Consider the following 1,089,454-nt stretch of genomic DNA (forward strand, 5'->3'; position numbering starts at 1 on the left):
TAATCACACCCATTTTATTTAATGTTGAGGGTTAGTTTATAAGAGCTTGGAGGAGGTACCTCAGTGTTGCCTTCCTGTGTCATAAACACAGATATAGGCCTATTGAAGCATTTTTTATTTAATGATGAAATTTTCTTATCTAATTTAGTAGATAACTATTTGGAGGCCTGAGATACTTGAAAAATGAAAAGGAAGAGGAAGTTATGAATGAATAAAAGAACAAAGAGAATTTCTGTTAAAGGCCTAGTGTCAAAGTTCTCAACGTGTCCTTGCCCCCAAACAGTCACTAAATCCTTTGATTTCTCCTTTGAAATATTTGTTGAAGCTATTCTTTTTTTTCTCTCTTTTTCATTTCCACTGCTATCACCTTACGCTAGGACTTTATTATTTCCTGTCTGGACTACTGCAGTAGTTCTTAGGAACTCAGTACTGAACATCATTTTTTGTTCCAAGGCAATTCCAGGAAAAAATTAAAATGGTTAACTCCACTTCTTTTTTCAAATAAAAATAAAATCTCGGGACTTCCCTGGTGGTCCAGTGGTTAAGACTCTGCACTTCCACTGCAGGGGGCGCGGGCTGGAACCCTGGTTGGGGAGTGAAGATCCCACATGCTGTGCAGTGCAGCCAAAAAATAATAAAAATTTTTTAAAAATCTGTGTAAAACATGTACATCTTACCACTTAGACTGATTACTTGGTTAAATAAGAGGAACTCAATGGAAAAAAAAAAGGCACTGATTTTTAGCCATAAAGTTATTATCTGGGCATATTTGAGAAACAACGGTACAGAAGCAGTTTTCTAAACTTTCATGCCTTACATTTGTTTAGTTCTTTAGAGTCCCCAGAGTCTGTTCAAATCATTTTTATCCTAGGAAAAAATTCTTATCTTCACTCTACTTCTAGGAAAACAGATCTGCCCTCTTTGTGGTAGACAGGGCTGGGTAGGGCTAGGCTGGGCTGGGTTGGTCTGGTCTGGTCAGATAATGAATCAATTTGGAGACGCTGCCTGCCAAAAACTGACTTTCCATTTGGAAAGTGGTGCTGGAATATTTTCCGCCTAATACCACTGCTTTGTTTTAGTAGAAAGGCTACATTTTACATAAAGTTGTATGCTGTATATGCTCTATACCTCCCTATTTTCCCCACATCCAATTTCTCTGCATCCTTTTTAATACACCAATTTAACCATATCATTCCATTACTCACATATCTTCCATTGTCTTTGGTCTGTTTATTCACTCATAAAAATGAGTTAATATTTGAAAGTTCTTAGAATAGTGCATGGCACATATTAGGTGCTATATAACTTAATAAAATATAATTTTTATTAAGAAATAAAAATTCAATTCAAATTGAGCATCTTACTATATACCAAGCAATCTGCTAGAGGTGGTGTATATGGTAGTAAATAAAACAGACGTGGCCCCTGCCCTGAGAGTTTACAGGGCTTTCCTAAGTGACTGTGTATGTCTCAGTCATGAAAATTTAGCGCTGACAGGATCTTGGGTCATCTAATCCCATGTTTTCATTTATGGATGAGGAAACTGAAATTTAAGAAGGCAAATGACTTCCAAAATCATACAGCTGGTAGGAGCACAGTCAGTGGTGTGCAGGAGCCAGGACACTACAGGATTTAACCAAATTGAAACCAGTGTTGCTAAAACCCCCTGTCCACTGTTCTTCAATCCAACCCACACCTCCCTTGATCAGGTTCTGTATCTCATAGACACAGAATTTTTTGTGGGTGTTTCTCATTGCCTATAAATCAAGTTCAAGGGGTATGTGTTTAAAAAGCTTTTCTAGGGCTTCCCTCGTGGCGCAGTGGTTGAGAGTCTGCCTGCCAATGCAGGGGACACGGGTTCGAGCCCTGGTCTGGGAAGATCCCACATGCCGCGGAGCGGCTGGGCCCGTGAGCCACAACTACTGAGCCTACGCGTCTGGAGCCTGTGCTCTGCAACGAGAGGCCGCGACGGTGAGAGGCCCGTGCACCGCGATGAAGGGTGGCCTCCGCTCGCCGCAACTGGAGAAAGCCCACGCACAGAAACGAAGACCCAACACAGCCAAAAATAAATAAATTAATTTAAAAAAAAAAAAAAAAAAAAGCTTTTCTAAGAATGCCTTCCCCGCCCCTTCACATTTACTACCACCTCCAGGTAGAATGCTAGCTTACTTGGTTACGAGTACAAGAAGACATTATCAACTCCCCAAAGGCAAAACATTCTTACAATTAGTTTATTAATTCCTAGTTCTCAACAGAAAGCGTAGCATGTATATGTACACAATATATGCTTGATGAATAAACAGAGATAAAGAATGGATATTTCTAATGGGTTCTATTTATTGAATGAATGAAAAAGCAAGAACACTAGAAAAATCTTGGGCCAAAATGACCAGGGTTATTTTCTTCTGACCTTACCTTTCATGAAATATACTCAGTAAATCACCACTCCCACCCCCACTTCATTTTTTACCTACTTTTAAGACTCAACACTGTGAACTGAAATTTGTGATAGTTTAGCCAGGACAGGGCGGGTTTATCTTTGCACTATGATAAAGTAAACAGCATAAGGCTATTGACAATGTTTTTAACTTCTGATTTTCCTCAGGGAATTTAAGAAAAGTTTCTTTAGAATGTATTTCTTACTAAACTAAATGTGCTCCAAAATCTAAAATAAGCAATTTTGGTCTTGGCAGAGGAAAGGGTTAAATGTGAAGGTTTGAGAGAGAGGTAGCTCTTAGGAAGGAGATGGATGGAGTGGGTGGGGAAAGAGAGGGAGAAGAGTAGAGAATGTGAGAGAAGGGACATCATCTGGAGATGAGGGAGGCTCCAGGGGGACCAAGAGCAGGAGTTGACCAGGGAAAGGAAGTGCCACACTCTCTGAACTCAGTGAGGACAGGCTGCAGGAGAGGGTCTTTCTGAGAACTTGCGTAAGGTAATGCGCTGGACTCATTCTGTTAAGAGTCAGTGATTTGTATCAGTGGATACTGGGAATGAGACTTTAGTTTACTTAGGAGCCTAAAGGGAGAGGGGAGAGAAGGGAGGGAAATGGCCCTGTCTCACTCATTGCTTTACAGGGGGTAACTTTAAGCTTGAGGCTAGCTTTTACCTGTAGAAAACAAAGGCCAGAGTCTTTCATTCTGCAGTATAGATAATAGGCTTAAAATGCAAATGACCAATTGTCACAAATTGGTTGTATCTCTTTTAGACTGAATTTTTATGAGTTCAAATATTTTACTTCACAGTACCATAACAATAATAACAACTGCTATTTATATTAGCTCTTTGTAGATTTATAGAGGACTTTAACTGATAAGTTAGATTTTGTAGATTAGATGGCAAAATCTAATCTATGAAAGCCACATTAATATCATAAGCCAGTCATTCAATGAGTGAAGGTTTGGGGAAGGATTATTTGAAATGATGACATTAAGAAACAATAACTTCAAGGATTATATGCAACTCAAATCCCAAGTAGCGAGGGGAAAGCGGATTAACTGTCGTTGTTTTCTGTACCGTGGTTTGACAGTCCTCTAACTCAGTTTTTGTAAATCTCCCTTGGTGTTCACATTTGCAGGAATTCAATCAACATTTACCACCTTGTACCATTTTTCAGGATCATAGTCCGGAAAAAATTCTGGACCATGCCAGAAGCCAACGAAGTACTCCAGTGACCAGAAATCTGTGGTGGAAGCGAGTCTCTTGCACTTTTCCACTCCCGCGTTTATTCAACCCAATCCTATGCTTTTCTTTCCAGCTCCTGCACACCCTCAGGACTGTACCAAAGGCACATCCCAAAAGAGTAGGCATCTTAATTGCCTTACACAGGCCAAAGAAGAAATACATTGGTTCTGTGGCTCTTCTCCAAGGCACTGTCACCTCACACTTCTAGAGCTTCAGGATTTACCTGGAGGGTTCATGGCAAAAGTGGAATTCCACTTCCACTCCCAAGGAAGAGGTGGCACAAGCCTTTCCTCTTAAAATTTTTATCTTGAAATGTCCATCGTGGCAGTGAAAGGCGGACCCTAGCAAACAAGAAATCTTCTTCTTATTATTATTACAAAAAAATCTTAGCCCCTCTCCGCACCCTGCACCCCGCTTTCATCACCCCAGGCCTCGGGACTCTCAGACCTCGAGGTGTGACCAAGGCCACGGACTACAAAACAGAGAATTCTGGGGGAAGGAAGTGACGACACGGCGCAAAGCATGCTGGACTCCGGCGGGCTCGGCTCAAGAGACTCCTTCCTTCCAGCGCGGTTGCTGAGGACCTGGCGGTGCTAGGAGTTTTAACTGGTATTTTTCTCATTTGTCAGGATTACACGTTAAGTATCACCTGGCTTGAGTACAGCTCTAACTATCATGCGGCTTCGGGTTACGCCAGGGCATCAGCTCTAGAGCCTTAGCTGCTGCCCCTTCGTTTACGCATCCTCCAAACAAATTTTAAGGTGAAAGTGTCACGGATCCGGGGGCCCCTCCCTGGCGGGATCCAGCGGAGACACAGAGCCAGAGAGGAAATGGGTGGATATCAGAGGAGTTTTCTTTTTCATTTTTGGCTGAGAGTCATGTGGCGTGAGCTCCTTTGATCGAAGGAGAGCAGAGTTCAAGGATTTGAGCATCTGCAGACTGGAGATCAAAGCCAGCGTGAAGGCGATCTGGAACGGGATTGGGAGGTGAAATAGAAGTGTGCCAGATAAGTTACCCCAGACTGGGCCCCGCGGCAACTCGATGTCCCCGTGGCTTTCAGACTGAATAGTAAAATTTAATTGTCTTTCTGATATGGAACTTGAGATTGGGGTAAGACGTTTGCCTGGGTGGAACATATATATTAATCCCAACTGGTGGTTGTTTTAGATCTAGCCAGCTGGCAACCATGAATGAATGGATGAAGAAAGGCCCCTTAGAATGGCAAGATTACACTTACAAAGAAGTCAGAGTGACAGCCAGTGAGAAGGAGTATAAAGGATGGGTTTTAACCATAGACCCAGTCTCTACCAAGTGAGTATGGGTCCTGCTTCCCAGAAATCACCCCTTTGCACTGCTACATCCATACTAAGAAAGCAGATAAATGAAAAGCTAACTATTCCCACATAAGAATTTAATTTCCTTTGAATCTAAGTACTGTTCTAATTATAGATTTCTGTCAGACCAACCAAGTTTGTAGAAATGGGACACTCCTTTTTTATTACATTTTATTGGAAAATTTCAAATATACACAAATGTGAAGAGAGTAGTATAATGAACACTAATCTTATTCCCCCTTTCAAATATTTTAAAGCCAATTACAGACATAATTTTGTTCATAAATCCTTCAATATATCTCTTAGCAGATTCGGACTCTACCATTATAACACCTAGCAAAAGTAATAATAACTTTAATATTAGCTAATTCCTAGTTTGAGTTCAGATTTTCCTGATTTGTCTCCAAAGTATCTTTTTTAAGCATATCAATTTGTTGATATGTCTCTGAAGAATCTTAATCTATAACTGTACTTTCTCTCTCTTTCGTTTTCCATGTCATTTATTTGTTGAAGAAATGGAATCATTTGTCTATAGAATTGAACACACTCTGGATTTAGCTCATTGCATTTATCATGGCGTAGTTTAACATATTCTTTTATCCTTCGTATTTCCTATAAACTGGTATTCATAACTAGAGGTTTGATTAGGATCAGATTTATTTTTTGCAAGACAACTTTAAAGGTGGTGATCCACACACTTTATTTTGGAATGATTTTAGATTTACAGAAAAATTGCAAAGAAAGTACAGAGTACCTGTATACCCAGCTTCCCCTAATGTTAACAGTTTACAAAACTCTCAAACATTTGTTGGAATTAAAAATTTACACTCACTAAACTACAATCATTTGGATTTTATCAGTTTTTCCACTAATGGCCTTTTTCTGTTCTGGAATCCAGTCCAAGGTCCTACATTACATTTAGTCATCCTGTCTCCTTAGTCTTCTCTGATATGTGACAGTTTTTCAGTCTTTACTTGTTTTTCATGACCCTGACACTTTTGAAGTGTTCTGGTGAGGTATTTTATAGAATGTCTCTCAATTTGGGTTTGTGTGATGATTTCTTTTTTTTTTTGGCTGCGTCGTATGGCTTGCGGGATCTTAGTTCCCTAACGAGGGAATGAATGCGGGCCCTCGACAGTGAAAGTGCAGAGTCCTAACCACTGGCCTGCCAGGAAATTCCCTGTGATGTTTTCTCATAGACTGGGGTTATAGGTTTTTGGGAAAAGTACCACAGAAATGAAATTCAGATCACGTCACATTGCATCACATCATGTCATATACCATATCATATCATATTTTAATTAGGATTTTTCCATTTGTATTCATGAGTGAGATTAGCTTATAGTTTTATTTTTTAATCCTGTTCTTCTCTGCTTTTGGTATCAAGGTTATATTAGCCTCATTAAATGAGTTAAGGCATAGTCTCCCTTTTATAGTCCATAGGAGAATTCGGTTGGATTAGAAATGTTTGGTCCTTGAAAATTTTATAGAACTTCCTGGTAAAATTGTCCGGGCCTTTTTTTCCCCCTCCATGGGAAGATTTTAAACTGGTTATTTCAGGTTTTTTAAAAAAGATTATAGGACTATTTACATTCTCTCTCTCTCTTTTTTTTTTTGAGTCAGTAGTAGAAATTTATATTTTCTACGAAGTTTTCTGTTTTCAGTTTCAAAATTATTGCCCTAAATTTGTTCTTAATATTTTATACTATTAATTTTTGCTACCTTATTCCTAATATTATTTATATGTGCCTTCTTTCTCTTTTTATTAATCTTGCCTGAGTTTTGTGAAATTTATGTATCCTTTTCAAAGAACCAGCTTTTGGCTTTGATGATCCTCTTATTGACTCTTTTTTTAATTGAAGTGTAGTTGATTTACAATATTGTGTCAATCTCTGCTGTACAACAGGTGACTCAGTTATACACATATATACATTTGTTTTTATATTCTTTTTCGTTATGGTTTATCACAGGATATTGAATATAGTTCCCTGTGCTATACCTTAGGACCTTGTTGTTTATCCATTCTAAATGTAATAGTTTGCATCTACCAACCCCAAACTCCCAGTCCATCCCTGTCCCTCTCCCCCTCCGCCTTGGCAACCACAAGTCTGTTCTCTATGGCTATGAGTCTGTTTCTGTGTTTGTTTGTTTTCCTGTTTTTTTTTTTTTTTTGGCCACGCCAGGTGGCTTACGGATCTTAGTTCCCCAACCAGGGATTGAACCCGTGCACTCGGCAGTGAAAGCACAGAGTCCTAACCACTGGACCACCAGGGAATTCCCTGTTTCTGTGTTGTAGATAGGATCATTTGTGCCATATTTTAGATTCCACATAAAAGTGATATCATATGGTATTTGTCTTTCTCTTTCTGACTTACTTTACTTAGTATGACAGTCTCTAGTTGCATACTCTTTTGTTTTCTCTCTCATTAATTTTGTGCTGTGTTATTTTCTTTGGTCTGCTCTGAAGGAGAGTTATTCAGTTGCTTTTTAACTCTAAAATTTAAATCTGTACCCTATCTTCTCTCCTAATACACATTTAAAGCATTCATAACTCTTTAAGTAATGCTTTAATGACATCCCACAATGATCAGCTTTAGGCTGGACAAAAGGCTTAGATGTTTAGGACCGTCAGAGAATTCGTATTGAACGAGTGAAAACATTTGGTGGTGAGAGGATTAATTTAAAACGGGGAAGAGCATTCCCTATTGTTCTAGTGACCTGTTGGGGGTTGATGCTGACTCTCATTTCACTGCTTCTTCCTTAGTTTTATGGGCCTTTTGGTTTTTCTTTTGCAACTGTGCTCTGAACTTACTTTTCCTCCAAAGTATTGTCCTTGTGAACTTCCTTGAAGATGGCAGCATGTCTGTGACCGGAATTATGGGACATGCTGTGCAGACTGTTGAAATTGTGAATGAAGGGGACCATAGCGTGAGAGAGAAGCTGATGCATTTGTTCATGTCTGGAGACTGTAAGGCGTACAGCCCTGAGGATCTGGAAAAGAGAAAGAACAGCCTGAAGAAATGGCTGGAGAAGAACCACATCCCCATCACTGAAGAGGGAGATTCACGAAGGACTCTCTGTGTGGCTGGGGTCTTGACTATAGACCCACCATATGGTCCAGAAAATTGCAACAGTTCTAATGAAATTATTTTGTCCCGTGTTCAGGATCTTATTCAAGGACACCTGGCAGCTTCCCAATGAGAGGCCAAGAACTATGGATGCACTGATTGAAATAAGACTTCATTTTTTGAAAATTCTTTGTTGTTTTTGGTAAAATCAAAGATGGGGATTATCAGTGTTAATAAGTGAACTGGGCAAGGATGACATCACAAACAAAATTAACATAGGGACATCAGAATTATAAGAGCCTTTCCTTTTGATGGGGATACACCTCCATTTCTGTCAGGCAAGAAATGTATGTGAAAAAGATGCAACATGTTAGATTCAATATAAAATGCTAAGGTAAAATCACAGTCTTGTTACATCCCTTGCACTAACTAGATGTGTCTGTTTTAAACTGTTTATTTAAAAAATTTTTTTGGTGTAATGATGTAATAGCTTTTGAATCAGAATATATGCTTTTTTTGGTTGAAACTTGAACGTTTTGGTAAAATCTTAACACATAAACCTTATAAACTCTCAAAGCCTTAAAAAGTGAGCACTGGCTGGTGTCTCTGAGGGAAAAGGTAAGTGTGACAGGTATTCTGCTGCTGAGCTCAACCCAGTTCTTTTGCCTGATGGGTTCAGCCCAGGCTTCTGGGTCACAGTGCTTTCTTCCTACAGTCTCTACTCCCCTTGTCAGGCTTCACTGAGGGGAGAGAATGCAGGAAGGACACTTCACTACATCTGATTCTACCCCTTGGAAGCCAGTCAGGGAGGTTTCTGGCCTACAGAAGCACCTCAGATTGCTAGTTTGGGGGTTGTATGGTCAGGCCACTCAAGATGGCTGTTCTCTTGCTCTTGGCGTGACCAGTCCCTGCTGCGCCTACCCCTTACTCACGTGAATGTGCTCGCCCCCTGCCCCCGCCAGAGATTGTTCTAATCCTTAGGCCAGAACAGCTCCACCTGCTAGTTTATTAAAGGGAAACATCTGCCCCCATGATGGTAGTTAACCTGAGGGGCTGTAAGGGTTGGGTCTCAGCTGCTGGTTTCCCTGGTAACTGATGAGCCAACCTGACGTCAGTTCCCCCTGTAAACGGTAGCTTCCTGCTCCCCCCGGTAGCGAAGGCTGCTGCTGCGTCTCGCTTGCCGTCTGCCCCGCACGGTGGAGGTGTTTCTCCAGAACCTTGCTTCCGACGTGTAAGATGCCCTGTCCGATAAGCTGGCGCTGTCACTGGGCTCTTTCTTCGGTCTCGAGGCTGGTCATCCACAAGGCTTGCAGACCTGCGAGGTGCAGCCCAACAATGGACAAGCCAGCCAGGAGGCCTAGGGAACTCCCGTGACTGCCAGGATGTAGGGAAGGAAGGACCGGGACGGAAAGTTGCGGGAGGCAGTGGGGAGTCGGGCGGGGGGGGGGATCCCAAGGTGGCCGCCCACTAACATGTGGAGCCCTGTGGCAGCTGACTACCATGAAAGGTGTTTTTTCTCTTCCATTGTATTGATGACATCCTGTTAAACTCAGTCTCTTTTGAGTTTAAAAGCAGCCCTGTGCTCGTGGCTCATCTGACTGCATGGGGATGGCTGGTGAATACAGACAAAACGTAAGGACCTGAATTATCCACAAAGGGCAAGTACACCCCCAGCCCACCACCCTTAAACAACTACAGACAGGCTTTAGGGGTATTAGCTTAGGGACAGGTTTGTGAATTGGACATGGCCAGTTACCTGGAAGGGTTTGGTTCAGGCCTATGGCAACGGCAAAATGTACCCTTGGGCTTCTGTTCCCAGCTATGGAAGGGGGCAAAGCAGTGATGCAGTGTGATGGAACAGCTGCTATAAGCAGTCTACAAAGAGTTACAACGGGTGGAAGACATTATAAAAGGCCTACTCGAGTGGTGGAGCAATGCCAAAACCACTATTCAGGGTCTAGAACAGCTGTTTGTGACATATAGGACCCCTGTGGACATGGATAGCAACCAAGGAATCCACTTTACTGGCCATGAAATTCAGAAATGGGCCAATGAAAATGACACACTGTCATTTCTACCTACCCTACGCCCCCACTGCTACCAGGCTAGTTGAAAGGATGAGTGGACTGCAGCTGAGACGGGAAACCCACTCTCTACGTGTGGACCAGGAGGCTAACTCAGGCCCTACGAACTATAACTGAAGATCCCAGGAGCAGTCGTCGCAGTGCTTACTCCATGTTCACCCAGAAGCAGCTAGTCAGCACCATCCGAGTTCACCTGTTAACCACCGCAGGGACCATTGCCAACTACTGGTCAGGGTGATAATTCACGTTTGCCCTCGCCACAGGATCTACCTCCAGGGGAACACATTATAAAATAAATGGCCCTGGGACTGGCAGGTAAGTCCCCCATGGTTTGGGTTTGCTGCCCTGTGGGGAATAGGATTAGAAAGGGACTTACAGACTTCACCTGTCTTCTGCCTGCCCCACCTACCACTCCTAAGGTAATTAATCCAGGCCCCTACTGGAGGAAGGCCCCATTATATTAAGCTTGAGGTCTGTTGTTCTACCACCTTGCCTGTATTTGGCACTGGCTCTGGATACTGAGGGTGCACAGGTGAGATGGTACTGCAGGCCAGGACAAAAGCCACAGGCAGGGGTGGTATTACCTGAGAATGCCGTTACTGCTTGTATTTTGGTTAATGGTCATGATCTCTTGTGCCTGTTAAACATCTTACTACATTTTGTCCCTAGTCCGAGCAGAGGTAATCTGTTCGCGGACTGGGTGATAACAGTGGCCTCACGGTGAAATGAGTTTGGTTGCTGGATCTACAGCAGGGTGTCCTCCTCGGGATGTCCATGAAAAATTGACCGTATAAAGTGCCTGGCCTCGAAGTTTGCCCACGTCTTGCACTCTTGATACTCTTCGGCTGCTGTTGTGTGTACTGCATGTGCGGTATTTGGGTTGCAGTGCCCCTCTACATACCTGACCCCAGGAATATCGCATAAGAGGGGCGGACCCAGATGGTAAGGGCCGTGCAGGGTGTGCAGGGGTGGAGTGTGTGGTCAGATGGCTCAAGATGGCTGTTCTCTTGCTCTCTGTGCATCCCCTGCGTGACCAATCCCTGCTGCGTCTACACCCTGCTCACCTGGACGTGCTCGCCCCCTGCCCCAGCCAGTGATTGTTCCAAGCCTTAGGCCAGAATGGCTCCACCTGCTAGTTTATTAAAGGGAAATATCTGCCCTCCTGTTGGTCGTTAACCTGAGGGGCTGTGAGGGATGGGTCTCAGCTGCTGGTTTCCCTGGTAACTGATGAGCCACCCTGACGTCAGTTCCCCCTATAAATGGTAGCCTCCTCCCCTGGGTAGCGAAGGCTGCCACCGTGTCCTGCTCGCCGTCTGCCATGCACAGTGAGGGTGTTGCTCCAGGACTTTGCTTCAGATGTGTAAGATCCCCATCTATTAAACCATTGATGCCTCTGTCGCCGTTTCCGGGCTCTCTCTTTGGACTCAAAGCTGGGCAACTACAAGGCTTGCATGCCTGTGGGGTCTTTTCAGGGGAACGTCTACAGTGACCCCAGGGTTCATTAGATTAGAACCCCAAGCGGCTTACTCCCTAGGACAGGGGTAGCAAACTTCAGGCCATGGGGACAAACCCAGGCTACTGCCTCCATTTATTAAAATTTTATTGGAACACAGTCATACCCACTGGTTTGTGTATTGTCTGTGGCTGCTTTTGAGCCATAGTGGCAGAGTTGAATATTGACAGAAACGATATGGCTTGTATTTACAGAAAGATATGGCTCTTTACAGAAAGGTTTTCCCTAGGAGATCCTTGAATTAGCCTGGTCTGCCAGGGGTCAAGGTGGACTTACGTCCCCTGTCATCCATACAAAAAGAATCTTGTGGTATTTTTGGAAGAAATACTTTAAAATATTCAGGTTTTAGGGGGTCTTTGAAAGCAGTTTGATAACATAGCTGTTACCTTCCTGCATAGTTGTCTAATAACAGGATGTAACCCAGTGATTCTTGCACTTTTGCAAGCATTGGAATCAGCTGGAGGGCTTGTTTAAAACATATTGGGAGTAGGGCTCAGCAATTGATTCTGATTCAGTAAGGGGCCAGGAACTTGCATTTATAACAAACGCCCAGATAATGGTAGTGCTACCGGTCCCAGATCACACTTGCAAAAGCAGTTTAGAAGCTTTGGGGAACAGAAAGGCCTTCCCTCACAACTTTGTAAAGTTCCATAATCTTAAAAGTGAAATTTAGCGCATAGCCTTTCCCCTCAAACCCTGGAATGCCCTTGGACAGCGGATAGGGGAAGGGGAATAAAAACAAATTTAAATTAAATGGAAAGGATTCCGACAAAATGAGGGAGGCCTTGAAAGAAGACCTGTAGGAAATTATCCAGTGTTTGGTCAGGAGTGAACCTTGACCTAGGGACAGGTGCACTGGTGTTGGTAGATTTATTTGCTGTCAGACTAGTGAGCTGGGGACAGAGACTTTCTTGGCAACTGAGTCATCTGATTTGTTTAAAAATTTGCCTTGCGAACAAAACCTGAGTGCTAAAGAGGGTACGTGATCTGGCTCTGCTGTGGAAACCTGCCTGCTTAGGGAGCTGGGGCCAGCCAGTCCCTCGGCTCAGATTCTCCCCAGGAATTAACTCACCTGTTTCTGATCCCTCCTCCTCTGATCCTGGTTCCAGATTCCTGGAGGGAGATCCTTCCCCAAAGCTGGCTCTGCCAGCTGGAGGCGGGAGCCAGGGCAGTCCTTGAACACAGCTGGTGTGAAGGATACTTCTCAGAACAAAAGGTGGTTAGGACTTTCGCTGAGTATCTTTTGATCTTGGAGCAAACTTTCCAGCCTCTGTGGTGTATCTTACTATCCCAGTGTTCACCTGATTTCCTAAAACTCTCCACCTTCTTCCAAATGTTATGGCTGAAATTGATTTCTTCCATGAATTGTTTTCAATAAAATTAATGAAATTTAAAGCATTCGCAGTTTTACTTGAGAACTGGTGGAGTTTTCATGATGCCTCTTAAAGTAGACTCTAGAATACTAGGGTCAAGGCTACGGATTACTATAAATTTTGGGAGAAATTGGAGCAGTGAAGGACTATAATTAAACATACTTAATTGCTTCCACTACCAAATACAATCTTTTTTTTTGTTTTAAACCACTGAGGTAAGAATAACTTACAAAAGCTACCTATTTAGTGTATATAACTTGATGAATTGGAGATAAGCATACACCCATGAAACCATCCCCACAATCTATGCCCTAAACATATCCATTACCTCCAACAGCTTTTCCTGCCTTTATTATTATACAACTGGTTTTGATTTTTCAGACATTAAAGGATTTCTATTAAAAAAAATTATACCATTACCCAAACATGCTTTTTACTTTTGCGTGTTACTGTAGAATCCTTTAAAAGTCTACATAACTGTAATCAATGTATACAGTTTAGTTTTCTGTTTCTGTAGTTTTCATAATTTTAATATTTAAGACAATATTGTGTTGATGGACTACAACTTACTAAAACATTTCCTTAAATTTTTGACATTTGTTCTTTTTTTTAAAAAAATATTTATTTGGTTGTACCAGGTCTTAGTTGCGGCAGGTGGGCTCCTTAGCTGTGGCATGCAAACTCTTAGTTGCAGCATGCATGCGGGATATAGTTCCCTGACCAGGGATTGAACCCGGGCTCCCTGTATTGGGAGTGCGGAGTTTTAACCACTGCGCCACCAGGGAAGTCCCAACATTTGTTCTTTTTGCTATCGTAGATTATGGTGCTAAAGAATATCTTCATGAATATGTCTTTATTGCTATTATCAAAACCTAGTGCTTAGAAATGAAAGTACTGTGTGAAAGACTATGAACACACGTAGGTTTTTCTTCTTTAAATATTTTGTGCTGCTTTACATCAACAAGAGCAATAATGTGTATACAAATTTCATTACACCCTTAGAGTATTCATATTTTGTTTAATTTTTACAACTGAACATAAAATGATGTTTTAAAGTTGCTTTAATTTGTATATATTAGCATTTTTCCATGTGTTTCCAGTATGGGAACTGTTTGATTCACATCTTTTTTTTTTTTTTTTTTAAATCTTCATTTTCAAAAAGTTATTTCCCCATACTCATCTTGTCATATCTATTTGTGTTTCTAATTTTTACTACATGGCTATATATGTTAATAAGCAACTGTAATTATACATGCATTGCTTCTAACTTATCTTGACCTAATTTCAGATTTATAGAAAATTTGCGAGAACAGGACAAAGAATTGTCATATATCCCTAGCCAGCAAATGGTAACATCTTACCACATTTGCATTTTTTGTGCATGTGTATGAGTGTGTTCATTTTTCTCCCTGAACTGTTTGAGAATAAATTGTGGACACAATGGAAATATGAGGACATTTTCTTAAATAACCACGGTACAGTTATCAGAATCAGGAAACTAACATTGATACAGTAGGATGATGTAATACAGACATCCAGATTTTGCCTATTGTTCAATGTCCACTGTATCAATAAAAGGCTTATTTGGATCATGTATTACATTCAATTATCACGTCCCTTTAGTTTCCTTTACTCTGGAGTAGCTCCTCAATCTTACTTTGACTTTCATGACATTGACATTTTTGAATACAGGCTGGTTATTTTGTGGAATATCCCATAATTCGGGTTTGTCTGTTTCCTAATGATCCAATACGGTATGCTTTTTTTTGGGTAGGAATACCCTGGAAATGATAGTGTGTTCTTCTCAGTGCATCATTATCAGGAGGCATATGATGTTGATTTGTCCCATATTTGGTGATGTTAACTGTGATTACTTGGTTTAGGTGGTGTTCGTCAGATTTCTCCACTGTAAAGTTAATTATTTTTCTCTTCCTAATCAAAGGCATCTTCATATTTCTGAAAGCTTTATTGAGGTATTAACATATAAAATTCATCCACGTTAAGTGTATAATTCAGTGACTTTTTTTAAGTAAATTTACAGAGTTGTGCAGCCATCATCACAATCTAACTTTTTAAACATTTCCACCATCCCCACAAGATGCCCTGTCCCATTTGCACTCAATTCCCATTCCCACCCTCAGCCCCAGGCAATCACTAATCTACTTTCTGTACCTGTGGATTTGATTTTTTTGTACGTTTCTATAAATGGAATCATACAACGTATAGTGTGTGTCTGGCTCCTTCTACTTAAATTTATTCACTTATAGAATATTTAGGACAATATCCTATTGTGTTGATGAACCACAACTTACTAAAATATTCCCCTAAATCTTTAATTTGATGTCCATGTTGTAGCATGTATCAGTGGCTTCTTTTTATTACTGAATACTATTCCATTATTAATATACTACATTTTGTTTATTCATTCTCCAGTTGATGGATTATTTGGATTGTTTCCAGTTTTTGGCTATTATGAATAATGCTGCTGTGAACATTCATGACAAGTCTTTGTGTGGGCATATATTTTCATATTTCTTGGGTGAAAAACCTAGGAGTGGAGTTGCTGGGTTATATGGTAACTTTATGTTTAACGGTTCAGGGAAGTGTCGCATTATTTTCCAGCGTGGCCGCGCCATTTTACGCTCCATCAGCAATACACAAGGGCTCCAATTTCTCCGCTTCCTTACCATCCTTACTTGTTAGCATGGTTATAGTGGTTATGAAATGGTATCTCATTGTGGTTTTAATTTGCATTTCTCTAATGACTGATGATGTTCAGTGGTGTTCATGTGCTTATTAAGCCATTTGTGTACCTTCTCTGAAAAGTTTACTCAAATTTTTGCCCATTTGAAAAATTGAGTTTGAGTTGTAAGAATTCTTATATATATTCTACATAATGTTTGCAAATTAAATATCTGATAAAGCACTTTTTTCTCCCAGTCTGTGGCTTGTCTTGAATTCTTTTTATTATTTAAAAAATTTTATTTTATATTGGAGGATAGTTGATTTACAATGTTGTGTTAGTTTCAAGTGCACAGCAAAGAGATTGTTATACATATATCCATTCTTTTTCAGATTCTTTTCCCATATAGGTTATTAAAGAATATTGAGTAGAGTTCCCTGTGCTATACAGTAGGTTGAGTTTTCTTAATTCAAAAAATTTTTGCACTTCAGAAATAGCATTAAGTGCAGTTTATCAATTTTTTTCATTTATGGATCATGTTTTTGGTCTCATAGCTAAGAATTTTATGTCTAACCCAATGTCACAAAGATTTTCTATTTCTTCTTTTAAATGTTTTAATTCACTCTTAAACTTAGGTTTATGTTCCATTTCTTTTTTTCTTTTTTTAAATTTATTTTATTTTTGGCTGCATTGGGTCTTCGTTGCTGCATGTGGGCTTTCTCTAGCTGCGGCGAGCGGGGCTACTCCTTGTTGCGGTGCACGGGCTTCTCATTGCGGTGGCTTCTCTTGTTGCAGAGCATGGGCTGTAGGCACGCAGGCTTCAGTAGTTGTGGCGCACGAGCTTCAGTAGTTGTGGCACGCAGGCTCAGTAGTTGTGACTCGCGGGCTCTAGAGCGCAGGCTCAGTAGTTGTGGCACACAGGCTTAGTTGCTCCGCGGCATGTGGGATCTTCCCGAACCAGGGCTTGAACCTGTGTGCCCTGCATTGGCAAGTGGATTCTTAACCACTGCACCACCAGGGAAGTCCTATGCTCCATTTCGAGTTAATTTTTGTGTATGGTCTGATGTAAAGGTCTAAATTTTTTTTTACATGGGGAGATTCAATTATTCCAGTACGATTTGTTGAAAAGATTGCTTTCTCTATTGAAATGCCTTCGCACTTTTGTTGAAAATCAGTTGATCATAAACTATAAAAGTTTATTTCTGGGCTTACAATTGTGTTCATTGATCCATTTGTGTGTCCTTATGTTAGTAATGCATTGTATTAATTACTATAGCTTTAAAATAAGATTTGATATAAGTCCTCCAACTTTGTTCTTTTTAAAGGTTGTTTGACTATTCTGGCTCCTTTGCATTGCCATATAAACTTTGGATGAAGCTGTCAATTTCTGAAAAAAATGCCTATGGGTTTTAAAAAAAATAAATTTATTTATTTATTTTATTTATTTGGCTGCTTCGTTGCTGCTCACGGGCTTTCTCTAGTTGCGGCGAGCGGGGGCTACTCTTCGTTGCGGTGCACGGGCTTCTCACTGCGGTGGCCTCTTTTGTTGAGGAGCACGGGCTCTAGGTGCACGGGCTCAGCATTTGTGACACATGGGCTCAGTAGCTGTGGCTCGCAGGCTCTAGAGCACAGACTCAGTAGTTGTGGCACATGGGCTTAGTTGCTCTGCGGCATGCGGGATCTTCCCAGACCAGGGCTCAAACCCGTGTCCCCTGCATTGGCAGGTGGATTCTTAACCACTATGCCACCAGGGAAGTCCCGCCTATGGGGTTTTGATAGGGATTGTGTTGAATCTATAGATCAGCTTAAGGAGAATTGTCATCTTATATAATAATACTGAGTTTTCCATTCCATGAACTTGGAATGTCTCTATTATTTAGATCTTTAATTTTCTTACAACAGTGTTTTATAGTTTTCAGTGAACAAGTCTCACGCTACTTTTGCTAAACTTATTTCTGGTATTGCTTTAATGCCATTGTGAAAGGAATTGTTTTCTTAATTTCATTTTTGAATTATTGATTGCTTGTATATAGAAGTAATTTTTTGTATATTGATCTTGTATCCCATGGCCTTGCTCATTTATACACACACACTTTTGCATTCCTCTTTATTTACTTAACATTATCCAAATACATTTTGAAGAGCGAGTAGGCCATAAATTTATTCCCTACAGATTCCTTGATATGCAGAAGTTGTTCACAAAGTTTAAAGAAGCACACCTAATTGCTGAACGAGATGAGAGTCTCGAAAAACAGAATTAAGGGGCTTGGTTGAAGCATTCAGTACCATTTCTTTTAATTTCAACATTCAGGCATCCCGTCTCCTTACAACCTTCAGAGGTTCTTGCAGAGGGGTAAATTAGTTCCTGATTGAATTTATTCAAGTAAACTTTATTTCTCTCTTGTCCTGTTTCTCCTGTGTGCCTATTTATCTTTGTATCCAGAGTTCCTAAGGTGACTGGCACATAGTACCTGATTAAAATAAATTGGTTATATTGAAATTATGAGTGTAAATAAATGTGGGAGGAATTTCTGCAACCCCAGTATGGGTCTCAAACTAACCATGTAGCACACATTAGTTATAAAGTGGACAATCGGCCTTCTTGTTAACTAATCAGATTGCATGCTTCAATTAATCCAGGCTTAGCCATGCTTAAGAAAAGGAAAAGGATGGTATAAAGATTTATGGGCTAGAAATAATGGGGACAGCTTGAGTTGAAATGGGAAAGTGCGCAGGTGAATTTCAGAGACAGAAGGGTGGCATTAACAGAAATGTCTTTAATTACAGATTGTTTTGTGCTGGGTCTATAAGTAGTGGATTAGTTTCCTCACATGGGATAGTCCCTTGGTGCCCGTGGTATAGCGTGGCCTCTGATTTGTAAAGACATCTGTCTTCTAAAGCACATAACACATTTTCGACGTTCAGTCTGGTAATCTTACTAATAAATCGTAAGAGAAGCTGATTTTTTTTCCAGCTCAATTTATGGGAGATGGGTTACTGAGCATAGAAATTATAGTTCCTAATTAGTCTTCATGTTAGATTTAAACACTTTACAGTCATACACCTGTAGTGCTGCATACTCCCATCCCCCCTTTTATTAACACTATTTGTGTTTTAGCTTATTGGCCAAAGTCTACTAGGTTGGACTGTGTTCAAATAACACAAAGATAAGGTAAGGGTGTGTGTGTGTGATTTAAACATCTTAATGCGGGCCTAAGTATGAGAACTTTTGCAGTGGAAAGTGCTAGCAGTATTAGTGTCACATACAAGTCACATTTTCAAAAAAGCATGTTTTGACTTATTTTCACATTTTCAAAAAAAGTGACTTAAACAAAATTTCGGGACTTCCCTGGCGGTCCAGTGGTTAAGACTCCGTGCTCCCAATACAGGGGGCATGGGTTTGATCCCTGGTCAGGGTACTAAGATCCCGCATGCTGCAAGGCGCGGCCAAAAAAAAACCAAACCCAGAAACAAAATTTGATGGTAGAACATGTTTTTAAAGGAAATACATCCCTACCCATCTGTGCATGACTTTTGCCATTCATACATACATGTACCTCAAATTCTCAAGTACTCTATTTTCTTTTATTTATTTATTTTTTAAATTTATTTTTATTTTTTGGCTGTGTTGGGTCTTCGTTTCTGTGCGAGGGCTTCCTCTAGTTGCGGCGAGCGGGGGCCGCTCTTCATCGTGGTGCGCGGGCCTCTCACTGTCGTGGCCTCTCTTGTTGCAGAGCACAGGCTCCAGACGCGCAAGCTCAGTAGTTGTGGCTCACGGGCCCAGTTGCTCCGCAGCATGTGGGATCCTCCCAGACCAGGGCTCGAACCCGTGTCCCCTGCATTGGCAGGCGGACTCTCAACCACTGCGCCACCAAGGAAGCCCCTATTTTCTTATAAAATCATGTCCTCTCTAGCTCCTCTTCACATAGTACATGTTTGTTAGAATTGATTTGGCAGAGGTTTTGCTTTTGTTAGTCCAAGTATATCTACATCTTCAAAGACAACTATGGGCATAATTTATATCTGACTAATAACAGTTAAACTTTATAAGCAGTTACCTGTCTCATTTTATTTAGACTTTTTTTCTACCTTGGCACTACTGACATTTTAGACTGGATGATTTTTTGTTGGGGTGTCTTGTGCATTGTAGGATGTTTAGCAGCATCCCTGGCTTCTAACCACTAGTTGCCAAAAATACCCTCTCCCCCCTCAGTTGTGACAAATCTACAAATATTGCCAAATGTCCCCTGGTGGGCAAAATTGCCCCCAGTTGAGAACCACTGATTTTAAAACAAAAACTACGTTTTCTCCCATGAGGACACTTCTTTAGTTTTTGTATATAAGGTCCTGTATTTGTTACAGTTAATCAACCTCTCTGGACAAGTAAAGTCTTATAACAAAAGTGTCTGTTAACCTTTCAAATAACACATTTGAAACCCAAGGATGGAATGAGACAAAACTTATTAAAAGGAGACTCTCATGAAGTACACGAGTCTTCTTGGCTAAGTTATCCTGTCTTTAATTGTTGTAGAAAAAAACAGCTATGGATAGTCTCTTTTTTTTTTTTTTAAAGATTGATTGATTGATTGATTGCTACGTTGGGTCTTCGTTTCTGTGCTAGGGCTTTCTCTAGTTGCGGCAAGCGGGGGCCACTCTTCATCGCGGTGCGCGGGCCTCTCACTATCGCGGCCTCTCTTGTTGCAAAGCACAGGCTCCAGACGCGCAGGCTCAGTAGTTGTGGCTCACGGGCCTAGTTGCTCCGCGGCATGTGGGATCTTCCCAGACCAGGGCTCAAACCCGTGTCGCCTGCATTGGCAGGCAGATTCTCAACCACTGCGCCACAAGGGAAGCCCTAGTCTCTTGATTAAAGTAAAATCATTCAACGTAAAAGGAAAATTAACTCCTTCAGGCCATTTTCAGTAAAAGCTAGGTTGGAAGAGGTAGCAGTAACTGCATTTTCTACATAAGGCATAATTTTTTAAAACTTCGCTGTTTGAATTGCTGCTGTTGAAATGTTAAATCACTTTACTTTTTACTTTATTATACCATTTTTAGCAATATTGTATTTGTAACATGTCAGGGTCATCATCCTAAACACTGATTCTCACTGTTGGTAGTTATGGGATTGGGCTGAATTTCCAAGGCCATCCCTGGGTAGTTGCTTTTCCAAACAAACCCCTCTCATGCTGGCTTTTGTTGCCATTTGTTTCTTTCCGAAAAGGTTAAAATAGAGGTGAAAAAACCTAGTTTATTGATTCTAAGCCATCCTCCTCCTAGCTATCTCGCTGGGGCACTGTGTTCTGGCTTGTTTACCCAAACAGCTGGGTTAGAACTGACTCCGGAGCAGACCTGGAGCTGGCCCAGTTCGGGCACAGATGGAGCACAGAGGCCAAACTGTCTGTGGGAAAAAGTTCATGTTTGGGCTGCTGTCCTGTATATTTATGATACATTGATGCTGTGCTTTCCTGATGGTTCACATACAGGGCTCGAGTTATTCTTCAAAAGAACTCTTTTTCTGCTCTTTGATAAAACAAATTATGAAAAAGATTTTAAACCACCTTAAGGATTAGTGATCGACTGCAAATCCTATTTAAGACCAGTCTCTTTGATATACCATTTTGGGGTGATAACTTGGAAATGGCAAGAAAAGTCTCTCCGTGTTAATGACTCATTGTGGTTTACTGTTCACACAGTCATTGCAGTTTTAGACGTGGAAGAAGCCCGTCACTCTAGAATGGTCTGAAACTACTGCTGTGATAATAAATTGTACTCGTTGTTTCTACCCGCGGCATTCTACTGTGGCACTCGAATACTGACTGACACAGATTCACGATCAAGCTCTAATTTCTGAAAACAACAGCTCACCTTGTATGTATTATTTCAAGCAAACTTTCTCCCTGCATTTTGGGGAAAATAAACCCTAGGAATTATGCTTAATTCTAGCATGATTTAGGAAGAAAGAGCCAGCCTCTGCCTAGGCTTGTTCAAGCAAAATAATGGCACCGTGAGCATACTCTGCTGTCCCCAGGAATCCATTATTTATGTGGCAACTGGGTGACACCCACAAGACACCCTCAGAGAGTGAAGCCCAAGCTCACCAGCTCTCAGCCCAGCAATTGAAAACACAACAGAGTGCCTCCCCACAGACACAGCCTGGGCTGCATTTGAAAACCACACCCTCAGTCCTGATTTGCTTACATTAGCTATATTTTAATTTTACTTTTGTAAAAAGTACTTTTGTTACCGACCAGGGTTCTTGGCTTCCTTAAGCAATAGAAATTGACAAGAGGCCAGACAAATTCAGGCAAGGGGGGGGGAGGTGAGCTGGTTCCTTTCATGGAGGGAGGGTAGGGGTGGGTCCAGGAGTCCGGCCAGAGCGGGAGTTTAGGTGGTCTGCCCACACCCTTGGTGGTGCTGTGTGGAGTTTTGGTCTTTTTGTATCTTGTTGTTCATAATTTGCCCCAACTGCCCATGCACAGTTATTTTAAGTCCCTTATAGGTTTGGTTTTTTTTTTTTTGTATTCTGTTGCTCAAAGAGACGTTTGTCCAGGTGCAAGCCCTGCAGCAAAGAGTCCAAGGTCCCAGCCTGTCTCATTTCCCCCTGAGGGATTCTACACCCCTTATTCTTAAGGGTTAATGGGACGAAGGTTAAGGCCCCTGCTGGACAGGGGCCGCAGACCCTAGCCTACCCTAGAAGTATAGAAGTCCCTCACTGACTGTTCCAAGGACCTGTAGGGACCTGGGCCACCCTCTGCTGGAATGGGTTGAAATCCTTGAGCCATCATGAATCTTACTTGAAACTGTTGGAGCCTAGAAAACACAAACTTAACCAAAAGGTTAAACAGACAAGAGCCAAAAAGGAGAAGCACAACAATAGCCACTAAAGGGCCTAGAAAGGGAAGGAACCAGCTTAACTTTGGGCGGGCTTCCTAACTGCTGACCAGACAGTGGAGGTAATATCTCCCCCGCCAAAATTGTGAAGCCACTCTGCCTGGGTGTATATTTCCTTAATATTAATTTCTACTTGTCCTGTCACATTGATCCGGGTGCAGAAGGAAGTATTATCAAGAAGTTCCACCTTGTTCTGCCAGAAGGTAATCAAGAGCTAGATGATTGTCAAGAACTACATTAGCCAAAGAAACGAGAGGACTTAAAGTCTCATTAAGGCTTGTCCCGTCTGTTCCATCACATAACCAAGCTGTCTGGTGGGATTTCCCGTTGTTGCTTCATGATAGATAAAGCCTCCCCATGGAGCTGCCAGCCCTGTGGCCAGCCCCGCCCCTGCCTAGATCATTCATGGTGCTCTCTGGGTTTGGTGGTGACCCGGAGTGGTCCTGTTAGAGATGAAAATCCCTCCTATAGTCCCTAGAGTGCATGCTCCTATGAAGTGGACATTATCAGGGCATTTATAGGCTAGAGGTTAGTTGGAAAAGGACAGGGCCTGGCCATAATTCCATAACATATGATGGTTTGGGTGTCTGCAGAGGAAAGCAAACCCTTCAGGGGTGCAGACCTGAATGTCTGTCTCACAGTTGTTAAGCGTGGACAGTCCTTGAAGGACATAGATGTTGTTAGTGCTTAAACAATTAGGGGACAGCAGACTGGTATGTTGATAATTAAGCGTATAAAGCTCTACAGTATTTTTAACAAGATGCTCGTGTATGATCCCGCTGAGTACAATAGCAAGAATGGCAATAGGAGTCCAACCCACTACATCATTTTACTTATCTGTCGATGGTGCCTGTCTTTTGTTTGTTTGTTTGTTTTTAGAGTTTTTGAATTTGTTGTAATATTGCTTCTGTTTTATGTTTTGGTTTTTTGGCCACGAGGCATGTGGGATCTTAGCTCCCTGACCAGGGATCGAACCCGTACCCCCTGCATTGGAAAGCAAAGTCCCAACCACTGGACCACCAGGGAAGTCCCGGTGCCTGTCTTTTGAATAGGTATCTGAGATTTTCCACTGGCTTATAGGTGTATTGTTCTTCTGTTGTGACCTGCAGGGTTTCTGGAGGTAAATGCTTTAGTCTGGACAGATGTACCCAACTAGATATCCCTTGCAGTTTGATAGCAGTGAGGGTGCCTAAAATTACTTTATAGGGGCCCTTCCATTTTGGCAGTATTTGGTCTTTGGGGGATTTGTCTTTCCAGGTTTTAAGAAGAACTTGATCCTCGGGGTTTATTTGTGAAGGAAATGCTCCTTCATCTGTATTTTTATTGGGAGCTGGCAGTGCCTTGTGGGCCTAGTCCTGGATTGCCTTCTGAACTTGTCCTAAATTAGTAATATATCTCAGCACCTGGTTCACTTCCTCACCCAGTAGAATGTCAGTAGTAAGAAAAGGCCTTGCATAGGTCATTTCAAATGGGCTGAGTCTCAGACTACTCCTGGGGGCTACACGGACCTGAGGAGTGCAATAGGAAGCAAGTTGGTCCAGGAGTCATGAGTTTCTTGGCAGAGCTTTGCGATGGTTTTCTTTAAAGTATGGTTCATTTTCTCTACCTTCCCTGAAGACTGGGCGTGCCAAGAAGTGTGGTCTATCCCTAGAGCCGTTGTGAGCCCCTGTGTAATTTCAGCTATAAAAGAGGGCCCGTTATTGCTCTGGAGGAACTTTGGAAGTCCAAACCAAAGAATTGTTTCTTTAAATAAAGAAAAAGGGACTTACAGACTTCCATAGCCTTTTCAGATCAGGTGGGGAAAGCTTCAACCCATTCGATGAAAGTATCAACAAACACCAGAAGATATTTATGTCCTGATCGTGGGGGCATTTGGCTGAAATCTAGCTGCCAGTCTTCCCCCGGATATGTCCCTCTGGCCTGAGTAATGAAGGGGGTGTTGGATGGGCCTGTGTTATTATGGGCACATAAATCACAGGCAAGCATTACTTGTTTTACTGTTCTTTTAAGCCCCTTCCCTGAAAAAGCCTTTTGTATCAAGCCTTATCCCTCCCATAGTGGGTGGCATCATGTAAGCTCTTAGTAAGTTTCCATTGTTGGGCCTCAGGGATTAGAACCTTATCCTCCTTTTTATACCAGCCTGTGCTTCCTTTCTCATAGCCCCATTTCTCAGCATTTTCTTGTTCCTCTCGGGAGTACTGGGGGAGACTAGGGACTGCAGGGGGGCCAATCACTAGGGCCATAACTTGCTCAGGCTCCTGCAATCGAGCTTCCTGTTTTGCAGTTTGATCAGCTTTGCTGTTCCCTCGGCTCACAAAGGCTCCATCCAATCCCCAGTGGATTACTGCTATCTGGGTCGGGAGCTGCGCTGCTTCTTTTTTTTTTAACTTTTAAATTTTATTTATCTATATTTATTTATTTATTTTTAGCTGTGTTGGGTCTTCGTTGCGGTGCGCGGGCTTCTCATTGCGGTGGCTTCTCTTGTTGTGGAGCACAGGCTCTAGGTGCACGGGCTTCAGTGGTTGTGGCGCGTGGGCTTCAGTAGTTGTGGCTTGCGGGCTCTGGAGCGCAGGCTCAGTAGTTGTGGCACACGGGCTTAGTTGCTCCGCGGCATGTGGGATCTTCCCGGAGCAGGTCTCGAATCCGTGTCCCCTGCATTGGCAGGTGGATTCTTAACCACTGCGCCACCAGGGAAGCCCCTGTACTGCTTCTAAAAGAGCCAAAAACGACTCTTTGTTTTATGGGGGAATTTCAGGCGGTTAACATTCCTCTTTCTTTCTAAATGGCATCATGAGCATGTAGCACGTGGAACCCATATTTAGAGTCAGTAAAAATATTTAATTGCTTATCCTTCCCTAATTGCAAAGCTCTCATTAATGCAATAAGTTCAGCCTTCTGGGCCAATGTCTGGGGTGGCAGGGTCTTGGCTTCTATGACTTCATCTAAACTAACTATGACACACCCCGCCTTTTGGGTTCCTCTCTCTATAAAACTGCTCCCACCAGTAAACCATTCAACCTCAGGGCTGTTAAGAGGTTCATCTAGAAGATCAGACCTGCTGGAGTAAGTTTGTTCTCTAGTCTCTATACACTGATGCAGTAGGGCTTCACTATCGACTGATGGAAGCAGAGTTGCCGGGTTCAGGGTTTGGCACACCTTTAAGGTAATGTCAGGGGTGTCCATTACGAGGGCCCGATATCTTGTTAACCATCCTCCAGTCAACCAATGTTGTCCTTTGACTTCCAGCACAGATGGTACCTGATGAGGGCTTAATACATCTAAGTGTTGTCCCAGAGTGAGCTTGGAAGCCTCATTAACCAACAGGGTTGTGGCTGCTACCGCCTGCAGACAGCTTGACCATCCCAGGGCTACTGAGTCCATTGTTTTGAAAAGCAAGCCACTGGTCTCTGATCCGGTCCCAGCTTTTGGGTCAGGACTCCTAGTGCTGTCCCTGACCTCTCATGAACGTATAGGGTAAAGGGCTTGTCCAAATTTGGAAGCCCCAGTGCTGGTGCTCTACTCAACTCAGTCTTTAGAGTTTCAAAGTCCCGCTGATGGCCTTATTCAACTGAAAGGGTTCCCTTTCTTTTCCCTTTAGAGCCTCACATAGGGGTTTGGCTATAGGGCCATAATTTGGAATCCAGAAACTACGACAGAACCCAGCCATCCCAAGAAAGCCTCAGAATTGCCTCTTTGTGGTTGGAGATGGTAATGCACTAATTGCTGTTTTTCCATCTATGGCCGGGGTTCGTGCCCCTGGGGTCAAAACAAAACCTAAATATTGAACCTGTTGCTGTGAGATCTGAGCCTTGCTTGGGGAGAATTTATATCCCCATTTTGCCAGAAAATTTAGGACGCTAACAGTATTTTGATCTGAATCTTGTTTGGTCTCACTACTTATCAATAAATCATCAACATATTAAAGCAGAGTTCCCTTCTCAAGGCCCGGTTCCCTCAGTTCCCTTACTAACACGTTCCCCAAAAGATGGGGGCTGTCTGGAAATCCCTGTGGAAGCACTGTCCAGGTATATCGGGTACCCTCCAGGGTGTCAGGGTTCCTCCATTCAAAGGCAAAACGGTATTGAGAGTCTGGATGTAGGGGAATACAGAAAAATGCACCTGTGAGGTCCAAAACAGAAATACTGAGCGCTTCCCGGGACTTGGACAAGAAGGGTGTATGGGTTTGGCACCCGTCGGTGTATAGGGATAACGGCCTCATTCACTGCTCGTAAGTCTTGCACAAACTGATATTCCTTGTGAGGCTTCTGAATGGGGAGGGTCGGGGTGTGGTAAGGGGATTGGCAGGGCCTAATGAGTCTGTGTTTTAGGAATTTGCTGAGCAGCGGTTGGATTCCCCTCAGGGCCTCAGGCTTTTTAAAGGACATTGTCTCTTCCAGGGATATTTTTCCCCAGGCTTTAACCTTATTTCTATTGGGGGAACACGTTTTGCCCTTCCTGGCCCTGAGGTATCCCAAACTGCAGGATCTACTTGTTTTCTAATTTCTTGAGGGATGTCTTGGAATATTTTGATGGCCAGCAGGTGCGTCATCTGGGGCTACTAATAGATGCATTCTCTGTTTGAATTCTCCTTGGACTTATATTTTGGAATATAAGTAATTTGGAATACCTCCTTGGACTTCGCCATGTCCTAAGAATATTCTACCTCCTAACTTATTTAGCAAATTTTTCCTGAGGAGAGGGGCAGGGCATTCTGGCATACACAAAAAGGAGTGAGAATAATAATGGACTGGATTCCACAGGTGTGGGGAGATGTAAATCGTCCTACCTTTGTCCATCAACTCCCGTCACAGTACAGTCACAGTTGGAGAGGGGGCCAGCCGGCCAAGTCAGAACAGAGCAGGTGGCTCCAGTGTCTACAAGAAATTCAGTTCTCCTACCTGCCACATTGAGGGTGACCTGAGGCCCCGCTGGAGTGATGAGGATGGATCGAGTGGGATCTGGAGCCGGGCAGGCACTCAGGTTCCATCAGTCGGTGTGCGGGAATCTCTCATGTGAGAGATTCACAAGGAACTGGGGCCAGTTGGGGTTGCCCAATCCCACAGGAGGGCGCTCAGGACATTCCCTCCTTCCAACAAAAGGCACACCGGTTTGGGCCCAGGCAGCTTCTTGGTGGTCTGTCCAGTCTTCTCAGCCCTCCAGGGTCCCCTCGGGGTGGTGGGTAAATCAGAGCAGCCAAAAGCTGTGTTTTCTTTATTAGCCTCTTATCCTTATTGGCCTCCTCCATTAAGTCTCGGTTGTTATAGACCTTGAAGGCCTCCTCTACCACGGTTGACAGCGGTGTTTGGGACCCAGCCTCAAGCTTTTGTAATTTTCTCCTGATATCAGGAGTAACCTGGATGATAAAATGCATGGCCAGTAGTGTCCTCCCTTCTGTGGACTGAGGTTATGTATTCGTGTACTTCCTGAATGCCTCTGTCACCTGGCTCAGGAAGACTGCCGGTTTTTTGTTTTGTTTTTTTTCTTGTGTAACCTCTTGGACCTTATCATAATTTACAGGCTTCACCATACACCTTTTCATTCCCTCTGATAGACAAGTACTAGCCTGGCCTGCACGATCTTCAGAGTCCCAGTGTGGGTCATGTTCTGGGATTGCATTCCCATCCACCTGATAAATTTGGTGGTGTGGATTGGTGGCCAGTAGGCCATCTGTGTGTTCCCTGGCCTTTCTCAATATACGCTCCTTTTCATCCGAGGTGCAACAGTGGGCCAGAATAACCATGATGTCCTGCCAGGTAAGAGAGAATGTCAACCCCAGCCTGATAAAGTCGTCCCTAAACTTGTCACAGGAACTCACGCCTTCTGTTAATCAAAAGCAGCATTCCAGGAAAAACTTTGTTCTCTTACGAGAGAGAGAAACCAAATCCAGTCTTGCATCAGCCTACTCTTAATAAAATCCATTTACCTAATTAAATTTAATCCAAACTTAGAAAGTCCTGACCACATAAAAGTTATTTTCCCAATGTTCCTTTTCCACAAACCTTCTGCAACTTTCTCTAGCCATATTTTCTCCCTTATTCTTTTCCCATTCAGAAATAACGAGCTCTAGGGCAAAATCACCCTTTTTCTTTTAACAAAATATTCCTCATACCTTCTTTTCTTGAAAACATACATCCTACTTTCCTTAAGCAACCATGAACTGTCTTTTACACTAGCATTCCCTGACTGCAATATCCCGTGACCTCTAGAAACATGCATCATCCCAAAGCACAACTTCCTCAATGTGGTATGTGGTACAAGACACGTGTCTAATAAACCCAAACATCTTTATTTATTGATCGGCCATACAGCATGCGGGATCTTAGTTCCCCAACCAGGGATTGAACCCGCACCCCCTGCCATGGAAGCGTGGAGTCTTAACCACTGGACCACCAGGGAAGTCCCACAAACATCTTTAGTTTCCCTCTCAACAGGAAGACAAAAGTAGGTAAATTTAGACCTGTTCAACAATTAATGTTCCAATATTTCATCTTATTTGAAATGGCCTGGATATCTATTCAATGAATTTCTATCATTTAACTTAATTTAGTTTCAAGTTACCAAAATCTGGAGAGACGATTTTAGATGGACATTTCCAAAATATAATTACTCCTATAGAATTTACCAAAAAATTCTTATCCCAGTTATACTTACTTAAAAGTGTAACCATATCAGGTTAGTCTCCTTGTTGACAGATTTGATAACATAAACGATATGCACTTATTGACTTCCAGTAACCCTAGGTACATTAAAAGTATTATACTTAATGTTGATGACTCTAAAGACAGGTCTGTATTAATTAAACCCATAAGCTCAAGCTAGCTTTAATACCAGATATTAATTTAATATTGACTATTTCCCAGATCACATGAACCTGAAATGTTTTCTGGTGAGTTTCTTTTATATTTCTGAGAATGTATATAAGCACTCAATTTCCTTTAAGCCAATTAAATACAGCTCATTTACAAGTTACTTTTTACATAAAGACAGAACCAGAGATCTCCTAGTTTTCCTGCTTGAATTTAAAAAGCCTCTTTTTTTTCCCCCCACAGTCTGGGAGGCTACAGATGGATCAGGTAGCTCCTGAGAGCCCAGGCAGAATAGTTACACTGCAAATGCAGAGGAGAGAGATGCAAGGTCCTCTTATTTATTTACTTATTTAGTTTTTCCTCTTTAAAATCCCACCAAGTAACCCAAGGCTAGAGTTTGGGCAATGTGGGCTGTGTTTGTATTTCAAGGATTAAATGATCCACTGTGCCCACAATTTCGGCAGAGACTTGCAGGAGCATTTGGAAAGACAAAACTACATAAAACAAAGATACCAGTGACAGAAACTTAAAGACAGAGACAAGAAGTCTTTAGGATAAAGGGGGTGGGATTTTAGGGGTGAGGACCAAGGGAGAGGTAAAGGGAAGAGGGACAGAAAAGACTGAAAAAGAGAAAGATTGCCCTTTCAACCCGCCCCCTGTGGATGTCTATTCAGGTACCAAACCAGCCAGTTGTACGTAGTCTGTGGGACTCTGATCCACAGTTGGGACTCATCCATGCATACACAAGTATATAGAAATCTGCCTTTTCAGCCCATTCCCAGTGGGACTTCTCTTGGTGGCAGGAAAATAAAGATGAGAATATTGGGACAATCGGACTTCCAGCCACTACACAATATGAGGTTTGAAAATCTATTACTCTCAGAAATCTCCCATCAGGGAGAGACTGCTGGACCAAGATCTGCAAAGTGCGAGGCGAGCCTCTCCCAGTTTTGCTTGTCACCTGCCAGCATGAGCTGTTACCTGCCAGAGGGAGCAGGTCTCACAAGCTGAGAGGAGTGATGCTGTAGCTGCCTGATGTCCACTCTCTCGCAAGGATAGAAGTAAGAGGGGACAGAGAGAGAAGTAGATTTCAGGAGAGAGAAAAGGAGACAAAGGGGAGGGGGAAAGTGGTGAGGGAAAAAGGACAAAGGAGGGAGAAAGCGTTGCCTGAATGAGGGCACTGAGGCCCTCAGGGGCCAGGAAGGCAGACCTACCAAATGTGGTGATGCTGAAACAAGAGGTTCAGGCAGCCACTTGTCACCCACTGGGAAGCTGCATTTGGTCGTCCCGGAGGTGCCCAGATCCTCTCCTGGGAAGGGGACAATTGTCCCTGCAAGCTGTCATCACAAAGTATGTTACCGACCAGGGTTCTTGGCCTCCTTAATCAATGGAAATTGACAAGAGGCCAGAAAAGAAATTCAGGCACGGCTGTATTGGGGCTCCTGCTGCAGCAGGAGAGAGTGAGAACAAGTAACACATTCCGTTGCTCGCTCCCTGAGGTGGTGCGAGCTGGTTCCTTATATGGGGTGAGGGTAGGGGCGGGTCCAGGGGTCGGGCCGGAGGGGTGGCTGAGGTGGTCTGCCCACCCCTTTGGTGGTGGGTGTGCAGGGGGCAGGCATAGTACTCTGCTTTTGTTCCAGGCTCTTCAGAAATGGCATTTGGGTTCTTTTGGTCTTTTTGTATCTTGTTGTTCATAATTTGCCCCAATTGCACATACACTCAGTTATTTTTAGTCCCTTATAATTTCTTTGTATTTTATTGCTTGAGGAGACGTTTGTCCAGGTGCAAGCACTGCAGCAAAGGGACCCAGGTCCCAGCCTGTCTCAGCTGCACCAATTTATTGGGTTGGCCAAAAAGTTCATTCCGGTTTTTCTGTAAGATGTTATGGAAAAACCCGAATGAACTTTTTGGCCAGCCAAATACATTCCTACCAACAGTGTAACAGGGTTCCCTTTTCTCCGCACCCTCTCCAGCATTTGTTATTTGTAGACTTTTTAATGATGGCCATTCTGACCGGTGTGAGGTGGTACCTCATTGTAGTTTCGATTTGCATTTCTCTAATAACTGGCGATGTTGAGCATCTTTTCATGTGCCTCTTGGCCATCTGTATGTCTTTTTTGGAGAAGTCTATTTAGGTCTTCTGCCCATGTTTTGATTGGGTTGTTTGTTTTTTTGTTATTGAGTTGTGAGAGCTGTTTGTATATTTTAGAAATTAATCCCTTGTCGGTTGCATCATTTGCAGATATTTTCTCCCAGTCTGTAGGTTGTCTTTTTGTATATGGTTTCATTTGCTATGCAAAAGCTAAGTTTGATTGTCCCATTTGTTTATTTTTGCTTTTATTTCTGTTGCCTTGGGAGACTGACCTAAAAAAACATTGCTACGATTTATGTCAGAGAAACTTTTGACTATGTTCTCTTCTAGGAGTTTTATGGTGTCTTGTCTTATATTTAGGTCTTTAAGCCATTTTGAGTTTATTTTTGTGTATGGTATGAGGGTGTGTTCTAACTTCACTGATTTATGTGCAACTGTCCATCTTTCCCAACACCACTTCCTGAAGAGACTGTCTTTTCCCCATTGTATATTCCTGCCTCCTTTGTTGAAGATTAATTGTCCATAGGTGTGTGGGTTTGTTTCTGGGCTGTCTATTCTGTTCCATTGATCTGTATGTCTGTTTTTGTGCCAATACCATGCTGTTTTTTTGTTTTGTTTTTTTTTAATCAGCCATCAATTTTATACACATCAGTGTATACATGTCAATCCCAATCGCCCAATTCAGCACACCACCATCCCCACCCCACCGCGGTTTTCCCCCCTTGGGTGTCCATACGTTTGTTCTCTACATCTGTGTCTCAACTTCTGCCTTGCAAACCGGTTCATCTGTACCATTTTTCTAGGTTCCACATACATGCGTTAATATACGATATTTGTTTTTCTCTTTCTGACTTACTTCACTCTGTATGACAGTCTCTAGATCCATCCACGTCTCAACAAATGACTCAATTTCGTTCCTTTTTATGGCTGAGTAATATTCCATTGTATGTATGTACCACAACTTCTTTATCTATTCGTCTGTTGATGGACATTTAGGTTGCTTCCATGACCTGGCTATTGTAAATAGTGCTGCAATGAACATTGGGGTGCATGTGTCTTTTTGAATTACGGTTTTCTCTGGGTATATGCCCAGTAGTGGGATTGTTGGATCATATGATAATTCTATTTTTAGTTTTGTAAGGAACCTCCATATTGTTCTCCATAGTGGCTGTATCAATTTATATTCCCACCAACAGTGCAAGAGGGTTCCCTTTTCTCCACACCCTCTCCAGCATTTGTTGTTTGTAGATTTTCTGATGATGCCCATTCTAACTGGTGTGAGGTGATACCTCATTGTAGTTTTGATTTGCATTTCTCTAATAATTAGTGATGTTGAGCATCTTTTCATGTGCTTCTTGGCCATCTGTATGTCTTCTTTGGAGAAATGTCTATTTAGGTCTTCTGCCCATTTTTGGATTGGGTTGTTTGTTTCTTTAATGTTGAGCTGCATGAGCTGTTTATATATTTTGGAGATTAATCCTTTGTCCGTTGATTCATTTGCAAATATTTTCTCCCATTCTGAGGGTTGTCTTTTCGTCTTGTTTATGGTTTCCTTTGCTGTGCAAAAGCTTTGAAGTTTCATTAGGTCCCATTTGTTTATTTTTGTTTTTATTTCCATTACTCTAGGAGGTGGATCAAAAAAGATCTTGCTGTGATTTATGTCAAAGAGTGTTCTTCCTACGTTTTCCTCTAAGAGTTTTATAGTGTCCCGTCTTACATTTAGGTCTCTAATCCATTTTGAGTTTATTTTTGTGTATGGTGTTAGGGAGTATTCTAATTTCATTCTTTTACATGTAGCTGTCCAGTTTTCCCAGCACCACTTATTGAAGACACTGTCTTTTCTCCATTGTATATCCTTGCCTCCTTTGTCATAGATTAGTTGACCACAGGTGCATGGGTTTATATCTGGGCTTTCTATCTTGTTCCATTGATCTATGTTTCTGTTTTTGTGCCAGTACCATATTGTGTTGATTACTGTAGCTTTGTAGTATAGTCTGAAGTCAGGGAGTCTGATTCCTCCAGCTCCGTTTTCCCTCAAGACTGCTTTGGCTATTCGGGGTCTTTTGTGTCTCCATACAAAGTTTAAGATGATTTGTTCTAGTTCCGTAAAAAATGCCATTGGTAATTTGATAGGGATTGCATTGAATCTGTAGATTGCTTTGGGTAGTATAGTCATTTTCACAGTGTTGATTCTTCCAATCCAAGAACATGGTCTATCTCTCCATCTGTTGGTATCATCTTTAATTTCTTTCATCAGTGTCTTATAGTTTTCTGCATACAGGTCTTTTGTCTCCCTAGGTAGGTTTATTCCTAGGTATTTTATTCTTTTTGTTGCAATGGTAAATGGGAGTGTTTCTATAATTTCTCTTTCAGATTTTTCATCATTAGTGTATAGGAATTTAAGAGATTTCTGTGCATTAATTTTGTATCCTGCAACTTTACCAAATTCATTGGTTAGCTCTAGTAGTTTTCTGGTGGCATCTTTAGGATTCTCTATGTATAGTATCATGTCATCTGCAAACAGTGACAGTTTTACTTCTTCTTTTCCAATTTGTATTCCTTTTATTTCTTTTTCTTCTCTGATTGCCGTGGCTAGGACTTCCAAAACTATGTTGAATAATAGTGGGAGAGTGGACATCCTTGTCTCGTTCCTGATCTTAGAGGAAATGCTTTCAGTTTTTCACCATTGAGAATGATGTTTGCTGTGGGTTTGTCGTATATGGCCTTTATTATGTTGAGGTAGGTTCCCTCTATGCCCATTTTCTGGAGAGTTTTTATCATAAATGGGTGTTGAATTTTGTCAAAAGCTTTTTCTGCATCTATTGAGATGATCATATGGTTTTTATTCTTCAATTTGTTAATATGGTGTATCACATTGATTGATTTGCATATATTGAAGAATCCTTGCATCCCTGGGATAAATCCCACTTGATCGTGGTGTATGATCCTTTTAATGTGTTGCTGGATTCTGTTTGCTAGTATTTTGTTGAGGATTTTTGCATCTATATTCATCAGTGATATTGGTCTGTAATTTTCTTTTTTTGTAGTATCTTTGTCTGGTTTTGGTATCAGGGTGATGGTGGCCTCATAGAATGAGTTTGGGAGTGTTCCTTCCTCTGCAATTTTTTGGAAGAGTTTGAGAAGGATGGGTGTTAGCTCTTCTCTAAATGTTTGATAGAATTCACCTGTGAAGCCATCTGGTCCTGGACTTTTGTTTGTTGGAAGATTTTTAATCACAGTTTCAATTTCATTACTTGTGATTGGTCTGTTCATATTTTCTGCTTCTTCCTGGTTCAGTCTTGGAAGGTTATACCTTTCTAAGAATTTATCCATTTCTTCCAGGTTGTCCATTTTATTGGCATAGAGTTGCTTGTAGTAGTCTTTAGGATGCTTTGTATTTCTGTGGTGTCTGTTGTAACTTCTCCTTTTTCATTTCTAATTTTATTGATTTGAGTCCTCTCCCTCTTTTTCTTGATGAGTCTGACAAATGGCTTATCAATTTTGTTTATCTTCTCAAAGAACCAGCCTTTAGTTTTATTGATCTTTGCTATTGTTTTCTTTGTTTCTATTTCATTTATTTCCGCTCTGATCTTTATGATTTCTTTCCTTCTGCTAACTTTGGGTTTTGTTTGTTCTTCTTTCTCTAGTTCCTTTAGGTGTAAGTTTAGATTGTTTACTTGAGATTTTTCTTGTTTCTTGAGGTAGGCTTGTATAGCTATAAACTTCCCTCTTAGAACTGCTTTTGCTGCATCCCATAGGTTTTGGATCGTCGTGTTTTCATTGTCATTTGTCTCTAGGTATTTTTGTTTCCTCTTTGATTTCTTCAGTGATCTCTTGGTTATTTAGTAACGTATTGTTTAGCCTCCATGTGTTTCTGCTTTTTACGTTTTTTTCCCTGTAATTCATTTCTAATCTCATAGCGTTGTGGTCAGAAAAGATGCTTGATATGATTTCAATTTTCTTAAATTTACTGAGGCTTGATTTGTGACCCAAGATGTGATCTATCCTGGAGAATGTTCCGTGCGCACTTGAGAAGAAAGTGTAATCTGCTGTTTTTGGATGGAATGTCCTATAAATATCAATCAAATCTATCTGGTCTATTGTGCCATTTAAAACTTGTGTTTCCTTATTTATTTTCAATTTGAATGATCTGTCCATTGGTGTAAGTGAGGTGTTAAAGTCCCCCACTATTATTGTGTTACTGTCTATTTCCTCTTTTATAGCTGTTAGCAGTTGCCTTATGTATTGAGGTGCTCCTATGTTGGGTGCATATATATTTATAATTGTTATATCTTCTTCTTGGATTGGTCCCTTGATCATTACATAGTGTCCTTCCTTGTCTCTTGTAACAGTCTTTAAAGTCTATTTTATCTGATATGAGTATAGCTACTCCAGCTTTCTTTTGATTTCCATTTGCATGGAATATCTTTTTCCATCCCCTCACTTTCAGTCTGTATGTGTCCCTAGGTCTGAAGTGGGTCTCTTGTAGACAGCATATATATGGGTCTTGTTTTTATATCCATTCAGCAAGCCTGTGTCTTTTGGTTGGAGCATTTAATCCATTCACGTTTAAGGTAATTATCGATATGTATGTTCCTATGACCATTTTCTTAATTGTTTTGGGTTTGTTTTTGTAGGTCCTTTTCTTCTCTTGTGTTTCTCACTTAGAGAAGTTCCTTTAGCATTTGTTGTTGAGCTGGTTTGGCGGTGCTGAATTCTCTTAGCTTTTGCTTGTCTGTAAAGCTTTTGATTTCTCCATCAAATCTAAATGAGATCTTTGCTGGGTAGAGTAATCTTGGTTGTAGGTTCTTCCCTTTCATCACTTTAAGTATATCATGCCACTCCCTTCTGGCTTGTAGAGTTTCTGCTGAGAAATCAGCTGTTAACCTTATGGGAGTTCCCTTGTATGTTATTTGTCGTTTTTCCCTTGCTGCTTTCAATAATTTTTCTTTGTCTTTAACTTCTGCCAATTTGATTACTATGTGTCTTGGCGTGTTTCTCCTTGGGTTTATCCTTTATGGCACTCTCTGCACTTCCTGGACTTGGGTGGCTATTTCCTTTCCCATGTTAGGGAAGTTTTCGACTATAATCTCTTCAAATATTTTCTCAGGTCCTTTCTCTCTCTCTTCTCCTTCTGGGACCCCTATAATGCGAATGTTGTTGTGTTTAATGTTGTCCCAGAGGTCTCTTAGGCTGTCTTCATTTCTTTTCATTCTTTTTTCTTTATTCTGTTCCGTGGCAGTGAATTCCACCATTCTGTCTTCCAGGTCACTTATCCGTTCTTCTGCCTCAGTTATTCTGCTATTGATTCCTTCTTGTGTAGTTTTCATTTCAGTTATTGTATTGTTCTTCTCTGTTTGTTTGTTCTTTAATTCTTCTAGGTCTTTGTTAAACATTTCTTGCATCTTCTCGATCTTTGCCTCCATTCTTATTCCGAGGTCCTGGATCATCTTCACTGTCATTATTCTGAATTCTTTTCTGGAAGGTTGCCTATCTCCACTTCATTTAGTTGTTTTTCTGGGGTTTTATCTTGTTCCTTCATCTGGTATGTAGCCCTCTGCCTTTTCATCTTGTCTATCTTTCTGTGAATGTGGTTTTTGTTCCACAGGCTGCAGGATTGTAGTTTTTCTTGCTTCTGCTGTCTGCCCTCTGGTGGTTGAGGCTATCTAAGAGGCTTGATGGGAGGCTCTGGTGGTGGGTAGAGCTCACCATGCTGTTTTGATTACTGTAGCCTTGTTGTATTATCTGAAGTCTGGGAGGGTTATGCCTCCTGCTCTGTTCTTTTTCCTCAGGATTGCTTTGGCAATTCTGGGTCTTTTATAGTTCCATATAGATTTTAGTATTATTTGTTCTATTTCTGTGAAAAATGTCATGGGTAATTTAATAAGGATCACATTAAATCTGTAGATTGCTTTGGGTAGTATGGCCATTTTAACAGTATTAATTCTTCCAATCCAAGAGCATGGGATATCTTTCTATTTCTTTGAATCATCTTTAATTTCCTTTATTAATGTTTTGTAGTTCTCAGCATGTAAGTCTTTCACCTCCTTGGTGAGGTTTATTCCTAAGTATTTTTTTTTTTTGGTTGTGATTTTAAAAGGCATTGTTTGTTTACATTCTCTTTCTGATATTTCACTGTTAATGTAAAGTGCACTAAATGCAACCAATTTCTGTATGTTAATCTTGTATCCCGCTACCTTGCTAAATTCGTTTATCAGTTCTAATAGTTTTTGTGTGGAGTCTTTAGGGTTTTCTATATATTATCATTGTCGTCTGCATATAATGACAATTTTACCTCTTCCCTAACAATCTGAATACCTTTTCTTTTTCTTGTCTGATTGCTGTGGCTAGGACTTCCAATACTATGTTGAAGAGAAGTGGTGAGAGTGGGTATCCTTGTCTTGTTCCAGATTTTAGTGGGAAGGCTTTCAGCTTTTCACTGTTGAGTATTATATTGGCTGTAAGTTTGTCATAAATATCTTTTATTGTGTTGAGATATGTTCCCTCTCTACCCACTTTCTTAAGAGTTTTGGTCAATTTTATCCAATGCTTTTTCTGCGTGTATTGAGGTGATCATGTGGTTTTTGTCCTTTTGTTGATGTGGTGTATCACATTGATTGATCTGCATATGTTGAACTGTCCTTGTGACCCTGGGATGAATCCAACTTGGTTGTGGTGTATAACCTTTTTTATGTGTTGTTGGTATCAGGATGATGGTGGCTTCATAGAATGTCTTTGGGAGTGTTCCTTCCTCTTCAGTCTTTTGGAAGAGTTTGAGAAGGATCGGTAGAAGTTCTTCTTTGTATGTTTGGTAGAATACCCCAGTGAAGCCATCTGGCTCTGGACTTTTGTTTATAAGTTTATTTTATTACAGATTCTATTTCATTTCTAGTGATTGATCTGTTCAGGTTATCTATTTCTTCTTGATTCAGTTTTGGTTGGTTGTATGTTTCTAGAAAGTTGTCCATTTCTTCGAGGTTGTCAAATTTGTTGGCATATAATTGTTCATAGTACTCTCTTTATGGTTTTTATATTTTTGTGGTATCTGTTGTGATTTCTCCTCTTTCATTTCTTATTTTGTTTATTTGGGTCTTCTCTCTTTTCTTCTTGGTGAGCCTGGCCACAGGTTTGTCAATTTTGTTTACCCTTTCAAAGAACCAGCTCTTGGTTTTATAGATTTTTTTTTTCTATTTTTTTTAAAAACTCTATTTCCTCTCTGATCTTTATTATCTCCTTCCTTCTGCTGACTTCAGGTTTTGTTTGTTCTTTTTCTAATTCTTTTAGGTGGTGGGTTATGTTGTTTGAGATTTGTTTCTTAAAGAAGGCCTGTATCGCTATGAACTTCACTGTAAGAACTGCTTTTGCTGCATCCCATAGATGTTGTATGGTTGTATTTCCTTGTCATTTGCCTCAAGTTATTTTTTAATTTCTTCTTTGATTTCATCGTTGACCCATTGGTTTTTTGTAGCATGTTGTTTAGTCTCCATGAAACTTTTTTTCTCCTTTCTTTTTCTGTTGTTGATTTCTAGTTTTATGCTGTTGTGATCAGAAAAGATGCTTGAAATAACTTCTATACTCTTAAATTTGTTGAGGTTTGTTTTGTGTCCTAGTATGTGGTCAGTCCTAGCTAATGTTCCATGTGGACTTGAAGAGAATGTGTATTCTGCTTTTTTTTGGCTGTAATGTCCTGAAGATATCAATTAAGTCTAACTGTTCTATTGTATCATGTAGAATCTATGTTGCCTTATTGATTTTCTGTCTCAAAGATCTGTCCATTGATGTGAGTGGGATGTTAAAGTCTCCTACTATTATTGTATTCCTGTCAGTTTCTTCCTTTATGTATGTTAGTATTTGTTTTATGTATTTCGGTGCTCCTATATTGGGTGCATATATGTTGACAAGTGTAATATCCTCTCCTTGTATTGATCCTTTATCAATATATAGTGTCCTTTTTAATCTTTGTTTATAGCCTTTGTTTTAAAGTCTATTTTGTCTAATATGAGTATTGTGACCGCTGCTTTCTTGTCATTTTCGTTTGCATGAAATATCTTTTTCCATACCCTCACTTTTAATCTATGTGTGTCCTTTGCCCTAAAGTGGATCTCTGGTAGGCAGCATATTGTAAGCTCTTGCCTTTATATCCAATCTGTCACTCTGTGTCTTTTGATTGGAGCATTTAGTCCACTGACAGATAATTATTGATAGATATGTATTTATTGCCATTTTAAACCTTGTTTTCCCATTGATTTTATATTTCTTCTTTGTCCTTTTTTTTTTCTTTTTGTTTTTCCTTTTGTGGTTTGATGATTTTATTTTGTATTATGCTTATGTTCTGTTCTTTTTGGTTTTTGTGAATCTATTGTGTGTTTTTGATTGGTGGTTGCCCTGTTTTTCAAGTATGTTAACCCTTTCCTATATCTACTTGCTTTACACTGGTAGTCATATAGACTTAAACACATTCTAGAAAAAAAAAAATCTACATTTTCTTACTCTCCTCCCCCACATTTTATGATTTTGACGTCCTGTTTTGCATATTCATGTTCATCCTTTTGCTGTTCATTGTGGTTATCATTGCTTTCACAGAAATTTTTTGATTTTTAAAAAAATCTGTGTACTGGCTTATTTAAGTGATTTACTTTCTAATTGTGATTTTCTCTTTCCTATAGACTCTTACTTTTCTATTTAGAGAAGACCTTTCAATATTTCCTTTAGGATAGGTTTAGTATTGCTGTATTCTTTTAGTTTTTGCTTGTCTGAGAAATTCTTTATCTCTCCTTCTATTCTAAATGATAACCTTGCTGGGTAGAGTATCCTAGGTTGCAGATTTTTCCCTTTCAGGACTTTGAATATGTCTTGCCACTCCTTTCCAGCATGCAACATTTCTGTAGAGAAATCAGCTGATAGCCTTAAGGGGGTTCCCTTGTAATTAATTCTTTGTTTTTTCTCGTGCTGCGTTTAGAATCCTCTATTCATCTTTAACTTTTGCCATTTTTATTATAATATATCTTGGTGTAGGTCTGTTTGGGTTTATCTTGTTTGGGACCCTCTGTGCTTCCTGTATCTGGATATCTATTTCCTTCTTTAGGTTTGGGAAGTTTTCAGCCATAATTTCTTCAAATACATTTTAAACCCCTTTTTCTCTTTCTTGTCTTTCTGGGATCCCTATTATTTGTAGATTGACATGCTTTATATTATCCCATAGGTCTCTTATATTGCTTTCATTTTTTAAAATTTTGGTTTCTGTCTGCTGTTCTAATTGGATGATTTCCATTATTCATCTTCTAGATCACATATTCATTCTTCTGCATTATTCATTCTGCTATTTATAGCCTTTAGTTCATCTTTCTTCTCTTTAAATGAATTTTCTGATTTTTCTTGGCTCCTCCTTATAGTTTTTAGTTCCCTTTTACAGTAATCTGCATTTCTGTTGATTGCCTTTCTTAATTCCGTCAGTATTTTCATTATCTCCTTTTTGAACTCGGCGTCTATTAGACTGAAGAGGTCTGTTTTATTGTTCTTTCAGGGGAAATCTCTCGATCTTTTAATTGGGAATGGTTCCTCTTCCTTCTTCATTTTACTTATATTTCTCTTGCTCTATGAGTTTAGGGGAAACAATTATCTACTGTGGTCTTGGAGGGCTATTTTTATGTGGGAACATTCCTGTATAGCCTGTGTGGGTTTAATATTTATTGGTGCGAGGGCTGTTTTTAGTATGGACGGCTGTCACTTCTTTCTTCATTGTATACTGGCTGTTATCCCCTTGATAGGAGGTGTGAATGATGTCGTGGTGACCAGAGCCTGCACTGGATATTGAGCAGGCCTTCCTCCTTGCTCTGTGGTTGTCACTGCCCTGTCAGGAGCAGGGTCTGCTCCCTAGTTGATGGAGTAGAAGCCGCCAGATCCATTCTGAGTTGAGTTTCTAATCTGTGGTGCAAGGTAGGTGGGATTGGAGCACTCCCTTTGGGAGAGGAGCCACTGAGTATTCCTCCGCTGGAGCTGTTCACCTGTGGCTGTGCTCTGTTGTGTCACCTTTCACAACCCGTTGTGTGGGCTCACAAAGTACACTGTTGTTGGCATTGCCCTTGGCCCCACATCCACTGTATGCTGGCAGTTGGCCCTGGTGCCTCTCAGGCTTTGTTTTCACAAGGCTACCAGCACAAATCCACTGAAGCTGGTCCTAGAACTGCAGTAGTCACGCACCTGGGCCTGCTATGGGAGCTATGGAGGCAGCTCAGACCCTGACCCAGCCCAGCCCCTGCATGTACATGACCACAAAGCCCATAGCTGCTAAGGCCAGACCTGTCCCAGCTGCGAGAGCACCCATTGTCCATTTGGATGTTCCGCAGGTGCTGAATTTACAAAGCTGCCTGAACCTCTTGTTTCAGTGTCACCACATTTGGTAGGTCTGCCTTCCTGGCCCCTGAGGGCCTCAGTGCCCTCATTCAGGAAATGCTTTCCCCTGCCCTTAGTCCTTTTTCCCTCACCACTTTCCCCTCCCCTTTGTCCCTTTCCCTCTCCTGAAATCTCTCTACTTCTCCTCTCTCTGTCCTCTCTTCTCTCCTATCCTGAGAGAGTGGACATCAGGCAGCTACAGCATCACTCCTCTCAGCTTGTGAGACCTGCTCCCTCTGGCAGGTAACAGCTCACATTGGCAGGTGACAAGCAGAGCAGGGAGAGGCTCCTTTCACACTTTGCAGATCTTGGTCCAGCAGTCTCTCCCTGATGGGAGATTTCTGAGAGTAATAGATTTCAAACCTCATATCGTGTAGGGTCTGGAAGTCCGATTGTCCCAATATTCTCATCTTTATTTTCCTGCCACCAAGAGAAGTCCCATTGGGAACAGGCTGAAAAGGCAGATTTCTATATACTGGTGTATGCGTGGGTGAGAGTCCCACCTGTGGGTCAAAGACCCACAGACAACGTACAACTGGCTGGTTTCCAGGCTTGATCACCCTGGTGGGCAGTGGACAGGGTGCTACCGCCTTCACTGGCCCTTTCTGGAAGTTTGCAGGTTGGTGCCTGAATAGATACCCGCAGGGAGTGGGTTGAAATGGCAATCTCTCTCTTTCTCTTTTTCAGTCTTTTCTGTCCCTGTTACTGACCAGGGTTCTTGGCCTCCTTAATCAATAGAAATTGACAAGAGGCCAGACAAGAAATTCAAGCAAGGCTTTATTGGGGCTCCCCTTGCTTGCTCCCTGAGGGGGGCAAGCTGGTTCCTTATATGGGAGTGAAGGTAGGGGCGGGTCCAGGGATTGGGCCAGAGGGGTGGCTGAGGTGGTCTGCCCACCCCCTTGGTGGTGCTGTGTGCAGAGGGCATGTGCACTACCCTGCTTTTGCTCCTGACACCCTGCTTTTGTTGGGTTTTTTGTCTTCTTGTATGATCTTGTTGATCATAATTTGCCCCAACTGCTCATGCACACAGTTATTTTTAGTCCTTCATAGTTGTTGTTGGTTGTTTTTGTATTTTGTTGCTTGAGGAGATGTTTGTCCAGGTGCAAGCACTGCAGCAAAGGGTCCCAGGTCCCAGCCTATCTCACTTTCACAAGATCTTATTTTATGATAACCTCTAAGGGACATATTCAAACCATTGCCTAGAAAGAAAAAACAATGACCATGCCTATAGATCCACAGGCTGCATGCTTTGATATACTTTTATCCTCCCCATTCTATTATCTGAGCAGTTTAAAGGCCAAAGTTCATTACTTGTCAGGGAGTTTGAATGGTAACATTCAGATATGGAACTTGAGGAAGAAGACAAAGCTAATGTTTTATCAATCTGACCCCCTCTGTAAGTGCTGAGATAGTCTCATTTCCTGAGAACTTCCCAATTACATGTACTACACAACAGCAGTGCAGACTAATTTTGTAGCGAGTATTTCATTAATATTGTTCCCTAACTAGATTCCAGTAAAACAAATATTTAAGAACACATTTACAGAGTTCTCCATAAAATTAACATTAAATTCTGACCATCTTGTTGGGGCTTAGAAATCCAGTTTCACCTTGAAATACTACTGTATTCTGACTTTAATCAAAAAGAGATAATCCTATTTCATTTCTTATTTCATAGTTTTAATGATGAGCTTAAAGAAATTTAGTTTGGGGGTGAGGATTTTATGAATGCCTTCAGTCAAGGGTTTCCAACCTTTTTCACATTCTGGCACATCTACAGAATGATAGGGTTTGTGCATTTGTTTTTATTTTTTTGGTTGAATTGTAGTTAGTTTACAATGTTGTGTTAGTTTCAAGTGTACAGCAAAGTGATTCAGTTACACATACACTTTTTTAGATTCTTTTCCATTATAGGTTATTACAGGATATTTAATATAGTTCCCTGTGCTGTACAGTAGGTCCTTGTTAACCTATTTTATATATAGTAGTGTGTATATGTTAATCCCAAACTCCTAATTTATCTCTCCTCCCCACGCCCACCCCACCCAACCCGGCTATCCTCTTGATAACTATAAGTTTGTTTTCTATGTCTGTGAGTTTATTTGTTTTGTAAATAAGTTCATTTGAATCACTCTTTTAGATTACACATATAAGTAATAGCCTATGATATTTGTCTTTCTCTGTCTGGCTTACTTCACTTGGTATGATAATCTCTAGGTCCATCCATGTTGTTCCAAATGGCATTATTTCATTCTTTTTTATGGCTGAGCAATATTCCATTGTGTCTATATACATCACATCTCCTTTATCCATTCAATCTGTTGATGGATAGTTAGGTTGTTTCTGTGCCTTGGCTATTGTAAATGGTGCTGCTATGGATTTGTGCATTTGTATGTGGCTGAAAGTAACCAGCCCAGCACGGCCTCCCTGAGAGAGCAACTTCTCAGCACTCTGAATGGAAAGTTTTGTTATTAACTACCTTGCAGCTGCGTGCTCTGCTGCAAACTTGCATGCAAAGCTGCAAGTTCACTTGGGCAGATGGCTCTAGTTAGGGCAGCATGAGCTCTGCTATAGCACCAACAGTCAAAACTGATTTGAAAAACACTTGTTTAGAGGGTTAGTGCAGTTTTTTCCTTCATTTCTCCTAAATGTCCCAGCCTAATCGGTTCTGTAATGTGAGCCTTGTTTCAATAGCAAGTCAGAACTTGGATACTGTGGGTGCTATGCATATGTATGTATTTATTTAAAGTGATGATATGAATTAATGCCTTTTAAAAACACTGCTTAGAGCCTAAAATCTTTAAGTGCACTGAAGCTTAAACACACTTCATAATGACTGTTTTGGACAGTTTCGGTGGTTTCCTGAAAACTTAAAGTAATACCTTGAAAAGTGAACATCCTTCACTGAGGTGGTTTTGTCGAGTTAGTGTGAATTCCACGTATAGTGGGAAACCTGTAGTGACTCTCTACCTGAGGACTACCCAAATACAGGAATACTTTTTCCACCCAGCTTTTTGGGATTCTTCTTGGTCACACTTGAAAAATGTCCAGGGAAAGTGTAAATATATATATATATATATATATTTTTTTTTTTTTTTCAGAATGCTAGTGCCCCATTACCCTAAGTGGTGGTTGAAAATAACAGTCCCATGGAAGGTATTTTTATGGCTGTAAATCTGACACTAGTATGGCAACCTTTTCTACCTTAACCATGCCAACTCTGTTCTGAGAATACCATTAAAATTCTCCTTCGGGTAATGTGAAATGTGGCCATTAGATCCAGGTGAGTTCATAAGACAGGGTTCATAAGATTCCTAAATAGAAAACCTACAAGAGAATGAAAACACCCAGATTGTTCAGCTTTTAAGAATAAGTGTGGGGCTTCCCTGCTGGCACAGTGGATTAAGAATCCGCCTGCCAATGTAGGGGACACGGGTTCAAGCCCTGGTCCGGGAGGATCCCACATGCTGTGGAGCAACTAAGCCCGTGTGCCACAACGACTGAGCCTGCGCTCTAGAGCCCGCGAGCCACAACTACTGAGCCTGCATGCCACAACTACTGAAGCCCACGCGCCTAGAGCCCGTGCTCTGCAACAAGAGAAGCCACTGCAATGAGAAGCCTGTGCACCACAACGAAGAGTAGCCCCTGCTCACTGCAACTAGAGAAAGCCTGTGCACAGCAACGAAGACCCAACTCAGCCAAAAACAAATAAATAAAATAAATTTATTAAAAAAAAAAAGAATAAGTGTGTTATGGATAAAACCAGCTCACATTTTGATAACAAATAAGTGCTCATTAAGTCTGGTTTTTTTAAGCTGAACTTTAATGAGTAAAAATCCCTCACAAATGAAGTTTATGTAATGGCCTATAGCCGAAATGAAATTTTAATTTTTCTTGCTCACATGATTTTTTTCCTTCCTTCTCTGTTCTGACTTCTTTCAGTTGAGCCTTTATGACAGAAAAGAACAACTGATATTTCTCCTCATGCCCTTTATCTCACCCCAGTAAAAAGCAGGAGAAAAATAATACATAGATTAAACAGAATTGTATTAAACATTCACTTTCCTGTTAATCAGATGAATTTCATTCATTCCAGGGCAGTCAGAGAGAAAAATACAGGCAAGTTGGTTTTTGAACTCACATCGACACTCCAGATTGTGCTGGGAGTGCCCACTGCTTGGTTAGAAATACTTAGTGTGGAAAATTTCCCTAAAGGTGTGCGTCGCCTCAGCTGACTTGGCAGTGCCTGCCCTGGGCTCCTTCACCAGGGCAGCCCCATTGCGGAGCTGCAGCTCGAGGCAGAGGTGCTGCCGTCATTTCCCAGCTGAGCAAGCAGGTGAGTAGCAAGCACTCTCCCAAGCCTGGTCTTTATTGTGTGGTGACAAGTTTCACAATCATGCTGATGATCCGTGACCCTCGAGGACAGGTACACAGATCTATGCTTGGGTTTTTTATCTTATCCTGGAGAAGCTGGTCAAGTTCGCAGCGAAGTTCCTTTACTAATTCAGCCACCTAAAATGAAAGTTGCAATGTAAGCAGCGCTTGGACCAACAGGGGAGGAAAGGTTATTAAAGGAAGTTCTCCAGTTATGATTATCATTATTCTAGATTTCTGCTATTAATTTTAATTCCACGGTGGGGGAACTAAACATCTTTTTTTTCTAAAAGTGCTTCTAAAATTTCTTGATGCAATTATAGGAACATACACTCAATGTCAGCTCTGTAATACACTAAGTGGGGTCCATTTTAAAAAGCCTCCTCTATCACATCTCATTTAAAGAAAAAATTAAATCCCGAAATATGGCTTTCATATAGTGTTCTCCATATTAAAGCTTGGTCAACTTTTACAATTTGCTCCGAGAGGAGAAGCAGGAAAATGGAGAATTAAAAATGGCAGATATTAAACCAAAAAAAGCTCTTTAACTTTGGAATTTTTACGCTTTTGTTAGTGGGGATGGGGTTGGGAGATAGCCCACATTTTTTCTGGCGTTTTGCTTGTGCTGATGCAGTGCCACTGTGGATGTCTTGCCGACATGTTTGGCTCCTCCTCCACTGTCTGGCAACCCTGCAGTGTGGACTCTGTCTGCATCACGCAGGCTCACGCCATGTGCCCTGCCAGAGTGAATGGTTCAGGTGGTCCAGGCCTTAGAGTCCATGACATTCTTCAGCCACAGGAGTTGGTTTAGGAGAGGAGGTTTGCTGGAACTTTTAGGAAAGAAGCGTTCTGTCTTCCCTTTTGGACAGTATATGCTGCATGGACGTGACCCAGGAGCTACTACAGCCATCCTGCTACCACAGGGCCAGACAGGCTTTTGTTGTTAAGCAGCTGAATCAAACCAACCCTGCCTGGCCCTCTTGACCTGTACTGTCCCACATGGCTACTCTCCTGACCACATGAAATGTGCCTGATCCAAATCGAGATGCACTGTGGGTATAAAATACACACCAGATTTTGAAGACTTAGTATGAAAAAAGAGTATAAAAAATCTCAATTTTTTATATTGATTACATGTTGAAATTAAAACTTTTTAGATGTTTTCTGCTATATAAAATATATTAAAATTAATTTCACCTATTTACTCTTTTTAATGTGGCTACTAGGAAAATTATTAAGTATGTGGCACATATTTCTCCTGGACTGTGCTGCTTCAGACCGTGAAGGGAATTTAACTGTAAGTTTGAGTTGGTGTTTCTGCCTCCTGCAAGAGAAGGTTTCTAAGAGATGCAAATATTAACAATTTTTATTTCTTAAATATACTCCCCCTTAAACGTTTTCTAGAGACTCCATATAGTGAATAATTGAGACATTATTTTCTTAGTGGTGGTTGTGGAATCAGGGTGATTTTTACTTAGTTCTGCTCATCTATATTTTGATTTTCTTTGAACTTGTATTTGTATAACAATTAGGAAGCTCCAACACCTCACTCATAGCTTCTGTCCGAAGCCTTTCACACCAACTGTCCTGGGCTTCCCCTCCTAGTGTGCTTCCTGAACTCTTACTAAGGCTACCCCCCCGGCCTCACTTCAGCCTCAGTCTTGCTTAGTGTCCCCTGCAGACCCATCATTCACTCTTACTCAGCTCTGTGGTCCCTGTTCCCTGAAGAAATGCCCTATACTTCCTATTATCAGAGCCCCCTCATGGCCTGAGTCTCATGGGACAGACTCGTTATCCCTTACCTGATGTGAAGCTGCTGCAAAACGGATCCACCCATCGTCCAAGGAGACAATGAACTCTCCCCTTTGGAGCTGCACATTCACTTGGCCTCCTCCGAACAAGACCAGCGGGTACACAGACACCATGCTGCAGTCTCGGATGAACACCCGACTAGTTTTGATCTTCTCATGGTACACCAGGTAGGGGCTGTCAAAGTGTCTGACCTGAAACATAAGACAGTTACGTCACTGGCAACATAAGGGGAACTCCACCAGTCCCAGGGATTTAATCATCACCTGTCCAATGACTCCCAAAATTATCTTCAGCCTGTAGGTTCCCCTGAGCTCCAGCCTTGTATGTGCAACTGCCTACTTGATGTCTGTACTCGGACATCTAACAAGCATCTCAGACGTCTTGTGTTCAAAAGGAATTCTCAATTTTCCCCTCCTTGTGGTGTTCACTATCTCATTAAATGATACTCCCATTCACCCAGTTGCTCAAGCTCCCAATTTAGGAGCCATCCTTGATTGCTCTCTCTCCCTCACTGCATCTACATCATCACTAAGTCCTGTCAGCTCTGTTTTCAAAATACATGATGAACTGACATATTCTCACCACTTCTACAGCTACCAACTCATGCAAACTGTCATCTCATACAGACCACTGCAATGGCTTCCTATGTACCTGCCCTTTTGCATCTTCACAGTTTCTTTTCCATACAGAGGCCACAGTGATCTTTTAAATACCAGTTAGGGCTCAGAACCCTCTGGAGATTTCCCAAGGATAAAATCTCAGATCCTTCTGTGGATTACAGGGTCCTACACGACCTGATCCCTGCCCGCTTGTCCCAACTCGTCTACCACTTCCACCCCTAACCATCCCCTCCATTTGCACTGGCTGCCTTCTTGCATTTCCTGGAACACACCAAATATGCTCCCATCTCATGGTCTTTGCACTTATTTCCTCAGCTTGGAATGTCCTCTCTTTAGGTATCTGCATGACTTGCCCTTTACTTCATTTAGGATCTGCTCAATTGTTTTCTCCTCAGAGTTCTTCCCTGGCCACTCTATGTAAAGTAGCCCCTCTTGGGAGGTGGAGGGATAAATTAGGAGTACGGGATTAATATTGATAGATATTCACCACTGTATATAAAAGATAAATAACAAGGATTACTGTATAGCACAGGGAACTATATGCAGTATCTTGTAATAACCTATAGTGGAAACGAATCTGAAGCTATATACCTGAAACTAACACAATATTGTAAATCAACTATAGTTAAAAAAAAAAAAAGCCCCTCTCCTGTCACTCTCAATCTCTTATGGTTTTATTTTCCTTCATAATATTTGTCATTAACCTGAGAATATTTGTTTACTTATTTCTTGCCTGTCTTCCCCATTAGAATGTAAGTTCCCTGAGGGCAGAGACCTTGTCTCCCTAGCTCATCCGCTGTCCTCCATGGCCTGCAACAATGCCTGGCACAGAGGAGGTGCTAGCAGATACTGAGTGGATGCATGAACGACTTGGATTCACTGCAGAAATGTCACGGTAAACGCAGGAGAGGACGAGTGGAGGTAACTTGGGCCCCTGGTTCCCAAGTACACATGCAGCCAAGAGGGCAGATGACTTCCTGGTCCTCAGACGCTTCTGAGCTTAACACTTTTTTTCATGCTTTGCTGAAAGACACTTTACTCAGTTGTTTTGCGGGCTGACCAGCCCTAACACTTCAAACTCTCTTCTTCCATTCTCCTTTTCTCTTTTCCTCCTTCATCTCTTTATCAAGATGAAGCTTTATTGAGCATCTGCTTTCAGCTATGCTGGCTAGGCACCGTGCTAGACATCAAGAACGCAGAGATGAATAAAATTCAATTCCTGTCTTCAGGAATTTTACAAGTCCATGAATGAGACATACCATAAACTATAAAATAATGTGATAAGTACAACAGTGGAAAAATGCAAACTATACAGTGACGGAGCAGAAGTAAGGAGCAACTTGGAGAGGGATACTGGGAAAGGGATATATAATGGAAACTTGGAGGATGAGTAGGAGCCTGCTGGGGAATTAGAATGCCACTCCAGGCATAGAGGACAGTGTGTCCTGTGTCATGGCACTGGGGGACACTGTTGGTAGTCTGGTATCGCTGGAGCATAAAGAATGACAGGAGGGAGTTGAGGCAGGGGACATGGGCTAAGAAGGGGCTGGATGTGAAGGGTCATAGGAGAGTTTACAGTAGACTCCATCTATGAAGAGTTTTAAGCAAGGGTATGACATGATCAAATGTGTGTTTTGTAAAGATGATTCTGGCAGCAGTAGTATAAAAGGTTGGAGAGAGAAAGCACCAGAAGTAAGATTAGTACTTCAGGCAAGAGACAGATGTTTGTTTGTGGTTTGAACTGAGGAAATGGCAGCAGGGACAAGAGAAGTAGGCAAATCTGAGACATGTCAAAAAGGTGGAATTGTTGGGACCTGGTGACCAATTAGATTGGCATCAGGAGAAAAGAAGCAGGGTCCATGCGACTCCAGGGTTCTGATTTGGATGGTCCCATTTCACCAAGACAGGGAACACAGAGGAGTGAATTCAGAGATAGTGAGTTTGATTTTTCAGCTTTTGAGTTTGAGGTGACTAGAAGGCATCCAGGTGGTGATTTCTAGCAAGACAGCTCAGAAAAAAAAGCCCAGGACGAGAGAGAGAGATTTGGGGTCTGTGTCAGCATGTAGGTGGCAGTTAGAACCACGATGTTGTGCTCTGGTGGTGCAGGAAGATTATATGCACTGTAATAAGAGAACAAGGACAGAACCACGATTTCAGAGTAAGGGAAGAGAATCTAGTAAAGGAGCTAGAGGGAGATGATCAGAGAGAGAGAGAAGAAAGTGATATTTCAGAAGCAAAAAACATCAAAGATAGTGTCAAGAGGTAGGGAAGTCAGCAATGTCAAATACTTCATGAGTCAAGAATGATGAGAGCCAGGGAATCTGTTCCCTATATTAGACAACTAGGAGGTTATTCATGACTTCTGATGAATTTAGTGGCGTGGTGGGAGCAGACGCCTCCCAGCAATTGGCTGAGGGAAGGAGAGCTGAGGAAGTTGGAGCAGCAAGCATAGGTCACGGCCTCTTAAGGCACAGATGGAGTGAGAGAATTACATCATGACCTCTATATCACCGCCACAAAGAAACAATTTTATATCTGAAAGCAGGCTTAACAGTTCAATTTCCAGTACGTTTGTGCTTATTCAACTTTCCCCAAGTCAGTGGTGCTGCTAAAGACAGTGAGTGATAGAACAAGGTTTGGCTGAAGTGAAGGGACTGTTTCTCACCCCAGGACCTGCCACGTGTAAATACATTTGACCCTTGAACAACAAGGCTTTGAACTGCAGGGTCCACTTACACTCAGATTTTTTCAGTACTAAATACTACAGTACTACACAATTCGCATTGGTTGAATCCGTGGATGTGGAACCTGACCGTAAGTATACCCAGCCATCCTGACCTGATAGTTCACTGACGAAGGGTGAATGTGTACATATCCATCGTTCTTGGTGACAAACTTCAATTCCTCTGATTTCGGTTGCATTCTGACAGCTCCGGTACTGGTCTTCTGAAATTTCCCTTCTGGGCTTTTCACCTAAACAACAGGTATTAAAAAAAAAAAAAAAAAAAAAAAAGATCTATAATATGTATTTCCATTGTAGGATGTATCCCTTGACACAAAACCAGTCTTGTTTGAATGCCTTTGTTGCTGCTTCCCTCTCTCTTAGTTTCCTTTTGGAAGCAGTATAAGCATGCTTGCTTTTCCGTTCTTTTAACCATGAGGAGGTGTGGATGTAAATGCAGTAGTTCTGGGTGACTATACCACACACCAGCCACAGGGGGGAGAAACCACGTTGATGTTTCAGGTCTGCCCTGATTATCAGGGAAAGAGATTCAGCTGGCAACACTGGACCAGGAATCTGCTGGCAATTCCAATACCAACCCAATATTTCCAAATGAATTTTTCAAAATAGTGAAAAACAGATTGTTTCACTCAAAAAAATGAAAAGCTTATGTGCACACACACACCTCCATATTTACTGTAGAAAATAACATTACTACTATATAACACAGGGAACAATATTCAATATCTTGTAATAACCTATAATAAAAACTCCTGTAATCCCATGATTAAGAAATAACTAACATTAATGTTTGACAAATATCATTTTAGTTTTCTGTTAGATTTATATTTATATATAGAAATGGAGATAAACACATAAATAAAATATATATGTATTAAAACTAATATAGGATCATTTTCTATAAATATTTTCCTAAAACATAATTCTCAGTGGCTATATAGCACCTCATTGTCACATCATCATCACCCAAAGTCCATAGTTTATATTAGGGTTTACTTTTGTTGTACATTCCATGGGTTTGGGCAAGTATGACATGTTATCTATCATTATGGTATCATGCAGAGTATTTTTACTGCCCTTAAAATCTTCTGTGCTCTGCTTATTCATCCCCCTTACCCCTGATTTTTTAACTGTCTCCGTAGCTTTTCTCCAAATGATTTTTTTTAAAGTAAATTTCAAATGATTTGAAAAGCATGCAAGCACTAAGCAAAAATAAGCCATAAATGAATCAGCAGACATCAACTGAACATTTATCAAAAAGTTAAATGAGAAATGCTTCAGTACTCTGACAAATTCACATTCTAAGTTTGACAAGGACTGGATAATCAAATCTCAGGTAAAAGTCTGACAGTACATTCAGGTAGGGTTTCCAGAAGAGGGCGATCATAGGTGGTCCCATGACAAGGCACTGACTTGTTTGTTCTTATCTAATTTTAGTCCAGAGTAGAGGGCATAAGGGAAATTGTAGTCGAATCAAATTTCTACCTAACATAGGTTAGTTATGCACAGACTGGCTGACAGTGACATTTATGTCCATTTTAATTTCTGGAATGTCATAATGTCAGAAGGATTAAAAAGGCACCTTATTTTATACAATAAATGTGTTCTTGAATGATGTATCTAAACACATTTGGGGAATTGAAGAATTGGAAATATATACTACGTTTAAAAGGCTGTGTGTGTGTGTGTCTTTAAGATGATTAATGTGCATGTCTTAACTTACATCCCTTGGCTAAAATCAAACAGGAAGTGGGAGGACCCAGGAAAAATGTTTCCTTACCTGCACTACATTTGGATACAGAGCAGCACACAGCATTGCTGATATCAACTTGGGGTTCTCAGCATTTGAGTTAGCCTATGAGAGAAACACAGCATTAATCTTATAAGTAATGTGGCTATTTCTGTCTATTCCCTGGAAGTTATTATTATATTTCTCTTGATTTATATCTTAAAAGCATCTAATTTCTATCAATCACTTTGCTAGAAAAATTATTTCTAAGGAAAAAATAAATCTACTGGACCACATTCACACAGTACCCATTCCAAGAAGCCCACAATTACTTTCTAGATCTCTGCAAAGCAGTTACAAAGCCAGTGTTCCTAAGGATCAGTCGAGAGAAAGATTCTGGTTCATGAGATGTTCACAATTTCCAGAAAGTACTAACTGTACTTAGAACAGAGTGGCATCAGGTTTCATCTTGAATTGTTCTTCTGATACTTATTATATACAAAACTATCCTGGGTTTGAAAAAGGCTGGTCTGATTAAGAAGACATCATTGTAAAGTCCATTCTACCTCTGATGGACCTACCAAGAACCAATGTGAAATTAAAAAAAAAAACAGAAGCAACAATCAACAGAAAAACTCTTGTTTTTATGAGTGTTAGCTGACATTTGTGGAAAGAAAATCAAGAATGCCACTAACCCACTGCTCATAGGGCTTAAGTGAACAAGGCCTACAAGTGTTCCTGAGGTAATAGACTATGAGTGTGATCATCAAAGAGAAGTAAGAACTAACTACACATTCTTTACCTCTTCTCCTGTGGCATCCAAGATACCATCTCCTCCTCCTTGGGTCCTTTTCTCAATTTCCCTTGCTCTGAGTCCCTCTTTTACGAAGCCTATATCCGATAACAGTTCAGTGAACTGTCGTTTGAGGCTGGCCATTTCCTGAAAGAAATGGAAAAAATCTTTAAGCAGGGGCATCAACATATCAAAGGTAAGAATGACTACAAAAACGAATCAGTTCAGCGTATAGTAATGAGACTCATATGTGTTTACCAAACAAACAGGTATGAAGATTATCTTGTCTGTTCATTCCCAAAAGGGCAGTTTTCACTTACACAAACCAGCAGTGTAAAACCGTTACACAGAAATTCACAAATTTCAGAAAACCCAAAGATCATTTAATTCTAGATTACGGTAAAAAAAAACCATTAATTGGATTTTGGGTAGGTCTGATTTTCCTCGCAATTCTTAGGACGGCCAAAAACATAGTTTACTTTGTTTGGAACTCCAGCTCAAGGTGTTGTGACACTGTCTAGTTTTTCCTACTTCCTTTCTGCTCAGGTCCTCTTAGTGCCTTACCCGAGCCTAGAGTGGTAGTGTTCTCTCTTAAAAGATGCACAACACCCACCTCAGAACCTTCCCTCTTTCTCTTACCTTGTGGACTTGGCTGGCTCACGTTCTCCCTACGAATAGGAATACTATTAAGTGGTTTAGATTTAGAAACCCCTTTCTGCAGCTGAGCACAAGTGTGAGAACGAAAAGCACAAACCTCTGTCTGGCATCTGTTCAAATATTAGCTGTATATCAGACAATAGAGAAGCAGATAATGACAATCAAAGGAATGGAAAGCTAAGCAATGCTACCCTGTATCTGACGACAATTTAAGTATTTTCTTGGACTGTCTCAAGTACAGATGGATAACATGGCAAAATATAACTAGGAGTTGAATATACCAGAGTTATATTTCATGACAAGGTTTTAATATCTTAATAAAACTAATTCTAGTACTTCCCTGGTGACGCAGTGGTTAAGAATACGCCTGCCAATGCAGGGGACACGGGTTCGAGCCCTGGTCTGGGAAGATCCACATGCTGTGGAGCAATTAAGCCCGTGTGCCACGACTACTGAGCCTGTGCTCTAGAGCCCACGCGCCACAACTACTGAAGCCCGCGTGCATAGAGCCCGTGCTCCGCAACAAGAGAAGCCACCGCAATGAGAAGCCTGCGCACCGCAACGAAGAGTAGCCCCCGCTCACCACAACTAGAGAAAAGCCCGCATGCAGCAACAAAGACCCAATGCAGCCAAAAATAAATTAAAAAAAAAAAGTCGATTAAAAAAAAAAACAAAAAAAAAATTCTACAATACAATCTAAGCTGGACTTCAGTGAAAAGAGGTAGCTGTTTGATGGCCCTCATAGATCACAGCAAAATCTACATATATCCTAAAGAAAAAGAATAAATTTAGTAAAAAATGTAATTTAAAAGAAATATTATTTTACACTTAAAACTCTTAATGACTCAAGAAAATATTTATTACTGCACCTTACATATAAAATACCCTTTAGACCAGTGGTTCTCAACCCTGGCAGCATATTAGAATCACTTGGTGAACTCAACAACAAGGAAAATAAACAGATGCTCAGGCTCCACCCCTGGAGATCCAGATGTAATTGGCCTGGGGTGGAATTTGGGTATTTTTACTTTTTTTTTTTTAAGCTCCCTCAGGTGAATCTAATGTGTAGCCAGGATTGAAAATCATTGCTTTTGTTGTACTTAGAATAAAGCTAGAGGCTTTATGTCTTCTCAAAACGTCTCACTGCAGTACACCTAAAGGCAGAGAAGAATAAAGGCAAATACTGGGATGGTTTTCAGGTCTCTTACTTCATTTTAAATAACCATTCATTCATGCATTCAATGAATTTTACTGAGCATCAACTATGTGCTAAGTACTATTCTAGGCACTGGGGATACAGTATTGAACAAAACAGATAAAATCTCGGCTCTGATGGAGCTTATGGGGTAGAGAGATAACTAGCTGTCAGGTAGTGGTAAGTACTATGAACATTAATTTTGTGTTCTATTCCAAGACATCTTCTAATATAGAAATAAAGTCCTTCCCCCTCCCCAGCCTCAAAATCTTTGAGTGAAATAGATGCTTTGTAAAGATATGCACCGTTATTATTCTGGCTTTTCATGCCACTTTGGAAGGGGGCCTAAAATACTGTTACAACAGAAGACAGAGCCCTGCCTATTATTACACAGAAGATAATAAACCTTTCTTTCTTGTGTACTTGTTATTGACATAGTAGCCTCTGATGGACAGAAGAAGAATTAACAAAGAAAATCTGGTTCAGTATTCAGTCTTTGGTTTTAGGGAGAGGGTAAGGGGTTTGGCAATGGTCATAGACCGCTTTGAGAATCTGATGAAGCTATGATCCCTTTCTCCAGAATAATGCACATATGTATAAGGGTATGACTTTGCATACAGTTTCAGGGGCTTATGGATCCGGGTTAAGAATGTTTGGTATAATTATGGAAAAAACTGACTTCCAGCAAGCAGTAATCTTCAGAGTGCCTATATTCCCCTAGCCTCCACATAAGTTAAACACAGATTCACTGAAAAGAGGAAGAACAGGTCAGTTGAAAGGTTCAGCACAAAAGGCCTGATGTCATAGTTCAGGAGTCTGTTTTACACGGGTGGTAAAGCCAAGCATATTCCAAAAATAACATTTTCAATGTCAAGGCAGGACAAGCAAGATAAAGTTGCAACACCCTCTGGTGCGCTACTACAATAGAAAATGAATGAAAACAAATTTCCACAGAAACAACTCACCTGAAGAACTCTTCTTGACAAGAAGTTTTGTCTGCAGTAATTATAACTTGCACGCATACCTTCTTTCGTACTTAGCTGCCATCCCTAAATTTTGGAGAAAATCAAAATGTTACTCTGTCTTTAGTGCCAACTCTGGTAATAAATCTCAGCTATTAGGTTCTATACTTACTTTATATGCTCGTAGAAGGGCCAGATAATCACTGTTTGCAAATGCAAATTCTAGCTTTTTCTGGTTAGCTTCCTCTTTTTTATCCCAGGGAGATACCTAAATGAGGAAAAGCAGGTTTGAAGGACACATTTTACCCAAAGTTTCAAATGGCACTTTCCTACTGCTGAAGCCAGGTGCCTCGGGAAGTATTTTGCGTGGAACAGAGTACACGGTGGGTGGCTGGTTAGAAGTAATTATGGTGGTTAAGTGTCCAGCTAACAGTCCTGCTTGTCCTTGTGAGTCCATCTGCCTGCCCAAAATAACCTCTACTGGGTCTTTTACTTCCTAGTGGCAAGATGTCATCAAAGAGCCACTCATTCTAAAAGCTACATCTAAAATCTAAGATTCTGTTAATTCTGTGGTATCTTTATTTTACAGATTCTTATTCATCGTCTATACTTAAGTCTCCCCTATTTTTATACCCATAACTCATGTTTTTTTCCTTTTAAAAATAATGTTTACAGGTCCTCCTTTTCCCTACAAATTAGTAAAATCAGCTGAGAACTTAATTTTCACTGCCTTCTCTTGCTGCAACATACACATGTACTAAAGACACCAGCAAGAGCAAGTTACACTGAGGCCCAAGCTGTATCACACTGAAAATCATTCTAAACCAACTACGGTGCTTCTCTCTAATTTTCATACATTTGGACACCTTTATAGCTAACACAACAATAATAAAATTTTATTTTCTATTTGAAAATAAATTTTCTTCCTTTTTAGGAAGACTAGTGGGAAAAGGATTATATTTGGGAATTAACTATGTTTACAGAACCCAGCAAAGGACAGGTGTTCAGTTTTGGCTAAGGATGACATCAACATTTCTAATGAACAATTTCTGCATTCCAATAAAAGAAAACAGCCAGTGAGAGGTTATTTAGATGATCTGAGAAATAGGCAATGGAGGTCTTGTTCACAATAACACTGACTGTATGTCTCTGAGCAAGCTACATCACCTAGCCTGGCCCTTGGTTTTGTCATCTGTTGTTAAATGAGGGGGCTGAACTAAGATCTTTTTGCAGATCTGTGAGTTTACAATTCCATGAAGTATAACATTAAAACTGAAGAAAATTATTACATCTATTCCCCTATCTATCTGAGATAAGCCATGGTGAAAATAAAGGCAGAGTGACACTCTACCCAACAACAGCCGAATATTCATTTTCAAGTCTACATGGAATACTTTCCAGGACAGAGCATATATTTAGCCATAAAACAAAGCTTAGTAAGTTTTAAAGGACTAAAATAATACAAAGTATGTTCTTTGACCACAACAGAATGCAATTAGAAGTCAATAAAAGGAAAAAACTGGGAAACTCATACATATGTGGACATTAAACAACACGTGCCTAAATAACCAATGAGTCATAGAAGAACTAGAGAGGGAAATCAGAAAATACTTGAAATGCGCCACAACTACTGAAGCCCACATGCCTAGAGCCCGTGCTCCACAGCAAGAGAGGCCACTGCAGAGAGAAGCCCGCGCACCGCAATGAAGAGTAGCCCCTGCTCGCCGCAGCTAGAAAAAGCCCACGCGTAGTAACGAAAACCCAATCGCCAAAAAAAAAAACTTGAAATGAATGAAAATGAAGACACAACATACCAAAACTTACAGGATGCAGCTAAAGCAGTCCATAGAAGAAAATTTATAGCTGTATATGTCTATACTAAAAAAGAAGAAAGATCTCAAATCAATAAACTTCCACCTTAAGACACTGGAAAATGAAGACCAAACTAAAACTGAAACAAACAGAAGGAAAGAAACAAAGAGCAGAAATTAATAAAATAGAGGACAGAAAAACAGTAGGGAAAACCAATGAAACCAAAAGCTGGTTCTCTGAAAAGATCAACAAAACTGACAAACCTTTAGCTAAACTGATCAAGAAAAAAAGAGAGAAGGCTCAAATTATTAGAATCAGAAATGAAAGGGGATATTACTAACAAGCTCTCAGAAATAAAAAGGACTATAAAATACTATGTTTATATATTAATAAATTAGGTAATTTAGATGAAATGGACAAATTCCTAGAAAAAGCAAATGATCAAAACTGACTCAAAAAGAAACAGATAATCTGAATAGACCTATTAAGAAGTGAAGAGGTTGAATTAATTATAAGAAAAAAAACTACCCACAAAGAAAAGACCAAGTGGCTTCACTGCTGATTTCTACCAAGCATTTAAATAAGACTTAACATTAATTCTCACAAAATCTTCAAAAAAATAAAGGAGGAGGGAACACTTCCCAAATCATTATGTGGCCAGTATTACTCTGATACCAAAGCCAGATAAAGACATGACAAGAAAAGAATACTACAGACCAATAACTCTTATGAATGTAAAAATCCTCAAGACACTAATAAAAAGAACAAAGTTGGAGGACTCACACTTCCCGATTTCAAAACTTACTACAAAACTGGAGTTTTGTATTTTGAATCAAGACAGCGTGGAACTGGCATAAGGATAGACATATAACTCAATGGAATAGAATTGAGAATCCAGGAATAAACCCATGTATTTATGTATGGTCAGTTGATTACTGACAAGAATGCTAACACCATTCAGTGGGGAAAGAATAGTCTTTTCAACAAATGGTGATGGGACAACAGGATAGTCACATGCAAAAGAATGAAGTTGGATTCTTACTTCACATTATATTCAAAAACTAACTCAAAATGGACCAAAGACCATAATGTAAGAGCTAAAACTATAAAACTTTTAGGAAAAAACATAGGGATAAATTTTCATGACTTTGGATTTGGCAATGGATTCTTAACCATGACAACAACAAAAGCTCGATCAACAAAAAACTAGATAAATTGGAATTCATAAAAATAAAAACTTTTGTATTTCAAAGAACAGATCAAGAAAGTGAAAAAGGCAACCCATAGTATAGGAGAAAATATTTGCAAATCATGTATCTGTTAAGGAACTTATATCCAGAATATATAAAGAACTCTTATAACTCAATAATAAAAGGACAAATAACACAATTAAAAAATGGGCAAACTATCTGAATAGACATTTCTTGACAGATATACAAATGGACAATAAGAAAATGAAAAGATGTTTAATATCATTAGCCATTAGAGAAATACAGATCAAAAACCACAAATTCACACCACCTAGGACAGTTATAATAAAAAAGTCAGATAATAACAAGTGTTAGTAAGGATGTGGAAAAATTATAATCCTGATTAAATGCTGGTGGAATGTAAAATGCCGCTACTCTGGAAGAGTCTGGAAGTTCCTCAAAAAGTTAAATAGTATTTGACCTAATAATTTCACTCCTAGGTATACACCCAAGACAAATGAAAACATATGTTCACATAAAAACTTGTACATGAATGTTTATAGCCAAAGGTGGAAACAATCCCAAATGTCCTTCAAGTGCTGAACGGATAAACGAAATGTGGTATACCCATACAAAGGAATATTATTTGGCCATAAAAGGAATGAAGCACTGATACATGCTATAACATAGATGAGTCTTAAAAGCATTATGCTAAGTGAAGAAGCCGATCACAAAACACTATATATTATATTGTTTCATTAATATGAAATGTCCAGAAGAGGCAAATCTATGAACACAGAAAGGAGATTGGTGGTTATCTATGAATGGAGTGGATAGGGGGGTTGGAGGGAAATAGGAAAGTGACAGCTAAGAGGTTGTTTTTTGTTTTTTGTTTTTTAACATCTTTATTGGAGTATAATTGCTTTACAGTGGTATGTTAGTTTCTGCTTTATAAGAAAGTGAATCAGCTATACGTATACATATATCCCCATATCTCCTCCCTCTTGTGTCTCCCTCCCACCCTCCCTATCCCACCCCTCTAGGTGGTCACAAAGCACCGAGCTGATCTCCCTGTGCTATGTGGCTGCTTCCCACTAGCTATCTATTTTACATTTGGTAGTGTGTATATGTCCATGCCACTCTTTCACTTCGTCCCAGTTTACCTTTCCCCCTCCCCGTGTCCTCAAGTCCATTCTCTACGTCTGCGTCTTTATTCCTGTCCTGCCCTTAAGAGGTTTTTTTTTATGAAGTGATAAAAACGTTCTAAAACTGACTAGAGTGATGACTGCACAATACTAAAAACTAATGTACACTTTACATGGGTGGATTATATTTCAATAAAGCTGTTGAAAAAAGTAGTCCAATATATTTATTGTTTTTTAAAATCAGGCAGGGGCACTTTTTGCTTGCTTGCTTTTCTGGTTTTCCTATAATGAGCAAGTAAAGCAGATACATAAAAAGCACATTTAGATGATTTAAATAAGCTGGCTCTCTAGTTCTTAACCTTTATTTGGGGCATGGATTTCTTTGAGGATCCAATAAAAGTTAAGAGACATTGTGCCCTGAAAGAGTCACATATAATATACTCACAAGAAAAGTATTAGGGGGCTCACATAACCCTGAAGCCCCCATGGTCCCCTTAGAGACTTACGGACTCCAGTTCAGATGAATGCTGTTTACTTACAAAAGGAGACTTAAAAGCTAAACTCGCAGCAATGGTGAGAGCAGGATCCAAACAGCGGAAGATAGACCCAAACAGCATTAGTTTTCCGATTCTCACATCTACGGGCAGAGAGGCCAAGTGATACCCTAGAGGGGTCAGTTTTTCATCTGGAGTTAATGCTCCCAAGTCTCGTAATCGTATTTTTGAGGCACAGAGAGAATCGATGTGCGGGGGTTCAATGAGCCGAGAGAACACAGATTGGAGATTATGAGTGCTAAACATCTCTAAAATTTTAATTCTGAAAAAAGAAAACAAAACAATTTGTCATTTTTATTTCTGGTGGGATGACACAAAGAAGTAAGCTTCTTCTGTGAATGAAAATAATTTATAATTTCCCAAATATATGCTTTCATAAACCAAACAATGCCAGTTTAAATAAATTTTTAAAAAATCTCTTTTACTTCTCCTAGCAATAAATTACAGAAACACTTTCAGATTCTGAAATTTACTGAGATTCAGAATAAATTTCTCTCTGTAAACTTCCAAAATGCTTTTTTCTATAACAGTGGGTTCAAATCATGAAATAAAATTCAAATGATCCACCTACTCTCTTTCCCACATCTGAAATTGAATAATAATTGTTTATAAAATTAATCTGCATTGTGTCCTGCCTTGTGACAGCTCTTGAAAAGCTGTTTTAAATTATGAATTTAGGCAATTTTAGAAAGAGAAAAATCTAACATATATAAAGTTTATTTATTTCACTTATAATTCCTTTACATTTTTACTAATGTAATGGAAGGCTCTCAAAATACACCTACTGGATAAAAGAAGAGCTGTAACATCTTTGTACAAGTAACTTTTTTCCCTTTGGGTAAACATTTTATGGGCATACTCCCTCAAAATAATGACTCGGTCAAAGAGCATGGATAGTTTTAGACCTCTTATATACACTATGCAAAGTTTCAGAAAGGTTGAACCAAAGGTTCTCCAGCTTCAACAACACTGAGTTTAATCATTCATTCATTAAATCCTATTTTATGGTATTTGTTCTTGTTTGTTCATCAGGTAAATAATGGTGTTTTCAAATTGCTTTTGTTCACTTTGTTCTGATAATGAGGGTGCAGATTTCCCCCTGCGATGATTTAATGTTGGTGTTGCCCTAGCAGAAATTTCTTGATACGTTAGATTACTTTCCTGACTTATAAATGTATTCTTAAGCTCTATTTTAGGGCCATCCTCTGCAATGCAAGAGATCTTTATGTGTAGAAAGTTAAAAGGAATGGTAAAGGCAATACTGAAGCGTGGACATCCAAGTCCACGCTTAGCAAAACATCTTCTACTAAGAAAAAGAAAACATGGAACTTAGGGTGAGAAACGTTGGGACCTTTTGGAAGCAGAACACAAGGATCAAGATGTACCTTAGACAGAGTTGTTCCAATGGCACTCTTTGTATTTCTGGTAGCTGCTGCTTTAGAAGCTGGTGACTGAAGTGATGGCTGGTGAATAAATGGAAGCAGACCCCAGATGCAACACGACCTGCTCGACCTCTTCTTTGCAGGGCATTGGCTTGAGAGACAAAAGTATCCTCTAAACTTTCCATCCCTTTGCTAGCATCATATCTATAAAGTAAAAGAAAAGGTAGAAAGCAGTTACTTTATAAAAATGTGGCCAAAATTTTACTTAGCATGGACAGAATAGATGAACCATCCTACTTCTGTAGAAGGACAGTGTCCCGCATGTTCTGGGGTAGTTGAGTCCCTGGTGGGAGCACTTTGTGCTAATTTAAATGGTTTCTGTACTATATACTACATACAGTTTCTTTATTCAATTTAAAAAAAAATTTTTTTTCATTTAATTTATTTTCGACAAATAAAAATTATATATATTTAAGGTGTACAATGTGATGTTTTGATATATGTATACATTGTGAAATGATTACCAACCTTTTGGTAATTAACATATCCATCACCTCCCATACCAATTCTTTTTCATTCAAGCACATGTAAAGCATATAAGAAAAAGAGGAAAAATAATTATTTCTAAGGTAAAAACTTAAAATTTCTACCTCTGTTTGAATATAAGATTCATGATCCTAGCTACAGAATCATTCATATATCTACAGAGAGTTTTCATAAAGTATTTTTTCAAACAGTAATCCATGTAGCTTAATAGCATTAGCCTTTAACAGCTGTGGTGCTCCAAATGAGGCATCGTTAGCCCCTCTCTTACATCACCAAAAGATACCTCTTTTCTTTCATTTTCCCAGAATCGATGACATAGACCACATCATCGATGGTTATGGATGTCTCAGCAATGTTGGTGGAAATTATAATCTTAGTTACACCCACAGGCGGTTTTACAAACACAGCCTGCTGCTCTTCACTGGATAAAGATGAATGAAGTGGGTGGACAACACATCTAAAAAAAAAAAAAGGATTTAGTGTTCTAGTACAAAACACTGAAATTGTGTTATAATGGGTGAATTTCTATTAAAACTAACAATGTGACTCCAAAAATCAGCAGCTTCTCCACAACCTGTCCTCAAGGCCCAGGTCTTCTAAATGCGAAAGTTCTTTCTGACCCTTAAAAAATATTTACTCAGTTCTATGAACTAAAAACCTTGCATCAGCTTGGGAAAAACTGGAGTATAATTCACTAGTAAATAATCAAGAGGACTAAATAGTTGACAAGAGGACTAAAGAGTTGACATTCTACAAGTAACAAGCCTGGAGCACACTAACCAACAAAGAATCATTTTTTTCCCTACCTTTAAATTCAGAGAAAGAGAGACAGAGACAGTCATGTATGCTAAGAAACTTCAGTCTTATATTTCTAGGGGGTATTCATCTGTCAAGTAGTGTCCCCTTAGATATGAAGACACACCCAGTCTGTCTTACTACTGGAATAGGAACCACTGAAAATTATTTTTTCTCAAAATGGTAGCATTTCTTTGTTGTTATTAACACTGGCTTCTCCAATCCCCAGTATCTGGCAACTGAAATTACAGTTGACCCTTGAAAAATACGTGGATTAGGGAAGGCCAATCCTCTGTGCAGTCAAAAATCCATGTATAATTTATAGTTGGCCCTTTGTATATGTGGTTCCTCTGTATCTGTGGTTCTGCATCCATGGATTTAACTAACCATGTATCATGTAGTACTATAGTATTTACCATTGAAAAAAATCCATGTATAAGTGGACCCATGCAGTTCAAACCCGTGTTGTTCTAGGGTTAACTGCACATGCAATTTTGCTGAGTCACTACGCTAAGTGAAGAGAAACATTTTTATATAATGGAATGGAAATGACTGACTCCCTGGAACAAACTGCTTTGTCTATTCCCAGCTGGCATAACATATTCTTGAGCAGTGACACCAGGGTCGAAAGAGGGTGATGACAGTCAAAGAGATCTTTCTGGTTATTCATTTTCACACATAACTGCAATAGATGATTAAGAATATAGAAAGCAATTAACTTACCGATTACTACGTCTGTTGTTGAATAGAGAATTAGACTGTAGCTGTTCATAAAGCATTTTGATTTCTGCTAGTCCCGGTAAAAATACAAGTATAGCACCTGGGTATATAAAAAGAATCAATCTGATAGATGTGAAAAAGAAAAAACTAATACAGATTATAATTTTAAATGAAAAATGTAATCTGAGATTTTTCACAATTTTCTTTTCTTTGTAAAGTCCCCAGGGAACTAAATGGAAAACAAACTTTTACAATATATTTTCTGACTTAATAACTACAGAATGAATGAGGTACTATATCTTTTGAAAACAAAAAGAAATGATGTGTAGAAAAATATAATGCCTTACGTTATACAAGAATCATTAGCAAAGCTCTTTAAACATACTTCTTCAGTGCACTGGCCACTGACATTCTGTTTCTATAGAAAGAGTTATCCTTCTAATCTTATATGACAGGAAGACTCTTCTCCCCATTAGTAAATAAAATCCATAAACATTTTATTGGAAATGAGAAAAAGAAACTATAATTGGCCAGCCAATCTGGTAATCTAAATTCAGATATGTGTTGAAAAGGCAGTATATTAACTTACCATGCCATAATAATGGTTTATGGGCTTTAAAATTTTACATTAAAGAAAATAAGCAATGATAACTGATTACAGTGTATTTCTGTGCCAAGAGCAGTCACTCAGCAACAGTCACCTCCTTTTGTGCTTTATTCACAGAGGAAATTGACACTGTCTTCACTAACCCCGCCTTTAATCCCACAAATATTTATTGGGTGTCTTTGTCAGCTCTGTGCTAGGTACAATGGAATATAAAACAAAGATCTGCCCACAAGGAACTCATGACCAATAATTTATCACGGTTATTCTCCCCACTAAATAAATAAGGAAACTAAATTATTACAAAAATTGAACTCTGAAGTAAGAAGGACAAAAGATTATCTTTCAGGGTTGGTTTTAATACTGTACTTCATAGTTTACAAAGAATGTTCACATATATTATCTCATTTGATCCTCATAACCACCCGTTAAGAAGATTAATAGTACCCTTAAGGTGACTCAGTGACATGGTCAGGTCACAGAACTTAATAAGAGGGGAGTATGAAAACAAATATAGGGTTTCTGGTACCAGATCCATGCTTTTTCCATTACATACCCCATGCTTCTCTCTACTAAAGTAGCACAAAATTTAAGAGTGGTAAAATAATCTATATGGATGGAAAAGAAAATTTGTCTGTATTTTTATGTGCCTTCTGATCTGCTCTGCCCTCATGGCTTGGCCATCTGTATCAAGGATATCTTTAATATTCACAAATGTATCACCAACTGCCTAATCACTACATCAACTTTGCTTTGAATCCAGATAATTTTCTAACATTTCTTTTTGGCTGCTATACTTGATGTTTTTCAATAATAGTCTTTTCCTTTGGGATGAAATAAGATATTCAATCCAGTGATAATGCATTAGCAAACAATGGCTACTTGCCAAGGAATGAGAAACAAGGCACTTCAATAATTTTATGTGGCTCACATGTTTCCTTAGAAAATACCACATAATGATTAAGATCTAATCAGAAGAGGGCAGTCATTAAGCACTGTGTAATGAGCATATAATGTAGTTTTCTGATCTATGATTCCACTTAATTATCACTCAACAATGGCTGCATCTATTCATGCAACAAATATTTACTCCATACCTAAAGATTCCAGATTCTGTTCTAGGGTCTGAGGAATACAGTGGTGCACAAGAAATTCTTATTCTTAAAGAGCTTACATTCTACTGAAGGAGACCATCAGTAAGCGGAACTATAATTTTGGATAGTGTTAAGTGCTATAATGAAAATGAAAATGAAAACCATTTTTGGATATTGTGATAGAGTGAGGGGAGAGACAACAGATAGGGTGGTCAGAGAAGACTCCTCTGAAGAGAAGACATTTGTTGGAAACCTGAATGATGTGAAGGATTCAGTTATGAGAAGATCTGGGACATTCATTCTGGAGATAACAGACTACAAATGAGGTAAAAAGGCCACTGGGAAGACAGTGAGCAAGGGGAAAGCAGGGATTGCTCTGTGTTTTAATAGTAGGACTAGTAGTAGTAACAGTGATAATAATAACAATGATGAATATACTAGCATAACTGTAATATTGTTAGGGGTAGTAGCTACTGGGCATTAAATATATGTCAGGCACTGTGCTAAGTGCTTTGTATATGGTTTCTTTTAATCCTCAACATAGAGGATTTATTATTGTCTTCATTTTACAAACAAGGAGCCTGAGGCATAGAAAAGATAAGGACTTTATTATCCAAGGTTACAGAGCTCGGAGTAGCAGGGAATTTTATCAGACTTTCCAAAGCCTGTTCTCTTAACCCCATTGCCCTGTGGCCTCCAGGTGTAGAGTCTTCACATGATTCAAACACTCATTATTAGACTCCCATTTAGCCAGGGACTGAGTGTTGACATGTGGACACCCAGGCCTTCTTTTCAGCCTTCTTCATTTTGGACTTTGTATTGTTAACATCTTTTTGCTCAGTGGGTAAAAGGTAAAACTTCCTCAAAAGGTAAACGGTAAAATTTCCTCCTGAAAAACCTAATAAGCAACTTTACACACAACTGGGGGTGAAAAGGTGAGGAACTGGGGCGAGGGCTCCAGGAAGAGAGGCTGTCCCCACAATCCCCACCATCTCAGGAGGTAGACTCCCTGCCCTTTGCCATCTCACACTTAAGACAGGCAGCAGTTACCTGGAGGGTAGGAGTGCTTTCCATCCACAATCCACTCTAACAAGGCCTCGATTAATTCAAGATTAACCTTTTCAAAATCCATAATGGACATTGTTCTGATGACTGATTTGCTAACCCCTGAAAGAAAGGTAAAAATCAGGATAGTTACACCTTATTGAAGAAAATATGCCTGGGAACTAGGTGGGTGTCTTGATTTCATTTAATAACATAGATGTTCACATTTAATGTACTGAAATGAACTTTTTTCCTTCAGTCTCTCAGAAAATACAGGCTCATTAGAAGCACTTTTTGCTTGAACAATGACCCAAAGAGCAGGCTCCTGCCCCTGCTGGAAAGACCGAGAGAGGCAACTTTTAACTTTTCTCTTTCCTTCCCCTTTTATCTATCATATAAAATATATTTTATATATATTTCAGATATACATGTATTATATATATTTATATATTATATAAATATATTATATATATATATATCTCAAATACATTTGATATATAAATATATCAAATATATTTCAGAAAACCCTTCCAGATTCAATCAACTTGTGAGTCAGATCAGCCAAAAGTCCAGGCAACAGTAACTGTGAAAATCAGTGCACAGAGGCCACAGCTTTACTTTACAACAGTGACTTTACAGCAGCAACTTTACAACAGTGACTTTTAACTTTTAGGTTCCTTGAGAAAATCATAAAAGTTATGAATCTTCCCTGAAAAATACATGTGATTTTAACGGCTTCACCAGTACCCCTGAAGTCTACCCATTGACCCTCAGGTTAAGGGTCTACAATCTCCTTCTAATTCATCGGAAGCCTAGTAAAAGATATACTTCCTTGTGTTGTACTATAAGCCTCAGCTCTTTTAAAAACAAACAGCATATGCCTGGGGAGACTAATTCTCTGAAGACGGCTGCCCTTTCTTTTTAGTTCTTTCTAATGACCCATCACCTGAAATAGAGTCTAACTGGAGCAAAATAACTGTAGTTGGTATGAATGAAGGGAAGCTTTCTACGCTTTGCTGAAAAGCTTGAAGAGAGGCAAAAGCAGTTGCTAAACAATGTTGTTCTGAAGAGTGAACCCTATGTTGGTAAAAAATGAAAGAAAGGAAGAAATAAGCTACACAAGCAAAAGTGTGGTTGGGTGTGGAAGGCAGAGCAGGAATCATTTTTATTTGCCAAGATTCCAAATAGCCAGACTTTTCAAAAAGGAGAAAGAATCAGCTAACTGAAAAAAAGGGAAATGAAAATCATTAAAAAAAATGTTTTTAATAGTTTGGCAGGTTTTACTAATCATTTATATATTTTAAAAGACTGATTATTATTATTTTTTAACTAGAAAAAGTTTTAAAAATCGAGCTAGGGAACACTGTTTAATTTTCTGAAAGAGAGCACTGAGATCAACTAGATAAAGTCTTTGTTTCACAGGGAAGAGGAGACTCGGAGAAGCTAAGTGATCAATCAGCCCAGCATCATACAGAAGCTAGTGGTAGAGCCAGGTTTCCCAACCTCAAATCCTTAGAAAAGAGTTCTCAGAGGTGCTTTCTGAACTTTGATATCTCTGTGCTTGACATTAGAAAGACCGTGGCTTAGATCCAGTCATAATTCTTAAAGAAAACTCTGGAATTTCAAAAGAGAAACCAAAGAGATTTTCCTGTTAACTATTTAATAGAATAAGGAAATGGGAATTGTCAGCTGGTATGATGTACAGAAAGAACACAAACATTTGAGTCAGACATTTTCATTAGAATCACAAATCTGCACTTACTAGCTCTGGGCACTATGCTGTGGATTTGTATTATCTTATTTAATCTCCTAAATAACAGGCATTTTATAGATAAGGAAACTGAGGAATAGAGAGGATGAGGAACTTGCATATAACTGGTTTTATGAGAGCCTGGGGAGTCGAATCCAGGTCTGTAAGATACAAGTCTATGCTCTTAACCTTACTTCTCAGGATGTTGGGAAGATTAAGTGAAATGTTTGGGAGCCATGTATATCTTCCTAAACAGCAGAACAAATGGCTAATGCCCTAATTCCTTTATGATTACCATTTCCCATGCAGGACTGCATCTTTGGTGGAAGGAGAAAAAGGAAAACTCACTTGCCTTTTCTGCTATAGAAGCAGTAACAGGGGTTGAGGGCTCTTACTCCTTGAAAGGTAAACACCTTTTTTTTTTTTTTGGAAGGACCAAGAGGAGTTGGGGTGGCAGTCCACGGAAAAGAGAGCAGGAAAGGCAACTGAGACCTGTCTAGGCTTTAGGAAGAAAGCAAAAGTAGTAACCTTAGGGTTTCTATGGGTTCAGCCCAGCTGAACGTATGGAAGACTATCTAGGAACAAAGCTGGGTGGAGTCTGGCATGGGAGGAGGGAGCACCTAACAACATATATAAAAATGCTCAGGGCTTCCCTGGTGGCACAGTGGTTGAGAGTCTGCCTGCCAATGCAGGGGACACAGGTTCGAGCCCTGGTCTGGGAAGATCCCACATGCCGCGGAGCAACTGGGCCCGTGAGCCATAACTACTGAGCCTGCGCGTCTGGAGCCTGTGCTCCGCAACAAGAGGGGCCGCGATAGTGAGAGGCCCGTGCACCGCGATGAAGAGTGGCCCCCGCTCGCCGCAACTAGAGAAAGCCCTCGCACAGAAACGAAGACCCAACACAGCCAAAAATAAAAATAAATAAATAAATAAATAAGAAATACAGTAAGCCCATTACATGTTTAAAAAAAAAAAAAAAAAAAAAAATGCTCAGCACAGGGTGGGCCCTAAAAAAAGATGTCATTTTTGAGGCCTATTGAATAATGCTAAAACTAGTGGGTGAAATTTTGAGGATATTATAGGATAAATAGTTTCAAATCTCTCTCCACAACTGACTTATTAACTAAACAGGGAATAAATAGTAACTACACAGAGGAGAAACGTAGGCATCACCTTAACCAGGTGATCAAAGTTAATACTGCTACTAATGGGACAAACCAACATCATGTGCCTCCTGATATGATGCACTGAGAAGGACTCAACATTGTTTCTGTGGTTTTCTAACCAGAAATGCATAACCTAAAATTAATCATGGGGCAACGTTAGATAAACCCAAACAGAGGGACATTCTACAAAATAATTGGCCCAAACTCCTTAAAAATGTAAATCATAGAAGAAAAATAAAGGCTGGAAAATTTCTCCAGGTAGAAGGAAACTAAAGATACATGATGACTGAATGCAATATATAATCTTGGGTTGGATCCTGTACCACTTAAAAAATAAAGGACATTATTGAAATAATTGACAAAATTAGAATATGGACTGTGGATTAAACAGTAGTACTGTATTAGTGTTAAATGTTTTCATTTTGATCATGTCCTATTGTTTGTTTTTGTTTTTGGCCATGCCGTGCAGCTTGTGGGGTCTTAGTTCCCCGACCAGATATTGAACCCGGGCCCCGGCAGTGAAAGCGCCAGAGTCCTAACCCCTGGACCGCCAGGTAATTCCCATATCCTATTGTTATGTAAGAGGATGTCCTTGTTCTTAGGAAATACATACTGAAATATTGGGGGTTAAGGAGCATCATATCTGCAATTTACCCTCAAAACATTCAGGAAAAATATATATATATGCACCCAGAGCAAATAATAAAGCAAATGAAGCAAAATGTTAATAATTGGTGAATCAGGGTAAAGGATATATGAGAGTTCACTGTAGTCTTGCAAATTTTTAATTCTGAATTTGAAATCATATCAAAATGCAAAGTTACAAAACACTCAAGAATATAATTTATATTTTACTACCTCCCAATTTTTCTATAATGAACACGTTTATAATCAGGAAAAAACCCACTGGTAAATACAATAACAATTTTAATCTAATATGTATTAGAACTGTTATTTTTCTAAGTTTAAGGTTGTTCTGATGAACTAAAGACAAGGTAACTATGAAACAAGAGCCACATTTTTCTTCCTCTGGATCATGGCGTGAGAAAAACTAGTTATCTTTGGCAAAACTGTAATATTCCCCCCAGGAAGCACATTACCTTTATAGCGGGCCAGGAGCTGCTTAAAATCTAACTGTTGATCTGGCACGGCATCTTTGGTGGAATCCTGATCGTGGAGGTGCAGGGAGAAGCGCAGGTCCTCCTCCACCTCCTCAAATGCGGTTCTGCTGCGCCTTGCCTTGAGCTTCTCCTTTGACATCTGTTTCATGGAGCGCGCATACGGGCTCCCATCCTGTAACACATACCTGAGGAAAGAAGACAAAGAAATGTGTGGGTGTGGATGCGGGTCTGCTGGGGAGGAATGACACTATTCACCTGTCTTCCGCGCCCATTCAGCAGAATGTTGCTCTGCTTCTGCCCAGTTCATGTGCTACTCTTCCACCAGTCCAGGATTCTGTCTGCCGTGCCCTATTGCTGGTGGGGAACACACTGGAATGCTTTTGGCTCTGTTTTAAGATAATTCTGGAGGCAGTGAATTTGGAAAAGTGAGAGAAAAAAGACAGGGAAACTAGCTGAAAGATCATTTCCCCAGAGATTCACATTCAATGGAAGTGGGATTGGGCCCACAAAACAACAATTTTAATAAGCTCCCCAAGTATGCTTACTGCACACTAAAGTTTGAGAGCCACTGTTTTGGGGTTTTTAGCTTGAGAATACTGTATCACTGAATAACGTAGAATTAGGAGGGGGCTTATTAGGAATGGAAGGAGCAGAGAGAAAGAAAAAATTCTGGGTTGAGTTTAAGGTGTCAGACATCAAAGGTGTTTCCATTCTGGAGCTCAGAGGTCAGGAATGAAGATACCCATCTGGGAGTTCTCAGCACAGGGGTGACAGCTGAAATCACATGAGTCTTAGAGAACCAAGCAAGAATTTAACAGTGAGAAGAAACAGTGCAAGGATAAAACCCTGGGGAATCTTCAAGGTCAAAGAGTAGGAAGAGGAAGCAGAGCTTTCAGAGGGGAGAAATCTGTTGGTATCCAATAGACATTACCACCTTCTATCCGGTATAGAACTTATACACTCATATGTACTGCAAAATCCTTGAAGGCAGAATAATAATGATAATAATAGCTAACATATATAAAGCATTTGATAGATGCCAGGCACAGTTCTAAGCACTTTGCAAGTATTAACTCCAAGTATTAACTAATCCTCATAACTCTTGAAGAGGCTACTATTAATATGCTCACTTTACATATGATGAAACTAAGTCACAGAGAGATTAAGCTACTCACCAATGTTACATTGGTAGGTACAGGGATTTAAATACTAGCAGTCTGTCTGCAGAATTAGTACTTTTTTTTTCCATGTTAAATTCTCCATAGATTTGGTCCATCATTTTTAATTTTTTATTTATTTTCATTTTATTTGATTTTTTTGGCCATGCCACATGGCTTGTGGGATCTTAGTTCCCCGACCAGGGATTGAACCCAAGATACCGCAATAAAATCGCCGAGTCCTAACCACTGGACCGCCAGGGAATTCCCCATCATTTTTTAAACAGACTTTACTTTTTAAAGCAGTTTTAGGTTCACAGCAATACTGAGCAGAAGGTACAGAGATTCCCCATATACCCCCTGCTCCCTCCCCTATGCATAGCCTCCCCCATTAGCAATATCCCCAACCCGAGTGGTACATTTGTTAAAACTGATGAACTGAGATCCATACATCATTATCACCCAAGGTCCTTAGTCTACATTAGGGATTCCTGAGTCAGTACTCTTAATATATAATATTGCCTTTGAATTCAAATAATTTGTATAATAAATATTCACTGAAAGGGGAAAACAAAATGCTCAAATTGAAAAATTAGAAGAAAAATTAACCCATTTATTAGTATCCAGGCACACTGAGGTAAAATAGTAATTCTGTTTTCAAGGACTTTCACCAAACTTTAATTAATATCTTCCTTACCTTGTCACAGCAATTGCATCTTCCAGAAAAAATTGATCAACAGGAAATGTACGACCTAGGAAAACACGAAAATAAAACAGGAAAGTCTCAGAATACCCGTTCAACTATCTTGAAACTGTTTGTATATGCAAAATTGTCTTAAAACGAAGCTTGGCACAATAAGGTACTATATTTACTCTGTGGTCTTACAAGTATTCAAAACAAGCTTTTCATGATAAAAATGGAAGGAGTAGATTCCAGTTAGTAAATAAAACAGAAGTGCATAGTTGGAGAGATGATCATTTGCTAATAAGACTTTTTTTAACCTTTAAAAAAAAAAAATCTGTTAAACCTTTTAATCCCCCTCTTCTTCCCTGCAGGGGACCTTTAAACAGTCAACAACTGTATTCTAGATCAAGCATAGAATTTCATCTTTAAATCTACTGTTGATATCCTCTATAACTAGAACGAATTATTCACCACTCAGTGTTTCCAAATTGTTCTTTAGCAATCAAATGCAGAATGATAAACCAAAGCCCAAGGTGATAAATTAATCCCACAATGAGACTGTGAAAGCACCAAAAGAAGACACAGACTATCCAATTTCACTTACTCCCAGAGTGGACCAATATCCAGAAGTTTAGTAGAACCAGCAATGAACAAATATGCTATACACAGATACAACTTTTCCCTTTATGATAGATTACCATTATAAACACACATTTTGATGTTAAACACAACAGAATGCTAGAAATCCTAATAACCTAGACTTTTTTTTTTAAAGCACATATAAATTAAAATCTCCCAGCAAATGAATATAACATTACCTCTTTATTAATTTCATTATATGGTTATGATTTTATTTGTTATAAACTAATCAATTCTTCTCTAGAAAGAGGTATAAATACTCATTCATTTATATCTCAAGTGAACTTTAAAATAATTATATTTGCTTATTAGGACAATACATATTTACTGATGGATTTTAATCACCTGGTATAGTGATAACTGGGCAGGAATTAAAATATTCTGAAAAGAGCTCAGCGTTTAAAGTTGCACTCATCAGAATAACTTGAAGAGTTGGTCTCTGCAATACAATGTCTTTCAAAACTAGCAGTAAGAAGTCACTAGAGGAAATAAAAGAAACACCTGAGGATCAAACAAATTTAATACATGAAAATTAATAACCTTTGACATATTTCAAGTAAGTGTAAGACTTATGTGAAAAAAATTTATAACACTCATAGAAAGATGTGTCATGTTCCTAGATGTGAAGACTTAATGTTATAAAGATATCAATTTCCCACCAAAGAAACTAAATTCAGTGTAGTGCCAATCAAAATACCAACAGCATTCATCATTGCATTTGATAATTCCACTTCTTGATATCTACATGTACATAAAGAGGTATATACAACGATATTCATTATAGCATTGTTTGTAAATCAGTGGAAACGACCGAAATGTCTATCAACCAAGAAATGGTTAATTACAGTTATCATCCATTCTAAGGAATAATATGAGGCAGATAAAAGGAATAAAGTAGAGCTCTAGATACAGACATGAAAACATCTCTAAGAGATATTGTTAGTGAAAAAAACCCAAGTTGTAGAACAATATGTACCGCAGAACAGCAATGTCCTAACTGGTCTCCCTGTTTCAGCCCTTGCCCCCCTAAAATCTATTCTCAGTATGGTAGACCAATAATTCTGCACAAATGTAAATCTGATTGTGCCACTCTTCTGCTCAAAATCCTTCAACGACTTTTTATCAAAGTCCTCACTAACGAGGCCCTATGTGACATGATCTGTACCCTCACTACTCATTTCCTGTTGCTCTCCCCCTTTATCACTTGGCTCCAGCCACACTGTCCTCCTTGCTGTCTTTGAGACATGGACCCCAGGTCCCTTGCACATGTTATTAATGTGCCTAGAAAGGACTTCTCCCAGACATTCAAGAGGTAGCTCACTCACTCACTTTCTTGGAGTCTTTACTCAAAATGTACCTTTTCAGCTAGGCCTTCCCTGGCCACCATGTTTAAAATTTCAAATGTTCCCCTCCCTTGCATTTCATATTACCCTTTCTCTTCTTAGCACTTAACAAACATACTTTATATTTTACTTCTTTATCTTGCTTATTGTTGGGCTCTCTCACTAGAATATAAGCTCCATGAGGATGGGGATTTTGGTTATTTTGTTCTACAAGATACTACTCAGTATCTAGAACACTGCCTGGGATATAGTAGGTGCTCAATAAATGTTTGTTAATTTACTAAATGAATATATAATTTGTATAAGAAAAAAAAGGTCTGGAAATAAAAGTACCTATTTCTGACAAAGCAAGCATATATGTCAATGTATAGTAGGACATATCACCAATCTGATCACCGTAGTTATCTCTGGGGCAGGGACTAGGAATGGTTTGGGAGTGTTACAGGGGACTTTCACTTTATCTGTATTGTTTGAATTTTTAATGAGTATATTCTTGAACTACTTAGTTTTCTTTAATGAGCTAATTTAATTACATTTATGACTATTCTGTTTCTTTTTTAGGGAAAAGGAAAATAATATAACAATAGGTAAATGGTTAAGTAATTTATGGTACATCCACACGTTAGAATTTCCTCATGCAATTATTAGCAATAATTTCAAAGACAGTTCATGCTCTCATATTAAATATTAGATCAAATGCAGCACACAACACTATATAATCCCAATAGTGTTTGTGGATATACATCTCTCTGCTAACTCCCAATATACTCCCAGAAGAAAACAGAACAAATTGTTAACATGTAATTAGCAATTCTATAAGGGACAGAAATTCTTCTTCTTGACATTTAATATTGCCTAAATGTGTCAGAATAATGTCATTATCTCTATGATCAGAAAATGTATTAAAAATTTTAAACAAATATAATTATAATTTTTCTATATTCAACCTTTTATCTTATTTATTTTTTAATTGATCTTGGTTCCTAGATTTTACTTTTTTTTTTTAAATTTTTAAATTTTATTTATTTTTTTATACAGCAGGTTCTTATTAGTTATCCATTTAATACATATTAGTGTATATATGTCAATCCCAATCTCCCAATTCATCACACCACCACCCCCGATTTTCTGCCTTTTTCAGTCAGAGCTAGCAAATATTCCCCTACTTTTTCTTATAATTTGTATACTCCATTTCCAAAGACTGGTATTTGTAAATGCTCAAATCTCCCTTCTCCAGTGTGTAATTTATCTTTATTTGGATGTGAAAATACTTTGTTTTTAACTGTTGATATTCTGTAGGTCATTAGGTTTTATAAAAATCTCTTTTTGAGAACATCATTGCAGCCAGGAACCAGATCCAGTGCTATCTTCCAGTTTCACTGAGTTTGTGGAAGTATAAATGTTATGAAACCCAAAGCTATTTTTTATGTTCAAAATTACATTGGATATAATTTCCCCTAAAATTAAAAATTTATTTTTACAATACAATCATTTAAATATTATTAGTTTGGTTGAATGTTTTATTTGATTCCCTCTTCCAGGTTGTTCAGTGATTCTGTTAAAATAAATTCTTTCAAATGTTCATTTTAACATTTAGGTGCAAAATGACATTATTTACCATTTATTTTTTTCCCTACTGTTTTCTGGAGTCTCTATGTAAAGATTATTTGCCCCTCAAAGATTTTCAGTGTTTTCTATATAGCTATTTAAAATTTACTATTGTCTTGTTCTAGGAAATATTTTTTATTTTGATCTATTCTTTTAAAAATTTTTTGGCCACGCCGCGCTGCTTGCAGGATCTAAGTTCCCCGACCAGGGATCAAGTCCGGGGCCCCGGCAGTGAAAGCACAGAGCCCTAACCACTGTACCACCAGGGAATTCCCTGATATATTCTTTTTATATAAAAATATTTTTCTTTAGTTTCAAATTTCTTTATATTTCTTAATTACTACTATATTAGTGTATTTATTTCTTCTAACAAATAGTCTTCTGTTTACATGTCTTCCCTGTTCATTTTTTAAAAACTTTTTATCAGCAATAGCTGGGACCTCTTTTCACATTTGTTTCTTTTTTTTTAGTTTTGCTATGATCTATTTTCTGCTTCTCTGTCAGCCCATCAACTTTACTCAGACTTTCTTCTTCTCAAGATATTTATAATAATATAGTCCTTTTTGGGAAAGCCTCATGATTTGCACAGGATCATCTCTCTTTTTCCCACTACTTTTTTACTACTTTAGAGCATGATCTACACGACAAACTATGATCAATGCCATCTATTTACCTGGCCCTTCATTTAAAAATATTGAGAATTTTGATTTTATACCTTGACCCTTTAATGACTTCCAATTCCATTAAAGTAAAATCCAAATGTTTTATTATTAATGGTGCATAGTCTCCTGCTTTTTTTAGTTGTCACCTTTCCCCTCATTCACTACATACCAGCTGCACTGGCCTTCCTCCAGTTTTTGGACTCATGAAGCCCTTTACCACTGCAGAGTCCTTGCAAATGATGACCTTGCCCTCATATGTCTCATGAGACTCCTTTTCATACTTCTGTTTTTAATTTAAATGTAATCTCTTCAGAGATATAATCTCTGACTATCTCATGGCTCTCTCCCCCCAAACACAGCATCCTGTTTATTCCTTTATGGTACTTATTCCAATTTGTAGTTATTTACTTATTTATTTACCTGTTCATTATTTGTTTTTCCTACCAGACCATAAGAGATAAAGGGGAAACATATATGTTTGTTCACTACAGTATCCCCAGCAATTAATAGGCCACTTGGCACTTAATGCAGGCTCAATAAATATATGAATGAATGTCAGGACTGAATGACTGACCAAATGCACAAAGAAGGAAGCACGTATTGACCAATCCATCAGCTATAGCATGCATTACATCTGATATTCCTGCTAAGTACAGCACCCAGCTCAGCATGCTGCCTCTTATTAGATGATGTCCATCTAAAAGGATGACTCTTCCAGTGATGAACATGTGCTCTCCTAGCATTTTTCATGTCACAGACCCTGGAGACCAGGAGGGCAGTTCCTCTTCTCTAACTTAAGCCTTCTCTATGGCAATTACCATTACTAGCTCTTAGGAACTTAACTGGAAGCAGAATAAAATTCTTTCAGCCATGTCTTCATTTGATGTGTGTGGGTATTCACTTGGAAAACCTTTGCCTTACCTTTCTTCTGTCCTCTCATGGACTTCATCAACAATGATATGGGTGATTCCTTGTAGGGCTGTGTCCCCCTCTAGCCTTCTTAGCAGCACTCCTGTGGTGCAGTATAACAGTCTGGTGGCTGAGGACTTACACGTAAAAGGGCATAGAAAGCTTTAATGAACTTTCTGAAAAAAGGAAACACTTTCCTGGCAAAGCCATTTTTAATGGATAGGGATAAAGAATACTGAAAACACCAGCAGTTCTATTTAATATAAACCAAGAAACTAAATGCATAGTTTCTTGCTGGCAACCACAAAGCTTTTCTACTTTACATCAAAATTTTAAGACTCATAGAAAGCATTCAAAAATTATTATAAAACATAAAAATAACAGTGAGTGATGAAATCAATTCTGCCTTTGTTCATTCCATATTTGGTTAAATGGATTAAATCCCAGTTTAGGAACAAAGCAGCACCTACTAGATCACTTCTGCCAATAAAGAATAGAAGGTCTTTACAGAGGAAATTAAGTACACCCCAATAAGAGTTTAAACCAAAATATTTCTAAAAGGACTTCAGCCCTATTGAAGTATATATTCCAACTTGCCCAGAATCTCCAGACCCCAAGGGCGCTTTATACTTGAAAATTGTAAATTTCTGTCATCAGGAAATAAGAAAAGCATACAAACCTTGACACTTTCTAACCGGATCTGGTATCCCACAGTCAGACCCACTCTCTCTGCTCTTTCTTTAGCAACGCGTTCGGCGACAGAGATCGCAGAGATTCGTCGGGGTTGGGTACAGATGATGTTAGCCACCTTCTCAGGTGGTCCGTTCAGAGAATCATCCAGAATAAACTGTGGAATCTGTGTGGTTTTCCCACATCTGTATGTCAAAACAAATAAGTCCTAAAATAAGAGTTTTCAAGTGCTCTAGTTAACTAAAGAAGCAATCACATCCAATGAGGAAAGTAAGAAGCTAACTAGAATAAAAGTTGTTCAGCTTCATCTATCTTCTAAACCTACCTACTGACTTATAACCTACAGCTGATAACTCCTAGGAATTTGCACTTAGGTTAACAGGGCAATCAACAATAGTTTACTATTATTTGTAAAACTGGGACTACTGAATAAACATTAGGTTAAGGTCTATAAATGCCTCCAGGAATGTGAACTCTACATATGAATCCTAAAGAAACAGGAGTATTATGATTATTAAAATACTTTATATTTTTCCCACTGGTGTGGTATTGCTTTGGCTATACCAAAGTACTGACTGAGGTTAAAAAGATAAGAAACTGGAAGATACAAAGTTACTACTATATCTGTGAATCTGGGCACAAATGTAATTATTAAATTGAAGACCCTTGAATACAGAACTAGATTAAGCCTGCAACTTGTCCCTGCTAAATAGGTTTAGATAACATATGGAGAGTGTGGAACAGGAAAAATAATGTACCCTAAGTTGTTCTTAAACAAAAGCTTTAAGGAAATCAGAATAAATTTAGAAAATTTATTTCTGAAGTGTCAAGCTAAATGTTCTGGAACTGTCCTTTACATTTTAAAATGGGCCTTGTTAAAAGCCTTCAGCTAGGCCTTTTGCCTTAAAATCATGTTAAGGCAGAGGTATACAATATCTATAAATTCCTAAATTTCTGAGTTTTGTTTTTTTGTAATTTGGCTCTATTGGCTACAGTTACCACATTATTTGCCTCTGTGAAATATTATTTAATATTTGACAGGAAAAAGCACAAATAACACCAGCAACTGTTTTTTTTTAAAAGTAGAACTGGTGGTGGTAACCAGGGCACACACCGTATTTATAGATGAAAGCTGCATTACAAATAAATCACATTCTTACCCAGTCATACCACTTATAACAAGCACTTGGTGCCTGCTCAACAATTTAAGAATGTTTTCTCTTTCTTCCCAAGCAGGGAGTAATTGTCTTTCTTGCAGAATTGACTGGAACTGTCTGGAGGCCTAATAAAATAAAAGATAAGACATCAGTTTGGTTACTTTCAATCACCTTTCACAAAGCTCTGAATGTGGAATCCCATAGTTAGACCTACCCTTTCTGCTCTTTCTTCACCAATTTGTTTAGAGACAGAAAGTGCAGATTTGTTGGGGGTTGGATGCTGGTGACTTTAGTCAGAAGGCTGTTCAGAGAATCAGCCAGAATAAGCTGTGGGATCTGTGTGGCTTTCCTACATCTGAATGAACTCAAGGATCTTATAAGAGAAATAACCCCTCTTGCTTAGCACCTATCCAGCTCTTTTTGTAAGTCTCTGTACTAGCACTGTTCAACAGAACTTTCCGTGCTGACGGAAATGTTCTGTCTGCGCTGTCCAACATAGCAACCTCTGGCTACATGTGGCTGTTGAGCACTTGAGCTGTGATCAGTGCTACCGAGGACCTGAATTTTTTATTTTATTTAATTTTAATAAATTTAACTTTAAATAGCTACACGTGGCTAAGGGCTACCATACAAGACAGCGTAGTTCTACACAGTGTCAGATTTTTACCAAAATCACTAACAGTAACAGCACTCACTAAATGGTTCTTTTTTTTTTTTTTTTAACATCTTAAATATATACAATTTTTATCTGTCGAGAATAAATACATAAAAATAAACTGGTATGGATTTATAGATTTCTTTTTTTTCAATTCCTGGGTTATAATCCAATACTGTACATCCAATACCTAAGATATAATCCAATTTATTTTGTTGCTCTCATTATTTCATTTTGGCCATTGGGAGCTTTTCCAGGTTGATTCCTGAGTCCTTCTGACACGCCCTCATCTTTTTTTTTGTTTTGTTTTGTTTTTGAGTACTCCCTCATTTAAAGGTTTCTTTTTGGCCAATCACCACATCTATGTAACTCAGTTTGACATCTAATGGCCAATGCTATAAACATTGTACTGTAGGTTAAAACTGTGGATGTATTTTTGACTAATGTAAGAAATTTATACTAACATTTATATTAACATACACATTTTCTGCATGTAATTTTATCACCTCTAAACACACTGTTCAAACTGAATGTGTAATTTTTTATTTCCACCATCTTATTATTTATGGCGCGATTTTCTAGTCAATTTGACATTCTATGGGTGTTGCAGTATATATGTACTAGTGTTATATATATACTCTGTCAAAAATCAGAATCACAGAACTTTAGAATCAGAAGGACCTTAGATAGCATCTAATCTAATCCCCGAACTGGTTAAGCAACTCGTCTTTATCCTACATCCAACTCTGCCCTAATACTTCACTTATGAGTTCTTTTAAAATAATCTTATTTTTACCCCTGAATGGGGTAAAAACAACATGGACTTTGAAAACAGAGAGAATTAGCTTGAAACCCTGTGTTGCCACTTACCAGCTATGTGACCGTGGGCAAATTATTTATCCTGTGAGCCTTTGAAATGGGGTAAGAGTCCCTCCTTATCCTTCTCCTTTACTATACTGTTATTTCTAATGTAAATCACAGTACTACTTTTCCTTTCACTTATCAGATTTCTATCATAGTAACAAAGCCACATGATTCTCAGAATATTTGGTATATATGTGTTTCATTTTCATCAGCCATTGGATTTTCCAAAACTATCTAGAACATGCATCCAAGTTTGCTGTGGCATGAAGAAACTTTGACAAATCAGAGTAAAAGAGAACTGAAAGTATACCATAGAGAGTAGCCAAAGCTTCCTAATTCCTAATCCCTTCATCCATACATTAGGGAGGCAATGCTAGCCATTCTCTCAGAATACCCTACCTGTTTTATTCGGAACTGCTTGCAGATTTTGACATTTTCAGCACGTACTGATTTTGCCTGCCAGTCATATCTTTTGGAAATCTTTTTCTTAAGGTTGACATAGCTTTCATTCTCCACCATAACTGGTGCAGGACCTTCATCCTCATCTGTCTCCTCCTCAGGCTCTGATTCTTTTTCAACTTGAAGGGGATAAAAGGAAACGTTTTCGATATAGAGCCCTTTCTTTAGCAAGGAAAAGTCACTATCTAACAAAGTAACAACAACAAAAAAATCATAAATGGAGAAAAAGTTAAAGCTTGAATAAAACAAGTTCATTCATTTCCACACTACTACTTCTACTGCTAAAGAACTTAAAATGCATCTCCAAATAAACTTTAATCAAGTGTAAGTGGCTTTGGTTAAACCAAATTAAAAACAAAGAAAAGAAAATCATGCCCTGCCTTGTTAATCCAGTAGACTCTGTACATTCAGGAATTAACTGAAAGTTTCAAATATTTGCAAGTGTACCTACAATTCCATGACACAAAATAACCCAAATGTCTATCATATGATGAATCAATAAATGAAATGTGGTATGTCCATATAATGGAATAGTATTCAGTAATAAAAAGGAATGAAGTACTGATACATGCTACAACATGGATGAACCTTGAAAACATTATGCTAAGTGAAAGAAGCCAATCACAAAAAGCCACATATTTACTATATGATTCCATTTCCATGAAATGTCCAGAATAGGCAAATCCATAGAGACAGAATATAGACTCATGGTTGTTAGGGGTTGGGGGAAGGGAGAAATGAGGAGTGACTTGCTAACAGGTACAGAGTTTCTTTCTGGGGTGATGAAAATGTTCCAGAGTTAGACAGTGGTCATGGTTGCACAACTCTGTTAATATACTAAAAACCACTGAATAGTACACTTCAAAAGGGTAAATTTTATGGTGTGCAAATTATATCTTAATAAAGCTGTTATCTTAAAAAAAAAGTTCACGACACACAGTTTGTCATTTCTTGAGGAACACATCTGAGTGCTAGAACTCGCTGCAGGTTGGGAGCGAGTCAAGGGGCCAGTGAGGGAACCTAGCTGGCTGTCCGGCATCCGCATCTCGGTGCAGGTTCACTGTTCTCTACCTGTTGACATTTACCTAGGAACTCCTGGGAAATAATAAAACTTGCTGCTCTAAAAGAAAGATGGCAAAAAATAAGAGATATCCTACGGTGAACTTTGAAAGGGGGGTTACTTGTGATGTAAGAATCTGTACAGCACTCTTGGATCTGGAGGAAGCCAGAGGCTTGTACAAACATTTCTCTATTTGAGGATTTAGGGACCTATAAAGAGAGACATCCCCTAATGACTTTTGGGGGTCTAGCGTACTAAAAGCAGGAGGGTATGGATGGTGGTATAGAAAGAGAAGTATCTCTAAAAACTCATTTTAAAGTAATCCTATATACAATAACAGAAGTAATCACATGAAACCAAATGGATTATACGAAACAGACTTTTCTGGAAGGATGCTTTAAGGTTCTTCCAGCCCTCGACTGCTAGAATAAACTTATACATCACTACAAACTTTCAATTCAGGGAGCCAGAACACAGTGACAGAATTAGGCCTTACAAGTAAAGTCAGGTCACAGCTCAGGGGAGACCCTATACCGGCCCTCAGAGCCTCTGATTGCTGTAATCCATCATTCCAAACCCCGCCTCCACAACACCGCATCAGTGCCTGACATACCTTCTGGAATTTGATTTGAAAGAAACGAATTACTTGGAATCACTGGTTTATGACAGACAGGATTATTTATTCTGGTCTCAGAGGATACTGGCAGAAAGTTCTCAGGAGGGACACTGTACTTGTGATGGGTATTTGTTAGTAACTTGGCTATTTCTGATTCTTCCTCTAAAAGGGTTATCAAAGAATATACAACAGGTTCTGAAGTTTCTGCAAATGTCAAGGCCTTGCCATAAAGGAACTCAGAAATATGTAAACGACAAGCCAGAGGTAGGTTCTCATTGGTGGAATAAAATGCCACAAGGGGAGCTTGGTAGGGGTATTTGTGGTCTTTAGAAAATCGAATTTCAAGTTCATATAAAAAAGATGCATCTTCGTCAGCATTTAGATGGGAATCATCTACACTTCTTTCTGCTTTTCCAACAATTTGATTTGGGGGCACTTCATGTTTGAATTTGCACTTTGATCCAAATTTGCAATTTCCTCTGAGGTAAAATTTACAGATTTCAAGTGACGTCTCCTGTATATTTTTGGTACGTTCCTTTTGCTTGGATTTGCAGAATTTACTCGCCAAATACCCCAGTTCTAATCCAATGGTCCAGACTCTGTTCTGAATTCTTTCTATAAATTTTTCTCCACAGATTGACTTGAGAGCAAAGGCCTCTTCCTGTCGCTGTTCCACACACTCATCCAAGCTTATACGCGCAACGGCCTCAGAGATCTTCATCCTCTCTCCAAATGTCTCTGAAAAACACTGGGTGAGCAGATGTTCCAGTGATGCCCCCAGGTCTCCATCGCAAATTCTCAGGGCTGCCTGACAGCGCTCGGTGTTGAAACCATACCTGCCAAGTGAGAAGATGACAAAAAAGACTGAGTAATATCAAACCTCAAAAGAGAAATTCATTTAAATACATATATGGGAAGGCATAACTATACATAGGCAGGGTTTGTGTCTTGAAAAAGTGTACCTGATAGGGGCTTCCCTGGTGGCGCAGTGGTTGGGAGTCTGCCTGCCAATGCAGGGGACATGGGTTCGAGCCCTGGTCTGGGAAGATCCCACATGCCGCGGAGCAACTGGGCCCGTGAGCCACAATTACTGAGCCTGCCGGTCTGGAGCCTGTGCTCCGCAACAAGAGAGGCCGCGACAGTGAGAGGCCCGCGCACCGCGATGAAGAGTGGCCCCCGCTCGCCGCAACTAGAGAAAGCCCTCGCACAGAAACGAAGACCCAACACAGCCATAAATAAATAAATAAATAAATAAATTTATATATATTAAAAAAAAAAGTGTACTAACTCCTCCTTCATCTCCCTATCCTAAAAGAGAGGATACTGGGCGTATCAGGTACCACTGGAACGCACACAACACGAAAGTATTGGAGGAGAGGTAGGTGCGTTTATAATACACTTCCAGTTTCCTTCAATTTTCCCATAAATGATGAAAGCAAACCTGGAAAGTTTTTGCACTGCAAATGTTGAGACTGTAAATTCTGGATAATGCGGCTCCACCAGGCCTGAGCCAGCACATTCCAAAGGATCTGAGTCGGGAACGAGGGAAGCTTCTCGTCCAGCTGACCAGTACTGCTCGTCATCATCATCAGGCTCATCATCTTCGTCCTCCCCAGAAACACCTCTTCTGGCAAAAGTAACATTCTCATATATTAATTTCTACTTACCTCAAAGAAAAATCTAGTAAGAGTCTAAGAATTTAATTCAAGGAACCAAAGGACAGAGAATCCTGACCACTATTCAGTCACTGATTTAATTTTTTATTGACCTATTAATTTATATCTCAGCAAGTAACAGAACTTATTACCTGCCTGGTACTATGTTAAATGTTTTATGTACTATCTCTTTGAAAATCTTCCCAATAACCCAGCCAGACTGGAATCTCTATTTTTTTTTTTTTCAGATGATCAACTAAAATTTAAGAGAAGATTAGTAACTGCCAAAGGTTATAAAGTAAAGAGCAACTAGAGATTTTAACCAAGGTAGTCCTCTCTCTCTTCTCATTCGTAAAAACCATCGCTATTTTTTTTTGCTTTGCTGCATAACCACCTTTCCTAAATTTAAGACAGATAAGCGATTTGTAGATAGGATGGAAACTGAGCTGTTCGTGGCTGACCGTTCATTAATTCTGGCAAATGGAAAGGATTAACCTCTCCAACTGAAATCACAAAGCAAAATAGCCAAAAGTCTAAAACAATCTTTCTCTTAGGCAGATGGTCATGAGCAGTGCAATCATAAGACTTCATCTGATCAACTCAATATTTGCTCCTAGAACAATGCTTCTACTTGCTCACTACAAGGTTTTATTTGAAAGGTTATCAATAAAGCAACCACTGAATCCATATTAGCACTGTCCTAGAAAAAGTAAAGATGAAAAGGCGATCTGTACCACTGCTCACAGATACTGCAAAACAACTCACTCTAAAACTGTTGCTGAATAATTATTCTTGTATTTCTCTTGACTCACTTTCAACTAGTTATACAGCCACTACAGGATCAGTACTGATACAGTATTCCAAAGACACACAGGACCCTCACACTGCCAATGCATCTTCCTCAATATAGTAATTTACTGAAATAAAATAATTTACTCAGATCCAACATCCGCATCTTGTTCTTGCAGGTCTCGGAGAAGAGCTTTCACTTTTTCTTGATTCTCAGAAGTCATATGTAGAGTCTGAAGGGGCACTTTGGCTTCAGGCTTCCATTTGGGGTGCGCGTCCCCTTTTCTCACGCTACTGTTACTAGGTCTGCAAAGGACACAAGAACAAAATTACACATTTATCCGTGAGCAGAACTTTTACATTCTCCTCGGGGTCCCCAAATATATACAACATGACTGGACTGTCAAATACCCTACAAAAGATGACAATGAATGTGAAGAGATTCTCTATTTTCTACAGTATTTACCAGACTTCATTATATTGAAACTGCTAGAGAAAAACCTGATTCGATGCTTCATCATTAAATCTGGCTTCACTAACTCAAAAGTCCTCTGGAGAAAGTAATGCTATGATGACTCCTTCTGCACTAGTGGATGTTCAAAAGAAATGTGCTACATACAAAGAGTACATATTTCATTCTATTTGAGGTACTTGATCTGAAAACAACTGAGAGTCCTATCTTGTGAATATTAGGCCCTATTTTTGAAATATTTACCTAAATTATTATTTCCTGATTACAAAAATCATAATAATACATGTTCACTGTAGAAAAGTAGAGAACCAAGAAGAAAACAGAAGTCATCTTAAATCACATCATTCTTTTTCACATACATTTTTTACAAAATTGTACAGCACATATAATCTTTTATAATTTGCTTTATTTCCTTATCAAAATAAAACTGTCATTTCCACCAAATTAAATATTTTCCTACAACTTAACTTTTAAATGGTTACACATACATATAGAGGTACTAGAATTTATTTCACCAATCTTTCATTTTTGGAATTTAATTTTTTTTTTAGGGATACTTTTTAATATTTAAAACAATAATCAGCTCTAAAGTTTAACTTTACTCACTAAATTTCTTTTTTTCACTTGGCATGTTTCATTATAAATTTTCACAAATCTAGGGAAATGGTAGAAACTTTCTCTGCATTGAAAATCCAACATATTATTGAGACTTTGAAAAGAACCACACACTTACACTCGCAAAACTGGGTAGCAAAGGAGAAAATAGAATAGACTGTGGTTTTTAACCACTTAGTTGCAACCTCTGAAAAGAAACGTTAGCCCAAATTCATCATTTCCCCTTTTGGTTTCAAAAAATTTTAAATCTACAGAAATTAACACCATTTACCAAGATTCACCAATTGTCAACAGTTGCCATACTTAAATGCACACACACATTTATGCCCTTCTCTTCTTATTTCTCTCTCTACACACACATATATGCATAGATATATGCTCCCCCATATATGTACATGCATGTTCTGCTGAACCATCTGAATGTAAGTTACAGGCATCACATTCACTCTTAAATACTTCAGCATGTTATTTCCTAAGAACAGAGACATACTTTTATATAACCACAATACTCTTATCACTCACAAGATATTTTATATTGATATCATCTAATATATAATCCATATTCAAAGTTCCTAACTGCCTCAATCATGTCTTCTACAGATTTTCTGATTGAGTATCTAGCTTAAAATGACATTTAGTTATCTGTTTTTCAAACTCTTTTAATTTAGAATAGTTCCCTCACCTATTTCCTGGCATTGACTTTTTTGAAGCACTTAGGCTAGCTGTCTTGTAGAATTCTCACTATTTGGACTTGTCTGATTGTTTCCTCATGATTATTAAAAAAAAAAAAAAAAAAAAAAAGGGGTGGGTGGGTGGGTAGGGGGAGAACTTCCATATGCTCCTATCTCATCTACCTCTTATTTGTAAACCCCTATACTTTGCCTTCCTTCCAGTTCCTAAGGATGAACCATCCTCGATCCTAAAGTCAGTCCCTCTGTATACTGTATATACAATCTCTTTAACCTCCTCAAGGAAATCATTCCAGCACTTATCCCCCGCCCCCCACATCATCAGATCATCAGTTCTTCATTCTCCTTTGGATCATTTCCATCAGCGTACAGACATGCTATATAACATCTACCATCTTAAAAAAAAAAATCTTCCCTTTGACTGCATACCCCTCTCAAGCTATTGTCCTATCTCTCCTCCTTCCCCTGCCCTTTAGAGCAAAACTCCCTCAAAGGGTTATCTAAATCATTGTCTTTGTCACCACTTTCTTTCATCTTCTCTCTGAAACACACTCCAATAGGGTTTTCTCCACACTAAGTATACTAAACCAAACAGCTCTCGTCAAGGTTACCCATGCTATCCACATTGCCAAATCCAGTGGACAATTGTCAGAACACATTTTTCTTTTTTCTTTATACTGGCTGTGCCACGCAGCTTGTGGGATCTTAGTTCCCGACCAGGGATTGAACCTGGGGCCACAGCAGTGAAAGTCCTAACCACTGGGCCACCAGAGAACTCCCGGAACACATTTTTCTTGACCTATTAGAAGCATGTTTTATACAACTTGCGTATTCCCTTAAAGTATCCAATCCAATCTGACTGGATACTTCCCTTGAAAACACCTTCATTCCTTGACTTCCAGAAATAAGCTTAGTTTTCCTCCTACTTCACTGGCAACTCCTCAATCTACTTTGTCTCATTTTCCTAATCTCTCTCAGTTCTAAAGCCTAGAGTGCCCCAGGGCTCAAATTTCAGACCTCTTCTCTATATCCTATCTCATCCAGTCCCATAGCCTTAAAGCACATTTATTCCTAGAGGACTCATACATTTACTTCTCTAGCCTAGATCTTGTTCTTGAACTCCAGACTTATATATTAAATTGCCTATGAAATTGCCTCTTGGAGTGTACCTTCTAACTGGTCTTCCTGCTTCCAACCCATGTCCCCCTGTAGTCTATTCTCCACAGAGCACACTGAGGCAGGGCCACTGAATATGGGTGCACAGACTATACACTATGCAAAGGGTCCTAAAGTAGGGAAGGAGGGGACAGCAAGAGCTAAAATCCAGTCTATGCTCTGCTTGCCAAGACATCCATCCTGGAGCTATAACTGCCCAAAGAAAGGGGCACCATTTTCTAATTCACATGAAGGGATATACTGAATAGCAGTAACTCTGGCTAGAGTGATTGATGTCACACACTCTTGCCTCAAACCCTTCAATGGCTTCCCATTTTACTCAAAGCAAAGCCAAAGTCCTTATAATGGCCTTTTTGGCCATGGCACGTGACTTGGCTCAGTCCAGTTCAAGATGCTGACAAACCTCACGGTTGGTGCTTGAAAGACAGAATTGTGGCGCTTGAAAGAAGCATTTCAGGTAGATAAGGTGTATTTGAACATGTGATGACTGATATATACAGAACAGATGTTTTTGCTTTCCTTGACATTTCCTGGTGGTAGCAGGGGTGAACTTTTGAGAAGGTGCCAAATACCTGTGAGAATGTATGTCTGCCCCATTGAGAATGTCTGTAGAATTCAATTCCATTATTTAAAATAGTTTTTCTACTGACCAGCCCCAGCCTGAAGCTTGACACAATAACTAGACAAGCTATTCTACAACTGTCCTAAGACAACTTTCTCAACTGTGCTGTAATTTTCAAAGGTTATTTTAAAATCCCATTCTTTCGACTATTCTAAAGATTATATATTCCAAAGTATCCTTTTAAAAACTTGGTTTTATATGCTTATGATTTTTTTCTGTAATAAATCATTTTAATGATTATATCTGACCCCTTTGACAGAAAACAGATCAATGGATTCCTAAGGGTCAGGGAAGAGTGTGCTGCAAAGGGCATGGGGGAGTTTTGAAGAACTGTTTATGGCGATGATTGCATTTGTCAAATTTTAGGTTGAGTTTTACTGAATGTAAATTACACTTCCATGAACATGACTTTTAAAACTTAAAAAAAAAACAAAAACAAACAAAATCCTTAGAATGGCCTAAAACATCCTGTACAGTAGAGTCTCTCGAATCTAACTGCCTATCACTTCTTACCCAACCATGCTAGCCACATGGCTTCCTTGCCATCTCCTAAGTCTTCCAAGCACACTCCTGCCTTAGGAACTGTGCACCTGCCGTTCCCTCTGCCTTGAACGTTCTTCCCTTAGATAGCTTCACAGCTTATCCTTCACTTCTTTCTTGTCCTGGCTCAAATGACACATCATTAGAGAAGTTTTCTCTAATGATCACTCCATAGAAAACAGCAACCAGCAATCTATTTCAGTATTTTCTATCCCTTTATCCTTTATTTTTCTCCATAGCACTTACCATCTGACCTATTATTATACCTTTGTTTATGGTCTTTATACCTCAAACCTCCTTCTATGAAGACAAGGACAATATTCTATTCATCGCTGTAATCCTGGTTCCTAAAACAGTGCCTGGTGCATGGTAGGCACTGAGTAAATATTTCCTGCATGAATGAATGTCTGAGACTCTTAAGAACCTAAAAAGTCAGTGTTTTCAGAAAGAATGGAGCTGCATCTAACTCAGCATTTAGGTTCTTAAGTCAGCAGCTAAGGTGAAAGTATAGTTTTAGATTATTCTGGAAGATTCTTAAAAAAGTGTCAAGTTTGAGACTGATACATTATCTCTCAGTATGTCCAAAATGACCATTTTTCATTTAGAATGGAAAAAAAATGTAGATTCTCTGGTTGCATACCAGGTGAAATATTTGATTATGGTAGAGACCATGTATAAGAAATATATACTTAAACATTAGTATCACATACTGAGTACATCAAGAGGCTTAAACTACAAAAAGCACTTGGAAACTGAGACTGACTGAGGGATGAGCACATTCCTCTCCCGTATCCTGTTCACTGCGGAGCCCAGATTCCTTTTGCGGCAAGTTTAACTACTTATATACTATTGGTTCGTCTTTTTCTTTTTTTCCTGAATACATACAGTTGAATTCATTTAAGTTAAAAGCATTTATGATGCAGCTGAACTTCAGCACTCACCTATATTCCTTTCTAAGTAATATTTAGTTGGGAATTATTCCCACAAAAGAGTGTGTGTATGTATGTGTGTATATACACAGCTCTAAAGAAGTCTCTCCATCTCTAAAAATTCAAGTAAACAGCTTGAAGTGCAATTTGAGAAACAACGAGAATTTTATATTTATACTGCATAACATGCAGTAGTAAAATCTTTACTTTCATTAAACATGCATTAGAATTATCAGAATTTATTCACTAATTAAAAGCTGAACATGAGAAAAGTCTGGGTATGATATCTACCACTGGTCATCACATGAAGTTCCAGTAAATATTTGGTTGATCTGGTTGGAAAATAGATAATTCATCAACTAGACAGATGGAGTATAGCCAGATCTCATTTGGGGACCTTCAAACTACAATGCCTAAGAAATACTTAAAATAATTTTCATCACCTTCACCATTTCCAATATTTACTTTCCTAGTAATACTGATTACAATAACAATATTATGCTCAATTCACAGTGTCATGTGGAAGTTAAAGTTAACTTCAGATTTCAAAGCACCACCCCCATCCCCGGCCCAACAAAAGGTGTTATTTGCCATCATGCCTTTAGAAAAGGTTACAAAGAGAGGGCTTTAAAACAAGAGGAAGATAAGTTGGCCAGAACTACTTGGCATTTTCCCCCTTTGTCTTAGTCATCTGTTGTCCATAGATCAGGAATTGATACTGTTTTCATATTTGAACATTTAAAGAGTATAATGACCTGGATGAACGCCTTGATTCATTGAAGATAGAAAAGTCATCGCCATCATCCCAAATTCTACTTGAGGCCTTTCTATTGCCACCAATGCCACCGCCACCGCTGCCACCCCCATGAGATTTACTAGCATGACTTCTGCCTCCTCTTCCTCCTCTGGAAGACCCCTTTCCACCTCCTTTCCCTGGCTTGCCTTTTCTTCTTACTGAAGAACTCATTTTCACCTGCAAGAGAAAAAAGTAATGCAGATATTATAAAAATCAGACAAGTATAATACTCCTTTGTTTGTCAAAGTTATGGATATAGCCTATTTTAAAGAAAAAAAGGAAAATGCATACTTTAAAAGGGCCAGTTTAGGAGAAGCATGGATAAACTGCTTCACAAAAGATTTACAAGCATATCCCCCTCAGGATTAATATTTAATGAGCTTCTCTGACACAGATTTCTTAACCAGGATGTGCATCAGAAATACATGGAGAGGGCTTCCCTGGTGGCGCAGTGGTTGAGAATCTGCCTGCCGATGCAGGGGACACGGGTTCGAGCCCTGGTATGGGAGGATCCCGCATGCCGTGGAGCAACTGGGCCCGTGGGCCACAATTACTGAGCCTGTGCGTCTGGAGCCTGTGCTCCACAATAAGAGAGGCCGCGATAGTGGGAGGCCCATGCACTGCAATGAAGAGTGGCCCCCGCTTGCTGCAACTAGAGAAAGCCCTCGCACAGAAACGAAGACCCAACACAACCATAAATAAATTTTAAAAAAAAATTCCCCATTAATGGATATTTGCATAGTTGCAAACTTCAAAAAAAAAAAAAAAAAAGAAACACATGGAGAAGTTTCAAATCATACATAGGGTGTGTAGGGTCCAATGCTACATTTTGATCTGGTTAGGTCTCACATAGGGTTTAAAAAACTCTAGTTGAGAAGAGATGTTTTCATGTATTAAATACATAATTTGATAAGTAAAATTTATATTTACATATACACTTGCAGAAACACAGCCTTGGCTCAGAGACTTTGCCTCGGGGAAGTAAAACTGTAGAGTTTTGTATGCAATCAAAGTTAAGATGTTATCAGCTTAAAATAGAATGTTACAACTAAAAGATGTTTTATGTCAGTCTCATGGTAAAAAGCAAAAATACAAAACAAAACAAAACAAATTACACAGCAAAAATCTATAGTAGATACATAAAAGATAATAAGGAAGGAATCAAAGCATACCACTACAGAAAATCATCAAATCACAAAGGAAGACAGCAGGAGAGAAAGAAAGAAACAAAGGATCTATAAAACACCCAGGAAACAACAATCAAAATGGCAATAGTGGGCTTCCCTGGTGGCGCAGTGGTTGAGAATCTGCCTGCCAATGCAGGGGACACGGGTTCGAGCCCTGGTCTGGGAAGATCCCACATGCCGCGGAGCAACTAGGCCCGTGAGCCACAACTACTGAGCCTGCGCGTCTGGAGCCTGTGCTCCGCAACAAGAGAGGCCACGATAGTGAGAGGCCCGCGTAGGCCCGCGCACCACGATGAAGAGTGGCCCCCGCTTGCTGCAACTAGAGAAAGCCCTAGCACAGAAACGAAGACCCAACATAGCAATCAATCAATCAATAAATCTTTAAAAAAAAAAATGGCAATAGTAAGCCCTTACCTATCAATAATCACTTTAAATGTAAATGGACTAAATTCGCCCATCAAAATACACAGAGTACCTGAATGGATAAAAAAACAACACTCAGGACTTCCCTGGCGGCGCAGTGGTTAAGAATCCACCTGCCAATGCAGGGGACACAGGTTTGAGCCCTGGTCTGGGAAGATTCCACATGCTGCAGAACAACTAAGCCCATGCGTCACAACTACTGAGCCTGTGCTCTAGAGCCTGCAAGCCACAACTACTGAGCCCGTATGCTACAACTACTGAAGCCCTCGTGCCTAGAGCCTGTGCTCCGCAACAAGAGAAGCCACCGCTATGAGAAGCCCACGCACCACAACGAAGAGTAGACCCTGCTTGCCGCAACTAGAGAAAGCCTGCATGCAGCAACAAAGACCCAATGCAGTCAAAAATAAATAAATAAAAATAAATTTTAAAAAGTTAAAAAAAAAAAAACAAGACTCAACTACATGCTGCCTGCAACAGAATCACTTCAGCTTTAAAGACACACATAGACTGAAACTGAAGTATGTAAAAGACAGTAACTGCACATGGAAACCAAAAGACAGCAGGGGTAGCTATACTTAGACAAAATAGCCTTTAAGTCAAATGCTGTAACAAGAGACAAAGAAGCTCATCATATAACGATAAAGGGGTCAATTCATCAAGGGAATCTAACAATTGTAAGTATTTATGCTCCCAACATCAGAGCACCTAAATATATACAGCAAATATTAACATAATTGAAGAGAGAAATAGACATCAACACAATAATAATAAGGGACTTTAATACCACACTTTCAACAATGGTCATATCATCCAGAAAGAAAAATCAGTAAAGAAATATTGGACTTGAGCTATAATTTAAGCCAAATGGACCAGCAGACATACACAGAACATTCCATTCAAAGCAGGAGACTACATTTTCTTCTCAAACGCACATGGAATATTCTCCAGGATAGATCATATCTTAGGCTATAAAACAAGTTTTGACAAACTTAAGAAGACTGAAATCAGATCAAGCATCTTTTCTAACCACAATGGTATGAAACTAGAAATCAATAACAGAAGGAAAACTGGAAAACTCATAAATATGTGGACATTAAAAAACATGCTCCTGAACAACCAATGGGTCAAAGACAAAATCAAGAGGGAAATTTTAAAATATCTTCAAACAATTGAAAGTGGAAACACAACATACCAAAACTTACGGGATGCAGCAAAAGGAGTTCTAAGAGGACAGTTTAAAGCAATAAATGCCTACATTACGAAAAAGAAAAGATCTCAAATAATCCATCTAAATTTACACCTCAGGGAACCAGAAAAAGAAGAACAAACTAAGCCCAAACTAAGCCAAACTAACTACACCCAAACTAAGTCCAAAGTTAGTAGTATGCATAATAGGAGCACCAGAAGGATGGGGGGGGGGAGGAGAGAGAAAAGAGCAGAAAAAATATTAAAAGAAATAAGAGCAGAAGACTTCTCAAATTTATTGAAAGACAATAACCTACACAGCCAGGAAGCTCTAAGGAGTCCAAGTAGGATACACCCATAGATCCCTAAACAGACACAGTATGTAAAAATGCTGAAAGTTAAAGACAAGGAGAAATCTTGAAAGCATTTAGAGAAAAACAACTTGACACTTACAGATATAAACCCAGTAAGATTAACAGTTGACTTTCTGGCAGAAACGATGGAGGCCAGAAGGCAGTGACATAATACATTCAAAGGACTTAAAGAAAAGAACTGTCAACCAATAATCCTATATCCAGAAAAGCTATCTTTCAAGAATGGAGGTGAAATTAAAAGTTTCTCAGATAAAAGCAGAGAATTTGTTGACAGCAGACCTGCTTTACAAAAAAATACTAAAGGAAGCTCTTCAAGCTGAAGCAAGTGACCCTAGATGATAATTGGAATCCACACAAAAAACAAGAAGCACCAATAAAGGTAATTGTGTAATTACAAAAAAACCCAAAAAACAAAAACAACCCCCTCCCCTCAAAGCCAACAAAACAGTGTAAATGTATATTTTTCTCCTTTCTTCACATAACCGATTTAAAAAGCAACTGTATAAAATAATATGTACATAATGTAATATTGGACCTGTGATGTATAGAAATGTAATGTATTTGCTAATAACAGAACAAAGCAGATCAGTGGGAGCATAGTTGTACTGGGTTAAGAAAATGACTACAGATGGTAAAGCAATAACTATAACAATGTACAGTTGGGGAAGCAACCTAAGTACCCATTGACAGATGAATGGATAAAGAAGATGTGGTATAGATACACAATGGAATATTACTCAGCCATAAAAAAGAATGAAATAATGCCATTAGCAACAACATGGATGGACCCAGAGATTATCATACTAAGTGAAGTAAGTCAGACAGAGAAAGACAAATATCACACGATATTGCTTTATAAGGAATCTAAAAAAAAAAAATGATACAAATGAACTTATTTACAAAACAGAAATGGACTCACAGACATAAAAAATAAACTTATGGTTACCAAAGGGGGATGGGGGGGAGGGGTAAATTAGGAGTTTTGGATTAAAATATACACACTACTATATATAAAATAGATAAGTAATAAGGACCTATTGTATAGCACAGGGAACTATACTCAGTATCTTATAATAACCTATAATGGAAAAGAATCTAAAAAAGAATATAAATACACACACACGTATAACTAAATCACTTTGCTGTACACCTGAAACTAACACATTTTAAATCAACTACATTTCAATATAAAAAATAGAAAAGAATGTACACTTGGGTTTGTAATATTAATAGATATAATATGTATAACAATAATACTGCAAAAAGGAGGGGAAAGGAATACAGCTGTATGAGAGTAACATTTCAATACACTACTAAAATTGAGCTAGTATAAATGTGAAGCTGATTCTGATATGTCAAGATGTACAAGATAAACCCTTGGGCAGTCACTAAAAAACAAAACAAAAACTCAAAAAAATATCGTGAAAAAAATCATTCAAGAAATTAAAATACTGAATTAGAAAATGTTCATTTAATGATAATGCAAAAGAAAGCAGTAAAGTAGGAACAGAGAAACAAAATAGACAAGAGACATATAGACAACAAAAAGTAGAAGGGTAAATGTAAATTCCACTATACCAATAACAACATTAAATGTGAATGGATTGAACAATTCAATCAAAAGACAAATTATCAGACTGTATAAAAACAAGAACCAACTATATGCTATCACTTTAAATTCAAAGATACAAATAAATGAAAAGTAAAAGGATGGAAAAAGAAAAATCATGCAAACAGCAACCACAAGAAAGCTGGAGTGACTATGCTAATATCAGACGAAATAGACTTTAAAGCAAAAAATGTTGTTAGAGATAAAGAAGGACATTTCATAATGATAAGAGAGTCAATCCATGAGGAAGATATTAACAATTACAAATATATTGCACCTAATAACAGAGCACCAGAATACATAAAGCAACAACTGACAGAAATGAACAGAGAGGACTTCTGTGGTGGTGCAGTGGGTAAGAATCCACCTGCCAGTGCAGGGGACACGGGTTCGAGCCCTGGTCCAGGAAGATCCCACATGCCACGGAGCAACTAAGCCCGTGCACCACAACTACTGAGCCTGCATGCCACAACTACTGAAGTCCGTGTGCCCTAGAGCCCACGCGGCGCAACTACTGAGCCCATGCACTGCAACTACGGAAGCCCACAAGCTCTAGGGCCTGCGTGCTGCAACTACTGAAGCCCATGCACCTAGAGCCCGTGCTCCGCAACAAGAGAAGCCACCGCAATGAGAAGCCCGCGCACCGCAACGAAGAGTAACCCCTGCTCGCTGCAACTAGGGAAAGCCTGCGCACAGCAACGAAGACCCAGTGCAGCCAAAAAAAAAAAAAGAAGACGAAATGAACAGAGAAACAGACAATGCATAACAGTAGGAAACTTCAATACCCACTTTCAACAATGGTAGAGAACAACTACTGTAAGTCCCCTACATACGGACAAGTTCTGTTCTGAGAGCTCATTCATAAGTCCAATTTGTTCGTAAGTCCAACAAGATTAGCCTAGGTACCCAACTAACACAATCGGCTATATACTGCTGCTTTTACACTTGCTTCCGGACATCCTGGGCTTGAAATAAAGATTCTGTACTACTGTACTCTATACAGTACTGTACAGTAAAGTACACAAAAGCACAACCACTTGTAGAGGATGCACACATGTGACGATGTTCGCCAGACACATGAGCTAACTTACGTGACTGGACATGCAAACACATGTTCACATCTTTGAAACTTCACAACTTGAAGGTTCGTATGTAGGGGACTTGCTGTAGACAGAAGATCAATAAAGAAATAGAAGACTTGAAACACAGCATAAACCAACTAGACCTAAGAGACATCTATAGAACACTCTACCCAATAAAAATATACATTTTCCTTATGTGTATAAGGAAAATTTTCCAGGATAGACCATATGCTAGGCTATAAAAAAAACCTCAATAAATTTTAAAAGACAGAAACGATACAAAGTATGTTTTGCAACCACAGCGGAATGAAATTTGAAATCAAAAGCAGGGAAATATCTGCGAAACTCACAAACATGTAGAAATTGAACTAGGTCTCTTGATATTCCTTTCTTCAAAATCCTTCATAATTATTCATATTTATTGTTTCTTTTATGTTTATCTTCCCGCCTCCCCAGAAGCTCTCTGAAGGCAAGGATTATGTCTATTTTGATTACCAATGTACCTCTAACACAGTGTCTGGCATATAGAAGAAATTCAATATGTATTTGAAGAATGGCTGAAGGTTGAATAAATGACTGATATGAGAATGGAGATTCATTCATTTATTTATTCATTCCACAAATATTTATTAAGCACTTATTATGTGCCAAGTCCTAGGGACATAACAGCAAAGATGACAAAAATTCCTGCCTCATGAAGCTTATCCTCTAGAGAGTAAGACAGACAATAAATAAATACACAATATCAGTTAAGTGCTATGAAGAAAATGAAAAACTCTGAGAGTGTTATTTTAGATAGAGCGGTCGAGTTAGAGTGGTCATCTTTCTGAGATCATATTGAGAAGACACCTGAACATTCAGAAAATGAGTCATGAAATATTTGTGAAAAGTACATTGTAAGCAGAAGCAATAGTAGGTGAAAAGGGGCCAAGTCCAGAACATCTTCAATGCACTGGGCTGGATGAACAGTAAGGAGTCTGGTGGGTCTGCAATATAGTGAGCAAAGGAGATGAGGTCAGAAAGTAGACGGCCATGTAGGTCCTGGGAAGAACTTTGAATTTTATTCTAAATATAATAGAAAGTCACTAGAGAGCAGAGGCAAAAGCTTGGTATGACTGACTTAGGTTTTAAAACAATTACTCTAAAAAGGGAACCCTCCTACACTGTTGGTGGGAATGTAGATTGGTAGAGCCACTATGGAGAACAGCATGGAAGTTCCTTAAAAAACTAAAAATAGAGCTACCATATGATCCCGCAATCCCACCACTGGGCATATATCCATAGAAAAACATGGTGAGAAAGGATACAGGCACCCCAATGTTCACTGCAGCACTGTTTACAATAGCCAAGACATGAAAGCAACTTAAATGTCTATCGACAGATGAATGGATAAAGAAGATGTGGTACACATATATATTGGAATATTACTCAGCCATTAAAAAGAATGAAATAACGTAGGGGACTCCCCTGGTGGTCCAGTGGTTAAGACTCCGTGCTCCCAATGCAGGCGGCCCGAGTTCGATCCCTGGTCAGGGAACTAGATCCTGCATGCTGCAACTAAGAGCCTGCATGCTGCAACTAAAAGAGCCCACATGTCACAGCTAAAGATCTCACATGCCGCAACTAAAGATCCCACATGCTGCAATGAAGATCCCACGTGCTACAACTAAGACCCGGCGCAGCCAGATAAATAAATAAATAAATATTAAAAAAAAAAAAAAGAATGAAATAATGCCATTTGCAGCAACATGGATGGACCTGGAGATTATCATAGTAAGTGAAGTAAGTCAGACAGAGAAAGACAAATAAATGATATGGCTTATATGTGGAATCTTAAAAAAAAAAAGATACAAATGAACTTATTTACAAAACAGAAACAGACTCACAGACTTAGAGAACATCACAGACTTAGAGAACAAACTTACAGTTACCAGGAGGGAAGGGTTGGGGGGAGGGATAGACTGGGAGCTTGGGATTGACAAATACACACTGCTGTATTTAAAATAGATAACCAGGGACTTCCCGGCCGTCCAGTGGTTGAGACTTCACCTTCCAATGCAGGGGGTGTGGGTTCGATCCCTGGTTGGGGAGCTAAGATCTCACATGCCTCGCAGCCAAAAAACCAAAACATGAAACGGAAGCAATAATATTGTAACAAATTCAATAAAGACTTTAAAAATGGTCCACATCAATAAAATCTTTAAAAAATAAAATAAGATAAAATAGGTAACCAACAAGGACTTACTGTATAGCACAGGGAACTCTGCTCAATATTCTGTAATAACCTAAATGGGAAAAGAATTTGAAAAAGAATAGATACGTGTATATATATATATATATATAACTGAATCACTTTGCTGTACACCGGAAACTAACACAACATTGTTAATCAAATATACTCCAATAGAAAATAAAATTTTTTTAAAACTTCAGATTTACATTAAAATTATCTAGAAAAAAGTAAAAAAAAAAAAAAAAAAATTACTCTAGCTGTTTTGTGAAGAATAAAAAGTCTTTAGGGAGGTGAGGAGAACCAGGAGGCCAGTTAGAAACTACTGCAGTTGTTCAGTCTGGAGATAAAAAACAAAACAAAACAAAACAAACAAACAAAAAAAACACAGTGAGATGGACTAGGGTGGGAGCAAGTGGAGCTGAAAAGTGGCCATAGATTCTCAATGTATTTTAACAGTAGATGAATTGGATGCAAGGTATGAGAAAGAAGTGTCTAGAATTACTGTAAGATTTTAGGGCCTAGATTAACTAGGTGAATAGGGGTCCTGTGCTCAGCCATGTGATCAAAATGGGAATAGTGGGGAGGAAAAGATACGGGGAGTGTCACAAGTTCAGAATGAATGTTACATTTGAGATGTCTTCTAGACATTCAAATGGAGATATGTCGAAGGTATTAATAGTTGGAAATACAAGTCTGCATTGAGGGGAAAGGTAAGATTTTTCATTTACTTCTCTAAAACTCCTGTAAGTTAAATATTATTTTCTATATTTTATAGCAGAGGAAACTAGAGTAACAGATAAATTACATGACTTGTCTAATGTCACCAACTATAGAAGCAAAGTCTGGAGCCAGGGTTTGAAACAATCCATTAGCCTCCAAAGCTGAAATTCTTTCCCCCATATTTCCCTCTTACCCCCCAAACATGTACTTTGTATCTTCAATTCAAAACTTAGTGTTGGGACTTCCCTGGTGGTCCAGTGATTAAGAATCCACCTTCCAATGCAGGGCACACGGGTTCAATCCCTGGTCAGGGAACTAAGATCCCACATGCCACGGGGCAACTAAGCCCATGTGCCGCAACTACTGACCCCGCACGCCGCAACGAAAGATCCCATGTGCCACAACCAAGACCTGATGCAGCTAAATAAATAAATAAAACAAGAAAACAAAACAACAAAACTTACTGTTAAGCCATCCCCCCCTGTGATTTGTGCCTGGGTCTTAATTTGTAAAGGTGACTGAGTGCTGACACAGAGAGATCAATACCACTGAAAGAAAAGTTTAATGTTACTTACAACTCCCCTAGAAAGGAGAGGCATGCCATGCCACGGTGGGCCACAGGGGGAAGCACCAGTGCCAGGAGGAGGCAGAAAGGAACAAGAGTAAGGCATAGGCTGTAGCCTTTCTTGGGTTTTCCACGGGAAAGGCGAGGCCGGGCAGGGTAATCAGTTTAGGATTGGCTAGTTTGAGTAATTCCCACAGACTCTGAGGCATAGGGTACCTGGCCCCAGTCTGATTTAGGGCAGGGGAACTACTAGCTTGGTGGTTAGACAAAGGAGGTGGTTGGAAGTAAGGATGCAGGATTGGTTGTTTTGCATATGAAAGGCGTGGTCACAGGTTAATTGTTAATTAGCTAGCCCTGGGAATGGCAGTTTCTTCCCGGCCAGGTAGGCCCACAAGATGCCAAAACATCATAAATCCATTTAGTCTGGGAAGATTCCAACTATCTTTGTTCACCGTGGACACAGGAACCTAAGTTTGGTTGGAAGAGTATCCTTTGTTTCACATCCAAGTTTGGCTCCCAGGAACAGAATCACCAAGCTGGGCGCTGAAAACTGACCACAAACCATTGCCCTCCCAGGCAAATCTCTGACTCACCCCATATATCCAGCTCCTTGCAGATACCCAGACCTGGTACCTATCTTCCAGCATACATCGCAGCAAATCCTCTCCCCAAATAGCCACCCATTGGAGATGGAGACAGAGACAGGAAACGAAACCTGAGCCCCTCCAATTCCACCCTTTATCCCGCTCCGAGCCTGAATTCAGCTTCCCCGCCTCCAGCCTGAGCGTGGACAGCCTCAGCTGCCGACCCCCGCCGGGCCCGGTCCCAGGGCCTGGGATCCTAATGCTCCAGACTCACCGGCCCCAGCCAGACAGGCTGTATCCCACCGGGCCGGGAGGCTCCTCAGACCCTGACCACTCCGGGAGAGGGAGTCGGTAGAAGGGTCCGCACACTGACTACTGGGGCGACGCGCAGACCAGGCACACGGAAATACATCCCTCATACGCGGCAGGGGAGGCCGCCCCGGGCTCGCAGCGCTGCTTCCCGGGGCGTCTGTTAGGACGCGGCTCCCAGCGGCCAGGGTCCCCGCCGGACGCCGCCACCCACCGGGACCTCACCTGGAGCGGCTCCGCAGTGGCCCAGCTGCAGCGGCCCAGCCCTGACGCCTTCTGATTGGCTCAACCTCGGGCCCTTGCCTATTCGCTTCCGGGTGAGAGGTGCCTGGTCGCCCTAGCAACCAAGTCGCCGTTTGCGCTGAGCTACTGCTTCCTTCCCTCCAGGCCACAGAGCTGGCGGCCCAGGGGGAATCGCAGAGTCCAGAAAATCTCTCCAGCGCCCCTGTGTCGAGTGAGTGTCCCATCCTCCCAACGCCCCTTTAAGTAGAACTCGCATTGAGCCGGAGCTCGGCCCCTGGCAACTCCGGTACGGGTGTGACATATTTCCTGAGCGTCTACACAGTTGGTGGGATGGGGGCGCGGAGAACCCGTGCTGTGGGAATCTGGAGACCTGGATTCTAGCTCTCATTCGGCCGTCGATTCGCTGTTGTGACACCTTAGGGAAGTGGCAGCGTCTCTGATTTCAGTTTCCTCTCTGTTGCCAGTCTCGATCTCTTAGGTTCCCTCCCTCTAGCTCTAACAGTCCAAAGTTTCGGATGTGGAACCATTTAAGGGCAATTGAAACAGTTCGGTTTCTTGTATGATCACGTTTAGTGCTCTGCTTAGTAAGCCTTTAACGATTGCTTCCCAAGTGCCACTCATTCACTAAACTTTCAGTTCCTACCAGTAAGTACTAAGCACTGAGCTGGACACTAGGGTGGGAAAAGAGATTTAACTAATCCGTGATCCTGACCCAGAGGAGTGGAGTGTGAGAAGGGACTCCAGCACAAAAGCGTTATTTTAATAGGGCCCTAAGTACTACACTAGGGATAGACCTCCTGGGGGCTCCTGGAGGAGTCTGGGGGTGAGGGGAGATATGAAAGGCCTTGTCAGGTGATATCTCTATTTTCCTTTATGCCTCTTTCTGGGAAAAATTTTCAACCTTGTGTTCCAGTTCACTAATTTACTTTTCAACGGTATTCATTCTGCTATTCAGCCCTTCTAAAGAGGTTTATTTCAACAATTATATTATTCATTTCCTAGATTGCTAATTATTTTTTCATAAGCATCCGCTCCTGTCTCAAGGCTGCTATACCCTCCCTTTCTCTCTGATGATGTTTAAGTCTTCTGCCTATTGTGTTATTAGCTCTGTTTCCTCAGAGGGGATGAGCTTCCAGCCTTTCTCAACTGGCACTCATTAATTTTTCAATTAAAAATATCAGTTCTCTTGTCCCACCCACAGAGATTCTGATTCAGCAGTGTGGAAGGGCGTAGGAACTTGTAAAGCATCCCAGATGATTCTAATGGATGGCCACACTTTGAGTAACATTCTAGTAGACTATTGTCCTAGAAGTTATAGTTTACTTATCTTCACATACGTTTTCTTCAGTATTGGCAAAAATTAGTTTCTAATGTTTTAGTCCACTAAATGTCCCAGGGCTCTGAGGCATAGATTCCACCCCCCAGACCTGTGGTTGTCTGTCCCTTTTTCACCTGCTCTTCATTCCAATCTCATTCTGTTTGGACCCCACTCCCTCCCCCACCCCTTCTCATTTACTATCTTTCTTTATTTTCTATTTCCTTCCACTGCCAAATCAGAGATTGCTCACTCTACCTTACCTCTGTGGGACAATCAATAGATCATATACCCAAGAGAAATAAAAACATATGTCCACACAAAAAATTATACATGAATGTTCATAGCATTATTCATAACAGCCAAAACTGGAAACAACCCAACTGGCCATCAACTGATGAATAGATAAACAAAATGCGTTATTTTTGTAGCATGGACTACTCGGCAATAAAAAGTGGTGAAATACTGATACATGCTACAACATGGATGAAACTTGAAGCTAAGTAAAAGAAGCTAATCACAAAGGACCACATATTGTATGATTCCATTTCTATGAACTATCTAGAATACACCAGTACATAGAGACAGAGAGTAGATTAGTGGTTGCCAGGGGTTGGGTGAGTTTTAGGGTAATGGAGAGTAACTGCTAATATGTACAGGATTTCTTTTGGGGGTGATTAATATATTGAAAAATTAGATTGTGGTGACAGTTACACAACTCTGAGTATGCTAAAAAAAATGAATTTTGTATACTTTTAAAGGGTAACTTTGGTGGTATGTGAATTATATGTTAATAAAGCTGTTATAATAAACAAGTAAAAATTGATCATCTAGACAAAATCATTTATTTCCCCAGGACCCTACACTAGACTATGGAAATGCCAAGTAATCATGATATGCTTGTGATCATATGAAGTGAGTCTATTTGGTTAGCTCTTAAAGCAAATATGTTATAGGTCTTACGATGTAAAAATATTTAAGCTTATGCGACTTTTCTGAAATCTTTTAAAACAGCTCCAGAAGTATTTAAGATAAACTTTATATTTCCAAATGGAGACAAGTATGGTAAGCATACATTTCAATTACTTTTTTCTATATAGACTAAAATTAAATAGCTAAAGGGTACAAAACTGAGACTGTTACACTTTATAAAACTACTACTGAGATGTTAACTCCATTAAATAAAATAACATAGAAATACTAATGGAGGAACAGATTTTAAATCTAAACTCTAATGTTAAGTATAGACAGTGTGCCTTGGAAAGCTATGGGAGGGCCATAGCCATATGTCAATCTTCTGGGCCATATGTCAATGATTACAAGACCTAGGTCCATGGAACTCCTCATCTCTGGTCTCATCAATTTCAGTGCTAGGAAGCCAAAGAGACCCATAGGGGATGCAGTTCTGATTAAGCCTGAACATAAATATTTTATTACTTAGTCAAACAGGGTTCCCTTTTATAATCTTCAGTATTTCTCTCTTGTTTAGATGGGGATTGTACAAGAACATCTTCTGGAATCTTTGAGAGAAATGGAATAGGTATTCATACCACTCCTAATGGGATTGTCTACACAGGAAGCTGGAAAGATGACAAGGTATTATTGTTGTTTTGAACACTGACAGTGGATAAGTAACTCTATTGGTTAAATGATTCCAGGCATTTCACCATTAATCAAAAAACACATATGAGTAGACCATGCAATAAAAATAACAAATGATTATATTTAACATATATGAACATAAGAATAGTATTAAACTCATGCAGAGAGCTAATTATCATCATTATCATCTTTCTTATTTCCTATTCATTGAGCAAAGTGAACTCATTACATAATTTTCTCATTGAATCCTCATAGCAGCCTCATGAGTCAGATACCATTAATGTTCCTATTTTACAATTGAGGGAAATCAGGCTCAGATTTCTTGCCCAGCTAGTAAGTGATGAAATAAAAATGTGTTCTCAGGTCTGCCTGAATACAAATTTTTGTTCTTAACAACTTCTTTGTGCCATTTCTGGGCTAACTAAACTGGTTGTCCTTTAAGCTTTTTGATATAGTCAAGGTATCTTGAGGACCCCTGTTATCATCATCATGGACCCCCAAGATGTTCAAGTGCCTCAGATCAGAAACATTGACTTGGTGAGCTTCACAGAGAGATACATACAAAGGACAATGATAAAATGTTATCTTATTTTTGTGAAAATATAGGATGATACAATGATAGATTAAATAATAATAAAGTAGATGATAGACATATGTGTACATTTTTGAAATGTTCTAGGGAACTGAAGATTAGTTACTGAGGTAATTTCCTTTGTTACAAACAGATGAATGGTTTTGGAAGACTTGAGCATTTTTCAGGAGCAGTATATGAAGGACACTTTAAGGACAACATGTTTCATGGACTGGGGACTTATACATTCCCAACTGGGGCAAAGTACACTGGAAATTTCAATGAAAATAGGTAAGTTTAAAATAAAATGTCATTGTAGTTCTAAAAGAGCCTTTTCAGGCACATTTGCTTAAAATTTTAGTTAATGCTAAATTTCTTTTGTAATGTATTTAGTTAAAATATATTTATAATATATTTTGGAAAATTTGGGTTATATGTTGGGGAAAAAAATGTTATGAGAGGCTAAGGCCATCATGAGGCTCCAAAAGAAAATATCATTCTTGGTGATAATCTATTAGACTTTTCATTTATTTCCTCTTGGCTTCTGTTTCTATAGAACTTTTTGCAGTCATATTGGAAATGGAAAGCTTGTTGCAATTATTGAGAAAGTTTAGGCCAAAAATTATTTTCACTTGAAATATCTTGATAAACTTTTTTTTTAGTTTTAGATTTTATTTTTTCTTCCAGTTTGAGATATAATAGACATACAGCGCTGTATAAATTCAAGGTGTACAGCATAATGATTCGACTTAGGTACATGATGAAGTGATGACCACAGTAAGTGTAGTGAACATTCATCACCTCACATTGACACAAAATAAAAAGAAAAAAATATTTTTCCTTGTGATGAGAACTAAGGATTTTCTCTCTTAACAACTTTTACATATAACATACAGCAGTGTTAATTATATTTATCATGTTGTACATCACATTCCTAGTACCTTATTTATCTTGTAACTGGAAGTTTGTACCTTTTGACCACCTTCATCCAAATCCCTACCCCTACCCTCTACCATGTATCTTTACAAGCTTAATCCTCACACCAAATACCATGCCGTGTCATCCAGAGGTTCATGGTTCATTTATAACTACCCCTTTATTATTTCCAGAATTGAAAATGCAACCTAATTGTTATGCAGTGGTTGATACATATTGAGGAGGGTAGAAAGTGTTCACCTATTCTGATGCCAAGTCTGTGATGACAGCATATAAACTTTTCCCACTGATGTTAATAAAGGGAGAAAACTCTAACCCATGGGATAAAGGTCTGTTTGGTTATGTGAAGTGCATTTTCACCACTCTGAAGAGTCCAGAAAACACCAGCATAGAGCATAGCACCTCAAACATAGTTGAAGGTCAATAAACATTTGTTGAATAAATGAATGAACTAATTAAGCCAGATAACCAATATAAACTTTTCACTTTTTGACTGTTTTGGTCTAAACTAAGCATATGTAATCCTAAAATCTTAGACACCAAAATTTGTATAATGACAATATTTATTTGGAATAGTAATTTTTTTTTTGTAGGATATGAAAGCAGGATGTCAGGTTTTAAGCCAAAATTTGATAGTGGAAAGATATAATTCTTCAGACATAGTATCTAATATACTGGACAATCATATCTGGACCATAAATTTTTGGTCTTGGTTAATGAACACACTTATTTTTTACTATTGCAGGGTGGAAGGTGAAGGACAATATACTGATATCCAAGGACTAGAATGGTGTGGTAACTTTCATTTCACAGCTGCTCCAGGCCTGAGGCTAAAGCTCCACATGTAGATATTCTGCATTGAAGTTTTAATGTGGTAATTGCACCTTTTAGTTGTAAGGAAAACAACTAACTGTCATCTGCAGTAACTTCATACACTACCTATATATTGTAATTTTGCCAATAAAACCATCACTCATTTATGCTTTTTTGAACTTTCTTTTGATCATCTTATAATTAGTTTAAAATAAATTATGTAGGGACTGCCTTGGCGGTCCAGTGGTTAAGACTCCATGCTTCCACTGCAGTGGGCGCAGGTTCGATACCTGATCTGGGAACTAAGATCCTGCATGCCACACGGTGTGGCCAAAAAACGGGGGGGGAGGGGTGGGAAAGAAAGAAAAGAAAGAAAATAAATTACGTGATTCAATTGAGAGTTTGCTCATTTTAAGAAAAACTATGCAGATCTTGACAAAGTCAATTTCCAATCCTGTGCCTGAGTTTTGTCATCTTTAAAAAGTATATCTGGGCTTCCCTAGTGGTGCAGTGGTTAAGAATCCGCCTGCCAACGCAGGGGACAAGGGTTTGAGCCCTGTTCTGGGAAAATCCCACATGCCGCGGAGCAGCTAAGCCCGTGCACCCCAACTACTGAGCCTGCGCTCTACAGCCCGTGAGCCACAACTATTGAAGCCCGCGCACCTAGAGCCTGTGCTCTGCAGCAAGAGGAGCCACTGCGATGAGAAGCCCGTGCACCACAATGAAGAGTAGCCCCCGCTCCCGCAACTAGAGAAAGCCCACGCGCAGCAATGAAGACCCAACGCAGCCAAAAATAAAATAAATTTATATATATAAAAAAAGTATATCTTATGTGTTAAAGGAAACTATAAAGAAAATGAAAGAACAATCCACAGAATGGGAGAAAATATTTGCAAATCATATATCTGCTAAAGGTTTAGTTTTCAGTATACAGAACTCATATATAAATATATATAAATAAAAAGACAACCCAGTTTAAATATGGACAAAGGATTTGCATAGACATTTCTTCAAAGAAGATATACAAATGTCTGATAAGCAAACAAAAGATGTTCAACATCATTACTCTTTAGGGAAATGCAAATTAAACCCACAATAAGATACCACTTCCCGGGACTTCCCTGGTGGCATAGTGGTTAAGACTCCGTGCTCCCAATGCAGGGGGCCTGGGTTTGATCCCTGGTCAGAGAACTAGATCCCATGTGCATGCTGCAACTAAGAGTTCACATGCCACAACTAAGGATCCTGCCTACCACAACTAAGGAGCCCACGTGCCACAACTAAGGAGCCTGCCTGCCACAACTAAGACCTGGCACAACCAAATAAATATTAAAAAAAAAAAAAGACACCACTTCCCAATCTCTAGGATGGCTATATTTAAAAAGATATAATAAAGATTGGCAAGGATGTGGAGAAATTGGAAACCTCAAATATTTCTGGTGGGAATGAAAAATGGTACAGCCACTGAGGAAAACAGTTTCTCGAGGATTAACCAAGATGGCGGAGTAGAAGGACGTGCTCTCACTCCCTCTTGTGAGAACACCAGAATCACAACTAGCTGCTGGACAATCATTGACAGGAAGACACTGGAACTCACCAAAAAAGATACCCCACATCCAAAGACAAAGGAGAAGCCACAATGAGACGGTAGGAGGGGCGCAATCAGAGTAAAATCAAATCCCATAACTGCTGGATGGGTGACTCACAGACTGCTGAACACTTATACCACAGAAGTCTACCCACTGGAGTGAAGGTTCTGAGCCCCACGTCAGGCTTCCCAACCTGGGGGTCTGGCAACGGGAGGAGGAATTCCTAGAGAATCAGACTTTGAAGGCTAGCGGGAATTGATTGCAGGACTCCGACAGGACTGGGGGAAACAGAGACCCCACTCTTGGAGGGTGCACACAAAATAGTGTGCGCATTGGGACCCAGGGGAAGGAACAGTGACCCCAGGGGAGACTGAACCAGACCTACCTGCTAGTGTTGGAAGGTCTCCTGCAGAGGCGAGGGGTGGCTCTGTTTCACCATGGGGACAAGGACACTGGCAGCAGAAGTTCTGGGAAGTACTCCTTGGCGTGAGCCCTCCCAGAGTCTGTCATTAGCCCCATGAAAGAGCCCAGGTAGGCTCCATTGTTGGGTTGCCTCAGGCAAAACAACCAACAGGGAGGGAACCCAGCCCCACCCATCAACATTCAAGTGGATTAAAGTTTTACTGAGCTCTGACCACCACAGCAACAGTCAGCTCTACCCACCACCAGAGCCTCCCATCAAGCCTCTTAGATAGCCTCAAACACCAGAGGGCAGCCAGCAGAAGCAAGAAAAACTACAATCCTGCAGCCTGTGGAACAAAAACCACATTCACAGAAAGATAGACAAGATGAAAAGGCAGAGGGCTATATACCAGATGAAGGAACAACATAAAACCCCAGAAAAACAACTAACTGAAGTGGAGATAGGCAACCTTCCAGAAAAAGAATTCAGAATAATGATAGTGAAGATGATCCAAGACCTCGGAATAAGAATGGAGGCAAAGATCAAGAAGATGCAAGAAATGTTTAACAAAGACCTAGAAGAATTAAAGAACAAACAAACAGAGATGAACAATACAATAACTGAAATGAAAACTACACTAGAAGGAATCAATAGCAGAATAACTGAGGCAGAAGAACGGATAAGTGACCTGGAAGACAGAATGGTGGAATTCACTGCCGTGGAACAGAATAAAGAAAAAAGAATGAAAAGAAATGAAGACAGCCTAAGAGACCTCTGGGACAACATTAAACACAACAACATTCGCATTATAGGGGTCCCAGAAGGAGAAGAGAGAGAGAAAGGACCAGAGAAAATATTTGAAGAGATTATAGTCGAAAACTTCCCTAACATGGGAAAGGAAATAGCCACCCAAGTCCAGGAAATGCAGAGAGTCCCATACAGGATAAACCTAAGGAGAAACACGCCGAGACACATAGTAATCAAATTGGCAAAAATTAAAGACAAAGAAAAATTATTGAAAGCAGCAAGGGAAAAACGACAAATAACATACAAGGGAACTCCCATAAGGTTAACAGCTGATTTCTCAGCAGAAACTCTACAAGCCAGAAGGGAGTGGCATGATATATTTAATGTGATGAAAGGGAAGAATCTACAACCAAGATTACTCTACCCGGCAAGGATCTCATTTAGATTTGATGGAGAAATCAAAAGCTTTACAGACAAGCAAAAGCTAAGAGAATTCAGCACCACCAAACCAGCTCAACAACAAATGCTAAAGGAACTTCTCTAAGTGGGAAACACAAGAGAAGAAAAGGACCTACAAAAACAAACCCAAAACAATTAAGAAAATGGTCATAGGAACATACATATCGATAATTACCTTAAACGTGAATGGATTAAATGCTCCTACCAAAAGACACAGGCTTGCTGAATGGATACAAAAACAAGACCCATATATATGCTGTCTACAAGAGACCCACTTCAGACCTAGGGACACATACAGACTGAAAGTGAGGGGATGGAAAAAGATATTCCATGCAAATGGAAATCAAAAGAAAGCTGGAGTAGCTATACTCATATCAGATAAAATAGACTTTAAAATAAAGACTGTTACAAGAGACAAGGAAGGACACTACATAATGATCAAGGGATCAATCCAAGAAGAAGATATAACAATTATAAATATATATGGACCCAACATAGGAGCACCTCAATACATAAGGCAACTGCTAACAGCTATAAAAGAGGAAATCGACAGTAACACAATAATAGTGAGGGACTTTAACACCTCACTTACACCAATGGACAGATCATCCAAAATGAAAATTAATAAGGAAACAGAAGCTTTAAATGACACAATAGACCAGATAGATTTAATTGATATTTATAGGACATTCCATCCAAAAACAGCAGATTACACTTTCTTCTCAAGTGCACATGGAACATTCTCCAGGATAGATCACATCTTGGGTCACAAATCAAGCCTCAGTAAATTTAAGAAAATTGAAATCATATCAAGCATCTTTTCTGACCACAATGCTATGAGATTAGAAATGAATTACAGGGAAAAAAACGTGAAAAGCACAAACACATGGAGGCTAAACAATACGTTACTAAATAACCAAGAGATCACTGAAGAAATCAAAGAGGAAATCAAAAAATACCTAGAGACAAATGACAGTGAAAACACGACGATCCAAAACCTATGGGATGCAGCAAAAGCAGTTCTAAGAGGGAAGTTTATAGTTATACAAGCCTACCTCAAGAAACAAGAAAAATCTCTAGTAAACAATCTAACCTTACACCTAAAGGAACTAGAGAAAGAAGAACAAACAAAACCCAAAGTTAGCAGAAGGAAAGAAATCATAAAGATCAGAGCGGAAATAAATGAAATAGAAACAAAGAAAACAATAGCAAAGATCAATAAAACTAAAAGTTGGTTCTTTGAGAAGATAAACAAAATTGATAAGCCATTAGCCAGACTCATCAAGAAAAAGAGGGAGAGGACTCAAATCAATAAAATTAGAAATGAAAAAGGAGAAGTTACAACAGACACCACAGAAATACAAAGCATCCTAAGAGACTACTATAATCAACTCTATGCCAATAAAATGTACAACCTGGAAGAAATGGATAAATTCTTAGAAAGGTATAACCTTCCAAGACTGAACCAGGAAGAAACAGAAAATATGAACAGACCAATCACAAGTAATGAAATTGAAACTGTGATTAAAAATCTTCCAACAAACAAAAGTCCAGGACCAGATGGCTTCACAGGTGAATTCTATCAAACATTTAGAGAAGAGCTAACACCCATCCTTCTCAAACTCTTCCAAAAAATTGCAGAGGAAGGAACACTCCCAAACTCATTCTATGAGGCCACCATCACCCTGATACCAAAACCAGACAAAGATACTACAAAAAAAGAAAATTACAGATCAATATCACTGATGAATATAGATGCAAAAATCCTCAACAAAATACTAGCAAACAGAATCCAACAACACATTAAAAGGATCATACACCACGATCAAGTGGGATTCATCCCAGGGATGCAAGGATTCTTCAATATACGCAAATCAATCAATGTGATACACCATATTAACAAATTGAAGAATAAAAACCATATGATCATCTCAATAGATGCAGAAAAAGCTTTTGACAAAATTCAACACCCATTTATGATAAAAACTCTCCAGAAAGTGGGCATAGAGGGAACCTACCTCAACATAATAAAGGCTATATACGACAAACCCACAGCAAACATCATTGTCAACGGTGAAAAACTGAAAGCATTTCCTCTAAGATCAGGAACGAGACAAGGATGTCCACTCTCACCACTATTATTCAACATAGTTTTGGAAGTCCTAGCCACGGCAATCAGAGAAGAAAAAGAAATAAAAGGAATACAAATTGGAAAAGAAGAAGTAAAACTGTCACTGTTTGCAGATGACATGATACTATACATAGAGAATCCTAAAAATGCCACCAGAAAACTACTAGAGCTGATCAATGAATTTGGTAAAGTTGCAGGATACAAAATTAATGCACAGAAACCTCTTGCATTCCTATACACTAACGATGAAAAATCTGAAAGAGAAATTTTGGAAACACTCCCATTTACCATTGAAACAAAAAGAATAAAATACCTAGGAATAAACCTACCTAGGGAGACAAAAGACCTGTATGCAGAAAACTGTAAGACACTGATGAAAGAAATTAAAGATGATACCAACAGATGGAGAGATATACCATGTTCTTGGATTGGAAGAATCAATATTGTGAAAATGACTATACTACCCAAAGCAATCTACAGATTCAATGCAATCCCTATCAAATTACCAATGGCATTTTTTACGGAGCTAGAACAAATCATCTTAAAATTTGTATGGAGACACAAAAGACCCCGAATAGCCAAAGCAGTCTTGAGGGAAAAAAACAGAGCTGGAGGAATCAGACTCCCTGACTTCAGACTATACTACAAAGCTACAGTAATCAACACAATATGGTACTGGCACAAAAACAGAAACATAGATCAATGGAACAAGATAGAAAGCCCAGAGATAAACCCACACACCTATGGTCAACTAATCTATGACAAAGGAGGCAAAGATATACAATGGAGAAAAGACAGTCTCTTCAATAAGTGGTGCTGGGAAAACTGGACAGCTACATGTAAAAGAATGAAATTAGAATACTCCCTAACACCATACACAAAAATAAACTCAAAATGGATTCGAGACCTAAATGTAAGACCGGACACTATAAAACTCTTACAGGAAAACATAGGAAGAACACTCTTTGACATAAATCACAGCAAGATCTTTTTTGACCCACCTCCTAGAGTAATGGAAATAAAAACAAAAATAAACAAATGGGACCTAATAAAACTTCAAAGCTTTTGCACAGCAAAGGAAACCATAAACAAGATGAAAAGACAACCCTCAGAATGGGAGAAATTATTTGCCAATGAATCAACGGACAAAGGATTAATCTCCAAAATATATAAACAGCTCATGCAGCTCAATATTAAAGAAACAAACAACCCAATCCAAAAATGGGCAGAAGACCTAAATAGACATTTCTCCAAAGAAGACATACAGATGGCCAAGAAGCACATGAAAAGATGCTCAACATCACTAATTATTAGAGAAATGCAAATCAAAACTACAATGAGGTATCACCTCACACCAGTTAGAATGGGCATCATCAGAAAATCTACAAACAACAAATGCTGGAGAGGGTGTGGAGAAAAGGGAACCCTCTTGCACTGTTGGTGGGAATGTAAATTGATACAGCCACTATGGAGAACAATATGGAGGTTCCTTAAAAAACTAAAAATAGAATTACCATATGATCCAGCAATCCCACTACTGGGCATATACCCAGAGAAAACCGTAATTCAAAAAGACACATGCACCCCAATGTTCATTGCAGCACTATTTACAATAGCCAGGTCATGGAAGCAACCTAAATGCCCATCGACAGACGAATGGATAAAGAAGTTGTGGTACATATATACAATGGAATATTACTCAGCCATAAAAAGGAACGAAATTGGGTCATTTGTTGAGACGTGGATGGATCTAGAGACTGTCATAGAGAGTGAAGTAAGTCAGAAAGAGAAAAACAAATATCGTATATTAACGCATGTATGTGGAACCTAGAAAAATGGTACAGATGAACCAGTTTGCAGGGCAGAAGTTGAGACACAGATGTAGAGAACAAACGTATGGACACCAAGGGGGGAAAACCGCGGTGGGGTGGGGATGGTGGTGTGCTGAATTGGGAGATTGGGATTGACATGTATACAATGATGTGTATAAAATTGATGACTGATTAAAAAAAAAAAAACAGTTTCTCAAAAAGTTGACATAAGACTTACCTGGTGGTGCAGTGGTTAAGAATCCACCTGCCAATGCAGGGGACACGGGTTCAATCCCTGGTCCGGGAAGATCCCACATGCCACAGAGCAACTAAGCCCGTGCACCACAACTACTGAGCCTGCGCTCTAGAGCCCGCGAGCCACAACTACTGAAGCCTGCGTGCCACAACTACTGAAGCCCGTGCTCCTAGAGCCCATGCTCTGCAACAAGAGAAGCCACCGCGATGTGAAGCCCACACACTGCAACGAAGAGTAGCCCCCGCTCGCCGCAACCAGAGAAAGCCCATGTGCAGCAACAAAGACCCAAGGCAGCAATAATAAAATATAAAATGAATAAATAAATCTTTAAAAAAAAAAGTTGACATATAATTACCATATGTCCCAGCAATTCCTAAGTATGCACCCAAGAAAATTGACTTGTATACAAATGTTTATAACAGTACTATTCATACCAGGCCAATACTGAAAACCCAGATGTCCAACGACTGACGAATGGATAAATAAAATGTGATATATCTGTACAAAGGAATGTTATTCAGCCATAAAAAGGAATGAAGTATTGACACATGCTCTAACATAAATCAACCTTGAAAACATTGTACTAAGTGAAAGAAGCCAGTCGCAAAAGGTCACATATTATACGGCCTTTTATGTGAAATGTCCAGAATAGGCAAATCCATAGAGACAGGAAGTAGATTAGTGGTTGCCAGGGAGGAGGAATTCGGAGGCATGCGGTTTCTCTTTGGGGTGATGCAAACGTTCTAGAATTAGTGGTTGCACAACTTGTGAACATGAAAAACCACTGCATTGTTCATATTAAAAGGGCAAATTTTATGTATATTATGTGTAGGGGAGCAAAATTTGCCACCCCAAAATGTGTCTCTCTGGCATGAGGATTAATTTAGGGAGATTATTTTTAAGAAACAGAAGACTCCTGAAGTCTTTCTTTTTACCTCCCCCCCTGAGCTGCCTAAAGAGTTTAGATAAAGGACCTCTTCCCAGAATAGAGGTATCACCAGAGGTATCTGCAAAGAATTTAGGCTAGGTGTGGCCGGGGAAGCTGAGCAGGGCCTAGAGATCAGAGTGCACTCGGTAGCATTGTCTCTGCAGGGCCCAACAAACGGTTGTTTACCAAGCGTTTATATTTGCGTTTCCATCTCCACTTGAACTGCCCTCCTTTGAAGTCCCAAACCACTACCCTCAACAACCTCTTTTGTCTTCAGCTGATACGGTTTTTAAGGGAGAGCTTTGGCCATTTTAGTGAGCTGTTCAGTTTTCCTGATTCTCTCCCACATTATTAAACTTTTGTTTGATTTTCTGCTGTTAATCTGTCTCATGTCAAATTCATTGTAATTCTTAGACCAGCCAGAAGAATCTAGAAGGGTAGAGGAAAATTTCTCTCTGACATAGGTGAATTATATCTCAATTTTTAAAAAGTAGATCAGTGTGTGCTCATATAGTCTATGCCTAGAAAGCTTCTTTACCTTTTAGATAACATAATTTTGAAATTACCAAAGCAGTACCTGACAGCTACATATTAAAAATTACAATAAAGACCCTAACCCTAGTGTTTTTACTGAAACTATTTCTCCAAAACTGACCCCCCGCAAGATGGTGCGTGCAATAGATAACTTCCATATTATATAATATTTCTTCCCTCAAAATCTTGTGAAAATTTGTATTTCTCAATATATCATTGCCAAATCCTTTTTTATTTTTATTTTTTGTTGTACTACTATAAATTTGGGTTGAGATGTCTTTTAAAACGTTGAAATTAAAATGGTATTTTTTATAGCTTCTCATGATAATAACTTTGTATTTAATTTCAAAAGACCCTATTCATATGTGTTCAAAGATACATTTTAAAAATTAGACATTTTGGATATGTTGCTTAGCATTAACTGGTATGGCTTTAGAATTAAATACTTTTATTGTACTGGAATTTCTAAGGAGATAAATACTGGACAAGTTAAGGTAAGGTGAGAGGATGTTTTCAGAGACCAGGACATAGAATGCAAATTCAAAACTTCTGGAAAATATAGAAATATCTGCTTTACTGCAAACTAAATTTTCCCCAATATTTTTCTTCAAATTATTTAAGGTAGCAAGATATATACTTTGTTTTTAAACTATTTAACTTTTTTTGATCTATAAGTAACTTTTCAATGCTCAAGTCTCCAGTTTTCTAAGACACTAAAGTCATTCCTCTTAAACAGTTTTCTTTCTTTTACTCCTTGAAACTAAATGCAGTTCAGTTATTTGATTAGTTGATGCTAGAATTTGACCTGGAGCTTATATAATTGGAAGAGACACTAGTTTTCCTCATTTAAAAGCCTAGTTAGCATATGACAGTCTCGTTTCCGGGGAAGTCAAACCTCTACTGCTTCTTTTTATAACATTTAAGTTAATTCAGAATCCAGATAAGCCTTGATCTGAGGATGATATAACCACGGCAAGCAACATGGGGTAAGTATGTGCTCTTATGTACTTTGAGAGGCATTGAGAGGGCAAATATTTTCATAAGAGAAGAGATCCCATAAATCCTTACTAATTTAGATTCAAAATATGCTAACTTTTATTTAAGGAAGTCATTTAAAGAAATTACTTTTTATTCAAAGTTAAAACCATTTGTAAAATATTCATTCATTTTCTTGCTTAATTTTTGTATGACGCAATAATCTGTCTTTGCAGGTTGTCAACTAATGAAACATTTAGACTGAAGAGTTTTGCATATTTACGTATTTAGTTGAAGCTGAATTAAAATTTGAGAGTAATCTTAAAGAAAGGATGACTGAATGCTTGTTTTACATGGCAGATAAATCCAATATGTGTATGCCTCTTTGGGATTAAGAATAAAGAATGGAAAAGATTAGGAATGTAGGGAGGTTAATTTATGACTTTTGTAACACAGAAAAGGGATAGAGGATTCTATCAGAGTTTACTCCTCTATGTACAGAAAAATATGTGTTAATTAATTACATAGGAACATTAGTGAGAATTCTAAATCCTTTGCAGGGGTTTTGGGAGCATGATGAGAAGAATTAGGTTTCACTTGAAAGCTTTCTATTCTTAAGTGAGAATAGGAATCCACTATAAGTAGTATTTTATATGCTGAAACAATAGTATTCTGAAAAATATAGAAATTTGCCTTTGTATAACCCTTTTGTCCTTTTTATAGCTCCTTTTAATATGAAATTATATTTGTTGCAAATGGTATAGCCATTTAACTAAAGGCACTTCTGAAGGATTTAGCATAAACAATCAGAAGTTCATACTAAAGAAATAACTTTTTTGACACACGTTTCTTCTAGTTTCCATGAATTTAATTAATATCTATGTTTTTGCTAATATCATGGGCTCTGAAATGCAATCTAAACCAGCTTGAAATCTCAGAGGCTTTTGAAAGGAAGATGATCATACTGTTGTTAATTTTGTTGTTGTTGTTAATTTTTAATACAAATATAAAGGTTAATAGATAAGTGCCTTGTACAAATTTCACATATATTTGATTGATTTGATTTGGGACAGAATTGATGAGACTCCTGGATTCTCTTTATTCCCCTCTTTCCTCTCTTTCTCTCTCTCCCTCTTCCTCCCTCCTCTTTTCTTTAATGACTGGAGTTCACCTTTTTGAAGGTCAAGGATCACTCTAAGAATTTTTAGAAACCAGCCCACCCTCTCTGCAAAAAAATGTAAAATCACACCAAATTTTGCATATCATTTCAGGAGATTTACAGATGGCCTGAAACACAATCTGTGGACCCCAGGTTAAGGAATTTGATTTTGAATTTTAGGACTGGAGTATAAGTTGCTCAATATTTTTCTTAGCTTTTGGGTTTTTATTAAATGTAAGAATCTTTTAAATTAATAATTCCTGCTAATCTTCTCTCAGAGACAATGTCGAAGATGCTGATTCTCCCACTGACCAGCTCCCAACACACACACACACACACACACACAACTTACATGAGTGAAACACAGTTTAACCAATATCCATAGTTTTGACAATCACATTTCTGCTGTTTGTCCCCAGTGATTTGATTAATCACTTCTGCTTTCAAGAATGCCAGGAATCACCTTGGGAATCACGGAAGAAAAAAATCCTCATTATTTTATTTCACTTATTGCTCTCAGTGCCCCACATAACATGAACTAAACCATAAATTGCAAAATATTACACAGGACACTATTCTGATTCGTAGGTTCATGATTATTTTGTTGTCAGCTCCTGCCCTTATTGAGAAAAGAGAGATTATTAGGTATTAACACCTATTTAAATCTTCCTCAATAATCAGAAAAATAAAAAGATAAAGTGGCAGCTGATTAGATGCTCAAATTTGTCCATTGGAGGAAATCTCTAGAATGTATTCCCTGAGAATGAGGAAGTAGTTATTTAGGATTTGGGGGAGGGGGGTGTTATTTATCTGAAAGCTATTTGAGAACACAATGCCCTTATATGGGTCTATGCCAGCCCTTTCCATTTCTGGGGGGGCTATGCTGGCATGGTTTTAGTGAGCGATGAAGAGGCAAATATTAGAAAATTCTTATGCTCTTTAGAAAGCCACCTCCTTCTCTTAAATTTTCACTGGATTCCTTATGGAGTGTGTGTGTGGGGGGAGGGTGAGTAGAGAGGGTGCATAAGGGTGGGTAAAGGGGTAACTAAGGAGAAGTGAAAGAACCTTACCTTGTAAAATACCCTGCCACCTGCTATTTACCATAACACCTGAGCAAAGGATGAACAACGGGATAGAAGTGATGGTTCCATTTCTTTCCTGAGATGCTTTTCAATATTCTTTCCCCATCTCCTAGCAGGGTCAGTCAGTCTACCCCCAATTGACGTCTCGGGAAGATAAATGTTAAGGCTCTGCTAAAATTGTAGAACCAATAAATTCATTATTACAGCATATTCAGCCTCCTTTAAGTTTTCCAGTTTATGTAACTGTAGAGTAATTTTAGAAATTCTTTTATGGATAGATTTTCCACTTCTGGATCAGGGAATTACAGTCCGACTCTTTTTCCTCGGCAAAGCATACATTTAGCTCATGTAGTAACCTTTGAAATATTGCTTCTATCTGTGCCCTCATTTCCTTTCTAATAGTCGCTTCCCTAATTCAGGCCATCATTACATTTTACATGGATTATTAAAAGTGCCCACTCCCGGCCTCTCTGCAGCTGGTCTTTCCTCTACAGTCACAAGAGTCATCTTCTGACTGAAGACATGTGGTCTGGTTATTCCCTTGCTTAAAATCTTTCAGTGACTCCTTATTCTCTCCACTGCAGAGCAGGCTCCCAAGAAGATATTCACCACCCTTTATCTGTCTCTAATCCACCTGTCTAGCCTTACCTTCTACTCTATCCTCGATGCTGCCTGGGATCCCTAAATCCACTGATGCATTGTAACTGTCTACCTCTGGTCCTTTGCTGAGCTCCCCCCCCACTTTTTTTTTTTTTTTAACATTTCTACATATTGTTCAAAGCCCAGCTCAAATCCTATCTTCTTCATGACATTTTCTCTAATCCCCACAACTGGAACTCATCTTTTCTCCTCTGAAAGTTTTAGGCACTTTATACTTTTCCTATTGCATTTTTTCCCAATCCATCATATGCTGTAGTTATTTGTGTGTCTCATCTTTCCTACTAGACTGTAAGCTCCTTGAAGCCAGAACAACATCATCTTTTTATTTCCTCCCGGCACAATGCCTTTTACATGGTATGTGCTTAATAAATGTTTGCTGAGTTGAAATGAACTCTGTTTTTCCTATAATCCACAAAAAAACTAAAAACTTAATTTTAGCCAAAATTCCCTCTTTCTTCTCCAGTAGAGTGGCCCCATTTTCCAAGTTCCTATCTGAGGAGCTCAAATGAGTGTATAATATCCAAAATATGGGTGATGCAAGAGAGAAAGGGTAAAAACAAGGACTGGAGGGCTACACTAGAGGCTTTTGAAGAGTAGAAAATCTACTGTGATATGTAGAAAGCACACATAGGATCAAAGGAAGTGTAAGAACACTTCTAAGAATTAAAAATGGTTCTTGGTTCGAGACAACTTCCTAGAGGACCAGCATATCATTAAGGTTGGGCTCATCTGTATATGTTGGAAAAACCAAAATAATAGTGGCTTACATAAGCTAGAAGGTTATTTCTCTCTTACATTAAAAAAAAAAAAGTCCATAGGCAATCTAGAGCTATTCAAGCAGTTCCCTGGTGTGAGAGACCAAGGTTCCTTCTATCTTGCTCTTCTGCCATCCTTGGTGTCTCACCTCTTGGTCCAAGAAGGTTGCTAGGACTCCACCTATCTCACTGGTGTTCAGCCAGCAGGAAGGAGGAAAGGGAAGAAAAAGATGTGTTTCCTCTTTTAAGGAAACTTCCCAAAAGTCACTCACACTATTTCTACTTGTAACTCATGGGTAGAATCTATCTCCATGGTTACACCTACCTGTGAAGGAGAAGGGGGAATATAGTTTTTTAACTGGGTTACTACAGGAAACAGGGAAAATGGATGTTGGGTGGCAACTGGCAGTGACTGACAGAGCCAGTAAGGCCATCCATTGATTCTCATACTCCTTTAGGACAAAGAACAGCATTTGCACAAAAAAGAATCTTTCAAGGAAAATTTTCTGTAAAGTTAAGGGGAAAAAAAGAACAAGCCAAGCTGGGAATAAACACAGATTCACTTAGGATAAAGGACAGGGACGTGACAAAATGACAAAGGTGACTGAGTAAGCCTTTGGTCCCCCCACTGCCCACTCCTGCATCCTGGCCCCTGACCCTCAGCTTTCACCTCCCTTAATCCTCACTTCTGTACTGTGAGGTGCCTATTATTACTACTGTGCCTATTATACAGATCAAGAAACTGAAAGCCCAGAGATTCAGAGACTTGGCCAAACTGCCCAAGAGGCTTCAGATAATGAAAAAATAAATAAAACACACAGCTGGCTTGGAAACTGCTGTACTGCTCACAAAACCATATAATTCATAGAGCGTTCTCCAAAAGGATTTGTACTTACTTTTCACTGTAGATCACCTCAATTAGCCCCTACAGAAAAACCTCTTATAAACCTACTTCACTTGTCACTTGATGTAGGTGATTTCATTTAATGTGGGATACTTAGGAAAACCTCTAGATTTTTGGCTTTCATTATTTTCAGGTCAGATGAACTGCTTTGAATTCTTCTGATTCAGCAAAGCCCCCTAAGCCATGTTAGTGTATTCCAGCTATGCTTCTAAATACATAAGAATTTATTTTTATTAGTCACCCCAAAGATACAAATCATTGTGCCTACTCAGCACCAAGTGACTTAAAAATTAAAAGACTAAGAGAAACAAGAACTTTTACATTTTACATTATGTATTTTAACTATTAGAAATTTTAAACAATCAATTGCATATATAATAAAAACTTTTAGTTATGAAATTATAGGAAAAAAGGATGGTATACACTACAAGGTACCTGTCATTATCAATGGCATTTTATTTTTTATAGAACCTCTAAAGAAATCAGGGAAGCTTCACAAAACATGGTGTGATGTCTACAGGTGGAAACAGGCCATGAGGTGAGTGAAAATTGCAAAGAACTTATTACTAGTAAGAACACATAAACTGAGAGCCTAGTTTAAAACAATGTACTTGTACTTTACTTAGTTTAAATCAGTACTTGTACTTCATTCTTGAAGTACAAATATTACAAATTGTTTTGAAGAATTTTGTAACCCTTCTTTGTTTAAAAACAAAAACAAATGGACATATTGTGGGATTCCTTTATTAGTTAGTAGTCAGAGCTAATAGCCACCTAATAAACCAGCCATGTTACATCAAACTTTTACTGCATTTATGTTTACTCACAGTACTGAGACAATAATGACCATGTTTTGAGTTCTATTTTAGATGTCTTTGGGGATTGCAAAAAAACCTTAAGAATGACAACATTTACTTTACATTCAACTAATATTTACTGAGTTCCTACTTATGCTAGGCTTTGCGACATAATAACTATGTGGGATTGGTAAGTCTTACCCTCATTTTACAGTTGAAGTAGGTTTATGAAGATTAAGTAAGGTTCCAGGCTCACAAAACTAAATAAGTAATAGAGCTAGAATTTGAAGCTAGATGTTTAATGTACTTAAGAGAAAAGTCCCATAGTTCAAAGCAATATTTTAAAATTTCAGATCTAAAAAGTGCACATTATAAAACAAACACTTGTTCAAGACAGAAGAGTGTAAGTAAAATGTTTAAGCCCATCCCACCCCTACCCCATCCCTCTTTTCAAGCATAACCACTGTTAGTAGTTTGGTATAAACCCTTCCATATCTTTCCTTTTGTCCAATGTGCTTTTCATTGCATCACACTTCCTCTACTTAAAAACATCAATGAATAGAGGAGGTTGAATTTACCATATTCTGTACTAGTATAAATATCTATCTTTAAATAATAACTGAAAAGCTTATTCAGCTAACATTAGGCATCTAACTATCGAGACTCAAAGAATAGAATTCACTCTTTCTTTCCTAGGGACTCATAATCTAGTGCAGTGGTTCTTAATTTGGTTTTGAGAGAGTAAATATGGACTCTTTTGAGACTCCGATGTGAGCTCTGAACCTTCTCCCCAGAAGAAAATAAATCTGTATAAAATTCTGCCTATAATTCAGGGGATTCATGGATACTCTGAGAGTATACGGACCCCTGATCTTGTAGAAGTAAGATTTTTAAATTAGTAATTTAACATAAATACTATAATAGAAGTATGGGCAAGATGCTATGGCAGCACAGAAAAGCAAGGACTTTACTGAGACATGTCAAGAAAGGGAAGAGTGATACTTGCACAGAAATCTTGAAGAACACAAGGAGTTTGACAGCTAGCCCAGGGTAGGGGAAGGATGTCCACTGAGGAAACAACATTTATAAATCCTAGAGGCTAGAAAGGACAGGGAGCCACAAGACTGCCTTTGTGTTAGGAGCCCAGTATGTATATGAAAGTGACTAAAGAGTTTGCAGAGGTAGGTAGAGGCCAGATCATGAAGGGTTTTGTCCATTGTGTTAGGATGTTTGAACTTTAGGAGTCACTGAAGGATTGTGATCAAGATTTTCATTGGTAGGTAAGAAGTCTACAATTAATGCATGACTAAATAAATGATCATGGGAATACTAATGTGGATGATAGAATAAGATATTAAAAGGAGATAAGACCATTTGATTCAGATTTCTTGGGGGATCATTGATGAAATAATATGCTATTAAAAAGATATGTTGCTAAAAACAAATGGAATTGAGTGGAAGGTCACTGCTTTCACAAAGGAGATTGGGAGACTGAAGCTCTGAGACTGTATTTGTAAGATAAAACTCAAAATTTGGGCAGTACATCTGCCCCCTCACTGCAGTGAGTCCCATGCACAGTCAAGCTAGTGTCAGTCGCTCGGGGTGTCTGTATCACTCCTGGTCTGCCACACCATCTTGCCTTCCACTGTCCTACAGTAACTCTGGATGGACCATTTGGTTTCCTATTGACTTTGCAAAGAGTAGGAAAAGAGAAAGAGGGTAAAATGGGTAAGGTTATCAACTTTTTTACACTGAGCATGTATTGCTTTTATAGTTATTTTTCTAATTTTGTTTTAAAGTAATGTGGTATAAAGCCAGGCTTACAGATAATGTCATAGCTAGTTCATTTCTATTTGGCTGTACTTCACCTGATATACCTACCTAAAAATGCAGTATTAGTCTCACCTCCTACTTCTTGGCAGTGACTTCATAAATGAGGTAAGACTATAAAGTCTCAAAGATATTTCCCTTGATAAATATTTATTGTTCATTAAAAATTTTACTTATCAGATGCTATAAAGGCTTTGAAGACTAAACTTGTACATATATTATATATGCTATTTTGTGTGTATGATATATCATAAGAACTTTTTAAAATACAAGAAGCATTTGGTCTTTGCCAAAGGGTAGTGCTCTGAAAGATTTCTCAGTCTACATGTATAGATAGTGAACTTTTGTTAACAAAAAATGTACAGTTTAGGTGATATAGCATTGATTTTTCCAGCTTGCCTTTCTAGCTCATTATTTTTAAAAAATTCATCTCCTTGCTATTAATAAAAATAAATAAGATTCCATGTTGTTTTCTTTTTTCCCCAGATTTACTGAGGTATAATTGACAAATAAAATTATAAGATATTTAAAGTGTGCAATGTGATGATTTGATATATGTATTCATTGTGAAAGGATTTCCCCCCGCTTCTTTGGTGGGGACATTTAAGTTCTACTCTTTTAGCAAATTTCAATTATATTTACAATTCAATCTTAACAACTATAGTCACCATGTTTTACATTAGATCCTCAGACCTTATTCTTCTTATAATTGAGAGTTTGTACCCTTTTACCAGCCTCTCCCTATTGTTTTCTTTAGGGAAAGAAATCATTAACTATAAACATCCTCTGGAATTTAAGTAAATTCAACTCAAATTTGTGTTGAGTGCCCACCACAAAAAGTTCTCAAACTTTTCATATCAGAGGAATGTGAACAAATGATATAAATGTATTTACCTTTAAAACTCAAGCTAATTTTGCATGCCTCTCTATGAACTATCTGAACATGTAAAATACATAATACTTTTTAAAATTGCTTACCATTGAGTAAAATTGTTATTATAAAGAGATAATCTATGTTAATCCTGAGGCTTAAAGTCTAGCAGTCTAGTTTGATAAGAACCAGATACTCACCAGGTGCAATGGATATGAATATGAAATTGTCCCTGTCCTGGTGCAGCTTATAGTGTCGTGTGGGACACAGACAGGGCCTGTTGCCTATAAATCCCAACAGAGAGAGACACTAATAATATGGTATGAGAATGTAGTAGAAGAGGGATCAACTAATGATGACTTGGAGGACCAGGGCAGGCTTCATAGGGAAGGAGGGGCTTAAATTGAGCCTTGACGGATGAGAAATATTTCATTAGGTAAGGAAAGATATTTGAGGCATAGAGGATGGAAGGAACAAAGGTACACAGGCAAGGATTTGACGAAATGCATGAACTGCGATCATCTACACATCTGTATCATATACACTAACTGCTATGAAGTTTTATTTGAAATACTATGAAACAGAGAAACAAATCAAGTAAGTTCAGCTAGTCCAGTCATTAGCTGTTACAAGTAGCAAAATCATATCAACTAATGTCTAACTGGCTACAGGGATATATCGGGAGCCACACTCAGGCATAAAATTAAGGTCCCATAGGCAGAGCTTGATCAAGAGACATGAGGCAGGCTTAAAATCTGACACTCATTCAAACAGATTTTCTTTCATTATTCAACATTTGAATAGAAAAGAGGCTGATTCCTCCACGGAGGTAGAGTGGAAAAGGAGGACTCCCAAGGGCAGTACTCAGTCTCCTGTTCAGGATCAAGAGCGGTTCAACTCTGGCCTCACACTGGCTACACCACTCAGCAAAACAAAAATCCTACAAGAAAACCAGACTCACCCTTCCAAGAAGGCTTTCTGGCAACCATTTGTTGCTATTCAAGCCTGCATCTAGGATATCCCATCACCCACCCCAAACACACACACATACATACACACCCTCAAGATGCTTATCGAAGCATTCCTTTCGATCACACAAGATACTTTCCTTGAGAGAATTCCTGGTAAGTATGGTTTTCTCCCTCTCACATTTCCAGGCCCTTTCAGCACCTCTGAAAGATAGGTGCATGCACAGCTCCTTAATCCATCTCTAGCCCCATTTTCAGGCCTGAGATTGCCAAGCAGTTGATTGCTGGGGGGGCTCCCTCCCTCTCCACAGCTGGGCTGAGACTGCTGCCTTGGATGCAAGCTCTCGATTCTGGCTCCTAAAGTGGTAACCAGTGCCTGCACAGCGCTTACCTGTGAGCTAGGTGCTCGAGACCACAGACGAAGCTTAACATATGGTTCCTACCTTTAAAGACCGTTGAATCTAGACTCCTCGGGAGGATCCAAAGTTTGCTTTTCCTTTCACCTCTATCGATCTTAGGCTAGAGCTTCCAGCTTTGTGCTAGGCAAAACTGCAAAGGATAGTAATAATCACTACCAGAGACATATAATCATACCACAGACTGAGCTAATCAGACTCTCAGAGAGATTAAGTAATTTTCCCAGAGTCCATCAACTATTTAAATCATGCAGCTAGGACTGGAGTCCAGACGCTCCATACTTCAAAGTTCTGACTCCCCGTCCCCATCCCCTACCTAGCTTGGCTCTCAGTGTTGCTCTCAACTAGTTAAAGTGTTAGCTGACAACAGAGTAAGTAAAGTATGTTTTAAAAAAATCTCTCAAGATCCAAAGGAATAAAGTCATAGTGTTGGTGACAGTGAGGTTGGTATATTTGGGCAAAGGGCCTGACCTGACAGCCTTTTTATTCCACTTATTTATGAGGCCCACCTCACTGAGATTAAAATGGTATTATCAAATTCCATAATTACCATATTTGTACAAGAAATTGGAACTCTGTAGTGAACCATTTTATTATTTCTGTCAAAACAAGAGTTTATGACTTAAGTCACTTAAACATGGACCTCATTTTCTTTATTTGTGAAGTGACAGGGTCTGGCTGGCTGATCTCTGTGTCATCTTTCAGCTCTGATCCTTTTTACCACGTATGCTGAATCCTTAGTTTATATTGCAAGTTGTTCTGGTTGGGTGTCGTTTGGTTTGGTCTTTCTAAACCCTGATACTGTTTCATTCATTTACTCCATACCTATGTATTTGGGGTCTATTCTGTGTGAGACCCTCTTTCAGACCTCGGGGAATGCAGAGTGAATAAAAACATCCAAGCCCTCATGAAGTGGAGATGATGGGCCAAGATGATCAATAAACAAATAAACAGAGCATTGTCATTTGGTAGAAAATGCTGTAGGGAAAACTGAAGCAATGGAAAGGAGACAGGCAGTGAAAGCTGAGTCCTGCTCTTACGTGTGTGGTCAGGGAAGGCCCTTTTAATGAGGTGACATTTAAAGAGACCAGGAGCCTTAGAACTTTTTTTATCCTTAATGTATGATTGTGGGATATTGTAAATTTGACAAGATTTTGAAGTTGTCAAGAGATAGGAGCAAAATGGGCCCTGGTGAAGGTGCGTAAGAGTTTGAGTTTCAACCTCGCTTTTTCCCCTCACATCCTGTGGGTCCCAGGATTTTCACAAATGAGCTTTTCTTGCTTCCGTGATTCTAAATATTCTATATTAACATTTTAATGACTTTTCAAATGTACTGAATCTACTTATTTATATAATTTTTGCCAATGGGGATTATGGCTATTAACAGTAAATTCAAAAGGCTATGAAAACTGAATTTACAGGATTTTAAGAAGCAGGGTTTTGATTTGCATGTAAACTTTGCATCCAGATTTACAGTATTTCTCTCCTCAGCTTCACAAGCCACAGGCTAGAGGAAGGACCTAAGCTTAGGAATGTGTGGGAAGGAGTTAAGGATTCAGGAGCAGGCTGAAAATACTGCTTTCAAAGGGGTGGGTGTGGTTCCGTTTTTGTTTTTGTTTTTCCTGGATTCCTAGATCTTGCGTCTATAGGCTCATTTACTGCCTATCTCATATTTGTTTTGGAGACTAGGAGCATGGATCCCCAAGAAGATGAGTGGTAGATATTACAGGCCAAAGGCAGGTCCCTGAGTGTTAAGAGAAAAGAAGTGGGCAAACCCCAGGCAGTGAGGTTTCTAAGGTGCGTTCCAAAATGGGTGGAGAAGAAAAGGATTGACTTTGTCTCTAAATCCAAAACATTAGAATCTAATATATATAACAAAGGCTAAGCCATCTCAGATCATCTTATTTTAGACCCTGTCACTCTGAAAATGCCCTTTAGGACTGAGATACAGCATTAAACCTGTTGTTCTACTCTCCCGGCCTGGATTTCCTGCAGCCAAATTCTTTCTCCCTTTGTCTCTATGTCCACGACTATTGATTGCCAGATTGTTAGGTAAGAAAACACTTAACAAGTAATTATTAGTAAGTAATTAACACCTAATTAATTAGGGGAGGATTATGTGCTAAATAGTTACTATTGACAATGTTTAGCAGGTTTATCATCTCAGTCAACAAATTTTTATTGAGCTTCTATTCTATGGAAGAATATAAAACAGGCACCAAGAATACGAGGAGTTGGAAAAAATAGCCTCTTTTCTCAAGAAGTCTGTATAGAAAATGAGACTATAACATAAGATACATACAACAGAAAATCATGGTTTTGGTTCCAATTGAGTTCTACAGATATTCCATGACAGGGATAATTTCCTATTGGACTGAAGGTGAAAGTCCCAGAGAGGGAAGGAACCTGAGTTAGACTTTGGGGAATGAGTAAGGATTTGACAATTGGAGTAGGATGAGGAGGGCAGACTAGGCTGCAGGGAAGGGGAGAGATAAGGTAGGAATGCAAGTGGTGAATAAGAGTTAGGGGGCTGGAATACCTCCTAAATATCAGAAACAAGGTTGGAGAGGAAGGTCAGGGACATTGTGGATGACCTTGTGGATGACCTTGAGGTTTGTTGTATATTTTAATAAGGAGAGAGCTATTTAAGAGCATGAACAAGGGCAAAAGATGATAAAAGTGATATTTAAAGGAAAATAATCTAGTACTGTAGCAGCATAGAGTGTTGATAAATTAGGATGTTCCTATAGATGTTTAGGAACAAAGCCGTCAGGTTGAACCAAAGAAGTGACAATGAAAAGGAAGGAGAGGGACTTCCCTGGTGGCACAGTGGTTAAGAATCTGCCTGCCAATGCAGGGGACACGGGTTCGAGCCCTGGTCTGGGAAGATCCCACATCCCGCGGAGCAACTAAGCCCGTGCACCACACCTACTGAGCCTGCGCTCTAGAGCCTGTGCTCCGCAACAAGAGAAGCCACCGCAATGAGAAGCCCGCACACCACAACGAAGAGTAGCCCCCGCTCGATGCAACTACAGAAAGCCTGTGCACAGCAATGAAGACCCAATGCAGCCAAAAAATAAATAAATAAAATAAATAAATTTAAAAAAAAAAAGGAAGGAGAAAATGTAAGAAACCATATAAAGGAAGACTCAGAAGGATTTCACTAATGGTGGCTCATAGGATGAGAGGAAAATCATTCCAAGGTCTTAAGTCTGGGTCAATAGTGGTGTTAGTGACAGAGCCTGGGAAATGAAATCTGAAGGGGGTAACTGGATAGGCTGAAGGTGACCAATGTGATTTAAACAGGTTGAATTTGAGGTGACCATGGAACAGCCAAGTGAAAATCTTCATTGGAGTGAGAGAGTGGCATGGACATATATACACTACCAAATGTAAAATAAATAGCTAGTGGGAAGCAGCCTCATAGCATAGGGAGATCAGCTCGGTGCTTTGTGACCACCTAGAGCGGTGGGATAGGGAGGGTGGGAGGGAGACGCAAGAGGGAGGAGATATGGGGATATATGTATATGTATAGCTGATTCACTTTGTTATAAAGCAGAAACTAACATACCACTGTAAAGCAATTATACTCCAGTAAAGATGTTAAAAAAAAAAAAGAAAATCTTCATTGGAAAGAAATATAAGTCCAACAAGGGATATTCATTTAGCAGAAGAAAAAGATCAGAAGAACAGACAGTTTTTTTTCCTTCTCTCAAAATAAAGACCTAAATACTAAAAAGATAGCTAAAATGACATAGCAGAAGAAATAGGGATTAGGAAATTGTGAACTGTTTAGCATCATTTTGGTTTGGGGTAGAGTGGGTCTTTCTTTTTTTTTTTAACATTTATTTATTTATTTTGGCTGTGCCAGGTCTTAGTTGTGACACGTGGTATCTTTAGTTGCAGCATGAGAACTCTTAGTTGAGGCATGTGGGATCTGGTTCCCTGACCAGGGATCGAACCCAGGCCCCCTGCATTGGGAGCGCAGAGCCTTAGCCACTGGACCACCAGGGAAGTCCCTGGTTTTTGTTTTTTAAATTGAACAAAGGGACAGTTATGGAAGGCTCTGGACTGAGGGCTGGGAAGGAAGGCCATTGGTTGCCATATCACCATATTGCTGAGTAATATTTGGAGACGCCCTGCTAGGGTTTTAGCCTCAGCATTTCAGAGCTGCAAGGACTTTGAGAGACTCCGCATACTAGATATGAGGAAATGGAAGCCTGGAGAGGGTGCCTGGCTTTCCCACAGCCCCACAGTGAGTGAGAAGTCAGGGTTGGATCTCAGTCCAGTATTCCTTCCTTTCCCCAATACTGCTGGTCATGAGGTACACTACCTTCCTGACTCTTTAGGGAACATTTTTACATAGTTCTATGGTAGGAAGCCTGAGGAAAATGTTCACAGATTGCATCATCAGAAAGCAAAATGGATGGCCTAACAAGAGCACTAAGTACATAGCAACGAAGGCAAGAAATGATGTGGGGCAGCATGTGTGTGCCCTGTTAGATCAACTTGCCTTCAGTTAAGGGAGCCATTTTCAAATGACATCAGAACAAGATGAAATGGGCATGATCTACACAGGGAATGATTTGCTATAGTACGTTTAAGTAGCCCTAGATAGATTTCAAGTTAGGTTGTTCAGTGTCTTTCCATACATATTTTTAAAGGTTCTGAAGAATAGGATTGCTATCCAACTATCTGGGATGGAAGAAGTATGTAATTCAGTTTGGAGGCAGGAGGATGGAGTACTTCTATTCTGTATTTTATTTCCTTATTCCTGTCCCAACTTTTTCCAAAAAGGAAATTGATATAGTACAATATGAGATTTAGGAATCAGAATATAGCTTCTTAGCAAAACCAGACCCAGTGGGCCCAATGTGTTCTGGTCTCTTTATGGAATGTTTTTAGGCCTTTTCTTTTCTTTTTTGGCCGTGCTGCTGAGCGGCTTGCAGAACCTTAGTTCCCTGACCAGGGATTGAACCCGCACCCTCAGCAGTGAAAGCACAGAGTCCTAACCACTGGCCCGCCAGGGAATTCCCTAGGCCTTTTATCCTTGTGCCAAACTTAGCAGATGTAGTAAGAAATTACCCATTGATTGGGTTCAGTATACCTTAGCTCTAAGGAGGACTTGTATGAAATAGGATAAATTAAAAAAGAAATTATCAAACTAATGATGAATTTACATTTGTTATCTATCAGTAAAAATGTTGAATATTTCTTATATCTAGGTTACTACGCTGTTTGACTCTAATAATAATGGGTTATTAGATGATCCTTGCCCTAGTGAAGACAGAAGACAGTTGAGGAGAATGGCCAAGTCAAGGCTTATGAAGGGTATGAGTCATGATGTGCCCTTTGAAGGGTGAGCAGGACTTGGGTTGGCAGAGGGCAGAGGGTTTTAGGCAGGGGAACCGTGGGGACTGAGATCCTCAGGTAGGAATACGTAAGGCCTGTGGGGGGACTAGTTCTGCAGGGAGAATGCTGTAGTTTCAAGAGAACATTGCTGACCCCTGTAAACGGTGCACGGGCTGTGGGCTATTCTGAGGTCATAGATTTGCAGGATTTGTCTATGATTTCCAAGTCCTGGAGTTCACTGGGAGGTGGTGAGAAATTAGCCATTATGAAGATTGTATTTTACTCTAGTTTCCTTTTTAGCAGTTCTAAAAGTGCTAAAGGCAGATCCAAACTGGATGTCATTTCATCTGAACTATGAAAAATATGCTCCCAGGAGTGTCAGCAGTAACCTTGTTTCCCCTCTCACCTAAAATAGGCTGTTAGTGGTAACTGATGCTCTATTTCACAAAGTACTACTAACTCAGCTACGTGATTCAGATCTTGTGAGCCCGGCCACTGCCTGTGCTTCAGCCGGAAGAATACTTCCTGAGGACTAGTTAAGGGTTTACCCTCTGCAAATTAGGGTCACCCCTAGGGCTGGAGGGAGCTTTCTCTGGGGCTCAGGGCTCCTGCCCTGCAAAATTCTCCCAGGAGCCTCTCCTGCCCTTCACCATCTTCCCTCTCTTCCAAGCAGGACTGACCTAGTGAAAATATAGCAACAGTCAATTTTCTTTTGAAGTAGGTATTTACCTTGTATTCAGGTAACACTGTGCCCTCTGCCTCTTGCACAGAGTGTCGGGAGGCTCTTAACTTCTACTCAGAAAATCCAGGGAGAGAACCTGTTTAAAAGGTTGAAATTAAAGTGAGTCAAACCAGGATAAGAAAAGAGATAGTGCACATCTTCCTCACCAGACCCGTAGCCCCTGAAGTGTCCAGGCTTGCAAAATCAGGTTCTAACACCTTTATGTATGCCAATTAATGAGTCAGAAGAGCTTCTGGAAGTAATATGGTCTGAAACTTTTGAGAAGTTTTGATGTCTTAAATGAGGCATTCTTAAACTTAAAATAATTATCTCTGGCCATTGGATATTTTTGTATGTGTAATAGCATGCTGGCATTCCTTTTTCTTTTTTTTTTTTCTGATTGAGTTGACACATAGCAACTCAAGCAAATATCTTGACTGATATTTGGTAGACAAAACAAAAAAATTAACGTGCCTGTGGAGTGGCGGTGAGAGGACCTCTGCTATTCCATATTCAGATGTAAAGAACCTCTATGTGCTTTATGAGCTATGGAACTGCCCACTCTCTGTGCTTTGCCCCTCTTCTCATTGGCTCTGGGCACTTTGAGGTTGCTGGCAACCATGGAGTATCAGTTATAGTTTTGGTGCTGGACCATTTGTTAGGAAATCCTGTTTATTCTCTCTTGGTTTGTCAAGCCAATGGTGGGTGCGGGGGATATATTTCTGCTAGTGAAACTTTGCTTGATAAAATAAAACAAATTTTTTTTTCTAACAAAAATCACCTCTAGGCTAAACTCTTTCTGTATTTACCACTGATTATTTTTTGCTTATGTGAAGCATGCATGGTAAAAATCACGTTTCTCTGTAGGCTATTAGATGAGAATTCAACTCACTTCCATAAACATTTGTTGAGCACAAGCTCAGAATGGGGCAAGGAGCAGGGGATACAAAGATGAATAAAACACACCCTCTGGTGAGGGAACTAGCATTCAGGCAGTTAACCAAGGATGTGACAATGGCCTTGTGATCTGATTCAGTGGCAGGGGCCATCCTGTTTCTAGCAACACTTATATTTGAGAAAAGGTCAAGTAAGAGGCTGACTTGAGGACCAAGAACTATTTTCAAAATAAGACTATTTATAGTTTGAGTCATCTGGTGAGGTCCCTATTTTAATTCTTTAATTCTTTAATTTATTGCCTTTGCCATCATAAATTGCTATGTATTCAAGGATGATCTTATTATATATATTTGGGGGAAGTGGGTATAAGATGTTACATTATCACTGAGGCATCCTCATTTTAAACACCTGCATATATACTTATGTATTGTGAAATTTGTCTTATCTCATTATTTTGCTTCTCAGGGTCACACTGTGCTCTTTGCTTTTGTTTTTGTTTTTGTTTTGCATTATACTGATTAATGAATTATATTAATAGATTTCTAAGCATCAAGACCTTTTTATAACCTAGAACAAACCACTGATCATAGTGTTGTATTTTTGTTTCCTGATATTTTATTTAGAATATTTGTATATTTATTTAGGCTATCCTAGAGTAGATTTGGTATCAGAACCTCATAGAATGGATTTAGTGGCATATATATCTTATTTTGGGGTATGGATTAAATAACACAGTCATTGTTATTTATAGAAATTTCCTGTTATATTATCCTGGGTTATTTCTTATTTGGTGGTAGATATTTGACCTCCCCCTTTCAATATCTTCTATAGAGAGTTGTAATTGACTTTATAGTTTTTAAAACAAAGTTCAACAACCTATGTTTTCCTAAAAAATTGTCCATTTCATTTCACTTTAAAAGTTATTGGCAATAAAATGCACATAGAATTTTAATAACAATATTTCATAGCCTCTGAATCGGTGGTTACATCCTATTTTTTTGTTCTACTTTGTATTCTTTCTCTTTCTCTCAATCTCCATATATGTCATTAGACTTGTCAAAACTTTCCTCATTTTACAATTTATTCAATCTGTTTTTTCAAATAGCTATCAGACCCCACATAGGGACTGATACGTTTTTAATGACAGTAAAAGTGGCTTTTGATACTACAGTGCTTTGGAATCCTGTGACATGAAGAGGTTTATTTAAAGATAGAAACTAATAGAAAGAATAATGGTTCTACTTGGAGCTACTTCCTTAATTGTTCAGAGCTACCGTTTCCCTTTGTATAAAATGGATGGTAAAGCGTGCTGCCCACTGCACAGCATTGCTACAATCATCAGGTGAGATCATGTATGGGAGAGTGGTTTGGAAACTATGACGCAGGTACAAGCAAGGTCATGAAATACATCATTTCATGAAACATACGTTGCTTTTAGGCTGTATGGAAAAAACAAACAACCCCTTTCATAATTTTTTTCAAAGTACTTTTCTATATCACAAAGATCATGTAGACTTCCCTCTTTGAAACCATTTGCAAGATTTGTCCTGATGAATTATTTTAGTTTCAGGGGAAAATATTTCCTCATCACCCTCCCCCTAACATAAAAAGTTCTCATTCTACTAAATTAGAAACGTGCGCTAAAGACCCATTCAATAAAGGACACTGGAATGGAAATTAACTCAAGTCTGTTTTCAATTAATTTCAATTCCCCAAAGTGCCAAACTTTCCTTTTCTGTCACAGCAGTAATTGGAAAGTAATAGACAATCCTAAATTTTTGTGGTCTTATGCCTGCATTTGTGTGGGGGGTATACATTCTAGGTCAGTCTGGGGGAGGGTCAGGAGATTTTTTGGTATTCTTTAGGCTTCTATCAACTTTATTAATATTACTAATTTTATTACTTGAATTAATTTCATAAAAATCTGGCTATAACTTTTTAGGTTAATGTTTCAACATTCTTATTTCTCTATTGTGATCATTTTAGAACCTTTTTAAAACAGCAGAAACCCATTTTAAAAGAAAATTCTTCCCCAAAGCTATAGTATGTGAATTAGATGAGAACAGAGAGACTCTGGTTGAAGGGGATGGGAACGGGGGCCCAACACTCCACCAGCTTGGTGGCTTTCTCTCTCCTCCCAAGGCAACCTCAAAAAAACCTGAGGGCTTCAAAGAACAGACTAAAAACCATTGCTCTATATAATGATCAGACATGGTTTAGAGACAAACAGCCTTTTTCTAAAAACTTACCAGTAATTTTTCAAGAGTCTGCCAAGGCCCAGATGGATGTTATTAGAGGCTAGAATTGCTATTGTAGAGATGGAAAGAAAGGAGGAAGGCTGGGGAGGAGTAGAAGCATGCTAACTTGGTGAGAAGAACGTGGCAGTATCTGATTTATTCAAAGGTAGGCAGTGATTCAAGGACTATGAAGGGCAGAGTAAAGAATTACTGGGCCCAGAGAGTGAGGGATGCCCATAGGCAATGAAGCAGACGACAAGTAAGATCTCAAAGGGAATTTCATAATGTAGTATAGCTCTTTCCAGAAAAAGTCATAGTACTTGTCCATGCAATCCTGTTATTTTCCCTTTTAGGATGTACTTTTCAAAATATATTACTCAATAATATGATCATCCTCTTCAAACTAGTAATTCTCTTCTGTAAACTTAGCCTAAAAAAGGTCTTAAATAAAGGGAAAAAAAGCTATATTCTTTTTTATATTCATTAATTATAATGAAAAATAGAGAATGAGCCTAATATTCAATCATGGGGAGAGGGAAAGAAAACAATGATATAATTCCTCAAACGACTATTTTTCAGTAATTAAATATAATGATTGTGAAACTATTTGGAGAAATTTAGGAGTTGAATCCACCAGTTCTGAAATCACAGAGATCTGAGTTCCAATTCTGGCTCCCTCCGCCACTTCTTATCTGTGATCCTGGGTACATCATTACCTCATTTTCCCAAGCCTCAATATGCTCATCTGAAAAATGAAGATAATGATCCAAACTAAACAGGACCAATATGAGGATTCAGTTAGAGGTGACAATATAAATAAAACATGAAGCATAGTGCTTGGCACATAGCAGCTGTTCAATAAAAGTTAGATGTTTATTCTCTATCAACAGATTTGTTGACAAACTTAAGGAAATTATTTCCTAGGAAAACATAAATTATAAAATTAAGTTAAAAAGTCGAAAAGACCAATTACTTTTGAAGAAATTGAATAGGGTTTAAGGATCTACTTTTTTTGAATTTTATTTTACTTATTTTTTATACAGCAGGTTCTTATTAGTCATCCATTTTATACACATCAGTGTATACTTGTCAATCCCAATCTCCCAATTCATCACACCACCACCACCACCCCCCGCCACTTTACCCCCTTGGTGTCCATACGTTTGTTCTCTACATCTGTGTCTCAACTTCTGCCCTGCAAACTGGTTCATCTGTACTATTTTTCTAGGTTCCACATATATGAGTTAATATACAATATTTGTTTTTCTCTTTCTGACTTACTTCACTCTGTATGACAGTCTCTAGAGGATCTACTTTTTTAAAAAGGCACTAAGACCAAATGTTTTCATAGCTACGCTCTACTCTCCTTCAATGAACAGATAATTGCAACTTAATTTAAAAATTTCTAGATTATAGAAAAAGATTAAAAAACTCTTTAATTCACTTTAAGAAGCTAGGATAACGTTAATTCCCCGCCCCATAGAATAAAAAACAAAAAAGCAATTAATCCTCCACAGATCAAAATCACTCATGAATATAGATGCAAAAATGTCTAAATATTAACAAATAGAATCCAGCAGAGTATCAACAAAACTATATCCTATGACCAAGCAAATATCCCAGGAATGTAAGGATGATTCAACATCAGGGAATCGGTATAATTCATTATAATAATAAATTAAAGGAGAAAAAGGCAATTCTATCAATAGCTGCTAAAAGGACTGGTAAATTCCTAATAAGGAATTTTAGTAAAATAAGACTAAAGAGAAATTACTTAAATATGATATAGATTATTTACCAAAGGTAGAAAATAAATATGATTCTAAGTGACTTTAAAGCCATTTACATTAAAATAAGAAGATGGATAATGATATCCACTGTCACTATTATTAGTAAACATTATTCTAGAAGCTCTAGCAAATATAATAAAATACAACAATGAAATAACCAGTATAAAATTTGAAAATAAGGATAAAAGTCACCTAGAAATACTTATTTTAAAAGTCTTCCATAATCAATAAAACAATTTAGTAATGTGGCTGCGTATAAAATAAATATTAAAAAAAAAAAGAGAGAGAAAATATGAAAACCAGCTACAGAGAATTGGAAATGGAAAAAATGCCATTCACAGTAGCAATAAAAAGTATAAATTATTTAAGAATAAATTTAACAATAAAAGTACAGGAACTTTAAGAGAAAACTAAAAAATCTGATTGAAAAAGCTAAAACAAGATTCAGACAAATGGGAAGAACTATATTGCTCCTGGATGACAAGATTTGATGTAAGAAAAATGCCAATTCTCCCACATTAATATATAAATCTATGCAATTCCAATGAAAATTTCAACATTTTTTTGTAATGGGTAAAATCATCATGTAGTACATTTATTCATATGGAAAAATAAATGTCAGGAAAAGCAAATTATAAAAAGAATAATAGTTGACTCGCCTCATCAAATATTTTTAAAACACTGAAGAGCCATATAATTTGTGATTTTGGAATAGGAATAGTTAGATAGATCAGGATGGAATAGAGAGTTGATAGAAAAATAATAGATCTCAGTGTATATGAGAAATGGTATTTCAGTTCCATGGAGGAAAATGATGATTTATGTAACAACTGGTGTAGCTACAAGTGGCTAGCTATCTGGAAAATAAGGAAATTGAACACTCCCTCACCCCATATATAAAAACAAATTCCAGATGAATTAAATACTTAACAATAATAAAAACCTTAGAAGAAAATTTAGGAAAAAAATATATATAAAACTTTGGGGCTGAGGAGAGCTTTTAAAACCAACTCAAGAAACCAAGAAGCAATTAAAGAAAAAATTTGACTTCATAAATTAAAAAAATGTGTCAATAGCAAAAGTGTCCACAAAGTCAAAAGACAAAAAGATAGATGGGATAAATATTCATAAATCATGTGACAAATAAATATTTAATCTATATTATATAAAAGCCCTCATTAATTGATGAGGAAAAGGCAGATGACCCTATAGAAAAATATGCAAAGCAGAGGAATAGATAATCACAAAAGAGTAAATCTAAATGTCCAGTAAGTATATGTAGATATGCTTAATAGTACTAGAAATTAGTAAAGTAAGATGAAATATCACTTGACACCCATCTGACTAGCAAGAACTAAAAAGCGTTAACATCCATTATAGGCTGGGTTGCAGGAGAAAAGGTACTCATGCAGTATTCTTGGAGGAAATGAGAATATAGTCTTTTTGGAAAGCAACCTAGTCATATCTATTAAACCCCTACATACATAAAAGCACCAATATATATGGCTCTATGTACCAAGATGTTTGTTGTAGCATTGTTTCAGTGACAAAATAACGGAAATAAGGGGAATGCCCATCAATACAGGAATGATTAACACAGGTCATTCCTACCATGGATATTATGCAGCCATTAAAAGTGATTTTTAGATCTATACCAATTAACTTGGAAAGATTGCTACGACATATTGAGAGAGATGATGCAGAGAGGTACAGTATGAACTACAATGACAGCTCCACCCCATATATGTATATTCTGTATATATGTTTGAATGTGGTTCTATGAGGATGGAGAAAGGAATGGAAGAATTCCAGCATTGTTAACACTGACTGGGACTAAGGAGGAACACTCGTACCCTCTACCCAAATAAAAACAACATGAATAATAATGGTCCAATTTGTAAAAGAAAGTAACATGCTTATGTTATAATGTAGGTGGAAAAGTAGATAAAAAATTATAGGTAGGCTCCATTAACAATCAGGTAAAACATTCAAGAGAAAAATGATTGACTGGCAATACAATCAAATGACTGTGATCATTAAGTAGAGGCATTATAGTTCGTTTTTTCCCTCTATAGTTTTAAATATTTTTACAATGTGGTTTGGTTGCTTTTGCAATTAAATAAATAAAATAAAATTTCTAATTTATTTTCTAGTAACCACATACCTTTTATTACTTCTTGAAATCAGCAACTATTTGTACATTTGTGAGCTTGATGATGTCTTACCTCTGAAAATGCATAAATTTACATTTTATCTCAGATGGATGGAGGTTTTGGGGTTTGTTTTTAATTAGTTGTAGATTAGGTCAATAAATCTGCTGGAATTAATTATCCATAAAATCCCATTAAAATATGGCTTCACATATTTCAAGATTTTTTCCCCCAAATAGTAACAGAAATCACTTCTAACAATTATTTTCAAAGCTGTGTGGCTTTGAGCAGGTCACTTCTCTTCTCCTCTCCAGGCCTCAGTTGCTTCTCCTATAAATGAAGAAGATGGATCAAATAATTTTCTCAGTGCCTTTTTGGCTCTAACATTCTGTGATTTAATTATATTCGTCATGGACTTCATTAAATATCAAATCAATTGCTAAGGAGCAGAAACATTTTGTCTTAGTAATGCTTATATCAGCTATGAAAGAGATTCAGATAGCTAGGGAAGATGCCTTACCTTGACATAACTTCCATGCTCACATGAAAAATGTACAAGATTCCAAATGGCATATGGCCTTCACTTTGGGCCTTCCTTTAGATTCCTCATTTATAACTGTGTAGCTATTGACCAGGTTTTCATCCATGTGAACCTTCCAGACTGTCAATTTATCATTTTGCTTCACAGACCTCAATATATGAATGAAACACCAATTCTATTTTGAGGTATAAATTATACAGGATAAAATGCACCCAGTCAAAATACACATTTTGATGAGTTTTGACAAATTTATGCATCTGTATAACCACTACCACAATTAAGCAACAGAATATTTTTATCACTTTAAAAAGTTCACTGTGCCTTTTCCCAGTTAAACTCCCACCTCCTGCCCTAGGCAACTACTGATCTGCATTTTATCACTATGGATTAGATATGTCTTTCTAGAGCAATGAACAAAGTCTTAACTTGTGTCTTCTCAATCTTGGATAGTGTTAATATATTTTTATTGTTTCAATTAGGTTTCTTAGTTGCAAAGCAGTAAAAAAATAGCTCTGGCTAATTTATGCAGCAAAGGAATTTGTTGAAAGGATATGGGCAGCTCATAGAATTGCTAGGAGACTGGAGAACCAAGTTTGGGATATGTGGCCAACAGCAATGCCCCAAATCATGTAGTACAGCTGTTCTGGTGAGGAAAGGACCAAGAACAGCAGCAGCTTGAGTTACCTAAACTGTCTGTACCAGATCATGGTCACCACCACCTCCCTTGTTGCTGCTGCTGCTGCTGTCTTAAGAATTCTATTTCTAAGAAAGTAGAAAGTATATCAAGTATATCTGCCTTAGGAAATTCTTCTGCAACTGCCAGTTGGGGTGGGTGTATCAAAGTGGTACTATGTGCCCATCATACCTTAGCTGCAAGGGAGGCTAGGAGAACCTGGCACTTTCAGCCTCTATATAATGGGAGGCCTCTGATCAAGCCTCATAAGGTTGGGGAATTCCCCAATCATTGGAAATTCTAGATGGCTAAAAAGAGGGCCAATGTCCACAATACTATTTTTACTTGTTAGATTTCATTCTGAACTGGCAGTTTCATGTCTAATGGTCACAGCAGCCAGGCTACATTTGACAAGCATCTCCTGGTGTAAAAAAGTCTACCAGATGCAGAAAGTGGGGATAAGGCCATCAAGGAACTTACTATTTAATTAAATAGAAACAGATATATTAGCCTTTATGCCTGCTCAAGTTAATTTCCTTAAACTATACCCTGCTAATAAAATCAATGGGTTTAAGTTAATTTATTTGATCCCCAAAATAGTATCTTAAAAACTACCATAATTTTAAGTAATGAATTTAATACTTGTTGACAAAATATTTACCTTTGAGGTTTTTTTAATATAAATTTATTTATTTGTTTATTTATTTTTGGCTGCGTTGGGTCTTCGTTGCTGCGCTTGGGCTTCTCATTGTGGTGGCTTCTCTTGTTGCGGAGCATAGGCTCTAGTAGTTGTGGCACGTGAGCTCAGCAGTTGTGGCTCACGGGCTCTAGAGCACAGGCTTAGTAGTTGTGGCGCACGGGCTTAGTTGCTCTGAGGCATGTGGGATCTTCCCAGACCAGGGCTCGAACCCATGTCCCCTGCATTGGCAGGTGGATTCTTAACCACTGTACCACCAGGGAAGCCCTACTTTTGAGTTTTAAGCTAAATATTTACTCAATGATATTTTCACTCTTCTGAAATTGCACATAACGCCTGTTGCTTCTAATAGCTGTGTTCATTTCAGTTTTTTAAAGTTAACACATAAAGTAAATCCAGTCACTTCACCTGTTCCCTTACTCTTGATTTCAACTGACAGGTCCGGGGAAGAGGGGATGGCCTGATCCAGGGACAATGAAGATGCAATGTTGAAGAATAAACTGGAGGAGAGAAGCAACAGGCACCATGGAAAAAACCAAAACAAAGCAAGGTTAGATTTTTCCTATGTCTTGCTTTAAGGTTCAGGATTTAAGAAACGTAGGTTGTGGGCTTGTCTTGCCCTTGTCTCAAAACATGATAATACGTTAACTTGACTATTCTCATTTCCTTATCATAGTAGAATGACCACGAAGAGCACAGACTTGGTGCTGGGGAAACAGGAAATGCGACATGTATACATACAATTTGAGTAGTTATGTTACTTTTCTTAGCAATAACTTTAGGACTGCCTCAGAACGACCTGCTGAATAACGCCAAGATACATATTCAACTAACAGACATCCAACACCTCCTAGGCTGGCCTAGAAACATAGGGCTTTCTCTTTTAATCTTTACCATATAGAATCAACCATATAAAAGTAGGTTCTATTATCATCTCCAATAGACAGGTGAAGAAACAGTCATAGAGAAGTCAGGCTACAAACCACAACGTATCAACGTTTGGTCCGGGAGCGTGGTCTCTGTCTCCAAGTTCTCTGGTTCTTGACATTATACCAGGCTGTTGGGACATAGCATAAAATGGGCTAAGTAACCTTTACTCAAGCTTGTGTGGGGAATTTTGGTAATCTCAAACCACCTGGATTTTATAGGGACAGCCCTCAGTGTGTATAAATTCTGGGCTGAGGTTACGTATTATTTATGAACTTAACATACCGAGGCTGGTTCCTCTAAGGAAGGGTTCCCTATACCCGCATGTCTTAGGAGAACAATATGCACATTCATACAACCAAATATTTGCAACCAGGGGTTTCATCTATAAACTGCTTGATTCATACAATGTGAAACAGAGGAGATGTAGCTAAGTGGATGAGTAAAGGGCTTCATGTGGGCTGCATGTTTTACATGGATTGCCTCATCTTCAGGGCCAACCAATGTGATTCCAAAAGGTACATTCTAGGCCAACCTTTTTTCCTCCCTAGGTATAAATGGTTTTTATAACCTACTACTTCCTTTGTGTTTGACCTGTGTTTCACAGTCTCTGGTGTTGACAGTATTGTTTTCTTTCTGCCTGCATCATTCCCAGACCCTTTGCACTGACAATTCCCTTCTCTTAACCCTCTTGTCCAGGAAGATGGCAAGGTTCCCTTAGCTGATCTGGGCAGTGACAGAAGGGCAAAGTTCAGAAGTTTAGCAAGGATCAGAGGCAGGAGAAGTAAGGGATATTTTACAGAGGCCTCCTGAGAACAATAAAGTGACAACTGAATAGATGCCTTCCTGACTGTGGAACTATCCCCTCAAGTAAACCTCAGTCAGCCCCCAAAATAAGAGAGAGACCCTTCCTGGGCACTCCCTTCTGACTATTTAATGATTACTCATCATTCAGTTTGATTGAGAAACTTCCCCACCATGGTAGAGCATGGTTTTCTACTGTAAGAGTTACATCAGGTAGATATGGTTTGGTCATTAGGATGTAATATAAAATCACCTACACCAATTTATCTTCTGTTCTTGTTGAATCATTGGCTTCCTGTCATGCAGGCACAGATTTAGGATCCTGTAAGTCCCCGTATTCCCTGCATGTGTCTGAAGAGAATAGGGACAGAATGAATTGTGTTGATTAAACAAAGCTCTTTCTCCCTACAGGAGAGAATGAACATAAACCGATGAATAATCCTTCCACACAGATTTACCAGGTAAAGACACAGATTGTTTTGAGCTCTCCTATGTGTCACAGTGACAGCTGTCCTTTACGTATAAATTTTTTTAGCACTCACAAAAGCTTCTACATACATCATTGTATTTGTTCACTTAAGGCTGTGGGATAGGCAGGGACGAGAGTACCATTCACATTGTACTTTTGAGAAAACTGATGACTGAAGGACAACTTATCCAGTTTATAAATTACAGCACCACCACTCCCACATCAACGCTGCTTTTCTTCCTGTTGCCTCCATCAACCTGGCCATTACACTGTGCGATAACATTTCAGTCAGAAGGAGTGAGAGGTCTATTTTTCTTAGTTTCTTATTTTAGCAGGGAGAACTGAGAATAAAAGGGGGTTAATATTGCAAGTGTTCAAATACGATAATAGAAAAAAATTTAATCTCTTTTTAAACAATGGGAATAATTTGCTTTACAAGGGAGATAAATGTTCTGCAAAATTTTATGTAATATGTTTGCAATGAGAGTCACATTGGGCTGCTTCGGCTCTCTACATAGCATTTCTTTGGCTTCTATCTTCCGCATGTGACTTAAAGTAAATTTCTGTCCTTAAAAAGCATAGAGATTATTCTGACATAATTTGTAATGTAAAAGTAGCTTGGGTTAGGGAAACCCATGCTCCTCTCTAGACTTAAGACATTGTTATCTGGAATACATGAGAAGGAAGAAAGAATTGACAGGGTTTGATGGGGGTTGGGAGAAAAGGTGATTTCAAAGTTGGCTCTAAGGTTTTAAGCCCTGGTAACTAGGAAAAAGAGTGGTCTCCCAAATAGAGATATAGGAATCCAGAGAAGCAGGTAGTTTGGGGGAAACGTAATTTAGATTTGTTGAGTTTAAGTAACAGTAAAGTGAAAATAACAACTAGTTCCCAAAAATATCATGCAAGAGATCATTGCTGTGGACCCAACTAGGGCAAGCCAGCACAAGATTATGAAAACATTTTAATCATGTTGCTCCTAGAACCAGACCAGCAATGAGAAGGGGTGAAGGCAACAGCCTCATTTCAACTTAATGCATATTTATTGAGCAGTTACTATGTGCAAAGTCTTCTGCTTGGCCTAACGGGAGATGAAACAGATGAAACAGACATTCTCATTGATTTTTAAGTGTCCATGCAATAAATAGCTCATACAAGGTAGGCTGCTGGAAGAATTACAACAGAGGCATTGATAAAATTCTATGGAATATGGACAAGGGATGAATTAATATTGACTGAAGGATTTGGAGCAGGCATTTAAGGATGAATTGATCATTGGTAAGTGGATATGTGGGAGGGTATTTCAGGCAGAGGGACTAGCCTGAACAAAGGTCTGGAAACCAGAGTGAGTCTTCACTCAGTGCTGATTTGATGCTTTACTTGTCCAAGACCTCCAAAAGCCTTCCCCGCCCACCTCCCCTCTGCTAACATCTGACCTTTTTATGGCATTTGAATGAGTGTGACTATCTCTTTAAACTCAGGTATGATTTAAAGTCTATTATAGACTTTATGTAGGTCACTCCCTGAATGTTGGCTAAATATAGCTGCAGTGGGGGTGGCCTCATTCTCTTATTGTGTCACAAATCCAAGTACATCTGTTCACAGAGGAACAAATGAAGCAGTAGAAGTGAAGTTGGCCTATATGACCTCTGTGATGCTGTGATTATAACCCCATCCTTGTTTTAAAAGAATGTCTCCTAAGCCCCAGTCTGTTTACTCCAAGCAACATTTAACCAAAAGAAGATGAAGGAGGAGAAGTAAAGAAAGAAGAAGAGGAAGAGGAAGGAGGGATGCAGGGAGAAATTAACTATAATAGTTACAATCTATACTAAAAAGGGAGAGCAAAATATGAAAGTTGAAGTGTCGGGACTTCCTGGTGGTCCAATGGGTAAGACTGCGCTCCCAATGCAGGAGGCCTGGGTTCGATCCCTGGTCAGGGAACTAGATCCCACATGCATGCTGCAACGAAGAAGTCAGCATGCCTCAACTAAGACCCGGCGCAGCCAAAATAAATAAATAAATAAATAAATATTAAAAAACAAAAAAACCCTGTGACATCGAAAGTTGAAGCAACATATAACATTTCAGCCATTTTCTATCTCCTTATTTTATTTTCTCAATAGACTCCCCCATCCCTACCTGACATTATAGTAAATATTAACTTGCTTATTTATTTTTTAACTGTCTGTCTCCTTCTCTAGAATGTAAGCTCCAAGGGCAGGGATTAGTACATTTTGCTCTCTGTGGAACTCTCAGAATAAAGTATAGTGCCTGGAATACAACACATATTCAATAAATATTAGTTGAATGAATGAATGAATATCGTGAGATGTATATATTGCTTTGAGCCAAGAGGTCTGATGCAGTCAATTAGGCTGGTGCCAAATGGTATTTGGAAAATTGTCTGGTTCTTTGCAAAAGAAAGAGGTGATTCTCAATTCATACTCTAATCAAAATAAACTCAAAAGTGGATGAAAGGATTAAATATTTTTAAAAACCATAAAAGTTTAGAATTAGTGAATATTTATTTTGTCTCTGGATGTGAAATGTCTTTTTAAGTAAAAAAGCACTGGAAGAAATCACAAGGGAAAGGTTAGAGAGTTCAACACATCACAATTAAAAATTTTCCCAATGTAAAAATATTTTCAACAAATTCAGAGACAAATAACAAAATTGGAAAAATTCCCACAAAAATATTACAGAGGTTTAATGATGTATAAATAGTTCACAGAATTAATAAAAAGAAAACTTCTGAAACCCGGTAGAATATGGGCAAAGAACGTAATTTCCCAAAGTAAGATTACAGACGGCTAATAAATGGAAGAAAAGGTTGAAGCTCAAAGAAACAATGATTAAAACAAGGAGTATTAGTTTTTGACTACCTAATTAGCAAATAATACAATAATTAATAGTATTTAGATCTGATGAGTGTGTGTGTAAATTGGTGGAACCTTTTATGAAAATTAATAGTTAAAATGCAGTAAAAGTGTTAAAATGTTTGTACTCCAAATTGGTTCCCTGTTCTTTCGATGGACGTGAGCTCCTTGGTAACAGTAAGGTACCATGACCTAAATCAGGTCACAGAAGCCAACAGGAGAATGAGCACTACCATGTCCCAGTTCATCCCAGGTAGAATTACTGTGGACCAGGTGAATCAGTGTGGACACGCTGACTGCTCCTTAGCTTAGTATACTTCCTTTTATTTGAATCCAAGTCTGTCCCCTTTCCTTCTTGTCCTTGGTCCACTGCACATAGCCCTCTCAAAGTCCACCCCAATCTCTCTTCCAGAGTCACACTGTGTTGTTTCAGCCTTGATTACTTCATTTTGAATATGTATTTTAAAATTATGATTCCATTAACATGAGAAGTGGGGGTCGGGGGTCCCCAATTAAGGCAACAGATGTGGCAACTGCGCAATTTATTTCTAGCTCAACCCTCACACTAATGATTTGAACTCCAGCTGTGTTTTTGCCTCACTTGTAGCCTTAGCAATGCAGACTCCTCAGCTTCCACCAATTATACTACCTATGTTTCATACATCTTGTCCGAGACATGTTTCTCCAAATACACTAATTTAGGACATTGCACATCATACAGCATGTTTCTAAGAATATACAACCATATTGTTATAACTTTTCAAACCCTCTGGTCAAATATATTTTGTATAATTATTAATTAATTAAATACACTGTCTCCTTCTAATACGGTAGATTGCCCTTTGGGTCAATACAACCTAACATCCTTTGACTCACAGTAATTTCATATTTAGGAAAATTACAAACAACAAAAATTTCCAACAAGGGTGAATGGGTAGGTAAACTCTGGCACATCTGTAGGATGGAATATTATATAGCCATTAAAAATACCTACTTAGAAAAAAATTTGAAGGCTAAGGGAAAGGGCTTATAAGAATGTTAGCCAAAAGGAAAAAAAAGGGAGGGCAGAATCTAAATATATCTTTAGTGTGATTTCAACAATATAAATATCTGCATTTATATTCATAGCACAAATTACAAGGAAATATGCCAAAATGTTAATGGTTATATTAATGAGATTTGGGGTGACTCTCTTTTTTCTTCTTTATTTTTCTCTGTAATGAAAATAATTTAAGAAAATGAGTTATGTACCCAAAGAAACTCTAACTGAAAAACTATGGGAACCAGTCCTGCAGTAATAGGTTTCATCATCAAAACTGCCATTGAACATTTTCTAGGATTTGTAAGCCCTGTTTGAGCCTCAGTCTCTTTTTACCATTGAGGAATCTTCTTCTAACTCCAGAGAGGTTAACTCTGCTAGACCTGTGGTGCATCCAAGGATGGATAAGATAAATTTCCAGCCCACTGGGCTTCATAGCAGCCTCAATAGTGCCCTGTAAGAATGACTTTAAGGATCAACTTCTGCAGGGAGTGTAGAGGAGTAGATTTGGGAAATTTACTCTTGACTGTTCAGATGACTCACCTACTTTGTGTTTTAAATCACTGCGTTAAATTAATTGCAATGGATTAATCTGTTGCATTGGATTAATAGAGGCCTACAATTAGGAAGTGGCAGCTGGCAGAAAGAACCTGTTCCTTCTGTAGCCGCCCCAATTTAGGGGGAAGCCAAAGCAGTTACCTTGCCATCCTTGCCGTCATGTGCTACTTCAAAATACCTGGGCTTTTGCTCCTGTAGAGCCTTTAGTCAGGTGTTGCAGGAATTTGGCATACCTTGTGGAGATTTCTCAAATCTTGACATTTATGACTTTGCAGAGTTCTCAAGGCACAGGCCCAGTCCCTGAATTTGCTTCATAGCAGCCTTCTGACCTTAATAATGGGACAGAAAGGAAGGCGAGAGAAGTCTGTGTAAAAAACAAGTTGGAACAACTTACATAATTTATGAAAATTTAGTTTGAGGGATCTTTGGTGGAAAAAAAAAAGGGAAGACATTTACTACAATTCATCTTGAGAAGAGTTAAGAAGCCAAGAAAGTAAAAGAAATTGAGAAACAGAAATTAAGAGCATGAAATAGGAAGAATTCGGACTCCCCTCCCCTATTTCTTTGAGCCTAAGATGCCCTCTGTGGACCGTAGGCTTCGAAGTACAAGTCTTCCCTGCACCTGCCTCCAGTGGGAGCCCGCCTCCAGCGGCAGGATGGAGGGATCATAACCTCTCTAGAGCAGCTTCATGAAAAAATCAACGAGATGAGGAACGTGTTCAACTCGCTGGAGAACAAGGTAGACACCCATTTCTAATCCTGGGGGTGGGCTGCGGGCTGTCAAATAAGAAAGCTGCAGAGAGAGCAGAAAAAAGATAAGTCCATGTCTTCAGAGTATTTTTTTATTCACAAATGAATGGCCAGTTGGTACCAGAAAACCAGTCTGTAGCAGCTAAAGATTTTAAGAGCCCCAAGCACCTTAAAAATGACCTGTTGTCTCAGGTGTGTGACTGTATTCACTATGGCATCCGCTCCCTGGCTGATCAGTGGTTGTGAAGCTGTTTATAAAGCAGTAGTGTTACTTCAGTGGCAGGTATCTAGGGAGCTCAAAGTAATACATGGAAAGGAAATGGGCTCATAGCTCTAAATGGTTTCGGAATTCCCAAAGTCCCTATACAACCTGGCTGTTAGTGAAATGTATTGATAGTTCTTAATTTTTTGAGAACTGGGGTTCTACAGGTGAGGAAAATCCTTTCCCCAGGATCCTGCTGCTTCCTTTTGCCTCCTGGGGAAAACTCCACACATCCACCTAAGGGAGCAGTGAAAATGAAACCTATTTCTGTTGGAAAGTGGTTCCCTTTTTTTTTTTTCAAGCAGGAAATGTGAGTGAATGTCAGGCTTCCTTCCTTCAATTTTAAGACTTGCCTAGGTTTTGCTTTGATTTTATATGGCCATCGATTTCATTTTGCTCACAGAAGATGAATTTATATAATGAAAATTACCAGATCAAATGTAGTTGATCTGGTGTTTTAATCCATCATGACAACTGAATTAGGACATGTGCCGAAATCCATCACAGAGATTAATTAAAATTAAAAATGACTGGAATGAAAAACAGATTGCTCATGTTGTTTCCCAATCTTTCAGCTCCAAACACTTGACAGGGCGTGCTTTTTCCCTCAGAATGATCTCTTTGGTTCCTCTTATTTCCCCCTCCTCCTAGCCCTCGAAAGAAAACTTTGTGAAGCACAGTGAACCACAAAACCCTATATTGTGAAAGTACGGTGTAGGAGAGTAAGTCATTTTATAATTGGAGATGCCACTGCAAGTTGGAACCATTTGGATAATCAGATTCTAAAAATGTTTAGAAATACACATTTGAAGAAATTTTGTTAAGGTACCTGGACTTTAATTTCCATCCTTTAAAATAAGCATACTTGGTGGATACTTTTAATTGTAGAATAAACCTTCTAAAAACTTCTGTTGTAAAAAGCAATCTGGAGCTAAGCATTCCTCTGCTTAGCAGAGTGTAAGATCATAAATATCATGAAAGTAATGTTATTATTATCTTATTGTTATTATTATCTTAACTTTCTGTCTGTTGAAAATGCTTTTTTCATTTATTCAATAAATAAAACTGAACTTTAGAAGTGCTCCATTTTCTCCACATTTCTGTTTGTGCTTAACTTTCTGATTTGCTACTTAAAGGGGGAAAGAATTAAAATTTCTTGAACACATTTTATGTACCAAGCATATGCTGTGGCAGGCACCTTACCTACATTTACTCATTTAATTCTCAAGACAGCCTAGTGAAATGTTATCACAGCTATTTTATGAATGAGGAAACTGCTACAAAGAGGTTAACCAACTTGCCTGCGGTTTTAGTACTTGTAGGAGAGTGCTAGGATTTATACCCTATCTGACTCCAAAATTGACACCCTCTTCATGGTTGGAAGTTGACAATAAAAATCCAGTGTGCATTCCTACACAACTGGGCTTGATGGCTGAAGATGATTCACATCACTATCAATGTGCTGAACTTCTACTGTTGTAGCTATTTCCTGCCACTGGAAATACCATTATCTCTTTTTCCATGATATCATCCAAGAACATTAAAAAAAAAAAAAAAAACTTATTCCCTTTCAAAGACACATTCAGATATGCTTAATTATTACTCTTTTTATCATTTCATTTTTTAAGGAAAAAATATCTGAATTTCTTCAACATCCCTTCTTTCATGGAATTTGAAGAGTTACAGATCAACACTGTCTTTCACATGCATATGTTGCTTTTCAAGTAAATCTCTTTTTAATCAAAAGTGTGAGAATAAATAGTAGCTTGCAGAAGCACTTGCCAACTTAATTAAAATTGCTTGCTTTCTTGTCACTATCAAACTTCAGCATGTGTGATATAAAGAAGATCCTCTTTTTCCTAGATGAATGGGGCCAAGGTTTCCTTAAGTTGTCCAAACTTCAGTCTTCTAGTAAATGAGTTCTGCATATGTTCAAGAGCCTGGTTTCTCAAACAAGAGAAACGTCCGAGGTGTCAGTGATACCATTTATAATAATTTATAGCAAACTGAATTCACTCTTTGTGTATTATTTAGTTGCAGGCTCTAGCCTCTGAACTCAAAACTGGCTTCACAGAAGCAATGCAAGAACTGTCAAGAATTCAACATGGAGAATATGCTTTGGAAGAGAAGGTTAAGAGCTGCAGATGTTCCATGGAAGAAAAAGTTACTGAGATGAAGAATTCATTGAACTATTTTAAGGTGGGCCCCTCTTCTATTTCCCTGCTGAAGAGAGATTCCTGGTCTTAGTAACAGAAGTAGAAAACTTGCCTTTTTGCCTAGCAACCAAATACAAGAGTATTCCTCTGGCCCATTCACTAATTTTCATGGAAAAATATCTATATCATGTTTTACTTTCTTGGATCTCTGTGTTAAAATTAGAAGCTACAATAGAAGTAAAATTGTTATCTCTCATTCATTGATTCAACAAGTATGTATTAAAAGCTTACTGTGTACTAGATATCATGTTATATACTTTTACTTCATATACCAGGTTAAATACATATCAATTCTTATTTTTTAGGAAGAGCTGAGCAATGCCATGTCAATGATCCAGGCCATCACTTCCAAACAAGAAGAAATGCAACAGAAAATTGAACAGCTTCAACAGGAGAAGCGAAGAGAATCTCGAAAAGTTAAAGCCAAGTGAGTGTCTGACCAAAAAATCGACCAAAGGCAAACCCATAAGCAATGGCTTGTACAAAGGCACCAGGAACACCTTCCCCACTCTTGGCGTACAGCTGGCCACTGGGCTCCATGGGCCAGCATGTGATGGAGGTTATGCAGCATAAAAGTTGGTTAATACTAAAAATGAATGGTAATAGAAAACGCACTTAATACAATAGGAAGTTAAATGAAAAGGATGTAAAGTGCCATGTAGAATTTGATTTCAACTGTAAAAACATGTAAAATAACAACTAGAAAGATATATTTAAATTACGACTGTGTTAAGATAGTGGGGTCACCAGTGATTTTCTTTCTTTATTAGTTTTCTGAAATTTCTCTAATACTATTATTTGACTTTGACCATTGAAAATAAATTTGTTAAACTATATCTCAACCAGGTTGAATCAAGTAAAGCTTCACCACTAAACAGACATAATCTTCATTGTTACATGTTTTAATATTAACAGATTTAAAATAGAAATAATATTTGTGTGACCCTGGAGAATGGTTCATTGTTTTCAGTTGAGGACCTGCTCCTTCCTGCTACCTTTGTGTTGGTTTGTGAAGAGAATGTAAATCATCCCAAGCAAACTGACACCGCTGTAAACTCTGTGAAGATCTTGACCACAGGGAAGCCAGTAACAGAAAAATAAGAATATAGATATTACAATTAGAAGGTGATTTGTAGTTGTTTGATTTTTTTTCTCCAGCTTTGGTAATGAATCATGCGAATTGCTAGTATTTAACTGTTTTAAATTCATAAAAACAGCAACTTTGTAGGGTTCAGAAATTTTCTTGACCTATTCTGAACTTACTCTCTTCTTACCCCATCATGTATTAAGATCCTTTGTTTTCCTTCCTCAGGAAAACTCAAAAAGAAGAACATGGCTCACAGGCCGGACCTGCTCAAGCACAAGGAAGTCCTTTTCGTTCCATCAACATCCCTGAACCTGTTCTTCCAAGTGAAGACTTTACAAACCTTTTGCCTTCTCAGGCCTATGAAAAAGGTACAGTTCACGCATCATACTGAATTAGCCAAGTAGTTCTTCCTTGGTTCCTAAGGCTTAAGTAACGTTGGGAATAGGCTTACATCATCCATCCTTATTAGAGGAAAATGGTGTATTGCTCAGAATTTTTCCTTTTGTAACTGGAATGTAGAAGAATCCAGGGGATCTAAGAGATGGGGAGAGTCTGCCCAATTTTAAAAGATTTTCTTTTGGGGGAAAATACTAATCTGGGTATTCTAAGTTTCAAATGGATTGGAAATAACTTACTGCACAATAATACTATACCAGCCATAGGAGAAAAAATTTTTAAAATTATTCACTCTAATAAATTGTTTTCTTTTCTACATTATTCTCAATCCTTGTCTCTCTGCATAGACATAAAATTGTGTGTTCTCCTTTTTTTTTTCAGCCAAGTTTTCACGGATATGAGAAATTCATATCTGCTCTAACTGGCAGGCAGTGATGTCAGCGACAATCTAACTCTGTACTCCCCTTTGTCTGGAAAACTGATCTGGTGTTGTTTGTGGGCTGAAACAGCCACAGGCACATCCCTGATCTGGGATGATGGAACAGATGTTAGAAAATAATTGCATGTGGCAGTACTGAAGAGACTGGCTTTCCAAGTGATGTTGTTAACCATGTTCGATTACATGTTTGCTACATCTTTGTATCCTCAGCAATGTCTAGCAAGCACCTTCTACAAAGGAGCATGAATGTAGATATTAACATTGGATGAATTTTCCTCTTATTCTGGTCTCATGTCAAAAGTCTCCAAAAGAGGCTCAATGACTTCTAGATCAATTGTAAGCTCCTCAAGGGCAGGACTGGTGGTTTTTTACCCTTATGGCTTAAGAAACAATGTGGCTCATATATTCAAAGACAATAAATGTGCTTTGGATAACTGAATTTAAAACTCCTAATCAAGTGGCTTTTATTAGGTATTAACTTCAAAGTACAGATTTGCTTTTTTATTTTTAGTTCTTACCCATTTGAGTAGTTATTTTAGAGACTCAATAGGTACAGCCTGGGAAAACTCATTTGATCCATCTGGGGAGTGGGTCCATCACGGGTCGTCCTACTTTCTTTGCTCCGTGTCATAGAGAGCACGACATAAAAGGATGATCTTGTTAGGGAAGAATATAGAATGGACTTGGAAGGTAGAGGTCAGATCAATGTCAAGTCTGGGGCAGCCAACCATGTTCACAAGATAAAAGATTAAAAGTTATATTTGCAAAGTGCCCAGGTGGATTTAAACTCGCTGTTTGGTGGCAAATTCTCCTTTCTTCCTTGTTATATGGGTATGGCTTATATAACATAGTTTGTTCTACTGAGTTGCTACAGAAATTTGGGGATAATGTGCCATAGTAAGACATTCTGGATACGATTGGTGGTAGGTCATGTTAAAACTCAGGGTCAAAGGACCAAACTTTTAGAAAGGGTTGGCTTACCCACTGTTAATTATAAAATGGTGTCATTGTTATCTACTGACCCCAAATTCAGTATCTTAAAATAGCAAACATTCATTATGTCAGTTTTTCTGAGTTAGGAATCTGTGCACAGCTTAGCTGGGTGCCTCTGGCTCAAGGTCTCTCATGAGGTTGCAGTCAAGGTGTAGCCATCCCAGTACCCATCCTTCTATCCATCCATCCACCCCAGGCACTGATTTAGGTGGTGGGATGTCGTAATGAACAAAACAACAAAAATTCCTTCCCTCTTGGAGTTCTTGTTCTGAAGGAAGCAGACAATGAACAAGACAAATAAAATATGTAGTATGTTAGATGTGATAAGATGACAAATAAGGAAACACAGGTGTAATTTTAGAGAGGGTGCCAGGTAAAGACCTGAAGGAAGTGAGAAAGTTAGTTTATGGATCTCGGGTGGAGGGAAGGGAACAGCCCCAAGGTCCTGGTAGGAACATAACTGATGTGCCCAAGCAATAGCAAGAAGACCAGTGGGGCTAAAGCAGAATGAACAGGGAGACAATAGGAGGTGTGGGTTTGTTTTTTTTTTAAAGAAAGAAAAATATCAGGCAGGGGAGGGGGGCAGATATTTCAGGGCCTTAAGATCAATCTAAGATCTTTGGCCTTTGCACTGAAATGGGAAGCTGTTGGAGGGCTAAGCAGAGGCTTGACAGGGTCTGCCTTACATTTTAAAAGCATCGTTCTGGCTCTGCTCAGCATTACCATCCTCACCATCATAGTTACACGATAATTAACTCTTGCTGTGTGCAGTTTAGAAATGTTACCTGATTTAATTCTTAGGGTTATCTATGAGTTAAGTACCACTTATTATATCTTTTTAGAAATGGGAAAATAGTACTTGTCATACTATATCGTAATTCTCTTTTTTCTTTTTTAACTGCTCTGGCTCCCCCAGTCAAAGGTAAGCTCTGTGAGTCTATCCCAGTTCCTAGCTCATAGAAGGTGCCAGTCTACGTGAGTGAAATGAATACTGACTGAAAGCTTTCCTTCTTCTGCAGCTCAAGAGGCCAGATCCATGCATGTAGGAGATAGCAATGTGAAGGGAATGATGGGTCCTGGTGAGTGGCTCTTCTCTGAGTTCTCTTTTCTTCTAGCAATTCCCCCCTTTCCCGTCTTCTACCTTCCCTGCTTCTACTCCCTAAGTCCCAAACCAGGCATGAAAGAACCCAAGCGAGGTAAAGCACTATGGTTACTAAGATTCCAAGACGTGTGCTGGACTAGGTTGGTGACTCAGTTAAACCCAAAGAGAGAGAAGGGGCAGAGAAGTTTAAGACAAAACCAGTATTCTTGGTTCCTTCGGGCTCATTTTAGTTACCAATGAATTTACACTTGCTGAGAACTCACAGGTGTAGGTAGCATGACATAAGTGTTCTGTGGACCACACACCTTATAGTTTATGTAATTTAAAAGTTGTTTATTTAAGAGATAATTCACCAGAATTTTATAAATTATTTCATCTTCCCTCCCTCCCTTCCTCCTGCCTTTGGGAAACTTACCATCATTACGGCCAAGAAGGACAAATTCCAAAATAAGATATTGTGTTTGGCACCCTTCTTCTTCCTCTTTCTGTATTTTCTTCCCTGGTGTGCTCACCTGAAAGGCAGCAGGTATGAGGAGTCAATACATACTACTCTAACTTAGTTACATTATTTTATAAATTTATTTTTTTAAAGTCCTTATTCAGTAGAGACTGTGTACAAAGAGTGAGAACATAGACCACAGAGAAAGGTGATGCTTTGCAATTGTGGAGGCTTTTAATCCTTAATTGATATATTTAATCCTCAAGGGATAGCTGTACCCAAGCAGAGGCATAATATTTAAGAGTTCATAACAAAAATAATCTTTAAACAATCAGAACTTGATGGCAGACGTTATTTTTCAGGAATGAACCCAACAACTCCAGAAGCAGAAGAAAACCTTAAGTCTTGCCTCTCGGCTGATATCCAACACAAGGGCCATCTTCCACCTGGTGTGTGGAGGCAGCCAAAGGATAGTAAAGAATGGGGTGAAGAATATGTCACGAAAGACCACCCAGATAAACTCAAGGAAGCTGGCCAGGGCAGACACAGCTCCTTGGAAAACATTTTATGTGAAACCTCTTTAGCTGGTAAGTCCCAAGGGGCTATGCAGGCTGATAATTAAAAGAAAAGGAAACCTAAGGGCTGGAATCCTTGCAATTTAGATGCAGTGGACCTATGAGACCACCCAGCCTCTGGTTTACTTTTGAGATGAACAAACTAAAGTCTTTAGAGGTGAAGGGACTCACCTGAGGTCACATGGTCAACTGGGACCACCACCTTGATTCTGGGTACCCATGACATTTAGTAATGTAGTGCTTTGTAAAAAAGCAATAAGGTTAGTGGAGAAGAGGGCAGAATTTTGTGATCTATTTATTCAGTGATAGGGGATGTTCAATATACGAATCTTGTATCAGGAGTCCACCACCAAAACACCAAACACTGCAATAAGGTCTGTTCTCCCTTCCTCCTTTTTTCCCTCTTTCCTTTCCTTCAAATCATAAATCATCACTGAGCACTTACTATTGATATATGTCAGACAATGGCATATCCCTCTGTTTTGTGGGAGGTAATTAAAAAATTTTTTTTATTATAAAATACATGAAAAATTAAATAATACTAAAAGGTTTATTATGAAGACCAATGACAACCACTTTAAATTCTTTTGACAGTTTGTTCTGGTGCTCGCTTCCATGTTTTAAAAAGAGTTCATGCTTCTATTTTTCTATCAGTACTTTATCGATGGTTAATTTACACAGAGTAAAATTCACAAAGCTTAAGCTCACTGTCCCCCTCGTGATCACTACCAGGTCATGATATACAGACCTGTATAATATAATAAGTATATTAATATTTCTAATAATAGAAATAGTACCACCAGAAAGTGGTCGCATGCACCTTTCCAGGCAATATCCACCCACAGAACCACTACTCTGACTTCTGTCACCATAAATTAGTTGTGTCTGTTCTTGACTCCATATAAATGGAATATTACAATAGTCTTTTGTGTCTGGCCTCTTTCTCTCAACATAATGTGTTGTGTGTAATTCATTCAGGAGTTTATTCCTTTTTATTAATCAGATTGAATAAATTTACCATAATTTTTCCATTCTCCTGATACTGGACACATGGATTGTTTCCAGTTTAGGGCTATTATAAAGAAAGCTGCCATGAATATTCCTGTACAGGTTTTTTTTTTTTTTTTTTTTTTTAGTGTATGCCCTCATTTCTCTTGGGTGTATACATAGTAGTGGAATCTCTAGATTATAGAATAGGATTATGTTTAATTTTAAAAGGAATTGTCAAACAGTTTACCAAAGTGGTTGGAACATCTTATACTCTTACCAGCAATGAATGAAAGTTCCAGTTGCTTCACATCCTTCTCAATATTTAGTATGACCAGCCTTTAAATTTGAACCATTCTTGTGGGTGTGTCTTGGTATCATATTGTAATTTTTTTTTTTTTTGGCTGCACTGAGTCTTAATTGCTGCACACGGGCTTTCTCTGGTTGCGGCGAGCGGGGGCTACTCTTCGTTGCAGTGCGCGGGCTTCTCATTGCGGTGGCTTCTCTTGTTGCCAAGCACGGGCTCTAGGTGCGCAGGCTTCAGTAGTTGAAGCATGCGGGCTCAGTAGTTGTGGCTCGTGGGCTCTAGAGCACAGGCTCAGTAGTTGTGGCACACGGGCTTAGTTGCTCCGCGGCATGTGGGATCTTCCCAGACCAGGGCTCGAACCCGTGTCCCCTGCATTGGCAGGTGGATTCTTAACCACTGCGCCACCAGGGAAGTCCCCATATTGTAGTTTTAACTTGCACTTACCTGAGGACTAATGATGTTGAGCATCTTTTCATATGCTTATTGGCTATTTGTATAATTTCTTTTATGAAGTACTTATTTAAGTCCTTTATCCAACTTTTAAATTGGGTTATCTTTTTATTCTCTATTAGTAGGCTTTCTTAATATATTTTGAATATGAGTTCTCTGTCAGATAGACATGTTGAGACCATTCTCTGGCTTACCTTTTCACTTTCTCAATAGTCTTTCGATAACAGATGTTTTTAATTTTAATGACGTTCAATTTATCAATATTAAACTTCTAAAATAGCTTGTGACTTATGCCTCCTTCCAAGAAATGTTTTGCCTATTCTAAGGTTATAAAGATATTCTAGTATGTTTTCTTATAAACTCTTTATAGTTTTAGCTTTCACATTTAGGTCTATGACTTATCTTGAATAAATTTTGATGTGTGGTGCGAGTGTAGGTTCATTTTTTTCCCATATGGCTATTCAGCTGCTTCAGCTCCATCTATTGAAAATATCTTCCTTTCCACATGGAACTGAATAGGGAAAGTCAAGTGATCATATACGGGTGGGTCTAATTCTAGACTCTATATTCTTTTTATTCCGATTAGTAGAGAATTGACATCTTGACAGTATGGATGTTCCAGTTGAGGAACATGGTATGTATCTCCTTTTATATAGGTCTTCTTTAATTTTTCTCAGCAATGTAACAGAAAATCTATCATTTACATTTTTTTAAAAAAGCATTTGCCCTAGAGACCTCTGTCATCCTACTCCATGCCGGCTCACTGCATTGCTGCCCTCCTGGGACTTCTCAGTCTTCCTGGGAATTTCCTTCAAATTTCTCCTATGTTAGATCCCTATTTGGGGTTTTGTGGAGTTTTTTGCATATCCTTCTTGGTTTCTTGGTTTACTCCTTGTTTTGATGGAACACAAAATCTGGTGGCGTCCACGTAATTCGTTGATAGTTTATTTAGCTGAATATAAAATCATTTTCTGGGACTTCCCTGGTGGCGCAGTGGTTGAGAATCTGCCTGCCAATACAGGGGACACGGGTTCGAGCCCTGGTCTGGGAAGATCCCACATGCCACGGAGCAACTGGGCCCGTGAGCCACAATTACTGAGCCTGCGCGTCTGGAGCCTGTGCTCCGCAACACGAGAGGCCGCGATAGTGAGAGGCCCGCGCACCGCGATGAAGAGTGGCCCCCACTTGCCGCTACTAGAGAAAGCCCTCGCACAGAAACGAAGACCCAACACAGCCATAAATAAATAAATAAATAAATAAATAAAAAATAAAATCATTTTCCATCACCATTTTGAAGCAATTGTTCCATTGTCTTCTAACTTCTAATGTTGCTAATGAAAAGTCGAATACCATTCTGATCCCCAGTCCTTTGCACATTACCTGATTTTTCTCTCTGGTAACTTTTAGGATCTTCTCTTTATCTTTGGTGTGCTAAAGTTTCACAGTGATGTGGTACACCTTACAATGATATGAGTCTTTTTCATTAATTATACTGAGTGCAATGGGCCCTTTCTTCTGGAAATACATGCCCTGGTATTTTTTTTTTCTATTCTTAATTTGATAATATCTTCTCATTCATTTTCTTTCTTTCTTCTGAAACTTCTACTAATTTGATGTTGGATCTCCTGGATTGATTTTCTCTGTTACCATCTTTTTCAGTATGTCTCTTTCTTGGGGTGGGAGGAGAGCGGAGGTGGGTGGACAGATTTCCTTGACTTTATCTTCTACTCTTTTATCTTTTTAAAAAAATGCCAAAAAGTTTCTTCTTTTTTTGGATTGTTCTTTTTTAAAAAATAGGGTCCTGTCATTATTAAATGGCTAGAACTTTTTTGGTAACTCTTTGAGGATATTAACCATAAGATTTTTTTAAAAAGGTTTCTTTTGTTTCCTGCATTGTCTCTGTTTATTCACGGCTCCTCCTTTTTTGTTTTTAAAGCACACATTTATTTATTTATTTATTATTTATTCTTAGTTGCATTGGGTCTTCATTGCTGCACATGGGCTTTCTCTAGTTGTGGTGAGCGGGGGCTACTCTTCTTTGCGGTGCGCAGGCTTCTCATTGCGGTGGCTTCTCTTGTTGTGGAGCACCAGCTCTAGCTGCAAGGGCTGCAGTAGTTGTGGCACGTGGGCTCAGTAGTTGTGGCTCAAGGGCTCTAGAGCGCAGGCTCAGTAGTTGCAGTACAAGGGCTTAGTTGCTCCATGGCATGTGGGATCTTCCCGGACTAGGGATTGGACACGTGTCCTCTACACTGGCAGGCGGATTCTTAACCACTGCACTACCAGGGAAGTCCCTTTAAAAAAAATTTTTTTTGTTGTTTATTTATTTGGCTCTTCCAGCTCTTAGTTGCAGCACACGGGATCTTTCTTGTGGCTGGCGAGATCTTTTAGTTGTGGCATGCGTGATCTTTAGTTGCAGCACGTGGGCTCTTAGTTGTGGCATGCAGGATCTAGTTCCCTGACCAGGGATCGAACCCGGGCCCCTGGAATTGGGAGCACGGAGTCTTAACCGTTGGACCACCAGGGAAGTCCCCCTCCTCCTTTTAAAAATATGTGTATATACTTTTTCCTTCTCTTTCTTTTATGATGTAAGATTGATTAAATGTCTGAGGATTCTTAGCTAATTATTTATATCCAAGAAAAAGGCCCTAAATTAAAAAAAAACCTGAAAATTCTGTGTTGGTTAAGCTTATCAATAAGTGGGCTTCATTACCTGCTAAACAGGTGGTAAATTACCTTTTTGATAGGTGACCTCTTTATGTCAGTGTTTGTAGATCTTTTTCACTTGGGCAGTTCAGTTTCTCCGGTGGAAGGTCCTCCCCTCTCCTGCCTGGACAGTGTAAGTCTGGCTGCTGGCATTCTGGGACCTGCAGCGGAAGAGGCTGAGAGGAGTCTGACTGTTCCGTATGCAAGCCTTCTCTGAGTCCCTTTGTTTTCATTTAAGCATCTCAACTCTGCCCTCTACTATGTCTGATGTTAGCTCAGATACCAGAGACTCAGGCTTCTCTAGTTTAATTTTTCTCATTTCCCATCGGGTGGAAATGAGGAAGCCATCTGGCATGGGGATGGGGAGCTGGAGGTTCAATTGCACTTTATGTAGACTATTTCTCCTGTTTCCAGCATTGCCCCTTATTTGTACGTTCTGTGGTGCCTTGGTGCCTCCAATCCTTGAGCCTTTCTGCTTCTCAGCCGATTTCCCATCCGCAGATGAAAACACCAAAGTAAAGGGTTTTGCGCCCTTTACTCTGCTGAATTAATAAACATGCATCCATTCTGTTTTACATCTTCTAAAAACTTGTTGGTTTCTCTTTATATTGCTTTCAATATCTCTTTATTGCTTTCTAACATTTAATGGGGTTTCAGGGAAGAGTGGTTAACTAAAATTCCCTCCTTGGTTTGTTTTTAAAGCTAAAAGACAGACTGTGGCTTTGGAACTGCTTGAATCAGAAAGAAAATATGTCATTAACATCTCTCTGATCCTGAAGATCAAGGCAACATTCCAGGGGTCAGATGGAAAGAGGAATTCCAAAGAGAGAAGGTATCCATGTATTCATTGCCTTTGCTTTTCAGATTGATTAAAATTTAAGGTAAGTTGTTTATTGTTTCCACTTTGGGAATTCTGGGACCTGTAAAGAGTTCCAGAAATAGTCTTTGAAAAGAGAATATCAGTGACAGCAGGTAACCCTTGGCAAGTCTCAAATTTAGATTCTGAGCAGATAAGAAAATGAGTGTAGTCTCTGGGGCTTTCAGTGTCCCTGGCCTGTCTGTTAAGAACCTAAAAGAGGAATAAATGCTACAGTGAGGGAGGCATTCCTGTCTGTTGCCATCTGCATGTTCCACTGGGATCCTGGAAGACCCCCTGGAATCACTTCTCATGAAAGTACAGGGAATGGATGCAATGGAGGTCTGAAGTGGCCATTAGATAAATGATACAGGGCTGATATAGCTATGAACTTGGACCTTTTTCATTATTTGCTCACGTGATCCTGGATGATGTGTGAGTCGTGTGTGTGTGTGCACCTGTGTTGTGGCGCAGTGCTTCCAGAGGGCCTGTGATGTGTTACAACAGCTTGCTAGCCCCAAGGGTACAATACTCCTCCATCTATATGTTTCCAAACTTCAGATTTGCTCTGCTTGCCTCTCTGTTGAGAGAAAGCAGGAAAGAGAAACTATGATTTGGTGGGAAAAGACTAATGTAATAAAGATGTAATAATCCAGATCAACTGAGGAAAAGGCCAATCCAAATAAATGAAAAGTCTGGATGATAGACTACTGGAGACAAATACAGCATCGCGACTTTAAGCATTCTGTCGGGTAATATACACTGGTGGCTCATAAACCATGGGAAGCCCTAACTATGTTTTCCTGATTCTTATCACCCCCTCACCCCCAATCTTACTTGGCTTTGCAGCTGCCAGCAGTACACCCAGTCACCAAAATGCAATGCTCCCCCTATCTGGGTGATTGAGGTAAGAAAATATTCCCTGATAAATCCACCAGTGGCTTAACTATTTTCAAGAATTGTTTCACTGGGACTTCCCTGGCGGTCCAGTGGTTAAGACTCCGTGCTTCCAATGCAGGGGGCGCGGATTCGATCCCTAGTTGGGGAACTAAGATCCCACATGCCGCATGGTGTGGCCAAAATATAAAAAATAAATAAATAAAAAGGAATAAATTTCTTAAAAAAAAAGGAATATTCATTGTTAAAAAAAAAGAATTATTTCACTGCAAAACTGAAGTAAACAAAATAGAAAGCAGCAAGGAGCAGAAAGGGTAATGTGACACATAAAGCTGTGAACAAGAGAGGCTCTGGATTGGGTTTTACTTTCTCTCGGCGGCCACCTAGATTCTTGCTGGTCCTTCCTTTCCCTTCTGGCCACTTGATTCCCCCTCCTTCACCCCAATTGAGCTTGTCGTACCCTCCCAGATTGCCCCTTCAGCCCTCCGAGAAGTCTCTCCGGCCTCTAGCTACCTTGCTGCTGCCAAAGACTTGCTCAGTTTACATTAAAACAAATCTAAAACCCAGTATACCTTTTGATGGGCTTTGCCTCCATATCTAAGATTCTAAGCCAGCAGCATCTCTTTCTAGTCTCTGAAAATGTGGGGATGGAGCAAGGAGAGAGAAAGAGAGGATTGTTTGCTCCGGAATACAGTAACCAGGCCCCATGCTTGGCACTTCATTTATATTAACTTCATGAAATCTTCACAAGAACCCTGTGAATCCTACCTTATAGATGAAGAAACTCAGGTCCAGAGAGGTTTAAAGACACAAAACCAATAGGTGCCAGAACTCAAGCCCAGGCCTGTCTGACCCTGTGTCTTCTGCTCTTTCAACATCACACTGCTTCCCTAAGGACCATGTGATTGCAAAGATACCACCTTGACTAACAGCAATATGCCAAGTGCCTCAGCCAGAAGCCGACTTTGTCTCTTCCTATTTCACAACTTATGCTTCTCTCTTAACCACCCATAAGTTCTTACTTCAGATCTCAGCTGACTTGTCAGGTAGGCATATGTTCTTAGCTCATGGAAGCTCTTTTCTACTTGCCCTCACTTCTACTTCTCATGACCCATTACTGAGAAAGAAGTGGGCCTTTCCCCCAAATCCTGAGATTAAAAAAAATTAAAACTATCATGCCATCCTCAATGAAAGTAAGACAATGGCTATTTCTCATATCCATGATAATGCTATTCATGTTAGTTATCTGCTAAGCTAACCCTCTTTTTTGTTTTCATAGCCCAAGAAGAGAAAAGCTTCAACTCAGTATTCTTAGTGCTAATCTCTGGTTTTGAGGTTTGCAATGTTGCCCTTCTCCTACCTGGGGTTAGACCTTCATCCTCCTCCTTTACTCACTATGTTTCTTTTTTTTTAAAGCTTTCTGAAGCCTCCAGGTGTACTTTATTTAAATAGACCAGCTGAATGAAATACAAAACAGAATGAGATTATTCCTCCTCCCTACTGGCATTTTTCCTCCCATGCAAAGATGAAAATTAATTTATTAACATTTACTATTTTTCCCATCACAAACTGCAAGCCTTCTGCATCTTCTACCCTCACTGAAAAGTCACCTGGGGGTGAAAACAACACCTGCTACAACTACATACCTGACACTCAAACCTGAGGTTGCCACGTCTTCTCAAGCCTATAAAATAAAACTTCAGGTTTTCTGCAGAAAAACATGAAGCACTCAGGAGTCTCCTCAGGCTGTTTCAAGCCAGCCCTGCCCCTGGCTGAAAGGGCCTGACGCTGCAGGGGCAAAGGCTGCCAGCTGAAGCCTGAGGGGAACGTGCAGGCTGTTGTCCATTTGTAGGAGGATCACAGAAGTTGGAGTTCTTGACTTTTTCCGGTATGATTCACGCACACAGAGCCACAACCTCAGGCTCAAACAGTCCTGTCTGAACCCCTATCAGGAGGGACAAAGTCAGCTCCATAGGATTGCCAGTTAGCCTTAAAAACTAAACTCCAGGGCCACATCTACCAAGAACTCAGCGAGCTGTATGCTTCAGATCACCACCAGGTGGCCCATATTTTAATTATCGATGCCTCACCTTGCCGCTGAAGCTCAGGAGCTGTTTTGACTTAAGAGCTAAGTTATTAATTTGAAACTATAACTGGATTTTCATTGATTGCTTTTAGTTTATTTTTCTCGTTGCTTGAGTACTGTATTGTGGGAGTTGAAATTACTTTGAAGGCTTTAGAAAGAATAAACTACTCATGTTGCCATAATCTCACCCCTGGTAAGGAATAGGAAATAAGTTGAGCACGTAATACTTCTGTCTTAATGAAAAACTTGCTTTTGGGAGTCAGGTCTGGCTCCAGGCAAAATAGTGAAATAGATTAAGTGTGTCTATGCTTCTTGCTTCTTTCTCCCTCTGCTCTCCACTTCCTGGCTTACCTCGTCCACACTCTTCCCTGATTTCAAATATTAACCTTATTAAATTAAAAAAAATTTTTTAAAGCCTGTTTTCCATATTTGGTATAGAACCCACTGTAAACCATTGCTCTTCATGTAACTTACATGCGTCCATGATGCTTGATGGGCGCCTTAGCCTTTTCTGACCCTCATCCTGAAACCTTACTCTGTTAGCCCAGTGGACAGTCCAGGAGACATCTGGACTCCAACCAAGCTACCAGCTGTCAACTCTGCAAGTACACTGGTCACAGTGTAGCAGAAGGCAGCTTTCTAGAAAGGAAAGAAACAGAAAGGACAGGACAGGACAGGAAAGGTAGGAAGGAGAGAAAAAGAAAAGAGATAACCCAAGACATATTATATAACCTACAGTGACAACCCATCACAAAGTCATATCTCACGACGGTGCCCTAGCATCTCTCAGTGTCACACCAGGAATATTACCCAAAGTCACTGTCAGCCTCTGGGTGGGGAGAAATCTTTCACATCTAGATCTTTTGCTGGTGCAGTGTTTCACTCTTTCAGTTTGATCAGTTGTGCTTTCCTCCATCAGCTTTATGGTCTTCTCCCAGTCAAGACTGTCTCCCAGCCACTCCTCCAAATTCCCTTTGGTCTGGGCAGGGATTACTTAGATCTTCTGAGCCCACTGCTCATGGGTCAGCTGGCTCTGCATGTGTGGAGGCTCATGGCACAGGGGGTGGTCAGATGGGGGTGGAAGGAATCCTTGTATCTTTTCACAGGAGGCTGGGTATCCCATTCCGGCATTTGTGTGTCCTCTCTGAGCTACGACCACGGGGGAGTCTTCTTTGCCTGGAGATGGGTTGAAAACACCTCCTTTCAAACTGGCGTCCTTCCTTCTGTTCTCAACAAAGGTCTGCTTGTTTGCGGTTGGCAAAGCACCCCAACCGTCCACTAATTTACTCTCAGTAGACCCTGGGGAAATATCCAAATAAGTTTGGTTCTCAGCAACAAGCAGGCCATCACTTTCATCTTTGTTAAACTTGTGGTCTTGGCTGCTGTCCCCTTTTGAGACAGACTGCATTCTGCCTATGGAATGTGCATCTCTGCTTTCACGTTACTATGGGTAGCCCTTGAATTCTTTGCTGCGCGAAGCCAAGGACCCTTACTTGGCAGCCTGTCCCGGGGACCCGCCCGAGACCTGGGACATGACCATTCTCTTGCACCCCATTTTCCTGCAACCTCTTTACAAAGGATGTTAATAAATCTACTTCTTACCTAAAAGAAAAAACAAACAAAAAACCCAACCAACCAAGCAACAAACAAACCCCCCCAAAAACCTTGTGGTCTTAAAAGCACAGGGTAACCTATTTTCAATTTCCCTAAGTTACCAAGCTGGAGCTGAAATCCCTGCTGTAGCCCAGTAAGACTTCAATCTTTCTGTTTCTTCCTTCCTCACTCCTACAGGCCTCTGCTCACCTCCCTTCTCCATCCAATCCCCCTTCTTCTTCCTCCTGTGATTCTCTTTCTGTCTCTCCTCTCCACCCCATCCTCCTCTGACTTCTCTCTTCTTTCCTTCATTTCCTCTGAAAAAAATGAGGCACACTGAGATGGCTGGGGGGATGTGAGAGCAGGAAGGGGGCTCAGCAAAACTCCTGGGAATAGCAGGCCAGGCCTAGTTTGTAGCCTCCCCCGGCAAGACTCCATCCTTGCCCAGATTCTTCTTAGAAACTGAAGGAAAGGGGAAAAGGAACACTTTTATGCCCTCATCCCGAGCTTTCAGTTGCCAGCTTTAAACAAAATTTCTCCTTACCTAAGTACAGTCTCCTACCCAGTAGCTAAGAATGACCCAGTGCCACCTTAATGTCCTCATGTGCAACATTAATTAGAATAGACAATTTGCACATCAAGTGGGAATAACTTTAAAACATTGAAAAAGATTTGCCTTAAAATTTCCACTGTCACATAAATAAGAGTGTACCAGTTAAGCTTTAAAAAGGCCATTCGAGTGATGTGCCCTTTACTAGTTCAATACATTCGTATAGGAGCCATCAGTAAAGGGGTCTTTCTATAGTCTGAGGATATCTGCTGTGAGGTTGACGATGACAGACTTTTTTTTGAATACTAAAGGCAGACCTGTGACTCAACATATTTTGAATGGCTGGGAAAATGGGACAAGCTCCATTTATTCTTGTAGAGCCTTTTCTTCTCTACACCTGGTTTGTGTGTCTATTCTGTTCCAAGCCTCTTCCCTGGCTCTTTACGGTACCTTGTCCAGCAGCACCTGGATTTGCTTCATGCTCTGCAGGAAAGGGTCTTGAAGTGGCCACGCCAAGGGGTCCTTGGAGATTTATTCCTTAAGTTAACAAATGATGAGGTAAGTTTTTTTCTTAATCCTTTATAAACTTGAATTATATGCGTCTGTGTCTCCCTTGTCTGTTTCTCTTAATAGAGAATCTAGAATCAGTGAATTTCAGAGTTAGAGGAACTCCTGAGATCTAGTCTAACTTCCTCATTCTACAGATTATGAAATAAAGTTCAGAGAAATTAAAAGCCTTGGCTGAAATCACCCAGCTATCTAGATATTTGTAGATCTGTGGCTAGAACCCAAGTCTTTTAACTTCCAGATCATCACTTTCCACTGTACTATAACTGCCCCCATTGAATATGCACGTGTATGTGTGTGTATGTATGTGTGTGTATAAGTATATATACATGCACATATATATCCATCCATACATATAACATAAATGAGAGTTTGTATATATGTATATACTTTCACGCACAATTTCATTTCCTAGAGATTTTTTAAAATGTGATGGGCAGCTATTTGTCTGGAATGTTTTTTGTTTTCACTTCCCTGGAGAAAGGATGCTAAGGTTTGAAATCTCTATAATGTTCTTCAAAGAAAGTATGATTTAGGCCACAAGTTGCAAACTCAAATGCCTATAGGGCCAGACAATGACATTAGTGAGTAGAAGTGAGCTGAATGTAAAACAATGTGGACTGCTGGGAAGTGAGCTTAAGTGGAGCACATATGCATTCTACAAAGAATAGCTACTCAGCTTTATCCAATTGTTATGCAGGAAAAAAGGACTAGGGTTACCAGAACTTCTGATATTTTAAGAGAAGCTGGAAATCCAGAATTTTGTATGAAATTTTCTTATTTTAAAAATATTGTGTGGGCTAATTAAAACTGGTCTGCAAGCCAGATTTTGCCTGCAGTTAACCTCTGTATATCGATGATTCTCAGCTGTGATTAATAATACAAAATTTACAAATTATTTACTTGTATAGAGTGGATGTAATACTATCCCTCTAATATCACTTTTACTCATTTGTATTCAGTATGCTTTCTTGAGCTGAAAATTGTTGTATCTATGGGAGTATAACTTTGAAAGGTGAGAACTGTTTTCCTGAGGGGATATTCCATAGGTGAATATGCAATTAGTGGAAAAAGTCGAGCATCCCTGGTCTAGAAACTATGAGGTGAGTTGGACAAAGTTCCTCATTTAGATGTAGATGATTGAAGCATTTCATCATTAATGAAAGTAATTAAAACACAAAATATGCATTTTTATCATTGAACAGCTTTTAAAAATTTTTTTCAACTTACATGGCCCCTTCCCTCTGCTTTGGTTTATCATTTCACTTTCTCTCGTTAAAGCAGGGATACTGAGTTTTGTTTTCCAAATCCACAGGAATATTTTCCTTAAAACCAAAAAGATTTTTTAAGGTGAATAAAAAAAAAATTTACTAAACACATTAAATGAATGATCAAAATAATCTCTGCAAAGTACTCCATTTAATATGCATGACTCTGTAAACATATTAGTTATCATTCCTGTCTCCAGGTTCTTACCATGCCTTTTTCTGCTTGTTTTCAAGAATAATTTTTTGGATTATTATGTTGCTTACCTGAGGGACCTGCCAGAATGCATCTCTTTGGTTCACGTGGTTGTTCTGAAGGAGGTATGCGTGCACTGTCCTTTGGTTACACGTGTAACTATATGATGTTGCTCATCTGCCCAGAAACTACAGCACATGCGCTCTGAGCTTGCTCTCCAGGCTGGGGAATGGCTTGAACAGAGCCACTGACACTCCTCCCTGGGGTTAAAGGAGCCCACTCAAGGATCAGTGCCATTGCTTTGGTCTTTGCTGTTCCTCACTGACCTTCTGTTCCATTCCATTGGAAATACAGACGAAGTAAACAGCTATTCTAAGCAGAGGTCTTCAGACTGCAGCTTGCAGCCTTGAGGGGTTTTGGGTTTTACAGGCTCAGACAATAAGAAGTGAATATTAAATTCATGTTATCCTGTATCTGTCAGTTTATAAGATTATAAAATGGCTTTAGTCATGTTACTTTAAGTACTGCTTCTGCAATGATATATTAGGTGCTCAATAAGCACATATAAATATAAGACAATTCTAGTTATTTTAGGTCAATAGAAAAGAACCATATCAGGAGCTCTAAAGCTAAGAGTTAATCGAGTTTCACAAGAGGTGAGAGGCTCTATTAACTTTCTACTTCAACCCCCTACTGCTCCCAACCCAGTACACAATACCAACCACGTGTTAGCACTCAGCAAATATTTGAGAAAGGGAAAGGAGGGGAAGGGACATGGAAAAAGTCCAGCATGTTTCCTGCTGCCAGGCCAGCTGACCAGTTTCTAATCATACTCCCTTCCCCATTCTCATGAGGCTCCCATCCACCCTAGTGCCTATTCGTAAGCCACTGTAAAGATGACTGGCCGAAGAACCTTAATGAATTTAGTCAACTCATATATAATTTACTGAATGCCCACTGTGCTAAGATGGTGTTGGAGGGTGGGGAAGAGGAGGGAGTAGTTGGGAAACTTGGGTGGATTCTAAAGAAGTATATGACATGCTCCCTGCTAGAGAAGAGTTGCCTCCTTGAGCATGTCCCCGAACAGATCAATGCTGCATGACACTCTAGATGAAGACAATTCTCTTCAGAGAGGAGAGTAAACCCTTCTTACTCTGGGGGATCTGACTCTGGGGTTTGAAAGCCAGAGCTGGAGGGACGCTGAAGACTGACTCCAACTTTCTTTCATTCAGGGTGACGAAGAGATTAAGTCTGACATCTATACACTGTTTTTTCACATAGTTCAGCGCATCCCTGAATATCTGATACATCTGCAGGTAGGTATGGCTGGCTAAGCCACTAAACTGATTTTCATGCTGAACAGTTGTTTTTAGCTTCCAATGAAAGACACTGTGAAGGGTCAAGGAATCATTAATATTTCTAAGAAGTGTTTAAATGATTTAGATTGTTATGATTACCCCATCTCCACCTTGTGGTATGAGCTAAAATCTGATTCTCTAAAAATTTTTGGCTCGTGATGCCAAAAATGAAGTTCTATCTTCATTGACCAGCAATTCACACCTATGCTGATCCAGGATCTTTCTATGGCAGCTCCTGCCAGACCCTGGATACCTATTCAGTCCCTTCCACCTTGGTTCTACAGCCATCTAAATGCACCCCTGACTACTACTTTCTTTTGGCTTGCATCCAAGGGTCTACAATACATTGTGCTTATGTCTTGTGTCACAGGAGAAGCATGGAGAAGCTGATGAGCTGACTTCTTCACACCATTTTCCTGCAGGGTTTGTAGCACCTTGGAGGCAGTAGAGTTCAGAAAGAGAGACTCATCAACACCCCTACCAGCCCCTCTTCTTCCCACCACCCACCTGTTCTGGTTTAATTGCTGACTGATCTTCTTAAGTAATTCAGTGAAAGCATCTCAGAAATGCTTGGGATTTGTCTCAGGGAGAAGTAGCCCAGTATTAATATTAAAAAGACTTTCAATTGTATGTGGCTTTAGATCTTAAAATCATTCTCTCACAGTAATTATCTAATTTAATCTTTTCAACAATCCCATGAAATAGGTATCATTATTAACATTTTTTTAGATAAGGAAATGGAGACCCAAAAAAGTAACTTGCCCAAGTTAAGACACCTGGTCAGTGAAAAAATATAGGCCTGAAACCCAGGTCTTGCAAGCAGGTTGTAAGTAAGGAAATAAGAACCCAGATTCCGCTGTCTGACTTGAGTTCAAATCCTAACTCTGCTACTCATTAGATGTGTGGCCCAGTGAAGATTATTTAACTTCACTGTGCCTTGATTTCCTTATTTGTTAATTGGAGTAACAACGGCACATATCTAACTGGGTTGTGGTAAAAATTAAATGAGAAAATAATGTAAAGGACTTAGTGCTTGGCAATAGGAAGCACTCAATAACTGTTAGCTTTCCCAAATCCAACCAGCATGCACATTCCACTATAGCACAGCAGGCAATGTAACAGGAGGGGTCACTAGGCCAGGCTTGATCATAAACATCCCCCTCACTTCCAGCCTTGATGCCTGACCTTCTCACCATTGGTCTGACTCCTTTGGGTTATAAGGCATTGCCTATAGAGAGTAATTGTTAGAATGGCTCCATTACTTCAGAGATCTAATTAGTAGATCCTTCTAATTTTTCAGATGGAATTATGTTCAAATTCAACTCGAACAGGAGCAATAGTGACTATTATTTTCCCTTGGTGTGATGGACAAAGAGAACAGCAAGTTTGACTTTTCAGTTTGTAATTAAATTGGCCATTTGCATCATTTTGATTAAATGGCTACCAAACTCTCACAACAGATCAAGGCAAGGTATAGAAGAGACGAGACAACTTTTCATTCTAACTATGCAATGCTGCTTCCTTTTTTCCTCCATCCAGAACGTCCTGAAGTTCACAGAGCAGGAACACCCTGACTATTACCTACTTCTTGTGTGTGTTCAACGCCTGCGAGTATTTATCTCACACTACACCCTGCTGTTTCAGTGCAATGAGGATTTGCTTATTCAGAAACGGAAAAAACTCAAGAAGTAAGGTTCTGATGGTGCAGTCTAGAGGGTTGATCAAAGGTTTCTGAGAACAGGGATACAGACGGTCAATGTGAGTGTCTGTCACAAGTAACCACATTGAATGCAAAGCGGCTGAAATGCAGTGATGGAGGCGGAAGAGAAGAGAGAGCAGGGGAGGGAAGAGAGGCGGCCAGGTTGGCTACAGGAGGGAGGTATTTACTACCTGGTGGAAATTAATTTAGAAAAATAAGCACTTTTCCTCTAACGCTTATGCAGACCTTCTATTATCTCATGTTGCTAACCACCTCAAAAACAGTTGTTTCACTAAACTTGCCAGGTTTAAAGTTGCAGATTAAAGGCCAGAATGTGATTTCTTTCATTAATTCAAGAAATATTTACTGAGCACTTATTGTATATCAGGCACTGTTCAGCAAACTGAATATACTGCAAAGAACAAAACAGACAAAAATCTTTGCCACATGGAGCTTACTTTCTAGACCTGGGTAGCCAGTTAATAAATAAGTTAGATGGTTTAAGTGCTATGGATAAAAATAAAACAAATAAGGGAGGGGGTGGTGGTTGAAAGGATTTCACACTAAGAGGAAACAGGAAGGACTGATTAAGGAAAATCTGGGCTTATGAGGGAACAGAAGCAACTCATAACAAAGCTTCCTAATAACCTGGAATTCTTTCAACCTCATCCCAATCCAATGAGGAAAACAGAATCAGTTCTGTGCACGCTTTACACCAGTAAAAGATGCTATGTCCCGAGCCAGGGCTCCTCTAATGGATGACTTCTCCTCATACTCCCCTGACCCCCAAACTCAATTCAGCCAATTAATCAGCATCCCTACTCCTAACCCAGCATCCAGCTTGCACTCTATTATGTAAGCAACCTGGTTTGTAGAGAGCCCTGGAGAGACCGAGAACTTCACAGCTGAGCTTCATCTGAGAAATAGTCTGCCTTTCTTGGTATAATGTGTGTACTCAGAGAGCTGATTTCCCATTGTAGACCCTGAGAATTATTACCTCCATTCCATTAGGTCATCCATGGCGAAGCTGTACAAAGGGCTGGCTTCCCAGTGTGCAAATGCCGGGCAAGATGCTTCTCCCACTGCAGGCCCCGAGGCTGTCCGTGACAGTGGGATCCACTCAGAAGAGATGCTGCAACCCTACTCTTCCGCTCCCAGTTCTGGCCCTGCTGTCACGTAAGCACCTGTTGCTGTGGAAAGGTTAACGACAATGCCCTCGCCTCCCAGGTGGTCTGTGTTGGGTAGCAGGCCAGCCTGTATTAGGAGTATGGCCTACAGGACTCCTTCCTCCCTCTTGCCCCATCAGCCCCATATGTGGCAGGCAAGCAGCTGACCCAAAGTTTGGATCCCAGAGGACGGCACTTATGTTAAAGAGCAGGCCTAGAGGCTGGAGGTTACTCCCAACAATTTCATCGCACATAACCACCCTCCACCTACAGCATGAGTCTCTCTGGGTTTGGACAATGACGGAGTGGAAGGGAGTGCTGTAAGATGACAGGAAGGCATTTTACAACCCCTCAGAAAGGTGGGAACCCACTTAATGTCTACAAAAGATGTAGTGGAGAAAAAGTTTTCCCAGTCAGGGGTCAGAGGAAGTCTGGGCTCTGAGGATGAGAAATACGTCCGAGGTGATACAGAAAGAAGGCTGTTTAGCCCTTCCCAATTCTCCTTGAAGCTTCTTCAGAATGGGACTTCATGACCTCTGTTCTTCACTTATGACAGCTTCTCTGAAAGCTGTTCTGGGCAGTGGATGGATTTGACAGTCTTTTAAAGTCGCTGCACACAACCCTCTCGCACACTAAGCTGGATTCTCATTCAGCCAACTTCTTGATGATCTTTAGGGTAAGGATTAGGCTATTTACATATCTGGAACTCATTTTACCTCTGAAGGATGTCAACTTGGCCACCTTTGAAACTAGGACTTCTGGAAGAATAAGGGAAACCAAAACTCAAAATTCCAAACCCCCAATTTACCAAATATAGACAATTCTCATGAAACTAATTCCTTAGACTATAATTTCTGCTTTGGGTTTTATTATCTTAAGGAAAATTTAGAACTCATGCAAGAAGCTACTTACCTGTTCTAAAACTACAATGAAGTGAGAGGCAGGCAGCTGAGATTACTTCAATGTTTAATCCCTACAGTTTTTAGAATGCTAATTACAGTCACAGGAAGGAGCAACTGATCAATAACACAAAATAAATCCTGTTTGCTTTCTGCCCTTATCTCTTAAAATTGAGAACATTTGTCAGTGAGAGATGGAAGTGCAAATGTGGAGGCAGAAGGGAGAAATTTTATAATCATTCTGAAAACCTATGAGACATTCACTTTTCTATAAATAGAGCCCAGGATGAGTTTCTTACTATAGAGAAAATCCTAGAAGTCCTATAAGGAGAGAACTCCTTACAGAAAAAAATACCTTTCCTGGGTTGGGAGTGGGAGACAGGAAGTGGAATTTTAGTTTGTGGATCACTTCAGCTCTTAAAACAGTGATAGAACTCTCTACTTTGAAGTGAGACAAATAGAGCCCAAAATAGAAATCCCTAGAGATTATATCCAGACTGAAGATGGCTGTCATTGCATTCTGTGCTAGAAACATAGCCAGAAAAAAACCCAACAAGAGTCTTCCAAGTTAAAAGAGAATTCAAGTCAATATTTCATTTTACTATTTTTTTCACCTCTGTAAATGTGAGACCTAATTTTCATCTTAAGACCACCAGAGAAAGACAGTCAGTGTTAGCATTTACATCTGCATTCTTTATGCATTTTTGTGGTAGAACTAAGTATGAATAAATAAACTAGCACAACCAGTTTGGGTCAGTGTATCGTAGTCCAGTCACATCTGTCTGGCAATTAATTTCAGCAGAACTGGCAAACCACATCCAATCTGATGCGTATTCTATCCAAGTACCCAATGTTAATTATTCTTTATCCATGATTAAACAAAAAAACCCTCCATGAAATTGGGCATATTCAGAGTGACAGCCTTTTCATTTCGGTAATGTTTTTTTGGGTGGAAGTTTGAGGCAACTTATATAGCATGTTTTATAGCCACAAGGAATTTTTAGTTTATTATGAAAATTTCAAACATAAAGTAAAATATACAGTAAACCCCACACACCAACATTCGGAGTCAACGGTTATCAAGATTGTACTCCACTTACTTCATCTGGGAATTAATTCTTAAGCATTAAGATCCACGAGTTGAACAAAAGTTGTTTTCATGATTTTACATGACTCTGCTAGGGCAAGAAAGGGAGAGAAGAGAGAAAAGAGGTGCCTTGGGGCCTTGACAAGTGGTGGGAAGGGTCGGAGATTCCACATGGGGAATGATGAGCATCCTTGGCCTACCAGCCATCTCTGCGCAGTGCCTCTGGGCTCAGACGGGTACTTCCGGCATCCCCTTCACGGATGGTCATTTTCACTCTCCCACTTGGGGGACCAGGGCTCGTGGGGACTCCTTAATCTGAGAAGCCTGTGGCGCTTGGGAGGTAACACACGTAGGCGGCTGGGAGGGACAGAGAGGAGGGAGTCGGCAGTTTGCACCTAAGCGGTATCCGGCAGGCAGTGTGTCGGTCCCGGCCTTGCGCTGCTCGGTGAGAGGCGTGCACTAACAAACCGTAAGCACACTTGTTTTGTATTCTCTTTCCCCTTTAAAGACATTTGATGCCCCCACTGAAGAAAAGCCAACAACAGCAAAGCTTGATGGAGAGCATGCAGCCCGGGAAGCCCAGTGACTGGGAGATAGAAAGCAGAAAGCACGAGAGGCCTGAGAGCCTCCTGGCGCCGGGGCAGTTCTGTGCCGCCGAGCAAGACGTGAAGGCGCTCGCTGGGCCCCTGCAGGCCATCCCGGAGATGGACTTCGAGCCCTCTCCGGCCGAGCAGCTGGGCAACGTGGAGCGCTCCCTGCGCGCCCCGGCCGAGCTCCTGACCGACGCCCGCGGCTACGTGCCCGCGGCCTACGACGAGTTCGAGTACGGCGGCGAGATCTTCGCGCTGCCCGCGCCCTACGACGAGGAGCCCTTCCAGGCGCCGGCCCTCTTCGAAAACTGCTCGCCTGCCTCTTCCGAGTCCAGCCTGGACATCTGCTTCCTGCGGCCCGTCAGCTTCGCCGTGGAGGCCGAGCGGCCCGAGCACCCGCTGCAACCCCTGCCCAAGAGCGCCACGTCTCCGGCGGGCAGCAGCAGCGCCTACAAGCTGGAGGCGGCAGCGCACGCGCACGCCAAGGCCAAGCCGCTGAGCCGCTCCCTCAAGGAGTTCCCGCGCGCGCCGCCCCCCGAGGGCGTGGCCCCGCGCCTCTACAGCACGCGCAGCAGCAGCGGCGGCCGCGCGCCGCTCAAAGCCGAGCGCGCTGCGCAGCCGCACGGCTCGGCCGCCTCTGCCCGCGGCGCGCCCAGAACCTACTTTCCCCAACAGAGGTCCCAAAGCGAAAAGCAGACCTATTTGGAAGTAAGGAGGGTAAAGTAAAACCGACCCCAAACCCACAGCGCTGGCAGCCCCGGGTCTAGATCTCCAGGGTGCAACCTGGGCTCACCTAGCGTGGAGGGGAAGCAGGCTGGCCAGGCGGGGGCGCAGAGGCCGGGCTGGGCGAGGATGTTGAGGGAGAGCCCGGATTAAAGGCTTGACTATCAGTGGCCCTCGGAGGAGAGCGTTAGCGCCTATTCTGCAGTGCCAGGACACAGGAGCATGCCTTACCTATATATGTAGGACGACCGAAAGACTAGGACTCCTGGTAGACGTGCTTAAAACGCCTCCCCCCACCCCAAGTGAAAGAGTTAGAGGTGTTCTCTGCCTTGCTGCTTAAGCTGTGGCACCTCCCAGCTGCACTTCACTTGAAGGGCACTGCACTCAAGTCCCAGGCCTGTTTCTTCCTTTGACTGTTAGGCGCACCCCTTGTTTACACGTTCAAAATATCGAGCCCTGTGTGCCAGCCTACTGTACTCCCTGACCTGCACCCTTGTTTGTAGCTAGGGAGGAGGCAAGTTGCCCTCTCGCACTGAGGACTCCATGCAAAATTGACTACAAAATTCATTTCCGCTTGCTTTCCTTTTGCCTGGAAAAGGGTGTCACCTTACTTGGCAGACTGCAGTGGGACGAGGACAACACAAAATAGTCAAGGAAGCATTGACTCACAAACACCTACTTTGGCCTCTATATCGATGTTTGGTATTTTGATGTCTAACCTTGGTGTCTGCAAGCCTTGGCAGATTTAAAGAGGTGTTTAAATACACATCCATGAAAGGACTAATAGTTCCTGAGCAAATAATTTCTCTGTACGTGATTGGAACAAAGGCAATTTCTGATTAAACGGAGTAACAGTGTGGCTTTGACCTGTGCCCCCATCCTTACTGTTAAACATTTTAGAAGTGGTGGTTAGGGTTTACAGGACAACTCTGTATTGATTGATACATCTTGAAAATGACAGTCCAGGACTGCCTTTACCTGGACGATGTATCCCTTGCATCCAGCACTAGGGATCCGTTGCCTAGGTGAGAAAGGGTTTTCTCCCAGGAATGAGGGCCCTGCATTCCACCTGTTTCTATCTCCAAGTGAGTGGGAAGAGATCGAAGATCATTGACTCCTTTCATTCATTCATTTTTCAGCAAACACTGAGCACCTGCCTTGCACCAGTCTCTGTGTCAAGTGCTCAGGGTTCAGAAATAAATGGCATCCAGTCTCTGCCCTCCAAGGCCACTGGCTTAGCCCAGGAAGGAGACGCATAAACACAGAATTATAATAAACGGTGGAAGCACATGGGAGGGCATTTAAACCCTCCTAAGGTGATGATGGTCAGAGAAGTCTCCTAGATAGTTTGAACGTCTGAATTCAATTTGAAAAGCTGCTTAAAAGTTGGCTAAGTGAAGAGAGGGGTAGGGAAATATGAAAAAAGGCTCATGGGCCTTTTACAAAAATGGCAGGGTGAGTTTTTCCTTGTAAATATTGTCCCAGGTGGGAGTGGTGGACCTTAGGCCAGAGGAACATGAAGAGCCTTGGAGCTTGCCGCCCACCTGGACTCCAGAAATCAAAGTCTGTGTCTGCTTCCTGAGAGGGCAGAAACGCCTTAGCGTGCCCAGCTAAGGTTGCTGAGTTTCCCCAGGATTCTCAGATTTCCTTCTGCCTCTGATTTTCAACTCTGAACGTTATAAAATTCTGTTAGGTAAAATTTCTCAGACAAATCAAAGTTAGGTGTGTGTCAAAGTTTAAAAGTTCATTAACAAGGGAAGTAGAAAGGAAATAATAGTGCCAATTCAAAGTGACTTGGGATGGGCAGAGATATACATACAGAACCTTATAACTAGTATAGTCTAAGCTGCAAAGAATGCTTTTATTTCATATGGTCATAAAAATGTCTTTTTTTCCCTAGTTGATGTGTGAAAAATTGGAAGCTCAACAATTGCTAGACAAAAACCATTAATCAGAGCGAGATGGGGTTTTAGTTGCAAAAGATTAACTCTTCAAATCCCCATCTTTAAAGATATCAGCTCTTTCCTGCTGAGACGTGCAAAGTTCCTAGGGTTCCAACTCCTCAAATATACTCTGTGTATCTTCCACCCCTGCCCTCAGAGCCAACCAAACCCTAGTCTTTAGTGTTCTGTTTCTAAGAGTCAAGAAAGAAGACACTGTGCTTTAGTGGAAAGAGCACCTGACTGGGTGTCAGGAGATCCCGGTTCTGGTCCTGACTCTGCTGCCAGATAGCTGTGTGCTTTTGGACAATTCATTTGGCTTCTCTGTGCCTCCAGTTTTCTCATCTGTGAAATAAGACAATCTATACCTACCTCACAGGGTTGTTGTGAGGATAAGGCCAAATAAGATAAAGTTTGTGAATATGCTTCCTAAAGTATGGAATGCTATACAAATGCAAGATATTATCAAGATCATGATTCCACAGATTTTCCTAAAACTATTAATAGATTTAGTCCTAAAAAGTCCCTAAAAGCCCACTTCTCAAAATATGGTCCTTGGGCTAGTAGTAAATGTATTACTTGGGAGCTTGTTATAAATGCAGGATTTGGGCTCCACCCGTGACCAACTGAATCAGAATCTGCATTTTAGCAAGATTCGCAGGTGATTCATATAAACATTAAGTGCAGGTGGGCTGGCACATACCTTAAACTGCTGGTTTTCAACATCTAAGTGTGCAAAAAGATTATCTAGGCCTAACTTCAGAGATTCTGGTTCAGATAGTCTGGCTTGGGGCTCAGGAGTCTACATTTAAATAAAGGCCCCAGTTGATCCTGTAGCCCCAGGACCACACTTTCAGAAATGCTACACTAAGCCATTAAGGTGTTGATCTCCGTGGTTTAGTTATGAATCTTCATAGAATCTCAGAGACTCTCTAGATCTGCTACTACAACCCTGAGTTAAGGTCTCAAAGTCAAACCCATATGTTTCCTGAAAAAAATTCGTCCCCACTCTTCGCTCTCTATCAGCAAGCATTCACCCATCCAATTCATGAACGTTTCAGGGTGGTTTTTGCTTTGACTTCTTGGCTTCTCTTTTTGGTTCAAAATTAAGTAGCTATTTTAGGTTGCTTTTTAAAAAGAAACTAGAGAGTTCACAAAAGATAGAGCCTTGTTTTTAAATTTATTTTAACTTTACACTGTAAATAGCATGGATTAAGAATTGTAAAAGGCATGCGTGCAGGTTGAAAATATGAGTTGACATTTATTTCTAAACAGATCTGACCTCTCAAAAACTCCTTCCATCATTAATGTCTAAAGTGGAGAATTAGGAACACGAGTTTAAATTAGTATTAAAATCAAGAAACTTTTTTATTTTGTAGAAAGAGAAACATAGCCAGGGATATGAGGGGACTACTCTTGGTTTTCCAGGAAGACAATATTGTTGCCAGAATAAGAAGTTAATCTTCCTTTATTTCCTGATCTTTAATTACTGTTATATCATAACCCTACTCTAGACTATTTGCCTTGATATGTAGAAAATACTTCTACACTCAGCAGAAAACTATCCTCTTTTCAACTGCTGGTTTCTTAATTAGCCTAGGTTTGCTTTGGTTGGAATAGGGTGCCCGCCATTAGCCTTTTGGAGTGGGAGAGGAAAGTGACAAGTTAAAAAAAATGTCCCATAGTCAGGATCAATATTAACTTTGGAAAAGAGTAAAAATACACCCCTCTTTTGTGTTTTCAGGAGATGCATTTAGAAGACGCCACGAGATTCTGTCCAAAGGAAGAAAGAGAAAGTGAACAAACATCTTTCAGCGATCAAAACCCCAGGCAAGACCAGAAAGGGGGCTTTCGCAGCTCCTTCCGCAAGCTCTTTAAAAAGAAGTGAGTAGCCCTTAGACAAGACAGCATTGTAACTCATTTCCCTGTGGGCTAAGTCTTGAGGTTTTAACAGTAATAAGTATCAAGTAGCCTGGTTTCACCCAACTGCTTCAAGCTCAGTGCCTGCACCCAGTAGCCACGATTCCTGCCAGGTGAAGATGTTTCTCATTGTGATCTCGTAGAGTAAAAGCAAACTCAGCTCTGTCCTCTGCTGCTTCTGTCTTTTAGCCCTACTTCCTTGTTCCCAAAGTCATGTGTTCTGAGAGGAGTGAGCAGAGGAGGTCCCCTAGGAAATCCCCTTTGGCTGGGAGGAGTGGGATCCACTATTGGAGTTGGGTGTAATGGGTGCGCCAGCAGGATCTCCCCACCTGTGGAAAGTTTTCTAAGGCATCACAGCGCTTCTGCCTGTAGGGGCCTATAGTCATCCTGGTTGCTAGTGCATATTTTGGGGGACTTCTGCCAGTGTTTGCCCTAGCAGAAATGATTGAATGGATTTGGCTTGGGTCCTAGTTAAAAAATCACTTTAATGGAGTTTCCATACTCCATAGGAGGCAAAAACAAGGCCTCTCCCTCCTGTGGTCCTTCTAAGATTCTCAGTCCTTGCTGTGTGGAATCACCCACCTGTCATTTCGGTCAGCACTTATTAGCACTGTCTCGCAGACTGGGAGACCATGGCCAAACCCCAGCATGAAATGTAAGAAGCAAGAGCTGAGCGTTAGCATTTGATGGTGGGGGGGGTCTCCAGTCCAGCCATCGCCTGCCTGGAAGACGGCTCTCTCTCTCTCTCCACTGGTCCTCAGGCCTGTTCCCTCTCCCTTAGAGAGATTTGCCTGCTACTTAGTTTCTCTTGGAAGAGGAGGTTCTTGAAGTGAGTTTTAAACAGGAAGTCTTCCCATTTTAGTGGATGGAAAAGTTAAAGACACTATCGCTGACTTTGCAGAGCTGCTGATAAGTGACGAAGCACAGGGAAATCGCTTTCTCCTGATTTAGATAATGGTCTTGATGTTAGAATTGGGGGCAGGCCTGGAGTGAGGACTTTTTTCGATGGTTTGTCTAATTCCTCTCTGATAGGGAGGGTAGTACTGAGATGAGTAGGTCTCCGATTGTTGGGCCCACCTGTTGTGACTGGAAGAAGAAGGAAAGGGGGAGAAAATACCGCAGTGAGACAGCCCCACTCCATGAGTCCCCTTTCAGTTTTGCTAAAGTAGCCCCGTGCGTGCATGACTATTGCTAGATCTGCTTTATTCAGGGGATAATGAGCTGAGAATTGTTCCCCTCTCTCTAGGATCATAGATTTAGATCTTTCCTGACCCAGTACCTATTGTCAAGTTTTGTTTTTTTTTTAATATTTATTTATTTTGGCTGCTCCGGGTCTTTAGTCGCGGTGTGCACGTGGGATCTGGTTCCCTGACCAGGGATCGAACCTGGGCCCCCTGCATTGGGAGGGAGATCCCCTTACTGACAGGTTTGACAGGGTGGAGAGAACTGGAGGCAGACAGCTCTCCAGCCTGACCCTGGGATTTAGGCTTCTGAAATCTTCGGAGGGCTGCAAACTCCTAAGGACACTGCTTGAGCCTATCTTTTTATTTTATTTTATTTTATCTATTTATTTATTTATTTTTGGCTGCATTGGGTCTTTGTTGCTGCCCACAGGCTTTCTCTAGTTGTGGTGAGTGGGGGCTCTTCTTGGTTGTGGTGCGCGGGCTTCTCATTGCGGTGGTTTCTCTTGTTGCGGAGCACGGGCTCTAGGTGCGTGGGCTTCAGTAGTTATGGCGCACGGGCTCAGTAGTCGTGGCTCGCGGGCTTAGTTGCTCCGCGGCATGTGGGATCTTCCCGGACCAGGGATCGAACCCGTGTCCCCTGCATTGGCAGGCGGATTCTTAACCACTGCGCCACCAGGGAAGCCCCGAGCCTATCTTTTTATTTTTACTTATTTTTATTTTTAAACCACAGTACTTCCCAGGAAAACAGCCACTTTTTGCCCAGTGCCATTTATAGTGACTGGGTGCTGTCTGTTAGAAAGCAGTGAGTAATGGATCCACCACGGCTCCTTTACAAATTCCCGTTTTTCAGAGATGTAAGAAAACACTCTGCCAGCTGCCTGAGGCAGAGGGAGTGGGCTTGTCCTCTCTGTATCCAGGGGGCAGAACTAGGAGCAATGGGTAAGAGGAAGAACTTTCTAAAAATGCAGCTGCCTGGAACTGGAGCTGGCTGCCTCATGAGGGAGTGGGTTCTCTTAAGGAGAAGCTAGATGACCCTGGTCAGGGATGCTGTGAAAGGGATTGCCACACTGGGTGGGAGATCACTGCCACTTGAGCGCTTTCTAGTCCTGAGGTTTGCTTTATCTGTAGTTTGACTTTGTTGTAGATCAGTCTGGGTGATCACATCTTTTTAACACCTGAAACAAGAAATTAATGTGGCCTGGGACCTCTAATTTTAAAGACTCACCATGTAGAAGACCAGATTTTGTCTTTCTATAGCTTCCCACAGCCCTTGGTTCAGTGCTGAGCACTTGCTGTGGACTCTCCAAATTTTCACGTTGGTTAATTGCTTTCAGCCCTCTTGCAGCTTTTTGGGATCCTTTTTAGAGGGCCAGATGGATCCCCTTAGTCCTCTTATCCTTTTTCATAGATGAGTCCCTCCTGCATCCATCCAATTGCTGCCACCAATCCTGGTACTGCCTTTGTATTTCAAATTTGAAGTGTTATACGCATGGAAGCAAAGGTGGCGCCACGCAGATGGCTGCTCCCTCTGGCAGGCTTTCCTGGCTTTTTACATCTTGTGTAGAACTGTGAGCACCATCATGTGATGCTTGCTTATCGCCTCGTGTCCAGGGTGCTGCGGTGGGCACTCTGGGGACTTGGCATGGGATAAAGCAGCAGCTCTAGTAGCTTTTCCTGAGTATTTTCATCCAAGAACCATGGAAAGTTTGTTCCACTGTGCTGAAGTAGAGACGAAGGGCAGGGAGGCCCCAGTGTAGCACAGAAAGGTGAGTGGCTCTTAACTCAGATGAGAACACTCGATTCTTCTCATTAATGGAACATCCTTTATTATATGCATGTGCTGTGCGAGATGCTTGTCTCGGAATTGTGAGTGGCTTGGTTGGTCCCAGCTGTTAGTAGGAACTTGCACCCTGAAGCCAGGCATGCGGACAGGTACAGGGAGGAACCAGAGAGAAGGAGAATCAGCCCATTCTCCTCCCATGTGTCGGGAGGTCAGGCTGGCAGCAAGCTCTGGGACTTCAAGATGTGGTTCATCCCGGGTACTGGAGTCATGTCAGAGGCTGGCCTCAGAGGTCCAAAATGGACCAGCGCCAGAAAAGCCACGTGTGTCACATCAGGGGCTCGCTGCCTGCCTCTCCCACGGCCCTCTGGAGGCTCACTCCCGTCTGCGCTGACACACGTTTTGTATCCATAGGGGCTTGTTTGGCTGGTGGCCCCACCCACCCAGAATGCTGCTTCGGGACGAAGCTAGGCATGGAGCCAGATGCAACAGAAAACCTGAGAAAGGGTTCTCTTCCCTCTGAGGCTGGGAGGGCCGAATGCTCCTACCCACAAGGATTCAAAAGGGAGAGTCAACCTGACATCATAAAACAAAAAAAATCCTGAAAAATGCCCAAGATATTTGGGGAAAAGGATGACGCTCTGATTGTTTCTATCTTGGGCACATTTGTCCTGGGTAGATGCCAGGTCACGTGTCCCTGAGAGCTGCCCAGAATTGGTCAGAATAAAGACTGCATATCTTAAAGTTGGAAAATGTTAAATGATTAAAAAAATTTTCAATGAGGATTCTTAGAAGCCAGGAACAGACCTAATGTGATAGACTGATGCTGGACTGAATCCTTGTCCCCCTGCCTTTGAGCAGGACGGTAGGCAGACTATCCCATTCTGCAAGGATCTATCTGGAGGGTTTCAAAAACTTAAATCTAGACTGTCCTGAAGTCTGAGACAGATGCTACTTCATCTTTATATATAAATCTTGCACTTAGGCTAATAAGTAGTCTTGGTTGGGGGTGTGCATGGGGGAAAAAGGGTTACGTAAAACAGCTTAGGGGCAGGGAATGTAGATGCTTTCTCTTTTTATCCTCAACTCTGGGGGGAGTGGAAGACAAAGAATATGGCTTCCAAATGATTAATTCTGTTTCCTCACCCATTTCTTCCTCTTTAGCACTTTGTAACTCACATGCCTCAGAGTGTCTCCTTCCCAGTCAGCACCCTCCCTCTACCAGTCGCGTCAGAACCTCTTATTTTCTTAACCACACACTGCAGAGAGAGCACTTCTGCAGGGCCCCATATGATTGAGTGTCAGTGAATCCACTTCTTTTGTGTCCTATCAGCTGTCTTTGCATCTACTCAGCCTTGGCTGTGGAACAGACCATGTAATAGAAAGAAGGACTACTAACGAATCAATTGATAACTTTACCCTCACCTTCTCTACCTCCTTAGAGCCTATCTCAAGTTCTTCCTCCATTCTTACCCACATTGGGGTTCTCTCTCATTTCCCATTTCACTTCCTTATATAACTTGAAAACTGAAGGAGATGGCTGAAGGGATAACATTTACTTAAACCTGATTACAGATGTTACTCAGTGGGTCATTTGAAATCAGTCACTAAGTTAAGGATCTTCAGTGTTCTAGGTACTGTCATTAGGAGCTTACGATCCAAATGTAAGAGTAACCTAGCTACAAGGTTTAGTACCTAGAACATAGTAACCTCTCTACAGATATGCATTAAATGAACGTTCATTTGTCACCCTGTTGATTACCTGGGCCAAATGATTTGGCCGACAGGATGGGTGTTCCCCTGCTCCCTTACTTCTCCATCTGCATGTTCCTAAAGCTTTCAAGGCAGAGTCTTTCCATCAGAAAGCCAACCCTTCTTAAGTCAGAGGGTCCTGCAGCACTAATTCCAGCCCTCCTCCCTTCCCCCACTCCAAACAAACAAACTTTAAGGCTTACCATAGGAAATTGCTACTTGTATGACCCACCCAACTTGTGATTTTTCTTCATCTCTGTCAGTTGAGTGGAAGGAAAGTTAGTGACAGGTCCGTTCTTTTCCCGTCAAATATTTGGATGGCTGTGTCGGAATGTACTAGTAGCCATCCTACCCTTACCCAGCAAGCGTTTGCCTGCCTGGCCCTTTATGTATTCCCAGGTCTGCCCTGCAGTCAGCCAAAATGGCCCCAGGAACTCAAAAGCCATTTCTGTTTTATCGAGGAAGGGGATAAAAACAAATACACTAGCTCTTTCTCCTAGATTCTGCAGCTTATGTCTCAGTAATTTAGGTATGCATTACTCGAGAGCCACACCTTTGGAGGAGTCCATGAGTTGAGGTGGCCATATTTCATTAGAAAGAAATCAGTTAAAAATATCTTTAAAAGGATAAAAATGAGCTTTTAGTCATAGCTACAGTAGAATGCTGGATTTTGAAAATGATTAACACGTTAGCCATTAGTTAATTAATATCAAGAACTGCGGAGCCATTCACACACCTGCAGACATAGAGAAGGTGGTTTGTGAGAAGAGCAGTTAAAAAAAAAACTAAGCTGAGTTTGTGGACTTTGAAAACTAGACAGGGCGATTTTGGCATTTGTTTCAGAAATGGGAACGCAACTGGTGAAGATTTCTGTGGTCCTTGGGGCTGGTGGTGACATCAAAGCTTTCCCATTTCCAGGTAAACATGAAACAGTTGCATGTTGGAACCATCAAAGTATGACATGTTGGGTTTTGGAGAGATCAGACGTAGCTAAGAGGGGAAATGGAAGGTAAAGATTTTAAGTTTTGACCAATGACTTTCTGATGAGAAACTGTCATGTGGGAAAACAATTGAGAAGAAACACCAGCCAGATTAAAATCTTGCTTCCTACTTCCTGCCCCCCAAACTTTAGGCGTTCTTAGTCTTCTGGATAACAGAAGATATGGGGAAAGAATGACATGGTCAAAAATCTATCTTCCTAACATTTTGGGTGCAGTGTGCTAACCAGGGAAGATCTGAACTGGAGGTAGCTGGGAGTTCTGAGAGAAGGCCTGGAGCTTCAGGGTGGGACCTGTGGAGGTGGTCTCAAGGGAGAGTTCCAAGGGGGCTTCTGCGCTGAAAAGGAAGAGGACTTTCACCCCACCCAGCTGTCATCTTACTGAATGAATACCCAGATGTACTCGGGTTGGATAGAGAATATGCACTGGGATATAGTGGAAAAGTGCTCCTTACTGACCAGACGTAGAAAGTGTGGTAGGCAGCTAGGGTTTCACCTGTGATACCAAATATCAGGGCAAAAAGTAAAAAAATCTAATCAGTCATCAGGCTTCCAGACATCAGGGTTTTAGCCTTTGTGTGGATCCAACTTCTTTCCTTGAATAATGTAAAGGAGTTTGAACTCTGCCCAATTAATTCAGTAAATGATAGTCGTAATTAACTTATCTAATAGCAACAATGAGGACACTCAAAGCGTATCAATGATAGTGAAAGAACTTATCTTTCTTTTGTGGATAGTGGAAGCATGCCTGACTCTGCCTTGGCATATGGAGAACTTGCTCAGTTGTGCAGGAGCTTTGGACAAAGAACTTCGTGTCTCTTGTCACTGTCATACACCTTGCATGAGGTCTTTTGATATTGGTTCTTAAGTCAGTGGGCTAGTTTTACTCATTTTAGCTGAGTTTAAGCTAGCCAAAGGGCCCCAACCTAGTTTATCAGAGGTTACTTCCAGAAAGCCTCCTCCCTCTAGGGACTTCTGACATGAACAAACTGGAGAAGGTGCAGAGCTGGAATGGATTACCCAACTGGCTTAACCAAGAGAAAGGAAGAATACACCCTCGACTGGGGACTCAATTGGACTGTTTTGAGTTGTTGCCTCTTGATTGGGCTTGGTCTCCTATGTGGTGGTTGACATAATAGAATCTCCCTAATCTGATTACTGTACTAATTTCTGCATTCTACCAAATGTAGCATATATGTGTGGTTGGCTTCAATAAATTTTTCATTTTAAAATGAAAACAAGCAAAAGCAAGAGTTTGTAATGTAATGCCCAAATTAAGTAAAGGCCCTTGATAACCTTGGTTGAGAACAATGAATTCCATCCCTTAAAATTTAAGGGCCTTGCTAATTTGTGGAGTAGTTACTTCATCGAATCAAAATAGGATTTATTGAATTTTCTAAGCCTTTATTCCCCTTTTACAATGTTATTACACAATTTCTTACACTGACATACACAATTGTCACAACTGTCCCCATAAAGCATTAGAAAGGTAAATTCTTTATGTTCACTGCAAATCTTAGTTACACATGTCCTGAGTCATGAAATTCAGGGGAAGTAAAAATTATTCCAGATCTAGGAGGCAACTGTTTTACAATTGCAAAACAATTTGGATAGATAAAATATTTGAAAACAATTAAAACCAAATCAACCTGTACTTTATCTGTGTGCTGAGATTTTAGGTCCAGTGGATCAGAATACAGGGAAAAAACTAATGAGAATCCCTCAATGGATCCTTCACCCACCAAACAAGATTTCTTCAGAAACCGACTTGCTCTTGCAAATGACCTTGACCAAGGAACAGCTGTGTAAAACATATTTAAAGTTGTATTGTCAAGTGGTAAGATGAGGATAAAAAGCTTGTATATATCTGTGTAGGAATATATATATATATATTGATGTATAAATCCCTGAGGAAAACTAATATAAATACTTACATATGAAACTAAATCAACATACAAGACATTGAAAAGATGAAGATTAGTCTGTGGTTGAGAGCTTGCTTTTTGAACAACACCTGGGAAAAGGGAAATGAAGACTTTTCACAGCATTACAGAAAAACACAATAAATTTGGAGGAAAATAAACGTTTGTAAGAACAGAAACTTCCACCTTGAGGTCATTCCCCAGTATAATATTGAGCATGTTCATATTTAACATGGATGTGAATTTTATGCTTCCTAGGCATTTAGCGTATTCATTCATCCCAGTGTTCTCAGACTAATATACACTATGTTAGGGGCCAGTTGTCTTGCCATATGTCTTTCAAAATCCCCAAGGCAAATACCTAACATCCCTTAAGGCAAAGGATCAGTTAATAGAATTGTATTTTATATGTTGCAAATACGAGTTGTGGAAAATTTGTGCTTAAACCATGACACAGAAGGTTCAAAGCTTAAAGACATATTGATCTCCAAATAGGAAGAGAACCTTAAGAGTAGTATTCCTTTTGTTCTATGGTTATGAAAATCAGTGCAGTGAACAGTGATTTCTCTAGAAACTGGGAGGCCAAAGAAACATTTTCCCTCATGTGGGTTGTGCTGCAGATGGGAATGAATCCAGAGTCTGTGTTTTATTGAGTACTGAGGATTCAAAGATCCACCAGTGATCCTGAGTGTCACACACACTCATGACCGCATGGACTGGGAAAAAGCACTGATTTTGTCACCAACGTCAGTACTTCAATGGCTTATACACAGTGGTTGCTACAAACACCAAGTCAGAATGAAAAGTTAGCGCTAGCGTTACCTTATTGTTTTCCAGAAGTAAGTTGTAAAGAAAGGTCTTTCTTACAGTGCAGGCGGAGAAATCATTGCAATGAGGCTTGCCTGGCTATGGGGTAATAAAATATACTCTCTTTCCACATGGGTATGCCCAAGATGGCCCACATCCTTGACACGCCCCAAGCATCAGAATCATAATAGAAAAAAATTAGGTTGAAACAATCTGTCTCTATTTCTCGGCAGTTCTGTATAATTAGGGGCATAGGTTACTATTCATTCAGAATCTTGGTACTCCAGCTGACTTCTCCAGGGGCTGTTCCTCTAGTGACTACTGTTTGATAAAATAGGGGAAGTTTCACTTGTGTTACAAGTTTTCTTCTCCTTGTCTGACGACTAATTAGGAACCCATCTATTAGCATTTGGAACAGTAGGAGTCTGGAACAGTTACAGGATCACTGCCAACTTTTTGGAGTTTCCAATAATATTTGAAGCCAAGCTTTTCATTTTTCTGAAATTAATGAACTCCTTTGAAATTAGATTTCTCTCTATTATCAGGCCAAAGATGTTTTGGGGGGCAGTGCTTAAAAGCATAGTGTGAAATTGACTGGACATGAAAAGTGAAACAGGAGACATAACCTCAAATAAAATGTAAAAAAAATTTCTTTCCCCTTCATATTGTTTATCATAAAAATGATCAATTACTGGGAAGGTTTCAAAAATATCACATACATCCCAAAGTTTCATTCTGGTAACACCCTTTGAAAAATCTTGATGCTACATCTGTAGCACAACTCAATTTAGTAATATTTTAGGAAAGTAGCCTATGAAACTAGTAGTAATTAATGCTGCTACTCTCTGGGTCTCTATCATCTGATATCTGGATTTTTTTTCTGGTAGCTTTCTAACTGCCCCCATCAATCCCACACATCTCTTAACATGTGAATATTCCCAAATATTGCTTTGTGTGAAACTCTTTGACTGTTCTTATTTGTCTGTAGTCAAATTCCAAACTCCTTGACTTGACAGTCAAGGCTCTGTCTCTCCAGTGCAGCTCCAGGTTTTCTCTCTGGCTACCAGCTCCCTCTCTGCAGTCCTACTGAACTACTGTACCTCAGCTAAGCGGGGCTGCTATTGTTTCCTGGCAAGCCATGCACCTCGCTCAGGCTCACTCTTGCTTCACGTCTTTACTCTGGCCTCCTTCCTCTCTGCTAATGTTCAAGACCCAGTTTAAGCCTCCTCATCTTTCTGTGGCCTCTAGTGGTGTAACTTGTCTACCTTTTGATCTATGTGTCTTGTCTTCCCAACAACAATGTAAGTCTCTGCAAGGGCAGGAGCTATACCGTATCTTTTGAAATTCTTTCCACCTCTAGAATTCTAGGTGCTTAGTAAGCAGTTGATGCCAACGTTAATTAATGTTGGTGCTCTAAAAGATAGAGGCCACAGAAATTAATTTCTACTCATAATTTGCCAAAGAGTTTCAGGGTTGTCACTTTACTTTCCTGCCTTTCATTTTTTTTTTTTTTAAAGAAAACTATCAATCGCAAAGGAAATAAAATACAGTTGTCTTCAAAAGCAGGTAAAGGCATCACTGCCACTGTCATAGCATCTAGCATTAGAAAACATCTCTCCATTAAAAAGAAAAAAGTTTGCTACTCTTTTCTGTGCTGTACTGACCCATTTCATAATCTTTCTAGGTAGTACTGTACATTGACAGAGGAGATAGGATATTTAATGATATTGATTAATGATATTTAATGTAATGTTGCACTAGGGATGAAGTCAGGGTGGGAAAGAGCTTGGCAATTGATAAAATCTGTTGCCTCCAGTCCTCCAGAGAAGGAGAGCACAGATAGCTCCTGGAAGTGTTTGAGTGAATAAGCAGAAAGAAGCACTCCACCAAAAGATTAAGTGGCTATTTCTGCACAGGCTGGCAGTGGCCACAGGTCCCTTCTGTGTTCTTGCGGGGTCTGTATGGAACCCCAAGCAAGGATTGTCCTGCTTTTCTCATGCCAGAACTGGGACCTTGGAGAGCTGGGGATTTACGGACCAACACTCCGGGGTTCCATGTGGTGGGGTATTTCATCATATGACAAATAGTTTGCTTGAAATTACAAAGCCTCTTTCTTGCTCAGGGAAAACCCTTTGAATGGTGTTTCTATAGCACCTCGTGTCTGTCATATTCTCTCACCTCCTTCAAGTCTGTACTAATATACTATCTTCCCTATGAGGGCACTTGTAAAAATGCAGATTTCTGGGTACTATTTCAGTCCCACTCTACTGGAATATTTCAGAGTGGGGCCCATGAATCTGCATTTTAAATGCACTCAGGTGATTCTTTGGCCCACTGAAATTTTAGAGCCACTACTTCTTAGACCAATAAATTGAATGATTTAGTATATAAACCACAGCACTCAGATTCTAAACACAGATTGAATTTTAGGACAGAATAAAGGATTATACTTACCTTGGGTTACAGAAAACTGATAGTTCATGAAAACCCAAATGATTCTTTTTGAATTATTTAATTTACCATCTGTGACCTTTGCTATTATATATAGTAAGATTTGGATTAAAAATATACATATATACATGATCAGTGTTTTTTATAATAAAGTGGTAAAATTGACTGTATATTCTACATAATTGCATGCACTTAGAAACATGATAATATGAATGTCTTACATTAAGTTGTATAATAAAATTAAGTCTAGTTTTCAGACTAGACTTTCTCTTGAAATATCACCATTAATAACTTTCTTCCTGAGCCTCTGGGGACACTTGGGATTTAACTTATCCTGAGAGCTGATTTAACTTAAAGATGTGCATGCCCCACTCAGCCTGTGAGCATCCGAATATCTATGCAGAGGCCAGTGGATCTCACATGGTAGGGAGAGGATGACAGAAAAACGGGTGAGAGATAGTTTTTCAAAAAGGGAAACAGATTAAAAAAAGGTTGAGAAAATTGATGGAGAGACACCTCTATATTTTAAGGGAAAAATTTAGAAATTGATGTGTGACACTAGACTAAGTTTTAAACACAAGAACATAAGGATGTGCTGTAAGCAGTGCAGAAAATATTGTTTTGGGAAATTGCCAGACATTCAAAATAGTCAATATTTTTGTACCTAAACCAAATAACTTATTTTCCAAAATTTATTGTTGCTTTCAAAGAGCTTAGTGTACAATCTTTAATGTTATCAAACTTATTAAATATCCATAGAGATATTTTTATTCCTTCTTCTTGCCTCATTGCCTCCAGAGATAGCAGCATTCAATGCTCTAATTCTTAGCAGGAAGACTGAATGTGTTGTGTTTCTTCCTCATTTACGTAAACCTGTTCATCTGAAGATTGTGGGATCTACGTGAAGGACTGCTGTGGATCCCATCTGTGTTTCCACTTAACACTAGATCGCATCCCCTCTTCTCATCATCACATTTTCCTTTTCAACTGGTGCAAACCCTTCAGCATACAAACAGGCTCTTATTTCTTTCATTTTAAGCAAAAGAAACCTTCTCTTGATGGTTCTAACTCTGTCTCAGTTCACGGCTTCCTTTTATGTAAAACCTGAAAGAGCAAACTGCTCCACTTCTCTCCTCCCATTCCTCATTAAACTCACTCCACCCACAGCACTCCCCTGACCACCCTTGTCAAGGGCATCGGTGATTTTCACCCTTGCTAAATGAACGGTCCATTCTTAGTCGTTTTACTCCCCCATCAAATAGCATTTGAGGCACCGATCACTTCCTTCTTCGGAAATATCAGTAATTTCTTTACTAGGCCTCAAGGATGCAACAGGCTCCTGGTTTTCTCCTTCATTCCTTCCTGGTCTATCTGTTCGGGAGTGAGGAGGCTCTCTCCTCCTTTTAAGGTTACAAAGCCCCAGGGCTCTTTGCTTAGATCTCTTCTTTTTCCAGTCTGTACTCATTTCGTTGGTGATCTTATCTGGACTGCTGGCTTTAAAATATGATCTTTATGAAAGTGACTCCCAATTTTATATCTTCAACCCCTAACTCTCTCCCGAACTCCAGACTCACATCTCCAGCTCCCTCCTTGGCACCTCTCAGGTGTCTTATATATTTATTGAACTTAACATGTCCAAGCCTGCTTCAACCAAATCTTCCCCACCTCCATTAATGGTAACTTTGTCCTTCCAATTGCTTAGGCCCCTAATCTGGAAGTTATCCTTGACAATTCTGTTAAACCCAACATCCAGTCTATCAGTGACCTCTTCTCACCACCTCCTCTCCTGTCACCCTGGCCAATCTGCCTTCTATTGGACCAGCTTCCCTAGTCCCACTCTTAACCCCGAATTATTCTGAACACTGCAGCCAGAGTGATCATGTTAAAATGTAAATCAGATCATGTCACTTCTCTGCTCAAACCCTCTAAGGGCTCTATTTCTCTCAAACAGAAGCTAAAGTCATTATAAGTGATCTGGACGCATTAAACCTCTGACGGCACCTCCTGCTCACTCATAGTCATTCCTCTCCAGACACAAGTAGCTTCGCTATTCCTCAGATATATTAAGTATGCTCCTGCCTCTGGGCTTTTGAATTGACTGTTCCCTGTGACTTCACATATTCTTTTCCTAGATACATGCATGTCTCATTCCTGCACCTCCTTCAAGTCTTTACTCGTATGTCCCCTTCTCCATGAGGCTGACTCTCACCATCCTGGTTAGGTTTCACTTCCCCTGCCCCTACATTCACAGTCACCTTGTCCTGCCTGCTTTTTTGTTCATAGCAGTTACAACATTCTAACATATATCTGTTTGTTCTTATTAATTATTGTCTACATTTCCTCACTAGATTATTAATCCCACGATACGGATTTTTGTCTGTTCATTGCTATATTCCTAACATCAAAACTGTACCTGAAACAATAAATATTTGTTGAATAGTCAAATGGGCCCTTAACAAATGCTTATAACTAAGGTCACTCAAAACCAATTTAAGTGTAAACATCAAAGGAAGCTGTATGGTAAAGAATCAAATTATGGGAACTTCAGGATGAACCGTCAACCTCTTAAAAGATATCTAAAAGCAGGCAAACTCTGAAAACATATCCCTCATAACTTTAGTTACTATTAAGCACTCACTCTGTGAAAGGCATTGGGTTTTATACATATTACCTTTAAACCTCACAACAGTCCCAAAGAGTAGATCTATTGACCTCAAATATTGATGAAGAAACAGACTCAGATTATTTAAATAACTTCTCCCAAGTCACACATCTAGTAAGTCATGGAACCAGAATGTGAACACAGAAATGTGATTCCAAAGCACCTGCTTGTTGTACTCCACCACAACAATTTTTCCTTTTCTAGATGAGTCATGAAGGTAGAGAAACCAGCTTCTAAAAATGGGCTGTAGTTTTCTTCTTGCCTCCAATAAGAATCAAGAGCCCTAAAATAGTCGAATGGCTATAAACTGCTTTTTTGGAATTGTACTCTATCAAAGCCCTCCTTGCTACATGCATCTATCTGCAAAAAGGTAGGCTCTGCTGGTGGCTGAACCCTAGAGTCTTAAGTGCCCTGAATCTGTGATGAGCTAGTGACTAAAATAAGTAAAAAAACACCACCTGGTTAAAAATTCAAAAGAAGTGATGTTTCAAGAGCAAATGTGGAATCAGGTCGGACTAATCAATATTAATGTTATTTTCCTATAGCTTTCAAATTGATTATCTAGAATACACTCAATAATACATACTTGGATTTCACAGTGGCCTACAAATGGAATTTGTACAAACTGATGATTTTGTGTCTTTAAACCAGGGATGGAAAAAAAAAAAAAATGAATTTTGACTATTCCTGAAAGCAGTCCTCCAAATACCAGGAATCAAAGTTGAGTCAGTGGTCTCAATCACTGACTGTCACATGATGTTGGCTAAGTCATCTCACTTACTTCAATTTTAAAATAAGGGTATTAGATCTCTTAAGGATTCATCAGTTTTCACGTTCTGTAGTTCACCATGAATGACCTCATATTTGCATAATTCTTTACAGTGTACAACTGTAAGCTGTATCTTTTTATGCCAAACCTAGAAAGAACTGCTGAATGTCAGGCTGCCATGTTCCAGCAGGTCTCAGCAAAACCTGCCTGTCGAGGAACTGTGGTATCTTAAAAAAACTTCTTTTATGGAATACAAATGCCTCAGCCCTCTGCAGCTTCATCCAGGTGACACCCAAGGTCACTAAAGTACTAATTTTCATCCCAAGGGCCTCCCACTCACTACAATCATACAGCTTGATACAGAAGGAAGTATTCAACTTCTTTTATAATACTGCGATACAGGAAGAAGCGCCTCCAAAGCAAGACCATGATTAAGAGCAAACTATTTCTATGGAAAGTATGAGCTAAAATGAGAATCACTAATGACATTAAAATGTTGCCTTCTAAAATAAATACATGCAAAAATAATACACTTGTGGGCTATGTAAGGCATTTTTTTTTTTTATTATTTTTCGGTTTGTCTTAGTAATGCCAGAAAAATAACAGCCGTTATTTTCACTTTGAATGCAAACCAAATACTGCTGCACACAGAGTACAAAGATTACCTACGAACATGGTTAGGTACAAAGGCCATATTAGATGTATAGACCAAACTTTGTTTTTACATCAAAGTAAGACTGACAGAGCAATTTTTTGGACAATTATTTTAGCAAATAACCGTGCTACTAAACAAAGGCAAATACACATATATATACATAAACACGTTTCAACTGAAATTATTCGTGTCACTTTGACAAACAAAGGCTTCTTCTCTGGTGGGTTTCACCAGATATTTGCACCCCAAAGTCCCCTGCCCTGATCCCGCCCCCAAATGCTGACTTGATCTGAAGAAAAAAATCAGAGATGTTCTTAATTAAAGGCACATTTGGCAGCTACGGAAAGTGGCATGCATCTGGCACAGGTGCACTCTCCCTATAAAGCCACACCACATGTGACTTCCATCCACTATGCATCTTGTTTCTTTGAGTGGTAGTCCAATGTGATCCACCTTTAGCTAACTTGCTTTATAATTTTGCAGCAATTGGCTACTTAATGCACTATTTTCATTAAAGGCAAAAGGGAAATTTGCTCACAGTTGACAGAAAATGCACTTTATGGTGTCAAAAATGGAAAATAAGGCATGAAATTTACAAAACAAGTTACAAGTGCTTTTGTTTAGATTTATCATAGACTTCATGCTTTTCTTAACTAGCGCTCAAAATATTTCATTGGCTCATGTATAAGGAATTTTGAAATGATTTTAAAAGTAATGAGATGTTTCAAAAGAAAAATACTGAATAAATAAACTAAGTCATCACTTCCCTTATAAATAATTTTACTGCATAATTCTTTCAGACAAACTGGTATTAACCCTATGACGCTTATTTTACTGGTAAAGATTTATGTGCAACACAATAGGACCTACACTTGTACGACAGTCATACAATATAGGTTAAAAGAATAAGTGAACCTACCTATAGCAGCAGAATACCGAGAAATAAATGGTTAAATTTTTCTTTCTGAATCTGGAGGGAAAAAAAAAGGTTTTCCTCAATATGTATAACACTAATAAATTGAGACACCGCCCCCCATTTCCATTATCTGTTTTGCTGAGCCACTTAAAACTCTGAATTTAAGCTGTCATGAAAGGACAAATGATGAGGTACATGACTAATGTGAGCTAAATTTGAGAATTAAGACAAGATTGTGATCATAGATACCAACTAATTTTTGGTTTGGGTAATTTTTGATGTACGAAAAAACACATTAAGGAATTCAGAACCATAATATAGCCTCCAACTGAAATAGTACTGGTTCACTACACTGTTCTGTTAATTGGAGTATAATTAGCATGGCATGCTCCTTGCTAAATTCAGATACATTAAAACATTCTTGAGTTGTTAGAGCACAGTAACCTACTAAACACATAATTTGATACCCAACAACCTTTAATTAAGCAAACTTTTGACATTTGTACATTTCCTGATAATTTGTAGTCTTAAAATACATTTGGATATCTGGGAAGAGTAAATAACCTGTCTTTCAATAAATTTAGAAACATATCTTTTCCTGTTTTTAAAAGTACTTAGATGTGAAAAGCCTCCCTTTCTATTATATTGGTTATCAGCCCATTTAGGTAAATTCAACCTTGAAATATTTTCATTTTGTGATCCAAAGATAATGAAACATCTACGAGCACTTCCATTTCTAAAAGAAATGTTCCATATTTTGGAACGTGATTTAGGAAAAGTCACGCTGCATTGACTGTCTTGTAATGTCCTGAATTCAAAAGCAGAATTTTGTGGTGATGCATTTGTCTTCTCAGCCACTTCCTGTCCCTGGAAATTTTAGTTACTACAAAGAATAAGTTTGCCAGCTAGTTAATGTTTCACATGTGAAGAAGGCAAGGATACAGTTTTCTCAACTCCATTTAAGGGCATCCAACTGGAACTTTTCTAATCAGTTACCACTGCAGAAAATATTTTTACCCAAATTTTACACTTCAGAATAAAAATATCCTCTATCCACAATGCATGTAAAGCTGATGCACAGTGAAGCGGTCGCCTAGAACCACGAGGGTAGAAGAATGCTTCCCTTTGGGAGAAGTATGATTAGAACTTCAAATCTGAGTTTTTTTTCTTTATACAATCAGGCAGGTTGAAAAGAGGTCATTACCTTGTTGAAGGCTAACACACTGGCCAGAGAGATACTGAATGGGCTCCAATGGGACTTTTCTCAGGTTCTCATTTGGAGTGGGGCTGGGGTAATTAAAAAGAGAAGTGCGCATAAGACATATAAAGGGAAATCCTAGGGACGATGCGGCTGGTCTAATAAAAAGTCATGGAAATTCTGGAATGTGTATTATGATTAATTGTAGCAGCACTAGTAAGTAGGCTTAGATAAATACTTGTTGAATGAATGGTCTTATGGACACTTTGCATACAAGAGGAGATCTGAAATTAATTTGGGGGGAGACTTTTAAAAGGAGACATTTTACAAAGAGAAAAGTGACTACCATAATAGGAATGGTACAAATATTAGAAAAAAATAATTCAACTCTAACAAATAAATAAAGTATATGACAGGATGGACTGCTTAATGATGATGCAACCAACACTCTGGTCTTAAAGGACTATATATTGTACTACTGTGATGTACATTTAATGCTAATAAATATCACAGAAAATTATTAAAGTACTAGGTTTCCACCATGATGCAGCACTTCTAAAAATGTCTCTAATGGCATGGTTAACAGAATTGCTGAAATGTTGCTTCATTATTCAGAGGACACATGCATATACTGATGAACTGAGGACTCTCTAAGGATGGAATACTGCACACTTCACAGATACTATAGTGGAGATTAATAACACTTTTTCTCTTCAACAAGTTGCATGCATTTCAATCACAGTATTTGTTAGACCCAGAAGATCAGTACATAGGCTTAATGAATAATCCATATTATGATATTAATGATGTAGGTAGATGTTCTATTACGAATAGTTCCGAAAGAGCAAAGACCTCAAGCAAGGTAGAATGTTTAATATAAACTTTAACAGACTGTATACATGTTACCTAGGAAATTAAAAACCTTACAAAGCTCTGCTTAAAAGATACCCATCCTATTCTAACCAAATATTTTCCTACATGCCAAACTGCAACTTTAGATCATTCTTTAAGATGAATACATACATCCAGAACTAGAAACCAAGGCGTACCACAATACGTGCTTTTATGCTTAGTGTTTGTGTGTGTTTCAACTGAAAGAAATAAGAATCAACCATTTTCTCATATAATAATTTAATATATGCCAGCCAAACAAAGTATTTGTATCTTTATTCAATTAAATTAAAACAGACCTGCCAGGTATATTATATAACATTCACTATATACACATGATTTAGGCAATGCAAGGTAATTCTAGATATGCTGATCACTCAACTATTAGTAAAACATGAACGGTGTCAGCGATGCCCAGCAAGGACTCCTTTCACACTGGGTGACTGCATTTCCATAGTATGGTTAGAGGGACAGCTACAAGCCATGACATGGATTACCAGTAAACTTTTGTGGGAAAAGGGGGGAAAATGACAATCTAGCATAGATTAACAGTCTCCTAAATGTAAATCATATACTTGACAGTTACATTGTTTTAAAAGTTCTTCTGTCATTGTTAATGACACAAAACTTCTCTTGTTTGAAGGCAACACCACCACATTTTGTTTGTGTAGGGAGGGTGGGTAGGGGAATGCTCTTAAAATCGGTATAATTATTCTTAAAAAAAAAAAAAAAGTACCTCTTTGGTGAAGCCTCGGTACCCATTCAATTCACTGTAATAATCTGTAAACAGGACTGTAGTACAGTGCTGGGCCTTGATTCCAACAAGGTCAGGTACCACAGCCTTTCCTCACAGTCCTCTGAATGATTTTTAAGAAAATATTCTAAAGTAGGACAAATAAAAGCAAAGGAAAACAAAGGAGGATTTGAAGATCCCTGTTTAAGATTTCTTTTTAAAAAGTGCATAATATTTTGAATTACAAAAACTGTCATCATGTGGGCCTGCTGGACACTAGACTGTGTTTTTCATCCCTTTAATGATAAAGATCACTTCACAAAAAGAGGACTCCTGCCTACTGGCTGGAAAAAGTTCCCTTTACTTGATTTTCAGGTGCAATCAGTTGTCCACTTCCTCTAGATCAGTCTTTCCATATTCTAAACGAACACCATTTTCACTTTATAATTACATCTAGGTTAAAATTCATTGTCTTATACTGCATCTTGAAGTAGAGTCGTTAGTGTTTGGAGTTCTCGTTTTAACTCCTCAGTGCTGGCACGTTCAGTGCATCCATTGCCAGCAATGGATTTGGGGCCAGGAAAATGTACAGCCTGGTATAGAGGAACTCAGGAAGAATGGGCATTCTCCAACAGTGGTGGTCCATCTCTGTGCATGGATGGGTGTGTATGCTCCCTTTTGTAGGTTTTTGGAGGGAGTTTAGGGATATGTTGAGAAGTGCTTTGTCGTGGAGGAACAGGCGGCCCAGCAATGGAATGAAGGTCCACTTCTTGTGTCAGTGGTGGTGATGGCAGATGCCTTCTTGTGCCGTGAGGAGAAGGTGTTTGAGGCGGAGGTGGTGTAAAGGGGGAAGGGCTGTTTGGGAAGAAGGCATTACTGTGGTCACTTTTTTTGCCCAAAGGGGGAGGTTGGAGATGTAGTGGTGAGCTTGAGAAAACATCAGGTGTCCTCACGGGTTCTCGTGGAGGTAATAAGGGAGGGCTTTCAGGAGGATCTGATATAGAGGTCCGGTCTGATACTGAATATCGTGGTGAATAGGCTTTTGATGTGGGTTGCCTAGGAGGAATTGCTGGGGGGCTGTCCAAATGCTTAGACATGATCTAACATAAATGGGAAAAAAAAAAGACATTTATTAATAATTTAATTTATGTAGCACCATGAATATATTAAGAATTAAGCTGGGGTTTTCAAATATGCTATTGGAAGAACCCTAGATGTGGATCAGGTCGTTTTGCCATGTTTTAAATTGGAGGTTACGGCAGTTCATTCATTAAAAAAATTATTTTTCCCTCAGTGTTAAGTTTTTATTTTTCTCAAAATTTTGTTATTTGCTACTGCTTACCTATTATTGAATCTAATATAAGATCATTTCCATTTAACATAAATTACCTGTCAACTTTACAATTTTAAACTTACTATATTAACATTTCATGATATTCTGCAAAGAGTGTCTTGACTTGCCCAGGTGCTCTGCTCTCTGGACACTTTGAGAACACTGAATCATGTTAACAACTGGCAAAGAAAGAAATTCAAAGAGGTAGAAAAAGTAGCTATTATGGGCCTTTAAAGTCTCTTCTGACCCAGAATTTTCATGAAAATCCCACTTAAAAGCATGTCACATTCATCTATTAAGGGCTCAGATAGGTAATATTTAGCACTAAGATACCATTTCATTTAAAATGTGCTTTCATATAAAGCTTCAGACCTCTTTCCTTCTCTCTTGTATCTTTCAAAGAACTGGTTGAGACTGCATTAGTCTTACATTATAGGTTAAACTTTTTTCTTGACAGTACCCATAATTTAGATTTACAAGGGTTTTGAAAACCTACCAAAAAACTGCTTTCAGAAGAAAGGAAATAAACATTACTGCATCGTAAATCCATACTTAATCCTTGTTTAAACTCTATTAAGCCCAAATACTCTGAGTATTAACCTAATTCAGTTAGAACTAAACCAGACACAAGCAATTGATTATAATGTAACTGTAATGATTCCAGTTTCCAGATAACAAGATTTTCTACTTTACCTTAGATGGCGAAGATTCCGCTGGGGCAGATTCTGGTCGTCTTCGTGGAGGAACAGGAGGGGGGACAGGCACTTCATCAGTGCTCTTGGTTAAACTTATAGATGATACTGAAGCAGATCCTGTAGGATGTTAAATTTTTTGAAAAGTTCACAGGAATTTTATTTCATCTATCAATCCTGAAAAGACTTGGAAACTGCTTATATTTATTAAAAGAAATGTACAGAAGTATCAAAAGCAGTTCAATAAATCAACAACCAATAGTATTTCCTTTATTAAAGCAAACTGCTATAAAAGCATGCAGAAATTTCTTAGCAGAATTTTCAGGAAAAAAGCTGCCTAAGATACTCTGTTATTATGTTTCTTGAACAAAATAACATTCCCACTGTTAACCTATTACTGGAATTTTTTATTTGGATCTGAGTCTCAGATTTCTGGGAGAGACAGCAAACTATTAAAAACCTTTGGAATGGTAATTTTTGTTAAGCTTTGTTGATGGGCTCATTTTTTCCTCTGACTTTATTAGTACAGAATTTTCTTGCCTTCACTGGATAGTCCTTGGGGATAGTTTCTGATCTTAACCACTCTCTCCAATGTCTCTCCCAGCAATCCCCTCAAAGGGTGCCAGGGAGAGAATCTAGTGTCTGGTGGAGGGGTCTCTCCTCAGTGTGCTTAGATATTATTCTCCTTGGCAGGGAAGCAAAGTCAGGTTTGTCATACTCTAATCCAAAAATTTTCATTGTGATGGAGGTATTTAAGATGACTGAGGCAGTGCTGATAATAAAAACAGAAATTACGCTAGAATCTGGTGAACCTGATTTAGGAATAAGTTGATAAACTGGCACCAAAAAGGTAAGTAAAGCCTCTAACTGTAACATATCTTACAGACATTTATAATGACAAGGACTTAATATAGGCATATAAATAATTACACTTTGAAAAACATTTATGTAAGTTGTTAACTAGTTTATCAGCACAATGAAAAAGATATGAAAAAACACTTAAATGGTCGTTCAAAATTATATTTGGCAGGTTCTTTTTCTCCTTTAAACATTGACAGTTTTTATTTTGCCAATTAAATGTTATAACAATATAGAACTTAAAAAGAGTACTTTGTGTATTGATATTATTTAAATGAACAACATTTTGATCACCTACCTTTTTTCTTAAGAGACTATGTAAGTTAATTTAGCTTATAAGAATATTTTCCATTGTACACATTCTGAAATCATTTGTATGAAGAACAACAAAAAACAGTCTATTAGCTTAAAATTTATAGAATAGTTTGGTGAATTGTTAGTTTACTTTAAAATTAAAAGCAAATACCTACATTGGAACTTTATTTTGCTTATCAGTGATAAATATTTAGATTATATAATACAGATAGGTACAATGATAAGATAGCTGTTCTGAAGTCAAATAATAGTCATTTGCCTACAATCTGTGCTGTTCCCAGGCTAAGTATATTTTGTGACTTAGACACTGCATGTAGCTGCCAACATTCTCATATGCGCATGCATGCTCTTGCTTTTTTTTAAAAGTTGAGCATTAAAATATGTTTAGAACTCCAGAGTTGGAAATGAGAAATGGTTAAATGTGGAAGCCACCCATATAATAATGTTCTTTCAAAAGAGAAAAAAGATTTTACAAAAAGCATGAAAAATATGTAAGTTTAAGCAAATCATTTATGATCAAAAGATAGCACAAGTGAAGGCCTCACTTCTAAGATGCTGCAAAGCAAGGTACCAATACTGCCAGACCCAAGAAGAGTTTTAGCAGGAAAGGTTACATTTGGTTTAATCTATAAAGCCAAAGCGAAAATTATGAGTCTTAAACCAAATATACTAACTTGGGCCATGGGGCAGTGTAACTTGGATAAAGACGGTATCGCTGCCTGTGAAAGGAAACAAGAAAAAGTATATATTTTTTCTTTCATTGATATATTCAAACTCATCTGTAAAAATTTATGATAGAAATGTTATTTTTGTCATTCTAGTTTTAAAGAATGGTAGAACAGTTTAGCAAAAGCTCATTACTTCTTACTTTGAGAAAGATAAAGAATTAAACTGCATTAATATCATTGGGAATTTTCAAGATTCCTTTTAGATTCACTACTTGATGTCATAATAATTAAATGAAAAGCATTCATGAGAAAACTATATACAATATCCTGTATATTAGAGGAAGACTTTCAAAAAATGTATAAACCCAATGTGAGCAAAGAATTCAGTTGGACCTACAGAAATATGTCATTTACTAAGGATTATTTTGAAAAACCAAACTTGTGAAAATAAGTAGGAAATAATAAATTTATGTTATAAAAATTGAAACATAAAAGGAAATTTCTTACTACTATAATTATTATATACTTTTGGAAATGTTCTTGGGGCGTATGTTCATCACAAAATAACTACAGCTTTGGATATTACAAACAAGCTTGAAAGTGATATAGCTTTTTTCCTTCTATATTTTTAAACACTTAAAAAAAAATCATTAAACAGTTTTGGTGCTTAGACACATTTTATATAGGAAACTCTCTGATAATTTTTGAATGTCTAATTTCAACAACACTACCCCCAAGAGCACTAAAGTAGAAAAACTGAGACAAAGGCTAGAAGATCTATACTGCTTCCAAATCAATATAGGTGTTTAGGTTACACTGCCTCATATTACCAACATACTGAACAGATAATATCCAAGAGACTAAAGCAATACCTATAGCACTAGACTGAGCTGATTTTTAAAAATTCAGGTTTCTCTCATTTTTGCACAATAGGCAATCACTCACATAATTAGGGCTGTTGTTTTTCTAGCTTCTTTGCTCAGAATGAGGATAATTTTACGTCCCAGGTTCAGTGGGCAGAATTATTAATTTGATTGCTTATACAGATACAGTGTTCTTATTTCCCAGACAGCTCCAATTTCAAATAATCTATCCTATTACCTCCTTTCCATATGTACTGATATTTATTTGGAGGCTATGGTTACTAAGGGTAGCAATCCAGCTAATTCTAATAAGTTAGCTCTCAAAAGATTAAAATTCATTTTTACACTTTGATATTAAATAATGCTGCTACTGTGTCAAAGATTCTGTTTACTAAAAATTAGATTCTCTTCACTAACATAATACGGGTTAAAGGGAGTATCTGCTCTAGTGTTTACTACTTATGTATTTTCCACTTTTCTTGGAAAGGAAATAAATATGCCTTCTGGAGATAAGCCTCAAGAACATGGTCGTATACTTAGTACAATACAGGAATAAAATCAAAAGACAAAGCTCATGACAGTTACCAACTGCAGGCTTTTAGAAAGAATGATTACACCTATGCATACACACTTGTGCACGCAGATGTAGACTTGGCTTTGATCATATTTATATATAGCATAGGCTTAGATTCATGTGTAAACTTGGGGCACTTTTCTGATTTGTCACTTCACACTAATTGCTTGGTCTTACTGCCTGGAAAATGCTATTTAAAAACTCTCAGAATTAAACATTATATATATCAAGAAATATATACTAGGAATTCTTGTCAGCTAGGTACTGAACAAATTTATTGATAATGACTTAGGAGTGAAACCCAATTAATCAAAAAGTAGTATCAATTTGTTAAATACAAATCCCAGACAACAGATCAGTGGTTCTCCATTGGGGCTGCACATTAGACCCTGCTAGGGAGCTTTTAAAAAATACTGATGCCCACGTGCCAATGCCAGTCTAACTCAAGCGTGGGCTGGACATATAGGTATTTTTTTAAAGCTCCCCAGGGGATTGTAATGTCCAACCAGGGTTGAAACCACTGTTGAAAATAAGCTCCAATTTATAACTGAGTCATTCTTGGAATAGGAATAAGCATTTTCCTATAGAAAAAAATTATATAAATCATGAATAACTTCTTAAACTCACAATAGCCTGTTAAATGCAAGTGTATGAAATCAGAAACTAATCACTTATAATAATCTTCTATGAAGAAAAGCCTTGCATTCCAGCTTCAAATGCTTGGAATACATTTTTTCTTGCTAAAGCTTTCCCTACTAAGGGATGGGGCTAAAGCTCATCTGCAGCACACAGACCAGGCCAGACCTATGGCTTCCTTTTATGACCAGGCAACCTTCAAACAGGAAGGTACCAAGAGCACTTCATCCTCCTCCCTCCATGCTATAGCCACAGGTGCAAAGCTGGGTGGTCTCTCCCCTTTTCCCGGCCACTGTCATCATCACCTCAGAGGTGGACCTGGTCAGGGTAAGGTGTGGAGCAGGGTTCTGAATGTGAGGATGTATGTAGCAGCAGTAGGTAGGTGGCCAGTTTCCTTCCCTCTCTGTCTTCACCACAAAGCTTTCCATGACCATTCTTGCCCACTCTGTGGTCATCTTTGTGTAAACTTCTACAGCATTAATGTCTTTGCCACTCATTTAGCATTTTGCTAATAAATTAGCACTTATACATCTTCTCTGGTGAAGCCTGCAATCTTACTGAGAGATGAAAAAAATCATAGTACAAACAGAATCAAGCACTTAACAATGGTTAAGCATTTAACTATGATTTTCTTTGTACTATGATTATTTTTTTAACATCTCAGTAAGATTGCAAGCCCTAACAGAGAAGGTGTGTCACTGCTTAGCAAGAAATGAGATATGCAACAGATACTGGCTGAAAAAATTAATCTTTGTTTTTAAAGTAAGTTATTTTTGGAAAAAAAAACTATAAGAAGCAAAAAAAGAACTACTATAACTGATCAAAAATTCTAGTCAAACTCTGCCTTTTGAAAAACGTAAGCAATGGAACTTTTTGCCTCTTTGTATGGAGTGGAATATGTTCAGATGACTTAAGAATGTAGGTACAGCAGCTCTTTCCTGCCCGGTCCTGAGGGAAGCAAGGAAGTAGGTATTCACTCTAGTGGCAACACAGTGAGTACCAGGTTGGACGTGCCGGTGACCCCCCGCCCCCCCTGCCCCATAACACTAGCAGATCTGTTAAGCAGAGTGGGGTCAAAAGCAGATGAGGACCTTTAATATACATAGACCACTAATGAACTTTAAGTAAGGGACTAACTGAGCATACAGATGGTTTTATATTATACTGGCTTACTTAATTTCAAAATCAGTTATTTTCAATTTTTACTAAGAACAAAGGGAGTAGTAATAGGGGTTTTCTTTTTCACAGAGGAAGAGAAATTGAAAAAATCTTCAGGGCTAAGATTACAAAGCCTAAGGTTTCTCCACTTGTCCAGCTATTTTTAGTTAATATTCTTCCGCTGTCACATATGACAAAGCACTGATCCAGAGCACTGCATTCCAAAATGATTCCCTTTTCCCTGTTTGACTAATAATTTAAAGATTTAGCACTAGTAGGGAATGTAGTAGGCTTATCTCCTGTTTTTCTACATCTTCCATTTTTAGCTACTTAAACTAAGAGAAATAGAATTTGCAATTGATGGCCTTCATGTGATTTCAATAATTCACTCATGGGCCTCTTTATACTATAGATCGCAGCCAACTGCTCTTGGAAAAACACCCTTCAAAAAGTTAAATGGGTCACAGTAAACAAGGATTTTAAGTCAGGTATACTGTGAAAAGTGCTTGTTTTATTTTATTACTTAATTTAGGAGGCTGACGAGTTGGGGAAAATAAATGGGAATTTTTTTAACCTGGTGTTTATTTGAACTTATAAAAAATATCTGATAGCCTACTACGTGCATAACATGACTTCATAATCCTCAGTAGCCAAACAAGGCCAAGGTGTGGTAATTCTTAAAACAAATACACTTTAGGTGGTAAAAAGATAAGACAAACTGCTGGGTAACTACAAATATATATACAACACGGGAATAAATAAACAGGATTCTGGACCAAATCTCAAAATAATATACCTCCAAAGAATAATTTTTTTTTAAGTTAGATCCTCTGAGTTGGAAGAAATCTTAAAAATCTAGTTTAATCCCCAGAAGGCACAGAAAAAGTATTTTATGGAAAATCCGAAAGCTCACTAGCAGACTGGGATGACAAACTAGGATTCCTAACTCCTACGTCAGTGCTTCTCAACCTCCTCCCGAATAATAATGTCATGCTGCCTCTCACTATTGGATTCTATAACATCAAATATTAGGGCAGAACTTGAACTGTACACTGAGCTAGGACAGCCAATGGGAAGAGCATGTGGAAATGGTTGTGAGAGGGTTAAAGCCGACTGGATTCAAACTCTGATGAAAAAAGGTTGTGGGTTCTTAGTAGAGATTTAAAGCTCCACATGAAATTGGTTAAAAAAATTAATGGAAGCATGGTGCTCTAGATATAAAAGGTAGCCTCTTCAAAGGGCTAGGGCTGGGCTGTACAGTTTGGCACCCATTAGCCACATGTGGTTGTTAAGCATTTGAATGTGGCTAGTCCAAATTGAGATGTGCTGTAAGTGTAAAACGCATACTGCATTTTGAAGATTTAGAACCAAAAAAAGAGATTGTAAAATGTCTCAGTAAAGTTTTATACTGATTTCATATTGAAATGACAACATTCTGCATATGCTGGGTTAAATAAAATGTATTACTAATTTCACCTAATTCTTTTTGCTTTTTTTAAATGTGGCTAAAGATCATTTAAAGTTACACATGTGGTTCACATTATATTTCTATTGGACAGCACTGATTTAGAACTAGGAAAGGGATTAGCAACAGTATGCAGTCTGTGAGATTTGTGTGGCTGGGCTTGAAAGCATAGGAGTGTATTAGCAGGCGCTAGATACTACCTGCTGGATGGTGTAGACTGAAAAAGGGGTAAGTAGGAGTTTGAATTCGATACATTGCAAAATTAGAAACTACAGAGTTTGGTTGGAAAGAAACCAGGTACTGAGCAGTATTCAAATATAATTTTGGAGGCAGCATTTAAAGTATCAGATTGACATTCCATGCAGATTTTAGGAGTTATCTTTGTTTCCTCCGGAAGTTAGAGATGCATTTTAAATTCACCAATTGAAAACAAATGCTCAAATGAGATTTCAATTACCAATTTCATCACCAGGCCTATCTGTAAAGTATAATACATTTAAAGAGGGCTGTTCTAACAGATAAACTGCTGGAGTTTAGAATTTATTTTATATTTCTATAATAATAGCTTTTGAAATGGTATTTGATTTATCTACAAATTTACAAAAAATATATATATACAGATTCCTTTTTGCCTCTAGCACATATAATACTAACAATTACTTAAAGCACTTAAAACTTGAGCACCTACTTGAGTGAAAAGGGCTTGAATGATCAGAATCAAATACGCTGCAAACATCTGTGGTACTAGAAGCACCAGAAGCAGGAGGAGGTGTTAACGGTGTTCTTGGAGAATTTGGTGCAGATGCTGTACTTTCCGTTTCGCTTTCAGGGATCCTACTATAACTAATTTTCCTTGGCTCTTGCTGCAGAGGTGTGGGATGTCTCATAGTACCTGGTCTTGGGTTTGATGGACGAACACCAGGAGATTTTAGGGGATAGCTATATTTTTTTGGCTGTAGATGTATCAAAAGAAACACAACACTTACAACACCATAATGGAAAAGAAGGTTCTTCTACAAATGCTTGGTAAAATTCGATTAGTATCTAGGAAAACCACAAAGCACTAATAAAGAAGTTACATAATGATTCAAATCAAAGTGTCCAAGTTGAAGAGTTAACACCCCATTTCCACAAAGCCTTGGCTATCTAAATTATCAGGGAATTAATTTCTTTAAATAACCGAGTCTTAGTCCTATAAATACCAGAGTATTTGTTATTTTAATATTTTTGATGGAAATCTTTCTAAGATATGGTATATATTTCTCTGGCTTTTTAGACTATGCTGAACTAATTCAACCTTGGTAGAAAAGCCAGGATCATTGTTATGAACTATGATAGCCTACTATGCTGTAATACAGTGATGCCATCAGGATCATTTGAGCTATTTACAAATGCATTAAACTGCTTGAGTTTTCATCTGTTTATGTTAGTTTTATGGCATTTTTTTTCTTACAGAGTGATCATTTCTCAATGATATCAGTGTGTCTCACTGGAGCGGACTATATAGCTATTTCCAATTTGCTGTTTTTAATCCATCTTTTAAAAAACTGTTTTAGGCCTTGAGAAATTTTCTTGTGAGGTAATTTCATAAGCTTTGGTGCACAGACATTATGAGATTTATCTTGGTTACTTAGAAGCCATTTATGTTTACTTCTTGATTCTTGACTTTCTTATGAATAAGAGAGATTATATTCAGAACAGTGAGATGATGATACTGTACATAAATTTGGCCAGGCACTTACTAGTAATAAGAAAGAATGGAAACTTTATTTCACCCCCAGAAAAGTATCTTTAGCCAAGCCTGTTATTTTTATGGCTAATGATTCATGGTTAAAAGTTCTCATAAGTCATTATTTTTTTAAAAAAGTCATAAGTACATATATTTATTATAAGTGAATTAGTGTAAATTATCAAATTTCCTGCTCTTAACATAAATACTGAATAACATTTTTTGTTAAGTTGGCCATATTTGCCCAACTTCTTCATCTATCATATTAGGATTTATTCACATTAATATTAGTGCCCATTTACCTGGAACTAAGTGGAATAATCCTGAGCATATTTATTAAGCACTTATTCACTATTTTTATCCATTACATGTGCACGGCATCTCTAAATGCCTTTATAGAAAACTATAAACCACCAGATATAGATGACAACTGTAAAAAATATATAAATGGAAAAGAAATATAAATGTATGAATGCTTACAAATCTTGGGAGAGGCTTAGGGTTTCGTGGTTCTATTTCTAGGGATTTGTTGAAAAGATAATCTGTAAATTCTTTTTCCATACTATTTCCCATTGGATTCAAGTTTTCAAAGAACCTCTAAAATAGATGCAAAGAAAAACAATTATTAATATTAAATAATTTAAATTCAGTTTAAAGTTCATGAAAATAATTTAAGAAAACATTTAACGTTAAGAAAATTGGAACGATTTAAGTTTTATTTTCCTTTTTCTCCGAAATAAACCTGCCTCTTATCAGGTGGTTATAAACTTAATCAGAAATATGTGTCCTCAAATAATTCAACTTACTTTGATATCTGATTCTACTCGTAAACAATAAGGCTGATTTTGGTACTGCTGGATCTCGCCCGTTATTTCTGCTACTTTCCTCCTTTTGCTAAAGTTTATAAGCTCTTTTCCATGCCTTTTTAGGACCTCAGGGTTGCCTTCTTCTGTTTTCAAGATATTAGTTAGATAAATTCCTAGAAGAGATAATAAATTATTTCAAGGATAAAAATGGAAAAGGCTAGTTTTTTTCTTTCTCAGTAATTATAGGTATATTACACTGTACCATCTCAACCATCATAACCAAAGAATTAAGGCACAAATTTCCATTCTATGAAAAACAACAAACTAAGTAAATATCAAGAGAAAGATTTTTATAAGTATCAAATTCTTCTGTGACTTAAGTTCTATAAATACCCAGGAAAAAGGGAGACCAAGTTTAACAAAATTAATAGATTTTCAGGAGCAATAACCAATTTTCCACCCCCCACACCCATATGTTATTTAACATAAGTCATGGTTTTGTTAAAGGAACTTTAAGAATAACCCATCACTATTAACACATATTTTTGGCAAAACAGGAAAACGTCAAATTTAGAGGATCATATTTTCTGCTTACTCAGCTCTTGAGGCCCCCAAGAGGTTGTTAGGCTTTGTGATTCAGAGGTAGTACTGTTTGGATAGGCTGACTCATGAAAATGTGGGCGGATGTGCAAGCCTGTCAAACACAGGACTGCATATGATTTATGTATATTCTGGTCTTCAGTACTTCTAGAATTATGTCAACCTGGTAAGGGAGCTCCTGTTTCCCCATCACTGCAGTTTGTGCACTGGATGAGGAGGAGAATGAACAAAATAGCAGGCATTTTAGTTCCTTTCTGTTCTAGCATAAAGGTTCTGGAGCCAGCTCTGCTGCTTTCTACTCTTGTGATCTTGTGCAAGTTGCTTAGCCTTGGTTTGCTCATCTCTAAAATGAGGACAGCAGGGTTGCTGTGAGAAATAAATGAGTAAATTTATGTACAGGCTTAGAATAGGGCCTGACAAAAGTAGATGCTTAATTAGCTATGGTTGGGATTGTTGATGCTGTTGTTGCTATTCTTGACCTATCCTATTTCTGCCTTTTCCTCTAAAGTACTGACTATGATGCTTTGGGGAAAAAAAAAGTGTGAATATCTGAGTTCATTCGCTCAGTACACATTTGCTGAGTCTCTGCTGTACGCCAAGCACTGCATTAGGTACTGCAGGTACAAAGATGAACAAGACACACAGTTCCTGACTTCAAGGAGTTCAGAGTTTTGAATGTGGGCTACTACAGTACCATTTGGTAAGTGCTATATTAATTAGTACTAATGCATAAGATGCTATGAGAGCACAAACAAGATATGCCTAACTCTGCCTTGAGCTGTTGGGAGTAGCAGAAGCATCACAGATTAAAATATGCTTAAAGTAAGTCTCAAAAAATGAACAGAAGTTTAATAAGCAGAATAAGATAGAGGGGCATTCTAAGCAAAGCAGCCACGTGTTTGAAGGCACTGGTTTTTGTGAAGCTTGGAGGCATATTCAGAAATGGCTAGACTTTAGGGGTTTGGTCTGTGGGGTGGAGGAAGAGTGGCAGGAAATGAGGATAGGCTGCAAGGAATCAGTAGTTCTAATCCCTTCCCCATCACTGCAGGTTAGCCACTGGATGAGAAGAGGGATGAACAAAGCAACAGGCACTTTAGTTCTAATCATAGATTAGTGGTTCTAAATGGTTTTGTGGTAGAGGCAAACGTTTTTTTTTTTTTTGGCTGCACTGCACTGCTTGTGGGATTTCAGTTCCCCGACCAGGGATCGAACCCAGGCCCTCGGCGGTGAGAGCGCCGAGTCCCAACCACTGGACCGCCAGGGAATTCCCGAGGCAAACTTTTAAATACGAGAATATGTGGCTACGTTCTTGGCAAGATTAAATAACTCAAAATCAATAGTGAACAGTTAGCAATAATGAAACATGATAGACATCAATGCCTGTTTGGTTCTAGAAAGCATCCAGTTATTCAGTGTGTTAGTTACTTGGCTATTTCTCAGCACCTAGGCTACTCTTGATTATATATTCATCAGACAAATTGACCATGTGTTCTAGTAAGCACAGGCTCTTTTATTTTCCACATCTGCCTGTCACTGGCTCTTTTACTTGCAGTTGGTTATATTCTCCTCTACACTAAGTTGCACGATCCCCTTAGCTCAATGTTCAGTCTGACAAACATCCGTGACAGTACACATATTTAATGGGAGCCAAAATTAACTTTCCATATTGGCCACAAATTGATGGCCCAACTGTGAAGAGTTTGTGGGTAGTAGCACCCATACAGGGTCACAAAGAGCCTTTTGAAAAGAGCTTAGCTTTAATCCAGTAGGTAATTAGGAGACTATTAGCATCTTTACATTCTAGAATGATTACTCTGGTTATACTGTGAAGCTAGATGGGTTAGAAGGAGTTAAGACTAGAAGCAGGAAGCTCAGTTAACAGAGTAAAAGTCATCTTGGTGAGATGATGAGGGCTACCTTAGGGCCCACAGGGATAGAGTGGAACGCATAAATATCTAAGAGGTAAATGCCACAAGAACTGATTAAGTGGTTTGGGCAGAGGGTAGGCACAGTGGTGAAGGAAGACTCTCACCTTTGTGCTTGAGGGACTGACTGGGTGGTGGTATAATGACTGACCTGGGGAACATGGGGATAGTAAATTGTGGGATATTGTAGGTGTTAAAAGTATACTTGAAAGAAGTTGTGAAAATGCTTACAAGTAGCATTTTGGGAGAGTTCAGGATAAAATTTGGAATTATTTTATGACAAATTAACAGCTAGTTAAAAGGAGAACAAATAATTAAAGAGGTGGTGTTCAAACTTTGTTGATCATAAACTACATCAGTAAAAAAATGTTTAAGCATGCACTCTCTCTCTCTCTCTGTGTATATGTATAATAAAAAATGTAGTGCAAATATGTACATAGATGTGAATATTATAAACTGTTAAAGCTTAATTTTTTTTAAAAAGATCATTTTACATACCCTGCTCTAGGGACAGCTGTTCTAGGGAGAGGAAAAGCAGAGCATTATGACAAATGATGAAGAGGGGTGAGGTTTCACCTCTTTGCTGACACCCTTCCCAAGCTTTTCAGGAAGAAGTGGCTGCTCAGGGCTCACAGAGCACTCTGTCCACACTCTGATTTACACGTTTCTGCAGTACAGTGTTATATTTACTACACAGCACTGTAATTTATTTTTCTGCTCTTTCAAGGGAGCTTATTGAGGATAAGACTATGTTCTCCTTGTCTCTCTATTCTCAACACCTAGCCCTGGGCCTGGCACATCTAGGCATTCAACAGATAGTTCTGAATGAATAAAAGCAGCACATTATTTCAGAATAGAAAAGAAAGCATTTGCAGCCTAGACCAGGATACAAGAGACATACAGTCAATTCTAAAATGGTGGGAAAGCAAGAGTGGAGATGAAACAAACTGACAAGAAACAGGAGGAGGACACAAGATTAGAGCAGTGTGAAAGGAAAGAGCAAAGCTGATGTTACAGGCTTGGAGTTTTGTGCAGAGAGGTGAGACTCGGTTGAGGTAGAAATCTACATCGGTTTACCTGAGAGGAAACGTTAGTTTGCCTATACATATTCATTCTACCTATGAGTAGAACCTTGTAGTGTATGGAGAAAAATTGGGAAATAGACCAGTACCCTGACATAGCCTTGGAAGGAGAAATTGCCTGACTTTTATTATCCTGTAAATAGTGCAGTGCCAGCAAAAAATCTGAGGAAGAATTCTGCTAAGATGATAGAGAAAGTAAAAGTGTCACATACTACCCCTGAGCCTCCTATAGAGGGGAAAAAAATCCAGTATCCAGAATTAAGGATAAGAATCTAGAAGAAGTTTCTACAATTGGCCATACAGATGAAATGGAACTAAGCAGCAGCAATAATATCTACCTATTGGGTCAGAACCATGAAAGGCTACCTGGCTAACCTTTAGCTTAGAAATAGCAAAAATCTCCTAGAGCAGGAGAACTGACCAGGGACTTAATAATCAGGAAGATAAGCAGAAATGGGTAGGAAGGCTGGCAGGCAGGCCTGTCTGTACCTATCAAACCACCTACACGTTTGCACTCACTCACTAAATCATATGGCTCACTTTCAAACACAATGGAATACTTACTACTCTAAATACAGGTCTGAAATTTCCTTTTTTCACTTAACAACATGTTAACGAAAATCAATTACGTTAGTTCATAAAGATCTGAAAGAGAATACAGTTCAGTTTGTATGAATAAATGCCCACCAATCAGGTGATATAATGGAGTAGCAGGGGCCAAACATGAGTCCAGTGAACAGGCCCTGTGGTTTCATTTCATCTATGTGTAACAGGGGCCATAGGATATCATGAGTAGCATGACTATAAGTTCAGTGAGTGTACTGAGTGACTATGATATTTTGCTTTTTTCTAAGCACCTGACATAGCCCCTGACACTTAGTGGTACTCAAGAAATATTTGTTGACAGGTTGAATGAAATGAACATCAGACTGGGGTCCTTCCCAGGCTCCCTTGTATGAACTGGCACCATAGTTACCACACTTAAAAGTAAATGCATAGACTTCAATGTTTTATCAGAAAGAGAAAATAAATGAACTCAACAGTTTTATCAAGAATTTAGGAGGAAAAATCCTCAGAAAATGGAATAAATTAACAATGATTAAAAGTAATACATGACATAAAAACTATAAAATCAGAGAGAATAACTGTTTCAACTTTTATTGTTTGGAAGAAAAATGCAGTAAAACAAACAAGTAAAAATAGAAACAGAAAAACATATTGCAAATAAGAGCAATTTTAAAAGTAGCATTTTTATAGACTGAATGCTAGTACTTTTAAAATACTGAAATGAGACAACTGTGTAGCAAACAAAACTGAAATAGAAAAAAAATTAAGGAAGAAATGAAAATGTTATTATAGAATTACATACTACAAAAGAGTCTAGGCCCAGATGGTTTTTCTGTTGGAATATTTCAAAGTTTAAAGGCTAGATCATTTCATGATATTCTGGAATACAATAAGATGGAAAGCTGCTTAACTCATGTTACAAAGTAAATATAACCATAATAACAAAAGCTGATAAATATAGGACAAGAAGAAAAACCACAAACCAATCTCATTTATAAAGATGGATGCAAAAATCCTGAATAAAATGATAATGAATAGAATTCATTTGTATATTTAAAAGATTAATCCACCATGAATAAAAAAGGCTTAATGTTGGTTAACAGAAACGTTCAGTATTAGCAAACCTATCATTTTAATTTGCTAAATAAGAAAAATCATTTTGCTCTAAGACAGCAAACTATAAAGGTAAATGTATACTGCCAACAAAAACACCGAAGATAACTATGAAAAGAAATTGTCTTAACATAATAAACAGCATCGAATCAAGCAAATAGCAAAATTATACCTATCCCTGCTGAAACAGAGATGAAAACAGAACTTCTTGTTTTTATTACTGTTTGACCTTTGTTTGGGAAGTTGTGACTAATGCTGTAAGGCCTAACACAGAAATAAAATCAAAAGAAGAGACACTATTGTTATCGGTAGACAAGATTAAATATCTAGAAAATCCCAGGAAATTAATAATTCTTGGAATTAAGGGAAATTGACTATTAAAAAATGAATACCATTCACGATCAAAAATACCTAGGAAAAAGCTAATTATCATAAATGTTCTTTCCAAATTAATCGATAGATCATTCCAACTGTATTTTGGGGAATCACTCCCCCTCCCCAGTTCATTTGGAAAAATAAAGAGACAAAATTGGCAAAGAAAATACTGAAGAAATACTTGTCGATACAAACCAATCTTATTATATATGAAAATATTATAAATATTAAGCAGGATTTCTTTCTTTCTTTCTTTCTTTTTTTGTGGCCGAGCTATGTGGCTTGTGAGATCTTAGCTCCCCGACCAGGGATCGAACCCCGGCCCACGGCAGTGAGAGCGCCGAGTCCTAACCACTAGACCGCCAGGGAAGTCCCTAAAGCAGGATTTCTTACCCTTGGCACTACTGACCTCTTAAACTGGATATTTCTTTGTTGTGCGGGCTGTCCTGTGCACTGCAGGCTGTTAGCAACATTCCTGTCCCCTACTGACTAGAGGCCTCTAGCACCCCCCAACTCGAACAACAAAAAATGCCTCTAGACATTGCTGAATGTTCCTTGGGGGACAAAAATCGCCCTGGTTGAGAATCACTGATTATAAAGTGCCAGTCATTAAGACTGGGGCACTAGCATAAGAAGTTAATGGGATGAACCTAGAGATTATCATACTAAGTGAAGTTAGACAGAGAAAGACAAATATATATCACTCACATGTGGAATCTAATTTTAAAAAAAGATACAAATGAACTTATTTACAAAACAGAAACAGACTTACAGAAATCGAAAACAAACTTATGGTTACCAAAGGGGAAATGTTGGGGGGAGGGATAAATCAGGAGCTTGAGATGAACACACACACACTACTATACATGACAGATAACCAACAAAGACCTACTGTATAGCACAGGGAACTCTACTCAATATTCTGTGATAATTATATGAGAAAAGAATCTAAAAAAGAATGAACATATGTATAGGTATAACTGAATCACTTTGCTGTACACCTGAAACTAATATAACATTGTAAATCAACTGTACTCCAATAAAATTAAAATATAATAAAATAAAATAAAAAGAAGTTAATGGGAAACTATTTTTTAAAGAAGGAGGTACCATATGTAAATGGGGATGAAGAAGACTTATTCAATAAACCTGGGTCAACAAATAAACAATTTCGTGGAGAAACAAATTTGAATATTTCATATGATATCTAAAAGAGACTTCAATTTGACTGAAGAGTTAAATATAATTTTAAAAGTCAAATAATAAAGCTAGGAGAAAATATGACTGAATGTTAAGTTACTAGACTGGAAGAACTTTCTACGGTTAGAAACAATAGAAATCATAATGGGAAAAATGGACAGATTACAAAATTTTAAAAATACTGTATTTCAAAGAATAACAACTAAAAGGCAGACTGGTAAAATATCTAGCTCAAGAACTATCCAGCTAGATATAAATTATCTAGTTAGATTGGCTAGCTAGCTCACGAAAATATTCTCAAATACATAAAAAAGGTATAAACATGAAGATATTCATTATAACATGATTTAGGAAAGCAAAAAAGCTGGAAACAACATATGCATCAGGTCATAGGGTAACAGTTAAATAAACTGTCATACCAACTTGAAAGAACATCATGTAGCCATTAGAAATGGTAATTATGAAGACTAATAAAACACAACAATATATCTGGGATATGGTAAGTGAAAAAAGTAAACAATGTGTACCTGTCACACAATTACAACTATATACAATATGTATATGTACAAAACTGGTTGGTTATAAAGCCTGAACAAAAATGTCAATTGAAAAAATATCAGGACATAACAATGTTACATGCAGTATAACTTACAGCTATATAGAAAATATATAAATAGAGATGAGGAAAAGGCTAGAAGAAAATATACCACATACTAAAAAGACTAAACACCAGATGTGTAATTGAGGTCATAATTTTTGTAAGTATTTAGAGGAAGAATCATCAGAGCATATATACCAGCAGAGAAAAGAAACCAGTGTGAAAGAGATATTGAAGATATAAAATAACAGGAAATAAGCTGGGACGAAGTGAGAGGGTGGCATGGACTTACATATACTACCAAATACTACCCAGATAGCTAGTGGGAAGCAGCCACATAGCACAGGGAGATCAGCTCAGTGCTCCGTGACCACCTAGAGGGGTGGGATAGGGAGGGTGGGAGGGAGACGCAAGAGGGAGGAGACATGGGGATATATGTATATGTATAGCTGATTCACTTTGTTATAAAGCAGAAACTAACACACCACTGTAAAGCAATTATACTCCAATAAAGACATTAAATAAATAAATAAATAAATAAAATACAGGAAATAAATGATGGAATAAGATAGAGGAACCTACAGAAAGGGAGAAGATTCAGATGGTAGGTTTCAGTCTTAAAAGAAAGAAAAGGCACTACCTTACTCTGGTGCAGGAGGGAAGGAAAAAAGAATAGGTAAAATTTTGATGTGTAGACGGTGTGGGCCCAAAGGCACATGCACTATGATTTTTAGCCATGTGAGACTGTTTATAAGCAGCATGATTATCAAGTATGGGTAAATATGGCCATGCCTCTTCTATAGAGTGTTTGGTTTACTAAAAGTCAATAAAAAAGATTTCTATGACTATTAAAACAGAAGTAAGCATTATACAATATTGAATGGCTGCACAGTATGGAAATAAAAAGTGGAATGTACATATTGGGCTTCATCTTAAAAAAGTCCTCATAGAGAAAAATTCTAAGGGGATTCAGGTGCTAAATATTTGTTAAATAAGTATTTTCTGCTGGTATATTAGACATGTGTTTACTCAGTCATTTAATGAAATAACTGTCTTGTTTTATCCAGAAACACGATAAAAATTTAAGAAGAAATGCTCACCAAAGAAAGGCACACATGGTGGATTAATAGACCTGAGTTTTGCCAAATATTTCTTATAGTGATCTTCACTTAGTTCATGAGCTTCTTCTAAAATTTTCTTTTGGCGACTTGGTATTTGCTACAATAAAAAAAAAATAATGTTTAGGGAATATAAGTTTACAAAAGGAATCACAGGTTTTGCCAAAAAATGCCAGGCTTAGAGTAAAGCCCAAACACAACAGTATCAGTTTGATTCTAAGAATGATAATACTGCTTCAAAGAGTCTATCTTCATAGACCTTAGTACAAACTTAAAGAACAAGTGTGTGTGTATGAGAGAAATCTATTTTATCTTGCCATTCCTCAAACAAGTATGTGAGCATTTAGTTGTACATTATATTACAAATTAGGTGCTGAAATCTTTTTATTCTTCTAACTTAGGCTAGGACCTTTGAATGCATTTTAATGAGACTGCCTAATTTACAAAGAACAACCAATTCAATACAAAATTTAGGTAATTCCATCATTTCAGCTGTTACTGAAAAGATAGATGAGGCATGTAAAAATTAAAGGTCATAACTGTTAACATCCTGATTCCTAGAACAGGGAATGGAAAAAACACCTTTAGATAAGCAAACCTACCTCAAACGTGTGGTCTAGTCTGTATACAGGTGATGAGTTCATAGCACTGACAACCTCAAGGACACCATTGAAGTTGTTCAGCTCTTGAAAGACTTGCAGAATCTCAATTATTCGACTCACCACAGCTACTCTTTCTTCTAAGTTTTCAGTTTCTACAATACATCTGGGAATCAAAGACAAAAAGTGAATTAAAAAATTTGGAGTTTTCCCAACGAAGATATGATTTAAAGAATTTAGCAAACAAAATGGAATGGAGGGCAGCTATATTGTAACAGTAGAGAATACGTATTCAGAATGGCAGGTAAATAGTAGGTGAATGGAAGAGAAGGCAATGCCTTCAGTCAGGCATGCTGCTTGTCACTGTTTTCCAGACTGATACAGTCAACCGGTCAGTCATTCTTCCTATTATATTTGGTGCATTCTCTCTCAGTATTGGAGTTCTATGATCAGTCTATCATCTTGTTGAATGTATGCTGGTCTTTAGGATGTGGGTGTGTTCTAGGGAAACTTATTCACAAATTTAAGAATTCTCTGCCTCTTTTTATTCTTCATCTAATTGTAAGATTTTAGTGATTAATGCTTAATTTCTTTCTTTGACATACAGAAATAATTACTACATTTCTAAGAACAGCTCTTTAGATAAGCACTATAATGTTAAAAAGTGAATGAAAGTATTTTACCACCGTTCAGAATAAAAAATTTTTAATTACTTAGAAAGAATAAAAAAGTCAATGAAAACAAAAGCTCTCTACATTTAAATGCCAAGAATCCTTGGAAAGTACATATATATCCAAGTAAATAGCTAAAAGGAAGCTATGCTCAAAAAAGAATTCCTCAGTGAGCATTTATTCTCTATTTCTAATATTTGAGAAAAATTTTTATTTACTAATCATTTATCAGTAAAGAAAATATTTTAAACTTGGTTTCCAATAATGTGATAGTAAACAACTCAATCTAAGAAAAAATAAAATACACATATGTTAAAAATAAATATAAATCAATATTAAACATTAACAAAAATGTAAAGTTGTGGATTACACTATTCTCTGGTGAGGCTGATCTAACACTGAAAAAAAAAAACACTGCAAAACTATCAAAATAAATTTGCTTTATTATCAAATTAAACATAACATGTTTATGCATTAAAGCATTAGATGTCTACAAATCATATACCAGCTAACTAGTTATCTAGACATTTTAAAAGTTATGATACAAGTATAATATGTTTACATCTTTTTTTAACTCAGTTGATATTAACTAGGTCTACACAATGAGACCACCCGTGGAGCTTTTATAAAAACCAGGTACGTCTGGGATGATTTATCCGGAAGTGACTTCAATTCTAATGCACATCTATGGCTAAAAACCACTGTGGCAAATGAACAAGAACCTCTTCCACTGAAAAGGCAGAAACTGGAACCCTTGTACAGTGTTAATGGTGAGAATGCAAAATGATGTAGCCACTATGGAAAACAGTATGGAGGTTCCTCAAAAAAAAATTAAAAATAGAACTATCATATGATCAGCAATCCCACTTCTAGGTATTTATCCAAAAGTACTGTAATCTCAAAGAGATATTAGCACTCCCATGTTCATTGCAGCACTATTCACAATAGCCAAATGTGGAAACAACCTAAATGTCCATCTACAAATGAAAGGATAAAGAAAATGAGAAATATATGTACCATGGAATATTATTCAGTCAAAAAGAAGGAAATCTTGCAATATGTGACAAGATGGATGAACACTGAGGACATTATGCTAAGTGAAATAAGCCAGTCATAGAAGGACAAATACTGCATGATTCTACATATATGAGGTATCTAAAATAGACTCATAGAAGCAAAGAACAAAGTGATGGTTGCCAGGGGCTGGGGAGGGGGAAATGGGGAGTTGCTAATCAACATGTATAAATTTTCATGTTGATTAGCACTTATTTACACAAGATAAATAAATTCTAGAGATCTGCTGCACATTATGCCTATAGATAATAATACTGTATTTGTACACTGAAAAAAATCTTACCACAATTAAAAAAAGCAAAAAGAGAAAGGAAAAAGATCAGGAAATGGCCGCCTTCTCAGTAATCTATTAAAAAATAGGACAGAAATGAAAATGGTCTGTATGTCTTATGAGTTATGTTTCCTCTTTATAGACATAACTTTTAATTATTATGATGGAAAAGCACTTCTGCAACTGAAGTGTAGTTATTTGACTTGATAAAGAAGAAATCAGGAAGCAACAGTTAGTGGGCAAATTCCAAAGTTTTACTTTTTAGAGGCTTAAGAAGTAATAACATAAATAGAAGGAAGTCCTAACTTTCAGATGACTTATTCCTCATTAGGAATTGCTTTCTGGTCTTTATCCACACTCTAGCTCACATTCCAGTCATTCCTTTATGTCACTGGTCTTGTGTACTGATAATGCCAATATGATCTGTGGAAACTTCGTATCACCCTTATAAAATATGCGTCAAGATCATAAAAAATATGGCCAATACATAAAACTCTAATATCTGGCTCCAATTGTAAAACTGTATTGAGATTCTGGACTTTTGACATGACAGTGTAAGAAGTTCTGCTTACTTACTCCTCAGGGAAACTGGTGAAAATTATATATATAATTATATATATAAAGTTCTAGCAGTCTCTGGAAATGGCCCTAAGAGCAAATGGCAAATAAAGAAACATCTACTGGGACTTCTCTGGTGGTGCAGCGGTTAAGAATCCGCCTGCCAATGCAGGGGACACGGGTTCGATCCCTGGTCTGGGAAGATCCCACATGCCGCAGAGCAACTAAGCCCGTGCGCCACAGCTACTGAGCCTGTGCTCTAGAGCCCGTGAGCCACAACTACTGAGCCCACGTGCCACAACTAATGAAGCTTGCGTGCCTAGAGCCCATGTTCCGCAACAAGAGAAGCCACCACAACGAAGAGTAGCCCCCACTCGCTTCAACTAGAGAAAGTCTGAGTGCAGCAATGAAGACCCAATGCAGCCAAAAATAAATACATAAATAAATAAATAAATAAATAAATAAATTTTTTAAAAGAGAGAGAAACATCTATTCAGGAAAATTTACAACAATTCAGTAAGAGGCAAGAGTTTGTGGTATCTGAACCAAGACTTCCTCTACCCTCATTCCTCAGAGAACCTTGCGGGGTTGGGTAGGGTGGGGGGCAGTTAGCCCAGACAGCCAAGAATACAGGGCCCCCTACCCCTCTGACCTCTAAAATGTCAGGCTTCACTGGGGGAGAACACAGGCAACAGTAAACTGCCTGCAAGACAGACCTGATATGTCAGATTTAACAAAAAAATATTTCAAAGTAGCCATTCTGAATTTGTTCACAGAACTAAAGGAAAGTATGATTTAAAAAGTAAAGGGGGGTATGATTACAATGTGCACCAATAGGGAGTATCCTAAAAGACACAGGAATCATAAAAGAAACCAAATAGAAACTCTGGATTTGAAAAGTACAATAGTTAAAATAAAAATTTTACTAGAGGGACTCAATAGTCAATTTGAACTGGCAGAAGAAAAAAACAGTTAAACTTGAATATAGAGGTATTGTTTAAAAAATGAAGGCAAAATAAAGACCTTCCCATATAAACAAAAACTAAGAGAATTTGTTGCTAGCAGACCCACCATACAAGAAATAGTAACACAAGTTCTTCAGGCTGAAAGCAAGTGACCCCAGATGGTAATATGAATCCACACAAAGAGCACTGGTAAAGGTAATTTATATGATTATAAAAAACACAATAAATGCCTATTTTTTTCCTTATTGCTTTTCTTAACTGATTTAAAAGGCAACTGTATAAAATAATGTGTATGTAATGTATTGTTGGGCCTATAACATAGAGAAATGTAATGTATGTGAAATACATTGCCAATAACTACACAAAGAGTGGGTGAGAGCAAAGCTGTAACAGGCTAAGAAAATAATGGCAAATGGTAGTAAAGCAATAATTATAACAATGTATTGTTAGATCTACATCGTTAATTATATGTCATATATATTACAATACCACAAAAGGGAGGGAGTGAATAGAGCCACAGAGGAGTAACATTTCTACATATCACTAGAATTCTGGTATAAATCTGAAGCTAATTCTGTTATGATGTATGTGGCAAACCTAAAAACAATCATTAATAAAATAACTTAAAATGCTGCATTAGAAAATTATTCACTCAGTGCAAAAAAAAGGAGGAACAGAGGAACAACAACAACAAAAAAGACATGAGACAAATAGAATTGCAGTGAAATTTATAACATAACTGCTATGAAATGTAAGAAGATCAGTAATACTTACTTCTCAAACCACAGAGTGAGATTAGTGGTATGCCGGATCATTTTCAGAAGATTAGGAGAATTAATTTCTTTGTCTTCCTTTGTCCACACACTTCCAACTAATTCTGATGGCTGTACAGCTCTAAAATCATCAAGACATAATTCTATGTGATACTTTTCCCTCTAGTATACTGTTTTATTAAGTAAATGAGATAAAAGGTTTATGAAAACAAGAACAAAAACATTATAATTCTGCATCTTTTTCTATAGATTTAAAAAAAATTTTGTATGCATGTACTGTGTACTTTTTTTTTTATTGCTTTATAGTAGCATTTTGCTTTGGGCAAGGTTGGGATTTCTTCATAGTATCTTTCCCAGCACTTATAAATATTATCTAACAAATTAGGGTGAGAAAGTAGTTTGGGATAATTCTTTTAAATAAATGATAATGTGATAATAATCAGTCCAATGAGGGTATAGTAATCGCTGCATTCATAAATCTTTTTTTTTCCCCCTCCTAAAGGAGGGGGAAAAATCCCTCCTGGGAAGGGTACTGGGAAAGAAATAAAATACATTCTAACACTGATTTGGGGAACAGTGATGATTTTTGGTGGGAGATCTATAAATTTAGTTCCTTTTTTCATTTAGTTTTTACAAAATTAAATAGTTTGAAATCTAAATAGTCCAAATTTAAAACTAGAAACAGACATTTTTTTGAGATAGTAGTTATATCAATGTAGGAAAACTATAAAAGGCTAAATGGCAATGACTTAAGTTCTCAATGACAATGGCAGTAGCTAACTCATTGAGCCCTTACTCTGTGCTGGGCAATGTGCTACGTGCTGTAAATATATGGACTATTTTTTTTTTTTTTTTTTTTATGCACTATTTTAAACCTTGCACAACAGCTCCAGGAGTAGGTACCATCATTAGCCCCATTTTACTCTTGAGCTAACTAAGCAGCAGAGGGATAAAAGTTACACAAGAAGGTTAAAGTTGCCCAAGGATACCAAGCCAACAATTGGTAAAGCCAGGATCTGAACGTAGCTTTACCAACTAGGGGTGACTGCAGAAAGAGAGAAGCTGTAAATCCAGATAGAGCAAAGAGGATGAGGGAGTGAAAGAGGAGCCTTCCATACATCAGGCCTTATTACAAGACACTTCATGTACTATCTCATTTATGTCTTATAACAATCCTACATGGCAGAAATCAGCATTTCATTTTAAAAGTTAACTCATTCGAAAGGATTTTGCAGCTTGAACATCAAATTACATACCGATATAGATCTGATTCAAGTAAAGTGAGTTGTCGAGCAATTTCTATTGGGTGTAAGGTGAGCAGGTCAAAAGTCTCTATGTGCCCAGGTCTGCTTATATGCCACTCAACTGTGGGAGGTGAACTCTGAAATGTAATATTATGACCTGGTCCATTGTCTCTTGCAATTTTTTTCCTTTGGATTATTTTAGTGATGGATTCAACCCACTTTTTCATTGCTTTACCTGAAATAACATTACATTAAAAATAACATTTAAACATTTTACTCAATATTTTATTTTTAAAAAATAGTTTAAAATCATATAAGTGATACCTGAATATATCTTTACTATAAAAAGTTCAAATGATCAAAATTAAAAAATGAAGTTCCCTTTTACCGTTTCCCTATTCCCTATCCCAATCTCAGCTTTCTTCAAGTGGATAACCACTGTTAATAGTTTGGTATATATTCTTTCACATCCTTTTTAAATAAGAGAAAGTAATTTATTTGTAGAAATTTTTCACCTCTATTGTTCTAAACTTCAGTTCAAAATATTATTTTATAATTCTCTCCAAAAAAGATACATCTTGCACAAATAAGATTTATAATGATAGATCATACAACGTTAGCTGTTAATCTAACAAACTTTGCATTTTATAAACCAAACAGTGCAGAGGACTCCTTCATCTTGTGTGAGCTTTTGATGTGGCTTCGTTTTGTACTATGCATGAAAGTACTATTATTTAACCCTTTACTTCTCGATTCTCATTTAAAGTGTATGATGGAAATAGAAACAAGTTTGTCTAGGACACCCTTAGACCTATACAATCAAAGTATCTTTAAAACTAGAAGGGGAACTGGAGATGATCAAGCCTAGCTCCTCATGTTACTGAAAAGGAAACTGAAGTCTAAAGAATCAAAATGATTTTGCCAGAGTCATTTATCTAATGAGTGGCAGTGTTTGGAAGAGAACTCTTGTTTCTTGGCTCTCAGTTCAGTGTGCTCTGATGCCTCTCTGATATGTTATGCACTATTCACCTAATTGTGTCCCAGTCAACCTCCATCGTGGTGTTATAATGGCACAACAGTTCCTAATTGTCCTTTGGTACACGTATTTTCAGATGTGTTAAGACAGCATAAATTGAGACTTTTTCTATCCAATTCCAAAATATCAGTAAGTTGATTTACTAAATGAAAATTCATTGGATCAACAGGATGATTATTAAACAATCTGTAGGTCAAAAATGGCGAAAAATTTTAACTTTTCCAGTTGGTTATGCTGGCATTATTACAAATAACTCTTAACTACACTGAGCAGTAGTGATGTCAGTTGATAGTCACCATATTGGTACTTTTATTACATATAAAACTAAGGCACTTTAAAAAAAAAAATACCTCTTACTGTTCCAATAAATTCCTCCATTCGCTGCAAAAGATCTGCATCTCTTTCAAAATCGTAGAAGTGGTGCTCTACCCAGTGCCGACATACATTTAATACTCTATGGCATTAACACAGAAGAAGAATTGAATTACATGGGAACTCGGACATAAACATTTATCACAATGAGTGGTATAAATGAAAACAGAGTAACTCTTACCAAATTAAATACAGCTGACCCTTGAATAACAGGGTTTGAACTGCACGGCTCCACTTATACTTGGATTTTTTTTTTTTTTTCTCCACTAAATCTATACCACAGTACTACACCCTAGGCAGGTGGTTCAATCTGTGGATGCAGAACCACGGATTCAGAGGGCTGACTGTGGATTTTCTACTGTGCCAAGGGTCAGTGTCCCTAACCCCCACGTTGTTCAAGGGTCAACTTTAATCTTATAAGTGGCTTACCACTTTCAAAATTCTATGTTAATTAAGACTTATACAGTAATTTCTGATAATTCCTCTTTACTTCACTCATTTTACATGTTACTTCCTCCTTGCTTGGGAAACATCCTTATTTAACTCTGAAACAAAAGTTCAACAAAAGCTTATTTACTTCAGTTATTTATTTAATGCTTACCGCAGTTGTACAGGCTGTATATATTCTTTTCTAAACCTTTTTAGTTCCGCACTCAAGGGCTGATCTCCATTCTCTATAGCTATGCGATCAGCTTCTGTTGGCTCAGGCTCTGGAATTTCAAACCTAACATAAAACAGAACAAACTAATGAAAAGATCAATGATATCAAATTATGCAAACAGAAAACTACAAATCTTTTCACTAGTCAGCACAATCAAGAGAGCACTGTAAAAAATACTAGGATATACACATCAGTGAAAACAAGTGAGGATTCTATAATGTAAAGACTAATGATTTAATTTTTTAAGAAGAAATTAATACTTGCCAATATAAATAAAACCAACTAGAAACATAATAAAGAGTACATGCAAAGTCTAAAAATAAGTGTGATTATAAAGTTAAGGGAATGATATTCATTTTTGGCTTGTGTAATTACTCTAAATCAGCCAACATAAAACTTTTTAAGGGTAAGTTCTGAAAAGCTGACTGCTCTTTGGGTACATGAAACACTTTTCTTGATTACGGTACTTGTTCACTCTATTTTCCTCAACATGTGGTATATTTGAAAAATTCTGTTTAGAACATTTAAATCATTAAAATTTGAATTTCCAGAGCCTAAATTCTACATTTTTACAGTCTTTAACTTATTTCTGTAAATTTGAAATTTCACATACTGAGTTTCCATGTAAAAAAGTCTGCCTATTTTTGTATTTAAATAATCAAAGCTAACATATTATTATAAAATAAATGGTCATCCAAGAGATTTTCTTCTTAAAGTATTCATGAACGACAACTTAAAGCTCATTCAATATATTTCCATATCTTAGCTCAATCTCATTAAAAAAAAGAACAAAGAATTTAAACATTTTAAATTGACAGACCTTTCTATTAAAAGACTCAGTAGTTCTTGAGGTTTACAAAAGGATCTATATGTTGTAAGAAATGTCCGAACAAAATTGGGATCTATGAAGAAAAAGGAAAAATATCTTATTAAAATCTTTTATTCAGAATGATTAAAACTATTATTTACATTTTCAAAAGAGATTAAATAGTCAATTTTAAAAGTCCCAAAATGTTTTGACCACACAGAATGCTTTTGACTTTGAAATCAACTGCTAACTTTAGTTTCTACCTAAATTAGTGGCAAAATCATTGATACTAAAATTTTACATCAACTTATTTCTTGACCTCTGCACACTCTGACTAGCTGATATGAAACTCATTATTGGCCACAGGAATACAAAGGGAAGAAAGGCAGAGCATAAAAGCAAGCTTCCACATGCTACATGGATCTCAGAACATCACCAGTTGGTTTATCTCCCTTGTAAACAGAAAGGCCACAGCAATAACCCATTACTTTTCCTGCTCTTCAGACTAGTTTATCTGGATTAGTTATCTGGATTTCTTCAAATCATGTTAATAGAGCATACAACTGGAAATTGGATCTTATAATGTTGTAGATAAAGTTAAATAGTTTCTAAATTGTTTTATGTGCTAAAAGTCTTAATTAAAACTGCTAAAAGATGCTTATAAATACCTGTAAGTTATTAAAACTATTAAATGTGTAAGAATATGTTGATTTGGCTCTATTCACAACTTTTAATTACTTTCATTGCAAGTAGACACAATGAGAGTTCAATCATAAGAGCAGGAGTCTTCAACCCCTTCCATGAAAGTATTTGCTTTTCATTCATACTTCATGAAGTTAAAGCAGGAAGCTGAGTGTGATCACCTCTCCAGGCCTGCCTACTTGAGTCTCTCCTTGACAGTATTCTCCCAGAGTTGTGGAGAAAGGCTGCTGTCATCAGCACAAGAGACCTGGGCTATCATCTGCATAAAGGGAGTTGGGGGTGGCGGGAGACATCTTCCCATAATGGGGAATAAAAAAAACACTCACCACTCACTGTAACTCAAATTTCATCAAGGTCCACATTTAGTTGTAAGAGTCTTTTAAAAAGGAGGAGGGGAGAATTCATTAACTTGAGTTTTTTATTGGGAGTATCCTTTTCCTACTTCACATCACTATGGAATGGTAAGCTCTAATTTAATGATAAATTTATTGAGAGTAACAACTACCTTTATTTTTGTTAGGCTACACACTATGGATTCTTTATAAGAAATACAATGTCTGTTATTAGCACAGGATTTAGCAAGCATCAAATTCATTTGCATGGAAAATCTCTATTTAGTCTGATTCTGTCTGATTAAGAATCACCCTAAATTGAGCCTTAAAATAAAGTAACTATATTAACTCCCCCCCACCACCAAAATCAAATACATGGATTTATCATAAAATAGAAATCTATTTCCAATCTACTGGTATATGTGGTCATCAAGATAATGAATTGATTTAAATATCAGACAACCTTGAATTTAAGATTATAATAATTTTTTAAGTTAAAGAAAAATTTACATAATAAAAATATATTGGTTTTAAATGGCCCTCTTCTCCTTTAGCTTCATACCTTCTGAGGCTAGAGTGGGTTACTGATAAAAGTGATTTAAATAGATACAATCCTTTAGTAATTTCCTCTCTGTTGGTATTTTATTGTTTGTCTTCAGTTACAGAGTTCCTCAAACGTTAAAGACTAATGTCTCAACCAGAAGAAAAGATTTTAAAACAGAAGGCTGTACAAGATTTTAAAACAGAGATTTATATCGGTTTCATCACAATCCTCCCTTTCAAGAATCTTCTTCCTGTTCTGCAAATCTATATGTAAAGGTGAGGCTACTCAAAACATCATGTCCTTAGGAAGCAAAAGCAGTGGCCACTGTAGAGATGCTGAGCTCTCACTGTTGGAGAGGCCAGACCCTCAGTACAGAGTGCTCCAAATAGCCCTGAGCTGTGTTCCAAAATGAAGGGTAACCTCTCCCTTTTTTAAAAGAAAAGTTTATTTTAGTCCAGAAGTCTAAAATCAATATCCAGATCCATTTCTTCTCAAATGCCACCTAAGTCAGGCTAAAAAGTTGTGGGATATCAAAGATACTTTTAAGTTGAAAAACAATAAAAGCAAGTTCTAAGTGAATTAAAGTATGTTTTAAGAAAACTGGCTATTTTTAAAGGCAGACTATTTTAAAACAGCCTTTTCATCTTATACCAAACCTTCTGGCCATTTCAGTGCTTTACTAACTGATGACAATGCTGGGAAAGTCATGATGTGCCGCAGTGCCACACCAGTCAAAGGGGCTCACATCAATTCCTGATGTCTGTTACGTAATGAATTCAAAGAGCATTCATATAATTCATTCCATATGGTATCTGTGAAGTGAGCAGGGCGGCTGCTGTTTTTCCCTTTCTACATATGACAGAAGTAACTAAGAGTTATCTAAAGTCACACAATAGAGTGACAGAGATGGAACCAGAATCTAGATTGTGTGATTTCTGATTTACTGCTTTTTTCTGCCATATCACCTAACCTCCCTGGATTAAAGGATTTGTTAAGGTTTCCAAAGCTGTGAGAGCTAAATATAAAGAATGAATCCATGAGTTACATAATCACTGTAGAAATTTACACAAATGATTAATTCAGAATGAAGCTGTAAACTGCTCATCTTGGTTAAAGGCACTAAAGTCATTGAGAAATTAGCAGTCTAATTGTGATTCTGTAATTCTTGTTAAGCCTTCTTCCAGATTTTAGGAAGTAGCAGCTGTACCTTCCTGTACACTATTCAGAAGAGGAGTTTCTGAAGCTGGCGGTGAAATAAACACTCCCACAATCATCACTGTTGTATTAACTTCTAAAGTGACTCAAGTTTAAGTTGTTTTTAGCTTGATTAGAAATTAGAGCAGTCTTGCCAACAGAAAAAACCAGCAGAAGCTAAAAATAAACCAAGAAAAATTGGCAAGAGTTTAAGTACTTTCAAAAAACATCTTAAAGGCTGAATATATTCCCAGGCTTGTATTAATTTAGGCTCTATTTCTAGTTTCTAAAGCAGTGGGAAATTGCTAATGAATGAAAAACTTATATTAAGAGAGGACATAACATCTATATTTGAAAATTTGCACAAAATTCCATATTCCAGAAGCTATTTTTATTTCTATTGATTTCCCCATTTCAGTGATAGTGACACATATAATGTCACACTAACCACTGGAAACCTTTATCTTATTGATGATACAAAGGACTAAGATAATTAGATATTTTAAAAGTACCCGTCAATAAGGACAGGTTATACAATTTTGTAGGAAAACAAAGTACCTACTTACATTTATCAGACAATGATAATAGCTAAGTTTTACACTGCTTCTGTTATCTACCTGTATTATAAAGTGATGTTTCAGAGACAGATGGAAGGCAAATGCGTTAAAAATATAAAAGCCAGGCTGATTTGGTTTTAAAACATAAGCACAAATATTTGTGGAGAAAATGAAAATCAACTATGTCGATATTCTCCTCTTTCTGTTTATCGCTAGTGGATGTAATTCCACAAACCTCTTTCTCAAACACAACCCCTAATGGATTTCAATATGAGCAATGGGAAAAACATCCTCTGTGGTTTTTCTTCTTCACCATTTTAGGTAACACTCTTTTCTACTCTCAAAGCCCTGTACTAAGATGTCCACCATGTTCACTAGCTGCTCTGCCTCCGTCTACCCAACCTCTCTGTGTGTACAAGCACCTGCCAACTCTACCATCAAGTCCCCGGTCTCGGCCCAGGCTATTTCAAATATGAGCCATGTTTTCTATTTTCTGCTGGCCTTCTAGCTGCCTGTCTCCCTCATTCTAAAGCTATTTTCTTTGATAATATTTTATTGTACAATTCTTCAAAATCTTAGGAAATCAGAGCATATTTACATTAATGTTCAGAATACAGCATACTAGATTTGAGGTGATAAATTTAATCCTTTTTTAACACATTTTTATTGGCAAGGTCAATAAAATTATGAAATATTTGTTACACAGAGAGTTATTTATGTAAATACCCCTCCCCCAACCACCATAGTGAAACACCGTTAATCAGGATGTCTGTTCATGTGATAATTCTCCCTTTAATACAGCCATTTAAAACGCTACAAGAAACAATAAGCTCCTCAACAAGGATTTATAAACAATCACTCTTGAATTCCTTAAAAAAGGAAACAGACGCTATGCTGACGCACAAACACTTAAAAAAAAAATCAGAGAGTTTAAAAATAGAACAGCACTGCCCTATAGATCAAAAATTGTTCAAAAGATTTTTTTAAAACTTAAAACACCCGAGCTGAGCTTATATAGGACACAAACTCCAAAGAAATCTAATGCAGTGTTTTGCAAATTTTCTATATGAGGGCATAAAATAGCAGTAAATACTTTAAAGAAAAATATCAACTGGCTTAAATTTTTTCAATACCATTTTCTTTAAAAGAGAAATTCACCATGCATGGGAAACACCTTTTCCCCACACTTCAGTATGAAAAGCTGTTATTTCCATATAATGTCAGTTCTGAAAGACCCCTACCGCAAAGTCATCTCATTTCTCTAAGAGAGACTATCAAAACCAGACACACCATCTCCAAATATCTCTTCACCCGTGTTGTTTTAAAGTCTCAGTAACTAATTTGTACTAAATTATTTCCTATAACTCTGTAACAGAAGTGAAATTCCTACTTTCATCTTCTGCTTTTTATGTATATTGCTTTGTGCTTTCTTACTGTAGGTAAAAGCCTCTTCACATCCTTACCAGATGCAGAATGATCCACCTAATAGACAATTTCCCCCCCACACCATTTCAGATGAATTCTGAAGTTCTGATGTAGTTAACTAATTACTGTATGTCCAGAAACACTGGACCTGAGGCACTATAAATTAGATCCCACATAAAACCCTGTCGCAATTCTTCTGAGCAACAGTTAAGCACCTTCTAATTCACCGAAATTTACAGAGCAAACACCACCAACAGACTGACTGGATTTTGTTAAAAACTAAAATTATAATGACCAACATCTAAATATAAACTAAAATCTATGCATTAAAATAGAAGTTATCTATAGTCAGAATTTATTACCTATTTCAACAAGAAAAAAAACAGTACTCTGACTATATCTTCATAGTGGACCTGTGTTTGCCCAGAAGTGAACAAGCTGTTTATATTACTGGCAATTCAAACCAAGCAAGTAATTCTCTTTATTTTTACTATTCAATATACATAATAAAAATTATATTCTAAAAATGAAAAAATTCATGAGTCAGTGTAACATGGTAGAAAGTATACTCTATTTCAAGAGTCAAGAAACCTAATTTCTAGTCCTCTTTCTGCAATTAACTGATATGATTTCTGGCAAATCACAAACTTCAGGGGCCTTGGGTTTTGGTCTATAAAGTGAAGGATTGATCATCTAAGATCTATAGCTCTGTTTCATAAATTACTGTTAAAACACGAGTGATCAAGCTGGTTGCAGCCACAATGAAGTCTGAATTAAGTAAGGTTAAACAAGTTTTCTGTTTTTTATGACAATGTCTCTGACCAACATATAATCTAAAAAATGTCTGGAAGTAGTGCTTATTAGTTATTGGATTTTTCTCATTTATTACAGCCAATGTCTTTTATTATAATTCTATACAATGTAATAAAAATATGCAAGTTAAATTTTAGTTTTTGTTTCAGTGTAAGCCACAATTTGCACTGTAGGTTCTCTGATAAAATACCTATCAACCAACTGAACCAAAATTAAATAGAGCAGACCAACAGTTCTTTAAACAAATAGCTGATCTATTATCATTGTAGTGAGGACTAAGAGTCCATCAGAGCTGGAAAAGACCTTAAAAAATAGCTGCTTTCATGTTTTACAAGTTCATACATGGTCTATTAAAAACACATTCTATATTGCCAGTAATACATTCAGTCACAGACCTTACAGAAGTCAAATAAGCTAATAATTAATACTTATTGGTGTGTACGGTAAATCACAATTCATGAAAGCTGCTTACGGGTTTTAGTTACACTAGTAATATATTTATGACATAAATTAAAATATTCAATTAAGCTTCAAAATAAGATAGAAAAGAAAAATGTCAAAAAACTTAGCTACAACACTTCTGAACCCAACAGTGGCTTTTTATTCCTCAAGAAATTAATGAAAGGAATTTTAAAAAAAACTTTAACATTTTAAAAAAGTAAAAAATCTTGTCAATTTAAATTTGAATACACCTAACTTTGCAAAGTTCTATAAATTAAGTGTTTTATATTAACTAGAAATAAAATCATTTAAGTTATTCTATTCAACAGCTAAAAATTAATGTAAATGAGAGCAACTATCAAAAGTAACTAATAAAACACCATAGCAAAAGTACTGTGTCTACAGACATGGCTAGCATTGTGTACGTTAAGGAGAAAAGACTGCCAAGACTAAAGAAAAACTATCAAGCTATGCTTGTTCTAGTTTTGCTTGTTTTAAAGTGTCCTCATTCAAAAAATAAATAAAAGGCACAGTCCACCCCCCAAAAAATATTTAATTGTAGTTCTATAACTGCTTATTAATAATCATAAGTCAGTTCTGTGAAATAAAGCAAGCAGTAAAGAAAATTTTTATCATTAACAATAGGAGTTTTAAAGAAACAATTATATTAAAAATTTTGAAATTTGAAAATATTTTCCAAATCAAATACCACTGACTTGTGATAGTAAACACTAGTAAGTCTTCTTTAGCACCTGCCACTTGTATTGCTCTACAGAAAGAAAAAAAAAAAAAGAGAACTTCTGCCTCACATAGATAAGAATCTAAGGATTAATTCTACTCTAAATAGTCTAAGAACCCAAAACAAAGGTACTTAAAATAAAACGATGAATAGTTTAGAATGCTTATGATAAAAAGTTCTGTGAATCTTCCAAGACACAAAAATCAGAATAATGTGGCAAGAAGAATAACCTGAACCTTTATAACCTTAAAAATTCCTTCAGAAGTAGCAAAGAAATAACTATTTTGCAACTACAAATTTCAGGTAATGAATAAAAACTTTTTTTTAAGCTGTATTCTAGATCTTAAAGAAGCTGATGGTCATCAACTAAATAGGTAGGTCATATTAATTACTGAAAATTGTACCTCTCAAAATAAGTTTCATATGTAAAAAAAGATGACAGAATAATCTATTTTTCATGCAGGATCCTCGGCAGCTTATTTAAATTTTCTGTACTTTGATTTATTTTTTATTTTGGGGTCAGTAAAATGAATACACTGACTACAGAAGTTTCTAGGTGAAAAATCAATAGTAAAATTGGAATCCCAGAGTCTTCTTTCATTATATTCAACATGTTTCAGTTACTGCCTGCTACTACCAAATGGTATACGCTTAAAGAGCCCAAACTGCTTTTAAAATTAGCCTATGGAAAACACTATTATTTCACTATGGAAAAGACTAGCAAAAGAACTACCAAATTCAACTGGTGCCAGAATAGTTTCCAGAGAAAACTGAGAACCCATTTGAAGGATTTTACAAACTGGAGAAATTTCCCCAGAAACACACATATCCTAGAGATAGAAATATATTTAAGCAAAAAGTTTGGGGATGGAAGTTAACTTACACATTCAACTATTTAAGAATAGCACTTATAAGAGTTGTGTTTGATTTAATGTCTTTGTAATAAAAGCATTCTTTGAAAATAAGTTTATAAAGAGCTTTCACATATATATTTCATTTATTCTTTCCAACAATATTCTAAGACAGCTGTTGTGATGTTGATTTTTGAGATGAAAACCTTAAGGAACTGTGATAGAGTGAAGGTGTGAATCTAAATTCAGTGAGTGCTCTTTCCACAGTATTTTACAGTCGTCAAACTTCCTACTATGTAGGGAAGTTGAAGAACACTGGATTATCATTTGTTACTTTATTAGAAGAAATAAAATTACTTTAAAAAAATCGATCATTATATTTGTTCCTTACTCTCAAACACTATATTTGATGCAGCCTATTTAAAGACAAACATGTCTCAACCCCCTAGGAATCCTCCAAACTCCTATGTTTGTCTCTAAAAATTGCCCTGCTAAGGTGAAATTGTTTTCTAAATAACGTCAGTTGTAAAAAGCAAAAAATACTGAAAACTTAAATGACTCCCAGGATTGCTAAATTTAATAAATTTTAGGAATGGAAATTAAGAAAAAGCAATGCTGTATATATAATGTACTACCGGCACAATTTTGGTCATGGATATCAATTAGAATTTTTACTGATTTTATAATCTCAGTAATGAAAAAGAAAGAAAAAAAAGAGGTAAAGGAGTAAAAAGATTTTTAGACCCTAATGATGACCGATTTATCACTACTTTTAGTCTTGTTTCTGCCACTGGCTAACTGGGTAAATTTAGCCCAGTAACTTTATTTATAACGCTGGTTGCAAAGTTAAAAGTAACATATGTAAATGTGGTAGAAAGATTATAAAACTTCAAAGAAATATAAAGTGATGGTATTTTTAGTCAGAGGAAAATGAACTCTGATAATGCGGAGGTCTTTTGCTGTCAGTTTGCTTTCTATTTTAGGCATAATGACCTGTGCAGCAAAGAAAAATCAGCTTGAAGCAGGAGAATAAAAGTGACAGGCAAGTTCATACTTCTTACCTGCGTACATATGGTATGTGAGCCTCTCTATAAGTTTAATAACAGTTCCTGCTTTGATAATTGGAATTCCAGCTTTGGGCTGCACGTTCTCTTCAAATATGATATTTTCTTCAGAGTCAGGCTCTGCAAATCTATACACATCAGCACTGGGGAGCCTCATCTGCTCCTCCTTTTCTTCCTGGAGCATTGTCACGTCAAGCATCCTTTCCAGTGTACTCCGGTACTGTAAAGATATCAATGCTGCCATCCAATTGTTTTTCTCTTCAGCTGACTTGGCAGAAAATATAACGCTATTTTCATCTTTCAAAATTATTTCAAAAGCATGCTTGTACTCATTGGTGTCATCTTTGTCATTAATCTGTACCTTTCTCATAAAAAACTTTTCTTTAAGACGATATTCTGCATTGCTAGCACCAGGAAGTCTTGGCTGCCCATGATTTGATTTACAGCAAATCATTAAGCCATCAAAGAGAAATATGTGTCTCTCATGTTTGGCTCCTACACGTGTAAGAGTTCCTTCCATTATAAACTCATTGCAACACTGTCCAATGTCTTTTCCCTCCCAACCATCAATATTCTTCTGAATCTCGTTCATTTTCTTGATTGCTAGTTGTTTCCCCTTCATTTGCTGACTATAAAACCGACATGCAGATTCACTAGGATAAAGGAAAAAACATGGTTAGTACAAAGATGACAGGGAATCTATAATTCATGTAAATAAATAACAGTGCAAAAGTATATTTTAAAAAGTTGCACTGAGAAGGTTTTCACTATTTCTCCAAATATATTAGTGTTACAAAATTGCACAGTTTTGGAAACTAAAGCAACACAGTGGAGACATTTTTTTAGTGCTCTAAAAAGAACAACTATTGACAAAATTCTACCCTATAAATTTAGCTACAGAATGATTATTTCTACCATGGCTATGAAATATTTAGAATGACAAGTATTAAAAAGTAGCCCAATATAGTGAAAAAAAAGAAAGATTAAAAAATTTATCTAGAAATGCTTAAGTAGACAATACCTAAAGCTAAAAACCATGTATATATTATAATTAGGAAACTGGAAGCATATTATTTGAATTAATGCCTTGAGTTACATAATCCCTAAAATAAAAGACACTACTAATTTTACTTTGACAGAACAATGATGTTGACATAAATCTACCCAATACATTTTGCTCTCTCTCTCCTTTAGCTTACCAGTTGACTCTCAGGAGGTCTTGTCTGGGAGTATGCAAGGAAAATGCACAAATATGAAAGGTTTTTCAAACAATAACAAATTCTCTTGGCTTTGATGTCACTTCCTCTGAAAGACCAAGCTTGTCACTAAAAGTATTTTCTTCATTGTTTACTTGAGGAGGGAACTGGGATCCCTGAATTTATACCACAATATTCAGGGTGAAAAGGAGGATTATAAAAAAAGTGAAAATATTCACCTCAGTCTTCGTTTTGCAAGGCTTTTAGAACATATTTTTTCCATACCACTCTGAACATTAAGCAAAGCTGTTATTGCTTGTTTCAAACATTCCTTGTCTTCTTGATCTTCACTCTTTTCTTCTAACTGCTGCAAAGTAACAAGTGACAAATCTGAATTAGCAGAACAGTTCTGGCCAAAAAAAATAATAATCTCATTTTATTTAAGGATAAAGATAACATTGACTAACTCTTTCTACCACAATAAAAATTTTAAACCTGTCATAAAATATATTTTATTTATTTATTTATTTATTTATTTGGCTGTGCCAGACGTGCATGCGGGATCTAGTCCCCCGACCCGGGCTCAAACCCGGGCCCCCCGCATTGGGAGCGTGGAGACTTAACCACTGGACCGCCACAGAAGTCCCTATTATTCTTTTTAGAAGTCTTCTTCTTCCTTTATATTACTATCCATATCAACATGCAACCAAGTTTTCTACATTAAAAAAAACAAAAAATGTAGAAACAGTGTTAACAGATGTCACACCTTCTGACAGGCAGTAATGTGCAGCTTCTCAGATAAATATTACTGAAAGGAAATGAGGGACATAAGTTATCTTTTTACTATCATAGGTCTTGGCACAGCAGTAGACACACAGATGAGATTTTTTCTGAAGTGTGTAATTTGGTCTTAGATTTCTGATTCCCACATTACGGTTGTAAGCAATGGAATGCCGAGGAAGATAAATATACAGAGAAGGATGCAATATAGTGGAGAGGAAGTTGAAGACACAAAACCTAAGATCAAAATTTGACTCTATTTTCTGTGTGACCTTGGGGCAAATTACTTGACTTATGAGCCCCGCTTTTCCTATCTGTCAAATGAGGCTTATAAAACGGCTGCTTTGCCTATTTTATGGGATTGTTATTAAAAATGAAAGCACTTTTTGCCTATTTTATGGGGTTGTTATTAAAAATGAAAGCACTTTGTAAATGGTAACATATAATATAGGTGTAAGTTGCTTTCCTTTGTAGTTCTACTACAGAATTAACATTGGTATCATGAAGAACTTTGTCAGTATTCACATGTTAAGATTTTGAGTAAAACTAGGAATATACACGTTAGTGAAACTCAAGCACATTTTCAATTAGTGGCTAAAGATACCACATGTGCCAGACAGAGAGTCTGTACTTAACAAGAATTGAGTCATCAATAACTACTAATCATCAATGCAACTAGGTGGTGGTAATTCAAGCAAGCAATTAACTGAGGTATGAGTGACAGTAAGTGACAATAATTCAGTAACCTTATAAATCTCTTTGTGGCCACCAAAAAGGAAAAGTTAAGAAATAACGTTTATTAATAGAGCTTTCATGCAACATTTAAGAACACTTACTCTCTGTCATAAAGGAAAAAGACTTGAGAAATAAAACCATAAAAAATAGTAATTTATAAAGGTTTACTTTTCAAAGAGCTTCATTATCCATTAGTACTTTAAGAACTTTGTTCTTGGAGAGGTATCTCTTAAAGATTAACGATAAATTCCTTTTTTGCTTCAACTGATACAGGTTATACACACACACACACAGACACACACACACACACACACAGACACACACACACACACACACGTGTGTACTGATGACCTATGAAAAGTAAACATATTCTTACTCAATGCTCCAGACAATTTTTATAAAAATAATTTGCTTAAAATATCTTAATGCTCAAATATTCCAGAAGTAATAAATATATTGTAATATCTATTTAACAATCAGGTTTTATTATTCAGATTTCTTATATCCATTATTTACAACTCACTGAGGCATAATCTGTACTCTTTAGAAAAATATCCAGTCTCATTTGTGTTAAGTAAAACAAAAATCTATTCACATAATTTCCAACAAAAAAGGGCTGGGGGAGGGAGACAGTTGCTGAAGGATAAGAGACTTAAAAATAGCTACCTTACAAAAAATATGCAAATACCTTTTACTCATAGTATTTCTCTTCACCATGGCCAGCTAGATTAAAGAAAGCCAATGGCCAAGTGTTCATAAAGAAAGATACTAGGTTTTTACTTAATGGATATTAATGGTAGGCTGAAGGCTGGACTCTGGGTAATCTCTAAAAGTATCTTCCATCTCTATGATTCCAAACTATTTACCTCTCATATGGCAGAATTTTTGGAGACAAATAAAATATTACCATAAACTTTATCAAGTTTAGGCTTCAAAGGCAGCAGACAATCTAACACTGAAAGCAATATTCAGTAAGAAAGGGCAAAATTCTAGATGGTTTAATGAAAGTACCACTAAAGAGTAAACTACTTCACTGAGTTGTTTCAGAATTTAATCACTCAATATTCAAGTCAATATGATACAAAGCAAAAAAAAAGAGTTGACACTAACAACAGAATATTATTGAGTCCTTTATATTCTATCCTTTGATATTTTTAATATTATTAATTCAGGCAAACATACCTAAAGTCATACAAAACACACAATTCTAACACATAAAAAGAACTCTGAAAGTAACAAATCCATTTAGAGATGCACTTGATTTTCTATTCTAAAGATGTTTCAAGTTTCTGGGTCATTTATCTATCATTAACTATAGCATTTCACATACAGAATATACTGGTATCTCAAAAATATTTTTAATATATTTTAAAAGCACAAACCCAAAGTCTATTTTAAAAACCATAAGACTTTACTGATGAAATAATTTTTAAATGTAATATTTACCTTCACAGCATTAGTCAAGCATCTAAAACAAATTTCAATGTAATTAATGACCTTCCTTATAAGCATTCTTTGCTTCTCTTACTTAACACAGCTGATTTAAACTGGGCATTGGTGCAGAATAATTCAAGCTAACCACCATCAAAGGGGTGGCTTATTGTTGCTACAGAAACAAAGCAATGGCAATTAGTATGTAAATGAGACTCCACAAAGCAGCATCCTCCTGTTAACAAAGTGATATTCAATACCATGCTTTTCATGGGTGCCTATTTAATAACATTATGTAACAGCAAAAATTTAATTTTACAAATGCAGTTTACTAAATAGTTTAAAAAATTATCAAGTCCTGATATTACATTGCCGTATATGAGAATGTATTTAAACTTACCCAGAGCATCATATTCTAAAGCACAATGGTAAATCATATGATCTATTGAGATGATAAAATTTACATTTTCAAAAGAAAGGAGCCACTTTTACCAGTAATTTTTTGTTTTTTTTGGGGGGGGGGTCCTTTCGAAATAAGTAGAAGGGGCAGTAGTCAATATGGTATATTGCATGCCCAAAGGAAACCCTGAGAGATAAACAGTATTAAATTTAAGAAGCTTTAAACTGGAAAAAGATAGGAGACAAATAAAACTCAAGATTGGTTTACACATAGAAAAATAAAGTGTTGTACCTGATGCAATTTATATGAGTTCAACTAATTCACAAACATATAATGGCTCCTCTCTTTAAAAACAAACTTGAATCCATATGTTTTTATTTCTAGAAATTAGTTTTCTCCAACAAGAAATACTATAGAATAAAGGAACTGCCATTTAGTTGATGATGGAGGCAGGCAGGACCAGAACCCAGGATTCCCAACTCTCAGTCCTTTTCAATATACTACCCAAAGAACTGAAATGACTTGAAATACTTGTTTAGAAAATATTCACCAAATAAAACCTATTCCATTCAAATACGTAAATTGCAATGCACAAGGATGACAAAATATATAATCAAGAAACATAGTATAACTAAATCGCTGTGCTGAACACCTGAAACTTACAGAATATTGTAAATCAACTGACTTCAATAAAAAAAAATTTAAAAAAAGAAATATACACTATAATTGTCTAAGATTTGGAACATAAAAATAAAGATTTATCTTTATCTTAAATATTGTGTACATATATGAGTTCATTCATCACAAAATGTGAGAACACAAGCAAAGATAGGAATCATAAAGTAAATTTCATAACTAGTTCCTTCCTTTCCCCCAAATGTTATTTTTTGAGTTAAAGTGATTTCATATATGCAGATAATTCTCCTACAATATATAAAATTTCAACCAGTATGTGATGTTAATGATATTAACAGAATTCAATCTTCTTTTACTTAACCCTTATTTTCCCCCAAGACAAGCAAGGAGATGACCATTACCAAGGTGGTATATAATACATGAAATAAATAGTATAACACTATAAATAATCCATAATTGTAATTTAAATGAAACAATATCTTTACTAAATTAGCCAATGGTTGAAAATATAAAAGTGAAATCTTAAAATATAAACTATAACCTGACTTACAGTTCACTATTAGGAAATAAAAGCAAAATTCTCTAAGTTTTTGAGGAAAGTCACAAGTTTTATTGAGATAATTAAATGGTCTTTTGTACACTTTTAGAAACTACTTAGAATATTAATAGTAGCTGAATGAAACTCAAAAGGGCAGATCTACAGGGGAAGCCAGTGAAGTTCTAATCAGAATTAATTTAACAAGTATTTAATTAACCATCCATTATTTATAAGTAATGAAAATATGACGGTGAGCAAGCCAAATCTGGTCACTGCTGTTAGAGCTTAGAGTGTAAAAGAGAAGACAGATGAATGACAAAGTGCTATAATGGGGAAAATATAGGGCACTCTGGAAATACACAGCAAGGGCCCCTGACTTAATAAAGGGAGAGATGATAAGGTTTGAAGGATAAGAATGGTTTAGCTATGGGGAAACAGAGGTACAAAAAATGTATTAGGAAGAAGAAACAGCATGTGTAATCAAAGAGTTATTCAGTACCAAGTCTGAGAGAAACTGGCTGAAGAGTAGAACCTGGTGGCTGGGAAGGATGGGGGTGGGGAGAGGTGAGGAGTCAAGATGTTGGAGAAGTCAACAGGGACCAAGTCAGGACTGCAAGCCTTATTAGGAACTTGAACATTAACCTGGGTCAATGTGGAGCCATTAAGGGTTTTAAGCTAGTGACTAATGTGATCAAATTTGCATTTTAGAAAGATGGCTTTGGTTTGGTTACCCAGGAAACAGCAAATGAAGGGTGGGGGGGGTGAGGATGGGAAAGGCAAGACTGAAGGGAGATGAGATGATCATGGCCCTCATAGAGTACTGAGGGGAAATGAACAGAAGATGAATCCAAAAGAAGATCCTTTTCAAGAATGAAAAGGACTTACTTGGTGACAAAGTGGATGGGATGTGGAGAATGACAGAGAAGAGAATGACAGAGAAGAGTTGAGGACTTCCAGGTTTCTATTCTGAGTAACCAGATGGATAGTAGGACCGCTTCACTGAGTGAATGAGTGCAGAAAGAGTAGTTTTGCTGGGAAAGATAAGGAGTTTTCAAGAAAGTGAACTTGATTTGTTTACCCAATAAAGAAGCAGAGTTGTTCAAAAGATAGTTGGATAATAAACAGTCTACATTTCCCCATTTCCTTTTTCATACCCCTCTCTTCGTTGAATCTCTTTAATCCTATTGAGACGAGCAAAATTCCTGATTTTCTTCATGCTGCTAAAAGTAACCTTCGGTGTGACAGGTTTCTTACCTGATAGCAAAGGGGTCACTGCTTTTCTAGATAAACTTCATGAGTAAATGACAGGACGGGAGTAGGGGAGGAGAAGGGTGTGATAGGGTTCAGGACACACTACTCCCCAATTTGGCACCTTAGCATACTGAATATTTTAAGTTGAAGGAGTTTGAGAAAACAGCAGGAGGGAGGGAGAAGGTCAGTGACCTCCCTGGTTCTGTTTTCTCAAGTTCCTTCAGTTTAAAATACTCAACATGCCAAGGTTCCTGTGTCATGTAAAACTTACATTAAATAAATCTGTATGCTTTTCTCCCGTTAATCTTTGTCAGTTTCCTTTTCAGACCCAGCCAGAGACTCTAAGAGGGTTGAGGAAAAAACTTTCTCCCCTACAGGTGCTTGGGAGCGGAAATAATTTGAAAACAAATAAACAAACAAAAAAAGCATATTTTAATAGAGAACACTGCGGCATGTAAATTATATCTCAATAAAGCTGCTTTTTTTTTTATAAAGTAATAATTTAATGTTTTTAGCTAAATATCTGCTCTTCAACTTTCTGTATACTGTACGTATCAGAGTAGAGTATCTTCTCTCTTAAAATGGGCTTTTAATGGTTTTAGCAATCAGACTGATGGTAAGTTCAATTTCTAGTCTGAAATGTATAATTACCAAAGAAATCATATGACAAGATTTTATGGTTTTAAAAAGTTAATGGCATCATTAAAATATTTACAGCAATACTTTATCTACTAAGATTTCAAATATTAATTTTAAAAATATTCGACCAAGAGAAGGGAAAACAAAAAACATTTATTGTTGATTCAGTGAGTTTAAAGTTTGTAATTAAAAAAAATGTTTTTTAATACTAGCTGAAGTTTATAGTTATTTTATATAGTTTTATTTGGGGTTTCTTAAATTAACTAAAATGGGTATTTATAATTTTTATTATAAAAATTGACAAAATACTTAAAAGTAGAGAGAATAAAATGATGAATACTCATATACTTCATCCATATTTGGCAGTTTAAGATTTTGCTAAATTGGCTTTATCCATTCTCTTTTGTCTTTCTTTGCTATCCAGACAGGTGGAAAATTGCAATTAATATAAACATTTAAACATATATAATAGGAATTAAAACTGTCTATGAAAAAGTTTTTCAGTATATATGATCAAAAGAATGATAGAGACAGGGGCTTCCCTGGTGGTGCACTGGTTAAGAATCCGCCTGCCAATGCAGGGGACATGGGTTCGAGCCCTGGTCTGGGAAGATCCCGCGAGCCACAACTACTGAAGCCCGTGCGCCTAGAGCCCGTGCTCCGCAACAAGAGAAGCCACCGCAGTGAGAAGCCCGCGCACTGCAATGAAGAGTAGCTCCCGCTCGCCGCAACTAGAGAAAGCCCACACACAGCAACGAAGACCCAATGCAGCCAAAAATAAAATAATAAATAAATTTATGAAAAAAAAAGAATGATAGAGACAGATAATGATAAAAGTATTATTTACTATTATCTATTAATTACCAGTTAGAGTATTAGAAATTCTGAAAACTTTTATTTTTTTTAAGATTTTTTTTTAATATGGACCATTTTTTAAAGTCTTTATTGAATTTGTTATAGTATTGCTTCTGTTTTGTTTTTTTGGCTGCGAGGCATGTGGGATCTTAGCTCCCTGACCAGGGATGGAACCCGCACCCCCTGCCATGGAAGGCAAAGTCTTAACCACTGGACCACCAGGGAAGTCCCTGAAAACTTTTTAAAATAGAGAAGCACTTAATGAAAGAAAAGATCTTACACCTTAAAAAAAGAAAGAAAAAAAAAAGAAGAAAGAAACTGCACTATAACTGAAAGGCCAAAATGCTGGTGAATAACGTTACCAAGCTCCTTTCACTGTGACTTAGAATCACTTTTTTACAGTAAGGCCAAATTTATTTTTATTTTTAGCTTTTTAAAGAAAAGGAGAGAGTTTGGTGAATTTCCAGCTAAAAAAGGGGGAAAAAAATTGAATACCACAATGTTTATTTGATGAAGAAGTCATAACACAACAGCAAAAAAAGTAAAACAGGGAAATATGTTTCTAAGTATCACTATTATGTTTTCAGATTCTAACAATCCTAGATAATTGTAAAAAGTTTTTAGAGTTCCTGCTAATTGGATTAAATTTGTGTACTGTTTCTGTATGGGAATATTTTAAGCTCGAGCATGTCATCTAGGTGAGGGAAAAGATAAAGGATGGTCTAAGAATAAGTAAAGCAATTAAAAAAATAAATGCAACCGATTTTTAAACATGCCCAATATTCAAACTGTATTTTAAACAGGATCCAGCTACTCATATCTTTAAATCTATTAGAATACATTTTCTAACATTAGAAGCTGTCTTGCCTACCTGTGGAATATGAGTTACAGCCCTTCACTGTATCCCCTTCCTACTGTTACAGACAGCAAAGCCATAACAAATACTGAAGAAGAGCTATAAAAATGCAAGAACTTCCAGTAATGGTGGTGAAGTGAAGAAGTTTTGAGAACCCTCTGTAGATAACAATTATTCAATCTAAACAAGAGATTAAAAATATTTATAGGCACTGGAAAACATCTGAAAGAAAGCATAAGCCAGAAATATGATTGCTCTTGAAAAGCTGCAACTAGAAAGTGTACACTTGTGGGATTGGGCTTTCTCCAACCTCCCATGATGACAGTGAGGAAGAAGGAGAGGAGAAGAGGAGCTTTACAGACTAGAGATGAAAGAGAGCAGAATTTAAGAGGAAACTGAAGGGGGAAATCTGGAAGTGAATGAATTGCAGAAGGGTTGAGACACAAAATCTGAGAATAAACTCTACCCAAATGCCTGGTTGACTCCTAAACTCTGCATGCATGAAAAGACCCCAGGGAGTCTAGCAAAAAAGTAGGCAGAGACCAAAGAGGAATCTACTCTTGAAAGACAGAGCTATAATGGATAAGTTCTGCTTTTCTTAAACTGAGTTTATTCCCCAATTGTACATAGCTCAGACAGCAGAAAGCTGAAGACTTACTGGTTTAAGGTGCCAGGGAATAGAGCCTGAGGCTGGCAGAGTGGCTGGAAATTAAGGGGGAATCTCCAGGTGTAAGGGAACCAGAGACTGTGCCCCCAAATTTGAACACTATCTCTGCCCAAACATTTAGTCTGTCAAATCATACATGTATAAGGAAGACGGGAAAGAGTCAAGCTAAAAAAGCAGCGTATGGAAATCCTAAAAAGTGATACAGAGATATTAGCTGCTGTACAACACAGAAGAGACAAATTTGCAGTTGAGTCCAGAAAACTTAACTGTCTACTACTAGAGTAAAAACCCAACAATCCAAAACAAAACAAAAACCAAAACCCACAAAGGGAACCCCAGCAATCCTCAACACAACAGAATCCAGAGTTGTTAACTAGCAAAAATACTGGGAAAATGTGACCTATATTTGAGGAAAAAAACCCAGTTAATAGAAACTGACTCCAAGCGGCCCAGATGGGGGGTTTAGGAAAGACTTCAAAGTAGCTTTTGTGATCATATTCAAAGAATCAAAGGAAAACATGGTCTTATTGAGTGGACAGATAGGGAGTCTCTGGAAACTATAAAACAAAAGTCCAAATGGAAATTCTAGAGTAAGTATAATAACTAACAATTCTATTGACAGATCAATAGAAATTACCACTCTGAAGAACAAAGATTTAAGAAAAATGAACAGTCTCAGAGATCTGTGGGACAACATAAAGTAGTTCTACATACATGTAATTGGAGTTCCAGAAAGAGGAAATGAGAGAAAAATGGCAGAAAATGCAGTAATGTAAAAGCAAGTTAAAATCTGAAAGGTGAAACGAGTTTGAAACTTTAAACAGGAAATGAACCCTAAAAAAATGTTAGTATAATCTCATTTATGGAATAAAATACCTTTCAAAACCATCTCTCTTTTCTTATCAGAGAAAAAAAATCACCAAAACTATGAATGTTCCTCACAGCAGTTTAGTTGATTTAAAATTTTAAAGCTGGAGTAATATATTAGTCAGCTATTTGTTTATAATGGCTCCTGAATTATACTATTCTATGTTTAACTTTAGGCATTCAACATCTGTGGTCAGATATGATACCACTTAGCTCACTGCTTTGAGCCCATGGTTTCTGGAAAAGAATTTCTAAATTTAGAAAGCTAGTTCAAAGGAATGGAAGCTAGACAGACCTCTTCTGGACTTATTTTTATGATACTCAGAGAGAAGCTATGTTTTCTAAATCTCTTATTGCTGGTATTAAGCATCAGCTCATGGGCAGTATAAAAAAATGGTCTGAAGCATACAGCAATTAAACCAGATGCAGAACATGAAAAAAGTAGATAAAAAATTATCTAGAGTAGAAGATGTTTGATACTTGTCCAGCTCCCAAACTGAAAAAGCAACAAACCAAAGCCATTAACAAATGCATACAAGATACCTGTAGTAGGGGTCTGCAGAGCATATTTCTTTAAAAAGAGTTTCTGGTGCACTATGTGAAGGCCACTAGTGGGTGTTTAAAGTGAATGATGTAGCACAATTTATATTTGCCTTTTCCAATTTGTTTTATATACTGAAAAAAAAAAACTGCTCTGGGAGGAAAAATGTCTCCTACTTTTAACATTTCTCAGTTCTTGAGCCTAAGTTTTCCACTCACTGCACCATTCAGTTCTAAGTTCTTATCTGTAACCCTTTCCCACAGTTCTGTACTTAAGCATTTGGGGCTACAATTTTGGCAATATTTATGATGCTAAGGGGAAATGTTAAGGACTATTCTTCAAGTCAGTCAGTACGCAAAAATCTAGGAATATTAGAAAATTTAATGTTAAATTTTCACATATAGCAAGTGTCTAACCATGTGAACATTCAGATTAAAGTCTTTAGTGTCTCTTATTTTCTAAAGTAAAGCTTGTGATCAAGTGTGCAGTGTGCTTGCACTGCACTGTTATAACAAATTAACATCCACTAAATTATTTACTATTCCATTGGTTCTTAATTTAATCTTACCTAAAAACAGAGGGTTGTTGTGATGTGTTAAAATTAAACCTGGACATGTTTCTCTCAATTATTTTCCTAATCTCGTATGTTTTATTATCAATGAAACCTAAGAAAGGTATGGAAGTTTTAAGTGTTAAATTTTCTATTATTTTTTCATTTAAGGGAAAGCATACATGATAACCCCAACCTCAGTTATGTACATTTAGTCTTATTCAGAAGATTGTTAGTAATTTTTAATTCCCATGAGTTTTTAGCTGCTTATAATCCATCTATTTGAAAAATACTGCAATTGTTGGCTTTTCACTAGATTTTTGCTGGACTGAAATTAAATGTTAAAATCTAAGATCAGGAGGAAATGATTAATTGGCCCATGCAAAAAATATATTTTTATGCATTTAAGAAAGCCAATATACACTGGAGGATCAGAAAAACAAAAATGAATTTAATTTTTATAGTATACCAAAAACTAACTGTAATGGGTTGAATTGTGTTCCCCAAAAAAGTTCTACACATGGTACCTGTGAATAAAATCTTATTTGAAAATTGGGTCTTGGGTTTCGCTGGTGGCGCAGTGGTTAAGAGTCCGCCTGCCAATGCAGGGGACACAGGTTCGAGCCCTGGTCCGGAGGATCCCACATGCCGCGGAGCAACTAAGCCCGTGCACCACAACTACTGAGCCTGTGCTCTAGAGCCCAGGAGCCACAACTACTGAGCACGTGTGCCACAACTACTGAAGCCCGTGCGCATAGAGCCCGTACTCCGCAACAAGAGAAGCCACCGCACGCAATGAGAAGCCCGTGCACCGCAACGAAGAGTAGCCCCCATTCGCCACAACTGGAGAAAGCCCGTGCGGAGCAACGAAGACCCAACGCAGCCAAAAATAAATAAATTAAATAAATTAAAAAAAAAAAAAAGAAAATTGGGTCTTTGCAGATATAATCAAGTTGAGATGAGGTCACACTGGATTAGGGTGGGTCCTACATCCACTGACTTGGCATTTTATGAGAAAGGAAAGAGATTTGGATGCAGAGGTAACAGAGGAGAATGTGAAGATACGAAGAAAGTGATGTGAAGATGGAGGCAAAGATTGAAGTGAAGGCATTTATAAGCCAAGGAATGCCAAGGATTGCTGGGATACACCAGAAGCCAAGAAAAGGCAGTAAGGATTCTTCCCTAGAGACTTTAGAAAGAGTATGGCCCTGCCAACACCCTAATTTTGGACTTTTTGTCTCCAGAACTGTGCAAGAATAAATTTCTGTTGTTTTTAAGCCACTCAGTCTGTGCTGCTTTGCTCTAGCAGCCCTCGGAAACTAACACACTAATGCACAAATAACAATATAGATTTGAATCTGATTTTTTAAATTGAGGGAGACTTACTTTCCCCTAGGTTATATGTATCCAGCATATTGGAAAGAGAATAGGTAATTTTCTAGGGAACTGATTGGCTCAAAATCACCCTGGATGATTTTTTTCTAACATTTGTCTGAGTATACCTTAAGAGGATAAAATAATATATCTAAAGAACAAAGAAAAAGTTAACATTTTTGCTGAACTGAACAACGTACTGATTTGGTAACCTTCAAAATACTGGTCAACATATTTACTTAGCCCCAAGAAACAACTCTAAATTGGTTTAATAAAGCAAATTAAACTTCACATAGGAAAATCACATTACTGGAACAATGAGGTCTTCAAAAGGACACAAAGGAAGTTTTTTTGTTTTTTTTTAACTTCATAAAAATTAACTTTAATGTGAAAAAAATTAATCAAAGGTTCCAAAGACTTGATTGCGAACTAACTTGCTGGGGGGGGTGAAGAAGGGGGGGGGGAAGTATTTCTTTTTTCCAGTTTCAGTGGCATTAAAGTCATACTATTAATAACTAAACTTTTATTTTCTGAATTTGTAAAGTTGAAGGCATTCTAAGTTTCCAAAGTAAATGTAATTATATACAATTTACAGTTAAACTATTCCTACAAATATAAAACATTTATAGGAATAGTAAGGAAAACTTACTTTATTTTTGCTATTCATTTTTTAACAAGCATTTATGGAATGTCTAAGTGCCAAACACTACTAGGCATGAGAATTCAAAGATACACAGGGCTCAGTCCCATTCTTTATGGAGTATACAGTCTAATGACAAGGTAGACAGTAAAAATGGGACATGTTCTATAAAGACATACGAAGAGAATAAAGGAGCTTAGTCAAAGGATCAGCCTAGGAAACCAAGGGAAATTTGACGGAGAACCAACATTTGAACAAACTCTTTGACAAGCAGGAATTTTTCAGATGAAAGGGGAAGGTAGAAATAGAAGAGAAATTCCAGGAAAATAGAAAAAAAGAAAGATATGGAATCCTGCATAGATTTGACATATCCAGCGCTGCTCAGAAATTTTTTATGGCTAAAGCATAAGGTAAGTAACATCAAGTATTGAGAGACGAGGCTGGAGAGAGGCTAAAGAATTTAGACTTTGTGTCCCACTTCACAGGGCACCAACTGCACTTTTCAAACTGGGAGTTCCATGAGACACAAAGACCATATAGGAAACTGCTACAGTAACCCAGGAAAGACATGCTGAGGGTCTGGACTAAGGCAGTGTCAGTGGAATGGGAGAATAGACTGGATTCCAGAATCATTTCTGGAATCAAATCATGATGCTCTGCTAATAAGGGACAGAGAAGAATCAAAGATGGTACTGAGGTTTCTGGTGAAGGGATCTGAGGTGATCAACAAAGACATGGAATACAAATTTGGGCAGGCAGGAGAAGTGGGGAAGTGGTAAAAGATGAAGGTAGTAAAATGTTAGTTTAAGATATATGCAAGACAAGAAGAAAATTTTCTAGTAATGACAATACTCAGTATTTATATTTTTTACTGCATATGAAGTACTTTTACATACATTTTCTTGGTTGACAGAACAACCCAGTGAGATAAGAGCATTTCACAGATAAGAAAACCAGAGCTCAAAAGGTGAGGTGACTTGTTACAGGCTACTCAGCTAGCAGGCTACCAGGCTAGAGTCAGAAAAAAAAAAATCAGAGTCCTATCTAGTCTTTCAAATGCCACTCCATGCCATAGATAAATTATGGTTAGTTTCCAATTGTCATTGGTGTCTTAGCATTTTGCTGCTTCCCATTGAGCTGATTTTATTTAATCATTGTTGAGTCCAGAATCACCTAGTCCACACTGGCACTTGAAGTTATGACAATACCCAGAGGAAAAAAATTTAGTTAGTGAGAATCACATTACTGGAAAAAATCTTAGACCATTAAGTGTTAGAAGGTCTTTCAGTTCTTCTGATGGAGGAATTCTATGATAAGTTCCCAAAGTAACCTCCAGAAATAATTACAGTTTCAAAGGGTTCCATGGTCTAATTAATTTGGGAATTAATTGCTTTAGATTGCTTTATTTCACAATTTCACAAAGCCTTTAATATTCTAATGTACACTGAAAATTTCTAGGAGTATAATTAAGGATACAGTGTTCCCCAAACGTATTTGACCACTGAACATTTCTCCCAAACCTTTTTTTCTTTTTGGCTGCACTGCATGGCTTGTGGGATCTTAGTTCCCGGGCCAGGGATTGAAGCCAGGCCCTCGGCAGTGAGGGCATGGAGTCCTAACCACTGGACCGCCAGGGAATTCCTTCCGCCAAGCTGTTAATTTAGAGTATCTTATGGGACTAGCATTCTATAGAATACACTTTGAAATACTGCTCAATAAAACTATTTAAGCAACATACCAACAAATACAAATTAAAGATAATAAATACAAACAGTACATTAGTGCTGAGGGAATGCAGAATAAAAAGGAGGGATGACAATTTGTGGAAGTAATTGAGCAAAGTTTCCTGCCCAATATACTATTAATTTTGCAATGAAATTTAGGCAGTAATATGAACTAGGAATACATGTGCTTACCAGTAGAAATCTTTTAAATTGCTGATTGATGCAATAATAAAATAAAAATTTGGGGGACCTTCCCTGGTGGTGCAGTAGTTAAGAATCCGCCTGCCAATGCGGGGGACATGGGTTCGAGCCCTGGTCCGGGAAGATCCCACATGCCGTGGAGCAACTAAGCTCGAGTGCCACAACTACTGAGCCTGCGCTCTAGAGCCCATGAGACACAACTACTGAGCCCGCGTGCTGCAACTACTGAAGCCCACGCGCCTAGAGCCCATGCTCTGCAACAAGAGGAGCCACGCAATGAGAAGCCTGCGCACGGCAACAAAGAGTAGCCCCCGCTCGCCACAACTAGAGAAAGCCTGAGCACAGCAATGAAGACCTAATGCAGCCAAAAATAAATAAATTAATTTAATTAAAAGAAGTTTTATTACCATAACTTATAATTTTAAAAAATTTAATTGCCTATACTTGGGGGAGTAAATAATTAATTTCTCTTATACTATTAAGATGGTTAGGTTTTATAGCCTTCTGAAACTTCATCAAAGCTTCTTGTTCTTACTTATTAATTAATGACTGCTTCAAGGTTTCATATGGCCTTTAATCCATCAGAATTTCATTGTAGTCTCAGGTAAAAATCTCATTATTACAGATTCCATTATGAGGAAGGGATCTATATAATAAACTTGTTTGCAAATGTCCCATTCTGAGGTTCTGATTTGTCATAATGAATTTTTATAAGGAATGATTTACACACCAAATGCTTCCTCTTGATTATCCTCTTAAAATAATCATCCTATATTACCGAAGACCATAAATGGTATTCTGTTTGCAGCCTAGAACAGAGAGCTAAGAGCTCCATAATTCTGCCTGGTGATCAAGTCCTTTAACTTCCTTGGTCCTTTCCTACTTCAAACATTCCTACTTAACAAATCTAACTGAACTCCAAATTACTACAATGTAGAGAGACCTGGGAAAATGGAAGGAAAATGTAAGAATCTGAGTTCCTCCAGTTTACTAAATTCAGGCTTTCTATTCATTCATTGATTCATTATAGAGAGCCTTCATGTACTCCTGCAAACTATAAATCTGATTTCTAATAATACATGCTTCATAACAAAATCATGATATTAAATAGAATTTTTCTTTAATAAAACATTCTTTTAAAAACTAAAGAAATAATAATAGTATTAATACATGTCTTATTTTGTATTTATGGGGTTAGTTCATTAAATAGAATATCTTTATTATCTCATTCATTATTTAAAATTTTTGAAAAAAATTTGATGTTTTTTTAGGACATATTATCCATAATCCAAAGCAGACATCATTAGATACATAAGATATTTAAAAGTAAACCACCTGGAGCTACACTATTGAATTATAATTTATACAGACTAAGTTTCCCTTTTCCCTAGTTAATTTCAGTGCATAATAGGAAAAGAGGGAAAAAAAGCAGAACCTTTTCTTTTTGGTGCTTTTTAAATTGAGTATTTTAATCAAATGGAAAATTTTTACTAGGATTACTATAGTTCACTGCTTCTAAAGTAACAGTAAGCAGTTCTATAGATATAGTTGCAAACTTAAGCTACGAAAATTAGGTGATTAATCTTCTCCATTACTTTGGCGTTATCCCCACACTGGTTCCTTATCTAAGTCCCTGAATCTGCTGAGGTCCCAAAATGGAGACTTGGATGCATAAATACAAGGTTGTTTCCAAACATTCGACCATGTAAACAAAAAGGGCACAAGAAAAAAATATCTGATGATTGCTTTAAAATTCACTATTGAAACTGGAGAAAATATGCCACTCTTCTGTAGATTCATTTACATTTGCTTCTTAACTAGAAAAAGAAAATAGATACAGACATGTTCATGAGCGCTCACATAATGATTCACAAATGAACTGGTAAAAAACTGTAACACACTTGAATATTTTATAAGTAGAAGAAAGTTTTCTTACCTTCAGAAGTTCAAAGTAATGTAGACAGTGGTAAACAGGGGCTAGAAGTAGCCTGGGTAAAACATACTGAACAGCTTCTTTGAAACCTTCGCCTATTGACTAGAAAACAAAGTGATTTAATTTTTAAGTTTACTTTTCAGACATCATATATCTTGATCTAAAAACTACTATACCTGCAAATAGAGTGCCGCTCCAGGCTTTGATAACTGACTAAGGAAACGATCATGAAAACCAGGTCGTAAAATATCTCGAGCATATGATTCATATGGATCAAACGCCAGTTCCTTAGAAAATAAAGAAGGCAAAACATAAATAATCTTTCTCCAAGGTAAAGTATAAATGACCTACCACCATAAACACAAAAAGATTAAATTACGGGCACATCTATGCCTGCACAATTATATATTTCTTTTAAAGCCTCTAAACAAAATTACATTGCTATTAATTTTAACAGAATAAACCTAATATTCTCAATTAAGAAAGTAAATCAATTCTTTCTGATGAGTAATGGGATTCTTATATGTTATGACACCTCTCACGAAAGGGTTCTAGTAGAGTATCATCAACAAACATAGTCAAAAGAATGGGGGGATTTTTAGATCTGGAAAACTAAGTGTAGCCTGAATAATAAAGAACATAGATATCCACAACCAGGTAAAGTATAAACATTTAGAATATTGGTGCCAGACATTTATTTTCTCATAGTTATTTCTTGTTCATAGACTTACTTACACATTCTGCAAGCCAGAGGTAATTGTTTATATCATCTAAAATTCATTGGCACATTTTTCACAAAACAATTAAATAACAATTTAATCCAAATTGCCAAAAAATTTTACCATCATCAATCATTAATAAACTAAACAATTCTAAAGGTTAGAATCTACTGGTTTTGATGATTCCTGAGGAAAAAAAGAGTAGGTATTGTGATTTTATCAGGAGGTAGGATTTCTACTCTCCACCATCCTGTGCTCTATTCCAGGTAAAAATAAAAAGCCAAAAACCCCAAACTATTACGAAGATGGTGCTACAGATTCTAGCAAGAGCTCATTTCTATGAAGGGTAATTCTAGAAAGAGGAAGAGGACATCTAGTGGAGGACTGCAGAAGAATGAAGTTAGGAGTGAATGACAGAACAAATGATGTTTATTTTTAAATTACCCTTCATGTTGTTTCTCAGACTGTTTTCTTTAAGGAAAGATTCAATAATAACAACACAAGATCAGAAATCAGAAGACCCCAGTTCTGTTCTCTGTGAAATGCAATATGGGATATAAAGTTCCAAGTCATCCTAAATTCCTTGAGCCATTTCAATTCCTTCAACTGTCTTCTCAACTGAAAATTTCTGCAATAATATAACAATGGAAATGGCAGTCCATTGCAGATCTTACAGGAATGGATAGTAGGTTTTCAACAATAACAGCAGGAGGGAGTCAGGTATGAATAGACTGGATGGGAGAGAGGACTAAAAATGTGATTGGATGCTTATATCTTGGGTCTCTTGAATTCATGAACTTATATAGAGCAGATAATGTTTGTCCTCCTCCCCTTTCAATAAACTCTAATTTACTATAGAATTTTTATGACAATTACACATATAAAGTAAAGACTATACAGACAGTGTAGTGGCTTAAAAGCATGACTCTAGCATCAGAGAGACCCAGGTTCCACTTCTGATCGTACTACTTACTAGCTGTGTGACCTCTGACAAACTATCAACACTTACTCTCTCTAAGCCAAGTTTCCTCATTGGAAAATGTAGATGATATCTCCTTCAAGGAGTTGTTTTAGGAATTAAATGAGATACATGCAAAGTGCTTGCAATAGCGTATGCATATAATAAGAGGTGAATAAATGGTATCTAGTATTATCATTCTAAAACAGCTAATTTCAAGAGAGAAAAAAGTTGACAACTAACTGGAAATCTAAGCTCTCATCACGTAGTTTTATTCTTGAGGATAAATTTGTAGAATGGCAAGCACTTCTAAGAATCCTCGTATAAATTAATAGATGATATTATGATCAGTTTACTGGTTAAATGCAATACTTATAAGATGCATTTAAAAATTTAATTATTGATACACACAACTGTGTATTAACAGTTAAAAATATAGACTATTCTAAACATACAGAAAAGTAAAGAAAACAGTTTAACAACCATATTCACCATCTAGCTCAAAAAAAGCTCAACATGTTATAATACTTCACCTTTTTTTTTTTTTTAAAGAAATAAAACAGTACAGATGTAATTGATCCTCCTGGGCTCCCTTTCAGAAGCTGATTTCCTCTCTTGATAATCCCCAGAGGAAATCACTATCCTGAATTTGAATTTTATTATTTCCAAGTATATTTTTATATCATAATTACATATGTATCAAGAAATAAGGCAATGTTTTCAAATTTTATATAAATATTGTAAAGTACATAGTAACAATAAATTCTTCTGCAATTTGGTTTTTATATTCAAAGTCGTTTTAATGATTTATCCAATTTGATTCATATAGTTCCTTACAGTTCATTTATTTTAAACTCTGTATAATATTCCACTGTATAAATATATCTTTTTTTAGGTAAATTTTTTACTCTGAGATAATTTAGATTCACATGTCGTTGTAAGAAATAATATGGAAAGATCCTGTCTGTCTGCACACTACCCAGTTTTCCCCAGTGGTAACCTCTTACAATAGTACAATATAGTGCAATATCACAACCTGGCCATTGATATTGATGTAGTAAAGTATAAAATATTTCCATCACCACAAGGATGGCTCTTGTTGCCGCCCTTTTATAGCCACACCTTCCTCCTTCCCATCATAGCCTCTTTAGCCCCCAGCAACCACTGACCTATTCTGCATCTCAATAGTTTTTTCATCTCGAGAAAGTCATATAAAAGGAATTACACAGTATGCAACCTTTTGGAATTGCTGGATCATATGGTAATTCTTTAACTTTTTGAAGAACTGTTTTCCATAGCAATTGTACCATTTTATTTACATTCCCACCAGCAAAGTTTGAAGGTTCTAATTTCTCCACATCCTCTCCAACACTTGGTATTTTCCTTTCTTTTTAAAAATTTAATTCTAGCCATCTTAGTGAGTGTGAAGTGGTATTTCATAATGGTTTTGATTTGCATTTTACTTTTGACTAATGATGCTAAACATCTTTTCATGTGCTTGTTGGCCATTTTTATATATTCTTTGGAGAAATTCCTATTCAAATCCTTTGACCATTTAAAAACTGAGTTGTTTGTCTTTTTGTAAGAGTTCTTTATATACACTGAATATATCAGATATTATCAGACATATGATTTGCAAATATTTTCTCCCATCCTGTGTGCTGTCCTTTCACTTTTGATGGTACTCTTTGAAGCACAAAAGTTTTACCTTTTAAGTCTAAATTATGTATTTTTTTCTTTTCTCACTCATGCTTTTGGTGTAATATTTAAGAATCCTTTGCAAAGTCAAGGTCATGAAGACTTAGCCATGCTTCCTCCTAAGAGTTTGATAATTTTAGTTCTTATATTAAGTCTCTGATCCATTTTGAACTTATGTATATATGGTGTGAGGTAAGGAGTTCAATTTCATTCTTTTGTGCTTCTCATAATTTTATGTTTTTTTGTGTGTGTGAACAAAAGTTTAAAAATTTTAATCTCTTCTTTTATGGTTTGTACTTTCTATGTATTCTTTAAGAAACCCTTCCTACTTCAAAGTGATAAATATGTTCTCCTGTATTTTCTTCTGAACTTCTAAAGTTTTGCTTTTCATTTTTAGATTTTATTTAAACTACTGAGAATTTTTCCTGTATGATGTGAGCTAAGGAAGGAATATTTTCTTTCCACATGGAAAACCAGTTTTGACCCAGCATCATTTATTAATTAGTTTGTTATTTCTCTACTGATTAAAAAGTAATCTCTGTCACATATTGTGTGTATGTGTATTTTTTTTCAGGGTGCTCTATTCTGTTCCACTAATTGTCTATATCTACAACTAATACTGTGGCTTTGTAATAAATCTTAAAATCTGATAGGACAAGTCCCCTCAACTTGTTTTTCCTCAAAATTGTTATTTTTGTCCCTTCATTCTTCCACATGAATTTTAGGATCAGCTTGCTCATTTATAGATTATTCGGGGACAACTGCATCAATACAATATTGAGTCTTTCCATGAACATGGTATTTCCATTTATTCAGATTTTCCTTATGAATATCATTATTTTATGATTTTCTTAACAAAAGTCTTGCATATATATGTTTATTGGGTTTATTTCTGAATACCTTATAGTTTTGTTTCTAGAGAGAATGGAGGCTTTTTCCTTTAATATTATACATTCACTTGGTTGGAACTGAGTATAGTAATGCTACAATTTTTATGTTGGTCTTTTATCTAGCAACTATACTGAACTTGCCTAATAGTTACAACACTATATACATTTTCTTGTATTTGCTGTGTAGACAATTATGTTGACTACAAATAGGACAATTCTGTCTTTTCTATTCTTTTTCTGTCTTTTGGCTAGTATCTCTATTAGAGTGCTGAAAAGAAGTAGTGAGTGGCATTCTCCTACAGCTTAGTCATTAACTATATCTTTTATAGGTTTTTGATAGATATCCTTTATTAGATTAAGAAAGGTCCCTTCTATTCCTACTTTGCTCAACATTTTAAAGAAATTCCTGAATGAATGTTTTTCTATGCTCTTTCTTATTTGTTGAGATTTTAATGTTAATGTGAAATATTACATTAACTTTTTAAAAATTTCAAACCACTTAAGAGTAAACTTCCTAAGATATATCATACTGGCCACAGTTTTTATTTAGATTATAAACTGATTAATTTTCTTTGCCAGTTGTGTCAGTATGTGAGAGTGGTTCATATTTTTTTCTTGTATTATTCTCATCCAGTTTTGATAATACATGTATTGATATATAATCCTAAAAATTGAGTTGCCCTTTGTGTCCCTATTTTTTATCTTCCTTATGAATCTATTTTGTGGTTTTCTTAACAAAAATCTTGCATATGTTTATTGGGTTTACTTCTGAATACCTTATGGTGCTATTTCTAAACTGAATGGAGCAGGGGACAATTTTCAAAAGAGTAAGATTAACTGTTTCTTGAAGACTGGTAAAACTCCTAACACTTAGTGTATGCCTCATGTCATTTGTTGAAACATAGATTTGATTACTCAATTTTTAATGGTTTTTAAGTTAATTAGGATATCTATTTCTTAAGTCAGTTTTCCTATTTTATATTTTTTAAAAAGTTAACCACTCCATCCCAGTTCTCAAAAACTTTCAAATGGATCTCAGCATTCCTGAATGATTTAAAAAGTTGCAATCTGTAGTTATAACTTTTTCTTCCTAATATTTATGCTTTTCCTTTTTTCTCCCTTGATCAACATTATTAGAGGTTTTGTTCTATCTGTTGTGTGCTTTCTAGTTCATTAATTCTGTTCTTCTATTACTTCCTTTATGTTGTTTCTATTATTATCATCTCTCAAATTTACCTTATCTTTCCTGTTTCTTGGATTGAAACCTTTACTCATTTATTTTTAGTTATATCTACTTTTTAAAATATATGTCTAAAACTGTAAGTTTTTCTTTATGCATTGCTTTAGTTGCATCTTACAGGGTTTTGTATATAGTACTTTCACTTTTGCTCAATTTCAAGTATTTTGTAATTTTCATTGTCACTGCCTCTTTAATCCATGAGATATTTAGAAATTCATTTTTAAGATTTCCTAGTATTTTTAAAACTTTTTATTGTGATTTCTAATTTAATTTCATATAGTCAGAAAAGATGGTTTGTATGCTATTATGTAATATTTGAGACTTCCTTTTTTATCTAATACTGTAAGCAATTTTTGTAAATATAACTGGCATCTTGAAATGAATCTAGAATCATCCATATATACATAATCAAACCTGTTTATTTTCTTATTTTAACTTCTATAGCCTTAATCTTTTTTCTGTTTGTGATAGAGATGTGCTACAATTTCCTATCATAATAGTAAATTTTTTTCCATTTCTCCTTGTAATTCTGTCAGTTTCTATATTTTGAGGCTTTATAATCAGGTACACATACATTCATGATATATCTTCATGACATTGTCCCTTTTCCTATTTAGGTAGTGTTCCTCTCTACTCTAATGTCCTCCCCACCAAGCTTACTTTTCCTAATTATATCAATTGATATTTATATACTAGCTTCCCTTTATTTGTTTTCATATGTTGACTTTTCAATCCCTTTATTTTAAATATTTCTGTGGTTCTGTTTTGGGTGTGTCTCTACAAGCTGCAGAAAATGGACTTTTAAAAATAAAAAGTAAGTACTTTCTTTAAATAGGCGAGTTTCATCAGTTTACATATACTGAGTTACTAACATAGTAGTATAATGTAGTCGGATTTATTTGTATCGTATTACAGTCAGCCCTCTGTATCTGTGGGTTTCACATCTGCTGATACAGAAGGCCAACTGTACTATGCCATTTTAAATGAGGTTACTTGAGCATCCACAGATTTTGATGTTGGAGAGGGGATTTCTGGAACCAATCCCCCATGGATACCAAGGGATGACTGTAGTTTGTTTTCATTATCACTGTTTTTCTTTACTTCATTATTCTTTCCTATTATCAGTGGAAAAGATTAAAAAGTGTTCCTACAGTTCTTGTACATTGTAAGATATAGGTAGTATTTCTATTCTTTCGGTGATTTTCCTAAATGTTTTAAAATCAAATATAGTTTGTTATTACCTATAAATTTTTCTAAATTTTAAAGAGAGTTTACAGTTGTTTAGTTTTTCTTGTCTTCTGAATACAAGCCCATTTTATGTGCTGAGAAGTTTAGTTTACCTTCCCTTTTAAATTAAAAAAAAAATAGGTTTGTTTTTAAAATATTCAGTAGCTCGGGCTTCCCTGGGAGCAAAGCAGTTAAGAATTTGCCTGCCAATGCAGGAGACACAGGTTCGAGCCCTGGTCCGGGAAGATCCCACATGCTGCGGAGCAACTAAGCCTATGCACCACAACTACTGAGCCTGAGCTCTAGAGCCCGCAAGCCACAACTACTGAGCCCGTGCACCACAACTACTGAAGCCCACACACCTAGAGCCCGTGCTCTGCAACAAGAGAAGCCACCACAATGAGAAGCATGTGCACCACAACGAAGAGTAGCTCCCGCTCTCCGCAACTAGAGGAAAGCCTGTGCGTGGCAACGAAGACCCAACACAGCCAAAAATAAATAAATAAGATAAATAAATTTATTTAAAAAATAATCAGTAGCTTATAAATTTACTACTACATTTCTCAGCATTAGTTCTTGTATTCCTCAACCTTCCTCTGAGTACAACTTTCCCTCTTGCTGAAAAACATCCTTGTTTTTGAGTCTAGTTAGGTATATTCCTTTTTTCTTTTTATACTTTATGACTTCTGTATGTTTGAAGCAACACTGAGGGGCTGTAGTGAAGCTTAAACTTAGCATATTATTTTGCCTGAAAGTCTTAAATTTTTTGTTTTACAAACTCGACCCTGAGTTACAATAAAAGATATAGTTGATTTTGGAATGAGAACAAAGCAAGAGCTAGAAATTTCAGAATGACTATCAATACTAACTTATAAGGGCTAACTCAATATTTTAGCAGTTGAAATATCAAGGAGAAGGTTACCATTTTTCTACCCCTATGATATCTGAATCATCTAGGTCCTGGACTTGATTTTCCTATTCACTTCATCCCTCCTATTCTAAATAATTATGCACAGTTATCATATATTGAGTAGCTGTATGAAGCTGGTTAGCTAAATATTTCAGGAAAGTTATTTTATTTAACTTTCAAAAAATCCTGAGTCCTATTATTATCTTTCTTTTACAAATATAGATAGAGAGGCTTAGAGATGTGAAGTAAATTGCCCACGGACACATACAACTACTAAGTAGCAGATTTTAGACTGGAACACAAGTAGTCTGACCTCAGGTCCAAGTTCTGTGGCCTCTTCATTGATAAGATAGCCAATTAAGTGTCACCTGTGGGATCTGTTTTTTATAATGATGAGAAACTACTTTTTCTAAGTTTCGTGAGATAATGGAAACAAATGTTGACGATGACCCTTTGAGGAAGAGGCAATACAGTTGAGTAGTCAGCAGTTAATGTCTATGTTAGCTGGAAACAATAATTCAGATTCCAATTTTAATTCAAATGTCGGGCCTTCTAGATGCAGACTTTTTTGGTGTATAATTACTTACCTCTGCTAAGTCTTCAAAGCAACTTCCTACTAATGGATGGGGACTGCCTTCATCTGTCATTTCTACAGTATCTTCTATATGGCCCAGTAACTTTACACTAAGTTCATGTATATCCACTATACGACTAAATATATTTTCTACATCCTGTTGGGATGAAAAACACATTAATTCAGTTAGGTTGTATAATAAAACAAATTTTGAGCCAATAAGTCATTTTATAATCATGAAATTTAACATGGCAGATACAGTGAGAAATTTTAACAACTTACAAATGTAAGTAAGAGACAAAGAATTCCTTTGGCAATGAAGTATAGTTTGCAAAATACATTTCTCTCGGTCACTGGTTCTCAAACTTTTTGTTCTCAGGACTCCTTCACACTCTTAAAAATTATTGAAAACTCCAAAGGGCTTTTGCTTACTGTATTAGAAATTATTTACTATCAACATTTACTATATTAGAAATTAAAACCAAGAAAATCATAAAACATTTAATTCATTTAAAAATAACAATAAAGAGTTCTTTTATGAAAAGTAACTATATTTTTCTAGAACAACCAAAAATCTTAGTGAGGAGAATGGCACTGTTTTACATTTTTGCAAATCTCTAACACCTAGTTTAATAGAAGATAGCTGGCTTTTCATGTATAGTTCTGCATTCAATCTGTTGTGATATGTTGCTTTGGTTAAAGCATATGAAGAAAATCTAGCTTTACAAAGACATGTAGTTGGAAAAGGCAGGAGTCTATTCAAATAACTGTGGATACCCTTTTCTTTTCCTGCATAGTTTCTTTACTGAGATATGTCACGTACCACAAAATCCACCCTTTTAAAGTGTACTTTCACATATTCACAGCCTGTTCAATCGTCACTACCATCAAATTCTAGAACATCTTCATCACCTCAAAAAGAAAGGCTGTATCCAGTAGTAGCCCTCTCCATTCTTCCCCTACACACCCATCCCCAGTCTCTGGCAACTACTAATCCACTTTCTATCTCTATGGATTTCCCTAGTCTGGAAATTTCATATATATGGAGCGAATATCTTTTTATGATATTATACAAGTCAATAAATGGTAGCTTCTTAAAGGTTAGTTGCAATGTAGAATCTGAAACTATACAAATTTTGTACATTAAAATCCACTGGTCTATTTTGAACTTTGAATGGATGTTTTACCCAGGTGTGATTTTGTAGTGGAATTGCTAGGTTGTATGGCTAGCTTATGGCTAATATTATATGAAATTATCAAATTCTTTTCCTAAATATTTATACCAGATTACATTCTCACAAGCAATGTGGGAATTTTACATTCCCAAAAGCAGTTGCTCTACATTCTTTTCAACATCCAGTATTGTCAGTCTTTTTAATTTTAGTTTTTCTAATGAGTGTGTAGTAGTGTCTCATTATGGTCTTAATTTGCATTTTCCTTATGACTATTAATGTTGAGCATCTTTTGATGTGCTTTTTGGTCATTGGTATACCTTCTTTTATAAAGTGTTTAAATTTTTTGCCCACCTAAAATATCAGGCTGTTTTTCTTATTATTGAGAACTGCAAAAGTTCTTTATATATTCTGAATACAAACCCTTTGTTAGATATATGTAATTCAAACAGGTTCTTACAATCTGTGGCTTACATTTTTATTTTTCTGACAATGTTTTTCAAAGAGCAAAAGTTTTTTTCATTTTAATGAAGTCTAATTCATTAATTTTTAATTTTATGGTTCTTGATTTTTGTGTCCCAAGAAATCTTTGCCTATTCTTTACCACTTTCTGTTTTTAAACAACTTTATTAAAATATAATTTACATACCATGCAATTCATCCTAAAGTGAACAATTCAATGGTTTTTTACTATATTTACAGATTTGTGTAACTCAAAATCTACTCCTTTATTTTTTAATGTCTGCTCATTGCCATAACATTGAGTGAATACCAGTCTCAGCCTCTGTTGTGAGCACCACTTCTCCATCAGTCACCTGTGACTATGTAGCTACAGTTCTAGAAATTACTAGAATGCAACTCCCTTAGACAATCTCAACTGTTCTCATTTAGCATTTCTCCAAGACTCAATCAGGTTGGTTTAATTACTACTGTAAGATCAGTAGTCCCTTCTCTAATTTTCAGTTATTGGCACCTTCCTCTGTGCTCCCCAAAATACTGCTGTCATACTTCTGGTTTATGGTAATTACCACATTGCATTGCAATTTAATTTAAAGTTTACATTTCTGTCTTGACTGAACTAAACTTGACAGAAGAAACGGTTTTTTATTCATCTTTGAATCCCCATTGCCAAGTATGGCATCAAAAATATAGGCAGCCCTGATGAAGTGTTGGTTCAATGATGCAAATGAGTCAAATTAAACACAGAAATCTTCCACCTAAACAAGAGGTTTTATTCTTTGGAGTACATGGAAGAGTCTGTGAATTCATTTGTACTTACACAATCAGTCTAGTTTAGATTTTGTCTTTTAATTTCTGATGTTTAATTTATCAAAACTGTTGTAGCAACTTTATTTTTGATCACAGTCATGATGAATTAAATCCCACTACTTTTAAAAAATGGACCAATTAGCAATCATGAACTATACAAATTCAAATTTGAGTGGTCATGTAAAATTAACAACACATGCAATGATATACATTTATTCAATGATACTTACATTAGCTGAAAACAATTTTGAATTGGAGACAAAGGGCTCTCTAAAAACTTTTATAATTAAATTAAGTTCCCTTATGTATTGTCGAATTTCTGCCATAAATGCTTTTACCAAATCATAATAAGTTTGCTCTCCTGAGGTGGAAGGCTCTTCATCAGTTAAAGATAATATATTTATATCTTCTACATCTTGATGAAACATATCCATCAATACCTACAATCAGAGATATAAGAAAGTATAATAAAATATGAATCTATAGTCCAACTTGAAGTTAAGCACCCTAAGCTATTATCTGAATACAGTTCTTAAATGATAATAAGTAGACACACAATTACCTCTTCTTGGATATAATGCCATTTCCCCCTCCACAGCTTCTCTAAGACAAAATTCTACATCAGGTATCACAAACTGCCTCTCCCAAGTTCTCTGTCAATACAAGTATCTGTCTGTCTGTCTGTCTCTCTTGTTAACTGTATATTACTTCTAATTTGTTTCCAAATCTTGTCTTGGATTTCTCTCTTAGTTTCCTCTGTTTCATAACCTTGGCATCACCACTTCATTCCAGGGCCTCACATAATTCATATTTGAATAATTCCTACGTTTGCTGGTGATTGATCAAAATAAGTCCTGTTTTTTTTCCAAGAAGTCTACTATTACTACTCCTGCTAAACCTTATCTTTTCCCTCCTGTGAACTTCGACATCATTATCCCTATAACACAATGAAATATTTTATCTTGTATTACTTTCTGCTTGTTTCACAAATATAAGTACCCTTTCATCAAATCTACAGTCTCGTTCTATATTTCTCTTGCATCTCTTCTCTGTGTGAGCACGTACTACATACTCAGAAATATTTTATCAATTCATTTAAAAGTGTCAAATATTTTATATTCATTGAAAAATAACTTTTAAAATCAAATACTCATTCATTAAAAAATAAAAACATTTGAAATCCTTCAGATGAGTTGATTTTCACATTCTGAAAGAACAAATATACTAAAATATATTTAAGTGGATTCAGCAATCAGAAAGAATATTCCGAATCAATAATACTTGGAAAAAAGGGAGTGAGACGCTTCATCAGAAAATACTTTCTTTTCTGAAAAGTCATTTTTATAAAATAAAATTACTGAGGCAGTACAGTGCAATGACTTAGACTCAGATCTGGAGTTCACGTCTAGGCTTTGAAACTTCTCAGAAAATTCTAGACCAATTTCTTTATCTCTCTGAACCTCAGTTTCCCTTTTATAAAATGTAGATAAGAGCATCTACCTTAGAGGGATATCATAAGGACCAAATGAGATAAGTCGCATATATGCTTAACTTTCAATAAATGTTTGCTCTTAACATAATCATAGTAAAACCATACAAGTAGTATCTAAAGAAAGCTAGGCAATGAAATTAAACTCTCAAGAGTTTAGTATTGGGTTGGCCAAAAAGTTCCTTCGTTTTTAAGTAAAAATAAAAGATACATTTTTCATTTTCGCCGAGAAATTTATTGAACAACGTATTCACCCATTTTGTTCCACTACCTTCTGCCATTTTTCAGGCAACTTCATAATTCCACCTTCCCAAAACTTTTTAGCTTTTTGAGCAGAGAACTGTTCCAGATGCCTTTTACAGTCATCCAGGGAATTGAAATTTTTTCCATTAAGAGAATTTTGTAGAGACCGAAATAAATGGAAATCTGAACGTGCAATGTCTGGTGAATACGGTGGATGAATCAGAACTTCCCAGCCAAGCTGTAACAGTTTTTGCCTGGTCATCAAAGAAACATGCGGTCTTGCGGTATTCTGATGGAAGATTATGCATTTTCTGTTGACTAATTCTGGACGCTTTTCGTCGAGTGCTGCTTTCAGTTGGTCTAGTTGGGAGCAGTACTTACTGGAATTAATCGTTTGGTATTCCGGAAGGAGCTCATAATAGAGGACTCCCTTCCAATCCCACCATATACACAACATCACCTTCTTTGGATGAAGACCGGCCTTTGGTGTGGTTGGTGGTGGTTCATTTCGCTTGCCCCACGATCTCTTCTGTTCCACATTATTGTACAGTATCCACTGTTCATCACCCATCACAATTTGTTTTAAAAATGGAATGTTTTAATTATGTTTCAGCAGAGAATTGCATATGGAAATATGGTCAAGAAGGATTTTTTTCACTTAACTTATGTGGAACCCAAACATCAAAGTGATTAACATAACTAAGCTGGTGCAAATGATTTTCAATGCTTGATTTGGATATTTTGAGTATGTTGGCTATCTCCCGCATGGTATAACGTTGATTGTTCTCATTTAATGTCTCCATACGATCGCTATCAACTTCAAATGGTCTACCCGACCGCGGAGCATCATCCAGAGAGAAATCTCTAGCACGAAATTTCCCAAACCACTTTTGACATGTTCAATCAGTCACAGAACCTTCTCCATATACTGCACAAATCTTTTTTTGTGTTTCAGTTGCATTTTTACCTTCCTTGAAATAATACAGCATAATATGCCGAAAATGTTGCTTTTTTTCTTACATCTTCAATATTAAAATGGCTACACAAAAATTCACCAATTTTGATATTTTTTTAAAATGCACACTGAAATGACAGCTGTCACAATACAGTCTAACAAAACTGTTTCGAATGAAGTTAAAGACAACTAAGCGCTACTAGAGCCATCTTATGAATGAACCTTTTGGCCAACCCAGTATTTTTACATTTTCGAGTATTCTTTTCAAGTAAATCCATAATCTTCTAAGTCTTCCAATCCAAATAAAAATTTAAGAAATTCACTAATAAGAGATTATTACTGTTATTAACCCTACATGCAGCAACACATAAAAGAAAAGCTACATGACATACTTAAACACATTTTAATACTATATATATAATACTTTATTTACATAAAGTGATATCTGGAGTTCTTGCCATTAGATTACTAAAAGTATGCCCTAACAAACAATATACAATTTTATTCTGTCTGAGTAGTATGTTAGCACCCAGTAAGTCATGAATAAAAATTTAAGAACAAAACATATAGATCAGTATCCTACCTTATCAGCACACATTGCCACTTTAATATCTTGTTTTGTAATTTCATAATGCCGTATATTTCGCACATAATTCCCCACCAGCTTTAAAATGTCTGCAGAAATGTATTCTAATACTGCTACTATGTAAACAGAAACCTGGTGGTCAATTTTATAACCTAGGACCTCCTGAAAAAATTAAAAGAAAAGCATGTTTAAAATTATTTACTATAAATTTGACACACTGATTTTTTAAAAAGTGTATACAGTTTAGCTTAACTTTTACTGAGGCCTGTGATTATCAACAGCATTTAATTTTAAGTAGTTCATCTATGAATAATATACATATTGCTATTTGAAAATGTAAACCAAGAAAAGGTAAGGCAAAATTACTTATGCTCACGTAAAATACTTAAGAAGTACAGATAAGTAAATAGATAATCCCTAAACTAGGAAGGGAAGCCCAAGTTTGGGGGAGGGGAAAAATGCTCATTGTTACCTAATTAAGAATACCTGGAATTAACAATGACAAATGAGGGTTTTTTTCTTTATGCAGAAAAAGAGTTAATATATTATTGGTATCTGGGAATATCCACTATCCTTATACCTCTATCCTTCTTTCCAGAGGAACCTGGGCTTCCTAAAAACCCTAGTGGTACATTCATTCCTGACATCTGGGCTGTTTCTATGGAAAAAAATTCATGCTATGTCTTGCTGAACAACAGTGGTTATTAAAGGCACATTAAACAGTCCTATTATCAGACTTCAAAGAGAGTATGGGCTTTTGTGGGGCTGACCAATTCCTATAGGAAAATAAATTCTGTTTTCTAAACAATCCAATTAAGAAAAAAAACTTCAAAATAATAAGTTTACTTATATATTTTATAACAACTTTAAATGGAGTATAATCTATAAAAATATTGAATCACTACGTTGTTCACCTAAAACTAATGTAACATTGTAGATCAACTATACTTAAAAAAAAAAAGTTTACTTATAATTTGGGAACAGGTTGCGTTTACCTTTAAGAATATGTAAAAACTATTAATTGTTTATAGTGATGTGGATATATTAATAAATTGAAATGCTACCCACAATTAGACCCTAAAATGCAACATTTAGAATCATTAACACAGCATGCACATACCTCAATTTGTTAATTCTCTTAGAATATAATTCAATGTATGGCTATAAAAATCATGAAAAGAGAATTATAAAGAAGTGCAATGACTAACAGCTTAGTAATTTTCTATAACTTGAACTTATTTCCTCAGACCAGTTAGTAAGTTATATGTAGATATTTCTATTCAAACAACAAAGGACAAAACGTAACCTTTTGATAGTCTTAATCACCCAAGTGTTCAGCCTTAAATCTTGTACAAGATCAAACAGACTTGGATTTCCTAATGCTATCACTTAAGAGTCCTGTGAACTTGGAATAGAAGTTGCTTAATCACTTTCTGCCTCAGTTATCTACAAAGTGGGGATGATAATAATTAACTCTGTTGAATAATAAAACTTAGAGATAATGTATGCAAGCATTAGCATTTTACTTGTATTATAGTACACAGAAAATTACTGATATCAGAAGTATTATTAAGGTTTTAATTATCATACCTATATTTTTGATGTGAGAGTTAATCAATAGTTTGTTCATTGTATTAAATAAAAAAGAAATCACATTATCAGAGTTTCTAGCAGTTATTTTTTCTATTAGTTCTGGAGAGACTCAACTGACCAACTGACTAATATAAATGACAAGTAGGACTAAATAGTGTAGGTGATCTTTATGGAATTTTTGTTCAGAGATTACACATAGCCCTATGGCAGTCTCACAGAGGTCCCTACACATCTAACTATGTGAAGCATTTATAGGGACACTTAGGTCTAGCCAACAAAAAAAGGATTTTTACAAGTTCTCTTTGAGGTTCTAGTAACATCTGAGATGAACAAAATCCACAATTATAACTTTTCTTAGTGTTTTCAATTTGCTTGATTATTACTGTTGGTATGAGATAACTTTAAGTCATGTTGTCCAACTTATAGTTTCCTATTATATCATCCCTCCCCGTGACATAAATTCCTGGAAAAATTAAAACGAGAGAATGTCACTCTTCAGTTGACTCTATTATCCATAAAACATATTCTTTGTGTTTGAAAATCATGGGTTTTATTTTGCTTTTAAAAGGCAAGAAGGCAGTATTTCAGCTTTACCTTTAACAAAGGATGAATTTTTTCTACTGGGAGAGATAAAGGGTTTCTTCGTTTCCTCTTTTCAATAGCCGACTGGGCATCAGCTATTGCCCACTTATCAATTGGATGAGGGAAACTTTTTTGAACACGTTCCTTGGAAAATAGGAAAATAACAACTAAGCAACAAATATATTAAATAGTGCTCTTCACTTACAATTTACTTTTAAAATCAAAGAATACCAAAAGCAGGCTTTTCACATGTAGTATAATTTATACTACAAACATACCTAAGCTAAGAGAAAACCATAACTGCCAATGTACTAGTTTCTTAATTAGGCAATTAAGAGACTAAATGTTCCTTCTATTAACTAGGGGAAAAATCACATTCTGAATTTCAACTTCACTGTGATAAAGCTAATGACAAGAATGAGTAGACGCTATTTAAAACATTACTTATATAAAATTTCAAGGAACAAGACCTAAGCTCAAAAAGCAAATATCTAAATCCAGTTCTCATTTGCCCTTTCTTTCAACACCAATTACAAGCTAAAATAGCAGTTTCTACTTGAAACTTCTAAGAATTTTTGCTTTATCCATCATGCAAAGGTACTTGACTTCAAAACTATTTATAAATCATGGAAAATCAAGGGTTTACATTAGTAACTGCAACTTTAATACACTGTAGCTTATCATTAGAGTTTGAATCTTCCACAGGTTATTAATTTTTATCAAGATATTTCATTTTAATCCAGCAGTTATCCGGTTAGAATTTCCATTGAAAGTGAAAGAACTCATGTTAATGTAAAAGCTGAATTTCCCGACTTTAATAAACTAATATAATTCACTTCAAACAAAAGGTACTTTCATGCTCTGAAGTTTTTAAAATCCACTTTCAGGATACCATAATTAAAACCAGTAGAGGTCGCTATTACACAATTTTAACATGTATTTTAAATTGCTCCATATTTAGTTAGTAATATATAGAAACTGTTTAACATCACTCCTGATTATAAGTGTAAATTAAAAGTTTTGTCAATTGCTATTAAGATGGAAAATGAAAAAGAGATTGCTATGTGATATTCTGTGGAGGGAAAGGAAACATTGATTCCAGGACATGTTAATAACAAATTTATAAATTCAAAATAGTTTAACCCATTCAAATTTAAGAAATTTTCTCTTCATCTATGTTCAAGGATAAGTCAGCTTCTAAATATAAGAAGTGATCATTTTAAATCTAATGACAGAAATTATTGTAGTTAAAAATGGAGTTCACAAACATTTTCAAATGTCTAGTTGAAAAGCTATTTTCTATGATGCTATACCCTCATATAATAAAGGCAATACAAAGGTCCAAAATACTGGGGGAGTTCGGCAGGTGAAAAAGGACTAATAAAGGAAGGAGGAAAGGGTGGAAAAGAATGTCCAAAACAAGAATTCTCTTCCTTTCTTCCAAGTCAATACTATAGACTTGAGAATACAAAAATGACAAGAGATTTAGGACTAACTTTACCATGATTCCCAATTAAAAATTTCATACTGATGGGTTTAACCCATGGTTAACTGAATAAATAGGTATAACCATGATTACAAACCTTATAATAGTATAGCCCTATGGCTGACTAACATTTTTTTGGTGGGGAGACCTCAATGCATAGTAAGAAATAGTAAGTTCTTAATACATTTTACATTACATCCTTATACATCACATACATAGTACACTGGAACAAAGTTTCATAAAACAAAACCTTCTATTACTATAGGCAATGCACTGATTTTTCCTATTCATTTATAAAAATGTTAGTTGGGCATAAGGGGTGATGACCTAGAATCTAAAAAGCACTGGTGTATAGTGGTGACAGAAAGCAGCAGAAGAGAACAGAAGCTGAACTCAATCTAATAATTCTAAATACATTTAACATACATCTTTGAAAAAAAATCATCAGTAGAATTACAAGGCAAACTGTAGGCAGGGGTTGAGGCAGAAGAGAAAGAAAACAGAACAGCAATCCTTGCCCATCTCAATTTTATCAACCTAACTCCAAGTTTATCTATTGTTTTGAGAAAGAAGGGGAAGGAAAGTCAGGAATGCTAAAAGAGAAGGCAAGAAAGGGAAAATAATAATGATGAAGAAAACATTTTAAACTTACTTATTAGTGTATTACTGGATTGTATATTTATGAGGTAATACCAAAGGTCATGGGAAAGATTAGTAGGGTCAAAAAAGATGCCTTGAATGTGGAAAGGCCAGACTGAAAGAAATACTTTGTCTCTTGTAGTGGCAAATTTAATTACAATTTTAGAGCAAAATAAAATTTATTTTTACACTTATCTTATATAATTTAAGGTAAAGAAGCCCAAGGAGAAATGATCAATGAAAGATTCATGAATTAAATAAAGTCTATTACTCTTTCAAGATACTCTTTCAAGGTGCCACTTTCAAGATTAATAGTTTTGTTTTAAATTGAGAAACTCCACCTTGATTGATATTTAGTGGCTTTGGGAAAAATAAAAGATAGAGAGCTAGGTTTGCAATTCAGCTCTGTCTCTTATTAGCAGAACCTTGTCTTTTCCTTTACATAATAAAGGTGTCTAAATAGATAATCTTGATGATTAATTCCAAAAGAAACATTCTAGGATCTATAAAAATTCCTACACATGCACTTCAGTGTAAATATTCAGACCTGGAGGTACTTTTGAAGTGCTATTAATAGTAATAAAGGCTTAGAATGTGTAGGAGAATTTTTTTTTCTGTCTAGAAAGGTAGAAAATATTGTGAAATCACTTGGGAAATCGAAATGTGAATGGCAAACTTATTAGAAATTACAAAGATTCTTTAGGATGTGAAGGAAAAGAAAGAAAGTTAAAGAAAAAATGAATGGGAAAGGAAAAGCAAACTTTTAAAATTTAAGGATTCCGCTCACAGGGGGAAAAAAGTCTAAGATAAAGGAAAGAGAAATAAATGGGATCCAAATTGGAATAAAAGAACTAAAACTGTCACTGTTTGCAGATGACATCACACTCTACACAGAAAATCCTAAAGAAACTAACAGAAAAAAACCAGAGCTCACCAATGAGTTCAGTAAAGTTGCAGGATGCAAAATTAATATGCAGAAATCTGTTGCATTTATATACATTTCTAACAATGAAAGATCAGAAAGAGAAATTAAGGAAACAATTCCATTTACCATCACATCAAAAAGAATAAAATACCTAGGAATAAACCTACCCAAGGAGGCAAAAGACCTGTACTTCAAAAATTATAAGACACTGATGAAAGAAATCAAAGAAGACACAAACAGATGGAAAGATATACTGTGTTCTTGGATTGGATGAATCAATACTGTCAAAATGACCATACTACCCAAGGCAATCTACAGGATTCAATGCAATCCCTATCAAATTACCAATGGCATTTTTCAAAGCACTATAACAAAAATTTTTTAATTTGTATGGAAACACAAAAGACCCTGAATAGCCAAAGCAATCTTAAGAAAAACAAATCTGGAGGAATCAGGCTCCCTGACTTCAGACTATACTACAAAGCTACAGTCATCACCACAGTATGATACAGGCACAAAAACAGAAATATAGATCAATGGAACAAGACAGCCCAGAAATAAACCCACTCACCTATAGTCAATTAATCTATGACAAATGAGGCAGAAATATACAATGGAGAAATGACAGTCTCTTCAATAAGTGGCGCTGGGAAAACTGGACAGCTACATGTAAAAGAATAAAACTAGAACGTTTTCTAACACCATACACAAAAATAAACTCAAAATGGATTAAAGACCTAAAATGTAAGACCGGATACTATAAAACTCCTAGAGGAAAACATAGACAAGACACTCTCTGACATAAATCGCAGCAATATCTCTTTGGATCCCCCTCCTAGAGTAATGGAAATAAAAACAAAAATAAACAAATGGGACCTAATAAAACTTAAAAAGCTTTTGTACAGCAAAGGAAACCATAAACAAAATGAAAAGACAACGTACAGAATGGGAGAGAAAACATTTGCAAATGATGAGACCGACAAGGGATTAATTTACAAAATATACAAACAGCTCATACAGCTCAATATCAAAAAAACAAACAACCCAATCAAAAAATGGGCAGAAGACCTAAATAGACATTATTCCAAAGAAGACATACAGATGGGCAAAAGGCACATGAAAAGATGCTCAATATCGCTAACTACTAGAGAAATGCAAAGCAAAACTACAATGAGGTACCACCTCACACCGGTTAGAATGGCCATCATCAAAAAGTCTACAAATAATAAATGCTGAATAAGGTGTGGAAAAAAGGAACCCTCCTATACTGTTGGTGGGAATGTAAATTGGTGCAGCCACTATGGAGAACAGTATGGAAGTTCCTCAAAAAACTAAAAATAGAGCTACCATATGATCCTGCAATCTCTCTCCTGGGCATATATCCAGAGAAAACCTTAATTCAAAAAGATACATGCACCCCAATGTTCACTGCAGCACTATTTACAATAGCCAAGACATGGAATCAACCTAATTGTCCATCAACAAATGAATGGATAAAGAGGATGTGGTATATATATACAATGGAATATTACTCAGCCATAAAAAAGAATGAAATGATTCCATTTGCAGCAACATGGATGGACCTAGAGATTAGCATACTAAGTGAGAAAGACAATTATATGATATCGCTTATATGTGGGATCTAAAAGAAAGAGGGGCTTCCTTGGTGGTGCAGTGGTTGAGAATCCGCCTGCCAATGCAGGGGACACGGGTTCGAGCCCTGGTCTGGGAAGATCCCACATGCCACGGAGCAACTGGGCCCGTGAGCCACAACTACTGAGCCTGCGCGTCTGGAGCCTGTGCTCCGCAATAAGAGAGGCCGCGATAGTGAGAGGCCCACGCACCGCGATGAAGAGTGGCCCCCGCTCGCCGCAACTAGAGAAAGCCCTCGCACAGAAACGAAGACCCAACACAACCAAAAATAAATTAAAAAAAAAAAAAAAATGCAAATAAAGGCAAAAATTTAAAAAAAAAAAAAAAAAGAAAGAAAAAAAAAAAGACATAAATGAACTTATTTCCAAAACAGAAAGAGACTCACAGACACAGAAAACAAATTTATGGTTACCAAAGGGGAAAGGGGGTGGGAGTGGGGATAAATTAATAGGCCGGGATTAACATACACACTACTGTGTATAAAACAGATAACCAAGATGCAAGTGGGAAGAGATATGGGGATATATGTATACATATAGCTGATTCACTTTGTTATAAAGCAGAAACTAACACACCATTGTAAAGCAATTATACTCTAATAAAGATGTTTAAAAAAAAAATAGATAACCAACAAGGATCTACTGTATAGCACAGGGAACTATACTCAGTATTATGCAATAACCTATAAGGGAAAAGAATCTGAAAGAGAATATATATATATATATATATATATATGAAAAAAAAATAGAGTCCAAGAAAGCCTGAGTTAAATGAGAGGAAAAATGTATCAGTGTCCTAAGAAATTAAAATTGGTTAAATACAAGACACACAGGCGAGAAAGAGAAACAGGAACAAAAGATATTACAAATGGAAATCAGTCTAGTCAACCAGAGAGAAATAAAGAACAAGTACAATTATGAAAGAACAAGACTTAAGAAATTTAAAAGAATATACTTACGGGGGACTTCCCTGGAGGCACAGTGGTTAGGAATCTGCCTGCCAGTGCAGGGGACGTGGGTTCGAGCCCTGGTCCGGGAAGATCCCACATGCCACAGAGCAACTAAGCCCATGCGCCACAACTACTAAGCCTGTGCTCTAAAGCCCGCGAGCCACAACTACTGAGCCTGCGCTCTGCAACAAGGGAAGCCACCGCAATGAGAAGCCCGTGCACCGCAATGAAGAGTAGCCCCCGCTTGCTGCAACTAGAGAAAGCCCACCCGCAGCACTGAAGACCCAATGCAGCCAAAAAAAAAAAAAAAAAAAAAGAATATACTTATGGATAAACAACAAGGTCCTACTGTATAGCACAGGGAACTATTATATTCAATATCCCATAATAAACCATAATGGAAAAGAATATGAAAAACAATATATGTATGATTGAATCACTGCTGTACAGCAGAAATTAACACAATATTGTAACTCAATTATACTTCAATAAAATAAAAATTTTTAAATAAATAAATTAAAATATACTTTATCAGGGATATATCAGAAAAAATACTACTGGTTTTACTTCTACTTTTAAAACGACTAAATATACAAAATGAGGAGAGGGAGAGCAAACCAGATTGGAGGAATTTTTATACACTATCTTTTAAAACATTATTTTAAAAAGACAGGACCAAATAATATATACCCCTTCTCTGCATTCCCAGGGAGTTTATATATGTTACCTTATTCATCTGGAACACTGCCTGACAAATAGTGGATACTCAAATATTGGTGCCATGGATTAGTGAACATTAGCTACATCAACACAACAAAATCCCATTCATTTGAACTACGATAGTTCATAGTCTGTGATAACCTGTAGTACAATTCATCAAAACTTTTAAATTAGCATAAGCAAGATTATAGATATGTATGTAACCCATTAGTTTTGTAGCACTTCTGAAGTATCTATTTTCCTAAAACTATAGGGCAACTAAAAATCACTTTTAGTTTTTCATTGAAACAAATCCCCTAGGGGCCGAATATTAAGCAAGAATTGCCACCCTATTTTGAATTATGCTTATACTTTAAAGTAATCAAAATGTATTCTTTAGAAGTAAAATTCACATATTCCACTAAATCAGATTGCTCTATTTCTTAAAGCACATTTTTTATACGGCCTTCAAATTAATTTTTTTTAATGAATTATCCCTTACCTCAAAATTTATTTGAAGGGCTTGCTAAAGTCATGGCCCTTATTATTTTAAAAGAAAGCTCCATAAATGCATTAAAGAAATTAAAGAAAATTATTTCCTGATAAAAGAATCTAAAGACACTATTATATTCATCTAAATATCTCCAATCTCCATATTCTTAAATAAATACCCTTCTAGGAATGGTACAGAAAGAAGGGCATTTGACTATTGATTGGAAAAGAACTAGATTTCCATCTTTTTAAAAAATCCGTTCTACCATTCTGAGGGTTAACTGTCTAATATATAAAACAAGGAGAACAATAACTACTCCACAGGGTTGTTGGAAGGGCATAGAAATGTCTATAACAGTACTTTGAAATTACAAAGCCTATTACACAACTGATTGCTATTTCTATTACTGTCATATATTCTCTTTCAAAAAGTCCATTCCCAACCACAACATCAGTTCACTGGAATATCCCATGGCTACATCTATTTTAAATGTCCAAGTTACTTGCTTAAAAATAACACAACAGGGCAGAGGGTAAATATCTTCAATATCTCAGAAGTTTTCTGAGTATTAAAAAGCCATGAAATAGCCCTTATTATCTAGAATCGTGAGTACCTACATAATGATTAAATCTGTGCAAGTGGAAGACTGAGAGACTCATTAGTAATTTTTGAGAATTCATGGAGGTCTCCTTCAATACTGGAAAATTATGTTAGTTTTTATATTAATGAAAAGGAGAAAATTAGATAAACACAGGTATAGTACAACATTATTTGGAAAGAGCTGAATTTGAGATTGTAGTGTTTTCAAACTAGCAAATACCTGGAATATACCAACATCAGAATGACGATGTGATCTGTAACCCCATTCTAATACACTAGGCATAGGATTGGATGCTACATTTTATGAACGCTGTGGGAGAACCTAATCAGGGTCCAAAAGATCAAACGGAGTTGTTAACAAGGAGAGTCAGGCAACCATTTCTATTCAAGATCTACTCTGAAAGCCCAATGTTAATAAGTGCCTAAAGGAAATTATGAATAAAAGGTATTTTACTTATAATTCAATGGAAAAATGGGATAAAAATGTATAAACCTACTTTGAATTACTTAAAAAATCAAAGTGAATTACTATTCCATAGTACACAATCTTTTCTACATCCACAACCTCTGTAACTTAGTGTTGCTTAATATTTCTTTGCCTCAATTGAAATCTGGATCTCCCCTAAAGACTTCTAGAGCAGGAACTGCCCTTGTCCCAAAACCCACATGAAGGTGGATTTAGCGTCTTTTCCACTCCCCAAGCTGCTTCTGGAATATCACTCTTCCACTCTCATGCAAAGTCCTGCCATCATCCTGGGTGACTTTATTGTTTAAATTAAGGACACATAAAATACTTTGACCTCTTAATTCCTTGAACACTTCATTATAGGGGCCTTTGTGTCTAGTCCAGCTACGACCACATGGCCGTATCCTGCTTTTGTAACTAAGTTACTTTAGAAATCCTAAATTCTAACAACTCTGTCTCTGATCCCAATCTATTCTTCTATTTCTATCACTCAGGTATTCTAGTGTTATCAGCTCTCTGATCTTATTGGGAAATCCAATACTGTTCCCTCCATGTTTTGCCAATCTACCTTCCCCTCTCCTACCTGGCAGAATAGTTTAGTAGAATTTAGGCCCAGAAAGCTTAGGCTTTCTGGGTTAGAGTCTTGGCTTCACTACTTACTAGCTGTAACCATGGGCAACTTACTTAACCTCTCTGTGCTTCAGTTTCCACATTAATTCATTCAACATATACTTTCTGAGTGCCTTCTCAGTGCCAGACAATGTTCTAGGTGCTGGGGATTTGGTAGTGAACAAGACCTTATATTCTGGACCTTATATCTTATTAAAGGAAAAGACAGCAACACCTTCATGGGGTTATTAAAAACTTTAAATGAAACATAAACATAGAAGTGTTTAAACCAGTGTATGATACTATAGCAAGCACTCAAATATCAGCTGTTTTTAAATTTCACTTTTTTCCTTATCCAATTTGATTCTCTGATGCTCTTTTCAGCTGAGCTTCCTATTGAATATAACTATATATCAATCCCTCACCCTTCAGGGGAACAGAGCAGGGCCTGGGGTAGACAGAGATACGCCTCCTCTCCAGTCACTGTGTACTGCAAAATCATTATTACATTCTAGTGTGTTGTGTCCTGAAAAGGGTTGTAAAGCACTGCTACTACCAATTTCCACAATTCTCTTGCCCTACTGTTCTGCCATTATATATCCGTGGTGAAATGCCATTCAACTCAACCATCTTTTTTGTGCCCACACGAGTACTGCAAAAGAAATGTCACAGAAATGCAAAGATTTGTATACTATACATTCAAGGTCTTTAAAGTCAAATGATCCTTCATCATTGCCAGAAAACTCCTTTTGTGTTTCCAGCTCTATCTCCCATTTTCTATAGTCGGTACTCAAGCCTCCTTTCTTCTCCTCTCAATCTTGACTCCTCAAGAACTCCATTTAGATGGCTCTTCTTCTGAGAAGCTAACCTTAAGCCCCAAAGCCTGTGTTATTAGTTTACCCATTTTTTGGTTTCCCACATACCCTTTTCTCATAGTACATCACATTATGTTACCGCCCATATACCTACCTGTATCTCCACTAATCTATAAGCCCTAAAAAGACAGGAGCCATGTCATCTTTGTAGGAGATTACAGAACTTCCTTCCTAGATTTTTAGATGTTTCCCTCCCTTCCAATAGGTGGAAAGTGGTTCACTTCTATCTAAAATACACCTAGCAACTGAAGATCAAAGGATTAATTGAAATGTTTTTGAAATGATAGCTGGCTTTAAAAAACAAACAAATAAAAACACTTGACATATTCCACTCTTAAAGGTATATTTGTCATTCTAGCATCAAGAAGCAGTGTTTAGAGGCCAATAAAAGTTCATTTTAGATTAAAAGCAAATAATGGAATAGTTTGACAGCAAAAACATACACTCAATACAAAGTTATCATACACTCAATACAAAGTTAAAATAAATCCAGTCATTATTTAAAATACCATATATATATTTTGTGGAACTGAAAAGCAAACTCTTTCCCCCTTCACTGACATGACAATAAACACACATATTAGACACAAGGCAAAATTTATCATACCTCTACATCTGAAGCACTTCGGGGCTGAGCTTGGCATAGCATATTTAGTAACTGCAGAATTAATTCTTCCACATACTGAAGAGCATCATCACTAGACTCAAGAGTAGGATGAACTTGGCCCTGAACCTATAAACAAAAAGCAAAGTAATTAAAACGTAGGCTTGCTTCATCTAATTAAACAAACGAAACAAATAATTTTGTTTTTTTAAGTGTGGGTTTGTATTCAAGAACATGGTCTGGCTTGCAAATACAGATTTGAATGTTATGACCCAAGTCTGGAATTCTTAACCTTTTTCCCAGCCACGTGCACCATACGTGCTTATTAACATGTTTCTAGAGATTCAGATACTTAATTGCATAATTTCCAATTTTTTTCTTAAACCATGGTTATCCTGGAGTGTGGGCATATAGAGAGGGAGGGAGAGGCTGAGCTGGGGATAAAAGATGCAGTTTATATGGTTTTTGCCAAGAACCAGTGGTGGTTAGAACACTTACTCAACATAGTGCTTGGGCAAAATTGACCTCCTATGGGTCCCTTGTTTAACTCTGTTTTTCCTACCCAGTGATAAAATCCAAGAGGGATATATCTTATTCACCAAAGTAACTCCAGCATCTAGCGCTGTACATGGCACATAATACAAGCTTGATAAATGTCTGTTGAACACAAAGTCACCCTATATCAAAGGACACAAAATGGGCACTTTTGACAATGTGAGACTGTCTATGCTTCAGGAAGATAATTTGATGGTCACTCATTCATAAATGCCCAATAATCTTTACCTTCATTCTCCTCGACCATTTCTTTGGAGGCATCTTAGGCCACCGGTTTTTGTAAAACTTACATTTTAATAACCAGCATGATAGTCTTTACTTGCATCCCTTTGTCACTCACTATGGGTCAAAACTGTTCCCTACTTTAAAAAATGGCAGAAAAATCAGTTTCAGGAGACAAACAATACATGTTTCAAAATATGCTCAACTCTCTAAAGGACGGTAGAGCTCTCAGAGCTCTCACTGGATGAAAGTACACAGTACTCACTAGCCAAGGGCATTTAGTATGGTCTATCCTACTACATACACCTCATTAGCTGAGGGTCTGACAGCCTCAGTGTATGGAGAAATTTGATTATAAAGTATACCATATAATGAATTTTAAAATATATATTAAAAGTATATAGACATGTATATAAACATATATATGCACTTATAATACTTTTTAAAGAAAAGTATTTTAGAGGCAAATAACATTATGACAATTCAGAACTGTGTGAGGGGTGCTACATTAATTATGAGGTTTAAAACAATTCACTATTATTTTACAGGTGAAGAAACTGAGCCCCCAAAGGCTTAAATCACCTGCCCAAGTACTTTTTGTCATTCTTGGTATCGCTATTACCAACCTGATTTTAACGGACCTGCTTACAAATCTCTCACCCTATTAGATGACTGAATGGTTGTGCAGTTAAAATAATGGATGCAGTAGGGACTAGAACCCGGAATTCACGCTTCTCAGCTTTCTATTCACCAGGCCGTCCCGTTCTGACTAATGTGTGCAGGTAACGAGACCTGTAAACAGACCCCTCTTCAACACTAAGCATGATTAAAAAAACCTTTTAAAAGCGAAACAAAAAACCCCCTGGAACATTTGACAATAGTTTTATTTTTATACATCGAATTGCATGCCCTCATTGGCTTAAACTGTTTTCTTAGATACCCTTTACCTTCATGGTTGACTTATCTTCCTTGAAAAGTGAATCCTAACACTTCATGGTGGGGTTTTTTTTTTTTTTTTGGTGGGGGGCTCTTGACTTTTTTAAACTCTCTTTTCTTATTATCAGTGACACAACCTATTCTGCTTCTCTTATTTCTTTGTTTCTTTTTCCATTTGTTCCTTATAGAGTTCCATATCTTCCTTCATCCCTCAATGTGGAGTCCATCCTTGTCTGTCTGCTCCCTTCTTCTGTTCTCTCTCCCAACTAATCTCATTTACTTCCACATTTTTATCACCTGCATGGATGACTCCAAATCTATCTGTAGTCCTGACTTTTCTCCTGACTTTTAGACCCACATACCAAATTACTTGCTAGATATCTCCACCTATCCTACCAAAATCTCAACTATTACATGGGGTGGGGGGGGAGCGGGGAGGAACTTATAAATGTTGAAAAAGAAAAACTATATCTCACAAATGAAAAACAGTACAGACAGCCCCTGGTTTCACTAAGATGTAGTCCCGGAAAATGTAGCTATAATTGGGGTTACATTCCTATTCAAGGCTCCAGCATCACATAAAATATAGCTACAAATTTATAAAACAACATAATTTTATAAGTAAAAGAGACTTTAGAAGTCATTTCACTCAGTCCCTTTATTTAGCAGATAATAAAAAGGAGACACCCACAATTCTGTAGCTAACCAGTAATGCTGAACCTGGGCCTCCTGGTATCTAGGCCAAAGCTCTTTCCACTAACCCCCTAACTATCAACTTGGAGGAGTCCTAGTAGCTCCATCAGCATAAGGAGTAGAATGTCCATGAACTGTATCTATTTATATAGTGGGCTTCTATATAAAACTTCGCTTTTTTTTCTTTTGGCTGCACCACGCAGCATACGGGATCTTAGTTCCCCAACCAGGGATTGAGCCCACACCTCCTGCAGTGGAAGTGTGGAGTCTTAACCACTGGATCGCCAGGGAAGTCCCTAAAGCTTGGCTTGAAGTATGCGGTCATACTTTAAGAAACATCAGCATGTCATAAATGTCAATGCAGCACTATAAATCTTATCATCTGAAAAGGTAAAATCATTCAAAATGGGTAAAATGATCATTGATTACACAAATGATCCCATGTATTACATAAAATTGTAAACATACTAAAAATCTGACATAAAGCTAAATTGCTAGAGATAATAAATATTAAGATGAAAATATTTAGGGACTTCCCTGGTGGTGCAGTGGTTAAGAATCTCCCTGCCAATGCAGGGGACACGGGTTGGAGCCCTGGTCCGGGAAGATCCCACATCCTGCGGAGCAACTAAGCCCATGCGTCACAACTACTGAGCCTACGCTCTAGAGCGCGCGAGCCACAACTACTGAGCCTGTGTGCCACAACTACTGAAGCCTGTGCGCCTAGAGCCCGTGCTCCGCAACAAGAGAAGCCACCACAATGAGAAGCCCGCACACCGCAGCGAAGAGTGGCCCCCGCTCGCGACAACTAGAGGAAGCCCACGCCCAGCAAAGCCAAAAAATAAAGATATTTATATAAAAAAAAGGATGAAAATATTTAATCAACAATAATTCTAATTAACTTTAAAAAATATCAAGCCTTTTGAGGAAGTGGTTTAGGTACCTCAAAACACATTTTAGAAAGTGTTCAAGAAAATGTAAATTGATCAGATTATATTTTTAAAATGTTCTTTGTTTTTCAAAGAAACCCACAGAAACTGTATAATTCTTCACTAATATAGTTCCATCTTTAACTGCTCTTCAATTTACACTTTATGCTGAAGCAATTCATACTATTTACAGTTTGTGAAAAATGGCATGCAGTTTTCACTCACACTGTTCTCCGTGGCTATCATTCATTCTCTTACCGTTTCGCCTACCTGACTTTCAAACCCCAGATCTCGTGTCATTTGGGTAGACTTTCTTGCTTCTTGTCTCTTTCTAAGGCAGAATTAATCTCATTCATTTAACTGATTTATTGAACCTATTAAATACTGGATATATAGAGATTAATAAAAAATAGCCCCTGCTCTATGGGTCTTATACTCTGCTCTGTGCTAATCCTTGTACTAGGTATCACATTTTTGTTATTGGGTTTGTCCTACTGAGTTATAATTACATGTTCCCTTGTCTATTTCCTCTATTGATGCTCCCATTACGCAAGGCCTTGTTTATCTACTTATAGAATCATTTTCTCTTTGCTTTTCACTCTAAACCCCTGACATTCAGGGAATACTCAAAGCCTCTGTGTTATAGGGGTGAAAGGAATAAAATATGTCTTTCTCAGAATTAAGAGTGAAAAGGGGTGGTGGTAATGCTAGAGAGTCTGGTTGATTTCAGGAGAATAAACCCTTACAGCAGAAACCATTCAACATATAAAGGCAGTCAGAACTAAAATCAATGTTTATTATGTAGAATCAAATGAACTGTATATAAATACAGTGGTGAAATGCTATGGTTTAAAAAAACAAACCAAAAACCGTGATACTGCTTATCACTTATAGTTAAAATGTTAAGCTTGACACCTTGTATGATACATGAAATTTCAGAAATTCAAATTCAAGCAGTTTTATTCGTTGATGGTTACTAATAGCCAATAAAACCTATTAGGTAAATAAATCAAACAAAGAATTAGGCTTAAATAGAAAATAATGCATGATGCCAACTGTTCACCTAAATTTCTGGAGATTAACCTTTATCACATCTTAAATCTGTCAAATTAGGATCATAAGGTTCATTCATACAAGAGACTAATAAATTATTTTAATTCTCTAAAAACAATACTTCAAAATCTCTGACTGAAAAACATGTGCAATGATAAATGCTTGAAGACAAGCAGAGCACCAATTCTTGAAATACAGACTTTGCTCTTCATTCTTTCAAGGAAGATGCTGTTAAGAGATTTCTTTAATGAGCAGAGAGAAGTAGCATTCCATTTTCTTATACAGATAGGATAAAAAAACACTTCTCTACTATGAGATAGTGTTACACCTAAAGTGTTCCATTCCATCTAAATGGTACTCAAAGATATTTAATAGATCAAATGATCCAAATTATTCAAGACTATACAGAATAGGTTACACTGCCAAATTTTATGACAGCCTTTAGAAGCTATCTACAACTAACATTCACTAAGGGTGTGTGTATGAGAGCAATTATAATATGCACTTAGACTTGGGTTTAAAGTTGATGGGGGTTTTCCTTTACATGCAGTTTTCAAAAACATTACATTTTATACTTAGGTTTACTGACATAGAAAACTTCATATGCTTCTTTAAATGCACTTATCTTAGGTAATTTAAGTAAAGTAAATGCAAAAACCTCACTAAAAAATGAATGATAGCCATGAATAAGAATTTTATATGATCATGACAGTAATTCTTTTGAGGTATAATCATCATATTCGATTGAGGTATAATCATCATATTCAGTTAAAGATGCCACCCACTGAATTTTAAACATTTCTTAAGGACTGCCGGCTTCTGTCTTGACAGTTCATTTTGTCTCTAGTAATTTCTAACAAATTCAGAAGCAACTTTGTGGCTATTACTATCAGATTTATGGAATCTGGAAAAGCAAAGGGAGTAGATCTATATCAATTCCTAGCTGTTTGATCCATGAGTCCTCTAACTGTATTCAGGAACCCCTTGGGTAAACTGCTAGAAAACATTAAGTTGAATTCTGATGAATCTTTAATAGCCTTTTCTAGCTAATGGCTCTCTGAAGAATTAGAAAAGCTTCTGGATTGTACTTTGTCACATCTTGAGCCCAGATGTGCTACTTTTATTTAAACATATAACAGAATTTGAAATAAAACTGGTACGCTCAAAACCTTTACAATAGCAAATAATAAAGATTTGGACTGTTAAATCAATTTCTCATTGTTATAATTAGTCAATGTATGATGTTTTAGGTTCTTATTTCTCATTTTGAGGTTTATTTAAAAATCAAAGCAAAAAGCCTTTGTTTAAAAAAAAAATTAAAAGCAACAATAAAATAAATCAGAGAACTTAAATTTTTTCCAAAAACAAAATTGACTGAAAATATTTTCGCATTTCTTAGGGCTTGTTAATTAGCCTTTAGGCCCATGTATGTAACATTTTTTTCCCCCCTGATTTCCTCTCATTGCTGGGGACACTAAGATGAATGAGAACATGACATCTGCCCTCAAAGAGTTCAGCTCACAGAGGAGCTAGACATGTCAACAAGTGACTTAACACAGTGTGATGAGGTTACAATGGAGTTATTTTTACGGTACAATGATAACCAAAAAAAGAGTGATCCTTGCTGATGGTGTGTGAGGAGTATCAGAAGTATTCACAAGTAAAACACACTTGAACTGGATCATAAAGGATGAATAAGGTGCAACAGGGAAGCAGATAAGGAAGTAGGGCTTTTACTAAAAGAGGTAACATATAAAGAGGCATAGAGGCCAAGACAAAATGATGTATTGGGGAAACTGTAAGAGTTGGATCAAAGACTACACCTGGAAAAAGCTAAGACTGGAAAGGGCAGGCTTGTGTGTCATGCTAGGAAGTTGAGAAGTGATCAGGGAAGGAGAAAATGATAGAAGGGTTTCAAACAGACATTGACATAATTAGATCTATTTGCTGAAGAATCTCTCTGGTGTCAGTATAAAGGATGGGTTAAAACAAAGATGAAAGTGAAGAAAGCAAAACTAGTTGGAAGGATGCTGCAGGCTGTGTAAAAAGATACAATGAAGGCCTGAAACAATGTAGAAGCAGTGGGAGATGTAAAAGAAATGAGGAGGTAAGTCTGGATAATTATTTTGGGGGTAGTGAGAACAGCAATGAGGGAGAACCACTAATTTCACTAAGATAGGAAATACTAGAAGAGGGTAATATTTTTCAGAAAGGTAAGAAATTCAAGTTTAACACCTTAGTTTAAGGTTCTTGTACTATATCTAAGGAAACAAAGTTGAAATTGTTTTTTATGAAGTGGTTTTTAGATTTTTATTATATTTTATTTTTGGGGTTGTGGAGAAGACACAGGGAGAAGATAGCTATCCATAAGCCAAGAAGAGAGGCCTCAGAAGAAATCCACCCTGCCAGCACCTGGATCTTGGACTTCTAGCCTCTAGAATTGTAATAAAATAAATTTCTGTTGTTTAAGCCACCCACTGTGTGGTACTTTGTTATGGCAGCCCTGGTCAACTAATACAACTTTGTAGTTGTTAAAAAGAATAAATCAGAGCTTTGCCATTTAACAGATTTCCATAAGGTATTCTTGAGTAAGACAGAAAACTTTAAAGTACAGGAACACTCAAAAAACCACAAACACACAATACAAACACATACACACTTGTATGTATGTATAATGTATTATATACATCTGTACATGAACATGACAACATGGAGAAAAATATGGAATAATATAACCTAGGTTATTGATATGGGTTAGAAGGACCTGGCAGGGCAGGAATGTGGATGAAAGGGAAGAAAAAAGGCGGAAGAATGAACAAACTACCCCCTCCCTCTCAAAAAAAAAAAAAACCTGTACTGAAAATAACTGTCATATTTATGCACTTTTGTAACACTTTATGTAAATATAAAATTTAGATTTAAAATTTTCATTTTATTTTTCATTTAAATAAAAAAATTTCATGATTGCTTTTCTGCTGTGTGTACATCAGCGATGGGAAAGACAATATTCAAAGTTCTTTCCCACAGAAAATAACTATGCACATCAAATTCCAAACACGTGTCAAGTGCCAAGTTTACATCATCTTTCATTTATTTTGCTTTAAAAACAATGAGTATGGCCTTCCTAGACAACTTTTTTTTATTACTTTCTGTGATAACAGAGTTCCCATCAATAAAACAAAGAACTGACTCAAGAAAAGAATCTCTGATGGAGTTTTAGTTCTTCTTCAAAGCATTTTCTTAATCTTCATACTCAAGAATCTTCCAAAAGTAAGAGAAATCCCTTATCAGTGATGTCCTGACACAGATGGGAGCTCTTTATAATATTCCCATCTTTTTTACCCTAGTGCTCCCACTCATTCTATTCTACTTTAAGTTTTGATCCCTAAGAGGCATCTTTAAAGCTGGAATAGCAAGTCATAACACGTGTGTCTATTGTCTATGCTTTGACAGTTTTCCCCAAAATACCAACAGATGGCAGTTTGTGACTAACATATCTAATAAAACTCACCAATTGACTGCCCATAACCTCTAAGCATTAGATTCTAAAATCTAGTGAATCAAAGGCAGGGGGAAACTTTTTTTTCAAATTCAATCTTCTCCAAATAGATCGGGTTCCTTGACGTATAATCACTAACAGTAAATTGATTTACGAGGTGAACTAAATATTTCTCCACATTTATACTTTCATTTCTAGAAGGTAAAATGGTCAATGTCATCTGTGAATTCCAGGTGACATTCTTGTAAATTTTATCCATTTTCAGACTTTGAGTAAATGAGGCTACATCTCAAATACGACAATGCACTTATGCATACGTTCAACTAGATACTAGGAATATAAGATAGACATAGTCTCTGCCTTCACAGAACTTAGAAGTACAAGAGGGGAACAACACAAGTAATCACAAAAGTAACTACACAGTAAGATGCAGAGTAGTGAAGAGGTTAAGTGTGGGGTAAATTGTCTAAATTCAAACTCAGTTCTTTAAATTATCAGGGTGTACCCCTAAACAAATTACTTAATCCTTCTGATAATATTATGTACCAGTACACAGTCAAGGTTTACTAAATGTTAGCTGCAGCTATTACTGTTATTCTTATTAAAGGATGCCATGAAGCTACAAAAGGGGCCTAAATTAACCGGGTAGTTCTAGAAATGAAGATTAAAGCTGAAACCTGAAGGGTGAGTAGAATTTAGGTAAAAAGTGGATTGGTGAAGTGAGAGGAATGATATTCTAGGCAAAGGGAAGAGCGTGTACAGACATGAAGGGGAGAGTGAAGGAAATGAAATTAGAGAGGGTTAGGTAGGGCCCAGATCACTGGCCAGATGCACCAGATGCAGATGCATTTACTAAGATGAGGAAAACTGTAAGAAGCAGATTTTTTAGTAAATGGGAGGACAAGGAGATTAAGAGTTTAGTTCACTATGCTTGATATCTTCTTTTTAAAAGTATAATTGACATACATTATATTAGTTTCAGGTGTGCAACATATTGATTCAACATTTGTATACATTGTGAAATTATCACAATAAGGCTAGTTACCATATGTCACATACAAAGTTATAAACCTTTTTTCTTGTAATAAGAACTTTTAAAATTTACTTTCTTAGCAACTTTCAAATTTGTAATACAACATTACTGACTATAGCCACCGTGCTGTACATCACATCCTTGTGACTTTATTTCATAACTGGAAGTTTGTATCTTTTGATCCCCTTCACCCATTTTGCCCAACCCTCAATCCCCCCTCCCCTCTGGCAACCACAGATTCATCCTCTGTATCTATGAGTTTGGTTTTATTTTGTTTGTCCATTTGTTTTGTTTTTATAATTCCACATATAAGTAAAATTATATGGTAATTGTCTTTCTCTGATTTATTTCACTTAGCATAAAACCCTCAACGTCCATCCATGTTGCTGCAAATGGCAAAATTTCATTCATTTTATGGCTGATTAGTATTCCATTTTGTGTGTGTATACACACACACGCCCCACATCTTATTTATCCGCTCATTCATTGATAGACACTTTGGTTGTTTCCATATCTTGGCTATTGTATTCCATTGTGTGTGTGGATACACACACACATCCTACATCTTATTTATCCACTCATTCACTGATAGACACTTCGGTTGTTTCCATATCTTGGTTGCAATGAACATAAGGGTGTATGTATCTTTTCAAATTAGTGTTCTCATTTTCTTCAGATAAATACCCAGAAGTGGAATTGCTGAATGATATGGTAGTTCTATCTTTAATTTTTTGAGGAACCTCCATACTGTTTTCCATAGTGGCTGCACCAATTTACATTTCCACCAACAGTGCACAAAGGTTCCCTATTCTCTATATCCCCGCCAACACTTGTTATTTCTTGTCCTTTTGATTATAGTCATTCTTACAGGTGTAAGGTGTGTCACACTGTGGTTCTAATTTGCATTTCGCTGATGATTAGTGATGTTGAGCATCTTTTAATATGCATGGTTGGTCATCTGTGTATCTTCTTTGGAAAAATGTCTATTCAGAACCTCTACCCACTTTTTAATAAGATTGGTTGTTTTTTTTGTTATTGAGTTGTACGAGTTCTTTACATATGTTGTATATTTAGTCCTTATCGAGTATATGATTTGCAAATATCTTCTACCATCCACTAGGTTGCCTTTTATTAATGGTTTCCTGTGCATAAGCTTTTCAGTGTGATGTAGCTCAGCGGTCCCCAAACTTTTTGGCACCAGGGGCCAGTTTCGTGGAAGACAATTTTTCCATGGACCGGGGGTGCTGGAGTGGTACATTCAAGCACGTTATATTCATTGTGCATTTTATTTCTATTATTATTATATTGTAATATGTAACGAAATAATTATACAACTCACCGTAATGCTGACAAGAGGCAGAGCTCAGGTGGTAATGCGAGCAATGGGGAATGGCTGTAAATACAGATGAAGCTTCACTCACTCGCCCGCTGCTCACCTCCTGCTGTGTGACCTGGTTCCTAACAGGCCATGGACCGGTACCGGTCCGTGGCCTGGGGGTTGGGTACCCTGATGTGGCTCATTTTTTTATTTTTGCTTTTGTTGCCATTGCCTTTGCGGTCAGATCCAAAAATATATCTCCAAGAGCAATGTCAAGGAACTTACTGCCTACGTTTTCTTCTAGGAGTTTTATGGTTTCTGGTCTTACATTCAAGTCTCTAATCCATTTTGAGTTAAATTTTGTGTATGCTAAGTTAGTAGTCCAGTTTTCCCATCACTATTTATTAAAGAGACTGTCCTTTGCCCACTGCATATTCTTGCCTCCTTTGTTGCAAATTAATATACTATCTATATGTGGGTTTATTTCTGAACTCTCTATTCTGTTCCATTGATCTACATGTCTTTTATGTTGATACCATACTGTCTTGATTATGATAGCTTTGTAATATAATTCTGAAACCAGGGAGCGTGATGTCTCCAGCTTTGTTCTTTCTCACGATTGCTTTGGCTATCTGGGATCTTTTGTGGTTCCTTCCATAAAAATTTTAGGATTGTTTGCTCTATTTCTGTGAAAAATGCCACTAGAACTAATAGGGATTGCAATGAATCTATAGATTGCTTTGGGTAATATAGATATTTTAACAATATGTTAAAAATTGTTCCAATCTATGAGCACAGGATGTTTTTCCATTTACATGTGTCTTCTTCAATTTCTTTTGTCAATGTCTTATAATTTTCAGTGTGCAGGTCCTTTCACCTCCTTGGTTAAATTTATTCCTAGGTATTTTATTCTTTCTGATGCAACGGTAAATGGGATTACTCTATTAATTTCTCTGATAGTTCACTATTAGTGTATAAAAATGCAATAAATTTTTGTATATTGATTTTGTACCTTTCAACTTTATTGATTTATTAGTTCTAACAGTTTTTATTTTTTTGGTAGAGTCTTTAGGGTTTTCTACATATAAAATCATGCCGTCCACAAACAGTGACAGTTTTACTTCTTCCTTTCCAAATTGGATGCCATTTATTTATTTTTCTTATCTCATTGCTTTGGACTTCCAGTACCAATACCAGTGGCAAAAGTGAACACCCTTGTCTTGTTCCTGATCTTAAGGAAAAAGCTTTTAGCTTTTCCCTGTTGAGTATGATGTAAGCTCTGGCCTTGTCATATATAGTCTTTATTATATTGAGATACACTCCCTCTATACCAATTTTGTTGAGAGTTTTTATCATAAATGGAGGGTGAATTTTGTCAAACACTTTTCCTCCATCTGTTGAGATGATTATATGATGATCTGGATGATCTGGACTTCATTATGCTTGAGATATCTTTGAGATATGAAACTAGCAAACAATCAGTTTAATATATGGGTAAACAAGCCTGGAATTTTATTTTTAATAAGTTTATCACATTGTGCTCCTATGAAAATAGCAAGAAGTAGATATTAGATCACTGTTAAAACAAAAATGTCACAAAAAAAAATAAAACTTTTTTTCCTCCTACAGATCCCATACTATCCAGCAGAAATTAGAGGCACTTTTTTAATGCTTTGAAAACTGTAGCCCACAGTTCCCTTACCACACCAATTCCATGATGGTAGCTAGGAAAGCTATGGGGGTATGAGTATTAAACTAGAATATCAGAAGTGGCTTTTCCCTACATCTTTCTACTATTCTAGAACATGGCTAAATGTCCCTGGCAAAGAAGGGAGCCTACTGACTCTTGGGTGCAAATGTGATGAATACATTCTTCACAGGGAAGCTCTAAAAGAATAATGAAAAGCATAGTATGCACAAATGGTTGGGTATAGAGATTATTTCAATGCAAGAGAAGAAAACAGTACCACAGAATGATAGATCTGCTTCTGATTTCCTGATAACTAGCATTAATTAGTATTTATTATAAAGTACCACATGTTTATGCTTCATAAAAATACTTCCTTATATAGAATCAGTGTATCTTGATTTTGTAAATACTAAGCAATATAGCAAGAACAATAGAGCTGTCAAATGATAGTCTGCAAAATAAAGTATTAAGTCTTATGATTCATTTAAAAACTTCATTTTTTCAGTTCACAAAACAATTAAATCTATGGGATCTTTCTACTAACTTATACAAGACCTCCTATTTTCTTGGAGATTGCCAATGGGGGAAATAATGAGAGTTGTTATCAGAAGATCTATCTTGGAGGTCTGACTTTACCTGTATGTATGTATGTATGTATGTATTTGTTGTCTAAGGTAAATCATATCTCCTACATTTCAAGTTTCTCACCTGAAAAAGGCAATATCATTACCCATCTCCAGAGGACACTTGATCAAATGAAGTCATATAACTGAAAGTACTTTAAATGGTAGAATGCTAAATAATTGTAAATAGTCATTATTCACATTACCACATGCAGTGAGGTACAAATTATAGCCGTTGAACATTAAAAACAGATGAAGATTGTATGTACTTGAACTCATCAATTTGACAAATTTCTCTTTAGATATAGTACCAACAAAATCCAGTTTATCCCACTTTGCATTATATAATCCCATATATCAGTGGCTCTAACCGAAACCATGCTTAACAATTACCTGAAGTTTTTTGCTTTTTTTAAATTGTGGTAAAATATACACAAAATTTACCATTTAACCATTCTTAAGTACACAATTTAATGGCATTATGCATATTCACTGTTTTGCAACCATTACCACTATCCATCTCCAGAATTTTTTCATCATCCCAGAATGGAATTCCATACCCATTAAACAATAATTCCCCATTCCCTCCTCTCCTCAGTCCCTGGTAACCGCTTTTTGTCTCTATGAATTTGACTATTGTAGGTACCTCATATGAGTGGAATTATACAACACTTATCCTTTTGCGCCTGGCTTCTTTTGCTTCACAAAATCTTTTCAAGGTTCATCCACATTGCAGCATATATCAGATTTCATTCTTTTTTAAACTGATAACTCCTAATAATCAAAAGACTATTTTTTAGAGCAATTTTAGTTTCACAACAAAACTGAGCAGAAAGTAGAGAGATTTCCCATATACCCTCTGCCCGCATACATGCATAGCTTCCTCTGTCATCAACATCCCCCTATCAGGGTGGTACATTTGTTACAATTGATGAATCTATATTGACACATCATTACCACCTAAAATCCTTAGAGTTCACTCTTGGTTTTATATGTTCTATGTAATTTAAATTACACTTGTTCATTGTTGATATATAGGAAAGTGATTGACTTTTGTAATTTAACCTTGTATCTTGCAACCTTGCTGGAATCACTTATTAGTTCCAGGAGTTTTTTTGTCCATTCTCAGGAGTTTGTTTTTTTTTTTTTTTTTTTGGTCCATTCTTTCAGATTTTCTACATAAACAATCATGTCATTTGCAAGCAATGATGGTTTTATTTCTTCTCTCCAAATCTTCATTCCATTTATTTCCTTTTCTTGTTTAATTGCATTAGCTAGGACTTCCAGTATGATGCTGAAAAGCAGTGTTAAGAGGGCACATCTTGGCATTGTTCCTGACCTTAGTAGAAATGCTTTGAGTTTCTCAACATTAAGTATGATGTTAGTTGTAGGTTTTTTTGTACCTATTCTTTATCTAGTTGAGGAAGTTCCCCTGTATCCCTAGTTTACTACGTTTTTATCATGAATGAGAGTTGGATTTTGTCAAATACTTTTTTTGCCTCTACTGATATCACCATGTGATTTTTTTCTTCTTTAGCCTAGCGATGTGAGAGGTTACATTAATTTTCATTCATTTCTTTTTAAGGCTGAATAATATTCTACTGTATGCACATAGCACATTATGTTTATCCATTTATTCATCCAGCAATGACTATTTGGGTTGTTTCTACCTTTGGCTATTGCAAATAGTGCTGCTATGAACACTGGTGTACAAATGTCTGTTTAAGTCCCTGCTTTCAACTCCTTGGGGTATATACAGGCATACCTCACTTTATCATGCTTAGCAGATACTGTGGGTTTTTTTGTTTTTTTTTTTTAACAGATTGAAGGTCTGTGGCAACCCTGTGTGGAGCAAGTCTATTAACACCATTTTCCCAACAGCATTATTTTTAAATTAATATATGTATATTTTTAAAGACATAATGCTATTGCATACTTAACAGACCACAGTGTAATAGAAACATAACTTTTATAAGCACTGGGAAACCAAAAAATTCATGTGACTAGCTTTACTGCAATATTTGCTTTATTACAGTGATCTAGAACCAAGGTATGCTTGCACCTATAAGTAGAATTGCTGGAATATAGGGTAATTCTATGTTTAGTTTTTTGAGGAACCACCATAATGTTTTCCGCAGCAGCTGTACCATTTTACATTTCCATCAGTAATGCAAGAGGGTTCCAATTTCTCCAAATCCTGCCAACACATTGTTTTCTGATTTTTTGATAATAGCTATCCTAATGGGTGTGAAGTGGTATCTCATTGTAGTACTCAATTTCATTTCCCTAATGATTAGTGATGTTAAATGTGGTTTTGTTTTTTTTAAACACCCTTGATGATTCTGATATAGGTGGCTAATCAGAAGACCCCACTTTTCATAAAACACTGATCCTATATTAGGCATCCCTCAAAACAGGGAAGAACTGAGGAAAAAGTTGAATCAGAAAGCAGTTTTCAACAGAAGCCAACCTGAAAGAGCTCCTAATGGCCAAAGCTGGAACAACTAAGCAATAAAATAAATAACAACAGTACTGTATTGGGGGGAGAAGCAAGATAGGGGTAGGAAATTAAGAGGTACAAACTACTATGTAAAAAATAAATAAGATACAAGGATACAATATGCAGCACAGGGAATATAGCCAATATTTTATAATAACTTTAAATGAAGTATAATTTATAAAAATATAGAATCACTATGTTATATGCCTAATATTGTAAATATAAACTAACATAATCAACTATACTTTAATTAAAAAATAGTATTGTATTATAACTCAAAGAATAAAATAAATATCCATGAGTTTCCTACTAGAGGGCAGTGACAGTCTCCCTTACCTTTATATCTTAGCACTTCCCATGTGCCTGGCGCTAGCGAATATTCAATAAACTGCAACCAACTTATATAATCTTGGCTTTCATTTTCCCCCTTTTCTCTGTGATCTGAGTTTCATTCTTTTTATTGAAACAATCTATTTACAAAAATTCTGTGCATAAACACTAAATGTAGACTACTAAATAGCAAATAACATATTCCAAAAAAGCAGTGTCTGGTGTCAGTTCAGTTCAACAAACTCCACTGAGCACCTTTTAATATGCCAATCCAGGAAAATGTCTGATTTAATTTTTCTTCTCCATGACCATTTTTCTTCTTCTGGAGAGATGAGGGTAGTAATTGAGTTGATACTGTATTTTATTTATAAGAATCTATAGTTCTTATTACATTATGTTTAGTTTGTGTACAACAGTGCTTCTCAGACTTTAACATAAATGTATGTCACCTAAATATCTTGTTTAAAATACAGATTATGATTTAGTAGTTCTAGGGTGGGCATTTGGTAGTTCTATCAATGCTGCTGGTCTAAGGACTGTACTTTGCACAAGGATACATACATCTATTTTGCTAAATTTTTAGCTCCTTGAGGGGAGAGACCATTTCTTACCTTTATATTGTAGTTTCTGGTACTTCAGCAGGAGCTCAAGTACAACACTTTGAATGAGTGAGTAAAATTATATATACAATGTATTCAACTCCCTCGATGTTTCATCTATAACACCAAATTAGGAATTCCAACTTTCCCATAGGTACAAATAATCCTCTATAACAGGGGTCCCCAACCCCTGAGCCACAGACCAGTACTAGCCTGTTAGGAACCAGGCTGCAGAGCAGGAGGTGAGCAGCAGGTGAGCAAGCAAAGCTTCATCCGTATTTACAGCCGCTCCCCTTCGCTCACATTACTGCCTGAGCTCTCCCTCCTGTCAGATCAGCGGCCGCATCAGATTCTCATAGGAGCACGAACCCAACTGTGAACTGCGCATGCGAGGGATCTAGGTTATGCACTCCTTATGAGAATCTAATGCCTGATGATCTAGGTAGATCTGAGGGGAGCGGCTGCAGATACAGATTATCATTAGCAGAGAGGTTTGACTGCACAGAGACCATAATAAATCAATTGCTTGCAGACTCTTATCAAAACCCCATCAGTGAGTGGCAAGTGAAAACAAGCTCAGGGCTCCCACTGATTCTGCATTATGGTGAGTTGTATAATTATTTCATTGTGTATTACAATGTAATAATAGAAATAAAGTGCACAATAAATGTAATGCACTTGAATCATCCTGAAACCGCCCCCTCCCCCTGGTCTGTGGAAAAACTGTCTTCCATGAAACCGGTTTCTGGTGCCAAAAAGGTTGGGGACCACTGCTCCTTAAGTCCGTTAGTTCCTCTCCAATTCTCTTCTACTTCACGAAATCCTAACTTCATTCATGAACAAAAAAACTGAACTTAATCACAACTAGATCATTCCCATTGGTATACAAAAATGCTCAAAACAACAAAAAAAGCTTTCCTTGCCCTCAGGTCCCCTAGCCTTCCACTCATTTTCTATTGCCTTTCAGAGATATACTCCTCAAGTCTCCATAGTAATTTTCTCTACCCACCCCCTAGGCTCTTCTCCACTTAGGTCTATCAGGGTCACCAGAGACTGCCATTCTGCAAAGTGGCCAGGGCTAAATCCCTGACCTCATCTCACTTGACCTCTTGGCAGCATGACATAGTTGACCACAGTTGAAACCCCTTGTTCATTTGACTTCCAAGGCACCATGCTCTCCTAATGGTCCATTTCAATGGACACTCTTAGTCTTCTCTCCATCTCTGAAATGCTGGAGTCCTCCAAAGCTCAATCCTTGGCACTCTTCTTCATCCAGTGTACTCTCTCTAAGTGACCCAGTTCATGGCTTTACCAACTATTCACTCATAATTCCCCCGTTTTTATCCCCAAACTTAACCTTTCCCCTGATCTGGGTGGGATATCTACACTCTATACATCTCCACTTGAATGTCTAATAATTCCCTCAAACTTACCACAACCCAAACTGAATTCTTAGGTCTGACTCCACCCTCAAACTACTCCTCCTCACATTTTTCTCATCTCAGTAAATGGCACCTCCATTCAGTCAGCATGGGCCAAAAATACAGCAGTCAACCTTGATTCCTCTTTTCATTCTTCCCTATACATTCAACAAATCCATTTGTTTTACCCAAAATATACCCCAATTCTGACACCTTCTTACCACCTAAACTACTAGTCCACATGACCATCACCTCTTGCCTCCAAACTGGCCACTTTGGTTCATTCTTGCCCATCAATAATCTTTTTTCCTTCAGAGTGACCAGAATCATCTTTTTTTTTTAAACCTAAATTTGACTTTGTCCTTTGCTCAAAATTTTCTAATGGTTTACCATCACTAAGCATGTAAGTTCCTAGATGAAGTAGTCCCTTTCTACTTCTCCCAGCTTATCTCTTATAATTCTTCCTCACAAATGTAACACTCTAGTCATACTGGTTGTCCTGATCTTCCTTACACATACCAAGTTTGTCCTGCTTCAAGGCCTTTAGCTAACCCCTCTTTTAGGATGCTCCTTCACCAGATTTTTGCATGGCTGGCTCCTTCTGAACATTCTTGTCTCTTCTCAAATGTCACCTCCTCCAGAGGCCTTCCTTGACTACTACATTTAAAAGAACACCTCCCTTCTTATCTCTCAGACCCTCTTTATCCCAACCTGCTTCATTTTGTTTATTACACTTACTCTTTTCTGAAACCACAATAGTTCTTTGTCCATTTATTTGTTTGCTTTCTCCTACCAGAATTTAAGGTTCATGTAAATAGCGACTTTGTCTCATCACTTTCTATCTCTGTGGTATCTAGAATACCTCTTGTCATTTTGTTGGTTGGTTGAATGATTAAGAAACAAAACCCACTAAATATATTTATAATTAAAGTCAATTCAAATTTTTAAGAAATTAAAAGAAATCCAAGTTTGATGTGAATTAGACTTACTACAAAACTATTGCCATTAGTCTCTAAAAACTCCTTGTAAGCAACAGAAAGTTCCCTTCAGACTCTGAATACAAAACATCTGCTTCTATATCCTTCAATGATTAAATCAATTTTCTGAAGCACTACCAAAGTTAAGCTGAAAAAAAGAAAACTATCCTTATTTAAACTTCTAATTTAATTACTAGTATTATTTTCTACCATTTTCCTATTCTGTAAATATTCAGATTTTCTTCTATATGAGAGTTAAATGTGCTTTTGCAGCACTAGCCTGGAAACTAACCACCAGGTCTAATGCTGAGCTTTGCCCAAAGACTGCAAATATCCCTTCTCTCTCAACAGACACTTCCTGCCATTTGGGCCCTTAACCTGAAATTTTGGAATCTCCTCACTCTCCACTAGCTGAAGGGTTAACACCTGACACAGTAGGGTGCCTATTCAGACCAGTCAGATTACTAATACCAGTCACTGGATATTTTGAATATGGCCACTGCAGCACCAGATTAAAGCCGCATATGAGAAAACAGAAGGGGAAAAAAACTTGAAGTGAATTTAAACAGCCAATTTAAATTTTTAAAAAAAAATAAATCAAAGACTAAGTATCCTTTTTTGCCTTTTCTAATTTAAGATGACTTTATCAGCTCTATTCCTTCATTTTGGATCCACCATCTGGATCTAAAGCAGGAGTTTTCAACCTCAGCACTCCTGACATCTTAAACCAACTAATTCTCTTTCGTGGGGGCTGTCCTGTGTACTAAGTTCAGCAGCATAACTTGAACACTAACCACTAGATGGCATTAGCAGCAACCCACCCACCCAAGTTGTGACATACAAAAATGTCTCTAGACGTTGCCAAATGTTACCTTGGGGGGCAAAATCACTACTGGTTGAGAACCACTGATCTAAAGTACACCTTTCCCCACCTCTTCACAGCCTACCACATACACCTGGATTCCCTGACCCACTACAAATTTTCTTGGATAAAAATAAAATCTCCAACACTTCGTAGCTCTCCAACCTAACCCAGCAGACCTTTTCCTCTCTACCGTTTATATATATTCTCTTACAATATTCCTTGTGTTTTCACAACATGCATTCACATTGTACTTAAATCTCAACTTTTAAGAATAGCAAATTCATATATTTACACCTTACATATCTACTGACAAAGAAATCACATCTTTTTAAGGCAAGAAAGGTACATGATATACTTAAAACTTGAAATAAATTTTTTAAATTGTAGTTGATTTACAATGTTGTGTTGGTTTCTGGTGTACAGCAAAGTGATTCAGTTATACATATATATATTTTCCATTATGGTTTATTACAGGATATTGAATATACATCCCCCTGCTATACAATAGGACCTTGCTGTTTATCTGTTCTATATATAATAGCTTGCATCTGCTAGTCCCAAACTCCCAATTCAATCCTCCCCTGCCCCCCACTCTCCCCGGCAACCACAAGTCTGTTCTCTATGTCTGTGAGTCTGTTTCTGTTTGGTAAATATGTTCATTTGTGTCATATTTTAGATTCCACATATAAGTGATAATATATGGTATCTGCCGTTTTCTTTCTGACTTACTTTCTTTAGTATGATAATCTCTAGGTCCATCCATGTAACTGCAAATGGTATTATTTCATTCTTCTTTTATGGCTGAGTAGTATTCCATTGTGTAATATATACCACATCTTCTTTAACCATTCATCTGTCAGTGGGACATTTAGGCTGTTTCCATGCCTTGGCTATTGTAAATAGTGCTGCTATGAACAAAGGGGTCCATGTGTCTTTTGGAATTATAGTTTTGTCTGGATATATGCCCAGGAGTGGGATTGCTGACCATATGGCAACTTTACTTTTAGTTTTTTGAGGAACTCCCATACTGTTCTTTATAGTGGCTGCACTAAATTTACATTCCCACCAACAGTGTAGGAGGATTCCCTTTTCTCCACACCCTCTCCAGCATTTGTTATTTGCAGACTTTTTAATGATGGCCATTCTGATTGGTATGAGGAGGTACCTCACAGTACTTTTGAGTTGCATTTCTCTAATAATTAGTGATGTTGAGCATTGTTTCATGTGCCTATTGGCCATCTGTATGTCTTCTTTGGAGAAATATCTATTTAGGTCTTCTGCCCATTTTTTAATTAGGTTATTTTGTTTTCTTTTGTTACTGAGTTGTTTGCATATTTTGGAAATTAATCCCTTGTTAGTTGCATCATTTGCAAATATCTTCTCCCAGTCCTTAGGTTGTCTTTTGTTTTGTTTTGTTTATGGTTTCCTTTGCTGTGCAAAAACGTATACATTTGATTAGATCCCATTTGTTTATTTTTGCTTTTATATCCATTGCCTTGAGAGACTGACCTAAGAAAATATTGCTACGATTTATGTCAGAGGATGTTTTGCCTATGTTCTCTTCTAGGAGTTTTATAGTGTCATGTCTTATATTTTAAGTCTTTAAGCCATTTTGAGTTTATTTTTGTGTATGGTGTGAGGGTGTGTTCTAACTTCATGACATGTGGCTGTCCAACTTTCCCAACGCCACTTGCTGAACAGACTGTCTTTTCCCCACTGTATATTCTTACCTCCTTTGCGGAAGATAAATTGACCGTAGGTGTGTGGGTTTATTTCTGGGCTCTCTATTCTGTTCCATTGATCCATATAACTGTTTTTGTGCCAATACTACACTGTTTTGATTACTATAGCTTTGTAGTATTATCTGAAGTCTTGGGAGGGTTATGCCTCATGCTTTGTTCTTTTTCCTCAGAATTGCTTTGGAATTCTGGGTCTTTTATGTTTCCATATAAATTTTAGTATCATTTGTTCTACTTCTGTGAAAGATGTCACGATTATTTGATAGAGATCGCATTAAATCTGTAGATTGCTTTGGGTAGTATGGCCATTTTAACAATATTAATTCTTCCAATCCAAGAGCATGGGATATTTTAAAACTTGAAATAAATTTTTAAAAAAGTAATCAAAGTATGCTTCAACAGAAAAGATTAGAAAATTTCAAATAGAATCTCTTCAAAAGCAAGACAAATTTAAATCCACTTGGAAGCTCTTAGTTGTAAAAAAGTCTCTTCAAACTAGGCATTCAAGAAAAACTTCATACATAACCACTCAGATTTCCCAATTAAAGTTTCAAATGAAAATGACAATTTACTTCTAAATCAAAGTGCTATGTTATAATTTCAGAATTCTTATGAGGCAATATTACTTCCTTTGTAAAATGTGACTCCAAAAAAGTGACTCTACAAATTAACCAAAGATCCCCAAAAATCAATTACTATAGAAATACTTTAAGTTTTTTAAAAATTCATTTTAAAAATGAACATTTAACTAAATGTTAAATATTTGTTAACTCTTACAATAACAGGAAACTTCCTGTACTTTACCTCTAATCTTCAACCATCTTGCAAGATAGGCATGATTTTCCCCATTGTACAATAATTAAGGGTTATCCAGGCCATTCTTAATATGTGAATAAGTAGGACCTGGATTAAAATCTTTTTTTTTTTGGATTAAAATCTTGACTCTAACTTAACAGCAGTATGACTCTGGACAAGACATATAACTTTTCAGTCTTCCTACTCCATAAATTGAGGCTAATACCTACAATATAATGTTACAACAAATATTAAATAATGAATGCAAATATGCTATATAACTTTAAGGGATTATTATGTGTGTGTGAATGTGCCCATAAAATTGTAAGTAACATCACTATCGGTGAAGTGCTAATGAAGTCCTTTCATTATAATTTGTATCACATACACAACACACACACACAACACACACGGATTTTCAAGAATATTGTATCAGTTAAGTGATGACTTAAGTATATTTATTTCAGAAATTACTAATGCAGGTGCTTTTGTACTACTAATCCAGGTGTTTTTGTACTTCTGTATGAAAAGTGTTATTAAACTGCAATCTATTTTTTTCTTTCAAATGAGGCTGCAATACAGTTTTAACTAACTCTTGTTCCTTCTGTGGATTTATAAAGATAGTTCTCCCTTCAACTAACTGTAGTGAATATCTGTCATTTCTGGGCATCTTCCTAACAGGACTCTGACTTTCTTTTGAGGAATTGGCCCTCCCTCTCTGTGCAATGTTGGTAAAACAGGACTTTCTGGTGACCACTTCCCAACATAGAAGCCAAAAGGGCTAAACACTACCTCTTCCAGTTCTAGCATAGCCAGGGGACGGGCACACTCTTCCCTAAAACATAAGCAGGTAACCCAAGGAAGGAAAGACTGACTAGGGGTCAGTCACAGCAGAAGCAGAGATCTAGCATGTCTTTTCCACTTCAAAGCCCGCTGCCATGAACCCTGAGGCCCTGAACAGAGCTCCCTTGGCTCCTGCCAGTTTCTCTATCAGGGCTACTCTCCCCTTCCATGACCCTCTAAGCAGCACCTTCCAACAAATTTCTTTTTAAAACCAAGTCCTTTTATTTGCAACTAAGAACTCCAACTGTACACTAATGGGAAACAGAAAGGGGAAAATCTGGAAATAAACTAGATAAGGAAGGTAGATGTGTTTCTTTTTCATGCTGACATCTGACTTTTGTAGGTTTTAAGTACAATATTAAATAAAATGTCTAACCGTTAAGGTATAGCAATAATTATTTCCTTAAAATTGAATTTTTAAAGTATTAAAAATATATCCAGAATAAAGTTATATAATTAAATATTTCAGTATCCACTGAACTGGTAACACATAACAGAAAAAAAATCCTCAAATATACATCTCTAACCTGTTAAATCAGAGACAGGACTTTTCCTAAAAAGTTAGTGAGAATTTGTCTTTGTTTACTTGGGGCTCCTAATCATGCTATATAACACCATAGCAATTCTGTAAGAGATGCATCTTTTTAACCCCTTTTGCCTTGGACTACCACTCAATAAATTGGTGAATTCAGTGAAGCATCAAATATCATATAGAAATGTAACTTCCTGAAAATGTGTAGCTTATAATACCTTTTAAGTGAAGAATATTAAGTATATCAAGCAATAAAAATGTACTTTTGAAGAAAAATGTTGAATGTTCCTGACCAGTAGTTTAATTGTTTCAATCACCTAGATTTAAATCAAATCTGCCCTAAACATATAGAATAGTGATTTTCTATTTCTGTTATATTTCCCTAAAATGACTGATTGCCTATGTGGTTAGGTCCTAGTAAACTATAATAGTAAAGACAGTCTTTAGTGTTTTGCAAAGGGGAGGCACATTTACGTACTCCATAGCAAAGTATTAGTAATCAAAATGACTTGTTGTCACTTTCATTTCCACCAACACAGGACCAAGTCAGAGTATGACATAAAGGTGGTGAGTAAATGTTTCTGATTGCAATGCCAATGCCAAGTCAAGTATAAGCAATTCAACTACAGAGATTCCTATTTTCACATTCAAAACCAGAAATATGTTTTGCCGGTAGGTTTTACCAAATTAAGATCATTTAACACAATATCTAATTTATTTGCTAAGAAGTCAGAGGGAACAGCAGCACAAAAGCCAACACAGGACACTGTTTAGAGAAACAAACAGCATGGAGTGCAGTGAGATTAAAGCAGAGTCAGCAGAGGGTTTGGAGATGAGATCAAAGAGATAGTAGGAGGCCAGATCACTTAAGGACTTTGAGGGTGATAGAGCAGCAATGATGAGCAGCCAATGAGGCCTTTAGAGCCTTTCTACAAGAGTACATTGCTACTCTAAGTTCAGGAAACAAAAAGTCCATTGCTATGGTTTCAGATTCCACATTGCAAATAAGAAACTACAACTTACGGGGTCTGATGTCAAAGACAAACATTCATAATATCTGAAAAACCTTTTCCCTTCCCAACTATTTATATGCATGAGGCTATATTTTCTTCATGTAGTTCAACTAAAACAGCATATCACAACAGACTGGATGCAGAGGGAGATAAGAGAATCTGTGTTTCTTCTTTTTTTTTTTAATTTATTTTTTTAAATTTATTTTTATTTTTGGCTGAGCTGTGTAGCATGCGGGATCTTAGCTCCCGGACCAGGGATCAAACCTGTGCCCCCTGCAGTGGAAGTGCAGAGTCTTAACCCCTGGACCACCAGGGAAGTCCCTCTGTGTTTCTTCTATTAAGCCAGATGTTAAAGAGATTTGCAAAAATGTAAAACAATGACACTAAATTTTTTTGTTTGGAAAATATAGTTATTTTAATAAAAATTTTATTGTTGTTAATATGTGATGAGTTTACTGTTTTTTAAAATTAATTAATTAATCTATTTATTTGGCTGCATTGGGTCTTCGTTGCTGTGCGCGGGCTTTTCCCTAGTTATGGCGAGCAGGGGCCACTCTTTGTTGCACTGTGCGGGCTTCTCATTGCAGTGGCCCCTCCCGTTGCAGAGCATGGGCTCTAGGCGCACAGGCTTCAGCAGTTGCGGCACGTGGGCTCAGTAGTTGTGGCTCGCGGGCCCCAGAGCGCAGGCTCAGTAGTTGCGGCGCACGGGCTTAGTTGCTCTGCGGCATGTGGAATCCTCCTGGACCAGGGCTCGAACCCGTGTCCCCTGCATTGGCAGGTGGATTCTTAACCACTACACCCCCAGGGAAGCCCGAGTTTACTATTTTAAAATAAATTTAAATATGCTTTATTTTTAAAAATATAAATTCATGGGTATAACTCATATACAAGTTGCTCTTTGAAAGCCTCAATAATTATTTAAGAGTGTAAAGGGGTCATGAGATCAAAAACTTGAGAACTATTGATCTATTAATCAAAGATGTCCTGGAGTAGCATTCCCCAATCACCATTAATAACTTTGGAGGACTTCTCATCAGGCTAACTACAGAAAATCTATTTACAAATAACTCAGTCAGCCACACACATCATCCTTGTTTCCCCTCCAAAACCCCAAATCATAAACCTGTTAGTCCAGTGATTTTCAAAACTTTTAGCAGGGAGAGGGGAGCTCCCAAGAGAAATCTCCACTGAACCACAATATATAACACAAATAAAAGTAAAGCTGCCCTGGTTAAAGAGAGGGTGGTGTCTCCTACCTCTAGTTCATCCATCCCCTCAGTTACCATGAAGGTCCCCCTAAGGTACTTCCTAGAATCACACAAAACACAGTTTCAAAAAATCTTTATTTTAAACCACTGCTCAAATGTGCTACTTAAAAAAGTTTCAGAAAGGTTCTGTCATTGTTTCAAAATGATCATTTTCAACTTCACCCACCAGTAGACACTAGATGTATGGTATTAGTATCTATACCTATAGAGAACCACAGAATTGTTTACATCTCATAAACAACTCTCAGACCCATGAGAGTGTCTAAGGATTCTTGAGAAACTACTTGAGGACTGGTGGATGAGCAGAGTTAATCTGAAAAGGCTTCCTGGAGAAAGAGACACTATGACTGGGCAAGCAGAAAAGTCTTAGCTCAGTTAGGAAGGGCTAGGATGAGGCATGTTTCCTAGATTATAAGGAGAACTAACCGCCAGGCAGTATGTGGCTCTCAAGTAGCAGAGTTCTGCAGGCTACATTCAAAAGTCTGTATCTGAAACAGTGAAATAATTCTCTATTCTTGAATCTGGGGCAGAAGTACATTTCCTACTTTAGTAAGTTCCCTACTCCAGGCAAAATTTAAAAGGTGAAAAACGCACCAAGCCTGAAGACTTAATTGGAATATTTGCTTCCAAGACAAAAATTATTCCAGTTCCACATAATCTGAGATTGACATAGGACAGGGCTGTGTCACTGTTCAAAGAAGACAGAAGTCATTAAGAGTTTTAACAGGGAAGCAGAAAAATTATTTTAGCAACATTACAGCATGGTTGGAATAGGCTACTGGCTGTGTAGAAGTCTATGCAGGAGCTGACCAAGGGCAATAAGTCAGTCACAGTGCTTTCACAATCTATTTTTACTGTTTAGTAGTGTTTTCTATGCATTTTACAGTTGGTGTCTAAAAAACTAGATGTTTATATGAAGCTACCTATTTGGCTACTCAAACTCCTATGAAAGAAACACTGCAGGGACGTGCCTGGTGGCGCAGTGGTTAAGAATCTGCCTGCCAATGCAGGAGACACGGGTTCGAGCCCTGGTCCGGGAAGATCTCACATGCCACAGAGCAACTAAGCCCATGTGCCACAGCTACTGAGCCTGTGCTCTAGAGCCCGTGAGCCACAACTATTGAGCCTGCGTGCCACAACTACTGAAGCCCACGTGCCTAGAGCCTGTGCTCCACAACAAGAGAAGCCGCTGCAATGAGAAGCCCGCGGACCGCAACGAAGAGTAGCCCCCACTCACTACAACTAGAGAAAGCCTGCACGCAGCAACGAAGACCAAACACAGCCAAAAATAAATAAATACATAAATTAATTAATTTTTTAAAAAATGCAAAAAAAGATACAATGCAGATTAACTAATTTGGGGGCACCCCCCCCAAACTTGACTATTAAGGTGAAGGGCTAAATGAAAAAAAGATTTTAGTTAGTAAAGTGAGTACTTACTAGCCTATAACCTAGACTGGTGAAAGCAAGACTGTCTTTTCCCTTAAGCAGACTTGGCCAGGGAGATTTTTGGGGCGGCGGGGCGCTGGGAGGAGAGGGGGGAGAGGGCATAGGGCAGGCAGCTTTATACTTTTTCTATTACATGTCCTTTTCTCATCACTCCTCTGAATTTTCTAATAGGTGTAACATGTCTCCAAGAAATAATTAACCTGCTCACTGTACTCTGTTTTACATGAGTTTATTCATGGAAATCTGTCCCACATTTCATTAGCACACTTTTTTTAACATCTATCTTCTTCCTCATATGCTTCCTTTGTTTAAAATCAGAAGAGAAAAGACACTTATAAGGGGAAATGTACCCCTTATATAAAGGGTACAAAATTTCAGTAATGAAGGATGAATAAGTTCTGGAGATTTAACATACAGCACAGTGACTATAGTCAGTAATACTATATTGTATTCTTGAAATTTGCTAAGAGAGTACATCTTAAATGTTCTCACGACCCAAAAAAGGACAATTATGTGAGTTGGTGGATATGTTAATTAGCTTGATTGTGGTAATCATTTACAATGTAAATGTGTATCAAAACATCACATTGTACACCTTAAATATATACAGTTTTTGTCAGTTATACTTCAATAAAGCCGAGAGAAAAAGAAAAAACAAAAACACCTATAAATCATACCTTTTAAAGCCTAATTATCTGTCAGGCTAAATTCATGGGTTTTTTTGGTATATAGTAAAGCGATAAAATACCATTTAGCACAGAATCAAGTTTTAAGTCATTTCAAAAATATTAAGCTTTTTATTATCAATATCTAAAGAAATGTTACCAAGGAGATCTGTATTTGAAAATCACTAAAAATATATGAGCTGATATAAATTTGTACTTTTCTTCAAACAAAAAAGAATTATTGGAAATAAATTCACTAAGAACTACCTATACACACCATTAATTAGCTATGTAATCTTGGATCAAGTGACTTAATTAATCTCTACCTGAGGCAAGGAGAGAAGGGATTAATTGGATGATTAAAATTCCTTTAAGTTCTAACATTCTTTGATTATTAGATATTTTCTTAAGTTCAAGGAAATTTGTGAGGATCTGTAGGGAGACAACCCTAGGCTAGGAAGAAAAGTATACTTTATGTATGCAGAAATTTTGAAAGAAACTAAATAATTCAGCCACTAACCATGGTTAAATATTTAACATAGTTAAATAGTATAAGAAACTATGTATATGCAAATATATACAAATTATATGTGCAAATACAGAGGGTAAATCTAAATTTTATCTAGTAGACAAGTAGAAATTGCTACTTACCAGCATTTCTCTAATATTTTATGATGGCTCATAGAGATCATTAAAGCAGAGGTTCAGGAACCAAGAGCATCAGCATCACTTGTTAGAAATGTAAAACCTTGGACCCTACACAAGACCTTCTTGAATCTAGGAAATTCTGGGAGTGGGTCCCAGCAAAGTACTAAAACAAACCCCTTAAGAGATTCTAATGCTTAATAATGTTTGAGAACAACTGACCTAAGGCACAAGCTTGAAGTAAACTCCTGAAACATTAATGATGAACCCATGATGAGAACAGCTCAAGTGCTAAACATTTTCACTTACTGAAAATTAAATGTTTATATAAGCTTTAAATTAATTTTTCTGTATTAATCACAATGATATAAGAATGCTCTGTTTCACATAATGGGAAGAATATTTTGCAATTCATATATCTGATAAGGAACTGGTATTCAGAATATACAAAGAACACTCACAAATCAACAAGAAAAAGACAAAGAACCCAATTAACAAATGGGAAAAGAATCTGAATAGACATTTCTCCAAAGAAGATATACAAATGACCAATATGCGCATGAAAGATGTCTAACATTATTATTTGATAGGAAAATGCATATAAAAACCACAATGACATATCACTTCATACCCACTAGGATTGCTAGAATCAAAAAGATAATTAAGTGTTAGTGAGACTGGGGAGGAATCGGACCCCTCACACACTGCTGGCGGGAGTACAAACTGCTACAGCCACTTAGGAAAACAGTCTAGCAGCTCCTCAAACAGGTAGACATGAAGTTTACCACATGCCCCAGCAATTCCACTCTGAGAGAACTGAAAATATTACATCCACACAAAAACTTTTACACAAATGTTTATAGCAACATTATTCTTAACAGCCAAAAGATGTAAATAAGTCAAATGTCCATCTATTGATGGATAAATAAAATGTAGTATATCCATACAATGGACTATTATTTGGCTATAAAAAGGAATGAAATACTGATACATACTACAACGTGGATGAACCTAAAATATTCTGCTAAGTGAGAGAAGCCAGTCACAGAACACATGTATTATATGATTCCATTTATATGAAATGTCCAGACTAGGCAAATTTATAGAGACAGAAAGTAGCTTAATGGTTGCCTGGGGCTGGGGGGGTGGTGACAGCTGAAGGATACAATGTTTCTTTTTGAGGTGATGAAAAGGATTAATAATTGAATGTAGTGATGGTTGTACAACTCTGTGAATATACTAAAAAACACTGAATTATATACTTTAAATGGTGGACTGTATAATATACAAATTATATCTCAGTAAAGCTCTTACCCAAAAGAAGAAAGAATGAAAAGAATCAAGAAAATTTAAAGAAAAACATATATTTTCATTGTAGGAGTAGTTTCAGCAGTATGCCTAAAACAACTGATTAGATAATATAGAAAATAACTTTATACGTAGCATTACATGAATTCTGACAGCATTCTGGACACCCATTCTAACTAAGCCTGCTTTGAATCATATTTTACATATTTAAAAATTAATTACCAAAGTTTGTTCCAAATATTGACACTTCTGACAAAGCAACATTTACATTAGAAATATAAGGCTATTTTTTATTGATTGATTGATTGATTTTTGGCTGTGTTGGGTCTTCGTTTCTGTGCGAGGGCTTTCTCTAGTTGCGGCAAGTGGGGGCCACTCTTCATCGCGGTGCGCGGGCCTTTCCCTATCGCGGCCTCTCTTGTTGCAGAGCACAGGCTCCAGACGCGCAGGCTCAGTAATTGTGGCCCACGGGCTTAGTTGCTCCGCGGCATGTGGGATCTTCCCAGACCAGGCCTTGAACCCGTGTCCCCTGCATTGGCAGGCAGATTCTGGACCACTGCGCCACCAGGGAAGCCCAAGGCTATTTTTTAAATACATGTTTTTAAAAACCAGAAGTATGTCTCCTTCATAAAATGTTCAACTAATTTCTTGCTTTTAATTACCAGAAGCACAAAGGGAGCAGGAGTTTTCAAATTATGAGCACAGAACTGAGTGCTTCCCCAGGGATTCTCCAAGTACCACCAGGTAAAGGTGAGGCATAATTCTACACATTGCCTCTGAAAAAACGAAAAACTTTCTTTGTGATCTGTAATATACTGAATTTTTCTTTAAGATTTTGTTTGTTTTTTGTTGTTGTTTGCTTCTATTTTTTAAAAGGGCGAAGAGTTCATTATTGAGAGGAAAGAACAAGGATTTTAAAGTATAAAAGATTAGGCTATGTAGATTCTGGGGAGTAAGCCAGGTGGGATAGAGGAAGGGAAAGAAGAGGAAGAGATTTTCACTTTTATTTCATATGCATCTGTATTACTCTAATCTGAATTTGAATACTGAACGATTATTACTATTTAAAAGGGAACAAGATCCCACAAAGTGAGTCACAGGAAGGTCTCAATCTTTTAAGTTCTTTTTTTATTTTTAAGAAGGTTATAAAACCAACATGAAGATGCCCATAGTTACCAACATATCGGCTATTAAATGTAAACCATTTAAAACTTTTATTTTTTAAAAATACTTGTATTTTAAAATACTTTTATTTTTAAACTTGTATTTTTGCTGTAACCAAAGTATCCAGACTAAAACAGCTTAGTACTATGAATTGCTAAAAAGCATCACATACTCAAACTCTAAAAAAGAAACCACAGAAGAAATGTTTTCATTTATGCATGATATTTTTGTTCCACAGTGGTGACTATGTGAAAAAATTAAGAGTTACCGAATGGTAGAACAAGAAAATAAATTCTGTAAAAAGTTGAGTCCTTTAACACTTTAATCATTCTAAAAGGTAGAATTCACTCCACATACAACTGTTAGTAAGGTATCAACTGTTAATAAGGTATCAATAAGAGCATTAAGTTATGTTTTTACCAACTTCATAATTGTTCAACCTAAATACTGAATAGAAGACAAAAATCCAAAAAAGCAAAAGCAAACTAGAATTGGTTTATTATATAGATCTGAAAATAAGAACCAGAAATGGTTACTTATACTTTTCCCACCAGGCAAAGTTTTAAACTACCTCAGGTAAAATGCTAATATAACACAGATAACTTAAAATATAGTCAAAAAGAGATTTCACTACTTTCAAGCCTTGGTAATTTTACAGTACATATACTAAAGACTGAAATATTTGATTCCAAATTTCAAATAGGGTCAGTGGAATGAAAAATTACCTTTGCTAATAGAATCTGAAAATATAAAGTACCCTGGCTTAGAAAGGGGTGGGGTGGGTAATAGATAAATGTAATTTTTTTTACTTCACTGGAGACCTTCTTTTTAAGAATTAGTTTATGTAGCTATAGCTGCTATGAAGAATTATGTAAAACTATCATTACCATCTAAAAAGTAGTACTTTCATTATGAAATAATTTTACTAAACTTTCTAAGTCATTTCTATTTTAGAGCAACGTAATACAACTTCAGCTGGGAAAAAAATATTTTTTCACACAAAATAATCATACACACATGCAAGAGTAGATTTCCTAAATAGACTGGCTTGAATGCAGCCGGAGAAAAACACCACCTTACCTACATTAGAAAAACAATTAAAATGACAGAAGATTTCTCATCTAAAACTAGGGAGGTCAGAAGGAAGTCAAATAATATTTTTTAGGTGCTAAATGAAAAGAGCTATCAACCCAGAATCCTATACCCAGTGAAAATACTGTTCTGGAATGAAGAGGAAATCAAAACATTCTCAAATGAAACAAAATTAAGAAAATTTGTTGCCAGCAGACCTACCCTAAAAGAATGGCTAAAAGAAGTTATCTAAACAGAAGGCAAACAACAAAAGGAAGGAATTTCAGAACACCAGGAAGGAAGAACAACATGATAAGAAAATATATAGGTAAATCCAATAGGCTTTCCTTCTCTTCTTCACTTTTCTAATTATGTTTGATTGTTGAAGCAAAATTATAACACTGTCTCATGTGGTTCTATACTAAGGCAATCATCCTATAAACAGAATCGCATAAAGGGAGGGAGATAAAGTTTCTCTATGCTTCAATCAAACTAATAAAATGATACCAATAAGCTGTGATGAGTTATGCACAGTTTACCCTTGAACAATGTGGATTTGATCTGCATGGTTCTCCATGGTTATAGGGGGATATCTTTCAATAGTAAATACTACAGTACTTCACGGTCCATGGTTGATTGAACCTGGAGACTTGGAGCAACAGCGGATACTGGGCGCCAACAATAAGTTATGCACAGATTAACCCCTGCCTTGTTCAGGGGTTGACTGTATACATCATGTAATACTCAGAGCAACCACACAAAAAGTGATACAAAGAAATAGTCAAAAACACAATAAAGGAATCAAAATGGAATTCTAACAAATGTTCAAGTAACCCACAGTAAGGCAGGAAAAAGAAAACAGAAATGAAAAGCTGAACAAACAGAAAATAGTATCTAAAATGGCAGGCTAAAAACACGGAAACAACCTAAATGTCCACCGACACGACTGGATAAAAAAGATGTGGTACATATATACAATGGAATATTACTCAGCCATAAAAAAGAAGGAAATAATGCCATTTGCAACATGGATGCAACTTAGAGATTATCATACTCAGTGAAGTTAAGTCAGAAAGAGAAAGGCAAATACCATATGATATCACTTATATGTGGAATCTAAAATATGGCACAAATGAACCTATCTACAAAACAGAAACAGACTCATAGACATAAGAGAACAGACTTGTGGTTGCCAAGGGTGGGGGGAAAGAAGAGGGATGAACTGGGAATTTGGGGTTGGTAGATGCAAACTATCATATTGAGAATGGATAAACAACAAGGTCCTAATGTATAGCACAGGGAACTATATTCAGTATCCTGTGATACACCATAACAGAAAAGAATATAAAAAAAGAATGTATATATGTGTATAACTGAGTCACTTTGCTGTACAGCAGAGATTGACACAACACTGTAAATCAACTATACTTCCATTAAAAAAAAATAGAAAAAAAAACTGCAGGCTAAGCCATAACACAGCAATAATTATACTGCATGAAAATGGTCATAGCAATTAAAAGCAGAGATTACAGTGTGGATTAAAAAACATGACCTAACCATGTACCATCTACATAATAGTCACTTCAAATATAGTGATATAAATAGGTTAAAAGTAAAGGAACAGAAAAAGATATATCATGCAAGCATTAATCAAAGGAAAGCAGAAGTGGCAATATTAATATCAGATAAAGTAGACTTCAAAGCAAGGAAATTTACTGGACAGAAAGGGACATTACACAATGATGAAAAGGTCAACCTATCAAGAAGACATAGCATTCCCATGGGCTTCCCTGGTGGCGCAGTGGTGAAGAATCTGCCTGCCAATACAGGGGACACGGATTCGAGCCCTGGTCCGAGAAGATCCCACATGCTGCGGAGCAACTAAACCCGTGCGCCACGGCTACTGAGCCTGCGCTCTAGAGCCCGTGAGCCACAACTACTGAGCTCGCGAGTAACAGCTACTGAGCCCGTGAGTCACAACTACTGAAGCCCACGCGCCTAGAGCCCATGCTCCGCAACGAGAAGCCACTGCAATGAGAAGCCCGCGCACCGCAACGAAGAGTAGCCCCTGCTCACCTCAACTATAGAAAGCCCGCGTGCAGCAACCAGGACCCAACGCAGCCAAAAATAAATAAATAAATAAAGTAAAAACAAACAAAAAAAAGAAGTAAGGCTTTACTTTATGGAAAAAAAAAAAAAAAAGAAGACATAGCATTCCCAAATGTGTATCCACCAAACAACACATCTCTAAAATGTTAAGCAAAAACTGATAGAACTGAAAGGAGAATATAGAGACAAATCAACAGTTACAGCTGAACAATTCAACACCCCTATCTGAACAATTAGTACAACTAGGTAGAAAATCACAAAGAATTTGAAAGAACTCAACAACACCATCAGCCAACAAGAATTATTCAACATTCATAATACACAACAGAGGAAAACACATTCTTATCAAGTGCCCAAGCAACACAAAATAAGATAGAATATATCTTGGACTACAAAACAAATCTGAACAAATTTAAAAGAACTGAAATCAGAAAGAACATGTTCTCTGACCACAATAGAAACAAACTAGAAATCAATAACAGAATGATAACAGGAAAATCTCGAAACACTTGGAAACTAAACAACCCATTTCATTTCATTTCACTATACTTGCTTTACAATGTTGTGTTAGCTTCTGCTGTACAACAAAGTTAATCAGCTATAGGTATACATATATCCCCAACCTCTTGGACCTCTCTCCCATGCACCTCCCCCATCCCACCCATCTAGGTCATCACAGAGCACCGAGCTCAAGTCCCTGTGGTATACAGCAGGTTCCCACTATTTTACACAAGATAGTGTATATATGTCAATCCTAATCTCCCAGTTCATCCCACCCTCCCCTTCCCCTGGTGTCCACATGTCCGTTCTCTACATCTGCCTCTCTATTCTTGCCCTGCAAATAGGTTCATCTGTACCATTATTCTAGATTCCACATATATGCGTTAATATATGATATTAGTTTTTCTCTTGTTGACTAACTTCACTCTGTATGACAGACTCTAGGTCCATCCACATCTCTACAAATGACCCAGCTTCATTCCTTTTTATGGCTGAGTAACATTCCATTGTATATGTGTACCACACCTTCTTTATCCATTCCTCTGTTGATGGACATTTAAGTTGCTTCCATGTCCTGGCTATTGTAAATGGTGCTGCAATAAACGCTGGGATGCATGTGTCTTTTTGCACTATGGTTTTCTTAGGGTATACACCCAGGAGTGGGATTGCTGGGTCATATGGTAGTTCTATTTTAGTTTTTTAAGGAACCTCCATACCATTCTCCATAGTGGCTGTATCAATTTACATTCCCACCAACAGTGCAAGAGGGTTCCTTTTCTCCAAACCCTCTCCCAACACTTATTCTTTGTAGATTTTTTGATGATGGCCATTCTGACCGGTATGAGGTGATACCTCATTGTAGTTTTGATTTGCATTTCTCTAATAATTAGTGACGTTGAGCATCTTTTCATGTGCCTCTTGACCATCTGTATGTCTTCTTTGGAGAAATGTTTATTTAGGTCTTCCGTGCATTTTTGGATTGGGTTTGTTGTTTTGATATTGAGTTGCATGAGCTGTTTTGTATATTTTGGAGATTAAGCCCTTGTCAATTGCTTCATTTGCAAATATTTTCTCCCATTCTGAGGGTTGTCTTTTCATCTTGTTTATGGTTTCCTTTGCCATGCAGAAGTTTTTAAGTTTAATTAGGTCCCATTTGTTTGTTTTTAGTTTAATTACTCCAGGAGGTGGTTCAAGAAAGATCTTGCTGTGATTTATAACAAAGAATGTTTTTCCTATGTTTTCCTCTAAAGGTTTTGTAGTGTCCGGTCTTACATTTAGGTCTTTAATCCATTTTGAGTTTACTTTTGTGTATGGTGTTAGGGAGTGTACTAATTTCATTCTTTTACATGTAGCTGTCCAGTTTTCCCAGCACCACTTATTGAAGAGACTGTCTTTTCTCCATTATATATTCTTGCCTCCTTTGTCATAGATTAGGTGACCATAAGCGCGTGCGTTTATCGTTGGGCTTTCTATCCTGTACCATTGATCTATATTCTGTTTTTGTGCCAGTACCATACTGTCTTGATTACTGTAGCTTTGTAGTATAGTCTGAAGTTGGGAAGCCTGACTCTTCCAGCTCCATTTTTCTTTCTCAAGATTGCTTTGGCTATTCAGGGTCTTTTGTGTTTCCATACAAATTGTAAAATTTTCTGTTCAAGTTCTGTGAAAAATACCATTGGTAGTTTGATAGGGATTGCAGTGAATCTGTAGATTGTTTTGGGAAGTACGGTCATTTTCACAATATTGATTCTTCCAAGCCAAGAACATGGTGTATCTCTCCATCTGTTTGTGTCATCTTTGATTTCTTTCATCAGTGTCTTATAGTTTTCTGCATACAGGTCTTCTGTCTCCTTAGCTAGGTTTATTCCTAGGTATTTTACTCTTGTTGTTGAAATAGTAAATGGGATTGTTTCCTTAATTTCTCTTTCCGAACTTTCGTTGTTAGTGTATAGGCAATTTTTATCTTTTATTTATTTAAAATATTGATTGATTGATTTGGCTGCACCGCGTCCTAGTTGTGGCATGCGGGATCTTTGTTGCAGCACGTGGGATCTTTAGTGGCAGCATGTGAACTCTTAGTTGCAGCATGTGGGATCTAGTTCCCTGACCAGGGATTGAACCAGCGCCCCCTGCCTTGAGAGCGTGGAGTCTTAGCCACTGGACCACCAGGGAAGTCCCTCATCATTAATGTATAGGAATACAAGAGATTTCTGTGCACTAATTTTGTATCCTGCAACTTCACCAAATTCATTGATTAGCTCTAGTAGTTTTCTGGTGGCATCTTTAGGAGTTTCTATGCATAGTATCATGTCATCTGCAAACAGTGAGAGTTTTACTTCTGCTTTTCCAATTTGGATTCCTTTTATTTCTTTTCCTTCTCTGATTGCCATGGCTAGGACTTCCAAAACTATGTTGAATAAGAGTGGAAAGAGTGGGCAACCTTGTCTTGTTCCTGATCTTAGTGGAAATGGTTTCAGTTTTTCACCATTGAGAATGATATTGGCTGTGGGTTTGTCATATATGGCCTTTATTACGTTGAGGTAGGTTCCCTCTATGCCCACTTTCTGGAGTTTTTATCATAAACAGGTGTTGAATTTTGTCAAAAGCTTTTTCTGCACCTATTGAGATGATCATATGGTTTTATTCTTTAATTTCTTAATATGGTGTATCACATTGATTTGTGTATATTGAAGAATCCTTGCATCCCTGGGATAAATCCCACTTGATCATGGTGTATGATCCTTTTAATGTGTTGTTGGATTCTGTTTGCTAGTATTTTGTTGAGGATTTTTACGTCTATGTTCATCAGTGATATTGGCCTGTAATTTTCTTTATTTGTGGTATCTTTGTCTGATTTTGGTACCAGGGTGATGGTGGTTTGTAGAATGAGTTTGGGAGTGTTCCTCCCTCTGCAATTTTTTGGAAGAGCTTGAGAAAGATAGGTGTTAGCTCTTCTCTAAATGTTTAATAATATTTGCCTGTGAAGCCATCTGGTCCTGGACTTTTGTTTGTTGGAAGATTTTTTGTTTTAATTTACTTATTTATTTTTGGCTGCGTTGGGTCTTCGTTGCTGCGTGCGGGCTTTCTCTAGTTGTGGCGAGCAGGGGCTACTCTTCGTTGTGGTGCGTGGGCTTCTCATTGCAGTAGCTTCTCTTGTTGCAGAGCACAGGCTCTAGGAAAGCAGGCTTCAGTAGTTGTTGCTCTTGGGCTCTAGAGTGCAGGCTCAGTAGTTGTGGTGCACAGGCTTAGTTGCTCTGCAGCATGTGGGATCTTCCCAGACCAGAGATGGAACCCGTGTCCCCTGCACTGACAGGTGGATTCTTATCCACTGTGCCATCAGGGAAGCCCCTGCTGGAAGATTTTTAATTACAGTTTCAATTTCATTACTTGTGATTGGTCTGTTTATATTTTCTATTTCTTCCTGGTTCAGTCTTGGAAGGTTGTACCTTTCTAAGAATGTGTCCATTTCTTCCAGGTTGTCCATTGTATTGGCATATAGTTGCTTATAGTAGTCTCTTATGACCCTTTGTATTTCTGCACTGTCAGTTGAAATTTCACCTTTTTCATTTCTAATTTTACTGATTTGAAACCTCTCCCTTTTTTCCTTGATGAGTCTGGCTAAAGGCTTATCAGTTTTGTTTATCTTCTCAGAGAACCAGCTTTTAGTTTTATTGATCTTTGTTACCATGTTCTTCATTTCTATTTCATTTATTTCTGCTCTAATCTTTATTTCTTTCCTTCTACTAATGTTGGGGTTTTTCTTCTTTTTCTTCCTCCTCCTCCTCCTCTTCTTCTTCTTTCTCTAGTTGCGCTAGGTGTAAGGTTAGATTGTTTGAGATTTTTCTTGTTTCTTGAGATGAGACTGAATTGCTATAAACTGCCCTCTTAGAGCTGCTTTCGCTGTGTCTCATAGGTGTTGGGTTGTCGTGTTTTTGTTGTAGTTTGTTTCTATGTATTTTCTGACTTCCTTTTTGATTTCTTCAGTGATCTCTTGGTTACTTAGTAGTGTATTGTTTAGCCTCCATGTGTTTGTGTTTTTTATAGTTTTGTTTCCTGTAACTGATTTCAAATCTCATAGCATTGTGGTCAGAAAGATGCTTAATATGATTTCAATTTTCTTAAATTTACCGAGGCTTGATTTGTGACCCAAGATGTGATCTATCCTGGAGAATGTTTGGTGTGCAGTTGAGAAGAAAGTGTATTCTGCCACTTTCGGGTGGAATGTTCTATAAGTATCAACTAAGTCTACCTGGTCTATTGTGTCATTTAAAGCTTGTGTTTCCTTATTTATTTTCTGTCTGGATGATCTGTCCATTGGTGTAAGTGGGGTGTTAAAACCCCCCACTATTATTGTGTTACTGTCGATTTCCCCTTTTAGGTTAACATTCGCCTTATGTATTGAGGTGCTCCTATGTTGGGTGCATAAATATTTACAATTGTTGTATCTTCTTCTTGGGTTGATCCCTTGATCATTATGTAGTATCCTTCCTTGTCTCTTGTAACAGTCTTTATTTTAAAGTCTATTTTATCTGATATGAGTATTGCTACTCCAGCTTTCTTTTGATTTCCATTTGCATGAAATATCTTTTTCCATCCCCTCACTTTCAGTCTGTACGTGTCCCTAGGTCTGAAGTGGGTCTCTTGTAGACAATGTATATACAGGTCTTGTTTTTGTATCCATTCAGCCAGCCTGTGTCTTTTGGTTGGAACATTTAATCCATTTACATTCAAGGTAATTATCGATATGTATGTTCCTATTACCATTTTCTTAATTGTTTTGGATTTTTGTGTGTGTGGGTCTTTTTCTTCTCTTGTGATTCCCTCCTAGAGAAGTTCTGTTAGCATTTGTTGTAAAGCTGGTTTGGAGGGGCTGAATTCTCTTAGCTTTTGCTTGTCTGTAAAGCTTTTGATTTCTCCATCGAATCTGAGTGAGATCCTTGCTGAGTAGACTAATCTTGGTTTTAAGTTTTTCCCTTTCATTACTTTTAATATATCCTTCCACTCCCTTCTGGTCTGCAGTGTTTCTGCTGAAAAATCAGCTGATAACCTTATGGGGATTCCCTTGTACGTTATTTGTTGCTTTTCACCTTGCTGCTTTTAATATTTTTTCTTTGAATTTAACTTTTGTTGGTTTGATTAATATGTGTCTCGGCACGTTTCTCCTTGGGTTTATCCTGTATGGAACTCTCTGTGCTTCCTGGACTTGGTTGACTATTTCCTTTCCCATGTTAGGGAAGTTTACCACTATAATCTCTTCAAATATTTTCTCAGACCCTTTCTCTTTCTCTTCTTCTGGGACTCCTATAATTCGAATGTTGGTGCATTTAATGTCCCAGAGGTCTCTGAGACTGTGCTCACTTCTCTCCATTCTTTTTTCTTTATTCTGCTCCTCAGCAGTTATTTCCACCATTCTATCTTCCAGCTCACTTATTTTTCTGCTTCAGTTGTTCTACTGAGTCCTTCCAGTGTATTTTTCATTTCAATTACTGTGCTGTTCATCACTGTTTGTTTGTTCTCAGTTCTTCTAGGTCCTTGTTAAACCATTTCTTGTATTTTCTTGATCCATGCATCCATTCTATTTCCTAGATTTAAGATCACCTTTACTATCATTACTCTGAATTCTTTTTCGGATAGGTTGCTTATTTTCTCTTCATTTATTTGGTCTTGTAAGTTTTTACCTTGCTGTTTTGTCTGTACCATATTTTTTTGTCATCTCATTTTTCTTGATGGGTGGGGCTGTGCTGTCTTGCTGGTTGTTTGGCCTGAGGCGTCTAGCACTGGAGATGGCAGGCAGTTGGGTGGAGACAGGTCTTGGTGCTGAGGTGAGGACCTCTGGGAGAGCTCACACCGATTAATATTCCCTGGAGTCTGAGGTTCTCTGTTAGTCCAGTGGTTTGGACTTGGCACTCCCACCACAGGAGCTCAGGCCCGACAACAGGCGTCTCAGAATTGGTTCCACTGTCCGGCCTCCTGGTTGTACTGAGACACCGTGCTGAGCCATTGTTTGTCATCCAGAAAATTGCCGCAGTCTGGCCAGCCCGCAGCTGCTGCCAGAGCCTGTGCACACCAAGTGGCCACGCACACGCACAGCAGGCACCCAGAGTATCCACGGCCGCCACTCAGCTCTCTAAACAGCACACTTTATATAAATAATCTATGGATCAAAGAGGAATTATCAGGGGAAATTTAAAAATACATATAACAGAACTAAAGGAAAATGAAAATACAGCATATCAAAATTTGTGAGACATAGGTAAACCAGTGCTGAGAAAGAAATTTAAAAAAAGGAAAAGCCTCAAATCAAAAGGAAAAGCCACAAGTCAATAACCTAAGTTCCCACCTCAAGAATCTCAAAAAAAGAAGAGCAAACCAGAAGCAAAGCAAGAGAAAGGAAGGAAATAATAAAGATACAGTAGAAATCAATAAAACTGAAAACAGAAAAACAGAAAAATCAGTGTAACAGTTGGTTCTTTTAAGAGGTCAAAAACTGACAACCAACCAAAAGGATGCATGCACCCCAATGTTCACTGCAGCACTATTTATAACAGCCAGGACATAGAAGCAACCTAAACGACCACTGATAGAGGAATGGATAAAGAAGATGTGGTACATATATACCATGGAATATTACTCAGCCATAGAAAGGAACAAAATAGTGCCATTTGCAGAGACGTGGATGGACCTAGAGACTGTCATACAAAGTGAAGTAAGTCAGAAAGAGAAAAACAAATATCATATAAAATTGCTTATATGTGGAATCTAGAAAAATGGTACAAATTAACTTATTTACAAAGCAGAAATAGTCACAGATGTAGAGAACAAACTTACGGTTACCATGGGGGAAAGGGGGAGGTGGGACGAATTGGGAGATTGGGACTGACATATATACACTACTATGTATAAAATAGATAACTAATGAGAACCTACCGTATAGCACAGGGAACTCCACTCAATGATCTGTGGTGACCTAAATGCGAAGGAAATCTAAAAAAGAGTGGATATATGTATACGTATAACTAATTCAGTTCGCTATACAGCAGAAGCTAACACAACATTGTAAAGCAACTCTACTCCAATAAAAATTAATTTTTAAAAAAATCAACAAACATCTAGCAAGACTGACAAAGGAAAAAAAGTGAAGACACAAATTACCAACATAAGGAATAAATCAGGAATGAAACATGAATATCTCTACACACCCTGCAACTACAAAAGGACAGTAAGGAAACACTATTCAAATATTTGATAAACATAATTTAGTGCTATGAATAATCTCTTTTAAAAGTTTGTTATTAGGCAACTGTTTGAAAATGTTAAATGCTTTGTATGATTTAATATTTTGGTTGAACATTTTCTTCAGAGAGCTATAATAGCTAGAAGATTATAATTTTCATCATAAAACCATGAAGAATGCTTCATCCTTATACTGTTGGGGTGTCTAGGGGAGCCTTTCTAATCCTAACAACTCGTCACAAACATATAGTGATGATTTAGAAGAAATGAACCAATTTCTCACAAAATGAAACAAAACAAAAAACTACCACAACTTACCCAATATGAAGTAAAAAATTTGGATAGTCCTACACCTATTAAATAAATAAATTGAATTGGTAATTTCAAAACATCCAAAAACCTCTCCAGGTCCAGATGGTTTCACCGAAAATTACAGCAAACTTTTAAAGAATTAACACCAATCTTCCACAATCTCTTCTAGAAAATAGAATTGAAGGGAATACTTTCAAATTCATTTTATTAAGCTAGTATTACCCTGATTTTAAAAAAACAGATAAACACAGAACAAAAAAGGAAAACTACAGACCAACATCCTTCATAACTACAGATCCTTAACAAAATATTAGCAAATCAAATTTGGCAATATACAAAAAGAATCATACACTATGACCAAGCAGAGTTTATTCCAGGGATGCAGGTCTAGACCAGTATTCTAAAACCAACCAATATAATCCACCACATTAAAAAGCTAAAGAAAAAAACCACATAATTCATCTCAATTGAGGTAAATAAAAAAAGAGTATTTGACAAAACTCAGTACCCATTCATGCGGGAAAAAAAACCTCTCAGAGAAAGAGGAATAGGAGGGAACATCTTCAACTTGATAAAGAGCACCTACAAAAACGTATACTTAACATACACGTAAGAGTGAAAGACTGAACACTTTCCCCTTAAAACTGGGGAAAAAGACATAATGTCCACTCTCAACATACTCATTGAACATAGTGCTGAAAAGTTCTTGCCAGTGCAATAAAACAAGAAAAGGATATAAAAAAACACACAAATTTGAAAGGAAAAAATAAAACCATCCCTATTTGTCAGCTACATGATTGGGTAGAAACTGCAAAGAATCTACAAAAGCAAAAAAAATAAAAACCTAGAACAAATAAGTGAATTCAGTAAGGTCATAAGATACAAGATAAACATGTAAAAAAATCAACTCTATTTGCAATGAACACATGGACATACAAAATAAAATAATAATAATAAAAAAACCCCACAAACCCAAAATATTAGGTGCAAATCTAACAAAACAAGCACAAGACTTGTATGCTAAAAATGGCAAAATATTGATGAAGGAAACCAATCTAAATATAAATGAAGAGACATTCTATGTTCATGGAATGGGAGACTCAACATAGTAAGGATGTCAATTCTCCCACTCCCTCATATTAATACATGGGTTTAACACAACTCCTACCAATATCCCAAGAAAGATTTTTTATAGATATTGACAAGATTATTCTAAAATTTATATGAAAAGGAAAAGTAACTAGAATTACTAAAATAATTTGGGAAAAGAATAAAATAGAAGGAACCATCCTACCCAATTTCAAGACCTATTTTACAGCTATAGTAATAAAAACTGTGTAGCATTGGCAGATAGAGAGAAACACATGGAACAGAAGAGAGAACCTAGAAATAGACCCATAATAATATGCCCAATTTTTGACAAAAGTACAAAAGCAATTCAATGAAGGAGGGACTGCCTTTCCAACAAATGGTGCTGGAGCAAATGGACATCCATAGGCAAAAAAATGCACTTCAACTTAAGTCTCATACCTCATGCAAAAATAACTCAAAATGTATCATGGACTTAAATGTAAAATGTAATACTATAAAGCTTTTAGGAAAAAATACACAAGAAAAATTTCAGGATCCATGGATATTCAAAGAGTACTTAAGACTTGACACCAACCCATAAAAGAAAAATACTAATAGGGACTTCCCTCGTGGTCTAGTGGGTAAGACTCCACACTCCCAATGCAGGGGGCCCGGGTTTGACCCCTGGTTGGAGAACTAGATCCCACATGCATGCTGCAACTAAGAGTCCGCATGCCACAACTAAGGAGCCCACGTGCTGCAACTAAAATGATCCCGCATGTGGCAACAAAGATCCCGTGTGCCACAACTAAGACCCAGCGCAGTCAAAATAAATAAATAAATAAATATTTTTTAAAAAGTAAAATACTGATAAATTGGACTTCACCAAAATTTAAAACTTTTGCTCTGAGAAAGCCCCTGGAAAGTGGATAAAAAGACAAGGTAAGTAGTGGGACAAAACATTTCCAAGCCACAGACCCAACAAAGGATTAGTATCCATAGAAAAGAATAAAGGTGATAATATTAATTGCTATGCTCTCCAAAATATACTGAAAAGGGGGGAAAAAACAAAGGTACTAAAAAAAGGTGTACCAAAAACACACACACACATACACCACACACATATATACACATACACAAGCTTATCATGGAAAAATCTCTACACAGGAAACTTGTAAATTGGTTGCCTCTGCGTAGAATGCAAGAACAGTGGAGCAGAGGAGTGAGATGGAAGATTTTCACTGTATAATCTTTTGAGCTTTGAATTTTGTGATTGTGTTCTATAAGTTAAAATAACTTTTATAAAGCGTTACGGTTTTTAATTTAAAAAATGAAATAGGATACTTTTTATATTTGTCATGTTCAATATTGAAAAGTATATTAACTATATAAAAAATGTAAATATGAAGAACATTTGAAAAAATTACCAAAGACTAAAATGAGTTTATAAATTAATTGTGTTTTCAAGAATTTGCTACTATGGATTATTAAATGTTGATGAGTTCAATAGCAAACATGTAAGTGTAAAAATGTAAAGTAGCAACACAATTAAGAACACTGTAGTGGGACTTCCCTGGTGGTGCAGTGGTTAAGAATCCACCTGCCAATGCAGGGGACATGGGTTCAAGCCCTGGTCTGGGAAGACCCCACATGCTGCGGAGCAACTAAGCCCGTGTGCCACAACTACTGAGCCCACATGCCACAACTACTGAAGCCTGCACGCCTAGAGCCCATGCTCTGCAACAAGAAAAGCCACTGCAGTGAGAAGCCCACTCACCACAATGAACAATAGCCCCTGCTCGCTACAACTAGAGAAAGCCCACGTGCAGCAACAAAGATCCAACGCAGCCAGAAATAAATTAATTAAAAAAAGAACACACACACACAAAAAAAGAACACTGTAGTATACAATATGAAACAAAAATGTTATGTAAATTTGATACTAATTGTTGAAATGCTTATTTTAAGGTAGAAACTTTCTAATGGAAGTTATCTTTTCAAAATTACTTCAAATTTATAAACTGATTGCTATTCCTAGAGATTTGTTTGATGGTGAGAACACATTTACCCATAGATATGGTATAAAATGGAGATTAAATCCTCAGAATCTCAGAAAAGTCTACTTAAGGAAGTTACAATCTACTTAATGAAATTATATAACATAACCAAAGTTCTAAAATAGAACTTTGAATTCTAGAAACTGAGAGCAGGAAATTCTGTGGTTTTTTAAGGAAGGAAGGAAGGAAGGAAGGAATGGAGGGAGGGAGGAGTAAGAGCCTATTTTTCCCTTCCCATATATAAGGTGACCTCAGTCAAAGTTTCCAACAATGTAAATGTCATCTTTGATATCAATGTCTCACCTTCCTCTCTCTATCCCTCTTGTCATGCTGTCCTAAATGCCCCAATGCAACACCCCCCCACAAAGCCTTGCCACCCTCCAAAATACACTGAATGTGCTTAAATAACCCACTGTCTCCCTTTCCACCCACTAAGACTCTCAATCTCTCATGAACAGGTGTGATTTCAGTTACAGATATTGAGAAAGGCACTCTAAATAAACTAATGTAAATAACATGTAGCTTAAATTTTCCTAAAGGTACAGTTGGCCATTCAACTCGGGGGTTAATCCACATGTAACTTAAGAGCTGGCCTTCCATATCCACGGTTCCACTGCATCTGCAGATTCAACTAACCACCAACAGTGTTGTACTGTAGTATTTACTACTGAAAAATATCCATGTGTAAGTGTACCCATACAGTTCAAACCTGTGTTATTCAAGGATCAACCGTATTTGTGATTTTATAAAAGAGTATATTTGTTAATTTAAATGAAAGTACAATTGATAGAATTTCATAGACTACTACTTTAAAAAACGAGGATGTTTAAGAAATACTGAAGTAGCCTATATCTATTCAGGAGTACTTCTTACCCTAGCCTTAGCTCCTCAAAGTTATGTTATGTATGTGTATATATCTAGAACATAGTTAATTCAACATTTATCCAATGATTAAAAAGATTTACACATTTGTGCTGCATTATTTTTTTGAAGATACTATATTAGTTCTTTAAATGATATCTATATATTTGGAACTGTCTTATTATTCACTATATTATAAATACTTCGATGCAAAATCTTGGTTATCCTTTTACTACCCTATGAAGCCAATCACAAGATTTTGCATACAGAAGCTCCTCAAATATTTCTTGAATTTAATTGGGTTCTCCAGTGGAACAGGGTAACAAGGGTTCTGAAAGTACCTTCTGCTTGTTAAGTCAAGAACTAAGAATTTTAAAAACCAAATACTAGGGCACAATTAATTTAAACCAAATACAAATTATTTTCTTGTGAAAAGCAGAAAACTTTATCTTACATAGCACAATGGACAAATCTCAGGATATAGATCCGAATTTTACTCTAATTATTAGTGCTATGTCCCACTGGCAATTCACAAGGTGTTACAAGAGTGCACCAGCACAGAGCCAATCTGTACAGACTGGGAGAGGTTTCTGTTGTTGTTTGGTTGGTTGATTTTTTAGCTCCTGGAGCTCAAAGAAATCTCTGTCAAAATACTATGGAAACACAGACTAAGTAACAGAGACTTCAGTGATTATACACACCAAGGAATACTGTGTTTGAAAAAAACAATCACTTATGAAAGTCATTAAACAAACATATTGATAGCCTTCAACAATCAAAAAAAAACCAAATAAAAACAAAAACAAACAATAAAACAGCAAGCCCTGGGGAAAGGGAAGAATCTGATTTCAATAGTTACCATATTACAGTATTCAAATGCCCAGTTTTAAAAAAAGAAAAAAAATCACATAGCATACAAAACAACAGGAAAGTATGGCATGTTCAAAGGAACAAAATAAACTGAGAGAAACTGGCTAAGGAAGCCCAGACATCAGACTAACTAGGCAAAAACTTTCAAACAACTGACTTAAATATGTTCCAAATGCTTTTTTTAAAAAAAGTGAACAAAACCTAAGGGACCTGTGGGATAACAAGTAGACCAGAACATGCATCATGGGAGTCCCAGAAGGAGAGAGAGAGAAAGGGACAGAAATAATATTTGAGGAAATAATGGCTGAAAACACCCCAAATCTGATGAAATACATTAATCTACAAATTCAAAAAGTTCAATAAAATCTAAGTAGGATAAATTCCAAGAAACACACACCAAGGCACATTATAATCCAACTGTCCAAAAACAAAGACAAAACCCTAAAAGCAGCAGGAGAAGCAACTCTTCATGTACAAGGGGTCCTCAATAAGATCAGCAGCTTATTTCTTATCAGAAACCATGGAGGCCCAAATACAGTAGGATGGCATATTTAAGTGTTGAAAGAAAAAAAATGTCAACCAAGAATTCTATATCTGGCAAAACTGTCCTTCAAAATGAGGTACAAATTAAGATGTTGCCAGATAAACAAAAGCTGAGGGCGTTCACTAGCATCAGACCTGCCCTACAAGAAGTGCTAAAGATAGTCCCTCAGCTGAAATGAAAGCACACTAAACAGCAACTCAAAGTCATATGATGAAATAAAGGTCTCTAGTAAAGGTAAATACACTGGCAAATATAAAAACGAGTATTAGTGTATATTTGGTTTCTAACTTCGCTGTATTTCCTATAGGATTTCAAAGACAAATGCATGAAAAATAACTATGAGTCCATGATACTGGATACACAATGTACAAAGATGTAATTTGTGACGACAGCAACATAAGGGGGTAAGACTGAGCTGTATGTTATTGAAGTTAAGTTCATATCAATGCAAACTAAACGGTTATAAATTTAGGACATTAAATGTAATTCACCACAAAGAAAATATCTAAAAAATACACACAAGTGATGTCCCTGGTGGTCCAGTAGTTAAGACTCTCCCAGGTTCTATCTCTGGTCAGGGAACTAGATCCCACATGCCACAACTAAGAACCCACATGCCGCAACTAAAGATCCCGCATGCTGTAACTATGACTCAGAGCAGCCAAATAACTATTTTTTTAAAATACACACAAAAGGAAATGAGAAGGAAATCAGAATGGTTCACTACAATAAACTAATTAAAAAAAAAAAAAGAAGAAAGCAGTATGTAAAGGAGGAAATGAGCCACAAAAAAGGTATAAAATTTCACAACAAAAAAGCAAAATGGGGCTTCCCTGGTGGCGCAGTGGTTGAGAATCTGCCTGCCAATGCAGGGGACACGGGTTCGAGCCCTGGTCTGGGAAGGTCCCACATGCCGCGGAGCAACTAGGCCCGTGAGCCACAACTACTGAGCCTGCGCATCTGGAGCCTGTGCTCTGCCACAAGAGAGGCCGCGACAGTGAGGTCCGCGCACAGCGATGAAGAGTGGCCCCCGCTTGCCGCAACTAGGGAAAGCCCTCGCACAGAAAACGAAGACCCAACACAGCCAAAAATAAATTAATTAATTAAAAAAAAATGGTTAAGGTGGTAGATTTAGAAAAAAAAAAAAAAAAAAAAAAAAAAGCAAAATGATGGCAGAGATCCTTCCTTATCAGCCATTACTTTAAATTTAATTGGGTTAAACTTTCCAATCAAAGCCAGAGATTGGCAGGATGGATTAAAAAACATGATCCAACTATATGCTGCCTATAGAGACTCACTTTATACACAAAAGTATAAATAGTTTCAAAGTGAAAGGATGGAAAAAGATATTCCATGAAAACAGAAAACAAAAGGGTATTAGTGTGGTTATTCTAATATCAGATGAAATAGGCATTAGATCAAAAACTGTTACAAGAGACAAAGAAGGACATTTTATTTTGAAAAAAGGGTCAATTCATCAAGAAGATAAAACAACTGTAAACATATATGTTAACATATACACACCACTATATATAAAATAGATAACCAACAAGTACCTACGGTATAGCACCCAGAACTACAGTCAATATCTTGTAACAACCTATAAGGGAAAAGAATCTGAAAAAGAATACATACACACACACACACACACACACGCACACATGCACACATAACTGAACCACTGTGCTGTACACCTGAAACTAACATGACATTATAAATCAACTATACTTCAATAAAATTTTTTTAAAAAACAAATAAATAAATATATACGCACAAACAACAGACCCCCAAAAGATATGAAGTAAACATTGACCAAATTGAAGGGAGAAATATTAGTTCAATACACCAATTTCAATAACAGAACATCTAGATAGAAGGTCAATAAGGAAGTAGAGGACTTGAACACTGTAATCCTAACAGACATATACAGAACACTTCACCCAATAACAGTAGAATACACACTCTTCTCAGGTACATATGGAACATTCTCCAGGATAAGCCATATGCTAGGCCACAAAACAAAGACTCAATAAACTTAAAAAGATTGAAATCAGACAGAATCTTTTCTAAGAATAAAGATAGAAATCAACAGCAGGAAAACTGGATAACTCACAAATATGTAGAAGTTAAACAACACATTCTTAAACATCCAAAGGTTCAAAGAAGAAATCCTAAGGGAAATTAGAAAATACTTAGGGAAAACACAACATACCAAAACTTACAGGATACAGCAAAAGCAGCACTTGGATGGATATTTATGGCTATAAATGTCTACGTTAAAAAAGAAAAAAGATATCAACAACCTAACTTTACATGTCGGGGTACTAGAAAAGAAATTAAACTCAAAGCTAGGAAATAATAAAAATTAGAGATAAATGAAACAGAGAACAGAAAAACAATAGAATCAATGAAACCAAAAGCTGCTTCTTTGAAAAAAATCAGCAAAATTGACAAACCTTTTATAGACCATCTAAGAAAAAGAAAAGACAAAAATAACTAAAATCAGAAATGAAAGTGGGGACATTATTACCACTGCCCTCACAGAAATAAAACAGATTGTAAGAAAATACTATGAACAATTACACACCAAAAAACTAGATAATATAGAATAAATGGACAAATTCCTAGAAACACACAAATTAACCTAAACTGACTCAAGAAGAAATTTTTACTTATTTATTTATGGCTGTGTTGGGTCTTCGTTTCTGTGCGAGGGCTTTCCCCAGTTGTGGCAAGTGGGGGTCACTCTTCATCGCGGTGTGCGGGCCTCTCACCATCGCGGTCTCTCCTGTTGTGGAGCACAGGCTCCAGACGCGCAGGCTCAGTAATTGTGGCTCACAGGCCCAGCCGCTCCGCGGCATGTGGGATCCTCCCAGACCAGGGCTCGGACCCGTGTCCCCTGCATTAGCAGGCAGATTCTCAACCACTGCGCCACCAGGGAAGCCCCAAGAAGAAATTTTAAATCTTGACATATAACAAGAAATCAGTAATCAAAACCTGACTCAGTAATCAAAACCTTCCAAAAAGGAAAGATGCAGGACCAGATAGCAGCACAGGTGAATTTTACCCAACATGTGAAGAATTAACACCAATCCTTTCAAACACTTCCAAAAAAACAGAAGAAGAAGGAACAGTTCCTAACTCATTCTGTGAAGCCAGCATTACCTTAATACCAAAGGCAGATAAAGACATCATGAGAAAATTACAGACTGATATGCTTTATGAGTATAGATGCAAAAATTCTTAACAGAATACTAGCAAACTGAATCCAACAGCATATTAAAACAGCACCTTAACCAACTGGGATTTATCCCAAGAATTCAGAAGCAATTCAACATTAAAAAAAAAATCAATATAATAGACATTAATAGGATGAAGGAAAACACACATGATCAATTAACTCAGAAAAGGCATTTGACAAAACCCAACATCCTTTCATGATAAAAACACTCCTAAAACTAGAAATAGATGGGAACTTCCTCAACATGACAAAGGGCATCTATGAAAAACCCACAGCTAAACTGAAAGCTTTCACCCCAAGATCAGGAATAAGACTAGGATGCCCACTTTACCACTGCTATTCAAAACTGTACTAGATGTTCTAGCCAGAGCAATCAAACAAGAAAAAGAAATAAAAGGCATCCAAATGGAAAGGAAGAAGTAAAACTATTTTTATTTGCAGATGACATCATCCTATATGTAGAAAAGTCCCAGAGAATCCATAAGAAAGTTACCAGAGCTAGTAAATTAATTCAGCAAAGTTGCAGAACAAAAGTCAACACACAAAAAGTTGTTGTGTTTCTATACACCTACAATGTACAATCCGAAAAGGAAATTAGGAGTGTAATTCCATTTAGCAACTAAAAGAATAATAGCATCTAAAAGAATAAAATATCTAGGAATGGATTTACCCAAGGAGGTGGAAGTATTTTACCCTGAAAACTACAATATATTGCTGAAGAAAATTAAAGAAGACCTAAATAAATGGAGAGACATCCTGTGTTCATGGGTAGGAAGACTTTATATTAAGATGCCAATACTAACCAAAATAATCGACAAATACAATGCAACTTCTATCAAACTCCAATAGCCCTTTTTGCAGAAATGGAAATGCCAATTCTCAAATTCATACGGAACTGCTGAATAGCCAAAACAATCATAAAAAAGAAAAACAAAGTTGTAGGACTCACACTTCCTAATTTCGAAACTTACTATGCTATGCTACAGTAATCAAAACAGTGTGGTACTGCCATAAATATAGACTCATAGACCAATGGAATAGAATAGAGAGTCCAGAAATAAATCTATACATCTACGGTCAACTGATTTTTGACAATGATGCCAAGTCTATTCAGTGGGGAAAGATCAATCTCTTCCACAAATGGTGCTGGGACAACCAGATTTCCATATGCAAAAGAATGAATTCATTTCCACATCTGTGGAAATGAATTTTCCACAGATTTCCACATGTATTCAGTGTGAGTTCCACCTAACTCACACCAAATACAGAATTTAACCCCAAAAGGATCAATGACCTAAATATAAGAGCTAAAACATAAACTTCTTAGAAGAAAACTTAGGGGTAAATCTTCATGATCTTGGATTTTGCAATGGATTCTCAGATATGACACCAAAAGCACAAACAATGAAAGAAAAAAATAGATAAGCTGAATTTCATTGAAATTTAAAACTTTTGTGCAAAGGACATTATCAAGAAACTGAAAAGACAGCTTTCTGGTTGTGTTTTAATGGGAGAAAATATTTACAAATCATAGAGCCGATAAGGGTCTAATATCAAGAATATACAATGATGTCCTAACATTTAACAACAAAAACACAAACAACCTAATTTTAAAAATGGGCAATGGACTTGAACAGACATTTCTCCAAAGAAGATATACAAACGGCCGTTAAGAACATGAAAAGACGTTCAACGTTATTAGTCATTAGGGAAATACAAACCAAAACACAATGAGGTATCATTTCACATCAACTAGGATGGCAATTAAAAAAACAAAAACAAAAACAGAAAATAACAAATGTAAGTGAAGACGTGGAGAAATTGGAACCTTTGTACATTGCTGGTAGGAATGTAAAATCGTGTGACTGCTGTGGAAAGCAGTATGACATTGCCTCAAAAAGTTAAACATAGCATTACCAAATGACCCAGCAATTCCACTTCCAGGTATATACCCAAAAGAATTGAAAACGGGAACTCAAACAAATACTTGTATACCAATGTTCACTGTAGCATTACTCACAATAGCCAAAAGGTAGAAACAACCCAAGTGTCCATGAACAGAGGAATGAATAAACAAAATGTGGTATACACACACAATGAAATATTATTCAGCCTTAAAAAGGAATTAAATTCTGATACAACATGGATGAGACATTATGCTAACTAAAATAAATCATACACAAAAGGACAAATATTGTATGATTCCACTTACATAAAATATCTGGAATAGGCAAATTCATAAAATCAGAAAGTAGATTAGAGGTTACCAGGGGCTGGGGGAGGGGGAAGTTAGGAGTTATTGCTTAATATGTACAGAGTTTCTGTTTGAGGTGATGAAAAGTTTTGGAAATAGATAGTGGTGATGGTTGCACAACCTTATGCATGCAGTTTTGGGCACTGAATTTACACTTAGAAATGGTTAAAATGGTTAATTTTATGTTATACATATATATATTTTACCACAATAAATAAGAGAAAAAGTTATTAAACACATGTACAGAAATCAGAATCCTATCAAAGTCCTTAAACAAAACAGCTGTGAATGCAATTATCAGTAAGTGCATTCCATTACAAACTACTGAGCCATACACAGAAATCAATTTACTTGCAAATGGTTTACATTGTAAGTAAAATAGAAAATGGGACTTGTCTATATAGAAAGGGAAAAGTTTGTTTCAGGAATTATAAAAGAATAACTGGAATTTAAGTTAGCTTATTACAAAAAGTCTCTGCTAATTTAAAACTCAACTTACTTTTAATTCCAAGACTTATTTATTTTTTATCTGTTTTTTAAATTTTTATTTTTAACCCTGAACCAAACTTTCTGTATACTAGGATTGGAGTGTTTTAACACATATGGGAAGATTACAGATTTTCTTTTTACCACCATATACAAGTTTCATAAAAGCAACAATTATGTTTTATTTTTTAATTGTCCATAATGTTTGCCATACAATAAATACTCAACAAATTTGGTGAATAAAACCAAACCAGTCAAAATCAGCAGGAAAGTAGCATTAAGGAAACTCTTTTCAAAATCATCTTCCCATTACAATTTTAAAATACCTACTTTAAAAATAATATCTGAGTAATTCAGGGTCCATAAAACCAAAACTTTAAATTACTTCTTTTCTCCAGTGTATGCCCCCTTCCCCAACTCCAATGGGAGATTTCCAGAATTTGACTTTATGAGTAATTTCTTTTACTGATTTGTGTTTGTCTGCCTGAGGTAGCCCAGTCTAGAAAGGAAAGTCAACAAGCATTCATCTTCATAACTGGATGGTTGGACTACTCAAGGTACTGCTGAAGTGCCTGAAGTGCTCCTGGTTCACTAGTTCATATAGTAATAATACAGGTATCATTTGCATTGTTTTCTTTCATCTTTACTGCTTTGTTTGTGGTTTGGTGCATTAAAGGTTTAATTATGAAATAAACTTGAATATGAGACGCAAACTTTATTTGATAACTACCAAAACAAACTGTGTGCTATTAATATCAATGACAATTAAGTTTTGACTTTTAGAACTCATCCTAAGGTATTTTTTTCTTAAAGCATAAGGGGTTTGGGGGGAACAAATTACCACTTTAACTGAGGGAATACTGTAATTAAATTCTCCCAAATCAGGCAATTTATAGCCACAGAGATGACCCTGGATGGCTATGAGAATGAGCCTCTCAGATCTCTGACTCCAGGGCAAATACTTGACTGTGGGCCCCAGCTGCTGCACGCTGAAATCCATCACTGTGCATGGAGGCCACACTTCTCACTGGCTGCTGCCAGTCAAAGAGCACCATAGGCATACTAAGGCAGCCCTAGTCCTGGGAGATGAGGAATTTTTGTGATAGGCACCTTTGACTCAAGGACTTCTGAGGTCTCGGTGAACTTCCTTAGAACTACGACACTTTCACCCAGACTTCCTTCCTTACCTCTCCTTCACTTGGAGTCAGACTTACATCAGTCTTACAACTCTCCTTGCCTCTGTCCTCATTTTCTCTCACAAGCACTTCTCCTAATAAATTTCTTGCATGCTTAATCCCATCTTGGCATCTGCTACTCCCTTGCAGCATTATACTTCTTTTTTCTATTTTGCCATTTCAAATGAATTATTTGTTTCCCTATTTGCTAAAATAGGATACACCAAACATGACAATTCCAATGCCTTTTGACTGGTAAAGATCTCAACTAACTCCTGAGTAAGTATATTCTTGAGGGGACAAGATCAGAACTACATACAATTCAACATATGTACTGAGCACCTGCTATACATAAGAAATATGCTAAGCATTACAGAGAATACAAAGGTGAGTAGGATCCTATCGTGCTCTCAAATAGCTCCCAATATAGTGGAGGAGAGAAGCCACAGATACAAACAAACTTTAAAGGGCAGATTATCATTAAGTACTAAAGTTGAAGTATAAAGTACTAAAGAAATTAAGAGATTCATTCTACTTAGGGGATGGAATTGTAGTAGAAAGCCTTTGTAGAGGAGACGGTATCGGAAATGTACATTGAAAGACATCATCAGGGCCTTCAGGTTGTACCTGCCTGTAATTAATAAGGACAATCCAACAAAGATGCCCTCCATGCTTGCACGCTTGACTACCCACAATGTGTAAATTCCTCCTATCACAATTCTCTCACACCTTCTCATTCCCAGAGTACTGATGGTTTTCTAGTTCCCCTCCAAAGGTGTTCCTCTCCCAGTATCCCCCCTTTCATCACCATTACCACTTAGACTCCTAAGCCAGAATCCTGGGAATCAGCTTTGACTCCTCTCACCACCCTGTCATTCAACTACCAATCTACCTCTAAATCTAAAATCTGTCCACTACTTCCCTGGTGGTGCAGTGGTTAAGAATCCGCCTGCCAGTGCAGGGGACATGGGTTCGAGTCCTGGTTGGGGAAGATCCCACAGTCCGCGGAGCAACTAAGCCCGTGAGCCACAACTACTGAGCCTGCGCTCTAGAGACCGCAAACCACAACTACTGAGCCCGCATGCCACAACTACTGAAGCCCGCCCGCCTAGAGTCCACGCTCCGCAACAAGAGAAGCCACCGCAATGAGAAGCCCGTGCGCTGCAACGAAGAGTAGCACCCGCTCGCCACAACTAGAGAAAGCCCACGCGCAGCAACGAAGACCTAACGCAGCCAAAAATAAATAAATAAAAATAAAATAAAATCTGTCCACTTTTCTTTATCCCCACAGCTACTGCCCTAGTCAAGACCACCATCATCCCTTCCATGAATTGCTGCAAAAGTCCCCTAACCTACCTTCCTGCCTACAGTTCTACTGCCATTTAATCCAGGCTCCACAGAGCAGACAGTGATCCTTCAAAATTCATATCTAATTATCAATATCCTGCTTAAAACCTTTCAGTGGTTCCTCACTGCTCACAAGATAAAATGCAACAATTTGGTTCACAAGACCTGGCCCCATGCTCCAGACTCCAGCTACTCAGAATTCCTAAGATGCTGAGCTCCTCTTGGACTCCAAAGACTCTTTGGACCACAAACCCTTGGAACACACTTCCTCCTCATCCTCACCTGGCTAACTCCCACTTCCACTAAAATGTAACTTCCTTCACTCCCAAATATAAACATACAAGGATAGTCTCCTAGCTTCCTATTGCCATCCCAAGACCATTACTTCTCAGCCCTTTCCTTTATGGTCTATGCTGTCTTTTCATTAACTACCACCTTTAAAATTATTACTTTTTTATACAGCAGAATCCTTTTGTCAAATGCAATTCTACACAGAGCCCCAATATGTAAAAGAGTTAAGCTTCTCAGCCTAACTCAAGGAGTTTCAAAACCCTCTTCATTCAGCCTCCTTCTCTCCTAAGACACTGCTTCCCTAAAACCTAAGGTGCAGGACAATTAGAACACCGTTGTCTGTATTATACTGCCTACTCAAAGGAAGAAACACAGTACAGTGGAAAGAGTTGTCTTTTAAGCTAAACAGACTTAAGTTCAAATCTTGATTCTACTCATCAGTCACAAGATCTTGAGCAATTTGCCTGAGGATCCATTTCCTCATCTGTAAAACTCAGCTGTAAAAATCACCACCTTGAAAAGTCAATGGGTAGAACAGAGATAAGTATGTAAAGTACCAAGCATAGTGCCTAGAATACTGACACAAAGCAGGAAATCAATAAAATACTATCTGCTATGGCTTATCCAGGAAATGTAGGTTAACATTCAAAATCAATTAATGTGATTTACCATAATACTGACAGAATAAAGGAGAAAAACCTTATGATTATTTTAAGAGACACAGAAAAATCATTTGACAAACTTCAATATCCATTTATGATTTTAGAAAACCCCAAAACTCTCAGAAAACTAAAAGTGGAAGGGGAAATCCTCAATCTGATAAAGAGCATCAATGAAAACTAATATCATCCTTAATGGTGAAATAAGACATGCTTTTCCCTTAAGAATGAGAACAAGGCAGGATGAGCACTCTCACTACTTTGATTCAACACTGTAATGGAAGTCCTCCTAGTCAGTAAAATAAGGAAAAGAAATAAAGAAATAAATACCAGACTCTATTTGCAGATGACATAATTATGTAGAAAATTCTATAAAGTCTACAAAACAACTACGAGCAAGGTCAAAGGATACAAGATCAATATACAAAAGTCAGCTACATGCTTTTGTTTTTTATTCAGATATATCATCTTCATTAAACAACTTTTTTGAGTTTCATAATGCCTTTCTTTTTCATGCATTTTCGGCACACTGAAGGACTCGATGCATATTTAAGGACTTCCAATTGATAACAATATAAAATTTCTGAAATTCCCTCTCTCTTTCCCCTTAGAAGTCTCCCTCCTTCATCTCCCATTTGGACTAAATTCTCTCTAGGCCTGGGCACATCTGTCACCCTGCAACTTCTCTTTATTGCTCTCCAAATTTTCACCTATTGTTTATATACTTGTAGCAAACAACTGGAAAATAAAATTTTAAAACAATTTACAATAGCATCAAAAAACAAAATATTTCAGATTAAACATAACCAAAGACACGTAAGACTTCTACACTTAAAGTGTTTCTCAGAGAAATTTAAAAGTCTAAATAAATGGAGACCTATACTACATTCATGAATCCAAAGATTTGCTATTGTTAAGATGTCAATTCTCCCTAGTTATCTACAGATTCAATGCAATTACAATTAAAATCTCACCAAGATTTTTTGGTAGAAATTGACAGAATGGTTCAAAATTTATATTGAAATGCAAAACCTAGAAACAATAAAATAATATTTTAAAAGAAGGAGGACTTACACTACTTAACTTTAAGACTTACTATAAATCTACAGTAATCAACGGTGTGGTATTGGGGTAAAGATAAACAAAACACCAATGGAATAGAATGGAGAGTCTAAAAATATATATATATTTATTTTAAATATATTACATATTTAAATATACATTTACATTAGTATATATTATATATATTCATTTAATTTTCACAAAAACAACAACAGAATCCAACAGGGAAAGGCAAGTCTCTTTGAAAAATAGTTCTGAAATAACTAGATACAAGCATAAAAAAATGAATCTCTATTCTTACCTCATATCATACACAATTAATTTGAAATGGACCACAGATTATGTAAAAGCTAAAACTATAAAGCTTTTAGAAAACAGCATTAGGACCATGTCTTCATGACTTGGTGGCAGGCAAGGGGTTCTGGGACAGGGCACAATAAGCTTAAAAGAAAAAAAACCTGATAAATTTGACTCCATCAATATTAAAAACTTGGGTTCATCAAAAAACACCATTAGGAGAATGAATAGACAAGCCACAGGCTAGAAGAAAATATTCATGAAACATATATCTGATAAAGGACAGTTAACCAGGATATATAAAGAACTCCCACAACTCAATACTGTAAAGAAAAACAGCTCAATTTTTTAAATGGGCAGCAGATTTACACAGACACTGCCCAAAAGAAGATATACAAATAACCTACAAGAACATGAAAGAGTGCTCAATATCATCAGTCATCAGGATATAGCAAATTAAAACCACAATGAGATACCACTACACACCCACCACAATGATTAAAATTAAAGACTAATAACACTGAATACCGGCAAGGATGCAGAGCAACTGGAACTCTCATACACTGTTGGTGGGAACATAAAATGGTACAACCACTTTGAGAAAAGGTCTGGGAGTTTCTTATAAAACTAGCAGACACTTACTCTATGAGCCATTTCTCCTGATATTTACCATAGAGAAATGAAAATATTTCTACAACACAACCTGTATAAGAACATTCATGGCAGCTTTATTCATAATGGCCCCAAACTGGAAACGTCCCTGGTATACATCCACTTGATAAACTTTTGACATGTTCATATGATAGAAAAAAAGGACTGAATTCTTCATAAACACAACCTCAAAAGTCTTTCCAAAAATATATACTGTACGATTCTATTTATATGATATCCTAGAACAGATAAGATTAACCTATGGTAGGATGACAGAAGATCAGAAGAGCAGTTGCTTCTGGAGGTTGGGGGCAGGAACTGACTGAGAAGGCACATGAGGGAAATTTCAGGAGTGATGGTAATGTTTGATATCTTGGTAGAGGCTTAGGTTGTATTCATTTGCCAAAATTCATTAAATGGTACAATTAACATTTGTGTATTCCATTATATGTAAATTTTACCTAAAAAAAAGGAACTGCAAACAAATACTGAACTCTAAGTTAATGACATACATGCTGAAGTGTTTAGGGGTAAAGTGTACCGATGTCCACAACTTACTTTGAAATCCATCAAAACGTAAGATGGATTGGTGGATGGATAGAGAGATGGATAAGCATGTGATAAAGCAAACAGTAAAATGTAAATTATAAAATCCAGGTGTAAATTGTAAAATAATTCCTTACCTGGTCCCATTACCCTCCTCTTCTAACTCATTGAGATTTCTAATCCATGGAGCTCTCATGTACACCTCCATTATCTCTCTTATAGCTTAACTTCCAATCATCTGAAATATCTCTATTCTCTTCGTCTCTACCGCAGCCACCTGCAACCAACTATCCTTCTCTACCCATTTACCTAAACTGATGAGTGCTGCCCGAGGAAAATCTCACAACCACTAGACCAATGAACGCTACTCCAAATTTGTAACTTCCACACTCAGCACTGCTGAGCAATTCCTTTCTAATTCACTGGTTGGCTCCTTCTCCAGACTCCACAGCAGCAATTCCAAAACTGGATTATGCTTCTTAAACTCCTTACTCATTTCTCTTTCCTCATTCTATGTAAAGTATCTTGCCTTTCATTCCATCATGAACATAGTGGCTACCGAGCATGAACTACCTGCTCCCCAATCTAGAAACCCATCTTATCTCACCTCCTCCCACCTCAGAGGAAAGGATGTCATCACTCCTGCCAGAGGTAGCGGATCATCATCAATACTGCTTAAAAATGCAGACTCTGTAACCAAGTTATCCTTTCCAAACTTCAGTTTTCTCTCTTATAAAATAGAAACAGGGGCTTCCCTGGTGGCGCAGTGGTTGAGAATCTGCCTGCTAATGCAGGGGACACGGGTTCGAGCCCTGGTCTGGGAAGATCCCACATGCAGTGGAGCAGCTGGGCCCGTGAGCCACAACTACTGAGCCTACGCGTCTGGAGCCTGTGCTCCGCAACAGGAGAGGCCACGATAGTGAGAGGTCCGCGCACCGCGATGAAGAGTGGCCCCTGCTCGTTTCAACCAGAGAAAGACCTCGCACAGAAACGAAGACCCAACACAGCCAAAAAAATAAATTAATTAAATAATTAACTAATTTTTTAAAAAATAGAAACAATAATAGTATACTGTGAGAATTAGAGAACACATGCAAGGCACTTAAAATAGTACCTGGCAAATAATTCAAGGCAAATCCCATTGCTGTGTTCCTGAGCTCATCTTGTTCAGTATCTTCACTAGCATTCTCTATCAGCTCCTTCCCCAAAGCCTCCTAACATAAACAAGTTTCCATCACCTTCAAATAAAAAACAAGTGTCTTCCCCAACTTGAATCCCCTTCTTGTCACAGAAGTATCTCTTTTCCCTTCATTTCCAAGCTTCTAGGGGAAAAAAAAAAATCTGACAAAACTCATCTGTTCTTGCTATTCTTTTTCCATGCTCTTCCATCTTCTATTCTCACACCGAAACTGCCTGGACATAAGTGACCCGTAAGCTGTCAAATCTAACACTTTTCAGGCCCCTTATTTGACTTTTCTATAGCCTGACACAGTTAATGACACTTTTCTTGAAACTCCTTCCATTCTCAGCTTCTCAGACACTAGGGTCCCATTCTCTCTACCTGACTCTTTCCTTCTTAATCTCCTTTACTCACGCCTTTCCCTCTGCTCTTCCCCTACACCCTATTGTCCATTCTATTTCCCCAGTTCTGATGCCAGCCTTATTTCATTCTTATCGCTAATCATTTTCAGTGGGTGGTCTCATCTACTTTTTTTTAACACCTTCTTTGAGGTACAATTAACATACAATAAATTGCACATATCTGAGCTGTATAATCCGTTAAATTTTAATATATGTATACTCTCCTGAAACTACTGGTACAATCAAGACAAATGAACATACAAGCCTCCCCCCAAAATAACTACTGACTTGCTTTTTGTCACTGTGGATGCATTTTCTAGAAATTTATAGTATATACTGTGGTGTTTTTTTGAGGGGGCAGGGGGTGGTTTCTTTGGCTTCTTTCATTCAGCTTAATTATTTTGAGATTCAGCAACGCTGCCTTGTATATCAACAGTTCATTCCTTTTTACTGCTGAGAAGTATTCCAATGTATGGGTATATCACAATTTGTTTATTAATTCACCTGCTGATGGACATTTGGGTTGTTTCCAATTTTTTGCTGAACAGGACTGCCATGAACATTCATGTGTAAGTCTTTCATAGGAATATAAGCTTCGTCTATTCTCATGGCTCTACTTACACACCTGGAAGTTCCAAATCTGTTTCACCAGATACCAATAACCAGTTGCCAGTTTGACAAGTCCACCTGGATAACCCAAAATGACTTTTAAATCAGCAAGTTCAAAACTCATCTTATAATGCCACTCTCTCCACCCCAGCAGGTTCTCCTCCTACATTCTCTATCCTGACTAAAGGCACTCAAACCAGAAACTTAAGAATCCTCCTACTCTTACCATTTCCCTCCATCACTCAGTGAGTTACTAGATCCTGTCAATTCTGCCTTTTAAACATCTCTCAAATAAAATCCATCTCCACACTTCCATCCTAATTCAAATGCATTATCATCTCTTGGCTGGACTATTAACCCTAGCCTTCTTCTAACTTTTCTCCTTACCTTGGGCCTCATTATTCTCCAATTCATTTTCTATTCTATGGCCAAAGTGGATTTTCTAAAATTGAAATTTTATGTTACTCCCCTATTTAAAATTCCTCAATGCCATCTATCCCCTCAAGATAAAATTCATACTCCTTAGCTTAACATACAAAAAATTCTCTATAAATCAGTTTCCTCTCCAAACTCATCTTCTGCCACTTCCCATCATGTTCGAACTTAGTCATTTCTGGATGATGTCAATTACCTTTTAATCCTTAGTGCTGAGAGCAATACTTGGTCTGCAGTAGGCACAATATGCTTATGCAATAGATAAGGTAGGACGCAGACTAACAGATATATTGAGACCTTCTGGGGATTTTCAGGAATAGTAGTAGTCCAGTCTGGCTGAAGCATAAAGTATATGAAAGACTATGGTAAGCAATCCATCCAGAAAAGCAGGATGAAGCCAGACCACAGATCACCATCAAGTCTATTCCAAAGAATATACACTTCATTCTATGCCCTCAAAAGACATCAACGGTTCTGAACAAGAGTGTGACACATTCAGAAGTGTCCTATAACTTCTGAAATTTGAAAAATAGATAAAGGAGAGGTGAGGGGCAGTGAACTCAGTAAAGAGGCTACAGCAGTAGTCTGGGAGTAGGGGGGAATAGATTAAAAGAACATGTCAAGGGGAATGAAGCTACAGGCTCTGACTGGGTGTGGGCAGTAATAAGTCATCAGAAATGACTCCAAAGTTTTGAATCAGTCAAATAAAATAATACAGCTAATAAATCAAGAAGAATTTTTTTTTTTAATAGGTGAAAGGGAGGGAGCTGATCGTTTTGTTTGGGTTTTCCCTACCCATTCATTCAAATTTAAGTGCCAACCAGGTGTCAGGCATTGTATACATGGAGGATAAAACGAGGGTAAAATATCATCCCTGTTCCCAAAGACCATCCAATCTAGTTGGGGTGGGGAATTTAAACAGGAAAAAAATAGGAACTTAAAATTAATTGTTAAGTGCTAGGCTAGGGTGCTAAAAGAATATTTAGACTGAAAGAAAGACTATCCAACTCAGGCCTGAGGATCTGAGAAAAGATCTGAGGTCTAGAGAGCCCAGAGGATGAGTGGTGTTAGGCCAGGCAAAAGGCCGTCCAGGTGAAGAAAACAGCATGTTCAAAGAGCCTCAGGTTAGATAACACAAGTTGATGCATCTGCAAACAGTACAATAAGTACAATAAGTCTAAAAGAAGATATGGAGATATCCACAGGAAATGTCTAACAAGCAGATGAAAATGCAGGTTTTGAGCTACCAAATATATTTTCAACCTGTCTTTGGTGGCTTAAAATCATCTTTAGTGGATATTTTAAATAAGAACTGGGAGAATCTCACACATCAGCGAGACTGTGTACACTTCCACCTTCTCCCATCACTTCTACTGTCAAGCAAGGGTATCTCTGCTTAAAGTCAAAGCGGGTTTATATAAATAAGCAAAGAGGACTGGTGGGGACTGTGGAAAATCTGAGATAGATAGATGCCTTGTCTAAAGAGGGCAGCCATTTACTCAGCTCCAGCAGCTTACTGCCTTGCTTGAATGCTGGCCCAATGTGGAGAGATCTTCTTATTCTCCAAGAAAAGCTCAAAATTCAGATTTTATGTAATATCTCTCATTTGAAAATACTGGCATCTGATTACATTAAAAATAAAACAACACTATGCCAGCCAAAAAAAATGTTTCTGTGGACAGATTTCAGCACAGGCCACCAGTGTGGCAGAGTTAGACCTGGTCTGCTAAATCCTTCAGTGCTCTTTTCACTATCTCATAGGACCCTCAACTGATAGGGTTTCATGGTGACTCCCATGGGATAGGAGCTGCTTGCTTCCAAGTGAAACAGCCCCAAACTGATAGTGCTTTATTAGTTCTTTTATATATTTTCAATAATTTTTGTCTCTTCCCCACCCCATCCCCCCCCTGGTCAGGATACCTGCTTCTAGCATCACTGAGACCTCCTACTCCCCTTCTATTACAACCTAAGATGGCAAGCTTGCAGGTAAAGCAAAAGTAAACAGAGTGAGAGCCTGACAGGATTTCTAATGAATAAAGCAGGTAAGGCATATGGCAAAGATTTGGTTTTCTTAGAAAACAATTATCACAGAGATATCTGTGACTAGTCAGACACCTGAGCAAAAAAGTCAGTAACTTATATTTGAAATATATGAGCAAATTCTGCTAACAAACCAAATAGGTTCCATTGTGAGCTACCAAGAGGGGGAGAGGGAGAACAGCGCAAAAGGGAAAGTAAAAGTTGCTGGCCTTTGAGAAATATCAGATACCTCTTAAAACACAGTTTTTTAAAGTATAAATGTTTAAAAGAAAAGGTACACTATAACCTCAACTCTCAGTGAGGAATAAAAATATTTTTTAATCATATAACATGAAACATTCTTCGAGCAACAAGAAATGGGGATTTATAAACACTATTAAAAGAGTAAAGCTATCCCTATATTTATAAGAAGAAGTAAAAGGAAAACAAAAAATAATCTGATAGTTTTTAATATTCATTCAGAGATCAGCTGCTGATGTTTTAGTGTATTAAGTCACAACGTTGCTTCAGAAGCTCTGAAAATGTAACAACATTTCCCAATTATATTAAAACGGGTAAAAGTACAGATCACGGGGTATATAACTTTAGATAACAATATGGCAAACTCGAAGAAACAAAGAAATGTTAAAATGTCTAATCAACAAACCGAATGACAGTACCAAGATTTTGAGAGAGAGAGAGAGAGAGACAGACAGACAGACACGGGGGGTGGGGGCGGCGGGGAGGGAGAGAAAAAGAGAAAGAGAGAAAGAGAGAAAGAGAGAAAGAGAGAAAGGGAAGGGAAGGAAGGAAAGCAAGCAAGGAAGGAAGGAAGGACAGTGGCATGTGCACCCGCCCCTGTGAATCGGAGGAGTCGGGGAATTCAGGGGAATGAAGAGTGATTACAGAGGGCGAGCAAAGCAGGCCCTGTTCCTGCTGGCAAGCGAGCTCTGCAATTACTTAGAGCAAGCATTATGGCCAGAGCATTCTGGAGCCCACTTAGACGAGCAGACTGGACACCTAAAACCGGAGGCTGACAGCAGCTCCGGGAGAGGACCGAAAAGGCGGAAAAGTGGCCTGCTTTGACCTCCACTGAAAACGGAGGCTCCTCCAACTCTCGTCTCTGAATCAGGGGCAGGGCGGTAAGCTCTCAGCGGTTGGATTCTTCGGACAAACTCTCCCAGGCTCCCTGCGGCCTTCCCACACACCACACCGGGTGAATGTCAACACGGAGAGCCAGCGAGTGTAAGGGAACCTCTCGGTGTGCGCCGTCCTTTCTGGGAGGCGGTGAGACCGGGAAGAAAGACGGTTCCGCGCGCGCCCCGCCTCCCAGCCCTTCCCCAGCCCCGGCCCGGCGCCCTCGCAGGGGCTGCAGCCGGGAAGCGGGGTCTCGCGCGCTCCTCACCTTTTTCAGCGCAGGCACCAGCAGCCCCCGCCACTTGGGCGCGTTCTCCTCGCTGAAAAACTCGTACGGCAGCTGCTGCGCCTGCATGGTGCTCCCGGGGCGCCTCCGGGTTGGGAGAGGGGCGGCGGCGGCCGGGCCGGGGAGCCGCGAGAGGGCGAGCTCTTAGCGCGGAACAGGGCCGCGGCCCCACCGGACGGCCCGGCCCCCTCGGGGCGCCGAGCGGCCGGGCTAGCCCCGGAGAGGGAGCTGGGGGGCGAAGCCCGCGCCCGGCCACCCACCCGACACGGGCACCAGCCGCGAAGAGCGAACGCAGCCCGGAGGCGGCGGCGGCGGCATCCCGCACCACCGCCCCGGGGCCGGGCCCCCACTCCTCCCCGGCCCGCTGGCGCCGCCCCGGGTTGCCCTCCGCCGCGGTCGCCGCCCGCCCGCCCGCCGGGGCTGCGCTCCCGGGCCCGGCCTGGCCCCGCGGCGGAGCCGGCGGCTGGGGGAGGGCGTGTGGACGGACGCTCCGGCCGCGGCGCCCGCGCGGCAGGGACCCCGAAACGCGGGCGACCCGGGGCGGGGCGGAGCTGGGCGCGGGGTGTAGCGGGGGAGGGGAAAGGCCCGAGGTCGTTGTTGGGGAATCCGGCTGCCTGAGGTGCCGCCGCGGCCGCCGCCGACGCCGGTGTAGCGCTAGAGCTTCCTACTAGCGAACTGAACCTGCCTGCTACTGAGCATGCGTCGCCGGGCAGGGCCGGTTCGCTCCGGGTTTTCCGGCTCCCCAGCCAAGAAGGAGGGAAGCGCGAGCGAGCGAGGGAGGGCGCCCCGCCGGGCTGTGGCTGCGCCCCCGAGGGCTGCAGGGGGAGGAGCGATAGGGCCCCGAGCCGTCGAACCCCCGGCCGAGTGGGGCCTGCGGGGTGGGGTGCGAGCTACGGTGAAGCGGCCCGCATTGTGTGGTTGGGCCGAGAAGGATCCCACCCCTCTCTCGGAGTCCCTGGGCCTTTCGTTTCGGAAAGGGGTGTGTATCTGTGTACTTTGTTCCCGAGCGTGAAGATAAGGACTGCCCAGAGCATGCAATGTATAGTAAACAGGCTGGACAAAAGATAGGTGCCTTTCTCACGAAACCTACGGCACAATAGAAGTGATCGCAATGTCTCCAATCGGTCTTTCCACATCACCAAGAATAAAACGTGTACGTGTAATGTTGCTTTTGTGTGTTTTTAAATGCAATATGTTCATCTTTGAAACCCGTTTCAAATATGAACTCCAATAATCACTTACCTCCAGTGGAAATTGACACCTCTCCTGCAGCTCCCAGATCCCAGGAACACTTTACTCAGTACCCTCTCCGGGCATTTAGCTTAACGTGTTTTGTATCTCTACAAGGCTCTTTCAACTAGATAACAAACTCCTGGAAGGCAGATCTTTTTCATCAGGGTTAGGGGCTCTACACAGAATAGGCACTTAGTGAATGTTTGTGGAATGCTAAAGGAGTATTATCTGTAAATTGTTCCTCCATCCCAGGGATGCAGGTGTTTGCTTTTAACAGTGGCACTGGGTGGCTGGCGCCTCATGGTTTACCATTACCACTTTTTGAGCATAATCTCATTTAATCCTCGGAGCAATCCTATTGTTTTTGCATCACAGTTTAAAGAACCAGCCTGAGTTGAAATTGATACTGTACCCTGCTATTTCAGAGAACAATAACCAGAATCACATAGATGAGAAATGTTTAAGCAGCGGTTCTTAATCTCTACGGGACCTCTTTGAGAATCTCATAAAAGTCTTGGTTCCTTTCCTTTAAAGATGTACACATATGATTTACATTTAAAAATTCTCCACACTTTCAAAGTGTTCAGAATGACATTTTGAAAATCATCCATAAATCCTCTGGGTAAAAAGAGGTAAAGTAACCATAGCTTAGAGAGGGGTTGGGGGCAGGAGAAGGGGTCTCAGAGGAAAACATGACAGCCATTTTCAAATCTCTAAAGTAATGATATGAAAAAAAATATATGATATGTGATAGGGTTTTGTGTGATTCTAAACGATTGAATTAAGATCAAGCCTCTGCCCCAAATTATTCCTGGGCTTCCTACTGCTCTTAGAATACTTTTCAAACTTCCTACCATGACCCACAAAACATGCATCTGGCTACTGTTTACATTCTCAACTTTTTCTCACCATTCTCAACGTTGGCTCACCACATTCCAGTCACACTGGCCTTCTGTCTATTCCTAGAAAACACCATCCTCTTTCCTGCCTCAAGGGCTTTGCTCTTCTCTCAGCCTGTAACTCATTCTGCTCCTGTTCACTTGGCTGGTTATAAACGTCACCGCCTCCAAGAGGCCTTCGGTGATCACGCTAAGTAGTTTCCACCTATACTTTTCTCCCATAAGCCTTGGCTTCTTTCTTCGCAAGCATAAATCACGGCCTTTATTTTTCGTTGTTGGTCTCCCCCCACCCCGCCGCCCCCACCGTCTGGAATGTAAACTCCAAGATCAACAATCTTATGTGTTCACTCTAGCTCATCATTGTATCCCCAGGAACTACAGCACTTGGCACATAGTAGGTTCTCAATAAATACTGTTGAAGGTATGAAAGTTGAATGGCGGAAACTTTCAGGAAGACTACGTAATCGGAGTTGTCCTAGGAAATGGGTGATCTTCTGGGGTGTGCAAGTAAAAACCGTACATTCGCTCACTCGGGACGATGGGGAGGGTTAAGAGGTGGGACTTGATGACCTCCAAGGTCCCCTTCAACTCCGAGTCTCTGATTTGACTGCAGAGGTAAACAAGCCCTAGAAGCATGGATTAAAGCCCGGCTGGGCATGCTTAGCGGCCGGGGCAGGTTTTCACTAGTATGGACGTTTTGGCTGCAGACTGACAGCAAGCAGCTGGAGGGAAACTGCAGAGAAGAGACTCGGCTCTCCGCAGCTGAGAGACCTAAGGGGAGTGGTGTTGGGTTCGGCGCCGCTAAGGTCAGGGAGCAATCGAGCCCCTCTACACCGTTTGCTTGTATCTCTTGGGCCAAATCAAAACCTATGGGCGTGCTGCGAGAGAAGACGACCGTACGAACTCAGAAACTTGCTAGTGGAGACGCGAAAACCCCGTGAGCCCCTCAGCGGCAACCTCTGACTGTGGCCCCGCGGCGCAGGCGCAGAGGTTCCGTTCGCGCCCCACCTTCGACTCTAAAGAGCCAGGAGCCTGAGCGGACGTGACGCACGGGGGCGCGTCCAGGCAGGCTAGCCGAGTTCTGAGCGCGTCGAGTCAGCACACGGGCAGCGGGAAAGGAGGCGGGGAGGACTTTTGGGCTGGCGGCGCGCCCCCTGCAGGTGGGAGTGCAGCACTACGCGCTTTGCCTCGCGCCACAACCGGACGCAGTCACAGGGTTCCCTGCCTGGGTGCAGCCGCAACGATCTTCCTGAAGCAAACTTCAGATGCAGTTACTCTCCCGTTCGTGTCTCCACTGTCATCCCAGAATAAAGTCCAAAGTCCTTAGCTTTGTATTCATGGCCTTGCACAACGGGGCCACTACTTATCTTTCCAGCTGTAGCTCTCACTCAAAATGAACTACTATTGCCTCCTATAAACCCATTATTTCTGTCTCTTGTTTCTTGCCTATTCTGTTCCATCTGCCTAGAATACCCTTCATCATCTTCCTCCAATCCCACCACAGCTTCACCCCACCTCCCATATACACGCTCACCGTGAAATTCTTATCCACGCTGTCGCCACCAGCACATATGCTGCCTTCTTTCTGAAGTCTTTTTCAGCCCCCATTTAGGATTCCTCCCCTTAAACTTTCGAGTCCAATAGGCATAAGAAACAGCAGTTTCAGCCATCAATAAAGTTAAGGTCTTCTCTTCCAGCAGCATATCCTCTCAATGCTTCCCCTCACCCTGTCTTTCTTCCCAATCCCCACTTTCAATTCCATTTCTCCAATTATGTCCCCAGAAAAATACACCAGAGAAAGCAGTGGCTGATAAAACCACTGGACAACCATCCTTTATCACCTTTAGTTAATACTTTGATCCTCCCTTCTCTCTCTCCCTCTCTCTCTCTCTCTCTGTCTCTCTCTCTCGGGCAAAGATGGTGGGGAGCAAGGTAGGTACAATTAGAAGACATGATCAAAAGCTCTCCAAGATATTTAGGACTATTCCTGGCACTTTTTTTTCAGGATCCCGGCAGAGTCCAGTTTTTGGCAAAAGTCTTTTTCCAGTTGATTCAAGTGGTAATGTCTCCTCAAACTGATTGCACCGCAATCCAATTCAACTTTCATTGAATTCCCAACAGTTTGTCATGGAACCTGATAAACTGGTTCTAAACTGTATACGGAATAGAAAAAAAAAAAGTTCTTCTGTTAAAGAGCAAGGTAGGGGAACTTGACTTACCAGATATGAAGACATTACACAGAGTAATTAAAACAACGTGGTATCAGAAAAGGAACAGACAAACATACCAATGGACCCATCTCATTGCGGTGGCTTCTCATTGCGGTGGCTTCTCTTGTTGTGGAAGACCAAATACATAGAAACAATTCATGACACAGCAAGCATTGCCGATGAGTGAGGAAAGGGTATAGTGCTCAATAAATGAAATATGCATAGTTGATAAATACATATAGAAAAGTGAAATTACATCCCTAACTCACACCCGACACAAAACAACCGCATGTGGATAAAAGAATTAAATGTAAAAAACAAAATTATAAAATTGTGAGAGGAAAATAAAGAATATCTTTATGAGCTCAAAGTAAGAAAAGATTTCTCAAATAATACACACAAAAAACACAAACCATAAAGGGAAAGATTGATAAATTTGATTTTATTAAAACTAAGAACCTCTGTAAATCAAAATAAGGCATACAAAAAGTGAAAGCACAAGCCATTAAATAGGAGAAAGTAGTTGCAACTCAACCGAAAAAGAATTAGTATCCAGGACAGGTGGTTTACTTTATTTTTTTTTAATAAATAAATTTATTTATTTGTTTGTTTGTTTATTTATTTATTTTTGGCTGCATTGGGTCTTCGTTGCTGCACACAGGCTTTCTCTAGTTGCGGCGAGCGGGGGCTACTCTTTGTTCCTGTGCACGGGCTTCTCATTGCGGTGGCTTCTCTTGTTGCGGAGCACAGGCTCTAGGCACACGGGCTTCAGTAGTCGTGTCTCACGGGCTCTAGAGCGCAGGCTCAGTCGTTGTGGCGCTCGGGCTTAGTTGCCCCACGGCATGTGGGGTGGGATCTTCCCGGACCAGGGCTACGAACCCATGTCCCCTGCATTGGCAGGCGGATTCTTAACCACTGGGCCACCAAGGAAGTCCCCAGGTGGTTTACTTTAAAGGAGATAATGATGGTTAAATGTTCACCTCACTAGTAATCAGGGAAAAGCAAGTTAAAACCACAATGAGATATTATTTCATGCCCATTGAATTAGCAAAAACTTAGAAGTTGAACAATGCTAAGCTTTGGCAAGGATGTAAAGCTATTAAAATTCTCATCCACTGCCATGGGAAAATAAATGATTAAAACCACTTTAGATAACTATTTCTTTTCTTGAAATATGAATATGGGTATGTCCTATACAAACTGGCATAGATATATTCCCATAGCATATATATCCCAAAGAAAATTCCTCACTGCATTGTTTGTTATAGCATAAACAGTAGAATGGGTAAATAAATTGTGGAATACTATAGAGCAGCAAAAATGAATGAACCACAGTTTATGTTTATGTTCCCCCCCAAATTCATATGTTGAATCCCAATCTCCAATGTGAAGGTATGTGGAGATTGGGTTTTGGGGAAGTGGTAAGGACATGCGGGTGGAGCCCTCATGAATGAGGTTAGTACCAATATAAAAGAGACTGCAGAGAGAGCCCTCTCCCCTTCCACCATGTAAGGACAAGAGAGAAGACTGTTATCTATGAACCAGGAAGTAGGCTTTCACCAGACACTGAATCTGAAGGTGTCTTGATCTTGGACTTCCCAGCCTCAAAAACTGTGAGAAATAAATTTCTATTGTTTATGAGCTACTCAGTCTATGGTATTTTGTTATAACAGCCCAAAAGACCTAAGACACACATCAACATAGGTAAATCCTTTAAAAATAACACTGATAATATATAAATGTGCCTGTGAACCTCCAAAGGAAAAAAGAGAAAACAAACCAAAAAACCACTAAGCAAGACACACAGGAAACTACACACTATATGATTCACTATATAAGGTGCAAAAAAAAAAAAAAAAAAAGTAGAACTGAGTTGTATGTTATTTATTGTGATACCCAACCTCTAAGATGGCCCTATGAGCCTTACTTCCTGGTATTCCTTCCCCAGTATAGATAACACTCCCATGTTGAATAGACAATCCTAGGCAATAGTCACCTGCAAAAATAGGATTTTGCAGAAATTATGTATGTGGCTTCTGAGGCTAAGTCTTAAAAGACATGGTCACTTTACTGTCTCTCTCTCTCATCTCTCATTCTGGGAGAAACCACTGCCATTTTCTGAGGACACCCAAGCAACCCTCTAGGGGAAGCCCTCACTGACAGTCTTGGAAATAGATCCCTCAGCCCCAGTAAAGGCTTCAGATAATTGAAATCTGGTTAATATTTTGACTGCAACTTTTTTAGGGATTCTGAGCCAGAAGCACTCAGATGATCCATTTCAAAATCTTTAACTCTCAGAAACTACGAGATAATAAATGTGCGTTGTTTTAAGCCACTAAGTTTTGGGGTAATGGGTTATGCAACATTAGAAAACTAATATTTTTATGGATACATACATAAGCAGTCAAATTATAACAAAACATTAAAATAATACTGAATTCATAATGGTGTTGTGAAGGTTGTATGCATATGGAGAGATCTTTAAGATATATTGTAAATTGTAGGAAAAAAATAGTGTAGAAAGTGTTCGCAACTGGGGAGGTTTTATACAAGGTTCTAATGAGATACTGGTAATGGTCTATTTCTAACCTGAGTAGTAGGTACACAACTGTTCATCTTATTATTTTAAAATTTAGACACATACACTCTTTGTTGTATGCATAATATGTTACAAACACACACTACACACAGAGAAGGGGGGTGATGGCTCCAATGGGCCAATAGAGAGAGAGCACAGTGGCTTCACAGCCAATTCTGAACTGACTGTGACAATCTCAGTAATGCAGTTAAGAAATAAAATCTACCTGCTCTTAATTATAGATCAGAGTTGGAAGAGGCTAGAAGTAGACACAAGTAGGCAGTAGTTTAAAGACAAATCACATGAAGCATCTGTACTGACTGCCAGTTTCTCTTTTCTCCTCCTCTCCGCAGCAGCAAAAGGCTAACATCTCCAAAGCTTCTCAGTCTCAGATACTAAGGGTTGGAAAGGCAACTGAAGAGTGAGAATAAGGGCTACATTTTGGTTTGAATTCAGGTCAACCAACTCAAGTCCTTTATTGCTCTTTGTTGCCTTAAGCAAGTTACTTAATATCTATTAAAACAACTTGTATAATGTGAGTCCAGAGGAAGTAACCTCATCAGGTAAGCACCCACTGTATAAGGAGTTCAATATCTGAATATGAGTAACCACGGTATGTAATTCAAAGATATTCAAAGGTTAATTTTAAAATATAACTTGGCATTTAAAAATTCAAATAAGTAATACATCCACGTGATTCATGAAGTGTCTTTTTCACCCTGCCCATCAGCTATAGTGCTTCCCTCCAATTCCCAGGCAGGTAACCATTTTTTGTTAGTTTCTTATATATATTCCTCCAGAGTTTGTTGCTGCAAACACAAGCAAACACAAATATAATATTTTAACAGAAAAGTTTCAAAAACGGGACAGAGGGACTTCCCTGGTGGCACAGTGGTTAGAAATCCACCTGCCAATGCAGGGGACATGGGTTCGAGCCCTGGTCCGGGAAGATCCCACATGACACGGAGCAACTAAACCCGTGCACCACAACTACTGAGCCCGCGCGCCACAACTACTGAAGCCCACACGCCTAGAGCCCGTGCTCCACAACAAGAGAAGCCACCACAAGGAGAAGCCCGCGCACCGCACCGAACAGTAGCCCCTGCTCACTGCAAGTAGAGAAAGCCTGCATGCAGAAACGAAGACCCAACACAGCCAAAAATAAATAAATAAATTTATTTAAAAAATAAAAAAGGACAAAGAGTCCCATATAACTTTCATGCAGACTTACCAATTTTTAACATTTTACCCCATTTGCTATATCATTTCCTCTCTGTCTCTTCATGCATACATACATACATACGCACATACATATATACACACATACATAAATGTGTGTGTCTAATATTTCTTCAGAATCATTTGAGACCAATTTGCACACATCATCCCCCTCTACCCCAAACATTTCAGTGAGTCAGTGTGCATTTCCTAAGAACAAGGACTTATATTTACTTAACTGTAATAAAATTATTAAATTCAGAAAGCTAACATGGATACAATACTATCATCCGATCTACAGACCTTATTGAAATTTCACCAATTGTCCCTACAATGTTCTTTACAGAGATTGTTTTTCCTGGTCTAGGATCCAGTGGAGGATCATATACTGCATTTAGTTTTTGTGTCTCTTCAGTTTCCTCTAATCTGGAACAGTTCCTCAGTCTTTCTTCATCTTTCATGGTATTGCCATTTCTTAAGATGACAGGCCATTTTGTCTTATAATGTCCCTCAATTTGGGTTTGTCTGAAATTCTCCAATGATAAGATTCAGGTTTTTGTATTTTGGATACGAATAGCAAATGTGTGGTATCCTGAGTGTATCACATCAGGGGGGACATGATGACAGTTTATCCCATCAGTAGTGATGCTAATTTTGATTACTTGGTTAAGGTGGAGTCAACCAAGTTTCTCCAATATAAAGTTATTTTCACTCTTCGTAATAGTACTAACTTGTACAAACATAAGTTATTTTTAACAACAGCTTTATTGAGATATAATTCACATACTATACAATTCACAATTGAAAGCATTCAAATCAATGCTTTTTTTAGTATATACACAAATTTATTCAGCCATTACCACAATCAATTCTGGAATATTTTTATCACCTCAAGAGAAACTTCATATCCACTAGCGGTCATTCCCCATTTCTCTCCAAACTCCCACAGCTCCAGGCAACCAATAATCTACTTTCAGCCTCCATAGATTTGCCCATTCCAGAGTTCAAATAAATGTAATCATACAAAATGTGGTCTTTTGTGATTGGCTTCTTTTACTTAGCATAATATCAAGGTTCCTTCATGTTACAGCATATATCAGTATTTCATTTCTTTTTATTATAGAATAACATTCCATGGTATGGCTATACCACATTTTATTTATCCATTCATCAGTTGATGAACATTTGGGTTATTTCCACTTTTTGGCTATACTTTTTGGTTATACTATACTTTTTGGTTGTAATGTTATTACAAACATTAGTGTACAAGTTTTTGTACAAACACATGTTTTCATTTCTCCTGGGTTTGTATCTAGGAGTAGAATTGCTGGGGCATATGGTAACCCTATGTTTAATCTTTTGAAGAACTGCCAGACTGTTTTTCAAAGTGGTTACATCATTTTACATTTCAACCAGTAATGTATGAAGATTACAATTTCTCCATATCCTCACCAGCACCTTGTTATTGTATATCTTTTTTACTATAAGCATCCTAGTAGATATGAAGTGGTATGTCATTTTTCTTTTGATTTCCATTTCCCTGATGGCTAATGATGTTGAGTATCTTTTCATGTACTTATTCACCTTTCGTATACCTTCTTTGGAGAGATGTCTATTCAGAACCTCTGCTTATTCTTTAATTGGGTTATTTGTCTTTTTTTTATGGAGTTGTGTTCTCTATATATTCTGGATACAAGTCTCTTATCAGATACATGATTTGCAAATATTTTCTCCCGTTCTATGGTTTGTCTTTTTACTTTATTGATGTGTCCTTTGAAGAACAAAAGTTTTTAATTTGATTAAGTCTAATTTATCTATTTTTGTTGTTGCTGCTTGTGATTTTTGGTGAAATATCTAAAAAGGCTTTGCCTAACCCAAGGTCGTGAAGATTTATCCCTATAATTTCTCCTGAGTCTTATAGCTTCAACTCTTAGATTTAGGTTTATGATCCATTTTGAGTTAATTTTTGTGTATGGTGTGAAGAAGGGGTCCAGTTTCATTCTTTTGCAGATGGATATCTGGTTTCCCCACCACCATTCACTGAAAAGAGTATTCTTTTCCCATTGAACTGTCTTGATGGCATTACTGAAAATTAATTGACATAAATGTCAGGGTTTATTTTTGGACTCTGAATTCTATTCCTTCAATCTATTTATCTAAGCTTATGTCAGTGCTACACTGTCTTGATTACTGTACTTTGTAGTAAGTTTTGAAATAAGGAAGTGTGAGTCCTTCAACTTTGTTCTTTTTCAAGATTGTTTTGGCTATTCTGGGTGCCTTGTAATTCTATATGAATTTTATGATCAGCTTGTCAATTTCTGCAAAAAAGAGAGCTTGGATATTGATAGAGATTGCATTGAATCTATAGATCAATTTGGCAAGTATTGCCATCTTACTATTGAGGGACTTCCCTGGTGGTCCAGTGGGTAAGACTCCATGCTCCCAATGCAGGGGCCCCGGATTCGATCCCTGGTCGGGGAACTAGATTCCACATGCATGCCACAACTAAGAGTCCTCATACCTCAACTAAGACCTGATGCTGCAACGAAGATCCAGTGTGCCGCAACTAAGACCCAGTGCAGCCTAAATAAATAAATAATTAATTTAAAAAATATATTGACTCTCCTGATTCATGAACATGGGCTGTCTTTCCATTTGTACAATTTTTAATTTCTTTTAGTAATGTTTTGCAGTTTTCCCAGTACAAGTTTTGTACTTCTTTTGTTAAATGTACTCCTAAATATTTTATTCTCTGATCCTATTGTAAATGGTCGTTTTCTTATATTATTGTCAGATTGTTTATTGGTAGTATATAGAAATACAACTGATTTTTTAAAATTTATCTTATATCTTGCAACATTGCTAAACTCATTTATTATGTCTAAAAATATATACTCGTACATTCCCATTTTATTAACAAATCATAGCAAACACTTTTTTGCACCTTTTTTCTACACTTAATGATTTATCTTAAAAATTTCTCCAAATCCATACATGAGAACACTCTCATGTTTTTATAGTATATAATTCTATTAAATGGATATACAATAATTTATTTTATTAATTTTCTTCTGAGGAACATCTGGGTTTTTTCCCTAACCTTTGATTATAAACAGTGGTGGAATAAGTAAAATTATTTTGCTTGTATTCAAGTATATCTGAGGATAAATTCCCTGAAGAAGGACTGCTGGGCCAATGGGAAAGTATTTTGCAATTTTGATAAATATTGACAAACTAGAGGGCTAATTATTTAATGTTCTTAATGTCTTTAGGGGTGCTCATTAGGAGTGGTATAGTAATAATAAGACAAAGGAGAAAATTTTAGTTAGTTACCTAATAGTGACTATTCCTATTATATCAGTATCTATAAGGACTATGAAACAATGTTTTGAGTTTCTCTGAAGTCACACCTCATGCCTTGAGGTGGTAGTGCCTTATGAACTATATAAGACAAGTGATTTTTTAAATACTATTGTCTTATTCCATGTTCATTTTGTAGGGCATGTAGCTTAATTACAACAGATAAATTTATTGCACAAATAAATCTGCTGTCAATTCTTTGTATATCAGGGTTGTTACCCCATTGAGAGCTTAATGATCTGCCATACTAGTGGAGTTACCCTGGATTTTATTAAACACACATGACCTACAAAAGCCCTGTTTTCTTCCAAGAATGTATATAAAGCAAATGTTAGAACAAATCAGGTCAATTGGTCAGTTGGCATTTCTTAAAAACTGATGTTGTGTATAGGTTTTACATCCATATCATTTTTTAAAAATAAAAAATTGTAAGGATGCAGCACATAATTTGTTTTGTATGTAACACTGATACTAACTTGTTGTGGCAGACATGGAGATGTTGTGTAGCTCAGATGTCCCTTCAAGAAAGGACTCCTTTGGACTTCCCTGGTGGTCCAGTGGTTAAAGCTCCATGCTTCCACTCCAGTGGGTGCAGGTTCAACCTCTGGTCAGGGAACTAAGATCTCACATGCCCCATGGTGTGGCCAAAAAAACAAAAAAAAAAAATGGAAAGGACTCCTTGCCTATCTTTAAGGACTGTGCAGTTAGCTGACAGCATCTAGCAGTTAACTCCTTCAAGTCTCCTTCAGCTTTCAGGCCAAGGTCTTACTCTGCTTGAGGTGGCCCCAATCAATGACTCAGCAAGATAGTGGAACAAAAGACTGGCAGTTTCCACCCAACGCAGAACTCCTCTAATGGGCAATCTTTGCTCTGGAGCTCCCCATTGCAATGGCTGAGTTGTTGGCAGATCTGTATTGTGGTCTGATGGCGCCTCTACCCAGTCCAGCTTCCTTCTTTTTCCTTTCACAGATGTTACTTCTCAATAAGCCTCTTGCACTCTTAACATCATCTCAGTTTCTGCTTCCCAGCAGACCCAACTGATACATTTGTATATGAAATTGTTTTGCAGGACATCAACTGATATTTTAAATCATGATGCATCCATATAAGCTGTTGAAATTCATTGATTTTAGAAATACATCGATAATCTTCAAAACTGATTTCTTTCTCATAATACGTGCAGAAATTAATATAGCTCTGAATCTCTAAGAGCTTGCAGTTTACCCTAATTTTGATTATGTTCCTTAAACAGAGTTTATGAAAAATATAGCTAAAGTTTCCAAACTTCCTCAGATCTATCCTTCTTCTTTGACTGCTTCTGACAGAGAAGAAATAACAAGAAAAATCTCTTCATTTTTTTGGCCAATAAACTACGAGCAACTCTGAAAAAAGAAAGAGAGAGGAAAAAAACACAAAAACAAAATAACATATCCCACCATCCTTTGTGCAATGGTTGATTTCCCTAAATCTTTGAAAATTACTTATACATGCATGACTTATGAAGAGAATGCCAGGATCACAGTTTCATAAGGATTATATTAAAACTTTCTCTCCCTGAGGCAGAAGCACTGCTGCTTCAGAATTCTTTTCCTTTTAACCTCCCTTGTCTAAACATGAAAAAGTTAGCCTTGATTTACGGTGTGTATAGTTTTTGTTTTCTTAACTCTAACGTAGAAGTTAAAACAAAGCAATAAAACATAGGGATAGGAAACAACAATAACAACTAAAGAAGAATTGAATTTTAATTTGCTCAGCTGATCATGGAAAAATAGGTTTTCTTATGACTGAGACTTCAGGGGAAACAGTCCTCATGAAGTATTTTGTTATAATATTCCTTTTAGTTGTTTATTAATTTCAGTTAGGAGAATGTGGAACATATTCTGAAGGTGAAACAGAGAAAAAACACCAAAATGGAACCCATGTACCAAATAGGTCTAGCGCATTTCTTGTACGTCTATTCCTTGTTCTTGTTAACTTTTATTGTCATTTGGAATGGGATTTTAAAATTACATTTCTACTTGATTACTGTTGAGTTAAAGAAAAAACTTTTTTTTTTTTTTAATATAGTTGACTTCAATCTGGCTACCTTATTTAACTCTTTCATTAGTTCCAATACTTTTCTTTTTAACTCAGTGTCTTTGATTCTGTTTACAATCATTTTATATGCAAACCATGATGATTTTGCCTCCAGGCTTTTCATAAAGGTGGGAGGAACAGGACCCAGGCAACTCCTGGACCCCATAACCACTCTGCTTTGACCAAAATTGGGAATGCTTCCACCACCAATGTTGAAAGCTGCTGAATCAAGAAGTCATCTGCCAAATTAATAAGCTGCTGCTATAGCAGCTGGCTCCAGAACCTTGCCACCTCTACTGCAGTCGACATCAACAAAGCAGATGCTCTGCACACCGCCTTTCTCCACAGAGGACTCAGTTCCAAATCAAAGCCTCACATGAGTGCTCCTGTTTGATGGGACCCAAATCACATCTTGAGCCCTCACCACAAGAGAGCCTGGGAAACAGAGTTGTTTATCTTCCATCTGTGCATTCATTCTAAAGCGTACCAGTATGCAATATCTGCCACAGTATTCTTTAGCATAGCCAGAAAGTCCCCATCTATTTCTTTTTTTTAAATTGTGATAAAATACACATACATAAAATTTACCGTTTTTAAGTGTACAGTTCAGTAGTGTTAAGTATCTTCACATTATTGTGAAATCAATCTCCACAACTCTTTTCATCTTGCAAAACAGAAACTCTGTACCCATTAAATAACTGCTCCCCATTTCCCCTTTCCCTCAGCCCCTGGCAACCATCATTCTACTTTCTGTTTCTATGAGGTTGACTTCTCTAGTTATGTTATATAAGTAGACTCATACAGTATTTGTCTTTTTGTGACTGGCTTATTTCACGTAGCATAATGAATTCAAGGTTCATCCGTATTGTAGCGTGTGTCAGAATTTCCTTCCTTTTTAAAGCTGAATAGTATTCCTTTGTATGTATATACCGCATTTTGTTTATTCATCTGTCAGTGGACACTTGGGTTCCTTCTAACTGTTGGCTATCATGAATAATGCTACTATGAACATGGGTATGGAAATATCTTTTTGAGATCCTTCTTTCAATTATTTTGGATATAGAACCATCCTTCTATTTCCTTTGCTAAGAGCTTTAAAAAGGCAAGGGATGCTGAATTTGAGAAAACAATTTTTTAATATCTGTAGCAGATTATGTTTTTTAAGATGTCACAACATTATCTCCCATCCCACATGCATGACACTTTTTCCATTGAGTTGTGGGGTTTATATCATCTCTCCTTGAACCTGGAAAGATCTTTGTGATTGCCTGGACAAAGAGAGTATGGCAGAAGTGATACTATGTTACTTTTGAAAGTGGATCATAAAAATTCCATGCTTCTATATTCTTCTCTTGGGATGCTCACTTTTGGAACCCATCAGCCATGCTATGAGAAAGCTCAGATTAACCCATGGAGAAAGTACCCAGAGAGGCATGTGTAAATTTTTCACCTGACAGCCCAGCTGAGGTCCCAGCCAATAGCCAGCATCAAGTGTCAAACAAGTGAGTAAGGACACCTCCAGATGATTCTGTCCCTCAGTCATCAAGTCATCTCAGGCTTTGAGCCTCCCCAGTCAGGCTCTGGACATTGTGGAGCAGAGATAAATGGTCCCTGCTGTGCTCTGTCCTGATTACTGACCCTCAGAATCCATGAGTGTAACAAAATGGTTTCATGCTACAAAGTTTGGGGTGGTTTGTTACACAGCAATAGATAACTGATACCATATCCAATGATGTGGTCATTTGGTTATTTTTCTTTCATTTGTTGATGTAATATTTAAGTACTCATATATTCCTAGAATAAACTGTTCTTGCTCATGTTGTATTATTCTGTTAATAAACTTCTGGATTTAGTTTGCTAATGTGAGGGAGATTAAAAAAATTATTATTTTAAAATAAAATTGGCCTTCTAAGGGTAAAGGCAACATAATTCATACCAGAAGTGGAATAAATATCCATACTGCTCCATTGCATTTTCAGGGAAGTCTCCTACTGTCTTTTCTTCTTTCCTTATTTAGCTTAAATTCCATGATTACCACTATGATTACTCCCTTGAAAATACTCTGCATTGCCTTGCCTCTCTCCTTTTACCATACTTGCCTTACAAAAAGTCTGGCTTCAGATAATCCCAAACATCCACTAGTTTGTGTCTGCACATGTGCACTTGAGCTGTGCTACAGAACCATACAATTGTATAGCAGGCGTCACCTTAATTTCAGGATCACAAGCCTCCAAAGGGCACTCACTGTCACTGGGAAGTCTACCAAATCTCTTGTAAACTCTATACATCAATCTTCAGAACACCTAACTTACACATTTCCCTCTTTTCTTATACCTTATTTCCCTCACCCATTTCCACTTCCCTTTTGCTCTTAATTTTGACTTTTATTAAGAAAATCAAAACCATCAACCTGGAGCTCCCTCATTCTGCCATATCCTTCTCCTTCATTCTGAACGCTCAGACCATGCTCTATCACCCTGAGCTTCCGCTCTCGAAGAACTGGTTTGGCTAAGGCAAAAGGAAACTAACACTTTTAGAGCATTTCCAACCTCCTAGCTTCCTTACTTATATTTTAGTTTATGAAGTGGGTGTTAGTATCCCCACTTTTCTGAGGAGAAAACTGAGGCTTAGCTAGTGTGAGTGCACTCCTCTCCATCACCCAGTGCAAAGTGGTCAGCTGACTCCAAGGTCAATACTTGTTTCACTCCGTCCCGGTTTCCTCATGCCAAGGACTGGGTGTACACTGCTGTTTCAGATTTATCTTTTTGAAAAATGAGACTGTTCAAGAGAGGAAAGTTCCAATAGCTTCATTCTTTAATCTTTCGAAGGACACCGGTGTGTCAGGCGGTTGTCAGGTCCAGCTGGGCTGCCGGCAGGCTCTGACTTGAAGAGGTCCCCTTGCTCAATCCCATTCTCGTTCTTCAGCATTTTGTTTGTAGGCGGTAAATAGGATCATTAGTCACAATTCAACTCCTACCTTTAAAACTCAGTACTAGAAAAATGGATCCTTGACCTAAGTTCATAAAACCAAAACCACATTTCCATGTTTGTGATCTATGCAGGTACCACTCTGTACTGGGGCACCTTATATGCTCTAAAAAATGAGACCAGCACTGAGTCTCACAAAAATGAGAGCCGTGCTAAGTCAATTTAGCATGGTATAACACCATCAGAAGGAGAAAAAAAATGTTATCTTCTACAATTTTACAAATCTTTTCGATTTTGAAATATTAGGACATTTTCTTAAAGTCAAAGAAATAAATGTGTATGTGTCAGTGAACTTTGGAATGTCTTTAATTATGTGTTTCTGTTGTAATATAATTATCATGGAATGCAGGTGAGCCAAAGACTAGACACACTTCTCCCCCTGGGCTCTCAATCTGGCACATCTGGTCTGAGCTTTTATTTCAAAGGCAGCAGCCCAACTAGACTTTGGGAATTCCAAGGCCCCTTGGAGATGAAAGCTAAGGATACTGCAGACCGAGAAGAGTGGGTCTACAGTTGAGGGTTTTGCTTTGCCCTCCTTTCCTAGCTTTATAACATATGGCTATGACAGAGGGTGACAAAAGGGTATCTTGCTGGGGTAGAAGAGTGTGAAGTAGCGGGAGGTGGAAGTAAAAATTCATGAAACTGTTTGTGGTAAAAATTCATGGAACATGTGGTAAAAATTCACAAAAGTGTTTCCCAGAACTGCATCATTTCGGCCTTATCAGCTTTTCTGAAAGTGATATTTATAATCCACTTGCAACATAAGGAAACATGAAAGCAAGCCCAGTTTCTCTGGGTCATCCTACAGACAGGCTCTGCCTTCAAGCTGCCCACAGCTTCACTCCACCCTGGCTTTCTCTATGATCTACCTCCCTATTTCTTACCCAGGTCCTACTTCCCAAGTGCCTTACGGCCTAACTCCAAACTCCTGTTTCCTCAGAGATTCTAATTTCACTGAACCATGCAATCTTACTTCAGCCTATCCAGTCTCTTTCCCAGCTTCTTCCCGTGAGAGTTTTCCTTTGGGAACCACCCTTCCCCCATTGCCTGTTCATCAAGATGAGCTGCCCTTTCCTGGCTGAAAGTATCTTTATTGATGAAATTCATGTAACAAGATAGGAGCTAGAGAGATGATGGTATTTTTTTCCCATATATTTACTTTTTATCGACTTTGTAAATGTTACAGAGTTCTTGCACTGCCAAACCATGCCTGAGAATTCAAAGAAAAAAATGGTACAATGGACAGCCTCATCCACCAATTATATAGTATATTAAAACTTGATTCATGTGCATTTTGATAATTTTACAGTCTTTTAAAAAGTTATAACAAGGGTTGGAATTTTTAAATCTCCTGCAGGTCTTCAGATTTCTAGGACAGTATGCCATGAAATAACATATTCATCTCAGTTCATCCCTCAATAACATAACCCCCAACAAAATTTTGCAGAAAAAAAAAATGCATACTTTTCAGGGGAAATATGTGGCTCAAGGTCCAAAAGATTATTTGTTAAGATTTTTGGTTCCCAAATGAAGTCTTCTGTTTAACCAAGAATCCCTTGTTTCTCAATCATCCGACCTCTCCTTGGCTGGCTCAGCTACTCACACAAACACATCAGGATATAGGCATCCTGCCTGCCACTTCAAATAATGCCAACGCTGTTGCCCAGATATGGTTGGCAGGTCCTGTCAGGTGATACTGTAACCCTCCCAAGGAGTGTGATTCGTGCACTGACACTTTTATCAAGACTGAACTCCTAGAAGAAAATGTTCCCACATCAGGATAGTTCGACTCACCCGTTTGCTTCACTCTTGCCAGGGGCAAGCCAGCAACTCCTGCATTTGGCAAAAGAATTTATTATAGAGAAACCCAGACTCTGCATGAAGTGGTCCCATGCCACTTTGAAATATTTTTGTTGAACCAAAGATACAAAACTAGGAAATTACCAGACTATCTCATTATAATGGAAAGACTTTTCAGTAATTCTGGGTAGCTTCCTCATGTGCCTTTTCAGGACTAAAAATTACTGGATAGTTTAAGGCGTAATTATTAAAAACAGAAGTGCTACATCTGTTTCTTTTGCCCCTGACTCTCCAAATGAACAACATAAAGACACACCAGAGGGTTGGTTAGAGAGCTACGCTAGTCAATCACTGCGTCTACAGAATGTCTAATACCGTAAACATTTGGGCACTAGTGTATCTGGAATTCTTGTCAAAGATCATGCAAGATCCATGAAACGTAAGTGGGTTTTAGTTGAGGCTCTGCTCACATTGCTTTGACTTTGTAAGAACAGGTCAGTGAATCCCTTGTCCTGAGCAGAAACCATACTCTTTCCACCGCAGTTTTCTATACAATTTAGACCTGATTTAGAGGAGGCTTTAGCAGCTCCTAAGTAGAGCCCCATGCATTCACTGCCCTTTACATTAAGGCTATTTGGTTCCACTCCAGGGATTGGCAAATTCATGAGACACTTTGCAATTCTAATGTCTATTTCAAGTTACTTAACCAAGCAATATGCTCTGAGAAGTTATTCCAAGTCAAAGCAAAAAAAAAAAAAAAGAAAAAAGAAAAAAAGCCTTAATATGGAACACAGAAAAAAACCACAACCCAAATAAAAAATTACTAAAAGAAACAAGATTATTCCCTCCTCCACCCCTTTTCCCACTTGGTGGACCCGAGTTTGGTTGAATTTAATTTGTGGTTACCTCAGAATACAACTGAAAGTTTAAATGATAAATCACAGCCCTACACAGATTATCTGAACACATCAGCTCTTTTGAGAGCAGCGTGTTCCAGGAAGTCTGATACAGCCACAGCCCAGTACGAGCATTCCTCATGGATGGGACACAGGACAGGTTTATTAAGGTCAACTAAATCTTCATCTTTTACAGCAGATTAGAACCCAGGTGGCTGACTTTCTGCAGGATTTCTGATAGGAAGCCAGCAGAGCTGCTTTCAAGTTTCACATCAACACTTAATAGCTATAACCTTCTTACACAGAAGTTGTGATCCACATGCAGTCCACAATGAGCACAGCAAATCTGAGGTAGTCAACCTTACAAAGTCTCAGTATTTCCAGCTTTCTACATGCTTGGCACTAGACTTCAGGGATGGGAAATGTGTGTCACTGTGTATTTCTGGCGGTCCTTGCGGTGTTTTCCTTGTTGTGGTCAAGAGAAGATGGTCTTTGAGGACCCTTCAAACGATGCCCATCGTAGCTCCAGCTCCATTTATTCCTCAGAATGGCCTCAAGACTGGAATGGAGAGTCTATAAAGGAGATAAACCTGGGACCTGTCTAAACCGCAATGATTATAAATGAGCTGCTTTTTACAGAGAGTTGGTAGCAAAGAAACATATTTTTTTCCTGATCAGGTCTCCCTTAAGCTACCTCACTACTGCACAAAACTTTACAAGAGTGGTTTATGGTTTTACATCTAGCAAGAAAGTGGCAATTTATTTATTTACTTATTTATTTCTGCAGAGTAAAGTGATCTCTAACCCCCTATATAATGCAGACTGGCTGCAGCAACATTGATTTTTAAAACCTGTCTAACACTATTTCTTGTTCACATTCCTTTAAAATCTATATTGCTAAGATGCTAAGATAAGCATCTTTCTTAGAAAAAGAAATCCCTGATACAATGTTATAAAAATAATTTTCACTAGAGATGGTGTCTCTGTATTTCTATTTTCTGATTTCAGAGCTGCAGGATGTAGTCATTTTTTCCAGCCTAATTTCTTCAGGCTTTGTAACACTCTGCCATTAAGCCCACGGAAAACACTTAGTTCAAGATCCTAATTTTGTAACTAAACTAGATAGAGCCTAAAGAAAAGCCAAGTTCTTGCCCAAGGTCAAACAAGTCTGCTAATAGTGGAAATAGAAATAGAATCCTCGGTCCTAAAAAACTCTTAAAGTCTAGATGTGATCTTGCCTGGCTTTTTAGGGAAGGCCTGCCCTCTTCAGATCTCGAGATTCCAGGATCAGATAACAACATGAACAGTATCTGAATTTAGTAAGAAAAACATGTTGGTAATTTCTCCCACTCTGATTCATTTCTTTCTTTTTCCTTTTAAGTGTTTTCTGTTTTAAATAATCCTTGTTTGTGTGAATAACCTGTTCCTCAACAACCCATCCCCCAATTGTTTACATCAGTAGTTCTCAAAGTATATTTCTGGAACCAGCATCACTTGAGAGATTGATAGAAAAGCCAGTTCTTGGGCCCCACCCGAGACCTTCTAAATTCTGGGGATGGCATCCAGTAATCTGTGTTTTAACAAGTGTCTAGGTGATTCTGTAGCACACTGACGTTTGAGAACTGATTTAGATAATCCCTGCTTGGATGAATTATAACACTGGGGTTGCAATATGGTAAATTTCCATCATCCATTGAACATTTATTAGCTGGCATTCTTCTTTTTTTATTGAGATATAATTGACAAATAACATTGTATCAATGTACGATATACAACATGTTGATCTGATACATTGCAATATGATTAGGTACACTTAATATTGCAATATAGTGTTAGCTAACATCTCCATCAGGTCACATAATTATTTCTTGTTTGTGGTAAGAACATTTAAGGTGTAGTCTCTTAGCAGCTTTGAAGTATATAACACAGTATTGTTGACTATAATCACAATGCTGTACATCAGATCTTCAGAACTATCTTCTAACTGCAAGTTTGTACCCTTTGACCAACATCTCCCCAATTCGCCCACTCCCAGCCCCTCCTAACCACCATTCTACTCTGTTTTTACGAGTTCAGCATTTTTAGATTCCAAATATAATGATATCATATAGTATTTGTCTTTCTCTGACTTATGTCACTTAGCCTAATTCCTTCAAGGTCTTTCCATGTTGTCACAAATGGCAGGATTTCCTTCCTTCTCATGGCTGAATAATATTTCATTGTGTGTATATACCACATCTTCTTTATCCATTCATCCATTGATAGACACTTAGGTTGTTTTCATACCTTGGCTATTGTGAACAATGATGCAATAAACATGGGAGCACAAATATCTTTTTGATATCCTGTTTTCATTTCTTTCGAATATATACCCAGATGTGGAATTGCCGGATCATATGGTAGTTCTGTTTTTAATTTTTTGAAGAACTTTCACACTGTTTGTCATAATGGCCGCACCAATTTACATTCCCATGAACAGTGCACAAAAGTTCCATTTTCTCCACATCCTCACCAGCACTTACCTCTTGTCTTTTTGATGATAGCCACTCTAACAGGTGTGAGGTGATAGCTCATTGCGGTTTTTGTTTTGCATTTCCCTGATGATTAGTGATGTTCAGCATCTCATCTTGTCCTTGTTGGATATTTGTTTGTCTTCTTTGGGAAAACGTCTATTCAGTTCCTCTGCCCGTGTAAATGGGATTTTTGTTGTTGTTGCTGTTATAATTAACTAAAGAGCTTGCTCTATGATTAACTTATTATTTAGTTTCATAATATTTTTAGGAAGACAACAGAAGCAGTGGGATACTGTGACAAGGGCCCAGGAATTTTGAATGTCAAGACCTGCATGTGGGTTCCAACTACAACTCAGGTATAACCTTGGGCAAAACTGTTCTGAGCTTCAGTTTCTTCATCTATAAAATAAGTCTAATAATAACATCTCTCCCTACTTCATAGGCATGAATATTAGATAATATGAAAATTATTAGGTATGAAAATGCTTTGAAAATTGGATTAGATATATAATCTTAACAATATAAAAAAACTTAACTTTTTAAAATTTAAAATGAGTTCACATCCCAGTTTTAAATATTCTAGATTCTTCAACTATTTCTCTTATAGTTTACTTATGACTGAATTTTTCAAACTGATAATTTTCTTCTCTTCTCCATAATTATTTCTATCCTGGACTTATTAAAATTTTTATATCATTATGCTAATAAAGTATCTTTTACATGCTTCTCCCAAGGGCAGGTTTTAAATTTTTGCCATGTTTCAATTTTATCTGCAATATACAGGCGACATAATCTGCTGCTCTGGTGGCTCAGGCATTTGTGTTTTGCATATTTCATACAGGAGAACTGGAGAAAAAAGAGAAGTCAGCCAGATGGGATTCTCTTTCTAAGCAGAGAAGAACTAGAAAAATTTGCATGACCACGATCTCTTCTGTAGACAAAAGATGCTTGTTTTCAGGACTGGCAGTTGGTCACAGGGTGACAATGCATCCCCAGATTCCCGAGGCAGCCCTGGGTTTACAATCTGACGTTCTTAAATAGTTCCCAAGATTCAATTATTTCCAAATTTAATCAACCTCCAGAAAATAGCTAATTAAAAATAATCATGTAAAACAGCAGGTCTTTTCTCCAAAATTAAACACACACTTTCTTTTATTGGCTGTTTAGACAAGTCTTGCAAAAGCTCAGCCACCTGTTTGGAGGGGTGAGGGTGGGGCATGGTGAGGAGGTGCTAGAGTTCCTAGGAGGTGACTCTTCTTGGCAGCCACCTCCACCCAGTCCTTCCTGGAATCTGTCATTGTTGGCTTCTGCTAAGATATGACTCTACTTGGTAGGTAAAGATAGCCAAGGAATTTTTTTTTTTTTTAACCTCTTTTTGAATCCCTTTTCCATACTCTTGTCTATATTCTTTAAATGACACAATTACAGTAAAGTTCCTAAAATACTGTATGTCCTGGAAAAGGGTTCAACAAATGCGATCCCCTTCCCCCTTCTCTTTTCCTACCCCCTGCAGTCCTGGCTGCCCCATTTCCCCAGGCTCTGCCCTGCTACCCAGGAAGTTGGGTGTGGTCCCCAGAAGGTTTGGTTGGGATTTACATTTTAGTTTGCATTGATGAGTTAATCTATCCTTTAGGCCTTTTTCAGGAGAAACCCAAGCAGAATATTTTTCTGACTAAATTTCTTTTTCTTGAAATTAAAACTCCACTAAACAGAATGCCACAGAGTAAAACTAGTGTGTAAGGGAGTATTTTTCTAAAATCAGGAAATTCTCAAGACTCCATGGACCATAAGGGAGACAACTTGGGAAAGCAATACGGTAGTCCCCCCTTAACTGCGGGGGATATGTTCCAAGACCCCCAATGGATGCCTGAAACTGCGGTAGTACCGAACCCTAAATAGACTATGTTTTTTCCTATACATACACACCTATGATAAAGTTTAATTTATAAATTAGGCACAGTAAGAGATGAACAACAATAAGTAATAATAAAAGAACAATTATAATAATATACTGTAATAAAAGTTAGGTGAATGTGGTCTCTCTCTCAAAATATCTTATTGTACAAATTTAATGCCTTTTCCATCTTAACTAAGCACTTACCATGCACTGTGGCCACAACTTTTGCAAGTCTGAGGTGCAACAGCAAAACTAGCACAAATTTCTTTTTCTTTTTCTTTTTTCACAATTTCACGGATAGAAGATTAGTTCTTACTGCAGATCTTAGAAACACCAGGATAAGTTTTTTTTTTCTTTCCTTATTATTTGGAGAACTTTCATCTTTTCACTTAAAGAAAGCACTCCACAGCTTCTCTATGGTATATCCAAATTGCCAGCATCACTACTCTTGTGCTTTGAGGCCATTATTAAGTAAAATAAGGGTGACCTGAACTCAAGCACTGTGATATCGCACAGCCAATCTGATAACCAAGATGGCTACTAACAGGCAGGGATAGACTGGACAAAGGGATGATTCATGTCCTGGGTGGGATGGAGCAGGTGGGCACGAGATTTCATCCCACTACTCAGAATAGCCGACAATTTAAAACCTATGAATTGTTTATTTCTGGAATTTTCCATTTCATATTTTCAGATCACTGTTGACCTCCGGGGACAAACCTCAGAAAGCAAAACCGTGGATGATGGGGGACTACTGTACTTTGGGGTTGAGATTAACATTCTCTACTAGTTCAGTTTTTTCCTGATGAATGTTAAGTCATCTCAATACCTAAAGCAAACAAACAAAAACAAAACACAATGGAAAATATTTTAAGTTCTTCTTGAGATTTGTGGATTTTTCATGTTGACATCCCCTGAGCACTGAGGAGATGAGCTCTAGCTACTTAAAAACACCTAAATTCTTGAAGCAGTGTTTTATTGTACTGAAACCATGCATCTCAGACTGGGGCTTGAACCCACAGGCCAGGACTTGAACCTGGCCAAAACCCAGAATGGAACATGAACCTATGGTCTTTTAACTGAGATCACACACATGGTCTCAGGACTTAATGAAGCTCAGGTTCTTGATGTCTCATCACAGAAAGAATTCAGTGAGAGACAAAGTGATAGGTAAGAAGTGGATTTATTTAGAGAGAAATACACTCCACGGACACAGTGTGGGCCATCTCAGAAGGAGAGAGCGGCTCCAGGATATTGGGATGTCAGTTTTTATAGAGGTGGGTAATTTCATAGGCTAATGAAGGAGTAGGAGGAGTATTCCAGCTATTTTGGGGAAGGGGTAGTGATTTCCAGGAATTGGGCCACTGCCCACTTTTTGACGTTTATGGTCGGCCCTGGAACTGTCATGGTGCCGGTGGGTGTGTCATTTATCATGCTGGTGTGTTACAATGAATGTATCCTGAGGCTTAAGGCCTAGTGGAAGTCGACTTGTCTGCCATCTTGGACCTATTTGGTTCTAATCAGTTTATGCCATGTCCTTGGGCAATGTCATTCTTTTAAAGGTTGTGCCCTGCCCCCTTCCCTCCTGTTTCAGTACCATTTTATTTTGTAATGTCTCACAACTCTAATTTTTAAATTTTATTTTCAGTTTAAAGCATTTTAATTTGGTTTTGTTTTATTTCATCGTATTGTTTCATAGAACTCAATGCACGAATACTAGATGCGCAGTTCCATGAGTTTTGACAATTGCATACACCTGTGTGGACAAGTAATGCTGTCTGTCATTTCAGTAAACAAAGACTGTTGCCTGCCATTCAGGTAAACAATCAATTATGCCCTCCATCAAGCCATCAGCCTCTGTAGCCCCTCCCCACCCCAAGCAGCATCCTGAGGGGATTTCAGGATGGAGATAAACTGAACACGGGCTCTAGATAGTTGAGATGCATATCAAAGGAATAATTGACAGCCCAGACGCTTGCATCTTTCTATACACAGAAAAACACTAAAATCATTAACTTGAGATGTCTGTTTTTTGTGATTAGCAGTAATCTTTTGATGTTTGACTACACATTCATTTTTTGTTTTTTTCAGCAAAAACTCCTATATAGCCCGGCTCCTCCCTTACCTCTTTGGAACAGTTCCTCAGAACTATCTGAGAGGCTGATTCTCGGGCTATATAGTCCTCAGTAATGTCCCCAAATAAAACATAATTCTCAACTTTTTGGTTGTGCGTTTTTTTTAAGTTGACACCTGTGTAAACCCAATCAAGGTATAGAGCATTTTCATCCCTCTGGAAAGTTCCTTTGTGCCTCTTTCCAATCAATCTTACTCACCCCAGCCTAACTCCAAGTAACCACTGTTAGGATTTCTATTACCATAGGTTAGATAGATAGACTTGTTTTGAACCTATGTAAATGGAATCGTGCAATATGTACTTTCCTTTCTGTGTCTGGATTCTTTTGCTCAACATAATGTATAATGTCATTGAGATGACAAGTCTCTTGTTTGTGTTGTTCGTGTATCAGTAGTTTGTTCCTTTTCTGTTTTTTATTGTGGTAAAATATAAAATTTACCATTTAACCATTTTTAAGTGTGCAATTCAGTGGCATTAAGGACATTCACAGTGTTGTGCAACCATCACCACTCTCTATTTCCAGAACTTTTTCAACATCCCAAGCTGAAACTCTGTACCCATTAAATAATAACTCCCTATTCCCCTCTCTCCCAGCCTCTGGTAACCGCTACTCTACCTTCTGTATTAATTTGTCTATTCTAGGTACCTCATTTAAGTGGGTCCCAGTCATTTTATGACTTTTTAAATACCTCAAACAATATAATTATACCTTTAAATAAAAACCTGCATATGTACACACATGAAAAACTTGGAAATATAATTTTCCAACATGTTTAAAAATCTTAAAAAGGAAGAGTTTCAATAGGTTTTTTAATTTACTTGTGAAAAATAAGAATTTGACAATATCCAATTAATTTCTAAGAATAACTGATTGACCTTAGGGAAAATGGAAAACTTTCCTAACCAAATTTCAATAAAACATTTATATAATTATTAGATAGGGTTGAAAAATAAGTATTATGATTTAGTAAACTTAGCCAATAATATATTCCTACATATTGTTTTGAAGTATTTTTTTAGCTTTGACAGAATTTAAAAGAACATATTAAAAAAACTGAACACAGAACCAGACCTTTGACTGTTTCATTGCAAAGTGCTAAACCAAAAATTATAATTGTGGCATATTCAATTATATTGCTCTTATTAATTATATTGTTATCACTAATAATGATATTTTTCATAAGAGCAAAATTTTTGTACCAATAATAACTAAAATAAATATTTTCTAATGCACATGATTTAGCTTGGTGTTTATATGTGTATTATTAAAAGTTGGTATATATGTATATTAGTAGTACATGCTAAAACTTTTTTTAACCCAATATATCCAAAATATTATTTTAACATGCAATTGATAAAAAATTATTCATGAGATATTTTACATTTTCTTTTTTCATACCGTATTTGAAATCCAGAGCATATTTTACACTTACGTACCTTTCAGTTAGAACCAGCCACATCTCAAGGGCTCACATTATGGCTACTTTATTGGACAGCACAGCTCTGGAGAGCTTTAATTATCATTTAACTTCCTTATTTTTAATGTCATTCCTAACTCTGGCTATTATATTCTGGACTAGGCTGTTGAAAACAGGCAAGTGTAATATATTTTTCCAGCAATCTTTCAAAAGAAACAACAAAAATCAGGAAGCAAAAAATCTATCGAGAATAGTATGTGCCTATGTATGTGTGGGTTTATTGGAAAAAGTCTAGAGTTTTTGGACCTTTGCATCTAGAATTTCATCTCTACTTCTTTACCAGGTAGAATCCACACTAGGAAAATCTCAATGTAGGTGCAGTAACTTCTATTTGCCTGTCTCCAAAGTAGGATTTTAGAGGGAACCCTCCTACACTGTTGGTGGGAATGTAAATTGGTGCAGCCACTATGGAAAACAGCATGGAGGTTCCTCAAAAAACTAGAGTTGCCATATGATCCAGCAATCCTACGCTTGGGCATATATCTGGACAAGACTATAATTCGGAAAGGTACATGCACACTTATGTTCATAGCAGCACTATTTACAATAGCCACATGGAAACAACCTAAACGTCCATTGACAGATGAATGAATAAAGAAGATGTGTGGCATATATATATATATATATATAATGGAATATTACTCAACTGTAAAAAAGAATGAAATAATGTCATTTGCAGCTACAGGAATGGACCTAGAGATTATCATAATAAGCGAAGTAAGTCAGGAAGAGAAAGACAAATATGATATTGCTTATATGTGGAATCTAAAATATGACACAAATGAACAATCTATGAAACAGAAACATAGAGAACAGACTTGTGGTTGCCAAGGAGGAGGTAGGCAGGGGAGAGATGAATTGGGAGTTTGGGACTGACTAGCAGATGCAAACTATTATATATAGGATGGATAAACAACAAGGTCCTACTGTACAGCACAGGGAACTATATTCAATATCTTGTAATAAACCACAGTGGAAAAGAAAAAAAAGTAGGATTTTAGGTAATTATGTTTTTAACCAGAATTGTGGTATTTTAGCCACCACTTATTTCTTTCTATTAATGTGTCTGGATTTAATCAGGTGAGTGGCAGGTACTTGTTTTATTTTAACAATTCATCACCTGAACCACGTTGTGCCTGTTAAGGTTGTATATAGTATTTAAACAACGTAGATACAATCTAATGTAGCCTTATTCTCACGCTTAAGGAAAATGTAGTAGATAATGTCTAAGAAAAGCAATTAAAAAAAAATAAATTTATTTATGTATTTAATTTTTGGCTGCTTTGGGTCTTTGTTGAGCATGGGCTTTCTCTAGTTGTGGCGAGCGGGGTCTCCTCTTTGTTGCATTGCGTGGGCTTATTGCGGTGGCTTCTCTTGTTGCGGAGCACGGGCTTCAGTAGTTGTGGCATGCAGGCTCAGTAGTTGTGGCTCGTGGGCTCTAGAGCGCAGGCTCAGTAGTTGTGGTGCACGGGCTTAGTTGCTCCGCGGCATGTGGGATCTTCCCAGACCAGGGATTGAACCCGTGTCCCCTGTATTGGCAGGTGGATTCCTAACCACTGCGCCACCAGGGAAGTCCTAAGAAAGGCAATTATTAAGCTAATTTCTATAAACATAACTCAAACAAATAAAGGCCTCAGGTAAAAACTCACCTTGAAATTAGCCAAAAGAGGTGTAGGCCTGAGTGGCTGATGCAAATTGGCTTGGTTGATGCAAATACAGGCTACAGGTGAATCAGCCCTATTTGTTTATTAAACCTGGAAAGGCAATAGAAGATTTTGGCTCGGTTTTACGTTTGTCTATGAGATTGATTATTGTTAAGCAAAAATTATAGAAACTGGTCATTGTGTGGTAAGTTGTGCATTTTAGAGCTCTTCAAGAACATCATGGTCACCTGGACCAGTCTTCCACATTTTATAGCTGAAGAAACCGAGGCCTGAGGTGTGTGGTTTGGGGCTGACTTCCTGGTGTTTTGGCTCCCTGCCCTGTACTCTTCCCACCCAGCTACCAAAGGACAGGAACGAGCAACATTCAAAGGAAAGCACACAAGTGGCAATAACATCTATGAAAAGCTCAGAATTAAAGGAAATACACATTAAAAACATGAGATATTGGGACTTCCCTGGTGGTCCAGCGGGTAAGACTCCACGCTCCCAATGCAGGGGGTCCGGGTTCGATCCCTGGACGGGGAACTAGATCCTGCATGCATGCCACAACTAAGAAGTCCGTATGCCGCAGTGAAGATCCTGAGTGCCGCAACTAAGACCCGGCACAGCCAAAATAAATAAATATTTTCAAAAAACCTAGGATATCATTTTTCATTTAACAAATTGGTAAAGATACAAACTTATAACAAGTTTTTTTGAGACTTTTGGGAAATGGACACATAAGCACTCAGCTGACGGATGCCTGAAATTTCACAAGTAGAGATCTGTTCCTTCGGCTTAAAGTTTTGCCTTGTTAAACATTAAAAAAGAAGTAAAATATATGCTTTACTAATCAGTGACATCCCAAGAAGAATGACTGGTTCGGCTCCTTTCCTGGGAACGGCGTTTCATTAGGGTAAAGGGGAAAGCAAAATGCCATGGGTCCCTTGTGCCTTATGAGTGCGAACCTGACTGTGTGCAAAAGGTCTAGAGACAGAGGCAAATGGCCTTTCTCACAGTTTACTGATGGTTGCCTCTGATAAGAATTTGAGTCCCTGAGGGGATAGGTTCAAGAGGTTAGATTCCCTTGAAGAAAAACTCCCCCCCAGAAAAATGTTTGATCTCTTTCTTTCACTCCTTATGGTTGGCATTTTGGTTTGGGGTTTATTTGGGAGCCTTCTTTCTTTTGCCTTTTTTATTGAGTATACAGAGAGGTTCTGTTTCTTAGAGATGACCACTAGAAGCTGGAGATGAACGGTGAAGTTATCACTTCTAAAGTTCCTTCCTTACCCAAGACCTGCGAAAGGAAGACTCTGGTAGGCTCAAGACAATGCTGCTAGATATTGGGTACCTTCTGGCCACGTATCCAAATGGCAAAAAATGGGAAGCAAAAACGCTTATGTCTCAGTTCCTTCAGATTTATGATGTCCTTGATTAATATTTTTATAGAAACCTTGCCTCATTCCAAAATGGGTCTGAGGCAGCATGAAAACTACTAACTACTAAATTCAACCCAGGATGCTCACTTGCAGAGTAGAGTTTGCCAAAGGTCTATGGGTTTTGAGGTTTTTGTTGCTTAGATTCTTGCATTATGTTATTTCATAGCAGGATAAACCAACTAAGCTTATTATTATTATAAGCCCTTTTATATTTGCGTGATATTTTATTGTTTACAAAGGACTTTAAAATCCTGTTTCATTTGACTCTCCCAACAATCTTGCAAGCTAAGGAGGAAGGGTCTTATCAGCTGGCAGATGAGGAAACTGAAAATGAGCAACTTCTAATCTCAAAGTTGCTAAGTGGCAGGTAGAACTAAAGTTTAAGCCCAGCCTCTGATCCCAAGCCCCTTGTTCCTTCCACTCTCTCACATTGCCTCTCAATAAAAGCAAAGGAAAAAAAAAATCATTTGTCATTCCAATGAGGATGATGAATCCCCACCAACTTCGTTGCATGAAATTAACCCCCTTTAAAGTGTTTCCCAGCTCTTACTGCCTCAGGCAAGTCCCTGAATAGCTTTCTCTTGTCCTCTTCTGCTCTAGTCAAGTCTTCAAGCAACCACCCTGCCCCTTTGGCATCACAGCCCCCTTGCTGAGCTCATTACCCCACAGGCATCATCTGGTCTCTGCTGTTTCCACAGTAGCAGAGCAAGCTGGTTGCCCATCAAGATCTAAGTACTCTCTTTTCCACAGAAAAGAGATGTAGCCTGGACATGCCTGCCCAGAGAGCACACTGCCCCGCCTCCCTTGCTCCTAGGTGTGCTGACGAAGCTCCAACCGATGGAACAAGAGTAAGGGTGATGTGGGGAAATTCCATCTCCCTTACTTAGGAGGAAATTCCTGGCACTGGACTTTCTCTCCTCACCATTCCTTTTGGCTTAATTGGTGATGACTAGACTGACCTTGAAAGCTACATGTAAAGGATGGCAGAGCCCCCATCAACACGGGTCCCTGAGTGTCTGTGTGGAGCAGAGATGTCCGCTAATCTGGAACTGCCACCTTGGACTGTTATGTGACAGAGAGGTCAACTTAAATGTAGTTTGAACCACTGGATTTTGGAGTCTCTCTTTACAGATGTTAGGTTTTTACTCCAATACAGTCACTTTGGCTATTATCCCTTGACTGTTCTTTCCTTAGCAGCTCCATCACATCTATATGAAAGTTCTCTAATTTTTCACTATACATCAATACCAGGCTACAATCTTTAATGAGACATTACAGACAATTTAGGGACAAAGGAAGGAAATTGCTCTGAGGCAGCAGCCTAGCAGATAAGTCTGCAGTGCCCATACCAGGCCCACCTTGCTTTGCTTTAATGCTGGCCTGCTTTACCCCTTCTACGGCTCCACCCTATAATGAAAGCACTTTGGGCCTTTCTTTACCTGATGTAAAGATGGTCAATAGTGGAATATCAATTTCCTCTATGGGAAATCTCCTTCCCCCCAAACAGAGAGCAAAAACCAATGGCAAATAAATGTGATGTCAGCATATTTCCCAATGTCTGAGTTATTTAGTCATAAATTACACTGAGGCACCAAAAGCCCTTGTTAGCCTAAACCAAGTTCCGTCTATTCTTTTCAGTCTCTCTCCCCTAAGAGTTCAAACCATTCTGAGGTTCAATCTCACATCAAGTTACCTTGTTACACTGTGTTTTGACATTTTGCTTTTTCTGAATTCGGAAAATATTTATTTCCATTTTGTGGATAATAAAATATACCCAGAACCACTTGGAGATAACTCTGCATAACTCTTGTGTTCTGTTTTTTGGAAGTTATCACACTTCTTTTGGCTCAAGCCCACCCCAAACCAAGAAATCCATCCATCATTCTAATACACTCCTTGTAAGCACTCTGCACTTAAGTTCCGAATGGATAAAAAATATTTAATAATATTTTAATACAGGTTTAATAAAATTGAAGGGTAATGCCATCAGAAATGGGTAATGATATCACTTTCTTTTCTAGATGGAGAAATCGCCTCAGGAGACAAACCCCAGGGCTGTTTCACTGCTCTCCGCTAACATTGGACTCATTGACATAATAGGCTAAAGAGAGAGAATTCAGGTCTGCTGAGGACAGGCTGACCCTAGAAAGACGAGAAGGGGTCCAGCCACACGTTGGACCCTTTTCTTGACCTCACCCATCAGACGATTACTCCTCTTTAGAAAGAGTGGGTGAGCTAAGGTGGAAGAAAAGGTGGAGGCTCATTCTCCACTCTCTCAAAAGATCATAGATGCGGGCTTCCCTGGTGGTGCAGTGGTTAGGAATCCGCCTGCCAATGCAGGGGACAAGGGTTCAAGCCCTGGTCCGGGAAGTTCCCACACGCTGCGGAGCAACGAAGCCCGTGCGCCACAACTACTGAGCCTGCGCTCTAGAGCCCGCGAGCCACAACTACGGACGCCCGCGTGCCTAGAGCCCGTGCTCCGCAACAAGAGAAGCCACCGCAGTGAGAAGCCCGCGCACCGCAAGCAATGAGAAGCCCACGCACTGCAACTAAGAGTAGCCCCCACTCGCCGCAACTGGAGAAAGCCCGCATGCAGCAAGGAAGAGCCAACGCAGCCAAAAATAAATAAAATTAAAAAAAAAAAAAAAAAAGATCGTAGATGCTATTTGAGGGATCAAGAAAGGAACACAGGGAGAGGAAGAAAAAGTTTTCTTGAATAGTGGATATTTCCCCCTTTTATCTTTTATATGACATTGTGCTTTCGAAGCAGAGAAATTGATAGACTTCAGGCTTTCTGCTTGAGTAGCTTCAAAGAAACCTGAAATAACAAAGAGAACTGGAGGGGAAGCCACAGCAGATGAGAGATTTCAACAGGTCTACAGAAGACGGCTAATGTATAAGGAGAGGCTAAATGATGAAATGTGCAAAGAGTTACAGCGTGGAGTATGGACAAAGGGATACAGCTCTGGAGAAAGCGGATATGCCTTGAAGAACCTAGGCAAGGTGGCTTGGAAATGCCAGGTACAAAGAGGCAGTAAGATGGGGAGCGGGAGAGACTGGTATTCATTCCCGTCTGCACGTGGGGCAGCCAGCCCCTCCCACCTGCCTCCCTGAAGCCTCGCAGAAACACCTGGTAACAAGCGTTTATCACTCCCACCCAACCCTGACACAAAGCACAGGGGGTCCCTCTAAGGGAATGGAACAAAGCCCCGCATGTCGGCATTTAGGAACTCCAGCCTGTTCCTCAGCTGCTCGCCTTCAAGGAAACCTGTCAATCAACAAGCTTTGCCCACATATGGAAAGACATGAAAGAACAAGGAAGGAAGGGAGGGAGGGAGGAAGGAAGGAGGGGAGGATATAAGCCTGCACCTAGATTCAGCATTGTAAAAATTCTGAAGACTAAAGGTAAAGAGAGGAGCGCTAAAAACTTTGAGAAAACAGACTCACAAGCAAAAGCAAAAACAGGTAATCTGTAAAGAAGTGAAAATCAAATTGATCAATTTGTCAGCATGATTGGATGCTAGAATACTATGAAACAATGCCTTTAAAATTATGGGGGAAGGTATTTCTAATACAGAATTCTATACATACTTAGCTATTAATCAAATGAAAGTAAAACTTTTTTTTGCATGCAACACTTAGGGAAAAAGGAAATGTAGTCATACCATTCTATTCAGATGTGCAGTGAGCAGTACGGTATGGTCCTCCACGGTACTCCTGGTCAGATCGCCCCACCTTGAACTCCCACCCTCTCCGCAGCAGGTGTGGTGGATTAAAATTGCCACAGATTTCCCCCCCCCCCACCCTTTCCTCCCCCTCCTTTCTTTCATTTAGAAAACATTGACTGCAGGTGGCCAGCAGAGTCAGGGCTGAGGACACAGCAGAAGAGGACTCGAAGGACTCCTCATCTCATTCAAAGTCCAAGTCCGAGTTCTGGCAGTGGTCCCCAAGACCTGCCCTGACTGCCTACTGTTTTTGAACTTTTAGAATCAGTCTACAGAGAGGCATGGAAAACAAGTCTGATTGCAGAACACGGTAAATGTTATCAACCTCAATGTTACAAATTACAGCAGACAAGTTAGGTAAAGAGAGGTGAGATGATGTTGCAATAAACATCTCTCACCTTATGAACTGAGTGTAGTTGATTGATTAAAAAAATCAATTAAAGGTATGAAGGTATCCAGCAGAGGAACTAAATCATGTTGTATCTATTTGGAAGGGAAGGATGGTGGAAATGAGGGATAAAAGGGATCAAAATCTTCAGTCAACAAACAAAAACAAAGTAATAATATTCAGCTTAATATCAATACTTTAATATTTAATAATGCCAGATTCTATTAACTTTTATTACTACTTTATAAGTACACTTAACAAAGGCATGAATCCTATTAACTGCTGTGTTCAGGCGTTGTGGTGTTCTTCTCCAAAGGTGGCCCCCAGCCATGCTTCTGTGCTTCCCCTGCCACCCTGAACCTGGGCTGGCCCTGGGACTCACTTTAACCAGCAGAAAGTGGCAGAAGTGACAGCCTACCTGTTCTGGGCCTAGGCTTTAGGCAGGCCTGGTAGCTTCTGCTTTTGCACATTTTGGAGGCCTGAGAAACGTGTAGAAGGCCTGCTGCCCTGCTGGAGGCGTTTCGTGGAGAGATCACCAGGAGAGAGAAAGGGCCTGGTGTTACAAGGGTAGAGAGGGAGGCCCACCTGGGCCCAGCCTCCCAGCCAGACATGTGAGTGGAGCCATTTGGAGGTTCCAGCCCCACAGCTATCTGACTGCAGCAGCATCAGAACCCCACATGAGACCAGCGGAAATCACCATCCTGCTGGGCTCCAGCTTACCCACAGAATTGGGAGAGATAATAAAAGGGCTGTTTTCAGCCGCTAAGTTTTGGGGTGGTTTGTTAGGCAGCAAAAGATAACTGAGACAGGCACATTTAATCTTCTTCTGTCAGGTCACCTGCTTCCTGCTCAAGTTCCAGAATATCAATCCCCAAATTCCAAGAACCGAAGAGAGGGAGGGGGTGAGGAGGAGAGATAGGAGGACAGAGGGGAGAGCAAGATGTACGGTTGCTGCATGGGGTGAGGTGGGAGAAAAAAGACCCCTGCGGGAGGGGAGTCAAAGGACTTTTATGCCCGTGAATGTCCAGATTCAAATTTGAACTTTTTTTTCGTGCCACTGCGATAAATACCCCACCTCTGCCTTCTCATTTTCTTCCAATGCTTAGTAAAGACTACTACACACAAATTGCTTTAGATGAGTCGAATTTTTGTAAAACTTAAGGAGCTGAACTTATGTCTGGACACTTCCTAGAAGAAAATTGAGAATTCCAAGGAGAAGGCTTATTCACCACCCCCTTTCCTGTGATTTGCTTGGCTCAGAGATCTGCCTTAAGCATCGCATGGTGAGCAGACGTGACCTGTACCACTTCTGAGCAGAAGATTCTAGAGGCACTGCAAGTTTCCCCCAGGCGTTTTGTTCCTGGGCCCTCAGCCAGGAGAAGGGCATAGCCCCTGTGGGAGCCACTCCTTTAGCCTCGATCCCTGAACGAGAAGACACACGAGCCCATTCTCAATCCACCACCTGGAGCAGAGCAGCCAAACTGCAGCCACGGACCAGTAACATGAGCAGGAAATAAATATTTGGTGTTGTCAGCTACTAAGATTTTGAGGTTGTCACGCAGCATAATCTAGTGAAAGCCAATTAATATGAAGCCCAAACTCTAAAAGCTTCCAGAGGGGAAGAAAGAAATCTGGTAACTTACAAAGGGTCCAAGTCAGACAGTGTCAGACTTAAGACCAGCAAGGTAATGGACCCCTGTCTTCACAGTTGTGAGAGGAAATTATTCTGACTCTAGAATCTATAATTGATAAAAACTATGAAGATGTACTCATATATGCAAGCACTTAAATCCTACCGTCCATGCACTCCTTATGAAGCAAAACAAACCATATAATTATACATATATATGTGTGTGTATATATATATAGTATAAAATATAATGGAATAAATAAATATACACATCTATATTATATTTTATCCTACCAAAGTAAAAAGAAATAGAACTTTTTCTTGTTAGTGAGGGTGTAGCGAAATAAAATGTGTAAGTTCATTCATTTCTGGAGAGTTTAGCAAAACATATCCAAAAGCCTAAAACTGTTCCTACCTTTGGATTCAGCAATTTCACTTACAGTAATTTATCTGAAGGAAATGAGAATACAGGCAAAGATTTAGCTACTAAGGTGTGTGGCATGAAGCGTTATATATAATAGTGATAATTGGAAATAACCTAATGTATGTACTAGGCAGGCACTAACTATAACGTTGTAATTTTAAAAAATTAGTCCTTTAAATAATTCATGAGTGTCTTACAAAATTTTTAAAAAAGATATAAAAGGCTATACAGTAAAAAAAAAACAAACCTTTTTCCACCCATGTCTTCTAGCCACTGAGTTTCCGTCTTGAAGGCAACTGATATCAGTTTCCCTTTCAATCCTTCCAGAGACAGTCTTCCATATATATATTACATATAATAATATATATGCATATACATTTTTTCTTTTATGGTAGCTTACTATCCACACTGCTCTGCCCTTGGCTTTTTATACTTAATTCTTCAATATGAAGAATATGATTGTTCAATATTAGCACATGGAGAACTACCTCATTCTTTCAAATACACAGAGTATTCCTTTGATGTGCACCTCTTAATTTATTTAGTCATTTTGAGAAGATCACATTTGTGGACGATTTGTAGAAGAACATTTAATAACATGAATAGATGTTCATGATTTATTAAGGGGAAAAAATAAGGCAGCAGTTTACAAAGTGGTTGAGAGCTGTAGTAATCTACAAGTCTACAAATAGTCTCTTCCGAATGCTCAGGACACATACACATATTCACATGAAAGCTTGGCATTTGCCATTACAAATTCCTGGAATAACACAACCATTGTGCCTTTTGTCCTAGTGAGTTGGCCTTTGTAACCAGGGAAACAGCCCTGGTTCATGATCTAAAGAAATATTGGAGAGATAGTCCAGCTAAAGATAACAAACAGGGTTATATTGTCCTCTGGGTACTTGGTGATCTCTCTCTCTCTTTCTTTTTTCCCAGTTTTATGATTTTGACAATCAGCAATTGGTTCTCATCCACGTTGTCTGTAGGTTTTTGAAAGTGGTGACAGGTACACAGGTAACCACCGTATAGAGCTTGTTTGGTGAATCTTCATCTTCATTACATTTTCTGGACAACCACACACAGATACCATATGGAACATTTCTTATTCCTTTGGTCCAGACAGCTTTGCTGAGCCTGGTGTCAACGTGCACACCTGGATTTCCCACCTCTTTCGAGGCAATTTTCCTAATCTCTTGGAGTGCCTGAGGGCACTCTTCTTGAAGCCCACCCCATGATGTACCTGTGAACATTGATGGTGTATGCTCTGGTCACCACCTTGTTGATGGCAGAACAACCCTTCTTCTTCTCTCCACCCTTCTTTGTGGGAGCAATTTTGCTGAGGCCAGGTTGGAACTGCTTGATAATCTTAACACAGTTTTCTTTTCCATGCTCATTTGTGATGTCAGCCAGCACTGTAGTAGGAGTACGCAACCCCTGCTGCTTGAAGTCAACCCAGGAGTGGACCTCACCACCACCTCCTTTGCTCACTAATAAGTGAGTTAGAAATATATCAGAGAAATGGACTAATCAATAAGAGTGACCAGAGGCCTTTCAGTTCTGCAGAAACGAAAAAAACCAACCCTGGGACTTCCCTGGTTGTCCAGTGGCTAAGACTCCGAGCTCCCAATGCAGGGCGCCCGGGTTTGATCCCTGGTCAGGGAACTAGATCCCGCATGCTGCAACTAAGAGTTCACATGCTGCAACTAAAGATCCCGCATGCCGCAACTAAAAGATCCCGTTCGCGGCAATGAAGATCCCACATGCCGCAACTAAGACCCAGCACAGCCAAATAAATAAATAAATTCTTAAATATTAAAAAAAAAAAAACCCTAACAGGAAAACTAGTTGTGTCCCTGGGATCAAGCCCTAGAGATCAGCCTGCCTTGCCTCATCTGAGTTTTTCCTTTTGGCTGCACTCTGGCTGGACACTGGATCCTTAACTGGGAAGCAAGAACAGAAAAAGAGGAGACTGGGACTTCTGCGGAGGTCCAGCGGTTAAGACTCCATGCTTCCACTGCAGGGGGCATGGGTTCGATACCTGGTAGGGAACTAAGATCCCACATGCTGCATGGTGCAGCCAAAATAGTAATAATAATAATAATTTTTTTAAAAAAAAGAGAGGAGACTGGTTCAGATCCTGATAGTTTGAACAGCCTGCCATAGCTGGAACCTTATTTCTGCTACCCACAAGTGGCATTTGTATTGAAACAAGCATCCTTTTCTTAAAAAAAAAAATAAATAAATTTTGCAATAATTCTAGATTTACAGAAGAGGTGCAAAGATATGGCTGATGTTTCCCCTAATATTAACACTTACATTACCATAATTACATTTGTGAAAACTCAGAAACCAACATTGGTACATTACTCTAAACTAAATTCCAGGATTTATTTGGATTTCACTAGTTTTTCCACAAATGTCCTTTTTCTGTTCCAGTATCCCGTCTGGGACCCCACATTGCATTTGGTTGTCATATCTCCTTGGCCTCCTCTGATCTGAGACAATTTCTTAGTCTTTGTCTCTCACGATCATGACAGTTCTGAGGAGTATAGGTCAGGTATTTTGTAGACCGTCCCTCAGTTTGGGTTTCTCTGATGTTTTTTTCTCATGACTCTACTGGGGTTGTGGGAAGAACACCAGTGGGGAAGGATCCTTCTCTTCACACCAGATCAGGGGGTCCATGTCATCACCATGACGACTGATCCCTGGTGATGTTAACATGGATCACACGGGTAGGTGGGCTCTGCCAGGTCCCTCTACTCTGAAGTCACTATATGTTCCCTTTTCACGCTCTATTCTTTGGAACAGAGTCACTAAGTGCAACCCACACTCAAGGGGAGGGGAACTGAGCTCCATCTCTTGGAGGGAACAGTATCTACGTATATTATCTGGAATCCTTCTGTACTGAAGATTCGTGCCTCCCTCCCTATTTGTTTTTTTGTTCATCCACTCATTGATACACAAGCATCTTTTAAATTCAAAATAATAAATACTCTTATTTCAGTAAAAGGGTTAGGTCAGTACTTATGCTTTTAGCAAAGTTGGCCATCCCCCATGACAGCGAATATGAAACCTTCTAGGGGTTCCTAATGGATATAAGAACAAGGAATCTTTAAAAAAACTAAAAGATAGTTTAATCTCAGCTCTGCTACATATTAACTATATAACCTAAGGCAAGTTTCTTAATCCCTCTACTCAGCTTTCCTTTTTAAAATATAGACATATTAACTTCTAAAAGTACTATTATATAAAGGCATAAGGAGTCAATGAGATAATTCACTTTAAACACATAGCATAGAGTCTAATAGTTAATGCTTAATAAGTATTAGCTGCCATTTATTACATGATTTACTCTTATTAAGAGGTAAATATGTACATATGCATATGTGCACACACACACACATATATAGACAGAGGAAGAATCAGTGGTTGATGATATCCTTATGATTTTTATTTTCTTTGCTTATTTGTACATTCTAAGTTTTCTGTAAAAAAACATTTATCATTTTCCTACTAAGAGGAAAAATAATAAAAGTCAGTTTCCAGATTACTAACATCTGGCAGTGCTGAAGGTGTGGAAAATGACCACTTTTTCATTCCACTGTTGGGAGGAAAACTTGCTAAATCTTTTCTGAAGAATGTCTTGGCAATAAGTATCAGAAGCGTTAAAATTTTGCAGACCATCTGACTCAGCAATTCCATTTCTAGCTATTTATCCAGGTGAAAATATTGTACAGTATACATGCACAAAGATCTATTCATACAAATGTTCACTACATCAATTATAAAAGCAAAAATGGTAATAACTGAATCCTATGTATAAATTATGGTCCTGTGTAGCCAAAAGAACATTTTGTAAAAGAGTGTTTAGTGAAATTTTTTAAACGTTCACACTACATTTAAGTGACAAAAGGACAAAGGTCAGTTACAAAAATTATGGCCAGCGTAATTTTATCTTTGTAAAATACACACACACACAAAGTTGTTTGGGGGGGTGGATTAATTGGGAGATTGGGACCGACATATATACACTACTTAATATGCAAAACAGATAGCTGGTGGGAACCTGCTGTATAGCGCAGGGAGCTCAGCTCGGTGCTCTGTGATGACCTAGATGGGTAAGATGGGGGGTGTGAGGGAGGTCCAAGAGGGAGGGGATATATGTATATATAGAGCTGATTCACTTTGTTGTATAGCATAAACTAACACAACATTGTAAAGCAATTATACCCAAATTTTAAAAAATGTATCTAAAAGACAACAATTATTATCTCAGGGTAGTTGGATTGTGAGTAGCTTCTTATTTTCTTATTTGGGTTTATCTGCATTTTCCAGATTGCCTACAAGAAACCGAAATTATTTTTGGAAACAGAAAAAGCCAGTGCTATTTTTATCATGCTCATCATAGATAATTTGGAAAATACAAAATATTAGATAGAAGAAAATAAAGTTGCTCACAATTCTACCACTTAGAACTAACCATAATTAACAATTTGTTGTATTTCTTTCAGTCTTTCTATGAATTTGTGTATAAGCTTTGCCACTCCCCCTCCTACCCAATTTAGGATCATACCATACTTAATATTTTCTAGTCTGCTTTTTTTTCCCCTTAACATTATATCATGAACATCTCCCTGAGTCTTGAATAATTTTTAACAATGTTAAAACAAAAACAAAAACAAAAACAAGCTAGTGAGGGAGATGTGCAGAAAGTGATGTGCAAAGATTCATTATGAAAGTGAACAAAGCAAGTTGTAAAGCAGTATTATAGGATGGTCATATAAAATATCCACCAAGCATTTAATTTTGTTTATGTCTTAAGAGAAGGAGTTGTGTGGAAATGTTTGGCCGTTTAAATTTTTAAAATAATATGTATATTGTTATTATCTCTGTAATCAGAAAAGTAATATAGATTTTAAAATAAATAAAAACCCCATTTTAAAGGACTGTACAATATTCCCCTATACCTTAAAATTCTCCTGTCGTTGGACATTTAGATTTGTTTTAGCTTTTTTGTTACTATAAATAATGATAATGCTAGGATGAATGTCTTTGTTTTCAAGTCTTTCTCTGAGCTCGTTATATTCTATGATAAATTTGAAGAAGGACAGGGAGACGCAAGAGGGAGGGGATATGGGGATATATGTATATGTATAGCTGATTCACTTTGTTATACAGCAGAAACTAACACACCATTGTAAAGCAATTATACTCCAATAAAGATGTTAAAAAAATATTCAAAAAAAAAATTTGAAGGAGGATTCCTAGATCAATTTGTGTGTACTAATCTTAAAAGATTTTGCTTGAAATGTATGCTTGTATACAAATGTATGCCTGTATAATAAGAGCAACAGATTTAACTTTCTATTTCTTAATAGAAATCAACAGGACCCCTTAGTTTATGGCTTTTAATTTACTCAGAGATTTCTCATGGGAAAAATGCATTCTCTTTGGAAATATATTCCAGAATCTTGTTCAAAAACAATTTCTCAACCCCAGTAGAAACTTTGAAACCTGGCCTAATACTCCACAATTGAGAATTAGTGGCAATAGATCAATGTTCTTGATTCATTAAGCTAATATGACTTGGGCCAATTCACTGGAGATATTCTAATATGGAATAGAGAAGAGAGACTGTAAATAATAAAAATAAATAAAAATTAAAAAGTCACCAATCCTTGGTTTTATCCTCTAACCTATTAAAAGAAATGAAGTCTTGCTCTTTTGAAAAAAGTTAGTTTTATTGATATGATTCATATACCATAAAATTTACTCCTTTAGGTACACAATTCGGTGTTATTCAGTATTTTTCATAGCCTGTGCAACCACCACCACTTTCTAATTTTAGAACATTTCATCATTCTTGCTTTAGGAAATTATTCTCTCATTTTATTTTATAATTATTATACATAGAAACTGCCTCAAATCCATTATCAAATAAGGCAATGAAGAGACACAAGTAGTTAAATAAAACAAAGTTTTGACCACCTATTTAATCTATGTTTGACATTTCTTTGGGTCCTCTACCTTTTTCAAGGTTCTGGCTTCCTCATCTGTAAAAATCAGAAGATTGGTGTAATCTCACAAAGGACTCTGTTTTAAATTATACCTTTTTATGTAGTGTTCAGACTGCTCACGTTTCATGATAATTTCAGTACCATCACTTTGGTTAGAGCTAGACCCTGCATATACAGAAGAAGAATATGCAGATGCCTTCGTTTACAAATGTGATGAGATCTACTGGCAAAGAGACCAAACACCCTGTTATAGTTTGGGACTAGCTATTTAGGTAAGGACACAGTGTTTTTACATAGTTATTTTAGTTAAGGTTGGCCTTAGGGAAATTACAAATATCAGGATATAAGAATTCAGCAAAGAATTGAAAATGCCCCAAAACAAGGGTCAGGGTTAGGGTTAGGGTTAGAGTTAGGGTTAGGGTTACGGTTAGGGTTAGCTTCAGACCTTTAAATGCTTACCACCTTTAAATGCAAAAATAAGTGAAAAGTTTGGTGGAAGTTTTCTGAAGTTTTTAGATCTGCTACCTTCTGGCTCTGCTACTTTCTGGCTACGTCTTTGAACCTGAGATTTCTTACTTGTAAAATGTGGCTAACAATACCTACTTCCTACAGTGTTTGGTAGAGTATATTAGAGAGTGTTTATATTGATATAAAGCATCAAGTACGATGCCTGACATCTGATAAGAGCTGACTGTAATTTAATTCCCTTGGACCAGTTAATCTACCAAGAACATAAAAGCCAACAGAAAAGAAGTAATAATACACATGTGTAAATGCATAAATTTGTGAAATTAAGGATGAATCGAAAAAGCCATAATTTGCCCCCATAACTCGTCAATGATTTGTATATCAACATATGATCGCTATGTTATATTCTGAATATTGATTTAAAATATTTCTTTCCTTTATACTACATAAGGTTTGAGATTTCTATCATTATTTAATGCTTCTTTCTAGCTTTGATCCTGTCAAATTTCCTAAAATATTCAACTGCATTGGTTATTATCGCTCCCTTATGGGTTTAAAAATTCTGAAAAATTTAAAAAAAAAACCAACAAAAAACACGTTGTAAATTTGTGCAAGATAAGGTAATGTGGTTAGCAAGTTGAGATAAAATAAAAGTACTGTAAATAACGTTCTGGGATTTTACATACTGAGAGTGCCGGAAAATCTCCTGGCAATGTTGCTAGATGGAGTCTTCTTGGAATCCTGGCCAAGGATTTACTTTAATCCTTAGTAATTGTGCAATTTGAAAATTGAAGTTTCAATTTCACTTGTGCTTAATAGCTATTCTCTCAGCCATGTGTAGTCTTCTTTGTCAATGTTATTGATCAAAGGGCATGTTGTGCACTTATGGGCAGGAATGGTGTTCTTCCAGTTCAGAGTGGCGTCCAGCTCATCTATTTACGGTGTGCCATCATCTATGGCAACAAGGAGTTTAAAGTGCTTTCCAAGGCGAAACAAAACAAAACAACAGCAGCAACAAAACAAAACCCAAGCTCAGTGCTGAATAACATAAACCATCTAATACCTCATGTATCTTTGGTTTGCTTACAAAATGAAAGCCGGCCTCTTGCAAAGCAAGTGCACCCCCAGGACTTTGCATTTGCCAATAAGGAGCTAGCTCTCTGCAGCAGACAGAAGGGAGAAAGGAGACCTCAGAGTAGATCAGGAAAGTGGAAGGACGCAGGATGAGTTCCTTCTTTGTGAAGCAGATAGAGAGTGATCCTTAGCTAGGCCATTACTCTGTCCACAGACCTGAGAAAAGGAGAGTGGAAGAGGACACAGGAAAAGGACAAGAGATAGATGACAGCCTTTTGTCCATGTCACTTCACAAAATATCTTAGCCGGAGGGATCCTTAAAAACACTGAGCTTGACTACTCCTTATCACAGCCAGAGAGATAAGGGAACACTTCAAAACAATGTAGTTAGTAGCAGATCTGGCTCTAGAACCCAAGGTATGTCCACCTCCCCATGCTGCTTTGATGCATGTTCTTTGTAAGAAATGATGGCCAGAGATGGCACTGATGAAGTTTCAAAGTGGACACGGTTTGTTGTAGGCATATTTCCACCTCCATTTCTCACCCCTTGTGTTGCCCTTCACTCCCAATCCCTAAAGAAAGACCCCTTGCCCTCATGTTGCCTTCCAGCCACCCAACAGTCCCACCTACCTTAGCCCACACCTCTATTTTCTCAACATTCTGATGACAAACAGTTCTTGGGAAAGCTATTCCTTTAAACAAATTCACACAAAAATTCTAACTGGTACTTTATCTCCCTAATAGTTTCTCAGTGGGGTTATTTTGGAACCCAGATGCATTTCTAAATGTTAACTATTTAAGGCAGAATGAGGAAGGGATTATTATCTCTTCTAGGCCAGTAAGCCTGTAAGGTGGAATTAGTCATGGTTTTGCCCTATTTCAAGTCATAAAGAGCTCAAGATGCAGGGAAAGGCAAGCTGGTGAGTAGCAGGGCAAAGGGAAAGAGGTCCTTTGCCCTAGATTAGAGGTACTGTGAGCTGTCCAGGTATTAACCCAGCAAAGCTCTCTGGAGTTTGGGGCAATAATAGCCCTGGGTTACACTTGCAATCTGGATTTGGGAATGGAGGAGGGGACTTCCAATGGATTCCTTGAAGCCAACTCATGGCTAAAAACCCATGATTTAGAGGGAACATTGATGGAGTCAATTTTGGTGAGGGTTTTTTTTTCCCCCCTAAAGGAGATTACATTGAAGAAATAACAGAGTGTATGACATCCAATGAGATGTCAATCTTTAAAACAAATATATCTTATAGATCTATTTGAATTCAATCTAAGATTACTTCCAAATTTAGTTTATATAAGATAGTGCTGGTGTTTTACAGGGGGTTCTTATATTAGAAAAAATTAAATTCAGGATGTTTTTCTCTGACCTGAAAATTACAGGTACTGGTAGTAGGAGATTAGCAAATCCAGGAGGAAGGAAATTGGATAGTGGAGCCTGTCTTTGCCAGAGTAGAGTGGAGTGATGGGTATTTGGTAAAGGAAGAAACTGAACACATAGGATAGGGATTCAAATCCAAGAAAAGTAGCTGTGTGGCTACAGAGGAGGATAACTAGGAAAGAGGAAGGGAGGAACGGTGGAAAGGAGATCTTCAGATGGGGACTGCTGCTGGACCAGTGACAAATACTGATTCTTCCTCTGCCTGGTGCCTCTGACAATTCTCCCTCCTGTCCTTTTTCCTCTCAGTGCAAGTATTTCTCAAAGATTAGGCCTGACTTTCCTTCTCATTCACGGCACTTCCTCACTGCCTCAGGAATAAAAATTGTTTATACAACTTCAGTTGCCAGAATACAGAGATTAAATTAAGACTCGCGTCTCTAGCCTGGATCTCTTGGTTTTTCTCTAGTTGAGTTTCCTATAACTAATCATCCTGGGCTGTTTAACAAAACACAATATTAAATTTGTTTTGTGTATTCCCATACCTAAAATGTTTTTTCTTCAAAATTTAGTTGTACCTCCCCAGCCAACTCTCCTATCTCTGATGATTCCTACACTTTAGGAAATCTCTTGGAGTCATGGTCAGACTATTTCATGATGCTGGTGTTGGTGTCTTTAGGTTTTCTGGTGAGATTTTAATTTGTGCCTTTCTGGTTAAATCCCATTAAGCTGATTCTTCTTGGTGGCTACATATTCCACTGAGGGCTTTACTTCTGTTTCTTCCTAGTACTTGGTAGTGTTTGCTAGGCAATAAGCAGACATTTTAAATAGTGCCAATAAACTAAATTGTATACAAAGAGAAACTTGACATTTTTGTTTGCTGGAAGGTAAGATCCTTTCATGTTGGAAATGCAAGAGCCACCAAATGGAAGACAGGAGCCATTGAGTAGGATGAGTTCTCACGCTTCTTTGGGAGGGAACATGGCAACTACCGTATTTTAAAAAACTCTATAGATTTATTTCAAGGGATCACATATTAACTATAGAAGTAAATGTATTCAAAAGTTCTAGAAGGTATTAAAAATAATAATCGGTATTTACATAGCTTTTTATGTTACAAAGTATATTAACATAATTGTTTCATTTAATACTTTTATCAACTTCAGGTGTTAAAATTCTCATTTTAGAGTTGAAGACACTGATTATCAAAGGTCATGACCTATAAGTGGCAAAGCCAAAATCACCTCTGGTTGGATGCCTTTGCAGTTAAAAGAGAAAGAGGGGAAATGTGGAAAGACAATGGCACCAGCTATCTTGAATAGTCAAAAGTGCTAGAGATCTTTGGTTATGAGGAGAAGCTCTTTCAGTGTGATTAGTCTTTCCCCTAAGAGCCAGCAGATGATCTAGGTGATGTCTAGTGAGTGGGAAGACGAGTGAAGTGCACTGCTTCAAAAACACCCATCAGGACCCAAACTGACTGAGTGGTTATTTTTTTGGGGGGTGGGTGGCAAAAGGTAGAAAATGAGTATTCTGGCATCCATCCAGCTATCTAACATGGATGTGAATATTTTTCATGCAAAAAGAAGGAAATTTCCTCTTAAATCACTGTGAAGAAATCAAGCAGATTTCTAGCAAGAATTTGGTAGACTACAATGTCTGGACCATTTCTTCATTATGGTGCTTTAGATTTCCCATATGGGGTGGTTATACGTGCTTTATGAGAAGATGATTTCCCCCTTGGAAGTATAGCAGCCTTGACTAAGATAAATGAGATTCAAAGGTAGAGTCCAACAGGTAACAGGGAAGAATGATTTTCAGAGTCCCTAGAGTATGTACTTAATTCTAGGTTAAATAACATCAGACCCCAAAACTATAATTTGAAAAGATACATGCACCCCTATGTTCATGGCAGCACTATTTACAATAGCCAAGACGTGGAAACAACCTAAATGTCCATTGACAGATGAACGGATAAAGAAGATGTGGTATAGGGGACTTCCCTGGTGGTCCAGTGGTTAAGAATCCGCCTTCCAATGCAGGGGACGCGGGTTCGATCCCTGCTTGGGAAACTAAGATCCCACTTGCCGTGGGGTAACTAAGCCTGTGTGCTCTAGAGCCCACGCCACAACTAGGGAGAAGCCTGCACGCCACAATGAAAGATCCCGCACGCTGCAATGAAAGATCCCATGCGCTGCAATGCAAGATCCCACAAGCTGCAATGAAGATCCCGTGTGCCACAACTAGGACCCGATGCAGCCAAATAATAAAATAAAATTAAAAAAAGAAAAAGAATATATATATGTATAAGTGAATCACTTTGCTGTACAACAGAAATTAACATAACATTGTAAATCAAATATACTTCATTAAAATTAAAAAAAAATAACATCAGACCTTATGCCTTACTTTAAGTTTGCATAAAATTTGAGAGCATGTTTCTCCACTGCAATGGTATACAATTTAAAAACATACTCTTTCAGGTATCTATTGCTGCATAACAAATCCAACCTGAAAAGTAGTGGTTCAAAACCACTGACTTATTATTTTTAATAGTTGTGTAGGTTGACTGGGCTCAGCTGGGCAGTTATCCTGTTCTACCTGATGCTGGCTAGGGACACTCATTTGGTGACATTCAGCTGGTGGCTACACTAGAGTTGGAAGGTCCAGGAAGGCTTTACTCACATGATTGGCCCCTTGGGGCTTCTCCAGCAGCCTCTTCTTCTCCACGTGGTATCTTATTACTTAGTAGCATCTAGCCCAAACTTTTTTACAGCATGGACGCTGGCTTCCCCAGAGAGAGAAGGCAGAAGCTGCCAGGGCTTTCAAGGGCTAGGCCCAGAAACGGCACAGGGCATCTAAGGAAGACACAGGTCACAAGATGAGGAGAGGGAGGGAGACTTCACCTCTTGATAAGAGGAGTGGCAAAATGTCATGGTAAAACTGATGTGGGTTGAAATTGTTGCAAAGTGTCATGGTAAAACTGATGTGGGTTGAATTGTTACTGCTGGAAATAACTGACTGCACTCTTTTTACATAAGTGCTGTTAAAAATAATGAAAGCAGAAAAGTTAGTTCAAAAGAAAATGAAAGAATTGAAGCATATTTAAATAGTGACCTCATTCATTATTTTACCAATTGTTTTTCTCTCATTTGATCATTAGTCTAAGTTTGGTCTTGAGCCTTTTTGTCTTTTTAAACCTACAACAGAAACTGTTGTGATAGCTTGGGCTTGAAGATACAGGAACATTTCATATCTTATAGTTTAAGTATTGTAAAGGGCCAGAGAAATATCTGAACTGAAAGAAAAAGAATCTTACAGCCTCAAAGTAAAGTTGTAAAGATGTTCTCAGAGATAAACATCTAGCCAGTCAGACTGGAAAAGATTTTGCTAGTTTTTCCATTTGTAAAATTTTGCTCGTTTTTCCATTTGTAAGATTTTGCTAGTTTTTCCATTTGTAAAATTCCCAGCCCCAGGCAAAAAAAGGAATAGTTTGCCACATCAGCTGTTCAGAAATTCCAACTGATAGGAAATTAAATAACAAATTCTGGAATTTATATATGAAGATGACAGTTTTTCTCACTTGAATACAAAATAATAGACAATGGACTAATAGCTGAGTTGAACAGAAATTAGGAGACAGAAATAGTTCTCACTTTTATTAAAATAAGCTAAAGAACATATTCAGGTTAAGTTATATATTCAAACATAAAGTCACCTAAGTATTTAATCCCATCCTTAGGTTTTCCAAGTATCTTAAGAAAAAATTTTAAAATATTATGTATATGTAACATAATACAGCTAAAACTGCTTTGTAGTGAATTGTTTCTAGGAGTATAAATTGCCATTATGCTAATTATCAGTGCTAATTGAAATATAGTTATAATTTCATGTGATTTGAAATGGACATGTTTTTATACAAATATGCTCTAAAATCTTAAGTAGACATACAACATCTTCAATATAACAATACTTAGAGATACAGTCAGTGACTAGTGTTCACAACAGAAAAGAAGAATTTTAACTTTATAAATAGAAGTCATTTACATTCCTGTTAAATAGGATAACCAATTCTTGGCTTGATTATAAGCTTTAAACAATAAGTTAAGTATAAGGTTGACTGAGCCTGTGTCCCTGTTGCTGAAATATAAAAAAGATATAATTCAGATCTATTTGTAGAATTCCATTAAGTTATCATTTACTGAAACTACTAAAAGTTTTACTGAAGTTAGAAATGTACAGAATGTTCTTTGCCTTAATGGTTATCTTAAATTAGTATTTCACAGCATATGTCATTTCCAAGCTAATTAGAGTTAGATTAAAACAGCAAAGAGTGATTACATATTAGTCTGCATTTTGAAAGCATACCTGTTTGATTTACATTAATTAAAATCCAGTGATAATTAGCTTTAAAATCCACTTTCATTTATAAAATTTAACCTCTGTTAGGTGGTTGTCCGTAAACTGCTATTGACTTGATAGAACTAGCAGGGGGTGTTGTGTGTGTGTTTGTGTGAGTATGAAAGAAAGCAGGCAAGAGAGAGAGAGAGAGAGAGAGAGAGGGAGAGAATCTCCTTGCTCCTGGCTAGATCATAAACAGCAAAATTTATCTTGATATTGTTAAACAATCTCTAGAAAGCCTCTTCTAGTGGGAGATATGTCCAGGATGCAAACACCATGTGCTATAGAGAATCATAGAAGTTTAGAGCTGAAGGGGAGCCTAAAAAATCACCTCATTTATCCACTCTCTTATTTTACAAATGAGAAAATGAAGGCAAAATAAAGTTACATGTTGTGACAAGGCTACACAGAGAGCTGCAAGCCAGGTCTAGAACCCAGTGGCCTAACTCGCAGACCAAATGATATTTCTATTATTCTCTAAACTACCACTCTTAAAGACTTTCAGTCTTCTGTTAAAACAAGAATGAAGTTGTTAACGATTCCAGTAGAAAACAAATACACACACATACCCAGAATATTACTTTAACTTGTGAGTGGCATTTTATCTTTGTCTTAACTATGTGCATTAGAAATTGGCATATTTGTGATTTAGCTAATACCTGATACTGACACCTCAATTTTTTCAAGATTTTACTGTTTGTAGAATTTTAGGATCATTCCTCTTCTGGTAGTATGTTTCAATTAAAAAAAAGATTTTTTTTCTTTCGGAGAACTCTGTGCTGTTCAGGTTGTTCCAAGACCAGGATTGGAAATCCTGGTGGTGACAAATGACTAAGAAAGTATCTTTTTGAAAAATTGCAATTCGGTGGCAAGTATGCTAAAGGACCATACAACATCTTCGGAATTGAAAATGTTTTCATCTTATTAAAAATAACATATTAATTTTCTTACGTCTTGTATTTTGGGCAACCTGCAAGAGCACTAAAGAACAGTGAGAGAGCTACCCGAGAAGAGGGACAATCTCCCTGATCACCTCTTCATTCCCTGCTTGGGAGCTTTGTTGTTACCCTTTACTCAATCATCTCCCTAATCCAAAGCATTCAACAGTTGCCTCTTGAACACCACTTTTTAATGATTCAGTCTAGTTAAAATAATCTTCAGAAAGTGACCCCTCAAGGGCTTCGTGATTGCAGCAAGTCAGAACAATCACATTCAGATATCACCGGGACTGAAACGGAGACCAAAGACAGAGTCCGAGCAAATAGGCCTATGGGGCTGACACAAGCTGAATCAAATGTCCTTTCTACGGCACACTTCCTTCTCCCCTGAAGAAGCAGGAGCACTAAGAATAAGGTCTGCACTTTTAATTCTCTGTAAAGTGCTCTGTGAAAGAAAGAAAGAAAGGAAAGAAGAAAGAAAGAAGGGAGGGAGGGAGGGAAGGAAGGAAGGAAGGAAGGAGGAAAGAAAGAAAGAAAGAAAGAAAGAAAGAAAGAAAGAAAGAAAGAAAGAAAAGGGATAAAGAAAGAAAGAAGGGAGGGAGGGAAGGAAGGAGGAAAGAAAGAAAGAAAGAAAGAAAGAAAGAAAGAAAGAAAGAAAGAAAGAAAGAAAGAAAGAAAGAAAGAAAGAAAGAAAGAAAAGGGAAAAAGAAAGAAAGAAGGGAAGGAAGGAAGGAAGGAAAGAAGAAAGAAAGAAAGAAAGAAAGAAAAAGAAAGAAAGAAAAAGAAAGAAAGAAAGAAAGAGAAAGCAAGCAAGCAAGCAAGCAGCTTAGAGATTCCCAGGTACATGTGTATGGAAAGTCTGAGGAAACCAGGGAGCCAAGAGGTCACACTGAGGTGGAGAAAAGGAGTATTTAGGTGGCATCACTCACCGTGACAGTGTAGTATTTGGACAGCACCGGGAAAGAGCTCTATAAATAAATTAAAAAGCCTGGAAGCTGGCACGGGTGAGACAAGTCCCAGGTAAGCCAGAAACTGTACAAGACTGTAAAAGGAAACGCATGGTTATAGAATCGTGTGAGCCTCTGCGCAGAGCCTGGGGCAAGCCTATTTGCTGAGGATAACTTTTACAAAAGTCATTACTTAATTTGGGCACAAGTGCAACTGTCTTCCATGTGGCTGAGAAATGCGAGGGAATTTGTGAAGTACGGAGGTGAGAAATACGCACTTCGAAAAGAGTCTCACTTTGAGACATGTGCCCCTGAGTGATACAGGCAGTTGTAGTGTTCCGGGGGCCTGGGCCACCCAGGGAGAGATAAGTATGCAAATGTCATCAGAAGATTCCTTTTCTTCAAGCTAATATGACTGCATCGGAACATTTTTCTAAGCATTAGATGCTTTCCCCTCTCCTCTCCTCAGTGATACCTAAACGATGGATTTGTCTAAGGAAAAAAATTGAGAGAGAAATGCTAGTTTGAATTGATTCTTAAATGTAAGCAAAAATGAAGGGAAGACAGTCACCCTACCAACCCCTGCCCAAAACTCCACTGTTGTTTGAAGCACAGTTATAAAATGCATCATGGAGTCTTGTGCTGTCTTCTTAATTTCTGCATATATGTTTGTGTATGTGTGTGTATATATATATATATTTTACTGGGTTGGCCAAAAAGTTCCTTCTGGTTTTTTCGTAAGATGTTATGGAAAAACCCGAACAAACTTTTGGCCAACCCTATATATATAGTGTCTATGTGTATATACATTTAGGAGAGCTGGAGCAGAATGCGTGGTTTGGCAATAAGAAGGCTTCAATGATAAAAGCACTATGAAAGCTAAAAAGAAATCTCTAATCAATGTTGCCTTTTATTTTTTATTTCTCAGTGTCCTTGCACCTTTGGTATCATCTTATTAAAAATGCAAGAAACATACAAATCTGAAGAGGCACATTCTGATAAAAAGATGAAAATAAAGAAGATCCTAGCAGCTTATATTCACACTGAGTACGTTAAATGGCTAAATAAGCCCACTTAAAATATCCTTCCAGTGAGCAAGGAACTACTGTTTAGATGCCATAATTCCTTAATAAAGAGATGCACCCAAGTGACTGAATGAGATTCTCTGGAAGTTTACGGAGCCATATTTATATGTGCAACAGACTTTTAGAGATGAACGGAAGGTGGAACTGTGTTTTCTTACTAACAATTTATGCTTGGTGCCTTGGTGCCAAATACAAGGAATTTCTGGAATTATGTGTATTCGCAAAATCTGACAATGTTCAGGTAAGCATGCCAGACCCAGGAGCAGAAAAAATTTAATGAAATAATCTTAATATTTATTGATAGAGACATCACTATTTTGTGCCTTTGTGCCAGACAGTGATGATAGACAGCCTCATGCTATTATTTTACATGAGTTCCTTGCTAGCAAACTAAAAGTACTTTCAAACAGTCTGTATCATTTTTAGATGTCCAGGATAAAAGGCATCTACTATGATGCTTCAAAATTTATAATTATAAACATATATTTACATATATGTATGTATGTATGTGTGTGTGTGTGTCAAGTTTACTTGGGAAAATATCCCAACATAAATTCAGCTCACTTATTGAGGTGTTCTGTTTGTCTGTGTCTTTTTTGGATAAGAGACACAAAATGAAGTTAACTGAATGATAATCTTCCTGCTCTCAAAAGTGTTTACAAACTTGACCTGACCATGATGCCCGAGTGTAGGGCTGCACAAGTTTATAGAGGCTATGGATGCAAATGTTTGGAAGAGAGTGTTGACGATGTAGAAAATACACCCAGGAGGACAGGTTTAGGTACTGAGATGATTTAGACAGGAGGAGAAAAGGATAAGGAACCGTGATGTACCAAAGGAGAGCAATAGAGTCAGCACTCAATTATCCTAGGGCATGATGTCACAAGGATGGTAATTCCTTGCAGTTCATCCACTATTTTCTATGTAAATGTATGGCATGTTCTCTAGCTAGCTTTAAAAATAGAATTGTCAATGTCTTATGAGACAGAGAAAGTAGAGTCTGCCCTGGAATTAAGGGATAAACCTAGATGACATTTCAAGGTTCCCTTCCTACACCAATAAAAAAACACAAAATAAAACACCAGCATTACTCAACAGACCTGGTTACAATAAGAGTGAATTAAAATGCAGAAACATAATGCCATTCCTTACACAAACAACAGCTAGGCAAGCTATTTGATATTGTTCTAAGACAGTATGTGGTCAGCTGAAGCAATATGATAAATGTAAATCCTTTTCATAAATCAAAGTATAAGCTCACAAATTCTCGATACACATTGCTTCAAGAGGGGCTGCTCTGATGAAATTGAAAATGTCTCCTCCATATGTGCAGGTTCAGACTTTGTAACATTTAAAGAAAATGTCCTAAAAGATAAAGTTGGCATGTAAAAAGCATGGGCAGAGGAATCAGTAATGATCAGAGCAAAACAATTCTAGAAAGCATCTTAATTTTCATATGGCTCATTTGCATTTGAAACACTGAGAATCCCTATTCCTCTGGTACAAATATGTGTACCTATTAAATTACTTTCCACTTGAAAGAACTAAATGTTTGGAAGATGATCGAATTTTAACTGGAGGACTTGTTTTCTTCCATCAGGTGTGGGGGAGATGTGGCTTCCTGGTATGAGAGGCAACAGTTGATTCTAATAGCAGAACAAGACAAAAATAGGAAAGTAAATTGAAAATAATTTCTATTGGTACAGTTTGATTTAAAGGTGGTACAACAAAAAGGATACATATGGTGCAAAGATGTCAAAAGACATCAATTTTAAAAATTAAACAGGGTTACTTTTTCCAAAAATTGTGATTCTCTGATACTTGAAAATTAGTTTCTATGATTTATTCTAGGATTCTCAGAGATGTACTATGATTTATTTCAATAAACTCATTTATGAGTATCTAGTCAGGGTTTAAAAGATAGATGTCCACCAGCTATTAAACAATAATTCCAAGAGTCTACATTCTACCCATCTCAAATTTTTAATTTTGGATATTAATTTTAGGATATTGGCAGAACAGCAAAGATTTAAAACCTCTTTACTATCAACTTTAAACAATATTCAGTCTTAGGGAAATTGCTGGTTATCCACTCAGAGATATAGAAACTAAGATCTAGGTAGAAATTTGAACTTACAAAGTGAAACCACCCTGTATGAAAAGATCTTTCTGAATTTTTAGTTTATTTTCTGATATGGTAAAATGTCTAGGAAAGAGGTGTGTGCTCAGAAAGAAAACCAGAACTTGAAAGACATCCCTGTGTTTCTCTTGGCCTTGCTCCCTATGGACTTCACCTGGTGGAGGGAGGCGGTTAGGCATGGTCTCGTGGTGAGGGCTCTGGTGGGGCTAGCACGTAGAGATGGGCAGGATGCAGATGGCTAAGCACGGAGAACATGACATCGTCTTTGTAAATGACATTCTCTAGGTGCATGCTGCTCTTGGTGTTTCTTTTCCTTCTGTTGTCTTGGGTCTTTGGGAAGGCCTTCTGTAAAGTCCCTGATCTGTATCAGCTGGGCCACAAAGTATTAAAGAAAGGGTAGCACAGCTGTGAACTGGAGACTTAAAGGGAGAGCAGCATCTCCACCCACCTGGAGGTGAGCGTGGTAGAAAGTGGATCAGGGACCGAGATGCAGGATGGAGCAGGGCCGCCATCCACCCTCCCAGGACAAAGCTGGGGAAGCTGGTGAGATGTTTTTGAGGGGACAGTGTTTTTACACAAAATTCACACTGTATTTCAAATCGCTGCCTCAGGCTTATTTGAACAAACCCTAATTTTTTGGTTATTTAAGTAAACTGTATGGGGCTTAACTTGCAAACATGTAACTTGAACAGTTAAAGGTAAAATGACCTATGTAATACAAATTTAGATTTTTATTTTGGATAAAGATTTTGGATACACAGATGTCATCTAAACATTTCATCTTATTGATTAGTTTGATCTTTCTCTCCCAACGAACTTCTATTTTAACTATTGAAAGAGACCACTTTCTTCCTTTATGGTAAAGATGCTAATGAGAAGATAAATGAACAAAAAAGTAGATCAGAGGTGGAGGATTAAGCAAACGCAAAATGTGACAATTGTCAGTTTCTGAAAAATGGGAAATTACCATCTTGGCTTATTAATAAGCAATGTTCACCTACTTATTTATTTGGATAATATTTATTAAGTACCTTTGATGTAACAGATATTGTTTTAGGTGCTGGGGATACAGGTGAGGGGAAAAAAATTCAAACTCAAAGAAACCTACTTTCATGGAGTTTATGTTTTAACTTCAAAGTTTTGCAAGTAAATGGTAGTTGCCTAATAAGCTACAGAATCAGTGTTCGTCTTTATATTCACTGTATTATTCTACAATATTGGCACATTTTAGGAAGGGATTTGGTTCTCAGATATCTGAGTTTCAGCTCTTTGTATCTGCCCAGAGCTTGTCCTTGGCTTCCAGGAAAAGCCCAGGAAAGGCAGACTAAGGTGCCTGCCACGGGTGAAAAGACAGAAGAGTCAAGTTTCCTTTACTGGGCATCTGGAGGCTACAGAAGGTACCGGGATTCTTCCATAATGCTGGTCAAACTCAGTTCTGCTGTAATCGGGGCTTACTTGTTTGAAACTGTTGTGTTTTGGGTACATGACCTGGCAGGGGGGTTATCGAATCAGTGTAAGAAAAGAATTGTGCAATAACTTAAGTGCAATAACTTAAGATTTTGCGACAATCTGTATATTTTCATAGTTTTATGGTTTCATGACATCAATCACCAATATTTATTAGACAAACAAATACAACTAAACCAGTGCAAAGAGAAGATCTTGGTGCCCGCCTAGTCTCACTTTGAAAGGTAGAGAAGGAAAATAAAGAATCATTTTTACAGCACTTTAACTTTTGAATGGAGGTACCTGCTGACATCTTCTGTTTCTTCCTTCATTACATGCTTTTCTTTTAATTTGGTCCTCTTGAAAAGGATCAAAGTAGGGGCTCTCCAGGAGTTGGGCACAGGTTAACCTGTCATCTGGATTCATCCTCAGACACTCCTATGGAAGACAGGAAGAGCAAAGAAGATATTAAAAGAGGAGCCTCTTTTGTTACTGTGCCCCAAAACTCTGAATAATAACTTGGTAGAGCAAATACGAGTTTAGAAAATCTTCAAGTCTGTATATTATCCAGTACTTGGAACTTGTTAATAACTGGAATTGCTCTTCTTTTGCCCTTTCAAAGTCTTTTGAGGGTAGATTTGATGAACATTCAATGTCTCGAGGGGGGTAAACGTAGGTCAGGTGCATTTCACCAGTGACATTGCTTTATCACTTGTCAAAGCAAATAGTTTGTAGGGCTCCACAAAATGTGGTCCCTAGGCCAGCTACATCAGCATCACCTGGGAACTTGCTAGAAATACAAATTCTTTGGTCCAACCCCAGGCCTACTGAATCAAAAGCACTGGGGGTGGGGCCCAGCAATCTGTGTTTAACAAGCCTTCAGGGTGAATCTAATACCTGTTCAAGTTTGAGAAGCCACCTGAGAATGGATTGGGCTTACAGGGCTTGACCTACCCTCCACCAACCCCTCGGGGGTTCTGCTAAATTGCAGGAGGGTCAGAACAACCTGTCCAGAACAAGGTTGGAGAATTAGACTTCCAGGACAGGGCCTGCAGAGTACTGGGTTAGGGCAAGTCAGAGCAGTGAGACAGGTAGAAGGCAGGTGAGGTCCAGTGGAGCAGTGGTAAGGGCAGTCTGAGAGCTCAGAGGTGTCGGCCTCCGAGTCTCAGGAGGACTCATACTGAAGGAATCCAGCACCCTGGATAGCACCTGGGTAGTGACCAGCACTAGCACAAAGGCTGGTCTACAAAGTTGACTCTAGGTCATCCAGATGGCTCTACTTTCTAGATCAGAAGAGTTTCAAACTGGGCTGCTTATCATAATCACCTAGGGGGAGGCTTAAAGATACAAATTCCAAGGTCCTATTCATAGAGATTCTGCTTCTGTAAATCTGAGGTTATTTATTGGAATGTATATTTTTAAAAAGCTCATTCTGATGAGTAGTCATTCTGATCAGTGGTATGGAAGTCATTGCTATAAATATAACTTAATTCGTTGTTAAAGATAGATACTCATACTAGTATCTCCATCCCTATACCACTAAAGGCTTTCAGCGTCCACACTGAATGGAAGAGGCACACTTTCTAGCATGGCCTCAGTTGGTCAAGCATGAATGGCATACTGGTCATAGATGAGTTTCTTCTGCTTTTTATTAGAATTTGTCCTTTGTTTGACTATCTCTTTTGGCCCTGGTACAGGGGCTATATTTGGTGTCTGCATGGTTCTGATTTTGCCTGATCTTCTACTGATTTTTTTAAAAAGCAATTTAAAATTTTAGTTAACCCAGTGTATCCAAAATGTTATCAGTTCAACATGTAATATTTTAAAAACTATTAATGAAATATTTTATATTCTTTTTTAAAGTAATTTTCATAGAAATATAGTACATTTCAATTCTAATCAGCCATATTTCAAGTGCTTAATAGTAACATGTAACTAGTGGCTACCATATTGGACAGCACAGTTCTTTTTATTTTTAAAATTTTTATTTTATTTATTTATCTATTTTTAACATCTTTATTGGAGTATAATTGCTTTACAATGGTGTGTTAGTTTCTGCTTTATAATGAAGTGAATACTTTGTTAGACAGGTATTGTAATAATCCTCTCTGACAGAAGCTATACATATACATATATCCCCATATCTCTTCCCTCTACAGCACAATTCTTGATCTTCAAACTTAAGGAGTACATTTATCCTCATAAATTTCCATAGTCTTTAATATACTGACTTAACAGTCAAATTTCCTAACGAATGCAGAAGAAGTATGGTCTTCATCACGGCAGACCTTAATTATACTCTTTCATCTTCTACTAATTTTAATGGATATGTTAGAAAGATTACTGTTTAAACCACTGATGTTCCTTTAACTGTAATTATTTTACAGTTCCTTAACTGTTTCAATGACTACATTTTTACCTTGGCATTATTTGCCCTACTGTCCACCCCTCCCAGAGTTACCAGCTTCAATCATTATGACTTGCAGTCAATAATGGTTATAATTGATGCTTAGGTACCTTCATGAAATTCAAAGCCACAGGATGAACATCTGAGAACTTTTCTTCAAGAGTTTCCTAAAAAACAAAGTAAAGCATTTAAATGTTACCTAACAACAAAGTAATGGATATTTTAAATATATTAGCATTAAGAATAGTTTGGAGAAAGATCCCCTAGTAGGTTAGATTTTGATTTTTTTAAATCATAATTTTACACTACTGTGTAGTGTAATGGGAAAAACTGAAGCTATTAACTTCACAGTGTTTTGCAATTAGTGTTTGGTAAGTGTTCGTACTAAATGTCCCCTTCTGAAATCCTACAACAGTAACCTAATATCTACTTATAGGGATGCCTGATCTACTTACAGGGATGCTTTGAGCATTAATGAAAATACACTGAGCTGCATAATTAAGAGCACTACAGAAAGCAACAGAATGATGAACACAAAATTCAGAATAGTAAGGGGGGAAGGGAATGGGATTGAGGAAGAGTACATGGGCAGGGGGAAGCTTCCAAGTTAATGGCAATATTCTCCTTCCTTAACTAGGCAGCAGGTACATGTGAATTTGTTGTATTTTAGTCTTTAAATCAAACATGTTATATAAGTAATCTTTTGTAATTCAACCTCTAGACTTGTAATTCAACTTTTAACCTTTTATTATATTTGTTAAAAGCCTTAACAAATATAATAAAAAAGAAATCCAGTACATAAATAAAGTATTATACGAAATAAATTTAAGATGAACAGGGTGCTTAGAGAAGTTGGGACCACCTGAATCTGATGGTTCACAGGTGCCATAAATCATGACCTGGCTTTGCAGACTCTCCCCACCTCCAACACAGCTGGAACGTGGCACACGCTTCCCCTGACCATCCTTTCATTCTATAGGCAGAATCTAGATCATACAGAGTTTTAAAGATCATAGCCCAAAGTTAGGTAACACAGACAGGAAATCAATGACTACAGAGAGTAAGAGGGTCAAGTAGTCATTGGTAGATTCCCAAAGAAAGGCAAAGACCACAGGAAGAGTATAGAGGTGATCACTGTGGTTTGCAGTTTTGATTTGGACACGAGGATCATTTTGTGGAATGACCTTCCATGTGGAAATATATGTTGTGAAGAAATAGTTTCTATTGATTTGAGCTTTGTTTCAGAAGCTGAAGAAAATAGAGAATGCATTTTTTTTTCAAAATAGAGACAACTATGGTAAGTACTGTTTATGAGAAAAGAAATATTTCATAATTATTTCAGGGCAAGGTACCTGAGTGTTTTGATTAAAAGGATCACGGTATTTATGAAGGAACTAAGTATACTTTCACTTCAAATTTAAAATTGAATTAATCTTTGAATAGATAGGGCAAGTAAACTTTTAAAGCATTCTCCTGGTTCATTTTATGTAGTTTTTACATAGTTTTTTTGACCTGTGTCAGTGTGTCATAAGGAAAACAGGAGCCCAAAGCACAAACACTAAAAAAGAAACTACCCCTATAAAGAAAGTAGCAACACAAATAAAACACCAGAATCGAGCAATTTACCATATCTTCTGGTTCAGGAATACTGATGCCATGGAAAAATCGGTTACTTTTAAAGATAGATTGATGTCTTGGGATTAGTTTTCCTGTAAAATACAAACCACATAACTCATGACAAATTTACTAAAAATAACATAATGCTTAAATGGTTAACTTCTGAGGTCCAGATGTGAAAGAAATACTGAGCCTGCCCATTCCCTCCAGATTTAGGAGGAATGGGTCACTGCAAAAACGTACCTTCTCAGGTAAGGTCAATGCTCCCAAGGAACTCTCTTTGCCACACATGGTTTGGTCTGCCATTCAGCCGCCACCAAAAGAGGAGGTAAGCAAGTGGTCTGGAGGGCTTTACGCATATGATCCCATTTAATCTCATAACCATCTCACAATCGTTGCTATTTTTCATTTATACTGTCCCAGTCAGAGAATGAGGCTCAGAGGTTTGATCAGCTGTCTAAAGTCACACGGTCATTAGGTGACAGACCCAGGATTCAGACTCAGGTCTGTCTAACATCTGCCTAATGTAAATTTCCACAATCCTTGTAGGAAATCAATTAAACAGCATAAGCTTAAGGTGTGGCCTGTAGTGATACTCTACCCATTTTTCATGCTGTGGAATTCTCTAGCAGAATGTGTTGGGACCACACAGGGAAACAGCAGCAGTTCCCTTGCCCAGCAGCCATGCTGCCAGGAGAGCCTATGGGAAGGGATTAATAAATACCCATCACTTTGTTTGCATCCACACTGCTGGCGTAAAGCTGCAGCTAATCTTTTGGGTTATGTTCTCTTCCAACCAGGTGGAAGTAGACAAGTGCTGAGGACGCTGCATCGTGATGAAAGCTCATGAAAGAGGGCATTTGAGTCCATTCTTATTCTGCACTTAACTAGTTGTAGGACTTTAGGCCACTCATGGAAGCTCCCAGAGCGTCAGTTTCCTCATTGGTAAAAACAGGCACAATGAAAAATGTTATAATGTCCTTAATGGGCCTTTCTTATGACTGAAAGAGATGGTGTGTGTGAAAGTAATTTGTAAATTCTTAAGTATAAAGAAGCAGATTTGAGGAGTTGCAACAGAGGCTGTATAGCCTGCAAAACCTAAAATATTTACCATTTGGCCCTTTATAGAAAAAGTTTGCTGACCCCTGTGCTAGAGGAAAGGGGAAAAATCCTCTTTTACAGAGGATAGAAAGTGCATTTGAGTAAATATCTTTAGAGTAAGCTCTATGCAGCTCATACCCTTAGCCCTATCTTAGGCTGATAAGGAAAGTAAATGTATAGTTTATTCCACGGCTAATTGACTTGACTTGGAAAGGCATCTGAAAACTCCTCACTGACAGAAGTTATGGCTCTACACATTGAGAAAAGGGTTGGGCTTTGGCTACAACCCAGAACAGCCATCCTGAGTAGCACTTTGGAGATGAAAGAAAGGTCTTATTGTTCATTACAGTGACATACCACTACTATAACACTTTAGCAACTCTGTAAGCCATAAAATGCAACTTATACCCAGTGTTCTGATTATCAGATACAGTTGGTCCACATCTGATTTTCCAGGCCAGAGTGGCTGGCCTGTCAGGAGCTCTGCAAAAACACAACCGGTAGCCCATACGTCGACTGAAGAACCATAGTGGGTATCTCCCACAAGAAGTTCAGGAGCTCGGTACCATCTTGTAGCGACATAATCAGTGTAGGCATCTCCTGGAACTGCAAATGCATCAGTCAAATCAGGTGGGTCACATTCTCCCAAGAGGGGAACTGCTCCCAAGAGCAGTCAGGCATTCAAATCAGCTTCAGTAATTCTCAGAAGCCACGATACTCCTAACAGTTCATGCAGTGAGGCACTAATCGAGCAAACAGTACTCAGATAGTAAATTCACCTTCCCCGTACTATGTATAAAATAGATAAGTAATATACTGTCCAGTACAGGGAATTACACCCGTTATCTTGTAATAACCTATAATGGAGTACAATCTGCAAAAATACTGAATCCCTACACTGTACACCTGAAACTAACATAATATTGTAAATCAACTATATACTTCAATTTAAAAAAATTCAACTTCCAAAGGTACCTTAGCTAGTTAACATCTATATAATCCCAAAAAGAGAGGACCGGGGCGAGGGGGTAGGGAGAATTTCTACAGTGTAACTTCAAATATAAACCAGCTTCCCAATGCATTGTCAAGTCACCTGTGTCTGGGTCCTATCAGGATACTGATTATGTGTATGCCCCCCGTGCAGTGTGTCTGTTGTTAATGCATGTTTTTGCCTGCTGCACAGCTCTAGATTCAAGGAGACATCATTATTTGTCCCCCTTTCCCTTGGTTCCTCCCTCTCTGGGATGACTTCTTTTTTCTCAGCACTGTCTGTGAATCCTCTCTGTCATTTTCTGTTTACTCTCCTAGTCTCATCAGCTCCATGAAGTTTTTCCCAACCACTCCAGACCACATTAATATCCCCCTCCAGGGAACCATCTGCCCTTTCGCTTTAGTACTTTATTGCCAGTCATCTTGTATTATTCTTTTGTTTCTTTTACTTCAGATTATAAGTGCATGAAGACCAGAAATGCATCTTGTAGTTCTTTTCCTTTCCTAGGGGGCAAAGTACAAAAATGTGACATCCAATAAATTGTAGTTGATTGGATGGAGGTGAAGTGTGAACTGATGTACTGACTAAAAGGTTACAGTGAAATTTCCCTTTTTGAATAATAACAATATAACAATCAGCATACATTCAGTATCTAAAGTAAGAATTTAAACTGTATCATTTCATAATCATCTGAATTGGATAAGTTAGTAAAAAATTGCTACTTACTCAGAATTCGTGCAAACCCAAAGTCACAGATCTTGATTATTCCTTGCTTAGTTATTAGAATATTTTCAGGTTTTACATCTCTGTGAATACACTGTAAGAAAATATTTAATTATTTCCCCGAGTCATCAAGACAACGAAGCATAATGAACATTTAACTATTAGTTTAAATGATAAACAAAGCCTGTGAGATAAACACAAATACGGTTTTCCTTCATTTTTCTAAAAACTCAAATTGCCATTTTTTTCATTTGTAAATCTTATCATACCAAAAGAAAAAAAAAGTTGCTGTATTAGGAAAGAAATTAAAATAATTATTGGATAGGAAAACTGAAAAAATTTTTTTGAGAAGGGAGTATCATATAATTATTTTTTCCACTTTTTACTGAGCCCTATTTAAACAGTAAGAGGTAAAACCCTGAATGAGACAACAAGGTCCTACGGTATAGCACAGAGAACTATATTTAATATCCTATGATAAACCATAATGGAAAAGGATATAAAAAAAGAATATATATATGTATAACGGAGTCACTCTGTTGTACAGCAGTAATTAACACAACCTTGTAAATCAATATGAGGTAACCCTGGGGCTTCCCTGGTGGCGCAGTGGTTAGGAATCCGCCTGCCAATGCAGGGGACACGGGTTCGTGCCCTGGTCCGGGAAGATCCCACATGCCGCGGAGCGGCTAGGCCCGTGAGCCACAACTACTGAGCCTGCGCGTCTGGAGCCTGTGCTTCGCAACAAGAGAGGCCGCGACAGTGAAAGGCCTGCGCACCGCGATGAAGAGTGGCCCCCCGCTCGCCACAACTAGAGAAAGCCCTCGCACAGAAACGAAGACCCAACACAGCCAAAAATAAATAAATAAATTAATTAATTAAAAAAAAAAAATGAGGTAACCCTGAACGAGGTAACATTCAGAGTGCTTCTAATAAGAACGTCTGCTCCCCGAGAATCACAATGCAGGTTGCACAAATATTGCAGATTTGGGAAACTGTAAAAACATTTGAATGACAGCAAAAACAAAATTCATTAGAGTGACCATCTTATTTATCATCCAGCTCTATTAAGGATGTGTGAAAGGGAGCTCTATTAATTACTACACGAGGACAACAGCCCACAACTGTCCTGGTCAAGCTGGGATGTAACAGTTACCTATTAACAAGAGATATCAAATATTCGGCCTCAGGGGATGAGTATCCCCAACTAATCTGCAACCATTAACAGCTTTCTTGAAACATGACCACATGATGCTGTTGGAGTTGCCCCTGGGAGAGCGGGTCACCACCGGGAGGCATTCTCCCCTCAGAGTCCTCTATGTGTGGAGACCTTACAGCTTGCTGCAACACCCCAGGACCCTGAGTGAAGCAGGTTCTCCTTCCTGGATGTGAGAGGGCTAAGCTGGGGGTGTGGATGAAGGTGGGCTGAGTGAGCCCCACTCACTATTAGTCCAGAAATGGCTATTCCATGCTGTGGATGCCCCAGGAGAAAACAAGTCAGGCCCTATTCTTCAGAACGTTAGCTTTCCAGGTTATCCTCCCTCCAAACAAGCACATATATAGAAACGATGTTGCTCTTCTTGTACAACTCAGCCCTCATGCGGAGCTCTGAACTTTTCAGAGCACTTCCACATGAATTAGTTCATCCTTGCAACAATCCTGTGATTGCAGGTGGCTACCCACGGTCTCCGGATTAAGTACCACAACAATCAGCTCTTTCTGCCTCACTTCTCTGTTGTGCTGTCAGTCTCTTGAAGTATTCTTGTCAAATTGACAATTTTGAAATAATTTTTTTTTTTGCTTCTATAATAGCTATCTAAAAGGAGAAAATGTTGAACCTTAAATTCATTTTGGGTCACAAAAATGGCACTGGTACTAGAAGCTTGTTTGTGTTGTCTCAATTACATTGAGACATAATGAGACAGTGTGTCAACTGTCTCATAATTTGTACAACCAGCAGTTAGAAGAAACATTTTAAGGCCTCTTAAAAGTCCTAAGGCCTTAGATATTAATTTTTAAAAATACATTGTTATAATATAAGCCAACATAGTTTTCATCCTACCTTTTAAAGCAACACATTTATGAAAACTGGATTAACACTTTGCATCATATTCACCTATAATAATTAGTGATTTAATAAGAATAGGTTATATCCCTCAGGTGAGTTTGCATCAGATTTTAAAATTTCTGTACTATATGTGTCATGACCAAGTAAATGGACTTACATTGATACCTGCCTATTGGCCTATTTAAATATGCAAATCCATGTGAAATTTACAGCTACTTATTTTCCAACCAAAACATACAAAGGCAAATGAAGTATTGATATGTCCCAAAGAATCTGAAAAAATTTTTAGTGTAATGCAGGTAAGAGAAGCTACAAATAAAGAAAGATAGATGGAGTATTATATAATAGAAGAAGGAAAAAGAGAGTAAAAATCACTGAACAGTAAGAAGCAGAGTATGGAGAACAGAAGATGCTTAGACATACAGCATTCATCTTCTCCACTGCAAAGCTGCACTCAGTGCAAACTCTGTAATGCCTCTCGCAATCAGCTTATTTTCCACCTAAGAGCAATAACTTGCAAGTCAGTGTAACCAAAACACTTTGATAAACTTGGGTATCATACACAGCTTTTAGCAAACATTGCTTAAACTGGGTTATTGCGGCGGATGTGCAATCTCATTTTTACAATCTCAAAAGCCAGCAAGAAGAGGTATCCACGGTATTTTAAACCTGACCCTTAATTTTAGGAATCATCTCCGGAAGCTTCCCTACTAGAAGTTGCTTCTTTATGTAGCCTGAATGGACATCTGAGAAGGTTGTTCTTTGAGTCTTATGGATGGATACTCATAATGAGAGAGGAAAGAAACCTCCTCCTTGACAACTAAGTCATTGATATCAACAAGATGATCAAGATGATGATGGATGTTACAGCCAGACATACTCGTATTTTGGAAGTCACTGTAATCTTGTCATTTTGACATGAAGTTCTTTTTTTTTTTTTGGCCGTGCCGTGTGGCTTGCAGGATCTTAGTTCCCCGACCAAGGATCAAACCCGGGCCCATGGCAGTGAAAGCGCAGAGTCCTAACCACTGGACCTCCAGGGAATTCCCAGACATGAAGTTGTTTTTCTCTAATCGATACGTCAAATATATAAAAATTCATGCGTTCACAATGATGCAAAATGGTCACTTTAGTTACCTCAATCTAGCCACATTATAGGGTAAAAAAAGAACAAAATGAGTAGGTATTTTCATAAGTCCAGTGCTTCTCAAAATTTAATGTGCACATGAATCACCTGGAGATCTTGTTAAAATGCAGATTCTGCGTCAGATCTGAATGGGCCTGAGATTCTGCATTTCTAATGAGTTCTCAGGTGATCTCTACAAACCACACTTTGAGTAGCAAGGCCTTAATCCCTTACTACCGTAACCTTCCTTTCTTGGTAGGATCACCACCCTGGAGATAAAAAGGTAGTCATGGTCACCACAGGTTGAAAGCTGGGAATCTTTAGCAACACCAACTGGGTCAGACTGCCTTTTCTATTCTTTGAGAGTATCATGAGGGTTCCTTTAAAATAAGGAGAGTATAAAGGTTTTAGATGTAGTATTGTAACAACTTATATATGATTTAGATTTTTTTCCTTTGTGTGCATTTTAGACAATAGGTTTGTTAAAAGAAAAAAAAGATACATAAAACCTTACCATAGCATAAGAAAATGGGATAACCAGAGTTCAGAAGTAATTTCCACATTGGAGGAAGAAATTTTGTATGAAAAATTATCCATTTTTAATAAAGGCCATAGACTATAAACTGGAGGTTTTCAGTATTTCAAAGTTTAAGGTACAGAACGTGTTGTTCCAAGCAGAGAAAGAAATGGTGGCAGTTGCATTGAGCTACAATAATGTTTGGGTCCACTGGAAATAGTAAGTCATAATCAGGTAGGTAAGTTGATTGATTGACCCACTCATTCATTCATTCATTCATTCCTTCATCCAGTTATTCAATAAATGTTTCCTGAGCACCTTTTATATAAAAAGATCCATGCTAGGCTAAAGCGATACAAAGGTAAATCAGCCACAGACATTGTATTCAAGCTTATAATCAGTACACAGGAAAATGTCTGATTATATAGGGATAATGTACAACACTTATGGTAAACAGAATTTTTAAAAAATCATTTTAATTACCCATAAAACTCTAGCAACAAACTTAGGTGAACTTGAATACCTCTCAGAGCATGGTGAAAAGCAACAGAGATGGGGATTCAATTCAGCATCATCTTTAGTAATTATTTGAAAGTACAATTTGCATCATGAAAAACAGGTTTATGTATCTTGTGGACAATATCCCTCTATACTCTATCAATAGAAAATAAAAGCTTCTGACTTATCCTAACAAAACAAACAAAAAAAACTTCACTGACTTTCTTAAAGCTAAAGGAAGCTTTCCCTAAGTATTGAAATTTCGTTCCATGATCTTGTACTCTTTTTCAGCAATCCTAGACTACTATGATAGATATTCTGCTGGCATCAAAATTGACCATATGGTAGTCTGCATCCTTGCCTCAACACTGCCTCCGTGTAGGCACCGACGCAAAAGGTCTAGAGTTATTTTTTAAAAACTATCATTATAGCAAAAGCACCCAAGAGCCTACTTAAAGAAGCTCCTACTGGTCTAAGATTTGAACATCAGAGAGAACAATTATTGCAAAGGATTGAAACACATCAAATACATAAAATCCATTAGTTTATAGTGATACCCTACACCTCCCCAAAACCCTTCACTGTTCACTCTTGGAGGCTGCTAACACCCCAGCTCATCACTCTTGAGTACTGACAAATAAAGGGAATAACCACATATTTATCTTACTGTACTTTACAGTAGCCAGAGTCCATGATAGTAAATTCTTCTCCATAGAATTCCAATTAACAAATGCAGAAGGAATAATAGAATTAGAAAATCACCATCTTTTAACCCTAATGAAATCCTGGAGAGAGGAAATAATTATCTATGAATGCTAAAACGAAATAAAAGATTGACAGGGAAAGTGATAATGGAGGGGATCAAATGAACACCTCCTGAACCCACTAATCTATTTTAAGACAATCAAAAGTGGGAAAGACAACCAGACGTTATATATGCCTCATGATGCTGATGCAATAAGTGTACAGCACTATATGTGAAGCATTCCTGTCTAAAAAACTGAACCTGAGTATGATCAAGCCTCTGGATATAAACACCAATTTATAGCAAATACAGGTGAAAGAACAAGTTAAGTAACACATAGGAAGCAATCGGCCAAAGTGATTTCTATAACACAGGAGTAGTCAAAGTGTGGCTCTAGGACCAGCAGCTTCAGTATCAACTGGGAAACTGTTAGAAATGCCAATTCTCAGGTCCTATCCCAGACCTACGGAATCAGAAACTCTGGGAATGGGCCCAGCAAAATGTGTCTTAACAAGACCTCCTGGCGATTTTGATGCATGCTCAAGTTTGATACCCATGGCTGTAAAAAATTAATGATGGGAAAAAAAAAGGTAGGGGAAGGGGGACTGTTACAGAATAAAAGACTTAAGAGACATTAAAAACAAAACAAAATCTAGTGCCATGGAGGGTTACACTACTGATATCCTGAAAACTTATTTTAATCCAATTTAAAAATAATTATAGGAATCAGTATTGTGGCAAAAAGAAACATTAAGTTTATACAAACTTTTAATTCATAAGGAATGAGTAATTCGATTCTTACAGAAATTGGAAAAGGGTCATGAATAATGCATTACTTTTCCTCATATTCTGTAACTTTCTTTTGTTTTGCTCTTTTGGTTCTTACTTTCCCTCTGTCATTAGCTCTTCAAATAGACCCCTGAGCTAAGTAGAAGAAAAGAGTCATCATGAAGAAATCAGCAAATACGTTAGAAAATGTTACTTACGTTATGTCTATGACAGAAGTTAAGAGCTTGAAGTGTTTGACGTAACACACTTTTGATCACTCCATCAGCAAGTCTGGGGGAAAAAACAAAAAAGGAAATGAAAACTCCTAAGATAGGGTTTCAGGAGCAGAACTGGGAATAGAAATGGAATGGGCAGGGCTTGTCATGGCCAAAGGATGCAGTGCAAAGGGAGTCTTGGAAATTTTTTTTTTTTAATGTTTTAACGAAAATTTCTTTACTACTTTTTCTTTATGGTTATATAATTTTTGCTTTGTAATTTGAAATTTTTACATCTGTAAAAATGATCCATGCTTATCATGAAAATTCCAACAATATAGAAAAGTAAAGAAATAGAAAGTGTTGACTCAACTCTTGCTAGCTCAAAATAATTGCTGTAACTTATAGTGACTGTCCCTTTAGGAATCTCTGTTTCTCTCCCTCTCTCTGCAGTTACCTTTTAATATTAAATAAATACATTCATATGGTTCAATATTTTTAAAGTTAAAAGAATATCCATGAAGAATTCTCTCTCATACCTGCCTTGACAACCATTTCATCCTCTGCAACTTCCCCTGCCTCTTTCAGAAACATCCTATGCATTGAGGTACAGATACTAATATGTATACATATATTTCAGTGGCCAAGGATTTCATTATATGGATGTATCATAATTTACTTAGTTAGTCCCCATTGATGAGCAATTAGGCTTGACACGATTTTCATTTCTAGAAGCAATGCTTCAGTGAATATCTACTCATCCATCTATGGAAGTTGTGCAGTTATCTTTTTAAGGTAAGTTCTAGAAGTGGGATTTCTCGGACCTATGGTAGGCACATGTTACATTTTGATCCTGCAAGTATGAACTTCAGGTTCATACTTGGTTTTGAACTTCAGGTTCATACCTGAGACTTGGTTTTGCAGGAAAAAAGGCATTTTTGAAGGTTGACCTTCAATTCATCCAATTCATGATGGTGGTAAACACTCAAGCATGGGCAAGCGTTGTTTTATAACAGTTACCTATGCCTGGTAAGCAGGCAGGTACACAGCCAGGGGAGGCCGGGGAGAATAAAGGGCCCTTGAGAATGGGAGGCTGGGAGCTTCTTGCCCCTGAAGATTCCTCACTCTGTGGAAAATATTGGGAAGTGTCTTCCATTGGGGAATTGGGGATCTGGGCAACTTGTATTCTGTCTGGGAGTACTTAGTGTATTTTGTGTAACCATGTCTATAAATTGCAGCAATTACATTCCCTTTAACTTTTCTGTTGATGTCTTTCCATTGCTCACATCCCTGTCCCAGGATGATGCCTTCACAGTTACATACGGCCAAACTACCCTCCCTAAGCAAGGTTGTACATATTTACACGCCCACCAAGCATCTGTGCATTCGAGTCCCTATCTCCTCATTGTCTTGCCAACGTTCAGTTTTGCCAGTGTTATGTTTGCCAATCTGTGGTTAAGATAAAAAGATATCTCACTTTGGTTTTCATTAATTTCACTTCATTAATTATTAATGATTTTAATTTTCACATTATTGAACATTAAACTTCTCTCCTTTTGTGTATTTTCTGTTCATGCCCTTTATTGCTTTTCGATTGGTCTAGTTACTCTTCTTTAAATTGACTTATGAAGACTCAATGTGTATCAGAGTCTACATAGATGCTGTAAATATTTTTCTCAGTGTGTTGTTTGCTTTTCAGCCCTCTTCGTGGAGGTGAGGTTGTTGTTGGCATATTTGCAAAAATCTGAAACACAAGATTTTTTTTTCACTAAATGTTCTACTGTAAGGATTTTTTGATTAAAAAATGTAAAATTACCTAATATTCCAAACACACCCATCACTCAGTTTTAATATTGTATCATATTTGGATATTTAAATCATGTGTTTAGATTACTTTTTAGAAACTGAACTCATTATCGTGCAGATGCAGCTGGTCTTGCAGAACAGTGGGCTGGGCTGGCCTGTGTGTGACGCAGGTGTGGCACCAGTGACAAGACATGTGAGGTCTGGGTAAACACCAAGAAATAGCAACCACTGAATGGAGGTATTTTGCTCAGAGCAGTTTCCCCATCTCAGATCACAGTGACGGTGTCAAGCCCTTGGCATCAGTGATCTGGTGGCAGCCTTTTGACTCTAGCTCTTCTCAGTATTGTGAAAGCACCTAATTCTCAGTATTGAGTCCCTTTCCACTTAAAATGTCTAGAGTGGTTTTTATTTCCTATACTGAATTCTGGTATAACTTTATCCTCTCCCTCCTTTACCTAAGAGCCAAGCCTGAGATTACATTATTTATATTTTTTTAATGAGGCAGAAGGAATAGTACAGCCATTTGTGCACAGAGTTCAAATCCCAGCCGTGCTGCTTCCTAGTTTTATAACCTTGGACAAGTTATTTGTGCTTTCACTTTTCCTGGAATAATACCTCACAAGTTTATTGAGAAGTCTATCCCTTAAGGGTCTGGGTATTAAAACCTAGGTTCAGGATATGAGGGTCTGGGGTCAGACGAGGTGAGTAGATGGGACTGACACCCAGTGCAAAGATACAAAGAGCCTGAAGAGGATGGGGAGAGGCCCTGAGGTGAGAAAGAGCTGGGAGTGTGGCGGCCAGTGTGGCTAAAGCGTGAGTGAAGTTGCTGAGGCTGGCGGGGGCCAGACCCCCGAAGGCCTTCTCAATCTGGGCCAGGAATTTGCACTTTACTAAGTTCAAAGGGAAGTCATTGAAAGGACTCAAGAAGGCAAGTGACATATATAGAGAATGGATTTCTGGGGCAGAGTGGATACAGGGAGGTTAATTAGGAGGCTAATTTAATAATCCAGGTGAGATCTAGTGATTTAGATGAGGCTGGTAGAGGTGGAGGGAAGGGAAGTGGATCTCAGTCCTGGGAGGAGGGCTTCCCTGGTGGCGCAGTGGTTAGGAATCCGCCTGCCAATTCCGGGGGCATGGGCTCGAGTCCTGGTCCGGGAAGATCCCACATGCTGCGGAGCAACTAAGCCTGAGCGCCACAGCTACTGAGCCTGCGCTCTAGAGCCCGTGAGCCACAACTACTGAGTCTGTGTGCCACAACTACTGACGCCCGCGCACCTAGAGCCCGTGCTCCGCAACAAAGGAAGCCACCGCAATGAGAAGCCTGCGTGCCGCAACTAGAGAAAGCCCACGCATGCAATGAAGGCCCATCGCAGCCAAAAAAAAAAAAAAAAAAAAAATCCTGAGAGGAACTGGCAAGAGTAACACATGGCCCTATTCATGTAGAAACAGAACGCTTGCGCGGGTCCATGGACTCTAGGCACCGGGATCCAGTACTGGAACTGGGAAACCAGGTAGGGGCAAGGGTTCAGAGACTGGCAGAACCCTGGTTACTAGCGTTAGTAACACGGAATTAGGCATGAAGCAATGTCCTAAGAAACTCCCCAGCTATTGTTGTGAAAGAGGGGTATTTAAGGGCACCTCACAGGAAGAGTCGTGGCTTCTGTTCAAAACAGAATCCTTCGTGAGCTCAGATTCCAAGAAGGCAGATTCCATTTTAGGCAAAACAACATTTATACAAAATAACAACTACAAACAAATATAGCTGATCTTAGGAAGAGGAGATAGTTATCAAAGAGAATACAGATTCACCCAGTGTTCATTCCAGAAAGGTAGAGCATTGCAACATTATTCAGCCAACTGATACTCTATGTTTAAATAGTATACTTTGGTGAGTGCACAAACAAATACTGGAATAGTGAAGGCATGAAAGCAAAAAGTAGACATTCTGGTTCAAGCCCGTAGGGGTTAATAAGGGTGACAGGGTCAGGGAATTCAGACTGGGTCACTCAGAGGCTGCTCTCTTAGCCATTCAGGGGAATCCTGGCACTGACATCAGAGCTCATTATCTTTGTTTTAGTTTGTTATATAACTTGACATGGAAAACTTGATTTCATTATCAGTACCCAAGATGAATTGAGTCCTTCTCTGTAAACCTTTGTTATCCTAGAATAAAATCCAACCTTTACTGTGGCCTACCAGCCTCTTAATGATTTCACTTCTATTAACTCCACCCGCCCCCCCCCCCCCGCCCCTTATCTCCTATCACATTCCCACCGACCTCCACTCTGGCCCAGTTAGCGTCCGCTATTCCCTGAACAGACCTCCAAAGCTTTGCGTTTATTGTTCCACCTACGCCCCTCATCGGGCATTCTCTAATCCCTCAGTGTGCTTTATTGTTCTCCAAAGGGTTGTAACTCTGCAAGGGCTTTACCTTGTCCATTATTGTAGCTCCGGGGCCTAGAACAGTAACTGGTACCTAATAGGTCCTCAACTAAGCTTCCTTCGCTGGCACTCTCAGAAACTGTATAAACTAACAACCTGTAATAAATCCCTTTTTGTGTAAACTAGCTAGAGTGAATTCTGTTGTTGAATCCTGATTAGTTCAGAATATGATACCAGAAGTGGGTATGGGAAACAAAGTCAAGGCCTTGGGAATGTAGGCTATCTGACTTAGTTGGGTCTGAAGGCAGGGGGATCTAATTACCATTAGTGGCTGGAACACTGGTAAATGGGCACCCAGTGATGAACCAATTATTTACATAATCACCTGTGGTCATCTGGAATGAAGCGCCTATTCAGGGCAGGGCTTTGCTGGACTGAATGTGATTGAACAATATGGGAACATATGGGAAAGTAATAAAAGAAAAGCGGGCTGGGCTGGCTGTTTCTCACTTCACTGGAAAAATTAAAGAAAAAACAGAAGGACAGCTTTAGGGCTTTGATAGTTTGGTTCAAGGCACAGTTAGGAAACCAGAAGTTTCAATGGTTGCCCTTATTTCTTGTATTTTTAAGACTCACTCCATTGACCATTGGAATTACCCTGAGATGACTGAAAAATGGGACGCTGAGAATAGTCCTGCAGGGTGCTAAATGACAACACAGGTTGAATTTATGTGAAGTTAATTAATTTCTCAGTTAATTAACTGAGAGATATACTTTGAGAATTGAAATGTGGCACTTTGGGAGTATTCATAGAACTAAGAGCATCCCAACTCGCTGCCAAAGGTCTCTTCTCATGTGAAGTAGCCCTCAAACTTGTGTTATGAGGCTGCTTCTGCCTTGTTGAGGACCCCCCCTAATGATCTCACTTGAGGCAGCTGTGTTGCATGGGGGGGCTGCCAATTCTCCTCAAGGCTCCTTTCCCTGCTACCCGTCAAGGTCTCCAAACCTTGACTAAAGTCAGATCACAGCATGTCCCAAGGGGACTATTACAAAGTCAAAGAGAGGGAAAGAAGATTTACACAGCAAAAAGAACTATAAAATTTTGCTAATTTATACTGGAGAATGTATGTGGAAATGGATTTCATAAGTGTAGGACCAGAGAGGAGGAAACAAGATTTTAGACTTGGGCGGATTATAACAGTATGGGCACACTTATTAGCGAGCCTGGTTTCAGTAAACTCCCTGGAGCAGCTAGGAGTGAGTCTAGTTGACTGCAGCACTGGTTGATTGCTGCACTGGTTGATTGCTGCACTGGTTTGATTGCTGCACTGGTTGATTGCTGCACTGGTTGATTGCTGCACTGGTTGATTGGAACCTGGACTAAATGGTTGCCTGTGCCAAATGAAGTTGCAATGCCAGAAATTCATTGGTAAAATGAGGAGGAAGAAATCCAAAGTTTTGAGGAGACAGGAGTGTTAGGATTTGTCACAGGCATCATGCTCATCTATGTCTCTCCAAAGTATTTAATGGTAGCACTAATCTATGTTCGTCCCCAAATCTGCAGTATTGTTTTCAGTTTTCTATTTTGGTAAAGAGACAGCATGCCAGACCCTTCTACTAGGCTCCTCCCACCACAGCAGCCTTCATTCCTCGGATCAGAGCCAAGTGGCTCTTATTCCATTTGCTAGTGTACCTATTTCCACTATCCAGTTAGGAAATGGGGAAATAACCCCAAGGATGGATTCCTGGACTTTCTAGGACTGCCAGAAGATGGATTCAAGTCAAAATTTCATTTGCCACCTGACTCTCACTAAGCTGCCCATTGCCACCCCCCCACAAACTGGTGAACCACAGTGGCTTTCAAAGTCACTGGTGATTGGCTTTACCGCAGAGCACTGACCAGGAATTCCTGAAAGATTGGGTAGCTCTCTTTTCCCAGTACACAGCTATCCTGGTAAATGGCCACAGACCATTCTGGGGTAGGCTAAGAGGAAGAATTAAGTACACACATATGATGTTATTGCAGGGCTATTCCCCAAGGAGAGCTGCTGGCTCCCCTTTATTCATGAGGCCCTGGGTCTGCAAACTGGCTATTACGGTGACTCAAGCCAGGCCTCTAGTTACTAGTTTATGTAGAACAAATAGAACCTTAGAGACCTGTCCATCTCCTTTGTGTGGGAGAACCCATGGTCAGACCAAACCATTCTGATCACCACTCTGGCTCTGTTGCCTATTACAGTAACTTCTGGAAGTGAAGCACTCCTTCTTGGCCTCTGCCATCCAGGGCGCCAATCATCCCCAGGAAATCAGGAAGCCATTTCAAAGGAAGACTCTCCCTGCTTCATATCTGGGAATATCTGGGAATATCTTCATATCTGGGAATATCTGCTTCATAACATTCGAAAGCAGACGAATGTTTTTAATTAATTATTGTTACCTGGAAGTACCCAGCATTTCAGAGAAAGAGTGGCGTATTCTGCATTGTTCATATTTGCATTCCTCTATGTAGATCCAAGTCTCAGGGCTGACCCAAAGCACTTTGGATACACTGGAACTGCTATATACACTAGTAAAACACACTAAATACACCAAATACACTTTCCACTAGAGTGGAAAGTAGAGTAGTTCAGAGGTCCTTGTGGTTGCTAAATACATACAGAACAAAAGAGTTGCTTGAATATGTCTTGTTCTTTCTCACATCTGGGCATTCCACCAAGATTGTCCACCTGGCCAACTCTTCTCTTTTTCAAAGTCTCAGCCCAAACGGTTCCTTCTCTGCAGAAACTTCCTGATTCCCCAGGACCAACAGATGTTGGAGCTGCTCCTCTCGTGTATCCTGAACACCAATGGTAACCCAGTCTACATTGTCATTTGTAGTGGCTACTTTGAATATCTGTCTCTTCATTAGATTTTAAGCTTCTTGAGGGCAGGATTGTGCCATTATATCTTTCTATTCTCTGCACCAGCAGAAGTGTTCAGTAAAATATTTCTGAAGTGAGTGAATAAAAGAATGCTGCACACTAAGGAAGCTATTAAGATGAATTAGATATGAATTCTGCACTCAAAAAACTTACAGTCTGGGAAGAGAGAGAGTATGCACATAAAAACATATAAGGTAGTAAGGGCCAAGTACCGTAACAGGGATGAAAATAAAATTCCATGGGTATTCAAAGGAGGGAAGCAATTCCACCCAGATAGAGGGATCTCAGAGATGGTAAGAATATCTAGGATTTCACATTTTAGAGATTATGAGAGAGATAGGGAAAGTGGAAAAGGTTAGAATATTCTAGGTTAAAGGAAGAGCATGAGCTAAGTCCTATAGGCAGGAAGGCTTAGGGTGCACAGAAGGAAAAGAAAGATGTTCAGTTCAATTAAACTGGTACATGGATTGTATGTATTGTAGGTTTTATTTTCAGGGCCTTGAACAATACATGACGTTAAGCATACATTTCTAATTTTATGAAAATGTATGTTAATTTATAAATTAATCTATATGGTGGCTGAACACATCTGTCCTCTAAAGCCAAAATACAAAACCCTATTTAGCTCATAATAAAGCTGAACTATGAATTAATTCATCATTTTTAACTGTTTTAAAAATTAATTTTTATTTTAAAAATAAAATACGTGCATTCACTAGAATATTGGGAAAGTGCAAAACAAATTTTCAATTACACTGAACATTCTACTTTGCAGCCTCATGTTTTCACATACCATTTCATGAGCATTTCCCCAGGACATTAACTATTCTACAGCTTGCTTTTTAATGCACTGAATGCGTAGTGTTCCACTGTATGGATATATCAAACTGCACTTAACCAAATCTTTACCATTGGAAGATTATATCAGTCCCCCCCTTTTTTTGGTACATAATGATGTGTTGACCATTCTTATGTATAACTTTTGTACCTATCTGATTATTTTCTTATCGGAAATTTCTCTAAATGGAATTTCTTAGTCAAAGGATGAAAACTGTTTAAAAGATTTTCACACATACTGCCAAATTGCACTCCTGATTATATACTCTCTCTAGCTGTGAACGAGAGTGCTGGATTTGACTTTAACAATGCTGGGTATATTGATTTTTGAAAAATATTTGCCAATTTGATAGATGAGAAATTTTCTCACCTTATTCTAAATGGTACCTTATTTTAAAATTTGAATTTCTTTCATTAATAGGGAGGATAAACATATTTTCATAGGTGTATTGGTCATTTTTCCTCTCTTTTTTATGATTTGCTTTTTCACATTAGGCAACTTTTTTTGTGTGTTCTGTTCACTACTTGTATCCTTAGCACCCAGCCTGGAACAACTCTAAGTTTTTCAAGTTAAGAAAAACCAGTTGGCATTCTGATTCAATTTTTGTGCAATAAATAAATAAACCAGGGAGGCCGAATTTATATAATAATGAACATTTCCATCCAGAAATATATGTTCATTTAAATAAAATCCCTTATGTATCTCAGTTTTGTAATTGTCTTTAGGTAGAGTCCGAATAATTCTTTTTTACCTTTATTCTTAAACTTTTTTGTTGTTGATATTTGAATGGGATCCTTCTCCACTAGATTTTCTAAAGCGCTGATTGATACAAAAGCTGTTAATTTTGTGTGTGGAATTTGGAGTGCTGTGGTCACTATACTGAATTCCATTAGTTTTAATAACTCTCGGTAATTCTGTCAGATTTTGTTGAATAATAATATCATGCAAATAATGGCAATTTTATCTCATTTCCCAAAATTATATATCTTATTTGTTTTTCTTAGTACATTACATTGGCTTGAGCTCTCATGTCTTGTTTCTCACTTTAGTGACAGTTTCTTCAGTATTTTATCATTGAATATAAAATTTGCTATTTATTTGAAGAAGTTTTGTGTGTGTGCATGCGTGTGTGTGTGTGTGTGTGTGTGTGTAAAGAAAGTATTTTAATCCTAGTTTGCTAAGGTTTTTTTACTTTTTGTTTTAGTAATCAGGAAAGGATGTTGAATTTATCAACTGCCTTTTAAAATTTTATCAAATACATTTCCTAATATTGAACTGTGCTTCGTTCCTTGAATTCAGATAATCTAACATATAATTTAGCCTTGAAATACATTGTGATTTATATTTGCAGTAGATTTGTCTATTAAATACTATATATTATACTTACTCTAGGTTAATATTCATTTGCCCTTTGAGTACATCCTAAATTGAGACTGGAGAGGGAGAGCCAGCAGATACACCTGGGTAGAAAGGAGCTCAGATTTGAAATTTGCCATAGTTAATCCCACACATAATGAAACTGGGAACCGACCACACAGAATTTCAGTTTCTAGATTACTTACCCGTTTGGGTTTCTTTCCAGCTCATTTAAAAGTGTATGATCACAGTATTCAAAAACTAAATGCATTTTCCTTTTTCTCCTGAACACCTCAATGAGGTTCACAAGATTTGGGTGTTTTAATTGCTGCAAAGGAATTGAAATACAAAGTTTGGTGATGTGTTTCCTGTAATCGTTTCTCCCAGACCCCTTACAATTTTAAGAGCAAAAGGCCTTGCTCATCATTCTCTCTGCATCTCTTGCAGAGAATTTTACTACAGTTACTCACAAGAGAAACTACTCTTAGTAAGTATATCATAGAATCTTAAAGTTGGAAGAAATTTAAGAATTTCCCTAATATACCCCATAATAAAGGATAACTAAGCTGCTTGGATCTCTCTGGAGACAGCAAATAAAGTACAACTTAAAATCTAAGCACTAAAATAAAAAATCCTTTATGCATTTAGTGGAAATTCTAAACACACAAGTCATAAAATGACCTTAATATAGAATGGTAATGGAATTATTGACTAAAAGACTATAAAAAGCATGAATACCCATTTAGCTTACATATTGGCATAGATTTAATGTAAATGTCAGCTGGATTTAAACCCAGCCTGGATTTTAGTGTTGGCTCTCAGAAATACTAGATTTCAACCCTCAAATCTCATTAAACTCCATATTCTAGGAGTCCCTACAGTTAGTTTGTGTTTTAAATTTATTTATCATATTTTCAGCTCTGTTCTTTGAGTCTCTTGTTCTCTCTTATGCTTAGATGTTTAATCTGTTAAATTCAATTCCCAAACTGAAGCATTTCACAAGGCAGCCTCTGTTTAATGTCGTAAACCAAAGGAAAAACCCTGATTAAGTAAAATAATCTATCACTAAAGTAACTACATAATTTATCATCCAACCAGGGTAACAAATGTAAACCAGGACTGTCCCAGGCAAATCGGCACATGTGGCCACCCTGCCTATAGGTCAGGTGACTGTATAATTTCACATACGAACCAGTATGCTTTTTAAAGAAGATGTTAGCCAGACAAAAAGGGGTGCCAACCAGAGTGAACACTGGGACAAAAGCGATAAACCAGGACATCTGATCACTCCTACTTATAACTCATCTTCCTCTTGTTTTCCCAGTATAGTAGACAAATCTACTTTCCAAACCCTTGGTACCATTTACTCAGAAAGCTATATAAAGAGAGAGAATGCAGTATTTTGTATACAGTAGAAGCTCAATAAATATTTTGCAGGCCCAGTAGAGAGTCTTAAGTATGCAGCCTCATACAGTATCCTCTCCCTTATCTGTAAGCACAACTTGACCAAAAAAACAGAACAAAAAAAAATCACCCTGTGATTATGTGCCTGATTATATGGAAAAGGAATCCATTATACATTAACGATATGCCCAGAGCACCAAATCAGTTTGTTTTCTATGTGTTCCACTGCCTAAAAGAGCAGAAAGGCAAACAGTGGAGGAAACAGGTCACACAGGTAAGCCAGCTGCTTTGTACTGAGGCAAAAACTTTAGAATGGGGGTGAAATAATCTCTTCCAGGAGAGCCAGGGATTCACAGATGCTACAGCCGGATGTGAAGGCAAGGTTTAACCTTGTCAAGTCTCCTGTCTTTGGGTAGATGGGCAATTTATATCTTCTTTGCAAATCAAATTAACTTAGCCCAGAAAAACAGTGACTTGTCTAAGGTAAAACAGGTAATAAGGAGGGGAAAATCAAAGCGAATTTAAATAACAGGAGTATGTGAGGAAAGTAAGGTAGATTTATCACAGAAGGGATCTCCTCAGGGCACGCATGGGTGAAACACACCAAAGGCAGGAAAGATGTACCTTCTGAGAGCCATCACCGGAGACCAAAGTGAGTGGGAATCTGGCTATTTTTTACCTTCAAGTGCACCCTCAAATTGGGCACTTGTAACCCGGGAAGTGCTACCTGAGCATTAACTTTACTGGAAGACTTGGTGGGAGGGGGTGGATAAAAAGCATCTTCTATTAGAAAACAGCCCATTGCCAGGTTCAGACACACCTTGTAGCTTAGCTCTATGATGAGCTGGCTGTCTGACCAGTGCTCTCTTCTGGCTACAAGGAACAGGGGACTGTTCTTAAAATCATGATGGATGTGCTCGTGAAAACTCCGTGCATATCAAATTATATTTTAAACAAAACACTAAAACTTTTTAGTTGAGGAAAGCTGCTACAAATAATACTTGAAAAGAGCAGATAATGTAATAATTATCTCCCTTTAAAAACTGGATTTCTGGGGGTTTCCTAAAAGCAGATGATGCACGTCAAAAGTAAAGGCCAGGAAAAAAAAAAAAAAGTAAAGGTCAGGGACTTCCCTGGTGCAGTGGTTAAAAATCCGCCTGCCAATGCAGGGGACACGGGTTCGAGCCCTGGTCCGGGAAGATCCCACATGCAGTGGAGCAACTAAGCCCGTGCACCACAACTACTGAGCCTGCTCTCTAGAGCTCGTGAGCCACGACTACTGAGCCCGCGTGCTACAACTACTGAAGCCAGTGCAGCTAGAGCCTGAGCTCTGCAACAAGAGAAGCCACCGCAATGAGAAGCCCACGCACCGCAGCGAGGAGTAGCCCCCGCTCTCCGCAACCAGAGAAAGCTGCGTGCAGCAACGAAGACCCAATGCAGCCAAATATAAATAATAAATAAAAAAATTAATTCGTAAAAAGAAAAAAAGTAAAGGTCAGCTGTGGCTGTGTGTTCTTGAGGAGATCACAGTTTTGTTGTGCAAAGTGGGGTCCACAGACGAGCAGCATTTCTGCCATCGGGGAGTTTGTTAGAAACGCAGAATCTCAGGGCAACCCCAGACCTCGACTCAGAATCTGCATTTCAACAAGGTCCCCAGGGGATTCCGATTCACGTTTATGTTTGAGAAGCACTGCCCTCTGCCTCAGTTTCCTTCCCGATGAAATAAGCGTGCTGAATGAGAAGCATCTCTAAGATTTCTTATTGCTCTAAAATTGTACGATTTTTAGGATAGGAAAAAATTTACATTGAGAACTTGTGAATCTTACATATCAAATCCTATCAGAGTAAAAACAACTTAAAACAAAACCTTTGTGTAAAATGTGTATACGTAGCTGGGGGTGATATTCAATATGTCTAGGAACCAGTGGCGCGCAGGCAGGGACCAATCCATACGGATGCCTACAGGGGCCCTGGCACGGCCCTATGGGCCCCTCTGCGCCACAGGATGCTCTTTTAGTTGCTGGTTTATGGGGAGAAGGACTTGGGCAGGGGTCGGGGCTGGGGTTGTGGTGGGGAGGGCCAGGGCTGAAGGGGAGGGTAAACACCGGGATGAGGGGACTTAGGACAGTGAATATTTACCAACCAGAACAGGACTTCAATTTTAACAGTCTATAGCTGTGCTCATAATATCACTTAAACATCAGAGCGGCCAAAGTCCAAAGTGATGATCAATTTATATATTGCTGATACAAAGAAACTGAAGTCCAATGGGGAAAAAAAAATCACTTTAAAATTCTTTGTAATTTTGGCATACCCATTTCACCCAGTACCGTGATATTACAGATGTACAGAGGAAGTTAACCTACCTTCAACATGCGTATTTCTCTTAGAGCTATTTTCTTAACCACAGGATCATCTTCGGATTCCACAAATTTTTTAATAGCTACCACTTGTCCAGAGGTTTTGTTTCTGCATTTGAATACAACCCCATAAGACCCCTCTCCAATCTTAGCTAATTTTTCATACTTTTCCATTTGAGTTGAGGTGACTTAAATTACTGTATTGATTGACTTGCAGTACAGTGTTGCACCTGGAAAATAAAATGACTCAGTTTAACCACGTTACCAAGGACAGCGCTCTCACAGTTTACTACGTAAAACTAATTTGCCCAGGATGCCAAAGGTTTACTTAATTTTAAATACACTTAAAAATATCTGGACATCTATACTTGTGCTTCTCTTCATAATCGAATGACACTTTTGTCTTTTTTTTTTTTTTTTTTTTTAATGGCAAAGTCTGACCCAAAGTTTTAGTTTGTAATTTCAGCATGTATCTCATGCAGTTTGGGGAGCATCAAACTAAAACTACAATTGCCAGAAACCTTTGTTACAGTTGAATGCACATTAACTAAAATGTGTACATTTTTAGTGTTCATGATAAATGCAGATATGACCTTATTACACTTTTGGCATTCTTTAAGAAAGCACATTAAGCTTTAATATAGAAATATTTAGGGGCTTCCCTGGCGGCTCAGTGGTTGAGAATCTGCCTGCCAATGCAGGGGACACGGGTTCGAGCCCTGGTCTGGGAAGATCCCACATGCCGCGGAGCGACTAGGCCCGTGAGCCACAGCTACTGAGCCTGCGCGTCTGGAGCCTGTGCTCCGCAACAAGAGAAATTTATAAAAAAAAAAAAAGGGGGTACATTTGGTGCGTATTCCTTAAGTTCTGGTACCCACTCCTCTTTCACATTTTGAAATGAGGCTGGATTTACCACAGAGAAGCAAGCCTATAAGGACGACATCAGTCATTGGATAAGATAAGGCCTCAGCCCATCATAGTCTTCCTGTCCGGCTGTGTCATGGAGTCCCAGGAGGTACTGCTTGCCCCCTACGGTGTCGCCGACTGCGCAGTGGTCGAAGACGGTGGGCACGCACTCCTCCAGGAAGGCGTCCTTGGCAGAGCTCATGAATAGGCACGTCTTGCCCACCGCCCCGTCGCCGACCACCACGCACTTGAGCGTCAGCGCGCCGGGCCCGTGAGCCGTGCTGCGGCCGGCCGGCCTCCGGGCATGGTCCCCCCGGAGCCCCCGCCCCGGCCCCGGGCTCAGCCCCAGCCCGCCTGGGGGGTCCGGCGCCGCAGCCGCTCAGCGCAGCAGGACCGACCCCCCGGCCCCATGCAGCGGCTCCCCCCGCCCGAGGGGAGGGGGCGGCGGGCCCGGGGCGCTGCCGCCGGCTCGGTCGCTGCCCGGATCCCCGCCCGGGCCCCGGTCGCCGCGCCCGCCCGCTGCCCCCGCCGCTCGGCGCCCGCGCCCTCTCCCCGGCCCGGCCTCCCCAGGAGGATCCGCTGGATCATAAGCGACTCTTTTGTCTTTTACTACAGATTCATAGGGGGAGGGAAAAGCACGACTGTTGCCTCCATTTTTTGAAGGCTTGTGGGGAAAAAAATATATATCTGGACATTATTTCGTTCATTTAGTTCAGTCCTACGCCGTCATTCCAGCTACTGCAAAGATTCCACATATGTTTCTTACAATGGGTCTGTGTGTACTTCGGCTGAACTAAAAGAATTTATGGACAGGAACCTTATCCAATCTATTGTTGCCATTATTTTCAAGAAAATGATTAAAAAATGATGCTGTAAAACCCAGCTGAAGGAACACTGCCTACTCTGGTGTACGGTGTTTATCTTTTCCCTTCTAACCCAGGTCAATACTGCAGAGACTAGGAAGAGTAGCGAACAGGACATGGTACCAAGTGCTCTCCTGCCACCTGGTGGAGAGAAGAAAGAGGGCTGTTGAACAAAGCAGCCATTAAAAACAAAAACAAAATCTTTTTGGAGCATCATTTATTGCCCTTAGCGTTTATATGTATGAAGGAACGGATCCTTAAATTCTTAGATCCTAAAGAAAATACTAATAAAGCACAAAACTGAGGGCAGCTTTCTCTAATTCATCATGGATGTTTTCATATATATCCATAGTGACTTCTATGGAAATAACTAGGTTTGAGTTTTCTGTCTTGCACCGTGCATTCATAAGTTTTGTGGTAACTGGTTTACATGCTAAATAACAAATAAGGCCAACATAATTAAATATATCCATCGAGCAATTAAAAATACACAAATTCTAAATAGTCTCAAAAAATCCCACCTCAGAATCTTGTTGATATAATCTAATACTAATAATAATAGGTAGCAATTAAATAACATTGTTCTATGCAAATTACAAATAATCTGCACAAATATTTTATGAAGTAGGTGTTATTTTTATTCGATTATACAGATGAGAAAACAGGCACAGTGAAGCTAGCGTGGAATGAGAACCCAGGCAGTCGGGTTCCAGAGATCACAATTTGAATCACTACACTATACTGCCTTTCAGTGAATTCAAAGGAATGCACAATTTGAAGACCACTTTATCCAGGTATTAGGAGTAATGAAATGTCAAGTGAAAGAGCTGACCACTTGAAAAAATGCTCATGTTTCAAATGAGTACACTTTTTTTTTTTTACTTCACTATTATTCAGTGTTTTCCACCTACAGATTATCTCAGTGGAGAAAGAAACCATCTACTCTCGCTTGCAACCATAAAAACAGACAACTGGGAAGATAAAGGACTACTTACTGCACTATTTTACAAATGCTATTTCTTTGTTGTTGTTGTACATTCTATTTTCTCTTATAAAAGGAAGAAAACTTAAGCATACACACTCAAGTAACACATGGAAAATCCATCACAGATTATATTCTGAAAACTATTAATTACACTGTAGTTTAAAATAGGTATTATTATCTTAAAGGTATTTAGATATAAGCATGCATACATTTGTCTTTCTGTAGCCTAGTAATAGGTGACTGGGAAGAGGACAGAAGAAACTAGGCATTTGCCTTAGAAAGTTATTGGTATAAACTTTGTAGATTTATGAATTTAACCTACTTGATAGGTACCATGGTTACTGAGGGAAATTTTGAATATGCCAAAAACTTAATTATGAAGTTTTAGTCTTCGTGTTATTTTCTTTCCTCAAGTAGGTGATCTGATCTACTGATCTATGATTTTCCTTTTCTTTCAACAGTTTCAGTAATGACTGATTGCTCAGGCTAATATTTAGATCTCTGTCACATCAACCATACTCTTGAATACAATAAAATAGAGCACCAGAAAATAGTACTTTATCTGGTAACATCTCAATATTATCTGTTTTCTAAAGCCCTTATATGTTCATGGAAGATGAAACTAAATACACAGGCAGGAGTTAGAACAAGGCAGGAATTCCACAAAGGAACTTATGGCTTTAATTCCAGTTTACTAGGATGCCACCAGCGTTTATAGAAGCGGTAATTCCTGATTTCTTAAAAGAGGTCCAGACCAAATATCTCACTGTTTGATGAACATCTCTACATGAATGGACAGAACCACCTCAAAATCAGTACATTCTAAACCAAATGCCTTCTTTCTTATCCTCTGCCTTTACCCAAAGTTCACAAACCTGCTCCGCATTACACCTAAATGGCCTGTCAAGATACGTAAGGTGAAAACTTTGAGGCAGCCAAGGGTAGCGACAGCTGCTTAAATCGAATCTCTCTTCATGTACCTTTCACAAAGCTACAGAAGTCAACCAGAACAATAAAACCACATAAACCCAATGCCTTCAACATTACAAGAAGACAGAGGAATCTAAAACTTAAATAGAAAAGTAAACCCCCAATTCTGGAAGAGATATCTCTTGAGCTGCCATTATAAGCCCTTGCAGAGAGCAAAGATAGGAGTGGGATGGGATCTGGAAAAACTATAAAGAAGAGAGAAGAGGACTTCCCTGGTGGCACAGTGGTTAAGAATCCGCCTGCCAATGCAGGAGACATGGGTTCAAGCCCTGGTCTGGGAAGATCCCACATGCCACAGAGCAACTAAGCCCGTGTGCCACAGCTACTGCGCCTGCGCTCGAGAGCCCGCAAGCCGTAACTACTGAGCCCACATGCCACAATTACTGAAGCCCGCGTGCCTAGAGCCCGTGCTCTGCAAAAAGAGAAGCCACCACAATGAGAAGCCCGCGCACCGCAACAAAGAGTAGCCCCCGCTCAGCGCAACCGGAGAGAGCCCGTGCGCAGCAACGAAGACCCAATGCAGCCAAAAATAAAAATAAAATAAATTTAAAAAAAAAAGAAGAGAGAAGAGAAAAAGAAGGGCCTATGATAGACTTAGAATCACTCCTCAGAAGAGAAAAATACATTACAAGTGCAAAAGTACTGAGAGTGTCCTGGTGGATCTGAGCATTCACTATAAGGACGTGACTTAAAAGTACAGGGTGGGCTTCCCTGGTGGCACAGTGGTTGAGAATCTGCCTGCCAATGCAGGGGACACGGGTTCGAGCCCTGGTCTGGGAAGATCCCACATGCCACGGAGCAACTGGGCCCGTGAGCCACAATTACTGAGCCTGCGCGTCTGGAGCCTGTGTTCTGCAACAAGAGGCCGCGACAGTGAGAGGTCCACGCACCGCGATGAAGAGTGGCCCCCGCTTGCCACAACTAGAGAAAGCCCTCGCACAGAAACGAAGACCCAACACACCCAAAAATAAATAAATAAATTAATTAATTAAAAAAAAAAAAAAGAAAAAAAAAAGTACAGGGTATCCAGGAGGCATCAGTCAGGGTGCACTACTCCTGGGGAAGAGAAGAGTAAGTGGGAAGGGTGAGGCATAAGGGAGAGGCTTATCCAGTCTCTGTTGGAGACTAGAGAAGTGAAGGGAAAAAGAAACAAGAGGATAAATTCACAATCCTGCAAGACAAAAGAGAATCCCCAAACTGAAGGAAATGCAAATCTTCTTCTCACCACTAAGAAAAAAAAAAGCACTATCCATTAAAGAAAGTGCACTTCGGTACAGTGACAGAGTAGTTTCCCTTGAACTAGGATGGCTGTCAATTACTGCAAGCCAAAACCTGCCCAAGAAATAAAATAGAGGAAAGCAATCTCCATACAAAGCTATTATTAGAAGAGAATAGAAATGAGAATTAAATATCTCTGCTGACAAAAATCATTCCAGGGAGTTCCCTGGAATAGTGATTGATAAGGGAGTAAAAAAATAGGTTGAGGGATTTCCTTGGCAGTCCAGTGGTTAGGATTGCAGAGCTTTCACTGCTGTAGCCCTGGTGCAATCCCTGGTCAGGGAACTGAGATCTCGCAAGCTGCACAGCATGGCCAAAAAAAATCATTCCAAAAAAACCTAACCATGAAGCGTAAGAAAACTAATACAATATCTCATTTAAATATCCTCCAACAATCATTTGGAGATAGGAAGAGCCACTTTAAATTGGAAACTCAGGTACTTCCCTGGTGGTCCAGTGGTTAAGATGCCGCGCTGCCAACGCACAGAGCATGGGTTCGACCCCTGGTTGGGGACCTAAGATCCCACATGCTGCGCGGCATGGCCAAAATACATAAAATAAAGTTAAATTTAAAAATGAACTGGAAACTCAAATAATAAGACCAAAGGTTGATGAAAAAATAAAATGATAGTTGATTGAACTCAGGAAAGAAATACAAGAGAAAGGAAAATAATCTCAGAAATAGAGACTAAATAACAAGATGCCAACAGGAGAATAGAAATAAAAATTTAAAGTACAGGTTTCTGGTAACTGAAAAAAAAAAAAAAGAAATAAAAATTTAATAAGAGGAATTAAAGAAAGGCAGAATAGCAGTTAAGAGAATAAAAATGAGGGGGAAAGAAGGAAGAGAGTTTAGAGAGAAAGTGGTTGAAATGGAAGACACGCAAAAAAAACACAACAAAGGTATAACTAGAGCTCCTTAAAAAAGAAAACAAAACAATGGAACAGAACCAATGTTTGAAACTATAAACCAAGAAAAATTTCTGGAAATAAGATCTGAATGAATACATTGAAAGGCCTATCAGGTAGTTGGCTAAACTGACCCAGAACAACCAACTCAGAGATATGTTTGAATAAAACTATTAAGATAAAGAAAATATTCTCATAGCCTCCAGACATAAAGACTAAATAACTTCAGTGTAAGAGAATTAGAGTGACATCAAACTTATCAAGAGCAACATACAATGCAAAGTGAAAATGCAGCAGCATCTTGAAGAAATTCAAGGGAATAAAGTGAAAACCAAGGATTTTAACTCAGCCAACCTGTCGTTCAAGTACCAAGGTTATAGATAAGGAGTTTAAAACATGCAAGAATTCCAGGAATATTATATTCATGAGCCCTTCTTAAAAAATCTATGAGGATAACTTTCACCCAACCAAGATGTGATTGGGAAAACTTCAGCAAAAGGATTTATAGTGAACATTTAATGTATTCAATTAAAGACTAAAACAAAGGTAGGTACATAAGTGGAAGAATAATACATAAGGAAAACAACTTATAGATGTTATAAGTTTTGATAATGTAGGAAATGCAACTAAAACTATGTTAAAAGAATGGAGAAACAGGAAAACAGAATAAGTTCACTGATAACTGAATAAGTGGGAATAAAAAAATACCATTAAAAAAAAAAGACAAACCAGAGAATAAAAGGTTAAATAAGAAAACAAGGACTAAGAGCATTTTAAAAAAAGTATTAGTCTAGGGAATTCCCTGGGGTCCGGTGGTTAGGACTTAGCGCTTTCACTGCTATGGCCTGGGTCTAATCCCTGGTTGGGGAACTAAGATCCTATAAGCCGCATGGCACAGCCAAAAAAAAAAAAAAAAAGTATTAGTCTAAAGGTAACTACTTAAACAAAAATACAAACTTTCCTAAATACTAAAAGAAATTTAAAAAATAATCCAACATAACACATAAAGAAACAGGAAATTTAACATTCTGTACATAATAGTTATAACATAAAACAATACAGCAGAATAGGGACCACAATAAGTTGTATCAATAAATATGAATGGGCTTCAGTCATTTATTAAATGAGAAAGATTTTCAATTTGGCTCACAAAGCAAGGTGTATGCAAGAGACACACCTAAAATAAAGTGATTCAGAAAGGTTAAAATAAAAAGACAGGCAAAGGTATACAGGACAAATGGAAACAATAAGAAAGGAGTTTGTGATCCTGGTGTCAAAGTAAAATTAAAGCTAAGAAAGTATTAAATATGACAAAAGGGGGCAGTTTTTAATGCTAAGAGCAAAAATTCACAATGTAGATATAATAGCCCCCAATAACACAGCAATTACTGTTATAAAGCAGAAACTGTAGGACATGCAAGGAAATGTATAGAAACAAATTAATAATGAGAGACTTAAACACATCACTCAGTAAAAGACAAGGCAAGTGAACAAAAATATTTAACTATGTAGAAGACCTAAACAATGTAACCAGTAAAGTAAATCTTTAGGAGAAATATACATTGAATTCTACACTCTGATAATCTGGAATATACCTTCTTCTCAAGCACACATGGAATAGCCACAAAAACTGATTATATATTAGGTCACAAAGGCAGCATCAGGAAGTTTCAAAAAGTAGAAATAACATTCTGATCATAAAATATCAAACTAGGAATTGGAACAAAATTTAAAAACATAAATAAAAAAAGATCTTCTACCTAGAAACTAAAAAGCCCTCTATTAAACACTTCTTGGGTAAAGAGGGAAACACAAACTAAACTAATAAAATTTTAAAAAATGATAAAGAAAATACAACATATAAAAATCAATGAGACACATTTAAAGTAGTGGTTCTCAACTAGTGGTTTTGGCCCCCAGGGGAATTTTTCAGCATCTGGAGACATTCTGATTGTTATGAATATGCAGAGGCTAGGAATGCTGCTAAACATTCCTCAAGGCACAGGACAGACCCCCATGATACAGAATTATCTGATCCAAAATGTCAATAATGACATGGCTGAGGTACCCTGACATAAAGCAGTAAGGAGAAGAAAAGCCAGAGATCAAAACGAACATATAGAATAAAAGATAAAAGACTAAAAATTAACAAATTAAGTTCAAAATTTAAAAATATAGAAAAGGAACTATACAAAATAAACCAAACTAAAGCACAAGAAAGGAAACAATAAATTGAAACAGAAATTAATAAAGCAGAGAATACAAAAAATAGTAGATCTAATTAATAAACCCAAATCCTGCTTCCTTGAAAAATTTTAAATAGACAAATCATTAACTAATTTAATGAAGGAAAAAAGGAGAAACAACAACAATATGCAAAATAAGAAATGACAAGAGGGAATAACCATCAAAACAGAAGAACTTTAAAAAAATCGTGAGACTATTTTGCAGGCATCTATGCAAATGAATTTGAAAACTTGGATGAAATGGATAATTTCCTAGAAAAATAGAGGTTACCAAAATTTGCCCAATTAGGGATTGAGAATTTAGACTGGTTTCAGTATAGGAAATAAAGTTACTTAAAAAAAAAAAAATCCCACAAAAAAGCACAAGGGGTCAGACTTTGACTATGGTGGGGTAAAGAGATTGGCAAATCTTCTTCCTAAAACACATGTATAAGACCAAGCAAAACTCTCCAAAAAACAAAAACAAAAATAAAAACAACAATTTTAAGGATCTGGAAATCGAGCAAAAGCAATAAGCAAATGGAGAAGTATTTATTTATGATAAGCTGCTACAACCCCACTTAAGAACAGTGGGAGTCAGTGGCTTCTTGCCTGAGGCTGCTGCCATCCATCATCGACCCCTGTACCTTGGCTCAGTGAGTGTAGTAGTATTACCAGTGTGGACTGGCCATGAGCCAGCAGCCTCCCTCCTGAGGGGATGTGTTTGATATGGCTCAGATGCTGAAAACCTGTGACAACAATGTCAGTGAAATGCTTAAAAATTCAGTATGAAACAAATGGGAAAGAAACCAGTTTTTCAAGCCTGAAAATGTGGTTCTAGTTGGGGTGAGGTGTAGAATAGCCAGAAATTTATGGGAAGATCCTAAAAATGAAAGAACCATAGAAGGGCTAGATTAACTTTCCACACATCTCTGGCTAACTGGGAAAATATGGGCATACATAGGGAAGACCTGAGAAAGCTTTGAGAAAAGTTAAAGCTGGGCAGGTTTGAGGATGACTGAATTCTGAGTGCACTCTCCAACCCCCAGGCTGATCCACTAGAAGAGATGAAAGACTTATGGCTGGAGGTGTTTGAGTACCACCACTGCCAAAATTATTGGTGACCACTAAGCTATGCAGACAGTGGTGACTTCTAGAAAGCCAGGCTAAAAAAATTAAAAACTGAACAGAAACATTAGCAGCCATACACTTGGGAGGAGATAGATTCTGGAATACAGGCAGTTTGCAAAAACAAAAATCAACCCATTTAAAAAAAAAAAATCCTCAGGGGAGAAAAATCAGAATCCAGAATTTCTGGATAATATTTATCCAAAATGTCTAGTTTTCAATAAAAAAAAATTATGAGACATGCTAAGAAAAAGGAAAGTGTGACCGATACTCAGAGAAAAGGTCAATAAAAATGAATTCTGAGGGGATCCAGGTGTTGGATTTTGCTGACAAAGACTTCAAAAGTAGCTATTATAAATATGATCAAATAATTTACCCAAATTATAATTTAAATAATTAAAGGAAAATATGACAACAATGACTCAATAAATAGGGAATCTCAACAGAAGAATGAAAAGTATAAAAAAGAACCAAATGGAAATTTTAGAGTCAAAAAATACAATGGAAATTAAAAAATTCAATAGATGGATTCAACAGCAGATTTGAGATGGCAGAAGACAGAATCAGTAAATCTGAAAATAGATTAACAGAAAATGACCAATATGAAAGAGAGATAAAAGACTGAAGATGAGCAGAGCCTCAGAGACCTGTGGGACAAAACTCATTAGTAATGAGGGACTTCCCTGGTGGCACAATGGTTAAGAATCCGCCTGCCAATGCAGGAGACATGGGTTCGAGCCCTGGTCCGGGAAGATCCTACATGCCGTGGAGCAGCTAAGCCTGTGCGCCTGAGCTGGGCTCTAGAGCCCGTGAGTCACAACTACTGAAGCCCGCACGCCTAGAGCCCGTGCTCCGCAACAAGAGAAGCCACCACAATGAGAAGCCCGCGCACCGCAATGAAGAGTAGCCCCCGCTCGCCGCAACTAGAGAAAGCCCGCACGTGGCAATGAAGACCCAATGCAGCCAAAAATAAAATAAATAAAATTAAAAAAAAAATCAATAGTAATGAGATTCTCAGAAAGAGAGGAGTGAGAGAAAGCGGCAGAAAAAAATATTTGAAGAAATAATGGCCAAAACCTTTTTAAATTTAATGGAAAACACTAATTACAGATTCAAAAGCTTAATAAATCCCCAAATAGGATAAACACAAAGAGATCCGTACCTAGATATATCATAGTCAAACTGCTGAAAACCAAAGACAAAGAGAATATCTCAGAAACAGTGAGAGAATCATTCACATACAAGGGAACAGCAATATGCTTACTGACTGACTCGTCATCAGAAAAACAATAGCAAAAAATCAATAAAACAAAAATTTAGTTCTTTAAAAAGATCAACAAAATTAATGGACCTTTATCTAGATGGACTAAGAAAAAAGAAAGAAAAATTACTAAAATCAGAACCACCCTACAGAAGTTAAAAAGATTAACAGAGAATATTATGAACAATTTTATGCAACCACATTACACAACTTGTTTGAACAAATGCCTAAAAAGATACAAAATACCAAAGTAACTCAAGGAAAAATAGAAAATCTGATTACACCCATAAAAAATAAAGAAACTGAACTGGTAATTAAAAATCTACCCACAAAGAAAAGCCCAGGCTCAGATGGCTTCATAGATAAATTCTACCAAACATTCAAATAAGAATTAATACCAATCCTTCACAAACTGTTCTAAAAAATAGAAGAGGGAACATTTCCCAACTGCTTCTATAAGGCCAATATTACCAATACAAAGTCAGAAAAAGAAATCACAAGAAAACTACAGATCATTATTCTCATAGACACAAGAATCCTCAACAAAATAATTAGTAGAAACATATAACATGGATATATGCCATGACTATGAGGGATTTATCTCAGGAATGTAAGAATGGTTAATATCTGAAAATCAATAATGTAAAACACCATATTAATAGAATAAAAGACAAAGGACACGATCATCTCAGTAGATATGACAAAAATCCAACAACCATTCACAATAAAAATCTCAACAAACTGTAAGAGAAGGGAACTTCCTACAGGGCATCTGTGAAAAACCTACAGTTAACATCATGCTTAATGGTGAAAAACTAAACGTTTTCCCCCTAAGATTGAGGAAAAAGATGTCTGCTTTCACCACTTCTATTTAACATTGTTTGGAAAGTTCTCACCAGTGCAGTAAGCCAAGTAAAAGAAATTAAAAGTATATAGATTGGAAATGGAAAGAAAAACTGCCATTATTTGGAAATGGCATGCTACTGTATATAAAAAATCCTACTGAATCTACCAAAAGCTACTATAACTAATGAACCAATTTGCAATGTAGTAGGATATAATATCAGTATACAATAAAAAATTACATTTTTATACTGGCAACAAACAATTTGAAAATAAAATTAAAAAAACAATTCCACTCACAATAACATCAAAAGAATAAAATATTTACAGATAAATTTAACAAGTGAAGTACAAGACCTGTCCATTGAAAATTAAAACCTCGCTGAGAGTAATTGCATTAGATCTAAATAAAAGGAGAGAAATGCCATGGTCATGGATTGGAAAACTCAATAAGGTGTCAGTTCTCCATAAATTCATCTATAGATTAAATTCAATCCCTATATAAAAAATAGGCTTCTTTTTGGGTAGAAATCGACAAGATGAATCTAAGATTTATATGAAAATACATGGGACCCAGAAGAGCCAAAACAACTTGGGATAAGAACAAACTTGGAAGACTTACATTACCTGACTTCAAATTTTATTATAGGGACTTCCTTGGTGGTGCAGTGGTTAAGAATCCACCTGCCAATGCAGGGGACATGGGTTCAACCCCTGGTCCGGGAAGATCCCACATGCCGCAGAGAAACTAAGCCCGTGTGCCACAACTACTGAGCCTGCGTGCCACAGCTACTGAAGCCTGCGCGCCTAGAGCACATGCTCCGCAACAAGACAAGCCACCGAAATGAATTTATTATAAAGTTATGGTAAATCAAGAGAGTATGGTATTGGCTTAAGGATAGACATACACATCAATGGAACAAAACAGAGAGTCAAGAAATAAACCCTTTGATCAATGATCAATTGATTTTGACAAAGATGCCAAGGCAGTTCAACGAGGAAAGAATATTTTTTTTCATCAAACAGTGTTAGGACAATTAGGATAATCAAATAAACAAAAATAAAAACCAAAAATCTTAGATAGCTACTTCACACAATATACCAAAATTAACTCAAAATGGATCACAGACCAAAATGTAAGAGCTAAAACTATACAACTTCTAGGAAAAAACATGGGAAAATATCTTTGTAATCTCATTAAGCAAAGATATCTAAGATATGACAACAAAAGCACGATCCATAAAGGAAAAAATTGATAAAGCAGAATTCATCAAAATTAAAATCTTTCGCTTTTCAAAAAAAAAAAATGTTCCATTAAGAGAATGAAGACAAGCCGCAGATGGAATAAAATATATTAGCAAATCATATATCTGATAAAAGATTTGCATCCAGAACACATAAAGCACTCATACAACTCAGTAGGAAGTCAAACAATCCAATTTAAAAATGGACAAAAGATTTGAATAAACATTTCAGCAAAGAAGATGTACAAATGTCTAATAAGCACATGAAAGGATGCTATTAGCCAAGGAAAATATAAATTAAAACTACAATAATGGGACTTCCCTGGCGGTCCAGTGGTTAAGACTCTGTGCTTCCACTGCATGGGGTGCAGGTTCGATCCCTGGTTGGGGAACTAAACTCCCACAGGCCATGTGGCGTAGCCAATAAATAAATAAATAAGTAAAGCCACAATAAGAAACCACTACATACCCACTAGAATGGCTAAAATCCACAAAACTGACAATATCAAGTATTGATAAGGATATGTAGAAATTGGAACTCTTACATTAATGGTGGGAATGTAAAATGGCCCAGTCCCATTGCAAAACAATTTGGCAATATCTTAAAAGTTAAATGTAAACAGCAATTCTACTGCTCAGTATCTATCTAGGAAAAATTAAAAAATACGTCTGCACAAAGACATGTTTGCAAATATATATCAATATATATATTTTTTGGTCCGGTGGCTTGAGGGATCTTAGTTCTCCGACCAAGGATTGAACCCGGGCCCCAACACTGAAAGTGCTGAGTCCTAAACACTGAACCACTAGGGAATTCCCAAAATATTTATAGTATCATTATTCATAAGAGCCCCAAACTGAAAGCAAACCAATGTCCATCAACTGATGAATGACTATCCATGCAATGAAATACTATTCAGCAATAGAAAGGAACAAAGAAACTAACACAACACTGTAAATCAATTATACTCCAAAAAAAATTAAAATAAAATAGAAAGGAACAAAGTACTGATACATGCTATAATGTGATAAACATTAAAAAAATATATATATAATGCTATCTGAGAAAAGCCACACACAAACAAAAAACACATATTATGTGATTCCATTTACATGCAATTTCTAGAAGAGTCAAATGAGCCACTGAGAAGGACACAGGATCTCCTCTGTGATATTTCTGCCAAAAATGCAAAACCTGAATATAATTATGAGGAAACAGTAGACAAAGCCAAATCGAGGACCACTCTACAAATAACTGGTCTGTGTTCTTAACAAATAAAAGACAAAGGTCAAAGTACTGTTCCAGACTGAACAGTACTGAAGAGATGTGGAAATGCAATGTAATGTGGATCTGGGGTTTGATCCTGGAATGGGGAAAAAAAGAACTATAAAGAATCATACTGGGATAACTGGCGAAACCTAAATATTGACTGTGGATCAGATATCAAATTTCCTGATTTTGGTAATCTTTACTGTGGTTATGTAAGTGTCCTAGTTCTTAGGAAATATACACTGAACTATTTAAGGATAAAGGGACATGATGTCTGCAACTTACCCTCAAACGGTACAGAAAAATTAATATGCATATATATGTATACATATATATATATATATATATATATATATATATATATATATACACACCCAGAGAGAGATAGAAAGGAAACGAGCAAAATGTAAACAATTAATGAATGTAAATGTATGGGAGTTAATTGTACTATGCTTGCAGTTTTGAAATTATTATATCAAAATAGAGCTATTTTAAAAACCTGTAGGGCTTCCCTGGTGGCTCATTGGTTGAGAATCTGCCTGCCAATGCAGGGGACACGGGTTCGAGCCCTGGTCTGGGAAGATCCCACATGTCGCGGAGCGACTAGGCCCGTGAGCCACAATTGCTAAGCCTGCGCGTCTGGAACCTGTGCTCCGCAACAAGAGAGGCCGTGATAGTGAGAGGCCCGCTCACCGCGATGAAGAGTGGCCCCCACTTGCCGCAACTAGAGAAAGCCCTCGCACAGAAACGAAGACCCAACACAGCCATAAATAAATAAATAAATAAAATTAAAAAAAAAAACAACAAAAACCTATAGATAGTGGGACTAAAGTGTCGAATCACTTTTTTTCCTGCATATTTCAATTAAAACAAAAACATCTTTCTCAGTCATCAGTATAATCAGATATCGTCCTTCCTCAAAAATGGCTATGGCCTCTACTGCCACAGAATAAAGTTCAAACTGTAGTATGATATTTACAGTCCTTTCCACCCTGGTCCCAAAGGACCTTTCCCTCAGTGCTTCTCAGATTCTTCCCCAAACACTTTCAAGTCTCTAAGTCTCTACGTATACCAACCGCTGCTTGGAAGGTTTGACCTCGAAATCCTCTTCATCTTTTGCAGTTCAACTCAAGTGTCTTTTCTGCTTAGCCCTTCCTAATCCCCAAAGGCAAGCTCTTTCTCTCCACACATACTGAGTTAAGTTCCCCCACTCCTTTTTTACACATTTATTACACCTGATGTGCCTTGTTTGCCCACTGTCTGGCACATAGTAGGTGCTCAACCTGTCTGTTGTAATCCTACCATAATTTTATTCTCTAACCTTTCCACTAAATATGTATCTTTCTTCTTTAAGCAAAGGCAGTAATACATTTTGATTGTTAGAACAGTACCTGGTCAGGAAATCACGATGAAACAGTGAGATAGCTACTTGCAGGGAATAGATGAAAATGAAAAAAAAAAAGAAAATATTTTTCCTAATCATTAGTCACCTTCAGTCTGAACCTATGTATCTCTCGGCTACAGGGCCTCCTGACTTCAGAATTTACCAAATATTTGAGTATTAAGTTAACGAACTTCTGTGTACAAAGGCAAAAGCAGGTATAGACTTGGGCCGATTGGTGAATATAGGAAGATAGACAGATAAAATAGATAATTGAGCGGATTATTAAATTCTTTGAAAATTTTCTAACTTCCTTAGTCTTGAGGATTTGCAAAAGGATGCACATAGAAACCGAGAAAACACTTGAAGGCAGATTATTTTCCACGATTGTATCACAAAAGCAGGTCATGAGGGCTCTAGCCAGCCTTTAAAGAATACACTGAGAGAAGAAAAACAAAATTAAGAAAGGGAGAGGAAATGGGGTGAAAAAACACATTAATTTCCTAATCTACAAGTTTAGAGGAAACTTGTGTAAATAGTGGCGTTAGGAATGAGGGGGGTAAGGAGACCTTTTCAAGACCAGGCCAGACCAGTTACAGATTCTACAGGCTAAAAGTCAGTCTGCTATGTTGTTATTATTGTTTCCAGCGCAACCAAACATGCAATTATATTTAATAAAATTGACCAGGAAGATGGGCTATAAAACCATTCTGCATCTGTTTTATAAACATAATACTGAATCGCAGAACTTCAAAGTACACACACGTGTTAATAAACTTGTCCTAGTGATAGTACAATCGGATTAACTAAAAGCATCCCCAGAAAACCAAAGCCCATATAATTTACATAATCCAAGAAACTAATTTTGTTTAAAAGCCTCACATTTCATGTGAACACATAACAGCTGGACGTCTGGCATAAGCCACTTGATTTCCAGGCCTCTAAACTAGTCTTGACCCTACATTTAATGACAGGGCAGCTTCTCGGCTACACAGGGGTCTCCAGCGCAGCCGCTCCGCTCCCCAGGGGCCCGCATCGGGTGGGTCGTGCGGCCAGCGGGAGTCACTGTCACCTCTAGCCCCTCCCCCCACCCCTGCCTGTCCCTGCAGAGGCCGCCGAACGGCAAGGCTGCCCCGCGCCCCTTCTCTCAGGGAACTTTCCCTTCTCTGAGAGCCTCCATCCAGACTCCACTTCTCTCTCCATCACCCCCGGCGCCGACCCTCCTCACAGCCGGACCCCGCCCGCCGGCCGCCACACTTACGGCGCGGACAGGGCGACGGCGACACAGTCTCGAGCAGCCCCTTCAGCCCGACTCCAGCGCGGGGCGCAGTGCGCAGGCAGCGCCCCCCGGCGCAGCGACTCCCGTGCGCCACCGCCGCGGCGTCTCCCTGGCAACCGGACGCTCAGGCCGGGCGGGGCAGGGCGGCTTCCGGAGCCGGTTCCCGCGGCGGCCGCCTCAGGGGAAGCCCGCGGCCCCGGTTCAGCATCTCGGCGGGTCACCTTTGGGCCAGCCCTTAACAGCAGAGTGTGAACGCAGCAGCAGTTTCTCCTCCGATAACCCTTTTAAGGTGCCCTGAAGGAGGCACTCGGGAAACGTTTTAACCACTTTTCCGCAACACTGTGATTATACCAAGTCCTGTTCCTATCCAAGGCCTCGGGAGCACTAAAATTAAGCAAATGTAAACGTTGAAGTTACAGAAGTTCGTTTCCCTGCCTGGGCAGAGACCTTCGGGTGGCCAGATCCTCTATTATTAATCATTACTCTTCAGTTCCGCCTTAGTGTCCAAATAGCTTTCCAGCAGTCTTCTGTAGGCTTTTTGCTAACAAGCAGTTTTATGTATTACCTGTGGTCCACTGCTGCCATTTTCATAATTCAGCAAGCATCGTACTAGTTAATGTGGGGCTGATTCAGAGTGAGAGACATGCTTGCCACCCAGTGGGGAATCAAGTCAAGCAAACAAGTAATGTGATGAATGCTATATGGAGGTATAGGTATTAACAATGGAATAGATAATTTTTGCCAAAGTCTACCCTTCTTGTTTCCAAGAGGAACTTGGAAACACTATCTCTGTTGTTAATGAGCACATACACACTTTGTTTAGCATCAGTAAAATGCTCTCCATCCTGCCCAGATTTAGGATGTCGATACTTCCCTTCTTCCCTCAGAGGTAACGCTTCTCCCTTTTTGTCATCTATCTTCAATTCTCCATTTCCTTCATTTGCTTAGAAATATGTTCTAATCTCTGCCCATCTTTAGAAACAAAAAAGCAGAGATAAAAACAAAAACAGAAACCTTTACCTCCTTCAAGACCAAACATACTCCCAGGTAAACTTAACATCAACTTATTTCTCTATCATTTTTGCCCTCATCATGCTATTTAGGTAACTTTCTCAGTAAGGATACAAGAGATCACATAACCTTAGGTACAAACCCAACGGCTATTTTTTTTTTTTTCTTTCTTTCTTTCTTTTTTTGACGGCACCACGCAGCATGTGGGATCCTAGTTCCTCCACCAGGGATCGAACCTGCATCCCCTGCATTGGAAGCGCAGTCTTAACCACTGGACTGCCGGGGAAGTCCCTCCCCCTTATTATTATTATTTTTTTGCCAACAGCTATTTTCATCTTCATGGTATTTGATCTCTGCAGTTTCCATAACTGTTGACTATTAGAGCTACTCTTCTCATTAGAAAGCTCTTCACAATCAGGCCCATCCCTATTTTCTAGCTTCATGCCTTGTTACTCTGCTCCACACACTCCAAGCTCAGCTGCATTGAACGTCACTATTCCTTGAACAAGCAGCATTTTTGCATATGCCTTAGTCTAGCCTACAGCTCCCTACCCTGATTTTTTTCTGCACTTGATACACTCCTCTTCATCTATCAACAACTTGGCTTATATACAATGTTCTGCACAAAGGCTTTCCTTTTCCCTAACCAGAATTAGGCACAGCCTTTTGCATTGTTCTTCTAATCTATCTTTATTCATCCAAGTGTGCTCCTGGAATACTGGGGATGATGATTTTCCATCTTTTCCCCAGTGCCAGTAAAGAGCTTGGAACCACTGTAAATGATCAATGTATGTTAGTTAAATAATTATCTCATAAGAGCAAACTAAAAGAAAGTCTTTGTAATGAGTTTTGACTAGACGTATTTCATAAGCTTTAATTGTAAAATTAATTATATGCAAATCCTTTTATTCTTATACAAAGCACTCTGAAAAAGGAAAATCCTTTTTGATAAAGTGAAAAATTAAGACAGAGAGTTAATTTCTCTTGCTGCAAAGAGACAGTGATAATCAGAATTTGAAATCCAACTCCTGGAGAAAATAAGTCTAATTTCAGGGGAGAAATGCTAGAGTATATTTTAGAGGGTAGTGAATATACTGCATATATTCTGTGTAGTACATAGTTTAGCACAGTAGTTAAGAGTATACACTTTGAACTGAGTGCCTAGGTTCAAGTCCTAGCTCTACTACTTCCCGGCTATATTCTTGGGCAAGTTTTTAAATCTTTCTGTGCCTTAGTTTCTTCATCTGTAAAATGGTGTTAACAATACCTACCTACCTCATCGGGCTGTTCTGGGACTTCAGTGGGAGAATCTATGTAAAGCATGTGGAACAGCACAAACACATGCATTGGGCACTTATTATTATATTTTGTATAGCACACTTTTATCCTTCTTCTAGTAATGGTGAAAAGGGATATCTATCCTTTATTTCCTGGTCTCTACTGAAACTGGGGACATACTAGCAAGATGAATGTTGCCAATAAGGCCCAGAAACAATTGATCTCATTCTTCTCAACACCAACTAGAAACTTGTTAGAAACTAGCTAACAAGACAGACAGCTTTAAACTTCAATGAAGATGAAACAGATCTTTTCCAACATTTCAGTCAGTGGCTCTCTTCCTTTTGAGTGAATAAAGATCCTCAATCAGAAGTTAGTGGGTGCATTCTTATTGCATTAAGTGTCATCAAAGATTATTCTGAGGCAAGTGATACTTGGACCACACTCAGAAACACTGATTTAAATTCAATGTCGGGCCAGTGGTTCTCATGAAGAGCTGCACATTAAAATCATTTGTACAACTTTATAGAAACATAGGTTACTGGGCCTCTCTCTCAAAGACTGATTCCAGGGGTCTGTATACATAACACACAACCAGTTGTATACGTTATCTTCTGGAAATATTTTGAAATGCTTGACAGTTAAAAGTGAAAGTTAAATTTTTTTGAGATGTGACCCTTTATATAATTTATAGGACTTGGAAACTAGAAAAAACAGTGGCCCAGAAAAAGGATCAACAACCTTGTCAATAAATGCCAAGGACAGAATATTGATTTCTTGAAAATCTTTTCCATGAGTCTGTTTTTCAAAAAACTGATGATAATGTTATACTGATAAAGATGTGTTTTTAAAACAGTCATTATTCAGTTATTAATGCTAAGATTAGTCAGAATGCATTTAGGCAGAGTGATAAATGTACACAACTGCTATGATTATTAACAACTGTATGATTTAGAAGTCACATTTTTAGATAAGGAAACTGTTCTGGAGTTAATTATCCAAGGTCATAACAACAGGCAGGAGCCTTAACAAGAGTAGAAATGTCACCTCGTGATCCCCAACCCAGTTCTTCCCACATATAATCTTCCCCTCCTTGCCTCCAGAACTGCATTCTCCCTTCCTTTCTCTAACCCAGGAGGCAGCAGACTCTTTCTATAAAGGGTCAGATGGTAAATATTTTAGGCTCTGTGGGTAATATAGTTTTTTTGGGAAAACTGTATTTTTTGCAAAAGCAGCTATAGACAACATGCAAACGAATTTGTTCCAATAAAATTCATTTATAAAAATAGGCATTAAGCAGGATTGGGCTGAGGAATGCAGTTTGCCGACCCCTGCTCTAACCAAAAGATTATGAATGTTTCACTAATTTTTCTGATCAGGAAACTGAAGATTCTACAAAAGATGCCCTTTTCACAAATGTGGGAATATTACCCCTTTATGAAATTGAGGAGACAGATCAAATAAAAAATCAAGATCTGAAGGATCAGAATGGTTACTTAAGGATTTTAGGATAATTAAAAAAACTTTTTCTCCTTAATATGTCTTAGTCTTACTATATACAGATTAAGCCAGATGACAAGCTACTATACAACAGCATGTTAAAAAACATGTTTATTTTACACTATGTACAATCAGGAACATATTTAAAAGCATTGTCAATTAAAATAAATGAAGAACATAAATCACAATTTAGTTTGTTCTTTGTGTATATATTCACATTAAAATATAAAGAACATATACCAAAAAAGAGCCAAAGTGTGCATTTTTCTAAAACTTGGTATATACATATTCCACTGGAAAAAAGCAATCAAAAATGACTTTAACCAAAACTAAGTTCCTGTGGTGTGTAGTAACCATTATATTGTTTATATGAGGTAGTAACTAAATTATTTTGGCCAAGTGTTAATACTCTAAATCAAAAGAAACATGAAAATGATCATAAAATAAGGCCAACAAAAGTAAAAATCCCACTAGAAATTTGAACCACTTCGCTCTTTGGAATGTTATAGTTCTTCAAAGTGATTATAAGAAATGTTTAGCGTGGACTCTTTGATAATGCTAACTTATACTTTGTGCATACTGTAATTCAGACAACTGCAGTGCTACGTCACGGTACCGCTATTCTGTGATTCAAAAATTTTTTCGAAGGTATTGTTTTTAAGCACAGACAAGCAATCTTACAGGATTCTGCTGAAATATAAAAAGACCAGTTACTACAACAGGGGGTTAATTGGTTTGTTTCACATAGAAAACAATCCAAATACATTTTAAAAAGATGCTGGGGAGCCAAATGCATATTGACAATGTCACAGCTTACTTTTGTGACTTAATACATCACATATCAATACTTTGTGCAAATATAAACACACCAGTGTACTTGCATTAAAATTAAAAACAAGATTATAAAATGATTACAGCCTCCATTACAATTTTAAAAGTTACAAGATTTATCTTCATATTACTAAATTACATATAATAAAAATACAATAGTGTTAAATGTACGGTTTCATTGCCAGCATCCCATTTTGTAATATAGCCGCACCCAAGAATATACTAAAGGATTCTTAAAATATTAATCCCAATTGCATTTTCATCAACATTTACATCTGTACAGATAAGACACTTAACTTGTACATCTCATAAAATACATTATCTACATAAATTCTTAGTGTATGTCTTCAGCAATATGAAGTTTCACAGAAAAATACTGCCTATATGTACAAAGATTACATAACAGTGAATTAAGCACTTGTGTGGTTCAATATGCTAAATATATCCATACCACTTAAAACAAAAAATTTCCCCATCTTGTCTCATGCCACAACAAATTACAAGTAACTGAAGCCAGGTAACTGCAGCTTTTGTACAGGTTCAAGCATCCGTTAATGTTGCAGTGGTAGTGTTCTTTCTCTCTAGAGTTAACTGTCAAAGCACAGCGTTTCTCAGTAACTGTTTTCATGACCCGCGAGGATGTATAAATTGCTATTTGCTGTGGGGTTGTCGGTTGGCCTACTTTCCAAAACCACGACCCTAAAATAACAAACAAACAAACAAAAAACATATAACAAAACAAAGTTATTCTTGAAAACTAATGTTAGCAGAAAATTCTTCCACTGCTTCTTCATTGTATGCCTCTAATAAATGCTCCTTATCTGATATATGGGCAGAAACCATGTGCAAATCACTACGATTGAAGAGTCAGCTCCAGCTCTGGGAAGTACACCTTTGTTGCCCACCACCTCCCACCTCTAAGCCAGTGCTGTCCTAAGAGTCAGAGGGGTAAAATCTGTACTAGGAATAAGTTGGGGGAACTTAATTCTTATCATGAATTCTAAAAACAATCTGTAGTTCAAGAATCAGAAAGTAAATCAGAATAGAAGTCCAAATCCTATTGGTACTAAAACTGAAAACTTTTCTGTTTGCTAGCATATGGTATCTCCTCTTTCTTGTCCTGTAAATCATACTTTAGATATTACATTTAATGAAAAAGTAGTACTGACAGATCTATATATTCTTGGTACCTGGAAGACCAGGCACATTCTCAAAGGTTTCATAACTTGCTGACCTGCGAATTCTTATATTATGAAAAATATAATGTTGAATATATTACTGTAGAAATTTCAATTCTCTTGAAAAAGAAACCAGTTTCATGTTGGATTTATAAAACACGTTTAGAACTATGTATTTAATACAACTCCTTTTCATACCTGTCAGATCCAAGCAGTCTGAAAATTCTCGTGCTATCTGAAATTTCTTGTGTTACCTGTTCAATTAAAATATCAATTTAATTTCTGAAATGAAAGGCACAAAATTTTATATGGGCATTTTATTTATAACTCTATAGAAAAGAAGCATAATTCCTAAGATGGAAATAGATCCTTGTATGACTGTTAACTTGTTAAATCAGCACATAAGTGCATCCATTTGTTAGTCTAGGAAAAATGTGGCTAATTTTGAATCAATCATAAAACATGAGAGTAGTAAACCATTTGCTGGCATATAGACTTCAACGGAAAAAGTTAAAAGCAAAGCACCTAGTCCGTTTTATTTATCAGAAACCTCCTGTCAGTTACCTTAATGCTAATAGCAAGACTCTTGCAGCAGTAAGCCATTTAGGTCTGGTCCTTTCACTTAAAAGGCTGCAGTGTGGTATGATGGGACAAACTCATGACTCCAGTTTAAATCCCAGTTCTCCCACTTACTAGCTGTGACAATTGCGCGAGGTATGTAATTTGTTGGAAATGGTTTTACCTTCTGCAAAATGGTATAGACAATGTCTACTTTGCAGTGGTATCTTGCAGTATTCTTGTAAGTATTAATGGGTATAATGCCTAGCTAAGGAAATGCTCAGCTGGTAACAATTCTCTTTCCCATTTCTTTCCAAGTCTCCTGAAATAATGTTTTCTAATGGCATATGTCCTTAAAGAAGTCCTCAGTGTGACCAATTACCAGTTGGGGAGTTAAGACTAAGTCTACAGGAGAAAGAGAAACCCATTGTTTATTGCTTACTGAAAGCAAAACATTCCCAATTTTAATGGCAGTAGCTTCTCCCCAAAATTCGGTAGGCTGAAAAAACAATTTGATTTTGAAACTGAAGTTATTCTGGAAACAGCAGTCAGTGATTCTTGATTTCTTTTGTAACTTAGCACACCTGAAGGATACAACATGCTCACTTCAGTAGTAATGGTTCATCATCATGATCTTCAAAGTGTTCAATATTTTGGGATTTGCCTACTTGAAGGACATAGCATTTTTGGAGAGGTTGTATTTAGTAAGGGCTGCTTATGTAGTGTGAAAAAGCCCCTCAGGTGATTGTTTGGGCAAACTATCTTTTTTAAACCATTCTCTTGTATCCTATGATGCCTTTCTTTCTCTGCCTGGTGTTTATTAGCTGTTGACTATTCTTATCTCCAGGCTCCATTCCCTCAGGTGATTTAAAAAAAAAATCTTCCTGAGAGGTGAGCCCTCTTGCGGGAATTACTCCTAGAAACATACTGGCAGGGGACTTCCCTGGCGGCCCAGTGGTTAAAGACTTCGCCTTCCAATGCAGGGGGTACGGGTTCGATCCCTGGTTGGGGAGCTAAGATCTCACATGCCTTGTGGCCAAAAAACCGAAACATAAAATGGAAGGAATATTGTGACAAATTCAGTAAAGACTTTAAAAGTGGTCCACATTAAAACAAAAAAAAAATCTTAAAAAAAAAGAAACATACTGGCAGCCACCTTTCTTGAATACTTACTATAGGCCAGGCATTGTGCCAAGCACATCACATACTTCCTTTTGTTTAATCTTAGCAACCCTATGAAATAAGTACTATGCTGTTATCCTCAATTCACAGATGAAAAAATACAGGCAAAGAGAAGTTAAGTGATATGTCAAGGTCACACAGTTACTGAACAGCAGAGTTGAGACTGAACCCGGGTGTCTCCTCAGGAACCCACGCTCATGATCATTCTGCTATACTGTTTACTGGTTAGAAGAAATGCTCTGATCTTAACGAACGACAGTTTAAAACACAAATGAGCTATTTTCTTGCTTGAGGCACCTAATGTTTTCCCTTCCCTCCAATGCTCAAGTAAAAGTTACTACTGAGACTGGCTTGGGGTTATTGAAAGAACTTAGGATGATTTTACTTGCCTGTAATATTCTAGGGGGCAAGTACTAAGTCTTGTTCGTGCTTATAACCGCAGCACTTTCTGGCATAAATGATGAACTGATTTAAATACGTCATATGACTTGGAGTTCAATTATTCCTGGAGTTAAATTAAGGTAGGAAGGACTAAGGAGATAAGGATACCAGAAATAGGCAAGGTGGCTGCAAGAGAAATGTGGAACCCTTTACTTATCGTCTACATTGGTCATTATTTCTGAAATACAAAGTAGAAAAGGTGCTTCAAGACAGAGAGAGCCTGCATCAGCACTCTTGTTCCAGGTGACGGCCTGGGAAAGTTGAAAGAAAATCAGAGTCGGCTCACTTTTAGCAGTATTTAGGAAGTTCTTGTTCTGAATATAAGGGTGATTATCTGGAAGCACATAAAACATGCACTGAAACTGTTTGACTGAATGGACAGAGAGAGGTTGCTATAAAGTATGCGCCATTAATTTTATCACTAGATTGAATACAGAAAATATCAATAAAATTAGCAAATCAAGTATTCCTTGCATCAATCAGGAATTTTCCGAAGTTAAAGAATATTGTGTGATGTAGTATTTGATAATGCTTCATGACCATTTAATGGACATAATTTTTTAAAAGATTACTTACCTCATTAGATCTAAAACTTCTACCTTGCATTCCATGTTTCCAGAAAGCTAGCACACTGTCCTGTAGGCAAACTAGCAGGCAAGAACAGCTCAGTTACTGTTAATAGTACAAGAGTTCAACTGATAAGCATTATTTCATCCCTCTTTCTACCTTGCACAACAATATTTCAATTAATAACTAGTGTTAGTCATTCCATATTTACAATGGCATCTTTACCATACTGCCCAGAACTACACAGTATATACTATACAGCATAAATACTATACACACCTGACTCATCTTTCTGGTAAGAAAAAGAAAATTCACTGAAAATATTTTTTGCTATAGAAATTTTTGTTTTGATAAAATATTTCAAACATATAGAAAAATACGAGAATAGCCTAAAAACACATGTATCCACCATTTAACTCTCAAATCCTAACATTTTGCCATATTTGCTTTTTGTTTTAAATAAAAATGAATACAGCCAGCATCCCTATAAACTCCTACTCTAGTTGTATTCTAACCTTTCCTTCCTCCCTGAGATAACCACTGTTACGTACTTGGTATTTGTTGTTCTTATGCATGTTTTTACTATGACAACACAGTAAGTTCACATTATCAGTGTAAACTTTATATTGGATGTTTCCAACTTTCATACGTTTGGTATGATGAACCAAATGATGTTTCTAATTGTTTTGTTACAAAAATGCTGCAATAAACATTGTTGTACCTCTTCTTAAATACATGTACAAAATTTTCTCTGGGGTAGACACCTAGCAATAGAATTACTGGGATACAGGCATATGTGCCTTCTAAAAATTCTAGTTTTGCTTTTTGTATTTACATATTTAATATACATTTTTGTGTGTATTCAGTGAGGAAAAAATCTGATTTTGTTTCCTGCAGATAACCAATTGTACCAGCATCATTTGTTGAACAGGACATCACTTCCCCACTGACATATGATGCAAATTTCCAATTACACGTAGGTCTATTTCTGAGCCTTCTCTTCTGTTCCACTCTTCTATTTCTCCCTGTGTTGATCCCACACTGTCTTAATCACTATGGATTTATGGTAAGTTTCAATATCAAGTAGGGCAAGTATTCGTCAAAATTTATTTTACTGTTCTTGGCCTTTAGCTTTTCCATATGAATTTTAAGATCAGCTTATCAAGTGGCAGAAAATACCTTACTGGGATTTTTATTGCAAATGCACTGAATGTGTGGATTAATTTGTGAAGAACTGACATCTTTCCCATATTCAGTGTTTCTATCCACGGACGTGGTGCAGTTCATTTGTTTAAATCTTCTTTTATGCTTTTAAACAATAATTTGGAATTTCCTAGATGATGGTCTTAAATATGTTTGATTACATGTCTTACTGGCACATCAGAAAGCTATCCATCTGTGTTACTCATATCTAGCAACTCTGAATTTTCTTATTGGTTCTAACAGGGTAGAGTTGTATATTCTAGTAGATATTCATACCATCAGCAAAAAAGGGACTTTTTACTTATTTCTTTCTAATCCTCATAGTTCCCTTTTCATAGTCCAATGAGACTATGTTGAAATGTGATGATAGCAAACATCCTTATCTCATTCTCCAACTTAGTGGGAATTAGTTTAACCATTAAACACAATACGTTTAATAGGCTTTGCTAGATGAAGGACGTTTCCTTCTACTCCTAATTTCTAAAAAGTTGTTTTTTTAAAAAAAAATCATGAATGACAGATTTTACTGAAGGCTTTTTGTGCATCTACTGAAGAGTTACATAACTTTTCGCTTTTAATCTTTAATGTGCTATATTACATAAATAAATTTTCTGATGTTGAACCATCTTTGCTCTTCTGAGGTAAAGTCTACTATTTGATGATATGGAATTCTATTTGCTAGTATTTTATATAGATTTTCCAAAATCTATTTTCATGAGATTGGGTAATTTTGTTTTCTATATAATTTAACTGATTTTAGTATCAATAGTGTTAAACACTGATTTATTCTGCATTCCTTCTTTGTCTACAATCTGAAGCAGTCTGTATAGGACAGGAACTATTCCTTCTTTTAACGGTGGATAAAAATCCCCTATAAAACCACGAGGCCTTATGTGGGGAGAGTCTTGATTAGTAGGCGCCTCAAACCACAAGCCTGGCTCTGGTTCCCCATCTCCTGTGGGACACTGCTAGTCTTCTTTAACACTCAGGAGTGCATACTAGTTTGAGTTTCTGTTCTTTGTCTTCTTTATTGAGCTGGCTATGTGTTTTTAAGTATGGAATCCATTTTAACATCTTGAGCAGATGTCCCTCAAAACTGACTTCTTATTATCATCAGTGTTTGCTTGTTGGGAGAGAGGCATTCTAACTGGGAGAAAGAATAAAAATAGGACCAAGAATAAGACAAATGAACTATCTGCCCTTGGCCCTACCGTCCGCCAATGCATATACATGCAAGTATCTTTACTGATAAAGGACACCAGAAAAACTGTGTATGATCATTTCACCTTATTTTTCCTGAATGTAATCACTTTAGAATACTGATTGTGTAAGAAATCCGTTTTCAGAAAAAACTCATCAAGCAAAATGTAAAAACGGCAAGAAGGAAATTCCATATACTTATGGATCTCTGATTAGGAGCTACAACAGCAAAAATACAATAGACTATACTGAGTACTAAGTTTTAAAGTACTTATAGGGGAACTCTTCAGGGGTCTGGAGAAAATAGAAATTCATAACCAGGTTATGAATAATGATATTTAATTATTTTTTTTGAAAATGCCAAATCTGTAGGGAAAATAACATTATTTACAGATTATATCACAGTTGTTAAACTATTTTAGAGAATGTGTAAAAGCAAAGACTGATGTTCACCTCATATTCATTACATCCTACAATTTAAAAGAATGAGCCCTTAGTAATATATTTTTATAATTTCAAATAATTATTAGACAAATTATTTTAAGCAGTTCATAATGCAATCAAACAAGAAACACAAAACTCTGGCTTACCTATTGATTCAATCTGGAAATCAAAGGTGAGTTCTGATGATAATTTTCTGCTAGATTTTAATCTTCCTTGGAGATTTACTATTTTTATACAACCTAGAAAGCAAAAAAGTCACTCAGAAACTAAGATAAAAAAAACTCATTAAGATAAGATATTCATAAATAAAAACTTACAGTCCAAGCATACAAGAATGGTATCTCTCTCCAGTTGGGTTACATGAGTAACACTTGTCTGTGGGGTATCTACAACACAAAAAACTCGATAAAACTTACAGAAAACAGTAATATTTAAAGCAGAGACATTAAAAAAAGAAGAATTCTGAACATCACTGAATTTGAAATGGATATATATTTTTAACTATACATATGTAGTGGTTAAGCCAGGCGGCTTGGATTCAAAATTTGATGCAAGAGCTAAACTAAGTGAGTGCTTAATGGAGGGTTGGCTATTGTCATTACTATTGGTGATGCCACTATTTTATTCATATGTGAAATTAGGAGTCTCATCTTCTATATTATGGCAATGATTAATTTCTGATTTTAAGCTTAGAAGGCCAGGGGCTGTGCTGTGTACGTCATTATATGTGGTGCCTAGCACATGCAATGAATATTTACTGAATGAATGAATCAGAGAGTCAAACAAATAACTTCAGGTCCAAATGAGTTAAGAAAAAAACTGAAGTATTTTGAGAAGTATGAGGCACCATAAAAATGCACAGAGGCCCTATTTTTATAATAATGATTTAAGAAAGTTTTCACAAACTGAAAATGTTTAAATGACATAGTTCTCCAGGAAGCAAAAAGTAGGATATCCCAAGCTTTGTATGAACATCAAACCTGAAACTGCTAAACTATAGGCCTTTGTTTCTGGAGAGTGGGTCTGATCCAAAGCCTAGCTTGCCTGTTTTCTACTTCCCACAGTATTTAGAATCTTAAAAAATCCATGGATGGCTGTATTTCAGACCTTCACAAGTATTTTAGACCTGGTACTTCTGTAACTAACCAGGGTTGGAAGGATATGGAATAGGCCTCCTGTACATCAGGCCAACCAGATCTTTGGTGAAAATTAGTCAAGAAGCCAGTCTAGCATTACTAGATAGAAAGCCAGGAAAATGAGATTTACAAATTGCTTATAACAATTAGTTCCCGAACATTGGAATCATTTGGAGATCTGCTGACACCCAGCTGCTGGCCCCAGATACTCTTATTTAATCGAGCGTGTGTGTGACTTGAGGTATCAAGAGTGCTAAAAGCTTCTCAGGTGGATTCTAATGTGCAGCAGAGTTTAGGAAACCACTAGCTTATAATTTCAGCTGATACAAAACCCTAAACATACTTTCTGTCTCTTACTCTGTCTCATCATCTCAAAACCAGAGATGAATTATATTTGTCATGTTTAACTTCTAATAAAGGGATTTCATTATGGTAAGAGAAATAATCAAAAGTTCCTGGGAAGGAAGGGACAAAATTCTTTTGTCAGGAAATGAGGCCCTTCATTCAACAATTAGTAGAAAAGGATTTAAAATTAAAATGCTTGGGAGAAGTAAGACAACTGAAATTCACTAAATAAAATATTAATCAACCAACAATCCCTTCTTGTTAAGTAGGGAGGAAGAGGTTAGAAAGCAGGAGTTCACCCTGTGTCTCAAAGGGAAGATGGGCGTCTAAAGGGAGAATTTAACAGAGAACTTAGGGGCACCAAAGAGAAGCCACAATAATGTTGTCAAGGGCTGGCCATGTTTTCCTTCAGTAATGTGTCCTCAAAGGAAAGCTGTTTCAAGTCCCCTGGGATTCAGCAAGCCATGAAATTGTCTTTAGACTTTTGTGAATGTCTGTGATCATTTTTTTTCAATGCCAAAAAAACTCAGTCTCAATTTTTTTCCTTTTGTGAACACTCTTTCAGGCTTCCAACAAACTCCTGACTAATCAATATTTATTGGCAAATTGGTTCTTTAACATTTCCCTAAGTTGCCAAAGACTCTGAACAAAGGGCCTTTGCAAGATCTTTAAAAATAACCTTCTAAAATGGCCACTGTCTATTTTACAGCAAAACATTGTACAATGTCATTTTTTAAAGAGAAAAATGCAAAAGAAGCTTCATAACAAATGCAGTGCTTTAAAAATAAAGATTAGGGGCTTCCCTGGTGGCGCAGTGGTTGAGAATCTGCCTGCCAATGCAGGGGACACGGGTTCGAGCCCTGGTCTGGGAAGATCCCACATGCCGCGGAGCAACTGGGCCCGTGAGCCACAATTACTGAGCCTGCGCGTCTGGAGCCTGTGCTCCGCAACAAGAGAGGCCGCGATAGTGAGAGGCCCGCGCACCGTGATGAAGAGTGGCCACCGCTTGCCGCAATTAGAGAAAGCCCTCGCACAGAAACGAAGACCCAACACAGCCAAAAATAAATAAATAAATTAAAAAACCAAAAACCCCCCAAAAAACCCAGTATTTCTAAAAATAACAATAATAATAATAATAAATAAAGATTAAAAGGCCTTTAAGGTCATGTTTTTTTATGTGTGAAAGTTTAATCAGATTTATTTACCATGAAACCCAAGTTTTGCCAATGTGTATGGACTGCAACAACACAACTGAAGGTTTCAAACTATGATCAAATTTCTGTAAAAAGCTCATTAATTGGAGATATTTCCTAAGATACAAACTATGAAGGAAGGATCTGCTATAACTGGGCAATGCAGATCAAAATTTAAGGAAATAAATTATATAAAAGTATTATTTTCAAGCACCCTCTAATACTTTGGAGGTATTTTACTGCTTACTTATAATTTGTATCCTAATTACAAATCATTAAAAATATTTATTGAAGTTACTGGGTAGCACCCTTGTATCAATTACAAAAATATACTGGAAAATAAAATATACTTAATGCAGCTTTCACTTTTATATAAATCAGCTTTTCTATTAGCCTAGGTTTGTATATATTTGGTGGTTCTCCAAGTGTGGTCCCTGTATTAACATCATCAGCATCACCTGGGAATTTACAGAATGAAAATTCTCAGGCCCTAATCCAGATCTACTGAATGAAAAACTCTGGGAGTGGGACCCAGCCACGTGATTCTGACACATACTCAAGTTTGGGAACCACTAGTATGTTTTAAATGTGTCAAACACATAGAGAATAAATGTATGGATACCAAAGGGGAAAGGGATGGGGTGGGAGGAACTGGGAGATTGGGATTGACACATATACACTGTTGATACTATGTATAGACAACTGATGGGAACATACTGTATAGCAGCAGTCCCCAACCTTTTCGGCACCAGGGACCGGTTTTGTGGAAGACAATTTTTCCACGGACAGACGGGTTGCGGGGGCGGGAGGGGGTGGCGGGGGTGGAGGACGGCTCAGGCGGTAATGTGAGCGACGCGGAGCAGCAGATGAACCTTCGCTCGCTCGCCCGCCGCTCACTTCCCGCTGTGCAGCCCGGTTCCTCACAGGCCACTGACCAGTACCCGTCCATGGCCCAGGGGTCAGGGATCCCTGCTGTACAGCACAGGGAACTCTACTTAATGCCCCGTAGTGTCCTAAATGGAGGGGATATATGCATATGCATGGCTGATTCATTTTGCTATGCAGTAGAAGCTAACACAATATTGTGAAGAAACTATACTCCAATAGAAATTAATTAAAAAATAAAATAAATGTGTCACACAAATTAGCTATTTCAAAGCAAGTCATCTTCTCTTTTTCCAGTTTAATAAGTTATTCAAGATTGGATTTCTATGCACCGCTTTTGCCTAATGAAAGATATAGTAAATTTATTACTTAATAATTCAATAAAAATCACAAACCTGATTCTGTAAACCATGAAGAGGTAGAATTTGGATTGACTGTTTCAAATCGAACCACCTGGTTGAAGTCTCTCCCTTTACTGACACCAACACAAACTAAAGGGTACTCCTGTTCAGGAACGACCAGCATTTCAAACATTCTAAGTGGACATGGTATAGGAAAATCTATGTGCTAGAAAAAAACAAAATATATTAAACAAAGGAAAACAAGAGCAAAAAAAATTTCATGAGAACACTAATAAGAATTTTTAGTCTTATGAGACTATATAAAATAGTACTCTCTGCTATAAAGATTGCTTCTTCACACAGAAACTCAGGGTATGCAGAAAATCTAAATTAGGAAGTATCTTTATAAAGAATTTAGGTTAAGCACTGCAAAAATTTTTTAAGTTAAAAACCACACATTTTTAGCATATTGGGGTGAAACAGACTTCCAAATCACCTGTCCAACCCTCTTTTTTCAGAGTTGGAAACTAAGATCCAGCAACTGGGTGGCTGGCCCAGGGTCCCCCCGACCCCCACCCTGTGTGGCAGAGTCTCCTGTCTCCTAATCCCAGGCTGCTTCAGTACTACTCCTCTGCCTTCTTACCCGGCTGAGCAAACATGGACGAGAAAACTGAAATGCTAATGAGCAAGAGACATTCCCCTTAGAAGTGTGGACAGAAAAGAAAAACAACCACAAATAAGAGAAATTTAGCCCTGTATTTCAAGTGATTCTATTTAATAAATTAACTTAGTTAAAATGCAACCGATTTTAATTTTACATAAGTTTAAAATTATTTTTATTTTGCTACAAAGAGACTAAATTCACACTCTGAAAGTTTGGAAAAATAGAGGAAAACATTAACTTCATTAGTAATCAGGGAATAAAACCAAGATAATCATACACACCCGCCAGAAGAACGACAATAATAAGGGTTATTAAGAGAAGAGCAAACAAATGCTCATAACACTGATGGTGGGAGTATAAATTGGTGTGACCACAATGGTTAATTACAATACCTATCAATGCCGAGATACACATCTCTTAGAACCCAGCAATAACACTCTTAGTTATACATTCTAGAGAACATGACTACATGCACGCACAGGAGACATGCAAAAATATTCACAAGCTGCATTGCTCAGAATAACAACAACTGGAAGTATGCCTATACTTCCAGGCATATACCAAATGCCTATCAATGGTAGAATGGATAAAATGATAAAATGATGACACATTCACACAATGGGAAATTAGACTGCAGTGAAAATGAACAAACTATGGCTATATCCAACAACTACACAAATATAATGTTGCACAGAAGTGAGACCCAAATGAATATATACTTTATGATTCTACTTGCATACAGTTGAAATATCAGGTAAAATGAATGCTAACGTTTAGAACTGCATGCTTACATGGTAAAAATGGAAAACAAGGCTTGTAGGGGGTGCCATGGGGAGGTCTGAGGCACTAGCAATGTTCTTCTTCATGATAAAAAGGTTTTTAAAAAATATATTGGTCTTAACACATATTTTATTAAGTCTACTCTTAATATATTTTATATTTTTGTTGCTCTTATAAATGGGCCGTGTTTCCATTATACTTCCCAAATGGCTATTGTTAGTATCTCTAAAAACTACTGAAACTGATTTACTTTTTACTCTGGTAACTCAATGTAAATTCTAAAGAAAATAAATGATAGAGAAAATAAACAGGTGAAATGGGGCTCCCGTAACTACTAGTCTTAAAGTGTCAGAAGATGCAGTGTGGTCCTCATGGCTGGAACGTGAAGCTCTGTGCACACCTGTTGTTCCCACATTCTTCCTTCCCCGTGACTGCCCGAGTGCCCCCATCCCAGAGGTCTAGACACTCCTTCACGAACACTCTCCAAACACCCTCTCTGGGAGCATTCCCACCTGGGGATATGCTATGGATAAAATCTGTCCTATTTTTAATAAGGTAAAACATTTTAAATAATTCTCTTTGAAATGTGGAAAGAGCAGTAAGACAGGAAGAAAACAAATGCTTCTGTATTTTTTCCCCAGTAAATATGAAAACCAACACATTGTGAATACTTCTACTTAGCTTCCAACAATAACTAAACAATATGTATAAGTCATTAACAGAAGAGGATTCCCATATAACTGTTTAAAATCCAGTCGCTATTGGTGATGGTCCTTGAGGGCAGTGACTGTATCTTACTCTTTATCTCTCTAGTTAAACAACACTGTGCCTGATTTGTAGCAAGTACATGAATGTCTGCTTCAATTTATAACTTTTATTTATATTGAAAATGTAGTCCAGAGAAGCAAAAACTTACTCAGAAATCTCAGGAGGAGGAAGTATATGGAAAGCATAAGAATGTTTTTGAACATATCTGGTAAGAGTTGTAGTATAGAAAACATCGAAAATACTAATTGAGATAATGCCAAATGTAGAAACAAAATATACATATAGAAATGTCGAAGAGGAGACACAGAGAAAGAACTGGGTTAAGATGAGGGGAAATAAATAGGGGCGTGTAGCTCAGGGAGTTTAAGGAAAGTGGGAAGAGCAAGAAGTCGTGAAGGAGGCCTGCAAGTAGAACTGTACTGTAAGTCTAACATCCTAGAATACTGGCAACAGGCCTCATCAGTCAGGGGCAGGCTCCCTGGTACCATCTACCCAGAAAAGAGAAAACATGGATGCATAATTTTTAAGCTTCCCATGTCTTCAAAGTATATTTTCTCTCTTGCATGCTCTTAATACATAAAATTCCTTTAACAGAGAAAAGGGTCTTTCAGTACGTCTTAGGATAAATAGTTTAACATATCAGGTAACACATAAAATTCATTCATATTAAGGTTTAATCAGACTATTAGTATCCATGAACAACTGATGTAATGAAACTGTTTTCATTCTGATAGAGGTTAGGAATGAAAGGAATAGGAAGGACATACTAAAACAGACTAAGGAGGAAGATAGGGAAGGAAAGGGCTGTAGAAAAATAACTACATACACTTTACCACTCCATCTAGGATACGCCATGCTTTTTGTCAAACAGGCAAGAACAAAGAGGAACTGAGAACAAAACCATGTGGCCAGAAATGGGCTGGGTTCAGAAGCTCTGCTTTGGATAATTTATAAGGCTATTTTCCCTTTCAGTTTTTGGTTTAAAGAATTTTTGTTTCAGTGAATTTATTTGTGGAAATATTACCTCAATGGGTTGTAAATTCTTGAAACTCTTTTTTTCATTTCTTTAGCCCTAGTTAATTTTGAGGTTAATAAATAATGATGTGAAAATTAAAACTAGATTCCCCAGTCACTCATAAAATTTTAAATAACAGGAAGCCAATACTTTAAACATCCTAACTCTATATTATATAACTGAAGAAGAATGCACTCCAATTATATTCCGATCCTAACTTCTATGGAGATACCAAATGCTCATGAAATAAGACTACTTAATCTCTATAAAATAGTGAAGAAAATAGCTTAAAAAATTCATTTGGTATTTCCTTGGGGGTGACTGAGCCAGCACTTCACACATTTTAAGTTAGTTTTTCCTCTAAATTTAAGTTATAGCTAAATAATATTAAATGTTTTAAAAAATATTCATTAAAGGGACCTCCTTAGTGGTCCAGTGGTAAGACTCTGCGCTTCCATTGCAGGGGGCACGGGTTAGATCCCTGGTCACGGAGCTAAAATCCCACATGCAGCACAGAGTGGCCAAAAAATTTTTTTTTCTTTAAAGATTCTAGAGAAACTAAGGCACAAAACACCATCCACGGGAAGGACTGGGCAAATTAATACATAGGCATATATCCAAAACAAATAATTTCCCCTTCATTATGGTTATCCCTTGACTTTTTAAGGCCAAATGCCAACCTGCAGGTTGTCCCTCTGCTGTGATGGAGCAGGTCAACCAGAGAACATATTCAAACAATATTTCACTGCTCTCTTAGTACCTCCTGTTCTTGACATCAGACTGTGTATGTGATCCAGTATTTCCAGCTCCCACTGCCATATCCCTGAACTATTTATCTAGTCTCTTTCAAAACTTCTATCAGGCCAACTGAGTTTTTTATAATTGGGCAGATTTTCACCACTCTGCCATATAATCCAAAATTATTACATTAAATCTTGAGAATTAACTGGAAAAAAAATGTTTCTGAAAGAACAGGAATACTGACAAGCTTTTATACTAAAAATGACTTAGGTCGACATTCATGCTTACCTTAATTAACATAAATTTCTGCATTGGTTCAACCCATTCTAATAGAACAATGCTAGTTTGAAGTGCCCCACATAGGTATTTGTGGCCTGTGTAAGGATTTCTCACTGTCAAGGCAAAAAAGTATATGTAAGTTTTCTTATAATACAAAAAAGTCCTTACAGTAACAGTTGCATACTTCAAAAACAAACAAACAAAAGTTGACTGCCAGTTCAATTTCTTAATTAGATTGCAGAGTGAAAAAGAAATACTGTTTCAGGTAGTAGCGAGAAACTCCCTTATCACTTGCAGGATTTTTATTTGTATTCCCAAGTGAAAATGCTGGTCATTATGGGGCCTGGGGGCGGGAAGAAGAACTTGAGGTCTTGTGGTAGCAGAGAGATTAGCAAGATCCTGAAGAAAGGGTCAAAGTAGGTTTGGGGAGAACTTCCCAAATTGATAGCTGCAGCACATGTAGGGGCAGGTGATTCAGGGTGCTTTTTGGTAGTAATGTTCAGAGGCAGTAATGCTTTGGGCCGCACTACATGAAGACATTAATCAAGTCTCAAAATACAGGTGTACAAATAATAAAACTGAATTGCCTCAGAGTGTTTTAAGGGAGGAAAGGAAACTGTTTTTGGTTTTTCCTAGATGCAAATCAACCAGCTAGTTGTTACGGGGGTTGGGGAGGACTTTCGGCTAGTGGTGTGTGATCAGGAAGACTATAACCTTCACATCACAAGCATAACGTTTCATCTATTAAAGGTATGAGAATAAATAATAAGTATGCCGAGTGAATAAAAGCAGTCTCATAAGCCATTACAAAGCAGAATGGTGAATGATCAGTAACAGGTTCCTTAGAGAACAGGGTGTGATCAAGTACTGTAATAAAGTTATTCTCCATTTATCTAGTCAATAAATTATCTGCAAAACAACTACATGTGCAAGGTACTATATGAACATAGAATGGCCAATACATTTATTTTATTTAAGAGGGAAAAATAAACTATTACTGGCAGAACGTCCTGGAGTAGTACTGTTTTACACTAGATTTAAAAATGTGCCTCACAGCATCTTCTTACCCACTCTGCAAAGCAGGAGAGCTACATGATTTTGGACAGTTTACTTACCAACACAACACTTCTGACACCACTTGGTTTCAGGGATTTTTGCTGATACAGCAAATTTCCTAAATGGAAATAGAAATGAATATATAATACATGTAGGCAAAGTTAGTATATGAAAATAGTACTGTTACAGTTCAGTGGAGAAAAGATGAACTGTTGTTTAAAAACTGGTCCTGACATAATAGATCATCTATTAAAAATAAGAATAAATTGGATACCTTTCTCAACTCCCCCCAATCAATTCCAAATGGATTAAGGATTTAAATATGAAAAACAAAACTAGAAAATATTTACATTTTAGAAGAATACGACCTTGGGATTTCTTTTTTTTTTTTTTAAGTCTTTTTACTGAATTTGTTACAATATTGCTTCTGTTTTATGTTTTGTTTTTTTGGCCGCAAGGCATGTGCTCCCCGACCAGGAATGGAACCCACACCCCTTGCATTGGAAGGCAAAGTCTTAACCACTGGACCGCCACAGAAGTCCCGGGATTTCTTTTAAAAATGCAAAAATAAATCATACAGGAAAATACTGATAAACTTAAGTTGATATTTTTTTCATTGCTGTATCCTTAGCACCTCAAACTATGAGTGGCATTCAATTGGTTGAATGAATCTGTTTAATACATTATTAACTTTGGTTTACCAAAAGACACCACTGAGAAAGTAAAAAGATGAGCCACAAACTGATATAAGAATAGGTCTCTATTCTGACAAAATGATATCAAAAAGTTAATGCATTAAAATTTATGTGCCTTACATTCTTTGGGGGCTCTTTACATTTAAAGCTTGGAGGTCAGTCTCCATGCCGACAGGAATTTAGGATTATCAAATTAGAAAGCTGAATGGAGTCATACTTTAAGTAGGCAGAAAAATAACAGCACAAAGTGGCAGCTGGGAGAAAAAGAGGGGCACATAAACTGTACAGGAGGAAAGAAACTTCCTGACTAGTTATAGGAGCAATATCCCTAAGTCTAACTACAGATATTATAATATAAATATAATAAATCAAGTTCATAATCATAACTAACTCTTCATGAAAAGATCCAATTAAACTCAGTGTAATCTATTTTAAAGACAGAAAAGCTTGTAGTGTATTTAAAAATGATTTTCATACAAAAGTTAATTTTTTAAAAGGTTTTGTGCACAAAGGGGCAAATGTTAGCTATACTGTAAACTCAGCAATTAACAACAACAGATTTTCAAGGTACTTAAAAGTTAAGGTTCTACATTAGTTGCTTTATAACTAATATTGTAAAGGAAGAATGGTTACATTATAAAGTTTTTGTAAAACACAATTTATACCAAACTCAGAAGATTTTTACTCAACAAATGAGGTCCAATATAATAATAACCAAAAAGAAGAAAGAACATAACTAAAAATCCCTGAAGGTAGAAAAGCAAAAATCTCAATTTCTAAGTAGTAACTATCTTCTAACAAAAATCTTCATTTAATAACTCACTTAAATTTTCTAAGTTTAGAAACTACTTGGAGAAAATTCATTTTATTCAGATTGACACAAATAAGTCAAAAACACTATATGTGACATAAAATTACCAGCAAATTACAGAAAAAAAATTAGTTTTAACCTTGTAGAAAAACAATTAAAAACTCAGAAAGAAAATGCTTGATATAAGTAGAAAGTATAAAGCAGAAAATTTTAGAAGAATGTGATAAACACTTGTGAAAATACATTACTTCTGGGCTTCCCTGGTGGCGCAGTGGTTGAGAATCTGCCTACCAATGCAGGGGACACGGGTTCGAGTCCTGGTCTGGGAAGATCCCACATGCCGCGGAGCAACTGGGCCCGTGAGCCACAATTACTGAGCCTGCGCGTCTGGAGCCTGTGCCCCGCAATAAGAGAGGCTGTGACAGTGAGAGGCCCGCGCACCGCGATGAAGAGTGGCCCCCGCCTGCCACAGCTAGAGAAAGCCCTCGCACAGAAATGAAGACCCAACACAGCCATAAATAAATAAATAAATAAATTTAAAAAACGCACCTCATTTAAAAAAAAAAACAAAACATTACTTCTTACAGTTTTTCATTACACGTGATTTCTACAAACCCATGCTTTTTCAATTTCTGTAGTATATCTATTTTTTAGAATGAATTAACATATCTCTAAGGATGAAAACATAATTAAATGTACAGTTACCTTGGCAGTATTCTGTCTGGGAGTTTGTGTGCTGGAATAGAAACGGGTAACTTTTGCATTTGTCTCGCATAATCAAAAAGCCCTGGTAAATTATGGGAATAAAGCTGAGAAGCTTTACCTGCAGAGAAAAATATATATGTCATAAAAGCTGATAACATAAATAGGAACAACTGTAAGGTATTTAAAAACTGAAAGACTTACCAGATATTGATAGTAAGCAATTGTTCATTACATACAACCATGTACACCTTCGGGGGAATAGCTGATTAAAAAAAAAAAAGCACAAAGTTTACAAAGGATAATAGATAATAGCAGTGTAAATATGTACATATTAACCATGTAGCTATCATATCATTAGGCCAGTTCTTAAAAAAGAAACTTATTTTTAATAGAAATTCATTTTATAAGGCATGTAAAACAAGATGCTACACATACATATTTATATGGAAGAAAAATAAATTAGCAGTGTAATTTCATTATCTAAGTTCCAACATGACATGATTAGCTCCACTCTCCTTATGGTTAGGACTACGTAATCCCAAACTACACAGGGAAAAGGACATTTTCAAACAATGTCTATTCCTTTATTTTGGTTCTGGGGTTTTAAATAATTAAGACTCTTCTGTGTACTTCCAAAAAACGTTCTTATCTAGGCATATGGACATGCATGGCTTTTGGAGCAAAAGAGGAAAAAGGATCATGGTGTAGTGAAACACAGGATATGGAAATAGTAGGTATGGAGGAAAAAAAGGCCAAGAGAGAATATGATGAAAACTTATAAATCATAAAGGACATATATATGGAATTCATTACTGAAATCTAGCACATAAGAACTGAGAGACACCTCTCTGTAAGCTTTAAGGTGATTAGTATTTAGGGTAAAGAAAGGGATTTCATGAAACGCAGTTCATATATTTTGAAGGAAGAAAAAACAACTGCTCTCATTAAGACATTTCATATGCGTATCAGTGGTTCTCAAAGTGGTCCTTGCACCAGCACCATCAGCATCACCGGACATTGTTAGAAATGAGAAATGCAAATTCTTGGACCTCATCTCAGAATTACTGAAGTAGAAGCTCTAAAGGTGGGTCCAGCGATATACGGTTTAATCAGCCCTCTAGGTGATTCTGTTGCATACTGAAGTTTGAGAACCACTGATGAATGTAATTAGGCATCGTGATTTAACCAGCTTGGTTGCTGGGTTTGCCCTGGCAATTCCTACTAGGTTACTCCAAAACAGACTGGGATGAGGGTAGGGAACGGAAAGAAGGAAGAGACTAATGATGAAACATATCAAGACCTCTAAGGACATTACTTTAAAAAAGCCTTTAAAAGTCACAATGATGGTCCTGAATAATTAAAATAGGAGAAGTAATAATAAAAGGGTGAGAAACAAAGTAAAATCTATTTTTAATAAAATGTGTTTCATTTATTTGCAAAATGTACCCACATAAAACACCTAATGTCTCCAAGCAAGTAAAATGTGGCACTGCTATTTTTTTTTTTTTTTTTTTGGCTGTGCTGCGTGGCTTGTGAAATCTTAGTTCCGCCACCAGGGATTGAACCCGTGCCCCCTGCAGTGGAAGCACAGAGCCCTAACCACTGCACTGCCAGGGAAGTTCTGCTGTGTGGGTTTAAAAAAAAAAAAAATTTATGTATGTATGTATGTATGTATGTATGTATTTATTTAGTTGTGCCGGGTCTTAGTTGCGGCAGGCAGGCTCCTTAGTTGTAGCATGTGGGCTCCTTAGTTGCAGCAGGTGAGCTCCTTACTTGCAGCTCACCAACTCCTTAGTTGTGGCATGTGAACTCTTAGTTGAGGCATGCATGCAGGATCTAATTCCCTGACTAGGGATCGAACCTGGGCCCCCTGCATTGGGAGCATGGAGTCTTATCCACTGCGCCACCAGGGAAGTCCCCCCACCATGTGGTTTTTAATTGTGGAAAACTTGCCTATAACCGTGCCTCAGACTGCAAGAACATAAACAACATTTCCTGCTTTATGCTCTCCTAAAAGTTTCACAGAAGAATTGAGAATTCATTGGCTATATTGAGAAAATTAGGCAGATTAAAAAAGGGGCAATGACTAATTCCAAGTCACATACCAGTACATGTTACCAAAGTAGCAAGAAACTGATTTTTATTTAATTCAGTGTTGAAGTGAGTTTATTTCCATAAAAATACATACTTACAAAGTACTATAAGTACCAAACCAAACAAATTTATCATGGGACTATATATTTGTTAATATAAGTGAGTTAGTTTATTTAATACAAGCATATATAAAGTACCAGGGTAAGGCACAAATTACTTTGGTATTGTCAACGTAGGGACAATGGAAGAGTATTTATGCAAAGTTTTATTAAGTGTTGGATTTTCACTTCGGATTTTCATTTTTAGCCACGTTTAATAAAACTCTAAAGCTTTTCTAGATTTCTAATGCCTACTTCTCTTAGCAAAATAGGCTCTGGGTGAAATAATCAGTTTAGTAAAGCTATATAGCGCTTAAGAAGAGTAGGTTCTGGGGACTTCCCTGGTGGCGCAGTGGTTAAGAATCCGCCTGCCAACGTAGAGGACAGGGGTTCGAGCCCTGGTCTGGGAAGATCCCACATGCTGCGGAGCAGCTAAACCTGTGAGCCACAACGACGGAGCCTGCGCTCTAAAGCCCGTGAGCCACAACTACTGAAGCCTGCGCACCTAGAGCCTGTGCTCCACAACAAGAGAAACCACTGCAACGAGAAGCCCGCGCAATGCAACAAAGAGTAGCCCCTGCTCGCTGCAACTACAGAAAGTCCACGCGCAGCAACAAAGACCCAACGCAGCCAAAAATAAATAAAATAAACAAATTTATTAAAAAAAAAAGAAGAGTAGGTTCTGCATTTTGCCTAGACTTAGACAGCTGCTTTCTCATTGACTCTGTGACCTTGGGTAACTGACTTATTTCTGTGTCTCAGTGTTATTTGTAAAATGGAGCTCCTATCCCAACACTGTTGTTGTGGTGAGTGAACACGATGTTCCTTGTAGGTGTAAGATGCTTAGAAGACTGGCGTACATTGAGCACTCCATAAATGCTAGCTATAAATAATAACAGCAGAAAAAGATTTGTAAATCAAGACCCTGTTCTGTGTCATTTTCTCACCTTTCAGCATCTTCCCCTATCTAGCAGACTCATGCCACCCAGTTTCTTTCCTTAGAGTACAGACAAAACCAGCCTAATAATCAATTTCACAGGAAGATGGAAAAACTCAAGATCTCACATATACGCGTTCTCTACTCTTATAGGCTTCCTCTGGGAAGGAAAACATTCACCTTGATGGGCGTGTTTAGCTCAGAAAATATTACCGTAATAATGTAATTTCAAATGCTAAAGCACCTAAGAAGAGGAGTTATTGTAGAGTGGGGATGGGTGGGGTTGAAGGTACCTTCACTTAACAGCCCCTTAAATTAGGTTGATAAATGCTTACCCCATGTAAGCATGACATTGGTCTCGTTCCTTACAATTAATATTGTTACCAGTACTATGATTTTTAGATATCTTATTATATCCAAAAAAATTTACCACTTTTGACTGTTATTTACTAATTATTATAAATAACAAGATCCTTTTCTTTTTTCCCTAGTTCATATGTGTTTTTCAGCCACTTCACTGTATACCTCCTTCCAGATTAAGACTTAGAGTAAGTATATCAGTTAAGGATCTTGTTAGAATATCTGATTTTAAAAATGCTGTGATGAGAAAAGATGGAAATGTTTGGTTTTGAAGAAATTATCATTACCTATGGATTTTTCTATTTTATTTGTAATCGATTTATATTAATAATGGAGAATTAGTTATACATCTCACAGGCACCCAAAACTCAACGTGACCAAACTGAATGCATCATTATCCCCTTCAAACTGACCTCTCCTTCTGTATACCACACCCTGCCAAGAGGTTCTGTCACTCATCCAGTCATTCAAGTTGGAAAACTGAAGTCAACCTAGACTTCTTAACCTCCTTGTTGAACTGGTCATTCAATTTGGCCAATTCTAGCTCTTTAATTCTCTAAGTCCAGTGTTTCTCTATAGAAGTGATACAAGTGGGAGAGGCAGTATGGTGAAGTATTTAAGGACACGGACTCTGGAGCCAGCTTGCCTGGGTCCATATCCCAGTTCAGCCACTTCACAGCTGTGGGATCTCTGAAAAGCTACTTTCTGAGCCTCAGATTTCTCATCTGAAATGAGAATAATAATGGTATCTACTTCTAAGAGTCACTGTGAAGATTAATAGCATTTAAAAACAGTACCTGGCAATTGGGATTGACATGTATACACTGATGTGTATAAAATTGATGACTGATTAAAAAAATAAAATAAAATAAAATAAATAAAATAAAATAGAATGAGAAAAAAAAAACAGTACCTGGCACATAATAAGATTTATACAGGTATTAGCTATTAATACCATCATCATTATCATCATTTTTGTAGGTAGGTTGTTTAGCAGTTCTGGTCTCTGGGTACTAAATGCCAAAAGCTTCCTCTAAGTCATTGTGACAATCAAAAATGTCCCCATACAATTCCAAACCCCATTTTTCCCCCTCTGTCCTCTCCACTTCTGCTCTGACTAAACACTTCTTTACCCTTTAACCATAATCTCTAGTCTCATCTCTCACCACAATGCAAACAGATATTTCTAAAACACAGATCTGATCATCAGCATGTTACACAAAGCTCTGGGGTTTGGCACCTGCGTACCCATCGACCTTCATTTACTGTTACTATTCTACACTCATTCTATACTCCAATCGAATTATCCATTCATAGCTCCCCATGCTTGCCATGCTCTTTCATGTTTATCCTCTAACCTTCTACTCATCATCATTTATGGTCCATCTTAAATGTCTCTCTCCTTCTTATCTCCCCACAGGAGGTGCCAGTGATACCCACCTCTGTGGCTTACACTTTGTACTCACTCCTAGTGTGACATCTAACTCGAAGTGTGTTGCAGTTATTGGTTTACATGTTTGTTTCATCTATTAGATCATGAGCTACTTAAAGGTGAGGACTCATCTTGTGAGTGTGTCTTTAGCACCTGGTAAATAGAACATGCTCTAGGAAGGTTTTATGAACAAAAGAGGCAACAAATCATAGCACTGAAACATTTCTTGTTTAGTGTCTGTGTATAATAACTTAAGAATTAAAAAAAAAAAGGAAAAATACAAAATAACATACCTGTTCCATTGATGTTTCATGAAGTTCATTGAGATTCAAGGTATAAATCCCTTCTTCAGCACCAAATATCAAGTACTGATCTGAAATGACAAAAGTAATCCACTGATTTTGATATATAAAATACTCTTTAGAAGAATTTATATAATCTAAAATTAAGTATATATGTATTAACATATGAAAAAAGAATTACTGTGGTCTGTAAGCAGTATTTTTTATTTTAATGCAAATAAGTAGTTAGAAACTCTAGCTCAAGGAATTGAGTTATATGAAAATATTAGCCTCAAAGCAGTGAAGAAAATTTTATGAAAAGAGGTTTTGAAGAATGGCATGCTAGGACTCCTCACTCATCAGAGGGTGCTAAGGACTGGCAGAGAATCCGCAGCAACTTTTCTGAATTCTCTCTTGGAGAGGATCATGTGCAACTGACATACAGAATGCAAATCAAGAACAGCTGATACAGACTCAAAGTATTTTTGCAGATGGGCTATTATTATAAACATAACATCAAAAAAACCAAGATCTGACTACAGCCTATTTAAAAAGTCAACTAAAACTTGGATGCTTGCTAGGGTACTCAATATCTTCTAGAAGATATTAGAAGTTTGGCCATGGTTCTGTTTGATCAGTTTTTATGATAATGTAAAACAGCAGGTGAAGAACTTCTCCAGGCTAAACTGAAGTATCCTGAGAACAACTTAGAATGCCAAGAACATTCTTATACTGCCCAGTATTTAGGATTAGTACTTAATTAGTACTTAGAGATTAAAGGCGTAAGCTTTGTGGTCAGACAGGACTGAATTGGGATCAAATTGCAGCTCTACTACCGATTGGCTGTGAAACAATGAACCTCTCTGAGTGTCATTTTCTTTACCTGTGAAATAAAAGTACCTACACCTTGGATTTTTGAAAGATTTAGTAAGAATACCTGTGTGTGTGTGTGTGAGTGAGACAGAGAGAGAGAAAGAGAGAGAGAGAAGGAGAGAGCATACGTTTGTACATATCTCTACGTGTATCTTTATACAGACAGATGGCACAGAGTATATGGTTTCAGTATATCGATATGGTGACTACACAGTGAAATTTTAATACCATGTGTCACCTCAAACACTGCTAATAACACAGAGAAACATATTTACCTTAAAAACATTTCTTTTTAAATTGTAACAAAATTTTTTTCAGAAAGGTATGCAGAAAGTGATTAAAACTGAGTGCTTTCCTGGTCTCATGAAAACACTAAACAATCAGAAAGATAACAGATAAAAATATATAGTACTACCTCTTGTGTCTGGATTTATCCATGATGTTGCACAGTGAATTTTCAAGGGACATCCATTAAAAACCTTTGAAAAACATGCACCCATCTGGAAAAAACAAAAAATAACCAAATAAATCTATCGAGTCCTAGTCATCTGCCTTACAGTGGTATCACAAAGGTTTCAGGCACAACTGTCAGATGACATAAGATTTTACTTAGAAGAGTCACTTTATTCTTCCTATCTTCTCAAATAAACAAAGCAGTAATAGTGACTAATTCTGCACAATCATTGCTTACAGAAGAATTACTTACATGTCCCACATTAAGAGTAATACAATATTCTCTGGTAAGAAGGAAATCATAATCTCTACAAAGGTGAAAATTTTCTTACTTGGTTTCATGAGCCTAAAAATAGCACTAAGCACTGAATTTAATATTACAAAGTGGAAAAGGTATGGTTGATTTGAAATTCATATACAGACTTTAATCTCAAAACACAGAGATGTACTTTTAAAAAAAGTTGAGCAATCTGATTATTTTCCCTGGAAGAATTCAACAAAAAGCTTTATTTTTTGATGTTAATATTTATTTATCAAGCTTATTTACAAACCTTTCAGATAATAAATACCTTATAGTGAAAAATAATATCACTCATTTGAACGTTTTTTGATCTTCAAAGAGTAAGATGTGAATTTTGAAATTACTGTTCTGGTTAGAATAAATAAATACAAGAAAGCTTATCCATTTAATTACTTTTACTAACAAAAACTTGGGGGAAAAAAGAATACAGAAATATGTGGTAAGGACAGCACTGTGCATCATTTTAGAGCAGGAATGTTTTCTTCACCAACAGGGAGATAATACTGTGAGCGATTACTGTTGACTACAGTGGATTAAAAATATTAACACAAAATAATCAAAATATTAAATCTTAAGATTTCCTTTTTACTCACAGAAACCTACCAACCAGTATTTTTACGATTTTAGTTCCCAAAAAAGAACAATAGCCTGGCAATACCAGCAGGTGGTAGGAGACCAATAAAAAATGTTTTTATGGTGTAGGGCAGAAATTATATCACTTAACTAACCCTGATAATTATCCTTTAAGATAGGTACCAAAATTCACATATTAAGGTATTGCTAAACCCCTAAAAATCCAAATGACAAAATGAGGTACAAAACAATCAAACCAGTCCCAACCTAAAGCTAATTTGTATAGTTGGTCCATAGTTATCAGCTCTTCCCTGTCAACTGTATACCTGACAAAGGAATTTCATCTTGTAGCCCAACAGGAAATCTCATCCTTATTGTATATATAAATCTCTAGACTCAGGAGCCCTTTACACTCAAAACTTCTTTTTGTAAAATGAGGTATGATTATTTAGATCTTTATACGAATTAAAAAGTAGAGTTAAAAAGTAAAAAGGCTAAATAGTAGAGTTGGGAGGTTAAAAACCAGAAAAATTATGGACATTGTCTAAACTAGTATTACATAAGGTTTTAGATTAGAGATTTGTATCAGCGAAAATGTAGTTCTATCCATACTAACCTAAAATTACATTGAGTTAATATCATCTTAATCCTAAAGAAGATAGCATGGTATATATAGATATAAAAAACCTACAAGGACTATAATATAGGACATTTACGTTCTAGTTCTAGGTCTGGTTAGAGTTGGGTGTTGTTTTGTGATCTTGGTGACTAAGATCTTTGGGTCTCAGTTTTATTCATGGGCAAAAAATAGAGTTTGGGCCAGATGCTCCTTCAATGTTCCCTCTATTTCTAAAATTCTATGTTTTTGATAACTGTGCATTTTTCACATTCCTTCAAAAATATGTGCAAAGAAAATATTAATAATTTTTGAATAAAGCAGCTTTAAAATGTATAATTTATCGTAATTTTCTTCTGAAAAGTTACTTTTCAGATATAATCGATTAATATTTAAATTAGCAATCTTTTAGATTTTTTTCAATAATAATGGATTCTTTCAAACAGGCAAAAAAATCCAACCAAAGGTACACATTCAAGCAATTATTTGTCATTGTATTTAGTTTGAAAACTTAACCTATTTGGTATTTATACTTACGTGCACTTTAGGTGTTGGGGGTAGGCCATTACTAATAGGCTTCTAGAAAAAGAACACATGCATGATTATACTTCTTGTTGTTTGGTATATCAGTACTGTATTTCAAACACATGTATCAGAATAAAATACATGAATACATTCTCTTTGTCAAACAAAACAGTATAGATATACTGAAGTCCCCTATAATCCTTTCACACTCCACTTATTCCTAGTACCTGCCCCCCCAAAATGGTTTATTGTGTATCCTTCCAAACTTTTCTCTAGGCAATTATATGTACTCATGTATCTGTGTATCCTTCCAGACCTTTTTGCACATATTTATATACATGTCCCCACAGAAATACTGTTTTTGTGTGTGTTTTAGAACATAAACAGTTATTCACTGTTTATCAACTTGTTCTTTGCCTTAACATTGGGTCTTGGACAGCATAAGTACATTGATTCATTTGCTTTAACTACAGCACAGTATGAATATAACATACTCTATTTAGCAATTCCCTGTTATTGGATATTTAAAATTATTTTCAAATTTTTACTATAACAACAATGCAGAAATGATCACCCTTGCACATACCTTACTACATGTGTGAATGGTTTTTTTTTTTTTTAAAGATTTATTGATTGATGATTGATTGATTGATTGCTATGTTGGGTCTTCGTTTCTGTGCTAGGGCTTTCTCTAGGTGCGGCAAGCGGGGGCCACTCTTCATCGCGGTGCGCGGGCCTCTCACTATTGTGGCCTCTCTTGTTGTGGAGCACAGGCTCCAGACGCGCAGGCTCAGTAGTTGTGGCTCACGGGCCTAGTTGCTCCGCGGCATGTGGGATTTTCCCAGACCAGGGCTCAAACCCGTGTCCCCTGCATTAGCAGGCAGATTCTCAACCACTGCGCCACCAGGGAAGCCTCGTCAATGGTTTTTTTTAAGGATATGTTGTGAGAAGTGAAACTTCTGGAATATGGGGTCTGTACCTTTACATTTTAGTGGATACTGACTGCCAAACTGCCTTTCCAAGTGCCCACTTCATATCGCTCCTACCAGCAATGTACGAGAGTCCTGGTTCCTTATGGTCTCACAGACACTTAATGTTCTCAAACTGATAACAGTTTTTACAGGAGTAAAAAATGTTTTCTCCTGTGTTTCTCATTAACTTGCATGCCTCTGATTGCTAGGAAGGTTGAGAATCTTTTTAAAAATAGTTTTTCCTCTTCTGTGAATTCTCCCCACCCCCACCCCCCTTTTTTTTTTTTTTAACTGAGTTACCTTTTTCTTATCTATTTGTTGGAGCTCCTTATATATCTAGACTTAAATACTTTATCTGTTATATATATATATTACAAATGTTTTCTCCTAGTCTGCAGATTATGTTAACCTTGTTTACAGAGTGTTTTGTCAAGTGAAGTTTTAAATTTTGATGGACTCAAATGCATGAATCATTGGTCATAGTATACCGATAATTTAAGGAGAGGAAAAATAGCACATCGCTCATCTATTACAATATTCTCAACGGTACCAGAAATTTCTCCAAGGGGCTACATTCCTGGGGTATATGATTTATCCCTGGAGAAGGAATCTCCTTGGGAGAGATTATAATTTAAACGTAAATTTAATGAAAGTCTAGGTTTCTTTTGAGGTTAATCTTAACAGCGTTTTAAGGAATGACATTATAATTTTTTCTCAATCTAATATAAATCAGAATTGTTTAAATGAGACCAAAGTTAAAAAGCTACTGTTAATTGATTTCATATACATGATACAAATAAAATATTCTGTGTAGTACTACTTACATGAGTAACTTTTAGACATTTCTAAAATTAAGACTATGAAATTTTACTTTGTAGATATGTTTATGAGGATGTACAGCCTAATACTGTCATCAATTTCTTATAATTTTTTCCATTTTGCAAATGATTTATGTACTTATTTTTTATCACATTATCATCTATTTTAGCAAAACATCATTTTTAATTAGGGAGCTCTGAATGTTGTAACTGTCAGATTTAACTTAAGTACTGACAGAATTGGCTGTAAATAATTTCAAGAAGCTGCACAAACTGTAATCATGTTTCAATATACCAGGGATACTATTTATCCTGATACAGTCATGACATATTTATTTCAGAATTATTGAGACTGTTAGTTAAATTACTAGTTCCTTATCCTGATAAAATAAGGTAATAGAAAAAGTGAAATTAAAAGTACATAAATTAAAAAATGTATTAATCTCTCAAAGGTTATTATGCTGTGTTGCAAAATCATTAGGCTGCATTTTTATACTACTACATTAGCAGGGTTGCTAAAATTTAAACTGATGAAAGCAAAAAGGCACTACTCAGTTGGACAGACTTCATAAATCCTATTATTCCTACAGGACATTTCACTTTTGTTAAAAATGTCCTAAGTTTCACAAATTACAATGCATAACCCCAGTCAAATGCTTTAACTGAATTATAAAAAATGGTATGTCATATCTATAGTGAAATCTTATGAAACAGTTGAACAGATACAGAACAAAAGCCTCTAGCAATGTGCTTAGTGCACAAAGTATAGCTGTATGCACATAACCATATGTCCTGTAAATTTCTAGAAAAATAACAAATGTTATTATACACAAAAACTTCCCCCAAAATACTGTCTTGTGATCTTGTTGGCAACCGCTAAACTGGGAATTTTAAGGATTTTTTTGTTGTTTTAAGTTCTATGATGATGGACAAATGCCACCTGATGATTAAGAGTAAATTCTTTACAAATGTTAAAAATTTTTAATCTCCCTGATAAATTCTATTTATGTTTTAGTAGCTATGTCATAGTGTTTTATCTAACATTTGTAACAGGAATAGCTGCTAAGGCTAACTTCACCTTTCCTAAAGTGATATCTTATATCTACTAGAAAATAATCTTAATTTTTCTTCCTTGTTAGCTATTTTCTTTGGGTAAGAGTAGTAATATCATAAATTATGTAACAGAAATTTGTCCTGAGGTAGAAGCTATGGCTTTCCTTATCTGTCCATGTCCTTCCTTCAGTAAGTTCATCAGACTGTAAAAGCAATGTATAAGAATCACTCTAATCAACGAGAATAATATTTTCTCAACAATCACAAGAATACTAAGTGTTTAGCTGTATGCAGAGGTCACATTTTATAATATGCAATATAACAAACTGGCCTAAATAATTTGAACAGTAAAAAGCTTTCATTCGTGTTTACCATAGTGAAGTCATTTTTTTCAAGATTTAAACAATCTATTATCATTATAATTAATATACTAAAATATAAACATACAAATTTAAAATATATAATTGCTATAGTTCCATCAATTATAACTGCAAAACTAACTTAATAGTGAAAAAGGAGACAAATATAAGTAGAGTTTATGAATATAAATACCTACTGGTACATCTTTCTTTTCTTTCCTTGAAAGGTTTGTGCCTCTATGGTCATTCTGTTGTTGATATAATGAACCATCTCGTTCACCATTTAACTGGAAGGAGCTCACTCCATTTCCTTCAGTAAGATATGTTTAAATATATTAGAAAAGGATTACTTTTTATGAAAATTTTCATTCAGAAAATTATCAAGTAGGAAACAAAAAATATTATCTCTGAGATAGTTTCAGCCTTCATTTGGGATTACCCTATCAGAATATTTACTATTGTAAGAAGTCTTTTATATATATGTTCTTCTACTTTTATCTCTATTTCTTTCACATAGGCAAATTAAAATTTAGGCTGTATCTAAGTACATATATTTGTGTTAAAAAGAAAAGAAATATTGAATACATAACTACTTTCAGGAAAGGGGCAATTTATAGTCTGTTATCCAAGAAACATTAGTTGCTCTTTTTTTAATTGCTTCTTTTGCATAACACACAAGACACTTTACAGTATTAAAACAGTACCTTCTAGTATTAATTTGGAGGCAAATACCTAGCAAATACTGACAATCATTTTTCTAAAAATGATTAAATGAAATAAAATAAAGGAGTCAGACAAGGTATCCTCTTCTTTTTCTAAAACAGAAGTAGCCTAGGACCAAACACATTTTCCTTGTTTGTTCAGAGTTTAATTTCTTTTGTTGCCACACTCTAGATAAATAACAAATTGGGTACAAACGATTCTCCAAAAGAGGGAAGGCTAGATACGAAATGAGAAAGAAGAGGCAAAATATCCCAGACTGGGTCATAGGTAATCCTGTCATAAAAACACTTCAAACTATGAGGCAAAAAGCAGAAAACATCTCTAGAGCCATTGCCTTCCTTCTCCCTTCCCCAAAGGAATTTCAAATAATCTCTTAAAAGGAGTCCCTCCATTTTTTTCACACATTATGAAAACCTGGCAACATTCTTATTTCACCTTCCCTTCCCCCATTACCTAAAGCAACAGGCTTCTGTGGAGGTAACCTGGGAGGTGGTGGCCTAGGTGGAACTTGGGAGGGCTTTGCTGGGCTCTCTGACGTGGGACATCTCTTGATTGTTCCTTGATTATCATCCTCAGTAGAATGAGTTTCCTGTGGTATGAATATGGACTTAGGCTGAAATAATACAGAAAAGGAGACCAATGATTAAACATGAAATTATTCGTGTTTCATTAAACATGAAAAATACTGAATATCTGCCCTGAAGTAAATATTATTATATATCAGAGGCTTTCAAACTGTGTTTACTAGTTGAGTTTCAACTCTTATTGGGTTATTCAACTATCTGATTCAGGTAATCTTAATATATATCCTAAAAATGTACACTAAAATATTTTCTCAGGAAAAAAAAAAAAAAGACCTGTTTCTATTAATTCCTCACAAGCCTACCCACTTAGACTTGCCAAATAAAAATATTCTGGTCTTTATGATCCCCAATTTAAATGAGTCTCCTTTTATTTTAAACATTCAGGCTAATCAAAGTTCAGCTCCTTACCAGGCTAATCTAAACTGTCTCTTTCAGGTGACTCTTTATCTTTTATGTTAATGCTTAATCTTTCAGACTGGGGGCAGAAGAAGATGCCAATTAAAATTTTATCAAATGAGAGAATACTAACTCAGCAATATGGGATACCTGGGAAACCTTCTGTGCAGACAATGGAAAAACCTCCAGTCAGCTGGAGGTTTGGAGAATTTATAAATTCTTATAATGTGTCCCTTATTAGGAAGACTGCTCAGCACTTATCTCTTTGAAATTCAGATCTCTGTATTTCTGCTAATGTAAAACTGAACAAGCAAGAACAGTCCTATTTACCTGGGTGAATCGTGATTTTCTTAAAAGAATTAAAAAAAAAACAAAATATAGTAATACATTGGATATCTAGACTGGTCGGACTCCAATTCTCATTTATAAATCAATTTATAATTGATTTCAAACCTTACAGCTCATTTTATAAACAGTTCATTTTATAATTAGAATTTGCTATGTATATGAACTTAATCAGTTACTAGTAGATTATAGATTTTGAGGAAAAAAATCTTATTAAAAGTATGAGTTTTCTAACCCAAGTGAAATACTAATTAAAAGTATGAGTTTTCTAACCCAAGTGAAATACTAATCCATTAATTTAATCATTTTCATGTACAAATTTCTGGAACTTATTATTTAGAATAAACACCAAATGACAAGTTGGATAATTAAAAAAAGACAAACAAAAACAATCACAATTGTCTACTTATATCATGGTTAGTAACTTCTTCGTGACTTTTCTTTGTGGATCCCAAGTGAAAATAAGCCACAGAGTAAGTATTAATACAGTATTAAAGTGGCAGACACACATTCACAATTCAAACCGAAAAACAAATCTGCTTACCTTTGGTGGCAAAGGAGGTGGAACTTTTGCTTTCATGGTTGAACTATAAAAACATAAACGCTTAGAATCAGAACTTGTCATTTTACAAACAAATCATTACTAAAATATGATTTTTTTTTAAAGATATGGAAGAAAATTTTGTATAAACAAGTTTCTTTTTCTAAGGTTATGAGCGTTTTTCAAAATACTTTGTGAAATGTTCAAGTTATGCTAAATGAAGTATTATTCAAAAGTAACTGAGTAGATATGCTTTCTTGTTTTCAAATATTATTTTAGTAATTAAAACTGGAAAAGATAGCCACCATTCCAATTTATATCAATTGAAAGGTAGTTAATATAAAAACACAAGCAACAGCTGGTTTAAGGAAAAATAGCAAAATGATATAAAAATATATTACAATGTAAGCTTCATTTTTACTACTGTTAGATATGGAATATCTCTGATGAAGCTCATCAAAAGCTATATACATACTCTATGAAATTACTGGCAGAATTTATTTGGTTGAAGCTAAGATTCATTACAACTCAGAACTGGAGTTTTAGAAGTACTAAAAATTAAAAGATTATGGAGCATATACTCTCAGATGAGGAGACTGAGGCCCAGAGAGGTTAAGTGACCTGATTCAAGGTCACAGAGTGGTGAGGTAGAAAGGAAAATCAATGCCCCAGCTGCTTCTCAGGTGTTTTTGTCACTCTACCACGAAACTGCATCTTTCTTTAAAAACAAACAAAAAACAGACAACAAAACCCCCAAAACTAAAAGGACTAAATATTAATAATTACGTAAGTGAAAATATTCCCCCCTTAAAAATACATTTATATCCAAGTTATTTATTTGAAACATATCAGATGAAATTTAATCAACCATATAGTAAGACTCTTTGTAGCTGTAGTAATAATTACAGCAATTACTGACTAATTTATAACATTAAACTACAGGATATGTTTACTGTCTTTGTAAATTTTTTTCAAAGTTCTTTTATCAACTTGTGCTATGGACTGAATTGTGTCCACTCAAAATTTGTAGGTTGAAACCCTAACCTCCAATGTGCTTGTATTTGGACACAGGGCTTCTAGGGGGTAACTGAGGTTAAATGAGATCATATGGGTGGGGAGCTAATTCAATAGGATTGGTGGCTTTATTAAGAAGAGGAAGAGACCTCGATCTCGATCTCTCTCTGTCTCTCTGTGCACAGATTGAGAAAAGGCCATGGGAAGACACAGCAAGAAGGCAGCTGTCTACAAGCCAGGACGAGGGCCCTCACCGGGAACTAAATCTGCGGGCACCTTATCTTGGACATCCCAGCCTCCAGAACTGTGACAAATCTCTGTTGTTCAAGCCACTCAGTCCATGGTATTTAGTTATGGCAGCCTGAGCTAAGACATATTTTGGTACTAAGAAGTGGGGTGCTACTGTAATAAATACATAAAAATGTGGAAGCAGTTATGGAACTGGGTAATAGGTAAAGGCTGGAAGAGTTTGGGGGTACATGCTAGAAGTATAGACGTTAAGAGCAAGAGGTCAATGAGAAAAGAGGAGAGCCAGTGAGAAAGCTTCCATCTTCTTAGAGAATACACACATAGTCACTAACAGAATGTCCTTTAATGGACATTAAAGGCCATTCTGGTGGGGTCTCAAGATGGAAATGATGAATGAGTTATTGGAAACTGGAGGAAAGGTAATCATTGTTATAAAGTGGCAGAGAACTCGGCTGAATTGCGTTCATGTTCTAGTGTTTTGTGGAAGGAAAATCTGCAAGGGATGAAATGGGATAGTTAGCTGAGGAGATTTCTAAGCAAAGTGCTGAAGGAGAGGCTTGGTTCTTTCTGACTGCTTACGGTGAAATGTGACTGTATTTGGAGACAGTGCTTTTGGGAGGTAATTAAGGTTAACTGAGGCCAGAAGAATGAGGTCCTAATCAGATAGGACTGGTGGCCTTACAAAAAGAGGGAGAGAGATTTCTCTCTCCGCATGCACACACTGAGGAAAGTCCATCTGAGGACATACTGAGAAGGCAGCCGCCTGCAAGCCTGGAAGAGAGCTCTCACCAGGAGCTAAACTGTCCAGCAGCCCAGCCTCCAGAACCATGAGAAATAAATACCAGTCTATGGTATTGTGTTAAGGATGCCCAAACCGACTAATACAATTAGAACAGAGAAAAGGAAAGAAACTGCGGTACAACCCATGATACTGTATTATTAATGATATTAAAATTACTTCAATATTAAGCTGCCAGATTTACTAAATCAGGTCAAATGACACTTTTTCTTTTACCAAAAATGGAAACAGAACTTACTGTTTAGATTCATCATCATCCCCTTCATCATCTTCTAAATGTGCCACATGCCCTCTAAGGATAAAGAAGGATAATTCCACTGTTACCAAATGGACTTTACCAAAACAGCTTAAGAAGAAATTTTAGAAAATGCAGGAAGGGCTACTGTAGGACAAAATTTTATTTCTATGTCTTTACAGGATTCAGGATATTAAAACAACAACAACAACAACACAATCTTAGGCTACATGATAGAGAAGGGGGCAAAGAGACTTTACTCATCTGTAAGAAAGTATTTTAAGCTTAATTAAAAATTAAAGTTACCGCTGATGTAATTCTTCTTCAACAGACTTCAGAAGACTCCTTAGGAGAAAAATAAAAATTAAAAATAATGTGAATAAAGCAAAGAAATACTAAGTACAATTTTTCATCACTTTAACCTTATCTATAAATTTAAAATACTTTTTTACTATTCACTAGAAACTTGCTGTAACGATCATCCCTACACCATAAAACATCAGGTTATATTTAATGAGGTATCTATTTTCTGTTGCTAATGTCTTTATACATGTATTTTAAATGAACAAAATAAATCCAAGTGTTTATTGAAAAATACCAATTCAGACAAAGGACAACCCACCATGAAATGTCACAATTGGGACTGACAAAACAATAATTGCAGGATCACAGTCAGGGATTTCCAGGATTTAAATTTTACCTGGAATATTTTACCTGACACCTAAAATTATATTTTCTTTTTCTTAATATAAGAAAGGTGACACACTTTAAAAAAACATCATGCTCTCAGGCAGTCCTACAAAATGAAACTCAACGTGTTGGATCTCTGCAAAAGCATGCATGCATGTGATGTGAATACATGAATGTAGTAGCACTTTGCTTTCACAGAAGACACTCACTTACCTGAAGTATCTGTTCTCCAGTGGTGTACTGGCAAACACATTTACACTTTTGGGAGACTAAGCCTGTTATCAGACCAGGTGCGAGGATTTTATCATTAGGAGCAGTTTATAAAACTTTGATATTCAGGAATGTAAGAGAGAACTCACGGCATTCCTGAAGTTCCCTTACTTCTTTTTACTGCAAGTTCACGCAACATACCTCCTATATTATACTCTTCGAGCATTAGAAACTCAATAGCCTTCTTAAAGCTAACGAGATGGAAATACGGTTACTGACAGATTACTATGGTAAAAGTGATTCAGCAGAAAATTTACTCTCCTCAAAAGTTGTAAGGTAGTACCTTCTAATCATTTCCCCTTCCTATATATAGTGGAAAAAACTGCCCTCAGAATTATCAAAGCATAAAACCAGAGAAACTGAAAGGTATGGTTAGCTGGTATAAACAATCAATAGAATAGATTTTAGCCATCAAATGTTTTAATTAGGATAGTTTAATAACAATTTAAATATTAAAAAGTGACAAAGTTTTAAGTCTGGAGTTGCAAATGACATAGGAAAACCATAAACTAATTGCAAATCCTATTTTGCAGATAAAAAAATTAAGGTACTTCAGTCAAATGTATTACCTATTCACAAAGCTCTTCAAGGGCTAGCTCTAAGAAGACAGGACTTCTACCTAGAGGCAGTATAGCAAAATGATGACAGGTTGTGAAGCAAAGACAGCCTGAATCTGAATCCTGCCTCTGCCACTGTAAGCTATGTGGCCTTCGATAAGTTACTCTGATTTTCCTAATTACAATAGTACCTATGTCAAAATGTTTATCTGTAGATACAATTAATTAATTCTTTGAATAGTATTTCAGAGCACAGTAAGTACTCAGTGTTTTCTTTATTATTATTAACTAAGCAACATTTCTCTAAACCAGCAATTCTCAAAGCACGGTCTGGGGATCCTGGGGGTCCTTTAGGCTCCTGTAAGAGGTCTGCAAGGTAGAAAACTATTTTCATAATCTAAAGCACTTTTTTTTTTTACTCTTATTCACTCTTTTTCTTTCTTTTTTCACTCCTATTCTTTCATTGAGAATGAAACTCTGGAGTTTTCTGGAGACTATGAGGTGTATGATATCATAATAGATTACTAACAGATATGAGAATCCAGCTGTCTTCTATTAAGCCAGACGTTAAGGAGATCTGCAAAAAATATAAAACAATGCCACCTTTCTTACTAATATTATTTTGTTTCAGGAAAAAAACAGCTATTCTTCATAAAAAATGTTATTTGTCGCCTTCAACAAAACGTTTGCTGTATTATACTGACATATATAAAGCTGCTTCTAAGTCTCATGAGAGGAACAAAGTGGTGTTGCAAGGAGGGTACCATTAAGAGGTGGCATTTGAATTGGTTCTTTTTTTTTTTTTAAAGATTTTTTTTGATATGGACCATTTTTAAAGTCTTTATTGAATTTGTTACAATACTGCTTCTGTTTTATGTCTTGGTTTTTTGGCCACGAGGTATGTGAGATCTTAGCTCCTGACCAGGGATTGAACCCACACCCCCTGCACTGGAAGGTGAAGTCTTAACCACTGGACCACCAGGCAAGTCCCTGAAATGGTTCTTAATGACGAGGAATTTTTTAATACACACAAAATTTTTGTTTTATGATAACATGGAATGAGTATATTACTATTTGAAATAAATACTATGATAAGTTTTCAGTTTAAATTTCCAGTACTATAAATATTGATATTTATAAGTGATATAAACAAAAGCTCATTGGAATCCTTAATAATTTTTAAGACCGTAAAGGGATCCTGAGACTAAAAATTTTGGAAGCACTGCTTTAAATTATTTTACCAAATTAAACGTAATATCTCTGAACTGTACAGTGGGCTTTCACATCATCTTAGAAGATGTGAAAACAAACTTTTTCTTAAGCATGTGACAATATTTTTTGAGCCATTTCTTTTTCCAGTAGAGAATATTAGCATTTGAAAATAATTAAGAAGGGAATTTAAATGTAGTTTATTTTCAGTTTACCGTATTTAATTGGACTTATATGGCATTCCACTTTTTAAAACATTATCTTCCTGGGAGTATAGGTTCTGTAAGAATAAGAGAACATGAAAAAACAGATATCCTAAGGCTAGGGATTCATATATATATTTTTTAATTCATTTACTTGTAAATTTCCTACTATGTGTTAAGATATTTTGTTAATAAAGTTACAGAATTCATGAAGTCTTAAAATGACCAGAAAATTTGGATGAAGAGGTTAAAAATGGAAAAACATGCAAACATAGATCATAGATTTAACTGATAAAGTGAAGAAACTGATAGGGAGAGAAGTCAAAAACCACCACCAAAGTATTTGGCATATTTGAATTAGCTGCGGGTTACTAGAATCATTCAAAATTGCCTAACTGACTCAAAACAATCTGTAAGTACTGCCCTGATTGTATTTGAGAACAAACCAAAAAACTTCCCTATTTCTTTAAAACCAAAAAGCAATTCTATTCACTCATATTCACTTGCTCTTACAATCAACATTTACTGAGTAAACACTACAAATAAGGGCAACTAATGTGTAATAAACCCTAAATGTGCTAAATGCTTTACAATGATTATTCCATTTCACCCTTAGCATACTATGAGGCAGGTACTATTATAATCCCCATTTATTAGAGAAAATTGAGGTAAATTTCTCCAAGTTACACAGTTTATAGCAAGAGACAGTTCTGACTCTGGATCTGGCATTTACTACTACTATACTTAATTATGCCAGGAATTTCTTTTCACTATTACTTAAGTCTTTAGAAGAGAATTTATTTTTAGAACTTTTGCTCTACATTAAAAACAAAATCAGAAATAATTGAGTTTTCTTTTAAAAATAGTATTTTGTTGGTTTAAATAGTCAGAAAAGTTGACCCCAATAATAACGATTCAAAAGAAAACAACCCAATAAGTCAAAACACATATGCATTCTGTTTAAAAAAAAAACAAACTTAGTTCCTGCGTGGTCTGGAATAGGCAGAAACCCATAAATGGAAATCTGTCTGCCTGATCACCTATGGAGAAAGCAGGAAATCCTGTGAGTTTTAAAACACTGCCTAGTCACAAGAATAAAGCAGACATAGCAGTACAGTAAGAGAAGTGCTACATCCATGCTCATGTCACATGTATGTATATACCTGTACACGAAACACAGCCAAAGGGCAAACTTTGGGGCAACCTACCTTGCCAGTGATTCGTTATATAGAATAAAGTTCCTTAAGCAGGGATCCAATTAATCAAAAAATGAAGGTTGGGGAAATTATTAACATTTTACCTAGCCAAAGTAACTATATAATATGAAAATGTCTAACAATCAAAAAATCAGACAATGGGAACTAAGGAATCTAGAAAAGCATTTAATGATAGGCCATTTTGGGGGTATTTTTGCAAGTACATAATGTAAAAATATATTTAAAATAAACCAAAGTAAATGAAATATTTTTCAAAATTATCCAATCTCTTAAAATACATCAAAATTTGCTAACAAGATCCTTAAAACTAGTGACCTGAAATTTAGACAAAATAACACAAAAACATGTCAGAATTTATTTGCTAACCCATTATGAGACAAACTTTCCTTTGTTGCCCATCAACAAATCAAGACAAACTATAAACAGCAAATGTTACTATTTTGATAAAATTTCATTTTTCAACCAGGGAAATTTTAGACTTATTTTCCATTTTAGGAAACATAAGGTTTAAAACAAAAACAAAAACAAAAACTTCATGTTATTTAACTGAAGTTCAGCAAAATCAAAACTAATGCATTTCTCTAGCTTGTCATTCAAAGCCTTTTCTGGGTTAAGAAAAGAGTATTTAAACATTTAGTTTATAAAAAAAGAGACATGATTTTGCGTTATTATCTCTAAATCTGAGTTGCTTGTCTTTTAGTCACCTGCTTAACTTAACATATTAACTTAACATATTTTAACTAAAATATGGGTATATAATATGTCTCAACCCTCTAATGTCACTGAAATTATATTTGGAAATTTTAAGTAGTTCTGATTATTGAAATAATATCTACATAGCTGGGAGATTTTGGCAATTTAAATATTTCCCTATAAATTAGCTTTTATAATGATAGTTTATCCATGAACTCAGGAAATGAGACTCTACGGGGAAGAGCAGAGTCCTGTCCCCATACCTTGCTAATTCAGGCCTAGAAACATCTAAAATTGTTACACCTTGTAAGCTGCCTTTTCACCACCGTGCTGCACCACCTAGACAGTGCCTGGTATACTGCAGACCTTAAACAACCGTTGGATTTATTTCTTGCATAAAATAAATAACTTTTAAAACTTCAGACATATTTTAACGGCTATCTACTTTTTAAAAGACTCTTAACAGCTAAAAAGTTAAGACAAAGATTTTTAAATAGTGTGAATATTTCCATCTGTTTTCATAGGCCAACACATCTGGGAGATGTACCAAAGCAAGTTTTGTAAGGAATAAACAGGTCAACTTTGCAAATAAAAGAAATAAATTGCTGAAACATATATTTATCTTTAGTTGGAATGTACTTATTTTCTCTAACAGGTAAGGTCTACAAAGTAGCTTGATATAAAAAATTTAAGGTGACTCTCCCCATTATGACAATTATTGAGTAGATGATTAGCAAGATAGTAATAAAGAAAAGTTAAAAGCATATTATAAAATATATCTACCAGACTAGTACAATTTACTACTGTAAATATTTAAAATACAATTAATGTATAACATATTTTAAGGCAATTTAATTATTCTTAAATTTAAATTTAATTTAAAAGAATTTTACTTACTTGTTTGCACCTAAAAAGTAACTACTTTGGTGTCCTTGTCCATATTCTAGTTGTAGATCCTAATAGTACAGAATGAAATATTCAGCAAAATAGTAGTGTATCACAAATCATGATACACTAACGCATATTGTTTTTAAAAGAGAAACCCCAGACTTCAAATAAATCTGTATTGCTATATGTTCTTAAAAAGAAAGCAAGGTAGGACTTCCAACAATAAAAGATTTCAGAAGTTTGTAGTCCTAATTTATATATTTTATTATTTAAGTTACCAAAATTTTCCTGGGAACTTGTTTGAACACTATATGCAAGTTTCATTTATGGTTGTTGCTACTGTAATTAACATTTGTAAAAATCAGTTTTTCGAATGAAAAAAGCTGAAGTAAGGTATTTATGCTCAAGCTATAATGAAGCAAAAATGACTACAGAAGAGAACAAGCAACAAAAATCTTGGTTTGACTTTGTATATAAGATCTGCAATAATTATGTGTATATACACATTCACATATTTCTACTACTGCTTCATGCAGGTAATAATTTTTTAAAGGTTAAAAAGAAGGTGGTCTTTTAAAGTAAATTATACATGTGAAATTGCACAAGATTATAAACTAAATTTAAGGACTTTTAATATTTTTTTAAAGAGTTAAGTAGCAAAACTTCAAACGAATATTATTAAGGCAGTTCTTCAACTATTTAAACATTTCCACTGAACGCTGCAGGCTGTAGAGTTAAGAACTGAAATTTAAAGGAACTAACAATCTATGTGCTCGACTCAAATGCCTTCTTGAGGAAAAAAAATGCTTTCCAACAACCACGGAAAGTACAGTTTCCTTTTCTCCCACTGTATTTCAAGCACTGTTTTAATGATTAAGGGGGAATATTTAACATTTTAAATGAATTTTATTTTCATTAGAATATAGTGTACTTAAAGCGCTATCTAATTTTACAAGATACTGCCAGATGCACAATGAGGACTTAATGCAAAAGTTACCTTCTTGGAGCAGCCTTCCAAGACTGTCCAGGAAGATAGGTGCAACCTTCTTCGCGAGTCTCCTCTAGCATTTACACTGACTTTTAATTAACTTATTTACAAGTTTATAAAAATAGTAACCAGGCTATAAGCTCCTCAAACAAAGGAAAATTGTTAAATCCATCTTTTTTCCCTACAGCCTAGGGTCTAGCATCGTACCTAGCACACACTAATTAGGCCCTAAATAAATGCGTGTTCAAATGCCATTTGTTTATTTTACTGTAAACAGATAACTAACACTTCAGCCTCCTTAAGATACACATAGATAATTATAGATCACACAAATACTAAGCCTAGAAATATGAGACTTCTAAGCAATACATCACATTTAAGTGAAAAGTTAAAAGCCAAAAGCCTGGTTTAGACAAGGCTCAAATTTTGTCTTCTTCAATAATTGTGTTCTTCCATGCATAATAATATATGTTCTTACCAGTGACAGAAGAGATAACACATCATAAACAAAAAAGATTAGTGAACTGTCACACTGGTATCACATAAAATTCTAATGAAAAAGGACACCTGTTCTCTTTAATTTGTAATGACATATCTTAATAGGATGAAATTGCTATTATCACAAGACTGCCACACAGTTATTATGCTGCACTATTTAAGTGGTCATGACTTTATATAGGAGACTTTAAGCTTTGGTATTTAGTAAAGAAAAGTACTAATCTCAATAAATACCTTCCTGAATTCAACTTCATTTTCTTCAGCTACGCGTAACTGGGCCCTTCTACCGGACCAGCAACCTCTTTAGCCAATATAATCTCTTAAGCCTTTAATCAAATGACAGCTTTCAAAAGCGTAATTTGTGCAGAGTGGCCATGGCTTGTGTTATATAAACATAGATATGTCCTAAGAATAGCTAGCTCATCTGCTACATGACAATTACCAGGTTGATGATAATAATTTTAAAAAAATCAACTGATACATTTAGGAAGGTAAGAGAAGAATCTGAAATAACTAATGAAATATTTTAATAGAAAATGGAGTGTAAGTTCACATACAGAATAACATTCAGGATGGGGAGAAGCTGCTGACAGATCCAGGTCTGATGATTAAATGTGGCATGTGTTAAGCCCTACCAGGAAAGCTAAAATTGAACGGGTTTCATTCTTTATTAATTCCTTCTCTGTAAATCAAGTTATGTTTTAGCATCCGTAGGAAAAAAAGAAAAAAACAAAACCAATGTGCTAGGCATGTCATCAAGGAAAAGGATTGCACTAAGTCCTTCTAATAAGTAGTCAATCTCATTTAATTCAACTATTATTTACCAAGCACTTATTATATGGCAGGAATTCAGACAGCAAATCAGATAAGAAAAATGAGAATAAATAAAAAGGAAAGGAAGAAAAGGGAAACTTGGGCAAAGTTAGTAGTCATTTATGTGTCTTTCGGGTAGTCTAAGAAAGATTGATCTAAAATGCTTTCCAAAGGGACTTGGAAGCTATTCTGTAATAGAAAAATGCTACCAAAGTTATGCTTGGAAAAACACTCAAAATAACCCTATAAAATGATGGTAAAACATGGCCATTCTTTATAAGCTAAATAAGAATACATTTGAACATGCCAGGATAGACATAAAAAATTTAGTAGCATAAATCAGGCATCAACTTATTAATGAATGACAGTGTTTAACTACACAAAGTCAAAGCAGTAACAACATGGATGAAAACATGCAATAGCCCAGTATAGATTCAAATTGAACACTCAGAAAAAAATTTAAGATGGTCAACCTAAGCCCAATAAAAATATCTTTTGGGGTCAGAAAGTCCTAACTTCAGTGTTTTAATGAATAGAGGAGTACTTCAGAACTCGGATAGAGCCTCTAAGAAGACACGGTCCCAGCAAGAGCTGAAAAAGAACAGAGGATGTGGCGTGGAACACTGGAAAAGGAAACTACATGGCCAAGAAAATCTTATTATTGTTTTTTTTTAAAACCCATCTGGAGATTACAAAGTCTATCTATACCTGATGAGAAAACAGCAGGAAGTCAAAAGAATTGTTACAGTTGGCTACAAAAACACAAAAGAAAAAATACTTTAACAATATTTTTTAACCAAGAAAAAAGAGAATAGTGGAATTTTTTTTTCTCATCAAAAAAATGAGAAACTATGGCACATGAGTGTTAGGTGTTAGGAGTGTTAAAAGGTGTTAGGAGACACCTTTTAACGTGGTAGATAATTTACAGAAGTAAAAGGGACTAAACCCTCGATAATTCTTATTTCTTAAAAAGAAAAGCAAGTAGGGTCAGAACACCAACTGAACAAGCAGTATTCTGACTAATAAAAGCAGAAGACTTAAGGGGACTCAAAGTGAATAAACATGACTTTTGTATAGCAAGGTTGGAAATGAATATCAGCAGGTTAGTTTCTTTTTCTTTTTTAATTTTACTGAAGTACAGTTGAAGCAGGTTAGTTTTGATACTCTAGAAAATGTCCTGTAATTGTGCAATTATGAAGTGAGTTTTCCCTAGAAACTGCATCATATATAATAGGTAAGAAAAGTGACCATACAACATAAATTTTATAGTAAGTAACAGTTTAACAGATTTAAAATTAACAAAGTTGATGTTTCTTTTCCAGAATAAATTTAACTTTATTTATAGACTTTATTCAATTCTGACCTAATTCAGGGGTAATCTTGTAGTACTTCTGTTATGGTTACTGATAATGATAAATTGGGTATATCTTTTCGACATGTTTTTAATTATAACCTAAATATTTTATTCTTACTTTTTCAGATATACTATAAGTTTCTTCAGAGCAATGATTATGTTACTACTTACGTTCCTCCATAGCAATTAACATAGTGTTTTACATATACAGTTGACCCTGGAACAACATGGGTTTAAACTGTATGAGTCCACTTATATGCTGATTTTTTTCAATAAATACATACTACAATATCAAGTGATCTGCTGTTGGTTGAATCCAAAGATGCAGAGTCACAGGAAGGCCAACTATAAAGTTATACTCGGATTTTCAACTGCTGGTGTCCCTAATCCCCTTGTTGTTTAAGGGTCAACTGTTCTTACCTTTCAATATATTCTTCATTGGTATATGGGCCAAAATGCCTAGTAGAACTAGGAAAATTAGAAAAAATTAGCAGCAGCTGAACAGATGTGTAATACCTTTTAACGTAAAGACAGCATCTTGTAGATCGGCTATATCCATTCTTATGGTTATGGGCAAAAACTCTTATTATTATGGAATTTTGCTGAGTTTTTTCTTTGCTTTTTTTAACTCAGGCATCTTTCAAAATTTAAAGACCTTTCTACTCACTAACAATGTTAAAAATCAAGCTCTGTTACTCTGGTTTCATATATTATGATTGCCTGATTAAGAAAAAAAACCTTTACTATAGTAATGATTCTAAATTCATTTACAAAAATCATAAGATGAATACACTTAGCACTTAAAACAACCAGAAATCATTGATGACATGGAAGTTTTAGGCAGCAAGGTCTTTAAGGGGGTAAATGTTTCTTTTGGGTCCCAAAAGATTTAGGGCTGTCATCTTGGTGCCAATTGTCTACTAACATGACAGCCAGACATTTTGGGTCCATCAGGCTTCTAGTGGCCAGCAGTAAGTATTTAAGAGTTGAAATCCTGTTCACAGTGCTAAGGTTTTAGAACTATGAAAGTAGGAGACCGAAATAATTATGGACACTTCACATCAAAAAACAAAAACACTAATTTGAAAAGACACATGCAATTCAATGTTCACAGAAGCACTATTTAAAATACCCAAGACATGGAAGCAACCCAGGTGCCCATCAACAGAAGATGTGGTATATACATACAGTGGAATATTACTCAGCCATAAAAAAGAATGTAACATTGCCATTTCCAGCAATGTGGATGGGCCTAGAGAATATTATGCTTAGTGAAATAAATCAGATGAAGACAAATATCATATGACATCACTTATATGTAGAATCTAAAAAATAATACAAATGAATCTACTTACAAAACAGAAACAGACTCACAAACACAGAAAATAAACTTATGCTTACCAAAAGGGAGAGGGAAGGGGGAGAGAAAAGTTAGGAGTATGGGATTAACAGATACAAACTACTGTACATAAAATAGATAAGCAAAAAGGATTTGTTATATAGCACAGGGAATTATACCCAATATCTTATAATAACCTATAATGGAACATAATCTTAAAAAAAAAACCCCTGAATCACTATGCTATACATCTGAAACTAATGGCATACTGTAAATCAACTATACTTCAATAATATACACATACACACACACCAGAAAATAACAAGCGTCAAAGAGGATGTGGAGAAATTGGAACCCTTGTGCACTGCTGGTGGGAACTGTAAAATGATGCAGCGGCTATGGAAAACAGTACGGTAATTCCCCCCAAAATCAAGCATAGAATTATCATATGATCCAGCAATTCCCCTTCTAGTTATATACCCAAAAGAACTAAAAGCAGAAACTTGACAGATACTTGTATATCTAGGTTCACAGATGCATTACTCACAATAGTGTCCGTTGATGGATGAATGGATAAACAACATGTGGTTATACATATAATGAAATATTATTCAGGCTTAAGAAATTTTGACACATGCTACAACATGGATGAATCTTGAAGATGTTATGACATTATGCCAAGTGAAGTGAGCCAGTCACTTACATTATTTGTCACACAACGACAAATAATGTATGATTCCACTTACATGAGGTACCTAGAGTACAGAAAAATTCAGAGACAGAGAATAGAATGGCAGAATGGGAGTTATTGTATAATGGGTAAGGAGTTGCAGCATGGGAAGATGAAAACGTTCTGGAGATCAACAGTGGTGATGGTTGCACAACAATATGAATGTACTTAATGCCACTGGACTGTACACTTAAAAATGGTTACAATGGTAAATTTTATGTTATGCATACTTTACTACAATAAAAAAAATAACTATGGAACATATATGTTGATTAAAAAGAGAGCATGAGCACAAGACCAGTATTAGTGGGGAAAAAATACTGACATTGTTGGGTAGAGGCGATAGTGGTTTAGGTTGGAATTGTTGAGCCAGGGTGCTTAGGTCAAATCCCAGCTCCACTATTATTCAGTTGGGTGGTTAAAGTCGATTTCAGCTTCTATGCACTTTAAATCCCCTTATTTGTAAAACAAGGATTATAATTTAACATATTTAAAGTGTTTAGAATATAAAGCCTGGTTTAAAAAAACTTCTAGGTAAGTGTTAGCTTTTATCATTAAAAGTGGGCTTTTTAAGGTTGATTTTATAAATAGTAGGACCTGACAAATATTTCATTCATCCCTCTTCTGCCAGAACTATCCACAAGTTAATTGTCCCTAAAGCCCTTCTCTGTCACAAGACTCCCTTGTCAGCTGCTCCCTCTATCATAAGAAACTACTGATTATGTAAGGGGTGTGGGAGGTAGTTCTAGGGAACAGAGCCAGGATAACTCACTCAAGTTACTAGGCTAGTTACACACAGGGTAGAGAAAAGAATATTTGTAACTCTAAAAGTAGTATATTTCTGGTTTTGGTGTTGTATTTTCCTGGAGAATATTAATACATAAAACAGTCAATTTAAACTTTTGATTCTGTGGTCTTTTATTTCCACAACAAATGTCACTATTGTCATTCTAGCCTATATATGCCTAATTCTGAAGAAATTTTAAGTCCAGAAATCACTGGCAGTGCTGTCTTCAGGCACTGCATCTCACTTGTCCCCTCACATGGTTAATTCTGGCCTCATGCTTTCTGGCCTCTCTGGGCCATTTACTGACTCTTCTAGTGTTCCAACTGCTTCTTCCCACCTCCAGAGTTGGTTCTACCTTTGACTGCAAAACAGGCATCACCCCTGTGGTGACCAATTTTCTGTACCTTCTTTCTTCAGACCTAACTGGGGAACACATGCAATCTCATGGTTTCATCTATCATTTCCTCTTTGATGACTTCAATCTTCCTTTTCTGAGCTAATCCCATAATTCTAGTAGTAGTGTAACCATTCCATAATTTCAGCTCTTTATCTGCCGTCTCTCAGAACTGTGCCAATGACTGTTCCCACGTTAATTCCCATGACACTTAGTAGTCAACTGTCCATTATTTTCCTGGAAAATATATAATGGTTCCTATACAATACTGCAATCAGTCTTTTAGTCCCTCCCAGAAGGCAGATGAACCATATTAACCCAAAAGCTTTCCTCCTTCTTTGATTTCCATAGTACCTATTATATGTTTGCCTTTCCTCATCAATAGTCACCACCAGAAAAAATTTTGGCAATGCACTGTACATTTTGTTGCATGGCCAAGAGTTTATATATATAAGTATTTTCCACTGATCCAAGACTGCAACTTTCCTAAAAGAGAAATTATGTCTAAAATCTCTTTTATGTTCTACAAATGTTACTGGGCATAGATATAGGAATTTATATAAAGAAACATTTCAACTAACCAGAATTGAAAGAGGTATGTTATTAAGGCAGAAAGGAAGGAAAGAGAAGGAAAATTCGATTGAAAAGGCAGAAAAGTGGAATCTAGGAGTAAATATGGAGGCAGCTTGGGGCCCTGGCCAGCTACAGAACTAGAAAAAACTATTTAATAGCAACTATTAAAAGTATTATTTAATATTTATTAGGGTTAATTGCCCATCTTTTCTTACCTAATGGTAAGATAGCCTTAATATTTATAACTTCAGGGAGTTTTTATAACCCAAATTTTGGCCTGAGAAAACTGGATACTTCATAATGCTACAAAGTTAAAATTTCATCTGAGACTGATTACACTGTTAATCAGGGGTAAATTATTTTTTAAAATTATATATATTTTATTTTTGTAATATATGGATATGTATATATATGGATGGTTTCTAGTTCACTAAAACAAGTCACATTATTCAAACTGGACATTTTTATAGGGAAATGTAATTTCTAAAGAAAAAAATCCATATCTGAGTGAGAAAACAAAATGTTCTTATAAAAAAGAAAAAACTTTAACTTTTTGTTGTAACATTATAATATATTCGAGTAAATATGTTTACTTAACGTGTAGAAAAAATTGCTATAATCCTTTATATATGGTAGGTTGCTAACTGGCAGGAACTTATAAAACAATGCTTAAATTGGTTCATTAAAACTGGACAAAATGTTTGATTAAAAAACCCTAAAAGCAATTAAGACTAAAACAATGCTGACAAAGAAAATCAGAAGATGAGAAATACCAGATTAGATCTTGCAGTGTAGTATATTTCTTCTGAACTGTCCAAAAAATCATCACTGTCGGGCTGTTTAGCAGAGACCAAGAAACCCAAGTTATTTACACTTAGACTAAAAGCCACAAATTCACAACGGGAAACTTTCACAAGTGAAGTAAGTCCTGCTAACATAACTTTATTAAGGTAAATGCAAAGTCAAATCAGATTAAGGAGCTTCTAATAAAGCAACAGTGCAACAACTTTGCTCTATAATACAGTTACTAAATTAGTACAGAATTTAAATACATGCAATGGTAAGTTAAAAAGAGAAGCAGAAAATAACAATTGGCATTTATAAACATCATGATTATGTTTTCTTCTAAACTTTCTCCATCTTCTACATAAAGGTCAGGCTTAAGTATTACAGCATGATCATTTTAAGAATTTTTCTTTAGCATTCCTTTCCTCCATGCTGGTATACTGAATTAGAGCAACTCCTTAAGTTAAAAGGCTAAAGACTGCCTTTGTATGCCTTTAGTCAAGTGGGTTAAAATAAGCATTAAATTTAAGAAGAAAGTTCCCACTTCAATCCTGAGCGCTCATTAACAGTTACTTTCTTCTCATTATTAAACAGAAAAGGGAAAAAAATGAAACATATAATCTGGAGCTTTGGTTAAGTAATTTCATTAGGATTACTTTTGTTTTTTAAGTCTCATTTTTTATTCTTCCATAGAATATTAACATCTTAAATGTTTGTACAGCATTTTGCTTCTGAGACTGCACCTAATATTTTATCATATATCTGGAAAGGAGTATATAAAAAATTAACAAAAGAGAATCATGAAAAGAATGTTTTAGCTATCTTTAAATAAATGATAAATTTAATCTGCTCTGTACACCTAGTCTCTCCTGAGTTTCAGTTACTCCAAAGAGATTGGATTCTGTCCTGATATTTAGAAAAGGTGGTTTACACTCTTAAAAAACTGCCCATAAATTTAATGAGAAGATATGCTATTACTGGTCCAACACTGTAGTTTAAAATTGTGGCATTTATCCTAATGAATATTTATGTAAAAAGCCCCTCAAAAACTGCAAAGCAAAAATGAAAAAAAAAAAAAAAAAAAAGGGCTAGCATTAAAAACATTTAATCAGCGAATGGTAAAACTAGTAAGTTTCTCCTAAAATAATTTTGAAAATATTCAATCTCAGCAACACAGATTTATTTATTCCAAATTTTAGAATTAGTTACCTTTTTATTTCCCCAAATGCTTTGAAAATATTAATAACTAGCTTTTGTAGTCAGTACCAACATATCACAAAGACTAATTAAAACATTTACTTTCAGCGTTAAGATTCCAAGACTACACTACTTACAAGTTCATGATGTGGTTCTGTCTCCTTCCTTAAGGGTGGATCAAACTTTACTTGGCCAACTAAAAGAGAAAAAAAGTAAAGCTTTCATCTGTTTCCATATTTTTAATGATATAATAATTTAAAAAGTTACTTCCATAGCAAAACCTATTTAATTTTACCATCTCCCATAGACTGATCACAATCCAAAGATTTAAATAAAGAATCTGTTAGCTGGAAAAAAACCAAGAAAGTCTAAGCTGTTAAAGCTTAATCTAATAATCCTAGGCCTTTTCCACAGTAAAAAAAAGATGATTAACAAAATTACATGTACGTTACAGTCAGGATCTAAGGTGCTACTTCATTGTGACCCAGCATAAAATAGAGACAATCTTAACTCAGTACTTTGGTATACAGACAGCAATTCAGGCAGAGTTATTTCTGGAAGCCAGCCTGCAAGATGGTCTCTAATGAGTCCTGCCTCCTGGTGTTCATAAACTTGTGTACTTCCTTCCCACTTCCCTGGGGTGGTCTATGTGACCAGACGAAAACGGCAGAATGATGGCATATAACTTCAGAGATAAGGCTTCTGTCTTGGGCTCTCTCTACTGGATCACTTGCTCTGGAGGAAGTCATGCTGTGAGCAGCCCTAAGGAGAGGCTACACTGCCAGGAACTGAAACTTTGGGCTAACAGCTCCGTGAGTAACCTTGGAAGCAAATCCTCCACCTCAGTTAAGCCCTGGGAAGACTGCAGCCCCAGCTGACACCCTGATTGTCATAACAGACCCTGAGGCAGAACCACCCAGCTAGGCTGTCCTGGACTCCTGACCCTTAGAATATGTGTGAGATAATAAATGTTTATTGTTTTAAGCTGCTAAATTTTGGGGTAATTTGTTATACAACAATAAATAACTACACTTCTGCAGCTGAAGTATAAACTAAATACTAGAGCCAACATAAATTGACTGTACTACATTCACCCTTCCCCCTGCTATTCTAATTTAATGAATGTTTCACTACCTTTACCTTTAATTTCTGTATCTCATTATCATTGTCATTATCTGATTTTATAACCTGGGTACAGCATTCAAGACCACTGAGATAAAAGCAGAGGCATAGGGCTTCCCTGGTGGCACAGTGGTTGGGAGTCCGCCTGCCAGTGCGGGGGACGCGGGTTCGGGCCCTGGTCCGGGAAGATCCCACATGCCGCGGAGCGGCTGGGCCCGTGCACCAGGACTGCTGAGCCTGCACTCTAGAGCCCACGAGCCACAACTACTGAGCCCACAAGCCACAGCTACTGAAGCCCGCGCGCCTAGGGCTCGTGCTCCGCAGCAAAGAGTGGCCCCCGCTCAACGCAGCTGGAGAGGGCCCGCGTGCAACGGCAGGGACCCAACGCAGCCAAAAATAAGTAGATAAATAAATTAAAAAAAAAAAGCAGAGGCACAAATATAAAACATTAAAAAGAAGAAAAACAGACAGTCACAAATAATATCACAGCTCAACTATTAAGAGCTCAGCCAAAACAGCCATTCTCAATCAAGGCAGGGAAATGAGTGAGATTTCAAAGTACAATCATTTTATAACTGTTTTGATTTTAGCTTAGTATATGTATGGTTTACTGTGAATGTTAATACCAAATAAAGGAGATCATGAGATTTGAATATTTAGCAACAGGAGGCACAAGTAAAAAAGGTTGAGAAACACAGCCCTACAAGATCTCCAGTTGTGTGTGAAGAAGTATGTATATGCTTTATAGCTGTTATGCACTAGATATCAAATTCTGGCCCTTAGAGATAAGTAGGCTGTTCAACAATGGGTTCCTCATACCTGTTCACATATGATCACATATCAAAGATTACAAAATAGATTTTAGTAAGGTATTAAAACATATTTATATATATATCACCTTGATAGAGGCCCTATTGAACAATTCTCATCTAAACTTGTCATCAAATGGCAAAATTAAATCTGTAATAAAATTACATGAGGACAGTTTCATGCATTATCTGCCTTGTGTTATCATCACATGTGAACATGCCTGTTTCCACGGGACTGCATAATCACTAAGTACAGGGGTGCAGGGATGCTGTCTTAGACTTTCATTTTTATTATTATTATTATTTTTTTTTGGCTGTGTTGAGTCTTCGTTGCTGCACACGGGCTTTCTCTAGTTGCGGCGAGCAGGGGCTACTCTTCATTGCGGTGCGCGGGCTTCTCATTGTGGTGGCTTCTCTTGTTGTGGAGCACGGGCTCTAGGCTTGTGGGCTTCAGTAGTTGGGGCACGCAGGCTCAGTAGTTGTGGCTCGTGGGCTCTAGAGCACAGGCTCAGTAGTTGTGGCGCACGGGTTTAGTTGCTCCGTGGCACGTGGGATCTTCCCGGACCAGGGCTTGAACCCCTGTCCCCTGCATCGGCAGGTGGATTCTTAACCACTGCGCCACCAGGGAAGTCCCTAGACTAACTTTCATAGCAAGGACAGAACCCCAACTGTAGCAGGTATTCAATACCCCTGTACTCTGTGGGAACACTTTTCCAGAGACAGGAGCCCGTACAGCAAAGTCCCTACGGAGATTCATTCTTCATGCCTTACACTGGTATCACTCTTCTGTTCTCTCCAAATTCCCTAAAGTTATGATAAATGTCTGCCACAAGACATTCCAACTACTGTTCAAATAACTGCTGGGCAATCATCCCAGGCTACAGTGCTATTTATGATGTTCTTAATAATGTCGAAAATTCCTACTTATCTGTAATTGTCTATTGGTCTTGATCTCTGTTTCTGCTACCATCTCCTTGAACGTATGTCAAGCGACATACCATAAATTTATATTTTACTATCCAGATGAAAACTCCTCCTTAGCTTCTTTGAAATAGCTCCGACATGATCACTTGCTGACCCATCACTTGCCATTAGGGGTCAAAACTGATCCCACTACGGCAGACAAGAAGAGCCCCAGAATTATTTCTTCTTAAAGCAAGTCTTTGCTTATCATATTTAACTGAAGGCAGAGGGGACTTCCTAAAAGGGAGAGAGCAACAAACTTCCTGCAAGTGAGCCAATTTTTACATATATGTTGCCCAAACACCATTTAGTTTAATAAAGAGAAAACCTTGGCTGCATGGAGAGATACCATGTAATTGTAAACACAAAACATTATCAAGAGCAACAAATATATACAAATACTAAAATAAATTATTTTTTCTAAAGCCTGCCTTTATCGTCAATAGCATGACTGATTATTCTATATATCACATCTTACATAAAATCATAAAACATCCTAAGAAAGCAGATGCTACAACACTGCATAAGATTTTAAAGCCTCAAACATCAAACCCACAAATTGTAAGAAGTGGTGGTTTTAATCCTGTTGCTACCTCAACATACTAGAGGGATATGACACCTTTCTTACTGGCAAACACGGGAGAAGGGAAGATGTCCATCAAAAGGAGGGCATATCAGAGTCTCAGAAAAACTAGGGTAAAGGCATCTATAGTTTCAAATAGCATGTACACACATATGCAGTTAGGAGCTGAGAATCACTGATACAAACTAGTAAAGGATGACTAAGAGGAAACTGCACTTTGCAGTAAAGGGCCTGACAATACAATTTAAAAACAGAATTGGATAACAAGATAGAAAGTACTTTAGATTTTCAGTAGTACTGAACACAGAAGGTTTTCTAACTGCAAAGGCATCTCTAATCACCTTTTGTATTATTAAAGAAATGACAAAGACGTATTGTAATTACTTTTTGTACATTAAAAAATAATGGGAAATGCTCACATGCTAAGGTTGTCATTTTCAGAAAAATACTTTTGGGGAAAAATTAGCAAATTTAAATCACATGGCTTCAGAGGGAGCTATAAAGGTTAAGTTTATATGGTCACACAACTAACTGTAGGCAAAGTACAAATCCCAGTCATGGGCTTTTGGTAAAGTAGATGGTGCTTTCTTTAAAGAATTTCCTTCTTTTAAGAGCATTTCCAGGTAGCACTAGCACCAAGCTCTGCCAAGAACTTAACACACAGTGTACGGTCCAGCCAAAATTCCAAAGGAAGGTTCACAAAGGACTTGCAGTGTGAAAGCCACACAGGCGTGCTGAGGTGGTTTCTGAAGTGGAGCCGTGTTTGCGAAAGATCGCTGGGCTGGAAGCCGAGAGATCTAGGGCTTGCTGTTAACCAGGTGTATGACTCCATCCCACAGGCAGATCTATTCATCTCTGCATTTCTTTTCTGTTTTCTATTAAATGGTGATAGTGCCTGTCCCTACTTCCCTTACTTAGCTTTTAAATGTGCAGACCTCTCCCCCTCCTGGCTCTCCTGGACCATCAGCTTCTATCTAACCTGGGAGCTTGTTAGAAGTAAAGAACCTCAGGTCTCACCCCAGATCTACTGAATCATAAACCGCATTTTAGCAAGCTCTCTAGGCAAGTTCTACCCACATGGAAGTTTAGGGAGCACTGCCTTGATTACTTCTATCCTGCCTATTCTAGGAATTTTATTCCTCTTCCCAAACAATAACAACATAAATACACGCCCCCAGACACCACCAGAAAGTCCTCAGGAGTAAGGAAAATGAAATTCTTACTGCCTTAATTAAACTCTACCTTTCAAAGCATCTAATAAGAAAAACTACTTGGAAGAAAATGAAGCAAAAATAACGGCAACTAAATTAAAACTTGAAATCTTATTTTTCATTGTTAAATTATAAACTGTGTACAGGATACACTTACAGTTTATCTCCGAGCGTGTTTTTTCTTCTCTCACATTTCTACTTGTTGAGTGAATTCTATGTGGGACAGCAACAAGAGGCTAGGAAAGAACAAAATCAATGACAAGCCACAGTCTGGTCCACAGAATTACCCAAATATGAAAGAAATACTTCTCTTCATATAAAAATGGGAACAAAATACAACTTTGTTAATATTTGTTTAAAAAATGGCAACCAGAAACTGAAAGCTTCTTACTCCTCAAACTGGGAGCTTAAGATTAGGGATATACTTTATCCACAGCAGGTTCCCAATTAATGTTCTATGAGTTGAATATAAATAAATATTCAAAATTGAATATTTCAAGAACACAATAGCTGTTCAAAAGCTGCAGCTAGCTTTCCCTGTTGCAGAGGAGAAAATTGTAATTGAAAAAAAAATCTGCCTCTACTTCTTATATCAAGAAAGATGAGATAAATGAAACGAAATAATGCTAAAGGCATTAATGATTTATGGTCTTCTTACCTAGTAAACACAACATTTCCCCCACTTTAATGCTTTTTCTTGTAGAAGCAGCACTCTATTTTCTTTCCTTTTATTTTATTAAAATCTCTCTATGCGTACTGTCACCTTCAGAGAGAAATATCCTGGGGGGTAGGTGAAGTGGGGATGAGTTCTTCTTACTATTAATTCATGGACATTCCTCCAACCTTATGGAGTAAAAAAGACCCTATTTGAAAAGCTTCTGCAACTCCATTCTATACACTCTAAGGCTTTACCTTAAGAGGTGATGCCAGCATCTATTTCATGTACCAAATAGGTTTTTTCTTCTGTGTGTGAAACACTATCTTTGAAGTTTTACTACCTTTGAAGGAGATACACTCTTACACATATCTTTTGGAAAATGTAATTCATAAACATTTGAGCTCAAATTCTTAAGACTCTATAAGGCAAATCAAGAACAGGACCCAAGTTAACTATTCTCAGTGTAGGCACCTCTCAGGAATAAAGATATATGAATCTAAGACCCAAATATTAAAACACCAATGTAGTAAAACAGTAGCAAAAATAATTTAAAAAATTAAGTATTTAAACTTTACATGTACACACTGATTTGTAGTTTACAAAGTGCTTTCATATACCTTAGCGCATTCTGTCCTCAAAATAAACTTGTGAAACAAGTATTAATCTTCATTTTATAGATGAGGACATTCAGCTAGTTAGCCGCAGAAGAAGAAAAACCCTGGACTTTTGATCACAATATTTGGAGCAAAAACGAACAAGCAAAAATAGGTATCATGTTAGATTAGTCACACATACTGCTGTTATCAGTGAACATGGATGAAATCTATGCTTTCTATGAGAACAGTTTTACTTTCCCAGCTTCAACAGTGCAATTATAAAATTATTAAATCTTATAATGCTGTACCTAGTACATGGGTTAACATACAGGAGAAGAAAATGCTATTAATCACAATTACTTCAATGTATAGTACTTCTAAAATAGAAACTACATGGGAACCCTACATGAAAAGTCAACTTTCTTCCACTGTGAATAATGTATACTAAACTAAAACAACTAAAGACTAAAGTAGAACTAGTACACGTGCTAAATATTTTCAAGAGAATTCAACTTCCACACAACATTATATAGTATCACAGCAAGTGCTGAAATGCTAGTTAGACACATTCAAATTCTGAGTGACAACACAGTACTTAGCAATTATAATTACAAATCATTTGCAAATAGTAAGACTTGGATACTACATATTATGTATAACATATATTATAGTATTATATATGTATAAATTACTATAGATTTCTCTGGGGAAAGTATGATCTTAAACTATGGTGAGAAGAAAAGTTACCCTCCTCCCTAACCAACAATTATAATACTAATAACATAGTCTTGATAAGGAAAAATTTCTTTCTCTGCTATATGAGAAAATTTCAGAAGAATCTTTATTCCACAGGTTACTTCTATATTTGGTTTATTATTTCTCCTCTTTAAACACATTTTAAAGGACTTTATAATTCAGCACAACAAGTAAACAGGATGAAGTAAGGGACAACAATGCAGCATCTAGTGCACTGAAAGAGTACAGGCAGTCCTCGTCCTGTAGTCTTGATATGCACAAATTTCAGTTACTATAATATAGTTAAATTACACTAGTCCTCTATAACATGGTTCAAATTTCAGTCACCAGTTTATTAATTGTATAATATTATATAACATTAATTGTATATTATTCAGTATATTAATCTTATCAACATTCAGTATATTAATTATAATTGCATAAAACACAAACTTCACTGCCTGCTTGTCAGTCCACAGATCACTATGTGAATAACAGATGCACATCACGATCCGTAACTAATCACATCACTACTTTCAAAGTCTGTCTGTGACTGGTCACTGAGCATCTGTTATTCAGTTCATGCACAGACAGCAAAGTGTGTAGTTGTGTTGCTTCCTTGTCTCCCAATGATAATATACTCATGTGACATTTTTACAAAAATTGGTAACTGAAAGAATAAATTAGCCAACAAAGATAAAACTGCTGCAAAGAAACAGCAAGTGATAACTCTGGATAATGTTGGAAACGAAGTTTGCATCAAACATAAATGAAGTTACAGGAGAAAATAGCTGACTGTGAGAATGCTGACACTACCACTGTTCAAGAGACTGTGGACACACAGCCAGGGTAACTTAGTGAAGGTGAAACTGACATAAGTGAAGAAAGAAGTCCTGATAAAAAGGATGAAGGTGCCCCAAAAGAAGGGGCGCTAGCAAAAAATTTCACATCACAGGAATACTGAGGTTATTTCATGCATTGAAAGTTCAAAGGATAAAATATTGGAAGCTGATCTGAACTTAGAAAGGAATCTGACATTCACCAAAGCATAAAGAAGATACTTGCTCTGTATCATAAAGTTATATGACAAGAAGAAGGCAAACAGTATGCAATCTACTCAATCAACAGACTACTTGATAATGAAACAATCCATGGAAGTGTTTTTTTTTTTTTAAACAAAGAAAAGAAACACAATTCTCACAGGTTCTAATACTTAACAATGTACTAAATAAAATATTAGTTTTACTATTTTTTTCATTCCCCTATACACTTAAAACTGACAGTAAGAGAGTTTTTAATCTTCTAACAAAAATTTTTTAAGGTCACAAAACAATTATAATTTTTCTCCTTGAGTATTAAGATCGCTTTGCAGGGGACTTCCCTGGTGGCGCAGTGGTTGAGAGTCCACCTGCCAATGCAGGGGACACGGGTTCGAGCCCTGGTCCGGGAAGATCCCAGATGCTGTGGAGCAACTAAGCCCGTGTGCCACAGCTACTGAGCCTGCGCTCTAGAGCCCGTGAGCCACAACTGTTGAGACCACATGCCACAACTACTGAAGCCCTCGCGCCTAGAGCCCGTGCTCCACCACAAGAGAAGCCACCGCAATGAGAAGCCCGCACACCGTAAAGAAGAGTAGCCCCTGCTCACCGCAACTAGAGAAAGCCCCGCTCAGCAACAAAGACCCAATGCAGCCATAAATAAATAAATAAATAAATAAATAAATAAATTTACATATAAAAAAATGCTGTTGGATCCTTTCAAAAAACAAAAAAGATTGCTTTGCAGGATTTCACCTTACTTGGTCATTTGTACAGTCCTTTACTACCATGCAAATGAAGGAACACCTGTATATTAAATTATAGAAGAATTTGTAAAGCAAAACAACAAAACCCAATTTCTCCCTAGTATAAAGTCAATAATACTTTACAATTCTTAAGTTTTTTGTTTTCAAATGCTTTTCCAGACCTTTAAACAAAGGGATAGTAGCTTATTTATAGTTGTATAAAGATGACAAGCTAGAACAATGATGAATTGATAGAAAGGTTCTCTCTTACCTAAGACAATCTGAGACCATCTTTCTGACCACTGAGAGCTATCGTTCCTTCAGTATCATCAATGGAATTTACACCATTTTAAGTACCTTCCAAAAGCCAGTCAATTTCAAGGCTATCCAGCTCAGTTACAGACCCAATAACAGAATTCTGACATGTCACATATACTGAGTTTATCTTAGGTGCCACAATTATTAGCTGAGTTAGGAATGTTACATATGCCAGCCGAAGTGAAGCTTCCATTCATACCAATGCTCCCATGATACTAGGGTTATTTAATTCTCTAACTACACTGGCTCATTTTTAAACACGTCTACAGCAGACAATTAGGGTAATAGTCACTAACAAAGTCAATCCTATACTTTCTACTAACCACTAATAACTCATGAAGTATTGTACAAGGATTCTTTTTGAGAAGAAAATAGAATAGAAATTTTATGTATATTCTAACATCTTGTGTAGGTGCTTCCCATTTGCATTCTCTTTTACAATGGATTATTTATTTGCAACTTCATCTAAAATGACTACTTTAAAAAAACTACAGTAATTTCAAGAAGTAGATTAGATGATTCTGCCTTTGCCATTTTCAGAAAACAGTCTCTGTAAGTAGTCAATAGGAAAAATCCAGCTCATGACTTCCAAAGTCAAGGAGTTAATTCTTCCCTCAAGAGTTGCTTTAAACTAGATCCAGAACTTAAAAGAACTGATTTTTCAGATGTACATACTATATACATATATGTTATATATACTACTTGGTAAAAACAATTCCTACCTCAGGATCATCATCATCAAAATCATGGTAAGTGGAATGATCTGGATTATTCACTTTATCCAACAGTTCGATTGCCAAAGACCGTGTCAAAGGCTGTGTGACAAACGGGTGCTATAAAAATAAAATAACATAGTACAGAACACTTATTAGAAGTCTGTTTGAGTGACATTTTATCTTTTGAAAAAAGACATATTTCAGGGCAAAAATAATACCTGTAGTAGCTTTTCAGCAGTAGGTCTTTTTTTTGGATTTTTGGTAAGTGCCATTTTCACAAAATGATGAAAACTATTTGACCTAAGAAATTTTGAAAATCAGATTTTAAAATTTCAATTATTTTTTTGCTCTTGACCATAAAAGTAAATAACACAAAAATACTTACCACTTCATTTTATCCTTTAGTTTAGGAGGCTGAAAATTGCTTTTTGTCATTAGAAATAATGCTCTGAAAAATCAACAACCATTACACAGCATTTTAAGATTGCATATTTTAATATATAATATTAATTCTATTACTATAATTCCCAAATAAGGTAAAGCAAGACTAAGAATATTACTTGTTCATGACATAATAAATAATACTGGGAGGGGGGTAGGGGACCTTAATTTAAGCACAGGATTCTTTAACTATGACACACTGACCTCATTGGGTGTAAGTCAAACATAGGAGGCTGCAGCTCAGCAAGTTCTATGGCAGTGATCCCCACTGCCCAGAGATCACAAAGCTGATTGTACCCCCCTTTCCTCTCAACGGCTGCGACTTCTGGAGCCATCCTGAAGGAAATAGTCCAAGAAAGAAAAATCTATTTATTGTATTTTCCTTCTTATTCCCATCAGAGGCACACCATCACTATGTAAGCTGAGGCCTATTTAGGCCTTGACATCTGAAAAATAAGTATGTAGTACTTAAAAGGCTCATATTTCCCAAGATCTCGACATCTCATAAGACTCTCCATCCCAAGCCCCTACTGATTTCTCCTTTGTTACTTTGTTAAGCTATTTACTATAAAGGTTTATAAAAATTTACAACTATAACAGAGCGACATGTAACAATTTGTCCACATCCCAATCTCTCTTCCTCTGTACATGCAAAATTCTATAGAGACATAACATGTAATAAATAACATCATTTTTAGCTCTTCCTTCTTACGTCAATAAACTGCAATCTGGCCTCCAACTGTTTTCACTTGACCAATACCATTTATTGGGGCACCAAGAATCTTCATTTAGTACTTAACTCACATTTACTATAAACTTAATTGGTTGGTGAAAAGTTATAAAACTGAGTGTCTGCTTTTAAAAAAATATATTTATTCAGATGAAAGTTACCTGAATTCAGTATTTTTTTTGTTTCTTTCAACTTTACTGTAGTCTTATTCTAATTATACCTCTATAAATTTGTATTTTATTAAATAATTATGTTGATTTTCAAATATAAAACATTTCAAATCCTAAGCAGTAGTTTTGAAAAGAACTACTTGAGATAAACATTTGAACTCTTACATATCAAAAGTGTGAGTTAAACAGGCAGCCTTACAAGTATGTTTGTTTTCCTGGTATGATTTCAGGAAAGTCAAATATGTCAGTAAGTTAACCAAAAAAAAAAAAAAAAAAAATCCCTCTAACTTTCTAAATGCTTGGTCTTAAAATGTTTTTAATCTTTATTGATGGCTAGATTCCAGCCAGCTGTGGAAATGCCCCAGTAGAGGATGAAAGTGCACACTGGTGACATATCCTTAACTAGTTGGCCACGGCAGCTGATGTTCTCCCTTCCTCTACAAAAATATGAGTGAAAGATCCCACCCAGTGCACTTGTACTCCTGCCAGTTAAGTTGCATGCTTACCGCAATCAACTGAGTCATCTCTGAACCTGTTTATTTGCTATATTTGTTATTATAAATACATAATCTAATTAAATATTATAAAAACTAATTCATTATGAAGGTAAAAAGAGTAAGCTGTTATGAAAATTAAAGTGTATGCTTTAGAAAAACTTATTAAAGACAAGTTTCTAAAGACAGAAAAAACAAAAAATCTGGCAAATGAGGTTAAGAAAAGGATAGCTGTAAAAGATTAGGAAGGCTACAGACTGCATAATTCCATCTGTATGACACTGGGGGAAAAGGCAAAACCGTAGAGACAGAAATCAGATCAGGTGTTGCCAGAGGCTAGAGACGGACCAAAAGAATTTACGAGAAGGGCACAAAAGGAAACTTTCCTGGGTGATGGGAACCTATGTTTTACACGGATTGTGGTGGCGTTTTTCACTACCACAGAGTGTCTCAAAGTTCATAGAACTGTACACCTAATAAGGCTAAATTTATATCTCAATAAACCTGACTGGAAAAGTCACATGCTTTGTATATGACTGCATTTTAGAGAAACACAAACCAGGAAATGTGGATGATTTACATCTAACTAGTTATCCACGCAAAGAAAAGGCTTTGGTCCTATATCAAATGATTGGCAAAAAAAAAAAAAAAAAAAGTACACTCACATGCCTTAAATTGAAATAAAATGTTTAAGGTACATGTGTAGTGTATTAATTTTGAGATGTGCCAATTCCACAGGCTTTTTTGATTAACTGAATAACTGCCAACCTTAGTCACAATGAATGAGAGATTCCATTCTATCCTACATCCCTAGAGTTTAGGTGGGAAAGACATGATACTAGAGAGAGTTGAAGAGTCGGAGTGTTCCAAAATATTATTTTGCCTAATTCACAATTTCACATGCTCCCAAGATATTACCTACTCTATCATTAGAAGAATGACATTAGTTTTTAATCTCTGAAGCTTCAGTTATCATCAACAAACATTTACTAAGCATGTGTAGAGAATCATGCTAGACCCTGGAGATTCAATGAGAGTTCCTCCAGATGTTTAAAATCAAACTGAGGAGACAGAGTACCTAAAAATAATAACAGATAGCTCTTTAAGCTCTTATTCCTCTCAGAAATCAATCCCGAACAATAAGAACAAAAAAGAGAAATATAAACATATCATCTTTGAAAAATCCAGAAGACATATTTGGACTGGAAATGAAATAATAATAACTGAAGTGGCAAATAGGAGGAAGGACAAACCTAAGTGTGTGTAGAGGACAAGACCAACTAGCAAGCCAAGAACCCCAGAAATATGTAAAATTTAATGTACATCAGTTACTACTTTACTGATGACTAGGTTCCAACTAGCTGGTTTTTAGCCCCTAAGAATCCCAGAAAGGCTGACAAATTAGGGTTACAAACTTACAAAAGCAGAGTTAAGACTGAGGTTGAAAACAGGTATATTTATTTGCAAATGTCAAGTCTAAATAATGAATAGTTAGTCCACCAGATTCCTCTTCTCATCTATTAAGGCCCAGCAATTACTCCTTCCCCATTCCTACTGGATAAAGACCAACAGAAACTGGATGAGGGGCTTCAGACTCAGACATATCAGGAACAAAGGACAGCAGGGGCTGGGAGCAGTAGAAGTCTGTGTATAACAATGAGTTACTCAGCTTCCTTCACTTACTCATTTCTGGGACACTAAAAACTGGGTTTACATGCTACATCCCATGCATACACGGCTACGAATCAGCTTTAAGTGCCTTGCTCTTCAATGTAAACCAGAAGAGAAGGGTTACTAGACATTTGAGGGAAGCCTCCATCATGAAAGCATGAGTCTCAAAAGCTTTGGAAATCTTACAGAAAGAAGAACAAAAATGATTTTTAAAGAGTGACAGAAAATTACTGGATTAATCCAAGTGGTCCAAGATATAACAAATGAGTTCCAGAAAGAGAGAGCAGGAAAAAGCATAGCAAAGAAATTATCAAAGAAGTAATGCAAGAATACTTCCCAGAACTGAAAGACATGAATCCTGACTGAAAAGCACAAATGCCAAGTACAATGAATAAAAGTAAAAATGACAAAAGAACAAACAAAAACATTCTGAAGTATACCACCATGGAATACCAAACCATCAAAAAGATTCTAGTAGGGAGGGGTTACATTCAAATATCATGTGTCGACAGTTTCAGCCATTTTTGGAGCCCATCGGCTGCCCAGCCCCCCGCCTCTCCACCAGTGTGTGACGCATTTCTTCCACATCTACCTACATGAAAGCGTCCCTCTGTGATGAGGATGGGGCGGTGGTCCACACATAGTCCAGTGCCAAGAGGGAAAAGTAAGGTGATGTGAGCGGAGCCCTCTTGGCTGTGTGGCTGACAGGGTCTTGTTGCTCCGGCTGGGTGTCAAGCCTAAGCATCTGAGGTGGCAGAGCCAAGTTCAGGACATTGGACCACCAGAGACCTCCCGGTCCCACGTAATATCAATCAGCGAGAGCTCTCAGAGATCTCTGTTTCAATGCTAAGACCCAGCTCCACTCAATGACCCGCAAGCTCCAGTGCTGGACACCCCATGCCAAACAACTAGCAAGACAGGAACACAACCCCACCCACTAGCAGGAAGGCGGCCTAAAATCATAATACGTTAACAGACACCCCAAAACACACCATCAGATGTGGTCCTGCCCACCAGAAAGACAAGATCCGGCCTCATCTGCCAGAACACAGGCACCAGTCCCCTCCACCAGGAAGCCTACACAACCCACTGAACCAACCTTACCCACTGGAAGTAGACACCAAAAACAACGGCAACTATGAACCTGCAGCCTGCGAAATGGAGACCCCAAACACAGTAAGTTAAGCAAAATGAGAAGACAGAGAAATACGCAGCAGATGAAGGAGCAAGGTAAGAACCCACCAGACCAAACAAATGAAGAGGAAATAGGCAGTCTACCTGAAAAAGAATTCAGAGTAATGATAGTAAAGATGATCCAAAATCTTGGAAATAGAATGGAGAAAATACAAGAAACGTTTAACAAGGACCTAGAAGAACTAAAGAGCAAACAAACAATGATGAACAACACAATAAATGAGATTAAAAATTCTCTAGAAGGAATCAATAGCAGAATAACTGAGGCAGAAGAATGGATAACTGACCTGGAAGATAAAATATGGAAATAACTACCACAGAGCAGAATAAAGAAAAAAGAATGAAAAGAATTGAAGACAGTCTCAGAGACCTCTGGGACAACATTGAATGCACCAACATTCGAATTATAGGGGTCCCAGAAGAAGAAGAGAAAAAGAAAGGGACTGAGAAAATATTTGAAGAGATTATAGTTGAAAACTCCCCTAATATGGGAAAGGAAATAGTCAATCAAGTCCAGGAAGCACAGAGAGTCCATTACAGGATAAATCCAAGGAGAAACACGCCAAGACACATATTAATCAAACTATCAAAAATTAAATACAAAGAAAAAATATTAAAAGCAGCAAGGGAAAAGCAACAAATAACATACAAGGGAATCCCCATAAGGTTAACAGCTGATCTTTCAGCAGAAACTCTGCAAGCCAGAAGGAAGTGGCAGGACATATTTAAAGTGATGAAAGGGAACACCTACAACCAAGATTACTCTACCAAGCAAGGATCTCTTTCAGATTCAATTGAGAAATTAAAAACTTTACAAACAAGCAAAAGTTAAGAGAATTTAGCACCACCAAACCAGCTTTACAACAAATGCTAAAGGAACTTCTCCAAGCAGGAAACACAAGAGAAGGAAAAGACCTACAAAAACAACCCAAAACAATTAAGAAAATGGTAACAGGAACATATGTATCGATAATTTCCTTAAACGTAAATGGATTAAATGCTCCAACCAAAAGACAGACTGGCTGAATGGATACAAAAACAAGACCCATATATACGCTGCCTACAAGAGACTCACCTCCGACCTAGGGACACATACAGACTGAAAGTGAGGGGATGGAAAAAAATATTCCATGCAAATGGAAATCAAAAGAAAGCTGGAGTAGCAGTTCTCATATCACACAAAATAGACTTTAAAATAAAGACTATTACAAGAGACAAAGAAGGACATTCCATAATGATCAAGGGATCAATCCAAGAAGAAGATATAACAATTGTAAATATTTATCCACCCAACAAAGGAGCACCTCAATACATGAGGCAAATGTTAACAGCCAGAAAAGGGGAAATCGACAGTAACACAATCATAGTAGGGGACTTTAACACCCCACTTTCACCATGGACAGATCACCCAAAATAAAAATAAATTAGGAAAACAAGCTTTAAACGACACATTAAACAAGATGGACTTAATTGATATTTATAGGACATTCCATCCAAAAACAACAGAATACACTTTCTTCTCAAGTGCTCATGGAACATTCTCCAGGATAGATCATATCTTGGGTAACAAATCAAGCCTTGGTAAATTTAAGAAAATTGAAATATCAAGTATCTTTTCCGACCACAACGCTATGAGACTAGATAGAAATAACAGGAAAAAAACTGTAAAAAATACAAACACATGGAGGCTAAACAATATGCTACTAAATAACCAAGAGATCACTGAAAAAAAAAAGAGGGAATCAAAAAATACCTAGAAACAAATGACAATGAAAACACGATGACCCAAAACTTATGGAATGCAGCAAAAGCAGTTCTAAGAGGGAAATTTATAGCAATACAATCCTACCTCAAGAAACAAGAAAAATCTCAAATAAACAACCTAACCTTACATCTAAAGCAACTAGAGAAAGAAGAACGAAAAAACCCCAAAGTTAGCAGAAGGAAAGAAATCATAAAGATCAGATGAGAAATAAATGAAAAAGAAATGAAGGAAACGATAGCAAAGAACAATAAAAACAAAAGCTGGTTTTTGAGAAGATAAACAAAATTGATAAACCATTAGCCAGACTCATCAAGAAAAAAAGGGAGAAGACTCAAATCAACAGAATTAGAAATGAAAAAGGAGAAGTAACAACAGGCCCCGCAGAAATACAAAGCATCATAAGGGACTACTACAAGCAACTCTATGCCAGTAAAATGGACAACCTGGAAACAATGGACAAATTCTTAGAAAAGCACAACCTTCCAACACAACCAGGAAGAAACAGAAAATATAAACAGACTAATCACAAGCACTGAAATTGAGACTGTGATTAAAAATCTTCCAACAAACAATAGTCTAGGACCAGGTGGCTTCACAGGCGAATTCTATCAAATATTTAGAGAAGAGCCAATACCTATTCTTCTCAAACTCTTCCAAAGTATAGCAGAGGGGGGAACACTCCCAAACTCATTCTACGAGGCCACCATCACCCTGATACCAAAACCAGACAAAGATATCACAAAAAGGAAAACTACAGGCCAATATCACTGATGAACATAGATGCAAAAATCCTCAACAAAATACTAGCAAACAGAATCCAACAACACATTAAAATGATCATATGCCATGATCAAGTGGGGTTTCTCCATGAATGCAAGGATTCTTCAATATACGCAAATCAATCAATGTGATACACCATATTAACAAACTGAAGGATAAAAACCATATGATCATCTCAATAGATGCAGAAAAAGCTTTTGACAAAATTCAACACCCATTTATGATAAAAACTCTCCAGAAAGTAGACACAGAGGGAACTTACCTCATCATAATAAAGGCCATATATGACAAACCCACAGCAAACATCATTCTCAATGGTGAAAAACTGAAACCATTTCCACTAAGATCAGGAACGAGACAAGGTTGCCCACTCTCACCACTATTATTAAACATAGTTTTGGAAGTTTTAGCCACAGCAATCAGAGAAGAAAAAGACATAAAAGGAATCCAAATCGGAAAAGAAGAAGTAAAACTGTCACTGTGTGCCAGTGACACACAGTCACATATAGAGGCATCTTTCAGATGACATGATACTATACATAGAGAATCCTAAAGATGCTACCAGAAAACTACCAGAGCTAATCCATGAATTTGGTAAAGTAGCAGGATACACAATTAATACACAGAAATCTCTTGCATTTCTATACACTAATGATGAAAAATCTGAAAGAGAAATTAAGGAAACACTCTCATTTACCACTGCAACAAAAAGCATCGAATACCTAGGAATAAACCTACCTAAGGAGACAAAAGACCTGTATGCAGAAAACTGTAAGACACTGATGATAGACATTAAAGATGATACAAACAGATGGAGAGATACACCATGTTCTTGGATTGGAAGAATCAACACTGTGAAAATGACTATACTATCCAAAGCAATCTACAGATTCAAATCAATCCCTATCAAACTACTAATGGCATTTTTCATAGAACTAGAGCAAAAAATTTCACAATTTGTATGGAAACACAAAAGACCCCGAAGAGCCAAAGCAATCTTGAGAAAGAAAAATGGAGCTGGAGGAATCAGGCTCCCTGACTTCAGACTATACTACAAAGCTACAGTAATCAAGACAGTATGGTACTGGCACAAAAACAGAAATACAGATCAATGGAACAGGATAGAAAGCCCAGAGATAAACCCATGCACCTATGGTCAACTAATCTATGACACAGGAGGCAAGGGTATACAGTGGAGAAAAGACAGCCACTTCAATAAGTGGTGCTGGGAAAACTGGACAGCTACATGTAAAAGAATGATATTAGAACACTCCCTAACACAAAAATAAACTCAAAATGGATTAAAGACCTAAATGTAAGACCTGACACTATAAAACTCTTAGAGGAAAACATAGGCAGAAAACTCTATGACATAAATTACAGCAAGATCCTTTCTGACCCACCTCCTAGAGAAATGGAAATAAAAACAAAAATAAACAAACAGAACCTAATGAAACTTAAAAGCTTTTGCACAGCAAAGGAAACCATAAACAAGACGAAAAGACAACCCTCAGAATGGGAGAAAATATTTGCAAACGAAGCAACTGACAAAGGATTAATCTCCAAAATATACAAGCAGCTCATGCAGCTCAATATCAAAAAAACAAACAACCCAATCCAAAAATGGGCAGAAGACCTAAATAGACATTTCTCCAAAGAAGACATACAGATTGCCAACAAACACATGAAAGGATGCTCAACATCACTAATCATTAGAGAAATGCAAATCAAAACTACATGAGGTATCACCTCACACTGGTCAGAATGGCCATCATCAAAAAATCTACAAACAATAAATGCTGGAGAGGGTGTGGAGAAAAGGGAACCCTCTTGCACTGTTGGTGGGAACGTAAATTGATACAGCCACTGATATGGAGAACAGTATGGAGGTTCCTTAAAAAACTAAAAATAGAACTACCACACGACCCAGCAATCCCACTACTGGGCATATACCCTGAGAAAACCATAATTCAAAAAGACACATGTACCACAATGTTCACTGCAGCACTATTTACAATAGCCAGGACATGGAAGCAACCTAAGTGTCCATCGACAGATGAATGGATAAAGAAGATGTGGCACATATATACAATGGAATATTACTCAGCCATAAAAAGAAACAAAATTGAACTATTTGTAGTGAGGTGGATGGACCTAGAGTCTGTCATATAGAGTGAAGTAAGTCAGAAAGAGAAAAACAAATACCATATGCTAACACATATATATGGAATCTAAAAAAAAAAAATGGTTCTGACGAACCTAGGGGCAGGATAGGAATAAAGACGCAGATGTAGAGAATGGACTTGAGGACAAGGGGAGGGGCAAGGGTAAGCTGGGACGAAGTGAGAGAGTACCACTGACATGTATACAGTACCAAATGTAAAATTGATAGCTAGTGGGAAGCAGCCGCATAGCACAGGGCGATCAGCTCAGTGCTTTGTGACCACCTAGAGAGGTGGGAGGGAGACGCAAGAGGGAGGAGATATGGGGATACATGTATACGTATAGCTGATTCACTTTGTTATATAGCAGAAACTAACACAACATTGTAAAGCAATACTCCAATAAAGATGTTAAAAAAAAAAATCATGTGTCATAATGGCATCACAGTTCCCATGAACATCAGAGAAAAGACACTAGAGCAATGCTTCAAAAATTCCAACCTAGAATGCCATATTCATCCAAATTATCAATCGTGTGTGTGTGAGGCTAGACATGCAGAGTCTCAAAAATTTTTACCCCTCAAATTTCTCAGGAAGTTATCAAAACATGAGAGAGGGAGAAATTTATGAAGGAGGAAGAAGACCTGGATTCCAGGAAATGAATTCCCAAGGCGAAGCTATGGAAAAAACCTAGAAAATAAACATCTCAGATTGGTATAGGAGGGAGGAGGACCCCAGGAAGACTTAACTTTAATAAAAACAAAACAAAACAAATTAAAACAAAGCAAAAAAAACCTCCCAAAATCAGGACTATTTATGGCTTGGAAAATTATATAGAGGCATCCTTCAGACTGCAGAATATGGGGAGGTATGGAAGTCTTGGCCAGGGATTAAAAATACAAACTAAGCAAATAAAAAATGAAGAAATTATTAGATATAAGAAAAAATTTTAAAGACAGTAAGTGTAATAGTAGTATAATAATTGACTCAGCAAGTACATTGAAAGGATAAGAAGACTGAATGATGAATGAAGAGAACTATTAATAAAATCTTCACCTATTGTAACACAAAGCCTATAAATAATAATTGATAAGGCTACAGATGGCAGAAGACACAACTAGAAGAATTTATCAGTCTTTTTAGCACTATTTGACTTTTAAAGTATGTACCTGTTTGATAAAAAGACAAATATCAAAAATGGTATATATCATATCTTAAATATGAAGAGAAGTCCTCCAGATTAGTGCTGTCCCACTGCTGAGGAGGCAGACCAGAAGGGCATCGGGGGAGGAATGGTAGCACTTAAGCTGAAGGAATGTTAAGATTTCCAGAGTGCCGTTACTTCAAGGGAATCATGTGAGCAAAAAAGCTCTATACCTATCCACCACTATATGCACAATCACTAACAGCATATCTGGCACATAGTAAGTGGTAAAAATATTTATTGAACAAATAAATGAATGAGTAAGATAGTTTGTATAGAATGATCAAAGAACACCCAGCAGACAAACATGGCTAGAGAGGAAGGTCTGTGGAGGCAACTAGTAGACCTTGAAGTTAATGAGGCAGGGACTTCCCTGGTGGTGCAGTGGTTAAGAATCCGCCTGCCAATGCAGGGGACACGGGTTCGATCCCTAGTCTGGGAGGATCCCACATGACGTGAAGCAACTAAGCCCGTGAGCCACAACTACTGAGCCTGTGGCGCTCAAAAGCCCGCAGGCCACAACTACTGAAGCCTGGGCCTAGAGCCTGTGCTCTGCAACAAGAGAAGCCACCGCAATGAGAAGCCCATAGACCACAACGAAGAGTAGCCCCCGCTCGCAGAAACTAGAGAAAGCCCGTGTGCAGCAACGAAGACTGAACACAGCCAAAAATAAATAAATAAAATAAATTAATTAAAAAAAAAAAAGTTAATGAGGCAGATAGAGGCCAGACACCGGAAGACTCCAAATGCCAAGAAATATGTACTTGATCTTGTGTGCAACCAAGATATGTCAAAAAGTTTTGAGCTAGGGAATGCTGTGAATAAGACAATGTTGAAAAATTCGTCAGAATACGGACTAATCTGTGAAAATACATGTAATATGTGTAGGACCAAGAGTTGGGGTTTTTTTGGGCAAAACTGGAACTATATCAAGGTTTCTAAAAGTATATCAACCTTTAAAGCCCTTTCCACATAATGAAAAATAGTATGGTAGAATATTCTATGGCTATGTATTGTAATTCATCCAAAAGTATATATGCCTAAATTACTTAGCCTGTTGCTGACCTCCTTAATCTGTTTTAGTCCTAATAATTTTGACCATTCAGTCTATTTTTTAATAAACACTGCATACAATAATGATAGAAAAACAAAAAGTTAAATTATCAATTAAAATACAATTACCAATATGGTGTACCAATGAAAGACTTCCGTTTGGCGATTGTAGCTGTTATCTGAGCAGACACTCCAAAATCAGCTATTAAAAAAAGAGACACGTTTAGAAAATAAAATAAAGTAAAATTATTTAAAAGTAGCATGAGAAATTTTTAATAATTATTTCCATTAAATTAATTTCACAGAAATGAGATATTCTCAAACATCACATTAAGATTTGTAACTCTAATGGACTAGCATTAAGATATCACAAAATAGTGTGTATGACAGCCAAATGGGTTCCCATACAGCCCCACACGTATCAAATGACAACGAAAGTCAAGATCAAATAATTTTGATGAGGAAGAGACAACTGAGAGAATCTAACCTGCCAGATTTAATGTTATCATTTCTAATTCCCAGGACCTGAAATTCAAGGAAAATCACTGGGAGGGACCTTAAGTAAGAATACATTCCATTCACTTCCTGCCATACACATAACAACTGACATTAAAAAAAACAAAATCTCTACTGGTAAATCTATCTACCGTGAAAAGACAAACAGAATATTCCCAAAAATCTTACCGTAGCAATATATTCTAATACCAATAACTATCACTATCAAGAAATTTATTTTTATGTCAGTTTATTTTTATGTTGCTATTTTTTAAGTATATTGAGTTCTAATATTTTCTAGTTTTTTAACGATGATTTCTAAATCTTTATAAACTAAGACATATTATATATAGGATGTCTTTGAGTAAAGCACATAATATTGACACAAATTTTAAACTGCAGATGGAAACTGTTCACTAAGCCATCAATAGTTAGATAACTGCTTTTCTCATATTTAGAGGTGGCTTAGGAAAATTTTATTACATGTAAATTATGATACTTTTAAATCTGATTAGTCCCTATTATAGGCTATAGGTCAAAATAGTTTAATCATATTTTTAGAAGATAAATATTTGCTTGAATTTTGATTTTATAGTGATATGTAGTTCAAAATAATTGTTTCATATTTGTTATTAAATACTTCATTTAATAGCTAACAGACATAATTTTGTTTATAAAGTTACTATATTGTACATGTTTCCTGTCTTAAACTTTCAAGTTAAGTTATTATTTAGGTATTGAACTGTTTTAATAACTTGACAATCAAAAGTTACAAAATAAAAGTTACAGTTTCAAATAAAGCACCATTCAGCATCTAAATTACATTCTTATATAACTAATACAATGTTTTATTTTAAAAGCTTGTGTAAGCAGGTAGGAGTTTTTGCATTATTGAGTTTTTGGCTTTTGTTTGCCTTATTTTTTGGTCACAAGGTAATCTCGTACAGATTTCTTACTAGAAGTCCCACTCCTAGGGTTAGAGGCGAAAGAATTTTTAAGGGATATTATTTCACTATATCTTTATAATGAATCTGTCCCATGTGAAGGATAGACTTTATCCTCACTTAAGAGAAGAAGAAACAGATACAGAGAGATTACATATGTCATGTCCTGCAATGAGATTTCCACCTAAAGATATATAGATGCTGCTGAGGGAGGGGAAACCTAGTCCTAGAGAGGAAAACATAAACTTACTATGTTTTGGAATAAATTTGTGCAAGTGACGAAATTCAAATTTACTTACCTAATTTCACATGACCATTATCCGTTAATAGAATGTTAGCTCCCTTCAAAGTGAGAACATTTTAGTTAAAGTAGGAAACATTTTATCAGAAAGCACATATAAAAGATTAAACATATATATTTAAAATAATCACAAGTGGCAGGCTTAAACCTAGAAATACTGACGATTTATAGTAGGCCCAATTAAAATGTTAAACCATTACATTCATAGGAAAACTTACTGTCTACTTTTTAGGCAATTTGACTATCCTTACAAAATGTTCTGCCTTGCAAAAAGCTGCTGTTAAAATAATATGAATGTTATTATGAACGTGACATATTAGTTTTAATCTGAATGCTATTTTCTTCCTGATCCAGCGCTGTCACTCTACTAAACTGTTACCTTACAATGGCATTATTCAGTTCCTTGAATTACATGTTAAACTTCATTGCCATTTCCTGTCCAAAACCACCAAAACACATCTCCCTTTCTAGGTACTCAACATCAGTTGAACCAATGCTAATGTGTAAGACTGAACCTTACTACTTAGACTGTGGGGCTGTCCATCCTAATGTGTCTCTGCCCAGAGTTTGGGGCCATTCAGTATATAAACAACTAGGCACAGTCCCACAGAATTAAAATGTCACCTGTTTGCATGACCTAGCAGCATTTTTATCCACTTTTGCTTCTTGATCTAAGCTCTAAGAAGAAGGTGATAATAACGACTTCATCTTCAAAAAACTGAGAGCTTCTGGAGGAGGTAAAAATACTGCCTCTCAAAGGTACTACAGGCTCCCCACCCCTGCCCCCGCTTTGGGCAACTTTTAAATGAGGAAGCAAAAGTAATCCTCTATGGTTCAGGATGCAATCAATTTTGTAAGTATAAGTTCGGGGTAAAAAATACTAGGAAACTCCTTCCAGCCCCCAAAAGAGGAAGAAATAACCAAAACCTACACCCCTTGATATTACTGCAACTCTAAGGAGTAATGGGAGAAATGAGAAAAAGGAAAAAGAAACTAGAGTAGGGATTTCAACCTGAATTAGGCCCTAGCTATCTAGACTTCTGCCAGAGTCTTCAGTTTGGTCTTTCCCCAGCTCCAGATTAATTTTTCTAAATTACAGTTTATATCATGTCACCTGCACTTATGATGCATTCTTCCATCCATCCATCTAGGTGTCCATTCATCCCTCTCTCCCTGAGAGACTACTAGCAACCAGATGCTACTTCAAGCTCTGGGGTTATAGTAATGAAAAAGTTCCAGCTCTCAAGGAGTTTACATCTAAGCAGGAGAGAAAGAAAATCTAAAAACGAATACACACACACACACACACGAATGAATGAACCAATAAATGATTCAAAGCCAGTTAGAGATAAGCACTCTGAAGATAAAGCAGGAAGGGAAGGCCTCCCTAAGGCAGGGATATTTAAGCAGAGATCTAATTGAAGAGAGGGTGCAGAGTCATGCCAAAATCTAGAAGAACATTCCAGAAAGAGGTAACAGCAAATACAAAGTCCTGGAACCAGAATGAACTCAACATATTCCAGGAACTCCAAGTTTAGTGTGCCTAGAACAGAATGAGTAAAACGAAGAAGAGTATGAGATGAGGTCGGAGAGGAAAGCAGGGGCCAGATCATGCATAACCTTAATGGCCACGGTAAAAACATCTGAATACTGTACTGAGTATGATGGGAAGCCAATGGTGGTTTATAAGCAGGAGAGTGACAAGATCTGATTTACAAAGGTCACTTTGGTGTGAGGCAGAGAACTGACTGTAGGATCACTCAAGAATGGGAGCAGGGAGACCAGTTAGAAAGCTATTCCAGAAGTCCAGGTGAGATATAATATAATGGTGGCTTAGACAGGGTAGAAATAGTGGTGATGGCTAGAATCTATCCAATTAGGCCCAAACTCTGAAGTCCAACACACGAGTTCTTGCATAATGGAGCACCAAACCTCCTGGCCAACACCATCTCTTATCACTCTCCTACATTCTCTTCTCTTCAATTATATGGTGCAGCCTTTATACCCCCTAAAATGACCCCACACTTTCTGACCTCCGTATCTTTGCTCACACTGTTCCTTCTGCTTAGAAGGCACTCCAACTTCCATTTCTGACAAAAATCTATCAATCCTTCCAGATCATTTAAGTGCCAATGACACAGAATCTTTCTTGATACACTGATCTTCTTAGGATCTCTCGTACCTTTGAATCCAAGGCTCTTTGCTTATGTCTTTGAAGTGGTTCATGAACAATACTTAAAGTAGAGGATCTCAGTAGATGATCTGAGAGTCCACTGAAATTTCATGCAAAATTTGAAGGCATGTGCATAAGAGCATTTTTGGAGGAGAGAGTCCATGGCTTTCATCAGAGACTCAAAGAGCACATGATTCCCACACCCCCCGCAAAAAAGGGTTAGAACCTTTATGTTAGAGAAAACAAAAGGGGGAAAGAAAAAGCAGGAGGTAAGATGAATGAGGAAGAAGAAAAGAAAAGAAAAAATAAATGAACAGAGAAAATATCCAGGCTGGGAAGACGGCAGTATCTTTGGAAATAACCTCAGAGTCCTACGATAGGGGTGGTTTACCACAACATGCCCGGTGTACCTGCTCTCCTCTGCCAGTTAAAGACCAGCAGAAAAGGTCAAGGCTTAGTTTATCCATTTTTATACATTATTAATGACAGTTCCTTAAGATTGCCAAAGTTTACTACAATATTCAAAGCATGAAACTTCCTAAAGACTGTAACTTAATGGAAGCTATGGACCTAATTTGCATTTTATAAATAAATAACTACAAATAAGCTAAAATGTGTTATTAAAACATGAATCCACAATTGTACACTTTAAAAGGGTGAATTTTATGGTATGTGAACTGTATCTCAATAGAGCTGCTATAAAAAAAATTAATAAACCCTTCAAAGTATCACTCAATTTTATTATAGTAACATATTAAGATAACAAATTCATCAAATAGAATAACAGATACAATTTTGCTCAACAGTTTGGTCAGCATATTTAAAAATGAAGAGAGGGCCATTAGGTAAAGATATGATATATACCTTTATATCCCTGTGCATTTTCCCTTTACTGTGAAGATAGTATAATCCCTGGAGTTTCAAAAAAAAAGAAAAATTAACAAGACTTTACTACAGAACACACTTTGGGATTTAAAGTCATCAATGAGTAGTATTCTATCTTATTTATTTACTCATTACAGAAAGCACTAGTGATAATCACTTTATTTTACCAGAGTATCCGAAAAGATAAAAGAATCAAGAAAATGAGAGGCGGAGCTCAGTATGAACCACTAATTTTCCTAAGAGAAATAATTTTCACTAAACTCTGCAAATAGTTTGAAATAACTTTTTAAAAGTAAATATCCAATTAGTATCAGAATGAGTTTCAATCCCATAAGAATGCTTAATTTTTAAGCCTTTCTTTGGTATTAAGAGGAATATAAAAATAAATAAAAAATCCATAGTGCTTAAATTTTAGGAGGTATATTATGATACTGAAGCTTTAACGTGTTTATTTGCAAATATAATTTGAGTTTACTACACAACTTTGAAATGTATTAAATTCAAGAGTTTACCAAACTAGAATATTTAAATCCTTACTCTGCTTAACAGGTAATGCACAATAATTAAACATTTACTTTAATAAAGAACATTACTTTTTAATTAACATTGAATTTACCTGTAGTGTTTCTCTGCTAACATATGCAATTTGCAGTTCTGACAGAGGTCCCGTTACTATAAGAGGAGAAAATTAATGTTAATAAAATTAGTCAAAGTATGTTTTTCAATAAGAGACAAAGTTTACAAGTTCCACTAAGCAATAGACTTAATATACCTAAATTCTACTAAAAAGTAAGCTCCATGAGGGCAGGAATTTTTAAAAATCTGATTTGCTCATTGTATCCCCAGTGTTTAGAACAGTGCCTGGCATGGAAAAGCTACTCAGTAAATGTTTGTGGAATGAATAAAACATTGAAATAGTCACTGAAATTAATTACATTTTCATTTTTACACCTGATCATATTACCTCTTAAATGTTAAAAGAAAGCAAGCATGGCCAAGACGTTTAGCTAGTTTTTATTAAAGTTTTTTAAAATAATTGACATGTAATATGTATTACTGACTAGGTTAAAAATCAATACTTTTTCCCTAAAATTATTAGCTTTATAGATATAAAATTAATACGTGTTCAATATAAAAAATTCCAATCAACAGAGACAGGTCTTTTCCTTATCCAAACCAGTATTACTCAATAATAAACAATACCAATAGTTTGGCCTATAGTCTACCAGATGACTTAATGCATAGATGTTTTATATAGTACAGGTATGTAGTGTACAAACACATAAACATAAATGGAATCATATTACACATACAATTCTGAAACTTGCCTTTTCATTTATCATGGACATCTTTGCATATCAATATACATAGCTTAATCATATAATATTTGAATATTTCCTCTGTGCACATCTTTCGACTATGAAAAACATTTAAATAGTTTTCTCTTTCTCGCTATTAAACCACTTCAGAATAAAGAAGTAAGTTAGGCGGGAAAAACTATTCTAGAAACTGAATCAAATTCCAACCATGAAATCACGTGCTAGACAGTGATCTCCCATTTACCTAAACTTAACAGCTTTGTAAAAATGTGTAGTTCAGAGTACTTGTATTTTACAATTGTGGAAGAGAGAAATCTATTTCACTTAGATTCTTTTGGGGACATGGCTAAGTTTAAATGAGGATAAACCACATAGTAACTAACTTCCGTGGCTTGTAAGCCTACTCTCATCCAGCAAGATAGGCCTTCTTGAGATGTGTGTTCCCACAATACAGCAAATAAGATAACCTGAAAACCCTGAAAGTAACACCAGGAAAAAACATTTTAAATAATCTTCTAAATGCCTAGCTAAGCTCATAAACAGTAAGAGACTTGTCCAGAAGCCAAACGCAAAAACGAAAATGAAAAACAGAATCGTAAAAATGACAAATAGTCTAGCTGTCTCTTAGGGGAAGGCCAATCTTAGCAAGCTAGGGCCTTAGTTTTATCCCCTACATGGGCACAGAAGAAAAGGTTATAGCTCTGCAGAGGAAGAGCTAAAACAAACACCCACATAAAACCAGAATCCTCAAAGGGCTACACCCTCATTAAAATAGTGGACAAGCACCAGGAGACGACTAGGGATTTGCGTGTCACGGCCTGGGATGTGGACAGGAGAAAAACTGTTTCCTCTTAGAATTTAAAAGGCCTCTTCTTCACTCAGGTTTAGGGTTCAAATATATATAGAAAACAATGAGGTCACTGGGGTCCCAGGGAAAAAAAAAATCCAACACTGTCGGAAGGACACACTCTCAAAAGCCATACGGAATTCCCCCTGAAGATGATCTCAAAATTATGAAATAAATGAGAAAAAAATTCACCATAAATGATATAACAGAATGCATAAAGTTGTTAAAGGACAATATTAAACAGAAGGAAAAATGTTCAGTGAAAAATAGAGACAAAAAATCTATTATGTTGGAACAATAAAAGGTTCTAATGTTAGTTCTCAAAGAAAAAGTAAACAAAAGGAGAGGAGAAGGAACTCATGAAAAAATGTAAAGTCAAAAGTTGCCCTGCTGCCCTCACCCTCATGGTCAAAATATGTCCATGAATTCTCTGATACATCCCCCTCAAGAGCTGGAACTTAATTCCCTTCCTGAGTGTGGGCTGGACAGAAATGACTTGCTTCTAAAGAACAAACTGTGGTGGTAGTAACAGAATGCAAATTCTGAGACTACATCATAAAAGGTTTTATGGCTTCCTCCTTGCTCTCTGGCATCATTTCCTCTGGGAGAAGCCAGCTGCCATCCTGTGAAGACACTCAAGCTGTCCTATAGAGAGATCCTTGTGGCAAGGAATTGAGACCTCCTGCCAATAGCCATGTAAGTGAATCATCTTGAAAGCAAATCTTCCAACCTTAGTCAAGCCTTCAGATGACTACAGTTCCAGCCAAGAGCTTGACTGCACCCTCATGAGTGACCATGAGCTAGAATCATCCAGTTTGCAGACATTTGGTCCTGCCCCAAACCTCCCTAAGACTTTTGGTCCACACCAAAAGGCTCTTGATATTTGTTCATATTTGGTCCTGCCCAAAATGTCCATAAGACATTGGGTCCATGCCAAAAGATCCTTGATATCTGGTCCTGTCCAAAACCATGTGGCATGAACCAAATACACTCATGGACATTCTGGACAGGACCAAATTTCAAGGATTTTTGGCATGGACCAAATGTCTTATGCATGTTTTGCCCTGTCCTGCAAGGGAAATCACCCAATTAAGCCATTCTTGAATTCTTGACCCTTAGTAACTGAGATAATAAATGTTTGTTTTAAGATGACAAATTTTAAGATCACTGTTATACAGCAATAGATAACTAATATAGTTCCCCTTCCAGGAGAGTTAACTTTAAAACAATCATTTGGAGTAAATGATGGAATTAAGGACATAAGACAAAATATAAAATTTGGCTTAATGGTACTTTATAAATAAGTGGAAATAATTTTAAAAAGGAGGCTTTAATCAAAAAAATTTTGCATGATGGATCAAATTTGGTTTGCATACACCAGCAAAGAAACAAACAAAAACCCACAAGCACTGTGGTTATTAGAAAAGTAGAACTTGTCTTTCACCAAATAAGGTAATCCAGGATATTTATTCTACTCCCCACAGAATGACAACATGATGAAAGAGAGAGAGGAGAGGAGGCAAGAGACACGCACAGAGAGAAATGGAGGTATATGTTTTATATGGCGATGCAAGTAGACAGCAGTGTAGACTACAGCCAAAGAGGAGTATACGTTGCCATGAGGAGGTTATCTGGTAGAAACCTGGGTGCAATCAAAGGTGTGCATACAGAGAAAGACAGGGTTTGGGGCTGCATATAAGCCTGCATATTCTCAGCATGCATGTTTGAGAGCATCCAAGTTAATACGAAATTATTTCTTCCACTGACCCAGTTGCTGTATAAACAAATCAGTACTAACAGATTCATATTACTATGTTACTTCCATCAGAGGGTTGAAATGGAATAACAATCATGACAACCTATCTCTGTAACTAAACTGGCTTTCTTGCTTCTTAATGAAGAAAGCAGAACCAGACACCTAAGACCAATCATGTATATCTGATGGAATTACCAAACAATCTAAGACTAAAAAATAAGTATGCTTAAATAAACTAAAGATATAAAAGAAGGGATGAAAAATTACAAGGAAAGAATAAGACAAAAAATGGAAAGAGATGTGAAATAGAACCAAATAATTTCTAGAAATGAAAAATATGGTTACCAAATTAGGTGTACAATCAGTGAACCGGAAGATGGTTATGAGTATCCTCAGTGCTCTGAGGGATTAAAAAGTGGAAAAATCGGGCTTCCCTGGTGGCGCAGTGGTTGAGAATCTGCCTGCCAATGCAGGGGACACGGGTTCGAGCCCTGGTCTGGGAGATCCCACATGCCGCAGAGCAACTAGGCCCGTGAGCCACAACTACTGAGCCTGCGCGTCTGGAGCCTGTGCTCCGCAACAAGAGAGGCTGCGATAGTGAAGAGGCCCGCGCACTGCGATGAAGAGTGGCCCCCGCTCGCCGCAACTAGAGAAAGCCCTCGCACAGAAACGAAGACCCAACACAGCCAAAAATAAATAAATAAATTAATTAATTATTTTAAAAAAAGAAAGTGCTCCTGGTTTAAAAAAAAAAAAAAAAGTGGAAAAATGAAGCTCACTTTAAGAGACATGGAGAGCTAATGTACATCGAACTGAAATTCTAGAAGGAGAGATCAGAGAACCTGAAGGAGAAAATATTTGAATGGATAATAATTGATCATTGTCAGACTTGATAAAAGAACTAAAATCTCGGACGTAAGCACTAAGTCCCAAGCAGGAAAAGTAAATCTACATTTAGATACTAGAAACACCAGAAATGAAGAGAAAAATCTTAAAAGCAATTACAAAGAAAGGAAGATTACCTGCAAAGGATCAATAGTTAGCAGAAGGTACCAACAACTACAGAAACTAGAAGACAATAGTCCAGCATCTTCGAAATGCTAACAAAAATACCTGTCAACTGAGAAAATGTGCCTATGTCCACTTAAACTATCATTTAAGAATGAGGATCAAAGACTGAGAGTTTACCACTAGAGGCCTAGCCGAAAAAAACTTCAGGAAGAAGGAAATTAAATCAATAAGTGTGGAAACAATAGTAGAGAAATTAGTCCAAATGAAAACAAAAAAAGGGGAAAATAGCTTTTTGAATTTAAAACAAGCTTTCAGAAATACCGTGTATGTTCTGCAATGCAAAATGATAACAAATATTTCTCAATTTTCACTAAACCTTTGAAATCAAAATGTCATTAATAAAAAGGAAAAATTTCTCAAATATGAAGAATAGCCACACACCTAAAAAAAAAAATTCTCAGAAAATAACTTTTTTTTTTTCTTGCCTCCTTTGTCATAGATTAGTTGACCATAGGTGTGGTCTCAGGTTCATCTCTGGGCTTTCTATCCTGTTCCACTGATCTATATTTCTGGTTTTGTGCCAGTACCATATTTCCTTGATTACTGTAGCTTTGTAGTATAGTCTGAAGTCAGGGAGTCTGATTCCTCCAGCTCCGTTTTTTTTTCTCTCAAGATTGCTTTGGCTATTTGGGGTCTTTTGTGTCTCCATACAAATTTTAAGATTTTTTGTTCTAGTTCCATAAAAAATGCCATTGGTAATTTGATAGGGATTGCACTGAATCTGTAGACTGCTATGGGTAGTATAGTCATTTTCACAATATTGATTCTTCCAATCCAAGAACATGGTATATCTCTCCATCTGTTTGTGTCATCTTTGATTTCTTTCATCAGTGCCTTATAGTTTTCTGAGTACAGGTCTTTTACCTCCTTAGGTAGGCTTATTCCTAGGTATTTTATTCTTTTTGCTGCAATGGTGAATGGGATTGTTTCCTTAATTTCTCTTTCTGATCTTTCGTTGTTAGTGTATAGGAATGCAAGAGATTTCTGTGCATTAATTTTGTATCCTGTAACTTTACCAAATTCATTGATTAGCTCTAGTAGTTTTCTGGTGTCATCTTTAGCATTTTCTATGTATAGTACCATGTCATCCGCAAACAGTGACAGTTTTACTTCTTCTTTTCCAAGTCGAATTCCTTTTATTTCTTTTTCTTCTCTGATTACCGTGGCTAGGACTTCCAAAACTATGTTGAATAACAGTGGTGAGAGTGGACATCCTTGTCTTGTTCCTGATTTTAGAGTAAATGCTTTCAGTTTTTCACCACTGAGAATGATGTTTGCCGTGGGTCTGTCATATACGGCCTTTATTATGTTGAGGTAGGTTCCCTCTATGCCCACTTTCTGGAGTTTTTTTTTTTTTAATAAATTTACTTATTTATTGGTTTTTGGCTGCATTGGGTCTTCGTTGCTGCACGCGGGCTTTCTCTAGTTGTGGCGAGCCGGGGCTACTCTTTGTTGCGGTGCGCGGGCTTCTCATTGTGGTGGCTTCTCTTGTTGTGGAGCACGGGCTCTAGGTGCGTGGGCTTCAGTAGTTGTGGTACGTGGGCTTCAGTACTTGTGGCTCGCGGGCTCTAGAGCGCAGGCTCAGTAGTTGTGGCACACAGACTTAGTTGCTCTGTGGCATGTGGGATCTTCCCAGACCAGGGCTCAAACCCGTGTCCCCTGCATTGGCAGGCAGATTCTTAACCACTGTGCCACCAGGGAAGCCCTCTGGAGAGTTTTAATCATAAATGGGTGTTAAGTTTTGTCAAAGGCTTTTTCTGCATCTATTGAGATGATCATATGGTTTTTATTCTTCAATTTGTTAATGTGGTGTATCATATTGATTGCTTTGTGTATACTGAAGAAACCTTGCATCCCTGGGATAAATCCCACTTGATCATGATGCATGATCCTTTTAACATGTTGTTGGGTTTTGTTTGCTAGTACTTTGTTGAGGATTTTTGCATCTATATTCATCAGTGATACTGGTCTGTAATTTTCTCTTTTTTGTAGTATCTTTGTCTGGTTTTGGTATCAGAGTGATGGTGGCCTCGTAGAATGAATTTGGGAGTGTTCCTTCCTCTGCAATATTTTGGAAGAGTTTGAGAAGGATGGGTGTTAGCTCTTCTCTAAATGTTTGAAAGAATTCACCTCTGAAGCCATCTGGTCCTGGACTTTTGTTTGTTGGAAGATTTTTAATTACAGTTTCAATTTCAGTGCTTGTGATTGGTCTGTTTATATTTTCTATTTCTTCCTGGTTCAGTCTTGGAAGGTTGTGCTTTTCTAAGAATTTGACCCTTTCTTCTAGATTGTCCATTTGATTGGCATAGAGTTGCTTGTAGTAGTCTCTTAGGATGCTTTGTATTTCTGCGGTGTCTGTTGTAACTTCTCCTTTTTCATTTCTAATTTTATTGATTTGAGTCCTCTCCCTATTTTTCTTGATGAGTCTGGCTAAAGGTTTATCAATTTTGATTATCTTCTCAAAGAACCAGGTTTTAGTTTTATTGATCTTTGCTACTGTTTTCTTTGTTTCTATTTCATTTATTTCTACTCTGATCTTTATGATTTCTTTCCTTCTACTAATTTTGGGTTTTGTTTGCTCTTCTTTCTCTAGTTCCTTTAGGTGTAAGGTTAGACTGTTTATTTGAGATTTTTCTTTTTTCTTGAGGTGGATTGTATTGCTATAAACTTCCCTCTTAGAACTGCTTCTGCTGCATCCCATAGGTTTTGGATAGTTGTGTTTTCATTGTCATTTGTCTCTAGGTATTTTTTGATTTCCTCTTTGATCTCTTCAGTGATCTCCTGGTTATTTAGTAGTGTACTGTTTAGCCTCCATGTGTTTGTGTTTTTTACGGGTTTTTTTCCCTGTAATTGATTTCTAATCTCATAGCGTTGTGGTCGGAAAAGATGCTTGATATGATTTCAATTTTCTTAAATTTACCAAGGCTGGATTTGTGACCTAAGATGTGATCCTGGAGAATGTTTCATGTGCACTTGAGAAGAAAGTGTAATCTGTTTTCGGATGGAATGTCCTATAAATATCAATTAAATCTATCTGGTCTACTGTGTCATTTAAAGCTTGTGTTTCCTTATTAATTTTCTGTCTGGATGATCTGTCCATTGGTGTAATTGAGGTGTTAAAGTCCTCCACTATTACTGTGCTACTGTCAATTTCCTCTTTTATGGCTGTTAGCATTTGCCTTATGTATTGAGGTGCTCCTATGTTGGGCGCACATATGTTTATAATTGTTGTATCTTCTTCTTGGATTGATCCCTTGATCATTATGTAGTGTCCTTCCTTGTCTCTTGTAACATTCTCTATTTTAAAGTCTATTTTGTCAGATGTGAGTATTGCTACTCTCGCTTTCTTTTGATTTCCACTTGCATGGAATATCTTTTTCCATCCCCTCACTTTCAGTCTGTATGTGTCCCTAAGTCTTTAGTGGGTCTCTTTTAGACAGCATATATACAGGTCTTGTTTTTATATCCATTCAGCGAGACTGTGTCTTTTGGTTGGAGCATTTAATCCATTCACATTTAAGGTAATTATCAATATGTATGTTCCTATTACCTTTTTCTTAATTGTTTTGGGTTTGTTTTTGTCGGTCCTTTTCTTCTCTTGTGTTTCCCACTTAGAGAAGTTCCTTTAGGTTCTGTTGTAGAGCTGGTTTGGTGGTGCTGAATTCTCTTAGCTTTTGCTTGTCTGTAAAGCTTTTGATTTCTCCATTGAATCTGAATGAGATCCTTGCTGGATAGAGTAATATTTGTTGTAGGTTCTTCCCTTTCCTCACTTTAAGTATATCATGCCACTCCCTTCTGGCTTGTAGAGTTTCTGCTGGGAGATCAGCTGTTAACCTTATGGGAGTTCCCTTGTATGTTGTCGTTTTCCCCTTGCTGCTTTCAATAATTCTTTTTTGTCTTTAATTTTTGCCAATTTGATTACTATGTGTCTCGGTGTGTTTCTCCTTGGGTTTATCCTGTATGGGACTTTCTGCGCTTCCTGGACTTGGGTGGCTATTTCCTTTCCCATGTTAGGGAAGTTTTCGACTATAATCTCTTCAAATATTTTCTCGGGTCCTTTCGTGTTTCTCCTTGGGTTTATCCTGTATGGGACTCTCTGCGCTTCCTGGACTTGGGTGGCTATTTCCTTTCCCATGTTAGGGAAGTTTTCGACTATAACCTCTTCAAATATTTTCTCGGGTCCTTTCTCTCTCTCTTCTCCTTCTGGGACCCCTATAATGCGAATGTTGTTGTGTTTAATGTTGTCCCAGAGGTCTCTTAGGCTGTCTTCATTTCTTTTCATTCTTTTTTCTTTATTCTGTTCCGCAGCAGTGAATTCCACTATTCTGTCTTCCAGGTCACTTATCCGTTCTTCTGCCTCAGTTATTCTGCTATTGATTACTTCTAGTGTATTTTTCATTTCAGTTATTTTATTGTTCATTTGTCTGTTTGTTCTTTAATTCTTTTAGGGTTTGTTAAACATTTCTTGCATCTTCTCGATCTTTGCCTTCATTCTTTTTCTGAGGTCCTGGATCATCTTCACTATCATTATTCTGAATTCTTTTTCTGGAAGGTTGCCTATCTCCACTTCATTTAATTGTTTTTCTGGGGTTTTATATTGTTCCTTCATCTGGGACATAGTCCTCTGCCTTTTAATTTTGTCTGTTTTCTGTGATTGTGGTTTTCATTCCGCAGGCTGCAGGACTGTAGTTCTTCTTGCTTCTGCTGTCTGTCCTTCACTTTTTTTTTTTTAACAATATATTTTAAAATTTTTTAAATTTTATTTATTTATTTATTTATTGCCTGTGTTGGGTCTTTGTTGCTGTGTGTGGGCTTTCTCTAGTTGTGGCGAGCCGGGCTTACTCTTTGTTGCGGTGCACGGGCTTCTCACTGCGGTGGCTTACCTTGTTGCGGAGCATGGGCTCTAGGCACGTGGGCTTCAATAGTTGTGGCACGTGGGCTCAGTAGCTGTAGCACCCGGGCTTAGGTGCTCCGCAGCGTGTGGGATCTTCCCAGACCAGGGCTCAAACCCATGTCCCCTGCAATGGCAGGTGGATTCTTAACCACTGTGCCACCAGGGAAGTCTCAGAAATAACTTTTCATGAAGCAGAAATGGTCTCATGTTTTTCCTTCTGGCTTTCTTTTGGCCATGCGGCCTGGCATGCAGTATCCTAGTTCCCCAACCAGGGATCCAACCTGTGTCCCTTGCAGTGGAAGTGTGGAGTCTTAACCACTGGACTGCCAGGGAAGTCCCTCCTTCTGGCTTTCAAGGCTCTCTAGATCTGACCATACTCTCCAAATACACCCCAGACAGACCAGTGAGAGTGATCTAACATGTCACACCTTCACATCACTGTGCTGCTGTTTCAACTCCTGGAGTGCACTTTTCTCTCTTCTTTGTATCCATGGTTTACCTATCTTTTAAAGACCAATTTAAAGCCCATTTTCTTCATTAAGCCTTCTAGAACAGTTCCAGAAAATCTATCCTTTCCTGTTTCCTATTCCAACTGAACTAACTATATATAATATGCCTTCTTCAGAATTAGCAAATAATTCAACTGCGTGTAATTTCTCAACTTATAAAGTGAATGCTCCTTTCGTCTGTATACATCTTAAATTTCCTTATGTATCCAAATAGCATAATGATAAAACACACTTTCCTCAAAACAACAGTAATGTTTAACATAGTAAATATTTAAACATTTAATAATGTTAAACAATTTTTAAGAAATTCTGCTTAATCTCTTTCACATATACTTCGGTCTTACCATGATAAATATCCTGTAAAGAACCACCTCCACAAAACTCCATGCAAATCCAAAGTTTATCTCGCCTATAAAAAGAAAATAAGCATTATCACATTTTCATGATTAAAGTTATTTGAAGTAACAAGTATTTTAAGGTTGTATGCCAATACCTTGAAAAACCACATAAATGCAATGTGCTAAGAGAAAAGCTAATCTCTATGAGTAAACGAATTACTTAACATAATGTGTTACTATAACTCAACCCAAGGTTTTAATCCTTAAAATACACGATTTATAGGATGTAAAGATGTCATTTGGCACATCCAAAGGAGAGAAAATGTCCCTTTAGTTAAAAAGTCCCCTCCCTCACAGTTTATCCATCTACCCTATGACTGCATTATAAAAGTTGAATGTTAATTAAAAGGTTCATACCAAAAATTATATAAAGATTCATCAGAGAATAGCCAATACATCTCAAAGTATATCACTTTGATAGCTCTTCTCATTGACAAAACAGACAAAATGTAAACTTTACCCTCATATCTAGACTCAACAAAGATCTTTCCAAAATAACCTTCGTTAAAAATTTATCACTCACTTGTCTTTAGTAGCATTTCTCTTTCACATTCACATTATAAGACAGCATAACCACATAGTCACAGGAGAAATAATTAGCAAAGCCATAATCGCTTATTCCTTTGTTGAATCATTCATTACTTCATCTCAAAATGTAAAAGGAAATGTACTATTCTTGGGGGGCAGAGATGGAATAGAAAGTCTCTGAACTCAGCAAGCTCAGTCTAACACAGAAGAAAGATTCTGCCTTAATAATATGTTGGTGTCTCTTACCACTGCATTCACAGTGCCTAGAAGGATACCAGCAAATGAATATTTATTTCATAAATGAATGAATGCATGAGTAATTGAAATAATAAACAAATCGATTAGATCCAGGGTTAGCAAATTACAGCCAGTGGGCCAAATCTAGCCTGCCGCCTGGTTTTGTATAGCCCAGGGACTGTGAATGGTTTTCATATTTTTAAACGGTTAGGGAGGGCTTTCAAAAGAAGAATATTATTTCTTGACATGTGACAATTTTGTGAACTTCAAATTTTAGTGTCCATGTAAAGTTATATTGGAACACAGTCACGCTCATTCATTTACATATCATCTATGGCTGTTTTTGTACTAAAACAGCAGAGGTGAGCAACTGTGACAGAGAGAAACATATAAAGTCCACAAAGCCTAAAATATTTACTATATGGTCATTTACAGAAAAGGTTTGCTGACCCTTGGACTGGATTATAGTTTGATTAATGCACAATCCAGGCATGTATAAAGTTCTGTGAGAACCCAGAGGTAAAAATAATTAGGAGAGTCAATGGAAATTTTAAGGGAGGAAATAACATTTGAGTTGGGTCTTGAAGTTAAAGTAGGAATTCACCACTAAGAGACAGGGGCCTGTGCAAAAGAATGAAAATTTGATGCCACATTTTGGAGACTGTGGGTGATTTAGTGTGAGTTGAACTCAGGCTACCTGAAGAGAGAATGGCAGGAAGTGAAGCTAGAATAGGCTGAGGTCGTACTGTAAAACAATGGTTGGTTTGTAGACTCCTCAGTTTCGTTACTTTCACCTGGATAGTCTCTAGTTTGTCAATGCCTCTTAAAATGCGGCACCCAGAATCAAGTACTAGTCTGAATACTGCATGAACAGTGCATTAACAAGTGGAGCTGTTACCAGGATTGGACCACACATGGCAGTGGTGGTGTGATTAAGCAGACCCGAGAGGTGAGCTGACTTGGTTGGGTGTGATGGACCAGGCACCATATATCAAGGGAACACAACCTGTCAGAGTGTGAAGGTCAGCAAACTTAAAAGAGTACAGAGTAAAATGTACCATGATTCTAGAGGCAAAGCTGAAGACAGTGAAGCCCAGAGAAAGAAATCAGGACCTCAAATTCACAGGTGGTCCACATACCAATGAAACTGAGGCATGACAGCTGATGGTAAAGTATGACCTAGTTGCCCAGTGGCCTGGTTTGAATAACTCTCAGAATGGATGCCTGGGGCTGGCAGACGCACAGTCTCATCCAGAACGATGAAGGCATGTATGGCCGGTGACTGTTACACAGGGAGAAATCTAAATCCCCCTGAGAATTGAACAACTATGTCCTTTATACGAACACTTCTATTTCTTATTAACTTCAGCTTCTAGGCAACTGCATTCAACTGCTGGTTTGCAGTCTGAAGTTAACTAAAACCTCTAGATCTTTTTTTACATAAAAGTAGTCAGATGAGTTTCCTTTCTAGCTCCCTATTTGTATATCTGGTTCACTGAAACTATGCACAGGACCTTGTCCTTATTTGTTAAATTTCATTCTTAAAAGAAAAAAAAAAAAAGAAGTTTTCACATGCATCTTATTAGCTCTCCAATTATTTTACTTAAAATAACTGGAGACACTATTGTGACACTATTTCTAATTGTAAATACACCCCTCCTACCCCACGCTCCAGAAGTCGTTGGTTAGAAAGCCCCTAATCAGGAGCAAGAGCTCTGCTTATAAACTATGTGGACCTGCACTACTGAGTTTACTAATGAGCTTAAGGAACGTTAGGAGTAATTTTTCCACTGGTGACATGAATGGCACTCTAACTATGTAGACTTCTCAGAATGACCATTTGGCACCTCCCTGTGCCTTTGCTTAAACTGAGGTATAAGACTCTGGCAAGTCTATCAAGCAATATTCTTTGAAATGATGCTCAGACTCCAACTTAATATGTGTAATGCAGGATTGCATAGCCTGATCTCTCTAGACTGAATCCTTCCTCTAGAACAATGGTTCTCAAAGTGTGGTCTGGGGGCCTCTGAGAGTCCTGGAGATCCTTTCAGGGGGTCAGCAAAGTCAAACTCATTTTCATAACAACACTAAAAATTATTTGCCCTTTGCACTCTGTCTTGAAAATACTGTGGAGTTTTCCAGAGGCTACAGGAGTAGGAAGTGTGATGATGATGTCATCCCTCTGACAGCTACTGGAATATGTGCTTATGTATTCTTGTTTCAAATGTTTCTCAATTTTAATATCTAATATAGTAAATATCAATAGATATAACCCACACAAACCAAAGGTCTTTGGGGGTACACAATCATTTTTAAGAGTGTAAAATAAAAGGGGTTCTAAGACCGAAGTGCTTGAGAACTACTGCTCTAAAATATTTTCACATCTGCCGCACATGAAACTTTCATATAAAATTCCTGCCTCAAGGGCTGAAGCAACAGGCAGCAGGGACTTCTCACATCTTACAGAAACTGGCTAAATTGTTTTGGGGTTTGCTCAGGATAAAATGAAAAAACATGTAAACTGCTTAGTAAAGGACCTGGACTATACGCCCAATAAACGTAAGCTGTTTTCTACTCCTTTTGTTATATTTTGTCTTGTTGTGTATTTATGTGAGGCACCTTAAACTGCTCCTGGAACTCAGTGAAGGTGTAATTAAGTAAAATTGCCTTTTTCTTTTTTTTTAAGAAAAAAAATAGAAGAGAGATGGGATTGATTTGACATAACTTCTTACTAAAGTTATGCCAATCACCACTTCCTTCCTATAAGCGCTCACTAATTATGTGATTAATAAATTATCTTAGATGTTTGCTGGGGACAGATGACTGACATCAAGTTTAACGGTCTGTATTTTCTAGAAATCACCTTTTCCTTTCCTTTGCAAATTGGTCAATGCTGATCACTAATCTTTTGACACCCCTCCTATTTGTCAAGACACTCACCGACAGTGGATGACAATCATGTCTGCTATATTTTCAGTATAGTAATGAGATATAATTTATATAAATCTAAAAGGCTTACATTCACTTAAAGTGTCTGGTGCTCTATAATTATCTACTCACCTATCTGTACTTCAATTCCTTCTTAATAATGCTTTTATTAAGCATTATTTTCCTACCCTTTCCAGTTTAAAAACAATTCTCCTTTGTAAAGAAAATGGATGCAGGAAATGAGTTCTCTGCTTTCTTACATATTTCAATATTATACCATCCTCTACTTGAAGCTGGTCTACCCCCTTTCCCACCTTGCTTAAAAACACAATTTTCTGTTCACTCTATGTAAAATGACTTTCCAACTTACAGACTGAGAAAAAAAAATCATAATTATATATTTAATACTTTACCTTTTAAGATGCCTAAAACACTTTACCTTTACAACATTCTATTTAGTTAAGTCTGCTATTATCAAAAACGCTTGACTATTCAGAGTCTATTAGAAAAATGACTTCCATCTGTTCCATGAATGTCTCTCTTGTGATGGTAAATCTGCATTTGCTTTTGGTCACTCACCAAGCCATCTGCCTAATGGGAAAGGACTTGAATCACATCAGTCCATTTGATGCAGGCCAATAAATTACAAAATCTTTGTCCCTGGGTATTTGAACTAAAATAAAATTAATCACTGAGGTAAATATACAATATATCACTATTAATTCTCTGGCTCAACAAATCCTTAGAATTCTTCTTTCTTATTCTGTAAAATTATCTTTCCATCTGACAAGGAATAGAAATATAAGTAGAGGGGGGAAAAGTTCACTATTTTCATCTTCTAGTTCAATGTTTACTAGAGCATATAGGAACTAACATTCTAATAACTATTTCATTAAAGAGCTTATCATTTCTAAAACACACCTTTTAATCTTCCCACACTGACTGAACAAACTAAGTGTAATTATTTATATATTTTGCCCAAATATAACATGATTTAAAAAGAAAAATAAAATACGAGCATGATCACCAAGGATAAACAGCTCTCAAATGTCTGCTAGAAACTAGCATACCAGTCATTCCCCCGGGACAGGATGCCTAGCCATGCCCCACACTGCAGTACCCTGTACTTTACTGTAGGTTATCTTGTTGACCAAAGCACTTGCCAATGGCTACTCCATCACATTCAGCAAAATAATTCAACTGTAACCTCAACTGTCAATGTGAAAAACGAAAAGTTTAATAACTGCTAGATGTTTTAATTTAGGATTGCTCATGTTAATGTGTGCTGAATTTAAAATGTTCTGATTCATTTTTAAACAAATAGGCAAAAACGACCGTATTCCAAAAAGTTATACGTAACCTATCCACCTTCTTCCCCTTTAACAATGAGGGGTAGCTACGTATTCAGGGGATACAAGGTGACCTATTTCTCTATAATTATACCTAACACCCCCAGTTTGGCATAATATTTGACAAAGAACGGGTCATTGGACAGTAGTCTTATGTGAAGTATGTTCCCCAAAAGAAACCACTGCACAGTTAAATCAGTTATAGAAATGTCATATACTATAGTCTTCTCTTCTCTTGGAAATTAACAACGCCACTGGTATTTTAAGGTCTCTGAGAAATCCTGTGGGGTGGGAGTGGGGCACAGAATAGAAGGAGAAAGGGAAGGAGGAGGTGTGGAGAGGGAAGAAAAGGTGGGAAAAGGAGGAGGAAGATTAGAAAGAGGGGAAGAAAGGGGATGGAAAGTTGGGAAGGGGAGAATGGAGAAGAGGAAGAAGGGGAAAAGACAACAGAGCAGAGGGGAGAGGGAAAATGAAGAAGAGAAAGAAGAAATACAACTTCTCTAATTTTGTTTAGTTCGCTACATCCCCAAATTATTTTTTCCATAGACCCATTTTTTCACATATCAGCATCCCTCTGAACAAATGTTTGGTAGAAATACCCCAGCAATACTGGTATAAAGAAGTATCTCATAAGGTAGTTCCACCAAATTTCTTACTTAAAGAGGACCATTAGTGAAAAACTGGTAAAATCCAAATGCAGTATCTTAGTTTAGCTAATATTATTGTACCAATGTTAATTTCTTAGTTTTGACAAATGTCCCAGGGTTACGTAAGATGTTAACACCAGGGAAAGCTGCGAGAACTCTTTGTACTATCTTTGCAACTTTTATGTAAATCTAACATATTCCAAAATTAAGTTTCCTTTTTTAAAAAAAGACAGTAGCTGGGTATAAATTAAAGTGACTTAACTGTAATTTTTATTTTCACAGTGTGAGCATTCAAAAACGCATTTTCAGTTAAGATTCTGTGGTTTCCCTGGCAAGTCCTGTCTCTGGCTCTAGAAAAAAAATTTCTTCCAGTTTCTATATAACTCAAGGGACTACCATCTCTTTCTTGGATTACTGTAATAAATGTACTGTATAAAATTAACTGACTCCTTGTCTCAATACCCTACACCCCAAGTCCATCCCCCCATAGAATATACTACCTCTGTGTTAAAACCTTCCAACAAGTATGCTCAATACATATAGGTCCTAATTAAGGCATAAAAGGTTTCTTTTTTGCCTAAATCTCCACAGCCTTAACCTGCTGAACTACACCCTTTCCCCTTAAACTCTAATATGAGATTATTAGCTATCTCCTGAACACTTCATGATTTTTTCATGCATCCATTTCCTTTGTCAGAAATTACAATTTTCTACATACATATACACACCACAGTAAATGCATACTAATCCTTTAACACCCAGTATTTGGGAATAACATCATTCAAAGAGCTCTCTCTGATTCCCTTTGACAAAATCAGATATTCTACCATCTTTATCACTTTATATCTTATGTCAAAATGATAACTGCACCTAGCATTGCAATTATTTGCTCATATCTATTTTTTCTATTCAATAGTAAGCTCCTTAAAGGCAAGGACTGTTTTATCTATCTTAATATCTCCAGAAATCAATACAGCACTCTAGACATCCTAAGAAATAATGTAAAAACACTTTGTAAGTGGTGATGATTTATAAATATATTATTACTATGAGCTAAATCATGTTCATCTAAACTAGTATTCTGGATTTCAAAGGTTTAAAATATCTGATCTAAATAAAAGTGTTTTCAGTGTATGGATCTGATCTTCTGACAGCTTACCTTTTGCGGATCATTTGCTGTTATTCAAAGCTGAGCATTATGAGTTCAAACTAGAAAGGAATGTTCCAATTTTCTTAATTTATTCTTAAAGGATATGCTGGGCTAAGGAATGCTTAGAAGAATCTGAAGTTAAAATCATTCTTTGCTTAAAAGAAGCAATAGTTTAGCTCTACTGAGAATGAAGAATAGGTCTATGGTGATTTAAATCTGTTGTTTTGTAAATATACACACAGAAATACACAGATAAAAATATATACCAAACCAGGACTATTTACTTTAAATTCTAAACTTTCAGAGAAAAGTTTTCTCTATCCAGTTCTTGTTGCACAGTATGTGTAATTAGGCACTTAATAAACACAGGCTTTTAATGATATTGAAGAGCAAGTAAGGAAGGCCCCATCAAGAGTATTAGGCTTCTGTTTTATAGGAGCTCAGTCTCAATATTTCTTTGGGAAGTGAGCATAGCTCACTATAACCCTGTTATAAAATACGCTTCTGAACTTAATTATTTGCTGGTCATCTATTCAGTAAATTCATAGGGTGAAGTCTGATTTCCTGGAGGGGAAATTTATTAATGGTCAAACCATGTTACTTCAGTTTGCTCAATTTTTTTGTCCAAATTTGTTATAATAGGCTATAATGGCAACAAGAGAGAAGAAGGTCAATAAGAACAGTATATATTTTAGGGAGTTTGTATCAAGTTCAAACAAACAAGCTCCTTGCCTTCTGAAAAATCATTCAGTAATGAGAAAGAAGCCAAGAAACCATGTTCCCTTTGAGACTAAATCTGCCATTTCCGGACTAAGTAATATGTACACCAAAAAGACTGCTGGCTAGGTACCTGCAGAGCCAGGTTTAAATCCCAGCACCAACAATGAGTAGCTGGATAACCTAAAGAAGTCATTTATCCAGCAGTCTCTCTTCTATCAGCAAAAAAAAAAAAAAAAAAAAAAAGTGGGCTAAGTGACAAGACCTCTTAGTCCCTTCTAGCTCTAACACCCCACAAGGCTAATCATTATCCCATAGTCCAAATCTGCCTGAGTCTAGACTTTAATTAGTGAAGCAGGGAAGAATTTCTATAGAAGAAAAGAGCTAAAGAAAGAGAGGATTAATCGCTGTTCCACATTATACTACCATTTGCTTTCGTACCACTTTCATCAACTACACATTACAGAATAAAATTATATATTTAAATCAGTTTTCCTATATCAGATCATACAACTCCAAATGAACACGCTTTACTAAAAAAATTAAAAAAATAAAAAGAATGACCCTAATTTTGTCTGTTTCACTATGGTTTCTGGGCAGTTTTGCTCTCTGTATTCTTATGCTTAGATTAAAATAAAAGTATCCTCTAAAACAAAATCCATCGAGTTACACACAAAACAGAAATTAGCACACTGTTCTGTATGTATACTATGCTTCAATTTAAAAGGTTTACTTTTAAAAAAAGGATATTCAAAATACAGTCAGAATACATGGTTCCTGATATCTAAAAGTAAGTACAATTTTTGTTAGGCATAACCTCAAATTGGCTCTCTTGTAGCATGTCTCATGGTTAAGGTTAAAGAGTGTGTTACTACAGAGTTGTGCTATTTTGCCCCAAGTCTCAACAAAAATGAATACAAACCCAAAAGGAATTCTGCATTCCGGTAACAAGATCAAACGTTTTGCTGCCTAACCTGTGTGGGAAGGCTCTTGCCTAAGTAACCCAGAAAGTCAAATGTCCAGTTTAGTTTAGTGTTACTTTTTGAGTTTTGGCGGGGGTGGGGTAGGGGGGGTGGGGGTGAAGTACTGGAAGTTTATTTGGTCAGCTTTTTTGGCAAGGAAGTAGAAAGGCCAAGTCAAAAGTCATGTGATCCATAAGCACACTACCACAGAAAGAACTAGGACCCTCCTCTGTCAATAACTTGAAATGAGACTGTGAACTAAATACTCAATGTGAAACTCTCAAACACCTGATTTGTAAAATGGAAATAATATTTACCATAGAGTAATATTCCTAAGAGTGTTGTTGAAAGGATCAAATAAGGCACTAACCTGACGGTATTTAAAAAACAGTTAACAGTAATAGTAATCATAGCAATAGCAGTAGTAATACAAGTTAACATTTATTGAGCATTTATTATGTTCTAACCATTGTTCTTAACACTTCACTTGCATTTACCAATTACCCTTGTAGTTATCACATCATGTATCTATTATTATTATCCTTATTTTATAGATGAGGAAATGGAGGCACAGAGTGGCTAAGTAATTTGCCATAAGCCACAAAGTTAGTAAGTGATGGAGTCAGGACTCAACCAACCCAACCAACCTGACTCCAGAACTCAAGCTCTAAACTACCAACTATACTACTGTCTCTGTGGCAAAAAGATCATGCTCATTTCACGACACCAAGGTTGCCATGTAAGTGGGTGGGGCTCTCCTGGAATAACAGGTTAGGCTTTGGATGGTCCCATACTTCTGGAAGACTCAGACCATGTTTGAGAAATTCTCAGTTCAATGTCCCTGGGGAAACACAAAAACTCTTAAAAAAAGATCTGTTTGCTCTTGGGGGAAGAAAACTTTGTAATGCTTCTCCCAAATGAGTCTAAGTAGGATCATTTTGTTAGGACCAATAACAGTGAAACAAATGGTTTTGAAGTTACAATTTTAATGTGTTGGCAGAAATCAGTTATTTGTATCATGAGCTTAAATGATTGTAAGAGACTTCTTTGAGCTGATGGAGTAACTGCCTGTGCTGGGTCTGTCCATAAGATAAAAACTGATGCAGAAACTGTTGTTAGGTTGTTGTCTGAACCACCCACCATTAAAGCAGTTTTAAACTGGCTGTTAAAGAACTCATTCAAAATGTTTAACAGTCACTGACCTCGGGGTAGCACCTGTCCCTATGTGAACTAAAGTCCCCATTAAACCCACCCTTTGACCTCGATGAAGGTGGGCAATCAAAGCTATCCAAGAGTGCTCAGAATCAAGAAGAGCCGGTCCGCCTGGCTTTTCACAAGCTGGAAGGAAGAGAGGGCAGAACTGCCCCGTCTTTTCCATATGCTGTGCCTGCATCAGAAAAGAAGTGTTTTGTACTTGGCTCACAGACAGAATGGGAGCTGTAATAGGATACATCCTTATTCTTACCCTACAGTATATGGGAACCAAACAGAAGAGTTTTTTAAATACCTAAGAAAACATTCTCTAATCCTTCCCCTTTGGAAGGAACCTTGGAAACAACTAGGTCACAGTGCTCAACTCAACTGCATACAGAAGTGAATGGAAACACAAGATCTGACCTTGAGGTCATCCCCTATGGAATATGACCTGGGGAACCTGGCTTGGTCCTGCCAAACCAAAACAAGGGGTGGCAAATTCAGTCTTTCTAAGTTCACTTTAGGACCTGGGAAAATAAGAAGTTAGTAAAATAATTATAATTCCTAGTCCTCTGGATAAAATGAAGGGAAGGGATGATGCAATACTTTGAGACTAGAAGCACAAAAGAAAAAAATGGTTCTAAAGGTTCTAATAAAAACAACAGATATACTTTGTAAATTCACCCAAGACTAGAAGAAAGGGGCAACAGAATGGCATATTTAGATCTCTGGTCTACCACAGGAAGACTAACCATAAAAGTCAGTTTTTACTTGCCAGCTTCCTCATTGAAACTACACCCAGAATTCCCAAGAGTATAACAGACAAATCACGGACTATGGTATTGGTTACAGAATTAACATAAAGAGGTCATAAATAAAAATTCCATTCATATGAAAATATTTTCAAAGCATGAAGAAAACTACAAAACATGGTATTAGAGCTAACTTTATTTTGTTAAATATTAGGTGATGGAAATCATTACTGCTTTTCATAACGGAAACAAACAATGTACCTGAGATAGCTTCCAAAATAAGCAACAATATTTGGGTGCTTACAGTCTTTCATCATAATAATCTCTTGCTGCACAACTGCAAAGTCTTCTCCTAGAATAAAAAATAAGCAAGTTGAATATTTAGTAAGTAAATTTCAAAATGTCGATTTGTTTCAAAACGTAATAAATAATGTTATTGATATTATTTTTAATGACAATTTCAGTCCTTTCTTGACAGAAAGTAAAGTACAATGATTAAAAGTATGAATTCTTGTCCCAGACTATGTTGGATTCAAATCCCAACTCTGTCCCTTACTAAGCTGTGTGGACTTGGGCAAGTTACTTGACCTCTCTGTGCCAACTTCTTCCTCTGTAAAATAGGGATAAAACTAATAATAATATATCTCATACGGCTATTGTAAGGGTTAAGTGGGCTAATGTATGTAAAATGCTTAGAACAGTATCTGACACAGAGTAAGCACTAGATAAGCATTTGCTATTATTACAATTATGCCTTGGATATAATCATCATATAATTCACTAGAAATACATTATGTTTTCCCTTTCTCAGCAAATAACATTTAATATAATTTTATTTATTTATTTATTTTTGGCTGTGTTGGGTCTTCGTTGCTGCGCGTGGGCTTTCTCTAGTTGTGGCAAGCAGGGGCAACTCTTCGTTGCGGTGTGCAGGCTTCTCCTTGCGGTGGCTTCTCTTGATGCGGAGCACGGGCTCTAGGCGCGTGGGCTTCAGTAGTTGTGGCACGCAGGCTCAGCAGTTGTGGCTCGTGGGCTCTAGAGTGCAGGCTCAGTAGTTGTGGTGCACGGGCTTAGTTGCTCCGTGAACCCGTGTCCCCTGCATTGGCAGGCGGATTCTTAACCACTGCGCCGCCAGGGAAGGCCCAACATTTAATATAATTTTGCACAAGGAAGCAATTCTTTTTTAAGTTAGGGCAGGAACCCTTATACACCGAGACTATCAAACGTACCTCCACAGCTCTCTTGGTAGAGCTGAGAGGCCTTACTCTAGCAGTACTGGTTTACCAGAAGGCCCCCCCCCCCACAGGCCTATCCTGTATTCGAGTGCCTTGCTCCAGCTGTGTTGGGATGTAGAATGGGACTGTATTTAAGCCTAGTCAGACTATAAGCAAGTATCTCTCTCCTTCTACTCCCTCCCTGCCCAAATTCTTCAAAATAAGATCTGGCAATTCTATAACAGTGTCACACACTATGGTTCCTGAATGAACATTTGTCATGGAGAGAGACAGAACTGCCATGAATGCAAATGTGGTAAACCAGAGACTAAGCAGAAAGAGAACACGTGGAAGTGTTTACATTGAAATCAAAGCAGCTTTGTATTACTAATTCAGTTTTTAAAGCATTATATACTATGAATAGCCTGATTAAATGTATATTAGTGGCAAAATCAAAAATAGGTTTCCCAAACTAAAGTTTAAATCGCAAATATGAGGTTGTTATGACAAGCCCTGACACTTCTGGCCTGGCATTTTCCTACTGTAAATGTAACCGAGGCTTGAAAGTAGCCTAACCATGAACCATCTGAAATCAATATCAAAACCAACCTTACTGCCCCAGTGACAAGAGAAGAAGTAGTAGAGAAGAGACAGTATGTCAGATTCGTAATTTCTGCAATGAAATGAGTACAAAATCAAAGTTCTCCAAAGGGAGAATAGAAAATTTTTATGCCTTCAAAATCTCAAAAGAAAATCACTGAACTAGGATCTTCTGGGTTTACTTCCCACCAGTAAGAATTTCTGATTCAGTATATTAAGAAAAATCTAAGATAAACATAATAAAGCCATAATGAGACTAACTCCAATTTTCAGGGATATATGAAATACTTTGAAAGTTCTAAATTTTGCTTTTCACCTGCCTTTCGATTATACTTTTCCCCAATTCAGTGACTGGGTTACATGAGATCAAAGTTGATACAGTCAGCACGAACTCTACGACTAGTTTAATAGTTAGAGGACAGCAGCTCTCTTTCTAGGAGCAGCCCTGAAGTTGTTAGTCATCACACAACCTCCAAGGCAGTCAGCTTTAGAATAACACTGATCTGCAGAAAACACTGAGAAGAAACATGAAAAGGGGGGAAGGAGGAAGGCACATGACCAGTGTAATTGAGCTACTACAGGAAGCCTCATCTGCCTGGTAATTTTCAGATATACCTGTTCATGACCAATAAACTCCTTGTACTGTTTAAGCCACCTTGAGTTGTGGTTTCTATTATACCTGTAAGCATCACTGCATCAATGTCTTCATGTCTATGTCCTCACTGGAATGTTACATCGTCTAGGACAGGATGATACCTTCATCATTTCTGTATCCTTAGCACCTAATATGCAATCAATGAAGCTGTTGCCTGAATGAATCATAGTAATAGCATAATCATAATCATAATCATAGCACGTAATTCTACTACATGATGACTCTAAATCAGGAGCATCTGCTTTTGGTTTAATTTCATCCAGTTATTAGCATGCTTTATACAATTGTTTGTTTGCTACTCCTGTGGTTTCACTAAAATCTATGAATGGTTTTTTAAGCCTTCAACTACGTCTTTCCCAGGAAATGTTGTTGATCCAAAGTGCATCCTTTTTGTCCTATTAAGTCACCTCCATGTGATTATGACAATGGCCAAATTAAATTCAGTATTTTTGTGGGGAAAAAATCCAAAGAAAAATTCCACAATTTGATTTTTAAAGGTAACTGAAACAGGTAGATTTGGGTAGGAAAAAAGAAAGCAGTTTAATACATTAATTAATCCAAAGGAGCCTAACAGAGTTAAAGGACTTTCTTCAAAGTTCAAGAGAAATACATTCTAAAGGATAAATTAACAGCCCCCCCCCCAATGGTATGGTTAGACAAGATAATCTTGAAAAATTCTTTCCAATTCTGAGAGTCTATGAGTTTTTGGTAAAATTTTTGACATTAAAGTGAAGAATACATTTTCCAAAGGATGGCAAAAATAAAAACAAAACCTAATTGAGAAAAATAAGCAACCCTACAAGTAGAGCAGATCATGAATAAATCAAGTAGACAGGCAGAAAAATACAAACTTACACATGCAAAGTTCTCAGAATAAACATGACACAATACTAAGTGTTCAATAAATGTTAACTATATGTAGTAGGCCGAATAATGGCCCCAAAGATGGCCAGGTCCTAACCTCTGAAACCTGTGAACGTTACCATACATGGCAAAAAGAGGCGTACAAGTATGCTTACGTTAAGGATCTTGTGATGGGGAGATTATCGTGAATTATCTGGGTGGGCCCTTAATGTAATCACAAGTGTCCTTATAAGAAGAGGCAGAGGGAGACTTGACTATAAGAAGGCAAGGAGCAAGATGCTATGTTGCTGGCTTTGAGGATGGAGGAAGAGGCCAAAAATGAACGAATGCAAGGAATCCAGCTCTAGAAGCTAGAAAAGGCAAGGAAATTGATTCTCCCTTAGAGTATTCAGAGGAAGGCAGCCCTGCTAAGACTTTGATCTTGACCCAGTGAAACACACTTTGGACTTCTAAATTCCAGAACTTTAAGAGAATAAATTTGTGCTGTTTCAAGTCACCAAGTTTGTAGAACTTGTTAACATGGCCATAGGAAACGAATACACGATTACTACCAACATTATCACGGTGGCAGAGCTGGCTAGCCATTCACAAATAATCTGTGCTCTCCCTTCCATAGTGTGGAAGTTACTGGTGCGTGGCAATTATCCCGTCAAAAGACAACATTTCCCAGTCAACGTGATGTGCCCAAGAGAACAGTTCTTGCCAATGGAATGTGAGCAAAAATAATGTGTCATTTTCCTACTCTTTCTTTTCCCATTAGCAGGCTACATGACACTGTGAAGTCCCAGAAAATGCAAGAAGTCTGGGTCCCTGAGTCACCCAAAGAAAGAAAGTCATCCAACAACTTGAACATCTGCTCTAAACTATTGCATAAACTTGAAATAAAATTATATTATGATCTAGCTTAGTGATTACAGTAGTTAGCATTATCCTAAACTGATATAATTATTACCATCCATTTATGAAAAAGGTTGTCCAAACCGTAGGAGGGGCTTCACAAATGTTTTAGTGGGTCAACAAACACAAGACTCTGTCCCTCTAATAGAGCACAGATATGATGAACAAGATTATAGGCATTTCTATTTGCTTTTATTTTTTATACAATTTATTTTTTAATACAATGCTTTCCTGTAAAAAGCTATATTTAGTCAAATATGTGAGAGCAAAAGGACACTTGAATGTTATGGGGGTGGGTCTCTCCCTGAAAACTACAATAAAACATAGACTCCCTAATACTTCCTTGCCTTGTTTGTTTGTTTATTTATTTATTTATTTTTAGTTTTGGCTGCATTGGGTCTTCATTGTTGCACGCAGGCTTTCTCTAGTTGCGGCGAGCAGGGGCTACTCTTCGTTGCGGTGCGCGGGCTTCTCTTGCTGTGGAGCACGGGCTCTAGGCGTGCGGGCTTCAGTAGTTGCGGCATGTGGGCTCAGTAGTTGTGGCTCGTGGGCTCTAGAGCACAGGCTCAGTAGTTGTGGCGCATGGGCTTAGTTGCTCTGTGGCATGTGGCATCTTCCTGGACCAGGGCTCAAACCCGTGTCCCTTGCATTGGCAGGTGGATTCTTAACCACTGCGCCACTGGGGAGGCCCTCTTGCCTTTTTAGATACAAACTGACAATCACGGTATTTCCAACATTTCATACAATTATTTACTTTTTCTTTGACAAAATAATACATAATCTTAGATCAAACTGATAACCAACTGCCTTTTTGGTATGCCTAATTATTTTCACTGGCGTCAACTGTATTCAGTTTATAAGACCTACTCTTCTTATCATTAACATAAGCACTTTGACTTAATAAACTATCCACTCACATTTAAAAAAAATAAGCAAAAAATTCAATAAAGCAGGCTTCCCTGGTGGCGCAGTGGTTGAGAATCTGCCTGCCAATGCAGGGGACACGGGTTCGAGCCCTGGTCTGGGAAGATCCCACATGCCGCGGAGCAACTGGGCCCGTAAGCCACAATTACTGAGTCTGCGCGTCTGGAGCCTGTGCTCCACAACAAGAGAGGCCGTGATAGTGAGAGGCCCGCGCACCGCGATGAAGGGTGGCCCCCGCTTGCCACAACTAGAGAAAGCCCTTGCACAGAAACGAAGACCCAACACAGCCATAAAAAAAAAAGAAAAAAAAATTCAATAAAGCAAATAATTACACAAACACTGTTGTTAGATAAATATGGTAAAGCTGTTGAAACAGAACTACTGGCTGGGAGGTAGTGTTACCATTTTGTGCTTTTTAACAGTTTATGCATCTAAGTCCAAGTAATTGTAATGAAGGCAACTGATGTGTACCTGCACACTGAGTGGAAGTAGAGGTTATATGAAAAACAAACAGGGGAAATGTAAGGATTATCTGTATTGGGAGGTAAAACAACAGACAAGTCTTTAGGAAACCAACTCTTGGTCTATTTGTAAACTGTGTATTTTCTGTTTCTGTAGTTCTTTCCCCTATGAAGGAAACGAGTTTACAGGTCACCGTCAATTACCTTTTGTTTGTTGTTTCTTACTTCAATTCTGTTATTTTTTTTTTTATATACTTCTTTTTTTTTTCCTATAATTCTTTTATTTTATTTATTTATTTATTGGCTGTGTTGGGTCTTCGTTTCTGTGTGAGGGCTTTCTCCAGTTGCGGCAAGCGGGGGCCACTCTTCATCGCGGTGCGCGGGCCTCTCACTATCGCGGCCTCTCTTGTTGCGGAGCACAGGCTCCAGACGCGCAGGCTCAGTAGTTGTGGCTCACGGGCCTAGTTGCTCCGCGGCATGTGGGATCTTCCCAGACCAGGGCTCGAACCCGTGTCCCCTGCATTGGCAGGCAGATTCTCAACCACTGCGCCACCAGGGAAGCCCCTCAATTCTGTTTTTTTATATCTTTATATCTCTCTTCTAAATGTTTAACATTTAGAATATCTAAATGTTATTTATATTTATTTATATCTAAATATAAATGTTATTTATATTTATTTATATCTAAATATCTCTCTTCTAAATGTTTAACATGTTCATGACTCTCAGAAGCTGCCATGGTTTTCCAGAAGTGTCTTGACAAATGTCATGATAATGAAATAATTCTTTGCAGTATCAAAAGTTAATTTACATGGTAACTAACAATAGAGCAGATTAGAATTTAAAATACTTTTAATTATAATTTTTAAAGATTGTAAAAGGAAGTTAACTTGTTATAGATCTGATTTACCTTTTAGCATATAACTATGTAAAGAAATATGTGTGTGTGTATTTGTGTATATATATTATTTGTGACAATATCTAATGCTTTCATTTGGGTAAAGATGAATAGTTATTCTTAGGACGTTCCCTGTTGAGAAGACATTCAACAACCACCATACACTGAACAGCTAATATGATATAAAAGAGAACGTACTAGAGACCATGAGTAGAGTTCCAGAAATGAACAAGACTTTCCTTGACTTTAAGAAACTTACAGGAGACATAAAATGTGCACAATCATAACTATAACAGCTTAAAGTCAAACCTTAAATAACTCCCTTTCTTTTTCTTTTTTAAAAATTTATTCAACAGATCGTTATTGAACAATTATGTGCCAGCAATGGGACTGCATCAGTAAAAAAATAATACAAACAAAAATCCCTGACTTTGTAGAGCTTATATTCTAATGTAAGTAGACAAGCAATAGACAAAATAAATCAGTAAAATTGTATAGTACATTAGAAGGTGTTGAGTACTAAGGTGATAAATGAAGCAAAGGAGGGAATAGGGATTTAGCAGGAATGGCTAAAGAGAGCAGGTGAGGAAGATGAGATTTGACTGAAGATACAAATGAGGGAAGGGAGCCACTGAAAAGGCTCAAGCTGCTCAGCTTTTTCTAGGAACAGTAAGCAGGTTGCTGTGACTGCAGCAGAGTGAGCTGGGAGAGAGTGCAGAAGATGAGGATGAAGAGGGGGCACATCATATATGAGGACTTTGGCTTTTACCCTGAGACAACAATCTGTTGAAATGTTTTCAGCAAAGACCTGACATGCTAATCTGATTTAAAAGTATCACTCTGACTGCTGGGTGGAGCAACGGTGGAAGCCGGGAAATCATTTAGAAGATTTTTTTGGCCCCGCTGCTCGGCTTGCGGGATCTTAGTTCCTCAACCAGGGATCGAACCCGTGCCCCCTGCAGTGAAGTGTGGAGTCCTAACCACTGGACCACCAAGGAAGTCCCTAGAAGATTATGTATTAATCCCTGGAGATGTGCAGTGGCTTGCACCAGGGTGGGAGCAATGATGATGATAAAATGTGATCAGCAACTGGATCTATTTTGAAGACAAAGCCAACCGGTTCAGTCTGGTTGGAGGTGGAGTATGAGAAAATGAGATGAGTTAAATATGGCTTTCAAATTTATGGTCTGAGCAACTGGAAAGATGGAGTTGTCATTCACTGAAATGGATAACTCCCTTATTTCTATAACATTAAATCTATACTTTGCTGCTGGACTCACCATGTCTAGCACAGTGTCATAATTAAGGACATATATTTTGGAATCACAATATTGAACTATGGGGAATTCCCTGGCGGTCCAGTGGTTAGGACTCCAAGCTTCCACTGCAGGGGGCCCTGGTTAGATCCTTGGTCGGTGAACTAAGATGCCTCATGCTGTGTGGTGCGGCCAAAAAATAAATATATTGAACTATGAAACCTGGTTTCACAACTTTCTGGTCGTATGATCTTGGGCAAATTCATTCATATTCATATTCTCTCTCTCTGAGTTCAGGTTCCTCATTATGAAATGGAGATAACAGTGTCTCCCTCTTAAGGTTATTGTAAGGATTAAATGAAAGAATACTTGTTAAGTACGTAGAACAAGGCCTCAAACATAATGTTTAATAACTATTACCTCTATTATTATCACCCAGTATGATTTGTTATTTGTAATCCTACATCATTTCTCCTACTCTTCTCCCTCTTACTCTGCTTCAGCCACACTGGCCTCCTTGCTCTTCCTTGAATATCATACACAGCTCCTGACTCAGAACCTTTGCACTTTCTATTCAGCTACCTGCAGTGCTCTTTTCCCCCCAGCTGCCTTGCTTTCTCACTTCCTCCAGGGCTCTACTCAACTGTTGCCTTTAAGATGAGACCTTCTCTGATATCCCTATATAAAATTGAAACCCACAACGACAACTCCACAACACCCTTACTCTGCTTTATTTTTCTCCACAGCACTTATCACATCTAATATACTATATGTTTATTTATTCACTCTGTCTCCCAACACATAATAGGGGCACTCACTCTGAAGGAGTTAATGAATTATTCCAGAAGTACGAAGCAATTGAAACCCACAAGTGAAAAAAATAAGGTGGTATGAATAGTAGAAATATAAAATTCTCACTATTTGCAATATATATGATTGTGTTCCTAGAAAGTAAGCAAACAAAAATCAACTGAAAAAAACGACCAGAAACAATTTAAAAAAAAAATCCTCAAGTTAACAAATGAGAACACATACATCAAATTAAATTATGTATCTAAGGAGAAGCTTTAAAATGTGTAGGCCACATTTTAATAAAATACTTTATTTATAAGTATTTTGGGAGTTAAAAGACCTGAAAAAAAAAAAGGAAAGACACTTCACTTATGAACAGAAGAATTTACTATGGTAAAGATGGCAATTGTCTCATGAATTAATCTCTGAATTAATGTAATTCCAATCAAAATACCAAGTGAATCTTTTTTTGAACATAAAAAAATTATAATTAAATTCATCTGGGAAAAATAAACATGAGGGAACAGTTTTGTAATAGGTATTATTTTAAAATAAGTAGCTCTTATTTAAGAATTGATATACCCAGAAGAATTCTCATCTTTTTGATTCTTTGTCTATCGTGGATCATGTTAAATGTCCTGTGGCCAGAGAGACAAGGAAAAGAAATAAAAATCATCCAAGTCGGAAAGGAAGAAGTAAAATTATCTCTTGCTTGCAGATGATATGATCTTACATGTAGAAAATCCTAAAAATTCCACAAGAAAACTGTTAGAATAAATGAATTCAGCAAAGTTGCAGGATACAAAATCAACATATAAAAATCAGTTGTGTTTATATACACAAGCAATGAATAATCAGAAAAGAAAATTAAGAAAACCTCAATTACAATCTCATAAAAGAAGAATAAAATACTTAGGAAAGACCTGTACACTTAAAATTACAAAATCCTGCTGAAATAAATTAGACATAAATAAATGGAAAGACACCCCATATTCATGGATTAGAAGACTTAATATTGTTAAAGTGTCCGTACTACCCAAAGTGATCTACAGATTCAATGTAATCCCTCTAAAAATCTCAATGGGATTTTTTACAGAAATAGGAAAACAACCCTAAAAGTCATATGGAACCACCACAAAGGTCCCTGAATATCCAAAACAATCTTGAGAAAGAAGAACAAAACTGGAGGCCTCACACTTCTTGATTTCAAAGCATATTACAAAGTTACAGTAATCAAAACTTTATGGTAATGGCATAAAGACAGACATATAGACCGATGGAACAGAATGGAGAGTCCAGAAATAAATCCACACACATATGGTCAACGGATTTTGAACAAAGGTGCCAAGACTACAGAATGGGAAAAGAATAGTCTCTTCCACAACTGGTGATGGGAACACTGGATATCCACATGCAGAAAAATGAAACTGGACCCACCTCTTACACCATACACAAAAATCAACTCAAAATGGATTAAAGACTTAAACCCAAGACCAGAAACAATAAAACTCCTAAAAGAAAACATAGGGGGGAAACATCTCTAACACTGGTCTTAGAAATAACTTCTTGTTGAGACACAGATGTAGAGAACAGACATATGGACACCAAGGGGGGAAAACTGCGGTGGGGTGGGGATGGTGGTATGCTGAATTGGACGATTGGGATTGACATGTATACACTGATGTGTATAAAATTGATGACTAATAAGAACATGCAGTATAAACAAACAAACAAACAAAACAACTAATACTAAACTTTCATTGGGTTATTTGTATGGAAATATGTTAATATAAATGTTTCAGACATTACATGAAATTTCTAAAAATCTTATATGTTCTGGTATAATGTTATAAGTCATAATTCTAGTTATTACTTTAAAATGTATATCTCAGAAATAACTAAATTTCCTTGTCAATTGCATTATTATGAACTTTCATCAAATCTTTAACCGTGGTCATTTTTAAGTCTTTTGCCATTTACAGACAGTTCTGGGTGTACTCTGATGCTTTTGCAAATATGTTCCTATAAAAGGGTTTCATCTTCAAGGAATTCATGGAAAAGACTCTGACAAGTACAGGTTTCTGGTAACTGACTGTACTGCTGAACTGAATGAATAAGCATTTTCAGAACTCTAATGGAAAACTGATGAACTCATAAAAGTGCTAACAAAAGATCAAGATGAAAAAAAAAACTAATTACATGGGACTGAGTGAACTGATGAGGATGATTATAATTTTTGTGACTTTCTGTTTGAATTAAAAAAGAAATATTCCACAAGGACTCAGAGGCAAAAAATATACAAATCAATTTTCACTGCAAAGTAAAGGAGCTGTTACAGTGGAGGATTACCGGACTGAATGTCAATATCATGACATAGTATGAGTGTTTCGTGTTTGGTAATTGCAATCATTGTTGCTTTTGTTGTGGTCATCCATTTACAATGCTTGGTGTCAGTCTGTTTATCTCTTGTAAAAATAAAATACAGTGTGTGTGTGTGTGTGTGTGTGTGTGTGTGTGTGTGAGAAAATAAAAAAAGAAATAACTTCTTGGATATGATAGGAAAAGAACAAGGAACAAAAGCAAAAATAGACAAGTGGGACTACATTAATCTAGAAAGATGCTGCAGAGCAAAAAGGCAACCTAAAAAATAAGAGAAAATATTTGCAAACTATATATCTGATAAGAGGTTAATATCCAAACTATGTAAGTAACTCCTACAACTCAATAGCAAAAAAAAAAAAACCCCAAAACAAACAAACAAACAAAACACCACCAAAAAACCAAACCCTGATTAAAAAATCAAAGGGCTTGAATAGACAATTCTCCAAAGAAGACATGACAAATGGCCCACAGGTATATGAAAAGTTGTTCAACAACACTAATCAGAAGGCAAATGCAAATCAAAGCCACAATGAGGTATCAACTCACACCTCTTAGGATGGCCACTATAAAAAAATATAGAAAATAACAAGGGTTGAGAAGGATGTGAAGAAATTGGACCACTTGTATACTCTTGGTGGAAATGTAAAATGATGCAGCTACAATGGAAAACAGAATGGAGGCTGCTAAAAAAATTAAAAATAGAACCATCATATAATCCAGCAATACCACTTCTGGGTATTTAACCAAAAGAATTAAAATCAGGATTTCAAAGATATATTTGCACTCCTATGTTCACTGCAGCATTATTCACAATGGTCAAGAGATCCACTGATGCATGAATGGACAAAGAAAATGTGGTGTTTGTACATATATATATATATAATGGAACATTATTCAACCATAAAAAAGAAGGAAATCTTGGCCTATGTAACAACATGGATGAACCTTGAGGATATTATGCTGACTGAAATAAGCCAGTCCCAGAAGGATAAGTATTACATGATTCCACTTATGAGGTATCTAAAGTAGTCAAACTCATGGAAACAGAAAGTAGAACGGTGGTTTCCAGGAGCTGGGCAGGAGGTGCGGGGGGGTAGTGGGTGCAGCGTGAATGAGGAGCTGCTATTCAGTAGGTCTAGAATTTCAATCATGTTGGAGATCTTCTGTACAACATTAAGCTTATAGTTAACAATACTGCACTATACACTTAAACATTTATTAAGAGGGTAGATCTAATGTTATGTTTTTCAACACACACACACACACACACACACACACACACACACACACACACACACACACACACTGTCCTATGGCCAGAGGAAAAAATTTAAATTTAAACTATGGGGAACAAATAAGGTTTCTCATGCCCATGTTATGGGTACTCACTCACAAATCTTCCTCTATTTTAAACACAGAGAAACGGGAATATCCATTTATGCTATATGTAAAAGTATTTTAACTATAAGATGAGTTTTAATTTACCTTTTAATATGATACGTGGTACCATTCAAAATACACAATTTATAAACTCCATTTCATACTACAGAAACAATAAATGGAAATAATATTTTTCAGTAAAACCACAGCTCACTACCCAGAGCTGTGATTCCCTTAAACAAGCTGCCAATTATTATATCAAACTACAAGAATACCAGGAAATCCAATTACTATCTTAAACTAGGTACCATGAAATCCAATGGCTGGTTTTAAAAAGATAAAATTGGGACTTCTGTGGTGGCGCAGTGGATAAGACTCCATGCTCCCCATGCAGGGGGCCCGGGTCGATCCCTGGTCAGGGAACTAGATCCCACAGGCATGCCGCAACTAAGAGTTCACATGCTACAACTAAGGAGCCGGTGAGCCGCAAACTAAGACCTGGCACAACCAAATAAATAAATAAATAATTTTAAAAAAATAAAAAATAAACAGATAAAATTAGCTTTAAGTAATTACAACATATAGTTATAAAATATTTTTTGTAAAACCACAGAACGAGTACCTAATTTTTAGTTTCTGGAGAAATAGTCAAACTATAATTAATACCACACAGAAATATAAAGGAAGTGTTTAATAATCCTACTGACTTCTTGATATTTCAACATATGGAAAAATTAATTATAATAGCAATATTTGTATTTTTAAGGATTGAGAATGAAGAAAATGACTCTTCAAATGTTTCATCTGATGAAAATAACTGATAAAGAGAAAAACCACATAATGCTGCAGGATACAAAATTAATGCACAGAAATCTCTTGCATTCCTACACACTAATGATGAAAAATCTGAAAGAGAAATTAAGGAAACACTCCCATTTACCACTGCAACAAAAAGAATAAAATACCTAGGAACAAACCTACCTAAAGAGGTAAAAGACCTGTACTCAGAAAATCTTAAGACACTGATTAAAGAAATCAATGATGACACAAACAGATGGAGAGATATACCATGTTCTTGGATTGGAAGAATTGATATTGTGAAAATGACTATACTACCCAAAGCAATCTACAGATTCAATGCAATCCCTATCAAATTACCAATGGCATTTTTTTACAGAACTAGAACAAAAAATCTTAAAATTTGTATGGAGACACAAAAGACCCCGAATAGCCAAAGCAGTCTTGAGGGAAAAAAATGGAGCGGGAGGAATCAGACTCCTTGACTCTAAACTATACTACAAAGCTACAGTCATCAAGACAATATGGTACTGGCACAAAAGCAGAAACATAGATCAGTGGAACAAGATAGAAAGCTCAGAGATAAACCCATGCACCTATGGTCAACTAATCTATGACAAAGGAGGCAAGGATATACAATGGAGAAAAGACAGCCTCTTCAATAAGTGGTGCTGGGAAAACTGGACAGCTACATGTAAAAGAATGAAATTAGAACACTCCCTAACACCATACACAAAAATAAACTCAAAATGGATTCGAGACCTAAATGTAAGACCGGACACTATAAAACTCTTACAGGAAAACATAGGAAGAACACTCTTTGACATAAATCACAGCAAGATCTTTTTTGACCCACCTCCTAGAGTAATGGAAATAAAAACAAAAATAAACAAATGGGACCTAATGAAACTTAAAAGCTTTTGCACAGCAAAGGAAACCATAAACAAGATGAAAAGACAACCCTCAGAATGGGAGAAAATATTTGCAAACGAATCCACGGACAAAGGATTAATCTCCAAAATACATAAACAGCTCATGCAGCTCAATATTAAAGAAACAAACAACCCAATCCAAAAATGGGCAGAAGACCTAAATAGACATTTCTCCAAAGAAGACATACAGATGGCCAAGAAGCACATGAAAAGCTGCTCAACATCACTACTTATTAGAGAAATGCAAATCAAAACTACAATGAGGTATCCCTTCACATCAGTTAGAATGGGCATCATCAGAAAATCTACAAACAACAAATGCTGGAGAGGGTGTGGAGAAAAGGAACCCTCTTGCACTGTTGGTGGGAACGTAAATTGATACAGCCACTATGGAGAACAGTATGGAGGTTCCTTAAAAAACTAAAAATAGAATTACCATATGATCCAGCAATCCCACTACTGGGCATATACCCAGAGAAAACCATAATTCAAAAAGACACATGCACCCCACTGTTCACTGCAGCACTATTTACAATAGCCAGGTCATGGAAGCAACCTAAATGCCCATCGACAGACAAATGGATAAAGAAGATGTGGTACATATATACAATGGAATATTACTCAGCCATAAAAAGGAACGAAATTGGATCATTCGTTGAGACGTGGATGGATCTAAAGACTGTCATACAGAGTGAAGTAAGTCAGAAAGAGAAAAACAAATATTGTATATTAACACATGTATGTGGAACCTAGAAAAATGGTACAGATGAACCAGTTTGCAGGGCAGAAGTTGAGACACAGATGTAGAGAACAAACATATGGACACCAAGTGGGGGAAGGCCGTGGAGGGGTGGGGATGGTGGTGTGATGAACTGGGTGATTGGGGTTGACATGTATACACTGATGTGTATAAAACTGATGACTAATAAGAACCTCCTGTATAAAAAAATAAATAAAATAAAATTCAAAAATTAAAGAAAAAAAAAAGAGGAAAACCACAGGCCCAAAATGGCATCACTTGTGCTAAAGCCCATGATACCAAACGTAGATTTAATATCTAACCTAAATGCAGTTTCAACCTTCACCAGAAATGTAATCTTAATCAACCAGTTTGGAATTTTCTGGTCAGCATCAATGAGGTAATCTGTCACATGGGCCCTCTCTATTCTCCCTGAGGAGGAAAAGGCAATCTGTATGATAAAACCCTTGCCACTCCCTCCTCCGCAAAAAGAAGATGTCCTGGTCTAAAACTAATCCTTCCTTTTCTTTTGCTAAATGTCCCCTGCCCCACCCTTCTTCCTATAAAAACCTTCCATTTTGTACAACTCCCAGGAGGGCCATGCCACTTGCTAGACAGGACGCTGCCCGACTCATGAATCACTGAATAAGGCCAGTTAGATGGGGGGACTTCTCTGGTGGTCCAGTGGTAGAGAATCCGCCTTCAAATGCAGGGGACGTGGGTTTGATCCCCGGTTGGGGAACTAAGATCTCACATGTCCCAGGGCAACTAAGACCGTAGGCACAACTACTGAGCTCGAGCGCCTCAAAGAAAGAGCCCACGTGCCACAAATGACAGAGCCCACATGCCCTGGAACCCGCGCCACAACTAGAGAGAGAAAACTCGCACACCACACCTAGAGAAGCCCATGTGCTGCAACAAAAGATCCTGCATGCTGCAACTAAGACCTGACACAGCCAAAAAAATAAATAAAATAAATAAATATTTTTAAAAGTGGCAATTTCTTTAAAAAAAAATCCAATTAATTAGATCTACAAATTTACTCAGTTGAATTTTGTTTTTTAACATAACTTACAGCCTATTTATTTGGCTGTCTTTTAGTTAGTATTCATGATTAACGATGCTTAAGGTAAGTATCATTTATACTTGCATAAGTTGTTATGAATCAACTTTGAACGTGGGTTCAACAGGATCAAAAAGAAATTCCCTTACCGAAAATAAGCAGTAAAATATCAATATATCCAGCTTGGTATACCCAAAGTAGTTTCTATCAGATGATTAGGTTTAGTTTTTGTTTTAAAGAAAACATGATCCCCACTCTCAAAAAAGTCCTACTCTAATGCAATGTTTATAAACCTTGTTTTCCTAATGACCTCTCCCCGTGAAATTTCATGCCACAGGTATTCTGTATATCTGTTTATGTACTGTATGTATATCTGTGATTCATACATTAAGATTTTTTTCATCCTCAGAAAACCAAATTTCACCACCTTCTCATGTTAAAGGTATATTTGAGAAAACATTCCCCAGCGGGAACAGGTGGTCTCCAGGTAGCGAGGGAAGAATGGCTTAATCGGAGATTCCTGACTAGCTTGTTAGGTCTCCATTTCTCTTACCTGGATCCAGCTCTTCTTTTGAGAGCCAGGTTTATCTATGTAGCTCTAATGGAAGATCCAAAATAAGGCAGGTACCCATAACTCAGAAGCGAATTCCCAGTACGAGTCGTCCTACTCTATTAAAAATTACAGCACCACAGCTAGAGTCTCTGTATGTAAAGTAGGTCTGTAGTAGGCTCAAAAATGTTTCTGGAGTAAGAACAGAAAAAAGGAAAAATAAAGCATGGCACAGATTTTAAACCAAGTGAACAAAATACATGGGTAAAACTTCTATCTTTACCAGGCTTACCAATGAGGCCAACAGTCTATTATTCAGGGATAGCTCTAATTTTGAGATGCTTCAAGCTCTCGGAAGTTCTGGTGGTTCTCTCTCACAAGGCTTGATTTTGTTTTATTTTTTAAATTTATTTAAAAAAATATTTATTTATTTATTTGGTTGCACCGGGTCTTAGTTGCGGCAGGCGGGCTCCTTAGTTTTGGCTGGTGGGCTCCTTAGTTGCAGCTCACAGGCTCCTTAGTTGTGGCATGCATGTGGGATCTAGTTCCCTGACCAGGGATCGAACGCGGGCCCCCTGCATTGGGAGCATGGAGTCTTATCCACTGCACCACCAGGGAAGTCCCCAAGACTTGATTTTAAAATAAAGTTTTATAGTCATTCTTGATCTGTTCTTGAGGTCATGTAGGCATAAAGCACAACCGAATAAAACTCATCCCTGTCCCTTGTCACCTATCAGTCACATTTTAAGTTCTATTCTTTCACCCTAAAATCCTGCCCATCCCTGCCTTCCATGTTACTCAAGTGCAGATGCTGTAACAGGAACAAGTCTTCTTACCACAAGGGTCTCTCTTTTCCAATCTGTCCTGTGTACACTGACCACGTTACTAACCTATTTTAAAAAATCCCATCATCCACAAGGTAGAATCTAAATCTTTAGGGTATAACATTTATGGTTCTCTATAAACTATAATCAATCTGCTTTTCACATCTTATTTCCTACTATGCCCAAACAGAGCATAACCACTGTAGTTAAATGAGACTACTATTTTCCAAACAGGCCTAGTAAGTCAATACCACCTTTGCTTTCACATTATCCTCATATGAAATACTTACTCTCCATTCTCTTATACTGCCAGCCAAATCCCAGCTAGCCTTAAAGACTCAGCTGAACTGTTCCTTTCTTAATTACCCCAAGTGAAATGTACCTCAGAACCTCTACGGGACCTACCAAGTGAATCAGGAGATATTAACTCCTCTGTCCTATTAGTGTTGTTTCACATGGCATCTTGCCTAGATAGTCCCTATCTAGAGCATTTCACAAGTAAATAGCCAAAGCCAGCTATTCAGAGACCTGTGAACTGATAAAGTTTTTCTAGTCGCAGCCACCACCATTCCTTATTGCCAGCACCACTAACTATATACACACACTCTGCTCAACGGGTAAATCCCTACAGTTAGGCTACTTAGACAAGCACTCTGGTTCGGTTTCACATTGGGTAACAAGCTCCCTGAAGGCAGGAACCATGTCTATGTATCTTCTATTCTCAGTAAATTGAGTACTAAATAAATATTCATAAAGCTGAATCACTGAAGTGACACAGGGTTAGGAAGGAGGAAGAAACTGCAGATATACTAAGTAAGGGCCTTTTTTATTTTTGAGCATTATTCCCTTGCAATGTGTAAATATCTGATCTGTCCAGTATAGTCAGCCTCAAGCTGACTATGACATAATATGGCTCTAGCACGTTAAAGCGTGGCTAAGCAATCCATGATCAACCTTTGAAAAGTAATTATCACAAATGATGTAACAATGACTGTCTTCATGATGGCAATAAACACATGGCAAGGGATAAACAACTGATGGCAAGGGATTTAGTAGTGCTCTCAGGGAGAGAGGAAAGGGAGCAGATAACTCATGTCTCTGATGCCTTGCCAGTCTATGACGCAAGATGAAAGGAGAGAAAGCACTCTCCTACCTCTCAGGACAGAAAAAACTAACGTCAAAGGCTGACAGGAAAGAAGGTTCATAACATTTAACTTTAGAGATCCATGAAAAAATTGTGGAATGGAGTCTTACTGGTACCTAGTCACACTTTAAAAATGTTGCTCTGCAATTTAATAAACATTGCTCTTGTGGAAACAAAACATAATAACATATTTTCTCACTACGAATTTCCCTGCTCATCAATCTCAGTATTTTTCATTGTGTTGGAAGAGGAATGAGCTTCCCCACTTAGAAGAAGTGCTCCCATGAGGTGCTACCTAATTAATCAGTGTTATCTGTCTGCATTTATATTCTACTTTAATAACCAGAGCTATAAACAATACCACAAATGAATAATTACAAGTAACTTTAATTAAATACTATATCTTTAGTGTGAAAAACTAAAGAACAACAGGTCAAGAGAGGAATCAGATCCACAAATAAGATGTGTGGCTTTGGGTAAATTACAAATGCTGTGCCTACTTTCCTGCAATATGAAACGTGAGCGTTAGGCTGAAGAGATGGTTCAAATAATACTTCCCTACCACCAGGTAGTTTCCTATGCCAAAATTTTTGAAAGCTATAAAAATCTGACAACCATCCATATAGATGACCTAAAAAGTACCTTATGGCTCTAAAATTCTGACTTTAAAACCCAAAAAGAAAAAAAAAAGACAACATAAGAACTTGAAAGTGAAGCCTGAAAGTACCTGTCTGTGAGTTCTATTCTACTACCAAGCTCTGCCACACGCTCTCATCTGGATCCATTTTAATCTTCTTTTGAAGTTAAGTCTCAAGAGTTGGCAGTAGGGTAGCCCCATCAGACTAAAAACCATAGGAACAAGCCTGCAGTCTGACAAGAGCAGGTTTACTGACCCACTGCGACAAGGAAGACTGTACACCAGGGGAATCTTGGGCCATCTCACAAAACACAGGAAAAGATAGTTATAACATTTGGGAAAGAGACTGGTTCAAGATGGTGGAGTAGAAGGATGTGCGCTCACTCCCTGTTGTGAGAGCACCGGAATCACAACTAACTGCTGAACAATCATCGACAGGAAGACACTGGAACTCACCGAAAAAGGTACCCCACTTCCAAAGACAAAGGAGAAGCCACAATGAGATGGTAGGAGGGGTGCAATCACAATAAAATCAAATCACACAACTGCTGGGTGGGTGACTCACAAACTGGCGAGGACTTATACCATAGAAGCCCACCCACTGAAGTGAACATTCTGAGTCCTACATCAGGCTTCCCAACCTGGGGGTCCAGCAACAGGATGAGGAATTCCCAAAGAATCAGACTTTGAAGGCTAGCGGGATTTGATTGCAGGACTTCAGCAGGACTGGAGGAAACAGAGACTCCACTCTTGGAGGGCACACACAAAGTAGTGTGCGCATCAGAACACAGGGGTAGGAACAGTGACCCCACAGGAGACTGAACCAGACCTACCTGCTAGTGTTGGAGGGTCTCCTGCAGAGGCGGGGGGTGGCTGTGGCTCACTGCGGGAACAAGGACACTGGCAGCAAAAGTTCTGGAAAGTACTCCTTGGCATGAACCCTCCCAGAGTCCGCCATTAGCCCCAACAAAGAGCCTGTAGCCTCCAGTGCTGGCTTGCCTCAGGCCAAACAAACAACAGGGAGGGAACTCAGCCCCAGCCAGCAGCAGACAAATGGATTAATGTTTTACTGAGCTCTGCCCACCAGAGCAACACCCAGCTCTACCCACAACCAGTCCCTCCCATTAGGAAGTTTGCACAAGCCTCTTACATAGCCCCATCCACCAGAGGGCAGACAGCAGAAGCAAGAAGAAGTACAATCCTGCAACAAGTGGAACGAAAATGACATTCACAGAAAGATAGACAAAATGAAAAGGCAGAGGACTATGTTCCAGATGAAGGAACAAGATAAAACCTCAGAAAAACAATTAAATGAAGTGGAGATAGGGAACCTTCCAGAAAAAGAATTCAGAGTAATGATGTGACGATGATCCAGGAACTCAAAAAAACAATGGAGGCAAAGATTGAGAAGATTCAAGAAATGTTTAACAAACACCTAGAAGAATTAAAGAACAAACAAACAGAGATGAACAATACGATAACAGAAATGAAAAATACACTAGAAGGAATCAATAGCAGAATAACTGAGGCAGAAGAACGGATAAGTGACATGGACAGAACGGTGGAATTCACTGCCACGGAACAGAATAAAACAAGAATGAAAAGAAACGAAGACAGCCTAACAGACCTCTGGGACATTAAACGCAACAACATTTGCATTACAGGGGTCCCAGATGGAGAAGAGAGAGAGAAAGAACCCGAGAAAATATTTGAACAGATTATAGTCGAAAACTTCCCTAACATGGGAAAGGAAATAGCCACCCAAGTCCAGGAAGCGCAGAGAGTCCCATACAGGATAAACCCAAGGAGAAACACGCCGAGACACATAGTAATCAAATTGCCAAAAATTAAAGACAAAGAAAAATTATTGAAAGGGAAAAATGACAAATAACATACAAGGGAACTCCCATAAGGCTAACAGCTGATCTCTCAGCAGAAACTCTACAAGCCAGAAGGGAGTGGCACGATATATTTAAAGTGATGAAACGGAAGAACCTACAACCAGGATTACTCTACTGGCAAGGATCTCATTCAGATTTGACAGAGAAATCAAAAGCTTAACAAACAAGCAAAAGCTAAGAGAATTCAGCACCACCAAACCAGCTCTACAACAAAACCTAAAGGAACTTCTCTAAGTGGTAAACATAAGAGAAGGACCTACAAAAACAAACCCAAAACAATTAAGAAAATGGTAATAGGAACATACATATTGATAATTACCTTAAATGTGAATGGATTAAATGCTCCAACCAAAAGACACAGTCTCGCTGAATGGATATAAAAACAAGACCCGTATATATGCCATCTAAAAGAGACCCACTAAAGACTTAGGGACACATACAGACTGAAAGTGAGGGGATGGAAAAGGATATTCCATGCAAGTAGAAATCAAAAGAAAGTTAGAGTAGAAATATTCATATCTGATAAAATAGACTTTAAAATAGAGAATGTTACAAGAGACAAGGAAGGACACTACATAATCATCAAGGGATGAATCCAAGAAGAAGATACAACAATTATAAATATATATGCACCCAACACAGGAGCACCTCAATACATAAGGCAAATACTAACAGCTATAAAAGAGGAAATCGACAGTAACACGCCAATGGACAGATCACCCAGACAGAAAATTAACAAGGAAACACAAGCTTTAAATGACACAATAGACCCGATAGATTTAATTGATATTTATAGGACATTCCATCCAAAAACAGCAGATTACACTTTCTTCTCAAGTGCACATGGAACACTCTCCAAGATAGATCACATCTTGGGTCACAAATCCAGCCTCGGTAAATTTAAGAAAATTGAAATCGTACCAAGCAACTTTTCTGACCACACACTATGAGATTAGAAATGAATTACAGGGAAAAAAACGTAAAAAACACAAACACATGGAGGCTAAACAATACGCTACTAAATAACCAAGAGATCACTGAAGAAATCAAAGAGGAAATTAAAAAAATACCTAGAGACAAATGACAATGAAAACACGATGACCCAAAACCTATGGGATGCAGCAAAAGCAGTTCTAAGAGGGAAGTTTATAGCAATACAACCCTACCTGAAGAAATAAGAAAAATCTCAAATAAACAATCTAACCTCACACCTAAAGGAACTAGAGAAAGAAGAACAAACAAAACCCAAAGTTAGTAGAAGGAAAGAAATCATAAAGATCAGAGTAGAAATAAATGAAATAGAAACAAAGAAAACAGTAGCAAAGATCAATGAAACTAAAACCTGGTTCTTTGAGAAGATAATCAAAATTGATAAACCTTTAGCCAGACTCATCAAGAAAAAGAGGGAGAGGACTCAAATCAATAAAATTAGAAATGAAAAAGGAGAAGTTACAACAGACACCGCAGAAATACAAAGCATTGTAAGAGACTACTACAAGCAACTCTATGCCAATAAAATGGACAACCTGGAAGAAAGGGACAAATTCTTAGAAAAGCACAACCTGCCAAGACTGAACCAGGAAGAAATAGAAAATATAAACAGACCAATCACAAGCACTGAAATTGAAACTGTAATTAAAAATCTTCCAACAAACAAAAGTCCAGGACCAGATGGCTTCACAGGTGAATTCTATCAAACATTTACAGAAGAGCTAACACTCATCCTTCTCACACTCTTCCAAAAAACTGCAAAGGAAGGAACACTCCCAAACTCATTCTACGAGGCCATCATCACCCTGATACCAAAACCAGACAAAGATACAACAAAAGAGAGGAAAATTATAGACCAATATCACTGATGAATATAGGTGCAAAAATCCTCAACAAAATACTAGCAAACAGAATCCAACAACACATTAAAAGGATCATACACCATGATCAAGTGGGATTTATCCCAGGGATGCAAGGATTCTTCAATATATGCAAATCAATCAATGTGATACACCATATTAACAAATTGAAGGATAAAACCCACATGATCGTCTCAACAGATGCAGAAAAAGCTTTTGACAAAATTCAACACCCATTTATGATAAAAACTCTGCAGAAAGTGAGCACAGAGGGAACCTACCTCAACATAATAAAGGTGATATACGAGACACCCACAGCAAACACCATTCTCAATGGTGAAAAACTAAAAGCATTTCCTCTAAAATCAGGAACAAGACAAGGATGTCCACTCTCACCACTCTTATTCAACATAGTTTTGGAAGTCCTAGCCACAGTAATCAGAGAAGAAAAAGAAATAAAAGGAATACGAATTGGAAAAGAAGAAGTAGAACTGTCACTGTCTGCAAATGACATGATACTATGCATAGAAAATCCTAAAGATGCCACCAAAAAACTACTAGAGCTAATCAATGAATTTGGTAAAGTTGCAGAATACAAAATTAATGCACAGAAATCTCTTGCATTCCTATACACTAACAATGAAAGATCAGAAAGAGAAATTAAGCAAACAATACCATTCACCATTGCAACTAAAAGAATAAAATACCTAGGAACAAACCTACCTAAAGAGGTAAAAGACCTGTACTCAGAAAACCTTAAGACACTGATTAAAGAAATCAATGATGACACAAACAGATGGAGAAATATACCATGTTCTTGGATTGGAAGAATTGATATTGTGAAAATGACTATACTACCCAAAGCAGTCTACAGATTCAATGCAATCCCTATCAAATTACCAATAGCATTTTTTTATGGAACTAGAACAAAAAAATCTTAAAATTTGTATGGAGACACAAAAGACCCCGAAGAGCCAAAGCAATCTTGAGAAAAAAAAAAAAAAAATGGAGCTGGAGGAATCAGACTCCCTGACTTCAGACTATACTACAAAGCTACAGTCATCAAGACAATATGGTACTGGCACAAAAATAGAAATACAGATCAATGGAGCAGGATAGAAAGCTCAGAGATAAACGCACGCACCTATGGTCAACTAATCTATGACAAAGGAGGCAAGGATATACAATGGAGAAAAGACAGCCTCTTCAGTAAGTGATGCTGGGAAAACTGGACAGCTACATGTAAAAGAGTGAAATTAGAACACTCCCTAACACCATACACAAAAATAAACTCAAAATGGATTCGAGACCTAAATGTAAGACCGGACACTATAAAACTCTTAGAGGAAAACATAGGAAGAACACTCTTTGACATGAATCACAGCAAGATCTTTTTTGACCCACCTCCTAGAGTAATGGAAATAAAAACAAAAATAAACAAATGGGACCTAATGAAACTCAAAAGCTTTTGCACAGCAAAGGAAACCATAAACAAGACGAAAAGACAACCCTCAGAATGGGAGAAAATATTTGCAAACGAATCCACGGACAAAGGATTAATCTCCAAAATACATAAACAGCTCATGCAGCTCAATATTAAAGAAACAAACAACCCAATCCAAAAATGGGCAGAAGACCTAAATAGACATTTCTCCAAAGAAGACATACAGATGGCCAAGAAGCACATGAAAAGCTGCTCAACATCACTACTTATTAGAGAAATGCAAATCAAAACTACAATGAGGTATCCCTTCACATCAGTTAGAATGGGCATCATCAGAAAATCTACAAACAACAAATGCTGGAGAGGGTGTGGAGAAAAGGAACCCTCTTGCACTGCTGGTGGGAATGTAAATTGATACAGCCACTATGGACAACAGTATGGACATTCCTTAAAAAACTAAAAATAGAACTACCATATGACCCAACAATACCACTACTGGGCAAATACCCAGAGAAAACTATAATTCAAAAAGACACATGCACTCCAATGTTCATTGCAGCACTATTTACAATAGCCAGGTCATGGAAGCAACCTAAATGCCCATGAACAGACATATGGATAAAGAAGATGTGGTACATATATACAATGGCATATTACTCAGCCATAAAAAGGAACAAAATTGGGTCATTTGTAGAGATGTGGATGGACCCACAGACTGTCATACAGAGTGAAGTAAGTCAGAAAGAGAAAAACAAATATCATATATTAATGCATCTATGTGGAATCTAGAAAAATGGTACAGATGAACTGGCTTGCAAGGCAGAAATAGAGACACAGTTGTAGAGAACAAACATATGGACACCAAGGGGGGAAAGCGGGGGTGGGGTGGGGTGGGGTGGGATGAATTGGGAGATTGGGATTGACATGTATACACTGATGTGTATAAAATTGATAACTAATAAGAACCACCTGCTGTATAAAAATAAAATAAAGTTAAAAAAGAAAAAAGATTTGGGAAAGAGTAAAGTATAAGTGAAATTTACACGAAGCAGTGTTTAGATAGGCTTAGAGCAAAGCAGAGCTGTGTGTAAAGGGACTAGACTGCAAAGTGAACCAAGGTCCTCTTTCCTTAGGAACTACGAAGTTAAGATAGATGTGGATGCTGTGTCCAGAAACCCCTTATCTGAAGCTGTGTGTCTCGGTTGTAAATCAAGACTGCTACTCTATGTCAAAAACACTTAGATTCTGAGCTTCCCTGGTGGCGCAGTGGTTGAGAATCTGCCTGCCGATGCAGGGGACATGGGTTCGAGCCCTGGTCTGGGAAGATCCCACATGCCGCGGAGCAACTGGGCCCGTGAGCCACAACTGCTGAGCCTGCGCGTCTGGAGCCTGTGCTCCCCAACAAGAGAGGCCGCAATAGTGAGAGGCCCGCGCACCACGATGAAGAGTGGCCCCCACTTGCCACAACTAGAGAAAGCCCTCACACAGAAACGAAGACACAACACAGCCATAAATAAATAAATTAATTTAAAAAAAATTAAATGGAAATGTTTAAAAAAAAAAAATTAAGCCTCTCTTCAGCATGCTAACATAGGCTTAAAAAAAAAACCAAAAAAAACACTTAGATTCTCCAGGCAAGAATGGGATGTTTTACTCTTGCTGCTATAATTACACACAAGTGAAGTTTCTGGTAGTCTGATTTTCCAGAGCAAAGTTTTTCAGTGAGTAGGCAAGCCATAGTCATTCAAAGACAGGGTTTGTTATGACACTTTACAGCTCTATCATTCTTGTGAGAAATACCGTTTCCTGTTAAGTTTGAGGTTTTATCTGTGTCTGCTATTCCAGCCTGATAAATGGCCAGATTCTTACTTTCTTGTTATTTGAGATTCCTGTCTCCATTTTATGTCAGAGTGTAAAGAACAGCTTCCTAATTAAACTGATTACATTATGCTCTTCAGAAAAGAGGTTACTTGCTGATTTATCTTTTCGTTTGTTTATTATGCAGCAATTTCTCCACAAAAGATATCCAATTTGGGCAGATACACTGGTTTTGAAGAAACATATCTTACCTCAGTGAAGTTCATGTACTCATTTAATGTTTTAGCTTATTTCAATTAGCATAATGCCCTCAAAGTCCATGCATACTGTTGCAAATGGCAGGATTTCCTTCTTTCTCTTGGCTGAATAATATTCCATTGTATATATAAATACACCACATCTTCTTTATCCATTGATCCACAGACACTTAGGTTGTTTATATATCTTGGCTATTGTGAACAATGAGCATAGGAGTACAGATATCTCTTTGATATCCTTTCATATCCTTTGGATATATACCCAGAAGTGGGATTGCTGGATCATCTGGCAGCTCTGTTTTTAATTTCTAAGGAATCTTTATAGTGTTTTCCACAGTGGCTATACCAATTTACATTCCCACCAACAGTGCACAAGGGTTTCCTGTTCTCCACATCCTCACCAACACTTATCTCTTGCCTTTTTTATGATAAAAAACTAAAAAGCTTCTGTACAGCAAAGGGGACCATCAAGAAAATGAAAAGGCAACCTACAGAATGAGAGAAAATATCTGAAAATCACATATCTGATAAGAGGTTAATATCCCAAAAAAATATAAAAAAACTCACAGAAGTTAATGGCAAAAAACCCCAAACAATCTGATTTAAAAATGGGCATTTTTGTGGTCATCCATGTACAATGCTTGGTGTCAGTCTATTTATCTCTTGTCAAAATAAAATACAGTGTGTGTGAAAAATAAATAAATAAATAAAATGGATAACAAAAAAAAAAAAAAAAAAAATGGGCAGAGGAACTAAATAGACATTTTTCTGAGGAAGACACACAAATGGCCAAAAGGTATATGAAAAGGTGCTCAACATTGCTAGTCACCAGGGTAATAGAAATCAAACCACAATGAGATATCACCTCACACCTGTTAGAATGGCTATCATAAAAAATATGAGATAACAAGTGTAGGTTAATATTCTATTGTTAAGATCTCTGGGACTACAACGTAATTCATAAAATATCAAGAAAATGTAAGCCTTGTTAGAAGCAATAGTCTTAAATGGAAACTGGACTTTCTTCTATAGTGGTATATCATGGGAGTGCAATAAATATTAAATTTATATTAACAGCATTTTAAGTAAAATGTCAGAAGTCAGTGGTTTGCATTACACATTGGGAATCAAGAAGACTTTATGCAGGCGGGTGAGATCATCAAGTGACATATCTGGGTACTGCTTTTCTCTTTTCTATCTCTCATTAAACAACTGTTTAGCATTTCTCAGGTTTGTTTTTTTACCCACTTTATGAGTAAGGCTGAAGATAAATTTACGAATATATGATTGTTATCCTCTGAGACTTTGGGGAAAAGGTAACATGGATGGATAATTCATGTAACAGGGCAGGAAATGCACTAATGAGCAGTTTTTAAAATAGAGACATGGGTTCGAGCCCTGGGCTGGGAGGATCCCACATGCAGTGGAGCAACTAAGCCCGTGCGCCACAACTGCTGAGCCTGTGCTCTGGAGCCCGCGAGCCACAACTGCTGAGCCCACATGCCACAACTACTGAGCCTGCGTGCGTAGAGCCCGTGCTCTGCAGCAGCAGAGGCCACCACAATGAGAGGCCCGCTCATCGCAGCAAGGAGTGGCCCCGCCCGCCGCAACTAGAGAAAGCCTGCACACAGCAATGAAGACCCAACGCAGCCAAAAATAAATAAATAAATAAATAAATAATAAATTTAAAAAATAAAATAAAATAGAGACAAATTTACCTACCCTGGGGTAGTACCTTGTCTAATTCTCTTAATACTAATTTCCCCATAACTCTAATTTCTAGAGAAAAGATCTTTTAATAGGTGAAAATTAATTACATATTGTTTTTAGGTGATGTTCTAGCAACAGCTTTTGAATAGTAGCCTAGCTATGTCAATGGACATAATAAAAATAGTTGATTTCTAACTTCAATTAGGTACATAACACTGTACAACAGTTCCACCATTGTTAACTAGTCAGTTTCTTCTATTTCCTACAATGGCTCTTAAAACAACAATAAAAAGTCATTTCCATTATTCCTCAGATATCATACCTACCCACCTCAACTTCACTCACAGCTATGGACCTAGCTTCCTACATCTGAGAAAATGGAGACCCTGATGTAAAGATCTTCTTTCACTACCTTCTCCTCAACCTTAAAAATGATCTTTTTCTGTGCCCACTATTGGCCCTTTACAAAGTTGTGATCCCAAAAGAGGTACTTTCTTTCTTTTCAAAAGAGGTACCTCCTGATCCTGTCTCCTTCCAAGCCCTCTCAGAACCTTGCTCCATCATTTATATTGTCTCTGATACCTTTATTCTCTCTATCACCACTCACATTTTTCCTCTCAGCCTACAAACATGCTCAAACTTACCTCAAAGTGAAAAACCTGGACTTGCCTGGTAGCGCAGTAGTTAAGAATCCGCCTGCCAATGCAGGGGACACAGGTTCGAGCCCTGGTCCGGGAAGATCCCACATACTGCGGAGCAATTAAGCCCCCGCGCCACGACTACTTAGTCTGCGCTCTAGAGCCCGCGAGCCACAACTACTAAAGCCTGCGGACTCTAGGGCCCGCGTGCCGCAACTACTGAGCCCAAGTGCTGCAACTACTGAAGCCCGCATGCCTAGAGCCCCTCCTCCACAACGAGAAGCCATTGAAATGAGAAGCCCGTGCACTGCAACGAAGAGTAGCCCCTGCTCCCTGCAACTAGAGAAAGTCCGCGCTTAGCAATGAAGACCCAACGCAGCCAAAAATAAAATAAATTAATTAATTTTTTTTAAAAAGTGATTAATTGCTCCTCCTATATTAAACCAGTCCCCACTTTCACAGTCAAATTTCTTCAAAAAACAGTCTGAGCTTTGCTTCCTTTTCATGACTTCCATTCATTCCTCAGCCCACTACAATCTATTTTTCACTCCATGACTCTGCTGAAATTACTCTTGCAAAGGTCCATGTCATTCTAAGAGCCAAATCAAAGGCCTCTTATCAATTCTCATTCTACCTGACGTATCAGCAACATTTGGTACTAGTGACCCCCTCTTTCTTTTTGAAATTCTCCAACTGCAACTACTACCAAACACCAATGACTTCCAAATCCACCCCTTCAGCCAAGAGCTCTCTCCTGAGCTCCAGACCTGTAGATCAAATTAACAACTGTACACAACTACACAATCTCTAAATACCTCATAATCAAGATGTCTCAGATGAATGGAAATATATTCTTTCTCTTCAGTCTACTTCCTAAACACATCTCAATTCTAGCCCTACTATAACTATCCGGGTTCAAATCCTCATAATAATACTCAAATTGCCTCCTGGGGTAGACTACTATTTGTGCCTCCAATGGCCATTCTTTCCTTCTTCTTGGACATGTAGCTGCCTAGCTAAAGACCACATTTCCCAGCCTCTCTTGCATTTGTGTGGCCATGGAAGTTAAGTTCTAGCACAAAAATGAGTATGTGACTGGTATGTGACTTCCAACCTCACTTCCTTAAAAGAAAAGCTGCTTGCCTTAAAATACCTGTCTCTCTTCCAGCAAGGCAAAGATGGACATACCAGTGACCTAACCTCACATAAGCAGATGAATGAGTGCTCTACTGGGTGATGGCATAAAATGGAAGGAACATGTATCCCTGAATGACCTCATGGAACAGAACTGAACTACCAACTTGGACTCACCTCAGAACTGTTACGTGAGAGAGAAATAAATGTCTATCTTGTTCAGTCACTTTATTTTTGGGTTTCTTTGTTATAGCAGTTAACCTGAACCCTAATACCCTTCTTTAAAAAAAAATTTTTTTTATTGAAGTAGAGTTGATTTACAGTGCTGTGCCAATCTCTGCTGTACAGCAAAGTGACTCAGTTATACACACATACACATTCTTTTCCTAATATCCTTCTCAATATACCTCTTCACTGGTCTCCCTGTTTCCAGTACTTACATTTCAGTACATTCGCCACATTACTGCCTGTTATCTTTTAAAACACAGACTAAATATTAGTCTTCTCTCTAATAACCTTCAATGACCCACAGCTCTAGACATTCTGGCATGAAATAGAAGGTATCATGGTACACAATCTGGCCCTAAGTATCTTTCTGGCTTACATCCTTTATGACCCACTCCCATCCTGGACCATGCCCCCCATTTTCCCACACAGATACTTAAGCGCCAGCATCATCAGACTTCAACTTTCTCCAGTGTAACAGAAAAACAAAACATAACTCTGTAAAGTGAAAGACAGAGGAGGTAAATTAACTCTGACGAGGTAACCAAAAAAAGGTGTGAACAGACAGTGTATACTTTACACACACTGTCATTAAAATGATAAACTTCAGGGTCTGTTCTTTGTGGGAGGCGTTTAAAGATGCACTGATTATCCAGTGGCCGAAATGTCAACAGCACCAACATCAGCAAGAAAAACAAGAGGCTGTTTAAATTATATGGATAATATGTACTTTTTGCTGAGGTGAAATCCATGTAACAAAGTGTACAGTTCAGTGGCAGTTAGTACATTCACAATGTTGTGCCACCATCACCTCTATCTAGTTTCAAAACATTTTATCACCTCCAAAGGTGACCCCATAGCCACTAAGTAGTCACTTCCCATCCCCCTCTCCCCAGAGCCCCTGGCAACAACAAATCTGCTTTCTGTCTCTACGGATTTACTTATGCTGTATATTTCACATAAATGGAAATACACAGTATGTGACCTATTGTGTTTGGCTTCTTTCATTTAGCATAATGTTTCCGAGGTTCATCATTTTGTAGCATTTATCAATATGGATGACATAAATTTTACAAGCAGCGTTATTTGTAAATGTAACGTATTGGAACCAACCTAGAGGCGCACACATAGAACAGTGACTGATTCATATGATGGAGTACTATATGCAGAATGAGAATTAATGTGGAATGATTTCCCAGACTGTTAAGTGAAAAGGGCAAAATTCAAAGGGATAGTTATAGTATGCTACCTTTTGTAAAAGAAAAGAAGAGAAAATAAGAAAATATTCATGTATCTTCTCATTTGGGTAAACAAAACAAAACATGGAAAGGATAAACCTGAGACCAAAAATAGTGGTTATCAACAGCGGATGAGTGGGAATAGGATAAAAAAAGATAAAAGAATGACACTTCCCTGAATCATGTTCAAGTTGCACATACTTAAAAAAATACTCTAAAAGAAATAAAATCAAAGATGAAGGAGGCATCCCCAAAATGAATACAAACAGAAACAAATAAACTGGTCATGTATCATGGGTTGAAATGTGTCCGCCCAAAAGATATGGTGAACTGAACCTCCAGTACTTGTGAATGTGATCCTATTTGGAAACACGGTCTTGCTGTAATCATGCTAAAATGAGGCCTTTATGGTAGTCTCTAGGACTGGTGTTCTCATATGAAGGGGAAATTTGGACACAGGGTGTTTGCTCTGTGATGATGGAGGCAGAGACTGGAACCACCTATAAGCCAAGGAACGCCAAGGGTTGCTGGCCATCACCAGAAGCTAGAGAGGCAGGGAACATATTTTTCAGGGTTTTCAGAAAGAACCAACTCTGCTGACGCCTTGATTTCCAACTTGTAGCCTCCATAACTGTTAGAGGATAAATTTCTGTTGTTTCAAGCCACCTAGTTTGTGCTACTTTGTTATGGCATCCTGGAAACTAATACACCATACAAACTTCAACAGAATAACATAAGCAATTTTGAAAGGGAGAGAGACAAGGAGAACCAGATTTTAGAATACTATACGCCCTCAGCCTAGAGATAAATATTCTAAACAAACAATGACCTCCAGTTAGTAGCTGAGTTCTCACAGAGGCATAGGTTAACAATTCTGAAATTACTTTTATGTTCAAGGATTAAGCAAGTAAGTAAATATACTGCCGATAATGGAAACCAGGTTTCCCTCTGTTGGAGAAGGAAGTTACACATATGGAAAGAAAAGAGAGAATGAACTTTATGGTGTTAGACTGGTATTGGAGGTATAAGCATGAAGTCATAGTTTTCGATAAAGATAGATGGGGGGTAGGGAAGGGAGAGGTGTGTGGGTATGTACATATTTATGTGTGCATACATACATCTATCTCCTGGCTCCATCCCTTAAGACAACCTAGTAGAAACTATGCATCAGTAGCAATAAACAGACCTAGCATTCAAAACAAAGGCTCAGGAACTCTTTCAGATTAAAAAACAAACAAACAAAAAAACTGAAGAGACCTGGCAACTGAATGCAACACATTATCCCAGATTTTCTTTTTCCTAAAAAGGTATTATTGGGGCAACTGACAAAATCTGAATAAGGTCTGTGGATTAAATAACAGCCCTGTAGCAGCATTAATTTCCTGATTTTGATGATTGTACTGTTATGTAAGGCAATGAATGACATTTCATTGCTCTAACGAAATACACACTAAAGTATTCAGGGGAAGAGGGTATCTTTAAGTGGATAAGATAAGGAAAAGATAAAGCAAATGTAGCAAATATTAATATTCAGAAATCTTGATGAAATATTGAAATTCTTTGTACTATTCTTTCAACTTTTCCCCTAAAGTCTGAAATTATGTTAAATAAAAACTATAGGGCTTCCCTGGTGGCACAGTGGTTAAGAATCTACCTGCCAATTCAGGGGACACAGGTTTGAGCCCTGGTCTGGGAAGATCCCACATGCCACGGAGCAACTAAGCCCATGCACCACAACTACTGAGCCTGCGCTCTACAGCCCGCGAGCCACAACTACTGAAGCCCGCGCGCCACAACTACTGAAGCCCGCACGCCTAGAGCCCGTGCTCCACAACAAGAGAAGCCACTGCAATGAGAAGCCCGCGCATCACAACGAAGAGTAGCCCCCGCTCGCCACAACTAGAGAAAGGCCGCGCGCAGCAACAAAGACCCAATGCAGCCAAAAATAATAAATAAATAAAATAAATTTTTAAAAACTATAAAAACTTAAAATTTAATTTAACATTGAAAATAAATGAATAATGAGCTCTACAGTAGAGAGGCAAACTTTCAAAAAATATTGCTGGAGAACTGGGAATTATTCTAAAAATTCCAGGAAGCATCTGTAAGGCAACATACATAATAGCACAGGCTCTAGGGAGACGTAAACCTGGATTTAAATTTGCTCCTCTGTCATACAGCCCTAGGCAAATTACTTAATCTTTCTGTGCCTCTATCCTGTGAGATGGGGATGATAATACCATACCTACTGCACAGCGTTTGTTACTGTGAGGATTAACTGAGACAATGCATATGAAGAGCTTAGTACAGGGTCTGGCACACTGTCCTAAGCAAGTATCCAAAAAGTGGCTGCTGTGACTTTTATCACCATTAGTGTTGTTGTTGTTATGTGAATTTGTGAATTTAAGAAAAATCATTCTACCATCTGGAAAAACACTAATAAGAAAGTGGATTCCTGAGACTTCCCTGCTGGTGCAGTGGTTAAGAATCCGCCTGCCAATGCAGGGGACACGGGTTCGAGCCCTGGTCCGGGAAGATCCCACATGCCGTGGAGCAACTAAGTCCATGCGCCACAACTACTGAGCCTGTGCTCTAAAGCCCGTGAGCCACAACAAGAGAAGCCACCGCAATGAGAAGCCCGCGCACCGCAACAAAGAGTAGCCCCTGCCCGCCGCAACTAGAGAAAGCCCGCGCATGGCAACGAAGACCCAACACAGCCAAAAATAAATAAATAAATTAATTAATTTTAAAAAAAAGAAAGTGGATTCCTGTTAAGCCAAGTTCTGCACATCATCATTATTTTCTACTGATTTCTGGACCCGTTTGAATTCTGCTGCCAAATTCTCCCCTGTACCTCCTCTGACATAGAAAGCAAACTCAATATGATAGCTGTGTTTCCCCTAGTTTTTAATTTTAAAAGGACCTGTCAGTACTTCAGAGCCTATTAATGTTACTTATATACATGACACCTATAGACTTTTAAGACTAAATATATATATCTCAAAGATCCAAACTAAACATATAAAAAGGGTTAATTTGTTTACCTGGAGATTGATTTTATTTTATCTTACAAATAATAAATATTTTTCTCCATTTTCTCCAGCAAGTAGGATGGGTATGCTCAAAAGGTTAGAAAGTTGCTTTGTTCCACAAAGTATAAGAACTCTAGGAACAGAACTCGTAAGCTGTGGGGTTTTTTGAACATTAAAAAAATGTTTTCACATAAAAAAAAAATCATTCTGGATGTTTTAGTTTATCATATACAATATTCATTCAGTAAAATATTTACCAAACATGTATGTGCATAGAGCTGTACAATGTCTCAAGGTTATAATTAAGAGACAAAGCCTCCTCCACCGAGGATTTTATAGTCTACTGTAGACATAATATTTAAGTTCAAAAAAGGCAATTCCTGAACTTTATTTCACTGTACATGAGTAGTAACTGAAAGAAGGTAAGTTTAAGGAAATAATTTTATAAGCTTGCCTCATTCCACAGCCCCCAAAGTATCACAAAGAAAAGTCTAACACTCAAAGCACGTTCAGTATCTCTAGCAGCTCTATGGCATGTGTAAGAGTGTATGCGTGTGTACTGTGGGGAGAGGTGGGGGTGTGGATAGTAAGAGAGAGGATTAAGTCAGTAGACAGTATAAGAAATCAGTTGTTGCATTTGTTTTCTAGAACAAGAAAACATAATAGCTTATTAATTTTATTCATTTTAACTGCACAATACATCAATGTATTTATAACAATTTTAAGTCCCTATTAATAAAAATTACAGCTATTTTAAGTACTTCAAATACATTAAACTACTTAATTTTTACAAGAACCCTATGAGGTAGGAACTATTACTGCCCCTACTTTGCAGAAAGGGAAAATAGGTAGAGAGGTTAATAATCTGCCAAGGTCACACAGTTTACTATGATGGAGGCTCAATTTTAATCAAAGCACTCTGGGTCCAAAGTCCACATTCTTAACCACTACACTATATGCTCTCTCTTTGACTTCCACTACCCATCGTAGAAATGATTAGGTTTCAAACTAAGCACTTATTTAGTAACTTTAACTTTTCAGGACATAAATGAGAACCAGGCATGGACAAAAAGTACCTTGAGAACGTAAGAGAGATGACTCAAAGTTCAAAGGAAAGTTCTTCTGATAAGCTCACAGCATATTCACTTTTTCATTAGATGCAATTCTAACAAATCTGATTGTCCAATCTCCTGGCCAACAACACAACAGAAACAGGAGACAGAGGAGGCAGATATAAAGGGCTAGACCTCAAAACCAAGAAATGTACCTTATCATTTATCTTAATATATGTCAGTAAATGTTTACGGACCTAAAGAGAAGCAACTAGGGAATTCCCTGGCGGTCCAGTGGTTAGGACTCCACAAGCTGCTCAGCGTGGCCAAAAAAAAGCAACTAGTGACACGGAGAGAGGGGGAGACGTCATTGTCGTTCAGTCACTGTCATTTAGAGCCTTTTTCTGAGAGGCACCACAACATTTCTCTTTGTCATGAGCTGCTGAGGACAACTTATAACTATTAGTTACATTATGATAACTACACTACTCTCAGTATGTTATTTGAGGTGAAATGCATTTGAGAAATATTTACAAACACAATGGTTAAAACAATTTTTGCAATTTAAAGAGGATTTTAGAAAACTCACCTTTATGGAATCCTTTATTTTCCAATGTCATTGAGTATCTTACATTATTGTATCTATCTCTGATATCCAAACAATATGTCATTATCAATCATTATGTTACTCTTCATCAGGTTCTCTAAAAAATATTCTTTGCAACAACCTACCTCAGGAACAAGTATTATTTTAAAAGCTAGTTTCAGTGTGGTATTGGCAACAAAATAAATAGGCAATTCCTTAAATTAAAACAGAAAGCCCAGAACAGAACCAATTATACCAAAGAGCTAGATTTAACTATTTGAGAAAAAAAATTAAGTTCGATTTTTACTTCACATCATACATCAAACTAATTCTACATGGATCTAAGATCTAAATGTTAAAAAAAAAAAGTACAACGAAAGTCAAAAGTTTATATGTGTATATAAAATATACACATACGTATAAATAAACAGTGGGATTGGCAAGGCTTTCAAAGCATAAAGCTTTGATAACCGTGTCCTAGAGCTCAAAAGGAAAATGGGCACAATCAGGTAATAACCAGTCTTTCCACTATCAATTCCGTCCTCCTACCTGCTTATATACTCATCCTCTGCCTTATCTCCTGTAAAAATGAATCAAGTCTCCTTGCTCTTAGACTTATGCCTTGGATCCTGTCTCTTTTCATTTTCTCAGACTTTATTCCTGGAGTTATCTGCATTAGCTTCTGCAACATCTATTTCTTCTTCTCTACTGGTTTATTCTCACTGCACTGGCACAAAACATAACTGAGTATCATGTATTCTAGAAAAACCTTCCATAAACTCCAGGTCCCACTCCAGCTACTGCCCCATTTCTCTGCTAACCTTTTCAGCAAAAGGGCTTGAGAGGAGAATCTTTCTTGCCATCTTCACTTCCTTTCCTCTCATTCTCTCCTTAACCACTGATCTGATTTATCAAAGTCATCAAAACCAATGCCCAATTCTCAATCCTCATCTTACTCCACATCTCTCAGCATCATCTGACACAGGTTAATCTCTCTCCTGCCTGAAAGACTTTCTTCTAAGGCTTCACTGACAAAAGCCTCAGCAGATATTTCTCCTACCTAATTTGTTACCTGTTTTCAAGTTTTCTTTGCTGGGACCTCCTCCTCTAGCAGACCTCTAGTATCGAAATCACCCAGGGTTACAACCTGGGCCATCCTTCTCTATCTCTCCTTTCTTCTCAGGTAACCTCATCTACTTCCACGGCTTCATGGACCACCTACATGCTGAGGACCCTCAAATCTGTATGTGTAACCTAACTTCTCCTAAAGCTCCAGATGCATGTGTCAAACTGCCTATTCAACATCTCCAACTAGATATCTAGCAGATGCCTAAAACATACATAATAAATAGAGGATTACTGATTCCATCCACACTTCAAGTCTTCCCCATTTCAGTAAACAGTGCCTAAAGTATCACCCAGTTGCTCAGGCCAAAAATCCTCCAAAAGCTTTCCACTGAGCTTCAAGTAAAATCTAACCTCCTTACCACAGTGCCAAGGCCATCTATAATCTAGTCCCTGACTAACTTTCCAGCCCCCTTCCACACCGTGTTCCCACTGGCTCACAATGATCCAGCCATAAAGGCCTTCTCTCTGTCCTCAGCCTTGCAGCACTCATTCTTGTCTCAGAGTCACTGCACTTGCCCTTGACCACCTAGAATGCTCTCCCCCCAAGACTGTCACATGACTATTGTCTTCTCATCATTCAAGTCTCAACCCAAATGCCACCTGCTCTGAAGGTCTCCCTTAACCACACTGGCTAAAGTAGCCTCTGGCCACTTTCAACAACATTACCTTATTTTAGTTCATGAATTATCTTATCTGTTTACATGTTTACTGTCACTTTGAACTAAAATATAAGCTTCTCAAGGGTAAGAGTCTGCCTTATTTACCACTATTTGCCCAGCACCTAGACCAATGCCTAGCACGTAGCAGACAATGAATAAATATTTGTTAAATGACTGACACAAACAAGCTCTTCATAAAATAAAAATAAAAGGCCAAGAAGTATATGGGGAAAAAGATACCCAATCACTGGAAGACAGAGAAATGTTAATTAACAGTAAGACATCAGTTTTTGATCAATAGTAAAGATTTTATTATAATGATACCCTTTTGTGGGCAAAGGTATAGGAAAAAAAACAAAAAAGAAAAAATCAAACCCTGGAAATGTCAGGCATAATCCCTAGTATAAGTCAAAACTCTTAAAAATGTACATATCCTCTGACCAGCTAATTAATTTATCATGACAAAATAATCATATGTACAAGGACAAAAGATGTCCTCATAGGTACATGATACATAATAAATAGAGGAACATGATTTATAATTGTAAAAACTTAAGTGTTATAATCATTAGGGACTGATTAAACAGCTATAATTTATATTGCTGAATACTATGCAGCCAACTAAAAAATGGTGGTGTAGAAATACTAACATAGAAAAAAAATCATGAAATGCTTTTCAAATGAAAAGAAGATGTACAAAATAAACCCATTTATGGATAAAACACACTCATGTACATATACATGTGTTTGCATCTTTGGTAGGCAATGGCCAGGCCAGCTACAGACCTGAGGACATAGTAAGAAATGGAACACAAAACTACCGAACAGTGTCACAACAAATAATTGCCTTTTCTAAGAAGCGAGTTACACCACTCGCTGAGTATTGATGATGTCCCTCCGCAAGCCTGATAGCATAAATGGCAGCAAGCCAGGTGTTTTGTGGTTGACAAATCACTCACTGCACGGACTAGCAGTCTGGGTCACCTCTGAGGACCTGGGGAAGCACTGGGGAGCTGTGCCTACTCATGGTATTCTTCTCCTACTTATCCTTTGCAATGCTTGTTTACCGGTTCAGCAGTAAGCATGCAAATCAAGCTGATCTCAGTACATTCTTATCCATCTCTGAACTCTGTCCAGCCCTTTGTGATCTGCGTAGGTAAGTGTGTGTGTCTCTGTGTGTGTAGTATATGTTAGGTGTTTGTACAGGCATACCTCAGAGATGTTGTGGGTTTAGTTCCAGAAGACTGCAATAAAGCAAGTCACACTAATTTCTTGGTTTCCCAGTACATATGAAAATTATGTTTACACTAACTGTAGTCTATTAAGCAATAGCATTATATCTAAAAAAAAAGTACATACCTTAATTTAAAAATACTTTATTGCTAAAAAATGCTAACCATAATCTGAGCCTTCGGCAAGTCGTAATCTTTGTGCCATTAACATCACTGATCACAGATGACCATAACAAGTTATACTAATAATGAAAATGTTTGAATTATGAGAATTGCCAAAATTTGACACAGTGACACGAAGTGAGCAAAAGCTACTGGAAAAATGGTGCCAACTGACTTGTTCAATGCAGGGTCACTACAAACCTTCAATTTGTAAAAAACACAGTATTTGTGAAGCACAGTAAAGTGAAGCCCAATAAAACTAGGTATGCCTGTACATAAATACACCAAAAAATCTAGAGAAAATCACTAAAAGTCAAGTGTTTATATAGGTGGCAGAATGATGAATGATGTTTAGCTTCTTCTTCTTGTTTAATTGTATTTTTTTACCTTTTATTACAATGATCAAACATGTCTTTGCAATTTAAGTTAAAAAATGTTATAGACTGATGCTTAATCAAAGAACAATTGAGAAAATCACATCTAAATTAAAGCCACAGGAATAAGATTAGAAGCCCCAGTGAGATACTTAGACCAAATTCACATTTAAGTAAACAATTTTGTCCAAATGTCCAAAGAAGTTTTCATCTAGCTTCAGGTTCAAACTGGATATCAGTTATAAAGAAAAAGGGGGGGGAAAAAAACAACTTTGGATGCAAATTCTTAAAATCATTTCCACTACACTTGACTATTTCAGATTTAGTTTCTGTTTTTCAAAATGTCAAAGACTGGATATCAGAATTGTAATTTAGAAAAATGAGAACATAACACCACCAACAAAGCTGTCCTCTTCCACCACATGCCAAATCAAACCTGAATCTTATCAGTCTTCTAGAACTAACCACTAACTCACAGAAGAACACACTAAATGATCCTACAGTGGGGCAGCTGGCAAAACCCCAACTGAGGGAAAATCCTACAGGACAAATAACCAAGTTTCTTCAAACAAACAAAAGGCAAGGAAAAAGACAAACAGAGATGAAGGCAGAACCTATGGATATAAAAGAAATTTGAGACACATCAACTAATTACAACGTGTGAAACTCATTTGTTATTAAGAAGCTATTATTAATATTGTAAGAGACTACAATGGTATTGTGGTTATTTTTTATAACTGTATTAAGGCATATTTTAAAATCATGTAATTCATCCACATCAAGTGCATAATTCAATGATTTTCTTTTTTTTAGTAAATTCACCAAGTAAGTTCACTGTAAATCAGTTTTAGAATATTTCCATTACCCAATAAGATCCCTCATGCCCATTAACTAGTAATCCTCCCGCCACATACACCAGCCCACGAATCCACTTTCTGACTCTGTAGATTTGCCTTTTCTGAACATTTCACATAAACGGAATCATATAATATGTAGTCTCTTTTGTCTGGCTTCTTTCACTTTACATGTTTTTAAGGTTCATTTATGTCACAGCATGTATCAACAGTTTGTTTCTTTTTATTGCTGAACAGTATTCCATTGTATGGACACATTTTGTCTATTCATTTACCAGTTGATGGGCAGTTAGGTTGTTTCCAGCTTCTGTCTATTATGAATAACACTGCTGTGAACATTTGTGTGTGAAAGTTGTGTGGGTAGATACACAAGAGTGGAATTGCTACGTCATTATGGCAAATCAAGAAACTTTTAAAGAAACTTTTAAAGTGCTTTAGATATATTAGCTTATTTAATCCTTACAACAACCTTAAGAGGAAGTTACTATTATTATCCCCATTTTAGGGATGAGGAAACAGAGGTCCATCCGAAAAGCTTAAGCAATGTGGTCAAGCCAGACTAGAATCAAAGTAGTCTGGCTTTGGAGTCTGTGCACTTAACCACTGTGCCATATACTTCAAGCTCACCAACAAGTTAAACACTTCTCACAGGATATAAACAAATTAAAACAAAGAAATTAAACGGAAAAATTCAGGAGGAATTCCCTGGTGGTCCAGTGGTTAGTACTCCGGGTTCCACTGCAGGGGGCTCGGGTTCAATCCCTGGTCGGGGAACTAAGATCCTGCAAGCCACACACTCAGCCAAAAAAAAAAATTCAGGTGACTTCTATGCACACACAAGTAGGGAATCCAATGTTAACTAAATTTAAGTGTATATCTAATAACATATATGGTAGTAACTCTTGTTATCTCTGAGTGGCAGAATAGAAATAAGCTTTTTTCTTTTTATTTAATTGTGTTTTCTTTTATTACAATGATCTATATATACAAGGCAGTGTTCAAGATGAACAGAACACAGAAAATTCACTAATCAGGAAACAAATGACTTGATGAACAATAAGATTTTAAGTTCCTAATTTTTTAAAGGAAATTTTAAGATGTCCTGAATGTGTACTATGCACCGACGCTAAGTTGAGTGCTGTGGACATAAATTCGATTAAAACTTAGGAACAAAGAAAGGCAACTCTGGAAGCACAGCTGTGGTAAGTGCTATTCTAGAGCTATTCCTGCAGGAGTCATCTTAGTCAGGGCAGGGGTCAGGGGAGGAAGGCTTCCTGAAAGAGGAGGCACTACACTGATATGAGGGAATGATGTATGTACATACTGCTACCAGTTAGAGACTACTTCATCAATAACATAGCCACTTCTTAATGATTAAAAATGGAGGCCCTGCTTCAAATGTCAAACCTTTAATTTCTTTTTTAACCTCAGATTTTGTCAATTTCAAATTTCCACTAAACAACAGGAGATTCAGAGAACAGAAAAAGCTTTGTCATGTGATGCTAGAATATAATTAGAATATAAAAAATCTGTAAATACCTATAACTTAAAAAGTATTTTTTTAATTCATTATATTTGAGTGTGGTTTGATCACAGTCAGTCAACACATCCTTCTAACTTCATCTTAATAGCACTTCTCAAAAAGTCTACTGATGATCTAAATCAGGGGTGGGCAAACTACAGGCGCAGGTGGCCTGGTTTGCTAAGAATGGTTTTTCAGCAAAGAATGGTTTTTATATTTTAGGAGGATGAAAGGAGAGAAAGAGGGAGGAAGAGAGAGAGAACTGTATACAGAGACTAGCTGTGGTCCAAAAAGCCTAAAATATTTTACTATCTCGACTTTCATAGAAAAAGTTGCCTACACTTAAAAAAAAAAAACTTACTGGATGTATTTGTGCCCATACTGAAAGGCACCTTCAGAAAGGCACTATCATCGCCGTGGAACTCAGTCTAGACACTAGTACACTTACTTACGGTGGGAGGGAGAAAAAGAGGGAAGGGTATGTAGTTAGTTCAGAAAGACATGGGTTTTGCAGGGAGTGGGGGGAATTCAGGGATAGAATACAGTTGAAGCAGACGAAAAATATGGAGCAGTCCTAGGGGCTTGACAAGCTACTCAAGGTGGAAGGTAGCTATTACAATATTAACGACCTGTGAAATGTGAGAGCTAGGTTTATTGAGGAAACCGAGACTCAGAGCTGAAGTTACTTGCCCAAGTTCACAGAGCAAGAGAGTGGGACACGAAGAGCTGGACTACAACGACCAGATTTCAGTCCCATTCTTCCCACTGCGTCACACTGCCCCTCATCACTGGACAGCGTTAACCTGGAAATACACCGCTAACGATGTGTGACAAGGGAGCTCAACTGCGTCCAGAAGGAACAAAGTCTCCTCAGGAGCGCCCCTCCCTCCCGCAATTATTAGTTATTTTTCAGGGAAGAACTGGGCAACATGTCTACAGGTCTCAAAGAGGTGAAGGAAAGAGTAGACACCAGTCCTATTTGCCAGATGTTGGGAACAACAAGAGAAGGTCGACCAAACATCATTAAAACAAGCCTGAAAGCTATCCAGTGGCTGAGAGCAATAAGAAACACCAAATTTCAATGAATTTACCTGGTTCCAATTTTATTACTTTAATTGCTGCCAATTCACCGGTGTTAACATTCCGTGCCTAAAAGAGAAGAAAAGATAATTGTGAAAAAAGCTTTCATAAAAACGTCATAAAATGTCATTTTAGCTTTTATTTATCTTCAATTATTCAGAAAAGTTTTTTAAAGCAAGAATTGCAAAAGTGATTTATATTTACAAAACAAACAGTATATTCTTCAAAATGAATTTCAACATTAATCCATGTATAAATTTAATAATGGTGATAATAATAATGTTAAGAGAAGCACAGGGCTTCCCTGGTGGCGCAGTGGTTGAGAATCTGCGTGCCGATGCAGGGGACACGGGTTCGAGCCCTGGTCTGGGAAGATCCCACATGCCGCGGAGCAACTGGGCCCGTGAGCCACAATTACTGAGCCTGCGCATCTGGAGCCTGTGCTCCGCAACGAGAGAGGCCGCGATAGTGAGAGGCCCGCGCACCGCGATGAAGAGTGGCCCCCACTTGCCGCAACTAGAGAAAGCCCTCGCACAGAAACGAAGACCCAACACAGCCATAAATAAATAAAATAAAATTAAATTAAATTTAAAAAAAAAGAGAAGCACAGACCTTAGTATACATCAGGCACTATTCTAAGTGTTTTTATATTAATTCGTTTAATCCTTACAACAATCTTATGAGGTAGGTACTAATATTATTCCCGTGTTGCAGATGAGGAATCTGAAGCACCAAGAAGTTAAAGAACTTGCCAAGGCCATCTAGCTTGTAAGTGACAGTGCTGGGATTCTAACCCAGGCAGTCTAACTCTAGTCTGAGCTTTTTTAAGCATTACATTCTATTGCCATTCATTCAAAGGTTTGTTAAAATTTTGAATTAACTAGCTTTAAGCTTTTAAATTTAAAAACTTCATAATATGAAAAGCAAGCACCATTTTTTAACTGTAAAAACAACCTCCCTGCATCTGTTTAAACACAGCTGATAGTACAATGAAATAAGTGCAGTTAATACAAACCAAATATATTTTTACAAGCCACATATTAAAAATCAGAATCATTTAAAAACATCAATGCATAATATTAGATTGCTGGTGTTTAAAGCTGTAATTATGTATAAATAAGCAGAAATTGTCTTTTCAATTTGTATAAAAATGGCAGTTATTTTTGTCAATTTAAAATGTTTTATAATTGAATCAGAATTTTCAAAATAATATTTTAAACTATGAACTGAAACTTAATAAATTGATTTTCATATCAACCAATGAAGACCAATATATGCAATTCCCTGATCACAGAAAAATTCATTCATGTGATGAGAATAATACTTAGTTGTAACACTTCTTATTAATGGATTGGTAAAGATCAGTGAATCACCCACAAGGGATGATAACAGCATTAACATCGGAATCCTTCTAAGAATACTGGGGCATTAAAAAAAAAAAATCAGTTTCTAAGAAGATATATATGGGACACAGTCACTGCTGAAATATAAAATTTAACCTTTAAACTCAAAGAAGAACAAAGGTATTAAAAAATATAAATTAAGAAAACATTAAAATAAAATTTTCAGGGAAAATTCATTCCTTTTGAAAAAAAATCCCCATGACTAATAAACACTTAGGATGCCAACTTATTACAGCCAGTTCAAAACAGATTTCAACATTTATTTCAAACTAAACTTAATTTCCATTATATGAGACAGTTCAAATAGTGCCACATAAGTATTTATTCCCTTCCCTAGGATGAGAAGGTATACACACACACACACACACACACACACACACGGAATAGAAATTCTGGGAGCATTTTCTAAGGAGGATGGGGCAGAGTGTACCTGTAAAATATTCAGGATATCACATCAACGTTAGTCATAAATCTTCTCAAACACTCTGAGAACTCGATGCCTTTCCTCACACTGAGATATCTTTTCCCTGTTAGGCTCCTCCTTGATACTCTGTCCGTTAACCCACATCTTTTTTAGCACTTCTCCAAATAAAATAAGACAAAACACACTACTCTCTCCAATTCTCAATTCTCCATTTAAAAATCTTGCTATAGTTTTGTTTTCTGTTTATTGAAAATAAACTCAGAGTAAGCACTAGCAAAAAATATGAACTCAAAGAAAGCTAGGGTGATTACTTTTACAGCTGAAATTCTGTTCCCAGCTTGCCACAAGAGGGCACGATCTCTATTGACAACACAAGTTACACAAAGTGTCCAAAATGGCTGCAGTACACAATGTACTCTTCTAAAAATAGATTTATTAATGGTTACACCAGCACATATTTAACAGAAAAACTATGACAGTAAACTAGTGATAACTAGCTTACTAAAGTCAATTATTTACTATAGGCTTGACTTATGAATACAATTTTTCAAAATGTAAATCAGTCTAGAATTTTCTAAAGGATAAAAAGTTTTAAAATATTGGAATTCTCCAATATGTAAGTTATTTGACAGACAAGATAATTCACAAAAAGGGAAGAAGAATAACAAAAAACCCTCAGTAAACCTGAATTTCTGAGCTTTTTCCCCATCAAAATCCTTACATTTATTAATGGAAGGTGTTTAAAGCATAATGGTTCATCAAGAATCTTGGTCCTCTGGCTAAAATAAGACATATTTTGCTGTCTCTAAACTCACAGCAGCCAAGGTTACACACAGGTAAATTTAAAAATTAATATTAACTCTAATACTCTGTACCTGCTATTCTTTTTTCAATCACCTAGAGAAACTGATTAGGAAAAAAATGAGAGCAAGGTAAATATTATAAAATATTACCGTGTATAAAGTTAAGAATTTCTAAATCAGTATCAGTAACATAAAATTTACAGATCTGCCCAGGGCAGAAAACTGAGGGTACGTATTCTCAGCTTCTAGACCCAGTCTTCTGCCACATCATTGATTTGCCCACCATTCTCACATGCTCTGAAAGTGATGTTCAGATCATGTTGTTCTTGAGTTTAAAACTCTTCAGGAGTACACACCATTGCTTTAAAGATACAAATTCAAATTCCCTATCAGAGAATTTAAATTATTTACTAAATACAGCACTTTTTATAACAGCTTTATTGGGATATAATTCACATACCATAAAGTTCACCCTTTTAACGTGTACAATGCAGTGGTTTCTAGTATATTCACATAATTATGTTACCATTATTCCTATCTAAATGTGAAACATTTTCATTGCTCCAGAAAGAAACCCCCAGACCCATCAGCCGTCACTCCCCTACTCCTCCCCCTCCCAGACCCTGACAACTAGTACTGGTCTACTTTCTGTCTCTATTGATTTGACTTTTCTGGATATTTCATATAAATATGATCATACAAAATGTGGTCCCTTGTGACTAGCTTCTTTCACTGAGCATAAGGTTTTCAGGTTCATCCATGTTGCAGCATGTATCAGTACTTTATTCCTTTTGTTGCTGAACAATATTTCATTGTATGGCAATTCCACATTTGTTTATCCTTTTATCAGTTGAAGGATATTTGGGTTGTTTCCTTTTTGGGCTATTATGAACAATGCTTTTATGAACACTGTGTGGACCTATGTTTTCAATTCTGTTGGATACAGACCTAATAGTGGAATTGCTGAATCACATGGTAACTGTATGATTAGCTTTTTGAAGAACCGTCAAACTTTCTTCCAAAGTGGCTGCACCATTTTATATTATCGCCAGCAATGTATGAGGATTCCAATTTCTCTACATCCATGCCAATATTTATTATTACCTGGCTTTTTAACTTTTGTTTTCTTAGTGAATGTGAAGTACTATCTCTTCGTGGTTTGACTTACAACTCACTAATGGCTAACAATCTTGAGCATCTTTTCATATGCTGGTTTGTCATTTGAATTTCTTTGGAAAAATGTGTATCCAGGGGCTTCCCTGGTGGCACAGTGGTTAAGAATCCGCCTGCCAATGCAGGGGACACGGGTTCGAGCCCTGGTCTGGGAAGATCCCACATGCCGCAGAGCAACTAAGCCCGTGTGCCACAACTACTGAGCCTGTGCTCTAGAGCCCGCGAGCCACAACTACTGAGCCCACGTACCACAACTACTGAAGCCTGTGTGCCTAGAGGCAGTGCTCTGCAACAAGAGAAGCCACCGCAATGAGAAGCCTGCACACAGCAATGAAGAGTAGCCCCCGCTCACCGCAACTAGAGAAAGCCCACGTGCAGCAAAGAAGACCCAACGCAGCCAAAAATTAAAAAAAAAAAAAAAAAAAATGTGTATCCAATTCTTTGCCCATTTTTAATTGTCAATTTTATTGTTGCCTTGTAAGAGTTCTTTATAAATCTTGATATGTCTCTTATTGGTTACATGACTTGTAAATATTTAATCCCACTCTGAGTTGTCTTCGTTTTCTTGATGGTGTTCTTTGAAGCACAAAACTTTTAAATTTTGATGAAGTCCAACTTACCTATTTTGAGTTACTTGTGCTTTGAGTATTATAGCTGAAAAACCACCGCCTGGAACCCAAGGTCACAAAGATTTTTTTTCCTATGTTTTTTTCTAAGAGTTTTATAGTTTAGGTCTTCCATTTAGATCTCTGATCCATTTTGAGTGACTTTTTATGTGGTGTCAGGCAGGGCTCAAATTTCACTCCTTTGCATGTGGATAGCCAATTGTGAAATACAACATTTTAACTGTAAAACCATTCACTACCTGGCCCCTGTCTATATTTCCAGTCATTCCTTAATTTGCACTTTATGCTCTAGCCAAACTAAACAACTGGCCATCTCCAATGCTATCCACACTTTTTGCCCTTTGGCACTTAATGCCTAGACAAACGCTTTCCCTAACTCCCTCCCCTGGCCTAACTTCTAGACATCTTTTAAAGCTCAACTTAGGTTATTATCACTTCCCACAAGAATTTTCCTGATCCCCATTCAAGTTTAGGCACCCTCCCCACACACACACACTCCCACAGATCCTCAGTAACCTTTCTCAAATGGGAGTGGGCCTGGTGAGAAAAATCCTGCAGATCTAGAGCTGATCTCAGTTTTAGAGGAGCTCTTGGAAACTATTACATTTCAAAGCTGTCCCAAAATTCAGTTTGATTCAGTCAGCCTTTTAGAAGCCATTCATATTAGCATTAATTTGGGAAAACGTTTTTCTGAGATGATTTCATGCAAACTGCTGAGTTATCTCCAACTATCAGAAAAGTATTTCTTGAGTGTGGGAATGGGAGTAAACAACATAATCAAGAATGGATCATTAAGCAGCAAAAAAAAAAAAAGTGCTATGTGTTATATAAAGTGAGTTAAATAACTATCAATAACAAATCTGATCATCTACGATATACCAAGCACCTTCTGGTATTCAAAGCTTATATTCAGAAGGGGCTGTCCAACGTGAATATGAAGAAAGGTTCTGAAATGGGAGTGAAAAAATGCAAAGTTTAGTGCTGGCTCTGCCAGTAACAAGCAATGGGATCTGAGCAAGTAATTTCCTTGTGTCTTCTCCCCCCAATTTAAAAATAAGAAAGTGAAAAAAGACTATTTCTAAGAAGGTTCCTTCTAATTCTGAAAGTCAATGTTTACGTCAAACAATTTAACTCTAAATTAACAGATTCCAAATACTGAACCAGCTGGCTGGTTCTACAAGAATCATATGAGGGGTTTAAAAACAAAACAACAAAAACACTGCCACTGATTTCTGAATCAACAGATATAGGATGAGACACAGGAATCTGTATTTAAAGCTACTGAAGTGCTGCTTCTGGTGCTCAGCCAGGTCTGGGCACCTGGTCCAAGGCACTGTGCCACGTGAATCTTATAAAATATAAGTACCAACTTTTAAGTCTGAAAGGGGTGTTACAGGGATGGCTTTATGAAGGAGATACCACTTGAGCAGAGGTTTGAGAGATGGGCTGGATTACAACAAACACAGAAGAGGGATGGGAAAGAGGGCACAGAAAGAAAAGCATGAACAAAGGCACAGGGACAGAAAACAGGCTATTTTGAGTGTACTGGGCGGGCCAAACCTCAGGGTGCCTCCCATATAAATACTCATTTCAGAGAAAAATGGCTAACCCACAGCCCCTGCTGAAGGAATAGTTTTGTTTGCTTTTCCACAGTTTCTTGGACTAGGTATGAGCCTACTACAAAGGCAACCACTTCATAGGAAGACTGATAGCCAGGGTGATGTACATTCCTGGTTTGCCCAGGACACTGGCGGGTTATGCCAACTGCCCTAGCAGAATTATTAACAGTGCCCACTTTCACTCTCAAATTTATAATTAAAATTTTATTTAACTTGGACGGTAAATTATAAGGTCACTCTACCAATAAACCGTGAGCTGACATGAAAAGGGAAATAGGTCAATCAGATTCTCAAAAATAGGGGTCAGCAAACATGCTTGTTTTTGTAAATGAAGTTTTACCGAAACACAGCCATGTTCATCTGGTTAAGTATTGTCTATGGCTGCTTTCACAATACAACAGTAGAGTTGAGCAGCTGAGACAGAGACCATGTGGCCCACAAAATCTGAAGTATTTACTATCTGGCCCTTTACAGAAAAAACTGGCTGACCCCCACTCTAAAACAGCACTATCCAATAGAACCTTCTGCATTAATGGAAATGTTCTATACCTGCGCTGTCCACTACTGTAGCCCCATGTCACATGGAGCTACTGATCAACTGAAATGTGGCTAATACAACTGAAGAACTGAACTGTATTTAATTATTTGTGTATGCAATATTTAAATTTGAAAGGCTTTAAATTTTTTTGAGATATTTAAATATTTAAAAATTTGAGATATAATTGACATAACATTGTATTAGTTTTAGGTGTACAACATAATGATTTGATATATGTGTATATTACTAAATGATTACCACAATAAGTTTAGTTAACATTCATCACCACACATAGCTACAAATTTTTTCTTGTGATGAGAACTTTTAAGATCTATTCTCTTAGCATCTTTCAAATATACGATACAGTATTGTTAACTATAGTCACCATGCTGTACATTACATCCCCAAGACTCGTTTAGCTTTAACAGGAAAACAATCAACTTTTAAAAATATAGTTCTAGTAGTTTTAACACATGCATAGATTTGCATAAAATGAGTTAACCACCATCTGGAAACAGAAAAGTTCCATCACTGCAAAACCTCCCTTGAAAGTTACATTCTCCCTTCAGCCCAACCTCTGGCAACTACTGATTTGTTCTTTGCCACTACAGTTTTGTCTTTTCAAGAATTTCATGTAAATTAAATCATCATATAACTTTTGGAGACTATTTTCTTTCACCAAGTTGCTGCATGTATCATTAGTTTATTCCCTTTTATTGTTAAGTAGTATTCCATTGCATGGATATACCACAGTTTATTCACTATCATTGGAAGGACATATTGGCTGTTTTCAGTTTTAGGTAAATGTGAATTGAGCTGCTATAAACATCTGTGTACAGATTATAAAAATACCTTGGAGAGGGACTGGGCCATACAGTAGGTATATGTATAATCTTTAAAGAAACTGTCAAGTTCTTTCTAGAGTGGCTGTACCATTGTTCATTTCCAGCAGCAATGTATGAGAGCTCCAGTTCTTCCAGAACTTCCTTGCTAGAAGTTGGGATTGTACTTTTTAGCCATTTCTAACAGGTAGGTGATGGTATCTCATGGTGGTTTTAGTCTGCATTTCCCTAATGGCTAATGACATTGAACATCTATTCATGTGCTTATTTGCCATCCTTTGGTGAAGTGTCTTCTATCTTTTGTCCATGTTTTAATTGGGATGTTTATTTTCTTATTGTTGAGTTTTGAGAGTTCTTTATATATTCTAGATACAAGTTCTTTTTCAGGCATATGATTTGCAAATATTTTCTCCCAGTCTATATCTTGTCTTTTCATTCTCTTAATAGTGTCTTTTGCAGAGCATTATGGACTGAACTGTGTGCCCCCAAAATCCGTATGTTGAAGTCCTAAGCCCCAGTACCTTAGAATGTAACTGTATTTGGAGACACGGACTTTAAAGAAGTAATTAAGGTTAAATGAAGCCATACGGATGGGCTCTAATCCAACAGGACCAGTGTTCTTATAAGAGGAAGAGACCAGAGTTGTGCGTGCACAGAGAAAAGGCCATGTGAGAACACAGCAAGAAGGCAGCCACCTACAACCCAAGGAGAGGCCTCAGGAGACACCAACCCTAACAACACCTTAATCTTGGACTTCCAGTCCCCAGAACTGTGAGAAAATAAAATTTCAATTGTTTACACCACCCAATCTGTGGTATTTTGCTATGGCAGACCTAGCAAACTAACACACTAAGCAAAAGTTTTTACTTTTGATGAAGTACAATTTATCAACTGTTTTCTTTTATGAATTATGCTTTTGGTATCATATCCAAGACCTTACTTAACCTCAAGTCATAAAGATTTTTTCCTATGCTTTCTTCTAAAACAAGAAGTTTTACATTTAAATTTATGATATATTTTGAGTTAATTTTTGTTTAAGTTAATTTTGTTTTGTGAAGTTTAGGTCAATGTTCCTTCCTTTTTTTGTTTTTTGCATGTATATGTCCAACTCTTCCAATATTATTTGTTGAAAAGACTATCTTTCTTCCATTGAATTGCCTTTCATCTTTGTTAAAATCAATTGCCCATATTTGTGTGGGTCTATTTCCGGATTCTATATTGATCCATTGATCTTGTGTCTATTCCCTGCCCATACCACACACAATCCTGATTACTAGAGCTTTACAGTTAAGTCTTAAAAATGAGATATTGTGATTCCTCCAACTTTATTTTTCTTTTTCGAAGTTCCTTTAGCTATTCTAGGTCCTCTGCCTTTTCATAGAAATTTTAGAATCGCCTTGTCTATGTTTAATTTTTAAAAACCCTGCTGAGATTCTGCTTGTAATTATAGATCAATTTGTGGAGAGCTGACACATTTACTATTTAGAATCTTTCAATCCATGAACACTACTCTCTATTTAGGTTTTCTCTGATATTTTTCATGAATGTTTTATAAAAACATTATCAGCATATAGATCCTACACATTATGTATTTTCAGCACATAGATCCTACACATTTTGATTTTAAAAGCAGTGTGTGGCCACTGACAACTGTATTAGACATGACAGCTCTAAGAAGTTTGAACCACCATGCAATATAACCCAGTGTGTAAATGATGCCATAAAGTTGTGCCACTGTCTTAGCAAGTAGGAGGACCTTGGGCAAATAAAGATTTGAAGAAACAGGGAAGATACAGTGAGGAGACAGACAATAAAGAGCAGAGAACAGAACAAATGCACAGAAAAAAATAAGAGACCATGAGAAAGAAACGTATCTCCAAAGCTGCCCTGAGTTCCTGACAGCTTTCCAGTTCCCCATCACATGTATCTTCACAATAGCCTCTCTTTTCTTGAATTAACTTGAATGGCTCTTTGTTTCTTAAAACCAGATGATTAAAGATCTAAATTTCTAGGACTGTATGATGCTAATTTCAAAAAAGAAAAAAACAGATTGAGACTACCATACTAACTTTTAAAAAAGATGCACTTAACAGCTAATGATTGTATATAGACATGGAAAATAATCTATGACTGATAAAAGACAAACAGCAACAAGTTATATTTCCAAGTTTATTTTTTAAGTTGTTTGGAATTCAAGTTGGAATTGTTCCATATCAATAACACTTTTAAGTGGTAATTGGCAGACCACAAATGTCAAATGAACTAATAATATGGATAAAACTTAATAGTGGTATTAAGTTTGGGAAAACATAAGGGACCATGTAAGCACATTCCCACTTCCCACTACAGAAGTGACAGAAGCAGCGTCTCTAACCCAAAGGTGCTCAAACTCCAGTATATAAAAATCACCTGAGGTTTTGCTTTTGGAAATATGTAAGACTAGATATGAAAATCCTTCCCGTTACAAATACCTAGATATGGCAGATAAGATAGAACAATTACTCTTTTAAATGCACTGCTGGACACACAAGGAAAGAAATCCACAGGAAGAGAAAACAGTCATTCGATCAAAAAGTATCTGTTGAATGCATTTAATGAAGGAAATCAGAGTTGTAAGCAAGAGCTAAAGCCATGACCTTAGCTTAAACTTAGAATCTAGAGACTTAAATTTTGATTTTTATTGGATGTAGTGAAAACTGGAATTGAGACCACTGCATAAAACCAACAATGCCCCTGAAAGGCCACACCTCTCAGTGAATGGAGGGGAGGAAGGGGGTGTCTGTCCATTGACAAAATGATTGAATAAAAAAACTGCTTGAATCACTAGAATGAGGGGGGGTTCCCTGAAAATCCAAATTCATAATTACAGCCAATTCTCAGTTGAGTATAAATTTACACTTCTTGCAAGGACCAGGAACCTCAAGCCAAGAAACGAATTTAAGCTGTTTCTGGGTTGGTGGTAATGCAAGGCACCTGACAGAAAGAGAAGCAAATTTTCTGTAGAGAAATGCACCTTCAATCCATGCCCCAGGAGATTCCTAAATTACTTTAGCCAAATATGAAATTAAAACAAAATTATCAAACCACAAGGAAACAAACTACAAGAGCAGCAAAAGTTATAAACAACAGAATTAAATTTGCAGAAAGTTCAAATTTTGGAATTAAGAGATACATAATATAAAATTACAGTTAAGTATGCTTTAAAAGTTTACAGGACTAAAGGAAAGTATTAAATACATGGACCAGAAACAAAAGGCTAACAAAAATGACTTGAAAGATAGGAAAAAAAGAACCTAACAGAATTTCTGGAAATAAAAAATATAATTCTTGAGATTAAAAACCTAATTGGAGCAGACACAAAGACAGAATTAGTAAACCAAATGACAGATCTGAAACAGCAAAAAGAGATAAAGACAGAAGATGTGAGAGATTAAGAGACATTTTAAAATCATCTTATCTCATAAAGACATCTCATGAAAGAAAGATGAACATACATCTAATTAAAGTTTCAGAAGAAAAGAACAGAAAAAAACGGAGAGAAGTGATATTTCAAGAGACAGCGGCTGGAAATTTTCCAGCATAGATAGAAGACATAAGACCTCAGATTCAGGAGACACAAGTCATAAGGAGGATAAATAAAAAAGAAATCTACATCCAGACACATCATATGAAGCTGCAAAACACCAAAGACAAAGAGGTGATATTTAAAACCAGTCAGAGAAAAGAGTCAGATTATCTACAAAGGAACAATAAATTAGACTTCTCGGAGAAACAATAAAAATCAGAATACTGTGCTAAGAGAAATTAAGTCAATCTAGAATTATATTCCCAGGTAAAAACATCATTCCCAAAAAGATATTATTTGCCAAACAAAAACCAAGCTTACCACCAAAAGGCATGCAACACATTCTTCTAAAGTATATTTCAAGATTAAAAAAAAAAACACTCAGAAGGAAAGTCTAAAATGCAAGGAGTAAAAATCAAATAAAATGGCAATCTTGGGTCAATATAAACAAATACTGATGACTATACAGGGCAATAATAATAATAATGTCTAATTTATGTAATTTTTAAAAAGCTGGAACTCAAATATTGAACAAAACAGCATGTAAATGAGGTGTGATTGACATTAAAGTGTTCTAAGGGCCTCGTATTGCTTGGGAAGTGCAGAGTTAGTAATCTGGGGTCTTAGGTTAGATATATGTATAAAATTATTAAGAGTAACTTCTAGAGTAATAAACGTGGTATATAGCAGTGATTCTTAATTAAGGAGGATACTACCTCCATACGGTAGAAAAAGAAGTCTTTGGAAATGTGGGAAGGTATTCTGGGTTGTACCAGTAACTGGGGATGACAATGGCATTTGATAGGTAGGAGCCAAGGATTTTAAATGTCCTGCTGTGCCTGCAATGTGCCACACAGTGACACAGTCCTGGCCAAAATGCCAAGAGCACCGACAACTGAGAAATACCGTATACACTGGCCAAAAATGGATTTCCAATTCAACATGGAAATTAATTCAATAACAATCACCTGCAGATGTACTTGAAATCAGATTCCTGGGCTTCATATACAACAGATTCTGAATCAATAGGTTCTGCGGTGAGACCCAGGAACCTATGATTTTAATAACCACACAGGTGACTGTGATGCAACTGTCCATCAACCACACCTCTGAGAAACACTACAGCCTAGTGAGGGTGAAGTGGTAGATGAATGGGGTTTCAGAGACCCCCATATAGGAAGAGGATCTGGACCAAGCGATACCCAGTGCTGAGGAGAAATCTAGCAGCAGGGAGTAGGTGGGGACAGAAGTTCACATACACATACCGTTAGGTGTCCCCAAATCAGAAACTGCAGAGTAGAAGGGAAAGCATTTTTCTAAAATTAATAACAATATAAGTGGAACAGTGCTTTCTCATTATATAAGATGCTTTTTCATTTAAATACTGGAAATGAAAATACAATAGAATGGTTCAGGACACCATCAGTAAAATAATTCAATCTACAACCTACAAATGGACCATCCATAAACCAGATGGTGAGAAGGTCTGTCTTCAGAAATCCTGGCCACACTCTGACCTACACCCCTTGGGTAAAGGCCCTTCATACGTCAATTCCTAACATCTGGAACGTGTCTGCCATGGAGCAGCAGAACATATTTCTAAAAGATGTTAAATATGTTCTGGGAAAAAAAAAAAAGAGTTCCTTGGTTAAGTAAGTATTGAAAATAGCACATACTATATTTTCTTCCTAGAGCATAACAATGAACAACAGCACATTAAAAGATTCTGAAGATCTACAGCAAGGACATCCATTTACTTTTGTTTGACTCCACATTTCCCTCCATGATCTGATTAAGGAACTCCCAATACTTCCCTGTCTTTATTTGGGAATTTAAGATTTAGAAAACTATAGTCACTTAAGTAAATGCTTTTTATTCCCTGCCATATCCTTGGTACCTAGAACAGTATCTGGAACACAAAAGGCCCTCAAAAAATGTTTGCTGAATGAGTAACTGAAATCAACTGCATGTAGTAAATGTTTAAAAACCAGAGTGGGGGATAGAGGCAGAGCAAGCCTTGACTGGCAGTACATATTTCAGCACTGTAAACATGCCCACCATGGCGATCACAAGGTACCAACTTGACATCTCTGAACACTGGCTTGGGAAGAGATGCTCATAATCTCACTAACACAAAAAGGCTCTGGGACATCAATTACGAAAATGCTAAAATGTAGCTTATTTTATGCAAATACAGAATACCACCTCACTAACCAGTACCCTTAAGGAATGAAGACTGAGTTTTCCAGATAATGGGATAAATGTTAAGTGGAGAATGTATATTTTTGAATTCAAAGAAGAAATATTGTATATTTATTAAGAGTGTGGCACAAATTTTAACATTTTCTGTAAACTTAGTATTGCCAATTATCCATAAACCGTCATACAGTGATGCTCTTAAAGGCTACAGAGGTATGTAAAGCTATTTGCTCATTTACTAAATCATGGATTCTTACCGTGGGGCCCAAGGATGGGCTTCAGGGAACCCAAGAATCCCCTGACACAATGTAACCGGATACATGTTTATGCATCTTTCTGGGAAGAAAGTCCACAGCTTCCATCAGATATCTCAAAGGTGTACATAACCCAAGGTTTAAGATGCACTTCTCCAAATAAATCTGACTGCTCTGCTTGTTGAATCTGAAGGGTTTCGGTTTCCTCCTGTCTCATCAGGTTGTCGACGGTTACTTCTTACTGTCAGTGTGCTGCTTAGGGCATGCCTACCTCCTAATTTGCTCTGGGCTAAAATAAGTGAGCTTGTTAGAAAATGTGTTTTCATTAAATCACTGAGGGATTCACCTACAAATATAGTGAATAAAAAAATAAAACCATGAAAACTGACTGGTGGCAAATATTATGTCAAATAAACTGAATATTTATTTACTCAGATAATTGGTGGTACAGATTAATTATAAAAAGACACAAAATATTCTATCCAATAAAATCTTTGTCTCACTAGCAGTCTTCTGTTTATTTTTAAATATGTTAAGATAATTTCTATCTTGCAAAAGAATATAGCCTTCAAATACATCAGTCATGAAACCTAGCACTTATCCATTTGAGAACCCCATTTTTGCCTGTAATAATCAGAATCTATCCATGAAAAAAAAAAATGGAAAAACCAACTTCATCTTTTAAATTTAAATTTAAAATTCTGTTTAGATCTGGGATGAGTGAACAAATTACTGGAAAATGTGCCTGCATTTGAGGGCTAGATTTATCTCTTTCACTAAAAACAGTGCTATTAGTAGAAGATACATATGCTTTTTGCCTGACACAAAATTCCAAACTTAAATATATTTATAAGACAAATAGACTAACTTAGCTTCATGAAATCTATGAATGTTACTTTCACAAAGCACTCTTAGCAATGATATTAGAAACATTTTTTTCTGTTATCATATTATATAAAATTTTTTCTACTATTATTCCTCCTTTCACTAAAAATCCATCTATTATTACAGGAGAATGACCAATATGAATACACCACTTTTTTCACATTTCTCCTCTGTTCCCCGAACCCTTCAACCTCATCTCATTTGCTTCTGTTCTTGCTAGGCTTTTACTTCAATTATACTTTGGTGATCTCAGGGGATAAACTGAAAAGAGGGGCCAAGAGAAGGCAGGACAATCTCTAAGGACACAGTGTTAGAGCAGGCCTGAAACAATGACTGCCTGAACTAAAGTCATTTAATGGGAGTGGACAGAAATGGTTAAAATTCTACTTTATTCCATGTTTTCCAGTTTGTGGTTGTCCAGAGCCAAAATTAACAAGACCCACATTTTATTTGCTTAAGCAGTTATTTTCAGGAATAAATAGCTATGTTTTCTGCTGCACTGTCAATCCAGGGGTGTCTAAGACAGTCCTCCAAGAAAGGACCATAATGGAGCAGGGCCATTCCTCTCCAACAAAGCTGGACCTGAGCTCACGCAGGCTGCCAAGTATGAAGACAGCATATCCTCAAAAAGAGCTTGGCCAGATGGACAGGAAAAAGAAATGTAAGAGCAGATTACGGAAAAAAGAAGACCAGTTCAGAGACTAAGACAGGGAGAATGTAGTTATGAGGCCAAAGACAAGACCAAACAGAGACAGGCATGGCAGTGGCTAGAAACCCAGATTGTTGACAATAACTGAAACTGATCTCGCCAGTACTGATGAACATTATTTTCAGGTACCACATTCTGGCGGGACAGCTTGTGGTTTCCCATGATAAGCTCACACAGGTCTGCAAGGGCTAAAGTAAGGAAACTGGACAATGAGTTTCTGACACCCTTGGCCAGTTATATATCCTCCTCCCAAAGTCTGGAAAGGGACGTTCCTGAGTTAGATGGAATTTGAATCCATTAAACTGCAAACAAATATATACAAAGGCAATACAGCATCGTGGTTCTTGGTATGTTCTACGAGGTTGGATCCAGCTCCATCATTTATTATGAATACATACATAACACATTTAGCAGCCTATATGACACCGAGCAAGTTCTTTAACCTTTTACAGTTTCCTCATCTGCAAAATGAAGATAATAAGTGAGGTAAACGACCTCATTGTAGTTGTGAGGATTAGTAAGTAGTTTTGTCTTCCACTGTCTCAACTCAGTGGATAAAATTTGGATAAACTGGGAAAATACTGAGAAATCTATATGCTTTAAATGGACTATACTAGGTGAATTTAGGAAAAACAGTTAATTCCAATTTCTTTAAGAAAGCACTTAAAATCAAGTAGGAGCTTCATAGGTGTCTAGTTAGATAACATCTGTGCAAACCAAACAATCATTAGATAAAATTTTTTAAATCTTTTAAAATTATCTGGTTTGGAAAGACAAATTTACATGAAGCTGTTATCCAACAGTAGAGACTGTGTAGTTAATCGTACCAGTTAATTCCAAACTTGGTCTGATTACATTGGCCTGTTATATCCTAATACAACACTTAAGGACTTAGCTGAAAAGTTAGGGCAAGGGTAGCAAAACAAGTAAGTATGTTATCTCAAATTGTGCATGACAGAAACACACTACCATAATGACTATCCAATAATATCTCAGTTATTAGAACAGACTTCCTGCAAATCTGAGCAAATGAAATAGCTCCAAAAGCATGATTTTTTTTTAAAAGAAGGTTTGTTTGGCATTTGTGAAGTGTGCTCTAAGTAGTCAGCAATAATGAAAGGGCTGAGAATTAAGAAACCTAAGATCATAACCAGATGTACTATGATGGTTTGTTTGCTGATTGGCCAGTGAGATGTAGAGAAGCTTAGATGCTCCACACAAAAGCTGAAAAGCAGAAGCAAAGAACCCAATCGAGTGGATGTACTGGTAAGCAGCTAAAAGAGAATGGAATGGTAAACAGAAAAGGTAAGAGGCAGTAACAGCCAGTGATAACAGACATGGGAAATAAGTCAGAGAATAAATATGATCAAAGCCTTGCTGTATAAGTGCAGAGTACCTGAGCCTAAAAGTCTTATATTCACAAATAGCCTAAGGGCGTGACATCCCATTACACAAACTCTAAATACATCTGGAAGTGAAAATGTGTGATTAACCAAGGAAAGTTTTTCAAAGATTATTGAAGAGGATAAACTGCTTTACCAAGTATTAAAACATATACTAAAAAGATACAATATTTAGAAAAGTATATTTCTGGCACAGGAATAAGCAAACAGATCAATGGAACAAATTTACAATATGATAAAGATAGCAATTTAAATCACTGATGAAAAACATTTTTAGAACAGCTGTCTATTCAGTTGGGAAAAAAAAGTTAAACTCCTATTTCATGTTATACTCAAAAATAAATTTGGATGTTTTAAGACTGAAACGTAAAAAGCAGAAGTATTGAAGTAGGGGCTTCCTTGGTGGCGCAGTGGTTAAGAAGCCACCTCTCAATGCAGGGCACATGGGTTCAAGCCCTGGTCCGGGAAGATCCCACATGCCGCAGAGCAACTAAGCCCGTGCGCCACAACTACTGAAGCCCATGCGCCTGGAGCCCATGCTCTGCAACAAAGAGAAGCCACCGCAATGAGAAGCCCGCGCACCACAACGAAGAGTAGCCCCCACTTGCCGCAACTGGAGAAAGCCCACGTGCAGCAGTGCAGAACCAACACAGCCAAAAATGAATTAAAAAAAAAATTACTGCAATACTAGAGAAAAAGAGTGCATTTTGATAATCGGGGAGTAAGGGCCTCTCAAACATAACATGAACCCAGAAGTCACAGAGAAAAATAGCAATATACTTGACCACATACAAATTAAGAATTCCACATGGTAAAATAATTAAGTAGAAAATGGACAAAAGGAGATACTAAATAGCAATTTATAGATGAAATCTAAGCAATAAAGAAATTATCAACCTCAGTAAAAATCAAAGAATGTAAATTAACACTTTTAATACATTATTTTGGCATATCAGTTTGGCAAAATTCAAATGAATGAAGGACATGAAAGGATGGAAAAAATATGAGGAAAATGGACATCCCCACATATTCAGGATGGGGGTATATATTGGAAAAATAATGTTTAAAGGAACAATTTTTAATATCACCATTTAAAAACACAAACCCTTTGACCTGACAATTTCACTTCTAACAATCGTTCCACAAATATTCTAAAAAATGTACAAAGATATGTGTATATAAATGTTTGCTGCAACAATATTTATAATAAAACTAAAAACCTAAATGTCCATTATTAGGAAAATGATCAAATAAAATTACAGTAAATTCATACTATGAAACACCACAGAAGTAAAGCCTTATGTACTGACATAATGAGATTTCCATAACATGGTGTTGAATTAGAAGAGCAAGTTGCATGATAATACAGTATTAAAAATAAAACTACATGTATGAGAATGCAGCACACACATACACAGACATACACACAGACGGTTCACATACATATAGAAAAGCTCTACAAATGTACGCATACCAGTAACCCGTGGTTACATATAGGTAACAGGAAGGAGGAGGTGAAAGGAAGGGGCTCTCAGTTTTTTTTACTTTTTAAATTTTTTTTAAAAATATGATTAAAAACAAAAAAAGAAAAGCAGAAGTGTAAAAGAGTTGTGCTAATAACTTTTAAAAGCACCACAACAATCTATATACAACATAAAGAACTGCACACAAGAAACTGAGGATGCAATTCAGCTACAATTTAAGCGAAATTATTCCCTTAATTTCAGAGTACTGGCAGATTTATTCACTTAATTTCAGAGTACTGGCAGATTCTCAATCTCTGAAGGCTTTAAGTGGTACCATATCACGCATAGAGCCAAATAAAAGCACAAAGATTTTAGTTTTATGGTTTTCCATGAAAACATGAGAGAATGTCCCTAAGGCTTCTAACTGAAAAGGCAAAGATTTATAAGAAGAAATGCAACTTTGCTAAACCATGTGTATTTTCCAGTTAGTAATATACGTGTATTTTCCAGTTAGTAATCTTGGCATTTCAAAGTAAGCATATTTAAAGATTAAGTATTATAAGGCAAAAAACAACTCATGAGACTGACAGAAGGATTATGCTACTTTGTCAACGTACTCATTTCAGATCATGGTCTATCTCCTCAACAGTTTTGCAATGCAGATACCAGGCTCTTAAAGTGATTTTTGCCAACTTCCACTCTAGTAACAATTCCTAGTGTGAAGCAGATGAAAACCAGCAACCTCTTTTATGTGTGTTAATAATATCAGAGGAGCTCAAAAAGGATAATCAATCTTTGATGATTATAAAATATCCTACAACCTTCAAAAAGTACATCTGCTTAGAACAAGCTAATGATGCTTGAACAAGGTGGGTTTTTTGTTCCCAAAAGGGTTTCTTTTTGGTGGAGGGGATATCTTTAATAAAATATTAACTCATACCAACGGTATATTTTTAGCATCCTAACTCAGCAGGATATTCGTTTTATGTAATTTTACACTTTTCCTACCTGGGAATGTTTTGTCCCTGATTCAACATATGAAATATGGTAGTACTGCTCAGAATATCATGAGGATGATGATACCATACCAGCAGTAAACACTAAAGAACGGCATCTTACCAAGCACTAACTATGTGCCAGGCATTGTGTCATTACACATAAAGCTCACTTACTCCACAATGACCCTATGAGGTAGTCACCATTATTAAATCTATTTTATAAATGACATAACTAGCACTCAGATAAGTTAATAAATTTGAACCCCGGCTGTCTTGATTCCAAAAAGCTATGCTTTTAATCACCAAGTTACCCATAACCAGGAATGTTACTCAAAAAAGATTCTTTGAAAATGAATATTCATTATGCAGACAGCAGATACACTTTCAATTGCCCGACATAAAAATTAAAGATTCAATTGTGAATGTCACTTGTGCCTAGATTTCATTTTTGAGGAAAACATTAGAGAAAGCTTAAAAATGCATCAACTGCTTCACTTAACAAATACAGTGTCAAGCTCTGTGCAAGATGTTCTTTACAATGAGCTCTTAGGGGAAGATAGTCTAACATGGAAGAAAAACAGATACAGGACTGGAAATCGTGATGTGTGCTGTGAGAATAAATGGGAGAGAATCTTCTTTAGATACTAAGGAAGTTGGGGAGGGATTCCCTAATGATACAACTGTGATCTGATATTATGGGTAAAACATATTTTTGACCGAAATTTTGTACCTTTAAAGTACAAACACACAAAAATAAAAAACATTTTTATTTCCTAATTCTTAATAATCTGAAGCAAAAAACAAAGCATTGATTCCACTGTGACAGCAACCAGAATCTATCACTTGAGTTAGTGGATTTTTTGTTGTTGTTTTTTGTTTTAAATTTTTGGCCACGCAGCATGGCATGTGGGATCTTAGTTCCCCGAGCAGGGATAGAACCCGCATCCCCTGCACTGGAAGCACAGAGTCTTAATCACTGGACCGCCAGGGAAGTCCAATTGAGTTAGTATTAAGAGCAGACACAATACTAGTAGTTCAGCCATACACTGTTGAAATTAATCAACTTTCTAGCATTCTGACACTCATTTAAAAAAAAAAAAAAAAAGCTGATGCCATTGTTTCCATTCAAGAAATAATACCAACTCATAATGAAGAACTAATACCATAATGTGCAATAAACTCATCTGCACCGGGCTCTCAACGTGTGAAAAATACTGCAGAAATTAAGAGTGGAAACTAATAACTTGCTGTTGACAAATCTAAAACAAGCACATAAAAAGTAGATTTTACCACACAACTCCCCCCGCTCTTCCACACACATTTTTAACTCATAATTGTTTTAACCAGGCCGTAGTAAGTAGCTTTTTCCATTACTGATGATACTGGCTTTGGTTTACTTTGTCAATCATTACATACAGTCAACCATCGGGTTTTCACTAATTATACTGCACTAATTACTGAAAAACGAATAAGCAATAATTACCAAGAAAACTCTGAAAAAGATGAGCAAACGACTCTAATAGATATTAAAGCATATTTTTTAAAGCCTCAAGAGTTAAAACAGTGTAGAAGTGGCAAATGAATGGACAGACCAATGGGAGAAAATACAAAGTCCAGAAATAGATCAATATAGTTTTCAGAAACAGAAACAATCTGATAGAAAAATGGACAGATTACATTAAAAAAGAAATACAAATAAGGTAACATAAACATGAAATCCTTAACCTAACTCATGAAAACAGAAATGAGACAGCACTTCTTATCAGAGGCAAAATCTGATCTAAGTCCAACCACTCTCTCATCAAGCTGTGGAGAATCAGGTGCTCCAAGGATCTTCAGGCACTGCTGGTGTAAATGCAAAACGTACAACCTTTATATGAAGGGACTATAATAATATTTACCAAAATTACCGATACATTTACCCTTTCACCTAGCAAACACATTTCTAGGAATCTAAACAAGACATCTACACACATATGAAATAACACATGAACAAGGTTATTCACTACAAAATTGTTTGTAATACCAAAGATCGAACACATTCAAGGGCTCAGCAACAGAGGACTAGTTGAATAAACTACGGCATATACATAACCAAACACTACGCAGTCAAAAAAAAAAAAAAAGGAACATCTTATTGTATTAATATGGAGAAAGCTCCAAGGTAAATGAAAAACAAAGTGAAAAATATCAGTATGTTACCTTTTGAGTAAAAGGAGGAGGAAAACAAGAATATATATTTGGATTAGCTGTTTGCATAAAGGAAGTTGGAAAGAATAAATAGAAATCTGTAAAAACAGTTACATGTAATGGGCTAGGGAGAAGTGGTAGATAGGCATGGGTAGGAGCAAGACTTCTCAGGGCATATCCTTTTTTTTTTTTTTTTTTTAAAGAGAGGTGATTTTGGCCTCTGCTTTCACAGGCAATACTACAGAGCTGGAATTTAATAACACTGCTTTGTTTTCATTATATTTTAGTCTTTTTTTTTTTTATAAATTTATTTATTTTATTTATTTATTTTTGGCTGCGTTGGGTCTTTGTTGCTGCACGCAGGCTTTCTCTAGTTGTGGCGAGTGGGGGCTACTCTTCGCTGCGGTGCGCGGGCTTCTCATTGCGGTGGCTCCTCTTGTTGCAGAGCATGGGCTCTAGGCGCGCGGGATTCAGTAGTTGTGGCGCACGGGCTTAGTTGCTCCGTGGCATGTGGGATCTTCCCAGACCAGGGCTCGAACCCGTGTCCCCTGCACTGGCAGGCGGATTCTTAACCACTGCACCACCAGGGAAGCCCCTATACATTTTTTAAAATAGCATTTTGATTTTGAACCTGTAAATAAATATATTCCCTATTCAAAATATTACAAGTTAACAATTACATTTGAAATAAAGAGATAAAAAGAAACCGGTGACTTGGTTAATGTTTGGTCAAAAAAATTTATTGGACCATTGTGTAAGCCCTTCTTCTGAGTGATATTTAAAGGAATAACTAAAATGACAGCAGTACTAATCACCGTGTGAAACATCAGCATCACAAACACGCTCACACTTGTCTGTATGCTCACAGCAAATTTCAAAGCAATCTATTAAATTCAGAGGACGTCTTGCACTTTGAAAATTCACGTTGCACTCTGGCCAAAAGCACACTGTTCGCCTGGTCGGAGACACAGTTGCTCTTTACATGTCAACAAGAAGTCAGCAGTAAGAGCAAACGCTTGGGACAGGCAGTAAATACTTGTGACAGTGTAGATAAAGGTTTTAATAACAGCCAGCTCAGTGCAGGTCAGGCTGGGATTATGCTAAAACTGGCAGGGTGGAGGCGGTAAACTGTAGCCTTCAATCCAGTGAGGAAAGGCCACTTCCAGTATCTGTCAGTCTCTTCTCCCAAAGAGAACAAAAAAGAAGATGGAAACCATCTTGCTTCCATCTTTGGGGTGGTTGGGAGTTTTGTTTAGGACCAGAAAGAGAGGAAAGAAAAGTCTACATTTAGCACTTCACTAGCATAAGTGAAAGTGGCTCACTTTAAAAGTATTTTAGGGACCAATTAGTGAAATGAAAGGTAAAATGAAAGGACTATAGTCTAGTAAAGGCTGCCCCAGCTGCCCAGGATCAGGGTCAGATAAGCCTGGCAATGACTTCCAGAGAATCAGAATCTAAGTCACGGCCACATCACTTAGAGTAATCTGAGTACATACACAGAACCGTGCCAAAAATGTAAGGGCTCCTGTTACAGGCATACGTTTCAGTGTTTATTAGAAGAGACTGCTCTAAGTAGGATCTTTGTTCTTGTATCTAAGATCTAACTGGGTAAATAATACTTATATGGAGGAGGGTTTAATCTGATAAAAAAGCTATTTTATATTTCTGGGAACTTTTAAAGGCATGTTCACAAAAACAAAAACAAGCTGGTGAGCTTAGAAACAAGAACCCAATCCGGTGGCAACATAAGCAGACAATTTACCCAGACCCCTCTTCAAAGTTCAAGACCCATGTAACCAACTAGACAATGCCACTTGTCCCCCATATACCTCAAATTCAACACCCCCCCCAATTTCTGCTATTCCTCAGGTGTAATGATATTGTACAATACCATCCAAGACAGGATCCTATAACCCAACACCTTAACTCTTCTCTGACACTCTCCACCTCTCCACTCACAGGATGATAAATGTCTGCTGAATCTTTCTACTGCTCCATTTCCACTCCTAGTGCCCTAGGCTTCTGGCCACCATCATCTCTTCTCTGGAATACTGTGATTATCTCCAGCCTGGACTCTGTCTTGACTTTTACAATCTATGCATCTAGCAGGCCTTCACTTTTATCAGCATAAATTGCTCATAGTATTTCCTTATGAGTTTTAAAACATCTGCTAGATTGGTAGGTATGCCCTCTTTCTTTCCTTAATAATAATCAATCAATAAATACTACGTATGCCTTCTCTTTCATTTCTTAGGTGATCTTGTCAGAAACTTGCCATTTTTACATGTCTTTTCAAATATCCAGCTTTAGGTTTTACTGATCAGTTGTCCCTCTCTCTCTTTTTTTTTTTTTTTCTATTTAATTTCTGTCCCTCCTTTTTGTTTACATGTCTTCCAGTGTCTATGACTTTGCTCTTTTTCTAATTCCTGGGGTGAATGCTTATTTTTTTGTTCTTTCTTGTTTTTTAATAAATAAATTAGCAACTGCAAATTATCTATCTATCCTGCTTTATCTATCCATAGTTTTGACAATTTTTCACTGACAAGATTACTGTTAATTTTTATTGTAATTCCTCCTTTAACGAATGAGTAATGAAGTGGTTTCTTAGCTTCCAAAAGTATGGTACCTGGCCAAGATAGAGTAGCCAGGACCAGTTTTACCCTTCCCTCTGAAAAAACTAAAAAAGTAAAATCTTAAACAATGGTTTTTAGGCAATGAACATCAGACAGTAAACTACAGTGTTTCCTGAAAATAGAAAAACAAAACCCTACAGAGCTCTACAACTGTCCCAGCTTATAGCTTAGAGATAATTTTCATGCCTCAGTGCAGGGAGGGGGAATCCAGATGGAGTCTGATGGTCTCCCTGAGTTGAGGAGATGGAGCTGGGAACATGGGAAAACCAAGGCAGCTAGAATTCATAGGACAAGTACCCTAGAGAGAACTGCATAGAGAGACCGCTTCAGAGATCTGTAGAGAGTCCATCTGCATCTTAAGTTTTCAGCTCAGTACTGATCCCCAGTGCATAAGGCCTAAAACAGAACCACCAGAAAGGAGGAAAAAGAACAACTCCCAAAGCTCATTAAGGGCCAGAATAGCTCATGTTCCCACTAGCAGAAAACCTCATAATTTAAGAGGCAGTGGGTAAAAGTACTCAGAAAGACATTACTCCAATATTGGGAAAAATTAGCCTTAAGCTACAGGCTGCTCTGTTCCCACCTAACTCAGCTTGGAAACAAACCTCAAAAGGATCGTTTTCCAAAGTAACTTCAGTGCAACACACAACAAAGCTCAAGAACACTAATAAGAACACAAAAACATCTTACACACTTGAGGCAAAATTTACAATGTCTAGAATCCAGTAAAAATTACTAAGCACATAAAGAAGTAGGAAAATAGAGCCCATAAAATGAGAAGGAAAATCGATAAAAAACAGAGTCAAGAAAATAATAAGATAATAAAGAATAATAAGATAATATAATAATAAGATAATAAATAATAATTTATTAGGATAGTAAAGGACAAAAAGAAATAAAACAGTATAACTAAATTCCATATGTTAAAGAAAGCAAAGATTGAGCAAGTTAACTACAAACATGGAATATGAAAAAGACACAAATCACGCTAAAAGATGAAAACTAACATAATTGAGGTAAAACATATACTGGCTAGAATAACAGCAGATTAGACATCATGGACAAAAAGATTAATGAACTTGAAAAAATAGCAAATATAAACTATGCAAAATGAAATACAGAGAGAAAAAAGACTGGAATAAAATGATCAGAGTATCAGTTAGCTGTGGGACAACTTCAAGCAGCCTAGGTCATCAGAAAAAATTTTTTAATAATGGTCAAATTTTCCCCAAATTTGATGAAAACTATAAATCCACAGATCCAAGAAACCTTAATTAACTCCCAGCACAAGAAACATGCAGAAAAACATTAAAGCACATCATAATCAAACTGAACTGAGATCAAAGGCACATAAAGAAACCTTCAGGGGTGACGGAAGCCTTCTAAATTAGATTGTAGAGATAGCTGCACAACTGCATACAGTCCTGGGTAATTTTTATGGTTTGTAAGCTATACCTCAACAAAGCTGAAAAACGATTTCAAAAAATTCTTTGGAAGAAATCATAAGAGATATGCTTAGTGACCTTGAGTTTGGCAAATGTTTCTAAAATAAAATAAAAAGAGCATGAATAAGAACCATGAATGAATAGACAAACTGTCTTATTTTTTTTAAAATATCTTATTTTTTTCAAATTTATTTATTTATTTATTTTGGGCTGTGTTTGGGTCTTTGCTCCTGCGCGTGGGCTTTCTCTAGTTGAGGAGAGTGGGGGCTACTCTTCACTGTGGTGCGCGGGCTTCTCATTGCGGTGGCTTCTCTTGTTGCAGAACACGGGCTCTAGGCGTACGGGCTTCAGTAGTTGCGGTGCGTGGGCTCAGTAATTGTGGCACACGGGCTTAGTTGCTCCGCGGCATGTGGGATCTTCCCAGACCAGGGCTCGAACCCGTGTCCCCTGCATTGGCAGGTGGATTCTTAACCACTGCGCCACCAGGGCAGCCCCAACAAATTGTCTTCTATCCCTACAGTGAAACAATACTCAGCAATAAAAAGGAATACTGACACACTCAACAACATGGATAAATGTCACAATAATTAAGGTAAGTAAAAGAAGCTGGACAAAATACTACATACTCTATGATTCCATGTATATAAAATTCTAGAAACTGCAAACTAATCTAAACTGACAGCAGATCAGTGGTTGCCTGGGGACTAGTTAGGTGCAAGAAAGGTGAGCGGCAAGAAAGATTACATGTGGGCACAAAGAAACTTTTGAGGATTATGGATATGTTTATTAAATATTTTGATTGCTGTGATGGCTTCATGGGTATATACATATGTCAAAACTTAACAAATCATACAATTTAAATACGTGCAGTTTACTGTATGTCAATTACACCTCCATAAAGCATTTTTTAAAAAGGAAAAAAAAAAAAAACCTTAAAGATCGTTTCCACACTGTAACTTTTCTTGGTATCCTTACACAGAATCTGTATTCATACCACACCACAGAACTTAAAATTTACTTCTAAAATAAAATCATACTGTTGTTATGCTTATTTGTATGCCTGTCTTCCCTGTTAAGGCTGTGAGCTCTTGGACTGTCTTAATTATATTTTTATACCCAGGACCTAGTAGGGTAGTGCTTATACATAGTAAGTGCACAATACATGTACGATTAGTTGAATTTCTATTTAATTTTTAAAAACCAAATGTAGAATCTTGAGTAAACAGAACTGAAGATATGAAAATAGGTACTGGATGGGAATCTCAACAAAAATCTACTTGAAGTTGTATTCGATGCTTCAGTATAAACAGCCAGTTTGTAAATTTCTCCAGAAAAAATTCAGTGTGCAGAGAGCAGAAATCAGAGGAAAAAGTAAAATACAGTAGACACTGAGATAAATTCAGAGTTAAAAACCAAGGAAGACAGTAATTTAACACTGTGGGCAGAAAGAAACAAAATCATTATCCATATTCTACATGCAATCACTGATTATGTTAAGAGTCTATATAAATGCCTATTTACCTAGTACTATAATAAATGTAAAGACAGACCTCTAATTCACAGGCCCTAAGATAAGGAGAGTGTGGTTAAGGGAAGAAATAGCTTTATGAGGGTCAATAATGCTTAAGCAGATAGTTTCTAAGTGCCAATTCCAACAATGCACTGAAAATAGCAGAAAGAGATTCCAACTGTTAAATGTACTTTGAAAAACTTCTCTCCACAAAATGCTGTTTACGTCCAACATTCGCCCTTTTTTTCCTGATTACATCAAGAGAAATAACTTTGGTTGATCTCTTTTTGGTTTCTATTACATCTAGGTCTGGGTGGGAGGACAGTAATTTAGAATATTGGAGGAGGGGCTGCTGATCTGTCTTAACAAGGAGGCTGATTTCCAGTTCAGGGACAGGCCGCTGCTTTAAGGTAAGAGAAGCAGAAGAACCCTCGCTGGATTGGCAGGACATACCACAAATAGCTGGAATCAAGATTCTGAGTGCCCTGTATTCATGCAACAACCTGCACACATTTTAATAACAGAATTTCACAGTTTTAGAAAATTAAGAGTAATATAATCATAAAGCCAAGTGGTATTATTAAAAAAATCTTAGAAGTGTTTGTAAAACTTCATATCTATATATATTTTGATTCTATGCCCACACATTGTAATAACAAACTCTACTGAAAACCATTATAGCCATTTAATTGTAATAGCCAAAAATCTTATTATTTGATTTTGGAACAAACACACAATGTGTGAAGAAAACCAGAATTTGTCTTCAAGAGGTAAACTTTAATTTCATTACTTAATAATGAAAATAATATTTAAAGGATTATTTTTTAAGACTTTCGACTGGGTAAATATCATAAACTAGTACTTTTAATAATATAAAATATAAAAACATTTTTCTAACTTTTGAAACTCTTTCTAGCTTCTCAAAAATGAAACTTTCTTATTCCAGCAATTAAACCAAAGTGTATGGAATAGCCATTTGAAATATATAAAAGGCTATATGAAATAATGACATTAAAGATATATATATATATCATATATGACACTGATGTTCTAGCAATGCTTTTCTATATTATTTTTTCATTCAAATGAAATATGACCACACCGTATCATTCACATAGGCATTCACCTTTTAGAAATAATAAAATGTGTTTAAAAGAACAGCAGATTTTTGTCATTATACTGTTTTAAAGTTATACAAAAATGGACAGAAGCCAACATTCTCTTAAATATGACAGTAATTAAACAGTAATTTTAAAAAAAATTTTTTATTTATGTATTTTTGGCTGCGTTGGGTCTTCAGTGCTGTGCGCAGGCTTTCTCTAGTTGCAGCGAGTGGGGGCTACTCTTTGTTGTGCTGCGCGGGCTTATCATTGCAGTGGCTTCTCTTACTGCAGAGCACGGGCTCTAGGCGCGCAGGCTTCAGTAGTTGTAGCACGCGGGCTCAGTAGTCGTGGCTCACGAGCTCTAGAGAGCAGGCTCAGTAGTTGTGGCGCACGGGCTAAGTTGCTCCGCTGCACGTGGGATCTTCCCGGCCCAGAGGTCCAACCCGTGTCCCCTGCATTGGCAGGCAGATTCTTAACCACTGCATCACCAGGGAAGCCCCTAAACAGTAATTTTTTAAGGCAAGATATACTCCATATAATTTTATGCGTTAAGTTGAGAGTGGATTTCCTAAGAGGACTGGGAAATAAATGGACATCTACATCTGAGAACAAAATCTTCTTGACCTCTATTTTTAGCAAAGGTTGTTATTTGAGATCCAACTTGAAAGCACAGTACAGAGAGACAGTAAATTTGACTCCCTCACTTCTGGTATAAATGCAAGTGTTTTGCTTACATTTTTCCTTCTTAAATTATACTGTAAACTTGTGATGCATATTCCAGATTGAGTGCACCAATTCATATTCCCTCTCTAACCAGTGTCTCCATTTCACTACATGAGAATGAGGAAAGAGTGGTGTATGATTTCAGTGTCTGGTTCAGTGACTAAATATTTATTGGGAGCCAAATACATGCCAGGTATGGTGCTAGGTGTTGGGACACAAAGCTACTGTTAGCATATGCTTAGTGTCTTTGTTAAATGGTAAAACTATAATGTTAAAATTCTGAAAGTCCATTCCCCTGGATGACCATGTGAGATTGGTGAGAAAGTGTCTCTGTTCTACATGTGGGCACAGAAGTCTTCTCAAGTTGAAAAAACAAATCTAAGGGAAGGCACAACTGGGACTACTAGCACTGAAGAACTCTGGAGGCCTGCAGATAGGGAGACATAACACCTTCAGATTCCAGCGATACTGGTCGCCATATTCACATGGTGGCTAAAGAAGGAGGTTTAAATGCTTGACAACAATGAATGCCTTAAGGCACTTCATTTTAATTTTCCTGGCCTTATAATTTTACATAGGAAGGAACTGAGAGAGGGTAAAGCAGGCCTTTAGAAGTAGGCTAGCCCTGCATTTCCCAGTATGTTCTGTGGAATTGGGATATTATAGTCATTAAGTAAAAAAATTAAGAAATAAATGTGTTTACATTTAGGATCAATTAATTTAGGAAAATAATTGATCAAAGTTTAAAAGTACATCTATCATAGGACTTTTCAGAGTCTTTAATACGCCAATATATAATGTGAATCTCCATGTGGAGGAAGGGAATAGCAGTGTTTTCCAAATTCATTTGATCACAGCATCTTTAATCCTTTAATTAAGGATCACTTTAAGAATCTGATGTTCCAGAAAAGAAATTTGGGGAAACTACACTAATGTACCAAATGAGGTAAGAATCATGTCAGAGGCGAACGTACTTCCAGAGGCAAAGTCACCTGATGGCCAGAGGTCAGGGACTTGGAAAAAAAATGACAAAATAGCTCTAGAGGAGGCGAAATGCCCGCAATTCCTAGCTGCAGTCACTGCCATCTCCCCGCAGCAATACACTGAACAGGTAACTGCAGCAATTAATGTCTTCCTCTGAGCTTCTACTGTTCCTGGGACTACACTAGAAGTTGGAGATATAACAATGAAGAGGACAGAGAAGGTCCCTGATCCCACAAAGCTTACATTCCAGTTGTGGGAAACAAACAAACAAGCAAAAAAAATCAGACTGATTAGTCCTATGTAGGAGGAAAAGCAAACAGACAAAACCTGGATGATGTGACAGAGAGAGTTATGACTGAGACAGGCTGATACTAAAATAAAAACAAACCAAAAAAACCCCTGGAAATACTAAGAAGGGCTTTGCTAAACAGACCCATGAATACAGGCTCAAATTTACATAATAAGTAATAGGAACAAATACTAAGATTTAAATGCTTTATTTAAACCTCACAATAACCTTTTGAGGTAAGTACTATTTCATCATTTTCATCTAACAAATGAAACCAGGTATAGCGAAGATAAATTAAGTGTCCAAGGTCACAAAGCTAAAAAACTAGCAGAGCTTAAATTCAAATCCAACTCTCCAGTTCAAGAGGCTAACTTCCTAACTACGTGGCCATCTAACCAAGCAGTATCTACTTGTCTGATACTAAACTGCTATTTCAACAGTTTTTAAGATTTCTTGGGAGTTCCCTGGTGGTCTAGTGGTTAGGATTCAGCGCAGTCACTGCCATGGCCCAGGTTCGATCCCCGGTCAGGGAACTTGAGATCCCGCAAGTGGTGCCGTGCGGCCAAAGATTTCCTGCATCTTCTCATTGTCTATCACACGTAACTAACTCCTGTCTACCTCCCTGAATTTACCAGTAGGGAGACCCAACAAAGGATTATATGGTTTTTTTCTTAGCAAAAGGAGAAACTGTATCCCGATGTTCAGTTTTACCCAGGATATAAAGGAATTCATCAAAGAGCACACAGTGGCAGTGAAAGAGCCAAGCTAACGTCTTCGGACCAGAAGATAATGAATGACAGGAACGACCAAGTTCCAACACACACTAAAGAGGACTTAGCAAGAGATGAGAAGACGATAGCCCTGAGTAGTTAAGTAACTGAACCACAATCATTTATCTAAGTATTGCGGGAGCTAGGAGCGGAACCAAGGTTCTCTTCAGTGTCTCTCCACCATTATCCTCACACCTGGAGGATGGGGCCCAGATCAGGGCAGAAATCTGAGAACTCCAGAGCAGCCTGGAGGACGCACTGGGGATAGTCAGTGGTCAGATACTGGTATTGGCGATAAAAACAAGCACAACCACAAAATACATGAAACCAAAGACTAACAGCCAAAAGTGGGTCATAGCCAGTCACTACAAAGACTGAGATTAACCGCGAGAATCCATTTGCTGCACATGGAACAGCAAACATGGTAGATGTGCAGGTGTCAGGAACAGGGACTAAACAGAAGAGAACACAATCAGAAAAATTCATAAGAAAGGCAAGACCAGGTAGAGGCAGGCACACTGTGCCACCAGACAAAGGAGTCTGCTCACAACTGTCTCTCCCAGAGCTACCTGGAGAGTTCTTGGATTAAGATGTCCAGGCTGCACCACGTACATGCTGACTAAGAAGTTCCTGGGAAAGCCCAGCTTTGGATCACTTTGCCACTCATGGGGGCTTTAATCTCCTGCTTCTTACAGAGCACGTACAAGACTCTGATACATTCCCAAAGCACATCACTCCTTTCCCCCTCATATCAGTTTCTGCATCTTTAAATTAACAGCACACACAGTTATTCACACTTTCCCAAGGTGACCCCAAAAGAAGAGCAGCTCGAGGAGTATCTGCAAGCCGAACAACGCGACTATCATGTCAGCATTAAAACTTTCTGTCACAGTTTAATATGATTTTGTTCCTTTCTGTCTTGATACATCTACAACAAGCAACGTGTTGCTAATCTTTATAGAAACAGACAAGTCTGGAAACCAGAAACATACCCCCCAACCTCTGCATCAGAAGCCAAAAACAAGAAGCAAAGAGAGGCACCAATCTTCTCTAAACATTAGTGGTGCCCAGATACAGAAAAGAAAAAGAAAAAGAGAAAGAGAAAGAGAAATAGAAAAAGAAAATCCTGCTCTTAACATTAATATCTTACTGTCAAATCCCAGTGTATGGGAATTTTAGAATTTTACATTAAAATCTTCTATTAAATAGTTTTTACATATCATTCTGGGGGAAATGAGAGGCAAGCAGTAATTCAAAATCGCTACTTACAATAATATTAGGCAAACTTTTCAGAAGAAAACGTTTTCTTAAGAAAATCTGTCAGTAATGTTTTTGAGAAATTGCCCCCACGCCCCACCTTCACTGCCACCTGCTTGCAGATCTCTACTTCCTACCCTGCCTACTGTGCCTCAATTCTTTTAAGAGTATGTACCAATTTAATACTTTGAATGTTGTATGAAAACCAAATATCGTGTAAATGGTAATTCATTACATAAATGGTAATTCATTTATTCGAAATGAAACCACCAAATTCATAGAGAATCCTAACTAATGTCACCAACAATTTTGGGAAGAACTATGAAGTTCAAGAGTCTATAAGCAATTCTACGAGCCAGGGGCAATGGCCCACAACTTGGGTGTGGTTCACAATCAGGTTCTCTTTTCTGTGAAATGACAGCGGTACTTGTAGAGTCCAAACTCCTTCTAGGAAGTAAGGTGCTTTTTGAAAAGATACGGTTCTCAAACAGTTCCAAATGTATGGTCGTCATTTTAAAAGCATGTTGCCCACCTGAATAAGCATCAGAATTAATGATTAAAGTTTCCTTCAGATTTACTACGCTAACTCATCTGACTCTTCTTAAGCAACAGGAGAAATTTAACATGTTCCACACTATACAAATGGGAATTTTCAGATCTCTTCCCTTTGCGTCTACTGGTAGACAAGTAATAAACAGAATCTAGCTTCAGCTTAATTATGACTTAGCTGAAACACGTTTACAGGATTGAATGCCCTTTAAAACTGAGTGGGAGAAAAGGAGACAGCCAGTAAAGAAAGGAAAATGGAATATGATGAAAACAAGGCAATTATGTACATTATTTCAAAGAGGACTAAACAAACTAAGCCACATTCTGATAGTTTCTAATGGCTTTTAATGTCTCTCCAATCCTTAAAAGTTAACAAAGTTAGGCAATAATAGTCACCTTTGGTGTGCCTTAACAGTAGTTACTGTAAAAACAGAATTATGAATTATATAAAATATTATGTAAAATATATAAATTCGGAAGAATAAATTCCATCTCTCACTATCTTGTCTCTGATTTTTTTTTTTAATATTTATTTATTTATTTATTTATTTATGGCTGTGTTGGGTCTTCGTTTCTATGCGAGGGCTTTCTCTAGTTGCGGCGAGCGGGGGCCACTCTTCATCGCGGTGCACGGGCCTCTCACTATCGCAGCCTCTCTTGTTGCGGAGCACAGGCTCCAGACGCGCAGGCTCAGTAATTGTGGCTCAAGGGCCCAGCTGCTCCGCGGCATGTGGGATCTTCCCAGACCAGGGCTCGAACCCGTGTCCCCTGCATTGGCAGGCAGATTCTCAACCACTGCGCCACCAGGGAAGCCCCTTGTCTCTGATTTTAAAACTCAAATTTAAGTCAGATCGTTGTACAACTCACTGAATTGTACACTTTAAAGGGGTGAGTTGCATGTTATGTGAATTTAATCTCAATAAAGCCGTTACAAAAATTTAAGTCAAAAGCTGGGGTTGGGAGAAGGGGGCGAGGGGTGTGGACGGCAGTGTCTGAAAATAAAGCTCCAGAATAACTAAGCTTTTCTATATAAGCTGACCAACGAAACCGAAAGCTAAACAGGCTCTGGTGAAATAGAACAGATTTGATGCTTCTGGTCTTTTAATAAAGAAATCCCTTCAATTGATTGGGTTCTTGACTTGATCAGTGGCCAGCTAAACGCCTTTGCTAACTGCAGTTCTGACCCACTCCTTTCCCCTCTGTGCAAGGGACATATTTGAAGAGGGTGAGAACCACAAGCTTCTACTAGAAGGAAAAAATAATACTCTGGCAACAACGGTGGCAGGTTTGGGGCGGAGAAGGGGGAGCTGTCCACTTTTCACGCCTGAACGTTTTCAAAACGTTCAGAAGATAACAAACCTTCTCCTTTAGTAAATACACAGTCCCACTGCATGGTTGCCTTTTTAAGGAAATGCACTCTTTTCTAACCACTGTCCCCTCTCATGTCCAGCGAGATACTTTGGGGTTTTTCTGATATCACTGAATCACTTCCAATGCTCCTTCCTTGGCAAAAAAAAATATTATTTTTAAAAAAGTAGAAACCAACACAACGGATGTACAGCTCTGTGTTTTCACACACCTAATTTTGGCAGTGTAGCTGAGTGCACGGACTCCACAGGCGGACTGCGGGTCCAACTGCTGCTCTGTCACTTACCGGCTGGGAACTCTAGGGCAAATCACTAAAGCTCTCTGTGCCCCTCTACTCTCATCTGTAAAATAGGGATAATTAAAGATCCCACATCGGGCTTCCCTGGTGGCGCAGTGGTTGAGAATCTGCCTGCCAATGCAGGGGACACGGGTTCGAGCCCTGGTCTGGGAAGATCCCACATGCCGCGGAGCAACTGGGCCCGTGAGCCACAACTACTGAGCCTGCGCGTCTGGAGCCTGTACTCCGCAACAAGAGAGGCCGCGACAGTGAGAGGCCCGCGCACCATGATGAAGAGTGGCCCCCACTTGCCACAACTAGAGAAAGCCCTCGCACAGAAACGAAGACCCAACACAGCCATAAATAAATAAAAATAAATAAATTTAAAAAACAAAACAAAAAACAAAAACACAGAGGCCCCCCATCACTGCTCATGAAACCATTGTTAAAAAAAAAAAAAAAAAAGATCCCACATCATAGTATGGATTAAGATTAAAACTGGTTATTATAGGTAAAAGTTCATAGAAAAATGCTTAGCACATGATATATAATAATTATTATTTCAAAGAGTAAATGAGCAACTTAAAGTATGAGAACAGTTTGGTTTGAAAACTTGTAAAACAGAGTTGTGACAATTCCTCAAAAGCTGTACAGATATACTAAAATTGAACAAAAACATAAATGGATGGCGGATGATGGGAGCCAGGTTTCTTACTATTAGAGAAGAAGGCTACAGATAGCATTGGGGAAGGCTAGAATGAACCATGTGGGACTGGATTAGATTCAAAGACATCAGTATAAATTCACCTTTAGCTTAAAATGGATACAGTTATATAAATACAGAAAAAACTATAGATATGTATGTATACATGAACCAGTAATACATATACTTATATACAACATATGTTATAAATATATATTATATAATACATATTTTATATATTAACTATACATTATATATAAGTATATATATTTCCTAGATCCATCTACTGAGAGGGCCTAGAAGAAATGACACACCAGTAAGAACAAGCACACCCAGAGCCCAAATCTTGGTTTCTTACACTACTCTCCAATAAAAGGAACCTGGGGTCCTTGGAGAAATGGCTGATCATAAGGCTGGGGCAGGGAATATACATGATGAGCCTGAGACATCTTATACTGCCAGAGAGTAAGGAAGTGTTAAAAACAAAATGATGCGGACATATCAAAGGGACATAGGAGATAATGTGAAAGAGCTCTCAATGGCCAAGCTGGAACAACTTGAGCAATCTGAGTATTGGATTATAACCCAGGATATAAAATAAATATTGATAAATCCATACTGATATAAAATAACTGAGGGGCAAAGATACAAATCTCCACACAGAAAAGCTCCAAGTAATTTATGTAGCTACTCCCTTTCTCAAAAAGATGAAGCTTAACTCGACACCCACTAAGTGTGGGGCTGTGTTTAGTGATTTGCTTTCAGACAGCACAACATGGAAAGGTGGGAAAAAGTAATTTTATAGTGGAAAAACCTAGAAAACATCACCACGGCCAGGTGATCAAGGTTAACATCGCCAGGGATAAGTCAAATTAATAGCGTGGATACTTCACCCTCCCCAAAATTCATACCCCAGTCTAACCATGAGAAAAACATTAGACAAACCTAAATGGAGAAACATACTACAGAACACCTGATCAGCACTCCTCAAAACTGTTAAGGTCATCACAAACAAAGTCTGTGAAACATGATGAGAAAATCTAACGTGCTGTTCTGAATGGGATCCTGGCACAGAGAAGACAAGTTAGGGAAAAACCAGTGAAATCCAAATAAAAGGTGGTGTTCAGTTAATAGTGACGTATCAAAGTTGGTTCCTTAGTTGTGACAAACGTACCATGGTCATGTGAGATGTTAACAAAAGGGGAGACTGGGTGAGGAGTTTACAGAAACTCTCTACTATTTTTGTGACTTTTTATAAATCTAAAAATATTCTAAAATAAGTTTTTTTAATCTCAATTATCAAAGAATTAAAAAATAAACTACATTTTTTAAATGGTATGAGTTTAAAAAGGTGAGTTTAAACCTTGGCCAGATAAACAAAAAGGTATTTGTCTCCTAAAACAGCTGATCATATCAGGTAAATGAATAATTTCTGCAAACAATGTTGCTAGAAAACCCAGATCCCTTTACTGCCGTATAAAGTTGGTTTCCAGACTTTTCTAAAACCCACCAAAATAAGTTAAGTTATACTTTTAAAGTACTTTGTCTGAAATCTTATAAAACATAGATTTAAATTTCACACCTTTTATATGATCACTTATTATAAAACAATATAGGTTATGTTATAGAAATGTTCTTTAAATTTTAATTCAAATACTATATTATAATGTGATAGAAGCAGCTAAGGAAATCTCAACACAAACAATACAAACCTTTTGTAAAAATAGCAACTCTGCCCAGTAATTAACAGTAACCTTCAATTTTGGTTTTTAAAAGAAAAAAGTCTGTCAAGCCTTATGTAACCACAGCTAACTGAAGAAAAAAGTCTACATTCCAAATCAAAACATCTTATACGATTAGCAGACTCCAGTAGTGTTAGCGAATGAACATCACAGCACTAACTAGAAACATGAGACCCCAAAGAAAAATGTCAACATAATGATTATGAAATAGAAATGACAGTGACCGAGTGACCTATTACCGTTCAAACTGAATGACATACAAAAAGTAAACATAACCAAAAAAAAAAAAAAAAGTAAACATAACTGCGTGTGTGGCCTGTTTCTGCAAAAAGCTTTATAGTCTCTACTCAACCCTCTTTAAAGGTTTGGGGTTTGAGTTTTCATCAAAGGGAGAAAGGGTGAAGGAGCAGGGGGTGGGGATAGATGCAGCAAGAAGCAGAGAAGGGAAAGATGAGCAAGTTTTAATAATGACCATGTCCATCTGGGTTTCCTATCACTTGGTACCTTCAATGTTCTCTTCCTTCCATCAACTCTGTCACCTCCTAAGGATGACATGGAGGGAGAGAAGTGTGAATCTTCCTGTGTAGGGACAGTGGGAGATCATAAGTCACCAATTCCTGAGGCACTGAAAGGAATACAGGAACCCAAAAAACGATTTTAAGGAGGCACAGGTGTTTAAAGAAAACTCTGATAACAATAATGGTGGGTAATCTCTTACTATCTCTCCATTATTCTTAACTGTTTCAACTAGAACATATTCAGTAACTTGTAATACCAAACCTTTTCCTAAAGACCATAACTTTCACATACATGTGTACTTACAGCATAGGTCTTTCGTGGCATATTTCACTCACTCACTCAAATATGACACCTCAAAAGAAAGACTGAAACCATGAATCTTGAATTCTTTGAATCCCTTAGACATCAAAGGTGAGGAGGAAGTCAGATGAGAGTTCTTCTTCATTTGAAAACTCCTGGCAAAAGATGTCCCTTCTCTTGGCTCCCATCACTGAAGAATTCTTGTTCTCATGTGCACTCTTTCCTTCTTTACCATATGTCCCACTGGTCCCTTCAAATCTGTTAGTCTACCACTGCAGGGGGTGGGTGTAGGGATGGGGATGGGGAGGGTAATGGGACAACACCTTTCTACTTAAATATATTCTCTCAATCGATCTGTCCAAAATCTAACTCTACTCTACTCAAGTTTCCCATCTCTCCAGGCCATCTATGCCCAAAACTTCTCCTGTCATTAATCCAATTCACATCATTACCATTCACCCCTGGATTGTTTAGGCGTTGTTTACACAGGGGCATGCCTAGTACATAGTAAGTACTCCATAAACACTATTTGCTATTATTATAATTATTGTTGTTGTTAATATTCAATATTCTCCATTATTCTCCAATACAAATCATTTGATGCAGTCTGACCTGTTTCCTGCATGATCCCTTCTTACTTATTCCTCCCCCTAGCAGGTCTTCATTTTCCAATATTCACCTCAACTACAATGTCGTTCCACTTCACCAATTTAAATCTAAATCACATTTTAAAGCCCAGCTTTCATTCCGTTTCTTCTAAAAAGCCTTTTCTATTTGGCCATGGACTGCAATCATTTTCTGATCTTCTGAACGTCTATCAAGAATCATATAACTCAATACATAATCAAAGAATGCTCCAAGTTAATGCTGTAATTAAATTACTTAGTACTATGCCCATACCTAGTCTGCCACCTCCTTGAGAAGAGGGCTCACATCATCTGCATCAGCCATAGTACAGAGCTCAGCAGAGATGCTCAATAAGTACTCCTGGGGAACACACTAAGAGAAGGATATAAATGATATGGTACTAGGAGGAAGTAACAGGATCAACCTCCCCAACAAGAGACTATAGAAGATGTCACCACCTCCTCTTACCTTCTGAATCACTTGTAAACAGGATACTTTGCCAACCATTCCAACCACTCCAGAAAACAACTCTATAGACAGCAAGTACGTCCTCCTAACTACACTCAATGGACTCCCAGTCCTTACTTCCTTTAGTTCTATGCTATATCTGACTCCAAATTACCACTCTTTAATAATCTCAAACTACTCTTGTTTGAACACAGACAGTTCCAGGGGGAAGACCATGTAAAGACACCAGGAGAACACAGCCATTTATGAGACAAGGAGTAAGACCTCAGAAGAAACTAACCCTGCTGACACCTTGATCTCAGACTTCTAGCCTCCAGAACTAGGAACTATGAGAAAATAAGTTTCTGTTGTTTAAGCCATCCAGTCTGTGATACTTTGTTTTGCCAGCCCAGCAAACTAACACAAGAACCCAGAAATAGACCCATACAAATACAGTCAAGTGATCTTTGACAAAGGAACAATGGCAATTAGATGGAAAAGGGATGATCTTTTCAACAAATGGTACTGGAACAACTGGATATCCACATGCAAAAAAAAAAAAAAAATCTAGACACAGATCTTAACACCTCTCACAAAAATCAATTCAAATAGATCATAGATCTAAATGTCAAATGCAAAACTACAAAAGTTCTAGAAGAGGATACCTAGGTGACCTTGGTTTGGGTTTGGCAATGGGTTTTTAGATAACGCCAAAGGCACGATCAATGAAGGAAATAATCAATAAGCTGGACTTCACTAAATTAAAAACTTCTGCTCTGCTAAAGACACTGTTAAGAGAATGAAAAGACAAGCCACAGATGGGAGAAAATAACTGCAAAACACGTATCTGGTACAGGACTTGTATCTAAAATATACAAAGAACCCTTAAAACGCAACTATAAGAAGACAAGCAATCCAATTTTAAAAAGGACAAAAGATCTGAACAGACAACTCACCAAATGAGATAAACAGATGACAAATAAGCACACGGAAAGATGATCAACGTCACTAGGGAACTGCAAATTAAACAACAAGATGATCACTACACACCTATTAGAAATAGCCAAAATCCAAAAGACAGACAACACCAAATGCTGGCAAGGCTGTGGAGCAACAGGAACAGGATTCACTGCTGGTGGGAATGCAAAACAGTACAGCCACTCTGGAAGAAAGTTTGACAGTTTTTTACAAAGCTAAACATAGTCTCAACACACAATCCAGCAACGGCACTCCTTGGTATTTACCCCCGAGTTGAAAAGTTATGTCCACACAAAAACCTCTGTACACAGATGCTTAAGGCAGGGAGGAAAGAACAAAGCCCCTTAAAGAATTCAAAACCAAGAGCCTGCTACTCATTTGGGTCTGGGGTTCAAATCTGCATTACCCATGAGGTGTGGGAAATTCCAAACTGAGCCCTTAACATAAAGATTAGTCCCAGACCAATGAGACTCATGAGGTTCCTGATAGGAGTGAAAGCAAAACTGTTTTGTAAGGACACTCCCATAATTTAAGCCACAAAAGATTCTTAGAGAAATTTCAGATGAATTCAAAATTAAAATAAAAATCCACAAGTGAGAGTCAGCAAACACAACAAACCAACACACAGAAAGATTAACATCCCCCCCAATTTGAAAAGACAGAATCGTAATTTGAAAGAGAATGTTAATAACTATGTTAAAATAATCAAAGTTATAAAAAAGGGTCAAAACTCTAAGAACAAGAAACTATGCAAAAAGAATACAGACTTGAAAAAGAAATATAATTTCTCAAAACATAATTATTAAAATTTAAAAAGCAACTGAATCTGCTATGGACTGAACTGTGTCCCCCCCCTTCCCCCCAATTCATGTGTTGAAACCCTAATCCCAAGGTGATGGTGTTTGGAGACAGGGCCTTGGGGAGGTAATTAGGTTTAGATGAGGTCATGAGGGTAGGGACCCTCATATGGCATTAGTGCCCTAAAAGAAGAGACACAAGAGAGCTTCATTCCCTCTCTGCCATGTGAGCACACAGTAAGAAACCAGATGAGGGCCATCTACAAACCAGGGAGAGGGCCCTCATCAGAAACCAATCGTGTTGGCACACCTTGATCCTAGACTTCTAGTCTCCAGAACTGTGAGAAAGTAAATTTCTGTTGTTTAAGCCACCCAGTCTATGGAATTTTGTTTTGGCAGCCTGAGCTAAGACAGTATCCAGCTAACTAAAGCTTAAATAGTTTGACCATCAAAACAAGTGACAGTGATTAACTGGAACCCAATGAATAAAATAAGAATCCGTAAGTCCAAAAATAAATAAATCAGGAAGTAAAAGATCACAACAGAATGCCAACCAATAAATATAGAAGAAATTAATGGAGTTAGAAAACCACTATTTTGCAACCATCATAGTTAATAATTCAAGTAAGACTCATCAATGGATGCTAAAACTAATGGGTGTACGTTAGGTGAGGAAGGAGATATTATATAGTCTCAGAGTATCTCCCTACAAATTACTTATTATAATAATTACAAAAGGAAAAAAATAGCAACTTTATAGTGAAGAAGTTTGGCAGATCCAAGTTAACCAAGTGATCAAAACTAACATTAATAATGGGACATATCAACATCATGTGCCTCCTGATATGATTCACTAAGTACACATCATCACTTACATGCTTTTCTGCCCAAAATGTGTCACCTGAATTTAACCAAAAGGAAACACCAGACACTCTGAAAATGAAGGACATTCTACAAAATAAGTGACACATACTCTTCAGAAATATCAGTGTCTAGAAAAACAAAGGCTAAAAAACTATTCCAGATGAAAAGAGATTGAAAACTAAAAGCAATCTATGATCCTGGATTAGTTTCTGAACTAGGAGGAAAAAATGCTCTTATCGACATTATTAAGACCATTGACAGAAATCTGAATAAGGTCTATAGATCAGATAATAGTATTATATTAATATTAAAAGTCTCTGACTTTGATAACTGTACTGTGGTTTTATTTAAGTGAAAATATTTATTTTGAGAAATATACACTGAGTTGTGTATGGGTAAAGGAGCATGATGTCTGTAATTTACTCTCAAATGGTTCAGAGAAAAACAATATGTGCGTATATATATATATAGAGAGAGAGAGAGAGAGAGAGAGAAGAAAAAAATGATAAAGCAAATGTGGCAAAGTGTTAACCACTGGTGAATTTGGAAAAGGGTATATAAGAGTTCTTTATATTATTCTTCTATTTTTCCTGTGAGTTCAAATTATTTTTTTTAAAGTCACAGATATTTTGAATAGCAGATGAGACATAGATACAATTGAAGATACTGAAGATATGAACCATAATACAAGACAGAATACAGAGCTGAAAAAATCATGACATTATGAGACATGAAGAAATAGAAGGAAAAGTATACAATAGGAGTTCTAAAGAAAGAACAACAGAGCGATAGGAAAGAAATAATAGTCAAAGACATGCCAGCTTACAATTTTCCAGGACTGATGAAACAAGTTACTCTTAAAAGAAAAACAACAAATACTTTTATTTAAATCCTTATCTAGAAACATCAATGTAAAACTGAAGGACACCAGAGTCAACGAAAAAAAAATCTTAAAAGACAATTAGAAAGAAAACACTGATTAGCTAGCTACAAGGAACAACAATTAAATTGACAACAGACTTCTTAGCATTAACAGAGTAGCTTCAAAGTTCTGAGAGAAAATAACTGTCAACTTAGTTACACTACACTAAATTATGATTTAAAGACAAAAGAGACATTTTTGAAAAAAAGAGACTGAGTTTACCTTTACACAGTCGAAAGGAGGGAGGGAGGGAGGAAGAACCCTACCAAATAATGCTCACCAGGAAGAAGAAAACTGAAGCCAGAATGACGGAGCAAGATGCCAAGAAACAATGGAGAGCAAAGAAATTGAAAACACATATGGGTGACCGTAAAATAGCACTGTATGTATAAAACAATGATAATAAACACTCATCTGGGAGACAAGAAAGCAATATAGAACCAAAATAACAGACAACACCACAAAATAGGAAGGTGGTAACTGAACTGAATCATTCCCAAGTCCATGTACTGACCGGAAAGGGAACAGAGAGAGATGTATTAGTTTATTATGCATATTGAAATTTGACACCAAAAGTATAAAAATAAAATGTATAACTTTTAACCCAACAGAGGGGAAAGGGGGGAAATAAAACTTACTGATACCATCCAAATAGTGACACAAGAAGATCAGAAAGACAAGAGTGGCCCTAATGAATTTGGAAAATATTATACTGTAAATCAAATGAGTTGCACGTTCTCCAAGCATTTGTTTGTCTGTATCTTGGATATCTGAAACATTATCTATCACATCTCAAAAATGTCGACCCTTGCTTTAGTCAGAATGTCTATTATCTCTTTGCCCACTTCTGTCCCACAGCTGTATTTTTATCCATATCTACTCTTTTGGAATGGCTTCCCTCACAAATGAAAGGTTCTCTATAAATGAAAGGTTCTCTACAACTGAAAACCCAATTATTTCTTTGATTCCCAGATCAGATTCACTCTTCCAGAAAATCTTTATCAAATTAACACCAACTCACCTTTCCGTTAAATTGAATTTCTGTAGTATTTAAAACATGTGATTGCTCTTTTAATTGTTAAAATACTGCCTTATAAATGTTCTTTAGATGTTCCACTTAGGCATATTTTGTTTCCTCAAATCAAATCATAAGCTCCTCAAGATAAGAAAGAAATTCTTTAGGATCTCCTAAACAATCAAGCACAATGTTGTTTATTTTTCACTTAAAGACGAAGAAAACTTTATTTTCCTTTAATAAGCACAAAAAATATTAAATTTGCAAAATATGCACCAATAAACAGATACATCTCATACATAAAAACAAATCAGGTTCTAAGGACTTTGTTTTACTCTTTAGATAATATAGTTGAAGTGGATAGCTTTTCAAATAGTCATTTCCCCTGTTTTCATTTTGCCAACTTTAAAAAGAGTCCATGTGCTCAGGGCTAAAAATGTTCAAGGTTAAATCAAAGGAAGTCAGACACCACTAGTACAATGAAGATTTTAATAAAAACTGAAAATGTGCCTCACATTACAATTACCGTACCACTTTGAAGAAGTATTACATAATAGTTATCTTTTACTACAATATTAGTAGAACAGGCGAAGGATTAAATTTATAAATTAAAAAGGAAAAAAGGCACAACATTAATAAGTTAAAGGAGAGCTAAATAAATGGAGAGAGATACTGTATTCACAGATCAAAGGACCCAATACTGTTAAGATCTCAATTTTCCACAAATTGAGCTACAGATCCCACATAATCCCAATAAAATCCCAGTAGGTTATATACATGATAAAATGTCACAAAATTATGCACACAGGCATGAAAAAAATGAGCGCATGCAAAAAATGATGAAATCTGACAAAGGTCTAGTTAATTGCACTGTGTCAATCAACCTCCAGGTTTTGATAATGCACTATAGTTAGGCAAAAATATCACCACTGGGGGAAGCTGGGTGTTGGGTCCATGTGACCTCTTTGTACTTTTTTTGCAACTTCCTATGAGTTTTTAATTACTTTAAAATAAAAAGTAAAATCTTGGAAGGCTTTTTCATGTAACTGAAATGCTGATTCTAAAATGTGTATGGTAAAAATAAAGGACCTAGAAGAGATAAAACAATTTTGAAAAAGCAGAATAAAGTTGTAGGACTCACTACCTGATTTCAAGGCTTTCTTTCTATGAAGCTACAGTAAGCAAGACTGAGGTATTGCTGAAAATATAGCCAAACAGCTCAACAGGACAAGACAGAGTGCAGTATACCTACACATGTACTGTCAACTGATTTTTGTCAAAGGTGCCAAGGTAATCCATTTGTGATTCATTTATATCACGTTCTAGAACAGCTTTTATAGTGATAGAAATCAGAACAGTGATTGCAATGGCTGGGGGGAAGAGGGTGGACAGCATGACTGGGAAGGGACATAAAAGAACTTTCTGAGGTTAACGAAATGTTCTACCTTAATAAAGGCATGGGTTGCACAGCTGTATGTATGTCAAACTGAAAGATTTAAGATCTGTGCATCCACTCTAAGTAAGCCATAATTTAATTTTAAAAATATGCAACAACATACAAGTTTTCTAAAATATCTGTCTACAAAGAAACATCAAAATACTAAGAGTATCCACCTCTTGGGAGTAAGATTACTCATCATTTTGTTTTCTTATAGTTTTCTTATTGTCTATTTTTTCTTTTAAAAATGTACATGTTATAATCAGAATACAAAACACTTTTCAAATTTATGCCAGAATAAAAATAGCTAGCTCATATTTTACTGTTCCGTTCACTAATCCCCTATACCAATTACCCTCCCAATCTCTAGCATTTTTCTTCAATAGGAGGACATGTTTTGCACGTCCTCCTGGTAATCCCTCAGTAAGAGCTGGGAGAAAGGTTCTGGCTCTTATCAGCCTCTATTAGTCTAAAGACACTGCTAAAGAACTGTTATTCTCCACAGAAAAATGAAGGGAAGTAATTATTACTACTGTTTCTTTAAAGTAACCACAGTAAGAAAATAATGAAAAAAAAAAAAACCTCACAGATACCTATTTTCTAACAAAAAATCCAAACTCTGTCAGAGCTCCCCCTTCTCAACTTTACTGTCTTTGTAACTGATGCCATTCTCCCACTATTAATTGATTTAAACAAGTATTTATAAAGCACCAACTACGTGCTCTTCAATCAGGCTTAAAATTGTTAAGTCCTCTCTGAATCATCTCTCTCCATCCCTGTATTTCTCCACAAAGCCCTGTCGAATTTCTCTCCAAGATGCTTCTCACCTATCTGTTCTTCCTTTCTGTTCTTCACTACTGTTTGCCTTGTCTGACCCATCACCACTCACCTTACCCTCAGCTTACGCCACATAATCTTCTAGCACAGTTCTGTGGAGGAGAACTGTGGAGGTCCCTGGGATTCCTTTCTGAGGGTCTGAAAAGTCAAAACTACTTTCATAATAATACTGAAATGTTATTGGCCCCCTTTCACTGTGTTGACATTTGTACCAATAATACAAAAGCAATGGTGGTAAAACTGCTGGTGCCTTAGCACAAATCAAGGCAGCAGACCCACAATGTATAGCAGTCAAGTGTATTCTGCACTGCCATGCACTCGCTGGGGGGGAAAAAAAAAGCCAGTTTCACTTAAGAATGCCCTTATTGAAGCATAAACATTATTAATTTTATTAAATCTTGACCCTTACTTATCATTTTAATATTCTATTTGATGAAATGCATAAACACTTCTGCATACCAAGTACACTGGTTTATCTCAAAGAACAGCACCGGTGATTGAGTTGCAAACCGAAGAAGCCACTTTTTCCACAGAACACTGTTTTTACTTGAGAGAACAGCTGACAAACCATGATTATTCATGTTTAGGTATCTGACATTTTCTAGAAAATAAACTAAATGAACCTGTCAGTTCAATGAAAAACAACAGTATTTGCTGCATGTGATGCATTTAGCACTTTCAAAGAGAAATTTGCATCTTGGAAAACTTTTATCTACCATCAATACTTTAAGACTTTTCTGATGAGATGAGTGATGATTTATGATATTGTGTAATGAAACATGGCAACTTTAGGAAGATCTGGATAATATCATGAATCTATATTTTCCAAATGACCAATGCATGATGTTAAAAAAATCATACGTGGGTAAAAATGATCCATTTTAAGTCAGAGACCAATAATAAGTGTTTTACCATAACGGTAGGTCTTGGATTCTACATTGCAACTAACTTTTAATTGTCAAGTTGTGTAGAATGTATAAGAGGAAAATACCCACAATTACCTGAAAAGGCTATTAAAATATTCTCCTTTTCCAAATAAATACATGTGAGAGACCAGATTTTCTTCACATGTCAACCAAAACAAAATATCCCAATAGGATGAATGAAGAAACACATCTGAGAAACAGCTGTCTTCTATTTAACCAAATATTAAAGAGATTTGCAAAATGTACAACAATTCCACTCCCTTCACTCAATTTTTGTTTGGAAAATAGTTATTTTTCATGAAAATGTCATTTATGTTAACATGTAATAGGTTTATTATTCTTTTTAATAAATTAATATTTTAAAAAATTTCTCAGGTATAATTGCTAATATAGTCAATAGCAATAGATATAATTAACATTAACAACTTTGGTGTTCTCAATAATTTTTAAGAGTACAAAAGGATTCTGAAACAGACTCTATTTAACAGATATTTCTGTCCTTCCTCTCTGATCCACTCTCATTACGATTGCCAGAATAATCCTGGGCACTTTCAACATTATTACTTCTTGTACAAAAGCCTTAGTGTTCCCAACATCCTGTCACTTCCTATCTACACAATTTTACCTGGCTTTCAAGAACTTCATAAATTGGCCCTGCCTTATCTAGCAAATTTTACTTCTCCATGCTCCCCAACACAAGTCTTCCATGTTACGGGCTTCCCTGGTGGCGCAGTGGTTGAGAATCTGCCTGCCAGTGCAGGGGACACAGATTCGAGTCCTGGTCTGGGAAGATCCCACATGCCGCGGAGCAACTAGGCCCGTAAGCCACAATTACTGAGCCTGCGCGTCTGGAGCCTGTGTTCCGCAACAAGAGAGGCCACGACAGTGAGAGGCCCGCGCACCGCGATGAAGAGTGGCCCCCACTTGCCGCAACTGGAGAAAGCCCTCGCACAGAAACGAAGACCCAACACAGCCATAAATATATAAATAAATTAAAAAATTTTTTTAAAAAGCTATAAAAAACAAACAAACAAGTCTTCCATGTTACTTAATCCTCCCTTTCAGTCTCCAACCCTTTACTCCTGTGGTTAAACACTCACCTGGAAAGCACCCCCAGCCCCTATTCCCTCCTCTGCTTTCCTCCTCTCTCCCTGCCTCCTCCAATCTAAACTTTCTCATTGTAAGGGCCCAGAGAGCAAAAAGGACAATGCCTTGAACGTCAGGCTTAAACTACCAATGGAGTATAATTTTTAAAAATTTTGAATCACTATATTGTATACCTGTAACTTACATAATATTGTACAGAAACTACACCTCAATTTAAAAAAAAAGGTGTGTACTTAAGTTTATAGGCAATGCAGAGAAGATTCTTTGAGCAGAAGGTGGATGATTTACGCAGAAAGAATTTTCTTACCATCTCAAGTTTCTAAGAAGAGTTTAAACAAACTAAAGAAATGTCTTCTTTGGACATACCTAAATTTACGGTCAAATCTAAGATTTTTCCAATACACTTTAAGGACTAAGGGAGGTGATACACTGTCACATTAGGAATCCAAACCTAAAATCTCAGGTCAAGGCAGCTGGAACTCTGAAACATGGCATCTTCCAGAACCAAAAAAACTGTAAAAACAAAAGTAGAAAACAAACATGATTTCATCTCTCAAATCTAAGGCCTTTTGGTATTGGTTAACAAAGTCCTCTTCCTGATTAGAAGTCCAATTTAATCATATTTTCAAAAAACAAAAACCAGTATGTAATAGCTATATATATTCACTAGTCACTAAATGTCTTTACTTTAAAATGACAGTGTATTCTCATATGCATATGAGTTATGAACATTGCTTATTATGCAGAAGATACATTAAACCTACTGATTTAGTTTAGGCCTAATAATAAACCACAATGTTTAATTCATTCTATACCCACTATGGCCAGAGATCTAGGTCAAGCCCAATGTCATCTCCACTTGAAAACCTGCTATGATTTCTCCCAACCAGAAATAATGATCTCCTTCCTCTAAACTTAGGTAGCAGCACATGGTTTGTTCCTCTCATGCCAGTTCATTCATTCATTCCACAAATATTTACTGAGAGTCTAAATACGTGTTAGGCACTTTTCTATGTTCTGGGGATACAGCCATGAACAAAACAAAACCCCCAGCTTCCTGGACTTACACTCTAGTGGGGAAAGAAAGGCAATAAACAAATAAATATAAGGTGATACATGCCACAGTGAAAATTAGGGAGAGTAAGAGGCAAAGCTGAATTTTTTATAAAGCTAATAAAACTTACAGTTCAGGCCTCCTCACTTGCCCGGGCCTCTATGAGTACTGAGAGTTACTGGGACACACAGAATGTTGTTGGTGGGGAAGAGAAGCCCGGTGGCTATCAGGAAGCACTACTGAATGATAGCATTTTTGATTAAATGCCTAAAGAGACCTCAGAAGAAAGGGACCTGACTCTAAGGTTACAGCATTTTGTTGGGACATCTTTTCTAACTCTAAATAATTATTCACTTTCACACCAATCTTTTTATTCTAATTTATTTGTTTTCTCAACGAGGGTACCCAAATTACTGTATAAAGTTCAGGGCCTACAAAATCTGGATCCGTCCCTGGTAAAGACAGAGGTGGGGAGGAGCTGTTTCTATAGGATGATAAGGAACGGGCACATTAAAAGGTGACATCTGAGCTGAGACCTGAGGGAGATGAAGAAACAAACCATACAGATACTGGGGGTGGGGGGGGGGCGGTTCAAGCACAGACAGCAAGTGTAAAACCAGAGGCACCAGCCATGAGCAGAGCAGGTTAGGAAGACAGGAGCAGGAGAAATACATAATAATAAACAGCATTATTGACAATTAACAATTACTGAGTATTATGTGACAGGCACTGTCCCAAGTACTTTTCTTTTTTTTATCTTTATTTATTTATTATTTATTTATTTATTTTGGCTGTGCCAGGTCTTAGTTGCGGCACGCGGGCTTCTTAGTTGCAGCATGCAGACTCTTAGTTGCAGCACACGTGCAGGATGTAGTTCTCCGACCAGGGATCGAACCCAGGCCCCCTGCATTGGGAGTGCGGAGACTTACCCACTGGACCACCAGGGAAGTCCCCCAAGTACTTTTCTAAGCATCTCCGTTTTACAACTGAGGAAACTGAGGCACAGAGAGAAGGATTACGTAATTGGCTAGTGGGTGGTGAAACTAGGCAGTCTGCCTCCAGAACCTGCTCTTAAATCACTGTGCTGAACACACACTACCAAACGTAAAATAGAGAGCTACTGGGATGCAGCCGCATAGCACAGGGAGATCAGCTCGGTGCTTTGTGACCACCTTAGAGCAGTGGGATAGGCAGGGTGGGAGGGAGACGCAAGAGAGAGGAGACATGGGGATATATGTATATGTATACCTGATTCACTTTGTTATAAAGCAAACTAACACACCATTGTAAAGCAATTATACTGCAATAAAGATGTTAAAAAAAAAATCACTATGCTGTGCTACAGAGAGGTCGGTTGTCTAGATTATGGAGTGTCAAGACAATCTCTCAGCCAGTAAGAGATTTAATGTGCTAGAAAAGAGGAAATCAACACGGTTTTGATCTCAAACTATGATAGCTAAAAGTAGGTTCACAATTTATGTCCCTGTAAATAAAGTACCAAGTCTTGTCATTTTTCCTACTCCACACACAGTCCCTAGGACCTTTCCTTTCATATTACAGCTATTCAGTGTAGGATGAATGTTAAACGGACTCTCATGAGAGAATAACTATTCATTCTCAATACAAAATAATTAGATGTTTCACAAGTAAATATACATACAAATCAAATCTTGGAGGTAAGTACCTCCTTTAGGGAATCAGATCCATATCAAAGTCAGGTAAGCTGTTTGTATCTATAGAAATTATCCCACAATCTGTTCCACTGTCATTTTCCACCTCAAATAACTACTGATACGAGGAAACTCTACCTTAATTTACCTTAAATACTCAAACAATCATTCTGAAGTTTAGGACCACTTCTTCTGGTCCCTCTAGACTTTGTCCTCCATGAAAGTAAAAATGGGCATAATCCAGATACACATGTTTTATTTTCCTTCAGCTGTTCTTTTCTAAATGCTTAAGGTCTTCATGTCCCTCATAACAGGCAAGGTTTCAGAACTGAGTTTTCCAGAAAAGTTCTAATAAATCCTGACTATAATGAAAGAATTAGTGTTTGATGATATTAATCGGAATACCATAAAAGATGCAGAGTTACAAACAAGTCAACACATAATTCACTAAATACTTGAACATACAAATTAATTTCCTGATTTCACTGTCCAACCTTAAATTTTTCTCCTGTCAGCTTTCAGAGTCTCTCTTTACATAGATCACCATGTGAATGTTACCTTGGAGCTTAGCCACATTACAGCCTCTGCTTCAGAGGGAACGGCTTCCAAACACACACAGATAAAATCAATATCAACATTTCCAAAGCATGTTCTACAAGACACCAGTTCTAAGGACAAGCAATCGGTATTACAGAGAAGAATCCCATCGTCAAGTAACTTTGGAGTTTGCTGGGTTAAGCAAAGTTTACCAGGTTTCTTTACCATAGGACTTCTCGGTCTCTGATACACTCATAGTACTGCTTTCCCTGGAGCACCCTGGTCACAGTTTTTTTTTTGTTTGTTTGTTTGTTTGCCTGCATCCCACAGCATGCAGGATCTTCTTAGTTCCCTGACCAGGGATCGAACCCGCGCCCCCTGCGGTGGAAGTGCAGAGTCCTAACCACTGGACTGCCAGGGAAGTCCCCTGGTCACAGTTTGGAAAATGCTTATGAAGTCCAGTCTGGAAGTAAAAGATGATTCCAAGGCTTCAAGCCTTAGCAAACTGACACTACTGGGGCTTTTGACATTGTCTCCATTTGTCAGTTGGAGATAATGGGCTAGAACTCAGAAGGCACAAGCTGGGGGCATCTGGGAGTCGTTCACAGGGACAAGGCTAACGCCACAAGACCAGATGAGATACTCCCTGAGAAACACATGAAGACCAGTACTTCAAAACAACCCTGCCTTACCCTATCTCTAGCTTTAGTATCGTCTCTCTAGCAATAAATATAGAAAAACATCCGGAAATGAAGACTCTAAGGGTAGGAATAATACAAATTAAACTGGAAAACTGCCTGAGAAAAAATAGCATAATGCATGTGAAAATCATACTAATGTTGATAAATGTTGATAATGTGATATGGTATACAAAGACCTAACTTCTCCAAGTAATCGCTTTCAAGTGACAAACCTATAGATCATTCATTCTCTTCTTTTTTGGGATCATGGAACTCTTTGAGAATGTAATGAATACCAAAAGCCATCTCTCCAGAAAAACACACACACATACAACATTAAGCCTATAAATTTCCAAGGGTTTCATGGGCCCCCTGAAGCTCAACCACAGAGCCCTTTCTGTCAACTCCCAAGTCCCTAGGTAACTCCTGCTACAGATACTTCATCTGACAGATAAAGCCCAGAGTTACAGGACATTTAAAAGTATGTAAGACTTCTTTTTAAACTATATTTTCATGTACTTTAAGACAGTGCAGAGGAAATGTATATTTGCATTTTTTTGGCCTCAAAAAAATTAAAACGTATTTGTTGAGTGAAACAAGTCAACACCATAAACAGAAGGGCATATGATGGTAATAATACCTTCACAACAAAACAGTTCTGAGAGGCTAAGTGATTTTATAAGGCCAAAGAGCTAATAAATTCTAGATCTTCCACATCCTAGCTCAATACTTTTTAACTAAACCATGCCAGCTTCACCTTAAATATAATAAGCATATTATTACACTGCATAGGATATAGTTTTCAAAATAAAAATCCCTTAAAACACCAACCTTCTAAGAATGACTATAAATAATTAGGCCTCTAACTTATTTACTTAATCAGATCATTCCATTTTTAGCACCTAAATACTGACAAATTAAGGAGCAAATTATATATACTGGCTTTTGAAAAAAAATTCTTTAAGGCACTCCTCTCTAATCAACACCATTTGTATAAATAACGAAAATTGAAAACAGCAAAATACAAAAAAATCTGTTATCTTTATAGCATGAACATGACTATGTACAGACAAAAATACAAATAGTTTAAGCTTTGGGTCATTCAGCAAACGGGATATGACGCCAAAAACCACACAGAGTTTCTCTGCTTTGGGCCCCTGATATTAGATGAGTCTGGCAGGCAGGGATCAAGCATCTATTATCTGATGTCCACTTGGCAGACTCTACAAAAACAGTGAGGCCTGGCTGCACAGCAGAAGTTAGGTATTCTAACTACTACTTAAAGATCCACGCTAACTCGGAGTGTGGCTGCAACTAACATGCTAAACTAAGTGTGTGCCTCCGTTTCTCCACTGGAAATTCGATAATACATTATCTGCCCATATGCTGGTTAAGGACACAGTAGCTAGAGCAAACTGGTTCACATTTTGGCTTTGCCACCTACGAATTTTGGCAAGTTACTGTAACTTCCCTGTGCCTTAGTTTCTTCTGATGCAAAATGGAGTTAATAACAGCATCTCTTTCATTGGGCTGTTGTAAGGATTGAGGTAATACATGGAGAAGTCTTCGAGCAGTGCCTGGCAAGTAATAAGCACTCTATAAATGTTAGTTTCCATTATCATTATTTTAAACAGATGACAAGATTAATCAACTTATACCTGCACTGCACTTAGATGTCCTTAGGAAATTACAGGCCTTAATTTTTTTACGTTTTAATCATGTGGCTTAACTACCAGCTGTTTTTTCTAAATATAGTAAATACATGGCCAATTATTCTTGTAAAGAACTGAAAAAGAACTTACTGTCTACACTGCCACCTGAGTCTGACACATTAGCAAAGTTTCAGTTAACTTTTCATCTCAATATAACCAGACTCCCTTTTTTAAAAATTTATTTATTTATTTATTTATTTATTTTTTGGCTGTGTTGGGTCTTCGTTGCTGTGCGCAGGCTTTCTCTAGTTGTGGTGAGCGGGGGCTACTCTTCGTTGCAGTGCGCAGGCTTCTCATTGCGGTGGCTTCTCTTGTTGAGGAGCACGGGCTCTAGGCACGCGGGCTCAGTAGCTGTGGCACGTGGGCTCAGTAGTTGTGGCTCGCGGGTTCTAGAGCGCAGGCTTAGTAGTTGTGGCTCACGGGCTTAGCTGCTCCCCGGCATGTGGGATCTTCCCAGACCAGGGCTCGAACCTGTGTCCCCTGCACTGGCAGGAGGATTCTTAACCATTGTGTCGTCAGGGAAGCCCTAACCAGACTCCCTTAACCAACTCTAAGCTACCTGGATTCACTCACTTCACCTTTCACAATCACTACAAATTCCAAATTCCAAGCACAATACCGTAATGGTTATGCTTACAATGGCCTCCTAACTGCTCTTTACCTCTGCCCCCCATCTCCACTCCCCACACTGCAGTAGGTAAAGCTTGAAAGCTCGTAAAAATCCAAGTCTAATTTCACTCTCCTACTTAAAACCCTGCAATAGCTCTTTATTGTCCTAAAGAGAAGTCCCACCTCCTTACAAGACCAAAGAGGCCCGCATGATCTAGGGTCATCCTCCCTCTCTGGCTACTGAGGCCACATAGGCCTTCTTTCAAATCCTCACCCTGTTCCTTGGGGCCTCCAAGCCTGCACAGATCATGCTTCCTCTATCTGGCATAATTCCCTCTCCCCATTGCCTCTGACTCCCCAGAGGAGATGAAGTCCTCCTGTTATACGCTCTCCTAACCCTAATCCTAATCCTCTCTTCTCTGCAGCACGAAAGAAAACTCAATAAAATAATTATTTAAATGGTTGTTTAATGTTGTTCTTGTCCAAAAAATATAAACAAGTAAGACTTGGGAACATGTCTCTCTTTTAGCGCTATAACCCAAGTGCTTAGACAGATGCACAGTACCTTATACACAGTAGGTGTGTCACATAGGTGACAACATAGACACCTGTGTTGTCTATGGAGAAAAGTGGTGATATAACTGATGACGGAAAGCAAACCATCCACAAAACAAGACTAATGCAGAATACTGGTTGCACTGTACTAAATATTTAAGTTACCATATGCATTACAAGTGAAGTAAAAGTAAAAACCTACTGCTTAAAGGTGGGCAAAATAAAGTTAAGGCTCAACTTTCCAAAGTAAAGTTTCTTTGTGCATCCTCAGGTGTTATGTGAAACAGGCGGAGCTCCACTTCTGTTACCAGTAAGAAGATACACAACCAAATCAAGACTGCTGCCACATTTGGCACAAGCCTGCTCTTCTTGGCAGTCTCTGTGAGGCCAAGAGTTGAGCTGGCCAGAGAAGCATGATTTATCTGCCACATTTAGAAGTGGTCCCTCTACAACAGGAATGCTGTGCTACTAATGGGCTTTGAATTCTAACGTTGCCAAACCAGTACCTTTCCTAAGTATTCAATTCACTTATAAAAAAAAAAAAAGCTGAATCCTATGTGTCACTGACAAAAACAAGTTTAATAAGGCATCACAGTCCAATTCGAGTTGGAAAAAAAGTTGCTCTTTCGAAAGAAAAAAAGAAGGAAAGGGAGGGGAGGGAGGGAAAGAAAGAAAAGAAAGAAAAAAAGAAAGAAAGAAAGAGAAAGAAAGGGAGGGAGGAAGGGAGGAAAGAAGAAAGAAGTCATGCTAACCAGATCTCTTTTACAAAAGAAAGTCATTACTTGGAAAATTAAAAGAAACTGGTATGCGGATGCTAAGAGGCTAAAGGTTGAGGGGCTGTCGATGGACGCTGCCCAGTGAAATGACTATCGCCGGGCCTGGTGGGCAGCAGTTGCCAACCCACCGCGGACAATCCCAGGTCCGTGGAGAGCATGCAGGTTTGACATAAGCCAAACCCCTGCCGTGCGGCTCGTCGCACTGACCCTGCCAATGCAACAAACGCGCAGACCCTCTCCGCGCGGTGAGGAGCAGAGTTGCCGCCGCCGTTCAGCGCTTCCCGGGAAATGCGCGTCCGGGGGAGGCTCAGGTAAGGACCCGGGGGTCTCGGGGTTAAACGTTTGGCCCTTTGTTCTCTGCACGGTCGCGGAGCCCTGGGCACCCGCCGCTCCTCCTCGCCCACCGCTCCCGGGCGCCGGCGTCTCCCGCCGACAGGCAGCGCGGACTCGGGCGCCCCGACTCGCCGGCGCCCCCCGCCCTCCCCGCGGCGGGTCAGCGCCCCACGGCCTCAGCGGCGCGCGGCCCCTCGCCCTCACCTTGTAGACGTCGCCGTAGGTGCCGCTGCCGATGCGCTGAATCAGCTCGAAGTCCTCCTGAGGGTTCCGGCGGGACAGATCGAAGCAGGGGTTCATGGCGGGCCCCGGGTGCCCCCCGCCTCCCTCCCGGGCAGGGGAGGGGGGGCGCTCAGGGGGCCACACGGAGAGTGGGAGCCGCGGCGGGCCCCCTGCTCCCCCGGCGGTCACAATCGCCCGGCTCCACGCTGCGGCCGCCGCCGCGGACGACGACAACCGGCCTAACCGTCCCCGCCCCCCGCAGCCCGCCGCGGCGCCGAACCCGGGTCACACCCACACGGAGCCGAGGACGCTCGCAGCCCCTCGCTCGGGGTGAAACTCCAACATGGCTTCCGCCTTCGCCGCTCCTCCCCCTCCCCTTACTCCGGCTCCTCCACCCTCCTCCCCTTTCCCGGCTCCCGCCCGACTGCGCAGCCGCGAGCCCGGAGGGAGCGCTCCCCGGCCCTGCGCGCGGCCCCCCCCGTGCGCGCTCCGGTTCTGCGCGCTTGCCTGGCGAGGCCCGGCCCCCGGGCCCTACTCGGCCAAAACGGCCGCGGCTTCCCCGCGCGGGGGACCCGCGCGCGACCGCCGCTGTGCCGTGCCAGAAAAGGCTCGCCTGCCCCCGGGACCGCGGAGGGGGGGCAGGCAGAAAGGAGCTCCTATTCGCTTCTCATTTCCCCAGCGACAAAGTCTGACGTCGCCGCATGAGGTCCCCATCCTAAGCAGGTAGTATAGTTTTAATTTGCAAGACGGCCCGTGTCCCGAACTTTTTTTTAGAAGCAACTATACATAGGACACAGCCGAGTCCCACAGACTTTCTGGGATTGCGGGGAAGGGGTTGTTGTCCTGAGGAAATCCCCTGAAAAAAGTGAGCCTGTGCTTGCTGCGACCCCTGACACTTGGGCCCTTGGAGTTGACCTGCCAGGGTGCAAAAAAGGACAGGTCGGGAGGGCGGCCAGGGAGGCGTGTGGAGTGGGTAGGCCGTGGGAAGCTCTGGAGGAAAAACACGCCAAACGGCCGCCAGCCCTTCCGCGTGGAGGGCGTGGGAGGCAGCTAGAGGCCAAAACTAAAGCAGTGCTTGACCTTCACCAGAGGCGTCTGGATTATCAAAGAAGGGGGAGGGGACCAGCAAGCTGTCTAGCAAGCTTGCAAAGGAGAGGTGTGGTGGGGGTGAAGGGTGGAGCGTGGACGAGATCCATTCCCATACCTGAAATGTCAACCTGTGATGGTCCGCAAGCTCTACAGCTTAACTACCCAAAGCCCCACCTTGCTTCAGACCCAGATTGCAAGCCTTGCATCCCATGTATGTGGACACCAGCTTCAACTCTTATTATCTGTCCAAGAAAGCCTGTGGGCATGGAGGGCTAATTTTCTGTTCTCAACAAACTGCCCACTAGGCATTTCCAAAAGCTTTAATCAAGTAGGTAGGTGATGGCCACTTCGGCAATACCGCTTTGGAGTTTTGCTTCAGAAGCTGTTTCCTAATACCCTTAGGCACCACACCTTCTGACCGTTAATATTCCCTAAGGCCTCATGGCTCCCCGAAAAACTAGGTCTTATCAAACTTGTTAAATATAAAATAAGTGTAATCAAATAATAGTCAAGCGAACTATTTACAGTTAACTGCCTCGTACATTTTTATCTTTTCCATCTCTGCCTACAGTAAGATTGCATGTTTACTAAATTCTCAAAGAAGTTGTTTGCCCTATCTGTTGACTAAAAGATGTTGGAAAATGACCATCTCTTCACCTATACAAGTAGACTTTCAATTATCTAGTTTTTAATTATTTTAAAGCATCAGTACTAGGAGCATATTACTTACACTGCTGCCCTATGAATGCTTATCATTGGGTTTCTTCTAGATGGATCGACCTTAAGACTCTGGTATCTTGAGAATTAAACTCCTGACTATAAATATTATTCCATGGCTAAGGACCCTGTTTTTTGCCTGTTTAAGGCACTTGCCCAGAGGCAAGCCTTCCTTCAGCCTGTCCACTTTTGGAGAATTGTTTGGCCTCCTTAAGCCAAACATGAGGATAATTAGCCCAGGGTTCAGATAAGCAGACCTAATAAACTATCTCAAATAGGAACCAGTTCTGCTCTCTTTTTCTGCCTTTTTAATGCTGGAAAGCCAAATTCTCAGGATTGAATGCTGCACAAGAACGTTCTAATGGTTTCACTGTTTTGTTTGCGAGGATTATCATCTGTGCAGATAACTTTGCATTTGCCTCACTAATAGACTTCTTTCAAAGGGAAAAGACATTTCAGTAGGGCTGAAACAGTCTTTAAAGTTTTGTTTGTTCCATTTTGGCAAGGCCAAGCTAGTCCTTTTGAAAAGACATGGATTTGCATGTAAGGGCCTGATTTGCCGTATGGGTTACAACATAAATAAAAGGGCTTTTGCAATCAACAAAGAATAAAATATTTTGCTGTTTGTAATACATACATACAGCCAAATCTGATCTTTTTTTCTATTCTAACACTCCTCAGCTTCACTAGAAGTAACACTAATGATCACACTTTCTTTGAATCAGAGAAATAACTTCCCTCTTCTATGATTAGAAGCATCCTTAGAAGTCCTAAACTGCTTCTACAGCATCTCTCCTGGATTTACTGCTGCTTGAATACCTTCAGTAAAAGGGAACTCACTGCTTCAGTATAAGATAGTGCTAGTGAATAATCATAACAATAATAAAAAAATAATATCTAAAATTACCAAGTGCTTACAGGGTGCCAGGAACTGAGCCAAGTACTTTCCACGTATTATCTCATTTAATTCTCACAACAACTTGATGACATAGATATTATTATCTCCATTTTTTGAGGCACAGACAGATTAAGCTGCTCAAGGTAATAAAGAAAGCTGAAATTTGAATAGAGGTAGTAAGACACAAAGGCCAAGCTCTTAGCCACTAGCCTGTAGTTAAAGTATACTTTAAAAAATTTCTCTTATGCTAAGCCAAAATCTGCCTCCCTGTTACTCAATTGGAGTCAGTGATTATTAGATTCTAGTGGTGTGGAGTACAAAGAAGAAAAGCCAGGGTGCCTGACCTCAAGGAATGTGCAGTCTCACAAAACAGTGTGAGAAGAACAAAGGAGGGACCTAAATGTAGACAGGAAGATGTAGGAATGATGCTAAAGTAAATTTTGAAAAATATGTCAGTTTGCCAGACAAACTGGGGGGAGGTGGTACACTCCAGGCTGGCCACTTAGCCCCAGGCCCTTAAAGCATCCAGCCATGTAAGCATCACACAGTAGGGAGCACATAAGGCTAAGATGGACAGTAGCAGTTGCCACCATATCCAGACCACCTTTCTGTTAGCCCATCCCTTGTGCATCTGTGGCTTAGAAATTCCTTGGTCTCCACCGCAGCTTTCAGTTTCATCCTCAAGACCTCTTGTCTAATAACCCATTGGATCCACTTCTTCGGTTTATTGACCGTATAGCCACCATTCACATTTTCAGTATACCACCAGCTCTGGGAAAGGAATACTGAGCCAAACTTCACTCAGAAAAGACTCATTACAACCAGGCCATCTGCCAGGGGAGGAGAATCAGACTCAGACATGTCTGTGAAACAATATGGCAGAAAGTTCCAGGAGGTTATATAACCTAGCCTAACACAGCTCTGAGCCTGGCTACCTGGGTTCAGATCTTGTCTCTGTCTCCTTACTGAACAACCTTGGGAAGTTATTTCAAACTGGGGCTATTACGAAGAGTCAAAAAGAAAATATGTGTAAAAGTCAGCGGTACCTGGCACCACAGTAATCCCACAAAGTATTAATTACTGTTATTTTGAGTACATTTTAGAATGTTTTAAAGGCTGACAGTCATGAGGATGGGGATGGAGATATGATTTAGGAAGCAAATGCAATAACACAAGAGACCTTGAATTAAGGCCAGGGAGGCCTAGGATGGAGAAAAGGGAAGGAAACCAGGAAATAATTGGACGGTGAGGAAGCAGATAGTGACATGGATGACAAGCAGGTTTCTGGCTTAGACAATTGGGAAGATCCCAAAAAGGTGATAGCATTTGCCATAATAAGAGGAACTGGGGTTATTTGGGGGAGGGTTATAACACTGGATCAAAATAGATGATTCTGTTTTATATCTGTTAAATTAGAGGTGCTCAAATAGAAATGTGAAATAAGTGATAAATTTTACATTTATCACTAATAAAAATTAGGGTTGAAACTTAGAAAAAATTTCGGGGCTAATTTTTAAATTTGGAGATCCATAGTTCAGAAATGTTTGTTGAGCATCTGTTAGGTGCCAAACATATATTAGGTTCTGGCAATGCAATAGGCCCCTGAACTCAAGTTGGGGCTACAGACAAGTTCTCAGATAATTTCTTGACAGTGAGATAAGTACTGAGGTGCAGAGAAGCAAAGCAAGAAGAAGATACTAGATGCCACTCGGGCTAATAATTTGGTTCTTTTTCAACCTATATATATTTTTAATTTCTTTAATTTCTTAATTTCTTTAATTAAAATAGTAAATGGATATTTTTGAAAGCATGTACTCAACATTTATTTACAGGTGAGGTGGAACCCTGCATGGGGAGTGGGTGGAGATGGAAGTCCTCAGGTGTCAGCTCTCAGCTTCCTATCTGTTATTCTGAGCAATTCAGCTCTGCTTCCAGACTTGCGTACGTCCTAGCACAGGTTTCTCAGTGGAGGTTTCATTAGCATTTTGGGTAATCCTTGCTTGCATGGGACTGTCCCCAAGCATTATAACATCCCTGCCCCGCCATCAGTACTGCTCCCAGCCATACTGACATCAACAACATTTCCAAATGCCTAGGGTTGGGCTGGGGGGGTGAAGGTAGTGACTAGATTGAAAATGTTTGCCTGTCATGTCCCTTTGGAAAACTATCACCCACACCAAACTATTTATCATAGAATTCCTTTCTATTTCATATAGTATATTCCCTGAGAGAAGTCCTGATATATAAACATTGTCCCTTTTATTACATTTCCAATATTTAGCACCCAAGTGATATTTCACTGCCCTCTGTAGATGCACAGCCAAGATTCCACCTGCCCTTTATTATGTAGTTTCCGGGGTCACATAAGAGGGCAACGAATCTAGTCTTTGCAGGTTATGGAAGTCTTCGCAGAGGAAGGAAACTCTAAGCTGAGACTTAAAAGACAAGTTAGAGAATTAGCCAGGCAAGAAAGTATATTCCATACTGAGGGTAGAAAGTTTACATTCAAAGAAGTGAAAGTAGTTCTGTTTGGGGTGAATAACAGATGAGGCTAGAGTGGTAAACAGGGACCAGTCCATTAAGGGGCATGTAAATTGTGTTAAATAATTTGGATTTTTGAGAACACAAGGGGGCTATTGATGGGTTATCAGCACAGGAGTGGCATGATCTTACTTGTGCCTTAGAAACGTTCTGCTAGCTGCAGGTGGAGAGTGAATTGAAGGCAGATGGCAAGACTGGAGACAAGATGGGAGAATATGTAATGCAGTGTCGTCTAATGAGCAGTCTTTGCTCTGAGCTCCTCATTGGCCTCACTGAGCCTTTCTCAGAGCTGCTCTGCGGTCTGAGACGCGTCCCTCTTACTCCTCCATTCCTCTTCATCCTTCCAGATATTTCCACGAATAAGTCTCTTGCACTTCTAATTCAATTTTACCATTTGCAGAATTAGTACAGTTAGTATCAATGAAGCAAAGAAGGAGGGAATTTTAAGAAGAGAATGATCAAGTGTGTTAAATGCCAAAGAGAGACTGAGGAGGGAGATATAAAAGTATCATTAGATTTGTCATCATGGAGGTCAGTGCTGACCTAACTATTGATGTTCATAGTTCCTCTCCTGCCAGCGTGTGTCCTCTTAGTTATATTCTGCCAGATCCCCTTCAGCCTTTCTCATACATCATGATCTTCATACATTTCATCTGGACCCCCCTCATATGGACACATGTAATGTATTAGTATCTTTCTAAACTCTGCCACTAAGCATTGAGCTCAGTATTCCACATGCAGTCTGGTCAGCATTGACTACAGGAAGACTATAACTACCTATTATCTCAACACTATATCGTAGCCCAAACTTTGATTCAGCTTTTTATAGTTGCAGCAAACTCAGGGCCACTGTGCTGCCCAACACCAGGGGATCAGATTATAATCTATAATTATATAATCCTCAACTACAACTGGCCCCTGGGTCTCCATCAAGTAACATCTCCAAAAAACATATTTGCTTCCCTCTGAATCAGATCATCAGAGGTGTTCTTGAACCCCCATTGCCATAAAGTGCCAGGGACAAGAACCTGATCTCATAGATCCTACTGTAAAATTCCTGCTAACAGTTTATCAGATCAAATAGCATCTTCTCATCATCAAGCAGATAAAACACACCAACAAAACAGGGCATAGAGTACACCTACCCCGTGTTGCTATCAGGTGAGATCTTGCAAAGACAAACAAGTTAGACAAGAACCTTGTCTTGATAGACAAGAACCTCCTATCTTCTTGAGAAGCCAGGATTTCAAGGGGGTGCTCTTGGGCCTGCACTGTAGGGGATTGGTATCTTTTTAGACCCAACAAATCCTTGATGGGTGTAGGCTCTGTGAAACATAGACAAAATACTAAAGGATTGTAAAGAAGGGCAGGCTGAATACAGTCTGGGTGAGAGATCAAGAGATGCTGAGATAACCTACTGATAAAAATCCTAGTTATATTCACCTTTTATCCCCTGATAGGTCAGAGCACAGTGTTTCCCTGGTTCCCTTTCATGTAACATCTAGCCTAAAACTCCCCTTAGGTGCCCTCAGTTAAAGGGTATTGCCCTGTCCTCTAGTTCCCAAATACAGAGTGAGGCCACTGTTGGGCGAGATCGGATTGAGTTGACCCAGAACAAATGCAGTTACATACACTGTGTTTCCAGGGTAGATTACTGCCCAGAGTGCTATGCTACTGGCCTGTTCTTTAGAAGCTTTATTCTAGTTGCTATTACTCCCTTAGGAGGAGTCCAACCCCTGCTCTCGACAAAACCTCTAGGAAAGTAATCTGCTCATAGATCTAAAAAGTTCATCTCTTTGGAGAAAAAAATCCGTGAATTCGGTTTAAACCTGGACTGGAGTTTTTCTTGATCAAAACAGACAAAACAAAAACAAAAATAACAACAGAAATAAAAGCCCAGTTAAGTAATTGAAATAACATGTGCCAGGATTTTTTCATTGTTCCTTACCCTCTGCTCATAGCTCAAGGCAGATGTGAAGGTGACTCATTTCTTAAACTGACCCAGATCTCTGCCCCAAGAAATAGGTCATCCTGGGTCTGAGCTCATGGCAAAGCCCAACTGGATCAGGGCCTCTTCTCAGCATTAGAGCCAAAGCTTCAGTCTGGAATCTGATCATCTGGGTTACTTAAGATACTTTTTAAAAAAATTATGTTTAAATTAGGACTCATCTGGTAGTATAAACTTTCCCAGCTGAGTACCCGATGCCATCAGAAATAGTTTAAACGTGTTGATGGAATAATTGTTCTCATTGTAAAAGGAATAAAAGGAAGGAAACTCATGAAAATTTCCCCACTGCTTTGTATTTCATTTACAAATGGCTAAGCTCTTATATGAAATTTGTGAATAGTCCTTTTCAAGCATAAGTGTGGAGCTGTACAGGCATTCTCTCTCTGTCTCAACATCAATACCATTAAGTGGGCATCAATATCTGAAAATGTTTGTATGAACTTTCAATACCTGAAAGTATAACTCTCTTACACTGCTCATGCCAATATTTAGGGCTTACCTCTGACCTAAAGAGAGCCCTCTTTGGTCCTTCCAAATAAATCCAAAACACCATGTCTGCAAATCTGAGTGCAGTCTGTTTTTGCTACGGAGTACAAGCCTCTTAATTAGTCTCTCTGGCCCCATTCTCTTCTTCTGATATACCACACCTGGCCAAGAAACATGCTTCTTAAAATGCCAATGATGGAAATATGGAAGTCTCGGGGGGAAGCTAAATTTGGAATGAATGTGAGCTCACTTTTAGGCATATTATGTTTGAGAAGATGAAAGGGCATTAAGGAGAAACCATTGCAAAGATAGTGACAGATTTAGAAAGTGCAAGAGGAAATTAGATCATCACGTGTAAATTTAAGTCATACAAATAAAGACGGTAGAATAATGAGATCTCTTAAGTGAGAGTCTGAGAGTGTAGAGCAATGGTGAGCAATCTTTTTTTTTTTTTTTTTTTAGTGAAGGCCACTTAAAAGGAATAGAAAATGTTTCTGGGCCTTGTTTTTTAAACATTTAAAGTGAAAATAATGTAACTTCCATAACAAGAATTTATGCTGTGGAATAATTTATTAAGATATGAATATGTATCCATTCTTCCCCAGGCAGTGCTTTCCAGCCTGTCTTTGCTTGATATATTTGTGACGTGGAATTTAAGGAAAGGATAGTGGAGACGTGATGGTGGGGAAGGAGGAAGACAAGGGGAATAATTTAGCCAGAAAGGAGCTAAATCAACCTCTCAGGTGTTGGAAGAAAGAGAGAAGGGAGAAAATAGCCAAGAACCCAATAAACTGGGTCCTAGAGAAAGAGTTTGTGTTTTAGGACTAGAGAGAATAGAATGGAACTCAAGCGTGGCTCTGTAACCATGAATGGGTTCCTCATAGGTGCTCTTTGAGAGCTGCAAGTAAGGATTGGAATACCTTTTTAAGATTACAGTGTATCTTTATATGTGATCCTGAGCAGAGTCTGAGGTAGGTGGGATCCCAGGATTAATTAAGGTTAAAAGAAGAATGCCGAAGAGAAATTTGCCAATACTTTCGAACTGCTAAAATATTATCTGGTTATATGTAAGAAGTCACGAAGCAGAAGCAGCTTTCAAATCTTTTATAACTTAATTTGCATTACTTTTTAGCATTTATAAATATTTTCATATTTATGTCTCATTTTATCTTTGGAAAGACTCCTTCATTTATTATCGTCCTTAGTTTACAGATGGGGAAATTGAAGCTTAGAGGAGTGAAAATCAGAAACAGATCAGGGTTTATAAGTAGTTTCAGTCAGTTGAACATCTACTGAGCTTTGATTACTGAGTTTCAGGTTATATTAGATATTGGGGTTGCAAAAATGAATAAAATGTGCTCCCAATCCTCAGCCACTCAACCAGTCCTTTCTTTGCTCTTCTCCAGTTCTCTCCCAGAGGTTTGATATCCCGTCTTAGCTGGGGCTGGGCAGGTTCATGGTGTGATCCAAAGCTGAGCATCACCTACACAGAGTGCTAGTTTATAGCAAGAACTGACTCCAGGGTACTCTCCAGTTCCATGCCGATGATGTAGTCATCAGAGTTGCAAAGGTAAGGAAGAAATGGGAAATCTCGTATACTGTGGGGAGGAGAATAAACTGGTACAACCACATTGGAAGGCAATTTTTCATTATCAAAGCTAAAGATGCCCTTACAATCTTACAATCTAACAATTCCATTTCTACATGTATACACGAGACTCTCCCTCAAATGCATAAAGAGACATGTAAATGAATGTTCATTGAAACATGGTCTATAACAGGAAAATAATTGGAAACAACCTAAATGTTCATCAACCTGAGAATGGATAAGTAAATTGGTGTATGATCACACAGTGGAATACAATATTATAGTTAAAATAAATGAACTAGAACTAGAATTAGAATATGCATAAATCTCCACTAATAGAATATTGAGTGAATAAAACCAAGTGACAGAAGATACATAAAGTATGCTACTGTTTACATAACTTTAAACACATTAAACAATACTGCATATTTCCATTTGTAATAACATTTTAAAATATTCGTGGTTATGATAAATTACCAAATTCAGGATAGTTGTTACCTCTGCTGAGAAAGCAGGATAATGATAGAGTATGTAGAAGCCTTTAGCCAAATCTGTATTTAGAAACAAAAACAAAGACGTGGATCTAAAGCATATATGGCAAAAAGTAAATATGTGACAAAGCTGGGCGGGAAAGACAAAAGAAGTTGTTATATTATTTTCTATACTCTGTATGCTTGGAATATTCCATTTAAAAGTATCTGTGGGCCTTGAACCCTGGAATTCTGGGATTTTCTTGTGTTTTTTACTTTGTGCAGAATTTTCTTTTTTTTTCTTTTGCCCATGCTAAAATTCCATCCATTCTTTGATACCTAGCTCAAGTCTCACTACCTTACTGAGAATTTCTGTGACCATCTTGTCAGTTCAAACTATTGCTCTCCCTTTTCAAAACCATGATAGATCTATAAAGCTCTCTTGTACACTATGTATTTATGACCAGATTCTTTCATATTGTTGTTTAAATATATATTGTCTTGCATTAATATTTGACTTTATACGTAAACCTTGTTTCTCCAATTGTATTGTAAGAGCCTTAAGAGCAGGGACAATGTCTTAAATGTCTTTAATTCTTCGCCAGTGCCCAGTAGAGCCTAACCAGATACTTATTAAAGAAAAGTGATATATAAACCATAACCCTTCCTACAAAACCTTTACATAGAAAGTTGAAAATACTAGTTTGTGCTACACTTGCCTTTATTTTCCAAGAGAGAGAATACTAATGAGCTGTGAAATGACCAAAACTCAGGCAGCAGAAGGGAAAAGAAGAAATAATGGGTTTGTATATTACACATTCTGGATAATCAGCTCTTGAATGATTAAATGTGGATAATCTCTTATGGGGAAAAGCAGGTTTTAAAAATTCATTTTATGACTATTGAATTATTTTATAGTTATTTCCAGTTTTCAGACAATCCTAGGCCAAACTTACAAATTATTTATTTATTTTTATATAAATTTATTTATTTTTGGCTGCATTGGGTCTTCGTTGCTACACGGGTTTTCTCTAGTTGCAGCGAGTGGGGACTACTCTTCATTGTGGTGTGTGGGCTTCTCACTGTGGTGGCTTCTCTTGTTGCAGAGCATGGGCTCCAGGTATGCGGGCTTCAGTAGTTGTGGCTTGCGGGCTCTAGAGCGCAGGCTCAGTAGTTGTGGCTCACGGGCTTAGTTGCTCTGCGACATGTGGGATCTTCCCGGACCAGGGCTCGAACCTGTGTCCCCTGCATTGGCAGGCAGACTCCTAACCACTGCACCACCAGGTAAGCCCCTACAAATTATTTTGAAAAGATATTTCCTCTCATGATATGTTGCATAATCACACACAAATGTACCTTGTTATCATTCTGCCTTCATTCCAGTATTTATTGAACTAGACATGGGAATGGTGGTCCGATGAAACTAAAAAACAAAAGGTTTTCCACCTATGGGATCAGGAAAGGATTTTGGAGAAAAAAAAAATTACTTTGAGTTCAATTTACCCTTAGTCTATCTTGTAAAAAGTGCTTGTATTTGAGGCAACCACCTCACCTGACACCTCAGAGTAAAAGGTTAGTCTATACTAGGCCCAGGATGAAAGCTGATGAGCACAGGAAATGGTAAGAGGTCTGGACTACATTGTCTCTCCTCAGAATGAAAAGTCGGTTATCACAGAATGAGATAAATTTAGGAATCAGTGTGGTTACTTTTAGCAGAAGCAGCAGCTCCTATGGTCTATTTCAAAACTACCCCCATTTTGTCCCTGGTGAGTTTTCCTAATGGACCTTTGTAATGTTTTATTAAACCAGGCCACTATCTCATGGTTCTTTGACCTAAGTGCTACAATACCCAAAATACAGTTCCTTAAACTAAACCTTACCTACATCTGTATTTATGACGGTATTCTTAACTCTACAGTATACCTCAGGGAGGTTATATCTTTAAAATTATTACCACCTCTATCTCTATGTCATTTGTGTCCTGGCGAAGAAAATATCTTGCCGTTTGGTAAGAGATAATATATTCCCTCATGTTCATCTCATTTGTGGGCATTAACGTTGAAGCAAAGCCTTAAAGCAGTGACCAGAGTATTTTTATATTAATGATGAATCTTATCATTGCTCTCTGTAATTTTTCCTTTCCTTAAAGAGAAGCAAGAAAAATGCTGTTATAAAGAGAATATATCCAATGAATATATTGGGTTCTCAAAGTTCCCTAAAAGAAAAGTGTTTATAACTTGGAATTGATTTCCCATGGAAATAGTGTGATTAATTATGGTTATATTCTAAGTCAAGGCCACAAAATCGAAATAATATTAATAGGTGTGGCAGTTGATTAAGAAATCACATCTTGTTTTCTTGTCTCTGGGCTTGCCATGGAAAGATAAGAAGTACTTTTCCCTTCTCTTCTCTAGAGGGAAGGTTAAAATGTGGTGATTTTCTAAAGTCTTTGGGAGACAGAAGACTCAGTTATCTGGAAGGAGAAGGGTTCTAAGAAAATGGGAATGGCTTGACTTCAGGAGAATTTGGATCTCCTGAGCCCAGAAGGAGGAGAGAACCAGACAAGAGTCAGTTTCCATAAATGGTGAAGACCCATGTCCACTTCCAAATAACAGATCAGAATGGTTTAGACATCCACGGGGATGCCAGCAAGGATATGTTGTCTCAGAAGTAGTAAAAATACGGACTTCTCCGGTGGCGCAGTGGTTAAGAATCCACCTGCCACTGCAGGGGACACAGGTTCGAGCTCTGGTCCGGGAAGATCCCACATGCCGCGGAGCAACTAAGCCCCTGCGCCACAAGTACTGAGCCTGCGCTCTAGAGCCTGCGAACCACAACTACTGAAGCCCATGTGCCTAGAGCCCATGCTCCTCAACAAGAGAAGCCACCACAATGAGAAGCCTGCGCACCGCAACAAAGAGCAGCCCCTGCTTGCCACAACTAGAGAAAGCCCGCGTGCAGCAACGAAGACCCAGCACAGACAAAAATAAATAAATAAATTTACTTAAAAAACAGTAGTAAAAGTATTAACTTATACTAAGCTTAAACAAGTCAAGGGTACATGTTGTAAACTCTAGGGTTACTATTAAGAGAATAGTAAAAGTATGTATAAACAATATATAAATAGTAAAAGAGAGTATACAGAATAATAATAAAGAAAACGCTCAATTAAGCCAAAGGAAGGCAAGAAAAACGATAAGAAGGAGCAAGTAACAAGTGGAATAAATAGAAACCAAAATAGTAAGATGTTAGCTATTAACCCCAATATGTCATTAATTACCATAAATATAAATGGCACAATATTCTATTAAAGAACAAAGATTGTCATACTGATTTTAAAAATATATGTGCTTTGTACAAAAGATACAAGAGTAATAATCTAAAATTATAACACAGAATATTTAAAAGTAAAAGAATAGAAAGATATTTTATGCAAACACTAGCCCAAAGAAAGCTTGTGTAGCTATAAATAACAGATAAAGTAGACTTTAAAGATAGAAGCATTATTAGAAATAAAGTGTGATATTTAACAATAATAAAAATATTAACCCATCTGGAAGATAAAACAATTCTAATTTTGCACACAAGTAGCAATATACTACAAAATACATAAAGAAAAAAAAATTGCCAAAATTTCAAGGAGAAATAGACAAATCTACAATCACAGTAGGAGCTTTTAACACGTCTCTCAGGAACTGATAGAACAGGAGGCAAAATGTTTAAACAACATGACTTACAAAAGTGACATCATGGATATATATGGAATATTGCACCCAACAACTGCAAAATTCCCCAACACATACAACCTAAGCAATGTATTTCTAATTTATCAGTCAAAGAAAAAAAATCACAGTAGAAATTAGAAAATATTTTGAACTAAATCATGATAAAAATATGACATCAAAAATTTTAAGAGGCAGCTAAAACTGTGTTTAGTGAGAAATTTATAATTTTAAAGGCTGAAATTTATAGTGTTAAACAAGAATTACCTAAGTATCCATCTCAAAAACCTAGAAAAGAACAGTTAAACCTGAAGAAAGTATAAAGAAAGGAATAGTAAAAGTATAAAGAAAGGAATAGTAAAGTAAAGAGAAAAAAAATGTACAGTAGAGAAGAGTCACTGAAAAGAAACAGTAAAACTGACCAATCCCTAGCAAGACTGATCGCGCATACAAAGCGGAAACAAAAAACCCCAAATAGGGTACATGTTCTCTATCAGGCTTGAAAAGGGGGACATCAGTGTGGATCCTACAGATACCACAAACTTGAAGTAAAACTATTTTAGACAACTTAAAGTCAGTAAGTTTGAAAATTTAGATGAAATGGGAAATTTATAGACAACCCAACATACAAAAAGTGACACCAAAAAAAAAAAAAGAAAGAACACCTGAATAGTTCTATATCTACTAAAGAAACTGAATAGTGATTAAAAATCTTCACACACTAAATCTCCAGATTCTTATGACTTCATCATTAAATTCTTCCAAATATTTAAGGAAGAAATGACAACAATAGTGCACAGACTCTTTCAGAGAATACAAAAATACCAGTTCATTTTATGAGGCCAATAAAATGTTGATCCCCAAACCTAAGGTCATTATAAGAAAAGAAAACTATAGACCAGTCTCTCGCTTATCAGAGATGAAAAAAATTCTAAATTAAATATCAGCAAAACAAATCCAGTAATATATAATATATAAAATGTGTGTTTCTTTCAAGCATTCAAGGTTGGTTTAACATTGATAGTCTTATTATTTACCAAATTAATAAAATAAAATGTAGGGACTCCCCTGGTGGTGCAGTGGTTAAGAATCCACCTGCCAGTGCAGGATACACGGGTTCGATCCTTGGTCAGGGAAGATCACACGTGCTGCGGAGCAACTAAGCCCATGCACCACAACTACTGAGCCTGCATTCTAGAGCCAACGAGCCACAACTACTGAGCCCGTGTGCTGCAACTATTGAAGCCTGCACGCCTAGAGCCTGTGCTCTGCAACTAGAGAAGCCACTGCAATGAGAAGCCCACGCACCTCGACAAAGAGTAGCCCCCGCTCGCTGCAACTAGAGAAAGCCCACACAGCAACAAAGACCCAACGCAGCCATAAATAAATAAATAAATAAATAAAATCTAAAATAATAAATAAAAATAAATAAAATAAAATGTATATGATCATCCTTATAGATACGGAAAGGAATTTCATAAGATTCAATATCCATTCATGATTTAAAACTCTTAGCAAACTAGTAATTGCTTCTCTTTTTGGTAGTCTTTTATTTAGAAATAAGTTTAAACTTATGGAAAAGTATAGTCACTGTTATGAAAATGAAAATTCAAACCACATATTGGAAGACAATATTTATTAAACATACCTGATAAAGGACTTGTATCAAGAATACAAAAGAATGCTTACAGTTCAGTAAGAACTCATAATTAAAGTAGAAGAACTCAATTTATGACATGGGCAAAAGATTTGAATAAGTATTTTATGAACGGCAATAAGCACGTGAAAAGATGCTCAACATCATCAGTCATCGAGGAAATGGAATTGAAACCACAATGAGATACCAGTACACACCCACTAGAAGGGTTAACATTAACAACACTGACAGTACCAAGTGTTGGCAAAGACGTGGAGCAACTGTAACACTCATATACTTCTGGTAGGAATGTAAATGATGTGGTCATTTTGGAAAAATTGGATAATTTTTTTATAAAGTTAAACATATATTTACCGTAGGACCCAACAATCGCACTCCGATATATCTACCTAAAAGAAATGAAAACGTGTATTCACAAACATAAGTACTTGAATGTTCATCACAACTTTATTCATAATGGCACAAATCTGGAAATGACAAAACGTCCCATCAACAGGTGAATGGATAAACAAACTGTGGCGTATCTATACAATGGAATACTATTTAGCACTTAAAAAAAAACCCTGATGAACTACTGATACATAAAATGACATGGATAGAATTTCAAAAACATTATTCTCAGTGAAAGAAGCCAGACACAAAAGATTCCTTTCTGTATGATTCCATTTATATGAAATTGTAGAAAAGACAAAGGTATAGTGACAGGACACATGTCAGTGTTGCTAGTCATGGGGTGGGAGAAGGAAATTGACTTCAAAGGACAAAAGGGGACTATATCATGAGTATGATGATGATTACATTATAGAATACATTGTAAAATTCATAGACTTGTACTCTTAAAATTGGTGAATTTCACTGTATGAAAATCATATCTCAATAAAGTTGACCCCCCCCCAAAATTGGTCAAAGATTTGAACAGGTACTTCAAAAAAGAGAATATCCAAGTGCCCAACAAACATGTGAAAAAGCACAAAATCAGAAGATGTGAAGCAGCTGGAACTCTCCTACACAGCTGGTGAGAATATAAATTGGTACCACTTTGGGACACTATTTGGCAGTTTCTAAGAAAGCTGAATATGTGCATAACCCATGACCCAACAATTTTAGTCCTATTTGTAGGAACCAAAATTTGCAAACAACCCAAATATCCATTCAACAGTAGATAAATGATGTGTATCTGCACAATGCAATACTACACAGAATGAGAATGAATGAACTAATGCTACACGTGGATGAAGCTTATAAACATAATGTTGAGTAAAGGAAACCATACACAAAAGGCTGCATTTATTTAAAGTTCAAAAACAGAAGAGATTAAATTATGGTAATAGACATCAGGATTGTGGTTATCTGACAGAAGGTTATAATTGGGTGGGAGCATAAGGGGGCTTCTAGAGTGCCAGTAGCCCTTTTTGATCTTCGTACTGGTTATATATGGGTGTGTTCACTTTGTGAAAATTCATTGAGATTCTACCCTTATGATCTGTGCCATTTTTATTTATGTATGTTATATTCAATAAAAGGTGTATTTAAATAGTTACAATCACATGAATACTTGTATAACTGTCATAATGTAGATTTTGAACTAAGTAAATTCTATTTATCTGAATTTGCCCAATCTAAGAATATCTTATAAATGGAAATCTAAACATTCAAAATAGAAAATTACTTGTAGTACAAAAGCACCTTTCACTTTACAAAGCAACACATCAAATGTATGAAAGGAACAAGGATAATACCATAGCAGATCCATTTTTCAATTTTGTAAATTTATCCTAAGGAAAGAAATAATTCAACAGAAGCAAAAAGCTTGCTGTGAAAATGTTCATTTTAAATATATGTCTGCTAGCTAAAATCAACCCAAATATCCAACCAGTGGATCAAGATTTAATAAATTATTATATACCAGTACAAGATAATAACATACATTTAAAATGATGAATAGACTTTGTAGAAACACTAAAAATTTTTGCAGGTACAGTGTTAGGTAGAAAAATATAAGATGATAGGTACACCATGATTCTAACTATGTGAAAATGAACCAATAGGTAATATGAAAAAACAAAAAACTTTTCTGTTGGAGTGATAGATTTATGGGTATTTTTTTGCGGGGGAGGGGATAACCGCCACCCTCCCCCCCGCCCCAGCACAACAGAAATATTTTTTCTATTATTTGGATCAGTTAGAGTTCTTTTGTTGCAAGCAACAGAAACTAGCTTAAATAAAAAAGAGACTTATGGAGTCATACAGGAGTAACTTACAAAATCAAAGGAATTACTGAATACCCAAGAGGAAAGAAGAGGAACCAGGAAGGTTACAGAGATTTCAGAAACAGAAGTTCCCCAACAAATTCTCTAGGATTCTGCCTCCTGACGACTAGTTTTAAATACCTTCTTTCCCCCTGTGCCTCTACTCAAGATTCAAATTATTGGGAGAGAAAATCTGATTATTCTGGCCTGAGTCAAGTATCCACCTTGTCCTTTGATTGGCAGCCAAATCAGAACAACCTGGAATTGGAGAAAGGCTCTTCTTTAAGGAAGAGGGGTAGTGTTGTTACTAGAAGAACAGGGAGTAGAAGGATACTGGGTGGGCCCAAACAACAGTTCCATGAAATCATACATCATATTTTCGGTAAATCAGAATACTACTACTTTTTCTCTTACATTAAATGAAAATATGCTTATTGTAAAAAATTTGCAAAATTCAGTAAAGTGTGAGGTAAGAGACTAATGCAAAAGCAAGCATCTTTATCCCATTATCCATAACCCTATAGTAATTATCTACTGCTGTATAATAAATTATTCAAAACTAGGATGTCTAGAAGCAGAAAGTAGATTAGTGGCTGCCTAGGGCTGGGGGGAGTGGGGAGAGTGGGGGATGATAGCTAAAGAGTACAGGATTTCTTTTTTTGTTTTTGTTTTTTTTTCACGATTTCTTTATAAGGGTCTAAAATTGGATTACGGTGATGGTTGCACAACTCCAAATATACTAAAACCATTGAACTTTCAACAGACAACTTATGGTATGTGAATTATATCTGAATAAAGTTGTATTTAAAAATACTAGTGTAACCAACTGTCCCAGTTTGCCCAGGACCTCCCTGGTTTTAGCACTGAAAGCCCCATATCCCAGGAAACCCCTCAGTCCTGGTGAAACCTGGACAGTTGATCATCCTACTCAAAATTCAGCAGCTTAAAACAATACACATTTGTTATCTCATAGCTTCTCTAGACCAAGAATCCAGGCGGAGCTTAACCATGTGGTTCTGGCTTAGGATCTCTCATAAGCTTGCGGTCAAGTGGCTGCTGGGGCTGCAGTCACCTGAAGGCTTGACTTAGGCTGGGGGGTCTGCTTCCAAGTTTACTCATGTGGTTTTATCAAGAGGCCACAATGGGGACTTCCCTGGCAGTCCAGTGGTTAGGACTCCACTGCAGGGGGCCCGGGTTCAATCCCTGGTCAGGGAACTAAGATCCCACAAGCCACACAGTGCGGCCAAAAAAAAAAAAGAAGCCTCAACGTCTTGCCACGTGTGTCCCCCCATAGAGAGAGACATGGCAGCTGGCTTTCCCCAAGAGCATGTGATCTGAGAGAAAGGCTAACTTGGATGCTGTAGAGTCTTTTATAACCTTATCATGAAAGTTGCATGGCAGAAGTGATGACACTACTTCTGGAACGATGTGAGAGGGAACCACACAGCGTGTGAATACCAGGAGGCAAGAATCATTAGGCTATCCTGGAGGCTGGCTCCCAACTCTAACCTTATCAGCATTTTACTAACGTTTTGCGGATCTTTAAATTGTAACAGACCCAATTTAGAATATATGGACAATTTAAGAGTGCAAGTATAATAGAAAAACATACAATGATGAATACCTTTGCACATAAATTTTACTTCTCTCTCTGGTTATATGGGATAGATTTCTAGATGTGCAATTATTAGGGTACATGGCTTAAGCATCTTAAGACTTGTCATATATTGCCAGAATGCTTTTCGGATATTCACAGTGTATCAGAGTGCTTATTTCACCATACCCTTGCTAGCCTCAAATATTATTGTTAGTAGCTCTGCCAATTTCTAAGTGAAAAATTGTATCTCCTTGTTTCAGAGCACCTTTTTAATAGCGAGGTTGAACATTTTTCCATGTTCAGTGGCCCTTGCTAATAAATAAGCATGTAACAGGCCATAAATCCTTTCCAGATATATTCACGCTTTCATTTAATATTTATTGAGTGCCTAGTGTAAGAACAAGGAAATGTCTCTGTTCCTAAGATGCTCATATTCAAATGAGAGAGATGGACAAGGAAGCAGTTCAATACGTTTTAATCTGAGGAAATATTTAAAAAGCACAGAGTCAAGAAACCATTGGGTTGCTGGTGGAGACTTCAAGTACTTTTCTCTTGCTGGAGCATCAGATACAGAGCTGAGGGATAAGGGCGTGTTAAGAGAATCAGAACAGACAAGGGAGCTCAAATTAAATCTTGTTGGCCTTCTCAGCCTCATTAAGAAGGTTAGACTGTATCTCTGAAGGCAAAGGGAAAGCAGGGGTGAGCTGATCAGATTTGTGCTTTTGGAATTTCCCTTTGGCTAAAGTGTGGAGAAAGAATTGGAGAGGGGTAACAATCAAGATAGGATGGCCAGATAGCAAACAGCTGTAGTCTAGGAAGGCGTTGAGACTGGCCTTATCCCATGGAGTAGCAGGAAGAATACTGAGAATTATCTTAGGTTTAAATAGCATCCCTTGTTTCAGCCTAGGTCTCTGAGAAAATGAAGCAATGAAACAAAAGATAGGCAGATAGAGACTCCCCTGGTGGCTCAGTGGTTAAGAATCTACCTGCCAATGCAGGAGACACGGGTTTGATCCCTAGTCCAGGAAGATCCCACATACCACGGAGCAACTAAGCCCGTGCACCACAGCTACTGAGCCTGTGCTCTAGAGCCCGTGAGCCACAACTACTGAGCCTGTGCTCCACAACTACCGAAGCCCACGCACCTCGAGCCCGTGCTCCGCAGCAAGAGAAGCCACCGCAATGAGAAGCCCGCGCACCGCCACGAAGCGTAGCCCCCGCTCTCCGCAACTAGAGAAAGCCCACACGCAGCAACGAAGACCCAACGCAGCCAAAAATAAATAAATAAATAAATAAACTTATTTTAAAAAAAAGAAAGATAGGCAGATGGACTCCAAAACCTGCCATTTATTGCTGAAAAAAACTACCATAGAGGTCTTAGCTTAGTGTGAGAACCAGATGAGATGCTAAGTAAACCCCCAGATGAGGGCAGGCTTATCTGACGTGAATGTTGAGGTGTGCCACCTGGATCCCTCTTCAGAAATAAAGGACTTATTCCTCTGGCTGCCTGGAGTGCTGCTTCTGCCCTCAGCTAGCAGCTGTTTTTAGGGAGGGCCTTGGCTAAAAAAACCCACTAGCCCAGTTATGTCTCCTTGGGGTGGCCGGCATCCAATGGCTGATCAATGAGGAATACAAAGCTTTGGTCCCTCACCCCCAATTAGAGACAACTTTGAAAGGTCATCCGAGCTTTGGAGCTCCCCCAAGGTCAGCTGAGGCCTCTATTGAGACTGAATCTCAGCTAAACTTCTCCCTTTGCCCAATCTTGCTCCTTTCTCTTCCCTTCCTGTTCCTGTTCTTCCCATCCTATCCTTTTTTTTCCCTTCCTGTTTTTTTCTTCCCTTCCCTTTCCTTCCCCAAGTATTGATTCCAAAAGCACTACCTCCTGCACACTAATATCTATCTCAGAACCTGCTTCCCAGTGAACCCAACCTGTGACACCTCTGGAGAATGCTATACCTGGAAGATTAGAATGTCTGTCCCCTATAACTAGCAGCCAAGAGGATGAAGAGTGGCTCAGAACTAACACACCCAGATAAATCATGGGTCAGTCCATCTTCCCTGAGATAGAGTGGTTAAATGGCATGGAGAGGTGCCAGGAGTTAACACCACCTATGTGTGTTCAACAAAGTAGAAAACATTAGGACACCATTGAGTGATATTAAAGAGATGGAATCACCAGGAATTAATGTGTTGGATATAGGTGAGGAAAAATAGGGCCAGTCAAGAATTACTCCTAGGTTTCTCATTCAGGTAACAGTGGATGATAGTGCCGTGTAGTGAGATGAAAGAAAAAACATTTATTTGGAGGAAAATATGAGTTCAGTTTGAGGTGCCTTTAGGATGTCAAGGTAGAGTTTTTCATTAGGCAATTAAAGATAAATATCTGGAGTTCAGGAGTGTGACCTGGAGTAGCAATATAATATATATGCTCATCAGTATATGCCTAGTAATGATGAGGATCCCACAAGGCTGACAGAGAAATAATTCAGGGAACAGAAGTAAATTTATTTTTAAAAAACCCAACAATCTCTAATTAGCGCTTTCAGAAACTTGAGACGATATTACCTACCTAAAACAAGAGCAAGGATGCGATAAAAAGAATGATCAGAAATATGAGGAAGTCTTGGGAATGAAAATATGATTGGCAAACTAAAAGTTTCACTGGAAGGGTTAGAAGATAGAGCTCATAAATATCCCAAAAAGTAGAATATGAGAGAAAAGGTGAGAGAAGTAAAGGATGATTTCAAAAGATCCAACAGTCAGTTAACAGTATCTTTATGTAGATCCTGTCCTGGTTCTTTTTTTTTTTTTTTTTTTTTAATTAATTAATTAATTTTTGGCTGCGTTGGGTCTTCGTTGCTGTGTGCGGGCTTTCTCTAGTTGCGGTGAGCAGGGGCTACTCTTCACTATGGTGCGCGGGCTTGTCATTTCGGTGACTTCTCTTGCTGCGGAGCGGGCTCCAGTAGCTGTGGCACGTGGGCTCAGTAGTTGTGGCTCACAGGCTCCAGAGCACAGGCTCAGTAGTTGTGGCGCACGGGCTTAGTTGCTCTGCAGCATGTGGGATCTTCCCGGACCAGGGATCGAACCCATGTCCCCTGCATTGGCAGGCGGATTCTTAACCACTGCGCCACCAGGGAAGTCCCTGTCCTGGTTCTTTTTATTATTTATGTTCCTCCTTGGCTGGTTTCTGGATCTGCTTTTAGTTCATAGAAGCAAAGGCTAGGGGCTTTGTGTTAGGCTGGAGGAAAGGATCTGGCAGAGGGGAGGGAATGGAGGGTGAGCTGAAGAAGGGATAACTGATGGGGTGCTCTCCCTGAGAAAGTTAAATGGGGTGGTCCTAAGCTCTGGTGCAGGGGCTCACCTTAAATGGCAGGACACTGTTTCTTTGTGCAGGGGTGGGAAAAATGTGTGCAGGTGCAGATGACTTCATAGTTAGTGTCTTAGTCCTTTCAGGCTGCTGTAACAGAATACCATAGACTGGGTGGATTACAAACAACACAATTTTATTTCTCACCGTTCTGGAGGTTGGGAAGTCCAAGATCAAGGTGCCAGCACGTTCAGTGACTGGTGAAAGCCCCCTTCCTGGTCCTCACTGTGTCCTTACATGGGGAAAAGGGCAGGAGAGCTCTCTGGGGCCTCTTTTAGGGGACTTATCCCAGTGATGACAGCTCCATCCTCATGACCTAATCACCTCCTGAAGACTCCACCTCCAGATACCATCACACTGGTGAATAGATTTCAGCATATGAGTTTTGGGGGAACACAAACATTCAGTCTATAGCAGGTGACTGGAAATGGAGGGAGTTCTTTTCTGTTGGTTTCTGTGTTCTCTGTGAAGTATGGGCACTGTCATCTGTTGAAGCTTATTGGGTGAGCAGGGAGGTTGGGGTGGGCTATGTGTAGGGAACTCTGAGGAGTATGGAGATTTGGGGGAAATAGTCTAAATGAAGGATGAAAACAACAACAACCCAAAAAGCTGCATAGGGAAACAAGAAATGATTGCCAGGGTACTCCGAGGGCCCCGGTGAGTGGTAGGTGAGTTGTAACACCAGTGGAAAGTTGAGAGTAGATTTTGACAATCAGAGCTGGAATGAGGAATCTCTCAAAAAGAGGAGGCAAGCTAGTTTCATAACAAAAAGGTTCTCCTGAGAAGAGAGTTGCATAAATGAGAAAAAGAAAAACATCCTCCTATGAGTCACAGGCCTCACTTTCATCAGCTCCCTGGTCCTGCTTTGATGTTTACAAAGGGACAAGTGATTATAAAGGGGAAAGGTGAAGGGAATAATAAACCAAGGACGCAGCAGAAGGAAGCGACTCCAGAACCTAAAGGAGGGAGGGGCCAGCATGCACCCAGCTGGGAGGAAACAGGGGAAAGGGCTTCCTGGAGCTCTCTTCATAGATCAGCCCCATCCCCACTCACGCAGAAACTCCCTACAGGGATCAGACACTTGGTTGTCTTCACTGCTCTACTCTCAGCATCTAGAACAGAGCCTGGCACCGCATAGGTGCAAGATAAACATTTGGTGAATGAATGAAGTCCATGGTGCAGACACCGGCTTTTTGAATGGCTGAGTGCACCAAAGTCTGCTTTTTTGTTTTTTCTTCCCCTCCTTTACAAAAAGTTTTCAAACAGCCTTTGGGCCTGCTGGGGCCTTTTCCAAAGACACATAGTCCTAACTGCTGCTCCAAAGGCCCTACCGCCTACTTCCCAATCAGAACTGCCTCTCTCTGTCCTTGTTGGAAAGGGAGGCACAGCTTGCTTTGCAAGAACCTTGCATAGAAAATGGTGAAATCTGGGCTGTTTTTCATCTTTTTCAACCTCATTTCCTAAATTAAAGAAAGAGAGATGTAAGGAATCTTAGGAATATGAAACTTCTCTGGAATGATCTTTATTGAGAGGTGCTTGGAACCAGCTGAAATCCTGAAGGGCTGTCAAGGCAACCATGAAGAAAGGAAAATGACAGATAACTTCAACAATCCTAGCCAAACTCTGAAAAAGATATGTAGAGCAGCTGCTATTTTTTCCTTCCCAGAGTGGTTTGCCTTTCCCCTAGTTTAGTAATTGTTGTAAGATTGTTTTAGATTATTTTGGGGTAGAGGAGGAGAGGGAGAAGGGAATCCAGTGTTTAGGAAGTAGCATGATGTGGTTAGTAGTACCCTGGAAGCTGTGTAATTTACACAGCTGTTTTATCATACATGCTGACTTCCTCTCCTTTTAGGACACCCCTGACCGTTAAGTAGGGTTTTTATTTATGGCATTCTCCTAAGGAGATTGTTCACAGCATTTGGGTCCCCCCTCCCAGTTCAACCTGTCTTTGTGGTCTGTAAATCATCTCTCCAAGGGCTTTATTTGTGGTGAAGGGCTGTTTTTTCTGCCCTACAACTACCAAAAAAGTGCAAGAAAAATTGCGTGTAGTCAACCAGATGGGCGAGGAACACTTGACTGCACTAAAGAATTTCCAGCCGTGGTATTCTCAGCTTGCCTTTTGCTGTGAGCAGTGCACAAAGTCCCCAGACATTTCCCCTGAAACCTCCACCTCCCCACTGCCAAGGCCAGAGGCACTGAGAGAATGGGGGGAGGCAGCTTGTAGAGTGGCGATTTGCTTGCACCCTTGTTCTCACCACATTGTGAGGTACCTGCTTCTAAACTGAGCTGGTGGTGAGAAAGGACCTGAAACTGATTTGCCCATGGTCCGTCTGGGTGAATGTTGACCCAGGACTGAAGCACAGAATCTCTGCACCCCGGCCTGGCTTGCGGCACGCTGGGCTGAGTCACAGCTTCACCAGGAATGCAGCACAGAGACGCAGATGCCTGATCTGGAGCAGGCCTTTAGAAAGGGGAGGGTCTTTTCCTAAACAGAGTGAAGACCTACATTCATAGAGCTACAAGGGATCTTAAAAAAAAAAAAAAAAAAAAAAATCACACCCTACAGGTAAATAAAGAATTTTTCTTTCTACCCCTCCTCTCACCTCCATTTCAGGTTTCTACTTTCTGCCAACACAGATTTCACTTTGGACTGTATCATTTCATCTTTTCAGATATTTAAATATCTGTATTATTTATCTGTATATTATATATTTTATACTTATGTGTGTATACACACACACACACACACACACACACACAGAGATTTAGAAAGAGAGAGAATTTTGCTTTGACCTGAATGGTATCATACAGTGTGGATTGTTCTGCAACTTGCTTTTTTTTCTTTTTTTTTTTTTTAATTTAGCCATGCCTCTTGGAGATTTTTCTGTGTCAGTGTGTTTTAATTCTTTTTGACTGCTGCATACTCTTACATAACTCAGATGCATCGCTATTTATCTAACTGTCCCTCTTTTGATGATTATTTAGGTTGCTCTAGGTTTTTACTACTACAGATAGTACTTCAGTGAACAACCTCTTACCACTTTCCTTCTTGCACCCATGCAAGTATTTCTCTAGAGTAGATACCAAGGTGTGAGACTGCAGAGTGAAAGGATTGATGCATCTACAGTTGGAAGGGCTACTGCCCAATTTGTTCTCCAAATAGGCTTGCCCAGTTTATATTCCCAGCAGTGGTTTAAGAGAGTACCTCAATTCCAATATGCTTGTCAGTGCTTGATATCAGTCTTTCTTACTTATTGCCAATTAAAGGTGGAAAATGGTATCCTCATGCTTTTATTTGCGTTTCCCCCTAAAACGGTGAGACTGAGCATCTTTTCAAATGTTTGCCATTCACGTTTCCTCTTTTGTGAATTGCCTGTTCATATTTTTTGTCCATTTTCTATTTTGTTTGTCTTTTTTTTAAGGATCTGTAAGAGTAAGTCCTTTGCTGTGTATGTTACCATGATCTCACCCAGTCTATCACTAGAATTTTAATCTCATTTATGGTTTCTTTTGTTGAACAGATTTAAAGTTTTGATAAAGTGAAGTTTCTTAACCTTTTCAATCCTTTTCTTTATGGCTTTCGCATTTTGTATATTGTTTCAGGAGATCTTTCCTACCCCCAAGATCAGAAACATGGTCTTCTATATATTTTCTTTTAATAGTTTGATAATATCTTTGTTTTTTCACCCAAATCTATCTAGAGTTTATTTTAATAATGTGAGGTAAAAAAAAAAGTCACTTAATTTTTTTCCTAATAATAGCCAATTGTTTTAACATCACTTATTGAAGAGTCCATTCTTTCCCTTATTGTTTTGAAATACTACCTTTATAACATACTAAATTCCTATAAACATGGGCCCATTTCTGGGCTCTCTCTTTTTTTCCATTGAGCTATTGATCAATTTTTGTTCTGTTGGAAATCTATTGAATTTATGGATAACTTGGGGACAACTGTTATCTTGACAACATTAAGTCCTCCTATTCATGTCTTTATCTAGGTTTCATAGCTTTTTCTTGTAGTTCTGGCACATATCTTATTAGTTTTTTTGGTGGCTATTTTCTAGTTTTTGTCGCTGTTGTAAATGGAACCTATTTTTTTCTCCTTATCACACTTTCTATTTTTAAAATAATTGGTCTGCTGACTTTTTTTTTTTTATTTTTTTTTGCTTATTGATGTTGCATCATTGGTTCTAATAGTTTTTCAGCTAATTTTCTTGGGTTTCTAGGTAACTGATCATGTTATCTGGAAATAGAAACCACTACGTCTCTTCATTTGTTTTGTCAGGATTCTTTTAGGTAAGAATAACAGAAACCTAATTCAAATTAACTTAACCAAAAAAGGGAAACTTATGGGCTCACTTAACTAATAAGAAGCCAATGTGTCTGGATCCAGGTTATCAAATAATATCATTAGATCTTGGTCATGCTTTCTCTATCCCTCTAGTGTACTTCCCGCTGTCTTGGCTCCATTTTCTAGTCAGGATATCCCTGTGGTGCCAAGATGGCTTACATCATATATTCTCTCAGCAAAAGCCAGAACTTCCTTTTTAGTGTTTACCTGTTGCTACCTGCAAAAATTCTAGGATGGTTTTGATTCATTGATTTGGTCACATGCTCATCTCTGAACCAATCATTTCAGTCAGTGTGTTAGAATACGCGTATAGACAGAAAGTAAGACTGGTTCTCTAAGGAAAATTGGAATGCCGTTATCAAAAGAAGGGGAAATAGATGCTGGGTAGAGCGAAAACAGGAGCTGTCCACTACCATATTTAAACCTCTTTCAATATTTTCAGTATTTAAATCTCTGATTTCTTTTCTTTGGTCTTATAACCTTCCCCTCCATTTTTTGTCTGGTGTGAATTCTTCTCCATGTTGTTGCTTCTACTTTTGGCTTGCTTTCTTAGCATTAGTTTCCTCCCTCCCTCCCTTCCTTCCTGCCTCCCTTCCTTCCTATGTCCCTCCAAACTCAACCTTCCCTGTTTAGTAGTTCTGTGGTTTCTCCATCTAATTCCTGAGACTCCCAGGCCAGACCTTGATCTTATCCTATAGCATTGTAGATCCAATCCCTTCTCCAGAGTCAAATTCTGGCTGTGACACTGTGCCTTACGCTTCCACCCTCCCTAGGTATGTCAATTTGTTCAAGCCCGTAGCCCTAGGCAGCTGCTTTCAAGGGGGTAGCCCTGTCCGGCCCTTGATTTCAGGTGCCTCACACGGGAGATGTTTAGCCCTTAATACCCTGCATGAGTCCAGTTCCTGAATGCCTCTGTTGGCTTTTGGCCAAATCCTGCAGGTCTACAGCTCTAGGCCACTTACTGTATTATTTCCATTCCATTTCTGGGCAGCAGAGGTGTTTTTGAGTGTAAACATGTCTGACATCTCTCCTATTTTATATTTCATCTGTTTTCACTATCATTTTGGATTAGAGTGGTCCTCAGAGCACTGTAAGTCCACTCCCATTTGCTCTCTCCACTGTTCGGGATCTAGCTTCCTCCCCTCCCACCTTTCTCTGAGAAACTGCTCTCTCTGAGGTCACCACTGTGATTACTCAGTCACCAAATTAAATGGCTTTTTCCTTCAGTCCTCATTTTTCTTCACTCCTCTGCAGCATTCAACAATGTTAATCGCTCTTCCTTTTCCCCCTCTCTGTCTTTGGCTAATACAGTGCTCCACTGTCCTGGTTCACTACCTCTTCTGACTCTTCCTTTTTTTTTTTTTTTTAATATTTATTTATTTATTTATGGCTGTGTTGGGTCTTCGTTTCTGTGCGAGGGCTTTCTCTAGTTGTGGCAAGTGGGGGCCACTCTTCATCGCGGAGCGCGGGCCTCTCACTATCGCGGCCTCTCTTGTTGTGGAGCACAGGCTCCAGACGCGCAGGCTCAGTAATAGTGGCTCACGGGCCCAGCTGCTCCGCGGCATGTGGCATCTTCCCAGACCAGGGCTCGAACCCGTGTCCCCTGCATTGGCAGGCAGATTCTCAACCACTGCGCCACCAGGGAAGCCCCTCCTTTTTTTTTTTTTTAAGTTTATTTATTTATTTTATTTTTGGCTGCATTGGGTCTTCGTTGTTGGGTCTTCGTTGCTGCACGCGGGCTTTCTCTAGTTGCGGCGAGCGGGGGCCACTCCTCGTTGTGGTGCGTGGGCCTCGCATGCAGTGGCTTCTCTTGTTGCAGAGCTCGGGCTCTAGGCGCGCAGGCTTCAGTAGTTGCGGCACGCAGGCTCAGTAGTTGTGGCTCGCGGGCTCTAGAGCACAGGCTCAGTAGTTGTGGCTCACGGGCTTAGTTGCTCCGCGGCAGGTGGGATCTTCCTGGACCAGGGCTGGAACCCGTGTCCCCTGCATTGGCAGGCGGATTCTTAATCACTGCGCCACCAGGGAAGCCCTGACTCTTCCTTTTTTTAAACTGCTTTCACTTCCTCCCCTCATTTTGTAACTGTAGATGTCCCCAAGGCCTATGACCTCTGGTTTCACTCTCTTTTACCCTTACACATTCTCACGTCTTCAGTAATCTCTAAAATGGAGTCCCTATCTTTACCCCAGGACTTTTTCTGCCTGAGTTCTATAGCTATCCATCTGCCTGTTGTAGTTCCACTTGATGTCTTGCTGTTCCATCAAATTTCCTCCCTTTTTGAATCTTCCCAATTCCATCACAGATACTATCTTTCTCCTAGTTTCTAAGGGTCAAAGTCATACCCATCCTTGATTCCTCCTATTTTCTCTAGAGCCAGTTAATTACACATTCTATTGATCCTCTTGCCTTACATTTCCTCTTTCTTGCCATTGCACTGTTCACACGTGTGCTGTGATCCCCTATCATTACTCTTTTAGACCATTTCAATGTTTTCCTAACAAAGCAGGATAGTTGAAAGTGGCAGAATTTTGATGAGTTTGTGTCAAAGTTTATGATTCTGGAAACTCCCTTCCAGAAAAGACTTAACTTATAAATATTCATACCTTTCTTCCCTGCCACCTTACCCCTAATGAGGAGGAAGAATCCTTTATTGTATGGACAAAACATCAAGACTGTTGTATTGTATTGATCACACACACTGTGGGTTCAGTCCAGAAAGGCTAAATTTTTCTATTAGAAAGAGCAAGACACTATCAACAGAAAAAAATTCATTTGAGCTGAGACTTAAAGGATGAGTAGGACAACCTATTTTGACAACCCAGGGAAGAGAGGCTTGTATTCCAGATAGAACGGGAAGCATAAGCAAACCAAAATATAACATGGTGCCTGTGAGTGAGTGAGTGTGTGTGTGTGTGTGTGTGTGTGTGTTGGGGTCTACAAAGAGTCACTGTGAGCCAGGGAGAATGGAGATAAATGATGCTGGACAGAAAAGCTTTCCACACCAAGTTAAGGACTACTGTTTGGGGTATCATGGATGCATTGGAAGTGGGTGTGGGGTTACATGGCCACATTTGTAGCTATTTGGATTGCATCTTTCGCTAAGCAGGATTTAAGGGAGAGAAGGAATGGGTATGTATTAAGGGTTCTGATGAGATTGTGATTGCTGCTCTGCACTGCTTCTTTAGGGCTGCTTGTGACCAGAATTGCTGAATGGGGGAGTATCTGTGGAGAAGGAATGCAGGAGCAGCCCTCAGAAAAGGGGCTCCTGGGATAGTCAGAATGTGTTTGCCTGGTGGGGGACCAAATCAAGGTTTAGACCAGAGGAGCTAGCATCATGGCTGGGAAGATGACTGCATGGGTTATCATATCTAAAAGGGGTTTCATAGATGAAACTGAGAGCGTGAGTCAAATGGAGATCTCAGCCCTGTCATTTCATGGCTCTCCTACTTGTGAAATTCCTGTTGGTCTTTCAGGGCCCATTTGACATGCCAGATGCTCTCTGAAGTTTTTCCTTTAGCCCCTGGCTGGAAGGTATCTCTTTCTCTTTATAAACTGTGTAACTTGTGGTTTACAAGTATTTTATAGCTTTATATTCCCCCTGTAGGTAAAAATCTTTGAAGATTGTCTTGCTTATCTTTGTATCTCCTCCATCACCTGAGACTCTGCTCTGTATACACTCTCTACTGAAGAAATAATAACTGAACTGAATGTGCACTTTCACAGGAAAAGTGCATCCTACAGGATTTAATAAGTATGAACCTTAAATAATGAAATATTTCAAGGAATTTGAATATTTCAAAGCTCCGTCCATACAAGGCCTGAATAATTCATGCAAATATTTGAAGAAAAGAACAAAAGCTTATCTAATAATTCAATACACTGTTCTTTATTTTGGTCCATAAAAGGAGATCTCATGCTTAGTTTTGGTGTTAAGCTCAGCTCTAGAAGCTTTGAAATGCAGATTAGATCAATTACATCACAATTATATTTGAAAATTGAAAAGAAGCATTTTCCAAAAGGCAGATTTCAAATCTATGCCTTTTCAAAGGAAGTGTCATTTGGAAAGAAACTGAATCACACCATGAAATATGTGGCATTTCTTTTGGTTTCCACTCTCTTCTGTACTAGTGGTAGGCTCATGTGATATGTAGAAATGTGCTTAATCAAATTTAGCTTGACTTGCTCAAGTTAGGAAAATGTATATGAAGTGTTTCTGAGATAAGGAGAGGCATATTCTTTTTTTAGCACACATACCTCCTATGCGGCTGCATTTGTCTTATTCCCTTATTTGAAAATTTGGCTCTCTTTATAAGATCTACAAATTCCTACTCATTTAGAACAGAACTGGAATAGCCTGGAAACTTATGGAGCTGAATGGTATTTTAGAGTGCTGATTCTCATTTTCCCTTCAGTAAAGAACCCGACACTGTTACTTGTGTTTATCTTATAGTACACACACTCAGGATTACTCACCTGGGAGTGAGACCTGAGTTCTGGTGCAAGCCTTCTATTTACTGACCTGTGTGATGCAAGTCGTTTAACCTCTGAGGTAAAAAGAGAGGGCTGTTGCCTATAACTCCATGATTCTGCAGTTCAAGTATAATCAACTCAAATGTTCGATGATCTCTTTAAAAATTAAAAAAAAAAAAATTGCTAGTGGCCTTAATAATGTGTACCATTGAGCCTTGAGTAGTATTTTTGAAATAACGTAAGACAGGGAGAGAGGGTCGGGAGGTCCCTTCCTTTATATGAATTTTATATGGGATGTGTTAGCTTGAGGTAGCACTTGCCTAGTGTTAGGAGTCTATAGATACTACTAGAATTAGGGGAGGTGGAGATAAGGATAATGGAATTTTGAGTTAACAAATGGCAGAATTGGATGAAAAAACATTTCAATAAAGAAGATCTCAACAAAGTTTAATCTACTAATTTAATGATAATTAATGGAAGTTAGTGGAATTTAGAGTGAAAAATTTCTACAATTATAGCATGAGGAAATGAATAGAATTTTGTTAGATAAACCGCTATTGTTTTTGAAATGAAGAGTTAAGAATCAAGCAGTAAATTAGGACAATAACATTTGCCTGGTAAACAGAATCCAGTATGTGTAACTTACTCTCACTATAGGTAGAATATTTGTTTAATTTTATTTCTGTAAGCCACTTCACAAACCCCTACCAATAATGTGAGTTACATCTTTGGGCTCAACTTTCATTGTCTAAATAATATTCTTGGGACAGGTAATAATCTCCAGTTGGAGCTAGAAACAGTTGATTTAGAAATCAGTTGAAACAGTTGATTTAGAAATCAGTTGATTTCTGAATGTTGCAGTATTTGATTTTACATCATCTTTTTCTTGTTCTATTGAAATTTGTTGTTTTTTTCAATGACAAGTTGATGTTCCAGTAATACTACATATATATATACACACACACACACACACACACAATCCTGTGGTTCTCACTGAACTTGGCCAAGTTTCAGAACTGTAAATGATAAACCAGATTATGGTTCTCCTCCCCAAAGGTTTAAGGGACTCTGAGGTTTCTAAATAGATTTACTTCAAAAGTATTCTCGAGATTTTTTTTTTGCTTTTGTTTGACTCATTTCCTTCTTGATAAGATTCTATTTCCTTTCTCTTCCTCTTCACTCTGTTACTTAACATAGCCCTGAAATATGGTGTAGCCCTCCTGAAATACTGCTTTCAACAAATATACTCATCATGTGATAACTGAAAATTTAGGGGCGTATGTGTTACTTATGTTCCTGTTAATTCTTTGCTTCCCATCCCACTTCTGATTATAATAAACTCTCATATTTGGCACCAGATTTTCTTGTTACCAGTCTGACGTTAAAACATCAGTCTGTTCCATTCTCTTTGAACCAAGATTAAACTACAATGCAGTCTTAACACAATAAGTAATGTACTTACTGGTTTTGACCTTTGGTTTAGTAATGAGGAGCCTAGGAAGAAAGTAAGCCTCTTTTACGCCTTCAAGTATGTTGCAATAGACTCAGTGTTTGTGTCCCCCCAAAATTCTTATGTTGGAACCTAATCCCCAATGTGATGGTATTTGGGGGGTGGGACTTTGGGAGGTGATTAGGTCATGAAGGTGGAATTAGTGCCCTTATAAAAGAGACCCCAGAGAGCTCTCTTGCCCCTTACCCCAAGTGAGGACACAATGAGAAGACTGCCATCTGTGAACCAGGAAGTGGGCTCTCGCCAGATACTGAAATGTACTGGCACCTTGTCTTGGACTTCCCAACCTCCAGAACTGTGAGAAATAAATTTCTCTTGTTTATAATCCACCCAGTCTATGGTATTCTGTTATAGCAAGTTGAATGGACTAAGACATATAGCGACCTCGTCTGGGTATCTCTAGGGTGTAGTGAATCAGAATAATTTGGATTCCCTTCTTTTCCCCACTACCCATCCCATTCCCTCACCTGGCAGGGAGGGATATTTGCTCCTTGAATGCCATATACAAATGGGCAGGCTGCGCATGGCCTTCCACTGCCATCTTGAGTTGCAGTGTCAGGGGCAGCACTTCCGAACACGGCCCGGCCTGCCGAGCTGAGGTGACAGTGCAGCCATTTCTCCCTAGGCACTCTGATCTGAATTGCTGGGTGCGAGGCCTCTGCATGAAGCACCCTGTGAACAAGTGAAACTAGACGAAGCACAAAGGAAAAGAAAAGAAAAAAAGCAAGCTGTGAACCCTCTGAAAAAATGCCTCTGCACCTCTAGCTCTTGCGGAGGTTGGTGTCGTCAGTGGAGTCTCCTATTGTGGGGGGATGCAAGATGGCGGAGGAGTAAGACGTAGAGATCACCTTCCTCCCCACAAATACATCAAAAATACATCTACATATGGAACAACTCCTACAGAACACCTACTGAACGCTAGCAGAAGACCTCAGACTTCCCAAAAGGCAAGAAAATCCCCACATACCTGGCCGTGTGGCTGACAGGGTCTTGGTGCTCTGCCCTGGTGTCAGGCCTGAGCCTCCGAGGTGGGAGAGCTGAGTTCAGGACACTGGACCACCAGAGACCTCCTGGCCCCACGTAATGTCAATTGGCAAGAGATCTCCGTCTAAACACTAAGACCCAGCTCCGCCCAATGGCCAGCAAGCTCCAGTGCTGGACGCCCCATGCCAAACAACTAGCAAGACAGGACTACAACCCCACCCATTAGCAGAGAGGCTACCTAAAATCATACTAAGTTCACAGACACCACAAAACACACTGCCAGATGTGGCCCTTCCCACCAGAAAGACAAGATCCAGCCCCACCCACCAGAACACAGGCACCAGTCCCCTCCACCAGGAAGCCTACACACCCACTGAACCAACCTTACCCACTGGAAGCAGACACCAAAAACCACGGCAACTACGAAGCTGCAGCCTGCGAAATGGAGACCCCAAACACAGTAAGTTAAGCAAAGTGAGAAGACAGAGAAATACACAGCAGATGAAGGAGCAAGGTAAAAAACCCACAAGACCAAACAAATGAAGAGGAAATAGGCAGTCTACCTGAAAAAGAATTCAGAGTAATGATAGTAAAGATGATCCAAAATCTTGGAAATAGAATGGAGAAAATACAAGAAACATTTAACAAGGACCTAGAAGAACTAAAGAGCAAGCAAACAATGAGGAACAACACAATAAATGAGATTAAAAATTCTCTAGAAGGAATCAATAGCAGAATAACTGAGGCAGAAGAACAGATAAGTGACGTGGAAGATAAAATAGTGGAAATAACTACCACAGAGCAGAATAAAGAAAAAAGAATGAAAAGAATTGAGGACAGTCTCAGAGACCTCTGGGACAACATTAAACTCACCAACATACGAATTTTCTGGGTCCGAAATTAAGAAGACAAAAAAAAAAAAGGGACTGAGAAAATATTTGAAGAGATTATAGTTGAAAACTTCCCTAACATGCGAAAGGAAATAGTCAAGTCCAGGAAGCGCAGAGAGTCCCATACAGGATAAATCCAAGGAGAAACATGCCAAGACACATATTAATCAAACTATCAAAAATTAAGTACAGAGAAAAAGTATTAAAAGCAGCAAGGGAAAAGCAACAAACAACATACAAGGGAGTCCCCATAAGGTTAACAGCTGGTCTTGCAGCAGAAACTCTGCAAGCCAAAAAGGAGCGGCAGGACATATTTAAAGTGATGAAAGGGAAAAACCTACAACCAAGATTACCCAGCAAGGATCTCATTCAGATTTGATGGAGAAATTAAAACCTTTACAGACAAGCAAAAGTTAAGAGAATTCAGCACCACCAACCAGCTTTACAACAAATGCTAAAGGAACTTCTCTAAGCAGGAAACACAAAAGGAGAAAAAGACCTACCAAAAAACCCCAAAACAATTAAGAAAATGGTAATAGGAACATACATATTGATAACTACCTTAAATATAAAGGGATTAAATGCTCCAACCAAAAGACATAGACTGGCTGAATGGATACAAAAACAAGACCCATACATATGCTGTCTACAAGAGACCCACTTCAGACCTAGGGACACATACAGACTGAAAGTGAGGGGATGGAAAAAGATACTCCATGCAAATGGAAATCAAAAGAAAGCTGGAGTAGCAATTCTCATATCACACAAAATAGACTTTAAAATAAAGACTATTACAAGAGACAAAGAAGTACACCACATAATGATCAAGGGATCAATCCAAAAAGAAGATATAACAATTGTAAATATTTATGCACCCAACATAGGAGCAACTCAATACATAAGGCAAATGCTAACAGCCATAAAAGGGGAAATCAACAGTAACACAGTAATAGTAGGGGACTTTAACACTCCACTTTCACCAATGGACAGATCATCCAAAATGAAAATAAATAAGGAAACACAAGCTGTACATGACACATTAAACAAGATGGATTTAACTGATATTTATAGGACGTTCCATCCAAAAACAGCAGATTACACTTTCTTCTCAAGTGCTCATGGAACATTCTCCATGGTAGATCATATCTTGGGTCACAAATCAAGCCTTGGTAAATTTAAGAAAATTGAAATCATATCAAGTATCTTTTCCGACCACAACGCTATAGACTAGATATCAATTACAGGAAAAAATCTGTAAAAAATACAAACACATGGAGGCTAAACAATACTACTAAATAACGAAGAGATCACTGAAGAAATCAAAGAGGAAATTAAAAAATACCTAGAAACAAATGACAATGAAAACACGATGACCCAAAACCTATGGGATGCAGCAAACGCAGTTCTAAGAGGGAAGATTATAACAATACAATCCTACCTCAAGAAACAAGAAACATCTCAAATAAACAACCTAACCTTACACCTAAAGCAATTAGAGAAAGAAGAACAAAAAAACCCCAAAGTTAGCAGAAGGAAAGAAATCATAAAGATCAGAGCAGAAATAAATAGAAACAAAGAAAACAATAGCAAAGACCAATAAAACCAGAAGTTGGTTCTTTGAGAAGATAAACAAAATTGATAAACCATTAGCCAGACTCATCAAGAAAAAAAGGGAGAAGACTCAAATAAATAGAATTACAAAAGAAAAAGGAGAAGTAACAACTGACACTGCAGAAATACAAAGGATCATGAGAGATTACTACAAGCAACTCTATGCCAATAAAATGGACAACCTGGAAGAAATGGACAAATTCTTAGAAATGCACAACCTTCCGAGACTGAACCAGGAAGAAATAGAAAATATAAACAGACCAATTACAAGCACTGAAATTGAAACTGTGATGAAAAATCTTCCAACAAACAAAAGCCCAGGACCAGATGGCTTCACAGGCAAGTTCTATCAAATATTTAGAGAAGATCTAACACCTATACTTCTCAAACTCTTCCAAAATATAGCAGAGGGAGGAACACTCCCAAACTCATTCTATGAGGCCACCATCACCTTGATACCAAAACCAGACAAACATGCCACAAAAAAAAAAAGAAAATTACAGGCCAATACCACTGATGAACATAGATGCAAAAATCTTCAACAAAATACTAGCAAACAGAATCCAACAGCACATTAAAGGATCATACACCATGATCAGGTGGGGTTTATCCCATGAATGCAAGGATTCTTCAATATATGCAAAAGCAATCAATGTGATACACCATATTAACAATTTGAAGGATAATACTCTCAATAGATGCAGAAAAAGCTTTTGACAAAATTCAACACCCATTTATGATAAAAGCTTTCCAGAATGTAGGCATAGAGGGAACCTACATCAACATAATAAAGGCCGTATATGACAAACCCACGGCCAACATTGTTCTCAATGGTGAAAAACTGACACCATTTCCTCTAAGATCAGGAAAAAGACACCATTTCCTCTAAGATCAGGAAAAATACCAAAAAACTGACACCATTTCCTCTAAGATCACTCTCACCACTATTATTCAACATAGTTTTGGAAGTTTTAGCCACGGCAATCAGAGAAGAAAAAGAAATAAAAGGAATCCAAATCGGAAGAAAAGAAGTAAAACCGTCACTGTTTGCAGATTACATGATTCTATACACAGAGAATCCTAAAGATGCTACCAGAAAACTACTAGAGCTAATCAATGAATTTGGTAAAGTAGCAGGATACAAAATTAATGCACAGAAGTCTCTTGCATTCCTATACACTAATGATGAAATATCTGAAAGAGAAATTAAGGAAACACTCTCATTTACCATTGCAACAAAAAGAATAAAATACCGAGGAATAAACCTACCTAGGGAGACAAAAGACCTGTATGCAGAAAACTATAAGACACTGATGAAAGAAATTAAAGATGGTACAAACAGATGGAGAGATATACCATGTTCTTGGATTGGAAGAATCAACATTGTGAAAATGACTATACTACCCAAAGCAATCTACAGATTCAATGCAATACCTGTCAAACTACCAATGGCATTTTTCACAGAACTAGAACAAAAAATTTCACAGTTTGTATGGAAACACTAAAGACCTCAAATAGCAAAGCAATCTTGAGAAAGAAAAACGGAGCTGGAGGAATCAGGCTCCCTGACTTCAGACTATACTACAAAGTTACAGTAATCAAGACTGTATGGTACTGGCACAAAAACAGAAATATAGATTAATGGAACAGGATAGAAAGCCCAGAGAAAAAACCACGCACCTATGGTCAACTAATCTATGACACAGGAGGCAAGGGTATACAATGGAGAAAAGACAGTCTCTTCAATAAGTGGTGCTGGGAAAACTGGACAGCTACATGTAAAAGAATGAAATTAGGGGCTTACCTGGTGGTGCAGTGGTTGAGAATCTGCCTGCCAATGCAGGGCACACGGGTTCGAGCCCTGGTCTGGGAAGATCCCACATGCCGCAGAGCAACTAGGCCCGTGAGCCACAATTACTGAGCCTGCGCGTCTGGAGCCTGTGCTCCGCAACAAGAGAGGCCGCGATAATGAGAGGCCCACGCACCGCGATGAAGAGTGGCCCCCGCTTGTCGCAACTAGAGAAAGCCCTCGCACAGAAATGAAGACCCAACACAGCCATAAATAAATAAATAATTAATTAATTAATTAAAAAAAAAAAAAGAATGAAATTAGAACACTCCATAACACCCTACACAAAAATAAACTCAAAACGGATTAGAGACCTAAATGTAAGGCCAGACACTATAAAACTCTTAGAGGAAAACATGGGAAGAACACTCTTTGACATAAATCACAGCAAGATCTTTTTTGACCTACCTCCTAGAGAAATGGAAATAAAAATAAACAAATGGAACCTAATGAAACTTAAAAGCTTTTACACAGCAAAGGAAACCATAAACAAGACGAAAAGACAACCCTCAGAATGGGAGAAAATATTGGTAACTGAAGCAACTGACAAAGGATTAATCTCCAAAATATATAAGCAGCTCATGCAGCTCAATATCAAAAAAACAAACAACCCAATCCAAAAATGGGCAGAAGACCTAAATAGACATTTCTCCAAAGAAGACATACAGATTGCCAACAAACACATGAAAGGATGCTCAACATCACTAATCATTAGAGAAATGGAAATCAAAACTACAATGAGGTATCACCTCACACTGGTCAGAATGGCCATCATCAAAAAATCTACAAACAATAATTGCTGGAGAGGGTGTGGAGAAAAGGGAACCCTCTTGCACTGTTGGTGGGAATGGAAATTGATACAGCCACTATGGAGAACAGTATGGAGGTTCCTTAAAATACTAAAAATAGAACTACCATATGACCCAGCAATCCCACTCCTGGGCATATACCCAGAGAAAACTATAATTCAAAAAGAGTCATGTACCACAATGTTCATTGCAGCTCTATTTACAATAGCCAGGACATGAAAGCAACCTAAGTGCCCATTGACAGATGAATGGATAAAGAAGATGTGGCACATATATACAATGGAATATTACTCAGCCATAAAAAGAAACAAAATTGAACTATTTGTAGTGAGGTGGTTGGACCTAGAGTCTGTCATACAGAGTGAAGTAAGTCGGAAAGAGAAAAACAAATACCGTATGCTAGCACATATATATGGAATCTAAAAAAAAAAAAAAAGGTTCTGTAGAACCTAGGGGCAGGGCAGGAATAAAGACGCAGATGTAGAGAATGGACCTGAGGACACGGGGAAGGGGAAGGGTAAGCTGGGACGAAGTGAGAGAGTAGCATTGACATATATACACTGCCAAATGTAAAGTAGTTAGTGGGAAGCAGCCGCATAGCACAGGGAGATCAGCACGGTGCTTTGTGAGCACCTAGAGGTGGTGGGATAAGGAGGGTGGGAGGGAGTCGCAAGAGGGAGGGGATATGGGGATATATGTATACATATAGCTGATTGACTTTGTTATACAGCAGAAACTAACACAACATTGTAAAGCAATTATACTCCAATAAAGATGTTAAAAAAAACCAAAAAAAACCAAATGGGCACGAACTGATTCCACATCTTGCTCCATCCCCCCAAAAGCCAGTACTTAGCCCCTTCTCCCCGACTCTCCCAAGTTCTGTGTTAGACTGTCTATATTAAAATGCTGCTTGGGAGTTGTAATGAAGGGTGATTTGACTGTGAACCTGGATGGATTTAGAGTCTTTTTCAAACATTTAATCAGGCTTCCCTGACCACCTTCATTTTCTTCATTTTTCAAATGCAGCAGGTAATTGAGGATAAATTCCTTATGTGGGACAACCTGGGAAGCTGTGACACTGCCAGAGTGAGACCAGGCATCTCTCTGCCAGGAATTTCAACAGAAATGACTCTCTGCCCCGATATGTGTTTGATGCCCATCTCCATCAATCTTATTTGCTTTGATAACTACTGTCTCCCACCTTTATTTCACACAGGGAAATTGAAGTCGTAATAAATGTTAAGTGACTAAGAGCAGGACTCATAATAAATTAGAGGAGCAACAAGGATTTTCAGTTCTTATCTGTTAACACTTTTCCCTAACAATTCCCACCTGCCGCCTTCCTATGTAGATACCTGGTTAACACAGGAAGAAGAAGATTTTAACAGATTCTGGTCTTTTAGTGCCATGTACTTTCTTCATATTAATGCTATTAATCATCTGATTACTGTCAAGTCGATATAAGTTCTGGTGAGATCAGCATCTGAAATGCAATGCATTCAGTGAGCACCTACCGCATGTAATGCAGTGTATTAGGTTCTGTTTGGGGAAACTGAAAGAATAAGATGCGGCCCCTGACATATAGTATTTTATACTAGTTAGGAAGCCAAATGCACAGAAAATGACATTAAAAAGCTGTATGTTATACCATATTTCCTTTGTGTCTTCAGTGAGATGAAACTGTTTTCCTTTTTAATGGGCTTGCCTTTTTCACAGCATTCCCATTCCAACCAAAGTTTCTCTTAATATGACACCTCAAAATAAGCTATATTTTGCTTTCAAAGTGGAACCAAACAAGAACCCATTCCTCCCGTATTTCCTTGGCATGTCTTTGCAGTCCGTTTACCAGGTTCTTTGTGTTTCTCTTACATGTCACAGTTCTTCATGAGGAGGAAAGTAGGGTTTCATTAGTAGACATCGTGGGCCATTTTGAGCCAGACCTGACTATATGGTTGGCCCAGTTCCCATGGGTGAGTCTCATGGTGGGGACTCAAACACACCCTTTCTCTGGCCACTTCAATGTGAGGGCCTCCAGGTTCTTTTCTCTTCCCATGGCTGCTTCCTCCGACTCCTCCCAGGTGGGTGGGGCAGGTCCAGAGTGAGGACATTCCATTAGACTGTAGTGCAGAGCACAGTTAGCTGGTCAAGCTGGGATTCTGCCTTTGGGGAAGTTCTTCCTGTCAGGAGCTAGGGAGGTAAGAGGAGTCAGTATTACTCCTGCCTGGCAGGAGACCTGGCCCACTCCCCCTACCCCAGCCCCCCTTGGCTCCCTTTTGACTCTGACTTTGCTCTCTGGTGGGTGAAGAAAGATAACTCTGTTGGCTGCTTTAGTCCGGGGTTCCTTTAGCCTAGGACGATGTGGGGCAGCAGCCCAGATGGTGCTACACTTGGTAGGGGACACACCCTCCAAGCTTGTTGCTGTTTTTATCTGACTAGTGTGTCTTTCCCTTTTAAAATATATTATACAAGAAAAGAAAAAAGGAGAATGAAAGAAAAAAAAAAAAAGACCGAAATAGAGATGGGGGAGGGGGAAGAAGAGGCAGTAAGAAGAATGAAAAAACTAATTTTATTCTTACATGAACTCAGCATCCTACTATGTCTCTCCCCGCTCCCAACTTGGCTTCTGTTGTGTCCTCTCTGATTTAGTAGGTAAAGGGCAGGGCCTGAGATTCTGCATTTCTAACAAACTCCCAGGTGAAGCCAATGAAGTTGGTCCTCAAACCACACTCTATGAGTAGCAAGGGTCTTGAGGAATAATAAATACTGTACCAGTTTCTTAACCTTTCTTCATATAATAATATCTGACACTCATATAGTACTTACTATGTGCCTGACACTGTTTTAAGTGCTTTGCATGTATCAACTCATTTAATCCTCGTAATTCTATGAGATGGGCACTACTATTAGCCCCACTTCACAGTTGGGGAAACCAAGGCACGAGGTTATTTAATTTACCAAATATCACACAGTAAGTACTAGAGCCAGGATTCAAACTCAGTCTGGCTCCAGAGTCTGTGTGTTTAGCTCCATTTTTATTCCAATAGCTTACAAACTTACCCTCTTCTGGACATAAGTTTTCAATCTTTACCCCTTAAAGGATGGACCCCAGCTTGAAAACAATGTTCCAGAGATGTCATTAACCAGCTGGTGAAGATCACTGTGATATTGATTCACCATTGTATTAGCCACACTGTCAACTTTGTGCCTTATGTAAATTTGATAATTAGAGGCAGTTCTCAAGGGTTAGCTGTAGGATCCCAAGGCAGCTGTGGTTTTGGCTGTTTTTGTTTTTTTGTTTTTTGACAAGTAGAGGCAGCAAAGAGCAGCTGAGGTTAACGGCTCTAGCTGATCACTGAGGCAGCAAGAGAAACAGCTCCAAGACAAACACACTGTTCATTGTGTAGCCCGAGGGGAGAGAGCAAGTCTGGAAGGGCTGAGCCAGGCAGGGGTGATGGGCGAAATAGGATTCTCTGTGGGTGAGAAGGTTGGTGGCTGGTCAGGGCAGAAAGCAGACAGGAGAGGCTGAGGCAAAGTGGAGTCTTATATAGATGAGCCCACTCTGAATCAAGGAAGCCAGAGAGTCACTCATGCATTCATTCTATAAATATTAATCGATGACCTATTATGTTCCAGGCACCATGCTACATGCTGTTGATACGGTGATGAGTAAGATAGAACTGGTCCCTGTCCTCAGGGAATTCTCATTCTTGTTGGGAGACGGACAAGACCAAACCAAACCAAACCTAACAGACAAATAAATCAGTGCAGGCTGTCATGAATGTCCTGAAGGAAAACAAGGGTGAGAGATGGTGAAACCAAGGGGCACCCTACTTTAGGTAGGGTGGTCAAGGAAAGCCTTCAGCCGAGACCTAAAATCAGAGAAGTTAAGCAATTGGAAAGGACGCTCTAGGCAAGAAACAGCTGTGCAAAAGCCCAAGGGTAGGAAAGAACTTAGTATGGAAGAGAGAGCCTGGCAGGATCTGGGGAATCCACAGCTGTCCATTGGGAATCGTACAAATTGACATAAGGATTAAAGCTGAGAATAACTGGTATGAAACAAAATCAATTGGCTTTGACAGGTTGGTCAATTCTCATCTGGAGTATTATGTTGAATTCTTGAAAAATCACAGTGTCAAGGCCCATGGGTGATTTGGCTGCCATAGCCTCTGAAATTGGAAAATATTTTTAGGCAAGGCCCAGTACCTTTCGTTTGACCTTTTTTTGGATTTAAATGCCCATCTCTGAGTTGTGAGGGTCTCACCAAGGTCGTAATAATTCTTACGAAGAAATCTTCATCTAGGTTATTGTGACAAAGGGCAAGGCCAAAAACAAAGCACGGGATGGGGCTAGTGTCCACACTCCAAGATGAACACGAGCCATCAAAACAGAGAAGTCAAGGCACATGGTCCATACCTCCTTCTCTGGTCTCTCAATCTGGCAGCCCCATCAAAAAGGAGAGGAGGTTGGTTTAGGTGAACCATTCGTTAGTTGTTCCTAGTGATCAACCATTCAACACATTTTCTAATGCTCCCCAATGACCCTTCAGGTGATTTTTTGCAGTTGTCTAGAGAGGAAAATGTAGTTGACCAATCTATAGTTTCCAGAATCTATCCTTTTCTAAAGAACCCTTTTGAGAATCAGAACACTTGTCTTAGCCAAGGCTCTTGTCAGTTGTTATCTCGATTAGTGTATTGGTGTCTTACACCTGGTCTCCCTGATTGTAGTCTCTCACACCTCCAATCTATCACCCACAGACCTTTCAGAGAAATTTAGCTGAAATTCACCTTGTATCTGATCTCTATCCTTGGTTTTAAGTGGTTCTTCATTACTGTTGATAAAACCTGAAGTCCTTTTTTTGGCATTCAATACCTTTCATGATCTGACCTTTGCCTAAATTGCCACGCTCATCTCCTGCCATATTCCCCTACTCTGAATTATAGCCATACCACGTTAGTTGCTCTTTACTGAAATTACAATGCTCTCATATTACTTCTCTGCATTTTCTTTTTTTTTTTTCGGCCGTGTCATGCAGCTTGTGGGATTTTAGTTCCCTGACCAGGGATTGAACTCGGGCCCTCGGCGCTGAGAGCGCAGAGTCCTAACCACTGGACCTCCAGGGAATTGCCCTTCTCTGCATTTTCATATGGGGTTCCTACTTGCTTCTTCCCTCAGCTAGTTCCTATTTATCCTTTAGAATTTAGTTTAAACCTTATTTCCTCCTGGAAGCCTTCCTTGATTTCCCTAGTCAGGATTAAGTGCTCTTATTTGATCCTGTAACACACTTTTATATGCCTCTATTACATATAAAAATGTAGTTAACATCCAAATCCTGTTCTACAAAATCTTAAGCTTCTGAGGGCTAGGACTGTCTCCTTTAGTGCTTAACAGTGCCCTTGTACATAATAGCTTCAGAAAGGTTAATGGAACGGCTGCATTTGCATTTTCCATCTTCTGGCTTTAGTTTTACATGATTTCTTACAGATTACAAAGAGACTATATTAATTTCTACATCATATATATTCTCCATCGCTACCTCCTCTTTTGGGGAATAAGGGGAAAAGATTTGCTTAAGCTTAGGTCTAGAGACATCTTTCTCATTTATTAGACTTCTGAAAATCTCTAATGAGAATTTCTTATTACCCATGGTTTAATCTAAGTGCTCATATCTTGCTGTGATTTAGGATACCACATTACAGATTTTTAGACCTAGAAGGAACTTCAGAATGATCAGATTCAATAGTTTACTTTATGGGACAAGGACATAAAGGTTCAGAGAGAGGTTAAGCAAATAGTCTAAAACCACCCTACTAGTGGGTGGCAGTTAACGCCAGGAGCTAGATCTCCAGCCTCTCAGTCCTGGGCTCTTTTCCCTACAAATGGCCACGCTTCAGATCTTCATCCTATTTTGATGTCAGAGACCCAATATGGACTTGACCTTGGTTCCTTGATTTGCCATATTGAGGCTTTAATTTGGCCTCTTGAACTAATAATTTAATTATTAGCAAATGAATTAACATTAAGCTTTTTCATTTGGAGGCCTGCTGAACTGTGAAACTCTTCTTAAAAATTCTGAGGGGACTTGAAAAAAAAAAGGTGTAAATAAGGGTTGAGCAAATTGTCAATCCTTCACTGGTCTTTCAGGAACTCTTTCACAAATTGGTTCACAGCAGAGTAGTTGATAAGCACCAGCATGTCCAAGACACCCACTTCGTCTTCCTTAAGGATGCTCTAGAAGGGGAGTGGGAAAGTTACACTGTACATAGTATCTTCCCTAGAAGCAAGTATGTTTCTTTACTAGTAGAACTAGAAAATTGTATGTTCAGTTTGCTAATTTTTTACTTTAAAATTTTTGTTTGACTATTAGATTTGGTTAATAACACTGAAGATTGATGTTATAAAGATTAGCACATCTTTCATTTTACTGTAGATTATTTCAAACATACAGAAAACTATAGAGAATAATATAACAAAATGTCATATATCAACCATCCAACTCAGTCATATAATAAAATTTTGCCATATTTGCTCCAGATCTCTTTCTTCCTCCCTGTCTCTTCCCTCCCTCCCTTTCTTCCTTTCTTTCTTTTCTCTCTCTCTTCCTTCTTTCCAAAATAAAATCTTACACATGTAGTTAAAGCCCCTGTAACTAATCTGTCCCATTCCTCTCCTGCCATCTGTAGAGGTAACACCTATCCTGAATCTCTAGTTTTAATTTTTGTGTGTTGTTTTTTTTTAATACATGCATCCATAAACAATAAATAGTGTTGATTTGCCTGTTTTCCATCTTTATTAAATAATATATTCTATACTTTCTTCTCAAGTTCTCACTCCACATGGATTAATATACATCTTCTATTCATTTAAACTGCTTTATGGCATTCCATTGTATAAAAAGACCACATTTTATCTTTGAATTGTTTCCATTATTTTCCTCTTACAAATCATGCAGGAATAAACATTCTTGTACATATCTCCTTGTGAGAGTTATATACCTAGGTGAGGCATCACTGGGTTGTATCATAACTATTTTAAAAAGAATTTTCATGTTGATAGCAAAACTGATTAGTTACGTAAAAGGAAAAAATGAAGTCAAGATAAGTGCTGGAAGAAACAATGTCAGGAATAGGAAGTAAAACAGTATAAGAGAGTAGGTGACATAGATGTAGAATCCTATGCTTTTTTTTTTTAAGCAATTCATTTTTTGATAAAAAAAAGTAGATTGAACATGCAAGTAAATTGAACAACCACTGAGAGCCACAGATTTTCATCTACATTTAAGACACTACCTTTTGTGTCAATGCCTCCATGAAGCCTTCTAGAATTTTCTTTACTTTTTTTTCTGTGAAAATTGACTACTTCCTCCTTTGGGCCTCCATTCTACCTACCTCTAGTATGTGATATATTGCACATTGTGTTTGCTATGGCTTGTTTACATGTCTCTGTTAATAAGCTGAATGTTGTTTGAGAGCAGAGTTCATGTCTTACTGTATCCCCAGGGCATGGTGCACAGGAGGTAGTTAATATGGTCTGAGGAGTGAATGAAAAGTCCAAATCATGGAAGGTCTTTTAGACTTAGTAGTTGGTTTCTGATGACAGGATACTTTAGTGAAAATTAGCTTAAAGTATAGAAAAGGAGGTTTTATCTTTTGGTCTTCAGTTAGACCTACAGAAAGGAAGTTTCATATAAAAGCTGATGAAAATTACTAACAAAGCAGAGAAATCACTTAGCATTTGGCTGTAGACACTGGCAATGTATGTTTGTAGTAGTGCATTAGTAAAGCTGCCAGCTCAGAAAAAGGAAGGCATCTAAAAATTTAGACTGTAAAATTAAGCACATAACGGGAAATTCTTGAATATTTTGTGAATTAGGTATGAAAAATATAAGAGAATTCTATATATATATTTAAATTGAAGTATAGTTGACTCATAATATTAGTTTCAGGTGAAGGGGCTCATATATTATAAATATATTTTGCAGAATCGTTAGAATATTATAAGTATGCTTACTCCTATCATAAGAAGTACTTATTATGAATAATATATCACATGCATGAAAAAAAAGTGGTGGCTAGTTTCATTTCCCCAAAACACCTTTTCAATGGTAAGTTTGAGGCAGCTGTGGTTTACCAAAGTATAAACTAGTGAGGTCCACTGTAACTAGCATGTGTTTACATTCTGACTCATGGTTCCTGTTAGGCTTTAATCACAGGGAAACAAGTAATATTACTCAGACTTCATTGTTTGATCTTCCATTCATTTGTTTTCCAAGTTTGTTTCAGTCTGTAGGAAGGTTCCTTTTTGATTACAACATGTAGTCCTGATTTCTGGAATTTTTCTTCATTTGCCATTTTGAGGTAGCCATGAAAATCCTATAATAAGATTCTTTTTTTTTTTTTTTTTAATCAGTCATCAATTTTATACACATCAGTGTATACATGTCAATCCCAATCGCCCAATTCAGCACACCACCATCCCCACCCCACCGTGGTTTTCCCCCCTTGGTGTCCATACGTTTGTTCTCTACATCTGTGTCTCAACTTCTGCCCTGCAAACCGGTTCATCTGTACCATTTTTCTAGGTTCCACATACATGCGTTAATATACGATATTTGTTTTTCTCTTTCTGACTTACTTCACTCTGTATGACAGTCTCTAGATCCATCCACGTCTCAACAAATGACTCAATTTCGTTCCTTTTTATGGCTGAGTAATATTCCATGGTATATATGTACCACAACTTCTTTATCCATTCGTCTGTCGATGGGCATTTAGGTTGCTTCCATGACCTGGCTATTGTAAATAGTGCTGCAGTGAACATTGGGGTGCATGTGTCTATAATAAGCTTCTTATTCCTCAAATCTATGCCTGTAAGCCTCATTGAGTTTGATTCATCCTAAATACATTTTGAAATCACATCAGCACTTTCAGATCAGCAGGTTACTTTTTTTTTTTTGGCTGCATTGGGTCTTTGTTGCTGCACGCGGGCTTTCTCTAGTTGCGGCAAGCGGGGGCTACTCTTCGTTGCGGTGCGTGGGCTTCTCATTGCAGTGGCTTCTCTGGTTGTGGAGCACGGGCTCTAGGCGCACAGGCTTCAGTAGTTGTGGCTCGCAGGCTCTAGAGCGCAGGCTCAGTAGTTGTGGCACACGAGCTTAGTTGCTCCGCGGCATGTGGGATCTTCACGGACCAGGGCTCGAACTCGTGTCCCCTGCATTGGCAGGTGGATTCTTAACCACTGCGCCACCAGGGAAGCCCAGCAGGTTATTTCTTAATAAATTACTGTCTTAATGTTAGATGCTATTTTAAATATGTGAAAGAGCAGTTCCCAAATGTGTGTAACTACTTTCAGGGAATAGTAAACCGGAGCATTTAATTAAATGAAGGCCCTAAATTTTTATTATGCCATCACTGGATATTTGAATAACTAGTTATAAATGAGTCTATTCGTATAAAAGTAATTTTCTAAATCCAATTGTCCTATTTTGAAATATAGTTCCAGTTTCTGGGTAAAACTGGCAATGGAATGGCCATGTCTCCACAGCTAAAACAAGTTAGAGGGTTGCAACGATAAACTGAACCCATAGGCAGAGGGGGGAAAGAAAGAAACCTTTGAACCCTGTTTTTTTTTTCTCCTGAACTGATTGGATAATTTATTTACTCGACTAATTTTGTCTAGTCATTAGAAAGTCAATTCTCCACTCTAGAATTTCTTCCACTCAAGTAAACAATGTTAATATTAATGCATATAATTTGGATGAAAAAAAAAATCCCTTTAAGAAATATCTGGATATATGCCTTGAAAGAGCTTCCTCATTAGGTCACAGAAATTTATTTAAAGAGAAACCAATCTAAGGTAGTAATAACAACATTAACTACCATTTATTGAGCATTTCCTATGTGACAAAACTTTAACACACTTTAATCCTTGCCGCAAATTTGTTGGATGAGGGATACTATTTGAATTTTAGATATCAGGAAATTTCTGCTCACATTGGTTAAGTAGTGCAGCCAAATTTGCACAGCTGGTAAGTATGAAGGCTGGTATTAAAATTCCAGCCCATCTGGTGGTAGTGCCCGTGCTCTGCGACAAGAGAAGCCACCCAATGAGAAGAGTAGCCCCCGCTCGCCGCAACTAGAGAAAAGCCCGCACACACAGCAACACAGACCCAAGGCAGCCAAAAATAAAAATAAATTAATTAATTTAAAAAAATTTTTTTGTTAAAAAAAAAAAGAAGTGAGGAAATTAAGGTTCAGAGGAATTAGGTGAATTGCCCAAGGTTATTCCGCAGCTTGTAAATGGACACCCAGGATTCAAACCTTGGTCTATATCCTAATCCAAAATCCACGTTTCTCTCACTCTTTGGGGATTGTTCCTTTGGCTTGGGGATATTACAAAATCATGATTTCTCCTGATCGCTTTTTGCTGTTATCTTTTGACCATCTCATTTTTTGTTACTGATTTTATCCAAGAGCAAAAACATGCTTTGGAATTCTTGGAGTAGCAGTTGAGATTATATATTTTAATTTAAGAGGTTGCATTACTGGATTATCTGGAATTGTTACTTCTCCATACTCTCCTTCTTCCTCCTCCTACCTCATTGTATTTGACATCTGATTATTAGAATCTTTTTAAGGGTTTTTGAACACACTCACTTGTGGGAAAGTGCTAGTTAAAATTGTTACAGACAGACATTTGTGTTATAATAGAGGGAAGTCATTTGGGGGGCTCAATTGATGTACACTGCAAAGATTTTCTTAAAATTTTCTGCAAGGTATACATAATCTCACAAGCAAAACAATTAGTCAATCCAGTAGCAAAGTTAAGAGTGGTTATTGGTTTTGTATTTTAAGCTCACAGCAAATTATCTACTTTTATACCACAACGCCTATGGGACAGTCAGAGAGCTTGAACTGGCTCCCTGTCACTCTTGGGTGAACGGACTGAAGCTTCATAAATCTAGTCCTTCACCCTCCTAGCTCTGACCCTCCCCTTCCTATAAGGAATGAACATGTTGCCTGCAGTAGGCGTTGGTCAAACATCTGAATACCATCTCATCACTGTGATGATCAACAAAGGCATTCTGAAAATCTTTTATAAATAGGGTACACCATGAAGTACATACAGCCTGTGGTTCAGGTCCTGGTCCTTGTACATATGGGAACATAAAGGGCATGCACTACATCCATATTGAAACACAAGTGGTAACCTCACCCTTTAATATTGAAATGGTTTTATTGCCCTTTACTAGCAACGATGGCTAATAACTATTTTGCTTTTATTTCCATAAATATATATAATTTATTTATATAAGATGTATAATAAATATTAATATATTTACATATATAATATATATCATATGTGGCATACATATATGCCATATAAAGCAATTTTGAAATTTGAAAGCATTGATTCCCATAACCTAACTGAGGAATAAATCACATAACCACCAATCTTTCTCCAGTGACCACCCACCACCTCCAATTTCATGTATCAATAAATAGCAAATACTCTGGAATATTTCATCTACAGGAAACACTGTTGAGTTGCAGAAGTAGTAACCATATTTGCTTATTTTTTTCACTCAAGAAGTTTTAAAATGTTTTTATGCTCTGAAAACATAAAGAAAAAAATCTGGAAGAACTTATCTCTGTCGTGACAGCATCCGTAAAAAGTGATTTTTAAGATGGAGACTTCTCCTTGAGAAATAAAGGCTGCTGGTTTTAGCATTCAGCTCTCACTTTCATTAAAAACAGAGTTGTTGTTTTAGACCCAAGCTTTCCCTAGAGACAGTGATTCCACCAGGGGAAGCAATATGTGAAGTTATTGCAAGAAAGTTTTTGTGTGAAATTGTGCCTCTTGCCAGAGATGTGGTATGTTTTAGTTAATTTCCTTCCCAGGAGCTAGGAAAATTTCCCAAGCCCCAGATATGTACAACTGGAATGCTACTGAGAAGTCAGTAGAATGAGGCTGAAGAGAGAGACTGAATTTTACACACTTCATTTGTTTCTGGAGATAAAGCCTCTGTTCTATTTTCCTCAAGGTGAAAGTCCAATTCACTTTGAAAATTGTAAAGCCTTATTCCATTGGAAGAAAATGATTATGATTTCTGTCACAGTTATTACTATTTACACCATAATAAATTTACCTAAGGAAGGGGATAGCCTCTGCTGGATTCCTTCCAGAGCTCCCCAAGGAATAAAACCATACAACTAACAACCGATGGGACATTCTGTTCTGCCTTTTCCTTTTCAGCCCTTCAGTGTTTAATCTATCCACCACAACTCTGTTCATTAGCAACTCTGCACGTACACAGTGCAATGGTAATTAATGTTCCCCATGTTGACTCTCAGGAACTACAATACCATGAAGTACCCTTCAGGATTATCAAGGAGAAATTAAATTATGCTCGGTACAGTTTGAGAGCAATTTTGCTAGTGGTTTGGAGCACCTCTACAGGGAGGTTCTGAAGTCAGCTCCTACCAGTTTGTGGGAGCTGATTGTTCAGTACTAAAGAATTGTGTGCGCCAGATGTTAAATCTTTGGAATTGGGCCATGGTGGGAGTATTTATAGTAAAGGAGTTGGCATCTGCTAAAAATCAGGGTTTGGTTTGGTTTTGTTTTTTCTCCAGAGTACTGGTTTATCAGCACATCATTGTCTATACCTTTGAAACTGCATAATCCAATTAATACCCATTAGCTAGGCCTCATGCTGGACAACAGTTTACTGATAAGTTTTGCTAGGTTGAAAAGCTAGTTAATACCTGTATTAGTTTTCTGTGGCTGCTGTACCACAAACCTGGTGGCTTAAAACAATCAAAATCTATTATCTCACAGTTCTGGAGGTCAGAAGTCCAATCTCGGTATCACTGGGCCAAGTTCAGTATTGGCAGGACTGTGTGCCCTCCAGAGGCTCCAGGAGAGAACCTAATTCCCTGCATTTTCCAGCTTCTGGTGGCTGCTAGCATTCCTTGGTTTGTGGCTTCATCACTCCAATATTCAAGGCCAGTTCAAGGCCAGCATCTTTAAATTTCTCTCTGCTCTATCTTCACATTGCCAGCGTGTGTGTGTGTGTGTGTGTGTGTGTGTGTGTGTGTGTGTAAACTTCCTCTCTCTTATAAGGACGCTTGTGATTGCATTTAGGGCCCACACAGGTAATCCAAAATAAACTCCTCCATCTCAAGATCTTTAACTTAATCTCATCTGCAAAGACTGATTTTTTCAAATAATGTAACATTTATAGTTTCCAGGGATTAGGACCTGGTACCTTCGGGAGGGCCATTTTAAGCCTACCACAATACCCACCTCGGCAGCCCCTTAAATACACAGATGCACTATATCTTGTATAACATCCTTAACTAGTCTTAGTGATAAGGAGCAAATTTTTAATGATAATAGTAGTGGCAGCTCTTTTTTATTGAGTGCTTCCTATGTACTGGGCAAAGTGCTCATCAGCCTATAGTAATCTCATCTCATTATTATTCCTTCCCAAACTAGGAAATGTGTGTTAAAATGTCATAAATTCTCTTTTTGGAGTGCCAGAATCTAAGTAGACATGTCACAATATACATGTCCTGCTTCCCTCTAACCTCCACCTCAAAATCATTCCCTGGGGCTCTTCATATAATTGCTCCAAGGGCTTCCATTTTATGTAGCTTACTCTTCCTATCCTAGTTCCATGGTTCCCAATTCTGTGCTTTGGTTACTTTTAATGAGCTTATCTCCAACATCAATACAGGGCTTGATTAAAGGGACTATGGAGAGTATATCTGTTGTCTCGGAATGACCTCTTAGGTGTGCAGTGTCCCTGGCCAAGTGAATGAAAGGCTCTGGGCCAAGGCCAGTTCCTGGGTGAAACCATAACTGGCAATTGTGTCTCTCAAGAGGTGGTTTGGAGAGGACTGTGAACCACGCCTGTGGGTGATAAGCCTGTAATTCTCTATCCTGTTGTTTTTGGATGCCTTGCTTTCCAGGTGTTCTCTCCTGATCTGCCTGCACAGCTCACTGTTTCATTTCTACAACTTGTACCAGAGGAAGGGAAGGAGACAGAATAGTGTGTTAGGCTCCGTGCTGGAAGCCTTACTTATTGGGCTGAGGATGGTATAAATCCAAGAACATTTTCTTGTGTTATTCTTTGTGGCTGCAATTAATAACCTAGTAGACCTGTTTCAGAGATGTGATACAATAAGTTGATTGGGTTTGGGTAGCACATCTATTTTTCTGTTAAAATATAATTTTCAGTTGTAAATAAAAGCTGGTTGAATCTGGCCTATGTAATAGCCAGTGTTTCATGAAGACATTTAGGTCATGTTTGCTTAGGTTTAGAAATGCCCTATGGGCCCTGTGTGATTTTGTATACAAGCAGAGATTATTAGAAATTGGACAAAGGCAACAGCAGCAGGTCAAGAGCAGAGCTGGGGAAGGTGGTGGTCTTTGCTCTATTACTCTGGCTGAGAGTTACCTAATCTCAGAGAGCCTCAGTTCCTGTAGCTGTAAAATGGTGATAATAATTCTGACCTTCCAGGGTTTGGGAAAGGATTGAAATGAATTAAGGCATACAAAATATCTAGTATATTGTAAATACTTAATAAGTGGCAGCTATCATTGTCAATATCATTAGTTCAGAATGAACAAATACTCTAACAACAAGTTTCAGATAATTACTTTTTAATTGAAGTAAAGTTGATTTACAATGTTGTGTTAGTTTCTGGTATACAGCAAAGTGATTCAGTTATATATGTATATATATTCTTTTTCATATCTTTTTCACTATGGTTTATTACAGAATATTGAATATATTTCCCTGTACTATACAGTAGGACCTTGTTGTTTATCTGTTTTGTATAGTAGTTTGTATTTGCTAATCCCAAACTCCTAATTTATCCCTCCCCCACCCCCTTTCTGCTTTGGTAACCATAAGCTTGTTTTCTATGTCTGTGAGTCTGTTTCTGTTTTATAAATAAGTTCATTTGTATCATTTTTTAAGATTCCACATATAAGTGATATCATATTATATTTGTTTTTCTCTTCCTGACTTACTTCACTTAGTATGATAATCTCTAGGTCCATCCATGTTGAGGCAAATGGCATTATTTCATTCTTTTTTTATGGCTGAGTAATATTCCATTGTGTATATATACATATATATATGTGTATGTATATACCACATCGTCTTTATCCATTCATCCGTTGATGGACACTTAGGTTGCTTCCATGTCTTGGCTAGTGTTACTAGTGCTGCTATGAACATTGGGGTGCATGTATCTTTTCAAATTAGAGCTTTCTCTGGATATGCCCAGAAGTGGGATTGCTGGATCATATGGTAACTCTATTTTTAGTTTTTTAAGGAACATCCATACTGTTTTCCATAGTGGCTGCACCAATTTACATTCCCACCAACAGTGTAGGAGGGTTCCCTTTTCTCCACACCCTTTCCAGCATTTATTACTTGTAGACTTTTTAATGATGGCCATTCTGACCGGTGTGAGGTGATACCTCATTGTAGTTTTAATTTGCATTTCTCCAATAATTAGTGAAGCTGAGCTTCTTTTCACGTGCCTATAGGCCATCTGTATGTCTTCTTTGGAGAAATGCCTGTTTAGGTCTTCTGCCCATTTTTTTGATTGGGTTGTTTGTTTTTTTTGTTATTGAGCTGTATGTATATTTTGGAAATTACACCCTTGTCAGTCACATCGCAGACAAAACACCATCTTCCTCTAGTCACTTGAAAAATGCGAGTCATGCCTTCCATTTTTCCCTTTCCACTTCTGCAGGGCAATAGCAATACAAATACTACCATTTTCTTCTCTGGGAGCGATTTTCTGACCTTGCCAGGTCCCTCTTTCTCTCCTGCAGAACCCATGAACTTCACCTCAGTTAGAGTAACCATCACTCAAAATAACCTTTGCTTTGTTTACATGCTTATCTCTGTACCTCAAGACCTTCAGCTGCTGGAGAGCAAGGATATCTTATTTTTGAATCTTTACTAACTAGCATAATTCCTGGAACATGGAAGAAGCACTAAATATCCTCATTGAATTGAATTTGAATAAAGTTTCAACTTTTTGAAAGGGAAACAAAAAAAAGAACTGACTGAATATTTACTCTAAACCAGTCTTCTCTTATGGGAAAAGCAGTTGATGCCATTGCTCTTACGTTCCTTCCTAAACTTTGTTTACTTTGGTTTTTGTTTGGCTCTTGGAACAGAGAGAGGCAATGTTCAACTTTTGTGATTTTAGACCCTCTCTGAAAGACTACTTACTGACATACTGAATTTTGGTTTTTAATTTCATCATTTTGTGACTCAGAGTAGGTGGAATTTTGGTTAATTTGATGGGGAGTAACTTTAGCTTACTATCAACACTACAAGCTGATATTTGAGGGCATTGAGCTAAGTCTTTTACATGCATAATCTTATTTAATCCTTTCCACAACTCCATGAAGTAGGTATTATTATGTCTACTTTACAGCTAAAGAAACTGAGGCACAGAGAATAACTGGATCAGGGCTGTGGTAGGTTTTACCCTGGGTCTACAAGACTTCAGAGTCTAAGTTTTGAACATCACCCTATACTGCTTCTAGATTCAACTGTTTTCTTAAGCTGAATTAGAGAAATGATTCTGAAAGGGAAAAGTAATTCAGCCTTTCACTAAATGCTAATTGAGCACTGTCTTAGCTCAGGCTGCCATAGCAAAATACCATCACTGGATGGCTGAAACAACAGATGTTTATTTCTCATAGTTTTGGAGACTGGGAAGTCTAAGATCAAGTTGCTAATAGATTCAGTTCCTGTTGAGGACCCACTTCCTGGCCTCTCTCTGTGCTCACATGGCCTTTCCTTGGCGAATGCATGTGGAGAGAGAGCTCTCTCTGTCTTCCTCTTCTTATAAGGTCATTAATCCCCAAATGAGGGCCCCACCCTCATGACCTCATCTAAACCTAATTACCTCCCAAAGACCCCATCTCCAAATACCATCACATTGGAGGTTAGGGCTTCAATATGTGTACTGGGGGGAGGGGACACACAAACATTCAGTCGATAACAAGTACTAACTAGAATTCTCTGGAATATGTTAGAATAAGCTCCAGGAAAAAGAAAAGGAAAGGAAAGAGCACAGCAGGGCCTGGACTAGGGAGGGGCAAACAAGTGACCTAGGGCCCAGCACTGTAGGAGGTGCCCACCCTCAGGTGCCCACCCTGCACTTGAACAACCCTGCAAGGCCATGAACCTATGTGCCTTGCTTGCCTCACCCCAGTCCCAGCCCTGCAGCACTTCATTTGCTCTTGGGGAACTCAGTGTCTAGCAAGGGCCTGGTATCAGTATGGGTCAGATCAAGAGAGAGAAACCACACAGTGATTTGAACAGGGGAAGTTTAATATAAAGAATTATTAACTAGCAGTCTGTTGTTTAGAAACCCGTGGGGACACGGAGAAAATATGACAAGTGAACCCAAGGAGTTTTGACCTTCAGGATAAGAGTGAAGACTGTTTTTCCCTCTGGGCTGTGCCTGAGTGAGCATGACTTGCCCTATTTATTAGGCAACATTAGACTCGGCAGCATTTCCTTTCAGATCATCCCAGGCATTTAGGCTATTTTAAAAATCTAAATAACATCTCAGTCAAACTAACATTCCAAGAGAGAAATGTTTTAATCTGTCTTTTCCCAGAACAGCCTTTAGGTCTGGGAGGAAGTGCAAACAGGCTGGGTGAGGGGCAATGTATCTGGAGATTTATGGGAATCCAGAAGTTTTGGCAAGGGTACATATAAATCTCAAAGAAGAATTAAATATAATTTGAAATCACATAAACTGTACAGAATTTGAATGAAGGTCAAATCACAACTGCTGTTTGTTATCTCTCATTTAAACTACAATGACAGGGTTGCTTAAACAAATTCCCTTCCTTTCTTGAACTTTCAAAGTATTTAATATTTGCATAATGATTAATCTCCAGTTCCAGAGGATATTCCCAAAGGGAGAGACGACACAGAAGCACTTTAAATTTCAACCACTTGGAAAAGAGAAGAGCAGAAGCTTCAGTTTTGGAGCCTACGCTCTCAGGCGAATTCTAAATATTGGTCGTCATTCTGTTGAATGTTCAGCTGAGGAGTGGATGGCTGAGAGGACACAATCCCAAACATTTGGACAATATATTCTAACTAGGTCAAAGGTGCAGCTCCAATTAAGGGATGATACCAGACCCTCTATTTATAGATCTTGAATATTTCAAGAAAGTTTTGTTCTATGCTTTGCAAGGGCTAAATCCTTATTCACAGAACCCTGGAGTACATCCAACCTGCCCACCCAAGGAACGCTTTGAGTATTTTCCTTTTCATAGAGGCTGTTTATTTGCTGTGGTTTCCAGGGATCCAGGAAGCTTTTGGCCGGGGAAAAGGCAGCAGGTTTGAAGTACACCCCCAGAACACAATATTTGACCTGTAAAATTAAGGTACTGAGCTCAGTCAATGACTCTCAGCCTGGCTGCATTTTAGAATTACCTGAGGGAGCTTTAAAATAATACCCAACCCTTGATCCCACCTCAGCCTAATTAAATCAGGATGTTTGGCAGGTGGGCCCAGAATGTTAGTATTTAAAAAAAAAAACTTCCCAAGTGGTGCCAATGTATAGCAAGTTTTGAGAGCCACTTGCAGCTCTAATACATGATGCTGTTGATTCCTCTGTGATGAACATGTTGTGGACAAACCTCTGTACACATTTTAAAAATTGTTTTTATCAGGATAAACTCTCACTTAGAGTCAACCGTATGTGAACATGTGGATGCATTTGGATGAAGTCTAAATGGGAGTACACAAAAATGTACACACAAAAAAGCAAATGTACTAGGGTACAGGGAGAAAGGGAGTTTTTCTCTAAAATATTATAGTGTTTTCATTACGAAAAAACACTAATTACCAAACACTCCCTCCCCACTCACCCTTTTTGCACTTTTGGGTTTGGGGCTGCTTTCAGAAGGCTGTTGAAGCCTGCCCTCTGAACATGATAAAAGCATCTGTGTTGGTATTTGGTCAGAGTTGGACTTCTCAAGTAACTTTCTGTCTCTCTGCCCTGAAAAAGTGTTGCACAAAGGAAGTTGAAAGTTCTGTGTGGGTTGAGGGCCTAATATAAAGTGGTCATTCAATGCATATTCAATTATGATGACTAACTGTATCTTATGACTTTGTTCTGAAATCCAGTACTCAAAGCATAGTTCATGGATCATATTCATCAACCATGGCCATCATAAATATTCATCTAATGTCTGTCTTCATTAGGCGGTTATTAACATGTCAAAGATATTGGTGGAGAAAATGAAAGTGATAAATTCTATCTATATTTACTCTTATTTGAAAGGCTAATTTATTTTTAGAGTCCTCTTTGATAAAATCCTTTAATCAAAGGAAGTTTCCTTTAGAAATAGTCTTCTGTTTTTAAGCCAGTAATTTTACACAAAGAAAGTTTATTAACGTTTTGCTTGCTGGATGGATATTAGCCAAATGATGGACTATGTAAATAGTCCAATTCAGAGAAGGATAATATAAAGCACTGCTCTTAAAAGGTTAAATTGATGCCTTCTCTACTAACAGTACTTTGGAGTTGTTTTTTGAATGAAGAAAGCTGGCAGTGATTCTTCTCCACACTTACCTGGTCCCCTTGGTGATCAGTAACCCCAAGATTGTTGCATGGGGTTGGTTTACAGGCTGTGAATAGAAGAGGACAAGGATTGGCAAACTTTTTCTTTAAAGGACCAAATAATAAATATTTTAGTCTTTACTATTCAACTCTGTTGTTGCTCTAAAGCAGCCATAGACAATATGTAAATGACCAGATGTGACTGGGTTCTAAAAAAACTATTCAAAAAAACAGGTGGCAGGTTGTATTTGGCTAATTAGGCCATAGTGTGCCCATGCTAGAAAAGAGCAAACCCAACAGGGTGTCACACTGGCTCTCAGGTTGCAGTGGGAGGACACAGGTCAGAATTGGACATTTTAGCTAAACCCAAAAAAGCCAGTGAGTGTTGGAGCTCTATATGAGCAAGTAGGTCTACCATGGTAGGAAAAGTCATGAAAATGCATGGATAATAGAAGAGTGATAATAGCAATGGCTAATATTTACAGAGGACTCGCTCTGAAACTTGTATTAAATACTTTACATGTAATCTTTACAATCTCATGTAATCTTTATAATAATTTGGTAATCTCATGTAATTGTTATAATAACCTCGAGGTAGGTGTTATTATATTCCCATTTTATAGATGAGGAGATTGAGGCATGGAGAGGTTAAATAAAGTTCTCAATGACATACAGCTAATAAGTGGCATAGCTGAGATGCGAACCCAGATAGTGTGACTTTAGAGGCTGCTCTTCTATGCATTACGACCTCCTGCTAGGGGACAGAGCCATGTGGAAAATCATCCTAGCTGGGAGAACATAGAGGGTCTCTATCTAGGTACTTTAGTCTTGGTTCAGGTTCACTGTGCTGAGGATGGACCAAGAATAGAGCCCTGGGGTGTACACTGTGGGGAGACTATTCTCCATGGGTCTTTCATGTTTCTGCATGTCTTCAAGCAAAGGCATCGGCAGCCTTTTGTTGAGACTGTCTTTTCAGAGGTATTTTTATATTGAACAGCCTTGGCAGATAGAGATAGTATCTTCCCTCTGGAGCAGAAGGAAGGTTTGTTTTCTGTACTTGGTAATAAAGACAATGTCTCCCTCTGGGGCAAAGTTGGGCAAGTTCAAAGTTGGGCAGCCCATTATAAAAGACTGGGGTTCTTCAGCTGTGTTGGAAACCCACTGTGTGTGTGGTAGCCACCTGGGCTACCCTGTCACCCCCTTGGGACTGGTGGGGGGGCAAGGGGAAATGACATGAACATGAATCTCATGTTGCTCTATGTGTAGAATGTAATGAAGTCCTTTGTCTTTGGCCCAGGAGTCTCAGCTCTTCTACTAGCATCCATGAATCTGTTGCAGCTAACTGGTTATTGTGTAAACAGGGTAAAATCTTAGATCTTTCACAATTCTCGACATACACAGAAGGTACAGTGGGTTAGGAAGGCTGGTCTGAGGGTGAAGGCTGTCCACTCTTGGCTTGGCTTTGTGTCTTTTAAAATTATGGATGAATGCGGGCCATGCTATGATCTGAATGTTTCTGTCCCCCCAGTTCATATGTTGAACTCTTACCCCACAAGGTGATGGTATTAGAAGGTGGGGGTCTTTGAGAGGTGATTAGGTCATGAGGGCAGCACCCTCACGAATGAGATTAGTGCCCTTATAAAAGAGGCCTCAGTGAAAAGACGGTGTATAAGAAACGGACTCTCACCAGACACTGAATCAGCCGGTGCCTTGATCTTGGACTTCTCAGCCTCCAGAATTGTGAGAAATAAATTTCTACTGTTTATAAGCTACTCAGTCCATGGTATGTGTGTTATAGCAGGGAAAACAGACTAAGGCCAGAGACCTGTACTGAAGCCAGAGAGAGGAAAGCCTCTGTAAGCACCTGTAGCTCTTGATCCCGTAACTAGCAGAGTGCTCTGGATCCTCTGAGTTCAGAAACTTACCACAAGGAGTTAAAGATGTACAGTTGATTCACTGGAATGATCTTCAATGAACCATAGCTGTAACATAAATACTACATTCCAGTAATCTAATATAATGGTTCTGGAACCTAGCTGCTTGTCAGAATCACATGGTAATATTTTAATTATTTATTTATTATTTATTTATTTTTGGCTGTGTTGGGTCTCTGTTGCGGTGTGCGGCCTTCTCATTGCCGTGGCTTCTCTTGTTGCAGAGCACAGGCTCTAGGCATGCGGGCTCAGTAGTTGTGGCTCAAAGGCTCTAGAGCACAGGCTCAGTAGTTGTGGCGCACAGGCTCAATTGCTCCGTGGCATGTGGGATCTTCCCGGACCAGGGCTCGAACCTGTGTCCCCTGCATTGGCAGGCAGATTCTTAACCACTGTGCCACCAGGAAAGTCCCCGCATGGTAATATTAAAATAACAACTTTTAAAACAACGGATTCTTGAGCACCACCTCATACATAATGAATCAGAATATCTGAGAGTAAGGCTCAGAAATCAGTATTTTAAACGTTTCCCAGATTATTTAGATGCAGTCATTCCCTGCACTGTTCTAATGATAAGGATTGAATTACATCACAGACAAATCCCACTGCTTCTCTGTACCTAAGTTTCTTCATTTGTTACAAAATAGAAAAGTGTTGGCCAATATGGTGGCAATTGGCCACATGTGGCTATTTAAAATAAAATCAATCAATGGTTAAATAAAGTTTAAAATTCAGTTCCTCAGTTGTATTAACTACATTTCAAGTAGTTAATAGCTACATGTGGCTAGTGGCTAAAGCATCATAGAGTGCAGATACAGAGCATTACCATCATCACAGAAAGTTCTATTGGATATCTTATCATACCAGAAAAGAAGGAAGCCATAAAAGACTACTGGGGTTGTATCAAAAAACTCAGGAACCAACAGGAATAAGCTTCCACTGACCAAAGATGGGATAATTTGAGCACCCATTAGAATAATAACTGCAGTGGATTGAAGTGCATTAAATATATTTAAATCCATGAGTTCATAATCATATAAAATAGAATTTATTGGTGACTAACCATGCTAGGGAGCCAAGTAATTATTTGAAAACTGGAAAGTAAAGGGTTATCAAGCATTTAATCAGTAATTTCATAAAGGAAAGGCCATATAATGCTTGAGATAGTAATGAGATGCATAGCAGAAGGCCCACTGGCACGTCCCATGGGACAGAGTGCCTGTTGCGCTTTGCCAGGATCAGTTCAAGAACAAATACATCCTAGTACTGCTTTTTATTCCTTCCTTCTTTTGCTCCCCATATCCTGCCCTCTTATCCTATGGGATTCTCAAATAAATTGCTATGTGCCAACGTCTGTCTCAGGCTCTGCTTTGTGGGGGAACCCAGGCTAGGACAGCATTCTAGCTCAGATTCTTGAAAGAGAATCCAACCCGCCTGGCATATAGATTTGGTTGCTGGGTTATGATCCTACTCCTGGTCCAATAGCCTGGGAGGCACTGCCTCTTCCAGAAATGGAGGTGGAACTTCTTGAAGTAGAAACGGTAGAAGGGCGAGACAACTGTTGGAGATACGTTGATTAACGTGTCCAGCCGACAGCTCTCCTACTGAGAGAATGATTTGCTGACCAGCAGCATCAGTATCACCTGGGAGCTTGTTAGAAATGAGGAATCTCAGGGCCCAGCCGGACCTACTAAATGCAAATCTGCTTTTTAACAAGATTCTCCAGGTGATTTACATGTACAATAAAAAACTCTCTTCTAGAGGGAGTAATAATTATCTGGCTCAGGGATATTTTTATAATAGAAAAGATGTTGCATCCAAAGGTCAGTGGGAAGCACATATAGGGGAAGGAGAGAGAGCATGTATTGTTGGAAGGGGGTGGCGGGGAAGCCAGGAGGCAGGGGAGGTTGGAAGAGGAAAAGTGGGATTGAATCTCCGTGAAAACACTTTAAAATCCATAATAGAAAAAGCATTCTGTACCTAGGTTATTATACCTGCACCATAAACCTCAAAACAAGTTCAGTGGGGAGGTAAAACACCCCCACTCCGCCCCAGTGAACAGAAAACAATATCTCCATGTGTCGTAGACACACAGCAGGTGAAATATTGGATGCAAGGCTTGTGTTGAGGGGGGCAGTATTTGTGAGGCAGGCAGACCCAATCCTGGCAATCTACCGCTTCCCTCTGGACCCTCTGGGCTTCACAATCCCTCCCCCACCCCCGGACATCCTTCCCCCTCAGTTCACTGTCCCTTCTCCCATGTAAGAACTTTTAGCAACAGGCATGGTGTACTGGTAAATGTTTAACAACTGGCTCTCCAGAAACAAACATAAAGCTCTGATTTGTAGTGTTGGCCAATTTCCATAGTATAAATACTCCCACCATGGCTGATTGTGAGCTGCCATGAGGTTAACTGAACACGGGGTTGGGAGGTGGCACGCACTGGCTCTAGCGCACCCCAGGAAATAAAGGGTCGAAAGGACAAAGTAGAGTGGTTTACAGCCTTCCTAGAAGTGAGGGGAAGAAAGTCAAGTTGATGAAGACCTGGAGCGCTTGCTTTAACTTCAGCTACTATGATTCCAAAACATAGCTATCATCTCGTCCAATCTGTGGCTATTTTTTTCATTTTGTTTTTAATTTTTTTTGGCCATGCAGCCCGACCAGGGATTGAACCCTCACCCCCTGCAGTGGAAGCGGAGTCTTAACCACTGGACCGCCAGGGAAGTCCCTGAGGCTGTGTCTTCACTTCAGCTTTATTGAGAACGTCCTTATGTTGTAGCTTTAAAAGAACCAGAAGCTCAGCTGGAGAAAACGTTTGAGGACAGTCAGAATGACTTATAGTCTATATTTACCAAAGCTTCTTTTGTAAACATTGTCGAGGCTCTGGAATGCTCACACCCACCTTTCATGGGCACACCACACCCCATTCTTCCCTGCCTGAGTGTAGTCCTAATGACTTCCACCCAGCTCCCTCAGGTGTCACACACCCTGCTTCTCTGGCCAGAGTTCAAGCCCTCACCTGGTTTCCTTGAATAATGCCATCTAAGAGCTGCATACCTGTCTTTCCTGGGAGGTTTACAGCTGGCACATAACTCCCTTCCCTTGGGGATGTTAGCAGTTAATGCATATCTATCAAACTTGCTGTGGGTACTGGCAGGCAGCTTAGACCTCTCCTCCTGCCCACAAGCACTGCCATGGGGGCTCAATGTTGGGTCTCTCAAGGCCTGATCCAGGGACCCCATCACCGCTGGGCACCCCCCAAACTCCATAACCATTGATTTCTGTTTGGTGCAGCTCTGGGCCAGCTGAAGCACCCTCTCCTCACCTTTACCCACAAAGCGCACACCTGAATTTCGCATAACTGCTCTGGTTGCTCACCTTTCTCTTCTTCGTGGAAAGCATCCAGTACTAGGAATCCAGCTAACTACAGACAGCCCAAATTCATGCTTCTTAACCTGCATGAAAAAGAATTTTTTGTAACCTGCTCTTTGGCGTTGGTGTCTAATCGATGATAACTTTCAGGAAAGAAGCACTTCTACTAGCAGGTTAAAAGTATTCATTTTTTGCAGCCCTAATATCTGTTTGAAATGTAACAGCTTGTTTGTTCCTCTCCCCAGATGAATGCACCTTCATCTTTAGATTTATGATTTAATTTTTATTTCTTCTAAAATAGAGACAGAAGTAGTGGAAGTTCCCGTATCTCTGTCAGAGCTTCTCTATGATTTCTTTGCCAGTCACCCAAAGCAGCCTCTAGTTGGGTTTATTCCTTTTAATTCTCATTCTCTCTCCATAGTGTTTTCTCCTCTGAGCACATAAACACATCACTACCCTTTTTTCCAAAGTCAAGGCCAGCTTACATGAAGAGGAATGGCTGACTCTGACAGTAGCACTCTAGGTGGCTCAGCTAACTCACCACAGTTTGGGTGTCTTTCCCGGTTGGCGGACACACCAGGGCCAGAGATCAGTGTGTCTTTCCTGCCAACAGAGAACCTTACCTCACCCTTTGAGTGTTCCATTCAGAGTGGAGGTCAAAGGTCTCCAGACTAAAAAATGCCTTTAACTGAAGCCCAAGTTATGCAGGAAGGAGTCCCAGCTTCTGCTGTTAGGCCCGAGAGGCTGACCATGGAGCATCCTTGACCTTTCTCTGCCTCCCAGAGGTCCCGTGAACTGGGGTCCAGTGTGTCCTCTAACCCCCCCACGGAGGTTCCTCCTGAAAGGCCTCTGCTGAGTTTGCAAGGACACAAAAATGGAAATGCCTGAGGGGAGAGATTTTTCCAGAGTTCTTGGTTGTCGGAGAGATGAACATCATCAAATGGCTCTGAAAGAAAAGATGAAAGAGATCAACATCGTAAGCCGTTGGGAGATTAGACTGTCCAATCGACTTGGTTCAAGATGAGGCAGAAGCCAGAGCAGAGATAATTCTGCACTGGAATGGCTAGCATTATGAGCAAGGTTTCAGGGAACTTATCAGGAAAGGTTAACTTGAATGGGCACTAATGAGTTGATGACTCAAATCCAGGAACAAGTAAGACCATAACAACCAAAAGCATAGAGAGGTGAGATGCTATGAATTATAACATCCCCCAGGGACAGGCATTGGGCTGCAGGATGAGACTGGCTGACCCCTGCCCAGGGAGCAGATGATGAGGTATTTAACTAAAATGTGGACTGTTAATAATATGCCCAGAAGAATTCTTGATGCATGCACTTGAAAACTTTAGCTCTCTCTCTCTCTTTTTTATTAAAGCCCTTCTTTGGACAAAGGACTAAACTAGATGTGGGCAGATCTTTAAAATGCGTAAGATCGGGTCTACCTGAGCCTTGTGTATTGTAGGTACTCAGAAAATTGTTTATTGATTATAATGTAATAGGGCTCATCCCCTGTCATGGGGTGCGGGAGCTATGGCCAGGGTCTTTAAAGAGTGAGTGATAGTGACAAATGTTCAGAATGTCCCACAGCGGTCTATAGTGCCCAGGCTACAGATGGGCTGCCCCTCTGCTAGGACAGGGCTTTATCAGTTTATTCCAAAATGGGTAAATGTTGAGTGTTCCCCTGGCCTTAGAGGAGTTAAGACATAGCACAGGGCATTAATGTAAGTCTTCAGTTCAGGCTGAGGGGGTCAGATGTGTGTGTTAACATATATTTCGAAATCAGGAAAGCAGCCTTTCCCTCATCCTCCTCCCTTCCAAAATTATCTTTCCGAGATATTCTCTATTGTTTTCCCAGTGCAGTTAGGTCGTAGTTTGCCTTATAAGGAATTTTAGAGTTTTAAGAGCTCTCACTATAGGAAGTTTTTCCTGCTGTTCTGCCTGAGTTGCCTTCTGCTTAATTTTAGCCCATTATGTCTGTAAAGACAGGGAGGGCTTTATGGGGCAAAAGGCCCAGTCATCGTGGGAAGAATGAATCATTTCAAGAACAGTGAGATGGGCGCAAAGGCAAAGACAGCTGAGGGGCAGGAAGCTGGGGGTGGATGGGTTATTGAGAACAGCATCAAAAGTCTGTCTTTTCTCTCTGTTACTCCCACTAGGGGGTGCCCAGCATTCCAGAATAATCACTGTTACTAGGAAGTTGAGGTTTGAGGCGGCATTTCCTCCTAATAGAAGGGTAACAGCTGATCCAGGTTCCCTGCATCTCTGCCCTGATTTGAGAAGAGGTCTGGGGATGGGGCGTAGGTAGTACAGGGATTGGGATTGAGGGGAGGGGTCTCAGATCAGTAAATACACTAATGCCTCTCAAGCATTTGAGGCTTCTCAATCCGTGGAAACCTCTGGCGATATCCTGGGTTCTCTAGGACCCACTGGTCTTAAAGTCATTGGCTGGAGTAATTATGGATCAGAAAAGTCCTCCTGGGCCCAGGAGAGGTGATGATATTTCACCCCTGGGGCTAAAGAATTTATGGTAATAAGAAATGAGCAGGACTGAGAGATTGGTTGCAGACCAGGGATGGAATAAAGATCAAAGATGAGGTGAGATTCTGAAATAGAGTGGGTAACAGGTATGAATGAAGGTCAGGGAGAGGCGAGGGTATTTTGAGGGTCTCAAAACATCTAGGCCCTCAGAATGGTCACAGCATAACTTTTAGTTATGAATGGTTTTGTGAAAAGAAAATGGAACTTGGACTTTGGTAGACGGGAGTTCAAATTTCAGCTCAAGCATTCAATAGTCATATGACCTTGGGAATTTTCGAAAGTTATCCAATATCTTTTTTTTTTAATTTATTTTTTATTGAAGTATAGCTGAAGTACAATGTTGTGCAACATCTTTAATCCTCAATTTTCTCATCTTCAAAATGGGACTAATGATACTAGGGGTACTTGAGAATTTAAAAGATACAAAGGCATATAAAGCACTGAATAAATCTATTTTTCCCCTTTTCTTTTTTCCCATTTGGAAATGGCTGAGGGCAAGGAAAGGAGATATATCTATTCCTTCAGTTCTTGTACCCCAAGATGTAGGATATCAGGACGGCAGCCCTGGGGTCAGAGGGTCCTCTCTGGCCTCTGGGGTTTTCTGCACCACAGAACTTCAGTGAGTATTCAGGACATGCTGCAGAAATCCTGCCCTCTTTGACCCTGTGGACCAATCCTCATACTTTGCAGGCTTTTGAGCCATAATTTAGAAACCAGGCTCCAACTAAATTTACAGCGGTCACCGTCTGGTCCTGAGGCCTTCAGTCTCCGAGAATTAAACTATCTTGCACACACAGAGCGCCAAAGCCTGGCCTGGAATCCAGGTATTACCAGTTAGTCCATATTAATATGACAATAATTCACAATTCTCTCAGCACAGTTTTACGAAGTATGGGCCATAGACCACCTGTACCAGCATCAGCAGGTGGGCTTGATAAAAAATGCAGATCCCTGGCCTCCTGCCAGACCTGTGCAGTCAAGACTCTCTAAAGTTTAAAAGCAAAGGCTTAGAAAGTTAACCAGTCCCAGTTTACACTTTTACATGGAAACACAATGCCTTAATCCTCCAGAGTGCTCTTTTGTAGAGGAAGAATGGGGCTCTTCAGCAGACTTCTCATTGCTTTGAAAATCATACCTTACAGGTGTTTCTGACGCTGCTTATTTATAGAGCCATCTCTGTCCCTAGCCACTTACTTCCTTCCCCTGGAACTTCCTCAATGTTGGAAACATCACTGTGAAGGTCACAGACCATTTCTGTGGACACCCGATGAGACGGTGTGATTCAGAAAGGTCACTTTGATTCTCTCCTGAGCCCCAGTGATAACCTGGCTTCCTGTCAAGGCAGTGGGGGAAGGGAGAGTATTCTGATTCTTGTTTCTGGGGATGGGGGAGGGGGCCACCAGGATAAAGGTTGGTCACCAGCTGCCCCTTCCTTTGCATTGACAGAGCACTTGCTGCCAGTTTAGCTGTGCTTAGGCTGAGGATTGGGGCAAAAATCAGCCCTTCCTCTAAAGCTGTGAACTCTGATCTCTCAGTCTAGAGAGACATGGGCTGTGGACATGTGAAGAGACTCCACGAGCTTCCTCCTGACAGCAAGGCCTGCATGAGCTGGCTTTTCAGAAGGAACTTGTGACTGTGGATCACTCTCCAGAGAGACAAACCTTTTCAGACTTAGAGAAACGGCAGTGGCAGCAGCCTCTGCATTAAGTTTTGACCAGCTCTTACAGCCCTCTGCGTTAGATGGTTCACCTTGACCTCTGGGGCGTCCCTGCACTGCAGAGCTACAGCGGCTGTTCAGGGCATACTGGGAGCTGCGGAGAAATTTTGCAATAAGGATTCACATCAGCTTCAAAGTGCCCAGAATGAGCATTAAAATGCTGCCAGGAAGACAGTTGTTGCTACGTTAAATCTCTGGGGGGACAAAGTGGGAAACGAAGGTTAGTAAAATAAAACAGGTCATGGTTGTGAAGCAACCTGTCCTCAGTACCTAACTGGAGGTCAGGGGAGGGGCTGCCTACATGGAGCTGGTGTCAGCCTCTTTCCAAGAGGGGCTGTGTCCCTCCCTGAACGGAATACTGATGGTAAAGAGCTCCCCCCCATAAAGCATCCTTTGCACCCTCCCAATCGATTCTTTCCCTTTTTGTTTTCTAGGAACAAGAGGATTCATCTGGCTTAACTGGAGATGGCTCCCTTCCCCATTTATCGTTCCATTCCTAAAGCTTCCCTCCTACCGGGCTTAGTGAGAGCAGATGGAAAGAGGCAACCACCTCAGAGGTACAAGTTCACAGATACAGAGCTACCCCTCTGCTGGGCCCGAGGCGAAGAAAACTCCCAATCTCTTTCTTGTATTCATTGGGTTCTGCTGAACCTGGAAAGGAAGTAAATTCCAAAGGCAGGAAATGACCCAGAGACCATAACAATATGTGAAAAGCCAAACCGGTGCTTCCGTCGCTTTATTTCAAACTATTCTAATCTGTGTCCCAGGAAGCCTAACCCATTACCAGATGGAGATCTGTTTTCAGATGCCTCTCAGCATCTGCCACTCCTGGCTGGTGACATTTGCACATTTCAAGAAGGTTGCCACTCCTGGCTGGTGACATTTGCACCTTTCACGAAGGCAAACCTGTCCCGATAGCTTCTAACTTCCAGAGAGGTGCAGCCCCAGGAAAGTCCTTGGGTCTCTGGCTGACAGCACCAGCCATCTCATGTGCTTCACTGTAGCTGAACTGTTGCTGGCCTCCAGCCTAGAATGCTAGCACACCGAGTCTGTTCTTGAAGACTTGCAGAATCTGAAATCACAAAGCCCCGTGTTGCCAGAAAAGGCTGGCTCCCTCGCCTGCTTCCTAATCCCTTCTCACCAGGCTTTCCTAAAGAAACCCGATGAGTCAGGAAGGAAGAAAACGTGTCTGAGACAGAGCTGGGGTTGGGCTGGTCTCTCTCATCACTTCTGAAAGTTGCTCCTGTTTCACTATGCGGGGAATCTTTGGGGATTCGGTTGTGCTTTTTCTGTTTCCTCCTCTATCAGCTCTCTCTTTGAGGACCACTTCATTTACCACTCACGAAATCAGCTCGGCAAAAGCGGGAGGCCCTCTGATGAGGAACTCATCACTGTTGCAAGGAAGCTTTGACTTCACTTTTGTCCCCAGGAGCATGGCAAGGAAAAACTCCCACCTCGACTCCCAGGTGGAACCATCATGCAGTTGCTTTGTTCTGGCCCGGGGGCCTGTGCTTTTCCTAGGCTTTTAATTTTTACATCAGTCTTCCCACTGAAGGCTGTGTACCAGTTAGATTTTAAACCCAGTGAGGTGGCTTCTGGGATACCTTGCTTCAAACAGGTATCTTGCTAATCCCTTCCCCAGGTAATCAGAAAGTAGCTGTAGTTGAAATGAATAATGTGCCCAACTCTTTCAACACTTTCAAAATGTTAAACAGATTAAAGTATAAAGAATCCAATATATTTGTTGACATCTGGTTTATAGAAAATCTCCAGCAAGAAGGAAGGGGGGAGTTCAACATCAGGCTGGGTGAAATGGCAGCAGCAATGACGGGCACTGCTCTCCTGCGTTCTGGCATCAGATACCTGTTCTGGAGTCCCAGTGGCTCTGTGCTGCTATCTACAATCGTGTGCTGTTTATTATGAAACATGCTTTAAACAGTATGTTCTGATAAGCTTGGATTTATCCTTGGCGATGGAATGTAGTTTCCATTACAAGACAGTAGCTTAATATCAGAGGTAGGTTGCATCAACTATAGGAAGGTGGTAATAAACAGTAGATAAAAGAACATAGGGGATCTTTATGAAAAGGAGGGGAGAGAGAGAGAGAGACAGAGAAAGAGAAAGTCTTTTTTGTTGTTGCCAGGAAGAGACAATCTTGCAGGGAGTATAAGATATATGAGTCTCTCTCTTTCTCCCCTTGCCTCTGCCTCTGGAAAAGGAGCCAGGAAAAGCTAGAAACAGGAGACATAGGGAGGCCATCTCTCCGAATGTTGGTACCAGCCAAATGGGATAAATTGTTCATATTATAATGATGACGACAACTGTAATGATGAAGAGAACATATTGACCCAGATGAAAAAAACAAAGGCTTTGATTTCAAGCCATGCTTAAGTACCAAAGTACTCCTGTTAGAGCCATTTACATGACCCAAGGGACAGGAATTTAGGGTGAGTGAAATAAATGTAATTGGAAAGAAAAATCAGGATTAGATTAAAATGTGATTGAGAATGGTTAAAAATTAGGAGAAAGGTACCAAATTCTACCTATTTTTGTACTGCTTTCAGTCTTGATCTAATGATCTGTTAAAAGATAACATCATGAGTTAAAAACTGTATTCTTTTTTTTAAACTGAGGTATAATTGACATGTAACATTTTATTGGTTTCAGGTATACAACATAATGATTCGATATTTGTATATATTGCAAAATGATCACCATGATAAGTCTAGTTAAATCCGTCACCATACATAGTTACAACATTTTTTTTCTTGTGATGAAAACTTTTAAGATCTACTCTCTTAGCAACTTTCAAATATTCAATATAGTATTATTAACTATAGTTACCACACTGTACATTATATACCCATGACTTATTAATTTTATAACTGGAAGTTTGTACCTTTTGACCTCCTTCACCCATTTTGTCCCCCCCACCTCACTCCCCCAGGAACCACCCATCTGTTCTCTGTATTTATTTATGAGCTTGGTTAAAAACTGTATTTTTATTTAAATGTATAACAGAGCAAAAGATTTTGTTCTGTTCTCCGAGACACATATTTGGGATGCCTGGCCATTGAGAGCCTTCTCATCCTCTACAGCCTTTACCAGAGACAAAGAACAGAGGATGGAATACACAGCTTCTTGAGTGCTAGCTGTGAAAGGTCAGAGTTATAACATGACAGTAAATGTTATATTCTGCTTAATCCCAGCTTTAACAGAAGTAGTTGCTAGACACTTAAAGTGGGTGCTTATATTTTACAAATGGGAGAACAGAATCAAAAATGGAAAAAGAATAGAGCCAGGAATCCCAAACTATGCGCTAGGTGCCCAGGACACCACAGCAAACTCACGGACGTCCCGTGGCATAGGCTAAATGTTGAGGGAGATGTGGTGATGCTTGACATCTTTTGGCCACCAGGTGAACTACTTGGTCAAGATCGTTCACAGTTTCAACATTAGGTTGTGCTGCACTCCTTTCAAAGATGTCTTATCTTTGAGAAGCTGGATTTTCAGCAGCTGTTATAAAATGCAAGTAGTAAGTGAAAATCAGTGTGAACACGAGGTGAATAAGTGGTGGTGTCTATACAGGTTCCAAGGTTTGAGAGACGATGTTCAATGCCTGGCATACATATCCTTTTATAAATAACTGTGGTTAAGAACAAAATAAAAATATTTTTTCTTTCAATTTATGTGTATTATATTTTCAAATGGCTAAGTTGTTGGGAACTTTCTACTGGATAAGTGAGATTTATGTTAGTGTTTTTTTTTCTTTTGGCCTAGGAGCTCTGTGAAAAAATTACTGAGACACTAAGATGCTGTGAATTGGGAAAGTTTGGAAACCTCAAGATTAGAGCTATACGAACTGTCTCAGAGGGCAAAGGTGGATTTTAATGGCTTAAGCTCAATGGTGAGTATAGAAAAGTGATTCTATTTTTTTTTCCCCCAGACCATTCAGGGCACTGCTCACAGTAATTCCCCTGTTTCCACATAAAATGAACATTCTTAGTCTGAATTTTTTTTATTAATGGAACTATTTGGTAGACTATTAAAAGTTGTCTTGTACAATGCTTCTCGAACTATCTTCCAATCTGTCATGGACTATGTGATAACTTGTGTTAACTTGGCTAGGCCAGGGTGCCCAGATATTTGGTTAAACATTATTCTGGATGTTTCTGTGAAAGTGGTTTTTTAGATGAGATTAACAGCTAAATCAGTAGTTGAATAAAGCAGATTGCTTCTATAGTATGGGTGGGCCTTATCCAATCAGTTGAAGGCCTTAATAGAACAAAGACTGAACTCCCCTGAGCAAGAAGGAATTCTGTATATATAAACACACACACACACACATCCTGTTGATTCTGTTTCTCTGGAGAACTCTGACTAATACAGATTGATACTTTTAAAAAATGCAATAAAAATAAATTTTTAGGAAAACAATCATATGCTTAAATATTGTGGAAATATTAAATTGTTATAAAACTTTCTAAATGCTTGCTTTCAGTTTCCATATTTAGTTTGTCTGATTAGTAATAGTCTGATTAGTAATAGTAATAGTAATAATAGTCTTTTGTAAATAAGTTCATTTGTATCATTTTTTTGATTCCACATATAAGTGGTATCATATGATATTTGTCTTTCTCTGTCTGACTTCATTTAGTATGATAATCTCTAGGTCCATCCATGTTGCTGCAGATGACATTATTTTATTCTGTTTTACAGTTGAGTAATATTCCATTGTACATATATACCACATCTTCTTTATTCATTCATCTGTTGATGGACATTTGGGTTGCTTCCATGTCTTGGCTATTATAAATAGTGCTGCTGTGAACACTGAGGTGCATGTGTCTTTTCAAATTAGAGCTTTCACCTTTTCTGGATATATGCCCAGGAGTGAGATTGCTGGATCATATGGTAACTCTATTTTTAGTTTTTTAAGGAACCTCCGTATTGTTCGCCATAATAGCTGTACCAATTTACATTCCCACCAACAGTGTAGGAGGGTTCCTTTTCTCCACGCCCTCTCCAGCATTTATTATTTGTAGACTTTTTGATGATGGCCATCCTGACCCGTGTGAGGTGATAACCTTATTGTAGTTTTGATTTGCATTTCTCTAATAATTAGTGATGTTGAGCATCTTTTCATGTGCCTGTTAGCCATCTGTATGTCTTCTTTGGAGAAATGTCTATTTAGGTCTTCTGCCCGTTCTTTGACTGGGTTGCTTGGTTTTTTTTTGATATTGAGGAGGGGAGGGATAAATTAGGAGTTTGGGATTAACAGATACACACTCCTATATATGAAATAGATAAATAACAAGGTCCTACTATATAGCACAGGGAACGATACTCAATATCTTATTATAACCTATAATGGAAAAATAATCTGAAAAAATACATATTCTTATATATATAATACATATTATATATATTCTTTGATATATATAATATGTAACTGAATTACTGTGCTGTACACCTGAAACTAACACAACATTGTAAATCAACTATACTTCAATTAAAAAAAAAAAAGTAGGGTTTCCCTGGTAGTGCAGTGGTTAAGAATCTGCCTGCCAATGCAGGGGACACGGGTTCGAGCCCTGGTCCGGGAAGATCCCACATGCTGCGGAGCAACTAAGCCCGTGCACCACAAGTACTGAGCCTGTGCTCTAGAGCCCACGAGCCACAACTGCTGAGCCTGCGTGCCACAACTACTGAGCCCATGTGCCACAACTACTGAGCCCATGTGCCACAACTACTGAAGCCCGCGTGCCTAGAGCCCATGCTCTGCAACAAGCGAAGCCACCGCAATGAGAAGCCCATGCACCGCAACGAAGAATAGCCCCCACTTGCTGCAACTAGAGAAAGCCTGCGCACAGCAATGAAGACCCAACACAGCCAAAAATAAAAATAAATAAAATAAAATAAATTTATTTTTAAAAAAGTGTTTAAAAAAATGTAAAGTAAAAAAAGTAGATATTAACAGCTGCACTTCATAAATAAGCTGCACTTTATAAATAAAATCTTCATGGAGATAAAAGAAACTGCTTGTAGAAAAGACCTCATGGATGGGTGACTCAAAGCCCCCCACCAAAAAAAAAGAATTTGTGGAACACACTTTGTGTAGCATTGATCTCATAAAAAATGTAAATACATCTGTACACGCACACATGTATTATTTACTTTTTATTTTGAACTAATTTTAAATTTACTGAAAAGTTGCAGAACTGGTACAGAGCTTTCCCATATATTCCCTCACCCAAGTTTCCCAATTTTAACATCTATACAACCGTAGTACAATTTTCCAGATGAAGACATTAACATTGGTACAAAACTATTAACTAAACTGCAGAGCTTATTCAAATTTCACCAGATATGTTTTAAATAGTGAAGTCACTACTCTAGGATGTGCAACTTTAGTAGATACTGGGCCAGAAGATTTTTGCAGAATGGGTTGAAACTGTTGCTTTATTTTGTTTGTAGATCAGCCAGCTGAGAATAGAAAAATTTGACAGCAATTGTGGATTGTTCTATAGAAGAATATACAAACCACAGACCTCGATTAAAAACATCTCATATTGATGGAGCCAGTACCGCAGTTCCTAAGCTTGACTATCATTTCTGCCAGAAATAACAAATTCTTTTGTATTTAGAGGGATTAGTCACTTAATGACAAAATGCATTGAAACATGATGCTTGAATGTGAATCTGAAATGGTATGCATTTTTGGCCAAGCGATTGTTTTCCATCTCTTCTGTAAAGTCTTTTATGACCTTTCATAGGTAGAACCCACCTTAACGGCTTTTTGGGCCCCTACCGTAACGACTTCACAGATGTCTGTCATGGCACCTGTAACAGTTGCTATAATTTGGGTAAGTACCTGCTAAACTGTGAGCAACTTGTGGGCATGACTGTGTCTTGCTCACCCTGGTAGCTCAGTGCCTGGCCTAATGCCTGAAGCATAGCAGGCCTGCAACACATGCTTGCTGAAGGAAGGAAAGAATGAATTAAACACACAATAAGTTCACATCAACATTTTTTTCCTACCTGATCTTGTTGGGAAAAGAGCCCGTAACTCGAAATTATTCTAGTGAAAAAGACAATGGCGCATATATACTAAAAAGGAAAAGCTTTCAAGGGCCTTGTGTTTGAGAAACAGGCTTTGAATGCCAGGTGTGACTTACAAACTGAATAAAGAATATCACTGTTACAAACAGCACAAGTGTCTGGGTGCGACTCACTTTATTCCATAGATGTATTGTACTCCGCAGGTAATTTTACCCACCTGAGTAAAACTCGATTTCCACTTAGGCTGATGTGTTATTAATAGTTATCATTATTATTCAGCATTTCTACAGTATGTGTTTTCGAAGAGTTATGTTCCTCATTCTTAATGAGCTATGCAGACAGAGGTAATGAAAGGTCATCTAGTCTCCCATGTAGCTGGTATTCAGTACGTTGTTATTGACCGATTCATTACTGAACTCAGTTAGGGACAGGTGCGTGCAAACTTGGAGGAGGAAAGCCTCCCTCACTTTTACACGGAGGAAGTGTGGGGAGCTGGGGGCAGGCAGACAAAGGCTGGAGAGGGAAGGAAGTAGGAATTCCTCCCAGATGGGAATGGAGCAGCCTTCTGAATCCCTGACCCACTTCAGCAATCCTCAGGGCACTCTGGGATTACAGACACATCATGTTTATTTGCCCTGTGAAGGAGTATCCTTTGGGATCGGAGCTGCTGTTTCTTAGGAACAAACTGTTTAGGGATTGCTTTTATGAGTCTGGGGTCAATTGTCAGCATTCTACTTATGTTTATATCACCTGATTATAAAACTGGGAAAAACAAGATACCAAGAAAAATTTATAGAAATTCAGAACATAAAAGCTGATTAGGGAGATATTCTCATAGGGGGTGTTGCAGTTATGGTAGGGTGACTAGCGACAAGGAAAGTGTTGATCCTAAGTGTCCCTAGTGGCCAAGGACAGACGAAATATGTCTTTGAGAAATGGAGAAAAGAAGAAGTTTGCCTCCTATTTGTTGGAAACCTCACTTCCTCCTAGAAGCCCTGCTCAGTGGCTTGCTCTGGTTTTGTCAATTGAGAGATGAAAGGATTTTGACAATGGGGGTTGGAATTAAGCTTGGGTTGTTGGCTTAAAAAATAATGTATTAGGTCTCTGGTAAGTACTCAGAAAATCCTTCCTCCTGCCTTTTTTCTTTTTTTTTTTTTTTAATTAGCACGTGAAATTTGTGCACTTTGGTCTCATTGGGCAATGACCACAAATATTTGTCTGGAACACAACTTGGAAGAAAGGAAAGTTGAGATAAAAATACAGACCTTTCCTGGCACTTGGGTTGGCTGGGAGAATTATGGAAAAGCTCAGGGAAATGTGCTGCCATAAACTCAAAAATCTACTTTGTCATGGGCCTGGCAGGCCAGGTTAGCCTGGAGCCATACATGAAGGCCACCAGGGAAGTAAAAGAACCAGCCTGGAGCTCTCAGAAAGGTGGCAAAGCAGATTTCTCTTTTCTTGGGTAGAAGCTCAGATCCAGAAGTCAGAGTCTGTTAGGAGGATTAAATGAGATAATGCCTGCCAACGAGACTGACACACAGCCTGGCACCTAGCAGATGCTCATGACAAACTGGATTTCCTTCGCTGCTGTGACTTCATAAGGCCTGGGAGTGGGTGTCTGAAGACACTGTGTCTCAGACGATGGCTTCATGCCATGTTGGTATTCTACACTTTAGAAAACACTGGAAAGTTGGACTCGTGCAAACTCCAAATTCTTCCATTCTGGTTGAGATGAGCCATAGCTAGGGATGCAGCTCAGTTTCTTCATTTGCAAAATATTATGGTTCTGGGAAATAATCTTGTGACCTGAATGAGGAAACACACCTGATATCATTTCCTCAGATAATAATTGGTCTGGATTTCAACTCAGAAGAGAACCCTAAGAACTCCCACCCACAGGGACTACTGCTATTTCTATTTGGGGCAAGGACCCAATCTCTGGGATACCTGAGTTAAGATTTCTTGGTAGTACCGTACCAATTTCTCGCAAATATTTGGCTTGGAAGCCTAAACCAGGGAGAAACACAGAGCTTTGATCCCAGCTGCTTCATTCTCCACCAGCATTGTCATAACATCGAGTCCTACCATTTGTGACCACCTTGTGACCAGGCAGTTCTTCCTGCGTCATCTGCCTGGCCAAAAGGCAAGTCACTGGCCATGTATCCTTTTTAGCCCCTTATCCCACTGTGGTGCTGCATGTTCTCTCCTCATGCTTTTATTTTCAGTCTCTTCTCAACTGGATTATTCTTGTTAGCTTTAAAGCATACTCAAGACTCCCTCCCATTGAGAGTGGAGTGGGATGAGTGGAGACAACCGTATCCCAACCGTACATCCTTCTCAAACCGTCACATTCTCTTCTCCCCTTTCTAGAGACTTCTAGAAAGAATATTTATACTTGTGGACTCTATTTGCTCACTTCCCACTCACTCCACAGGTCACTGTCAGGTTGGGTCCTGACCCATCAACCCAACCAAACAGCTTGTGCTGAGGTTCTTCCTCTTCCCTGACCTCCCAACAGTAGTCTGCCCCGTTCACCACTCCTCCTCCTGCAACCACTGTCTTTTCTTGGCTTCAATGACACAAGACTTTTCTGGTTTCCTCTATCTTCTCTGACAGCTAATTTGCTATCTCCTTTGTAGCCTTATCTATTCTTCTCAAGTCAATAAATATTAAAATACCCAAGGCTCACTCCTGGACACTCTTCTCTCCTTATTCTATATTTTATTCATGCCAAAAATGTTTCCCCAGCCTAGATCTCTCCTCTGAGCTCTAGACCCACGTATCCAACTTCCTACTTAACATTTCCACTTGGGAAGTCTCACAGACATCTAAAATATAACACATCCAAAACCAAACTCTTTTTTTCCAATTTTACTTTTTTAAATTGAAGTATAGTTGATTTATAATGTTGTGTTAATTTCTGCTGTATAGCAAAGGGACTCAGTTATACGTATATATACACATTCTTTTTTTATATTCTTTTCCATTATGGTTTATCACAGGATATTGAATATAGTTCCCCGTGCTGTACAGTAGGACCTTGTTGTTTATCCATCCTATATATAATAGTTTGCATCTGCTAGTCCCAATCCATCCCTCCCCCACCCCTCCCCCTTGGCAACCACAAGTCTGTTCTCTATGTCTGTGAGTCTGTCTCTGTTTCATAGATAGCTTCATTTGTGACGTATTTTAGATTCCATATATAAGTGATATCATATGGTATTTGTCTTTCTCTTTCTGACTTACTTCACTTAGTATGCTAACCTCTAGGTCTATCCATGTTGCTGCAAATGGCATTATTTCATTCTTTTTTATGACTGAATAGTATTCCATTGTATATATAATACATACCTCATTTTCTTTATCCATTCATCTGTCAATGGATGTTTAGGTTGCTTCCATGTCTTGGCTATTGTGAATAGTGCTGCTCTGAACATAGGGTTGCATGTATCTTTCTGAATTATAGTTTTGTCCCAAAACCAAGTTTTTGATCTCCCCCACCCCCACTTCAAATCTCTTCAGTGCTCCCTATCTCACTGAAGGGTTAAGCAGGCCAGAACTTGGAGTCTCCAGGACCCTTTCCTCTGCTTTACCCTTCACATTCAATTTTGCCTTCTAAACCTCTCCTGAATCCATACTCTTCTCCCTTCATCCTTTCCCACTATCCTAAACTACCATCATCTCTCACCTAGACTGCTGTAAAAGCCTCCTTACTGGTCTGTCTGCAGCCATTTTGACCTTTGCCTCTCACAATGCATCCAGAGTGATTTCTTCACCTGATCTTCATGTCCACCCCCACGCCACCTGAAAATGGTTAAAATACTTGAATGTCTTTCCATTATTTTAGGGTACAATATTCTTAACAGGCCCCGCACCCATACAGCTCTATCTCAAACCATGCTCCACCATGCTTCCTGCACACCAGTCACTCTGGTCTTCTTTCACTTCCTTTTACTTGCTGTGCTTCCCCTCTCCAATTGCTTTTTGCCCCTCTTCATCTTGTAACTTCCCCCCTTTCTTCAAATCTTAGCTCAGTCATGGCTTCTCCAGGGCTATCTTCCCTGACCTCTATATCCAGGGCAAATCTCTACCATATGACCCTGGGTACTTTTCCTTCATATGCTGATCATGGCTGTAATTTTATATTTATTGGTATGACAATTTGGTTCAAATAAATTTCCCACTGACTGTAGACTCCATTAGGGTAGGGACTTTGCCTGGTTTTCTGTGCTTAGAGCCAGCACAGTGCCTAGTACATACATAGAAGATGCTTGGTAAATGCATTTATTGAACAAATGAATGAATGAATAAATGAATGAACATGGACTTTTGTTTACTGTAATTCCTTTGGCTCCCTTTTCTTCTGACTGTTTCACCCATGCCCTATCTTTTGTCTAGTCATTGGAACCTCAATCATGAATTTGGCTTACATGTCCAGTGCCATTGCTGGGTCTCCTTTCTATTATCGGTAAGGAAACTCATGAGATTCTGCATAACCTTTGGATGGCATCCTCCTGTGGACACTTCCTCTCCTGCAATAATTTTGTTATTATCAAGATTCTGTTCAGAACTTCAGACTTAGGTAATAAGAGAGTACCACCTGAGGGGGGCAATCTCCCACCTAGGACAATAAGATCATGGAATTGCAGGGAACCCTTGGTAATCATTTAGTTTAATTTCTCAAGCGAAGCAGACATCCTTTCTGTACCACTTCTGACAGATACTAGTAGCTAATGTTTATTGAGCATAGACCAGTTACTGTCTTAAGAACATTGATACAGATGAACCCATTGAATCCTTTGTAACCATATGGGTACAGTTACCATCATGCATCTTTCATAGATGGAGAAATAGTGGAATACCTGTCTAAGTCATACAAGTAATAAGGGGCACAGTCAAGATTTGAACCCAGGCCATTGTCAGAACCAGAGCTTTTAGCCACCGTGCTATGCTATGCTACCTTTGTAGTTAGCCAACATTTATGAGGACACTTCCAGGAGTAGGAATTCACTCCACTGTGAACTGGATACTAGGCATTTTTCCTAGTTCCAGCCTCTAAAACTATACAGAATAGCCTGCTCCAACTTCCATAGACAGTCATTCAAATATTTTCAAAGACTAAGAGTAATTTTTTTCTGTTCATAAAAATAACATATGCTCATTGTAGAAAACTTGGAAAAGTTCAGAAGAGTATAAAGAAAATAAGAATCCTTGATAACCAAGGAGAAAATAAATGTTAATTGCCAAGAATCCATTAGCGTTTTGTTGTTGTCTTTAATATCTATATTTCATTAAGGGCCCATGTAAAACCTGTGTCCAGCCAAGACACCTAGTTCTCTGTCACATGACCTTCCATCAAGCCAGATTGTTTTCCTTTATATAAAATCCTAAATGTAAAATTTTACATTTATCCCTTATAAACTATATTTTGCTTGTTTTGATTCTTTCTTCCATACTACTGAAACTCTTTGAATCTAGGTTCTGCTACCTAATATGTTAGCCTTCCAGCTTTGTGTACCACATGATTTTGATAAAAGGGCTTTCCATATGTTTATTCTAGGAGTTGATGAAATGTTGAGCAGGGAAGAGCCCTGTGATATTCTATTAGGGCCCTCCCTCCGGGTTCACATGAGTCTTTTCATCAATCATTTAGGATGGCTGCTCAAGAAAATACAAATCAGTGATCACTTCTCAATTTCTAAGTGCTCACAAGTCATCATTTAAATACTTCATTCTAGAACTTTCCTGGAAATCCCTGTATGCCAATCTGTTATTTCAGACTTTTCTCTGCAGTGGAAGGGGCTGTGTGTAGACAAACTGGCCCTGACTAACATTTAATGGGGCTGAAGAAATGATCCCACGGGTATACATTGTCTTATTCTTTCTACTTCAGGAGATCAGCTTCCTGTCAACATACAGGAAACTGGAAAGCTGCAGTCTAATAATATAGCCACTGACAGGAAGATTGTTGTTTAGATTGCTCTTCCAGATTTCTCAATTGAATAATCTTGGTGAAGAATGACTGCTTCATATTTTTTTATGACTTGGATCAACTTCAAGCCTACCTGACTTTATATAGTAGATGGGCTGCTTCCATGTTGCATATAAATTTTTTGGGTGGAAGTCAAATTCTACCTAAAATGTACTACTGTGGGAATTTCCTTTTTAAGGCCATCTTGTAGTGAGACATTTTATAAAGTCAGGGATTCTTCAGTGATTTATCTCTTTGTATTTTAAAAATCACAGTTGTTTAAAGCAAAGCAAAATGATGCTGCATATTTCTTTACTTTTAGAAATGTCGGGTAACATTTTTTGTGATTGTCATTCTGAGCAAATAGGATTGGGAAGATCTTGGGACTGCCCGGCAGCCAGGTAATGAGTAAAACCGGAGCCTCTATCTTAAGTCACATTCTCACCTCACCATTCCCTGGTGCACTCCTACTGATGGAAGATTGCTTCTTTTGATTCCCTGGATTGATGTTTTTCTTGTTTTCCAACTGTCTCCATCAATAACTCAAAGAGAATTACATTGAAGCATCTTCTCTGAGAGTCCTCCTGTCACTCAGCTGCAGGGGGCGGGGCTGGTGGTCACGGGGAGGCGTCCGTCACACATCTGTGTTCCTCGTTCCCTTGGATTGGAGCTGTGTGGAGGCCAGAGCCTCAGCTTGTTCACCTCTGGGTCTCCATAGGACTAGCCAGAGCCTCCCGGGAAATGGTGTCACCACATATTCATTGACTCAACGGTGACTCCCAAACTCGAACAGGAACCAGCTGCAGGGAATACCTTGGGGCCCACCCTGTTGTCACCAAGAGGACCATGATGGTTTAGACTGGCTTCCTGAGATTGCCCTCCCCTGAACTCCTGCAGTATTCTGAGGCTCACTGGTCCTTAACCAAACTTCCTTCTTTTTTTCTGTAGTGTGTGTGTATGTGTGTGCAAGCATGTATATGTTGTTTATACACATGAATAGTCTGTCTAGGTTTCTGTGTGTAGTATGTCTCCAAGGCAGGTACTGTGCCTTAATCATAATCCCAACCCCTAACCCTAATCCTAACCCCTAACTTTAATCCCGACTTTGACCCTAACCCTAAATCTCAAATCCCAGAGCCTAACAAAGATCCCTACTCATAGTCAGTCTTTAATAAATGTTTGCTTTTTATTTTGAATAGTACTATGATCTTAATATAACTAAAATCACCAGAAACTAAAACAGCCGTACATTTTCTATGTTGTATTATTCAATGAGAATTATAGTTTAGAATGAGCATCCCCTGACATCAAAAGAGCCAGGAGATTAAGATACCTTCAGTATAAATTTTCATGTTTAGTAAGTAACTCAGCATCTTATTGCTGACAGTTAATCTATATGGAGGAGTTCAGCTAACCTTGTCGGTTAATTGGAGTAGCCTCTTGATCAAGACCACACCATTTGCCAATAAAGCATGTTTAAAGTGTGGTCTCTTTCTAGTTTCCATCCTCTCATCACCCTGATTTCATAGGATAATTTTATAGATAGCTTAAAACAAAATAATATAAATGAATCAATTCATTCAACTAGAACCCCTTAATATCCTATTTTTAGTTCCGTGACCAGCTACATAATTTGTGGGACCCAGTGCAAGATGAAAATATGGGGTCCCTTGTTATTAAGAATTTCAAGATGGTGACAGCCGAACACTAAGCCCAGTGCACGCCCATGGAGCTGGCCCTGCGTATTTTACAGATGGGGGACCCTAGGTCTAGAAAGGCATAGCAAGACACTGCCAGGCCCCCGCTGATGGGTGCTGGAGAGATGGTTAGAACCTGGTCACTGGACAGTTGGTAACTGCTCCCACCGCTTGGTTTCCCATTCATGGGCTTCTCCCACTACCCAGCGTCATCACGGTTGGGCAGCTGGGGTACATACCCGGTGCTGTCAACTGGACGTTCTGCTCTTAGCACTTTCATTAGTTGTTCCAACCCTTAGCCTGATTTCTTTCTTTTTTAAAAAAATATTTTCTATTTATCTGTTATCTATCTATATAGCTATCATCTATCTAGATATTTGGCTGTGCCGGGTCTTAGTTGCGGCACATGGGAACTTCGTTGCCGTGTGCGGGATCCTTGTTGTAGCATGCGGGATCTTTAGCTGCGGCATGTGGGATCTAGTTCCCTGACCAGGGATCGAACCCCGGGCCCCCTGCATTGGGAGCATGCAGCCTTAGCCACTGATTTCTTGCCTAACTCCACACCTGAGCTAATTTGCCTACAGCTGCTCCTCATTGTCAGCATGACGTCTTCCACCAGTTTTCTTGAAAACTCTGAGGAAATTTTGTGAGATGCTGGTGGAAAGAAAGCTGATGAGAGACATTTTGCAGATTGGATTGCTCTCCTTGGCTCTCAGAAGCAGAAGGGATGCATTTCTTCACAGCGAGTTTCTCCTCCCTTCCCAAATCCCAACATACACTCATTCTTAAGTGCAAGCCTACATGTCTTGGCTAAAACAGCCTCAGGATAGGGTCCTGAATACCTTGGATATTAATAAAGAGAGGGTAAGAAATTCCATTTTGAAAGTGTTTCAAATAGAAAATATTTTACGTCAATTCCTGGGAAATCAATTCCCAATCTCTGGCTCTATCTTAATTCAGCCCCATCTTGAATTAACCATGTCTGTTGTTTGCCAGAATTCCATGGACTTGAGAATGTGTTAAAGAATTTCATTTCCTTCTTTCTCCCCAGAGGGACTGCAGAGTCAGTGACTGTAGGAATTCAGACCCCTTTACTGTGCCAAACTCCCCCAAGCCACAGACATTGCATTAACTTCGGAATGTGGCCAAGCCAGTCCCTTTGAGAAGGAAGCACTGCTGCCCTGAGCTGGCATCTATGCTGACACAGTCTTGCATCTAGCCCACAGGCTGGGTTTTGAGTTTTTTAGTAAAATTCAAGCAAGCCTGAAGAAACCCTCAATTCAAAAAAAACAAGAATAGCCGGTTTAAAGAAAATCAGGGTGGAGGGCGAGGGATGGGAATTTCACATTATTTCTACATAACAGATAATGAAACAGGTTCCAGGAGGTTTTAAAAGAATCTAATTAAAATTATTTGTATTATTTCACATTTCCCCCCCTCCAAACTTTTAGACAGGACTGATAGCCAAGCCAAAGCCATCAATTTGATGCTGGCTGTGCACAGTTGATAGGCAACATTCCTGTAAGTCCTCCTTGCTGACAGGGAGCACCCTGGGGAAATACCCAGCAAATGGAAGACACAGTGGGGTCCTTAAGGCACTTCTCTATAAGGGGGTAGATAAAATAAAGACACAAGGCAAAGGAACACTTTAATAATGATATAAGATAAGCTACTACGGACCAAGTGCAAAAAACAGACATGCTTCTTGTGGCAGTGAGGAGCAAAATGAAAGGATTAGGTCAGTGAACCAGGGAGGGCTTCCTGTAGGAGGCACCATTCAAAGCAGAGTTTTGAAGGTGGTCTGGGTGAAGGGAAGAGGAGGGAGGGCCATCCCTCTGGGAACTGAGATGATGCTTGGATTATCTAGATGACAAGTCTGCTTTTTCCCTTAATTATTGTATTTTATCCATCACATATTTTGTTCTAAATGATTCAGACTGCTGTGTCTGCATAGACCTGATCTCCAAGGTATCCTTGATGGGATGTGCAGGTATTTGTAGTTAGACTATAAAGTGCCACATAGAGTGGAAATGTATAATGTGAAACCTTAATTCTGGATAAAAATGCCACGATGTGAACTATGCTGCTTCCTTTTAGTAATTACTCATTTCTGACAAAAAAGCAGGAGGCTTAATTCACCCCTAGGGCAATTTAAAAACACTCTAGTCAGTTAATTCACTCCCAGCCCTGCTCCCCAGATAGTTTTTTTGCTTTCTCATTTAAGTCATTTTAAAAGTTATATCTTTCTTTCTGATTCATGACTGTGTAATCATTTAGCTAGTTAATCTGGATAAAATTAACACTTTCCTCTAAGGCAAATATACTTTGTTCTCTCTGGGAATATCATACCTAGAAAAGAGCTATAGGTTACTTGTTATAAATGTGGGCAACTTACATGTGCATTTCGTGTATGTCTCGATCAGTACCTTCCCCATAAGTGAGCAAAAGACTTTCTCTACCAAGTAACACAGGCATCAGTTAAAACAGGAATTTAGATCCTCATCCACAGGATTGTAAATCATTAAGCTTCACGGATCTGATCGAGGACGGGGGCTGGTGGAGACCTCCTCTCGCTTGCTAGAAATCTGATGGCTCCTGCTCCGTATCATCTTTCTAAGAGGACTTAAAATTTGGTTTCAAACAGCTATGAGAATGATTCCCCCCTTTCTTAGGGCATTCATTAGAAAATAAAATCGGATATAATTAACAAACCAACCTATATGCCTGCTGTTCTGACTTGTTTTAAGTGTTATTTCTACTTACAAACAGTTTCCTGTCAGCATCCTGCTGTTTCTTTAATATGACTTCTGCACTGGGGAAGAAAAAAAACTCGGCATTAAAATAAAGCCCTGACTTTTCGTCACTTCTCTTCCTGTTCATCTGTGTTCAGATCCAATTTGCTTGGAGGTTGAAAGGAACTAAAATGTCAAAACCATCACTGAGAGAGAGAGGAGGGACCTCTCTGCTCCTAGAGTTGGCTGAAGGATGGGGCTGCCTTTAGACTCACGATAAACACCCTCTTCCCTCACTGCTGGGCTTGGGTGGCCCGTGTGGCTACCAGAGTACTGGAAAACCGATTCAGGTTCCCGAGGTTGGTTTCCCAGCTGAGAGTCCTCCTTGGTACCAGATGATGTTCTGGTACCTCTGAGCCTGTCCCAGAGGCGCATGGGAGTGAGTGGGCGATCTGGGGAGAACTTTGATCCCAAAGCTGGCCTCTGGGTTTGGTAAGGGTGGGAGGCTGCATGAAAATAACTGGGGGGCTGCTGAGGTGGCAGATAACAGCAGCAGAGATGATGCGATGTGATCAAAATGTACGGGATTATGATTTTTCTCCGTTGGATCTTTTAAATTAATTTTTTAAAAATTCTGGAAATTTTGAAACATACCAAAGAAGGTAAAATAAAATAATAAACTCCCAAACATCCATCACCCATTTTCAGTAATTATTTACTCATGCTTTTCACACCCCCACCAACTTCCCCTTCCTGTATTATTTTTGAAGCAAATTCAAGACATTGTAACATTTCATCTATAAATAGTTTGGTTTGTGTCTGTAAAAAATAGACTCCTTTAAAAAACTATAACCATAATCCCATTAGCACACCTAAAAGTAATTAATAATTAATTCCTTCATATAATCAAATAGCCAGTGTTTAAATTATCAGTTGTCTGATAAATGAATTTTTTAAAATAGTTTCTTTGATCCAGGTTCAAATAAAGTCCCACAATTTGATTGGTGGATACGTTTATGAAGTCTTTCTTTCTTCTTGGGTGGCGCAGTGGTTGAGAATCCGCCTGCCAATGCAGGGGACATGGGTTCGAGCCCTGGTCCAGGAAGATCCCACATGCCGTGGAGCAACTAAGCCCGTGAGCCACAACTACTGAGCCTGCGCTCTAGAGCCCGCGAGCCACAACTACTGAGCCCGCGTGCCACAACTACTGAAGCCCGCGTACCTAGAGCCCGTGCTCCATAGCAAGAGAAGCCACCGCAATGAGAAGCCCGCTCACTGCAAGGAAGAGTAGCCCCCGCTCGCCACAACTGGAGAAAGCCCACGTGCAGCAACAAAGACCCAACACAGCCAAAAATAAATAAATAAAATAAAATAAACTGTTTATTTTGGAATAATTGTAGATTTACATAAAAGTTTCAAACATAGTATAGAGAATTCCTGTGAATCCTTCACCCAAATTCCCCTAATGTTAACATCTTACATATCGATGGTGTATTTGTCAAAACTAAGAGATTAACTTTGGGACATTGCTATTAACTAACTTACAGGCTTTATTCAGATTTCACCAGTTTTTCCCTTAATGCCCCTTTTCTGTTCCAGGATCCAATTCAGGACACCACAATCACAATCATTGTGATTCCTTACACTTCCCCGATTTGTGACAGTTGCTCCGTCTTGTTTGTCTTGATATGATCAGGTATTTTGTAGAAAGTCCCTTGGTTTGGATTTGTCTGATGTTTTCTCATGATCAGACTGGGATTATGCATTTGAGGGAAGAATATCATAGAGGGTAAAGTATCCCTCTCATGGGAATTATATCAGGGGGTACATATCACTATGACCTTAAGTCTCCTTAACCCACCTCTCTCTCTCTCTCTCTTCCATTGAAAATTACTTGTGGAAGAATCTGTAGACTTTTGTTTTGTTTTGTTTTTTAACATAGAGAGGCCATGGCCACTTTTAGGCTGAGATATGGAGTCCTCTGCTTCAGCCCCAGGCTTCTTTGCAAACAGTTGCCATCTCAGCACTTCCTGTTCATTTGTATCCCATAACATCACAAGACAGGGTTAAATAAAAGTCTAGGTTACACTGCAGGCTGCATGGCAGGCTTTGATTTTAAGTAGATGCTGGAGAGAAGGTCTGAGAAAAAGACATCCTTCACAGGAAGCACATTAAAAAAAATTCCTTGAAGGCTGGTTCCTGTGTCATTGAAATATTTAGATAAGAACACACACACACAGACACACTCACACCATGAAGAGGTACACAAATATATTATTGTTATTGGAAAGACAAGAAATACACCAAGACTTCAGAGAATCCTTATAAACGGACAGCTACTAGGCTACACTGGTGATGGTTAAGATCTTCGGGTTGACATTGCCTCCATCTGACCGGACTCCTTAAGTTTTCACATGGCAGGATGTATGCTAGCACAAGTGAACAAAGAAATAACAATCTTCTCCTTCTTTAACACAGTGCTTTACATGTTACCATGTGTCTTTGCCTGTGTTACTTAACATCATTGTTGAAATACTTGAAGGTAAAGTGTGAAGTATTGTCTTTCCCTGGATTAGGAAAGTGAGAAGGCTGAGAGAGGTCCTGTGACTTGGTCAGATGGCTGGTTATGGATGAAAGTGAGATTAGAAAACAGGTGTTCTTCCCCTGTGTGCTTTTGTCAGATAGATTCAGGCAAATGGCTTCCAGGATCAACCTTTGAGGACTTTTTTGCTTTGGTACCAAACACCTCAGGATGAATGATTAAAATTAGAATTTAAAGTTATAGCCCCAAGTTTCTCATCGTGAACAGTCCAAATGTTGGTTTAAAGCACCAGATTTGTGCTCTAAATCCAGTTGAATGTTGCTTTATTGATAGATAACGTTCAATAGTAAGCCTGGGTGGGTGGGGGAATACACCCCATTCTGCCCTGACTAATGAAGTTCAGGCAGCAGCTCTGATCCTTCCAGTGCAGGGTCATGGTCAGGAAGACCAACAGCTGACAATGCTATTGGAGGTGCTCCTAGGTTCTGAGCTTCCCGAGGGCAGGGTCACCCTTGGAGCTCACATAGCTCAGCTTCATGGGAGCAGAATGATACTTCTGCTCCATCCTTAACATGAAAGGAATAATTGCAAAGCTTAGAACGCAAGGGGATGGTGAGATAGAGGAGTGATTCACCAACGCCCTCCCAGGAAAAGAAAGCCAGCACTTAAACACATCTTAACATCTCAAATATAATTTCTACCTCTGGTAATGATGATGCTGACACCAGAGTGCTTTTGGAATGGGGTCCCCTTGTTAACAGAGGAGCGAGTGTAAAGTGGGTGAAAAACTCAGCCTAATGAAAGTGACTTTAATATCCCTTTAGTTTCACAAGTAGGATTCTGTGGCTCTTTTGTCTTGTTTGGTCCATGGGCAGTGAGTTTAACGATGCTTCACACTGAGTGTGCCTCAACCGTGGTGAGGTATTGCAAGAAAACTCTAGTTGGGTTTCTGGATTCTTGGACCATTAATAATTTTAAGGGTGACAATAAAAGCTGGAGGAACTCCAGTCTCAGCAAGGGTTTTCAAAAGGCGGTGTAATAATGAGGCGTGCGGAGCCCTGGGTGGTAGGGCCTCCGGACTCCTGCTCTGCCCCAGCTGGCTCTGTGTCCTTGATCTTACACTTAACCTTGCTTTCTGGGTGCCAGTGGAATGTGCAGATAAAACTCTCCCTGACCTGCCTAAGAGGTATGTTATGAGAAACAGCTGATTGGGAGTATAAAATGTTAGGGAAGTCTGAAAGGAAGAAAAAAGGGGAAAAAAAATTACATTTTGGAAGCAGAAATTGCTTAATAACAAGCAGTGACAGAATGCCTACACATTGGAGTTTTGTAGTCAGAATGAAGATTTATTTGGCATTTTGGATTTGTTTTTTCAGTGAGCAGAGGCTATTTGGGGGAGTTGAGAGAAAGGAGAAAAGGGAAAGAAAGTTAAAGTGCCAACAATAATCTAGGTATATAATCTACCAAAAATTCTACTGATTGACAACTCTTTCTACTTATATAAAAAAGATCTTCTGATTATGATTATTCACACCATGTCTGTTTTCCACATTGTTTCATAATTTGAGGTTCCTTTTCCTACCCCATGATCCTAGCAATTGTCTAAAGCTAGAAAAGCAAAATCGTTTAGAATGTTGGCCCTCTGAGGCCTTAAAACAATGGCTGACCTAATTTTTTCCACAAGTCCTATTACTGAGCTTGGGTGTCTCACCTTTTTAGCCTTCCAAACACTGGCTTATCTTGGGGACCTTATGAAACCCTGTGCCTAAGAATAACCTGGTGGTTTAAAAACAAATAGACTAAGCCCTGTGTGAGCCTCCCATGAAGGGCATTTCTAATTCCCTCTTAAAAGCCTGAGCTTGGATCAGAGTTGGTAGTATTATTTGGGGGTCACCTGCTGATTCTAGTTTCCCCTCCGCCCCCCTTTGTCAAGGTCTTGCTTCCTCTGACTTTTCTCCCAGTTCCAGGATATGCCTGGGTCATGGTGAAATGTGGACACTGGTGAATGTGGCCAGAGGACGTGGCTCTCCCTTCAGATCCAGGGACTGAAGGCTCCCGGCTGGATGAGGAGAATGATTAACCTCACAGCAACTGCGAGGCCAAAGTTGTTCCTACCTCTCATAGACCAAATCCAGATCTTGCTGGGCTCAGGGGTTAATACATCGGCGGTGTCTTAACCACTGCCCCCCTCAGGGTTCCTTGCTCTACTGCTCTTGTGTTAGATGGCTCTGACTAGCCCTGGCTTGTCCCACTGGGGGGACAATCTGAGGATTGGAGAAACTTACTTGGTCATAATTTTGCCACTAGATAAAGGCCTGTGTCTGCTTCCATCCGTCACCTTAGCAGATATCTTTGTTCCTATTCCTCCATAGGGCTCATGCCCACTCACAGGGCACTTTCCCTGGGTAGTTCAACTTTCTAGAAGATTCAGTGGTGTCCTCTTATTCCCATCTTGAGCAGGTCTTAATAAATTCCCTCTGGGTTATACATTTGCTAAGGGAGGGGCCTGGAGTGAGAAGAGAGACCTGGGCTAAGGCTCAGGAGACGGGTGTTCTAGGCCCAGCTCTGCCACCTGCTTCATGACCTAGGAAATGCCCTTTACGTTCTGAGGATATTATTATTCTTGCTTGTAAATTGAGGCAATTAGACTAAGATCATCTCTAAAAGCCTATGCTGTAATACATATAAAATAGATTTGGTATACAAGGTTCGCAGTTTGTAGCATTCTGGTCATATGCTCTATATTTATGTGTATAAGTGCCAATAGATCAGAGGGAAAAAAATAAATTGGTAAAAGAAACAACTATTCTCACCTCTTTTAAAGCATGGAAGTCAATTATTTTTAACGGAGTTTTGCCTACTCAGTATAATATAAGGAAGACAAACTCTTCCGGTATTGGGTTCAGGTTTCTGAAGACCACCAGTGGCCATTTTATCACCTGTAAGTGATATTAAGACTAAAACTTGTATGTTCTAACCATGGTAATTTGTAAGCTATTGGCTATTATTAAATAATAGTGGTGATTTACCAAAATCCTTTCTTTCTGAAAATTAGTTATGGAAAACTGTTATTTACTTATGAGTTTAAGATAGAAAAAGAGATGGAAATACTGCCTTAAACCAGACGGAGTGTGGGCAGATGCTGGCCAAGATTTCCTTCCTTTCGTGGTTCCTTGAAGGCTAAGCATCCAGCCCCTGGGGCAAAAGCAGGCAATTGTGTTAAATCATGCAAAACAGAGTGGCAGTTGGGTGGGGCACACAAAATGGATTGAAAGCAGAGAACTACTTATTTGTCAGTACAGATTCCAGACCTGAAGGCTGCAGAGATAAAGAATAAGGATTAACTCTTATAATATGTTACCTGCTTTAAATGAGAAATTTTTGCAGAAAGCACAACACACACATTTCAGCGTTTTACAATTTTCCAATTAGTATTAACTCATTAATTAGTACAACATGAGTCAGTTTGGAATTTTCAGCCAAACAATCGTGCAGTTGCATGAGGATTTTTATAAATGTCCTGTAATCCCACCGGAATGTTCCAGATTACCGTCTCCTTTGCTTTAATTAGAAAACAGGATTGCAAATCAGAGCAGGGATATAAAATTGACTTTGTCTCTCTTACTAATGTTGTCACCTAGAAGAAGTCACGTAGTCTATTTGGACCTCAGTTTCAGTAACTCCACTGTTATAAATTTACATCTGTAAAAATGTCCACACTATATCAGTAAGTGGGGAAAACAGATAATATATGATTTATCTATGCATTAGTCAGCTTTGCTACAGAAACAATGACCCCCAAATCTCGGTGGCTCATAATACTAATTCATTCCTCTTTCACATTGTTAATGGCTACAGTCAGCTGCATTTCAGCTCCTTGGTCCTATTCTGGGACCTAAACTGAAGAAGCAGTCTCCTACCCACAGCAGAGGGAAAGAGCAGGACAGCTCACGGAAAAACACAATGGCTCTAAAACGTCTGCTCAGTTGTGAAGTGTATTGCATGCACTCACAGACCATTGGCCAAGGAAGCAACATGATGGGGTTGATGATGGGGTGGGGATATATATTCTCTCCGAAGGCACTGCAAGTCGTCTGGCAACTGATTAATTGCCTACAGGAATTATTTCTCCTACAGGAAATGGGAGTAAATAGTTGGGGACAATAATATATCACAATATATTTATCTGTAAATATAGATATGCATAGAAAAAGTCTGAAATGTTATTCATTAAAATATTCTTAGGCCAGGAGAATTGAAAATGTATCTTGTACATGAATGTTCATAGCAGCATGATTCATCATAGCCCTAAAGTGGAAACAACCCAAATATTCACCAATGAAGGATGAGTGGTTTAAAAAAATGTAGTCTGTCTGTAAAATGGAAGGTGGTTCAGGCATAAAAAAGAATGAAGTACTTTTACCTGCTACAACAGGGATGAACCTTGAAAACATTATGCTAAGCGAAGGAATCCAGTCACAAAATATCACATATTGTATGATCTCATTTAAACGCAATGTCCAGAATAGGGAAATTCAGAGAGACAGAAAATAGGTTAGTGGTTGCAAGGGACTGAGGGGGTGGGGTACAGGGGATAGAAAGTGACAGCGAATAGGTACAGCGGTTTCTTTGGCATGCTGAAAAACTTCTGGAGCTAGATACCGGTGATGATTGCCCAATCTTGTGAATATACTGAAAACCTCTTAATTGTTCACTTTAAAAGGATAAATTTTATAGTGTGTGAACTATATCTCAATTTAAAAAAATTCACAGAAGTTATTGGATGGTGAGATTGTAGATAATTTTCATTTCTTTGTGTACACAGTCTTATACTGCTTGATTATTTTTTAAAATGAGCAAGTACTATTTTTATATGGAGAGAAAAATAATGGGGATATTCTAATGGGGGAAAACACGAAAATATCAGTTGCACAAAATAAAGTTACCTTGAACTTTCCATACGATGCAATTCATGCATCCTAATCTCAAGTACTTTGCAAGTTGAAAATTTGAACCTCCCCTAAGTACTTAAGAAAAAATTCATCACCTTTCTTTATAATTAACGTGCAATAGCAAAGATGGAACTATCTAAAATCAGGGAAAAGTGAAAGTGGGGTTAATAAGGGGTATTCATAGTCAACGCCAATCTCAGGGAGAGAAATGGTTTCCCAGAGTCAGTCGGGAGCATAGTAATCTACATCTTCCTGTTTCTACACATGGGGAAAAATCAAAACCACAGCTTCATCTCTTGGTTCTACCATCAGAAAAATTACAAGCTTAATTAGGTTTTTTGGTTCAAGGCCTCATTTTGCTTCTTTTTTTTTTTTAACATCTTTATTGGAGTATAATTGCTTTACAATGTTGTGTTAGTTCCTACTGTATAACAAGGTGAATCAGCTATACATATACATGTATCCCCATATCTCCTTCCTCTTGCATCTCCCTCCCACCCTCCCTATCCCACTCCTCTAGGTGGTCACAAAGCACCGAGCTGATCTCCCTGTGCTATGCGGCTGCTTCCCACTAGCTATCTGTTTTACATTTGGTAGTGTATATATGTCCATGCCACTCTCTCACTTCGTCCCAGCTTACCCTTCCCCCTCCCCATGTCCTGAAGTCCATCCTCTATGTCTGCATCTTTATTCCTGTCCTGCCCCTAGGTCCTTCAGAACCTTTTCTTTTTTTTTTTTTAAGATTCCATATATATGTGTTAGCATACTGTATTTGTTTATCTCTTTCTGACATACTTCACTCTGTATGACAGACTCTAGGTCCATCCACCTCACTACAAATAGTTCAATTTCGTTTCTTTTTATGGCTGAGTAATATTCCATTGTATATATGTACCACATCTTCTTATCCATTCATCTGTCGATGGACACTTAGGTTGCTTCCATGTCCTGGCTATTGTAAATAGAGCTGCAATGAACATTGTGGTACATGACTCTTTTTGAATTATGGTTTTCTCAGGGTATATGCCCAGGAGTGGGATTGCTGGGTCATATGGTAGTTTTATTTTCAGTTTTTTTGAGGAACCTCCATACTGTTCTCCATAGTGGCTGTATCAATTTACATTCCCACCAACAGTGCAAGAGTGTTCCCTTTTCTCCACACCAACTCCAGCATTTATTGTTTGTAGATTTTTTGATAATGGCCATTCTGACTGGTGTGAGGTGATACCTCATTGTAGTTTTGATTTGCATTTCTCTAATGATTAGCGATGTTGAGCATCCTTTCATGTTTGTTGGCAATCTGTATATCTTCTTTGAAGAAATGTCTAATTAGGTCTTCTGCCCATTTTTGGATTGGGTTGTTTGTTTTTTTGATATTGAGCTGCATGAGCTACTTGTAAATTTTGGAGATTAATCCTTTGTCAGTCGCTTCATTTGCAAATATTTTCTCCCATTCTGAGGGTTGCCTTTTCGTCTTGTTTATGGTTTCCTTTGCTGTGCAGAAGCTTTTAAGTTTCATTAGGTCCCATTTGTTTATTTTTGTTTTTATTTCCATTTCTCTAGGAGGTGGCTCAAAAAGGATCTTGCTGTGATTTATGTCATAGAGTGTTCTGCCTTTGTTTTCCTCTAAGAGTTTTATAGTGTCCGGCCTTACATTTAGGTCTTTAATCCATTTTGAGTTTATTTTTCTGTATGGTGTTAGGGAGTGTTCTAATTTCATTCTTTTACATATACCTGTCCAGTTTTCCCAGCACCACTTATTGAAGAGACTGTCTTTTCTCCATTGTATATCCTTGCCTCCTTTATCAAAGACAGGGTGACCATATGTGTGTGGGTTTATCTCTGGGCTTTCTATCCTGTTGCATTGATCTATATTTCTGTTTTTGTGCCAGTGCCATACTGTCTTGATTACTGTAGCTTTGTAGTATAGCCTGAAGTCCGAGAGCCTGATTCCTCCAGCTCCGTTTTCCTTTCTCAAGATTGCTTTGGCTATTCAGGGTCTTTTGTGTTTCCATACAAATTGTGAAATTTTTTGTTCTAGTTCTGTGAAAAATGCCATTGATAGTTTGATAAGGATTCCATTGAATCTGTAGATTGCTTTGGGTAGTAGAGTCATTTTCACAACGTTGATTCTTCCAATCCAAGAACATGGTATATCTCTCCATCTGTTTGTATCATCTTTAATTTCTTTCATCGGTGTCTTATAGCTTTCTGCATACAGGTCATTTGTCTCCTTAGGTAGGTTTATTCCTAGGTATTTTATTCTTTTTGTTGCAAAGGTAAATGGGAGTGTTTCTTTAATTTCTCTTTCAGGTATTTCATCATTAGTGTATAGGAATGCAAGAGATTTCTGTGCATTAATTTTGTATCCTGCAACTTTACCAAATTCATTGATTAGCTCTAGTAGTCCTCTGGTAGCATCTTTAGGATTCTCTGTGTATAGTATCATGTCATCTGCACACAGTGACAGTTTTACTTCTTCTTTTCCAATTTGGATTCCTTTTATTACTTTTTCTTCTCTGATTGCTGTGGCTAAAACTTCCAAAACCATGTTGAATAATAGTTGTGAGAGTGGACAACCTTGTCTTCTTCCTGATCTTAGTGGAAATGGTTTCAGTTTTTCACCATTTAGAATGATGTTGGCTGTGGGTTTGTCATATATGGCCTTTATTATATTGAGGTAAATTCCCTCTATGCCTACTTTCTGGAGGGTTTTGATCATAAATGGGTGTTGAATTTTGTCGAAAGCTTTTTCTGCATCTATTGAGATGATCATGTGCTTTTTCTCCTTCAATTTGTTAATATGGTGTATCACATTGATTGATTTGTGTATGTTGAAGAATCCTTGCATTCCTAGGATAAACCCCACTTGGTCATGGTGTATGATCCTTTTAATGTGCTGTTGGATTCTGTTTGCTAGTATTTTGTTGAGGATTTTTGCATCTACGTTTATCAGTGATATTGGCCTGTAGTTTTCTTTTTTTCTGGCATCTTTGTCTGGTTTTTGTATCAGGGTGATGGTGACCTCGTAGAATGAGTTAGGGAGTATTCCTCCCTCTGCTATATTTTGGAAGAGTTTGAAAAGGATAGGTGTTAGCTCCTCTGTAAATGTTTGATAGAATTCGCCTGTGAAGCCTTCTGGTCCCGGGCTTTTGTTTGTTGGAAGATTTTTAATCACAGTTTCAATTTCAGTGCTTGTGATTGGTCTGTTCATATTTTCTATCTCTTCCTGGTTCAGTCTCAGAGGGTTGTGCTTTTCTAAGGATTTGTCCATTTCTTCCAGGTTGTCCATTTTATTGGCATATAGTTGCTTGTAGTAATCTCTCGTGATCCTTTGTATTTCTGCAGTGTCAGTTGTTACTTCTCCTTTTCATTTGTAATTCTATTGATTTCAGTCTTCTCCCTTTCTTTCTTGATAAGTCTGGCTAATGGTTTATCAATTTTGTTTATCTTCTCAAAGAACCAACTTTTAGTTTTATTGATCTTTGCTATCATTTCCTTCATTTCTTTTTCATTTATTTCTGATCTGATCTTTATGATTTCTTTCCTTCGCTAACTTTAGGGTTTTTTGTTGTTCTTTCTCTAGTTGCTTTAGGTGTAAGTTTCGGTTGTTTATTTGAGATGTTTCTTGTTTCTTGAGGTAGGATTGTACTGCTATAAACTTCTCTCTTAGAACTGCTTTTGCTGCATCCCATAGGTTTTGGGTCGTCGTGTTTTCATTGTCATTTGTTTCTAGGTATTTTTTAATTTCCTCTTTGATTTCTTCAGTGATCTCTTCGTTATTTAGTAGTGTACTTTTTAGCCTCCATGTGTTTGTATTTTTTACAGATTTTTTCCTGTAATTGATATCTGGTCTCATAGTCTTGTGTTCAGAAAAGATACTTGATACGATTTCAATTTTCTTAAATTTACCAAGGCTTGATTTGTGACCCAAGATATGATCTACCATGGAGAATGTTCCATGAGCACTTGAGAAGAAAGTGTAATCTGCTGTTTTTGGATGGAATGTCCTATAAATATCAGTTAAGTCCATCTTGTTTAATGTGTCATGTAAAGCTTGTATTTCCTTATTTATTTTCATTTTGTATGATCTGTCCATTGGTGAAAGTGGAGTGTTAAAGTCCCCTACTCTGATTGTGTTACTGTCGATTTCCCCTTTTATGGCTGTTAGCATTTGCCTTATGTACTGAGGTGCTCCTATGTTGGGTGCATAAATATTTACAATTGTTATATCTTCTTTTTGGTTTGATCCCTTGATCATTATGTAGTGTCCTTCTTTGTCTCTTGTAATAGTCTTTATTTTAAAGTCTATTTTGCGTGATATGAGAATTGCTACTCCAGGTTTCTTTTGATTTCCATTTGCATGGAATATCGTTTTCCATCCCCTCACTTTCAGTCTGTATGTGTCCCTAGGTCTGAAGTGGGTCTCTTGTAGACAGCATATGTATGGGTCTTGTTTTTGTATCCATTCAGCCAGTCTATGTCTTTTGGTTGGAGCATTTAATCCATTTACATTTAAAGTAGTTTTCAATATGTATGTTCCTATTACCATTTTCTTAATTGTTTTCTGTTTCTTATTGTAAGTCTTTTCCTTCTGTTGTGTTTCCTGCCTAGAGAAGTTCCTTTAGCATTTGTTGTAGAGCTGGTTTGGTGGTGCTGAATTCTCTTAGCTTTTGCTTATCTGTAAAGGTTTTAATTTCTCCGTTGAATCTGAATGAGATCATTGCTGGGTAGAGTAATCTTGCTTGTAGCTATTTCCCTTTCATCACTTTAAATATGTCCTGCCAGTCCCTTCTGGCTTGCAGAGCTCTGCTGAAAGATCAGCTGTTAACCTTATGGGGATTCCCTTGTATGTAAATTGTTGCTTTTCCCTTGCTGCTTTTAATATTTTTCTTTGTATGTAATTTTTGATAGTTTGATTAATGTGTGTCTTGACGTGTTTCTCCCTGGATTTTTCCTGTATGTGACTCTCTGTGCTTCCTGGACTTGACTGACTATTTCCTTCCCCATATTAGGGAAGTTTTCAACTATAATCTCTTCAAATATTTTCTCAGTCCCTTTTTTTTTTCTCTTCTTCTTCTGGGACTCCTATAATTCAAACGTTGCTGTGTTTAGTGTTTTCCCAGAGTTCTCTGAGATTGTCCTCAATTCTTTCCATTCTTTTTTCTTTATTCTGGTCTGTGGTAGTCATTTCCACTATTTTATCTTCCAGGTCACTTATCCATTCTTCTGCCTCAGTTACTCTGCTATTGATTCCTTCTAGAGAATTTTTAATCTCATTTATTGTGTTGTTCATCATTGTTTGTTTGCCCTTTAGTTCTTCTAGGTCCTTGTTAAAAGTTTCTTGTATTTTCTCCATTCTATTTCCAAGATTTTGGATCATCTTTACTATCATTACTCTGAATTCTTTTTCAGGTAGACTGCCTATTTCCTCTTCATTTGTTTGGTCTGGTGGGTTTTTACCTTGCTCCTTCATCTGCTTTGTGTTTCTCTGTCTTCTCATTTTGCTTAACTTACTGTGTTTGGGATCTTCTTTAGCAGCCTGCAGGCTGCAGGTTTGTAGTTCCCGTTGTTTTGGGTGTCTGCCCCCGGTGGCTAAGGTTGGTTCAGTGGGTTATGTAGGCTTCCTGGTAGAGGGGACTGGTGCCTGTGTTCTGGTGGATGAGGCTGGATCTTGTCTTTCTGGTGGGCAGGACCACATCTGGTGGTGTTTTTTGGGGTGTCTGTGAACTTATTACGATTTTAGGCAGGCTGTCTGCTAATGTGTGGGTTTGTGTTCCTGTCTTGCTAGTTGCTTGGCATAGGGTGTCCAGCACTGTATCTTGCAGGTCGTTGAGTGGATCTGGGTCTTAGTGCTGAGATGGAGATCTCTGGGAGAGCTTTTGCCGTTTGATATTACATGGGGCCGGGAGGTCTCTGGTGGACCAATGTCCTGAACTCTGCTCTCCCACCTCAGAGGCTCAGGCCTGACACCCGGCCAGAGCACCAAGACCCTGTCAGCCACATGGCTCAGAAGAAAAGAGAGAAAAAGAAAGAAAGAAAGAAAGGAAAGGAAAGAAAAGAAAGTTATTAAAATAGAAAAAAAATATTTAAAATAAAAAAATAAAAAAAGAGAGAGAAAGAAAGAAGAGAGCAACTGAACCAAAAAACAAATCCACCAGTGATAACAAGCGCTAAAAACTATGCTAAAAAAAACAAGAAAAACAAACAAAAAAAATGGACAGTCAGAACCCTAGGACAAATGGCAAAAGCGAAGCTGTACAGACAAAATCACACAAAGAATCATACACATACGCACTCACAAAAAGAGAAAAAGGAAAAATATATATATATATAAAAAAATAAAAACTGGAAGAGAGCAACCAAATCAATAAACAAATCTACCAATGATAATACGCTCTAAATCCTCAACTAAGATAAACATAAAACCAGAAACAAATTAGATGCAGAAAGCAAACCCCAAGTCTACAGATGCTCCCAAAGTCCACCTCCTCAATTTTGGGATGATTCATTGTCTATTCAGGTATTCCACAGATACAGGGTACATCAAGTTGATTGTGGGGATTTAATCCGCTGCTCCTGACGCTGCTGGGAGACTTCCCTTTCTCTTCTTTGTTCGCACAGCTCCTGGGGATCAGCTTTGGATTTGGCCCTGCCTCTGCATGTAGGTCCCCTGAGGGCATCTGTTCCCCACCCAGATAGGATGGGGTTAAAGGAGCGGCTGATTAGGGGGCTCTGGCTCACTCAGGCTGGGGGGAGGGAGGGGTCCAAATGCGGGGAAAGCCTGTGGAGGCAGAGGCCAGCGTGACGTTGCTACAGCCTGAGACGCACCATGTGTTCTTCTGGGGAAGTTGTCCCTGGATCACGGGACCCTGGCAGTGGCAGGCTGCACAGGCTCCCGGCAGGGGAGGTGTGGATAGTGACCTGTGCTTGCACACAGGCTTCTTGGTGGCTGCAGCAGCAGCCTTAGTGTTTCATGCCCATCTCTGGTGTCTGTGCTGGTAGCTGCGACTCATACCTGTCTCTGGAGCTCGTTTAGACGGTGCTTTGGATCCTCTCTCCTCACGCACCCCGAAACAATGGTCTCTTGCCTCTTAGGCAGTTCCAGACTTTTTCCCGGACTCCCTCCTGGCTAGCTGTAGCGCACTAGCCCCCTTCATGCTGTGTTCACGCAGCCAACCCCAGTCCTCTCCCTGGGATCTGACCTCCAAAGCCCGAGCCTCAGCTCCCAGCCCACGCCCGTCCCAGCTGGTGAGCAGACAAGCCTCTCAGGCTGGTGAGTGCTGGCTGGCACCAATCCTTTGTGCGGGAATCTCTCCACTTTGCCCTCCGCACCCCTGTTGCTGAGCTCTCCTCCGTGGCTCCGAAGCTTCTCCCCCCACCACCCACAGTCTCTGCCAGTGAAGGGCCTTCCTATTGTGTGGAAGCTTTTCCTCCTTCACAGCTCCCTCCCACTGGTGCAGGTCCCGTCCCTATTCTTTTGTCTCTGTTTTTCCTGTTTTCTTTTACCCTGCCCAGGTATGTGGGGAGTTTCTTGCCTTTTGGGAAGTCTGAGCTGCCAGCGTTCAATAGGTGTTCTGTAGGAGTTGTTCCACATGTAGATACAGTTTTGATGTATTTGTGGGGAGGAAGGTGATCTCCACGTCTTACTCCTCCACCATCTTGAAGGTGCCCCCTCATTTTACTTTTGAGTGAACCTGACAGCTAACATCCTAGTCAGGAAACAATGTTTTCAGGAAAGAGGTGTGGGAATTAGGGGATTCAAGAGAAGTGACATGGAGACCCAGTCCAGGGTGTTCAAGCTGACATCAGAATGTGGGATGTCTTTCAGCAGGGGAGGGGCTGGCGAGTCTGAGAGAGTGAGCCACATTCAGAGTGGAGATTTAGACCAAGCTAAGGCTACAGATGGACTGAAGCATCTCCCTGACGCACTCAACAGGAATTTTCCGAGGACCCAGCAAGTGCCATTGACCCCTCTGTATTAAAGGTTGACTGGAGAATCAGTAGCTAGTGTCTCTTTCATAGTCTGAACTTAAAGGAGGTGAGAGTGAACAATATTCCAAGAGCCACAAAATTCCAACAGGCCAGCAGGCATGAAATATGTCCTATTGAGCAGGCACGGCCTCTGCCTGCAAGGGATTTGTAGTAAAATACAGCAGATGAGAGAGACTCACATGTAATCAGCAGAAAACTAGTGCTTGGAAGAGTTGTACTTATGTGTAGGTGTGTATAAGCTCCTATTTCTAGGAAGGCCATGGCTTAGGTTCTTTACAAATAGTGCACCATAAATGGAATTGTCCCAAACATTGCTGTTAGTCACAGTTTTGATCTGAAAGGTCAGAAAGAACTTGGAAAAAAAACCAACCAAACAAACCAAAAAAACCTTGTGACTTATCAGAATTTTGTTAAATGTTCTTTGGCCAGGAGCAGTCATACATGACGCAGTGATGTAGCTTATTACTCATGATTTATTATTTGAAGAAGAAAAGGGCGAAGAAGTTGTTCTCTCTTAAAACTCTGGCAAGAAAATACAAGGTCTTGCTATGCCCTTCCTAAAACAACTTCCTGAAGAACAGAACCCAAACCACAAACAGCACTGCAGCTCAGACCATTTTCGCCCAGCGTTTCCGAAAATATTATGCTAATTCTAATCTGCAACACAGATTACATTAGCAAGGTGTAACAAGAAGCAATCAGTGTTTATAAAGTACGTTTTCTCCTTAGCCCTGCCTGACACTGTACCCCAGAGGTGGCAGGAACCTCTGGGTCTCACATCAGAGATGGCAGGCAGGGACTTAATATGGTGCCTGATTGCTGAAGTTCTGCTGACCAGCACTGATACTAATCTATAGAATCTGTGTCTCGTATATAAGGTACAGGTATTTGGAGTTCTCTACTAATCTGGGAAAGAGAGGCCTCCAGAGCTGGGAGAGTGCATGCTGATTTTATTCAAGCATGTTGAACTGTGTCCAGCATATAGTAGGCTTTCAATAAATATATGTTTTTAAGTGATGAATGAATGAATGAAATACTACTAGGGCACAGGTGCATACAGGTATACACACTCATACATATACAAACATATATAATTCATACATACGTATATATAGGAGTTGGCTCACACACTTATGGAGACTGAGGAGTCCAGACCCAGGAGAGCCAATGGTATAGTTCCAATGCAAGTCTGAAGGCCCTGAGAAGCAGAAGAGCTGATGGTATAAGTAAATTCCAGTCCAAGTTCGAGTCTGAAGGCAAGAGAAGATCAATGTCCCAGTTCAAAGGCAGTCAGGCAGAGAGAGAAAATTTGTTCTTACTCATCCTTTTGTTCTATGCAGGCCTTCAATTGATTAGATGAGGCCCACCCACACTGGGGAGGACAATCTGCTTTACTCAATCTACAAATTCAAATGTTAATCTCATCTGGAAACATCCTCAGAGACACACCCAGAAATAATGTTTCAACACATATCAGGGGCACCCTGTGGTCCAGGGAAGTTGACACATATATATTCTCCAAATCCCTTACCCATCCTACTCCCATTTTAGGACAAGTTGCATGAACCAAGCACCTTTTCTGTGACTTTTGTAAGGAATGAACGCATTTGTGAGGGTAAAGTGGATGGTTTAGATCAAAATTTTCTGGGCACGAAGCTAATTGGCACAAAAGTAGATTGGTGATTTCTGACAGCATTCAGTGCCTGCCGGATACACTTGATTAGTTGGTACTGTGCTCCCTTAATCATCAACCACACTGTAATACTAGGATAATCAAACCAATGTCAGAGTGTGGGATGCACAGAGGACAGGTAAAGGGCAGTGTCTGAGCAGGTGGCTAGATCAGAGAGCAGAGAGGTGGGCTAAGCAGAGGCCGCAGTTAATAGGAAACATCTCAGCTAAGAGTTTTCAACTGGAATCACCTGAGGAGCTTTAAAATCTGCCCAAGCCTTCCTCCAGACCAATTAAACTTCTTGGGACGTGGGAGATGGTGGCACCAAAGTGCAAGTGTTTTTAAATGTTCCTCAAATGCTTCTGAAGTGCAGCCTGGATGGAGAGTCCCTGTTCTGGGGTCCCTGTTCAATCAGTTCTTTACTAGAAGAGAGTGAGGTGGATCCTTTGTGAAAACCAATTCAGTGGAGAATAATGGTTCCCAAACATGACTGCACATAGGAATCACCTGGGGAAGCTTCAAAACCCGCCTATGCCTGGGATCCACCCCCAGAGGTTGTGATTGAATGGGTCTGGGGTGTAGCCTGGGCTTTGGAATTTTAAAGAGATCCCCCAGAAATGCACAATCTCTAGCCCCACTCCAGATCTTAGAATCAGAATTTGCATATAATTTTTTTTTAAATTGTGGTAAAATACAGTTATCCCTCAGTATCTGAAAGGGATTGGTTCCAGGAACCCTGCTGATACCAAAATCTGCAAAGGCTCAAGTCCCTTACATAAAATGGTGTAGTATTTGCATATAACCTACACACACCCTCCAGTATACTTTAAATCATCTCTAGATTACTTATAATACCTAATACAATGTAAATGCTATGTAAATAGTTGTTGGTGAGTGGCAAATTCAAGCTTTGCTTTTTGGAACTTTCTGGAATTTTTTCCCAAATATTTTCAATCCACCTTTGGTTGAATCTGTGGATATGGAATCCATGGATATGAAGGGTCAACTGTACACATAACATAAAATTTACCATCTTAATCATTTTTAAGTGTACAGTTTAATACTGCTAAGTATATTCACATTATTGTGCAATCAATCTCCAGAATTGTTTTCATTTTGCAAAACTGAAACTCTATATCCATTAAACAACAACTTCCCATTCTCCAGGCTCTGTGTGGGCTGCACTCTGCAGGCCTGCAAGCTTTGTAGTTGCCCAGCCTTGAAACTAAAGAGACAGCAACAGAGACATCCATGATTTATTGGACAGGGCATCTTACACGTCCAAAACAAGGGTCCTGGAGCGACATCTCACCATGTATGGCAGATGGCAGGTAGAACATGGCAGCAACCTTTGTTACTTGGGGGAGGAGACTACCATTTATAGCGGGAATTGATGTCAGGTTGGCTTATCAGTTACCAGGGAAACCAGCAGCTGAGACGCATCCCTCACAACCCCTCAGGTCAACAATTATCACGAGGGTGGCTGTTCTGGTTTAAGGATTAGAATCATCACTAGCTGGGCAGGGGGCGAGCACCGTTTCACATGAGCAGAGTGTAGGTGCTGCAGTGACTGGTCGAGCAGGGGATGTACAAGAGAGAGCGAGAGAATAGCCATCTTGAGTGGCCTGACCATACACCACCATTCTACTTCTCTTCTCTATGAATTCGACTCTTCCAGGTACTTCATATAAGTGAAATCATACAGTGTTTGTGTTTATGTGACTGGCTTATTTCACTTAGCTTAATGCCTCAAGGTTCATCTATATTGTAGCATGTGTCAGAATTTCCTTCCTTTTTAAGGCTGAGTAAAGTTCCATTGTATGTATATACCACAGCTTATTTATCCATTCATCTGTCGGTGGGCATTTGAGTTGCTTCCACTTCTTGGTTATCATGAATAGTGCTACTGTGAATATGGGCATACAGATATCTCCTCGAGACCTTGCTTTCAATTCTTCTGGGTGTATCCAGAAGTGGAATTGCTGGATTATAGAGCAGTTCTATTTTCTAAAGTTTCAGGACCCACCATACTGTTTTCCATAGAAGGTGCACCACTCTACATTTCCACCAACAGTGTACAAGCATTCCAGCATCTCTCTTTTCTTGCTAACACTTGTTATTTTCTGGGTTTTTTGTTTGTGTTTATTTTTGATAGTAGCTATCCTAATGGGTGTGAAGTGCAGAATCTGCATTTTAATCAGATCCGCAGGTGATTGTGTTTGGTTACAGTTTGAGAAGCTGCTCTACTGCCCAGGTTGGTTCTCTGGCTGGCACATTGCCTCCTTAACATGCATTCTCCCATATTTGGTAGCATTGACTATGGTGTTGTGTTGTCAATGTTTATTGGGCTTTCCAGTTTTCTACAAATGACTATTATGGCTTGATCCTGTTCAACCTCTGCTCTTTGCACTATTGTTCTTCGGCAGCTTTGGTGAAAAGTGCCCTCTGGGCTCATGTATAGAGGGTTTCCATCCAGGGGGGAAGCTGAGTCCTGCTCCTGAGGTCCCAGGTGGTCCAATCTCTGCAAGGACACAGAATAAAAAGAAACAGCCCAAATAGGCCAAAGCAATGAAGAGGAAGTCCAACTTTACCTTAGAGTTGCCAAACAATTTGAAAAGGAATGAGGACCAGGACACCCAGCAGCATCTCTTGAAGCCCTTTCATCTTTCTTCTCCGATTCTCTCTACTTGCACAGTGCTCTGGAGCTCCTAATACTTCACCTGCTGCATCTCTCTCTCCTCCCTCTTGCCTACTCTTCTCCTTGCGTCCATTTATTGGTACATCTGTCCGGTCTCTCTTCATAAGCAGATCCTCTCCTTAAGTCTGTACCTTTTCTTCCTCCAAGACTGAATCCCCAGAGTTCTGGAACTGTTTGGGAAAGCTGCATACTTCTCCAAGGGCCAGGGAGGGACCAGTGGGCAGAGAAAGACAGCATTTTCTATGTGTGTATGTGTGTGGAGTGAGGGTTAGGTGGAGACTGAAAACTCTTGTTCATGGCTGGCTTGCACATTTGTCGCCTCTACTGGATTGTGAGTTCACCGTGGGCTCCGTGTCTTACCCCGTGGGTATCTTCTGTCATAGTCCAGTTTCTGATCCATGGTGAGTGTTCCTATATGTGTGACAGCTGACTGCTTGGTGGCCTAATCTAGGTATAGGGGAGGAACAAAATTCTTTTTCTCTCTACCCTCCTAGGTTCTTCAGCTGGGGCTCTGCAAATTAGATTGACCCAAGACAGATTAACAAGAGAAAACAAGCAGAAGCTTATTAACCTGTGCATACACATGGGAGTCCTCAGAGATGAGTAACTCAAAGAGGTGGTTAGAACTTGGGCTTATATTGCATCTTAACAAAAGAACAATACATTTTTAGAGAAATGACAGGACAAAGGAAAGGGACTTTGAATTTCTGGTGGTGGGGGGAAGTTGGGGAATGTAACTATATAGAGGGACTAGGAGAAGATAAGGGCTAATTAGTTAAGTTTGTTATGTAGATTCCTCTGGTGCTGTCTCTAGGCAGATAAGGGTCTAGGGTTGTCTCTGATGGTTAACTTCTGTCTTTCCTGGAAGAGAGGAGAGAGGGGGAACCTTGACAAATTTTTATCCTGCTTTTAGGCAAATAAGGGCAGGGCAGAGAACTTTTTTTGTGTCTTATTCTTCCCAACTGTCTTCAGCTCAAAATAATCAATGTGTCAAAGTGGCATATTTCAGGGTGGCATATTCTGTTACTCTTCACGGATAACCTAGAGTCTATGTGTTCATTATGCTACCAGCTCTGAAAAAGGGTCCCACAATACTCACGTCACAGCATCACCTAGGATTCACTCCCTTCTTCCCCAGTGTCATAGAAATAAAGCTTCTCAAGGGCCTCAGTGGCTCTTATATCCTCCAGCATGTAGCTGACATTCTCAACAAGACTCCTTGATGGAGATGATATTTTGAAAATTCAGAATCCAGCAGATCCCTCTGGAAGTGATATTTCACTGCTGCCTTCTCATCTATTAAATCCATGCTTGTTTCTGACCCAGAGCTGGGTACAGATCTTCTTTCTTATTCATAAGCAGTATATTCTCGAAATTGATTCACCACTATATACCCCTGCTCCTAATAACAGATGGTAGATTTCCTTGTCTCTCCTGCTTTTGAACATGGATATTAATCTGTGGACTAAACATTAGGAAAAGTGCACTGTCTGCATAGCACATGAGTGACCTTCTCCTGTGGTCCTCAGGAAGCTGGACCTAGGAAAGAACTTCAATATTCACCAACATACTAAGCTGTAAATATCACACTGTTTGTTTAACTTGTAACATTAATCTTTCTGTGACTCTAGGCATAAAATAAGGAAAATACCACAACTTACTACAGCAAGTCAATGGGCCAATGAGATGGATGCTGTTATGTTTCAAAATTGTGCCAAGTTTATGTTGATAAAGTGACTTTCTTCTGGGAATCTAAAAAACAGTGCCTATGGTTCTAATCCCGTGTGACTCTGACTTTGTTTTAGATTTACATAAAACAGGAAATTGACCCAATGTGGCCTCATTTGTCTTCATAACTCCTCTACTGATGGAATTTATAGTGGGTGTAGTGTTATTATTCTTTCACTACTGAGGTCTAGAGAGATTAAGCTTTCAGTTAAACTAGCAAATTTTGTATTTGTTCCAGAACCAAGAGAAAACGAATATGTCTGTGGCTATGTCTACATTAAAAAACAAAACTTTAAAAATTGCTGTTATATGGTGGAAATGAGGACATTTTGTTAATCAAAAGCAGTTGAGTCTCACAGACTGAGTCTATTCAAGGCTTGGTTAGAATTGACTTGTCAGTCTCATGGAACAACTTGTCAGTTGTTCAGCCTAACCACCACTTTGATGGATTAAAAAGCCAAACAAACTTAGAATGTTTGAATGATCTACCATCTAAATCGACTGTGTGTGGACCAGCAGCATGTGAAATGTTAAAATTAATACAGTCTTTCTAATCACCTTCAAGAAAAATAATCTGACTCTAAGTTCTCATTCTTGGGCATTTATCGTATAGGAAAGGCCCAAATAGCTCCAAATCCTTCTTTCCACATCCACTGAGTACAGTGTGAATTTTGACATGGTCCGTATTTCTGTTAGGAGTTTTGGGGGTGTTTTTGTTTTTGTTTTGTTTTAATTTTTATTGGAGTATAGTTGCTTTACAATGTTGTGTTAGTTTCTACTGTACAGCAAAGTGAATCGGCTATAGGTATACATATAGCCCCTCTTTTTTGGATTTCCTTCCCATTTAGGTCACCACAGAGCATTGGATAGAGTTCCCTGTGCTATACAGTAGGTTCTCATTAGTTATCTATTTTATACATAGTATCAATAGTGTATATATGTCAATCACCATCTCCAAATTCATCCCACCCCCCCTTCCCCCTTAGTAGCCATACGTGTGTTCTCTACATCTGTGTCTCTCTTTCTGCTTTGAAAATGAGATCATCTCTACCATTTTTTAAATAAATTTATTTATTTATTTTTGGCTGTGTTGGGTCTTCGTTTCTGTGCGAGGGCTTTCTCTAGTTGCTGCGAGCGGGGGCCACTCTTCATCGCAGTGCGCGGACCTCTCACTATCGCAGCCTCTCTTGTTGCGGAGCATAGGCTCCAGACGCACAGGCTCAGTAATTGTGGCTCACGGGCCCGGTTGCTCCGCAGCATGTGGGATCTTCCCAGACCAGGGCTCGAACCCGTGTCCCCTGCATTGGCAGGCAGACTCTCAACCACCGCGCCACCAGGGAAGCCCTATTTTTAGATTTTTAAGGAACCTCCGTACTGCTCTCCATAGTGGCTGTATCAATTTCCATTCCCACCAACAGTGCAAGAGGGTTCCCTTTTCTCCACACCCTCTCCAGCATTTATTGTTTGTAGATTTTTTGATGATGGCCGTTCTGACCGGTGTGAGGTGATACCTCATTGTAGTTTTGATTTGCATTTCTCTAACAATTAGTGATGTTGAGCATCTTTTCATGTGCCTCTTGGTCATCTGTATGTCTTCCTTGGAGAAATGTCTATTTAGGTCTTCTGCCCATTTTTTGGTTGGGTTGTTTGTTTTTTTGATATTGAGTTGCATGAGCTGTTTGTATATTTTGGAGATTAATCCTTTGTCAGTTGGTTCGTTTGCAAATATTTCTCCCATTCTGAGGGTTGTCTTTTCATTTTGTTTATGGTTTCCTTTGCTGTGCAAAAGCTTTTAAGTTTCATTAGGTCCCATTTGTTTATTTTTGTTTTTATTCCCATTTCTCTAAGAGGTGCGTCAAAAAGGATCTTGCTGTGATTTATGTCATAGAGTGTTCTGCCTATGTTTTCCTCTAAGAGTTTTATAGTGTCTGGCCTTACATTTAGGTCTTTAATCCATTTCGAGTTTATTTTTGTGCATGGTGTTAGGGAGTGTTCTAATTTCATTCTTTTACATGTAGCTGTCCAGTTTTCCCAGCACCACTTACTGAAGAGGCTGTCTTTTCCATTGTATATTCTGGCCTCCTTTGTCATAGATTAGGTGACCATAGGTTGTCAGGAGTTTTGTTTAGCTCTTAGTATAGGAAACCTGAAATAATAATACTTATACAAGATAGAAGTTCCTTTTTCTCACATGTAAAAGAAGCATAGAGAATCGGTGTACCTCAGAGGCAGGACATGAAGATTCTTTGCCTGTGGGTGAAAGCAAATTGCTTCTGGTATTTTAGGCTTATTGTGATAGAGAGAAAAGCATTTGTAGCCGTAATGACTGCATACTAGATGGCCAGAGTGCTGTCAGTTTGCTTCAGTACAGACAGCTTTAGGTAGAGTGGTAGCAACAGAGGTTACTGATTAAGCTTTTGATAATCCACTATCATGCTCTAAGATCCAGCTAGTCACTACACATGTTAAGCATGTGAGTTAAATGAGGACATAATAGAAATCACCATTCCTTTAGGTTTTTTTGATGGTAGAACTCATGTCCAGACTTCTCTTAAAAATATAGCGTTACTTTTGGTTTACTATTTTCTTAGGAAGAGACGGTCACAATAGTGCTCACTTTGGGTCAGGAAGCCAATGTGAGGATTCTGCTATTTACCAGATTTATCCATTCAGACTGTAATTCAGGAACTAGGGCAAATAACCAGAGGTTGGATTAACAGAAACTTTGTTCCCACCATGAGATGGACTTGGACTCAAACTTCATTTGTCACTGGATCCCCATAGGTAAGGCTCTGCTCTGCACGTGTGTGGGGGAACGGTGACATTCTGGGTCCTTACGGGTTAGCACAAATCCAAAGCCATGTCGATAATTTGTGAAAGGTATATTTCCCTTTCTGTAGTACACAGTTACGTTGGTAAATGTATGCAGGTACTTTTGGTGAAGGGATAGAGGAAGATTTTCATAGGTTCTTACAATGTCCTTCCTCAAGGTTTCTCCTTTTCATTCACTGAATTGAGAGTCTGGATATTAGAAAATAGGCCAAGATTCTCTAGTGATGATTTAAGTCAGGTATGATGGTTTAAGTCTAGGTTCACCAGGCTTAGAAAATTTTTCAGTTTTACAGGTCAAGTACATCCCTCATAGGCTGCCTATCTAGTTCAGTTTTAGAAACACCGTGATCGGTTAGCCACCATCAAAAGATCCCTGGAAGTCAAATCATTCTGCTATTATAATCACTGTATCTACTCTGTTTCTGGCACTTAAATCCTACTATTTAGTGTCTGCCCCTCTGGACATCCATCAACCGTGCTGAAATCAGGGAACTAATTTTAATAGCAGTATCTCCCACCTTCATCCCCAGAGTACAGTAGAAATTCAACAAAGCACTCTTCAAGGATTCTGGTTCTCTCTTCATCAATGTTTTCTCCAATGCCTTAGAAAAGGGAGTGTCTCTAGTCTTCGTTTCAGTATATGCTAGATATTGTGTATGATAAATCCATTCCAATATTTTTATCTCCATAAGTCTCTGGAGTCATAGCATTTCAACTTCCTTCAGTGCTAGGCCACAGTGGAATCCGGGTTTCAGTTGACCAACCGAGTTAACAATTGGCTCGAGCTAAGGAGAATGAATGCAGAATCTCTGGTTAGTGTATCCATGCTAATAATTTGGCCCATAAAATTATGTTTCTAGTAGAATACCCAATATATTGTCTAGGCTTTTGCCAATATTAATTTTAGCAAAATTTTGCAATTCTTTTGGCATGTGAATCTTTTCCTTCCACGTTTGACTTTTTAAATTGGCCCCTAAGGACATGGTAGATCTCGAGCTAGTTACAAGTCTGCAGGGAATGAAGGATCACAGGTGTAAGGCAGGAGAACTGGAATTCCTGTAGGCGATAACTGTCTCAGATGAGGTCACTATATGGTCTTCAAGCAGGGCCACATGAGCATCTTTAGACAGGGGAAGAGGACTGCTTCTTTTGGTAAGAGAGGTGCAGTGGAGTTTGAGGGTACTCAGAATCATCTGGATCCTCCCAAATGCCCTCATTCCAATTCTTGTGGCCCCCTTTCCCAAATAATGCCCTGACTTTCATATATGACATCTAGTGAGGACATGAATTCAACCTACATTGAAATTCAGTAACCGGCCAGATCTGACTCTGTGTTTGCTTTGCATTTGGCCATGACAGCCCTGTGACTTTAAGAGATAAAAAATTCTTTTAGAGGAGTCCTAAAAGCTCCCTGTTTCTCTAACAATACTTTAGTATGAGAATTTAAATTCTTTAGCCTGTCTTCATTTTTAAAAGCTCACAGAAGCTAATAGAGGCAGCCATCCCAACCCCTATTTTTATATTCCTTAGCCCCATGTAATAAGTGGGAAAACAATCAAAAGGGAAGCCAAAATATGGCTTCAGTAGACACTTGATTCCAAATGACAAAAGATAGTCATTTACATTGCTATTTTACCATCTCACATACCATGGGTTACTAGTGTCCCATCATTTAATGATATCCCAATACTTATTCCAAGCCCAAATAGGTCAGATAAGTCCATCTAATGTTCCATGTCCTTGAAATCTGTTGATTGCAACCACTTATAGTCCAAGTGTTGTGTTGGTCAGAGTTCTTTATTTGTAATCAATGAATTTCCTCTGGTTACTTTAAGCAGAAAGGAATTTTTTCGGGGATATAGAGCTTAAAGAAGCATTACAAATGTTGAAGAAACAGACTTTAGGTAAGCTTCCAGGAATAACCCCAGTGTGCTCTTCCACATTCCAAAACGACCTTCCAAAGGAGTTACAGCATCTGCTGTGATCAGGAAGCCACCACACTGCTGGTTCCATTCCATGCCAGAAATATGAATGCCTCTTGCCGTGCCTCTTCCCTGTACAACTCGGTTTTGAATCAGTCTAATACGGGTGCATCTGATTGGTGGAATGTCAATCACCCTAGGTATCCTGCACAAGAACTGGGAAATACAATTTTTTATTTGTTTATTTGTTGTTGAGAAGACAGGAGCTACAGAGTGAAGAACTATCAAAATGTTAAGAAGGTGTTCAAAATATTTTTGGACATCTGAGAAGGAGCCTGGAGAATAGAAGAGGGAAGAGCAGTAGGAATTTACTTCTTGGATTGGGTGGTAGGCCCACAAGGATTCGTTATTTATTTATTTATTTTGCCTGCACCGTGCCGCTTGCAGGATCTTAGTTCCCCCACCAGGGATCGAACCCGCACCTTTGGCAGTGAAATCGTGGAGTCCTAACCACTGGACCGCCAGGGAATTCCCAGGATTTATTATTTTTCTAATACTTTATAATGAATACATATGTGTATTAGTCTGGCTTCTCCAGAGAAACAGACCAATAAGATCATTCTATCTATCTATCTATGTATCTATGTATCTCTCTGTCTATCTATCAGGAATTATCCTATGTGAATATGGAAGCTGAAAGGTCCCAAGATCTGCAGTCGGCAAGCTGGAGACCCAGGAGAACCAATGATAGAGTTCCAGTCTGAATCTGAAGGCTAAGCTGGAGACCCAGGAGAGCCAATGATAGAGTTCCAGTCTGAATCTGAAGGCTAAGCTGGAGACCCAGGAGAGCCAATGATAGAGTTCCAGTCTGAGTCTGAAGGCTAAAGACCAATGTCCCAGCTCAAACACCATTAGGCAGAGGGTAAGAATTCTTTCTCACTCAGCCTTTTACCCTACTCAGGCCTTCAAAAGCCCCACCCACAAGGGGGAGGGCAATTGGCTTTATTCAATCCACCAATTCAAATGCTAATCTCAACCAGAAGCACCCTGGCAGACACACCCAGAAGTAATGTTTAAACCAAATATCTGGTCACTCTGTGACCCAGTCAAATTGACACACATCAATTTTATATACATATCAAAGAATACTATTTTCATTATAAGATATAAAAAAGGATTTTGGGACAACTACAAGTGACTGATGGCCACTACAAAATGTAGTCCCTGTTCTTAAGGTTTTGACTGAGTTTAAGTGTAAATGCTAGGGGAAGGAGCAGTTTTTTAAGTTGCTATTAGTCATTTGTATCTTGGTTTGAAGGCGAATGAGTGGGTTGTTGAATGGAGTTTGGAGAGAGAGAGAGAATTTAATCTAGGTATTTGAGGAGTGGAAAGGTTGAGGGAACCATTAGAGGAATAAAGGAGGAAAGAATGGGAGTTTGAGGGCTCTAAGACAGATTTCTGCTATTTCACATTTTGGTTGGAACTGCGCTAACTCCTGGCACTTGCTTGAGGTAGTTTTCATTTTTATTTTTTCACCTTAAAGGATATTGGAATTTTCATGGGACTTCCCTGGTGGTCCAGTGGTTAAGACTCTGCGCTCCCAATGCAGGGGACCCTGGTTCGATCCCTGGTCAGGGAACTAGATCCTGCGTGCTGCAGCCAAATAAATAAATAAATATTAAAAAATAAAAATAAAGAAAAAATAAAGGATATTGGCATTTTCAGGTGTCAACAGATTATTTCCAATCTGTTATGTATCTATCAGTATGGCCAGTTTTCATTTTTTCATATACACAGCAGGACTCTGAATTAAAACTTGCTCTTCCAGCCTTTCTTTCTGGTTCTCGGGGTATTAGTCCACACTATTAGAAAGTGCAGGTGGGGTCATATACTTCATTATGTGCTGCTATTTGTTTCAGTCTTGTATTGGAGGAGCCAATGAGCAGAAATTGCACAAGGGAACTTTCTTCAAACCTTCAGTTTATGAATAATGCATAACTCGTCGTGACTCATCAAAAGCAATGGTAAACAAACCCCCAACAGTTGGCCACCTCCTCAGCATTCCACAGACAGTGGTCCCACCCCTTGCAAACTGTGAACGGCAATATTTGAAGGTAGCAATGGAAATTGGTGGTGCTGGTTTATCTTTAGCATCGCCCATATGCTTATTGGCACACAGTTAAGTCAGAAAAGTGACTGAGGCAAGCAAAGAGAAAAAGGTGTCCCAACTACTAAGGTATCTGGAATCTGTAGAAATGCAAGCTGTTTCCTATCCCACCCCACAGAAGTGCTCTTTCCCTGATCTTTTTCCTGTTATAGATGGGGAGCCCACCATTATTATAGTCTGACAGTCCTGGCTTCAAATTCTGCCTCTGCTACTTTTGAACTTTATGTCCTTGGGCAAGTTACTTAACTTTTTTTTTTTTTTGAATTTTATTTTATTTATTCTTTTATACAGCAGGTTCTTATTAGTTATCCATTTTATACATATTAGTGTATATATGTCAATCCCAAGTTACTTAACTTTTCTTCTTTTATTTTAGTTTCTTCTCATCTTTCCATTCTGGCCTCCATTCAGTAAGAAGGGATAGTAGCAATACTTATCTCTAAACACTCAGGGCTCTTAATTATGAACAACAGCAGCTGACTCATGCTGATTAGGCAGAAAAGATATTGGATAGCTCACAGAGCAGTTGGCAAGGCTAGAGAAGCAGGCTTAAGGCTAAGCTTCTGGGGTCAAGGCCTGAAACTATGCTGCAGAAGTGACCCAATAAGGAAGCTGCTGACCCTGCTTTCCCCCAGAGCCCAGAATGGCTGCCGGGAATGCACACTCTACTGGAGCTCTGCCAGCACTGATACTTCTGGGCCAGGAACTGTTCTTACAACAACTGGTACCCCAGAAGACTGGATGCCTCTGCCACCACCCTTGTCACCAGATGGGTCCCAGGTATCGCCTCCTTCCTCTGGTTCATCTTTTCTGATTAAACTGTTGCCTGGGAGCATCTTAGTAGCAGATCGTAGGCGTCATGCCTTTTTTCTAGCTGCTGAGGTCTCTGGGGAAGCAAATTTTCTGACTTGACTTTAGGGAGGCAGACCTCATAAGGCAGGGAACTGCCCAAACATAGCTAAATGCACAAAAGGTGAGAGGCAACCCGAAAACATGACGTACATTCTCTCTCAAAGTGTGGTGAACACCAAGCAGGTATGTCCAATGTTTGGCATGCTTTTGGGGTTCATCAATTCTTGTTCCCTTTTCTTCTTTATCCGAAATATCCATCTGCTCCCCGGATTCACCCCCAGGCTGGGTTCTACGTAGGCAGGATTTGTAAACAAAGTGGAATGGAACCTTTGACCCAGTTTGGCCCATTTGGAAGGGCCTCTACTTCCTAGGGCCATTCCTTGGATGCACTAGACCTCTTGGCTCCTGACCTTAACTGCCCTGACCCATGGGACCTACTCACTCCTTCCTCTTACACTTGACCTTTTGATCACTATACCTTTTGCTTGCTCATGACCACAGCAACCCACTGACACTCTCCACCCCCCCCCCTTTTTATCCTAAGCTCTTGGTCTCTGGCCTTTTAGTTTATAATGAATCCTGATACCAACTGGATTCTCTCCTTGCCCTGACTTCTGAACAGTTTATGCAGCATTTTCATATTTTGCATAGTCATTGAAGGAGATCTTATAAGAAATCTTCGAAGACTTTTTTAGGTTTATAAAATAACTACCAAATTAACTATTGTTAATGAAAGAGAAGTGAAGAAAGTCTGAAATGGAGATAGACGAAGACAAAAGAAACAGTTACAGAATGGTTTCCCTATCACTTACCCCATTCTCCTACTCCTCTTTTTAAGAAGTAATTCATTAGGACTTTGTATATAGAGGGGAAAAGAAAACTAAAACAACTTGCTCCAAGAAATACGCTTACTGATAAAATTTCCCCAAACTCTCTTAAGACGGACTCTGCTTTCTCTTTCATGCAACTGCACTTGCTAAATTTCTAGAACTTCTTCCTAGCTAACAAAGGGCAGCATTTTCAACATTAACAGCCTGGTATCTAGCTGTTGGGACTCTGTGGGCTAAGAGAATGCCTTGAGGAGCTGGGGAGAAAGCAGTATGATCCTGTTCTAGCATCATGGCTCAGGGAGCCAGGAATTATTTATCTGTGATTATTTATTCAAATTTTCCTGCTATCTCTCAACTTCATTTGACCGTCTGGGAAATGTTCTGCTCAATTGACAGGAAATGTCCTCAAAAGTCCTTAGGCTTGTTTGTATCTTTGGATGTGATCTAGAGAAGTATAAACAAGCAGATATGGAAGATGATTCTTGTTCAGAGTTGTCACAGTATAGTGACTGACCCTCAGGATAAAGGCAATTGAAGTCGTGTACTATTTTACATCATGGATCTCCGTCAGAGAGCAGCGTTCTACCGGAGAAAGTTTCAAAGAGTTACCAAATCTTTCTTGCTCAATTGTATCCCTCAAAATAAGGCATTATTAGAGAAAGACTGAGGACATCAGATCAAAAAGAGCTAACACATCTTAAGAAAAGTATCTTTGAGTGTGGCTCCATCTCTATTTACAATGGTGGGGGAACTATACTTAGACCACTTTGTTTAATTTAATTTAATTTAATTTTTATACAGCAGGTTCTTATTAGTTATCTATTTTATACATATTAGTGTATATATGTCAATCCCAACCTCCCAATTCATCCCACCACCATCCCCCTCCCTGCCACTTTCCCCCCTTGGTGTCCATACGTTTGTTCTCTACATCTGTGTCTCTATTGAGTCAGACCACTTTGAATCCCATTTCTGCTACTTTTAGAAGAGCATTTTGGATGAGACATTCGTTCTACTATTATGTAACTTCTTTGTTTTACAAAAGTGAAGGACTTAAAGTGCAAATATACCAGAATCCTTTACTAGCATCTAAATTAACTAAGATTCATTAGCTTGGTGGCCATAAAGACCCTGAAAATAGGACAGAGAGAGGTAATTCCTGGTTCTAGAAAGGGCTAGAGCATAATACCATGGACGTGGCAGTTCTAGCTGGGGTGCCCAGGTCGTGGTGTCCTGTTGACCTTGAAGCAGCCGGAGGAGGTAAACTGGCATAGCCAAAATCATGTTCAAAGAGAAATGGAGAGAATCTCTCAGGCAGACTCCATGTACTGTTAAATTTTGCCTATACTTTGCCCTGCTTATAGCATAGTTAGTTAAGCAGCAGGAGAAGCAGCAGTGGCAGATCAGAAAAAGTGCCCTATTGATGGGGGTGGGAATGAATAACAGGTGTATTCCTAGCTAGTTGATTTTATGCCAAAGGTATCCAGATCCACAGCCCTGTTGGGGAAGGAAATCCCAGACTTCCTGCCAAATTTCATCATGGGGACATATGAACCTTATTCTTTCTGGTTCAGTAATCTTGGTCCAGCTGCAAAAATAACTTGTGCATGAATTGCCAACAGACACAGGTAAAGCTACTGGATGAAGACCAGGAGGATGGCAACCTCTCTGCCCCTTTATACATGTCTGGTGTTTGGAGGGTTGGTCTGGTTAATTTTGGCAAGTCTGTCTGCTGGGCTCCTAAACCCAGCTTCTAGGAGCTCAAGACACCTGTCCCATTCATCTTTCCCTGGGTCCGTTACAGACAATAAGTTCTAAGAGCAGTCTAAGACTGGTCAGAGACTCAATACTGTGTTGAAAATATAGGCAAAATATTTCCATTTTTCCAGTGTCATAGAATAGAATGGAAGAACAGGAATGAGCTCTTTCATTCACCATGTCTGGGACAAGGCTCAGGTATGGAGGGGGGCTGTGATTTGCCCAGGATCACCTGAAGAGTGTTTGGTGGAAGTGGAAACTTTCCAAAAAGGAATTAGAAATTACCAGTGGGCATGATTATTACCTCTCACCATCAGGTGGAGTTTGTGCAGTAAACTATTATTAATAAAAAGGGAATAAATATCTTCTACATGTTTCAGTGTTTTTTTCACCGACTGAACCAAAACCATATGTTTGCTAATATGCAAATTTACATAAATTGTGGCGGGAAGGCACTTGTTTTACCAGTTTAATGCAGCACTAGATTTTAGGGCAATGCCATTTTGTTTTGGAGGGACAGTGATAGCTGTTTATGCACAGCAAATTCTTGGGCCCTGAAATATTGCTTTGTACTTCCTGACTGTCTCGCTAGGCTGCCTGTGACTCACAGTATAAGAATCCTTTAATTATTCTGAAACCGGCTGGCTGGCTGTGTTTTTTCTTCTGTTCTTCCGTTTCTATCTCTCAGACAGTGTTAGTTCTCCAGGTTTGAAGCTTTCTTTTCTACTAGCGTCTCTTGTGCCGTGCAGCCGTTGGGGGTGCCTATGTGGCATGTCCCTGCCCCGCAGCAGTGCAGGTGTCCCTCTCCATATTCAGGGAGAGCCCTAGCCTAGTTCCCAGTCCTCAGCTAGGAGGGGGCCTCAAGAAAAAATGAACCAGAGCCAGCCAGCCCCCCTGGCTGTGGCTGTGTTTTATTGGCTAACCTTCTGCTTTTTTCTTTTAGACAAAGCCCATCATGGTTCATCTTTTCAGTTTTTCTTTTCTCACAAAGGATCCATTTTGAGAGGCTTTCCTTTTAACCAAGAAGATACAGTTTTCTGGCCAGACTTCTCATTGTTGACACAAGGGGCCAAACCACCTCTCCCCTTTCTGTTTTTCTGGCATGTCTCCCTGACCCAGCATAAGCCAGCACCTTCATACAGAGAACTTAACTGGTCCTGAGGAGACGTTCATTCACCTGTTCCATAAATACTTACCAAGAGTCTGCCTTAAGTATGGTGACCAACTGCCCAATTTGCCTGCCACTGTCCTGGCTTTAGAACTGAAAGTACTATGTCCCAGGAACCCCCTTCGTTTTTGTTGTTGCTGTTGTTTTTGTTTTTGTTTTAGTTTTATTTATTTATTTAATTAATTTTTATTGGAGTATGGTTGCTTTACAATGTTGTGTTAGCCTCCACTGCACAACGAAATGAATCAGCCATACACATACAGATATCCCCTCCCTTTTGGACTTCCCTCCCATTTAGGTTACCACAGTGCAGTAGGTGAGTTCCCTGTGCTATACAGCATGCTCCTATCAGTTGTCTATTTTATACATAGTATCAATAATGTATATGTGTCAATCCCAGTCTCCCAATTCCTCCCTCCCCACCCCTTTCCCCCTTGGTATCCATACATTTGTTCTCTACGTCTGTGTCTCTATTTCTGCCTTGCAAATAAGATCATCTATACTATTTTTCTAGATTCCACATATATGCGTTATTATCTGATATTTGCTTTTCTCTTTCTGATTTACTTCACTCTGTATAACCCTCTCTAGGTCCATCCACGTCTCTACAAATGACCCAGTTTCATTCCTTTTTATGGCTGAGTAATATTCCATTGTATATATGTACCACATCTTCTTTATCCATTCCTCTGTCGATGGACATTTAGGTTGCTTCCATGTCCTGGCTATTGTAAATAGTGCTGCTATGAACATTGGGGTGCATGTGTTTTTTTGAATTATGGTTTTCTCTGGGTATATGCCCAGTAGTGGGATTATTGGCCGTGCCGCGCGGCATGTAGGATCTTAGTTCCCTGATCAGAGATCAAACCTGTGCCCCCTGCATTGGAAGCATGGAGTCTTAACCACTGGACCAACTGGGAAGTCCCCCACCTCAGTTTTGAGAAAACTCAGACAACTGGTCACCCTAGCCCTAAGCTCAGCACTATCAAGGAGCTGAGTGTATAATGACTACCAGCTTCTCAGATACTCAGTGACCTTCTGTGGTTGTAGTTTCTTTTCTCACAGAGCAAAGCATGACATGGTGGAAAGGGCACTTACCTAGAATGGGGGACCCTGGGCTCTGGTCCCAGACTGACCACTAAAGAGTCAGGGGCTCAAGGACAGATCACTGAACTTCAGTTTCCTTCTCTGAAGAATTGGATTTTGTGTTCTTTGACTTTTTTTTTAACAACCCAGATTCTACAGTTCTATTTCTAAAGCAACTTGATAAACCAATTCACACTAATTAGTATTACTAGGTAAGAAGTAGTAGGTAATAAGTTTTGGTTGACGCTTGCTGATGATGCTAACATTTATAAGGTCCTTATTTGGTGTCAGACAACATCCATTATATTACTTCGTCCCCACAGTAACTCTTGGGGTGGGTGCTTTCTTTACTTCCATTACAGATGAGAGACTCAAGGCCTAGAGAGGGTAAGTAATTTGCGCCAAATAACACAGAAAGTTGTAGATTAAAGATCAGAACCTGGGAGGTCTGACTTTCAAGTCCAAACTTGAACTGTTGCTCTCACTGGCTAGAGATAAGTCAACAGTTAAAATGAACAGGCTTATTGTTTTCCCTCAAAGGACTGGAAGAAGGAAACTGGCTATTTGGAATGAGATCTTTGCATTCTGGGCTGCTAAAGGTTATGGTCCTGAAAAACAGAGCATGGTATTTAGGAAATTAGGGTTCTCAGCTCATAGTGAGCCCCCTCCCTGCTCTTAAAGACTAGCCAAAGCGACGGAACCAATTGAGAATTAGAGCATCCTTCATTCCCCACTGCTTCTTTTCTGTTTTTTTGGAAGCTTTAGGATATTTCCACTCCCTGCAGGATCCTGAAGCACTTTAGGTGCTATTAGCAAGGCTCAGAGGGTCACTGCCAACTGCTCCCACTGCCTCTCACCGTTGTTGGTCTGAGAAATGATTCCATTTAGATCTAGTTTGCCTAACAGCGTGTGTGTGGGTGTGTGTATGGGGCGGAGTGGGGCAGTGTAGGAAGATTCTTACTAGGCACATTTCTTCTCTTTCTTTGGAAAGGATGATTTGAAATATAAACAAAATAAGGCTGTGGGGTCACATTCACAGCAGCTGGCAGAGTTTCACTTAATTAAACTACTGTGATCGCTTTATTCATATATTTCACTTGCCCCATTCCCTTCTTCTCTGACTCCTTACGAAGGCAACGCCATTTCATGGGGAAGGGGGGAGAAATTAAATGTTGTTAGTCTTTAAGACCAACACTAATTAGCAACTTTTATTTTATTGTGATTGCCTACTTGAAAGTATGCAAAAGTAAAGTTATATTCTGAGAATGTGACTGCTTTGGATTGAAGCATTAAAGGGAATGAACAGTTCCTGGGAACTCACCCTCATTTGCTCTAAATTCCCCAGAGCACAGTGAAACACCAGTGCCAGGGGCAGGAAACGGAAACAAGGGCCAAAAGGGATGGTCAGTTGAGCAGCCGGCCATCAGCATGATCATTCTAAAACCCAGGTCTGATCCACTTTCTCTCCCGCTGCAAAACCTGACACAGGTCTCCTGCCTGTTGGGTCAAGGAGAAGCGCCTTAGCCTGGCATGTTTCACAACCTGGCTCCATCTCTCTAGCCTGTCGCCCCACATTCACCTCTACCTGCCCAAGGCTCCAATCACATGACCCCACCCCCCTTGCCCCACCATCATTCTTTTCACACCTCCATGACTTTTTCACAAGTGATTCCCTTTTCTTCTAATGCCTTTCACACCCACCACACCCCTGTCACCTGGTGAATTCCTCTCATCCTTTCAGTTGAAGTTCAAAGCTTGCCTTTTCTGTGAAACCTGTCTGGACTCCCCCTGGTGGAGTTGGTCTCTCCCTCTCTTGTGCATCCATATTATTTTGCATATTTTTATCAGGGGATTTATCACAATGTGTTGTCATTTTTATTGGCATGGCCGTCTCCTTCATTAGACCATGCCTTACTTATCCTTGTTATCCCCTTCCAATTTCAGAGTTTAGCACAAGCCAGGAAGTACTTATTACATAGGAAGTACTTAGTAGATGCTTATTGAATGAGTACATTACAGCTGGTATGATCTGTCAGTTATTATTTATTGTGTGTTTACTATGTGCAAAGCATCATGTAGGTGCTGTATATGCATGTGTATTGAGAGAGAGAGAGAAAAATCTGAAGTACATAGGTCACAGTCCTTCAAGAAACATAAAATCCTATATGAGATGAAGAATTAAAAAAGCTGAACAGAATAAGTGTCATGCAGAGATACAAGCACATGGCTCTGAGAGCTTAGGGGAGGGGGAGTTGGATTGGGGTTGGGCGGGGGGAAGGAGGCATCACAGAATAGGTGGCATATGAAAGGATTTTGACAGATATAGAAATAGTGGAGGAGTGGAGGCAACCAGCCTGAGGAAACAGTATGAACAAAGGCATGAGGATAAAGACAAAGTAATTTCCCTGGAACAAAGGGTCTGAGAGTTCTAGTCTCACCATAACTAGGGAGACAGAACACTTTAAAAACATCTGAAATAAATCCCATTAATATCAATAAATGCATTTCCCCTAGTTGCCTATATTTGCATACTCTAAGCAGGAGTGGTGATTAATCACCTCCAAATTGCTCAAGGAAATGAAGCAGGGTGTTCATAAGTCTTCAGCAGCGGGAAATGCTTGTTGCAAATAAACTATTTACAATTTACTTTGTAAGCATCATTTCTGTTGGGACTGTGCGGCAGATAATGGTAACAGTAGGTGTTAGCGCAGTCTTAACAGAAACACAAAGAAAATGTTCATAAGTGGCAGCCATTTCCCATTACAAACAAAGTTTTAATGGGCTTGGCGACAGTTCGAGAGACTTTCAAAATATAGCCAGAGAACACAAAGTTGGTTAATCCTTTACATGACAATTGTGTTTTGAAAATAAAAAGAAAACAAGCCAAAAATTTATTTCTCCCTTAGCAATCCTTTATGAAAATTAGACTTTAAAATCAGACATAAATGCGATATATGAACCAACCAGAAACTGTGCATGATCAGTTTCTAATTTAAGGAAGGAAGCCTTTTAATTTGCCAAGTTTATGTAATGTGTGGCAGCAACGAACAGTTTACAGATAGAAATTATAATTTATATTGAAAAGTTTTAAACTTTACTTGGGGATCCACCATTACCAACAATATTTATGAAGCCCCTTGTTGTTACAGTATGAGGCCGGTGAAAACAGTATCATGTAGATGTACTTCTTGCCTTCTATGTTACCACGTTGGATGGTTGGGTTCATGCATTCAAGGACTTGCAGATGTCAGAATAAAGATAACCAGCCAGCCGTGGTCTCTTGCATTTCCTCCTTACTCTTTACAAGTCAACATACCTTCACATTCATTTTTTCAGTTTTTCATAACCTGATGAAGTAAATAGAGCATGAAAAATGACCCTCAGCCTACCGATGAGGAAACCGAAAGGCAGAGATGGTCAACAAATTGCTCACAGACCACTGGTTATCACCACAGAAAGAACCAGAACTCTTGCCTTCAGTCTTCGTGTCCGTTGCTACACGATGGTGCTCCTGAATAAACTTATCTCACATAGAGTGTTGTAGAGATGGGGAGCAAGAGTAAATATCTGATTGCCATGGAGATCACTGTAAGGAAGGATGACAATTCCATGATAGACCGGAATGACTCAGAGGCAGCCTTGACGGTACCTCTAAGGTTAGAGCCCCACTAACATGGATATATCTGATGCTCATGTAACAAACATATTCCCACAAAAATTTGGATTTAAAATCTCCAAGTCCTTCATAGGAAACCAAAGAGCATCACATAGCCAAAGCAGTAGACAACAACAACAGTAATCATAGTGAACATCTATGGAGCGCTTGATCCACACCAGGTACTGTGCTAGGAGCTTCATACCCACCATGTCCTTTAACAACAACCCTTTGAGGAAGGCACTGTTACTGTTGTGATACAGATGAGGAAACTGAAGCATAAGTTGTTTGTCAAGGTCTTACGACTAATAAACCACAGAGCGGAGAACTGAACCCACGCAGCCTGCCTCCAAAGCTGCAGTGTTTCCCCTACATTATTCCAACTCCTTTGTGTCAACTGTAAATGTCTGTGGGGTGAGGGAATGGAAAATGTGCAAGAGTGAGGGTTGAGTCTAACCCTGAAGATTGAGTTCAAGTGTCGGGTAACATCTGAGAAGGCAGAGCCCACAGGGAAAGCCCTCAGTCACGGGAACCCAGAACCAACCCCTGGTGCTGTGTCTCAACCAGCAGATCTGTTAACAGGCAAGTAAAGGGCATCTGAATGTCAAGGACCAAACTGCCTCTAATGTTTTCCCACCTCTGTTTTCCTCTTGTTCTTCAGAACTTTCTGGGTTTTTGTTGTCGTTGTTGTTGTTCCATTTCAGGGGTAATTTTCTAGATCTTGACGTGGCTGCCTGTAGAATTATATTTCAATCCTCCAGAATCTTTAGCATGTTTTCTAACGCTTAGAAGACTCACTGCGCCTGATGAGACAAAGAAAATATCCCTTAAACATGGGCGCAACAGACTGAATGTTTGTGTCCCTCCAAAATTTATATGTTGAAACCCTAATCCCAATGTGATGGTAGTTGAAAGTGGGGCCTTTGGGAGGTAATTAGGTCATGATGGTAGAGCCCTCATGAATGAGATTAGTGCCCTTATAAGAAGAGGCTGGAGAGCTAGCTAGCTCTCTTTTCTGCCATGTGAGGATAGAAAGAGATGTCAGCTACTTGCAACCTGGAAGAGGACCCTTACCAGGGCCCTGACCTCAGACCTCCAGCCTCTAGAGCTGCAAGAAATAAGTTTCTGTTGTTGATAAGCCATCCAGTCTATAGTATTTTGTTACAGCAGCCTGAACTAAGACAATGGGATATAACAGAGCCTTCCTCTCGGTGGAGCATGCTTTCTGCTCAACCCCACATCCTGCCTCTGTTCCCAAAGCTTAGGTGGGAAGCAAAACCGAGCTGTCCTCCTGAGAACCCATCATTTACTCTCTACAGACCTGAGCCCTTCCTAGTGAATCCCAGAAGAAATGCTATGCAGCAGCCTTTTGAAGTGAAATGTTTTTCTATTGAACCAGAAAATAATCACATCCTCCCACTTACTCTTTAGGGTACAAATTGATCTGACTTGATTTGTCAGAGAGCCAGAACTGCAGGCAAATAGACGCTGGAGAAATCAACCAGTCTTTTAAGGCAGCAGTAATTGTTACTCTTGTTGGCTGGCCGAGTGACTTGTATCTGGAGGAGATGCTCAGAATGACTCAGAGTGCCTGAGATGACAGAAACGCAGAGCGTTCCAGAGTGGGCTGTAACCCAGCAAGTGTTTCTTTCTGTCTTACAAGGGTTTGGTTTCATGTTTTCCCCCCTTTTCCTTCTTATCCTGTCTCCTGGGGCTAGTATCCTCTGCAGAAACCAAAGGTGATGCATGTATACAACAGTGAGGAAAGATAGCTTGTGTGGGGATGAGAAGAGATGGGTATAAGTATTTAATCCACGGATGTGCCTATTTGTGCCTTGGTCATTAATAAACCCAAGAAGTGAGTAGGCACTACAGCAGAGGGGGTGAAGTCCTTTTGCTGGTGAGCTGTCCATTTTTAAATTAAAAAAAAAATAGTTTAAATACATAAGAAAACTGTGAAAAAACATAATTGACACTCATGTATCAACTACCCAGATTGAAGAGTTGCTATTTTGCCATATTATTGTTATTATTATTCCCTTCCCATCTTCCCTTCCTTCCTTCATTCCTTCCTTCCTTAGAAACAAAATGTTACAATATAGCTACATCTCTATACTTCCATCCCACTGTTTTATTCCTTTCTCTTTCTTTCCAGAGAGAAGTGCTATTACAGCATTAGACTTTATCTTTCTTGTTCATTAAAATTACTTTTACTATATAGATATATATGCAGAAAGAATATGTAGTCCTCTTTGAAGGTGGACTTTTAATATTAACCCTTGGGATATATTCTGAACGTATCTTGTAACAACTTTAAAAAATGTGTTTATAACTCAATTTAACCTTTTTAAAAATTGAAGTATAGTTGATTTACAATGCTGTGTTAATTTCTGCTGTACAGCAAAGTGATTCAGTTTTACATATATATGTATATTCACATTCTTTTTTATATTCTTTTCCGTTATGGTTTATCACAGGATATTGAATATAGTTCTCTGTGCTGTACAGTAGGACCTTGTTGTTTATCCATTCTATATATAATAGTTTGCATCTGCTAATCCCGAACTCCCGATCCATCCCTCCCCCACCTCTCTCCCCCTTGGCAACAACAAGTCTGTTTTCTGTATCTGTGAGTTTGTTTCTGTTTCATAGATAAGTTCATTTGTGTCATATTTTAGATTCCACATATAAGTGATATCATATGGTATTTGTGTTTCTCTTTCTGACTTACTTCACTTAGTATGATTATTTCTAGGTCCACCTTTAACCACTTTTTACATGTGACATTATGTTGCAGTTTACCCATGTTAATACCAGTTGATCTAGTTCAATGATTTTAAGTGCTGCATTGTATTGCTTTGTATGAATAACTCCAAATTTATTTCACTCTACCCTATTGATAAACATGTTTTCCCTACTACAAAAAATGCTGCAATACATCTTCTTGTTGAAGTCTCCTCAGGTCCATGTATGAGGTTTTCTCTTCAGGGTCTGTCTATACCTAAGAGTGGAATTGCTGGGTTACGAGGTTCCTTAAATTTTACATTTAATTACCAAATTGTTAAACTGTGCACTTAAAAATAGTTCATATAGCATTCCCCTAGTGGTTAGACTAATAGAGGAATAAGCTGTAGTAAACCAATAGCAACAAGACATAACAAAAAACTAGTTGAATCAGGCAAACTGTGTTTATTTCCTGTAACCTGGTCCATGATATTTATGGTTGTATTTCCCTTCTTGAAACCAGAGTATAATACAATCTGTATCCTCCTTGAGATAAAATACCTAGACTCTATATTATTAGAGTCTCTATAATAATACATCTCTATATTATTCTACCATAAGTAGCTGGAGGAGAGGATCTAAGTTATCCCTCTGAGCACCAAACCTTCATTCCATAGCTTTATCTTCAAACTTAGTTAAAATATATACCCAGGTTGGGCCATTAGCTTTGTTTTTCACATAACCTAAAACACTTGTAGAAAAACAGCTCTTGAAAATGGAAGAATGTACAAAGCACCTGGATAATATCGGAACATCTGATTCAGGGTCAAGGAGACCTCTGACCATCAGAATCGAAACTGAAAAAGGTCTTTATTTCATTGTGTAACCAGCCTGTGTGTACATGTTTGAACACATTCACATCGATGCTCCACAGAGCTCTCTATCTGCCCTCTCTGCTGGACCTCCAACGCCTTCCCCTCAGGGGCTCCTCTAGTTATTTCAAGGGGGTCCCTGGGGTGTTTGTACAATACATCACTTGGGCTCAGAAACGAGTTTGCTCATGTGCTTTGGCTCCATTGTCAGGGGCCCTTTCCCTGTGTTGGATGACTGAGCCCTTAGTGAGAATGGGACCCCACTAAGCACATCCGTCATCTTCCCTTCTTAGAAAGCCCAAGCTGCTTTGCACGCGCGGCAGAGTTGGGATAGGGTGAGTAAAGGAAGAGAGACGTGTCTCCAGCTTTGTCTCTGGGACTCTAAAGCAGCCTGGGTACCTAGATTTTCTTAAGGTCTTCCTTCAGCTTCTACCATAATGCCTCTTTTCTTAGAGATTCAAAATTAGTCCTGTGCAGTGAGCTTGAAGTCGGGGGAAGGGGGACTATTACTCCATCCCCACCATTGCCATCCTGCTGTCCCTTCTCTTCCCCTAGGCACCCCATATCAGCACTTTCCCAAGTCTGTTTAATCTAAATCCCAAAGCCCCCAGGTACTGCGCTTCCTGGCAGGGGGGACATGTGACCTAACTCTAGTCCCTTAGAACATATCTAAATCCCGCAGCAGTTCAAGCAAGACATCCTGTTGCAATAGTGTCACTAAAGATGTAAAGAGGCCCTTTGGGGGCATTCACTGTTTTCCTCACGTGGCAGGTCGGCAACAAGCACATGTGGAAGCCAACTGGTTGTGAATGGAGTAAAGAGCTGTAAGTAGACAGAAGAAAAGAGCTTGATTGGGGCTTAATCAACTCCCCCCACAACATTTCTTAAAACACAGAATCGTGTTTGAAGAATCTTTAGATGTTTTCTAGTTCATCATCCCATCTATTTTATTTATCTACTTTGTATGACAAACGACCTCAAAAATTAGTGACTTAGAATGACAGTGGTGTGATATTTCTCACAGTTCGGTGGGGTGGTTGAGTAGTTCCTCTGTTGTTTTCACCTGGACTCACTTCAGTGTCTCTGTTAAACTGGGGGTGGGGGAGGGGATCCAAGATGGCCTCATTCACTGGTCTGCCCTTCAAATGGTCCTGGCTGTCAGCTGGGGTGCCTCGTTCTCCTCCCTCAGCCTCTCATCCTAGTTGGCTAGACTGGGTTCTTTACATGGCGTTCTCAGGGCAGTGTTTCAAGAGTGGGGAAGCTGCTAGGCCTCTTGAGGGCTGGGCTCTGGAGCTCATACAGTGGCACTTCGGCCAATATTCGATTGGTGAAAACAAATTACGGGGCCAGCCCAGATTCAAGGCACAGAAACAGACACCACACTTTGATGGGAGTTGTTGCCAAATATTGCGATCATATTTTTCAACCTACTACGCCATTCAATCCCTGCTATAGCATCTGTGGTATTGTTCTAATTGAATAAGGCTAGTGAAAGGGTCCTTATTCTTTCTAGAGGCAACTTTTTCATGGAGAACACCCACAGCCTTCTCCCTTTAGATGAACATACCCTTGGTTCAAAATAAGCATTAGGGTCACATCTTTCCTTATCCAGTACTGGGGAAGGGAAATCTTTAGTGAGATGAGCAAAAGAAAATTTACATTTAGGACACACAGATGGACTAACTTATTCTGTCAAAGTTCTATTTGAGCTAGGTGTGCCTTTTGCAGGAGTCCACCTCATTCTGAAGAGCTAAATTGGGCCAGTGTGGGACTGAGGGGAAATAAAACTAATGAGCTGATTGGGTCTGTATCTTAGACTTAAGGAAAAAGAATAAAGGGGGCCCTTGAGGTTTCCAAGCTGTTCAGCTTAGTTCACTAGAGCAAGAGAGCAGATAAGTTAGTTGGGGAGAAAGCCGTAGTCAGGAAGAAAGCGTACCCAGGGCCATGTATCTCAGGAAATTAAGTATCGTCATAAGTAGCTAGATGACATGAAGAATCCAGGGAGGCAAAAGGGTGCTATTGCAGTTTTGGTCTAGTGCCTTGTTATTTGTAGTGTATTCACTGGACCACCAGGAGAATCTTGGGCCCACCCCAGAACATGAATCAGAATCTGCATTTTAACAAGATCAAGTGCCCCGCATGCTTGTTGAAGTTTGAGGAGCACGGGTCTAGAGAGCCTTCTTGATGCCTTTAATTCACACCCCACGGGAGACCCACATAAATGTGGCCTTACTTCCAGTAAAGAACTGTGCTTGGTACCACCCAAGGCTTTCTGGGAGAAGAGAGGGCTCAGCCTCACTGTCTGTGGTCACCCACAGTCTACAGCCCTTTTCTCTAAGCAGGGGTTCTTAGCCATTTTAAAAAATAGTTTTATTGAGATATAATCCACCTATACAATTCATCCATTTAAAGTGTACAATTCAGTGGTATTTATTCACAGATAAGTGCAACCACCACAGTCAGTTTTAGAACATTTTCATCACCTCAAGAAGAAATTTAGTAGCCTTTAGTGATAACTCCCTCATCCTTCTATCCATACCCCCCTTCCATCTTGCCTTAAGGAACCACTAATCTACTTTCTATCTCTGTAGATTTACCTATCCTGGACTTTCGTATGAATGAAATCATGGAGCATGTGGTTCTTAACAGTTTTTTGGATCATGAAGACCCATCGAAACTCAAATGGAAGCAATGAACCCTCTCCCCAGAACATACAGACACAAGTGTATTCACCCAGAACTTCAAAAAGTTTCGTGCATCTTTTGAAGCCTTTAGGGAGCATCTTTAGGAAGCCAAGATTAAGAACTCATGCACTGTGGCCAGTCAAAATGGGTAGTTGTCGCAAGCAGGTCCTAATCTGGTTTGAGTACTGCAGGCAGAAGGGATGGGACCACACAGGGACAGGTCACACGGGGTTATTACTGCCCCAAGGCGGAAAGTGACTAAAGCAACAAGCAAAGGGCAGGCACCAAGTGTTTACAGAGCTGAAGAAGCTGTGTTTATAACACATAGTTTGCCAAGGAGGGGGTGATGGTGAACAGATGTGTCATTTGCAATTAAGCCTAAAGATGTTAATTATGCAAATGGAATCTCTGATTAGGGTTCTAAAAAAAGAACCCCATATATTATGGGGTGTTGGATGCGCACAATCAAGCCGTGCTTGCTGACTCTTCCTCCAGGTAATCACTGTTGGTGCCAGACTCCTCACCTGGGGGTCTTGTTTTCAATGTGCCACCTTGAGAGCCAGAGAGGGGTTCTGTGGAGGCACTTTCCAACTGCAGAACACTAAAGCTGGACATGGTCTTTGAGATCAGGGAGTATAGTCTGTCCTTGTCCAGAGGCAGAAACTGAGGCCCAGAGAAATTACGTGACTTGTCACTAGCAGAGTGAGGATAAGAGCTCGTATCTCTTACGTCACAGATTCACTTTCTCTTGCCTTATTACATCAAAGAGGACATAAATCAACTATCAATTTTCTCGTCAGGGTCTACCTTAAATCTATGTGGAGTAAGGGCCAGGAGAATGATGTAAACAAAATATCTCCCTAACCCACTCAGGGTGTGCTTGTGCGTCTGTGTGTGGGGAAGGGGAAAGCAGATAACGAGAATAACACAGGGCTTATACTCCAAGCTGTGTTAGTCATTAGAGCAGCCACTAGTCATCTGTGGCTATTTAAATTAAAATGAAATAAAATTTAAAATTTAGTTGCAGTAGTCACATTTCAAATGCTCAGTAGCTACTTGTGGCTGGTGGCTACCATATTGGACAAGACAGAACATTTCCATTACTGCAGGGCTTTCTAGAGTCTAGAGTCAGATTTTCTCAGTCTGAATCCCAGTTCTGCCACTTAGAGTAAAAGTTCGAGTGTATTATTTAATGTTCCCAAACCTCGATTTCCTCCTCTGTAAAATGGACATAAGCACCGTATCTGCCTCATTGGTTTGCTGTGAGAAGTATGAGTGTAAATGAGATAATGTGTGTCATGTGTTTCGCAAAAGGAGCTTACACTTATTAAGCACTAAATAAATGTTATTATCGTTGTCATTAAGCACCTCAGTATCCTGATTAAGACTGTGCTGCTTCTTCTAATTGAAATGATGCAGTTTGTCCCCTGGCGGAGTAAGGAATGGCTTGCCGGGGGCACTAGGACGCCAAGAAGCCTAGGTCTTGGATGAGTTATAGAAGAAGGAGGTCAGGAACAGAGAGAGGGAGATGAGGAGAGGCTGGGGCTGAGGGAAGATGATCAGGGTCCTGGGAACAAGGAGAAGACACAGTGGTGTGAGCTGTGAGAAGTGCCAGAGGGCAGTCAAGATCACCCCACTTCGTACGTTTGTCAAGGGCTGGCAGACAAGTGCCTTACTTAGCAGAGCCGTTGCTCTATCAGTCTGAGCGTGTGTTTAAAGGCTCCTACCTCCTCATGTTCCTAGTGCTAACTTCTTGCCTGCTTTTCCACAAGAGGGAGGCAAGGGAAAGGAGAGAAGCAAATCCTACAAGTCCAGCTGGCTCTTTGCTGGCAGCTCTGGTCAAAGGTTTGCTGTGGAGGAAGCTGAAAATTCTGATTAAAATACGACTGCCTTTCACAAAAGCTCGCAGGTCTCAGCTGTGTTTTCCTTGAACCCATTACCTCCGTAGAGAGGATCCCTCCCAAAGGCTGTGTGTGATTCAGAAAGTCATACTTCACGGCCTCTCAGGAGGGCTGGGACAATTTTCACACCTGGCTGGAGGCTGTGCCAGCCTCCTAGCAACGCCCCCCAAATGGGTTCAGCAGCAGAGGACACAGAAGGTGTGAGTGGAGTGCAGAGAGGTGGCCGTCATCCAGGTAATTTGGCCCCATGGCATGCCACTCCACAATATCGATTTTGCTGCCAGGGCTCATAAAGCATTGTGTTAGGCATTGGGAGAAGGTATTAAAAAATAATTTTCTTTGTCCTTAGGGAATTTTCATGTAATTCAGGAGCTAGTGAGCCAAGGGACAAAGGGGCTTAGGGTGGCAGAGGGGAAGGAGCATTGCAATAGGATCTGCAGATGTATTTTATGCCCTGGTCTGCCATTAATTAGAAGTGTGACTTTGGGCCAAGCTATTGCAGTTTTCTGGGTCTCCTCACTCTCATCATGGATACATTTAAGCTGATGGACTGGGTGATTTTAAAGTTCTCCATTTCTGGAACCCTGAGATTCTAATTTAGGTGTGGGGATATGAACATCTAGGCCATCTAGGAGGAAGATTCTTCTACTAGCAGTGTCAGATTTCTCAAATAAAGTATGGGATGCCCAGTTCATTTGGATTTCAGGTAAACAATGAATAAATTTTTTTAGTGCATGTCCCATGCCATATTTGGGACACACCTATACTATGAGATTATCTGTTGTTTATCTGAAATCCAAATTTACTGGGCATTCTATATTCTATTTGGCGACTTCTGCCTTCCACCAAACATATCTGCCCCTCTCACTACCTGGGGAGGGTGTTTCTGTCTCTCTCCATCCTTTTATTGGGATCTTCTGATTACTCTGATTGGTCAGAATCTGCGAAATTCCTTGGCCGCATTTGACTGACAAGGATAACGGTGTTTAAGGCAAGGCCTTTGACTTCCTGTGGCTTACACTGCCTAGACACAAGCGCTAAGGTGTCTCTTCCTCTCCCTCTCTCTTGAAAGAGCCCCCAAGCAGGGCTGCTCATGGGGAAGAGGTAGGTAACTCTCCCTTTGTCCTGCTGCCCACGGCAGACCACATCCATCCCAATGATTCAGTGGACTTGCAGTCCGTTCTGAGGGCCCATTTATCATAGATATGCTGGAGTGTTCTGGCTCCAAAGTATAGATTTGGGAGGGGAGCAAAGGCCCCGTTTATCTTAAAGTTTAATCTTTTTTTCTCCAGTTTAGCTTTCACCAGTGAACTCTGCATTTGGGGGATTATTGGGTGCTTGCTGGCCTAGTAATAAACTGATACTTTCATTCCCACTGGGCCAGTGCATTTCTGTGTTTTCCTGTCTGACCTAGAAGGGAGGAGCTTTGAGACTCAGGTCCCAAGCCTCGTACGTGGTTGTTGTATCCACGGATCAGACTTATTGGCCTATCTAGATCCAGCCCCAAATGAAAAAAAAGTGAACAGCATGTGATATCATCAGGCTAGAACAGGTGAGAATGGTCAGATACAGGTCATCCTGGGACACTTCTCATTTACTTAGAGAAATGATCTGGGAAATTTATGTTGTAAATGACTGCTTGCTATATGAAAGACAGTGGGGAGGGCTCTAGTCCGGTTATCCAGCGCTGACAATTCTAGTTATAGACCTTTACAATGAGATGGTTTTCGGAAGATATCTCTTGATATCCAGTGGATGCCGTCATCCTAGTCATTGGGATTTTCCTAGTACAGGTTCTTTATTTCTTGCCTGGACCTTTGCCACACACAGCATTTTAAGTCCGTGCCTCCTATACTTGGCTTTCCTAAACCCAGGTCTGATTATGTTACCACGCTGCCTAAAAGCTTACCCTTTCCTGCAGAAGCAAGTCCGAACTCCTGAGCATGGTCCACAAAGACTTACCAGGCAGGTGTGACACTCTTTGCATTTCAGTTTTCTTTCCTGCTATCACCCTCCCTGCCGCCAGGCTTCTAGGTTGTAGCTTAAATAAAGGTTTAGTTGTCTCCTAAATATTCTCCAACACATCTCCAAACCTTTGCACAGTTTGGCCCTTCCACTTCTAATGCCCTTCCTCTTCTCTCTCTGGTGAACATTTTATTTTGAGAATTAACTCAAAGGTCAGCTCTCCAAAGTCTTCTTGAATTCCCCTCTCCCCGGTTGAGTGACAGTTCCCTTCCTCTGTGCTCTCAGATTCTACCCTATTGCATTGCAACAAGCGGGCCAGGTATCTGTTTCTTCCTCTTGTCTAGGAGCTCCACGAGGGCAAACATCTTGTGTCTTTCATCTTTGTAGTCCCTCTTCAATGTCACATGCCTTTCCTATTTCCCCTATTACAGCGCCCAGCACAGCAAGGGCATCCAGTAAATGACTGTTGCATGCATGAAGACAATAGAATATGGCCCAGAGAGCTGATATTTGAGTTAATTGTAGGATGTGTTTGAATTGTCAGATGAAATAAATCTTTGGGGTGGAAATGACTGCATCGAAATGTTAGTATAGGAACATGGGGCAGCCCATAAAGACCCAATAGATACTATAATTTAAATGAGGGATATTAAATCTTTATCTCAAGGCACAAGTCAGAAAAGAGCCACAGCATGAGACCCTTGTAATAGGATAACATCAGCATTAGTATTAGCATTAGGTAATCCTTCCTTCTTTGGGGTAGAGAATGCCTGTTTTGGTATCAAACCACATCTCATCAACACGTGTGTTGTGACTTATGGAAACGGTTATTTTCTTTGCCATGTAAGATTCAGTGGATCAGCAAAAAATCTCTGTTGGCAAGTACTTTGTGAGAGGCTGTGAAACTGGTCACAGGAGTAAAGGGTATTTTTTTGGCACTTTGCCTAAATGAAATCTGGAGGGATACCTCTTCTAATACTTTATTTCCTTCAGTACACATTAGGCATAAATTTAGCTCTCAAAGCCTAAAGGTTTTAATGGGAAAACCCGCAAAGCTAGAAGCACTCTAGAGAAAGACCACTGGACTTAAGAGTCAAGAGTCCGGTCCCAGCTCTGTTACTAACCCAGTGGGTGATCCTGGGGAAGTCACACAACCTCGGAGGGCCTCAGCTTCTCCATCTTTATATCAAGAGGGTCCTACTAGGGATCTCTGAAGATAGTTCTCTGCTTTATCATTTTGATCCTACATGCTGCTCTGCAGGGACAGATTGTGAACTTAATGAAGCTTAAGCGTCAGGGATCTTTGCTTGCACAGTTCTTTTCAGAAGCCCTGGGAAGGGCCCCATCAAGATCTTTTACATGGTCATATATTTTTGTAAAGTTCCAAAAGTAAAATATTTTAACTGAAATTGGTTACGACAGCTGTCTCTTTTTACTCCATCTCTCCCTTCCTTATAATTCCCCAGGTGTGGGGTGGCCTTGAAATGGCTGTGGACATTTTTGGGATTCAGATAAAGGGAAATTGTGTTGAGGATATTAATGATACATTTCTATGTAGTCTAGAGTTACTTTTGTGTATAGTTACCTTGTTACTAGTCATTCTAATATAGGTATGGCTTCCGAGAATATTTCATGCCATCCAGCACGCACAAGAGCAAGTCAAATACATTTCTAAATTGTGTCTATAACATTTTGAGCTACATAAGAATATAATCAAATTACTCTTCTACTACGTCTATCACCTTACTGATGAATATAGGAGTTCTGCCACTAGAAGCCTTGTTTCTTCAGGACTTTTTAATGCATTGTATCAATGCATGCTCCCTCACCAGTGTGGCATGAAGGTGCAAGGCACACATGGTGCCATGGAATGAACTTATCCTACAACTCTTGGCACTGGAAGCATGTGGGGATTGGGAGAGAGACAAGTGTGAAATGTACAGAGCCAGAAGCTAGTCTGTTGAAAATTCTTCCAATTGTCTGACACATAAAGTTATAAATGGAGGTTTCAGTTCTCAATGATGCCTAAACAAAATGGAAATGTTCTTCCATCAGGAATATACTTAATAATGCAGCATATACAATTATAAACACACTCTTTTCTCTATTTTTTTATTATATGTGCTTGAAATACAATTTTCCAGAATGCCTGTGTTTGTAGGAGCAAAAACCTTTAAGCAGCACTATAAGCAGTAAGTCTGTGATTTTGTAGGTTTTATGCATCTCAAAATAAGTCTTAGCATATCTGACACATCTTGTCAAGGTGAATTGTGCTGGTTTTAGATGAAGGAGCATGCAGTATTGACACAATGCATTAAAAAGTCCTCAAGAAACAAGGGTTCTAGTGACAGAACTTCTATATTCCTCAGTAAGGTGATAGATGGAGAATAAGAATAGTTTGATTATACTATTACACAGCTTAATATATTGTAGACACAATTTAGAAATGTATTTGACTTGCTCTTGGGCATGCCTTAATTTCGGATTAATTTTGTATCTATTTTCAGAATGGTTGATACACTAAAGCTCAAAGAGGAAAGGAAGGATGTATCCTATTGGAAACTGACGATCTAAACTAAAAGAAAGGAGAGTAGCAGAGACTTCAAAATGTTGAAAACTCTCTCTCACAACAGAAGCTAAAAACTCTGATGTCCAGAGTCATAAAGACAAGAAACAGGATCACAACAGCAAGGAAAATATAGATTAAACAATAACAGAAGAGAGAGAAAATTTATGTAATTTGGGACATTCCAGGACAAAGAACAGAAGAACAGACCGAGGAGGTAAGTAGTGGTCTGCATGAGGACATGGACTACAGAAAAGTTAATGAGTTGGTCATTGTGTCAAAGGGTATTTAAAATTAGCCACTGCTCAAGAAGCCTGAAATACCATGACTCTTTTAGCTCATAGGTGAAGGAAACTGGATAGAGCTTAGCCCAAATTTGACAAAACTCTAAAAATGTTACATGACACTGTAATGAGTCGGAAGTTGGAAAAAACTTTTCTAAATTATCAATCATGAAAAAACAAATTTCTACTAGACTGAATTATCTTTCTCATCTCCTTATAGAAAGATTGCAGAAAAAAGTGGCTTATCATATAAAGAGATGACTACAGATTTAGAAAAATATTATACATGTATTTTAGGCAGCTCATTAGGAAACATGTTTTGTCATTTTTTCCCCCTGGATTTTGTGATGTTTGTGGAATTTTTCAGTTTTAGAAATTAGTATTTTATTATGATTTCTTACTTCATTGTAAACAAATGTTCAATCTGTGCTCAGTTTTTGTCTGTGATTTTGTATTTCTTTCGGTAAAAAGGGCCCCCAAGCTGTATAAGCTTTAGGCCCCACGAGAACTGGATCTCTTGCTGCTCATCTGATAGCATCCTTTATAGAGCAGTGTTTCTCAAGCCTTAATGTGCATTTGAATCCCTTGGGGATCTTGTTAAGATGCAGCTCCTGAGATTCTGTATTTCTAACAAACTCCCAGGTGGTGCCCACACTGCTGGTCTAGGGACACACTTTGAGAATCAAAGATCTAGAACAGTGGTTCCTGTCTGGCTGTGCATTGGAATCACTTGTGATGCTCTTAGAAAACACAGATGCCTGGGCCCTACCCTTGAAGATTCTTACTTAGGAAGTCTAGATTGGGGCCCTTTAGCTATATTTTTTTCTTGTTTAAACATTCCTTGAGTAGGGAAAGAGACCCTTTGATATACTGTTGGTGGGAATTCAAACTGATGCAACCATTTTGGAGGTTGATTTAGCAATATCTTCCTGGAAACCCAAAAGAAGCCAGCTGGTAAGGCAGTCTGGGAAAGGGAATTTACAGATTCCTACCCCAGGGTGGGAAAAAAGAAAGTGTGGGAGGATGGGGTTTTGCTGAGAGACAATAGATATATAATTGGTACAGGGTACATTCTCTGTGACCCAGAACTTCCACTTCTAGGAATTTATCCTAGTAATATTTATACGTATCAAGACATAGGTATAAGATTGTTTAATTCCACATTATGTGTAGTTGGGGAAAACTAACAGTAACCTGCCCATCAATAAATTATTCAAATCATGAAACATCTTTACAATGAAATAAAAATAGCTAATCTTAGTTAACAATTACTATGTGCCAGACATTGCTCTAAGTTATTTATAAATATTAACTAAATTTGTCTTCACAATTATCATGTTTCCATTTACAGATGATGTAATTTATATGTATTGACATGGAAAGCTGTCCAGGGATATAACAGGCAAAAAGCAACTAGCAGAACATTATATATAGTATATCATGCATTACCATTATAATACAATAGCAAAAAATAATATATTAAAATCTGAGACACAGTCCCAGTAGATAACTACTGATCTAGAATAGGAATGAAAGGACATTCAGTTATATCCAAACACGCTGTTTTCATGCAATTTGATTAACTGGTAACACTTTCAGAAGAAGAGAAAGTAAAAATGATTAGGTTGATTTGGTGGTTTAGAGTATTCTGTCAATGGTCAGACGGATAGTCATTCTGAATGATCTCAACATTAGGGATGATGGGAAGAACTGGCCCATAGATGTTCCTATATCTCATTTCTTTTAGGACACTCTCTTGGGAGAAATACTCCAGTGCAATTTGTCTGGGCTTCTCAGTTGGTCCAGCTCTTTGCCTTATGCTGTTTCACCTTAGGAAGCTCATTCCACTCTTACTTTTAGTCCATGGCAAGGTTTAAAAAATTTTCCAACACTTTATTATGGGAATTTTCAAACATACAGAACAGATAAAAGAAATCTACAGGGAACACATGTATCTATCATCAGATTGTACAGTTAACATTTTACTATACTTGCGTTATTACAAATCTACTTATTTCTCTATGCATCCATTGATCCACTTCATTTTTGGGGACGCATTTCAAAGTAATTTGCTGACATCAATCAGTACATTTTCCCCTAAATGCTTCAGTATACATATCAACAACTATAGTTTAATATTTATTTATAGTTCATTTTCTTTCCCTGTGAGGTAAAATTTACACACAGGAAACGCACAAATCTTAGCTGAACCATTTGATGAGTTTTAACTAATGTGTGCATCTGCATAACTCAAACTTCTGTCCAGAGAGAACTTTACTGTACCTGCGAGTTCCCTCATGCCTCCGCCCTGGGGTACTTCCCTGCCTCCGCACCACTCCCCCACCAGACAGTCACTGCTCTGATTTTTTTCCATCATAGATATCCATTCTAGAACTTCATGTAGATAGAATAATACAATATGTCTTTTGTGTAACAATTCATTCACTCAGCATAACGTTTTTGCGTTTTTGCGATTCATCCATGTTATTGCATGTCCCCATTGTTTGTTAAGCATTTCCTTATTTTCTGGCATAAGGTGATGTTTCAGGTTCAACTTGTACTTTCCCTGTTCTAGGCCTGGAATCAGCCATTTCCCCAAGGATCTCTGGTTTCCTTTAATAAAGGGTATATTCAGAGACCAAGATTTGGGCACTCAATGTTTTAATTGCTACTGGGGTGTCATTGCTTTTAGGCTCATTCACTCTGTGGACAGACATAGGAAATACACACACACACACACACACACACATACGTACACACACACATATATATGAGATATATATGTGTGTTAATATATGTATATATACATACACACATATACATCTGTAACTATTTCTGTATTTATCTGTGTGTATATATATATTTACACACACAAACACAAATAATAATAAAAGCTAAGTTCATACTGATACTCTGGTTTCAATCCAAACCCTCATGGTTTTCTAGACTTCCTGTTTCAATGTTTGTAAATACCTTCTCTGGCAATGAGAATTTTGGCTCCTATTATCCTAGTATATTTACTTATTGGCTGAATCTCCCAACCACGCCCGCTGTCTCTTCCGCCCACCACCTCCACATCCCACCTCTTTACCCTGTGTCTCACCCACTCCTGCCCTGCATCCATGCCTCTGCATGGCTTCCTCAACCCTCTCACCATCCTGTGATTTCAGTCGCTGTGCTGAGTTCTCCATGCTGGGAAGGGAAGTAGAGGGAGCAGGCAACACGTTTTGAAGGGAAGAAACCCAAGTGAACAAAACCATTTGCTCCATTTGCAGTAGTTCTATTTCTTAATTCCTGTTCCTAAATTTTTTTTTTTTTTTTGGCTGTGTTGGGTCTTCTTTGCTGCGCACGGGCTTTCTCTAGTTGTGGCGAGCGGGGGCTACTCTTCGTTGCAGTGTGAGGGCTTCTCATTGCGGTGGCTTCTCTTGTTGTGGAGCACGGGCTCTATCATGTATCTATCAATGGTCAGACGGATAGTCTGCTCTAGGAACATGGGCTTCAGTAGTTGCAACATGCGGGCTCAGTAGTTGCGGCTCGTGGGCCCTAGAGTGCGTGGGATTCAGTAGTTGTGGCGCCCGGGCTTAGTTGCTCTGTGTCATGTGGGATCTTCCCGGACCAGGGATTGAACCTGTGTCCCCTGCATTGGCAGGTGGATTCTTCAGCACTGCGTCACCAGGAAAGTCCTGTTTCTAAATTTTTACAAAGAAAAGCACCGAGTCTTAAAAAAAAGAGAAAGGGAACAATCGAGTGGAGCAAGTTACAGTTTTATTTAAAGTCCCAAGCAGAAGACTTTTTTTTTAAGGACTTAATTAATTAATTATTTATAACATCTTTATTGGAGTATAATTGCTTTACAATGTTGCGTTAGTTTCTGCTGTATAACAAAGTGAATCAGCTATATGTATACATATATCCCCATATCCCCTCCCTCTTGCATCTCCCACCCTCCCTATCCCACCCCTCTAGGTGGTCACAAAGCACCGAGCTGATCTCCCTGTGCTATGCGGCCCAAGCAGAAGACTTTTAACAGGCTATTAGAATGATAACCTGTGCTTGCTGTGGAATCAGCTCAAAGCCTTCCCGATGTTGCCCAGCACGGGCTAACACTGCTCTGTAACAAGTGAACACGCTGACGGCCTTCAAAGGCGTTAATCAGTCATAAGGAGTATTAGCAGAAGCTTCCATTGCCGAAGTGTTGGCTGTCCTTGGGCGGGCACAGCAGGCGAGGGTCCCAGCCAGTCGCACCAGTCCTCTGGCCTTGGCATTCACGAGGTCTCAGCTGTGACAAGCCTGCAGGCATCAAGGTCAGGCTTTCACCCACTGACTTGAGCTGCCTTGGGGTTTCTCATCAGAGCCTTTGCCTATCACCTTAGGGGGGAAACGCTGCCACAGTTACTTTCACATTTCCTAAGTCCAAGAAATAATCTGGCTTTTGGAAAACAATCTGATAATTCTTTCTGGAAGTTGTGGGAGGTAGCGACCCCTTGAGTGCACCAAGCAGCCTGTAGGGTTGGCTCTTTCATTTCGAGTAGCTTAGTTTGCTTATCAGATTGCATAAAGCTGGGTGCTCTCAGGGTCTGCTTCTGTCTCTGGCCACACACTCCCTACTGACCAGGGAACCCACTTAATCATCTCTGAAATATGCCACATTTGTAGGCTTAAGGCAGCCCTGACCTAAAATAAGGATGGCAGATTTGTTTCAAGACATGTACTAGCTCTGATTAATTGTTCGCATAGGCCTGAGAGAGCTGTATAGTAAAGGACTTTGTGGCCTCATCAGGGCTCAATAGGAAAGAGTACTGTAATTGATTAGTTACGTCTGCCATGAGCATGGCAGGGAGGACTGGGGTAAATGGGCACCATATTTGTCATCCCTATCCTAGGATTTAACCTCATGTTCCACCACAAGATAGGTAAGAAAGTTTTGCCTGAGGTAGACAGTAATTATCTTAACTTCAAAACTGCCTGATTGGTACTATCTCGTGTCTGTTGTCCTTATTTATTTTATTAATATTTTGGCCAAGTGTGTTCTCTGACGAATAACAAGAAAGAAAGAGAAAAATGAATATTCATTGAACATCTACTAATTGTCAGTTCCTTCTTTTAGGAGCTTTATTAAATATCTCTCACGATATATTCAAAACAATCCTATAAAATCAGAATATTATTCCCCTTCTTAAAATAATAAAGAAATTAAGCCTCAGAGAAGAAAATATTTGCCTATAAACCATAATAGAAAATCTCAAATCCAAGGGTGATACTCATTCTGATATACTTGGACAGTGGTTCTCACTCTTAGGAACATATTAGAATCTCCTGGAAAGATTTTAAAAACATTTGAAAATTTTGATGACCGCATCTTGTCCCAGATCAATTACATCAGAACCTCTGGGGTAGAGGAGACTCAGGCATAGGAATGAGTTAAAATTTTTCCAGTTGATTCTAATCTGCAGTCACTGGGCCAAGGAGTAGGTAGTAGGATAATTTATATTTATAGAATGCCCATTCTGAGCCTAGCTCCCTGCCCTGCCATATTCTATCTAATTTAATTAATTCTCATGTAATTTCTCAAAGAAAAAACTATTAGCCTCTTTTTACCTATGAGGAAAATGGAGGCTCATAAAACAAAGAAATTCCTAGAAGAAGATCTTGCAGTAGAACTGGGATTTGAATGCAAGTCTGTTTGCTTCCAAAGTACTTGCTCTTTCCATGGCACCATGCTTTTTTTTGGTTAAGTTTCTGAACCGAGGCTCCACCCTTAACCTTAGTTTTGAGCAAATCTGGATTCTGCCTTGTTTCCACATCTGAGCCCAACTTGTCATTCCCTTCCTTTACTTGGTTCTAGCTTCAGCTGGAAGCACCATTCTGAGCGTTTGGTTTCATGGTCGTGAAATGGCAAGAGGCACTCCCTAAAGTTACCACCTTCTATCCTGTGGGCTTTGGGCAGCTCGGAGTAAGGCTGTTTCCAGAGCCAGGGATCCTGCACAGTGACCTCGTCTCTGCAGGATCTCTGTGTCCAGGCCAGATAAGTGTGGAGTCCCCTCTTTGGACACCAGGCAGTTCAAAGAGATACAGAAGAGTTGTGGCCTGAGGTCCTAATCCTGTTAATTGAGGACACCTGTGTGCCTGCTTGGCTGTTTTAATGTCACATTGACTTCAGCTCCTTAGGTCAAAATCATGAGTCTCCATGAGATAGCTGAGTAAACAGGAGAACCTCAGAGCTGGCTTGGACCTCCAGCTTGATTTAGTTCCACACCTGCCTAAAGCCAAAAAGCCCTGTCGAGCACCATTGTCAGAAACAAATGAGACTGTTTAAATATTTCCTGGGGAAGGAATGGCACAATCTCTCCCAGCTCAGAAACACTTTTAAAATTAAGCCTGTATATTGCTCTCTGTAATTTTCAAGTTCTTCAGCTGATTGATTTTCCTCAGTCTTATCAAAGACTGATTTCTATAAAATTGATCCATCATCCAAGTAGTTGGTGCAAATTAGGTTGGACTAAGCAAGGTCAGTTCCAGGCCAAATTATGAATAAGGTTCTCCAGCGGAGTTTACTTTCATTGTCCTTAATCATGTGTTTTCCTTTAGGGACAGCCCCTTCTCACCCTCTCCAGTCTAACTTTTCTTCCCCCATCAGAATTCCCACTGTCAGAAAAAATTTGGAAACTTAGCCACCAGGGGTAAGTGAATGATAAAACATGATTGTCTCCTCCTAAGAGCATTTATACTTTTTTTTTTTAAGGACAAAGGCTTGAAAGGTTTGGCATAAAGGAATAAAATGAATCTTAGTCATCAGGCAGTTTAAGGGAGGGTGGGGTAAGGGAACACAGCTTCCCAGCGCTTCTGATATTGAAACGGCACGTAAAACATTGATCAGCTTCAGCTAGTTTTGCCTCCTTAAATAGAGTGTTGATTAATCAAATTGAAACAGCACCAGCTTAAACCGGTTTTGCCTCTGTAACTAGGTTGATTAATCAAACCTTGAGTTACTTTACAGAGGCAGCACTGCGCATGTGCAAGACGGGAACCCACGTCTCCAGCATGACCCCAGAACCAAGGATCTTCAGTCCACAGAACTCAAAGAATAGAAATGTTGCCACTGGAGCCCTTTACGAAGCAAGAAGTCCTTCAATAAGGAAAATCTGGCCTCCTGCACCGTAAGTAGCTTATATGGACTAATTCAGGTCTAGCCAATCAGCTTCCAAGTTTGAAATTCCCCTAACTCCTTTAATTTTGCCCTGAAGCCTGGATGGAGAGACAGATTTGAGAACTTTGTCTCCAGTTTCCTTGCTGGTCGATCTCACAGTGAAGCTCTTCCTTTTCTCAAAAGCTAATGCCATAGTACTGGCTTCTGTGCGCCTGCGGCAGCCAGCCCTTGCTCGGTAACAATACTGCGTCATGTAGGACACCTGACTCGCCAGCGTGAGCCTGGTCCTATGTCTCCATGCTGGGCTGCTGCCTGGTCAGATGACGATCTCCGCTCTGTGAACACCGGTGGTCTCATGGGAAGATGGAATAGAAGAGCATAGTGGGGTCAGGGACCTGTGTTACTTGAGGTCTAAGTGAAATACAAAGTGGCTGGTTGGCTCAAAGTAAAGCCCAGTAGGATTCGAATAGCCACCCTGGATTTGACTGATGATCTGTTTTCATTCCCTTCTCAAAGATGGCAACTCCCACAGTGCAGTCTCCACTCCACCCTTCCCGCTGCCAAAACAGGAGTCAGCGATCATTTGGAGAGGAGTTTTCCTCAGAAAAAACAGCCGTGTCTTTTGATGCAGGGCATACACATTCCTTGAAAGGCTTTCTGTCGAAACAGACAAGGTCCCAGCCTGCCTTCCTTTCAGAGAGATGAAAATATCACAGCCTGCGGTGGTTGAGGGCGCCGTGGAAACTAAACTCCTTAGCCTTGAGGTGTAGGGATGGGCGTGTGTGTTTTATTTATTATTTACTGAGAAGCCTGCCCAAACACTGCATTTTAGGAACTGGTAAGAAATACCGATGAAAATATGAGCACCCGGGGCATGAAAGAGCCTTTGAAACTAGGACAGACTTTCATTAGAGCCCTACCTGGAGTCTGTGGGCGAGGCAGTTTGTATGCACTACCCTCTCATCCTCACAAATCAGTTTTTAAACTTGGTTTAGGCTCCGGGAAGCAGTGAAATTGGGAATTTCAAATGAGCCTCTCATTTCAGATGTGTCCATAATAGAAACCACTGGGCAGTGGGGCATAATTAACAATCTCTCCTTCACTGAGACCGCAGAATGGCATTCATTTCACCAACTGGGCTTGACAAGAATTGGCTAGAATGTCTGAGTAGCTTTCCAGCTGCTGCTCGTGTAGCTCTGGCTTCCAGCAGTATTTGCATTCCAAATAAAACGAGGCCTGAAATAGATGTGCAATACATGTTCAAAGCTATTTTTAATCAATGATCACTTGGTTCGCTGTGAAAGATTATCAGCAGGTCACAATCCATTTCGGATTTTGCTGTGTCCTGCAGAACTGATCTAAACACACAGCGACTTCAGCTCCCTTGTGCTTCGTCAGCTCTGTGGATGAAGGGGAGGAGGGGCTTGAGTGGACGGGGGCAGCACAGACATGTTTACAGTTACAAGTACCAGAGCTGGAGGGCTATTTACTTGAACTGTTTAAGTTTGTCCTGGTCCCACAGAGAAACTTAGTGGGGCAATCATAAGCCCGGAGGATTCTGTCCTCTGAACCTCCATCCTGAGACTCACCATGTTACTGTCCAGGAAGCCAATCAATTTCAATTCAAGGGAGAACTCAGAAAGAAATGTTTCTCATTTCTAAGCCCCTTCTAGCTGTGGGGATGCTGTGAGCCCTGCATATTTCTTTATAGATAGTATCTTCCTGGAAGCTTGAGCTTTCTGTAGGGACTGCTGCCAATATTATCCACTAGTTATTGTTGTTGTTGTTTTAAATAATAGCACCTTACATTTATTTAGCACGATTACTGTTTGCAAGCAAGTCTATAATCTCATTTGCAAAAAGCATTTACATAGTATGAATATTTAAATAGTTATAATTGCATATTAATTTTGTTTAACAGAATATGCTCATATTATTTTCCCCACCCCTGTTTCTCTCTTTTCTTTTTCTATAATGTGTTTTCCTTTTTGATCCAGCTCTTCTGACTTTTTTTTTTACACATCCATTGGCAACTATATTTCAATTGATCCCCAGGACTATTAGTCTTAGTGCTTTATCTTACAGCTTAAAAATAAACCCTCTGTCTTTTACCCATAATATTCATTTTGCCCTCATTTTCCATCCTCCCCAAATGCTAGTTTATAGTTTCCAAAAACATTTTGCTGTGATTTACTTAAGAGTTTAGATGTGGCTTTGTCTTTTTTCAAATTACAATAGTTGATACCAACTCATGCACATATAAGCTCTGCACAAGGTTTCTAACCTCTCTGTGCCTCAGTTTCCTCATTAGTTAATTTGAGTTCATCAGCTGTTGTGAGGGGTGAGAGTTATAACACGTAAAGTGCTCAGAGTGCGTCTGGCACGTGGTCAGCGTTCACTGAATGTTTGCTGTTACTATGTTGTTTGTCTTCCTCCACGAGAATGTGTGCTTTGTGAGGGCAAGCTCTGTGCTCAACGGCTTCCATTTGGCCCTCCAGGTCCATGCTCTGCCTTCTCCACCCTGTGCGTTGACCCAGCAGACAGGCGTTGTAAGGACCACATCAACAGTCCTCGCCTGTGGCTCCAGGTTGGGTTTTGCTCCTTGTGGAGCGCTGGCAGGAGACTGGAGGGAGTGGGGAGAGTGAGTTTGGGGAATTTGTTCCTCTAGATCCCTCCCTGGGGGAGTCACATCAGGATGGCTGTGTCCTTGACTGAAAGTCACAGGTCCTGTCGGATGGCCTCTCCACAAGCTTTCTATCCAGGCTCCACTAACTACTTCCTCCCCTTGCCTGCTCAAGCCCAGTGCTGGCCACTGTGACCATCCTTTGTTATTCCCCTATACTCTGCCGACACCTTAAATTACCCCTGTTTAAAGTCTCCTCAAATTATCCAATGTGAGCATGGCTTTCTTTGTCTTCCATGACTTTGATATTTTTGAAGAGTCTGATCAGATATTTTGTAGGATGTTGCTCAATTTGGGTTTGCCTGCTGTTTTTTCACAGTGAGCTTGCAATTATGCGTTTTGGGAAGGATACTTTAGGGGTCATGTACCCTTCTCAGTGCATCGTATTGGTGGATACATGATTCAATATGTTTTATTACTAGTGATGTTAACCTTGATCACTTGGTTAAGGTGATGTCTGCTTTACTTTATTATACCGTTACTATTTTCCTATTGTAATTAATAAGTAATTTTTGGACAATATTTTGAGACTATGCAAATATCCTGTTTCTCTTCAAGCTTTCACCCATTAGTTTGAGCATTCATCAGTAGATCTTGCCTGCAGCAGTTAACACGGTAGTGTTCTAATGCCGATTTTCTATTTCCCTCATTCCTTCCATATTTCTTTTTTTAAAAATTATTTTATTTATTTATTTATTTTTGGCTGCCTTGGGTCTTCGTTGCTGCATGTGGGCTTTCTCTAGCTGCGGCGAGGGGGGGCTACTCTTCGTTGCGGTGCGCGGGCTTCTCATTGTGGTGGCTTCTCTTGTTGCGGAGCACAGGCTCTAGGTGCACGGGCTCAGTAGTTGTGACACGCGGGCTCTAGAGCGCAGGCTCAGTAGTTGTGGTGCATGGGCTTAGTTGTTCCGCGGCATGTGGGATCTTCCCAGACCAGGGCTCGAACCCCTGTCCCCTGCATTGGCAGGCGGATTCTTAACCACTGCGCCACCAGGGAAGTCCCCCATATTTCTTAATTGGAATTCATTCTTCCATAAGGAAGAGTTGTATCTTATTTATTTATTTCAGTATGGACTTGTGGATATTTATTTTATTATTAGGATTATATACAACCCCATGCTATCATTATTTATTTTGTTATGAAGTTGATCCAGCTTTGGCTACTGGGAGCTCTTTTAGATCGGATCCTATGTCCTTTTGACATACACACATTTTATTTATTTTTATTTTATTTTTTTAAAGTATTTATTTATTTATTTATGGCTGTGTTGGGTCTTCGTTTCTGTGCGAGGGCTTTCTCTAGTTGTGGCAAGCGGGGCCACTCTTCATCACGGTGCGCGGGCCTCTCACTATCGCGGCCTCTCCTGTTGCGGAGCACAGGCTCCAGACGCGCAGGCTCAGTAATTGTGGCTCACGGGCCCAGGTGCTCCGCGGCACGTGGGATCTTCCCAGACCAGGGCTCGAACCCGTGTCCCCTGCATTGGCAGGCAGTCTCTCAACCACTGCGCCACCAGGGAAGCCCCACACATTTTATTTTTGAGCACTGCCTTATTTCTGGCACCAAAAGATGCTTCTGCTATTTGTATTTTCTTTTTCTTTTTTTAAGTGAGTAGACTTTATTTTTTAGAGCAGTTTTAGGTTTACAAAGAAAGTGAGCAAAAAGTACAGAGAGTTCCCATATACCCCCCTTGATTTCCCCTACTATTAATATCTTGCATTGATATGGTGTAATTATTACAATTGATGAACCAATATTGATATATTATTATTAACTAAAGTCCGTAGTTTAAATTAGGGTTCACTCTTTGTGTTGTCTAGTTCTATGGGTTTTGACAAATGCATAATGTCATGTGTGCACAATGACAGTAGCATATAGAAGAGTTTCACTAGCCTAAAAATCCCCTGTGTTCCATCTATTCTTCCCTCCTTCCCCCCAACCCAAACTGCTGGAAACCACTGATCTTCTCACTGTCTCTGTAGATTTGCCTTTTCCAGAATGTCATATAGTTGGAATCATACAGTATGATGTCTTCTTTCACTTAGCAGTAGGCATGTAAGGTCCTTCTATGTCTTTTCATGGCTTCATAGCTCATTTCTTATTATTACTGTATAATATTTCATTGTATGGATGTACCACCATTTATCCACTCACTGACTGAGGACATCTTGGGTGCTTCCAAGTTTTGGCAATTATGAGTAAAGCTTCTATAAACATTTATGTGCAGGTTTTTGTAGGACATACGTTTTCAACTCATTGGCGTAAATACCTAGGAGTGTGATTGTTGCATCATATGGTGAGACTATGTTTAACTTTGTAAGAAACTGCCAAATTGTCTCCCGAAGTGGCTGTACCATTTTGCATTCTCATCAGCAATGAATTCTTGTTGTCTTACATCCTTCAGCATTTGGTGTTGTCAGTATTTTGGATTTTATCCATCCTAGTAGTTATGTACCAACTGTGTTGTTTAACTGGTCAAATCCAATAAAAGGTGCTGTCTGAAATGTCTGATGAAGGATGTAACTTGAGAATCAGATTTCTTGGAATTGGGAAAGGAGCCAAAGCAGAAGCTAAGTTGAAAACAAAAAAGAGGGACCAAGTCTCAGCCCAGCATGGCAAAATCTACCTGAAAGCACAAATAAAACTTAATTCCCAAGTCTAGAGTCAAACTGAGGAAAGGAAGTACATTGGTATTTTTTAGTATGTGGACATCTCCTGTCTTAGTGTCTTAATTTTGGTTAGCTGGAATTTCTTCTTCACGTACATTTATCAGAAAAGATAAATGGGTAATGTATTTTCTGACCCCATGAATCTTGGGAATGTTGGGAATGCCTTCAGGCATAGAAGACAAGTAAGTTGGAATAGTGGAACATCTGTTGTGCTTTTCTGCTCAGCTTTTCCTGTTTGTCTTTTGTTGTTGTCGTTGTTTTTGTTTTGTTTTGTTTTCAATTGAGGAACGTTTACTCCCTCAACCCATGTATTTTTGGTATAATTATCACTTCAGAGTCGGTATGTACCTAGACCTGGTTAACTGTGATAACCTGTCCTTAATGACTTACACAAGGGGTGGGGATATAATCCAAATAGGGCCAGTCAGGGCCTTTGAATTAAATTACATGCATGGCTTGTGAGCTGTGTGGATGTAGAGCTGGGCTGCGAGGGGCCATCTTCTCTGCCATGTGAACAGAGTTCATCTGTGGCAAGAGAGAATGAGGCCGACATAAGCAAAATGAAACAAACAAAATGAAACATGCAGATCTTAGAGATGGAGAGAGAGAGAACACGAGCGCTGGAGGGAAGAGAATGAGAAAATGAGAGTGGGGCTAGCTGAATTGTTTGAGATCTTTGATCAGCTGCACTGGAAGTCTTACTCTTGGACCTTCGAGTCAGACAAGCCAATAAATTTCCTTTGTTTTTCTTGAGATAGTTTGAGTTGGTTTTCTGTCCTTTACAACTAAAAAAAAGTAAGTATAGAATTGCTATTAGGAAAAGGCCATTGCTAGGAATAAACTCTAATGTAAAGATTTGGTTGAGTCTAAGTGTATCACAGGATGGAGAGGACCCCTATACCAAGGGCAAGAAAATCGTCCATCTTTGTTATGCTGTTCCAAAACATATGGTTAAAGGGTGACCTCTTCTTTCTTTGGACTCAGACCATGTGCCTGCTGAGACTGGAGCTTTAGAGGAATCGTCAAAATTTCAGGATGTTGCCTGCTTCTTGCATGTCTTTCAAGAAAAGAAAAAGCTTCAGTATAAATTGGTCCCTGTGAAAGCAGGAAGGAAATAGTATATAACTTCGTTAAGAGGTGCCTTTCCTCCATTTGGATGTGGGCAGTAATCTAAGACTGCTGGGGGTCAGATAATCATGCACCTCATGGAACTACAAAAGCCAAAATCCCTGCCCCAAGCTGAAGTTAGTGTTGGCAGAGGTTGGGAGGTGGGAGATGGAGTAGGGTATGTGATTGGGACTCGGGAGGAATTTGAGAAATCCGGAAGCCTGATCCTTTAAGCCCCTCCCCAAACTATCCTGCTGAACACTGGCTGGTGGGGAAGGTAACAATTCATTCCCTAGTAAACAGCCAACAAATGGGTTCAGCCTGGGCACAGCACTGATCAGTTCTGCCTCAATACCTCAGCCTGAGTCATTTAGGACTCTCTTAGCTGAAGGCTAAGAACTGCTGCTAAGAAACAGGTATGCAAAAGAGTCTGGTCTATAATCAAGGACAAGACAAGATTTCTGATTTTCACCTACAGAAGTAGACCCAATCAGTAGATGACTAGGGGTTTAAAAGTATTGAACTTCCAGAGAAATATCAACCGGAAAGCACTTGGGATTGTTGGATTTCTAAGGCAATCCCCAGGTCCTTGTAATAACACCAAATGCAAGAGAGATGTTAAGGGGCAGGACCTCCAGAAGGATTTTTTCCTACATTCATTTTAGGCACAGCCTTGAAGAATAATGAATGTGGGCGATCTGTGGACAGGGAGAAGCCTGGGGTTGTCAGATTGGTTTCACTGTCAAGATGTAAATTCTTGCAGTGTTATTCTGTAGGGTCTGGTACATGCTGTGGCATACATCATGGCACCCTTTCTGAATGGAGTTTTTGTTTTTTAGTTTTTTTGGGCACACCGCGAGGCATGTGGTATCTTAGTTCCCGGACCGGGGATTGAACTGCGCCCCCTGCAGTGGAAGCATGGAGTCTTAACCACTGGACTGGCAGGAAAGTCCCCTGAATGGAGTTTTATTGGAAGATATGCTATTTTTCCTCCTCTACTGTGTAAGGGAGCTGTAGGGGATCATTACATTGATCATTTAAACTGCAGGTTATGTTTTTATTATAACTATTATTATTGTACCTTTATAGTGAAAAATTTCAAACAACCACTATAAATATCAATAGAATAATGAACCCTGATGTATCCAACCTCAACAATTGTCAACTTATAGTCAATCTGGTTTTATGCATATCTCCACTCACTAGATTATTTTGAAGCAAATCCTACACATCGTATCATTACATCTGTTAATAAGTCATAAGTATTATTTTTAAAAACCCGTAATACAATAACACCCAAAAAATTAACAGTGATTCATTATTATTATTAAATATCCAGTCAGTGTTCAAACTTCCAGTTGTTTCATGAATGTAATTTTAAAAATATATACTGCAGATTATTGAATCAAGAGAAACCATATCTGGATATCAGAGATGTGTACATCACCCAGAGATCCTGGGCATGAAGATGGGGTAGTAACTGGATGTGTTTCTGTGTTTTCTCTCTTTGGAGTAAGTGTGACTTTAGTTATACATTAGTTGGACATACATTTGTTGGACAAACATTAGGTGGAGGGACTTTTGAAATTGTTTGAGTTTGTGTTAAGTAGGCATGGGGGAAATGTAGTTGATATTTGCTCTTATTGTCTGCCCACTCTTTCTTTCTATGAAGGAACTGTCTCCCTCCCATCTCATTAGGTTCTTGTGAGACTGTTAATCACAGTGTATGCGCTGGCTGCAGGACCAGTGTGTGACTCAGGCCTGACCAATAATGGACCAACTTCTCATCCATGGTGATTAGACATGGTCTGAATACAAGCAACCAAAGTATTTTCATGAGATTGAAAATCTCACAGATGCAGGGAGTCTGTCATCCATTTGAATCATGAGCTAAAACAATGTGGGTATGGAATTGTTTCCTTGGCCACACTTCCTGGGATAGGGAAAGAGTGTACATAACAGTGGGAGAGAATGAGGCCAATATAGAGAGAAAAGCAGAGACAGGATGAAGCAAGAGTTGGCGGGGTTGATGGCAGGGAGGAAGAGAGAGGGGGCAATGACAATATCTGAGCCCTTGGGTTTAGCTGTACCTAAAGTTACCTTGGAAGTTTTGTGAAACAATATATTCATTTATTTCCCCTTAAGCTAGTTAGAACTGGGTTTCCTCTCGGTTGCAACTAAAAGAGTCATAAAAACTGGGTATAAAAATCTTGAATTACAACTTTTGCCCCTCCAAATTCTATACACTCTGCTTAATTTCCTTCTAACATTTAATAATACAAAAGAGTGGAATTCCTGGTGGTCCAGTGGTTAGGATTCTGAGCTTCCAGTGCCAGGGGCTGGGGTTCCATCCCTGGTTGGGGAACTAAGATCCTGCAAGCCACGTGGCACGGCCAAAATAATAATAATAATAATACGAAGGAGAAGTTTGTAATCAGCCTGACTTCCCTACCTTTATTATGCAATTCATTATTCCTGTCTGGATGCTTGAAGAGTTTTTTCTTTATATATATTTTCCCTCTGAAAGATTATGGGCTCCTTACACCTGCGTAATTGAGGCTTTTTCCAATTTGTGATTTTTTTTCAACTGTGTCTTTGATTATAATTTCTATTCCACTGGCTTTGGTTCCTTTCGCCTATAATTCATAGGTTGGATGTTTATAGGTTGGGGATGGTGGGAAATAACAATATTCTGACAGCCTCCAAAAGCAGCAGCTAGTCAGTAAAGGTCAGCTATCCAGTTTCTGGCTTGGGACAGGTCTTGCATTCTTATTCCAGGGAGCCAGACCGTTTGGGAGAATTGAACGAACTTTGTACCTTTTTTTCAGATGGGTAGTCTTTCTATTAAGGCAGCATAACACAAGGATTTACCAACTGCACTCTTCAGCACAGTTCCATCAGTATGGTGGTTAATGAAAATGTTAGTTTTTAATTCCCCCCCCTCCCTTCTGATTCATGGTTATTTTAAGGGAAATTTTAGAGAGACTGTGTCAGATGCCATTTAAAGTTGAAAGTCTTTTCTGTTGACTTAAGAGCCAGTTTATATCATGTGCTTTGTGTTTTCAGCATTCACTTAATTAATTAATTCAATTCTCAAACCAGCATTATTGAGCAACTTTTATATGGCAAACCCTGTGGTTGGCTAGGCTATAAAATTGAATAAGATGCTATTCTAATTCTTAAGGACCTAGCAATCTAGTGGATAGATAGATGTACAAAACAACCAACTACAAAGGACTGGTAAGCCTATGATATACACAGTGCTCTGGGAGCAAATTGGGAGGTGACAGACATTTGTATCCAGCTTTGTAGAATCAGTAGGAGCTTACCAAATAAATGGAGAAGATGCATTGCTGTATTATTCTGCTATCATTGACCTGTGTCCTTTGAATGGGATGTGATGGGGGCTCTGCCTGTATATGGATATTTCTTTTCAAAATTTCACTCCACTGCCTTTAAATTTCACATGCGTTTTCTTACAACTGACCAATCTGCATGCCACACACAGTGTATGGGATGAGACGGGCAGCTTTGCCTCTCTCCTTGTCAGTTTAATTTCGCTTTTTCTCTACCCACTGGGTATGGAGATGCTGGGTTCTTACACATTTTAATTGCTTATCTACTGCAAAATATATTTATGTAATTTTGAAGGAAAGCAGTGATTTATATTAGCAGAGAATGGGAGAGTTTAAAGGGATAATCTAGTCTAACCTCCTCATTCCCAGTTCCATTCTCTAGTTTTTAAGGTCATACAGCTAAGTAGGACCAGAGCAGGAATTATAATCATGATGATGAAGATTGCACAGCACTGGCAATTTTCACACACATTGTTGCATTTAATGTTCACAAAGATCCTCTGAGCCTTGTTTTATTATTATACCCCATTTACCAGGGAGGAAATTAAACTTAGCAATACCAAGGTATTTGTTTTAAAATGTTGTATTAAATCTCTGGACTTTCAGTCTAGTACTTTTCTCTGTTACTCAATGAAACCTCATTGGTTTTTGTTTGTTTAATTGAATTCTAACTAAAAATACTTTTCAAACTAGGATCTAGGATTATCTTTTTTTCTTTTTATGTTTTTTTTTCTTTTAGCATTATCTTTAAAAAAAAATAATAAAATGCATAAATGGTATCTAGCCCTGTATCTGATTTCCTATATTTCTTATAGTCCATATCACAAGTAATATTTCCCATACTCCTTGATATTATACTGCTTTGTATTATTGTCTAGTGTGTGTTTATATGATTTGTGTAGTCTGAGCAAAAAGCCTTTTCCCTGTTCAAAATCCAGTAATTTTCTATTACACCCCCTCTTTGTGACTTCTCTTAAGTTCACCAACTGTCAGCTCTTTCCCGCCTCTCCATGGCAGATTGCCAGATTGTATAAATCATGCCTTTGGCTGTTCTTGTCAACAACTGCAGCAGAATTTTTGCAAAAATCTTGTAAACAGTGTGTTGCAATGTTAGTGGCCTCTGCTACTAATGCCTCCCTTTTCTTTCTTTTAATATGATGCTCAGTCCCCTTGTTTTATGAAGTGGACCATTTCATCTTTCTTGCACGTGCAGCTAGCTAGGCTTTTCTCATGGATTTAGTAGAAGTTGATCTTGAAATTTTCACAAAGGTGCTTCTTCTCTTGCTCCTTTAGTTCCCATTAGGATCCCTAATGGGAGTGATGTTGAACACCCATCATATCAAAGAGTCCTATTTTTGAATCCTGACCCTGTCACTTTCTGGTTGAGTCATCCGGGGCAAACTTTTCCAACCTCATCTGTAAAACGGGATCACATTGCACATACCTAATGGCAGAATTGAGAAGATGGAATTACCATTGTTTTTTTCGGCCACACCACACGGCATGTGGGATCTTAGTTCCCTGACCAGGGATCGAACCCACGCCCCCTGCATTGGAAGCGCAGAGTCTTAACCACTGGACTGCCAGGGAAGTCCCAAGAAGATGGAATTAGATGAGAATAGTGCCAGATACATAATGTTTACTAAAAAGAATGTTGATTTCCACTTTTATTATTCTTGTAAATAATTCTTTCTTTGGTTGAAGTTTCTCTTTGTTGTCAAGCTAACCATTCAGTCATATATCACAAACTCACCACTGCCTTCTCTCTTTTGAAACATTGTAAGTCAGTTGTTTTGTTTTTGCCTAAACTCTATTTCTTGAGCGTCTGGACCCAACTCTCTTTTTAATCATTTTGGTTCATTCTTTTCCTAAGAGTTTTAGGGCCTACTACTCTCTGGCATCTTTAGATTGGAGCAAATGGTCCCTTCGAGTCATTCCTCTGACATTTTTAGCCACTTTGTATTCTCTCAGTAGTTTGCTAACTCCACATATAATCTGATAAACCAGTTCCCAAGAAGTCAGTTTTAAGATAGTGGAAAAATTGGTATCTATCACTTTACAGTGATATGCTCTGGTAGTTCTATTGGCTCGTTTCCTGTTTTCCCCCCAAGCTTTTAGAAAATGCATTCACATAAGTATTCTTCAATTCTGTATTATTCATATTAATTTCATAGGCTGTGATTGATTATTTCCAATCCTGTCCCTTTTAGTTGAAGGGCAGTCAAGATCCTCTTCCAATTCTAATGCTTCTTTTTATATTCAGGAAACTCACCATTTAACAGATATAACAACAACCATAAATGCTAGGATACAGGGATACAGAGGGATAAAAAACATGGTCCATCCTTCAAGGAACTCATAATAAGTAAGTTGTCCCTTCCTTATTTCTTTAAAAGACATTCATATCGTTTTATTTTCATAATCGTTAAACTTGGCTTCTTACATAAATGAGTATCTAGTCCTACATCCTTGGAATAATTCTTACCATCAGGACTATCCCAAGGCTTATATTAAGGTGAAAAAAATATTAGATGGTTCCCAAAAGAAGTGGTTTGTGGTTTGGGTATAATTTGCTTAGTATGTGCATATGCCTATTTTGAAAAGACCTAGTGTTTCAAGTTAAAACACTAAGGCTATAAATGAGAGCAGATTTCTTGCTTCATGTTTGGCTGCCATAATTGATACCGATTCCAGAAACGTATAGCCAGAAGTGAGTCAACAGTTAAAGGGAACAGAGAAGAGTAAAAAAAAAAAAGAGTCTCAAGAAATCTTCTAAGACGGTAATAGCCCCCATCTGGAATTTTCCTCTCCTCTGTAAGAGCTTTTGCAGTTGGAGTGCAGTGTGGCTGGACGGAGCTCTGGTTTGCATGCTGCCGGCTGAGGGTTACTCCAAGTCCACCCCATGCTCAGCTGTTTCCCTTACTGGCCTTTGAGTTAGAGCATGGAAGACCCCCTGTCAAAATAGAAATGTTTAGACACAGAATTTTATTGCTGAAAGGGATCTTACAGATCATTATACCACAGAGATTCCCAAGCCTTTTCAAGTGTGAGAACCCCTTTTCAATCTCAACGTTTTTTGGTTTCCCATTTAGTAGGACTTAAACTTGTAGTATGCATGGATTGAGAAGGTATATAATGACAATATGCCACTATGAGTTCAATAATCATTTGCATGAATTTAAACTTTGTTAATCAGAACAGCAATTACATATATTTGAAACAAATAGCTATACCTCTATGAGTGAAACATATCATTTATTTCATCTGTAGCCTACTAGGTGTACACATGGATTTGGAGGGCCCATGAATTTGGAGGGCCCCAGGGACCTGCACCTTGGAAACCATTGATCTAATCCTGTCTCCTATTTTAACAGATGAAGATAAATGTGGTTTATGGATATTAAGTGACTTTCTAAGGATACAGCTAGTTAGTGGCAGAGTCCAGTTCACTGACACCTTTTCCACTGTGTCTCAGCTGTCTTAAACTTATCTGAAATTATTATTCATCCAGATCAGCAGAGAGAGGTATCGTAAATGAACTAGCTCAGAGGAAACTATGATTGTGTACCACACACAGGAAAACATGCTCCTGTATATAACAATAACAATAACAAAACAGATTAATTAGATTAATTAATTAGTTTGTATATAGAATTAATTAGATTGTATATAGTTAATTAGATTGTATATAGAATTCTTGCATAACTTGTCTCACTGGACAATTACATATTTCTTGAGGATTGCAAGGAAGTAGAGACCTGTGTTAGGTACTTTATAGACTGTGGAGTAAATATGAAAAATATTGACCTTCTGGCCACAAATAACAACCCCTCTCAAAAAAAAATGCAGAGGAAGAATTAAAAACCTTAAATATTATGGGTTTTTGGCAATGAACGGGCACAAAAGTCAGCAAGAATGGACATCCTCAACTTCTGCCAAGTCAGGAGGAGCAGTTCTGGCTGCTGAGTTGAGAAGAGAAATGAGAAAAATCACCAGCCAAATAATACATTATAATATTGGCAGACACAGGAGGGGGAATGTGTCACAGATATTAAAAAGCCATTCAGTGTTAGAATGATGCGATTCAGCTGGGGAAAGAAGAAAAGAACAATTGATATTTCCTGGATATTTATTAATGTTTAGATACAAGAGGTTGTATTGAGAGTAGCCAAGTCTTCAGCCCAAGTTTTCTCTGAGTGCTTGATATGATGTGAAAGATGCCGAACAGAGTGCTGTTCAGATCCGTGCTCTCCCTGGGTGACCCATTTCTGCCAGTACTGCACTGGGTTAGAAAACTTCAGGGGTTTTCTAGACTAGCTTTAGGTCTCTTTTGATCTGGATGACCCTTGGGAGTCTGAGTTGATTTTGATTCCTGTGAAAATTTGGGTCATTTGGGGGTAGATCTTGCCTGGTCCAATCATATCTTTTGTGTGGATATGGTAATAATGAGGGTCCATTCAGTTAGATCCAATAGTGTCTCAAGAAGGTCAAGGCTACTTATCTAGTTATGCTGTGTATCTATTTTCCATAGATAGAGGATCTATTTCATGAGCAAAGTTTGCCATCTTCATTCCAACCAAATGATTTGAAACTATGAGCTTCAGAAGGAATCTTAAGGGAAGATAGGGCTGAACGTGAGCAAATCCATTCTCACCACTGGAAGCTGTAACTCCACCTGCATTGTCTTTGGGGGACAGCGCATCTGACTGAGTCTTCGAGAAACAGAGTAGATATAACTGGTATTGACAGAAAAGTTGTACAAACAGATCGTGATTAATTCTGTAGTCCTTGCAGCTGAATATAACAAAACTGGGGTCCAGGTACTGTTGCTTTGCCTCCATGTTCTCTACCCGCTCGTTCCCGAGACTCTAGGTGTCGGAGGGAGGGAGGGAATGGCGTTTGCCATAGAGCAGAACCCTTCCTCTTCTCAGTAACTCGCCTGTTAGAGCTGCAGTGCTGGCAGCGGTCCTGAGAAGGGCTCTGCAATGTGGGCTGGTTAGCAGGAGCATTTTCACTGCAGGCAGATTCGGTTGCCTTGGTGAAGTCCCCACGCATCTGAAGAGTGGCTCATCTGTTTCCGGCTGGGATCACTTGTGCTCACCCAGGCACCCATGAGAAACCTGGGAGACTGGTGAGCAGGTGCTGGCTGAACCGGGAACCTTAAAGAATCAGCCAACAAAATAGATAATTTTACTCAGTACAATTCCAGGAGGACTAATTTTTGGAGGAAATGCAGTCAGAGAAGCATTTTCAGTGTCAGGGGGCCTAGGGCAGGAATGGTGAGTTGAGAAGGAGGAGGGAAGAGGAAGAACAGAACAAAGCAGTGAGGGGGTGAGTTGCGGGGTGAGCGGGCTGAGAGATTCTTAGCACTTGGGTGGAGAGAGTTGTCTAAGAAAGATTTTAAGGATGTAGCCTTTATGATATGCTTGTAAAACCTCTCACCCTGCTCCTTCATGAAAATCACAGTAAACATCTACACTGTGCTTTTTCCAGTGTGGACGTCAGGACCCACCTTTGGCTATTGAGCCGTTGAAGTGTGGCTGGTCCGAATTGAGATGCGCAGCAAGTGTAACATACGCACTGGATTTTGACGACTTAATGTAGAAAAAAGAATGTAAAATATCTATTGCATTGATAATTTTGTACATTGAATACTTGTTGAAACGATAATATTTTTAATATATTGGGTTAAAGTATATCATTAACGTTAATTTTACCTGTTTCTTTTTACTTTAAAAAATGTGTTTATTAGAACGTTTAAAACATAATGTGACTGATGTTATACTTCTACTGGATAGCACTAATCTACGTGATTCTTCAAAGCTACTGGAGTTAGATTTGTGTTTATTTTGGGTTGGTATTGGTGGTGCTGCAGGGTTGTACAAGCAGACACTCACACCCATGTCTGCTGATGGCCAAAATGGAAGGGAGGGTCAGACTTGATAAATCTCAGGCTCCAAAAGGAGCATTGGTCAGCAGGCTTTGGTAAGTACGTCTGTGTGCCGACACCTGCAGACATTTGGAAAGATTCAGAGTCAGAGAAATATCTGGGAGAAATGGGCCTGACTTAAATATATCGAAAGGAGACCAAGTTTTCCTACAAGAACAGAACTAGTATTAACAGAGAAACCTCAGAGGGCAAAGATGGGAAACAGCGGGGATGGGAGAGAAGGTGCAGCCTTCTCTGCGAGTGTGTCATGCCTCAGTAAGAATGCCTGGGAGGGAGGAGAAAGAGGAAAAGAAGAAAGGACGGAGGGGGAGGGAGGAGAAGGAAGGAAATAGAACTGAATTGAGAAAAATAGCCACGCAAGGCTAGACATGGTTCATGTGGTCCCTAATAGATCTTGTGAGTTTGAAACATCTTGAGAAGTGACCACTCCACGGAGCAGAAATCCTCTGTAAAACCCCCACAAGTAAAGAAAAACAGGTTTCCTGAATGTTCAGTAGCAGCAGTCGTGAATCTATTTATTTGAGAAACGGCTTTGAAGCTGCCCCAATTCTTTGTTAAGACAAGACTGGGGAGAAAGGAGTATTTGCATAAGTGATGAGGTGAAAGGGCTCCTGGCGTCCTCAAGGTTGAATGCTTCCCAGGGATACGTCCTTTAGCGCCCTCCATAGGAGGGCAGGGAGTCCCTGGCCGCATCCCTGGCACAGTGTTATTCTGTAGCAGTGTGTATATATATCGCTCAACTATTTGGAGCACGATTGGGCCCTTCAAATAACCAGAATAGCATCCTTCATTTCACTTTACGGCCGGCAAAGACACTCATTCCAAAGAGTTAGTAGAAACACGTAAAACCCTTCAGTGGAGTACAGCCTGTGCTCTGGGTCTGAACAAGTTCAGTCCAATTTCTTATCCCATAACTCCTGTGTCTATGGAGCCAGGCAGTTAAAATGAATGACCCGAGGCGCTGCAAGGGTCTGAAGTGCCTCACAAATCATCAAAGAAAGACTAAATTATGTTCTGAACTTACCAAAGCCAAAAAGTGAACTAATACTATATTTTAGCAACAGTTGCTCCAAGAGCTGAAACTGAAAACATGGTGATGTTTAACTGCAATTTAATGAGAACATCTAAGTAATTAAAAGGCCCCACTCTTAAAGCTTTCTGGTTGATTGAAGGTGCTTTGCATATTGGAAACAGGTATGAAAAGCTTTTATGTGTTAGGGGTTCTCTGAGGCAGAACTGTTAACACTACCCACCTGGTGGACCACCTGCATCGGTTTACCTAGAACTAGTTAGAAATGCAAATCTCAGGGCCTACCCCAAAATCTGCATGTTATCAACATCTTTAGGGGATTCTAGGCACGCTGAAGTTTGAGAAGCACTGGCCTAGGGGACTAGTGTGTCTCTTCGAAAGGAAGGAACACCCTTTCCTTGAACAGGGCCTCTGGGGACCACAGCTTATCCTTCCTTATTTTATGTTCTAGGCACTGGGCTAAGAACTTTACACAACTTACCTCATTTTAATCCTTCAGCAGTTCTAAGGAGGCAGTATTAGAATTAATGCCACTTTACAGATAAGGAAACTGAGACATAAAATCATTAAGCAATTTGCCCAAACCCGCATGCCCTAAGTAGGAGAACCAGGATTCACATCTAGGCTGCCACTCTTTGGCAGGACGTGATTCAGTCTTTTTCACTTGGGTTTTGAGCCATCTACAAGATGGGCAGATAGGGAGTTCTGTGGGTCCTACCCCCATGGGTTTGCTTTGTCCTTTCCAAAAAGCCTGGGATTTCCTGCTTAAAAGTCCCACAGAATCTAGGTGGTGGAGTGATTTCCCCAAATCACATAGTTAATGGCATAATCCTGGCTAGAGTGCAGGCTTTCTGACCTTTCATCTCATATGTTACAATAAAAAAAATACCAAAAAGCAAAACTGAGACCATAAAATTGATCTGAAATACCGTCTTTTAGGAATAATGTCTGTTAAATTTGGAGGTTTACTCTTACATGACTCAAGATAGCTCAAGGAAAGGGGACTTATTTAAAAGTGGGGGGGGGAGGGAGTCAGTGACACCCCTCCTTTCACCCATGGCGGTCTCTTGAAGCACACGTTCTGTTTCTCTGTTCTCTTCCTCTCCCTTCTGCAGGCAAGGCTGTCTCCACTACTCCTCTGCTTATGGGTGAATGAAAATGGCCACCCCAGCCCTGATTGGACAACATCCTTCATTTCACACGTCAGCAATCATGTGAGCATGGTTTTGTGTCTCTTATTTCTAATTCTCCAGTCAGAGAACTCTAGGCTATTCACTGATCTCTCATATTCATCAGCCAAAGTCAAGGTGTTATTAAAACAAAGGCAAGAAGGCTATCCCTTTCAGTAGGGGCATGGGGGTAATTCCAAATAATGGATTATAGGGTAGGCAACTCTGCTCAAATGTTCTACTACATTTTTTTAAAAATAAAAATGAGATCATACCTCTTGTAGCTTTTTTTTTTTTTTTTTTTTTTACTATTTTGCCAACATACTTCCCTGCCTATAAAAAATATCGTACCTCCTCAGTTTTCGTGATGGTGATACAATCAGCATATCCATTGTATGGCTCTGCCTTGGTTTGCTCAAGCATTTTCTGTTGGTGGGTTTTCTTTCCTCCAAGTATTTGCCAATATAGTCAATGTTGTAATGAACTACTTTGTCATAAATCTTTGTGCCCAGTCTTAGTTCGTTTTTTAGGATAAATTCTTAAAAGGCAAAACTGCTATGTTAAGAAATGTGGCCATTTTTAAGGCTTTAGAAATACATACCCCAATTACCTTCTGGAAAAGCTGTCCCAGTTCAGACTCCTACTGGCAAGGGAGTAAACCTTCCCACAACCTCACCAGCACTGGGGATTATTCTTTTTTATCTTTGCCAATTTTATAGGTAAAAACTGAGCTCATTGTTCTTTTAATTTGTGTTCTGGCTGAGGTGGAGCAATTTTTTCACATGTTCACTGGCCTTTCGTATTTCTGGTTTTGCAACATATGTCTTTTGAAAACCTCAACTGTGCTTTACACAGGAAAAAGATTTTGGCAGTTGTCATTAAATGTCTGCTTGCTCCTTATTCTAGTGGCGTCCTTTAGTTGATTACCCCAACCTGAAGGTAAACCAGCACTGCATTATTAGGATAATAGTATTTGAGTCTTCAAACAACATGTAAAGCTAAGCTTTTAGTTTGTTACACTGTCCTTTAGGAAGATGTTCTAGGAGAGGTGAATCGATCTTCTAAGCTATGTGAGAAAATGTCTGAGACCAGAATACCTAGTTGGCTGAAATGGTGGGATAGGGGTGAAGTGAGAATATGAAAGATGTCAAAGCAGTTGGAGTTGTTAAGGGAAGAGAGTTTTTCATACTATCCTGATCTCTAAGAAGGGGGAGAGGAATCTGTATGGGAAGTTGACTGTTTCTTTTTAATCCTTGCTTTACATCCAGCATTGAAAGGATGGACCCCTATCTCCTGTTCAAGTTGAAGTGTGGGTAGTTTTGAGTCTCCTCACAATTACTTCCTGGGACTTTGAAAATGATTCAGGATAGAAGACTCCCAAGAGATCAGATTGAGGTGACAGTAGACTCATTGAGAATCACAGGTCAAGACATTCTGAGGAATGCAGGATGGTGGAGCTTGGCTACACGGGTCAGAGATGTCCTTCTGTATAGGCAGTCGCCTCTGGTTTGATTCAACAGGGTTTCCCAAGCTTCCCTCATGATAATGATCACCTGATGTATTCACTAACAACAAACATTCCAGGCCCACTGATTCAGACTCTTGAGGCAAGGGCCTGATGATTCTACCATCAGAGAAATTTGGAAAACACAGATTTAGAGGTTCTGTGGGAAGGCCTTTTATAGCACATAGCTTTTAGGATGTCCATTCAGCCTATACGATAGCCACCAATACAATACAATACAATTCCCTACCCCTAGGTTGGACCTTAGTATTCATGGTTGGGCTTTGTCATACCCGTGTCCCTGGCGGCAAAGGAAGCCAGGCTGTGCCAGTCAGATTTTCTCTCTGTAAATTAAAAATGGTATTTAGAGTAGCCAGTCTGTCTCTAGAATTGCAATATGGAATCTCAAGAGCATGGGGCAGCTATATTCTGCCATGTGGATGAAGAAGCTGTTAAAATGGTATACAGGAAGACAGAAGAATGAAACACAGATTCCCTCTTGGCTTGCAGTAGCTTGACTTGCTTTCAGTAACTTTTATCTCTACTAAAACACTCTAATATAAAAAAAATCTTCTGCATGTAACTAAAACCTTTACCTTGAACATCAATTGAAGTTAATGGGTCTTCTATTTTATTTTATTTTTTTAATTAATTAATTTATTATTAAAAAAATTTTTTGCATTTTATTTATTTTTTTATACAGCAGGTTCTTATTAGTCATCAATTTTATACACATCAGTGTATACATGTCAATCCCAATCTCCCAATTCATCCCACCACCACCACCACCCCCCCGCCGCATTCCCCCCTTGGTGTCCATACGTTTGTTCTCTACATCTGTGTCTCAATTTCTGTCCTGCAAACCGGTTCATCTGTACTGTTTTTCTAGGTTCCACACATATGTGATATTAATATACGATATTTGTTTTTCTCTTTCTGACTTAACTTCACTCTGTATGACAGTCTCTAGATCCATCCACGTCTCAACAAATGACCCAATTTCGTTCCTTTTTACGGCTGAGTAATATTCCATTGTATATATGTACCACATCTTCTTTATCCATTCATCTGTCGATGGGCATTTAGGTTGCTTCCATGACCTGGCTATTGTAAATAGTGCTACAATGAACACTGGGGTGCATGTGTCTTTTTGAATTATGGTTTTCTCTGGGTATATGCCCAGTAGTGGGATTGCTGGATCATACGGTAATTCTATTTTTAGTTTTTTAAGGAACCTCCATATTGTTCTCCATAGTGGCTGTATCAATTTACATTCCCACCAACAGTGCAAGAGGGTTTCCTTTTCTCCACACCCTCTCCAGCATTTGTTGTTTGTAGATTTTCTGATGATGCCCATTCTAACTGGTGTGAGGTGATATCTCATTGTAGTTTTGATTTGCATTTCTCTAATAATTAGTGATGTTGAGCAGCTTTTCATGTGCTTCTTAGCCATTTGTATGTCTTCTTTGGAGAAATGTCTGTTTAGATCTTCTGCCCGTTTTTGGATTGGGTTGTTTGTTTTCTTAATATTGAGCTGCATGAGCTGTTTATATATTTTGGAGATTAATCCTTTGTCCATGGATTTGTAAATATTTTCTCCCATTCTGAGGGTTGTCTTTTCGTCTTGTTTATGGTTTCCTTTGCTGTGCAAAAGCTTTGAAGTTTCATTAGGTCCCATTTGTTTATTTTTGTTTTTATTTCCATTACTCTAGGAGGTGGATCAAAAAAGATCTTGCTGTGATTTATGTCAAAGAGTGTTCTTCCTATGTTTTCCTCTAAGAGTTTTATAGTGTCTGGCCTTACATTTAGGCCTCTAATCCATTTTGAGTTTATTTTTGTGTATGGTGTTAGGGCATGTTCTAATTTCATTCTTTTACATGTAGATGTCCAGTTTTCCCAGCACCACTTATTGAAGAGACTGTCTTTTCTCCATTGTATATCCTTGCCTCCTTTGTCATAGATTAGTTGACCATAGGTGCTTTCTGGGCTTTCTATCTTGTTCCATTGATCTATGTTTCTGTTTTTGTGCCAGTACCATATTGTCTTGATTACTGTAGCTTTGTAGTATAGTCTGAAGTCAGGGAGTCTGATTCCTCCAGCTCCGTTTTTTTCCCTCAAGACTGCTTTGGCTCTTCGGGGTCTTTTGTGTCTCCATACAAATTTTAAGATTTTTTGTTCTAGTTCCGTAAAAAATGCCATTGGTAATTTGATAGGGATTGCATTGAATCTGTAGATTGCTTTGGGTAGTATAGTCATTTTCACAATATTGATTTTTCCAATCCAAGAACATGGTATATGTCTCCATCTGTTGGTATCATCTTTAATTTCTTTCATCAGTGTCTTATAGTTTTCTGCATACAGGTCTTTTGTCTCCCTAGGTAGGTTTATTCCTAGATATTTTATTCTTTTTGTTGCAGTGGTAAATGGGAGTGTTCCCTTAATTTCTCTTTCAGATGTTTCATCATTAGTGTATAGGAATGCAAGAGATTTCTGTGCATTAATTTTGTATCCTGGAACTTTACAAAATTCATTGATTAGCTCTAGTAGTTTTCTGGTAGCATCTTTAGGATTCTCTATGTATAGTATCATGTCATCTGCAAACAGTGACGGTTTTACTTATTCTTTTCCAATTTGGATTCCTTGTATTTCTTTTTCTTCTCTGATCGCCGTGGCTAGGACTTCCAAAACTATGTTGAATACTAGTGGCGAGAGTGGACATCCTTGTCTTGTTCCTGATCTTAGAGGAAATGCTTTCAGTTTTTCACCATTGAGAATGATGTTTGCTGTGGGTTTGTCGTATATGGCCTTTATTATGTTGAGGTGGGTTCCCTCTATGCCCACTTTCTGGAGAGTTTTTATCATAAATGGGTGTTGAATTTTGTCAAAAGCTTTTTCTGCATCTATTGAGATGATCGTATGGTTTTTATTCTTCAATTTGTTAATATGGTGTATCACATTGATTGATTTGCGTATATTGAAGAATCCTTGCATCTCTGGGATAAATCCCACTTGATCATGGTGTATGATCCTTTTAATGTGTTGTTGGATTCTGTTTGCTAGTATTTTGTTGAGGATTTTTGCATCTATATTCATCAGTGATATTGGTCTGTAATTTTCTTTTTTTGTAGTATCTTTGTCTGGTTTTGGTATCAGGGTGATGGTGGCCTCATAGAATGAGTTTGGGAGTGTTCCTTCCTCTGCAATTTTTTGGAAGAGTTTGAGAAGGATGGGTGTTAGCTCTTCTCTAAATGTTTGATAGAATTCACCTGTGAAGCCATCTGGTCCTGGGCTTTTGTTTGTTGGAAGATTTTTAATCACAGTTTCAATATCATGACTTGTGATTGGTCTGTTCATATTTTCTATTTCTTCCTGGTTCAGTCTTGGGAGGTTATACCTTTCTATGAATTTGTCCATTTCTTCCAGGTTGTCCGTTTTATTGGCATAGAGTTGCTTGTAGTAGTCTCTTAGGATGCTTTGTATTTCTGCGGTGTCTGTTGTAACTTCTTTTTCATTTTTAATTTTATTGATTTGAGTCCTCTCCCACTGTTTCTTGATGAGCCTGGCTAATTGTTTATCAATTTTGTTTATCTTCTCAAAGAACTAGCTTTTAGTTTTATTGATCTTTGCATTGTTTTCTTTGTTTCCATTTCATTTATTTCCGCTCTGATCTTTATGATTTCTTTCCTTCTGCTAACTTTGGGTTTTGTTTGTTCTTCTTTTTCTAGATCCTTTAGGCATAAGGTTAGATTGTTTATTTGAGATTTTTTTTGTTTCTTTAGGTAGGCTTGTATAGCTATAAACTTCCCTCTTAGAACTGCTTTTGCTGCATCCCATAGGTTTTGGATTGTCATGTTTTCATTGTCATTTTTCTCTAGGTATTTTTTGATTTCCTCTTTGATTTCTTCAGTGATGTCTTGGTTATTTAGTAACTTATTGTTTAGCCTCCATGTGTTTGTGTTTTTTACGTTTTTTTCCCCTGTAATTCATTTCTAATCTCATAGCTTTGTGGTCAGAAAAGATGCTTGATATGATTTCAGTTTTCTTAAATTAACTGAGGCTTGATTTGTGACCCAAGATGTGATCTATCCTGGAGAATGTTCTGTGCGCACTTGAGAAGAAAGTGTAATCTGCTGTTTTTGGATGGAATGTCCTATAAATATCAATTAAATCCTGGTCTGTTGTATCATTTAAAGCTTCTGTTTCCTTATTTATTTTCATTTTGGATGATCTGTCTATTGGTGTAAGTGAGGTGTTAAAGTCCCCCACTATTATTGTGTTACTGTCGATTTCCTCTTTTGTAGCTGTTAGCAGTTGCCTTATGTATTGAGGTGCTCCTATGTTGGGTGCATATATATTTATAATTGTTATATCTTCTTCTTGGATTGATCCCTTGATCATTATGTAGTGTCCTTCCTTGTCTCTTGTAACATTCTTTATTTTAAAGTCTATTTTATCTGATATGAGTATAGCTACTCCAGCTTTCTTTTGATTTCCATTTGCATGGAATATCTTTTTCCATCCCCTCACTTTCAGTCTGTATGTGTCCCTAGGTCTGAAGTGGGTCTCTTGTAGACAGCATATATATGGGTCTTGTTTTTGTATCCATTCAGCACGCCTGTGTCTTTTGTTTGGAGCATTTAATCCATTCACGTTTAAGGTGATTATTGATATGTATGTTCCTATGACCATTTTCTTAATTGTTTTGGGTTTGTTTTTGCAGGTCCTTTTCTTCTCTTGTGTTTCCCACTTAGAGAAGTTCCTTTAGCATTTTTTGTAGAGCTGGTTTGGTGGTGCTGAATTCTCTTAGCTTTTGCTTGTCTGTAAAGCTTTTGATTTCTCCATCGAATCTGAATGAGATCCTTGCCGGGTAGAGTAATCTTGGTTGTAGGTTCTTCCATTTCATCACTTTAAGTATATCATGCCACTCCCTTCTGGCTTGTAGAGTTTCTGCTGAGAAATCAGCTGTTAACCTTATGGGAGTTCCCTTGTATGTTATTTGTCATTTTTCCCTTGCTGCTTTCAATAATTTTTCTTTGTCTTTAATTTTTGGCAATTTGATTACTATGTGTCTCGGCGTGTTTCTCCTTGGGTTTATCCTGTATGGGACTCTCTGCGTTTCCTGGACTTGGGTGGCTATTTCCTTTCCCATGTTAGGGAAGTTTTCGACTGTAATCTCTTCAAATATTTTCTGGGGTCCTTTCTCTCTCTCTTCTTCTTCTGGGACCCCTAGAATGCGAATGTTGTTGCGTTTAATGTTGTCCCAGAGGTCTCTTAGGCTGTCTTCATTTCTTTTCATTCTTTTTTCTTTATTCTGTTCCGCAGCAGTGAATTCCACCATTCTGTCTTCCAGGTCACTTATCCGTTCTTCTGCCTCAGTTATTCTGCTATTGATTCCTTCTAGTGTAGTTTTCATTTCAGTTCTTGTATTGTTCATCTCTGTTTGTTTGTTCTTTAATTCTTCTAGGTCTTTGTTAAACATTTCTTGCATCTTCTTGATCTTTGCCTCCATTCTTTTTCTGAGGTCCTGGATCATCTTCACTATCATTATTCTGAATTCTTTTTCTGGAAGGTTGCCTATCTCCACTTCATTTAGTTGTTTTTCTGGGGTTTTATCTTGTTCCTTCATCTGGTATGTAGCCCTCTGCCTTTTCATCTTGTCTGTCTTTCTGTGAATGTGGTTTTTGTTCCACAGGCTGCAGGCTTGTAGTTCTTCTTGCTTCTGCTGTCTGCCCTCTGGTGGATGAGGCTATCTAAGAGGCTTGTGCAAGTTTCCTGATGGGACGGACTCTGGGTCTTCTATTTTAAAAATGAAAATTATTCTGGAAAGATTAGGGCTATCAAAAATACCTAATTTAATGTAAATTACTTTAACCAGATTACTGCAAACTCTGGGAACAGGAGTGTTATTTGTAGGGAAGAGGGTGGGGAGTGGGCCATGAAGGTGATGTGAGGAGAGGCAAAATAGGTGAAGAGTCACAGCAATGGTTTTAGAGACCAAAAAGGGAGCATGGAACCTGGATATGGTCATTTCTATGTGGTGTTTACACATTTTCTCCTTGTGCTGGAGAGTGTGCAGGTATTTCCAATCTAGGCTGACCTAACCACCAGTGTGAATGTCAGGTGGCATTTAGGATCTGTCAGTTTCAGTTTTTGCTGCTGTAAATAATACCTGGTTAGGATTCTCGAACTGAAGATTAAAAACATGAGTGGGTGTTTGAAGACAACATAGTGTGCTTAGTAGAGTTGATTTAGTGTTCATTCAACTAGTCAACTCATTACACAAGTAGTTATGTTTAGCTTTTGCTCATCACACAAGGGCAAGACAAATTTTTCCTCCCTAACTCTCAGGGCTGGGTGCATATCTCTTCTGGGTGTCTTGATCCATTGTTCCCTTTTGTTCATGATTAAAGGACTATGGACTCCTTCAGGAAGTTGTCTCAGAATTCCATTAGCATCACAATTTCTAGACTCTCCTACCAGGTCAGTAACTTGTTAAAAGCTCACCTTCTGGTTCCTGTGATTTCTCTTTTGCTTTCTGCATATTTGGTCCTCACCCATTCTCCTATCTCCTATTTTTCCCACTATTTTCCTATTTTTATTTCATGCGTGTAGGTGGAAGGGGAGCTCCTTATTATCTCCCGGGAAAGCTTGCTGTTGAAGAGGGAAATATCTGACTTCCCAGGAGCTTAAGGTTCTTCATATTCTTTTAAAACAAGCCCCAACATGGGACTTCCTGGGCGGTCCAGTGGTTAAGACTCTGTGCTTCCACTGTGGGGGCGGGGTGGTGGTGGTGGGGGTGTGGGTTCAATCCGTGGTCAGGGAATTAAGATCCTGCATGCCGGCTAAAAAGAAAAGGAAAAAAACAAACAAAATGCAACCCATGGAAGGAGGTAAAGCCACTGGGCTTTGAAGACATTGGCAAACCTTTCAGGATCTGAGGCACTGTTGCCTTTAACCCTTTATTGCCACATCAGTGATTCATTTTGTTGTTTTAAGGACCTCCCTTCCTTTGCTAGGGAGGTAATTTTGAATTTCACTCGAAGTTCCCCAGAAAGCTACAAATGTGAGCTTAATCTAGGTTGTTTGATGCAATTATAATTTTATCTGATGGTCTGGGTGATACGTTTAGAAAAGAAGTATCTGAGGGCTGGTCCTGGAAGTCCAGTTCTAGGTCCCTGGCTGAGTTCACAAGGAAAACACATCGCAAGGAGGACCTATCTGATCTCTGGGAGCCAAAAGGACCCTAAGGTTACATTCTGCCTGAGAATGGCTGGCTGTGGCTCCCTGATGCTCTTCAGCTGTGGGCTGGGAAGGCATACTAGAATGAAGCTAAGAAAATCTGGGCTTTCTTGAGAGCTTCTTTTTTAAAAAATTTTTTTAAAAATTAAAAAAAAATTTAATTGAAGTATAGTTGGTTTACAATGTTGTGTTAGTTTCTGGTGTACAGTAAGGTGATTCAGTTTTATATATATGTGTGTGTGTGTGTGTGTGTGTGTATATATATATATATATGTATATTCTTTTTCAGATTCTTTTCCATTATAGGTTATTAAAAGATACTGAATATAGTTCCCTGTGCTATACAGTAGGACCTTTTTGTTTACCTGTTTTATATACAGTAATGTGTATCTGTTAATCCAAAGCTCCTAATTTACCCCTCCCCCACTTCCCCTTTGGTAACCATAAGCTTGTTTTCTATGTCTGTGAGTCTGTTTCTGTTTTGTAAATAAGGTCATTTGTATCTCTTTTAGATTCCACATATAAGAGATATCATATGACCCTTGTCTTGACACCTTCTTAAGGAAGGGGTGTAACAATATGGAGATTTGCATGTGTAATAAATTTTTATTAACTCTTATGTGGGTTTTCAGAGTACTTTGCAAATGCAAACTCCCAACTCTCACTGTGCATGATTTTTCTCATTTATGGCTGGGCAAACAGAAGCATAAAGAGCAGCAATGACTGGTCTGAGATCACCAAGTTAGTGAAACAGGCGGAGCTCATAGACTGATTATCTCTTACTGCACCTCTTGCCCAGCCAGTCACCCTCACCCTTAGTCTTCCCTGACAGCTGCCATCCACAGCTCCTTAGGAAAAGGGAAATTCAAGCACAGATGAAGGAAAAGGAAATTGTTTCAGTCCAGTGTTCTCTTAACATTTAATTCACACCTGTGCTGTTGGACTAGCAGCCCCCATGTGATTTAATATAGTGATGATTAAGTCTAAAGAGAAAAGTATATGTACAGTAAACTAACACTAATGCATTTTGGGGGAGAGAACTGCTGACTCAAGCGAAATATACATTTATTTCAACCACGTGCACTATAGTGACTGCTATTTGTTTCTCTCTGTTCACTCAGGGATTAAATTGAGTTTAAGCAGCCTGGAACAGTTTGATGCCTCCTCCTTCCAGCCATGGAAAGTGCCAGGTGGCTTGCCTCTAGAATCTGACATCCTGTTGGTGAGGATAACAATCCACAACTGAGATCCTTTGGCTTTTTTTAGGCCCATCTATGAGAAATAAATCAGAATGATGCAGAGGTAAGAGCATGAACTTTGGCCACAAATGGTCTTAGGTTCGAATTCTGTCACTTAGTAATGGTGTGACTGGATCCTCTGTGAGAATTTTCTTTCGGGTCATGATTAAATAGCATATGATAGGTGGGTAATAATAATGATAGTAGTAATAATAATTGTTATTAAAGCAGCCATCATTAAATGAGTACTTACTACACACCAACCACTGTGCTAAGTGGTCTCAATCTTGACAAAAAAAATAGGAAATGGGTACTGCTAATAAATGTATACTTAACATCAGTTGCTTTTTTCTTTGAGTAGGTATTTACTGAGCATTGGATACATGCAGACGTCATACTAGGTGTTGGTGATTTAGCATTAAATGGGTCGTGATACCACCTCTCAAGGAGTTCTTGTACTCCTGAGGGAATGGGGAAGAAGACAAAGGAAATACGAAATGATAAGGACTATTAGGGGGTATGATGGGAGCAAATGGAGGGGAGAATATGAAACAAAGTAGGACTTAGGGAAGGTTGAACCCTCAAGGTTCTGTGGCTCGGGAGATTGCTGGACTGCTAAGGTCATGGACTTCTGAGTTCAAGTCCAGTGCCCTCTACTAATCCTTGCCTCCTAGAGGAGCGTCATCACTAAGACAAGACTCTGGGAAGCTTCTTCCCAAGGAAAGGATTACTTTAAGGAAACAAAAAACAAGAACCTTTATTGTGAAAGTTTTCAAATTCACAAAAACAGAGAGAACAGAATAATAGACTCTTTTACTCATCCTCCACATTCAGTAATCATCAACATTTTGCCACATAAGCTACATGCAAAGGACACTTTTACTGGGGGGCTCTGCTGGTGATTCTGAAGAGACTATATAAATCCCTTGTCCATTTCCCCTTGTCCTATATCCATAAACTGGATCCCTCCGTTGTGAAGACACCCCTTGATTCTAACAGGAGAGTGAGTGTCGGGCCTGTGATCCAACCTCCATCACTGCTGGAGTAGAACAGCCCCACATATATGCTGGAATAGTATCTCCTTTTAAACAAAGACAGGATTATTATTGCGGTAGTCAGATTTGCATTTTGCACATATGCACTTTTTTTTTAAACATCAGTCATAATGCCTGGTTTGGTGAACAATGCCTTAATCATCACATGGTCGATGTAGTAAGACCATCTTTAACAAATGGATTGGACACAATAGACATCCTGGTTAAGATGCTAGACCTCACTGGGTGACTATTGTCACCCACATCTATTACGTGGCAATCATCTGGTGAATGCTAGATCTGACTGTGAAAATAGATTTGCACTTTGTCTTTTTTTTTCTCCTTATTCTCCATCAGTCCCAGCCCCTGGAAAGGAGTCTGTCTCAGGCAGCATGCTCTGAGTGGCGATCTTGAAGGCAGGGGAAAGAAAAAACAAAAAACCAAAAACGAGTGCTTAGACTACTAACCCATGGAATTTATTTTGTGGTGCATATTTTCGATTACAAAAGAACTGATTGAGCTTATGAAACAAGAGTAAGTCATTTCTGAAGGGAAATTCTCTCTAGCATTCAGTAAGGAGATTGATTGGGTTTACCAAAGTTAGAATAAGGCTGCTTTTGTTAAAAAGGAAGTGATTAGGTACAGGGGAAATCATTTTGGATTGTCAGATAAGAGTCTTAAGTTCAACTCCTAGGCTCTGCTTTGATGAACCAGGCATATTTGGCAAGGCACCGCACACCTCTGGTCTCAGTTTCCTTACCTGTAAAATACACAAGATCCTCTTAGTCTGTGATATTTTGTGACTTTAAGAGGGTTTAATGCAATGCATTGGTTAAAAGCAGGTCTTTAGGAGTTGGATAAAGCTGGGTTTCAGGCCTATGTCAGCTGCCTGTTAGCTGTGTGATCTTAAAAAATTCACTTAACCTTTCTGTTCTCCATCTTCACAGTTTGTAAAACTAGTACAGTAGTAATAGTTCAGCCAAGAACTATTAGATCAAATGTATTGTGCTTCACATAGTTCCTGGCACATTTAAACTCAATAAATGGGATTTCTTCCTATTATGTGCTCTTGTTACCTAAAGAATCAGAGATCCAGGAAGAAAAACAAAGCCCTCAACAAAATTTTACTGGAAAATGAAGCAAGATCCCTGTCCCCAGCTAGCAATATTTTCACAAGTACTTTGCTCTGATCCAGTGCTAGCACGCATGAAGATGCATTATGAGCTCAGTGCCGTGTCTATGGTTCATTTCTAATTTCATTCATTTAAACAACCAGCCAGCATTCACCCAGTGCCCTGTAGGTTCTTGAGATTCTACTGGCCTTGAGGATGAAAAGGCAAATGTGCCATCTTTCCTGCTATCACGGGGTTTACAGTAGAGAGGGCGGAGGTAGACCTAAGCAATATTATCGCATTACTTTCTTCACCAGCTCTTTCTTTCTTTGTGCTTTCTGGAAGTTCTTTCAGGTTTGGAACTCAGAGGCCGATGCCCATTTTTAAGTTTGCCTTAAAAGTCAGATTTCTCTGTGATCTGAGGTTCAGATGCCTCACTGGGTATCTTCTCAAACCACATAACTTCAGATTCTCTGTGTTGAAGTCTGTTATCGGTTCAATTCTTCTCTTTCTAAAAAGAGTGTATTTGGAAGAATATTTGAAACAAACTGGGAAAGTGTGCAGATGTTTGTACAGCTATTTGAAACAAACAAGCAAAGAAACAAAACAAGAAGAGTGAGTAGCCCGGTTCCACTTTAAAAAATAATAACCTTAGTTAACTTCTGCTGAGTCCTCTTTATAATATAAACAGGCAGTGCTCGAAGCAATTTGTATATAATCATTTATTAATCCTCACAACAGCCGTGGTAAATAGATTCGAGGATAATTCCCGTTTTGCTGGTGAGAAAAACTGAGGGACAGACAGGTTGAGTCACTTGCTAGTCAGACAACTAGTATGTGGCTAAATTGGGATTTAATCTCTTACCGTCTGACCCCAGAACGAGGCTCATATCTAGTGGTTTCTGAATGGCACAAGATACTTGTAATAATTTTCTATTGTTTTATTAAATATTGAGCTCAAGAAAATTAAATCACAGGGGACTGCAAATGTAATTCAAACTTTTATTAAATGTCAGAATATCAGATATTTGGATGCGCTTTACTTCTGGGCAATGATCCAGGTTTCAAGCATATACTTAAGTATTTGCTGCTGTGATTATTGCATTGACTTATAGTGGCAAATCAGATTACACAGTGAGGAGGATTAAGTTACTGCCACACACTTTGGGGACGACACCTTTTGATCTTGGTTTGGGAGTTCAAATGCTCCCTTATAAGGAGTAGGCCTTCTCCTTGTCTATTTCCTTTGAACAACCTGCTCTATGGAGAGAGTTGTCATCTAACTTGAACTTGTGAGTTCTGAAAGGGACATTTATTCTTTTTCCTTCTGCAAGATGCATGCCACCAGAAATAAATGCTCTTGGTTTGTAAGTTTAGAGCTGCTATCATAACCATTTTTTGTTTAGTTTGGAAAACTCCAAACTGCTACCTACACCATCTTTTTTTTTCTTCCTAAAAGTTCTTTCAAACATAATTCTTTTAGTGGAATAAAAGATTTTTTTCTTTCTTAATATACTATAAATAGTCATCTTTTTTTTTTAATTGGTCCTAAAAGTTCTTTCAAACATAATTCTTTTAGTGGAATAAAAGATTTTTTTCTGTCTTAATATACTATAAATCGTCATCTTTTTTTTTTAATTGGGGTATAGTTGCTTTACAATGTTGTGTTTCTGCTGTACAACGAAGTGAATCAGCTCTATGTATACATATATCCCCTCCCTCTTGGACCTCCCTCCGCTCCCCCCATCCCACCCATCTAGGTCACCACAGAGCACTGAGCTGAGCTCCCTGTGCTATACAGCAGGTTCCCACTAGCTATCTATTTTACACATGGTAATGTACATATGTCAATCCCAATCTCCCAATTGATCTCCCCCCTCCTCCCCCCCACCCCGTGTCCACATGTCTGTTCTCTACGTTTGTGTCTCTATTCCTGCAAATAGGTTCATCTGTACCATTTTTCTAGATTCCACATATATGCGTTAACATACGGTATTTGTTTTTCTCTTTCTGACTCACTTCACTCTGTATGACAGACTCTAGGTCCATCTGTGTCTCCACAAATGACCCAGTTTCGTTCCTTTTTATGGCTAATATTCCATTTTATATATATGTACCACATCTTCTTTATCCATTCATCTGTCAGTGGACACTTAGGTTGCTTCCATGTCCTGGCTATTGTAAACAGTGCTGCAGTGAACATTGTGGTGCATGTGTCTTTTTTTTTTTTTTTTGCTGATTCACTTTTTTTTTTTTAACATCTTTATTGGAGTATAATTGCTTTACAATGGTGTGTTAGTTTCTGCTTTATAACAAAGTGAATCAGCTATACATATACATATATCCCCATATCTCTTCCCTCTTGCGTCTCCCTCCCTCCCACCCTCCCTATCCCACCCCTCTAGTTGGTCACAAAGCACTGAGCTGATCTCCCTGTGCTATGCGGCTGCTTCCCACTAGCTATTGATTTTACATTTGGTAGTGTATATATGTCCATGGCACTGTCTCACTTTGTCCCAGCTTACCCTTCCCCCTCTCTGTGTCCTTAAGTCCATTCTCTGCGTCTGTGTCTTTATTCCTGTCCTGCTCCTAGGTTCATCAGAACCTTTTTTTTTTTTTTTTTTTAGATTCCATATATATGTGTTAGCATACGGTATTTGTTTTTCTCTTTCTGACTTACTTCACTCTGTATGACAGACTCTAGGTCCATCCACCTCACTACAAATAACTCAATATCATTTCTTTTTATGGCTGAGTAATATTCCATTGTATATATGTGCCACATCTTCTTTATCCATTCATCTGTCGATGGACATTTAGGTTGCTTCCATGTCCTGGCTATTGTAAGTAGAGCTGCAATGAACATTGTGGTACATGACTCTTTTTGAATTATGGTTTTCTCAGGGTATATGCCCAGTAGTGGGATTGCTGGGTCGTATGGTAGTTCTATTTTTAGCTTTTTAAGGAACCTCCATACCATTCTCCATAGTGGCTGTATCAATTTACATTCCCACCAACAGTGCAAGAGGGTTCCCTTTCTCCACACCCTCTCCAGCATTTATTGTTTGTAGATTTTTTGATGATGGCCATTCTGACCGGTGTGAGGTGATACCTAATTGTAGTTTTGATTTGCATTTCTCTAATAATTAGTGATGTTGAGCATCTTTTCATGTGCCTCTTGGTCATCTGTATGTCTTCTTTGGAGAAATGTCTATTTAGGTCTTCTGCCCATTTTTTGATTGGGCTGTTTGGTTTTTTTTGATATTGAGCTGCATGAGCTGTTTGTATATTTTGGAGATTAATCCTTTGTCAGTTACTTCGTTTGCAAATATTTTCTCCCATTCTGAGGGTTGTCTTTTACAGCTACATGTAAAAGAATGAAATTAGAACACTCACTAACACCATACACAAAAATAAACTCAAAATGGATTAAAGACCTAAATGTAAGACCAGACACTATAAAACTCTTAGAGGAAAACACAGGAAGAACACTCTTTGACATAAATCCCAGCAAGATCTTTTTGACCCACCTCCTAGAGTAATGGAAATAAAAACAAAAATAAACAAATGGGACCTAATGAAACTTAAATAGTCATCTTTTAAGTCTGCGTCTCCTCCAAGAGGCATCTAGATCACTTGCTTCTTGGACCATCTTTATTCTTCTGACTTCACCCTCCATAACTCCTGAAAGCTGGACTTAAAAATGGCCTTAATTCCAACTTCCTTTCCACCTCAGTTCCAGAATCAATCCTGGCAGGAAGTGTATCAGTCTCACCTCTGGGATTAGTTCACATTCCTGGCCTGGGTGCCCAGTGACATGGCCACAAATGCTGGGCCCCATGCTCTTCCTCGTCACCCAATCCTGATAGCAGCCTCTTACCTGACATTGCAGTTGAGCCTGCCCTAAGACTCTCTTGCTATTGTGTTCCTCCCTTTGGGCTGAAACTCTGCATATCCACAAACTCTGAACTGCGCCTGACCTCATTATGCCCTTGGATGATTATGCCTCGAGACTGAGTCTGACTCTCTCCGTCCAGAGCCAAGGGCAAAGCATAAGCTGGGAATGCTGGGCTGAACGCTCTGGTTGCCTATGGGGGCAGTTATAGGAGTGAGTGCCAAGGATAGGCTCAAGGGGCCGCAATGCCTGAGATTCTAGAAAAGCAGTTCAAGCATCACTAAACGAGGAAGGAGAAATGTCATGAGCTTAGGGGTGAAGGGGTACATTATTGTACAAAAGAGCAGGTGGACAGAGGTGCCCAGGCTGAAACTGGGGCTGAAATGAATGGTTGGCTACCACAGAGGCCAGGCAGGGCACTAGGTGAGGGATGGTGGTAGAAAGGACGAGTCCTGTGGGCCCTGTGACCCTTTTATATGCCAGGGAGTGTACCTGTCAGGCTGGGCTCAGGACCTTCAATTTTGCAGCTGGCCCGGCTTGTACTCTGGTTCAGGATGCCCATTCCTGCCTGCTCTTGGCTGCCAAGGCCTCAGCAAGCCTCCTGCCTGCCCGAGTCTGGGCTCTGTCCCATTTTCAGTTTAATAGAATTGATGTTACTCAGCGCTCCCAGGACACATGGCATTGCCCTGTTTGGCTCTGGCCCTGATTTCAACAGAAGGGGAAAAGAAAAGAGGACTGCCAACAAGGCCATTTCCTTCAACTCTAAGTCCCACTGTGCCCCTGGCTTCTTATGAGTGACAAGCATGAAGGGTTCTGAGTAGCATTTTTCAATTAAAGTGTTTCATTTTATGTTTGTCTATCATAGAACATAAATAGTGGAGGGAAGAGATCATCTCTAATTAAAGTCAGCAAGTGTTTATCAAATGTCTATTATTTATCAGTTGTACTTATATCCCTAACCTTGTTATAAAAGTCACAGAGGCAAAAATAATATAAAATGTGGTTCCAGACTTCAGGGGCTTACCCAGAAATCATTATGAATTAAAGTCATTTAATGTATATAAAAATGTAACTACTATCACAATATGATTTATGGGCTTAGATATACCATGACTCAAATTATACCAACCGAAAAGAAACCACACAGAGAAACTTTGTTGTAATCTTGCTTTCCAGCACCAGTCTCTAAAGGAATTCTAACTTTAAGCCCCAAAGTTCCAAGAGTCCTTTTGTTATAACTAGTAATAAAATCTCTCTCTCTCTCTCTCTCACACACACACACACACACACACACACACACTTCTACCTTGCAATGTTACTAGCAAGTCAGATCAGCCATAAAGCTGGCCAATGAATAGCTCCTGACTGGCTGGCTGATCAGCCCATACATTGTTTGGCAAATTGGATCAAGCCACAGAAAAGTAGCCTCAGATAAAGTGAGCGATTTAACATAATTTACTTTCTCATAGTGAGAGGCTCTATTTAATTTTCACACCCCTGTGTCTGATGTCTTTTCATGAAATATAGTAGTCTACTTCTCAAAACTTCCCTGCTGGTGAAAAGCATGCATTTATTTTTTAAAATACATTCTTAATTTCTGGTCCATAGGAATAAACCATGCCTCTGGGAAAGAAATGCATTGCATGGATACACTTTGTGAAGGTAAACACACAGAGGCATCCTGCTTTCTGTTAATTAATGATAGTGATGCCAAGTTTTTATAGGAAACCAATTTTGCTTTTGAACACCAGGGAGATCTTTGAGCTTAAGAAACATTTCAATTTAGGAGAACTGTAGCATGGCCCAAAGTCCAAATGTAGCAGGTGAATTACAGTTGGTATAGAAAATTAGATGCATCAGGAATTGTTCCATGAATGTTCAGTAAATACAACTGGACCACTGAAGACATTTTCTCAAAGCTGAAGACAACTCCAAAAGTTGGGATTTGTTCCAGCATTTTCCCAAGAGTTGGAGTTCACATGCATGGACTGGGGCTGTGGGAGCTGAGAAAGGCCGTAGTCGTGAACAGCCCACTGGGTAGAACCGTGCCTTGGGCGGGCCAGGGCTTTGCCAGACTGATGAAGGGTGGATATTCCTTGTCTCCAAATGGAGACCAAGTCTGACCTTTTTGGAGGATGGGAGTTTCAGCTTCCTCTTGTTTCTATTCATTAGGAAGTTATTTATGAATGTTCACTAACTGTGACATGACCTCCTTGGTGTATTTAAAGCAACCCTAGGCTGGTGTTGTCAAAAGTTTCATTGTACACACAGATGCCGCAAGTCAGCAGGAATGCAGAGTTTGACAGGGTGAGTGGCACACGATGCGAGGGCTGAGTCACTGCAGAGCACGCCCCACAACCCCTCTTGTGTAACGGGTTCTATTCTCGTGCCCTGACTCTGCCCCATCTAGACTCGTCTGCCTTGGACTCTGCACCATTGTCTGCCTGGAGGCATAGTTGGTGATAAAGAATGGTGAAAGTGAGGACAGTTACTTAAAGTGGAAACCCCCAAGTCTAGGTCCTCTGAGCCCCCGTAAAGGTGTCTGCGCTTTGACTTCCAGGAATCAGTTCTACAGAAATACTCAAACAAGTATCTACAAGTCCATCCACAATGAAGACACATACAAGAAGGACAAATTGGAAACAACCTAAATGGGAGGGGGGCCATCAATTATGGTATTATTTATGCAATGGAATATTATGCAGCTGTGAAAACAGCCAAGCAGCTTTATGTGAATAAAGCTGCCCACTGTAGATTGCTGAGGAAAAAACTATCTGTCTACCTACCTATCTATCTATCTATCTATCTATCTATGTATCTATCATGATCCCATTTCTGTGTTTAAAAAATTACGTGTGTGTAGCAGTGCTGCCCTGGGGGACTGGAATTGGGAAAGCTGAGGGAAGGATCATCACTTTGGCTTTCTACATTTCTGTTTTACTGGGAAGTTTGCAGTTAACATGTATTACTTCTGTAACTAAATATGTATTTGCAAAAGGAGATTAAATAATTTAAAAGCTTTTCAGTCAAGATGCCCAGAGTAATCCTGGGATTACACAGTAGCCAAAAAGAATAAATCCATAATTACAAACAGAGGTTCCATCATCGCTCCAGGCTCTTGAATGAAGCATTTCATCCGAGTGTATTTCTAGGATCTGTGTTCTGTCTTCTAAGAGAAGGTGCAACTATAAGTCCAAGTTGTTTATTGGCCTGACCCCTTTGTTCTAACAGCTTAGTGATACTATTAATAACATACATTATTCATTTCCTATTTTATGGTTTACGAAGCACTTTTCATATCTTGAATGATACAACAAAGCTGTGAAGGGGTACTAGTATCCTTGTTTTCAGAAAAAGTAATTGGGGTTCAGGGAAGTTCGGAGATATGCTCTAAATCACACAATTAGGGCAGAACTGCAGTAGGAGTCAGATAGGGATTCTATCCCCAGTTAGCCATTAATTCTAGAAAAGTCACTGTTTTTCTAGGTCTCAGATTCCTCAACTATGCAACTGGGATGGTGAAGTTTTCTAAGTATAAAAGTATACAATTGTTTAAGTGAAACTGAGTAGATCCTCCCTATCTAACACCCTGCAATTAACTTTGGGACAGTTCTATGGATGTGTTTAAAGATACATTGTAAAGACATGGCAGTCATTCTTTCTATTAGCATATTTAGGTGTGAAGTTAAAGGCTGTATATTTGTGAAGTGATTCAAAGGACAAATTATGGCAGATTGGTTGGAAGGAACCCAAGGTGATATGGTCACATCCCTGCCATGGCCCTCCATCCCAGGTGGCACAGATGGTCATGGCCCACCAGAGGTGAATTGTGGTTCTTCTTTCCTGGCCTTGGTAATTCCAGCTACTTATATAAGCATGCCACGTGAATTAGAGTCGAGAGATGGTTTTACACAGGTCTAGTTGGTACATGGTAGTTCTAAATAAATGTTTGCTAATAACTGGATTTGCAGTGTAAATATTTGGCAATGGGTCATAAAAGAAATTTACTTTTCCTATGACTGAACTATTGGTCTTATTAGTACCATCTCCCAAACAACTGATTCCTAATCTTTTCACTAATCAACACAATTTTCAGGAACTTACCCCCACAGGGCTGTGTTTTAAGACATAGCTCTTTGTTTTTATTCAGGAATGGTGACGACAATAGATCAAGAGATGACTGCCATTGAAAAATTAGTTTGCTACTCACAGTTCCCGAGGGGAGGGGCTCCGCCGTGCCTGGGGGAGGGGGAGGAGAATGCGGGGAAGCGGCAGGGTCGGTCAGGAGGCAGAAGGAGCAAGGGGAAAACAAGGGCAAGAGCCCTCTTTGTGGTTTCCGCGGGGACAAGCAGGTGAGGCAGGGTAAACAAGTTTAGGATTGACTAGTTTGAATAATTCCAGTGGGTTCTGGGATATAAGGGCTGTCTCTGGCTCTTTGGTACCCTGGCCCTGGCATGATTAGAGCAGGGGGACAGTGGCTTAGCGTGCAGAAGCCCAATAAAGGAGGTGATTAGGGCATGGCTCTGAGTTGGTTGGTTTGCATATGAAAGGCGTGCTCCTGGCCCAGTCCTTAATTCTCTCTGGAATTGGCTGGCCCTGGGAGAGGCAGTCTCTCCAGGGTCAACAAGACCCCAGGTGTCCAAGCTTCAGAATAAAAAGGCATGCTACAGGCTGATCTAAATTCGGGTAGCCTTAGAAGGAAGCAAAGAATTGTCAAGCAGCGGTTCTAATAAAAATTGGGTATATAACCTACCATTCTGTATAATATTATGTGTACTGACATAGCACACTTTCATCGTGGATCACTGGTTTGGCATTAGTAAGTTTGGGAAAGGCTTGTATGTGTTTTCTTCCAAGACCACTAGATCACTTTGTCCTTTGAGATAGTTTATTTCTTCAGTTCTCCTGCAATGAAGCTATACAATTAACAGGTGGCAGTGGGTTCTTAGTGGTGGGATTTTCTAGCCCCTCCCACCTCACCCGCCTATACATACACACATTATTAACTTATATATATTGAGAGGTAGTACATACTTACAAATATGTGTGAGTGCAAGCTGATATATACACATACCTTTAATCAAGGTATAGGAAGACAAAACATAAACCGTAATTTAAGTACCATGGACTTTCAACAAAAATGCATCTTAAAGTTGAACAGGATTTATCACATTATTGCCCCTCCACTCCCAACACCTGCCCCTTCTCTTGTCTAGTTAGAGATCTCTGAACAATGTACAAATAAGCACACATCTTTCATTTTTTCAGGAACGACTTATGTAAAGACATCATCAGGATCAATAGATTTGTTTGCTGTCATGTATGATACCCTTGAGCAAGTCTACTTAAAAAACTAGCCCACGTGTATTATTGAACACTGGTCTTATTTTTACAGTGAATGATGAGTGCCACTTGACTCTATCCTCTTCTCCACACACCCACGGGGCGGGCACACCTTCTTGAACACCAGTGAGACGGCGCGAGCCACTGGCTTCTACAGAGCACCACTGGCCTGTGTTCCGAGAATTTTCTCCCCTGTAGGTCTGGCAAGACAATGCTTATACACAAACATGTTTTATACCCATTTGCTGGTCCAGCCAGAGAAGCGACGGGGCAGGGGTGGGGTGGTTTCTGAGCCAGAAGCTCTCTCTGTTGGAAGAGTCCAGCTTAACCTTTTAGAGGTAACTAATTTCTTTCTTTCATGACCTTGCTCATGGCTGCACAGCCACCTTCCTCTAAACCCTTGCTCAAATCTCCTCTCAAGATGGTGTTAATTAGACACATGTAACCCTATTTCTAATAACCAACCTAATGCGCTTTTCCTCTTGTCATAACATCATTAACAAGGGAAATAAGCCCCAATGCAGCAGTGAGTGGGGCAGACCTTCTGTGCTTTATGTCTACACCCCAAGTGTATTCTTCACACCCTTCACTGTTATGGTGCTAAGAGTATAAACATTCTTCAGTGTCTCCTTCCTTTTCTTTTGTTTGTTTGTTTTTGGCTGTTTCTCCATGAAGTATAATGACCTGTCCACATTCCCCTGGATTTATTAACTTAGCTCCTTTTATATCTACTAGTTAACCTTGATGTCTTTCCTTCCTCCTGTACAATAAATTCCTCCTCTGGATCAACACTCCTCATTCAGTACACGCCTGCCTTATAAGTAACTCTCAAGATACTTGGGTCCTTTTTCAGAGTCCATGGTCACAGTTCAAAGCAACCTCTAGGGCTTTGATAACTTGGTTCAGGTAATCAGGGCAATAGCTACATATGCTCCATTCTTTTAAATTCTTTTCAGGTGGAAATCCATTCTGACTGCATTCAAAGTGAAGGTGAAAAACAAAATCTTTCCGGCTGTTTGATACAGGAAAGAGCTCATTGCGCTGCACAAATCTGAAGAGCTCACTGAATGCATCTTTCCTGTGACTGTAGTGGACACATCGTTGGCGCTCAGGCTTCTCTGTTGCTTCCTGGAGCACCCACCCACAGTCGTTCTCCAGCCTTTCCCATTCCTGGATGGCAGGCAGAGCAGCACCTCGGGCGAGGGAATGAGTGCTCAGCTGAAATAAATGCCTGGAGAAGGTGGATGCCTGTGGTGCAGGAGGATTGGCCGAGGCATTCACTCTCCAGCTGCTAGGAATTTTAATTGTCATGTCTGCTGGAATTCAGTAGAGCCTTGGAGCATGATCGAAGGGGGAACAGGGTCAGGGAGGAGGGGAAGTAGTGGTGAATTGTGGGCTACCATCCTACCAAGAAAGCAATTTAACTAAAGTATTAGTTTCCAATTGCTGTTATAACGAATTACCACCACCTTAAGGACTTAAGACAATTTATTACCTAACAGTTCTGTAGGTCAGAAGTCCAAAGTTAGTCTCACCTGGCTAAAGCCAAGGCATCAGCGGGGCTGCATTCCTATCTAAAAGCTCTAGGGGAGAATCTGTTTCCCTGCCTTTTCCAGCTTCGAGAGGTTTCCTGCATTCCTTGACTTGCGGTCTACTTCCTCTATCTTCAAAGCCAGCAACAATGCATCTCTCTAACACTTTTTCCATTTTACACGTCTCTCTGATGGTACCCAGGAAATGTTCTCTGGTTTTAGGAATGCATGTGATTAGATTGGACCCACTGGAGTAATCCAGGATAAACTCCCCATTTCAAGACGCTTAATCACATCTGCCAAGTCCCTTTTGCCATGTAAGGTAACACATTCATAGGTCCCAGGGGTGGAGTGGGCAGATTATTCTATCCTACCACACCACAAAGTCGATGTCCTCACTGAGACAGAAAAAAGAAGTTTCTACCTTTAGACCTACCTTTTTTGTCTCCCTCAGATCTAATGGGACAGCCATAGATCTTTAACAATTCTCTATTTGACATCAAATCAGTCTGTGATAAGTGAAATTTTATTATAGGCAAGCAATAATAATATTATTAGTTCCATCACAATTTTTCTTTATTCAAATTATTACTTTAAGGTTTAGGGGTAACTTTCATTTCTCCTTCTCCATGTCTCTCCTTCAAACATCCAGGAGCTTCCTCTGCCTTCAAGAAACTTTAATCTTCCTGACCTCCCTAGCTGTAGAATGATTCCCTCCTGCCTTTGACTGCCAAAGTTCTCCGAAAATTAATCAACGTGTTACCGTTTTTTCCTTCACCTTCTATTCATCCCTCAGACCTCAGAAGTTTGGCTCCTGCCTTAACTCCTCTATTGATAATGACCTGCCAAAGGCCCCAGGTATTATGTCACTGAGACACTCTCTCACTTTTCTATCCGCTATTGGATATTCCCATGATTCTCAACACCGTTGACCAGGCCCTTCTTGAAACTCCCCATCCCTGGCTGTGTGGCTCTCCTGATTCACTCACAACATGCTGCCAGACCCTGGTCCCTCATCCTCCCCCCAGCCCTCGCCTCCAGACACGACCTCTGCTCTTCTTTTCTACCCAGACTCCCACAGACTTCTGAACATGTTTGCCTCTGCATAGATATCCGTTGAAATCTACTTTTCTAACTCTTTGGTGGACATTTGTACACAGGTATCCTTCTGTCCTCTCAAACCCAAATGACCAGAGCTTAAATCTCCAGATCTCTTCTCCTTCCTGATTTATGTACCGACTTGCTTATATAAAGGTTGTTTATTCATTTTAGTCAACAGATCCATCATGGTCCTAGTCATCTTGGCTTGAATTCCAGCGTTGGTGTCTGACTTCTTTTATCCCCTTTGGTTGACTTATTCACTATTTTTATTCATAATGTTTCTGGCATCTCTTCCTTTGCTTCCAGTGCTGCCCTCGTGATTCTCATCACCCTGGCCTGGGTGATCTGAAGTCCTTCTCAGCACTTACTTTACCACCACTGCTAGATTAATTCCTAATCTCTCTTCTGCCATCATGTCATTCTTCCTTTCTTCATTTCCTAAGATCTTAGTGTTGTTTAAACCCTCTGCTGTCTGAATCTAATCAATATTTCCAAGTTTATCAAACTTTTCATGACAGAAATTCTAGGAGGACCAGGGTGTTCACTATCCCATGAACATACCTTGTTCATTACTATCTCTGGGTTCACATGGTTTTCCATTCCTGAAATACTATCTCCTTCTCCACCTGTTTACTCTCATAGATCTTTTGAAGCTCAAGTCCCAATCTCCCCATCAATACTTCTTTGGCCGTCTCCATTTTTAAGATTTCTCCTTCCTCTGAACACATTAACATTTGCAGAGCACATGGCAAATCAGCAGAGAACTTCCATAAGGTCCAATCATCCACCCACTCATCTTCCTGCAACTGTCACCATGTCCTGATTTCTTTCCACTGTTACTGTGGATGAACTCTGCAGGCACCTACCTAAGACAACCTCTCCATTTATCTACCAGATCCCACTCCAGCATTTCTGCTTCTCTTTTCTGTATCAATTTCTCCATCCCTCCTGGATCATTTCCATCAGTATATAAGCATGCTGTTATCTTCTTATCTTCAAAAAAACAAACAAACCTCTCTTTTTTTTTTTTTTTTTTTAAATTTTATTTATTTATTTATTTATTTATTTATTTATTTATGGCTGTGTTGGGTCTTCGTTTCTGTGCGAGGGCTTTCTCCAGCTGTGGCAAGCGGGGGCCACTCTTCATCGCGGTGCGCGGGCCTCTCACTATCGCGGCCTCTCTTGTTGCGGGGCACAGGCTCCAGACGCGCAGGCTCAGTCATTGTGGCTCACGGGCCCAGCCGCTCTGCGGCATGTGGGATCTTCCCAGACCAGGGCTCGAACCCGCGTCCCCTGCACTAGCAGGCAGACTCCCAACCACTGCGCCACCAGGGAAGCCCAAACAAACCTCTCTTAATCCCACTTCTGCCTCTAGCTATTCATTTTTTCTCCTTCCCTTTACAGCAAAACTCCTTTGAAAAAGTGATCTATCTGCACTGCTCTAACTTCTCTCTTCCTATTCTGTCTTGAACGCATTCCAGTTGAGCTTACATCCCCAACAGTCTGCTGAAAATGCCCTTATTAAGGTCACCAAAGAGCTCCTCTTCGCTAAATCCAGTGGTCAATTCTCATTGCTCATCTTGCTTGACCAATCAGAAACGTTGCGACCTTGATGACTCTCTTCTGTTTGAAACACTTTCTTCACTTGGTGTCCCAGACTCCACCGTCTCCTCTCTCTCTGTCCATGCCCCTCCAGTCTCTTTTGCTAGTTCTTACTCAACTCATCATGCTCCTCAACTTGTAGCAGATTTCCGTGTCTCAGTCCTTGGCCCTTTTTTCTTTTCTATCAACACTCACTCCCTGGGTGACATCATCCAGTCTCACGGTTTAAAGTACCATCTATATGTGGATTCTGTTGGCTCTCAAATTTATATCTTTGCCTGAACCCCTTCCCCAAGCCCTAGATGTGTTTCCAATTGCTCACTCAGCATCTCCACTTAGAGATCTAATAGGCGTCTCAATTTAGTGCATCCCAAACGTAGCTCCTGAGAAGTGTCACTGCTCCAACCTACACTTCCCATAGTCTCCCCGTGTCCACTGGTGACAACTCCACCCAGTCCCTTTCTTTCTCTCTCACCATCAGCAAATCCTGTTGGCACTACTTGCAATATCTACCTGGAATCCAACCACTTATTGTCATTCTACTATCATCACCTGGTCTAAAACACTGTCCTCTCTGTAATGATACAAATAACAGGTAAGAGTGCAGGCCCTGGAGTCATAGCATGCAGGCTTCAGTCCTGGCTCTGCCACTTGCTAAGGGTATGACCTTGGGCAAGTTATTTACCCTTTCTGTGCTTCAGTTTCCTCATGTATAAAATAAGGATGATGAGGATGATGATGAGGATGATGATGAGGATAACTTACAAGGATTAAGTGAAAAACCATCTAAAGGGCTTAGAACAATGCCTGGCAAATAGTATGTGATCAGCAAATGTCAGCTACATACTATTATTCTATAAATCCATAAAAGCTCCATGACTGTAGGTGGGAAGTAGTAGGCAGGAAGATCAGGGAAACCGTGGAAATCGCCATTCTCCTAAGCATAAGCCATCTAGATCTTTAAATACCCAAACCCCTGCTGAACCAGGCTGGGGGATAATTGTTCCCACCAACTCTGACCTGTGCCTACCACTTGATATGCTGCTTATTTTGTGCAGTTTTTACCTACTGATTTATAGAATAATAGTACGTAGCTAACATTTCTCTTTTTTTTAATTTATGCTAACCATCTTTTTAAAAATTAATTTATTTTTGGCTGCGTTGGGTCTGTTGCTGTGCATGGGCTTTCTCTAGTTGCGGCGAGCGGGGGCTACTCTTCGTTGTGGTGTGCGGGCTTCTCATTGCGGTGGCTTCTCTTGTTGCAGAGCACAGGCTCTAGGCGCTCGGGCTTCAGTAGTTGTGGCACGTGGGCTCAGTAGTTGTGGCTCGTGGGCTCTAGAGCACAGGCTCAGTAGTTGTGGCGCATGGGCTTAGTTGCTCTGCAGTGTGTGGGATCTTCCTGGACCAGGGCTCAAACCAGTGTCCCCTGCATTGGCAGGCAGATTCTTAACCACTGCACCACCAGGAAAGTCCCTCTAAAATTTCTTTTTTAAAAAAATTTATTTTATTTATTTTATTTTTGGCTGCGTTGGGTCTTCGTTGCTGTGTGCGGGCTTTCTCTAGTTGTGACAAGCGGGGGCTACTCTTCGTTGCGGTGTGCGGGCTTCTCACTGTGGTGGCTTCTCTTGCTGTGGAGCACGGGCTCTAGGTGTGTGGGCTTCAGTAGTTGTGGCTTATGGGTGCTAGAGCACAGGCTCCAGTAGTTTTGGCGCACGGGCTTAGTTGCTCCGTGGCATGTGGGATCTTCCTGGATCAGGGCTCAAACCCGTGTCCCCTGCATTGGCAGGCGGATTCTTAACCACTGCACCACCAGGGAAGCCCCCTCTAACATTTCTTGATCATGCACTATTTGCTATTGTCACCTCTTTTTCCTTTGTCTCTAGAGTACTTCTGATAGCTCCACTTCTCCAAATCTCCTTTCAGATCCCAGGAACCCCAGACAACCTTAGTCCTGATCCTGGCTCTATTCTGTGTTGACCTCCCCCTTTCAGGATTCTATATCTAGAGTTTGCTGTCACTGCTACCAAATATAACATTTAAAAGAGTGTTCTGTAAACCCAGTTAACAATACTGCCGTGAGAGCCCTTTTCAATTCTCATTTTATTGACACAAAGAACCTGGGCTTCTTTGCAAAAGTGGTTGATATGGAAAAGGGTAAACTGCTGAGTGAGGATGGAAAAAGGAAGTAATTCAAACTATGTCCACATTATTCAGGACCAAAAAAGCCAGGCAGCGTTCAGAAAAGGAAACTGAGAAATGGAGGAATTTCCCTAAATATTCAGAAAGTCCTGAAGTGGGGATTAAACTTCACTGTTTGAAACTTCAGGGATTTCTTTTGGCTAAATTCCACGATTCTTTGGAGAGAGTCCCTTTCTGTTGTGTTTTTGTCTCAGCGGGGCTCATGAGGGCACATGGTGGCCTGGCTGGAAAACACTAAGCGACATCTCCCCCACTGTCAGCCCACTCCCTGACTTGCCGCTCACCTAGCCCAGGGCTCTTGATCACATGCAGACCACAGACACCAAATAAATTAGGCAGATGGAACTCATACATCAAAGCCACCTACTTGGACTCTTTTTTGGCCATTGGTGCATTTTCTCTCTTTTTTAATCGGCCTCATAAATCTGACCCTGACAAGGTCCTACCTCTCTGTACCAGTAGTCAGAGGTGAGATGGTAATTTGTCCTCACGCTTTCATCTGCTTCTCCACTTGAGTGACCATCAGTGCCACGTGGCACCCATTCATTACAGGGGCTCAGGTGTGGCTATGGGGAGGTGTGTACCAAGTCCTGCCAGATGGGTGACTCCTTCCAAAAGAACACGATGGTTCTCCAAGCACTGTGCAGCAGATGATTACACGCCACGGTGCCTGATAAAATCCTGGTGTGCCGAGAGCTGTAAAGAACACGACACGTTGTTCTGTGTTCTTCGGAGTATCTGATTCATAATAGCTGTTCACATACTGGCTAATGATTACCTGGACTCAAATAAGTTTTCAAGAGGCTCATCCAAGTCAAGAACTGAAGGAAAAAACAGAGCTGTCCGGGGTGGTGCTGTTGCTCTCTGAAGTGGGGGGGAAAATGCCTCCAGACCTGGGTTGAATTCACATGTTCGGGGACATTTGACTCAATCTTTGTCCCCTGGTCACATTCCAGATGTGAATCTGGAATGTTGACTTCGGTCACGTGGGCAGAGTTTGGATCTCTCATCACTTGGGGAGAGCTGCCTTCTGGCTTCTAGGAGCTGCATCTTGGCTGGGTCTTGGGTCCTTCCTGAGTCTGCCTTTTTCTGCCTGCCCCTTTTTAGAGGAGGCTGTCTCTTTTTCTCCTCTCATCCAGATGCTGTTTGCAGCTGGCTTAATGTCCCCCTGTCCTCTCTGGGCTTTCCCAGCCCCTTGCACGGGGAGGGGACATCCAGGTTCTACCTAGGTTCCCCTAACATGTTTTGTTTCCATAAAAATGGGCAGTCATTTTCTACAGAGGCCTTTCTCTCTAGTCCATTTAGAGACCTTGAAGACTGGAGATACCTTATCGTACTCTGGCAGTTCATTTTGGTTATTTACAAAACACCATTGAACCCCTTTATGGGCTCATAACAAAATAGCCTATTGAAAGAGCATAATGGTTTCTTGCACTTTTGAACGCCCATCATTCCACCAATACTATAGATGATTTATGTTTGCAGGAGCCTTGTGGTAAGCCTCCAGGCTTTTCATTGGGGTACAACCCTTGGGAGAGTAACGTTCTGTACCGCACGAGGATCATGACCTGCAGATGTGAGCGGCCACCAAATATTATTGTTGGAGATGGTAAATAACAACAATCACAACAGCTGCCATATACACGAGGCACTTATTACATGCCAGCCTTTACATTCACAATGTTGCTAATGCTTTATTTTCATTGTGTGTTTGATTCTCATAGCAGCTCTATTATTACTCTGATCCCCATTTTATAGATGAGGAAACAGAGGCTTGGAGAGGCTAAGCAAATCCTGCTCCCCACAAAAGAATCACATAGAATTTGAACCCAAGTCCCTCCGACCCCACAGCCCAGACTCTATATGTCTTGTTGCTGTGTCATCAAAGCATATTGTTAGACTCCCCTGCCTTGGCTTTGGGGACATGCATTTTCTTGGCTTCCTTCCTACCTTCCTTCCTGGTCTCCTTTGTGGCTCTTCCTCCCCCCATGAAGGTTTTAATGCTCCAGTCTTCGAGCCTGCCTTGACCCAAACCTACTAGTTTTTCTAGCCACACTCTCCCCTAAGCAATCTCACCTAGTCCTGTGAATTTAAATATCAACATGCATTTAACACCTATCTGCTGACATTCTACAATCGAAATCTTCCCTTCCAGACTGCTGCCCTTACTCTCAGATTCCATACATCCAATTGAGATTTCTAAATGGCATCTCAAACTTAACATGCCCCAAACAGAATTTTTTACTTTGTTCTCAAGAATATTCCACACCTCAGTTCATGATACCGCCATTCAAACACTCAAACCAGAAATGTAGGCCTGGTTCTTGATTTTTCCGTTTCCTCATCTGGACTCCCAGTAATTCCACGAGTTCAACCTCGACCCACCTCTCTTCCTCCACTGCTGTGTCTTTAGTCTGAGCTACTAACATCCCTTGTCTGAACTATTGCAATAGCCTCCTGACTGGTTTCCCTGCTTTCATACTTGCCATCCCCAGCCCTAGTTCATTTTTCACTTAGTCGTCTGTGACGTTTAATATATGAATCAACTCGTGCCCCTCCCCCCGCCTTAAAACTCTGCAAAGGTTTTCTTATGACCAAAGTCCAAACTTCATAGGATGCCCTTCTAGGCCATGTGTGAAGTGGCTACTGACCAACTTTGCAACTGAATCTCATACTGCTCACTGCCTCATTCACTACTCTGTAGGTACAGTGGTATCTTTCCAGTTCCTCGGTGATACAGAGCTCTTTCATGCCTCAGGACCTTTGCACTGGCAGTTCCCTCTGCCTGGAATGCTCTCTCCCTGGCCCACAGGGGCTCACTACATGTTAACTGAACAAACGAGAATAGTAGGTTGCCTCTCCTATAAGAATAAGATGAATAATAATTAACATGAAAAAAATCATGTCATCAATAACTTATTTAGCTATTTGTATTTATGACATTTAAATGACGTGGGCTTAATATGATTAGGCTGTGGGTTTTCTGAAGCATGTTTCTGTGTTTACGTGGATAGAGTAGGGGAGAGTGGGAGGAAACATATTTATTAGCATGTGGTAATGATGACTCATTAATCCTGAGAGGTAGTTGTTGATATCCCTGTTTTTCAGAACTTGGGTGGCTCAGAGAGGTTAGGTAACTGGCTAAGGATGAGCAGGTAAGAAGTAGTAGGTCTGGGGGCTTCCCTGGTGGCGCAGTGGTTGAGAGTCTGCCTGCCAGTGCAGGGGACACGGGTTCGAGCCCTGGTCTGGGAAGATGCCACATGCCGCAGAGCAACTAGGCCCGTGAGCCACAACTACTGAGCCTGCGCGTCTGGAGCCTGTGCTCCGCAACAAGAGAGGCCGCGATAGTGAGAGGCCCACGCACCGCAATGAAGAGTGGCCCCCACTTGCCGCAACTAGAGAAAACCCTAGCACAGAAACGAAGACCCAACACGGCCATAAATAAATCAATAAATAAATAAATAAATAAAATTAAAAAAAAAAAAGAAGTAGTAGGTCTGGAATTTATAGGTGGTCTGACTCCAGTGCACGTGTATCCCCCAGATCCTGGTGCCTCTGAGTAGATACAACTCAAGAGATGAGGTTCAAGGGTTAGAAAAAGGAGAGACACCTGGAAACAATAGATTTTGTTCACCTGGGCAGCATCATAGGCTGCTGTGAATCAGAGAGACTAGATACCTATCTCAGTTATGTCCAGCTCTGCCTTGGTTGTCAAACATGGCCTGAACGAGCTGAACTAGCCCTCAGCTTAGAAAGCCAGTATCCAGACACACAGATACGGCGGGGAATACAGTTAGGTGTGGCAATTAATGAGCCACCATCTGCTAAAACATCACACGCTGAGTGGGACTTAACATGGTTTTGGGTTTCTTTGAACGTGTTTTTTTTTTTTTTTTTTTTTTTTTCCACCATATGTGCTTAAAGATTCCAAAAAGGAAACAGCTTAATCCAGGAATGTGAAAAAGAATGGTGACATTCCGTGGTGTGTCAGTGAAATGAGAAACTTATCAGGCACCATCTATTTCAGGGCTTTGTGGTATTTTCTGGTTCCAGGCTTCCAGTTAGTGACAAAATGGCAAGATGAATTACCACATGTGTCAGATAGAGAGGAGGACCACGGTAGGTGCTACTTCTAAAATTTACTTTTGGCTTTGCCCCGGACTAAATTGACACCTATACGGAAAATGCCTTGTTTCCTCCAAGGCCTCCCTGAGGTAGCATCTATCTACTTGGCTTAACCATATTCTTCCCACTGGAAATTGATCTCCCTGCACTAGCTTTCCCTGTTGAATTTTGTCTGCACCTCTGCGACAGCATTCAGTCCAGGCATCCCTCTTTACAGCCTCTTGCATTTCTATCTTTCTCCTCCACTAACCTAAAGCTCCCTGAGGGCACAGGCCATGGGTTTTGTTTCATCTTTGCATAATCTAGTGGGACCCAGCACAATAACTTACCCTGGAGGTGCTCAATAAATTTATTGAATTAAAATAAAATTGTTATAGGAGAACAGTTTTGAATGATCATGTTAAAATAAGATATCTCAATTATTTGCAGAAATGACACTGTAGATCAATAACATAATTGACTCTATCCTTACATTAAATGCTGGAAAAATGTCTGATAGTACCAAGAATAAACCCCTCCTCTTTTTAAAAGCCAGTATGTGGTTTTGTTTTGGTTTTTAAAATTAATTAATTAATTAATTAATTTATGGCTGCATTGGGTCTTCGTTGCTGTGGGCAGACTTTCTCTAGTTGCAGCGAGCAGGGGCTACTCTCTCATTGCGGTGCGCGGGCTTCTCATTGCGGTGGCTTCTCTTGCTGCAGAGCACGGGCTCTAGGCATGCGGGCTTCAGTAGTTGTGGCACGCAGGCTCAGTAGTTGTGGTTCGCGGGCTCTAGAGCGCAGGCTCAGTAGTTGTGGCGCACGGGCTTAGTTGTTCCGTGGCATGTGGGATCTTCCTGGACCAGGGCTCAAACCTATGTCCCCTGCACTGGCAGGCGGGTTCTTAACCACTGAGCCACTAGGGAAGTCCAGTGTGTGGTTTTGGTTAAACTTCATAGTCTAAATTCTATGGAATCTAAATGTTTGAGATGAGGAAAGATACTGCTTTTGGTCTCAGCACTGGGGCAAAAGGGTGAAAGCCTTTTAGAATATTCATGGTTAGCATGGTTAGCTTAGCATAGGTATGTCAATAAATCATTGCCATAGCTCTGTGATAATTGGAGATCTCTCTCTTTCTCTCCCTGTGTGTGTGTGTAAGAAAATATTGTAAGAAATATTTATTTAAGAACTTTCTGTGTAGAGAAATACGATGAATGTCATAAAGCACCTAGATATTATAAGTGTGTTTGGAGAAGGCAAAAGTGTTTTGTTTTATCAATATTTAAACATGGCCAACACATAAGTTGGGATGTTTAAATGCTACGGGAATACTGACAGTAACAAAGAAGGACTGCAGTGTAATATAGAGGATAATTCTCTCTAACCTAGAAAGGAGAGTTGGGTGCTGAAGGATGACGTCATCAAAACAACATTGGAGGAAGATGCATTTGGCATCAGTGTCCAGGATAACTTCAGGATGATCTGCCCATGAACCCAGCTGTCCTGGAATCACTGGGGCCAAGGAGGGAGCTAGAATAATAATCCAGATGTGAGGTGATAGAGGCATAGTGATAGCAAGTGGTAGAAATGAAGAGGAAACATTGGCTATAAAGACATTTAAAAGGAAGAATCCCTACCACTTTGTGAATGTGATAGAAAATTCTAAAATATTGAGTCTGAGTGTCTTGACTGACTTGTCAACACCAGAAAGAGAGAGAAGTGAGGAGGGGCAGTTGGACCACAGGGAAATATGAGTTGACCTTTGGACATACTGAGTTCTACAACACAGTGAAACGCCCAGGTGGAAATTCTCCAGCTCTATCCCTGTCGTTTTAGGACACTGTTATTCTCCAAGGGAAATATTGGTGATGTCAGATCTGGAGATGGCAAAGGGAAATTTAAGACAAGTGAAGAACAAGCTAAGTTTGAAAACGTTGAGGGCATGGCACCGCCCTCAGCTCTGCTGAGACATGCCTCGGTGTTCTGGTTGGATATGTGATCTCCCATCATCTTGACTACCTGCCAGGCTAAATGCCCTCATACATCGACTGTGTTCTGGCTTAGACTCCTGCTTCTCGTCGCCTGCAAGTATTTAGCTTGTGGTCAGGGATTAGAAGATGTCAACTTTATGACTTAAAAACACAGAAGAGCATTCTTCTTTTACAGTGGGCTCAAATATGGAAGCCTCCAAATCTGTCGGGTAGGTACATAAATCAGACTTATATTGAGTGGAATGCCAGTGTCTCTGATCTAGTCCTCTTGGTAAAGTTTAACTCATCCTTTTGAGAGTTAACTCAAAAGTTACTGTCTCTAAGTAGCCTTCCTGACTTCCCCAGGTGGTTAGTCTTTTCATTGTCCACGTTGCCACACACTTTGTTGCCACACACTTTGTTCTGCTTTGTGCTAGAGTGCACAGAAAAGTCTATGTGTCTGTCTCTCACCACTAGACTGGGAGCATCCAGAAGATGGGGACCATTGATTCATCTTTGTATTTCCCACTCCCTTAACAGAGTGGGGCTCGTGGGTGATAGTTCAGTGTTGGAAATATCCAAAAGAGAAAATTCAAGAACGTGGATGGAACGATATGCAGTTGCTGTAGCAAAACCTGTATACACATCATATGTCACATCCCCGCTGATGCTGTTAATGCTGCACCAGAAGAGGCAGTGCTCTCATTACATGCTGCTGGCCCATATTTGTAACGTGTGACATTTTTTATGAAATACTGTCAAGGGTAATCCATCACATAGTAACCTTTGGATTATATGCCGAGACTGGTCTTCAACATAGACATAAATGAACTTCAAGGATAGTGCTATTTTCTGAGAAGAGTGTGATCAAGGGTTCTGGCTAGGAAAATGAAGCAGAACATTATTTTAAGTTAAACACAAGTGCCTGAAAAAGAGGTTTCCTTCTGTCAGCCCCAGTGGGGACATGGTTATTGTGTGAAGATAATCCGATGACTCTGAAATGTGGCAGAATATTTTTTTCTTAGAGTACATCAGGGTTTGAAAAGGGGGTGAAGAGTTGCTAAAGGTTTGACCACCCTTGGAACTTGCAAGGTTTGTAATATCTTTATCTTTATCTAATATCTTTATCTCAAGAGGTGTTTTAAAAAATAAAAGGACACATGACAACTTGAGCGAATTTCAGATATCAGCCGTGGGCTCACAGTTAAAGATATTCTCTCTGTATCCATAAAGATCTAGGAATTTACACATACTATAGAGTATAAATAAAAGAGAGCTTCTAAGTCTCATCATTTTTGTGTAAATCCAGATAAGACTCCTTTGATGCGCTTAGCGGCTCCTGTTAAGGAAAAGCTTATAGATGAGAGGAACACTACAATTATAATTCTTTGTCTTCCTTAATTAGACTGAAGCTCCCCATAGATCTTGCTGAAGCTGTGATAAAATTCAAGTAATAATTCACATTGTCAGGTCAGCAGAAATGGGCACGGGGCATCCAGTATGACTGAAGGATTTGCTTAAGTGATCTATCTGTGAACGGAGGTCCTCAGGAGAGGTACACAGTCTTCGTGGGAAATAAACCCTCTGAAGATGCTGAGTACAAACAGCAATGAAAATAAATCCCAGCAAGTTTCTTATATCACCTTTACAGATGTCATTTCAGAGGAAATATATAAATCACTTTCATACCAATTGATGTGGGGGCACTAATTAGTAAGTCCCATTAAATCGTGGAGTAATGACATTCAGCATCTAATGAATGCCTCATCGTCTTTTGATCATTAATATTTCACAGCATAAGAACACAAGAATTGGCATCCCTGGGCTCACGCAGCCTGGTTTTCTGTCTGTGATGTGGCCCCGAGGGCATTAAGTGGCACGAGGGTATTGCTCCTCTATCGTGAGGCTGCACAACACAATCCATTAACTCAGGACCCTGAGTCCTAACGTCTCCTCATTTTAGAAAATGTGAATCTGCCTGCCGTTCTCCGAATTAACATCTGTGACTGCCCAGTGCCCTGGAAAACAGAAGCAAGCTGAGATGTTGACTTTGGTGTGGAGTATTGCTTCGCTGCTGACCTTCACAGTCCCTGCAAGAAACTTGCACAGGAGAGGGAAAAAAAAAAAAAAAAAAGCATTCCTTTGATTTATTACTAAGGGCTTTCTTTATTCAAAGGCAGTCATCACCTCACAGAGCAGGTGCTATTGCAAGGGCTTATTGATCCTGTGCGCTCCTAGAAATGCCAGGAGGCCGTCACTCCGGCGGGAGATGTAGGTGGTCAACGAAAAAGAAGTCCATCTCCGAGCAGGCTGGAGTGGGAGAAAATCTCTGGCCACAGAGACCCATGGCTCCAGTGACACTCGGTGCCTTTCTTTCAGAAGAGGGGCTGGAGCGGAGAGAGCGCTGAGAGGCTGCCGTGGGCAAGTGAGAGAGAAAGGGAGGATGACAGGGAGACAGAGCTGCCAAGGGGTCTCCGAGGCTGCATCCTTCAGGAGGAGGGAGAAGGGGTCTTCGTCTCCAGATGGAGAGTCCTAAGAGTTAAATATCACCACGCAGCCCGACCCGGATGGGATTTGCTTCTGGGTAGAAAACGCGACACTGATCAACATCAACTTGGACAAGTGACAAGACTAGGTCTGATGTTGGTGGATGTCTTTTCAGGTCGTTGGAGGGGAGAGGACGGCAGGCAGTGTGCTCGGGGGCAGCTGGAGAGAAACATCGCGTCCAGGGCAGCGATAGAAAGCGACAAGGAGGGGGCAAACGGAGGGACGAAAAGAGAGGGAGGAAGAGTTGAAGAAAAGTAGGGGGAAAGTAGGGACAGGGTGAAGAGAGAGGAAGGGACGAGGGAGCAGTGAGGGCGGCGAGGAGGCATCCGCAAGGGAAGGGGGATCGCGGGAGAGCAGGGAGGACGGGTCGGTCGCGAGGTGCCGAGCGGGCGCAGGGGTGCGCGGGGGTGGCGGCGCCGGGAGGGAGGCGAGGGGGCTGCGGGAGAGGCGGGGGGCGAGGAAGCGCTCGAGGCTCGGGGAGGCGCGGAGCGGCGGACCGGGGAGGGGGCGGGCGCGCGGTCGGAAGGGAGCCGAGGAGGGAGCGCGCCGGGCCGGGAGCCGAGGGCGGGCGGGAGGTGGGGGGCAGGTGGGGGAGCGCGGAGCGAGCGGAGGCCAAGTGCATTGTGTCTGGCGGCGGCGCGCGAGCCCACCGGCGGCCGCGGCGGGGCGGGCAGCCATGGAGCCGCGGGCGCTCGTCACGGCGCTCAGCCTCGGCCTCAGTCTCTGCTCCCTGGGGCTGCTGGTCACGGCCATCTTCACGGACCACTGGTACGAGACCGACCCCCGGCGCCACAAGGAGAGCTGCGAGCGCAGCCGCGCGGGCGCCGACCCCCCGGACCAGAAGAACCGCCTGATGCCGCTGTCTCACCTGCCGCTGCGGGACTCGCCCCCCCTCGGGCGCCGGCTGCTCCCGGGCGGCCCCGGGCGCGGCGACCCCGAGTCTTGGCGCTCGCTGCTGGGGCTCGGCGGGCTGGACGCCGAGTGCGGCCGGCCGCTCTTCGCCACCTATTCGGGCCTCTGGAGGAAGTGCTACTTCCTGGGCATCGACCGGGACATCGACACCCTCATCCTGAAAGGTGAGCGGCGGGCGCGCCCTGCGCCCCGGGCGTCCGCGCGTGGGGCGCAGCCCGCGGCTCCCCAGGGGCGCGCCGGTCCCCGCGGCCGCCTCCCCGCCGCGTCCCCGGCACATTCTTTCGTCTCCCCCGCCGCCTCCTTTCTTTACCCCTCCCCTCTCTCTTTCTTTCCCCGTCCCTCCCTTGTTCTCTCTCGCTCCTCTTTCTTTCCCCGACTCTCTTCTTTCCTCTGCATCCTCCTTTTCCTTTTCCCCTCTTCCCTCAAGTCTGGGCTTCAGCCCCCCGCCTCTATCTCCTTGGCTTCCTTGGCCTCCTTTCCCCCCTCTTCTCCTCGCCTCTCGTCCTTCGCTGTCTTTGTACACCTGCCTGACTTGGAACGCGTGGGTCGGTTTTCTGGACGCTGCTCCCCGGGAAGGTAAACATCAAAAAGACCCGACCTTTCCCAGTTGGGCTCCTTCCCTTAAGTTGTACTTTCCTTTTAGAAATACCTTTGGAGGAAAAGTGGTGCAAACCTCAGAAGAGGAGGAAAAGGGCTTTTTCTTGTATTGTGCTGATGTTGGTAGCAGACGGGACTGATGTGGTATGCCAGCCTCGCAGGCTAATGCGGAGCTCAGGAGGCCGGAGGAACCTTCCTCTAAACCTCCGAAGTGCAGGGTTCCTTTGGGTTAGACCTCAGATAACATTAATGCATTGGTGGAGGCAGCTGAATGCAGATAGGACATCTACTTTTTTCCAACCTTCCTGATGACTGGGCACACCATCCTTAGGCTAGTCACACCAGGGCGAGGAGAGTGGAAAACCGGTCCAAGCCTTTGAAAGTAGAGCTTTCCGTATTTGCACATGGAGTCTCTACAGAATCACTCTCTCTTAAATTTGTGATACCTTGTAAGGCTGTTTTTGTTGTTGTTTTGTTATTTGACACTGAGTTGTAGAGCATCAATTTGCTCTTCTGAAGTCTAGGTGACACCTGGCTCCCATGCGTGTAATCGGATCGTTTGAATTTTTTTGGGTAATGTCATTCATGTAAAAATATTCAATGTGACAGTCCTACTGCTGAAGCTTCCTTCTAACTTTCAGAACTTGACCCTTATTACAAATTCTTTTTCTCTGAGATGGAAAAAATAAAACAACCCACCTTCTTCCCTTGGACTCATTATTGCAAAAAAAGGAGACGTCTAAAATCAGTACATTTAAAGATTTAGTAGGCATCCAGGAAAGCAAAGAAGCAGATTTGTGTTGAATTCCGGTTTGGAATGGAATTACTTGGAAAGCAGGGGGTTAATAACATGTTGGCCTCAGAGTCTTGTTCGTTGGCATATTCCTCATTTCTCAAACATGTCAACTTCTTCCTTCCCATGGCTAGCTCAGCTGGGGACTGCCATCTGAAATCTGTCTGTGTGTGGAAGGACTCCAGCGCTTTTGGGGGGAAGTAAATACTGTAACCTTCCTTTGGGAAGGGCGCTGTATTCTTTCCTCTCCTAACTCACATCCAAATCTGATTTCTCCTCATGAAGATGCTGCATAATTAATTTTGATAGTAGCATAGTACATGAACAAACTGTAAAAGCTGAATTTGGAGGTTCGGTTATGGAATGCTCGTTTAGGCAAGGCAATTTTGAAAGCTAAGCAGTGTAGTCTGTCTTTGGAAATGACAGAGCTGCATTTCCTTACACTCTTCCTGTGCCAAGAGTATTTGATTGCATGTAAACTGGATATAGAATAATGCCTGAAACAGCAGGGTTGAGTTCATTCAATCCGACGGCAGGCAGGAGAGGGTGTCCCACAGGACACTTGCACATTCCCCACCTCCCCACCTGGCCTGGCTAGCTGAGGTGCCGAGCTCCAGGGAAGTTCAGAATCGAATAATCCTGGAGGCTGAAGGGACTTTAGCGGTCATTCAATCCAACCTCCCCCCCATTATTCAGACTCCCTTCTTCTACATCTTTCTGACAAACGGTTGTCCAGCCTAGCACTTCCCTAAGACAGAACTTGTGTGCTAATTAAAAGAATTACAGTTTTCTAGTCATAAATGCAAGTTTGGATTAAAACGATCTCAGATTTGTAATACTGATGGTGTTTAGCTAATCCTTTTTGTAGGATACTAAAGAGTTCTAGGTTGTCATCAGAAGACCTGGGCCCCATTGCTGGCTCTAGTGCTAAATCACAGGGCTTCCTCCAACAAGTGTCCAGGCCTCCTTGGCCTTCAGTTTTCTAGTTCATAGTAGGAAGGCTCACTGTTCTTTAGGGGATTTTCTAGTTCTAAAATCTGTCATTGTTGTACTAACAGCAATGTAAATTTAGCTTCCTGGGAAGTTAATGCGCTGACATTATTGACATGAGGAGTTTGGAGGAAATGACAGACGTTCAGTACGTTATAGGATCATAATTTGTTGTTTGGGAGATGGTCAAAAGGGCCTCAAGTACTTTCAATATTGCTACTCATCTACCTTGGGCTACCTACATAACTCCTCTGGATCTCAGTTTCATCATCTGTGAGATGAATGGGTGAAATGAACAGCTTTAAAATTCTGTGATTCTAAGAATAATTTCAACAGATGATTTTGACACCCATGTTAGGTAAACATTATTACCTTTGTTTTAGCATCTGTGATATGAATTTGGCATTTGTGGTGTGTTTTGACATCTGTGGCTGTGGTATGAATTTCTTAAATGAGCCCTGTATAACTAGAAATCAACATGACATCTAATTTAAAAATTTGGACAACTAGGGTCCCATATTTCATTCTTACTTTCTTCTCTGAACTACCTTATGAGTCCTAAGATTTAGAAATGTTAACGATAGGAAATGAAGAAAAGTAGACTCAGATGGGAGAGTGGGGAGGGGAGGAAAGGGCCACAAGAAGTGCCTGACATACTTAATGAGCTTTTGAGGGAAAAAGAGGTCAGCCTTTCTTTGTGTGGACTTAGAACACAAAGCCAGGAGGTGGGTGAAAGTTACAGAGGGGAAAATGTAGAGTTGATAATATGGAAGACCTCTCACAATTGGAATTGTTTGCATTTCCTGGAGGCTGGGCAAATATTTCTGAGAGATATAGAGGAAAAAGAAACAGACAATGTGGAGAATAAGAGATTGGCTTAGAAATGCAACATATAGGCTCTGTAGTGTTCATCTACTTAAGAGAAATCACATGAGCCAGAAGAGCAGCGGTCTTATTGGGACAAGTATTTGGGAAAATCATCAAACTCTGATTGTCACCCTTTCATTATGATTCTGTGTACTTCTAGCCCAGAGTGACCCTAGAAGGTCTAGATTGGGTCTCCAACCAGGACCTTCAATAAGAATGGAAGTAAAGTTATAGATAAATCCATTAAGGACCAAGACTAGAACTCGATGCTACTCTCCCAGGCTAAGGAAAGACCAGTCACCAGCACAGTTTGCATACCATTGTTTTTCCTCTTACTGTATTGACTAATCCACGTTTCACTATCTTGCCCACTGGGATAACATGGGAACTTACAAATGCTGTAGAGATATTAAGTTCACACTATATTACCATAGTTTACTATCCAATAAAACAAATGCCCATCGAAAGGCTATTATGTGCAAGGTCATATTAGGGAGATTTCGGCTACACATGTGGGGATTCTTTTGTGTTTGAGCTGGTCAATTGACTAACTTATTCTTCCATATATAGACCCTTCTTGCAGTTATCTTTTGTTGCTAAGGAAGCTTTGCTGGTCAAAGTAAAGACAGTCTCTGATAAGTATGCAAATGAAGTCATCCTCCACCCAGCAATAGGGGGGCTAGAATAGTTGAAGGAGCCTTGTGGTAGGAACTTGAGAGAATGGGTTTAAGGAGTAGGTTCTTTATTCCTTCATTCATCCAGTTTATTCACTCAATAAATATATATTGAAAGTCAGGTATTGTTTTAGGTATAGAAGATACAGGATTGAACAAAATGGATTAAAACGCCTGCCCTAATAGAGTTTATATCAAGTGGTGGAGTTATTTTCTAGTGGATTGTACAGTCACTACTCTTAGTAGGCTGTGGGAAGAGCACTGTGCAAGCTGCTAGAGCTGTTAAGTACGTGACAGAAAGTACAGTGCAGAGTGATGGAGAGCTGTACCCTTTGGGGGACGCCTGGCCATTCTGTTCCAAGTGCAATTCTTATGTTTAAACTACTGGTTGAACATTAAAATAGGAGGACAGATGGAAGGAGACTCAGTTGGAAACATTCTATAATGCTTCTTTCAGTTACTGAAAACACTGAGTTTAATAAATAAACATTGATGAGTCTTGTGAATACATTATGTGGAACTTTGGAGAAATTAATTTTGAATAGGAGTTAGTCATTGAAATGATATCAAAAGTGCCAACTGTTCTTACTAGCCTTAACTTTAATTGAAAAAAAAATTTTAATTAAAAATTTTCATTAAAAACAATTAACACTATTTTTCAAATATATGTACTTTGTTTATGTAAACCAAATCCTAATATTATATATTGCCTGCAATAAACAAAAGGAAAATGAATGTTGTAGTGTTTTGTTTTTATGAAATTAAAAGTGGTAGAATTTCAGCAATGTGAAGATTATAATTCTGTAAGCATACTGTTAACTTGGATAAATCATTTGGGATTGAATTCTTGAAACTTGAAATACAGCATGTCCTTGTGGTTTCAGAAGCATTTTTCCTTTAATGAGATAAACAGAGATATCGAAGACAGTAGGACATAAATACTTTGTCATTTTGCTCTCTGCAAGTAAAAGAAAGTAGGAGAATTGGTAGGAATTCATTGGGTCTCTTCTTCACTCTGCTAATGATATATCTGTTTCCCCTGTTGGCTTATTTTCCATGAAATTAATAGTCTGTACAGGACCCACTACGTTCTACCTGACACAGAAATAGATTGATGATTTTCTCCAGCTCATTTGTAGACCAAAGTATCATTTGTGTTAGAATAATTATCTCCCAAGAGCAGATGTATCTGGGAAATCTGAGAGGCAAGCACTGTTTCTCTTCCCTGACTCATTCGTTCACATACTGTTCTCAGACCTTCTCTTGGACCAGAAGATGCTGCTGGCAAAGGGATTCCTCAGTTTTGGGGGTGCTGGGGATATCATTAAGACTTCCTTTTTCTTTCTTTACTTCTCAAGGCAGTGGTCTCCAAACTTGTCTTAAGCCTCACTCTATGTAATTTATATTTATTCATTTTAAAATTAGGTGCATGGACTGTCCTGACATATACATCATGAAACACAGACAAAAGCAAACCTTGAAGGGATGGGGTAATAAATAGAAAAAGAAGTTCAACTATTTTCACCCACACTTTCCAAAGGACTGCTTGTGTACCCCCTGGCATGTATACACTCCTCTTGGAAGACTGCTTCTCTCACTACCCATCAGCAAAGCTGAGTTTCTCATCTGGGCAGAAGAAAGATTGTTTGTTTACTATCATGGCTGACCTCTGTGGTGGGTCTCCCAGGCCACCGTTGTATCACATGTATTCATCTTGCACAGGGGAGAGAAGAAGATGCATTTTATTTCTGTATCATTTCTGACATTAGACACAGTATTACCCAAGTGTGATACCCTATGTTTCAACACATCCTATTGCTAACACTCCTGAAGGTTATCTTGCATAGAAATTAGATTCTTACTCGCCTCTCTGCTATCAATAAAAAAGATACTTGCTTCCATTCTTTCCATCTGCACAGGGAAGTCACCTTTTAAAAGTGATTCATAAACACAAAAGTGGTTGGTGCTTTAAGTGGTTTGTGATCAAAATTGCCAGAGTCAGTGACATTTGTATCCACCATGTCTCATGGATAACATTTAGCAATGGCCTTGAGGGGAAAAACAGAAGAGTTTTTTGCTATGCCGTAGAAAGTTCACATCCAGTTATACCCGAGTGACTGTGATTTTTTCCTTAGCTCCTGATTTTTCTTTTTCAAAGCTCAAAAAGAGCCGTTAAACCCCATCAGGCAGACTGCTCATAATTGCAAGTGTTCTTGATTGCCATAGAAGATATGCTTTTGTTTGGGGAGCATCTGGAAGTTACATTCCATTGAGGGAGTAACCGAGTCTCCCAGTGTCAATGCTAAATGGGAGACCATGGGGAGCGGCAACATTGAAGGAATTTAGGCAGGTCCTAGGGTTTTCCCAAGTTACCAAGGGTGAACTCTCCTTTCCTCTTTGAGCCCACCTGCAGTGTGGTATACCCCAGGTTACTGACCTCTGACCTCTGCCAAGCAAACTGTGACCTCGGGTTGACTCTGTCCTTATTCCTGAGCCCATCTTTCTTGAGTCCTCCTTATCTTTCAGAGAGATTCCACTGTCCTTCTTTGACACTCAATTGTGTGACCATCTGAGGCCCATTTTCCTGTATTATTTGCTGGTTAGAAGAATAAAAATAATCAGATTTGGCCATCCCCTTCACTTCCCTCTCCCTTGCAAAAGCAACTGGTGAAATGAAGGAAAAAGTTGAAAACAACCAAACTGGAGGTTTGGCAAATAATACAAATAGCAAATGTATCTCCTTTGGTGTAAAATATTAGTTCAGTAGTTTGGGGCAATTCAGATAAGATCATTCTAACCCTGTAGACTTGCTTTAAGTTTAACAAATTAGTTTTTTCTACAATTAAAATTTTTTTAAAAACTACACCATTGCTATTGTCTAAAGCTTTGCACAACTGGTTGTAAAGATTTTTATCAAAATAAAGGTGTTTGTCAGTAGAAAATGGACTTTATCTTCAAAACCTGGTAAAATTTATGATGGTTTACTTTTTCACTTTCTTACAGTGTTTCCCTGTGGTTAAAAGTGATTGCAGTGATTAATCTGTTTTATTGCAAGTTTTAACTAAAAGGATGTAGCTGAACTTCTTGGAGCCTGAGAGAGCCCACATCGGCCGTCATGAAGCTGACAGCCTTTGTTTGCTGCAGAGTACGGGGAAACTACAGGCTGCACTCCATCTTTCTTGTAACTCAGCCAGATAAGCCGATTGCAGACCAAATAATAATGTCATGGGGACACCCATCAGGGAATGCATTAGCAAGTGAAAAAAGGGGAACAGTACAAACCATATTTCAGTTTCCGTTATCTTGACTGACTGAGGACACACTGAATTATTTTCTGTAACTTGCTGGATGTCCCCCAGTGTTCAGACTTTTAAGTATTTTGTTCATGGGAAAAAATCAATCAACTCATTTCTCCTCTAAGGACCAAAGGGTTGTAATATGTTCCCTTTTGGTTTCTCCAGGTTATTTGATACCATATAGGTAGACAGGGAAGCGATTCCAGAAGTATGTGGGAAATTCTGGATGTATAGATAATTCCAGAAGGCTTCATTGTCCCTTCACAACAGGTACCTCAACTGTAAATCCACACTGATGCCTCCATCTGCCGTGCCAGTAAGCACTGACTTGTATCCTTAGTGTCTATAACAGGCAAGATTGGGAGAGTGGGGCGTGAGGGTAGGGGTGGGAGGCTGTATGTGACTTGGATCTCTCTTGTCTACATTTTAAGGAATTTTTGTTTGGTGCGGGGGGTGTAAACATTTGCTTCACTCAGAAATCAGTCAACAAATGTTACTAATGAGTGCTGAAACGAATTGCTTTTGCAAATAAGAGGCTGCTCAGTGAAAAACATGGGTGCGGTATCCTCCTTGCCCCGTGAGGTTGTGCTTTCTCGAAGGACCCCCAGAGTAGCGAGGAAGAGGGTCTGAGCAGGCGGATGGGGCTGTTGGTTAATTTGAGTTCGAATGCCATTTCTTATGTTCTCACAATTTTGAAAACTGCTTACAGTCATGTTTACAGTTGTCATGGAATTTTTCAGCATGGGCATCCTGTTAAATGGTACTCAAGGAGGTTATCCTGAAAAGCAACAGAATCGATCACTGGTCATGGGTTTGAAAAATTACGGAACTCATCATCAGAGAGACAGTTTGACCTAGCAGAAGATAAACTGTAGGGGGGGAAGAAACTAAAAATACAATGGCCAATGATAATAAGTGAGTCTGGGCCAATTGAAGCTCAGTATGTTTGTTTTTTGCTGCTGATACTTAATCACTTATTCCAGGTGATTTAATCCTTAGCATCTAACATATTTTAGGGAGAGTTTGTTTGGTGTTCAGACAATGGAAGTGTTGGTTGAAAGAAGCTAAAGCGAACAAATGCTAGAAAAATAAAAAGCTAGGCTGAACTAGAGTGGCAGGAGAAGCCACAGTGACTGAAAAATACTGTCTTTCTGTTCAGGTGTTTGAAACAAACAAAACAAAAAGGGCACAAGGAAACTGTTTACTATTCAGTAGTAAAAGATAAAATCCAGCCAGAAGATGTCTGCTGAAGAAGCCTCAAAGTCATGTATTCTTTCCTTTTTTCCTCAAGTGTTACCTTTTCTTTCTGAAAGAAACTCAAATTGGTTGGAGGAAAATGGGTAAGCACATGTAGAATCAAAGATTCACAGAGTTGAAAGAAACTTTGAGCCATGATCCTCACCCAATTTTTTTTACTGTGATGCCGTGATAGAGGATTTTCATGTGCGCTACAAACTTCTGTCAATTACATGCAATTCCTAGCATACCAGCTCTGACTCCCTCCTTTTCTCTCTGAGCACGTGTTTTCAGAATGCCTGTGAGGGAGGGCATGTTGTTATCAGCATAATCTCGATCAGTTTTAATTTATAAAACGGAGTCTAGCTTTTGGACAGGGGAGGCCCTTTGATCTTGTATAGAGGAGGCTTAGAGACAGCCATCTGATTGGCTGTGGGAGTGGGGGCTTTATCCAGGCTGTGTATTTTTCAGGGGTGAGGCTGGTACAGGGAGCTGGTGGACACTCTGAGCATGCGTACTCCAGTCTCCCAAAGTCGTCCCCAGGCACCACCACTGATTTGGAAATTGGGAGCTGTATTAATAACTCATTACTTGTTAGCCTTATGAACAGGTCCCAACATACCTGATTTGAGAAAGTTAAAAAAAAAAATGACAGGAGAAATCATAAAAGGTCACAGTTTTGTTTGCCCTCCAAGTGTGACAGAGTTCTTGAAATAAATCTGTCTGAGAGCCCCTGAAAGGCATTAAACAGAGTAGCTCACTATTCAGTAAACCACACATACAAGATGATTCTGCAGTCATATTTGATTATGCCATGGGAGAAATTGATGCTTCTTACTAATATGCCCCAGATTTTCATTTCGGAAATTTGTGGCATGGGTATTTTCGAGAGCATGGTTTTATTTCCTAAATTATCACACAGTTCTTGTTTTAGCACTCATCCAGTTCTATGTGCAGGTTAAAATGGCAGACCTAATTTTTTTCCCCCCTGGCTAAGTATTCTCCCATATATGTAGCTTTCCGGAGTTGTTTTTATTCCTGAAAAGGTCAGGTGTGAAACATTATAATTTGGGTTGTCAGTCTAATTTTTTTAAATGCAATTAATAAAGTGCTTGATAAACATTCATCCACTCACATAAGTGGGTTTATCATTTAAGGATCTTTTAGTGCCGAATAGTAGAAAACCCAAATAAAAATGGCTTAACCTACAAGGAAAGTGTATCATCTCCCATAACAAGAACTCTGGAGGAAGCCTGTACCTAGGCTGGTTAATTAAAGATTGAATTCTGTTGGGCTTTAGTTGTCGCAACAGGGGCGATTTTGCCTTCAGGCTTGTCTCTTACTGGTCGTCAGCAGAAGTGTCAGTCACTTCATCACATAGCAATAGTTCAAAGGCTAATAAAGCAGGAGAGAGAGGCCATGCCTCTTTTTCCTAAACCGTTCTTAAAATGAGTGTAATGTCCCAGAAGTCGCCCAGAAGATTTCCCACAGGCCTCATTGGTTAGAATTATGTCACATGACCATTCCTAAACCAATCCTTGGCGAGTAGAATGGGATTATGGTGATTCCCTTAGACCAATCAAGCTTCCCCTGACAGTGGCTAAGGGTTCAGTCTCCCCAGGAAGCACTTGCCTGCCTGACACCTGAACAAAGTCTGGCTACTGTAGCTCAGGAGACATGGCTGTTGTGTCCACAGCCGGAAAGTCCAAATGTCAGTCCCGTCCTACCTGTGATCATTCCATAGGGAGAACAGGACTGAGAGGAGAACCCCGATTTCTTGCCAGCGCTTTCAGATTTACCGTATTCTCTCTCCCCACATCCTGCCCTCACGGGAATATGGGAGGAAAAACCTCTTTTTCCACTATATTCCTAAATTCTCAGGTTGGGTCCTATAAATTGACTGATAAAAGACAGATTAACAAGAGAAAAACAAGTTATTAACGTGCGTCATGCATATGGAGCCCTCAGAGATGGGTAACTCAAAGTGGTGGTTAGAACTTGGGTTTATATGGCATCTTAACGAAAGAACAATACATTTTTTTTAATTTATTTTTTATTTATTTATTTTTAAGAACAATACATTTTTAGGGAAGTGATAAGACAAAGGAAAAGGACTTTGAGTTTCTAGGGCTGACAAATTGTGGGAAGGCAAATATAAGGAGAAACTAATGGTAGATCAGGGCTAGTATTAGCAAGGATCATTATGTAGATTCCTCTGGTACCATCTCTGGCTGATAAAGGTCTAGACTTCTCTCCGGTAATTCACTTCTATCCTTCCTGGTACAGAGAAGAAGGAGGGGGCACCTTTATAAATTTATGCCCTGCTTTTAGGAGAAGGGCAGAAAGCTTTTCTTGTATCTGCTTCTTCTCGATTGCTTCAGCTCAAAATAATTCTTATGTCAAAGTGGCATATTTGGGGGCGGCATGTTTTGCTCTTCTTCCTTGGCATATCGAAGCACCCTGAAAGCCCTGTGCTTTGCTTGCCGAAGAGCTGTTAGGGACTCTTTAACCTCTGGTACCCCAGGGACTGCATGGTTGTTTTTAAGGAGGCCTATTCATAATTGCACTTTAAAAAATGGGATGTAAAATGTTCAAAACTGTGCATTTTAGGGGATTTTGATGTACTCCAAGATCTGATAGTGCAGTTGTTATCAATTTAATACACATTGTATTGACGAGGTCAGTGTTGTTACACACCTGGAAGGCCACCTGCGGAGGTGGTTATTTAGCAACATATGATCCTGTGTTTGGAGCAGTGGGATGGAGGGAGAGTGTATTCTGATGAAGCTCAGGCATCTCGGCAGGAATGTTCAAGTCAAACCACTCCAGGGCACTTCACCTTTCCTGGTGGAATTGCTGTGCTCTTCTTGGACCTCTCATTTGAAACCGAGAGGCCTATTTATTAAAGCTTGATACCTCTTTAGAGCAGGAATTACAAAGCAAGAAAACAATCTGAACTATTGCAGATGGGCTGAGCTAGCAGGGTGTTAGCATAGAAGCCTCGAAAGATGGTGCAGAGCCACAAGGTATGTGGGAGGACATATATTTGGACCACCAGATTGCATGCCAATTTGTAGGTTCAAAAAGAAAAAAAGCAAGTGAGGAGGCAAGAAAGAGAGGAAAGCAGGAAGGAGCAAATGAACAACTATTTGGTGGATCTTTGGGGAACCAGCTCTCTGGGATCTTGTTTCTTTAAATATCTATCAGGTTTATCTTTCTAAAATAAAATCTTATCATGTCTTTCCTTTGATTAAAAATCACGGTCTGATGGATTCCCCAATAAGTTAAAAATAGACTGACTCAATGATCCAGCAGTTCCACTCCTAGGAATATACCCTAGAATGGAATATATCCTAGAATGGAAAATAGGGACTCAAACAAAAACTTATACATGAATGTTCATAGCAGCACTGTTCATAATAGCCAAAAGGTGGATACAACCCAAATGTCCATGAGTTGATGAATGGATAAACAAAATGTGCTAAGTCTATATAATGGAACATTACTCAGCTATAAAAAGGAACGATGTACTGATACATGCCACAACACGGATGAACCGTGAAAACACTATGCTCAGTGAAACAAGCCAGACACAAAAGGCAAAGTATTGTATGGTTCCATTTATATGAAATATCCAGAATAAGCCAATCCATAGAGACAGAAAACAAGGAAGGAGGAGTGTGGAGTGACCACTTCATGGGTATAGGATTTTCTTTTGGGTTGATACCTATGTTCTGGAGACAGATAGTGAGGATGGTTGTACAACATACTAAAGGACGAGGAATTACACACTTTAAAAAATGTGATCAAAACAAAACCAAAACCAAAATCTCTGATGGTTTTGCACTGTCCACATCTACAAGTCTAAACTTCTTCGAAGGTCATAAAAAAGCCTTTGCCATGTGGCTCCAATTCCCTTTCTGGTTGTGTAGCCAGACACTTCTCCATGAAATCTAGGGTCAGGCTCCACCAGACCATTTGCTTTTCCCTCAATACATGTTCCCTTCACTCAGTGTCATTGTGGAACTTGTTTCCTCTGCCTGAAATGTCACCTTCTCTTGTCCATCTGGTCGCTCTTCCTTGAAAGCTTCCTAGTGCCATTGTTATTTCCTCTCTAGACTTCCTTGACTCTCCCCTTAGCCTCTCATTACCTGCAGAATTAATTGCTTTATTAGTTGGGACCCCAGTGTGCTTTGTACTATTATAGTACTTCCTACATTGTATTGTGGTTTATTTCCTTGTCCATTTTACCCCCTACCTTAAGGTTGGGGATGGATGCCACCCAGCTTAGTATCTGGCACATGGCGATCTTCCCATAGAATAGCTGTTGAAAAAATTCCACTGGATTGATGCAAATCACCGTCATATCTGGTCCATTCTTTTTCACCCACTCCAGAGTTTCTCGTTCAATTCAAGGACAAGGAGAAGAGAGACTTAGTCTAATCTTTCAGAGACTAGGACACTAATAATTAACTCAAAGAAGATGAAGTAATTGGCATTAAAAAAAAGCAGTAGTAGTAGTATATGTAAAAAAAGAAGCGTTTATGGTGGCTTTTATATTGAAAGTATTCCAGAAATCAGCGTAAAACTAACAGGGTGCTTTTTATGGAGGATTTGCCTCATAAAATGTTCTTAATCCTTAACAAAAGGGTTACATTATTATTGCGATTTTCTTGTCTTTCTGCTTATACCCCATTGGAAGTCCCTACCTTCAAGGAACTGTTCCTTTGTTCTCTCACAGGACCTAGCTGGGTGGTTTTTAGATACTAGGAACTCAATAGATGGGTAGTGTTTTCCTAGGTTTATTCTAAGTATTTTCTTCTACAGTTTTGACTTAGTAAATATTCTGTTTTTCAGTAAAACTGTTGCAAGTCCAGTTACATACTTCCTTTCACCAGAAAGCACAGTAGCTAGAATGAATCTCTGAAAAACTCTTGGTGGCTGCCCTTCGTCAGGCTCTTTACTGAGCTATTCTGATACTGTGTCAGACGTCTTAAGAGGGAGGCTTCTGTATGCTGAAAGAAAGCCTGGAGGAGCATCTGGGGTTCAAGTGTGCTCTTCGGACTCTTCAAGCTGAGATAGCTCTCCAAGAGACTGGTGGCTTTTCTGGTGTGCTGAAATGATCTCCCCTTCAGCAAGTTTATTTTGAAGGTTATTGAGGTGACAGCAGGCAGAGATTTGGGGCATCTTCTTCCCTCTGCTATTAACTAGCTATGTGACCTTGAGCAAGTCACCTCACCTCTGCAGATCTTCATTTTCTCATTTGTACGTACAGAGGTTGGATCAGTGTAACCTGCTGGGTCTCTTGCAGCATTAACTGGCTGTAATTATAGGATGCCCAGCAAACAGCAGCTTAATTAACTCCACAAAGTGTAAGGATAGAAAAAGGTCGGTTCTCCCTAGAAGCAGGTTAAGTGTTAGGACAGTCCAAATCTGAGAGCCTTTCTCTCTTTTCAGTTGTTCACCCACATGCCTTTCCTTTGCTCTTTTGAATGTGACATGCTTTCTTATTGCTAATTTTCTTTTTCATTTCCTGAGGGTTTCAAAGGAGAAAACAGGACTTTCTATATTGTTCCAGGAATTCTCTTCTGTAGGAGCAATGTTTGCCATTTGGTTGGAAGGACTGAACTGTATAATTTTTTCCTTGTTAGATAATTTCACAGGGAATTGGTAATAATAAGTTATATCTGGTTTTAGAAACTGAAGTTAGAGTTCATAATAGAGAGCAAAAAAGGAGTACCCTTTAGAAAATTGCATCGTATAATTTAAATTTTGCCTTACTTGCTCATTTTTAATTTTTTTGAAGAAGTTCGAGAGATTTTGATGGAAGAAAAAAAATCATATACTTTCTTTTTGTTACTACAGGTAAAAAAATCCTAGGTTTATTCCTTTTTTGCTTCATGAGAGTATTTAACACTCATAAGCCACGTGAAGTTAAATAGAAATCCACAATTATCTATTACGATTCATTTTGTTCAAAAGTTTTAGATATATGCTTTCTGAATTTAATAATCCGCTGTGTTAAATACCTGGAAGTTATATTTGACCACTTTAATTCATACTATGAATCTTGATTATTCGCTTGTTTCTTTTTTCCCCTCAGATGATATTTTAGGTGGCTTGCCACACGTTGTAATTGGCATAATAGTTAATTTCACTGAAAGCCCTATTCAAAAAATTTGAACATGATATGACTTTCCTTGACCCCCAATGTTTTCCTTTATGTAGATGAAAGGATATGCCCAGGTAAACCTCTTTAGGCATCCATGGCAATGATTATAATGGCAGATCTGCTGCTCTACTTCTGATGCTTGGTTGGACCAGTTTTTACTTAAATCCTTCCACACAGAGCAGAGATGAGGTAGACGAGACAATCATCTGTATCATCCCCATCACGGTCAGGCTGATTCTTATTGAGAGAGAGTGTGAGTTCCAGAAGACAAGGGTGGATATGGTCCAAGGTAGCAAGTGTACTACCTCACCTTTGCCCCATCATAAGCATTTTGGTCATTTGGAAGACTTCGAAGTTTATCTAAGAGGAAGAAAAAAAGAACCTGTTCAAAACAGGTTAACGACACTGCACTGAATGGTGATGGGGAAGATAGGGGAGAGGCAACCCCATGGAGAATGAGAGTCATCCCATAACCGTCTTAACTTTGGTCTCTTGATTCTTAGAAAGTCTCTTCATTCTTTTGGAATTTTGTTTGTTTCCTTTTACAAACAGTAACACTAGGAAGAGTCTTACAAAGTCTGTGGGAGATTATGAACTAGGGAACTGAAATTACTCTGTAGAAGCCATATGACGAGGAGTGTGATATTCATGGAATTCATGAGAAAAAGCACTTTAAATGTACACAGCAGATTCCTTCCTCATAACCCAAAGCGGGTTTTACAAAGAGAAAAAGGAGACACGTTCTCTGACTAAGCATACGTGATTGAGGAGAATAACATTGGGGCTGCTGTTAATTACTGCTTGTATACGGAGGGGAAGGTGGCCCCGTGGAGGGGGCGGGGGGTGGGGGATGAGCAACCCTGGGAACTGGGAGCTGTGGTCCTGGTCCTGGCTTTTCTGCCACCCGTGGGACCTTGGCAAGTCATTTAAACCTCTCTAGATCTCAGCTTCTCATTTTTAAAGTTGAACTTCATGATTTCAAAGAGTTTTCCAGATTATTAGCTTTTATGATTTATTTAGAGCATCAGGAAGGAAAGGGTGAGTTTTCCAGAGAGCCAAAACCTACCTTTCTGTGCCTCAAAAACTTGTTTTTATCTGACTGGATGGATATATTATTCAATGCATTATGCACATCTCTGCTTTCTGAAACAGAGAGCACTAAATTTAACTTTTGCTGAATGACTCAAGGCTGTTGCTATGAACTATGATGTAATAGCCAGGTCCCCTTGGGGAATACAGAGGTGTGTAGAACTGTGTGCCTCAGAACCAAATGACGCAGCACACCGTCCTTTACACAAAAATGATTGTGAGGTTCTGATTTTTGTGTGTGTGTGTGTGTGCTTGCTGCTTTTCTAAATATCACTTCTTTCTGTTTCCGTTGTCTGTCTCGAGCTGCCCCTTTTTGTATTCCACTTTGCTGCTTCTAGTGGGCTAGGAACAGGGGGTCATAGATGAAGCAAGCTGGAATTAGGTCTGAAGTTAGGGCAAATAGTCACCAGGTGAGGTTTCAGGAGCCACCCCTGAGAGTGAAGATTTGGGGACTTCCTCAGGTCACTGCCTGAGGCCTTTGGGGTGTTCTGTGTCGCAGTCAGCGGCCCTTGGATAAGTACGGTATCGAGGTGTCTGGCTCTTCCTATTTATGGAATGATGTAATGTTTGTGACCATCCTTCCTAGGGGAGAAAATAAGGATGAGAGCTGGGCAGGAATGACATAGCCCAAGGGACTACAAGAGGGCTCGGAAATAGAAGAGTGTCAACAAGAGGGCAGGTGTGCGGATCTGTGACAGTGTCCAGGTGATTGACAGGCAGGGCCAAGTCTCATTTGTAGGGCGTCCCACAAGGTCATCCTGTTCACAGCCTTGGCTTGCAGCCATTCTCCACCATGACAGCCCATTACTGCCTTCTTTAGATGAAGCAGATACAGGGGGATTGGCAGTGGCAATGTTGAATTAGGACCCATGGATGCTGAACTTCTGGTTAATTGTTATTCTTTTGATCCTCGGGACCACTTGCGGGGTAGCTTAAGAAAATGTAAATTGGTTATTCATTTCTGTGTATTTACTTGTACATGCCGCTTTATTAGCTTGCAAAATACAGTGTCATCCATTTCAGCATAAACTTGGACACTGACTAATTTGCACTTCTTTAATCTGCAAGCTTGGCAATTTGGGGCAGCCTCCTACCTCCTCCATCCTCCCTCCCCATGATCTCCCCTCTCCCACCCAGCAAAGCCAAGAATGTTATTTTAGGCTGTAGGAGCCATATTAAAAAAATACCACTGGGTTTCTCTAAGCTTTCCTGAAGTTTATGAATGAATGAATGAATGAATGAATGAATGAATGTCACATGGGCCAGTCTCCCATGGGGCTCTCTTTGCTGTGTTTTCTGGGCACTCATGGGAGAAAAGCAGTCAGGACTGGTGCTATCCTGGGACTACAGCTCCCCTGCCCAAGAGGGGGATAGGAGCTCCTCCTGGGCAGGAGGAAGCCAGGAGGGTCCAATATATGTAGCTGTGGCTTCATCCAGGATTGTGTTTATGTAACTCCTGGGGGTGTGGGGAAAAGCCAGAAGACGATCGGTAATTAGAGAAACAGGACTGTGCCACCCATTTTGGCATGGGAGTTAAGTGAGCCACCGTTGTGTCCCACTTATGCTAGAATTTTCCTCTCTTTTAACACCATCGGGAAGGATGAGGATGGGTACAGTGTGGAAGCAACATCTGCTTTCTTCCCTTCTAAGGCTGGCCCCTCCTGACTTCTAGAAAAATACTGTCATAATCGCTCTCAGGATTCTGGAATTACAGTCCTTGTAGCAGTGTAGCCTGAGGCCTTATTTATCCACGGCTTTGACTTCTTCTTTATTGATTTGGGCTGATAATCATGCAGTCTGTTGGGCTGGTTCTAATTATTTTGGCTATCTTAATTATTGGACTGTGCATGACCTGTTCTGTTAAAATAATTTCTCAGCAAAAAAGAATTGAACCAGGTCAAGAGTACATGCATCTACCTAGTTCCTATCTGCTTCTGCCTCTAGCCCTTTGTGTCATGTTAAATGAATCATTTTGCTTCCCTGTTTTTCATTTTTTTCTCTGTGAACACAGAGAGAATGATGTTTATCTTGTGGCTTAAGATTTAGGGTCACTAAATATCACACACTCTTGAAATGTAAATTGTTGCTATCAGTTTGATAGGACCATTCATGCTGCCTCCATGTAGTTTACATCTTTCTTTCTAATTATGAACTTTCATAAACACACGCTCATTATAGAAACTGCAGAAAACTGCAAAGAAGAAAACAAAAATCAACTGTAGCCCGCCAACTTAGTTATATAATCCTGTTCAAAGTTTGATTTCTTTTCATCCAGTCTTTATGCAAATATATGTACAAAGACATGTTTCTATAATATGATATATACTGCTTTGTATCCAGCATTGAGCCACAAGAATTTTCCAATTTTAATCATTTTTAATATCTGCAAAGTATTTTAATATGTGGGTGCATCGCCTTCTAGCTAACTAATCTCTCCTACTCGGCTCTCTCCTCACATCCTTTTTTGTCTACCTGACGGAATCATCTCCCGGAAATAAAACTTGATCCTATCACTTCCCTGCTTAAATCCTTCTGCAGCTCCTGATTACGTGCTGGATGAGGCCTCGCTGTGTGGGGGAAGGAGCTTTTCCTGCCTGGTCTCTGCCAACCTCTCCTCTTAGCTCTTTGCTTCTCATCACGCTCTATCTCACACAGCACCGAACACTCCTTACCTCTGCACCTTCCCTTTTGCTCTTCTTCCATCTGGGATGCGCACTCCTGCCTCTAATGCCACCACCCCTGTGACCTGGCTGTCTCTGGCTCCGTTTTAAGGTTCCCTGCAGGAGGCCTTCTCTGCCTTTCCCTCTTCCCTGCAGGAGGCCTTCTCTGCCTTTCCCTCGTCGGGAACCTGTTTCTCTGGACAGTTCTGTAGTGACCTGCTTGGATCTCCTTCACTCAACTGACTCTGGGCCCCCTCCAGTGCATTCTCCATGCTAGGGCAAGAAGGAAGTGTTTTCTGGCCGGTTTGTTTTAAAAAATCAATTCTGATCATTGATTCCGGTCTTTTGCAATCTGGGGTGGCTTCCACCGAGGCTCACAATGGAGGCCAAGTCTCGATCCACGTTCAGGCTCTCCGCGATCTAGCCCCCATCCTCTTCTCCAGCGCCATCTTCCCTGATACCTCCTCAGCCCAGTCTCGCAGGCCTTCCTCTTCAAAGCCCTCATACGTGCCCTTCCTTCGGTTCCACGAGGATAATCCTGCTGATACTTGGGACCTCAGCCTTCTTGGACGGCCTCCCCCTTTCCCTCAGCACTCAGCCACCCTCTTCTGTGCTCTCCGAGCACTGTGTGCTTCTCTCTTATGTCAGAGTTGTGATTTGGCATCTGTCTGTGCTATTATTTCAATAATGCCACCGTCCTTCACTAGACTTTAAGCTCTCTGAGGGGGAGACTTGTGTTCGTTTTCATTTATAGGTAGGATTGGCTTGGGGGAAAATCACAAGGTCCAGGAGCTGACGTTAGAAAAGCTATCAACAAATCAAGCTAGATGAGACCAGGTCCGTCCCAAGTCACCAAGTGGGGCAATGCCAGAGGCATGGATTAGAGGTGATCTCCGATAGTTCTTGGAATAGCCTATGAAATCAACATTATCAGCCTCATTTTAACTCAGACTCAGAGATTTTCATGAAGGTAGCAGGGGGTGGGGCCGTAATTTAATGTTAATCAACCTCGAGGAGAGGGGGCTGTGTGGAATGAAGAACATGCTGTTCCAGGCTGTCTATCGGGAGGTGACAGACCTCCTGGTGTGCGGTGGTGGAGCCCCAGGTGTTCGTTTGCGTGTCTCAGGATGCATTTGGGCAGCTGGCTGGCTCGTTGTATGGCCTTAAACCAGCCAGGCAGAGAAGCGGTGCGGCCAGAAGCAGGGAGCCCTGCAGGGGCTGATTTTACCTCTGCACATTGGTGCTCCCGGGAATTCGTGGTGTTCTCTGAGTCCTGTTGCATTTGCCCGATAGAAGTGGGGGCAGCTGTTGGCCAGGGTACCAGGGTCCTCGTAGGGCACAGTGCTAAATCCCGAGGAAGAAGTCGCCAGGTGCTCAGACCTGAGCAGACTCAGGTGCTTCTGAGCCCTGCAGGGCAACGGAGGTGGCCTTTCTGCTTCCAGTCCGGGGCTTTTAAAGTTACCCCCAGAGGAGGCTGGGGGCTGTGGATGCCCTGGAACACCGGTGATCTAGCCGCAGGCTTTGAAAACCAGACAAAGGCAAAACAGAAGTCTCTGTAAGAGAGAATAATCCATAAAGGATGCAGCCAGAGAGTTTTAAAACATTTCTTCCGTATTTTCTTAAATTAGGTTTTTCTTTTAATTACCTAGTTATCCTTCAGAAACTTGGAACAGTCCCACTCCTTATCAACATATTCCTCGTCAGTTATGCACAGGCTCAGGCTTACGGTGCTGAGGGTGATGCTTAAGTGCGAGGCAGCTGGAAGTTTTTCCCCTTGGGTTGAGGGGAGTGATAGGAATGCTAATGGGCTATCGCTCCGGGCTGAGCTGGCAGCTGGAGGAGAGGCCTCCCTGAGCACAGGGCCGGGGGACCGCCTGGGGACCAGAGGAGAAGCTCATTGCCTGGCTGCTGACCCAACCGGATGAATGGGGGCTGGGGGTTAACCTGCAATTTTTGTGATTCTGATCGACTCTGCCTGCTTCCTGGGTTCTTAGCACCGTATCCTCAAATAGCTGATTGAAGTGATGCTTAGCAAAACTGCCTATTGGCACTTTTTTTTTTTTCCTGCCCAGTTGTCTATGCCATTCATGCTGCTTGATGTAAAATTAGGGTCGGAAACATTTCGTGGGCATGTTTGGATGAGATGTGGGCTGAAATGTGGTGTGTGTGTGTGTGTGTGTGTGTGTGGGCACGCGCACCCGCGTGTGCGTTATAAGGTGCAGTGAGCACTGAAGTAAATAAGGTACAGCTCTGGACTATATGCAAGTTATCTCGTCCTGTCCTCATCCTCAGACAAGGACTTGTGACGACTAGGTGTGATAAGCACAGGTGGAAAACAGAAAGAGAATTAAAGCTCTCCTTCATGCTGTCACTGGAACTGGACCAGAGGTACATTTGTGTTTCAGGCTCAAGCACCCGACGGTTATCTTGGCTGCTTGAACTATGTGGGTAGGTGGGTAGTTCTGGTAGAAGAAAGGATGGGGACTTCAGTTTGGAGTGTGCATCTGTGGGGTGGGCCCTCTCCGCCTTCCCTCCAACAGAGATTCCCTTCGGAGGTGGGTTCCACTTGGCCAACGAGGAGGTTTACCCCTCCAATCCTCGCTTTAGGTATTGAATCCCAACACCGCTCCCCCAATTTGGGACCTATGTGGGTCCGGGTCTCTGGGGTGGAATCTCTGCCCCAAATGGCCCTCCTTCCCGTCACGTGATTCCCACACCTTCCTCTGTCTTCCCAGCCACTCCTGTGCCTCTTTTGTTTTTCCTCTGCCTCGGTCAGGGGTTTAGGCACCTGAAAACCTGCTCGGCAAGCAGGGAAAGAAGTCTTTGCCTGCAGCACTTTGGACAGTGGTTTCCTCCAGTCTTTGTTTGTGCTTCCTTGTGGGTAGAGGGCAGTGTGAGAGCAAAGGGGATGGAAATACACAAATGAATATTACGAGAAAAGCAATGCCACGCATCAATCCGTGCCTGCCTGCTCTGTCCTTGTTCACTTAAGAGGACTAATTAGGCATGATCAGATGTGGTCATAGTGACTCTCATCTGACAAAGTCTGTTAAGATATCTAAGAACTGGTTTTGGAAGCAGATGCAAATTCAGTGCCAGCTCTGGCACTTGTTAGCTGTGGGATTTCAGGCAGATTATTTAACCTATCTGAGCCTCCATTTCCTCCTCTGTAAAATAGAACCTATCTCATGGGGGAAATGTGGGTAAAGCTCTCGGCATAGAACCTGGCACATAGCAAGTCCTCGGTAAATTATCATCATCACTCTTTAGCTATGGGCCTTGGTGAGTGCCTTATTTGTAAAAGGGACAGGATATCTGTCTTATGTAACTAACAAGGATGCGTAAGAAGGCACTTTCAATACAGCATCACAGCCTGTATAATAAATATGAGCATGATTATCCTTTTCCTATAACTACACTAAAGCAATTCTGGGGGTCTCAAAAGTGTGCTTATCTGACTGCAGATTTATGTCCTGATTTAGAGATGCCTGGAGCTGTTGCAGGAGCCGGAACACATGGGAAATAGTGTAAAAGCTGCTAGAAACAACGGTCCTGTCCTGACTGTCATCTTCCTGCTGCTGCTGCAAATGGCTTTGAGATTTGGCTTCTTCTGCTGTAAGGTTCTTGCACTGGAAGGTGTTGAGTGCCATCCTCAGCTCTTGTTGGAGTGAATCCTTGATAATTCATCCAATCTGGAGATTTTATTGCTCCTTTGCTTCTTGTCTGTGGCACCCACCAGGCCACCGAACTATGAGAGGGTGGACTGAAGTATCGATAGTAAAAGGGAGTGAAGTTCAAACTTGTCAGTTTTGCTTAATCATTGCTTAGCCTTGATCATTACTTAGAAAAAGTTGAAAATACCATTTAAAAACAGTTTGTATTGTTTTTGGAAGTTGATTTCAATCATCTGTCAAAGCCCAGGAGTACAATTCTATCAGTGATCCAGCAATAGAATAGGCTTTCCCTTTGGATCCTGAAGGCTGGCTTTAAAGGGGCTCCTAGTTTCCATTTATCTTGATCTGTATCTGTGACACCTCCCAGCATAAATCCAGCAGCTCATCTGGTGAAGAGGATACAAGAACATTGTTCACGGCAGCAAATATGTTTAAATTTTTCCACAGTCTGAGCAAAGCTATTGCCCTTGTCTATATTTTCATAAATGAGCTCTACCAGACGTTGCTTTCCTCATCTCCAGGTACAGTAGCAATTAGTCAATTCAGCTCGATCCAGGACTTACCTTCATGAAGGAAACAAACTTTTGAAAGTGTAGCTCAGTTTGAAGGATTCTATCAAGGCACCTGGAAGGGGCCAAGAGTGCATTGTTTTTAAGGATCATTTGCCCTGGGACACTGCCAACACACTCTAAAGTGGGCAGCCTTTCTTCAGTAAGCTGCTCTTTTCTGAGTACTTGGGAAATTGCTAAAGGCATCAGTATTTATAGGTCATCGTGAGGCAGGTGGGAGATAGCTTTCTCCCTCTCTCTCTCTCTCCCTCCCTCTCTGTCCCTCCATCCTTCCCTCCATCCCCCCTCCCCATTTCAGAGTTGTTGTTTAGTTGCACTTTGTTAGTTTTCAGTTTTTGTGGAACCATATTCTAGATTCAGAAAGTAGGTCCTCCGTCTAAAAGGCACTTGCTGAATAAATGTTTGTTGGACAGATGTGTAAGTGAAAGAAAGAATAAAGGGTGAGGTGATTGACTGTTGTTGGCAAAAGGTAGTGACTGACACTTGGCCACTAAATTTTTCGCCAATGCTGAAGATGAGGACAAAATTACTGCTGTCCTTCAGGTCAGGACTCATGCTTCACTGGTCCTGCTTATGAAGGGGGATGGGAGGGGAAGGGGTGGATAGACACTGTCCTTTATTAAGCATCAACTATGGGCGTGGCAGTGTTAGGACACTCGATGTATGTTATCTCATTTGATCCTCATGACAATTCTGTGAGGTTTTATTACCTCTACGTTACAGATGAGGAAATGGAGGCTCAGAGTGGTCCAGTGTATTGTTCTAAATCACACAGCTGGTTCCAAAGCCAATATTCTAATTTGCACTCTTGCATGCTGCTTCTTATACGCACATGTTAAATGCACAAAAAGCCCCATATTCCCAAGTTTCTCCCAATATTTAGAGTGTAAATGTTTAACCTTCCGATTAAAAAATATGTATGTATTCATTCATATTCACACGAATTGAAAAAGTCACGAGGACGGGAGAGGGAAGACAGCTTAGGTTTGCTTCCCACACTGACTATTTGGATGTCTCCCTGAATCCAGGAGATTTTAACTTCAAGTGTTTATTAACAACAGCTTGAGACCCAGGTGCTATTAAGACAGCTTTTGTCCAGACTTTATTGATCTCTCTGAGGTCAGCATGTTGTGACCAGAGCAAGAGTAACTAGAAGTGACTGTTGGCCTGTCCCTGTAACACGGTATCCCCTGTGGGAGGGAAGATACCACAGTGTGTGAGACTTCTGCATCCGCTGAGTCGATGGCTGTATTTGGTTTCACATGAGATGGGGCTCAGGGCACAAGGCATGGGATGGGGTGTCGGTTATTGCTGTGTCTGCCTTCTCTCCAATGGCATGATCGTGTCCCCCTTTCCCACATTGGCAACTCTGAGATGGAAAAAAGAGGCCAGGACCTGTCTCCACATTTCGATTCTCTGGTCTCCTGCTCGAGAGAGAAGGTGCAGGGGAGGATAAGAGAATGGGGAGGGAGAGAGAGGCATAGAGTACCCAGCTGGGCTGAAATCCCGCATTAAGCCACATAGAATCACTTCCTCTCTTCAGCCTCTAATCGTAAATCCCCAACCCACCAGATACATCACTGACTGTATGCCATGATGGTTCTGAGAAACTGAGAATCCCTGGCTTGAAAGTTTTAAGTATTGTATTAGTTTTTATTGTAGACACAGCAACATAACTAAATTAAAGGAAATTTAAATTTTAATTCAGCAAACCAGTCATCATCCACTACCGTAACCCAGTGAGAATTTCCACCTTTGTACAGGATCAGGCCTGCTTGAATAGTTATATCTGGTTTTCTCCACTGTTACTTTCTTTAAAAAAAACTTCCTGTGATGATGTTCACTCTTTCTGCAATAGGTTGAATCCCTCAGACTTGGCATTGAACCTTCCCTCTTTGGCCCCTAGAGATCATGTGTTTACAGTTCAAGGAACTCACTTCAGTCTTGCCTTTAAGGAATAGTCCAGTTGTCTGGGTTTGTTCAGGTAAATAAAGTAGCAGTAGCAGAAGTAGTAACAGTAATAGTAGTAGTAGTGATAATAATAATAATAATGGAAGCTTACACTAATAGTATTATATAAGTATTATATTATGTAAGTATTGTATATTTAATCCGCCTATGAGATAGATGGGCTATCACTGTCTGTATATTACAACTGAGGAAACTGATGCCCAGAGAGGTTAAAGAACTAGCCAAAGGCACACAGCTAGTGAGCGGTGAAACCAGAATGCCAATCCATGCTGTCTTGCTCCGAAGAGAGTATAGAGTGAACACAAATATAATTCTATGCTTCTAAGAAGTTGATTCTCCATGAATAATAAGAAGTAATTATAGCAGAACATGCTAGTATGTTGTGGAGAAAGAATCTAAGCAAAGAATAACATTCGCACCTTTCAGACACTTGCGGTATCAAACCCTCTTGCTCTTAGTTGCTTTTGCTTTAATTGGAGCCTTATTCACCTTCATCTGGAAATCTCCTCTCTCCAGTACAGAAGCCACCAGCCACGTGAGACTACTGAGAGCTTGAAATGAGACACATCCAAGAGGAGATGTGCCGTAAGGGGAAAACCAACACTGGGTTTCAAAGACTTGGTGTGAAAAAAAGCGTGTCAAATACCTCATTAATAATTTTCAAAATCTTGATTGCATGTTAAAATATATTAAAATTAATGCCACCTGTTTATTTTTGTAGTGTGACTATAAGAAAATTTAAAATTATATATGTGACTTGCATTCTATTTCTACTGGACGTCAACACTCTAGATTTACTGATTTTATATCTTTCTCCTTTCAGTTCTGGAGACTTCATGATGGGTTTGCCCTTCAGGACTGGTTTTGGTCATTTCGGGCTTAAAAGTCAGCTTTAAGCTACTAAGCTTACTGTACTTAGTTTATTGATCTAAGTGAGGGCTGTTCATACTCATTCAAGGAGGTGATGAGGAAAACCTTTTCTTTTGTCTGTTTAGCCCCTGATTCCCTCGGAAATTAAATCTCAGGGACAAGGACCTGGTAGCCACCCTGCCCTGTGAGCCCACAGTTGATCTTTCCTTTTAAATTGGGATGTGCACAGGCAGAGCAAAGAGTTCTTCATTTTTCTGCCCATGGGCTAGTTATGGAATTCCAAGTTGCCTTTGAAATGTTTTAGGAAACAATGCAGACTGTTCACCGACACTTTCATCTGCTAGAGGACCTAAAGCATCAATTACACTGTAGTTGTCAGCAACCTCTTAAACGTCACGGATCCAGAAAGAAGTCACAGCCTCGACTATTGAGGAACTTGGGACATTCAGGGGGAGGCAGACTTGCTGACCTATTAGGAAATAACGAAGACTGAGTAACTAGAGCCAGATTGTGTGGCTCAGCCTCTAAAATCAAAATAAAGCCAGAGAACGGGGGGAGCTGCATGGGCTGCATGCGTGGGGAAGACTTTCTGAATGAAGGCTGTAGGCCTGGAGGGCTTAGTAGGTTGCAGATCATTCTAAGGTGAAGGCTGTAGGTATGGGAAGGAATGGGCATGACACTGCCAGGGGACACGTCTGGGAGGGGTGGGGGGAGCCCCTGGGGACCAGTCACATGTAAGTGTAAGTGAGCTGGGGGGCAGGGATAGATGATAGGGGCCCGTAGCCTGGGCTTGATTCGGGGGAAGCTGATGGTATGTTCTCGATGGGGCAAAACAGAGCTGGAGGATGAAAACCCCAGGCTTATTGCTCTCAGGGACCACCAGAAATTTTCTCATCTCCTGTTTGCCTAAGTGTGGAAGTTGGTACATTGGCACAGCGTTAAAGCTATTCAATATACAATTATGTAGCACCTACCTTTTGCCAGGCACCTTATTTTTAAATAAACACATAATTCTAAAATAAATACAACGTTACATGATGGCAAGTAAAGCTGTGTCCCACTTATAGTTATCAATTTAAAGAAACATATTACGCTCATGATACTGTGAAAGGCAGGTGGATATAACAAAAATCTTAAAGGTTTTCACGTTCTGCATTACAGATGGGCCACTGAGGCTCCAGAGGCCCCAGGTCTTCACACAGCAGGTTTATCTAAGAGTGGCATGCAGGGTGGGATGGAAAATGGGGAGACAGTGGCAAAGAGCCCAGTTAGCCAACTGTTTAGGAGTGAAGTGAAGACTCTTTAGGAGTCTTGGGAAGTGGTGAGAATGGAGAGGAAACATGAGAGCCACTGGTTAGACCGTTGTTCAGGCAGCTGTTTCACGTGTCTGTTTATCTCTCTGTGTACTTGGTTGATCTGCGATGCTCATTTAGGGTTCAGACTCCTAGTGCGTCTGATTGGTCTGTTGGTGAGCGTGGGCAGATGCCGAGAGGTAACTCATAATCCAGTGCTGACATTTATTGAGCCTTAGAGTGGGCCACATCCTGTGCGATGTCTCTTTCTTTCCTCACAATAACTCCATAACGTATCTGCCGTTATTCCCCCTCTTTTACAGATGAGGGAACCAAGGCTCAGAGAGGTAAGGTAATTTACCAAAAGTCACACAGCTGGGAGTCAAATCCGAGTCTGACTGACCTCAAAGCCTTTAGCCACTGCATATACTGCCTCATCGTTGATTGACTCTAATGACTTTTGACAGCATCTTCTGCTGTTTCTCACTTTTCTCCCTCATTTAACCTAGAGTGTGAGTTTCTGTAACTTAGCTTAGAATTTGATTCCTTTCTCTAAGCATCAGAAACAACAGAAATTCACCAGCCCCTAAGCCCCATTTTTAACCCCTGTGCAGCATATTTTATATATCTTTATTCTATGATTTATATCATCGTTAAAGTGGCTCTACTTGGCCCTTTAAAAAGCTAATTAATCACTAAATATAGACCACAAGTTGTTCTTTTCAACCCCCTGCGTGTCTCTTTCCCCCCATTGTGAGATGCCATCTGGTGCTATGAGCTCATGCTTTTTGTGTTCCTTTTCAGAGAGCCAGATTCATTGCTCTCTAAACCCGGAAAGCCAGTTCATTTCAAAGTTTGCATGCATGGCTTTGAAAACATTTGCATCTAATGCCTCCTTGTGGATTTTCACAGTATCACTCTTCAACATATCGCATGGCATTTCTGTCTTTACCACCGTCTATGTATATATGTATACTCGTCTTTTTACCAAAAGGACTTAATTTGTCTTTGGCAAATTAAGCAACTAGAGGTCTTTTCTGGTGTGAGTTTTGTCAAGTTTCATTTTGTCAGTTTTACATGTGTGCTGTAGGAAGCCAAAACTTAATAATATACTTTACTCTTCGAATCTGTTTGACTTTCTGCTTTAACAGTGGAACAAGTGTTTAAGAGTAAGGAAATAAAAGAGCTAATGGCAGGCCTCTGACACTACTGCTGATCTGTCCTTTACTCCATCTTTCTCTTCCATTTCTGCCTGAAGTCTCTAATCATCTTCCAAGGGAGTAGAGCACCAGGGCTGTAGAGCATTTTCTTGCAAACACAAGAGAGAAGCTCTGGGTTCCCTACCACACTCCCAGGCTTTGGGACCTTTGGGTTACTGCTTGTTACTCTCCAATCCAGACCTTGTCACTCTTCCCACTTCCTTTTTCTTCTCATTTCAAGTTCTTGGCAGTTTAAATTTAACGTGGGAGCCTACTGGGGAAGGAAATGTAATTTGGTGATGTGTGCACTGCTTACCTCATTCCTGGCACACGTGTGGCCCTCTCCTGGGGGAGCAGGAGAGCACTGGGCTGGCCGGCCGCCCGCCTCCTTTCTGCTACTCTCTCTGTCCACTGGGATCACGCCTGTTCCCAGCAAGGGGCGGAGGAGGAGATGGGCTCTGAGAGTGTTAGCAATGATGTCAAGGGACCACATATTTCCCTAGCACAGGAGTTGGTGGAAGGCCAGCCCCGCTGAGTCCGAGAGGAGAATTTCTCCCCAATCCAAACCCTGTCTCTAGCATTAAGTAGCTTCCGTGAGATGCAGCAAGGATGAAGCCACTAAGTCAGCCACGAGCCAATCCAGTCTCCAAATAATGTGTGTTGAAAGGTATGGATAATATACAAACAGAAGGCTCAGTTAGGTATCAGCTTTGTTTCCAAAAGAGCATATGTTTGTACTAAACTGAAAAAATTTGTTTTTCACTTCAAACTGACAGTTCATTTACTAACTGCGGTTCTCAAACTTATGGTTACCAGAGGGGAAGGGTGAGGGGAGAGGGATAGATTGGGAGTTTGGGACTGACATGTACACCCTGCTATGTTTAAAATAAAATGCCTTTCCATGAAATAAAAAAAAGCTGCAGTTCTCACTACCCACAGAATTAAGATGCATTTCTAAAAGCGTAGGGACTTCTAACTTTCCTGAGTGAGCATTATACAAAGTTTGGGTAACACCATATATGTTAAAAGCTTGGTTATTGCCTTGCACTGTGGCCTTGGGCTAGTTACTTAACCTCTCTGAGCTTCAGATTTTTCTACCTGCCTAATGGAGCTAATAATACCTATTTCATATCTAGCTCATAGGGGATTTTGGTGAGTATCAAATGGATTTTGTCAAATGCTTTTTTTTTTTTTTTTTGGCATCTATGAGGTGATTTCTGTGCTTTATTCTATCGATAAGGTATATTACATTAATTCATCTTCATATGTTGAACCAACCTTACATTCCTGGCATAAATCCCATTTGGTCGTGATGTACAATCCTTTTTATATGTTGCTGAATTCACTTTGCTAGTACTTTGTTGAGGACTTCCGAATACATATTCATAAGAAATATTTTGTAATATTCTTTTCTTGTGTTACCTTTGTTTTTTGTATCAGGGCAATACTGGCCTCATACAGTGATTTGGGAATTGTTCCCTCCTCTTATGTTTTTGTTTTTGGTTTTGGTTTTTTTGAAGAGTTTATGAAACATTGTTAATTCGTCTTTAAACATTTGGTAAAATTCACCAGTGAAGCTCCCTGGTCCTGGACTTTTCTTTGTGGGAATTTTTTTACTAAGTTAATTACTAACTCATTCTCTTTACTTGATATAGATCTGTTTAAATGTTCTATTTCTTCTTGAGTCAGTCTTGGTAATTTGTGTCTTTCTAGGAAGTTCTCATTTAATCTGTATTATCTAATTTGTTGGCATATAATTTTTTAACAGTATTTTCTTATACCACTTTTTATTTCTGTAAGACGGTTAGTAATGTCTTCTGTTTCATTCCTGATTTTAGTAACTTGAGTCTTCTCTCTTTATCGTAAATGGTCTAGATAAAGATTTGTCAATTTTATTAATGTTTTCAAAGAACCAAGTTTTGTTTTTTTAATTTTCCTTATTTTTCTAGTCCCTACTTCATTTATTTCCACTCTAATTATGTAATCTCTCTCCTTCTGCTTTGGGTTTAGTTTGTTCTTCTCTTTTTAATTTCTTCAGGTGGAAAGTTAGGCTATTGATTTGAGACTTTCTCTTTTAATGTAGGCATTTGCAGGTATAAATTTCCCGGTAAGCACTGCTCTAGCTGCATCCTATAAATTTTCATATATTGTGATTTTGTTTTCATTAATCTCGAAGTGTTTTTAAATTTCCCTTGTGATTTCTTTTTGACGCATTGGTTGTTTAGAAGTGTGTTACTTAATTTCCACAATTTTCTGAATTTCCAAAATTTCCTTCTGTTATTGATTTCTAATTTCATTGTATTGTGGTCAGAGAACATACTTTGTATGACTTTCTTTTAAATTTATTGAGATTTGTTTTATTGCCTAAAATATGGGGTATGCTGGAGAGTGTTCTATTTGCACTTGAAAATTATGTATATTCTGCTGTTTGGTGGAGTGGTCTATGGATGTCTGTTTTGTCTAGTTGGTTTATAGTGTTGTTCAAATCTTCTGTTTCCTTGTTGACCTTCTATCTAGTTGTTCCACCGTTATTGAAAGTGGAGTACTGAAGTCTCCAACTATTATTGTTGAATTGTCTATTTCTTCCTTTAATTCTGTCAGTTTTTTCAAGTATTTTGGGGCTTTGTTGGTAAGTGGATAAAATATGTTTATAGTTGTTATATCTTCTTAGTGGATTGACCTTTTTATCACTATAAAATGTCTTTCTTTGTCTCTAATAACAATTTTGGTCTTAAAGTCTATTTTGTCTGATGTTAGTATAGCTATTCCGTCTCTTTTGGTGACTGTTTTCATGGTATATCTTTTTCCATCCTTTTGCTTCCAACCTACTCGTGTCTTTTAATCTAAAGTGTGTCTCTAGTGGACATCACATAGTTGGATCATGTTGTTTTGTCTATAATGCCAATATCTGCTTTTGGTTGGAGTGTTTGGTCTATTTATATTTTAGTCCATTTATGTTTACCTGTGTTGTAACATTACAAATGTTCTTTGTTTCTTCATGTGGATTCAGTTACTGTCCTTTCATTCAGCCTGAAGGACTCCCTTTAGTATTTCTTGTAGGGTAGGTCTGCTAGTGACACATTCTCTCAGTTTTTGTTTAACTGGAAATGTCTTCATTTTCCCTTCATTTCTGAAGGATAGCTTTGCTGCATATAGAATTCTTGGTTGATAATCTTTCTTTCAGTGCTTTGAATATGTCATTCCATTCCCTTTGACCTCCATGTTTTCTGATGAGAAATCAGTGTCTAATCTTCTGAGGAGCTCTTATACATGATACATTACTTTTTTTCTTGCCATTTTCAAGATTCTCTATCTTTGGCTTTCAACAGTCTGGGTATGGATCCCTTTGAGTTTATCCTATTTGTACTTCATCAAACTTCTTAGATGTGTAGATTCATGTTTTTCATCAAATTTAGGAAGTTTTTGACAACTGTTTCTTCAAATATTCTTTTTGCTCCCTTTTCCCTTTCCTCCTTTTTGGGACTCCCATTATACTCCTCAGACTGGATAATCTCAATTGATCTATCTTCAAGTTTGCTGATTCTTTTTTCTGCCTGCTCAAAATTTTGTTGAGCCCCTCTAGTAAATTTTTAAATTTCCATTATTATACTTTTCAACTTCAGAATTTCTATTTGGTTTTTTTTCTGTCTCTTTTCATACTTTCCATCACTTTACTGATATTCTCTATTTGGTGAGACATCATTCTCACACTTGTCTTTAGTTCCTTGGACATGGTTTCCTTTAGTCCTTTGAACATATTTAAAACAGTTGATATAAAGTCTTGGGTAGGGACTTCCCTGGTGGTCCGTAGTTGAGGCTCCGTGCTTCCACTGCAGGGGGTGCAGGTTCGATCCCTGGTCGGTGAACTAAGATTCCACATGCCGCCCGGAAAGTCTTGGTTAGGTAAATCCAATGTCTGGGCTTCTTCAGTGACAGTTTCTATGGACTGACATTTTTCTTCTATGTAGGAGCCTTTTTCTGTATATGTTTTATACTTTTTAATTGAAACTGGACATTTAAAATAATATAGCAACTCTGGAAATTAGATTCTCCCTCCTCCTCAGGGTTTTTTACTGTTTTTGTGTTGTTGTTTGTTCCTTTAGTGACTCTACTGAACTAATTCTGTAAAGTCTGTATCCTTTGTCATGTGTGGGCCCTGAAGTCTCTGCTTGGCTAGCTTAGTGGGAAGCTAATGATTGGACAGAAGTGTTCTTAACTGCCTGGAACCAATAAGTCCCCCAGTTTTTGCCAATGGGCTCTGTGTGTGTGTTGGGGCATGTGTTCAACTCTACTTTAGCCTTCACTTCCTGCTTACACAGAGCCTCAAGGTTAGCCTGAGGATGAGTATCAAGTGGAATGACAGTTTTGAAAAACACAAATGAGAGCTATTAATGCAGCCTGTTATCTTTTATTATTCTCAGACCAGATCATTTGCTCTTTGTAAGCACAGGCATTTTCTGACTTATAAACACATAACTTATATGTAAACACCGAACTTATATGCCTTAGACCTCACAACCACTGCCAGGGGCCTATGTTGAAAAAACAAAGAGAAAAATAAAAAGAGCTGTGAGCTTTTAGAGAATCTGTGGTTTCATAAGGAAAAAAAAAAAGCTTCCAAAAAAGCAGAGATAGTCTTGGGTAGTGTTTCTCAGCTGCCTGCATCAGCATTACTTGGGATGTTTTGTTAAAAGTCAGGTTCCTGGCTCCATCCCAAATCTTTTGAGTCAGAATATCTTGGGTTGGGTCCAGGAGTCTACATTTTAAACTAGCTTCCCAGGTGATTCTTATGCATACTGATGATTGAGAAACAAGGGAGATGATCCTGTAGGTGCCTTCACATCAGGGACTAAGTGGCTCATGATGTTAACTGTGCTCAAATACTAATCTCCCCTTTCAATGCCTGATTTCTTAAAAATTTCACTTTATTAATTACATGTACTCAAATTCCACCAATTAGAGATTTATTTGCATCTATGAGAATATTTTTTAACAGCTGCTGGAGTTAAAGGATTAACATTTACTCACAGCTCTTTTAAAATTAATCTAATCAGATTGCATTTATCCAAACAGCTGGCCAAGGTGATTTACAAGGAAAGAAGGAAGTTTTGTTTTGTTTTAATTTGACAGGAAGATAGATACTTTCATGGGATTCAGAAGACTTTAGGGGAAAAATAGGCCTGTGTTAATTTATGCAATAAAAGCATGGATTGAGAGGGAAGATAGGAGAAGATACTAGATAAAGCAGTGGGTACTTGCCCATTTCAAAATATTGTGCATACAACCAGAAAAGGGAGGAAAAAAATTTCTTTCTCCTTTCTACTTTTAATATTACCCGTTCTCTTAGACCCTAGAATTCAGATCAGTAAAATGTGTATTAAGGAATTATATCAGCTGCTGTAGGGCTACTTAGGCTCTTGTGGGCTGTCTGGAGACCTAATCACTATTTAAACCACCACGTAGAAGGCTCTCTATTGAAAAGTGTCTTCTGGTTTCCAAATAACACACTTCCTGATATACTTTTTGATTCAGCCCATTTGAGAGTTTGAGGTTGGATCAAATTTGGATGCGTGAAATTTATCTGTGTTAAAATTCCAAGCTGATTTCTCCCAATCATCTGTATACTTTTAGGCCATTTCTCCTTGAGGAGTTTTGTGTTTAGTTAATACAAATTCAACATTGAAAAAACAATTAGGGGAGTTTAGATTCTTATCAAATTTAATACATTCAAAAATGAAACATGATTTAAAAAATTATTTCATGTTTTGGGTCTTTACTACTCTGACTTGTCTCTATTAATGAGAGTAATCAAGAGATTCCTATCCCCTGCCCCTTCAACCCAGTTTAGGATGCATTATCCTGCCTTCAGTTTCCAGAATTCTATTACAAATGCACAGACTAGTAAATCACATTTCTTATTTCTTTCAAGGTATTGCACAGCGATGTACAGCTATCAAGTACCACTTTTCTCAGCCGATACGCTTACGAAACATTCCTTTCAATTTGACCAAGACAATTCAGCAAGATGAATGGCACCTGCTTCGTGAGTATTTCTGGGAAAGGGTCAGAGAGGGTCAGAGAGGAAATGGTGTCTTTCTGAACAAAAAGCATTCCCACCAGCCCTTTCAGATTTGGACTGAAAGATGCTGTGCTGATCCTACGTGGGCCTCTGGGCCCCATCCGACTTGGTCAGAGACTCAGAGAGTCATTTCACTGTGCCATGGTCACAACTTGTTTGCAGATCAGATGTGTCAGAGTCAGGCATGGGGCTTTGTGAGACATTGCAGTGAGCGTGTCTGTCCTGGTGGCATCGGTATACAAGCCACCTCCTGAGTGCATTCTTTACCAAGCCATGCGGTACAAGGCCCTGATCTGGTGCTTGTCTTAGTCAACCAAGGAGACTATACCTTAGGTGTGTTATTTTAGTTTTCTTTATCCAATATTCATTTTAGTTACTGTGTCTATTTCAGACCTTGGTATTTCTGCTAAAATATCTTTATGAGTGTATGTTGTAATTTTCTCAGAAGGTGTCTGTTATCTCCACATCCCGATGGCAGGAACTATCTTTTTTACTGTCAGGAAAATGTGAAACTGTAGAAAGGATTGTGCAGTGTGACACCAAAGAGGACTGATATTTACCTGAAAACTGTCGATTCATGTTGCCTAGGGATAGATAATTCAGGAAAGCAAAAAACTAGGCCTAATCCTTTTTACTGTTTACCCTAATCAGAGGTTGACATTGTCATTTCCAATGCAATCAACTCAAGGACTTAAGTGATCTTGTTTGGTGACCAACGTCACTACAGGAAGCCAAGTAGAGTTTCATTTTGTAAAGTCAAGTCTCTCTACAGATCAAACGGCTCTATTTTGAATCTCAAACACGTAAATGGAAGCTCTTAAGATATTGCCCACAGCAGTGGTATAATATTATAAATATTATGATTGGCAAATTTAGGACTTGGAAAGTCATTGGCTAAAATGTGGTTTATTTCTGAATAGTATGACTTCCTGAAAATTATTTCTTGCTGGCTGATCTTAATGGTCATTTCTCAGCAGATCTTAGTTAGAGCCTTATCTAAGTGTTCTTACATCTTAATTCTTTATGTGCATGTTTGGAGTTCTTTGCCTTAATCATCTATGCAGAAACCCACATAGTCACTGGTTTTAGGCAAGAAAAGATCATCACAGGGTCCTGAAAAAGAACCTTTTCTCTTTACTCTAAGAGTTGGTACCCTGTTACTGCCCAGCAAGACAGTACTGAGCATTCTCCTCTTAATCCTCTTTGAGGGTCTCATGGAAAGATGCTTTCAGCAGTCTCAGGCATGGCTTGTCCCAAGAAAGTCACACTGGGTGATCTGTACCATGTTTACCAGATAAGCTTAGCATATTCGGTACTAAGGCAAATCCCATGTGGATTATATCTGAACCTTGTGCCTTTTAATGGCCATAGAAAGTAAAACTTGAACCACAGGGAGTTCAGGAGGTTGTGAGAGAATGGTGACTGAGCTATGATTACACTGGATGTCTCAAAACGACTTACACCTTCATATTAAACAGCCCCTTTAAATGATCAGTGCCCGTGACCCCTAGCTCTGTGGTGGTCTACACTGCCCCTTCTAGGCTGCAATGCCCTGCTTCCGTTTAGATGCTCTGAGCTAGAAATGAGAAATCCCTTTAAAAGAAAGGGATGGACCACGTGTGACAAGGGCAAGACTGAAAGCTGCCATGACCCACCCTGTATACATCATCCTGAGTTGCCAGAGGCGACAGGAACACACGGTGTCGTGGTGGCTGCCTGGGCACCTTCGCAGAGCAGCCCACACTCCCACAGCGGGCTGTGCCTCTCGCCTTGGCTCCATGTGTGCACAGGTGTGCACATTCCACCTTGCCATGACCTGTTGACTGGCTTCAGCGGCAGACTTATGTTTGGGATCTGTTGCTCTAAGAAGGATCAGAGAAATTTAGCTCACGATTTTAAAAATCAGCTTCATTCAAAAAAAAAAAAAAAAAAAAGAGGGAGGGAAATAGAAAGAAAAAGCAAACTAGCAGGAGGGTGGGCAACTGGAGTGGAAGTGTACCCATACATCCAGCCAGACCATCTCCTGGTTTGGCCTAGAAGGTGGGCCAGGGCCTGGGTTCCTGGCCCAGTGATCACAGTCGTGTTTTTGTGATAGACCAAACTTCTTGTGTGTACAGTGGGGCTTGGCCCACGGCAACAGCCTTTTCTTAACCTGGGTACTTGGGAGCTTGGGTTGTAGGGCCTATGTTTAAGGGAAGAGGGCCTTAATGAGTAGATGTCTTATATGTGCATCTTGGGCCCTATTTCAGTTACAGTTGCCTTCACTTTCTCAAATCCTTTTTGAAAATAGGCAGGAAGAAGTATAACTTAAAAATAAAGTAATTGGCATCCTTGGTGCGCAGGTAAAACCATATTTCACTATATCTCAGTTTTTAGGCTCTTTCCCCGAAGTCAGATTAATTACAGCCACTACAGTGGTGGTGACCTATGATTCTATTGCTCTTTGAAGGATAATAAAGGTGTTTTGCAAACCTTCCTCATTCTCAGTTTCCTAAGTAACTTGTTACCTATTACCCTTGTTTACCCTGGTGTCTGCTGGTCTATTTTCTACTTGATATGGACTTCTCCATGGACTCAGGGAGGGTAGATGCTGACCCCTCAACTTGCTACACCCCATCTGTCCTCTTATGAAATACCTAGGAAGTTTATTTCCTAAATCACTGTGGCCCTGAAGACCCTACACCTGTCCATGTAATGTATTAGTTTTCACAATGTATACAAAGCTCTTCATTCTCCAATTTTCAGTAACTCTTCTTCTGCTTATTATTTTGAATGTTTGTGTTTTGAGATTAGATTTAAGAAGAATCACTGCTGGCTTCCTGGGCATGGCTGTGGCCGTCCTGCTCTGTGGCTGTATTGTGGCCATGGTCAGCTTCTTCTGGGAGGAAAGCCTGACCCAGCATGTGGCCGGACTCCTTTTCCTCATGACAGGTACGCAGAACACCTCTGACACCTCTCCCAGCAAAAGCAAAGGCCGCTCTGCAGGCAGCTAGCTTCACTTTGTTATCTCTCCATTAATTTTGTTTTCACTTGTGAGAAAAGCAACCAAAAGGTCATTTGGCTTTGGTGGGCAATACAGAATTTAAAGAAAACAACAGTGTTAAAAACGCAGCCCTGATTTCCCCATTGTGGCCCGTTACAAGGTTAGATGGAAATGTCTTGGGTTTAATCTCCATAGGAGGCAGGTCTGATTTTTCTGTCCCATTCTTTCCTATTGTGCCCCTAACCCTGGCGTGGACTCTTGGCAAACATGGGCCATTGCTTCTCAGGAGCCCTCCAGGAGAGGGTGATAGCTCAGCACAGCCCGTGCCTCTGGGCTGAAGGTCAACTCAAAGTCTGTTTCTTAGTGATGGAGTCATTGGTGTCATTTTTACACACAAAACATTCATTCATTTCACTCCACGTATATTTTGTGAGGACTTACTATGGACCAGGCACTTCTCTACATACTAAAGACACATAATGATTAAGGCAGACAAAATCCTTCTCCCTTTCTGTTGTGGGGAGACACAAATAATAATTTGTGATAGCGAGAGAAGCTGTGAGGAAGATAAATGAGGTGGCGTAGGGGACCCTCTTCCACATAGGGAGGGTGCTGCGGGCAGAGGAAGGAACGGTGCCAAGGCCTAAGGCAGGGATGGCTTGACGTATGTGTTTTGAGCCACAGAGAGACCAGTGTGGCCGGAGAGCAGGGAAGGAAAGGACAGCATCCCATGAGGTGGAGAAGCAGGCAGTGGCTTGGATTTTAATCTAAGGGTGGTGGAAGCCACCAGAAGGTTTTACGCCGAGGCGTGACTTGCTGTTAAATCAGGAGATTGGAAGGGAGTGTGTGGAGACACGACTATGGTCTTTTCGATTGTCGGGTGAAGAACATTTTTGTCTAAGAAGGAGTCAGCAGCTGAGTTGATGGCTGAAATTGACTGAAGGTGGCTGCAGGGAAGAAATCTTTCCTCCTGCTTTTTCCCAGAAAATTGTGTCTGTGATTAGTGAATGCCAAGTTAACAGTTTCACAAAGTACGGTGCGCATCAGGAGTAACAGTACTCTAGATGTGCAGCCGTTTTGAATAAGCTTATTTCTGCTTCTCTGGAGTTCTGTTACTCAAGCGACCACGACTGGGGTTTCTAGCACTGCTCGCTGTCACGGTCACTCACTCAAGCCCGTGTTCACTGGAGGCTGCGGCACCCCTCGGTGACTGGCACCATTTTCTCTGTCTTTCAGGGCTGACAGGTAGGTGGTGCTTTGCCTTCTGGTTGGTCAACCAGTCAGCTTCTGTAACCCAATTCACAGACAGAGGTCCTTCCTTCCTTCTAAGTCCTGTCGGCCCCTTTCCGACCCCATGAGATGGCGCTGTAACCGGCAGTGACCTGGAATAACGGATGATCATTGTAAGCATCCTGACAGAGCATTCAGAAGTCACCTGGCCCTTGAATAATTCTTAGCAGAAAACCAACTTAAGTTTTCCAGACTTGGGTGAATACACAGAGGCTGCAGGACTGTAGCCCAGGCAGGCTAAAATTCTAGTTTCTGAGGTTTTGGAGGAGGATTTGAACCTTCAAGACCAGCCATTGGGAGGGTGCCTGCCTAAAGGATTCATTAAAATCCAAAGTGTAGGGACTTCCTTGGTGGTCCAGCGGTTAAGAATCCACGCTCCCAATGCAGGGGGTCCAGGTTCGATCTCTGGTCGGGGAACTAGATCCCGCATGCCGCAACTATAGAGCCTGCATGCAGCAGCGAAGACCCGGCACAGCCAAATATATAAATAAATAAATATTAAAAAAAAAAAAAAATCCAGGGTATAGAATGAACAGGTGAGGGTGTCAAAGAATCAGAGAGGCCTGTGCTGCCCAGGGGATTTCTTTAAGCTTAATGGTCATGAAATATCTCCCCCCATTTTCTTCCCTTCCTTTATTAGTTGGGCCCCCATTTTTCTAACTCTTGTCCTCATATACATCAAAGAAGTATTCACGACCCCCCAGCCCTGGAAAGGCCCCACATAGCATCCTCAGGAAAATGAAAGGAGCTGAGGGCCAGACAAAAGCCTCAGTAGTAGTAGGTTTTAAAGGACCCTTGTAATGTGGGTAATGCATGAATAATTTAGGACTCTCTTAGATATCAAACAATTGTTGGCATGAAAATAAATCACAGGACCATAAAAGTCAGGCTCAGTGAGTGTTTCTTGGGAGGCAGAGGGGCTGGTTTGGTTTTAAATGAAAGGAGGGTGGGAGTTCAGTCTTGCATTGGCTCAGAGGAGAGCTAGGAGCTGAGTTTCCTAAACCAGCCCCACCTTCCCCTGCTCAGCCCTCATTCCTGAGCCATCTGTGTAACTCTGGGCCAGACTGGCTCAGGGCTCAGCAGGATTTATCATCAAAAGCCCCTGTGCTACTGTTAAAAACAAAACAAGCAGAACAATAGCCACAGTAGCAAAAACCCATTGCAACCCCAAAACACCCTAAACTTATAAACTTGAAGTTTGATGACCAGTCCGGAAGGGTGGACAGACCTACCACATAACACTGGCTTTTTTTTTTTTTTTTTTTGCTTTTGATTGCCCAAACAACATGTTTTTTTGGAATAAAGGGAAAACCCACTTATAGATCTCGCCATCTGAAAAATTAGTTGTTAAAATATTTTCCTTATCCTGGACCAAATCTTGCCCAAGTCTTTGTCTCACTAAAAACAACAACAAAAGGGAGAGAAGTGGCTGTGGTTCTAAAAGGGTAGCTCAGGGCATCCTTGTGATGGAAATGGCCTGTGTCTGGACTCTGATGGTGGCCACATAATCTGCACACGTGGTGACATTCCGTGGAACTAAGTGCACACACACACAAGTGAGTGAGTGCATGTAAAAATGGTGAAATCGGAATAAGGTGGATGGATTGTATCGTAAGTTTCCTGGTTGTGCTATTATACTAGAGTTGTGCAAGACGTTACTATTCGGGGAAATTGGGTGAAGGGTATACAGGATCTCACTGTGTTATCTCTTTCAACTGCATGTGAATCTACAATTATTTCAAAATAAAAATTTAAAAGAAAAAAACAACAAAAAAAAAAAAGGAAAGAAAAAATGTTTGCCACCATCATCACATGGAAAGTACTGAATATTTCGTTTTCTGGGCTTCCATTTAACATCATGCCGTAAGCATTCCCGGTGGCCTTATATTGTTCTGTGTTCGGTTTTTAATAGCTTTTAATAGCTGCATGTTCTTCCATGCAGTAGATTTGCCACGTTGTGTTCCCTTACTGTGGGATTTAGGGAGGTTGGTTTCATTTTTGCTACGACAAATAATCCCTTTCCATTTCCTTTGTAAACACTGAGATAACTATGTTAATCCATTGCATGAGATAAATTAGCTGTAGGACCTTCCCACGTAGCAGCAGGAGATGAGAGCAAATAAGGGTTAAAAGAATTGATTTTAATAAAGCAGAAGTGTCTTCAGCAGTCTTAGTCGGCATCACCCCACAGATTTTTGATGCTAAACTTAGCCTCTTCTAAGGCGCTGGCATCTTCATTCTCTACCTGAATTTATTAGCCAAACCTTCAGTGAAGATCATCAGTGATGTGACAGTTTGAGATGTTAAAATGGAAACCTGGAAACAATCTCTCTCCTTATGCCTTATTGCATACTGACAGCTCTTGATTACCCACACGCGGAGCAGCGGGGCTGCTGACTGTCACTTCCCATCCCTAATTCCCTGGGGCCTCTCAAGGGGTCCTCCAGCAGGGCCAGGGGCACAGAGCCTCAAATGTAGCCTTTTGACCTCATGTCCTCTGAAGTTACACACACACTGTCATGGAGGCATATCCAGAGGACTAAGAGAAAATAAGACTCATGATCCAACAGTGAGGGGCTGCCCTTTACCAGACCACATTGCCTCCAGGCACTGTGGGTGAGTATTTCCATCAGCTTTAAATGATGCATTATTCCTGTTGTGCTAGGATGATGATTATCATTTGTTAGAAATATAAATATTTTAAAAGGTTAATTTTCAATGCAAATATTTTTAAATACAATTTTTATGTCTCCGTAGTAGGGTTTTAATTACCTTTTAATATACTGGGAGTCTCAAAAATTGGATAAAGCTTGGTCCTCCCTTGATGGGGGCCTCCATTCCCCTTCATAGGCTGTGCCCTGAGTGGCCACTGCCGACGAGGCAGGGCCTTCGGGACAGTAGAGAAAGAAGAGACAGTCCAGGCTGCCCCGGCAAAGCTCAGGGACAGGTAACACCCGCGCTAGGCCACCCATTGTTTGGCTTCAATACATTCAAATTAAAACAAAGACTCCTCTGTAGGTGTATTGAATTCTCTAGGGTATCCACTGATTATGACCTAAAACTACAGGTCCTTAATGCCGTATCTGAAGCCCTTGGGACCAGGTACATTTTGGAATTCAGGATTTTTTTTTTTTTTAATTTATTAAATTTATTTATTTTTGGCTGCCTTGGGTCTTTGTTGTTGAGCGTGGGCTTTCTCTAGTTGCGGCGAGCGGGGGCTACTCTTTGTTGGGGTGCATGGGCTTCTCATTGCGGTGGCTTCTCTTGTTGTGGAGCACGGGCTTTAGGCGCGTGGGCTTCAGTAGTTGTGGCACACAGGCTCAGTAGTTGCGGCGCACAGGCCTAGTTGTTCCATGGCATGTGGGATCTTCCCGGACCAGGGCTTGAACCCCAGTCCCCTGCACTGGCAGGTGGACTCTTAACCATGGCACCACCAGGGAAGTCCCTGGAATTCAGGATTTTTAAGTTTTATTTTAAAAAGGTAATATACTGCATGTACTCTATATTATCTAACACCCTGAGCGGGGTCTGAAATCAAGTATACATTAACATTTCTGCAGCCAAACACATGAATATTCACACTAGGTGGGATCAATAAGGACTATAAATAGCCTATGTCACATCAAGCCAGATTTGCCAGTCAATGAGATTGCTGCAATCTTTTGGAAAAAGATCGGATGTTTTTCGGATTTAGTTAATTGCAGATTGTGGGTCTTGTATTTGATTTTTTAAAAAAGTGTTGTCTGTCTCTATTAGTCCTGCCCAGTCATTTAGTTAAGGCAACTTAGCAATGGCTTTTTGAGCAATCTGTGTGAAAAGTAGCGTGAGGCGGTTTTTTTCTGGAATTGCAAAGAGGCCAGAATGATGGGCAGGCCATCTTTTGAAGGAGTGAAAAAAAAAAAATCAATGTTTATGTCTTTGGGTGTTGCAGCTATGTTATTTATCAAGCAGGCTAACCAGGGTGAAGCAACTTCCACTCCTTTCCGCCTTTCAAGCACATCAAAAGAGGATGGTCAAAAGAGTGGGCCGTTACCCTAACTACACCATACCAGCTGGCCATGGGCACCATGAAGTTTAGGGAAGGAAATTAGGTTGATGATCTGGGATGGCAGCATAAATTTATTTCTCTTCTGATCCAAAAATATCCTTTCCGGTCTTGTAATTCTGTGATATCACTGTATCTTCTAATTAAGAACTTTGGCGGAACACCTTTTAATATTTTATAAGAAAAGTCGCTGCATACAGCGCTCTTCAGAACAAGTAGTTACTCACCCTTTTGAAGATGCTACCAGCAGTAGCCAGGACTGAGTTTGGGACTTAAAACCCCTCTACCCTGGCGCCACCAGCTGGGCTGAAGAGTATCAGTGGTGGTAGCCCAAGGGAACTCGTGGCTGGTCAGGGGAGAAGGGAAAGGGAAGGAAATGTCTGAGAGAAGAAGGGAGGAGAGGTGACCTCTCTCCTCGTGGCTTTTCAGGAATGACCATTAGATTTTGAACTTTTGAAATGCAAGGCTGGTACCTTATCTTTCCATGCCCTCATCCCGTATCTTGTTTTAACTAGATTGCTACTGACAAGAAAGCAACATTATCTGAAATAACTTGGCATCTAGGTAAATCCTACAGGAGGTAATTTAGGATCAACTGGTTCTTAGGTGTGTAGAACTCACTGTATTGCAGAACTCAGTTGTCTTAAGCAGGTTTTGCACACTCCATGTCCTCAGTGCTATTAGGCTCCATGTGGAACTTACAGGAAGTCCAGGGGTCTCTACTCCTTTTCCCTGACATGCATGCTGGAAAGTGAGTGGAAAGAACACTTGGGGTTCCTGATCACATCAGCATCAAAGCAATGATGGCTGTGACCATCAAGAACTCATTCAACTTAACTACCTCTAAGATAATCAGAACTGGGTCTGGAACATAGTAGATGCTTATAAATAATTCTTGAATAACTGATTAAATAACACTTAAAATAGTAAAATCTTGCTTAGGCCTGTAAAAGGGATGGAAATATACTTCATACATTGACCATATGCACAAACTCTCTCTCTCACACACACACACACACACACACACACACAATGTTATCCGCTGAAGTGTGTGCCCGCCCCGCCCTGCCATTCATATGTTGAAGATCTAGCCCCGAGAACCTCAGAATGTGACTGTATTTGGAGACAGGGTCTTTAAAGAGGTGATTAAACTAAATAAGGTCATTAGGGTGGGGCGTAATCCAATATGATTGGTGTCCTTATAAAGAAGAGGAAACTTGGGCACAGATAGTTACAGAGGGAAGACTGTGAAGGCACAGGGAGAAGACCAGCATCTTTAAGCTAAAGAGGGAAGTCTTGGAAGAAACCAACCCTGCTAGGACCTTGATCTCAGAGTTTTAGCCTCCAGAATTGTGGTAAAGTAAATTTCTGTTGTTTCAGCCATCCAGTCTGCTGCTACTTTGTTAAGGCAGCCCGAGCAAACTAATACACATGAGGACTCTAAGACATGCATATGGAACTAAAATAGAATTCCGCAGGATCAAAATTGACCTATGACTACTAATCTAGCTACAACAAAGATGTCTTCATCCTTTAAACACTTTTCCTTAGTGTCTTCAAAGTTAGAAGGGTTCTTCTTTCCCCTTATTAAGATATCTTGAATGGGTTAGGCCTCTTTTACAAAAGCTAGTTGCATACATTGGAAACACTGCTTTGTCTCCTCTCCCTACATTTCTCTGTAATAATCAAACAGTCCTGCCCATCCCACAGATAACAGCTATGGCAGCTCTGTATTTGCAAACTTCCTTAGGTATGTGAGGGTCCAGAAAGGGGAAATTCTTAGATATGCTCTTCGGTTCATCTTTGCTTTTCTCTCACTCAGAACTACTTCAAGAGCATCTTGGAGGGAGAAAAAATGTCCTTGGAGAGCAGTGTCTGGGGACATTTGTGGGAAGGGGAGGGGCAGACATCAGGCATATTTATGGGCTCACATAACCTCCTCCACCCCTCCATCTCAGCTGAGTGAGTAAAGGCAGAAGGAAATAAAGCAGGTTTTCATCAAGGTTTGGTGATGCCCTAATCCTAAAAGAACTTAAGTGGCATAGAGATGTATATAATATTTCAAGATAAAATAAATACAAATAAGGAATACAAATAAGACAAAGGAGCAATCAGGTTTGCAGGGCAAGATGGATCCAAGGGTGAGATTAGTAGCCAAAAATCATGCCATGAAGTCCCCAGTTTTTGCCGCTGGGGGGCCACTAATTTAGCTTTAGGGGAGTTTCAGCTCTCTGGCAACTCGGTCAAAAAAAGACATTCTGTTAGTGACATCATTCACAGTGTCCATGAGGTAAGCACAAACTAAGTGCCCTGGGAAAGCACAACTACTCATGACACTCAGGGCATAGAAAGTCATCCTGAGGTTAAATCCTCAGGTTAGGTTTTTCTTATCTTTTTCTATTCAGTATGAACTGGTGTTGTTATGCTAAAATTCATTTCACCAAAGGCAATTTTATGGAGTTGGCAGGGGAGAGGTGCTAATAAAATCAGTGTTTAGTATAAAATCAAAAAGAGTATGTGCAGAAAGAAAAATCCATGACATTCAATTTTTTATTTAGCTGCATAATACCAAGTACTAGATTCACTAGGAAATTTTGGGAAATGTCCTTGCTCAATGCCATATTATGGAATAACAGAGTCACAGAAATTTGACACTGCAAGGGACTTCAGGAACCAAATCCCCAATTTCTTTTCCCCTAGATGAAGCTCAGAGAGATTAGGTAATTTCAAGGTCACACAGTGATTAGATGTAGAGCTGGGGACCAGAATACATATTCCCTGCATCCCAGCCCAATGCATTTGGACACGAAAGTATGCTTAAGAGTCTTAGTTTGAATTCAAGCTTTCAGAGGTCATTAAAACTACGTTACTTGTAAACAGCTTCACTTTTAGGTATTCAGCTGTGTGCAGACAGTTAAATGCAGAAGAGTTGTTTTTCCTGTGAACAGGTTATTGTTCTATTATTTTATTTTACCTCTTGATACTCCAGAGATCAGATTTTTCTAACTGCCTTATTGTTCTATTACCAGCATTCATTAGAAGGACCTTGTTATATATAAACACCGTCTTTGTTTTGGCCAGTGAAAGCATTCATGTAGATGTAAGAACATTTGCTGTTCACAAGGTTTGAAAAAAGCAGAGGAGTATTCTGTTTTTGACTGTGCCATTCCTTTATGAAAGAATTATTTCCATCATGACCTTTCTTGGGAGAGCTCAAAAAATGATGTGTTTACCATAATAATTTGGAGCAAGAAGTCAGAAAACAAGATTTTATCTTTTTTAGAAAAACAGAATCACTTTAGAGTCAAAAAGTAGAATGAGGTAAAGAGTAGGAGAGATCAAATCACCTCAGATCAAGTGTCCTTTTAATTTAAAACATTCCTAAATGCACACTTGGAAAAGGATTCAGGCAATGTGTTCTTATGTGATTTGAGTGCAGGCAGAATTCTAGCACTTAAAAATGACGTTAAGGAAAAAACAATGGCATTAAGGTGATCTTTGTTTCCTCCCAATTGCTGCCTGCTCTGAGTTTGTTTTTCTGCTAGTGTTTCTGATACCCAAAGCTCTATTAAAAAGGAGTGTGGAGATCTGTTACTTTTAGCCCTCTCCTTTCAGTTCCCAATTCTTGTGTCTCTGTTTCCTATGGAGGTGCTGCATAGATCCCTAAGGTTACCAGTTTTTCAGCAAATGGTTGTAACCTCCATTGTACACAGGGATGAACCAAAGGATGAAAAAGAAATGTGTAGAACTCGGAACCGAATGGAACATTCTGATACTTGACTGGGTGCCAGTTTTTGTATTTATTACCCACCTTCAGCTCAGCAACTGCCTCATTGTGATCTCATGCCCACCCAAAAGGAGCAGCCTTGGCGGTCCACTGTGATGAAATAGAAGCATCTACATCCTTGAGTAGTAAAAATCCTGTGTTTTGGGCTTTTGAAGCATTTTTATCAGAATGCTGATTTCAGTGTTCTGAAAAGACAATTATATATAACGTGTTGGTATAAAAAAGTAAAATTTTGGGTCTGTTCATTTTCCTTAGGCTACCTAAATTACCTGCATTCTGAGTGGTTGAATTATAGATCTCCTATATATGATGTCAGCTATTTTACGACAATTCCAACATCCTGGATTTAATTTATATGATTTAAAATCTTTTTATCCATTCATTAAAAAAAAAAAGATTTTTGAGGCCCTAGAATGTGCCAGGCTCTGTGCCTTAAAAAAAACTTGTAAAACTTCATTTAAGATATTATCAGGCAACATGATAAATACTAATGATAATGGTAATTGAAAAAGAAAGACTTGGTATGATGATTGCAACTATCTAAAACTGTGTCAACTCAGGTATAGAACAAAGGGAAATGAAAATTTTTTGTATTAGGTTTGAGTGATTATAGATTTTTTTCCTTAAAAATAATTAAAATTTCTACTACGTTGTTTTTAAGAATAAAAAAAAAATTCAAATATACATACCAATTTAATTGAGATAATTCTGAATAATTCAAGTTATCAGAATTTTCCCGTCTTTTTCACTCCTGTATCTCCAGAACCTAGCATACAGTCTGGCACATAAAGGTTTTGCCAATGTTTGTTGAATGAAGTAACTCAAGTGAAAGAACTGTCAATCCTTTATTAATTTGGATTCATCATCTCATCTGTTGATCTGATGTTCACGAAGGCCTGTCTGGCATTTGCCTTGTAGCAGGCAAAACTGTAACCCATCACCCTGCTCTCTTTGTATTATTTATAGGAATATTTTGCACCATTTCCCTCTGCACTTACGCCGCCAGCATCTCCTACGATTTGAACCGGCTCCCGAAGCTAATTTATAGCCTGCCTGATGATGTGGAACACGGCTACAGCTGGTCTATCTTTTGTGCCTGGTGCAGTTTAGGCTTTATTGTGGCAGCTGGAGGTCTCTGCATCGCTTACCCATTTATTAGCCGGACCAAGATTGCACATCTAAAGTCTGGCAGGGACTCCACGGTATGACTGTCCACACTCAAGTCCACTGCTTGGTGGCCCGTCCACAGTGCGGACGACCCTGGAAGGGGACGGAGCAGAGTTTGAGTCAGGATCCCAAGCACAAAATCAGTCTTTTACATTCCAGCCTGTTGCCTGCCAGCCCCTTCTGGATGACTGATGTCAAATCATGCAAAACCTCCATACCTTTCTAAGGACAAGACTACTGTGGATTCAAGTGCTTTAATGACTATTTATGCTTTGACTGTGAGGAGTAGGGAGCAGTGCCATGGAACATTTCTGGGTTTAGAAAAAGAGGAAACCGCAATGGAAAAATTTGTATGATTGCCATTTATTTCAGAAAGTTTGTACATAACAATTACCCGAGAGTCATTTCTATTTGCAAAAGGACTCATGACAAAGCGAGTATAATTTTCTTGTCATTGTACCATGCTTGTTAAATTTAATGCAGCACCTTCAGAACTTGTCCTAATGGTGTCTTGTTGTGTCAGCACCAAATATTTGTGCATTATTTGTGGATGTTTTTTGTCACAGGAAGATTCTCCTGTTGCCTTATTTATTTTTAATTGAAGTCTCTTCTCCATCTTTGTACTGGAATCGAAATCATAAGAGAAACAGATCAACCATGGAAGAGCTAACCTGTAATGCTATGCAGTATTGTTAGAAGTCCTATCTGTCGTTCGACCTGTCTCTTTATGTTAACTGGATTTCTGCATTAAATGACTGCCCCCTTGTTAATCTGGGTGTGTTTTCCTGTCTTTCAGCCGTGGCAGTAGGTCTCCCTAGCCATTCGGACAGGTGAGAACTCTTTGTTTTTAAGAGACTTGCTTCATCTCAGTTAGGTTGGTCATTTTTATTTATCTCTTGTAGCAATCACACACATGCTCTTGACGATAGATATCATTTTCCAAACTTCTTTTAAAACCCTACCATAGTATTTTGAGTTTTCTTCTCTCCCTCTTCGTCTCTGTTTACCATCTGCCTGGTATTTAGCCACTGATAAGGATTCACAGTCTCTGGCCTTATCCTTGGACCTCCTACCCCAGTGGGTTTCAACCTTGGCTGCAAATCCAATCACCTGGTTAATCATCTTCAACTGTACCTGAACTGGGCCCCACCCCAGACCAATTGACTTAGAATGTCTGCAGCTGGGCCTGGGCTTGAGTATTTTTCAAAAAAAAATCTCATAATTCTGATGTGCATTTGGGATTTAGAGCCACTCTACTGGGTCAGAGCTACAGGTATCTCCTTGGTAGCTAATATTTATTTAGCACTTACTGTGTGCCAGTAACTGGGCTCTGGTTTTTCCAGGTATAATTTCATTTAATCCTCTCAAAAGCTCCATGAGGCAGTGTTGGGCTGCACCCTGCAGGCCTGCAAGCCTTGTGGATGCCCGGCCTCAAGACCAAAGAAAGAGCCCAGAGACGGCGACAGAGACATCAATTGTTTACTGGATAGGGGATCTTACACATCTGAAGCAAAAGGTCCTGGAGCGACACCCCACCATAGACGGCAGGCAGGACATGGCAGCAGTCTACTACTTGGAGAAGGAGGAATTCCCCCATTTATAGGGGGAATTGATGTCAGGTTGGCTCATCAGTTACCAAGGAAACCAGCAGCAGAGGCAAGTCCCTCACAGCCCCTCAGGTTAAGACTATCACGAGGGCATTTGTTTCCCTTTAATAAACTAGCAGGTGGAGCCCTTCTGGCCTGAGGGTCAGGAGGCGAGCACATTCCTGTGAGAAGGGTGTAGGTGAAGCAGGGACTGGTTGAGTTGAGCAGAGAATGTACAGAGAGCAAGAGGAGAACCATCTGGGGTGGCCTGACCGTACAGGTAGGTAACTCTTATTCCATTTTACTGATAATGAAGCTGAAGGGCAGACTCAGAACATTGGCTTCATTTTTTTCTATGCGTGGGTATAGGACAAAATTAAAACCCTTCCATGGTATTTCTTTATCTTTAAATGCAAGGGTAGGCACTAGCTAACTTCTGCGCTTTTCCTCTTAACTCCGTCATTATCCTGTATTCTACGCACAACGTGCGAGAAAGATGGTCTGTAAAAGAGGGAAGGTGCTATACCAGAAGTACAATAGTGCTTCAGACTTTAATTTTATAAAAAATGCTTTTTTCCCCTTCATTATAAAGCCTGATTTGGTACTTGTAAAAGGATAATGATAATCTACCTACCCCCACCCAAAAATCAAGCCTGATTTCCAAGTGACGGTGTCCACCTATCGTTACATAAGCCTTTTGGAAGAGGTTAGGTGATCCCGGTGACCACACAAGCTCTCACCAAGGCCTGTGGCTGTATTCCCTGGCAATCTCTCAGGCCTGTTTAATAAACTCATCCCTCTGGATGAGATCAGAGACATATAGAAAGGAGCAATTATTTTCATTTATTACTTACTTTTCAAAGCAGGAGAGCTGTTTCTTTGAAGTTTTCTTTAAAGATTCCCCATAGAAGATGTCAAGACTCTTGAGCATTTATATTCCAACCACCAAAGCAGCGTCTGAGTGAGTGACTTTTGAAGTTTCTGAGAAGCTTCCCAGGGGTTTGAGGTGTGAGTGGAAGAGAGCCTCGGAATGACAGAAGGTTGAAGGGTTCACACACCAAAAAGATTTGCCCAGAAGCCAGGGGAGTTCACTTCGGATTACAAGTGTGTGTTGGCAAGAACAGAGCTTCCCTGCCTTTCAGCCAAAGTGAGCTCAGAGCAAGTTTCCTTGCTTTCTATTTACATTTCACAGAGTGTAAATGTTGCCAGTCTCGCATTTGGTTCCCAGTCCTTAGGCTTCTCTTAGGGGTGTTTTCTTAATTGGCTTGCGAATGAGGAGTGATTGAAATGGCTGCACAGTACTGCATGAGCAGAAGACTTAGTTGAGATAATTTGTTTGTTCTTCCTATGTTTTCTCTGTCCCAATTCTAGCTGCATGCCTGTAGCCAGGCTGTGTTGGTTTTTTTTTTTTTTTTTGCCTTAGGCATTTTTTGCAGGGCAGAAGGCAGAGGTAGCTGAGCTCCTTGAAGTGAGGATGCAGTGGGTCCAGAAGGGAGGACAGGCCAGAGGACTGACTTTGTGGGCTGGAAGTGCTTAGGGACATCCTGGAGACTGGAAAGAGAAAAAGGATGGCAGTCCTGTGATTAGCTGGGTCCGTGCATTTCTTGAGGTTATCAGTACCTCGGCAAGGATGGCTATATGGGGTGTCCAGAGATACCGGGGCCCTTGGTACAGTGGCTCTCATGACCCAACCATGGTTTCAGAACAGCAGAATCAATGGGCTGGGAAGGACCAAGCCTTGGAATATGGGCTTCTCAGTGGCAGCCAGTCTGACCCTTGGAAAGTCCAGGGACATTGGTACAGCTGTGTGTGTGTCCGCAGTAATGAATGAGGGCTAATTCCCCCTAAACCTACAAGAAAGGACTTTGAATAGAAAGTAAATGGATTTACAGGACACCTGAGATTATAGACTAAGACTCATGTCCATCTGCCATATATAGACAACATTTACCATTTACCAAAAAAGAGAGGTCTACCCAAATCCTTGATGAGATAACCATAGGCCCCATAGGCCCCTCCTTTTACCAATGTCATTTTTGGTTTATTTGCAATGTTAGAACATTGCTGCCCACTCCAAGGGAACTCTACCCCCTCCTTCTTTACAGCACCATGGACCCTTGATAATCAAGGGTCCAGGATGTAGGAAACTTACCCAGAATGTAATTTCTCCATAAAAGTCCTTGTACCTTTCAACAAATATTTATTGAATTCCTACTGTGTGCCAAGTGGTATTCTAGGCACTTGGGAAACATCCATGAAGCAAAACAGACCAAGGTTCTTGCTCCTGTGAAGCTTATTCTAGTAAAATGCAGTACAATACAAGTAAAAAATTCAAGTCACCCTTTCAAGCCCCACATGATTTCATAAACCCCGGATTAAAGTAGTTCAACCCAGTTATCAAAATAAGTTTCTTTTGAATTATGTTTTCATTGGCTGTATATTTCACTTCATATCATTTTATTTGAATCTATCCTCAGTAACATAAAAAGTACATTATTAACTTTTTTTTGTGGTGGTGGGGGATGAGTTTGCCTCTCGAAGATTTCCCAGTTGAAACTGAAATCTGAGAACACAAAGGTGTACTGCACAAGTATGCCTCAGTCACCCGAGCTAAGGAACCTGGTTCCTAAGGTTACCTGAGCTAAGAATGAAGAGGGACCTGGGATCCTGGAGACTTGGGCCGCAAGGTCAAGATAACCTACCCAGTGGAGGCCAGTGCGTGTGGGATGCTAATGCCGCCAGGTCTTTGCTCAGGCTGTTCCCTCTGAGTTGGGACACCTGCCCTTACTCTTCCTGGCTCATGCTGACTTTTCCTTGTGTCTCAGCTTCAACACAACACTCCTAGAAGCCAGGCTTGAGCACACTACCCTGCTTTAACCCTTTTCCTGCCCAGTTACACTCTGCATGCTAATCACCTGCTCACCCCTAACTGGATCATAGACTCTTGCAAGGTGTAAACTGTGTCTTGGTTGAGTTTTGTCTCCAGGGTTTAGTCCTGGAACCCAACAGGTGCTCATAAACCTTTGTGGAAGAAATGCATGAATTCAGAGTCACAGAGACAAACTATCCGCTGCCCTGGACAGAACTGACTCCCTTACCACCAATTTTAGGGAACCCATGAAAAAATAAATGGTAGCATAGCAGGCTAAATGGAATGAGAATCTAGCTTGGCAATTAAAAGGACTATTAACACACACTAACACAGATATAACTTGAAATGTGTTATGAACTAAATACTGTGGAACGTTTATTTGATGGCTCAAACAGTATTATGTTAGTAACCTCAATATTGTTCTACACTTCAATTTAAAGCTGTTCCATTTATGCGCCGATATGTCTCAAATCTCTAATTGGAATTCTGAAGGGAGTGCTTCAAAAAGGATTTCCTTTGAAAGCAAATCGCTATACTGACCAAGAACCCTTTTATTTTATTTTATTTTATTTTTAAAAATTAATTTATGTTTTAATTTTTGGCTGTATTGGGTCTTTGTTGCTATGCGTGGGCTTTCTCTAGTTGCAGCGAGCAGGGGCTACTCTTCGTTTAGGTGCGTGGGCTTCTCTTGTTGCGGAGCATGGGCTCTAGGCATGCGGGCTTCAGTAGCTGTGGCGCACGGGCTCAGTAGTTGTGGCTCGTGGGCTCTAGAGCGCAGGCTCAGTAGTTGTTGTGCACGGGCTTAGTTGCTCTGCGGCATGTGGGATCTTCCCGGACCAGGGATCGAACCCATGTCCCCTGCATTGGCAGGCGGATTCTTAACCACTGCACCACCAGGGAAGTCCTAACCCTTTGAAATTGCATTATTTGAATTTCCCCAGGGCCCTGTCCTTTGACCGGAAGTTCTCCTTGCTGTAGGACAACCACAAATGCTTGAAGACACTCAGGGCACCCCACTGCATACTGGGAACATGGCTATCCAACATATTTCCTCTTTATATACAACCTATATTTTGCCATGCTTCAAAGCAAGATTTCTAATTGTTCTAAAACCTCATAGAACATGTCTTCTTATAGCAACCTTAAGAGGAAAACAAATTGGTTGGCTAAAAAGTAAGATACTTTTCTGTCTTTATTTCCTATTTTTTTTCTCTTGTCAGCATGTACTGTAAAATATTGCCTGCTATGTGTAAGACCTTGGGCTACACATGGTCTTTTGTCAGGGTCTCTCTGCAGACAGGAAATGAGAGAAGACCATGGGCTGGAGTGGCAAGAGCCAAGGGGGGCAGTGGTGTAGGCGAGATTTCCAGGATAGCCAGAGCCTTGCTGGCCTCCATAAGGAGACTGGGTTTCATTCTGGCAATGGAAAGCAACGAGAGTCTTTAAAGAAGGACAACAATGGGATCTGATTTCTACTTTAAGAATGTCAGTGTTGTCACTGGATGGAGAATGGATTAGAAGAAGGCAAGACTGGAGGTGGAGAAGCCCGTTGAGGAGGGGGTGTTGCTGGAGTCCAGGAGATGTGATGGTGGCCACGACTATGGCGAGGAAGATAGAAGAGGGCGGATATATTTTAGAGATGGAATTGAGGTGTGCTGGTAAAGTGGATGGAGTGGGGAAAGAAGGGACATTATCAAGGATGACAACTAAGTAATTTTGAGAGTTAGGTTATTTACTAAGGAAATTATGGTTCTTGTATCAAAAAGGGGATACCATAATTTGAAAAAAGAAAAAATCACAAAGTTTTATGGCAAACCCAGTGTCACCTAGGATGGCACCTAGGTTAGGATAAATCCTTAACCGAGTGGGGCCCAGGATTGAAAAGCCGTAGTTGAGAATACAGTCCAATGACCCCAATGCGCCTTCTCTCTAACTGATCCAATGGCCAGCCTCTTCCTCTCTGGTTTCCAGTTGTTCTCCAGAAGCTGCCTATACCAGGGTTGGCAAAAAGGATTCAGTCTGAGTGTGAACTTGATCAATTAGTGGTGATTGGGAAGATTTCAGTCCAGCCACAGAGGAAAGGATATAGTGATTGTGAGTGAATGGTAAGGCAGATGTCACGCCCAAGCCACCCCCAGCTTAAATCCTACCTCAGAGACTATTGGCCTGCTTTCGTTAAGTTTCCATCATGTCTTAGGGCTGGCATTACTGACATTCACAAAATGCACAGACCACTGCCCCGTCATCTGCCCATTCTGGATGGCCAAAACTCGGATGACGCCACCACCTTGAGCGTGGGTTTGTGAGGATGGATGAACTGTACCGTCAGGCTCTTTAGGAAACGTTCTAAATCTACACAGGACCATAGAGGTAAATTCCTTCAACAGCTGCGTAGATGTGGAGTGACATCCTCTGGGGATTCTGGGAAATGCATGGAAGCACTGCTGGATCGGGGGTTCATGGAGGCTCCACTAGATCCTGGCAAGAAGGGCCTGGGACCCCGCAGACGATGCCCTCAGAACACAACAAGTCCCTCAGAATCACAGACAGCTGTCACACTCAGGATGTTTAGTTCTTGAATTATAAAACGCCATTTATTTTTACCCTCATGGCTTTGCCTGTCAAGCAAGTTGACTGTGATGAGCACTTCAAGACTTGCTTTAGGGATCTGGCCGCGCCAGGACTGAAATTCACCCAGCTGTGGCGCCAGCGGGCTTCACACTCATTCCCCACACGTGAAACCCGTCACAGCTCATCACGCCGATCGAAGCTGTTAAGCATAGGAGGACAAAAGGGACCCAGACACCTGCATGAATTGTTGAGGTTTTCTCATCTCTCCCTAAGCCCTGGTTTCCATTTGTTAGTTCTGGACCCTCTCAGGTGCTCAAAAAACCACTTCCCACTTTCAAAGCACTTGATCCTAAGAGGCTGGTGCTGGAGTCCCGTTCCTACCAATTCCTAGGTCTCCTTCAGTCTTGTAAATGTTAGATATAAATGAGAAGTGGAAAAGAAAGCTCTGATTCTCAAGTCCTCTCCAGTTCTGTCTCTCGACATGGATGAGACGCTGAAGGGACGGACTGAGTTTCCTCAGGGACTGTTCCAGGCCACGTTCCTTACAAACCTTATCTTGGTTTTATAGCCTCTACTTTGTAGATGGAGAAACTAAGGCTCCTAGAGGTTAAATCACCTTCCCTAAGGTACCAAGTAGCCCAGCCAAGGTTTGGATTCTGGCCTGCTCACTCCAAAGTCATTTCTCTTTCCACTTTTCCACATGACATCCACATAACCTACCCGAAACCCAGCACAAACCCCTATCGTGCACTTTTAACCACATCTGAGCTTATTTTTCAAAATTTTAATACGTCTACATAGGTTCACCGTCCCCCACGTTTTTCATGGTCCCCCTTGGAAATTATTGCTCTGCAGTTTTTAATCAAGCTGCTGCATTTCTAAACTGGAGCACACACTGCCCTTCGTAATTCTGTAAAGAATGTCAGAATTTTTATAAGCAGGGAAACTCTCCTTACATGAGTGACCTTCAGCAGACCCTGTCCCCTGCAGTAGCCTAAAGGTATGACAGCGATTTTAATTACCTTCTTGGCGCTCCCCCAACAGAACATTTTGAGAAATTCCCATGTCAGGGTGGCTCCAAGATTAATATTTAAGTGGGCAGGTCCTCCTTCCTTTGTCCTGTGAAAGCGTTCCTGATGGCTTTTTAAAAATTATTAAGTAAAAGCAACTACTCAAAAAGGAGGCTATATGGTTAGAGATAGTATAGGAACTCAGAGACTCATGAATCTTAGTCCTTGTTTTGTGACCGTCTTGATGTGTGGTCCTGAAAGCCAGTCATCTCTACTGAACTTCTGGACACATCCATGAGCTGATGTGATTTCCAGGGATGTTTTCAATAACCACACTTTTGAGAAGCCCACGAAATACTTTGAATACCTCTATAAACTTTTACTTATCCAAGTTGAATGCGAACTGATTTTGAAAATAGGGCATGGAAATTACACAGACGATAACGTAAAGCCATCTGATGTTGAGTCAAATAAGGATATCCTCCAAGTTTTTTATTATGAATCAAGGAGAGTACTTCATTTTCTGTTTTCTCTTGGAGAGGTTGGTCGCTGTATGGTGACTTCAAAACCAAACCAAACCAAACCTCAAGACAGCCTTGGGAGGTATATGGAGGCTCTGATTGTCATCCTGTTGACAACAGAGGAAACTGAGACTCTGAGTATTAACCCAGGATCTCTCAGCCAGTCTCTGGTGAGGTGTCTAATCTCCCCCATCAGGTTAGTTAATGAGGTTTCAAGGTCGCCAAAGTAGGTATCTGTATTCCTGCAAACACGTCGATGGAGCATCAGCCTCTGCTTTATATGTCTCTGCTGTGAATACAGTAAATCGCTCTCATGCCACCATGTTTCTCAGATAAAGTGGACTCGGGAATGGAAACTAAACCAAGTGTGAAAGGTAATCTGGGGGAGAAAACACAAGTGATTAATGCAGTATTGATTTGAAGGATGAACCAGTTCTTAAACAAAGAATTTTCCAAATCAAGTGACAGCTTAAAGAAGGTTCACAGGAGTGGGAAATGGTTTTCAAGAGAACTGAAGTGAAAGAGAGGGAAGAATGTGGGTGAGCTGGAGTGGGATGGGCTGAGGGGCTGAGAGTCACGTGGAGCCGTGCAGGGCGGGACAAGTGGACGCCCTCTTCTCACAACCTTGTCAAAACAAACAAACAAAACAACACAACAGATACTGCGGGAGCTGGAGGAGTGAAGGATGTCATGGGTTAAGGTGAAATTTAGTACAATTTCATTATTTTTAAAAGCGATCAGCCTGCGGGGCTGTGATACGCCTACATAATCAAGAAGGGTGTCACAGAAAATGTCAGGCTTTTACCTAGTGACGACTGAGCAGCTTGCTCTGTGCTGCATGACTCCGTACGTTCGAATGTCACAAAGGGAAAACGGGGAAAAAAATTTCCCTGCGGTGAATAACTGTTGAACATTTTTTTCTTTTTTGGAGGGCATGGATTTGGTTAGGGTGAGGGGGAACTTGCTCTAGCATCCGGGGCCTTTCTGGCTCTGTTCGTCTGGTTGGCAGATGACTACGGAAGGGTATCTTCACGTGGGCCTTCATTTACCAAATCTATACTGAGTGCCTAGTATGTGTCAGAGACTGACTTCAGTACAGGGGATAAACTGTGAGCAAATCAGAGAGGCCACAGCCTTTATGGAGTGGCCCTTGTAACGGCTGAGAGACAGCCAGCAGGCAAGCATGTCAGCCACATGAAGAGAAACGGAGGAGTGGCTAGGAGACTAGGCGTGAAGGGTGCCGTGGTGGCCGGCTTAGGTTGGGAGGCCAGGGATGGCCGTGCTCATACGCGGGCCTTTGAGCAGAGAGCCTGAGCTGTGTAGGCGTACGGGGAAATGTCCAGGGAGAGGGCCAGCAAGTCCAAAGGCCTGAAATGGGACAGAGCTTTGCAACATTCCAGCGTCAGCAAGGGGCCAGAATGAAAGGGGGTGTGTTAGAGATGAAGTTAGAGGGGTGTCAGGGGCCAGGTCAAGACTTTGGGTTTTATTCTGAGGAAAATGGAAAATCACTGGAGGGTTTTGAGCAAGAGAGTGATATCATCTGACTTACATAAGAACAAAACCAAAAAACCTCTGGCCCAGTGAATCATGTTAGTACCCAGAGGCCAGGACTGGGCATTTGGGGCCCCCTGGCAGAATACGTGGTTAATATGCGCACTCTTCCAAGGTGCCCAACCTCAACTAGTGTAGACATATCAAGGGCAGGAGCCAAAGAAGGGCAGCTAGAAGGATGGCCACTCAATGGTAGGAAAAAATGTGTAGGAGGAGGGGGTGGGCAGGGGATGGACCCGTTGTAATTGCTCTCATTTGTTACACAGTAGAGAAGGCAGTTACTTGCTGAAGGAACTTGATGAAAACTGACAATGTTAAATGATTGTGACATTCAGGTGGCAAAATGACACTTCAAATTCTTGATTTTCTTGAACATGTTAAATTCAGAGGATGCAACTAAAAGACGAAGCTAACCACACCTAGGCATGTTTTCAGTTGTTTTTTTTAAACTCCCCACAAATCCATTCTTTTTCACTCTCAGATACTTTCCTGGACTCTGTCCATCTTTCTCTCTTTGTCGAGCTTTTTCAGAGAGTGCTTTCATCCCTCTATTTCCAGAGGTCGGGGATAACCCTATCTGTCATACACTGGGACCTCTGGCTATCACCCTCCTGCTCCCTGCCTGCCTCTTCACCTAGAGAGCTGTCCCAGCAGCATTTCAGGCAAGGCCGCTTTACCAACGAGCATCCCCAGAGCCTGACACGCAGCAAGTTCCCAGAGATGCTTGGCAGTCTAATGAATGAAGGAGCAAATGAATGAGCGAAAGAATAAGAGAATTGAAAAGGCTATAAACACTCTGAAAATACGTAGTGTTTGTATAACATGCGTGAAAATACTCAAGATTTATTACCAAGATTTTTCTGTGAAGACCTTGCATCTCACCTAATTTTTGCCCAAAAGCTTTCTTGCATAGCTCCTTGCACAATTATATTTATCTAATATCCAAGTGAGTGTTTCCTCTTGAAAAATCAATATATTTTGAATCCCTGATGAGGCTTAGTTTTCCAGGTTATGTAGAGAGTAAGTGTCTCCCCTGACAGCTGTCTGCCTCTCGCATGGCTTTCTGGGTGTCCCTTTGGTTCACTGTCCTCAGATCCACAGGCATCTATTTGTTATCTTCTAATAGGAGCCAGTTTAATTTAGTCCAAGAAATATTAACTGTTCTTGGTGGCCACACCCTGTGCCAAAGGGGGAAAAGTACTATAGAATACTCCAACTAGAAGATATCCTCAAACTTTGGAAAATTCTCAAAAAGCTTTATCGTCTTGTGCGTTTGATATTAAAGCTATTTTAGCAGACACTGAAACCATGATTTAATTCTGCCAAGTACACAAAGGTAATTAGAACCACTGCCTTTTAGTATGTCTACCACTGTCATTCAAGTCCATGAAGAAACACATTTTCTACCTGCCATTTGCTGCATCTTGGTTACACACACAAAGATGTCCACCTTCACACATTTTTTTCTCCTAAAGATTCAAGTAAGGCTTAGGCACAGAATGAAAAAGACTGTATCGTTCAACATCTTTGAGAGGCCAACGCATTAAAAGCAATTTTGGGTGGGAGGTGGCAAAGAATATAAAACAGACCTGGAAAATTCGGCAAAAGGATAAATGCAAAACAGATGTGAACATCCTACTGAGAATGAGATGGGCGGTGCCTGGAGGACAGGAGTGGGCTTTAGTAACCCAGGTGTGTGGGGCAGGGTCTCCAGCTGCAATCGACAGAATATACTCTAGGTAGTTTAGCAGAAAAGGAGTTCATTGAAAAAATATATTAAGGTGTTCAAGAGGGCAGGAAATTAGTCTAGGTGGCTACTCAACCAGGAACACCAGCCGACTGACATGACAGGGCTGTTGTCACAGTGACCCACTGCAGCCTCTGTTGGGTACCCATAGCACAGCTTGTACCATTGCTTTTGGGCCCTGAATGCTGCGCTCTGTCCCTGCTGACTCCTGAGGCTAGATGCTTCTGACACCCTTCCAGAAAGTAGATTCCATCATGGTGCCTGCTTCATTAGAAGGGACATAGTAACGGGCATCCCTCCCACTTTCACCCCTTGGTCCCTTTTTTCTGACTTTTGGAGAAAGATCGCCATCTACTGGTCGCTGGGTCATAACACACACAGCATCCTGCAGGGAGGCGTCTCAGCCTCTAAAAGGACTTCTCTGCTGGCACAGTTAATTGAGTGTTGAGTAGCCCATTCCACCCTGCCCTCAGGCCTTACGTTTCAGGTGATGGGTAGATGTTATAAGACTAGAAATTCTGTGAGCCTAGGTCTATTGCCTCACACACACCACTGTAACTGAACTCTGGTGAAAAGCATTGTTGCCGGGAAACAAATGATAGTGAATAAGGCAATTTGGGAAGGTCATGAAAGGTGTGTCTGGTCTGGAGAATCCAAGTCCAGAGTGAGCAGTGAGGACAAATTACTGCCCTCTCTGCAAGGGAAGGGTCTCCACTCTAACCCCCCTCCTCGATGGGGTATCATAACAAGTCTCTGGGTTGGTCACTGCTGCTGAAAATTCATCAGCAGGGGCAGTAGGCAGTTAGCCTTGATGAGAAGTCCTTGTTGGGCCAATGCATTATCTCTGTCCCTGAAACCATGGCCACTTTGTCCATGAGGCCTTTGAGCGAGGGTGGCTGAGGAAAGGGGAAGAAGGCACAGGGCAGGCAATCTGCCGCTTGAACACTTAGAACCTCATGCATGGTGGGCATTCTTGACTTTTCCAGTGGTTAAGACCCAAAGACTCTCCCACACAGGCGCCCGTTCTGAGATGTCCAGCCACATCCCTCTTCCCCAGACCTCCTTTCAGGTCGCCGACCATCCTTTCGAAATGGTAGCCGCTGCCCATGACATGGTGGGTTATCTTCCTCCCAGGTCATCCCTCCTTCTAGGTAAAGTGTACAATGCAGACCACTCCAAGCTCTGCTGCCTGAGACGGTCTCCTTTCCCCATTGTCCCTCGGCCCCAAGTGGGGCTGAAATGCCTCAGCAGGTGCCAGCAAAGCTGGCAGAGCCACCTCCAAACCAGATTTGACTTTTTTTCCTCTGGCAAACGGCTCATTGGGAATTCCCCACGGAACCATGGTTGTAAGGAAGGGGAGGGGCAGGCAGGAGGCGCCTGGCAGGATAAGGTCCCTGCAGCTCACGGGCACCATCCGCCACGTGGCCCCCAGTGCTGATATATACCACTCCCACCTGATGAGGGCGTGCTGCCGGGCTGGGCCCACTGAACTCTTGGCTTGGTGGATCAAATTGCAAGATGGGCAGTTTAGGTCACGTGGTCACCTAGTCTCCTGTGGTCAAGCCCTCCATAGCAAGAGTTATTTCTAAGAGGAAAACAATTACTTGCCTAAGAAAGCTTGGCTTTGCTCCAAAAGCTAAGAGGCTGCAGCTGCACTTTCCCTATTGGGATCTGCTGCTGGCTCCACACAGCATCCCGGCCGGTCACAGACACTCTGAGCGTAATTAGATCTCCTGGGTCCTGCTGGCAAAATGCAGAGCTGCTTACGGTGTGCCTGGACCAGCCAGAGAGCCCTCCCCTGCTCAGGCCTCCATTAAAAGTAAATGAGTCAAAGCAGCAGACCCCAGGCTGACATAGCTTGCCTTCAGATGCCAAAGAACTCCACTGAGCATCTGTGCCTCTTTCTTCTTGGTGGCGCTAATAGCTGCGGTTCATACACAGAGACAGCATTGCTTTTGTTTGTCCATTTTGGTAGGAAGGGGGAGCCTAGGGAGTATGTGACCTTGGTCCTCCAACAATAGACACCCTTAGCCCATGGTTCGGAAGCCATTGTGCGGATTCTTTCATTGCCGAGGGGAACTGTTCCAACTACAGGCTCAGGAACTGGGGAAATTACCACATACTTTTTCACTGACAAAATTAAAACAGTCAGAAGTGAACTTCCGCAGCCTTCCACCACCACATCCGCCCACCTTCCAGCATCTGCTCCCACTTACACTCTGTTCTACACTGCGTGTTTCTGTAATGGACATTAAATATTATTGCTAAGTAGGGGGATGATGTCACTGTAATGTGGAAATTGGGTTGGATCACAAGTGATTTTTTCCCCCAGCACATTAATATTTTGTTCCACCAGATAAAAGCAGCCGAATGTGAAGGACGCCAATAGGATGAGCCGAATGGAGGAGCTGCAGAAGAATAAGGTACTTCACGTAACGCCTGCTCACTGCGCCTTCCAGGTCTTGGTGGTTTGGCCACAGATTCTGTCTTGGAAGTGCTTGTTGTGTAACTCAGCAGCTTCTACCCTCCTACCAAATTCTAGCAAGCTGTCTTTGCCCTTTTCTTGGAAAGGTGGAATCCTTTATTTTCTGATGCATTTATTTGTTAGGTGTATAAAGTTTTTAAAAACTATGTTTGTTGGTGCTTTTGCTAGTGTGCAGTTTGCAAAGTTGGATAGGTTTGGAATGGTCTGCCCCAACCCTATTTTTTCCATAAATTGTTATTTTCAGTGCATGAGTTTGGGAATGAAAAAATGTTCAGGAGCACATTTATCCTGTTATGGCAGAAATGCCTGCATGCTTCCTCCCACTTGTAACCATGGAGAAATTATTCACGCTGTTATCGAAAGGTAATTCCTCCTCGTGTGGACTCATCCCCTTATTCAAGGACATGGCTGTGGTATTTATCTCCCTTTTCCTAGCTCATCAGCTTTTTGCTTTTCCTGCAACATTCTCTTCAACATAAAAAAAACATGCTGCTACTTCTCCCATCTTAAAAAAAAGTCATTCTCTTGACTCCACGTCCCCTGCCAACCTACTACCTCCATTCTTTGCTCCCTTTTCAGCAAAACTAGTTGAAAGAGTTGCCTATACTCACTACCTCTGGCTCTTTTCCCATTTTCTCTGAAGCCCAACCCAGTGTGGTTTTGCTTCTTCTCCGCGCCATCAAAATTCCCATTGTCAAGGTCACTCATGACCTCCTCATTGCTAAATCCAACGGTCAATTTCCAGTCCTTCTCTTACTAGGCTGGTTAGCAGCGTTTAATAGTTGGTCACTCCCTCCACCATATTCTTTGTTCATTTGCCTTCCAGGCCACCGCTCTTGTTTTCTTCCTGCCTCGCTGGTTGTTCCTTCTCAGTCTCCCTTGCAGATCCGTCTTCTGTTGGAGGAACCTAGGGCTCGGCCCGGCTCCTCTTCCTTTCTTTCCTCCACTCTATCCTTTGGTGATCCCATCCAGTTTCATGGCACCTTTATGCTGCAAATTCCCAAATTCCTGTCTCCAGAACAGACGTTTGGCTTAAACTGCAGACTATATATTCAACTGCCTACTCAGCACCTCCACTTGGATGTTTAATGCCCATCTCAAAGTGAGCAAGTCTGAAGCTAAACTTCTGGTATCTCCCACCAAGCCTGGCCCTCCTGTAGTCTTCCCTTGAACAGTTGACTAGGAAACGCCACTGTTTCAGGTGCTTGGCCAAAAATCTTATAGTCATTCCTGCCTCTTCTCCACTGATCACGTCACACATCGAACACATCAGCAGATCCTGCTGGTTCTACTTGCAAAATATATCCAGAATCCAGCTGCCTCTTACCACCTCTACTGCTACTGCCCTGGGGCAAGATTATTGCAAAAAACTGGATTATTGCAAAAAACTCCCAACTGGCCTCTCTACTTCCCACCTTGCCTCCCTCCAATCGATTCACAACACAGTGGTCACAGTGATCCTGTAAAATGTATGTTAGATTGCGACTTGTTCAAAACTCTACAGTGGTTTTGAGTCAAAGCCTTCTAACAGTCTCCAAGGCCCTATGCGATCTAACCTGCCCCCCTGCCCCCCACCACTCACTTCCTCTTTTTTTTTTTTAAGTAATCTTTTTAAAATTAATTAATTAATTTTTATATTTATTCTTGGCTGTGTTGGGTCTTCGTTTCTGTGCGAGGGCCTTCTCCAGTTGCGGCAAGCGGGGGCCACTTGTCATTGCGGTGCGCGGGCCTCTTCACCATCGCGGCCTCTCTTGTTGCGGAGCACAGGCTCCAGACGCGCAGGTTCAGTAATTGTGGCTCACGGGCCTAGTTGCTCCGCGGCATGTGGGATCCTCCCAGACCAGGGCTCGAACCCGTGTCCCCTGCATTAGCAGGCAGACTCTCAACCACTGCGCCACCAGGGAAGCCCTCACTTCCTCTTTTAACCCCTCTTTCTCCCCTCCACTCACTCTACTCCAGCCACTGGTGCTTCTCTGCTGTGCCTCAAACACATCAGCCACCCTCTTGCCACAGGGCCTTTGCAATGGCTGTTCCATATGCCTGGACACTCTTCCATGTCCTTCACATATTTCCTCAAATCTCACATTCTCTATTAAGAATGCAGAACACTTGTCCCCATCCTCCTGTGTGCCCCTAATCACTGCTCTGCTTTACTCTCCGCCTGCAAGTCCCCTCCACTTATCTTTTAACCTATCAAATAAATTACCTGTTATGTCTATCATTTCTTATCTGTCTCCCCCACTAGATTTAAGTCCTATGAGGGCAGGGATCTGTTTGGTTCACTGATATGCTCCAAGGGCCTAGAACAGTGCCTTGGCAGATAGTAGGTTTGCAATAAATATTTACTGTATAAATACATGACAGGCTACAGTCCCACTGGGCCCACTGTGAGGTGCTCCCAGGTAAAAATACCACGTTATCACCTGTGCCGCACTCGCCCCACACTGACCAGTGGACCTTGACACTGGGCCTAGGTTACATGCCACACCCTAGCTGGAAAACAAGTTTTTGCTTCTATTTTGGAGAGGTGGGATTCACAAGGTGAGAATTTTCCCCAATGTGGAAAGGTTGTTCAAATGGTACTAAAGCAGCCACAAAGCTAAGTCACTACATTGGGCTACTGAAAAACAACGAAATCATATTTTTCATCCATTTCCTGTTTCTTTAAGTAGTGAACACAAGGAATGCATTCAATTTAAATGAGAGTGAGGTGACAATTTATTAATACTTTCACAAAAAAAACAAAGTTTATCTTCCGTCATGTTGGAGGATATTGGCTTAATTCATATTATTATTCCCACTGATGTTTTACATAATATGGGACATATAAAATGTACTGCAAATAAAAGTTATTTTCATTCCAACAGAGAAGAAAATGACAGGTTCAAAAAATCAAGTTTAATATCAAAAGAAGTTGATATCAAAACATAAAAGTTTCTACATTTCAAAAAATGTGACAGTGAAAATATTACTAAACTTGTGATGAGTGAGATATACTTTATGGTGAGCCTCTGAAAACTTTTGCTTTGAAGTTGAATCTTCTGCTCATAAATAGTGCAAGCAGAGCAGACCTTTTCATATTCTGACAGAAGGTGAAGTTTAAGAGTCCTTTAGTTCAAATATCCATTAATTGTTCTTTGTCAGAAACACTCTTTAGAGTGTAAAACAGAAGCTCTTATTAAGAACAGGTGTCCAGCAGCCACGGCCCTGTCTTAGGGGGGTCTGTTTACTTGGAAGCCTCTGGCACTGTCAAGATTCCAGAGACAACCATCTTCCACTCTGTACAGCTGACATATAAGGACTCGAACCTGGCTTACAGCAGCAAGTCTGCTATTGCCCAGGGGAGTGCGACTTCTTGTATTTGTATATGAGCGCATCTGTTTTCCCAAGGCTAACTCTGTAGCATTCCACTGGCACCAAAGAGCCGAATGGTGGCATTCTGTCCAAGCACTCCTGGTTACTGGCTGCAAATGAAGATGACACTGGCTCTGATATGGCAGCTTTTTCTTCAGGATTCAAGCACTCTGTGCTTCCAGGTTTATCTGTGCGGCTGCCCTTGGAATTCAAAGGGACGCTGCTCTCTTCACAACCTTTAAGGCGCCTGTGGTGATCTTCGCTAAGCAACAACACAGTGGTCCCGCCAACACGAAGCACTCTGTAACAAAAAAAAATGGTAATTGGTAGGAGTATTTCCCCCTTTGTAGACAACACACAATCCCACTTTGTTTAAAATACTTGCTGTTTTTAATTTGAAATTTAATTTTATCTATTTAAATGCGAGGATTTTGATAATTAGGTAGTATCTTCCATAATGCATATTCATTATAGTAATTATGAAATCACTAGTACAAATCTGCTTTAATTATCTATTTTTACTCTATTTAAAAGGCAAGCCTCAAAGTAATTTGTAGTCACAGTTTAATAAATGAGTGTACAAAGGAAAAGACAAATGAAAGAATCCCGAGGAATCGGCGTATGTGAAAGGCAGCAGGCTGATGGCAGAAGAAAGTCACCAGGAAGGAGTGAGGACATGAACAAAGAAAGGGCAAAAGGGAAGATCAGAAAAAGAAGGGAAGACCTTGAAATGTCAGCTTGTGGAGGAGAATTCATTTTCTCAATCATCTGACCAAAGTCTGTATGGCACTTCTGTGGAAAAAGTGATGAAGGACATACTGTCCCCTGAGTTGCTAAAGAGAGGACTGAACAGTGGGAGAGAGAGGCAAGGGAAGAGTTAAAGGGTGAGGTGCTGCGGGAGCACCTTAGGTGGGACCCACACCCGGGCACTGAGCGTGGGGAAAACCCCCAGAGGATGAGAGCACCTGCAGCGGGTGTGAAGGCCAAGCAGGCGCGGGCCGGGCCGAGGGGCAGGGAGCGACTAGAGCAAGGGGGGTGCTGGAGGCCGAGAAAGGGGCGAAGACGGGGCGCAGCGGAGAGGAGGCGGCACTGAAGGTACTTCGGCTCAAGGGCAGGTCAGAGGGTGGCGGGAGGAGGGGGAGGGGAAGAGCTCTGTTTGTAATGTGCCGAGCTTGGGGGCCGACAGACAGCTGGACGTCCAGCCTGGAGGTGATGAGAAAGACCAGGGTTCGAGGTGGAGACTTCACAGTTTCCAGGAGTAAATGGCAGATGAAGCCATCATGGGGCATGAGATCACCTGGGGTGGCAGAACAGAGAGAGGAGAGACAAGGGGCCAAGGAACAGACTTAACATTCAAGGGAGGAGGAAGAGCCCATGAAACAGCCTAGGAGAAAGTCTGGACCACGGTGATGTCATGGAAGCCAGAAGAGTAGAGTTTCAAGAAAGGAATGAATAGTCTCAACAGCGTCAAATGCTACAGGACTAACAAGCGACGAGGGTATGAGAAGTTGTTAGTGACCCTGGGGGCAGCAATCTTAGTCGAGGGCAGGAGCCAACGCTGGTCTGCCGGAGTCAAGGGGGGGCGGGAAGGTGAGGAAGCAGGGATGGCGAGTGTAGACTTCTCTTTGAAGAAGCTCGGCTGTAGAGGTAAGGAAACCGGGCGACAGCTAGAGGACCAAGACTTAAGGGAAGCCCCTGCCACGCCCAGCAAAGACGTCAGGAGCTGAAGGAGCCGTCCCTTATCTAAACAGTCAGACCGTCTAGACGAGTCTGCCTCCAAACGACGTCACAGATTCGTCCACTTCCTCCTATGCTCGGGCTCCCCCTGCACTAGCGCAACCCGACAGGCCTGGTTCCCATTCTCGTCTCCATCTCCCCCACCTCCCCTTCCCAGTTTCCACACAGGACACAACTGCGGATCCCTGAGACCTCTCTCTCTTCCATTATACTTCAAAGAAACTCTCAACTCCCACTTGCTTGCTTCCCTTTGCCCACTATGCTTTCCACATGCCAGCCTCCCTTCTGGCCTCAGGACGTCCAGCCCTGTTGTTCGTGTGGCACTGACACCCACTCCCTTGTGCGCTTCTCATCATTCAGGTCCCAGAGCTCAAACACCATCTCCTTGGAGAGGCCTTTCCTGAGCATCTATCTAAGGTAGCCACTGCTTCTCTCTTAGTCACTCTCTGGCAAAAATGTCCTTTTTAGTTTCTTTCACGGTATCAATCATGATCTGAAATTATCCTGTTGATTTATTCATGATCTGTCTCCCCACGCTGGAGTGCCAGCCCTACGTGGGCAGAGGCTCTGTCCTGTTCACAGCCAAAGCCCCAGTGCCTAGTACAGCGGGTGGATATGCAAGGCCACAAAAGTGTCCTGGGAAGGGATGGCTAGATCTGGAAAGAACGAGGAGATGAACAGGTTGAAGATAAGAATGAGAAGTGGGCAGAGAACGATCCTTGAGGAGGTAGGAACGAAGGGGACAAACCCAGGCTACTGGGAGAGGAGGGGGCGAGATGAGGACAGATGTGGCTGTGCCAGGGGACAGAAACAAAAACCATACAAGTATCTCTAAACATGCAGGAGAAAACGTCATTAAGATAATAAATGAGATATAACTTTTTACCTACCACATTAACAAAAATAAAAGGACTACCATACTTAGGATGGCGAGATTAGGAGAAAATGAGTACTCCCAAAGACAAAAACTGGTATAACTTTCTTGACAGTAGTTTAGCAATAATGTATCAAAAATATGGAATGTACATAACCTTTGACCCAGCAATCTCACTTCTAGGAAATTATTCTAAGATATAAGAGTAGAAGCAGGAGCAGTAGTATAATAACAGTGACAATAATGGCAGTGACAGCGAATATTTATTGAGTACTTATTATGTGCCAGCCACTGTGTCAAATGCTTTGTATTATATATCATTTCATCCTCAGAATTCAAGTATATTCTGTTAGCACAGCCATTTTGCAGATGAAGAAACTGAGGCACTGTTAAGTAACTTGGTTATTACAGTAAGTTTGAAAAACTGGTGCAGAGATGTTCAGAGCGTTGTTCTTTATTAAAATGAAAAAGTGGGAGTCACCTAAATGCTCATCCCTATTATGTATACGGGCTACATAATGGTGTATCATGTACATTATAACAACTGATCAGAAAGGAGATTCACAACATATTTTTTGAGTGGAAAAAAAAAAAGGTTATACAGTACAGTAAATTAAGGATGATCCTATTTATGTATGGCTAGAATTGAAAACATGTTATCTATTTGTGTGTATGTCCATGGAACAATGTCTAGCAGGACATTCACCAATTAATTTATTGTAAATTTTTTCACATAATGGAGAAAATAAGAAAGTAAAAATCACCTGAAATCCTGCCACTCAGAGATGAACATTTTTGATAAATGTTCTTCTAGGCAACTTTCCATGATCATATACACATAATTTCTTACTAAGAAAGCTATTCAGAAATTATAAAGCAACATTTCCCAAATTGTATTCCTCTGAACACTAGTGTAGTATGAGAGATTATTTCTTGCTAAAAAAAAAACCAACAAGAATTATGTGGTCAATAAGTTGGGGGAAACTCTGTATCAAACAACACAAAAGAGATTTTTCTTTTGCATGTGAACCTGCAAGACTAGGGGTAGGTGATACAAATACCCAAATTATTTGAACTTGGAAGGCATTAGGCCTTAACCTTCTACCACTAATCTCTGTTCCAAGCAGTCTGGTATGTTCATTTTTTTTTTTTAAATGAGGTTTTTCTTTTTAACATTAATTAATTAATTTTTTTGGCTGTGTTGGGTCTTCGTTGCTGCGCGCGGGCTTTCTCTAATTGCGGCGAGCGGGGGCTACTCTTCGTTGCGGTGCACGGGCTTCTCATTGCGGTGGCTTCTCTTGTTGCGGGGCATGGGCTCTAGGCGCGCGGGCTCAGTAGTTGTGGCTCGCGGGCTCTAGAGCGCAGGCTCAGTAGTTGTGGTGCACAGGTTTAGTTGCTCTGTGGCATGTGGGATCTTCCCGGACCAGGGCTCAAACCTTTGTCCCCTGCATTGGCAGGGGGATTCTCAACCACTGCGCCACCAGGGAAGTCCTACTCACTGTTTTTTGAACACGCTTTTTGCTTCACTATTTACTCAAGAAATACTTGTTGACTATCTGTATGTATAAAACATGGTGCGGTCTCCTTGTTTATTCTTTGCAAATTTCTAAATTTCATTGAAATCATGTTTCTTCCATGAATCCACCTCAAGTCTTTTGGGGATGTAGTGACTTCTTCCTTCAAGCTTAGCAAGTTTAATTTCTAATTTTGCTCATCTGTTTTACACGGTTATATTTGAGAGGAAAGCGCAAATATTATACTTCTCTGAAGCGCTTTGCATACATGAAATTGTTATTGCTGAAATAAATTGAAGGAGGAAATAACTGACCAGAGCAATTATCTGTCTGGGAATTTAAAATTCTGATTGCATGTTCTTTCTTGAAGAATCCAGTGCTGTTTTACATTCAGGGCCAACTTTTTCCATTGCCTATTGTAAACAGGTTTACTGACCTCTTGTATTTTTTCTTATTTTTACTAACACAATTCCCCCTCACTTCCCTTCCATTTTCTATCTAGAGTCTTAAACTATTGGTAAACCACTGGGAAAAAAAGGTATGTGTACTTATATATATTTATATATATCCCCATCTGCTTTCCCAAAGCATTGGAAGTGGTTTACACTAAATAAGAGCTAACAGTTAGCACTTGTAGGTGCCTAGCACTGTTCTAAGAGCTTTAAATCCGCTGACTCCTCAGGATGATGCTGTGAAGCAGGTACTATTATTTCAAGACGAGGCATAGGGTGGTTCAGCAACGTGCCTGTGGCGGAAGAACTACTGAGTAATAGCGCCAAGATCACAGCCCAGGTGTTCCGGCTCCAAAGCTGGTGATCTTCACCACTACATTACACTACACGGCCTGTATGAAACCTCAAACCAGAAAAGTCAAAGGCCAAGGGCTTCCCTGGTGGCACAGTGGTTGAGAATCCGCCTGCCAATGCAGGGGACACGGGTTCGAGCCCTGGTCTGGGAAGATCCCACATGCCGCAGAGCAACTGGGCCCGTGGGCCACAATTACTGAGCCTGCGCGTCTGGAGCCTGTGCTCCGCAACAAGAGAGGCCGCGATGGTGAGAGGCCCGCGCACCGCGATGAAGAGTGGCCCCCACTTGCCACAACTAGAGAAAGCCCTCGCACAGAAACGAAGACCCAACACAGCCATAAATAAATAAATAAATAAATTAAAAAATAAAAATAAAAAAAGCACACCTTCTGGGTGATTCAGATGTCACTAAGCACATACATTTAAAAAAAAAAAGAAAGAAAAGAAAAGTCAAAGGCCAAACGATAAAGGCTGAGGGCAGGTGGCAAGGAAGCTTGGTCACAGGAGCAGGGAAAGTTCCTTATGTCCAAATACATAAACTTTGAACTGATTCTATGGAGGCACCTGAATTATGTGGGAAATCTTGAATGTCTTTCTGATTCTCAGGTAAAAAATTAAATTTCCTGAAACAATGTGAGGGCAGTCATATCTATTACTGCCTCATTTTCAGTCACCTAGAACAAAAACCAAAACTGGTCTAGAGAAAGTGAGGCTGGTCTAATTTTACTAAAGCTGAAAAGACTGTCTACTCCAAACACTGCCCTCCACTGACTTGTGGAAATGTTTAAAATACACAGCACTAGATCGTCAGGTAGGCTATGCCACCATCTCTGGTGGAAAGTTCAGGTTAACTGTAAATTTCCATATTAAGTGTAACATGCTCCCAGAGTAGTATCTCACAACGAGCTGGCTTCATAGTATACCTGGTGAGCTACCTCGCCAGCAAAGGCTGTGGTTATTAACCCTGGTGGCACAACAGAATCACCTCGGGGGCCATTAAGAAATACCAATGCCCAGATTCTACCCCGGACCAGTTAAGTCAGCCTCGGTGGGGAGGAGTGGAGGATGGGCATCAGTATTTTTCAGAAGCTCCTGAAATGATGTTAAAATGAAGTCAGAGTTACAAAATCTCGAGGGGAATGTGCTGTCAGGCAGAAGGGGATATAGGAGCTCAGGAAATGTCTGAACTACAGGTGCTGAGATCCCAGGTGATGTCATGAGTTAGGTAACTGCGTAACAGGGTTACATACAGACTCTTGACCGTGTGTGTTATCCTGCACCATCAAATGCTCAGTTGAGACAATTTAATATGAACTGACTCCTTATCCATGTCCTTTCATTCCTCTGTGAAAGGTTCTCCCTTTTATCAACTGAAATGATCAGGAAAATACATATTCAGGCCTCACTGTTTGAACCTCTCCAAGAAATACTTTCCCTGAGGTTGACCTCAGAAACACTACATGAATAGCACCTTTGCATTTTCATTTAACAATCAACAGTGAAGGTGTCCATTCTATGTGACTGAATGTTCTGTATGTAAATTCTGTTCTGCTGCTTAGTAGCTCTGTGATCTTGAGAAAGATAATCTTTCTGGGTCCCAGGTTCTCTCCAGTAAAGTGTGGGGGATTAACACACAGGAGGCAGGGTTTTGGGGAGAATTAGAAGTAAATATGTAAATTAACTAGCTCAGAAACTGAAATATGTCATTGTTTTACATATTCAAATTTCAGGCAGTAATGAAAAATTAATATCTTTTCCTGAATAAACTTATAGTATGATGATATAGAATAACTATTTCAATTATAAACTTCTGATTTGAAACCTTAGAAAATTAAGCTATAAAAACTGGGAAATTACTAAAATGCAATCAAATCTTAAGAGCTACGATACATTTTGGTTAAATGGCCAATAGCTCAAAAATTATGGAAATAAATTCAACAACTTACCTTTCCATTTCTTGTATAATGTGTTTGATGTCTTTTCCTAACTTAAACTTTTTCCCAAATGGAATATCGGAAATAATAATATCGACACTTTCTGAAGGCAATGGCAATTCTGAAACACAAAAATGAGAGAATCTTATTACAGTAAGTTCAAACATTTGCAACCTAAATATGACAAAACTGAAGTACACTGGATTATTTTTGCATATTAAATAAAATTTAGGGTTGCTAATATTGTTTCTAAGGAATTACAAGATCCTGAAAGGCTTTCATAATCACTAAAGATAGATGGCATAGTTGTTGTATTCCGTTCTTTGAAAAGTGGTTTTTTAGGTATTGGTATAATAAAATATGACATAAGCACAATTTTAAATTAACCAGGAAATTCAACTCTTTAAACATATTACATGAATAGGTAATTACTAGATCTAAGAAGAAATATATTAGGATGTCTAGAAAGACCTTTTACAAAATTACATCCTATAACTTTCATTTTTCTTTTATGATCATATATAAAATTTTGCATGTTGATCTATTTGTTTTTAAGAGAGGTGGCCCATAGCTTTCATTGTGTTTTTAAAGGAGACTCAAAGGGTTAAGAACATCTACTTAAGTCCTAAGACTAGAGAAAAGGCTAAACAATCAATAATCAACAAAATGAATATCGTCTCTAAAACGAAATATAGTGTTTGATTATCAAATCTAAATTTCCTTCTCAACTTTACAACTTATTCTCAGAAATTAGATTACCATAAGATAATCTTACCTACACCCAATCTTAACTTCCACATTTTCTGAGTATACTTTGCACTTTCCAATTATTTTACTTCCACCACCATCTAAACTAAGTTAGATAATCATTTTTATTTTGGAGAGCATCTAATTCTATAGAAGCGCAATAGAATTTAAATAGTCTTTACTATCTGAATACAATACAAATTTCTGTTGGCGAGAAATTTAAAAACAAAATAAAAAATCCTGCTATCTGGCAAAGTCTAATGAACACGTGCTAATCTTTCCTAGTTCTGACCTTACCTGAGATTAGTAGAAGAGCAGGTTGTTAGAAAACAAGTAACGGGATAATATTCTGTTCGGGCTAGGCAGGAAATCTTTTCTCCAGGTCACGTTCTGACTTCATGCCTTTGGTTTTAGGTTACTGATATAGGACACATCCATTTGAACACTGTTAACTATACTTTTTGTGAAACTACTGAAGACGATGAACAGACATGGTTATCAAACGTTTCTACTTGAGGAACCCGGCAGTAACTTACTCCCGAGATTGAGCCCAAGTCTTTGGTCTACTTACACACACACTCATACAAGAGTTGCCCATCTTCAGATTTGGTGACATTTTTTCCCCTTCTGGTTGGTGTCTATTTTTATTTGCAACTTTTCTACTCTGTATCATATAATTTGCCGAACTGCTTTAAATCATTTTAGAAGCTGAAGGAATAAACTTCACCAAGATAGAAGAGAGTAACTTTTTACAAAGTTCTAGAACTGAGTGGTGTCATCTTCCAATAGAACATAAAATAATCTGAACTTTTGTTGATGTGGCTTTTGTTGTGTAGTCTCTGGTGTCAGACAGCTTGCATGTGGCTCTGCCACTTACTAGCTATGCGACTTTGGGAAATTACTGCTTCAGTTTTCTCATCTGTAAAATGGGATAAGACTACCCATCTCAGAAGTTAACAAGCGAGGAACTCACGGAAAGTATTTAAAACAGTGCCTGGCATGTAATGAGCACTCAGTAACTGTCAGCTATTGTCATTATTTACAATGTCCTCTCTGAGGTGTATAAGGAGATGACAGCCAGGTGGAGACCAGTGGCTCAGAATCCTTCAGGGAGGCTCTGCAGAACTTCGCAATTCCTTGTCACAGCGCCTCAAAGGCCTAGGTGGGGCAACTACTTCCAGATGGGCCTCTTTCCAACTCACCTTCCCTTTAGCAGTGGTTCTCAAAGTGTGTCCCCAGAGAAGCAGCATCAGTATCACCTGGGAACTACACATGCAAACTCGCGGGGCCCCCAGCCAAACCTATTTAGTGCGTATCAGAATCGACTGAAGGGCTTTGGTGGAACACACACTGTTGGCACCGCCTCCAGAGTTTCTGATGCAGAAACTCCGAAAATCACGAGCACTTGACCCGTAAAATTAAACATGCAGTAAAATCTTTTAAATTATTAAATGTTTAAACTGTCTGTGAACAAAGAGTTTGTAACTAAGGAGATAAAATTCTGAAATAGAAACAGAACTCAAAACAAGTAAAAAAATCATCTCTTTTTTACATCTCTGCAGGATGATTCAAGAACATGAAAAAAATTTTAAAAGACTGGTATGTCTTGAACAAAAACTGTCCTATTTACTCCCTCCTTCTGGGAGAAAAATAAGAACTGCTTAAAACCAGGATTATGGCCCTAAGATGTGTTATTCCAAAAGGTTTTAAGAGCCTTTAAGATATCTTTCTATGTGTCTACTTAGACAACAGACAAGGTAAATTGAGCACTTTTATAAAATTGGGCACACCCTTTTTCTATTTTCTTTAATTGTACTTTGTTTGTTATTCTTTCCACCGTCCAGGTTTGTAACAATGGAATTCTGTCCTGTAATTCTCAGTTGTTCAAAATTAGTTGTATATTTGATTCAATCCTCATGACCATTTTACCTTGGCTTTCTCTATTCCTCAGTTGGTTCATCTCTTAAATATCTGGATTTTATTAATTTTTTTCCCCCTCAGAAATGCTTATTACTGAAATGTTGCCTGAACTTTTTTATATTTGAAAATATCTCTATACTAAAATGACATCTTGGTTGGGAGTGATATTTCTGGGTCCCACTTTGCCTCAGTAACCTTGTAAGTAGCCACTATTCCACTGGCTATTGCTCTACCACTTTGTTTCTTTCCATCACGGCCAGATTTTGAAGTTTATTGCATTAGATTATGTGCTTTCCTTATTTGGTTGCTGCTGGTGAAATTTTTTCCCTTTTATTTATACTATTCTTTTTCTGATTTCATTAAATACAGGCGACTACAAATATTTCAATGAAGTTGAAGTTTCAATCTGTCTTCTTCATCCATGAGTCTTGAATATGCAAAATGTAGTTTGGCATCTGGATCTGGTCACCATTTAATTTATAGTCCAAACAGAAATCTTTATTTATTTATTGAAGTATAGTTGATTTACAATGATTCAGGTATACAGCACAGTGATTCAGTTTTTTTATATATATAAATATATATATAAAAGAATATATATATATATATATATTCTTTTTCAGATTCTTTTCCATTATAGCAAACAGAAACATTTTTGAGAACAAAGAGGTTAGAAATAAAATTATATACTTTTTGAGATATTGATTGTCTAAAAATTGGTTTATTACTATGGTGAACCTAAAAAATAACATATCTGGCATAGTGAAGTTTTTTTTAATTAATTTTTTTTATTGGAGTATAGTTGATTTACAGTGTTGTGTTAGTGAAGTTTTTTTTTTAATAAAAACTTAAAATATTATTTAACATTAAAAATAAGTGAAATACTCTGTACTCGTATGCTGAGCAGTTTCTTAGATGCATCAGCTCTAATACCATGTCATAACTGGCATTTTTCAGAAGAAGGTAGTATTTTTTTTAAAATATGGACTTCTAAAATTTTTCGTACACTTGCCTGCAACATTCTTCAAAGTTTCATTTTTATGGTTGATAGTACGGTAGAGCTCAGAGTAAATTCTGCTAAATGGAGGAGACTCTCAATTCTATTTTTTTTCATTGGGAAAGTGTAAATATCTCAGCCCTCTGGTTCAGTCTCTCCATTCAGAGTGCCTTTGACAAATATTTTCACAACACAAAACGCAAATAAGTTATCTCTATTATTCTTTTAATTGTTATGCCAAATTTAGAGGCTGTAAACTCTAAGCCTTCTCAATTTCATTCCATTCCATTCTAGAATATACATTTAACCAATTAAAATTAAGGAAGCCATTAGAAGATTCTTCCTATAATATACCCAAGGTGTATTTACAAATTTCAGAATAAATACTGCGCATAATTGAGCTCTCACTGTTTTAATTTGTTCATTTCTTCCTTGGTGTTTGTAGGGATAGATTTTAATGTCCTGTTGCCAGTTTTGTTTTTAATAACTGCGATTCATCAAAACTTTCAAAAACTTAAGGTTTTTGGCACTCCATTTGTTGAATTCTTTGATTACAGATTTCCAATGAAATTTGAAAAAAATGCAACTGCAATTAGGCAACTTGTTTATTTTAAAAGTTTATAGCACAATTATGAGATACCCTGGCTGATTTACAAAGTAATTCTTCAAAGGCTTCAACATTTTTTAAAACATTGAAGTATAGTTGATTTACAATATTGTGCCAATCTCACTGTACAGCAAAGTAACTCAGTTATACACATATATACATTCTTTTTTATGTTCTTTTCCATTACGGTTTATCCCAGGAGATTGGATATAGTTCCTTGTGCTGTACGGTAGGACCTTGTTGTTTATCCATCCTAAATGTAATAGTTTGCATCTACCAACCCCAAACTCCCAGTCCATCCCACTCCCTCCCCCTCCCCCTTGGCAACCACAAGTCTGATCTCTACGTCTTTGAGTCTGTTTCTGTTTTGTAGATAGGTTCATTTGTGCCATATTTTAGATTCCACATATAAGTGATATCATATGGTATTTGTCTCTTTTTTTAAAAAATAAATTTTGTTTTACTTTTGGCTGCATTGGGTCTTTGTTGCTGAGCGTGGGCTTTCTCTAATTGCAGCAAGTGAGGGTTACTCTTCGTTGTGGTGCGTGGGCTTCTCATTGTGGTGGCTTCTCTTGTTGCGGAGCATGGGCTCTAGGTTCGTGGGCTTCAGTAGTTGTGGCCTGTGGGCTCTAGAGTGCAGGCTCAGTAGTTGTGGCGCACGGGCTTAGTTGCTCCATGGCATGTGGAATCTTCCTGGACCAGGGCTTGAACCCATGTCCCCTGCATTGGCAGGCGGATTCTTAACCACTGCACCACCAGGGAAGTCCCTGTCTTTCTCTTTCTGACTTACTTTACTTGGTATGGTAATCTCTAGTTGCATCCATGTTGCTGCAAATGGCATTATTTCATTCTTTTTTTACGGCTGAGTAGTATTCCATTGTATATACATGTACCACGTCTTTAGCCATTCATCTGTCGTTGGACATTTAGGTTGTCTTCATGTTTTGGCTATTGTGAATAGTGCTATGAACATAGGGGTGCATGTATTTCTTTGAATTATACTTTTGTCCAAGTATATGTCCAGGAGTGGGATTGCTGGATCACATGGTAATTCTATTTTTAGTTTTCTGAGGACCCTCCATACTGTTTTCCGTGGTTGCTGCACCAACTTACATTCCCACCAACAGTGTAGGAGGGTTCCCTTTTCTCCACATCTTCTCCAGCACTTGTTGTTTGTAGACTTTTTAATGATGGCCATTCTGACCAGTGTGGGGTGGTACCTCACTGTAGTTTTGATTTGCATTTCTCTAATAATTAGTGACGTTGGGCACCTTTTCATGTGCCTACTGGCCGTCTGTATGTCTTCTCTGAAGAAATGTCTATTAAGGTCTTCTGCCCACTTTTTTGATTGGGTTGTTTTTTTGTTGTTGAGTTGTATGAGCTGTTTGTGTATTTTGGAGATTAAGCCCTTGTCAGATGCATCATTTGCAAATATCTTCTCCCATTCCGTAGGTTGTCTTTTTGTCTTTTTTTTTTTAATGCTTTCCTTTGCTGTTCAAAAACTTGTAAGTTTGATTAGGTCCCACTTGTTACTGTTTTTATTTCTATTGCCTTGGGAGACTGACCTAAGAAAACACTGGTACAATTTATGTCAGGGAATGCTTTGCCTATGCTCTCTTCTAGGAATTTTATAGTGTCGTGTCTTATGTTTAAGTCTTTAAGCCATTTTGAGTTTATTTTTGTGCATGCTCTGAGGGTGTGTTTTAACTTTATTGATTTACATGCAGCTGTCGAACTTTCCCAACACCACTTGCTGAAGAGACTTTTTCCCATTTTATATTCTTGAAAGGCTTAAACATTTTTAAACCTACCTAATGATGGGCAAGCAAATAAAGCATGTACTGTCATGCTGAATTACTTTTTTTGCATTCAACCATCTTTATCACAGATAGCCTGCAGTTCAGTTACTCTGCATATATTAAAATTTTTTTTTTTAAAAGTCTGTTATTTTGATAACTTAAGTTTCTATTTCAATTCAGAACATCACAGCTTGTTTGGAGGTAATTATGAATTATGTAGGTACCATGTCAAATTCCAAGTACATTTCTGCTTCACGGGTTACTTTATTTAATAAGAACATTAATTTTCACCATGATGCTGTGGTCCACCAAATAATGCATAAACAGACACACATGCAGTGCTGAGCTGAATTTACAGTAGCATTCAAAATAATGAAAGATGTTTCATCTCTGACAGAAAAAACTTCCTAAATTTCCAAGAATTGGGGGAAAAAAGAAAGCTAAACCACTACTGGAATTGACTTAGCTGATCTTCTTTTTGAAGCATCTGATAACACTGATACAAAAATGGCAACATTAACCTTTCTGCAGAGGTCTTCTGCTAATGGAGCCAACATATTAATAGCTATAGCTTCATTTTATTTATGTACATAAGAAAATTTGGAATTAAAAATGAGCAAAATTAATTTAGAAGAGTGGTCATTTGATCTAAATGAAAAGTCATGTTTCACAGAGTGATATTTAAATGCAGTTCTTTCAGCTGCATGTGATAAATACTTAATTTTGGCTCAGTCTCCTTAAAATAATGACTAAATTTTGAAGTAAATGCTAGATGCTTCTATGAACAGATTTGTTTCATTTGATTAGTGCTATCATCATGGCCCTCACAGTGGATGATAAATGGTAATAAACATTTTACTCAAGTTATCTGTTCATCAACAGCTTTCTTGAGAAATATAAACTTTTTCATTAAATATGCACTTTTAAAACCTAACTGCTGCTGAGTTTGTTACAGAATAGTAGCATTACCAAATAATAAAAAGGGATTTATACCATATGATAAACCATAAAGCCATTGTAGCAAAAACACTCAAACTCTCTATGGTGAGCTTCTTACCCCCTATTTCCCACACATATTTCACACACACCTAACCCATCACTTCCTACATTTCCCCCTGACTCCCCAAATGCCAGGGCATCCTGGCAGCTTCAAGAATCTTGCAGAATATGGTGTGGGCCACAACACATTTGAGTAGAACACCGAGGGCCAGGTAAGCAGGGGCAGGACTGGTATTAGAGGAAAACTCACACTAATAAGAAAGAAAATGCAACCACCACATTATGGGGAGCTTATGGGTGTAGAAAAAAGCATGCCTTATATCTACAAGTGTAGAGAGGAAGGCAGAGATGTGACTGAGAACAAAGCACAGTTATTACCAATAATCTTATTATACGCTCTTTCACTGAATGTGACAGGCTATAGAATGTCTAGTTAGAAGGAGTGAAAACATTCCCCTTTTTTCACCTGCCTATAATTTTGTCATTTTAGTTAATCATTCGTGTGTTTCTTTTGCTCAAATCTGTATATATATTATACTGAGAATGTAAGTGTTTCTGTAGATTTTTAAAAAGCCTAATCAATGACTAATTATTTCCTAAGATAGCCTGCAACATAATATTCATTTGGTTCCAAATTTTCATGATGATCAAAACTTAGGAATAAACACGTGCAAAATTTCTGCATGTTAAAGGATTATCTCATCTTATATTAATTAGTAGAGGGTTATAAGATAAAGTGAATGTTACTAAAAAAGTAGAAAAAAATAAGGCCATTAATGCATACAGAGCATGAAGACAGTGATTCTGCAAAAGCACAAATCACGGTAGGAGTTTTATTGAATACTAATGTTCCTAGCTGTATCCATGCTTACAGAAGTCTTTAATTCATGCTGTGTGTCAGACACTGGACTCCATGTAGTTACGTAATACATTCTCACTACGGCCCTATGAAGTAGGTACTAGCTTCATATTATAGATGAGAAAATACAGAGAGGTCCAGTGTTTTGCTGAAGGCCGCATAGTGAAGAAAGAACAGTGGATCCAGGATTTATACTCAGTTTGATTCTGAAGTTCGTATGTGCTCTCATTATAGTAAGAGGTGTGAGATCCTTGTGTAGAAATACAATTCTAAATTGTATTTAGGATTAGAGCTTTAAAAGGTAAAACCAAATTAATGAAGAAAATATACAAAGAATAAATGCTGGAGAGGGTGTGGAGAAAAGGGAACCCTCTTGCACTGTTGGTGGGAATGTAAATTGATACAGCCACTAGGGAGAACAGTATGGAGGTTCCTTAAAGCACTAAAAATAGAATTACCATATGACCCAGCAATCCCACTACTAGGCATATACCCTGAGAAAACCATAATTCAAAAAGAGTCATGTACCAATGTGTTCATTGCAGCACTATTTACAATAGCCAGGACATGGAAGCAACCCAAGTGTCCACTGACAGATGAATGGATAAAGAAGATGTGGCACATATATACAATGGAATATTACTCAGCCATAAAAAGAAACGAAACTGAGTTATTTGTAATGAGGTGTATGGACCTAGAGTCTGTCATACAGAGTGAAGTAAGTCAGAAAGAGAAAAACAAATACCGTATGCTAACACATATATATGGAATCTAAAAGAGAAAAAAAAAAGGTTCTGATGAACCTAGGGGCAGGACAGGAATAAAGACGCAGACGTAGAGAATGGACTTGAGGACATGGGGAGGGGGAAAGGTAAGCTGGGATGAAGTGAGAGAGTGGCATGGACATATATACACTACCAAATGTAAAATAGAGAGCTAGTGGGTAGCAGCCACATAGCACAGGGAGATCAGCTCGGTGCTTTGTCACCACCTAGAGGGGTGGGATAGGGAGGATGGGAGGGAGACACAAGAGGGAGGGGATATGGGGATATATGTATACATATAGCGGATTCACTTTGTTATACAGCAGAAACTAACACACCATTGTAAAGCAGTTATACTCCAATAAAGTTGTTAAAAAAAAAAAGAAAATAAACACTTGTACACTTGTATCTAGCTAGAATGTCCACCTCTAAAGTAGAGGTATGCAATGAAGGGGTACTTATTAAATAGTTAATATTGGCCCCTACGTACACAAGATATATAATCCCCCTAGACTGACTTTTAATATTAAAAGGCTGTGATGTTCAAATAATTTAAAACAGATGTTTTATTCTTTCCTCCAGAAAGTTATCTTGAAAACCAGTAATTCACAAAAGAAAAATCTACAAATGACATAAAGTGAAAAAGGTTTTATCTCACTAGTAATTAAAAGTAAATTTTACAAATTTTTACCAGATTTGTAAAGAGTTTAAAAAATCGTAATAGAACGATAATATCCAGCCTCAGCAGAGGTTGAGGGAATGTGCACTATAATGGCCACACCCGGTCTGGTGTGACCTGTTACAACTCCCATCCTCACGTGCTCTGCCTTCCCGTCACCAGGAGTGCCCGTCCCGCCACTTGTGCACTGCGTCCCATCCTTTCTTGGGGGCTGTGAGTGTATCAGATGAGCAATTCTCTCTCTCCTACACTGTCGAGTCTCTCCTGTTTATCTGTTCATTCTCTTTAGCGCAAGAACGTGTTGTACTTTTTTAAAAAAGTGAATTCTCTCTTCAAAAAAATCCCTGCTTGATGCCTAACCTCACCACTTTCTGTTACCGCCCCACCTCTCTGCGCCCCTTACCAGTCAAACTGCCCAGAAGAATGACCAGGACTCGCCACCTTCAGGTCGCCTTCCCCCATCATCCTCTCCAGGACCCGCTCAGGCAGCCAGGTCTGTGTTCCTGATGCTCCACGGACACGGCCAGGCCGTATTTTGCTTCACCACCGGCAGCATCTGACACAGCTGATGCTTCTTCCTCAGATTCTCTCTTACCTTCTCATCACTGGCTGTTCCTTTACTAGATTCTCACCCTCCAGAACGCTAAGCATCTCATCCTCAGAGAAAGCCTCTCTTTTCTCTATTTGTACTTATTTCCTAGGCCATCTCGTGGATTTAAATGTTATCTGTACTAGTGATGTCCATCTCCTCCCCTAAACTCCAGATCTGTATACTGACCTTCTACACTGACATCTTCTCCATGTGGTGTCTAATCATCACGTGGAACTGAACAGGCCCCAAACGCCAACTTGTTCCGCCTGCGGTTTTCCCCAACTCAGTAAATGGCAACACCACCCTCTAGCTGCTCAAGTCAGAAAGCTCAGTCATCCTTGTTCTTTTCCTCACACTTAATCCACCAGCAAATCCTGTTGGTTCTACCTGCAGAAAATATATATACATATCTCTGACCTCTACTTAACACCTCCACCAATACCACTTTGCCCCAAGCCACCACCATTTCTTACCTGGATTATTGCAATAGTCTCGTAACTAGTCTCTTAGTTTCAATCATTGCCCTACTGTTGTCTCTTCTTAACACAGCAGTTAGAGTGATCTTTTAAAAAAGTAGGATTTATTTGGCTATTTGGTGTCATAGAGAACTTTTTTCTTAAAATTTTCTTTTTTTAATAACAGTTGAGCACTTATACTTGATTTTAAAGTGAAATCTTATGGGAAATGCCCCAAACATGAGAACTGATGAAAGTGGAGTTGGGAGCGCAGCAACGTTCTGATGGGCAAATCAGTGCTTCCTTCCTCATGCTGCTAAGGCACTTTGGCGACTGTACAGGGTATGAAAGACCACTGCTCTGGAACAACTTATAGAGCTATTCCATTTTTCTTGAAGGTCTCAAAAATATAGCTTTCTTAAAGAAATTAGGGTATATGAAAACTTGATTTCAGTCTAATCACCCCTCGGCTTCCTCTAGAAAATTGTGTCTTATGCACAGAGTCCTGTTAAAAACCTTGACAGAAAGGTTGAAAAGATAGTCATTGATAGCAAACAACTATGAGATCTCAATCAACAGTACAATTTCTTCTTTGACGCTGCTTTATTACTCATTTATATAAAAGTTATCCTAATATTTTCTTCTTGTTAATAACTCATCTCTACTACTTTTCTACTATAATAAAAATTTGTTTAAACAATATTCTGTTCCTCTAGATTACGGATTCAATACTGGGACTTATCTACCACCTATTCTCTCATTCTCATGTCAAGAGAATACGTTTTCTTAGCTGGGAATTAAATGTGGTCACTTTTAAGGGAGAAAGGTGCACTAAGGGAAAAAAAAGAAGGAATGTGAGGCTTCTCTCAAACAGTCTAAATACCTTGGGCCTTAGGGAAATATTATTTGGACTCCACAGACTTGATTCCTCGTCATGTTTCTTGCTGCTGATTCCACATCAGTAAACTGGGAGTTTCCCTCTACCTCACAGGGTGACCAATTGTCCTGGTTTGCCCCAGACTTCCCTGGTTTTAGCCCTGAAAGTAGTACTGGTTTAGCAAACTGGGAAGTTGGTCACCTTACTCCCTATATCACAGGAATACTGTCCAATGAGGCAAGGAGAAGGTAAGATAATTCAAAACATTTCATATACTTTATCTGAAAGAATCCACAGAGCTGCTATTATTATTATTATTCTGTTTATTTTATGCCTATACTAAGTGACCCCTGGTTATGATGTGAGAAATGGTTCAGATCCAACAAACACATCTTAAGAAGGCATGCCTTTACTTACATGCTTAGGGAAACTACATAAATACTGTTCCTGATCATGAATCATTTGAAGAATTAAAAAGTTACAATTATCATATTGGAAGTAAACTGAGTATTGGCGCCACAGATGTATTACAGGGTATAAACAATTCAACCTTTATATATGAAAAGTGAGTCCTGTTTTGCATTATGATTCTAAATGTATTTGCAAACGTTCATTTCCCCCAAATGTTTGCATTTTTAATATCTTACCTATCACAGAGACTTTAAGTAACTCAATTTTATCCTTAAGGCCTGCAGCTTTCAGATTGTCACATGCACCTAGTAACTGTGAGTCACTGACATCAGCACCCACGTAATACACATCCTATGAGGGAAGAAATTCATATTATAAGTATAAATAAACCCATATTTTATGTAGTTAAAATCTACTTGCATTTTCAATGATGAAAATGAAATTAATAGATTTGTTAATTCAGGTTAAAACAAATTTCGAATATTTCTTTAAAATGACATTCATGGGCAAAAAACTGAGAAGTTTTTGTTAAAATTTTAAAAACTGTTAATAATATTTTACAGTTACAAATGTCTAAGGAATTTAGGGATTTATATAATCTAGGTCATGACTAATTATTGTATTTCTATCATATTTTCCTAAATTTATCATAGTATTTAAAGAAACAACACAGCAATTTAATTAACCCTTCAGAGTCTATTTTTATTACAGTTATATAGCAACTTGTATAATTAAAAAATAATCCCTAAATAGACAGTCTACCTGTAAATAATTGGTAAGTGAATACACACACACACTGATTAACGTAAAACATTGACTGGTTTACCAAACTTTAGAACTTACTGGCCATTCTTTAGCAGCTTCCAAAAGTATTGTTCCAAGTCCACACATTGGATCTAAAACAACTGCACCAGCCTATAGACAGAAATGTTGATTTGCTATCATTAAATCTATTATAATAGGTATTATAAAAGAAACCTAACACTTGAGGAATCAATATTTCAGAGTAAAAAGACTCCTTTCTATCCTTTATTAGGAATTTCAGGTAGTTAAAGCCCCAGTGCAGGTATGCTTGACACATTTAAAGATTAGGAAGGAGACCAGTGTGGCCAAAGCGCAGTGAGCGAGAGGGGAAAGGTGGTGATGACGTCAGAGAGGTGGCCAGACTCCTCCACCAGGATGGGCTGCACTACACCGCGTGCAGTCACAGCCACCAAGTCCGACAGGTTCAAAACACCGTGTAGCTCACGCTCCACGCCCACAGGATGACACCTGGGGCTTCTGTCCTCACGCAGCAAGTCACACAGTGAAGTGGTCGCCACCTGGAGCACGGCCACCGCTGTGGCAGAGGGAAAGAAAGCAAGACAAATCAGGCACCGGCTTTTAAAGGTGCCATCTGGAAGTGACATACATCATTTCCACCAACATTTAATTGGGGAAAGCATGTCAGTCACATGACACACACAATTTGAAGGGGCCAGGAAGGTGTCATCCTAGCTGTACCTGAGAGGAGAACAGGAAATTTGGAGAAAAAACTAAGAACTCTCCCATCTGGGCAGTGGGGCTGGGGTGGGGTCGCATCACGTCAGATCTCGTAGGTGTTATAAGGGGTCTGGTTCTGTGCGGAAGGGTGGGAAGCTACTGGAGGGAAACTGAGCGGGAGTGACATGATGTTACATTTCGAAGGGATCATTCTGGCTGCTCTGTTGAGAACGGATCACAGAAGGCTAAGCGTGTTACAGGGAGGCTAGTTAGGGAATCCAGGCAGAGGTAACGGTGGCTTGAATAAAGAGTGACGCTGGTGGAAGTGGGGAGAAGTAGTTGGATTCTGGGTATATTTTAAAGGTAGAACCAACAGGATGGATTGCATGTGGCATGTTAAAGAATGACAGCGGTCTGAAGTGACTGAAGTTTTTGACCTGAGCATCAGGAAGACGAGCTTCCTGTTACTGAGCTGGGAAGTGTTGGGGAGGAAAAGCTACAAAGGAGACAAGAGTATAGTTCTGGACATGTTCATTTTGAGATACCTCTTAGACCAAGCATAGATGTCAAGTGGACTTAAGCATCTGGAGTTCAGAGGAGAGGTTCAGGCCACAGATATAAGTTTGGGAACCGTGGTTGTTAGTTTATAAATGGTATTTAAAGCATCAAAACTGGACGAGCCATCTAGGAAGCAAGAGAAGTTAGAAAAGAACAGACTATGGGCTGGACGCCGGTGATCTCCTAAGTACAGACATTTGGTAGATGAAGATTCAGCAGTGCACACTGACAGCAGCACGTCCTGACGCAGAACCTAGAGTGGTCCTGAAGCAAAGTGGAAACACCCATTTCAAGACGGAGTGACGACAGTGTCCACATGCTAGTAGATTAAGCAAGATGAGCTCTTTCAGTGGAGTGCTGGCGATGAGAACCTGAGGGAAGCGGGCACGAGAAAGAGTGGGAAGAGAAGAAGTAGACACCAAATATGGACAGCTAGTTGTAAGTTTCTCTGTAAAGGGAAGCAGAGAAGGGGGTGGTAGCTGATGGAGAATGTGGGTTCAGGAGAGGGTTAATTCTTTTTTAAGTTGCAAGATATTACAGCATGTGTACATGCTGATGGGAATGACCTAGTAGAGAAAAATGTCCTCAAGTAGGCAAAAGGGAATGGAATCCAGTACACAAGTAATGGAGTGAAACAAGGACAGTTCATTTATTATAATGATGGCAAGGCAAAGTATGAGGGCGTAGATTCCAATATGTCGGTAAACTTGGTGGGGAGAACATGTTAAAGTTCTCTTCTGATTCCAATATTTAAGTCAATTAAGAAGTAAGAGAATTAAAAGTATGGTCAAGAAATGACTGTAATGATAGAACATAAAATCCAAGCTGTGAAGGAGGGCTGAGGACAGGTGGTGAGTAGGGTCACCTACTAGAGGTCCCACGGGGTTAAAGAACTGCTTTAGGGCACAAGAGGAAGTGAATGGGAAACAGAAGGAGGTTAACAGCAGGATTCTTGAATCTGAGATTTTCGAAGGTATACCCTTCTGGGTATGATAAAGTCTAGGATGTGACTAAGGCAGATCATTAGAGGTAGGGAAGCCAGGACACTAAGGGATCAGACTACAGAGCGGACACTGAGGTCATAAAGAATTTTGACAGGAGTAATGGTCTATACCATTACAGAAAAGATAGGAAGAGATCTGTAGACACCGGGATAATCTGATGGCATGCGCATCTAAGGCAGTGAGAGATCTGGGGCAGAAGGGGCGACGAGGCCAAGCAGGCCACCTACCCCACCTCCAGGCCCAGCGGTCCCTTGGTCTGTCTACAGAGGAGGCAGAACGCTCAGAGGACAGCCAGGTTTCAGTCAGAGCCAGGGGGTACCTGATGGAAAGAAACAAAATGTCCTTCAAGAAAGAGAGAGACTTTCCCCTGGCACGAAATTACAGAGAGTATCACATGGGTCCCCCATGAAGGGGCAGAGAGTAACAAAAAGAATAATGATTTAAATGGCAACTTTAAGATTAATAGTGGTATGAGAACTAATTTATATTAAGATCTTAAAATGTGCCAAACACTGTGTTCTTTCTCCCCCATGGTCCCTGTTCAATGAGGTAATTTGACCTTAAGTATCTTTCAATGTCTATTTTACTGTAGGACCTTTTCTAGCCATGACATCTGGGTACACAGGCAGAAGCAGAGAAGTATTTCCATATGCTTAAAAGAATAACTGAGATTTATAGAACTTGGTTTTCCTTACTTGTTATGATATATAGGAAGAACAGTTTATAGTAAACATGAAAAATATCTAACGACCCCAGACTTAAGTTTCATTTTTCGTGGCACTGGCCTACCTGAGGTTGAGCTGCTTGTGCACTGCTCTGGGTACCAAGCTCCAAAGACGAGCCTGGATCAACGCTGGATACTGGGATCACTTACACGGTGGGTCATCACTGCATTCCCCCCAAAAGAACCCTGCTGTGCTATCTCTCACCTACTTTAACAGACCTTCTTTGTTGGTGGTCACATTAGAGAAACAGTTTTTACTTTCGGTCCTAGAAGGACAAACTGACAAAAGGGAAAAATTTCATTGAGTATTATCTGTGGATATTTTCGATCATTTACTTTCTGTATTTCTGAAAACTGTATGTTTATATCAGATAAAGGTAACATTTCAAATTTGTAGGTGGTTATATAAATTTATATGTAAATATAAACTGTGGTGACATCACTGGAAGTTTGGGAAAAAATAAACTGTTACCATACCCCTCTCTCCTTACTAAAAGAAATTTAGGCTAAAGATTTAAATCAAATAAAAAAGAAAATCATGGATTCTGGGAACGTGGTAATATGGAAATAGCTCTCTCCTTTTTCTCTCAGCTCTGAGCTATTTACTTCTGAGGCAAGTGATGCTCAGAACTAGAGGCAACCGGCGTTAAGAGACGCCCTGGGCTCTGCTGAGGTCCCAGGAGAAGGAACCAGTATGAGGTCTCCTTGCCATGGGCTGGGTGGTTGATTAGAGACCAGCACTGGAACCCAGAGGGGAAATCACTGGAATCAGGGAAAAACCTGGTCTTCAGAGATCTGTGGACCTGCAGGGAGACCAGTGCATAGAAAAGTTTTCACCGAGTGCCTCAGCATGGCTGACAGTCTCCTTACACTACCAAACCCAGGGGTGCCAGAGATCCACTTGCCTTTTACCACTTACAGGATTCCAGCCATTTAAAATACTTTACTAACCACACTTGAGCCCCAGTGAGCCAACAAAGAAAAATAATGACACATCTAAGGGGAGGAGGTCCCTCAAAACCTAGAGAGAACATAGAGCAAAGAGAACACACATCTAGTGAAACGAAACTTTTGGAGGGAACAGATAAATATGTGAAAAAAAGTAAGAGCTTCTAGAGATAGCAAATACAGCACACACACACACAATTTTCCAAAGCTAAAAAAGACCATGATTTTAAAGCTAAGTTTATTTCAATAAATAAAGTAGAGCACATCTTTGTGACTCTTGTTATAGTTTCTAAGAAAATATCCAAGAATAACTCAAAATGCAGAGCCAAAATATAAAGAGATGGAGAGCATGTGAGAAAGGAAGCTTAACATGTTTATCACAGGAATTCCAGAAGCAGAAAAAAGGAAGTAGTTTAAAGTTAAAGACACTAAAGCAAAATAATTGAGGAAATAATAATTAAGTAAATAATGCACGAAAGAGTGCCTGAGGTAGAGGAAAAAAATGGTATTTTTATAATTATACATTCCAAATAATAATTATTATAACTATGATTATTATTACTGTTGGGGTCCAGGGCAGGCCACCCCAAAATATGCTTCAATGGCATATTGATTATCTTGAATTAAAGTTACTTGAGAAACAGCCAGTAAAAAGAAATGATATTAACAAAGAAGGAAAGAAAGAAAAAGACACTCTGATCACCTCCTTTCCCCCTGAAAGCAGGAACTAAATTTCCCTTGTGAAGGTATCCTCCCACTACTGGGAGGAGATAGAAAGCATCCTTATCACCAGAGTTAGGGAACCGAAGGCTAAGAAAGCTGTATAAACAAACTTTGTTAGTTCTTCATTAGTCTGCTACCACAAGCACAAGTCCCTTTGTTTCATTAAATCTTCACAAATAATTGTTTCTTTGTCTAAAAATAATACATAAACAGCCTGCTTTGGTCACTTCAGGGGTCCCGTTTCTATTAGACTTCCATGCATATGAATTAAATTTTTTTTTTCCTCCTATTAATCTGTCTTGTGTCAATTTAATTATTAGACCAGCCAAAAGAACTCAAGAGGGGTAGGGGGGAAGTCTTCACCTCCCCGACATTACTATAGCAGAAGTCAACACTTACCTACTTTCTATATGCTAGGCATTGTTCTAATCACTTGATAAATGCTAATTCACTTAGTCCTCACATGACCCTATGAGATTATTATTTTCATCTTGCAAATGAGAAACTTAGGCACAGAGATGTTAAGTTATCTTACCTAAAGTTTCCCAGCCAGTAAGTGGTAGAGCCAGAATTAGAACTCAGACAGTCAGACTCACCGAGTTCTGGGTTGAACAGAAAAGACTCTTACATAAGTATTTACATCCTGGTGATATTCCTGAACTTTAGAGGATTAAAGAGAAAACTCTTATAAGCTTGCAAGCAGAAAGGACAAGATAGGCATAATGGAAAAGAAAAATCACACTGGTGTGAACTGCTCACCTAGAACACCAGAAGTGAAAAGACAATGGAATAGCATCTACAGACCTCTGAGAGAAAAGGACTGCAACTCAAGATCCTTATACCTAGCCAAAGTGGGGATACCCAGGTTGACAGGAAGAAGTTGGAGGATATCTAGGAATCCAGACAGTATATTCCTCAATACCACATTTGAGGAAAGTAGGTAAGAAAAGACTAACCAAGCAACAAATAAACCTGAGCAGAGGCCTCAAAGTGAAGAACAAAGGTGAGGAGCAATGCACCTCACAGTATATCTTTGTGTGTTTATACAGAAACGTGTATGTTACACACATTACATCTTAATGATTAAGGATAGGCTGTGTAATATAAGTGCAGAATAAGAACTTTTGAAACAGAGGGACAAGCTTTAAGGGAAATTCTGATACATAATAAATAATTTAGTTCAATCTAGTAGTTGGGAGTTGGGAGTGGAAGGGGGGAAAATGTTTCAAAGGTCTCATTGTAGGGAGGAGTAAAGGTGGGGCAGGAGAAGAGAAAAAAGTACCCGGGAGGTCTCACCTTATGATAGGGAAGAGGGGAAAGATTAGAGTGTCTTGGTGGTAAAAACAGTGTCTTGGCAAAGAAAAGAGTTGATGTCTTGTTGTAAAGTTAGAATCGAGTCCCATGTGTTTAATTAAGAGAGCTGGGAGAGGGAGCCACTAATGGAATAGAACATAAAGTAAAATCCAACCTCAGGGAGAACAGTGAAATGATTAACTTGCTTAAACTAGCAAAAATAAAGAGAATAAACTGTAAGAAGTTACAAACAGAGTAAAACAGGAGGAATGCAATCAGGTGTATCTATCATAATACTGAATTCTCTCATTGAAAGACAGCCTATCAGAGTGGGATAAAAACAGAGTTCTGTGTTTATTAAAAAAACACACTGAAAACAAAGTTGAAAATGTGTCAAAGAACTACTACAAAGGAAAATGCAAAGATAAAGAAAACAGTGAAAATATTAATAAGACATGGTGAAATTTAAATTTAAACTTCCAAATCAAGATAATGAAAACTTTAATAACAAGAAAGAGGCACACTTCACAATGAGGCAGTAACAGTCATAAAAGAGTATAAACCAAACTACACAGCAGGTGAATGAGGTAACAACTAATAAAAATGCAAAATCTTAAAAAAATGTAATAACCTAATAAATTTCAAAATACCTCTTTCAGAACTGAGCAGATAGTAAAACAGTAAGTAAAGATATAAAGGCCATCTCCTGACTAGAAAATAAAATTATTTTCTTATGTCCATGGAATATTTACAAAAACTGATCAAGATCTTGGTTAAATTTTAAGAAGTAGAGGTTGTACAGGCCATGTGATTGTGACAAAAAATTAGGAATAATAAAATGTAGCTATTTTTTGACTCAGCTTTTTCATAGCCAAAATACTCTCAGAAGTTCAACAGTATATAAAAACATATCACTGCAGTTCATAAGAGTAATGGCAAGAAAAGAAAAAGAAAAAAAGAAAAAAAAAAGGTTAGAAGAACTAAAGAGAAAAGATGACTATCAATAAGAGACTGTGTAAGTTAATTATGGAAGGGACCCTGCTATTACATTAATAAGAATGAGAACAGTTTCCTTACCTTAATTTCTGCGAGAGAGGCCATTGCCCACGCTATGGTAGATCTCAGTCCTGCTGTCTTGATGTAAGCTCTGCTGGCTAAAGGAACCCTAAAAGAAAAGAACACCCAATATTACTGTATGTTAAAGAATATGATGTAAACAAAAATAATTAACCCATTCGTATCTGTACCTCATTTTAACAAGTTCATACAACATGCACTAAAGTATTTCCTGTTAGAGAATATTTAACCTTATTACAAAATTACCTTCTCTAATTGGCACCTTGTCTAACCAGCCAGTGGGGTATTTCAGAAAGGTAAATTTTTTAGATAAGTGAAATTTAAACCCTTATGTGTTTAACTTATAAAAATTTAATCACATGAGGGAAATCTTCCTAAAGTGTTTATATACTTCCCTGACTTGCCACACGGACTAGACCTTTCCTTGCTGATCTGGAGTCATCAAGAGGAACAGACTGCATTGTGATATAGATGTAGTATATAGGAAGTAGGGCTGAATGGATGCTAACCCTTGAAATATGTTTTCTAAAAGGTCCCTTTTGTAAGTTTGCTTTTTGCTCATTTGCATCTTTCTCAAAAGATGGAATGAAGCATGACATTGCATTGCCTAAGATAATCTATCGAACGAAGGGCTGAATCAGACATCTCCCCAATGAGTTCACCGGTCTCCATTATGTATCACTTTATACTTTATCCTCTACCTAATCATTGCTACTATCAGTGTTTCCAGATTTGATACAAATTTTCAAAATATTATTTTTATGTTTCTAATGCAATGAACAAGCATTTCCTTGGAAATATCAATGCACTTTTCTATTTCATGTATACAATTTGTTGGTAAGACATTACGGTATGATTTCAAGAATCAGTGCCTGGTTGTTTTGGGGGTAGGCTTGTTCCAAAGCCACTAAGGGGCTCTTCTACTAACATTACACAAAGCCACAGTGTTTTCCAAACCCTATTTCCTTTCATCATTTTATTTCTGCTCTTTCTTTGACTTTAAGTTATCCTGTTTTGTGTGTATTTACTGCAAGCCTCTTAAGATCTTAGAATGAAATGAGGTAATTATAAATACCTTATCAAATAAAACAGTATAATTGCATATTTACTATTATAACAAGGAAGCCCTGAATGGTAAACCCATGAGAGTTGTTTTTTTTTTTTCCTCTTAAAAGGTTTTCCAGGAAATAAAAATTCACACTGTAAATAGTACTATACCCATAGATTTGGAATCTGGGATATAAACTTTGCAGGTAGAAAGACTATAAAACATTTTGATCAATGAATCTTGCTTCTGCAGGCTAAGTGCAGCAATTATCTTGCTACAAAACACATTAGTTAAAACGAAAATGGAGAGATTATTTTCACTCTACACAGAAACACACACACAGAGAGAGAGAGAATTGGTACGGAAAACTGTCTTTGTCCGTATATATTACAAAGTGCTTTTCTAAGCATCAGAGATTTATGTAGAACCTTTTAAATTTTTAGCCATTATGTGCATATTTTTACTAATAGAGGTTTTATTTTATGGAAGCCAATTCTATTAATATGTGACAAAAGTGAATGCATTCTTATTTTGCTTAAACTTGGGCAAAACTAATCTGCTATTACTTCAACAAAACGGCCTCATTATGTCAGTAAAAATAAAATTATTCGGGGGAAAGAACTGTTCAGAAATAAACTCCTTGAAAATAAAAATAATTCCCTACTTTCGTAAAATCCGCTGATGTGTTTAATCAGAGTTTAGCTGGCTTGTACCCTAGTACAAAAATAAAGGTGTTTTTTCCTCCAGAAAGTAGGCATAGAGGGAACTTACCTCAACATAATAAAGGCCGTATATGACAAACCCATGGCTCACATTGTTCTCAATGGTGAAAAACTGAAACCATTTCCTCTAAGATCAGGAACAAGACAAGGTTGCCCACTCTCACCACTATTATTCAACATAGTTTTGGAAGTTTTAGCCACAGCAATCAGAGAAGAAAAAGAAATAAAAGGAATCCAAATCGGAAAAGAAGAAGTAAAACTGTCACTGTTTGCAGATGACATGAAACTCTACATACAGAATCCTAAAGATGCTACCAGAAAACTACTAGAGCCAATCAATGAATTTGGTAAAGTAGCAGGATACAAAATTAATGCACAGAAATCTCTTGCATTCCTATACACTAATGATGAAAAATCTGAAAGAGAAATTAAGGAAATACTCCCATTTACCATTGCAACAAAAAGAATAAAATACCTAGGAATAAACCTACCTAAGGAGACAAAAGACCTGTATGCAGAAAACTATAAGACATTGATGAAAGAAATTAAAGATACAAACAGATGGAGAGATGTACCATGTTCTTGGACTGGAAGAATCAACACTGTGAAAATGACTACACTACCCAAAGCAATCTACAGATTCAACGCAATCCCTATCAAACTACCAATGGCATTTTTCACAGAACTAGAACAAAAAATTTCACGATTTGTATGGAAACACAATAGACCCCGAATAGCCAGAGCAATCTTGAGAAAGAAAAACGGAGCTGGAGGAAACAGGCTCCCAGACTTCAGGCTATACTACAAAGCTACAGTAATCAAGACAGTATGGTACTGGCACAAAAACAGAAATACAGATCAACGGAACAGGATAGAAAGCCCAGAGATAAACCCACGCACGTATGGTCACCTTATCTTTGATAAAGGAAACACGAATATACAGTGGAGAAGAGAGAGCCTCTTCAATAAGTGCTGCTGGGAAAGCTGGACAGCTACATGTAAAAGAATGAAATTAGAACACTCCCTAACACCATACACAAAAATAAACTCAAAATGAATTAAAGACCTAAATGTAAGGCCAGACACTATCAAACTCTTAGAGGAAAACATAGGCAGAACACTCTATGACATAAATCACAGCAAGATCCTTTTTGACCCACCTCCTAGAGAAATGGAAATAAAAACACAAATAAACAAATGGGATCTAATGAAACTTAAAAGCTTCTGCAAAGCAAAGGAAACCATAAACAAGATGAAAAGACAGGACTTCCGTGGTGGTGCAGTGGTTAGGAATCCACCTGCCAATGCAGGGGACACGGGTTCGAGCCCTGGTCCGGGAAGATCCCACATGCTGCGGAGCTACTAAGCCCGTGCGCCTCAACTACTGAGCCCGCATGCCACAACTACTGAAGCCCACGCACCTAGAGCCCGTGCTCTGCAACAAGAGAAGCCACCGCAATGAGAAGCCCATGCACCGCAACAAAGAGTAGCCCCCACTCGCCGCAACTATAGAAAGCCCGCACGCAGCAACGAAGACCCAACGCAGCCAAAAATAAATAAATAAATAAATAAATAAATAAATAAATAAATAAATTTATTTTTAAAAAAAAGAGGGGAAAGACAATCCTCAGAATGGGAGAAAATATTTGCAAACAAAGCAACTGACAAAGGATTAATCTCCAAAATTTACAAGCAGCTCATGCAACTCAATAACAAAAAAACAAACAACCCAATCCAAAAATGGGCAGAAGACCTAAACAAACATTTCTCCAAAGAAGATATACAGATTGCCAACAAACACATGAAAGGATGCTCAACATCACTAATCATTAGAGAAATGCAAATCAAAATTACAATGAGGTATCACCTCACACTGGTCAGAATGGCCATCATCAAAAAATCTACAAATAATAAATGCTGGAGAGGGTGTGGGAACCCTCTTGCACTGTTGGTGGGAATGTAAATTGATACAGCCACTATGGAGAACAGTGTGGAGGTTCCTTAAAAAACTAAAAATAGAACTACCATATGACCCAGCAATCCCACTCCTGGGCATATACCCTGAGAAAACCATAATTCAAAAAGAGTCATGTACCACAATGTTCATTGCAGCACTATTTACAATAGCCAGGACATGGAAGCAACCTAAGTGTCCATTGACAGATGAATGGATAAAGAAGATGTGGCACATATATACAATGGAATATTACTCAGCCATAAAAAGAAACGAAATTGAGTTATTTGTAGTGAGGTGGATGGACCTAGAGTCTGTCATACAGAGTGAAGTAAGTCAGAAAGAGAAAAACAAATACCATATGCTAACACATATATATGGAATTTAAAAAAAAAAAAAAAGGTTCTGAAGAACCTAGGGGCAGGACAGGAATAAAGATGCAGACGTAGAGAATGGACTTGAGGACACTGGGAGGGGGAAGGGTAAGCTGGGACGAAGTGAGTGAGTGGCATGGACATATATACACTACCAAATGTAAAACAGATAGCTAGTGGGAAGCAGCCACATAGCACAGGGAGATCAGCTCGGTGCTTTGTGACCACCTAGAGGGGTGGGATAGGGAGGGTGGGAGGGAGACGCAAGAGGGAGGAGATATGGGGATATATGTATATGTATAGCTGATTCACTTTGTTATAAAGCAGAAACTAACACACCATTGTAAAGCAATTATACTCCAATAAAGATGTTAAAAAAAAAAATAAAGGTGCTTTTTTATCTTCTTACATGCATTTCTTCTTCTTTTCTCTTACACACCGTCTATCAGCAAGTTGAACACATTCTCACCTACATCTCTCTAGCCTAGATTTGTCCCCTGAATCCCAGATCTTTATCTTCAAACGTATGTTTGGACACCTTTTACCTGGAGGTTCTTTAAGTACTGCAAAATTTACAAATATAAACTAAGTACACTCTCCTTTCCCTGTATTTACTCTCTTGATATACGTCTTCATTTTCTGAGGCCACTTACCATCTATGTACTGGGTAATCTCATCTACACCTCCAGCTGACACTTGTCACCTGAACTCCAGAGCTGCAACTTTAAATGTCTACTTGGACATGTTTCACTGAACACACAACTACTTCCTTTCCCCACATTTTATATCTCAGTGACTGACACCAGTGTCTCTTGGTTGCCAAAATCAGATATCTGCAAGTTATTCTAGACTCCCTAACATTTTCTTGTATGTTTTATTATTACCTTGTTATTACCCCCAACTTTGCCTTAGTTCATTTCTTCATCATTCATTGCCTGAACCAGTATAAGAGTTTAACCCCCCCTTTTTTATTTCCCTTCCACTTTAAAATATAATTTCCTTGGTAATTTTTTAAAAATCACAAACCTAATTACAACACTTTTCTGCTTCAAATTCTTACTGCTTTTAGAATAAAATTCAAGTTATTTAACCCGGCTTATAAGACACTTCATGACTCGTTCCCAATCCTCAGTCTCCTTTTCTACCACTCTCCCTATGCATTCCCTGTCCCATCTACACCGAAACTACTTGCTGTCCCCCATGTACCTCAAGCCTCCTCACACCTCCATGCCTCTGGACATGCAGTTCCTTGCTTGTAAGATCCTTTCCTTCTCTTGTCCACTTGAGATATCCTTGCTTATTATTCTCCATTTAAGTGATACATCGAGTGATACTCTTCTGTGTTCTTTTGCTCACCTGTCCTCCATCAGTTAGGTCCTCTTTTCTAATTCTAATCAAGCACTGACCACATATCTGTTCTCCCACTAGAGTGAATTCCTTGTGTTTAATAACCATCTTACTCATCTTTGAACACTGGATATGTAGCACAATGCTTAGCACAGAGTAAGAACTCATTAGATAATTTCACTTGAAATTAATTGAATGAATTAATCTTACTCTAGTAAATACTTCTCCCCTTCCTTCCCTAGTTGCTGATCTGTTTAAAAATAGAATAGTCGAAGTTTATTCACCACTTACTCTATCACAAAAGCAGTTATCTCATTTTCATGTGTGTTATCTCATTTAATCCCCACTACAAAGCTAGGAAGTGGATACCATCCTTTTCCTGATTTTATAGCAGAGGAATGTGATAATATGCCCCAACTCACAGAGTTATTTTGTGGAGAAGGGGGAACTGAAGTCCATGGTTCTTATCCACTATGCTTACTGTACCAGGTGATGTGCTACTAAGATACACATTTTTGTGTGTCCCTCAAACTCGATGGCTGCTCTGTCCTCTGTTCCATCACTTCTGACTTTCTTCTCTTGTCAGGGTCACCAGGTTACAGTTTCTGACCTCCACCATCACTTCTCTTGTCCACCGCTATCTGCTTTTCAGTTCTTCACGTGCCTCCCTTGCCTCACACAATGGCGAATTGTTTTAATCAACACACTTCGTGATTGCTTCCTTCCTTCGCTGAGGTAGTGAAACAGACTAATCACAGAGCGTCTAATGCAATCTTATTTTCGGCCACTGCTCATTCAGGGTCTGAGCCTTAATTTTCAGATACATACCTTTTATTTGTCAACTTTTAGGTTAAATTACCAGTTATTACTTGAGATGCCATAAGCATGACTTCTTGAGGGTGTCTAGCAAGCATTAAATAAAATTGTACACCTTTTAAAAACACATATAAAAACTTATATATATGTATATTTGTTAAGTTAATAATAAAAGAGCATGAAAGTTAGCATTTTTATATATGATTACAAATTAAAAATGAGTTATTTGGTGCCAAAAATCTAAACACATTCATACTGCATCAGTCAGCCCTGCTGGGGATGAAATGTTCCTTATAAATCAATATTCTAGACACTTAGGCTCACCCTTTTAGGGGCCAAAGTGTTAAAGAATATTTAGCTGCTTTATGAATCCTTCTAAAAATATATTTCATATTTTACTGTCTTACTAGTCTTCCTTGCCCTTGTCTTGGTGACTATCAGTAATTACACTAGGTTGAAATGTGGCCATCTTTCAGTTTCTCCCACCTTTCCTGTCGACTATTATAAAATTAAAATAACCCAGGCAAAATTGCTAAAAAAAAAAAAACAACCAGTTTTACAAATATTCTGCAGGCGTTAGGGCCTGGGACTTCAAAAGGCATTGGAGTAGGGCAGCCTGGACACCTTGTAGGTGGAGGTATAAAACAGTGGGTTAGGTTTCGTCTGGGAGAGTTGGTAGGCTACTGGGGTAGGTGGGGGCCAAGGGAAACCAACAGGGCATTGAGGCATGTGATGACCTCGTGTGTGTTAAGGTGACAAGAAATATTATTTGGTGCAGGATTTTTGCAATCTAGAGGCTAGTGGGGCCTACCCTATAACTAGCACACAGTGGAACTCAATCATTCAACACTTCCTGAACGTCTACAGTGTTCTCAGCATTGTGCTAATCAACTGCTGTGCTGCACCATTTGATAAAAGCTATTACAGTGACCTTCAGCATTCCTTTTTACATCCTGATTCAGGCTTACACAGGCACAAATGTGAGCTTAGGGTAAGTGAGGTATTCCCATAGCACTTTTAGGATTTTAAAAACATTCCATGCCTAGAATCACCTAGAGAAGGGGTATCTAAATCACCTTATACTGTGTAAACAGGGCTTTGCATATAAAATGTTTTGAAGATGCCAACAATATTCACATGTTCCCAACAAACCGCAAATCCCTATTTCCATCATCCAACCAGCTCTTTCTTCCCAAAGCATCTAGAAAAAGGACCTGTCGTATGATAAGGGTTCAATAAGTATTTCTGAATAAGAAAAGGAATCAACTGCATTTATTATTATATAGTACCCAACATAACTAGGGAGAAAACCTGAAGAAGATTTTAAAACCTGGAATTACTCTCCCACAAAAAAAGAACTGCAATAAAATTTGAAGAATGTTTAAGGTGACTTTTAAGAACTGTGTTGTATTTTCTACTTTAATAAAAAAATCCAAGAGGCCAACAGACTAAAACTTTTAGCTTAAATATGGGCCTGTGAAAATCACTTAATAATAGAAATAATTAGATATAATTTTCAGTATGAATCATGTAATCAGTGGGTTATTGTGATCAAATCTTTCACAGCTCTAGTCCGATCAGATCATATCTAGTAAGCTCCGTGAAAACACTTTACTGGTTCAAGCAAAGAACTCAAATGCTTTGCCTTTAGCCCCCTCTGATATATCAATGTTTCTTTCATACTATAAATAAAAGCACAAAGTTCTTAATTTTACAAACTCTACTAAGGAACAAACCTGAAACTTAGAAACAATATCTACCTGAACACAGGAATTCCCACCACAGAGTAAATGTCACTTAGATGTATAAAGATCTGAAAGAACAAATACAGAAGTTAAAATGGAACAGGAAATGCATTACCAAATGATTGACAATTTGAAAACTTGCATTTTGAACCTATACAACCTATATTTTAATAAGAAATTCCAAGGCTTTGTCATATCCAGAAAAATGTTCCATAATATTTTTTACTGAGCAGAGGCAAAGTAAATTTTAAGTACGTCTCATAGAAAAATTCTGAGGCCAAATTGTATACAAGTTATATTGAGAATCATATTATGAAGAACTCAAGGTCACCTTTCTTCCCAGCGATTCTTTGAATTACCTTAACTAAATTAGATTTTTCATCATTTTAGGTTAGAGACAACTACCTAAATCTACCCTAATTCTAGCCTTAAATAAGACTTGATGCCATGGTTAACAGAAAACTTTCTTTAAGCCAAATATACTGTAGCAAGGGTGACCTTTTCCCTCCCTACTATCTATAGGGGAGCTTCTTCCTTTCTATTACCTTGTTATTTTTTTCCCAGTTTTATTGAAAAATAATTGACATATATCACTCTATATGTTTAAGGCATATAGCATGAAGGTTTCATTCACGTATATTGTGAAATGATTACCACAATAGGTCCAACTAACATCCATCTTCTCATATAGAAAAAAGGAAAAGAAGGGGAAAAAGGAAAAACTTTTTCCTTGTCATAAGGACTCCTAGGATTTACTCTCTTAACCGCCTTCCTTTAAGTTGTATAGCAGTGTCAGCTGTAGTCGTCATGATAGGCCATGATGAGGATTTAAATATCTCAAGTTATAATTAGTAGCCCACATAAATTTTAAAGAACCCTCCTTCTGTAGCCTGATGAGGCTTATGGAATTCTCTAATTCTGCTGTTTGACCTCAAGAACATTTGATTCCTGATACTTTCACCCCAAAGGTATTTTAATATAGTTTAATCAGAATTATTCCAATATTGATAAACTTTTATTAAGAAAAGAATAATCTGGAGTGAACTCCGTTTAGTCAGTTTAATTCCTTGATTACTGAAGCTAAACTTTCCAATTTTTTATATTATTCACTTTAGCAAAACTACTAATTAGGATTCATTCTTTTCTATTTAAAAGTTACATTAAAGATATGATATACTGATATTTTTATATATCAAATGTTATCAGGTATAGCTTTCCCCACTATGAAGGTTTTTCTATTAACTGTACAGAACAAAATTTGTTAAGATTTGTTTCTTCTGTCAATTTTAGTCACGGATTTTACTATGTGTGATTCTATTGTTGTCAATTTTGTTTTGTGTTGATTATTTCTACCAATAGCTATTATTAATTGCATTAAATGGATGATAGGAATTAAATTAGATATATTTATTTATGAGCTAAACTATGAGAAAACTATAATTCTGAGACAGTGAGATAGAGTCAGGGAGAGATGGAGAAGAGGAAACCAGGAGAGCAGAAGATAAGAAAAGTGGAAAGGGGCAGATGAAGGAAGACACCCTTATGTCAAAACATTCTTGAGGTCAAAATATTTTGCATAACAGCAATAAAGAATATAAAAGAGGCACGACTTATTAAAAGCGAAAAATATCAAATAACAAAACTGAAAAACAACACAAAATCTTCTGATTTGGCCAGCCATTACTCCATTTAAAGCTATGTAACAAAAAATTTATGAATTAACGAATCATAAAAGTGACCAAACTGGTCAAATTTATGAGATGGTTTTCAAAAAATAGTGAAGAATATTTTTTATAGCTAGAATTTGTTTTCCCATGTGTTTACTTTGTTCTAATTAAAAATTGCGTAACCTCCTTAAATTGATTTTGAAAATAGAGAAAAAAAAAATAATCCCCAAACCCTAACAAAGCCACGATTAACACACTATTTAACTTTGTATTGGCCTTTTTGTTTTCCAATTTTTTTTTTTTACCATTAGCTAGAATTTCTTATTATACAGACTTGTTATTTATAATAGTGATTATAGAGAGCATCTCTGCAACCTTATGTTAAATGTTCAGTTTAACTGTGACTAAACAATTCCATTCCAAAAGTCCTATTTGGATGAGACATTTTCACAGTGAAAACTACTAGCAAAATTATCTGCAGTATTCTATTGCTAAAGAGGAAACAGACTGCTGGATCCATGTAGACATGATTTTTAAAACTCTAAAGCAAAATTGAAAAGCACAATAAAAGTTGTTGATGTTGCAATAATATTGTAATAACTTTGCATGGGGACAGATGGCTACTAGACTTAACATGGTGATTATTTTGTAATGTATGCAAATGTCGAATCACTGTGTAGTTCACCTGAAACATAATATTTTACGTCAACTATATTTCAATTTAAAAAAAGAATAGTTGGCATTGTCTTTAAAGAATTAGGTTATAAGCATATAAGATAAAATGAACATTCATTACCTCTAAATCTGGATTCCTCAAATCTGCTTTCCATCCAAACTGTTTCATGAGAGCAATTCCAATTACTCTTCCTACCTCCTGGAAAAGCATCAGGTTATAGAAAAGAATATACTAAAAATGAAAATTTTAAGTTTAAATGTAAGCAAAAACTAACAAGAGTTTGCAGGAAAATCAATCAGACTATCTGATGGTAATTTAAGGTTACAATATTAAAATATCACACGAAAGCATTTTCTACTCAAGGCAAAAAGGGTACATTTTACCTCTTCCACCCCCAACACATCCTATGGCATTAACGTCTACTTGTATGTAATCTTTATTCTTGTAATTTTAGATACATGAAATAACCAGATCATGGCCTGATAAATATGGTCATTCTGGGTTTTAGGAAACAGATGCAAGCTGAAAGATTAACTGTTTTAGCTATGGCAATCCTGTATGTTTAAAAATTACCAGCAATAGCATTAGGCTCAAACTTAAGGGTCCGTCTGATTTTAAGACTGGCCAAAGGACCTAGGCTTATGCCCTTTATATTACTGAACTTTGTAGGGTCTGTTCGTGGTCTTTGCTCTCCTTTTATGTCCATCTGTGTATTTGCATCTGGGTCCTGGGACAATCCCACATGCAGGACCTGGTGCAGAGCAACAATTCAATAAACACAGAACCGAACTACAGAGAAAGTCTAAAAGCTTCAGACCACGATATTAGGATTTCCAAATGTAAAGGATATCTATTCGTTTAACGAAACTTTTAGGGAGAAAGTAAAAGGAAGTCTTTACATAGAATGGCATACTATTCCTCTTAAGCATGTGAGGTACAGTTAAGAAGGAAAATGCATTTTTAGAAGAGATTTAGTTATATGAGATTAGGCCTAGTTATCTGTCTGGGCCTGGTTTATGTATTCTGAGAAAGGTTTTCACCTCTTTTTAGATCTAAACAGTAATAAATTCTTTTAGAAAATGGTAACCCACTCTGGAGGGGGAAAGTGTACCTGTGCAGTAAAGGTCTTTGCAATGGCTCCACTGCAGCGACAGGAAACTCTGAAAGTTAAGTTGTTCTGGTTATGAGTATCAACTGCTTCTGTTACATCGTTCTGAAGTTCTTCTTGAGATTTGTCTCTTTTAGTGGTAAAATTTCCTTGCTCCAGTGTTTCTTCTTCTATTTGTTTTTCCAGTTGGCACTCCTTATTCTCTTGTATCTCTTGCATTTGTTCTGTTTTCAGTTTCTTAGCAATGATGGCATTTTCTCCCACTTTTCTTTTTAGTGGGTTAGCATTTTTTTGAGAAAGTTTTACCTTTTTTGCATCAAGTTCAAGAAGATTTTTCCAAATTGAAATGGCATTCAACCAACTTTCAGGATCATCATTTGTAAGTCTCTGCATTTCATTAAGTATTTTTCCTAAATAAATAAAATCTCAGTTTACCCTTTATTGAAGCTATTCATCACCCCCAAATCCCATTACCTTTATTTCTTTAAAATAAGAAATTTTATTAAATTGCTACATGAATAGTGACTTCCCTTTCATCTGGAATTTATATAATTTAACATAAGAATATTGTGCAGAATAAAGTTCATTCGTATATTCCATACTTAACGTCAAAACTGTTTTAAAATTCCTACAAAGTTATCATTTTCTTTAGCAAGATCATTTGTCCTACGATAACATATGCATCTCTTCAATATACTTATAGACCTAGAGCATGTGTTGATCTTTAAAATAATGCTGATCTTGCCTATAAAAATTAAGTTTAAAAAAACAGAATAAATTGCAAAACACAGAGCTCAAAAACAGAGCAACTCAATCTTGGGACTATTTTAGACCATACAATTTTAGCACAGATCATAAAAGGAGTTTCCACAAAGTAACACTTCAGATATACAACCGATTCATAACTTAGGGACTGCCAGCCATGCTCGATAAAATGTAACCTTTCCTTGATGAACAAGGGCCATCAAGATGACCCAAGAATAATTACTGTAGTTCTCTAAAGATGAAAGTGTGTGGGATACTGGGATGAAATTTTATTGACCCCACAATATAATACCTTAGGATTTGCTTTAAAACAATTTTTCTGCCCTGTCTTGATTTCTTGCCATTTGTATCTTTCTTGACACATTTTATTATAGACTATATGATGACATGGTCTCTTGCACACAAGCAGCAATCAAAATGAGGTTTAAGGCAATGTTTTAGCCAGATGTAGCTGATCCTTTTTTGTTGCTTTTATCAAGATCTTTACATTATTTCAGCAGCATATTTATAAAATTAGGGAGTGGATAAGAAATTTCTTACGCCCTCTTTAACTCCAATGCTTTATAAATGGGTGTAAGTTTTTTCAAAACACTTAAAGTTCCCCAAACAGGAAATTTTACTATGTAGTATTTTTCCAACTATATCACTCATCAGTTAAAATTTAGATGGTGACAGTTTTGACCAATTTATTAAATCAATGCATTTTGGGTTATCACATGCTCCTAAATCTAAATAAATGCACTGACCATACATAGCTCTAGAGAAGGTGTCTGATCATAATTCTTAAGGAAGAAATGTGACTTAGGACACTAACATCTCAGAAGAAAGGCAGCAGATTGCAAAGAGAAGAGACATAATTAGGTGATAATGTTCAGGAAATACAGAAAAATAACTAATTAACGATCCCACGGGTCTGAATGAATCTTAAAAATGTGAAATGGCTACATATTAATTACCAAGCAGAAAACTTTGGAGTACAATATATCATGGGGGGTAAAAGCAATAGGTATACACTGTACCTTTACTTACAGAAGAAACATTAAACGGAAGCTGCTTTTTGATCAGCAAAAATAACCTTTCTGCAGATTTTAATTTTTTCAGCATATTCAAGTCAGAACAGGTGGTGAAAAAAACTTTTCCTGAAATATATTCAACCTAGAGATAGAAAAAATAGATATTAATGAATTAAAACATAGCACCTAGACTAACAATAATAAAAATGACCATTTCTGAAGTATCTATTATTTATCAGACACTGTACTAGGCACTCTGAATACATTTTTTCCCCCCCTCATCCTTATAACAACCCTCTAAGGTAGATTTTATCATCCCCATTTTATAGATTAGGAAATTGAGGCTTAGAGAGGTTAAATAATTTGTATGAAGTCACATAGTCAGTGACCAAGATCATAATCTTTCTATGTTACCTTTTGGAAAGTGTGTGTGTGCACACACTACTAAAAAAATAGAACACAAAATACTCATTAATTATCAAATCTCACACAACTGTTAAGAGTGGGCAAAGGAAAGGTATAATGGAGAGGACAAATGAGGTGTCTAGCCCAAGGTTAAAATAATCAGTAGGTATTTCTTAAACATCTACCTCGTGGTCTACAAGGAAGCATACAGTATAAATCTTAAAGATGAATAACAATGTAATAGGCATACACTGACATACAAATTAAAATGTAAAATTTATAAGACAACAACCTGCATTAAACCCAGAAGAAAACTAAATACTTAACATAATAAACGCACTGGTAAGTTGTAGGTACAATAAGTAGCACCAACGATGGAAGCCATCATTAGTAAAAGTCTCGGGGAAGAATCCTATAAGGCTTGGGAAGAGGGATTCTAACAAAAGAAAAAAGGGTAAGAACACGCAGATGGGAGTGACAACCTGGCTGAAGTAAACTGTAAGTCAGCATGGCAACATTTGCTGTGTGATGCTGACTGATGGTGTCAGGTGGATGGATGGTGTAGCTCAGGCCGGCTTGATAACGGTCACGAAATTTCGAGTACCACAGATGCTAAAGGTCAAGCATTATAGACTTTTGATGAAAACTACGACAGCACTAAATTAGCTGGCAGAAAAAATTACTGTGGAAGAGGCGTAAAGGACTGAGTGTTGAATGTGATGCTGGAGGGAGAAGTAGATTACTGAGGAAGAAATAATGAACCATTTGGCTGTGGGAACTGGGAAATGGACAGAAGCAAGAAGTATGCATCAAACAGAAAGAGGTTGTGGAGACAGGATGGCTATGTGGTCAAAGTCAGGGAAGAAAGGAAAATGAAAAGAGCACTGACTCACAGAGAGTCGAATGAGATACAGCAAATGGTGCTTAATGCCAATGGAACCCTAAACCTTTTGGGTCAATCCAACCCCCTCAAGTTCAGGATGGATGTGGACAGTCCTAGCATTTTCCTTTTAGCAGTGGCCATGGGCTGACTGACATGGTTTTAAGTCATTTCCTAGGACTGAGGCAACCATGGAATTTGGGGTATCCCATGTGTGTAGGTAGCTCCCATTCAATGGGAATTTGAACTCCAAATGTTGTATGTTTGATCTGACCTGGTCTAATTAAGCTTTGGGGATGGTAATTTCTGAGGTTACCACTCTAGCTTGATGAAGAAGAATCTCTACTGGGGAAGCCCTAGGTTGATAACAGTTAAAACCCCAATACTTCCAGTTATAAGAGTAACAAGTTCTGCGGCTCTGACATATAGCGTGGTGATTACAGCTAGTAATACTGTATTATATAGCTGAAAGTTGCTAAAAGAGTAGATCTTAAATGTTTTCACCACCAAAAAGTAATGGTGCTTATATGACGGGATGGAGGTGTTAGCTAATGCTATGGTGGTCATCATTTTGCAGTATATAAATGTATCAAATCACCTTAAACTTACATAATGTTGCATGTCAATTATACCTCAATAGAGCTGGAAAAACAAATAAAAAAGAAAACCCAAATAGCTTAGGTACCAGCAATGCAGCTGACCAAGAGAGATGGAGGAAGAAGGGAATGAGAAGAATGTTTAGGAATCAGTATTTAAGGGGACAATGAAGTAACTAAAACAAGAACTTCTGGTTTCTACAATTTACTTCTTTCTCATTACAAAGGTGACATTTTCCCACTAAAGTCAAAACTAAATATATACCTCAAAAGTGCTTAGAACTTGGAGACACAGTTTTAAAAAGTAAATTTTTAGAAGTTTAGATTTTATGTTACTTGACCTAAAAATATAGCTGATGTTAAGCCATCACAAAACAGGTTAACAGACATGAAATACCTTGTCAAGATTCTGGGGGAACTGAAATAAATATTTTACTGAAAATATGGTTTTAAGATCCAAGTCTTACAAACAAACTGATGCAAACATCTAGACCAGTGATTTTAACCTAAGTAGTCTAGACATTAAATTAGTTATTTAATTGTACAAAGATCTTATCTTTTCTCATTTACTTGAGTATCAAGGGAAACAGTTTATATAATGAACTTCCTCCAAAAATATCTTTTTTGAGGGGGGTGTGGAGAACAAAAAAACAAAAAGACGTTGACTGAAAATAAAGTTAATTAAGAGGACCTAAAAGGTCATTTAATTTATTTGGGGTATCCAATCATAAGAATAATGTGTGTTGAGGCATTAAAATGCTAAATACATTCTCAAAACCAAAAGCAACATTATTCTCTCTATTTAAAAAATTAACATTAGGCCTACATTCCTTTTACAAGAAATGAGCATGTAATCAGAAGTAGTTTATGAAGTTGTAAAACAGCCACTGTGAGAATCAATCATATATACGAAAGCACTTTAACAGTTCACCCTTTGTAAAGACATTGTATCTCAAAGTAGTAGAGAAATGAATTTTGGTGTTTATGACTTCAAACAGTGAAGCTACCATTACTCGTTTTTTTTTTAGTTTGTTTGTTAACTGATCATATTCAATTACAATAATTAGAGAGAACTGTGGCGTTTTAGAATATTTCATCCCAGTATTTGTTACTTGAAAATTTATTTATATATCCAATCTGTTTTTTCCATTTGGAATTAAATCATTAAAAACTGTCTAAAACCAGCTGGTTTTATGTCTAACACTTCAGAAGATGAAATAACAGCCTTTATTAAAGAAAAAAATAGCTCTGTTATCGGCTAGCATTATCTAAGCAGTTAGCAGTTTTACCTTTCTTTTAAAATTCAGGGATTCAAGTCTGACACAAAGATGAAAAGCTTAAGCCTATGCAAAAAAGTAAGGTACAGCAATATAGGGAGATACCAAAGTTTTCCTAATTCTACAGATGCCATTTAATTTCGGAATTAATTTTAAAGTGCTAAGTGAAGGACTGAGGTGGCGTGTGAGCTTTTCTGGATCATTTTAGAAGAGATAATTAAAAATATATACTTTACTACATTAAATGAAAAACTATGAAACAACTCAACTATCTGCTTAGCTGTACCCCAATACCCTCTATCACCATGACCCCACTAAAAAAGTAAAAAAAAAAGGACCTGGGTTAATTGTCTTTGCTATGTGGATTTATAAAGGCTGATTAATCAACCGACAGGGCCTCCTGGCCAGCTGGCATTGGAGACACCTCTACTATCTTCAAAATTACTGTTCCTACTTTTATTGTTATAATAAATAACATTATTTAACACATTAAACATTATTACAAAGTAAAGCTTAATTTTACCCAACACATTTCTTTAAAGTACTCTACACACTACATAGTATAGTATATATTTATATGCTATAAATTAAATATTTAAAAATACACAGGAACCTATAGAGAGGCTTGCCCCACCACCAGGAGAAAAAAAAAATCAAACCTGAATGTGACCAAGTGCTAGCTATAACTTACAGGACTCCGATTTACAGGAAACATAGAGGATAGAGGAACATGTGAAACCACACCATGGAGAAGCAAATGGCAAAGACTGAAAACAAGCAGAGAGAGACCATCTTTTTTCTAATAACGCAGCATAAGCAGACTGGGCCAAGCCATCTATTTTTCATACCAAGAACTCTACGTTAATACTTAAAAAAATCAGTGCAGCAAGATGTCATGGCCACACAGTGTTTAAGGAACTGGACCCAGGTCCCAGCCTGCCTGGGTTGAACATGATAATATGCTCATGCCTGATTTCACAGACAGCTTGGGTTTGAATCCCAGCTCTGCCATTTTCTGGTTCCATGACTTGAATATTTTATTGGACTTTACCTGTGCTTCATTTTCCATTTCTGTTATATGTGGAGCCTACCTCATAACATAGGGCAGTTGTGAAAATTGTCTGATACATATTAAATGCTTAATCCATGTCAGCAGTTGCTATTGTTGCTTTTTTAGATTAGCTACATTCAATACTCTATGACATTCTGTGACCAAAACCACAAATGGCAGGTAGTCTAATAAAGACTGATGCCATTCTTCATGACCCCTCTATCCTCCTCTCCCCACCCCCTCATCACTGAAACTCCTTTTGTGGACCTTCAACACTGCAGGAGTCCTGGGAGTGGAGTGGTCAATTTCTTTCATTAAGCTTTCATTTCCCAAAAACACATCATTCACGCTGTCGTATATATCCCATCAAGATACTGGAGCACTTTTCTATTACATCCTTTTCCTGTTTTCAAGAACCAGGCTCAGCATGTCCTAGAACCTAAACTGATGTTTAAAACCTTCTTCGTGTCATTGAAATTAACAGCGTATAAATGCCAGCAACTGTTAACTTCCTCCTCTGAGGCCTCCAAGAGAATTTTTCTAGCTACTATTTACTGCGTGTTTAAGGTGTACTTTACATACCCTTTATCATTTAATCCTCCCCAAAGTCCTATGAGATAAACATAATCATTGTCGGGAAACTGACAAAAACAGCTGAACCTGAAGATTATATTTGCGTTTGAAGGATGGAGAAAGGATTCTGACAGGTCTAATTCTAATTATAGGCACTATCAAACACTTTTCTTTTAAAGAATCCATGAAGTAACTTGCGTCCACCCCTCTTTTTAACAAAACTTCACCCATGACGGGTACGCGGTAACAGATGTGCAGGGGAAAACGGCTGGCGGGTCTTTCCGGCAGTAATTAGAGGACCTGCCAGCAGAACTCCGAGGGCCGGGCCGTCGCCTCCGTGGGTTCGCGGGCCGAGAGCGCGGGGCTCACGTCGCTTTCCCGGGTCTGGGACGGACCCCGGCGGGGAGGCACCACGGCCAGGGGCGGGGACTGGGCCACCCTGCTTCCCGCCCGGGCGCGCGACCAGTCCGACTCACCTGCGTGGCCGCCAGCCGCGACCGCACCTCCCGCATCAGGAAGGGCTCCAGGCCGCGGCCCGCGGTGCAGAAGAAGCGGACGCCCGCTGCAGGCCCGGAGCGGCGACCGCCGGACACCGCCGCCATGGCGGCTCGGGGTCACGTGGCCTCGGGTGCGCGCGGCGCGGCGCAGCGGCCCTGGAGGTGGCGCTCAGGCGGTGGAGGGCCGGGTGTTGCCAAAGGCGAGCCGGGCAGGAAGGTCCCGGGAGGGTGCGATCGGCTGGGAGGGGCCCTGTGGGTCTCCTAGGTTAACTGCTTGGAACCGCCTTGATTAGGCATCTGGAATTATTTACAATCACAGGTGGAAGGGATATGATTGGGATCTATAATGCGGATGTATAAAAGGGATATGAGTACTTCCCTGGTGGCGCAGTGGTTGAGAGTCTGCCTGCCAATGCACGGGACAAGGGTTCGAGCCCTGGTCTGGGAGGATCCCACATGCCGCGGAGCGGCTAGGCCCGTGAGCCACAATTACTGAGCCTGCGCATCTGGAGCCTCTGCTCCCCAACAAGAGAGGCCGCGACAGTGAAAGGCCCGCGCACCGCGATGAAGAGTGGTCCCCACTTGGCCGCAACTAGAGAAAGCCCTCGCACAGAAACAAAGACCTAACACAGCCATAAATAAAATATTTAAAAAAAAAAAAAGGGATATGATTGGGATATATAAAAAGAATATATATATATATATACACATAGAGGGTGGCAGAGTTTATTTCAGAAAGAATAAAGACTGCCATCGATCTGTTAGATCTTTAGCAGATGATATCATGACACATCTTTGCCTCTGATACTCATGGCCTCGCGGTGCTAGAGAAATGAATGATGATTATAGGGAAGCAACGTAAAATGTGAAAGACTATAGGAACTAACTGATGTGTTGCTTGAAATATCCATTAGATTTCACCCCAATTCTCTTCCCGAAGTGAGGTAGTGGATAAGATTACTGGTTTGTGCTAGTAGCGAGATGTGTGAATGAGAAATCCTATTCCAACTGATAAACTGTTGGTGAATAAAACAGATGAGTAACTTGTTAAAAATATTTTCAAATCATATTTTTTTAAGATGGGAAAATAAAGTCTTAAAAAATGATTTCTCTGTAACATCTGTAACTGCTACGCTTTAAATGTCTATAACAAAGGAAGCTACCACAGTAATAGGTCCTTCTCTTGTACCTCGGAGAAGACAGTTCATCAGAAGTCCGTTGGAACTTGGATAAGAAGGCAAATAAGAGTACAGCAACGTGTACTCTTATTTTTAATCTTTGACTATAAGCATAATAAAAATAGGCAATAAAAATCAAGCATGATATGCATTAGCATAGTTTTAAAACATTATATCTCTGACATGCCTTTTAAAAATAAAGGCGTGAAATATTTTTTTTTAGAAAGGAGATATAATATCATCTCATCCATCTGCCTTGTTTTTCAGATTGAGGAAGTTGATGCCTAGAGAGGCCAAGGGACAGTGAGTTAGTGGTGCAGCTGAGGCTGGAACCTAGCCGCCTTGGCATCTACTATACTGAGTTTTGTTCCATTCCTCCCAACTCCCTCCCCTCCTCTCCATCTCTCCCCACTACTCTTCTCATGTAAGGAGCCCGGTTCTGTCTTCACCAAGCATTGGGCTCAGACTGGGAATTCCTAGGCCCAAGAGCAGAACTTCCCATGCTCCCACAAAATGTCTTTATGTTCATGAAACAGGTCACATTTCTTGCACTAAGTTAATCATCAGGGTAATGAATACACCATCCAGTTTGGGCCACCTGATTTGATTGACCCTCTTAACAGTATTTGAAGGGATTTGTTTTTAAACTATGAATTAAATTGACAATGAATATATTACTTGGGAAGCATAGAAGCCATATTATAGTATGAACAGCATTAAATTAGCTCTGTAGTTATATGAATCAGATATATAGGAACTATTAAATGTGTATCTGTCTGGCCAATACGTCTCACGCGCTTCACAATGGGACACCAAGGTGAATAATGGACTTCCCTTCCCTCTGTCCCGCCCCCTCCCCAGCATCATGGTCCACTAGGACAGTATTATGAAAAAATTTTGTAAATTATCTATTTGTTTATTTATTTTGGCTGTGTTGGGTCTTCGTTGCTTTCTCTAGTTGCGGTGAGCAGGGACTACTCTTTGTTGCAGTGCGTGGGCTTCTCATTGCGGTGGCTTCTCTTGTTGCAGAGCATGGGCTCTAGGCACACAGGCTTTAGTAATTGCGGCATGTGGGCTCAGTAGTTGCAGCACTCGGGCTCTAGGGTGCACGGGCTTCAGTAGTTGTAGCGCGTGGGCTTAGTTACTCTGCGGCATGTGGAATCTTCCCGGACCAGGGATTGAACCTGTGTCCCCTGCATTGGCAGGCGGATTCTTAACCACTGCGCCACCAGGGAAGTCCATGAAAATTGTTATGGAGTCAGGTAACGTGGGCTTTTCAAAGCTTCAGTCCTAAAACTTCTTCTCAGACCCATGCGTTTTGGTGAAATCTTTTTTTTCCCTCCAGACTTATGTTCTTGTTCTCTTGGCAGTTGCCATAGCTATTCCAACTCCTCTATACTTTGAGGCTCCTGACTCTCAAGTCTGTCTGGGGAAACCCACGAAACCTCCATAGTACTTCCTACATTCTGGACCCAAGATGGTAAGCACCCAGACATACGGTATCCCATTCAGTTCAACACGTACCAGACCCACTCCCTACCAGATGCCACACTAAGTCTTGAGGATACAAAGATGAGTAAGTAAGGGTCTGGACTTCAAGGGGCTCAGAGGATGGTGAGATTGATTTAGTGAGAACTACCCAGAATGCTGTGGCAGCACAAACAAACAGGCAGCAGGAAGAGCTTCCTGGAGAAAATCACTTCTACGCCAAGCCATGAAGGTTGTGTAAGAGTTAAATGACTCACTGGGGATGGGGGAGAGGGTGAGGGGTTGTAATAGTTGTGTAGAGTTTTGGGTAGAAGGAGCAGCAGATGCAAGTGTGTGTGTGTGTGTGTGTGTGAGAGAGAGAGTGAGTGACAGAAGGCCACAACGGCAGGTAGGTATTATCAGAGCATGAATTGTATGAGTTGAGGTAGATAGAGGTAAATGTAGAAAGGTCGGTAGGGACCAGGTCACAGCAGTGCTGCCCAAGGCAGAAGAAGAAATAACTTCTCCGGCCTCAGGCTGGTCAGCAATATGCTCTCCTGGACAAAACCATGCCTGCACAGCCAATCTTCCTCTTACCTCCCCCGCTTTTCCCTTCTTCTGTTGTCTTTGCCTCTCCAGGAGCCTTTGGTCAGCAAGGTCAGGGGCCACTCTTGTTCCTGTTGGGGGGTCAAGTGCATTTACACACCCTTGGACCCTGCTGCAGCACAACCCTTCCGACAATGCCTTTCACACAATGCTTGAGATAAGATGAAACAGGTGGAGAGCTGCCTCTTTAGGGAGAAAACAATTGGTTTTTTGAGAGGAGACTTGCCTGGAATTCTCTCCCTATTATGCAAATGATTTTCCTCCATCATTTCTGTTTCTCATTCAAAAATGTCTCTACTGAAGAAGAACCACTCATCCCTATAGATGTTTAGCTTAGCCAGCTGTTTTGCTGATTGAATATTGCATATTTAACATAGGAAGTTGGCAGTTGGCAGGAGCAATTTTAGAACAGATACACTTTTAATTGGGGGTGTTTTAGGAATTTAAGGCAAGGTTATTTGCTTCAAGATCTCTCACTATTTTGGTGTGATTGGCAATTCCTTTAGTTCTTAAAAGCATTTGATGTATGTACTTAGATATTAAAATGCAAATGCTTTAGACTGTGAGATCCTTGAGGATGGGATGACGTCATTCATCTGGGCATCCGAGGAGAGTATGCTGGCTTGTGTATGGTGGGCTCTTGGTCAGTGAATGCTGAATTGGATGGAATCGTGACTAAATGGAAGGCCACTCACTAAAGAAATCCCCCTCAGCTAGAAGGGATTGCTATCACCACCATATCTGTGGGGGCCTTTGTGAGTGAGACATGGGGATAAGAGTAGAGTACTGAGACCACTGAAGGGAATTCAGGGGACAGGAGGACCCCAAAGATGAACTTCTTTGCAACTTTGCCTGCTACTTCTCCCTGCCTCATCATTTCTCTAGCCTCCCCCCCCCACCCCCACGCTTTATAAATAATGTTTCCTTACCAGGAATACTCCTCAGAATGACTTGGGGAGTCATTTCAATATGTTGGGCTTGCCATCCCCCTCTCCCCTGTATTCTGGTACAGTTGAGTGGGGCTGGTGACAAGCCAGGGCCCTTCTCCCCAGGAAGGAACCATTGCTATATACCAACCAATTCAACTGCCGACTTCCCCCAAATGCCTGCTCTTTCCCCACTCCCAGGCCTTCGCTTATACTGTTCCCTTTGTTTAGAACCCTCTTCTCTTCCCTTTCTTCTCTTTAAGGCTAAGCTGGAATGCCACATCTTCCATGAAGCTCTTTCCCTGCCTTTACAACATAACATTTTATACATTTACCATTTATTTATTCATTCATAAATATTTATTGAGTCCATGGCAATGTATCAGTTGATATGACAAGGTCCCAGCCTTTGAGAATCTTTCAGTTTAATGGGAGGTAATGCGATGGTGCTGGATTGCCCAGAGAGACATATAAAGGATGACAATACAGTGTGATATATGGGAAGGAAAGGAGAGCAATTAGGCCTGGCATATAGTAGGCACTTTATAAAACAAGATTGAACAAATGAATTTATTCTGAAGTTGAGTGAACACTTGTCACATCTGTGGCTTCTCAGCTCCCTTTGCACATCTTTGCCAAGTCAGGACATTCTCTGCCTTCAGAAACCCACCTCCCCAAGATGGTTATGTAGTTGGTAAACCCCATGGAGGTATGATGAACTCTGTTCACATAGCCCAGCATAGTAGTTTAAAAAGAGTAGGATTTTATAAATTTTTTAGAATTCAATTGAATTGTAGCATTGTGGTAAAACCTTAGATACAGACTCAGAAGTCTGTTACACACACACATTCCAACCAAGTCAGTGCAGGTTGTGAAAGAATCAATATATTTGTATGTCTGCAATGGCAAAAGCAGTTTGGGGAAAAGCTCTTGGTCACATACTGATCATTTAAACCACTTACATCCACACAGTAATCATCATGAATGGTGCTTCTTTGATCGTACAGTCAAAAAAGAAAATTTAGCAGAAAATTATTGCATTGTGTATGTAAATACTGCTTTTAAAGCATTATTTATTCATTAGCGTTCATATCACTGTAGTTTTAATTGTAGCATCAAAATTCAAAAGATGCAACTGCCATGCTTTGATCTAGAGAGACAATTCTTTTATAGATATTATCTTCCTTTAGTTATGCAGTGCATGAAATTATTATTTTGATGTACAAATAAAACCTAGTATATCCAGTGCTTTTTCAGAAAAGCGTGCTGAGTGTTTAATGCATATTTCAAGACACTAGGGTATTTGATGTGATTTTATTTGTTTAAATGTATTTTGAGCCCATAAAACCGTATTTATATCTGATAGACCTTTATAATGTCCCAGTTAGAAGAGAGTATGAAAATTATTTCTTGGATATATTTGCTGACTGAACGAATGACTGAATCTACAATTTTCTTCAATTTGCTTGAGTGAACTATATTGCCTAAATAAAATAAAGCCATTTTCTTCTTGCAGTTATATTCACCTTACTCTGACTGCTGTTTTAATATTCCTTTTCTTGTGCTGCATTTATGTGTATGTTTACTATGAATTATTTTCCTTGAGAGGTTTGCTATTACCTACCTTTCTATTTCCTAGTCCAAAGAAAGCCCCAGAAATGTCCGAAACTACCTAGGATACCTATATTTTGATATTTTCCCCCTTTCATTTTCTTGTAAGTCTTACTGCTTTCTAGTAGACGGCCGTTTATTTTGCCTGTTTATCAGTGGTCATTGAAGAAAAAAATCACCTTAAAACTCAAGCAGCTGTGATCTGCAAATAAACAAAAACAACCAGATTTTATTTCCTCAAAAGTACAGAAAGAACACCCTGTTTTACCGTGAATGGTATTTGGCAGAACAGAATCTGGAGATTTTATTAGAATGTTAGCTTGATTCAGTCAATTTTCTCCCATTGTTGTCACGAAGAGTTGAGAGTGGATTGTGGAGCAAGCAAACTTACTTTATTATGTGTTCATATCTTTCGATTTTTTTTGTTGTTGAAGGGTGATAATTCTTTGCTGCCCATGGACATTTTGTGCTGCTTTGAAAAATAGATTTTTTAGCACTCTTGGAAAATTCTTTCTGATCTATATCCACACATAATCAGGCTTGTCTCCCAACAATTCTTTTAAAAAAATTTTAGATTTAATAATGAAGGCTATTCTATTTACATTTAATGCCATAATTTTAAAAATAAATTTATTTATTTCATTATTTTATTTTGTTTATTTTGGCTGTGTTGGGTCTTTGCTGCTGCGCGCGGGCTTTTCTCTGGTTGCGGCGAGTGGGGGCTACTCTTTGTTACGGTGCGCCGGCTTCTCATTGTCTTGGTTTCTCTTGTTGCGGAGCACAGGCTCTAGGCGCGCAGGCTTCAGTAGTTGTGGCTTGCGGGCTCAGTAGTTGTGGCGCACGGGCTTAGTTGCTCCGCGGCATGTGGGATCTTCCCAGACCAGGGATCAAAGCCATGTCCCCTGCATTGGCAGGTGGATTCTTAGCCACTGCACCACCAGGGAAGCCCCTATAATTTCTAATAATGGTATTAATTACTTGGCTTAACAGAAAAACAATATAGATACAAAATGAAAGATGCAATCTGTAGCACCAGCTTAGGCAATCATTTGGGTATTTCATAAAATACCTTCAGAATAGGACATAATGCTGCAGTTATTTGGTACTGGGTGAGCTTCTAGATCCCAGACAGATAATAATATTTGTATCTTTAATCACTATATGTATCTTGCTTTATTGCCCCGTCACTCTGATCAACTTAGATGACACAGGTCTTCTGCCTCACAGATTTCACAATCTAAATGTAGCCAGGCTGGGAAAAATAATCTTAAAGGCAGGCTTCAGAATTCACCTTAGATACAAAATAGTCTTTGTTTAAGAAGATTCCTTGATGGAGTTCAGTGAGGCTTCAAGTCACCGACCAGAGAAATCTGGAGACAGTTAAACCATTCTGCTTGAGAAGTCAACAAGAGGTAGGGAATATGGTGAGGGGGGAGATCAGATAAGGAAAGGGGGGTGTGGGATAGCAGTGTGGGAAGCTGAGGCCAGTGGGGAAAAGCAGCCAGTGAGAGGTTGCCTGTGGTACGGTTGCTGAAGGACTTCTAAGAAGGGTCTTCAGTACTCAATTTAAATTTGTTTCTGGTGTTGCCATGTTTAACCTCTCGAGTACCCAAACTTTCAGTAAAACAAATAGACAGAAACAGCTTTTTGCCTCAGGTATTTTAGGATTCAAAGTTATCAGGGTGTTTTCTTTTGTTTTAATTGAAATATAGTTGATTTACAATGTTGGGTTAGTTTCAGGTGTACAACAAAGTGATCCAGTTATATATATATATAAAAATTTTCAGGTTCTTTTTCCTTATAGGTTACTACAGAATATTGAGTATAGTTCCCTATGCTATACAGTAGGTCCTTGTTATTTATTTATTTTGTATATAGTAGTATGTTTTGATGTGGAAAAGGGGTGGTACCCTCTACATGCATTGTGGCTATCTTTTGAGTAAATTCAGTGGAAGAAAGAACTCAGAGCAGAGCCCATAAGGAAAACCTAAGTGTCTGAATTCATCCCTCACCTGCAGCAATGGATTTTATATAAACCAAGTGTCTAATTCTTAAGTACTTATTTCTTATTGTTGACAGGTATAGATAGTGCAATCTCAGGGTGACCCAGGGCAGATTAACTAATGGGGATTATAATCAGAGGTTGGGCCCAACATTCTCAATTTTGTATTTTTGGATGATCATTTTCTTATAGTCTTTTAAAATTATTATGTAAAATAGTACTAGTTTTGCACTAGCACATGGATTAATCACAATAATCAGAACTGCTCAAATTTGTAATCTGGACATTGTATGCGGTTTGTACTGGATGTTGTATCAGCTTTCTACATTGGATGTAGATTATAGTGCAGATTTTCCAAACTTTTTAGACTTTGGGGGTACATACACTCTTTAAGTTGGAAGCACTTTTCTTAACTGTGGCAGTGGACTTGGATTCTTTAAAAAACAAATTCCTAAAGCTGTGAAAGACTGTGTGTGTTAGGGGCGGGGGGGCCGGGGGGGGAGGAAATGCGGCTACTGAATGCATATTGAGGCTCTTCGTTTGTGGGGTGAGAATAGCAGTCACAGTTTTGAGAGTTGGATTTCCTTGAAGGCAACTTTGATACTGAGCACCCAGTGAGGGCAGCTGGAAGACATAGGCTCTGGAAACCACTGTTAATCCAAACAATTCCAGATAAACTTGACACCCATATGTTTTAAATGTATGGCCCAGATGTGGTAATAGTATTTGTTATTTCAAAATGGGTATACATAGAATTGAAAACATTCACATATATAACTTGTTGAAAACAGTGTTAGATGGTAACTTGATTTGGAAATTCCTTGCTCTTCTTCGAATTACAGTTGGCTCTCTACCCAGATTCTGTCAAAGAGATGTTCAAAAACTTGAAAACAAAATCTCAATAATAAGATAAATCTGATGGGGGCAAATGCAAGGAAAAAAATTGGGAAGGACTGACTAGATACAAGTTTAATCCAAATTTAGCTGTTATAAGCCTAAATACTAAAAGTGGACCTCAAACTGACCACAAACTGCATATTTGTTAACAATTACTTAATATAGTATTTTAGGGCATTTATTAGAATAATTTTACTTTTGACATAGATATGAAAGTAGAGAAGGTTAGGGAAAAAAAAAACTGAGGAAAATAAATCTTACATGGAAGGTTAGAAGGAGTTGAAATTGTTTAGCTTGCTGAAATGAAGGAAGGTTAAGAAAAAGCCTTAAATATCTTCAAATACATGAATAGGATCATTAGTGGGATACTGGTCTGTTATAAAGAAAACTGAAAAAAAAATGCATGGGTTCAACTCTTAAAGCCCTTTGGGACTTCAAGTCCCAGAGTCTGAAGTTCTGGCTTTCTGACCTGCTGGTCCCTTTCCCATTAAGGTGTCTTCTTGGTGGCCCAGAGTGTAGCCTTTGCTCTTTACCATTTGTTGATCACAATCTAAGCAAGGTAGGTGTCCCAAGATCAGGTCATAAAGGGTGAAATTGATGCATAGAGACAGATGGTTACTGAAGAGGCTAGTTGGGTAATTATTCACTTGCAAAGACTTTGATAAGTGAAAAAAAATTCTTTGTTCTCCCATAAGCTCTTTAGTCTTATTCCTCTATTAGGATTTACCATATTGTTTTTTGTTTTGTTTTGCTTTTGTTTTTTAAATTGTGGTAGAAACCACATAGCATAAAATTTACCATCTTAACCATTTTTAAGTATACAGTTCAGTAGTAACTATATTCACATTGTTGTGCAAGTGATTTCTAGAACTTTTTATCTTATAAAACTGAACAAACCCCCCCCCACCCCCATCTCTCCCTCTCCCCAGCCCCTGGCATATTGAATTTTGATGGATTTTTTTTCCTACATGTTTATCTCCCTCATTAGTTTCTAAGTTAAGAACTTATTCATCTTTTGTCCTCAGCGCCTTACACTTAGAGGGTACTTAATAAATGTCTTCTGACTGAATGCAAGAATGAACAGCAGAGTGAGTCTTTTTTTTTTTTTAATAATAATCTTTTATTTATTTATTTATTTATTTAATATTTATTTTTGGCTGTGTTGGGTCTTCGTTTCTGTGCGAGGGCTTTCTCTAGTTGCGGCAAGCAGGGCCAATCTTCATCGCGGTGCGCGGGCCTCTTCACTATCGTGGCCTCTCTTGTTGCGGAGCACAGGCTCCAGATGCGCAGGCTCAGTAGTTGTGGCTCACGGGCCCAGTTGCTCCGCGGCATGTGGGATCTTCCCAGACCAGGGCTCGAACCCGTGTCCCCTGCATTGGCAGGTAGATTCTCAACCACTGCACCACCAGGGAAGCCCAAGAGTGAGTCTTTTTAAATAGAATTGTGGTAATAACATTAAGTGAATGGATGGGGCTGAAACCATTTGCTTTCCTAACCCATCCCCTATTTTACAAAAGCCAGATTTCATTCGCGATGACAATGGATGTGGCTAATCCTAGCAATGACTCTTGAATGGTGCAGTCTGTGGTTCTCAACCCTGCCTGCACGTGACAATCACCTGTGTTGCTTTTTCTTTTTCTTTTTTAAAAAAATATTTATTTATTTGGCTGTGCCGGGTCTTAGTTGCAGCACGCAGGATCTTTTCAGTTGCAGCATGCAGGATCTAGTTCCCTGACCAGGGATCGAACTCAGGCCCCCTGCATTGGGAGCCAGGAGTCTTAGCCACTGGACCACCAGGGAAGTCCCACCTGTTTTGCTTTTAAAAATACAGATTCCCATTTGAAAAAGAATAGATACATGTATATGTATAACTGAATCACTTTGCTGTACACCTGAAACAAACACAACATCGTTAATCAACTATACTCCAATATAAAATAAAAATTAAAAAAAAATGACAGAACTGGAGAGAATGGCATGAAAAAAAAAAGAAAAAAAAATTCTTAAAAAAAAAAAAAATACGGATTCCTGCTCCCCCTCCACAATTCTGATTTAATTGGTTTGAAGTGGGGCATTAGCATTTAAAAAAAATCTCTCACTAAGGTAGAGAACCATTGTCAGGCAATCCTGTTCTTTGCCAGATCTTTGCTTTTCCTGGCTTTTTAATCTCTGGGGTTGGCCATGTGACCTAGTTCTGGCCAATGAATCTCTGCTGTGTCTTCTGGCACTCCTTTTGCTTTCCTGATAAAAGAGACAGATACCAGAGAACTTAATGCTATGGCATCTTCCTCTTTTTTTCTGTTTTGAATGCAGGTGTGATGCCGTATGCTATGGTAGCCATCTTGCAACCATGAGGCAACAAGCATTAAGATAAAAAACCCAACAAGTTAATGGGAAAGCAGAAGGTTGGAAAGAACCTGGGTCTTTAATAACATTGTTGAACTCTGGGACTGCCTACTTTTTCTTGTTTAGTAAACAATAAGTGTCATTATGGTTTAATCCCCCTAACAGTGGCTCTTCTCTCATTACCTGCTTACAAAAGCATTCTGAGCTGAAACAAAGGGTATCGAAGACCAAACTCAAACTGGATGTAGATAAATCCCATGATGAAACGTTTTTCAGAAAACCTGGCTAAAACTCTAAAACTATTTGCCTACATGTATAACTGCTATGGGAAAGGTTTGTGATATTTCCCGTAAAGCACTCCCTGATGTGACTATCAAAAACAAACCAAAGTTGGGTATAATTTTTACTCAGTTTTGCATTTATGTTTTTATATTTCCAGTAATAAATGTCAGCATGGTAGAATGGCATATCTAATGAAAAATAACATATATTCATTGAACAAATATTTATTGAACATCAACTCTGTGCCAGACATGAGTTTAGCTAAGCATATGGGAACATTAGTGAACAAAACAAATAACTCTGTCTTTAAAAATACCCCTGTGGCACTGATATTCTAGTTGGGGGCTGCAGGAGGCAAGCAAAGAAGCCATCATGATAATACATAAGATGTGGGGTGTGTTAGAATGTCAAAAGTGCTATTGAGAAACAGAACAGATTAAGGAGGGCTAGGCGCACAGGAAAGAGAAAGACTCACAGTTTTAAATCAGGTAGAGGAGGCAGACCTCACTGATTTTACTTTTGACACGATACGTCTTTAAATACTCAGGTAAAAGGATCATTATCGAGAATGAAGTTAACTTTAAGTACTAGATTCGTTTTCTGAATATGTACTGTAACCAAAGGGCTGGTGAAGTTTATACCTGCTAGCCACAGATAAGGGGAAAAGAGTTGATCCTCGATTTTGTGGAGATTGTGTGTCCTCCTGCCTATCATATATTCTTATTAGACATCTTATGGTGGATAATTTTTGGAACCCAAAAGCTGGTGTTACTTTCTGCAGTTTGCATGTACAGAATTAAAAACAGTGGTTCTCAAACATCATAATGATGCCTGTTCTAGATGCTGGGAATATGGTCGTGAACCAGTCTGAAAAGGTCCGAGCTCATGGACCTCACTTTCTAAAACAGGGAGAAAGTTCCTCTGTCTGTTAATAAGCATGTGATTTCCCCGTGCCCTTTGGGTTCTGGTTTATTTTAGTAAGATTGGACATAGAAGGACATTATGATGGTGACATGTTGCTCTATTTGAGAATAGGGAAGGGATACAGCCAGTAGTGGGCATTCCTTTCTTACTTGTGACAGGTGCCACTCTTGTCACTCTCCGCTGTCCAGCTCTCTTTGGTTGATTTAATAGCAGTTTTGTGAGTTCCCAGGGAAACCCCACCAATCAGGAATGCAAGGAGGGGGAAAGAGACAGCTATAAGAGTTAGTCTCTCCTAAGGATCTTCCTCAGATTTTACCTCAATTAATTGCTTGAGATATTGATAAAAGTCATACACATAAATTATTAAATTTTATGTAAGCTTTTGGAAAGGTTTTTAAAAATTACTTTTTTTTTAGAAGGATATTTATTTTACTTTTTTTTTTTTAAAGGAATTCCTTTATTTTTATTATTAATTAATTTATTTATTTATTTTTGGCTGTGTTGGGTCTTCGTTTCTGTGCGAGGGCTTTCTCTAGTTGCGGCGAGCGGGGGCCACTCTTTATCGCGGTGCACGGGCCTCTCACTATCGCGGCCTCTCTTGTCGCGGAGCACAGGCTCCAGATGCGCAGGCTCAGTAGTTGTGGCTCACGGGCCCAGTTGCTCCGCGGCATGTGGGATCTTCCCAGACCAGGGCTCGAACCCGTGTCCCCTGCATTGGCAGGCAGATTCTCAACCACTGCGCCACCAGGGAAGCCTCTAAAAATTACTTTTGAGACAATGGTAGGAAACTAGTCATTTAAAAAAAAATTTTACTGAAGTATAGTTGATTTACGTTGTATCTAATTTCTGCTGTATAGCAAAGTGACTCAGTTATACATTTATATATTCTTTTCATATTCTTTTACATTATGGTTTATCCCAGGTTACTGAATATAGTTCTCTGTGCTGTACAGTAGGACCTTGTCGTTTATCCATCCTATATATAATAGTTTGCATCTGCTCATCCCAATCTCCCAGTCCTTCCCTCCCCCACTCCCCCTTGGCAACCACAAGTCTGTTCTCTATGTCTGTAAGTCTGTTTTTGTTTTGTAGATATGCTCATTTGTGTTGTATTTTAGATTCCACGTATAAGTGACATCATATGGTATTTGTCTTTCTCTTTCTGATTTACTTTGATTAGTATGATAATCTCTAGGTCCATCCGTGTTGCTGCGAATGACATTATTTCATTCTTTTTTATGGTTGAGTAGTATTCCCTTATATATATATATACCACATCTTCTTTATCCATTCATCTGTTGATGCACATTTAGGTTGCTATTGTAAATAGCCTGTCTTGGCTCTTGTAAATAGTGCTGCTATGAACATAGAGGTGCATGTATATTTTCAAATTGTAGTTTTGTCTGGGTATATGCGCAGGAGTGGGATTGCTGGATCGTATGGCAACTCTATTTTTAGAAAACTAGTTATTTAAAGAAATACCAAGATCTCTATAGACCAGGGCTTGAATATTATTGATATTTAATTCTTATCAACTAAATATAAGGGTTATTATAGGGAGCCCAGTGGGGAAAATTCTTCACTAACTACCGCTTGGCTTATTTTTCTAAAGAAAAGTCTTTTTAAATGTACTTGGGTGGGGTGTGAGAGGTGGTGCATGTCTAGGGAATGGAGAAAACACTGAAAATCAAGGAGAAGGCTGTTCTTTCATAAAAATATCCATGAAAAGGGACATAGCTTCACCTTTAGCCAAACTACAGCAATGTATGGGGATTCTCATGGTCTCTTTTAGGGCAACTGATAATCATAAGATTTTGCATATTAAGAATTTTTCGCAGAGCAGACAGAAGTCTCTGGAGGTCAGGGCCTTTGAGAGAGGTCATCTAGGGCTGGCTGATGTTTTATGGCTACATGGTTTTAGCCCAGTTTGGTTTTATGAAGTGAGAGGAGAAAAAAAATATTCTGTTTGGAGTGCTCTGTGTTCTATTTATCTTCCTGAGTTATTGTGATGGCCTTCTAGGCTGAAGTTTAATGACATCAAATGAAAACTGTTTATTTTACCCAGGCTTCAACATCTGACAGAGGCAAATCATCCAATCTTACATCCTGGATTAAGTGTAAACAGAAGTGTGATAAGATACAACCTGAGGAACAAATTTTAAAAGTAATAGTCATCACTCAGATACAATTTTTATAAGCTTTTCCCTGTTTATTCCGCTTGATTGCATTAACACTAGCATTGCCTACAGAAATGAGGTTTTGTGATGTGTGTGACATTATTCCCTCTTTTTTCCTTCCTTCCTTCCTTTCTTTTGAAATCAAAAACAAATATTTCAGCAAATAAATGTCAGAAGAAAATCTGTATCAAATTTCAAGTTGCTTGGTGTTGTTTCTATGATTTTGAAAATCAACACAGCTATATATTTTGTGCGTGGTTAGGCCTAATTCAATAAAAATATCTGGAAATCAAAGAAAATCTTGTTCTTATATATCCTAGGAATGGACAGATCAGTAGATGGAGTGTTAATGAATTTATTCTAATTATTTTCCCTTTGGAGTTGATAGTATAATTTATTTAAATACAAGTTTTAATTCACCAAGTCTAACATTTGACAAGAACACTGATACAACTCAAGCTATTAATTTTTCAGAGTTTATTTTGGGGCTATTTCTCAATAATAGTCTAAATGAAAATGACCAGTTGTGATAATTATTATTATTATTATTTTTAAAGTATTTGTTTATTTATTTTTATTTATGGCTGTGTTGGGTCTTCGTTTCTGTGCTAGGGCTTATCTCTAGCTGTGGCAAGCGGGGGCCACTCTTCATCGCGGTGCGCGGGCCTCTCACTATCGCGGCCTCTCTTGTTGCGGAGCACAGGCTCCAGACGCGCAGGCTCAGTAATTGTGGCTCACGGGCCCAGTTGCTCCGCGGCATGTGGGATCTTTCCCAGACCAGGGCTCGAACCCGTGTCCCCTGCATTGGCAGGCGGATTCTCAACCACTGCGCCACCAGGGAAGCCCTGTGATAATTATTGATGAGGCTTGAAGAGATAATAGGGTAAGCTGCACTATAAGGACTTACAGGCAGAAGAAAAAATAAGGTCTTTAGAAAAGAAACTGGTTTGAGGGTTTCCAATTATCACTTAAGAGACTCTCACATTTTATGGAAAGGGACTCAGACCACCTGAAACCCATGACACACAGTTAGCCATGAGTCCAACAGTCCTATTTATATAAATGATAATATTCTCAATTAGAGATTTCCCAAAAAAGAGACTTACAATCTTGTAAGAAACTTCACCCAAAATGATGAATGTACTCTAGTCTTCCTCTCTAGGCTTCCTTTGTTACAGAGATTGTGGTTATGCTTTGAGTTGTCAATGTTAATAATATCATAGCCAGTTATTTTACCAGCAAAAGCAAGTTTATTCAGAAATAGCCAGAGGAATTGCAATTTGGGATACATGAAATATTCTGGACCACAGGCAATCCAGAGAACAAGGAAGGCAAACTGGCTTTTATAGGGAAAAGGGAGGAGTAGGGAAGGGCTGTGATAACCAAAGGGACCACTGAAAGAAGCTTCAAGTCCAAAGTATGGAGGCTTCTTATCTGTAGGGCTGCTATCAGATTGGCTGGATTGTCAGTGGGCTGAGAGTTTTCTTCTTCCTGCTGGACAGTAAAGTAGGCGACATCTTCCTGTCAGAGATGTAGGCTTATGTCTCTTCCTGGTTGGAGTAATTGATGATTCAAGGCAGGGCAAAGAGAGCTCCTCCTACAGGCTTGTCTTGGCTTCAAATTTAGCTGAGGTTTGTTTAATTCTACAAAGTAATTATTCCAATTTAAAGGTTTATCCAGAGATATGCAAAGTTAAACTTTCCCCCAAAGCATCATTAATGACATATTCTGTAACCAAGTTCTGCTATTAAACCAGATCTTTGAGTCATGAGCTTTGCCAGTTTCTCTTGCTCTGCTTTTATTTCTGATGACTGTACAATAAGAAGTTAATCCACCTAAATTTTGGTGAACCTTTATTTCTCTTGAAGTCTGATAACACTGTCTTCTGTATCTTTTCAGCCCTGATCAGAATGAGATAGAGCTTTTTGACCTACAGCATCATGATTATAGGTAGATTTAAGAGAAAATATCCTTTGGACTTCTTTTCTTTTTTTAAAAAAAATTTTATACTATTTATTTATTTATTTATTTATTTATTTTTGGCTGTGTTGGGTCTTCGTTGCTGCATGCGGGCTTTCTCTAGTTGCGGCGAGTGGGGGCTGCTTTTCATTGCGGTGCGCAGGCTTCTCATTGCGGTGGCTTCTCTTGTTGCGGAGCACGGGGTCTAGGCGCGTGGGCTTCAGTAGTTGTGGCACGCGGGCTCTAGAGCACAGGCTCAGTAGTTGTGGCGCACAGGCTTAGTTGCTCTGCGGCATGTGGAATCTTCCCAGACCAGGGCTCGAACCCATGTCCTGGACGTCTGTTCTTAAAATTGATTTTCTATCAGAGAGGACCTTGGTGCTAACATCTTGCTTTCTAGGGTACTGATCATAAAAACATCTCTGGCTTGACCATTTTTTATGACAGTCATTATTAGGAGATACTCATAGAACTAAACAAAACATAGGCTTCTAAACTTGGATTTCCTTACATCTTGGATCTATTCCCCCCCTCAGTACATATATCAGACTCTTTCCCTGCCCACTCCTCACAATGCTCTTGCTTCTAAACTTGGATATTCTTAGTGAATGAAAGAACAGAGGATAGCAGCAACCTGTGTTCTCAAAATGTTACTGCTTCAACAGATGGTACGACAGGAAAAATAATTTTTTTAACTTAAAAGAAAGTAATTTCATAATACCCTGTTTCTGGAGTCATGGTGGTTTCTCAAATTATCAATTGGGTGATATCCCCGATTATCAATAGATTGAAAACTTCCTGTATGCTAGGGACTATGCTAAGCCCTTTTCCTTTACGTCATTTCACTTATTACTCTCAATAACTCTATGGTTAGATGGGTACTATTATTAGCCTCATCTTACTGATCAGGAAATCGAGGCACAGAACGGTTGAGTGACTTTCCTTAACCACACAGTGTTCAGGGACAGAGCTGAGAATGGAATTTGTGCTGCTAGACCTCAATGCCCAGGCTCTCATCTGCTATACTCACTCTTTCTCCTTCAAGGGATGTGCAGTAGGTGATTCAATAACTGTAGGGTAATGCTTATTTTAAATTTGTTGACAAATGTCCACAGTTGCATTGAGACATTTTACTAATCTATTCCTCTTCACTCATTTAAATTAGCACTAAAGGTCTGTGCATTTGACTGTCACATTCAAATGCCTTTTCTTAAGGCATTGATTTTCATCTTATTTACCTGGTCCTTAAGTTTGTTTTATTCTCTAATATTGTGATTAGGGTTATATTTCGGGTATCTTTGTTTTTGCTCAAGGAGGGTGGAATTAGAGCTTTAAGGTAATGAATTTGATATACTGTTAGGGAGATGTGTAGACTCTTAGCTGGGTATGAAATGCTCTATATATCACTGGTTGAGCTGGTTAACTTTGTTGTTTAAATCTTCTATAGCAGGTGCTGGCAATCTTTCCTTAAAGGACAGATAGTAAATATTTTAGGCTTTGCAGACCATACAGTCTCTGTCGTAACTACTCAACTCTGCTGTTATAATGCAAAAGCAGCTATAGACTGTATGTAAATGAATGAGTATAGCTGTGTTCCAATAAAATTGTATTTTCAAAAATTGGCTGTCAGCCTGCAGGCCAGAATTTGCTGATCCATGTTCTATTGCTTTATTTACTTGTTATCTACCTGATCTATCATTTTCTGTAGGGTGTGTTAAACTTTCCAAGTAAATTCATAATTTGTTCTGGATTTATCTCCTTAAAAACCTGTCAGTTGTTACTTTATAATTTAGAATAGTAGCAGGAAATAGAGGTTGAGAAAGTGAATTGAGTCAGGTAGTCTGAGCATGTCCTTGTGTAAGCCTCTTAACCCTCTGTGTCTCAGTTCCCTCCTCTGTAAAATGGGAGGTAATATTTACCCCAGAGGGTTATTGAGGATTAAATGAGTTAATGCATGTAAAGCTCTTAGAACAGTGCTTGGAATATGATAAGCACTAAATGCACATGAACTATTATTATTTGGGGTGTTGTTAAGTGCATTTAGGGATATAATCATAATACCTTTTTGATTTATATTCTTTTAACCTATATATAATATTCATATTTTCACTGCTATTTTTGGCCTGGCATTCACTTTCAGCTGACGTTAAAATTGCTTCTCTGGCTTTCTTTTGGTTCACACTTGCCTATTACATCTCTTTCCTTCCTTTCCTTTTCAGCTTTTCTGTATCTGAGCATGTCTCTGTAGACAACTTATTTTTGCATCTAATTTTTTGTTTGTTGTTAAGCCAATCTGATACCCTATTTCTTTTTTGTTGGTTAGTTTAATGATTTACATTTATTTTAGTTATTGTCATATTTAGAATTATTGAGACCATCTAATTCATCTTATCTCTTTATCATACTTTCATTTGGTTAATTTATTTTTCCTTTCCTTCCTTCCAATCAATAAATCAAATATTCTTATGCTGGTTAGACAGGTATACATTTTTAATTTTTACTTGTCTGGTGGTTACCTCAAACTTAAGACCCACTTTTATGTTTTTTTTCCCTTTCATAGTTCTTGATTTTATCAATATCTATATCTTCCCCTTGAAGACTGAACTCTGAATCATATTGCCTGAATTTGAATCTTGGTACTGCCTCTTACTGGCTGTGTGTCCTTGTATAGGTTTCTTAATCTCTCTGTGCCTCAGTTTCCTCATCTGTAAAATGGTGTCTTACTTCTGATGGCAACCTCTACTTTCCTCTTTTCTGAAGAAAGTCCACTTAGTATCATCCCCTTTTAGCTCTGGATTATTATGTGTATTAATTGTTTTCTCTTCTGCTTTTTTCAGGCAAAATAAACCTTTCTGAATTATTTACTCACCCTAACTTCCTTTATATCAGGGTTAGTTTGTTTTCTTTCTGTTAGCGTACTTTTTCTGAGTGTTTTCACAGCAGGTCTTTGTGTGGTAAACATTCTGAGGCTTTGCATACAAAGAATATTCTTATTGGCTTCTTATAGTTAAATGAAAATTACTGTACATAAAATTTTAACTTTATATATTCTTGAAACACTTTAAAAATATTTTTTCATTGCCTCTCGTGTAGCTGTTGAGAAGACTAATTGTCTGAATTTTATCTTTTGTAGTTGAATTGCTCTTTGTTTCTAGAAGCTTTCAGAATTTTCTCTTAGACTTTGAAGTCCTTTAGTTTTCCTCCATTGATGTCTAGATTTTGGATATTCTTTTCCTTCTCCTTCTTTTGTTTGTCCCTTGGTACTCTATGCGCCTTCTTAAAATGAGGGCTTTCATCTTTAATTCTGGGAAACTGTCAGTCATTAATTCTTCAAATATTTGCTTCCTTTTATTTACTCTCCCATTACAGTTGACCCTTGAACAACATGGGTTTGAACAGCATGGATCCACGCATACGTGGATTTTTAAAAATAAATATGTACTACAGTACTACATGATCTGTGGTTGGTTGAATCTGCAGATACGGGAACAGACTAAAGTTATTTGCAGATTTTCGACTGTGTGGAGGGTAAGGGCCCCTACCCCCCATGTGTCTAAGGGTCAACTGTATACTATTATGCAGATGGTAACACTCTACTTTCATATCTTTTAAATATATTTGTAATACCCCACATATATTCCATCTGTTAATTCATCCCTGAATCCTTTGTTCTTTGCCTTGATCTTCCAGCTCACTAAGTTAGTTTTCCACTCTATCCATATTGTCCTTCATGGTTCTTCATTGGTTCTTTAAAATTCTTGTTTCTTTATCATGTAACCAATACTTGATCTTATGCTTACTTTACATTCTTAATCTGCTTCTTCCAATAATTCAGCTTTATTTGCTGTATGTCACTGTTTGTTGTCTTTTGTTTTATAGCACTTATATTCTTCAAATGCCATTTTTCCTTCTGAACTTATATTCCCCTGTGGGTATTTGCTACCTTGACTTTTTAAATTTTTAATTTAATTTTATATTTATTTTTTTATTTTTAATCAAAGTCTAGTTGACTTACAGTATCATGTTAGTTTCAGGTGTACAGCAAAGTGATTCAGTTATATATATTGTGACTCAGTTATATATATATCAGTTATATATATATATATATATGTATAAAACTGAATTCTTTTCCCTTTAGGTTATTACAAAATATTGAGTATAGTTCCCCGTGCTATAGACTACACCCTTGTTGGTTATCTATTTTATATATACTAGTGTGTATATGTTAATCCCGAACCCCTAATTTATCCCTTCCCTTTGGTAACCGTAAGTTTGTTTTCTATGTCTGTGAGTCTATTTCTGTTTGGAAATAAGTTCATTTGTATCTTTTTTTTTTGATTCCACATATAAGCAATATCATATGACATTTATCTTTGTCTGGCTTACTTCACTTAGTGTGATAATCTCTAGGTCCATTCATGTTGCTGCAAAATGGCATTATTTCATTCTTTTTTTATGTCTGAGTAATATTCCATTGTGTATATTGGGTTGGCCGAAAAGTTTGTTTCAGTTTTTCTGTAAGATGTTATGGACAAACTGGAATGAACTTTTTGGCCAACCCAATATATACCACATCTTCTTTATCCATTCCTCTGTCAATGGACATTTAGGTTGCTTCCATGTCTTGGCTATTGTAAACAGTGCTGCAATGAACATTGGGGTGCATGTATCTCTCCAAATTATGGTTTTCTCTGGATATATGCCCAGGAGTGGGATTGCAGGATCATATGGTAGCTCTATTTTTAGTTTTTAAAGGAAACTCCATACTGTTCTCCATAGTGGCTGTACCAATTTACATTCCCACCAACAGTGCAAGAGGGTTCCCTTTTCTCAAAACCCTGTCCAGTATTTATTATTTGTAGACTTTTTGATGATGGCCCTTCCGACTGGTGTGAGGTGATACTTCGTTGTAGTTTTGATTTGCATTTCTCTAATAATTAGCGGTGTTGAGTGTCTTTCATGTGCTTTTTGGCCATCTTTATGTCTTCTTTGGAAAATTTATATATAGATCTTCTGCCCAAATTTTGATTGGGTTGTTTGTTTTTTTGCTATTGAGCTGCATGAGTTGTTTGTATATTTCAGAGATTAATCCCTTGTTGGTTGCAGCATTTGCAAATATTTTCTCCCATTCTGCAGGTTGCATTTTCGTTTTGTTTACAATCTCCTTTGCTGTGCAAAAGCTTTTAAGTTTAATTAGGTCTCATTTGTTTATTTTTCTTTTTATTCCCATTACTGTAGGAGACGGATCTAAAAAGACATTGCTGTGATTTATGTCAGAGCGTCCTGCCTATGTTTTCCTCTAGGAGTTTTATAGTATCAGGTCTTACATTTATGTCTTTAATCCATTTTGAGTTTATTTTTGTGTATGGTGTTAGAGAAGGTTTTAATTTCATTCTTTTACATGTAGCTGTCCAGTTTTCCCAGCACTACTTATCGAAGAGACTATCTTTTCTCCATTGTATGATCTTGCCTCCTTTGTTGTAGATTAATTGGCCATAGGTGTGTGTACCTTGACTTTTAATGAGTATCCAGGGGGAGGAGTCTGAAGCTCAGGTCCTGGTTTGTAAACCTCCTGGGGAGACTGCTATTTCCTCCCCACTTAAGATCCTAACCACCTTCTAGATCTTCAGGAGTCTCTTATGGGTTTTATGTTAGTGTTTAAAATGCATGTGATTCCCTCCTGGTTTTTGGTTTGTTTTGCTTGTTTTTTCTTTGTTTTGGTGTTTGCTTCTTTAGGTTTGGGTTCAGGAGAGGGAGCTAGCAATCTGGGCTAGTTCATTGTCATGCCACACGGGTACATTCTTTATAATGTTACCAGTTCTCAAGTTGTATAACTGTGTTTAAAAAGGACAGTATATACCACTGCTTCTTCCCAAATTTCAGTAATTTTAATAATCGTTGCATATTACTGTATAATTACCTTGGCCATATCGATCCCTATCTCTGGAGCTTGCTGACATGAATAGAATGGTATGCCTGTAGTATATAGACTTGACTCAACTTTTCTTTTCTTGATGAGGCTGAAAGGGCCAATACTCTACTTTCAAGGGTATAATTTATGTACTTGAATGATGATTTTCTGGGTCTACGTCTCGTAGTTTTTAACAGTCTTGATGATTTACTACAACAGCAAAGTCACATCTTAAAATTTGTTATTTTCATAAAAAGTTTAAATTGAATTTTACTCTCATTGATTTCCACAAAGTCAAGCCATTCGCTTCAACATTATAAATTCTGCACCTACACCAGATCTGTCCAGCCATGATGATGAAGACTGATGCTCTTTCTGTTGTTTTCATTTTCATGCAACTTCCTGCTTTGGTAAGTCTTCTTGTGGGGAGGTTTGCTTGAGAGTTCAACAGAGCATCTTACCACCAGCCTTATGGAGCTCGTATGATATTTATTTTCCTGGAGGAAAAAAAATTTAGATTTAACCTGTAGGTTAGATTAATTTAGTTTTTTAAAGAAGATATTCCTATTAATGTTCTGAATGATAGTTTATTTAGTTGATAAAAACCGTTTGTGTCAGGTGCTGGAATTAGTTACTGAGATGGCATGTAAAATCTTTCTCTGGAGGTCTTTAAATATAGGATATATTTTTATCTTTCTGAGGTGGCTAGTTTAGGAGTATTTTTAAAAATGGAAGGATTGAGATGTTTCTATTTGAGCCCTTTGATGGAAATTGTTCTCCAATTTTAGCTGAAAAATGCAACTTTTAAAAAGTACTTTTTTGGGGACTTCCCTGGTGGCACAGTAGTTAAGAATCCACCTGCCAATGCAGGGGACACGGGTTCGAGCCCTGGTCCGGGAAGATCCCACATGCCGCGGAGCAACGAAGCCCGTGCGCCACAACTACTGAGCCTGCGCTCTAGAGCCTGTGAGCCACAGCTACTGAGCCCACGTGCCACAACTACTGAAGCCCGCACACCTAGAGCCCATGCTCCGCAACAAGAGAAGCCACCGCAATGAGAAGCCCGCGCACCGCAACAAAGAGTAGCCCCTGCTCGCCGCAACTAGAGAAAGCCCATGCGCAGCAACGGAGACCCAACGCAGCCAAAAAAAATAAGTAAAATAAATAAATTTTTTAAAAATTGAATAAAAAGTGCTTTTGTGCAACTGATATTCTTCAAGGTAAAGCTGTGAAGGAATTATATTTTATCTGTAATTTTGTATTAACCAATTCTTCTTCCCTGTCTCTCCCAATCATTTCTATCTTCTCCTATTGCTCTTTATTTTTAAACATTTGCCTTATTTGTACACTTACCTTCTCCCTCCTTAACCTATCCTTCTTACACCCCTCAAACAAATACGTCTCAGTGGCCTAGACTAGAACAATAAATATTACTATGAGGGTGGCCTGAATTTTCCCTAGTTTTATCAAGCATTATAATATTCTTGACCCCTCTCTGCCCCCTCATGCATCCTTTCAGGGGAAAAGTGAATTATTTGCCTGGTAAACTTGGAAACAGGAAGTGGGCATGCAGAGTCCAGAGCCTTCCCTTCCTCTTTTCTCATGGAACCCAGCTGACCCAAGGAAGAATGAATTTTTTTCTGCTTTTGCATGCTGCAAAACTTATGGGGAGGCTTGCCTCTATCTGTGTCTGGGAGAGGCCTGTGATCGTTCCAGAACTTCCTGTGACTAGGTGAGGAAAGCTTTCTAAATCTGAGATTCTATCCACTTACTGAAACTACTGAGTGTTTGGACTTAAATCTACCATCTTATGTGTCTTCTATTTGTTCCATTCATTCTTTGTTTCTTTTTCTTTCCTTTATTGCCTTCTTTTGGATTTAGTTATGATTCCATCTTTTAAAAATCTATTATTTTTGAAATTATACATCTTATTTTATTCTTTTTGGGATTACCTTCAAAATTAGAAGACACATTTTCAATTATCAAAAATATTCATTAATAATTTGTGAAAGTCTAAGTTAATGAAGATTTTCACCTAGAAAATATAAGAACCTTGGAATATTTTATCTCTATTAATTATCCTCATAACTAATATGCTATTGTTTCCAGATAATTTTGTCATTAACATTTTAAATGTCATAAGACATTATTTTATACAGTTAATATTATTTCACATTTACATGTATTTTTACCATCTTATTCATCCTTTATTCTTTGCTGTATTTCAGAGCTTCCATCGCAGATAATTTTTCTTTTTCATGAAGTATATTCTTTAGAATTTCCTTTAACCTGGGTCTTCTGATGATAACTAAGTATTTTTTCTAAGTTGAAAGTATTACTATTTTATCTTCATTTAAAAAAAAATTTTATTGAAGTATAGTTGATTTACAATGTTGTGTTAATTTCTGCTGTACAGCAAAGTGACTCAGTTGTACGTATATATATTCTTTTTCATGTTCTTTTCCATTATAGTTTGTCACAGGATATTGAATATAGTTCCCTGTGCTGTACAGTAGGACCTTGTTGTTTATCTATCCTATATATAATAGTTTGCCTCTGTTAATCCCAAACTCCCAATCCTTCCCACCCCAACCCTCCTCCCCTCTGTCAACCACAAGTCTGTTCTCTATATCCGTGAGTCTGTTTTTGTTTTGTAGCTACGTTCATTTGTGTCATATTTTAGATTCTACATATAAGTGATATCATATGGTATTTGTTGTTCTCTTTCTGACTTACTTTGCTTAGTATGATAATCTCTAGATCCATCCATGTTGTTGCAAATGGCATTATTTCACTCTTTTTTATGGCTAAGTAATATTCTATTGTATAAATATACATACACATATATTGCATATATATATATACCACATCTTCTATATCCATTCATCTGTTGATGGACATTTAGATTGTTTCCATGTCTTGGCCACTGTAAATAATGCTTCTATGAACATAGGGGTTCATGTAACTTTTTCAATTATAGTTTTGTCTGGGTATATGCCCAAGAGTGGGATTGCTGGATCATATGGCAACTCTATTTTTAGTTTTTTGAGGAACCTCCATGCTGTTTTCCATAATGGCTGCACCATTTTACATTCCCACTAACAGTATGAGAGTGTTCCCTTTTCTCTACACCCTCTCCAGCTTTTGTTATTTGTAGACTTTTTAATGATGAGGTGGTACCTCACTGTAGTTTTGATCAGCATTTCTCTAATAATTAGCAATGTTGAGCATCTTTTCATTATCTTTAGTTTTGAACAATATTTTCACTGGGTATAGAATTCTAGAGTGGTATTCCCTCCCTCACCTCTCTCTGCTTCCATCCTCCTCACACACTGAAGATATTCCAATGTTTCCTGGCTTTCACTGTTGCTATTGTGAAGTCAGCTCCAAAGTCAGTTTTGATCCTTTGGAGCTTTTTTTATTCTGGCTGCTTTTAAGATTTCCTTTGTGTGTGTTTTTATTTCTGTCCTTTTGGGTATGATGTATCTAGATGTGGTTTTCTTTTTATGTTTCCTGCTTAGAATTTATTTGTCTTCTTGAATCTGTGGATTAATGTCTTTGATCGGTCTTCAACTATTCTCAGCTACTCTCTTTTTAAGATATTGTCTCCAGCACATTCTCTGTCTGCTCTTCTTCTGGAGCTCTGACAAAACATTCATTATACCTTCTCAACATATCCTCTTGATATCTTTCCTTCTTTTCTGAATTTTCTGTGCTATATTCTGGATAGTTTCTTTTGACCTGTCTTTCAATAGACTGATTTTTTTCTATCTATGTCTAATATATTATTCAAACCATATATTGAGTTCTTAATTTTAGGAATTATGTATTTCATTTCTAGACTTTCTCTTGTTTTTCTTTTAGTCTTCTGCCTAAAATTTGAATCTTGGTCTTTATTTCTTTTAACATAATAAACACAATTGTTTTTTGTTGTTTTGCTTTTCTTAGTAGTCTTTGATAATTTCAATACATCATATATTTGTGGGTCATTTCTGTTACTTATTGTTTATATTGTTTTTTTCCTTTGGGTATTTGTTTCCTTGTGTGTTTGCTTATCTTTAAGTCTATGCTTCACATTGTATTTAAAAGATATTTGGATAAATATTTTGATGCCTTGGATGATGGTGCTTTTCCTAGAGAGGACTTTCATTTGGTTCTGCTCGTTGTTTGGGATCCCATTCTGGGACCTCTTGCATGTTGGTTTAAAGCTTGAGATTCCTGGACATCTAGCTGATTGGAGGTTAGAGTACAAATCCATGCTATTGCTGATTTATTGTCAGTTCACACCTATCCTGATGACATGATTTTCATAATTTTAGTTGAAAATAGGAATTAATTTATTAGAATCCCATCCCTTGGCAGTGTCCAGGCTTTAATTTCTGTCTCTTTGGATTCAAGAGGTCTCCAAAATACAGATGAACTTCATAGTTTGTTTTCCATCATAAGCAAATGTCTTTGGAAAAAATGCAGCTTTGAGTGCCTCAGCTTACATTTCTCAGTTCTTGCCTTCTAGTCTTGACCTCACAATACTTCATTATTTTGTAAAGTTTTTGGTTTGTTTTTGTCTTTGTCTTTGTTTTTTTTTGGTTTTTGTTTGTTTGTTTTGTTTTTGTTCAGCTTTCTTAGTTGTTCTCAGTGAGAGGGTTAGTTCAAATCACCTTGTTTGCTATTCCTTTTTTCCATGAGAACTCGCTGCCTACAGAGATCAGGAACTTTGGTTTGCTCCTGACCATGACTTTAACTTGGAAATAAAGATGCTGGTGAAGCTATTACTTTTGCCACATGCTTCTTATATTGTATATGTCAATTGATTATCTGATTAAGTATGATGAACTTTTTTTTTTTTAAATTAATTAATTAATTAATTAATTAATTTTTGGCTGCATTGAGTCTTCGTTGCTGTGTGCGGGCTTTCTCTAGTTGTGGCGAGCGGGGGCTACTCTTCGGTGCAGTACACGGGCTTCTCATTGCAGTGGCTTCTCTTTGTTGTGGAGCACGGGCTCTAGGCATGCAGGCTTCAGTAGTTGTGGCACACGGGCTCAGTAGTTGTGGCTTGTGGGCTCTAGAGCGCAGGCTCAGTAGTTGTGGCGCATGGGTTTAGTTGCTCCGTGGCATGTGGGGTCTTCCTGGATCAGGGATCGAACCCGTGTCCCCTGCATTGGCAGGTGGATTCTTAACCACTGTGCCACCAGGGAAGTCCCATGATGAACTTTTTTGGACTTCTCTGTGATGTGTCCTAATCTATTTTCCTGTAGGCATTTTTTTTTTTCTGAAATGAAATTTTTTTCAAACTAGGTAAGTCCTTACATGCCATGCTGTTGGCATGGATTTTTATAATAAAGTCAATGGAAAGTCATTGAAAGATTTGAGAAGCCAAGGAAGGAGAAAAAGAGATCAAGTAAGACACAGTAAAGTATTAAATAAATTTTCCAGGCAAGAGATCATTGTCCACTTGGGCAAGAGTCATTATTGGTGAGGTGGCAGGAAGAATGAATGGGAGCTGAGAGAGCAGAGATAGCATATGTAGCATGTTTCATTAAAAGGCTGTGAAGGAAAGAAGAGAGGTAGGACAATAGTTAGAAAGCTTATTTCTATGTTGAGAAAGAAGAGCTAGTGTGAAATGAGAGGTTGGAGATAGAAAAGAGATAATTGATAGAATTATTAAGTTAATCAATTTTCACATGGTGATGGGCTTAAGAGCAAGGGTGAGTTGATCCTTTGACCAGATTTTGAGGACATCTTCCAATGAGTTTGTTTACTTTAGGGTTAAGAGCCCTTAGGATTCAGTCTGAGTGTCAACTCTCAGAGTAAGTCTTCTTATATACTCCTAAAATAAGCTAGACACTCTCATGGGTTTCCATTGCACTGTGTGCATTCTGCATTGAGTCCTATCATAGGTTTATATATCCTTTACCCTTACCAGAACTTTTGTCAGGACTTTTGTCTTTCTAGTCCCATGATGATAGCCACTAAGTAGTTTACTGAGTGAATGACTATCATCCCTTTTGAATATATATACACAGCTCAAAACCAGAACGGGAATGGCATTTTTCAATTTCCCTGTGGTTCAAAGCTTTTAAATGTCTTTTTGGACTCAACTAGTAAGGACATAAATGGCAGCCCAGGAATGACTTATCAACTAATTTGTACTTTCATTTACGTTTTACTTGTGGTGTTGGATCCTTTGGGGTCTCTTTGCTCTGAAAGTAACTGCTTGCATAAAGCAATGGATTTAGCTACTTCTTATGCAAACATATTTTATATAGCATTGAAAGCTTGCTTTAAATTGTGATAAAAATAAAATGACACCTCACTTCTAATTTTATTTTTAAAACAGCAAAAGCAAATCTGCAAATTTTAAAATGTATTAGTTTTTTGAATTGATACTACATTCCCATTGTTTAAAATTCAAGAGACGCAAAGTCTATACAATGAAGTTCTCCTTCCTACCCCATCTCTAGCAGCACAGTACACATCCACCAGACAACAGTTATGTGTGTGTGTGTTCTTCTAGAGATATTTTATGTATCCATAATCATATGTATGTATTCTTTAACCCCTTTTAAAGCAAATGATGGCTTTGTTTGTACACATTGTTTTGCATCTTGCTCCTTTCACTTTATAATGTATTTCAGCAATAAGACGACACATATTTTTTCATATTTTAGTGCCTTAAATTAATCTGAGGCTTGTATTCAATGATATTTTACAACCATCATCAATAAGTAGCAGTTGTGGTGCAATCATCGCTGTCTGTGAATTCACGGACTGGACAACTGCAGTGCCTTGATGTTTCAGTCAATAGACCACTGGGAAAGACCACTTTGGAAGAACTGAAAACCTTCCAATTCCTTCTTCTAGTAAAAGTTTAAAAGGTTCAAAGGTAATATAACATGTGTCAGCAATTTTGAAGATGATCTTGAAGATAATAATGGAGCCTAGAGGATGACATTTCATGGCAAAATATGGATTTCTATAATTCTGAGCCTAGAGGGAGTTGAACTCCAAATGTGAAAAAGTTTTAGGAATCTCTAAATTGATTTCACTTACATTTTCCTTTTTATGTATGCACAGTAGTGATAAATAATAATATTCTATAAATAAGTCTGAAAGAGGGCTCTCAGGTTAAAATGAAAATTATAACTGATAAGAAAACATGTCATAGTTTGAGAGCTTTGTAATATTTTGTTTTTTATTGCCTGTATAGTATATCACTGGATAAATATGTAATAATTTATTTAACTGGTCTATTGATGATCACTTAGGTTGTTTGCGGTTTTGCTTTTACAAACAGTGCCACAGTGAATGACCTTGAACATGGATCATGCATTAGTAGGTTTTTTTGTTGTTGTTGGTAGGATAAATTCCTAGAAGTAGGATTTGAATGTACATTTAAAGTTTGATAGATCTTCCTAATTGGCTTCCAAATGTGGTTGGTGGTTTTTTTTGTTGTTGTTGTTAGTTTGTCTCAGATTTATAGATAAACTTGGGGGAGAATTACCATCATTACTGATGTGATTTTTCATATTTTCAACTTATCTTTTGGTTATTTTAGGAGTAGTTTTTTCCTTAATATATATATTGCATATTATATTTATCTTTTTGTTGCTATTGAAAATGGAGTCTTCTAGTATAACTGCTAACTGGTTGAAGTTAATAAAAGCAATTCTTAAGTAATTCAAATCAGCCTCTTTCAAACTTCATTGAAAAAAAGGGTGCATTAGGTTCATTAAAAATTTTTCCACAATTATAAAATCCCCTAAGGGAAAAAAGGTTAGTTAACAATGGAGGAACACCTTTCAAATGTTTTAGAGGAAAAGAATGTTTTCTTGGTGCCATGAAAAATACATAAGATAGTAAGGTAACAGTGTATAAGGTAATAGTGTATCATGTCTTGTGCTGATCCTGCACCTGAATTCATGTTTCATAATGTTGTACCTGAGTGTAATGCTCATAACACTCTTACTTGGGAACCATTGACCATAATAACTCCGTTGACCATGCAAACTACCTAGACATCAGGTATCATCCAGATCATTTGGTAGCATTTGTACTTTACATCTAATTTTCCCGAGAAGTCTTTGGCAAGTAAAATGTTAAATTCCATTAAATGGATTTGCAAAGAATTCTTAGTCTAGATCCCTCTGTTCTTCTCCTTCATATTATCATTAGGAGACGGTGTTTTTCAGCTCTAATGTAAATCCATTTGAAAGGCCACATGCTGTCGTATTGGAGATATGCCATCTATATCTTGCTATTTCATTTGTCTAGAGTTGCAAGCTTTTTATGAAGAGAAGCTACTTTTCTTCTCCATGAAGATTACATTCTGTACGATTGTATTCTGTAATGTGCTTCATTAACAATGTCAGACATAGAGTGAAAATTTCAATTATGAAAGCATCAGTGATTCATGCCATCAATGGATTTAAGGTAATTTTACATATCTGTACAAATTGTGTTTATTACTTTTTTTAGTACAAAAAATATAAGAACAGAGCAAAAATGGCCTACAATCTCATCATTCTGGTAACTATAATTGTTTAAAAAAACAAAGTAATGTGTGTGTGGTTAGAATATTTAAGCAATCCCAAGAGGAAAAATGAAAAGTAAAAAATTTCTTTTCCAGACTCTTTTTCCAACTTAAACTACTGTGAACATATTCCTAGGTATTATTTCCCCCCAAATATTTTTGCATATATACGTACTCACAATTTTGCACATGTGTGTACACACACACACACACACTCATTTCTTTTGAAAAAGGAAATTACACAAAATAAATTACATTATACAGAATATTTTGTTCCTTAGATATTTCACTTATGTCTTTAGGTATCTTCATGTGCCTACATGCAAGATCTAGTTCATATGCCAAACAGATGGGCATATGGAGAGCTATTAATGGAAATTTAGATTAACAGCAGACTTTTTTTTTTCTATTTTAAATCATGCAACAATAGACATTCTTATTAGAATTTGGAACACTTCCGAGAGTATATCTCAGAGCAGGCTGTGTAGCATAGTGACTAATAGCATGGATTCTGGTGCCAGATTGCCTGGAGTTTGAGTTCATTATTTGCTCCTTATTGGCTATGTGCACTTGGGCAAGTTATTTGACCTCTCCATGCTTTACTTTCCTAAGGATAGTACATACCTGAGTTGGTGTGAGGATAAACATATGTAAAGAGCTTGGAATGATGCTTGGCATATAGCAAGCAGTCAATAAATGCCAGCAATTGTTATTATTATTGTGGTAAAATTTGTGATATAAATATGATGTACATGGAATCCTTTGTTTTATTTATTTATTTATTATTTTATTATTTATTTATTTATTTATTGGCTGCGTTGGGTCTTTGTTGCTGCGTGTGGGCTTTCTCTCTAGTTGCGGGAAGCAGGGGCTACTCTTCATTGCGGTGTGCGGACTTCTCATTGCGGTGGCTTCTCTCGTTGCGGAGCACGGGCTCTAGGCGCATGGGCTTCAGTAGTTGTGGCATGTGAGCTCAGTAGTGGTTCGTGCGCCTAGAACGCAGGCTCAGTAGTTGTGGCACACGGGCTTAGTTGCTCCGTGGCACGTGGGATCTTCCCGGACCAGGGCTCGAACCCGTGTCCCCTTCATTGGCAGGCGGATTCTTAACCACTGTGCCACTAGGGAAGTCCTACATGCAGTCCTTTGAATCAAGTTCTTGCATGGACTCCGTGGTGTGCATCCTCCACCTTTTGCTCATTCATTCTCCCAGGTTGCCCCCAGCTCCTCTCATCATCAGATAATGCTCAATGACTAGCCTTCTAGGTGTTCTCGAATAGACCTATATGAGAATTTCTTTGGAATATATAGCCAGGAGAAAAACTGCTGGGCCATAGACTGTGTATATACTAATTTGACTAAGCACTGCCAGGTTGCTTTTGGGAATGTCTACTCCCTTCTGCTTCCACCAGCAGTGCATGTGGAGCCTTTCGTAGCTGCACCTCTGCCAGCATTCAACATCGTCTAGCATCCTTCCTTTTTCATTTAACGTAATGTATTTTACTATTGCTCTCATTTACATTTCCCTGATTACTAATTAATTTGAATATTTTTTATGTTTGTCATCTTTTTTTTCTTCTCTAAATTGCCCGTTCATATTCTTTCCCATTTTTCTGTTGAGAATCACTCGTTTTCCCCCCAATTTGATTTGTGGTAGTTCCTTTCCTATTCTATCTATTAATCTCTTATTGGTGTTAAAAGCTGCAGTTGCCTCCTTCCATTTTGTCATTTGACTGCTAAGTTTGTCCATGCTACAAATGACTGAGTGGACTGCTTCCCTTATGGCCTGTGTGTTGCCTCTTGGTCACAAAGATATTCTACTACCCTTACCTTCCCCCACCACTCCCCCTCCCTGCCTTTATTTACTGTTTGTTTTTTCCTTTCACATGAAGTCTTTAATTCATCTGGTACTCACATTTGTATGTGACGTCAGGTGGTGATCCAGTCTCTTTTTTCTTCATTGCGAACCACTCTCCCCAATACGCACAATTAAGCAATTTATTCCTCCACCATTGAATTGTGGTATTATCTTTACCATGTATTAGGTTCCTGAGGGAGGGAGGAAGGAGGGAGGGAGAGAGAGAGAGAAAGAGAGAGAGAGAATAGGGATAGCTGATGCCCTTAACCTCAGCACGTGAAGAAAAAATGATGGAACTGAGCAGAACTAGAGACTCAGTCTAGGGCATCAAGAAGAAAGGACCAGATGTCCAGTAACTATCATGTTCACAGAGCAGTGATTTACTTAAGATGCATCTCATTCTCATCTGAGGGTTAGCTCTGCATAAGTGAAGCATGGCAGTAGTAGTTTTCTGTTTTTCATTATCTATTGATTGTACTATTACAACTCTTACTTTTCTTATATTAAAGAACTCTTAATTGGCTTTCCAATTCCAGAATTTTTCCCTTTGAGGCTATTCTAAAACAGTTCTTCTCAGACTTTAATGTGCTACACGTTCCCTGGGGGATCTTGTCCACGTGCAGATTCTGATTCTGTCTGTCTAGAATGGGGTCTGAGAGTCTATACTTCCAATAAGCTAAGGTTAGATGCTGGTGCTGCTGGTCTGGGAACGACACTTGCAGGAGCAAAGTCTACACAATATTGTTAAGTTAATCTTCTCACTACCAAAATTCCTAATGTTTTATTTTCCTGCTCAAAATCCTTCTATGACTCTCAAATACCCACACTTACTAATTAAAAAAATTTTCATCTTGGTGTGTGTGCCTTCCATAATGTGACTCCTACCCATCTTTCCATTTACGTCTCTCATTAATCTCCAACTTATTCCTATGCTTTGACTCACCTGGTAAAGTTCCCTGATCTTTCCTTTACGTTGGACTCCTTCCATGAATCTCATCTTTCTTTATTTTTTAAAAATTTTTATTCACGTATAGTTGATTTATAATGTTGTATTAGTTTCAGGTGTACAGCAACGTGGTTCAGTTATACATATATGTATATACATATAAATCTATACTTTCTCATATCCTTTTCCACTATAGGTTATTAAAAGATATCGAATATAGTTCCCTGTGCTATATGGTAGGCCCTTGTTGTTTATTTTATATATAGTAGTGTGTATATGTTAATCCCAAACTCCTAATTTATCCCTCCCCTACCTCTTCCCCTTTGGTGGCCATAAGTTTGTCTTCTATGTCTGTGAGTCTATTTCTGTTTTGTAAATAAGTTCATTTGTATCATTTTTTTCAGATTCCACATATAAGTGATATCATATGATAGTTGTCTTTCTCTGTCTTCACTTAGTATAATAATCTCTAGTTCCATTCATGTTGCTACAAATGGCATTATTTCATTCTTTTTTATGGCTGAGTAATATTCCACTGTATATATGCACCACATCTTCTTTATCCATTTATCTGTCAATGGACATTCAGGTTGCTTCCATGTCTTGGCTATTGTAAATAGTGCTGCTATGAACACTGGGGTGCATGTGTCCTTTCAAATTAGTGTTTTCTCCAGATATACGCCCAGGATTGGGATTGCTGGATCATATGGTAACTCTGTTTTTAGCTTTTCAAGGAACCTCCATACAGTTCTCCATAGTGGCTGTGCCAATTTACATTTCCACCAACAATGTAGGGGGATTCCTTTTTCTCCACACCCTCTGAATCACATCTTTCTTATTTCTCTTTCTTTTGCATTCTCAATGTTGTGTAAACTTCATAGTCTGCCTTTGCTTATACTTGTATACTTTTCTTATCTCTGCCTTGGGACTTTTAGGCCTTTGGCAGCTAAGTCTATGTCTTACTCACTTTTGAATCCCCGTAGCATCTGATTATGTGTTATCTACCAAAACATTTGTGGAACTGAATCTTTTCACATCATGCACATCAATTATGACACTTTGCTGTAAGAGAAAAATGCCACCAGTGGTCAATATATTATTTACATTATTTACTTTATAATTGGTATCCTGGGACTTCCCTGGTGGTACAGTGGTTAAGACTCCACGCTCCCAATGCAGGGGGCCCAGGTTCAATCCCTGGTCAGGGAACTAGATCCCACATGTATGCCGCAACCAAGGAGCTCGCGAGCTGCAACAAAGGAGCCCGCCTGCTGCAACTAAGACCTGGAGCAACCAAATAAATAAATATAATTGGTATCCTGTTTTCTCTCCTTCATTTGTTATCATTTACTGTTGCATTTCAGTTAAAATAACTGTATCTGTTGCTTCTAATTTACTCTTAAGTTATTAGACCAATACATTTTAATTTACCTGTAATTCTAAGTTCTTCTCTGGCCTAAAGATGACTTCTCTTCAGTAGTAAAGTACAGGTGGTTTTATGGTAGTTAGTTCTTTTTCACTTATTTTCTCAGTTACTATCTGTGTCGTGGATAATTGAAGTTGCCAGAAGTTAAGCTGTTTTTTTAACATTCCATAATAAATGCTTGTGCAAATGTATTGAATAATGACCGTGACATTATTCTTTACAGCTCAATAGGCTTTGGTTAAATTACACAAATGTTAATTGGACGCCTACTACACACAAGCCACTGTGGGTGATACAAAAATGAATAACACACAGTCCCTGCCAAATGAGAACTTTCACTCTATGCAACTACTTGGAGACGCTCCTATAACTCTTCCCTTTTATATTTCCTTCACGTAGGGGTGAAAGGTAGAGAGTAACAGATGGAACTTCTCATTTTATTCAGCTTGCAGTCTTGATAATCACCAAATGTGATAATTCTATTTTACATTATAAATTGTTTCACTGTATCCAAGTCTTACTAAACTATGATTGACTCATTTTACACAGGTGGTAGCATTGTATAATAGGCGACCATATTAAAATGCAAATTTGGCTAAAAAGAATGGTGTTCATTTTTTTTAATGTTGAAAAAAATTTTTTATCCATACAGTTAAAGTTATTGAATCCTTTGAAAAAAATGGATTGGTCTAACTTCAAGTCATGAGACAGTGAGTTAAAATGAATGGTTTTTTATATCTGCATATGCACTATAGATGTCAACTATACATCTTAGATTTAACGTGACCAGAAGTCACCTCTTGATTTCTGTATGTCCCATCCTGTTCCTCTAATCACTTTTCCAATCTCAGGAAATACTCTCTCCAATCTTGCCTTTCGGCAGATCACAAACACTAGTGTCGTCTTTCTCTCAAATCCCATATTCAACCCAATTGTATATACTATTGGCACTAACTTCAGAATATATCCAGAATCTGCCAGTTTTTACCACCTGCACCCAAGATGGTGATCTTGATCTGTTACAATTACCTCTGGCCAATACATCTACATCTCTCTTATAAAACAAACAAATAATTGCATGTTATAAAAAGCATGGATATATTATTGTTTATTTAACTATTCTGTTTTCTAGAAGGTTGTTTCTAGTTTTCATTATTAAAAATAAATTGCATTGAAATAAGCCAATCACAAAAGGCAAATATCAGTACTATATGATTCCACTTATGTGAAGTTTCCAGAGTCATTAAATTCATAGAGAAAGAAAGTAGAATGATGGTTGATGGGGACTTGTTGTTTACTGGGTACAGAGTTTCAGATTTACAAGATGAAATAATTTTGGAGATTGGATGCATCAGAACTGTGAATATACTTAACATTGCTGAACTGTACATTTTAAAATGGTGAAGATAGTAAATTTTATGTTATGTGTATTTTACCACAATTTTTAAAAAGTGAACAAATTAAATAGCATTAGGAAAAGTTTCTAAAATTCAGAAGCTATTAGAGAGAAGGTGTACAAGTTCAACAGCATTTAAATTGAAAACCTCGCTAGTAACTAGGGAAATACACATTGTTTAACTGAGATATTATCTTCTTACCCATTGTTTGGTTAAAGTTGATAATACCTAAGGTTGGCAAAAGAACAGGAAAATAGGCACTCTCAAACTCTGTTGGTGAGAGAGCACATTAGTAAGACCATTTTGGTGGGTAATTAGTCCACTGATATAAAAACTTAAATGTGTATACTCTTTGACTCAGCAAATTCTATTCTATAGAAATACATGTTTACATATGCACAAACAATTTTACAAAAACATTAATTGAAACTTTGTAAAACTGAAAAGTTGGAAAATAATGCTGAAAAAAAATTCTTTACCACATTTGCACTTAGGTGTAAATTTTTTCTAGAAAGACACCCGTGGATTTCTGAGACAAAGAGCTTATACATTTAAAACATGAGTCAGTACTGCCAAACTGCCTTCCAAAAGGGCTGTGCCAGTTTACACTCATATGAGGGTTTTTTTCAGTTTTCCCAAGATTGGATATTATCAAGGTATTAATTTTGGCAATTTTGTAGATGAAATTATAACATCTAATTGTTGTTTGAATTTGCATTTCCCTTACTACTTAATGAGTCTGAGATCTTTTCACATGTATATTCACCATTTGTGTATCTTTTCTGTGAATTTTCTTTTTATATACTTCACCCATTTTTACTGTCTTTTTATGGTTTTGGAGGAGTTTTAAAGTATCTATAATCTAGATTTTGAGCTCTTCTTTATTTTTCCTATCTATCTATTTATCTGTCTATCTATCATCTATCAGATATGAGTCTGTGACCCCAATCAGGCATGTAAGAACTGCTACATTACCTTATGTTCTTTAACTTTATTTATTTATTTTTTTGGCTGTCTTGGGTCTTCGTTTCTGCGCAAGGGCCCTCCCCAGCCGCGGCAAGTGGGGGCCACTCCTCATCGCGGCGCGCGGGCCTCCCACCATCGCGGCCTCTCCCGTTGCGGAGCACAGGCTCCAGACGCGCAGGCTCAGCAGTTGTGGCTCACGGGCCCAGCCGCTCCGCGGCATGTGGGATCCTCCCAGACCAGGGCTCGAACCCGCGTCCCCTGCATTGGCAGGCAGACTCCCAACCACTGTGCCACCAGGGAAGCCCTACCTTATGTTCTTTAAATGTGATTATATGCATCTCTCCTAACACTCTGCCAGTCATGAGAAACTGAAGGTCAGTAATCGTGGGGATTCTTCTCCTAAACCTTGATGGATGTGGGAAGGTTCTCTTATGCAGAGCAGTGTGTTTGGCCCTTGGGCACTACAATCCACGTGGATATTGTTCACATGCCCGTTATTTAAGTCCTCAGTGTCTCTGCTTCTTCACCGGACTTCACACAAGATTTTTTTGCTGAGACTAATAGCCTTTATTTCTTTTCATTCCTTTTTCTAGTTCATTATTTTATTATTTATTTTATTTTCACTTATTATTTATTTTATCTTTTGATCTTGAACTCATCTGGAATTTGTGTACGCCTGTGTGTATGTCTGAGGTATGTGGTAAGAATCTAAGTTTTATATCCTTTTAGACATCCAATTGTTTGATCACCATTTAATGAATAATCAATCCATTCTTTTCAGACATGAAACACAACCTGTTGCAAATGCTAGGCTGATAAAGGAAGAAAGTCAACTTCTGGTAGGAATAAAAGCTATGAATCTTAGGCAAGTTAAAGTGTGCTAGAAGAAGAAAAGAAGAGGCTACTGGCAGACTTAAGAGATATAAACAGACTGAACCAGAATTTTAAAAATTTGGAATTAAGGTAAAATTGAAAAATTGGGGGCAATATTTTTTACTTAAATGATAAAAGAGTTGACTTTGTACAGAAAAACTTTATTCCAATTACTATCAAAAGATACACAATTTAAAAAAAAAATTTTATTTATTTATTTATTTATTTTTGGCTCCATTGGGTCTTCGTTGCTGTGTGCGGGCTTTCTCTAGTTGCGGCGAGCGGGGGCTACTCTTCGTTGCGGTGCACAGGCTTCTAGTTGCGGTGGCTTCTCTTGCGGAGCACATGCTCTAGGCTCACGGGCTTCAGTAGTTGTGGCACGTGGGCTCAGTAGTTCTGGCTCGCGGGCTCTAGAGCACAGGCTCAGTAGTTGTGGCACATGGGCTTCGTTGTTCCGCGGCATGTGGGATCTTCCCGGACCAGGGCTCGAACCCGTGTGCCCTGCATTGGCAGGCAGATTCTTAACCACTGTGCCACCAGGGAAGTCCCAAAAAAGATATACAATTTAATAGAAAAACAAAGAGTTTGAAGGAATAAAAACAAAGACATTCATATGAAGTAAAAATATATAAATAAGTATTTTGTCCACTAGAAATCGTACAAATTCATCTTTTAGCTCTGAGACACTCGTTTTCACCTATCTAAATGGCAAGGTTTAAAGAGGCGATAAAACTCAAATTGCTGTTTGAAAATGTTGCTTGGGGGGAATGTAAATTGGTACAATCTTTTAGATGGACAATTTGGTAATATATTTAAAAACTCTTAAAATATGCATAGTGTTTTACCCAGAAATTTTACTTTTAGGAATTTTTTCCTAAGAAAATAATAGAAAATGTGCACAAAGATTTACATAGTGTTATTTATAAGGAGAACAACCTTAGTGCTTAATAATTGGGGGATTAAAAAATACATCTACATAGAGAACATATGTTGGCATTAAATTTCATAACATGGGGACATGTCCGTACATATAGTACGTATACTGGAATGATCTGCTTATGAAACAATTGTGCAGCAATGATATTTTTATAAAAAAGAGTTGGGATAAATTAGAAACTACCAGCACAAGTAATCATGGTTTAAAACATCTTTGCAAGCCTTCGATGCTGCTTCAAAAGTGATAGGTTGTGATCCAAGCTATGGAAGAAATGAATGGATGGAGGGCCGTGCTGTGTGCATGTGTGTCTGCCACACCCAGTGGCGTGATTTCAGAGTGAGGAGAAAACACAGTTAGACCTCAGTCTTATGTGTCACTGACAAGTGAAAGAAGACATCCTTCCAGGCAAGTCAAATCTGTGAAGCCAAAAGTTTACAATGAAAGTTAACTCCCACGAAAGTCATTATCATGTCAGGGTTCCTGCCTTCATTCAGTATGAAATACAGTAAACCATTCTGGAACATTTTTGCTTCTTTCCCTTCTGGTCCCAACTGTGCTGGGCTTTCCTCCTTCCTGGCTCTGTGATTAAAACTCTAACACTGAATTGCTGTAAACCCGTAGCCACCATTCTCTATCCCAGAAATAGACCAAGTGCTTTTAGAAACAAAATTCCTGAGACTGTAATTATAGGAAGGGTTAATTGCTTAGGCTAAGTAAGCAAGATGAAGAAAATCTCAGGAAATTTGAAAATCAAGGTCCCCTGCCCCAGGGGAATAGGGTGGGGGAGGGGTGAGTGCAGCTGTTCCAGAAGCATCTTGTTTTGGTGGTTCGGCTGTCAGACTGTGTTTAATAAACCAAGCACCTTCCAATCACTGCCCTCGGTCTCCTGACAGTAACTGCAGCCACCAAAGGGCAGGAGAGGGGCTGGTCCCATAGGGAGAAGAAATTTAAAAATATGCATAGTTGCTCAGAACCAGATGCCATTTTCCAAACTGTTCTACTCACAGGGAAAGTAAGCTTATTGAAGCAAGTTGTGTTTGTACCACAAGATGCCACCCTTCCCTTGAAAAGAAGAGAGTAAGTTAACTAAATAAAATGCAAATGTTTTATGAGTCCATCTCGCTCAGTTTTATATCAACGAGCTTCATCTTGGATGAAGGAAAAGCTGTTGTATTTTGTTCTGTAGCATTTGGTGTAAGGAAAGAAACTAGTTCCTTGTTAGCAATTTCTAAGACTCTTTTAAACTGCTATGGAAGCATTACTTTTCCATCTTATCTGACAGTGGATTACAATTTTGTGTGCAAGCTTTATTACTTTGAATTCTTGTTGTTAGCCTAGCTTTTGATATATAGTCAAGCTGTTACAAAGGACACTAAGTAACATATGGTCACTCTCCACAATTTTAAGCTAATAATTTCTTCAAGAGAGAGGTATAGATCTCTTGTCTGTGGAAGCAAAAATTGGACATGGGATTTGTTTTTAATTATTTGTTTGATGGGTTACTTCTCCTAACCCTGACAATCCTCTCTGCATCCATCAATACACAGTCACTTAAATGCAGAGTTGAAGGCTGCCATGGCGAAAAGGTTTTGACTTGTAAAATGGAAATTGATGTAATTAATAATCAAGAATTCTTTATATTCTTGGGAGAAATCAATACATATTTATTTAATCATAATCCTTGAATTCATCTTTGAGTTATGCTGAAAGCAAAATGTCAAGAATTATCTCTGTTGCCCTATTTTTTGCCTTTTGCTTACTTGAAACTCCTAGTCCTAGTAAATCAACCTGCTGCTGTTAATGGACGGTCCTCAATCACCTTTCTGTACTGGGGAAAATAATGGAAATATTTCAGTCGTTCTTCCTAAAGGGAAGTCATGACATAGATGTGACCTTGAACAGCTTATTTAACCTGTCTGCATCTCCATTTTTATTTGTAAAATGAGGCATTTTACTGGCTACACTGTAAGATGTCTTCTACACTTTTGAGGAGATTTTTATGATACTCTCTCATTAAAAATTCAGATAGCCAGACTATTGTTATGGTTGGTAAAGGAAAATATTGGGAATTTGAAATCCTACTTCCACAAACCATTCTGCCTACTATTAGCAGTATGCTAACAGTAGCACTATAAAAATCTTGTTTGCATATAGATATACTAATTTTCAAGGTTGACATGATGGAAGCATTTTATATTTTATTTTTTCCACTTGAACTTTTGTCATGGAGAAGATTCCAGAAAGTCTAAGTGCCTGTTACTCCCCATTAGAGAAAAGCAGTTGAAAATATTATTTCTGCATGAAATTTCTGTGGTTTGTGCCATATTTGTAGAAATGGTGCACCATTTCTGGCCATGCTAAGGATCAATGTTTAAGTCAAAGGCATCCCAGGATTAGTTGGTCATTGGAGAAGCTTGGTGTGACACTCTACCCAATATGGGGAACTCCACAATGATAGTGACAAACCAAGTCCAACATAGCCTTTCTCTTTTGGGACATACATGAGAAGAAGATGGGTCACTAGAGTTTAAATGATCTTTTCCTCCCAAACACTGACCTCTTTTTCCAGTTCTCCATTTGACTTGGTATCTTAGAAGAAACTGGAGTAGGTTTGCCTGATAAAATACGGGGCATCCAGTTAAATTTCGATTTTCAGCTAACAAATAAAATTTGAGGGGTATAAATATGTCCCCAAATTGCATGCATACTATATTTAAAAGTTAAAGTATTAAATTATATTTTATACTAATTGTACTAAAATTTAGTTGTCTTTTAAATCTGAAATTAAAATTTACCTGGTCTACTGTATTTTTAGTGGCTAAGTGTAACCTTAATTAGGATGCAAAGGAAATGTGAAGCTGATGAGATAGTTTCTGATGTAAATTTTTATAAGGTAAAAATTACCCGGTGCATTAATTTGCTTTTTTTTTTTTTTTTTTTTTTTTTTTCACACACACTGTATTTTATTTTTACAAGAGATAAATAGACTGACACCAAGCATTGTACATGGATGACCACAACAAAAGCAACAATGATTGCAATTACCAAACATGAAACACACTCATACTATGTCATAATATTGACATTCAGTCCAGTAATCCTCCACTGCAACAGCTCCTTTACTTTGCAGTGAAAATTGATTTGTATATTCTTTGCCTCTGAGTTCTTGTGGGATTTTTTTCTTTTTTTAAATTCAACCAGAAAGTCACAAAAATTATACTCATCCTCATCAGTTCACTCAGTCCCATGTAATTAATTTTTTTTTTTTCATCTTGATCTTTTGTTAGCACTTTTATGAGCTCATCAGTTTTTCATTAGAGTTCTGAAAATGCTTATTCATTCAGTTCAGCAGTACAGTCAGGTACCAGAAACCTGTACTTGTCAGAGTCTTTTCCATGAATTTCCTGAAGATGAAACCCTTTTATAGGAACATATTTATAAAAGCATCAGAGTACACCCAGAACTGTCTGTAAATGACAAAAGACTTAAAAATGACCACGGTTAAAGATTTGATGAAAGTTCATAATAATGCAGTTGACAAGAAAATTAGTTATTTCTGAGATATACATTTTAAAGTAATAACTAGGATTATGACTTATAACATTATACCAGAACATATAAGATTTTTAGAAATTTCATGTAATGTCTGAAACATTTATATTAACATATTTCCATACAAATAACCCAATGAAAGTTTAGTATTAGTTGTTTTGTTTGTTTGTTTATACTGCAGGTTCTTATTAGTCATCAATTTTATACACATCAGTGTATACATGTCAATCCCAATCGCCCAATTCAGCACACCACTATCCCCACCCCACCGCAGTTTTCCCCCCTTGGTGTCCATATGTCTGTTCTCTACATCTGTGTCTCAACTTCTGCCCTGCAAACCGGCTCATCTGTACCATTTTTCTAGGTTCCACATACATGCGTTAATATACAATATTTGTTTTTCTCTTTCTGACTTACTTCACTCGGTATGACAGTCTCTAGATTCATCCACGTCTCAACAAATGACTCAATTTCGTTCCTTTTTATGGCTGAGTAATATTCCATTGTATATATGTACCACAACTTCTTTATCCATTCGTCTGTCGATGGGCATTTAGGTTGCTTCCATGACCTGGCTATTGTAAATAGTGCTGCAATGAACATTCGGGTGCATGTGTCTTTTTGAATTACAGTTTTCTCTGGGTATATGCCCAGTAGTGGGATTGCTGGGTCATATGGTAATTCTATTTTTAGTTTTTTAAGGAACCTCCATATTGTTCTCCATAGTGGCTGTATCAATTTACATTCCCACCAACAGTGCAAGAGGGTTCCCTTTTCTCCACACCCTCTCCAGCATTTGTTGTTTGTAGATTTTCTGATGATGCCCATTCTAATTGGTGTGAGGTGATACCTCATTGTAGTTTTGATTTGCATTTCTCTAATAATTAGTGATGTTGAGCATCTTTTCATGTGCTTCTTGGCCGTCTGTATGTCTTCTTTGGAGAAATGTCTATTTAAGTCTTCTGCCCATTTTTGGATTGGGGTGTTTGTTTCTTTAATATTGAGCTGAATGAGCTGTTTATATATTTTGGAGATTAATCCTTTGTCCGTTGATTCGTTTGCAAATATTTTCTCCCATTCTGAGGGTTGTCTTTTCGTCTTGTTTATGGTTTCCTTTGCTGTGCAAAAGCTTTGAAGTTTCATTAGGTCCCATTTGTTTATTTTTGTTTTTATTTCCATTACTCTAGGAGGTGGATCAAAAAAGATCTTGCTGTGATTTATGTCAAAGAGTGTTCTTCCTATGTTTTCCTCTAAGAGTTTTATAGTGTCCAGTCTTACATTTAGGTCTGTAATCCATTTTGAGTTTATTTTTGTGTATGGTGTTAGGGAGTATTCTAATTTCATTCTTTTACATGTAGCTGTCCAGTTTTCCCAGCACCACTTATTGAAGAGACTGTCTTTTCTCCATCGTATATCTTTGCCTCCTTTGTCATAGATTAGTTGACCATAGGTGCGTGGGTTTATCTCTGGGCTTTCTATCTTGTTCCATTGATCTATGTTTCTGTTTTTGTGCCAGTACCATATTGTCTTGATTACTGTAGCTTTGTAGTATAGTCTGAAGTCAGGGAGTCTGATTCCTCCAGCTCCGTTTTTTTCTCTCAAGACTGCTTTGGCTATTCGGGGTCTTTTGTGTCTCCATACAAATTTTAAGATGATTTTTTCTAGCTCCGTAAAAAATGCCATTGGTAATTTGATAGGGATTGCATTGAATCTGTAGATTGCTTTGGGTAGTATAGTCATTTTCACAATGTTGATTCTTCCAATCCAAGAACATGGTATATCTCTCCATCTGTTGGTATCATCTTTAATTTCTTTCATCAGTGTCTTATAGTTTTCTGCATACAGGTCTTTTGTCTCCCTAGGTAGGTTTATTCCTAGGTATTTTATTCTTTTTGTTGCAATGGTAAATGGGAGTGTTTCCATAATTTCTCTTTCAGATTTTTCATCATTAGTGTATAGGAATGCAAGAGATTTCTGTGCATTAATTTTGTATCCTGCAACTTTACCATATTCATTAATTAGCTCTAGCAGTTTTCTGGTGGCAGTTTTAGGATTCTCTATGTATAGTATCATGTCATCTGCAAACAGTGACAGTTTTACTTCTTCTTTTCCAATTTGTATTCCTTTTATTTCTTTTTCTTCTCTGATTGCTGTGGCTAGGACTTCCAGAACTATGTTGAATAATAGTGGTGAGAGTGGACATCCTTGTCTCGTTCCTGATCTTAGAGGAAATGCTTTCAGTTTTTCACCGTTGAGAATGATGTTTGCTGTGGGTTTGTCATATATGGCCTTTATTATGTTGAGGTAGGTTCCCTCTATGCCTACTTTCTGGAGAGTTTTTATCATAAATGGGTGTTGAATTTTGTCAAAAGCTTTTTCTGCATCTATTGAAATGATCATATGGTTTTTATTCTTCAATTTGTTAATATGGTGTATCACATTGATTGATTTGCGTATATTGAAGAATCCTTGCATCCCTGGGATAAATCCCACTTGATCGTGGTGTATGATCCTTTTAATGTGTTGTTGGATTCTGTTTGCTAGTATTTTGTTGAGGATTTTTGCATCTATATTCATCAGTGATATTGGTCTGTAATTTTCTTTTTTTGTAGTGTCTTTGTCTGGTTTTGGTATCAGGGTGATGGTGGCCTCATAGAATGAGTTTGGGAGTGTTCCTTCCTCTGCAATTTTTTGGAAGAGTTTGAGAAGGATAGGTGTTAGCTCTTCTCTAAATGTTTGATAGAATTCACCTGTGAAGCCATCTGGTCCTGGACTTTGGTTTGTTGGAAGATTTTTAATCACAGTTTCAATTTCATTACTTGTGATTGGTCTGTTCATATTTTCTGCTTCTTCCTGGTTCAGTCTTGGAAGGTTATACCTTTCTAAGAATTTGTCCATTTCTTCCAGGTTGTCCATTTTATTGGCATAAAGTTGCTTGTAGTAGTCTCTTAGGATGCTTTGTATTTCTGCGGTGTCTGTTGTAACTTCTCCTTTTTCATTTCTGATTTTATTGATTTGAGTCCTCTCCCTCTTTTTCTTGATGAGTCTGGCTAATGGCTTATCAATTTTGTTTATCTTCTCAAAGAACCAGCTTTTAGTTTTATTGATCTTTGCTATTGTTTTCTTTGTTTCTATTTCATTTATTTCTGCTCTGATCTTTATAATTTCTTTCCTTCTGCTAACTTTGGGTTTTGTTTGTTCTTCTTTCTCTAGTTTCTTTAGGTGTAAGGTTAGATTGTTTACTTGAGATTTTTCTTGTTTCTTTAGGTAGGCTTGTATAGCTATAAACTTCCCTCTTAGAACTGCTTTTGCAGCATCCCATAGGTTTTGGGTTGTCGTGTTTTCATTGTCATTTGTCTCTAGGTATTTTTTGATTTCCTCTTTGATTTCTTCAGTAATCTCTTGGTTATTTAGTAACGTATTGTTTAGCCTCCATGTGTTTGTGTTTTTTATGCTTTTTCCCCTGTAATTCATTTCTAATCTCATAGCGTTGTGGTCAGAAAAGATGCTTGATATGATTTCAATTTTCTTGAATTTACTGAGGCTTGATTTGTGACCCAAGATGTGATCTATCCTGGAGAATGTTCCGTGCGCACTTGAGAAGAACGTGTAATCTGCTGTTTTTGGATGGAATGTCCTATAAATATCAATTAAATCTATCTGGTCTATTGTGTCATTTAAAGCTTCTGTTTCCTTATTTATTTTCATTTTGGATGATCTGTCCATTGGTGTAAGTGAGGTGTTAAAGTCCCCCACTATTATTGTGTTACTATCAATTTCCTCTTTTATAGCTGTTAGCAATTGCCTTATGTAATGAGGTGCTCCTATGTTGGGTGCATATATATTTATAATTGTTATATCTTCTTCTTGGATTGATCCCTTGATCATTATGTAGTGTCCTTCCTTGTCTCTTGTAACATTCTTTATTTTAAAGTCTATTTTATCTGATATGAGTATAGCTACTCCAGCTTTCTTTTGATTTCCATTTGCATGGAATATCTTTTTCCATCCCCTCACTTTCAGTCTGTATGTGTCCCTAGGTCTAAAGTGGGTCTCTTGTAGACAGCATATATATGGGTCTTGTTTTTGTATCCATTCAGCAAGCCTGTGTCTTTTGGCTGGAGCATTTAATCCATTCACGTTTAAGGTAATTATCGATATGTATGTTCCTATGACCATTTTCTGAATTGTTTTGGGTTTGTTTTTGTAGGTCCTTTTCTTCTCTTGTGTTTTCCACTTAGAGAAGTTCCTTTAACATTTGTTGTAGAGCTGGTTTGGTGGTGCTGAATTCTCTTAGCTTTTGCTTGTCTGTAAAGCTTTTGATTTCTCCATCAAATCTAAATGAGATCCTTGCCGGGTAGAGTAATCTTGGTTGTAGGTTCTTCCCTTTCATCACTTGAAGTATATCATGCCACTCCCTTCTGGCTTGTAGAGTTTCTGCTGACAAATCAGCTGTTAACCTTATGGGAGTTCCCTTGTATGTTATTTGTCGTTTTTCCCTTGCTGCTTTCAATAATTTTTCTTTGTCTTTAATTTTTGCCACTTTGATTACTATGTGTCTCGGCGTGCTTCTCCTTGGGTTTATCCTGTATGGGACTCTCTGCGCTTCCTGGACTTGGGTGGCTATTTCCTTTCCCATGTTAGGGAAGTTTTCGACTATAATCTCTTCAAATATTTTCTCTGGTCCTTTCTCTCTCTCTTCTCCTTCTGGGACCCCTATAATGCGAATGTTGTTGCGTTTAATGTTGTCCCAGAGGTCTCTTAGGCTGTCTTCATTTCTTTTCATTCTTTTTTCTTTAGTCTGTTCCGCAGCAGTGAATTCCACCATTCTGTCTTCCAGGTCACTTATCCGTTCTTCTGCCTCAGTTATTCTACTATTGATTCCTTCTAGTGTAGTTTTCATTTCAGTTATTGTATTGGTCATCTCTGTTTGTTTGTTCTTTAATTCTTCTAGGTCTTTGTTAATCATTTCTTGCATCTTCTCAATCTTTGCCTCCATTCTTATTCTAAGGTCCTGGATCATCTTCACTATCATTATTCTGAATTCTTTTTCTGGAAGGTTGCCTATCTCCACTTCATTTAGTTGTTTTTCTGGGGTTTTTTCTTGTTCTTTCATCTGGTATATAGCCCTCTGCCTTTTCATCTTGTCTATCTTTCTGTAAATGTGGTTTCTGTTCCACAGGCTGCAGGACTGTAGTTTTTCTTGCTTCTGCTGTCTGCCCTCTGGTGGTTGAGGCTATCTAAGAGGCTTGATGGGAGGCTCTGGAGGTGGGTAGAGCTGACTGTTGCTGTGGCGGTCAGAGCTCTGTAAAACTTTAATCCACTTGACTGTTGCTGGGTGGGGCTGGGTTCCCTCCCTGTTGGTTGTTTTGCCTGAGGCAACCCAACACTGGAGCCTACCCGGGCTCTTTGGTGGGGCTAATGGCAGACTCTGGGAGGGCTCACGCCAAGGAGTACTTCCCAGAACCTCCGCTGCCAGTGTCCTTGTCCCCACGGTGAAACAGAGCCAGCCCCCGCCTCTGCAGGAGACCCCCCAACACCAGCAGTTATGTCTGGTTCAGTCTCCCCCAGGGTCACTGCTCCTTCCCCTGGGTCCCGATGCACACACTATTTTGTGTACGCCTTCCAAGAGTGGGTTCTCTGTTTCCCCCAGTCCTGTCGAAGTCCTGCAATCAATTCCCACTAGGCTTCAAAGTCTGATTCTCTATGAATTCCTCCTCCCGTTGCCGGACCCCCAGGTTGGGAAGCCTGACGTGGGGCTCAGAACTTTCACTCCAGTGGGTGGACTTCTGTGGTATAAGTGCTCACCAGTCTGTGAGTCACCCACCCAGCAGTTATGGGATTTGATTTTACTCTGATTGCGCCCCTCCTACCGTCTCACTGTGGCTTCTCCTCTGTCCTTGGACGTGGGGTATCCTCCTTGGTGAAGTCCAGTGTCTTCCTGTCGATGATTGTCCAGCAGCCAGTTGTGATTCTGGTGCTCTCGCAAGAGGGAGTGAGAGCACGTCCTTCTACTCCGCCATCTTGGTTAATCCTCACCACCCACTTCTTGACAGAATCCAATCTAATTTGCTTTTCTCAGTATATCCATATGTGTGTATGTTTCTTTCAGAGTTTAAGATTTATGTATTTTGCCTTTCTATTTAACATATACAATATTTCTATGTCTACATTTTAAAAGGGCTATCAAATTTTATGTTGTAGATAAATTATTGAACATTTCCCTCTTATTAAGTACTTATGTTATATCTTTTTTTCTGCTATAAATTACAGCAACTTATTGATGCACATAATACTTGTTTTTTGTTAAACTGTTTTTCTAGAATACATTCTTAGGATTGAGATGAGTGGGTCATTGGGAATCAAGTGATCAAATTACGCCTGAATAATCATATTCAGGTTTCCCTTTTCATCCCATGTTAGAAGGGGTACGGTGTGGGAAAGGAGAAGAGAGGAGAAATGCATGTGGATACAGTTTTGTATCTTACTAGTTCTGCAAGGGGACAACTCTTTACAAGAATATTTCAAGTTTCTGAGAGGAAGCCATTTCTATTTTTAACAGCGGTAGTAAAATAACAGGCTTGGAAGTGGTTTTTGAAAAATTCAGCAGAACATGAAATAGTTTAGTGACCTATAACTTTCCTCTGTCATCCATGTCTTACTAGCATGCCACCAGGCTTCTCTGATCATCACAATTGGCTTCATAACTGCTTCTGGACTGATGGGATTGCTTCTTAAACATGTTTCCTATGGTTTCATTATCGGAGGAAGCTGTAGTGTGCATCTGTTCATGAACTAATCCTGCAGTCTCCCTCAGTGTGTTAAAGATGAGAAGTAGGCTTGAAAAAATTGCTTCTACAACAAGCTGGTCCAAGTGATAAACCAATAACCAATTGATTTAATAATCTTACCCAGAGAAGAAAAGGAAACATATAGCAAACCAGGCAGGACTATTTTCTTTTAAGGAAAAAACAGACATGGGAGAGGTTGGGGAGAGGCAAATAAATATAAGGTAAGGGATCGGGGGGTAGAATTGTAATTTGCTCTCCTTTTTGACCCTGAATATCATTTAAAGTGATTTCAAACCAAACATACAAGATAAAATGAAATAATAATATAGAGAAGTATAAAGACTACAGACTAGGTTTTCTTCAGTTGCTGTGGCTGTTTAACTTCAGATTTATCCAATTAGAATCAAGCCACCATCAAGAGATATGTTAGACCTCACAGCTCCCCTGGCAAGCTCATAGGCAGATAGCCTAGTCCTTGCTGGGAATACTGTGCTGTAAGAAATTCAGCTTTCGTGGGAACGCTGAGTTCAAGTTGACAGTGCAATAGTATTTCAATAGAGAGCAGTAATGAGAGTAAGACAGTTCATCTGGGTGTTAAACATCTTCTTTAGTGCCCTAGCTGGAGTTGGGAGTTCTATCAGCATTTACTAAACTGTTTTCAGAGGGAACACTGGTGGTCCACCAAGACACTAATAGCTGATCTCCAAAAGTGTGGTGAAATGAGCTTGGGAAGGTAACTTGCTGTGTATCCACCCATCCCTCCCAGATCCACGGTGCCCATTAGAATAGTGAAGGCTCTGAGAAACTTGCAGTGGAAAAACCTATTTTACTTATAACTTCCCATACTTATCACTAAGGAAGTCATTTTTATACAACCTGCTAAACATTTCAAGGAAGACCCATGTTGTAAAGGACAATTTATGCAAAACTCTGAGTTAAATATGTCTCAGTGATAAAAAAAGGGGTGTAGAAAGAGTTGGTTTGGGGACCTTTTCAGATGAAGTTTTGCTGTGTATTGTAGCCTTGTAGTTTGTCCTGCCCACCCCAAAACTTCTCTACATCTGCTGAGTCACCTAGAGGAGTCATCTATACTGTTCTTTAGAGATTTGAGTCTCTGAACAGGAAAATAAAGGAGAAAGGAGAAACGTTGCTCAGGTTTTATATTCATTTATGCTTCTAGTTAAATCCTATGGCTTTACACTAGAAGGGAGAGTGGGGTAGTGAGCTGGCTGGCTCTTACTATAGTTTAGCAGAGCAGGATTTATCTGATAAATCATGACTTCTGAGCCAAAGGACAAGACAAATAACAACACATCTCATGAACACTGAGAAGGATGTGGTCGGAAGAAGGAATGTTTAATTGACTAAGAGGGCTCCAAATTGAACTGGCCAGTGGGAGTAAGAGACTGGGACAGAAGGATAAAACTGGGTTCTATGGGGGGATGATGCATGGCATTGAGGGAAGCAGCCCATGGGAGGTGGTGGTGAATTATTTTCAAGTGAAATTGCAGTGAAATGAGTTGGAAGTAATATGTATCATTTCAGATGCCTAACATTAATGTTCAGACGGTAGAGTAAAAAAGAACATTTTATGTCTTCTAACAATGAATAAACTTGTTATTCAATTACATGAATAAATATTGATTATGTACCACCTATCACATGTAGCATAGTAAAAAGGAACTTTAGAATATGATGGACAAATCCTGCTTTCAAAAAGGAATACTATAAATATTTTAGTAAGAAAATGAAATAAGTTCATACAGATAACTCATATAAGGCAGAATACTGTGTGATTAGTGATGTGATTAGACCTGAGTTTTGGAATATTAATATACCAGAGATATCCAGATTAGGTTGGAATACAGATAATGGAGGTAAGGAAACCAGAGAATCGATACAAGACTTGATTTTCAAAATCAGGGGGTCAGCAAAGTTTTTCTGTAAAGGGTCAGATAGTAAATATTTTTGGCTTTGTGTGCCATGTGGTCTCTGTAGTGTACACGCAGCCATAGGCAATATGCAAATGGGTGTGGCTATTGTTTTCTAATAAAACTTTATTTAGAGAAACAGGCGACAGGCCTGACAGTCCATGGGCTGTAGTTCTCTAATCCTTGAATTAAGTAAAGAAACCATAGTCAACTGCTGATGAAAATATGAAATCTGTGACTGTATTTTAAGGATCTAACAAATGGGATCTTTAGAAACATTAGCAGATAAATCATGGTTTACTAATCCCATTTAAGATAGAGTTATTTGGATTTCCATATCCAACAGTGAGAGACTAGCTGGTTACTGACCAATTCTTCCATTGGGAAAAACCCCCCAGAAAAGTTGACTGTGTGTGTGCGTGTGTGTGTGTGTATGTGTGTATGCATGCAGATCAGAGAGCTACCAAGGCAGTAAGGACTTGTGGGGTTTGAAATATAGAGAGAATTAAAATACATGATAACAATAGTACAAAAGACAAAAGGGGTAAATGGCATTAATATGTTCAAAGATCCTTGCATTGTTCAACAATGGATAAAACCACAAATTTAAATTAGATTTTAATAAAACAAGAGTGCATTTGTAATTTCTATGGTTACCATTACAAGGATAGTAAAAGAATTGTATTGTCTAGCTGGGAAGCTAATAGAGGGGAAAATAGAATAATAAAATACTACTTAATACAGAATAAGGAAAGAAGAAACGTAGAACAGGTGGGACCAAAAAATCCACAATAGTAATTTTTATATTTAAACCCAAATATATCAGTAATTATACCAAATGCAATTGGATTAAAAACACTAGAAGATAAGGTTGTTCGACTGGATTGAAAAACAAAATTCACCTCTATGTAGGCTGTTTACAAGAGATACACCTTGAATATGGGGCTACAGAAACATTCAAAGTGAAAGGATATAACAAATATATTTTAAGCAGAGACTAGATGGGCAGTTGCTGGGGGCGGGGGTTGGGTGGGGGGAATGGGTGAAAAGTGATCAAAGGGTACAAACTTCCAGGTATGAGATGAGTAAGTTCTGGGATGTAATGTACAGCGTGGTGACTATAGTTTCTTAAAGTCACACAAAAAACTAAGAAGGGCCATCTTTGGTGACTCTCCCAACCTGTAAAAAGTCGGTCCCTTAAATCGTCATAATCCAAGTAGTTAGATCCACCTGTAGTGACAACATCAAATGAATTTGGGCTTTTGAGTAAATCTGTAGAAATCTAGCCAGACTTTTGAGTAAATAGGGCTTTGAATTGTAGGCAGCCTCAAGCTCTTTACCCTCTTCTGTTAATGTTTTCCTTTAACTTTTCCATAAAAAGGTGGAGGGAGCTGCATCCATTCATGGTCTTTTTTGCAAAGGTCATACTTCACACCTTATTACTTGCAGTGCCCACTGAGGTTAGCCACAGGAGCAAGATGGGCAGCTGGGCTCATATTTGCTGTCCCAGTTTCAGGCCTATGCTGTAAAGAACCCGAGTTTGCTTATCCTTGACCGTTGTTAACACAAATATTATGGTGTATGTGTAGGAAAATGAATGTGTACAGTTTTGAGAAAGGACAGAGGAAAAGCAGTGAAGACTGCAGGGACCCACCCCATTAAAGGATTATGGCTGAAGCCCCAATATCTCAGGGTACTTGACGGGGTCCTGCTGCAGCTGCCCAGACATTAAGGAAATACCTGAACACCATTCCGTGTGTGGAAAATAAAGTGAACCCTAAGGAGCCAGAAATGGGCGTATGTGACGTGCGGGCTTCAGACAGTCTGTAAACTTCTAGAAACAACTAAGGAGAATTGTGGTCAAAGGGCAAGAATGCCTGCATATGTCACGAGGGGTGGGGACTTGGGTAAGGAGGTAAATTTTTATTTTGAGTTTGATGATTTTCTTCTGTCACTAGGACATAGAATGGATCCTCTTCTGCAGTAATGGAAAAATTTTAAATTGACATTACTTTTAACTAGAATCTGAGGCTCCTATCCTTTATCTGGAGCCATGGAGCCAATAGGCTGAGCTACCATCAGGGTGTGAGTAACTAACATTTCATGAGGAACTGTGTCCTGTATACATCATCTGTATGTATAATTTCATGGACTGGGTAGGTAGGGTCATTTAGTTTCTTAACAACTTGATTCTTTTTCTACTGTAGAAAGCACCGGAAAAGAATTATACTCACACCTTCAGAGGCTACTTAAGAAGCTGGTAAGTACACAGTAATTATTTTGAGTTTTTAAGAACTTTCTTCATTCAGGGCAGAAACATGGAGGATGAGGTACTGAACGTTTCTCTAGTTTGAACAGTCATTTCATATGCTTCTCGATGTCATTGCTTGATATTAGGGAAAAAAATGAAAGAACTCTGCAGCGATTTACCTCTTATATCTCGATGTAGGCTTAAGAAACCATAATTGTGTGAATTATATCCTAAACTTGGTGTGGCATTCATACATAGTTTATATAGTCAAAGGTATAAATCTAGGATCGCAAGATAAACAATCAGTATATTATTTCTACTTTTGGGGAAATTTTTTCAAACAGTTTAGAAGATTTTAGGATGGTTTTTGAGGGCATGAAAGATAAATCGTAGGGATGATGCCTTGCTTCTTAGCATTATATTGGGAGCTTTTAGAGTCAGGCAACATTCCCTCTGCCCTCTGTTCCTTTTGTTGTCTTCTCATGGTCCAGGTCATGCTTTCATGAAATAGAAATATAATAGCTTCTCCTCTCAATGTAAACTAGAACTGGATATAAAATTTGTATTAATAACCAAGCTTAGAAGTTCCTGCATGTATACCAATTCTCTTTGGTCTATTTTGTATGGTTAATGTTCCCATTATATTGTAACTGGGTTTATTAGGCAACTTTTATAGCTGTCTTAAATCTAACATATATATTGTTCTCAATCACTGGAAAGGTTTGGTGGGTCACTTAAGAATAGAGGCCATTCTGTATTCTGAAGATCCACTTTACATCCATATTTTCTTGATTTTTCCCAGGGATGAAAATTAGTCAGGTACTAAAGACTAAACACAATACCTTGCCAGAGATTCATCTGGGTACTAAAAGTAATTTATATTTTTCCTATTTCCTCTGCTCAAACATTTTTTCTGAGATAATGTTTCCTTCATGGTATGTGGCTGGAGAGGCATGATTTTCATCTTAAATCTATGATTCCTTAAAAAAGTAATGGCATCTTCTCTATATTTTTGGAGATTAGCTTGAATGGCAATATTAGGAAACTCTTTTCCTGATCCTAATTCTCAAATGCATCCCAATGTCTTATTGGAAGAACATATGGGAGGGATTTGGGGATAAGCTCCCCAAAAGACCTGAGTTTGAATTTGCCAGGAGAGAATTATGGGCTCTTTTCTGAACTGCTAGTAGAGATTCTCTTGATATGGAAACCACCTGGAGCTGAGGAAAAGTTTGCACACCTGTGTCTTCCCCCAAGCCCCAAAGACTTGAAGGACATGAACTTTTTCAGAAACTAGGGTCCCTAATCCAACCCTAAGAGATCCAGACCAAGTTCCCTTCAAGAGTTGTGTCTTGGATGACATAGTTGTTAAGGAGAGGGCTCAGCAGAGCCCTTCTTGGGCTCTGATACACCAAAACTGTGGAATCCCACCTTTTGGCAAAAGGTCAGGAGCCAAGAAGGCTGGAGGGAATGGCTGACAAGGTACTGCCCTGAGTCTGCTGCTCGGCCCACCTGCCAGGTTGGGAACTCCCTTGAGAAAGGTCTAGGTCCCAATTGTCAGCTTAAGAGCTTAAAACTTATGGGAAGGCCACAAATTTGGGGGCTTATTGTACTTGTCACCAAGGAGGAGGAATAGCAACTATCCCCTAAAATATTTGGAGGACTGGAGATGTAAAAACTTGAGTGGGGTCTTGAGCCAATCACAGAGCCCCTTAGAGTTTTGGCTGTGTAGATGCAGCATTGGGAAAGGGTTTTCCACAAAAGGTGCCTATTCTTATAAAGGGTGACATGTTTCTCTCTTCTTTTTAGTCCAGTGAAAAAGCCCCGCAGACATTACCTCTGTGTTGTGCTTAAGAGGCCCCTGTGTGTGTGTGTGTGTGTGTGTGTGTGTGTGTGTGTATTAGGCTCTCTTGGGAGCTTCTGAAGCACCTCTGATGCTGTCCTTTCCCAGAATCTGTCCATAGAAACTGCAGCGAGGGTTTTAATGCAGGTAATCAAGAAACTCATTTACAGCCAGAAGCAAACTGTTTTGCCATCAGCACAGCCAACAAAATAGCACACTGTTGGCAGGAGACGATCATTGCTCTAATATCTTTCAGGCTGCCAACAATGAAAACACTGCAGTAAAACTGCTGCCCCAAGCAAAAAAATTCAATTTTTAGAACTGAACTATTTTACAGGGCACCTGACCAATCAGATCCTGTGTGAGGTGAGGTTGTTCATGGTGATACATGACTCAGCTCTATTATTTCATAATTTCCTACCTCTTTTTCTCCTTCTGTGGCTCATGCTTCTTGGGTACTCCATACCATATTCCCCTTGCCCCTTTCCACTCAGATATTTTTTAATCTAGGCTGTTCTCTTTGTCAGCATTTGTCTGGACTAGTCTTCCCTGTTTTCAACTTCTCCATCAAAACATTCCCTTCCTGTATAACTTTCCTGCAGTGTCTTGATAGATGGTTTGCTTTCTTGTCAAGGATTAGATATATAGGAACTTTTTCAAGACCTATTTATTTATGCTAGCAGTAAAATCTGACATTAACCCAACTTTGGACTTACAGCTTCATTTTAATGCAGCTAGTGATTGCACAGAGAAGTTAAATAATAGATGTAGGTTTTCGTGGTCAGAGCTTTATTAATTTCATAGCTTTATTAATTTATTTATATTCATTGATGCATTCAATTGCTCATCAAGTAATTATTGTGCATATGTCACGTGAGAAAAGTGAGATTTGGTTTCTGCCCTTATGGAGCTTCTGGTCTAATGGGAAGGCTGGCAATATTCAAATGATCACAAAACAGATGAAAAATTACAACTGTAAGAATACTGTAAGCATGAATTATTAGGAGAATTGACATAATATGGAGGTGAGAGTAGCTTCTCTGAGGAGAATTGAGATGAGGTCTGATGGAAGACTAGATGTTGGCTGGAGAAGAGGCAGTATGGCAGGTAAGGGAATAGCATGTGCAAAGGCCCTGTGGTGTGGGGGGCAAGCAACTGAGAGAAGGACTGTGTGATAAGAGTTCAGAGACCATTGCTGGATTTCCAAATAGCTAGACTAAGTCACTGAAATATTTTAGGTGGAGGGGTGACATTATCAGATTTGCATTTTAAAAAGAATACCAATAAGATGGACAAATGATTAGAGGAACAAGAGTAGATGGAGGTAGACTAGTGAGGAAATCTCTCAGTAGTCCTGATGAGAGTGAAGGTGGCTTAAATGGGAGTGGTGCTGTGCTGGAGATGGACAGAGGTGGGCAGAAATGAAAGGTCTAAATTTAACAAAACTTGGTCATAGATCGGACATCAGAGGAGAGGGTGATGTCAGGCATGGGTTTCAGATTCCTGGCTGGCTCAGGTGGATGGGTGAGGAAAGATGGAAGAGAACCAATTTCATAGTGGGAGATCACAGGTTAGTTTCTTGTTAGATTGAGGTGCTTTGGGATTGTCAAGGTGGAGATATCAGAAAGACAGTTGCATTTACACATCTGGAGCTCAAGAAAGGGTCTGGGATAGAGTTATAAACGGGGGAACCAAACCTCCAAGAATTTCATGCTCAAAGCCATGCAGCTGTTCGGTGGTAGAGCCATGATTAAATGTGCATCTTTTTGCTGCTTGACCAAGCATGTCCCTAATGCTACACAGAGAAAAAGACAAGTGCGGTAAGTTGAGCCTGAGAGGTAGGCATACTCCCTTTCCCCTGCCTCGGTGATCCTGCTGGTGATGAAAATTGAAAGCTAAAATATTAGAAGAATATAGGTATCCATGCCTTCTTTTTAATTTTACTTGCACTGTGAGATTTGAGAGTCCTGTTTACATTTTGATTTGATATTTTCCTTATATCTAAATATTAACAACTCGCTAACAGATTGGATTTGATTGCCCCTGAGGACCAAAGGTATAACTCAATGGAGTAATGTAAACAGATTGAAATTGATTGCAATGTCTTGTTATGTTCTTAAAAGAGAAAAAAATGTGGGTATCTCTGAAAGATTTCATATTTAAGTGCTGCTGTGGTCTTTGTTTTAGAAGACATAGGAGGAAGTAGTGTGGGAGGAAAACTGGGGGAGGACCACAGTTACCATTAAGATTGTATAGGGGCTATTGGAAAAAGCCTATTGCTTGTGACTGTCACAATGACAAAGGGCCAATGTGCCCCTTCTTCAGTCTGGCGTGTTTGCTCTGAGAGCAGGGTGTATAGAAGCAGTGAGCTGTTAAATACAGGAGCTTCACGTTGTTATAATTTCCTAGTGCATGTGCTCCGGACAGCATTTTTAAATGTTAATGGTACTATTAATTCCCAAACTCTATTTTGCAATTTAAAATCACCTATTCTTCTGCAAGGTTGAAACCTGACTTTCCATTATGTGGCATAAAAATGTCTCAACTCTTTGGTTTGTTTTGCAAGGGAAAGATGATTTAAATGTTCTTCAGTGTTCTTTCTTGTTTCAAAGATGCTCAAGGGGTTTTTAGTCCTAAACTTTCCATTTCAATTAAGTCTGAAGCTGCATATCCAAGATTGCTGGCAAAGTCTCCCCTCCCTCATCCTTTACTTCACTCCTCACTTCCACACCCCTTACTCCGAATGTCTGTGGGACTAACCAGGCAAAGTCATGTGTGATAGTCTCATGGCGTATTTTTTATTTTCTGGATCCATTTTCTTCTGTGTTCTCATTGTTTGGCTAGGGTTTGCTTTGTCCACCACTTGTTGAAGTTAACTTTTAAATGGAAAGACTGTGATGTCATTTGGAGGGCACCCATACAGGATATTTTGAGGACCATAAGAAATTCCTCTAATCACTACACCCAAATAGCCTCCTTTTGGGCTCTAGCATGATGCTCCAAACTCCCACATTAATTACTGAGTCAGAGCATTGAAGTGTGAGCCTAAGATGTGACCGACCGTCTTCCAGGTAGGACTCAGATGTAGGAAAAGCTAAGTGAAGTGGAGAAAGAAACCATAAATACGTGAAAAACGAAATTAAATTGCACAAATTCATGTAACATTTAACAGTTATCTAGTTAATGCCTATTATGATACTCACTCTTCTAGGCCCTGGGATTAAAACAAAACAACACAAACGAGATCCTTTTCTTTATAGAGTTTGCTTTTAAGTGAATTAATATAGCGACTCAAGACAATTCCCATTTTTGGCCAATGCTTCCTTGTCAAATGAATCGTGTCATTCTCAAGATGGACCATACATCTTAGGGGCTGAGAAATATATAGGATTCACGAGTGACTTTATATGTGTACCAAGCATTGTCTGCAGACTGAATGAATAAATCGAGATCTAATTGTTGTGTTAGAGTCTGCATTCTGGTTTAATTTTAAGTAGATGTTACTTGGATAGTTTAAGGGCGTTGTTATAGAGAGAAGGAGTTATAGATTCATTGAAGAGGGGGATTCTATATACTAATGGCATTTGGTTTGGGAGTTAGAACTAGCAGTTGGTTTACTTTTGCTCTAGGGTTATGTAGGAAAAAAATGAATCGACTTTCATTTCGTGCTTCATTGGCACAGCAGATCACACAAGTCTCTTTTCCTCTCTGTTAGGGTCACAGATCTAATAGCATTCTATCACAATTGGCCCTACAACTCAGTTCTTTTTCAGCAGTTGCAAAATAATCTATGAAAGAGAGAAAATGATCTAGAGTCAGCCCTTCTTCACCCCAGAGCAGAACATTGGGTGATCTGCCTTGAACATCCACCATGAAGCAGACTCCATGGCATGACTTGAGGGAAGGCAAGGATGATGCAAGATGTTGGCATTCTAATGCGGAGATTGGCAGTGATGATGTAATATCCACTCTGACATTGGTGTCATACAGATCTGCTCTGCACTTAGACCAGTACTAACTTATACCAGTACCAACAGCTGCAGAGCAGGTCTTAACTAGCAATGGGATCCGAGGAACAGTCTGCTGGTTACTATCCAACTTTCATCCCATACCTACTCCATTTCAAGAAGAAGTGCATGACAGTGGCTCTGGTTTTGTGACATGTTAGCTCTTATTTTGGGAAGGCTGCTATACCAAGTATATCCTAGTGAGTCATGTCCTTAGTGAATCATGACTGCTCTGTTATCAAACAGTAGTATTTATGGAGCATGTGACATGTGCCTAGAAATAGGGTAGAGGCTGAGAGGGACTCATGTGTATTGGCGAGCACTTGCTCTCAAATATAGATTGCAGAGTCAAGCCTAAGACATGGACCAATGGCCGAGTATACAGTTTAGTGTATAGCCATGTGATAATATATGGTAGAGATGAAATGCAGCAGGAGTTCAAAGAAGGAAGACATTAACTAGAGAGATTCAGGGTTTGTGAAAGAAGTAGAATTGAAATATAGATAGGATTTGACCATAATATCTTCGTTTCTTTTTCTACTATTTGAGTCGGTGAATCTCCATTTCTGCTGCTGTCCCTTTCTTGTAGCTAGAGAGGGCCATGAAGATACTCTTATAATGGTATTGATGATTTTCAGCTCATTTTTGTGGCCAAGATTCTGCTCTACAAGTCAGGATATTTTAGGACAAGAAGGTCAAAACAGATCAATCGTTTCTGATGGTTCCCTGTGACTGTCAAAGACACCTGAAGTCCAATGACTGGGCAAGAAGGTACTTCAATCATAATGCCCTGGTTACTTTTATGAAGAGGTTGGAGAATATCTATTGATGTTGCACAGAATGTATCACAGTACGATGCAAAGGTAGGATCCATTTGTAGCTCCATTACTACGGAAGGCACTGCTTCCAAACCCCCTCCAATGGCACCGTGCTCAGATGTATCTCAGAGCTGCAGAGAAGCTGCTCGGCAGACACCAGGCTCTGGGTGCAGAGGCAGAGAGGGAGAGGGGCAGCATTTTGCAGTCTCCCAGGGGAAATGATAGAAGGCTGCAAATAATCTGTGAGAGCAAGAATGATTCGGATTTAAGACCATCCAGGGAAAGAATAATGATGGAGAGCCCCACAGAGGTTGAATAATGACCACCACAACTGCTCCCTTAGCTGTGGCTGTCAACGTTTATTACCAGTTGCTAAAGTGTTGTTACATATAAATATGCATAGTAACTTGTTTATAAAATTTCATAGCAAATGTGAATTCAGTCATTCTGACAATTCCTTTTGTCTCCATAAAGTTCTGAAATTAAAGATACTCCATCTTGGTATTATTATATATAAAAACATGGGGAATTTGATAGCAGGCCAAGACCCTGGTCCCCAGTGAAGGCAAAACCAGATGGTCAGCACCCCTACGTATTTCTGTTTGGTTGTGTTACATATTTCACACTTCTAGCCAGGAAGATTTGGTTCCAAAATTCTTGCTCAGCTTATGATGAAAACAATTTGAAACAAGAGGCAACATAAGATTTTCAAAGTTTATTCTATTATAATGCTTTCAAAAGTTATCTCAGAAAGGAAATGAATGAAGAGAGATTTTGTGATTCATTTGATAAAACAATAGAGGTGATGAAAATAGCTCTAAGACGGTAGAGTCTTCAGGAAGTGCAGCTCCCAAGATGGGGAGCTACAGCCCAAATGCTTAGTGACACTGAGTTGCCAGTATTAGCAAAGGACTGCAGATTGATTTGAAATGCTGCTATCATTTTCAGAAATCCCATTGGTTGATGATGGAAACTGCTAATATGAGCTTGAACATTCTGGATAATGAATACTACATAAGGGATGGGGGAAGTATTGCAAAGAAAGCTGTTAGAACAAAAGAAATTAGGCAGTATTGAGTCCCTTGGCTAAGACTGCTGTGCCTGGAGAAAAAAAAATTATCCCAGGCTGAAAAGAATGCCATCATATTTAACAGACACTGACTTGTTTTAATTTTGAAAGTTGATTTTTTCCCCACATTGGGGTAGATTTTAAGCAGGTCTATGTGGGCTGTAAAGTAAAATAAACAAACAAAAGCAACACATTCTGTCTTTGACTCTTCTCACCAGGTACTTTTTATATTATTTGAGAACTGTCAGCATTAATTCTAATATTATTAGAATATGCATGGGAATGAATCATACTAATCTCAGGATTGCAATTACTTCTGGGTAGGAAGAAAGGAAATGGGATTGGAGAGGAGTTAACAGAGGACTTCAACACTTTCCGCACTATTTTATTCCTTAAAATAAAATAAAACAAAAGAAAGAAAGAAACGCAACATTTGAAACACATTGGGCAGTATGTTAACATTGGTTCACATGGGTTCATATGTGCTTATTATACTTTACACTTTTCCATATGTTCGAAATATTTCAGACTTAAAAATTATTAGAAGAGAATAAAAACCCAATCTCTGAATTCTCATGTTAGCTATGGAATGGAGTTTGATGGGCATCTGTTTCCTAGGACACTGCATGATAATTTTCCAGGGACTGTCATGAATCTATTATCTTTTTTCATTAAAAAGAATCAGCCCAGGGCAGGTATTGGCAAATTACCCAGGTCTTTCAGGACATAGTTCCCTTTACCCTACCACCTCTTCAATGTAGATAAAGGTGACTCTCAATTGTATTTGTAACCCCAGAAAAAGTACATCACACAACTTGAAGTTTCGTGTGTGTGTGTGTGTGTGTGTGTGTGTGTGTGTGCGCGCGCGCGCACGTTTTTACCTTTGGCACTTCATGACTATTCAGATATTGTTTTGTATCAGTATCCATCCGCCCCATCAAGTTATATGCATCTTCCTTATATTTTTTGTCACTTCCTAAAACACATTTCGTATCTTATTGGTGACTAAGGATATAATTTTTGCCGTTTGGGGGGGAAATATTTGCTAAAATCCTCATGATTAATATTAATACTAATTTTCCCACAAATATTCCTAGATTTATGTGTATAAAGAGGATTTTAAATACTTTTAGAAGCATGCTTTTCTCATATTCTAAGGGTGCAGCGTCCGTTAAAAGTATTTTCTTTAAATATTTTTAAAAGAAATCAATACTTTTTTTTTACACTTTAATATATATTAAGTGGATAAATAAAATCAGCTTTCTCACTTTAATATACATCAATGTGTAGTGTACCTTTTAGAAGCCAGTATAAGATTGTATAAGTGTCTCAGAAACTTGGGGAAACAGCAATGACCACACTGGTTGTAGAGGCTTGGTGTGCACGTGCTTCCCAACTCACTAGGTGGCGCTGCGGAGAGTCGGCTCTTGCTACTGACCCTGCTGAATAGGGCTACATGTAATATCAAGAAAATTATATCTTCGCTCAGTAAATAGTATCGGGATGTAAATGTACAAAAATGAAACTAAAGAGATACAAGAATTTCATCTTACTATTTCAGGGAAGAATATGTGGGAACTGAAAGGTTTGATCTCCATCAAAAAGCATTATACACTTGGGTGGGTTAGATATTTTTTCTTTCTTTAGAAACAACACGGATATATAACACTTATTTTTTAAATAAAAATTAACTTTATCAAAAGATAACTTGGTGTTTTCTCTGATGCGTGGTCAATTCAGGGATGCTGATATATTGAATATAATGTAATAATTACTATGCATGTATAGAATTTCATATACTTTGTCTCCCATATTTTTACCGTAGGCTTGTGATGTAGGTAAATGCATAATTTTCAAGATAAGGAAATGAGGTTCAGAGAGAACAAGTTTGTTTAATGTTGCTCAAAACGTGTGTGGAGAAACTATGTGCAGATCCAGGATTTCTGACTCCAAAACGTGTCTTCTGTCTTTCACTAGGCCATACTTCCTGGGTCCAATATACAAACAAAACAAAATAAAACAAAAATCTCCAATCTCTAGAAATTTATGTCCATAGACATCTGAGCCAGATTTCTTTCAGAGTGTTATGCTCACCTGTACCTAAGGAAGAAAGCACTTGCTTTCTAATATGAGTATTGGTTTACTCAAGTCATAGGAATCAATTTGGTTACAGATGTCTTAATATGCAAAAAGAACACTTTATCTTCTTTGTACAGTCTTTCAACTTATAAAGCATTTTGCATAGCATAAAATTTATAATTCATCTTCACAACTCTTTAAAGTATGTGGGATATCCAAATGTGTAAATGAAGACGCCAACTCCCAAGAGATCAAAACTTGAATTTGGGATATCTTATTCTAAGGCGATTGTGTCTATAAACTTCATGACTCTTTACATTGTTTAGAAATTTCCTCCACTTTCTTTTCAATTATTTTTCTTTGGTTGATGTTATTTTAATCCTTTAAGGCGCAATAGCAATGGTGAGGGACATGGTGTATCATTATAACCTGTGGAGAAGTTGGGATGCATGTGCATTTTGAAAGAATAAATACGACCATACAATAATTCTATATTTGACAATGAAATATAATAACTCATATTTGGAAAGTAAAAAGAGTGCCTATTATTTTTGTGATATAAGCTACCGAAGGGAATGCTTAGCAAAGCTTTGGGGGTAGGACATGGCTAAAAAGGGCTGAGAAATACCCATGTACTAGGAGCCACAAGGGCTATGGAATCAGAGATTTAAGTCCAAACCCCAGCTCCATAGCTCAGTAGTTGTGTCCCTGAAGCAAATTACTTAACAGTGGAAGATGGAGAGAGTGAGAATTGTTTGATAGATTTGGTGTGAGGATTTATCAAGTAAAACATAGAGTGCCTAGAATGGCGTCTGGTCCATGGAAGACATTCAGAAATAAATTTTTTTCCTTTTTTAAAAAAAATTCTTCTTTTTCCCCTTTTTAAAAAGCAATTTTATTAGCTAATTCTATTCTGGCTAAAGAATTTAGTGCCTTCTGCTGGGAGGCTATAGCTTGAACTCTCTTATTTGCCACTCATATAGTAAGAAAAGGGGACTTCCCTGGTGGCGCAGTGGTTAAGAATCCGCCTGCCAATGCAGGGGACACGGGTTCGATCCCTGGTCCGGGAAGATCCCACATGCCACGGAGCAACTAAACCCATGGGCCACAACTACTGAGCCTGCGCTCTAGAGCCCACATGCCACAACTACTGAAGCCCGTGCACCTAGAGCCTGTGCTCCGCAGCAAGAGAAGCCACCACGATGAGAAGCCCGCTCACCGCACAGAAGAGTAGCCCCCGCTTGCCACAACTAGAGAAAGCCCGCGCACAGCAGCAAAGACCCAATGCAGCCAAAAATAAAATTAAAAAAAAAAGAAAAAATTTTCATGGTTACAAGAGGAGACCTTGAAAGCATAAAGTTGCAGTTGGCAGCTGCTAGCAGGTATTTTGAGAATGGCTGATGGTGTCCTTAAGTCTTTTATACAGTTTAGAAAACTCAAGTTCTCAGTAATAAAGGAACATGTCTGAACCCATGTCCACGATGGCCATCCAGCTGTATTCTGGATGCCCGAACCACAGTTACTCTAAAAAAATTCACTCTTGTATTCAAATAACTGGTTGGTTGTGTTGACTTGGTCCCATCTGGTTTGTAGCCCATCTAACCTAAAGGCAGGCAGATACAGACTGATTAAAATCAAGGTGATTTTGGAAGCAGGGAATCATTGCAACCTTTTTAATATTTTGGCCTCAGAATTAGGAGAAGGAAGTGTTTCATTTTGCCTGGGTTGGACTGGGGTGGCTTCTCTCCCTGCCAAGTCCTCAGTGTGCCAGCTGGAAATGCCAAGGGTTGGGCAGATCCAAGTGGTGAGAGGCCAGCAAATGACAGCTCTCGGGAAGTGCTTTACCTCTTGCAGCCTGCTGAGGGGCAACTTAGCACCGTCTGTCCTCTCTCAGGCTTGGGAAAGATACTCCCAAAGTCTGACCCCAGGAGGAAGTCAGCCCATCATCCCCTGCTCTGGTCATACCTTTAATGTGTAGTAACCTTTGAAGGTCCTCCTTGTCACCAGTGAAATATTTCAAAGCTCCCAGGACAAAGTTGGTTCTTTAGCACAAAGGATTGACTTTACCATTGGACAGAGCAGGTGCTTTCCTTTATGGGCTATTTGCTGGCTGCCTGAGAGGCTCTCTTGAATATGTACACTTTCAAAAACTTCTCTTTTATTTATTTATTTTTTTAGTTTTTTTTTTTAATTTTTAAAAACATTTTATTATAGAAAACAATAAAAACAATAAAATATAAACAAAAATAGCAGTATAATGAACTCTTCTGTATCCATCATCCAGGTTCAACTCATAGTTAATCTTTTTTTTTTTATTTTTTATTTCTGAGATATACATTTTAAAGTAATAACTAGAATTATGACTTATAACATTATACCAGAACATATAAGATTTTTAGAAATTTCATGTAATGTCTGAAACATTTATATTAACATATTTCCATACAAATAACCCAATGAAAGTTTAGTATTAGTTGTTTTGTTTGTTTGTTTGTTTTTATACTGCAGGTTCTTGTAAGTCATCAATTTTATACACATCAGTGTATACATGTCAATCCCAATCGCCCAATTCAGCACACCACCATCCCCACCCCACCGCAGTTTTCCCCCCTTGGTGTCCATATGTCTGTTCTCTACATCTGTGTCTCAACTTCTGCCCTGCAAACCGGCTCATCTGTACCATTTTTCTAGGTTCCACATACATGCGTTAATATACGATATTTGTTTTTCTCTTTCTGACTTACTTCACTCTGTATGACAGCCTCTAGATCTATCCACGTCTCAGCAAATGACTCAGTTTCGTTCCTAAAAACTCCTCTGTTAGAGACTCACTTTCCTTCTGTTAAAAAGGATGGGGTAGGAACTGTGTCTCTCAACATCTGTTTCAGCCTTTCTTGTGTGCCTTGTTGTACTGCAGCCGGAAAACTATCAACTTTCTTTCCCAGTCTTCCTTGCAGTAGGGATTTGGATATGATTTGGGTTCCATCAATTGGGTACACTTCAAGGAGACTTAAATTCAGACATCAGCTCCGTGGGGAGAACGGTGGTGATACAGGAGGCATCTATTTTGCTCATGAGAGCCCAACAGGCACGGCTTTTCTCTGGGCCAACCATCCTAAAGGGGCCTCTGCTGTGCAGGTCACAGCAGGCATGGTGGGATCCGGCAGCCAGCAGCAGATCACCACCGTCCTCATTGCAGATTCCTGCCTGGGGCAGAGGTAGAAGTTGCACGGGCAGGCCCATTTTGCGGTGCTATTTGGCGGTCAGGCCCTGCCCAGGTACCAGGCCTTTGGTAATTTTGTAAGCATCCAGTCACCTGTATGAAACTTCTTTCTCCCTAACATGGCCACAGTGATTTTTATTATTTGCAACTGAATCCAGCAATTATGTTTCAAAAATCTTAAAATCTTTTGGCTCACTAGATTTCATCCTTCACAATTTCTGTGATCTGTGCATGGAAATGGTAGCAATTTTTATGGAATGAAAAGAGATAAGCAGGGTGATACAGGGAAGACAGCATGAGATTTGGAGCCAGAACGCTTGGTTTTCATTCCTGCTCTGCTATTTACTAGTTGCGGGTCCTTGAGCAAACTTCTTTCTCTCTGTGCTTTAGTTTCTTCTTATAAATAGGAACAATACTAAATAACTTTCAGGGATGCTATGAGAATTAAATAGTATAGAAATATAGGAAAAGCATCTTCTATATATTAGGCACTCTATAAATGTTAGATATAAATAACTACGCTTAATATATGTGTGGATAAATAAGGTGAAGATCTGGAAGACTGCCAAAATGAGTGTGTGTGTGTGTGTGTGTGTGTGTGTGTGTGTAGGAGGGTAGAGGTGAGGATGGTAAGGGAAGATGTGGATACAGAGAAAGCATCAGGAAAGGAATAAAACATTTTCAAAGGGCTGGTGAGAGGCCGTTGCAGTCTAACTTTATGGGCTTACAGACATTATCACATACCATTTTTTACTAAGATCACATACTTCTCTCCACAGAAATGCTCCCTAATACCTTAAATATAACTGATTAGCTTTCATATAGCTGTGACTATGGACCCTATTGATATCATGGTTCTGATTCTTACTTGCTTTATGACCATAGGCAAGTTACTAAAACTTCCTTCGCTGCAGTTGGTTCATGTAAAATGGGGATAAAAATAAGAGCTCATTGAATTATTTGAGGTTTAAATGAGTTAACACATGTGAATCATTTTGAAAGGTGCCTGGCACATAAAAAGTAATCAATAAAGTTACTATTGTTCTCATAGATTAATTATAATTTATCATGGAATCAGTGTGTGTATGTACGTACAGAGGCATAACTTTGCATATATGTTTGTATATGTGCTTGTGGTACATACGTGTGTATGCATATACATGCTTATTGTGAATGTATATGTTTGAGCATATATGTGTGTACACATGTGTGGATGCACATACACTTTTATGCATGTGAATGTGTATATGTTAGGTATATGTGTATTGTTTATATGCTGTATTATGTATTTGCATGTATGCATGAACCTTCATGTATGGGTATATTATTGTTTGTACTGTGTGTATAAGTGCCTGGGTATGTGTGTATATGCTTAGTGTATGTATATGGATATGTGTATATGTTGGTTATGTCCATATATATGTTCCATATATATGTATGTGAATGTGTGTATGTTAGGTATAAACATATTGTACATGTGATGTATGCTGTACTTGTGTTTGCATGCATGCATTAGTGTTTGTATAGGTATATTTATAGTATGTACTGTGTGTATATGTACCTTGGTATGTGAGTATATGTTTAGTGTACTTGTACGGATATGTGTATATGTTGGCTATGTCCATACATATGTTCACATGTGTATGTACAGATTTGTTGTGTATGGTTGTCTAGGATGTGCAGCATATAATCTGGAGAATGCCATTCACATTAAAGTCTGTATGAATGCACAGCCCTGTGAGGTAGTCCTGTGCTGTTTTATAGAAACAGGAGACACAGTAAAGGCACCATTAGAGGGTGCAATGTCCCCCCTTCAGGTCGAAATACAAGAGCTCTAGATTTTCTCTCCCCTTCCCACTCTGCCGGAAAGAAAGAAAAAAATAAGGTAACACTATTTTGTGCAATACACATTTGCCTAAACTACTTTATGCCTGCTTTGGTTTAATGGGTTTTACGTTTATCATTTCTCATTGTTTGAATCCAGCACAACTGGTTTGGCAACGTAAGGAACATTACCACTTTGGAAAGCACACACCAGCCCTAAAGCAACCTTGGGCTAGGCCATTCCAGAGATCTTGGCAAGAGCATTTCCTGGCAGTTCAGGGAAGTTATGGGACTTCAGGATGTAGGACCAAATATCACCCAGAACTTCACTTTCTCATTGGCCAAATTTGGTTTTCATAAAACCACAGGATTTTAGACCTGGCTGCCCTTTGGGCAGAGATCTCAGGGATGTCAGTTGTTTATCTGCCTCCACACACATCATGTATGTGGTACTGTCCTATTAGTAACATCTTTTCTACTTGAGAACCTCTCATTGAGAGCAGCAACTTTTTAAATGAATGAGTGAACCCAAGGCTTAGAGTCAAGGAATTTTCCCCAAGTCCTACAGGCAGATAGGAACAGAGCTAGACCCAGAGTCTGGAGATCTTAGCTCACACTTGAACCTTTACATTTATATTTGTTTTTATTTTGGGTTTGATTACCAATCAGTTTTCAGGCATAGATCCTAGTCTGGTGCTCCCGGACTCATCCTTTCAAGGGTGGGCAGGACAAACGCTGGAGGGTTAGAGTCTGTATTCATGCGTCATAGTTTCTGCATTTGACAGGGGTTGAGACGTGTAAACCCGGGAGGAGTGGACTGCATTTTCCCAGCCTGCGCATTCCCTATTCTGCTCTGTTCTTGGCTTCGGAGTTAATTTTTTTTTTTTTTTTTAATGATTATTGAGGTTTATTTTTTCTTTTTGTGGTATTATTTACATACAATAAAGCAAACATATTTTAAAAATACAGTTCAAAGGGTTTAACAATTGTATATACAGTTTCCCCTTGGTATCCATTGGAATTGTGTTCCAGGCCCCACGTGGATACCAAAATCCAAGGATGCTCAAGTCCCTTATAAAAAACGGCTTAGTATCTGCATATAACCTACACAGCATCCTCCTTTATACTTACTTTTTTTTTTTTATTTGACCACATATTTATCTTTACTGGAGATCTTTACATTCTTCATATGGGTTTGAGTTACTATCTAAGGTCCTTTCATTTCAATCTGTAGGACTTCCTTTAGCATTTTTTTTTAGGGAAGGTAATGAACACCCTCATTTCAGGTAATGAAATCCCTTTTATTTAGCTAGGAATGTCTAAATTTCTGCCTCATTTTTAATGGAAAGTTTTGATGGATATAGAATTCTCCATTGGCGTTCTTTTTTGTTTCAGCACTTTTTTTTTGTTTTATTTATTTATTTATTTATTTTTGTTGTTGAGGTATAGTTGTTTTACAATGTTGTGTTAGTTTCTACTGTACAGTGAAGTGGAGTTCCTTGTGCTATACAGCAGGTTCTTATTAGTTATCTATTTTACACACATCAGTGTATACATGTCAATCCCAATCTCACAATTCATCCCACCACCACCACCCCCATCCCCCACTTTCCTCCCTTGGCGTCCATACGTTTGTTCTCTACATCTGTGTCTCTATTTCTGCCTTGAAAACTGGTTCATCTGTACCATTTTTCTAGATTCCATATATATGTTTTAATATACAATATTTGTTTTTCTCTTTCTGACATACTTCATTCTGTATGACAGTCTCTAGGTCCATCCAGGTCTCTACAAATGACCCAATTTCATTCCTTTTTACGGATGAGTAATATTCCATTGTATATATGCACCACATCTTCTTTATCCATTCGTCTGTCGATGGGCATTTAAGTTGCTTCCATGACTTGGCTATTATAAATAGTGCTGCAATGAACACTGGGGTGCATGTGTCTTTTTGAATTATGCTTTTCTCTGGGTATATGCCCAGTAGTAGGATTGCTGGGTCATATGGTAATTCTATTTTTAGTTTTTTAAGGAACGTCCAAACTGTTCTCCATAGTGGCTGTATCAATTTACATTCCCACCAACAGTGCATGAAGGTTCCCTTTTCTCCACACCTTCTCCAGCATTTGTTGTTTGTAGATTTTCTGATGATGCCCATTCTAACTGGTGTGAGGTGATACCTCATTGTAGTTTTGATTTACATTTCTCTAACAATTAGTGATGTTGAGCATCTTTTCATGTGCCCCTTGGTCATCTGTATGTCTTCTTTGAAGAAATGTCTATTTAGGTCTTCTGCCCATTTTTGGATTAGGTTGTTTGTTTTCTTAATACTGAGCTGCATGAGCTGTTTATGTATTTTGGAGATTAATCCTTTGTCTGTTGATTCATTTGCAAATATTTTCTCCCATTCTGAGAGAGTTGTCTTTTCATCTTGTTTATAGTTTCATTTGCTGTGCAAAAGTGTTTAAGTTTCAATAGGTCCCATTTATTTATTTTTGTTTTTATTTCTACTACTCTAGGAGGTGGGTCAAAAAAGATCTTGCTGTGATTTATGTCAAAGAATGTTCTTCCTGTGTTTTCCTCTAAGAGTTTTATAGTGTCTGGTCTTAACATTTAGGTCTTTTTTTTTTTTTTTGGCTGCGTTGGGTCTTTGTCGCTGCGGGCGGGCTTTCTCTAGTTGCGGCGAGCGGGGGCTACTCTACGTTGTGGTGCACGGGTTTCTCATTGCGGGGGCTTCTCTTGTTGCGGAGCACTGGCTCTAGGCACATGGGCTTCAGTAGTTGTGGCACACGGGCTCAGTAGTTGTGGCATATGGGCTCAGCAGTTGTGGCTCGTGAGCTCAGTAGTTGCGGCTCACGGGCTCTAGAGCACAGGCTCAGTAGTTGTGGCACACGGGCTTAGTTGCTCCGCGACATGTGGGATCTTCCCAGACCAGGACTTGAACCCATGTCCCCTGCATTGGCAGGTGGATTTTTAACCACTGCACCACCAGGGAAGTCCCTGGAGTTAATTCTTGTAGTTGAGTCCGGATGCTAAAGAGAAGCCTCTATTAAAAATAACATGTGTTGAGTAGGGTTTGAATGGTCCCTACATAACCTCTCTAAGCTTCTGAATAAAATACCCTGAGAGACACTGAAAAAAATATGGGAAATATGGCTGACAGCCCATTGCCCAAACTTGAGAGAAATTTCCACAAACTACACAGCTGAAAAACTGAATTGAAAAACACAACCAGTAGCCCACCTGTGTTTAGAAATGAACTAAGATTGCCTTCTGAAGAGTAGGTTCTGAGCACCCTTTGTAACCACTCTGCTGGGCCACCTGCATGTGAAATGCAAGATGGGTATCAACCAGAAAACTAGGCATCCATCTGCATTCCTGCATGGCTAATAATTTAGTGTTACCACAATCTCATCTCCCCTCTCACTTTCATTGTGACACTTCCATTGAGAGGTTGGGACTGCCATGGGCAGGGAGTGGTGTTGGTGGGAGAACTCGTGGGGCTCACAAGCCTGTCTTGGTGCTGGCCCATGAGTAATGGGCTGAAGGCAGGTGCTGAGAGAGGTTTTTATTTACTCCAATTGTTCGAGACACTGGGAAGCAGCCAGTCAGAGTTGGGAAAGATGCCACAGAAACCTGGCAGAGCTGCTCTTGAGGAAAATTCCATTCAAGACTGGAAATTGGTCTGAGCTGCACACAACCACCTATGGACTTGAGAAAGGATTTTCAATAAAGTCGAGATGGAACAGAGAGTCGGGTCAAGGACATTTCCAACTCCATGTCTCTTGGTAAATGCAGGCCTGGATAGATGTCTCCTCTTTTGTGTTTTAATAAAAATAAAACAAAAAACAACAAGAATATGTTTCCTGTGAGACAGAACTTTCTGCAAAATAAGTGAGATGGTACATCATCCTGAAAATTCAGAGGAGGAGCAGATTTATTAAAATTATTTACTGGAGGGGCCACCAGGGAAAATGTAATCATTATTTAGCTGCCTCAATGAAAAGCTAGAAGACATGGTATCTATGAAATAAAAGCAGAAAACTGTAAGGAGAGAACAACCAGAGATGTAATCAGGGCAACTGATGTAACAAGATGAAAGAAATAAAAAATGAAGTAGCATTTAAATTCTCATTAGTGGCAGTAACATGAAGAATGGACATTACAGGACATCAGATCAATGGTGTGGAAGGCAAACAGAGTGGCTCAGAATTCAGAGGAAAAGGACAAAGAGATAATAAATGTGAAAGATAAGATGTTATTCTATACACATGCATATCAGATGATATATACTTGTACATTCATACATATGTGTATGTAAATGTATGTGCATATGTGTTTACATACAGATATATGTATAAACATATATATGTTTATACATACATATATATATATATATATATATATAGGAGAAGAGAGAACCAACTTAATCATTTTATATGATCCGACAGTGTTCCAGAACATTCCAAATAGAAGCATTAACTAACAATATATTCAAAGAAAACTTTCCTAAGTTGAAAAAAGATTCAAATAGGCTGATTGAAAGCAATCTATATCTTCAGCAAAATCACTGAAAAGTGACCTGACTCAGAGTCAAATTTTGAATTGCAAAGATATAGGAATAAAGCTTACGTATGTCTGAAAAGTGAAAAGAGAGATTGCATAAAACAGAATGAGTCAACATGGCCTCTGACTTCTCTGCAGTAATAAACATCAGAAAATAATGAAAACCAAGTGTTCAAAATCTTGAGGAAAGACTGCAGCTCAGTCATTCTGTGATTATTTCCTTTCCCTTTATCAAGAGGTAGTCATCACTCCCCACATTGTTCTCCAGCTCTCTGTCTGCATGGCTCCTCTCCTAGAGCAGAGTCTGAGTCTGAAACATCATTGGAGTGGTCCATCCCAGAACCTTACATGGGGGGCTCTCTAGAGATGTTTGATTGGATGGAAAGAGGAAGGGATAATGGCCTTATGTCAAGTGCAGATCCCTCAGATCTGCACGGCAGCGGCTAGTGGCAGGGCTATGGCTTTCCACTGCCCACTGTAGATGTTCAGTTCAGTTGGACATATTTCCAAGTGGGAACATGATACCATTGTCCACAAGAATGCTTTTCAATTATGGATACTTCTCAGACATCCTCCTGCTAATCTAGCTCCCACCTACCTACCCAAACTATCCGCAACTTTGCTCTCTGCCTGCTGCCCTGCTGGCATTTTTAGAATTTCTGGAATGCATAGGCTGGCTCTAGGCCAATTCTCCTATTATCACCACCATTCCTCTTATCACAGCTGTAACGCTACATTTATTTCTGTTATTAGTTGAACACTTGTCCCCTTAATTAGCTCCAAGGTCCCTAAGGACAGTCTGCATGAGTTTTTCACGTAATTTTATCCCCAGCACCTGGCGTAAGTCTGGCCTGGAGTAAGTCTTTCATCATTATTGCTGAGTACATAGGACCAAGCTAGAGACCTGAGTCAACCTGTGATATCTTGAGGTCCTCACTTTGCCTCCATGAGGCTTGGTTTTTTTTTTTACCAGTCAAGTGGGAACTATGTCTAAGTCACAGAATTGTTCTGGAAAACAAATTAGGCAATGACGATGAAGGTATTTTGTAGACTACAGTCCATAAGAGTAAATTGCGATTTTTGATTCTGTTGATTTTTTTATTATTCTAGAGCAGATGTGATCAGGGCTAAAAAAAAAAGAGAAAAAATTCATTGTTGGCCCAAAAGGGAGACTTTTGCTCCTTTTCTATTCTCTTCTTCAATCAGTGACTCTCCTTTTATTTTTTTGCTGTCAACGCCTGTATTAAGTAAAGGATCTGACACAAACCGTTTACATCTTAATGTCAATTTAAACACTGGGGATATTTGCATTTTAAACATGATCTCTGATTGAAGAACAAAAGGCTTTGTCTAGTTTTAAATAAATGGGAGACAGTAGTGAGGAGACAGGGACTGAGCCCCTAGGAGTCACTGGAGACAGCAGTAGAGAAGCCCACCTCTCCATCTCCTCTGCCTGCCACCGAGCCCTGCCATTCACACTGGAGTCCCCTCTGTTACTGAGGGGGCTTCTTCCTGGTCAGTGATTCCCCATTCTCCTGGAATCCCACCATCCTTACTCATTTTAGTTCAGAATTCCCCCTAGAATACAGTGCTCTGATTTTGAGAACTTTGGAGAACGTTGCGCTTGTTTCTAAAGAAACTGAAGGCAGTTTGGAATTTTGCCGAAAACGTTATCACCTATGGGATATTTTAGCAACAACCCCACCCTGCCCTCTCCTGGTCCAGCAATCTCCAGAGTTTTTGGAGAACTAGAGAACAGCCAGGGGATTGGGTCCTGGGATGTAGAGAACTAGGAAGCAGGGGGGCAGTGATAAGTGAGGGAAGGACAGACTATCACTGCTCTTTCAGGCTCTGTTGGGAGAAAAGAAACTTTTGGAGCGGTTATTACTGTTGACATAGTGGTTGCCACTCACCAATCGTAAGTGCCTGTGATAATTTTCTTAAGATAAATGCCGTGATGGGAAGCATCACAGGACATGCGTGGTGGCATTCCTCATAATCTCTGACTTTAAGGAGTTTACAATTTAGTGGTAGAGATGAGACATATACACAAAAAACTGAAGGATAATACAAGTAAGTATAAGCCCCCAGGAATCAGGAGGGACAATGAGTGTTCCAGGGGACTTGGGAAGGAAGAACCCACTGTGGGCTGTAGACTGGGCTGTCAGAGAGAGCTCAGTGGCCGGCTGAGGGGGGCTTGATGTGACTTGGAAGGATGTCGAAGGGTAAATAGTATCAAGTAGGTGGAGAAAGAGGGGATGGTGGGAAGAGACCATTTCAAGGGGCAAACAAGGCCCACATAAATTTTTAAATTCTGACATAATTAATGCCTCGTTATATCAGGGCGTGTCCCTAAAAGCTGAAGGTGGGAGTGGAGCGTGGGGGGCAGTTCATAAGTGATAGGGGTTGTGGGCTCAGCCTACGAGCCCACATATGAGAGATAAGGACAGCGGACATGCTTACCTGTTTACAGGCGAGGCCACTGAGGTATCAGAGGAGAGGGAGGAGACGAGGCCTTGGTGATGTCCACCTCCACGTGGTTCTCGGCCACCTGCTTCCCTAGATCCGTGCTGCTTCCCTCCATGTATATTTCAGCGTCTGCCATAACTGGAGAAAAAGAAAACACAGCAGATCGAGTGATAACCCGGAGGAAGGAGAAACCCAGATTCCCTCCAGCCCGTGTGAGCTGAATAACGGCCCGGTGGACATGCTGGGCATCCAGGGACCAGAGGGGTGAGCTCTGCTCAGTTTTATTGTGCGATTCATTTCCTCCCCAGCTGGTGCATTGGAGCCGGCTCTGCAGCTTTCAGCCAAATGACTGCAGCGCTGCAACCAGGGACCTGGCTGTGCTGTACTGACAGGTGGATTTTCCCTGCTTGCCCAACGCGGGCCCAGAGCTCGTAATCCCAGCGCTCCAGGGTTCTGAAGTGCCTTCCACTATGAGATGGCTTCTTGGAAGGCTGAGGTCTGCCTGCGTCAGTGCTGAGAGCACAGGAACACCGTTCCCTCCAGAGTGGCTTTGCTTCCACGCAATGCACATTGATTAAAGGTCCGTTCAGTCCTGGGGGAAGGGAAGAAAAGGGCCACTGGAGGATTCCAGATATCGGAAAGGATCTGAACTTCAGCAAGTGAAGAGCATCAGGAACGTGGGGGAAATGTCTCCCTTATGCTTCAGCAAATTTTTAAGTCACAATACAGTATTGCTAATTATGGGCATGTTGTTGAACAGTAGGTCTCTAGAGCTCATTCGTCTTGCCTAACGGAAACTTTACAACCATTGAACAGTAGCTGCCCATTTCTCCAACCCCCAGCCCAGGCAACCACCGCTCTACTCTCTGCTTCTCTAAGTTTGACTCTAGTTACAGGTTTTATGTGTGAGTACAAAGAACATCAGAACCCAGCAGGTTATACTTAGACATGAAGCTGAGGGCACTTTTTTTTTTTTTTTTTTACTGCGGTAAAAAACACATAACATAAAGTTTATCATCTTAACCATTTTTAAGTGTACAGTTCAGTAGTATTAAGTGTATTCACATTGCTGTGAAACAGATCGCCAGAACTTTTTCATCTTGCACAACTTGCAAAACTCTCTACCCATTCAACAACTGTCCTTTCCCCCCTCCTTGCAGGCCCTGGCAACCGCAATTCTATTTTCTGTTTCTATGAATTTGACTACTTTAGATCCCTCATAAGTGGAATCATATTGTATTTGTCTTTTTGTGACTGGCTTATTTCACTTAGCATGATGTCCTCAAGGTTCATCCATGTTGTAGCATGTGATGGGATTTCCTTCCTTTTTAAGGCTGAATAATACTCCATTCCATGTGTATTCCACATCTTGTTAAGCCATTCATCTGTCAATGGACATTTGGGCTGCTTCTACCTTTTGGCTGTTGTGAATAAGGCTGCTATGGACATGGGTGTGCAAACATCTCTTTGAGACCCTGCTTTTAATTCTTTTGGATCTATAGCCAGAGTGGGATTGCTGGATAACTAGTATTGGTGAGGAGGTGGAGAAATTGAAACCCTTTGCACTGTTGGTGGGAAAATAAAGTGGTGCAGCTGCTATGGAAAACAGTATGGAGGTTCTTAAAAACATTAAAAATAGAACTATCATAGGATCTCAATTCTCTTTAACATGGCAGCATGCAGACCAATCCATGTGTTTTCTTACTGATTTTTTTGTTGAGCTAGATGCTTCTGTGATAAAGATAGATAAAGCCTACTATATTTAATTGAGCAAGCATAAATAGGTAAGACAGGAAGATTTCAAAATGTAGAGATTAGTGCTTGCTACCCGGAAGCATAGAATTATAACACTACAAATAATGACAAGCCTTATTCTTAACTTCTCTGCTTAGACTATAACCACAAAAGAATAACCCTAGGTGTGCACAAAGAGACAGCTGTAAGTTGTTTATTGTAATATTTATAAGGGCTCCAAACTGTAAATACACAAGTTATAAAAAATATAGGATTTCTTAAATTATGGTAAACCCACAAAAAGCACCACTGAGCTGATATAGAGAACAAATTAATGGTTACCACTGGGGAGACGGAAAGAGGGAGGGGTAAGATAGGGGTAGGGAATTAGGAGGTACAAACTATAATGTACGAAATAAGCTACAAGGATATATTGTACAACATGGGGGATATAGCCAATATTCTATAATAACTATAAATGGAATATAACCTTTAAAAATGGTGAATCACTATACTATGCACCTGCAACTTACATAATATTGTATATCAACTATACTTCAATTAAAACAATAACTTATATTCACAAAAGGACTATTGTGCGGCCATTAAAGTAAGATGATTATATCTTTCAGTGAAAAAAGCAGTTTCTAAAATGGTATGTACCATCGATTCCATTTGGAGGATATATGTATATGAAAGATATTCACAAAAATATGAATTGTGGTCAAGACTGCCGTGTTACATAACTCAGGTTGTATTGTGTGAAACATAGCCCAGGAGTTGTGCAAAGCAGTAGTCCTAAGTGGTTATTTCTGGGTTGTGGGATCACAGGTGTGTTCTATTTGTCCTGCATCACCTACTTTATTTCCCTTTTTTTCTTTTTTTCAAAATACATTGTTACTAAACCAGGTTTGTTTTGCCCAACACTCAATAAGCCAAATCCCTGAGACACTGAGGTTTGCAGCAAAGAGAGGGTTTATTCCCAAGGCAGCCAAGCGTGGAGACAGGAGAAACAGTCTCAGATGCTCCAGGAAGGCAAGGGGCTGGGGTATTTATAGAATAAAGATTAAAGAAGCAGGGCAGTCAGGGGCATGAGGAGGTGGGGAAAGGTGATTGGAAAAAGGTGCAGTAATCTTCCTTCTGCTAAGGCCTAACTAAACCCCGGGCCTCTGCACGTTAAAAAATGGAGGCGCTTAACGTGAGCTGAGGGTGGAGTTTTCTGCCCTGTGACATCAAAAGGTCACTGAGCAGATGTGCATGCCCAGTTGGAGGGGTGGGTGATCCTCTTCAGTCTTAATCATCTCAGCTGAACTAGACACAGCTGACTCCAAGTTCCTGGAAAACAACTCCAGCAAACATCTTATTGTTTAGGCTACGGGCAGCTTGGAGGAACTGCAAGTCTTAAAAACGACCTAGATTAGCGAAGGCAGGTGAAATGGATTTGACTAATGGGTTACCCACGGTTTCAACATGACTTAAATTTTTCCTTATGATAAAAATGATATACAGTGGCACATGAAGGGAGTTTGCACTGAACCCAGGACCACTTCAGGCATTAGGGACAGCATCCTAAAACCAGAGATATCATGCTTTTTCCAGCATACCACGAAGTTAGCAGAGCTACTCACACTTAATTGTGCATCAGAATCACCGGGAGGGCTTGTTAAACCACTGTTGGACCCCACCCCTGGAGCTTCTTATTTAGCTGCCTGGTGTGGGTCTGGAGAACAGTGCAGTTCTGACAACGCTCTGCTGTCTCTACTAGCCCCAGGGCTACATTTCGAGCACCGCTGAAGTTGCGTGTGATTTGGTGGAAGAGGCACCCGGGTACACTGGGTCTTAGCTCTGTTTTGGAAGTTTTGCAGTGACAGTTTTTTCTGAAGCCTCAGTTCTGAACTCTACTCTGCCACAAGATCTTGCCTTAGCACTCCAGGCCATGGCAACACTTTCACCCCACAAGGTAAATTCACATAAGGCAGAAACTTAACTTTCAACTTCTTTTCCAGGCCCAGGATTAGAGAAATATTACACACACTTAAAAGCTCTTTTTGACTGATTTGTTTATTTTGTGCTTCTGTTTCCTTCTCTCTAAAGTGATGGAAATACAGTAATTGTCCATGGTAGGTCCAACATGAGAAATAGAATGTATCTGAGACATCATGATAAGATTTGTTTGGAAAAATATTGCAAGGTTCTTATCCATTTGAAAGACAATAATCTGCGCCTTTATGTATACAACCAGTTCTACTGAGTTATGTAAATGGATTGCTTAATTCCCGTAAGAGTTCAAATGAGGCCTTAAACAAGTGGAGTGCTGTTATACTTAAATTGCGTATATATATTAACTAAGATTTGTCTTAGGAAGATTTGCATACATTATGCACTGATATTTGTTTACATACCACCGTTTACCTGTACAGTCATTTTATTGGACAAAGGCATTCATGAAGACTTCGGGATATAATACAAGGATGAGAATTGTTCTCTTTTCTCTGGAGATGTAAAATAAAGGGTACATAGCAATCATGCTGGGATGAGTTGAAGGCCTTAATGATGGCACTTTGTGTTTTGTTTATTGCTTTGCTTTTCTAAAACACTTTACTGTTTTAAGGTGCTTTCAAATTGCTTCATTTTCTCAACCAAACGAGGAGGTAGGCTGGGTTGTATGCTGTTTGTGCCTACTTTGATAGATCAAGAAACCGAGATTCTAAGTGGTTAAGTGGCTTGCCTAAGACCAAACTTGCCTTAGACAGGCGGTGAGCTGGGATTGAAACCTGGGTGTTTTCCCTCTAGGGTTTTTCTTCCCAACACAAGCTGCTGCTTGTTAACCTATTAATCACCTTTGCTCTTGAGCCTCTAGGGGAGGAGAAAAGACAAAGCATTACCTCTTGCAAAGCTTTCGAACTGTGTTGGTAGCACTACATAGGCAGCATTGCTTGTGATTGTCATAATCTTTAAGAAAAGAATAAATATGGATTTTGTCGATTTCTTCTGTTGCTTGAAAGACAAAGTTGGCAACATCATAGGATTGTGTGAAGAGGGCATAATTGTGTAATTATTTATACAAACAACTGTCAAGTGAAATCATTTTAAGCATTAGGCTAGAAACGGCCTAATGCTTTCTAATTCAGGTGGAAAGGGATTCTACATTTAGAAAGATCCTTTAACTTCATTCTTTGGCACTCTCCTCTTCCCATAAAGTCTGCGTCTTGGGAGCCTGGGTGATTTACTGGCAAGAGTTCTGCAAAGCCAAGGCCAAGTGTTCAGCCGGGAGATGCAGGGGTGTGCAGGCAGCCTAATGCTGTTTAGATTCTGCTTAGTCATAGTTTATGTAAAGTGTGTCTCAACCTAGAGTGGAGAAAAAGCCAAGGCAGACAGCTCCTTGGAGGAAAACAGTCAGCTTTCAAGATCACTTTGACAGGAGGAGCCTTGACAACTCTGTGAAACGTTTCTGGAGGATGCTTGCAAGCATGCTGGTGCACCTCTGGAGAGAAGTATTTCATGGCAGACACTTTTACCTTCTTTGAGTTGTTTCATCTTAGGGTCCCTATGGGGCTGATGTTCAAATGCCAGGAATTGAGTCCTGAAGCTCAGGTCAGAAAGGTCCACAGTGAGTGCAAACAAACACACGTCAGCCTGGGATGGCACCCCAAGGCTGGTCATGGGGTCAAACTCCCAGCCAGTTTGCTGCATACAAAAAAGAACCCAAAATGGTGTTGTGTAATTACCCCTCAGCCCCCGTGGAGAAAGCTCCGTGAAGATTGAGGCTCAGTCAGTGGCTGGGGGCTTTGTCAAGTAAAAACCAATCTGGATTCGAGTAAGGAGCGACTTTATTCAAAAAGACTGTTGCAAGAGGGTGAGTGTTCAGATCTCAAGATCTACAAGCATCTCAAAACCAAACAGGAAAAGCCTTTTCTTTTCTAGGGAGGGGGAAGCAGGTCTAGGAGGAGCTTTGGAGGGGAAATCAGGAAAGTGAGCAGGGGGCAGACAGACAGCAGGATGGGGTGGTGAGACAGGAAGTGTTTCTCACTGTAGTCAACCTCTTTCCAGGGTGAGCTGCTAAGGGCTCGGTGTTCTGCATTTTAGTTCTTGCTCAGGCTTGGGGCCGAAGTTCAGAGGCCTGTGGGGAGGACAGACGCCTGATGAAAGCTTGGTCAGGCCAAGTCAGTGGGTAACTAATGGGCCATGGTGAACACTTGGTCAGCTTGAAGCTCTCCGGACAGCTGTAGTGGGATGTCAGCTCGGCAGTGGTTCCTGAATGTGGGCCCAAGACTGGCTGCACCTGGAGGCATGTCAGAAACACGGATCCCATGGTTCCACCCCTGGGAATCTGTATTTTAACAAGCCTCCCTGATTCTGATGCACATCCAAGTTTGGGAACAAATTCTGTCATGAACAATAGATTTAATTAGGCCTGGTCTAAACAGAGCCATAGATCTTATTAGCTGGATACATCACTTAATTACACTTAGCTTCAGTCTCCCCATCTATAAAATGGGACTACTACTACCTACTTCAGTCATTGTGAGGATTATAGAACGCTAATGTGAAGGGTCCAACAAGAAAAAGGGAAGAACATTTTACTGTAAGGTGATATCCTCAGATCAGTTGCTGATTTTGTTGATTGGGTTTTTTGCTCCTGTTTAAAAAGAAAGAAGTTTCCCATCCCTCTCAGCTAGCAGGCCCAGACCCCTTGCTTCCAGCTGTGAGCAGCTGGTCATTTAACCCAACACACTGTAGGAAAATAATTCTTTATGTATACTGTTATGCAGAAAAGATTGGGAATATGAATTGGACAGGTTTCTGAGATTTTATGATTCTAGAGTGCTTCAAGAATCAGAATCTATCTTCTGGGACCTGTCCAGTGTCCTAGAAACTCTGTACATGAGTGGAGGATCATACTTTGTGTGTAGGATCATAAATCCAGGACTTGCCTGGATAGAAGAAAAATGTACCCAGAGCCATAATTTCCCCTGGACACAGACCATGGTTTGGGCAATACAAACTTGGTAGTGGGATGATGGAATAAATGCCCTTTAGGAAATATTTTTTGCTGCTGTGCTTGTTCTTAGTTTTCATATTAGCTTATTTTTAGATAGTGTAATTGTTTCAAAACGGGGACAAGAAAAAGGCCTGATGTTATGGCAGGAACTTTGCTGATTGGGGATCTGACCACAGCACTTTCCACCACTGAGTTTACCTACAGTCTGGACTTTGTCCAGAACTCCCCTGACTCGTGTCCTCGTGTCCCCATTGTGTGTAAAAGGGGCACAATCTCAGGAAGTCACAGGAACAAATATTCTCCCAACTGTGACATTGTGAGTCTGTCTAGTGTGTGTCCTTCTCTCTCTTCCTCTCCATCCCTTTCTTCCTGCTGCCTCCAAAGCTTTGGTGCCAGCTCTGTGCTAGAGAGACGCTGTATCAGATGGTAGACTATGAAGAGAAAACTCAATCCCAACTCTCTAGGAACTTCATCTAGCCACAGTTTTGAATGGAGTTTGGAGCATGAATTTTCATGGCCTCACCTGCCCAAGGAAAATTGGTCCCAGATGAAAATAATATAGAGTTAAGGACCAGAAGTCCTCATGTGTGGGGTACACAGCTCTCTACTAAGAGTCAAAGGACCTGGGTTCTACCATTTAGTGATGGTAGAGTGGGTGACTTGGAATTACATCTTTTGAAACATAGATTTAGTATCTGAGAAATAATCCTGAGAAATGAATAGGGAGGATCTTATTAGAGAGTCAAATGAGGTATTATATGCAAATTGCTGAGGATTATAAAATGCTTTATAGGAATAAAGTATTAGTGAGGGCCCCAGCTCATAGCTTCAGCATTCATGAGAGCCAAAAGGCAGAAACAACACAAATGTCCACCAACTGATGAATGGATAAACAAAATGTGATCTATCCATACAATGAAATATTACTCAGCTGTGAAAAAGAATGCAGTACTAATACATGCTACAACATGGATGCATCTCAAAAACCTTAGGCTAAGTAGAAGCCGCGGACCCCAAATCCCACATTTATATGACTCAATTTATATGAAATATCCAGAATAGGTAAATCCATAGCGAAAGCAGGCTACTGGTTGCCAGAGGCTGGGGGGAGGGGAAATGGGAAGTGACTGTTTAACGGGTACAGGGTTTCCTTCTAGAGTGATGAAAGTGTCTTGAAACTACGTGTGATGATTGTACAACGTTGTAAATGATCTAAATGCCACGGAATTGTGTATTTAAAAATAGTGATTCACTGAATTTTATTTGAATTTTACCTCAGTTGAAAAGAATGGGAAAAAAAAATGAGGGCCCTGGGACTCTTTGTTCTTGAGGATCCTGAATATCTCATGACAGCATATAACTTACCATTGCTCTTAGTGAGGAAAGATCTGGGTAAAAGTTATGGGAGTTCCTTGTCTACTGGAGGATCCAGTTTCATTGGAGTGGCTTGTATTCTAGTCCAAGGAAGAAAATGTTCCCCAAGCCTTGTACTCCTGGAGCCAGCCACCATTTCAGGGAATGGCTTCGTTAAGAGTCCAGAAGACCCGTTTTTGTTAACAAAGTTTAATCATCTTTTCAGCAGCTTGGGAGTTAACTTGACATCAGGATTCTTACTTCTGACATTTTAGCATTTTTTTACCAGGTTGTTTACTAGGTGAATTATTCCCTGCTAAGGTGAAAATAACCTCCTTAATTTCATCTCCTGATAATGAGTATCGCTATTTCATTACTCTGCCTTGTAGATCAGGAAGTCAGTCTCCAAAGAGCAAATATAATTTAATGGACTCTTAACCCGAGACATCGGCTAAGGTGAAAAATTGGCGTAATTAGTCATCATTTAGTGGACTATTATCTCTGAATACACGTACATGCTCCCAGAGTCCTCTAGGGTCTAAAGTGTTCACCTGGAATTGAGATACCTATTAGGACCCGGCAGGGAGGTGGGTATCCCTAATAATCAAACCTTATTTTTAACACTTGGGAAGTAACACGTCTAGTCATTGCATATATGGTTTATTTTCTGCTCTTCAGGGAGCTGATTATGTTTTGCCAGAATTTTCCTTTTCTCCTGAAGTGCTTTTTTAAAAACTCCAATACCTAATTTGTAGGGTTTTGTATTTTTAAAAAATTTCTTTTGACTTAAAAAAAAAAAAAAAAAGAGCCAGTGTCTACTGGAGTTATGGTCAGTGGCAGCATTCATGGGTAGGATGAATCATATCAGAGAGGCTTCTGGTCATTTCTAAAGAAGTAGAAATGGTGGTAAGGTGCTAATTTGTTTTCTATGTAACTTCTAAAAATCCCCAAGTCTCATGTGGCCCTGTATACCTTGATATTGCATCAAGGAAATAACAGTTTAACTTCAGAAGACTTGAAATTTTTTGTTGTTAAAATCATAAGGTTTTTTTTTTTAACTTATGTATTTATTTTTGGCTGCATTGGGTCTTCGTTGTTGCGCGCGGGCTTTCTCTAGTTGCGGCGAGCGGGGACTACTCTTCGTTGCGGTGCGTGGGCTTCTCATAGCGGTGGCTTCTCTTGCTGCGGAGCACGGGCTCTAGGCTTGCGGGCTTCAGTAGTTGTGGCACGCGGGCTCAGTAGTTGTGGCTCGTGGGCTCTAGAGCACAGGCTCAGTAGTTGTGGCGCACGGGCTTAGTTGCTCCACGGCATGTGGGATCTTCCCGGACCAGGGATCGAACCCGTGTCCCCTGCATTGGCAGGCAGATTCTTAACCACTGCGCCACCAGGGAAGTCTGAAATCATAAGCTTCTTTAGAAAGGTAGTATGATATTTAGATACTTTATGGAGACTTCCACACACAAGGCTTCCTAAAACTTTAGCAATCTTCCTTTCTTCATGGTTTCCAGTTCATGGCAGCTGCCAAAAATTCCTCCCCTCTCTGTGTGACAACCTTTCACTGCCGCCATGTCCCTGGTGCTTCCCTTCAGCTTCTCCTGTGCTGTGATCGTGCACCAATGTCCCCTCCTCCAACATTTCTCTTCGCTATAAGGACCCTCTCCCTGAGTGCCACTCCCTGGAAAGTGGACAAGGGTGTGCCTTGACCTGTCCCCCATCCCGTGGTGCAGGCTTGTGCCCGATCCTGTCCCCAGACTGGTTCCCCAGGCAGTTAGAACTGGCTATGCTTGTGCCTCACCCACAATGCACATTTACATCTGGGACCTGAAGCTGCTGGTGAGTAGGGCAGGGGGAGCAGAGCCCCTTGTTTCTACTTGCACCCATTTATTTACACAGCGGCTAAAAATTCTTCGGAATAGTGGGGAGGGAAAAAATAACTGCCCTGGAAGACGAGGGTTGTGGAAAGTGGTGCAGCAGAGTGATCAAGAGTAGAGGTTCCGAAGTTGGGCAGATTGGGTTTGGGCTCTTCACTTATTAGCTGTGTGATCTTGGCACAATTCACTTCTTGAAGCACCAGAGTTCTCTTCGAAATGGGCCTAATCAGAGGATGTATCGTATAGAGGTGGCCCAGATCTCACAGAGCAGAGGGCCCCATCTTCTGACCCCACCTGCCTTTCTTGCTCCTGGGTCTTCGTGGAGTCTTGCCCTCTGAAAAAATGCTCTGAGGGTTCCCGTGCTTGGGATTTAGGGGCCTGGAGAACTGGGAGTCATCTGGTCTGGTGAGCCACAGAAAGGCTGGTTACCCAAGAAGATTCTTTTCTTTCTTGCTTCACTGTTCAGGCCTGGCGGGGATGGATTTTTCATTCCACCCCTAGTGGTAAAACAGGTGGGCTGGAGTATAAGTGGTCTGCCACTTGCTTTGTTAGTAACTTAATAACATCTCCATGTTGATTACTTCGGTTTCTCCTCAGTGGTTCATTATCAGACCGTCAAATGAAAAATGATGTCACTGGTGTCTGCTAAGCAGCAGAGAGCCGATACATTAAGCATCATTCAGCCAGCTTGGGGTGGCAAGCCCAAGGAATAAAGAACGCAGTGGTGGTACTAAAGAGGAAAGGGAAGCAAGCGGAGTCATTGGAACCTCTTTCAGAGAAAGAGAGCTCTAGATGCCAGGCTGGGCCCAAGAAGGAGGAGAACCAGTGTCTGATTTTAGATGGCAAGTAATGACCAAGACTAGACAAGTGACTGGCAGGGCCCAGAGCAATAGGAATGAAGGGGCTTCTCTTCTTTTCTGTAAGCTCCATGAGGATGGAGCAAGCAAGGGTGTGCTGGTAAGAAAGCTAGCACGTAGTGTGGAGAGAGCGGGGGAGTCTTGTGTAGTTACTGACTTCACCACCATCCTCTCCCCTCACCTGGAACTCTAACAGGTGAATTGGGAGTATGTTCTCTGACGTAGACTGAAGCCTTGTTTAATATCCCAGGACTTTGGTTTCCTTCAAATTCCAGCAAGCATTGTAATCCTAAGAAGTTCTATAAAAGAATAGTGACTGTAAGGCTGAAAGGAAGATGATATAAAATCCCGAGAAGTCAAAATGTATCTTTGTCTTTTGAAAGCAGAAAGGTAAAATTTGAGCGGGAGAAATAAAAGTAGCGTTCATAAATAGGATTTGATTTTTAAACAGAACACTTCTTAATATCTTAAAAGCAGATGTCTTCCAGGGAAACAAGCTGTTGTTGAAGAACGGGGGTGTTAGTGTTGTCAGATCGCCTGCTTAGTAAGATTTAACTTGAGAAATTTCATTTTCATGATCAAGGAAGAAAATGCTCTGTTCTGGCTTCATTAATCCAGGAGAGTGTAGCCTGGAAGTTTTTCTTCTAGAAGTTTTATTTATGTTAAAGAGAAAAAAATATCAAAAACCTATGTTTTTACAGTTGTACAGATAGGTTTAATAAAGTGAATATCTCATGCAAGGATTCTTTTTTTAAAAATTATTTTATTTTTTAACATCTTTATTGGAGTATAATTGCTTTACAATGGTGTGTTAGTTTCTGCTGTATAACAAAGTGAATCCGCTCTATGTATACATATATCCCCATATCTCCTCCCTCTCGCGTCTCCCTCCCACCCTCCATATCCCACCTCTCTAGGTGGACACAAAGCACTGAGCTGATCTCCCTGTTCTATGCGGCTGCTTCCCACTAGCTATCTATTTTACATTTGGTAGTGTACGTATGTCCATGCCACTCTCTCACTTTGTCCCAGCTTACACTTCCCCCTCCCCATGTCCTCAAGTCCATTCTCTACGTCTGTGTCTTTATTCCTGTCCTGCCCCTAGGTTCTTCAGACCCATTTTATTTTTTTTTATATTCCATATATATGTGTTAGCATACGGTATTTTTCTCTTTCTGACTTATTTCACTCTGTATGACAGACTCTAGGTCCATCCACCTCACTACAAATAACTCAGTTTCATTTCTTTTTATGGCTGAGTAATATTCCATTGTATATATGTGCCACATCTTCTTTATCCATTCATCTGTTGATGGACACTTAGGTTGCTTCCGTGTCCTGGCTATTGTAAATAGAGCTGCAGTGAACATTGTGGTACATGACTCTTTTTGAATTATGGTTTTCTCAGAGTATATGCCCAGTAGTGGGATTGCTGGGTCGTATGGTAGTTCTATTTTTAGTTTTTTAAGGAACCTCCATACTGTTCTCCATAGTGGCTGTATCAATTTACATTCCCACCAACAGTGCAGGAGGGTTCCCTTTTCTGCACACCCTCTCCAGCATTTATTGTTTGTAGATTTTTTGATGATGGCCATTCTGACTGGTGTGAGGTGATACCTAATTGTAGTTTTGATTTGCATTTCTCTAATGATTAGTGATGTTGAGCATCCTTTCATGTGTTTGTTGGCAATCTGTATATCTTCTTTGGAGAAATGTCTATTTAGGTCTTCTGCCCATTTTTGGATTGGGTTTTTTTTTTTTTTTGATATTGAGCTGCACGAGCTGCTTGTATATTTTGGAGATTAATCCTTTGTCAGTTGCTTTGTTTGCAAATATTTTCTCCCAATCTCAGGGTTGTCTTTCATCTTGTTTATGGTTTCCTTTGCTGTGCAAATGCTTTTAAGTTTCATTAGGTCTCATCTGTTTATTTTTGTTTTTATTTCCATTTCTCTAGATGGGTCAAAAAGGATCTTGCTGGGATTTATGTCATAGAGTGTTCTGCCTATGTTTTCCTCTAAGAGTTTTATAATGTCTGACGTTACATTGAGGTCTTTAATCCATTTTGAGTTTATTTTTGTGTATGGTGTTAGGGAGTGTTCTAATTTCATTCTTTTACATGGAGCTGTCCAGTGTTTCCAGCACCACTTATTGAAGAGACTATCTCTTCTCCATTGTATATTCTTTCATGCAAGGATTCTTTTACTAGCAAAGAATGTGTGCTGGGTTTAGCCACCTCATGACAACACACTAATGAGCTGCCATTAGTCTCATTGGTGTTTTGTTTTGTTTTTAAACTTTCGCCTGTGGGACACTCATACCTGCTGAGCACAATGATGAAGAAAAACTACCTTGAATGCTGTCAAGGAATCATACAATATGAAGTTTTCTTTTGAGTGTACATACTCTACAAAATTCTCCTTGCCCTCTAACATTTCCCAAAGTAAATCTGAAGGCTGTAATTAATGTTATTTGAGTGGCCTACTGGTGACCTATCTACTCCTTGTAGAAGATGTTAGAAAACCAGAATTTAAAAAATGTCCCATGGAAAAAGGTGGTAAATTCTTGTACAAAAATTTAATACCAACAAAAGTATGTACTAAGAATACTTCAGATTATGACCCAAATGATAAAACTGAGTTTCTCCTGTGATGTCAAAGGTGTTCACCATGTGACAAGAGTGACCATAATGAGCTATTATTTATTCTAAAGTAGAATCAAATTGGATAAGGACAAGCTGCATTACGGATAGTGCCAAGAGGCCTTCTGAGGATTTGCTAGTCATAGTGAAAAGCAAGGAAAGGACATAGAGAAAGCATTAGAAATAGACCATTAAACTGTACAGAGACAATATTGTCTTCCATCTAATGGTCCAAGTCAGTCCTTCCCAGTGTCATTGAGAGCCTGAAATTTAGGCGGCATGTTCAAAGAAAAACAGAAATGAAGCTTTTCTATATTCAAGATGGAAGCTCCATTTTCCTCAACCTGGGGAAGCTGCTGAGGGACATTGAGAGAATTTGCTTGTTTCTGGCGATGAACCAGCTTCATTAAGCCCTAGCAACAGGGGGGTGATAAACTGTTTCTAATGCCCAAGAAAAGGGATTTTTGTAGAGTATGCCAAAATTACAGATGCAGAGAGTGTGACACAGAGGCAAAATGTGCTTTTCAGTGTTTGGACAGCTTTCCAAAGGGATTTGGTATTTTTCTTTTTACAGTAATGAAGTTCTGCCTTTTTAAAGGTAGAACTAGTTATTCTTTTATTTTGTGGGAGAGAGAAACTATTCTTTTTGCTTTAACATATATTAAGATGTCAAAAATTAAGGCTAATGAAATCTTAGCCCCATAGAACTGAGGTGGTAGATCAAAGAAAGGTAGAACACATGGGTTAGGATGGCCACGGCACCTTCTTCAGGTGAACGATGTCTCCTTGAGTATGCTGAGCATAGCAAAATAGAGAAATAGGTTAATAACTAAGTCCTCCTGGCAGTAGTGCAACTCTAAATACCGTCATGATTATCGTCATCATTGCAGCTATCCATTTTGGGATTCACTAGTCAGTCATCATTGAGCCAAGAAATTTACATACACAATTTAAGTCCTTCTAAAAATTCTATGAGGAAAAATTATCCCTATCTTATACATAAGAAATTGATCAGTGAGGTTAAGTAACTTGCTATAGATCACATAGCGAATATAAGTTGGAGACAGATGTTAATTCACATTTGTCTACCTCCCAAATTTGTCGCCTCTGATGTTTTGAGAGATTCTGAAAATGCAAGATCAAAGCATACCCTTGGCCAACTAGGTTAAAGCCACACTTGAGCTTAGTTGGAAAATGGAGTAAACACTAGTTGTTTTTTGCCTCTAGCACCTACCTTTATCTTAGGAAAAATATACCCTGATAGTCCATCAGGGGAACCCTCCCTCTCCCCACTCTTAGTTTATGTGTTCCAAGAGAAGTTGACTCCATAATTGATTTTAATAATGGAGAGTGAGACCTAGGCACAAGTCAATCAAAACATGCCATTCTGCTAGCCACAGTGGTTGGGTTAGAGATGGAGTCTGACCCAGGTCTGGCCAATCAGAGTTAATGAGACTCAATTCTGGGACATGGGTTTGTGCCTTCACTGAAGCACATTCACTCTTTCTTTTGCTAAACTTGAAGTTGGAAGGAGGTAGGCTAGAAATGCTGCAATCTCTTGCAGCCCCAGGGTGAAAGCCTATCTGAAGATAGAACCAAGGCAGAAAAAGGCAGAGAGGTGGAAGGAGAGAAATTGGGTCCTGGTCACATTACTTGAGCCCTGCTCAAAGCTGTCCTTGAAACCAGGACCCTGGACTTTGTAGTTGCCTTGAATTTGGGTTTTCTTCACTTGCAAGAAGAGTTCTAAGTCAGGTTCTCAATGTAACTAGATGGCAGCTGATCTATCCCTACGTGACCCACTGCTGTCCTCCTTTTGCTCTGGGTGCTAGTGCCCCACATTCTCGGTCTCTGCTCTGAGTAGCTCCACTCATCACTACTTTGTCCCCTTTTGATGTCTCAGCCAAAACATTAATGGGTCTTTGTCTACTGTTCTTAATGTGGGTCTGTTATTTCCTTTTCCTCCCTCATTTTTTTCTATTGGGTTAGGCAGTTTTCAGAGGAGATCCTATTTGTTCTTGGAAAATTACTCCACCTACTTCTCTTGCTCAAGCTTGTATTCAACTTTGTGGGTTGGATAAAGTTTCTCCAAAGCAAAACTAAGCAAAGGCTGCAGGAAAGTTTTTCCTTTTATTGTAAAGAGATCCAGAATTCCTGGAGGGCCATAGACTCTAACAGAGAGATGGGTTTATTTATTCATTCAACGAATATATATCATGCAGCTACACTGCATCAGGTGCTATTCTAGACACTTCCCTCATGGAGCTTATATCCTAGTGGGGGACATGGTGAAGAGATGTATATTGGGGGGGAGGTTGGAGAGACCCAGGCAGAAAGAACTGCAGTTGTATATCTGTGCTTGTCTATAATATTCTTTGAATATTTTCAAAGCCAAGTTCAATTTAATGTAATAATTGAAAGCAGCATGTTGTGGAAAGATGTGTAAGAGGCAGTAGATTGTTATTCACTGGGCTGTGAAGTAATTCTTACTTGAGTCTACCAACTTATTAAAAAATAAGGTTGATCAAGGGAGGCAGCTTATTGTGTGGCAGGAGCAGTTGAAAAGACTCTGGACTTTCTGGATGTAGGCCCAGTTAGGCCATTAATTAAGGCCATTAATTAAGACTGGTAGACTTCATTTCATAGATTATAAAGCTGATTCAAAATTAAATGAAGATAATAACACACTCTGCCGACCTTTATAGTTGTTCTGAGGATCCAAATGAGACTTTCACATATATATGGGAAGTATTGCTGCCATCTGAATGTTGAGATATATATATATATACACACACACACACACAGATATACATACATATTTATATACATATATAAATCAAAAGGTATAAGAGATGGCGGGGGAGGGAAGAAGAAGAGGAGAGGAGGGTGGGGAGGGAGAGACTGAGAAACAGATTGCTTCTTGGATCCTGATCATCTTCTGTCCCTGTTTCTAGTCCCTTCTATGGCCCAACTACTCTTCTTGCCTTTTGGATTCTATGAGATACCCCTAGGGCCTTCTAGTAAAACTTGCCCTTTGTTTAAGCTGGTTTGAGTAGGTTTCAGTTCCTGGTAAACAAACAAAATGATTCTCAGGAGAGGAGTGAATTCTAAGATGGAGATGTAAGGGTTGTATTAAATCCTAGATTTCCCACCAAATTGAAGAATCACTCTCATAGCCTCCTTGACAGATGGTGGTTTGGCTTCTGATGGAAACTTCTGGTGTTGGAAAGGTCACTACACGCTGAGGAGGTCTGCTGTATTGTCAAAAGGTTATGTTTGGTTGTCTGAATTTTCTTATATTCCTCCAAATTTACTCCACTGTATTTTCAATCTACTGCTTATGGTCTGACATCCAGAGTAGTACAGACAAATGCTTTTTCTTTCAGATGGTTCTTCAACTCTTGGTGAAAACTACTCTGCGTCTCATTTCTCGTGTATTGTGGGGAAAGTAAAATATATATTTTACACATTATGTAATAGTTCAGAATGGGACAACCAGATTGATAAGGAATCTGGATTGCTCCTTCCATCATTCTTTGGCTTTATATTCAGATTCTTTACCAACTTGGTTGCCCTACTCTGGACAATTCTGGTGAGTTAACCAATGTCCTTCTAAAATATGGTCCCCAGAATTTAGCACAATGTTCCTGATGGGTAGGAACCAGTAGGACTGTTAGGCTTCATAATTTGAACAATGTTTGTCATTTAGCCATTATAAGAAAATTGAATCAAGCCTTTGTGATAGTCTGTGGTCCATGGTTTTCATTAAGCAATGTTTTAATTGGAGTGGTAGAACCCACAAGAGAATGATTCATTTTTCATAATATTGATTGGCATGCAGAAAACATACTTAAATAATTGACAGCTATTTTTACATGAACGATCCTTTTAGTAGGTGAGTCAAAATTGGTATTATGTCATTCATACTAAACGTAGCTTTGGATAGCTAAAGAAATTGAACTTTGGAAGAACTGCTGGATACCTCCTCTTTGGCCTTGGTCCATCTAAGTCTTGGCTTTTCCTTTTCTGATGTACTATATGTTTTACTACTAAATTAAAAATTATTATTATTATTATTATTAAATTATTATTATTAAAAATACTGTCTTGATTATGCCATTGGTGTCAGGACTGAGTCATCAAGGAGGGTTTTCTTTCTCTCTCCCTTCCTCCTTTTTCTGTGTGTGTAGGTGTTTTTGTTTTTGCTTTTCTGTCTTCCTTCCAGTGACTTACCTTCATTCTCTGGTCCAGCCAAATTGTTCAATTTTTCTGGTCCAGCCAAATTGTTCAACCAAATTGGTCTTCATTCTCTGGTCCAGCCAGATTGTTCAACCCAGCCAAATTGTTCAATTTTTCTCTTTTGCATTTTGTTTGACACAAGGAAATATTGATACCTTCCCTTTTTATTCTGTCTTGATCCTATTCATCTTCGGAAAAATTCTGATCTCTCTCTCAGTGATGCCTTCCTAGGTTTTTCCCATTCACAGTAATTACTCTAATAGCCCTTAGTTTACACTATGTACAGAATAAGTAATCATACTCTGCTTTATAAAATCTCTTAAGATAGTATATTGAACACATTAATCTCTTGTATGATGATGTTATTCATTTTCTCTCATTTTCCTCATTAAACCTGAAAATTTAAGCATTCCAAAAAAAAAAAAAAAGAAGTGAGGGCAGGAACCTCATGAGATCTGATGTGTCCCCATGAGATCTGATGTATTTTTGAGAGCCCTCAACAGAGTGCTTTTCACTTGGGTGCTTGAGAAGAACCCATCAGCTGTTGATCTTTTCTTATGACTCCAAGTCCAGGGATCATCTAAGGAGAAAGAAATAAGCACATTTCAATAAAGTTAGGATTTAGTGTGTTTTTACATGCAGAATGTAGGGAAAACCGACATTTTTCATTCTCAGATCTTTTAATAAGTTTTCTGAAAGGAAAAAAATCTTACTAGGACCAATAGTAATGTACCACAATCACTAACATTTTGTTTCCTAGGATTTGGAAAATAATGCCTTCCTCATGCCTTATAATTCATGGCCATACATATTTGGAAAACTTTCCTTAACTCTGAATTTCACACTGAAAACAACTTATTTAAAGTAACAACAACAAAAAAAATGACACATATCTATGATTTGTACTTTGTTTTTTCCCATGTTAAGTTCTTTAAGATTTGTATCCACACATAGCTTAATTCTTATTTTAACGTCTGTTTTATGAGCCTAACCATAGAGGTTTACTCTGTGTTATTAAATTACAGGAAATGATTGATGCAGGCTGACTGAACTAATACTAATGCTAAACCTCAAAGAAAAAGTTTAGCATTTTATGTACAGTTCATCAGCTCTGGGGGCATGCCACTAAATGTCCTAAATTTCAAGGATTTACAATAAATTAAACATGATTTGAACTTTGAGGTATACCTATACTCTCCCCCCCGCCCCATCAAGTAAGCTGATGATTTGTGAAGACAGTTCTAGAAAATTTCTTCTTCTCCAAGGATTGCCTACGAAGAAAAAGAAACGCTTAAAGCGACTTCTCTGCCAGAGTTTTCATCAGCTGAAAAAGAACTGGCCATCTTACATGTTTCGATACTAACTGCTTTTCTGAACTACTTTGCCCCCGTTTCTATAAGAGTTTGGGCTGTGCCTGGACTCATCACTAATTCCTAAACTGCAGGGTCTGAGATCAACAAGTTTTGGTAGAATGTCTTTGACAAATGATTTTCAGTCGATAAATGTTTCTGTATTTAAGGAACTTCCACTGGAACAGAAACAAATTTGGCTTTCCTGGTTGTCGCTAGTTGGAAGTCTGTCTTGAGATAAGCTAGCTGGTCACTGCCTTGGGGTCTGGTGGAGGGAGCCAGGTACCCTTCCCTAGTGGCTCTCCCAGTCATCTCTTAGATGCTTTCTTTTTTTTAAGTTTGTGGGTTTTTTTTCAATTTATTTATTTTTGGCTGCGTTGGGTCTTCGTTTCTGTGCGAGGGCTTATCTCCAGTTGCGGCGAGCGGGGGCCACTCTTCATCGCGGTGCGCGGGCCTCTCACTATCGCGGCCTCTCTTGCTGCGGAGCACAGGCTCCAAACGCGCAGGCTCAGCAATTGTGGCTCACGGGCCCAGTCGCTCCGCGGCATGTGGGATCTTCCCAGACCAGGGCTCAAACCCGTGTCCCCTGCATTAGCAGACGGAGTCTCAACCACTGCGCCACCAGGGAAGCCCTCTTAGATGCTTTCTGAGGGATTCTATTTGTTCTAGAATAGCCTTGGGGGTTAAGGCCTGCTCTGAGGTAGACCTGGGATCCTAGGGAAAACTGGCCTTCTTGCTAGAGTGCTGTGTTTGAAGCTGTGTCCTTGGCCTGACCCCTTGGGGCTGCTCATCGTGAGGTGCATTGGCTGGCTGAGGCTACCCATGACTTAGGAACCTTTACGCTTTCTTAAATATGCTTTAATGCTAACAACATATTTATATAGGTACTTAGTTGATGAAATACCACTTTTTTACCGTGTTGGGTCTTCACAACACTTACAAGCTAGACAGGGAAGGAATTCCATGTTCCACCTCACAGTTAAGGAAAGTCACTTCGTCGAAGTCAAGGTCACACAAGCAGCAAGTGGTAGTGCTTGATTTAGAACAGGGTTTTTCAGCCTCAGCACTATTAACACTTTGGGGTGGAGAGATCTTTGTGGTGGTGGACTATCCTGTGCATTGTAGGTTGTTTGGCAGCATCCCTGGCCTCTATCCCGCTAGATGCCAGTTGTAAACTGTCCTCTGTCCCAAGCTGTGACAGTCAAATATCTCCGAATGTTGCGACGTGTCCTCTGGGAGCAAAATTGCCCCCCCATTGGAAACAACTGATCTAGAATAGAGGTATTTCCCACTTTAAATCTAGGTCGTTTTTTGCTCTGCTGAAGTCCTACATTGCTTAGGCTCATGTAGTACAGTACTCACAAAATTAGAGCCTTTTTACAACTAGGAGAACCTCATGTCCTTATCAAAGTGAGAAATGACATTTTCACACTTTAGGTGAATCCTTCCTTGATCTCTCTGCTATAAGAATTAACATCAACTACTTGTTTTCTATAAGAGTGGTAAAGTAGGACCCAAGCTGTTTTCTCCAGCCCACTAATTGTTCATTACATGGAATGTTCAACTTAATTCCCACTTAATTGAATATGCAGGGAATGCTTTATTGTACACAGTGTTCTCCCATGTAAAGTGCCATGCCTGCCTTTAAAGAAGTTAACAATCCACCAACTCAATAAAATAACCAAGGATATAAATAACCTAGATACCTGGTAATAGTTTAGGCTCTATTTGACATCCAAGAGATGAATAAGATGTAGTTCAATTGACTTTAAATACTTACTGAGCATCCATCATGTGCAAGACCCTGAACCAGGAACCAAAATGAATTACATGGCATCTGCCTTCCAGGGACCAGACTCTTTTCCAGGCATCAGTGGTATACCATTAAACTGTATTGTTAAAAGGATGGTAGGATTGGCTAGAAGCATAAGAGTGTGAGAGGGATTTGTTGAATAGTTTTTAAAAAAAAAAAGTACTTAGGCATTTCAAAGTAATATAAAAATACCAAAAAGTAAACCATGATCTCACACAAATCAGAAAATGGATTTTGTTGTGTTGGACAACATAATTCAAAGCATTTGGTTGTAACTATTGGGTCACATGTATTATTTTTTCCGCAGTGTTACTGAGATACAACTGACATAACACTATAAGTTTAAGGTATATAACATGTTGATTTATACATTTACATATTACAAAATGATGACCATCGTAGCATTACCTAACACTAGCATCACATCACATAATTAACATTTCTTTGTCACATGTATTTCTTAAAGTTGCATCTTTGTTTATCAAGTGTGGCAAGTCATAAACATAATGCCTTAAACAGTAATAAGATTTACAGCCTGCCTGTGGAGGTTTGTTTTTCCATTGTCATTCTCCTTTCGGGTATTTTTTGGGGAAAATCTACAACAGCCAGATCTTTTGGGACCAAGAAAGGCTAGCCAGAACTAGACTCTTAATAAAGTCAGTGATTTTTTTTTTTTTTTTTATGAAGTATGAAGACTTTCTCTGGGAGCTGTGCCCACAGGGAAGATGGAAGGAAGGAAACTATATTTGAAAGCATGTTATCAAGTACATTTTGTTTCCCACATGTGAGGTTTGTATAGAAAAGGGAGTGACATAAAGGCAATAGATTGGCTAAGGGTAGCTTTTTATTCAAAATGTTTGTTTCTTCAGTCAGTTATAAAATGTCAGAAAAAGAAATTGCAAAAGAGAAACCCAGGCCCTGGCAAGGTTACACATTTGGTTGACTGAGCTTATTCTGTTGGGCTGTATGCTCATCTCTTACAAAACTGGGAGACAGAGAAGGGAGTCATGGGGCTATGAGGAAGGGTTGGGGGAATTAGCATTTCTTGAGCATTTACTATGTTCTAGATGATTTAATGTATGTTAAGTAACTCAGTTTCATAACCACCTTCTGAACCAGGTGGTGGTAGCTCTACTTTTACAGGAGGGAATTTAGAAAAGCTCAGAGAAGCCATATAATTTGTGACTGGATAGACCCGAGTCTGTCTCATGCTAAAGCCTCTTCTACAATAGCTCCTCTAATGGTTGAGTCATCACCTTCAGCTCTATGTGTCCTGATGATTAACTTCATCTCATAAACAAACATTGTAACAGTTGAGGCCTAGGAGATGCCTACTTAGCTATAATCAGTCCCTTCCATCCCCCTTTCCTGCTTCCAGAGTGGCTGGGTCTCCAGGGGACCGGTCACAGGATCAGAATCAGAGCTGTTTTCAATGCCAGATCTGCCACTTGGTAGCTCTGTGACTCTGGACAAGTTCCCTAACTACGCTCAGCTTCAGTTTCTTTAACCGTAAAATCTAAGCAATAATATATTTTCCAGCGTTCTTGTGTGGAATAACTGGGGTATGCAAAGCATGTGGCTGCAGTGCCCAGCATCTCAGAAATGGCCCATCAGTGGGAGTTACTGGTACTAACAGATGTTGTGGAGGGAGAGTCCTGGTTCCCCATCCCTCCCTGGAGATATGTTCCCATTAGCTTTCTCCATCTTGGTTTTCCATCTTCTCTGTAATATGTAGCTCTGGAATAATCTATTTCACTATCTCTGAATTCTTACCTTCTGGCAAATCTAATTGCACCTGGTGTCAGTCAAGGTCTTCTGTGACCCATAACTTGAAAGAGACTCTGAGAAGAAAACTAGAATCAATGGAAGATAAATGAACGTGACTCCTGGTGGGCAGGAGAGGACAGGCCATTACCCTGGGTAGTTAACTTGGTTTATAGCGAGCTACTGAAGTGTCGCTGCCTTGGTGACCAGTGGGTCCCCATTGGATCATGAGCATCCAATAAATATCATAGAGCTCCAGATTGTTTTTCCTTAAAGGTTTCAGTGCCTCCCTGAGATAAATAGAAATATTCATAAGCCTGGGCCTTGGTCATTGTGTGAGGAATATATAGTCAATATCACCATTCCCACTTGGGGAGGAAAAACTCAAGATGAAATAAATCTCCCAGTGTCACTCAAAGTTAGTGCCATCCTGTCACCCTTGCAGCCCTTCTGAGAGGCTTGACCCTCTCCATAAGGAGCAGCTCCATAAACATCTGCAATGCAGAGACAGTGCCAAGGTTAAAGCTGCAGGCCTCTTGTTCCCCAAAATGCAATGTGATTTTACTTTTTTAAAAAAATATATTTATTTATTTATTTTTGGCTGCGTTGAGTCTTCGTTGCTGCGTGTGGGCTTTCTAGTTGCAGCGAGCAGGGGCTACTTTTCGTTGTGGTGGGCAGGCTTCTTATGGCGGTGGCTTCTCTTGTTGCAGAGCACGGGCTCTAGGTGCACAGGCTTCAGTAAGTGTGGCTCGCGGGCTCAGTAGTTGTGGCGCACGGGCTTAGTTGCTCCGCGGCATGTGGGATCTTCCCGGACCAGGGCTCAAACCCGTGTCCCCTGCATTGGCAAGTGGATTCTTAACCACTGCGCCACCAAGGAAGTCCCTCTATGTGATTTTTAAATTTAACCCCTTGGGCCCTCCCAGGGTTGGGGTGTGATGGAGGCTCACGTCCGTCAAGGAAAGACAGATCAGCTAGAGGGCTTATAAACACGGGAGAGAGGATGTTAACTGGGCCAGAAAGTTTTCTTTAGTTTAATCTGAATTATCTAATGTTGAAAACGTTTTATCTGCTAAATCTTACTCTGAAAGAGACGTGAAGATTCCTGGAGAAACTGGTGGGGGAGCGTGGGCTATGATCCCACCTGCCTGGATTCAGGCCTGGGCACTGCCACCTGCTCCCTGGGGGCCCTGGAGCAAGTGAATTGTGTTCTCTCAAGCTCAGTTTCCTCACCCAGGAAATGCAGCTATCCCTCCACCCCCATCGTTTCTCCTTCTCCAAGTCTTGCCCATTCTTTAAAGTTCAGTTCAGATCCCAGCTCCTCCGTGAAGCCTTTTCCTGAGGTTTCTTTCCTCCTCTGTACTCTGCCCATACTCTACCTGTGCTGTCCACTCTTCCGGCACTACTCCCACGTCATGATTGTAAATGTACTTTTATTCAGTAAAAGGGAATAAGTATGAGGACAAGAGACTCTTGCCCATGTACCTTCAGTAGAATGCCTTCAAAAGTTGTGAATTGACCGTATGAATGCTCAAATGAAAGCTGATTAGTTACCATGGACCAGGTCCCAGGCACCAGGCACAAGGTTTTCATGGATCATCTCATTGAATCTTCACCAAACTCGGAAGGGAACATGGGGTTTTCAACATTTTTGGAGGAGTACACTTCATTTTACGGAGGTTAGGTCATGCTGTTGCAAAGTAGTAAGATTTTAAACGAAACCAGCTTTAACCAGCTGGGGGAATATTAGGAAATGAGGATTAACATTTATATAGCACTTCCTAGATACCAAGTGCTGGTCTAGGCATTTACGTGTATCGACTCATTTAATCCTTACAAGAGTCCCATGAGGTAGATAGTAGTATTATACCCATCCCATGGATGAGAAAATGAAGGTACAGAGAGCTTAAGTAATTTTCTTAGAACCACATACCAAGGAAGTAGTAAAGCTGGGGTTCAAAGCTAGGCAAACTGATTTTTAATTAAACTCTTCATACCGGGATAAATGTTGCTTTTGGTGGCTTCTTAGGAAAGAAAACATATATTGACACTTGTTGAGCTTATATGGAACAGCCTCATACTGTTTACTGTGGTTGAAAAACGAATCCCCCTCCCATTTCTGAAGTATAATATCCTATATTAAAGCAGCATAAAAATAGCCCAATTCATGAATCTTCAGCAGTGTTCAAACTTTTATGAAAGAAGCGAAGATGATGAAACCAAATCAAGAAATAAATTCTTCTCACAAGAGCCTGTCTGTCCTGATTTCCCATCTCCACAAATGTGTGACGTTTTTGGTTTCTCCTTTTTCCAGGGAAGTTGTTAAATGGTTAAAAGCAACCCTGACAAAATACAAATCAACAATTCCCGCTTAATGTCCCATTTTACCCCTCTGATTTCAGTCTCCCAAGTGGAAATTTAAAGGACTCTCAAGTGGGTAGGTGAGCTCTGTTCCCATGGCTAAATGGGGGGCCGTGGGTTGGGCAGAGTATGCAGGTGTTAGAGGTACGCACCACGATGACTTATCCTGGATGATTTCTTGGTCTGAGATATGATTCACAAGGTGGCATCACTCTTCTCCCTTCTGGTAAGGCCATACCTAACTAGACTATTGAGTTCAAGTCAAGTATTTACACTTAAGATATTATAATTGTCATTGAGAGAAATGCTATGAAGAATTTGTGGTTTTAAGAGAGCATAAAATATGGCCGTTTGGCGTAGGAAGCGAGGTCAAGGTAGACTTCAGATCTCTTTCCTCTATTTTGTCTTCTTTGGACTCTACTTCTCTTTTTCCTTCCTCCTGAAATGAATATTCTGTTTGGATTCTCATTTCTGGATAGTGCCTCTCAAACCATCTACCTTATTTCATTTATTTTTAATTTATTTTTAAAATAAATTTATTTATTTACTTATTTTTGTCTGCGTTGTGTCTTCGTTGCTGCATGCGGGCTTTTCTCTAGTTGCGGTGAGCGGGGGCTACTCTTCGTTGCGGTGCGCGGGCTTCTCATTGCGGTGGCTTCTCTTGTTGCGGAGCACGGGCTCCAGGTTCGCGGGCTTCAGTAGTTGTGTCTCGCGGGCTCCAGAGTGCAGGCTCAGTAGTCGTGGCGCACGGGCTCAGTTGCTCCGCGGCATGTGGGATCTTCCCGGACCAGGGTTCGAACCCGTGTCCCCTGCATTGGCAGGCGGATTCTCAACCGCTGAGCCACCAGGGAAGCCCGATTTCATTTATTAAAGCTTACAGCCTCTATTCCCTACTCCCAGCTCAGATTCCTAAACACCACAGGAAGAAAGCTTTGTTCCTGCTTCTAAGGGAAGGGAAAATGGGACTCCCTCTATCCCTACAGTACTTTTATTTTGGGCATTTCATTCCAGTTTATATATATATATATGGCAAGTGCCTATCTATCTATCTAACTATAATTTAGATATAATTGACTTACAACACTATGTTAAGGAACAGAGATTCTTAGCCATAAAAGTCCCTCGTGAGTACATTTATGCTCTTTTTCCAAGAAGAGAATTTGTACTTTTCATCATATTTTCAGAAGGGTCAGAGACCCAAAAAAGGTTAAGGACTGCTATTTGAGAGCCTTTGTGGGATTCTGTTTATCTTTCCTCTGAATGTTTTGACATTGCATCTGCTGTGGCCAGCCTTCCTCCGGGCTACCGCGATCCCTAAAATAGCACATCTCCTACTCTCAGTACCCTCTTCACTTCCCCCTCTCCCCCAGCCATTCCCTGGGTCACACTTAGTTTTAGAGAGGCAGTTCCACCTTTTAATTTTACTCCCTCTGTGGCCCTGCTTTTAGCTGAATAAGCATTCCTACCACAGCCCTCTGAGTCTTGCTCCAGACTCTGCTGAACCCACGTGGGTGTGCACCCCCCCAGCTGGAGCCACGGGCTCACAGGCTCACCACATCCCCATGGTCCCTTTGGCTCCTCTCTCCTTGATCAGACTCCAGTGGCCTCTGCTGGGCTTCCTCCCTCAGACGGGTGGATTCCCTGTGGATGTGAATCTTCTTTTTTTTTTTTTTTTTAATACAGCAGGTTCTTATTAGTCATCAATTTTATACACATCAGTGTATACATGTCAATCCAAATCGCCCAATTCATCACACACCCCCCACCCCACCCCCCCCACCAGTTTCCCCCTTGGTGTCCATACGTTTGTTCTCTACATCTGTGTCTCAATTTCTGCCCTGCAAACCAGTTCATCTGTACCATTTTTCTAGGTTCCACATATATGCGTTAATATACGATATTTGTTTTTCTCTTTCTGACTTACTTCACTCTGTATGACAGTCTTTAGATCCAACCACATCTCAACAAATGACCCAATTTCGTTCTTTTTTATGGCTGAGTAATATTCCATTGTATATATGTACCACAACTTCTTTATCCATTTGTCTGTTGATGGGCATTTAGGTTGCTTCCATGACCTGGCTATTGTAAATAGTGCTGCAATGAACACTGGGGTGCATGTGTCTTTTTGAATTATGGTTTTCTCAGGGTATATGCCCAGTAGTGGGATTGCTGGGTCATATGGTAGTTCTATTTTTAGTTTTTTAAGGAACCTCCATACTGTTCTCCATAGTGGCTGTATCAATTTACATTCCCACCAACAGTGCAAGAGGGTTCCCCTTTCTCCACACCCTCTCCAGCATTTACTGTTTGTAGATTTTCTGATGATGCCCATTCTACCTGGTGTGAGGTGATACCTCATTGTAGTTTTGATTTGCATTTCTCTAATAATTAGTGATGTTGAGCAGCTTTTCATGTGCTTCTTGGCCATCTGTATGTCTTCTTTGGAGAAATGTCTAGTTAGATCTTCTGCCCATTTTTGGATTGGGTTGTTTGTTTTTTTAATATTGAGCTGCATGAGCTGTTTATATATTTTGGAGATTAATCCTTTGTCTGTTGATTCATTTGCAAATAATTTCTCCTATTCAGAGGGTTGGCTTTTCGTCTTATTTATGGTTTCCTTTGCTGTGCGAAAGTTTTGAAGTTTCATTAGGTCCCATTTGTTTATTTTTGTTTTTATTCCATTACTCTAGGAGGTGGGTCAAAAAATATCTTGCTGTGATTTATGTCAAAGAGTGTTCTTCCTATGTTTTCCTCTAAGAGTTTTATAGTGTCTGGTCTTACATTTAGGTCTCTAATTTTGAGTATATTTTTGTGTTTGGTGTTAGGGAGTGTTCTAATTTTATTCTTTTACATGTAGCTGTCCAGTTTTCCCAGCACCACTTGTTGAAGAGACTGTCTTTTCTCCATTGTATATCCTTTCCTCCTTTGTCATAGATTAGTGGACCATAGGTGCATGGGTTTATCTCTGGGCTTTCTATCTTGTTCCATTGATCTATATTTCTGTTTTTGTGCCAGTACCATATTGTCTTCATCACTGTAGCTTTGTAGTATAGTCTGAAGTCAGGGAGTCTGATTCCTCTAGCTCCCCTTTTTTCCCTCAAGACTGCTTTGACTATACAGCGTCTTTTGTGTCTCCATACAACTTTTAAGATTTTTTTTTCTAGTTCTGTAAAAAATGCCATTGGTAATTTGATAGGGATTGCATTGAATCTGTAGATTGCTTTGGGTAGTATAGTCATTTTCACAATATTGATTCTTCCAGTCCAAGAACATGGTATATCTCTCCATCTGTTGGTATCATCTTTAATTTTTTTCTCAGTGTCTTATAGTTTTCTGCATACAGGTCTTTTGTCTCCCTAGGTAGGTTTATTCCTAGGTATTTGATTCTTTTTGTTGCAGTGGTAAATGGGAGTGTTTCCTTAATTTCTCTTTCAGGTTTTTCATCATTAGTATATAGGAATGCAAGAGATTTCTGTGCATTAATTTTGTATCCTGCAACTTTACCAAATTCATTGATTAGCTCTAGTAGTTTTCTGGTAGCATCTTTAGGATTTTCTATGTATAGTATCATGTCATCTGCAAACAGTGACAGTTTTACTTCTTCTTTTCCAATTTGGATTCCTTTCATTTCTTTTTCTTCTCTGATTGCCGTGGCTAGGACTTCCAAAACTATGGTGAATAATAGTGGTGAGAGTGGACATCCTTGTCTTGTTCCTGATCTTAGAGGAAATGCTTTCAGTTTTTCACCATTGAGAATGTTTCCTGTGGGTTTGTCATATATGGCCTTTATTATGTTGAGGTAGGTTCCCTCTGTGCCCACGTTCTGGAGAGTTTTTATCATAAATGGGTGTTGAATTTTGTCAAAAGCTTTTTCTGCATCTATTGAGATGATCATATGGTTTTTATTCTTCAATTTGTTAATATGGTGTATCACATTGATTGATTTGCGTATACTGAAGAATCCTTGCATCCCTGGGATAAATCCCACTTGATCGTGGTGTATGATCCTTTTAATGTGTTGTTGGATTCTGTTTGCTAGTATTTTGTTGAGGATTTTTGCATCTATATTCATCAGTGATATTGGTCTGTAATTTTCTTTTTTTGTAGTATCTTTGTCTGGTTTGGGTATCAGGGTGATTGATGGTGGCCTCTTAGAATGATTTTGGGAGTGTTCCTTCCTCTGAAATTTTTTGGAAGAGTTTGAGAAGGATGGGTGTTAGCTCTTCTCTAAATGTTTGATAGAATTCACCTGTGAAACCCTCTGGTCCTGGACTTTTGTTTGTTGGTAGATTTTTAATCACAGTTTCAATTTCATTACTTGCGATTGGTCTGTTCATATTTTCTGTTTCTTCCTGGTTCAGTCCTGGAAGGTTATACCTTTCTAAGTATTTGTCCATTTCTTCCAGTGTCCATTTTATTGGCATAGAGTTGCTTGTAGTAGTCTCTTAGGATGCTTTGTATTTCTGTGGTGTCCGTGGTAACTTCTCCTTTTTCATTTCTAATTTTGTCAATTTGAGTCCTCTCCCTCTTCTTCTTGATGAGTCTGGCTAATGGTTTAGCAATTTTGTTTATCTTCTCAAAGAACCAGCTTTTAGTTTTATTGATCTTTGCTATTGTTTTCTTTGTTTCCATTTCACTTATTTCTGCTCTGATCTTTATGATTTCTTTCCTTCTGCTAACTTTGGGTTTTGTTTGTTCTTCTTTCTCTAATTGCTTTAGGTGTAAGGTTAGATTGTTTGTTTGAGATTTTTCTTGTTTCTTGAGGTAGGCTTGTATAACTATAAACTTCCCTCTTAGAACTGCTTTTGCTGCATCCCATAGGTTTTGGATCATCATGTTTTCATTGTCATTTGTCTCTAGGTATTTTTTGATTTCCTCTTTGATTTCTTCAGTGATCTCTTGGTTATTTAGTAACGTATTGTTTAGCCTCCATGTGTTTGTGCTTTTCACGTTTTTTTCCCTGTAATTGATTTCTAATCTCATAGCGTTGTGGTCAGAAAAGATGCTTGATATGATTTCAATTTTCTTAAATTAACTGAGACTTGATTTGTGACCCAAGATGTGATCTATCCTGGAGAATGTTCCGTGCACACTTGAGAAGAAAGTGTAATCTGCTGTTTTTGATGGAATGTCCTATAAATATCAATTAAATCTATCTGGACTATTGTGTCATTTAAAGCTTCTGTTTCCTTATTAATTTTCTGTTTGGATGATCTGTCCATTGGTGTAAGTGAGGTGCTAAAGTCCCCTACTAGTACTGTGTCACTGTCGATTTCCTCTTTTATAGCTGTTAGCAGTTACCTTATGTATTGAGGTGCTCCTATGTTGGGTGCATATACGTTTATAATTGTTATATCTTCTTCTTGGATTGATCCTTTGATCATTATGTAGTGTCCTTCCTTGTCTCTTGTAACATTCTTTATTTTAAAGTCTATTTTATCTGATATGAGTATTGCTACTTCAGCTTTCTTTTGATTTCCATTTGCATGGAATATCTTTTTCCATCCCCTCACTTTCAGTCTGTATGTATCCCTAGGTCTGAAGTGGTTATCTTGTAGACAGCATATATATGGGTCTTGTTTTTATATCCATTCAGCAAGCCTGTGTCTTTTGGTTGGAGCATTTAATCCATCCACATTTAAGGTAATTATCGATATGTATGTTCCTATGACCATTTTCTTAATTGTTTTGGGTTTGTTTTTGTAGGTCCTTTTCTTCTCTTGTGTTTCCCACTTAGAGAAGTTCCTTTAGCATTTGTTGTAGAGCTGGTTTGGTGGTGCTGAATTCTCTTAGATTTTGCTTGCCTGTAAAGCTTTTGATTTCTCCATTGAATCTGAATGAGATCCTTGCCGGGTAGAGTAATCTTGGTTGTAGGTTCTTCCGTTTCATCACTTTAAGTATATTATGCCACTCCCTTCTGGCTTGTAGAGCTTCTGCTGAGAAATCAGCTGTTAACCTTATGGGAGTTCTCTTGTATGTTATTTGTCGTTTTTCCCTTGCTGCTTTCAGTAATTTTTCTTTGTCTTTAATTTTTGCCAATTTGATTACTATGCGCCTTGGCGTGTTTCTCCTTGGGTTTATCCTGTATGGGACTGTCTGTGTTTCCTGGACTTGGGTGGCTATTTCCTTTCCCATGTTAGGGAAGTTTTCGACTATAATCTCTTCCAGTATTTTCTCGGGTCCTTTCTCTCTCTCTTCTCTTTCTGGGACCCCTATAATGCGAATGTCTTGGCGTTTAATGTTGTCCCAGAGGTCTCTTAGGCTGTCTTCATTTCTTTTCATTCTTTTTTCTTTATTCTGTTCCGCAGCAGTGAATTCCACCATTCTTTCCTCCAGGTCACTTATCCATTCTTCTGCCTCAGTTATTCAGCTATTGATTCCTTCTAGTGTAGTTTTCATTTCAGTTATTGTATTGTCCATCTCTGTTTGTTTGTTCTTTAATTCTTCTAGGTCTTTGTTAAACATTTCTTGCATCTTCTTTATCTTTGCCTCCATTCTTATTCCGAGGTCTTGGATCATCTTCACTATTATTATTCTGAATTCTTTTTCTGGAAGGTTGCCTATCTCCATTTCATTTAGTTGTTTTTCTGGGGTTTTTATCTTGTTCCTTCATCTGGTACAGAGCCCTCTGCCTTTTCATCTTGTCTATCTTTCTGTGAATGTGGTTTTTATTCCACAGGCTGCAGGATTGTCATTCTTCTTGCTTCTGATGTCTGCCCTCTGGTAGATGAGGCTATCTAAGAGGCTTGTGCAAGTTTCCTAATGGGAGGTACTGGTGGTGGGTAGAGCTGGCTGTTGCTCTGGTGGGCAGAGCTCAGTAAAACTTTAATCTGCTTGACTGCTGATGGGTGGGGCTGGGTTCCCTCCCTGTTGCTTGTTTGGCCTGAGGCAACCCAAAAGTGGAGCCTACCTGGGCTATTTGGTGGGGCTAATGGTGGACTGTGGGAGAGCTCACGCCAAGGAGTACTTCCCAGAACTTCTCTTGCCAGTGTCCTTGTCTTCATGGTGAGCCACAGCCACCCACCGCTTCTGCAGGAGACCCTCCAACACTAGCAGGTAGGTCTGGTTCAGTCTCCCCTGGGGTCACTGCTCCTTCCCCTGGGTCCCGATGCGCACACTACTTTGTGTGCGCCCTCCAAGAGTGGATTCTCTGTTTCCCCCAGTCCTGTCAGAGTCCCGCAATCAATTCCCACTAGGCTTCAAAGTCTGATTCTCTAGGAATTCCTCCTCCCGTTTCCGGACCCCCAGGTTCAGAAGCCTGACGTGGGGCTCAGAACCTTCACTCCAGTGGATGGACTTCTGTGGTATAAGTGTTCTCCAGCTTGTGAGTCACCCACCCAGCAGTTATGGGATTTGATTTTATTGGTATTGCACCCCTCCTACCGTCTCACTGTGGCTTCTCCTTTGTCTTTGGATGTGGGGTATCTTTTTTGGTGAGTTCCAGTGTCCTCCTGTCGATGATTGTCCAGCAGCTAGTTGTGATTCTGGTGTTCTTGTGAGAGGGAGTGAGAGCACGTCCTTCTACTCTGCCATCTTGGTTCAGGCTTGCCCTACAGTACTTTTTATTACACTATTTGGCAGAGTTCCTAACCATAGGGATGCTATTAATAATCTGTTTATTGCCATATACTGTATGAAACATACCTTCACATGCCTGAGACCTTGTCTACATGGAGATCTTGGTTAATCCAGTGCAAAAACTAGCTTGAGCTATTCATTTTACATTGATTCAATAAGATGTTTTACCGAATGGATTGAATTGGCAGGTTTTAGATGTGAGTACACAGAACATCAGAACTCAGCAGGTAATACTTAAACGTGAAGCTGAGTGCACTTACTTTTTCTTATTGTGATAAACACGTAACATTTACCATCTTAACCATTTTTAAGCATACAGTTCAGTAGTGTTAAGTGTATTCGCATTGTTGTGAATCAGATCTCTAGAAGACTTTCATCTTGAAAAACTGAAACTATTGATATATACCCATTAAACAACTCCTTTCCCCCCTCCCTGCAGCCCTTAGCAACCACCACACTACTTTCTGTTTCTGTAACTTGAACACCTTTAGATACCTCATGAATTGAATCCTACAGTCTTTTTGTGACTGGCTTCTTTCACTTAGCATAATGTCCTTGAGGCTCATACATATTGTAGCATGTGACAGGATTTCCTTTTTAAGGCTGAATAATATTCCATTCTATGTATATGTCACATCTTGTTAATCTGTTCATCTGTCCGTGGACATTTGGGCTGCTTCCACCTTTTGTCTGTTAACAGTGCTGCTATAAACATGGGTTTGCATACGTCTCTTTGAGACCCTGCTTTCAATGCTTTTGTGGATATATGCTCAGAAGTGGGATTGCTGGATCATATGGTAGTTGTATTTTAAATTTGAGGACTTTCCATACTCTTTTCCATAGTGGTTGCACCATTTTACATTCCCACTAATGGTACCCACGGGTTCCCTTTTCTCCACATCTTCACCAACACTTGTTATTTTCTGTTTTGTTTTTGTTTTTGTTTTTGATAGCAACCAGCTTAATAGGCATGAGGTGGTCTCTCCCTGTCCCCTGCCCTTTTTTTTTTTTTTTTTGTCTTAAGAATGAAACCAGTGTCATGGGGAATTTCATCTTCATTATTTAAAAGCATTAATAACCTAATTTGGGAGAAAAGTAACATATTAGAGACAAGATTTTTTCCCTACCTTCTAGGGGCCTCTAATTTAATAAAAGAATGATCACTACCTGTATAAACTTCATTTACCCTTTGGCTTGCAGATGATATAAAAATTCTGTGAATAAACCAGCTCCTAGAATTTGAATATTTAGGCAGTAAATTCTAGAAATTTCTTGTCCCATAGTTCACGGTGAAAAAATATGGAATGTGATGGTTTTTGAAAAACACAGTAAAAAGCCTAGTGATTTGGGGGTGGGGTGGCGCCAAGGGATGGGTGACTGGAATTTGGGCCAAATTGAGAATGCAATTGCAGGGTGAGCTGTGCCTTGGAGAACCCCAGAGGCAAGAGTGACATGAGCAAATAGTCAGAAGAGCAAATTTGCTTGGAAGGTGTAGAAAAGCTGGCTTGAGGAGCTGAATGAAAAAAGGAAATAAAGATTCAAGTCATGAGGCATAAAGCGCTGTGGGAACCCATCATCTTGTCTGTATCTCCAATTCAGTGGTACGCCGATAGAGGCCTAAAGGAGTTGGTGGAGGAAAAAATCCCCTTTGACCTAAATGTTGAGGTTTGAAGAAGGAGATGGGTAGTTCTTTGAATGTGTGGTTCACAGGTAGAGATGGTCAAGGTCTCGTCTGTGGATCTCACTGCAGGAGCGGAAGAGAGGAAGTGCAAGGTTATGTCTTCTGGTTCGTTCATGTCTCCTTTTGACCTTCACAATGACTTTCACCTTGGCTCTTTCATAGTTTGTCCTGTTCTGTGCAGGCTTTCTGGCACAGGAAATGGAGTAGTTGTTCCAGAACATCAGCATCTGTTCTGTCATCTTTCTATAGGAATAATAATGTTTCATCTTTCAATCCTTCTGTTCTGATGCTAACATCGTGAAAGTACATGGCTTGCCTTGTGATATTTGACTCTTGTGCGGTATAATTTTTTAATGGCTGTGTGTGCCTATTCTTTCTCACAAATGACCTCTTTCACCCTGTTAGACTTGAGAGGAAGAACAGAGTCTGGTTTTGGTTTAATGACACTGACTTCCTTCAAGAAAATCTTAGTTATATAGCCAAGAAGTTTTTTTCCATTGCCTCATCCCTCATAGTCCTTTCAATTTTACCTTCTGTGTAACTGCAATTTCATTTCATTGCTTTCCATTTCCTATGGAAGGCTGACAATGATCCTTCACCAGATTCAACAGCCCATTTTATCTCTATCATTGTTTAAGATGTAAGAATTTAATCAAAGCTGCACTTCAGGAGAACTGCTAATATTCTGTATGTAAAAGTTTCCTGATACTTATTGGGGTTTTAGGAGGAATTAATAAACAGCACCCCTCTTATCTGTTTTCTATTTATAACTTATTAAAAATGACATAGGAGTTAAAAAAAATAAGGATAAAATGTTTTATTACTGACAAAATTGGCCTGGACATGCCTTGACCTGGCACCTGGTAGCCAGCTGGGTTTTTTAAGTTACTCCCTATTCCTCAAGCTGAAACTTATCTGACTGCTCACAAATTACCTTTCTATGTCTTGCAGCTACTTCTCCCCTCACAGTGAGGATTTCCTGTTTCCTGTTCTTGACTGACAGGAACTGCCCCTACATTTCCTTCTGCCCCAGGTGGTACTTGCCCCTCCTCTTCTCTGGGGCAAAAATAGAATGGCTGCAGGGAAAGAACAATTATCAAGAAGGACAAATATGCTAGGAAGTATTTAAAAAAGATTCTGAATGGCGTTTGGTCACAATTCTGTCCCTTCTTCCTGCCTGCCACCCCAAACCCCATGCTTGCTTTCCCAGAACGTATGGCGCCTATTTTTCACAAATGACCTCTTTGACCCTCTTAGGCTTAGCCTTTGCTTGGGAGGAAGAAGAGAAGCCATCAGCCCATGAGATCTTTAGAGGGTCCATGGCAATGTTACACCTTCAATTACAGGCTAAACATCCAGGGCAGTCAGATGCTTGCCGAGAACACAGATGTTTCCAAAAGCGGGATGAATCACTGCAATTGGTGAAGCTAGAAGGGTAGGTTTTTGAGTAGGTCTAATTTTACAAGATCTTGATAAGTTCTATAACTCCACACAGAGACAGAAAACTAAGTAACTTAAAGATGGAATTTTCCTGTTTTTCTATCTCAAGCACAGCTTGTTCACACCCTTCTAATAATCATCAGGTTTAATGATGCTTATTTTCTCTTCTGAGATGACGATAAAATGGAGAAACTATGACTATTAAACAAGTGTCAGTAAGATCTGTGTGTTCTTTTCCAGAAAGAGGAAATTCATGTATGGTAACCACTGGAACAAGTCACTTCAGGAATTCATGCAAGAATCTTCCCCCTAAATTGGGCTGGCTGCTCTCCAGCACTGCTACTCAAGTTCTGAGCCTGGTCTGTCTTGGGCCACTTAGAGTCAGGATTAGCCGAGTCGTGGTTATCCCTCTGAAGCAGTTACTCCCCAGTAGGCAAAACACTTCTGTGGATGTGCGCTCTGCATCTTGTTCTCTTTGCCACTCCCTTGAGTCCACAGGCAAAGTGTTGAGCATGGGGGCAATCCTGATCGCAACGTGGTGTTGAGGGGGCAGGCAGCGGGTCAGGGGGAGGGGGATGGGAACTCTAGAAGAGGGATTGTGGACTCCACTGCCCGTGGCACCAGGCAGGAAACATAAGTAATCAGGTATCCAGAAGTACAACAGTAGCACAAGATGGCATTAAAAGGCAAGCTCCATGATGGGGAAGACGAAAGGGAGTGGTGGGGAGTGTGGTGAACGAGGAGCACAGTCCTGTCTAGGGAGGCGTCCTCTATTCAGCTCAGGCAGAATGTTGGCTCAAATACTGCTGGGATCTCTGAAGTCTCCTAACTCTTAAAGGATGGAAAATAATTCAAGTATTTAAAAGCACTAGACAAGCACAAGGAAATATGTCTGCAGGCAAATTTCACTGATTTGGGTCATTATAAAAAGACTCAATGTTGTAAAGCGAGAGAGGGCTTGCAGGACTAACACACAAGAAGCCTGGGTTTTCTCTTAATATTTATCTTCTCTCCACATATTCCCTCCCACCAAGCCATGGTTTTCTCTAACTCAGGCTGCCTTTGATTAAGATAGTGAAAAGATATAGAAGGAATGAGGTTCTCAGCCCTTCTTTTAAGGAGAAAGATTTGAGACCTGTGACATTTGTGTCTTCATGACCATCTCACTGATTTTTCACACAACCTCTTCAAAGGTCACAGACCCGTGTTCTGTGTTGGGACCACAGACACACATGTGCACTTATACACATACAGAGGAGAAATTTAATTCACACATAATCTTGTTCTATGAAATAGAAACCAATTCCACTTCTTCAGGAGATACCTGAGTTGTTCACATACACCAGAGTTCTCAAGAGGTTTCCTGCCGACCCCAGAGATGCAGCAGATGTCTTTTGTCACTCAGGATTAGGTTAAAACGTTACGTTTGAATGTCGGCAGACAGGCCTCTCCAGGTTTTCTCAGCCCCCCAATCCTGTGGTCCACCTCAGTGGACCCACACAGTGGTCTGACCTGCATGAGCCCTGTGGCCATTTGGATTTGTGACTCCTGACTGAAGTACACTTTTCTAAGATCAATCATGATAGAAATAGATTCCCCACTATATAATCTCACACCCTCTTCACCATCAATATAGACAAAATAAGGTTTACTCTAAAGAGTCATTTGAGTTTAACATGAAGTGTAGCAAGTTACTAACTCCTCACTTAATGTGTTTCTGAGATGCTTTTTTTACTCTCAATGCTGCCAACCCCCCCTCTGCTCTGAGGACACCAATCATTTAGGATTATTTTAATTGTATGTAAATCCCAAAGATGCAAAATTTGGAATACAGCTATATTTGGCCTTAAATGCTTTGGCAGCTGGGTGGGGAAGAAACAGTGTTTAAAAATTTTTTTAAAGTCTACTCTGTGGTGCCCCGGAAGCCCCATCCACCCTCTAATGTCCTGTAGCCAACTGCTTCAGACATATGTGCTCTCAGCCTGCTGCCTGTGAACATCTGGGTTTGTGGCCCCTGCTTGCTACAAATATAGGGGTTCAGGCTAGCCCTAGTCAACTGCTTCCCCAGCATCACCATCAGGAGTATTTGAGATAGTGGCCATAGATTGATACTAGGGTTGACCACTCTGAAGACTTGGACCCTCTCTAGGTTGCATAGTCCAGGCTCCCTGAATACCAGAGAATCCCTTGTTCTGAGATCTCAAGAGGCCTCAGGAAGTCAGACTTCCAGATGGAGGTCTATGTCTGAATTCCACTCCTCATCCTTCCATGAAAACATTGTATGTCTCCACAGTGTATGTACCTGTCTGTCACAGGGGTAGTATCTTTAATTTGCTTTCTGCTTTTCCCTTTCTGGATACAAGCTCTCTAGCTCAGCCTTCCCCAGGAAGTCATGGGGCAGAGGGATGGGCTGGGGGACAGAATGTATTACAATAAGGGATGCCGAGGGAAAGAGCAAGGGCGTGCTCAGATTTTGATATTTAAAAATAGGTTGTGAGCCATGATACTGTCTTGAGAAATGTTTCCATTCCCTCATCTCCCCTTAATATTCACACATAAGACTGGATGGATCAACAAATAAGCCGAGTCCTTTTAGGTGTGAGGAAGATGCCTTGTTTGTTCACGCCAGCTGGCTCCTCTGAGGTGGGTGGAGAGGACAGGATGCAGGAGAATTAAGAGGGTGCCTAATAAGGACCTACTGTATTGCACAGGGAACTCTGCTCAATACTTTGTAATGGCCTATATGGGAAAAGAATGTAAAAAAGAGTGGATATATGTATTACTGATTCATCTTGCTGTACACCTGAAACTAACACAACATCGTAAATCAACTATGCTCCAATAAAAATTTTTAAAAAAAGAAAAGAGGATGCCGCCTCTGTCTGCTGTCTTGTAAAACTGAGCAGAGAATAGAGAGAAAAGGGGGGAGGAAGATGGTAAGACGTATGCTGCTCATTTTTCCTTCACCAGGTTTAGGCTTGAAGAGAAACAGGTATGTGAGGCAAGTGAAGCTAATGCCAGATAGAAAAGGCTCCCTGTTCCTTGTTTCTCTGGAGCACGGCTGTGGGAAAGCCTCCTGAGTGCTCAGCGTAGAGAAGCTGGTACTTGAGCCTTCCTGGGTTGCCCTACTTCCTCTGTTAGGATTGAGAGCCAGTGGGTCCGTTAAGGGGGCTGATACAGCAGCGGTGACCCTCGACTGAGGATGTGGTAAGTAGCTCATGGCCCGCAGCCCATAGTCACCAAACTATGGTGAGTCAGCTCAGAGTACCATCTGAGTCAGAAGAATGAGCCTGAATGACACCAGCTTCAGCAGGGAAGGCCAGCAGAGCCCAGGGGCACCTAGGCCGACTAGGACTCTTGTTCTAGAGGTCAGGCCTGCCAATGCCCACAGAGCCCCAGTACAAGATCGGGGGACCCCCCCCCACCCCCGATGTCCCCAGGGACTCAAATACTTGACTCCCCCATACACCTTGATGCCAAGTCGGGGAGAGAGGCAGGGGCAGGTAGAGGCAACCTGGGACGCTGAGCATCCTTCCCTAGAGAGACTGAATGCTATTCTGAGGAACCATTTAAATTATTGAATCAGATTATGTCTAAAGTGGACTGAGAAGAAGTTAGGGACTTGGAAGAAAGATGATATTAACCATAGACTAATTATTTGTCTACCTTGCACATCTGAGTTGTGTGAGTTAAATTTTTTGACCCTGTTGTACGTATAGACAGATGGAAAAAATCTGGTCCTTCCTCTATGAAGTCAGCACAATTTTTAGCTAGGGGAGTTAATTAGTTAGCTAGGGGAATTAGATGAACGTTTCAAGCCAGGAGACTGTCATTTAGAAAATTATCTCTTGTACTTAATACATAAAAGGTACAAGCCAGCCATGAAATACTGCAGCCCTTTTTAAGGCCAGCCACCAATTCTTTGCTTACTGAATAATATATCCGTATAATTCTTTGTTTATAAGACACTTTCATAAGAGAAATCTCATTTTATCCCTTTCATGGTAGGAATTCCTGTGAGCTAGATAGGTATGCATATTTTATAGAGAGATGGTAAGGCAGAGCACTAAAATCATTCGCCCAAGGTACCGAATTTGTAAAGAGTGTAGCTAGGACTTAACCTCACCTCAGATTCCAGGTCTGGCTTCAGCCCAGGGGCCTCTTAGTTTGCTTTTACCAAGTTCTAGGCTGGTGGCACACCCAGAGGTAGACAAATGTCAATGCAGTGTAAGGAGAATTGTGATAGTGGTAATCATAGGGTTGTGAGGTATGGTGGTAGGGTCAAAGAGCTCGAGCCAATGAAGGATGGTGGACCCAAGCATGCCCTGAGGCTTTCTGTCAGGTTGAATGCACATCCTGGAAAGGTGATGGTTCTGTAAAAGATGGATTCTGTCAATTTGACCTGTTTCTTATGTATTGATGTTAATCATTGAAAACATTCCCTTTTTAGAATCCTCAGGTTGCTGAGGCCTGATAAGATCTTGAGGTCAGTGTGGCTCCATAGAACAGGAGAGACCAGGAGTGCTGCGGCAGGAGCGTGTGTTCCACGCTTGGGTCTTGACCTAAGAGGACTCTGAAAATGTGTCCACTATGAAACCAGGATATGTGTAAATGGAAAATGGGGTATTTGTGAGAATTGACTCCATCCAATGGACAAGACCCCAGTGTAGGACCCTTGGAGGGTGGATCGAGGAAGCGTTCAGGAGGAGAAATGCCCGGGCTGAGGCATAAAAGGCAAGTGGGCATTGAGCAGATACTGTAGGTGGGTGATTCCAGGCAGAAGAAAGAATACATACAAAGGACAAGAAGTGAGAGGGGAAAAAGTAACATTGATAAGACTTACAAGTAGGCTAGCTTGGCTGGACCATATATCATCCTCTACCTCTTATAATCTATCTGGAGATATAAATGGGCCAGATTGAAAAGACCCTTGAGGCCTTGTTAACCATTAAAGACGTTAAAATGGCAAGAATCCACCACTTCACATGATGGGCTAGGCACGAAGGGTTTTATAGGTGATTCAAAGCACAAGTTGACTTTGCTGTATCTAAGTGTTTCCAGAACATAGTAAAAAAAAAAAAAAAAAAAAGGAAAGCTGCTTGAATCATTGTACCGGGATAGATTACCTTTGATATGCAAACCAGACAAGAACACAAGAAAAATAAAATTATAGGACCATTTTCTTTATGAACACAGATACAAGAATCTTAATATACTGCATAGACAAATCTAATAGCATTTTTAATGCATCGTGATTAAATATAGTTTCTCAAGAGAAGGGTGATTCAACATCAGAAAATTTATTAATGTGGTTTACTGCACAGACTGAAAGACAAAAACATCAGAATTAGTTCAGTGATTCCTATTTGCTATGCTTTTTCTTTAAAAAAAAAAATATTTCTTTCTGGATAGGCTTGAAAGTTGAGCTTTAATTTTTATTCTGTTGGTTACTCCTAAGTTATTGAAAGCTGTATTTACAGTTATTTCCCCTGTCACTTTATAAAGTGTGTCAGTACTTATGGCTCCCAACCAACAGAAGGGTAGGACTTATAGCACACTCTCATCTTCCTATGGTCTCTTCCTGCCCCACCTCCATTTCTTAATTCCTTTGTTAGTATTTTAAGGTGTTTTTCCCCCTCCCAGATTGTTACGATTGTATTTTTTCTTTTCCTGTTGTCCCTTTCCATCGTCCTCACCTGCATCCCCGTCTCTGCCTCCGTCCTTCTCACCTTCCACCTTCCTTCCTCCTCCTCCTGCTCCTCCTCTTTATTTAAACCACAAAATTTATGAATTTCTTTATTTTTGCTTACTTCCCGTATCTCTTTGCTTCCTTCTGCATTCATTTCTCTTCTTCCTGTAGAACATCTTTCAAACGGCTTCAGTGATGGTTTTTTTTTTGACATCTCACAAGTCTGAAAATGTCTCTATTATGTCTTTGTTTTCAAATGCTAGCATAGTACGATATAATATTCTAGAGTTAATGATCTTTCTTTTCAGCAGTTTGAAGATACTAGCACTTTGTGTTCATGTATCCAGTGCAGCTGAGACATCTGACATCAATTTCAGAGTTTTTTGGAAGGAGATTTGCATCCCTCATGTTCTTCAGAAGCCTTCGTCTTAATTTTTTTAAATTGGAATGGGTCTCAGTAATGACTGTCTTCTCAAACTTCCTTGCAGTCTGAACTCTTCCCATCTGTGACCTCAGGTCTGTCTTTATTTCTGGAAAAGTCTTATCAGTCATTTTTTCAAATAATTTCTCCCCTTTCTCTTTTTTGGACACTCCTTCTATCTTTATGTTTTCTTTTTCTATACTTATGTCCATGATGTTTGGGTTGAGGAACTCTCCCAGGAATCTTTCAGCTCACTAATCTGTGATTTAACTTTGTCCATTCTGCTGTTAATTCGTTCTGCTGAGTTTTCATTTCAATGTAACAACTTCCACATCCAACTTAAATTCAGTGACATTACAATTTTTTTTATCCCGCGTTTATGTGTTCAACATTTATTTGGCTTTATGTTCTGTCAGTTCTATGTATTCGTTATACTTGTTTAAAATTGTCCCATTTAGTTTTCTTCATACATAGGTGGTTCTATTCGTTGTGCTTGTGCTTCATAGATAGTCAAGCTTGGCCCGACTGTCTGCCCTTAGTGGCTCATGACCACAGCCCCACAGGCTGAGCAGAGCATCTCATTCTACTGTGGACTCATCAGCCCCAGTGTCCTAAAGGGAAGATATTAGGCAGTGTTATAAACGGCATGTTTGTGTTTCTCCCCAAGTTCACTTATTGAAGCTCTAACCCCCAATGCGATGGTATTTGGAAGTAGAGCCTTTGGGAGATAATTAGGTTTAGAGGAGGTCATGAGGGTAGAGCTCCAGTGATGGGATGGATTAGTGTTTTTAGGAGAGGAGGAGGAGACTGGAGCTGCTCTCTGTCTGCCATACGAGGGCACGGAGAGCAGGCAGCCATGTGCAAGCCAGGAAGAGCACTCCCACCACAGCCTGACTGTATTGGCACCCTGATCTTGAACTTGCAGGCTCCAGAACCATGGGAAATGTGTTACTTATGCCACCTAATCTATGGTGTTTTGTTCTGGCAGCCCTAAGCTAAGACAGGCACTCAGAAACTCCAATGGGGTCTTCATGTTCTTGGTGGATAATTCCCTTGAAGACACTTACCTGTTAGGCACACAGTCTGGCAGGAATGACGAGGGTGTGGCTAATTTAGTGTGTAGGAACTTCTTTCACTTTAGAGAATTAAAAAAAAACACCACTGCTTTATTTCCCATAAAAGTCATTTGTAGGGTGGAACACACAGCATTAGTGCAGTTAAAGAAAATAAAAATGTAAAACCAAAAAGTAAGCCAAAGCTAGTGGAAAAGATGAGAAAAGAAAAGACTGTGTAAGCTCTCTGAGGCAGAAAGAAATATTTATGGATATTAAAATGTAAATTCATGAAAAATCTATATCTTTAGCTCTTTATCCAATAGCTTGAGGGAGAAACACATTTTTTATTCTGTCACTACTTTGACTTCATAGCCTGTCAGTCTCATCAACCAAACTGAGACAAATTCTCTTGAAAACCAGTAGGAACCCAGAGTCAGCATTCAGGGCCATTATCCTCTCTGTCATCCTCTGCTAATGAAGTCAGACACATTTTCAAATAAACCATGGATCATCATTTTAGTACAAACTCTCCTCATTTGCACCTAAGAGGAAAGCAGGAAAGTCATCACTTGGGTGAGCTACAGCCAGCAATCAATAATTCTATCAGCTCTTTTCTGTCAAGTTTATTGTCACCCTTGCACTTTATTTCCCTAAAATATTTCCTTATTTTCTACTTGGTGCTTTACTTCTAAATACCTCACTTTCTTTCCCCATAGGTTCCTTTTGTAATACCCCATCTTCTGTATGTCTGCTTCTTGTATTAATTTCAGGAAGCATTATTTAAAATACTAATGTGTTGAGGTTGAACGAAGAGATAGAAGTGGGTAATGGTTTTTATACTAAATAACATTGTGTATGTGTAAAATAGGGTTAATCCCAGTGCTACTAAAAAAAAGAAAAAAACTCTTAAGAGTAGGAATTAGATGTTCAGTGGATATCTATACTAAAATCTAGAAGACCAGAACTGCATATATAGTCATAAAAATAAGTATGTGTAATTCGAATTTGAGTGGTAATTTAAATGTTTACTTGTTTGCATGTTTTTCTTCCCTAATAGAAATTACATAGTATAAGATTGGAAACCTTGTCTTATACATCTTCATATCATAGAATCTAGGTGTTTCTTATCCCTAGTAGAGGTTCAGTAATGTTTTTAAAATTAATTAATGAATGATGACGTGAATTAGCCACGATACTTGAGGTTGACTATGATCTTCCATAAACTATCCTGTGACGTTATTGTATAAGCTAAGAAATGGGAGATATCAGTTGCCCTTGGGCTTAAATCCTGAGATTTCAATTTTGTCGATGTATTATTTATCAAATTGCTGCTGCATAACAAATTATCCCAAACATTAGTGGCTTAAAACAATGTTATTCCTCAGTTTCTGTGTATCACGAATCCTTACTTGCATCTTCACTAGCTGCAGTCAAGGTGTTAGCTTGGGTTGTGGTCATCTCCAGACTCAACTGAGGGTAGATTAGCTTCTAATTCTAAGCTCGCTGACCTGGTTGTTGGTAGGATTCAGTCTCTTTTGGGCCGTTGGATTGAGGGACTCGGTTCGCTGCCGGCTCTTGGCCAGAAGCCACCCCTCAGTCCCATGCCATGTGGACTCTCCATAGAGCAGCTCACATTGTGCATCTGGCCTCACTGGAGTGAGCAAGCTAGAAGAACTAGAGAGAGAAGGCCACTAAGTCAAGTCAGTCTTTTGTAACCTAATCTCAGAGGTGATATCCCATCACTCTGGCTGTATTCTATTTGTTAGAAATCAGTCACTAGTAGATATGAATACCAGGGGGCAGGGATCACTGGGGGCCATTTCAGAAGACCGCCTACCACAACAGCCATGCAACCTTGGTAATGACACTGTTTTGTTCAATTTCCTCTTTTACAAACAGGGCTACTAATAGGACCTACCTGATGAGGCTGATGTGATAAAAAATGAGAATATGCATATCAGTGGCTTAGGAAAGTGCTCAACTCAGAGCAGAAGTCAGTGTATGCTATTACTGTTACTTTTTAGTTATGCCATCTCTTCTGCATGTAGATTCCTCATTTGTAAAGTAACTGAGGTTTAGATGCTCTCCAAGTCCCTTTGTAAACCCGGCAAATCTATTGATTCTCTAGCCCCTGGAGTTTAACACTTCTTGGACTCAACATTAGTGCTTTTTTCCTCATCCTTATAACATCTCATTATGATCATGTTTTCAAAACTTGTTGTAATTGAAGGAGCTGTCTTATTATCAATGTTTGGAGCAATGCAAACATTGATGTAGGGCCCGACCCTACGAGTCAGAAGATACATTTTAAGAGTTATATCGTCCGCATACTGCTAGTCAAGACACTGCAGACAAGTCCTGCAACACTTCTCAGGCTCAGCTTAACTCATGGGTGGGGGTAGGTGAGTTGGACTGGATGATCTCTAGTACCCCTTCTAGTTATAATAGTCTTTGGACATAATTTCCATTTGCTGCCTATATTGGTCCTCAATTTTTCTTTCCATGTATTTCATACATATTTACTTAGGGGCAACTTTCTGAGATTAGTTTTCAGGCATTTTTTAGAATATCCTCAATTTCATAAAGATTACAGGTTTGATAGAAATATAGTTACATAACTTTAGAAGGAGCTATTAAAATATAAAGAAAATTATTGTGAGAATTAGTAAACCTCCAGGATATCCTTACAGAGGCCATTTCTATAAAATCAAAGAAAAATGAAGTCAGGTGATATCATCTGTGTGCATCAGGGGAAAAATGTCTCCCAGTTGAAGAAAAAGATTTTTGGGCCTTTGGACTGACTGGAATCCAAAGTGCAAATAAAACTGGATTTTTTTTTCCTGTAACAATCCTAGTCATTGGATTGTAATAGTAATTTCCTGAGGTCTAACTTGTGCCTTCTTAGAAACTCTAGACATATATAAGCTGCTGCAATAAAATGAGGAAACTTGAATTAAAAACAAACAAACCAGACATTGTCCATCCAAAGACGTTCAATCTCTTCCAATCATTTTGGTAGGATGCTATTATAGCTTCATCAATTTTGAAATTCCATTTCTGAAACTACCTGCAGAATCTGAGGCAAATCCCTTTGAACTTGCTCATTGATTGAAAACTCTGTCCATTTTCTGAAAACAAATCCATATTCAAAGAAATATCATTTAAAAGTAAGCACAGTGGATTGAGTAATCAAACTGGTTAATACTTAGCATAGAGAATAAAGAACAACGTGAGAGTGGTTTTATGTTGTACTTAAAAACTAGCTCTACAGGCAGTTCAAAAGATAACCTCAAATTGTTTAGAATAAGGAGTCTACATTGAAGAAAAACTCTTACATGCTTTTTGATGTTTCTGAAAAAAATACCACTTTCAGCTTGTATGAATTGTTACTTGAACCTGAAGCATCTTTACAGTCGATTCAAATTCTGGTTCTGCCCCTTTGGAACTGTGTGAAATTAGTACCCCTGGACTTCATTTTCACTTAGAATATGGAATAATAATGTCAGAGATGTGATGAGTATTAAATGAGGTGATAAGTGAATATATCTTACAAACTCCAATGGGTAATCACCAGGATGGTTATCAACATGAATAGTGTTATTTTATGCATAATTTCATATCTTGATTTTACAAACTCACTAAACTGATAAGTTATATAATGTTTCAAAGATGATGATGATGATAGTAATAATAATAATAGTGACATTCTTGGAATTCTTACTGCCTGCTGGCATCATGCCAAGCCCTTAAATAATCACTTATTAACTGAGTTTCCATTTTATAGATGAGAAAACCGAGGTTTCGCAAGGTTAATTTTGCCCAAATTATAAAACCAGCAAGTGACAGAGCTGAGATTCAGACCCAGATCCAAATGACCCCAAACCAATTCTCTTAAGCCCTGTGCTAAACTGCTTCCATTTCCAGCACCCGATATAAAGAGAAAAGAAATGCAGGAGCCCTACTGGTTATATTACACCAGCAATTCACAAACACAAGTGGATTACCTGGGAAATTTTAGAAAAAAACCCCAAAGTCCAGGACAGACTTGAAATCTATTTAATCAAATTCCCTGGGGGAGTTGAGTCCAGATATTAGTATTAAAAAAACAACCCTTCAGGTGATTGCAACATGCAGCCAAATTTGAGATTCTGTGTCTTAAACACTCAGCCCCTGAGGTAGGCCAGCAGAGTGATTAAGACTTTGGGCTTGGGAGTAAGATGATTCCAAGTCCTGTTTGGTTGTTCACAAGCTGTGCAAACAAGGACAGGTTACCTCACTTCTCTGAACTTTGAAAATGATACTAACAACATTGTATATTTGTGGTGAAAATACAATAACCCATAAAAAGTTCCCAGCACACTGCCTGGATCATAGGTCATGTCCAGACCTATGTATCTCACATTCGTGCCCTGCACAGATTTTTGTTGCTTTGTCAAACCTTTAAGCACACATTTTTCTGTCCCTGGGTGGAAGTTGGAGACTATTACTGGGCCCTAAAATCTCTCCCAAATTGTTAATTTTATGCCATTTTTAAAGAGTAGCATGAGACATAGTTTATGTAATAAGAAGTTGACAATATTTAGCAACAGAAGAAATAGATTGCTTATTCTGTGAGTAAGCCAGGTCACTAACAAGAAGAGCTATTTGATGCCTTGATTAGTTAATATTGGTGTTCTGGAAATGACCGTTTACAGGCTTTTATAAACAGGTTGGTTTTTTTTTTAATGTAGATGTTGCCCTTTCCCCTTATAACTTGTTTACTTTCCTCCCACAGGTGTAGGCAGTGGGTTGTTTGAATTAGTCTTTCAAGTGAGTGTTTAATGGAGATGAGTAATTGCTTGCAGCTGCATATATCTGTAGGGATTTGTTTCTCTTTTAGTAGGGGACAAGATAATTTGCCAGGCAGCTTTGGAAAGTGTAGTCGTCGTTGTCCCTGTATGCTTGAGGGTGACTTTGCCTCTTGAATTGAAAAGCCACTGAAGCTTCCCACCGCCACCATAAGACATCATGGCACCTGGGGCACAGGCAGCCAATTATATCTTTAGAGGGTTTTTTCCCCTTCAGTATGGTTTCGTTTTGAGTGAAGATTATAAACATGGATAGTTGATAGGTTTTCCAAGATGCAGAATAGCGATTTCAAGGAACTGGACCCTTCCAACTTAACATCTAAAATATCTTTTGAAGATGAGGTATTCGGATGTGATAGATAGAGCTTGAATATATAGATGTGGGCCTGAGGAACACTGGGGTAGGATGAGCCACTAGAAGACTGATGTGATGATTTGGGGAAGAGTCTCTCCATCACCTTCAGATTTTACTGCAAGTTCTGAAAATAGCAATTCCATTGCCTCCTGATTGTAAGGCAAAGTAGGATGTGTGTCCTCCAAATGCAGCAATGCAGTTACTGATCCTGAGAGCTGGCAGGTGAAGATTTGTTTCTATGTGCTGATGGATTTAAAGATAGATGTGAGGATTCACATCTACCTGCTATTCCTGTCCTAATCTCTCTGTGGCTTGGAGGAGCCATGGCTGACTTAAGAACAGGAAAAGGCAACAATGGCTCCTTAAAAATGTGGTACTCTGGCCTGATCAACTTCCAACTTGTTTGCATTTCCCCCCCTAATAAAGACTGGCTTTTCCATTGCTGGCAGTGTTGAAAGTAGGCTTCAAGATCTACTTAGAAACAGGATTTTCTGGAGACCTTATTTACAGAGACCTTGTAGGGGAAAAGAACAGGATTGGCAGTGAAGAATGACCCCTAAACCCCATAGTTCTGACATTTCCTGGTTCTGTGATCTTGGATGATGCACGTAACCATCTTGGCCTTGGGTCTCTAAAGTGAGGGATAACACTTTCCTGTGTCAGCATTATTGTGAGGAGGGAAATAGTCTTCAGGAGTTGGAAGCAACCACTCACCGTAAGATGCTGAACAAATGAGAACATTTTGCTTGTTCATTTTTCTGGTTTATGCATGGCAAGCAAATAAATTGAGTGGGTAGGAAGAATTTTTAATTAGAAATTCATATTTTGATTCTTGGGTGGTAGCTCACTTCTCTGTCCTCTAAAACCAGTCAGCCTGATCTTAAGTGTTGTTAAGAGTAAGCCATCAGTGGTAACACAAATCTTAAGTCAACGTTCCCCACTACATGCTTTGGGTTGCCTGAGGGAGGTGATCCCACAAAGTAGTAGCAGGGTACAGTTGGAGTTAAGTATCTGGGTTCAAGTGCCCATTGGGCCACATAAAGCCATGTGACCTTGACCTTTCTGTTGCTGATTTTTTGGTAGGATATTTGTAGGATTAAATATTTCATGTAAAGTATTGAAAACAGTGGTTATCATACAGTAAATGCTATTATTTCAAAGAATTACTAAAAGATATAGCATTTGGAGATAGGGTCTTATGTTCCTATCTTGGTCATTAGATTAGAAAGGAAATTATGTTTCATAATTCTTCCTAATGACTTTTCATGTATAGCTTGAGTTTCTCCGGCATGTGTAAACTGATACAGACTTATACCTAATGATAGACATGATTTATTAAGAAGCTGTTCTATGCCAGGAATTATAAAATTTCTCCCACTCTGTGAGCCAGGTAATTATTTTTACTCCCATTTTTATAGAAGGGGCAACTAAGGCATCATAAAATCGAGGGACTTGATGAAGATCCTTAACTAATAGCAGGGCTGGATCTAAACTTGTATCTAGGGTCCTCCAAACCATGTGTCCTTTACTCCACATAACTCCCTAAACATCTTGCCTTCTGAAGAGGCAGAATCATCCTTTCTTCCTTAAATGGCAATGGAAACCTACATACTCATCTTACACCATAGGTATTCCTAGAGTTGTGGGCAAATGTTTCATTTTTGTAAAATGATATTGCAAATGTATAAGGAATATTTAAACAGAATCCTATCATAAATCTTTAAAATCTGGGATAAATTTAGCTATTACTCAGTGAGGCTTAAACATAGTCATATTAGCTAACCTTCTTACGAATACTGTTCTAACGTGCTTGTCCATGATACCATAGGATGATTTAGTTTTTAGCAAAAAGAAATAGTTATTTTGTGAAGCTGCTTTTGTTGAGCAGAGTGCTATCAATATGACAAAGAAAACTGACCAAGCAGCCAAGTTCAGCTGTATCCACCTAGTTGCCTGTTCTAGCCACTAGAGGGTAGTGTTGGCATTGGAATGACTCTAAGATAAAGTTTTCAAATTGAGAAAGCTGTGTGTGAAGGCAGACTATTGCTAAATTTAGAATACATAAAATGATTTGATGAGACAATTTGATATGACAGGAGATACCACATGATTGAAATTGGATTCTGTGTTATTGACAACGTACATCCTGAAGGGATTTCTTGAGGTCCTGTATCTGTAGGTGGTGGGGTCTGGGATGCAATTAGTCCCCCCACCAATTAGCTTTAGTCCCAAATTGCATTTAGTCCCATGCAATTTGGGACTAAAACCTTTCCTTCTCACCTTTCTATTTCAATTCCTGTTTCACTTTTCCACTCGCAAATTGTTGGCATTCAGGAAATCCCTAGTGTGAATTACCTTCCCTTTCCTTCAAACTGCAATCATGACCACCACAGACATCGATTTCTCGCTTAATCAGTCTCTTGAGAAATTCAATCCTTGTCACAGATGTCATCCTGCTTATCTTGGTTGGAGCTCTGTGAGGTCTATGGGCGGGGGGGTGGGGGGCATTTTGTCGAACTTGGAGTTGATTGAGTGACTTCCAAGGCCAGGCGGTGACTTCTAGGTGTGTGACCTTCCTTACCCTTTGTCCACCATGCTGCCCCTAGCAGCCCTGTAGAACAATGAGGCTGGAGGGGTGGATGAGTATCCAGAACAAGATATTTAGATTAAATTAAAAAAAAAAGTTTGCTTGTTCAAAATTGTATGCCTGTTATTTCATGAAGCATGCCACCTTTTTCAATTAAAAATTTAATTTTGAGATTGTGGATCTCAAGATAGTAGCTTTGCATGCAACTGTAAGAAATAAGGCAGAGATCCCATATACCCATCACCCAGTTTACCCCTTTGGGAGCATCTTGCAACACTATAACACAACATCACAACCAAGATACTGACATTGATACAGTCAAGATACAGAACTTTCCCATTACCACTAGGATGCTTCATGTTGCCCTTTTACAGCCAAACACACTTCCTTCCCCCTTCGGCCTCCTACCTAACTCCAGGCCACCACTGAGCTCTTCAACATTTCTGTGACTGTGTCATTTCAAGCATGGTGTCTAAATAGAATTAGACAGTATGTAACCTTTTGGGATTGGCTCTTTGTACTCAGCAGATTCCTCTGGATATTTATCAAGTTGTTGTTTCAATAGTTCATTCCTTTTTATTGCTGAGCAGTCTGCCATGGTATAGGTATTCCACAGTTTAACCATTCACTTGTTGAAGGACATCTGGGTTATTTCCAGGGGAGACTATTAGATTAACACCATGTTGTTTGTTTTTAAATTTTATTTTCTTGAATAACACTAAATGCTATGGTTTTTTAACTTCCAGTGTCCCAAGTGTTCATTGCTAGTATATAGGAATACAATTTTGTATGTTTACCTTGTGTTCTGTGACTTTGCAGACTCAGTTTTAGAAAGGTTTTGTTTTGTAGATGTTTGGGGATTTTTCACATAGGCAATTGTGTCATCTGCAGTCAGGGATGACTTATTTCTTCCTTTCCAATCTGTGTGCCTTTTATTTGTTTGTTTTGCTTTATTGCACTGGCTAGAACTTCCAGTACAGTTATGGATAAAAGTGGTGGAAGCAAGCATCCTTGCCCTGTTCCTGAACTTAGGGAGAAAGCAGTCATTCATTCACAATTAAGTCTGTTAGCTGTGGGTTTTTGTAGAATCTATCCATCAAGTTGAAGAAGTTCTCTCTCCTTACTGAGAGGTTTTTCTTTTTCTTTCTTTTTTTTTTTTTTTTAATGATGAATGGATATTGAATTTTATTGAATGCATTTTGCATACTAATTGGTAGGATCAGGGATTTTTCTTCTTAGACTGTTAATAATATAGTGGATTATACTGTTTGACTATCAAATGTTGAAACAGGCTTGCATCTCTATAATAAACCCCAGTTTGTCATGGTGTACAACTCTTTTTTTAAAAAATAAAGAATTACAAAATTGAGGTATAAATGACATGTAATTCTTCTTATGTGTTGCTGAATTCTATATGCTATTTTGTTAAGGATATTTTTACATCTATATTTATGAGCATATTTGTGGTTTTTTTAAAATATTGTCTGGTTTTGGTATCAGGGCAATACTACCTTCATAAAATGAATTGGGAAGTGTTCTTTCCCATTCTGTTTTCTGAGAGGGATTATGTAGAATTGATATGAACTCTTCTTTAAATGTTTGGTAGAATTGTCCAGTGAAACCATCTTGGCCTTGCAAATTCTCTTTTGGGAGTTCTAAAATTATAACTTAATATCTTTAATAGTTACAGGCTTATTCAAGTTTTGTATTTCATACTGGATGAGTTGTGATAGTTCGTTTTTGAGGAATTGGTCCATTTCATCTAAGTTGTTGAATTTATGCTTGCAGAGATATTCCTAGCATTCGCTTATTATCCTTTTGAAGTCTGCAGGGTCTGTAGTGATATCACGTTTCATTCCTGCTATTGATAATTTGTGTTTTCTCTCTTTGCCAGTCTTGCTTGAGGTTTGACAATTTTATTGATCTTTTCAAAGGACGAGTTTTTTTCCTATTAGCTTCACAATTGTTTTCCTACTTTCAATTGATTTTTGTTCTTTATTTTCTTCCCTGTTTGCTTTGAGTTTATCTTGTTCTTTTTTAGGTTCTTGAGGCAAGAGCTTAGATTGTTGATTTGAGACTTCTCTTTTCTAACATGTTCATTTAGTGCTATAAATTTCCTTCTTAGCACTGCTTTAGCTGTGTCCCACAAATTTTTATATGTTGTATTTTCATTTTCATTCAGTTCAATGTATTTTTAAATTTACTTTGAGACTTCCTCTGTGACCCATGGATTATTCAGAAGTATTTCATTTTCAAGTGTTTGGAGATTTTCATGCTATGTGCTATTGATTTTCAGTTTGATTTCATTGTGAATAGCAACTCTATATAATACCAACTGTTCTGAGTTGAGGTTTGTTTTATGGTCCAGAATATGGTCTATCTTGATGTATGTTCTGTGGGTGCTTGAAAAGTATGTACATTTTGCTGCTTTTGGGTGGAATGCTCTATAAACGTTTATTAGGTCCTGTTGGTTGATGTGTTATTAAGTTCTTCTACATCCTTGTTGATTTTCTGAGTAGTTATATCTATATTGACAGCAGGCGCAAAGTATGATTGTGGATTTCTTTTTTTCCCTATCAATTTTGCAGCTCTATTGTTAGATGCATGCATAAGTAGGATTGCTGTGTCTTTTTTGTAGATTATCCCTTTTATCATTATATAATGTCTTTTTTTTTTTTTTTTTGTCTCTGGTAATTTTCCTTGCTCTAAAGTCTACTTGTCTAATATCAAAGGAAAGCAAGAATAGCTATATTAATAATTGCATGATATATTCTTATCTTTTTTCTTGCCACCTGCCTATATTACATTTAAAGTGAGTTTTTTGCAGAGAGCATATAGTTGGGTCATTTTTAAAATTCGACTCTGCCAGTCTGTCCTTTTAGTTGATGTATTTAGGCCATTTAATATAACTTTTTACATATTTTAGGGCTTAAATCTGCCATCTTAATTTTTGATTTGTTCTGTTTTTTTTTTAATATTCTTTTTTCTGCCTTTCTGTGGGTTACTTGAACAACTTTTCATAATATTGAATTATCTATAGTATTCTTGAATGTCTGTCTTCTCTCTACCTATCAGAGTCTTCTTATGTTGTTTTTATATACCATGTCCAGGGATTTTAGTTATACTTGGCAGGAGGAAGAGGGAAAATTATGTCTACTCCATCTTCCCGAAAGTGGAAGTCTGACCCTATTTTTATTAACAGCTTTATTGAGATGAATCACATGCCATACAATTCACCCATTTGAAGTGTACAATTTAGTGGCTCTTGGACAGAATTGCACAGTTGTCTCCAAAATCAATTTTAGAACATCTTTATCACCCCAGAAGAAAACTCCATACCCCATCACCCCTTAGCCCCTCCAACTTCCGTCAACCATAGACAACCACTGCAGAGAACATTGGGCTCTCAACAAGAGACCAGAGGTCTACTTCGCTTGGCTCTTCTACCTGTGCGACATTGGGCAAGCAACTGAACCTTTCAGGATGATGTTATGTAATATAAGGGAGCTGGATAAAGTGCTCTTAATTCATCTCTAGCTGAGTTCAGAGGAGGAAAAAGATAATAAGTTTGGGTTGACCTGAGACGGCTTTATGAAAGAGGCTAGATTTGAATTAGGCCTTGAAAGATACACCAGGCTGCCTACATCAGTGTCGTAGGCTGAGTACTCATCTTCTTCTCCCTGCAGGACATCATAAGGTAAACCAACCTGGATGAAAACTCTCCAGAGGGGAGAGTTGTTGTGTCAAGACCCAGCTGGCAGTGCTCAGAGCCAGCATTCACCTGCATGTTTCACTGGGCCTGCCGGATCACCCTCCAGTGCTCTTCTTGTGTCTCTCTCCAAGAATGGCCTCCTCCATATCTCCTGCCTTTGCATATTCTAAAAATTCTTTGAGACTTATCTCGGGGTCTTCCTCCTCCAGAGATGAGCTTCTGAACCTTTATATTCCTAGAACTTTCGTTATGTATGATACTCATATAGCTCATATAACACATATTGCTCTGTTCTGTCTTAACCGTCTAACTATATTTCAAGCTCCTGGAGAGCACAGGCCATATCTTCTATCTACCAAAGCCCTGGAAGGGACTTAAATGATGACTTAGAAAGGTGGCCCCCTAGTTGATTATCACTGGGGGTTTTTAGAGATAGAGATTCTTGGGCCCTATCTTATATGTAATGAATCTAATTTTGTGGGGTTGTCTGTAAGCATTTGCTCAGGGCAGGGTGGGTTAGGGGGATGTGAGAGGAAGTTGTGTCTGTTTTGCTTTGTTTTTGTTCTACGTTTACTGTCTACAAAAACTGTCTACAAAATATAGTGCCTCCTGATATATATGCGTGGCACCTATGATGTACAGCTTACTTTCTGGTTCTTCATTTGACATAGGACACTGAAGGTTCTGTTAACTTTTCCATGACCCTGACTCAAATTCAGAAAAGAGGGATTATTCTGCAGTCTGAGAATGGACAGCAAGCCCAGCTCAGTGTCATGCTGTTCTCCTACAGAACTCTCCTGTTTACACTCTTGGAATTGTACCCTGATGGTTGTATAGTAGCTTGTTCTGTATGTCCTGGGCTGGAGAAATGAGACCCTGAGTTTTACTCTGGACCTTCTCTATGGAAGTTTAGGAGGACTACAATAGGCCTGAAGACTCAGTATATTATCATGCATATCCAATATGTGCTTTTGCTAAATGAATCTGATAAAGCATAGAGTTAGGTTAGAAAAGATAACGTCCAAATAAAAATGTCTAGCTAGAGAAACATTTTTTTTCTCTGCTGACAGGTAAAGCATAATTTCAGCATTTGGTGTCAGGAATTACTCAGAAAATACAAGTCAAACTTCCATAAAGAAGGATTTTTATTCCTTTGTAAATCTAGTGGAAAATTAATCATACAAAATACAGTGGTGCCAGGCTTCCCTGGTGGCGCAGTGGTTAAGAATCCTCCTGTCAATGCAGGGGACACCGGTTCGAGCCCTGGTCCGGGAAGATCCCACATGCCACAGAGCAAGTAAGGCTGTGTGCCACAACTACTGAGCCTGCGCTCTAGAGCCCGCGAGCCACAACTACTGGCCTGTGTGCTACAACTACTGAAGCCCGCGTGCCTAGAGCCCGTACTCTGCAACAAGAGAAGCCACCACAATAAGAAGCCCACGCACCACAACTAAGAGTAGCCCCCACTTGCCGCAACTAGAGAAAAGCCAGCACACAGCAACGAAGACCCAACGCAGCCAAAAATAAATGAATAAATAAATTTATTAAAAAAAAAAAATACAGTGGTGCCAAGAAAGCATTTGCAAGAGCACAGATGCATGAATATGAAACATTACATTTTCCAGGCAGTGTGTTTCCTTAGTGGAGTAGACTCCTTCATGACTGAAGTGATCATTTCTCCACAGTGATGGGTGACAAAGACTCATGTTTTCCTATGTTTTAATCATTTATTTGGAACTGACTGTGGAAGCAGGAAACGCAGGGGGAAAATGCCCCTTTGCTTTGCAGTGCATGTTACACAGTGAATGGGACATTTCTGAGGATTTTCCCTCCTCCCTGCTTCAGGGCAGTGTCTATATGGACTGAACTGAATTTAGAGATATCTGGCATTCTGTATTCCAACTGTCTATCTAATGAAGTAAATGCTCCGGTTGATAAGAATGCTTTGGCACTGTGTGAGAGGAGGAAGGAACAATAGCATGAAAGTTTCTGTCTGCTTCAGACCATTTAGGAGGGACTAAATTTATATGGTGCCCTGGAAGCTCAGTTCCCCCTGATGTGGCACAGCTCCAGCGGAAGCAGCTGGTGTGGCCACATTCCAGTGGCTTACACCCCAAAACTACTACTGCTACTTGCCTCCCTGGGAGATTTGTTCAACTGTTATCTTCTGAGACATTGAATTGTGATGTATATATGTGTGTATATATATATATATATCCCACAATATATATATGTACACACTATATATACATATATATGTATATATAGGATTTTTAATTACCACAAACTGTCTGTTGTTCCATACTGTTCCATTTTAGTTTTTTTTTTCTTTTTAACATCTTTATTGGAGTATAATTGCTTTACAATGGTGTGTTTCTGCTTTTTAACAAAGTGAATCAGCTATACATATATATATATCCCCATATCTCCTCCCTTGCGTCTCCCTCCCACCCTCCCTATCCCACCCTTCTAGGTGGACACAAATCACCGAGCTGATCTCCCTGTGCTATGCGGCTACTTCCCACTAGCTATCTATTTTACATTTGGTAGTGTATATATGTCCATGCCACTCTCTCACTTCGTCCCAGCTTACCCTTCCCCCTCCCCGTGTCCTCAAGTCCATTCTCTACCTCTGCGTCTTTATTCCTGTCCTGCCCCTAGGTTTTTCAGAACCTTTTTTTTTTTTTTTTTAGATTCCATATATATGTGTTAGCATACCGTATTTGTTTCTTTCTGACTTACATCACTCTGTATGACAGACTCTAGGTCCAACCACCTCACTACAAATAACTCAATTTCGTTTCTTTTTATGGCTGAGTAATATTCCATTGTATATATGTGCCACATCTTCTTTATCCATTCATCTGTCGATGGACACTTAGGTTGCTTCCATGTCCTTGCTATTGTAAGTAGAGATGCAATGAACATTGTGGTACATGACTCTTTTTGAAATATGGTTTTCTCAGGGTATATGCCCAGTAGTAGGATTGCTGGGTCATATGGTAGTTCTATTTTTAGTTTTTTAAAGAACCTCCATACTGTTTTCCATAGTGGCTGTATCAATTTACATTCTCACCAACAGTGCAAGAGGGTTCCCTTTTCTTGACACCCTCACTAGCATTTATTGTTGTAGATTTTTTGATGATGACCATTCTGACTGGTGTGAGGTGATACCTCATTGTAGTTTTGATTTGCATTTCTCTAATGATTAGTGATGTTAAGCATCCTTTCATGTGTTTGTTGGCAATCTGTATATCTTCTTTGGAGAAATGTCTATTTAGGTCGTCTGCCCATTTTTGGATTGCGTTGTTTGTTTTTTTAATATTGAGCTGCATGAGCTGCTTGTAAATTTTGGAGATTAATCCCTTGTCAGTTGCTTCATTTGCAAATATTTTCTCCCATTCTGATGGTTGTTTTTTCGTCTTGTTTATGGTTTCCTTTGCTGTGCAAAAGCTTTGAAGTTTCATTAGGTCCCATTTGTTTATTTTTGGTTTCATTTCCATTTCTCTAGGAGGTGGGTCAAAAAGGATCTTGCTGTGATTTATGTCATAGAGTGTTCTGCCTATGTTTTCCTCTAAGAGTTTTATAGTGTCTGGTCTTACATTTAGGTCTTTAATTCATTTTGAGTTTATTTTTGTGTATGGTGTTAGGGAGTGTTCTAATTTCATTCTTTTACATGTAGCTGTCCAGTTTTCCTAGCACCACTTATTGAAGAGGCTGTCTTTTCTCCATTGTATATTCTTGCCTCCTTTATCAAAGATAAGGTGACCATATGTGTGTGGGTTTATCTCTGGGCTTTCTATCCTGTTCCATTGATCTATATTTCTGTTTTTGTGCCAGTGCAATACTATCTTGATTACTGTAGCTTTGTAGTACAGTTTGAAGTCCGGAAGCCTGATTCCTCCAGCTCCGTTTTTCTTTCTCAAGATTGCTCTGGCTATTCGGGGTCTTTTGTGTTTCCATACAAAGTGTGAAATTTTTTGTTCTAGTTCTGTGAAAAATGCCATTGGTAGTTTGATAGGGATTGCGTTGAATCTGTAGATTGCTTTGGGTAGTGTACTCATTTCACAATGTTGATTTTTCCAATCCAGGAACATGGTATATCTCTCCATCTGTTTGTATCATCTTTAATTTCTTTCATCAGTGTCTTATAGTTTTCTGCATACAGGTCTTTTGTCTCCTTAGGTAGGTTTATTAGTAGGTATTTTATTCTTTTTGTTGCAGTGGTAAATGGGAGTGTTTCCTTAATTTCTCTTTCAGATTTTTCATCATTAGTGTATAGGAATTTAAGAGATTTCTGTGCATTAATTTTGTATCCTGCTATTTTACCAAATTCATTGATTAGCTCTAGTAGTTTTCTGGTAGCATCTTTAGGATTCTCTGTGTATCGTGTCATGTCATCTGCAAACATTGACAGCTTTACTTCTTCTTTTCCAATTTGGATTCCTTTTATTTCTTTTTCTTCTCTGATTGCTGTGGCTAAAACTTCCAAAACTATGTTGAATAATAGTGGTGAGAGTGGACAACCTTGTCTTGTTCCTGATCTTAGAGGAAATGGTTTCAGTCTTTCACCATTGAGAATGATGTTGGCTGTGGATTTGTCATATATGGCCTTTATTATACTGAAGTAAATTCCCTCTATGCCTACTTTCTGGAGAGTTTTTATCATAAATTGGTGTTGAATTTTGTCGAAAGCTTTTTCTGCATCTATGAGATGATCATATGGTTTTTATTCTTCAATTTGTTAATATGGTGATCACATTGATTGATTTGCATATATTGAAGAATCCTTGCATTCCTAGGATAAACCCCACTTGATCATGGTGTATGATCCTTTTAATGTGCTGTTGGATTCTGTTTGCTAGTATTTTGTTGAGGATTTTTGCATCTATGTTCATCAGTGATATTGGCCTGTAGTTTTCTTTTTGTGTGACATCCTTGTCTGGTTTTGGTATCAGGGTGATGTTGGCCTCATAGAATGAGTTTGGGAGTGTTCCTCCCTCTGCTATATTTTGGAAGAGTTTGAGAAGGATAGGTGTTAGCTCTTATCTAAATGTTTGATAGAATTTGCCTGTGACACCATCTGGTCCTGGGCTTTTGTTT

General features: G+C 38.8%; 9 protein-coding genes, 1 long non-coding RNA gene and 2 pseudogenes across 29 annotated transcripts; 5 read left to right on the forward strand and 7 right to left on the reverse strand.

Annotated features, from left to right (window-relative positions):
* Positions 1 to 4,218: 4,218 nt before the first annotated feature.
* On the forward strand, positions 4,219 to 8,518 carry GEMIN6 (gem nuclear organelle associated protein 6). The gene is made up of 3 exons (XM_061211299.1): positions 4,219 to 4,290; positions 4,849 to 4,992; positions 7,841 to 8,518. The coding sequence occupies exons 2-3, from the start codon at positions 4,868 to 4,870 to the stop codon at positions 8,214 to 8,216; spliced, it is 501 nt and encodes a 166-aa protein (XP_061067282.1). The 5' UTR covers positions 4,219 to 4,290; positions 4,849 to 4,867; the 3' UTR covers positions 8,217 to 8,518.
* A 37,221-nt stretch (positions 8,519 to 45,739) lies between these two features.
* Positions 45,740 to 103,068, reverse strand: DHX57 (DExH-box helicase 57). Of its 6 annotated transcripts, none has more exons than XM_061211178.1 (24): positions 103,009 to 103,068; positions 92,472 to 92,689; positions 86,821 to 86,979; positions 85,671 to 85,856; positions 84,227 to 85,065; positions 82,494 to 82,672; positions 80,579 to 80,700; positions 79,408 to 79,603; positions 78,741 to 78,865; positions 74,552 to 74,685; positions 73,580 to 73,634; positions 71,705 to 71,910; positions 67,695 to 67,811; positions 64,950 to 65,046; positions 63,715 to 63,888; positions 62,889 to 63,089; positions 61,489 to 61,765; positions 56,975 to 57,070; positions 56,806 to 56,889; positions 53,998 to 54,135; positions 53,247 to 53,321; positions 51,562 to 51,696; positions 48,094 to 48,294; positions 45,740 to 46,429 (listed from the first exon to the last, which is right to left on the reverse strand). In XM_061211178.1, exons 2-24 carry the CDS (start codon positions 92,681 to 92,683, stop codon positions 46,286 to 46,288), a joined length of 4,152 nt encoding a protein of 1,383 aa, XP_061067161.1. In that variant the 5' UTR covers positions 92,684 to 92,689; positions 103,009 to 103,068; the 3' UTR covers positions 45,740 to 46,285. The 6 variants fall into 6 exon arrangements, with proteins under 6 accessions (XP_061067161.1, XP_061067166.1, XP_061067163.1 ...); XM_061211183.1 differs by having other exon boundaries at positions 92,659 to 92,689; positions 103,009 to 103,044; XM_061211180.1 differs by lacking the exon at positions 103,009 to 103,068 and adding an exon at positions 102,749 to 103,001 and having other exon boundaries at positions 92,659 to 92,689.
* A 45-nt stretch (positions 103,069 to 103,113) lies between these two features.
* MORN2 (MORN repeat containing 2) lies at positions 103,114 to 108,430 on the forward strand (the record flags this gene model as incomplete). The annotated part of the gene is made up of 5 exons (XM_061210881.1): positions 103,114 to 103,237; positions 105,356 to 105,406; positions 105,831 to 105,937; positions 106,669 to 106,805; positions 108,196 to 108,430. Coding segments are annotated over 5 exons (522 nt in total), but the record flags the coding sequence as incomplete, so codon positions are not given.
* Positions 108,431 to 143,121: 34,691 nt separating this feature from the next.
* ARHGEF33 (Rho guanine nucleotide exchange factor 33) lies at positions 143,122 to 188,886 on the forward strand. The gene is made up of 16 exons (XM_061210680.1): positions 143,122 to 143,146; positions 144,739 to 144,788; positions 152,313 to 152,477; positions 152,800 to 152,921; positions 153,807 to 153,949; positions 156,429 to 156,488; positions 157,313 to 157,537; positions 162,675 to 162,804; positions 168,380 to 168,512; positions 170,024 to 170,107; positions 171,215 to 171,298; positions 172,880 to 173,028; positions 174,051 to 174,215; positions 176,700 to 177,498; positions 181,189 to 181,328; positions 188,757 to 188,886. Exons 1-16 carry the CDS (start codon positions 143,122 to 143,124, stop codon positions 188,884 to 188,886), a joined length of 2,604 nt encoding a protein of 867 aa, XP_061066663.1.
* Positions 188,887 to 199,443: 10,557 nt separating this feature from the next.
* On the reverse strand, positions 199,444 to 346,965 carry SOS1 (SOS Ras/Rac guanine nucleotide exchange factor 1). 4 transcript variants are annotated; one of them, XM_061210677.1, is made up of 23 exons: positions 346,719 to 346,965; positions 281,371 to 281,496; positions 271,382 to 271,513; positions 269,192 to 269,356; positions 266,152 to 266,361; positions 263,494 to 263,637; positions 255,441 to 255,551; positions 255,268 to 255,366; positions 238,886 to 239,010; positions 237,448 to 238,103; positions 228,801 to 228,882; positions 227,921 to 228,043; positions 227,298 to 227,401; positions 225,924 to 226,146; positions 224,669 to 224,788; positions 220,359 to 220,521; positions 219,739 to 219,856; positions 211,179 to 211,351; positions 210,853 to 210,969; positions 209,332 to 209,596; positions 203,954 to 203,998; positions 202,108 to 202,226; positions 199,444 to 201,181 (listed from the first exon to the last, which is right to left on the reverse strand). In XM_061210677.1, the coding sequence occupies exons 1-23, from the start codon at positions 346,803 to 346,805 to the stop codon at positions 200,690 to 200,692; spliced, it is 3,999 nt and encodes a 1,332-aa protein (XP_061066660.1). In that variant the 5' UTR covers positions 346,806 to 346,965; the 3' UTR covers positions 199,444 to 200,689. The 4 variants fall into 4 exon arrangements, with proteins under 4 accessions (XP_061066660.1, XP_061066659.1, XP_061066662.1 ...); XM_061210676.1 differs by having other exon boundaries at positions 238,886 to 239,013; XM_061210679.1 differs by lacking the exon at positions 271,382 to 271,513 and having other exon boundaries at positions 238,886 to 239,013.
* A 37,256-nt stretch (positions 346,966 to 384,221) lies between these two features.
* LOC133104962 (large ribosomal subunit protein eL31-like) lies at positions 384,222 to 386,317 on the reverse strand (annotated as a pseudogene).
* Positions 386,318 to 401,117: 14,800 nt separating this feature from the next.
* CDKL4 (cyclin dependent kinase like 4) lies at positions 401,118 to 429,176 on the reverse strand. Its single transcript, XM_061211251.1, has 9 exons — positions 429,009 to 429,176; positions 425,445 to 425,566; positions 415,939 to 416,011; positions 410,002 to 410,092; positions 408,693 to 408,890; positions 407,193 to 407,275; positions 405,677 to 405,733; positions 403,463 to 403,597; positions 401,118 to 401,219 (listed from the first exon to the last, which is right to left on the reverse strand). The coding sequence occupies exons 1-9, from the start codon at positions 429,174 to 429,176 to the stop codon at positions 401,118 to 401,120; spliced, it is 1,029 nt and encodes a 342-aa protein (XP_061067234.1).
* A 397-nt stretch (positions 429,177 to 429,573) lies between these two features.
* LOC133104963 (rho-related GTP-binding protein RhoQ-like) lies at positions 429,574 to 430,496 on the reverse strand (annotated as a pseudogene).
* An 18,994-nt stretch (positions 430,497 to 449,490) lies between these two features.
* Positions 449,491 to 645,998, reverse strand: MAP4K3 (mitogen-activated protein kinase kinase kinase kinase 3). 4 transcript variants are annotated; one of them, XM_061211157.1, is made up of 34 exons: positions 645,665 to 645,998; positions 590,319 to 590,376; positions 547,663 to 547,753; positions 536,884 to 536,948; positions 526,760 to 526,815; positions 526,123 to 526,170; positions 523,084 to 523,126; positions 521,475 to 521,547; positions 510,327 to 510,458; positions 510,067 to 510,129; positions 509,900 to 509,981; positions 509,688 to 509,798; positions 505,033 to 505,111; positions 500,325 to 500,383; positions 498,978 to 499,040; positions 490,738 to 490,796; positions 485,308 to 485,346; positions 485,005 to 485,058; positions 482,708 to 482,750; positions 481,292 to 481,451; positions 480,313 to 480,425; positions 476,927 to 476,968; positions 474,862 to 474,946; positions 473,586 to 473,665; positions 468,573 to 468,633; positions 468,372 to 468,489; positions 466,220 to 466,278; positions 465,114 to 465,217; positions 460,912 to 461,083; positions 457,275 to 457,343; positions 457,104 to 457,196; positions 454,120 to 454,190; positions 451,561 to 451,616; positions 449,491 to 450,883 (listed from the first exon to the last, which is right to left on the reverse strand). In XM_061211157.1, the coding sequence occupies exons 1-34, from the start codon at positions 645,758 to 645,760 to the stop codon at positions 450,796 to 450,798; spliced, it is 2,685 nt and encodes an 894-aa protein (XP_061067140.1). In that variant the 5' UTR covers positions 645,761 to 645,998; the 3' UTR covers positions 449,491 to 450,795. The 4 variants fall into 4 exon arrangements, with proteins under 4 accessions (XP_061067140.1, XP_061067141.1, XP_061067142.1 ...); XM_061211158.1 differs by lacking the exon at positions 498,978 to 499,040; XM_061211159.1 differs by lacking the exons at positions 590,319 to 590,376; positions 645,665 to 645,998 and having other exon boundaries at positions 547,706 to 547,749.
* A 201-nt stretch (positions 645,999 to 646,199) lies between these two features.
* LOC133105206 (uncharacterized) lies at positions 646,200 to 841,148 on the forward strand. 3 transcript variants are annotated; one of them, XR_009703814.1, is made up of 10 exons: positions 646,200 to 646,405; positions 654,828 to 654,991; positions 714,158 to 714,280; positions 717,504 to 717,630; positions 758,195 to 758,448; positions 781,696 to 781,971; positions 789,036 to 789,195; positions 807,091 to 807,189; positions 817,009 to 817,189; positions 840,883 to 841,148. It is a non-coding gene; the product is annotated as an uncharacterized LOC133105206 (long non-coding RNA). The 3 variants fall into 3 exon arrangements; XR_009703815.1 differs by lacking the exon at positions 840,883 to 841,148 and adding an exon at positions 829,466 to 829,495; XR_009703816.1 differs by lacking the exons at positions 807,091 to 807,189; positions 817,009 to 817,189; positions 840,883 to 841,148 and adding an exon at positions 801,259 to 801,331.
* A 3,015-nt stretch (positions 841,149 to 844,163) lies between these two features.
* Positions 844,164 to 892,543, forward strand: TMEM178A (transmembrane protein 178A). 3 transcript variants are annotated; one of them, XM_061211166.1, is made up of 4 exons: positions 844,164 to 844,639; positions 878,354 to 878,467; positions 881,297 to 881,434; positions 891,575 to 892,543. In XM_061211166.1, the coding sequence occupies exons 1-4, from the start codon at positions 844,240 to 844,242 to the stop codon at positions 891,814 to 891,816; spliced, it is 894 nt and encodes a 297-aa protein (XP_061067149.1). In that variant the 5' UTR covers positions 844,164 to 844,239; the 3' UTR covers positions 891,817 to 892,543. The 3 variants fall into 3 exon arrangements, with proteins under 3 accessions (XP_061067149.1, XP_061067150.1, XP_061067151.1); XM_061211168.1 differs by lacking the exon at positions 844,164 to 844,639 and adding an exon at positions 844,811 to 845,051; XM_061211167.1 differs by lacking the exon at positions 881,297 to 881,434.
* A 16,435-nt stretch (positions 892,544 to 908,978) lies between these two features.
* Positions 908,979 to 954,483, reverse strand: THUMPD2 (THUMP domain containing 2). Of its 5 annotated transcripts, XM_061211162.1 has the most exons (11): positions 954,346 to 954,412; positions 952,937 to 953,012; positions 949,094 to 949,229; positions 947,313 to 947,719; positions 946,322 to 946,399; positions 943,874 to 943,926; positions 935,853 to 935,940; positions 928,887 to 928,958; positions 928,280 to 928,394; positions 916,350 to 916,458; positions 908,979 to 909,773 (listed from the first exon to the last, which is right to left on the reverse strand). In XM_061211162.1, the coding sequence occupies exons 2-11, from the start codon at positions 952,958 to 952,960 to the stop codon at positions 909,449 to 909,451; spliced, it is 1,407 nt and encodes a 468-aa protein (XP_061067145.1). In that variant the 5' UTR covers positions 952,961 to 953,012; positions 954,346 to 954,412; the 3' UTR covers positions 908,979 to 909,448. The 5 variants fall into 5 exon arrangements, with proteins under 5 accessions (XP_061067145.1, XP_061067144.1, XP_061067146.1 ...); XM_061211161.1 differs by lacking the exon at positions 952,937 to 953,012 and having other exon boundaries at positions 954,346 to 954,483; XM_061211163.1 differs by lacking the exons at positions 949,094 to 949,229; positions 952,937 to 953,012 and having other exon boundaries at positions 954,346 to 954,414.
* Positions 954,484 to 1,089,454: the final 134,971 nt, after the last annotated feature.

Source organism: Eubalaena glacialis, chromosome 14 (assembly GCF_028564815.1).
Source record: "Eubalaena glacialis isolate mEubGla1 chromosome 14, mEubGla1.1.hap2.+ XY, whole genome shotgun sequence".
NCBI classification, from domain to species: domain Eukaryota; kingdom Metazoa; phylum Chordata; class Mammalia; order Artiodactyla; family Balaenidae; genus Eubalaena; species Eubalaena glacialis.

What these genes read in the sequence shown, in the direction of transcription:
- GEMIN6 (XM_061211299.1), top strand. Translation starts at nt 4,868, where the DNA reads ATGAATGAATGGATGAAGAAAGGCCCCTTAGAATGGCAAGATTACACT. An exon ending in ATAGACCCAGTCTCTACCAA is followed by an intron (nt 4,993 to 7,840) that starts GTGAGTATGGGT and finishes TTTCCTCCAAAG; the next exon opens with TATTGTCCTTGTGAACTTCC.
- DHX57 (XM_061211178.1), bottom strand. Translation starts at nt 92,683, where the DNA reads ATGAGTTCTTCAGTAAGAAGAAAAGGCAAGCCAGGGAAAGGAGGTGGA. An exon ending in GATGCAATTGCTGTGACAAG is followed by an intron (nt 71,911 to 73,579) that starts GTAAGGAAGATA and finishes TTCTTTCCTCAG; the next exon opens with GTATGTGTTACAGGATGGGA. An exon ending in AAAGCACTCCTACCCTCCAG is followed by an intron (nt 65,047 to 67,694) that starts GTAACTGCTGCC and finishes TTATATACCCAG; the next exon opens with GTGCTATACTTGTATTTTTA.
- ARHGEF33 (XM_061210680.1), top strand. Translation starts at nt 143,122, where the DNA reads ATGGAAAAAACCAAAACAAAGCAAG. An exon ending in TCTCGAAAAGTTAAAGCCAA is followed by an intron (nt 152,922 to 153,806) that starts GTGAGTGTCTGA and finishes TTCCTTCCTCAG; the next exon opens with GAAAACTCAAAAAGAAGAAC. An exon ending in AGTTCTGGCCCTGCTGTCAC is followed by an intron (nt 174,216 to 176,699) that starts GTAAGCACCTGT and finishes TCCCCTTTAAAG; the next exon opens with ACATTTGATGCCCCCACTGA.
- SOS1 (XM_061210676.1), bottom strand. Translation starts at nt 346,805, where the DNA reads ATGCAGGCGCAGCAGCTGCCGTACGAGTTTTTCAGCGAGGAGAACGCG. An exon ending in CTTGAATCAGATCTATATCG is followed by an intron (nt 224,789 to 225,923) that starts GTATGTAATTTG and finishes TGATGATTTTAG; the next exon opens with AGCTGTACAGCCATCAGAAT. An exon ending in GACTAGACCACACGTTTGAG is followed by an intron (nt 219,857 to 220,358) that starts GTAGGTTTGCTT and finishes TTTTTATTGTAG; the next exon opens with CAAATACCAAGTCGCCAAAA.
- CDKL4 (XM_061211251.1), bottom strand. Translation starts at nt 429,176, where the DNA reads ATGGAAAAGTATGAAAAATTAGCTAAGATTGGAGAGGGGTCTTATGGG. An exon ending in GAGAAATACGCATGTTGAAG is followed by an intron (nt 425,567 to 429,008) that starts GTAGGTTAACTT and finishes ATTCCTTTGCAG; the next exon opens with CAATTAAAACACCCAAATCT. An exon ending in ACTTCTGTCATAGACATAAC is followed by an intron (nt 410,093 to 415,938) that starts GTAAGTAACATT and finishes ATTTTCTTACAG; the next exon opens with TGTATTCACAGAGATGTAAA.
- MAP4K3 (XM_061211157.1), bottom strand. Translation starts at nt 645,760, where the DNA reads ATGAACCCCTGCTTCGATCTGTCCCGCCGGAACCCTCAGGAGGACTTC. An exon ending in TTCATGGTTTACAGAATCAG is followed by an intron (nt 457,344 to 460,911) that starts GTTTGTGATTTT and finishes TTTGTGTTGTAG; the next exon opens with ATACCCCACAGACAAGTGTT. An exon ending in TTTCCAGATTGAATCAATAG is followed by an intron (nt 454,191 to 457,103) that starts GTAAGCCAGAGT and finishes CTTGCCTGCTAG; the next exon opens with TTTGCCTACAGGACAGTGTG.
- TMEM178A (XM_061211166.1), top strand. Translation starts at nt 844,240, where the DNA reads ATGGAGCCGCGGGCGCTCGTCACGGCGCTCAGCCTCGGCCTCAGTCTC. An exon ending in CGACACCCTCATCCTGAAAG is followed by an intron (nt 844,640 to 878,353) that starts GTGAGCGGCGGG and finishes ATTTCTTTCAAG; the next exon opens with GTATTGCACAGCGATGTACA. An exon ending in ACTCCTTTTCCTCATGACAG is followed by an intron (nt 881,435 to 891,574) that starts GTACGCAGAACA and finishes TATTATTTATAG; the next exon opens with GAATATTTTGCACCATTTCC.
- THUMPD2 (XM_061211161.1), bottom strand. Translation starts at nt 954,471, where the DNA reads ATGGCGGCGGTGTCCGGCGGTCGCCGCTCCGGGCCTGCAGCGGGCGTC. An exon ending in GTGGGAATTCCTGTGTTCAG is followed by an intron (nt 935,941 to 943,873) that starts GTAGATATTGTT and finishes CTTTTCTTTTAG; the next exon opens with GGTTCCTTTAGCCAGCAGAG. An exon ending in ATTATACAAGAAATGGAAAG is followed by an intron (nt 909,774 to 916,349) that starts GTAAGTTGTTGA and finishes TTTTTGTTACAG; the next exon opens with AGTGCTTCGTGTTGGCGGGA.